The sequence below is a fragment of the Bombus fervidus genome, chromosome 9 (assembly GCF_041682495.2).
Source record: "Bombus fervidus isolate BK054 chromosome 9, iyBomFerv1, whole genome shotgun sequence".
NCBI classification, from domain to species: Eukaryota; Metazoa; Arthropoda; class Insecta; order Hymenoptera; family Apidae; genus Bombus; species Bombus fervidus.
In genome coordinates, this window is record NC_091525.1 from 2,096,330 (window position 1) to 3,048,079 (window position 951,750).

The 951,750-nt window shown below is 39.0% G+C and overlaps 23 protein-coding genes and 3 long non-coding RNA genes across 88 annotated transcripts; 13 read left to right on the top strand and 13 right to left on the bottom strand.

Moving 5' to 3' along the window:
- Positions 1–13,514: 13,514 nt before the first annotated feature.
- LOC139990898 (glutathione S-transferase 1-1-like) lies at positions 13,515–17,719 on the top strand. Of its 5 annotated transcripts, none has more exons than XM_072010515.1 (7): positions 13,515–14,223; positions 15,101–15,246; positions 15,338–15,538; positions 16,000–16,058; positions 16,126–16,267; positions 16,345–16,512; positions 17,424–17,719. In XM_072010515.1, the coding sequence occupies exons 3-7, from the start codon at positions 15,398–15,400 to the stop codon at positions 17,577–17,579; spliced, it is 666 nt and encodes a 221-aa protein (XP_071866616.1). In that variant the 5' UTR covers positions 13,515–14,223; positions 15,101–15,246; positions 15,338–15,397; the 3' UTR covers positions 17,580–17,719. The 5 variants fall into 5 exon arrangements, with proteins under 5 accessions (XP_071866616.1, XP_071866618.1, XP_071866620.1 ...); XM_072010517.1 differs by having other exon boundaries at positions 15,101–15,216; XM_072010519.1 differs by lacking the exon at positions 15,101–15,246 and having other exon boundaries at positions 13,515–14,101.
- Positions 17,720–22,916: 5,197 nt separating this feature from the next.
- On the top strand, positions 22,917–31,528 carry LOC139991089 (uncharacterized). Its single transcript, XM_072010903.1, has 11 exons — positions 22,917–23,053; positions 24,801–24,949; positions 25,113–25,171; positions 25,602–25,743; positions 26,030–26,194; positions 26,471–26,607; positions 29,800–29,950; positions 30,652–30,710; positions 30,790–30,931; positions 31,058–31,222; positions 31,289–31,528. Exons 2-11 carry the CDS (start codon positions 24,809–24,811, stop codon positions 31,430–31,432), a joined length of 1,305 nt encoding a protein of 434 aa, XP_071867004.1. The 5' UTR covers positions 22,917–23,053; positions 24,801–24,808; the 3' UTR covers positions 31,433–31,528.
- A 214-nt stretch (positions 31,529–31,742) lies between these two features.
- LOC139990897 (pyridoxal phosphate homeostasis protein) lies at positions 31,743–33,452 on the bottom strand. 2 transcript variants are annotated; one of them, XM_072010512.1, is made up of 4 exons: positions 32,989–33,452; positions 32,487–32,847; positions 31,968–32,209; positions 31,743–31,887 (listed from the first exon to the last, which is right to left on the bottom strand). In XM_072010512.1, exons 1-4 carry the CDS (start codon positions 33,058–33,060, stop codon positions 31,786–31,788), a joined length of 777 nt encoding a protein of 258 aa, XP_071866613.1. In that variant the 5' UTR covers positions 33,061–33,452; the 3' UTR covers positions 31,743–31,785. The 2 variants fall into 2 exon arrangements, with proteins under 2 accessions (XP_071866613.1, XP_071866614.1); XM_072010513.1 differs by having other exon boundaries at positions 31,743–31,891; positions 32,989–33,439.
- A 364-nt stretch (positions 33,453–33,816) lies between these two features.
- Nd-23 (NADH dehydrogenase (ubiquinone) 23 kDa subunit) lies at positions 33,817–35,394 on the top strand. Its single transcript, XM_072010520.1, has 4 exons — positions 33,817–33,950; positions 34,100–34,343; positions 34,421–34,613; positions 34,901–35,394. Exons 1-4 carry the CDS (start codon positions 33,923–33,925, stop codon positions 35,030–35,032), a joined length of 597 nt encoding a protein of 198 aa, XP_071866621.1. The 5' UTR covers positions 33,817–33,922; the 3' UTR covers positions 35,033–35,394.
- A 1,473-nt stretch (positions 35,395–36,867) lies between these two features.
- On the bottom strand, positions 36,868–41,187 carry LOC139990894 (vacuole membrane protein 1). 2 transcript variants are annotated; one of them, XM_072010507.1, is made up of 6 exons: positions 41,045–41,187; positions 39,619–39,837; positions 38,320–38,664; positions 37,690–38,199; positions 37,252–37,521; positions 36,868–37,187 (listed from the first exon to the last, which is right to left on the bottom strand). In XM_072010507.1, exons 2-6 carry the CDS (start codon positions 39,619–39,621, stop codon positions 37,056–37,058), a joined length of 1,260 nt encoding a protein of 419 aa, XP_071866608.1. In that variant the 5' UTR covers positions 39,622–39,837; positions 41,045–41,187; the 3' UTR covers positions 36,868–37,055. The 2 variants fall into 2 exon arrangements, with proteins under 2 accessions (XP_071866608.1, XP_071866609.1); XM_072010508.1 differs by lacking the exon at positions 39,619–39,837 and having other exon boundaries at positions 41,045–41,186.
- A 42-nt stretch (positions 41,188–41,229) lies between these two features.
- Hacd2 (3-hydroxyacyl-CoA dehydratase 2) lies at positions 41,230–44,169 on the top strand. Of its 3 annotated transcripts, none has more exons than XM_072010509.1 (6): positions 41,230–41,357; positions 42,058–42,158; positions 42,228–42,344; positions 43,044–43,278; positions 43,367–43,471; positions 43,558–44,169. In XM_072010509.1, the coding sequence occupies exons 2-6, from the start codon at positions 42,075–42,077 to the stop codon at positions 44,121–44,123; spliced, it is 1,107 nt and encodes a 368-aa protein (XP_071866610.1). In that variant the 5' UTR covers positions 41,230–41,357; positions 42,058–42,074; the 3' UTR covers positions 44,124–44,169. The 3 variants fall into 3 exon arrangements, with proteins under 3 accessions (XP_071866610.1, XP_071866612.1, XP_071866611.1); XM_072010511.1 differs by having other exon boundaries at positions 42,058–42,137; XM_072010510.1 differs by lacking the exon at positions 41,230–41,357 and having other exon boundaries at positions 41,370–42,137.
- Positions 44,170–44,737: 568 nt separating this feature from the next.
- Positions 44,738–46,460, top strand: LOC139990900 (putative peptidyl-tRNA hydrolase PTRHD1). 4 transcript variants are annotated; one of them, XM_072010522.1, is made up of 3 exons: positions 44,738–45,016; positions 45,834–46,020; positions 46,184–46,460. In XM_072010522.1, exons 2-3 carry the CDS (start codon positions 45,835–45,837, stop codon positions 46,355–46,357), a joined length of 360 nt encoding a protein of 119 aa, XP_071866623.1. In that variant the 5' UTR covers positions 44,738–45,016; position 45,834; the 3' UTR covers positions 46,358–46,460. The 4 variants fall into 4 exon arrangements, with proteins under 4 accessions (XP_071866623.1, XP_071866622.1, XP_071866624.1 ...); XM_072010521.1 differs by having other exon boundaries at positions 44,738–44,971; XM_072010523.1 differs by having other exon boundaries at positions 44,738–44,841.
- Positions 45,457–167,289, bottom strand: LOC139990889 (uncharacterized). 28 transcript variants are annotated; one of them, XM_072010469.1, is made up of 26 exons: positions 165,882–167,283; positions 82,369–82,448; positions 81,319–81,354; positions 80,392–80,427; positions 77,480–77,553; positions 75,402–75,486; positions 74,327–74,380; positions 70,659–70,838; positions 68,385–68,490; positions 64,592–64,680; positions 60,357–60,483; positions 59,733–59,821; positions 59,195–59,284; positions 59,062–59,106; positions 58,677–58,703; positions 58,518–58,553; positions 58,279–58,383; positions 57,918–57,962; positions 56,935–56,997; positions 52,731–52,757; positions 52,491–52,544; positions 51,641–51,667; positions 50,663–50,698; positions 49,501–49,635; positions 48,779–49,044; positions 45,457–47,993 (listed from the first exon to the last, which is right to left on the bottom strand). In XM_072010469.1, the coding sequence occupies exons 1-25, from the start codon at positions 166,249–166,251 to the stop codon at positions 48,922–48,924; spliced, it is 2,139 nt and encodes a 712-aa protein (XP_071866570.1). In that variant the 5' UTR covers positions 166,252–167,283; the 3' UTR covers positions 45,457–47,993; positions 48,779–48,921. The 28 variants fall into 28 exon arrangements, with proteins under 28 accessions (XP_071866570.1, XP_071866583.1, XP_071866577.1 ...); XM_072010470.1 differs by having other exon boundaries at positions 46,714–47,993; positions 48,779–49,047; positions 75,402–75,476; positions 77,482–77,553; XM_072010468.1 differs by having other exon boundaries at positions 46,714–47,993; positions 48,779–49,047.
- A 19,410-nt stretch (positions 167,290–186,699) lies between these two features.
- LOC139990872 (uncharacterized) lies at positions 186,700–190,711 on the bottom strand. Its single transcript, XM_072010446.1, has 3 exons — positions 190,331–190,711; positions 189,600–189,910; positions 186,700–189,080 (listed from the first exon to the last, which is right to left on the bottom strand). The coding sequence occupies exons 1-3, from the start codon at positions 190,367–190,369 to the stop codon at positions 188,585–188,587; spliced, it is 846 nt and encodes a 281-aa protein (XP_071866547.1). The 5' UTR covers positions 190,370–190,711; the 3' UTR covers positions 186,700–188,584.
- Positions 190,712–191,267: 556 nt separating this feature from the next.
- Positions 191,268–195,061, top strand: Mcm6 (minichromosome maintenance 6). The gene is made up of 11 exons (XM_072010110.1): positions 191,268–191,553; positions 191,636–191,779; positions 191,863–192,127; positions 192,202–192,404; positions 192,506–192,707; positions 192,825–193,355; positions 193,438–193,743; positions 193,816–194,149; positions 194,256–194,369; positions 194,434–194,573; positions 194,660–195,061. The coding sequence occupies exons 1-11, from the start codon at positions 191,462–191,464 to the stop codon at positions 194,753–194,755; spliced, it is 2,427 nt and encodes an 808-aa protein (XP_071866211.1). The 5' UTR covers positions 191,268–191,461; the 3' UTR covers positions 194,756–195,061.
- Positions 195,062–195,476: 415 nt separating this feature from the next.
- LOC139990745 (urea transporter 1) lies at positions 195,477–201,637 on the top strand. 3 transcript variants are annotated; one of them, XR_011800640.1, is made up of 11 exons: positions 195,477–195,633; positions 195,851–195,973; positions 196,223–196,342; positions 196,741–196,892; positions 197,358–197,505; positions 199,178–199,261; positions 199,496–199,643; positions 199,777–199,958; positions 200,156–200,317; positions 200,666–200,837; positions 201,032–201,637. XR_011800640.1 is itself a non-coding variant. In XM_072010218.1 (10 exons), exons 1-10 carry the CDS (start codon positions 195,595–195,597, stop codon positions 201,098–201,100), a joined length of 1,227 nt encoding a protein of 408 aa, XP_071866319.1. In that variant the 5' UTR covers positions 195,478–195,594; the 3' UTR covers positions 201,101–201,637. The 3 variants fall into 3 exon arrangements, 2 of the variants coding, with proteins under 2 accessions (XP_071866320.1, XP_071866319.1); XM_072010218.1 differs by lacking the exon at positions 200,666–200,837 and having other exon boundaries at positions 195,478–195,633; XM_072010219.1 differs by lacking the exons at positions 199,496–199,643; positions 199,777–199,958; positions 200,666–200,837.
- Positions 201,638–203,243: 1,606 nt separating this feature from the next.
- On the bottom strand, positions 203,244–204,967 carry LOC139990839 (uncharacterized). Its single transcript, XR_011800671.1, has 2 exons — positions 204,624–204,967; positions 203,244–204,582 (listed from the first exon to the last, which is right to left on the bottom strand). It is a non-coding gene; the product is annotated as an uncharacterized lncRNA (long non-coding RNA).
- Positions 204,968–205,072: 105 nt separating this feature from the next.
- On the top strand, positions 205,073–229,473 carry LOC139990833 (uncharacterized). Its single transcript, XM_072010383.1, has 4 exons — positions 205,073–208,835; positions 210,436–210,697; positions 213,373–213,680; positions 222,471–229,473. The coding sequence occupies exons 1-4, from the start codon at positions 208,454–208,456 to the stop codon at positions 222,545–222,547; spliced, it is 1,029 nt and encodes a 342-aa protein (XP_071866484.1). The 5' UTR covers positions 205,073–208,453; the 3' UTR covers positions 222,548–229,473.
- On the bottom strand, positions 209,073–226,086 carry LOC139990840 (uncharacterized). The gene is made up of 2 exons (XR_011800672.1): positions 225,973–226,086; positions 209,073–209,217 (listed from the first exon to the last, which is right to left on the bottom strand). It is a non-coding gene; the product is annotated as an uncharacterized lncRNA (long non-coding RNA).
- A 142-nt stretch (positions 229,474–229,615) lies between the features above and the next one.
- On the bottom strand, positions 229,616–234,158 carry LOC139990829 (facilitated trehalose transporter Tret1). Its single transcript, XM_072010363.1, has 3 exons — positions 233,919–234,158; positions 233,597–233,672; positions 229,616–233,062 (listed from the first exon to the last, which is right to left on the bottom strand). The coding sequence occupies exons 2-3, from the start codon at positions 233,646–233,648 to the stop codon at positions 231,684–231,686; spliced, it is 1,431 nt and encodes a 476-aa protein (XP_071866464.1). The 5' UTR covers positions 233,649–233,672; positions 233,919–234,158; the 3' UTR covers positions 229,616–231,683.
- Positions 234,159–236,288: 2,130 nt separating this feature from the next.
- On the top strand, positions 236,289–238,495 carry Tsp97e (Tetraspanin 97E). Of its 2 annotated transcripts, XR_011800669.1 has the most exons (8): positions 236,289–236,433; positions 236,524–236,649; positions 237,087–237,254; positions 237,383–237,481; positions 237,551–237,673; positions 237,744–237,872; positions 238,037–238,164; positions 238,356–238,495. XR_011800669.1 is itself a non-coding variant. In XM_072010387.1 (7 exons), exons 2-7 carry the CDS (start codon positions 236,590–236,592, stop codon positions 238,425–238,427), a joined length of 651 nt encoding a protein of 216 aa, XP_071866488.1. In that variant the 5' UTR covers positions 236,289–236,433; positions 236,524–236,589; the 3' UTR covers positions 238,428–238,495. The 2 variants fall into 2 exon arrangements, 1 of the variants encoding a protein (XP_071866488.1); XM_072010387.1 differs by lacking the exon at positions 238,037–238,164.
- A 2,357-nt stretch (positions 238,496–240,852) lies between these two features.
- LOC139990835 (cyclin-dependent kinase 2) lies at positions 240,853–243,545 on the top strand. The gene is made up of 5 exons (XM_072010385.1): positions 240,853–241,197; positions 242,380–242,575; positions 242,649–242,921; positions 243,070–243,273; positions 243,352–243,545. Exons 1-5 carry the CDS (start codon positions 241,082–241,084, stop codon positions 243,460–243,462), a joined length of 900 nt encoding a protein of 299 aa, XP_071866486.1. The 5' UTR covers positions 240,853–241,081; the 3' UTR covers positions 243,463–243,545.
- Positions 243,546–243,914: 369 nt separating this feature from the next.
- Tau (microtubule-associated protein tau) lies at positions 243,915–265,714 on the bottom strand. 2 transcript variants are annotated; one of them, XM_072010357.1, is made up of 11 exons: positions 265,570–265,714; positions 258,363–258,512; positions 253,991–256,472; positions 253,708–253,754; positions 253,446–253,620; positions 253,094–253,302; positions 252,754–252,939; positions 251,696–251,740; positions 250,984–251,145; positions 244,958–245,340; positions 243,915–244,432 (listed from the first exon to the last, which is right to left on the bottom strand). In XM_072010357.1, the coding sequence occupies exons 2-11, from the start codon at positions 258,423–258,425 to the stop codon at positions 244,189–244,191; spliced, it is 3,996 nt and encodes a 1,331-aa protein (XP_071866458.1). In that variant the 5' UTR covers positions 258,426–258,512; positions 265,570–265,714; the 3' UTR covers positions 243,915–244,188. The 2 variants fall into 2 exon arrangements, with proteins under 2 accessions (XP_071866458.1, XP_071866457.1); XM_072010356.1 differs by lacking the exons at positions 243,915–244,432; positions 244,958–245,340; positions 265,570–265,714 and adding an exon at positions 246,233–250,015.
- On the top strand, positions 244,425–245,004 carry LOC139990838 (uncharacterized). The gene is made up of 3 exons (XR_011800670.1): positions 244,425–244,634; positions 244,722–244,802; positions 244,869–245,004. It is a non-coding gene; the product is annotated as an uncharacterized lncRNA (long non-coding RNA).
- Positions 265,715–278,937: 13,223 nt separating the features above from the next.
- Mlc1 (Myosin light chain alkali) lies at positions 278,938–282,899 on the bottom strand. 3 transcript variants are annotated; one of them, XM_072010389.1, is made up of 6 exons: positions 282,766–282,899; positions 282,398–282,425; positions 281,117–281,425; positions 280,770–280,856; positions 280,318–280,385; positions 278,938–279,383 (listed from the first exon to the last, which is right to left on the bottom strand). In XM_072010389.1, the coding sequence occupies exons 1-5, from the start codon at positions 282,766–282,768 to the stop codon at positions 280,354–280,356; spliced, it is 459 nt and encodes a 152-aa protein (XP_071866490.1). In that variant the 5' UTR covers positions 282,769–282,899; the 3' UTR covers positions 278,938–279,383; positions 280,318–280,353. The 3 variants fall into 3 exon arrangements, with proteins under 3 accessions (XP_071866490.1, XP_071866489.1, XP_071866491.1); XM_072010388.1 differs by lacking the exon at positions 280,318–280,385; XM_072010390.1 differs by lacking the exons at positions 280,318–280,385; positions 282,398–282,425; positions 282,766–282,899 and adding an exon at positions 281,703–281,721.
- A 285-nt stretch (positions 282,900–283,184) lies between these two features.
- LOC139990834 (uncharacterized) lies at positions 283,185–285,211 on the bottom strand. The gene is made up of 3 exons (XM_072010384.1): positions 284,722–285,211; positions 284,283–284,494; positions 283,185–284,177 (listed from the first exon to the last, which is right to left on the bottom strand). The coding sequence occupies exons 1-3, from the start codon at positions 284,807–284,809 to the stop codon at positions 283,494–283,496; spliced, it is 984 nt and encodes a 327-aa protein (XP_071866485.1). The 5' UTR covers positions 284,810–285,211; the 3' UTR covers positions 283,185–283,493.
- Positions 285,212–285,391: 180 nt separating this feature from the next.
- LOC139990826 (uncharacterized) lies at positions 285,392–288,577 on the top strand. The gene has a single exon (XM_072010358.1). The coding sequence runs from the start codon at positions 285,522–285,524 to the stop codon at positions 288,384–288,386; it is 2,865 nt and encodes a 954-aa protein (XP_071866459.1). The 5' UTR covers positions 285,392–285,521; the 3' UTR covers positions 288,387–288,577.
- Positions 288,578–288,706: 129 nt separating this feature from the next.
- Unc80 (unc80, NALCN channel complex subunit) lies at positions 288,707–317,716 on the top strand. The gene is made up of 52 exons (XM_072010355.1): positions 288,707–289,219; positions 289,315–289,399; positions 289,518–289,620; positions 289,964–290,012; positions 291,206–291,232; positions 291,973–291,993; positions 292,155–292,300; positions 292,392–292,539; positions 292,608–292,839; positions 297,657–297,742; positions 297,805–297,888; positions 297,961–298,011; positions 298,142–298,272; positions 298,375–298,629; positions 298,699–298,874; positions 298,944–299,107; positions 299,178–299,320; positions 300,565–300,594; positions 301,780–301,909; positions 302,052–302,243; positions 302,332–302,473; positions 302,579–302,953; positions 303,233–303,680; positions 303,768–303,891; positions 303,954–304,146; positions 304,252–304,393; positions 304,603–304,712; positions 304,791–304,981; positions 305,110–305,325; positions 305,409–305,544; positions 305,628–305,897; positions 305,971–306,225; positions 306,301–306,790; positions 306,864–307,482; positions 307,573–307,753; positions 307,855–308,033; positions 308,109–308,357; positions 308,418–308,691; positions 308,774–309,081; positions 309,180–309,605; positions 309,669–309,887; positions 309,965–310,110; positions 310,182–310,509; positions 310,730–311,050; positions 311,239–311,473; positions 311,536–311,745; positions 311,830–312,180; positions 312,251–312,466; positions 312,586–312,669; positions 314,654–314,776; positions 316,192–316,340; positions 316,562–317,716. The coding sequence occupies exons 3-52, from the start codon at positions 289,535–289,537 to the stop codon at positions 317,150–317,152; spliced, it is 10,452 nt and encodes a 3,483-aa protein (XP_071866456.1). The 5' UTR covers positions 288,707–289,219; positions 289,315–289,399; positions 289,518–289,534; the 3' UTR covers positions 317,153–317,716.
- A 175-nt stretch (positions 317,717–317,891) lies between these two features.
- On the bottom strand, positions 317,892–321,345 carry LOC139990828 (carboxypeptidase Q-like). Of its 3 annotated transcripts, none has more exons than XM_072010361.1 (7): positions 320,729–321,345; positions 319,548–319,933; positions 319,316–319,466; positions 318,984–319,233; positions 318,675–318,915; positions 318,381–318,563; positions 317,892–318,270 (listed from the first exon to the last, which is right to left on the bottom strand). In XM_072010361.1, the coding sequence occupies exons 2-7, from the start codon at positions 319,898–319,900 to the stop codon at positions 318,018–318,020; spliced, it is 1,431 nt and encodes a 476-aa protein (XP_071866462.1). In that variant the 5' UTR covers positions 319,901–319,933; positions 320,729–321,345; the 3' UTR covers positions 317,892–318,017. The 3 variants fall into 3 exon arrangements, with proteins under 3 accessions (XP_071866462.1, XP_071866461.1, XP_071866460.1); XM_072010360.1 differs by lacking the exon at positions 320,729–321,345 and adding an exon at positions 320,346–320,674; XM_072010359.1 differs by lacking the exon at positions 320,729–321,345 and adding an exon at positions 320,341–320,674.
- A 6,484-nt stretch (positions 321,346–327,829) lies between these two features.
- Bru3 (CUGBP Elav-like family member bruno 3) lies at positions 327,830–898,495 on the bottom strand. 17 transcript variants are annotated; one of them, XM_072010376.1, is made up of 15 exons: positions 897,069–898,493; positions 844,554–844,636; positions 733,274–733,419; positions 405,320–405,368; positions 399,480–399,551; positions 396,014–396,139; positions 366,464–366,543; positions 354,184–354,327; positions 353,652–353,784; positions 351,618–351,785; positions 350,835–350,936; positions 347,136–347,213; positions 342,092–342,250; positions 340,189–340,373; positions 327,830–339,907 (listed from the first exon to the last, which is right to left on the bottom strand). In XM_072010376.1, the coding sequence occupies exons 6-14, from the start codon at positions 396,117–396,119 to the stop codon at positions 340,246–340,248; spliced, it is 1,098 nt and encodes a 365-aa protein (XP_071866477.1). In that variant the 5' UTR covers positions 396,120–396,139; positions 399,480–399,551; positions 405,320–405,368; positions 733,274–733,419; positions 844,554–844,636; positions 897,069–898,493; the 3' UTR covers positions 327,830–339,907; positions 340,189–340,245. The 17 variants fall into 17 exon arrangements, with proteins under 17 accessions (XP_071866477.1, XP_071866472.1, XP_071866483.1 ...); XM_072010371.1 differs by lacking the exon at positions 399,480–399,551 and having other exon boundaries at positions 897,069–898,495; XM_072010382.1 differs by lacking the exons at positions 396,014–396,139; positions 399,480–399,551 and having other exon boundaries at positions 897,069–898,495.
- Positions 742,458–745,130, bottom strand: LOC139990830 (major royal jelly protein 9). Its single transcript, XM_072010364.1, has 3 exons — positions 744,649–745,130; positions 743,332–743,738; positions 742,458–743,096 (listed from the first exon to the last, which is right to left on the bottom strand). The coding sequence occupies exons 1-3, from the start codon at positions 744,994–744,996 to the stop codon at positions 742,613–742,615; spliced, it is 1,239 nt and encodes a 412-aa protein (XP_071866465.1). The 5' UTR covers positions 744,997–745,130; the 3' UTR covers positions 742,458–742,612.
- Positions 898,496–951,750: the final 53,255 nt, after the last annotated feature.

Genomic DNA, 951,750 nt, shown 5'->3' on the forward strand with positions numbered 1-951,750 from the left:
TTTTTGTAATTGGATACTTTAACTACATTTAAACACACGGTATAAAGATTCATACAGAAATTCATACATTATCAAACGTTACTTAATCGCTATAACAGAAATTCTACGATTTTGTTTTCTTGCAAAGAGAAATGCAAACGATAGCGCACCACGAGTAGAACCAAAAAATGAAAACTCGTGAATGAAAACTAGTACGTATTTACATACAAGCGCGAACAGCGTCGAATCGATCTAATCGCAATCGAATTTCGTCGCTGGCAGAATTTCAATAACGCCCTATGAGGTTGGCCTCAAAATACGAACCGGAGATTCCGGCTTAATACGACACGATAAAATCTCGTCCGTTACTTCGCTTGCCTAAATAACAAATTTCCTTCGGTTTATAAAATGTTTTTCTCTCGGTAACAAATTACAGTGGTTGTTAGCCTTAATGCTCGGCAGTGAAAAGACACACGCTCGCGCGAACAGCCGCGCAATCGCGCGGTTACGTTGCACCGGCAAATAAGAGAGTCGCGTCGACTGGCTCGGAAAATAAATGTCGGGGCGTATGATTGTACGCGACTGTTAGTACTCTAACTGTCTGTTAGTTATGTAGCCAGGACGATTCCACGGACGAGTTTAGACGGCCGCTGGAACCGCTTTTCTAAAATATGAACATACGAAATATGAAACGGAAAGGAACGAAGCGTTGTTCGGGGTCCAAAGAAATTTTCCCGAGTGAGATTTGAATTCATCGAGCGAGACGAATCTCCTTGAAACGAGAATCCACGAGGGACGAGTTTTCGCGATGCGAGATGGCGCTCTTTCAAATTGTTTTCCGTCCGAAACCGAATACGACACGTCACGGTGAACGTCGCGCGAATTCCTGACAGAGCTGCGGCGAAGGCGAGCTGAATCGATCCCTTAACGAGAGCTCCGGTTGTCCATGCAGAAATCAAAGTCACTTGGCACGGCGGGTTCAGAGGAATTTCATTTGCCAGATTCTAGCAACGCGACGAACCCTCTCGACCGACTAATTCGCGCGACGCTCTAGATACGGGCTAGAACTTTGTAACACGGACGAGCCACGTTTTACCTGCTCGCTATCGATTCTTGCCGTCGCGTCGTAGCCGGCGTAACCGGTGTATCCAGCCAGGCGATACGAAAACGGATACGATCTACTTGATGAAATGCTTTCGTGCAATCCGTTCGACGATGTCAAACTCTGGACTTTCGTTCCTTTCTCATATTTTTTCCACGTTATGTGCCATGATAATTCAAAGTTATTTGGCTTTGTAAACCGGCGTTGTGTTTATCGGGAAACGTAACGATGCATATAATATACCTAATACTTATATACTTATTTATACCTCGTATAATTATGTACTAATTTACCGTTGAACTCTGATACTCTTGTATACCTTGTCCATTGGCAATCTTTCTAACTTTATCAATGTCTTTAACAATTAATTTTAAAGGACGTTTCTTACATCATCTACATTTGCATGATAAGGATCGACTTTTCCAGACAGAAATACCACCCTAAGACCAAATTGTGGCAACTAATCACGCAGGTATTATTTCAGAGATCGTTCCGCTGTCATCCGATTCTAATGAGAATGGTGAACGATAAGAACGAATCACATTGAATCTTATTTGGATAATATTCGATGTCTTTGTCATTGACCCTTGGAAATTCGTTTCAAATCGATCAATGCTTTTTTCATTGCCGCTCTTCAAGATCTCATTGTATAGGAATAACAAGGATCACGAAAATTCCAGCAATGTGATTAAGAGGATCTAAAACCTTAAGTTTCCTTCTTCGACTTCCAAAAATTAGTCGAATAATCGTAGGACGATTGTGCTAAACATGCTTTACCGTAACTTTATCTAAAGTATATTGAAAACGCTAGAAATCTTATCCGATGACGCACAACGAGAAGGAGGAGGTGGATTATAAAATTTAAGCATTCTCCTAGATCGAGGCGACAGTATTTAAGCTGCTCAAAATCGGTCGCCGGTCCCCAGCGACAGATTTGCTCGTATGATTTACACGTGGCTGGCGCACTTGGTCGACATGTGCATATACCATATACCTTGCGAAGGGGAAGGAAGAATCGATCTCGCAGTGATATAGATAAATTAACGATGATACCGTATATCTTGACGCCGGTAATTCCCCGGACAATCGACGTAACAGCTTCTGAACCTGAGTGCACGTGTTCGTCACTCATTATCCGGCACAGTTGCCCACGAAAATACACCAACATCATTAAGAAGCAGAGTAAACAGATGGTACGCTAATTTTGAGAATGTATAGGTGAGATTACAAGTATATTCCTGTTTAAATTATGTCGAAGTGGTTATCATTTCTAAAAAAAAAAAAAAAAAAAAAAACTCTACATGATCTGTTAAGTCTTCTCGTAGTAGTTTTTTAGTAATAAATTAATTTGAATGGTAAAGAGAAAGGCATTGAGGAAATTAAGCTTCAAATATTTACGAAGAGATAATTGTATGTAAGGATGTAGAGTTTAAGGGAAGCTGTTGAAGTGGTCGCCACTTCTAAGAGAACTCTACATCTGGTTTTTAGTTTTCTCAAGAACTGAAGCCATCGACAGCGCATAGACAAAAGACTGCGTCGAAGGCAAACCATAAGCGGTACACATGCAACGTTGGCTTCAGGGTTTTTCAGTCATAGGGTAACACTGATAGCGTGCGGATCTGGACCAGTTCATATTGTATTCCAAACTCTGTACTTACACTTTAATATTCAAAAAATATATATTTTTTCTACCTTACAATTTATCCACGCGTTCCTTTGTATTCACATACATCCAATAATCTTAACAAATTAGAATATAGATACGTATAATTTTTCTTGCATAAATCAATTTCTTGGATTATTCTACGTTTAAAAATAAACCATTTATTTAGCGATATTTAAAGATTTACGTAGTCGATGGATTGTTTATTATTTTGGTCTTAAATTCTTCGACATATAAGACAATATAAGATTATACCATTATAAATTTCTTTATTGAATAATTTATTTTCCCGATTTTAAGCTATTTGATACGTCTATCTTATTTCATTTAGCCTTTGAAAACTGCTTCCTCTTATTTGGTAGTAATATTATTTGTATGATTATAAAATAAGGTAATTACTAGTGTTAAACACTTTTCAATAGTAATATCAATTTACATGAGATTATGTAAAATCGTCGATTATGTAACTCGTTTATCGAGTTCATCCCGTGACGTGACTGTTCGATAGGATTAACATCTCGTGCTTACTTCTACTATATATCTTGATATATGTGCTTGTTCTTGACTATCCCGGAAACTTCTGCGAAATCCCCTACAAATTGCACAGAGATAAAAGTCTGTAGCGATACTTTGCTTATCCTAAGGAATAAGTTAGAATTTAAAAATTAGGTATGACACGATAAATTCTCTCGATTATCCTTAATTTGTACTACTTTGTTGCTCTTTTATGAAACAACAGATTAAGGAGACAAAAGCGAAACACGCAATTTCCCTTAAGTAATAAACTCATACACCATATTCATCAGTAGACGCAAACACCTTTTTCAAGATATTCCTTCCAATCACCATGACAGTTACAAGCACACGCTCAGAGAAAAATTATAAAAAATGATATACTTTTTTCATCGCGTGACTTACGATTTTCGAATACACTTGACTCGACGAGTCAAGTAGCGTGCGTGTAGTGTCAATGCTTGGTTGCTCTGGGAGGCTGATAACGCCGCGTTGGAATCATCAGCACTCGAAGTTTTCAGAAAAAGAAAATTTCGATAACGCTGAACGACCAGGCGAGTTCAGTTCCGCGATCAACGTGCTCCTCCGTCGAAATTATTCCAGCCGCGGGCGACGTCGAAATCGCATTCATTTTGTTAATTTTGTCGGGTCACACTGTTTGTAGATCGTAAATTAATAAGCAAGAATATTTCCTTTTTCCTGACTTATTTCGATTTTTGCTCTTGTATTCCATTAAAAATTCCCTCGATAACAAACCTATACAAGAATGTACAAATTTCGTTCGTGATTTTGTACAGGAAAACATGAAAATGGTCCGCGATTGGAGGGTTAATATGGCAAAATCTTTATTTATTCTGCGGACGAATGTCGATCGTTTCCTAAATCGGCTCTATCGAAGGTCTCATTATTTATGCGATTATTATTACGCCATGCTAATACCGGTGGTGGTTAGGTGCCGAGAGTGATGTGTAGCCCTGCGTGTTCGACATCGGAGCCGATAGGGCGGGTCTGAAAATTCCGAGGACGTGCTAGGAACGTCGTCCCTCTCGGAGCAATTGTCCAGTTCCCTGTTAGAACTTGACACACCGCTCACGTATAATCTTGCCAGGTTAGCCGATTCCTCGTCAGTGGAAATTGCGAATACACGCACAAAACGCGCGTGCAAATACTCGATCCATAGACGCATCGGCACGTATTTGCTGGGCGTTTTGTAGTACCGTTTCTCCGCACTGCGCCTCGACATCCGACATAATTGCTAGCGTCGGTGGAGAGTAGACCATTGGCTGGAATTAATACCGATTCACAGCAGTCGCATTCGTACGAACAAATGAACGAACGAACGAACAGACGTGCCGCGGCTAGGACCAATAGTTTGTTGAACCAGCGAGCTTCCCTCGCGGCGTTTAAGAGCGCCTAGCATTAAACCGTAACCGCTTGATATAACTAGTGATCAGCGAATGCTAATAACTATGCTATAGACGACGTAGATAGGGATAATCGGAGGAGCAACTAAGATGATTACTGCTTATTGTTGTATTATGAGATAACTCCTAATGAATCGCCATTACGCGACAAATACGCAATGATCGTATCGTATGCTTAGTGTCGAATCTATGTTCAGCTCGCTCTTGTTGAAATGGATGAATTTATGGAGTGATGTTGGCCCGGAATACGTATATAAAACGTCTTGGAAACTGATCGTCAGTTTGTTTCGGTTTTCGTAAGAGGAAAAGAAAGGTAAAAAGAACAACGATCTAACTGAAAACCGGTGCATTGTTCTGTTTTATTTCCTTGTGTTGTTTTCAATAAATTTCAACAATCGATTTATCGTAAGGGACAGTGATTTTTATTATTCGTAATTTATCGTATGTATATCGATTCCCTTTAATCCTTGTAATACCGTAATGTAATAATACAAAACCGTAATACCTTGTTAGACTCAAATAGAACAACACTCATCGGGTTGATTTTAAAGCTTACCTATCCTTTCTTTCAAACAAAGGAAGATTAATCCCGAACGCTTTGTTATTGTCCGTAGTAAGTTCTTTTTATCTCAAACTAATGAAATGACATCATTAGTTTGCACTACCTCTAAAACTGCCGTTGACAATATAATATATTATCCCTTGCTTTCCTCTTATCATGTATCTCAAGAGCAATCAATAGTTGTGCAGGATCAATCGTAAATTAAAGTAGGATATCTATTTAAAAGCAACGGCAATGAAAAATAGTTTCTTCTTCGTTTAAAATTGCAATCGACAGTTGCGAAGCCTAATTCGATTAAAATCAAATTCAAATAACGAATTTGAATAATTAAAACCTTTTTTATTATCATTTTTTCAGAAGAATGCTTCTCTTTACAGGAACTTGGCGATTGTATCGAACCATTTGGAAAACTGAGTCGATGGAAATTTTTTCGATATGTATTACGAGAACGGAGTGGCAAAGATTTATGGACAGCAAATGTCTAGAGGGGAAATGGGAGATGAAGTGGTTGCAAAGACTTTGAAATAGATATATTGTTATATTTTTCCACAGTAGTAGGTCGCTCCGAAACATAATCGTTTCTTATACAAACTAAGAAGTGTTTTAAAAACACATCGTTCGACAGAAATAATCGCTTAGTTACGTATTTTCATTTAATATACTAAGAAAGTAACTAAGAAGCGTTTTAAAAACACATCGTTCGACAGAAATAATCGCTTAGTTACGTATTTTCATTTAATATACTAAGAAAGTAAGTCGTCACGCTATTACGAATTCTGGCGTATAAATTAGTTTAATCGTTTAGGCTTTCATCGCAAAGCCAAGTCTAGTTTCTAGATTATCAGGCTCAAATAAATAAATACATACGTGCGTACAATTGCTTAAACTTCGTATATTATATATTCTACCGTCTTATATTCTACTGAATATAATCAAACCATCAATGATACAATTTGAATGATAGCGGAAGAAAATGCCAAACGTACCTATTTTCCATACGTACCTAAACTTAAGTTTATGGTAATTTAAAAATAATAAAAGTCCACGAGGCTACCTTTTCTCATAGTTTCCGCTGAAATACAAAGCATTACATCTTCTTTATTATTTAATTAAGAAACATCTCGACATTAGTTTACTAACTTTACTTCAATGTCTAAATATTAATTAAGAATAGTCGTTTAAAAGTTTATTACTTCTACGTTGCCGTAAGAAAAGTTGTTCAAACTCTTCGTTTATATCCTTTCCCTTCGATAATTTCAATTTACGTGTATAATTCACACGTTTAATTGACGAATAAGTTGAACCGTATGATCGTAAGGTTCGAATCAATTTTATTTTCTTTATATTCGAAGAAACTCATTTCGATTAATACGTATAACCACACGGTACGCGATATAATGTAGAAAACGTTAAGTAACATGCGAAACTATATAAAATATCCAAAGTGGAATACTCGTGTAAATAATTCTTGTAGTAAATTTATAGCAAAACGAGTTACATACCGTGTAAGATCTCTTACGCTTCTCTTGTATCTCTTTAGTTCTCTTCATAAAAATACGAAACTGAAGATACATAATAAGAATCTGCAGTGTAGTCATCGGTTACGTGTAATTGCGTTGTTCGTCGCTATTTTCCTTATCTACAAATCTATATTAGATGTTCAGCGCATGAAAGCTGTTCGTAATCGGCCAACTTCGAAACTCGCGTCGGCAATACTCTTGCATGACATAGCCGGTTCAAAGACTTTTCGGCCGCGGTCGCGGATCAAAGTAGCGCACCAAGTGAACTTTCAAAGGCTTATGAAATTCCAGCAGTCGCTTTTATACGCGAATCGTTGCGCGGTCACGGATGGTAACGAGCGAATCCGTAAGTTTTTTTCTTTCTAATTAACGACACGGAAAACGTGGTCGCACGGCCTTTTCAGTCGCACGGCCTTTTCAGTCGCCAACCGTTCTCGCGCTGAAGCCGTGTGTAATCTCGCAACTGAGCGTTGAAGGAAACAAAGAAAAACCAAGAATTTTACGTTTGTAAAGGAAGAAAAAACGCGAAACCAGTCGATCGACAAATTGTACGTTGATCAATAGTCAGTGACTATTCTTTCGCGATAATGATATCTATTCGTTTCGTAAAAAGAGTAACAACCGTTTGATCTGTCGAGAATCGAGGTACACGTATTTCAAATATCTGATAGATAGACGAGTTAACAAAAATGGAACGTTAACTTCGAATAAGGGCCTAAAGCACATTTGTAATTGTAAGTTTTGCGAAAAAGATTGGGAAAAGTTTTTAAGTCACGTTATATTTGATAAACTGAATGCGCTTAACGAACGACTATAAAACCATACTCTACTGCTAAACTCGATTTTGACCAAAGTGTGTTATACAATTCTTGAACTTAAGCGCTCGAATTAAGAAATAGATACAGAATGTCGTTAAATCAATGATATAAAGTCGATGGTGATGATGTAACGAAATATTCACACAGAGTATCGCTTCCGGTTTAATCAAAACGTATAGAATGTCTGTTACTCTGTAAATTGTCCACGCAATTCGAGGATTTGATTCGCAATTGCTTTACATTTCTTCCAGCTATCTAGTTTACATATGTCGTGATGCAGGTTTGATGAAGCGGAGGCTTAAAATTCCAGCAGGCCCGTCACACCGGATATGGAATAACAAGCGTATCTCGTAACAGCCAATTCCCTTGACAGCAGAGCTCAAGAAAGCAGACGGAAACTAACGCGTTACCTGCAAGACAGTTCGTAACTCTGTGGAACTCGTTGAAACTCGTAATATCTTTGCTACTTCTCCACTGACAACGAAGAGAACAGATTGGAGATGTATAGAAAGAGAACGGAGCTATCTTCCACTGGCTGTTTTCGTTCCTATACATCTTCCTAGTTGACGTCATTGTCGACGTCCTGGACTCGGCATAGCCGTGCTGATGGTCGCTGTTAGTCAACGAAAGCCTTTGATCCTTTATCTCCTACCGCTTCCCTTTCCAACAGCGTACATGCGAACACCGAAATGCTCCGCCACTTTTAACATCGAGACACAGATTTCTGTTCCTAAACTTATCGATCAACGGAACCAGAGCGGCGTGCAAATCTTATTAAGGATCGAGAGACTCCAAAGGAATTTTGGCACGCCACAAGGAAAAGCAGCTGATTCGGATTAAGTTTCGACAGATGGAAATGCGTGGAAAGAGATAGAGAAAAGAGGAACTAATGTGGTTGTATAATCAGCGGCCGGCTGGTTTAAAATTTATCACTTTTGGCTGGAGGCCGTGCTCGTAAAATACATCTGGCCTTAACGGGATATCGATGAAAGCGATCGGCGTGTGTTTTCGTGAACGGTGGGCGACCACCTCGTATAAACCAACCCCTCCCCCTCCTGCGATGTGTAATAAAGTGGATCAATTAAGGCGGGCAACGATGGAAATTTAGATGTTAATTAACCCACGGTCTAGAATATGGATGGTGTTTGAATGTAGCGATGGATTAATTTCGCCGAAACGTTTACCCCCGCTTAAGCGGAGAAGCAAGAATTGTTGGCGAAGCTGTGCCACTAATTAGATGAAAAAATATTGCGCGTAACCGCTGGTTTTGTCGTAGAAAATACATTTCGGTTTTTGTTGATAAATATAACGTAGAATTAAATGATACGGTCTCGCTTTAATATCTTTTAATTGATATTAAAAAGTCCAGCAGGCTTTTGTTTCTGTTTGTTTTAGCATTGTGTCATTTACATGTAACCTAAACGAAGGTAAAATTAAACGGTTCGGTAATTGCTAACAATATACGTTGTAACATTTACTGACATCTGACATCTTCGTACGCGTACAAACGGTTTCACGATGATCGTGTCAATAATTAGACAAGTTTGTACCGTTAAAGCTATTTAATCGCTGTAATAATTCACCACTCAGACAGGAATATCTATGTTTGTTCAAGCGAATATAACGCGATATAAACATTCCGTTGCCAACGTGTGAAGCAACGCGTTAGTTATTCAGAATGCACCGTACAATTAAATTGATACTCGTACGAAGTACGTTAACAATCACCGTTAAATATTTATCTAACTTTAATCCCACTTTGTGAATTCACTTCCACATCTAGTAAAGAACGCAGTAATAATTTTTTTTTTTTTTCAAAATACCAAAGCAATAAATTTAGAAACTAGCATTTGCAACATCATCGCTTTTTTCTGTGGCTTCTGAACAGTTCGATTATCAGCAAGCCATATTTCATTCGTAGGCAGTTCGCCGTTCACAATTTTCTGAAAAGTACTTTACCTTTCTTAATGGTGTGTACATACACGTACATACATACATGCATGTAATAATAATGGCGCTCATGCGTCGTGCTACTCGAGACACGTCGAATGAAAGAAGCGGCTGAATTTGTAGCCCACATCGTCTAATTTAACTCCATTTAGTCTGTCGATCATTCGAGAAATGTATATTAGCAGGCTGTGAAGCGTGTCGTTTCAACAACAGCGACTAAACGATCTTCGATGGTATGCAGTTCCAAGCGTCATAAAAATTAAACCAGGCTTTCCATCGAAGTCCTCGAATTATTCATAACCTACCGAACAAAGCTATTTCTACAAATGAAATATTCACGGGGACTATATAGGATTCTCAGTGAAATCCAACTACCAATGGTATCTACTCAGGCTTCGGTAACGTTACGAAGTAACGGTAATACCCTTGCATACGAACAGTCGTTGGTCAAAAAATAAATCTCCAAATATTAGGTTCGTTGGGGAAAGAAAGCAGTCGTCTGAGCCGCGTACAATCAACTATTGACAATGGTCGAGGCGATGGCGAATTTCGCGACCTACGGCACAAACGCAACGTTCCAACGTTACTAACCATCGATTGTCCGTATCCCGAGCGAGAGAAGTAACGAACAAACGTGGAAGAGACGCACAGCGAGAAATACAGAGAATGGGAAATTAACGAAGCTAGAAAAGGGAGAGACGGATCGGGTCGGCTCGGCTCGGGCAATCGCGGGGCGAGCGTGAGAGTGGGAACGAGGGTTGAAACGAAAGGGCTAGGCTATCTCGGCTAGATGCCGCATTTCCATGACGGCGTCGATGAGCCGAGAACGATCGCGGCTATTCCATTTTCCATTCGAGTGGATCCGCTCGCTTAATCGATAGTTACAGCGCAGACACGCCCGGCGCTAGCTGCGATAACTCGGTCAGCGTAAGCACGAGACTCGACCAGGTCAGCGAGCCAGATGCAAACTCATTTCGCGACGTTATCGACGGTCGGCCAGACGCGATAGCGGTTATCACTACCGTTTCGTGAGATTTAATGGGACACGCGGAAAGGTCGCACGGAACCGGAGGAATCGCGCGAGTCCTGTACCCTGAAATTATAAAAGGATGCATGCTGTCTTCGTCTCTCTGTTATCTCGCGAGTACAACCTCCGAAACAAACGCGTAGAATTCGATTTTAAGATTAACGGTGATATGCTCGCGACGATCTTGAGAATCGGTAGGATCACGCTGATCCGTGGTCAAGTACAGTAATTAAAGGATTAATCGTACCAGCAGTAGGTATCAGATCCGTGCCGTGCTCACGGCTTTATCGTTCGTCCCACTTCCGCTTCGTTACACTTCCAACGGATCGAAACCCGTAGCATTTGTCAGCCATATGAATAGCAACGCGTAAATAATTTATGAAGTCGAACAATTGATGTATATTACAGCCGACTCGATGTGTCATGCTCTAAGGACGGACTCGTTAGGTGGTCGACGAGGATCAACCAGGGACAGATGCAATTTGTTTCGCGTGAATTTCTTACAAGCATACATGTACGAATAACTATGACGACCATCGTTGCGATGAAAGCGTTTGGAACGTCTTTGAGTTTTCAGCGATCGATTAAACTTTGACAATTAAATAGGACATAAATTATGAACGCAGAGCAAAAATAAATCGCTTAATATTTGTTTCGCGCTGTTCTAGAGAAACGGAGACACTCCTTTGTGGATGAAATAGCATAAATTGCGAAAGTTGTTTGCTGCGAGATACGTTGATATTTTTATTGTTCGATCGAGAACGATAAGTACAGTTTAAAGATAGAGGTGGCAAAATATTTAAAAGATTGGATTAAAAGGTGAAGAATTTCAGAAACAATGTCAATTTGAAATTATTCGAGAAAATTAAAGATTATCTCTTAACGCATATATAGGGTGTGAAAGGTTTGGTAGCTCTACATACAGTAGCGGTAGTGAAATTTATCGAGCTAATTTCGGCTAAATAGCCATTTCACTAACTCGCAACGCACAAAAATCAATGTTGCTACGATTAAACTCGGTCGATTAAACCCCTGTTTTCAACATGAACTTTTAATTTGTTGGTACAGGATTAATCGGCAAACTTAAAAATCATTTTATCTAATTCAAGAAAAATAATATTTTGCATAAAAATATATATTACGTTTATCGATAATTTTTGTAAATCAGATGCTTAATATTTTTGTTATACTCTATTTGCGTGTTTTACTTGCGGAAGATGTAAAAAAATATACAATACAGAATAGAGAATTGCTGGATGGAACAACATATTAAGCCAATGGCTACGATTAGCGGTCGGTTGACTATAATAAACGAAAGCGAATAGTTTTCAAATAGTAACAAAATAACAAGATGAGTAGATTGGTAGAGAGAAATGAACCGAAAACGATCGAGCTTGGTACGTTCGATCGTGTAACCGATTAACTTACTAAAGTTATTGTAACCAACTATATATTTAATAGATGTCAACATATATTCGCATATTTTCGCAACGATGCTTTCCCGCTTCTGCCATTTATAAATTTTGCTCGTGCATTGTACATCGAACACTGAACACAACGAATAATCAAACCGTGCACGTAGCATTTTAAAATTCGATAACTGTAAAGCAAAATAAAGGTCGTGAATTTTGATTATCGAATTGAAAATTGATAATGGTAAATATTGGAATTTCCTACCAACGAATAACATAATGTGATGTGATATAATAGGATACAAGATATTATTCCCAATTATAATTATAAATCAAAATAAATGAAAATGTAAACGAAATTCTTCACGTATCCTCGTGTTGGAAATTCTTATTCTTATGATAGGAATATGATATATTTCATAGTGAAAATTTTCAATTTTTTTAAGGATTAAAATGACTGTATACTTAAAAATTCGAAAATATTTATCTTTGTATGAATTGTATGAAAATTCATCGTAGTACATGTAAAATCTGCTGCTCGTTCTAATTTACAGCTCAATTAAGTTCGATCTGTTAAAAAGAAACCGGAAAATTGATTATCAATTAACATAATGGATGCAAATTGATCGTTGTTTCCACTCGTAGAAAATATCGTGAGTTTCGCTAACGTGAATGGACGTGGTCTTTATTTACGATTGGGCATCGGTTGATAATCGTTTAAATGGCGATTAAACGAAAACTCGTCGCCGGGGTTGTACGCGAATAAATTGAACGAGGGCGCGGCCGCACGCGGACGCATTCATTCGCGACCAAATTACATGCTCGTTCGCCGAATAATCGATGTTTCTAGTTGTCCATGACATCGTTAAAACGACACGTTTTGCTGATGCTCCGACGGAGAAATAATTGGCGCGCGAGAACGGTCCACGTTCAGTCGTATGAATTTATGAACAACCTAGCGGCGCGTTACAATGGTGCGCGGTTATTCTTACGCGCAGTCGCAATGTATTTTCGCAGCCAATTAAAATTATATCGCAGTAACAAGTCACATGTAACTGTCCGGTAAAATGAGATCGCGGCCCAGCCTCCCAGGTGACGACGGTAATGAAGGAAAATTTATTGAGATGAACGAGCGCGAACGTTCGCGGGAACACCGCGACAATCCCGCGTATGGCGTGCTTCCAGCTTCATAACCAGTATCCTTTTAACAGTTATCTATCGCGAACTTTCTCGAACACGATGGAGCCACGATGATATCAAGCCTTAATTCTTCTTCGTTCTTCTTCGTTCGCCTTTTTCTTCTCGTGCCAAATACGATTATCGGCGGCCAAGAGGAAATTTATCTACGACACTGGGTTATTACCGCGGTTTCCGGCCAGTGTACCGTACAAATTTTCGAAACATCGAATACTTGACGATTTAGTTAGAGCCACTGATCCTTTTTCCTTTAAATCGTCAAATGGAAATAAAAATAATCGTCCAATGTGAGTGTCCTGTCTTGAAAACCTAGACGACTACGAATTCCTGTCCTCTGGCAAAACTATCCATAAGTCCACGAAATTCATTCGACGAACACGCGCCGCTAAAACAAATCGTATGTCCGCGCTTGCTAATTAAAGCCATTAAAAAGGGCATCGTTGCTATAAATAATATCCAGTCGAAAGCTCAATGGGCTCTATATATAAAACGATCGAACGACTCGCTGCAAACATTTGCCTACGATTTGTTACGCTGCAACCCGTTTATCGTAAAACATCGCGGCTGTTTTGGATTTCAATCGTAACCGCCTGCAGCCTGCAACGAAACGTTGTTCGTGGATTAATACGATTTTGCCTGTCGTGGCCGTCAACATTGGCCGACAACGTGCACCCGTAACCATAGTCGTACCTGCACCTGTATCCGTATCTACCCGGTGCTCGTATCCATATCCGTGCCAGCACCCATACCAGCTTCCACGATCGCCTCCGCATCCGCCAACCTATCACGAAGCGACGCGATTACTTTTCAGTTTCAATCGCGACCACCCGAGGCTTGTTTTCATATCGATCGCTACCGATGCAGCCTTCGAACGCGTCCAGCAATATCGTCGTTACACTTTGACGCTTATGTTTGGCGTTACGACATCACTATGGTAACTTGATGTACCGTTCGACGTTATGTATTTGCTTTTGCTTCGCTGGACGTATTCGAGTTCTATTCGCGAAACCTACGGATTTCCTGCGGTGTAGCCAGTTAATCGGCGAGAAACCTGTGGTACGTTATTTTGCAGTCAGTTACTCGAATGATCGATTAGGAAATCGTTAACATATGCACGCGTACGCGTATGTGAAACAGTGTAGGTTCTAAGGTGGTTTGTCACTCGAAAATTGTTAAAAATGTGTCGTCTAAATGAAAGGAAATAAGAATGAAGGAAAGTATCCTGTCACTTTGCACGGATCGCTAATTAATGCCGATTAACTTTGTGTTTAGCAATATTATATGATGCGAATTACTACGAAGGGAAAAACTAAATTCCTTACATCGAGCTTCTCTTATTTCAGACTGATTTTCCTTCCGCTATTTCGAATACGCTATTTTCAGATAAAATATCGTATCGCTTAATATTTGACGTATAATATTTTACTCTGTGTATCGTCTTTCTTAATTTTATCACACGAAGCATTCGAAAATACCTCATAAATCGAAGATAATGTACAAAAAGTTGTCTCGAAATGTAATTTAAATTCTCGAAATTCTCGAGTCATGAGACACGTACTTTCGCAAACTCAACTCGATTCACATTTCAGATTCTCGCACATCTCCATCTACCTGATATCTTACATCAGTTATCAGAAGGAATTTGTAGAAAGAATATTTAAAAAATATTTAACTTATAAATAACTATAACAATGTATATTATAACGCTAAACGTGCTAATTATATAAATCGATGTAACAAACTATTTTATCGTACCTTTCACCAAATAAATTTAATAATTTAATATATTAATTTAATATATTTAACATAGTAATTAACAATTAATAGATAGAATAGAAAATTTCACATCGTATTTCCAATAAATTCGTAACAATAAAATAATAAGAAATAATAACAGTTCGTCTACGTTTTAAAACGCCATTTGTCCTGCCAGTCTCTCGTTTACATGATCGAGTTATACTCTGAGCGACCATACTCTTGGAGAAAGATTTCCATAAAAATCCGCACGATCTGGTCAATACCCTTCCAATCCATAGGATCTGAGACACGGTAATCATGTGAATTTGTATGCGAGCCGAGGTACATGTGGATGCAAAATATAAAGATCCGAAAGATTCTTTATGTTGGATCTACTGTATAAAAATCTCGTTTGTGCGCAATGCCATTCCAGAAGCGAAAGAAAGAAGAGAAAACGACGTTGACACGAACAAGGTAAAGGAAGATCGAAAAGATGCCAATTGATTTATACGGTCTTGTGTATAGTCCGCCATGTCGGTCGGTTCTACTACTGGCAAAAGCGATTGGAGTCCACTTGAACTTGAAAACGGTTTCCCCCATGGACGGAGAACATATGAAGCCTGATTTCCTAAAGGTCCGTTTGATTTTGTAATCATATAATGGTAGAATATTTTTGGGAAAGATTTCTCGCGAAAAATATTAAAAATTGATGATTTACAACAACAAAAACGTTTTTTTAGTTAATACAAAGGCTATAACATGTAACGTAAATAATAGTTACGTTCAAAGCGCTGCATTTGTTTAAAACAAATAGAACAAATTAAAAATATCTTACGGTTTCTGCTATAAAATTAAAGAAAATATGTATGTAGTATTAATAATATGCGTAACTAAATCATGCTTGACACCTAAATACTAATAATAGTAAGCTGATTTTATTTAAATCGAAGAGTCATCTATATAATGTTATATACTTCAATAAGGTTTACATTCCCATCGCACGATGGCATGTTATCAATGAAACAAACATATTCGTTTTAATAATGCATGGCTTTCTTATTCACCGTGTATTTACATAATTATTACGCTTTTTAGCTAAATCCTCAGCACGTGATACCGACGATGGACGATAACGGATTCGTTCTGTGCGAAAGGTATGCAACGATTATTTATCATTTGCGTGTAAATTCATTGCGTAAGTTCATAATGTCGTGCTTATAGTCGACCAATTATGGGATATTTGGTGAGCAAGTATGCCAAAAATGACTCTTTGTATCCAAAAGATCCGAAAAAGAGAGGCATGGTGGACCAAATGTTATACTTTGACGTCGGCTCGCTTCACGAGAACATGATTAAATGCTACGTACGTATACTCTTTATTATTATTATTTTTATTGTCGTAATTATTTGTATTATATATGTTATATCCTGAAATATTAGTATCCAGTAGTGTTACATGGAGCACACTCCCTAAACGAAGAAGATGTACAAGCCGTAGAAAAATCATGCGAATTGTTAAACACGTATCTGGAAAATAGGGAGTTCGTTGCCGGTGATACTCTTACCATCGCTGATTTTGCCATCCATACGACTATTTGCATTTTGTTGGTAAGTATGTAGGTATTCGAAAAAGTATTACGTAGTCGAATAATCGATTTACGTAATCAAATAGAATTAGATATACGTATGTATAGCGATACTGGAGAAACGAAAACAAAAATGAAATTTGATATTTAAGTAACTTGCAAAAGAAAATGTTGATACGACCTCTACCGACTGCTTTCTGTAGCAATAGTGAATTTCTATGTTGTACAAAATGTACAAGTAACAAGTAAAACAAAGAAAAAAAATGTCTCAACAAAAGAGACTCGCAGGGTTGAAAGTGACTCTTTGACATCAAACGGTTCGTTTCACGTTAATTGACGTTGAAGTTAGGATAAAAAGCAGCAAAAAAAGAAACATAATGCACTCTGTCACACGAGCTTTGATCGTTTAACAATACATCGAACTTTATCTTGACTCCTATTAAGCCGCTATAACAGAAAGTAGGTTATTCCGAGATTACGCTAAATTACAAATCTCTTTGTAATTTATAACTAACCAGCAATTATAGGAAACGAAATATGTATAAATAATTTATAAAGAATAGTTTCACTATTTACATTTTAATATTCGACGAAAAAGTATGCTTCTTCGTGTAATGTAGCTTTCAATTCTGTTAAATGATATTACGTGCCAATAATGTTTTCATTCTACAGAGTAGCGATTCTGTTTCAGTTAATAAATTCCGTCTGTTTTCATTTTCTTGCTCCGTCTAACTAGTCTGTAAAAAATATCCTAACTATCGTTTTACGGAACATTATTCTCGCTCGCTTTTAAACATCTGCTCATAGAAATGGAAGTAGAAATACGTTATATCGTAAACGTAACTGGAACCGTACTAACGGTATATGGTCAATATTATAAAAAGGTTGAAAGATGAAATATTATCAACAGGGTATAATATATTTTGTTGACAGTGCTTCGACTTCGATATTGGTCGATACGACAATGTGGCTGCCTGGTACAATCGTTGCAAGCAACTCCTGGATAAATTCGGTTTCGAGGATGTGCACGGCCCTGGGACAAAAATGTTTACCGAATTGTATCAGGCGAATTTAGGAAAATCTAGTTAACTCCGAGGTTGTAGAATAGGATGATAGAACCGTGAACTCGATGCTCGTATACCGATGATCGAGATTAGACATGAAACCTGTTCCATCGTTTCGTAAATCATCGTTTCGTTTAACGAGAACTTTGTCTCGTTAAGAATAATTTTCATCAAAGAAGGTATTGAAATCATCAATTATTTATTATAGCTTATTTATTGAAATACAAATATAATTAAATAACGAGTATATAAATAAAATACAACGTTTATTTTCTAATCGTCCCTTTCTTGTTATAACTTAATTATTTATACACCATATACATAACTTAATTATAATACACACCAATTATTTTATATCTATCAATTACTATAAATGCTGTGGTTGCTTTATGTCATCTTTGACGCGCAACATCCATTAGTTATCGATTATCTTGTGACATATTATTCGCGTACCTATCATAACTTTCTCGAAATTTATTTATCTACTTATCTCCAGCCTGATTTCAACAAACTATACTCTATCGAATTCTATGATTAGCACGCGTAGTTGGAACTACGACTCGTCTTCGACAATCTGAAAATCCACATGGAATCATGACTCGCCTTTTTCTAGATAAACAATTTTGCTAACGTTTGTGGTATCTATCTTTCGATGACGACACGATATTTACACACCGTTTATAGAGACACGTGTGACAACTAACTCGGTTAGACAGTTTGTAATTATCGTCATGAGCTCTTGAAAAGTACATAGTTACATTTGCCTTGCGTGGTATTTCTACCTTTCCCAATACCTTTATATCTATTCCGATTATTTGTCGTAAATAAACCGACTGAAGTTTCCAGTACGGCAGCTAGAGAGTTTCGGTTCATTTCAACGGCTTTCGTTTCGTAGTAGAAACCGTTTATCGATCACGTCCAAATATTGTTTTCGGTGAAACACACGGTTCGATTAGGTAGACACTCGACGCGAAATTTAATCGACTCGTAGTGAAGGATCACTCGTCCTATGAAACGTACATCTACGCCACTGATTGGAACCGAACTGTATTCACGAGTAAAGTTTACCGAATAAGCTGAATATTCATTTTAGAAAAACTTACTTCTTTTCCTTTAAAATCATTCGTATAAATACATATATTAAATATATAAGCAATAAATTAAATGTATACAGCAGCGATATGATAAGAAAAAATGACCCTATTTCCATTTACTGTTGAATGACTTTGCGTTTTTTAATCAAGATTTACATACATCAACCTTGCAGTTCTCGAATGATTTGTCGATTGATGTAATATATGGTTTAGTCACCAGCGATTAGAAGCAATGCCGATAGTGAGAATGCATTTCCTTCCTTTTCTTTCTTTTCGGGAAATATTAAGCAATGGATAATATCTGCAAATATTTTTCAGAATTTCCATGACAAAATGTACTAATTTTTGAAGAATTAAGCGAATAGAGGGAACGTCGATAAATCAATCGCAAAAAATAAAAACCAAATTATCCGAATCCCTTGAAAATCAAAGAGAGGTTCCATTGTCGTCTATTTTTTCATCTCTCTTTTTTTCCCATCCACTGATTGTTTCGTCCTCGTTCGACTTCCGTACGCGATGTTTTTCACAGAGGCATGCGTTCGCCGGTCGTGCGTGAGACTACGTGCCAAGAATTACGCAACACGGACAATAATTTCGCTGGACGATACAACCATGATGCGGCAGAAACTGCGGAATCCTGGACCGAGTATGCCGGCTGAAAAACCCGTTGCGCTTCCGTTCCCGGAATTCCTGTTCGACGGTCCACGGCATTCTCCTGTTCCTGAATTTAATTAACTCACGGTCCATTTCGCGAATGCGGCCGCGCGGATCGCCCTCGAGGAATCATTGAAGGGAAGATAATGTTTTTACCGGCGAAATTGAGAACGCCTCGGAAGAAACTTGCGCCGTGCGCCGGACAGAAAATAAACCGCCTTCCAACGCAGTTCTGCTCTCTTCAGATACGGCTTTCTCCACGCTTCTTCATACGTCATTATTATTATTTCAGATTTTTAATTTGATCGATAGATTGATTAGTAAAGTTCCTCGCAACGGGCGGACATTTCTTTCTTGTATGCTTTTCATTAACGATTTAGGACGCTACACTAGCATGTTCACTATATATACGTATATAAGTATATACTTAGGCTATATAGCCTATACATTAGCATAGATACTACACGACGAATTAAAAATTATAGAAAAATAATTGAATGTTGCCCCGTGTATCATATATAACGTATAAATATACACGTACGCTTTCCACAATTTTCTTCGAAAGGAAGCTTTATCCTGCAAAATTGTATTCTTTTTGATTTGTCTTATTTACGACGAATCACAACTTGCTCGATATTTCGTTCATACGGTGTTATTTAATGCGAAAATATTGCTGCACCTAACATAGTCGTGTTATAGAGGAAAAGTTTGCAAAGTATTTTAATAACGATTCATTCTTGCTTTCGAAAGGGAAGCAAATATTTAAGAAATTACAAATGCATAGTTGCTCAACTTAATTTCGCTCTATTAAGTGAAAAATCGAGTTTTCATTATTTCCCTGACAACGTTAAAGTCTGCCTTCATATTTAATTTAATCATACTGTTACGTAACAAGCGAATAATGAAATAATAACTGTGAAAGAATTAATGTTAATTGACAAAGAAAACTTTCGTTTATTAAATAGCATAGTTTATTAAATGACAATACCTAAGATAAACTTAATTTTCAATTCTAAAAGGATGTTCGATGTTGTAGTATCGTGAATCATCAGATAATAGTCGATTCATCTTCCCAATAATTAAGTGATTTCTAAACGGATCTTGCGCCGGATGGTGCAATATACTTAAATTCGTGGTAGTTTTTACTGGTTCGATGAAAAATATACTAAAACTACTAAATAATTTCAATGTCAAATACCATATACCGGCATCACTCACTTTTTTAAAAGCGGAACAGATTTCGTTCTGGAAACCTATTAACCGAGGACTGTACTACAATGGAAAAGCAGTGACGCTACAATACAATTCAACGTCGTAATTACAAATTTCTATTAAATATTTTCAACAATACAGAATATTCAGAAGCAAATTGAAACATTTTTATGCGTCTCGTATGAAACAGGAAAGCATTTGATTAAATATATTTGTACAAGTAAATTAACTTGCGGAAATTGTAGATAGTAAAATCACTTTTGCTGTATAAATAAAGCAAAGTCAACGATTGCGATAAATTATTTTTAGTCCTAAATATTTGAAAGTATCCGCCTTTTTTAATTGCTTTTAATATTGTTTCAACGTCAAAAATCACTAACAACGTTGTACAGTCGCTCGTTTATATCTGAATTGTTAACTAAAAATTTGATAATTTAATCGGTCAATTTCGCTCGATCGTTCAATATCGGATACAACATACAACATATTCAATTTATCGTCGTGATATTGTTTGAAACAGGCTTGAAATTGCACACGAAGCTTACGAATCTTTGCGAGCAAATTTTCCGTACGGCTCGATCTACATGGGTGAATTCAATTCTGCCGCGCTATTCGTAATTAATCCGCGTCTTCCAAAAGAGCGTTCCACATTCCCGGTATGGCGGTAACCACAAATGATTAGAGCTACATTTCCGGTGGCGTGGACGTGCGCGGCGACGTTAAATCGAAGGATTTGCGGTCTTCTTGGATCTCGGTATTTCCACGATGCATGCATCGCGAGAATCAGGTAGGTAACGAAGGAAAAGTGGGTCAACCAGTTTACAAGCTCGTGATCGATTCTCCTAGCCCGTGACCACGCTCTGGCATTATATTGTGTATCAAACTATTTTCTCAAAAACGAAGCAATCAATTTGTCGCATTGAGAATGTGCTCCAATCGTCTGCGAGCTTCGCGGAACCCGTTACGTAATGAAACGAATGAAATATTTATTTACACGCACAAGATATTTGATAATACTTAAATATTAAATATTATATATAAATATATAGAGTGAATTCATTGCCAGTAACAACAAAATATACGTAGCGTTAGTTTTATGTAACACGACTATAATTTCCTGTCTATTCTTAAACGAACCATTTGCAAGTATCCTGCTATCTATCCTGCTAAACCTGATAACATGTACTTACGTAGCACCTATATATATCAACTTTATCGTTAGAAAAAAATTCTTCTAACGTTTGAGAATATTATAGAACGAAGTATTTTTCTGTATAGAATGCTATGGGATAATAATACAGGATTTTAGATTCCTCATTATGTTATTGAATACGTTCAAATGTTTTTTAATTGTATGTTATTGCATAAAGGCTTGTAAAATGAAATTCATTAACGGTATGTCATGTTCTATTTATATAATATATTTCTATTTATATCTCTATATTTACATATATTTTGTAGTATCGAATTCAAATACTTCGAAATGTTATGTATTCAAAATTTGTCTTTTTCTCTGAACATCTATTAGGTTGTCCTAAAAGTTTCTTTCGTTTTAGAAGAAAATAATAGATGCACAACATTTTTTGTTTCAATGCAAACGAAACGTGTTCTACGACAGCTAGAAAACGATCGAAGATAGAGATCACATTTGACAGACTAGATTTCATGTTTATAGCGAAAGACATTTTTGGGACTAATATAATCGCTTTACTTTCAGTTTAGTTACTTCCTTATTTTTAAAACCTTCAAGTTTGAATTCAAGGCTGAACAGAAGTACTTTCACCTCGAGCGACCAGCGTAATTTATTTGAAACACATGACCGTATCCCACAATGGAATTTCAATATTTCTTACACGAATATCGTGTCTTTTGACAAATATTTCTCATTATGTTTCACAAAATAAAGCCAAACAACATGATAAAATTTTAAAAAGCTAAGTTTATTACAGAAGAAGGATTTACGATAATCTTTTACGTTACATAGGATTGTATCATAGCATTCGGCAGAGAAATACTACATTATTGCTAAGTCATCCGGTGTATGAATAAGGAGCAAATTAAGCAACAGTTACATCACCAAGTGAAATGACATTACATTTTATATCTCTGTTTACCTTTAAAATCGAAACGAAAATACATCCTGTAAGCAAATATAAATATTCATGCTTCGAACAGCTTCTTATAATGTATCGTTTATTTCGGTCTATCAGGTACATACTAAATTCTAACAAAATCTAACAATCTGAAAGTTCGAAAAATATCGAAGAGGAAAAGCAAAGGAGGTGATACCACCATACTCGTAACAAGTTGAAACCGGTTAAGCCTGCGCAGTGCTCTCTTATTCGCTACTTGAAAAGGAGGACATGCGGTAGATACACTGGCATTTATAAAGAGACTGGAGAGCTAACTCCTTTAGATAGTTCACGATTATCTGGTAGTATACCATTGGAGAACTCGTATTTGAATTTACTTTACACGTCTTCGTTTATCTACCACATATCATCCTTGTTTTCGTCGTCTGAAGATCCGACTATAACCGGTACGAAGTTTCATAGACTGTGCTTTCAGTTTTTGATTTAATGTTGATTTTAATCGTCAATTGTGTTTTTGCTGAATAAAGTAGAATCCGTATCTCATTGTTGTATAATTATTGTTTGAGAGTGAAATTCAATATGTTCAAGTGCAACACGATTATCGAGTCGATGCATGGTGGAGATAACCAGACAAAAAGTGTTTACGTCAAATGCGCCTGTAATTCTTTAAAACTGTGAACGAATAATACAAAGAAAATACTTAACGTTGTAACGATAAAAAGTTGTTTGTATTCTATATAACGCAACTTGTTTAATGCAACAGGCATGTCATTATATACGCTTGGCTGTTTTTAAGTTAATAAATCTGATTTATTCAAATGTATTCAAATATATTTAAATGTAACATATTAAATATGTTAAACCAATGTATTACATTACATTTGTTACATTATATTAGTATATTTCTCTATACTAATTTATATATATTATATATATATAATATATATAATATACTATATATAATTTGCTATATATATAGCAAACGTAACTTTGTAGTTACATAAAGGTATAGATTCTTTAGAAAATAATGGCACATTTGAATAAACATCGATATAAAAATTACTTGCGACTATATTGAATAAATATAAAGTGATATAGTTATTAAGCTTTTTTATATTAACAAGCGTATAACAGTAAAGAATTCATTGAAAACGCGATGAACCGGCTATTGCATGATAGAAAGTTATTTAGTATTTCCGTTGACCTAAATAACTATCATGCGTGACACGCAGATAGAAAGAAATCTCGTGGGACGGTACAGGGACAAAGGAATTATTAATCTCAGTATAACCTCCACCATTTTCGGCCAATACGGTGTTTAACTTTGAGATTGCATCGAGTTGTGTGAAAAACAACCGATCAGCATTCCTTCTCTTAATCGTTACGATCTCAATACTGAGTCATGCCATTGTAATGTGCACAAATACGTGGATACACGTATACTCGCTGTTACATACGCTTATACATATGCACCCATAAATATATACTTTTTTATCTATGTACAATATACAGCATGTCCAATTTATCTCGAACGCTGGGATATCTCAAAAAACATGATGATACAAAAAAATATTTTAGAAAAAAATTGCACAGCGTGAAAGGGACATACTATACTCTTGTGTATTTAATCTTGCGGTAACCTTGAGAGTGGCATTACAATTTTTACACGGATACTTGCATCTTTTATTACGTATTCTTGTAGCTGACGTTTGTAGCAAACGTTTTCAAAGTACCCGTATCGTTCGCGCCATCCGTTATCGAGATACGAATTTTAAAATCCGATATGCACCATAGAGAAGTGTCAAGGTTACCGTAAAATCAAGTACACAAGAGTATACTATATCGTTCACGATATCGCGCAATATTTTACTAAAACGTTTTTTCATATGATTGACGTTCACTGTATACTATATCTATATTCGCTGTATCTATAAGTATCGTTAAAACTTTTCTTCCGTTGCACGTCTGCTGAAAAGTTGAAACGATCACATATTTCATTATTTAAATTAATGCATAATCATTTCACAATAAATAAATAAATTTATTTCTAATTTTAATATTATAATATAATTTTATAATTGTTTAACCAGTTTAAATTAACCAGTTTAAATTTTATTTTTATTTTTAATTCCATACATCAATCCGAATCGAAGTCAACAAGTTTCTTAAATGACGCATTACACACCGTTACAGAAATCAAAATGCCAATTGATTTTTATCAACGTCTTGGAAGTTCTCCGTGCCGTGCTGTTGCATTGACGGCTGCCGCGCTTGGTATCGAAATGAATTTTAAGGAAGTTGATTTAATGAAGGGAGATAACTTAAAACCAGAATATTTGAAGGTACGAGTAATTAATATAAGCTAAACATAATTCTATTATATCTTGTATTGAATTCTATTAAAGCAAGAAATTAATATCTTGTGTCAAATACTTGAATATTTTACTATATTTATATTTACTTTTAATATTTTTGATAATATATTTGATGTCTCCTTATGTACAGATGAACCCACAGCACACGATACCTACAATCAATGATAATGGTTTCTACTTGTGGGAAAGGTGAAATTGATTTGTATGTTATATTATGAATACTTCTTTAATTTCAAAGAATCTTGTTTTTTTTCTCAATACGATGATCTACTGTTTCTATGCTATATAAGTATACCTGCACCTAAATACCCATACGATTACAGTGCGTATGATCGCGCGAAAGTAATTCAGATAACAAACTAGCAGGAATTTAATAAATTGATCATTAACTAACATTTCGTTTCAAGAAATAGAATCCTATTATCAGTCTAACACTATTTTGTAATTCCGTTGCAATTGTGTCTTTCCTTTCAGTAGATTTGCACTTTCTGTCTTATAAGTCTGTGTTACAGTTTTCATGTATGGAGTATTCGTACTCTAATATGAACGAGCAATGATAATGATTAACAAGATCAGGAATAAAAACGTATAGACGTTATGTACATTCTTTTTCTTTCAGTCGGGCTATTATGACATACCTGGCAAATCAATATGGTAAGAATGACTCATTATATCCAAAGGATCCGAAGAAACGTGCGATCGTTGATCAAAGATTGTATTTCGACGCATGCAACTTGTATAAATCTTTCGCAGACTATTACGTAAGTTTAAAGCCATTTAGTAACTTTTTATGGCGTATTGAAAGGAATTTCTATATTACATAACATTCCTAGATTTTTTTAAATAAAAAACTATCTTGATAGATTCTTACATATTTCATTATGCGTAGTATTCTTAATTAATTTCTTTTATTTTTATAAAAGTAGACAATTTAGGTGATATATACATGATTTTCTTGTCAAATCATTTAAAACCGCTATTTAATCTTTTATTTTAAAATGTGTATGAAGCAAATAATTAATTAATGATCTTAAAATTTTTCTTTAGTATCCTATAATTTTCGCTAATGCCCCTAAAGATCAAGCGAAATATGAAGCTATTGGCACGGCCATGTCTTTCCTTAATACATTCCTCGAAGGACAAGACTATGTGGCAGGAAAGAACATGACTCTTGCTGACCTGTCCATTGTGGCCACCATATCCACAGTAGAGGTAATTTCTTTGAAAATATTATCTTATCAAAAAAAAAAAAAAAACAAAGAATCAAATTTATATTTGCAAAATAATTACAACCTAATTTCTTTAAATAATTCCTACTTTCCCAACGTAATAAACTACTGTATTATTGAACATTTATAATATATTTAATTCATCAATATGTTACATTGATAAACAGTAACGCCACTGTCAAGAGACTCAGAAAAAAGTCATAAAAGAGAGTTTTAGAGAATTCTTTTATATTTATTCGTTACATCGTTTTAACAACAGGCCATGGACTACGACCTCAGCAAATATAAAAATGTGACCAGATGGTTTGCAAAGATAAAATCGGAAGCTCCAAAATATGAAGAGTACAACAACGCAGGCATAAAGGCATTCAAAGCTTTGGTGGAAAGCTTGAAAAAGTGAAAAGTGAAACACAATAACAATATTCGAAACCATGATTTCTTTTATATGAATTTTATATGAATAAATTTTTTATCATTCCTATTTACAGAGAAGAATTCTGCTTACGTATAATTATAGAGAATCTCAATGATACATATATAATTGTCTTATACATAGTGTTATTGTTTTATACTTTGCAAAGAATATATTTGTTATTATTAATACCATCCAAAAATGTCTCGATATTATCGGTTCCGTCAACTCCAACTTCGCTCCAAATTTTTAGAAGCGCTTCACACGATATCATCGTTCACCCAACTAATTTAATTGTCAGATCGGTAATTAACGTAAACATAAATAAGAATGTTGGGCCGAAGTCACGCAGCCTTTCGTTACGACTGAAATTTTTCATAGAACTCGTCCATTTCCTCGACACCATTCGAAAACAATTTGTACGTGACGTTACTCATTCATCGTCGAAAGCAATCAACCAATGACACCAGCATGGCATCATCAGCAGTCAACGTGCTACACATGGAAACTTTATAAGTGAATAAACATTGTTTTAACGAATATTATTTCACAAATGAATATTTTCCTTCGGCGTATTTACAAGCGAGAGATTGAATTCGTTAATGCTCGTTCACACTCGTTCATGCTCGCAATACTACCCACATTTGTTCGTCCATGTTCGTTCATGCTTGTCCGCGTTGTTCGTCAAGTGTAGATCCGGCTCAGAATGCTCGTAAATGCTATAGTGAAGTCGTTATAGCAGTACATCGACGCTTATACACTATCGAATTTATGTTTCCCCTGAAATTCTAAAAATTGGCAAACATTAAGTTCCAAAAATATTAATACATTATATATTAATATCGCCATATGTGTATACTGAATTTTACATAGTTCCATTTTAGTTTTCGTACAAATTGAGCTAACCAACAACGTTGTTACGTATCTAATTCTGTTTAATTTGACTGTTTCCTGCGATGACGTTGTTTTAATATCGAAACGAACGAAAGAAATAATTCTACATGAAAAATTAAATAAAAAATATATCGCAAATTTTGAGAGATTCTATGATATACTAAAAACACGTTGCAATAGTTGTCAGTTTGACGTTCACATACGGTGAAAAAAGCTGTTTCGAATCCATTTAAGGTAAAATTACCATTACCACGCACGATACAGTAAATAGTGGAATCAGCATCAAATACGTATTAATGAACCTTGTAATTATAGTAGCCACTTACTGTTCGCAGAGCGACCAATTTACTTCAGCAGTGACCATCCTTTTGATTCGATGTTCATTTGCTAATTATCCTCGACCTCGGTTTCACATACGTTTTAATTACACTACAATGATCGGTAAAACACTTTCATCGATAGTTGCTTTTCTTTTTGCTATAACCAAACGGAAAAGGTCTTTTCATTTCTACGAGGAAACTTTGAATCCTATCGTAAAACGATATAAATAAAATATCACCAAACAAGAATAAATACTTTTAATAGTTTTAGAAGGAAATGATATTTATATAAAGGTGTGATCATTTGTGATTACTTCTAAGTTAAAACAATTTATTTAAATATGTATTTATCACGCAGTGGTTGAATCCGCATTAATTGTAACTGAACCATGGATTTTTATACAAATTTATATTTTTACAAACACAAGTAAAGAAATAAAACTTAAGTAGAGATTCGTTTTGTTTATTAAAGATCATAACGAGTACTTTACTTTGCGTATTTCCGACATTTTATATATTTTTACATATTAAACATATTCTGTACACTTTTGTCTCTTTAACAAATACTATTGGTGTGTAGATACTTTCTACAGCCATTGTACATACATATATTATTATATGTATATAGGTACATCGAATGAGTCAGCGCACAAGCTCTACTCACGATCAATTCACCTGTACGAATAAGATAAAGCATATTCATACCTTTCTTATCGTTCACAAGCAACAATCGCACTAATATTTCTCAAGACAGTGATAATAATTATTAAAAAGGAATTTGATACCACACGCCAGTTGTAAAATTATTACTATTACGAAAAGGTAGCAATTATTTCTTTGCATGTTCGTGATCGTGTTCACTGCTTCGTATACCGATTATAAGGGGCACCAAGATTTATTAATAAATTACAAGTTTTTTATTTATTAGATTTATTTATAAATGAAGAAGCTCTCGACAAGTAAGAAGTATGATTTTGAATTTATCGTATACATATACGTTGTTAGACAATTTATTAAATCGTCTTCTTTACGTTGTTTGTACGTACGCTTGAACTGTTTCGCGTGTATCGATTGCTTGTTAATGGCGCACGCACGTAGCAGTATTTCGCTACACATGTAGTTCCATATTACGTATACATAGCTTCGTCGTATGAAAAATAGTTGTCTATCGATTACATCGATTGAAAACAAAACTGTGGCAATACGCTTCAATCGGCCAAGAGATGAAACCCTTACTTGCCGCGCGCTTCCGCGCGTGTTGCGCTTTGAAAACGGTACCCATCGAATTTCAGTTCGGCAATCTCACCATCGCTCGTTCCATTCGTCGTAAGAGCAAACGAATTCTTTCCTCTTTCCAATTTTTTATCGCCCTTCTCTGTTCTGTTTCTCTTTTATACCTTTTTTCGATGCAAATTCTCGATCTTTATTGGACTTCGACTAAAACCGAATATTCATGGTGCAAACATTGCAAAATCGCACAATAACTCTTGGCATTGTTGAACAATGACGAAAAGAATATGCCACAGGACGGATTAAATGCGAAGTAAGGTACACAGGATAGTTCTGTAACTTTCGTATGTGTATATATTGATTTAGTTAGTGATATTGATTCTATCGAAAATCGTTGTGAACGAAACCGGCGCCGCTGAAAAAAGGGGCGTGTAATGGAATATTTCAATACTTTTCACTGACGGTCTCGAAAGTTTTAAAGTTGCAACGAAATATTTTTTCGATAACGTTGAAACGGTACTTCACTAGCACGCGATACGCAGCAAATGTTTAATTGCATTGAGCGGCATGTCACAGGCTACACCTGTGTTTAAAATGTTCAATCAGTTAATTATTATTAATGATTTTTATCTATTCTTTGCGAGGAATTATATTAGTTTCAGTCATACTGCGTACTATCGTCATGAATTTTAATTACATTGTAACTGATACTAAAATATATTTCTTTAGTTAACAAGCAATCATGTCAGTGGATCTGTATTACATGCCAATGAGTTCACCCTGCAGAGCGGTTCTCTTGACTGCCGAGGCCATTGGTATTACTTTAAATTTAATAGAAATCAATTTGTTTGAAGGCGAACATCTAAAGCCAGAATTTGAACAGGTCAGCGTGCTTAAATATGTCTTGTGTTATCTATTCTTTACGAAGTTTACCATATTGCATATTATTAAATTATGATCAATATGGGAAATATTAACGTATTAACTGCTATGACTATTACCAATAATATTTAAAAGACGATATCTTTAATTCTTTGCAACCCAAGCAACATTTAACATTTCGTCTCTTCTAGTTCACTCTCAGAAATGTACTGTTCATAATTTAGGTAAATTTTCATATTTTCGTAGGAAATAACATATCTATATTGGTATATTTCCATGGAGTTAATCCATAACATAAAGAAATACGTTTTATACGTTCAATTGGCAATCGATTGTGATAGCATGTCGAATGTGGTCAACATAAAACCGCAAAATGTTGAAAACCTTAAATAAGTATCAAAAGTCATTTACGTAATAATGTCAATTGAAATAGTATTATTATCAATACAATATATTACATAGACCTATTAAATTAATAATGTACGGTCAACGAAATATTATACGCTTCCTCGATTATACAGCATTCGCAACAGTTAACTGAAAGTAATTAATAGAACGCAATAATTAATTAGAGGACCGCGTTTATTCTGTTTTATTTCGTTCTTCGATATTTCGCTATTCGTTTTATTCGATACCTACACAGTATGTGTTAAAAAGAAATTTTACAATAAATAATATATGGCGATTATATTCCTATTATAGCTGAATCCACAGAAAACTATCCCGTTTCTTGTAGACGGCGATTATAAACTATCTGAGAGGTTTGTAATTAATTAATATGTAATGTGTATCATTTTTGTTTCTTATCATCTTTTAATCTCTTTCAATAAACGATTGCAGTCGAGCCATCATGTCGTATTTAGTTGATCAATATGGTAAAAACATTCGTCTAAATCCGCAAACACCGGCTGGTCGAGCCTTGGTTAATCATCGATTACATTTTGATATTGGTACCTTGTATAGAGGCATGAAAAATTATTATGTAAGTTATTCAAAATTAAACCACTTTTATATCTTTCTTGCGTTTTCTTCCTTTTTCAAATAGGAGAAGTAAGGTGAGAATATAAAATAAATGATTATATCCTGAAACTGAACGAACTTGTTACAGTATCCAGTTGTGTTTAGAGGAGCAAATTACAATCCAGAATATTACAAGGTACTCGAAGGTGCGTTTGATGTTCTCGATAAATTTCTAAATGGGCAAGATTACGTCGCTGGACGCAATTTGACCATCGCCGATCTCGCATTGGCAGCCACTGTATCAACATCGGAGGTATGCATACATCATGAGAAAAAGGAAACGTTAATTGGAGATTTAAATGATGTTTATTGATCGTAGGTTTTCGGTTTCGAGGTGGAGAAATACGTGAATGTTGCTAAATGGATGGATAGAATAAAATCATCCGCGCCAGGTTATCGTAAAGCCAATGGCGAAGGATTAGAAATAATGAAAAGATTGGCCGATAATGCAAAAAAGGAGTAATCTATGTCACTATTAATATATTGACATGTTATTTGTTAAATTTAATAAAATTGTAGAAAGTAGAAAGTAATAAAGTAAGGCTTCCTTAGAAATAAATTGAGACTTTACGACCACTCTGTATTTATCCATTTAAAAAGAGAAATAATCATTTAAGAACTTTACAATATCGTTCAACTCTTTATACATATTTTATATATCTATCGATACATATATGAAAAGTATTTTATCTAACTTTATCACTTGAAATTATTAAAATTTTTCCAAAATGTTTCCTACAACAGTAGTATATTATTGTAGAGACCAACCAACCTACACATCATAAATTATATTTATAACGATATTATACAATATATTTATACAAATATTATACATAAAATATGTATTTCATTAGGTATCCTTTTTCGCCCTTTCCCCAAATATAGCAGTACCAACTCTAATATTAGTACTTCCCAACTCTACCTGCATAAAGATAATATCATATTTTAATACATGTCTGACATTTCTAAGGAAGTATAACAATTTCTAATAAAATTACCGCATGTTCATAATCATTTGACATTCCCATTGATAATTCTATCTTATTTAACTCAATACCCAATTTCTTTGAAACTTTTTCTCTACATTCTTTCAGACACAAAAAATCGGGATTCGGTCCTTTAGGGAGATCATGTCCAAACATGCCTATTGTCATAAGACCTATAAATTCTAAACTTGGACAGTTATCAATAATATGCTGAACAAGAGTACAAACATCTGTGATCTTACAACCACTCTTTTCTGAAAATGTAAATTTATAATATATTTAACTTATTAAATTATAAAATCAGAATGATTTTAATAACTAGAAGCCAAGACGTAGCTTACATTTATTTGAACTTACTTATTTGAAGATGAAACAAAAATTTTGCATGAATTTCATATTTCTAAGATAATATAAATATTATGTTAGGAAGATTGAATGTAATAAAACATGCAATATTTCTGTTCATAATATTTTCATATAGAAATATAAACAATAATCGTAACCAATTATTAGAATTAGAATATGTAATACCTTGTTCGTTGCTAGTATTCACCTGTACCATTACTTTTAATTTCAAATTTTCATGTACTCTAATTTTAGACCAAGAAGTATTTAATGCCGATGCAAGTTTTTCATTATCTATTGTTTCAATAATATACAAATTTGGAGTAGTTAATAATTTGTTTATTTTATTACGTTGAAGATGGCCAATAAAATGCCAACGTATATCTGTACATGTTTCTAAAATACTTGAGTGATTTCCCTTTTCAACTAATTCATTGACATAATTTTCTCCAAAATGTCTTTGACCAGCTTTATACGCATCCACAATTAATTCAACTGGTTTCAATTTACTCACAGCTACTAAACGTGGCTCAAAATACTTGTATTCCTGTGAAAAGGAGGTTAAATATACAAATTATTACTATTAAAACATGTCTCTAGTGTTTTATGTTTATATTTTTATTCAATCCATTTACATAATTCCAAAATAATTATCATTATATAAATTTATATAATATTTATAACATACGGGTAACCTCCTAGCAGAAGCAGCAATAATTTTATCTTGCACTATTTTTAAATTCGTTACCAATTCGGCCATTTTGATTACTTTTTAATCTTGTTTTCATAACTTTTTCATAATTTCATTTTTATCACTACCTAACCTAATAAATTAGGATGATATTATACTATTATCTAGTATTTAAATAATACTTTATCTATGCCTCTTAATACATATAATAAATATGTATTACACATTTTACATAAAAGAACTGTCCGGACTAAGATAAAACAAATTTGTTATTAAATTACTGTGTGTAGCATTATAAGAAACCATAATCAATGCTATAATCTATATTCAACATTACAAGTTAAACCGCAGCGGCGATTATATGTTATGACAGCAAGAAAATTTAGAAAACAATTAATAAATGTAATATCACGATATGACTTTTTCCTTTGTTTCTATTTAAATTCTACAATGGAACACAATACATTTGAAAATTAAGGCAAGCCTATAAATTCTACATAAATCTATCAATAAATGATATGTATTGTTCACTTCTTCCTCTAAGAAACAATAGAAATATTTTAATTAATTGTTTTTAATATTGAAAATTAATATACCAGAGTTTGGTGAACATTATTACCTAACCTAAATGCCGCTGATATGTGGGAAATGTTTGTATATGAGACTTATATAAGCTGCTGTAAATAGGTATAGTTATACCCATTGTCTATTATAAAGTTACTTATATTTATACGACCGTGCACTAACTATAGTATATATATACATATGTATATATGTATGCTATAGTTTTATACGTATACATGAAGTTCAATTTTCAATGCGAAGAAAATTATTCTTAGTTTGCGCATAGCTAGAACCAGATTGTATCTGTATAGTATATATATTGTGAAAAGTGATTGCACAAAGTGAAAGCAATTATTAAAATTTCAACATGACATTCCTGAAAACTATACAACCAGGTAAATTTAACAAAACTTTTTTCTGTTTCCTAATACAATTTAATTGATTCTTTTTCTATCAAATGTAATATACGAATATCATATAACCTATAAAATTATTATTTTGTCTTAATTACACATTTGATTTTATGAAAGTATGCTTTTTACAGGTTTAAAATTATTTCAAACTTCCACAAAAATCTTTAATGTACCTGTACGAACTAAATATTACTTTATTAATTCGGCACAGCCATCGTATCTTGATAATGCAACAAACAGATCATTGCTTCTAGAAATCATACGTGGTATTGGAATTACATTTGCTCACTTCTTTAGTGAACCTGCAACAATAAATTATCCTTTTGAAAAGGGTCCCTTAAGTCCAAGATTCAGAGGTGAACATGCATTAAGAAGGTATTGGTATAAAGCTTTTTATATCAAGAGTACATAAAACTTTTACTGAAGAAAATATAATAAATTTATTCTAATAGATATCCTTCAGGTGAAGAAAGATGTATTGCATGCAAATTATGTGAAGCAATTTGTCCAGCACAAGCAATCACTATTGAAGCAGAGGAAAGAGCAGATGGATCCCGTCGTACAACAAGATATGACATAGACATGACAAAATGTATATATTGTGGATTCTGTCAAGAAGCTTGTCCAGTGGATGCAATCGTGGAGGTAACGATTAATACATAAGTATATATAGTAGTGCTTGTTTAAATTCAAATAGAGCTATTTTGTCTAAATTCAAATAATCTATCCTTACCATTACTTAGTGTAGTCTAAATTTCAGTATCAATTTAATGTAATCCAAATCTAATGACAAAGAGAATAAATAGACATAGTAAGAGTAATATATTAATTTCTAAATGTCAATATCTATCATAAAATGTAAACAATTTTATGTAGATATATGGGAATACCTATTACATAAGATTTATATTTACCATATGAATTATTTTTAGGGTCCAAACTTTGAATATTCAACAGAAACACATGAAGAGTTATTGTACAATAAAGAAAAATTGCTGAATAATGGAGACAAGTGGGAATCAGAAATTGCTAGTAATATTTATGCAGATCATTTGTATCGCTAAACAAATTGTAAAATTTAGTGAAATATAGTAATAATTAGTAATAATTAATAGTAATAATAGAAAATGTCTATTATGTGTGAGCTATTTTACCAATAAAATGTTCACTATATATGTAGGATATATATATATATCCTATATATTGTAAATTTTATTCCAAAAGAAGTAGTAATGATGGGATACTATTGATGTTACTTTTCCTTAGCATATACTTACCATATAAATGAATTTAATAACTGTGCTTTTTCCTTCCTATATATTGCTCGCGTTGCTTCATTTAAATTAATAAAAAATTAAATATTTATGTAAATAAATCACGTTATAAAATCATATGAATATCAATTATATTTGATGTTAATGAACAATGGCTTAAAATAATATAATTTCCCATGTCTTTATATAAATTTTACAGTATTAAAGTATCTCATTACTAATGAAAATTTTGTATATTATTACCTGTTCTTTTTATTAGTTTCTATACGTTTATTATTTACAAATATGTTTTAATCATTTTTAATATGTTTTTGTATTTATAACATTCCGTTTCCCCCCACAAAAATACCTTGAATAATCTTCTTACAGTAGTAATATAAATTACAAACTGTTATTCATATACATATATATATTCGGAATAAAAATGTATGACTCTACACTCATTAATTTATAAAGGTATGATTCTCACAACATTAAATTTTTAGTTTATCACATGAATGGAAAAATACTAACTAGCCAAAAATACTATTTGTACTTATATCTCCGAAAATATCCCAAAATATTTTGAAATCACTCTTATAGTAAGGATTATACAATGATAAAAAATTATCTATAATTTATATAATATTCAAATCAAGTTATATTAAAATATAATAAAAATATATCAATGAAGTATGTAGGATATGGAAAATAAATTTAATCAATACTTTCCAAACAGAAAAATTTCAATGTAAATCAAAAATTTTCTTCAACAGCAATTTTAACTCTTTTAAGGCTAAAAACATTGTATCTTTCATTTATATTTTTGTTATTCTCAAATATTTTTAAATTACAAGTAATATTACATTCATTCCATAAATATAAATGCATTACAATGAAAAGTGAAAATATCATAAAAAGTGAATGAGAGTATATAGTTAAAATATAAGTCAATATCGGATCTATCGAAAAAACTGAGTAATTTCTATGAAATCAGGAAAAATCACTACTATTTATTCACAAACCACTGATGGAGATGAACGTTTTAGATCTGTTCCGCAATCATATGTATTATTAACTATACGTATATGTTTCTGACTTTATCCTTGGAAAGCTAATCATAAGATTAGTTTTTTGTAACTTTAGTATAAAAAACCAATAATAAAAAGATTTCTTTTGGTACTTGAACATAATTTATACCACTTATCTACTCAATTATGATAGATAGTACTGAAAGATGCTAATAAGAGAATATATTTGTCAACTATGAATATTTAAAATAATTATATTTAAATGTTTATAGGAAGAATGCATATCTCAAACAGTTTTATATCATATTCGAACTCATTAGAATCATAAATCATTTACATTATTAAGTATAATACTATTAACATCATAAATCCTAGAAAGAGTTCTGATATTATAAATTATGACTGTAACAGTGAAAGTAAAATGCTCATAATATGTATCATACATAATATACCCATAATCTATACTACATAATGTATAAAAATCCCCCCTAAGATATACATATGTGTATGTATATTGTTAAATACGCGCGCGCGTGTGTGTGTGTGTGTGTAAAAAATGGAAACATTTTTGACATTTAGAAGCATCCTAGAAAATTATAATTAAAAAAAATTAAATTTTATATACTTCATCCTTCACGATTTATTCATATTGCAAAAGAGAACTTGTGCACTTAAAAATTCGGCCACAATATTATTATTATTTTTAGTACCTTAATTATACTGCACTTTAATAGCAACTTTATCTGTACGTAGTTTTTTAATTGATTTTATGTTTACATTGTATATCCTATATTCAATAAATTTTAATCAGTACATTCTTTAGTTCGTTTACGATGATAATTCCTTGCTAACGCATGAATAATTGTTACTAAAAAGTAACATATCATCAACATTACAAATTTATCAAATAACCATGAAATTGTTGTTACTCCATCCTGAAAACAAAAGAAATATTTAGAAATGTGTAAATACATTGTTCACAATAAATTAAAATCATACCATCGACGTTTTATCATGCAATTTTTCTTTCTGTTGAATAAGATACTTTTTCAATGGCTCTTGAAATTTCGAACCAATAAATGGTACAATTGCTAGCAGTTTTATGAATTTATCTAAAAGTTCTTCATTGAAAGCTATAATTACTGCAAGTTGTTGAATATGCATTTTTATAATCGCTTTTCCTATAAGTGTAGCTCCAAAAAATGTCCAAAATGGAATTAAGTAATGACCACATGTCAAGCCAGCAAGATCAAACAATGGATTGGGGATCTAAAAATGAATTTTGTGTAAAAAATATATTGTAAATGTTTAATTTAATTTTAACCAGATTCAAAGATTATATAAAAATATTTTCTAAAAATACATAAAAATAAAACCTTTTTAAATTTCTATATAAATAAAATTAATCTTTAATATTTAGAAAATAATTTAACTTACTGAAGCACAAGCAAGAATTCCCCAGAATCCAGCTTTTTGCACAAAATGTTTCATAGTTAGCTTTAGTCGAATTAATAATGAAACATTTTCTCCATTTTCTAAAGCTTCTAAAGCTTCTAATTCTTTTAAATCTTCTTGATCAAATTCTTCATTTCTATTATTTTGTCTGCTAGTTCGAGCTGCCCTGGCCATAAAATATGGTGGTAGTTCACCAAGTGCAGTACCAGCACCCCAAAGCATAGCTTCGATGCGTACTTTTCTCATGATATTTAATATTCCTGCTGTCCACATTGGATCAATTGTTGTTGGACATATTATTTGATCAGGATATGGTGGTTCAGGAAAATTGAGAGCGCCACATTCATATGCAGCCATTGTGACAGCTGCTATATGTGGTCCTAGATAAAGTACAAAAGTGTGTAAACCTGTACCAAGACCTACACTGGAAAGAACACCTAAACCTATCCAATATAACCACCAAATTATTTTTGTCTCCCATGCTTTCAATATCTGAAAATGTACAAATATTTGATGACATTAAATATTAAGAAAAACAACGGATGGAAGATTAATATGCAAAATTTTTGTATAATAATTTACTATACTCCCGACTTTAATTATAGATCTTACCTGTTGATGTGGACCAGAAATTCTACTCAATATCAGAAATAATATAATTATTGATACTATGCTCCATACTGTCTTTTTGTAATGCAATGCCTTTCTCCCTAAGCTAAATATATTATTAAAAAGTTCTCGGAAAAAATAATTCAATGTGGTAATTGGATGCTGCCACAAAGTTAAACGTTCAGAATCTATATATAATTCATTGTCCAAATTATTTAAATCTCCTGAAAATGGTGCAGATGATTTTTTTTCTTCTATATTTTGTTGAGCACCATTGACAGGTGCTGAATCCTTTACACGTCGAATGGCAGTGGTATTTTCCAACATGATACTTCCTAACTGATTATTCTGCAAAAATAATAAAACAGATCATAAATAAATTTTTGATTATTTAATAAATAAAGCATTACGAAATATGTAATGTATTAGAAATGAATAAAATATTATAGTCATGTCACACATATTGTCATATATGTCACAAAATTTAAAGCAGCAAGAAATTAAAAAATATCACAAATTTGTTATTACTGTGTTCAACAATTTAATGTGTTCCCAATACTTCAATCTAAAAATATGAATGGAATATTACAAAATTAAATTAATGACATTGATTACTGTAATATAATAATTTTAATAATATATGCTAAAATAGTATATTGCTTCATACTGATATTGACATTAAATATTAATAAAATCATTAAAAACTCACTGAAGCAATATTAATGTTATAATTAAGTATAAGTAATATACAAAATGATCAGTAATAAAATATTTAGTCACCACGAGTTTCACATGCAATATAAAAAAGGAATATATTATATACGAAGATTTTTTAAAATTACAAATAGGAAAATACTTATGTAACGCAAAAATGTAATGTTAAATTATTAAGACATTAAAAAATGATATAGAAAAATGATAATTCCAAACACTTTTTATTAACAAGATTAAATTAGTTTGCAGCCATGTATAAAGTTTTTAATATAAAATCTGTATTTTATTGATAAAGACATTATATTTAATATCTTTATCATATTATAAAATTGAACACTACTTTCATGCTGTTTCATTTCTCATTACTAGTAGATTAGTGTTAAATTATTTATTCTTACTATTATTCTAGTTTAATTAAGTTATTTATTCTCATTAATTTTCCAAAATATTTATGACACATAATGTTAATATAACTAGTATTAGATTAATGAATTTATGAAACAATAATTACACATAACTAAATATGTTTTAATATTTGTATAATAATAAACAGCATACAATTATTTGTAGAATGAATACATTCTATACCATATTTGCGCTGTTCCCTGAAATGTGCAGATGGTGTTTTAACGAGCCATTAAATGATTTCTGCTAATTCGTAAAACTGGCTTCACTGTAGTAGAATTCATTGAGTTTCTGCTACCCGTATGAAAAATAGTGTCTTCAAAATTCTGTACAATACTGGTAACAGCTACATTCGAAATAGTGCTCATCTTTGAATCTATTTTCCATCATGTCATCATCAAGCTGCATTAGTTGTATTATTAACTAATTACTGTTATAATCATAAAGGAATAAAAATATTCTAATAATTATTTTCTATTAATACCGGTTACCAATAAGAAACATTAATTTCCAAATAATACAAATAAAACAATGACAAATATAATTTATTGAATTAAGATATGAATTACTTTTACACTCTGTATCATATTATATAATAAAAACTTTAAAAAGAAATTTTACATAAGAGATTAACAAAATTACATAATCTGATTTTGTTGTTCTTTTTCAAAAAATTTAACATTATTTAACAGTATTTATTGAAACATTTTAAATATAAATACAGATATAACTTTATGTACATTGATTTGCATATACATAAAACTATTAAATACACAAAATTATTGTTTAAATTATTATAAAAATTGTTTGAAAGTAAAGTTTTTGGTGAACAATTTAAGTACAAACGGTTGTTTCTAATATATTTAATTTTTATATAATCTACATGATAATATAGGTACAAATATTCACTATAATTCATTGGTGATTTTAATTTCTTTAAATGTGTGCCATAAATCAGAAATATACTGCAATATACAAAATAACATATACAAATATTCCATTAAAGTTAAATTTAAAATAAATAGATATATATGTATAAATTTACTTACTGTGCAGCAAATACTTTAAAACTCACATAATTTATAATAGAAATATTATTACACATTTTCTAATAATGTACTTTTAATTCTAATTAAAAAGCAGTGTGATTTTCAATAACTATATAAAATAAAATATTTATTAATCTATCCTGAATATATATATTTCAAATATTTAATTTCACCAATCTAACATATGTATTCGCGAGCTAACTTAACCTCCAATTTTTTATCTTATACATTTTGTACACGATTACTATTACATGTATAAGATTCTAATTAATAATTGGGACTAATTATTTATGTTTTATCTAAATAACATTTAAAACTGCATATTATATTGTCTGAATTTGCGAAAATTTATGCTACTATACAGAAATCGCACGTGAAACTAAGCCACGAAAACATAATTTGAATACTGGAAATTTATTTCATATTTTAATGTTTCTCAAAGAAATACGTACAGAATATTTTATGAAAATGTGTTTTCAAAATATAATATTTCTTTTTATGAAATATCGAACATGATATAATATAATACAATCTGATAACATAAAATATAATTGAATTACCTTTTAACCTTAAAATACGAATATGGCTAAGTGCTGGATCAATCGAAAATGTCTTTTTTTCAAATCATTATGAAACACACATTTGAGTAAAAAGTAAAGAGCTTGGTAATATCTGAAGTGATCGATAGCTAGCATATGCACTTAAAAAACCAATGTTTTTATTCAACTTAATTAATTAAACTGTCAACTCGACAGTAACACATTTATATTTATACATATATATGAACTCACAACACTTCCTATATGTATATTGTATAAGTGCAAGTACGCGCAAGTCTCCATGTATAAAAGTGCCTAATCATTAGTCTTTTAGGTAATACAATTCCTCTATATAATCATCGCCTATTGAATACCTCGCATATCTTACACTGATATAATTCTAAATTATTATTTGTTAACACAATAAACATTAACCAATCAGCGTTTCTGTAAATAAGTATTGACACCTTAATTATATTTCACATGAATAATGTAAAAATACAAGACATGTCTCTTGCCTTTTCCTTCTTCATATTTTATTTTAATGAAATAAACAATATGATATATAAATACAAAATTTCTAATAAATATAAAAATAAACTAGAGTTATGAGCACGTGGTTCACGATCTAATATTTTTAAATTTAGTGATTTTTATCAGATTCATGTTTTGTAACTTTATTTAATTATTAAATTACGTAGCATATTCGACAGTAGATATGTTGGTATCATATTATGAACTTAATTGCTAATGGCTGATATGTGCAGTTCTTACATTTTCGTGTAATAAAAGTCAAATGATAAATCAGACATTATTAACTGTAATGTTGACAGTGGCGTTCGTTGGATTACGAAATTTTGTGTTTACATCGAATAATTGATAAATTTATATTTACAATGTTAAAATACAATATATATAATAATGAAAATTATTTAAAAAATAAAGTGATACATCTTTTACTAACTTAGAACGAAATATATACTTTCAATATTGATCTGTTATAACAATAAGCCGGATAAAATTAACATTTATAGAAATATAAAATGGAAAAATGGCAGATATTTTAACTCCACTTGTATATTGGGCTCAAACAGAGCAACAAATTACATTAAAGGTAGACTTGACTGATACTTGGGTATGTAACTTCTATTATATATAGACTTTATTGTTTATGAATTTATATAGATCAAATTATGTTTTGTAGCATGTTAAAGTTTGCATGAATGAGAACAAATTAAGAGTTACTGTTTATGGACAAGGTGCTAGAGGTCTTAATGAATATGGATTTAGCTTGGATTTACATTCATCTATTAATGTTGAGGTAATTTATATTGTTCAAATAAATTTTATAATTATGATTTATTACATAGATACATATTTATGTTTTTAATGTATAAATGTGAGTAAGCTTGCAATTTATATTTGCATTTTTTTTTATAGTTTTAAATGATAAGTAAGATACATTGTTATCTATAGGTAAATTATTTTTAGCATACTTCAATAAGTTTTACTAAATTTCTTAAGCTAAGATTTTTTGCGCATTATAACTTAATAACAAAATAAATAATATGAAATGTATAGTTGTTAGAAAAGATCCCTGTTTTTTTTTTTTTTTTTTTTATAATTGTAGCAATAATATTTTACTTTATCTTATGGAGTAACTTGGGGTTAGGATGGCAGAGTTATCTATAATGATTTCCAACTACTTGCAATAAAATAATGATAATGTATAATATTTTACATGGATCAGTATGCTATGAAGTTCGGAATCCATGTAAAATCCATACAACACAATTCAACAGTGTAGATCCAATATTATAACATTTTATTTGATTCATTATATGTAATAATGCATTGTCTTTTAATATGTAATATAAGAATAATATGGAAATACTTATAATATCATTTGTTTTATGGTATATCATCATTTCTAAAATTTGTATATCTTTAATTTTTAGTAAAAAGATAACATGTTCTATATTACAAGTACAAATAATAAAAGTAAAATTGATTATTATAGGAAAGTAATTACAAAGTAACAGCTCGACAAGTTGATTTTACATTGGATAAAAAGTGTCCTGCTTGGTGGCCACGATTAACTAGTCAACCACAAAAGCCATCATGGCTGAAAATCGATTTTGATAAATGGACAAGCGAAGATTTAGACGATAACGAAGATGAAAGACGAGATGTATGCAGTGATTATCCCGACATGTACGATAAACTTCATGAAGAAGAATTTGGTTATAGAAAAGGTATACTTTATCAAAAAATGTTTTAATATACATAATAATTGAAATATATTCCAATACTAATAATATTTTACAATTATTCATTGCGCAGAAGATTTCAAAAAAGTGTATCTAATTATTTATAACCTTTGTCAATTTGTTGGTTTTATCTATATTCTAACTGTAATGGGAATTATGTATTCACGAGATGGACCAGGTTAGTAACTGTATCATATATTTAAAATTAGTTAAATATAATAATACCTAAATTGATTTTTTTAATTAGTAAATTTCTAATTGTAGCATCTATGAAAGAAACTTACATAGCTGTTGGGAATGCAATGAAATTTATACAACTTATACAATTTTTAGAAGTTATGCATTCATTATTTGGTTACACTAAAAGTAGTACATTTGTAACATTTGTACAAGTGGGAGGCAGAGCATTTATTTTATTTATTATGATTGAGGCTGAACCACGTATGCAAACGAAACCAGTTGTCTTTTATCTTTTCCTTGTATGGAGTACAGTAGAAGTATTTAGGTATCCTTATTATCTCACGCAATTACTTAAAATAGAGATTTCATTTTTAACATGGCTAAGATATACAATATGGATGCCTTTATATCCATTAGGCTTCCTTTGTGAGGGGATTATAATATTAAGAAATATCCCATATTTTGAAGAGACACAGAAGTTTACTGTTTCTTTACCAAATTCTTGGAATTTTGCATTTCATTTTCCATCATTTTTAAAGATATATTTACTCATATTCTGTTTACCCTTTATGTACATGTTGATGTCTCGCATGAACCAAATACGTTATAAAAAATTAGGCAAATCTAGGTTGAAAAAAAAGTATGCGTGATGCAAAACATGATAAGATAAAGAAATTAAAATATTAGAAAATTTCATCAATGGTTTAATTATTACAAGTACAATTTAACCCTAGAATTAGAATGAAATAATTAAACAAAAGAAAAAAGCGATCTTTACTGTAAATATATTTATTTTAAATATATGATATATAACCATGTTGAAGAGATTTTACATGCAATATTTAAAAAATACATTAAAGAGAACATTTTAGTCTCTTTATATTTATAAATACAAAGCTAATATGAGTAGATCTTATGTATAAGTATGATTTTGTAATTATAAATAAATCAAGTATCACTAAATAAATTTTATTTTTATTTGTATCTATTTTAATATCTTCATCTCCTTGTAATGTTTCAGATTTTATAACAAATATTTTGTATAGTTTCATATTATTTGTCATATTACGTTTTATTTTTATGTGATTGTTTCAAATATATTGTTAGTTATATTTTAACGCTTGTAATATATGAAATATTAGAAGTGTGATAGTGAGCAATTTGATCAGTATCTTCGATTTTTTCGAACTTTAATATGTTACAAAAGGCTATTTAAATAAGTAGAATATTACAAAAGATGTGTCGCAAACAATTATAAGTACTGTTAATTTTATTTTAAAACTAAATCTAAATCTAACCTCAATCCAGGAAAAACACTAGAAAATTTCGTCATTTTTATTTTACGATTCTCCTACTAGAGTTAAACCGGTAATGTTGTCGATGAAAGGTGTCTTCTCTAATTTTAGTGATTTTGAAATGTCATAAAACTAAACATTTTGAACAACTTTTATCTGTACATATAACCTGCGCTCGGCCTTAGTTTTTAATAGTAATATTAGTAGTAGTATTAATTCGGCCGCCAGCATTTCGTTGCTTAATCAAAGTAATGCACGAAACCTTCTGACAGAAATTTTTATTAAGTTTTTAAAATAGTACATGATGAATCTTTTCGTAATTATAAATAATCATTATTTTAAATATTATATAAATTCTTCTTTTTAAGTAGAAACTCTTTTCTTTAATCATGTTATTGTCATGTATAAAATAATGAGTATAACCAGCTATAAGTAATATCAAATTGGTGAGAATGTTCAACTATGTAATTAACATGACTATGATATAATTAAATGTTTATTTTTTAAATGTTCATTTTTACAACTTAAAAAGTAGAGACGATGGAGTTTTTTTAAACCTTTACTTACAGATAGATTGCAGCGATTTCTAATGTATCAATGATAAGAAAAATTTGTCAAATATACAAAAGTTATTATATTCTACATAAATGAATTATGTTTTGAATGTTGTAACATATCATACACAGTATTTACGTATGAGTAATTTGTCTTTAATAACAACAATTTATATAAATAATACATCTGATTTAAACTACAATGCCAAAAGAATATTACAATGATATTTGTGTCTTACTTTTGAATATTACAATACTAAACAGACATAATGTCAATAGATAAATACTTTAAAAGTACTTCCTATTGTTTTCTTATTTATATGAATTATATATATTTTTGGCACTTACTATGTAAGGATTGTAAATGACATTAAATTTAATGTATAGAAAATTAAGAGTTTCATCAACGAATGTTTAAAGTTTAATAATTTAGATTGATCAGCCTTACAATAGCCTTTGCATATTCTATAATTTAAAATTAAATTAAATTAAACATCTTTTGCATTACTAGGATGAGTGTGCTAGTTCAATATGTGGTGGTACGAGGAGATCTTCTGAAGACAATGGAGTGGCCCATTGGCGCAGTTATAGCTCAAGCATGCCATGCGTGTACTGCTGTTACTCATCTTTTTTATAATGACAATTACACACAAGCCTACCTTGCCAATTTAGATGTTATGCACAAAGTTGTCTTGGAAGTAAGTATATCCAGGAACTATATATATCATAGGTATTAAACGTCAATTTGAATGTATTATTGTGCATAACTATTGTGTATACAGTTTTTAAAACAGCGAAGGAGTATGGTGACATTTATAGTATACTCATACATGGATATATTTATATGTATATAAATGTTAGATTCCAGATGAGACCAGTTTAAATAATTTATGTTTAACATTGACAAATGAGAACATTGATCATAAGCTCTGGATTGAACAGCCTGAAAATATTCCAACGTGTTTGGCAACAAAACCTTATCCAAAGGATAAAGTACAATCATATTTCAAGAAATATAAGTTACTTAAATTGTAAAAGGATACAATTTTCATTACACAGCTACATTATCCTCTTTTATATTGTACATCAATTGTAATAAAACTAAATAGTAATATAAAATAAAATAGTATTAAATATAGTACTATATATTTTAAGGAATAGTCAGTATCAAGTTTTAGTACCTCAAACATTGTTATTTGCAATGTTATAAAACGAATTGAACTTTTCTTAGGAATAATCTGTCAAGAAAAATCTAGTAATATGTTTCATATTGTATTAAAAAGATAACAAATCAATCTTATGCTCTTATGAATCTTTTTTTGCTTTATTTTTTTATATATGTAACAATAAATAGGAATTATTTCCAATTCGGGATTTACTATACGCCAATATGAAAACGATAGATATATACTTATTCTTTATTTAACAATACCTGACAGTATTGACAATGTGTACACGTTACTCCTTTGCTTTACAGTTGATATTATTACTAGTCTAGATGAAAATTATGTCGAGATATGCATTATTAACTGATATTTGTATAAAAATCTTCCCTTGCGATCGCGCAGAAATGTGCACTTTTTTTATTAGACGTACCGAAGGCAATAAAATGGCATAGGTACGCATATATGTATTGTGCACATAAATGACACATACTGGGAAAAGAAATTTTCAACCGTTCCTCGTTAAAATAATCATACGGTATTAGTTTTTCGATGAAAATAAAATTCCAAGTTTCGTAGTTGAACTTATTATACAAATTTTGATTAAGCGAGAATAATATAATTTAAATTTAAAAAAATCTTAGAAACATAATAATGTATAATAAAGGTAATAATTAATAGCAGCTATATAAATACATAATATTATAATTATGCTTAAATGCATTTGGTTGCATTTTAGCAAGCAAATAAATAAACAGAAAAATAACATTGACTGAAATTTACGTGAATATACGTTCAATTCATCTTCAGTTAAAGAATGTAGAACAGAACGATTAACGTTTCCAACTTTTTACATCTTGTGCTTCCACGAGACATGTCCATATAAAAAACACGAAGAGAAAATTTATTTCTTCACATAGAGTGCAACGTATTTTAGCAAAGAAAGCACGTTGACAATGATGTTAATGGACCAATAAAATTGTTTATTATTTTAGAACTTTGCTATCGCTATATTACGTTGTGCAAATGATATTTGGATAATTCGGTCATTAATTTTACTCTCCTTAGAAATAAAGTAATTTATAAATTACTGACGTTTACGTTTACATTATAAACAAATTGTCGATAAAATTATGATGTCGTTCTAACCGCATTTTCGGTAGTAAGCTCTAAATATTTATGTACACGCACTATTTGCGGACGCTAAACACTGTAAGTACACTTATTTACAACACCCGATGGCAAGAAGATTATTTCGGCATACATGTATTTTATATGCCAAAAAAGAAAAAAAAATATATATATGTAAAAAAATATATATATTTCTTTTTCTTAAATACATAACTCGATTTTCTTCGCGTTAAACTGGATGAATTGTATTTTTACGATGGAGTATACACAAAGGTCTTTGAAAATATGTACTATCTTCTTTTAAAATACTTGTATCACTGCCCCTCTTCTTTTTCGGCTTCCTCTTCTAGCCAATCATGAAGAATATTCCTTCTTCTCTGAAAAAACGAGGCGAAAGGGAATCTGTTGTAAATATTTGTAGAAATATTTTCTAAAGCTTAAAGCGAATACGATAGATTTGTATACATTCAAAGATGAAGAAGATGGTCGCTTTGAAATATACAAAGTAGGTACGATGCTTATACGTACAGGTCGCTATCTATTCGAAACGAATCGATTTTTTATTGTTTATGCATTTCATTAATTATCAATTACGTTTACAAATTACGTTATCGTGCCGAGAAGCAAAGCAAACGAGAATATAAGCGGATAATTTTACAAAAAAAGCAGTCTGGAATGTTGCTTTTGACATTAATCTACGTATTTTGTGTTCTTCATTCTAATTAAAAAAAGAAAAAAGATGCAGCTACGTGTTAAAGTGTTATTAATTTCTTGATCGTCACGTTGAAGCTTCAAGTACAAAGAAATGGTAAGAAAGTCGAATTGGATTAAATTAATTTTGACGACTGTAAATATATCTTCTATTTCTTTGTACTTTTTTGATATATATATGTGTATCATCTGTTACTCTGTCTTTTTTGGGCAGGAAAGCAAAATAACCGTAAGTATTGATATGAAACTTTAAGCAAGACTATTACCACGGACTTCTACTTAATTAACATGCAGGTAATATGTAAATAAATAATACAAAAAAAGTACGAAAATGTAAGGAGGAGCAAAGTTGCAAGACTTCTTTCTAAATCATTTTTGTTATTTAGGAGCGTGGTGTTTTGCTGATTATGCATGCATACAACGTTAGTATAACTACGGGACTTGCAATTACCAGGACCACGTTAGTTTGGGAGAGCAAGGTGAGACGAGTGATGAGGGCGATGGCGGTGGTGGTTTTGGTGGTTGTAGTGGTGATGGTAGTGGTAGTAGTTGTGGTAGTTGTTGGTAGTGATTAGGGCAGCGCACAACGAGCAATTATTGCTCGGCTAGATTTGCGTTCGGATCCGTATACTCCTCGTAGTCCTCTTCTGGTTCTTCGTAATCCGTCTCTGAAGTTTCAGGACCTTCGACAGCTGGTATCGAGGTGCTAGTGATGTCCTGCTAAGCATATACGAGAATCCAAGCGTTCGTTCTACCTACTTTTAATTCTTTACAATTCCCTTTCTGACCATTCGTTTCCATTTCACTCGTTACAGCTTTCTTCTCTTCGCATTATTCTTCTCGATACAAAGATTTTTTTAAAGAATAGGAACGACCTTATCGACTAAATCGCTACATACGTATATAGAAAATTTAATTAATATTATGTTTATAAAAATACATTTGTATACATTTGTATGAAAAAAATTCTGTCAGGGTGAAGTATGCCAATTTATTATTAATTAATATTTTTTAAAGACGAAACGTCTCAAGTACTGTGGGAATATCTAATCAAGTATAAAGACAAAAAGGGGGAGAGAAAACGTGAGAAAGAACGTAACAGGAAATCGTCTATTTCGGACTTGTTCAAGCCGACAAAAATTAATTGAAATGAATAGAGAAAATGTGAGATACCTGGGGTGGTCTCCAACCGCATCCTGCTAGCGGAAGTCCGTCGGCTCCTAATGGACATGGAGCATCTAGCCCGGGTACACCCTGATCTCCTTTGTTGCCTTTGTCGCCTTTCCTACCGCGTTTCCCTGGCGGTCCCTGTATTCATACGTAAAAATGTTTCAACGTCTAAATGGCGAACAGGTAGATATTTTCGCGAACGTGCAAAAAAGGCCAGGCACACAAAAAGAATCTCTTTATGCATAGTAAAATATTCGATTGATTGTGCAGAATACGCAATTGAGCATTAACGTCCAAGAAAAAGGCATCGAGAATATTCTCTATCTTAAACTCGAGACCGCGTACTTTCAATCGTTTCGACTGTTCTTTTTGTTGGAATGTACTAATTTTTCATTTCAACATCATACCCTCAATTGCAACTAGATTTCTAACAAAATTTATTGACTATCAGCGAGTTTATATACGCGCTTTCACTATACGCTGGTGGCAGCATATGCACGTAGTATATATACATATATGTACGTACGTATCACTGAAGAAAGGAATGTGAAATTACGTTTTTATACGAACATTTATCTCGCGAATTCGATGATCTTTTTTCAAGGGTTGCGACATGTTATAGGACATGTAGAAAAGTACAATACGAAGATACCAGAGTGCAGAAATACAAATATGTGTTTCTGTTACATGCGTTATGCATAAACACTGTACTGTGTTAAACCATCCCTAAATTCGGTATTCGAATTTCATATAATTTCTAACTAGAGATTAATTATTCTTTATGCTAAATACATTTCGATAAAACAAGTCAGTGAATGTTAAATTGGTGCACTTCTTTGGCATAACTTCCGAATGACGACACATTTGGATTTAGTAATATTAAATATCATAATACTAATGATAATTAATTAGTCTTAGTAATGAAATGGTAGTAAACGTTTATGACAATGATATTGCTGATAATGATGATAATGACAATACAGTAAATATGAATGAAATATTAATAATGAATTTCCGAACTAAAAATTTTTAAATCTGGAACGAGGAATTATTCGTCCGTCAGACATTGTATCGTTAAACGTTTATGAGCTTCGTTCGCTCGCCAAACTACGAATTTCCTTGCCCATTTATTTAAAACTGATAGTCGAATTTCATCAATACTCACAGATTCGCCTTTAGCACCTTTCTCTCCCTTCGGTCCCTGGAATTGGTACGTCAAAGAATTTATTCGTTAAGTGACGGTCGTGCCTCTCTTCGTTTCTTTTCTACATGCACGATACGTATTGTGGAAAAGAACTTTTTGAATATTATACATTTCTATGCGAAACTTGCTTTCAAAGGCATAACATGTGTCTACGATCACAAATGCGTGAACTAGTGAAAGAAGCAAGCGATATAAGCTATAATATTAGCCCGTTTTATTTTTTCGGTTAGTTTATGCTCTCAGTTTCTACACTCTTTGACAATCTAATTATCAAAATAGAGAGGATTGTGCGCTTCTCCCTCTCGTCGAGATTAAATTTTACAATTAGTTACTTTCCAATGAATTCTCGATATTCTCTACTTTCCTAGGTATTCGAACATTTATGACGATCTTATACATAATTTTCTTTTTCTTTCATTCTAGATCTGAAAAGTAAATTGATAATTATAGTTGTAATAAACTTGATAGTTTAACATTAGCAACGATGCTTCAACAACGCTGGAACTATAACAAAATTTACCATTTCAAAAAATATACTACTTGGCTCTTCGACAAACAATTTTCTGACTGTCAATTCTACGTTTTATATTCATTATTTTCTGACATTCTGCTTTTCTAAATTGCTTTGACCGACCGAACCAAAAGAAACGGTTTGCGATCTTAAAGCGAAATATTTGGGAGTAAATAAGCAAGTATTATATAGAATAGAAGGAATATTTGCAATAATAAAGAAATCGTGCAAACTATCGTCGGTGTAAAGAGGGAGAAAGGCGCAAAACTTAATCTCAGCCCCCTCCTTTTTCGTGCAAAAGAAGTAAAGAGACGAATTTTGGGGCAGTCCCCGGGGTAGATCAGGCAGATGTATCGTCGTTACCCCGGGCTGGTTAGACTGTGTCGCAGTCACACCGAGGGGCGAGCGATAATCGAATGCCACTGTACCTCCGCGCCAGGAATTCCATCGGTACCCTGGGGATAAACAGAATGTGTCGTTGGTGTCTCGACGACGGTGTAATCGAGTTTCAGCAGGATGAAATATCATTCGGTACGGTTAAATGGTTAGATCGACACGGTATGATTCGTATTGAATATCAAGCTGAATCGAATGGTTTTTCCAAGCGAAAGCAATTTTTGAAATTGTTAAACAATTAGTAGAAATACTATTTAAACTTCTAAAATTCTAAGATTTCTAAGGAAGTAGTTTTAACACGTTCGTCGTCACGTCGCACATATCTATGCGACGGGTAGTATACTTCCATGGGGGCACCCTTCTTGTCCGAGTTAATTAAATATACGATATTATATATAGGATATACAACGTAAAAATATTAAAAACACATTATACCATACTTTTTATTAATTTATATTCTGGATAATATATTACATTATCCTATATCGTATAGTATTCGTTAAAACATTCCAAACACATTTGGGGTGATTTTGGGCACTTGGAAAAATAGTTATAGACTTCGTCATCGCTACTTTCCTCACTTTCAAATATATTTTCACGCTGTTTACTGAACACTTTGAGGAGGAAAAAATCACTGATGTACGTCTCACAAGTATGCTTCTCGACTAAATGAAAGCTTATCGCTTTCTCCATTTTAGAAATAAATAATCTTTTCTTTACAGTGAATCGAAGGCGATAAACGATGAATTCCTGCTTGTCGCTCTATTTACGTTCTGCGTACCCGCAGGAAACTTAGCCGAATCACGCTGAGCGACGAACGTGTTAATTCGACGGGTTAAAGTCGGTTATTGGTTTAAATTATTGAGATAAAACGATACTTACGGGTAGGCCAGGATCCCCTCTTTCTCCCTTTGTGCCTGGTTCTCCTTGTGCACCCTGTAAGTATGAAGAACCATAACGGATACTATGATCTGTTCGGATACGTTGAAACAATACCGTTAACTTTGCAACTGGCTTAATCTATGCCTGAATGATGAAATCGTAGTGTGAGCGTAGTGATCGAGGATCCAAAAATCATAAATATAATGTATGGTTAAACGGGTCTCCCCGAGGATTGCTCACCTTCATGCCGTCTAATCCTGGTGGCCCCTGAAAGGCAGAGGAAACCTTGTCAAATTCATCGAAGTCACCTGATAATTGATATCGAATATGCCGATTCAAATGTAATTTATTATTAAGAAATTTTATTAAGACGCCCTTTGCCCCGTCATTCGCAGCAATATTGCACCTTGCCAAACTCTCCGGAAATGTTTGAATTTTAATCCTAAGTAGAATATATTTGTGTATGTATGTTGATATTCTTATCAGTTAGTTTTTAACAAAGTTATCGGAAAGAATATTTTTTTCTCTCGATCTTCTGCAAATAATTGGTTTGAAATAATCTTAATACGTTCAAAACATTTTTGCCTATTTCAGTAAAGTAATATCACCGTATTATTGATTTACATTATCTTATTGTTTCCCTCGATGTGAAATAAGATATTCTACCAAATATGAGACGCACATAAACACTTCCTAATCAACTTATTGATACAACATACAACAGATGTAACACGATCTAGGATTAGTTTTAATAAATATGTTTATCCTAAAAAATTGTTCAACCGGTATTTAACGATAAAGACCAAAAATTTGGTTATTCGAGAGCGAGGCAAGAGTACAATCGATGGGCGTGTTAGGCAAAGGAAAAGATAAAGAAGGAGGTCAATTGAATTCAAGAAAAACAGAAAAATAAAAAACCAGCGGAATTCACATTGATATGCCAATTATGTCTTAAAACACCTTCGCTATGACGTATTACGAGATGGCATAACGATCCAACAATTACGTTACCGTCGTGGTTGCAGCAAATTAACACGTGTTAATTTTTCTCTTACGAGATCATGATCTTTTTTCTTTTCTTTTTATAAAAAAAAAAAAAAAAAAAAAAAAATTGTACATATATATTCGCGGTCAGAAGAAAGAAGGGAAAAAGAAAAAAAAGAAGTGTAAAAAGTGACAAAAGTAGAGTTTGTACAATGATCGTCGGATCGCAGCCAGAGCAAAATGCAAAGCGGTAATTTCACTACAAGGTGTGAGAAGCGTTAAATTTCGAAAGGGCATCGTATAGAAGCAAAGGACACAGGCACATGCACATTCTGTTTATTAATTGGGACAATGTAAAACAAAATTGTTAGAATCAAGTATTCTTATACGCAAATACGCCGTCGTATTCTTCTTCTATAATTTTCTTTTGTTAATTACCAAGGCGCGCCGCTTTACAATACACACATACGCACGCACGAAATGTTATGTGCTTTCCCCCGCATACCTTTATACTCGTTATGTCATGCATATGTAGATATATGCGTACGCACACTTGTACACGTGTACATATACACATTTATGTACATACACATGCATACACATGTCGTATACACGCACACATACTTCTCGATCAGTTAATTTTTCTCTGAAATTGTGTGCATATGCACGTGTATGGATCGTTCACTATAATGGGCGCACATTCACACATGTATTATTATATTATATCCTTAATTCGCGCATTAGCGTTACCGTTAAAGTGCCTTCACGATACGAGAGCTTCATATTTTTACTCATTCCGTTTATCTTATTAAAAATCTACTCGCATTAATCTCTATATATTTCGATTAGGATATGCACAGCAAAAACGGTAGCTAGTACACGCTTTCTAATTCCAGGCCAGCAAAATATTCTTTACCACATTGATAAATCCCATTTCTACAATATCGATATTATTCTACATTGTACAACTTTCTGGTATTTCTTTTTATTCAATTGTATCAACGTTATAGGTAACTAGGATCACAAATAAGGATACTCGTTTACACGTATTTTCAAATCGTTAAGTACATCGTAAGTCATTATTAGTATCTTTCTCACTCTGTACTATTTTCTTTCTTAGGCCTTTATCATTTGTGTCTACCAATCTATATTTTGCATGTCTTTAAGTCATAAAGTTCTTTCGTGTTTCTCGAATTTATTAGCGTTCGCAATTGTTTTGCATTCGTCTAAGAGACGTCAATTAACTCCCCATATATCGTAGGTAATGGTAATTAATAAAAATTTACGTCAGGTTATTTGTAAGTAAACATACCATGCATTATATTGTTAAAAATGTGGCAAAATTAGGATTATTAATGATGGAACACGTATAGGTGTTAAAAATATTCGATGTAACAACGCGTTATTGAAAAGAAAAGCTACTAAAATTAGTGTAAATTTAGTACATTTAAAAGATGGCACTTTTAAAAAATAGTTTGGAGCGGTAGAAGTTGTAGGAAAAAATCTAGATTTATGCAATGTAACAAATTTACCATAATACGTATTTCTGATATATTAAAAATAACAAACATGTTAAAAAATATACACTTCGTGATTATACATGTAACACCAATTCCAGTGGAATATAAATTATACTATGTTTTTGATTATCGAAATATAAAATTGATGTGTCTTATTCCCCAGCTAATACAATTATGTATTTCGATCGCATCGAAATAAATATGGAAGTACAACGAAAGAGAACGGTCGTAATAAATAGTTCTCTTATTATCACGTATAAAAAATATAAGATGCTTTCGTTAAGTACAAATTAATACCTTAATAATTAAAAGAAGAAACGAGAAATAGGATAGAAAAAATCGTAGAAGGCCGACTGTGAATGTATTTCATAACGAATAAATAGAACTACTGAATGAAGAGCAGCAAAAAAAAAAAAAAAAAAAACAATGAAATAATATTACGGAAGTATAAAGAAGAAATAGAAAAAATATAGCCGAGTGAAATGTACCTAAATTTAATCGAACTATCGATAAGCGTTCAACAAATTTTCGTAGTGTTGTTCGATAGCTTGTAGAGTGTAATGTTTTATACACAGTAATCTATTATCTTAATCTATAGTTTAATTTAAAAATATTTTAAGGCAAAATTTGCTTAGCTTTCGTACCGTGTTACCACGTTATAACGCTAAAGCTTTGTTATTTCCAACTTAACATTTTTCCTTCGGTGTATGCGCACACACGTCATACACAAACATACACACACGTGCGCGCGCGCACGCACACACATACGCACACATAAATGGTTGTAGAGATAAACATATAGAGTATGTTAAAAAGGACGGATGGTAGTGCGATCATCCGCTAAGTATTACGTTGGATAAATAAAAATGTATAGCACCGACGTAATGCGTATCTGTACTTCGATATCGAAAAAAAGAAAAAAAAGTAAAAGGAAAGCATCGAATAATTTACTCGTACACATCGAATATCTATGGAAGACGCTTTGTTTCTCCCGAAACTTCACTCTTGTCACACATCGACACGAAAAATTCATAAATCGAAATTATCAATTATCCTCTATTAAGTAAATTATCTTTTTTTTTTCTTTCCATATTTTACGTCCGCTACACTTTGCACACGTGAATGTACCCACTATGTAATACAAGTACAGTCACCTTATTTATTACCACCGCACACGTAAGACACGATTCGTTACGTTCTTTGTTTTGCTCGAATAACGATCAATTGTAGTAAAATCCTTTCTCCTTTACCCATTTGATACGGGTTACTATGTTTGAGAGCATGATATATCACAACGGTGCCCGCAACCTTTTTGCAACGGACGGTCCTTTAAGCTCCCTACCATTATTCATCGTTGAGGGATATCGTTAGTAGATTCTGATCGATAACAAGCCGATGAAGCTACTAAAATCCACCGAGCCAATACTCGGAGGCATTCTTTTGTTTTTAATAACGACTCGAAAGCGATTTACTAACATTTATCCTCGCGATTACACTTTATCCAATAAATGCTAACGATATGACTTGTAACATTGAAAACTTCCGACAACTTGTTAATCCGAGAAGAGATCCTTTAGAGGTATATATGTACTCGTATCGCCTATGGTTATCTCGTTGTCCCTCGAGTCGCTTTCTATCATTTTTCTTTTCTTTTCTTTTCTTTTCTTTTCTTTTCTTTTCTTTTCTTTTCTTTTCTTTTATATGTATCTTGAACGACGACGATGATCGAACTGTGATCGTTCGTTTTATGTAGAGGAAACGACACGGAAGGCAACATACTCGAGAGGCAATCAAAGGATCTCGCTGAGGACGCGAAGAAGTACGACATCTTGCCGAATGAGCGACAATCGATTACACTGGTCGTTAGTGAATGCCTAGTAATGATTCAGCAGCGAGGCCAAATAACGATGACGTTAGGAGCGAGAGGTCCGCGTTCTTACCATGGCACCAGGTTTCCCGGCATCCCCGGGTTTTCCGGATTCTCCTCTCAGTCCCATGGGGCCCTGTAAAAAGACAAACACTTTGATCAGTGATTCGATTACAATACGATCGTCGAAGCATATACAATGACAATGATTTTGTCAATGGATCGTGTATATACGCTGCTTCGCTTCCCTCTTTTTTTCTTCCTATATATGGCGCACATTTTTCCCCGTTTCGTTTTCTCGTATCTGTACTTTTATTCTAGTAATAAGTAGTTATTGCATTATCGTTGTAAATCGAGTATGGGTTGCTCGGAAGTTTCGTACCATTTTTCATAGTCGATACATTTTGTTGCGTGTATTTGTTACGAACATCTGTGATTCTATCTTCTACAAGGTAATTTCTAGCGTTTTACTGTTAAATACAGCAATCGAGAACAACGGTATCGGACAAGAGATCGTTTCTCAACAAGAAAACGTTAGGCTTCGTGTATCGAGGAAGAGCAAGCAATATGTTGAAATGTACAGTACAGCTCCATCCTTTCCATTCAACGGACACAACATCGTTTTATTTACTCTGGTCTTTACGAATCTTTACGAAACTTTATTACGAAATTGTAACGCTAAAAAAATTGAATGGACTTATTGTTAAAAAACTATAGAAACTATTTAAAAAAAATTAATCGCCGCAAAAGATGGAAAGTTTTTTTGAGAAGCTAGCTAATAAATGATAAAAAATCAGCGAAAGAAACGATGCGTCATTTAATAAAATGCTAATTCCATACGTTTTATATTTCGTTACGCACTTTCCAAACAACCCAATATCAAGGTCTATTTTTGTTTCAAGCTAATACCTTTTCTTAATACCTTAAGATTAAGAAAATGTTTAATTCGTCGATGGATTTCCGCCTTATGCGTTCGATCGGCTCTATTTCTGGTATTTTATCGCGTTTTATAACCTACCTAACCTACGAACCTAATCTTGAGAGGAAAATACGTACGGGTAGTCCCATTGGACCAGGATCTCCTTTGGCACCCTTCTCTCCCTGTAATGTAAAAAAGAACGACCCGGTGAAAATAGGTCTATTGTACGTCGTAACGATTCGTTTCTCGCCCTCGTTTATAAGTTAAATACATCTATATGTCAATTATTTTATGAAAAGAACAAATACAGAATCAAATGTAGCATTTTCTAAACGCTTTCGTCGTTTCGATCGTGTACTTAATAAAATTTGACACTGATCGTGATTTTAACGAATATCGTAAAAGTACGTATCATGGGCACTTTAACTTTCTTGTTTCATGAAATTATCTTAATCGAATGATTCTTTTTTGTTTTTTTAGTATACAATGATTACTGACAGGATCGCCCTTTGCACCATCGTGTCCTCGGTCGCCTTTTATGCCAGGTGGACCTTGAAGCCCAGGAGTACCAGCTGGACCAGGTGGTCCCGGTGGTCCCATTATCTGCAAACACAATTAATTATCTAATTTCACGAACAGAGTTCAAAGCCTAAGGTAAAGTATCAAACACGGCAATATGTTTCCAACGCGACAAGACGTTGAATAGAATGAAAATTTCAAATAGTACATTTACTCACCACTTCGCCGGCATTTACTTCGAACGTACCGTCTCCCTGTAATAAAGCGAACGGATATAACGTAAATATTCTTTTACGATGCTTCGTCGATAATTTCGAATAGCGATGGTATCGGATAACAAGCATACTACGAACGAATATGAACGAAAATGAACGTACCTGTCTTCGCCTGAGTTTCTTGTATTTCTGTCAATGGAAGCCCCATGTCGTGTCATGAAAAGAAATAGATTTTATCATGAAATTGCTGAATACCTGCACCGTTAAAATACCGTATACTATGCTCGGGCCTTTGATTTCAAAGCAATTGACACGGCGAGTACGATATACTTGTCATACACGTCGAAATCAAAGATCCAAAATTACTCGCAGTGAAAATTGATGGATATTCAACAGCCCTCACGTTCGACGAACGCTATTCTATGAAAAGAATCAATTATATCTCATCTTTGCTATTGAACGAAAATATAATGCGAAGAGATTTGATACGAGAGGGTTTTGATCGTCCATCTGCTGCGTGCAAAGTATTATCGAAAGATCGACTCACCGATTCACCTTTCTCTCCTTTTTCACCTTTCAACCCTGGATAACCCTGTTTACAGAGGACACGCGTTATACGTTTATTCACTCGAATTCGTACTCGATGATTTAACAAATGACACGTTGAATGATTTACATACCGGTGGACCAGGCAAACCTGGTGGTCCCATAAGTCCTGGAGGTCCGATGTCTCCGTAGTCACCTTTCTCACCTTTCGGTCCAGAAATACCCTGTACAAATATTTAATACTGACGACGAATGTACGTAACGTTCGTATAAATTTGATTCCTCCAAGACTCGATAATCTGTCTAGTGTAAATTTATGAAAAGAGAGAGAGAGAATTTATTATTCACGATATTCGTAATAAAGATAGTTTTCAATTTTGAAAGGAACTTTATAGAAAAACCTACGTAAATTAATAGAATGTAAAAATTGTTCCTTTTAGTTAGTTGCTGTTAGTATACGATAAAAATCCTATCAGTAGTGAATATGTTTATCGTGGCTATGAAATTTGTATAAATCTACGAAGAAACTGTAAAGAAATTGTGTGACAAATTGCTGTTACGTATAAATGTATTCATTTCGTTAGATCAGTTTGAGAACTTTATTGTTACATTATGAAGTGGTATGATAAATGAATTTTTTTGACTACAGCTTTACTTGTATGATTTACTTACTGGCAATCCTGGAGGACCCTGAATACCAGTTTCCCCATCTGTTCCGTTGAATCCAGGTAGACCAGGTAGTCCTTGTTCTCCCTTTGGTCCTGAAATTACGAGTTTTTACTAGTACAAATAAATAACAATTATTATTTATGTCGACTCAGTTCGTTTACATAATCGGTTCCTATAGACCAACTGGTTCGTCAATTAGCATCAGCATTTTATCTTATTTCACTCACACATATACACACGTAATATTCTCACTCATTTATATTACGTGAACGAATGAACAAGCAAGTTATTTTCAAAATTTGACAACTCTTTTCAGGATAAGATAGATAGCATTGACAAAAGAATATGTAAAGATTTTTGATCGCATCGGGATAATAAAGTCTTTGCTTAAGGTGGAAAGAGAAACTGATATGGTTTCTAAGAGCGTAGAATAGACAGCCCACATCCACGCATAGACAGTTTACGATATAGTCTATGATATACAGGATACGAATAGAAGATCCATTAGATTGGAAGAAATGCCAAAGAAAACGCTTTGTCGCTGGTAGCAGTCAGGAGAAAAGATATCGTTTATTTTCATCCGTCTTTTTCTTGAATTTCGCAGAGGAATGGCTCTTGGAAATCTACCTGGTGAGCCCGTGTCTCCCTTGGTGCCTTTTTCGCCTCGGTAACCCCGTTCCCCGGGTTCACCCTTTGGACCCGGTAGACCGGGTGGGCCTCTCATCAATGCCACACCGCTTTCACCCTTGAAACCCTATAATGTAACACTGTAAGGTCAGGTCCAACCAGGTCCTCCATCTTTATCTAATCTTTGTTTGAAAATTCCTTTTTTTTTTACGGCGAAGCGTTAATCGGTTCCATTTTCAGGTGAGGATGGGTGTCGGGAGAGGAATATTGGTTTTATCGGAAATTATCTATGATCTTTGTTGATCGATCTTGGCACGGATCTTGTAGTCTCTGTCATATTAAGCAGATAATTTGGAAATCTATGCCGGAACAATTTAGAAACCGCTGACGATTGTGCCAAAGTCGCTCGAGTAGGATTTTTTATTACGATTAACACACGAAATCTAGACACACTAACGTTTAATCGAAAACACAAAAATGTTCTACGGGTATCGCATGCAATCGACTATAATGGGAACGCTTGTTAGTGGGATCAAATTTAGTAGAAACTGGAAGCTATTAGAATTTATTTTCTTCCTTGTTTCCTCTCAGCAGCGTGTACGAAATATTTATATTTCGAATATATTACGAATATCTTTTATTGTATTTGGTTTTTAAACATTCTGAAAAGATTTTGATATACTTATCAATATCTTTGCTACAAATGCTTATACAGCATTTTATTAAGTCGTATGTTTGAAACTTTTTTCGATAGGAATAAGAATCCAGAGGGAAGATATTTAAGAGAGTGAAATTTTGTCAACGATCCAGTTTGTTTACAGGTGGAAAGGGCTATATTGACTGGATTTAATAAAATAAGACGTCGATTGTACAGCGGCTGATAGAAAATAGGAAAGTTACAAATGAACGAGAAGATCAATACATTGACTAAAAAAATATGTATTTATATATAAAAGACATCGGTAGTACTTGTGAATTAGCTGCGTATGACACGATGTAGTTTTAATGACGTATCGATAGTAAAGCTATATAGTAGTTTTTTAGGGGCTGTTTGATACTTACGCGACAATCGCAGGCTTGCATCGATCACCGGTCGATAAAGTTGCGAGAGCCTCAAAGCCGGGGGTAGTAGTATTAGTTATTAGTGATTTGAACCGACACACAGGGAAGAAGTAGTGTGGTGTTACTTGCTACATTAAACACAAATTAGTTACACAAGCTACGTACACTACGCCAAAGACTACTGACTAAAGATTAAAGCGATTAGTCTCTCTTCTTTCTTTCTCTCTCTCTCTCTCTCTCTCTCTCTCTCTCTCTCTCTCTCTCTTCCTCTCTAACTCACCCTTCCTTTTTTCCTTACCCTTACCCAATCTCTCATTCTTTCGCTCTGACTAGAATTTCGCAACTGTTATTAGTACATAGATGGACGTTTGTTAGCTAAACAAGTTGACTTTGCAACGTAGGAACTAAATAGAGGCATTATATAGAGCGCTGCAAACTTACTAGAGACCGTTCTTCGTTTTCTCTTGCAAGCTAACGCAAATAAAATCCTCGACAAGTGATATCACTGTCGTATGAGGAAGTTCGGTGCTTAAGGAAATTCAAAGTAAGACGGTCCAGCTCGAAACAAAAGTGGCTCGATTCTCTTTACTGGTCGAGTAGTATCCATTCGTTCCAGACCACCAATAAAGTTACGATTTAGCAGAAATTTGGAAATTTTCTTTCTGGAAAGCTCGACGATATCTATCTTTTCTGTATACTTTCGCGAGTCCCTCGAAGCGCCTTGTTCGTATCGACGGTCGTATACAGTATGACCTGTTTGCGTTATCAGTTTCTAGCGTTCCTCTTGGAAATGGTAAATTTGTGAGAAAAATAGAAAAAACAATGTTTATTATCAGTAATAGATTTTAAAATTTCTCCTGGTCTTTTTCATGGCGTGGATGTTTTAAAACTGATAGCTATACAATTTTATCGTATTGTATGAAATTGAATATTGAGACGAGTTAAACAATCTGTAACACGTAATACCATATTCAATATCACTGAAATATGAAAATGAAAGAATTTTCTGCAGTTTTTATTGAATTTGACAATAGAATCTGCAATGATATCCAATAAATGTAGCGTTATAAAATTTTCCAAGTATTTACTTAATTTTTATATTTCAACGATACGGTTATAGAACTCGTCTCGATAGTCGCTTTCTCTCATATAACATAACAAAAATTATATCCCTCACTTTAAATAACATATCGAAGCCATAGTATTGCATATATGGAAAATAGGAAATTTTTATTTTTTTCTATATTCGCCACAAATTTGTCACGTTCGAGAAAAACAACTGGTAACTAATAGCGCGAACACCCTGTATGCTAGAAATCCCGATTGCATCTCGTTTGTTAGGATATTTTCGCAGTATAAACGACAGAGTACACAGTGATTTTATTGGCGTTGCACTCGACCGCGAACTGGGTGACTTAATTAACGATTCAAAACGAACGAGGATTCGTGTCGCGAAACAACGACGAACATTGCTTTCTACAATTCTCTTTGTTTGCTCGATCGTTGTTCGAGAACCGATCACTTTGATAAATATACGAGCATACTTACGGTTTAAACCTTAAAATAAGAATACGTTAAAACACAGGGATGAAGTCGAGTAAAATCTTTTTTAAGCCGTGGTTAGAGATTATTTAGTGCGCAGGTGTGTAATTTCGTCGCATCCATCAGAAGAGAACTTAGTTTTCGTCCTTACTGCGAGGAAGACACCCTTAACAACCGCGCGTCTCTTCTACGACATAAATGTAGCGGCTCCAAAAGTCAAAATAACGTATCGAGCAATGTCTCGACGTATCATGTCCCGCGTACGTGTTATTTGCTGCCACCAACGTTTCTCTTTTCTCTCGGTAACTGGACAGTCACCAGTTTTCTCGCGATATCTGTTTTAGTTACGTATCAACTTTGTAACGACGACATCAGGACTACATGAGAAGGTCCTTTTTGCATTAAGGCAAGACACAATGATTTAAATTTAAGTTATACATACTTATTTTTTTCAGAATCTTTTCCCCGAAGAAGATACCCTTTTCTTTATAAAAAAAAAAAAAGAAAAAAAAAATATTCCAGAACGATCTACTTTACTCTCAAAGTAGAATGTTTACTATTTCAAAAAAGAAAATAAGATATTTTAGCCATCGAAAGAAAATACTTTGATCTTTTTATTTAACTAAATAGGGACTTTTATTTTCGTAACATTCACAAGAGATTCCATGACTGTTGAAAGGTTTATAAAGTATCCTTCTGTTTGCCTTATCTTTCAGAATTTTTCTACTCTCGCATTTGTCAAACTTGCCTTAGGTACAAGAAGAACGTTATCCATCCATCATCGTCGGGACGACAATGCAATTTAACGGCTACTTGTTTCAGTTTATTAAATGAAAAGAGGCAGGTGATCGTATTGTGCCATACGTGTTGCATGCTTGCATGCGTGCGTGATAAGATCATGCATGTGCTTTCTCGTGATTTCCATGCAGGTGTCTTAAAAGCGTGAATAACCGTCACGTCATTCTAGGGGTGGCATAATGACGTTTCAAATCTTGATCTCAAACTTTACATCAATTTCAATTTCAATTCCCGAATTTAGACATTAAAAGACACTCAACACGGAAAGTTCTTCCCTTGGACGGTAGATTTTCTTAAATAAAAAAATAAAACACGAGCCGAGTATTTTGATAAAACTGTTACGCAAGAGAACCAACGATTTCTCAGAAATGAAAGGGAAAAAGTTGAAACAAAAATCGACAAGTCTATCATAATGGATATTGAGAAATTGAAAATTCTAAAATTCATTTGATTCTTGTTGAACGATGACGGTTAAGCAGTATATCGACTAGAACGTTCAGTGTCTCGTTCCAAGATATTAACGAAACGTTCACCCAGAAATGTCATGCATCTGCTTGCCCGTAAGAAGCTATAATATGCTTTAGTCGTGCATTACATATTATAGAAGAATTTCTAATTTAAAAAGAATCTCTGGGAGAGGTAGTTGAATATGGATGTTGAAGATGGAATAACGGGATCGTGGACGTACGAGCTATACATTAGGAGGATGTTCTTTCGTTCCAGAGTTTCGATGGAAAAGTTGGTCGATTCGATGATCGGTTATTAAGGAGGGAATGGTTTGTACGGTCGATTTGGTCGGTGGTCGTTCGCTGGAGGACCTCGCTGAAGCTTACCCTCTTCCCTTGCTTTCCCCGGGCACCCTTCTCTCCCGGCTGACCGGGTGGTCCCGTCGGACCCAGCTCCCCCTTCTCGCCCTGGGGCCCTGTGTGCGTGTACATCACGTGCATAAAATAAAACATGACATACGTTCGTTCGCACACGCACTCTCGTTTTCGCGCAAAAATCATGCATAGACGCGGCACTTTTTCTCTCCCGAAAACGACTCTTCCACGGGGATTCTTTACGTATTTCTCTAGACTAAACGTTTAACCTGAATGTCCATATTCGATAAATTTAAGTGATAGATAGCGATAAATTTAACCTTTACGCCGCGATATTTGATTATATTATCGATTCGCTGGAAGAGGAGTGACATATGCCAAAAATTGTCAATTTCTGCATATATGCGAAAACGAATTTATTTCGCGCGATTGGAGCGTTCCCTTTAAAACTGATACTTTGAAAAATATTTGGGAAAATCAAGTACATAATATGCATCGTAAAGGTTAATTTCAATCTATAGTATGTGCGTATAAACTTAATGACATGTATGTAGAGACGCTTACAGCGATTTATATCGTCGTGTGCGAAGTAAATAAGTAGATAAGTATGTTGTATGTAATTGATTTACGTACCGTTAAAACCTCCGTATACAAGAGTGAGTAGAGGATATCGTTATATATTTTAATAAAGAAATGTGTTATATGATATGTGAATAAAAATGGTTTATTACTTATACCTAATACTAGTAATTGCTCCTTCACGAAAGTATTTCTTAAAGTAGGATCATAGAGAGAGAAAAATGTTCTATAATGCATTCACTGACGTTGCAAAATTACTTGAAAAATTACAGAAAATTGCATAAGAGGAAATTTCGTGTTAAAGAAGGAAGAACAAAAATGAGTGGTTTTGCAATTTCTACTACAGCGTTCTAAAAATTGAAAGGTGTACCGTGATCCTGTGCTTGCTATATGTAAAGATTTGAATTTCATTGCCAGATATTGCATTATTGAATTATTATCATTACTTTGATCATCGCGTTAATTTAATACGTTTCATTCCGGGAATAAAATTTAGATACGATGAAAAAGTTACGTTAGAACATTTAATTCGAAAAAGATCACTTGTGCTATATTAAGAGCATATACATCGATATCTTGACCTTTTCTTGCATGTATTTTACAATTAAACAATATTTTCTTTAAATTTTCCTTAAAAAGCAAGTTAAAATTTAAAAAACTCGGAATGCTACGCTTGGAACTTTAAATACATTTCGTTTCTAATTAACCGACATTACTCGCGCGTTCAAAGAAAGAATCTTCGCGAAACGACATATTAGATTTCAACGTTTAAACCGAATTTTCCTAAAATACGCATTTTTTTATATTTTAGGATTCATATTTTATAGCTTTTCTTTTGTGGATATTTTACGATCCACGTTTTATAGCTTTTCCTTTGCAGATATCGACCGCTACAAATCGAGCGCACTTCCAACTGAAAAGTATTTGTCTGAATTGCCATTTCCCTCTGATAATAATAAAGATGATAATTGACATTTAGAAAAGAAGACAAAAATATTTCAACAGTTTGTATTGTAGAAAATATGGAATATAAAATATTAAAAGTATCGTTTGTGTAAGAATAATGACGTGCGAAATTAAATTCCATTTAGACATTTCACAGTAACCTGGATTAATAAAAATCAATAATTAATATGTATATCTATGTAAAAATAAAAATGTATCCTATTTCCACCGAATATCGTAGCATACACGAATAACGATGAATTTGTTAACTGGGAAGCAAGTTAACGACATTAAGGAAATTTTTTAAATGAACTTTCTCAATCAAAGAATTATATGTAATAAATATTTTAAAGTGGATACTGAGAATACGATATTGATACTAGCGCATCCTGTTGCGATATTGAATTTGTGATAAGTCTGAGACGTGATCAATTTACCGACTTGCGTCCATAGGAGTTCCTTTACCCACGTAAACGAAAATTAAATGTTATATTAAATTGATCGATGAAAGATAAAATTATCTGCCTTCATTTTATTAAAAACAATTCGCCAATTCCTAAACAATTGTTCGTCTTATGCTAAAATAAAATCTCTACTCTGCATTTATCGTTATCGTCTACAACGACTTAAATCCGTTAATCCTATTATAAACGGATACGTATATCACGAATGAAGATTTGGTCGTTGATATCCCAATGTACACGTGGACTTGAGTAACAGTTACATCTCTAATGCCATTAACTGTACTGCATTCCGATCGATTGAGATCCAATGGAAGCACACCTTAATGCGAATCAATTCGAGTGCAGAAAGATAGAACCTTACGGAGGCTAAATTAACGAAATCTGTTCACATGCAGTTGATATATATGTAACCATTCGTATGAAATGTGTTTCTTCGTTCGCTTAGTAATGTTTTTTTCATCGCTTGTCTAGCGCAAATCGATGTAACGTTACAGTAAAACGTGATAAAACGCTAATATAATCAAAGCTGGCACTAGGCAATGTAGTAATTCCTAAGCCAAATTATCTTTCGCTGTCTCTTATTCCCTAGTAATTTTGTTTTTATCATACATTAAATACTGAATTAAATTTACATCAAATGTTTATTCTTTTTACGAATATTAATATTTTTTTGATTTTTTTTTTCATTTTCTAATACGTTTCTGCATCTTTATTACCCTATCGACGATGATAATTGTTTAATAGTTAATATGTATTACGAGTTTAATAGAATTAGGTGAATAATAGGAGCACAGAGATAGACTAGTTTCTAGCTGTTATAGAATTGTTTGTGAATGGAATAATGCGTATCATGTTTTCACTGTGAATTTCGCAATGTATTAGGTTATCCCGTAAAATATTACATATCATAGATTACTATTAAAACGAGAAAAATAATGGTAATATCATAAATAAAACGAAAATCTACTATGTGCTTTCAAAAAGTTAGAAAATATTAGTAATATTTTCTGGAACATCCTAACAAAGGTATCTTAGTAGCATATGAATATAATGCAACTAAATACGAACATGTTTTTTTATCTTATGTATATACAGGGTGTCTATTTTAATTAATGTATATTAATACATATCATTGAAAATATGATTAATGTTTAGAAAATCTTCATACAAAACTGGTGTGTTTCAAAAGAGATATCTTTTTAGTAAACGCCAATTTCTTTTCTAATAAAAATGCCAGTGGGATTCGTCGTTTTGTTTTCTTAATAATACCATATATGGTATTAATGGCTCATGGACATTAAGGGGTAATCCCTACAATGCTATTCAGCTACTTTAGCTGTTCTATTCTCAACCGCGTAGTTTCCTCCAACTATGTTAAACGAGACATATATTTTAGTAGAGGATATAAATATGGAGAATAATATTTATAGAAGTACGAGTGCTATAGCTAATCTTTTTTTCTAATCTTCGCGATAAAATATTCCATAAGAATGATTAAAATTGAAAGTAAAGGTAATCATTTTCTGGAAAACGTCTTTTCAAACCTGATAATTATAACCCATAGGGTAGTGTAGGGATCTAACATATAGAGCGTGCGTCTGTGTGAAACATTTTCACCATTCTAACTCCGTTTACCACTGAAATCGATCTTGCGTTTTATGAAATTTTGTACACCCTCTATATATATGATGTGGATTTAAGAATCTTAGACAACATAACTCAAATCGCTTTATGTGGTCGTATTACGTTGCTTAAATATATTATGCGCGCGGCTATCAGTCTTGAGAGAATTTAAATTATACCGCGTATATACTTACCAGGTGGTCCTGGTGGACCGGGGGGTCCTTCGAATACTCCAGTTGGAAACGGTTCCCCGTTTAAGGATGTTGTTACAACTCGATCCCCTCTCTCGCCCTTGTCACCCTGCGAAGAATAATGTTTCTTCAATTAATGGACGTCGTAGAATAAGATTAAAGAGTATGACAGGGCATTGATATTTATCATTCACATCATCCTTTCAGTTTGGAAACTACTTGCTATGATTTTTAGAAGAAAAATACAGAATAGATTTAGATACGGTAGTACTTTACATAAAGATACCTTTAAGACCTTTAATAAGAATAGGAGTATGTAATACCTTAGATACAGAAGTAGCTTAATTTTAATATTTTAGAGGAAATTGAGATGGCTATTGTGTTAAATCAATAATGTTAACTACATAACTGTGACACATTTGAGATAAGCTTAAAGATTTATATGCATTCCAATTGTGTTGTTACAAAGGTTAAAAGAAATTGCTTAAGCACACCAATGAAACTAATTATTTATCGTGTTATTTATTATTTATTGTACCTTTACAAAAAGGTGATTAATAATTGGATGCTGCGTGTGATGTAAGACTGCAATATTTTAAATATTATTTCTTATCACCATAATGGAAAGGGCGCATATAGAAAACCAATTTTAATTAATTTCGTACATGTTTGAAAAATGAGGAATTAAGTTCGTATGAAACACGATCCTGATTTTCTTTCCAATAAATTACCATTGACACGAGTTAGATGTATTTGGCTAATTATCTTGTTTGCTGCCTCATTCGTGGCGTCGTTTGATTATATTATAGCATACATGTATATATTAGACAGTAGAACAGAACTTTAAAGACACACGGAGTACGTGCTAATTAGTTTAAATGTAACATTATACTACAGCAACCTTCACTGTTATCCTTTACAAGTTCAACTTTATAAATTTTGCAAGTAGGTACGCATTTTCTCAAAATTTGCTTAACTTTTAATGAATATTGTACGCAACTATTGTACATCAAACAATAAGTTTTCTTTATAGAAGTAGCTTAACGAGTACTTTAACGAGCGGATACAAAGAATGTTAATATTTCATGTGCACGCGATGCTTTAATATTTTGATATTTTACGACGTAAAATTTGCAATTCACTAGCTTACCCTTTGGGTCTATACACTAATTACGGGTGTAATCGCTTATAACGATACAGATACTTCTCTCACGTGGACACAAATACCTATTATCGGACAAATTAAGTACCTATATACAAATATATGTGCTATGTGTATATATTTGATGACGAATTGGCGACGTAAATTCTGCTCTTGTAAGATCTGCCGAATAAAACTGAAGTTTCCAGAAGAGGTTCGAGCAAAGGGATTTTAAGATGCTTTCAACCGTCTGCCATTGTAAAATGAAACTTCTACGATTGCAGCCAATTAGGTCAATAAGAACAATCAAAGGAAAGCGTCCTAGCTAAAGATAGTACGAGAGACTATAGGGGGTCAGTGCATCTGTCTCTTTTCCTTCTATTTATTTGCTCTTCTCTCTGTCTGCATTGGAAGCTTTGCTTTTGCTCCATATAGCTATATGATGCTCACAGTCGAAGACTTTAATAAGTTTAAAATTTCCAGAAAACGTAATCTTCAAATATTTAATTTGTTCTATCCTTCGCGATCGCGAATCCACGTATAATACTACCGATTGATGCAGCAATACTCGAAAAGTCGTTCGATATGACGATAATTGGAACACAGCTAGGACAACAAACAGTCTTTGCAGCAACGATGCAGCTATTCGTGGTGCAATACGTAGAATTGCGAACACGACATATTTTATGTACACCATAGTGAAAATTTAAATTTGTTTTCATCCTATAATATACACGTGTGTTGTCACATCGGTGCACACGTCAGGCCTATTATTCTTTTCGCCTCAGTTTATTTGTCGCTTTATCAGTTTTCATATGAAAAATAATTATCAAGATTGAGATATGCACGTCCTACAAAGTTAGAAAAGTACACTAGGCATATTAGATGCAATTAAAAAAAACATAATATTTTGTGACACAAAATATAACAGCATAGACCTCTCAGACGTGACGTGCGTTTCGTAGAGTTAAAAAGGTATCAAATCAATTTACACGACTACCGATAACCCTGCGTTACCAGAACAATACCACGTTTCCTAGCTTGAGCAACATTTTTCGTTCTGAGATATCTAAGTGAATGCATATAGAAGTGATCGAATCCTGGGAGAATAACCGGAGTGTCGGTATCTGTGTTACCTTAGGACCTGGAAGTCCCGGCGTACCAGGCGGACCAATTGGTCCAGTCGGTCCTGATGCTCCCTTTTCACCCGGTGGCCCAACGTCACCCGGAGATCCTTGCCTGCCTTCGTGCCCAGGAAGACCTTCGGCTCCCGGAGGACCGGGTGGCCCCGGTGGTCCAGGTTCGCCTGGCTCTCCCTGTTACGTTCCAAGAGTGTTACGTCGTTACCGCTTTCTTCCGGCGAGAGCCCTCGACAAGAGTGTCTCTCGGTACTCGTCGGCTTGTGCCACAGACGGAGAAGGAACAGGAAAGGAACATCGGAGAAAAATGTCTGGTGGTGAATATACAAAGAGGCAGACAGTAGAAGAAGAAGAAAGAGAGAGAGAGAGAGAGAGAGGAGAAGACGGCAGATAGAGAAAAAAGACAAACGGGAGGTACAGGATCGTGGACAGAGAGAAAGAGAGAGAGAAAGAGAGAGAGAGAGAGAGAGAGAGAGAGAAAGCGCGTGGAGAAAACTGTGCGTGTATTATATCGTATACCTTTAATTTATATTTTCGAATTTATGCTCGGAAGTTACAAGATATAAAGTACCCTTGAGATACGAACGTAATTATCGGTAACCCCCGTGGCTTGTAATATCGGGTCAATAAAGATATTTCGGTGTACGTATAATGGTACAAAGTCAATATAATGGAGGATTGTATTTGTAAGGAAGATTCGCTTTGAAGTATCGAAGTGGAGGTTCAACTTGTAAGATCGAAAATTGCTAACTACACGATATGGATATGGTATTTTAATGTCCATTTTATGTGCAATATTAAAATCATGACTAAGTAATGTACGTAAGTAATAAAAGATCGTATGACAAAGAGTTCAGCATTAACTTACTAATATAATGAGAATCTCGACAGTGAACTATTATTATTGAATCTTCAATTAGTGCAAAATGAGAGCATTAGGTACTATATTGATACGAATGCTACGATGTATATGGAAAATGATATATTTAAATGATTGCTTAGAAAAAGAAAAAAGATGTCGAAATGGGTGACGTTTAAGCTTCTTAGAGTACATTTTGCAAGCGAGAAATACCTTTATGACGTAAGGAGCAGTAACCTCCTCAAAGATAAACTCATCAAAACTTATTGAAACTTTCATTCTGCGCGACATATTTGTAGATAAATGCTATTCGAAGTAAAGCTTATGTATTAATGATTCTATAAGATGGCAGAAGAAGAATACTTTTACTTTAAACCCATTTAATTTATCCCTTCTGTTTGAAGATTTTTCCAAAGCTGGCTGAATTGAGAAAACATATATTTATACATCATTTGTAAAATTCAATTATGTTCCACGCATAGTTTTAGATTCCGAGAGCATCATGCATAAGTCAGGTAATATCAAACGAAAACAGATGCAAGTAAACTTATGTACTAAAATTCGGTGAAAGTTTCTAAAAAAATATCTTTGTTTCCATTTGGTATTGATACATCGAATGTAGCATAAGCACTAAACGGTCTTTAAATTCGTATTGTAAACGATATACAGAAATACAAGAAAGCTAATATAATCTATTTTAATAACTCTAACTATGTGCATAAGTAGTGTACATCTTTTTTGAATTAGTATATAATATACGTATATATACAAAATATTAAAGATTCGTCTTAGATCGTAATTGATTCTACCATAAGATGAATCTTATACTTTTAACTTATTATCGTTATATATTTTAATTGGAAATTAAATTCCAATTACAATCGTTCATAAATTAAATTACTTTACGCGTAAGTAAGTTCGGCCGCTTACTTTTGAACGCTGGTGTACCTACGTACACACATGTATTGTATACACACGCATTCATACATATACCTATGCAGACGATTTGATACATTCATCTAATGAAATATATGGCGTACACGTTGTACTACATTCTTAAAAACTTACGGTCGTAATAAAATTCATAAAACAGGAAAAAAGAACATGCAATACACGCACGTGCGCGCACTTTCGTTCGTACAAGTGCGTTGTTGAATTTGCGTGACATATTGGAGGTAAAATGACATGCAGAGAGAACAGGACCGTGTTTTCTTCTTTACAATTCAATTCAATTCCTCGTTACAATTTCCTACTTCTATATATGTATATAGGCTACGTTTATGGTAGTACAACCACTCATGGAGAATCGAGTGAATCTACATGGAAAAATGGATCGAAAATATGCAATAAAATCTTTTAGCGCAAAATTTCATTTTCTGAAAAATTAAATTTATAAATTACTCAGGTATGCGCGTGTGCACCTGATATATACATATGTACATTAAAAGAAGAGATTTAAGCAGGCATACATACCGGAAAAATGTTTAAACTCGATCAATTTCTCGATTCTTTTTCGATTCGATTTCATTTTTACATATGTAGAAACAAAATATTCTTGGTTGTATCACTCATTTCAAGGCACCATACACGACGTATATATATCAAGATGGTTGGAAATTTTTGTGCACATTTTATATGGTTCACCCAAATGAAAATCGTTTTTATTGCATTACTAAAATCATTCCTATTTTATCATTATATTTGTGTTAAAAGTACAGCGTCGTATTAACGTTTGACTCTGTTGACCCTCTCACGATTATGAATTATCGCGCTTCCATTACTATCGTAGTTTCGCTTCTAATTTTTAGCTTCATGCTTGAAACAAATTTTCCAATTAAAATTAATATGTTAACTCCACTTGTAACAATATTGAACTTTGAAATGTTCAAAAAACGTTTAAGGTATAAATCTAGTAGCGTCGAAGTGCTAATGCATTAAAATTTGTCTACCGTATTATTCGTTTATGAATTGGAACTGTTCTCAGCGACAAAACGCAAAATATCCCAATATCAAAAAGTAAGAACCACTCACTTATGTAATACAAGCAGTTCAACACTTATTTCACTACTTCATCAACAATAATCTTAAAATGCGCACGCATCTGTTATGTAACTGGTAACATAAAAGGATAATTTCAAGTAATCGTAATATAATATTCGATGAAAGTTTGCAATGAAAAACAACAGATCTATTGTACTTTTATTATTACTTACTCTCGTCGCAATCCAGCTAGCGAATGATTCTAAATTAAATTCTTAGCAAATGTATACGATAAATGTATTTCCTACACGGCCCTGAGGAAGAAGGTATAAAAGAATGAAACTTGGTATGTAAGTTTTAAAATAAGAAGGTGCAAAGTAAATTGTATGTCTTTGTAAGACGAACGATCATAAAGGAAAATTTTAATACGTTTCATCCGCCTTTAAAGGTACTGCTCTCAAAACTTCCTTTACGTACGTTATTGTTCCATTCACCAGGCAAACGAGGTTTCTATGTAAAAATAAAGTATTCGAAGCAAAGTTGCTTTCTCCGTTGTTCATTTCAATGCTTCTTGAATTTTATAAATGCTTCTTTTATATTTAAGCAAAATCTTCTCTACGCTTTTCTCTATTGAATGTACAGAGCGCAACAGATTGTTTTCATTCTTCCGCAAAAATGATATATTTGTTAATTAAGCACATTGGCAAGGTGAAGAAATGTATGGAGAATTTGTTGCGTGAAAAATACGAAATCGAATGCCTGGAGAATCGATGACAAGAAAAGGACAAGGAAGGGGGAGGGGCTCCCAAAGAGCAGGCGCACTTACTTTCAGTTGTATGATGGTCTGCGCTGAGATATTATGCCCTTGCTCCTGAAGTCCCTAGAAGTAGGTCAACACTACGGGTAAAAACCAAATCGCTACCAGACGAAAACATAGGGGTAAACGGGGGTGAGTAGGAAAACCTAAAATGGATTTTTTGGGATATCTCGTTTTCTCATTGCTCTTCCGTATCCAAGACATGCCCAGAGATATACCTAAATACTGTAACTTAAAGTAAATACCATTACCAACCAAAAACCAAATACGACAAAATGCGAGGATCACTCTTTCAAGTAGAAGAATAAGCGCTTCGATATACAGCAATGAAACGTATCGAGAAACGAAATACGATTTCGCGACGCACCAAATGAAAAAAGTTGTTTGTTGTATTTCGTGACCTAAATTTAAAATTATATATTTTCCGATATTAAAATCCTGCAAACTTTGTGTATGCCAATAATTCCGTGACACATCGTATATTGCTCAAGCGTTTCCTACTTTGCTCGGTGAGAGCCATAAATCGCTAAAATCTCAGGCTCTTTTCTTCATCAACCAGCGTCAAGTAACATACAGCAATCTCCGAGTAACAGCAAAACCCCATTCTTACATTCGAAACAACTTCTCCCTTGGTGGTATGTATATCTGTACGCTATACTACCGAAGTAGTAATTCAAGAAAAAGAAACAAACGGAAGAAAGAGACGCGAAACGAGGCGCTTTTCTTCCACGTAAAAGTGTCGTCGTCGCACTTTAAACCAACGAGTGAACGCTACACCGAAAGCACCGCACGAGGCAACGACTAGAAATAGGATTGCGTCTAGGAGCGAGGACAGAAAATTCGACGGAGATAGATTTCAAACGTGGCGACGAAGTACAAGGTCTGGTAAGAAGGTAGGTTCGTGGACACGGTGAGATGGGTCGAGGACGATGGAGCGAACATGGAGGAGAACGGTAGATGGAACAGAGAGAAAGAGGTAGAGAAGAAGAAACAGAAGAGGTTATAAGAAGCGGGAGTAGCGACGACGAGAAGAGATTTCTGAACCGCAACACGAGCCGTGTTGCCTTCCGAAGAGGCCGGTTACCTTCAGAGCGACGATTTCCGCATAGCCAAGCGTCCCGCCGCGGAGCGTCGTCACCGACCTCTTTAACCCTAATCCCTGTGCATTGACCCGTAGGCGGAAAGATGGTTTATATTGTTAATCTGTATCATCGAAGATCGATACGTTGACGAGAAAAAAAAAAAAGAAAAAAAAGAAAGAAAGTATACGTCACAGCTCGCGCCACGGAGCCATCGAGAGTCCTCTTTAACGATCTTCCGAATCGGGATGTTAACGACTTTCTAACGAGTATCTCTTTTAGTCATCGATATCGATTAATTTTTGAAGAGATCGTTCGCTATAACTGCATTATATTTTTTCTTGTCTTTCGCTGCATTACACGCGGGTATGGTTCAATAATCCGACATTTTTGGTAATCCGCTATTGCCAAAGTCCCAAGTCTGTCGGATTAACGAAACTCTCCTGTACGTGGTTATGTAATTTAAAAGTTACGAGGCGCTAAAGAGAGAGAGAGAGAGAGACTGCTGGATTTTAGTTTTAATAGGTCATGGGAAAAAAATAATCATTTTGTATGCAAATAGTAATTTTATGGGTAAATATATATGTAGGACTTAACTGTACTGTAATCAATTTCAGCTCTCTGTACTCGAGTCCTCAATTAAGATTCTTGATTTGAACTTTTCATTATTTATCGAATATCGAAATAAAAAATCCAATAAAGAGCATCGAAATATATTGCGTGGACTCTTGATCGCAACGTGGCAAATTATCAGCGAGAATCGATACGAGTCGTATTCGGCACTTTGAATCGAGAACGTAGGCTTCGGTCTTTAATCCTCTCGTTCCTATGTTAATCGTACAATTATAAAATTACAAATCAATCTTATTTGCAAACGATTCTTACACGTTTCTAAATCTAATAATTTATTTGTACTTGTCACATGATAGACAGAGAAATTACAGACATATTATATCTGTAGTAGTTAAATAATTTGGGAATGAAAGGGTTAGATATATAAACGTATGCCTGTATATTTGGGCGTAGCTGTAATTCGTCGGTACCGGCTGCTAAACATTACCAAATGCCAATTATAGTTAAGAACGAAGCCGTTGTTCTCGATCGTCGAGCTAACGAGAAACATCGAGATTCACTGTCCACAAGTTTATGTAATATTTCTGGCGGAAATTACCTTGATGTACGAGTACGTGTAAAACGTTGTTCCAATCGAAAAACTTGGTTTCAAAAAAATTATTCTATTTTAAATTTAATTAGCAATTAAGGAAAGTACACATAAGGAATGTCCACTAAAACAGTCCACTAATACAGAAACAAGATTCAATGGATTTAATTGTATTCTTCGTAATAAGAAACGTATGCTGTAATTTTTATGTTGTCTTGATTTTTTCTCGAGTTCGACTCTGCAGAATACCGGAACAAAATAAGAAACGTGAACTTCTATTATCCGGCCATTTTACTAATTAAATACTGTGCCTTTCGCTCATTCGTTATGGATGAGACTTCGTTATTCTCGACGTAATATAAACTCACATTAATTAGCGAAAGTAGGAGCAGTGAGAATTTCTTGTTTCGTCCAAGTGGAGGATGAACATTCCCTATTTCTCACTAGTATATGTATGTATACGATTTTAACGTTATTTAATATGGACATTCGTAAAAAGAACATCGGACACAACACAATAACAAATATCTCTCTTTATAAAAGCAATGCAATCTGTGCCATATGTAATCAACGATACTACAAGTCACCAACAGAAATAAACAAATATTTTCCGATTGAAACACGTCTCTTTTAGTATGCATATCGCGAGGTGCGTAAATAAATTGTGCAGTCTCTGTCAAGGAAAATACATCGTTTACCCTTCGAATCATTTTGATCCAGGCTGCGCGTATTCTTCTCATTTTCTTGCGTTAGAACCGTTACCGGTAGAAAATTTTCACGAGATTGGTTTCTAAAGAACGGGAAACAGGTAAGGAAGATCGAAAAAGAAACGATGTACTTTCGCGTTACACGTACGTCGTTTACTAGCTGCGTAATGCGCTCTCGTGCTGTTTCTCTAGACTCTAGATAACGTAGCTAGATACCTTTACTGCGGAAAAGACGTCAAAGCCCGGACTTCCCAGTTCGCCTTTCTGTCCTTTTTCTCCGGGTCGTCCCTGAAAACGAAACATACCACATTGTATTTGATGGAAAAATAACGTTGTGCCATAGCGAGACTGGAAACAAAACTATCGTCCGTTTCCACGAGTTTCGAAAACGTTTGTTTCGAATTTAGCCAACTGACTTTTATATCGTACCACCGTGAACACACGAACGCTGTTTCTTCGCCAAACCACCAGCATTCTTTCATGGTTGTTTTCGTTGTTAGACGAATTATTTATACTCGAAATAATGTATAATAGCATATAAAAGTATCCAATCGGGTAAATTTTACAGGTTTCTTTATTCATCGTAACGAATCATTGTTTAAAATTCAGCTCGCAAATGTATTTGGCTGCGGACTTTTACACGTCATTCTGCGTTGCTTTTTCACTTAAATGCGTTTAATTCTTTCACTGATAGCGAAATTGCATATAATTGCTTTTATAGCAGTTATTTTTTAGGAAGAAAATGCGGCGTAATATTTTAATGGCTTTGACATTTTTTAAGCTCTGGTTTACGATATATTTGCATATAAATCGTAAATTTAACGTATGAAGCTTGTCGCGTGAAACGGGTTAATTAAGAGTTCCCATTTAATTGGCCTTTTGTGCAAAAAAATTTTACTTTCACACAGTGAAATTTGAATTGTGGAGATCCGTACTTCAATTAGAAGAGCGTATTCGGGTAATTCATTAATAGCATGATCTATTTTCCTTCGAGTTTCTTAAGCTCCATGTTATTATTTGTTAAGAAACAAACGCGTAAAAGTAATTTAAGTACTCAAATAATATTTATCACGTTGAAGGAAGTTTGTCGATTAAAAGGTAAATCAAGCTAAAGAAAGAATAAAAGCACCAGCACCGAGTATCGCGAGTTAAAAGTTTTTTAGCGGTATCCACTGCCATAGTCGTCGCGGAGGTAACTTCTAATAATATTAACCCACTATTTTATGGTTTCTTCAAACAATTGCTTCGTATTCTAGATTTGAGGAAATCGATCGACTGTGACTGTCTAAAGAAACAGACCGCGTGCCGAACTAAAATGACGTATATCCAAAGTCCACTTGAAGGAGTTTAAGTTTAAGAAACCGATATCGATGAAACTCGAAGTAACATTTCGCTTCTTGGCAACAACTGCAATTTAAAAGATATCACTGTCAGGTATTCTGAATAAAATTTCGGATAATGGTTGATTCACTGCGATGCATTAAGAATGCTTTCGAATCGAGCGCGACCGGGCAGCATCGTACGTAAGAGACCAGTTCTCGTGTGTAAGCCCGATCGAAATTCTTTCAACCAGACCACCATCGACAGAACAAATATCGCGTGATATTTGCAATGCACTCATACCCTCGTACCTTCCATCCTCGTTTTCCTCTTTTCCTATCTATGCGTGCTTGTACATCCGTTCGTATTACCCGCCTACCAATTCACGTTTCACTCGTTTCGTTTGCTCTACGACAAAATGCACGTATAACACGTGCTTCGTACTGTTTTTGGAATGAGATGTTTCAAGTATTTACGATTATATGCCACGTATACGTCACGTTTCCAGAAACAACGATATTCTGACGCGTCTTACTATTAACTATTAACCCAAAAGTCTGTCTTTGACTCGATGGAATTTTCTATTGGCTTTTTAATTGAACGAATATAGTAGAAAGTTTAGTAGCAAATACATTTCAATTCAGAATTTAAAATCTATATTTCTTAATAACAAAAAAAAAAAAAATCTGTTTCCTTTCCCTGTTAATTACGAAAATATCTTTGGCAGTATTTTAATTTAGAACTTTAGTTATTGGAATTTGTTTTACACGCGCATACGAATTAATGTATTCGCGAATAATCTTTCAATGCAGTACATTTTTCTCCTGTTCACGTTCCACGTATCAAACCGATTATTTGTTTTTCTGAAATTCCAGTGCGACCAGTTTAGTACACATTTTACATATTTGTAATTGCGAGCAATGTCGTTCCTTCTTTTTCCCGAATGCAAATTCGTTCCATAACTGAATTTTAATATTATTAATCAACTCCGATATTCCAATAATTCTGCCCGGATACATAATTTATTTCTTCCTGTCATTGTTCTTAAAAACACACTTGCTGAAATAACGTCCGTGTAAACGATTCGGATTAGAAGATGTACGTTACACCTTATAGATACAATGCTCTCGTATCAAGTTGCTGTTCACGTTAGAATTCGAGTCGGGAATGATTTATTCATCTGTACACATATTTGTATTGAATCACCACACAATAAACAGCGCGATTTAATCTGCAATTATATCTGCAACATGTATAATTAACACAGAGTGCGTTGCTCCTACTACCAATTATTGGCTATTAACGTCTCTTAGTTTAACCACCGATAATTCTACTATCTTCTCTTTCCATGTATAATCTATTATCTCGCTAACTGTAAATTCACTTACTCGAAGGTATGTTAGGTACGTAATTATCACGTTATCGTACTGTAATTTTCTCCACAGCGAAAAAAACGTATTTGCTGAGTCTATATCCTTACATAGGATCCAATTAAGGAAGATACAAATATTGTAGCTACAATTCATTAACGCTTATCGTGTTATCCAATTTGAACAAAATAATATTTGATTGATATTTAAATACATAAGGATAAATTAATATTTGTACAGTAACAGTGAATACGTTTGCGTATTGTATGTATCATTTTATATATTTTTGCATGTACCTGTATATATATACACTCTGGTCTTATACCTGTATATATATACCTACTGGTCTTAAGTTATGTTAATTACATCAAACCCGATAAAAAAATCATCTACTGCAAGAGCTACGCTAAAATAAGTAGGTTATTCGTGCACTTACCGGCTCACCTTTTGGTCCATCTAACCCAATAGGTCCCTGAAAGAACACGCTAGTAAGTTTGAATAGTCGATCGAATGGTAAAGAAAGATGAAAAATCGAAAGGCTGCGGGCACCTTTCGAAAAATAAAATCATTCCTTGCGATATAATGTACGTATGCGAGCATACGACAGATAGAAGGAACATCGAGTGTTGTAGAACATCGAAATGCTTTCAGATACGACGTTTATTTTACGACACCTAAGATAAACATATATCTATTAAAATTATATTATACTAGCACATTTCGATGTGCTTCTATTGGGATAGTGAACGTAATTTCAATTTACAAATATAATAATTTTATAATTCTCATTTAGGAGATACAGGAAACTACGTTTTATTGTTCCTTTATCATCGTATTCATATCCGTGTCGACGATACACGTCGTCACTTTTCACATATCAAACTGACATTCCAAAAATCGCGTACCTCTGTATTTTTTTTTGGTTTACTTCAAACAAACTGCTATTTTTTCACACAGAACTTTTACTTCAGTCGACGTTACGGCGAAACGTCATATCTGAAAGCAAATGTCAAACTTCAATTTCACGATCAGTATATGTATGGGCGTAAAAAATTGAGACTGTGGAGAAAAGTGTAAAAAAGGGTATTGCTCAAAAATTTAGGAAAAAAGCGCAAATTTAACGAACAAAAGATCAGAGAGAGAGAGAGAGAGAGAGAGAGAGAGATAAACAAAAAGGCCACATGAAACACATTAATTCAAAATATGATTTAGTTGGTGTTACGTGCATACGTGAAAGACGGTAAATGGAGTATACAAAAGGCGACACGAAAGAGAGAGAAAGAGCGAAAGAGAAAAAGAAAAAAAAAAGAAAGCAGACAGACAAAGTGATAGAAGAATGGAAAGAAAATAAAAAATAATATACCGGAAAACCGTTCTTGCCCGGCGTCCCGGCCACACCCTGTAAGAAGGGGTATAAAAAATTAAAAACTCGTTTACAGGGGACAAGGGTTAAGTGCTCTCGCGTTCATGCAAAAAGCAATTTATTCCGCTGACCAATCGTGTCCGCGGTTATCGTGATGTACATAATGTTAAGGGCCATACTACACCGATAATTATTCCAACCAATTAGATATTCTCATGGCGGCCAACTACCACACGAGTATGTACTTTGGTTATCAAAACTTCGGCTGATCGCGGGTCAACTTCGGTGACACGCTTGCTATACCGGTCTTTCGTGCAACGATCAATAACTTCATCCACACGATGAAACATAACACTTCGAGTGAATTTCGTTTAAACTGATTTTTCTTCGTTACTCCAACGATCCTCGACGTTATCCGCTAATAAATAGTTCCAGCAATTTCAAAAAACAGAAACAACCTTCTTGTTTTCGAAATGAATGTATCTTCTCACTCGTGGACTAGTCATTCTTTTTTGGATCTTTAATCTTGAGCTAATCCTTAATTCCTATCGATACAACGACGACTCTTTTAACGAGTAGTAAAATATTAGTGAAATATATCCTTGTGCTGTATATTTATTCAAACTGCAAAAATTGGATAAATAAAAATTCTGTCGCAGCGAGGAATATTTTTCTAAACGATTGCTCGCTGACAAAAATAACCGCCAAATATTTGACGATCTTGATGAAAAGCGACATTTATTATCCAACTTTTTTAACTTTATGGTGTTCAAAACCTTAATATAATTAAACGTCGAGTGTCGCGTTCCTTTGTAACAGGAATGAAGAACGCGTACGTTCGTCGAAAAATACTTTTGTACATACAGTGTGTGCCAGCTGTTATGAATTCGAGGAGACTACGAATATGTATCGTTAGCAAACTACGTCATGCTTTTCCGCTGCACTCTAAAAACACGCACACTCCACGTGCGATCACGACGGGTGCGCTACGGGAAAATAAGGACAAAAAAAAAGGGGGATTGAAGCGAACGGAGGAACGGATCTACTCACCTGCGGGCCTGGTTCCCCGGGGTCACCTTTTTTCCCCTTTTTCCCCCTTTTTCCAGGAGGACCTGGCTCACCGGGAGGACCTATAACAGGAACAAACAATAAATCGATACCTCGCGACGCACTTGAACGAAAAAGCAGCAGGGCGAGGACAGGAGGGTAGAAATGAGTTTTCGGCGCTGCGAGCGAAACGTGGTCCCGTGAAAGACCCGACAACGACGGTGACCACGTTAACGACGGCCACGCAAAGACCCAAAGGGGGATAAAAAGGCAGGCCGCCTCTCTTCCCGATCGAACTCGAAACGAAGTTACTTGCCCACTCGACGTCCCGCGTTAAGGATATTTTCGAAAATTCTCGTCAACGTGTCGTACACGGTTATGCAACACGCAATCAATCGATCCTCGGGGCTACGTGCGCAATTTCGACGAACGTTTTAGGTTTCTGTCGCTGCGTCTGTCGGGTAATAAGGTTTTCCGTAACCGCATTCCCGTGTAAAGCGTTCCATAATGCGTGATAGATACAGTGTCGCTGAGAAATTGTATCTACCGGATTTCCATCGTTTTTCCATTATAGTACGGAAATCGTTTTCTTTTCGTTACTTGCCTCGCCGTTTACCTCGCTACTTTGTTACCTCAATAAATAGTTCTTTTATTTACAATACGAAAAACTTTAAGGACTTTAATTACAGATAAAACTACGGCGTGTTAAAATAACGAAAATCCAACATTCTTTACAATTATCGATGCGATTGAATCTCAAAACGGTAAAATGGGAAAACAGCGAGAAACGTGGTCGATCGGGAATTCAACTTTTATTTATCTTCTCTATTAGGAGAAGGTCGTATGCGTTATCCTAATTTCCGACAGGAAGCAGGGAACGTTCTCTCGTGGAATAATCGAATCCACATATATTCTCGGACTGCTTCCACTAGCTCGGACATTTGCTCAAAGTCGCAACGTTTTGCTCTTCTTTCGTTCGTCGATTTGCACGTGATAGGTGATGATATTCCGAACACGACCACGAAGAAAACGAAACGGAACGAACGCAACGGGGTTGGGCATGAGAACAAAAACAAAAGGGAGAGAATAGGGTGGAGGTTGGAATGAACGATATTAGTCGGGCGTGAACTAACTTTTCGTGAAGTTTTTTACAATCCAGGACACGAATATAAATCTCCACGCCAGCTGACGAGAACCAGAGATGAAATAAGAAACGTGCTAACAAGGAAAGTTCGAGGGTCGATATCGGCAGATATTGAGGAAACTTGAAAATAATTCCCCGGCGAGGTCGAGATCTACGAAAAAAGACTTGCCAAACATTTTCTGCTAGCAACACAGTTTTATCGCGCTGTAAATATAGTATATAAATAGATTTTAAGCAAAAACGACAGTAACAACGTTGATCCGAGTCATTTATCGAGTCGTGATTCGAAAGCTAATAAATTTTGCAAAGAACTCCTGACTTTTTAAAACGGTAGTTATCACACTACGACATTTTAGCGATTTTTATATTATCGAATCAAAGATTTTATTACTTTTATTAGTTTTCGACGATTGTGGTATTGAAATGATAAATTATATAAGTGGTAAAAAATAAAGTACGGCTTTTGTAGTGGGAAAGAATGTAAATTCTAGCTACCATTTATTCTGCCTCTAAATCTGTAGAAGTTGCGACCGTCGAGAGTCAATAGTATCCAAATGATAAATGCCGCAAATAAAAAAATTAAGAGAAACGCGATTTGCAGTTCTATCGGAAATCTTCGTTTCTGACATGTACGTCGTTTACCATTTCAACCCTTTAATTAATATCTACGCGTCGCGTTGGTATGAAATCACTCTCTAATCCCAGTTAAGCTGGCTAAAAAACAGCCGTGTATCATAGCTGCTACGTTCGCTCGGATTTATTTCTCACCAGCAGCTGTTCGTGCTTTTATCATCGTTATTCCCGACAAGTACAACCTTTAAGTATTTCCTTCTTTCCTCTCTCTCTCTCGAAAAAAAAAAGACAAGAACAAGAAAAAGGTAGAAGTAAAAAGAGAAAAGAAAATAAAGGCAAAAGAAGAAGTTAAAAAGGGAGATGATGTGTCGGCGCGCAGAACATATCCACCTATCATAGGATTATCATCAACTCGGAGAGGGCAATGAAGACATCTGTTTGATACTCTCTGCTATTACGAACACGGTAGAGCAACGGGAGAAATAAAAAGACCGCGAAAGCGCAAGACGACAAGGATTTTAAGCTAGGGAATAGCAGAGGGTGTAACAAGGACAAAAAGATGGAGTTCTGACGCAGATGACACAACTAAGGGAATCAAGGCAATCGATCGTTGTACTCGAAGAGAAACGAACTAAGCTAAACTAATTGAAAGAGGTTAAAAAAGGTCAAATCGTATATCAACTATTTTTCTTCCTTTCCTCTATATATGCCGTTTGCGATGGTTGTTCCCATTCCCTTTCTCAAACATTCCTTTACCTATTTATCTCGGCTCTGGCTGGTTCTTGATGTAGCCAGAAGTTTTCTTCTTCTTAGAGTTCTCGTCAAACCACAAATGACGAGCAGAGCCACAAAGTGTACTCTCCGTGAATTCCGGCAAGTAACGAGGAAAGTTGTACGAAAAAAGGGAACAGCCTTGATCGTTCTTCTCCTCTATGTACATATATGTATGTATGTATATTAGTAGTATTCCAAGTTTCTCCGTTCGCCGTGTGCCCGATTTTCTGCGACTACTATTTCCGGTTTAAAGATCGTGCTTCACGAAGAAGACGGATCGGTCTCCGCGGTCCAAGCGGGACGAGTAGTATGTCCGGAGCAGTAGTCCGAGTCTACGGGGGATACTAGAAGGAAAAACATAGGTGGATTAAGTGAGTCAGAGGAGGACGAAAAGGAGGAAGAAACCTTGTAGTCTAGACACGACGAAAATACTCGTCCCGCTTGGAGGTGTGCAATAAAACTGCGCTTTGCACCTCCGTTTTGCTCGGCTGGGACGGTTGTTCCCGTAGGAACGTTTCTCGCGGTAGGGGAACTCGGCCGACCCCTTGGTGAAAGTCTTTCGCGCGAATAAGAACGAGATTAACGCGACGCTTTGGCAATGTTCCGAGGGCAAGGGACTAAGGCGAGCAGGCAGTCGCTCCACCAACTTAACGACACTTCGTTTTCGTTTACAGAATAGCTTCAGGCGACCGGAAAATGAGCGACCGATACAAAGAACCTTTTACGGCCAGATATCCGACCATGCTTTTCCGAAACGAACGGTCTTGCATATTGATCGTTACTCACTTACCACGAAATTAGCCTTATTTCCTTATTATTCGTCTCGCGGACTCACCAATCTCTTCTACAACTGGCTACCGCCTTTACGTTTCAGACTCAAGTTTCGCGTGTAACCAAAGCGTCTTTCCTAATGTGTCTGATATTTCTAATACGAAATTCAACTAGTAACGATTATCTTATTTTTTTTTTTTTTTTTTTTTACTAACTAGATGAAATCTACCGTTACATATTATATCTTAAGTCGTACGAATGAGAGAGAAATAGTATCCTCTCGCTTTCCCTCTCATATCTGTTTTCGCATTAAGTGGTTTTTCACATTTCAGAGAACAACAGTATTTTTAAATGTAAAGCTTGCAGTTCAATTTTCAAAATACAAAAAGGTAATCCACAACACGGATGATCCGATTTCGGCGAATTGAGATTCTGCTACAGTGCATTCTATAACTCTAACGAGTATTCGATGCGAAATTGAATAGAAATGTTTATTTCATAAAGTAACGTTATTCAAGTTTCTATAGCGTTATAGCTCATTCTATACATGATTATATTTAAAAGAACGTGAAAGAAATTATGGAATAATTTCCTCATTAGCGATATTATATTCTATAGCTTAATTTAATGCAATACTTTCATTTCTGCGTCGCGATAGATCTTTGAAATAAATTATTTTTTCATTTTTTAGCTCTCAATTGGCATCTTCGCACTTTGAAAATTTTTACAATCGACCAAATTCCATAGACTTTTATAGCGAAACTTTCTCAACCGAAGGTGTTCCATTGAAAAGAAAAAAAATTACAAATGTTTGTAAATTTATTTATACAGTATACTGGAATATAAACATTCGTCTCTGTGGTTTAAATTTACGACTTTGACGAGAGTTTATTGCAGAATTGTGTTTTTGCACTAAAATAGTATAATATTCGTTTTACCATGGAGAAAGAAAAGTTAGAAAAATCTATAGAGCAAACAGAATCGTATTTCACGTTTGCTTCAAAATTGTCCCGGAAGTGCAACTGCCGTTTTTCATTGGACGAATCGATAGTCTAGCATTTTTGTTTAATATATCGTCAGTCGAATATTTGTTGTCTAATTGCAGTTTTACGCGTCCACGTCATTGAGATGTAATAAATATCGTACTTTATTAAACTACCTGCGAAATATACGACAGTTTTATATATTACCTTTTATTCATTTCCAATATGTTTAATTAAAATTATACTACTCGTCAAATTGCAAAACTGTAATTCGTTGCTGAAATTCTTGTAATTGATCATTTTAACGGTGATAATACATCCTCAATGAACGTGCAATATTTATCGGATACTGATTGAATACTTACAATATAACTAAGTGATTAATGGCTAAATCGATTGGATATTCATAAAATGGCTAAATGATTAACGATTAACCCGATTAATATTTGAGGGAGAGAGAGAGAGAGAGAGAGAGAATATTTGAGAATATTTAAAAATATATAGAAAGTGTTTTGTGCGTACTGTTATTTATCTTGTGGATACAATATGAATTTCCAAGCGTTTATAAATACGTATAATGATAGTACACAACGTGTGTTAATATTTGGAGGCAAACAGGTTTTTCTATTAATGTTTAACTTCACTTAGAAATTTTTCATTGGAATGAAATTTTATTTAACGCTCGAGTAAACCAACTGCTGTCGATCGAATCAACTTATTTGAACGTGAATTTCTATTACATAAACTTCGATTACATACAATATCAACTATCTGTCTCCTGACGAACGACAGGAAAAATACAGTTTTACCAAACCTACAATTTTCTTCGACGAGAGATTTTATCGCCCGTACCATCTTGTCACCAATTTGTCTTGTTCAATGATTCCAAACTATCAACGGATCTCTTATCCAGGACTCGTATATATACCTTGCCTTACATGAATGAAAACAGGACGAAACTGAGAATCACTGAAGCCGATAGTCCGAGAGGCAAACGGAGTGCACGAAAGCAAACGGAGGGGTGGCAGAAGGTAAGACGGGGCAAAGGAAAGCGGAGCAGAAGGCAAGGTAGAAGCTGAGGACCTCACATGTTGCGGCCGCGGGCCAGTACGGTTATACCAGGCCCAGCTCCGATTCCCGCCCCGGTAGTTTCCCATGATTGAGATACGTAATCGGTATTCCCTGACGTATCTTCCATGCTCACCGTTCTCAACGGTGTTTCATGCTCCCGCACAGAGACGATGCTCCTTTCTTTCCCTTCCTGTCACTATCTCTCTCTCTCTCTCTCTCTCTCTCTCTCTCTCTCTCCCTCTCTCCCTCTCTCCCTTCTTTTCAATTCCCGTTCGTTCGTGCACGCACGCTTGCTGCCAGTCCCTTTCTCTAAATCACGCTTGTGTTCTGACACGAATATGCCTACGACGGAAGGGAACCACCGGTTATGGAAGGACGTAAGTGATTCGCAAGCCTTTTTGAGATCGTGTCGATACCTTTCAATTTCGAACTTTCCGAGCGTTCTTTAAATAGTTAGTCAAGCGGATTTAATGCATATTTTTATTTGATAGGCATGTTCGTGACGGTGCATGACGCTAAAGTTAAGTTAGTGAACTGTTAAAATTAACCGCGAGATGGAGTCGAATGTGTGCTGAAGCTGTATTTGATAAATGAGAAGCGAGTCTAAGTATATATTGTTGTAAACACATGTGCGAGTTGAGGTTGATGAAGTTACGTTAAATTAATCATTGACCCGATAACGCGTGAAATAAAAACTCTAGGTATAGTGCGGTAACTTTCGTCTAATAAAGATAAAATTTTGAATTTCGTTCGACGATCGAATAGTTAGGTTCTGATCATTTCTTTTTTTATAAATGTCCTAATACACGTAAGGATGTGTATTATCAGATAAAGTACTAACTGTGTGGAAATACACATTGCCTTTAAATTCGCTGTAATTCTAATCGTTTCTCGAATTTCATTACGAAGAAGAAGGTAGCAACTTCCCGAACGATCCAATAAAATCGGTAATACTTAAATCCTCCTCTTCCTTTTGACCCAATAAAGCGCAATCGACTTCGATCCTTCTTTAACCCTTTCAGCTGCAAGTTCTTTTTAGTCCAGCACCGAAACCACTCTAGACCAAATACTTACATGCTTTCCCACTTCCGATACGTATTATATCGATCGTGTATCAAATTCTTGCGCTTAGACATCTCTGGAAATGTTAAAAATTAAAATCGTTTGGAAAGTTTTATCGTAGCGCGACAGGTGTATTTACGAATCTCAAAGGCCAAATGCTTTGGAATATTTCGATGTCGATGTCACGAGATATTTGAAACACGGGATGATTCTATTTCATCATGTACATAAGTGTCTAAGAAAGCATGGAATGCCTATTCGTTATGCGCTGCTTCGAAACTAACAACTTTCCAGGCCTCGCGGGAGAAAGTTTGATTAGGAATTTCAGAGATACAGAGACTTGACGTGCATCAGCATGATTATATTCATATTCTCATTGTATAGTTATTAACGTAATTATACTTGGAAATTTTCGCATGGAGCTTCTTTAATATCGAGAGTTTGACCTTCCGACAAGAGCCAGTGTATTTAAGAGATACTTGTTAAAATATCTATTAAAAGTATTAAGTCGCATAAAAAGTTCTGTATGCATGTGTAGCAGGCATCGAGAGCCTCTTAGAATTTTACAAGTCTAAATTTGGAGGATATAGGAAACTTTTACTCGCAAAAGTACACAAAGCATGAAACTAAAGCCACGAAACTTTTATCTGCACCTAGTACTTTGATACCCGAGTCAATCTACACGTATATCGAATCCCAGTTCAACTTGATTCGTTCTTTTTTCCAAGTCACTTGTACACCTTTACATAACGCGCGACAAGAAAGTTGCAGATAGGCGCGCCATCGCGTACTCGATATCACCTGCTGCTACCGCTTCTCTGGCACGGACGTCCGCCGTATAATATGTCCATTAAGCGGTTTATCGAAGGAAGATATAAGAACACTTGGGGAACAGGGACTCGGTTTCTGACATTCTACGGGACGAGTTTTAATACGCGTGCGTGTGTGGTCCGCGATTCGATTTCCAGCAGGGCCGTGGTGGCGGGTCGGCTTTATCGAGGCGGGACGAATCGCAGTAGCGTAGGCAATTCACTCGAGCGACGCACCGCGTCGCGGTAAGAGGGAATTAACGAACTCCCGGAGGACCAGCCTGTATGTGACGATAATATCACCGACCGGTACGTGGCCGAATGTATCATTCTGATAACGACGAACTCGCAATTACAGACAAATAATGCGCGTTCTCTGTTCTATTGTATAATTGCCAATACCGCCGTCACGAAGTTGCATTGCGTTTCGTTCGTTTCGGACCTCGCTAGATAAACGCAAACGCGAGCATTCGCTGCCTCGTCCGAGTATTTCGTTATTTATTAGAATATCCTGATATCTTTGGATAGGATCAATAATTTGCCGAACCAATTCAATCTACATTTTTGATAACATACTATACAGAGTTCTTAAATCGTCGGTAAGAATTTCGTGGCGTATAGTTTCCACACAGGAAGCAACGAAATAAAACTGTTCGAAGATTATGAAAGTGTAAGTCGAAAAGTTTTATTACCCGTGGAATCAATACTGCAGAATGCTAAACAACTCGAATACCTATGCGCGCCTTTCGTCTGGCTTTAAAGCCTGCATAATCTGCACTTTGTAGCCACACGTGTGAATGCGGCTATGAATAAACCCTTCAAACAGACAACCGCAAAGAATCGTCTAGTTGATCTTTGGAAGAAACGCTCGTCCGATCAATTCAGAGATGCGCAGTCTTTTCTTTTCTCTGTCTTTATCGTAATATGATATAATACAATATAATGTATGTTACTGTATACTGTAATACGTTAAGAATTTCTTTCGTATTCTCTAATTTATTGTATTATCAGATCTCAGTTGACCATTTAGATCTCATCACTTGCATTTAAAAGTCAGGATAAGAAGTCATTTAAGCCAGGATAGTGGTTGTCAGACTATATTTCAGAATCACCCTGTAAAGTTTCAAGGCAAAATCCAAGATAAGTTGCGCAGACTGGTACGCGGTATCTTCGATTAATTCACGTAGAACGAACATTATAAGCCGTAACTTATAATCCGTGGGACAGAATCCAGGGCCTTCTGGTCCGATTCTAAGCCTGAGCTTGATTCGCTCAGCGGGAGGTCTCTAGGAGTATAGCGGGACCGCACGCGGCGAAGGGAAACGAGGCACAATAAGCAGCCACGCAGCTACAATCTCTTTCCTTTCCCTCTTCCTTGTCCCGTTCCTCTTCCTTCAGCTGTCTTCCTCGTATTTGCTTTGTCTCCCTCTTCGATATGTCGTGCAGCCGTAACTCAAAACTCTGTATTTGATACGTAAAAATGGTAATTGCATGCGCAGGGAATTATCTCTCGGCTCTGCCGAGATTACCTGATCGAAGAATTTTAGGAATTTAGTCGAAAATTCACGATATTATAAAACAGGAGAATAAGTTTTGGGAGAACTTATTTTCTCAGAAAATTTACTATTTAAATTGTTATAATCTTAAATTGCAATTCATCAGTTGGCTGGAAAATTTATTCCGTTACACCTTTTATTATATCTTACTTTGCATTCTGAATTTCTAATTCGCATAATTTTGATTTTTTGCAACGTTCATCGATCAAAGACTTGTCTGACATTGTTTAATCCTGCTAAACAGGTTTCAACCATAATTCCGTGTAGGAGAGTTAAGGAGTTAATAATTTGTAGGAAAGAGAATAATACATATATTGGAAATTACTCGATTGAAATTGAAAGTTCTATACGCACGTTTAATCCGCTTAGAGGCAATCGATCGCGCAGACTTAATTAATTTTAGAAATACTGTTCGTACTTTACCGCTTGAATTTGCCTGAAATTCCTCTCGAGAACAAATTTGTATATACAATTAATCCCCGTACAGCAGGGTTACTCGCTCCTACAACACGGATTCGCTCTAACACGGTTCGAGAATCGAGAAATGTTCTTAGATGCGCATACCCGATTTTGGAATACTGAAATTTTTAATTCCCGTTTAGTTCATGGAATATTTGTACCTTTGCACTCTTTGTACTCGAAAGCTTTTTCGCTGTAGGGAAGTAGCAATTAGAAGGGTCTTTTATATTTTTTATAACACGAATTAACGAAATTCCGAAGGTGAGGTAGATTTTACCTTGTTTAATGGTGTTTATCAACGATGAAGAAAAAAATTATGTAATATTAATATATAGCGATGAATTGTTAATTATTTTAATAAACATATTTCTCTTAGTTGTGAAAAGAAACATAGTATAAGGACTTTTTTTTAACTTTAGCAGTCCAATTTTTTCTACTAATTCTTCGTTTTGTATAACGCGGCGTTTTGTCGGAACATAACTATCGCGTTATACGGCGGATATACTCGTATATTATTCTCAAAGTTGCGAGAAACAAAATTTTGAAGTTTTTTAGAACTGGATGTAATATAAGTAGCTGCGTATCACGTTGCCCAAAGTATTCTCCAGTCTGTGAACGGTTGTTCAAATATTCCGGCGACTTTATTCGTTCTTCTTTCGTCTTCTTGTTTACCGCAGGCCAAGAGAATTCAAGAGAATCACGTAGGCGCCCTGAGGTTCGCCCACGTGTTTCACGAGATTCTGCGGGCCATTGCAATCTTTTCTTTTCTCTTTATTTTTACGAGATTTACACTCGCGACAAACGACGATGGGCTCGTTGTCACACGGATTCTGCGTTACTCGGATGTTGGATTACACGTGCGTTTACGTTCAGCCGCGATTAAGTTACATTGCAGCAGAAATGTTTGAACTCGAGCAAGCAAATTCGACGACAAGGGATGAATGTTGCGTCTCGATAAGTCGATTATACGGTATACACAGTACGAGTATGTACCGTGTATAAATGCTATTTGAAAGCAGTTTAACTTAACGTAAAAGTTTCGTAAAAATTTATTTAGATTTTTGGACAATCTTCCAGTGGTGAAAATAGTTTTACCGTAGTGAGAACAAACTTAATGTTTTATCTTTTACAAGTTATCGCAACACGTAGAAATCCCAGTTAGGTTAAATTAAGCCGATCCTAAAATATTGTGAATTTCGAAGATACAGAAAATCTCGAAAATCCCGAATATTCTTATGTCGCGAGATATTTTTGGACTCTCGATCCTATCCCAAGAGTAAAGAAAAAAATTTTAAACTCGCCATTCTTGGATTCTCGTACACCCCTAATACTTATATGTATGTACTTATGCATTATGCATTAAATGTGACAGAGATTTTTCATATAAATTGTGATTCTCGCTTCTTTTACTATGTTAATAAAATAAAATGAAATTTATAAAATACAGGGAGACAAGCTTTTAATCTTCGCCTCGTTTTTAGAATTCGAAACGAATTTAGTATGTAGATGTATCAGATTCGATCCATTTTTTGCAAATTTATCGTTTATTCTCTATACTCAATATTTATCGTTCACCTGTCGGTATTTTGGTATAACTTTAATACTACTCTATACAACGTATTCTGCAAAATTTCGAATCATTTCAAGCCATGCCAGGTTTTCATTGCGAGATTCTCAATAACGTACTGAGAAACCAAAGTCTCCTTAATCACGAGAAAGATTGTGAAGTGGACGAAGCTTTCCACAGGACTTGATAAAATTTGTTACGTCCCGCCCATCTATTTTAACTTCGTTTAAATAAAAGAAAAGAAAAAAAAAACGGAATCTACATGTCAATTAAAAGTTTCAGATCAAAGTACAAAAAACGAACCGATTTTATAAAATAGAATTTATAGAACGCCGATGTAACAACTAACAACCACAAAACATTAATTACAAGTATAAAATACGCATTTGCTATCGTGATTGAAGAACGGTGCAAACTGGAAAACACATAGATTTTGTTTAGTTCGGCAAAAAAAATTCAGAATATTTGTCGTTTAGAAGTATAACGAGCAAAATGATAAATTTAGGTATTACTCGGTGTGGACGGTTGAAAAATATTAGCGAAACGAAGAAATGGAACGCGCCAGTTCCGAGAACGGCTGGCATTGTTCGCCGTTCCGGCATGTTCGCGCTCTTAATCCTTCGGATTTCTTCTGAACGACATTGAACCCAATTAGACGCATCCATCCGAGCACGCGCGCACCATGTGGGAACTAGGCACCGAGTCGTTCCGTTTAACCGGAACACGATGCTTTCGTTCTTCGAACCGGGGGTAGGGGGGTTGTTTGTGACGACCTGCAGATAAAAGAGCTCACGGTTATAGCGATAATACCGAGAGCGAGAGAAACCAGCCGTTTGTAGGTGGGAGGTATGAATGATACAGGGTGTGAAGTTACACGTCGACGAGGAGGGACGAGCTCGCGAGGAATGGTCGAGGGAACGTCGTACGGCGAGAGGAAGAAGCATAGAGAGAACGGGAAGGAGAGATAAGGAGAGGGAAAAGGAGAGCGAGAAGAGAACAGATAGGAGAAAGGTGGAGAGACTATTTATGCGTCTGAGTCGAGTTTGGTCTCGGGTTCTCGACTTGCGAGGAGGATGGACGAGCGGATAGGTAGATACGTTTATTAAGTAAAAGAAAACAAAAAAGAAAGAGAAAAGAAAAGAAAAGAAAAGAAAAGAAAAGGGAACACGCATAATGGTAGATTGTAAAAGATGGTGGAAGAGAGAAGAGAGAAGGTAGAGGCAATGCAAGGAACAGACAAAGTAAAAAATCGAAGGGTAGCTGGTAATGGTAGGAGTTATTCGTGCAAATTATTATTCGTTTCGTTAGACGGATAATATTTCCATCGTTATTCCTGGATTCTTCTTTATTTACGGTTATTAAATTTCTCTGGTTCATTGTACCGTCATTGTTTGCGCTTTATGCCTGGTCGTTTAGACGGTTAACAATCGAGCCTGTTACTTACGGTAGTAAGTTATCGCGTATTTCTCGTGCAGTTGTTATTTCATCGCTCAACAAGTAGGAAATTGTATCGTATAATAATGGTGTAGTATTATAATGTTCTGTGAATCGTCGGACATTAATAAAATGGCCATTGGAAATGTTCTGTCGATACTCGTTCACTTTGTACAGAGAATAATAACGCGCATAACGAGATTTTGGTTGATTCTGATTTATATCTGAAACGTGGCAAGGAAAACGATGGAAAATTGAATTCGTGAGTAGATATCGAAATCCGAAGCTTTTGTCTTCCAGTTTTGTTTAAATTCCATTTATTTATTCTTCTACTTGATTTCTATATTTTATAATAATTCGTTTCTTTCAAAGGTAAGAAATAAATCGCTTTTTTCAGATCGTTTCTATTTATACATATGTAGAATTCAACGTTCCCGAAGTTTCATTCACGATAGCGGACTGCCTGTACATATATTACGCAAAGACTAACAGCGATGCTATAACACGTACAAATGCGTTCCATGGACGAAACACGTTATAGCTTTCTAAAATATAGGCTCTAGTTCCCTACGAAACAGTTAACATAGATTTCCCGCCTCTACGAAAGTTGGATAAAGTTGACAGTTTCTGGTCGTTCCCATTCTCTGACAGTTCTCTTCTTCCTTTTAACACGTGCGTGAAAGGTGAATTGACGAAGAACCGGTTAATGGACAGGATCCTATGGTGTCTATACTTGGCTGCGTGGCTGTTGAGAAATCACAGGAGAACGACACCGTACATCCGCACCTTCGCCATAGTTACTACCTCGCTGAGTCTGTTTGTTCGCATCTAACTGTGATATTAAAGCGGAAGTTTCCTCGCGTCGCTGATACCCGGTTAACGCGAAAAGAAAGAATATTTCATAAAATGGTTTAACTGGTTAAAACAATTTATCAAGAAATATAGAATTATATTAGATGATCTCACACGATCAATGTGACTGCTTTCGAGGTACGATATCTGGGAAAAAACCCTTCAAACTTTTATCCTTGTCATAATTGCAGAAACTCGCAAGTTTTTGCTTTATGATTTTGTGCGTTAAGTAAGAATAAAATACTAAAGTCCACTGAAATTATTTACCTAAAATGACATATTTAAACAAAGCGTTTGCTTTTGACCACGGTTCGCACATGGATGTTTTAATCGTGAAAATTGGCGTTCGCGCTAAATAGAAATCGGCGCAGAACCGAGGAATGACGTGGGAATAGCAAATCACTGGTCAAAACGTTTTCCTTTGAGCAGTTGCCTGAATCGCTATGCCGCTATGCCTATTCATCACACCGTAAGTGACCTGTGGATTTGCTATGCGGGATATTGCCGGAAACCGGACCCAAGGGTTGCAACTCGGTTAAAGCGACTGACTGCGCGTCTAGTGTCATGCTGTCGGTTATGACACGTTGTTAGGAAAATTTCTGTCAACAGTCTGTATTACTCTAGCTCTGGGCAACTGGCACATGCTACTTTATGGCAAAGCTTATTGCTACGTATTTCTCAAACGATGGACATTAAATAATTTATCACGCCAACCAAGTTTATTACACGACAGTTTTTCCATGATTAAGAATTAACAAAATTCTTTATAGATTTCTATTAAATGATTTATCGCCTGTTTGCAATGTAATTATCCAAGTATTGTATCGAATGGAAAGAAAATATTCTGTTTCGGTGAAATTAATACTAGAATTATGGATGACCGAAATATAGAACTTGTATATATATATATGAAAAGATATGCTATAATGCTTTTTCCATACATCTTCGACAATGTCTTATCGTAAATTAAAAAAAATGTCTAAATATTAAAAATTAGTTATTTTTAATATTTCAGTAGGTACTGCGTTAATTATCTGGTCTTTAAGCTATAAAGAGACACGAAAGAGCAAGGCAACGCTAGTGGAGGACGAGAAGCAAGTGGAGGCGTCGAAATATCCAGAGAATTTAAATACAAAACGCTGTGACACCCTGAACAGTCATAATGCCGTGTGCGGCCGTCCCCTCGATGACGTTCGTCCGTCTCGCATGGTAAAACTGTCAAAGTTGTATGGTTAGCCGGGGAATCGAACAAGGGGAGGGAGCGGGTTGTGTGTAGCGTAGGATAGGGTGAGTAGGGTAGAACGAACGCGTTAAAAATATGTTAACAGAAAATTCACACGGTATTCCTGGCCAGGCGCCATCAGGCCGATACGTATCCATTTTGTTCTATCCCGGTGACGTTCTCTCGAAAACAGTCCAATACGAAAAGCAAGGTTCGTTCAGTGAGTCACGATACTTCGTCTACGAACGTACCATACGGCGGAAAAATCGAGCAACTGGTAAAATATCGTGGGGAAACGTTCATTATAGGAATGTGATTGGAAAAGTGAGAAAAAGCAGAATCGAATAATTTCAGTCTGAGTAATTTGATCGGAACTATTTTTCAGCTCCTTTCTGTTGTTGTTATTTCGAGCTATGCACGTTTAGATAAATGGAAATTTTTAAATGTTGCCTGCGTGTTTCGAATATTTCATTGCTCGATGCATGTTATGCTTTATTATTTGATTCGAAATGTTTTATATTATCATCGGTGATAGTAATAACAGGGTAGAAATGAATTTCGATTGAGAAATTTTTGAATAGATCTGTTCAACACGTTTAAGCGATTACATAAATATCTAATAAAATAGGATACGGATATCCGTTTCTGTAATGCTATCTTGTAAAACAGATTGTATGTAATAAATTATCGTATGATTAATAATATCTATCGTATGATTAAATTATGCAGGAACAGATATAATTGGTTTCACGGACAGCAAAGATAAATGATCGAAATAACTGTAGAATTCCTGTTGAAGTGATCGTAAAGTTTCGGATCTACTCAACTAGTGTTCGAATCTACTTGAAACTCGTTTCTTTCTCAGGTCTAGCAAAGAGTTTGGATCTACCTGGTACACGTTCGATTCTACTTGAAAGTATATCTCTTTCTTTTCGAAATATTCATAGTTATAAATATTCAGTTTGAATTTAGTGGGTCGTTGTTCGTATCTACTTGCGAGGTGTTCGTGTCCATCGCTAGTAGAGACATAGCCATAAAGGCCAAGGAAGTTTGAACACTTGGATGCAGACATCTTTATAACACCCAAGTGTCGAGCAGCCGTAAGAGCTATAAGAAATTTTCACGTACAACCATGAGGAAACCGACAGTCGAGTTCTCCTGTCAGTTGAACTTGTCAATCCACTTCCTCCTCCGTTTACTACCATCTCCGCGCCTGCAAGCACGCTCCAAACCGAGCATTTTGTACATCGTTGGCGTATAAAATTCTGAACTTCACAGATCGAACCAGAACTACCATTCGAGTAATATCGGATAACAGAATCAAATAAACCTTCCGATCTTATTCCCAAGGAAATTTTCCATATTTTTCTGTATGTATATTGCGTTATTTAGTTATCCAAAAAGTTGATGGCTGAGACAATTCAATTTAAAACAACCGTCGAAAATGTTTTGCAATTTTTAAATGATTGTAACAAAATATCGTCGAAAAAAGAGAGAGAGAGAGATTTATCGTGCAACAATCTGATACGAAATTATTTTAGTGTTATGTATTTAAACGAACCGAAACCTTGAACTATTGGAATAATCTGTTTTTTATCTAGTTTCTAAACGAAATATTAAATCACGCTATTACAGAAGAAAAAAAAAAGAGAACAACTGCGAAAGAGTGACATTTGAAGGAGTGAAATATCGATAGAAAAAAAAAGTAAGAGAAATGACAAAAAAGAACAACGTGTCCTCACACGTAGCCTTTGTACACGCGTGCCATTTCGATGTGCTAACCGCTAGCCTTGTTCGTCAGCTTGATTGCCTCCGTTTGCTCGCTCGGTGAAAAGAGGTAAAACGAAGTTTTAAAGACGAGCTGAATAATGCAGGAAGGGAAGCGAAGCAGAAGAGGGAACGAGACCGAGGTATCCGCAGCTGCTACGCTGGATGAACCACTCTATACCGATATTACGCGAATGGATTGATATGTAAACATTTGCGAATGCTATTACACGCGATTAGACACTACGAAATGAGGGGCGAACGCTTTCTTTTGTGCAAACGTACGCGCCCCGACTGAATCGAGCGCGCCACACGCGCTCTCCTATTTAAATGTCGGAAAACGAGGTGCGTCATTGTACACCGTAGACAGTAGTACTGGATAAAACTATACCAGTTTTAGCTCGGTACAATTTTTTGTGCTCAATTTAATCAACAATTCGGTAACTGAGAGAATTTCACGACATTTGCAGAAATGTCAGTTAATAGAAGAGATAAAATATGGTTTCTTTGACGTGTGTTAACCTGAAATTGTAATTTTGCTCCGTATTGTACATTCATTGAAATCTGGATGCCTCCATTTCTACTGTCTGAAAGGAATTCGGTTGAAAAGAGCACTTGAATGCGCTGCTAATTCATGCGATTTTTTTAAAACGTTGTTAGTATATTCTTTTCGTTTCGGATGCAAGCAGGATATTGTACAAGGGACTGAAATACTACGTGATTTATAGAACGAACGATGCAATCGAAGCTATAAAAGTAGAAATAATAATTTCTTTTAACTCGGTATTTCCAATCTTAATTTCGCGATCCATTTTCCACACCTTTTACTCTTTCTCTCTCTCTCTCTCTCTCTTATGTCATAAACAAGCAAACAGACAGAAAAAGGGGAAGAAGGAAAAGACGAAGAGAAAAGAATAACAGAACTTTCTCGGCTATCCGATAGAAACAAACGGCCTTTACGGATGAATGTTTCTCATCCATTAGCATTGGTCAACGGGACGGTCGAAAACACCGTGTTAACCGACTCGTATTTATCATGTCGACAATTCACCGGTTATGTATTTCCACGAAATTAGTACGGTCGTCCGTTTCCGAAATTCCGCGAGTGCTTCCACAGAAGTTCGCGCTCGCAATTAGACAAGCACCGGGCGAAACGCCACCCTCGAACACGATTCACCCCTCCATCTGCCCTCCTCCCCACCCCCCGAGTTATGCTGATTGCTGCTTGCCACGGGGCAAGTTACAGGTTTCGGAATAATTTTGTGGAAGCGATAAAATGTCTGCAGAGAAGCAAACGTGGGAATCAGCGTCGCTTTGTGAGCTTCGGTTGAATTTCGGAGCTTGCTAGTCGTGTGCAATTTTATTGCGTTACAAGACCACAGGACGGGATTGCGCCGCGTTCAGCCACGCCGTGGTCTACGTATGCAGGTGCACAGGGTGTCACCAACGCCGATGGTAAATGCAATTGTACTGCCATACGTTCTACGCACACACTTGCCGACACATCGAGGATCGTTTTTATAATCCATCCGCAGATACGAACGTTTGTGCAGCGATTCACGATATTTCATAACGCGTAAACAAACGTCAATCTCTTCCGGTTCTGTTGAAAGCTTTACTGGTATATGTACCGACAGAATCTTGCTTATTGAACTTTTGAATTGCGTTCGTCTATAATCGAAGGTAATTGTTCACTTGAAATTTCCATGCTCTTATTATTATATTATGTTTATTTCTTTTGCACGGACGTTCCGCGTACCGCGAGTGAATAACGATCAAATTCATTTCGACATCTCGTTTAAAGGTATTAATATCGTAATCGCATTTCGATCATTAACTCGGTGATTTCGACCTCTTGTTGAATTCATTATTTCGTCATTAGTATGTTGTAATTTGACAAATGTAAATAAAATTGTATTATCGATATTAGCTTCCGTTTTTCTTGCTTTGTAAATCCTTTGTGAGTTTTTAGTAAATTTTGTGAACTCCACGAATTTTAGGAATACATGTATCGAGTTTCAAAGGTATAAAGATTTTTTTATTCGCTTTCGGAGAATAACAAGTTAATTTTTTTCGATAAAGATTTTTAGTCGCGATATCCATGCGATATCCATGCGATATACCACGCGACATGAATTAAAAAAAAGAATTTTTTTTTAACTGCACGACAGGATTCGCAAAACAACTGTTACGAAAATTTGACAAACTTTCCATGACGCGTATATACAACCTTGTGAAAAAGTATCAAATTGCATCTCTTTTTCTTTTAGACAAATTTTACATTGAATATACGCTGCAACGTGGAACACAGGACATGTGTAAAGTTCAATTTGTTAATTCATTAACAGTATAATTTTTTCGAGATATTTATAATCAAGCAAATGTCCTGATATTTTTGAACGAGGCTGTATGTAGAGCAACCTAACCCTGAATTAGAATATCGTGCGATAATTTAGCAAACCATAGAATTTCCAAAATGCTAACGGCTGACAGAATATCAGCCACGTGATTTTCGACGGGCACTCGCGAAACCTAATTAAGCTGTCGTGAATGGCCACCATCGATCTCGCTCGAAAATCCAATTACATCTGCATCTCCTCTGGTGCAGTACAGTCGTCTCAATGAGTAGGCAAAATCTCTGAATTGCTCATCGACCTGCATTAATCGGTAAATTAATTGTACGTCGATTACGATGAATTTCTTTTAGTGCAGACACAAGCTTTATCGAAGTTAATCTTCGAATCTAATCTCGTTATCGTTGCATTTATTTGCATCCTTTAATTGGGAAAATACTAACATAAAGATAAATAAAATGAAATAAAAGGAATAAGAGACGCCATTTGATCATCTAAAAGCGAAGCGATGTATTTTTAATTTAAAAGAACCACTAGCCAACTTTGCTGTTTTACTTTAATTTTATACTTTCAGTATTCTTAGTTTCTGTATAGTTTTTATGCTTTCTTTCGTGTCACGAACATATGATATTTTTTGTTATTTTTTAAAATAGCAGGAACAAGAAGGGTCGAACTTGAAAATCAAACGAAAGAAAATATGAGAAGAGGGAGGGAGCTAGGTATGTATATTTAGAATATCGAGTATTTTTCGATACGAAGATATCTTAAGCGTGTTCCAGAAATAAGACTCGATTAGTTATTAAAAAAAAAAAAAAGGAAAAAGATAGAAATAGATTTTTAGTCTATAAAACTTTAGGACAAAATTGAGACGAGAAATCATTATCGATAATGATTCTTACATATTTTCTTCGGTATTAAAAAGTTTGTTTACGATAAAAAAAAAAAGACGATTGCTATGTATCGTGCGCGCAAGGTGGACAATGATTTTATCGAAAATAAATGATTTGATTTATTGCTTGACCGTTCTCTTTCATCGACACGTGTAGCTTTTCACGGTTCACCGTCGTCCAACGTACACCAATATGTCAACGAAACGATTCGAAAAACGAGAATTCTAACAAGAATACGATTAATATTCCAGGTTGAACAAACTGCACTGAAAATTACGCGATGAAATGGCTCGAGTATGATAAAATGAACGATGTAAGTGACGAGGAAATTATTTGAAGGATTAAAGGGATTTCTAATGAAAGGACCAATTAAGAGGATGATGTAAATATGTGCCATATCCATATACATGAACACATTTATAGCAGCAAAGGTGATACTCGAATGGTACGAACAGTAACAAGAAAACTGATTTAATTTTCTTCCTGTGACACTAGCGAATTTTTTTTTTACGAAACTGTAGAATTTTTTATGGTATTTCCTCTGTCCATTTGTACACGTTTGTCACTTTAAACGAATTTTAACCGAAATAAATCGGTACTCGTCGACATAAAGCAAATTTCGAACGCCGGAAAACGATTTATTTAGTTGGAATTACTTAGAACGAAATAGTTGTGACGATCGAAGATTTATAATTTATATGTTATCATCATTTCGTATGATATTCATGCGTGTAATTTCGGTATCATCTATATCGTGATACGTTTTGGGGCTCTTGTATATTGATATTTGCTTGCGTAAAATCAAATTTTCGCTACACATGCTCAACGCAACGAGCTGTGAACTGGCGTTTGAACGGAACTATGACCGCGATTTTATGATTGATAAGCGTATCGACGTTTATCGGTGTTACCTAACGTATCTTTTGAGAGACAGCTGCTAGAAAATATACCGTTTAAGTTGTTGAAAATGTAATACAGTATATCGCTTAGTATCCGTAATTTACCTTAGAATATTCGATACCGTTAGAGCATAAATAGAATCTTCACATTGATATTAGAAGAATGGGATATTTCGAGTCATTTATTTAGATTTCTAGGTCGTCAATCTCTTTATTTTAAATGTCTGAGAATAATAATGATCATCGTATCACTTTATCTTTCGATATTAAGCAAAATGAATTCAATTAAATCAGAATCGAGCACTCGAGCTTGTTTGCGCAAGCGGTAAATTTTCGCCAACAATATATTAATTCCAGGAGCAAAAATTTATATCTGGAATGCCGATAAATTTGTGATAAATTTCCATGGAAAATGTCGCGAAATTCGGTTTAATTCCAAATATGTACGTTGATTTTCTACAAGACTGGAAACGTTTGAATAAGCTTGGCATTAAACGTGCATAAATTACATCACTGGTAATGCGCTCGAACGTATTCGTCAAGCCTGTGATTCACGTTCGAGAGCCAACGGAGTCATCCTTTCGTTAAACGCCACGTGAAACGATCCAACGATACATATTTTCTATCCTTCTCTTCTGTTCCTCGGATTATAGGATTACATCCTCCTTTTCACAGGAACGATTCACGATTGAAAGAAGTATAACAGAATCGGATGCGTGGTTTCGCATTATGTATACAGGGTGGTCCGTTTCGCGTATGGACATCGAATATATAAAGTAAGTTATGTATTGCACGAACAACCGATATAATGATAAAAGTTGTGTTCCTTTTTGGAGCACGTTATGTATACAGTAACTGTACACAAGATGTCTTAAAAATATCACAAGTATCGTACAAACATAGATTTTATCCTCGATGCTTACGTAATTACGTCGTCTTAGAACATTTTAAAGATCGTCTCATATCGGACCTGAAATTGTCCTCTACCGGTAATAAAATTTTAATCTGTTACCGCTACGTGAGTATACCGGTAGAAAATCCAAATTTATACGACATATTTTATTCAGTATCACTTTCGAAATGATTCCTCGAGGCTTTTCACGCCCGTTGCAGACACTTCGCGTAACAATTTTCTATCGTAACATGCAATTTAGAAATAATTCAGGATGCGCACATTGGCGCGGAACATCCTGTACAGCAGAGAAGGGATTTCAGCGCATCCAGAGGTCCTTTTCAAAGTGCATAAGTAATGTAGGTATGCGGCATACACCGGCTCGCGCCTACGTCGAACGCGCGCGCGATCATGCTGAGCCAGCCAGCCCGATTATTCGCTCAAGTTTATGAACGCGTGAGCATAATAGAGCAATTATCCCTGATAGGATATGCAGGTAGCAACGGACGACTCGTTCTGTCCTGGCTGCGTGCATGGAAACGTAGTCCATTCGAAACGTTTATTTTACAGCCAAGCTTAATTTAATGGCAGGAGATATATACGGGTTTCTTGTCGCGATATTATATCCCTGGCGTCCCACGTTCAACGAGAATTCGCCCTTCTCGTCTACATCCAAACTCGATTCACGTCCAACGCATCGTCATCGACTACGTTGCCATCAGTGTCACCGACTATGCAGGAAAATGGCCGGAAGAGCAGTAGTTGTGCTTTCAACCTTTCGCGGCTTTCAGAGTGTCTCGAGAATATCATTGACTCGATCAATTTTATATATCGTTGTTTGGTGTAGGTTGCGAGTGATTTGCGGTTTTTGAACGTGACAAATTACCGAAAAATCTGGAATTTTTCAAAACTTGAATAAACAAGTCCATTATATTTGATTAATTTCTCTTCGTACTTCATGGTTTTTCAGTAAATAAAATTATTAAATGACGATTTTCGAAGGTTCGTCAATGTGTTAAATATCCAGAGATAACTTCGAATGAGACGCTACGTATCAGTAGTTACAGACGGTAAAAGTCAAACATACCTCTACACTGCAAGCATGTAAGGGCCAACTCGATCGACAAAAATTCAGGATAGGACAAAATTTAATGGATGGTATTGGTTTGTCAAAACTCAAGAGAAACGATATTCTCTATGCATCGATCCAATATGTATTCAATCTGCGATGTACCAAGGATTTTCTATCCTCTCTTTTTACCAGATATTTCACATCTCTTTACTCCGTATATCCTATCCGCTTTAAGAATTTTTGACTCTTTCGTCGAGCGTGGTTTTCGTGTTCTTTTACTTGTACGTTACAGGATTTCATCCTTCTTCGGAGCGGATCTGGAGGTTACCATTAACTAGACCCTGTACCGGATACAGCAAGCATCGAGCATTTCCCGGAAATCCTTTCACACGCCTGACGAAAGGACCGGTTGAAATTTTCTATAGCCCGCTTGAGCGCTTTACATTCATCGTCAACAGAATTTTTGCGGCACCTCGTTCACAAAAGTGGCCATCGTTAATGGCGAACTAGGCAAAATTAGTATGCTGGTTTTAAACCAACCATTGTAATCTACCTCTTTACGGTAATCGATTGTAATCGTGGATTCGAGTTCGTCGACAAGCGTACGATGATAATTCTATAATTATTTCTATAAAAATATTTCCTCTCGAATTTAATATGATACTGTGGTAGAGAGAAACACGGTTCATTTCTACTCTTTTCTTTATAGAAATTACGTAATCTTTATCAATCGCGTTATAGCTGCCGCAACCTGGTTTAAGCATTGGGAAAAATTTCGCACAAAACGTCGTCCTACATCCAGAATGGCCCACATAATGAGAAAATAGTGAGACTGTTCTATATGCGAGAGCTGATCGAAAATGTGGAATAACGTTTTGTAACTTGACGCTTTTGTTTTCGAGAAAATTGAGTTTGAAACTAGTTAGAGGAAACGGGGGCCACGTAATTAAGTTTCGATTGTGTGGAGTTTCTTTGAAGACGATTTATTACTTCTGAAGGAAGCGAATAAAAATGGAAACGGCAATAAATCCGCGACGTATTGCAAAGTTTTACAGGTAAAAACGCCCTTTAATAACAGCACTGTAGTCAGTTCGGTGAAACAGCTCGCATTCATTTCTATTGTTACTACTCTGACACCGTGACACGATGCTCCATAAATTCTCCGTTCAGTGCAGTATTCCAGGCACCATACACAGGCGCACACACTTCCACTATCATATACGTTATCGTTTAGTTTTATATTACAATTTTCGCATGCAAGAAGCTTCAACGTTGCTCCTTTCTCCGCTACGGTCTCATCATTCAGCAGCAGCTCTTCCTTTTGTTTCGCTTTATCAGCTCTGTCTTTCTTGACTGCAGTTGTTTCCAAAAAACGTGTCTGTTGCTCGTTATTTGGGGCTATTCTTCTTATGTATGCGAAACTCTATATATAGTGGGTCTTTTCTTCTTTATAAGGAAATAAGTTGAAAGTGTAACGAGTAGAACAAAACCTTATAGAGAGATTTTTTTGGGGAGAAACGTGAAATAACTAATACCTATACGTATATGGAAGTAAAATACAGTTTTTTATATTTTTGTATTATATCTTCTCTTGCGTTCATGCACGTAAATAAGAATTTCGGAAGCATGAGAGTTCTTTAAATAAATACGAACGTCGTACAACATCGTTTTATTGTATTTTACTTGCTCTTCTAAAAAGAACGCACTTGCACCGCTTTTCTATACAGCCGAAATTCTTTTTCTCAGAATTAAACAAAATTCGAAATTCGAATGGGTTAAGGAATTCATCCGTAAAGAATTCATCTGTGGTCCAACATTTCTATGATCCAGAAAGGATAATGGAAACTTGGGGAGTAAAGTTGGAAATATCAAACGACGAAGACAGACGGAGAATTTCGTGGCTGTACGGCGTCGTTTTATTGTCCCGATTCTGCGGAGCAATATTTCGCAGAGCAATCTGCTGCGAAACAGATTTCGTCGCGTAAGGAGTTAAATAACGTCTTTCGAGTAGACGCCATCATTTATTCGGAAAACCAAGGGACCGGGAGCATCTCGAAAGCTCGAGTTTGCAAAGAACCAACGATTCGTTCTTCATCCTTTTCTCCGTCTTTCGACCCTTCTCTCTAGTTCGCGTCATTTTACTAGGCCGTCGCCTTTGATCTGCTTAAGTATGTCCGTTTATGTACTTTGGTTATTTCTTTGCCCATCTACAGCATATACACAACGATGCGCCAAGAAGTTCGTCGAAGCTCGACAACTTTTTACTTGGTTACGCTCATTAACGGCGGATCAACTTCGTATTTCACGTGCATTATGTAAATTCATCGTGTGTCGTTATCCTAGAAATTACACGTTGCAACTCAAAGGTAAGGATTACCCGATTTAAGCCAAGATTATGGTACAATGCTATGTAAACCGGCAATTATGCAAGTAATACTTTCCACTCGACGAAGTAGCATCAACGTTATAGTGGTATATATGGTCCAAGTATGCGTGTCATGGACAGCACACGACATAAGACAAATAGTCTGAAATAGCATTTTAATTAGACAAGATGTGAAATGTCTACAAGCGATAGACAAATATAATGCGAAACGACAGTAATAACTATTTCACATTTTATTCCAGCATTATGCTGTTCTACGTACCTGCCAATGAGAAACACAAAGGCATACAAAAGATTTTTTGTATCGTCGTGGCTGAAATAAACATTTCTACCGGTACACCTTCAGGCGGAATATTCTGAATGTTTAAAATTGATAAAGACATAACACGCGCGTGAGACGAACAAAACGTCGCGATGCGTCGACAGGTAGAAATTCCGCACGTCTTGCCAGAGTAGAATCGTTGTTACACTGTTCTAGGAAAACGACAGCATATTATATGAATAGCGGAACGGTTGCTGCATTTCCGTGCGCGACAGCTGCTACATATTCGCGAACGTTTCTCGGTTCTCGTAACGTTTGCCGGCAATACTAACGATGAGTTTTGTCTGGGTATGGAGAAACGCAGAATTCGGGACAGTTATCACGACGACGTTGATAGATCGCGCGTATGCTATTTTGACGTGCAGCGCACACTGTCACCCTGGAATGTTATTCTCCGTTTTATGATTTCATAGAACATTGAAAAGCAAATAGAACGTGCTCTGAATTTCCCTCGGAACGTACCATATTTGATATCGATATTTCCAGCAATAGCGACAGTCGTTATCAAGCCATTTCACGGCAAAAGTTCGTTGTCAACCGTTTTAAATTTCGAATTATACGTTCCATCGTATATATAAAGAGCTTTTTTAAATAATAAGCAGCACATTTCTAGATTAGAATTATAGGAAAGTATCGTGGAAACCGTAGTTCATGTACACGAGTTTACACGCTTTCCGCAAGCATCCAAGAGCAAGGCAAAGATGATACTTTGAAAATAATCTCATTAGATGTCGAAGAGACTGAAGATCGAAGAGATCGACGTCGTTAAAAATATCAGCTCATTTCCCAACATAGAAATGTATCTAGTAAATAACTGTTCAACGTCAAATCTACTATAAAAAGCAACGTAAAAGATCGTAAACTTGGGTAGTAAAACTCGGCAAACAGTAACCCTTAAACTTTCTAAAGTATATTAAACTGTGTAGAAGCTATAAAAAATACTTGTACGTCATTTTTTACCCTTTGGTATTCGACACATTAAATTTATTATTATACGGAGGTACTTGAATTTGCTCGCAAGAAATTTATTCTTACATTAAGGAAACGAAATGTAAAATTTGACTAGCAAAATATTGAGTTTATCGTGTTCGCTATAAGGAGAAGTTGTAAATTTAAATAGAGAAAAGGAGAAAGGGAGAAAACATAGGATGAGAAACAAGTGGAGTTTGAAATTTTAATATTTTCATGTATACAAGAAATGAGAATAACGCAGGATATGCGCATAGCATCATTCCTCTGTCTTTCGGAAAATGTTACGTCGCTTCTCTTCGCGCTTTTCCACGACGTATTTCCCGTAGTACAGTGTCACGTGATTCTTATCATATTTTCCTCTTTCATGGTGCAGGAAAAACCATCAAACGGAGGCATATAAATAACCATTCCTTCGCCGGCGGCAGCCTTTTAGCGCAAGCTCGTCTTTTCTTCCCTTTAACTTTCCTTTTTCCCCAATGTTGGCGCGGCTAAAACCGTATCGCTATCTAGAGAAACAGATTCCACGTCGAAAAACGTTCAGCTGAAGCGAGCAGTCTCGCTGCAACCTATACCAAGAATATGGAACAAATTTATTCGATAGTACGTTAGAGCCGCGTTGTCGAAATTCCAAGCTGGATCCAGAACAAATATACGATCGTAAATTCTGAATAAGAAATGACAAATTGAGTACGACAAATTTTAATCGTTCCATTAATAAAGAAAATATAATATATATTACTAATCACGTTGATGGCCGTCATAATTCAACTGCGATTAAGATTATATTTTCTAACGAAATACACAAATCGATAATAGAAATTTTGCATTTGCAGTTAGCGGATTATGCACGATTGAATTATCGTCGTGTGACTCAACGTATACAAAATTTGCATACTATATTTGCATAGGATTGACAAATTTTTCGCTCAGCTTATTATCGTGGATGCATCACGAGGTTTAGGTTAAAATTTCAAATGTAAAACAAAATTTATTTGAAACATAGTGCCGATAGGACAGGGTTTAAACGGCTGTCACGGGCACCTGTATTAGATGGGACTTAATTCACCGATCCAAAGTAAACTTCGCGGATTCAATTCACTTAGGTAAGGAAAACAAGTTGGACTCGACTCACTTAGCGGAGAGATAAATGGACGGTCTTGGAACTCAATCTATCGACGTCTATTTGAACGGTAACGCACGTAAATCTTTGCCTGACAGATTGACGGCGATGACGAGGCCATTTCTGATTCGTATGAATATTTCATTTTTACGTCTCTCGCGTTGTATCTGTGTAATTATTTTACTGTGTACATGTACACAGTACTGAAGAAAAAGGATCTAGAAGCATAGAGTCTTGTAAAATCTACCAGGAAGACTTAAAAATCATTATTTTAGATGAGAGAATTCACTAAAATTTCTATGAAAAATATAATTTTCTATCTCGTCAGGAATAAAGAGGTGGAACACTTAATGACTATAATTTGTTTGTTCATACTAAATAACGTAGTTAAATTATAACAACGAGTGTGCGAAGCAAGACGGAAATATTCGAAAAATATACATACGGTAGTCCGTAATTTTTACACGCGCGAATAAAACGATCGGAAGAAAGACATACCGGATACCTCTTGTTATTTAGCTGCAAACAAAATTGGAAATCCATAAATCTATTTTACCTGCGAACGAATCTATCTGTTTTTATTTTCATTTAACACCTACATAGTTAGAATACTGATCTTTTTTTATTTTCTGCTAAATACACAAAGTTAGGTAAAACGAAATATGTAAATATTATAAGTAAACCCGAATGTTTTTCAAACATTTTCTCTTTTATTACGCGAAAATTCCTCTATAAAACGCTTTTGTTTCCTTACTAGTTTAAACAACGCGTTCTACTGCACTCGCGGACACGGCTATCAAGCTTTCTTTCATCGATCATTTTGCGCGTGATTCGTTTTATAAAATATTCTGCTATCCCGAAGCGCCTCTAATCTATAACTCGTCCCATTTGCGTGGGACAGCCTGTATTCGCCATGTCCCACGTTGTCGAACCATACGGCTCGGTCAAGAGCATCTTTATCCAGATACTATGCGAGCGAAACATTCCAATAGCCTGCGTCTGCTTCAATGGCGGTCGAGTCATGGCACGATTCAATGAAAAAAAGAAAGAAAGAAAGAAAAACGATGGTGATCATTACTCCTACCGTGTGTGCAATCGCATGAATCCGGTGGATGTTTGAAAGGAAGAACGCGATGGAACGGAGAGGGTACCGGTTCGCGTGTTGCCTGGAGAACCGTACGAAGGTGACTTTTGCTCCTCTCTATCGCTGTCACGGGCGACAGATCGCAGTGGTCGCGGAATCGCGAACAGTAAATCGCAAAGCCAGCCGGGAACGTGTATTTTAGAGTTTACGATCGTTGGACAGCCGAACGGTGCTTCCCCACGGCGCCGAGAGTGTCAGAGTCAGGCCAATAAAACGGACCGAACGGAGCACGTAGGTGTGTATAACGGATGGCCGTTGGGCGCGAGCAGATTTGTTTGACACCGTGCTGCGGCAGCACCTAATAAAAGATGCTAATATATCCCGTCGTGTCGCCAAACGAGAATCGAACGAGGACCTAGCTTCGCCAGGGCGGAAGCCGATCGGGTGGTTGGTTAGGCTGTTCCTTGGTAGCCGGTACAATTTAAAGAACGATGGGAGACGCCGATATATCGACGGAATTAAAGCGTTGACCGTTCGTTACAGACAAGAACATTTTTCGACCTGTACGCTCGATGCGAATGATACGAGGTTCGGGGATGGTTCGGTTACAACATCGACGGTATACCGTAGAAAGCAAATCGCGTGAAAATTATAGCATTTCGTTCGCCATTTCGACTAAAGTCATCCTGAAATGAGAGCCCCGTTGATTTTTGAGGAAAAATCAACAACGAATCATTCCGATTCTCTTAAGCGGAGAATCGGGAGGTCGGAAAAGGGATTGTTAGCAAGTTTCAGTTGTGAAACTACGCCAGCTGATTGGCGCTATGAATTATGAATTAGCCATTTATTTGCTAATCGAATCGAATCGAGCATTGCGTGAAGTAACAAAAGCAACTTACAAAGTCGCGAGAAAGTCTATGTTGCACGATACGGTTCGATCGTTCTGGTTGAATAAATCGTTCCAGGGCTAATTAAATCGCACGGTATAACTGTGTTACACGTTTAATGGTAACGGAGTATATTGCTGTACTGCGAATTACCGAGACTAAAGGCATTGGAAAATTGGACCGACAAAGCCAAATTGCAAGGCTAATATGGAGTTCCACCGAAAAAATGCACGTATAAACGTTTCATTGACGCTTGGGAATTGACGATTATGGTTTAACTGATAATTTGATATCGTTCAATTTCCTACCCAACGAGAAAGACTATGTTTATTCGCAAATTATGTAGAATATTGTCTAGGCAAAAAAAAAAGTAAAAAAAAAAAAAAAAAGAAATTAATTGTTTAAATCGCTGAAAAATTATTGAACAGTATCTTCAAAAGAATTTCTGCCGTTAGGAACGCGGAAAATAACATAAAGCACGCGTTATTTCAAATTAATTAATATTTCCCGTGTTAATTACTAATTACGGGATTAATTCTTCCACAGCGTAGCCTGAGAGAGATTCGACAAAAGCGTGAAATACGCCGCTGCACACTTTTTGTCTTCAACCGTATCACACGTAACGTAATTACTAAAATTTACTTCGTACGAACAGTTGAAATTACGCGTATCTTAAATGTAAAATGTTTGAATATTACAAAATTAATATTCTTCAGCTTTTACTTCCTGTATCGCGCTTTGAAAGAGTCAACAATTTCAAGAATAACGATAGTTTTCACGATTAAGCCAAGAACGTACAGACAACATTTCCTATCCCAGATTATGACTATTAACTTCTCGATTTTAAGCGCAATTACATCGATGTAAGAAACATCGCACACAAAATATTCAATAAAATACAGTTTTAAAAGATAGTTTCCCGAATTTTCCTTACATTTAGGTGCGATCTTGCCGAACGAGTCGATTTAAATGAATATAAATGGAAGAAGAAGCGGGTTCGATTCCGCGCCGTGTGCCAAAACCGATGTAGCTCGGCATGGCGCGATGTAGTGGCGCAAACGAAAGGGTGGACGAGCTGGAAAGGATATTGCACGCCTTTATTCGGTGTATGATGTATGCATCTAGATAGGCGCGAGGGGATTAGGCGAGTGCGACACTGTACGAACACACTGCTAACCCGGTAGATAGGGGTTGGGAGAGAGTGCGGGTCCATGGCTCATGGACGACCAGGATTATCTTGATTCCACGTTACGAGCTCGCGCGCATACCCTGAATCACGCGGTCCCCGTCTGCCAACCCCACGAACGTCGCGTTACATTGAAATCCCGCAAAGTCACTTAACGTCGAACGTCGCGGTTTAAAGTCGAGAACGTCGCCGGAAACTGGCCAATAAATTCTGACGATAAGCGCCGCCGGGAGCGACCCTATCGCCGAGTATATGCAAAGGAAACCTCTGTCGCGTACCATCGAGTTTCTAACTCGCGGCCAGTCTCCCTGGTGAGACCCGATAGCTCTGTTCTGCTCTATTCCCTTCTTTTCTCTTTCTCTTCTCTTCGTACGTGCCTCCTGTTCTCCAGCACGCTACTGCGTCTCGGTACCGGGCACCAAGAAATTTCTTGAGACACGCGTTGGATTCGAATGTGAATTAACGGGTGGGAATTACACGATTTGCTCGCTGCATCTTTCTCGAAATTACCGTTCAGCAAGGATGTGCCGTGGAATACTCGGCATCGAATGTATAAATAGCGAAAATTTGAATCGCTTTAAACGTGAGACCCATGCTTAATTTTGCGCAAGATAAGTCTTGTATCTTGAATCTTTAAAATTCGACGAGTCTGCAAAGTCTCAAAGGTAAAAATCGTTCAAAACTTTCATCTCGAATCGCCTCGAAATTAAGATCCAAACGCCCATCACTTTGTATAATATTTGTTACGCGGCTAGGCCTCGCGTATTGTCTCCGATCATCTTGCCACGAAGAAGTTTAAACAAGCGCATGGTCGTAATTGTGTTTTAAATTTTAAATCAACGCGCCTGGAAACAATATCGCGTATAATGGTAGATAATCTGAAGATCAAGAGTTAAATCGCTGTTGTCAAGGCACAATCTCGTCTTATAAATAATTGCAACACAATCGCGATACGTGCTTTGGATAATCATCTAGTTTCAATAACAAATCATTTCTCCGCGGCCTATTTTCAAAATTTGTTTTTTCTACAGTTTTCATAGCTTCCTAAAGCGCATTTCCCGATTACTTTACATTTTTTGATAGATTAAGATAAATTTCGATATTATATTACACTTTGTAATTATTTTTTAATTAAATGTACATATTACTATATATATACAGGGAAGGAAGAAGCGAAGAAAAACTTTAGAAATATGGGGGGTATTTCGAGACGAATGTAAACTAGCTTGGAGAGATTTTGTAGAAGATCAATCTAAATAAAAAATGCTGTATGAACGCAAATCCTATAATCTTAGTAAGCATTATGCTTGGCCAGATATAATAGTTTAAATTTACCGTAGTTACGGTAAAACCATAACTTTAATGTTAACACGATGATTTATCGATAATAATTTCTTTGGTTGTATATAAAGAATGGAAAGCCAACGTACACAAGTTAAACACGAATTATATCTTCATTGCTTTGCAATCTCAACTATTAACGGCAATTAACGCAAGCATTATTGCAGCGGTTTAGAAAGCGTGCAATTAGTAGCCATGAAAACGTTTAATTAAAGTTGCACTGTCATTTGTACCGAGCAACGTGAATATTAATGATAATACGGAGTTAAACGAGAACAAATTTCAATTCTTCCGGCGCGTGATCTTTGTTCCCAGTTACCTTATTCTTTTAACGAACCTTTTCTTTTGTTGTTTAATTACTTAAAAATCCGATTTTACTTTCTAACAGTTTTCATAATGGTCTTATAATTTAATGTTATTTATTCGATCGAATACGAGCTTTGTCGTGAATTTCAAATTTAAATTGCTGCGTATTTTACAAGTAAATCTTTGTACCGAAACTTTTCTAGTGGAAATGCAAAAATATTACTTGGCAATCCAACATTTATAACAGCTAGATTAATTAATTTCGCCCATGGAAACTTCTTACGTTCTTTATACTATCTAATCGAGAAACGTACGATCGATCAATTAACCAAGTTTTAATCGAAATTCTCTCGCATAGGTGAGTTAAGAATACACACGCATTTGTATTGGCTGATCGACGCCAACTTCTGTGCCATTGTTTTACGATACAAACGAGACTGATTGCAAGCTGGCCGTAATAGACGTACGTGCATAAAATTACCAACACCGTGGAGTTTCACCGTGACTGGCGTATAAAAGACAGCTATAGGCTAAATGCAAAGAACTGTAAATTACGAACACGTGCTCGCGTGAGGAACACCGATAGAATGTATACATGAAAAATCATTGACCGTTGATTTAAACCACCGTGTCGTATAGCGCGAATTTCGCCTTTCTCCTCGTTTCGTTTCTTATCATTTCAACTTTATGACTTTACTCGCCCCGCTATTAATTTTCATCCACGTATGGATAATAATTCACAATTTCTCAGTTTACCAATTTCACTCTGAGCGCCTAACGAGTTATAAACATTATTCAACTGTGACTCTGGGCTCTCACTTTCCGGTGGTTCAATGCTTCGGTTCAATGCTTTGAGAAGAACGTCCAAGGAATATTCACGACCACGTCAGTTTCCGATAGATTACTTTATTTCAGGCTAATTTCTATCCTATATATTACGTCATAAATTTCATTAAAATTAAAACGGTGTAGCCTAAGTAACTCGGGTTACTTACGAGTCAGCTGTGTATCTAACGATATTAATTGTTGAAAACGAACATCGAAAGGAACTTAAATAATAGTAACAATAACAATGACAGCTGATTCCTAGAATCTCTAAAGGGAAAATTATTTAATATCCTTTTCCACAGTTTCAATTATTAATTTCTCTTTAAACTATTTTCATCAGCCATTCTCTCTGAACCGCCCAACTTGAGAAATTTTCAGTTTATCAAAGTGAAATTGCCCTGGGCATATCGGTTTCTCATGGTGCTGAATTAATTCAGTCGGAATTATGATTGTGATCCCCGACAGTCCGTCGCGACACCAGACCCGTTTGCTTAATTAGATAAATAAATTTCAATTGCGTCTCACGCTTGATGCTCTTTCGAACGTTTCATTTCCCTTCGCGAACCTTTTGCTACACCAACCTTATACATACATATGTATGTTCGATTTAAACTGGATATGGTTTGAAATTTTGTATAAAATTTCATCGGAAATTACATTTAAATTCTATTTCAACGGTATAAAATACCTGGAGTTCCTAAAGGAAAAAGCGCTGAGAAAATTTGTGACAATTCTTCTATAAATTTGACGTTTATCACCTCGTTGCACTCTGTTTCCGTCTTGCTACTTCTGCGGAACTTGCAGTTCTCTCCACACAACCATTACTCACACTAGGGATTCTTGTGCACATGCTTGCACAAGACCATATAGTCAATAGCGATATTTTATGCTATTTTTGACATTGGAAGTATTAAAGAGATATAAATGTAATTTATACTTAGAATAATTTACCAACAAATAGCTTACTAACTTGCCATCTAAATTTAATATATATCTTTTTACTACGTATTATCTATTTATAATGTATACGTATACATTTCTAAGTGGGTTTTCCTTTTACCTACGAACGTAATAACGGTACACTACGTAGAAAAATATCTTAATGATGCGATAGCGAATTACAAAATTTTAAATGCTACGAATCTGTGAATGATTCTGTGAAATATACATATATTGTATTTGAATTTATATCTCTCTAGTTAGCTTCTTTGAGGAGACTAGCGAATAATCGGATACCTAACATAAACAGTTGGAAAGAGTTAGCCTATGTCAATATGCAGAAGCAATGGATGAGAAACGGCCTTGGCCGGTCAATAGGTTTGACCTGTGCTTTTGTAGCATTCGAGTCTTACTCGATAGCGAAAGATAACTAATTTACAAGCATTCTGACAACGCTAAATTGACGGCGATTTGAATAAAAGAGTTCGGTTTTGGTGGTTGATATAATAAAGTTGAAAGTTGCAACGAAGTTCTTTAAAGTCAAGAAAGTCTTTGACTTTATTGGAAGTTCAGAGAGAATTCTCAAAGTCTAGCGAGAGAAATTCCTTCTAGAGAGATGAGTAAAAAAGTTTTTCTTTAAAGATTAGCAAGAAAATTCTTCTTTTTTTTTAATTATTCCGCCTCTACACTTTTTGTTACCTTGTGAAGTTTAAAATTTTCTTGACATCTATTGTCATGCATTGTCCGATCAAAAGACTTTACAAATTTTAGTAGCGCCATAAAAATTCTGTTCGGTCATCTACGTTCTTCAACGCGCACGTGTCAATCTATGGGAATTAAAAGACCCATTAGTCTTCTAAATGTCCATGTGGGCTCGCGTGCGGACTTTAACGCGAGGAACGAGATTACGATACGTGAATCGCTAACGAGCACGAAACATCGAGGGCTTAGAAATACTAATAAAATAATTTATCGAATAAAATGTTCAGATACTGATATTCAGTGGCGGGAAAAGGAAGAAAAAGTCATGCCACGATTAATTGTTATTTTCAATATATATGCATATATCGACTTCTCCTTGCGTAGTCGGATAGACGCGTTTACTGTGAAATTTCGTCCTCAAAACTTTTAATTATTCCAGAGACATATCGGAGACTAGTTGAGCGAGTTACTTCGCCGATATCGTAGCTTCGCGAGTGGCACGTGCTACCCTGACAAAGTTTCACGCGGTAGTTTGCGTTTACTCGAGTAGATACAATATCGCAGGGTAAATGCACAATTTTATCGGCATCGGGGAAGATTATTCGCCGAACCAAGATTCCTCGGTTATCTCTTTCCATTCGAGGAATTCTCTTCCAAGGTTTCTTATGAGAAACCATTAGTTAGTCGTTGAGAGCAATTACACGAATCATTTCGCTGTACTCGAATCGATTCACGATTATACATAGTCGAGCTAGAACCGTCTGTTCCGTATTTTAAAACAGAGTGATTCTATTATACAAAGTCCTGAAAAGTCTCCCAGTAGACCGTTATCGTTTTCTTTAGTTGAACTAATTTTCAGAGACAAGATATGCTTGGAATTTAACGTGTTAACCACGACGGAATAGCGATCATTACAAAAGAAGTTGATAATGTAAATATGGAAAATAAAAAGCTCCAGTTACCGCTGTAAGTTGTCGTTGTTGGTACGTTATATCCCCGTATCTCGATTCTCTCTGTTTCTTACCTAAACAAACAAAAGGGAATAGACGATATAGTAAAAGTTTCTTGGAAATAACGAAACTTACACGCTAAGTGAACGTTTATACCAAATAAGACTGACGGTTCTTAATCAAGACATTTTCCATCCAACTTTTTATTTTATACCGCATAGTTAAAAATTTAAGACGAAGACTAATTTTTCCGTAGGATATTAGGAAATAGCGAAAAAAAAAAAAAAAACTAGAGATATGGAAAAATGTTAAACACTAATAATCGAGAGTAGAGCGTTGTCCCTTCCACCGAACGGATATACATAACTCTTCGGTTAAATCTCGACGATAGGACTTACACTTCCCGCGTTTATTCGTGGCAGGTGGTTGTGAATAATTGCAGAGAAGTAGATACACGGATATATGTTCAATATGTACATTCATCTGGTATTGTTGAGAGCTGTCGCATAGACGGTTCGTAGTTGAGAATCTTTGGCCCGTAGCCAATCGTATTCTTGGGAACTCCGCGTGCTTCTGAATAATATATGATCGATAGAAAGCCAGGTAACACCGCGAATCGAATGGTAGTATTTATACGAGTGAGAAACATGTCCAACTAATATAAAATTCGTTCTTTGCACAACTGGTAATTCGTCCGTTATTTCAGTATAATAGCCGTATACTGTAACCATGCCATTCATTCTTTTCTATTTTGTATGCGTGCTTTGTAAGTATATAAGTAGAAGGAGACAAGCATTATCGTCGCGTGAAACACTGGGACAAAGAGAATATGTTTTGCACGTAGTTATACCTTTAAGGTCTGTACACTTGTAATAACATTTGTACGTATGGCTTTAAGTTGTGCAAAGAAAGCTATTCAGAAGCGTTCTTTATAGTTTATCTACTTAAAAGACTATAATATATGTATCTCTCAAGAAAAGCGTGTACTACTTCTTTAGGCACGTATCTCTGCGTAAATATAATTTGAAATACTTAAACCTTTTAAAGTCACTTGAATTATCCATTCGTTTTACCAAAGAATATCATGCTGCGACGTTTATTGGCATTTTTATGAATTATCTTCTTCCATAATCGGAAGCGGTAAACAAAAGTAAGACTTTATAAGTCACTTTTACGAAGTACAGACTGCGACTTTTTAAATTATTAGAGCACGCTCGTATTCTACAATTCTACAATTCTATTCGTATTCACAACTTGAACTTTTCGCCACGCCACATTTGATATTCGTAATGTTTTGCCACAGGTGTTTATCGCATGACCCCACGTTTCGCGTTTAAGTTGTAACGCCGACAATACGTGGTCGCAGTCACGGTTGCTGCGAAACGATCCAAAAACGTTCGTTCGTATGCACCGTTTGCGAGCAATGACACACAAAAGCGAATATCATAGTTCAGAGATACGTGCTTCTGCTTTCCCTGTCTGATTTTCTCTCCATCTATCTTCTATCGCTACTTCGTTTTATTTTAATCCTGTTCGAGGATTTTTCTCCATCACGTTTCTAAGTAAGCTTGAAAAATTATGGTAACTGCAGCCCAACGATAGTGTGGGTAACCGCGGCTCGTGGCTTTCATACAAGATGCTTCCATAAAAATACACATTTGAACGAATCTTAATTCTCTCCATTGACTTCGTCCAACTTTAATAAGTGTTTCTTCCTCGTTTTTATTTTACTTCGATAAAACTTAAATAAAACTGTCATACAACGAGAAAGAAATGAAAAGCTAGGAGCCTCGGTGAAAGAATAAATTAAAAATGTACGATAACTAAATGGCCACTTCACTCGGTTCGTTTCGTCCATGAATATTTTGAAAAAAATGCCTCGTACTTTCAAGTGGATTGGAATCTAAGCAAGACAGATTCAAACCTTTGTGTGTTCCACAGAAGAGAGAAGGGAAATCGGTACTTTCGAGTAGAAGCTGGTCGAGTACGTTTGAAACTTTACGAGTACTTTGACAGATATTCTCCATTTATTTAAATAATTTTCTTCCGTTAGTGTTTCTTTGGCTGCACATTCTCCTACTCTTTTATCTCACTTTTTTCTTTTTTCTTTTTTTTTTTGTTATGCAGATTTACTGTCTTTCGGTTATGCTTTACACGAGCAAATAGAAAGCGGTCCTACGTTACTTGGAATTTCTTAACATAGTGAGAGATCGGATTTTCCAGCAACAGACTTTGATTTAAAGAAATTCTCTGGTGTCTGACGTATTCCATAGGAAGCACAGCGTCTGGAGCGAAGAAATTTGCGGTCGGTCGTCGACACGGGGTAAAACCAGCCATTTGCATGCGCCCCTTGTACTCCACAGTTTATAACTCTCCGAGAGGGTTAACGACGAACATGACGATAGCATTAAGCCTTCGAAAACCGAGCAACGATTTTTGCCTCATAAAGAAACGCTTGCAAATTGTAAATCTTTGTGCCTGATATTTTAGATAATTAATGTCTCGGACGAATTTAATATTTTTCCGCCCACGATGGATGCAAGAATTATCTGCCAATTAATCTCCGGGATATCTATATGATATAGTTATCGATCGACCAGGTCGAAATACAGTAGCGAACAAAGAAACCTTAAATAATCATAATTTTACAAAACATAATTGTATTTAACCGGAATAGCGAATAAGTATAATATATCTACACTCCGGAATATCTAACTACAACCTGGTGAAAAGTACCGGTTACAAGAGTCATATTTAAAGTTACACAAATAAATTACTTCTTTTATTCGTTACTGCATATCAAATTCTATATTGCTCGTCTACGTACGAACATCTCCACCATATTTCGAAATATTTCGAATTTCTTAATGCACGTGCATGGAACTGTTTCGACATTCGTCTCAACATGTTGACGTAGAATGGGTATGAATATTTAGCGCGGGAAGGATTAAAGCTATCGTTTCAAAGAGCACTAAACATAAAGAACGTCGGTTGCACAGTGCAATTAAAGAGAATTCCCGTACCCATTTTGCACTCGTACCTTGATGTAACGACGACTAGTCGGCTTAAGTTAATTTTCCGTGAATCGTTACGCGGAGCTTAGCTTTAAATACCGACAGTCGCAAGTAGAGAAAAAAGAAAAAAAGGAAAATAAACAACTTTAAAATTCTGATTTATGCTTGTCGCTGCGGAAATGCAAGTATAAAAGGAGAGAAGGTTTTGATGGTATTTAAGCAATACGTTTCACTTATTTTTTAATGCTTTAATCCTCTGGTTGGTTCAAACGTACCTTTTTACGGATATTCTGTATACGCTTATATATATATTTTTTTATTATTATTTAAACCATTAATTTCGCTTTAGCCTTGGAGCTAATGAATCGAAAGAGCCTGAAAGGACGCGGAAAATATTCTTTGCGTTACCTATGAGCGACTCCCTCCTTCCTCTTATTTAATTTTACATTTATCATTGCGTTTACTCCACGAGAAATTTAAGTCCTGAAATATCTACAATTGTTTCAGAGAAGATAGCTTGTAACACTTCATTCGACCAAAGCTATAGAATCACATATAGAGATGACGAACGACAATCAAATAACACGAAAGAAAGATTCAGCTACCTCCGACAGCGTGGCCACTTTCTTCGGGAGAATGGAACTTCCATGAAATACAGTGATAAAATACGACCATTATCCTATACAATCTCCCGTAAAACCAGCTATAATCGTGACACGATGTTTCAAATTATTTATTCTTGGTTCACGCGTTGCCGAATCATATTTTTTCGAAAGCGGATAAGAAGAGGTCGTAGATAGTGATTTACGATGACATTTATTCCTTTAAGGTAGGTAGAGTAAGCGAGAGTAGAGAAAAAGGAAAAGGAGGAGAAGAAAGGAGAGAGAGGAGCGTATGTTGAGCGAGGCGCAAAGTCAAGAACACTCGAGTGTTCCAGGATTCGCGCCATTCCTCGTGGAAGCTGGTGCACTGATCGAGCGAAAGTAATCCCGGCGTGGTTTGCACGGTGCACCGCAGGCACAGCATTGCACGGCAAATGGAGTAGGCAATTCATTAGGACGGGTCGCGTTCTTAGAATTCTGACTTGGTCGCTCGTTATCCTGCCGTTCGCCGTGATAAAGACGTCACAGACGTCTTAAGCCACAATACGATTCGTCTCCCTTTCGCGTTTCCGGTTCGATTCAGGCCAATGGAAATGGTTTTCCACCGACCGCCTATCTTTACCTCGGTTTTCTTTCTAATGCGTCCGAATAATAATGATTCCCAGTCGAAAGAACTTTCATCTACCATCGACAAAAACATTCGCTGCGTTATAATTGCCTGGATAATCAAAATGGAGTATTTTCTTGATTGACTTGAAACATGGAAGAATTTTAACCCTTACACAGAGTAATATTGGTGGAAATACTGCAACAAAGGATTGAGATCTGTACTTATAAGTCATAACATTTAAATTGATTAGGACAAGGTTTAATCGGAGCGTTTTTTTTTTTAAGGAGAGAATCTCCATAGTCCTAAAAATTCTGAATTCAATCTTTAAGGAGTGTCCTGATCATATAGCGGTAAAAAATGATCGAAGGAAGTTCTACCGAGATCCTCTATAAACTTGCAAAGTCAAAAAACGATAGGAAAATTCGAGCCTTTCGAGTTATGGTAGTTTTCTTATTAGTAAAATATCAGCAAACGGAAAAATTTGAGGAAAGTTTAATGCAATTGAAAGCTTGGCCATGTTTGAGACGCTCTCAAACACGAAACAGTTCATATTTAACGAGCGGGAACTAGAAACCAACATAACACGCGTATCATCTTGTTTTCCTTTATTTTTCTCCGAGTTACTTTGCATTTTAACGAGGGAAAGATTTCAGTGGCGAACGCCTCGCCACAGGTGAGACACGAAACAAGACGACAAAACGTAATTTTGCGAGAAACTGAGAGGAATTCTGACTCCTCCGTTTGCTTTTCCTTTTTCCGCGCAAATATAAACAGGGTTTTAGTAGTTCTTTTTTTTTTCGATTCAACCGTTTCCCTGGCAGCTCGGTCGCTTTACTGCGATCGTTGAAATACCGCAAAATGTTCAAAGATACCGAACAATAGAATACAATTTCTACATCCATCGTTTTATTATGTTATCCCTTATTTCCTTTTTTCTTTTTCCTTTGATATATAGAAAAATGTAATTTCAGTTGTTTGGGATTTTAGATTTTAAGGCTATTTATGTAAACGCCAATCGACGGAACAAAAATGAAAAATTAATGCTTTGTACATACGGAAAGTAAAGTATAAGCTGCGAATAATAATCGAAACTTTTATCAGATTCTCCACGATCTTTCTACAAATCTCATTGTACTTCATATGGATCACATATCGGTAATCGCTGTCTCGTTCTTTGTTCTCAATTAAGATGGAAATTACGTAGTTTAATTAATCCGATAATCGATAGTCGTGTTTGACGCGTGCACAAAAGAGCACTATGTGCGTATGGAGTTAAATACATAATCACGTGCGATAACGTATATACGATATATACGATATATGCGGTACATAGGAAATTACATAGGAAGCGCTTTTGCGTGTCAATTTTTCCGTCAAGGTCTTTCCAGGATAGAAATCCGTACGTTAGCACGCTTTGATCGATTCCTTCGATCAAGGAATTTAATATACGTGTGCAAAGAAGCTTGTTAGTAATTTCAGTAAAAATATTCAATAAAATCCTTTGGCATTTCAATATAGCGAAATTATAATTTTAATCAGGAGACGATAAGATACGATCTGGAGTAGCGAAGTGGAAATACAAACATTATAATACAGCGACAACCAGTTAATGCAGTGTTAAAATCAACATAATGGGTTTGGGAATCGAGTGTCCGGCCTATGTCGAAAGGTACGCATTATCCTACACAATTTACCTTGCAATTCATTGGAAGTAAAATCATTCACAAGCTTGTTTCTCGTGGATCGTTGGACGAGGAAACACGATAATCGGTCGTTGGGCGCCTACGTGGGATCATCGATAATACTTCGACACGCGAAGGAAGGGAAGAGCTTGGTTTCTCGGTTCGTTGACTTCCGCCTTGTACTTTCTTTCTCCTCTTTCCTTTTTCTTCTTCCTTTCCGTTCCTTTTCTTTTTTTCTTTCTTCTCTTTCTTCCTTTTTTCTTTCTTTTTTTATCTTGCTGATACGAGAGCCGTTTAAAAGGTCTCTGAAAACGTTGTTCGTGGTATCGGCAGACGTTCGAGGTTTGCTTTTGTTTGCGAGAAAATATCGTATCAAGGGCTACAGCTACGTAATGGTAACTGAAAGCGCGTGGGAGACGCGATGTTTGACCCGCTACGATCCTGTATCACGTTCCGATAAAAAGAACACGCGTTATCGGCAGGTACGTCGGCATAACTAACGTACCTTCCACCAGCGAAACTTAGTAAACTCCGACGTGTCGAGTGAGTCTGGAATCCGATATTCGGCAAGGACGCTCGTACGATTTCTGTTTACTATACGACGCTTATTATTATTCGACGCTTATGCAGCGTTTGGTATTATGTACATCCTTTGTTCCGCAGTGGTTGAATTCACGTGATATAAATCGCGTTCTGCAATTTTATTCGAACAAAGCCAGTCTTGTAAAAAAATGTGGTATTACAATATTCAGGATAATAAAAGTTTCAGCGATGGAAATTCGGAAATATCGAGTTGTTCGGAATGTTCGCAGCTTTTTTTCATAGTCTATATATAACTTTGTTACGTATCTGAACAACAACCTTTCTATCCGTCGAACAAGGGGAACGTCTGGTATTAAACCACAGTCTACGGTGGTCGCGGCAGTTGATTCCGAACTCGAGTCTTGCACTTCTGGGAATTACCTCTTTGCGGTTCGACAATATTCCAGGATAGTTTCGTCGGACGGTAGTCAGATATGTATTTGGATGGTACGGGGCAGGCCGGTCGCGAAGGATCAGCGAAGGGAGGAACAAGGCAAGTACTCTCGAAACCTACGACTACTACCTATTCGGAACACCTACGAGCCTTTACCACCCTGTCTCGCATCGCAAGGTGTCACTCTCGCGCAGACAGACGGATGACGAGGCGACACGCTGACACGACAGCCACCGCAACGACGTAGCATTTCGAGGTACTTTCTGCACGAGAAATTGCACAAACGAAACCAATTTCCCGTGGTCGGTGCTTTTCATTCTCCCTCCGATATACGGTAGACGCGACGGTTCTCGATATTCGGTATTCTCCGGCCACCCCTCAACCCTGATTCCCGGCATTCATGACAGGCGTATTACCACGACGATCCTCCCACGAACTTACTGGAAACCGACGTTCATAGAATCGGCATTCAAGCAGGCAAATGAAGCTAAGGAAAGAAGATCCGATTTGCTCAAAGAGCTGATTCCCGCAGTAAGTCTTGATTTTCACTGATTCGTGGTTTGCTTCGTCGAAGCCTTCTTTCAACGACGGAGGTGATTTCGCGTAAATCATCGATATCGTAAAAGATTGGACGGGGAGGCAGGTTTTACGACAGGAAGTTTAAGCTCAACGAGGGGAAGCTTAAGATGGGCGTTTCTCCACGTGGCAGGACGATATCGAATGTCATCGAGTTTCCAGCGCTTGTAATATGGATGGCTTTTAAACGTAACACTGGGCTACTGTACAGGATGTTTCATAGAAAGTTTTGTTTGGCTACGTAGATGAGTCTATCAGGTAGCTGCCGTAGAACGGCAAACCAAAGTTGAAATTTCTAAAGACTTCGTAAACCTATCATCCTAATAAATTAGGTACATGGAACTACCTTCGACCTTCTAACAACCGTGACACCATACTTGGAGTGTAAAGCCCACGGTGAAGTCTACGAGACTTTTCAAGTTATACGTGATTTACACATAAATATAGAATAGTTCTAACAATGCTTCCTACTTATTTACTTTTATTACACATTTTCGTACTAAACGTAACAAAATAGACAGGCTCGTCGGTAAACTTCATCGTCAGAAGTTATTACAGAAAATATCTTGCAACTCTACTTGCTGGCTGATCTGCTGATTGATTTTTTAACAATACAAAGCTGCAGTATCATTCTTTACAGATTTTCCACTTTACATTTCAAGAGCTATAGATGTTTTATGTTGCAAAAGTGTTACGTGAGATGGACCGTGCGACGTCTCTCATGGTCTGGCCGCCAAGGCCCACACGCCAAGGCCCCGTTACTCTATTCATGTATTTTCGGTTTATGAATGGTCCTTAAAACAGTCCTTGGGTTTATTGCACGCTCTTACAAATTACGGAGAAAGCGAATGTTTGTCTAGCGGAAAGCAAGTTTTTCCCATGAACAAGGACACCCATGAGCCGCATCTGCAGGAGACTTTCTCCTCATATTTTCACTTATTAACGTTGGCTATAACCAATGGACATCGCGGATCGTTACCCTCGCTTTCCTACCGAAAAATGTGAACAACGAATCCGCGTTCTTAGTTCAAAAAGGCACACCCTCATCGAGCTTTCCTTCGTAATAGCACGAGACGGGTCTTCGCTGTTCTTCCAATCTTTGTGCAGTCGACTCGACTGCCTTATCCTTAGATCAGTCAACTCTACTGTTCTTTCAATCTCGACGCAATCATCTACTGTTGCTACAAACTTAGTCTTCGCTACGGTCTACGCGACATTAATTCAATCTACTCTCTGCTTATACGACTCAACTATCAAATCCAGAACTATCAATTGTCTATATCAAATATATCTTCCGACACGGCGCAATATCAAGTGTAACAAGTTGTTGAAAATATAAATATTATAGAACTGTCGACTACAGTTTTATTCCACATTAAACCACCCCTATTATCGTAATAGAAATAAGGGAATCGATCAGTTCGTGGCGTCGATTGTCTAATCGTAACGGGAATTTACGACTCCCGTTGACGCGCGATCGCGTCTCTCCGCGAATGGTCGAATAAACAAAAAGAATTTTAGTAATTGCGCAGTTTAGAGAATTCTTCTAACATTTCCAACAAACTCCACTGCACACGTGTTAGCAGTTATCGTTTTGAACAAGCTATAACAAGCTATGTCTATTTGCATGAACGCGTGTATCGCAGTACCGTCGTAAAGTAGACAAAATACTACGAATAAAGTGGTTATAAACAGGATAAGAAAGAATAAGAAAGACAGGATCAGAAAAGAATCAGCGGTGTTTCTGAGATCTCACTTCAGCGGTAGACTTAGTTACAACGCCGTTTTGTCCTTCCTTCGACCAGCAAAAATCCCTCGAGCTTGCGAAAGGATTGAAAATAGAAGAAAGCTGTTGTATAAAAAAATTTACAAACATACTTTTCTTTCGGGAAAAATAGCGTTTTGAAAAAAATCCTGTACCAAGAAAAATCTATCACCGTGATTGTATTGGGGATTTCGAGGAATACCGCGAAAAGTAGGAAAAGACCTCTGATCCGAAGAGTTCGAAGGGGTATTCACCCTGCTTCCCGATCGTATTTAAGCATCGGCTAAAACGATCCTGTGACTTCGATCAGTGGTTGAAAATAGCGGGGAAGGTAGGTGGAACGTCCCAATTCTACGTGACAGGTAGGACAGCCGGAGATTTTGAACGTGGGAGAGAATCGTTTTTATCGAAATTCAGAAACGTATACGCGGTTCGACGGTGCGGTTTAAAAGCGTTCGTCGGTAATAGGTATACATCGAGGGGCTCAAGACGGAGGTCGGCGCGAATCGATATATCGACACGGGCCATTTTTCCCTCCTCTATAAATAGCCGAACGATGGACACTAGGTTCCTAGATTACGTATACATATAGTCGAGGCTCGTATATGCCCGGGTGGAATAGATTAGAACGTAACCAACTGGTGCCTGATTTACGATTTACGATCGCAACCACTGCTTCCCACGCGTCGGCTTCGATACACCGCTATTTAAACTTTATTCACGTACATGTGCGTCGATGCTCACGCGTCGTCTAGCATCGCGTAATCCGTGAACAATCGAAGGGCGCATTACATCGCGTCGGCTTGATTCGTACATTGCCTGCCTGTCCTGCGAAAGATTCCCGTGCTGCGACGCGGTGTGGTGATTTGATTCCCTTCCTGCGGCGCGCTTATCGCCACAAGGATACGCGTTCAATACCGTTTTCACCAGGCATTCGTCATTGTTACACCGCTCGTGTTTGCACATTGAAAGCGTGTCGAGACGCACACTACCAATCATAAGTATCCGCACGCTTTGATCCATTTGTAGTTAACGGTATTCGAATTTGATCAAAGTGTACAAATTAATGGTGAATCGGGCTGTGGCTGCAGTATATGCGTGTTTTGATCAATCGTCGAATTCTTGACTGACGAATCGATTCGAACATCGATATGCTTTCGTAAGAATCTACAGTAGTTACAAACATATTGCGGTACATTTATCAATGAAGCATTTTTTATCAGGTTCTATATACATGTCGGATCATCTTTGGAAAACGGGGCGTGTGATGAGTCTTGCTGCGAGTCGTCCATAGTTGTTTTATACCAGATGATGTTTGTTTATGGGAATGTATTAGAAAAGTTAACAAGTGATATCGATCATTGAGCGATCGAGATGTCTATGACGATGAATTTAGGTTCGATAACGAATACACGGTCAACGGAATGACGATTGCGATTAAGAACATGTACGTGTTCACTGGGGTAGTCGAACTATCGGATTGCACCTCGGTCCAAGTGGAACTGCCCTTATATACTCCTCTCCGTATTCCTCATGTCAATCCCTGTTTTTAAGGAGAGTTATTTAATTACTTTTACCTCTGTTAGGTACACGCCCCTCCCGTGACCGTGGCTACGTTCAGTGACTCATTATGTCACTTCGAGCCCAAGCCCACTGCCATAACTCTCGGATAATCATAATTGACTTAACTCGTAAACAGCTATTTCTCGGTTTTATTGTTTATGTACTACTATAATAAAAAGTCTGGACTAAAGTATTGGGGACCTTCTCAAATATTCCGAAAGAAAGGCTCCGACGTCCCTTCATCTCCGACATATATATATATATATATATATATATAACATCGGTAGATGCTGCTTCTAGACACATTCTCTATTAAAAATTCCCTATTAAAAGACATTACGGTAGAATTGGGTTTATGCGATCCAAATGTTAGTGTCTGGCTAAATAAATTTCTACCGGTTGAATTTACTTGTTTGTTATACGATAACTATACGACACCCCAAGCTTTTATCAAGCCCAGTTCGTACATATTTCATAAAATATTTTCTCGAAGAAACACTAGGCTTCTTAAAATCATTTCCTACAATTTTTAATTAACTAATATCGTGCGATGCGCAGTCTTTGCAAAAGTGGCGGCTTGTTTAAAGTGTAAATGACATTTTGTAACGGCTAAGTACGTGGAGGTAACCTTTGAACGCGATACCTTGCAAAAGCCGCAGGTACACGCGTGTGAACTATGCAGAAAAGAAGGGGCATTCGCAATAACGTTGCTGCGCAGAGCTTAAAGGGTTCTCCTTTTCACACGCAAACGAGTTAACCATTACACCGCAAGGCATTTCCTAGTCGTCTGACAATATTTCCGTGTATTTCTCTGATACACGTATATAACATACTCTACAAGGGAAGCCCTCAAACCTATATATACTCTCGACTACGTGTATCAGGAGAACTTGTCCTTTTCTATCTTGAAACTGTACGTAGATTATGTTAAACACGTTGAACGTTAAGAGGTAATTTTTCTTCAAACTTTATTGGAAATCTGTATATCATCCAAATACCTAAGATCGAGATTGATGTTTACTTGGAAATACAAAGAAGAAAAATCTTTGTAAACGACTTTCTATGCTTTACGTGGTTTTCGTTTAAAGATCATATCGGCTTTATCTTCCATACACAGAGAATTCCGGAGAAAAGAAAAAACAACGATAAATATATGTTTATCGATATTTTGAACATAATTTATTCACATATCGGTCCTTTATCTTTTCGAGTTGTTGGATTTATTTTAAATACATGCATAACCGTTATGTCGTATGTACGTGCCTTTGTCAGAACTGAAATTTAATTAAAATTGCAGAACTGCCCGGCATTAATTTTTAAACTCGTGTTTAATGGAGTTTCCGCTTAAAGAACGAATCAGTTATCGGGTTAAATTAATTTGTCCCCGATATTAAATTATATAACATGAGATAGTAGGTATTATAATACACGTAGGTATTATGGTAAAAATGAAATAAAATAAAATGAAACAAAAATAAATAAAATGAAATAAAAATAGAACATACGTATATTACTAGACTCTAGGGTGCCAGTAAACGTATTATACGAATATTGTAAACTTTGTCCAAAATATCATCAAAATTTTATCAACACACGCTTTACGCTAAACCAGACAACGAACAGTTACATTGTGTATTACTTGTGACTCGATACGTGTGTTATACATGCTACATTGCTACATAATGTAACGTAAACGGCGTTACTGGATCATTAACGACGCGACGTTGGCCGAGAGATTGCCTCAATTGGATCGTCCGTAATTCGCGTTCAAAATAGCTTTACTCCTCCCGGATTTACGCGTCATCATGTAGATGTAATTTTATCCAAAAAGGAAGAACACAGATAGGTAGCTTTACGCATCCCTGCATATGTTGAATGGGACGGAACGACAGAAAGCAAAAGGATTTTGTCTTAGAAAAATTGGCAGAAAGCTTGACTTTGATTTCAAGGATAATTAATTTTTTAAATTCCACGAAAGTGTTTGGACAGATATAGAAACTTTTTATGAATATATTACGTGTATTAACTATATACGAAAAGACTCATTAGTATTCTAAGAAATTTCGAAATGTTTTCTTTAAACCATATTACATCTTTTTACACAGTACCACCTGCTTCTTCTCGTTTATACCGTGAATTACGCTTTGCCTTGTGTACTCGCGATGCCAGCAGATTAAGAGGTTTATATTTGATTATTTATTTAATCTGCTTATCAAGAGATCAGAAACGTTTCAGACATAATCCTATTGGATGCAATCCTTGTTTCCAACAAAGACTTGGAAAGATGAATAAAGGCTTCGTTTAGCGTCGTGCAAACACGATATTTAAACGAAACTGCCCTGTAATCGATAAAACCACCACGCCTATTCTTTAACCCGTCACTTTTCGTCTTTTACCTCGCCATGATCCTTGAATCCAATCGCATTCTACTTTTACAAAATTTCTTAGTTTTGAAAAAGAGTACAAAGACACGACCCAATTATACACCTTTCCTTTCTATATCAATTTTACACTCTGAACGTTTTATTTTCTCGTGAACTTTTCATCTTTTCAGAATTGACAGAAATTCTTTTTAAAGAAACGAGAAGAAAGTTCCGTGACAAGACTTAACTTTGTCCTCCTTTATATAGAAGCGTCTGTAACTGCTAATTTAGCTAAAAATTTCGTTCGAAAGAGGAATTAATTGGGGGATTAGCGTAGCATAATTCCGAGCGAATCGATCATCAGATGCTTCTACGTATACATGATATATTATGTATATGTACGAGTATCTATACGTATAGATATGCGTCGTTGAGGACAACCTACTTGAAGACCCAAACTCATTTCAGGAATAACGTTCGCATTATTCAGGCTTGATAGGAACGATAGGCTACGTTCGTCCGTAATAGGTATCCCGAGTAATCCTGTGTCTCCTGAGAGGGGTACCTACTGTGACCTAGGGAAATTGAGGTTACCCAGTGGACCGTATCGAGGCGAATCAACCCGAGAATCCAGTACGTTGCATTGTAGCTATAATACTTCGCTTTAAGGGCGAATGGATATCGCACGATGTCAAACGAAACGTATCGAACCGATCCGTGGAAACCCAAAGAAAAAGAAGAAGAAAAAAAAAGAAAACATTTCAATAAAAGTGTCTAGGTTAAGAAAGTAACAAAATTATTTCTAAAACGACCGGTGGTTGAAGCTTCTAGTTTAATGCTAGAAGGAATAATAAGGTCAAAATGATGTTTTAAAGGCATGTCCCATATTTTATAGCTTTAATCGGAATCTTTTTTTCAAAGAACCCGTACAACTTTCTCCATCGACGTTCTGAACATTTTTCTGTATTTAAGACAATAGTATATACGCTTCATGCGTTATTTCTAATATACGGGAAATATCGTTTTAGGGTATCCCAAGCGGAAATTCTGGCAGTATTAAATATATAAGATATAAGAATATTACGGAGAAGGGATGCACTGAACATATCGAATGTATGGACTTGCAATTTATTCAGAATGTTACGCGATATTTAAGTAAAACGCTATTCAACGTATTATGAAACGGAAAATGCGTCTCTGAAAAAAAAAGTTAACGACATAAAATACTAACGGACCTGCTTCAATTTTACCGCGTTTTAAAAATAAAATGTTTGACATGAAATTGCGGAAAATCATGAATTTAACCATCAAAGTATCCTCTCTCGTTTTCGGAACGATCTAATAATATTTTTCGAAAATTCTGCTCTTCGTTAAATTCAAATTTAAACGATTCGAGCCAGACAGGCAAATTATACATGTGACATGGCATCAAAAAGTGAAATTGCAGTAAATTAATAGTCACTGGTAACGATGCTTTCGCATTTGTTTTGGATTTAATAGCTATTAGCATGTCGTGCATATTTACTGAACATGAGATTATGAACAGATATTAAACACGATAGTTGAATGTTGGTTCAGTTTATGAAAATGCGCACTGCCTAGGTATTTTCATATAAAATAATATGGATGTAACGTTGGTATCAATGCGATCTATATATTGACTTTAATCTGATAACTGGATCGTTTCTTGATCAGAAATTCCTTTTGGGCAGAGAAATAAAGATCGATCAAGGCGGACTTATTTGTTTCACTCTTTGCAACATTTATGGAATTTTAATTCTATTTCAGTTTCAGTTCTATTTTTAAAACAAAAGTAACGACATGTTTTAAAAGCTGGGGTTCTTCGTGTAAAGAAACTATTAAATCTAAAATAATAGCATATCTAGTAGCCCGTTCTTCGTAATTAACAAATTAATTGCCAAGCTAGAGACTCCCTTTCCCTATCAGATTTTGATATCGCATATCTTCATCTATATCGCTTTTAATTATTCCTCATGTACCCTTCGAAAGAGGATGAAACAGATATTCTAGAGCAGAAAAATCTTAAATTAAACTCGACAAGCGAAATGTTAAAACCGTCCTAATTCTGTTAAGACAAGTAGATATCATTTACTTTCAAACCGAAAAAAGTTATGATGTTCGTAGAAAACGTTGATTCGTAAAATATCAGATAAAGATAAGAAATACGAGTACTAAACGTAAATACATATAATAGATATATGTATAAATCGTGGTATCCGTCTATGCTTCGTAGATGTATTTTTCATCGATATCTCTTTGCTTTGAATATGGCAGAATATGACAGAATAAAATGTAGTCGCTTTGAAATTTTATAACACTGGTATCGACACATCTTTATTTGACAGTCGAGTTAAACGCTAGAGAATAAGAATATTATTTCGAAAAAAGTGCAAGTTTACGTGGTATTTCGATTTTTCATATATCATAGATTTTTACAAACAAATCTCAGGTAGGTATGTAGAGCCAGTGAAAATAACAATAGGGATTCGTACAAACATACATATATCTACGTATTTGTTATCGTTTCGTTTTTAAAATACAAACATACGACGTTGTTTACGATCGACAAATTGTATCGAAAATCAAATCGAAATGAACGATCGTAACTTGTCAAAACGGAAAAAGTGTTCTCGTGTAATTTTTATGCAATTGGGCAATCCGTTTGATAAATATTCCAAGAGAAAATCGTTATGTTGCTCGTGGATACAAGTTAAACCCGTTTCTAACATTTTCATAGACATTTTCAATTTTTCTCACCGAATTACATCGTAAATATGATCTAGCGTCGATTGTTCCTATACAAATGGGAACAAATGAAACGACTTCGTACCTGTAAGAAACACGTATACGTATAATATAGGAACTTGGACAAAACGGTAGTGAGAAGCATAACCAGCTTGGTCGTAATAAATTCCAGCGAAACATATCGAGTTGGTATAATTCCGTGGTCGATGTCACAGCGATAAGACGACATTGCGAGGGCAACTAACTCGTCGAGACAGAGGAGAGCGAAGGAATCGCGACAACATCGAAAGAGGATTCTTCGGTGTGCATGGTCCTCGACCTGTCTCTCCCACCTACCCGAAGGAAAACCAGAATCTGTCGGCTGTAACGTCGCGAACAAGAGGAAGAAGAATGGAAGACCGTGGGCAAGAGGAAGATCGTAAAAACGAAAAGGCAGCTGAATGCAAGTCAGACGACTGAAAATCGTGAACGAATCACGCTGGTGGCGAAGGGATTCTTTCTAGCGCCTTGCCAGAACGTTGATTCTCCGCCGAATTCCGTTTCTCGTCTCGAGGATCCTCGAAATCGTCGCCGAGCCGCACGACTGCACAACAACCAACGAGGACGAGGACGAGGAATATTCTGCCAGCTGGAAACACACTGTAAACCGTATCTTTTTTCATCGACGTAGTTCCTTTCTTTCTTCCTCTTTGTATTTCGCGCTTTCCATCGAACCCAACCTTTGCTTCGTATCCGTCGAACTCTTCGAATTGATTAAACGCAAATTGAATTTCCATGCTTAATCCAGTTTCGCTCTTTTCATCGTCTGGTCGTTACGCCGGACCGTATAGAGCTTGTATAAAAATATTATAAAGTCAAATTTCTGACCATTAAACAGCGAATGGTATCGAATCGGTGGAGTTGAAAAAGTTCCAGAAACGGTAGCCAGTTGATAAATTTTGCATAAATTTTATGCATAATACGGTTGTATCAAATCGGAGCCACAGTTGTAATACATAGGCAAGAAGCGAGTCTATCTTTTATTCATTCGATGCCAACGCAATTTCTCAATTATATTTAAATGTAACCACGTACGAGAGCGATGTATCGGTAAATCGTTAAAGTTCCTTTAAAAAAGGAAGATCCTGCCAACGATCGACACTTTACCTAGTACTTCTCCGTGATTTAATTTTACACGTCGAAACGTACGGATCGACAAACGAGAAAGGACGAAAACGCGAAACACAATGGTGTCGCTTTCCATGGAAACGGAGAATTTTACGAAAACTCTCCATCCTTACGTACATGCATATATAACGGAATATTTTAGATACCCTAAATAGAGTTAACGTTATAAAATAATAGAGTATTGTGACAAAGCTGGCCGATTTTTGGGAAACGATAACCGATGGGTTTTGGCAACGATGGCCGATCATCTTCCTTCTCGATGAAGGTACGTGCGAAACGGAGATTTAGGTTAGCCCTTTTAGCAGTAGGGTGCGACCACGCCGCGACGAAATTATACGGTGCAGCCCGATCCTTCGCGTAATACCACGTTATTATGTCGGGATTATTATTATAGACTGGCTATTAGCCGCTTAATCCGATCGAACGCTTTGTAACGCATTCTAGGCCGCGTCCGCGGTTAATGCTACGATCCTCCTGTGTGTATGCAATACTGGCGGCACCACGGCTCACCACGCGTATCGCTATTTATTCGATCGATGTTGCCCGCTCCTCCATCATACGAAACGCAACATAATCGCGCACACGTGTCTCTAATTTGGCATTCGTTTCGGAAGTTTGAAATCAAATTGTTCGCGCTGCGAGATGAAACGCAACGACTCCGATGAATTATCTTCGCGATGAGCGTGCAAATCGTGGAATTAACACTGATTTATACACCGTTGGCCAAAAGTATCCGGGTGCTCGATTGATTTGTAGTAACGCCGCGTAAGCGTTATTAGTCCCAGTAAATTACCGTTCATAAGTACTCGCGCGCTGGTCGATTCCTGAAGCTGCGAAGATTAATGACGAATTAGTCATTAGAACTGGCACTTATTGCTTTTTTATGGAATCAGCAGATTATAAATTAGAATTAGTTACTAAAGAACGAACGTATATATTCGCTATTTAAATAACAACGTCAGAAATTTCTCTCTCGATTTAGTTAAACCTTTATAATTTGACTGCTAATTGAAAAATTAAAAAATCTGAATGTAAATTGCTTGTCAAGTAGCGAAATAGTTTAATAAATTTTACCTTTGTCTAAGTAAAAAGCGGTCTCGTTACGATCTCGCGTTTGGATAATATAAACCAACCTTTATTCACGTGGAAACGAACAAGATTTCCAGGCATGAAAACGCTTGTAGCGTTTTCCCGGGAAAAGCCACGTACAAAACCACGAAAAATATGTAAATAGGGTAGGGTGTTGCGTTTAATCTAAATATATTTGAAACGGGGAACGCGAACGGATACGCTAGAAAGTTTCTGGAAGGAAGAAATACATTGTTCCTATGGAATACTTAACGACACCTACGCTTCTTTGCGCATCTCGAAGAAGATGATGCTTGAAGAACATTCCCCAAGACGACGTTTATCGCCGTTTATTTATCGCTCGATACTGCTTACCAGTCGCGTTCACCCACCATCTTATTATTTAAGCGTGCATACTTACGCCTACATCTTTAGCGTTCGCGGTTTCTTTTTCGATGGCGGAAAGCGCAACCACGAGAACGTGAGCGTTTCCTTCGTTCTCCCACGTTTCTTCGTTATTAATTTTTCTTCCATTATGTAAATCAACTATCCACGATCTTATAACGTATTCCTTATTAGTCGTCGATAATTTTTCTTACGACGAAAGCTGGTCTTTTCGAAGCAAATACAAAGTATAGAATTCTAAAATTTAGAAGATAAGTTCGACGTTTCGACGCTAACGAACTGTTTTCATTTTCAATTGCGTTATACCGTAATTCTCTTGTTTAATCGTACAACCACATTAAAATCAGGAAGTCAACAGAAAAGGTATGTACCTTTGTTCTATGAAACTTTGGATCGTCCTTAACCATTTTAAAGACACGGTTCCAGTTTCATGGTGCGGTCTATAGAATTTCAAGGCTTAAATTACAATTTCTATCAACCTGTAGCCTATATATATATAAATATATATATATATATATATATGTAGACCGTAGCCGTATAGTCGAACATGTAGGTAACCGTAGAAAATTGATCGTTTGTTTGACGATGTATCGTGTTTCTCCTAATCCGGCTAAGGGAATGCGCTTTGTAGCAACTTCATCGAAAATGTCGTTACCTTGTCCTTAATCGCTGAAAGAAATGCGTTCGGAATACTTGGTGAGGCAGTTGGAGGATTGGAACTACGATGATTATAGTCGTATACCTGACGAGAGATCTTCCAGCCTAAAGCGCTCCAAGATAGAGAGATTACCGGAGAGTGGGTAGGGATTATTCTGGGAAGAACTGCTTCTAAAAGCTGTTACAAATTACTGGGTCAAGAAGCGTAGAATCAAAAGGGCGCATTAACAATCAGACGCGGTAAAATAAAACCTTGAAAACTACAGCGAGATAATCGGTACAAGTTTCGTCTTTCACGAGCATACGAAAGTCGTAAATTAACGTTCTTATAACGAATCTCGATTGATGGCATAAATCCGAATATAAAAGTTGGAATATTTCGGTCAACAGAGGTTGAAATATCGATAAAGCCTTGAAAAACGAGAGATCTTCGCTTTAATAAGAATTGTCCTTGTTCTCGACAATTTTATGCTAAATTTGTTTTATCGAGTTAATGATGCGTTATAAGCGATCGTCGATATTCGTAGAAACATCAAAGACGAAGAGAACATTGTAAAAGGAAAAATACGAGTATTTGATCTATCGATGTAAAAGGGGAACAGCGATATTCTAAAAGGCCAATTTCGATGCTATGGACGATCTTCCGGAGGAGGAATTTGCCGTCTGAAGCGAAATATTCTGAGGTTTTATGGAGGCAGAAATTGACAAAATTTCCAGATTACTTCATAATCCGAGCTATAAGAATCGATAACAGCTCTAAAAACGATCGGATACAAGATCCAATTGTTACGACCATTTATAACTTAACGATACCGATCGAGGATTACACATTGCGGAAGTTAAAAGTTTAAAAAGACATTAAGGCTGCTTCGTATAACGTCCAAGTAAAACGAAATTAAGCAATAAAAGATCTGTTTGGTTTGGTTCACGATCAAGGTATACGAACGAGTGGCAACTACGAAGGACATTGCCTTTCGCTGGCGTCATTTCCACGAAATTGCTTCGTTCCACGAGCAACAGAGAGCTATTCGGTTCTATTCGCCTGTTTTCAACGTCTCGTTAAAACTGCCGCGGCAATCTACGCCGACAGAGTCTCGTTTTAATCGGCAGAGTCAGTTTCATAGGTTCATAAAACAGAGAAAAGTTAAACGTGGCTGGTGCAAGAAGTTGGTTCTGCTTGTAGAGGAGAAGCGATCGAATCGATTGGACGCGGTACAGAACACGTTGTCTGTGCACCAACGAGATATATCTCGATCGAAATGAATTCCTTCCGCAGCGTGGCATGGCTGACTCGCCGGTAGTCTCGTCGAGGCGAAAAATCACTTAGCCGAAGATCTTATCGCCTCGGCACTCGGCGCTCATCGATGAAACGCCGTTCGGAGTTCGTCTGGCACGGATTCGCTTCTTTTCCGAACGATAAGAATCCGATTTCCACCAGCCGTACCTAGAAAAGACACGATGCCTTCCTTCCTGCGGGAGAAAACCCTTATCGAATCCTCGATAAAATGCCGCAAGCTTCCTCCTTCTCAGCTCGTCCAACTTGAATCAGGTCGCGTCTCTGAGAAACATTCCTCGAATTTTCCCTCTTTCGATTACGCTCAACTAGCGAACGAACCCTCTTTGAATTGGAATTTTTCCACAGAATCGCTCCAAGTCTTAACACTTGCTCCATTTTTCTTCTCTTCTTCTTTTAATAGCTCTAACTGTTCGGATTAACGTGCATTTTCTTCTTTCCTCTTAACCCTTTGCTTCTAACCCTTTTCACCACGGTTGTACAATTTTTCTGCAATATCTGTTTTACGATAATCTTTCAGCCAATGTAAATATTATAAATACAAACATTTCTAAAATAGTAGTCAATCTACGGCAAACTGATTATTTGCAACAAATAATGGCAAAAAACAAGTTGGGGAACAAACGCTTTTTAGCGGTAGTGTGTATATCGTCAAAGTTAAACGAGATAATAGGTTGTTCTGTTTCTACGGAAATACCTTGTACAATAACACCCTCTTTCATTTTCATTTTTTCCTCTCTTCTATTCGCTTAATCAGAATTAATGTTAAATGATTTCAATTTCACCGTGCGACCCACGCATAAAGCAGAAATCTAACGAGACTGTAACAAGACTCGTTATGCTTTGAAACACTGGCCGCGCGAGCATCTGTGTATTGTTGGGTTAAATTTGAAGCGATAAAGTAGTAAATATTCGTTAATGTTACATATACAGCTCTATTCATCATGCGCGAAACGCAACCGTAAATAAAGTCGACGATTACACTAAATTATAGTCTCTTGCTCGCAAGTTTCCGTACGTAACGGGTTAAAACGAGAACGTTATTCCCTGGATTGTTTTACTATTTTTCGCCGGACACGGTACAAGTTTTACGCTCTTTTCTCTGGGAAAGCTACGAAATTCCTTCACAAGCGGAATTTCTAAAGTTGGAAACTGGCGCCGGTAGGTATGTCTACTCTTCGAACGAGAACATTACATTTAAAAATGTCACGTACTTACTTACGTTTCTTTATTTGCCGAATTTCTAATATTTTTTCCTATTTCCTCTATTCCATAAAGAACATTTTCTTCCGCGAATTTAAGAAAATTGGAGTTTCAAGTTATTTGGCTATTATAAAACGAAGTTATGTTGCTGTAGGCTGTAAAATTGTTTTATGAAACTTAAATAAAATTTTTCTCGTTAATTTTATCGTCGTTGCTCTACTTTTTATCCTCGTTTCGAAACGAGACTTTCGTCAGCGTCAGAGACAGAAACACCACAATATCGTGCAAAGGATAAAAATGTCTACCGTGTTTGGTAGCTCGATGGCAGGCATGAGACGAAGGTGTCTCGGTTCACTCCTCCTTTCCATTCACGAGGCTGTGTGTTTGTCGAGTAGTAGTTTGCCTCGTGCACAGGTAAACTGACGAGAGTCAGGAAGGAGGCGGAGGCTGCCATCTTGGCTCGTTAGATACGGACGCATACCTACCCGTTTCAAGATGACACGGGTGGGGCCCTGACCAAACCAAGCCTCAAAATTAGGCGCCAGTGTTGTACACGGGCGCACCCTTGCTCTCTGAGGGTCTTCGTATTACCACGTTGCGGTCTACCGTATAGAAACTCGATACTCGTATATAATAAATGGGTAAGCTATTTCGAAAAGGATGTATATAATTCAGTGACGCGTCCTTAAAATACTTCAAAGCAATTTAATCATACAATTTCTAGCCGTTCCCTTTTGTATGTTAACTTTCTCACAAAAACTATCCACGCATTTGCAGTATATCATCGTCGCTCCACCATGAAATATTCGAGTTTTGCAAAATTGATCGTTAACTCCGCTTTCCTCTAAACAATCTTGTTTCGTACAGTTATTAATGGTAAAACCTAAAATTTTGAAATGAAATCTTGGTAAACTCTGCTTTGGAAATTTGGTAGAATTAAGTGTGGTCAATTTAAAACTCATTCATAGACTCACCGTTATTTATTAAAATGAAAAATTGAATTTATCCTGTCGACAGAATCTCTATTTTCTATTTTCCTTTTATTATTATTACCTTTTTTTTTTTCTTTTTTTTCTTTTTCTTTTTTTTTTTTTTGTGAAGAACTTTAGCTCTATGCATACCTAGTAAATTTGAATAATGACATCGTGAGATTTAATATATGAAATGTACAGCGCCATTCGGCTTAACCGAGTCCCTTTCGTATTGTACTGCAGAGGGGTTAAACACACGTTTAAAATGTAAAAGTGCGACATTAGAGAGGAGAGTTAGAAATGTACGATATCGCATGCATACAAAATTATGTTTAACGTTGATATAAATTTTCTTCATAGTTCTCTAAGCTTATTGTCTTTCCTACCTACAACGTTAATCTTTCGTTAAGGATGATTTAAATTCACCATTTATAACCCTCGTGAATGTAAAGTTGCGATAGAGCGACTAAAAGAAGGCAAAAGGAATAAATGAAAGAGGAAACGGCCAGTTTTTCACGATCGTCGAGATTATAATTATTAATAGTTTAGTAAAATCGAAAAACGATGAAAGTCAGCGGCAAAGTTTGTTCCACGCTTTTCCTTCGATCGTTAGACGTCCTCCGAAAGGAAACCGCACCCAATCGTGAGAGAAAGTCCAAAACGCCTACACGCTGGTGACTAAATTATCGATCGTGTTAAAGTTTTTTTACTTTACCACGATTGATCGTCCTCGTTTAGAATCACCCAATGAAAATTTCAAAATAAAATTGTATATAATGGAAAATATACGACAGGAATGTGTATCGTGTACGACTAAAGACAGAACGAATAATGTTTGATATTATATTCTTGACATCCATCCTATAGCTCTCTGAAAATCTCTACCAATTCCATGTTTTCTAAGCACTATTTGATAGACGACGATTTTACGGCGTATCGTTCGAAATTGGTCGATGCAGGAATATTTTCTACACTCGCGGTATATGCTCGTAAAGGCTTGTAAAATTTACGCGAATAGCCTTTACCAAACAAATGCAGCTACCGAATGTAGTTTCCTGCACTTATCTCACTGTTTCGTGCATCACTGTTTCATCGAATCCCTGGGTAGAAATCGATGCTCGAAAACGGTTAGAATAAACCAATATAAACGAAACGTATCGACGGAACTCCGATTCGGATTGTAATTTGAAAGCGAGCACATGCGGAGGATGATCGCATGCCGTTCCATCGGCATTTTCCCGCAGTCTAGGAGATTTGAACGCCCAGTTTTTCGTGTCTTCCATCGCGTTCACTCGGGCGAACGTTAGCGCGGACGAGCGCGTAGAGAAGAACCGGTCTCAGGCGACGGCGAGCATGTCGCGCTCGTTTGGTGCTCGTTGGGTTGCTCGTAACGTCGAGGAATGCGAAATGTAATTATAGAAGTCTTGCGCCGGAGGGGTCAATCCCCAATTGAACTCCAATTCACAACGAGCTCACCGGCTGTGCGTCGTGTAAAAGACGCCAATTCGACGATACCCAGCTCCACGATGTCCGTCCGTTCGCCAAACTGAATTTGGTCAAGTTTAACACTGTCGAGAACGTTCTTACTCTCCTTCGGATCCTCCCCGTGAACGCCGTTTGCGAACTACCGGTTCGTTATGTACCTATGCAGCTCTTGTAAATATGTACAAGATGCTACCAGCTGTAAAACGACGGCCAACTTGTCGGCAGACTCCATCTAGGCAACATCGTAATAGCCGAAAATCGACGCTTTGAACGTTAAACATCTTTGACCCGACTAACGCGAGTTTAGTGAAGTTTAACGTTGAAATGGAGTTCTTCGTAGCTTCCAGACAAGACGTACTTTCGGATATATGTATATATATAGATGCACATATATATATATATATATATATATACTTCATATATGTGTGTGTATGTGTGTACTATATCAAGGTGATTGCAAAAGTCTATGTTATATCGGATCTGCGGTAGTGCTCGAATAGAAGCCAAGTTTCCACGGAATGTGAAGTCAATTTATCCTTTGTGTGTCGTCCTGCTACTGGCGATCTACTGTCCCTTTTAAGGTTATACGTCGTTTCTGCTGGATAAATTCCACTTGGACATGTAGGAATAAAGGAACCTACCTTTTCCCTCACGATCTACGATATCGCTTATAGTTATTACAAAATGTCGATATGTGTTGATCGAATAATTTAGATTTAAAATATAACTTACACGTGTATTTATTGTTTTAATAATTTAGAATTTAGCGTGCTAACGAAAGCGAGAAGATCTTTATTCAGCCTTTACAATAAACGCCAAGGATAACACAAAGTTTATATTGTTCGAATGATTTCGAGCCGAAAATATCTAATAGCGATTAAATACAGAAACGTATATAATAAAGTAAAATTTCGATGTTTCGCGAATTCGTTATTACTTTGCGTCACATTGTGTTTCAGAATTTTAGCTTTATTAATAATTCATCGGCTTCGGATACAAGACGAAACCTATTTTTGCAGTGTAACAACTGCTCGGATATGATACGCGAATTAAAAAGACTTCGTAATAATTCATATAATCTGCATGTTTTATAGTATAGAAATAGACTTTATACAAAAGCTGGTCGTTGGCATAGGTACGTGTATAGCACGCATAATGAAAATTGGATCAGCACTGAATACGTTAACTCGATAGTTTGAGTCTCCTTATTAAATCATTATCAGATTTCGATATCACAACGATATTCACAGTTATGTCGATGCGAATGTGTACGTATACATCTCTTACAGTAGGTTTATCTGTATGCAATTGACCAATAATCACGCTATTAGCTTAATCATGGCTAGACAGGAAGTCTCATTATCAATTACATCTTCTTGTTAATATTGATCGAGTAACTTCTTCTCCTGCCTTGATATACGGTTCGACGTGTAATTTATAGTTTGAACGACGAGAATGCGATGCTATAGGATAAAATAAATAAAAAATAAATGATACAATTTTTCTATTCGAAGCTGCGTTTTCGATTCGACCGCAAGATATAACAATTACTGAAAAAATGAATGGAAATCCAAAACAAAATCCAGGCCAAAAAGGTCGTTAAACAAATTCGCGATAGCTGTTTGTATTTTTATTTTCGGTTCGTATGTAATATTTTCTGCAATAAATGAATCGTTGCGAATGTTTCGCAGGCAGACATCTTGAGTGACAGACTGCACGTAGTCTAACTGAACTTACGTAGTTGGTCTATATATAGGGACGTTTGAAATGGAAGTAGAATTTCTGGAAAGCGACAAGTTGCGCCACATCTTCCGTCTCTCCCATCACTTTGAAACGACATAACTTAAATTAAGATTTAACAGGGTGGATAGCAACCCTTGAGATGCGCTTCAACGCTTCTTAGCGAACGTTTACTTAAACGAAGAAGAGTTTGCATTGGTTTACGCGTGAAACATAAGTTTAATGGACAGAACGAATTTTGGGACGTTAATGTTTTCTTTCGCTAATTTTAAAACACGGTTTCCAAACACACATTTTTTAATCGCTTGCTTCGAGGATATAATATCAAGAAATAATTTAAAAGCTTCGAATATTAATAATGAATTTTCCGAGTAATTGGATCTAGATATTTTGCGAAGCTTGTTACACAGGCTTTCACAAGGTTTGATAATTTCGTCTACGAAAGAGGTTAATAGTTTTTTATCGACTTAACGATTTGTGTCTTTTGTGTCTCGTTCGACAGAGTACCAGTAACAAGAGAGAAATATTTACTTTTCGGGATATTCCATAACCTTCCAAGGGCAGACGAGTTTCACGCGTGGACGATAAGGTTTTACAAGCGAAGCATCGTAAAAGCAACATTAGGGAAAATACTGCTGCGTATTTCAGTGTATGATTGGAAGAGAAATAATTTACAAAAATTTACAAAAATAAACCAGACGTGAACTAAATGGACGATGAAGCGAGAAGAAATCGTGCCCTTGCCGCTAAAGGATTAAAAGTAATTATTCGAATGGCAATCTCGAATTGATATTCCACTAATTGTAAATAACTGCAGTAGCTCGTGTCAGAACATAAAAGATTCGAAAATATAATTCCTTGTGGTCAGAGGATTTAAGGCTGTATCCTCAGATCCTTAGCCGAATGCACTGATTAAATGGCGACGATGCAATTTATCCTGCTTGTCAGGTCCTCTTCTAGTTGCAAGCTGGGGAGTAGAACGCTACTTATGAGGTATTGGCTAAAGCTGTAGGTACTCGTGATAGTTTCGTCCGAGCGCAACAATCTTTAGAACAACTACTGTAAACGTCGAGTACGAGACTATGGCAAGATAAAACTGAACCTCAAATTATATCTCAGGTAACGGCGATTAAAGGCGATTTAAGAAAGGAGATTTACTATTATTATAATAAATTTATCGAGCGTTATAAGTCTCGAAGTATTTAACTTGTTTATGCAATACTTTATATGTTTAATCACTACACAGCAACATATTCGGTACAATTTATCCATTCACCGCTAATCCATATATGCATCTGTTCGAGTTATATTATCAAATATTTTTTAGAATTTTCGAATACGCCATCGAAACGATTTCGTATATCAACAATAGGTATCACTCGCTGAAATGAAAGTGAAAAAGTATTTAATTCAACATTCGGACTTTTCCGCGGAAACCATTTTCAGATTGACGAGATTAAATAACTCTTCGTAAAGACGATACACGTGTTTTAATTAAACAAACAAAAAAAAAAGAGAGAGAGAGAAAGAAAACAAAGAGAAAGATAGGAACTTTGTTTTTTTTTAAGAAAATATCATCTTGATTGCATATTTTTCATCGTTTCTGGGCTATGAAAAAGGAAAACGAATGGCGAAAGAAGAAGCGGTGAGGTTAGGTGTCTCTAAAGCTTGTCTTCGATCTTCTCCGGCTTTGTTAGGGCCCATTATCCTTCTATCGGCGACAGATGCGCCATAATTCGAAGGACAGCGTCAGCTCGTTGATTAAATATGACAAGGTATGTGTATTCAGAAAGCGGGATAACCCGCGTCTCGTCGGACGGATTTAATCACCATATTAAATTCAATTTCCAAAAGCCTGCCACGGTTAATCCGTTTATACGGTTTCGCGTGGAGCATCTGTGTCTAGCGAAGATGCACGTGTGTCTCGAAGAGAAGTATCGTGCGCGATGTACAGACAAGGTGAACCTGGTGGATGGAAGAAACGTTGGAGTCTTACGGACGATCGATAGTCAACCTGGATCTTGGCACGATAGAGTCGAGGAGGACGGTTCCGAAATAAAGTGTCGGCAATATAACCTATCCTGGGTGGAGGCGGGTTTAAGCCTGGGAGCTTAGCTTGCGAATGATCTTCCGCGTATACCTTATCTCGCATCGATATACGTGCACGCACACCTACGCATCCCTTTCATATGCCTATGAGAGTCGGAAATTTCTCCTCAACCACTCTTCTTGATAGAGTTTGCCGTTAGGCGAGGTTCGTCATGTGGTCAGAAGCAACCGCTATTTTTGAGAATTTAGATACCCTTCGCACGCCGATATTCAGATATCGTAGTTGGTGAAAACAATATAATGTAATCGTAAAATAGCCTGTTAGTAAATGGACGTGGATGTTTATGTACTAATTTCATATTTCTATAACTCGAACTAGAACTATATGCAAGAAAAAACCAAATTTACCTCGTCGATTAAATATTAGCGGCAGTGAGTAGCATACTTTGAATATTTAAACATTTTTTGCATATTTTTCAACACAAATTTTCTACAAATGCACAAATATCTAATTGCTGAGAATCTTTTTTATTTAAGAACTCCTTATCTTATTAGCTAAAGAGCTTATTATAAAATATTATTATTATTAAATTGCTTATTAATAAAGAGATTCGAAATCTGTCGATGGTTGAAATGGTCCTTCGTTCTATAAGACACACGCGGTGCAAATACAGCAACGTTATAGTAACGATCAAGAGCAATTAACACGCTCTGTCTTCCACGTTCGCTTCCTATACGTTTAGTCAGGAAACTTAAGGACAAATCAGCAATGTCGCAAATGGCGAAGTTTGAAATTCAACCAAGGAAACCTCTAATTGGGGATGAAAGATCTTGATTATCTCGAACGAACTGACGATAACTAGGTAAAATCACGCACTAGAAGCGAAGGAGGGAAAGGAGAAAATTGCTTTCCTATAAATTCAATGGGAAAATGCGCGATTGAGAAAAATCGGGTTTCACAGGGAATATAAATCCGTTTTATCTTGTTTCAACATCTTTCATACGGCTTATCTATGAGCGAAAGTAGGGAAAGCACGGAGAATGGATAATATGGAACGATGTTTGTGGCTGCTTTTTTAAAATTAGGGAAATAAGAAGGGATATTGTACGTTGAACTAACGGAGAAGACTGTGAAAAAGTCTCACCATGACCATACGATATCTGCAAGCGCGATAAAAGAACTATAAAATTATTTTCGGAATTTTCCTTCGTAGAAACCTCACCGAGTCGGTGTCTATTATAATATAACGAATCCATAGTATGCGATATAACTGTCCAGGTTTTTTGTACTTTCTCCCGTCGTTATCTCGCACAAAGCATAAATATTGACCCTGCTTCTTTAATTTGAATCAAAATACACGTATAATAATTCGTTATTATCATCGCCTTTACACGATAGCTAATTAATAATTTATTTTATACGTTCGTAACGTATGATTCTTGCCTTTTTGTACATCAAAATATAATAACATGTATTATATACATATCTACAGGCCATTACGTAAAATATAAAGGGAACAAAATCATTTTGTGATTAAATCGCTCTTTTGTCAAACCATACATTGGGAAACCAATAACAAAATTCTATCAGAATTCTACAGATTTTACATGTAACTCGCGATTCGTACACATATGAGAAAAATGACAGACACCTATGGTGATCAAGCGAATAACAGAACTCGTATACATTCTAGAGACCATATATTCCGTATCTTCACGAAAAGTAGAAATCTCGGTGGTTTTGTACGTTCGACGAAAGAGGGTGGCGATGAGAATCCGCTGGTGGCACATAAGTATTGGTAACGTTTCCTCTTCCTCTTTTCAACTAACTCCGATTTCGTTCGTTCGTTCGTTCCTTCCTTCCTTCCTTCCTTCCTTCCTTCCCTCCTACCTTACTTCTTTCCTATCTCACGACGCATTTATTTCCCTCGTAACGTGCCTTGACACTTGGACAGATCGTTGTTCGTAAAACTATAGGTGAATACGTTTCGTTCTCGTTTCACGAAAAAATACGTTTCGTTCGTTTGATCGTGTTCGCTTGCCAGACGTCTGATCTGACGCTCAGGAATGGCAATATAGCACGTTGTTACGTCGACCTTCGTGATTCTCGCGGAATTCACTTAAATTAAATCCGTCTACAGCGTGGAAATGCGGTACGCGTCGAGTGGAAAGTGCGAGATTAAAACACGCTATAGTACAACGAATAGCGTAGTTACCCAAGTTTACAACGCACAGAGAAAAATACCTTGCAAACAACGGTCAATTTCGGTGGGTAAATTTAATAAATTGAAATACTTGATGCGAACCTTGTTCGAAGTAATTTGTATTTATATTTACGTATCTACCTTTTTGCGGAAATCTGTGATATTATTCTGGAAAATTACTATCGAAAATTTGTGATCATCTAATACATAGATATACAGTTTTTAAGAAAATTTCTCTCCGACTCTTTGAGCCAATTTTCAACCAACGTTTATTCGTTGACGTGCTCTCTCGAGTCATTTCCGATGCAAAGAAACTGCTCATCAAATATCGATAACATCATTCACGATGCTTCATTTGATCGAATATCGCGTTAATTACGCTTGTCTACTTTAAACTTCGAATGCTTCGTATATTTTACACGTGTGAAAAGAACCTGACAACCGCATGCTACGCGACTTTGTTCGAACGAGTACACCATAGAGACTCGATGGCCATCGTTTTGTCGTCGATTTATCATCAAGGTGGCGTTTTGCATCCGACAAAGCCGTATCTGGCGTATTAATTGGAAAATTGCTTGCCGTTCGCGCGTTCACCCTTCTGACCCTTTTAATCTTCACGATTCGAGCGTTGTATCGGTGTTCAACGAGAAGAAAAAATTCATTAATGTTTACTCTGTGAATTACACCGCCCTGGAGGGAAGATCCTCGAGAGGTTTGTTTCAGTTGCGACTGAATAACGAGTGTCGCAACTTCACTTCGCCCGATTCACCCTTTCGCCGGTGTTTCCATCGAGAAATAGCGAGTTTCCTCCCTCTGCTACGTAATGTATGGAACGTCAGGTCCGTCGTTACGTCGCGAGAGGTCATTAGCAAAGTTAAGTGAGGAAAAGTTTGCGACGTCTTCGTGTTGGGGTATCGTGATGCGGCCACCTATTGCGTTCCAAAGGATTCATAGCCCGTGTAAAACAACTTTCCGTGACACGTGATATAACTTGAAAAATCGGAAACAGGGGATTTTGAGGAACCACGTTGATTGCCTTGACGCGCTACAAACTAGGTGTTTGCAGGCTTTCAGAATGTTTGTGACATAAGCGACATAATGGGGATACACGAAGTAAAAGTTGTGACTGGTGATTCGCAAAGTAAAATTTTCGAGTGTAGGAAACTGAAGCAAAGGGATGCGTTTAAGACGTAATAACGTTATTTGTACGATATATGGATAAAAGCTTGATCTTTGGTGGAGTGTTTCTATTACTACGTAAGGCTTCTTCTCTGCCACTTACGACAAACTCTTCTCGTCAAAAGCACTTTCATTCGTCGCTCTTCGTAATACAATGTCGATTCGAAAAGCTGATGAAATGGAAGATTACAGACTTCTTGACGCGTAACAACACAGGTAACCACGTAGAAGCAACCCGTTGCGGGAGCCTCAAGCGTGTAACTTTTTGCTCTTTGCCTCTCTTTTTATTTCTAACGCGTTCGATCGTGATACGTGGATGGCACGTGGAAGAGGATCTGATAGCAGTTATCTTACAGGCACGATACACGCAGCAATTCATGCGCGTGCACATGTACTCGTCAACGAGAAAGCGAGAAGGTATGCATTGGCATGACGACGAAGCACGAATCACGGCGCAGCAGCGATGTGGGAGCGGTGGCGAGTCCACCGATGGTAACACGACCGAGCTTTGATGAAATGAACGTGGATAAGTAATATATCATGTATACGTCGATCGGATTAACGGCAGATCTATGCGTCAAGAACAGGTTAATGAGCTGCAGAGAACTCGGCGAAAGTTTCGATTATCAGGCTGATTCGGGGAACAATGACGCGATGGAAAATAATGGTTGCTTCGTAGTTAATTATTTTTAATCCCTTGTTTGACTAAATAAAACGATATCTATCTTTCATGAATTATTACGTCGTTTCGCAAGTTCTGTCGTCTACAACCTAAAGCCCAGACCATGATCATTTACGATGATTCGTGAATTTTATAGAGGAACTGAAACGTAGAAATAACTATAACCAAACGCGAATAGAAAATCGAAGAGAAAGAGAATAGGATACCAAAATCTTCGACAAGAAATTCTCTTTGATGCAATGGTAAGAGAATAAACGTGCAAAAACGTTCGGAAATGAGAGCAACGGGAGAAAGAAGCACGTGTAAGGATACAAGGAGCGAAACGTGCGAAAAAGTAAATTACGAAAGGGAACGGTTGGGAAAAAGAAGAGAAAATTAAGCACGTGTGAGAGAAAGAGCGCGAATGAAAAACCAAAAAGGACAAAAATGAAGGAACAAAAACAGAGCAGGACAAAGATAATTCGAAGGAAGAAAAAGACGTAGGGTATTAGAAGGAGAGGGAGGAAAAAGAAGTAGGGACGAGAAGCGATCAGCAGATACGAGACAAGCGACAAGGCGGCACCTCAATGTCGACGACGATTGCCGGTGAATGACGAGCATCATTAGTTCGTCGACGTTGTCAATGGATTCATTGCTGCCCATTACGACGTCAAATCCTCTTGTACGATAATCTAGCGATAATGAGAGCTCGTTAAAGACGAACGGAATAACGGGGCGTGTACCGGTGTCGCCGGGGGATCGATGCCTCGTACACGTGGCACACTCTGCCTTTTCTATTTCTCTTCCCTTCTAATTTTCCTTTTTCTCCGTCTCCGTCCCTTGCCCTGCGACACCATCTCGTCACTCGTTTAGACCATTTATACCAGTCGTTTTCTCTATTTTCATTTCTTCTTTTACGACGATCTTTAATTCGCCTCCCACGATACAGGCTGAGTCGCAGGGATCTGCAAGAAATCGTTGAAGGCAGAAAACCTTTGTGTTTTTCTTTGTCATCGTTGGCAGCCGCACCGTTTCCCGATTATTCTGGGCGAAAACGCACACGTATATTTCTCCATAAGTAAGCGACGATATTGAATATTTGTTCGTTGGTTTGAAAACCTAAGCTCTGTTCGTTTCGCGTTTTCTCAGCTTGACTTGCGCGTTGATATCAAATTAAGGTGGATGGATGAAAAATTAATATCACGAGAAGATAGTTGAATTTGTAAATTTTTCCGTCGAAAATAATAAATGAAATTTCCATATATAAACAGAGATAATTCGCTCCGTTCCGAGATAATAAATAAACGAAGCATTTCACATTTATCGCAAAGCGTCAAATTGACACAAGGGACTGATGAGGGTTAAAGCGGTTTCCGTCCAGTCGCTGCCCTATTTTGCGACTCGAGTACGCTTCGATGACACGTCGGTGTAAATTTTAATTTAAATTATTTTAATGAAACGTTTTCTTGCCATTGCACATATTCCTACATTCGAATTTTTAACGAACACGTACGATAAACATATGGAAATACGTACATTAACGAGCGGAAGTACAAGTGTTAGGAGACGGAAAGTCGCGATAAAAACGTAACGGCAAATGAAAATTGAAAACAATTTTGTCCCGATATAATCGTGGTGCTTTGCTCTGCTCTTACACGTATACTCGGCAAATTCTCTTCTAAAGATTCGCGATAATTGGATGCCGCTTTAAGCGTAAATGGAAGTACATAAAGGGTGGTCGCCAGCGAATGCGAGTACGTGGAAAATGAGGTTTACTTGTGTGTTCATGTAGATACGAATCGACAGGCTGTTGGAAAGGCTGCTAGAAAGGCTGTACGATGCCTTTCGACCTCTTCTGGTTCACACGTCGTTACTTCGCTCCCTTTATTCACAATTTATTCTCGCGTGTAATCGAAGGTAGAGTTTTTTTTTCCTTCTTTCTTCCGTTATTTCTTTTTTCCTTTCTCGTTTATTCGATTTCGTTGTTAGCTAAACGTATTAAATCGAGAGACAACGGTTAATGGTTTGCCGGAGATGAGGGAATGCTTAAACAGTAAAGTCCTTTGTCTTTATTCCCGTAGAAAGGAAATGAGCGACGAGCTCGAGCGTTTAAAAACACGCTCAGACATCGTCATCGATTCGAAGATAACAGAGAACCAAGCGTTTTAATGGTCCCAACGACTCACCCTACTTTATGGTTTACGCAACTTTCATGTCACCTTTTTTTCTCTTCTCTTTCTCTCTGTGTACATTTTTCGTTTTCCCTTATGCGACCTTTATCTCTCGCGACTTACTAATTTATTTTTTTACCAGCCTTCCCAAACCGACGAAAAAACGGCTGACTAATACGGTCGATGTAATTTCAGAAAGCAACGTTGACGGATATAATTAGTAACATATGTTTAATTGGAGACGCTAACGATGTTTGACACGAGGAATGTTCTTTTTTTATCGAAGGAATATATCGTTAGTTATTTTACCACGAATTTTTTGTACTACGTTGAATAGTGCGTTCGGTATAAATTAAATTTTCAAGCTTCGAATTTCCGCTGATTGAAAATGTCGATATTATAAATTCGATTGCTTAATGTCCACATTTCAACGTTTGACAACACTTGACGTTATTCCTTCGGGACAGCTGAAACGAATAGTAAACGATAATGCAAAAATTTAATTATCCAATCCAACGTACATTCCAAACAGAGAGAACGACTTTATCTCGTCAAACGTCATAAAGATGGAAATTCACAAGTACATGGTATGTATCTGCTTTAACAAAAGGTACTACTAGTCGTCTACTATCGGCGAGCTCACGCAGAATTCTGTACAACTGCCCTTTTTACGAGCTTATTCGCAACATCGTGAAGCGCGAGCAATAGTATGTACTCGTTTGTGGAAACGGCCCTCGTTCATCGATTTTGCTCGGCGGTGGCAACAAAGAAATTCGATTGTCTAGATTGATGGTTCGATGTAAAAACAAAAAATCTCCATTGCGCACACGCACAGTTCATTTGTAGAATTTGGTTTATAGTCGAACGACTTCGGATGAAAGCATAGTGGTATAGTTATAGGTAAGTATAGTTTTCGCCGAAGCGACGAGAAGGTTGGCGCCACTCGAATCTCGGAGAACATTCAGTCCCGCAACGAACCAAGGTATCTACGGTTTCGTAAAGTGAATTACCCCCGTTAGTTGGTACTGGGTTAGAGATAGTTTTGTCCCTTGGACTATCGAGCGTTCGAGACTAAACGCGTTTCGATGCAATTAATCACGTTAAGCTCATCTCCTGTTGGCGTGAAAATGCATTTTCCACACGGGATCTGTCCACGGTCTTCACTGGCTGTTTTTCACTGCAGATTGACGAATCGTCGGGAAACTTGTTCGAATAATAAATATATCACGTTCACGGATCGTATTCCCCTATTGTTTACGATACATTGAATTCTTCGGATATAAATCATCGACGGGGAATGGGATCGATATATAAATCTTGCAAATATGCATTTCACAGCTCGGTAATATTCAGTGGACTCGTATATTTTCCAATATTTCATCGTTTGCAAGCGGTATATCTATGTTCGTATAATATCGTCCCTTTGACACGATACGTTAGAAAGGGAACCGATGCTGCGATGTTTCTTGATATCTAGGATATCGATTGCCTCTACAAAAGGCTTTTCCTATAGATCCTTCTTTTGTTATCTTGCTGATGTAATCGAATCGAATAGACGAACATTTATATCTATCCCAAATGTTCAATTGAGAATCTATTTCATTACGGATAGACTCGACTGCTTTGGATTGTGTAAAAAGTAGGTTATTAGCTGTTGAAATCGCTGGGCCGCGGTTATTAAATATCTGTTTTCAGCTCAAAATTGATACTTTCTTCAAAAGTTTCACTCTAAATTATAGATACTCTCGAGTTTAAGTTAATCCTCTGTTTAATGGCGCTTAATTCGTTTTTACTCTCGATACATCGACCATAAAACTTCTCGATGATAATCGTTAATAATGTGAAACGAATCAGTGTTGCCTCGAATAATCGCTACTAACTCTTTCTTCGCAAAAGATTCTTTGCGTTACTATTTGCACGATTATGGCGAACAACATCCATCTCTTTGCTTTTTTTTTTTCTATTGCGTCTGTAGAATCGCTTTCCAATTAACGTTTGTTTTATAGGAAAAGTAACATTAAACGGGGCAAACTTTCCCTTTCACGAAGTTAATTTGTCTTTCATTTACGCAAATGTCGATAAACGTGGAAAAGCCGTAGTGTACGCGCGAGGAGAGAAATTCTACGCGCAACGCGGTTCACGTAGGCAAAGAATGTTCATTCGTGCATCGAATGACGATTATGAATTCAGGTTATTTGTTCTTTGCATAATATCATCGATCTACTTGTGGGAGTAATACGCTACGTATTACAAAGTAGATTTAATTCTACTTTAAAATAGAGTGCATTGAATATAGATGTACATCCTTGTACATCGTGCGTTACGTTTAATAATCGAGTTCTTAAACGATAGTACAGAACTCCCGTTCTTTGTAAATTTCATATATTTTAAGTAACATGACGTCTTCGCTATCGCGGTGATTTACTACTACAAGATAATCAGTATTGCCGCTACTGTTCAGAATTTACAACTGTATAATTTACCTTTTCTGTGTTATGTATAGTCAGGTAACAATTCCAAAAGACTTATACGTATTCGTGATAGTCTTTTCGTTGGTGCACAGCTTTTCCATTATTCCATATAAATACATACTTTTTCATAACCAAGTGTCCGATATTTATCCGCAAGTAACAGAGATATTCGAGTATCTACAAGGAAATACACGAGAAATCGAGATTACGTTAAAAGAATAGACGCGCGACTAGAAAAGAGTAGCCACGTGCGTATAATAAAGATAAACACGACAATTTTATGGAAAAGTATCATGAGAATTAACGAGAAAGCTCATCGAGCCCGTAATAAAATCACTTTGTTTGGCGATATTCGTTTTCAGTAATCAGCGTCGACTGTAGAGTGAAACCGGCAAACGAGTTTCCTTTGGCTACTAGAACCGATGTTATATAAATGCGTCTACGTATACGCGTGTACGTGGGCAATTCAAGCATTCCGACATGGCTACATCTCTCCGTTCCTTCGCGTCAAGCCATTTTACTCGGCGACTGGAGTAGAATCGTGTTCCGCGAACAATGACCGCAGTCAGATGAGTCGGTAAACGATCGAAGGTGAAATATCATGAAATACGCTTATTTTCGCAAAAAATCACTCAAGATGTGTATATATTATTTGATGCGATTATTTACATGCGACTGTAACGTATAGTGTACCTAGTCTGTTCAAATACATTAAGTAACAAGCGATTAAATACTGTCGTATCACGCGCGTTATACGAAATATTATAAAACATTATTTGCATGGTAATGCAACGAGGTTGTCGTGGTGGCTATATCGGTCGTATTTGATACAAATACGATCCAAACGAAACGAAAAGATCGTTGCTTTCGTTCAAAGTATGTTCCCTCGACATTAATACAACGACAGGGGTGGTCAACTAATAAAGGAATAGACGTGTTTTGAGATGCGTTACTCTTCTAGGAAATAGACGATATGCGTGTGGATATTTTTGTCCGAGAGGAGTTATTCCGTTATCGCTACATGTCTGAACGCATAACATAAACCGAGCATCGCACGTTACTTCATTTGAGTGTAAGATTTTCTCTGTTCGTTAGATATATCATCGGCGGAGATTTCGTACTTTCTCAGCTTTTCGTCGAGATCATTTCGAGAATACCGCAAACGAAATTATTAGCTTGGTCCATCCATCAACTTCCAGGGATATATAAACGTTCGTTCGCGGTTCTCCAGTCTCGTGGCACATATTTATATCCGCGGACAGAAATACCATCTTGGAATGCACATGCTAAACGGAAGATCACGCACACACTTCGACACACTTCTTGACGTTCTGTTGAGGCAATAACAGGGTTTCACGGCAAGCGAGTAACAGTCAAGTCGAATGGCAATTGATCGCGTGTAACCATAGAAACGATCTCTCGTTATTGAAGATCGACGACGTGGACGGATTTGAACGGTCCATTACACGTCAGAGCTTGTCAGTATGTAGCAGCGTGAGATGCATCGCCGTGCATCGTCGCTATCAGCCGTGGAGAAACTGTTATGCCTTGAGGATCGCATCGCGGCCAGACACACTGACTAGATACGTCTTGCCTAGATTCTACTGGCTAAAGGCTACGGAAACGCGGTCAACGGGAAATATTTCTCCTTTTTATGATAAAACTTATCCATATTAAGGTTCGTTTGTATTATCGGTTCGGAAGTGGAACGATAACGGAACGATTCCGTTCAGCAAAGACATTCAGCCGTTCACGAGACGCATTGATCGAGTTCGCAACTTGCAAAGCGTCCATGTTACTTATATACTTGTATACTTATACAATCTATAACAAATTTCGTTTCTTTTCGATACCGCGGGATCATGAAATTCACGAGACTCCGCGTATTCAGGCATTTCGAGAAACATCGATTCAACGATTTCACATCGTCCTCAAAGAGAGCGAGCGAACGGGAGTAGGAAAGGGTGCCACGGTATGTATGTTTTTACGGAACACCGAGCATACACAGCGACTTTCGATTCGCACGTACTTAGGTCGGAAATTATTCCCACCAAACGTGTAAAGCTATATTTCCGTTCCGAAAGGAAACCCCGACGCATAAATCAGATCTCGTTCCCACTCGTCTCTTTGTAATCAGCGCACGCGTGTAACCAACTCGTTATATTCGTAACCAATAATCTATTCGTTATTCGCAAGAAAGATAATGTATTAAAGTTTTATCGGAATCGGAAATTGTTTCCGAACGTTGTAATTAAAATCGTAGATATTAAATTTGTTAAAAGGCAAGCATGTCCGTTCGGACGTCTCAGTCAACGTTATTTGATAACGCGTAATATCTTTCGCATTAACGAGTGCGGTTGGATAAAGTTTAAGAATTTCAGAATCATTATCGGAATGTTAACCCTTCCGTCTTCGATTACGTTGCTGGCACGTTGTGTATTTCCCATGCCAAAATGTGGCAGCACGTGCCATAGACACGTTAGTCGATGCCAAGAAATTTGATTTATTCATTTTACACAAATATTTCAATTTCGGGATTGTATAAAAATTTATTATATATCTTACGCGCGACGATAAATTGTCGGTATCTCGATGAATGTCGATGATAAATGTTATTTTATTCATAATGGAATTACAATAACGAGATTAAAGGATGGCATTAAGCCACCGATACACGCTGTTTTTTATTTATTAACATGGTTCTATTCCATATCTCGGAAGAACATGGTCTTCTTAGCCATTTATTAATAAAAAAGGAAATTCATTTCCCTAATGAGTTGATCTCAGAAATAATTAATAGAATCTTATCTTTATGAAAGTTTACGAGCAATAAAATCGTAATAGCGATATAATTTATGCCAAGCGATTGAAAAGTGTTCGAATCAAAGCGATAGGTATATGAATGAAGACTATTACAATTAGCCTTATCTAGGATATTATTGTTCTATTGTACGCAGTATATAATAATCAGTAGCAGATATTATTCGAACTTTGCATTTGCCACCAATATTCATAAAGATACCCGATAAATTACTGTCCAAACATACATTTTATAATGCCCTGTCGAATTCGCTTTGAAATGAGTAATAAAATGGCGATAATAGAAATATATAGCATCGTTACAATGTTATTGAAATAATCATAAATAATAATTCATAAAATCAGGCGCCTTTTGTGTGAGAAATTGTTTCGCATTTGTAATAGAGAAATATTGTTATAGCGTAAATATTTCATCATGGAATTATCAAACTTTGGATGTCCTATTTTTACAATTATCGAAAAAATGCAGTTGACAAAATTGATATTAACTATTATCATACGTATCTGTTTGTTCTGTCTATAAAATTTTAGTTGTAATCATTTACGATAAATCTTGGTATACATTAAAGCTTGATAACGATTGATGAAGGCTTTCGGAAATAAATAAATAAATAAATAAACGATCGAATAAGAAAATAAGCTTAAGAACGAAGAACAAAATAAGGTGCGATTGTTAATTGGAACATGATTAAGCAGAACGCGGGCTATTACTCTTTCGATTAAACAGCGAAAGTTAGTCAACCATCTCGACCTGATCGAAGCGTTGATCTTGGATCTGGATTAGTTTGCACTGGTCTCAAATTCGTTATCGGGGAATCGCGAGCACTTGTCCGTCGGAACGTGATTCATTCGACAATTTCGGTACACGCGGTACACGTGCCCGTACATTACCCTGCGCGATGTATGTACCGTGCCCTCGCACACGAATCCCGATGCATTCGAATTCAATCAGACGGGAAATAGCTCCGTGGCCCTCGCCTTCGTCCTCTCCTCGTTCGATCGCGTTCGAATTTTGCCAACGATTCATCTCTAATTATGCGGTGTGCCGTGTGCTTGCTCCATATTTCTCTCTCTCTCTCTCTCTCTCTCTCTCTCTCTTTCTTTCTCTTTCTCTTCCCCTTTCTCCGTTCGCCGATCAAGCGCCGTATCATTCGATACACGTTCTCGATTCGAACTCTGACGGTGATCCGAATGTGCAGATCCGATATGTGTTTCGTAAAAACCCTCCTGCTGCCCGCTGCAATTCGTAGCACCGCACCGCGCGCCGCGCCGGTCACACCTTCATTAACATACACACCGTGATTCCGGCGATTGATCCGACAAGAAAAGAGTTGTCGGCATGCTTGTACCTTTTAATCCGTTTTGATATACCGTCGCTCCAATGTAATTAATCGTCAGTTCCGTGTATACAGCAAGAAATAGCTGGCATTAAGGATAATTTAAAACGAACTATTAAAACGAACTCTATTATCACGATGAAATACCAAGATCAAGAACTTTTTACACGCTACGTGACGACCAGACAATAACAAGTAGACGAAATAAGATTCAGAAGACATAGCGATATAGATGTATGACTAGAGGGGACTAGATGTGCCACTTTTACGTCATATCTGAGAAGAGGAGAAAAACGAAACATCGTATCTTTGGATTTTATTTCGCGAATCGCGAATATTTATTGCGTTCCATCTAACCGTGCTGTCTTCTCTTTTTGCGGTAGAAGCGAACCACGTACTTCCATTAGTAATCGTGTATCAGACGAAGAAAATACCGCAGATTGGTCGACCGTCGTAAATACACACGAATAAGCCGTATCGACTAATTAAACAACATTTAAGCGAGCGGAAGGCAGACGGATAAGCATAGAAACGTAACGACCGCTTACGATTCATGCAAATTCAACCACTTCCGAGTTAAGCATTTCTGCCACTGCCGCATCGACAGTCTGTGCCGTTTCTCTTTTTCTCACATATAGAGAAGCGAAAAAGAAATTTTCTTCTTTCGAAATCCTTTCGCTTCAATTTAACTTTTTCTACTTTCCCCTCCTCTCTTTATATCCCCTTCCGCTTTTCTCTTACACGATTTCCTGCTTTTTTTTTATTTGTATTCTCCGTTGGCTTCTATTTTCGTCTTTGTTTACGTTTCCACTATTTGGCTTATTACTTCCAGTCCTTAGCTTAAAGTACGGTCTTGCATGGTTCACCATTTCCTCTGGACTTTTACCGTCGCTTTATTTTTCTATTTCCCGCCTCTTTCCGTTCACCCTCGAACGCGAGTATATATTCGTTAAAATTCGTTCAAAGGGTGCGAAGGAAAACACACTAAATGCACGTTACATCGCACAGCGGTCAACCTCAAACTAACCGAGCGCAGCGGCAGTACCAGCTACAAAGCTTCTGGTCTATTTAGCTCTTAACTCTTAACCCTTGCGAACACTTCGACCCGAAAGGGAATCGTCTCGAATAACATCCAAGTTAACCGAAGGCCCCATTGATCAACCCAACTTGTCGATACGCGTCGTAATAGAATCTATTGTTCTATTATCCGGTATTCAAAACGATGAGGAATTACGCATTCCTGCCAACTGAAAACCGAGATCTATAATGTATCCTAATCTTACTCGATGCTAGGATGATAATTCCTATTGAAATCGTGATTCGTTTGAAACAATCAAACTTTAAAAATTACACGATTCCTTCGAATTATGTGATTCGTGTGGGTGAATTGAAAGTCAAACTATAATAAGCTCGTTTATGAACATGGCGAGATTCGAATAAAAACGATCTGAACAACGTTAGTTAAGATAAAAATTGTAGATTTTATGTAAATCCATGTTTTTCTGAATACGATTAAACTAATGGCATCTAATACCTAAGAATTTAACTTGTTTCACCTCTTAAGTATTACAATAAATATTTTGGATATCTTTTCCCGTTTAAATTTCCTCTTGTCTATGAATTATAAATCTTTCATTTTTTGTGCCAAAACTAACCAGAGTAAAAAGCGAATTCTCATAGAATTGCAGTTACCAATTTTATTTTAACTTCGTTAAAATGTTTAATTCGTCGTTTAAAAACGTAAGACGCGAAGAAGTGGCTAAATATCCGTGCAGCATAAACGACTTCAATGAGAAAAGATTTGGAGAAGTCGTAAGAAACAAGGGCAGCCATTCTTTTGTATATAAGCTGCCTGTAAGTTTTGCCGCTGGTAAGAGAGGTCCTTCAGCATAAACTTCTAGTCTAGGCAGCTGCACGGTTGACGCACGTGCAGCAAACGTAAATCGCACCTTCTTCTGAGAACTTTCGAAGTCAACGTCGTCGGTAGAAAATGCAACATTCAATTTGTTACAGCTTCTCCGCCCTGTTCTGTTCTGTCCTTTTCCCTGCTATTCCTATACGAAGCGTGAAGTTTCGCTTAAAAGTTCCGGAAGGTCCGTTCCGCAACTATATTAGAATATAAATTTGTGTGACGCATTTGTCAGAAGCAAATATATCGATACGGCGAATCATTCTTTCGTTAGTTCTCTTTCATGTTGTACGGTATTATATATTATCCAACATTCTTTCAAATATTCTTTCAAACGAAGTGATTTGAAGAATTGTAACAAAATGTTGTAATAGTTTTGTCGCACGAAGTATTCGAAAAAATCTCGTCTGTGAAAGAATTAACGGTAGATCGTAAACCTGATTCGTTCGAGGAGAACCATAATCCTCGCGTTTATCTAGGGAACTAGAAAATCCCATGAATTCCAAGGATTCATTTAAAGAACAAATTTAAAGAAGCAAACAAATGGTCTTGAATTAGGCAAGACAAGCGGGTCTTTACATCGATTTCGAAGGGAAGAGAAGGCGTTTCCTCGATAAAAACTTTACAACGGCCATCAATTTTCCAAGACAGCGAGAAACGGACTGTGCTTTTACCCTTACACAAATAGTAATTCGCCTCGCATTAAATCAAAAGCGTCTACCTAACAGTTGAGCAACGATATTACGAGTTTCTTCTGTAATTCGACAATTTTTTCTAGTTCTTCTTAATACAATCGGAGATAGAACGTATGACATATGATATTTAATGACTTCTAGGTTGAATGCACGTTGTTTTTTTTAACTATTTATCTGTATGTAATTTTTGTATCTTTATTTTTTACCTTTTTTCCGTCTGTAGTAAAACGAAGATAAAGGTAACGATTACTTGCGAAACAACATAATAGTAATAGTTTGTAAAATTTTGTATGACCGAAGTTTTCTTTGCGCGAAGAAACGCCCTAAAAATCATACCATTACAATCAGTAGTTCTCTGAAAATAGATTCTTGAAGAACGCCTGGCTTTCAACCTCTAACACCGAGCAGTCTCTTGAGATCTATTTAGAAAACAAAATCCTAACTCAAGACATCGAGCTTTTCCCTTCTAACCGAAAATTTGCCAATTATTATCGTACACGCGATAATAGATTTATCGATACAGTATCTGCTTTCGACCTGAGCGGTTTTATTGTAGCTCGACAGGTTGGAAATCGGAGCAAGGATCGAAAATCATCCGTCAGAAGAGCAAAGAAGAGTCGAAGTTCACAGTGTAACGCCACGTAGCTTCAAAGATACTGGGTTGGCAGAATGTTATAGGAAAAGGGAGCGTATATACAAGAGGGGGGAGGGGAATAGATATGCCATATTCTACGAGGGAGGGAAAGATTTATGATGCTCGTGCGTCAGCTCGCACATCTCAATTTCGGGATGCCGCGAGTCAGGAGCCACGGCGCTCCCTTTGTTGCTGCCAGAGACGACCATGGAGGACGAAACGATAAGAAAGAGGCTGGCACAAAGAGGAAAAAAAAAGAAGCTTCAAGATAGGGATCGGATTGGGCAAGGAGACAGGGAAAACGGTGCGTTCCTATTACCCGTCTTTCGGTATTGTCTGCTATTCTTAGAGGGTCGAGAATCCCTTCAATTATGACCAAGTATTTTAATTAACAGGTATTAAATCCTGACTATCACGTTCAATTTTCCTCGTTCTTGATAATATTACGTTCATTTTTTTTATTGTCTAATAACGCATACACTGTTGATTAAATCTTATCTATATCGCATGCTACACGAGTCTAGTAGAAACAAAACTAATAAACTCCACTTTTTATTGGAATCTTAATTTCATAACGTAAATTGATAATATCGATATTCAATCCTCAAAAAACGAATGATCTACTTCCGTATGTCCTTTTGTTGCAAAAGGGTAAAATAAATGACACAAATTCTGAAGTAAATTTAGAAAACAACGTTAGTAACGTCTCCACTTCTCTCTGCTTTTCAATTTGTGGAACTGATAAAAGTATATAGCTTCCGAACGGTTTATAGAATTAACTATTGTGTACAATTTGCATTTACGGTAGAACTTTAATTATTCGAACTAATAAGCATAACCATAAGAATTTTTGAAATAGGATATTTCTGAAAATTGGCAAGACCGTTACGAACCTTTCAAATTATTCGGTATATATTTTCTATTACTACGATTACGTAGCTAATTAAACGCAGAAATTAAAGGCGTTCCAGTGAAACAGAGTCGATTCCTGATAGCAAGTTCCGCTCATAACCGACGTTCGTAACTTTATAATTTAGTCTGGATACCGTAATTCCGTGGCCACTGTGTCAAAGTTATATTTATCGGTGGTAAACTCCCTTTCCGAGTTCGATAGTTTCATGGCAACTCTCCATTCTCGAGTTGAATCCGTCCTAAGTAAATTCTTCCTTTACACACCTCCGCCGCGGTTTCTCTCGTTTCAAATTCATTCGCCGGAAAGCAACCGTTGTCTCCATTCCCAGGAAGAAACAATGTTCCTTCCGCGCAATGTTGTCTATGTTTGCAGAATCGGCCAAAAAAAAACAAAACGTTCATGAATATTCAAAATGTGGAGGATCGAACTGGATAGATAACAAGCGTTTGATGCTTCGCAAGATATTAAAACGGTCGCATCCAGTCTTCGTTTTGGAATATTCAACAACATATGCGATATTTTCCATACGCCGGTAAGCAAAAGCATTTAATAGCCAGCTTCACTTTGATAAGGGAAATTTATTACGCGCCGACGCTATTTTTTAGTTTTGACTAAATCCATAACGAAAAATTCAGAGAGAGAGAGAAAAAAAAACACAGAGAAACGAATAAAGGTAGAATTGTAAATTGATCGACGGATGAATTGCAGACATTTTACGTATCCCAATGAAGAGTCTTCGGCAGACATTCCTAGTAACTTTTGGTTACTTTTAATTATTTCTCTATCTAATCATTTCGAATACGGTAATACAATTTTGAACATTATTTCCATAAGCCAAATTGGCATTATTTCCAAATGCCAAAAGAAGGAAAAAGAAAAAAATATATATATATACAAGTTCCGGTTATAGAGAATTAAAAGCATGAAATCTTTGTTAGAAAAAATTTCAACGTTGTCATTCATTCATTTGAGAATTGAAGAAAATTATCGTTGCTTACCGATGTCACTATACATCGGCAGTTCGATGGCGGATGCAGAGAGCGTTGCTCGATCTTTGATAATAGCCATTAATCAATCGACGAACGTGAGACGAATCGTCGTATCGCTTCGCGATCTCGTGCTCGCAGAAAGAATGCCGACTGGCGAAAACGGGGAGCGCCGCGGCGTCGTCGCATACTTCTCGAAGTGTACATTGACATTTCGTTGATGTTCAATCGACGCGACGGCATCAAACCTTTGTACGATTTATCCAAAGAAGATGTACGTATCTTGACGTACGCCTGCGAAAACGGCTACCGTGTAGTGTGAAATGCATACAACTCGTTTTATCTTTCTGCATTCCACTGACGTTGTCGTCACAATATTGATAATCTATACTAAGTGAAATTGTTGATTGATAATGTTTTCACGCGATAAAAATAAAAAAGAAAAGAAGACTAACGCGTCTAAATAAATTCATTTTTTTTTTTTTTTTTGAAAGAATAATCTTAAAAAGATAAAATGTTAGAAGAACTTCAGATAAATTGGGAGAAAATTCAGCAAACAACGACGATAGTTACGGACGTGATAGAAAAATCAACGAATCTTCGATTTTCGATTTTGCATCGTGTAATAGTGACCAGGATAACACAATGCTAAACTCGGTTGTGCATTAACGCCAGAATTTCGGGAATTTCATTCTACGTAATACCCCGCTGGCGGTTATTTCGGTTGTAGTACGATCTTTTTTATTTTGTGCATGGTTTTAGCAAATACTGTTCGTTTTACGATTAATTAATTAGGCAAGGTAAGAAAATTACAATTTTCGAGAAAAAGAAACCTCAAAAGATGCTCGTTGTTGCTAACGCATACTTCTCTATAGGATGTCGTTATTCGCAAACTGGCGAGACAATTGATACAAGTGCGCGTAGGAATTGATATCTTTTCTGTGAATATGCAAAGTTTAAATTGCGAAGGCGCAAATTCATTCGAACGATCCCCTCTCCATATAGAGTGCAAAGGGTGATCTGGGAAAAAAAGATGCTCTGTCGAGCATTCTCCAAGATCGAAATACTCAAGAGATCGCAGATCCTTTGTCCGAGAGAGCCGAAGTTGCTCCATCCCAAGACAAAGCTGGGTCTTCTCTTTCCTTTTTTACACGCGTATATATTTCCTTCCGTGCTCTTCCCTCTTTCGACACATGCACGTAGTTGACTATAGGTGTATACAGACGAATACAGACATACGCGTATATATGTATACGCGATGACAATCCAACGAGATCTCGGTACGAACGCTAGCCTGAGCTTTGTACTTACGTACCACGCGTGCCTTTTTCTCGCGTCAAAGACCGGGAAAAGACGCGCGGAAGAAGATAAATGAATAGCAGAAAAATGCTGCATAATCAAGGAGTTCCGTTCGGTGAAAGCAGTCAACGAAATCGAACCACCCTCGCTTACAAATGTTTGAACAACATGAAGTACAAGGGAAACAAATATTAACCCTGCGAAGATAGCAACTAATCCGATAGATGCATGCAAAATCCTTTTGGGAATGTGTATTCTTGAATGATGCTGATGCATCGTGAAGTTTATTGACAAAGAACATTCCGTTCAAAAAATAGCTCATGAAACAAGAGAAGAATTTCTATTATTTAGATAAAAGTACATTATCACAATGCTACAAATAATTCAATTAATTGTGACGACAAAAAGTATTAACAAAGTTCTCTTTCGTTATTGCAATATTAAAAGAGAGAATTTAGAAGCACATTAACAGAAAAAGAATCGCAAATGGAGCGGTCCTTGACGGAACAAGGACGACGATTAATCGGTTAACGAAGAAAACAGTAGAAAAAGAAAACTGGATCTATCCATGTTGTTCGAGTCAATCTCAAAATATTTCTAAAAACGTTTGCAAGATATTATTATGCCTCGAACAGCAACTGTATCACGTATGATGAATGTTATGACCGTTTCCACGACGAATACATCAAGCGAGCATTCTAAATAGCTCGTGTTAAACATAACTTTTTACTGTTATCATTTTCTCGCAACGTATATTCATCGTATTCCGTGTGTTACAAAGGTATATTTATAATCTGCTTAATTGTTATAAATCGCAGCTATTTCAACTACATGATAATGCCCCATAACTTGCAAGTTACACAACTGTGTATTTATAAAACTTTATCATTGTTTCGCTGTATCTTATTAGTATATTTTTCTGATTGCCAACTAATCTATCTATAGTAATGATTAGTTTAGTTTCTAATTAAAATAAAACATAATTAATTTAATATCCATGTCTGAAACATGTCGGAAACACTGCGACTGGATAAAAAATGTTTAGACTGTGATGACCTCCGCAGGATTAAATAGAATGGAACCGCGTTGGCGGTTAAGAAGACTTACCTGGTGGACAATTGCACTCGGAAACGTCTCGTTTGATCCGAAAAACGTTCGACTGGAACGCAGGCCGATGCACCTCCAACTGTTCCTGAATTTCTCTCTTGAGCCTCTGAATAAGAACGTCCGGCATTTCTTGAATTTGACAACGAGCCTCCAAATTGGCGATCCGCGATTCCAATCCTAGTTCCCTGTACATGAGTAGACCGGACACAGCCAAGCTGGTAATACAGAGGGCGCACATTGCCCAAATGAGTGTTGCACCCCCCGTCGTTCGACATGAATCCTTACGGAATTTCCTCGGCATCGATGTCTCGAGGGAGCTCTTTCTCGGCGACGACCAGTCGGCCGCCGTGTCGGACTCCATGTTGTACATAGGATCGACACACGTTCGCTTCTATTCGTGCACGCAGCGCGTTAAGCGCGCGTCATAACCCACCCGACGATCGTCGATACGTCCTGACACGACAATCACGGACAAACGCGATAGAACGTAGAAACCACGCGAGTCTTACAGACTGTGCGGCGTCATCGTCCATCTGGAATGCATCTCGTGCGCCCACTTGCCGTTATTGCTTACCTCTCTTTCTTAGCGATCGTTCTTTCTTCTTCTATCTTCAACGAGCACGCGTTCTCCTATACTCTCTACCTCTCTGTCTTTCTCTCCCTTTCGCTATATACCTTGAACGAACGTGTTTGTTTCGCTCTTTCACCTTTTTATCCGACCCTCTCTCCTCGGAGTAATCGACGTTCCTGTGTTTGACCACACACAGACGTTGGTAAACAACAAAACGGTCCCACCAACCAGAACCGAGTGTTCCGCTAAACCGCGCGCTCGTTTTAAATGTTCGAACAAGGAATGACAGCGTCCCCCTATCGGTCGATTCGAGTCAATCACGCTGCTATCTAACTACGCGCCAGTTTGTTCCTTCGGTAACCTTTCTATCTTGCTGTCGGAACGTCTTGTCCTTCCTGTTGCCGCTGCCACTGCAAATGGAGCATCTCCCGGCGCTGTCGCATCGCGATTTCTCCGGCTTGCGCACTTTCCACACTCTCCGTTAATTTCGGAATTAGATAAATCAGCGAGGAAACACTCGACAACCTCGATCACCGGTTTTCGCCACTCGGACCGTACCTTCTCGTGTGGCACACGCTTACGCTAGGTTCGAACTGGAAAAAGCAGCGCCAACGGTGCAACTACAACTACCGTTGAAACAACGGAGAATCCCGATTTCTGCGAAACATCGAATCAAATCTAACGACCTATCGTTCACGCGGATATCGTCGACAAAACGGAAACACTGTGTCGTGACAACGAAGTTCGATTTATTGAGCAAATGAAAAGTCCCGAAATACCGCGAATACGAAGCTCACAGCGTGGCATTCGCAGTACGACTGGATGTGGTGGGGCGACGCTCTGCCGAGGGCCGAGGGTTCGTCGCTTCGGAGACATTCGTGCGCTCTCGGCCGTCTTCGAGCCTCGACTCATCCACCGGCTGCCGGACGCGTGGAGGACGATCGCTCGACCTAACGTCCACTTCCATTCGCACTGATTCGACCCTGCTTCCCTTGCCCTTCCATTTACCCCTCCGATACGCCCCTTCACCATTCCACTGGATTTCGCCAGAGGATTTAACTTTTTGTTTTTCCTTCTATCTGTTAACCGTTCGAATCGCACGGCTATCACCGTGTGCAAAATTGTACCAACTTATTTTAAATTCAACCCTTTCATTCCTCTACATACGAGAACCAAGTTAACGGTACACGGCCTGACAAAAAGTTGATCGAGTGTGAAAATCTCTATCTTCTCGAATTGGTATTCGAACCAACCGGTTTCTCGATTACCTCGATTATTTCATCGCGATTAAAACTATATAATTGCATAATTTTGCAGTACTGATTTTGGTTTGTTTTTTTTTTTTTTAATTATTTACACTGGAACACACAAAATATATTTGTTTCATTGTATAAATGTTCTATAAATATTGAGATACTATATTTAGATTTTTTTAATAAATTAATAATGTCGTAATAATCTAAATTTCTTTATCACTTTAGTCCTTCGAATTTGAACTGTGTTTAAAAAATATATATTTGCTTACGTAATTTACGTGTTCGAAGGGTCAATCTATTTTTGATCGAAAGATTAAACCGATTAAACCGATATCGAATCACGAATTTGAAGTAGAATGGGATTGGAACGAAACGAATCGTAACAAAGCAGTTATATTAGGAAATATCGATCGACGAATCGATCGTTTCCCTTGAAACACATCCCCTGTGTGTATACGTGACGGATACGTACAATCGACCCCTTGCTACCGTCCAATCGCTAGCACAGGAAGCGATTATAGACTACATCCTGGAACGTACGTTCGGCGTGTTCGCCCTCTGCGCGTATACTAAATCGAATGCTGTAGCAACCTGCTAATCGTATAACTAATAAGCGGACAAATCGTCGATACACGATGAGAAACCATTATGACAAGACAAATACGATTGATGTTTCATAGTACTACGTTCATCTGTCGAAACGCTCTTTGCAACACGTATCGTTTCTTACTAACAATTTAGAAACAGGAAATATCGGAAGTTAAATATCACCAGATACTCGATATCGCGTTAAATTTAATATCGTTAGTGAATAATAATAAAAACTTCAGTATTGCGAAAGTTTGAAGACACGAATGAAAGGGAATTGATTTTTGAATTCAAAAATATGCTTCAGCCGCGTGCATCGTAAGTATGTTATGTATTTCCCTTTATCCTTATATCCCAATTTTAAGAACGAGTAGTCGAAGCATTTTGAGATAAAACATAAAATATCAAATTACAAAGAACAGGTAGGAAGCACTATATTCGGCAGTGTTCTCTTCACTGAAGTCCTAACATGATTTCTCCAAATATGTAATACTACCTTCACAGAAATCATCTAGACATACTTACATTCCATTAACGTTATCAAGACAACATGAGTTAAACGTTCCAAAAAAGAAAAAGTGTAGTGCTTAAAATATACCGCAACCGATCGTCTCTGTAAAGTATACGTCGCATTCCACTCCGTTGACGTCCTGAATTTAATCGAGGCCCTTTCGACTGTACGGTTATGCTATATCTATATAGTTTCTCGTTTTCTTGTTCAAAGACAGTACTAATCGGTGAAAACCATTCGGAACACACACAACGATGAAGTCTATCTTTGGTGTCTCGCCAGTTTCTACACAGGACTTTTTAGTCCTGAATATCCGATGTTCTTCTTATCTCGCAGACTGAAGGACTAGGCTCAAGTGCATTCATTATGACTCGAAGCCATCTTTTAATGTCTACCGTGTTAATACATAAAATTCCATGTTATTTTATAAGTCCTATTTGTTGAAGATTTTTCAAACGTCAAATTATATTAGATAGATAATTTCGAGCATCAATTTTAGCCAAATACACTCAAAATTATCAAGTAAATATCTATAAGATGCAGTAGTATGCTACGTAATAGGAATTTCATTAGAAATACTTGCGAGAACTTTGATTTAAAAAGATGTTATTTGACGCGATAAAATTAAAGAGAAGCGTTTTATTAAAAGAAAAGTCGCTTCGACATAATTGTAGACGTGTAGTAATTTTGTACATCGATCGAAGGATTCTTCATAAAAAAGAACTCGGGCACGATATAAGGGTACTTGTCCCATCTGAGACTAGTTTTGAATTGACAATGGACCACGTTGAGAGCCTCTGAGAACTGCAAACCATGGTTCGAGGGGTGAACTTCTAGCGTGCGTCGTGATTAAAAAGTCATCGCGGCCGATGCCCTCTTCACGGCACGTTGGTCATCGTTGGGGTGCGGTACGAGGCGCATTATGTCGCGTTTCCGCCAGGAAGCAGGCGCAGTCGGGACGACAGCCTGCACCTCGTTTCCGTGCACTCTGAGAGAACGTGCCTTGCGGACACTCTGGATAAGGATAAAAATACGTAACAAGAACGCGTGCGAGTAGGACGTCACGATGGAACGATAGCTGAACGGAGGACGGAGAAAAGAGGATAAAGAGAAACCAGGAGAGAAAACGTCGGAGGAGGTGGAGGCGACGGGTACCTACGGACACGTTCGCGACACTAAAGCAGACTCTCATTTCGGGGACGAATCCGAAGCTACCCCCGCAAATGTGTCTGCACGTGCGAGAGGGTGAGTGAGCCACACGGTGTAAAGGGGCGGGGGGGGGGGGCAGTCAATGTGTAGTTTGTATTCCGCTCGGCAGAAAATACTCGTTCGTTACAATGTATACGTAGGGACGCACTCGCCGAAACTCGTCCTTGTCGACGTCGTCCACGTCCTCGACCTTATCTTCCTTCTACCTGTATCCATCTCTTTATATTCATAACGATACTTCCACGCGAAAAGTACCGATGCGATGCGATGTATTAATTCGCCTCTCATCTAAGATCTTGACATATATTCCGATGCTGTTGTTATTTGGATAATTGGAGATCTCGTATATTCGACGACTACATAATTGGATTGGTGTTTTCTTTTTAGAAAGTAAACGAATACGTAGTGCACGATATATTCTTTATGCAAAATGTAATAAACGGACTATTTAGTCCTTTAGTTTCTAGAGTAAATTTGTGAATAATTTTTTTTACATTTGTCACAACGAATACTTTTACGTTTATAGACGTAATTATTGAAATGGCTTTAACAAAAATTTTAGTTTTGTTTATTGTTTCGGCCTATGGAACCTTACGATAGATAGATGCGATGTTTCTTAGTTAAATATTTTACAATCCGCATTGAAGTTTGTCGTAATACGATAGTATATTTTAAAAAACGTTTTCATCTTTGACTCGAAGAAATCGTAGAAGAAGAGAGGTCCCCGGGTCACACAGATAGTAAAAAAGCGTCGGTGAGGAACGAAGGAGGAAATGGAGCCCGGAACGCTTCATTTAATTTTATGACAGCCTCGAAGCTGATCGCTATATCGTCATGGACGAACACGCATTATCGGATCCACCCAACTTTATTGGTACTCGTTCAAGGTAAACGCAATATCGTATTTGATATCCCGGTTTTCAACGACTCGCTGACCTAGCAGTAGTTTCGCTAATAGTCGTAATAAAAGAGTAAAGAAATCGAATAAGTAGGAAGAAAAGACAGAAAAATGAAAGAATTATAGGCTGGAGGGAATAATTTGATTGTTTATTTTCGTGCGAACGATTTAGCGAAGCGATGCGGCTAATGTTGGGGTGACAAGACAAGTGGATACTTCCCTCTCTGTACGATCGGTCGGATGAAGAGGCAATGAGGGGTCTCGTGATCATTATTGACTAGATAAGGAGCGTATACTCACTAACTTGGGTCCTAGTCGAACAATCGAACAGAGAAAAGGTGAGATTTATCTAAACAGGTAGGAAGATAAAGGTTTTTCTTTAGAACAAATTCTTTGAAATCTTCCCTTCTGTAGTTAATTACGAGGCAAATTATCCGATCCGATGATTAATAGCAAATTTGATTTTCGAATATATAGAATGTTTGTTGAATTTTGTACACAAGGAATTCGAGCTTAGGAATTCCTAAGCTCGAATCGCAGAAATACTATACGTCTCTGGGTTATCGAAATTTTCGAAGAATGAAATAAATTAAATAAATACGTAGCACAGTTCTCGAACGGCAAATCTCGTGCAAAGAAGTCAAACTGGTCACGTCGAAGTAGCGTTTTATTTAGGTCAAGTATCGTCTACAGGCACTAAGCAGTCTCTTTCGTAAACCTTCGTAAGATATCGTGTTTCGTCTACGATCAGGCACCATAATCGACCATAATACCATGCCATATCAAATCAAGCCATGTTCTGAAGCAATAATAATCACGTCGAGAATTTCATTCGCCATGCGTGAGCATATGTATAAATCAGTAGCGTACTTGAAAGAACGATTAAATCCAGAACCACCGTCTCGAGAATCACGTTCGTTCAATGGGAAGCAGCTTCTTGGTCATTGGCGAGCAGCGTTCAATCCTTCATTAGACACATCTCGATAGTCAGAGATTATGATTACGATCAACAAAGTCGTCATGAGTAGCATAATATCGCAGCCTCCTCGAAGAGTACAACCGCGAGAGTCCGGATATCGTTGGGACAAGGTCTTTGTACTGTAATCGCAGGAAGACGATAATCGACGTAAATACCGCAAATCGTCGACAATCGGCGAGGGTAGTTTTCTAAGCCCACACGGGATCATGGGATCTACCTAAATCGTGATTCGCAATGGCATACCACATGAAGAATTCGCAAAATTACCGTCGCGTATTTAGTTCCAGTTCTCGGTCAATAAAACAACATCGAACTTCTCATTGTTAACCAAGCACATATATCGCGATTTTCAAAATTAACTTACTTGCAAACAACATCTAGTACAAAAGAACTTATTTTTACTCCGAGGATTATCCCATGTACATTTGTGGCATAATATACGAAATGGGACAGCTACACTCCATACATTAAACCCACTGAATCTTGTTAAACTTACAAATAAGAAAAGTAAAACACATTTTTCCTAACGTTTTCTCTTGAATGGCGTGCGTGCGCTGCGCGTCACTTTCATGCTTAAAGCAGGATTACGCATGGTCGTTCATATCCGTCTGCGTAATATACACAATGCTGCTTTCGTTGTTTGTTATCAAGAATAAGGGATCAGTGTTTCCCGCTGACGAAAATGCCGGGGTAGAGTTAGCGCTGTTAGTCACCGGCTCGTGTTACTGTACTCCATTTCTACGCAAACCGTATCGATACCTAAAATACCTTCTGCATTTCGAATAACCGCGACCATGCGATTATTGCCAAGATATACGAAGCGATTGTTTAAATTCCTCGTCGAATGGGGCAATTATTTGATTCGTCGTTTATATAATTTATAAATACCGTATCTATTATCTCTTTTACGCAAAACAATTTATTTGCACTGGTAATCCGTAATTTGTGATTTGAAAAATTTCATTAATAATATCGATTCAAGGAAGAAGCGAAACGTACTTTCTCTAAAAACTAATTTATGCAAAAAAAGGAAAGAAATCGGACTGTATATTATGTGTAGAAAGTAACTAGATTTTAAATGGTAAACGCAACGAAGCGTGGTGTCAATTACTTAACGACCCTGACCGTGGTCACCCCCGATTCGACGCGAATACCTCCTCGTTGATATTTAAGTGATTAACGCGTGACTTTCTTTAGAAACTCTTTCGACGAGCATAGTGACCAATACGTAGACATCGATATGCCGCCTTTCAGCATCGCCGCAATGCTATTAACTGGGAGCTGGTCTCGCAATCTCTGATGTAGCTGGTACCGCTGTTGCTGCCACGCCGAGAAGCACGATGCTTTAAGTGGGTGGTACAGACGGCTCCGTGCGAGTACTTTGTACGAGCGAGCCGGAATTGGTTTAAGCCCATTATATGTGTACGTGTACGTGCACCAGGAGACGTTAAAGAGCCCCCCGTTCATAGGTTCTATGAAGCTTTCGAACCTGATCTACTTTTCTACCTGAAAATACTTTCGGTAACAAGGACGTACAAGTGGCAAAGATTAAAAGAGATTAAAAATCGAGGAACAGGGGTTAGCGTGGAACGAATGAAATTGAGCTATGACAATACAAATGCTTAGCATAATGTACCATTATTGCGACTTTGATATCTAAATTATTAGCGTAAATGTATGCCATAATAGCTAAAGTGATACGATCGTCACTGAATAAAGCATCATGAGATACGATGTTAATATTTGTCGCGTTGGCCATGAGTTACAATAGCCGAATATTAAATTGATAGGTTAATTCACAACGAATCTAGGTAGATACATATTATAATATGATACATGTCATCTGCTCTAACGTGTATATTATCTCATGCCCATAATGTCATTTCACGAAGATATTCAGGAAGAATGAAAGATATAAATTGCGTCTTTCTCGTATTTAGAATTTTAATGCCTAAAAGTCATATAAGTAGGTGGGACCAGGAGTTCGTTGATTTGAATAGGAAAATTCGATGCATTTGGAAATCTAATCACGTGGTACCACGGTGAGCTGCACCCTCGCAATGTTCAATCTACGTTGTTCATTACCGGAGGGATTGCAAATCCAAAGTGCGTGTACATGAGACTACATGAGGCACGTGTACCGGCAAGTAGGTGCGCGTTCCCAAAGTCAAGAGTGGTGGAAGCCAATGTCGCATTATCGTATGGAAGACAGTGCATAAAGTGAAGCAAGAGCGTTCGTCAACGGTGCAATATACATGGTCGAACGAACAGTGTACACGATCAATGAAACCTATGGTTACGCGTGGGATCACGTATGTTGTCCCGTCGTGCTACAACCAGAAAGCAAAGGGGGAAAGGGTGACGACGTTTACTGGTCGCATCGAATTACAAGTCCCTTAGGTAATGGTGCGTACGTTATTCAATACCCAGTACTCGGCATTCTATGTGTGCGGCAACATAAAGAATGGAATTTCTTCGCGTGATAAAGCGTTTATGCAATTATGAAATCGATGGTATACTCGGAAAGATTATCGTTGCCCGGCTCTGTTCGCTCGCCCGTGATTTCGTATTATCGAAAGGAAAAGCGTCTCTGAACCGTGGAAATCGAGACTTAATATAATACGAAAGAAGAATTTGTATGCTAAAATCATTTGGAAGATTTGAATATTTCTATGTAGATGGTATGCAAACAGAATCGAGTACTTAAAAAACATGCGTTTGTATTAAAATGAATGGAAATGACGTTACTAACACAGATTCGTTACGTCGAAATGGATCATGGCTTTCTACAATAAACTTTATACAGAGTATTTTACAGGTTTTCATGTGAACTTTGTTATCGAAGTTTGGAATTATAAACAATGTGAAAATAAATACGAAATAAGTTATCCAAAAGATTTGTTAAAAGATTGTAATAAAAATATGGAACAGGAGAGATATGGTAATGATTTTAGTCAGAATACATAATAAAATAAATAAATAATATTTACAATATTAATATAGAAAAAAAGTATAGGGAAGGAAGAAATAAATTTATTAGCTTTAAGATCTTATATCTATAGAGATATCCACCTATATACAGTACTATTTAATTTTATTCGATGTATCAACCTGTTGTTTAATTTACTTTATTACATGTAATTGGATAAATCAAAAGGAAACACACTCATTTACTTTTAATTTGACTGTATTAAACAGTAAATCTCTTATCGTTTCCATCATATTTCATATTTTTGTTACGATTTTTTAATAATAATATGTTTATCTGACGTTTCACTTATTTTTATTAATTACTTTTTATATACTATTTCCCATCTATCGCTCTATGATAGAATATCAATTTCAAAAAAGTAATGTTTAAAAATGTTTATTGAAATATGATCGTGCCTGAAATATTATATATATTTCAATACTTTTATTAAATACATTCAGTTAAATATTTATCGCGGCATTAATTTTGTTTTTTCTTCCCGTTTATACGTAATGATAGCTTGAATTTTTATTTCATTGTCTATTAAAGGAGGATGTTCGTCGAATATTTTAACAAAATTTCCGAGATTGAAGAATGTTCGGTTTTTGACGCGCGTAAGTAAGTATGTATTTGACCCTCCTACGCGGAAGGCATAAATGTGTCGGCAGAACATTACGCCAGAAGATTGGAAGTACGGGTGGTTTCATCTTTCGCGATAAAGCATAAATCACTGAAGCTGGGCGATGCGAGTAGTACACGATCCAATTAGTTGGATAAAGGAAAAGCGAAAATAAGAACTTACGATGTGATCAGAGGAAAGAAAATTTATTTTATATCAGGGAATTATAAACGATAGTAATAACTGTTTATGTAATGGTTTGTCGAGAATCCTTTATGAAATACCGTTAAATTATAATCTAAGATGCAGGCAACGCACACGAACCAGTATCACGATGTACATATTTGTTTGATACACAAATATTCGTATCATGAGTATGGTTCCATTTATAGAAGTGGTAATATCTTTTTGCGGTAATAAAATATTGACTTACCTTTAAATACACATCAAATATTAAACTTGTACGGTAATAGTAATAGCAGTAGTAGTAGCACAATATTTACACGAGAAGTTGTCGTTTTCTACAACCTCGAAACATTCCTGTTCTCGGATTTGAAACTGTTTACGTTTTGATAAAATGAATAAAATGTGTATCGTTATGAAAAAGACGTATTGAAAAGCAGGTTTATAGAAAATTTTCATTTCAGATATTCATACGCATAATCGGACAATACAATCGAATATTACATATAATAATTACCTCTTGCAAGATTTGTAAATTGTTTTTTAAATATATTTCAAACTTTTATCCAATGTTACACAATGACAAAGAACAGTTTAGTTTGGCTAATGAAACCCGTGTTAAACACAACGATACGTGTTGTAAACCGTCTAAGGGATAAAAGACAGAAAAACTAATTCATAGTGAAAAGGGTTGAAACAGGCATCCGTGTTTCAGCAGCAGCCAGGACGGGATATACTTAACCTTGCCGCGGCGTATTCAGGAATTGAATTTCCACATGAGACTGCGATGCATCATGCGGTTGACGGTGTTTCAGGCAACCCACGCGTCAATGAGAACGTCGACGCGGCCTCGCAGACGGAAATTACCAACGAGGAAATTCTTAGTTTTGAAACGAGAATATGAACCGTGTAACGGAAGATTTTTATTCGTTTAAACGGCGGCACTATTCCGTTGGCCAAGCGAAAAAGAATTTCAGGTCGGCGAATATGTAGGAGCACCACGGTCGAATCGTTACCGTGACACGACGAAATTGTATTCCAACGTCGACCTGAATTAACTTCCCCTCAAGTCCCAGTACTTCGTTGGGATAATTGCTCGGGCTATTAAGAAGTCAGCGACAATTACGTCGATCCAGCGGTACTGCAAACCCGAGCAAGCTCTGTCCGGACGCCTAACGTTGCATTAGCATAATTAAATCGTGAGCACCGTGATTGGCCATTGTAAAACTGTTCTTCTTTTCCTTTTTCGCCAACGAACTCGTTACAGTCGATATAATTCAGTGTACAGTTAAACTGTAATCCCTATCAAGCTTGTGGCCCTGAACGCTAAATTCAAGGTTGAAAGAATGTCGAGGATATTGGAGCATCCGCAGTACTACAATTTTATCAGTTGAAAGTAATGATTATGGTAATTATAGACACACACGACGTCCAATAACTATCATTCGAGAGATACTCGATGATCTTATTATCTTGTACGTTCATGATTAAAAATAGTTTTGCAAAGTATTATGGTATTTCGAGATTTACTCTATACAAGATGGGTCAATATGAAATGATCTATCGTTATTTATTCATTTGATCGAATTAATAGAAAGACACGAGTTCGAATAGAAGAACATTTTTGCATTTAAAATTTGAAAAAGGGAGTTTGTTTGAAATGGACAAGGGTGATGAACACTCTCGACTAAAATATCTAGATCGTCAGAATGTTATTTGTAGTAACAGCAGAGGGTATTGATTAACATTTACGACAAGCAAAGACGGATTTACAAGTCTTTCGGGTTAGGTTTATTTTCAACCCACGCTACGTCGATTTCCCAATGAATAAGAGGTCACGAAACCTTTCCGCCCCGCAAAATGTATAACGGTCGCTTTAGAATCGTAGAAGCTTTCTTCTCGAAGCTCGTATAAAGTCGCGATTCCCGGCACGTATCCCTTCGGAGAGTTCGCGTCGAGCTTGTAAAGTCCTAATGACGACAGTCGACTGTCAAAAGGAAAAAAGAAGAAAAAAGTATCGGATTCACCAGGGGAAGACTTTAGTAAAGCCGAACGAGTTTCGCATAATTCTTCAACAATGCGTCATTCGTGGGAATAAAATTTTTACCAACAGGAAATTTCAATTCAATATCCACCCTTCCACAAAGTACAAAATACGTAACACACAATCAAAATTGAAGTTGGAGTAAATAATAAATGCTTTTACGCTTTTAACAGCTTTCAAACTCAACTTCAAAAAAGTTACATTAATACCCCGATAATTCATAAACTTCAATAATAAAGTTACAACAATTTTATTACTATAAATACCTTTTGCGATAGAAACGTCCCTCCATTTCTTCATTTTTCTTTCTCTCTAATATCGTTTCTAACGATTAAATATTGGACACAATTTATGGTACGTTATCTGCGTGCTAACTACAAAGTTTGGGAAAACGACATTTCACATGTACCACCCTAATGTAACTTTACTTCGCAAGTATGTACTGTTATATCGCCAAAGCTCTGCTTCCCATTCCATACATTTTCGCTCCAGCACTGTACTTATTACAGTTTTTAACGAACGTTAATCCAATTGTACAATATTACAACTTTCAAAAGTGTTAAAAGGTTTAAAATTTACGAGAATAGAATCAATGCTAATTCTCGACGTTTTCCTTAGAAAATATTTGTAACTCTTTTATTTGTTTTATCTCTTTCATACATACATACGATGAATATCTTATTATAACCGAAGGATTAAACGAATTCTCTAATTTTCCCCCTTTACCTCTGCATCGTAAGGTCTTTTTCATGAATTCTTTCTAATGATTTCCTTTTTTCGTGCAAATAGAGTAGAAGGTAAGTAATAAAAAAAAAAAAAAAATAAAAATAAATTTAAAAAAGCTAACCAATTTTTTACAAACAAATTTCGCTTTCTGATTCGTTTCACAATCAAATCGAAATTCTAAAATAGAAATTATAGGATCAAAATTATTGTATTTAATACGAGAAAAAGATCAATAGGCTTTGTATAGAACTCTAATGAAGCAATCAAGATCATCGTTTCATTCGTTTCTTGCAATCACTATCAATTGTGTTCAGCATTTCGGCCAGGAAGTCTTGCTTTTGTAAGTATACGTCTTCATCACGCACCCAAGATTATACATATGTATGTACGCGCGGGGAATCCCCCTTTAAAAGTAACGAACAATACCGATGCTGCCATTAAAATGCCGGCAAAAGCAGTGAAAGACCTTTTGTGCAAAATCAAATTTTCTGCATACGATCTGTATAATTTTACAATGCACTATTCGATAACTTTCCATTGCGTACAGTTGTTTGCTTTCGAAATTATAAAATAAAACGAATAGTACCGAATATCGACGTTCGAATAAATACAAACTTTTATTATATTTTTAAAATTTTCTAGAACGTTGTATGAATCATAGACTATACATTTGACTTAATCATAAAATTTTATGCTGTTCGAAAATTTTGTTAAGAGTTAAGAATTCCTATTTAAACATGCTAATTAAAGATATTAAAAATAAAAGGTACGAAAGCAACACCGCATTTATAAATTTAAATCAAATTCGTTATCTACCTCTTAATAAAACATATATCTAGTTATTTATAATTTACAACGATGCAGTTTCTTTATGCTTAAATAAATGCGAAACATTATGAAATAATCTTTCCCGTGTATACCAACGCATAGAGGTATATCGAATTTTCGTAGATGAAAGGAATTTCAAGAAGATAAAAGAAAAAACGTTGGCGGCTATGAGCGGTTCGATCAAATGCCATCGATTACATAAAAAAGGATACAGAAACGAAGGGACAGATAGATACGTAGCGTAGTAAAAGAGAGAGAAGGAACTATTCGGTTCCCTCTCGAGAATTCGAGCGGAAGATCTCGTTAGATGGGTTTTGCCTCGTCCCTGTCGGCCAGAGTTTCGCGAATGAAACGAAATGGCGCAAATTTTCGCGAGAGTGCACGTACTACCGTAGGAGAGTCTCCGGTAAACTGGCCAACCAAGTACCACACACTGGATACATCGTAGTCTGGCTTGAAAATGACAATACACGTCCCCCTTTCGGTTTAATTAAAGGCGTGTTTCGCCCGAAATGCAGCTATTCCTGCACGCTTCGACCCATACTCCCTTGGTAGGTATCCTTCTATTCGTTTCACGGCCATGCTACTACGGCACACGTCTCTATACGGCCACGCGAAACGTACGTTGCTTAATGGAGCGCCGCGTCTGCCACCCTGTAATGGCACGACACTTTGCACTTGCGCCACTGGGACGCTAAATAGCGCTATCGCCGAGGGTAGAGGTCCGCTAGCCAAATAGCTAGGTTGGTATAGTTGGTTAAAGGGAAGGACTGACCTGTCAGACGAATATCAAGTTAACTGTCTGTGTACGCCTATGTTACGACTATTCATGCACGAGTATTATGAGTATTTCATTTTACCTTCCATTCGGGAATAACAGACTGTCGAATCCTAAACGAACCGATTGTTAGTCTCAAATTTAAGTCAATTCTAACAAGAAAATTGTAAGATTCTACCGATGATTACCTTCTTACTTCCATCGATTATGCGGCTAGGTATTGGAGGTAGAAAGATATTTCATTTGAACATTTTCACACAAATAAAATTGAATTGTTTGTAATAGCCTAGGAGAAAAATATGTACTAATCGAAGTAGAACAATTTTTTCCAATATGGTAGTTAGTTGATCAATTTCAACGAAACAGGCGTTGTTTAATTTCGTAACAGAGAAAGATTGAATTAAACACCTCTGGTTAAATTAAATGTTTGAAGCGTTTCCGCAGTTGAGCAATAAAAACTGTGAACCAAGCATCTGTGCATGTATTTACTCTGACGTTCGTTGTGAAAATAACGCACATAGGGAACAAATATCATATTAGTAAATTACTATCTCGTGGAAACAATATACATCTAATGACGATAATCTATTTCTGAAATATCTTTCATTTCAATGCAAAGTTCTATCGCACGTGCTATGATAAGAATCACGAAATAGCTATTTTCTGGAAATTACCTTTTTAAAATTGAATTACGAATTCTTTCAGACAATAGAGCAAAATGCGACAAATTCCAGTGCGACATTTTTGCATAAAGGCGCGAAAAATAAGAGACTAGAGAAGAAAATGAAAAGAACGAAAGAATACGGACTGTAAGGCAAGGAAGCAGTTGAAGGCCGAGAGGGAAAGAGAGAGGTACGAACCACTTGGCTCCATTCAAAGGGGGAATCACTGCCGCCGAGTCTGTGGGATACGGTGATGAGGTTATTCCGTCCTCCTTCCCTCAGGAAATGACGTCACATCTCGACGTAATAAACACAAATATAAGTGGTTCCTGTGCTGTGTTCCGACGGCAAAATAACGTAGGCCGACATGATCGAATCGCGTACGTCGGAAGAGGAAATTTGGAGAGGGTGTCGGCGCTCTTGGTGCTTCCACGAATAAATTAGCGACGACGTTTGCCTTCCAGCGTTCCAGCGCCTTCCCTACAAAGCCATAACATCACGATCGATCGATGTCGTCTCCTCACATTCGATTGATAAGAACATCGTGCTTACGTGTTGGCACGCAAAACGATTATATCCGAGTTTATGCACCTTTGAGTCTAGAATTGCAACGCTCTTATCGAAATTAACTCGTGAAATTCGAATAACGATGCGACGAAGTAATTGCATTAATAACACACGTATCGTAATTGAAATTACATCAATTTCTCGAGTGTAAGTTTCCATTCGTTGCAGTTAGATACGCGTGAAAAACAACATCGCTGAAATTTATGGCTGTAATAAAAATTGAATCTATTAACCCAATGAGAAAACTATTAAGGATCTGAAAAAGATTAAACCGAAGTAATTTGACGGTACTCGAGGAACAAGCGCGAACTAGGATTTCAAACAGAAAAGAATTAACGAGGGCATTTGTTTCGCGGATTTTGCGAGAACGCGATAAGTGACCAGCACACGATTGTCGACGACAATTTTCATCGCGAGCCTCGTAGAAACTCGTTTACGACGGCATGCAGCTCCTTGGACCGCGAGACATCTTAAGAATCGTAGCCCGATTTCACGCGAGAACAATGCCGGGGCCACTTTCTTCCACTCGGTCTCTCTTTCTCTATTAAGTCGGCTCCGTGAAAACGCAGACTAATTTCTCGTCTCGCCCCGCGTCACGACGTTCCTGAAGAGTCCACGGCGGAGTGGCCCGCAACCGGGAGGGTTACGAGTCAGAAGGTTGAAGAGGCATTCGTACAAAGAGCAAAGGAGTGTGCAACAATTATAAACACCGTGGCAATTACGGTGGCATGGGTGCGTGCACTTCCTTCCACGTCTTTCTCGCTCTCTTCCCTCCATTCTCGTCTTTCTCTCGAATTGCGCCAACCGCGGAAGAAACCGGTGCTGCCTCTTCACCTCAACCACACCACCCCAGCTGCTTTCACCGTACCACCTTTTACTCGCTTGTAATTGAGCTAGAATCATACAACGAAGAGAAGCAACTCGGCTAGAAATGAGTGGCTACTCGAACGCGTCACGTGTGCGATCTCGAGATGCTTTTCATTCTCCATTGCCAACTGCTCCACGATTTCCAACCATAGAATACCGAAAGTGCCATCGTCATACGTCATATGTAAAACGGTCTCATTTCCTTATATGTGAAATTTAAGTTGAGATACGAGAAATAATATAGCTTCGTGCTGTACAAAAATGCGTGTTACGTAGAGTTTAGAAAATATTACGTGATGATTTTTAATTATTTTTAACAACTTTTCATTAATTCGCTTGCAATATTTTTTTACTACTCAGAACTATTTTAGGTTTAGGAATTTTCTATACATCGTTATGGTCCGTCAAAAATGTGAAGACTTTAACACGTCCATTCACGTTCCTGTTGTTAGTGATACAACAAAATATTTTGAATAATATTTTTTTTACAGGTGAAACAATATCTTTTCTCTGCGCGAATGCGTTTACTGACATTTTGAAGCTGACATGGATCGCCGGATAGAGACAGATCACCGGATGCGGATAATCGTGTTCTGCGTTGATATGCAAGTTAATGGACAAGCCCGGGAAAACAAAACTCGCGACACCAAAAACAAATCGACGCTCGCTCCCCTGAGCTTCGTGAATCAAAGAGTATCGATGTTAACCAATCAAAATTTCAATGGATACTATTTTTCTCACCAAATGATATCGGCTCAGGTGCCTGTACGTTGATTGAAACTATTCATTCATGAATCGCGTCAGGTGTCTCGAATACTTGACAACGCTTCTTTTCATAACAAAAAGCGCTAGAGAAAGTACTTGGTATTTACTCTATTTTACAATGGATTAATATCGATCTATCTTTCTTCGTTATCTGTTTAAATTGTTTCTCTATATTGTTTACGAAATATAACGTGACATATCGAGGACCAAGAAATTGCGTCACATGGCATTCGCAAAATTGATTATTTATTCATATAACAATATAATAGTATTATTATATTACATAAATCATGTTGTTACGCTATTACTACCGTCGATTACTGTATCGACTATGTTTACTAATGGTCTTTGTTTGCAAAGCAACATTGGTTAATTATGTCAATTAATATGAAATTCTGGTCAATAGATAATATTATAATACATATAACGATTGTTTACGCTAAACGTTGCTCGTGTTTAAACTTTTCTAAACCGAAGGAATAGATATTATTACACATTATTACATATAATATTGAACAATAAAAAGATATGATTTAGAAATTTATCAAAGTTTGAAGATTTGCTTGAAAGCTCATTAAGGTTTTATTCAAGTCGTTTAAATAGATAGTAACATATCAACAGATTCAGTTTCAGTGATGAACAATATGACATTAAGTAGATTCACTTTGTACAAATGCTCATAAATTTTCAAAACGTCACGATATCGCGACTTCCGTTCAATCAGTAGTATGTTTATGAGCGTAGTTGCAGGATACTAGAATGCGCGACGCCTACGATACAGGATAATCCAGTACCTAAGACGTAAAACCTGTTTTCCAACGAATCATTTAACGTTTAACCGTAGACATAGAAATCACCAGCTAGTTTGAAGCAAAGCAACTAATTGCAACGTGTGTTTCTACCATTTTCCATCTACCGATTTCCACCATCAAAACCTAGCACTATATATCTTACTGTGATACTTACCTGGACATAATCAAACATTGCAATAAATACTTCTACACTTTTTAAATTTATATCAGGTATTATGCCACGAGGCTTAGTATAAACCGTATTTCTAACCGTCACTCGCGGTCCTACAGTGTCGCAGACTGATCGTCTTATCTGCCCGACGGAAACCATGCAATGTATCGACGAGTGCATAGTTGTCACCAAGCAACGAGTTCCAGAAACGTCGATTTCGGTCCGTTATTTTATGCACACAAAGAAGGTGACATACGTGATGATAGGCGCGAACGGTGGCGTGATCCGAGCGTAGTGGGGGTCGTCTCCCCGAGAAGACAAAGAAATGATCGAAGGGCAATCAGTCTCATTGGAAGATTCAAACGACGTACATCGAGAGGTCTGACGATTGAAATTAAAGTCGCTTAGTCTAACGAATTCATTGAGAGATATCGTAAAGTCGGGTTGAATTTCTGTAACACATTATCTGTATTCATCGCTAAATAATTTGTGACGCTTTTATTATTATATAATTTATTGTTAAAAATACAAGTTATATTAACCTGTTAATACAGTGTTAAATTCATTGAACTACCTCTGTTATCTTAACCGAAACAGGGGAACGACTAATTCGCGTGTGAGAATACATGAGTGAGAAGTAATAAATCATTTCAATAATTTCAAAAATATTCTATCTATAATTGTATATTAATGTTTGATAGAGAAAGTTAGATGTTTGATTCATGCCAGATTTTCATCTCTTTTTTTTTAGAAAATGTGACTCGTTTGAACAAATTCTGACCAATGTCCGTTTAAAATTACACGGAGAAAGTGTAGAAAATGAAAATATTGACAGAGCCTTAGTGGCAGAAAAAGGTTTGTGGATTCAGGGTCATTCTTATTCCCAAATGGGCTTTCTTCGACGTTTGTCGGATGAAAGGATTCTGTAGTGCGTAGTAAGTTTTTGTACTTAGTTTACCTGCAGGAAATTTTGGAAACAAATAGTTCTCGAACGACATAGATATTTATCCTACAACTTCCCTTCAAAATATTTCAATCAAAATTTAATCTACAGCAAAAATGTATTAATCCCGTGCAATTCATTCAACTTATCCACAGTGATCCTATATTTTAGAGAAATAATTGTTATTATATATTTTAGATACAGTATCTGATTTACAAAAATCTGAAGATTCCATTCTAGATAATATTTTATGTCTTACAACTAATATTACGATATTTTTCATTTAGCTTTTTGTGAAATTTATACTTAAAGATAATGCTTAAAAAACAAACAACTGGAATGGAAGCCTTTGACAGTAGTAACGCAATTTTTAAAATTAAACCGAAAGGTTGTCAAAGAAAAGAAAATAAAAACAAGTAAAAAAATGTATCGATAGCGTAGCATGAAACATGAAAGAAGATAGCGTTTAATAATATCGTTCTTTGCCATCTCGCGTTCCGCTGCAAAACATCGCGTTAATGCGGTCTCCTCTTTTTCCGAGCCTCCATCTTGCGCCTTCATCTCGTTTTCTTCCTACCCCGTCACGGAGAAAAGATCTCAACGTATTTCTCATATTTTATTCCTACAAGCTCGCTGCTTTTTATTGCGGTTCGACTGAACTGCGGTTCATGTTAGACTGAGCACCCCGCAGTTTCAGCCGTGCTTGCCAACCTTTGAAGGGTCTCGAAAAAATTCCAAAGATTACCAGAACGGAAAGAAATGCAAAGAAATTCGCGCATCACGACTGGAAATAATGACGAACAAACCATTTCGTATGTCCTACATTCTGATGTAGTTGTTCTTGCGAATAAAAGAAAGAACAGGGGAAAAGAGAAAGCAGGAAAGAAAATTTGGACCGTGTACGATATTTGCCAAAACGCAAAAGATTACCCGGTTTTCCCCTGTTATCCTACGCAAACGTAAATTCCGACTTTTCCGCCGAGCCCGTAAATCCACGTTTTTCTTTAGCATCGGTGTAATATTTCTTTTGAAATCTCCGACAACTCTTGTACAATACGCAATATGCGATACGAGAAAGTTCATCGAGTCTACTCGTTCTATACAAACGCTTCCCTTTGAAATTGTAAAGGGAAAATAGCGAAGAGAAGGATTAAAATGGTTGGAAATATGAACAATGCGAAGATGAAATAAAAAGGATAAGATAAAGTAACAATATTATCTCGTTCGTCGCGATGCTACTGTAGAATTAACTAGATGATTCACGAAAGTATTTGAATAGTTTTGTGATCTGTGCAAAATCTGTTCTTGCACTACATGTCTCGTAACTTTTACGTACATTTTTAGGTTTGTTTTAAAATTTTCCGATATAATAATAATGATGATGGCCGAATGCCACTGAAATTTCAAAATGTTTCATGCAATATATATATAAAGTGTGTACAAGTATTCCAATAATCTAACCTTTCATAACCTTGTCTAACCTTCCGTTTTTGAATATTGCACATCAAGAATATTCTTCAATTGTGTCAAATGGTTTTAGAGTCTCTTTTTCTTTAAGTTCAATTCTTTAAGTGAAAATAAGTTTCTGAGAAGTTTAGGAAGTGAAAAGTGAAAACCAGTTGCGACAACCAATGCGTTAACTTCACTTGGAATATAGATATAGTCTGAACCAGTTGTTAAAATTACCCTACATAACATCTATTCCTTGGGATAAAATTCCGAACATGTTGGCAAACATTGTCGGTGTGATTGTGGAGCATCTGTCATAAAAAAAATCTAATTTCGCCCGAAAAATTTGTTACTTTTTTACATAAAGCAAGAGGAAGAAGTAAATATTTACGTGTGATACTCTAATATTTCGCTTGATATTAAAAAGGTGAAACGAATACGTATAAGCAACTTGTTTAAAAGCGCGAACTTTGAAGGATCAAAAAGGAAAACGTATTGGCTCGAACATATCGACTAATTATAAGTCTCCAAGTACCTAGATGCTCTATTAGTAAAGCTATTACTGCCAACCGATCTCCTTTGGTAAAGCTCGAAGAAGCTAATGGAAACTGCCATCCTGAAAATACAATTTTCAGACAATCTGGTTTCCTAGCGGACGGACGGCAATCAAGCACCACTTAAGCCCTCGTCGTTCGTTTTATGATCCCGCAACAAGTATACTGAAGATAGGAAAATTAAACGACCTCTGAAAATGTCCGTAACTGCAATGTTTATGATGTATTTATTTATACGCACCCCGATTCAAATTCCTCAATGTGTATATACTCGCGAGATCCATGTCAGAGTGCAATAGAGATCGATGTGCTTAATAAAATATCCTTTTCGCGGAAAATGATTCATTAAAATATATATGGTACGTAATAATTTTATAGATGTGTAAATCTCTCGTTATTAGAGTTATTATAATTTCATAACAAATCTCCGACTTGTTTACAAGTGCAAATCCTATATACGTAAAAGTACGCTTGATGTTATGAAGAAATCCAAATAGGGTTTCGATTGATCGAATTTTAAATTACGATGTTAACAGAATTTAATCGAATATCCGATTTAATAATTATTTACTTTAAAGAAACATTTCGTTCTATAAATCTTATTTAAATACGTATTCCACCGAGCATTAATACGAGTATGTCGATTTTAGACATTTTAATCAGGTAAAAATTATACGAGATGTAATAAGCTGTGTTAATATTTGGAAACATACAGATTTTCTATTAAAATTTTACTTTCCAAATTATATATTTCCTCTCTTGTACCATGTTTTCTCCAATCTTCTCATGTAATGATCGTCGTAAAATTTTTGTCGATCGAACGACAAGTTCTTACTGGAAGTAACATGGGGTGCACGAGACCAAAAAGGTTTATTAGCATGTACCTATCTGATGGACGTATTCCGAACAAGAGCAATAGTGGTCTAGACTGGTACATGGCTTTCATCAATGAAATCAAGTTAGTAGTATCTAGAGAGGTTTCCGGAGAGACAGGAAGGTGTAATGAGAGTAGTTTAGTGCTTAATCGGGGTTTCTCGAGCGGCTTCTCGAACTACTCCAATTAACTTTGCACCAAGCCCGATTGCCGCTAGATTCAAGGGTAAATCCGCATGATATTGATTAAATTTAGAATGAGCTATGAAGGAAGTGCTCTAAAGTTTTCTTTAATACCGGCATCCGAAGTGTCGTTTGGATAATTAATCAGTGCGATATCAACGAAGGGCAAACTTCGCGACTTCGATTTAGTTCAACTTGGTGTCTGTGGTTTAAGCGGTATCAGTGAATGGAAGCAGATTAATTCAAGTAAAATTGAATCTATGAATTGAAAATTATACCGAGTTGGGTAATGCGCGGTATTTGCGATTAAACGTGCCGTTAACGACGTGTAAACTATTAATTAACTTCACTGCCGTTTATATGTACATTACCGAACTCCACTGCTGAGCAAAAGTTATTTCCAATGCCGAATATGAAGGTAACGAATAAATCAAAATTATTTATTAGATAGTTCCTATTCAGATTTTCAGATAAGAGATTCTTAATAAAAAAAATCTTTGATTCTGATAGTATTTCGATACTTGTCAACATTTTTCATCTCTTCCGCATTCATTCTTCATATTCCACTATCTTTTCTTCGTATTTCTTTTCCGGTTTCGAACAATTCTCGCGCGGTCCTATGTCACACAGGTACTAACAATAAGACGTCTACGAGATAATCTACGGGTCCAACAGGTAAAAATTTGTCCTAAGCGAGAGGAAAATGTTTATCTGCATTATCTTCGAGCGTAGGTGGGCAGCTCCTCGCGTTCCAACTTATAACTACCAAAAGGTTTGTTGTTGTGTATATTGTTTACGGCCATGTGCGCGTACACGCGAGGGTTTCGTGCTCCGGACACGTATCGCCCGTATCGAGACAGGACAAGGGCTAAAACAGGATTGGGCGGTGGATGTAGTTCGCTGTTGTAACTATCATCGTTCAGAACCCCGCTCAGGAAGTGATCGAGGGTTTTGATGGCCGTCGTTATGTCTTGCGAATTACGATGGGGATTCGTTGTCTGAGCCTTCCCACGATAGGGCGGCAATCCTGCATGATCCGAATCGTCCGTTAAGTACTCATCGAGTTCTTCTACAACTTGATACGACGATCGCCGTGGAACGTGCGGATGATATTCGACCTCGGCCAGCAGCCTTGTTCCGTTGTTTGACCTCAATGATTTACCTGCCCTCGTTATTGCTTTTGTTCCAGAACTTCCCTCTTCGTTCGTTGATCTTAAAATGCAAATATTCGACGCGTTATCGAGGGTCGACATAGGGCGTATCTCGATTATCACCAGTGATTTATGATAATATCAACCCCTTGCGTTCTAATATCGAGTTACACTCGTGACGCGGCTTATGGTCCTAATTTAACAGTGACAGGTCCTATTCGTGACAGTATCCACTTTCAACTGTACTTTTCCCTTCGATTCCTCGGTAAAAATCACGAAATACGAATTATTAATTGTACAAACGTTTGTTTGACCTCCTGCGTAAATATCTGTTTCGTTTCTAAAAATTATCATTTTAAGATTATCTATCTTTTCTTTGTGATTACCTAGTAGAAAGTGAACAAACGAAAACTAAATGAACGACGATCGAATATTAGATAAACGAGAACGTTTCTCCGAAAATTTCAATACTGCAAATAATTGCGAACTATGAACTCTTAATGAAAGGAATAGCAGTGTATTATAACAGTAGAGCACTAGATATGCTTTTCAATTGTACACTTCAAAAGTGTATTCTTACCTTTGCTTATCACTGATTGATTTCATCGTCTGATCTTTGAATGGTAACTTGAGATCGATCAATAGAGGTTTCAAGTATGAATACCCAGTCTGTGTTTGTCTTTCGGTAAAACCTCTACCTGGAGCCCCGACATCTTCTAACCCATTGTCCAAAGCTTGTTTAGCGAAAACAACATGTTGAGAAAGTTTTGGCAACACAACGTTCGTACTTGGAAGATAACTAAAGGCCGGTGGCTGTAAATTTGTTACTGGTTGGATATCCCGAGATACTTCTGTTGTCAATGCACCACTGGTTGAACAGGCAAGCGTTACCTGAATTGGACAGTTTTCAGTTTTCATTCAATTATTATCGTGCCACTTTTCACGCCTCTACATTTTTCGAAATAAGTTAAAAGTTAATATTCGTCACAACTTTAATGTTATAGTTTAAAAATTACATTTTGTCAGCCGCGTTTTAGGAACAAACATAAAATATAAATCTATTTAATATAAAAAGTAAATGAAATATTAGTAGGCAATTAATTCACTTATTCCAAACTTGATGTGTATATTACGTCTGTAACTGTTATTAAATTAATTAAATATCAGTTTCTATTCTATCGTTTCAGTATTGATTTTATTGTATATAAACGATCTGATCTGATAATCTTCCTCAAGACGTGAATGATATTAAAGTTACATAAAGTTTTACCAAATTAAAAGAGTATGAAAAAAAAAAGAGTACAATTTTACCAAGTAAAAGGCAAGAATATCTGCGACACTGACTAACATTCTGGAGGGTTTTTGAAGGAACTAAAACGGCAGTACGCACTGGGAGTGCTTTTTATATCCTATAGCACCACCTGCCTTAAGAGCGAAGTCTTGTCCGTCGCAGGAAATGTATACACCGTGTAAGTACGTATCTATTTACATACTAAAAGATTTTTCGACTTTCTCCTCCTTTTTTATGCGGTGAAATCTCTAATTGCCCTTCATTACGATTCTGTACGAGATCTTTTGAATCATGCCCAGCCATTATGTGTATATACAATATCAGACAATATTTTTTGTGAGAGATATTACATATATTTTGCAAAGGTAAATCACTACTGGTAGATACATCGACATCTGAGAAATCCTAGGCATTAAAAATTTTATACTTTTATACTACATGTTTGTTGTGCAGAATTCTTTTTTCTCAATAAGGTATACATACTACGTACAGAGTATCAAAAAGTAATGAATGATATGTTAGATTCATTCTTATTATATATGATGTAATGTTATTATATCATACCTTTAATTAAAGATATTTTTTCGGTATTACAAAGAATATTCAGTTTTTTCATTATTTATGGAGTGATAACAGAATAAAATATTATTTGTCATTACAGTCATAATACGTAAAAATAATAATAACATAACGACATAATAGAACAAAAAAGATGAAAGAAACCTGAAGATACTCGTATAGGCGATGTAGGAGCACAGAGTATAGGAACATTGTTTATTTTCATGGTATTATAGAGTGCGCTGTATGACGGTTCCAGCTCTTCGTGTCGGTAATCCTACTAGAATCATGGCAGTAATAGGTATTTTATTTGTTAACTTTGGCAATTTTGTATCTGTTTCTTATCAGAAATATATAATTAAGATTAGAATAATAATATTCTTTATATATTAACATATTGTACACGTGAATATTGTACAAAAGAATAAAATTTATTTTCGTTTATTTTTATATTTCTTGTTGTACACAAGGGACGCCAATTTTGAAAACGCGCCTAAACTTAGTTCCCGCCAAACTGTTCTCGCGCGTTGTTTCATTGCTGAACGCTGCGCTAAAATATTGTTCTAATAAGTAATTGTTAATTATTTCGAAGAATGGATGTCGGAGATACGCAAAATATTCGCTCACGTGTACCTGATGAAGTTGGGATCAAATGTCAAAAGCTGTTCCAGGACTTTTTAGAAGAGTAAAATTTTTACACTTCATTTAAAGACAGTCGATACCTCAAACTTGCCTTTTAAAACATATATTCTTATTTTATTAATTAGCTTTAAGGAACATGGAACTGTAAAATACCTTGAACCAGCCAAAGAACTTGTAAGTCCAGAACATAGTACATTAGAAGTGACTTTTGACGATGTAGATGAATACAATCAAGTATTGTCAACAACCATTGTTGAAGAGTATTTTAGGTGAGATTTTAGGATGTTCTTTTTATTACGACACCAGTTTAATCATTTGTTTTTATTTAATAAATTGTAATCTTTTTTTATAGAGTTTATCCATACCTATGCCAAGCAGTCTGTAATTATGTCAAGGATGTTGCAGATTTGAGGAAGGAAAAGGAATGTTATGTGAGTTTTGTGGAAGTCCCGATACGACAAAAATTAAGAGAACTAAATGCCTCGAAACTCGGTACATTAATACGTATATCTGGTCAAGTAATAAGAACACATCCTGTCCATCCAGAGTTGGTGCTAGGAACATTTATTTGTATGGACTGTAATGCTGTAATAAAAAATGTAGAACAACAATTTAAGGTATAATGTAAATGACCTCATTGATATGAATATGTTTGTAATGAAATTATTACAATTTGGGTAATTATTTACAGTTCTGCAATCCAACAATTTGTCATAATCCAGTATGTAATAATAGGAGGCGTTTCCTGCTAGATGTAGATAATTCCATATTTGTTGATTTCCAAAAAATTAGAGTACAAGAGACACAAGCAGAACTTCCTAGAGGCTGCATTCCACGTTCGCTTGAAGTTATTTTACGAGCAGAAGCTGTAGAAACTATTCAACCTGGTGACAGGTATTTTACTAAATACCTATACAATATTATATTAAAATTACTTATATAGCTTCGTTCACTTTCTCTAAGTTCTCTAATAAATCTTATTTGTACATTTCTAGGTATGACTTTACAGGAACTATGATAGTAGTACCAGATGTATCAGTTCTTTCACTTAGTGGTGCAAAAGCTGATCTTAAAGCAGCACGTCGGAAACCTACTGAACAAGGAGAAGGAATAACAGGATTAAAAGCTCTAGGAACACGTGAATTAACGTATAAAACAGCATTTCTAGCTTGCAGTGTTACTCCAACAAGTTTTAGGGTATAACAAATTAGTTACATATTGTGCCATATGTACATATACATGTACAATACATATCATAATATAGTAATGTGTATATATATGTATACATATTTTATGTTATTAATATTTTTCTAGTTTGGTGGTACCGAAACAAATATGGAAGAAATTTCTCAAGAAATGATGAAAAAGCGAATGTCAGAAGCAGAATGGAATCGTATATATGAAATGAGTCGTGACAAAAATCTATATGAAAATCTTGTACAAAGTTTATTTTCCGCTATACACGGTAACGATGAAGTTAAAAAAGGAATTACTTTAATGTTGTTTGGTGGTGTGCCGAAAACAACGTTAGAGGGTACCTCGTTACGAGGGGATATAAACTGTTGTCTTGTTGGTGATCCTAGTACAGCGAAATCTCAATTTCTAAAAAGTGTTGCTGACATCACACCAAGATCAATTTACACTTCAGGAAAGGCGTCTTCCGCAGCTGGATTAACTGCTGCTGTAGTAAGAGATGAAGAGTCGCCTGATTTTGTTATTGAAGCTGGTGCTTTGATGCTTGCTGATCAAGGTATTTGTTGTATCGATGAATTTGATAAAATGGATATCAGGGATCAAGTGGCTATACACGAAGCCATGGAGCAACAAACTATTTCACTAGCTAAGGTCTGTTGATGTCGAGTGATAATTGATATTAAAATTTTCTAGTATATGCATATTAGCATTAATAAAATATATATATTTTTAGGCTGGCGTAAGAGCAACTTTGAATGCCCGAACATCAATATTAGCAGCAGCAAATCCCGTTGGTGGACGGTATGATAGGAAAAAGTCATTACAACAAAATGTTCAATTAACGGCTCCAATTATGTCCAGATTTGACTTATTCTTTATTATAGTCGATGAATGCAATGAAATTGTTGATAATGCAATCGCTAAAAGAATTATTGATTTACATTGCGATAATTGGCAAGGTTTTGATACAGTATATTCGCAATCAGAGATCTCTAGATATATTAATTTTGCCAAACATTTTAAACCTATGTTAAATCAGGTATTGTTATACCGTTTTAAATATAAATTCATTATTTAAATTATTTGGATTAATTTCCTTTTTCAATTTCAGGAAGCGGCAGAATCTTTAGTTGATAGTTATACTACGCTTAGACAAAAAACTGGTAGTGGCTCCGGCAAATGGAGAGTTACTGTTAGAAAATTAGAAAGCCTTATTAGATTATCGGAAGCCATGGCTAAATTAGAATGCTCAGATGAAGTTACTATAAAACATGTTTCAGAAGCAAAACGTTTATTAAGTAAAAGTATCGTTACTGTAGAACAGCCGGATATAGATTTAGAAAAAGCCGAAGATGATGGAATGGATGTCGATATGAATGATGCTCCTCCTATCATGGAGGCTCTCAACGCATTAGATCACGATATGGAAGCGGAAACTCCTACACGTAAATTATATATCACTTACATAAACTTAAATGTCTCTATGTGAATGTCTATGTGTAATAGTTAATCTTATACATCCCTCTTTTCTTCTTTACATTATATTTATAGAACACAAGAAGAAACTAACAATGTCCTTCGAAGAGTATAAAAATTTATCTAATATGTTAGTGTTGTACATGAGAAATGAAGAAACTCGTGCTGAAAGTGAAACTGTTGCTACAGGTATATTGTGTCTGAAGTTATTATTTATATAAATATTTATTTTATAATTTTCTCTTTTCTACAGGGGACACTAAAGGTGGATTAAAGAAATCAGAACTGGTGGCATGGTATCTCGATCAAATACAGGATCAAATAGATTCAGAAGAAGAGTTGTTGGAAAGAAAAAATTTTATTGAAAAGATCATTGATAGGTTAACATATCATGTACGTAGAAAAGTAGTTATTTAAAATTATTCGAATTTTATTATTAATGATTCATTTTTTAATTTCTTTTGTTAATTGTATTTCAGGATCAAATTATAATACCTTTAACTACAAGGGATGAAAAAGACGAAGAAAATGATCCTTTACTTGTTGTACATCCTAATTATATTATTGATGTTTAAACTTTTTTGATACAAGAGTATTGTTAAGAACTAATTACGCAATTGTTGATAAAGTAATGGTAAATAGAGGTAAATATTGGAATTTATTTTCGCATATGAATAATACAATTTATTTTACATTGTGGATGGCGCAAGATTAAAGTATTTTTATGGAAATATTTTTTACTTACTTGATGTAACCAAACCAAAATGTACCTCTACTTGCCTTAATTCATTGAAAATATTGGATTTATAATTCAAAATCAGAAGACAACGCACCATTATATTTTTTACATATTTTAAATTAAAAATAAATATTTATATTAATATACAGTGTACTTGTTACATTGACTGTTTATTTAACTACTACTAAAATTATTACATTATAACAGTTTAACATAAATACATTAATAAGGTAGTTGCTAACCATGCTAATTATATTAATTATGTACTCCACATGCTCTCATAAAGTAACATTCGTTTAAAGCAAAGATAATATATATTAAATATTTAAAACGAGTAAATACGTGGAAGTAAGAAACAAGTAACAAGAAAAGTTCAACAATATTTTGTACTTAAAAATAATTTTGAATTGATATTTCAATTATTAATACTTATTAATTACTAGTACATATTAATTTATAATGTGGAATAAATAGTTCTTTTAGAAATTTGAAACATTCACGATCTCGTATCACACAATTTTTTAAGAAGAAATATCAAACATCGAATGACATACAGATACACATTGCTCTTTATCATTAACATATCTCACAAATGGTGGGGAAATTTGCACAGTGTGGTTAAAAGGATATACTTTTAAAATGGAATTGTAGTGTTTTACGTGAGTTTATCATAGAATGAGCGCGAGAGAACGATTAAAAGGATCTACACGCCATGTGAGTACTGAAAGATAAATAAAAAGATATGAGTATGAGATATTTTTCGTATGTCATAAAGTGTGAATTAATCATAAAACTAGATGAAATCAGAATTAAGTACTAGGTGTATTTCAAGTTTTATAATATTCTAGTATTAGGTATATACATATGTAGCACCTAAAATACAATTTTTTTTTGTATTAACATTAAATTTCTAAGTATAATTCATATATAGGACTATTCTCGGGCCGTTTTTACTGGAACATTCACCGTTTGGCAAGAATTTTTGTTGGAAAAGGAAAGCGTTTTTTGGAGCATAGTACGCTTATTTGATTCTTTATTACGAGGTTTCAGTCAAGTAAGCAGCTTATATATCTTTTATAAATGATGTATAGATAACGAAAAAGTTCATAGATATAACATAATAAATAAATTTGCATCTGTACGTTATTTTTAATTAACATAAGTTATGTCAGTCAGTTATTTAATATCTTAGATTTATAAGTATAAGGATCGTCTACAAGATTTTCAAAAAGATATGCACATACACAAATTGATATTTAAATCGATTGAAAGATACTCATTTTCAGCTTATATAAATTTACAGGTTGTATTTGCAAATAATCCAATTAGTGGATTATTGATAACGATTTCTTTAGGAGTTAATGCACCGGGTACGTTACTCCTCTCCGCAATCACTGGTTCCATAGGTCTTCTATTATCTGTGGTACGTAATTGTTACATCGAATATTTAAAAAATGATATTTTGTTAATTATTTTTTACTTTGAAAACTTCGAACTATGTGCTTCCTACATATTCATTAAATATATGCCAATATGTATATAAATATATATATATATTTGACGCGGATAAATAATGCCTAATTGCATTGTTGATTTACGTGACGTATGAATCGATTATTCATGCTTTTGTAATTATTATTCATTTGATCATCGCATGATACGGTATTGTTTCACGAAAAGTAAACAAAATGACTGCAATGCGGAATTTTTTGCGAGGATAATACGATCGCGTCGCGATACAATTTGCGGAGCTTTTTCGTTGATACGTCATATGAGAAAATTCGTACATTACGTTTTGGTAAGCATATATTTCATTTGCAGCTGATACGAGATTCACAGGAAAATATCGCAAATGGGTTAACAGTGTTGAATCCATTATTAGTTGGTGCGATATCGTCTAGTTTAATACCAAATATCTATGGACCATTCGATGGTTTCAGTCTACTACTGATTATTCTGGGAACGATCTTTAGGCAAGTTTCAATAAATTGACGAATATCTGCTTATAAGTTTACTTTTTATTATAAAATGTTTGCTGTAACGCGCAGTATTAGCATTTTAGTAATTCTTACGAATATAAGATAACTTTCTGTTGAGTTTTATGATATCGTTGTAAATGTAAAGTGACGAGTGTGACGTATGAAGTATTCAAACAAAGCTCAACAGTCAATTCTTTTATGATTTTTGGAGAATCGTTTATTTTTCACCTGTTAATAGAGTAGAATGATATGTAAAATTTTCGATAAAGTTTCAAATCTTACAGATTTACTTAAATTTAATATTAAAAAAAAAAGTTCATTCAATCTTTTAAATAGATTTTACTTTACCATTACAAAAATATTCGACAGTATATTACATTACAACGTAGATTAAATTTAAACAACAGTGATAATTATAGAACGCTTTTAACTAATTTTTTTAATGATTAATGTTTACAGTGTTTACTTGACCCGCTCTTTCGAAAACAATAAGTTACCATTCACAGCATGGCCGTTTAATCTGGCTGAATTTGCGTTGCTCTTGGTCCTTTATACCCAAGACAATGGGCTTGATACGACGGAGAAACTGCAACCAGTTATGAGAATGGTAATAGAATTTGTTGTGTGAGCATTCAATTTTCGTATTGTTGCGGAATGCATAGATAAACACTCCTTTTTTCGGTACCAGTAGTCCAGACTTTTAGAGACTTTAAAAGACCTGTTAATATCACACGTAATCGTAAAATTTTATTTATTCGCTATAAATTTATGTTCTTATATTAAAAGTCATAAAATTATTATTTATCGTAGATGTAAGATTTATGGTACACTCTAACGTACCGCACGTTTCTCAGTCATTTGTAATGTAACAAAGATTATTGACCAAGATTTTGTGCACAACACATATCGACAAAAATATATAACCGATTCAAAAATTTTTTTTTTTCATAGTAAATCCAAGGTTATCATGAATTTTTGAAACAGAATCATGTAATTTTTCTCCATTTTACAATCTAATTATTTGTTAGATCTCATGATATGACTTATAATGTTAAATGTGAAGTTACTCTCTATTTTGTTTCAAGTGCTGAACTGGAGACATTCTTCTATTTATGTTCTATGTAAATAGTATGGAAACTATTTGTTATAAAGATATCATTTGATAACGCAGCGTGCTCATAAGTTTATGAAGATTTATGTATTTTGATACGCACGCCTACACGTGTACTGCTACAAAATTTTTATCACGTTATGTCACGTAGTGCCGTATATACATATATTATATATTCATCAGCGATATCTGAATGTAACTGTTCTTAACATATTTACGTTCCAAAAACTAACAAGTTAAGCTAATGAAATGATACCTTAAAATACTTCAATTTTGCCTATTAACACTTTCGAAGTTATTAATATTTTTTAGAAAATATTCAGTTGTTTATATGTTTCACGTTTATACGTTTATACGTGTTATGTGTTTTATTCCATGTAATACCCTTGACTACGTGATCGCATTTTTGATTGGAGTTTCATAGAATCGGTACAATCAGTTTTTATCGTTATATCACATCAGCACGAACAGTAACGAGTAACATTTGTGTGTTACATAATCGATCGATAACAGATGAAAGCGATAATTTCAAGTTTAGTTATGCCAGCAACGTTGTCCAACTTAAGTTGCGATGCTTAAAAGCCTCATCCACTCCGCTAGTCGCCATGTGGCACGCACACGATCAATACAAACTTCTTACCTATTGTTGTTTGTCTCTAGAGCGAGATAGGAAAAGATGAAAATCATCTCAGATTCGTCGATCTCTTTTTTTTTAGATGAAATTCGCATTAAATCTGTATTTCTTCGTCATTTTAGTAAAATTGTAGTAAAATATATAGAGGAAGTAAAAAATTTACGTAATGTAAGATTACGTGCGAAGGTCAAAGACAGCATTGAGTTGCAAATATAAAAATTTGAATGATTTAGAAGGTATAATTAACTTAACGGATTACGAATGGAGGAAACGTATTATTGTCGCGCGTTCTTCTTTTAGATATGGAATTAAATAAATTCGCCATAGAAAGAAAGTTCTATCGATTTTTTATTCAAGGGTATTTTTGCCCTGAGTTTTCTTTCGGTCGTGGATATCAATGGACGAACTAGCCCAGTTTTGAGCACAGGGTTATATGTACTCGAACAAAGATATCGTGTACACATATACGTGCTATGTGTGTCGCGAGTACATACACGATCAGTTGTTTATACAGTACATTCTTATTGTTTCCAGGACAATGCAACAAGTGATGCGACGACAGGCAATATCAGTTTCATCGGAGAAAATGCGACAGGGATACACATTGACTGGGGAATGGTAAAGTTTGCTCCACTTTTCACAATTCAATCATGTGTCACATCGTTGAAGGTATTAGACATTTTCGGATACTCGAATATCTTGGGATCTTAAACAACATCTTGCATTATTTTGTTTCGTCAAACTGTATCATGAATGTTTTAAATGCCATATTACATTATATAGTCATCATTGTCATTAACTGTAAGACATTTTTTAACGAGTCAATTTGTGCGCATTCTGTACATTTTTCAGATGTTTCGTGGCGTTATAGTGTCAGCGTCGCAGGTGTTAGCAGTTGAAAGCGTTATTATAGGTGCTGTGGTTTATTTAGCTTGTCTACTTTGTTCTCCGATAACGGCTGGCTTTGCTTTTTTGGGTGCACTCATCGGTTCATTGGCGGGTATTATACTATTTTTGTGTATGAACCTTGAATTTATCGAGCGTGAGATTGAGTCAACGTAGCTTGCAAATGTTCTTGAGACAAAGATATTAGTATTTTCTATTTTTCTGTCATAGTTTCTCGTTATTCGTAGGTTTAATGCTTGGAACACAAATCGATGAAATTTATGCCGGCTTCTGGGGTTACAACACTTTTCTGACGGGAGCTGCGTTAGGAACTTTATTTGCGTTTACCAGACAAACAGCTGTAGCTACGATCGTAGCAATCGTATACACTGTGATCGTGCAGTATGGCGTATTGTTCTTCTTTAGAGATGTAATTAAATTAATATTTTTATTTTTTGCTTTAAAAATTTAATAATTCTTAGATAGATTTCTGTTAATTAATGTTAATCAATATCTTAAAAAGACGATGTCAATCGTAGTAAAATTTGAGTTTTAAAAGATAAAGATATATATATATACATACTAACTTAAGAATCAAAATGAAGAATTAAATAATTTTATGTACAGCTGAAATTGCCGATACTGTCGCTACCGTTCATTCTGGTGACTTCTTTGTTTCTGCAATTAAGGAACAACTCAGAAGATAAAACTTTTCTGCAACCCTCGCCTATTTCTATTCCACAGGAACAACGTCGGGATTATCTTGCCAACCAACAGCTTATTCAGCAAGTATGAATTTGTATTATTTCCTTCCTTTTCACTTCAAAAATTCTATTTGCTTAATAATATTTTGATGTTTTGCAATTTACTTTCATGGGCGTATGATGTCATTTCCTCATTATTTTTTTTATAAAATCCATATGCCTGCGTTTGATACAGAGTCCATAAAAAAAATTTTAATATCATAGTTACGAAATTTTTTAGCACTTAGAATTTTTAGAAACAAAAAACATGTTCATTGTTATTTCTAGTATATTTCATATACTGGAATACAATTGATTATAGTCGGAGAAAGTTTGATATGCGTTATGATGAGACTATCGTCATGGGAACTCTAGAAATCGATTTCTACTCTAGCCGAGGTTAACCTGCTTTTATACGATTCCAAGGAATCGCGTATGGTGAATGTGGTTTCGTTATACAAAGGTTATCGGCAAAAGCAGTCGGCGACACGCTCGCCTTTTACTTTATTTGCAAGACGGAAAGAATAATCCTTGCCAGTATAAATAAAGTATCGATAAAAACAAAAGTAAATGATTTTGCAGTTCGCGTATTTATTTATGTAGTTTGTGTTTAAAGAAATATATAGTAGTATATACTCGGTATATTGCACTTTCTATTTCGACTAAAATATCAGATTAGAAAGTAGTACAGTTATCAGAAAAAATAAAATACCGTGTATTCTTTTAGGTTTTAATGTATTGTTCTTTTCTTTTCTTGTAGATAAATGATCCAGAAAATATCGAAGACGGTGCTAAAAATCGAAAAAAGATATCAACGCTTGACGTTTAATGATAAAATAAGCATAATGCGATATTTTCATTTGCACATTTCATATGGATGTTTTATAGAAATTTGAATTCAATGTCTTATATCTGCTTTCACTCGCTATTTCTTCTCTCATAAGAAATACATTGGATTGTTACAACGAATTTTTAACGGAAGCATTCAAGAATCTACAAGTCGATCAATAAAATTACTTGGCTGCTTTTTTTAGCTTACGACGTGGAGCCCGTGTCGTAAATTCGACGGAGAATTTTCATTTGTCCTGCATAACGACTACTGCGTCTGTTCTTTTATTGCGTTAACTACGTGCTTTATGTATATAAGACATTCGGATTTGTGACATGATTTCTTAGAAAATATGAAAAAAATACTTTCAACTTTTCTCTTGTATATGATGAATTGATGACAATTTTCACGAATAAAGGTCAAGTGCGAAAATACGAATAGAGAAACAATGTGACGCTGCTTCGTTAAAAATAAGTTTTGCGAATATCTTCTTTCTTTCCTTATGAATTTATCGAGGATAGACACTGCAGTCAAAAAAATTTAATATCTAATAATAATAAAATAAAAATAAAATAAAACAATAATAAAATATCTATAGTACTGGATACTATTAACTATGAACATTTATATTTTAATTATTCTTCTAATATTTCAATATACTACGGAAGGAAAACAGAGTGTAAATATATGATATTCGACAATGTCCTACAACTTCTACCACTCTATTTCTATTTTTAATAATCCTGGCATAATCTCATCCTGTGTTCTAGTGCTTTTCATGGACGCTACTATTGCAATATATGATAGTTGTTTCATACTTTGTAATATATGTAACATGCATATTCATGTAATTTCCAAGCAGGAATATATCGAATATTTCGTAAAGGTGAATATTTACAGAACAATGTTATTTCCTTTTAATATATTACGTTGCAAGGGGTATCTGTTTATTCATGCAAGATTGATTTTCCACAGAACGAAGTAACTTGGAGGATATTGGAAAAGTATGCATGATGCTGCGCATTGAGAGTTGTTGATATCTTAGCTGTATTAAAATTTGTGAAGACAACGTCAAACTTTCTCTCATTTGTCATATTTGTGTGTACGTATATTCATTTTCAGTTTAATGTGTCGCATTGCATAAGATATTCTTTCTCGAAGAAAACGTTCTTTTTCTTTCTAATTTGCTCGTACATGTAGCGAAATTTACTTGTTATAATTTTAAAGCTACATATATTTCGCTTTGAGTAGCCGTTAATAATATCGCCTGAAGCAATAAACTTCAAGGCTTGGGACTTGTTATACTTACTGGTAAAATAGTATCGTACAAAAAAGAATGTTCTTTGCAGGTTGGCATAAAACTCTGTTTAACAATTTTCTTCAGAATTATCGTACATATTTTTTACTTTAAAATCTTAGAAAATTGTCTTCAAACTTTTCTCCAAGTAACGTCAAAGTAAAAGAAATGGTCTTTCAATTTCAAAATGATTTTTTTTTATTTCAATTAGTCTACATTCCATCGATATGAGGCAACAGGTAGGAATCGTATGAAGTTGTCGTTTAACTTGCAGAGGTCTAGAGTAGCGTTACATTTCTATTTCTCTGCAGTACTTCGATTTTACCACTTTTTGTAAAAATTGATCCGACAGATAGACACAATTTTACGTTATGTAACTCTTCCTTTCACGAAGCATGAAAATTACTTCTTTCAATAACGCACTGCCAACTTTTCACGTTTTACTCGTAACATTACTTTATACATGTACGTTTTTCTTTTTTCTGATAAGGGCATTATTCACAAGCACGACCCTGTCCTAGATTCTATTTTGTCGTTAAATTATTTCCACAATGGTTTTCTTGATAAATGTCTATCTTTACTCATTCCGAATTTGTGTTCTTGAAATGTTATTTTGAGATGTAGAAATACAATTTCCGGTTGAGTAATACATATATTTCGTGTCACATGCGCCATCGATGACCGTCGCGATGCTAGTTGCTAGATTCAAACTCTCATTAGGCAAATGTTATTGTTCGATCAATTCAATATGTTGCTCCGCAGTAGTGTTATATTTAGCGTTAAAAATTTACATAGCTTTTCATAGTAACATGTATGTTTGTATTTTTATAATATGTATGTATGTACTTTTTGGTTCTCTAAATACTTTTCTAAGAAAAGTGATCCTAAACTCGATTAGCTCGTATTCTTTCGTATAATTCGTAAACTGCAAGACTGGAATTATAAGTTTCTGCAATCCTGCGATTAAGGTAGTAATTTCTTCCTCGTAGCTTCTTGCATCACTTCATAATGCAGAAACAACGTTATTTGTATTTTCATAAATCAAGGTAAATTGACCCTACGATTTTATTGCGCAAATGTGTCTTAGCTATTACCATGCTGTAAAGTAGATAATTCGTAAATTGTGAAGGTAAAATTAAGTATCATTAAAAGTTATAGGTATCGGATTGTTGTTTATATTACGGAGCAGCGTATTCTCCAAACATTATGAAATTGTAAGAATATATTATCTGACCCTTTCTAATATCAAACCTTCCTTCCCAATTGCTGAATTTGAGACAAATAGAAGACAGAATAGAAATTAGTTCTTAAATTATATTAGACAAATTGATATTCCTCGGAAATAGAATTGTTTTGATATTGACTGCAGCCAATTATCGAAAAATTCATTTTCACACGTTCGTTTACGCGTGCATAAAATAAATAACGCAAAATATTAAATATCTAAAAATATATCGAATAGTTATATCACTAACTTCTATTAATATTCACTCGACATAACGTCGTTTCTTTTATATTCCTTTCATTATTCACAGCGTACAAGTTTCGTGATGTGGTTAGGTATAAAGTTTATATCACGGGTTACTGCGTCTGGAGAACGCTAGGATTAAGTTATAAATAACGAAGTCGAGGAAAATCTTGGGATTCTTCGGCATGGCGGCAACGATAGAGAAGATGGCTTCTCTCGTAAAGAGTAAAACCCACGATTCTATCTACATTTTTAAATTTTGATCAGGATTGAGTCCAGACTATCTAAGAAGGGATTAAATCCCTTACGTGACCAGCCTGTAACCGTTACAGGGAAAATGACAAAATAAGTGGAAGAGGAAATTCCGAGGTCAAATTTCTTACTTCTTTTATATATGTATTTTATAAATTCCTTAATAATTTTGTAAACTGATGTACACAATGGACTTTTGTCGGAATCTACGAGATTAATAAATAACTAGAATTCATACCATAAGAGTCCACCATTCAGATAAGTGGATTCAATCGGCAGAAGTTCATTTGATCGGACATTAGCTAAAATTTCATTTCAACAAATGGAGTTGCATTGTACATGCAAATATCAGTGTGTCGTATCTCGTCAAAAATATGTTAATGCAGTAGAGCCGATTATCGGAACATCGATTAACGAAACGACAGATTATTGGAACATTAATCAATATAAAATTTGAAGATGACTCTCTGTAAGCAAAATAGGGAAAGAAGAATAGAATTTGTCACATTTTTCTTCAAGATTTCTTGTCTTTCTTTAAGCATACATGATTAGTTCGGACAATCAAGATTCCACCATGTACTTTTCTAATGGAAAATATCAAACGCGTACTAGGAATTTCCAAAGGTTTTCACAATGCCGTAATAATTTTTCTCAGTTTGTCCCATTTCTGTCAAGCGTTCTAATACTCGTACAAACATCAGTTTTAAGGAAGAAAGATACGCACGATGCGATATCGCTACGAGTACAGATACATAAGCAAAGGTGACCGCACTATGGGCAAAAAGGGAGGTCGTCGGAGGCACGGACGCCACTGCTGGCGGCGAAGGAAAGGGATGGCTGGTGGTGGAAGTGGCAAGCGTCGGTATAGGAAGGGGTAGGGCTGAACGCATCCCTGCCAGACCGGCCACCTGCCTACCAACCCTGTCTGCTCCACGACGCTTCCCAGTATTCGAGCGATCGCTAGAACTCGCGCACGCAATTCCCTCGGCCGGGGATGTGCGTAGATCGCGCCATCGTATCGACACACATCGTACTACGGAACTACGTGCGACCTAACGTAGTGGCAACGTGCTCGAGGTGACGTGCTCTGTAACCGTGTCCGTGTCCGTGTTCGTGCTCTTTGCCCCCGTGTTCGGTACACGCCACCCCCAAAATTTCCACCCAACTACGATACAGGATCGCGAGAAGTCACTGTCGCCGTCGTACGTCGTCTGTTCGTAACGCCACCGCTTGCCCGAGCTATGGATCCGCCGGAAGTCACTGTGCTGGTATCCTACGAGTGCCCCTAAAGGACACAATCCTTGTGCAATCGCGACGGATGTCGGAGATGCTACGAATTCCGAACTTCCTCGTCGGCAGGCCTTTTAACTTCGTATCGCAGGTTTCCATTGAAATCTTTCAGCTTCGATTTCGGTTTATGCGACACGATGCGACGTTTCCCATTTCTTTTTTCTATTTAATCACGCCGTCTTATTTGGAAGAGACGCCGGATGGAAGTTTGGATGATTCGAGGAGAGACTTGAAATCGCCAAGTTCATAGAAGGTCAAAGATATAGGTTGTATCGTACTTGAAAATTACAATTCGAGGTGCATGTTGGGTATTTCGAGGATGATTAATGACCTTGTCGAAGTATACTCGATATAAACGGTATTTGTGGTCGTTTACATGAGAAAGCACGTTAATGTTTACCGGCTTTAATAGGTCAAACGAGGTGCCGTGCACTCTTTGCGCTTGACTTTCGCAGGCAACGATGCTCGTTTCGATTCCCCGTCAGCGTTTCTCTTCTTAAACATGTTACTAACGATGCGGAAATTTGTAAATTTCGTCGAGTCGATCGTTGCACGTTAAAGAATTTCAATCGCTCGTTGTATCGGAAGAGTCGTTAGAGGCATTACAGAAGATACGAAGATTTTCAACTTTCATCGAGTTGATCGTTACACGATGAGGAATTTTCATCGTTCATTGTATCAGAAGACTCGTTAAGAACGTTATAGATAGTACGAAAATTTGCCACTCTCGTCAAATCGATTATAGTAAGATAAGAAATTTTGGTCGTTCATTGTATCGGAAGACTCATCGAAGATACTGAAAGCTCTTCTTCGGATCTGTTATTAAACGATTTCACAGAGATCTCGACCAGATAGAAAGAAAATCACTTTATTGGAATTACGTGTTTTCGATAGGAGCGATCAATCACCGTAATAAAAATGTATAGCATCGGTTTGCCGCGTCTCGATTGACTTAGAAAATATTTTTTGAAACTTTCGATGCAAGCATCAACCAACAAGAAACTTCTAATCAAAGCTTGCAGGATAAAGGGAGAAACACGTGCTAATCGCATTAACGAACTTCGCTAATACAGAAGTGACTGTTTACACGTACCTCGACGTTCAACCCCTGATCCTATTAAGCTGAGAAATAAAATCGTTTTGCCGTGATTTTGTCGTCTCTTGGACTGCGGTTAACGAAACCAACGAACCAAGTACTATTTGTTCGAACGATGCAATACGGTGCGAATAAGACTGGTAACGAGTGAACGTGGATTATTACCGTATTATCGAATGAATTTTTATCGTAGATTTCTCAGTGATAATTTAGAGTGATAGCCTCCCTCGATCTTTGCTCCTTGACATCCGCCCCCTTCTCCCCTCCCAGTTTCGACAACATACTTGACACAAACACGGGCCATCGGTGTTTCACAGCGAACGCTGCCTGACATGGCTACGTGTTTCGACCAATCTTCGTTTCGCGCTTCACAAAGGAACGAGGTCATTAGGTACGCGAGAAACCAGGAAGGGTCGAGGGAAGTTGGTCACGCGAGAATAAGCTGCCGCAGCACTTTTGTCGGGGCCTTTCTTTTATTTCGGAAGGATGTTACCACGGTCAATCCTTCGTAGTTCGATATTTCTATCGAGTCGACGCTCTCCGAACTGTACGATCGATCGAGATCGCTCGCCAATTTCTTTCAATGGGTAGCTGTTATGCGAACGATCGAGTGGAACGTTTATATTGGAGTCAACGGTTTCGAAGCCATAAGAGAATGGACGTTTTAATGCGATTGAAACGGTTGACAATCCGATCTATCGCTTCTGGTCACTTGTAAACCGATTGCAACGGTACTAATTCTGGTAAATCGTCACCTACGATGGAGGCAGAAATCGAATTCCGAGAGCGAATTCTACACAACTGCACTTTCGAAATTAAATACGAACTCATCAACTTGTTAAAGAGTACAATTTTTTTGATAACTGTTGTTAGATAATGTGCACCGACGGTGAATCGTTGATCGATTAAATCAAAGGTAGAAGTTGGTCGAAGTAACAGAAAGGGAAAGCGTTTATTAAGGGATCGTCCGGCATATTTTTTATTCGTGCTTAAAGAGATCCTTAAACAGAGATCAGGTTCGAGGTAATAAATCGAGCTGCTCTTCAAATTCGTACGACGAAACGAAATACACCGCATCAAAATACAGAAGGAAGCGTAAACTAAAAGATAAGAATAATTTTGATTCCGACGTAACGATCTTCTTTTTTAATTGAACGAGTCGCTTGTCTCATTCCCATGCGATGGTTGAAATTTGAATAAGGTTGATCAAGATAGAAGAATACGAAAAGAGAGTTTTTGACAGTTGCTTACTTCCAATTGGGACAATTAGGTTTCTGGAAAACGAACGGTCACGAAAAATGAAGTTAACCCGATGAAACAAAGATTAAAAAGGAAACGAAAAATTATCTTTATATTTACGGAAGACTTACTCGGACGTCATTCGTCTTAATGGGAAGCTACTCTAGTGAATGTTACTTGGGTGAAGAAATAGAAGAAGAAGAAGAAGAAGAAAACGAAGAAGAAGAAGAAGAAAATAAGAAGCAGAAGAAAATACGAATAAAGACCGTATTATTAATGGTCTAATGACTTGTCCGGTGAACCCCATTGATCGTGGATCATTACGGAATTACAAGGCATCAAACGTGCAAGATTCGTGTTTTCTTTCTTCCGAGAGCTATCAGACGTGACGTTAAATCGACAAGTATAATTTGCGTGGGAAATTGCGAAACGTCCTCGTTTGGTCGACGCGTTTCCTTAGATACGAAGGATGGAAACGAAGCTGCGGAATAGAGAAAGATAATCAGCTTCATGTTGTCCAGATTTATACGAGAGCTTTCAGTGGATAGTGTCGTGGAAGAAAGAGGAAAGAAGAAGGGGGGGTCGAACTCTAGCGTGTCGGTTTTGTGACCGTTTGCTCAGCGGGCTTTGGAAAAGTCCCGCGACGGTTCCTATTTCAAAGTGGTCACCATCGAGGGTGGTGAACGTAATGTGACAACTGTAGGTGAAGAGATGACGGTGACTCCGTCGACTTCCGATGTCGCTGACAAGGCAGTCTCGACGGATGATGGTGGCAGTGGAATGGAGGTGGCACGTCTCGAAGCCGTCCTCGCTGCTCTGGTGGAAACGAAGGTGGAGGCGATTAAAGCTTCCTCGGCTTTGAGCAAGCGTTCCGGTAGCGCACCGGCTAGTCCTCGTCGGCTTAGACTGACTTCAACATCGACTGCCTCCTCTTCGCTGAATCACCAACATCGAAGAAAGGGTCATCATCATCATCATCACCATCACCATCACCACCATCATCACCATCATCATCGTAAGAGGCACGATTCCGCTCCGTGCAACGACTTCATTGGAGACGCTACGGAACATCATGAACATAATGTCCATCACGGTAAGTATCGTTAATTTGCTACAATTTTTTCCCATCCTTTTAAACTTTTTAACTTTTTAACTTTTTTTTAACTGTTATATATGTATATTAGTCTACCTAGATACATAGACGTTTTTAAAAAATATTGAACAGTACATATAATAGTCTGGTGTATACACAATTTATAAAATATTTTGCTTAGCGCTATTTTTAGTTACAGCTGAAGCCATTTTTCTCCGAAGCCATTTTTCTCTAAAGCACATTCACATTATTCTTCTTGGTACTCTGCTAGCTGGATAAGCGATTCTGTAGTAACTCCGTAGGGGATTACGTAAAAGTTGGCACCATCTTTGCAGTTTCGAAAAAATCTAAATTTTCTCCTCGTTAGATGATTGGACAAACTCTTAAAAATAACACAAAAGAGGTCGTGTTAGCTAGATCGTGGTAATAACCAAGTTATACTATTTAAAGCAAAAGTTTTCACAGCTTTAATGTTCAGATGATAGTGTTTGACTTTCACTTCGTTCGAGTCCCCTTTATCCCTTTCAAACAACGCGATACCCATAAAGGTCGCCTTTATTTGAAGGCTAAATTGTCTTTTAAGCTCTTTCCAGAGAATGCTTCGTGATTTCTGAAACTTCCTGAATATGTAACGTTTAACATACCTGAAGCGTCTGCGCGAAATATATTCTTACGATAGCTATAATTCTTTCCAAATTTACGTTGATTTTTCAATATATGGCATACGAAAATTGTAAACGAAAAGAGGACGAACTATATTGCAGAGAAAAAAGCTAAATTCATGAAAGTAGCATCAATTTCGATGCTGTCAAGATGGCCTAACCCCTCGACGAGGGTACCTTGTTTCTTTATGAGATTTCGGAGCATGAAAAAGTGCGAAAACGAATGAGACGGAGGTCTAATGACCCACACTGACCCCGATCATAAATCTAAAAAGTTATTAAGGACATTCGACGAATCATCTTCCGATAGAAATTAAAACATTCGTAGTTTCCATCAGATCTTCATGAAATTATTACCGGTCGATTAGGGGGACTCTTTCGACGACAATATTTTCAAACACGAATTCGTACGAGATATATTCAGTTACGAGTATCAAGTCGAATCATTCTCGACCCTTACAAATGAAAATGTCCACACAATGACGAACCTTTCTTATTAATTTTTTATTATAATAATTATTCCTGTACGATGTATTGTTATGTGTATAATTCAAAATAAACGTAGTAAGATCGTGTTTAGGCTTCTCAATATTTTGTATCCGAATACATGTTCTTTGCACCTTTAATGCCTTTGTATCTAAGATTAACGCCATGTTATTGTAAAAATAAATCTTACTCTATGTAGAGTGCGTCGATGCAATTTATATTTTGACGTAGGGTTAGCTTACGTCAAAGAATGGTTCGTATAAGATTACGGCGTGAATCGATAAATACATACGTTACGCTGTAATGAAAGTGTTCGTTCATAAAATTTACCAGAACGTTTCGTTTGAACCCACTGTTTTAACTTTGTGAATCGTATCTTAAAAATCTGCATTTATTTTACGTATATCAAAGTGTCAGAGATGATAAAACATGATGTATACGTATCGTTGCAGGTAAAACGAGGCGACGAGCATCAGAAAGTCCACGACGTCCAAGGAAAAAGCGCAAACACTCGAAAAGCCCGAATATTCTTCACGGCGTAGTACAGGACGTCCAAACGGGTCTTGATTCACGTTTAGAACTTTTTGGAATGGACGGTGATCAGGATCTTGCATTGATAAACTTCGAAAGGACTCGAGAAACTCTCAGCGATTCCTGCGAATACTCGCAGTTGCACCGAAGTGCCTCCTACTTTCCCCAAAGTACAGCTCAATTGTAAGTGCAGTCAATGATATAACGTTAAACACCTAAATTTCGAATAAATTATGTTTAACCCGCTAATCAAAGAAAATGAGTTAACTCGTTACACGGAATAAAAAGTAATCGATTTTGAAAACTATATCGATCGCGCGTGTACTTAACTCTGCTACGTGCTTATCATTTTACATTTTTTAGTTTAATTGTATCTGTCGCAAACAGTTTCGCGTTACGGGTTCCTTATTTCTGTCTACGGGTACGAGTATCATCTCCTTGAACATTGCAATTTCGTGCGCTGACGAAGGGACATTCGTAGGCGTGTTCGTGAAGAAAGGAACTCGATTTTCCTGTAAGTGCAATATACTGCGAAACTGGGTCATCTCGGTGCGTAGTTTCACGTCGTTGCTCTATTCGTTAGATGTTCATCCAATACGGTTTCATACTAGAATCGCTTGGCGAACAAAGCGTATTCGACTGTGTAATGAAACTCGGATTGACGGTGACATTTGTCAGGAAAAAGATCAAGGAGAAACGTCATTGTGCCTTTGTACAGCCGGACCTTTTTTTCATCAGTCTGTCTCGATAAGCGTTTTCAGATTGTTCGCAAGACAATTAATACGTAAAGTTACATATTTATATCAACGTAATATCTGAAAATATCGATTTAAAAATTTCTGTTGCTTAAATATTTTTCTCAGTGAATATTTTAAGCTTCTAAAGTTTCGATTCCTGTTTCATTTAGCACCCTGTGTGCATCTTGTTCGATTATATCTTTCGTATCCTTTCAAAGTAATTGCTCAAGGAAACTACATACGTAATATATATATGTATAATAAGGAGTTGGAGTATTGGAATGGTCTGACCTATCGTTGGGTCACACTACTTACAAGTAGATTTAAAACTTATACAGAAATTACGCGTTCTTACGAGTCCAAGCAATATAGGTATTCCGCGTTGTTTCTACGTGTATAGCTGGCATGAGATCGACGAGATTTCCTTTGTTCGACATAATGATGTGGTTCCCTCAAGCTGCTGTACACTGAAGCACTTCCATCCATATTTTTATCATGATTCTTCCAATTACGACTTTGCTCTTCCAAGACTTCTTGATTTTCCTTACAATTTAATTCCTATTTTCTGTGAGCATTACTATTTACGTTGATTCGAATTAAACGAATGACAGCGAATTTTATTTGTTCGATAAACAGACAAGTGATTTTCATTTATTTTAATCCTAGAATACAAACGTTTCATATGTTTAACAATGTAACATGTTTACATTCTAAAAATATAAGGCTTTCTATAATATAATACGCGTGATTGTTAAACATATACATTTTTCTTTATTTAATCTCAATTTAGAAAGTAATGCTTGAAAAATACGGCATGACCTATATTGCGAATGCGTCAGCTGGATGTTTTATCAAGCATCTTTGTCTGACACATTTCTGGATCGAGCTACTTGTACGAAAGTCGAGACATCTTTAATTATGGATTAATCCGTTAAAGTTTAAAACGATATTGCGACAAATTTTACACGTTCATTGATTTCTGAATCTCTTAACGCGGAAAAAGCGCTTAGTAGTTTATTTAGTTCATTTTACAAAAAGAATTAAATTCGATTAATTTAGAAAAATCATCAATTTATCTTAATTTATTTTGCGTTTCGAATATATTCTTTAGAAATGTATAATTCTCCAAACAATCGTAAAGTCACAGAGATGTATTTTATATTATACTCTTTATTTGTATGTTTTTATTCTGACGTGGTGAAAAAGAAAAGTTCTGAAATGCATCATATAACGTTGATAATTGCGGAATAAAATGTAGCGTGGTTACAACATTTTCTCTTTACATATAATCCATGCTTTAACACCATTCCTTATCAAAGAATTACGCTTTACAAGTATTTTCACATCATACCTCATACAAAGAGCGTACATGTAAGTCATGCAGAAGTATAGAAGAAAATACATACCTTACACAAATTTTACTCTATACAAAAACATATAAAAATGTAAAAACATAGAACGTATTTCATCTCTAAAAAAGTTTCCTTGAATATTTTAATGTATGTTTACAAGTAAGTAGAATTTTCTACCTTCTCTCATTCTCCTAGTATGTTGTTGTAAATATGGATTCTAAAGCTACATTGCAATATTCGGCAGTTAACAAAACTTCCTCATCTGTATCTGTCGAATGCATCTGTTCCGGAAACCATGAAATATTCGTTTTTGTTTTGTGATTCGGAAATCTTATATGTATATTGGGATATTGTTACTTGTCTTCTAAGATCGTGTCGTGGACGGAATCAAACTTAATGGTAAACTCAGCACGGCAGAACTATCCGACGTCATTACAGTTTCGCATCGGTAACGCAGTGTGTAATTTGATAGGTTTATATCTCTAATGATGCATACAAACGAGCGTGTAATTGTATGCGGTTCTTCATCAGAAATGATTCGCTAAACGTTTTGATATTTGAATGTAACGCTATGCCGGTCCTTACAATTTTACATCGAACGATTTCTTAAAGGAATTCGCTCTGCAGTAAATAAAACCTAAGCTTTCAATTAGAAAGTTAAGCCTTAAGTGTCATTAGATCATAAGTAGACATACTTTAAAGTACCAAACACATATCCAGAGGATGCACATAGCGAGAAGTAAAAATTTGTCTTATTCTATTCTTGCAGAAAGATCCACTACGACGACGACGATTATGTGGCGTTGAACATAGCGGACGAGTTGGAAGAAGAGGAGATCTTGAGCGGTACCGAAAAGATCGAGGCACCTCGGGCGAAATATCATCGGCCCCGCAGAAAGAGGAAACGGAAACGACGTAAAGTTATCAATACGGGTCCTCAAGAAGAACTCGTTGATCCTGAAGAACTTCCACCACGCGCTCGTTGGACGATCGTTGCGACAGCCTGCCTCCTTCTTACAATGTCTTTACTCTTAGTCGGAGTTACGCTCAGAATGGCACCGATCATCGACGATATGGGTATGTTATTAGTTTAACTATTTAAAAAATTATGGACAAGAATTTATATTCGATAAAATCATCGTACCAGCAAAAATACGATTGCATTGTTGGAAATATTAAAATCCCATTATGATTAATGTAAAGTCGTTATACATCTTAGAATCAATGCCGTTTAACTGGTGGATTCTGCAAAAACGATTAATAGTTACATGTTAATCTTAATCTTACATTAAAATGCAACATGTCATATACGTTATACATTTCGACGTCTAACGTGGATTCGTAATATAATATCAGAAGGAGATTTAGAATTTAGGTATTCAGGACACGCCTCCGGAGAAGGTTCTTTGAATTAACGATAAAATATGCAAGCAATCCCAAGAGAGGTAACCTCTAGTTACAATCATAGCGTGTTAATGTTTTACCGTATCAATAACTTTCCTTGTCTTCCCAAGCAACGGATACAACCCTATTTGTTTACTGTCTGATTATATTCGAAGCTAGAAAGAAAATCTCGTCGAAAATACAATTATTCGTTCGCACCAAGAAATTATAGTATTGTTAAAATATAGGCCAAAGGAAACAAGCAAGTACATACCGACGAAATATCTTTTTTCACCTCCAAGTTCATTATTATTTTTCAGTAATAATTATCGATAATAAAATATCGATAATCCAAATACAAGTTCATTCATTCATTTTTCAAGCATTCGTTCCCATTAATATTTTTCTGTATACTTACAAGCAACTTAGCTTATAATTCTTATCAAAGAAGGATTCGATATTCTTCTAAACGTAAAATTGTGCGTGTTCTAGTCGCACGCTGTCAAAAAGAAAAGAAACGAAGATCGGCTGATTTTAAAGCAACTATACGATACTACAAACAACCTAGTTTGTCTTGCGAAAACGGTTGCCGCAACCTTTGACCAATTAACTAGCGGAATTGTGTAGCAGTTGATAGTACAATATCCAGCGCGAAAAAGCATTTTTACCACGAATTTACGTAGACAGGAAAATACGCGCACAGGCAGAAAATTTACACGTATACACATCGGACAGAATGCAGTGTGAAAACTCGAGGGCGCTCTGTGCCTCTAAATTAAAGGCGCACGTCTGCGAATTCTCCAGTCAGTCGTCGGATTTCCGTGGAGGAACCACCACGAAGATTTCATTTTCGCGATTTAACGTTCAACGTTCTCAACCTTTCGTTCCGTTCACAGTAATCACCGAAGTTTCGAAGCGCTGATACCCGCTATATCCATGTTGGAGCACCAGTTTACTAGTGTTTCCTTCCAAGTAATGCGAGTACCTTCTTTCGAACAAACAGCTTCGTTTATGTCGATGTTCTATTTTCGATCGACGAAAGTTTCCTATGGTCACGTGTAGTTTATCGAAGGTTTTACATTTACAATAGTCAGTACGTCGGATCTATTAAAAATGTCAAAAATTAGTCGCTTATTATACGCATCTTGTATAATTTGACGCGTTACAGTGATATTTAAATTAGAATATTCATCGGCTGTGAATCGATAGAGAATTGATAAAGTCCAGAGGTATGTAATTAATGATCAAAGTTGGAGAGGTGTGGAAGCTACTACGAAAAAATTTCTTTTTGTTTGCATTTGCTTTGTTTGATGTACAGGCGTTGAGGATGTGTTTGAGATACTCGAGTCGTTACAGAAATCAATAATTTCTTTAAATATTATTTTCTTTCTCATTTCGAAGATAATTTAACAAAAATTTATTTATTCGTTAAACGCTAGTATATCTTTTTCATTCGTTGTTTCATCATTAATTTGCATCTTCAGAAGCAAAGCAGATAATTGTAGGTGTTCAAAGTAAGTGTTATTCATTAGTAGTCATCACTTGTATGATTATATACATTATACAAATGTATATAGACAATCGTTTAAGTTAGCATTTAGAAAAATAAGAAATGGAGAAAGGGTCGATATAGAGATTTTATCTCAACTTTTACGCTTTCATTTATTTCTTTTGTTTTTCTATGCAGATAAAGTTGGTCATTCAGTTCTATAAATATAACAATCAGAAACCTCCTAAAGATAAAAAAAAAAGTTGAAAGGAGACTCTGGGGAAAATATACAGAATGCTTACATATTTAGTTATTTATATGTATTTTATATGTTTAGTTATTTAAGTGTAAAACTTGAACAGCAACTTATACATCGTTTAATATTACGATAAATTATCACACGCGAACGATGATAGAGATAGCTTTCAAAAAATAAATTTTAAAGGAAACATATAATTCTTATTGGGTTTAAATATTTTCTTGATTTAAAATATTTGAAAATACTTTCAATATTTTCCAATTACATAGGAAACTGCTAACCGATTTCACAGCAATAAAATCTCGAGGTACAATTTGAAAAAAGAAGAAATAGAAAGGTCTGTGCCAAGTATGATACGAAAACAACTATAAAATACGGTTTGCTTACTTTTCAGATCGATTGCGAGGAGCAGGTTGCACCTGCGAAATCATTCACATAACGTTTCTCGCACACGATTCGACACTTTCCCGCGATATGTTTACACGATTATGCACTCTTCTAGAATCAGGTCAAGCCTGCAGATGCCTGACTTCTCCATCGTTCGATTTTGATGTACGTCATTAAAAGAGCGTATATAACTGGGATTACCATTGCCGAGCTTTCGACGGATGCCTCTGTTTTCTCCAAGTCCAATAGGATCGCGTATACCGAGCTTCTTCTTCAATTTCTCAAATGTTCGACATCACCTCCGTCGACGCATACCGCATGCCAAAAATGTATATCGTGCCATTCGCGCGGCGAATTTACTGCTTCGACGAAAGCGTACCGATGTTCCCAGTGCAATCTTAAGAATAGTTCATTCGAAGGTTGACGGCTTTATACTCTCTGTCGTTTTTCTTCTCTTTTCTTCAGGCGATTAAGTATTTTTCTACGTTGCCATTGCATCTAATTATCGTTATATAAATTTTTATATAATTTTATTTTCTTCTTTTAGCTTTTCCTTTAACGAACGATTACGTATTTTTGCACGTGCTTCTCATTTCCCCCACTGTATTTTGTTCTTTTCATATAATATACAAATACAAATTTTCATATAACGTTGTTCATTCAGAAACGACGCCTTTAAATCGTGCAATGTTCTTAATACAACTACTTATAGTTTAAGTCTAGAAGATTACGAAGGGATTTAAATACACAATCTCGCCTGATCTGCTCAAGTAAAAGGATCGTAAAAGTCAGTCTAGTCAGGGCTAACTTTCGTCGGTAGGAATTTTTAAAGTTTTACTACATGCTAACAGATTATAGGAAGAGAATAGTATCAAATCGCTACTAGAAAATGAAAAGGAAACTATTATTCTTATTAAGACTGCTATAACTGATGCGAATTAAAATTATTCAAAATTATTAAAATTATTCAAGTTCCCTGGAGACATTTCATGTTTATTGCATGATCCATTATCGATCACACGACACGAAGAAAGAAATTTGTCAATCTTATCCTTTAAAGGAGATGGATTGTGTCTTGAAAAACGTATTCGACTTTTCTATTTGGTTGTAGAAAATATATTTGAGTGGTTCTCGGTATTAACAACGAAGTCGTTGCATTTCCGGTTGTATTTCATGCGGTTATATCACCTGTTACGCTTGTCGCTCGGTTGTCCCCGTTTCTCCAACATTGTTGACATTATTATGCGAATGTCCTTACAACAGCGAGAGCTGCTATACGCTAATATTGGTAACGAGTACACGAGTACTATCGATTATCAATATCTGACGCTCTACAATAAGAGGAATCACAGAGCAATATGCTAACTGGGAAGAGATTTCGGATTCTTCCTAGCGATGCGATGCGCGTTCCTCTCGACAGAAATTTTCCTGGCAAACATCTACGGGCGTTCCGTCTGTAATAAATGTCACCAAGTTGCCTATGAACTTCCATTCGAGTAAGTGATATGACGCGGAATCACCAAATTTTCAGAGTAAATTGCAGTTCTACTTTTTATTGGATTCATTTTGCCCTTTAGAAACTAACTCGGTTAAATTTAACAGCTTTCAAAAAAGATTAGAGGCAGCGTTTTCATTTCGATGATACCTTAAAGAAAGCGAAAGAAATCTGGTAATAACGTTAGTTCTATTCGTGATCGTATTTCTTTGATCATGTAAGATATGATTTACGTAAAAGAAATTATCCGTCTTTTTTTCTCAAAATTCTAAAGTTTCCATCCTTCGCTTGTGGAATCGGAGAACGACGGAAGAGAATGGGTTAATACGTCAGAAAGTTCAAAACCGAGGGAACGAACCAATTAAAGCCAGTTTCCTCTCCTGGCCATCAATTTCCCAAGCGAAACGTGCGACTAATGTAGTAGGCTAGACAATCTACACTAAGGCAATTTAATTTTGTAATACACCATTATTGTTACTCGATCGATATCGTTAAATCAATTTTTAATTTATCTTATTAAAAAGACGTATATTTCTTAATTTATATTTACAACAAATAAAAACTGTATATAGATATATCGGTGTTGAAGAAGCGAGTTAATTATGGAACAGCATATTCTTAAAAATAGCGCATTAACTTTTCACCTTTTAAAGTTCTTCATCTAACACTATTTAAAATTTTTTATCTTCCTGCAAATAGTTTGATATAAAAATTGTTGGAAAATTATATATATGGTAATTTGCGAAATTTTAATTCCTTTTTAAAAATTAAAATACAAAATTATGAAAATGTATTAGGTAAAAAGCAGTAAATCTAAGATTCGCTGGCACATTTTTCTTTTATCAACTTTTCTTTTTGGCGAAGTAAAATGCCGTTCCGCAGATATAAATAATGGGGAAAAATGTGTAACGAAAATTTTATTTCATAGCTTATATGCCTTTTATGGGAATGAATTCGTATTTATATAGCATTTCAGTATTCATAAGAAAATTCTACGCCAATTATGGGAATATTACTTATTAATAATTCTATACAAATTTAAATTAAGTTGTATTTAATTCAGGCAAACTATAACCAAGTGAAAAAGATAAATGATAAAAAAGACAAAAATACTTTACCACGCGACCAGAAATTTGATTGTATCGTAGTGCAGTAAAATATGGTTACTGCAATCTTTCTAGATTTTCTTCCTCATCGCACGAATATTCAAATAATTCAAACTCTGACGGTAGGCGTGGATTTTCTAAATATTTGGCCGAGTATGTTTATCGACATGTCCGTGCTACCCATATACGTATGAGCGAGTTAACAGGCACAAGCACATAAACGCAACCGTATGCAACACAAGGGTTGAGGGGAGGAAAGAGACATGGAAAGCGGATAGGTGGCCTGCTAGATCCGCCGCTAAAAATACACGTCGCAATAAACTCAAGGGTGACGTCCACTATATAGATACGACGTATTTAGCTGTCCTTAGTTATACTTTCATTCTTCTTCTTTCAAGTTGCCGTTTAAAAGAAACTTTCTTTTTACGCCAAAGCTAAATCTCGTATCCGAGTCGCAAAAGTCTTCGTAAAGGTAAATTTTCGTTGAATCGGCAGGATGCACACAATCCGCAGGAATTCCTTCGTAGGTTCTGTGTTATGTCGAAATCACTTTAGATTATTTTATAAAGCGTATTATACGTTGCTCACAAGTAGAATAGCTTCTGAAGTATATACAAACAGTTAATCAACGTTTAAGGGAAAATTTTTTAAACGTTTAATATATTAATATGCATAATATATATTGTTACACCTATAAGGTTTTAGTTAATTATGACAATACGCTATTCTGACATTTAACAAATGAATAATCGATTAGTTGCGTTATAAATGTCAATTAAATTCAGAACGTAATACACGAAGCTAGGCTAGGTAAATGGATAACTTCCCAAGTATTACATAGTTTGTTGACATAGCGTATCTGGACTCTGTAGTGCGTCAGTATAGGTATAGATCACGAGCAATTAATAACAGTAAGTGGAATTGTTTTCTAAGTTCAAGACTTAAACGGGTAGAATATACGCGTAAAATATGATATTGTAGTATATTTTTCAACTATAATTATTTTATATGTTTCAATATGTCATATATCCAAAGGATGTATATGTGTTATCGATGTTATATAGGATATCATTCGTTACAAACTACGTATTAAAACATGCTCTCTCATTGGATGTACATATATTACCGCAGTAAAAATGAATAATGCTGTTTTGCAGCATAGAAACTTTCAAAGGAACAATGTTAAAGCATCCCAGTGAATGGCTCTAATGAAGCTCATTTAGAATTGATGGTTGGGAAAGTAGTTTGAGATGCTCCAGGTCAAACTTCGCCTCGTTTGTCCCACTGGAATGTTTACAAGTCCCATAACTGTTCGCTGAAGATGCATAGAGTTTATTTAAACGCACCGCGTCATTGTAAAAATGTGAGTTTGAGTACAAGATTAGTATCGTATATATATATATATATTTTTAACATATCTTTATGATACTTTTCTGCGATTTTTATTCACAGACAAGATGCATGTGTTATCCTCTAAAATCTTTTAAATTATTTTCTTCACGAAATTACTAGATCGTAAAACTAAAGATCATTGGATGAAATTTAAGATTTGTAATTTTCAATAACGTTGCAACGAGCAAACGTAACTCGAAGTCTATGAAAAAATAAAAGAAAGATACAGAGTCTCTGACAAATCTTCGTTCCACAAATTACACGAGTTTGAAATAATAAAATACCATTTCCATGTTCCTTTAACAATTCTGTACTAATGGCCAAATATGTAATCATTAAAACGGAGAATTAATTGAAATGGAAAACGATAATTAGACGCTAAATCATCTCATAATTGCATGCTAAATTCTATATCGAAATTTTGATTAATATCTCAAATATATTTCTGAATTTTCGAAAAATATGTTAACATTTTCGATTTCACAAATCCTTGTCAACTTTCTAATAAATTTATTATACCATTACTGTAATGAAATGACAATACACGAAGTAGTCGAGTTGGATAACAGTCGAAAAACAAGATACAGGTAATAGAACTTGCTAACCAAACTCACGTAACTTTTGTTTCATCCACTTTTTCCCGCGTATCAAACAACACGTTGATAGCTTAACATCTACACCTCCATCTTTGATATCGTCTTCAGTTTTTTCCAGAAAATTTATGAATTTTTAAGTTCAATATGTTTAAAAGTGTTTGATCAATATCTATACGTTTTTCGCCAATTTGTCGGTTGACTTCTAACAGAACGCACAAGTTCAAGGTTTAATATAAAAGTATGATCTCTAATGATATGACGAATAATGTGATTACGAACGAAAGTATGATCTGTTGAGCAATTGCGAAAATGTTTGAATTTATTGAATAAGTAAAATTCTGTGAAATTGACGTTGACAGATACAACGAATAACATCGAGAAAGCAATTGTAACAGTATGTCGACTCGATTGATGAAATCTGCGCAAGAAAACGAACGAAATCGTCGATTATCCGGTTCGTCTTCCGATCGAATAATCTCCTATGCGGATGATACGTCGATCGAGATCTCTCACGAACCACCCCCAGATTACTACCAGCGAACGGATAATTGCCACATGTTATGCCCTTCGGAAGATCGTACGTTCTTTTATCCACGAAACTCCGATACAATCGACTTCCAGCTGGACGAACATTCAGCCTTTTATTTGTCGAGCCCTGACGACGAGCAGCGACCGAATGTTTCCTGCCGCTCAAAAACCGGTAACTTGAAACAGACCAGAAACAATTCTGAACTCGATCAACGTTCCAGTCGACGTTCCAGCGTACAATCGAGTCGCTCGAGGACAAACAGCTGCAGCAGGCCAACACCGTTAGGTAGGAGACAATTGGGTCATCAGACTCTTCGATCGATGAGAAACGCACATAGTTCGTTACCGTTCGTGTCTAGCGATGTAACATGACGATTTCGGCCTCACCGATTAATTTTATTGGCTGATTAATCGATAGAATTACTTCATACCAGAAAGAATTTCGGCTAAAACTAAATTGATTTATCATTGTCGCACGCCAATCCATTTTTCAATTTGCACGCTTATAAAAAATTGATTGATGAATGATAGGCTGATAGAATCGGGTATACTTTAAATACTGGATAGGCTATCTATTTCCTTTTCTTTCAATTTCACGAAATATTTAAACGAAACAAATTATATCGAGAAATAAATGAAAAGTAGCAAACGAAAACGTAATGAGACAAAAAATCTTCAGGCAATGGTAGAAGAGGTAGCTCAAGTAGAAGAACGAAACCACGAAGAGGGAGCACCGCTCGTAGAAAGGATTCTGTCCGACCCCTAAAAACGGAAGCGAAGGATACGCAGAAAGTCCTAGAAGATGCTCAAACTTTAGAGCAGACAAGGCGCCATCGAAGAATCGCTATGATCATCCTGGGAACATTTATTTTCTTTTTGGCGGCTTCCGTTCTCGTGGTGGTGGTTACATTAACTCACAGCACATTCTTGAGTCCGGCTACGGGCTCCAAGGAACTTGCTGAGCATCGAGCTCAGACGTAAACTATCATTTTCAGATACTATCCGCTAAAATAGTTTGAAAGGAATTGCACTTTTTCAAAGCTACTGCATACGTTCGATATTGGAACGATAACAAATTCATACAGATTTTCCTTTGATGCAACTATCACGCTATCGATTAATACAATGAGTTATAACAGTATTGATTCTCTGATAATTCACATACGAATAGGTCAATACAAATAATGCCAATTACAAATCAGTTAACGATACACTTTCCTAATTGGTTTCAGTGCGCAGAGAGAACGAGGAACTGTTGAATTCCCTGAACAGAGTTTTCGTGACCGAAAACTCGACAATGCCTCTCTAAAGAAGACGTTCTAAGGCGAAAGAATGGCTTGTTTTGATGCGCCTTTTGAAGAAGTTTGGCAAGACGACAGAAGAAAAAGAGAGCGAAAGAAGCGGAAAAGTATCGTGAGGAAAAACTTAACTTCGAAGTGCCAGGATCAGAGGTCGTTTCTCAAAAGCAGGCAAAGTTTTATTACGATTCCATTTTACCCGAAACATCTTAGGTATAGCGGGGAACAGGTCGAATTTAATTTGTCAACGTCGACGCGGTACACGAGGCTAATTTTTCGACTCGACCGATAAAATACGAATTTCGAACTATCTGTATAATCAGATAGAGTCCTATAATTTTAACCTCGTTGTTTCCAAGGTACGTCCATCTCTCTTTTTCATTGAATTATATAATTTGGAGGACATTCTCGGGATGAGTCAAGTATAGGTATAATCGAGTCGAGAATGAAAAAAGCGTATTAAAGAAAATGACAAAAATCTGTAAAAAAAGTTACTCGCGTACATATATACGTCGCCTTTGTTAGCTCGTTATTGTTATTGGCGCGGTAAATGGATGACCGTGTGAGCCTTGTTACGATATATGAAACTGCGTTGTACGTTCTTTCAATGCACGAAAATTTTATTCGAAATAACAAATGTAATCCGACTCGTTTTGCGGAATAGATTTCGTATACCGACAACGAAAAGAAATGTTTAAAAGACGTTCGTGAAACTCGATTTAAATTCCTTGTTGGAAAAAGAAATCAAAATATCAGTATTTCTGCTGTTGTTCTATGGATATGTGTAAATGACAGTTTGTTACAGATTTCCTTTTACGTTTATTCTTATTTCGTTTCAAGGTATTACATTAGTGAACAAAATAAGATAAAATTATTTTCTTTTTTTTTTTTTTTTTTTAGTTGTACAACACTAGATTAAAATCTATTTCAATCGTGATTTACTAGCTTTAAGTGTTATATAGTAATCCACATCAAATTATTAATGATTAAGGAATAAAATTATGGATTTATCTATCCCTTTTTTAAAATCGTTAGTCTTTCGATCGTGCAGATTTATTTTCACGTAGGACTGCAATGTATTTTTAGAATTTTCATTATAAAAGTCTTCCACTTTAGAGGAAATTAACGTGACAAATAGTTGTTAAGAAGAGAAACTGCTCGGTTCCTTTTTCCCAAGGAATATACTCATGAATGACAGATCTTTCGAATTAAATATTTATTACGAAGCATTGATCGTTAGAAAAGTAGCCAGAGTAATCGTTGTTGTCAATTGTTTGTAAAATACAAGCTGTCGGATGTTACGAGAAAGAGCGTTCATTAAAGAATTGTATTATCTTAATATCGCTTTAAGGGGAATTTGAACAAGATTTAGTTAACAAGAATATTATCGCGATTAAAAAATTTCTCTGCTTGACAGGATTCTCGTATTCAAAACTTATTAATTTTAACGATCAGAGTACGGTCTTCTTTGCAAAACGGTTAAACAAATATAATTATTTGTTCTCCTATGCATTTATATATTTTACTGTACGTATATGCACAGAGAGTTAATTTCTATAAAAAATTATATAAAATGATCGTGACAGTTTTCTTGTTAATACATGCAATTCACCCTTGGATAATAGTATTATATCGTGGTTGATGTAATTATCGCACGCATAATTGAAATCGTGCAAAATAATACAAATATAATGTTCGAGATGATAAATTTATCGATGATTATAATGTTTGATTTTGATTGTTTGTCCATAAGATGCATATCAACATCGGCTGCGTACCAATGAAACAATAGCTTTATCGCAACTATATTATTCGAGAAAATCTTATGCATGTCACATTTCTTATCGTCGTTTCAGATTTAGTCGCAGTCAAAGGATAAATTTGATCATTGGCAAGCATCGGTATAACTTTTATCGTTTAACTACGATATAAGCCGGTAGTTTCTGAGACCTCGCCTTTTAGAAATAATAATTTAACAAGTAAAACGTAACTCTGAATTTTGCCAAAAAGAAATCGTAAATCGTAAAAGGAACATTCGACACGATGTAACGATTAATTGATAATTGTCGAAACGATGGATTGAAACGATGTCGTACGAGAATTCGATTTAAGAGGAATTAATTGATAATTGACGTAATGCACTACTATTTTTCTCGATCGAAGCAAATCGATCTTTCACGAATACACGTGCGAAATACAGCACGTGTGTGATTCCGCTCAATCTGAACAAGTCGAGATAAAAGTTACTTTTCTAGTGTATACGTAATTAATTCGCATTGTACGTATACACGATTACTATTCATTAAAAATCGAAAATAATATCAATGAAAAAAAAACACACATACACACACACATATATATATATATATATTGATACGTGTAACTTGTTACACGAAGAATAAAACAATATTGAAGTAATCGTGTCGAAATATGAACGAACCGTAAAAGATAATGTTTAGTAGGTTATAATTCATACGTACTTTGTAATATCGAATAATACGCGTTATTAGAGATTAATGATATATGTTATATGAATATTTAGTTTAGTATAAAATATTAGCAATCACACTATGAAATGATATTTAAGCATAATTCGATAAATGAATTGTTTTATCCATCGATACTCGACCAATTTCTATCTTGTCAATTCTTGTCTTTTACGCCGAATTATCAATTTTGCTAATATACTATTTCTCTTATTATTCTAAAGGCAGCCGTCCTCAAGAAATGTTGCTCTTCTCAGGAGACGGAGAGGTCGAACAGGCAAGCTTATGTCGCGAGATTCTTCGAAATTAAAGATCATATTCAGAGAATGATTTGTTGATAGAATATTTCATTACATTATTAAATTGATAAAAAATTATACGTAATAGTTCTGTAAGTCTTTTCTCCTCTGTAGGCTTTTTATTCCTTATCAGATCATTTTCTTCACTTCTTTCAATTATCAGTAGTACAGCCTCTCAAACTAATAGTCAATTCTTCATCATCGATTCTTTAAATGTATTTGTTAGGATCGATTCGATATTATTTTCATGCTCGTAAAGGCACTCTCTGAATATGCATCCTAGCGCATTCTATTGAAATTGTTGAATAGATAAGTTAAATTTTTAAAGTATAGCACTCTCTAAAGAAATGTTGTATAGAAAACAATGGCCGATTATCGAGGTATTATCGAAGCTTTCGAAAATGTATTTGCGTCGCACAATCCATCATCGACCCTGCTCGTCGATATTTTCCAATATCTCGTAGAACTAGGTGATTGTATCTCGAAAAACAAGGGATTATCGACTTCGTAAGATGATTTTTTATCTTCTCTTCTTTACGTGAAAATCGAAAATTCAATCGCGACGAGTATAATTCTCGACGACCCGTTGCACTTTGTTAGACGATGAATAAAACGTTGTTACGAACAGTGAGTGTAATCATCGGTACTTACGCTAGCTACGTGTAGAGTTACAACTGTAATCGTAGATCGTTCATACATTCTGCCCGGCATTGTCAAGACAATTTCGCGGTCAATATGTTTAGTAGGCCATCGCTATAGATATTTATCGTGCTTATTTTCTAAAAAAAAAATATACCCGTTTTTCTACTTGAAATCGACCCGGATATTTTCGGTATTACGAACAAGCAACAAATGTTAAGTTATTGATTTCTGACAGAGAATACAGTTTAATATCAAAGAGGAAGAAGAGGATAAATACAGTACTTCTTGGAAAAGTGATCGTCAAGGGATCTAATTACGACCAACTAACCGAACCGAGGTACTATAGGCAGACTAGGTCTATCTTGCAATCTTATGGATTTTAAACATCATGGAATGTTCTCTGCCAAGCGACACGTGGCGTGTAAAAAATTGATTGTTACAGCCTATGCTCTGTCGTAGCAATCTTGCACAACGTGCGTCACAATTTCACATATATACCTATAAAATATGCTAGTTGTATAGACAAATTGAACATATTACGTTGTGTATCACACGTGTAATACTGGTCGTTGGTAGAGTATTCAGAATAGAATTCGTGACGGTTCGTGTACGCTCGCCACTGGAGGAACTCGCATCAAACCAATTTTCGAAACTATGCCTTTCATACAGTAAGTATGTGCTCTTATCTAATCTCCACCATCCAGCTATTCAAGAATTTAAAGCTTGCCGAATAGGAAGTTTTATTCTGACGAGTTCGCTAGGGGACGCTAAGGTTTAGCCTAAACGCATCTTCCTTTTTCTTTCTCATTCATTCGTCCTTTTCTCTATTTTCTTTTACATCTTATATTTGGACGGCAGTTTTGTGTCCATAAAAAATTCATTGAAATCTTAAAGAATTGTTATTCAAGCCAAGAACGCTACTTGTTGCGAAAAAGAAGAAACGTGACGAGGAAAAATGTGATCACTTATGCCAGAGGTACTGTGCACAGTATAAATACAATATTATACGCAGACGGATGATTTTCATTTCTCTAACAAACGAGTATAAAGTTTCCATTAGAATGATATTACTTGCTTTTTCTGTTTACCTTGTTTACTCTAACAATATTTATACAATTTATCGAACATTGATTATAATTTAATTTCATACATTAAATGTTTCATTCGTTATGGTTGAATATTTATAATGTCATCTTTTACGTTTAGTCATTCTCGTAATTACTTTAGTATTTTATAGGCAATATTTTTAATATTACCGTCAACAGACTTTTTCCAACCGAGAGAGAAAGTATTTAGCATTGCATAGCTTGTGATATGCAACGTGTACGTGTGTGTGCGTCTGTATATACGTGGGAATGGTTCGAGTATAAAAAATCCTCCTAACGTTCTCGGTTGAGGAGAAACGCAGAGATGCAGATTAAACAATTTGGCCTAACGCGAAAAGTTTCTGCCGTTAGTTTCATCTTCTGACGAGTGTGAATCTGTAATTGAGAAGAGCGATGATGTGGTCTTGATTCACAATACGTATACAGGGTGTTAGAAAAAATGAAAATCTGGAACATTAACAGCTCGGTAAAATTATTAAACAGTGCTTAATAACATAGAACTTAAAATCAATACGTGCATATTTATTGTTGCAACTTTTTTATCTTTTTACAGAAAATTTATTGACTTGATACCTTGAGTCGATGAAACATTATTTATCTTTCTTGGTTTTAACTTTTAAATTTTTTATAACACCCTGTATATTCTCAATGCGATAATCTAGACTAGCGTGTTGTCGACACGGTGACGTAGGAGCGCTAGTCGTTAGTAGCGTGCACATTTACATAAATTACCAGTTCACTAAGTTGAAATTTGTATCGGAAGTAATAAGTATCTCGATCTTTAGATTTCGTTTATATTGAATTAAGCGGAGAAAAGATAAAACTCAGAAACGAAAAGACATTGAAAATTCACGCGAATTTTGATAAAGTCTCTTAAAACAGTAAATTAATATTGCAGATTTAAGTATCATTAACTAACTAAAACATATATTTCTTTAATTAATCCTGGGAAAGGATCCTCGCTCGCTCTGGTCTCTATTCAGTTCTGTATCTCGAAGAGATTCGGGACACATTGGAAATACGTATTACGTGAAATAAATTTACAAACGTTTATAGTCCCATTAGGCTTTGAAAAAAATGATATCTGTTTGTTTTTGTAATAATAATAATAATCAATAATGTTGCACACATACAGTTAAATAATATGGTAATAATATAATATTGTAATATAGTAGTAATATACATACTGTAATGAAAGAAACGATAATTACTAGGAAAAGATAACTGCTAGGGAAAAAATGTTTAGTTTTATATGTCCAGATAATCCTGTTCCTACGTCGCCAAGAAGTTCACAAATGTAAAGCCAAGTACCATTATAACAGTATGTAAGATAATTGCGATGAACTTTCGAACGAGCAGTCTAGCCTGTATGGAGATAACGTGTGTGCCAAAATGAAAAAAAAGTCATTATTGTATCGAAATAAAATTGTATAAAACGTCACTTTTTCCTTCGACAATCAAAATGCAGTGTATGTTGTATCGCGTGCATATTTTTGTGCAATAAATAAGAACATATGCCAATTTATCGCTCAGAATGCTTTACATATGTCGTATTGAAAAAAAAAAAAAAAAAAAGAAAAGAAAAAGAAAAGGAAAGGAAAAGAAAGAGAGGTCTACGCATTGTGAATGTGATGCAGGAACTGTTTCTGGTATTTCTAAATTGCGAAGTGATTAATTTTTCAGGTTCCATTGTTCTCGCTTCCTCTCTTGTCTTCTTGCCTTTCTCTAAAGGTAGAAAAATGATCAAAAATAGCGTAAAATGCAGTTGCTTCTTTATCATTCGTATAGAAATTGAAATATAAGCCGTTTCCGTTCTTTCAATTTCATAAAATAAAATTTCGACATATTATTCGAATTTTAATCTTTAATATGATCAGTTTTTCGTTTCTTCGAAATTTTGCATTCGACGACTCGCTGTAAAAAGATAAAAATATTTATTTAGGAGGTAAGTAACCAGCATCGAGTATCGCAAGATCGTATTGAAAATATAGAAATCTAATTACCGTATGCCAGCGTAGAATATTATGCATTTCCCAATAAAATATTGATCAGAAAATGGGTTTGGAAGTTTTAACAATAATGAAACGAATTGTACGATCTAATACGATAAATCTGAATTTCTTCATTGCGATCACATGCAACAAGCGGTTATGTTATTCAAAGAGATAACAATTTATTAAACATTTCTATCCACGACAAAAAACGAGTACGTATTTAATACAACAGGCATAAGCAGAAGGATTTATCTTAGGAAATCATAATAATAATCTCGAAAATGAGATGTGTATCATATTGATGATGTTGTAAGATGTTAATGGATGAAATATTAAGATTTATGTTTCTATATTGTAATAACATTTATGTATAATGGTTATTATAATGCAAAAAATATACATACTAGTTGTCCACGTTTGCATTCTCACTATGTTTCGTTATTTCCAATTCCAATTCGTATTTACATACTCGTGTGGTGTTTCGATACACCGTATTATCCATATTTATGTTTAGGAATGAACGAACGAATTTGTAAATAAAAGAATAATCAATTTTCTTTCAATCAATAACATTTATTGTCAACGTAAATTGCAAACTTCTACATTGTAGAAATCTGTAAGAAATACATTTTAAGTTTAAGTCTTGCACCCTGCCTTAAAGGGACTTGTAGAGAGTCGTGCAATTGCGTGAACATAACATTTTAGAATAAGAGTAAAACCATTTTACAATAAGTACAATTGTGCTTCATGATATTATATAAATTCATTACATATGCTATCGACAAGCGGATAAAGAATCGATGTAATAGATGTTAATATCGATTCGATCATACGGTTACTTTATGATAAAACCACACGTTTCATATGCAATGTTTGTTGTCTGTTATTAGCGACGTTAATGATAAGAAATATTTAATTATAATCGGGCCGATTATATTCTGCGCCGAAGCTATTCTTATAGTAATATGTTTCACCCTGCCTAAAAGGGATAAATAAAGTTAGTCATGCTACGGTGCTCACCTAAATCCATCTTGCATCAGGGCCATTGGTGCGCGAAATTCTTAATACTCGCGATAATATTCGCGACGCGCTTTCATAATATATTTAATCGTATTATTATTCTTGCACCCTGCCTGAAAGGGATAAAAGATGGTTCTAATCACCAAACTAATCACAAGGAACATTTCAGAATCTTTGTATTTAATCCGTAGACTACTCTGCCACTTTTAAAAAGATTTGATTTTCGTACAGATAAAAATCGGTTAAATTAAAGTCATATTTTTATTAAAATCGCGTTATAGTCGTATCGATTAAACTAATCGTTCAATTAAAAGCAAGCTACTTCGCATTTCGTTTCTATATATTTTGATAATCCACGGATTGAATAATTTCATAAGAATTTGATAATTTCGTTATTTCTAAATCTGCCATCGTAATAAATCAGTTCAGTATTTTACCATAATGTGACGTCGTTTGGCAATAAATAAATATGCGCTTCACGATTAATTAAAATCTATCAGTCTCAACGTTTAACCCTGCCTAAAAGGGAAAGAAGATGGTCATGCGAGTGTGCTCTTTTCACAATTGGGGCCCTAAGTAACGCGCACTCATAATACAACATGATTTCTGGAAATTTTTACCAACTAATTTCCAGAAATGATGTGTAACAAAAATTCGCATTTGTCCTCCATTAAAATTGCTTCGGTTATTATTAGTACCGATTAAGAATTCATCGTACGTTTCATGCGAATAATCTAAATAATCGATTAATATTCACATAAGTGGATAAATAAGTATAATCGGTCAAAGAAATAAAAAACAGTCGACAAATATTCGCATAAATCTGCTTTAAATCACGCTATCTCTTTTTCATTACTTATTTTCGGAATGATGTACGATTTCTGTGTAAATGTTTGACTAACAATAAGAGATATATGTAGTACCTATGTTTGTTTCTACTAGCGTAGATGATTTTTTAAATGAATTCACTAAGAACGTGCACTGTCTTCGCTGATCAACGATGAAATCTTAATCGAAAACCTTTTTAACAATCTTGTTATTTTGACCGAAGCAAAAAAAGTTCCTTCATGTGGAATATAAGGGCCCTCGCTTAAAAAGATAAAATCTTACACCCTACACTATTATTTAAAGAATATAAAGAATATGTCGTTTCTCGGAAAATTTCACTTCTTGGTATTAGAAACAATAAGTTAAATTACCTATTGGATCGAAATTTGACGAACGGCCTTGACATTTCTCGAGCTTAAAAAGAAATTAATTTCAGTCTAACGCCAAATATACTTAATACATGTATGTGTCATATAAATTTCAAAAAATTACGAGGAAGACGTACTTAAAAAAAAAGCTGTTCAGAGATTTTCGATATTTTCACTGAAACGATGGTTCTTTGTCCGTTCCGAATATTTTTCGATACGTTCCGAAAATTCAATGATATTTCAATTTCGTAAAGTTGATATTATTTTCACTCTTCATTTTCCTCGGCATCAATCTCGCCCTTTCGTTAACTTTTAAAGGATTATATTATGACAAATCGAATGCCAAATTTACCTGGTTAACTTATCAATACGAATCGAAACCATCGTTTCATCATTCACCTAATTTAAGTCAGTGTATTAACGTGGATTTTTCGATTATTTTTTCTGTACTTCTGTTGCTCTTTCTTTTTACAATTTAATTCCTCCTGTATCTCTAGCAACGATTTTCCTTTAGTTTCTGGGACCATAAACAGTATAAAAACTATACCAAGAAAACAGCTGACCGCGAACCAACCGAAAGAGGTGTAAACACCGCAAGAATCGGAAATGACTTGGTACATTTTTGAAACAAAGAACGCCAATAAAGATGCCCACATATTTGCTATAGATACGGCAGCTCCTTTTACGTTAGTTGGAAAAAGTTCTCCGAGCATCATGTAGGACAATGGATTCAAACCTAATGCGATAATGAGCTCGTAAAATATAACAGAGGCATGAAGAACCCAACCAAAACCGGTCATATTCATTAACATGTAGTGTTTTAGCAGATAAAATGTTCCGGTAACTGTTAAGGACAATCCACCGAGTAAAGTAGTGACAAGAAGCAATGGTCTTCTACCTAATCTGTCTACTAAAGCTGCCGCACCGATACCGGCTATCAACTGAAGAACACTTAGAACGATCACTGCTATCCCAGCGGATAAATCTGTATCAGCCTCCTCGAGAATTTCTTGAGTATACGATTCTATAGCGGCTAGACCACTGAATTGCAGAACTAGCTGGAGGCCGAAACTGATTACAACAGCTCTTCTATTACCTGGGGTGTTGAACAGATCCCAAATGTTTCCTTTATCGCTGAGGTCTCGCAATACGGTCTTTTGCATTTGTTCTATATCTTCTTCTAACTGATCCTCCGTCGCGTATCTCTTAAGACACTTTAAATTATTCATCGCTTTATCTTCGCGATTTCTCATCAACAAATAATAAGGAGATTCTGGCATCCAACTAAACGTGAGGAAAAAGATTATAGGGATTACAGCGCAGCTGTAAGCTAGACACTCGTACGACACGAATGGGCCAATCGCGTGAGCGTATAATTCACCAAAAGTTACCATTAACTTTATGAAAGACCCCAGAGATCCTCTGATCTCCTTATCAGCGATTTCACCGATGTACATAGGACAAACGACGTAAGCCACGCCAAGCCCTATGCCGCCGATGAATCTTGAAATGTAGAGGACGTAAGGGCACCAGGCTACGATGATTAAAATCCAACTAATAGTCAGTGGTATTCCTGCAAGCAGGAGGCACATTTTACGACCCAGTCGATCAACGATGAAAGCTGCGATAATATTGCCAGGTATCGAGCCGAGAAGAACGAACGAAGCGATCCACGAGGCATCGTCCGACGTTATTGGCATATAGGACTCTGAAGACTTTAATTTTGGTAGAATCGGTGATGTCCAGCCTATATGAGAACCGGAAGTTGCCATAGATAAGGTGGCTGTACCAGGGAAAAAATGAAAATAGAATAAGGTAAATAATCATAGCGGTTAATAGTTTAATCGATTAATAAATGAAAATAGAGATATATTTAACTATGGAATCTATATTCTGATCTTGTTTTGTTATCGTGCCTACTTTTGTAAGTCGAAAATAGTTCTGCAATTTATGTACGCATTTGAGAAATGTTATCTTGTAATGAATCTTTCTTCGGTTGAAAAAAACCACGAGCAAATATTACAATATATTATTTTCTGTTTACCAACTTTATAATTAATGACGTTTGTCGTATCTCTCAAAATTAATGTTTATTAAAATTAAACATTTAATTTATTAAATTGCATAAAATGATACGTTTACATATGTCAGCACTTCATTAATTACATTTAATGATCAACGTAATGTCACCGGTATAACATTAATATTAAAACCTTGTTGGTTAGTGTAATCATTGCAACAGCAATACATGGTTATTATTAAATAAATGTTAAAATGAAAAACTTAATTTCTTCTTTTGCTAACGGTTTGTAATTACCTGTAATCGCTGCTAAATATTGCGGCCACCACTTAATGCGCGATTTGTTCATCTTTCTTATTTCTTCTTTTACGGACTGTAATATTTCACGAAGTTAGTACATATAGTTGAATTAAATATTATAAATTATAGAATTTATAAAAAAAAAAAAAAGAAAAAAAATACGGTCATTCCCATTTCATCCGATAAAATAATTTTTCATCTAATGGAAATATTTTCCTAAATTATCGATTAGAAATATCGGTCAAATTAAATTATAGGGAATGGAAAATATTCATTAAATTCTGATGAACGATTAATAGGTATTTATTGCGATATTTACAGAGATAACGATGAAACACGACGATGCCACCAGGAAGAACGACGGTTTTACGCTCTTGTTCTTCGTACCTCTTTCTAAGACATTGTGGACAGAATGGGAGTGTAATCACGATGTACTACACTTTATATGTCGGTTTATCAGTTTCCCTGTTATCACAATCGAATCTTACGTAGACCCCTCCTTGCGACTAGTGAAACCTATTGATATTTTCGAGACACGGAAATAAAAAGGAAGAAAGCTTTAGAAGAGGAAAAGAGAGAATTTGAGGAGGTATACGCTTGAAGTATTTATAACTTCGGTATTTATTTCTTCACTTATTTACTTTTTTAAATCGAACGGCCTATTACAGGTTTGCTCAACTATTTATTAAATGTTATTAATAAAGATTTTACAAAATTTATCGAAAGACAAGTATTAAATATGTAAAGAATTTCTTTTAATATAATTATTTGAAAAAATCGCCGTATACTCGCTAATATGTTAACTTTTATACAAGCGTATCGATTAATGTGACTGCTGAATATATGTATACTTCTCCTTCTTCAAAACACAAATGAAATATCAGTATATTTTTCTCAACAGTGCTAAAATACAGGCACCGTTGAAAAGTACTAAAGTGAAATGAAATGTTAAAATACACAGTGTTCTACTTTAAGCATCGACCGTCCTAACGTTCCACTGACTTCCATTGCATTGATGAAACTACACATCGTATACACAGCACTTTCAGAGTATGAAATTTTAATAATACTATTTCTGTGAGAAGTAGCCGTCCATTTATAGACACAAATAGTCCATTTATAGATATAAACTTATTATGCTTACTAAATTGTATAATTAAGAACACGATATAACGTTATACTATTAGCAATATTAGAGAAAGAAGAAACAAAGATATTAGAAAACATAGTAATCTAGAAATTACAATGTAAACTGTATTTACTGTCGAATACAAGCATCAAGATTGCAAATATAAAGATTAAACAAGACTGATAACGAATCTAGTAATTATGAAACATTCATAGTTTATATGTTCAATGTATTAAAAATAGCCGAAGCGTAGCAGCTATCTGTTAGACAGGATTACGTACTATCAGGGTACTTCATTTACAAAATATGTGTCGGAAAGATGGGAACAATATGAAATATACATAAGTGAAAGGTTATAGTAACGAAATAGAATAAATAAATTATATAGTTTCTTAGAATATCTAAATTCGTATTTAATTATAGTATCTCTTATCGGAGGAACAAAAAGCAGAGAAATGCTATTAAAAATTAAATTCTCACGAGTTATTCGAAGAAGCTGAGTCATTGTAAAAAGCGAAGGTTGCTGTGGAAAAAATAAGAACAGAATCCAAGTATTTCCTCTTTAAAACTCGCAAAGATGATTTCTAACTGTTTTGACAGACATCGTCCAAATCTTGTCGAACAGTTTTACGAGAGTACGATTTTCATGATGAAATTCTTCATAAGATACCATATATCAGAAAAAGTAAAATACACAAAGTAAATTTTACACAACTGAAACGATCTATACGTTACTCAAGGTAATATGAATCGAAACAAACTAATATTTTAAAATGAGTACAAATTAAGTACTTAAAAGAAATACGTCATTTTTCGTTGTCAGTTAATGTTAATACACTCTTAAAATTATTGTTACAAATTTTTAATAGTTCATTATATTATACACATAATTTATTACATTATGTATTGACAATATAATGGTTTTTTTAAATAGTTGCAATTATATCTTATAAATATGCGAGTTTTCCATTTTGTTCATTTTGAAATTTGAAAGCACGACAAACAAACGACAAATGTATTTCATTGTGATGTTTAAAATTTATGATACTGAACGTTCGAGCGGTAGTAACTCAAATATCTTCCAAATATTTTATAAAAGTCTTATATATAACGAGCAAATAAACATACATATATATGTTATCTCTGACGTTTAATTTGAACTCCGTGTGAAGAATATTTAATCTTTGCACATGTTATCGTGATACATTTATGATGGCTATATTTTTGTGTCATGGAAACGAACTACTCTTTAGAAACGTAAAGAACATTCTACGTTGAATTTTAACTTACCTTACAAAACAATTACAAAACGTAGTTATTCGATAAGGACAAACACATTCATATAAATTATTAAGCATCCTAATTTAAAGCCTATCAAAGCTTTATCAATTTATATTTATTAAAAAAAATTACTTTTATTTTTTCAATATACATTTTAGAATTACATATTACTTGAACCTTAAAATTATGAAAACGTAATTCATTCTATCGTATTCTGTACCTTTTTATTTTATATAAATATATTAATACAGATTAACACATATTATAGTGTATTTATAAAGTGTTTATCAGGCGCGAAGAATCTGTTTCTGAAATTTCGCGCCCGACGCTGCGACGTCGAGAGATCGAACTCGTTCCAATGTATTCGAGCCGTTGCAGTGCCTAGCAGTCGTAAATTGTCTGTCTTCAGCGAAAGGGTAGTGAGGTATTTTTTCATTGTACCAGTTAACTCAAATGCGATTTTCTTACTAATCCGTGGTATTAACAATAAAGTATTCAAATTCTTCAAATACAGTGATTCAACGACTCAACGAATCCTCACGGGTGACTACACCAGAGGGAACAAAGGCCGTATACGAAGATGTGCGGTGGTTTTACGTGCTCTAAAAATGCTTTGACGGCTTTAAACATCCTTTATATCGTAAGCAGAATTTCCGGAAACAAGTCTACATACACCACCGAACTTTTGAACAAATACATTTTGTTTCAATCTTATTTTACTTTCAGCCTCGGATATTTTATCAAATTCTATAATATGCGCGCTATGAAATAATATTTTAATTGCTATCATTATGAAAAAATTGCCATGTATTGCTGATTAAACAAATATAATAAAATTTTATAGAGAGCACTTCTATATGGAAAATTAAATATTTTAATATCATTATATGCACATAGCAACACCCAATTATTTTAATTATGAATGTAACTGCAAAAAATATGATAATAATCATAATGAATGCATACACAGAATGTTAAAAATTATGATTTTACATGATATTAAATTCTGACATTTAAATGTTTTCTAACACATTTTTTAATGTTACGAATTCTGAAAATTATATCTTAATATTTTAGGTTGTTGCATTTATTTTAATTGGTGTAGCTGTATATGGAAGAGCTTCTGCATTAGTCACAAACCTTCCTATAATTGGAGGTATTTTAGCATGTGGTGTTATTTTGATTCTAATTTCTATCCTTGGACTGATTGGTGCTGTTAAACATCATCAAGTTCTATTATTCTTTGTATCCTTTTATAGATTTACAATATGTAAGTAATATCATACTTGTTGGTATTATCACATATATGTATGTATGTAAAAAACATTGTGTATATAATATTCTTATTATAATCCTTAATAACATCCTTATAGTACATGCTTATTTTGTTTCTACTGTTCTTAATTCAATTTAGTATCGCGTGTGCTTGCCTTGCTGTTAATACCAAACAACAAGAACAATTAGCAGAACAGGTAATATTAATATTTTATATACATTGTTATTTTTGATAGTAGGAAAAATATTTAGTTTATTAATTTTAGGGTTGGAAGCACGCAAATGAATTAATAGATAAGGTTCAAGAAACTTTCAAATGCTGTGGTTTCAACGGCACTGAAATCACATATATGAATAATTCAGATCCATTTATTGAATCTTGCAAAATTGTAAGTATAATTTAACACACAACAAATAAATTTAATTTTAATAACATGTAATAATGTTTTAATCTTTTAGAAATATTGTTGCCAATATCCTACAAATACTGATTGTGAATGTCCATCTTGTATGCAAAAATTACAATCTACGATTGATTATGCCTTTAAATTATGTGGCAGCATAGGATTGTTCTTCAGTTTTACAGAGGTAAGAATTTATGAATTATTTTATATATCATATGTATTTGATATGTGTTCACTTAAAAAATGCAATGTTAAATGCTTAAAAGCATTACATTTGTTCAATTGTTTCACTCTGTTAGAGATAGCAGTGATTTACTTAGTAAGTGTTAACCTGTGAACCCATTGCAGTTTGTTGGTGTTTGGTTGACCGTGCGATACAGGAATCAGAAAGATCCACGAGCTAATCCTAGCGCTTTCCTCTAGTCTAACACCATCGCCATGTCCTCTGTCACCTCATACGATCCTCCTAATAGATGGTGGGTGGTTTCATGTTGTGATTTTCTATTTTATATATCAATTTTTAGGAGAATATTTTTTATCAGCCACATTTTATGTATAACATACCATCATGTCGCATTTATGTAATTCAATATATGTACTAGTCTTACTAAATTTAAAAATTAATTTGATTGGTTTGTGGTATAAACCATGTACATTTCATTTCCAGGTGATTGCAGCTTTCTTGGCAAAACGTTACAGAAATCAACTATATCAACATTCAAAAGCTGTTTTTCCTTAATATACTGTTATATTTTTTTTTCAACATAGTTTATATCATTTAAATACAAATATTTTTCCAAATTAAAACTAGATTCTAATAAGTAATAGTTGAATGAGTTGTAATCAAAGTTTTGATCGCTTTGATTTGCATTTGGAAATATTAGATTATTTAATAGCCAAGATATAATTCTTATTTCATAGTACAAATACCATCTTGCATATAATACTTGCATATAATACTTGCATATAATTCTTGAGAAACTGTTAGTATTTCACTGCAGTTTATAACGCTCAACAGGGAAAAAACGAAACAGCACAAATGAAACAGTTATAGATTTTTAGAACGGATAGATAACTAATAGTTAAAATGTGTGCTCTAGTCATCCATTTAGAACAATCATACTAAGCCTCAATGCGCCTTGTAGTTTAATATTTAGATACGTTTGTGCAAGCACGTTTCTATAAAACTTCGTTTATTTATGCAGCATAATTTATAATATGATTCACTAATTCTCATTATCAAATTTTTATTTTCTGTCAACAAAGCTTTTAAAAGAAATAATTTCAGGTATGTTCTAGAAAACGTATATCCTTTTATGTTATATCTATATAATATTTATATATCTACATAAATTCTTCTAATTTAGTAGAAACTTTTTCTATTTTGATTTCCAATAATATCTTTATAATATCTTATATATAATATCTTTATAATAATTAAAAATTATTTAATTTGTGAAATTTTCAAAATAAATATTTCTTTCTTAAACTAATCGGACAAATTTAGATCAAATTATCTTTTATCAAAGTATAATGAAAGAATACATTCATTGTGTATTATGAAGTATTAATAGTTAATATTTCGCTAATGAATCAAACATTAATCCTACAATAAAGTATAACGTGATAATAGAATTCTTTAATCTTGAGATATTATCATAATACTGCCGTATGAATAATAATAATTTCAAAATCACTTTATTACCAATTTTTAATTTATAATCTGCTTCCTCTAATTTTTATACTTACTTCTTTCTTTATAAAGATCTATTAAAGTGTATTCCTAAATGTTATGTATAATGTGTCTAAAAAATATTGCAATTAAAGCTTTTGAATTATTCTACCTAAAGATAAAATATCATTATTTTAACAAATTATGCTTAGAAGCTTAAAATGTTCAATGTTTACGTGAATTTATTGAATTTTATAATTAATTTAAATTTTAAATAAAAAAACAATCATAATTATCTATTATACTTGGAATGTTAATTATATATTGCATTATACAATAAATATCTTATTAAAATAAATGTTTAGATTGTGCATATTCATATTTGATTTGTTTTGTGCAAGTAGTAACATTTTTTTAATTTAAATAAGAAATAACATGATAACAACGCATGAATTTTTTAAGTAGTAAATTGAATTATTTAAAAAATTGAGGAACAATTTAGTGAAAAGAATTATGCAGCGAAGATTTAATAAAAACATTATCCTAACATTCCAATTATTACATTCTTTTATTTTTATATAAATTAATAATTGTAACTATGAATTAATTATAATGTATACTTAACATTCGTCAGATAATTTTTCTATGTGTGGAATATCATATTAGAGAGTATAAATAAACACATATATCTCAAAATAAATAATATATGCAATGATATAATTCATATATGTAATTATTTCGAAAGCGAAAACGCAATTCGCATGATATGCTGTTTTTAAATTTCGTTAGAAATCCCAAGATAATTTATAGCGAAAGCACAGATTGATAAGAGCATGAATTAAAGATATAGACACATACATATTTTACTATCTTCAGTTAATAGGTAATTAACTAATGTAGTTACATATTATGTTTTTCTATATATTAATTATGATTAAAACTATGATATAAATATGTTTAAAACTACAAAAACATTAATTGAATACATTTCTTTTGAAGAAAGGTATATTTACGTCAGTACTAATACGAATATGATATAAAAATACATAAACGATATGTACCGGAAGAACATTGATTTAACACTAACTTAACATTAATTTTAAATGTTTTGTTCGATTTAAATATTTTTTAATCGGTAGGAATATTTACAAACATAACAAATTATATGCTGCGATTAATTTCGAAGAGTTTTAATTATCACACTTCTGGTATTGATTAGTTATTGTTATTATTCCATCTTGTAATGTTCTTTCTTTAAATAAATATATATAAAACTTGCAAATAAAATTGTCTACGGTTAATTATTATTTTAGTTACATTTTATTGAAATGTTTAGTAAATATATTTAATCATAATTATGTTCTATATAATTACGCAATTAAATGAATTAAACTGAACTAATTGTGTGTATTATTACGTTCGTTTACCTGTTACATTAGTGATTATTTAATAAAGCGATCAATCGTGTAATTCTATCGATTCCTCGAATCGATTGTTCTAAATTTTAATAAAAATGGCTACTTTGAAGCACGCATGTCAAGTGGGTTATTGGTGTTGATAAACAAAGAATTTTAATAAAACGGCTACTAAAAAGTTTTGTTGTTGTCTATCGACTTCCATCAATATAAAATTTCGAAAAATATCGGAACGGTGATAAAAAATCGGCAATTACGACGGAGTGTCAAAACAGTAGTGACAACGTCGAACGTGACGTTGAGGTTATGGACAACTTCGTCAAGATTGAAAAAATAGGGGAAGGGACCTATGGGGTGGTTTATAAAGCCAAAGATAAGTTAACTGGAAAGCTGGTGGCACTTAAAAAAATTCGTCTTGAGACGTACGTCGATTGTAATATTTATATATAAAAATCTAGAATCCTTAATTTAATGTATACCTTTGCCGGGTGTTGTATTGTTAGCATACTACATTAACCGCAAAATGGACATATAATACCTTTAATAACAATTTAAGTTACTAGAATCTGCACGATATATATTTTGAAATTTATTAAACTATTTATAGAGTCTATGTTTCTAATCTAGGCGGATACCTACTGGTATTATTTTTTCTTTGTCAGTAATAAAATAACTAGTATATAACTAATAAATATTCCTAATTTTCATACTTGTAGCAAAATAATTTTTCAATCAATTTTTTGATTGAATAGTCAATGTATATATTACTTGTATATATGTTTAATAAATATACATCTAATATTTATAAAAGAAAACAATTATTTTAACTACTAATATTATACAAATTTTTTATCTCATAATAAGAAAATAGTATCGTTTTGCTTTTTCAGTGTTCTGGATATTATATACTTTAAATATATATTCAAATGATCTGGTACCTTAGGTAATAGATTATACCATATAACCCAAAAATTGTTATTGAATTGAAATCATATGTTTCTTCAGAATGAAGATATATTTTTGTAGAATTAATAGTTTGTTTATCCTGCACACATTTAAGTAATTTGCACGTATCTATGGTTACAGAATTATTGTTATGCAATCATTTTTATGTAACTATATAAATAACTTCTGGAGATAGCGAGATAAAATACCATATTGGTTAAGCTTTTGCTTATATGCATTGCTAACACATCTGCTAACTTACACATTGGGGTCAGCTGAATCTGCAGGGGCCACGTTACACTAAATTTTCGTAGCACCACATTATTCAGCTTGTCCCATTGTGTCATGCTCAGCTGGTTTTTAATTTTAAACCTTTTAATTTGTTTACCATATACTTAAGTGGGATTTTCTTCTGTGTATTTGTTTTTCAATGACACCTATTTTTATACAAATTTATAATTTTATACTAATTACACAATTTACACACTGCACTTATTATTTAGATTTATTGAAACTCACTTACACATCTTTATTAATTGCTTTATCTGTAAATAAATGTATTTATTATAATTCTTTGAAGGAAAAGGATAATTCAATATTATAATCTATCATTGGTGATGAATGTATGTAACTAATAATGTAATGTTAATTTACATCAGGGAAAGCGAGGGTGTTCCATCCACTGCTATTCGGGAAATATCATTATTAAGAGAACTTACACATCCAAATATCGTTCAATTATTTGATGTGGTAGATGGTGACAATCATCTTTATCTTGTTTTTGAATTTTTACAACAAGATTTAAAGAAGTTATTAGATTCTGTGAAAGGAGGATTAGATCAAGCTCTCGTCAAGGTATTGCGCAAAAAAATTTACAGTTGAAAATAAATGCATGCATTGTTCAAAGACAGGTCTCTTATGTTTACAGAGTTATTTGTATCAATTATTGAAAGCAATTTCCTTCTGCCATCTTCATTGCATTTTACATAGAGATCTAAAACCACAGAATCTGTTGATAGATCGGGAAGGCCACATAAAATTAGCAGATTTTGGATTAGCCAGAACATTTGGTGTTCCAGTTCGAACATATACCCATGAAATAGTAACCCTTTGGTATCGAGCACCAGAAATACTTTTAGGAACTAAATTGTATTCCAATGCAGTAGATGTTTGGAGTCTAGGTTGTATATTTGCAGAAATGGTAATGATATAGCTCTAATAATATAATAATTCTGTATAAAAGAGAAGTGTCATTTATTAAACCGTTCCGACCGGACATCGGCACGACGCGCCGTCGGAAGACTTAATAATGAGTTTACTTTTTCAAAACAGTTGCATTATTCTTGCAGGCAACTAGAAGAGCTTTATTCCCAGGCGATTCAGAAATAGATCAACTTTTCAGGATATTCCGTACATTAGGTACACCTGATGAGAATATTTGGCCAGGAGTATCACAGTTACGTGATTACACATCAATGTTTCCAAGGTGGGAACCTCGACCTCTAGACGAAGTTGTACCTTCCTTTGATTCCGATGCCAAAGATTTACTTTTGGTAAGACTCGCTTTGATAAGAACTAAAAATAAATATTGAATCTTCTTATGTTAGTTTTAATATTATATATTTTAACAGAAACTTTTGACTTATGACCCTAATCAGAGGATAACAGCAAAGAAAGGGTTGAGCCATCCTTATTTTACTGGAGTTACATTAGTTCCACCACCACTGCCAAAGAAAACTTGATTTAGATATATTATTTCTTAAGTTACTATGTGTTTTGTAATTCTTCAAACAGTGTAAAACTGCCAATAATATAATTGTTAAAATCATATATTTTTGGAATCTTATATTAAGCTGTATTTTTAATTCCGATATACTGAACGCGTTTTTTTTTTTTTAACAAAGATATATTTTGATATGTACATTAAAAATCATTTATACATACTTTATTATGTCTACATTACTTTAAAAATTGTTATACCTTTAATTATTATTATTCTTCATAACAATACATATATTCTTGATAATATATAAATATTTTTTATTCGTATTATAATCTGCAAAATTTTATTTACGATATTAAGTGCTGTAAATATTACATTTCTCGATCTTCTTCAAAATACCACCTTTGTAATAAAAGATGTGACATTAAAGTAGGACTGTTTTTATTAGAAAGAAGTACCTAGAATTAGAAATATGTACTTCAAGCTTTCCCTTTTACTTCATCGCTTTCGCTTTCCCATTCTTCTTACAATAATTTATATTACAGCTACTTAAAAGAGTTCTACATCAAAATAATATAAAATCATTAATCAAAAAGCGCATATTTATTGACTTAATATTTCGTTCATATCGATTGGTTTGCTAGGTTTAATGTACACAAGCAATAATTCATAGTTCGAGGAAACTTCTTCTCCTGAAAGATCTCGATAACAAATAAATTTGTTTTGAAATATATGAAACACTGATTTAATGTGTAACACGTTCTGTCAATTTCGGTAAACTAATTTTAGTATTAATTTCAGAAACTATAGCAGTTTCTTGTGGGGTAGGAGAGGGTGCCAATTTCGGAAGCCGTAATTCCTTTGGCGATACTTTTCTAGACATATCAGAGGAAGATTTATCTGGACTCTTCAATCGAAGACTGTTAGGAGGACGTAGAGAATTAGGAGATTTCATTGCTTTGTCTTCTAGATTTTTTACCGAAGTACCGCTGGAAGGACGTGGAGAAATAATAGATTCCATTGATCTGTCTTCTGGCGATTTTAAGGAAGAACTACTAGGAGGGCGCGGAGAAGTAACAGATCTCGTTGCTCTGTCTTCTGCAGATTTCAACGAAGAACTACTAGGACGTGGCGAAGTAGGAGATTTCATTGCTCTGTCTTCTGGAGATTTTAACGAAGAACTACTAGGACGTGGCGAAGTAGGAGATTTCATTGCTCTGTCTTCTGGAGATTTCATTGCTCTGTCTTCTGGAGATTTTAACGAAGAACTACTAGGAGGGCGCGGGGAAGTAGGTGATTTCACTGTTCTGTCTTCTGAAGATTTTAACGAAGAACTACTAGGAGGACGCGGGGAAGTAGGTGATTTCACTGCTCTGTCCTCTAAAGATTTTAACGAAGAACTGCTAGGAGGACGCGGGTAATTAGGTGATTTCGCTGTATTTTCTTCCGAGCTCTTCAAACGAGAGTTAGAAGGACGCGAAGAAACCGATGATTTTACTATCTTCTCTTCGGACATTTTTAGTTCAGAATGATTAAGAGTACGCGGGGAGATAGGCAATTTCGCTGTTCTATTTCCCGGGCTCTTTAACTGAGGATTGTTAACAGAATCTAAATTTATGGGGGATCCCGCCGTTCTGCTTTTTATTACGTTTTTATCTTCTGAACTTGAATCCTGTTTGTTCCCATCTTCTACCTCTATAGTTTCAAGAGGCGATGAACTTTTTCTTGGTTGTACTGTCTCAGGAGATTTAGCCAGACTATTTCTTACTGCTTTAGGAGTTAGCATAGAAGATGGTGATGGTAGCTTTTGTGCCTTTGTTGGAGTACTTGGTGGTGGTTGTGGTGAATCATCTTTTGCCTGTTCGCTAGATAAATTGATCTCTTCAACCATATTATCCTGAAAACCAGATTAATGTGTAAGTTGGCATATTAAAAGTATCATTATCGTTAAAAATATTTGCACTGTAAATTGAATTTAACTATATTTAGCGTAATTATTAAGGATTTCGATAAAAGTCTCAAATTTATAATTAAAAAGAGTAACATCCGACTAAATCGCATACTCCATAAATTTGATGTAATTCATCATTGAAGTGTTACTTATGTGCAGACTGACCTTAATTTATAAATGCGGTGATTAGCAGCGATGCTTCTGTGTCCACCAAGTATTACATGTGAGGGTGAAGTACACGCTGTGCTTATTGTTATCCGTATAAGAAAATTCACCGAAGTAACTCATTAAATATTTAAATACTCGAGAAATTAAAGCTAAAGAAAATCATTTCTATCTACTTAATATTTTAGTATTAGCATTTGTGTATGCCATTAACTACACCTGTGCCTTTATAAATTACGCTGCATGTGCTACAAATTACTACTGATTATTAAAAACAAAAAATGTGATAATACAATTGTGCGCAAAAACTCATTTCGGTAGGTTCTCTATTTTTCTGTTTTTATTCTATAGAAAAATTTAAAACATTGAATGGATACTCGTACCATGTATGAAATGGACGTTGTTTTTTTTATAAAGAAATTATACGTGTAAGCAACATTTTAAGCTCCTAATGATAAGAATTTTAAATTGCATTTTGCAAATACTTTTTCTTTAAACGTTATTAAATTTACTTTCATTTTCTTATGTTAAAACATTTACTTAGAATATAGGTGTATATCTACACATGACAATATAGTTGTAATCCCATAAAGCATAAAAAATTACCCGATTCTATATAACGAAATAATCACAGTGTTAACCTTTTGGGGGTTTAATAAAAATGCTGGGAATATAAATTTAAAAACAAAAATATTATTATAATGGCTCTCTTGTTATGTCTGACAATATGTCGAATATTCGTTATATAATAATATTCGTATGAAGTGTGATTATTCGTAACAATTACGGCAACTTATTATTATGTATCTAATTTTTGTGAATCATCGGATAATTAATCAAGTTGAAATATGTACTAATAAGTATATGGAAGCAATAAAGTATAAATAATACTTGATATATACCTTTTTAGCATAGATTGTATGAATTTTTCAAATGTCGTATGATTGAGAGAGAAAGAGAGAGAGAGAGAGAGAGAGAGAGACATTTCTCTGATATTATTTGCAATTATTTCAGTTATTTTGCTTTTCCCATCGACGTTTCACTTTATTATTGATTCTCATTTTTCAACTGACTGTAGATCAGTTGTAGAATCTAAGTATTTATTCTGATGTATACAACAAATAGAGATAGTTTACGTATCTACAGTAACGATTACGAATTTATCGTATTCTATCATTTAAATACAATATGAAACGTATTCGATGCAACCGTGTGAAATATTTGTTTCTCACTCGATGCATTGAATATGATTGCGCATTGTATACGATTCTAATATCATTTCACTTTTCAACGGGGTTCCTCTATCGATCTACGTAGAGATGACAGCAACCTTATTCCACGGGATAAGTTTCTTCAGAACCCGGCAATTCCCAATAAATCGACGCTCGACGTCGTAAACTTCATCCATTAGAGATCCATATCTTTCAACTCTGTTTTTAATACGCATCGTTTGAATTTACCGCGAGAAAGCTGCTCATAAATTCAAGCACAAATTGGGTGAGTCGTTGGTTCACACTTCTTTCGCTAGAATCGAGCATACGATTTATATACACGAGATGTGAATGCCGTAGAATAGTTTTCTCTAACGGATAAATTTCCGATAGATAAAATGTAAATTCGGTAATGAAAAAGTCGTACTTGATTTAACTCTTGAGCATCAAGATGAAAGCAAAGTAAGTGGATTACATGGTGCGTAAAACGATTCAAGTCTTATAGCGTGCTGCTAAGCAATGAATCTATACATGTATTAATAAATAGAAAGAAAAGTTATTGAAAAGTTTGATACTTATAAACTTTCTTAGCCTTAATAATTAATGTTACGGTAAAATTGATTTCCGTTTGATATTTCAAGAGTTAAAACAAATTGATTCAGTTTAAGCGATGGTTAATGAAAAATGCTAGAAACTATTCAAATACATTATACAGAGTGTATCACAGAAAGCGTTACAAGATAATTCCTCCAAAATTACTACGATTAACAAGAAACTTTGTTCTACATATATTTGTTATGGAATCTTTTGGATGACAGAGACTTTCCGTGTTAAATTACGCAAAATATAGAATAATGTTTTATCCCAAATAAAATTTGTCCCCTTTTTAACTCGCTAAATGAAAAATTAAATAATTTAATTAACAAATCATAGAAAAAATATTTTTTCTTGTTTTCTTTAATAGTTTTAAAGGAAACAACTCGTAATACTTTATCCTATACACCTGATACAGATATATCATGTACAGAGTGCACACGAGAATCTCATTTTTATGATAAAAATGCATTGTCCAAATACACAAAGAATATATCAAAAACTTGACGTAGAATGTGTATATATTTATGTGTATATTCTAAACTTAGTAGTTATAATCATTCAATGAACGTACACTCCGTACATGTTTTCAACAGGTGGTGATGCACGAAGAAAACAAAGTTTTTAATTGCTAATATTTTCTTCTTTCGTATCATCTTATGACAGCATGTAATTAATATCATCACTTCGAATTAATTGGTTTCTTTTGTATGTCAGTATATAAGGATAAAATTAATAATCTGTGCATCACCGCATTTTGTCTTCATACTTCAATTATTTTATATATAGAGCACGTATCTGTTTTCTTCAATCCGGGAGTAGGCGATTTTACGTAAACCTTTAATATTAGATTACATTTATAGCGTTTAATTATATTTTCTATGTGACAACGTAATTACAGCGTTTTGCATTTATCTATTATTTCATCCTTGCCTTTTCATTCGCAATATTCTTCTTTTTTATGTTATCACCACCGATTTCGAATTTTATATCTTTTTACGTAGGCTGAGATTAATTTTATCGTGAAGCTTGACTTTATTTGAACTTTAGAAATGTTTTCTATGACATTAGTTAATTTTAGCGGGTTATCAACTACTGCATTTTCTACTTTCCTCTCATTTTTCTTTCACTTTTTTTTCTACCGCAATTTCCAAATCGAATATATCGTAACCGTATTTATTTATGGATACTAATGTTAATCGAATTATATGTACGTTACACACATTTATGAACGCACCATAAAAAAGCTAAAATAGAATTCAATTAATCGTATAAGTAGCTCTATGACTTAGCATTAGTATTATGGTTAAAATTATTTATTAATCAACGTTATATTTTGCTTTTCGTTACCATAGCACATCCAAAGCTTTGTTTAGTACGACAGTTAGCTATTTACATTATAGCCCGAAAATTCGCGTTTCCTTATTCTTGTAGGTTTAACAAAAATACACCTACTCTCGGTCTCGTGAATTACAATATCGATCAATTCGTACAATGAGTCTGACATTATGTGATCGTAATATTGTTCTAATTGCCGTGCCAGTGTGAAATCGTGTTCTAAGTGACTACGAAAAATGAGAATTCATTCATTTAATTAAACTTAAACGTATCACGTTACCGCATTTCCTTTTCAGATCGGAAAAATGCCTTTAGAAACGTTCGCGTTTTAAACTGATTCTTATTGCAATGTATAAGATATAGCAAACAATTGTATAGTATTTTGCGCTCTTATCGTCATAGGTATCGTCGTATCCGTGCAAATCTCAAATAAGGGAAGCATTGTATCCTTTGTTCGAGTATCTCCTTATATGTAATGTGTAAGTTTACGATGAAATCGAAGTATTTGCATATTTATAAAAATTCGAAGAATCAGGCGTGATAATTGGTAAACTGTTTCGATGTGTTGGACAATTATGGTACGACAAGTATTACAATGATGTACGATTAATGTAATCTGCGTTCGGTCGTATGAAAAGTTTTGAAAACACATTTTTTCAATCTGAAAAAGTGTCGCAAATTATTTGAAGTGACTTCGTGGATAAATGCGTTAACAGGGCGGGGGAAATCATTTTGCTGGTGATCGTAGTGTTATACGCTAGACACGTATACTCATCGTATACGTTATCGATCGTGTAAGAGCACATAGCGACGAGGAAAAATACCCCTTTGCCTTTTGCGCTAGTTTTCATCGATTAAACGCCAGAACTCCGTGCGAAAAACGCTGTCCCCGTATGGCACGTAAAAAATTTCCCAGTCATCGTTGACTCGAGACGATCATGATGTTAAACGCGATGTCAAATAGAGCCGGATCTGTCATTAATCTTATATCTTGTATTAATTGATTCAAAATCATATACGATACGCTTGCGAGTGCGTTACGATGAAATGAATTCGCACTACTATATATATATATATGTTCGTTCTTCGTTTCTACGCGCAACGTTTCGACTCCATCGAACAACGGGTCAATACTGGCCGTTCGATTCGATGATCGAGGAGGGAGAGATTACGGATGATTAATCAGACGCAAGTGACAAGGAAATCGGGTCTAGCGGTTGAGTTTTCGTGATCTAGCATTCCTGGTTGAGGTTCTCGTCCGATGTAGGCAGACCGTTCTTGCCGGCGGCGACCGTGCCAGGGGGCACAGGGCTCTGCGGGCACAACACACAGGATTAAGGCGGCCCATTAACCTCCGCGTTACAACCTTGCTAGCTCATTCTAATCTGGGTCACGTTAAACCTTTGAAGCAGCGCACATTTTCCTCTTTGAACCAACTGTTATGTATCTATCACCGATTTATCATAAATCATTCACGAACTATACGTACATACGTAATATGTAATATGTATTATGTATTAAGGGTGTCGAGCAATGCCTTCGTGATATAATGTATTGTAAACAGCGTAATTGTTTATGCCAATGCGTAATTTTATTACATAAATTCTTGCAAGAAATTCGGCTGTATAAAATAATATACCTACATAGACACAATTGAAAATGTGCTTCAAAGGATTAAGCAACCGTTACATCTTTTTGGTACAAGTTTTAGATATTTAAACTTTCCTTAGTTTTATTAGTTTAATTATATTAGTTTTCTCTAATGCGTAATCTTGCAAAATTTAACAGATCATAGTTCACAAACGAAGAGAAACGTGTTGCTTCAAAATTATTTCGCAACGTAGTATGAAATTATTCCACGAAGTACAAATGTCGTATATAAATAATCGAAATTTATTCATTTGTATTTGTTGTCATCGTAAAAACGTTAGAAATGTAAAATAGAACTCGAAAGAAAGAAACTAGTGAATATTATTTTGGCAATAATTCTTTGTCATAAAGTGTAAAATCATAAATGTTGGATAACAAATTGCAGAGAAGCATGCAACGCGTGTTGTCAAGCTTTTTTCGTGACAAATGGTGCAAACGAATGTGACACGACAAAGAATCTCGAGAAAAATGATATAAGATTGCGAATTGTTATAAAACCGAGAAAGTTCTTCTCAAAATTTATCCAACTAATCTGTTTGATGATTTCAATCCTTGAATATAAAAATGATAACTGCCACATTTCGTTTGAAATAAGATAATTATTCTCGAGATTTTGTAAGATAAAACATACCTGGGATCCACTGCCACAGAGGCTTTCAGGATTAGTTCCCGATTGTCGAAGATAATCCCTATCGTTGAAAATTTTCTTGTCACCGCCACCTGGCTTATGCTTCACGTTATCCAAGGAACCAACTTTACTCTCAGCTTTGATATCAATTTTTTGGGTTTGAATCTGAAAGTAACATTAGAACCTTGGTTATTCTTTAATGCTTATTTATTGTAGAAAATGATGAATAAATGACAATGTTGATTTTGAAATTTGAATTTTAGTTCTTTGTCGATAACATAATTAATTAAAGAAAAATTGAACTTATAAATTTATCTTGAATTTAAGTTCCATTCTCGTTGAAGCCTCTCCGCATCGTGCTCTCTAAACTAACGATTTGATTTCTGCAACGAACATTTATACTAATTTCAAAACATGCAGAAACATGCTTTAATCCCTTTAGATCGAATTTACTTACTGCTAAAAAAAGAAAGTTTAAATTTGACAGACTTGCTTCATATATTTCGACAATACACAAAAGCGACAAATATTAGTTAAAAACGATGAATCATTAGTTGTCAGTCGAATCGATTAGCTACTCCCTTTTACAATTTTGTGATTTACAGTCCAGATTATGGATGGATTGTGGGTTTCGTTTTGATATCGATGCAATGAGTAGCTACCTCTAGAGAGGATAACTAATATATCATGTCGTGAAATTATTTAATATACTTACGTCGTTATTCGAATCCTGAGGCGTCTTAGGTGGTGTTGCCGATGACTGAATACCAACAAACAATAATGACTTGTTAATAACGATGGGTGACAATACATGCGACAACAAAATGAGCAGAAATTGAAGTGCTCTTTTTTTTTTTTTTTTTGCTAATCAGACAGTCCCAAAGGATCCACATTTGAAAAAGATACTTTATTGTGATGTTCAAGATTTCTTTGCATCAAGATAAACGGACAAATTAACAAAGGCATAGTGCGCAAAGTACCTACGTTCAATAATTATCTCAATTAGTCGAACGCATAATGCTGTATGACGAAGAGTAATTTATGAAACAAAAGGTATCTCTGAGTCTGTCCTCAAGAAGGAAAGAACGATTTGTTTACTTGTAACATGAAATAATTTTTCTTGATGCTAGAATTCTCGCTTTCTGTAACTTTTGAAAACACTAATTTTTTTAAGTAATGTAAAATGTACAATGTAAATGCAAGTCTACGTTAACATTCTCTACATGCAACGAGATTCAGAATCGAGATAAATAATTTTCCAGTCGAAATCAATCTGCCACTCTCGCGACATGATCCAAATGAATAGCTACGATACTATTTTATTACGAATAGACAAATGTTGAAGTAAAATGCAAACATTTAGTTAGAAAAATGATTCGTCACTACGATAACACCAAACGCTACAAACGGGTAATGTGAAGCGAAGTACATGATACCCATTGGCTTGAAAATTTGGTTATGTACATATAAATGTTTAAATACATCCGTTTCTATAATAGCTTCCATTAATTAGTTACAAATATGAGAGAAAACACAAACATATGTTTCTTAATAAATTATGATTATATAGCACAATATAAACTCATGGAACAACTGGAGTAGGAAAACTTTAGGTATTAAATGAATGACTATGGAGACATACAGCTGTTAATCGAATTACAAACTCGCTAAAATAAATTTCAAACGAAAATAAAAGATTCACTCAACGAGTATCTGTGTTTCTAAGGGTATTCGTCATTCCTAAGGAAATATATTTCAAATTGAAATTCTTACTTTAACGCTACCACCGCCAGGAATGTGTTTGGCATTGTCCTTGGAGCCAACTTTTGGTTTTGCTTTATCTTTGAAGTCGAGCTTCACTGTTTCTATTTTCTTGTCACCACCACCAGGCTTGTACGTTGCATTTTCCAACGAACCGACTTTTGGTTTCGCATTCCATTGAAGCTTCATCTGAGCGATCTATCAAGGAATAGTTAAACGATAATAATTTTTCGATGAAGATACAGAAAAAAAGAAGGGATTATAAACCATGCCATGTGCAGATTTTTTTTATAGATAATTATTCGTAATTATAACGTCAGAAAGATTTCCAAAAAAGTGTAAAGTGATTAACCTTTTTATCGCCACCACTGGGTGTGTATTTCTCGTTCTTCGCGGCAATTTTCGGCTGCGCCTTGCTAAAGTCGAGCTTCCTATTCTCTATCTTCACCTTTCCACCACCTGGTTTGTAACTTGCATTTTCCAACGAGCCGATTTTCGATCGTACTGTTTTTAAGTTGGGAGAGGGCGCCGATCCCACTTGAATTTTGTTCATAGGCAGTTCTATAGGATTCAACACAGACTATTAACATGCGTTCTTTGCAAAAATGGGCCAATTCGTCACATAAAAATTAAAACAAAAATACTCGACACAATGCTTATCGAGCTTGTTATAAAATTTAGGCAAAAATTTCGATAATACTTACTTTTCTTCTCTTGACCGGCTGTCGACGAAGGAGTTTCTGGAGTTCGTGGTAACGATTTGACGGACTTACTTGGCGATTTTACAGGTGACCCAGCTGTCGGCCCTTTGTCAGCATCTTTCGATTTAGAGGGTGACTTTTTCGTTGGTGAATCCCCAACTCCGTTTGTGGTTGGTTCCTGCGCAAGATTATTACGTTATTTTATTATCGATTCGATAATTTGTAAAATCTACAAAAGCATGTGTGTTGAATTAAAATTACTTACCGTGCTGGATTGAGCCGACTCGTTGGTTACGCTGCCGTTTTCAACCTCTGTAAAAATAAATATAAACACAGTTTCTCTTCGTCGTTACATTAAAAAAAAAAAAAAAAAACACATAACAGTATCGTGATATTTGTGAAGCAAAATCTCAATAAAATGTCTCGATTTCAGCATTTATCTATGATAAACATGGTAAAGAATAAAGCTCCGCGTTTTCAAGTCGAATTTTTTAATACGTTTGTTCTCACTATTTTGTCCCGAAATTTTCTTAAACGTAAATAAAAACCTGGTGTCGTCGAAGACTTCTTTTCTTTTCGTTTGGCAGGTGTCGGTGCGCGTTGAACTTTAGGCGATTTAACTGATTTCGGCAAACTTTTCGAGTCCGGTGTCGTTTCGTCATCAGCCTTTTTCTGCTCCGTTTTTTCCTTCTCTTCTAATTCCTTGTTCTCTATTTCAGGCGATTTCAGCGATTTCGGGGACTTTGGAGATTTCGGTGATTTCGGTGATTTCGGCGATTTTGGAGAAACAGGCGAGTGAGGACTTTGGGATGGCGAAGATTTTATCGACAGCGATCGTTGTTCTCCATTGTCGAAACCTTTCACTCCTTCTTCAGGAGACTTTACGAGAGACAGTACCGATTCCTCAATCTTTTCTCCATCTTCTGATGGTACTGGAAATTCTTGTGTCTCACTTGCTTCTTTTTCAGAAGCAGCAGAACTCACGGCAACTCTTTTCGCGTTCGTTTCCGAAGAATCTCGAAGATTATCGGATTTAGAATCTTTTAACACGTCCTCTGTACTTGATTCTTCGGCTAGATTCGTCGATTTAGCCGGAGACTTTGAAGATGGATCTCTTAATTCTTTCTCCTTTGGAGAATGACTAAGATCCGCTAATTTTTCTTCCTCGCCTGATTTTTCGGGTTTCGACATTTCAGTGGGTTTTGGCTCGTCCTTGATCTGATCTGCTGTCGTCGGTGCTCTTAAATGTGATTCTTGTTTGCTTTTAACTTCTCCCGTTTCCTTTAGCAGATCTACGTCTGATTTAGTTTCTGATGCAGACACAATGTTGTGTTTCTCCCCGGTTTCTTTCATTTCCTTTTCATTTTGATTTATTTCTGCCAGGATAGTCGCACGTGAATTAACTTGAGACATGGGCGGTGGATCGTTAAGTTCTTGATCGCTTTGTTTCTCTTTTGTATCCATTGGTATATCCTCTTGCAATTGTTCTAGAGGTTTGGACGTTTCGTCGCGTTCGAGCTCCTTTTGACTTTCGCTCGCTTCTAAGGGTGTACTTGACCGGGATTTATTCGGAGATGCGGATAGTTTCAGATTTTGTTGATTCTGATCATGGCTGGTTTTTGCCGGAGATTTATCTGTGGACTTAGACAGGATTTGCATTTGTTGATTGTTATCCTCATCCGATTTTATTGGTGTTGTTGCACGTAATTTTTCTGAAGTTGTCGACGACAGATTTAAATTTTGTTCGTTTTGTCCTGATTTAGCTTCTTCCGATTGCTTGGGAGATTGTTCAGGTGCAAGAGATACATTGATATTGTCCGATTTCTCAATTTCATTTTCTATACCTGGTTTGCTCACGTTCCCCTTATTCGTGTTCTCTTTCTGGGTTTGATCTTCGACTAATTTCTTTTCTGGTTCGTCTAGTTGACTACCAACCTTATCTACTTCCTGTTTGTCTAACAATTTGGTCTGCGCTTCTTCGCCTGGCTTTGTGGGCAACCTGTTATCACTTTCCATCGTGTTGGAATCTTTAACAGGTATTTTGTCAAGGTTCACAGCAACTTCTCTAATTTGCTGACCAACTCCCTCCGCAGTCGCGTTGAATTTATTCTCCACTTTCCCATTTATCGTAGCGGTTTCTGGCCTTTTCACCGACTGAACATCACTTTTTGGTACGTTAGACTCTATTAAAACTTCTTGACTGGTAACGTTTCCATTAGCACGATTAGTTAGGTTAGGCGATTTTCTGTCCATTACAACATCATCGTCGTCATCGTTTTCCGCATTTTCTCGAAATTCGGCTTTTTCCTTCGAAACAGGCTTTTCGAACTGCTGCAATTTCTTCGAGTTATCGACATCCGCCATTTTGTCGACTATTATTCGCGGAAGTGATGGCTTCTTATCTTCCCTTTTGATAGCTAAATTCTGTCGAGATATGTTCAGCAATGATTCATTTCGTTGCAATGGTTTTTGTGCGATTTCTTGCGATCGTGCGAGAATGTCAGGATTTCGTGCTTGTTGAGGTGCGTTTGGGTGTTCTGGCCTTTGTTGATAAGGTCCGTTCGGATGCTCTGGCCTCGAATGCTGAGGTCCGTTTGGATGCTGCGGCCTTGACTGATGAGGTCCGTTTAGATGCTCTGGTCTTGGATGTTGAGATCGTTGTACGTTGCCTTGGAACCTTTGCGCTTGATAATTTCCAGGATGCGGCGGTCTAGGTCCCAATTGCGAACGTTGCACGGGCGACGGTGGAAAACGCGGATTTAGGACGATAGGTGGATGTTGTCCTTGTTGCGGTGGCTTCTGAGGAAACGAACCTCCCGGTAATCTTGGAGATCCGTACGGTCTGACTTGGACGAACTGACCCGGATTCGTTTGTCCGACTGGAGACCGATTATCAAAACGAATTTGCTGTAGCTGTCCACCCGGTCGTGGTTGTCCTACGGCACCATTATTTACAGGCTGCCTTGGTAATCCAGGTGGACCTTGCGGTCTCGCCCGATAGACAGATGGTAATGGCGGGTTTGATTTCACCTACGAAATAATAATTTTACTCACGACAATTCGCGGTCGGCACAGATCGCAAGAACAAGTTTCGAAGTGAGATTTTAACGGTACTCGATAGAGATTCATAAAATTGTTGTACAAACAGAACGACGTAATTAATAACAGTTGTGTTCTGTGCTTTGACATTGAAATATTTTAGACGTATCTAATTAACCCTTTGACTATTCTTAGCGCCTAAAAGCGCTTAGTAAATCTGCGCTTGTGATACTGTAGGCGCCTATAGGCGCTCCGAAAATTTAGTCGACCATAATTCCAGCAAATCTCATTTGAATCAGATGTAAGTGAATCCTAATTTAACTATTGCTAATTACATATTCCCTTAGTTATATATTATTTAAATACGTTTATTTCACACTTTTTGCTTTGTATATCCTTAAAATGAAAAATTGGGATAATAAAAAGGTCAGAAAAACTACATGTAAACATGAAACAACAAATGATTCATGTTCGGATTCTATGGAAACAAGTGATTTTGAATAAACGAGAATATGAACGAGTAAATAATATCGGTTTAATATACTGGAATTCAGTGTTTTAATTATTTCAACATACATTCTCGGAAATACACGCCTAACGAAAAATTTCGCCGTTCTCCATGTAGATTGCGACTGAATTCCTATCGTATGGTACGGCTGGTACGTCTCCAAGTCTCCCATAGTCAAAGGGTTAATATTTCCTAATTCTGTAATAATATCCAACGAGTAATTGTTCTTTTAGTAATTTGCAACATCTTAACTAATAGCGATATTCTTTTTATTCTCAATAATTCTTAGTGCGAATGTTTGTACCAGACTTCGATAACAATCAATTCGAGCTGTTCAAAAATGACATGGACGAACAGTGGAAACATGCATGGAAAATCTTGATAATCGATACTGGCCCTGAGCCCATCGATCAGTCTGTAATATAAAACAGAGACGTTTTGAAGATTCGTATTTACCGTACCTGCCACCGTTCGACTTTCTCTACTCGTTATGGGATTAAACCACGAATGATTATAGTATACCATCGACATCTATTGCAATTCACCGAGGCATTTTAGATTGGCGTGACCTACAGCAGTAGCTTTCCTTTGGAACGCCAGGCTGTTTACCCTCATTTCTTCATGGAATTTATCAACATTGAAAAACATTCGGAAAGCTCGTTGAGACTGTTTGTACGACCGTGTCGTAAACACGAAACTTTTGACACGGTGCAAAGCAGACAACGCTATTATTCAATGATGGAATATCATCGCCGATAAAATGTATCTCTACTAGTTTGAAAATTGGGAATGTAATGTCACGAGTATCGTTATATGGTGCTCTTCCTACCTATGATTCGCTTTTCATTTCTTATGGCGTTATCAAATATTTCTACCGGATTATTCAACAATATTGATACTAGAATAATCAATTTTTCTATCACAGCTATTTCTTGACAGTCTCTGGATGTCATAAATATCAGTTCTTTGCTGTAGATCTTTAATTACGATTGCAAGTCATTAATGTTTCCTTTTCGATTAAAATGAGCCGACACATTATATAACTTTGTTTCTTATCTATGCACTACTTTGAAATAATAGTTGATGTTCTAAAACGAGTAAAATGTAGTTTTCAATCAGATATCACGTTAATAGATACAATTAAATAATCGATATGCAACTTAAAACTCTCATTGATAATTCGACGCTATTGAAACAAACAGAACTTTTTAAAAATATTGAAACAAGAAGTTCTTCTAATCTTGTATAGTCAATGTTTTTAATTGCGAGAGGAATCTTTAAGATTTTTGCGAGTTTAGTAGTCTCATGAAACATAGTATATTAACGAAAGTACGTGAAAAGTGCTTGAACGTTTTTGTAAAATTGTAGCTTACCGCATTTAGTTCGCGATCCGAAGGAGATTCGGACGCGTTGCCTGCAGTTTGTTGCGAATCCATTTTTCAGTTCGTTCATACGCGATTAACGTTTAAACGCGCGTCGATTGGACGATCTTGTCACCCCTGACAAGATATTTCTCCATAAACCTGTTACGTATCAACGGGTAGTCTTCATCAAAGATTACATCAAAGAGATCATACAACTCTACGTAAGTGCTGATACTCCCAACCAAGTCTACGTTGTGTCGAATGAATCGTACTGAATGAGAAAGACGGTTGTCGTGATGCGTGAATCATCGCAATTAAATACATATGATGCTCGACGAAGCTTGTTTAATGAAACCATTATTAGCAAACTACTTTGATGGTTTTAATAATTATGTTCGGCATCTCTTCAAAATCCTGGAAGAGTAATATTCGCTTTTTTGACATTCTCGCTTGACATTCAAACATGGAAACACAACTGTATACTTCGATCACTTTCATTCGGAAATGTTAATACGTAATGTAGCTTTGATGTAGCAGTGTATTGACATTCAGTGCGTTAACATTTTGAAAGATGTTTATATATTCGACATATTCACGAGGGATGTGACAGACAGATACAGAAGAGTACATTACATACATTTGTACAATTCTTACGCATATGACAACAGATTGAAAGATGAAATTGTTCAAAGTTCAAACTACTAGTTCCTGTGGATAATTCAACGACAATCAGGGATGCAATTTGCTCGATATTGTTATTTCTACCTGTTTTGATAGCTACATATGATGCGTGCAACAACTATACCGTTCAATTAGAATTTACAACACTCTATGACCGTGCCTAAAAGTACTGCTATTTGCTAACAATAAGTATCGTGAATATAGCGTTGTAGTCAGTGTCAATTTACTTTCAGCGCATTTTATTAGTGCCGCTATTATTATTGTGGATTCGTACGTGTATGTGTGCTAGATTAGAAATGGTCTCGATTTTCAGATTCCTTGCTTGTAATTTCTACTAATGCAAACTAATGTGATATAGTTGAATGGTACTTTCGCACGTGGAATTATTTTCGGATTTTTACCTCACGTCATACCTAGATACAGACTCCATAAACACATACATAGAAAACTAAGTATTTACTACTAATTACGAAAAAGAAAACGCTTTTTAACGCTAAAAAGTAATTAACTGTTCGCAGGCGTGAAGATCCATTAGAAAACAACAAGAAAGGAAAAAAAAAGAAGATGGAGAAAGTTTCAGGGGTGTAGAGCCTAGAGGATGGAACGCACGCAACCGTTCTAACTGTAGAACACAGGAGGATCACATTTCTACGTATAATAGTGGCAATAGTTAACCTTGGTAAATACATTTCTGTAGGTATCACGAAACCATGGCAGCTTCGTGCGAAAGACTAATATAATTGAGGTATTCCCGCAACGCATTCACGATTTGACTGATTACGACGTTAGAGTATTTTCTTTGAGAACATAGGTATGCCTCGTATATCAAAACGTCCAAGTCTTTACTAACTTTATCGCACATGCAAATCTATCATATAGAAACACATAAAGCGCAACGATTATGTACTTATGACTTAATCAAATTTTGAAATTAATTTATTCTCTATCCCGCAAATCTTTGCCTTACAATTTCATGTAAATGAGTTATATTTTTACCAAGTCTTCGTCATCAATTACGACTGAATTTCTTCGTCGCCAATTACAGCCGAATTTCTTCGCCAACTCAAGTCAGACGTTTTTTCTGGCTTTGATATAACAGGTTCACGTCTGCGTTTGATTAAAATATGAGGTCAATGTATTATAGTCGTTCATATAGAATAAATACGATCTGTAACCTTCTAGTAACCTTCAGACGTATTTATCAGTCGAAGCATCTACTACTTTCTTCTTTTTTACCCCTTCAATGTATTCACGAAAATATCGCCCACGATTCTTTTACACCCTTCTAGCGTACACGACCTTCCTAAGAATTTTCCGAATCTATACGGGCCAGAATTTCGTGCGAACTCGATTTCAGTGAACACGTGATTCATCTACTATCTGATGGTCAGGAATAACTACACCTTTCGAAATCAACTCATTTAACCCCTTCTTGTGATTTATGGGATAGACTTTTTGACCGAGAACAGTCTTGCATTTTGTTTGCTCATCTACTTCTTTGTTCAGTTGCTTTGTTCCTCTTTTAGTAATTTTGTTTCAAATAGAATTTATTCAAACAGCGTTACTTAATATTTACACGTTACATACTATTTACATGGAATCAGGAACCTTTCAATTTGATCTAAACCGTAGTTGAATCACAGACGCCGGTAGACGTCAAATTAATTCGACTGTTGAACCTCGTTTCCACAAGATGACCGGCAAATCATTTTGGAAGATAATTGCTAGTACATCAAAGTCTTCCGTTCTCATTTTCTAGGGAGACCGAGAAACAGGTCATACACAGCGTGTCTGTACTACTCGGCAAGTGCCCATTCCTGAAGTTATTGATCCGACCCGGCGAGCGTGTTCGAGTCTACCGTTTATATGCACACGGATGCACATCGTGTAATACGGTTAAGTTAACTTGCTAATGAGTGCACGCGTCATAAAAAAAGCTTGCGACACTTCTGTGACGAATGTCACGCGGGCCATTACCGGATTCGAGTCATCTTACGTGAATATAGCACGGAAAATGTCTCGCCATGCCATTTTCCGATCGACATCAGGGCTTAACCCTGAACTACTATCCGTTGGGTTACCCTGATTCCTCTTAACGATTGCCACTAATGTTTTTCGATATATAAATAAAATTAGGGCACGTTTTTTATTAAATTCAACATTAAATTAATAGATTTTCATTTTTGATAATCTGGGTCAATTATCATATTCTGTAAGAGAGGTGTTTTAATAATTATGAACGTGTATCTTTTTAAAAATATTTTTATTTAATAAGGTTTTTTAAAATACAAATATCTTCGTTTTTTCCCCCAATATCTCCAAAGATTCCAATTTTGTCGAATTTTTTCAAATTTTTATACTATTTTTGTCCATATCGTTAGGAATAATTGTTTGTAATATGTCTTTCATAAAATTTTCTAGCGTAAAATTTTCCGGAACATTTCTATTTAGTTTGGTAACTTTAGATCTCTGTTACACTCTATGAATACTGGAAGGTAGCTACGCGTTTCTCAGGCTTTGATCAAAGCGTAGGTGGTAACTATATCTGATGCGATGCTTGAGGAATGAGAATTTGTCACAGGCCTAGATAACTAAACCTATTGGGACAATCTGTTAGTCACAGAACAATCCAAGTTTTTCTTTCTGAAATTCTTTTTTGCAAAGATTTTCAGACTTAATAGTTGTATCACATCTAAACATTTGTAATCGTGTGAGAATAAATTCAAGGATATGGAAATTCAATTTCTTAGAAATTAAAAACTGCGTGAATCATTCGGCGAGGAAACGTCACGCCTGTGACGGATTAATTTATTTAACGCTTATGACAGTTAACACGCATGCATGCTAATTTTTATTGTTTTCAATTGCAAGGATCGATACGGAGTCTAACGCAAACATGATTCTAACGAACTGCATCCAGGTCAACGAATGAATATAACACGTTAAAACTTTTAGTCGTGTTACAGCGTATAGCAACAAAGAAGATACTTAAACCCTATTACCGTTGACATGTGTGAGTATGACGAAACTAGATCCTTCAGTGGGAGCTATGTAAATTGAACTATCAAGAAATGCATGACATAATAAATATAAACGGTTCATGAAACTTGTAATTATATTCAAACTGTTTCTAATTAACTACTTAGGCATTATAATCCTATTCGTTCGAAAACTAGTTTAGCTTTTCACTAACATTTGTTATTGAAATATATCAAATAAAATGTGTCACAATTGTTTATGGATGAAAAAAATATGTGTTTCGTCATCTTCTAACATATCGTTTGCTTTATTCGCAGCTCTGAAACGCACTGTACTACCATAATGTCAATTCTTTTAATTTTTGGTCTCTCGTTTTCGTTTTCTTCGCACGTGAACCATAAAAATACATTCCACGGACGTAACCACTTCTTTCAAATAAAATTTTCTAAAATTAACGTATTAAGCTGTTTTCAAAATAACAGCAAACTTTATTTTTTTTTTTTTTTTACGAAAATACACTACGTACAGGGTACAATATATTATAGTACATAAATAACCCTAGTGAAGCTTGAAATATAAATTTACTACTGTTCTTGGTAGTCTGAGAGAAAATGGCTCGTAATACAATACTTCACGCCTATCGTGTATTTTGTGGTTTTACGTTCTGGAAATTCCATCTATAAGGTGTAGACAAAGTGTTCTATATGCTTTTCCTTATGAACAATCGTGATATTTTATGTACCAGCTATCAACGTTGATTAGGACTTGAATTCTATGTCTCCCATGGATCCTGCGACAACAACGCCAAGGGCCACTATCGATGATAACTTTAAACCTCTATTTTCTGGTACACATTTCTTGCGTGCGTTTCGGATATTTACGAGTTTGTTACAGACAAAATGAAAAGACAGATTGGGGGTAACGACTGATAACAACAGCGAGGCAGCGTATGTACAATGTATAAGTGATGTTGTTTTATCTTATAGCAGCATCTTTGAGTCACCTGCAGCGTCGATGTGCAATTGTCACGTGGGCGTAGTTATCGAGAACGCATCAACGCTTCCTGGATGCTAACCTATTTACAAGCGCAGCACCGCGAGTTCTACGCCAATAAGATTTCCTGTTGATAGAACTGAAACGTTTGTGAAAATCGCATTGGCAACGACGGTTTGCATTTTGATTAAAGAAGAAATGTGGAGAAGATATATTACTTTGTACTTTGAATCAGATCGTTTCCGGATAACACGAAAAACGTGACTATGCAGAATTATATATACATAGAATTTTTGCAATATTCCTATACATACTTTGATCGACTGATTCTACAATGGTTTACGATGCAAAAAAATGTATTTATAGGTTTCGATAAAATTAGAAAATAATGAAGGAAGAGAGAAGAAGAATCCATGTACATAGCAACAACACTAAAAACAGATCTGTGTTCGAATCGATTTACAAATCGAAATTAGAAACATTTTGAGGATTTAAAAAAATATTATGGCAATGAAATTATAGATCACAATTTGATGTCGAATAATATAATACAAATTACTGTTAAAGATAAGTGAGAAATACTTTACTTCCAGACGTTGCTATCGCTAGAAAACGAAGAAATATGTTTTTCTCCAACAATTTTATATCTGAACTTATAAGAACTAAATATTTTTACTGATATTGGAGACGTATGTCTAAAATTTCTAACTTTTATTCCGAATCAATTCGAATTAAACGATAGAGTTAACTTACGCCTATCGAACAAAGGGGAATTTCACAGAGGTTCCAGCACTTAACGATTTCGGACGTCTATTCGTGACGTTAACGTAAAATATCCTCGATTTTCGAAAGTCACTGTAAAAAATTGAGGATAAAAGAGATTTAAGTGCCAACAGAATGTCTGGTATAGTCGATATAATCAATTGATGACCGACACTTTGAATTCTCGGATCATATATAGATAAAATCTCCAAACGATTTCCACGACATCGTCCCACGACTATCGAGCAAATTCTTAATGGAAACGAATCAGAAATACACATTTTGTTCTTATTTTGAAGAACTCGCAACTTTTATACAGAAATTCTTTCATCCTTTTAATATAGCAAAGTGTTAAAATTCTATCACAGGGGAAGAATATGTTAAGTCCGTTTTTATCGATTTTCTAATTTCTATGTTTCTTGGTAGCTAAAAAGAAGTATTTCAATACATACATAAAGTTTGCATCTATCTATGTAATTTCATATAAAATTAGGAGAATAACTAATGTACAGATGATTAATTTGTTTGTCCAAAAGAGGGTGAGAAAACTAATGTAAAGGTGATTAATTTGATTGATTTGAAAAAAATGTATACCTAATCACAAAACCAAGTGAGAAGACAGTCTCGCTAATGTGATATCGATTAATATTTTCAAACTTTAAAATTTCTCTGCTACGAAAAATGGAAAATATGACTCATCGTGTTTTTCCCGTGTAGTCATCAAGTATCTCGTTATTACATTTAACATAGCATTCAATACGCTATACTGCTATTCATTATTCTATTCACCTTTCGCTACTGCTAAACAATGAATCACATAAAAATTATGATGCTAAGGATATTAAGAATTTTATGTACTTCACCAATAATGTCGAGATGAAAGGAAAGAAACGAGTTTAACGTACGTAATAAAATAGAATGTCACGTTGAAAGTCTTCGGATTAGATAATTGTCATAACGAACGTGGATGAAGAGTGCACTTCTAAGTGTGTAACTAGGTATTGTGCAAGTATTATATACGTCTATGGATGTTTGCTTCCAATTACTATTGCGGGTGATTGCACTAATAATTTGAATCGGTGTACTGAAACCATTTAAAAACAAATTATCGAGTTACTCGCGCTATGAACTGCATAAGCATTAGCTGAAATATAGTCAATGATTACTATCTACAGTATCTCTAAGTATCTACTTCTATAAAATTATTCGTTAATATTTTATAGAAAAAAGAGCAGTTAAAATACACGCTCGATAATTTAACATTCTACGTTATACGATATTCTTTGAAAATGTTGAGCCCCTTGAAACTTCGTTATGTGAGAAGCAAGACGTTATTACGTTTTATTTCATCAGACTAAGAAAAATTTGAAACGTCAGATCTTATTTACAGGACTCGCACGACAAAAAGGTGCACATTTCTTGAAAAGTGAATTTTTCCTTAAACTTTGACTCGTCAAAGACGAACGGAAATAAAAGATGATGAAAAAATCAGTGGAAAATCCTTCGCCAACTAATTTGCTATGAATACAGGTCACAGATCCTAGACCCTTGCGTGAAACGACACCGAGTAAAATTGAAATCACGTCACACGGAATGTCATTCGTGCTCGATTCTGATATCCGTGTTTAAATAATTCCGAACTGTTCCTACAAGATATCAGGAAAAGAAAAAAAGACACTGTACTTTCTAGCATCTTCGACCTTTCTGGTAACGACGTAAAAGGGGGTCCACGATCCTTGGAATCCAAGACTCGCGAACCGAACGAAGGTGCTACTCGTGTTTGGATAACAATTTCTCTTACCTGATTTGAAAATCTATGCTGACCCACGATAGCAATTGCGAACGCGATCTCCAGGTTGTTCGTCGATCAGTGTCTCACGAGAAACTAGCTCGTTTAAAGACCTGGAAGTCCTTCCTCGGTAAGGTACGTTCGTCCGTCGTTCCACGTCCGTCCGTTTGTCCTGGCGTGCTCTGCTCCTGCGCTTCACGCCCAACCACCCGACGAGACCACCTAACCAACTCACTCGATAACCCACCCATACACATACGACTTCGTTGAGCTTTTACGAAACAATCTATCGATAAATTATGTAGCACCAGTCCCCCTTTTTTCTGCACGCAATGGCTACCAAACTTTCCTTTCCACTATGCTTTTTGTCAGCGCGTCCAAAGGAATGAGTTGTTGCCTGGGAAATGCCGATGCTTTCGACGTCTCGCGGAGGAATTTCGTTCCACGAATATCGATGAACAATTGCATAAAAGATGCAACTGTTATCGATGATTAATTCGTAGCCAGACGAGAACGCGTGACAAAAAGAACGAACTCTTGTGATAATTATGTAATCGAGAATGTCGTTGCGATTGTGTGGTTGATCAGCTAAAAGCCGATAAGTTTATAGAGTTTCAGTATCCTCAACAAAATCTTAAGCTTATTATGACTAACTCACATAAGTTTTAATTCTTCTACACGTCTTCTCTTTGTCTTATAATAATATCTTAACAGCATGTCTTAACAGTCTCAAAAAGAAAATGAAAGATGGTTAAACATGTCTGTCGCTTTCATTCTGATTACCGTGACTTTTCCCGTTCATTATGAGCAAATATACATTTATCTTGCAAGCAGGAAAGGATCGAACGTTGGTTGCGCGAATAAAGCGTGGCGCACCCTTTACTACCCAGCCACTTTAATTCCACTGTTATTACGTTGATGCGGTCGACATCCCAGTTAGTATGATATATTTCAAATTTCCTAGTAATTCCCAGTAACATGCAAAAATTTGTCAATCTTTTCCGATATACGCGGGAAAGCTCTACGCATACAAGGATAAATATTTCAAAGATTGATTGGGATAGAAAGTGTAAAACGATTGATGCTATGAATCTTGTGTATTTCGAAAAATTTCTTCTATAAAAATATAACGTTCGTCTTATTCGTAAATATAAAATATCATAAAAAATATAAAATGCGAGGAAGAATTTTTTATACCGCAAAGTCGGTAATAAAACTTATCTATGCATCCATAATTCAGTTCTGGTAACTTAATAAAATGTTATCTGGTTGTTGATAAATATCACTTATGTCACGAAAACAGTTTCCAACATTCAGAGTTTCAATATCTTTATTGATTAATTGCTGGTTTGACTAAGTCACTCGTTGATGCTCTCGAGTTATTTCGCGCCTCATCATCAATTACATATTATCGTTAGTGGTGTACAGATTCAGCCAAACTTCTTCTTCAATGAAACGGTTGTTTCATTCATTTCAAATCCCTCGGTGTTACACTCCAAGTGATGATATTATCGACAAATAGCAAGCAAACTAATAAACGCAGTCGCGTCATGGAGGCGCTATGTTTCATTAGAGAAACGTCATAAAAACAGAGTCAATGATATATAATTTTAAGACGTTACATACGTGACGATATTGTCTTTTTGAAGGAACTCTCTTGGGTTCATGGTTACTAAACGTTTCTAGTTGCTGGAGATTTCGCTTCACTTTTTGCTCTGGCATAAACTTTTACCTCGTCTCTTACCTGAAATAAAACAAAAAATTGTTAATTGATTATCGATATAAGTTGATTTTTTTAAATTACATGTATATAACAGTGAAATATATGTCACTTCATCTTTGAGCTTATACATTTTCCAAGAAATATCATTACAATTTTATTAATTATTTTGGAGCTATAATTACGTAATACATGCCAGGCAAACATTTATACTGATATATTTATTTTAAAATAATTTTCAAAGAAAAATAAAAGCCGTATATTTCGTGTTGCACGAACAAAAATAGTTTATTCGTGCGACTATTACGATACATGTATTACATATGTACGCATGTGTTAGTCTCGCGACAGGTTAAGATTTCTGTTGAATACCATTTTTGTCACAAATTGCTCGAGGCAATAAATAGTTTTAGTGTCTTCTAACTGCGTTAGACATGTACAGCTTTTACCTTCGGTGGTTTGCTGGTTTACGTTCAACCTCGCAAAACCTTATAGCATTTGTTTATGAACAAAATATATATAATTGATAGAATTTCAGATTATTTGTAAATTATATTTTGTATGTACGACCCATTTTATATACTCCTAATAAAATTTTTATAAATTACTTAGTTTATAATTAATTTTCGCTTAATATATAACTAATTTTCTATAAGAGGTTCATAGTGATGATAAATATTTTATTATACACGATCTATCGTAGACCTACTTTCTATTTATTTCATATTTTATTTATTTATTTTTATTACAAATACATGAAATTATATCATCAGTCGCTATTTGTACGGACAAAACCACGAATCGACTCGTTCATCACAAAATCGATACTAGTACTCTTCCGGTAAGAATGTTCGTGTCTGAAAGTTCTGATAACTTTCTTAATTATTTAAAATCACGTACCGACAGGGATAATACCGATTGTAGATTTATTTTTCTGATTTTTTAATTTTCTAACATTATATCTATTTTTTAAGAATTTGCAATTTATATCTTCACGCGAGCATTTTAAAAGCAGTGTAGATTTATCATATTTCGATTTAAAATTCAGTCTTTCGTTTAATACATATTTTAATCTACTTTTATTTCCTTTTTGCATAATATAATTTGAAGCTGTGAACGTAATTGCAACGATAGATTTCATTCTGAATGTATTTCATGCATACGTAACATTTTTCATGGAAAGTTCGTCCAATTAATGCATTACAAGCTTTTAATTAATATAAATTACATCCTCAAATAAGAAAACAATAAAAGATTACTGGCTTTGATTTACGGATGAACAAGGACGGGAAAGAAATTTTATTCATAAGGTGTATTGCCCCTCATAGTCGTGCGTCTAATCGAAGATTACTAATCCACAACGACGGAAGCCTTGCAAAGGCCCCCTTGGAATCGAGCCACGAACTGAAGTTCTCTCTTATCGTTAAGAATCGATAGTTTAGCTCATCCTCTAGCTCTCGTGTATTCCTTATTGATATTCATTACCTGGTAAGGTAAGACACCTTGCAAAAATAGTATCTTGCTGCTTAAGTTGAAACATTAAAGATCTTTAGGTATGTTAGATGAGATCTAAATAATAGTTATAATTCATTAAAAATTTTAAGGAAATTGTGAACGGTAACTACTTTTGAATATTAGTACGAGATATTTTTGTAAGTGCGTCGCATCAATTTGTACATGGGTGTTGATCTTCGTCCGTTAATGCATCGAAACCGCGGACAAATATGCGAATACACGAACAAACGCGCACGAGTCGTGACATTTATGTAACCTTACGGCTTTACAACTCGTCCCGGATGAACGCCTTCCCAAAATACAACCCATTGGTTCATCAAAGGAGACAATGTGCCATTAGGCTCTGGGTACCAAGATGAACGGAAGATGTCGAACGGAAATGAACATCGGAAGACGCTGATATCATGCAAAGTAATACGTCAGAATCCTAGTCATAAATTAAAGTCGACAGAAATATTGTCCTTTGTAATTACTTATTTGGATCTTCTCTTTTTATATTGTATAAAAAAATACTCTATTCCATACGTCATTAATTCTATTTACACCGTACTGAATATGTTCGTCAATGTATGACTCTTTGAAAAGTTCGACGCGTCGAAAGAATAACAAGGCTTGCGTTCAACGAATTTCTCTCTTCACTTTTTTGCCATGCTTATCTTACTCCAGTATAACGAGTAGGAATGAACTTTGCTTCACTCGTTACAAAAGTATTTGCACGTGTACGGTATTGGATAAAAATCAGGAATTGTCCGATTTAGATATAGATAAGTGGTACATCGAGTTCAAAAATTCGTTTAGAGTTCCATGTAGTTGCATGAGATAGTTTGTATACTACGTCATTTACATTAAAGACACGATATCTATGAGGATTAGTCAGAGAAAAAAGTAAAGGTGACACTAATGCTATTCTTAGAGCGTGTATTGTAGACTGATACTTGTTTAAAGTGGTTAGATTTGACGATCTTACGTACAAACACTCCTACGCAACACGCGGATGCACACGTCGCTACGCATTCTCTCTTTTTCTCTTTCCGTCTTTTATCCCCTCTTCGTCATGAGAGTTATCTACATTTAGATACCTAGCGTTGGTCGATTCACGACACTTAAAAGTTATCTTTGCTAATTACGTAGGTAGCCTAAATTCCACTGATCTAATGCCTTTTGAATTGTATCTTCTACTTAAACGCCATGGTCCAATAGAGTTTGTCGAGCATTATGTATTTAAAATGCTCAACTTGTCACTAACGAGGAAGTGTAAAAACATTATCCAATGATGTCACATAATTATAACGTATACAAAAAAATTAAAACGCGACGAACCGAAGTAAAATAAACGAAGTAAACTTTACTTTCCTATTCGAAGAAGCTTCATTTGTAGTCAAAATTGAGCGAAACAGCAAAAGGTTGAACCTATTAAAAAGAACTTCATCGAGTCGTTTGAGAATTTCATTTGTTCAATCAGCGAAAGATCTTTTTTACCCATGATCTTCTTTTTACTGGATGCCGATGATGCAACCAGTTTTTGGTCATTAAACGACAAATAATTCTACGTCTGAGACAACGATTTGGTCCATTAGCCGTACGTCGTACAATTACCGGTAAGACGATATAGCACATTGGCGATCTTACTTCAACAATCAGTTACGCCTCGACATCGAGAGCTATAATGATAATTGACAAGGGTGTGTCCACCAATCGTATGAAGTAACTTAAAGAGGATCGGTTATCTTATTAAGATATTAACGGTGTCGCGTAAACGATGTTACAAGTAATTAAATCGATTTCGACACCGCGAATGGAATTATTTATAACGATTTTCCAAATGTTAGCGTTTCTCCCCATTTAAGGATTCAATAAATATTTATAACAAAGTATGACTTGCTTATTTCTAATCAGAGTCTGTAGTTTCCTGTCTACAATTTTTTTCACCGTTTGTTTTTTTTCTTCTATTGTTGGTTTACAATCCTTTTAGGCTTTAGGGACATATGCAAATTTGTGCTTTTTCTCCTATTGTTCGCGTCACCAGCTGCATCACTCGTTAGCTGGCATTTATTAATTCTGTTTGCTCCTTCATCTTTCGCTTGCAACTAGTAGAACTGTACCTATATTTCGTGACTTGAATATTCTTACTAATATATCACTTCGGTAAACATAAATATTAAAACAAAGCGAGTCTATTAATACCTTTTTGAACTAATGTATTAGTTATTAATTAATTTTTATACTATATGTATCATTATTAAAATTAATAATAATGATATTAATGATTAAAACTAACTGCATTAGATCTGTATTGATGTGATCGAATAAACGTAAGTTAACTGACTTGTGAATGTTCAACCGAGTTGTGATTGGGAGCATGATGGAAAACAGACTGATTTGAGAAACGAATAAGCGACGGTAGCTAAACAAATTTGTGATATTCGTCGTATTATAATTTAATTTATAAAAGTATTTTCTTTCTAAGTATTTCTATATACATATACAGTTTATAAAGTAAATAAAAATTTGTACAGAGAATTTTATAGAACAACGATACACGGACAATCTGTATCCAAGTACGATTATTCTTTATGAAAGTGGAGAAATCCTAAACGTTTAAAGAAAATGCTTCCATCCTAGTGGGGCTTGGATGCTGTGCGACGTCGCGTCGTTTTATTATCGATTCTCCTGTCTGGCGCTCGTACAAACCCTCTCTTCTGCTTCTCCCCCTCTTTCACCACAACCCCTCGCCCTTTACTCTGCCTTTGTACGAGTACGCGCAGCCCCTTCCTGCTTTACGCGAGACACGGGAAGGGTACATTCGCTCGAATGTGATATAAGTTTGTTCTCGGTTGAAAGAAATATCAATAACCCACTTTCATTAACTTCTTTTATGCACTAACAATGAAACGTTCTATTGTTTTATTACAAATTATAAAAAATTATCAATGTTTAATTCTTGATAGTAAAAGACATTATTTTATTACTTTTCCAAGAATGCAGGGAAACCTAAACTACGTCGGTTCGAACAGATAGTCGAAAATAAAATAAAAATATAAGAATGGTAGTAGTAGGAATAGATTCCCATAAAGTATGATTTTTTTTAAAGCTACCAAAGAATTCGAGAAAAAAAAAATAGCATCTAGATAAATGGGAGGTCTAGAAGCAAGGTAGATCTGCTATTTTTACATTTATATTTAGAAAACCGTATCGTTCGTTTTATTATTATCTAATTGGCATTATATTCTGCACAACAATTCAGCATAACAACAAAATACATATAAATTTTTTCGTGCGCGTGGATATGTTTCTCGAGAATCTAAAATTTTCGATAATTATAACGTTAAAGGTCATCCACTTTTCAAGTATGTTATATAAAATTATGCATACGTCTACTTCATGTTAAGGAACTTGGACAATCATAGATTCACTCGTGAATACTCCTGCTCATTCTCGAGATGTGACATCATCGATTATCATATGCAAAGTTAGTCCACCTCACATGTCATTTTAGAACTTCAACGATGAGAATTATAAGTTAATGACCATACGCAAGCAAAGGACTTAAATTCATAAATTACTCGTGATGTGGGACAGACGAAGAATAATTGGCAATTTACTTCCAATAAAATGAATTGTTTACTGCTTACAAAGAAATATCTTCTTTATTAATCCAACGCTTCTGATAAAATGCTAATTACAAAAAAAAAAAAAAAGAAAAGTAAATGTACTATATAATAGCTTTGAAATTTTAGCCGAATGTGATTTAAATCTAGAACTTATTTTTTTATTACTTGTCAGTATACATTTACTGATAACACTTATCTTTATGTAGCACTTATAAGAATTATGTACATAGAGAATAAAATATACTTAAAATAAATTTATCTACAAAGGAGGCAGTAAACGCTGAATATAATATATAAACTTAATTTATATATAACTGAGGAAAACTGACTCATATTATGTTATGGACTGATAATTAAGCTATAATATCACTGAATCGAAAGGTGACTTTCAAACAATCGTGGCGCCTGTTCTCCTTGGCGATCGAAAGATAAACAAACCTATTTCTTCCATCACGGTCCATTCGGTGCACATCAAACGAGTATTTATTCTTAACTGGTTTATCAATATTGCGCGACGAAACCGATTGCGTTGCGTGATACAATTATAAAGCTGACGTAATCACCGGTATGTCAGAATCGAGGCGTTATCGGTATGCGGTTGTTGCACAGGACAAGTAAAAACGACATGTCAGGTGCATGGGTGTGGGTACGTATATATCTTTGAATTCGCGGCCCCCATTGGTTACGGGTTTAATCGTTTCGAGGACATGTTTACAGCTCATAGAGTAGCCTTTAACGGAAAGCGGAACAAATCGGTGAAGGGGCGCCTGTCCGAATGCGGCTTCAACACGATAAATTGATACCAAACACGCCGTCCACACTTTCGTTTAAGGAAATCCGTGTCCACTTGCATCGTCTGGTTTATGTAGATTAAGTGCGTTGCACGATCTACGATTTAGACATGAGATCGACGCGGAGATAAGTGTTACGAGATGTTCGCGCGAACGCAACATCCTGTGACCAAAAACGCGATACGTGCTACGCTCGATTCGTTGTGGCGGGTGTCATCGAACTCGGTTTCGCACAATAATTTGGTGAATTGGCAAGTAACGAGTTAGAGTAGGTAATATACGAATTTCTATCGCTTTCCCTTATTGCCAAATTCTAAGGAAATTTTACTTTTTAGGTTGCATTACCAATTTGGTGAGAGATTGTAGAAAAAGCGCAGAATGCTAATGTTACAAACGAACCCCACCAAGTCAAACGAAATGCTGCTGTCTATTCATGTTACCATATAACGATGTTAATTGGCGTGTTGTAAAACCTGATACTTGTTAATCCGATACGGGTTTTCGCTAGAAGTCGATAAGGATATACGTATGGTTCCAGAAGAAAAATGTTTTAAATAATGTCCAAAATTTTTTAAAAAATTTTCTTTCGTGGCTTAAATATATAGTTGATTTCGAATTTTAAAGAAATATCGATCATTGGCCGATTTTACAAATAAACTACCTAAGAATTTAATGAATCGAGAAAAGAGGCGATCAAGGCCATAGTGCAGCGTGCTGCGAGAGATACACAGGTATCGCAAATTATTACATAATGGTGAGTTGGCGTAAGTACTGTTTCTAAGAATAGATATGATTCTCACGTTGAATTTAAATTTCGCAAAATTGTCTAAACTTCTATATACAATTTTGAATTTAATTCAAACCTTTCCAACGTAATCACGATAATCGTGTAGCGATGATGCCAATGAAACTTCACCGTGTTTCGTATACCACGCGATTCTTCGATAAATATCGAAACGAATTATTGGGAATTATAGCGAATTTCCGGTACGGTTTAACGCTTGTTATCATCCAAGGAAAAGGTAACAAAGGGACAAATTTAATATTGTACTCAAATCATCAGAGCGTGGCTCATTAGAGTTTGCCTCGACGTGCCTTTAGCTTATACGACCCTCCATAGGAAGGAAGCCCCTCCAAAGCTTTGGAAGTGGGTAGATAATCGCGGATGCTGTGTAGGTGCGTCTTGAACGAGACGGGGTCGAGGGCTTCTCCCATTTTTCCGAGTATTCATCGTCGGTAGATTCAAAGAACTTTGCCGGTCAGTGAACTCTACTCTCAATGGATCGTCCATTGACTTTCAATAAATCTAAACGATAGGTCACGGAGAAATTGCTCTCGTTAATATGTTAAACGCGGCTAATCACGTGCAAACACGATGAAATTACACGAAATTGCAGGTGGTTGCGTTTCACCCGAAGAGTTTGGTCAATATTTCGTGCGGGACACTATGAACTATGCACTATATACTATACAATATAGTAGTTAGTCCGATATTTTCATCAGCAACTTGTACAGTTTCGTAACTCGATATACCTGTGCCTATATCTCGCCGAGATCAAGGGTAGCAAACAACAAGGATACAATTGATTTTTTATTGGCCTTTGTAAAGTTTTTTCTCCTTTCCTACTATCTGAAATACTTTAAAGGTTGCAACCTAAGGTTTCTGCGTCGAAATCCAATCCTAAAATCCAATGATAAAACGGAATGTCTTTTTGAAAGTAACACATAAGTTGTTATTAGAGACAAGCAAAAGGCTGATGTTACATTATTTTTTTGATTATTTCTGGCTCTTTGATTAATAGGCCATTAAGTTTCATCGTTTCGCGCGTGTATCTTTAAGAGGATAGGTTTGAGTCTGTATTTGCGTTGCGAAAAATCCTGTTTTCTTCCAAGAAAGAAATTTTTTGTATAGTATTTATCGCAAACTTGATATTATTGCTTTTATATGAAATCACAGCTTCTTGGAATGGATGAAATTTCAGTCGTTATTTAACGACTTGTTGGTCGAGATTAATAAAGCGCGAACTTTGTTGTTTGCTCACACAGTTAGCTCTACTTAAAGACTAAAGATTTAAAAGCTGTATATGCAAGAACATATTGTTATTAGATTACTGGAATACATGCGGGTGGTCTTCTAGAGCATTTAAATCTGGAGGAAACCATTGTTGCGATATTGAAAATACAAGAAATTGTCAATTATGCATTCCAGACATTGATGTTTATGAGAACAATTTGCTTAAGAATTGCAGATTTTATTCCATTTCATTACTGACGCAAAGTTGTATTCTTCGTACATTTGTAATATATTTATGAAGCATGTTAATTAAGAAAAAGATGACTAGGATCGATACGGATAATATTCTTGCATAAACATTCGGCACTGGAGAGTACGATGCAAATCGTTCTAATAATTACGATGCACGGCAGGGCGTAAAGCGGGACATGGGTAACGAGAAGGACCTTGGCCCCCTACTCGTGTAACGATAAGCATTCGCGTAACGATAGGTACTCGCGTATTAGTCATGCGCGTAAAACTTAACAAACCATTCATTTTAGTCTGATCGTTTGTAGAGGTTTATTCGAGAAAATGTATATATCCGTACCTATTGTTTGTAAGTAACTGCGTGCCAACAACGCAAAAAAATTGTCTAAACGCTTCTAGACCTGTTAAGAAGTTCTTTTTTTCCTCTAGAAGTTTAATTCGCATCGAACGTGCTTTAAACATTTTTACTCCATACTTTCCGTCAATTTTTTTTTTTTTTTTTTTTTTGGATATTCGAAATGACTATGACAATAATGTTGATATATTCGTGAAGAATAATCGATTTGTTGGAAGTATAACGGATGTGTGAACATTGTGTACGCAGACATTGGAAATTACAGTCGGGATAACCGTAGGGTTCTCTTCGTATTGCAAGTTCTCCGGAAGTGTGGAACAAATTGCGGATGCCAGTTCGACCAAAGTGTTACTCCATTTGAACACCAAGAGAGGGTCATTCGATTAAGGTTTCGAGCTGATCATCGAAGGTGAGCCCGGTTAATTCCACAATTATACACCCACGAAACATCGTTATTTCATTGACGTTCGGCAATTTCCTAATTGACACACGATATAGCCTTCCTCTGAGTGGATTTTTTCGCCCTGTTGATGGTGGTGATGCAACGATGCTTAAATTAGTAATTTGCAATAGTCACAGTCATGACAATTTCCCGAATTAACTTAGTGAGTTGAATGGCAATGTGACATTCGCGTGATGTACATTCATTTCAAGATCCATTAAGAGAACATCACGATGACAAACTTTTCATTTCTCATTACTAATTTTGTATGTAGATATTAATAATGCTTCGCGATGAGCGTTTCGTTATTACTTCGAATCAAAAAGGAAGATTTACCTCGATACGCGACTTTAAACTCTCGTTATACGATTTTTAAAACATTTGCATTCTGAAATAATGTGCCGAAAGATTTCCCCTTGTTGCCTGTTTCCTTTTAAAGCGACTTCGCATAGACTTCGCACAGACTTTGCACAACGAACAACAATGGTAGACCACGATTATCTTGATTCGCGTAAATCGAGCACGAGATGTAGAATTAATTATGCATGGGCGTCTGACAACACGCTGCATTAAATTAATCAGCATCTAAAAAACTTCCCAGTCTTACGATTCAATATTATGTGCCGGGTTTTCTCATCGCTTTGAGTCTAATGCCCCCGGACACCGAGGCCACTGTACAGTCTTCAACAGTAAACATGTGCATGTTAGAGTGTCTCTTAATTCTGCGATTAGTATTACAGATATAGTTGGTAGAGACAACGCTATGTGTAGATATAATCGAGAAAATCAACGATGCCTTTTATAGGATTTTTAGTAAAACGAAGCATCAAATGTTATTAAACTGAGAGAAAAGATAACTTACCTATCCTAATCCATGCTTTTATATTAAAAACAGCCAAACATTTTGTTTTAATATTACAGACTTTATCATAACAAGCGTTTATTATCTTTTAACCAATAGATATGTTATATTATCATTGCCTTTGGATTTATCTAAATCTCAGTTATTATCTTTGTTACAGAAATTCTTTAGAACCTTTTTTGCTCTTGGATACGTTACAATAATTAATCGAGTATATTTTCAGCACTTTAACACGACCGATCAATCTGGCGAATTATACCATAAACCAATAATAATCGTGTATCATTCTATAACAAAAAAAAAATTCTGGAGTAAACATGTCCGCTGCAACCCGTTTCCCTTTATCGTTCAAATCCCTTGAAATAATCCATAAACTCACACCCCTAACCAATGAAAAACAAACATTCCTTTAAGATAAACCACATTCTTGAATGGTTTCTTTCTTGGATGAATCGATTCTTTTAACAATAGTAGTAGCAATACTAATGAATATATGCATGGCGAATCAGGTTAAAAATATTATGGAAGAGAATGTGATTTTCTGACAGTGTATATATTCAACAAGATGGCGATACTGATGTTCCACCAATGATCTTCATCGTGTTCCGGCGTTCGAGCTGGCTCATGAAAATAGCGTTACATAGAGAATCGCGCGCATAATAAACACCAACCTGTTCGCTGCATGACGTCGTCATTCTGTTGCAAGTTGCTGGCGGTGTCGTCGTTGTTCGAATTCACTTGTACATCCGTCATCTTCTCGGTCAACGATACTGAGGGTCGTTCTCTTTAGGGTTAGGCGAGAATTCTTGGTATTCGCAGTGGTCGACTTCCACGCACTGCTCGTCACGCCGTTATACGCGCGTCGCGGCGGGAATCGCTCGAGAAACAACGGGAGGAGATGCGCGATTCAATGAGATACGATGAAAGTTGAGGAACGCGCGACACTTGCGACGCGTTTGAACTGACTGGCTCGACCGCCGGCCTTCCGGGATCACCCGAAGGCCCCACGCCTCACCATCGGAAATCGCCGAGCGTTTACGAACCTCTTGCCGTTCGTACGATTCTCAGGTGCTCCGTGTCGCGTAGCGAACAGACAGCGAATGCGATTCATGTATCGCGCACTCACCCTTCCGCCAAGTAGACCGCTACCCCTTGTTTTTTTCACCACCGAAAACAATGTTTCTCATTCGTGGTTCAATTCAGTTAACAAATTATCGATCAATTTTTAAATTGTTTATCGTATGGTTAAAAATGTACAGAAACTTGAAATCTACAGTTTCTCCATTCCCTCAAATTTGTTTTTGTTCAAAATCAATGTTATATTTTAACTAAAAAAATAGTAGTAGAAATAAGTGACTAAAATTATTATAGGTATTTTTAGATGATTATAAAAGTTACTATAAATATTTTCAAATAGGTAGGATGTAGGGCACGTGATAGGAATTGTTGGACCAAGTTCATGAAATTTTCAGAACAAAATAAAATTATACCAGTACTAGATAAAATGACTTGCTGGCTGCCAATTTGATGATTTTTCAATAATAATCAAACGATAATCCGATAATTTAATGATATAGATGTATAATTTATATAAAAACATAGACGTTTTGGATTTGTACAAAACATGTTTTTATGATTTTATTTACATTATAATTATATCATCCGAACATGTGAAAATATAACGTAGATGTACAAATCGGCAAATACTTTTCAAACTTCCCTGGAAGACTGTCAACGGCGTGAAACTTTTGGCACTCCTCGTTCTACGAAGGGCATAGTTTATTAAATTAATACGATAAGAAGTAAAATAACACCGATCTCTTCATTCGGTTTGTTTCAGCGTTAGTATGCATATATTAAGATATTATACATCGTTCTTATTATAAATACATATACCTTATACAACGTTACATTCAACCAAATCAAACAGATGTGATTGGTATTTCATATCATCTTTCCCTTTGATGAATTTATTTTATATTAAAAGCTTTTATTTTATCCTGTTCTTTCTTTTCATTTTTTACAAAAGATCCTAATGACGATAAAGTTGATTCGAATTGTATTTCGCCGTTCTGTGCAGAATTATGAGAAGCGTGGAGCGCCTTAAGCGCCAGGAGATTTTTTAACAGGGGATGAGTAAGACGATAAGTATGAAGAATGAACATGTTCCTCGTTGACGTGAAGTTCGCCGATGGATGGATACCGCATAATGGTTGCCGCGTTGCCACTTCATTCGCTGTCTTTCTCGCACAATCTACGAAGGAACGCTAGAAACAAAACAATCGATATTAACATCTTATTCTAAAGAAAATACGGATCTAGTGTACCGCTATCTCAATAAAACATGGTGCCAAATACACATATATGAACCATTTAAAATATACAATAAGTATTAGAATAATTTCATGTGCAAAATCACGATGCCACAGAAAATGCTATATCGCATTTTGTAATTTTTGTGTCAATTTTCCAAGCTCGAAAAGTCCTGTGGGCACGTAAAATTTCCCGGATATATTGCGATGATTTATATATACACTTGTGAATCTCTCGTTGTTCATTAATATTAATAGAAAGCTCCTGTACTTTAAATAATAAATGAACGCCTTCATTGATAGAAGTAGCGTAGATAATTAATAACAGAGTTAATGTTGTCGAAACGAAACGGCATGATTGAAACAGTGCTTTCTTTTGATACACAGAAATCCGTGACACAAATAAATATCAAACGTCTAGATCGTTCTATGTATATCTAATTTACCTAAAACATCTATCTGTGCATATCTAATGTTTTAGACACATAAGATGGTATAAAATAGTATGACAAATTATAGTATGATAATCAAATATAGTTTGAAACCGTCTTCTTGTAATCGACGAGAACTTGAGGAAACGATTAAGGTTGAGCATCGTTTTCTGAAATGCACGCCAACGACACTACAGAGTGTCTTGAGTCACGGATCTCGTGCATGAATACATCTTAAGCTTTTGTACGTGTTGCTGTACGAGAAGCAGGTTATCGATTTCAGCATCCCTGCCACGTAGATTCGTTGCGTCCTATAAAATGTGACATGTGCGTAGTCAAATAGGAGGCAGAAAATTGTGTTAATACATAGGTGAAAAGAGGCAAAGAAGAAACGAAAGAATAAGGAGGAAAGACAGAAAACTCATGGAGATGTACGTTACGCTACAGGGTGTACTTACGAAAGGCGAAATTTGTGATACTGACATCTGGTTTGTTTACAATAGCACCATCATCTTCTTCAAGAATGCTGTAGAACACAAAAAATGTGGAAATGTTAAACGGTAGGGAAAACAAGAAATGGGGCCCGAACGATCGTTCAATTCCTCTGACTTCCTGGTCATTTTGGGCAGCTATATAAAAATACTCTACAGGACTAAGCTACTGAACACTGTACAATGGGAAAATACAAAGGGGACAATCTTCTTTTTAAATTTTCTACTGTAATATTAACGTCTACTGGTAGAACGAACCGCTAAACAAACGCATATTTTATTGTTCGCTGCTGCTCTTCTTTAATCTAGCGATGCTCTACATTAATGTAACTCACTGATGCAGCTCGTGTAAAACACGCTTCTTTTCAACTTCTATTTCGTGAGATGCATATATTTCATTGTAATGAATCGATACTTACGGTCATAGGGGATGAAACCTTCATCATCTTCTGGGTCCATACAATCCTTCAGCACTTCCTCTACTTCCGCGTCGGTTAATTTCTCACCTAAAAGATTATACAAGATATGTGTATAGAATTTTGCACAATAAAATTTTGCAATAAAAGATAAGTCTGAAGTTACTCTCTTTGTGTTTGTTAAAAATGTTAAGCGGTCGGAAATACGGTAAAATACTTTGAAACTTCTATTCGTGTTACTAACTTCCTTGATATCGTTAAAAATATACAGATTTTAAACTATTTGCATACGCCCACGAGTAATATTTTTCTCTAATCGACGATGATAAAATATAGGATGATTATAATACCGAGCGCAAGCAGTGTGTGTGAAAGTTCAGCAGCCATCATAGTTCCATTTTCCTGTTTATCGTATAGTTTCAAACATTCGAGAAAATCTTCGTAGCATCCCTGATCCTTGTCCTTTTTGCACTGGCTGTAAATCGGCAAGAATTCGTCGAGCTTCAGCATCTTCTCGCCCTTCTTTTTCGTTCCTCCAAGTTTTTCTATGCTGGCGTTTGTAGGATTCAGGTTGAGGGCCCGAAGTACGTCACCAAGGTTGACGGCATCGAGAGTCATCGAGCCATCGGCATCGTAAATGGAAAAGGCAAATTCTGCCTCTGTTTGATAAAGAAAGGAAACAAAGAAAATCTTATTACGTATCGCTCATGGTCGTTCTTCCGAGTGTCCATTTTAAAATTTGTTTTAACGGATTATAGGACTTTTTGATATTTAAAGAGTGATAGGTAGGTTTGCTTGACAGGCGGTAGTTATTGGAAAAAAATATTTTGCTTCGTGATTAAAAAAATGTCAATGTCGATTTTAAATTAAGAACGTAGGTATATGCTAAGTGAAATCTGGGTTAATATCAGCTGAAGCGTGGTTGTTCGTGCGTACCTGGTTCAAAAATATTGTTCTATTTTGAGACTGAGCGGCTCCCACCCAGCGACCGATTCAAGAACCTACTGGTGGAAGTAGTAGTGGGTCAGATTACCCCCGCCGAGCCATATAAGAACACGGTACTAACTATTTTTGAAATGGCGCTTCCCATTCGGGGTGATTACACCTCCGTTTTACCGAATACTAACAATTACGTAATATTTTTCACGCGGTACATCAAGTTACCGTCTTACTACTTACACTTAGAACCGTATTGTGAATGATAAACATAATTACGAAATAATTCAAACGAATTTTAAACGTACCGTTTCCCTTGCAGCTGCGTAAGTTTAACGCGTTTTAAATATAATATATATTGTGGTGAGAAATCGATTATCGCGTAACTTGTTTAACGAGGAATATCATGTTCTTCAATCTACGATAATATTTTATATTCTTGGAAAAATCGTGTCATAAACACATCTTTCTTCGATCTTTAAATTACCCTTTGCAGAGAATTTCCCTCACATTTTCCTGCGTTTCGTCACACATGAAATTACTCGTTGTATTCACTCGATAGTTCACTGTTAGTTTAAAATGTATCTTATAATTGGTTGTTTGCTATTCTTTAAAATCCTGCCTATTATTTCTATTGCACAGTTAAGATCAAACACGTATACACAAACCAAGTATTTTCCATATGTTTTACTCACTTTCGACGTCCTTTGCACTGAGGTCTGCCTGTAATGCAAAAGAGATATCATTAAATATTCACAAGTTATCACGCTATACTATTTATTATCGTTATTATTTATAAAAATTATATTAAAATACAAAACATTTTAAAGGGAAATCTATCGATATAAAATATATCGTAGCAAAGTTTCTCTTAAAGGAATTCTCAGTAACGACATAACTAAATTATTAAATAATTAAAAACATATATCCTTTAAAAGTGTCAAAAGAAACTTTAAGAATACTAAGAAAGAGTGGAAATTAAATTAAACTAAATTAAACGATGGATTTATGGATAAAATTTTCGTCGTATATCGAACCTTGGAAGAGAAAATCAAGAGCTTACCATTGTAATGTGTCTGGTACTGCTAGATGTTAACTGAACGGAGCGTAAACCAGAAGTGGTATCGGGTGTTACCAAATTTATTTATTTTATTTCTGTAGATGGCGCAGCGATCACGCGAATTACAAGGAGAACCAGCTCGGAAAGCTCGGTTCGGATGAAGAGGGTATTGGCAACGCAGCGGTCCAAAAACAGTTCGAGAGACAACGCGGTTTAGAAGCTGTGCTTCCTTGTTACGATAAATGGTTTTCGGTGATACCGTTCGTATGTCATGGCTGCCAGATCTGTAACGCAGAGTACATGCGACAAACAAAAATAAACACTGGACGGCCTTCGATCTCGTATACCCATCGCGCCCTTAATATCACCGATCTTCGCCTTTTACGTCCAGCGATCGTTCGATAAATCAAAGATACATGTGATTACCAAAAAAGTTACTGTATTGTATAAAATTTTTAAGATACATCTTTTCCTCCACGGTGTTCCTAGGAACGCGTGGAATTTATTTCACGTCTCGTATAACTTCGTAAGAGCTTGGCGTACGTAGACTATACCGGACGCGTGGCCAGCTGATGGCTAAACTAGGGAGTTATTTTTATCAACTCGACGCGAACAACCAGCCCGTTTCTCTCTTAAAAACTAGGTTTACAAGTGGATATTTAGATGTTGTACATCCGATCGTTCCATAACTCCGTCGAGGAAAGAATTTGAACGCCGAGCCGACGTTTGACTCATTTCTTCCGACGGCCAAAAATGGTTCGCAATAATTTCCGCGTTCTACTTAAAATACCCTTTCTCTTCTGATCTTCCGATTGTGTTTCATTGTGAGTCAATTTCTTCGTTTTACTGCACGTTTTATCTTCCAACGAACGACCTTCCTCCTGATCAGATAGGGCCGAGGACGCAATTTCCTCGATTGTTACGTCCTCCAATGAGGCATTCTTCGTGAAAGGCGTTGAAGATGCGACGAACGAAGATGTAATTTCTTCGTATGCAAAATCGCATACGTTGCTCCTAACGTCGTTCTCGGGAATAAGATCGATGTCATTCTGATCAGGATCATCGATACTTTCGATGCTCCTTATAAACTGTTCTTCCGTTTCCTCCCAAACCTCGATCTTTTCTTTGCTAACAGTTTCCGATACATCTTCTTTCCTTTGCTCGGATTCTTCCATTTTCGTTTCAAGTTCCTCGATCATTTGGTAAAGTAAATTGATAGATACTCTAGTCGCTTCGTTCGAGTTTTCAAGTTCCTTCTCCAGACGAGTGCACGTTGGATCTGTTGCGGTTTCGATAACAGCATCGTGCATTATTTGATGCACATCACCCTGACCCTGAGTCGTGTGCATTTCCACAAAATTGGTCGGCTCTGCTGCGTGTGAAACATTTTCAATGTTGCGTACAACGTGTTTTACCTGTTTAATGAATTGAACGTTAGAAAAAACCACTTAGAGAATAATTATTTTCTTATCGCCAACCCCAAAATTATTTGCACTTTTAACAATGCTGTTTCTATTTACCTGTTTTTCTAATTTCGATATGTGGTAGGGCACGGAAGTAGAATCTCCGATTTGCAGATTACGTAAACCAAGCACCATCTTTTCTATTAATTCTGTGGTTTCCGGTTCGTTGCGATCTATGCTCAAACGATCTTGTATTTGTAGCATTGTTCGCGTGATCTGCGATTGATTGTCAGCAGATTCTTGTTGATGATCCAGAATTTGCAATTTTTCTGACAACATTATTGTTCAATAATTTCAATTTGTTAAAATTAATTTTGTTAATAATATCTTCTACTAATAATTAAAATAATGAGCTACAAGTTAAGCACGTTTATTCTAGCACAAAAAGAAAGGCAATTATTGAAACATAATATGTAAAATTTCGCATATCGTATCTATATATTGGATAAAATAAGATTTAATCAAATACTGCCTGTATAAGATGATAACTGCTTACGATCATTTGTGTCAACCACGTCAAAAGCTTCCAACATTATCTTGTCGATTAAACTTCTTGCAAAAGCTTCGACCATAATTTGAGGCATTATCAACTCGACAGAGAACTGAAATCGTAGCTGTCGGAAATGATCGTCAAATTTTCTATACGCATGGCAAATATGTATGCACTTGAATTTTGCTAGGTGTGGTGTACGTTTATTTTTATTTTTAAAATTTACTCTCTATTTGTTTAAAGTTTATTTGGTAAATTGATTAATAATAAGTTCAAACATGAATCAAGTACGAAATTTGTATAGGGTTACCGACACTCTAAAGTGAACTTATAAAATGTTTGCACGTGTTCCGGAAAATGTCAGAAGACGTTGAACGTTTATTTTCATTTTAGCACCAAAAAAGCAAGGTGTTGCCCGCTTAATTTATAGAATGATCTTTTTTATTTTTTAATTAAGTATTTCATTAAATTAAATGTATAAGTCAATATTAATCATCTATCAATAGACTTGATCTTTAAAATTTTAAAACGCTGTTTGTATTACAATAGAATTGCCGATGTAACCTCAACTTCGAACTGAATCGGATTAAAGTACTAAAAAATTAATAAACACTCGCTTATCAAACGTTTTAAAGGAAAATTCATACATATTACTTGAATCTTTGTCAAATTTGCATGCAATGAATGTCATAAAATGGATTGTATTATTAACTATAACGTAAAAGGGATATACCAATCTTTTACAAGTCAAAGTAGCGATAACACCACAACCCGCTAGTATCGAAAAACGAACGTGTCCATAAAAGATGGATCAAAATAAGTACATAGAAGTACGAATCTTCGAACCTGTTGCGGAAACACCAACTTTCGACGCTGCTCACAAATATTCCATAAAAACTCTGAGCACAATTCACGAATGCGATAGTTTAAAGGTTACCCACTCGTACGTTCAAAATAATAATTCGTACATGCAAAGGAACATTCCGTATTCCACGAACTTGAAGTCAAACATCAGAAGCTTTCCATCTTCCAAACAAAGGGTAGATTCGTTTAGAAACGCGGACAGACCATTCGATATCGATTTGCTCTTAAGATATTACGCGTGTAATTCCGATATGGAGAAGTCGATAAACAAAGTTTTTGGCAAAATGGATGATCACGTTTGCAAAGACATAGATCATGTTGGCCCGTTAATCGAATTGGGTGCTATCTACAAAATTTGCAACTCGTTGGAAGAATCGTCTCCTAAAAATTCTTTATCATCCATGCGTCGATTTCGCGATATCATAGTCAAGCTACAATCTTTGATACGCCGATGTAGCAACGAAACGTTGAGAGAAATTCTGTCGAACGATCCATCAATGAAAATCTGTGAACATTGCGGAGTGATAAGCTGCACTAAACCAGCAAATATTTCTGTCGAATCGCGAACATCACCACCTAACACCTCCTACTTTTTAAGTACGCAAATGTTTTCAGACGTAACCAGCAGTGGCGACGATGACCCGAGAACCTATCGACAAATAAGGAGAATTAATCCCAAAAAGGAACAAAGGACGAAACGCGTTGAAAAATACCGCAGTATGCAAAAGGATGAAAATCGTTCGACTTGCAGAGAGCAAGTAGATAATGGAAAAATTTATGGCTCAAGGGAGGTAAGTCTAACCGTGAAACGAGAAAATAATTTCCACATAAATGCTCCTCAACGCATCGAAACTATGGTAGCTGAACGCGAACACGATAACACGATTCAAGAAACACGTTCTGCTCGTAACACGACAAACACTAGAATATTAGAAACAAGTAAAACAGAGTTACACGATCGCGTTAAAAATTCGCAAATAGAAAAGCCATCGACTATCAAAAAGATCGTTAAGGCAACGACTAAAAACCAACTAAAAGCAGAAACTAACTCTAACTTCGAGGAAAAAGATAAAATTAAAAACGATATCGCTGCCGATTTTACAAATAATTTGTACGGTAGATATTTCAATCCCATAGACTATAAAGAAAAGTCCATACCCAGAAATAAACTAGACGATTGGCAAACGTCGGACAAAGATCAGCTAAATTTCAACGAGTGTAATGAGAAGGTTTTAAGAGATATTCTGTATGAACATCCGAAATCCCGTATTGATAACTCGGTATCGCAAAATTATACATCTTTAAATAGCAGACAAAGCACAGAGTGTAAACAGAACCAACCAAACAACGTCATGAACGACATAACTTCGTCTGCTAATGAAGTGACGTACTTGGCACGAGAGCGTCCCGAATCAATAGAGAGAAGGAAGAAAGAATTGGTTTCGCAATTAGATGAGAGAACGTACGTACATTCTAGACAATCTACCGATAGACGCAGTTTCGTTTTACACAATGCACGGAATTACAATCCATGTTTAAATTCTGAATTTTTAATACTCGATAAATTGATGGCATCGAATATGATCGAAAGAAATAGCGAGAAAAGCTCAAGAATCTCCTGCATCGATTCTCAAAAGCATTTAAAACATCCCAAACACGTCGATCCTATTAGAAATATGAAACAGTTTAGAAGTCTAACGTGTTTAATAGAAGATGATTCGTTGGAAAATTGTATTACAGCATCTCGTACGTTGGTACAGGCTACTGAAAGTAATACTACAGTTGTTAGTTCCTCGTCTGCTGAGAACATGATACGTGAATGGGTAAAAGTTCCCCAAAGTACTAATTGTATTCAAGATGAAACGTATAAAAATTCGGATACTTCGAAACCTTCTACGATTGTGTTAAACGTAGAACCTGATGCATTCTGGGCTAATGAAAAATCAGTTTACTGTACACCGACGTCTATCGATGGACAACATAATTCAGAAAATTATAGTGTAAAGAAGACGTATAAATCATCATCTAAGAATAAAACCAAACACCATCATAAGGATAAACGGACTATATCAAATATAATCAGTGGTAGTTTCAAGCTGTGGAATAGTAGAGACTCGATAAAAGATAAAATAAATACATCAAAACATATTGACATACACGGAAGCGAGAAACGTTTCAGGAAGCACTTACTTGATTCCTTTAAAAGTCTCAAGTCCATAAAATCCATGAAATCCAAAGAGTTAGATGGAAGTACTAAATCTTCAGGTTCTTTTGGAAATAGTTTATTTCCTAATATCCCTCCAAGTATTACCAGGCGAATCATTTACAATGAATCATCGTTAAGAAATCTGATACGTGACGATACAAGGTACACAAATAATCTGAAGGACATATTGTTGCTTTATCGGAAAGTTCTCGAAAGTACAGAAGAGATGGATTGGCAAAGCTTTCAACGATTTGTCGAAGACTTACATCCTAACAAAAGAAATCTTTGGCGCGATATTTGCAAAATCATTAACAGTAAAGTGAAAAGAATAACCGAGGAAGACGACGGCAGTGCGGAAATATGTATAGAGATCACCTCCACTCCCTTCGAAGAGGCGAAGCACGAAAGAAGAAAGTGCAGCAACGAGATCGTGTTCGAGATGGACATAACACTCGCAGACGTCGAGAGGTGTCTCAGTAGGAGGCAGCTACTATCCACGGAGAAAGAGCAGCTTGACACCCTTAAGAGAGCCAGTGAAGTTATTAAAGTTCGAAATGATGACGTTTGTGATATTGAAGTAGCCTCTAATCAAGCTGAATAAGCAGTCTTGCATGCTTTCAATTTCGCTTTTACGTAATCCGATTACCATCTCCTTCACATTTCCCTTGCCATTTCTTTCGTACTTTATTTTTGTTCTTTTTTGCATACAATTTCCGTAACTCTACTTTTTATAAATGTCTGCCAAACTCTTGACATTCCTGAATAAAATGTGAAATATAAGAAATTAAAAGACTCGCGTGCTCTATTTTCTTAGCGTTAGAGCCCCTAAACTTCGAAGAAACAGTAATGTTTCAAGATGCATAATGCTTGTAACAGGCTGGTACGAAGTTGGCTTTAAGTGTAGCGTACCGAATAAGTTAGATCGGTTGATTCCAAAGTGAAAGATTTGGTTGATGCAAGGTGGGCTAGGTGGGTAAATGGGTTGGTAGGGGAACCGTGTGGAAAGGGTGGGTCGCCCCTGGTAAAGTAGGGGTGGTCCAGCAAGCAGATTCCTGGGCTGATCGATGGAACGACCGGCGCATTGGATTTTCCAAGAGTAGCGCGCGCATTCTCATCCTTTCCAACAGCATTACATCCACCGTGTCTTTCAGTTACTCACGATCCTGCCGTGGTGGTGCATCCACCTTTCGGTGAGTGCATACCTGCTAACGAGAGAACGATGCAACTGTGTCAGTAGGCCGTATGGCACGTGATCCTGTCCTTGCACGGTGCTGCTCTTCTTTACATCCGTGGCGACGTCCAATGATCGCGACGTATCGGGAATGCACTCCTTGAATTTTCGAAAAAACGTGCGTAGTGCGTGATCTACTTCTTCTACGAAATTGTTCTCGTTCTCGTTCGATTTCACCTACCCCATTGCTCTCGACCGCAAACGTAAGTAGGTATCTACGTAGCAACGTTCCACGTCCAAATGGATGAAAAATAGATCGTTGTGATATTCAGAGAGAAATTGATTTATGGGATGACAGGGTGAGCCTAAGTGTGTTTATCGTAACACAAAAAGACCGGCTGATGTCGCTAGGAAGTGAACGGAAGGATATTTGCTATTGTCAGGTGAGACACGTGGTGTTCAGATCCTATGGTAGATTGATTACTCTTTATCGAATACCCGATAGATTTCTTTTTTCTTCCTTTGCTTCTCTGTGTAACGTAAGTGTTCAAATGATTTTAGACGTTTTCACTGAAAACATGCATAAACGTCGGTCCGTCGATGGGAATGTACAGGAACAGGCTTTGCCCATTCCAGTTCAGATGTTCCTTTGGCGACAACTGAGGTACAATATTCTTCTACGCAAATCGATCTAATTTATCGATGATGAATTTTCTCTCGTTTGAAAGAAATTAATAAATCTCGATAGCACTAACAGCGATGTCCAATATTTCTTGGAAAAGATACGTAGTTAAAATGCGTTTTGAGAAATCAGAAGCTTTTAACGAGCAATGCATCGGTTAAATTATTGCGTAGCACGTAGAAATTATGTAAAGACGTAAAGTATTATGCAGATCGTATATTTTTATTTGTGCCAGAGTTGTTAATTTTTGTCATTCATTTGCAACGTATAGTACACTATATCATATATTTAATAAATACAATATACTATGATTTACATATTACAGGCCATTTATACGTGCGAAACTTGGCAAGCTTCACGAAGCATCCTGCACGGTAAAAATTCATACCTTCACTTTTATACATGTCCTTTCTATAAATGAGGTTGTTGAAGAAAGCAAACGATATAAACGGGTATATATATGTCAGCGAATGTGTGTGTGTGTTTGTGTGTGCGCGCGTGTATGTATTTATGTGTGTATGCATGTGTGTATAAGATAAACATAACAAAAGAATTACGATGTTTACGAATTTTATTTGTAAATTAATTTTCAAGCAAGAAATTCCAATTATATTCCAAATTTTATATGATTCATATGATTACAATGTCTTAGGACATGAGATACGACGTTTCTGACATATTCGTCCACAGATTCGAATGAAAGAACTTTTAACTTGTAGATATGCTTCTGTTCCATTACCAAAGGGGGAAACGAAACACTGTTTTATCCGAATTTTTGCTTTCGTGATTGTCCTCGATAAATTTGTTGTGCTTTTTGTTAGAGGTTTGCCTTATGTGTACAGAGAAGGTGAAAACTTAATAAATTTGAATTATTTTTTCTTAATTCCAATGTAATGTTGCAAATACAAAGTTAATATAAAGGTTAGTATATTTCTAAAGTTGTGCTAATCAGAGTTCAGACAGCCAGAAAATACGTTCTATGAAATTATCATTACAAATTTATCCCGATAATAAATATATGAATAATAATATATTCAAACGAATGAAATCGCTTTTTATATCTGACCCGTTATACAGAAATTTTTAACTTGAGATTAATAATAAAAGGAGAATTTCTTACATGAATATTTATTACATTAATAAAACTTTTATATTCATTGTCTTTATCATGTATCTCTTTGAAATTTAAAATATTTATAATCAAATGCAAGAATTACACGAGAAATAAATAAACTCGTACCAACTTGCTGTAAAATATTTTAAATGGAGAAATAATTATTAACTGTAATCTAAATAACTAATTTGCGCTATGTTGCCCAAAAGATTTTATTCAAGCTTTTTTGCACTCATGGAATCCGAAGCTTCGATATTATAAATTAAATAAATAATTACAAAAAAAATATATAAATATGAAATTGAAGTTATGGAAGAATATCGTAGGATTTCATGCTGTGCAAAATCCTTATCAACCATATCCTGTCAGCCTTTCGTTTTCCAATACCTACCCGACTACCTGCACTAACAATGTAACCTCCTCCACGCTGCCGCCTCCACGTGTCACCTGCAGTTCTGTCAACACGCGCCAGGCCATCATGTAAGTTCGCTAAGCCTGATACCTGCCTGCTCCCATGTTTGCCAACCTATTTGTGCAATTATGTACTCTCTAATTATTCTGGTTCAATTACTAGAGAGAATTCACTATTTATAAAAATTATACTATCTATTTATTACTTTATTGCATGTCTCTTTACTATAAATACGAATGTTTGCTTTATTTGCGATACCAAATACCTTTTTCAATATTTAGTCCAATTATCTCTGTTATACATTGTTGCGTACATTATTTTCTAGCTCAACTTCAAACTATATTTTGTATATATTGTAATATTACCTTCCTTACGCCTGCATTTATTGTCAAAATTAAGTGTCAACGTAGTCTCAAATTAATAAACTAATTGGTACATCGTAAGCTGATACGCTTCGTTATTTTTGTCAAGGCATTTTGATATGAAAATTTTAATATCGATTATCGTGAAATTTTTATATTTTCTCAAAAACACGCGTTCAGTGATGAGTAGTGGGTTTGTATAGTAGAAAAGATACCTCTTTTGGGAAATTGTAAGCACTGACTTTTCTGAATGACACACATATAATTTTGTTACTTATGTGATGCGATGACGTACAATTTTTAATTTGCATCATCTACTTTGCTTGTTGTACTCTTTTCGTCTTATTCATTCTTTTCATTGTTTTACGACTTTTCAAACTATTTTGCAATGTGTTCAAAGGAATAAACTATTAATCATGATCATGTGTTTCTTAATGCATATGTAGGAGACCAAGGAAGCTTGTACGGTTGGTATAACAAGTATTTCACTATAATACTTTCCTTTGAAAATATAAAATTTTGATATAAAATTTCTTCTTAAATATCGTCTTATACGTCTTCTGTAATTTAATTACTCGATATCCAAACCATCAAGTTTTCTAAACGACTTTTAAATGATCGTTGATAGTCTCTGGAGAAGGTGTTAGTTCAGAATCTTCACAATGATTTAACACCCTCTTTGAGCCTGATACTGGGCACTGTGCCACGATGGCGTTTGATCCAAACCGCTCTTCCCTACATTCTCCATGCCACGGCCAATCTCTTGCACAATAGGTGAGTCGCCTACCATTATACTTCCTTTTTCAACAATTTTATCTAGCTTTTGTATTCCATTTTACGAGAATCGTTTTGATTAATCATAAAGGAAGGATTTTCAAACCCTTGGAGCCATGGAAACAACTCTTCTTTACATTCTGCATTGGATACTTCTCGACGCTGCTGAAGAATGTGCCGAGACAGATGCCGACCCAGGAAATCCCTTTTACTATTTATTTTCTATACCTACCATGAGCGTAAGTGATTTGCATTGAATGAAGGAAAATAATAATTTAATAGTTTTTCATATTTTTTCTTCTTACAGCTGTTCGTCTATCTTTTTGCACCGCTGTGTAATCATTTGAAAGATATTGACTTTAAAGCAAATTTACGTTTGGAAAATGGTTTGAAAATATGGTCGGCTATGTACGAATGTCGTCACCCAGATACACCTTGCTTCACTACCCACTGTCGAATTAAACCACAGGCTTTATGGAGTCGTTCTTTCAAGTATTATAAGCAACATCAAATGTCAGATGATGTGTTTGTCGGAGGAAGTGAGTGAATCTACTTTATAGTATTTCGCATGGCACGATACATAATAATATATATAATAATATATTGTAGTATCGGGAATATACTACTTAATAATTTAATGATTAATGGTTTATTTACAACGAGTGGATTGATACAGATGTTGATTAGACAGGAAACGATGGTTATTTAACATGAATTAATCGCAATAACGTACTATACTTTAGACAACTCAATAATTAATTTGCAACTCTCGTCACAACGGATATAACGCTCATTCTCTCACGCGAACCATACTCTCTCGACAACGCTAGCAATTCTATATCGACAACGCAACTCGCACTCTCTAGCTTCTCGATTCACACTCTCTGACTTCTCCACTGACACCTTTTTTCTTTTTATTTGTGTTTATTTTACAATCAATTCTCGTTAGAGAATTTTAAGTAAATTTATCTGGCGTGGTACTATGACATGGTTAATAAGTGTTTATAGTATGTTTGATTCTTTTTGAATCTAGTGCTTAGGTCTAAGGTGTAATGTCTTTTTAGCCTGCGGATCTGTTCCGACGTGTCGAGTAGTTGAGTAATTAAAGAGTTTTGGTGGTTGTTAACTCTTGTGCTATGTCTATTGTTGAATTTGGATAATTCTTCTTTGACTGTGGGTATCTCGAGGTCGTGATGTATCGCTTCGTTGGTGACGCACCAAGGTGCATTTATTAGGGATCTTAAGGTTTTCGATTAGAATGGTTGAAGAATTTCTATGTTGGAATTACTTGCTGTTCCCCATAGTTGGATTCCATAGGTCCAAACAGGTTTTAATATGGCCTTGTATAATGTGATTTTACTTTGTGTGTTTAAGTTGGAACGTCGGCCAATGAGCCAGTAGAATTTTTTAAATTTTGCTTTGAGTTGTTTGGTTTTATCCAAGATATGTTGTTTCCATGTCAATCTTCTGTCCAGAGTCATGCCCAGATATCTGATTGACTCTTTATTTGGAATAGGTATATTGTTTATCGTCACCTGTGAGCAAGTTTGTTTTCGTAGCGTGAAAGTTATGTGGCTAAATTTGTTTTCGTTGACTTTGAAGCGCCATTTGTGGAACCACTCTTTCATAGAGCCGAGACCTCGCTGGAGAGTAGAGGAGGCAATTGTCGGATCTGAGTACGAGGCTAATAAGACTGTATCGTCAGCAAATGTCGCTGTGGTTATATCTGTCGAAGTTAGTAAGTCTGCAGTGTAGATATTGAACAGCAGGGGTCCGAGGACACTGCCAGCTTCTATTGGAAATGTTGAGGTTATAGCGTCTAAGTGTTTTACCATGAATTGTCTATTGGTTAGGTATGATTTTAGGATGGAGTAGTAAGCGTGTGATAGGATTTTCTTTAGTTTGAACAAAGATCCTTCATGCTATACTTTGTCGAATGTCTGTTGAATGTCTAGAAATATCGCAGAGCAATATTTTTTCTTTTCTAAGACTTGGGTGATTTTGTGAGTTAAACGATGAATTTCCTCTATCGTAGAATGTTACTTTCGGAAACCGAATTGGTGATCTGGCAGTGTTTTTAGATCCTCTAAAAGTGGAAGCAGTCGTATCATTAGCATCTTCTCGAATAGTTTGGACAAGGTGTGCAAAAGACTAATTGGGCGATAAGAGCTGGTTTCATGTATTGGTTTTCCAGATTTGGGAATGAGAGTAATCAATGATATTTTCCAGGACTTGGGATAGTATTGAAGGTGAAGAATTGCATTAAAAATGGAAGTGATGATTGCAATCCCTTTTATGGGAAGCTCCTTAATAGCTTTGTTACTTATCAGATCATGCCCCCATGCTTTTTGGGGATTTAGACGCGAATTAATTCTATGACTTCTAGTGATAAGAAGGGCTCAATAGGGGGAGACATCTGGAAGGGAGAGTGCATGTATTCAATTATTTCATCTGGAGCAGTGGGGGAATATGGTTTGAAGACGTTAGTTAGGTGACTGGTAAGCAAATTAGCTTTTTGTGTAGGGCTACGCGCCCATCCACCTTGCAGACAGCGAATTGGAGGGATTGTTAGCGGAGGACGAGGGAGTTTCTTGGATGCCTTCCATAGTGAGTAGTTAGAGTCAGCTGTGGGAGATAGATTGGCAAGGTATTTTTGAAAACAGTCGTTTCTATAGTTTCTAAGGGTTTTAGTGAGTTTTCTTGTTACATTATTTAGCTTGCGCTTGTCGTCGGGTGTTCTATGACTCTGCCATATTCTTCTAAGTCTGCGTGTTTCTTGATTTTTTTAAATATGTGGTGGGAATATTCGTGTTTATTGTCGAAGCTCTTCATAGGTGTGGAAGAGCGAATAGCGTTTACTATGCTGGTGTTTAGGTTTTCGGCAGCTGCTTCTATATCTTCGTTTGTTTATAGGCGAATGGAAGCTGATGTATGATTGAAGATTTCCCTAAAGAGTTGCCAGTTGGTGAGTTGGTTGTGAATAAAGCCATTAGGTAGATTTTCAATAATTGTTGAGTTAATTATTGCTATTACGGGTGAATGATCCGAAGAGAGTTCCACAGAAGATTTGATTTGAACATATCTTGACGAGATGTTTTTGGTTATGAAGAAGTTTAATAGGTCAGGTAGTTTGTTATTGTCAGTGGGCCAGTAAGTAGGTTTGTTTGTACTGAGGTAATTAAGTCTGTTGATGCTTATACTGTTCAATAGATTTTTACCTCTTACTGTAATAAATGCTGCCCCATTGGGTATGTTTGGCGTTGTAGTCTCCTCCTGTTGTGAGTTTATTGCCGAGGTCTTCGAGAAAGTTATCGAAGTCCTCTTTAGAGATAGAATGTCTAGGAGGGCAGTATACTGCTGACGTGGTGATTGGACCATGCCAATCTTCTATTGCTACGTTTGTGGCTTGGAGGTAGTTCTTCTGGAATGATGGAAGCTCATAATGTTTTATGCTGATTTTTATAATAATTCCGATGTCGCCATGGACTTTTCCGCTGGGATGTTGGGTATGATAAAAGTTATAGCCATTTATTTTTAGGTAATTTTTATCGATGAAGTGGGTTTCAGATATGAGCATTACATCAATTTCTTGTTGTTTTAAGAAGAGTTCTAATTCGTATTTGTGCTGAGCTAGACCGTTGGCATTCCAAAGAGCTATGTGTAATGGTTTTATTTTACGTCGCAGTGTAGTTTGCTCACAAGGAGTGCAAGCAGTGATAGCAAGCTTTTAAATTGCTCTGATTGTTGTTCGATTAATTTTTCGAGCCTATAGAGGTTATTCGTGCTTTGTGGACTGGGAACTGGGACTGAAATATTTTGGGAATGTTCATTATGGATTATCGGTCTGCTTCATACTCCTTGAACTACCTGAGCATAGGAGATTGAAGTAGATAGTTTTTGTGGGCTGGGTGTTGGAATCGTGAGGTCCTTTACTCTGGGCTTGGCGTACTTGTTGTTATATAAGGTTTTGTAGGTTGAGCAGCCTTTGTAGTTCGCACAGTGGATACATTTCGCAGGAGTTTCTGCCGATTTAGTGCATTAGTCTGTAGAATGAGGACCTGTACATTTGGCGCAGCAGTAATTACGGTTGCAATATTTTTGCGTGTGGCCGTATCTTTGCCATCGTTTACACTGAACTATCTCTTTTTTTGTAAAAGGTGGTTCGAATTTTATTACCGAGTTCATTAATCGGTTGATATTATATATTTCTTTGTTGTTTGATTTTTGTTTTATATCAACAAAGAATAAAGATAGTGGGTTTTTCGTGATTCTGTGTCTTATATTGCTGATATTGGTAACTTCATGGCCAAGATTTTGGAGTTCGTATTTCAGTTCGTCTAGGTTAGCAGAGTGGTGAATGTTGCGTAGTACCACTCGAAAGGGTCTTTCTTGTTTCAGTTGATAAGTGTGGAATGTAGCGTTCAGGGTTTTTAGGAACTTTGTTAGTTTTCTATAGGAGTCTGGGTTAGTCGGCAGAATTTTAACCGGATTGTTTTTAATTTTTAGTTGATAATCTTCTTTGTTGATGTCTTTCTCGATGGACTTGATCATTGTTTGAATATCGATGACGTCATCGATGAAGATTGGTGGGGGAGGAGGAGTTTGCTTTTGTTGGGTTGGTTATGTTTCTATTACATCCATAGTGTCGTGTGTGGATTCTAGTAGTTCGGATCTGTTGTAAGTGGAGATGTTTATATTTTTGTTGGGCGAGTCTAGCTTGCGTTTTTTGTTGTCATTTGTATGGTTTGGAAGGTGGGACAGTTTGTCCTTTTGCCACGGAGAAGGGAGAATAAAGCGGTTATAGCTTTGTTCGAGTGAGCTAGTTCCAGATGTTTGGGTCATCTTCGAGCTAGTTAATTCAAATTGAAATAACTAGTCGAGAGGCTATGATTCGGATTGGAGATTAGAAGAGTTTGATTGTTCACTATTAAGTTTAGAAACACTCGTTTTATTTTGATTTCACATCACTTTCGACGGAGGGTCGTCACTTGTACTGTGAACTGCACTAGGCACTAGACACACGCGTGTTCACGCTTCGGCAGTCGACGGCTGAATGTCCACTGACACTGATTCTGAATTTGTTTCTCTGCCTTAGCATCCCTTTTGTCCCTTTGTCTTAGTCTCGCCACGCACGTAACCGCTCGTGGCCAGAGTCACGTAGGTCTTTTTTCTATGAAACTCTGCAGCTAAAGGACCGACGACACATTGATGGGCGTGTCGGCACCTCGGCTCGCGACATTGTTTATGGTTTACCCGATATTTTTAGGCCTTTTTGTCCACGATACTACAATATATTATTATAATAATAATAATACATATAATAATATACATATATATTATTGAAAATATTTCTTAGACGTGGAAAGTCCACCGAGTCAATCTGTTAGTGCGTTTTCTGATCAAAGTGCAGACAAGGCTTCAACGAAACAGTCGAACGATGATGTAAGTATAAAACATTGTTTTAGGATCGAAATTATGATAATTATGATTTATATTATTTTCAGAACATTTGGGTATCGTCGCCAAAGGACACTGTTTTTCCAGAAACAATCCCCGAGGAGAGCTCTGGTGCCGAGGATGAACACGTAGTGAGTATCTAGAATAAGCAGCTTCCTCTTAATTTCACTTTGATCGATAAAATAATAGAATGAACGTATCAGGTGATCTTCAGATTACCGTCCCTCAGCGAATCGGAAAAAGCACTAGACGGGGTAAGGAAGATTTCGAATTCTATTATTTCGTTAAAATGCTAATTATTCGGACACACTAATATTAGTCCTCTGGCATTGAAAATTTATAGTAACGATGTCAAAATACACGATTCGTGCATTATTATTTCAGGGAGAAGCCAGTATCTTTCATGTAGCTATGGGCAGGGCAACTGGTTTCTCAAAGTTAACGATAGAACAGGTTACAGCAATTTCGGCATTGGATACTTGCAGACAATACCAGGAGAGATCAACGGTCACAGGGTTAGACAATTTTTATAAATAGGTTCATTAGGTTCAAAGGTTTCGATAGGTTATCATTGAAGTTTCACTATAGTATGACGTAACAGAAGATTCATTTTTTAGAGATACGGAGAAAGAAAAAGAGGATCAGCCTCATAAAACAGAAAAAGAAGCGCAAGACACGTCGAAAATGAAAGGTTCTGTGCAGCAACGAGGTCCTACCGATTCAAGTGGTGTAGGGTTAACAAGTAGTTGTGCTGCTATCGATGGAGACGTTCGAGCCGCTACTTTCCTCGATGTAGCTGTGCTTAGGTGCCTTTTTGTTCCTCAATGGCAGGAAGAAGGTGTATATTGGGCTCTACAATTTTTATACTATAGGTAATTATTTACCGAAGCGCTTTGCATATTTAGAATTACATTATATAAAAAAAAAAATTGTCTATACAGATTACGTATGATGAACGAAGAAACATCAGTACAACAGATGCCACGTCGCCGTAGTAATTCTTTACCCATACCTAAGATAGAAGTGTCGATTTATCAAAGTCCGGAAAGTAAAAAGAAAGATGTATCGAAGGATTTTATGGAAGTACCGGAAGTTCGAGACGTCACTTTGTTAACTGGTACATGGAAATATTTCTTAGCTTTCTTCTGAAACTTCGAACCTTGTGCTTCTGTTTCACCTATCACAGGTCACGATGGTGATACAAGTCACACAAGACGAGCCAGCGAGAAATCAAAGAAAAGAATGAAAATGGCTGACCTCAAAGCATTTGTCGAAACAAAATTGTTATCGAAATCTGAAAAAGCGCTTGAAAAAATTGGTCAAGATGATTCGAAAATGCTATTCGATCAGGTAATAAATTACACAAAATTCTCAATCATGGACTACCTAAGACAATAATAGAAATCAATCGTATTTCCAGGACAGCCATAGAAGCCTCGACACGGGGGATGATAATTTAACAAGACCTACTTCGACAGCGTCGAAAATCTTTGAAGCGAAGGACATTGATCGTATGAAACATCCAACGAATTTGATAAAAGGAAAAAGCATGCCAAGTTTAAGGTACGCAGTACGGGTTCAAAGTAAAACTAAACATATGTCGAAATATTCAGTTTTACAAGAACTTCTTCTCTTTGACTATAAGTTTTTCTTCTTGTTCATTCGTACTCACATACACCGATATTCAATTTCTTATTTTATAGCATAACATTGCAGTTCCAAATTTCTTACGAATCCTCGTCTTAGCATTTTTAATTAATTTCAACTTTCTACCTAGTAATTTATATGTATGTGCGTACGTATGAATTTTTAGTTATGTTGTCAGTAATATAAGCAATCAAATTCAACAACTATTTTATGCTACAAAGAACAAGCATTTTTTAGATAAATAATTGTTCTCTTTGAACGTAGATTATAATCAGTGTTGGGTAGCATATCGTGTACATATTGACTTCTAATATCAATTCTACACAAAAATGGCATCTATCTTTTAACTAGTTGCTAAAAGTTCACTGTCTAGACACATTTTACTTATCTATCATATATTTATCGGATTTACAGATCTACAGTAGAAGCATTAATTTGTCGATATAGATATTGCTATTTTAGATAGATGCCAGTTTTATTTTTTATTTACGATAGTTTTTAATATTTGTAGGCTAAGTAATGTATTACGCTCATTTTCATTATTTCTTGCAATTATTATTAGCACGATCATAAATCATAATAGAATTAGAATAAATTAGCAGTTTATTAATTTTATATTTATTATTATTGCCGATATAGGTATTATTGTTATATAATGTTTCATCTTCCAAGCGTACTTTGAAATTTAATTTTCAGGCATCCCTTTTTCTAATTTCTAATAAGATTTTCGATTGAAACATTTCCTTAGGAAGTTGTAAATGCATCCTTTGTTAACTTGTATTTTAGCAGCTATTTCAAGTCATAGATTTCAGAAAGAAAAGTTCATTTTTTACCCAACACTGACAATTATTTTTCAGCTATACCTAAATTCTTATAGATAATCCCAAAACTATGTTATTCTAATGAATACGCAGATTCTTCATGACGGTACAAATCGAAAAATCATTATGCAGGATATTAAAAAATTCAGTTCAAAAAAAGACTACGAAACTTCGATTTTTACCCGTATAAAGAATTTGTCTACTTTCATTCGTAACACAGTTTTGTTCATTCTGCATAATTTGATAAGTCCTTGGTTAAAACTTATGCGTAATGTGTTTCTCTGTGTGTCTCTCTCTTCTCTCTCTCGTTCGCCTTTTCACCCCTGAACTCGTACTCAGCTGCTTGATTAACGAGCTGACCGCGGGAGGGTAAGTCATCAACGTCACTCGGAGGAAGTTCCGTACTGCAGCTCGGTTTACACGCTTCTTTTACGAGCTTCCTGCTTCCGGTAGGGCGCACAATTATCCTTTAAACACACACCACGCCCTAGCCGCCTTGGCACGTTAGCCAGAAACAACGGATACCGTAAACACGCCATTTCTCGCGCTTATTTTTCAAACTTATCCCTCATAAGGACCAACAATTACGATATTAAGAATCACCGATCGATCATATGTCTTACGCCCACTTACTGGCTGCAATTTACTACGATACTTAATTCCTAGTCACGTTTAAACATTAATGTCAGTATACATAACTTTTAACGTGGAAGTTTACAATACGAATAGGTACAGGTTGTACATTTTAAGCGCGTTTCAATCGAATATATTCCAATTACATTAATGTGTAAAATAATTAACGCTTTGTACAACAATTCATTCGAAATCGCCTTTATCTGTTTTATAACTTTTTTAATTGCATGACTAAAGAATAATACATCGTTCATAATCTTTGTACTCTTGAGTTTGTAGAATTTTGCCAAAACTTTGTTCACTAATTACAGAATATTCTACATACGACGTTTACTACTGAATCTAGAATAGGTTCATCAGGGGCTTAGATTTTTTCAACTACGTTCTATTTGCTACTAGAAATTGTGCAAGCGTATATGTTTCGGGCCGTATAATATAGCAGAAGATTCAATTTGTGATACAACCGGTAAGAGCATATATACATATACATTTTCTACATATATCATCAATACGATTCTCTATTAAATTAAATTTTAACCAGAAAACTTGTATTTCGTACGTTCAAATTTTTATTTCGAAGACGTCATTCTTCTCACCGGCTGTATCACGAGTCCCATTGCACATTGTACACAACGGTACGATCTTACCCTTGGCAAATTACTCCATATTCTTCCATCACATATATTTAAAAGTCACAAAAGTATTCAATTTCACAATATCAAGATCGGGAAAACGTACACAGTAAAATATGGTTAAGGAACACATCGAGCATGCAACGTGGAATGGCAAACGCACTGAAGTAGATAAGAACCTTAGAGGTCAGACCGTAGTGCTTGGCTAGGACTCACAGTGTCCGATGGCATGGAGAGAGTTGATAGAAATATCTACTATATCCGGTTTCTGATGAGTCGTATTTTGTAGGTACGTCGGTGATACTCGTATCGAGAGGAAACAAAGTCGATTTTATAGTCAGTCGTACACCGCACCGAACCCTATCATCACTGTCACAGAACACACGCCTACTCCATCCCCAGATTACATGAAGCGACAGGTAATAAACATCATAGCTTACACTAAATTTGTATACTTATAGTGATCGTAAATAAGGCTATTTTATTACTATTATTTCATTATTTCTGTAGTTTGTACGAAATTATACAATTACATAGATATTATTATGGTGTCCTTTATAGGGTTCAATCGATAGTCAATTAGATGCTATCAGTATGCACGGTAGCCGTTTAGATTTTGAAAGGAAACCCAGTCTTACACGGTCGCAGACAGATTCTAATATTACTTATGCCAGCGACGAAATACCGGAAGCACCTGGCTCCTGTTGTTACATCACCAAAGAAGGCGATATCGATCTGCAAGTTGTTTTAAAAGTTGGTACTGTTTTATTACACAGCATAGTTTTGTTTTTATCTAATGTTATTAGATTAATTACTAATGGCATTTTTAATCTTTTACTAGGCCGTACACTCGGTCGCCTTGAGGGATAGCAATTGTTGCACCTTACGAGTGTGTGAAAATATATTAAATTTAGTGGAGCTTTTAATAGATATGGGAGTGATGAAGCAGTGTCTTCGTGACGAAATTACGGGTAGCATAGCTGGTGAATACAAAATGTCTCGTAGTATAATACATACGTTACATTTACATAAGCCTTTTTATTACAATCTTTTATATTATTTCATTTCTTTATCGAACACTTTGCCAGAATCTGCAACGGCAGCCGAAAAAACGGAAAGCGGAAAAAAGAAAGAGTCTCCTGAGAACGAGCAAGAATACCGACAAGATCTTTCGGAGGAGTCCAAATTTTCATCTCACAATCTTTTGATGAATTGCGTGATCAGAGTACTGAAACATTTAGGCTGTCCACACGGCTGCTCGGACAGAATACGTGGACCGCAGACGGATTTCTGTCGATCTCAGGGACAAACGATTCTCAGCAAATTGCATCGAGCCAGTTCGAAGCAATTTTCTCGGTTCCTGAGAACAATGATGCGGGAACAACCGATATCGGAGATTTTGGAATTCTTTCATGCATTCGTTGGATTCTGCGTGGATCCAAGTTCGTTATTATCTCCACTTAGTGAGTAAATCGAGAGGAACGAACAATGGCACGGTGCACGCTTTCGATATTTCATTCCATTGCAAAAATGCTTATAAATAAAATGTCGATTATAATTGGTGTGAAGCTCCAAATTAATTTTCAAACACAATTAAAAAAGATTCGTCGTGTCCACGATGTTGCAATATTTTTGCAATATTTTATATACGCATTGTATTGATTATTTTGTTACTCTTGATTTTCAATATTAGCAAGAATTTAACTTGATAGAGGAGACTTAGGATGCTTTGTGGTTGGTAGATCAGAAACGAGGATGCAGCAAATCACCAGAAATCGGCTCGCAAGGAGGATACGCGACGAATTTTGGTGCTAATTTTATGGGAACTACCGGAGCTGGTGGTGGTACTGGTAATTCCTCTGCGACAGCTGCTGCCGGTACCGTAGCTACAACAACTACCGGAACTGCAGCAGGATCGTACGGGCTTAGTAGTCACGGTGCTCGTGGCATAGAAGGCCACATTTTCAATTATGTTTTCAAAGCCCTAGTTACACGATTCATAAAATCGCTCAAGGAGTTAAAGTCACAAGAAAACATAAGTTTGTACTGCGATCTTCGACAATTTATGTCATACGTTAAAGAAGTCCATGGAGGTGCTTTTCGCCGTGTCGCTCTAAGTGGAATCTTAGACTCTGCCGATCGACCTAACAAGCGATGTAACAGCAATGTTCAAACTACACGTGTTATTAGGTAAAGAAAGCTGCAAATATATTTTCTAAAGCACGTGAAAAGAGATTAAAAAAATAATAGAGAATGAAAATGTGTGAACACTTTCAGGCATATACATCAATCTGATTTGGAGGAACACGCAGATATCGGCGGGGATACTTGTTACACCGTGGACGATAGAGGTACCAGGAAATTCCTTTTCAAAAAACGGAGTACGTCTTCAACTTGTGCAGTATGTACATCGAATTAAATATATTATTATATTATCACTGATTCTTCATTTTGATAATGTAGTTTACATTTATGCAGAGTCTTCTTGAAACGGAACTAAGCGAAGAGAATGCAAAGATTAGTCAAAGTCCTCTGGGAAATTTGAGGAAAAAGCATCACATACTTACTCCACGACAAAGTGAACGTAATTTAGGAATAGAATCGTTGAGTTCTGGGAAAATTCGAAAATCTACTCGCTTTCAAATCGGTGGCATAGGTAGAAATTATTAATGTTTCTACTTTCTACTATTAATAAAGCAATAATAATAAATTAATAAAAACTAACTATGTACAAAATTATTATGAGCATATAAAATTTCAGTCAATTGGTTTCGAAGGGAATATGGTAGAACTGATTCTACTGATAGTCACGAAAGTAGCGAATCTCCAACAGACGGTAATTTCGTTAGGCAATCCAGTTTTCATTATGGTCATCATCGTAGTGGATCTAGGTCGGGACGTGGGTGAGTCCGTTTCCGTAAAGAACTACAAACTCGATTAAATTCGAAAATTTCTTTCTACGTACGTACGTATATAGAATACTTCAGAACTAGAGATTTATAGTACAGGAAATACTATGGAAAGTTATTAAATTTTATCTTACCTTTTGGTATTAGCTTTTAATATAAAATTTTAAGGTTTCATTGTAATTACAAACATTCTATTTACATAGCGTTGGCCTAACTTTGCAAAAAGCAAAACGTCGAATGGAAGATCAGTTGAATAAAATTGGTTTCGGGAAGAGTAAGAAAAAGGAAAGTCTAGAAGAGGTACCAGGAAGCTGTAAGTGATCGACAGATTGTTCCGTAATTTTCTGTCGTGTTTTCAAATTTACCTAAAATACGATTGTACTGCAAATAGATTTCAGCAGAAGAAATTCTATGGAATTTGGTGAAGCTTCTAGGGAATCTGAATTCGTAGTGTTGAAAGAGAGAAGGCTGGTACCCCGTAATGCCGTCTACGATGGAATGCTAAGATTCTCATTCTTATTGGAGACATGCCAACCGGGTTCGGTTCCTGATCACTATCTTATGGCGGCAATCTTAGATCTTGTAAAAATATTTTATTTTTTACAATATTAAATCAATCTTAAACTTTAATCGTCGAAGAAATCACTGATTTTTTATATATTCGAAGTAATTAACATTAAGGAAATCGCCATATATGTATTTTTCTGTAGCCTTATGCCCCAGTGGTCGCACGAGCTTCTTTGTTATTGGAATGTGCCCATTTTGTTCATCAATGTAACAAAGGGCAATGGCCAACCTGGATGAAAGTAAACTCTCCTCTGTTTCGTCCATCGGTTCCCATTAATAATCGAAATGCATCTACAGTGCTGTCCAAAATTCACATATTGCAACGTACTGCTGGAAAATTATTTTATCAATGGGCAGAGGTACCTGATAAGTATTGATATTCACGCAGAAGAAACAAATCTTTATGAAGAAGAATACATTCGATAATACGCGTATTTAACAGGCTCTTGGAACAAGATTAGAAGAATTACTGTTGGAAGATAAGCAAAACGCCGATCAAATGATCGCAATTGTATCTGATGAAAATAAACAAAGAGATTTAATTATCGAAGACGAGGAGGAAGATTTCCTCGACGAAGGTAATTTTATACATAATCTTAAGATACAATTGCAAAAGAATTGAGAAAGGATAAGTAAGGAGAAACGTTCATCGTTGTTTCAGCTAGCATAAATGGCTATGGATCTCAATGTCCAATGGCGTTACGCCTTACAGCTTGTATTCTACTACTGGAAGTGACAGCGTTTTTAAGAGAAACTTACCAAACTTTGCCAAAATTTAATAAACTTTTAACAAAAGAACGACCACCACCTTGGGAGAGAATGTACAGCAGAGAGGCAAATCGACGATGGAGCATGGCACTTTCCTCGATGGGACATTCCCAAACTTCGGCTCAAAGTCTTCAATCGATCGTAGGTGATCGTGAAGTAGCTCGTAAGTATAACAAGATCCTGTCTTATTTATGCTTCGTTTCCTTTAATTTAACTCTTGCAAATTATATTTTAAGCGGAACGCAAGATCAGTTTCGTGCTTTACGAACCTGATAATGAGTCGGAAGGTAGTAGTAAATCAACTGTTACTATCCAAGGAGAGGATTTTCAAGGTGCTGAGAAAGACAAGGCCAAACGAGTGCAGCCACCTCAAAGTCGACCGTTTCTCCTTCGTCGTGGGACGGCGGAAAATGCAACTGGTTCGTTTAAAAAGCGAAGTTTGAAACTCAGACGTGGTACCAAAGAAGGCAAAGATACAGAATGTGAGGCTTGTAAGTATACTCTGAAAATATGTTCTAATCCCTATAAATTCTGGTGTGTTGGATAAAAATATTAATCTTCGTTAGATACGGTAAAACGGACAGATTCGATACAGTCGAAGAGAAAAGTGAGTTCACTGTCGGATAAAAGCGACACCTCCGAGCCTGGTTTCGGAGGTGAAGTCAGCGGAGAAGAATCTCCGGGAATTCCCGTCGACGATCAACTACCGGAGAGTCCCAGCGACAGCAACGAAACGGACGAGACGAATAAAAATTTCCCATGGATGAAAGTCTTGATACAGTTCACCAATTCGTTCAACTTTTATTGCTCTCATCAGAACTTTTGCCATCCGTATTGTCACCGGCGTCAAATGCGGGCGTGTAGCAGGTTGATGAAGTCTATAAGGAAAATTTATGGAGAAGAATTTGGGATCCTCAATGGTACAGGAATGTTTGACTTTGATACTGATAAAAAGGAAGCGAGTAAAAAGGAGAAGCGCAGCCGGAAGGTTTCGGAACAAGCGAGTACTCAAGTGTCGCCTGTGCGTAGAAAGGATAGCGTAGGGAAAAAATACAAGTAATTCTTATACTATTTTCTATACAGAGATATAATTAAATATGAAATCCAAGTATTTCTATTTCTTAAACAGGATTGAGAAGAACATGGATGGATCTCAGTCGGGTAGACTGGCTCAACGAGATTCGTCAAAGGATTTGGCTGATCAAGATTCAGAGAAAGGGAAAGAATCTTCGAAAAAGTCGGCAGATCCTGATAGAGAAAATTCACCGATTCTGAAATATTTAAGAACTCAAGTGAAGGACATATTTCATGCACCGCTGGCTACTTTAGTGAAAGGTGCGGTAGTAATGACCGAGGAATTATTCGTGGACGTTCTACCCGTTGCGTGGGAACTTTTGTTAGAATCGAACCAAGAAGTTGCAGCTTCCGCCGCATCGCTTTTCATAGTCGGGGCTGTGCGTGCTCCTAACCAAGCCAGCGAATTGATGCACCATGGTCTTCGGCATAGTAGCACGAGCGTACGAATAAACGCGATACTAAGGTTTCAAGTGTTATGGAAGCTACGATATCAAGTTTGGCCACGTATGGAAGAAAACGCTCATCTCACGTTCAAGGTTCCTCCACCTGGCATAGAATTCACGTTACCCTCGCCAAAAATCGGTATCGAGTCATTGCCTGTCGTGGATCCACCTTGGATGCCACAAGTAAAAACAAAGGTGGAGGAAGTGACTATTAACCAGGAACATCATGTAAGCCTGAAATAAGCGTTGAAATTGTAGAACACCTTAGAATTAGAATTTTCAGTAGATTAAGTAGAATTTACTACAACTATTACTTAGAGGTCCCTGGTGACGGCAACGAAAACTCGTAAGAAGCAACAAACTGAACTCATAAAAAGGGCTTTGCAGGCACAAGACGACAAGAAACGCGAAGAAAGGGAAAACTTTTTGATCACTACCATACCGATTACCGTGCAAGCAGCATACGAGCCCAGCCCTGTTGGGGATGATCATGACGAAGGTAATGCCAAGTACTTTTTCTAACCCTCGAAACTCGGTCAATGCGATAAACGATCGCACTGAATTCCCGTCCCTACATTTAAAAATCTCATATCTCTGTAGGAAATGTTGGGGACGAAGATGGTGGCGAAACTATACAAAGAAACACGTCTCATCATGGCCAATCTGCACCTTCGTTATTCCCTTCTTCCTTATGCTCTGCAATCGTACAAATAATTCATCTACTTGACGATGCCGCCGTTTCAGACGATGGAAGCGCTGTTTACGAAGTTGCATATCAAGTAAGCGATTTGATTAGTCGTATGACAAATATTTTTAATAAAAAATATGGGATGGTGTTCTTAATTTTACTATAGGTAATCTGGAATTGTTTGGTAGAAGATAGTGCACTATTCCTGCGTTACGTTTTGGAACGTCTAACCAGAGAGAAGCAGGAATTGATGTTTAAAATCTTGCGACATCTTATTCGGTTTGTGCCGAAGCTCCCTCAACAGGCTGCTTTTGCTTTGTATAATTACATCATTGGATATGTTATGTTTTATGTACGTTCTCCGCACGAAGAAGGACAAAAATTGATTGGAACAGCGCTTTCGATTCTATGGATGGTAAGTAAATTTAAATTAAAATTCGAATCGAGGAGCTCTAAGAACGTTTGTTCTTTACAGGTTGTGCATAGCGTCCACGGAATAATGTTCAAAGATTTGAAGCAAATATTACGGAAGGAACAGTGTGATGCTTCGATTTTGCTAACCGCGAACGTCCCATCTGCGAAAAGAATCGTAGTTCACGGTCCTCAAGATCCAGACGCAGGAGGAATTCCCTCGCAGTTTCCGGTGCAGGAAGACACGCAATTTTGCCAGATACTGCAAGAATCTTTAGACTTTTTTAGTATCGAGGAATCGAAACAACGGGAGTATTTCCTCGTTGACTACAAAACACGTTTGTACTAATCACATCTTTCTATAATTCCACCTCGTGATTTACGATTATTTTCTTCACGCGATTACGATTTGCGTTCCAGATCAAATTCGCAATCCCTCATCGTACGTTCGAGATTACTATTTCTTTAAAGGTAGATCGCAATTTTCGGAAATCGAATTGGTTCACATGAAACCAGAGGACGCATTCAACGCTTTGCAACGTCAAGAACTCGTTCACAAGTTCGTCGAAATCGGCAAAGTCTTGTTAACGTGGGCAATCTTGAAAAATGTCGACATGGTAGTCCAAAGAGTGGTCTTTCTTCACGAAGAACTAATGAAGCTACCTTCTTTCCCAAGAAGAGCACTGGAGGCGGATTTGGACTTGTACAAAGGCGGTGAGATTGGCAGAGTGAGTAAAGTTCTATTCTACTACATTTAATGATACAGTCTGTATATACAATGTACGTGTGTATATCATGGGAGAATTATAATTATTTCTTTCGTCAGGAGCTTCTTGGTCTAGACGTGATGCACAAATTTATGTGGGTCAAGCTGATTGCCAGGATGTTCGAAGCGATGGCAGGAAATTTTGCTTATTCAGGGGATATTCATCTGTTTCTAAACGTTTTAAACGGTGCATTGATTCTGCACAGCGAAGATTCCTGCATTTTGCGTTACGTCATAGCTACGTACATTAACGCCGCGCATAATTTCAAGAATATCTTTTCAACGAATGGCTATTTGCTGATTATGCCAACGTTGCTGCAACTGTATTCGACTCATCAGACAAATAAATTGGTGACAACTACCGTAGAGTACGCCGTTAAACAGTTTTATCTCATGAACCGAAAGCCGTTTATTCTTCAAATGTTTGGAAGCGTTTCCACCATATTGGACACGGATGAGACCAGCATTCATGGAGAAGCGCACAAGGTATATTGTGCAATCGTATAATATGACCATTGTATTCGTCTAACTTTCGAAAATTGTTTAAAGGTTCCCTCAGCGTGTCTATTTAATTTACTGTTGAGCCTGGAAACTCCATCGCCGGATCCTTTGCACATAGATGAATTGGTTAAAGAAGAAAAACCCCTAAAAGCTATCGATTTTTGTTATCATGATGAGAACGAAATGGTTACCGTGTTAGATTGTATATCTCTTTGCGTGATGGTAATAGCTTACGCTCCTGATTCCGTGAGGGGTCAACAAATGCTGGTGAGGCAAATTTAACTAGCTGTATTTAAAATATATGTTCCGTGAATATCCACGATTAACCTTCTCTAATTTAACAGACCATATTGGAAGCGATACTGCCTTGTTACGTTCAACAGATACAATCTCCGACTTACAACAAAGAAGGAAAAACCGAGAAAGAAATAATACATCAATTGGCCATAGCTGTGAAGACCTTAGTGAATAATTCCGAAGCACTCACAAAGTAAACTTTGATTTTCGATAAAAAGTTTTAGTTTCCAAGTATACATATGTCGATGCATCGAATTTTTTCAGATATTATAACGGACCGCAAAAGTCGAGCCCTGAACACAAGGGTTCTAGTCAAAGAAATTATGGCAAGGGTCCGTATTCGCCTGGTTTTGACTTCGAAGATGAAAATCAGTCTATCAAGTATATAGAACATTCTAGAGTGCGAATATTCTACGATCGAGACAACGATGATGCCGAAAATTGTCATAAAAATGAGTTTCGAGGACCACGCGATATGCTATTGAACATGGTAGGAGACTTTGTAGCTCGTTGCTCGACTCGTTTGGTAGAATTGAATAAGAAATCTCAGGATGGCAAGACGATCGAATTGTTGGACTCCAAATGCCATATAGTAAGTATTTCGTTCGCGTTTCTACCTTTTTTCCAGCGTTCTACGCGTACATTATTTTCTAATAGAATAAAAATCCAGCTTTTTAACTAAAATCTTCATTAATTAGTCTTTCAGCTATTTGGTAACTTATTTATACCATTTCTGTAGAATTTTTCATGTTTGTTATTAACATAAGAATCATATGACAAAATGAAATTGTAATATAATGGTTCGTTAATAGCGATTAGCGGACATTGCGCATAGCCTGTTAAAAATATCTCCATACGATGCGACTACGATGGGTTGTCTCGGCTTAAGAAGATACATGAACGATATTTTACCTTCGACCGATTGGTCCAGTGACGATATGAGGCCTGCACTGACAAATATTTTAAGAAGACTAGACAAAACGTTTAGTAAAATACATAAAAAAGCTTCCATCAGAGGAAGCACCGATTGGGCTGCAGCGAGCAATATTTTGAAAGGAGTTTACGAAACATTGGCCAAATGTCCTTACATCGCCCATTTCGCGTATTTAAAGGCATTATTAACCACTTGTCAGGTATCGTAATTATTTTTATCGTATATCTTTATAAATATATTAAAAATAAATTCTAAGTCAATATTTATCACAACTTAAAGTGAGTAATAATAGATAATAAACTTAGGTACTGAAGAATTAATAATAGTAGCGCAGCAATAATAAGGCGTTTAACATTTTATTAATTAGAAGCTTTAATTTATCCATAGTCGTTAATCATTGGAGATACCCCGTCGGAGTATATATCAGCTTCCTCAGCCGCTTTTATGAGTAAAATACCTCCGCAACATTTTTGCTCGACGGTGCTTCGACTGATAGCACTCTACGTTATATCTCTTGGAGAAGGATACCTACACGCTATGTTTGCAACTCAGACTCGAATCGAGAACGTGCTTCTTAATTTATTAATACCGTTGTTTCTACGCGTGGGAACTGGAAGAAAAGGTAATATTTCGGTAAAACTTTCGAAAATGCTAGAGACCGGAAAAGATATTATTATGTTCCAGATGTACCAAAGCTGAGACAGTCGGATATAAATTTTGCTTTAACCGCGGTATTAAATACTTTATGGCCACCCACCACGAAGACTGTGCCGATAACTTCACAAAATATAAAGACAACGACAGACATGAGAACGGGTAGTTTAACGTTTGTAGCGAGAGATTCAAAGACTTTAACTAAAACGTCGTTAACGTTGTATCAAATTGCCTTTCTAGGTAAGCGATCGAATGATTTTTTAATAACTTTTATACCAAACATCTACGATAGTTATTTTATCCATATTCTTCGCTTTCCTGTAGCCTTAAAAATAATGACGATATGCTTTGAAACGGAACTGAAAACCGAATGGCCAAAAATTTTACGCACAATGCGTTTGTTGAACAAACGAAACGAGGCTTCCACTTATCTCTGGAACTTTATAGAATTCGTAGTAACTCATCGAACCGCTTTGTACATTCAAATGCTACCGTTCATCGTTCATAAGATCGGTCAAGCACCCATTTCAGAGCACGAGAGAAATATGCAGACCACCATACGAGCAAAGATTAGCGGCGATACTAAAACAGTACCAAAGTCACGTGGTACTCTACTGGCTGATCTTATACACGAATTGAAGAACTTGAAAGAAGAAATAGAAGATCGAAAATTTGGTTAGTAGGACAAATTATACGATACGATCAGATCAATTTGATTTGTTGTCGATATAAGACTGGTTTATAGACGAAATACAACCAGAACCGAAGAAGAGTGTCGCGGACATGCATACTGCGACCGAAGGGCAATCTCGCACACAGAGACTATCGTTAATCGATCTTTTAACCGGGGATCTTGGAACCAGGGGTCACATGAATCATCAGTCAAATTCAAGTGGTACCATTAAAACAACACAACCGAGTCAAGTATCGGCGCCACCAAATGGTATACAAACTGCACGTGGTACGTTTTTATTACTTATCACATTCCAAATTCGTTCGATAGAACTTCGCAAAGAGTTTTAACAAATTTTCAGTTGTGGTGGAATTAACGTTGATATTTCCATTTTATTGATATTTTAGGATCAAGTACAAGCGGAGGTTCCTCCACCCTCCGTGAAGCTTGCGAAGGCATCGCCGAGCAGCAAGGGGAACAACTACCAACAGGTATTTCGTTTCTTCCGAAATTTTTAATATCAGTCCCGAATTTTAAATATTAACGGTGCGACTGCAAGCCTCTCATAAATGTTTCGCTGTTTTTCTAAGCGATTAAGAGACGTCTACCACAGTTGGATCGAGCCATTGTCTATAGGGCACTGCGAGGAAATTTGCAAAGCTCTTGTGACACCTTGTTCTTTTTGCTTCGTAAATAACGATGCGTCGTTTCATTTCGTTCCCTGATAGCGAGGCTTGCGACGAAGCGTCTAAATATTTTTCCCCTTTTTCGAATGAAAATTCTTTTGTTTCCAAGTCTAAATCTTATTACGTGTAACCACTTAACTCGATTTCCATCGCTCACACTTTTAATTTTCCATTTTCCATCGTTTGGGCCTCTCTGTTTGGTCTTATATTGATCATTGCGTTGCTTCCATTGCTAGCTAGGGGACGGAGGTAAGCGGATTCTAATAGTAAATTCTGCTACAGTCTATGATAAACGTCCTGCTGGTGTGTTTCCCCTATCACGCTTCTCCATATCTCGTAATTTCATCTAATCTTGCTCACTTTTTCTCCTCTTCTATATTCCTTTTGATCATATCTGTTGCTAACTATCTTTGTATTATTTCCGTGAACAGAGATTCGATCAAATTATGTGTACGATTGTAATTCGATTTGTGTACGTATGCACGTTAAAAAAGTTTATTCCTCAATGTACATTTCTGTGTACGCTAGCGGACAAAGCGTTACCGAATTTCTCGTCTTCCCTTTGAAAGCAAGGTTTGAACTTGTTTACCGTGTGAATTCATCCTTATAACATATAACGAACAAGTAATCGTAAAATGTGACTACTTTAATCCATTAATCAGAATGAGTATATACACATACATGTATAGTACATATTTCGTTTAGCGTGTACCCCATATATTTCGTACATCTCGTTTTTCATGTACTTTATGTGACGATACGTTCTATAACATATAAAGATTGATTGACAGAAAAGTTGAGGGTGATGTCCGAGCCTTATAGGTATAAGATTCGATCATTGCCCGCTACTATTCATACCGAATCAGCAAACAATTTGACGAGCTTGATTTCATGAAACCTTAATCGGGGGAAGAGTATTTATTATGAAAAATATAATAATCTCATTTTCACGGTATGTTCCACTAGATTATTCTATTATTACTGCTATTTTTCCTTTCATGTTTCTGTACACAGACGTAATAAATAAGTATATATATATATATACATATACATATACATATAGCAGTAATTAGACAATGGTAATGTCCAACAGTTGGTATCCTATTCATTGTTGCATAGTTGTATTTCATTATAACGTAGTTGCTTCGACTTTCTCGTTTGCTTTCCTCTCCTTACCTGATCACACGATCTATCTGTAATTGGAATCTAATTCTTTCACTACAAGCTGACACAGTCAATTTGTTTATCGGATAAAAGAATGCTTACAATTCGCGTTTGCGTACGCGTGGGCGTGTACGTACGCTTAAACACTTTATACAACCTTCATGTTTCTCCATCGATACTGTATATTTTATTCATTTTTTTTTTTTTTTTTTTTTTTTGCCTAATAAGAGTCTTGCTTACATAGACGTTTAAACACAATTTCTCACAGGTCTTCCATAATCGAAGCAACCTCGTCAAGAGTCAGGGAGAAAACACGACTACTTACATAGTACATTATACTGTTTCATATTTAACCGTTTCGTTTCAGATTTCCCGCTGATTAATTCTGTTATACAGATATCTTATTTTTCAAAACTCATAATTTTCCATTAAATTGAAGTAATTGCGCCGTGAAAGTAGGCTATACTTTCCGTACGTTGTATAACACACAATATTGAATATTAATGCTTTAGTAGACTTCAAATGATCGTAAACAATATATCAACGTAACAATAAAACTGTCACCTGGTATGTCTCATTTGTCGTCTTTCCCTTCATTCTCGACGTTAAATGTGGCATGTTTCAGATAAATCCCAACCATCTTCTACTAGCGATGAACGTAACCATGTAAAGCCTCATCCTATATTAACTCATCAAAAGGCGCCAAAACTGCGCTTTCTCTCCTCCGTAGAGTTTAGGCACTCATCAGGTAAATTTCGAGCCTGTATTATAAATAAATAAGTTATAGTTACGACAGATCACGATATTACCGAATTCGTGAAAATAGCACTAGCGATTTACACGAAAATGTAAATAATAATTATAACAATTAATATGTCTACTAAATTAATATGTTATACAGATAGAAAGATTTATGAATCTGAATATCACAATATCTAAATTAACAGATAATGGATGTTTATAATAAAGCTGCATTACAATGTTTAACAAACGCTATAAGAAATTCAGACATTGAGATTTTCAATAGAATTTCTATAAATCAATTTGTACATACATACATGTATGTACGTATACATATATTTGCAACGTAGAAGTATAGAGATAACAGCTCAAATTGAAGTTTAACAACCTTTTGTTGCAATTTTTTATATTTTATCGAATATGCATATTGATCTAACTGAAACGTAGAATATAGTATGATGAAGGGGTTACCATTAGAAAAGATTCAAGTTAATCCATTCCATTCATTTCATTTATCTTTGTAAATACAACGAAATCTTCCAATAGTATAAATCATTAGCATGTTTAATTATTTTCTATTATATCTTACCGTATATCATACTTCACTTCATTATCATTTGCACGATACTTTTATCAGCTAATACAAATAATACAAAACCACGTACCCTTTTACCATATCTATGTTAATCATATTTATCATATCTAACAAGATAAAATAATTAAAGTAACCATTGTGAAAAGTACACTCTATACATACAATATTGTACATTCTCTATATCTCTATATTGCCCCTCTCTTTTCTTGTTTGATTCCTTTCTTTGCACATACATACAATTGCCAAATGCTCGCTCTTCTACAGTCCTTCCAAGCTTACTTGTTTCAAATTATAGCGAACAAAACGTACTACAACCTAAATATGCATATACAAATAAGTTACATGACTAAGCTTCTTATTGTAAAAGTACTACAGAAAAGAAAAGAAAAGAAAATTACTTCCTTTATCGGATATGGTTATGAGCATGACTTTCAATAAATTCACTGAATATTTTGTTGCTTTTAAAGCACCTTTTAAACAGAATGTATAGTGTACAGTGTACATATGTAATGCGATGCTAAAACTCTATTCTTATTCATGAATACATTATACGTATCAAAGACAAACACCCGAAATGCGATTAGGATGTAATATTATTCGTATTTCGATCTATAAATAGATAAAAAAAGGAATATTTGCTTAATAAATATTTATTCATAGTAGAGATAGTGCGATGTTAAGACAATTACATTTCACGAAACGTAATTGTTATTTGAAAAACCCTTCGGGTTACAATTTGTAGTTATGGAAGAGCAGCATGGATAGATTGTAGAATAGAGAGTAGAATTTTATAAGCAAAGAGAATTAATCGCGTGTTATTTTAATAGGGGAAACCGTGACGAGCCAACTCAGTCCAACCAGTCCAAACGAGGACAGTTCAGGCGAATCCCGCCCAGACAAACCTCGATTACAACGCTCTATGGGTCAAAGCAAGAAGACTTTTCGATTGCGAAAGAGTCGAAGAAGTCACGTAGAAGTAATAATATGTATATAGCTGTAGAAATATCAGATATTACGGACAGTGTTAAACGATATTATATTTAATTCGATAATCGTAACAATTCGAACGGTTTAAGAATTTTAAGCACATCATATTTGCTTTTACATACTTTTATTTGTACCGTTGATGATACAGTTGAGTTAATTGAAATATTTTAGGCACGATACTTACACAATGGCTTGGAATTTAATTTTCAGACAGTGCAAGCGAAATCAGAACAAAGTAATAACGTATCGCAACTAACGACCCAGCCATCGATACTAACGCCACCGATTCCAGCGATGGAACCATCGAGCTTCAGCATCCCCTCCGATTCGTCGTCGATTCGTTCAAGAAGGAGTTCGTCTATCCGACAATCGGACTGCGAAAAGGGCGGTAATTTGTTGAGCGATCAACAGCAAATGCACGCTAACCTTCACCATCACCTATACCATCACCATCATCATCACCACCACCTTCACCTTCAAACATCAGATGCTTCATGGGACGAAGATACATCCAGTACGTCCGGTTATCGTGAGTCGTACAGTATGCAATTGGTGTCACTAGAAAGCAGCAACAATAACACTCGTCCAATTCAAGCACCGCCTTTAGCATCGCCAGATTTGAACGACATGCCCTCGACTAGTAGCACTACGACTCACATTTTCGAGGGAAGCTCGCCAGATTGCTCTATCAACGGAAGCGGAGGAGAGAAAACTGCATTATTGACAGCTAGTCAAAGAACAACCTCTCAACATTCCCTATTGATGGTTTTCCCCAATCAAGACGAAGATACGTTGATCTAAGGCAATTAACGAATATAGTCGATGTATACCATGACGAGACTGATTAAAACGTCAATAACCTCTAATTGCTAACGGGAAGTCTCACAGTACATATCCATGTGCTAGTATTATTTGCCACTTGAATCGGTCTTTCTCTTTCGATCTAATATACGATACCTTTCTTTTCTAATATGTTTAGGTGTTAATAGGAAGAGAGTACTATTTTCCGTATAAGAATAAGCGCGAATAGCACGTATCGTCGATTGCCGTCAAAAAAATTGCGTTAGCAATTAAAGGTTTAGTCGAACACAACAATGTAGAGAATTTTCGTAACGTAGAGCGACTGAGAATTAAGAAACTGATCTAATACGGTGTTCAGAGTTTTCAATAATGTTCTCCGTTGACCGGAAAGACCAATTAAAAATACATATGTTGAGAGCCTAGCCTCGTGGTCACGGAATATGTACTTTGTAATACTTCGACGAGCGTAGCGAAATTACGACCACGTGGATGATTAGGCCTAAATATTTGTATGTCACGACTCTGTAAAAAACGAACATTTGAAATAAAAATACTTTAAGAGAATCACAATGAATTTTCTTATTACAATCTTAAATTTTATTCATCTTGATCTCAATCTCCAGACTGTGATCTGTAATTTGTCGCTTTGTCGATTCGCTGATATTATTAATTTCTTGATTATCGTACAAAAGGAATCATATATTATTAAATTAATATTAAATTATATTATTAAACAAAATTATTTGTTTGATATTTTAAAAAATATTCCTTTAGTGTTCTATTTTTGTAAAAATTCAAATATATAGATTCTAACATTAACGTTTTTGAATAATCGACATCGATATTAATAATATCAATAATATTGTCACTTGTGATGTGGAAGATCGACGCTAAGCTCCGCAAGTACATAAGATAGTGCTGCAAATAGGGCTGTTCCTTTATCAAGAGCTTCCGGATCTTCAACTAACATGGTATCCGCATTCGTATGATGGTAATAAAAGTATTGTTCGTCTTGAGTCCAAAGAGAACCTCCTGGTACCCCTGCGTCTACCCAAGAAGCGATATCAGGGCCGCCGCTGGGAATACGAAGCTTCATATCTCCCACAATAGAGAACAGCCTAAAAATAAAAAAAAAAAGAAAAAATAATAGAAACGTCGAACAAATGAAAATTAAGCAATTATCCTTCCTAGCGTTTTTTTTTTTTTTAATTTTGTTTCGCAAACTAACTTCATGATTCTGTTTAGGATGCAGATAACTTCTTCGGTTCCGGTAACTTCAAAACCTAATGGCTCGAACGTGCCCAAATCTGATTCCAACACGAACTGTAAATCCTTCTCTTCGCTTTTATGACTCTTGATATAATGATTAGCTCCTATGATTCCAACTTCTTCAGCCGTCCACATAATCATTCTATAATCGTAATTAATTTCACGTTAAACCAAGTTATATAAATTTAAGCAATATCTTTCCACTAAGTACTTCTTAGTTTTTAACTAAAACAATATTCTCCAAAATGTTTACCTTACTGTTCGTCGTGGTTTATAATTAAGGTGTTTCAATAATTTTAATGCTTGCCACGAAATAAATGCACCACCGCCATCGTCCATTGCGCCCTGACCAACGTCCCAACTGTCGATGTGACCAGATATAACTACAACTTTCTCCGGTGCCTTGGAACCTTTTAATTCAGCTATTACATTTCGTGATACTTTGTTCGGCAAATTTTTTGCCTGCATTTTTAAATTTATTTCTAAAGTTGCACCTAAAAGATAAATAAATCATAAATATCCACGATGGTAACAGAAAAAGTCTACATGACGCCATGTCTACCTCTATCAGACATCCTTCTCAACAAGCTGGCATCTTCAACCGTGATACAAGCTACCGGAATTTTAGTCACATTCTCGCCGTACGATTGCATACCAGTATGTGGGGAATACAAAGAATATGGTGTAACTGATCTAATTAAAGCAGCAACAGCACCATGTTTCGATGCTTCTGTTGCTCCTTGGCTTCGATACTTTACCGTTTCACCATACGAAACATATTTCTCATTAAATACAACGATCTTTCCTCGGACCTAAACCGACCAAGAAAATGATACAAGTTATTTAAACGAAATAAAGCATAATTGTCTTTTGGAAATTCTGTAATATATTTACCTCGTGCTTTCTTTCTTCAAGTTCTTTGAAACTGTTCACGACGATAGCCTTTGCGGTTATTCCTTCGGGTGGAGTTCCAACACTGTAACCCAACCCCAGAAGGGCAATATTTTTATGTCTTGGTTTTAAAAGTGTCGCTGATTCCTTTCCTCTGGGAAATAAATAAATATTTCAGCAATTTACATTTTAATATTTATTAGGAAAGTAGGAAACGCTTATTGACAAGTGTTACCTGACCCAATGTGGCACACTAACGGATTCACCGTGTACGTTATCCAAACCAAACTCCAGAGATTTATTTAACACATAATCAATGGAACGCTCCAGCACTGCAGTACCAGTAAATCTCGGACCAAACGTGTCAACGAAGTAAGCTAATTCATTCCAAGTCGTTCCTTTGAACGACCCGTATAAAGTCTCATTTATTATAGCATGAACAAAGGGTTCGTACGAGTCTATCTCTTGTATAAGGCTCTGCGGCAAATCACACGTATTAACGCTGTTTGTTTCATCACTCTCCAGTGCTGTCATAAATTGTAGTCGGAAGAGCCATGTGATTATTAAAAATTTTATGGATAAAAACATGTTGTTGAATAGGATAAATCTTTATAGTTTCCGCTGAAAATATTTCATTTCTCGGAATTAGCAATGTTAGTTTCACTTGGGATCTTAAAATTTACTTTCAAAATGTTAAATAGATTAGAAACATAATTAAATTGTTCATAAATGTACTTATTCGATAAGAAATAATTAATTAATTATGTTGATTAATTATGCTTGATTAATATTGTATGAAATTGATTTCTATTGAATACTTTATCTATTTGCTAATTTATCTGTTGTGATAAGAGTATCTTTTATACACATCGATTATCGTTCAATCATAATTTACACATCAGATAACTAATGTATTAATACGATTAGAACTACGTCTGTCTCGAATATAAAAAAGAAGGCAGAGTTTAAAACATGTATTTACAACATTTTTTAAATATTACATTATGAGAATAAAGTGGCAACTATACCTTACTTTTATATTTTCTTCGAAGCAAATAAAAAAATCTGACAGGTTTAAGTATATATGTGCATATTTGCAACAGTACAAGATCTCATCACAAGAATCGTCTGTTAACTAATGTCTCCTCGGTTTAACTCAAATATATATAGACGTACAGAATACGAGTAGAGGGGAATCGAAAACTGGAGAAGAATGGAGGAGAAGGATTCTGGTTATCTTCAGAAGATTTATCTATAGTATACATTACAGACTATAGTTCACGGTTTATGCGACTGTGGTATACATTCAGCAAAAGTATTTAGGCGCTAGATGTTAGAGTCAAGAATCTAAAGTCTGTCATAGATATATTTCTATAATCTTTATGATTCTTACCATAAAATCGGCCTATACTGTACCTCAGTTATTAAGGATTCGATATCAAAATAGTCCTTCGTATTCATCGTTACATACTATCTATTTACCGCTTGGACTTGAGTATCTATTAGAATATTAAGCACAATAATGGAAAACCAGCCGCCGCTCTGCCGTTTAAAGTCGCCGCGTTGCCACTCGGCTCTCTCTATATGATCACGGGCTTACTCTCCCGCATCGTCTCTTGAAATATGTCAACTTTAACGTGTGATTAGTTTTATAATATATAGTACGCAATAATAGCACTGTATTTTACTACGTATATCTCATGCCATATACCACTTGAAGTAACAAAGGAGGATCATTTTACACCTGCAGATTATATCAACTTTGCTAGTTACGTTGATTATAGTTATCAAAGTCTCCGTTCTAAATTGTAGAGGGCGCAAGAAAACAGATTTTCTCCGAAATTGATAACTTTAATTTCTATACGTGATCATAGGCAAGATAGAGACACAAACGAGACCACAATTCTAATACAGGCACCATTGTTTGTGGTATAGGACAAGTTTAATATTTATGCATGCAATGCATTTTTATCATTATGCCTCATTATGGCTGTATACGTGTTATCGTTTGCAGATGATACTAAAATGGTTTAAATACTAATAACACTAATATGTAGAGAAATGCATTTTGTACATCATTTATGTTAAATTATTACTAAAAATATTTCTGCTTTAAACGTAATATCACCTCAGACGAGTATCGTCTGTGATATCACATAAAGTTTGTACATATTCACTGCACAAATATCACCATTGACTAAGAACAGGATAGACATGACATTAAATGGAATTTTGTATCTCAGGTTATGAAATATCAACCTGCCAAAAATCAGTGTGTTTCTTACGCCCTCTGTACGGCTGTAGAATAGACGCGACATTTCTGGCACTGGCCTACCGACGTCTTGTTGTTTTATCGACATAGCTACTAAGAACTTCTGTACCTATCGCTGCTCCGTGTTTGATACCTGAGGCACAGACGAATGTATAACAATCCTATTATTACTCATTGTCACAAAGTATTGACTCGTCGATATACAAAGTCAATGGAGAGAGTTTGATTCTTCACCATTTTTGTATCATTTCCAACTTTACCGACTTAGGATAGGGTACAGTACAAGGTCTCGTCGTAGTTTCCATTCGTCAAAGGAGATAAAATCTTTGTGCGCTCGAAACATTTTCCAAACTTGTGGCAACTGATTTTGATTTATTCTATTCTCTAAAAAAATCGTTCATACGGTACTCATTTTAAAGCAATGGAAGAAGTAAGAGAATCTGATGGAACTTTAGATTTACAGAAAATAAGAAAATAAAATAAATAGATAATTTTATTTAGATAGATAATATGGATAAAATGGATTTTTTTCAACGATAGGAAGCATTCAAAAGCATTTAGATTTCTATGATTTTTATTTTCAAAAATGTAACTTACAAAAACTTTTCTAAATATAGGTTTTTCTTATTTTTGCGGCATATAATGTATCATGTTTGAGGAATACATGCAACGATAAAATAAAAGAGACCTTCGTTTATTAATAGGAAATAATGTTTATTATACAGTGTACATATTTATTAACTTCATTTATTTTATTTCTGTTATAAATTTTATATTAATAATTATATTATGCTTTGCCGAGCGACGAATGCCTTGATCAGTGTGCGCTTAATCTATAACAATCTCCGTAAAAAGTATAGAAACTTCTGCTTTTTATTTTGTTCGTTTGTTTGTTTTCGATTCGTTCCCACCCTTAATCCTTCGTTCCAACACCGATTCTTCCCCCGAACATTGATTACCGTGAGTTTATACCACCAAAGAGTATCGCCAAAATATGTTGCGCTGAAAACGGCATAATCGTTCGGCATATACAAATAATAGTACTGTCGAAGTTAAAGTAATTGGCGGGTTATTTATTTTTCTTTTGTTCACTTTTTCCGGTTTCGCCATTTCGTGGGAAATGGCGCGCCGCCGCCCTCGCGCCGTTTGTGGCCGCGTGATCATTTTTTTTTCTCAAAATTTTCTTCCCTTGAAATACTTCACCCTAGGATTAGTATCTGTTATCAATTATTTTTATAATATGCGTAATAATATAAATAATGTTGTTAATATAGCTATAATGATTACCGTTTCTTTAATGGTAAACTATCTGAATGGTACATTTTTTCTGCTAATGGCCATGTCCGTTATAGCTAATTATGTAGTCTGTATGCGAGCTTCAAATGGGATAAGGTACGTCGTACACAGAACTTTTCGGCTCGGCGTAGTTTTTTTTTTTTTTCTTGTTGTTAACGTAAGAAAAAACGAAGAGAATAAACCAAGAATAAGAAAAGAACTATTTGACAAATACAGGAACACGTTTGTGGCGCGAAAATGCGAACGTCGAGGAACCTTTCTTCGTTTATCGATTCGTGACTGTTTCATCGCGATTATTGTTCTCTTTTTTCTCCTTAGAATAGATCTGATCCATTACATTGATCGAATCGATAGCGATAAAAATCAAACATACAGGAACGTCTTTCGCTCGATAGGGTGACACAAATATGTACTTTCGCTCTAACTTTGAAAAGTAACGTCGTAAATAAAGAGCGTGGAAGCTTTGCATGCCGAGGAATAAAAGAAAAAAAGGAACTGTTATCAACGACACGCAAAACTACTTTATTATTCACGATACTCGACGAAACGTAGGTTCCCTCGAAGTACGCTAAAAAATTTTCACTCCCATTCGCTCAGTCCCTTTCGCTCGATCACGTTTTCTCTCTTTCTCTCTCTCTCTCTCTCTCTCTTTCTCTTTCTCTGCTCTTTCTCTCTTTCTCTCTCACTCTCTCTTTTTCTCATTCTCTCTTCTACTTCTCGCACACGTCACCGTGTTCTAGTCTTGATATATAAATGTACGACGTTAAATACGTGTCATCCAGATTTTATGTTGGTATGTGTGTGTGTGTATGTGTGTGCGTGTGTGTATGCGTGTGTGTGCGCGTGTGTGTCTGTCAGTGAAATTTCATATTCCTTTTTGTTCTCGCTTGCATGAATGTATGTATCTAGCTTCCTAACATAAGTGTTAAGTATAATTATTTTTTATTTTATATAATATATTAGTTTTTTTCTTGTTATAATAATAATAATAATAATCATCATCATCCCATAATAATCATAATCGATAACCATAATAATAGCAATAATAATATTAACCATCATCACCGTCGTGATCATAATCGCGATGATGCCGTTAATTTGTCATATCGATATACATTACATATTTATATTACACGTTGCTTATGAAAATAATAATCCAAACTGGCGTATCTTCCGTTTACGCTGTTTTCCACGTTTTTTCCATCTCCACGTTTTCTCCGCTCATCCCCTTATTTATTAACTGCTCTCCTCTCCTTTCCCCTTTCGCCCCTTGCCATTCTCGCCCTTTTCCCATTTCTTCTTTCTTTTATCATAGACTTTTACAATAACAATTCTAGCGCCGGTAGAAACGGCCGAACCGCAACGAGTTTTCGAGACGGCACTCGAAAACGATCAACCAATCGCATCGCGATTCGATATAACTTTATTTTACACCGACTTTACATCCTTGCCGTGAAATTTATTAACATTCGTAACCCCACGACCTTCACCGTTCTTCGCGTATGTTTAAAAATTTTACCGACCACCCGCTACGGCTACGAAGACAATGTAAAAGTCGTACTACTATTTACAATCGTGACAAAAGTCTGGTTCAACGCTCTTCCGCCACTCATTTTGGTATCCCTATCACTGTGACGTTATTCGTCAATTATATCTGATGCGTACGTTTCTCAAGGGAAAGGAAAATCATTTCAATGTCGTTCGTTCTTTGCGAATCAATATTGAATTATTTTATTACGAAACAATATCTTTTTTCATTATCGTGCCGTACTTGTCTTCGAAGCCTGAGCAAGTCGTATCAACCTTCTCGTTTAATTTTTCATGTCTAAATACATATACAATATCGAAATATTTCTACAACCGCGTGTCCTATCATTGTTTCGCCTATGCATTCGTAAAATTTGTCGCGTTGATATGCTAAAACACTCCTTCCCTCTTATCATACTACCATTATAAATTATTTGTTATATACGTCGCGTCGCTTCGATTTTCTGTTCGCCACTTTTCATTTGTTGGCCTCGCAGGCTTCCCAAAGGTAATCTCCCTCCTTTTACTTCAATCACTCGTCCACTCACTTGCATACAATAATCTGTTCTCTCGTCGTGTATGTTTCTTTTGCAGTAATACAGTAACCTCTGTTCGACACTATAAGAATAATTATTAGTGTCAGCAATAGCGACAAGAATAATAATATGACAAAAGTAATAAGAATAACGGTATTACCGATGATCAAAGATAATAATGACAATGATAATGATAATGACAATGATAATGACAATGACAATGACAATGATAATGACAACGATAATGACAAAGACAATGATGAGGATAATAATATTAATAATAATGGCAATAGTAATCAATAATCAGTAGCAATGATTTAACAATATTATCCGTAATAATAAATTTATGATACGACGAAATTTATAAATTGAGTTTCATATTATATCATTAGCAAAGATTAATACTGTCGCACTTATGATAAATAGATCGCATTATGTCCGCCATTTTTCCCAATTGATTTACGATATCTGGAAAATTGATTCGACCAATCAACCGCACGTTGCTGTGTACGTTGATTGCGTATTCTTCGCTTCTTCTTTCAGCATTTCCCCTATCTTACAACGTTCTAATCTCCATCACGTTCGAATATAGAATCGACGTGAATATCCTTTAGTTTATTCGTCTTAGAATCTCGCATGATCGAAATCGCAAATAATCACAGTAGTTTAAATAACTGAATTAATAATGAAATTTTCGTTCGGACGTTATTCGTTCGTTCGATGGGTCAGATAATCTCGTCTAAAACTAAAAAGAGAGGAATAACAGTCTACCAACCGAATCCGAAACAGTTCACGAATTATTTATTTTCGAAGAATGTGTTTAATATGTAGCGGCAATTTCTAAGTAAAAATTATCGCGGGCTATCGAGGGCGAGACTCGTCGTCAAGGGGAAAAAAGAGGAGAACGTTTCGTGAGACGTCCCACACGTACCGCGAATGTTTTTATTATTTCCATGCACTATATAGTTAGTACTTCGCTATGTAGGACATTACTGTGTGCACCAACATATACGCACACCCTGTGTCGTGTAATTTTGTTCTCTTTTATGTACAAATCCATTCGGGCCCAGGCAGACGTCGACGAATTTTCGGAATCGCGAAGTATCATTCTGGACCATAAGATTTACCATACTCGTACGCGTAGGGAAAGAGAATTTATATCCTACTTCCGGCGATCCCGAAGACCTCGAGGTCCGCACAATTTGGCCGAGGAAAAAAACTTGCATTGTATATCGGTGTTTGATTATACTACGCAACGTTTTTGGGCCCCGGATGCGAAAGAACGGCCAGGGCCGCCGATTACAAAACTTTTTTTTTTTTTTTGTATGTCACCCCGAAATCAACAATAAAACTGATTTCACTTTTTACGATCTGTATAATATGTCCCTTCTCTGAAGGCAAGAGTATATTTCATTTGCGTGCGTGCGCGCGTGTGAACGTGTAAGTGTAGTATACAAATGTATGTATATATGTGTATTCGAGTTACTTTATCGAGGTATACGCGTGTGTACGTGTACATACGCGTATCCGTTTACATAACGTATTCTCTTGGTTACTCGTGTGCTTATGTCTTTTTTTTTCTTTCTTTCTTTTGTTTTAGCATGTACTCGGTTCGCCTTCGCACCTCTCGCATCAACCCTCGATTCGTTCCCTATATTTAATATGTAAAAATATACAGGTTAGGTTATAGCCGTAAATACAGTTAAAAAATTCTACATTTTTTAGCCTCGAGCACGGGATGCAGTCAATGTCGCCTTCGAAAATGATCCAGCGGTCGGAAAACCGAACCTTAACCCGAGAACGCGAGTGAAACGTCATGCCTGACATCGCCGATCGGATATCTTGCTCGATACATCGGAATACTCTCGCAGTCGTATATCTCTCTTCGGGAGAGCGCGCATCTCCCTTTGCGCGGTTAGAAAGTGTAGAAACCTTTTTAAAAGCGCTAAATCAACGGTATACTTTCGCTACTTTTGCCTATCGAATGAAATTAATATACGACTGCTTAATATTCGATTACTATTTGTCGTAATTTACTAAGAGTCAACTTAAAGCAAAATGTTCCACCTTGTTTTAATTACGATGCATTTTGTAATATCGATGGCGATCAATAACGTTACCGAGGAAAATTTTCTATACTTTGATCTTGACTAGAAACTTGATACTTTTTCTTTCTCTACGCGTCACGGTTTCTAACTAACAATAAGTAGACGCAAACTCTGCAAATTCTAAATTGTACGGTCATCGAGATCTCTGCGAGCGAGTTGTATAAGTCAGTCTCAAAATTAGTTGCACACCTTCGTGGTACATAAAACTTTGTCGTATTTCTGCACAACGAACGACAGCTGCTTGATATACGGTACCCTATATACGTCGAACGTATTTTCGTTCTTAAACCTGCCACGAGTTTTTGAGAAAGAAGCTAGTGAAAACGATCTATAATAATTAATACAAAGATCGCTGCGCGCTCTAATCACGTTCAATTTTTTGCAGCCGTTAAAAAACTATCAGGCAAACACGTAACGAAATTCCATATTTTTTTCTGGACGGTACGTTCTGGGCGTGACTATTCCTCCTTTCCTTAGGCAGTTGCTAATTCTTAACTACATTACACGTATCTCTGGCAACTGTCGTTAATTCACTTCTAAACACCAAACAAACGTCTGCAACAATATTCAAGGCGTCTCAATCCTTTGTTCGGTGTTTCCATCTTTGAAGCAACTGACATCACAAATGGAATCAATCGTGTTTCGCCAATAGAGTTTCGAATCTCGAATCCATGATTCGTAACACGACGAACCTAGTTCAAATTTAATCCAAGCCATAAATGGAAAATCAATTGCCTTTCGCCAATTCTTCACACCGACTTGATTTTTTTGAAAGGGATTTGTACGATAATTAAGCCAGTCATATTTATACAAATGATAGGAACAAAAACGTACATGTATGTGTAGTTTAATTAATAAGCCGAGGAGCGGCGCGTCGTCTCGGCGACGAAACGGCCGACATCAACATGTGTGTAGTTTAATGGCAAAACATTGTGAAAATTGACAACGCACATGCACAACTTTATGTTAAAAGAAAACGTTTTTATCCATAAATATATGTATAACAAGGTACTATAGATTGTCCATTGTTTAAGAATCAAACGCAGAACTTGCAACTTTTCTAATCGAAATATTATGCTGAAACTTATAATGTTCTCGAAGATAACTATCTAACTTATAAAAATTTATCTAGTTTATATATATATATATTTATATGTACATATATATACCGTGCTCGTCAAAAGAATTGTCATCACTCTCGAAACAAAAGCAACTTAAACAGAATATTTGCAAAACTACGCTGCGATCCGATATCGTTTACGAAATTTCGATCGAAGAGTAATATTTTTTACCAACCTTGTTTTAACCATGAAAAGCAACGATCAAAAAATTCAAGTAAAATTCTACCTTGAACTCGCATCAGAATTTACTTCGACCGGTGATTTGAACGCGATTCGCTACCGTTTCGTGCGAAAGAGCCACTTGTTAGCCAACTGTTGCATTCTGAGCAGGCGCCGAAGGGGCACATTATAATTTGCCAGAACCGAGCCACTCCCTTATCAACCTTCTTCTTCTACTAATTCTCAAAACATTTAAATGATTAATAAGTATTAATTGAAATTTTTGGGAGATTTCGAAGATCTGCAAGAAATCCGTTATCTTCGTTTAAAATAATGAAGGAAAGCAATTGGAATGGAACGGTATAGATATTTTAAAAAGATATACAAACATACATAGTTATAGATACGAAGTGTGTTAGGAAAATAACGAGACTTAACTTTCATCTTCGTAATTGGTAGAAATTTGTGAAAGTCGAACACTATCTACGAAAGAAATTTCGGTTCATTAACTCGAATAATTAGAACTGCAGATAGTGTCAATGCTTTGTTAACTGGTCAGAATTCTGTTTTGCTAATTGGCTATCGCTATATCTCCAATATTTCTTGGAAATACTCCGTTCAATTACGATCTTTAGAGGCTTGATATTTCGTATGGGGTATCGAATATTGCTGTTTCACTCTTTATTTCTATTTGTTTTACCGATTTTCGCCAATTTTTACCGATACCTCGGAGGAAAACGTACAACGAAATGCACGGATAGAATTTTTTGCTAATTCGTTGCTCTTCAAATTGAAATTAAAGATCAAAATAATGATTTTGAGATTTCTGGTAATATTTAAAAACCTGTAATTCGCTGGTCAAGTATAAAAGATTAATTCTCATTATTTTTTTGACTCACCTCGTACTTACTTACTGACAAAAATTCTTTCTACGTCCTAATATTGTCATTGTCGTAACATTTGATTCCTGTTAGAAGTGAAAATTGATTTGGAAGATTCATCGTTGGCACAATATTGTATATTTTGTAGATGCTGCCCCCTAAACACCAACAAAAACGAATATAATTGAATTCGAACTTGTTAAAATCACTCGAGATTCGACTATCAAAGTTCTCGATTCGGTACAATTATACTATGCCCCAACTTTACCCAAAAATAATTTTTGCCGAATCTTCGAAAATCGGAAAACTTGTTCGAACGCTATATGATCCATAGCATCTTAATTATCGATGCAGAGAACGAGAGCCGGTATGACCACAACAGGTGTCCAATATGATAAAAAGTTGGAGCAAAAATAGGAGAAGCTTTTAAAATGATGACGAGACTAATATCCGGATCGTGTCGTAAAAATCGAGGCAAAGGATCGAGCAGCAAAAGTTACTCGAGGTTTCACTGTTGCCCTAAATTTGTTTTCATGCTTGTTGAGATCCATCGTAATTCAAGTAATGTCTCGGTATCTACCCGCGCGTGGCTTCTTACAAGAAGTATGCTTTTTCGGTTTACATTTAATTTTAGAGTCGACTTTCAATCATTATATACGTATGTGTATATATAATATATATATTTATATAATATATTTTTTTTTATTTCGTATATTATTTCGACCTTACGCGCTAGGAGTTAGAGTTAAAAACTTATCGTTTGGCGATTAATTATTTAAAATATGTTCTGTCTGTTAATAACTTTTAGTGTTTCGCTCTTTCTTTCCCTTTCTCTCCCACCCTTTCTCTCGATTTCTGTCATTCGACCCACCTCAACGTGTTTAATTATTTCCTAATTCAATCATATACGCGCGCGATATATAATATTTTCATATCTCTTCCACCCACACTGCACTATTAATGCTTTCCATGTGTTTCTTCCCCGCTTCCTTCCCTGGTATAAGTGATTATAGTGCATACTTTTATTATACTTAGTTTTGTTTATAACCTTATCTGGTAGCGATAACTATAGTAACTGTTTATGCATATCATTCGCTTATACGCATAGATGGCACGCTATATAAAACTATGCTATATGCAAATTTTTTTCTTCTCAAACTTCTAATTTAAACGCTTTTCACGGGACTCGCACGTGTATACACGTGTATCTTCGTATATACGCATCTACGATGTATAATAGTTATGCATGCGTATAGGCGTACGCGTCTATATACCTACGCGTTTCGCTCTTGTTCGCGTCCCTCGCGACAATTGATCATGCCACTCTTTTAACCTGTTTTTCTTTACTAGGTGGTCTAATTACATACTTTCTAAATGCAAGATTTGTAGCGACTTCCTAAGGTCGATTCGTGACGTACAGCCATTTGGGTGGCGGCAAGGTGTCTTTATCGCCCGAATTGTTCGACCACCAAAATTCACAGTATCGCGATCCCTCGATACGCTCCATGTAGTCGACACTGTTTTAGAGTTTAGCGAGCGTCAACGAAAAGAAAATTTTCGTGCGTATTTTACGACCACATCGAATTTTCTAAGGAATATGTCGTGGTGTCCGAAAATTCGTTTGGAAAATCGTTCCTGACCGATTACGTTCGTCCATTTCTTCGACCATTTCATACGTTCTCTCGCGGTCTCTTTTCGCTTTTTCTCCTTTATTACTCATTACGGACTATTGTCACGAACGACCGCGAACGACGCAACTTTTTCCGCACTCATCCATGCTCTGATACTAATGGCTATATAATTGCCCGCGCGAGGAACGGAAAGAAAAGACTGATCTTCGACTGTTCTTTCTTTTCCAAATGGAACACGATCACCGACTCAACCGACGCCACGAATCGACGATTCGTAACGTGCCAAATTTCGTTTCTACAATTCGTGTACGTTCTTCTTATACGTTGTCAATTATTACTTAATAATCATTCGCTTTTTTTTTCTTTATTTACTTGTTTCTACATGTTTTTTAGTCACGCGATACGTTTACACGACGTGTATACGTATTGTGACACGACGTTCCAATCGCGGTCGGTCTCGAACAAATACCAATACATTGAGTCCTGACTAAATAAACAAAACAAACAAAAAAAAAAAAAAAAAAGAGAAAAAACAAGAGAAAGAGAGAGACTTTGATGCGTTCGAAAGAAAAGGTCACCGCATCGTTTAACAATATCGATTACGTGTGGTTCGAACGTCTACAGTGATTTATAAGAGCGACAAGCAATAACATTGTTTAATATTAATTTTTATGTTTCCCGTAGACCGAGACGCACAGCTTTCCTTAATCGAACGTTGTATGTGCTTCGAAACATTATCAATCAGAATTTGCAGAAGAACAACAGAATTTCAGAAAAACAATCACCCTACCAACGCGAAGGGGAGATGTTCTGGAAAGAGTTGAAAGTGTTTGTTCGCATTGTCCCCGCGCTTCTCAACGATAACGAATGTACGCGAAAGTACATAATATGTACGTCGAGCCATGATTGAAACAAGGGGCGATTAAACCACAAGGATTTCGCATCTTTTTAATTCCGTCTTTTCGCACGGAGGAAGAAGACTCTTTGCGTTCATTGTTCTCGCATATTCAAAAACAAAAACTCAGCGACTGTTTCAAGCTCGATAAATGTGAATTCATCGTTGAATTCCCGTATCTTCTGTGGATAATTCAACCATATTCGGAACTATTCGCTCGTTGTCATTTACACGACAAAAAGCCTTATTCTTCTGCACGGGTTCCCTTGCATGATTCCACGTACGTCGTTGGTCCAAGACGGGTACCATGAAATGTTTAGTCAAAACGTTTTGATAAAAACGGTAACGCAAACGGTGCTTTCGTATAGTATCACACTAATCTAAACGTTTTATATTCGCCTAAGAAATTTCTTGCATACCGAACGGCAGAACTAGGAAACGCATTGTTTCGTCAGAAAGTGTGATTGGTCCCGGATAGTCGATCGAAATGTGGCCGGGTAAATATACAAGATACTGTGATTTATTCTGTTCTTTTTCTTTTGATTCTCGTACCTACGACTCGAACGAATATCCTACGTAATTTTGGTTGACCAACGACTACAACAATCGTGTGTCCGATCCTAAACATTAATACAGTCGCAATGAAAAGACATCGATTTGGTACGTTAGAAAAAACCGAATTTTTTTCTTCGCATTGTTCTCGCGATAACGCATAAGCGTACCTGAAGGAATTGACATCGGTCGGCTTGAACTTGTTTGAAATAACGCCGATTCTTACATTTTATTTTAATTAAGTTCTTTTTTTTTTTAATTTTTATTCTTCTTTTAATCATTAAGTAACTGCAAATCTAATGTTTTTAAGTACAATCTCAACTAATTCTCTAATTTGCTCCACTTCTTTATCTGGCGTACGCGCGCGCGCGCGCATGAAAATGTTGGAGAAAGCAATTACGTTTTTCTTGTTAGTCTGGTGAAAAGAGTATAAAGGAATGGAAAGGATGTAGGAAAGGAAAGGAAGAACGAGCTTGTGACTCGCCTGACGCTTCGATGATTAACGTGATTTTGACGATTCGTGCATGGTTCCTCTCGTCACCCGCGTTTGATATGAAACTATGTTCGGTTGGCTTATCTTAAAATATATTTTAAAATCGATAAGAACAATCAATCCTCTTCGTAGCAGAAGCTATAACAAAATTAATTTTTGTTCATAATATTCGTATAGCTGTTACTTCAAATACTCCATAATGTAAGCTTTCATCATCATCATAGAATATCATCATAGAACGCGGGGTTTAAGAGTACTGGTACATAGAGTCTATTCAAAATCGTAACGACGGTGATGGCCATGAAATTCGTGTCCGGAAATCTGTAAGTCTTTAATAATCGCGCTTAAAGCCTACGATGAGACCTATCTAGTTTAATATTTATGTAGATAAAGATAATATGATTAGGTGAATGCTTAGCTCTGCTCGCCTCCCATATTATAACGTATGTTACAGTTCACGTGTGAGTGTCACGTATGTATCGAGTGTGTACGATAACCACGCGCGAATATGTGCATAAGTTATGCATGAGTGTATTTTACGTCGTGTACGCATCAAGCGGTACTTATAGATTCTTACGTGTGTGCGTGTGCATGCGTGCGTGCGTGCGTGTGTGTACGTGTGCGTGCGTGCACGTGTGTGTGTGTATATGTGTGTACGTGCGTGCGTTCGTGTGTGCGTGTGTGTATGTGAACGTGTATCGATGTGTGAACGGTGTAAATGTGTATTTATTTTGTTGCTAGTTCTTTACAAGTTATGCAAATAATTGCAAAAACATACCCTGTTTCCTAGTATCACCGACACCACGGCTACCGGATATCAGGTCGCGGCGCGCGTGACTTGAATCCAATGTAATTCCACGTAAAATTTTGGATCGATGAACGCGGTATAGCAGTGTCGAGAGGGTTGATAATTTTGGCTGTTTCGTGTGCGAGTACGGTGGTAAATGGTAGTATGCTTATATGTAGTGTTTGATCATTATTATTATTATTAAAGTTAGTTATATATTCGAGAGTGGAGGATATTCGTTCCCGTTTTCCATCGAATCTTCGTGCGTGTCTCCGTGGCTACCATAAAAATTCCAGGAAATTTCGTATCGACGATGATAAGTCACGGTCGGCCGTTGCGATAACGATCGTCGATAACGATTCGTCGGAACGAATAAAATCGCGGAGATACTGCGCGCCGTTTGTATCCCATATTTTTCTTCTTCCTTTCTTTTCTCTCGTTTCACGAAAGCTTTCCGTGTAATTTTTATGGTCGACAATACTATCGGACAACGACGACCACGAGTACCGATTTCGTATTTTTAAAAAATTTCAGCGGCAAAATTTGCGACTTGAGAATTTGTTAAAGAGAATCCTTAGGTTCGGTAAAACTGAGATCGGCAGAAAATTCGATACCCGAGTACGTCGTTAGGACGCTTGAATTTTCGTGAGTACGTCGCTTCCCGAGTAGCATTCGGAACGTTAATTAGCGAGCAGCGAATTCGTCTCAGCATTACATCACGTCATTGTAAAAATAAATTCGAAGCTGATCCTCACAGATTACTATTATCATTATTTTTCTTCTTGTCCTTAGAGCTAAGAATATCTTTTTCTCTTTCTCTCCTCTCCCGTAAGTCTCATTTATTCCATAGCAAGATGCATACTACTTCGGTTGTAGCAAAAACTTTGTTGGATAAAATAGTTGTATTTGTTTTGGTTTGTTTACAATTGTCGTTACCTTCGTATTTATACATTTATATATGTATACATTTATATTTATATGAATTTATACCTATTATTAGGGTGTTTTTATTAGAGTAGGTTGAATACCTTGATATTCGCTATTAAGTATTGTTAAACATTAAAAAGCTTAGATCGTAGTGATATAATCAGTTGGTACTTGCATACAAGCTTTTACCAGTATACGTGTCTTTCCCTTCTTTCTACCCTCCCTACCTTTTTGTATCTGTGTTCGCGCGCGTGCGCATGATTCTTTGTGTTTGTGTGCGTGTCACTATATTCGATCACTTTGGTGGTGTCTACCTTCCTTCCTCTACATTGCATCGTACAACTACGCGTGTAACTGTCCTCCACTTAAAACGCGTTCGAGTTAACTAAATACATTAAAATTAGTAACCGAATCAATTCAATTTTGTCGCCTTACGCAATTCGGTACGGTGTGATTCGTGTAGAGAGTACGAAAACGGACCAACACGAAGTCCAAAAGTACAAAACGATACGAACAACGAATGTGACGTATATAAATGGGAAACGACATCTGAGCAGTTGGCATGGCGAAATTAAAAATCACTCGATACGTTTTCGTTACATGGAAAATTATTGAACGAAACGAAGAAATATGGGAAATTGTTGGCGCGTACGTTTATGGAACGGTCGAACAGATAAAACGGACGATAGGAGCTCGTATCCGTGGTATACGCCTACTAATAGCGGTGGCACTAATAGCTAATGCTATTTCGAAAATGGAATGCGTTGATTTGATTTTAGCAGGGAGATGAATGGGACTGGTCTGCGGAATAGGAAACTCGTAGAGAAGTATCTAGAAGCCGTAGCCCAATTCGCTCAGCTTGTCCGCTAATCGTCTTTGCCGGACGTGTACCGTGAGAGACGTGCACGATGCCATGAGAAATGAAACGCAAATCTATAGGATGTACCACTGCGCTGCAGACCTTCCTCACGGGCCCTGTATGCTTGCGATGCACGCATTCGCCTAATTATGTTTACGATCGTGCCGCTTACGCGTTCCATCAACGCTCGCGTACGCGTACTCAGAGGCCTACCGATCGCGCGATTGCTCTTACGGTCTGTGATTGGACCTCGGATTGGCAAACATATGGTTGCGTTAATTCCCAGTTCCTTCTCTTATATTTACCTTCGCCTTCGTGAACACATATTTCGGATTAGTTTGTTTAGCAAATTTGATTTGTGATCAGCCGGATCTGTTACACGCGTTTCTGAGTTTCATCCCTACGACCGATTCCCGAGTATCGCGATGCCTTTCCGCGTCGGATTCCTATCAAAACGCCGTCGAAAGAAGATCTCACTGACAATTTCATTGTTTCATCGTCGTTAGATATCGTTTCGTCATGTTCGTTTTCCGCTGTGCATCGGTACAACGTCGCAAAGATGCTTCTCACACAACATTTTTGGTGACGTTCTTTCAGCATGATGAATCTACGCCCGCGCTTTCGATACAACAGTCTATACATATATACATACATACATATATATGTGTGTATATATAGAAAATATATATTTATGTATATATGCCTTTAGACGAATTCAGTATTCCTAAAACTGACAAGAATATATACGTATATGCGTTTATCGCGTAGTATAAATTATGTATACGTCTTATAAAGTATTGTTGTAAGTAATTTATTTTTATTATTGTTATCATTGTTATTAGTATTTTATTGGTTACTGTTATTTATCAGTATTAATTGTTTTTATGTATATATATATATATATGCGTATGCTAGTATAATAATATTTTATATCATCAATAACTAGCAAGCCATTCGAGCTCGTCATCGAAGGATAGTTTACAGTACACCCCTCTGTTTTAGTTTTAGTTCCGTAAGTACTTACTTTTACGCGCTACCACGTTCACGCATGTGAACCACATACACGTATGTACCACGCCTTCACATTAACTATGTATAGTAAATTGCGTACGTGTATGCGTGTATGTATAGATAAATGAAGTATAATAAGTAGTGTTCATTTGCAATGATTCGTTTTCATGTGCGAGTGTACGAACAGGCAACGTACTTTATGAACAGATGGAAAAGCAAGGAAAAGGGTTGCCTGCCCCTAAACTATTAGTACAGTATTTATATGTGCATATATAAATATAGAAATAAATATACGCATGCACGCGTATGCGTACTTAGGTTATACATGTACGCGTGCCCGTATATTATTTTATATATTTATGTATATTTCTTTGTAGCATTTGTTATATTTATTTAAATAGCGTATAAATTTGAGATAGCTTTTAGTCGTGTCATAAATTGCGCCAGACTATAGCCGGTCCTCCCATTCCCTGTCCTTTGAAGTAATAATTTATTTCATGTTGATTTAGCTAAACTATAATAATTTACTAAGTCTCTAGTTTTTTTTCTTTCAATCAATCAATATATATATATATATTTATATATTTATATATTTATATATTCATTTATTTATTCATTCATTTTATTTATATTATATTTCATATTTATAATATTTATATTTATATATTTATATACTCCTTCTTTAATAATTCATATTTATATATTTATATATAGAATAGTTGTTGGTACTTTGGTTGATTATTTCTGCTAGATCAGAGTTTTCTTCTCCGTTCCATCGCTCGCCTACGCTAGTTTTCCAGCGTGCTTTATGTATTTGATTTCGTTCTAATGACCCCCTTTTTTCTTCCACTAACATCAATGCTCCGTCGCTGCTTCTTTACGTATGTGGCTTCCGCCCAGAATCGTATAAATCGAAGCTTGCGCGAAACTCTGTGATTCGACCGGGCATCGCTCGCTAAATGTCCAATTGTTTTATTTATCGTGCTTAAAAAAATATTCAATGTTCACATGAATATCGTCCGTTGCTAATCACATCGGTAGCCACAAATTTTGTGAACTCATACCAATGTAAGTACTTGTTGCCTGCTGTATTGTTCGATTTGCCCGGTGCAAACAATCCCTTAAAATCTCCCTAATCGTTCGTAATGAGATATAAAACTGAATCGTGATAACAAGAAAGGCTAACGAAAACAAACAAGGAACAATACGTTCAAAAACAATGCCAAATATCAATGTATATACATACGCATGTATATTCGAGATATTTGTCGTATAAAATAAATTTGATACGTAAAACGCGACGTGTTTGGTCGCAACTCTCAGGAACAACGTACTCCAATAAAATAAAGAAATTCTATGCTGAGCTTGTCGTTAGTGAAATTATTCTAAAATGAAATTGCACTTGGTTTACCTCGAAACCTTTCGAAACAATAAATACTTTATCCTAAATAGATTCGTTTAAATAGTCACTTTGGTTTAGAAAAGAAAATCTATACATCGCTTTACGCGAAACTTCTTAAAATTAAGGCAAATAGTAAATAAATATTTTATGAGAAAACGCGTAAATTACTCCTCAATTATGCTGAGTATAAAAATGACTAGACGTAGACTAGGTAAATAAAATAAAAAAGTAAAGCTCATTGCGTTCAGCTGGTTCAGACGATCTACTATTTCTTCTGCGTTTCCTCCTCTCTCCCCTATTATCGAATGGACAGAAACATTCTGCGCGAGGTGGACTCGATCTTGTTAACGTCGTCGTCGTCGTCATCGTAGTAGTTTTCACCCTTTTGTTACTTTTGTTTTGTTTGGATAATCACAGCCTGGTTGACATTTCTCGGGCGATGCGTGACCGGTCAGTCAAACAAGAACGATTTTATGAATCGTCGAGCCATGAGAATGAACAACAACAGGATCCCGATCTTTTTTGGATCGCGAAGCGTAATGTGATCAGGTTGAACGATCCTTCGTTAAAAAAGGAACCCCGATGGATATAATTTCGGCCGGAAATTCGTTCGCACTTTTCGCTTAACGATATAATCGTACTCTTAATAATGATGATCATAATATAATAATGACGATGATGATAAGGGGTAATAATAATAATAAATACTACGTTGGGTGAACGAGCGCCGTGGCGCGGACGACCGGACTTCGAAATGACTTCACTTTGACACGGCACTAACGATCCCTTTAAATTGTCTCGTATATAAAATCTACGGCGCGACGTACATACCTACGCCTTTTAATAATCTTAACATAAGAAGAACCGATAACCCGCGAGTGTTGGGTCGGCACTGATTCATACATGTAGATACGTGTGTAAGTAGATGCGTGATGTGTGAGCTGTATGCGCGTGTTGTGCGCGTGTTGTGCACGTGTGCGTGTGTCCGCGCGTGTATGTGCGTCGTTTGTATATATACCAGTGTAAATGTATGTAAATGCGTGTTCCATGTTCGGATTTGTAGTTTTCGTTTTAGAAATTTGTTCTTCTTTTTAGACGTTGCGTGAGACGAGCACCCTGTATACGTGATTGACAAATTTGCGTTAGGAGAGACCGCGAGCACTGTGCCGTCGGTCCTGCCCGAAGACCACTAAACATAGTAAACGATCCTAACGACGTTGCTATATACGTGGTATGTATAATACGGTGATGACGCGTTCGCATACCGAACACACGACATCCAAACGGATACGACGGTTTAACTGCGTTTTCAAATGAAAATTGGCAAAGTTGTTCGTAAACGAATGAGGAATTCAACCGATACACACACTGTGATTCGTGTTTTCTAGAGAATCTGAAGAGGTACTTTCTTTGGTATTCTATGGGTCGAATCGCAGTAATAGTTAACTTTTTTTAACAGTCGGTCGGCTACAATCGCCATGCCGTTTCGTCAGGAACTAAGAGTATTCTTTGGTTAGTGTTGGAAAGTCACCCGTCTTGAACGTTCACCGTGATTATCAAACTATTTAGGAGATAGTGTGTCGTCGGAACGATAACCTGGTCGAGAGTCTCTAGGCTCTCGATATCTACTACTTCCCGGATGATCGGATCTTCAAAATCGTATTAGGATTAGAATGTCTTGTAAGACGCGTATCGAATAATTGTTCGTATCTCGATACGAATCCTCGTTTGGCAGTAGGGATCGAGAGTGAAGAACGGAAAAATGTATAAAATAGAATAAGATGTAGGAAAATAGAAAGAACAAGATGAAAAAGATCGATGTGTTCTCCGTTCTTAGTAAAGAATTTGTCGTATCCGAGCATCCGAGAAATCGTTTGAAGCGTGAATCCTACTCGCGTTTGGTTTCTCGGACTGGGTTCAGTACTGGACATCCAATGTTTCATTAGCATCAGCCTGCCTCTTCGTCCTCGCCGTGTGGCTGCCGGCGAAGTCAATCTACTGACTTCTAATTTTTATACTCTAATTAAATTATCTAACTAGTATACTAGATTATTATAGTGGAGAGCGTTGTAACGGTGATTCAAACTCATCACTTCTGATCGTCGAGCGTTCAATAAGCCCGTGTTCTTGTACGACATCTGTAATTAGAAAGGGTCCATACTATTTAACCATCGTCGATACATTTATGAGTTCACATTATGAGTTGCATGTGAAAAAGGATATTTTTACGGTAATCTACCAGTCTAAAATCTAACAATCTGTATATCGATAGCGATACCACTAACGATTTTTATACTTGGCACACCGAGGTATATAAGTATAAAAATTACTAGATTCATCTTTTAATCAAATATGTAATAGAACTAGAAATTTCCAAGGAGCTTGTATTTTGTTATTCAGCAGCTTTCTTCAAACTTACTCTGTGGGTTATGATGTAGGGTGCGTATCGTCCAGTTTCTCTAAGCTAGGACTTTGGTTAGTATGGCCGGCTTGCGTCCTTGGGCCTCTTTAACTGGACTTTTAAACGCTTCATCCCTATCTGGAAGCCATTCATCGCTTGAATTGCTGTCTGTGCGCTCGCTGGATTATCGAACGACACGAAACCTGAAAGAACCGAATGATCAATTATTTTAATCGATAAAAGAATATTTATGCGTTATTGACTTTTAACAGTTTAAAAGATTAGAAACAAGTTGAACACATCTTTTTAATAAAAAACTTTCATTAAAAAAAGGTTTTATTTCGGAAAGTAGGACAAACTTTTGTATCGAGCTAATATAGCTAAAAATATCGATTATATCCCAACCATAATACGAGAATCTTTCCACCGCAACGGCTGACCTGAAATTGTTCTTGAATTGAGATTAAAAGAAATTAGTTATGATATTTTTCGACTTACGATGAAAACGGGAAGTTGAATATCGACACCTGAGGGCATCTGATTATCGCAAAAGGGTACTCGCTGGCTAACCAGTGATTTAGATTAGCTGATTCGCCGCGAGGAATAAAAAGTTTTCTGCGAAGGGACCTCGGTACTATCATCAAAGTTTTATCGAGAATAAGAGAAAGGGAGAGGGAAAGAGAGAAGGTGCACGATAACGAAGCTCTTAACAACAGAAGCGCCGCTGAAAGGTCATCAGGGCCCTCCCAGTTTAAGCCAATTTTGACCATTAGCCCCGATCCAATTTTAGTTTTGCCATCATGGCGGCCTACTGCCTGACCAATCGCGGCTCTTCATCGCTCGGCGACCACCGCTTTTACTCGGAGTTCGTAAATTACTTTTACTAGGTGACTGAAGAGGCTTTAACCCTTGTTCGATGAAAAAGTATCCCTTTACCGTTTTCTTTCCCCAAAATTCTTTCTCTCTTCCGTTGAATTCGAAGAAAATAATATCGTGCGTCGTAATTTATATCGTACGATTACAGACGAATCTCGTTACATGCAAAAACATACGTATACGCGTCTACGTAGATTATAATGCTCAAAGCATTTTCATCCCTCTTTTTTCGTTACGTTATAAAACTTCTTTCCCGGAAGTTGATCACAACGTCGATATCAAAGTATGCATCGTGAATGAACGATATGTTCACTTTGGACGTGCCTTTTTCATCAATGTCTCGATAATTACACGCAGAACGACACACAACGAAACCGAGAATATAACGACCACTGTCCTTTCAACGATGAAATTCATCCGGCTGTATAGGCCATAATAATCGGCAGTGATAGGCAGAAAAATATTAATCGCGCTAGTTACGAATGAATAGACTAAGAGGAATATCAGCGAATATATCCGTCCAATTATCTGCACTCATATTTCAGCATTCTTTTAAGGTACAATTAATCAAAGCTACCACTGGTACGTTTTTCAGCGTTTTTGTTTCAATCCCTTCTGATTAACCAAAAGGACTACCTAGTCTCATTCGAGTCACAGTCGGACGTGTATTCATATTTAATGAAGAATTTTCGTCTCATCGAGTTGTAAAATGTATATTAATTTTTTGTACCTACAGGGACGGATCGAATACTTTTATACAAATATATTACGAATACAACGTTTAATTCAAATAGCATTCGATACGATACGAAATAAAATATCGCTGGTAATTACTACCAACTTATAAAAATGATTTTACGAACGTTCGCCTTCGTTATGCGACTTTGATCCTTCGTCCAAGTGATTAGTACCGATATTGCCGTGACTTTACCAAACCGTCCTACCTTTGGAAGATTTCACCATCGAACCGTCTAGCTGTTTAACGGTATTTTGTTTCTCTCTTCCGGGCCATTCTTCACGTGTTTTGTGGAAATGACACACTTACCGAAGCATTTACTCTGGTTGGTGGCCCGATCGATGAAAACCTTGGACGATATGACGTTGCCAAAGGGGATGAACATCTGCATGAGCTCACCATCTCCAAACTCCTGAGGCAGGTGGTAGATGAATAGGTTGCAGCCTTCAGGTCCTGAGATAGAGCATCCTACCATATAAATCAGAGCACATCTAAACATCTAAACTTGAAGTATAATACTCAAGTTAAAATGTTAGTTCTGGATGAGTTTCGTTCTTCGCAATATAATGATTTCGACGCGACAGGAGAGCCACCTCGCGTCAGCGAGTATGCACACATTGCTCTCTTCTCGTTCTTCCCGATTCTCGTCTGGATGCGTTTTTGATGAATGAAGATGAAGATTTCGTGATCGTTTCTCGATGACAATCTGATTTCTCTCTCGTCGCACGGAAATGTGAAGGATGATTTGCACATGTTGAATATTCTTTTTCTTTTTAATGAATCACGTGACAGGAGATTTTCGGATAGGGACGTTAAACAAAATGTAAAGAACGTGAAATTGAACTGAAATACGAAGGGAGGAGAGGAATATTAGACGGGAGATGAAGGGAATGGATCGAACGAAGGAACAGAGGTGTACGATTGCCGACGAAGAGAGTAATGATTAGAATGTCACGATGATGTCTGTTACGGCAATGAGCTTTTTCGCGGTTCAAGTAACGTTGAGTATTTATACTTTCAAATATACAAACACACAACACTGGGATTCACAACACAATGACGAGCGAGGTGAAGGGTATTTTTTAATGAATGCAAATGGGATGTAAGGAGTGTGGTGACAGTGATGATACTGATTACGATGGTGCGACATTTTGCATGAGATTGCCAGACATGTTAATCCGTCGTCTTATTACTACGAAGCTTAATATTCGTGATACAAGTACGAAAGTGAATGAGTAAGATAGGTTACGTAAAAATTCGCTAAATAACGTGTTGTTTCTTCTCGAAAATAATCAATAACGCTTTTCGCCAATGATGATGCAACTATATAAATTTCTTCGGTAAAATTTTGTCGAGCTAATGCCTTATCTTCACCTTTCTAGACAATTCATTCTCTCATTTTTAACCTAACTTTCTCAAAAGTCCTCCGTCAATTAACGATGATGAATCATCGTACGTATTCGTGAAATTTCATTAAAGTTTGAAACGATACGCAATTCCTTCTCCAATTAGATTGTAGAGCTTTCGTCGGATAACGAAAAATTCTCTTGTTACTTTATGTCAGCCGCAAAAGATATAAAGACACCGACGATTAATACGTCCGTGGAGGAAAGTCCAACGGAAGAAGGAAAGTAAGGGTCGGAATAACGAGAGTCCAAATACGGATTTAGCTAATTTCACTGAACTTTATAACTCCGACGTCAATTAGCGGCGATTATGACCATGGAAACTTCAGCTCTTTTGGCCTGCGCTTCTCTCAGCTAACGGACGCATTTAAGTAATGAGATGGCTGCCACTCAACTTTTAGGATGCTACTCATCGCGACTCGTTCGTTCCTCGCCGAGATTCGCCCTTCTGTCACTTCTACGCCTTCACGAACGAACGTTACCGTGTCGAATTACCACAAGAGAGTGCAATTGTCCGTTTCCAGTTCCGCGAACGATCACGGGTCTCGTTCATTTCATAGTTCTTAGTCAATTATAGCTCTTTCTATTGCTTTCTAAATGACTATCGGCGGTCGACTGACTTTTACAACTGGTTCAGAGATTAATTCTGTCGTGATTTTCGAGAAAGTTTCCTATGAAATTAGAGAAATAATTGTAAAACCTGTTTAAAGTATAGGGTGAAATGGAAAATATCAGATTAACGGAAACAACGAACCGATAGAGATATACGTGGAATTAGTGTATTATTATGACGACGATGGTTAATTGGTTTTACTGATGAATGAATAGGTATGTATATCGAGCGAGGGATTAAAATTTGAAGAATAACGTAACATTGTCATTTCCGCGTATTCATGAAAATTAACGTACAAATAATTCGAGAGACAGAATATTTTATAAAATTTTAGCATCTCATTTTGAATATTCATATTCAAATACAATTTCTAGGAGCTTTCAAAGCTTTATTGCGCGTAATTACAGTAGGAAGAAGCATAATTACGAAACGGATAAAATATAAAAATATTGAGTTTTACAAATAGAAGAAGCTACTTGGAACGGATTTAAGTTTTCGAAATAATTCTCCAATGAAAATTTGTTTATCGCGATACAGGTCTGTATCTGAGTGTCGTACTGTTGTGCAAAGTTCAAGGAAAGTAGAAGTAAGCTCTATATCTACATCGTTTGAACGTGTCTCGTGGTTTACACGAAGAGCAAGAAATGTTCTCTTTTCCGCGAGCACCGACTTCGTCTCGGTAATAACTCGATCGTAGTTGTCACGTGAAACCCAAATTAGAGCCGGTGTCGACGGGTTTCCGGTTCCGACGAAGGGGAGAATGGAGGAGGAATTGCGGTGGACGCCGGAATCACGAAGAACGAGCCATAAATTTAACCACGTCGTCGTGCCATGCGATCGTTGATTCTGAAATTGGTTTTCGACTCTCTAATTGGCCCACGCGCGGGACGTGCACGCGAATTTAATGAAAGCAACACCTCCCCCAAACCCGAGGGAGAGAAGTAGTATCTACGACCAGACTAAAGCGTTAAGATGAGTATCCACTGAACCTGATATTCCACTGTTTGAACATTTTTTTCTTTCAACCGCATTCTTTCGCACAATATTTTTATCCGAGTGATTCGAGCTTACAAATTTATGCAGAGTGGCCATTAATATTTTATGTATTTTGGCATTTATACAAATATGTGCACAGCTAAATGCCCAACGAAAGGGGCATATACGATTTCTTCTACAAATGTTCAGAGTGTTTCGAACGATTGCCCGAACACGTTTGCAACGGTCGAAAATAAAGAATTTCATAATTTTTTATCAAATTTAAAATTTGATGATGGTATTAGCCATGTAACGATATTGAATATCGATCAACACCCGTAATAAGTGCACAATCCATATACATATAACAAGATGTACGATTGATCGTCATAAGAAAGCAAAGATCATTGTTGGTTGAGAGCGCAACACCAAACACAGCTAGGAATAATTACATTGAGTACAACGAAAACACACCGATGTATATCCATCTATGTATATAAAGAAAGAATGTAGAGCTTCCACGAAACGCTCAGAATATCGTGGTATAACTATTGTTTAAGAGAAGAGAGAGGTACGAACACCGAGAACACCTTATGAGACGTATAATACATTAAGAACATACTAAAGAAGCAAAAATGATGAACGAAGCGACACTAAGTATAAAATTGATAACGATGTCATGCAATGATGACAGAATAAACGATATCGTTTTTCTGATGTTGCCGTCACGTCTGCTTCCATTAGGATAGGTTGCCGTTCTTTTTTCATTTCAACATCCACACCACTTGTTTGAGAGGTAAATAAATCGAAATCGGATTTAGAACGATCGTACAGCGAAATTAACTTTGATACACGCGATTATCGTCTCGTTGAGACACATTCGCCTTAATAAATATTTTTTGCCCCGAGTATTTTGAACGATGATATTCAAATTTGCACTTAATCTTTGCTCCTTAGTCTGTATCTAAAGTAAAATATTCTAATAAAACTGCTTCGTATAAAGTTATTTCCGAAATTTATTATTACTATGTTAAATTAATATTATCACTACGTAACACATTTACATAAAGTATGAGTGCTTTTTCGATCGATAGTAAGAATTCTTTATTCGAAACGTTAAATGATAATTTTCATAGTAGCGAATGTGTAAAACGATAAAATGTATCTCATGATAACATATTACGAAAATGTATCAACGAGATACTGCGCGTTCGGAAAAGCAGGCGAAAAGCCGCGCTGGAAGAGAGCAGAAAATAGGGATATCGAGGAGGCCTGGAAGCGTGGGAGGGGCAACGCTGTCGCGGTAAACTTCCCATTATCCTACAATGTAACAACGGATCGCCGGCAGGCGTAACGGCAAAGTAATTAAAACTTTCGTTTTATTTGCATTATCTCATTGTTAGGCGTCGTATATTCTAATAATGGCGAGTTGTTAATTGCAATTAGGCGCTGGCTCGGCTCACCCTACCCTCTCTTTCTTTTCTGCCGCTTATCCGCCATCTTTAATCCTCACTCGTTTTCTTCGTTCTTTTTTTTTTTTTCTCTCATTCCTATAGATAACGTTGACGAATGATCTGCTCTTTCGTCTGTCCTTTCTTGCGACGACATCGATTTCGATTAATCTTGCGCATTCAATTCGAGTCAATTGACTTAATTAATGCGTTGCCCCTCAGTCCCTGTCGTCGAGAAAATGGAGCGAATGCTGCTAGGATTAGTCGGGGAGACGAAAGACACGGCGGAAATTCACGGACGCGAGATGTTGAAAGTTCATTCTTTCGTTATCTTGTCAGTAATTAACGGACGAAACACGATGCGACCGAGGAGACCTGTCTTGTGCAGCTTCCATAGCGGAGAAACCCGACTATTCTCGCAGTATCGACGGGCCAAAATATAACGGTTCCATGAAAGTTCGTGAACGGTTGTAAGTCATCCTTCATCTTTATCGCTATGATTAAACTAAAAATGACCGCAACCATACATGTTCGAATTAAAAAGAACGCGTTCATTTTTCCGAGCTTCTTATCAAAAGAAATGTAACCGCGTTATTGACTCCTTTCGATACTTGTTCGTTATCTCGTTTCGATCAGTCATTACTGAAAAATCACATTCTTTTGTAAAGTATTAGAAAAATTTATTCGAGAGATTTCACAGAGAAAGATCTCTTCGTAAAGCGAGATTTTTACGTACTTGTGACACATGTAAAAAGAAACCACCCGTAATCAATGGTATACCTTGTACGACGTAACAACGAAGGATAAACTCGTGTCTGGACATTTGGGAGCTGGATCTACAATCTTAGGACTACAATCATTCGTGTTTACAGTCAACAGTTAGACGTTGATGAGTGTTTTCTACTTACCTTCCCTCTGCGTGGGTGCCACGGCGGTCATCGGCTGAGGAATAGCTTGAGGAAACTGGCCGTAGACGGCGGGATAAGCTGCGACAGTAACAAATAACAAATACATCATGATGTGTCCACATCTATACACGTAGTGCATGCTGTTTTTATCGTTCCTATTTCGTTTCCATAAAACACAGCTTCTCGTGGCCATCAGTGTTTTCGTGTAAAATAAAAGTAAAATTATGTTGCGCTGGAGACCTCTTGATTTCTCACACAGTGATGTTTTTCACATGCGATTGCTCGAATCCGATAAAATAAGAAAGACAAAACGATTTTATAACAACTTTAGATCATGTGATAATACGTACAAAATATTTATATCGAAGAATTTGTATTTGTAAATTATACTTTGGAATGTCGACGTTAATTATTTAAAGCTCCTATCTCGTTTGGCGTAGCATTCGGATTAGAACGTCAAATGATAATTTTCGTTTGTTGGTATTTGAGTTTAACACGCGGCCAATTATTTTTTAACTCGACCCAAGTCGGACAAAGATGCTGAATATTTTTGGAGATCAAAGATTAACTCGCATACCCTATGTATGCTGTGACAACGAATTATAATTCCAGGAAATACAACAGCGTAAATGTAACAAGCAGCAACATTAATAAAAGGTAAACTGCATGGTCAACGTCAATCGAGTTAATGCGAAATTGCATTGTCGTCAGCAGCGAGTCGAGAAATAATTATGGTAGAACGGTTTATAATTCGTTCGTAACAAACGTGGATGAACAATGAAAACACTGCGTTTAATTCAGCAGAAACACGGAAAACTAAAAGAGAAAACTGAACGCGATACTTTGCGAAATTATGGCCATGGTTGGTCGAATTAATGAGAAGAGTCTCGGACCGTCAGGTGAACTCGAAAGTAAACGAAAAAAGTCACTAGACGAGCAAGTCTCTTTTCCATTAAAGCGTCTAGCTGCGTTCGTTGCGGTGTTTTCCACTACAACGATATTCGACCCTCAACGTTCTCATCGTTCCACGACTTTTAACACGATACTTTTGTATTTTGCAACGCTCCTATCCAATATTACCGACATTAACTGTCACGCGATATCGCTTCAAAGTCCCGTTACCCGTTCTGTCCGGCCTCATTATGCGTCGAGTACGCATATCGCGATTATCAAGACTATACGTGTGCGTAACTAAAGGCCAGTTTAAATTAATGTTTAGAATGCGACGATGTTGAAAAAGATATCGACGGAAGGAACAGGGCCTAGCTGTACAATAATTGACTAACTAATGATTTCACTCGTATAATCTTACTTCGAATAAAATTCAGTCGTAGAACTTTATTCTATCGTTGTTCTACTATCGAGTTTCTTAGACGGGCAAAGAAAAATCGTATAATATTCGAGATTACATACGTTGTTATGAAACTTTTCGAGATATTTTCGATCAGACATATTTATATCGTATAAATACGCGTTGCAGTTGTAGGTTGCAATGGATAAACGAGCACTTTACCGCATGATATTAGAGAAAAGCAATTATAACGGCATTAATTATACCTTGGCAAATATTTAAAACGCGCGCGATTGATATTTGTTTGTGACGGATAAACGTAGAGTGGGATGGTCAGCGGGGGCGGAGTGAAGGGGTTTGGTCGTTCGCTCTCAGATCAGAAGAGGTAAATTTTCGCTTGGAAATTAATTATTTCCGTGCAAACATTGCTTTAATATATTCCGATTGACGTTACCGGAGGTTTCGGTCCAACGATGGTCCGACGTTTGGCGTATGAAATAAATACGCCATCATACGTCGGTTACCATTCGCCCGGATAGAGGGACACACGATATTTCGGATTGCTTTTTTTCCACTCGCTGATCTCCACGGCCTGTGTACACTGGACGAAAATACACAGAAAAAGAATATCCTATTTTTGAGTCTTTGGCAAACACGGGAAACCAGCGCGGTCTCCACGTACGGACGTTATACCTCAAATTTGATGAATTTCTGCCAATTCCCCGTGCACGTATAGAGACAGGAAAGATACATGGGTAGAAAAAGGGGGCCTCTCCCCGATGCTAATAGACGACCAACCGAAAAAGAATACGGGATGACGGACAACGTTGGGGGAAACTTGTACAAAACTACGTATAGTGTACGCTATACCCGTCTATTTCTATAACCATTAAAAACTGAGCAATTCGTCTAAATTTTGCATGTTACGAGGATAAATCGAAAAAAAGAAAGACTTTCTCTTGTCGTTATTTCATGTTGATTGTAAAAATATGTAAGAAATAGAGTTTTAATTAGGCATTTAGTCTTGTAAATTAAAAGAATATGGCGAACTTTCGCTATACGATTCCGCACAAATTTTCCACGCGTATACTACTACTACTATAATATTATACTACATATACTACTAAAATATTTGTTATGACGACGGATTTTTGCGGGTTTTTCGCTGCTTTGCAGTCGATAATGACGCGCGCTCATGAAACTTGGTACTGGTGAAACAGCAATTCGAATGCTGCGTTATTAATTTAACCATTGGGACAGAGAATTCATCAAACCCCTGTGTTAATTGCTAACGGTGAGCGGAACGAATCGAAGTATAGTTATACGTCGTGTCGACACGCTGATTAGACTGAAACGGAATCGTCCATTTTGATGTTGGTTATTGGATTATGATTCCTGCCGGTGTATCGCACTTTGATGTAACATCGTTCGGTTCTTCGACATCCTAGCCGATTACATGTCGGCGTGTTGTCTGCGTTTTGATGAACATGCACGATACATGATGCGCTTAAGAGTTAACAATATATAATGTACACGACGCCTATATAAAATAACATCGAAGATACACTGTAGCAGCACACCAGAAGCATTATATAACGACACGATGACGCGACACGTCTATATAGTATGCTTATATCTTATAATATATACGTATGATCATAATGATAACGATGAAACATTTGTGTTCTTGTACATCTGTATAGATATGTGCATGTGTATATATATACATTTTTGTATTATATACGTATATAAATGTACACATGCGACCATAGTTACATGCAACAGCCAGAAACGCGATCAGCGGAATCGAATTTTTCAGAGTTAAGTGCTCGAGTGCTCGGATAAAAGCATATTAAAACCGAACGTTCCGATTCATTTGCCCTTGCGTCTTTAGAATCTATTTCCCCTAATGAGACGTCCTTTGAAAACATGAAAATCGTTCACCGAATAATTAATTCGACGTAAAATATCGTCCACTTAATGTACGCTCTCGTTGAAAAAGCTGAAAGTACATCTAACAACGAACAGAATTACCGTTTTGCCAGACTTCCACGGTAGGATCGCGTTTTCCCGATTGCATTGCTGAAAGTATCGTATTCATGGAGAAACGAAAGCTTGGATCATGCATATAAGTAATAACATTTTCGAATAATATCTCGAGTTGAATAGTCAACGCGATAATTTTCATTCGATCTTTTCCTTTTCTTTTCTTTCGGCCAGAAAACTCGTTACAGAATCCGATTTGGATCGCTCTTTCGAGGCTAGCTTTGAGCATCGTGCTGTTATCGAAAAAGCACACTATGAAATGCGTTTGCTAAAGTTCCGTGAAAACTCTTTGCAGATACGAAGGCTTGACGGAATTCTCGATAAGACGAAGGGAAAAAGTAAATGGGGAAGAAAAAACTTACCGACACCGGGGTAGGGTTGCATTCCAGGATACGCGGCGGCATGCTGGAGTGCCGCCTCCCCATTGGGCAGCCCTTGTGCTGGAATGGACAGATGGAGGGCATCTACACTTCAGTAAGCTCAGCTCTTATCGAGGACGGACCTATGTCTAGGGCCCCTGTCGCAATACGTACTGACCAATCGATATCGCACGGTATCGTGTATTCTTGGATCCCTCGTTAGCTTAATCCGATTCTACAGGTATGCATAAGGCGAAATGGGAAATTCTGATACCGATTCTAAGATTTCAACGTTACGTTAACCTTCGTTTTGCATCGAGAAGCACACGAAAGTGTATACCCGTGTTATATTTACGTAAGGTGATCTTAACGCTTGCGTACATAGGTCCTTTGTAGGAATATCGCTTCAAAGTTTATCTTCCGATTAATATATTCGTATGGAATGCTTTACTACAACTATGGAAACCAGTATCTTTAGAAGGAGCATGTTAATTACTATTAATCGTTGATAAAATATGTATACGTGTGTTAAAAATTCTCCGCAACTAAAAGCCCGATACTTAACATTCACGTATACGACCATCGCTTGAGCGTCTACATGAAATAGCGAAGAAAAAGAGAATGGGAAAGATTTTTTCCGACTTGAAGAGAAAGAATCGAGGTAATGTCGTACGTGTCTAGGGCGAGGTTACTCGGTTCTCATAGCAAAGGCAAAATAATAAAGTCCAGCGTCGATTGGCCGAGCATTGCGCAGGGGCGGCACACTGCGCCTGAGTTGATACTCACGTCCCGGATAGGTCTGCGGTATCCCGTTGGTGTAGACACCAGGATCCGAACCTGCTGGTTGACCATTCGGTGTTTGTGCAGCCATGTTGAAATTGGGCATCGTTGGCGATGGTAACGACGGTATCGCCCCGTTAACCGGCTGCCCTGTACCGGTACCTACGAGCAAACCTGATCAGTACACACCGGTTACCCTCTTGCTCTTACAACACCGACCTCAGTCACCCTCCCGACGCGCGACATCGGATCGGGAATGATCATGCTTAGCTAGTTGCCCTCTCTGTACATCCTGTCAACCGATTTACGGTATATATTTACGGTATATACTGTATAATTGGAAGGACGTCAGATCGAGTTTGCGGATGATCCGTATGCCTCGCGTCGCGTTTGAGGGTCCGTATGATCTGCAGATTGCCGGAATATTGATCCGATTTTAGAGCTAATAACGACTCACGGTAGAATACTGTTCCACGAGTTAATGATCCGGTCTCTAGGCAAATCGACTGACTGTTTTCTTAGGATGATTAGATCGGTAATCCGGACCGAAGATCGCTATCTCGGTATCTGCTTAACGTCTACCTTCGATGTAGCGCGTTTGAGCAAGTACGAAAAGTAAACGAGCATTTGGGTGTACGTATCGGTGTGTTGTTTGTAAAGGTGAGGGGTAACGACTCAAAGTTTCGTGCATATTTTAAGCTCTTCAAACGATAGGTTGTTGGCTTAGAAATGAACCATTATACCCTTTAAATAGATGTGTTTCGACCATGAATAATCGTTTTACGGTTCCGTCATTTTTAATTGATTTACTCTTACAGCCTCATTATTGGTATTTGATAAATTCTAAAAATTATTCCATGCTCAGATGCGTTAACATCTCGTGCATTGAATATTTTTTCAATTTCATGCATGTTATTCTGCGGACTCTGTTTTGTCCTTGTTCAGTCCTGTGTGACTGCAAATTAGATATGTTTTTCAAGAAAATTATCTGGAACACGCGAAGATAAGATAGATTTAAAGGAACAAGTACAACATTTTTCGTAAGAATGAGAAAACGATAAATAAGTTCAGTTTACTAATATCTAAAATCAAGTGCAAAAGTCGAGTAATTCATCGCGTATCCATAAATTCGTGCAAATCCATCGAAAATCTTTTCAACTACATCTATCGTCTTGTATAAGGTACTCTCTGCGGATGAAAAATCCATAATGACAGGTACGATGACGTCGTATTTCAGTAGAAATAAAAGCGCAGAAGCTTGGCAATCTGCAAGGCTGGTAAGCGGAGGAAAGATCAGAAGTAGGTGGAGAAGAAATAAAATATTATTTCCCTATCAAAGGGTATTACGTTTCGCTTGACGAGACTCGACGTATACCAGAGAGCGCTTGTCGAGAGCCGATTTCCGTGCTTAGTTTACCTGCCTCTGCTATTTCGTTCCCTCCTCTTGTGTACGCGTTGAACGAATGAGAGAAACCGGAAAAGAGAAGACAGCGAAAGAGGCGAAGAGGAGGGAAGCAGGGTTAGGAAAAAGGGAAGGAACGGTGCTACTTTGGCTTTTCCTCCTTCCCGTTCGCGGCGAGCTTTCGATAAAGTTTCGCGGTACTGGCAATATCTTTCGCTCGAGTCACGCTCGGTGAAAATGTTGTATTGATTTATGAGCCGGTTATAAGGCAACGGACTGTACACTCTTGCTGCCGCGAGATCTGTGGAGGAATAAACGAGGGGAGAGCGGGATAAAAGAGGGGAGATAAAGAAAGAGTTTCACGTCAGTGAAACTGGGAAATTTCACAACAAAGTGTACATACGTGCGTGTATATTTGTGGAACTTAAGTTAAAGTTTTTCCCTCGCGTGTCCCATTTCTTTGAAATAATTTTCCGGAAATCGCAAGTTTCTCTTTCTTCTTGTACTTTGAAAGATAATTCGTTATTCCAAATTAAATACTTGAGTGATACATAGAGACTGTTTAATGCGAACGTGTTTAAAATATTGACATTCGATCTGTCAAAAGAAAAAAAAAAAAGACCAAAAAAGGAACATACCGGAAGTCGGTGGAACCACGGGATTTGGCATGCCATTTAACGCGTGCGGTAGTTGCCCAGCACCGACCAGTGCCGCCATTGGGTTGATGTACGTCCCTTGTGCTGTCGCAGCAGCCATGAGAGCTGCTTGCTGCTGTAAGTAGAACATTTATATCGAAAATGTACTCAAGAAAGTGCGTTCTGTTTGGATTACTGCAAGTTAGTTAAGAAATAAAACTTTAGTATTAAGTAATATTTAAATGGAAGTAGTTGGAATTCTCCCGATTTAATAGAAATTTAGCGAATAAATGTTAAATACACAAATTTCAATATAGATTAAATATAGATGCATAGAAAAATCTAAATTTCCGAATATATGTATATTATCGGAAATGATTTTACAGAAAAATTAAATTAGCATGATAGTATTAAGTATCGTCGATCGTTTCTAACAAGACAGAAACAATTATAGGTTGTAGGATTCGCGATAACGAGAACCAGCCAGACGGGGTAATATGGTAACGCGAGAACCATTAACCATAATGTGACCCACCTGAGCATAAGCGCCGTAAGCGCCGAACTGATTGAAAACGAAAGGGTTAAGGAGGCTCATGTTCCCAGCCATTTGCTGCATGCGTCTTAGTTGTCTCTCTTTCTCAGTATCTGCGAACTTTACCACTAAGCTGGATGACGCTCCCTGAAATAAATCATTTCAATATGTTGGTTATCTGTTATCAATCAATATCTGACAAATATTATGCAAAAAATAATTCTAAAAATATAAATATTCGCGGTTTGGAAATTATTTGGTCGAATCGGCAATAGGCTACAGAAGACCGATGCGAGAAGGCTGCTATACAATCTATCGTTTGAGGATTATGTTGCTCACAATGTAAATTGCCATGCTATGACAAGCAAGTCTGAAATGCAAGATCAGATACTCCTGTCGGACGTGCCGGTTCGTAATTTCCATGAGACGAAGCGACGCTGTAGCAAGGGGATTACCGTCGCCGACGTAAAGCCGCATAATTTTCTAGAACCTCGCATTTTCTTCGTGACCGCGTGCGCGTTTCTCATCCTCTATAAATTTATAACACGTAGAAAATTTGATAATAACATCGCTTCGACAACGGACGTGATTATCAAAGAAAATTACGACCTTCTTTCCCCTATTACTTATTGGAAATTAATCGTTCTACTAGCAAACTCGTTTCCATCAAACGTGTGTACCAATTTCCTTTTAATAGCTACTATTTAATTCGTAAAACGTGAAAAGGTTTGCCCACTCAAAATAATATTAAAATCGAGTCAAAGCAAAGGGACGCGGTATTTATAGTATCGTTTTCATATATCACGATATAAATTATTTTGTGTAATCATTATGAAAAGATATGCTACTAAAGATTCGAAAGAATTTTCTTTTCAGAAAATACAGTAAAGTAATATTCTATTTCTACATTTCTAAACATAGCAACAAGAGAAGCTACGTAACAATATGATAAACCGAGGAAAACTGAATAAGCTAAGATCTATTATGCTTGATTATAGTAGAAAACCTCAGAGTATTCTACAAATAGTTAGCATAAGATCTTTTTCAATGGAGAAAACGCGTCTCCTTTTGAGATGTTTACGAGGATACGTAAGACGATGATGTTCTCACCACGTCTAAAATATAAATGGAAAGGCAACAGGTGGTCAGTGGCCATTGTGGCTGCGGAGAAAAGCTCAGCTTTCGAGGTTCTGGTGATATATTATATTCACGTCATCAATGCAAATGCTGGGCGTGTCTGAGTTTATATAACGACGGTAATATTGTAACCCGTTGATACGCTCGCTGAAATTTCCTCTTCTTGTCACGCGATTTTGCACGGTTTATCCATCTATTTCTTTCCTCTGCTTGGTAATCTTTGTGCTGGTTTCATTTCATCTTCTGCGGTCTCGTGTTTTCTTTCGTAATTCCTTTTCCTTTCGTTTGACAGTTATTTTAAATGTATAGTTTTACTCTTTTTAACAGAGTATAAATATAACTAATCGAGTATACATAATGCAGAAAATATTGTCTGCACGACTATTCTGATCGTCGTTTGAAATTTCCATTACATTTTGTTAATATATTGTTATATCTCAAAAAAGAAAAAAAAATCTAGTCCAATAGAGGAAGAATATGAAAAGGCAACGTTGGCTGTGGTAGTTAAAGCGAACCTAAAAATCATGGGTTCGAATTTCGATGCTCGGATTTCTTCCTGTTACGAGAACGTTTTTCTTCTGTTTTACAAAATAATGTTTCATCGTGTAAAATACGCAATGAAAATTAAAACGAAGCATTCTAAAACCCACTGTCTAGAAGTTAAAACATAAAGTTGATGATAATTTTAAACAATCATATTTTCACTCTTTATTTCGAAGTCGTGAAAATACGGACAATATAATATCAGCTTAAAGTTGTCTGCAATTATATATAACCAAAACTGTACAGAATGCTTTTAAAATGCTTCTAAAATTGTACATGACTCACGTTAAGGCACGTTTATATGTTATATGGACATCGCAATGACACGTGCCTTTGTGTATTAAAAATGCGCAATGATTCGCGTAACTCAACCACACGCGAACTTTAAACACTGAATGGAAAAGGATGATCCAAGAATTGGTTGAATCACTCAATCATACATTATAATCAGAGACGATTTTCCAAGGAGTATCATCGATACTGCCAAATTGTATGAAGAGGATACTGTATTCGCTATAAAGAGCGTTTTGTTTTTATTATTTTTGGCGTTGAACATTTCGGGACGTTGTGAAAGGTACAATATACGTGGATTCGTAATTTGTAAAACTTTTTACGGCTTCTGTTTACCTTCTTTTAAGTCTCTTATACAGGATCGTCAAATACCGCTGACAAAATTAGCTCGTATAAAAATTTATAGCTTTGATGGAGCAATGTAGAGGTAGGCGTTGCCGAAACAAAGTCGATTTGGTTAAAGCGTTAGATTTTTCGGACGAGAAAAATTGAAATATCTTGTACTATCTGTCAGTTCCACTGTTTTTGGTTATATCATTTGGTATACATACATATGTATAATAGTAACTTTTCATTTTGCAGAGGTGTACACTGCTGCTATATAAATTAAATAGCAAAGTAACAACCAGGAGTGTACGTGATACATACTACTTTCCAATTAGCTTTGGATAATATCGAGTGAAAAATGGATGGATCGAATACATTAATGGTTCACCAAGTTCGAATTCGTAGGATACATATATTAAAAGCTTTCAAACGTGGTGACATTATTCATTTGGTAGTGATTTTCATTAGCATTTTACGCCAAGTACCACTTAACTCTTGGTCGCACGTAGCTATGTGGAATGCAATCGGTGTTCCGCGAAGGTTACAGAAGAGAAAGAGCAGAAAAGGAAACGACTGGCTCGCAATTATTAAAAGTTTCGTTTACAGCCAAGTCGAATAGGGCCAAACGCGCGTATAACCGCGGCGTTCCAAGGAAACCAGAATCCGGCCGCAGTTTACAAGGCATAAAAGTTATGCGGGTTTCATGGTTGGATACAACTTTCCACATTACTGTAACTAATATCAAGAGTATCCGGCGAAACTCATACGTGTTATTTCTCTTCCCTTATTCGAGAAATTCTGAAACTCAAGTTAAAATATCTTTAATTTTGACCGCGTTTGGTGAGAAGCAGTAATATCGAGGATCATATTATTATCAACGAACATCGTGTTCTGACGAACGTCTCCAAAAACGTTTTATAAATTTCTTTCGAACTATCGCTAATTATAGTCCACTCGCACATTGTTTTTTGATCGGCTTTAACAGAAAAAAAATCATGGAACGAGATAATTTTGAAATAGCTTGTTTCGTCGGATTATGTCACGGTAACTAGTTTTTTCCTCCTAGGCAATGGCGGAAGGATGCACCGGGACAATCTCAGCGTCGAGGTCATTGGCGATGGGAAAATTCGCAGGGCGAAAATATTCAGGGGCGTTCCTTCGTAATGCTGGGAAAAATATCGACAGGCTAGAGAACGACCGTAAAGAGGAGAGCAGGAAGAGGAGTGGGGAGGATATTTTGTATTCTCTATACAAGCGAAGCCGCTCGAACAACTCGTTATGCGCCGTGAAAAGCATCGACGCGTGTTGTTGAGGAAAATAATTTGTCTCGCGTCGACAGCCTCCAAGCGTGGAAGGCCTTCTCTCTCTCTCTTTTACACACATACACACACACGCGCGCGCGTACAAACGCATTCTCTCTCTCTCTCTCACTCACTCTCTCTGCGTAGCGATGGCTGGCTAAGTCGCGTGGCATATATGACATTTACACAGGGCGCACGTGCACATCGATATACGTATAGAGGCTGACAGACGGGGCGAGGAGAGGGGGAGGGGGCAAGAAGGGTGCCGAGGTCGTATCAGAGCCAGTGAAGCCGAAGCCTCATTATTGGGGGATTACGGTTCATTAATTCCGATCCAACGTTCTGAACTACACGCGAAAAGAAAAAGCCACCCCAAGCGATATCACCAGGAGAACGTTTGAAGCTTCCACTCCTCGTCTCGTTATGTTTGTACACTTTACCGTGTAGGTTGTCTCTTTAAAATCCGTGATACAAAAGCACAGTCTCGTTATAGTGCCGAGTACAAAGTCTTCGTTACACGAGACTCGGCGAGATGAACTTTATACAGTTGAAACAGTTCTCGGCTTTTGTAACGTTAGATCGTCGGAAACGAGTCGAGCATCGATGCTTCTGATTCTTTCAAATCTGCTTTCTCGCTTTGTGTTTAGCGACATTGTAAGCTCGATGAAACTGTTCCTTTATTCACGTTACATTGCATCACGTTTGTTATAGTATTTGTTCAATTTCAGCCAAAGGTATTAAAAATTTGTAATCTAATTAGCTATTAACACGTTCGTCGCCCAGCGTGATTCGGCTAAGTTTCCTGCGGGGCCCAAATCCGACCGCCGGTACGCAGAATGTAAATAGAATGACAAGCAGGAATTCATCGTTTATCCCCTTCGATTCATTGTTTATCGCCTTCGATTCATTGTAAAGAAAAAATTATTTATTTCTGAAATGGAGAAAGCGATAAGCTTTCCAGTTAGAGTATTCCGAGGGGTTTCATGGCAGATATCTCAGATCTTTCATTTAGTCGAGAAGCGTACTTGTGAGACGTACATCAGTGATTTTTTCATCCTCAAAATGTTCAGTAAATAGCGTGAAAATATATTTGAAAGTGAGGAGAGTAACAATGACGGAGTCTGTAACTATCGTTCGAAGTGCCCAACATCACCCCAAATCTGTTTGGAATGTTTTAACGAATACCATGCGATATAGAATAATGTAATATATTATCCAGAATATAGATTAATAAAAAGTATGGTATAGTGTGTTTATAATATTTTTATGTTGTATATCCTATTTATAATATCGTATATTTAATTAACTCGAACAAGAAGAGCGTCACCATCATTTGGTGACGGGGACCCCACGAAAGTACACCTGTCGCATAGATATGTGAGACGTGGCGACGAACGTGTTAAATAACGTCGTATAATTTACAATTATAATACAAACGATAGCGATACACTTTTTATCGTAAAATTAAGAAACTTCAAATTACAGAACATAACGATTCGCGATGCCAAAATAAGTACATATTTTAATGTACAGATAGTGTTCAAATACGCTTTAATGTCCGAGGATGAGAGACGTATCGGAATGAATCTTTTACCCAAATTTGCACGATCAGCAAATTCGATGTAAACCAAAAAATCCCTTAGTCGTTCGAGATTGGTAGAATCTTTGAAAGTAAAGGTACGGCTCAGAGAACCGCGATATTGCAGCGGACCTAGCAACGGAATGAAGCAATTACGTACTGATTGGAGGTTCTCCCGTTAGCTGCACCATCACACTTGCCAATTCGCCAGCTGGTAATTTCAATAGATACAACTAGAACCGCAAGACTGGCCGGAACGCCGATTGCCTCTTGTCCACGTGATTCTCTGTTGGAATCCGAATCGAAGGGATGGATCTAAACTATCCAATTCTCTGGTGCATTTCAAATTACAAGTTTTACGCTTTAGCTTGCCAGAGAAAAATCACCTGACTTAGCACTTTTTCCATTTCGTCTCGTTATATATCGGGATAATACGTGAAAGGATCTAAGATATATCAATGAGAAAAGTAAAGATTACCCGTCTTAACGTTCGTCTCGTACTTGTTAGATTATAAAATTTTTAAGAACGTTGCGCAATATTCTATAACGACGAATACATTTTTTGCCCGTGGAAATTAAGTAGGAAAGATCGTGAAGGGATTTCGTTTCGATTATAAAATGCCAATATCAGTTTCTGCTCGAAACTCGTGGATGATGTTTCGGTAAGAAGGGTTCCCCTTAATTACGAGGGTAGCCTCGTAAATTTGGAGAGCAATCAATTCAAGGAGACGTAAATCCTATCTGCAATAATTTAATCTTTACTCGTTAAATGTACCTATAATAATTTTACTTTTCAGTCACGTTACATCTCACGCAACTTGGTGCAAATCGATTGTCTATTTTTAAACGGAAGCTTAGAGATACCGGTTTAATTCGCTCCAATTCAAATTTAATCACGATAATAGGGATATTAAGGTACGCTCCTTAAGAACGGTTATCCTTTGGGTAGAATCGAGGGGTATCGTATCTTCGCGTTTCTTTCTTTCTTTTCCACCTTGCTTTTCTTACCCACGGGATTTGGTCTCCTGTTCTGACTCCCGATAGAAAAGACTCGCCAAACAAGTAACAGTTGTATAGGAGATAAAAGCAATGCAATTACGAGGCCGCCGAGGGAATTACTCAGGGAATGTCTTTAATTAAATGTTGGAAGCAGTTTCCGAGCCTCCGTTAATGCAGAGACAATTTCCTTCCATCCACATTTCGCTCGTTTCCTCTCGAACAGAAAGGAACATCCGCTAAGGCTCGAGGGCTACTCCCCACCATCTACAACACGTCCATCTACAACATACGCTTCTACTTTTCTCAGTTCTTAAGATCGCGCGTGTCGATGCTTCTACCAAAAGATCTTTCGTCCAATCAAATTCAAATTTTCTTCTTTGTCGTGATGATTTATGAGAAATATATTTTTCATATTTAATTATTAATTTATCATCACTGATTATTGAGAATGCTGTGTAAAGTATAAATCGAGAATTAGAAGTAGATTCGTGAAGTGTTTATCTTCAAAATACGATAGAACGTCATGAAACGAAAGAATGTGAGAGAGAGAGTGTGTTAGTGAGATTGAGCATTGTTCGTAAAAACCGCGGTGTAGCTCGATTATGATAAATGTGATAATAATACATCAGTTATCCATTATCCGGGTAAATCTTTTAGATAAAAGGGTCAAAGAAAATACAGTATTATCTCTCGGACACTATGAATCATTATACAAATACTCGTTCGAAAATCTTATCCGAAACGATTATACAATAAAGTCTTTTTCACTATTTGATAGATTTTTGTATATTTATTACGATCGTTTGTCTAAAATTGAGAAAATGTCAGATTTTTCAAAGTATATACCACGTATTAAGGGTAAATTCGATATTTCAGTGATAAGTAATTTTGCCGACAGAATAGATTGAAAAGTATCGGAAATATGAAGCGTACGCGAGGAACAAGACGTTGTTTAAATTCGTTCCCGCACGCGTTTCAGTATGGAAGAATAGCGGGGCGGGGGGTGGTAGTGGGAGTCTTTTTATTCCGAGCACTTAATTTCCGAGCGGTGGCAGCACGCCCGAGGGTTGGCGAGGAAAATAAAAACGGAGTAACGTTACGTAAAATTCCTACACTGAAAACGACTGTGTTACGTTCTGGCACGTTTTAGCCAGCACCGTAGCAAAACACTTCTCCCGTAGGTTTGCTTTTATTACGAGGCATTTCAGGAGTTTGCAGAACCATGAGTGGGTGAACAGAGAGCATACCGCGGGGAGGGTTCGCGAGCGTGTCGTGAGGCGTGACAAGAAATGTCACACGCTTCAGAAGATATAACTACGCGTGAGGCCAGCGCTTGCTCGCATTCCACCGGTGACACGAACCGCGAGAGACGGACCGCGAACCTCACAGAAATATTGAGCCCCAGGAGAAATATTGCCCGCCGCGTGACGCGTGAACACCCTGTCAATTCGAGTAGAGCAAACCGCATTATACGGCTCGATGAGCTTCCAGAAAAAAAATGATCGGGGAATTTGTGCGACATGGCTAGTAATTTTTCACGGTAATAACCCTGGTTTAATGATCGATCAGTTGATATCCATGCTATGATTTCGAAATTGACTCACCCCCGATACCAACAGAGAACCCCCCAGAGAAATATTGTTCCTCCACAATATAGATGTAAATTCAGCCCTTTTTGACAGGAAAACGATTGATTTTCCAAGCATTGCTTTCAAATTGCTTCTTTTTACATCCATATTATGCAAACTTCTAAATATGTACCTCTTACATATTTGAACGATGCCAGGCTTTCTTTGGCATTTCAACGGTATGTTAAAAGTTTTTAACTTGTACTTGTACCATGTACTTTAGAAAGTTATATTCGGATATATTAGAGGAAAATTTTGCTTCAGAAATAGTTAGCTATATTGAAAAAAAAAAAGTTGAAATTCATAGTTTACGAATCGAATAGTGATCGCATGATAGAGTTAAAAATATAATATCTTTATGCTGACCGATTGATAGAAACTTACAACGCTTTCACCGAGAAAAACGGATTGCGAAAACCGTGAAAATATTGCTCCGTAAAGTTACTGTACGAATCCGTCGTCTATTCGAGCAACGTAAATCATATTACACGGTTACTGAATCCGAAGTGAAAAATGTTTACAGAACTTCAACCGTATAAAGTAGCAGTTTTTTTTTCGTTGGAAGAAAAACTGCAGTATTGACACTGCGAAATATTAACCGCAATAGTCGCGCAAAGTTACTCGATGAAAAGAAATATTATCGCATGATCCGGTACAATAGACTTTACAATTCTTCATATACGAATATATCCAAGAATTTTCTATTTCTTTAAATTAGTATTAAAATCTAAATAATTAAGTTACTTTTTGAGTAAAAATAATAAATTGATCGAAACGTGTTTTATTGTTTTCTACTTTTACCTCATGTAACACTTATTCGTTTCTTTGTGCATGTAGTTTTAAAACATATAAGCAAAAAATCGATGATATCTCTTTCATAGAAGAATAGCATAAAAGCTGTATTACCATGACCTTCAATTTATGTACTACATGCTTTTGATAACACGATATAATCCGAATCCAAAATTATTATTATTACGAAAGATACTATAGTATCGGTACTATGAAAGCCATTTCCTTCTATCTTTGTTTACGTCCAGCCCACAAAATCTCTGACAGGAGTTTTACGTTTAAACATATAATACGAGTGAATTTTCTATATATTATGTCATCGATTCTTCGCCGATAGTAGAAATATCGAACATTTCTGTCAATACGCGTTTTACTGCACCAAGTTTTACTACGAGAGCAGCAATTTCGTTGAAGTAACGATAATAAATTTTGTATACGATACAAAGATACGGAGCCAAAATTGTGTGGAAAGATCTACAGGATCGTGTGCGTAGATCGAGGAACATCAGACATAGTTATATGTATTTAGCTTCAAAAATTAAATTAAAAAATTGAATTACAAGTCACGGAGATAGTTCGAAGAACGGAATAAAGTATAAAATTAGGAGTACAAAATTATCATGTACATTTAATATTGTTGTATCTTCCAATAAAGAAAATTGAAGGCAGGATATTTCGAGGAAGGTACATATTTCTAACCGTACACAAGTAGCGCGTACCCGACTCATGGTTATACCGAGAACATTCTCGTTTAACAAGGACAAAGTTCGAGATTTTCCTCTCCTAAGTTTCCTGTGTCTGCCCTTGGCTCGTTCTCTTTCGATATAGAGAGTCCTTGGAATGTTCCGGCCTGAGATCTCCAATATCTGCGAGGCCCCAACGCTATTCGCGCATCCCTCGGTTTAACAGGCCTTAATCATCATAATAACCTTCCTCTAAGGTCTGAACGTTTTCGTCCTATGACCAGTTAACTTGTATCCTGAAGCATTCCAAGGATATACAGTATCATCGTACTACTTAATCATTCATTCCTTATGCGAGCGATTGTCTGTTGAACGTTTTACTTAAATACCAAATAAGAGAGATATTTTAATTGATCGAATGTGTATAATATTTTAATGTATAGGTTTTCCACTGTTTGTTATATCTCTACGCTTGTGAAAATTCCCTTTACTATCACTATTAACTACTTAGGATAAGGTATAAATTTCTATCTCAATTTGATCATTGTGCGCGTCAGTGTATAAAAGAATCACATCCGTATACGAGTAGACACGTACGTACACGAAATAGAACGGGAAACTGAGGATTACAACGTGTCACGAGAAACTAGATCGAACGCAGTCAAATTGAATTATCCTTACAGCGTTAAGACATCGTTCGCTGTGTATTATGTGAAATATTCCTGTAGAACGATTCCATTAAAATAATTATTTACCGACAGGACGAATCGTTCATTTTATAATGTTTTCTTTGATAAATTGCGTGAATATCGAATCCCAAACTTTTGAGAGACAATATTCGTACTACGTTTCGGTTTAGGAAGGAGAGTATTAAGTAAAGTGACAATCTCTCGCAAGGATTTAGATGACAAAGATAAAAGAAAAATGTGTTCTACAACGGTTTATACGAAAAATGGATGGACGATAAAATTTTAATATAACTTCAATTTAGTAGGTTTAACGAGGGTGCCGCGCCGTTCCGTCGATTATGAGCGTTTCTACGAGGCTAATAAATCTAGAATCGTCCTAATGAAACGGCAAACTGCGTGTCTCGTTCCATCCTACGTTTTGACACTGCCAAGCCACTCGATGGGACGCGATGAAATCTCGTAACGTTGGTATCAAGATTTGCATAATTCGCAGTGATAATTAAGCGATCTGCATATTACGTTCCGCGCCATGTCAGTTTCTCTTTTAAGGGCAAATAGTCCCTGGCACGATCCTAAAGTTCCCCTTCTGTACCCACAATTTCTCCTCGTGTTTCGCTATTAGATTAGAGCGTTGTAACGAGTAATATTCACGTAACAGCCTCGCATCTGTCCCCGCCGCGCCCTTCGGCTACGATGCAATTCGTGATTTCATACGCGAGGCACACGCGTGACACGGAACGCGAATTTCTCGTTGATATTGGAAAATATGGCAGTGTCCTTTTTTTCTTCACCCGCCGTCGGACTGATGGACGGCGAAACAATTGCCGGATACATCGGAAAATATCGGGTGTATATGGACTTTCAACGGTTCTCCTACTTCGTTGCATTCGTTTCTTTGTACGTCCATAGTAACACGAATTGCACCGTGTGTATAGTTCACAGTTATGAAGTTTCTCTACGATTTTATGTGATCGGAAATGTTCTGTTCATGTTTCATTTACATGAGATAGAACTATGAGTCAATGAGGTGAAGAAAGATACGGAAAATAGAGGACATTTATTATTTTTCTTTTTTTTGTAAAATCTCTATATTATATAGCATATCTAACAAATACACGGTTGATATCGCTCTCAATTTTAGTAACGAAATTTTAAAAGTGCAAACTTGGAGTGTCCGTCGACAAGCAATCCATCATACACCGGCTGTTTCCGAGGGTTTTCAGCAAAGTTTTGAGTAAAGAATCATGCGAATAAATCAATATTTTGATTAAAATGTAGCTAATAGTATACACTGTCAAAAATGATTTTTAATCGTAGGACGAAGATACATGCTGCGTCTCTACAGTAGTACGAAATAGAATACCCAGTTCTACCATCAGACAGGTTATTCATCATCTAGTAGTATCTTTCTGATAATCGACATTTCATCATTAATCGTCGAGCCGTTCTATTAAGCGTAATCGTAATGAACGAGTTCAACGCCAAACTTCGACATGTCAATAAATATGAGCAAATAATTGCAGTACGATAATAACGGCGATATTGGAAGAGGAATGTTGTATGGTCAAGTTCGGCAAGCGGCTTTGCGAACTTTCACCAATCAGCAGGTGGAATCCCGAACGAAACTCACTGACAATTCAATTACAACTGGGAATTCCTGGTCCGACCCTAAGCTGAGAAAGTTTGGCGGTTTGATAGAAGCCATAGGAGATTCAGCGACGGAGAAGGAGGTAGCCCACACTTCTCCAAGTGTTATGCAGATTTCAGTTTGGCCAGTCATTAGATTGGAACCACGGTATGTTTGCATGCATGACAGTCATTACGAGGGTTGTCCACCCTATACAATTTACCTGTTCCATAGAACGGCCATCCATGAATCCGTGATACGCACTCGTCATTTCTATTACTTTCAACTCCATTTATCGTCTTATGCGTACTCATTTGCTTTCTAATTTCGTTTATTTATGTTTGTGCAATCTTTTTAGAGTCATTGATGTTTATCTATGTATATTTAGCGTATAATTGTTTAATTTCACATAAACATGATAAAATCTTGGGTACCTTTTTAAAGTTTATAGATATTTTTTTATACATTATTACTTCGCTGTATCCGTTGGGAATCAATACGTACATTGTTTAAGAAAATCACAGCAGCGATATCTCTGCTATTATTTTGTATATAGTTTTTCATTAATTTAAAGAAAACTGTTTCGTTGCTACTCAATAGAACTATGTGTCCATTGATTTCATAAAAATTGCAAAGCGTTTTACACCAATTTCCGATGTGTTTAGAAAAACAATAGCTTCCACTCACCGGCATAGTTTGGCTACCGTGTAAGGTATTGATCGCCGCTAGCGCTTCTTGATGTGATGAAAGTTTCACGAATGCACAGCCTGAAATAGAAAGAGAAATTTCGTTAATATTCGATATGTGCTTGTGCGAAACGAACAATTAAATAATTAATAGTATTGGCGACAAAGATTTTCGATCATCCGAGCGATATTGATTTGTCTATGGTTTGTTTTTACGAATGAAACTTGAAAATGTACGCGCGGTACATTCGACACTGGTAAAAAAAAAAAGAAAACGAAAATCGTTTTATCTGGAAAGAGAATACGCGAAGGGAGGGCGAAAGAAGTTTCGTTTTCACCATTGTCACAGAGTCGAGACCATCTCTAACGATGATGGAACGATTAATCGCCCCTACTCCCTGCTACGCGTGCTTATCGTTTATAGTTAGATGGAGACGCGAAGACAAAGAACTCGAGGGTGCTTTGAAAAATTGACGCGCCAGCGGAGCGCAACGTGCACTTAATAAAAGATGTTTACCACGAACGGAGAAACGCTCCGTTATCCAGGACACCACTCCTGGTTTCGAGCAATAACGGTGCGTATCACAGTGAGCAAACGATCCTGAAAAATTACTTCTATCTACGATCGTTCGCAAAATAATCTAGAATACTTTGTCACACTCGTGGGGAACGATTTTTAAAAAAGTAAATAGTTGGTATACTATTTAATTAGTTTACTTCCATAACAGCTATCATATTTTTTGGTCATGTTATATTATATAGCTAAAATTTTCTCTCATAAAGGAATATATTCGATATTTCAAGCTATTTCGAATTTCAGATTTCGACTCGTATTTCCTAATTAAAAAAATTTTATTTGCCCAAGACAAACTAGGAAGATCGTTTTGATGAATTAATAAAACGATTAGCACGGCCGAGGATATTTTGAAACATCAAGGGTCAGTTTTATCGGATAGATGTATAATAAAATCCTTTGCTATTTAACCGTTTCTACCAAATTCGGTGTGTTTTACGGAATGGGAATTCGGACAAGAACGGCGAAGAATGTCCGAAATCGGAGATAAGAGCGATCCAAAGTGTAGGTAGGTGGATAAGATTTTCTCGCGACTCAACCCCTACCGTTCACCGACATCGCAAGAATTTGTCCGAGCTTGCGAGCTTGTTCTGGCCCATCCCGCTATTCCTTCTTGTGCAAGCGAAATCTCCGACGAGGCTCTCGAAGACGATGCGCTCTTGAGATTTTTCTCCACCGCTTTGAAGCAGACGGGTAGGAAGGTCGCGCGGAAATAAAAGAGTCGAATTTCTCGAAAGTCCGCGTTCCTATACATATAAAGGCTCGCGCATATGTATTTTCTCTATTTCTTTCTTCGTGTACACACGTATACGTGTTCACGTGCGTATGTATGCCGTTAAGAACACGTATATATGTATAATGTACTTATATACACATGTGTCTATGCGACGCATGTGTTTGTACGTGTATTTGTACGTGTATCTATGTTCGACGAAGCGGCTCCTTCTCGCTGGCTCGAAAACTATGTTTGCCCCCTCGAACAACGGCGAACAACAAACACTGGACAAACCGCTCGGCCCTTCGCCGACGACGACGATGTAGACTGGTTTCGTGGATCTCTCTCCCCGTTCCCATTTCGTCTCGAACCCTTCGTCGACCCCTTCGCGACCCTTTCCTAGACCCATCCGTTCCACTGTTCTCTCTTCTCTTTCCCCTCTTCGCCTGTGTGCCACCACAGGCGGGTTCGAACCAATCGATAACGCCTGCGAGACTTTCCACTCATATATTTGATTGCTCGGCAAACATGTCTAAGTTTATTCTGCGGCCCCCCATCCCTATCCCGTTCACTCCCACCGGTCGTCGTCGAAGCGCTAACGCGCGCTGCTTGCGCGAGTGTACCGGTGAACGCTAGACTTTCCGATACGTTGGAAACTCTCCAAGGGGGGATGATGCGAAACCAACTTTTCTTTCTTTTACCTCTTCTTTTTTTTTATTATCCTTACGCTCGGATAATTTGATCGTATTAGAGCAACGTGTTTGAGGTCGTCAATGAAGACGCGGTAATTGAAAACCGAGATGACTCGTCGCATTTCAATTTAGACCGGAGATTATCTTTGACTGCGATTTCATCTTCGCGGTCAATTTTCACTGCTGCCTTATCGCAGTTGATTTCTCAAATTGAAAATCGAGTTTACATGATTATTTATCTCATCTCGGTGTTGATGTCGCTTCTCTCGACGGTATTTCTACGGTAAACGTATCCTTATTTGTTTTACCATAGAACTAGGACCATCGTTAATGCAATGTAAAGATATAATACAATAGTGTGACCGACAAACGGAGTGTTTTTGTTTTTATGCAAACTCAAATGAAAAATACGCTCTTCGAAATGTTGTAAACCTCATGGCACGTACGTTCGAATCGCAAACAGGCAGCGAAATACACAGCAAATCAATGATGTATATTTGTTTCTACAACAGTTGGAAGTGAACAGTGCATGGTCAACATTATCATTCATTCACGATGTACTGAAATTGTAAATAACAATAATTACGCCTGTTCACAAAAAAATGTACGGTTCGAAATGTTAGAAGAGCGTAATCTCATTTTAATAATTGTATCAATTGCTTTTACATTATCCTCCTTACATAATCATATGTACTTTATTGAATTTTTATTTTTATACCGAAGCAAAGGTATTTCGAGAATTGTTCAGAAGAATGCGACAGAAGTTTTAAAGAATGTAAAGCAATTTAATTCCAGACTGACCACAGCATTGCGTACTTTATTCTTATTAGATAAGGTGGTGTTCATCGACATATAAACTCTCATTAAATTTAATTATTACGTTTCATGACACGACATGGAAAGAAATTTCGTTTTCTAGTTTAATTAAGAGTTAAAAATAGAAACAGAGTAGGTAGTTTTACAAGCAATAATCTACAAGCAATAAATATCCCCTCAAAATAGTATCATTTGGATAGGCGTTTGCACGCAGCTCCGAACACGTTCGGTTAGTATAGGGGTTGTCGGCACGCGCCTGAACGTTTTCGGGCGTTTCTGTGTCAATGGGCGGAGTTCTTCTTATTTTGTTAATAGTTTCGGGTCACTAGCTAAATGAGAAAAATAGGCTAGTGACCATGGGAAACGCGCAGCAGGGCGCGAGTATTTGGAATAGATTACACAAGATTTAATGTCAAAGCGTTCGTTTTATTTTGTTTGCCTTGATATATTTAGAGAGATTTCCTGATAACGTGAAATGGCGTAACGATAATATATGCATGGCGGAATGAAATTTCAAAAGTTCGATCAAAGCGATTATCGTTCAACGGTATCGCATATTGATCGGTGAAGTGCATTGTATTTTTGACATTACTAATCCGTTTTAGTATTAGATTATGAACTACTTTTGAGTTTATGTATCTTTAGATCAATCGTTCCTCTATCTATTAAACGGTGAACATTTATCTTTCACATTTGTTCTTTGTTCTAGAAATATCTACTTCTGTAAATAATATGTTTAAATCATTTAATATGTAAAACTGACGAGATTAACTTTCGTATGGTGGAAATCATCGCAAAGAGCACTAGCCCATTGTCCATTGTGCAAAATCGAGACACTTTTTGGTATACGAAAGAGTAGAAAAGAGCAAAACGGGGTTACGTGTAAATCGTTTGAACATATGCTTGATAACTACCGTTTGAGTTACCGGCATGACATGTAGCTTGTGTGCTGACACCGGGAACCGGGACCAAACGAATCAATTTCATTGATGAAGCTACTAAATCCGGCGCGGGTTGAGCGCGAGCACTCGTAATTGGTACAACGATCGGTTTGGTACAAAGTACATAGAGCAGGGATGCGTCGAAGCCAGAAACGAACTAAAAAAAAAAAAAAAAGAGGAAAAAAGAAGGAAAAAGAAAAAAGGAGAAGGATAAAAACAAAAAAGCAAACGCGTAAGTGTACGTTCATACGCTTATTCAAGGTACGAGAGAAATAGTGAGACAAAGAGAGCGTGCAGGACAAGCGAAAGCAGAGGTAGGATAAGGGGCGGGATTAAAAACGCTGACAAAGTTACTAAACACTCGTGTGCTCAGCCCTTTTTATATTCGCGAGATGAAACCAGGGTTCGCGGGGAGAAGACGGGAAAGGGAAGAAGAGTCAGAGAGAAAGGGTGGAAAAAGGGAAAAGGGAAAAAGGAAAAAGGACGAGCATCGAGGCTTGCAGGAGCTCTCCAAAGCCTGCGGAAAGAGAAGCACAAATGCAAATGTAAACGTCGAGGAAAGGAGATACAGAAAGTGTGGATATAGTATATGGCGGCAAACTAGGAATTCGGTATAAGAGATTTGCAGGTTTGCCACAGGGTAGGCAACGGGGATAAGAGAAGAAGGGAGGAGGAAGGGGAAGGAAGGGAGAAGCAAGACATGTAAATCCAACGAGAGATGAACAAAAAAATATAAAAATGAATACTGTGACCTTTACAATGGAGAATGGACGAAGATGGACAAGGTTCGAGAAGTCGTCTCTTCAATTTTTTTATGAAACTAAAACCTCCTTTGTGTGCCGTTCTCGTGAAGCGTAACACTTTCTGGCATAAAGAGTACTTTGAAAAGGAGCTTGAAATATTGTTTGCCTGCTGTGAAAGCACTGTTCTATCGTGAAAAAGTATTCTTATATTCTGAAATGAGTTCCTGCTAGTACAAACGAATGTTCGAAATAAAATACATATGTAATACACCTTTGATCACGATACACATTTGATTAAAAATAAATGTAAGGACATGCTCTTTGTTAGAACAATATTGTAGAATTTTATGTACAATATTTCCATTTCCATTTTAGACGCAAAGCTATCGTTCTTCTACCTATTATAATGATACTGATAAACTCAAAATTTTCGAGTTGCACAGTTTTATAGGACCTTTAGAATTTTCTACTCTCTGTTTATGACAAATTCGAAAGTGCTTTGAAAGTAACGACAACAACGTATTTACACTGTAAAATCAGTTAACGACTTTAATATTTTATTAACATATTTAAAACTGCAATTAATGGAAAATATGTTATTAGAATGTTATTTTATCGAAGACATACCTACTTCGACATCGTAACGTCGATTTTGTGTTTCGTTCGATACAAGAATTTGCTGTGTATTTGCAGAGAAATAAAATAAGACACCGGTGTAGAATGCAAGAAAACGTACAATACAAGCCGAGAGATGGTAAGTATAACGTGGAGACACGAAATGCCATTGTAATACGGACACGGGCGAATCCCGAAGGGATGCAGAGAGAGGGAGAGAGTGAGAGAGAGAGGGGGGGGGAGAGAGAGAGAACGGAAAAGAAGACGGAAGAAAACAAAAAGGTAGACACGTACGAGAACGAAAGGGACGTGACAACACCCGGAAAACGGCGTTGCCACGTTGTTATTACGAGAAGATAAATTTCCTACCGGAACGTCTCTCTTTCTGCATTCCGAAAATATCGCGATGTTTCTCATTTTCGGTGGCACTCAGGCAAATCACATTCTACTTACGTAACCGCTGGACATTTCTTCCGCCGCGTCTACTTTACGTCTACTTTATGACACATAGAATCGTAAAATATAACAATATTTTAACGAAAATATCAAGACCGAAGAGTTACAAAGAGGTTAAATCGTCTATTCTATTACGAATTTTGATCTTACATCTGACAATCAAACAGTTAACATCTACTTAAATTCACGATATTGAATACTCGGAATTCCATTGATACCAAAACCCTGTAACATTTGCAACGAGAGACGAAAGTAGAAAAAAATTTATTGGGAAAATCTGGAAGTGCTTCTTCCGCGATATTAAACATCCAAAGTGTGTCACGTCGAAAGAGAAAGATAAGGAACTGGCAAGGAAAGTATGCTGAAGCATCCCTTTACGGTCGTTTTGTAATTGACGGGAGCCTATGCCCGTTGGGAGTGGCCTTTCCAGCAGATTCATCTAGATTACAGTGCAAAACTACTCTCCGCTTGGCGTATTTACCCGGCATTAAATTACACAGACGGTCGCGCGCGCCGACGAGGGTTGAGCGTCGTTCGGCGCTTTACCGGTTTACTTTCATCACATCCAATATTGATCACGTCCAACGTATACGCTTTATTTATGCAACGCAGCGTATTGTTGTAGCGGCAACTACGGAAATCGTGTCCCGGTTTGATCAGCGGCATCACATTTACTTTGGATTTTGTCGAAGCCTTCTCTTGTTATCTTTCTGGCTACCTCTGGCATTCATCTCTGACCAAGGTTTAACGCGTTCTTCGATGGATCAATTGTTATCGTGTTGCAAAGAAGGTCGGTCTCTGCTGAGTCCGTACCTAGAAATAGCGATTTAATCAAACAGCCGGTCTTTCATAAAATCCTGGTGGAAGTGGAACTATTGGAACTAGTAAATAATCGTTGGCCATTCTCTTTTTTCACAAAGCTGTTACATGCTATTCCTATTACCATTACGTTTCGGAATATGTAAATGACGTGCGCCCGGCAGAATTGAAATCAAAATATTCATCGCGCGTAATATCGATTTGGCCGGATTCGCTTTCTAAGAATTCGAATACGTTCCCTGGAAAAGGTAGCATTCCGCTACAGCTTCGACTACGGAAATCGGGAACCGCTTTGATCCGACTGTCGCGTTTACTGTGAATTTCGTCGAGGCTTTTTGTCGCACCTGTTCAACCCTTTTTTCCCTTTTGCTGTAGCTGCAACAGATGTTTCTTGAATTTTTTAAGGCTGTGTAAAAGGAATACGAGTAAACGCATACGTACACATAAAAATCTGTAAATATTTGTTACAAATTTTTCTCGGCACGTGCGACGACTCTGTAAAAATAATCCCGAAGTTCTTTATATATATTCCAAACGAATTTTTACTTTTCGTGAAAACAGAATTTCATATTCATTCAACTATACAACTGTGTATTTCATTCTTCAAAATCGTATCCGATTTTTACAATAATATCTCGAAATATATTTTATGTGCGCTAAAATTTCCACGGTCTTTACGGACTCGCCAACTGTTCCATTAGATTTCTAGTTATAGAGTGAATGCACAATTTTCGAAATACCACGAGTTCGTTACGGTATGTTGCGCAATTCGCTCTCGAGTAATTCCGGTAATACCAGTAATCATCCTGTCATCGAGTTAAGCTCTGACAAGCTCTCGATGTCTTTCCGTTCGCGGTTCAGATCTAAAATGGCGGTTGTTGGAACATAGGGTAAGGTTTCCGACTTCCCATGGGGAATCTCTGTTTTTCTTGTTCGAACGCGGCAAATACAGCCCATGCTTTCTCACCCTTATCGAATTCTCCCTACTTTTTTCTACTTCTTTGCGGCTATTCCGTCGTAAGGCTTCTTTCGTTGCTAGTTATTTTTCGTAACAATTATCATGACTTCGATTATACCTATATATCTATCTATATATATATATATATATATATATATATATATATATATATATATATATATATATATATATATATATATATATTATATACATAATATAATGTATATAATATATATATATAATTTATATAATTTCATATTTTAGCAATTACTTAAATTAACGTCGTGCAAACGCAGGTATTAACACATCGAATTGCTTAGTGCAATCACGAAAGAATCTACGAAAGATTAATTAATAAAACCGGGGTTCGGTTCCCAGTCGATTTACATAGTAATATCCGGCGCCTTTGCGTACAGACGGTCGATCCTAATTTGAACGAAGTTCAAAGTGAAAATTTCCCGTCGCTTCTGCACGATTGCACTGATTTTCTGTGTGAGCAAAGTAGGATCTGCACGCGCAAATGGGCGTGCAGAAATGACCAAAGAGAACAATAAGTCGGGAGCTTTAGAAAAGAGAAAGCAGCATATTGTCCTTTGGAGGTCATAAAGGAAGTCGCGGTGAAGGCACAGGGAGTCCTGGCATATCGTGGCATGGGGGAGGATCTAGTGGAAGGAAGGAGAGGAGGGGTGGACGTTTCGAGGAGTAAAAAGAGTCGAAAGGAAAGGGGGATGCAGTGGAGCAAAGGAGAGTCTCCGGGCTAATTAAATAACTAGCAAAGTCACCTAGCAACTTGGCACCTCGACCCCGAGTCCATCCCCTTTTCCAAGTCCCGCGGTCTTTCTTACTGCTGGCTTCTACGCTTCCGTCTGTCTTTCTCTCAACCCTGCTTTCGACCCTGCTTCTGTCGGCCTCGCTTCGTGGTGCGAATGCACCCTCGTCGCCCACGACGTCACCTAGTTATTTAATTAAACTTCGCGGAAGCAGCTCGCGGCTGCTTGATACCGAAGCACGTAGCTCGTCACCTTTCATTTTCCTCGCCTCCTGCCATTTCTTATTTTCGTTCTTTCTTTGCGAATCATTTGCGGAACGTGGACGTCGTGCGTCGACGGGAACAGCCTGCCATAATTGTTAAAACGCCGACACGACGGTTAGGAATCTCGGAACTTACTTTCACGAAAGCTTTGTACCCTCTTTTCCATTAGACTTTTCTCGCGAAAAGTATACACTCCTCCATTCGCAAATTACGTAATTTTCTATTAACTCCGAGCAATTTAATAGCCATTCCCTACTCCAGTCTTCCCATAAATCGTTCGAACTCTACTAATCAGAATGAATATTTGTAAACGCAGCTTTGTAGATTTTTCTACGTCAACAGAGTAAAAAGAAAAAAAAGGTCGAATGCGTAATATACAGATTAAAGTTACAATGGAATCATGCATGTTGTATTTTTGCATTTAAGAGCTTTGCGACTCTTTTGATCGTTATCCGATCGGGCTTATAGCTTTGAAATACTTTTTTTATGGATCAGAATTGTTCCAATGTGTGAGAACCGGAAGGATTTACGTAAAAATTTTGAATTATTTACACCCAATGAAGAACAAAGTCATTTTATACAATTTTATCAAATATCTACGTTGTTGATTAAAAATAAAAATATTATTCCGTAAAAATTTAATGTGTAACGATATAAATAAAATCAAAATTTTTCCAAGAAACATAATTGAGCGATTCTTTCCGATTATTTAACGACTGAATTTGTAACAAATAAAAGAAAAAAAAAAAAGGAAGGGAGAAAGCTGGAACGCGATTCGCTGTTCCTTCTACGGAGAATTATCGTTTCCCTTCGACTTTCACTAATTTCGACGGAAGCGTAGCAAGGGCTGTAACTGGACGAGACGCCATGAAGGGGTCCCAAGAGAAGTCTCACCGTGAACCGTTAATTTACTGCCACAAAAGTAAACCGCGTGGGATCTTGGAAGAACTTGTTTTCGTCCCCTTTTATTCCAATCTGCTTCCCATCACGACCATATTGCTTCAACGCTGACACAAATATGAAAATACTTTCTCTCGTAATGGATGGAACAAATTTCTAGACTGACTGAAAAAATAAATTAGCGGCTATTTATAGCATAAATATTTATTACATTTATCGGTATCTACAGTTTTTCACCATTTAAATATAAAATTTACGATAATTATTACTGTAATTATTTGATAATTTTATAGCACGGTAGTCTTTTGAGATTCTTGAAACGTTGCATATTCGATGGAGACTGAGTATGAAGAAATAGAAGCGAAATCCGGTGAAGGATTATGATCGGTTATTGTGGCACGTTCTCCGGTTTGATGTAAATTTGTTTAGAGTAGCCCGAGGGCTATCGCGATGCGCTGTCCTGACCAGCAGGAGTTTAATTTTGAGAAACGCAAACATCCCGTAATTAAGCAGACCCGGAGAACAGGACCGACGGGTATGCCTGTGGAGACCCAGTGAAAAACCACTCATAATTGCCAACCGAATCAATATTTAAGCTCCCTTTATAGTGCTGAATGGTCAGTAAGGACTGATGGGTTCTCGTTCACTGCGCGTACGCACTATGAAAGCACTTCTACTTCAGCTGGAATCGAGAATTTCTCGATAGAAGAACTTTGTTGAAACATAATTCATCGATGAGAGAAGAAACACAAAAACTCTGCATAAACCATTGGCAAATATTTAGACGGTATTTTACTTCTGATATTGTATTACGTTATTGTAACTAGAACCGCAAACATCATAGACAAGACAAACGGTGAAATATTTTAACGGAAGATAGGGGAGTTGGCAGTTTAATAAGATTCTAATAAACTTCAAGTTTTAATCGATCGAAGTAAAAACCATGACTCATGCCAAGAGTCGACAGGATACCTAATCTTTAATCACGTCTTCGATAGAGTTTCTTAATCCGAACGGGACGAGATCGTGACTGAGAATATCGTGAACTAAAAAGAAGAAGCTCGACTTCAGATAGCGCGAGAACTTCGAAATCACTGCCCGACTAACTTTGTAACCCTGTAGCCAAGAGATCAAGGCTTTATTCGAGAACCAATTAAAAAATTGCATTCTCCTTTTTCCATTGTACCAATACGTGCTCGTGTTTATTTGCACTGAGAATCGTTTATGATTCTACAAAAATATTAAATTTGCCTTTGTAAACTTTTATTCGTACAGATATTAGTTCTAGCTAGATTACACATCCTTCGGAAGTTTGAAAAATATCCGGACGCTCGTGTTTACAACGCGAGCCAATATTCGTTTCAACTACGGCTTTTGCAATGACGGCTTGTGTGAACAAATCTTTTATTATACCACAAGGTCGGCGGAAAAAGAAAAAATTTTCCTATTTATTTTTTCAGCGAAGCACGAACTACGCCGGCATATACAATCATGCATCTTCGTCAAAGAGACTGTCTTATCAAAGAGTGGCGGTTGAAACAAACCAAACTGCTATAGTTTTCAACTCAAACGATATCGTCAACTTTATCCAATCTAATCCAACTGATGCACAGCCTCTTGTTTGTCGCGTACTTCTATTGACTCTCGATCGCCAGGGGCATCTCGACGAATCTATAAGCGACATGTACTACACGCTGCTATCGACACTTGACCCGCGGCGGTATGAGCCTATGAATCGAACATAGCAAGACTAGACGATGTCCCCTGCCTCTTTGTATACTGTTTCCTTCGGGTCGCATTCAAACGCATCGCGAAATGTCATCTGGCCGGGATTTCCTATTTCATAAATAACATTTTGGTTTTTATCTCTCCTATAACTCAACGACGGCACGCCTGTATACGTGTAAATGAAAAATAGTAATAAACTGAGAGGAACGTGACACAGAGATCAAATGTTTATAGAAAGGGCAGCTTAGGGTGGGAATCTTTTGCGCAAAACGGTATATCCTATGCGTAAAAATGAGAAAAAATACGTCGATATACGTGGACTCATATAGTTTATTAAAAAGTCGTAACAAAAGTGAGAAATAACATCGAACTGGCTTTTCATTTGATATAACGATTAAAGAAACGTTAGTATTTATGAATGTACGAATCTGTGAAACTACGATGAAATAGAAAAATTTGTCTGAGATAAAATTAGAAAATTGCTTCGCTATTACGATACAGCGAACAATGCTTAATCTAACCTTATAAAACGAGTCGGATTTAACTGATTCCGTGTTTAACTAAATTGATTCGAGGAATAGCGAATAGGAAGTTACGCGAGTTTAATCTAAAAGTGAACTGCAATCCGTAATAGCATCCTACGCGTTGCAACCGACCGTGCAGTTTCAGGGCGGTTTGTACCTTAGGTGTGAAACCGCCGTTGTTGTTTACGCATGTTTACGAATGCATAGTGTTTGCGAGCATTGTGTGCAAAGCCGCGTGTGCAGTGCGTGTAGCGGGCGCATTGAATGGGACCTGGCGTGCGTGTCGTTAAAGGGTGGGTGGTGACGAAGAGAGAGGAGGAGAGAATGAGAGAGGGTAGAGAAGGGACGAGGGGGAGAGGAGGACAGAAGAGGGCGCCTGCATGTGCAGAAGAGGGTGTTAGCACACTTGGCGAGCTGCCATTTAGGGTTAGCTCCAAAGAGAGGAGGGTCGAACACCCTCGCATTTTACAGTCGCGCCCTTACAAACGGATGTGGAAAAGACGGTGGCTTTCTTTCCCTTCGACCGACTCATTCCTTCTGTAAATACATTAAAAGAGAACCACCGTCCGTCCCCTATTAAAGTCTATTTTTTAAATGTTGACATTTGTTAATCCGTTTCTCCCGAATAGCGCTTTCGTTTTCCTAGGTCGATAGAAAAATGATCGAATCACGAAAAATATACAACTTCGAATTCTTTTAACAGTTTTATCGCGAATTTGATTTACCAATTTGATTTGTTGCTACTATAGACATTTAAAACGAATTAGTTGCGTAGGAAATAATGGTTTGAGTGCAAATCGACATTCAGATAACTTTCGATATTCGTTCAATCGACTGGAAGATATCGCTGGATATTGATCGAACGTCGAACGTGCTTTTCGTTATTCGTATGATTTTAAATAAACACCTAGTTTTATATAGGATAACAATAGATATCCATGTAAAATATTGAAATTCTTCTTATTATTTTTGAAACGAAGATTTGGCTCATTCAGGAAACTGAGTCGCAATATTGTGTGGAATAATGAAGCGGTATCCGGTACACATTTTAGGTATGATTCACGTTTTCTCGGCACCCCATTCGTGCTTACGTGGCACAGAATTCTCGCTAATACAAGTTACCCCAACGTAGCGATAGTGTGGCAAGCTGCTACGTTCGAAGCTCATTCACTACATCGATTTTCCTTTCGGTGATCCTTCGTCCCCATAGTGTCCTCGCCCTATAGTTTCATCAGCAGGGAACGTGCCATTGCCCCCGAAAAATGGCGTTCCTTCGTATATCAGGGTAGAAAGCGGATCGAACAGAATTTCTACAAGCTGCGAAGCCACGGTAGCGAGCCCTACAGTGGCGTGCGCATTTCTTTTCTCGAAGATAAGCTTTTCCCATACCGAAATTTAATAATAATAAATCTACTTCTCCTTTGTTTATCTAATTGTAACACGCCAACTATTTTACAGACATTTTATACATAATCTGTTTTGTAATCTATAAGCATAGCGTGTTCTTTTAATTTTCATTAGAAATACAGATTATCAAAAATAAGGATCAAATGTCTAGATACTTTTAAACAGTAGCTTACGTTATTTCCTTTCGCGTAATTTATTTCGCGATACGTATACGCTGATAAAGGTTATTTCGACTGGATGTTAACGACAGACTTCAAGAGCCAGTGGTTAACGTTGGTCATGCCTCTGCTCAGTATCCCATGCGATAGGATAGTCTATGCAAAAAACGTGATCAATTCGAGGAGTGGTGAGTAGCGGTACGATTCGAATATAGAGAGGACACGAAGCTGTCATAAAATTCTCCATCGCTCGGGCTCCATCGACGGAGTGTAAATCGTGTAGCGAGACGTACGGGGAAGCACAAGCTGTAAAATCACAGGACAAAAGTAGAGGAACGAAGTAAGAGAAAGGCTGAGCGTGATAATATTGGAAGGAAACGGTGCGCGAAGGAGGATAGAAATTTTCACAAGGACGGAGACGAGGTTCTCGTTAAAATTCGTCGAGGCGGTCGTCGCGTCCTGGTCGGAACGTAAAAGAAAATAAAGGAGCGCTTAGTATTAATGTCGCGATTCGTGTCCGTGTCACGTAGTGGCCCATCTCACCCGCCTTTTGCCATTCCTAGGTAGAGTGTTTCGTTTATAATGCCAAGTAACTATGATCGCGATCGGCCGAAAGCGAATAATTTCAATAAAGTATAAATCTGTTAACACGGAACTGTCCAAGTGGAGAGACGAAGCGCGAGCGTTGGTTAATAGGAGAATATGACATTCGCCTGCTGTTTCGTTCGTTGTTATTCGTATATCTCCAATTAATAGGACTTATGATGTCAAGGACAAGATAATTTTCAACAAAAAAACGAGAAACGAAGCGACTGGTTTTCGAACAGATATATGAATAAGTATCACGGAGGGCACATGTATGTACCTGTCGATTTAATATTCACGTTTGAAATCGTGAATCCCGTGTATATCAATGGTATTCCGATTTAATCTTTACTCAGAAGGTCCGTTTATTGCTTTGCATTTCGACGTTAATATCCTATACGACCTACGTTTTACCAGCCAAATATCCATTAAACGGATTACCGGTTCAAGTCCAATATTTGGATAAAATCGTCGACCCTCCAGCAGGATTAATAGACGGTAGCGTACGTATGAAATAAAATATTTGGATGTTTTAACGATATTTCGCTTTCCTCCTGTTGACATGGAGAAAACGTGGAATATTTTATTTCGCGATATTAACTGAAATGCAAGGCAAACATTCCATTTCCTTTAGTTTTTATCACGAACATAGCTTTTCGAAACGGACAAATACATTTTCACCGGTGAAAACTATTCACGGTTTTTTTGCAGCTGCAAACTTCACCATTTTCGTAGCATAACCGTCTATCTCAATTAACTTTTATAATACCCTTACTTCACAGAACATATCTTTTGTACGATCGATCTCGATATTCCCTCGAATCGACGTTCTTTGCTGTCGTTACCCACGACTTCGACCCCTTTATTCCCCCTTCGACTTTTACCCCGCGTTTACAGCGTGCGTTGTTTTATTTAAATATCTTGAACGCGTATGTCGCTCGATATTACGGTGCGGCGTGAGCGTCTATTCGCCCGACAGACAAATCAAATTCACCAACGTTACCAACGTTCCAACCTGTCTCCCCAACACGAAGTCTGCCCTTTCGACAATGTCACAGAGAAAATGCGATTTTTCCCTCGTAACATCCAGGTAGATAGGTAGGTGTACGCGTAGACGGGAGAGACAAAGAGGGCCGCGATGCCGGAGAACCGGAGTGGCAGACGCCGAATGAAAAAAGCAGAACGGCAGAAAACATCACGGCAAATCGCCGACGCGAGAAGCCGCGAATTCCCAGAAGGGGTATTTCAATTTAATGTCCGTTAATCGTATTACGTTTTGACTTTCGCAAGCAGCCAGCGACGAGCGCGTGTACACGCGTGTGTATGTACTTACTAACACAGAGACGCGGCAGACAGTAGAAGCACAGGTCCGAATCCTCTCGCACAGGCACACCAGATTGCCTCGTTTCGGCTTTGTCTACGCTCGAGAGTTTTACCTTACGTTCCCCACTGGTTATCGCTTTTCGTTCCTTTTTTTCCCTGCACCTTGGAGCAGCGCGCACCGCCGCGGCGCGCCCCTAACTGGCCGCACAGAAATGTTAATACTTGTTTAGCTCCGGCTGATTTAGCAGGCAGAATTAAAAACACAATTTCCTGCGCGCCCTGGAACACGTAAAACGCACGACCGCCTAATAGAATTACCGTGCAATCACGGCCGTTGGATTTTCAGTGTGTGCCAACCGTGGCCCGGCAATTCCGTCCGCAAACCCCTCCACGCCTCATTTTCCAAGCTTTACGAGCCACCGCGACCTTTAATATCCTCTTTCCAACCTAAGATCCTGGATAAGGTCAGCTTGAGAAATATCGCGAGCATAACCCGTTAAATTCATTTCCGAAGCAGAAAATAACGGAAAAATAATTCGATGCTCGACGAGCATTTCCCTATGACACAAAGACAGGCTGCAATTGTACGTTAGTCCCAGTAGTTCGCATTAAACAATCTTACGAATTTCCTCATGTTCTCGTGAAACTTAACGATGTTGTTCTCATTTTAGTCGTCGCTGGATAAACATTTATTCGAAACTTACCGTTTGTCGTCAAGAACCACTGACGAAACAACGCGGAAGTAAGAAAGAGTTTTTCGGCACCGCATCAAACACGAAGCGAGGTAACTCTCGCGAGCAGCCGCTGAAATCCAGGAAGTTGGCCGCACAGGGAAATAAAGTTTAGATATAATCATTGAAACTTTTTCCGCTCCGGTTCGTCGATTCTGTTCGACTTTCGACTGGGCGTGGGCCGCTACGCATGGATGGAACGTGTGTAACAAGCACCGACTTTGACGCTATTGCACCGAATCGAGATGAAACGATGACTAACACGCACGAAGTGCGCAAGCGAGAACGCACGTAAAAGAGAAAGAGAAAGAGAGGAAGACGAAGAGAGATGGCACGATGAACAAAGAGAAAGGCACAAGGGTACGGATGGAGAGACGAGGAAAAAAGAAAAAAATATAGTTTCAGGTAAAAATGGAGCCGGAATGGAAAGAGAGAGCAACAGAGGAGGAGAGTGCGGCATCAAGAGAGAAGCCGAGGGTGGATTTAAATCGAGGGTGAATTGCAAACCTCCAGGGCAGCAGTTTCGAGGCTGACCCGCGATTCGAGGGTGTTCGAACAATTGCTGGCCGTAGTTTTATAATTATTGTGACGCCCCTGAGGCTTATGGGATCGAGCTTCGTCCACTACACATTTGTTGCATCCTCCTATGTGTGGCGCAGTATATGTACAAATGTTTCATAAATACTTGCTTACGTCTAAACGCACGAGGCACGATGCATGACGCATACGTTGTGTCCACTCAATATGTAACACCGGTGACGCACACGTTGCGTCATAACATTAACAACTGCTGTACACAAAGCCATGGATACGAGTATGAATATAATTTAAGAGACAAAGAATAACAAGATATCGCGTACAACCTTCGTTTTAGTTCAAACTTTATTCCAAGCGCTAGCTGGTTCCGTCGAATCGGAACTATAAGCACGATTAGCACGAACGCGACGTTGTTGCGAGGCAAAGGATGGTTAATACGAATTTAGTGTTTTAATCATTTACCGGTAAATATCGCCGGGAGAAGAACGCGAATTAAACAGTCCCAAGATTAAGCCAGGGAGTTTAAACTATAAATTCATTTTTCGTCCGCTCCTATCCTCTCTCCGCGCGCGTCCGACATCCATCGTCCTCGGTGTGCAAAAAAAAAAGGTTCAAGTAAAAGCTAAAATCGTTTGCAGGATTTGCCAGCGGCGACTCTCTGCCGCACCTGTGTCCCTGTGTACGAGCGCTATTCTACGTGTACGCGTGCGTGTGCATCCACCGACTGCTTTCCCGTTCGAGCGGCAAACAGAGAGCTTTACAGAGGAAACGAAAATTCGACGGTTCGATGGGCGGTACCAACGCCGCAAATGTACTCGGTAGGCGGATTAACGTGCATTTACGAAACGCGTGCGCGCGCGCGCGCGAGCACCACCGTTTCTGCGGGCACGTGCACTACACACACGTGCACGCGTGCATAGAAAACGCCATACGCATATACGCGCGGGCATATAAACCCTGACGACGGCTGGTCGCTTGTCGCTCTACCTGCCATTCGCCCCTCTCCCTCTCGCCACCCCTTCTGACTCTCTTTATCCACCAGCTCTATCCAAAACCTCTCTCTGTCGCCTCTTTCGCGGAGCAATCCAATCATCCGCGTCCTACGACTTGTACCTAGTAATTCCGTCTGTTTGATCGCATCGCCGCCCGCCGCTTTTGCCACGCTCGCTGCGCTCTATTTTCCCGCTACGTTGCGGTCCCGATTACCGGTTGCTTCTCGCCAATGCAACTTCGCCGTTTACGTTCAAACCGAACAATCGGGCAATTGCGTTTGTCCGCGAAACTTGCCTTACCGCGCGAATTACGCACCATGGACCAGGTTTCTCTCCCTGCGTAAGCCTCTCGGATTTCACAGGGCCAATGGATATTGCACGGTCGTATCTCGAAAGCGATTGCATTAGTATTTCGGTGGGTGCATACGAAATGTGCTTTCTCTTCGATTTGCGTTTGACGGTCTAATAACGCGTGACAAATTTTATCCTGTCACAAATAATTGGTCGGCCGTGTCAAAGAAGGATATAACGAACGTTACAGAATTTCGTTTTTGGTCGGATGACGTTACCTAAATTTGTTAGGGGTGAGGAACGAGTCTGATAACTTCGATCGTTGAAGGTTGTAAACAGGCGCGGTATATTTGGTCGGATGACGGATACACGAATTTTCCTTTGGTGACGAAATCTGTTATTGTATACACGCTCTATACACGGATTGCTGGATGAAAATATACGAACGGAACTATGAACATCCACGCGACATGCGTATTGACTGTAGGTAATCGGACGCAATAATCAGTTTCGCGAACGTTCGTTTACTCTACCACGAGAAATTAAACGACAGACGTGATGGAAATGCCATCATATTATCCGATCACTCAGCTGGCTTTTTATTTTCTTCGCTACCAAGATTTCCTTTATGCTTTTAACCGTCTGTTTTTCCAATGAGTTTCGTTCTGGATGGTTTTAGATGTTATTCTTTATTTAGATGTCCGTTTTTAACTCTAGGTTTAGTTTTTAACGTTTACGAAATAATTATAAAACACGATGCATCACGGACCACTGTATATTAATGCTTGTGCTATGAAAAATGAAAATGTCTTTTAATACCTCTTTATAAACGCATAGGAAGTGAATTTCGTCGAATGGCGTAAAAGCACCGTAACTTCCCATCGTTTCATTTAACGCAACGAATGTCGAAAATGAAAACTACGGAGGCTGTTTCGTACAAGCGGTTACGATCCTATAATCGCGCGAAAAGCCAGCAGTTTTTCCATTATACGATAAACATAGGACACGTCATCATTAAGGGAGTCGTTGTTGCTGGGTCGTGAATCCGTCATAACGAGGCATCCACGAGCAGAATAGCATGAAAACGAAGAGAAGTCTTGAGTGGTAAAACTCTTCGTAAAATTCCCTGTTACGATTATGACATTGGTTGCCGTTGTATATACGCTATCCATCAACCGTCACGTTCTACGAAAGATGCAAGATGGATTATTAAATTTCTAGTATCAGCAGCGGGTCGTGCATTATGGGTTTTCTTAGTCATCTTGTAAAAGTCTCGAAGGCAGCTCGCATAACAACGGGAGAATTCAATGCCGGCTCAAGATAGGAAATGGGGAAGAATGTGAAACGTTTAATGCCGTCATACCCTTGATCGAGTATGACAGCGTTTGCAAAATTACATATGGAAATTTATGGCAGTACATGCCTACGAAATGCATATATATATATGTATATGTATATATAAAAATAAATAATATAAATGTATATATAATATAAAATATATATATATACAAAGACGGAAAGAGAACGTGTTAAAAGAATCAACAATTAATCGCTTCGCAGTTGAAGTAAATCTATCTACGCTCGATTGCACTCGAAATTTTTGCATTATTCGCGACAATAGCTATTTCAAAAATCCCGAAATTTTATTCGGATATCCATAGAAACGGAGTGTAATGTTGCGAAAACAGTAAAAACGAAAGGAGCAGTAATCTTATGGTATTCATTGTGTTGGTCAGCTCATTGTTGTTAGGTTCCTATTTTTTTTTTTTTTTGACGAAACGACGTGTGTCACGAAACTTTAGATTACAATTACCGCGTGGTCATTGTTGCAACGCCGATGGTCACACTGGCTGGACAAAGGGATACGACAGTAGTAATGGATTTCCAGTGCGTCGTTGAGCGGAAAGCTTGTAACATTTATGTCCTAAATGTTACGAAAATGGCGTTCCTGGCTTAATGAGATGTTAGACTATCACGCAACCACACTGCCTCGTAGTTACGTTATAAATGATATTATTACTATCGTCGGAGGAACTCGACGTTACGATTCTACTTGCCCATATTTTTGAATATTATCCTACGCGCTTGAGCTTCTTTCGAAGAGGACAATATGAGCTAATAAAAAAAAAAAAAAACTAACGGTATGTAGGTTGATCAGTTGAAGTAGTAATTTAAAAAAAAGTTACTGCAATATATCGAGTTAGATAGTCTAGTAGTTAATGCAACACTATTACGATATTTCGAATAAAATTTGCATCGTAAGTACACGTACAACAAAAATATTACCACAGTATATACACAATTGCAATATCTTTATAAAAGCATTCAACAATTTCGATGTTCTTGTAGTGTGTTGCGCTCCGCAATATTTTTCCATGTTTTACTATTGGCTGATATTTCTGACGTTTTCACTATTCGACTAGCAAAACACGGTTAATAAACAGTACACGGCAAGATTGCCGATCGATTTCAATCGTTTGGTTACATCCTTCGTACATACTACATAGTTTTATTTCAATTGCTGGGCAATATTGAAATAAAACTTGGAAACGATCGACAAATCTGTAATTACATTAAGAAATAAGTTTGTTACGAATTAAAGATCGAATGTTTATAAAAAAGGGATATGCGGAGAAAGGGAGAAGACGAAGTAAAAATCGGAGAAGCGGAAGAAGTGATGCTTTAAAACGTTCTGGTTAAGCCGACCAACGTCGGTTATTCGATAACGCAGAACGAAAAGCTGAACGAGCTGGGAGGGGCACCACATCGAATCGGGATGGGTAATGCACGACTGTAAAGGTTTATGGGCAATATAGTGTATTTACGGTTGACGGGCAAAAGCTGCCGTGCGAAAGGGAACTAGGGTACCTATAACTTTTTCTCCGTCTCCCTTTTCATCCGTTGATCCCTCTTACGAGCGACACCGAGCGAAAATCTCGCGAATATTGACAAAACTTTTGACGCGAGGTTAGATATATTCATTCGACCAACGGACCACGTGTCCATTCAACCTCCTCCCTCGTTATTCACCGATCATCTTCCATCCACGGTCTCGTATGGCGGAATCGTATTAACGTAAGGACATTAAAACTGGTAGCTAGTAGCAGCATCTCGCGTTGCTAGCTGCGCGAACAAAAAAATTTTGTGCTTTTAGACTCGGCCATGCAGAAGATCTGCAATACTGAAACGAGAAAATTATATGTCCTTGACTAGAAACAATGTCGTCCAAACCTACTGGATACAGAGGAGAAATACTTTAAATGGAAAGGCACACTCTCGTCCATAAGTCACCGTATGATACTTACAAGGGAGGAGTCATCAGCCTGGTAAATGAAATTTGAGAAGTAATACTTCGAAGTTATAAAACTCGAGCTTTATAGAAGTTATTTTTTGGGGAAGGGCATTACTTTGTTTTTCCGTAGTAACATAAAGGTTATTTACATCAATTTTGAAAGCTGCTTACGGAGAACCCCGTTTTTCGGTCGATACTCAATTTTTCAAATGAGTAACACTCGATTTACTTTTCAAGAGATCTGTATGATATGCGGATGATGTATGAATGTATTAGTATTGTGATAATGAAAGGACGAGAGTGATTGCTGTTGCAACCGTCAATGTATTTCGAATAAATAATTAAACAAATGGTAGCGTCGATAGACGTTCGTACAAAGTGTTTTAACAAGATAGAATAAATCGCTCACAACTAATTACTCGTAATTATTGCTTCGCTCGCGATCGTGTCTGCTTATTTATACTGGTCGGGGGGGGGGGGGGGAAGATTCAAATTTGACTTGGAACGACGGTTGCCCTCAGCGGCGACATTGTTTTTGCCTGAGGATAATTTCGCGCTTATTTTGAATATCGAGGCGGTATTCTTAATCCGAAGCACAACAACAACATGAGTCGTTCTCGCTTCGCCTCGTCCTATAACTCATGTGTCGTCACAGATCGAATACTATAATTGGCATACATTATGTTTCCAAAGCTGATTTCCATGTTTGGGTAACTTTCTTTATTGGTACGTTTTAAATAACTGTAAATTATAAAGATCAATAAATGATTGTATAACTAGCATCGTTTTATAGAGACAGTAAAGAATATTTTTGTCAAAAAAATGTGATTATCAATTATAATTTATTTTGTAAATATTATAGGTCAAGGAAGTACAAGTAAATCACGCTTACTATCTTGAAAACATAGTTGAAACTGGTCATAGGTCATGTATGATCGAACGATAGTAGCTGAAGGTTATAATACATATATTATGATCATGAAATGAAGTAGCGACACACACTCTGTTAACCATTTCTATCGTTCAAGGAAACTAAATTACACTTCATAAACGTATCTTCGTCTTAAAAAATATTTTTTAAAGTTAATAAGAAGTCGATGACATTTATACGTGTCAACTTTATCGAATGAAATAAACAGGGTGACCTAAAAAAGTAAAATAATTTTTTTTAGAAATAAAACTAAGCGCAACTGAAAAGAAAAGCGTCGATTTTTACGAATTTTATGTATGAAACAGTCTTTACAATAGAACAATATTTCATCTTTTTACCGTGTAGTTTGTTTTTCAATAAAAAGGTGCTCAAAATTAAAATCGGATGTATGCATCACATATTGTTTTATATAAAAAAAAACTGTTTAAATATAGAAATTGTACGCTTTAATGTTTTTAAAAACATTTATTTATCGACAAAATATATGGAATATTCATATTATGTGTTTTATATTAATTTCCGTTACAAAATGTTAATCCAATTTCATGTATACGTATAAACAACGATAAAAAATTGATAAATCGGGATTTAGATTTTTGTGTTATACGAATTCATAATTTTCTTATATTCCGCGTGCGAGATGGAGTTATTAATAGTTGAGATAACGAATTATTTAAATCGTTTTATTCTTTCACGCGGTGTTCCGCAAAGAAGAGTACATGGAACTTTTAATATGATATTTTTATCCACGCACGCGAAAACGTGAAAGGGTGCGAAACAAGCTTGGTATCATTTGGACCATCGTCCACCGATTTAACCCTATTCGATCTTAATAGGTTTTTGCCAACGTCGGGAGCGGTTCGATGACGTGGCTCGGATTTTTATCAGATTTCGCACGTTTCGCGTGACTCGAAACACGATGCTATTTGATAATCGTTAAATGAAAGGTTTCTGATATTAAAACAAAACGTATTGCCGTAAGAAATCCGTTGGTCACGCGAATTGCTTACGCGACATTTACTCAGCAAGTCCTCTTGAAATTCTCGCCGTTCGTTTTCATTACCTTCCAAACGGAACTCTTGTGACACACCTATGATCACGATGTTCCACTCGGTGGAAGAATAAATTTACGAAATAACATAGTGGACCGTTATTGATTTATCACGAGCGGGTACGACATCCGACATGGGAACGGTAAATCAAAAGCGTTATCGTAAAGCACCGTCTGCTGACAAATCTCATCGAAATTGCAAACAGTTCGAATCAGCTTGGATTTTAAATATCTTTTCCATTTAAAAACTTGTCGTAACTTTAGAAATGCTAATGCTGGATTACCAGGCGGAATTATACGGGCCGGTGAAGTGATTAAAAACTTGCGATTAAATCAAAGACAATTTTAATTACCGGCCGCCTCTTTTTATCCTGTTTTATATGGGATTTAATTTCTCGTAAATTTGATAACGTAATAAGCAGAAATTTATTTAATCAACGATACGAGCGACTGACAGGTTTCATTTAAGCGACAAATGAATTTGTTTGTCAGCGACGGGATACTCTTTTTTCTTCGTGTTAGTAAACAAATCGTGAAATAAATTCCATATCACCGAATAGTATTTAAACTTGGGAAAAGACTGTTATTAAATACCGCGTGTATATTTATTTCGGCTTTGAATATGATTTAATATATGTATGAACATCGTGAGGACTGAATGACGGAAATAAACTATCAGATTAAATATCTAAGTAACCGTACGCTGCGTCTATAATGTACGAGTTATTGTTAGCGTCGGTATCTCGTAAAGACTCACGAAGGCAACTAGCTCAACGTTATTTTACTTTTGACCAGAAGAAATATTTATGAGATGGAGATTGGTGACATGATTAAAAGTTACCCAACTGTCAAATGTCATTAGTTTATTTATTTGATTTATTTGATATGGCGGCACTATCTACAAAATAGTGATTTGACTTCCGAAGACTACGAAGCGGGAGAGACGTGAAAGAAACTGTGAAAGTATCTTTATGCAATGATATGAATGTATTACAGCCACAGAAGGCTTCAAAATTTTAAGTTGTAGAGAAAAATCCATAGTAGATCAATCTATCTTTGATGGAATGATCGTATACAGAATATACGATCGAAGTAATTAACATCGTACACGGTAATCGTGACTCATAACGAACAAACGGAAGTAATATCAAGTAATGCATTATCCGATCAAACAATCGATGTGAGTGCAGAGGTAAATAGAAAACAGGGTGTATCGGTAATAGAACGTTATCAGGACAAACATGGTTTACAATTATGCGAAGTGTCCGACATAGTAGCGTGTTTACGCCAGCAAAGCCACAATTTTCCTTGTATAAGCAGTTCGGACGGTGTTCAGCTTGCACTCTCCTTTCCAACAGGGGTTGGAACTCGAGAAGGAGGGTGCTTTCGGGTGGAAGCTCTCAATATGTCCGACCTAATCCTCTCCCAGAGGACCCGGCGTCCCCTCTCACGCGCTTTACTTTGCAATACGTACAGACATTTCGAGCCCAGCTGCGCCACGGGATTTAGGAACTGAGCGATTAATAAATGCTTCGTACGACGAGAGCCAGGCACCAGGACTCTCCGACAGCCACTCGACGAGGCTGCCCGTGATTTACCGTTTGGACTCGTGTGTCTGCATTCAAGCTACCGCGTCTGGATTTCCGGCGATTTCGCGGCATCATTTTGATTTAGTGTCCTTCTCGTGGCATTTGAAATATCGCCAGGTATCTGTCTTTCGCTCTTCCGTCGCGTTATGCTTATACCAATTTGCCGAATTAAAGTTACGACTAAATGTGCGAATGAATTTCGTCGCTAGCTCTGTCTCTATATCAACGAGCTTCTTTTTATATCGAAACACACTTATATCGATTGATCGATGTTACTGCGCGTTCTTGCTTATTCCCTTAATCGTCATAGTAATCATAATACGATGTTCTATTCGGTATAATGGCTATTATTCAATTTGCATGGGTAAGGCGTTCGTTTTAAGAGTGATGGTGTTGTTCGTTGTTCCATCTTTTTATGTAAGCGATTTTTCAAGCCAGTGCTACCCTATCTCACGTTTTCTTTTCGTTTCGACAGCTTTGAGCCAAAAATAGAGTCATGATTTAGCTTCCAGAGATAGAGATAAAAAAATAAAAGAAGTGACTTTAAGACACGTGATACAATAGTTTCATCGGTGGTTGCGTTAAAGGGAAAATTCCAAATTGGTTATGCGTGTTAAGACACGATACATTCAACAGACGGACGAACCCGTGCAGGTGACAGGAGAACGATTAATCATCGATAACTATCGCCCGTTTAATACTCCCTCATAAAATGCTAGATCGAGGAAATTATTGATTTGTCATATTTCCTGTCAGTAATGTCGTTAACGGGACCATTCTAATCCGTTGACGTCACATGATCAAACGCGAACGAGAGTTATTGAAAATGCTTTCCCGCCTGGCACGTCATGCTTGTTAAAAGAAAAAAGAAAAAAAAAAGAAAGAAAAAACAACCGTTTTCGTTTCGATCGATGGCCGGTTATAAAATAAGAAATAACATTCTTCGCTTTCCTCGCAAGCACATTGATTGTGAAAATTCGTGAGAAGACGCAACCAATCAAAACGTATTTACGTTATAGTCGATCTCGATGTTTTATAAAGAAAAATAGATTAGAAAACTCGCAAGTCTATCCGGTGGAACGCGAAATTGAGCGAAATTCAATATCCATTAAGTCCTATCTTAACCTGTATGTACATAATCTTTACAGAAGTCATCACGAAGATTTTCAGTAATCATTTATTTCAAGTACGCGAAGTGGTCATAGAGAAGGATCGAGAAGCCCTGATCAAACGATATCGGAGAGAAGCATCTCCGTGAAACGGAATTATCGTTAATAAACAATGAAATAGTTGAGGCCAAAGGAGGAAGAAGGAAACATGTAATCCCGTTGTTTGCGTCTTCCGACGATGACAGCTACTTAGAAATGATATAATACCGGTCGACGGTCGAGAGGTCAGATATGAATAGCAGGTTGGTGAAGGTTCCCAACAAAACGGAAGGGGAATTGAAAATACAAGCTCGCAATGTTATTACAAGTTAATACACGGAATTGTTCTGTTGCGCGAATATTCGTTTAACGTTTACGATATAGCGTGCTACAATAAGCGGATACGCGGATACAGAGGAGTTCACCTCCCCGTTTTCAAAGGTAGCTCCGTAGCATTATTGGCTTTAGCGTTGGTAGTACCTCATCGTAGAACCCTCCCGCGCTTCGGGTGTAGAGAAGCACCCTTGGACCCGCTTCAAATAGTATTTCGTTCCATTATTCATAAACATTTTATAATCTTCTTAGCGCGGTGAATTATTGCTGCTCGTACAATTGAAATAATGCGAGCTGTGGAGGTCCGTGTTAAGGGGACGGCCCGGTTGGGACCTGTGTACATCGAAAAACGAAGTCGAAAGGAATTGAAAAGAGACGAAACGAAAGGAAGAAAGAGGGATCGAGAGAAGACGGAACAAGGCGAGGAAAGGTTGGCACGGAAACGAGAAAATAGAACGAGTTCGCTCGCTGAAGTGGTGTTGAAATGTTTCGAAGCGAGGGAAAAATAATTGGACGAAGAGTCTGTCGTTACTATGGCGGCATTGGTGGAATGCGGACCGCCTGAACGATGACGAAGACAATCGTCGTGTCTTTCCATAAAGTCGTCGAACCGAATTCCCTTCTTAAACTCCTCGTTACCGAGAAGTCTTTTGCTACCTTTCGAACTACCAATCTAGGTAGTATCATCCGATAAGGGAAGTTATTTGAAAACAAAGAGAGGACTGCCAATAACTTTCAAGGAGACTGTAATTCTCGGCTGACGTTGTCTAACAAAATCTAGGAAACGGAAGGATACTTGCTGCGCTTAAGCGCTTATAATTCCTAATTTTACATTCTCTCGTAGATATTTTTTTGTTTATTCGATTAATACAAAAATTGATTCTCTCGATGTAATCTGTTCGTTACATTCTCAATTGAATGGGATCCCTTTCCATGACTATTTTTTACTGTTGAGGTTATTAGATGTATGTGAATACAAAGGGACGCGTGGATAAATTGTAAGGTAGAAAATATATATTTTAAATACAAATGTGTAAATACAAAGTTCGGAATATAATATGAGCTGATCCAGATCCACACGCTAGCAGTGTTACCCTATGACTTTTGTCTATGCGCTGTCAATGGCTTCAGTGCTTGAGAAAACTAAAGACCAGATGTAGAATTTTCTTAGAAGTGGTGACCACCTCAACGTTTACAAATAATTATCGATCAATAAACTCCGCAGATAAATAAAACTTTAGTTGAATGTAGTTGAAATAAAGTTCGCTTACGATTAAGATACTATATGTCATCTCTACCGGCTGTTGCGGTAGACCTAAAGCGATATACAGATGAAGTCCTAGAGGAGAGATCTTCCTGATCTCTCTATTACGTAACGGATTAGCTAGTTATGAAACTCGAGCGAACCCAAGCGACCGGTGATGAAGCGTGTTCGGAAAGTTTCCGTCAGGACGGAACCAGGACGAAGGATGTAATGGTAGAGTTGCAGGGAATAAGCGATCGGTGCCTTTCGCTCTAGAAACCGTATCCAGCCTTAAACTTGGCTACAGACGTTTAAGGATGTTAGCAATTAAATTCATTAACGCAAGTTTATTCCGAACTGTTAAATATATCAGGCGACCGAGAAGATTCTTTTATTTTTTTTTTATTTTAGACGCACGAAATTGTATCTTGGCGATGTTTACGCTTGGGCTTTAATCAATCAAATATTGATAAATTATCAAGCAGCCGGCACAAGGGAAAAAGAAATGAATTTTTCCAGAATTCTCTAACGCTTAATTACTCCGATTGAAAAGAATGTATCGATCGATGTCTATCGCGCCGTTTCATTAATCCATGAAACCAATTTCGCTGTGAAGTTTTATTCACGGATCGAGTCTCCTTTTCTAACATCCTTTTATCGCGAAATAAACGTCGACATTGAAATTACTAGCAATCCTTGTAAGCGACCGGCGAAATGTTCCAGGCTACCGATCAATCCGAAGAAACGCAATGATGTTTTGCGTTCGTGTAATTTTAATTAAAGAGCTTGAAAAGCGGAAGCAACGTCGTTCCGTTTTTCGATAAAGACTCCAAAAGACTCGAAGGTAACACAGACTACGATACTACGGGTCTAAGGAACGAAAGGAGGGGAAGGAGGCAGAGACAAAGACGGAGACAGAGAAAACTGACGAAGGCGGAGAGAGTAGGAGAGAAAGAGAGACGGGAGAACAGGAGATTCGGTCTTCGTAAAGCAAAGGAGCGCAGCGTGTCAAGGAACGTCGCAAGGGTCTTTCCTCGAGTACTACGCCTTTATCTCTTCTACCGAGGATCCCGTCGCATTTCAAATTTTCGGTTCCTTCCAAAGACGATCGGTGCTACGTTACGTCATCGACTGCGAATCAAAATCTTATTAACTGTTGAAAGTAAGATTTACTTTCAACCTGGAATTTAATTACACTCGCACCTGTTTGCCCGGTTGTCCGCTTAACCCTCCCCGTCCTTTACGTCTTCTTGTAACTCGTACTTACTTGATTCCGTCGCGTCGTCTCCTGTTCCCTTTCTTACTTCTTCTTTTCTTATATCTCGTCCTCGCTATTTATATCCTGGCTTTAATCGTTTTGCTCGATTGCTTCTCCTTTGCTGTTAAACCTTCTAGAAACTCGACCGACATCCCATTTCTCATGGCCTTCATTTTTATACGAAAATATTTAAATTTCACTGGCTCGTCCAGCGGAAATTATTGCCTTTCCTGCACCATCCGAGCTTCCTCCGATTTCTCTTTCCTTTCCTTTGCAGTTCATCATTTCAGAGGCAATCTTTACCGATCCGTGAATCTCGCTCTTTCCATCTCGCAACTGGAGCAGGTATAAACATCGCAGTAGCAGCAAATCTTCAAATACCATCGTGCTCGAATCACCCTTTTTTCTCTGTCGTGCATCGATATCAAAATTGCAAGAATGAGATACTCCCTCGAGGCAATTGCTTCCTTTCAGATAACTGTTTATTCGTTGCACTATCCTCTCACCACGAATTTTTCGAACTTGGCTTATCTTTATCATCAATTTTATTCTTTCCTACTTATGGATCTTCTTTTCAGTGCTAGATACGGTTGCCTGGAAATGCTGCGAGATACAAGGTCCGCAGCTCATCACAGCCGTATAACGAAATTCATTTCACCGTGCGTAATGAAAAGATGAAACGATAAAATTACAAAGAAGTCTCTTACTTCCTTTTATTCTTTGATCAAGACTCTGTCTACCTTTAAATACCGATTGTAAAAGTCTTCTCATTGGTTTACGCGCAGCAATTCACAATTTAAAGAAAAAATATCTTGCAGCTTTAGGATGCGGTGTACAGAATATTTATAACATTGTCATACTGTTATCTTAGTTTCTTATTATTCTAATTTCTAATATAATACTATTATATATTCTTCATATCCATTTTTGTATTCGATAGGCTTAAAACCTTCGCTAAACAGAATTATTCTCTGCTACTCAGTTCGAGAAAAGTAATTGCGAAAGATCAGAACGTCAAGAATTCAGGACAAACTTCTACTTCCCGTAGTCAAATATTTCAATGTAAAATTTTCAGTAGAATTCAAAGTCGAATCAAAAGCACTCGGTCTCCTCTGGGCACGGAACCGTGTCAAAACTCAAAGATAAATGATATACTCTTTTTACTCACCTCTGCTACTGCCGTCGGGTCCTCGGAGGATGGTACACTCCTCTATTGTGCCAAAGGCAGTGAACAACTGTCTGACATCGTCTTCTGTTTGTTGCTTGCTGAGCATTCCCACGAACAGCTTTCTGTCTGCGGGTCGGCCGCGTGTCGAAATAGAGAGAACAGAGAAAAAATACAAAGAAATACGTTAGTGTATGCTTTAGGATCGAGGTCGATTTCGCTTATAGCGCTTTTTAGGCATTAAAAAGAGATTTTGCGGCTAACACCGAAAACGACAAAGTTACACGGTTACACCAGCATCCACCATCCTAAGGGGAAGGAGATAAGGGTTATATAGATACACATATACATGTCTATACATATGTATATCTATATATATTTATATGTATACAGATATATACATATACGATCTGTGTTATATGAAAATTTACGCGATAGCCTGTAAACGGCCGAACATTTCGTTACATTTAGGAATGTATATGTATACACATATGCGTTCACTATACGGGTATACGTAACGGATATAAAATGACAAATATAATAAAATATTGTTCGTAATACTGACATTGGTATGTAGCACGACGTACACGTGTGAACAGAGACGAATAATGTATTTCAACGGGAATTAGAAGGTAAAAAATAACGACATTAAAGGAAATTAAAATTAATTCAACCAATTTCAATCCTACGTCCTACACCACAAGCCGAAGAAAGAGATGTAGAAAAAACGGGATTCGCGTAAAAACCAGATGGGGCGTACAAGCAACTCAACTACGAGCGGAACTTCTAGGCGGTGGTTCGAAATTAACATTCATCTTCCGAGCTCTTTAGAAAAGTATTATTCGTGAATACGTTTCAGCGTAGATACACCATTTACACATAGATTTGCGAGCAGTCTGTATCTCGGTAATAGTAATCTTAATCGCTATGTGCAATCGTATGGCACAATTTAATAAATACCACCAACCAGTGTGTTCCGCGTGGTGCTGAGGTTAACATATCGCTTATAAAGGGTCACACGCCACTTATTTATTATTCTTTTATCAATCTGCAGCTATTTCTAACTTGTACGCAAGAATGACAAGTAAAAGGAATCGACCTATAATCCCGGTGATATTTGTTATTTCGTTGGAGCACATTTGGGCCTGATTATGTCTCCGTTTATTTACTTTTTCTTTTACTGCGTAAATTAGCTGCAAAAATATGTAAGAAGTAATTATACGATTGGTCGCTAAACTTTTTAGGGTTCAATCTATATACTCTAAAAATCTAAAAAAGACCTATGTAGAAGGAACGTTTCTTTCCAAATTATAGCTGTCTCTAATTTGTCATGTAGACTCGACCGATTGCGAGGAAAGATTAGATTAAACTTATTGAAAATATTGTTGATTTCTTTTAATCAGTGTAAATTTACGCGATAACGATTGTTGAATGTACTAAAACTTTAATACTACTAATCGAGCCACGAATCTCGATGTTACTAGCAATTTTTATGCAATACACGACTCGTATTTATAATGCTATTATTTGCAAGAACGATAATTGCACGGATTTAGTAGAAAGAAAAGATTATGACGCATTATCTGAACAATGAAGATCAAATACCACTTTGTATCACAAGGTTCAAAAGACCATATAAAATTTATATCGCAAAAAAGGAAAATTATTACTTTCATTGTTTTCTTAAATAGACATATATGGTAATTACACTACTGACAAATGAGAAAAATATATCTTATAAAATTACCGAATACAAAGGTCTTTTTTAGTTACAAAGCTAGGGAAACAGTTTGCTTTCATACTGTTGTATGTTACCATTCTAAAGTTTAGCGATTCGTTTGACATAATTCTGTACAAATACGACTTATGACTGTCTGAATTCGGTAAGTCTGGTTTTGCAAATTTTTGCAAATTTTTGCAAATTTTTGAAAATTTTCATTTTTTTTCCTGCCTCGCCCGTCGATATAGACCAATCAATTTAACAGTCGACAGTGATATAAAAATGTTCTTTCTTAGAAATATCTGCACTGAATGTGTATCCTGTGTGTACGTGTACCCCTGTATAATAATGATAATAAGTAATCGTAGGTGTGCAAAATCGACTGGGACTACGTGACAAAAGACGTGGCAAATAGGAAATTGATGAAGATTTTTTGGGAACATGGTAGGAGGATCGGAAGGGAGGAAGGAGGTAAAAAAGTTTTCATATAGAATCATATCTAAGTAATACAATAAGAGAAACGTAGCTGACATCATAATTAGAAAATATTTACAAAGGTGATAAAAAACACATCGACAACGAACGAGACAACACATCCAACGAGCGAGCCACTATTTTATGGTCATAGCTGTAAAGAGCGGTATAGAGTGTATATATATACGTTGTCTATATATATATACGCTTAAGGTGGTTGCCCATACGAACGGATAAGGTGAAATTGGATTTGGAATTAATTAAGGAGCCTGGATTTTACGAGGTACACGACATACTCGGCCTTCGGAATAAAAAAAGAGGTTCTCTGTATGATACGGTCGGTAGACGCTCTAAGATCGCACTAGACATCATTCATTTTTCCAAACCAATTTTCTTTCTTCCCTTAATAAGCGGAATGACTGGCCAGATTAATTTGCGGGATATTCAAGGATTCTAAGAGCATCCACGCGGATACCGCGATAACGAGGTTTGAACAGTGTGATAACGCCTGTGCGCAATAACTAGAACAAAAACACGAACGACAAGTTTACGGCTACTAAATAAAGGTTCACGCATGTGGGCACGCACATCATTTATAATACCTTATAGTGTATCACGTTGTATATCCGTGTTTTTGGATGAAATGGATTAGGAAAAACGGAACGGCAGTTCGAAACGGAGAATGGTGTTCAGCGGAAGACACGTTCGTCGATCGAATTACGCGAAAATCGAATGGTAGGAATATCTTTTTTTCTGAAAGATCTACGCTTTTTTAAGATGTAGGCAAGGAGCAGAAAATTTTATCGTAAAAAGGAAAAATCGAAAGAACGATTGGCAACAAATGTGAGATACGTCCATGAGTCATGGCCGGTGCTTTTAAAGCCAATTCGTCAATTTTTATCGAAAGGAAAATTTGTAATTTTGAGAAAAATTCGACGAAACGGAAAATATATTTTTCCTGCGGTATTCGGAATTTTGATAGATATATGCCGGTTGTGCGTTGGGTTAAGAAATTGGAGAGTAGCGTAGAAGAAGAAGGGACGGGAAGTTCGTAAAGGAATGCCGGGATTTGTGGGTCAAACACTAGCGAGCAGCAAAATGAACTTTGCGGCGAGCTGTGCTGGCTGAATCAGCGGTGATGGCGTGATGAGAGAGGAAAATTCGTTTTCTTTTCTTTCTTTTTTCTCTTAGAGAAGTTCTCCTTCTGCCGATTTGCGGAGAAGAAGAATAGAGGTACTGGAAGGAAGCTAGCTATCTCCTGGAAGTCGAAGTTACCTTCAGCGGCCGCCACCGGTGCCTCCTACTTCCAGAAGATGGCACTGGTGCTCCCGTCGTCCATCATGCACTCTGGAATACAGAACAGAAACAAAGAAATGCCATTGGGCCCAAAAGTACACCATTCGTTGTCGTCGTTGCCTATATGTATCCTTGCAACACTATTCGACACGCCCTCTCTGCTGATGCTCAATCGAGTGTGTTCTCTTTAGCCTGACTGTACGATCTGGCATATTTCGTTTATCCCGATCGTTCCGATGGAAAGTCGTATCACATCCTAACGATCCACAGACAATTTATACTATAAATATCGTCCGCAATATCAGATTAGATATTATCGCTAAATGAAAGAAACAGATGATTAATTTATTATGATAATTTAACAGATATTATGTATTAACATTTCACGATGTTCGAAGAATGTTATGTAGTAGATTCGGCACTGAAATCATATGAGAAACGTTAAAATCTACTTGAATATAACAATACGCTTGACGTGGATCCAAAGATTATGAATTGTTGCATGATACGAAAAGAAATACATAAGTCATTTGAAAAGTTCTTGAAACCATGAATTCATTGTTTCACGTGCAAACGTTTTCATTATATACTAAGAGGTCAAATTTTCAAATAACACACACATATTATCAGTCGTGTACCTTACGTATAAGCTGAAATTTCCGAAAATCAGGCTTCTGTTCGTAGGTTTAAGAATCACCTTCCAATTACGGAACAATATTCGCATTAACCGGAAATTTGAAAGTCGAAAATACAGTTGGGAGGGAGAATTTCAGTCGGGCGTAACTGTTTTATCGCAAAATTTTACATTCCTTGGATAACGTGGCAGCGGATCGTGCTTTCGATTCACCGCGTTTCCCGCGTGAATGAACTTAATGACGCGTTCTCGCGAGGTTATGGAGATGCAAAATTGGCGAACCAAGTTAAAGGTCGTCGTCGCGGCTGCTAGACGCGAGCTCATTCCAGCTGCTGGCTTGACTCGCGCCTTCCAGCCAGGCTCCAGGGCACATTTAAGGATTTGTCTCGGGAAATTAGATTCTCGCCTGACTTGCAGCCTCGTTGCATCCCTGTTCTCCACGGATTCTTACCCCTTCGTCCACCCTGCCCATTCTCGCCTACCCTCCTTCACTTTCTCACACTTCCTCCCGCCATTCCTTGACAGGGAATTCCCGTTCCTTTAGCCCCGAGTACTTTTCATCGAGCGTTTGTTCCCATTGTCGTGCCAGGACACCGTGGGGACCGAGAATTGGACCTTTGTCGCTCAAGCTAAGTGTTAACGTGCCCTTCGCGTTCCCTTTTCTCGGCTAAGACCTTCAAGAAATCGAGGAAGGAATTAACCCTCGGGAAATTATCTTCTCGCCGGACTCGGAGAACAAAACGAACATACTGTTTGACACCGTGCTTCCTTTTATCGCACCAGTTCGCTAACACAATGAACTTTTCTTTCAATTTTTTTTTTTTTTTTCTTAATCTGCTGCTATTATCGCGTTGATTCGATTAAGCGGCGAAGAAAATGATATTGGGAAACGTGGAAAAATTGAAGGTAAATCGTGTTCTCGTCACCTTGGTGAATTTAGTAGAAAAGCAGTTGAAGCGTACTATATGTATTAATTAACATTTTGTTCGATAGTGTCCTTAAAAAGGCAACATTGATTCGAGCGATGTTTAAAGATTACATGTTATATATCATCGCGTAAAATTCCCCAAGCATTTGTGCGTATTCTTTCGCTATTTTTGTTCAGCAGGAGAAAGAACGCTCACTGACACCTTCTTTTTATGATAATACCCAACGAAGCTTACGGTGCAATTTTTATTTCTAATCGATCGGTTCTCCGATATTTCGAAACTTTTGTTTTTCTAAAGGTCCTCGAGAATTATGTATGGAACGATCTGAACAAACTTCAAAACGAGTTGTGCAATTTTCATTCAAGCGTTTCTAATGCTTATATCAATATGTTTATTTTTAATGATAATTCCGAAACCTTTAATTACACGGTTTTCACTTACAGTTCGTGCATGAAATTATACGTAGGCATCCCAAGAATATCGTAGTGTCTAAAAACGCAAGATCTTGATTCTGTTGGAGATATAATAGCCAATAATAATTACATATAGAGGTACATCATATATAGTATAATCAGATATACCACGGAATTTTTAGAACCGTAGGCGCGGTTAACAAAGAAACTTTTGATCATGCAAAAATTCTGTAAAAAGTTAGATAGTGAAACTTTCAACCGAATTTAGGACTACCGGTTGTTAATTTAATTCAGTATAAATTTGTCCGTTCATAACAAGCTTCCGGTTGTTAAGTATGCTATAATTACTGACCCATACGTAACTTTATCCCACGCCGTAGCTATTTACGACACATCGTTTCCCTGGACTGCGAAGAAGCACGTCGTCCTCTCATAATCCGTAAGGATTTCTTGCAACGGCTTCGGACCGAGGCGCTTGCGTCACGTCGGCTAACTCGAAGTTGCCAGCAATGAAGGCAGCTTTCGAGAGTCCCGATATCCTAGGATACGTTTATCTGCTCGAACATAGTAGGGCGAGTGATGGCGGTGGAAGCAAGGTGGATCGCCGAGGGATCGAAACTTATCTACTTGCTCAACTAGCTGCTCTAGTACACCAGCTACCCTTATCCACTCGCAGGAACTTCGGCTACCCTTGGGTTCGTGCACAACTTCCGTGCGAGATACGCATTTCTCAAATCTGTTTTCGTCGTTGTACACTTAATTCCGGCTGCTTTTGCGAGACGATCAATCATACTTAGGTTTCTTACTGTTCGAATCATCTTTACGAGCAGTTGGTTCGATCGTCCGCCGTTCTGCGCCAGCGAAATATAAATAAAAACACCGAAAAAAAATACCGACGTCGAAGGTTTGTTGATCAAAATCGATTCGTTCAAGCCTCGGAGTGCAAAAGAATACATTACACATCTTTGATAAGAAAATGTTTCAAAGTAGAATTCACGTACTAGGTTGTAATATATGAAATGTCCGCTTCAACGTTACTTACGCTTAGATCGTATCAAGAAATATAACGTTTGACTGCAAGATGCTTCGTATAAAATTGAACGTCGATTTTGTCTTTTTGCCTGGCGTATCATTTCTTTGAAGTAGCGTTAGAAATTCTTCATATTCACTTTGCAGAGGCGAATGGGGTATCTTTTCAAAGACAATCCCACGGCTGCGATGACACGTAAGAATAGCACAACATACAGCGGGACGAAGATATAGATACGCGACGACAAAAGGATACCGGGCGCGGCGTCGCTAGATGACGTCGCGGGAGGATCGAAGACGGATCGTCGTCGTTGGCGAAATTCAATAACACAGTGATTGAAGTCTGCGACTACGCAGATGCGTGATGTACGTTGGGGTATACCGGTTGCAGTAAGATGGTAGAAGCAGAAGCAGTGACAGCGTTAAGCTCTGGATCACTCCTCCTGCATCCGCGTCAAGCTGGGGCTTTGTGGGGCCACATCGAGGCAGGCGACCGGAGATTACAATGGCATCTACGCCAGATTAGCATATGAATTACGCCCCCCCTCATCTACTACCTCCCCCTTTTCGTGCACGCCACTCTCTAACCCGCTTTCCTCCTTCTTCGGTATCTCTCCTTGAATACTACATCCTTTCGTCTGCCTCTTTCTCCGTCTTCTCATATACTTTGCTCCACCCTTTCCCCTAGGTTGCTCGTGATCTCCTTCCGCCCTTTGCGCGATTTACTTCTCGTGCGCGTTTCTATTCAGACCCGTTTGAGCGAACGATTTCGAGGGCCAGCATCAACTTCACCGAATTGCTCGGTACAACGTTCTTTGGGTTCATGTTTCCGTGAATTTTGGGAACCGATATTTGGACGGCTTATTCGCAATATTCCATTATGCGTGCAAATATCTTCGCCGGATTTCGTCGCATTTCATGGCATTTGAACGGCAACAATAAGGATATGGGTAAAAATACAGTAAAAATAGAGCTTTCTCGCAATGTCTTACGCGATCATTTAAATCTTATTCAACTGTTTGATATCTTTCTTTAAGTATTATATTTAGAAAATTTAGAAGTCGTCAGTCTTCAGTCGTCAGTTGTTGAACTCGTTATCCGACAAAAACGAATGATAAAATCCACATGAGAAAGTACAAATATATAATTTAAATAAGCGAAGTTAATATTGACAGAAGATGGTATGATATTTCATGGAAATTAATCATCTAAATTGTTTTATAAACATCAATTATTTAATTCTCATAAAAGGAGAGACACGCGCACGTGCATAATATATTTGATTAAATTTTACGCTTATCCGAGTATTCATGATTAGGTACTAATGTTATGCAAACTGGAATTATAAAATTATAAAGTTGTAATGCAAACTTGCACAGAACACCCTATATGTACATATTTCGTTCAGATAAAATTGCGACAATTATTTGTACGATCGTATTTTCATAGTTGAAAGTTCGTACGGCAAAACGATGAACTTGTTTTCAAAATATTACCGTTGCTAATCTTGAAACATCGATTCTTTATCGTTAGCGGACCAAGTAAATTTCGTGTTCTAAAATTTAGTTCAAAAAATTTTTTTAATTTAATAAGAATTTAGAATTTAGAAGAAGTATTAGAAATGAGGAAGTACTTTTTTGATGTGTAAAACAAAAACTAGTGTACTGTTAGAATGGCGTACTATATCGATATAGCGAGTAAATGGATTGGATGACTTGAAAAATATATTATAGTTAGATATATGGGGATATGTAACTTTTAACACGAAGTTACATGGCGCTACAACGGATCAAGGCGATAAACGCAGACGTATGCAGCAAGCAACGATGGTAAATTTCCTATGATTTATAAGGTCTAACTTGTGGCGTGACGGAGAAAAATTAGACGAGGACGCATAGCGAAAAAACAAACGCGCCATTAAGGAAAATGCACCAATGAATATCAGAGCCACTTGTTTCACTGTATTTGTGTTTTATCTTTATGTCTGCCGTTACAACCAGCGTGTGTAAACTTGATAAGCTGGCAATTGTTATCTTATTTTTTAATAAGTTAGGTTCGATAATCCACCATCCGTGTACCGATGAATATATGTATATAAAGTTTAGCTCGCGTGGAAACGTAAAAGATTGAAACGATCGCGAATATATGCATGTATATATCGATGCCATTTGCAATGCCTCGAAATTAATGAATAGTACGTAACTCCAGAACGATGCGCATACTATATGGAAACGAATTTTTATCAGGACATGCCTTTTTGTGTTTGCTCGATTGAAAGTTACGTATGGGTTGTTAACGTATATTACTGCATGTTATAGCGAATGCTTTTCAATTCAATAAAAGTATTTCATTGCTCGCTATTAAACCGGTTATTTTTTATTGGAGCTTTTGATCGATAACGCAGCTTTTGTTATATATTTTGAGCTACCATAAGCGAACGAATTGTAGTTTTCAGTAGTAACCTATACAATAACCGTCCCCATCGGTAAAGCTTTAATGGCTTTCAAGAAATGTAGGAAATATCAAAGTAGAATTACGAAGCTAAGTTTCTAAAATTATCAGTCCTACGTATATGTTGCATCGCTAAAAGATAATCGTTGATGTTCTAGAAAATTTTCATTCTAGCACTGGATGCTAATAAAAATCTTTAAATATTAGTACCGTACAAAAGTATATGCTAAAAAATATCGCAAGTTAATCATTCGGCTAGGTTAAAATTTCAAATATCTCTAAAACTATTGTCTTTATACTTAAATTCGATCTTATTAGTGAAATCTGAGAGCCAGATATACTGGTTCGATCGCCTGTTCTCACCTCCGCGGTTTTCACTGTCCGCCGGCTTGACTTGAATAGGACGGTTCATCTGCAACAGAAAGAAAAATAATCGATTAGAATTATGTAATGTGTAACGAATGTGGTCGGACAATTAATTTACTGCAGAAGAAAGGATTCCTTATTTGCGCGTGAATGGAGATTCGGTTATACGTATGTCTCTAGATTTCGTCACGTTCGGTCTTGTTTAAACAGCATCCCTGCCGTTGACAGGTATGATTGTCAGAAAATAAAGGTAGCGAATGGAAAATGATGACGAGGAGCAAAGAGAAGGCGAACACGAGAGAGAAGCGGAGTTAAAACGAGATAAAGAAATAGATGCTGGGAAAGGAGATCCTCTCTCATCCTTTCTCTCGCCGTTTTGGTTTGCGAAAGTGCGGAACTCCGACACTCGTCCTTCCGTCCTCACGAAATCTTTTGGACCACTGCGAATGGGTCGAGATCCCAGAGAACAAATAACATTGTTTATTTGTCGGACGGGTCGCGCGACCACAGAGCGCTCTAGTTCATTCCTAGGGGATGACAATGCATGATTCATGACGCGGGGGACACGGGACTGTACTCCGATTCCGTCTCCCATGCAACGACCCTAACTTTCTCTCTTTCCCTCTTCCTCCCTCTTCTCTTCTCTTTCTATTTTCGGTTGGCTGTTTTGGTCTCAGGATCTTCCTTTTTGTCACTTTGAAACCTTCCGTGGTCCTTCCAGGGGTGTGTTACCTTGAAACTGTTCACGGAAATTTTGTTTTTCCGCCTCTTTACATTTTTCTTCAGGAATGTAGACGTCAGATTTGAATTAGATTGTTCGACTTAGTTTAATGATTAGGTGCTCGATTCTATATACTTTCGTTAATTCTTTTAGTCCCAGTTACGAGTTGATAAAAATATGTGTGAACTCTTTATTGAGAAACTCCGGTATATGATTTGATAAAAGAGGGATATGTATCTTTTTTAAAGCTAGCGGCATGAAACACAACATGCCACGCAACTGTGAACGATAAATTTCATCGCAAGCTCGAGAATCTGTTTCTTAACGTGGGCATAATATGACCGAACATCGTGACCATCTGTCTTCTGACTCGATGTTTTTTTTCATTATGCACTATCTCCAGCAAGAATAGCGGGGAGAGAACCCACTGGGGTAGAAATATACGTGGCAACCCCGAAACTTTTTCCCCGAGCTGTATGCATGTCAGATACCACGAGGGGTTGCTTCGCAGGGGTCAGTGCCACGACCACGTGGATCTCGTTCAAACGCTATACCCGCCAAGCGCAACGAAGATTTCCGGGTTCAAAGTCCGTTACGTAGTACGTTGTTCCTCGGTCTTTCAATTAAATTCTATTTTATTAGCGTACATCCTCGCATCAACCTTTCTAATATTATCGAACTATATCCGTAGAAAGGAAATGTTTTCCTCTTAATTAAAGAAACTGTAGGTTAAAAATAATAGTAGATACGACGGTAAGACTATATTCCTGCATTACACGTAATACTTTAAGTACTTTTAGATCGAAACAGCAATTTATGGCATAATTATCTTCGAGTTACTTATTTTGTGTTACTTAGATTACCTCCCATGACGATATACCGGTGTATGATGCATGCATTATGTATCATCTAATTTGTTCCTTCTAAGCGTAACGAAGCATTAAGCAAGGTTTAACATACATTGGACGTCTGACAATCTGATTTTCACTAATGGGGAATAAATTGCTCCCATCGCACAAGCTCGTAACTCTGATCACCATCGAGGGATCGATTAAATTGTAATGTAACTACATAGCATGAGATACGTCTCAGGAGAAGGTAGTCATCATTGCTTATTGTTTAATACTCCGTGGAAGTTATTATACACTGTGTCCGTTTCTAAGTTGGTCGGCGGACGAGGGCACAGAACGTGGTCTCAGCAGGTAAAGTTTAAATAAACAGGAAAATCCGTGAAAGTGAGAAAGGAAGGTATGGAAAGGAACAGAAACAGGAAGACGCGTAGTTTCACGGATAATGAGGGAGAACAATGAGTAAGGAGGCGAGGACGAAGGGCTGCAGGTCACTTTAAACACTATCCTGTAGTCAGGAAATTAAACTTTGAGTCCAGCACTGGCTATTAGGCGTTTGTTGTTGTCTCGTTGTCAGGGGAACCCTCTGTCCGTATAGATACTAGAACTGAGATACGACGTTTTGCCCCTCTCTCGGTTCTCCAGGGAAGTTTAACGCTGTATGCATCGTGTAAATGTCACTTACGACCCAAGGGATCTGTACCAGTCAATAACGATCACCAAGCGAGACTTCTACGGTCCGTATTGTGGTATGGACGTGGCGATTAATGTAGACGAGTATTAACTAGCGCTCGTTAACGGTGGCTTCATGGCCAAATAGTCACCACACTCTCTCCCGTAGTTGATTAGCGTACAAAATGGATGTCAGTCAATAACTTCGTCGAGTTCACTGACTTTGAAGATATCGATACGATTAGGAGTGTGATAAATCGGTTCTTGCTGTTATTTTTTTAAAGATCAGCGTCGCGATTCGTCCTCACAAAGTTCGTGTAGCTTTATAGCAATATAAAATAATGGCATGTTTCATCATCGTTTTACCAATTTTATCACGGTTTTACGTAGTCAACGTTGTACACTGGGATATAATCACTAGAAACGCTGTATCTCGATAATCGATCGATTAGCGAAGACCCTGGTGATTATGTGACATTCATTTCCATCGTCTAGCGACGGTTAACTGATTTCATTTATTCCATAACTGATTATGGGCGGTAATGCGGTAAAGAAAACGTATCTGCCACTTGAAGCGTAAAAGGTTGTTCGATGTATACGGAATTAGCAAGAATTCGACTAAGTTTAAAGCTTAAAAATATCGTCGTTTACGAAAAACTACGATCGCGAGGAATATTTTTAGGGCTCCAATCTTTTCAGGAAAAATATTATAATGCGACGACGACAAACTTCCTCTATTAATCGACGTGCCGTCAATTTTCCTAGCTTTATGATACATAGACGCAGTAGAAAGTTGCGAAATACTGCGAGCAAATGGAAAGATAACGACTCATGAAATTTATATGGTATCTAAAAATACTTTCCAAGGTTGAGAATGCAGCCCCGCTAAAACAGGGGAGTAACACGGACCACACCTTTATTTAACGATTTTGTTGCGATCACGTGCCGACTCTTCGACAATTCGTGTCATCGTCGGCCATGTGCACTTAGAAAATCGATTCCCTTGAGAGGCACCACTCAAGATGGATGGTAATAAGTAAATGTGTTTGCTCAGCCCAGAGCGCGCATCACGAGCAATTAATTAAGCTCGATTATCTACGTACACTGTGGGAAGCGCGTCTTGCTTCTACCGGATAGATGCTGAGTAATAGCCATATGCTTTAGGAAATATATCGCGTAATCGTATCTATTTAATTCCATTTCGTAGAATAACGCATAAGAACGAAACGATGATCGTTTCATAGAAGTTGTCGACGATAATAAAATTGGTATACAGTACGATCAATTGTGTACATCGTATTTTGTCTTTCTTCCAGCGTCGCGAGACAATACTTTGATGGCACGCAATTAAATTAACCATATCTGTATTGCTCTCTCTCTCTCTCTCTCTCTCTCTCTCTCTCTCTCTCTCTCTCTGTAGTTCGCCCCTCTCGATCCTTCGTCTCGAATAACCTAATTCTTTTCTCTTATGGGAAGTACGATTCCTAGAAAGCCACGCAAAATCCAGATAGAGGATAGGTGGAGGCTGATAACTGCCGAATTGAATGGTGAATGCCGCTTCGGAAATTGAATAAGCTATCGTGTCTGAGCCGAGCCGTCGAGCGAAGCCCGGTATTTGACCTGGCTGCGTGCAATCAATGTACTGATTGGAGATAAGGGCTCACTCTGTAGCCCCTGGCATCCTCTCCAGCATGATTTATATACGTACGGTCTTCGCCGGCGATGTATTCATTACTTGATTACCCTTCGGCAAGTTAATGCCGTCGTGACCGTGTAACAAGCCAGATATCAGGATACCTTACAGTCTGCTCACCCCAATTTATGATTGATGTATTCTTCTTTCCATTGTGAGCTCTCCACGTATAATTACATCCTGTAGTACTCCGATTTTGTTCATTTTTCCTTTCTTTCTTCATCAAGCTTATTTTACGTTCAATCGCTAATTCATTAGCCCCCCCCCCTAGAGGAATAGGTACGCTTGAATTTAAAATAAGGAAAATCAAAGCAAGATAAAACAGGAAGAGAATATAGTATACATATAAATAATAATATTCTAGTATCTCGGTGCTTAGTACATATTTCTTCTTTTTCCTTTGTAAAATAAATAATATCCAAAGTTGACAAAAACATCGAGGCATAAACCATAAGAAAGTGATAAAAGTTGCGCAAGTGCGAGTCAAAGTTGGGAGTATGATCTGGAAGAGGCGATATGATAAAACCTGTTTATCGGCACTCTTAAGTTGAGAAATCAGCGGGCGCGGCAGCAGAGGCATCGCTGGGTTCGAGTTAACTTCAATAATTTGCCGCACGCGTATCCAACCGGAAACCGTGCTCCGCGAAATCTGTACCCGCGCCTGTACCGCTAATACAGCTAATTTGTCGACTGCTCCAAAAGCAAATGCTCTTCTCTGTTCACGTCGGATGCCACAGAGGAGCGTAGCGGTTCGAATTACCTTCTAGCATATTACGTCTAAACGGATTCTAGCCGAGCTAATTGGTGAATTAATTGAAATTCCAAAATGAATCGAATCATTTAAGCTATCGAATTTCGACGAGCGCACGCAACGATTTTGTTCTGTTTTTAAAGAACCAATCGTTGCTATTTCTGCACGCGATCAATAATGGAACGTATCTATGAGAGTGATCATGAAAATCATCGCGCGTGTGAGAAAGAGAGAGAGAGAGAGAGAGAGAGAGAGAGAGAGAGAGAGAGGAAGGGAGAGGGAGAGAGAAAGAGAGAAAATTCTCCTATTGTTTCAACGGTGACAGTATTGCGTACAATTGCCAAATGAATTTGCCCGTCATATCGCACGGTTAGCGAGTTATCAGCGTCACTTTTTTTTTTGATGCTGACAAACAATGTGACTTCGGCCCAGTGATAACTCATATTGAAACCTGGGTTACGACGCAACGTGGTATGAATAAACACGCACCTGCGTCCAAAGCGCGTTCGAACATTGCCTGGCTGTCTACCTGTACGCTAGCTTGCTTGCGTGTTTTCATCGTGATTATAAATAGGATTCACGTTTTATTGTCAAGCGCGAAGTACGCCACGATTGAACGTAACGTTGTGTAACGAACGCTAGCTATACGCGCGCATAGCTGAGGGCGTCAGAAAATATATGGTCAAAAAAATGCACGCGTTAGCCTGATTTAACGTTACCGACGGTAACGCGGTTTATCGAGGAAATTATTTTTCAGCCAGCCCATCGTTTGTGTCGTTCTTCGTTTAAAGGAATTCTAATTTTAACTTCGATCTAGTTTCTTCGTGTCCGTATATTTTCGAATCGTTCAAAGTGCAAATGTTTGCTCGCGCGGTAATACTTTCAATGGACGACGCAATTTTAAAATTATAATTTGTATTTCGCGATATCGGTATTTCTGTAATTAATAAGAATGCAATAATTGCCGGATATAATTTCTCTCTTTCATTATTACATCAATATTTAGCGCTCTGTTTAATTATTCCTTGTTGTTGTTTTTTATATTTCTAACGATGAAATTTATAATTCACATAAACAATATTTCATATCTGTAGCGTTGGCAGCTTTTGTAATTGCAAGTGACATTGTACCTGCGCGAAAAGTCGGTCAGTGATACAAGTAAAAAATTAAAACGTCGGCTAATCGTTCAACCGTTTCTTAGATACATACCGACCAAAAAATATCTTATCGCGTCTCCCCATCTTAGCCAAAAAGTGTGGGCACTTATACTTTACGAAGGATAAAGTCTTTGTGTACATATTTCTTATTGTTGGTCGTGTAACGAGTAACTCCACTATGTTCACGGGAGAATATGATACACCGTTCCGACATCGAATTTTTTACGCAACCACGCCTCTTCGGCACGAAACACCCGGTCGCCTGCCTATCCAATTTCTCACTCCTTTTTTTTATTCGCCTACTCCCACCCTCTCCCGATCACTTTTTTCCCTAACACTCTACAAATATTTGAACGCCGGCTACAGCCCCGCCGAAAGAGCATTCGAGTCGAGTGAGCTTTCGCGTCCCCAGGCCAATCACCGTTCACCGATTCTAATCTAAGCCAATGCCTGGGTGCGCATTAAATGTCAAACGTTATTCGTGCCTCTATTTCGTGATGCCGACGGCGACGACACCGATCGACGTCTACGTCGATCGCGGTGTTGTTGCTGGTGTTCTGTCAGACAGACGGTCGAAAACCACCGACACGACTTTCACAAACGTTTAACACTGCTTTTGACATGGGCTCGTTTTCATGTATGCGGTCCGCGGCTTACATTTGCGGACTTTGCGCTACCATATCATCTAATTATGTGGTGAAATGTAACTGATCCGTCAATCCGTCGAACAAAATCACATAGATTAGTAGTTTTAAATAATGTACAACGAAGTAACACACGTGTCATTTACGTATACGATTGTACAGGAAAATTATAGAATCGATGGTTTAGCGAGTGGTAGCGCTAAATTTTTCGTTAAACTTTTTTCGAAGCAAACTAATATACGTGTTAGAAATAATTGATCGCATTAAGAATTAATGTTGTGACGCGTGATTCCCGAAATATTTAATAAATATCGATGTATATTGTAGTACATGTCGCATTCGAGCCCGGCACGATGGGTAAGTTGGAGAACGGGTGGTCTGCTTTTAGGATTGATGAGCCAAGCAAAGCAGCGGAGCCATGTGGCGAGCTACATTACCACGGCGTTATGCGCTGGCACATTCACGTGTGCTGCTGCATTAATTGATGTACGTCTCTGCATCAACACCGATCCGCCTTCTCGTGAGAACCCGTCATGTGTTCTGTTCAACGTTTCCGATACACAAACGCACACCATACATATAGGATGGGCAACGTCAACGCGAAGGAAGCTCCGATCGACAGGAAGACAGGTAAATGGACGCGAAGCCACCGATCGAAGGTACATCGTTTATCCGAGATAATAAATTTCGCTCGGCAACTAGGTCGCATATTACGTGAAAACGGCATATCCTCCTCTGTGCTCCGCAACATCGATAGACTATGCAAAATCTTCCCAACGATTATTTATCGTGTTTTCTATTTATAGATCGTAATTGAATTTCGAAATTGCGTTATAGATTTCATCGAGATGTATTCATATTCGATGAAATACGACAATGTTTATAAAAAACCATATTTTCATAGAAAATTGATAACACAGTGATAGATAGAAATTTGTTTGTTTCTACAAGTTAAAACGTTGAATCTTTTTCGATATAGTTTCCCAAATGGTTAAAACACAGATTAGTAAATTATAAAAAAGTTTCGCTTCAAACGTCGACATTCGTTCGTTTATGTGTGCGTATTATTACGCGTTGCTCTCGATGCAATAGTTAAAATGTAGGGAGTACTTTTTACGGTGTGAAACGTCCGAGAACACGAAGGGGAACGAAATTACACGGAGAAACCAATACCTTGATTAAAACATCGAGAAATCGTTTGGCACATCCGGCAGGAGCGCCGGAAATTTCAAGTTAACGGAGGAAACAATTCATTTTATCGCGTTCCACTTGATAAAAGTCGAAAAAAGGAAGAGTTTAAAATCCCTTCGTAATAGGTATAGGATCGATCGAAGTTGGATTCAACCCCGTTATCTGCCGGTTGATAAAGACTCGCGGGATTCGTGAAACACGTTGAAGCGCAAACCGAAACGTAGACACGCCCGCTATCGAGCAGCTGCGTTTCTTCGCGTGCGCTCACACGTACGCGCGCCTAATGCCCTCCGACACGTATGCGTGCACACGTGTACACGTGCATTCGAGCTCAGTACGTATGCAAAAGCGGGGCGAGGAGGTACTATTGTAAACGTTCCGCGTACAGCCTGTACAACATATGGGTACATATAACGTAACGGTTGCGCATATGCCGCCAGAAATAACCGCGCGTAAACAGACGCACGAAAATCTTTTACGAGTTCGATGCGTGAGCGAACGAGCGAGCGACCGATATAAAGAGGGCCGGTGCATGAAAATTCGCGGTCGCTCGTAAACTCGCGTAGATCCATGTATTTTCGTACCCGTCTATCGGAACGTCTATATAACCGGAATCGGCACCTCATTTTTACAACCGTGTTACGCACTTTCTGCGTTAGCTTCGTACGTTGTGCCAACGATTTCGTGACTAGATTCTTGATTCTTAATGCGTTTAGGAAAACGCAATATTCCAAGTATTTCCCGATTTCATTCAATAACACGGTGCACCTTCGTCGAATTATCGCCAAGAGCTAACGCGCGATCGCTTTAATCTTCAAGAACCTCAACGGATTATCGTTCGTAGAAAATAATCGATCTGATTAATTCAATCTCAGATACATTGGTAAAATTTGCATTAATTTACACGAATAAGATTCTCACTCACCATTTGTAAGTCGTTCCGACGCGACGATACAACTTCCACTATATGAACCATTGGTGACAGTTTCGGCTTGCGCGTAAACAATCTCGCAAAAAAGAACGAAAACAAACTAGGCGATATCTCGAGATGAAATACACCTCAACCCCGCGATATCACCGTAAAATTAGTAAGATCTATCGAATAAAAGCGTAATTCACTGTCGTGTGCGACGACACGCGAGTACAATGCGATGCGACGCAACGATCACGGCGCAGGACGACACGAACGTATTTAATTCGTCGCGCATCCGCGCGCCTCCGAGAATCTCCGAAGCGTCGTTTTATATTGCACGTGTTTCCGCCCGCGATTTTCCACTGCATGAAAGGAGCACCGGGTTGGCAGCCTGTCTCCGTCTATTTTCCACCTTCTTTCTCTTTTCTCGTTTTTTCGTGCACGTTTCGCCACGATATTCCGCGAACACGTATACGAATAAAGTGCGCGGGCTTTCCGCACGAATGTCCGGGGAATATGTGTGTGTATACGTGTGCGTCTATGTACGTACGTGGTGGAACGTCCTTTCGGGATAGAAAAAGAGGGACAGAACGCGCGACGAGAGTGCGAAGGAGACGGGAAGGACAGAGCGCTACAGATAAAACCCCGAACGCAGCTCGTCCGCGACTGATTCCCCAGGCCTACACGCACCCTCTAGTTTTCTCCCTTTCATCCCCCACTACCCACCCTCCCGGCCGCTATCCCCCTTCTTCCTTTTCTCTCCCACCCTCCTATTCCCTTCTAGCCTCTCGCCCATCGCCCCTCTGCGACCCTGTCGGCCCTTTCTCCTTCCGATGTCCCCCTCTTTGACTCTACGCACCCTCTGAGAGAAAGCTCACGCACCCTCGTAGCAGCCGATATATGTCCTTCTCCCTCTCTCTCCCTCTCTCTCCCTCCCTCCCTCTCTCTCTCTCTCTCTCTCTTCTTTCTACCTCCTGCCGTCCCTTCCTCCTTCTCGTTTTCCGTCTGTCTCTCTTATTCTGCTAGAAATCCCTTGCTATCCGCTCGTCCAACCACCTCGCCACCAATCTCCCCCCGCCTCTTTTCCCTTTTGCTGCTTCTACTGTTTCTGTCCTTGTAATTCACCCTCTGTCTTCCTTCCTAACTGAGCCTTTCGATTCCACCGTCCTTCTTCTTTCGATCGTCTCTGTCTATCTCGTCTTATATCGATGAAACCCCATAGTATTTGGCCAATCAAAGAAGCGCGCGGGCGCTTTCTAGGACCCCATGTTGGTGTCCCCGAAAAAGAAAGAAAACCGGGACACGGCCAGGCAAGCGAAGGCTTTCGATGGTACTAAGGGTCGGGATTCTATCCCTGGAAAGGAGGTATACAAGTATATATGTGTGCCTCTATACACAAACACACATACCATGTGTATATATATATATATATATATATGTATATATACACGTGCATGTCCTACGCGCAAAAGGGAGACTCCGACCGAAGCCGTAATAGGAAAACGTTCCTCGTGGCTTAGGTCTTCTTCGTGAGATGAGATGAAATGATATCTATTAGCACGGATCACGACGGCCTTCGATGCGAACAACTTTCTTAGCCGAAGACATTGTTTCGATTATTTTCTTCATTTTTAACAATTAAAATAACCATTTCAATTTCAGTTATCCTTCATCTATCAGGTTTGTCAGAATGTTTCGTCGCTTTTGCTATCCTTAGAACTATATCACGACATGTTCGTTTTCTTTGTGAACTGATGTACAATAGTTCGTATCACGTCAGGTATGACCATACTCCGTCTTTTTGGTAATTTATTAACTTTCTTTGAAACCCAGAACGTCTCGCAGAAAGCAAGATGACAATCACAATCTCTACAACTAGATTGCTTCACCGTGAAAATACGGTTTAACGTACTTCGAAAGCAATAGAATTGCTCGCTGCATTATTGCTTTGGAATCAATGACTTGGTGTCAATAAAGTTTCAAACGAACAAAGTACAGTTTTTACGTTCGTTTGTTCTGGTGACAAAATGTTATCAACGCAACTCAACTTGGATCGCAAGAATTTTAGAAATATTGAGATTTTGTTTGCAAAACATGAAAGAATGTAGAAGTAATCTAACGAAAGAATAGGAAATTTCAAACATTTAGATACAAATATTTCTGTCATGACGCGGTATTACGTTTCTAAAGAAATTTACCTATCTTGAAAACAATGTTTCTTTTACACCATGTAATAGAATATGCACATATAAATATGCATGTATTCCAAATGGAATAAAAAATATCGAGGAAATAATTTTTTTTTCTCTCCCCGATAGGTCCCAAAAGAGAAATCGTATCGATGGCATTATCACATCAGAGAGAAGCCATCAACAGATAAGCAATGTCGCAGAAAGAAACGTTGGACGTAACTTTTCCATTCTATAGAATCGAATATTCATTTAGTGAACAAGTTGATAGATGGATATTTGTCATACGGTTTCTGCAACAGTAGATAAATTTCGGATAAACTCATAAGGATGGTGATCGTATTGCGGCAGCACTATGAGCATTTCAATGGAATATACAAATTAATGTTAAATCAACGCATGCTATTTTCTTATTTATACTGCTCTGCTGCTATCACTTGTAAGAAACGAAGGAATGAGAAAGATTGGTCGGCGAGGCGACGTGTTATCTTGAAGCGAAGTTATTCGTTTTACCGAAGGTCATTGAAATTTCCCTCGTTATCGGTGTGATTCCGCTGGGAGATACGTTTTCCCGTGAACTGGGAACCGTATAAGGAGATAAACTCGGATCAGAACGCAACGAAGGAAAAGGGAAATATAAAGCACGCGAATGGAGAGGAAGAACGCGAAAGGACCTGCAGTTAACCTCTCGACTCCCGCCCCCCTCTTGCCCCGGGATTTGTTGGTCCAGAAGGACCACTCGTACGTACATTCGCAAAACTCTCTACCGACTTCTCCTCGCTACCCTTTTTCTCCGCCCTCTTGGCATCCCCCGTAGCTCGCGTTTTTAAAGGGCGCACAAAAGCCACCGGAAATTGCTCCCGGCTCTTCCGACGTTACGGACGTTCTACGCCTGTCTTTCTCTCCCGCAGCTTCTTCGTTTTCCTTCGTCCTCTGCTGTTCAGCAGCCAGTCTTCCTTCTCTTCTGTTTCTCTGCCCTTCTTCCTCGTCTTTTTTCCGCCATCGACGATTTCACGAGTAGATACCTACTGAGGCGGCAAGAGCTCCGATAATGGCGGATTTGGATAGCGGCCGTGCTATGCCGCTTCTGCGCCAATTCGGCCGTAGATGAAGCGTGCGGCCTATGCCACGACGAACGATCCACGGAGACGAAACTGGCTTTAACGAAGCACGATCTCGTTCAAGTATATCGCGCGAAAGATCTGTCTATCAACGTGATACATCGAATCGTATCGCGCCACTGGAACTACTTCCAATGTGATTTTCTATTTGTCGCAGGATTGTAAACCCTAAAATTTAGCGCGAAATCCTTCTCTGTTTCTCATACTGACAACTCGTCGATTTAATCCTACGTTTAGTGAACGTTTCGACCAATTATAATAGGGCAATCCGTAGAATTGGAAACGATAAAGGAAAAACGTGTAAATACCTAGTATCAATTTTGAGCGTTCTCCTCGGTATAATTAACGCGTTATCGCGAGCTGAAATCTTCATCGTATTCATTTATTCACCCTTCCATTCGTTATTCGTTCTTTAATCGCGCGATGCAAAAGAACTGGAATATTATTTTCGCGTTCTAAAATTACTTCTTTGCCTGTAACAGTGCAAATTGACTTTATCAACGGAAATATCAATGAGACGCAACATCTTTCGAAACTGTTGACAAAATATTTACTTAGCGATAGGAGAGAAGATGGGAATAGGCAGAGAAAGGGACCAAAGTGAAAGTTGGTAAGGAAAACTTGAACGAACCAGGCCGCGTTGCTTTTTGATGACTTCGGAGAACTTCATCTCGAGAAGATGAGACCTAAAAAGGACTTGGAAACTTAAATGTTGATATGGAAAGTAAGAGATCTGGGGCGTTATGGATTAAGCGATCAATCCCTTTGGGGGATGACAGACAATTTGCAACCGTGAAATATGACAGAATAGGTTTCAACACCTTTCCTCGATGTAATAATCTTGGTTATAATTCTCGTACGATCTCGTACAACGCCGATTAAATGAAATATAAATTTGTCTTTTTGAAAACTGGTTTGGTTTAATTCGCTTAATTCGATAGAGAACAAAATGGAAAACGAAGCGAATGAAAATTACTGTCAACGAGTGATCAATTCTTCATCGTCGCAAAATATTGACCGATCTCTTTATTTGGGTATTAACGATGTTTCGAAGATGCATAGTTTAACAGTTTTGACAAGCGATCGATATACGTATAAGCTAGGAATATGCGGACAGAGAATGGAAGGTATGGTACATTAACTTAATTAATCAAGAGATATTTATATTTTTCGTGTGATAAAGCTGATCTTGTTGACAGACATCCGTTTATGTGAACGCAGACACAGGTTTCGTGATATTTTTGCGTGACATGCGAGGACAAACGTTCGAAATACACGACGCCTCGACTACTACTTACTTGCTCGCACTAACTGGATAGAGAATCCTGTGACGTAATCGTACACGATCGATTACGTCACTGGGTGGCAGCTCAATGCGAAGTCGATCGATCTCCCATAAATTACGGATGATCCTCCACTAACTATGAGACGTCCACTCATCCCCTATCAAGCACGGCTCGCCTGTCGAGTTGCGGGTGCAACGACTAAGCCCTCTATCTGACCCTTCCAGACCCTTTTCGTCTCACGAATCTTCATCGGGATCCACTCGGCTATGTCATACGCATTCGTCCTAATAACTGGTATTCGCGTCTAAACCATTTGTTCGGCCGAAGCCTAAAAACCCAAGCATTGAGATTCTTTTCGATATGAGGACCGAGTACTTGCGCGAGTTTACGTTTTTTCTTCCGTTTTATTTCTTTTCTTTTTTTCCTTTTAGTTCATGGTTCGAAAAGGGATAGTTTGAGATATCTTCTCGACACGTACGATCCATCATAGCCTTGTAACTGATAGAGATATTTGCGCATAGCGTTGCTTTACGTTTTTGCAGGCAATATTTCAGAAAAATTGCAGTTTGAATCGCGGTGTCGAGTTTGAAAGTATAGCACCAACATCATGACTTTTTTTCCACCCATTTGTCACACATATACGTCTACCATAAATCCTCGGTTGGTGGTCAAATTGCGCTGAAAATTATGTTCCGTATAGGATGCGATTCCCAGGATAATTATTGAATTTTTCAAAAGCTCCGGGGAACTGAAAAATTGATACTTTCCGAAAATTGATACTTTCCGTGATAGATCGTTCCGGCGTTCGAAAAAGCGTTCGAATACGTGTACGAACTGCCAAACTGTATCGATGTGGCGCGACAGTGTGGTAAATGCTAATACAGATATATCGATGCAAAGGAAGTAGATTTTAACGTTCTCAAGGGTGATATCGATTCCGTATAACCAGAAGTACCAGTCTCCTGAGGATACTGTAAAATCTGATCACGAACGATATTATCACGATACATATATCCGAGGCAGATATTATTCATATACCGTGTACGCTTGTAAAGAAGCCACGGGCTATGGTGAATGTGCGCGTGGACTCGAGGCAACCCTCGTCGCTAACTCATGAGAGATCCTTTTACCGCGTTTCCCGGTACCCGAGTCCGCGATTAGCGACCCTCCGTAACTCGTTCCAGGGTACTCGTTCTACCATTCCTTCGGTCTATGACTCTTCGATGTCCTTCGTGCTACCCCGCTTTTCCCGATTCCCGTCTTCTTCGCTTTATGACACTCTTCCTTCGAATCTCTCTCCTTGCTCATTATTCGTTTAGTTCCCGTTTTTTAACGATCACTTTATCATCTCCTTTCATATCGACAAATCGCGAGTGCTTACTTTTTCAACGTTCCTCGGGATACAATGTTCATTAACTTATCCCATTCGTGTTACTTTCCGTCGAACTTAGCAACGTTTCAGGAAAGAAAATACCTACAACAGTGTGTTTCATATTTTCTTCTTCCGTAAATAATGTAGCATCGGTATACGTGGATTTCCTTTTGTTTCGTCCTAATACGCATTTCATAATCTCGAGTTTCACTGAAAATAAACAGGCGAAAACGGATCTTGAATATTCTATTTCTGTTCAGAGAGAAAACGGCTGATTAGCCATTTATTCTGAACGAATACATTAACCTGTTGAAAGACCAAACTCGAGCATCGAGAATGCTGCGTTTTATCTCAAAAGCCAGAAGGCAGAAGTGGAAAGCATCGATTACGATTGAGCTTCAGCCGGTGACCGACCGATTGAACGTCGAAAAAGCGCACCAGAGTAGAAAGGTAGAGAACGTTTCAAAGGGGAGAAAAAAATTAACAGACGCCACATGCTTCAAGGGTGGGCTTTAGGGAAAAAGAGAAGGGGAGATCTATCGAAACCTCGATCCAGGTGCGTTAAAAATTTGGCAGTCTGTATAAGGTGGTACAAGTTTTATGCGCACGTATTTGCAATTAATAATATTACTTGAATAATTATTCTTAAAAATATCTGTCTATAATGACCAAAAACTTTTGTCACAGAATAGTACGATCTTTGTACAATACAAACTCCTATTATATATAACAAAATCATATTTTAAAATAAACATTTTCATAATTTAAAAGCAAGTTATTTTGCGTTCTCTAAATACTTCGTCGTACCTTATTTTACTTACGTAATTGTATTATCCGCATAAAATTATACACGTCGGATCGAATCACAGATAGATCACACCAAAATTATTTTTTATACTATGCGATTGTACCTCTTCTATTGAACCTTATACTGAAACTACTACGATGCGAGCAGAGCAAGGGTTTCTGGAAATTCTATTCTCCTCGGAAGAATAGTCAGACTTCCTAAATTAATTAGGCTAAGCTGTGGTCTCGTTCCTTTCGTTTCATCCCCCAGATACTAGCGAGTATTGGCTATAAATAATGGAATTACGTAACTGCGTCACCATGAGGGGAGAACAAAGAATCATTTCGTTCCGCTCCCACTTTCCACCCTACTTCGATCTCTCTGTATCGTCATGGCGTGTTACGATCTTTTTGTTCTGATATTATTTTGAAACACAATATTACACGCTTTAAAATATAACACTAGGCACGTTTGGAAGATTCGAAGGAGGGCTAAAGGAAAATAACGTTCTGTTTGAGAGGTTTTCGGCTATCGGTAGATTCTGCATTTCGATAATTCCGATCGTCGTTCCTATTGTCGACGTTCTCGGCGTATTGTCAACTAAAATGAGCGTGTTACTTCTTAGATGAGACTTAACAAGCTATGTAATCGGCTTCTTGTACAAAGTACGTTAAAGTACCTTAGCATTTCCAAGTTCTTGCAGATGGCAAGGAGAGCTTAAAAATCGTAGTTCCAACTTCTTTTTCTTTCTTCCTGTGGAAAGTGCTTTAACGAAAGACGAATATTCTTCCTTCGTTTCCGAACGACAATGGTTGATAAAACGTAATACGATATCTTTCGTTAGTGTACAATGAATCACCAAAGTATTTTTGAACGTTTACGATTAGTCGTGTCTTGTTACAGTGTCGATGAAATATCAAAAAATGTATACAATATTTTTCGTAAGTGTGTAAATACTTTTGCATCGTGTCAGTGAAATTAGAATACACAGATTGTATTCAATCTATTATCTACATGTTTCGTAAAGTACAATGTATAATATCGATCAATTTATTGACGTCAAATGCTATTAGCTATCCTATACTATACTCTGATTATACCATGTATAGTATATATACTGACTATACTATATATACTATATATATTATGTATAGTATAATCAGAGTGTTAGTTTGCGGCTTTTAAATATATCGATTAGAATCTGAGGCGAATTCGGCTTTATTAAGCACCAGGTACGTAATACGAGAAAACATATGGCTTCGTATTACAAGATACTGATACCAACTCTAATTTAGAATAGACGCTAATCTAATTAACACAGATCACGCAAGTATTTCATCACGGCCGTTCAATCTTTTTTCTAAACGAATGCAGATCCTGATTATTTTTCGTTAAAAAGATTTGCGAAGATAAAATTGCGAGCCAAGATTTAAAATAGGGCAGTGTTGTAGCAGAGTGAAATGATTCACAGTTGATCATCAAAGAAACGTATCATAGAGGTATCATTGTTTGTTCCGTGTTATCGTGAACAATTTTTACCCTTGATAATGGGAATGAACAGGAAGCCAAACATTTCGGTTCGGCGTTAATTTCGTTTTACTTAGCGATTCTGTCAGCTTGGGGAAAATTGTGAGCGCCGAAGTTTGGTCAACGTTAACGTTACATCATTGTCGTTCTAATTAAATTTTTATACTCTTTCCGATAAACCGACAAACGAGGGCAATCGATCGCGGACATCCGCATATAAAAAATGCGCCACGTTGTTTCCCCTACTAATGATGCGTACTCACGTGTAAGCTTTATTACGTGGCATACACTCGAATAAATTGAACAAAGAATCGATAATTTTCAAATTTCTGCCTCCTCTCCTTTAATAACTGCATCCTATTTTGCAGTCCGTTAACTTGCATTGCTCACAGCTCACGATTAGTTTTCACTCGACCATGTAAACAAGATAATTATAATTTATTAACTTCCCTTCTTACAACGTAGGCTATCGAGCTGACCTGACATTATGTATACATAACACGCTATGTAAACTGTATATTCGTACATTCACTATTTTCCGTCAAACATAGAAGAACGATTTTTATCTTGGGTACATTCAAAGCGATTTCGAAGTTGACGTCTTTATTTGATTAAGGATCATAGCGCGCCTGGTTGAAAAACATAAAAAAAGGAAAATGAGAGAATAGAAATAAAACGAGAGAACTCTTTATATTCAACCGTAAAAATCGTGGTGGACATTGATCGATTTTTTTCCATCTCGAAAAACTCGCGCTTCTTGAAAACCGTGCATTGACATCAAAGCCCCGGCACCGCGTGCATGCAGCTTGCACCAGTCTAGTGTTAATTTCTCGTTAACCGTGAAAGAGAGAGAGAGAGAGAGATAGAGAGAGAGAGAAAGAGAGAGAGAGAGAGGTGATCAGTTGTCAGTGACAGCCGGACGCAAGGGTGGTATTGTCGAGGTCGCGTGGCACTAGGGTCGCAGAGGTGGAAGGGATAGAAACGGGAAAAGGGGGTTGCTGCTGGGTGGCTTGAACATTGGAGGCTGCAATAGGGGTGGTTTGACAAGTCCGATTGCGCAACTCGGATGAGATCTTATCGGTGCTCGTGACGAACACTCGGGTTGCGGACAGAAGGGTGGAAGAATGGCGAGCAGTTGCCGAGGTGGTTCTCGACTTGGGAACGAGCTGGTCAGCAAGCAGCGTATCGAAAGGATAACGGAAACGAAGGAACATCGAAGAGGGTGTTCGTGTAGCCGATGGCGATGCAGGTGATGGTACACCGATACCGGTGGCCGCGGCAATGGCGATGGTGCTTGTGCGCCTTGCGCTGTTCCCGCGCTGAATTATTGAGACGCCACCAGATCGATGTCACAAAAGGAAAGCGGCCGTGCGGCTTGAAATGACGGGCTTTCGCGTCACTCATACATTATGCACGAGGCCGCTTCTACGTCCTGTGAGCTACGTGTATTCGTGGGTTGATACACAAAAAAAGAAAAAAAGGAAGAAAAAAGAAAAAAGAAAGCGTCGTGTATCCCCCTTGTCTACGAGCGTTCTCCCCTGCTAGCTTTCTCTCGTGATTACGGTGGACTCTAGTCCAGGCTACCAGGTGGGAGGAAGACAAAAATGGCGGCGAGGTCAGGTGCTATGAAGGCCTTTGTCTTTTTTATACGCTTAGTGGATGGGGTGAACGAACAAGGGAACGGCAGGTTATTGTACAAATAATAATATCGCACTATCATTGTGTGACTATAGTTCACCTTGTACACTTACATCGCTATCGGTAAATAATTATTTCATCAATGATATCGTGATTATCGTTCACGTAACTTTTTCTCCAACATCGTTTATCTGATCGGTTAAGGTGTTTTTAGATCTTTATATTCGCTTTGTTCAATTTTAAATATTACGCAAGAACATGTTTTTGGTAAAGGAAAATCAAGATATTCGTGAACTTTATATCAAACCGTGAAGTTACCATTTAACTTTCTAGAACGTGCTTTCTTTCTCCTTTTATTCACGTATTACAAGTTGGAAAGTTTTTAATCTTATTAAAGAATCAGAATTCTGTAAATCGTTCGTTCCTGCACACGTCAACACAATGTTGGTTAAACGCGCCTATCGCAGATCGTTCGAAAAGGATCAGTCGAGTGTTTAACCGAATTGTAAGATCCATTAGGTTGGAAAATGCAAAACCTCTGCTCACCGATGCAGGCATAATACTATATTCCTCGTATTCCCGCTTGAAAGCTATTGGAGTATGAAGGAACCATTGCACGGAAAAAGGAAGAAAGAACAAAGGTGCATATGGGTTAGGTAATACTACTATATTAGGATTATGATAGGTATATTCTTGACTGAAAGAATAATGTAAGAAAAGCAATGCGTATTCACGTGTATGTAGCATACTCGTACAAATTTTCACGTAACGTGGATCATCGAAAATATTTTACAATGATACAAAGGCGGGATACAGGCAAAGATTAAAAATGATGTTTCGTAATACACTGTAATGCATAAAGTAATAGATTTCTATTGATAGGCATTACAGTAGAATCCAGATTCCCAACCTGTGAGTCGCAATTCCCAATGGTAGCAATATGTTTTCTGGGGAATCACCATGGTTATTTTTACAAACCGTATTTTGTTTGCATGTTATAGAGGTTGTAACTGTCTAGGATCTACTTTATTACGATGGATCGAAACTGTATCTATTTGTGGAGAACATAAAGCGTTCTTGGGCTTTAGTTGTCAAGGTTTCTTCTTTGTCTATTCTAAAATTCGATAGATATCGAACAAATGCTTTTCTAGCAGACTCATTCCATGATTTTTAATACATTTTTACTTCATATCTCATTTAACCTCCTATTTTTTAATGTTGTGATACCATCGAGACACTACTGCAAAAGTGTAATCAAAGTCTTCCCATGGTAAACATCGAAACGAAAGTTTTTTCCCTCTAGGTTTCACATATAAAAGATACATTTTTTCAGTGGAACTTGTTCGTTCACCTTATACGTTGTATAAGAAAAAAGTTTTCAGAAACTCTTGTATGAACTCGAAGTCGTTTAATTAAATATGATTTCTTCTTGTACTTGGAATCATATTTGATGAAACTCTTTCTCTTTATCTCTCTCTCCCTCTCTGCTGAATAATACTTCTTTAGCCAGAATTAAAATGAAAATTTTACTGAAATGTTTTTGCCTTCTTAAAAGTTGAAATACGTAGAAAGTACCGAATACATACATGTATCTGCGTTAAATGCATTAGTTAATATACTATATATTAACGAAACGATAGAACTTAATGTGTAAGTTTATGTATTACGCGTTTTAATACGAATCGAAACCAGTGAGTTTGTGATTAAAACTTAGCGAAATTCAATATTTTATATCTTAATGCTTTTTTCGAACGTATGATCGTTTCACTTTAACGAAAAGGCACTTGCCTTTTTGCATTTTATCAACCACTCGAATTTGAGCCTCCGTTGCTATGGTGACGACATCATTTCACAGACTAAATGGAAAATCTTACACTCACCTACTTCGTACGTAGCTGAGGGAGGCATAGTGGGATAATGGGCCCGGGAATAGGCCTGTGAAGAAGAGAATATAGGGAAACATGTAGAGCGTCGGAGGTAAAGGAAGAAGCGAGGGTTGTAGATATCGAGGGCAGCTGATATCGACTAGAGGGACACATCCACAGGGTCTGCAGCCAAAAAGAAAAAGGAGAAGCATTATCTTATGTAATATTTACCCTCTCTTCTACTCTTGGCAACGTATCTTTCTACTACGTGCAACCTCTCATGCTCTTGCGAGCCTTCTTCAGCCGCACCTTTTTCTACTTGCTATACTTGTATCTGTTGCATTGTCGTCGCCATCGCTTCTACAATCTACGACCTCGTATCGGCATCTAACAGCAGTCTGCACATCTTTTCTTTACCCTACGGTAACTATCATCGATCGTTACGATCCATTATAGCGAACCGATAACGATCGTGGGTATAGTAGATTCATGGAAATTCCAAAGAAGATATCCCTTTCTACGTGGCATTAGTTTCGGTTGCTTAAATATCACCGAATTCCTTCGGGATAACGTAATTTCCAATCGAATTTTGTACGAAAGCTGTATCAACCGCGGATAGATACCAGATTAGAATTATCGTAGAAAGTAATTCCTCTTTATGAGTTTACACACAGAGAATCACATGCATGCTGTCTACTACAACTAATATTAATGTTGCGTTGTTGTTTCGAGAATAAACTGTAGTATATAAAATTTTCAGTCTGATTTATCATTTAGTAAAGAAGTGTTCGTTATTTCAAACGTCGCGTGTTTTCATTTGATATCTTTTGCATTTGTTCTACGATATTCGTAGGCACGTACATTTAGCTGAATCCTCTGTTGGTAAATTTAATCGAAAATCTCTTTAATTCTCTATTTTATAAATGCTTAATAAACCTCCTGAATGCTTTTATTGGTACTTGGCAGTAGAAACTTTTGAAACTGCGCAATCTGTTGGAAACTATGCAGGTATTATCGCGACGTTACAATACCTACGAGCAGCAGATTTCGCGTTCGTACTTAACGAAGCATCTGCTCGTTTAAATGTCAACTATTACTCCGACCGATGCATTAATCGTATACACAGGTTGAAGATAAACGACCGTGGCCATAAATTTTATTCAGCCACAACCATGGCTAGCTCTAACAGGCATCAATTACGATACTGATTAATATACTGGATTATTTATCGTATTCATCCGGTCTGACTACTAATTATAGAAGTAAGCTATGTTCAGCAGACGAAGCGAAAGTAAAAGGGTGGGGCGAGGATGGTAAATCTAATTGCCGTTCGATACTCTAGAGCCGAGACACTTAATTCTGTTCCCTCCTGTTCTGTTTTCATAGCCGCGTCACAACCCTACCCTCGATCGTGTCCTTTTTTTTCGACCCTCTCCCTAGTTACTTTGCCGTTCCATCCAGCGCGTCGCTCGCGGTAATCAGGTTGGCCCTTAATGCCCGTGAAACTAAATAAAAATGCAATAGAGCGTCCCTAGGTTATCGAAATCCACTTTCCCGCGACGCAGTCAGCGAACTGCGTGCTGTGATATATCGATTCGTCCGCTTTGGACGACCGATGACCAACTGAAAAACACGTTGACTACGGAATCGGAATCGCGTAGGGACCGTGTTCAAATGGAAAGCTTGACCACAGGACGAGCTGCCTTCGAGTTGTACTTACATCGTTTGTCGACCGCGTTCTACAAAGTTCTTCGAAAAAGCTTGACCGAGACGTTAACGGTATACTGGCGAGGTCGCTGAACGGTTAAACTTTCTGTCAAAGAGAGAGGCTTTTGAACGAACTCGATTTAGAAGTGGAGTCAAAGCGTAATATCGGACCGGGAGATTTCGATGTTCGAGAGTGCAGAGGATAAGTAAAAGCGATCCAAGTCGACGCGGACTTCGGCGCCATCGCTTTCTGCCATTTCCGCGAACGTATATACATAAGTTCGATCGAATGGAATTTCTAAACGGTGCTCTCCTCACGCGTAATTGCACACGAACAAGAAACGCTTGAAAACAATTAGAAACTCGAGACTTTTTACCTCTCATATTTTATTTATTTCGCTAACTGATATTAAAATTTACTCTTTCTGGTAAACTAGCTTTTACATTTTTACGTTTTTAACAAAAGAGACATACATCATAGTCATTCGAATGAAACAAATTCGAATCCGTAATTGTTTCACTTTTACGACGAAAAGAAACGTTTAAAACGTAGAACACCTTAAGAATCGTATGCGTAGCTTATTCAAATTATCGTCAGCTATTTGTCTTCCTAATGAACAGTTAAATGCGAATATGTGGCTCGTAATTTGTAGTCGTAGCTAGGTTTGTCCCGGTATCAGGAGAGGCAGGTTTCCCGGGACGTTTATATGGTATGGTAGCCGGCAAGTACAATTTGCACGCGGTGACGGAAGATAATGGCAGCGTCCGGAGACGTATTAAAGGTGAATTGCGAAAACAACGGCTAGCAGCCAGCCCCATAACTCGTCGGTAGATGACCGACGAGCTGCAAGAGCTCCTTCGGGTGTCGTTGACCCTTGAGTGACCCAACGTGACAGCCCGTAACGACTGAAAGAGACCCTCCGAGACTTCTCTTGATGAGGGTCCAAGATGGATGCCTGGCAATATTTTTCGCGTCCTAGAATTCGCGACTTTTTCGAAACTTCGACGAACGTCTTCTTCGTGGTTGTAGGACCGAGAATGCCAGGTAATACGGCTTACGTCCTATCGAAACTTTTGGTCATCTCATTTTTGTTATGGTGACGTAGCGCGATTCTCCTTTCACGGTGGAAGTGATTCAAACTTCCAAGTGACTAGAAAAATGTCCCGACCATTTTTGCGTTATCGTTTTAGATTCTTTACATTTTCGTACAATTTCCAATTAAGTTATCCAACCTTGATATTAAAATTTTCACGCTTTCATCTCGATAATTTCTATTTGTCATGTAATCAAGTATTGATAAGATAATTTACTTACAACGATTACGTGAAAGTATCATTTTAGAAAGTTTACTCTTATTCAATTGCATTTCGCTTTTCTTCTGACTCATCTTTTCGTTATTTGGTTCATCGTATTAAAGCGTGGGTACCTGCTTATATCAGAAAAGAGTCGCGCGTATTCGACCACTAGACGCCTAAGAGGCCTGTGAATTTTTTGAGACAGTGGAACATCCGTCCTTGCATCCGCCGTCGGGTCACATCAAACAGTGAAACCCTCAAAGCGGGCTCTTTCGTGCTCTTTCTTGCTTCTTTTCTCTCATTATACCGCTTCCTTCGTTTTCTTTTTTTACGCCCTTATCAACCGTGTCTTCCCTGTCGTCTCTGTTTTTTCAGCACTGTGTTAAGTGTACATTACGACCTCCATGTACGCATTAACCGTAATTTCAAATTACACCCTTGTGTGCACTTTCTACTTGTCGCCACTCGGCGACAATTACGCGCTACGTATGAACGGAGAAAGGAGAGCGACAACGTAAAGTTTCCTTTTGCAAAGTATGTCGTGTGGCGCCTTTGTTACGCGATATTAAATACACGCGTTTGAGCCAACATTAGAAATGAAATTTGTTACGGTTATTTTCCTACGAAATACAGGTTAGAACTCGCAACGACAATAATTTTTTATTACGCTATTCTTCGTAATTTGTTTGTTTATTGCATTGAACTATCCTAGAGACCCAGCTGCCCTCCCATGAAAATACGTAATTATAGTTCTGCGGTTACTTAATTTTCAATCAGGTAATAAGGCAATACTTGATGACCCGAAGGCATATCGGCGCCTCTAGCTAACATAAACGAACTTTCCTTCATTACCTCTTTGAATATTCAGGAGTTTCGCGCGTGCCTGCGGCCATTTGCTAGAACTCAATATGTTTGGCAATATGTAGATAGTTCTATAAGTATCGATGGTGCTTAAGGGATATTGCAATAAGAGGCTATACCGAAAAGTATAGGCTGTATAATACTATAGGATGGAACGGCATAGTCGCAAATTCAGGGAATCAAAGGAATCTCACAAATACAGTCTTGGTTTAATCGGGACTGGTTGTCGAATTTCGCGGAAATTTTATAATCGTACGCAAGAAATTTTTACGAAATATTTCGAAATGTCGAGAAATCGATATACAGAGCAATGACACAGCACGCAATCGACCCGAAACGATAAGTTTTCAGGGAGCATCGTAACTTTGATCCGACACCAAGCGTTTCTCCGTTCTCGTTTGTTTAGCAATTTAACAGCTTAGTTACCATTTCTAATCCGACCGAGTCAGCGACGGCAATTCTCTTTACGAGTAAAGTCCGCTGGGAGAACGTGCATCTTCCTTTCGCGCCTAGCTCTTGAATAGCTTACGAAATGGAATACCGGTGTACAACTTAGAAAGTCATCGTGAAAGTTATTATTTCGTAACATCGAACCGTGCTTGATGGAAATGCATAAATGTAAATACGCGGACACCGTGATGAATTACGAAAATGGACGTAAAATTCAATTTGCGAACAATATGGAATTCGGCGTACGTTATGCGGATCAAAATGTTTCCATCAATTACTCAGCGAGTGGGAACGTTTAATACATCTTTAGTTTTACGTGTATAATTCGAATATATGTAGATGTAAGAATTCGATTAGCGCTCGTGAAATGTCGTTGCCTGGAATGAAACTTTAATCATCACGGTTTGTTCGAAACATCGTAACTTCAATCAAAATAATTTGCTCACGCACGATTCTATGCACTTTTGTTTGCCCTTAAAGAATTATAGAAATATATTATTTAAGAATATGAATCAAGCTTTTCGTTAATATCAAGTTGCCAGCACGAACGTTAGAAGCACTATCTATATTATTACTCGACGAGGTGGACCGAATAGATAGTAGGGTCTTTCAAGAAACGAACAAGATGTACTTTCATCGAAAAGCTATTGCGCCGGAGATGCTTTTAGCGATCTAATCTTGAAAGGTACTGCGAGTTTCAATGTTCCTGCAGACGACACCACAACGTCATACAGGTGTCGCTAAAGCGGCAGACAGATAATCCAAAGTATCGACGTATCGTCCCAGGAGGACACATCGCTATCAGAAGGCAATTCATATTAAAGTCCCGTGGGATCGGTTGGGATTGGTCCGGTGAATCTGGGGCAGGCAGTTGCCACATTGAGAGTCGTAAAGTATTCGAAGAGAGAGGTGATCCCGAAGGTTTTCAACCTATACGGGAAAAGCCGAAGGCAGTTGAGGACGACAGAAGGTAGAGAAGACAGTTCTATGGGTTGGCTTATCGCTTGCGAACAGGCACGCTTTTTCCTCCGGCTCTTTTCTCGCTTTCCCTCCTTCTTCTTTTGTCGCGGCTGCTCTCACGCCTTCGATGTCATCCATTCTCTTCTGCATTATTCTTTTCTAGTCTGTTTCTCCTCTTTCTGTCTTTACTTGCGTTTTCGTCTTATCCGCGCAACGACGTGACAATACTTTGACTGTTTTGATCCTCAGTAGGTGTGCGGATACATCAATTACTAATATGAAAGTGACAACTTCGACACTTCTTAATATCAACTATATATCGATATTAAAAAGAATATTATCCATGAATGATCGAATACGAATATTTTATGCTATTTCTTCGTATTGTACGTTTACCTAGGACAAAAAGACCCGAAGTAAACCTCGATGGAAAGGAAAGTTGTTGTTTATACGTGATATATGAAGAGCAATTTATTGTTTAAAAGTGGTGGAAAAATAAGAGTGCAAATGTATCAACTGGAAATTCAGAAACAAGAAGCCGAAAACGGACGAAGAGGGAGTTAAAAGGGTCACACAATTTAGTAGAGACGTAGCGCTGCATAAGTCTTTTCTTTTCCTTTCGTCTGAGAGAACAGCGTAGGCAGCAGCTATTACTCGAGGAAAGAGGGAGGGAAAGCCAAGGGGTGGAAGTTGGGAAGGAAGGACGTTTTCCAGAAAAATAACGACTCTAATAATCTCGGTAGGCAGGTCGATTTCTCCCCGCCCTCTCTTTAACTGCCCCCTTTTCCCTGCAGCAGTCGTTTTTCGGAATCGCGCCTCCCGTGAAACTGTTTTTGGGAAAAGTCTCCGTGGCTTTTCTTCCTTCTCTCACCACCGTCTTTCCTTTTCTCTCGTTCACGCCCGGGGGAGATACTCGCGCCCAGATATTTCGAGGGTTTCCCATTTCTACCCCCGGAGGCGAGGAACATGGAGCCACGCGAATAGGGATTGAAACGAGCACGATTCGCATGGGGGAGAACCTCGACCTTCTACCAACCTTCACCCGGAACTGCCGGATAACATCGATCCGAAACATTCGAGCGTGGGTTGACTGTATCAACGTGCAAGACCCGGAAGAGAGGAGAAGAGGGTCAATTATCGGGGTTCAGTACCCCAAATGTCTCCTCCTTTCTTCCGTTCTCTCTTTACGTTCAGTTGTAACGCCTGCGTTCTATGATATCGAAGATGTGACGACTTTCTGCGTTCCCATTAGGCTCGTTAGATTTGAGTTTCATTTTTATTTAGATTTACGCTTCGTTGCTTTATCGTTATCAATTCCAGTGAACTCTGGTCGAATTGTAAAGTACATGGCAGTTACACTCTTCCAACTAGAAATAACAATATCGGTTCCATCTTATCTTATTTTACTTGGACTTTGCAAATAATTAAAAAGAATTGCGTATCGGTAAAGTCGTTTCATATGGCAAAAACAAATATACGCGTAATATTAACTGTTGGCTCAGTCGTGGTGACTTAATCTTCGTCAAATTTACAAACCATTCAATCTAATTATTAATCCAGTGTATTTGCGTTGCTCTGGACATAGTGCGATCTATCGAATTGCTCGATTGACAATGGGCCATGCGTTCGCATTTCCGATCACCTCGTCGCTCCGAGGAAACTGGCGCAATCGGTAATTATCGGTAAACGTCATCATAATCAAGTAACGCATAGTTCGCGACTGCGAGTCAAAGTCGTTCGAACAAGACGTGCCGCGGCTTTTGCCTACGAGTCTCCACAATTCTCTGCATTTTCTCCGATCTCCGTCTATTTCCTCGTAAAATGTACTCGCATTTTTTCCCACTCTTCTCCGTGTTTCGTCTTTTTCGTCGTTCCCTCTGTTCGTTCGCTCATTTCCTCCCGCTATTTCGCGTAGTTGCTCTTCCTCTTTGTCTCTTTATCGTCCGTGCTCGCTCTATCCGTCTGTTCCTGTTGCTCGTAGAAATATACAGGCCTGGAGGGGTCACCGAGTAATTGGTTTCATTCCCATGGAGACAGGCCTGTCCCGAGTTCGGACTGGTTCTACAGAATCCTGGAACCTATGCCATCGGCACGGCCTGCCCTAGACGATTAAGTAACGCACTTTCCACGGATAATTATGTAGATGAAGCCGTTAGTTATGATAACTCTGCCAAGGATTACCGTGTCCCTCTCTCTTTCTCTCCCTCGAGTTATCTTTCCGAGGAAGAACAAGGGTTTGCTTCGAGATCCCAGAAAGATTTACCCTTTTGCTTGTGACACTCATATCGCCCAATTTTACGTCACTTTAACACAGACATCTACTTAAATTGTTTAATTTGATCAACGAATATGATTGAAATGAAATTTTAGTAATGCAATTCCTGGTTAAAGAGCCGACGACGATGTACGATATCGAAGCAATTACACCGATACTCGAAAACGTCTTCCTGCATTAACATAATTTTATTAAATCGAATCAGAAATTTCATCGAGCCGATTAAATATAATTAGCGCGAACGCGGAGATACAAGATATTATATGAAATATTCAAACAACGATTAATCCTCTAGTAAACATGGAATTTAATAAACATGGAAAGTCATGTATTTGCGCAGTGGCTATCTCGCGCAAGCAGGTGCGAATGTTTATATACTTGGGTAGCGGTGACAGTGCCCATCGATATTCAAAACCGTCATTTGGGTGTAGCCGCTGTTGTCATTTGGAAACAATTATCGCGCTTTCTCGTTACGCTTAATGCGAACACAATGCCAGGGACACATCATTTTGTACCGTAGTGGTTTGTAAAACTAGATAACACGGTGCGTGATGCACGATCATAAATTCCGATTTTATTAGTAAACGTTGTATCCGCTCTACTCTCTCCACTTCCCAGGACTTTACGTTATGTGTACCGACGCTTACGCACGCGCCCTTATATTTGCCTATGAATGCTTCGTATTAATTAAACACCGAAATGAACTTCATGATAACTTGCTTAATAAAATGTTTGAACGACGTTCGCGTTAATCCTCAGGTTAGAATTTTTAGGTTGAAATATCGATTTTCCAAATATTTTTAATCAAAGTATGTTTCATATAATACACTTATTCGACAACAAATTGATAAAGTTCAAAAGCATATTTTTCTGGCCTTTCCGAAATATTTACCATAGAGCATCTTGCACTTTCTCTTACGTCAATTAGAGGATATGCCGTTTCGGCGTTATATGAATCACAAGATCACGTTATGGGCAGGATTCGATATTTCTCAGCTCCATGAGTTTGTGTTTTCTCCTAAAGCCCAGTACGTGAGCTCGTCTTAATTGCGAGCGTGCGGCTCGTGGATTTAAGGGTGTAATATTAAGGACGAACGTGACTGCTGACCACACTTCGTCGACATCCCCTTCTGGATCTAGAAATACCGTTGCTTCCCTATGTGAGACCTTCCCTCATCGACCGCAAACACGTAGCTGACAAACGCGCGAGAATAAGCTTTTATCGTTTCTCATTTGCATTTCTTCTATCTCTTGATTTATACGAACGTTTATCATAAAGACTTCACCCTTAATGAATAAAATATACAGGTCGAACTCGGTAGTTAGAACTACCGAAACGTTTTTGGTACTCTTTTCTTTTTTCGTTTTATTTATCGTTTCATCAGTAATATAAAAATATTTTTTGAAATTATAAAAAATTTACTACTTATAGTCTGTTATTGGCGAAAACACGAACATTCCTCTTTTCGTGTACGCTAATACTGATCTTCTTATTAAATCCATAGCTTCTGAACCTACTGGTTAAACGCTCCATGGTAAAACAACTTATCTTTTTTATTTCACCAGTAAAAATAACCTCTTTCTGTTGATAAAAAGCAATCCGATTATTCCATACCTTTAGATTGTGTCTTTCTATAATATATTCCGGAATAATCAAATTCATCTATTTACATGAGAGCATAAGAGCGCCTCTATTCTTCTTCTCTCGATTCTTTCCCGGGAAACCAATAAATTTCACGAGTACCCATAAAAAATGAAAACGGGAAAGCAGGGGGAATGTTGGTTATTCGATAATAAAATTTGTTTTTTCAGTTTTTTCGCCACTCGTATTCCATCCCTATTTTTCCGACTGTTTCTTGTTTTGATTCTTCATTCCTATCTACAGCACGTTCGAAGCTGTCGCAACAGGACAAAACTAGTTTAGAATTCATACAGCTGACATGAAATCTGAACTTTATTAGGCGTTGCATGCGTGCTCACTTCGAAACAAATAGGATTCCCGATTGGTAGCCGATAGCAGCCGCGCAGTCGCGCGACCGCGTGAGTTCTCCCTAAAAGGACACGCCGCGCCACACCACGCCATGATGTTTCGCAATAACGACGATTGTTTGTACTAATTATTATAAGTCACGTACCTGAGTTTCGTGTTGGTGCACGCGTCGCTGCATATAATTTAATCAGTCATTCTCAAATGCGACATGATAAAGCTTGTTGATTGTACTCGCTTGGTATACCGACGATTATTCTGTAGGTTTCGTTCGAACGTTGTCTGACTGTTAACTTGGATTCTGAACGTAAACAATCGCATTTCGATTGTTTTGGAAACAACTGCCATTGCTATCGCTATACAAGTAATGTATACAAATACTCAAATGGTATTCTTGGGGTGTACACTAATGTACAGGGTTAATGAAAATCGATTTATCATCTATTTTCTTTTATTTATTCATTTTATTCTGTTATTAATTTAATCAGTATATGAATATACGATTTATCGTGACATTTTCAATCATTCAATACGTACAAATTTTCTAGCATAGTCAAGTATCGAATCACTCGATACATGTTTCTCAAAGAAAGACGAGTATTATATTTTTGTACTTTGAATTCTGGCCGGATTTTATAGCACACTCGATCCTTTTTACTCTAAGGAAATACGAGCCACTTTATCTTGATACACGCTCCATTTCACTCGTGCACGCAGCCGTATCCCCGTGTTATCTTCGGATTAAGAAACAAAGCCGTGGGTCTGGAGTATGGATTTTCTTCATTACTGTGACAGCGCATGATATACGGAATGTATTTTCCTTTATGACATTCCTACCTCGCATGTACGCGATCCGTATTAACGAGGAACATGTTTAGCTTCGTACGACCACTGATTTATGTCCTATTACAACGGAACGTCGTGTTTAAGATTCGAAAAGCAACTTATTTCGAATGGCAGTCAATGTGTTAATAAATTTTATTCCTTCGAAGACACGGTAAAGAAACATCAGCGATCGAGAATGAAAAAAGTTCCCTGATCAAAAGCTGGCATCTTATTATTTTCGATAGGGGAGGTTTTATTGCAATTTGATTCGTTGGAAACTTTCGATACTCTGCCGCTTCCCCCGGAGAAAACGTTCGCAGATTCGGCGAAAACGTTGTCACGCGTTCTTGTCCATTGGTCGTCCGGCTATAATACAAAGTTCCGCTGGAAACGGAAAGATATTCCACTCCGGTCGTTCACTTTGCCCGAGTTTTGTTCACCGGAGGAATACCGATTTCCGGCGCGAGGAAACCACCTTCTTTTCCTGCGATTTATATAAGGTTGGCTACGAAGTTTGCTTTTCTTGAGACGCGTGGGAGCGCATCCGTAGAACTCGAACAGAAGTCACGGGGCGGAGAAAGTTTCTCTGCGCTTCCATGGGCAGCTCCATCCGAACGTGACCGATCTGGCATCTCGAGGGGACGCGCGCCGGCAGATTTCCCCGGATAATAATACTTCTCTCTTACAACAGTTCCAACAGTTGGAGAGGATAGCCGCTGCGCCGGTATCCACGGCGTTGCTCACTTGCATTCGCGTGGGTCCAACGCTGTCCGATACGCGCGCGTTCTCCGCTCGTAAATGAAAGGCGCCGCGACGACGCCGACGCCCACGGGAATACCGAGATTGGCACATTCTACCGAAGCGCGCCAGAGCTTCGTTCGCTTCACGAGCAAACTTGGAAGAACCTTCGTCACGTACGCGACACGCTTTTGAGCTTCAAGATTCTCGACAGCGCGGCGGTCGAACGCGCGCACTGTCCCGAGCTCCTACATCGCTGTCTACGTTTCGGTAAATCCAATTTTCCAAAATTGACCGTACAGATTTTCCGCCCAAGAACAAATATTTTCTCGCTCTCGGAATTTCTTACGCTCACTCGGTTTCCTATAATTTCGTACAATTCCCATTGAATCATTAAAATGCAGCGTCAAACGCTAGAATGATCGTTCCTACCTGTTGATTTTTAATTCTATTTTAATCTTAAATGGTAATTAAACGACTATCGCGAAGGACAGAGAGAGAGAGCAGCATTTCGATGAAAAATTTCGCTGAAAAGAAAAGAAGAAAAGAATGGAAACACCAGAGGAGAAAAAGAAAAAGCGATGGTTTCTTCGCGTTGTCGGGGCGTAAACTCTGAAACAGGCTGGCGAACATAGCCAGCCACCGTAATGACGACGTGATGGATGGCCAGTTCGTAGGAACCATTTGGCAGGTTAGACTCGGTCAGCGCCGTTGCCCTTCCAATATGTCGGCAACGTCACTGGCCGATTCTAACCTACCGAATGGTTACAGTTACTCTTGAAAGGAGAGCAAGTTGGAAGAAGAGAGAGCGAACAGTCTCGTTCATCGAGGCGTGCCATGAGCGATAGCCGAGCGGAGCAAAGGCGATACTTGGTGCCACCCCCGGAATCGGCTAGCAGCTCCTCGCTGCCCACCCAATTCAATTCCTTAATACCTTATCCTCCTTCTTCTCCCTGCCAGCTCTCAACGCGTCCGTTACACCATCGGCTCGCCACCGCACACACATACACGCACAGCCAGTCACTGATTCCGCGGATATATTAGTTTCATCGATTTGCTATCAGCCTTCTTGAACGTCCGCTCGCATCATCGAGAGCGCTCTTTCGCCATCCTCTCTTCTATTCTTCCATCCCTGCGTTTTAATGGACGACAGAGAAAAAGACCGAGTAATAGAGAAAAGATTAAGACTTGCAGTTTCCCAGGCTATTAAGTTTTGGACAGACTAAGGGGAGATTGCGAGCTTAGGATTCAACGGAAACGCCACACCATACCACCATCCAGGATTTAGAGATTCTGTCGGAGAGAGTGGACGTATATATCCTGCTCGGCATGGAAAGTGGTCGAAGGTTACCATTTGACGGACAGTGGAAAAAGGAGTCAAAGATGTGGCGGGATGTTCTAGAACGGCTGACGGTGTCAAACGTGTAGATCGTTATTTCCGATCGCGTGATAGAGCACCTTCGTTTCATCGCGTCACCTATGCACGCGAACCATTTCAACCATGTTTTAGGATTTTGTACAGTGAATTACCAACTGTGCCAAAAATATGCTTTTCTCGTCTGAGTCCTACCTATGCGCCTAATTGGACGGTAAATTAATTAAAATGAAATAGTATATCGTGCGATCTGCATCGATCAAAGTTATCAGTTATACGTCCTAAAATTTGTATCCTTGATTCTTTACATTTTGCGTTACATCTATGGCATCGCGAATAAAACATAAACCTACAATATTCTATTTTACGAGCATCTATCGCTGAATTGTATGAGTCATTATAATCAAATCTATTACTTGAATCTCGTGGGATTCAAAAATACTGTCTTCAATTTCAAAGCAAGGAAGCTTTATATATTTATGACGAAATACGTACGCTTGTCTATCGGATTAACCTATAAACGATTCGAAGTGACGGTAACTTTGCCCCAAGGTATCGTTACGGAACGTGGAAGAGAATTAAGCGAGGCAAGGCATCTCTGTATTGTCGCTTTAATTGTCTGAGTCGGCATTACTCGATTTTGGCATAGTTAAGTTCCATAAATGTATAAAATATGTTGAACGTAAAGGCATTTATTAAAATTTAAATGCGAACAAAGAAAACGTACGAAACGAAGTAATAGACATAAATCTTCCGCACTACGGCATTAATAGAAATAACGTGATTTTATTTCTATATAATCACCGGTATCGATTAATGGTCACTAGTAGCAAACTGAACTAGATATATTCTAATGACGTATTCTAAAAATATATGCAGGATGTTTCGCTTAATTAAAACACTTTCAACACTGTCTCTGCCTCTTTGGATGTGCGCTAATGTCATTCCTTTTTTTTTTTTTTTTTTTTTTTCATTACATAATGATTATAAGCGACATATGATATTTTACCAGTAAGTGGGTATAAAGGTACGGAGTTTGAACAACAGCCAGTCTGATCTAATGCTTAACAAAATAAGGAATACGAGGTTTTTCAAGTAGGTATAATAGGAGGTTGTGTTTTTGAATATCTCAAATTACATTATTCAATGCAACATTATGCACGCCGATAAATTTGAACACTCACGTCAAATTTAATATACCGGAATTAATTTGCAATTGGACGCAAAATCATGATTATTGCAATTACTTTAATTAACGTAAATTGATGTTAATCAATTTTGTACATAGCCCGATGAGCAACTAGTCGAACCGTCTAATGCTGTTTCAGAAATACAATTGAGAAAACGTGGAAAATCAAGGGCAGAACATGGTGCTGGTTACGTCTTAATTGTACCAGTTCTACGGACTTCGTTAATGCTGGCTACCGACAATTACTGGGGGCAAGTTAGGTAACACCTTAACGATCGCGAGGAATCTTTCTCTTTTATGTAGAATTTATATAGTTGTAATAACGAGGAAACAAAGTGACACAATGGCGAATCGAACATTACGAGCGTTCTGTGTAACACAATCGATAAAATTAATGTTGGAATATTCTTCATAGAAATCGTTAAAAACGATTGATAATCATCAATGTAGGAAAGGCTGCAAGCACGATCGTTTCAACAAATTATCCATTATCCATCTACGTGGATAGCAGGAACCACTTCGAGTTAAATTCTTGACTAACGAACTACGATCATTCCCATTAGCGCATACCGTAATCCTAGTGCACATTACGTTCCTCTCTTTACGGTCGTATCAAAAAAAGAAAAAAATGGAGTTTCGTAGGCTAGTAGACACTGTCATAAATGCAGAACTTTATGATTACGAGCTTAACTAAATCATAGGTATACGAGCTCGACGAAGTCATCTGGTACGTCGTAGAAAACCACTTCTATTAAAGTAACTCGTACTAAAGTACGTTCGCGTTAACATTCATTCAGAATATTATAGCATGACATAAAAATGTATAAATAATTACACTTCATAAAGTATATCGCGGAATTGCCTAATAAATAGCCATTCCCTGGTTTTTGTATGCCATTCTTTCGATCGATTATATAAGGAATTTATCATGATCTTGCTGAAAACTATTTTTTATCGAACATTTAATTCTAAACACTTTCTTAGATTAAAAAAGTGTGAAAAAATAAGATGATCTTTTAAAATTATCTTTCTATAGTTTGATGCAACATAAATAGGCAAATTGCTGGCTAAAAGCAATTTTTTTCTAAATAACCAATATAACGATTGATAGTAATTGGTGGTAATACAAAGCGGAATATCTTTTCTAATCTATCAGATTGTTATTTGTTACGTAAAATTAAAAGGGATATGTAGTTAACACTTGGTTTTATACGAGTATAATAGAAAAAATATATGGTAAAGAACCAAAATATTTTCGAGTTTATTTCGTTGATTACTTTCAGTACATTATGATGAAATGCATCGTTATTGTTTGACAGAACTAACTCGGTTGAATCTCTGGATATTGAACAAACATACTATGTCAATATTATATGAGTGATATTATCCATTAATTAACGTTTTTAAACACAACCATTAGCGTACGTAAACATTTTAACAAATGGTCTACTTCGTCTCCCGATGTTTGTTATAATTCCATTTACAGCAAAATGAGAGCTTGTAAATTATTAGGTTTATTTAGAAGGATTAATTGCAAATTTAATATCGAACCAATTTTCGTCTCGTATACATTGATTCGGCAGCTTAATGGATAAATACAAGGTGTGATTGCAATTTTGCTTACTTGAATAAATTATAAAAGTCTAATGTCAAAATATGAAAAATAATTAAATACATTTAACTGTGCCAACTTTTAGCTAACAATTATCATACGCAATAACGTATGACAAAGAAGAAGTGCGCGCGAGTCTAAAGAGCTTTATATGGTGCGATAGATGAAATACCGGTGCTTAAATCCATCGATAAAAGTTTCGACGTTTTCAATAATATTTATGTTTTGAAATTCGTACAGGCGCGTAGACGGAAATTCGAGCAGCATTTGTGTGACAACATCGCGGATTATCTCCGAACTTGTCGGTGACGTAAGTTATTGCCAACGTGCCGTATGCTCGGTCTATTATTCATTTGGTTGGGCTAGACTCGTGCGGGCGACGTTTTAACTGTTGCCGCGTTTCTACCTATGGACGATTGTATTGCGTGGCCATAAACGTTACTCCTATGGAAGAGCTCGATCGCCAACGAAATTGTGTACGCGCGTATGGAGGAAACGTGCGATGCATACGCTCGTTGCGTAAAGCACGCCGAGAGTACGCGTGGTTCGCGGTGTCTGGTTATCACTCGGCACGGTTTGTGCCGCCGTATTAGGACTAGACGCAATAGAGCCAGTTGTTGCTGCTACGCAATAAAACCATAGCGACTAATTGCGAATACAGTTGTGTGAAACTGCTACGAGTATTCGAATGATAATTGAGTTTCTGTCGGAAAGCATGCGTACGTTCATAAATTTTTCACCTTTACCCGCTGTGATTTTTGGATCGCGAATAGCCAGTGTATAGACGGATTAGTCCAGATGATGAAAATAAATATATATTCTCGTTTTCTATCAATAAATTCCACAAATATAATTCCCGCATGAAATTAAGGAAGATTTCAGATACGTATAAAAATTAGATTTAGATATCTCATTCGAAAGAAATATCACGAGCACTACCGAATCTCCATCTTTCTCCTCCTTTTATTCGCAGCAATGCTTCTCTTACTTCTTACTTACAACGGCACATTGTGGTTAGACCGCGTCGAATTTTAACAGAAATTATTTAAATGTTCGAAATACGTAATCCTTGCCACGTTTTCATTAAAAATTCGCATGTAATTTACCAGACGAATACCGAAATTAATTACACATGCGAAAATTACAGAAGACAAGAATATTTTAATAAAAAGGACCGCAAAGAGTTTCGATTTTCATACTAATTAACTTTGTCAAACTTCACATTGTAATTACACATCCCTTTGTTCCGCGTTTAAAATAATTTTAAGCCAGCCTTTGTCAATGCAATATCAAAAATGTCTCTTGATTTTACATTTTGCATATTTCATTTTCGCTCGTGCCTCGCTGGATGCAGTTTTGTTTGTATTACTAATCCGACATTAAAAGCAGATTTGAATAGCCGTATTAGCATACACGCTATATAGTACTATTATACAGTAATGTGCAAAAGTTCTCGGTTGTTTTTTCTTCAGATAATTTTTTCACTTTTTCTTCCAAAACCAGAACCTCAAGAAATTTGTATTCATACTAGGTGATGGTATGAATATATCGTATGAAACGGCATTTAAAAAAAGTATGAATTATGCTATTTATTCTTCATATATGCTTTCTTGAAGCATTATTGAATTACCTCGTGGGAAAGATTCTGGCCACTTTCGACTGTAAGTCCGATGATGACCTATGAATGTTTAGACTCAAGTTTATAAATTTCTTTAGATTTCACTTTTGGAAAAAAAAGTGAATAAACGATCTGGCCGAAAACTTTTGCACACCATTGTAAATGTTCGATTATGTATCTTTGGTTGGTATTCATAACGCTTCGGATATACATATACGTTCAATCGAATTCATTACAAGCGTGATTAACTATGAACGAATCGTTTGATCATTCAACTGTCGTCGATATGATCGAAGCCATACGTAATTCTTGCAAAGCACGGTTATAGAACGTAATTGAAATCTTTCTATAATTGAAAATACAAAATAGTACGAATATAACGTAACGTAGCTTGGTGCATTTTTCCTACCATAAAATACCAATGAAGTACATGACATAATGAAAAACGTAACGAAATGTTTGAAAGTGTTTTAATACGCGAATATTAAGTCGCAACGAATAAAATACTGGGAATAAATTGGCTCGCATGTATATTACACTCATTAATATACAATTTTAATAAATAGATATATATAATAAGCGCCATCTGCATTAATACATGACGTACAAATTAGCATATCATGTATTTTAATATGCGTAAAAATTCATAAAATGCGTAAAGATCGATACGATTGCTTCGAGGCATAAGAACGCGTTACAATATATAGAAAAAGTCAATTTTCATTTTAGGATAACATTTGTCTAGGTATCGCACTTTTCTAGAATTTACGTGATTTAGAAAAACGAAACGAATACAATAAATATAAATGACGAGCGGATGTTACGCAGAGCTCCTGTGTAGTACGAGCCGTAGCGAGTGATTGCCTTTTCGGAGATCTTGAAACATATTTCGCTACCGGCCAAAAAACCTGGCAATTCCATAGAATGTACTCGCAGAACAAATCACAGCGCTTGTTTTCGAGTTAAGCCCGTTGCAATTTCAAAGCCGGATACTCGTTCACCTCGGCTGTTCTCTTCCCTGTGGGCTTCGGTCGCATTCTCTTTCGGCGAGCGATACCGACGCTCTCTCACACGGGTCCCTTTTACCGTAGTTTGAACGCCCACGGCAAAATCGTGGAACGCCATGGCGCTGTAACAACGACGAATTAGCTTTGTTACGGCATTACGCCGGTCCGGGTACGATTGTGCACTCCGACTGGTTCGCAAAATTCCCGAACAACACAGCACTGGCAGGTGCAGAAACTGACGAAAAGAAAGCAGTTTGGTAAAGCACGAGAACAAAGAGGAGCGACAGGGAAAGGAAAAGGGAGACGGAGAAAGAAAGAAAGGCAGGAAGGACGGAGAAATTGATAAAGAGGTTGAAACAGTTACATAGAAAGAGAAAGAGAGAGAGAGAAAGAGAGAGAGAGAGAGAGAGAGAGACAAGAGTTTTCAACGGAGGAAAATGGCACGGGCGTAGTTGGTCGCACTGCTCCGTGGATTAAAGCGTAATTTCGTCGACGGCTTATGCGACGCGTAATTGCATTGTTACATCCCTCTTACGTACGTATAGGCACTCGACAGTCGCGACAGTCGCCGCCTTGTGAGAGACGCCGACAACAACGACGACGACGACGACGACGATGACGACGACGACGACGACGGCGGCGGCGGCGGCGACGGCGGCAGCGACGATACTGACTCTGCACATTGCCGTTGACGCCGTGGGTTTTAGGGTAAATTTGTGTAGTTGGATTGGATACGAAGTTGGAGCTCGTTGATGCCGCGCGTCACCGCCATTCCCTAACCTCCTCCGTAGCCCATGTCGGAGTGGAATTAATTTTAAGTTTTAATGGAATGTATCGCGGGTTCTCCTTTATGGCCACCTTGCTTCTGGCCTCGCCGAACACCGTGACCAGGGCAGGCTTGGCCAGGCCGCAGCAAGGATTCCATTATCCGAACAAACTTCGCGAATATCTTCGACGGTTCTGGCCAACCTCGGTGTACCGTTGGTGGCGTGCCGTCAAAGAGGTTAATTTGAGTTTCGACCATGGTAATCGTGCGTGAATACCACAATCAACGGTATACCTCCGGTTTAAAGGGATATGCAACCCGTCGCGCCGCCACACTGCGTTCCGTTTGATGACTACTTTGACACTTTGCCGCCAACGCGTTTCCGCGGAGTTCCCCGCTTTTCATCAAGGTTACACACAGAGCAAAGGTCAGCGATGTCGTCGGTTTAACACGTTGCCGGATTTTCATTTTCCAACGTTTTCGCGACATAGTTACCACGACGAGACAAACGTTCGATCCAACGCAATGACTCGTTGAATTTTTTTTTTATTTTACACGAATCGATCGATTGCAGCTATACATTAATCTGCAAATTGGTGTTCCCGTTTCGAACGTTTCGAGCTTTTATCGTTATGTTTTGTTATTACGTAATATCCGTAAATTATTTCTTAAGAAATAATTTAAAAACATTGGTTTGTTCGCTTAATTGATCATCGAATAACACGCTGCTAAGCGAATTTGATTTCTGCGTCTCAGGGGAGTTCCTTTCTTTGTTCTAATATTGGATCGGTCGATAACAATCAATGTAATTATTCGCAAATGTTGTAAGTTTTTATTATGTATCCAATCTCTTTTCAATGTCGTATTTAAATGACATTCGTTGATCTCATTTATTGTTATCGACACGTAATTCTTTTTACAGTAATTGAAATATATCGAGATCTGAAAGGAATAATTCTTATATTTATAACTAATTGATATTTACTATATTTATTATATAAAGTATATAAAGTATTTCATTAAATTATATAATTATTATATAAGTTATATAACTTTTCCTTAATGTAATCAAAGAGTAACAAAGCATTGTATGTACATACGTATGTATATACCACAGTATTGTGCCACGTAGAATTATGTTTACGTTTCCGGAAACCAATGTTGTATGGTACGTTTGTTAATCGATTACTGTAATTGCACGCTGGAAATTTATATAATTGTACCTGTTTGCCGCAAACACTCGTCGAAATTAATTTGCTGCGATGCATTAAACACTGGTGAGATCATTTCGACCGTTTTACGAATCTAGTACGAGATACATATATCGAATTAGCGTCAACGTTACTTTTTTGCAGTTTTAATCGAATCTCTCGAGATATTCAATTATAAGAAAATATTAGAAAATAACTTATTTTATATAACGTAACTTATATCTATCTGAAATTTCAGTATTTGATTTCATTTCGATACGCTAAACGCACTCACGTATGGTAATATACATATATAGAGCAAATGAAATTTCATCAATTCATCGATTAATTAATTACGTTTAAGGAAATTAAATCATGTAGATCTTTACACTTTAATCCTAGGACTACTACCTGGCCAGCCAAAGGGAAAGCCGACCAAAGGGTTTACGCCGTTAATCTCTTTACCGAAGTTCGTTACATCGAATTTTTCTTTCCGACATTTTTATCTTGGTAGTCTTTTGATTTCTCGTCTCACTCATCAAAACTTCTCTTTTCTAATTTGTCTGAAATCGAGCTCGCTATAATATCATAAAAAAATTCATTTATTAAAATGAAGTATTAAAATTCCTACCTAGTGCTGAAATTTATTTTTACCGACTCTTATGTATAGTAAATATCTTATACGATTTTCTTTTTGCATCAAATAGAAAATCGTTGATTGTTTATAAATTTTCTTACTTTAGTTGCAGACACATATATTTATCTTAAATATCTTTTTATAGGTGCGTTCCATGTACTTTGCATTTTTGAATTTCCACGAAATCACCTCTATCCTCTTTCCCTCGAGAACCGAAGGATAAACGACAAAGTATCGTAGACATTTATCGTTTGACTGTCTTTCCTTCCTAAACGTTTCCGCTCTTAGAATATTGTTCCACTTTCCGTGGAAGTAATAAGTTCGAGATCAGTTAGAACTGGAGTAGCAATACTTCTTATTGTTACGAAGGAAACCGACGGTACGATATCCAAGGTTTGCCAACCTGTTTGAGAAGGGCTCTTGTCCCTCTTCCGTCTCTGTTATATTTCTTTCGGCGGGATTCAAGATGGTAATCTCTTTTTCCTTAACTGCGTCCGCGAACACCGCGGGGTATATTTATTCGATATTTTATACGCAATGGAGTTAAAATCGAACAACGACGAGAGAGACTGCTAGGGACTGTTTCACGAAGTCTTCCATGGAATCATTTTGTGGCTCTGGGTTTGCAAAAATGTGATTTTCATCCGATAATTAAATGACAAGATGATACTTATGCACAGGAAGAGGAACTTTTTTAAAAGAAATTTGAAGTGATTAGATATTTGATATTCGATATTAGATATCAGATATTTTGGAAATACATTTGTATTGTGTTTTTTTCGGGTATTTTCGTTCGAAGAATTTTCTCGAAAATTGTCCTCGACTAACCTTGGGATACTTTCCATCAGAACGTCACCCTTGATGACAAAGAAACGATTATCGATTGCGTGCAAAATGCCAAGGGTGAAGATTCACTGGAAAAAATCGCGATACGTACGACACACGTGTGTATTTTGCTCATCGCTGTATCTTTGTATGACTGTCAGCCGTGTTAATAAAGAAACGTTCGCTTAACGATTGCAGCATCGCAAGAGATATAGCTCTAATGTGAAATTTAACTTACTAATCGTCAAATTCAAGCGAGGGGGAAGGGGCTGGATACAAAACGGAGAGAAGGTAGAGGAAATATCTCTTTCTCGAAACGCGCCGTTGCTTTTTCAAAGGGTGCACACCTTGTGTTTGAGATATTCAGTGAATGTATCGATTCATGAATAGGTATTCGCAATAGGGTCTTCAAGGAATTTAATAATCCAGCATCGGCAACTTTCTACGAAGCTCTTCTTTGCGGGCACCGATGCGTCTTGCTTCTTGTAATATCGATCGATTAATAATTCAATCGAATATGAGTAACTGTTGGCAGACTTTTAACCCGCATGCATCCTTGGTGCACGTTTCTACAAAGAAACGATATACGCGAATCGTATGTGACCTTACAGTGCCAAGAATAATGTTTACGGTTAGCGCTAAGAGAATGTTATGTTTCTATTGAATCTGTTATAGGTAACAGACTATTATGAAGCGAAACTGCTCGTAAAAGTACAAGCTTACAAATGAATCTCCCCCGATTTATACTTATTCCGAGGAAGTTTCGATTCAGTTCAAAGTCCATGACATTTAAGACATCATTACTTTCCATCCTTTCAGCATTTCTACGGCATAACTTTGTTCAAATTAAGATAGATCAAACCTTTTATAATAACAAAGGATTAAAATAGGTGTTACGTCGCGAAGCTTGATATGAATCGTGTTTCTAACCGTCTCTCGCGGTCCTCCAGCGTCATACACGAATCGTCTCATCTTCCTGACGGGGCATACAATGTATCGACGAGCGTATGGTTGCCGCCCGGCCGCGAGATTCAGAAATGTCGATTCGATCCGTTCTTTAATTTCACAAAGAAGTCGGCATACGTGATCATCGGCGTGAGCGGTGGCGTGATCCGAACGCGGTGGGGGTCGTCTCCCCGAGAGGACAAGAAATTTATGCTAGGGCACTTAGTCTTTCTTCAGAAATCATATCGCATACATCTTCAATCCTGACGAATAAAATCGCGAATTCAACGAACATCGATAAATATCAAAAGTCAAGTTCTCGGCGTTCTATCCATCAAATCGATCAATCTTCGGATTAATCAATTATTGTACTTTCCGATACGACGAAGTCCAACGCTATCTATCGACGCAATAAGTATTGTAGGCTGGTTAAATAAATAGATATAGATTATATAACTGTGGATTCCAGTTATATTAAAAACCAATCACCTCTATTATCCCAAAAGAAATAAGGGGATCGCCCTGCTCGTGGTGTCGATTCGTGCAATCGTAACGGGAATTTACGACTCCCGTTGACGCGCTACAACGCGACCGCGTCTCCCCGCGACTGGACGAAAATACAATAGGATTGCCAAGAATATTTGAAAAATTTAAAATTATTAACAAATCTTATAAATAAATCGTTTGTTTTAGTAATAATATATGTCAGAGATGAAAGGACACCGGGCCTCCGTTGGAATTACTTAGAAAACCCCCAATACTGTAGCCTTTACAAAATAACCCAAACACAATTGTTCGAGACTTGAGATAATGAGCTTAGGCTCGAGGCGACAACTAGTCGCCGAACATAGCCGCGGTGACGGGATGAACGTTTCACCTAACAGAGGTATAGAATTGCATAACTCTCCTTTAAAGAATTAACCGTACCGACACTTAATAGTAAACATTCCAATGGTCCCGTGGCTCACCACACACAGACCCTATTCTTCGGGCAAGATGATCGCCAGATGTCGATGCATCATTCACAGTATATGTTCAGATAGTCTGAGGACCCGCTATAAATCTTAGGATTTAGTTAACTAAGGTCCTTCAAATTGACAAACAGTCTTTATTCTATCAGCCCGTAAATCTGTCACCTATTACGGGAAGATACGGGAGATCTGCTTTCCTCACGTACGACGCTTCCCGCTAGGAACTTTCTCTCAAGGGCGGCTAGCATCCTTTTCTAATCACCAACGTAGAAATTAACCAATTAAGAGCAACGTCCATTTCCCTCACCTTCCGAGCGGAGGCTTTCCTCGACGAATCCGATGATCTCGTGCCCTTAGGCACACCCCATCATAGTTTTCCTCTACAGCGTCATCGTGACGGAAAGCCATTCCCTTTCTTGCAGTCTCGTTAGTCAGTTATCTAGTGTCTGTACGATCGGCGAATAATCCATGTTTCAATAAAGAGTTAGTCAAGTAATCCTTGTATCGCGAGAAGTGAATCGAGTCCGACTTAAACTTTGGAGCAAAGTACATCTGTTATCCCGTTGACCGCGGATTCGTTATCGAACCTAAGGTCATTGTCATTAGTGTCTAATTACCGCGGCCACTTGCCAATCTTGTAACATCTATACTTGTGTTAATAACCGCTACCTCGATTGAGTGACAACGATGAATAATCCCGGTGAAGATTCATTACACGCCCCTAACCCAAGTCTTAACGATAACCCGACATGTATATATCGATGATTATTAGTTGTTTCCGACGGTAGATTCGAATTCTTCATCCGGATAGCAGAGTAAAGCAGCTTATTAGCATTCGCATGAAGGAAATAGTCACGTTGCTTGACGTTGTCAATAAAAAAAGAACAGGTCACATTCGAGGGATCATTCTATCTATGTCGTTAGAATTAAAACGAGCTATTTAATGACATTGACTACGTTGTCTTCCATTGATTGCCTTGTCACGATTCAATTCGTGCCTGACCACTGTTCTTCAACGACACGGATAGCGGCATTTTTCCATTTATCAGGCAGACACGCAATTTGTCATTGAGGGATATACGAAGCGAAAATCTCAACGAGCTTCCAGGCGATCGTGAAACTACATTCATGCGAACCGGGATAGGGTTCCTATAGCATAGGGCAAAAGTATGGTTCACGCTGTTTACACGGCGTCTACTAAAATTCCTTTTTTATCGTCAGATAAGCTCGCGTAATATTTTTTTATGATAATGTACGCAAAGATATTTTCCTAAGACCCAGCTCCGGTTAAAAGGACGTGCCACGGTGAAAACTGAAATCCAGAAAGCTTAAGGGAAAAGAATAAATTAGGAAATGGTTTTTCGCGTCGGAGAAAAGCAGAAAATTCTATAAATATAATCAAAAGAATACAAAGTACATATACGTATCGAGTTTTGTCGTAGTCGGAAAAATTCAGAATGGTGAATAACGTAGCTGCGGGTGTTAGCACAAAGTAGAAAGCTAGACTAAAACGGGTAAAATAAGCAGAAGTAAGTAATAAAGGCGGATTAATGATATACCGTCGTTTGCATCGTTACCACGTATGTAATTTATCTAGTGAATAAGAGTCTTAACGAAAAAACGAATATTGAGCCAAGTACCTATCTACGAACCGTTTGTTGAGAAAATCATAAAACATTCACTGACAACTGCTAACGTTAGAAATATTGCCGATGATGATATTAGTTCGTGTGATACAATAAAGATGCGTGGTGACACATGAGTCATAGGACAAAGCGAAGCGAGAGCGACTCATGTCGTTGTTTTGCCTCGGGACATTAACACCGCCTTGACGCATGAAACGCAATGATAAACAAACTCCGGGCAAAACAATGTTGCCGCTACGTGCAATCGTCGATGAAACATGAATTCGAATTTTCTGACTCTCCCCCGACCAGTATAAATAAGCGGACACGAGCGCGAGCGCTAGTTAGTTACGAATAATACGAGTAATCATTTGTAGGCGATTATCACGACACGAAAGCATTTACGAGTCTTTATCGAGTATTTACAAGCGATTTAGTTCAGCGGGTTAAAATCTCCTGTAAGAACGTCTATCGACGTTATCGGTTATTTAAGTATTGATTTGAAATACATAAGACGGTTGCAACAGCAAGCATCCTGATTATTTCTATAATCAATATACTCAAATCTCCATACTCCATCCGCCACAGATGCTTAAATTATGGCATAACATAGGAATAATTACACACTGTATATTCTAAAGTATACATCGAATATTACTATAGAAACACACGTGAAACATCCGTCCATATGGACGCAGGACAAAAGTGGGACTGCGAGAACAATGGGACAGTGATACGCCATTTGGTTTCCTCTGGGAACCGTAATGGCTGATCGAGGATATTTAGGGTGTTCTTACAGCTGGTGCATTATTAATGTCGGTCTGACTTGGCCCTCGCGTTGAACGCGGATCTGTAGGATAGCAGCGAAGCGGCCGACCGCGGATGGTCCTTACAAGGATCCTTATTATTTATGCATGTGCACCGGAAGCCTTTTCCAGGATAAGAGGCGGCCCGGGACTCGTAGTCTCTCCGCCTATGATGCTGGAAAGCATGGTCCACGGCTCTATCCCATCCTTCGTAAGGTTCCGGAGAATTACTGTGCGCCAACGGCCGCACAATGGTTGTATCCGAGGATATCTGAAGCGTCCCCCGGCTGTGTTTTCCGGATTTTATCGGAGAAGGAACAGCTCGTGTTTTATTCTTCCCGTGTTCTCAGGTCGTGGGACGAAGGAACGCTTGATTTACTTTAATAGAGCTATTTCCGTGGGTTCAGGTGCTTCTATTTATCTTTCGCTTTCAAACACTAAAATCCTAGCCATTAGTTTCTGAATTATCGCCTCGTTTTATACGATTTTGAATATTTCAAAATAAACTAAATCGTGTTTATTGAAACGTGGATTATTCACCGATCGTACAGACACTAGATAACTGACTAACGAGACTGCAACAAAACTATGATGGGGTGTGCCTAAGGGCACGAGATCATCGGATTCGTCGAGGAAAGCCTCCGCTCGGAAGGTGAGGGAAATGGACGTTGCTGTTAATTGGTTAATTTCTACGTTGGTGGTTAGAACAGGATGCTAAATAAACTTAATTTGTATTGTGAAATTTTGGCATTCCATTTCAACACGTTATAATAAAGGCTCGAAGACGTCATGTACCCAAAAATTAACGTCACTTAATCATGTGCACACTTCTACGATTACTTTTCTAAGATATCTAAGTTTTCCATCCAACGATGTGCTCCTCTAAGAGGCATTTACATAGACACCTTAAAATTGTTCCATATCACGTGTAGCATCTTAGCATAATGAAATGTAATTTGTCTGGATCATCGAGCGACTAGGAGCGAAAGAAGAGCAGCCTTAAGGGACCACCGGAGCCTAAGGAGGGAAACCGAGTCACAATGCGGTAGTCGGAGGTTTTTAGGAGAACAAGTTGGACTGTAGCCAAGACCGGCACCCTTATCCTCTCGGATTTTCTCTCTATTTGAGAACAAACGGAACGAAACGATGCAAGTGCTCTCGCTGGCACGGTACGCCGGTGCAACCACCAGTTGCTAACGCCGAACGAGGCCGAGCAGACGCAGGAGGGTGAGAAAGAGGTTTGGATAGGTCTACATACACACACTGTAGGCCTACGTAAGTACTTAGTTTCATATCGCCTGTTGCATTCGTAAAGTGTTCCTTCGGGGTGGACCGTCTTATCCCTTCTAGAAACCTCCTGGCAATGTGAATGGAAACTTTTGATAAATTACTTTCACGTGACAGAGTGACTCATCTTTTCATTTGTTTCTCCAATAATATATTCATCGTGCGAGTATATTACGTTGTCGGAGTAAGAAATTTTCTACCTTACTCGTCTCTTCATTCACCATAACCGATAGGGTGGTACAATTATGATAGGTTTGAGTAAAGATGTCGGAATACATTATGCCGTGAAATTTCATTAGAATATGTAAATAGTACAATAAATTATCCAAATAGTAGTTAAAATCATGTTTTAAATCGTTGCAGCACGCAGTCAACTAAATGACAATGAAAAAGATTATCGATAGTGTTAGTGATTGAAATTCGAAAAGAATCGTTTTATGGACAAGAGAAACGCAAATAGTTTAGTTAAGGTTTGGCTGAGAATCTGCGTTGCAAGATGTTCCCGGTTACGGTTTGGCTTTGAATTCAAGGCACGATAGCGTAGAACCAACAAGTGGTCCATATACCAACTGGCGATCCATGCCTACCTTGACTATATTCTGATTCTACGTGTAGTAATTACTAATCAATAGCGCGTATCTTGTACCACAGAGAAGCAATGATAATAAAACGTACATAAAATTGAATTAAACCTTCGTCACAACATTATTGTGGCGTATGATATCTGAAGAAGATATCGATTATATCTAAGAATGAAAATATCGATATAGATATACTATTATTAAAGGATATTCGAGCACTCGGTCATTTTAAATAGGACGGAATTTATTTTAAAAAATTGCGCATAAACGAATCTGTATTAATTTTATTCCTTATTTTATTATGGATTTTTAAAGGCTGGCGTAGTAACAAAATTGGAAAATTGTAAATATACAACTTTATGTTATTCGAATAATAATCTTATCCCTGACAATAAAGATAAGCAATTATCTTAATTTTTAATTTTTGATATACGCCAAATCGTTCATTTTCAATAACTAATTACACATCACTTTGCTAGAGAAATCTCGATAAAGAGAGGACCTTTTGAAAAATTGCAGTATTCGCGGTGCAAAGCTGGAGGGAAATTCAAAGTGCTTTTAAAAGCGCAGACCGTGCATCGTACTTCGGTAAGAGCCCTTGCAATTTCTTAATGGTATGCACGTATGTGAAGGAAATAAGACGGTACATAATGTGGGAACGTCTTAGAGGTCCGCATGTACCTGAGTAACACTGAACGCTGATGGTCGGGTCGTTTCAAAGTGGCTTGAGATTAGACAGGGTATGGGCTAGGTCTCTCTTCTCATTAAGCTGAGTGTTGCGTGTTGGAAGGAGGCTCGAGGGGCACTCGCTATCCCGAAGTACAGCAGACACGCTAGCATTCACCCCTAGAGCTACAGGTTGCTATGGAAAGCTGGTAGATTACGAACCGTTTTACGTAAACATCGGGACAAATCCTCCAATTAAATATTTCTGCTGCTGTGTTAAGAAAGAGAAAAAGAAAAAAGTAATCGCATGACTATTCATTAAGTACGACAGATTTTCTCGCAGAAATTGGACTAGTCGTGAAAGTGCCTCTTACACGATATTAAAAATATTAAAAATGGTTCGGAATAGTTAAGTGCATATTTATCGGTTTATATAACAAAGAGCTTATGAAAAGCCTTTTATCATGGTGAATCGATATGTGAAAAATATATCGTGTGCAACGGTAGACCGGATGACGACAATGTTGAGACGAATGTTGGTAAATTGAATTTATTTCAAGGGACGGAAATGTCACTTGGAACCACTCTCAGGACCACCTTCAAAAAGAGTAAAGAGCTTTGGAAAGCATACGGGTACAAAGTGTACTCAGTGAACATTTCCTAAGCGCCGGTAAGTAGAAGCTGTAAAGAGGAAACAGAATTCACTGCGTACATAACTACATGTCTTCGCTGTGTGGAGTATCTTTATACGACAAAGACAGGTTATAATAGTAGCCTTATAGTACAAATTTCTGTCAAAGAGGTTAGTAAACACGAATACGCGAAAAAAGAAATAGAAAGTATAGTAGCTACTCGTATACATGTAAATAGAGTGCCATGTAAAAACGCAATTCTGTCAAATTTTATTTGATTTTTTCAAAATCACACGAAGTAACCTCTTAAAATTTTTACTCGCAAAAGTACCAAATATCAAGAGAATATGGGCCACATAGATTAGGTGGTAACGTCAGAGGTATAAAAAACCATTTCTTGGTGTTTGTTTCTTTTGTTACCTTTGGCAGTCGGTTTGAAATTTTATTCACTACTTTCTTCTATGCCACTTTTCTCTCCATTCTTCGTGAAAGCGGCATCATTATGGTTCAATCATACCGCTTTTCTTCTATACGGCCGCGCTACTCGAAAAGTGCTTCCCGCTTTTTCCGTCCCGCTTTTATACATCCGCAGATGGATATATGAATTCAACAACGGCCCGGTAAAATTGCTTCTGTGTCTCCAGCGCGTCTACTTTATGGGATGTTAACCTGTTTCATATTGTAGTTCATCCTCGAGGTAATAAAGTATCCGCCCCTTCCGTTTCCTCTGCACCGTATTCCCCAACGCTTTTCTATCTCTTTTCGCGGTAGCTTTCGTCAAGACAGACTGCTGAATAACAACGCCGGACTTAGGAAGAACGGCAATATGATCTTGGTTATAGCTTTTACGTGAGGGATTTCCACGCGAAAAATCACTTGGACCAACTTTGAATTATGCGATGTCGACTAGTTTATTTCACACTTCCTTCCAGCTTGCATAAGAAAACGATCGCATAAGAAGAACTTAGTTCAAAAGAGATTGCAAGATGCGGACCTTTTTCGTTTTTGAACAGATTCACCATTTATCTCGGTTCGCAGAAGAACGTCCGACTAGTCAGCGACATATTCTACTTGACGCATATATGTCTCCCTTTATCAACGACTCTTCTCTGCACACTTTATTATCCGTAAATAAACACGCATTTCTACATCTTTTATCGATATTATTAGATCTATATGTTTCTTAATATTTATGAAGACTCCAGAAGAATTTAGAAGTCCTCCATTAACTTCATTTCTAGGAATTGTATTATTATGACAAATTCTTGAAAAAGAAATTTACTATCCTTAATTGTCATTCTTTCGGCAAACCGATGATATGTTATGAAAAAGTTTTGTATCAAAGTTTAGTTTTCTGATGTACGTATATAAAGGTTCGCATATAAGTAAGCTTTCATGATCACGGCATGCGATGTCGCTTTTCTAGGCCAGGCCCACAGCGACGGTTTCCACGGAGTCGTTGATGGCCCCTGGTTAAACTTCCTAAACCGCTGTGGATTGAGTTAGAGTTTACTCGTCTGCCAAGCCTGCTAGCCATCTTGCTCTTGCTGCCGAGCCTGTCGGTTGGCTTGCTTGTCCGCTTGCTTGCCGACGCCGAGTTTGGGTTCAATTTGGAAATTACTCCCGCCGAAATAGTCGGAGCGGTTTCGTCATCCACGAAAATACGTCTAGCATTTACGCTTCAGGATCTCTCATGTTTAGGAATGCACGTCGAAGAATGCCGTCGGGAAACTTTACCCTGTCCACTTAGCCGAAACAACCGAAGAACTACGTTGTTAGGTTACACAGAATCCGTGTTTGCAAATATTCTTGGACTTTAGCGTTGCGCGTTTTTCAAATAATTTATTTACGTTGTTACATGATTACAGAAATATTAGAAACCCGTTTTGTTTATAAAAGCATATAATTGTTTTCTACGCTTGATAATTCCCATCGTGATAATACGAGAATAAAGAGATAGTATAGCTGCTTGTATAGCTGCTCGCGATACTTTTTTTGCAGGTTCCGCATCATCGTCAATTTCCACGAACGTGTCATTAGACTACGGTTCAACAGGTGCAACGCGCACGGTGGGTTTCCACATACAGATAACATAATTCAGGACAGGTTGTTCTTCTGTCGACAGAGCTAAAAGCGGCAGTTGCTGGAAATCTCGGGGGATCGCTTTGTAAGTTGAGGGCCACACGATGCATAAGTGATGCGCCGCTAAAGTGCCTCCGCGGGGCGGAGTTAGTTCTGTATGCAACTGCTCCGTTCCTGCCTATTCTCTTACGTTTTGATCTTTCGACGTATATGTGCACGTATAATTCCGCAACTGCGTACTCTCGAGAACGCGAACCAACTCCGCGGTTGAAATACACTTGCCTTTTTCATATTCACGTAGGGTGCTTAAAGTGAATTGCTTTTTAAAAGTCTCTCACCCCTCCGTCCTTCGTATATTGAAATATGGACGTCCTTTAGAAACGATATTGCAAACAAGTTCGGCTTTTATTCTTGCCTGTTTCTAATTATAGCTATGCGGCTATCGTTCGCAAATGTTTATTTGAATCTTTAACTACTGCCACGGGGTTAAAAGCGCCCCTATGTTTGACATTTCTTTTGTTTTCACATTGTTGCTCGGGTGACAAATAACGATCAAAGTTAAAAAAGGTAAATGTATTGTATAGAATTACAAGGTTCCCAACATCGAGGTAAATACTTGTTACAAGTATATTTGTTAAAGTTTATTACACGTGCTGGTTTCGCTCCTTACAACACCGAAAATCCAGATGTCTTTTCACTGCGTTTTGAAACATCTCAAATATAGAGGTTCCCCTCTTTTAAATATTTTCTTCAATAGCATTGAACATGCTACCTTCGTTAAAATTTTATAGTAAAACTGTACGACGCTTTACAATGGCAACGTTTTAAAGCATGAATCCAAATTAAACGAATCTCGGAAGTTCATACAAAGATATATGAAAGTATTAACTCCATAGTAATCTGTAAAGTCTAATATCTTTTACACACAACAAATGCGAAAATAATCACGCGCCGCTATATTAATATCTTACATCCAGTCATGTTTCACTCAGCCATTCATTCCCCACTTATCCAATATTTTTTAAATTATATTTTTATTTATCTATGCTATGTTTATGTCCACGCGTTTAAGAACAACGATACAATAATTACTAATTGATATCTATGAACAAGTCTGACAGATAAGGTTCAATGATTTGCCTGATCGACGAGCCAATCACTTTTTCACTGAAACATTTCTGGCCGTATAGGACAGAGATTTTCCCCACCGGCTCGTAGTAGTGATTCCCTTAATCTGTCCTGTCGATGCGCTGACCCGAGCCATTAATCCAAGCATGTGTGCTATCGGTTTTGACACGACGAAAAAGTTAGTTGCACACCCGTGCTGACGTTGTAATCTCGTTATCGTCGAACTCTGCAGCTGGTGCAGGTTACTCTGATCCCAGAAGAGGATAGAACACTTAAACATTTATAGAAGCCTACGTTTCGATGTAGAAACAGTCCGCTACTTGCGCCATCGAACTTTAACCCCTGCTACGTGCACCGTCTACTCTTAAGAACCGTGTAACACAACCTACTGGCTGGCTTGAATGCGTACACGTGAAATACCGAGCGTACACAGGGAGGGAAATACCGAGACTCGTAGAGAGTCTTAATGAAGCCCATTCAAGCAACCATTATCGCAGAGACCACATAATCGTCTATGGTAGTTCTCACTTAATAATCGTACCCCATATTCTCGAGTCCCAGTAATGAGTTTTCAGCGTGCGTGCACCGTTTACGTGGCTTTCGTTTCGCGACATACACGTTCGTATTTATGTATTGAATTTTCTGACAATGGTCGTTCGTCAGAACTTCTTGCGATTCATCGTATGGTCGATGTGCTTTCTAATATAAGCTTATAATCTTAGTCATTAGTCATCGAGGAAGCAACTTTCCTTTTTAGAAGGAGACGTGTGATAATTTTACGCATCTACTTGGGTCAGTAATCCTTCGGTAACTTGTAATTTGAAATAATCGAATCTTGTTGAAAAGTATAATGTGTGTTTACTTTAACGTAGACTGAATGTCTCTGGATAAGTGATCTAAATTTATGAATATAATCTGTTAATTCCACAAGAAGATATTGCGCACTGCTCGTAATTACTAGTTTATCACTGGCTTACTGTAAGTAAAATATTATAAATACACGATTAAACACTGAAAAAGTTAAACGAGTGTTGGAGTATATCAAGAGAAGTCGTTGTTTGAGAAATGAATCGAAATAATTTTATGTTAATGTACCGCGTAAAGTAAAGGTGAGATGCGGTATAGAAACGTGTGCGTGATTTTCGGGCATAGTTTAACAATAATCGACCAACTGGAACATTACGCATGTGTAGCTATTATTTGAAACAAGTTGCCGCTACCGACGGGGTGTTCATTAATTCGCAAGTCATTTCGCGACTGCTTTACGATCGCACACTGGCTTCGAACCATTCGTACAATTCGTTTGCTCGCTGCCGCTATCTACATTTGTATCGGAAAACAAATTTGTCCCGAGGATAATGGATGAAGCGATCGCCGAGTCACGGAACGTGTACCGGAAACGTGCACGAAATTCTTGTACGGCTCTGTAATTAATGAACTTGCACTACGGGCAAACAAACTGTCCCTGTCCTCCATTTTCAACCCGCAACACGAAAATACGATAATTGGATGTAAACTATTATAAGGAAGGTGGCCAGTCCATTATCTGCCAAAGTTCAATCACAAAACTTCAGTTAAGAATTTTTAATTTTAATCTATATATTTTATTTTCACTAAAATATTTTTTCTTATTTTGATCCAACCTACTTTGAATATTTTCACACGCCAGAAAATAAACACAAAAGTTGATTTCAAAATCATATCATACGTATAAGAAGTTAGAAAAACACCTAACGTAAAGTTCGTGCAGTAAAATATATTGAATTTATGAAAATAAAATTATTCACGTCTCTTATTTATTATGTAAATGGCAACGTCAGAGGGATATTTGAAAATTGAAATAGTTTGTCTTACTTGACATTACAGAATTTGGTTCGAGGTTGCAGTTAGGTATCCCACTTACCTGAAACAAATAGATAGAAAGCTTAATTAGTATAGACAATTAGAAATATTCGCACATAAAGATATTTTTAGGTACAGCATAGAGCTATAAAAAAAAGTTACGCGTCTATATTAAATATGAACTAATCGCAAGAAGATTAAATATTAAATACTGATCGAAAAATTCCTTGAATCGAATTGATGTAAAATAGTATATATTTTGATATACAGTACTGCGCGTTTAGTTGTCGCGGTTTCTATACACTTAACTACTACGAAGTTGTCGTGCCAACTTCTGAAACTACTCACACGGAAACAAGACACCATGTTATCTATGATTCATTCAAAATTGACGAAGATCCAATTACCATAGGATTCCTACGTATTAACGATCAAAAGAGGAAGTGTACACGAGGGGAGATATATTATATTCTCTTTATAATTGTAACATTACTTTACATTAAATTACTGAGGTTCTTCAACCTTCGGAACTTCAACGGAAGCTATGTCGACGGATAATGAAGAGGCTGTACACGCTCCAGATAAACACAACTGCTTCAAACTGGATACACCGAGGAAATAGTTTATTGTTTAGTGTTCAGCGGTTAAATGTTTGTATAGTGGGTTGGATGATGATGGTGGATTGGTCGGTATTGCGGAGTGATTGGTGCCTCAAGATGAGAAACAATCGAGATAAAGTTAAGATTTCTCGAAATAGAATATCTAGATTATTTAAGATGAAATACATATTACAATATTCTTCGAAATCATATTTTTTAGTAATATTTAGTACTATTTATATCTAGTACTATCTAGGAATAAATATCGAAATATTACAAATACGGAGGCAAAGTGGAAAATAATCTTATAATATTATCTTATTTGCGATTCATCCTGCAGTCGCTAAATATAAAATGTTTCATGTAGTTTATAAAGCAAAGCATCTTTTGGTAAAATTTGATAGTTTGTGGTGTGCACAGCTGTTGAACTTTGAGATACTGAGAATTTTTTTAAATTTGTGCAAGTAGAAACGAGGAATTTCTTCATGAAACTTATTACAACATACGTGACTCACTCGCGGCACGGAGTTTCTTACCAGAGTGGTATCCAAGAAATCAGTGTGCCACACTACTCTCGTAATATCGGAGCCCCATTAGACGCGACTCGGTTCCTGAATTGGGTTTCGAAAGACGTCACTTTACGGAGGAAGCGCGACGCTATTACAGGCACTGCTAGTTACTACGATAGTTGGAGGAAGCCTAGGATGAGGCAGTAGTCGGAGAAGACTAAGAAGGGCGAGGGGGGGTTGGAACTCAGGATGAAGGGGAGGAAGGAGGGTAAGGTAAAGCGTAGTTTCGAGGCATCTTGGTTCTCCCTGTCGCCTTGTGGAGGGAACCAGCGGTGAAGGTATCCCGGCATAAGGGAAAGATGACAGTGGGAGAGAGAAAGAGGACAGCACCTCATCGCTGCTCTCTCTCTCTCCCTTTCTCTCTTTCTCTCTCACTCCCCCCGAATTCTCTCACACTTACCCTCATGAGCGTGGTAACATCTCGATGGTGCAACTTCTCCAACGACAGAGTATCTCTCCGGCGTCGAGTATGGAACAAGTTTCGCGGCGAGAGTGCACACTCCACCTAAATTAACTCGCTTACTTTGGACTTGATTGCATATCCTTATGGCTCAGCACCCGTGTTCCCTATCGTCGATCGGCTGTCGTGTCTCTTTCTCTCTTTTAGATAACGCGGAGAACAGTAATTATTAACGAACACCGAATTTTCATTAATTTCGAATGAACTCGAACATCGCGTCGCGTTACCCTATAGTTCTGACGACATCTGCGTTTCGTTTCCACGGGAATCAAAGTTGTAACAGAATGGCATACCTCGCGCTTTCACCTTTGTCAGTACAGCGGTATCATATTGTACGCAAAGCGACAGATACAATGGTAAACCCAAAATCCTGCAAGTTCTTCGTATAACAAGGTACAGGTAGAAATCTCAAAAGCGAGTTGTAGGCGACATTGACGATATCAAATCGCGATAATGCCCGTTGTCCCTTTATGCACAAGCATGTGGGTTGCGCGAACTCTAATCTTGGTTATGACTGCCGGTCCCTTTTAGCTCCTTACATCCCATCACCAAATCCTTCCGCAGCATTCGTACAATACATCGTCGTCTGCCAGCGTCGAGCGTTGGTATTTGACTGTCGGCAGCTACAAATACCCTACAATAGTTCGCAGACGTTACCAGTTTGACTTTCACCTACACTGACGGCTTTTGCCACTCGCCGCCACCGTGAATATCCTACAACTTTCTATTGAAATCTCCGCTGGATAGGAATAACGGTTCCATGCTAGATAGTACCGGTGCCAAGAAGGCTGAGTCGCCAACGGAACGGTGAATTGAAATCAACTATGGCAGCTCGATTCAACCATGACCAAGCTGAATCGACGTCCACCTTCCTTACTTCTACCTTCCACGGTAGGAGCTACCGAAAGAGTGAAAAAAGAATGTACGAATTGCCACTTCTACCTTCGCTCGCGATAGCGTGAAGTAGGCAGCCAATGTTCGTACATACAAAGAAACTTTAAATACGCAAAAGATACAGAAAACACATACTATTTAGGAATACATAAAATAACGGAACAGAATACCGGTATTTTTATTAAATTGGATATTTATCGATAAGGGATCTGAAAAATCTTCAGAAGAAAAATCTTTCTTTCATAAAAATATTAACATCTAACGAAATGCAGAAGGTAATAAAAAGAGTTAGATTTACTGTGCCGTACTTCATTAGGTACCTTTAACCGCATATCATATACTTGGATTATGTTTCTCATAAAGTATTCTTCAAGTATTGTACCCAGTTTATACTCTTTGTCGTTAACAAGGAGATACTTCATCCTTCTGTTACGTGACAATTTAGATAATTTTTATTACTAGCGTAGACGAGGGACGCGTGACAATGAAATCCTAGACGGACATTTTTCTTGTCTGAAGGCTGAAGAGAAGTAATTAAGCCTCCGTGTTCGTTTCGCGCATTGTAGGTAATATGTACTGCCTGAAGTCGAGTGCTGAAAGACACCCAGTGAATCAAAGGATCAGGTCTCACGGGTACGGAACGAAAGGAAACATGATACTTCAGAAATTCGTGAGAAGATCGTATCTCCTGCGAAGAGAAAGATATCGTAGGAGAGGAAAGTAAAGAAAGGAAGGGGAGGAGGGGCTAGTTGGGTCTGGTGAACTAATCAAGGATTTCTCGCCTTAAACCGCGGAGCAGGAACTCGTTTCCTTTTAGGTGACGACGATGGGAGTACGGATGAAAGAAGAGGATAAAAAAACGACTACTTGCTCTATCTGCTTCTTACGTAGATCCGGGTTGAGTTAGTCTAATGAAGAGCTTTATAATACGAGCTATCGGGACACACGGCTTTGCCAACCGAATACAGACGCTCGGTTTCGGTTATCCGTCTTGAAGACGTGAGAAAGAATTAGGAGAAATAAGGACAAAGAAAGTAGAAGAAAATATAACGTTGCTAATTTGAGAAACGAAGAACGAGTCAGGAAAGATGTAAGAATGTTGATAATAAATAGCTTCGAACATCTTGCAATTTCTATAATAATTTACAATAGAATAAATTTTAACAAATTGTATTAATTGGGCAAATTTAAATTTCAATGTAACTGCAGAATAAAATACATCGATGAAAGTGACTATATCTATAAATAAAATGATAAGATTAAATCTTTGTTGCAGTATCATCCAACAATATTTTCAGAGAAATTGCTGATTCACCATAGAACAAATCAAGGTGTCTCGTTACACTACACAGGACGACAGCGACCCACGTTCACGGTTGATCGCTACACGTCGCCCTAAGGAGGGTCTTTCGCTCGTTAGTGTCAAATCGTACAAATATCGAATATTGATCAATGATTCGATCCGACCCTGTTCTGGCGGCGCCCAAATTTCAGCTCGAATGGACAAGATATATCAAGATGTCCTTTCTTATTATAAAAAATTACTTTATCGCAACTATTACCTTAATTACCTGAATATTACTTTATTACCTTATTGCAACAATTTTATTACCAAACATTAATTTTCTCATTTACGTTAAGTTACTTATTTGCGCGTCGTCTAAAAGATTTCCATGCGTTAATTATCGTAATAAATATCACCTCGAAAAGGAGTTGGTCACTCGCCCTGCGAGTTAAAAGTAAGATTGTTGACGAACGGTAAAATATTTGGTACCGCAAATTCATCACTGTAATAAAGCAGTGCGGGTTATATCAGAGCGATAAAGCTAAAAAGAATTTGAAAGGGGAAGAAGAAGCGAGGAATAAAACAGAGGATGGGAGAACGATTTAGGTTGGGGATTCGAGGGTGCCGAACGACGAACGGATGAAGCCCGCGGAACCAGAAGCCCAATGCACCCGTCGGGTAATTCTACTCACTCGAGTACCTACGGCTCTCGCGTATACAGGAACCTCGGTAGTCGGTTGGCAATGCACGGTTGCGAGAGAAAGGATGCTGCTTTGATAGCCGCGAGGGAAGTAGATTGGTAAGGCCGATGCGCCAGATAGAGTTCATTGGCTCTGCTCTAGATCACGAGGGTTTACGTTCAGGCATAAAAAAAGGGATCGGAATGCTTTGGGATTGGTTGAACGCGCGCAGGATTGTTTGTAGGGATGGAGCGTGGATCCTGCTAAAGCCAGCAATTTTACCGTGAAAATCGAGCTATTGATTTGAAAATGACAGTAAAATTTCTTTTCTTACGATACGTTACTACATGTATATGCACACCGTACGTATGGAAATTCGAATTCCCTGGAAATCCGATCTCGTTGCTACCGATTCTTGTTTCTCGTTCGTTGATCGGAATCATCGTACTTGTAACTACGAATTCTTTAAAGATAAATTTTGCAAGTTACCTGAAATTTCATCTATATATGTATATCTCGATATAAGCAACGTAATCCTAATGACCGTTCCTCAAATTACTCGTTAGATCGTATATTTTCATAGTTACGTCCGCGTTTTTCTCGGTTTCTCCGTTGGCTCGAAATATTTTGTTGAATTTTTCGACGAGACGACATCATGTATGCGACGCCTAGCGACGAGACAATTTTTACACGAGATGTCCGACGACGTCACACCGGTCCAAAAGAAACACGATTGTGACCATCCCCTTTTTTCATTCGTCGACGGAAAGCGTGTGAGCGACCTGTGACACCAATTGCGAGTGTGTCGAGCGCCTTAGCGCCTCCAGCGATATCATCGCTGAATAAACATGACATTATTAAGCGGACCGCTGCCCGGCAAACACTCGTGAATTAACATACAAATTGAGCAGCGAGAGCGTTCAGCTTCGAAACGCCGAAAGGAGAAACATCATGCTCGTGTGCCCACTAGGATATTTCGATTTAGATATTACAAGTTTCATGCGCGCGTATGATGAAAATTTCTCGTTGGAGTACATCGTACAGAAAAGTTGTTTCTTGTTCCCATCGACTACGCTAATGCGTTACTACGTGGTATCTTCTTTTCCGCATATCCATGCGAATGTTTCGGAAAATAAAGAAATTTCCATGCTAATGAGGCACTTGTTAAACAAATATATTCGCAAAGCCGCTACAAAGTAATTCCTAAAAATTTCGCAATCACACAAATATTTCAAGTATTTTTTTACAAACTTTTATACGTGTCCCTTTCTTTTAAAAAATTCCTCGTATGTTTAAAACTTCACGTATACGATGTATTCCCAGCACGCACCTATTAAATATTTTAGACCTTCAGGAAAGCCGACTAGTTTTAATCAATATCGATGAAACATAAACGAGTTAGCTGTGGAACATCAAAACTACGCGTCCAAATAACAGTGTGAAACTTTATAAATTCTTGATTACTTTAACATCTAACGCCTAACATGAACCTGGCCGCGTGACACACGCAAAAGCGAAAAGCCATTTTAGCTCCGGCTATTGGACACGGAGCGGAAGCCCGCATCCGACAGAATTATATTTCTTCATGGAAGAATAATTCATCCCTCCCCCATGGTAGGGGCCAGCTGTACCGTTTTCAGCCCGATGCCATGCTGCGCATTGTTCCCTCGCGAATGGCTAATGAAATTAATATTTTTTTTCATCAGCCTCTATCAAAAAGTGGAACAGCGCCCGTACCGGCCATGTTATATACCGGCAGCGCGATGAAGCATGAACTTAAGCCCGTCTCTTTTCATTTTCTTTTTCTCCATAGAGAAAAAGAGAGGAAAAGAGATGGAATGAGAAAAGGCGAGAAACAGAGGAAGAGAGAGAGAGAGAGAGAGAGAGAGAGAAAGAGGACATCGTTGGATCATTTCTCGAAGCGAAGTACATCGACAGGAACCTCCGTGTTGGCTGCCCTCTATCGCGCTGCATACAAATGATGAATTACGAATATCGATCGTACGAGAGAAGGGGATAAAACGAGCGACGAGCATCGAGTGTGAGTGAACCAGGGAGAGAAAGTGGGTGGGAGAGGGAGACGGACAACGGAGGGTTGAGGGAAAGAAGGAGGGGGAGAGAGGGATGGTGGCAGAAGGGATCGGGAGGTGGTTACACCGAAAGGGGAGGCAGGAAAATTATTCGCGTCACGCCAGGCGCAAAAAGCGAATTTACGAATGAGATGTGCCGGCGCAGCGACGCCGATGCGGCCGGTTGGTCCCAGCCTTGATTTCGACCAAGTTTAATTGAGTGTAGCACTCTTCCGCTGGGAAAACGACACCACGACCAGTCTCGAACTTCAACGAGAACTTTGTCGCAGAATACAGACGTTATGGAGGTTTCGTATACCGTGAGACGTCGCAAGGGAAGTTGGAGAAGCGGTGGTTCGACGAAACCACCGTCTTTCCTTCTTTCTCTTCCTTACCCTTTTTCCCCTTTTTCTTTTTCTTTTTTTCTTTACGAGAGGACGTTTTTATTATTATTACGCGGAATGAACACTTTTCCCAACTTTCTGTCCTTTTCTCCTGACAGCGAATTAAGATCGATGGTGTAACGCTTCGTTTATGTAGCACGGTTATGCCTCGTGTTACGAACCAACTTTACTTCTTTGAATTTTCTTCGATACTTCTGCCGCGATGTTTTTGCCTTAAAAAAGTTTGGAGATTCAGTCATGGATGGTAATACACGATCGTGTTACGATTACGAACTTATTTTATGTTCGTACGATAACGCTTTATATTCGGCCACTTTTGAAGGTTACGAACGCATCGCTGAATTTTGAGAACGGAAAGTTATGAGAATAGGCGGAACTGAAATCACCTCTTATGCAAACAGCAGGAAAATAATCATATCGCGTATCCAGAAACATTTCGAGTAATTTAATTCAGAAATTGTTACCGTGTTCCGATATAACGAAGGTAAAATTAAAACGAAACATTTATTTGAATAACGTAATAATACTCGCTCGCTTGTAAATACGTGACGTTTATTACGAATTATAATTATTTGCTTGAAAAACATCGAATAAAAATTACCAGCATCGCACATATAAATATCCGCTGAGAATCTTTTCGTCAAGTCGTAATATTTATAACGGACAAAGATTCAAGGGTGGTGTGGTACACGAAGATGGAGTGGAAGTAACCGCCATCAGCGCGATAATGCGTGGTGAATCCGAGAATCAGCGGACCATGGAAAACGTATGAAGTTTCCGGCATGGTCGAAGCATGGCTGGCTGGTTCCACCGGCTCGATGGATACAGGAATTTTAACACTTCGGTCGTGACAGCTGGGATATTACATAAGAGATTACGTCGATTTCTCTCGAATCCTTATTACACACATGTACATGGTATTAAATGCGAGGATTTTAAATGTTATGGATTTTTGTTATTCGCTAAAAGTAGTAAAAGTCCATAACGGCATAAGTTACAGATTACTATCGCGCAAACAGTTTGTAAAATTTTACAATTTTACATCGAATCAAGGACAGTCAGCTGGCTTATAATTCAAAGATTCGCGCGTAGAAGTTTGCTACATTAAAAATCTTGGGACTGTTGCTATACAAGAGAATTTATTCCTTTAAGAAGCTCAATACGTGAACTATCCTGTCAGAATATGTAAACTTTTCCTGTCAGAATCATTACATAATACCGAATTCGGAAGAAACGGAAGGTGCTTGTTCGGAAATATATCATCAAACTAGTCGGAAGTTAAACGCATTTGTTATTCGCATCTTGCATTTCACGCATCAGAGATCTCGTTTCCGCAGTCTCATTGTTTACGAGTCCATTATCGGCGAGTACAGACAAACGAGCTGCGTTGTATCTAATTTCTGGGTGGCAATTGGAAGGAAACGTTTTCGTTTCGACACCCCTTGAAGAGCCCGCCGCATTCTCTCGCAGCCGTCGACGCGTTAATGAAAGTACGACTGTTAAAGCTGAAGGGCTTCGAGCTTTCCGAGCTTCTTCGTTGAGGCTCTCGTAAAGCACTCCCCATGAGACGTCAAGAGGCGAAGAGGGTACCATGGAAAGGACCGAGCGAGTAAAAGGAATGGGCCTGCGCGTCCAACGGAAAAGGATGGAGAGGAGAAGGTTTTTACGCGTGAGCACAGAAATGAAACGGGCTTCTCCTAGAATCGTTATCGTTGAATCGTTTCCGGAGGTGTCGATGTCGTCGAGTGGGTTCGCTCTTTCCTTAAACGTATCTGATTATTTTCATCGAATCTATCTGCTCCCATTTCAACGAAGCCAAACTTGCCATATAATTACATATCTTCTAATATCGTCGGACGAAAATTGCTATAAAACTTTATCACAGTTGCGTAGACAAGTATTTAGTGTTTGGTAAATAGCAATATTATATAAGGATTCATAATTACACGGCAGATTGTAAATTAGTTTAGAAATAGTTTATCGCGATGCTTATTTTACTACAGGTTACTTTTTCATTTAACCGTTAATGTAAATTGGATTTGCATATAACCATCAAACATAATTGTTCATTCTGCATTAACACGAACGCATTTTACCAAAGGTTCTACGTGAAATGCCACGCGATGCACGAAAAGCAGAATGATTTCAGCCGGAATTTTTACTGGCACGCGTTTGTGTTAGTGCAGAACGATTCAATGACACTTGGCGTAGAATCGATTTCAGCTGTCCGAAAAATTTAAGCGAACAAAGTACACAACATTAACGTTTTGTAACGTGACAAAATGATTTTGAAACCTTTGAATGGAAACTAACAAATTTTACCCGTGACGCGCTTTAAAATTCGCACGACACTGATATATTTTTAACATTACCAAAGACATAGTTTTTTCCGTACAAAAGACATATCTTTAGAAATATTGTATCCCTGTTCCAACAATTTTTGTGTGGAGATGCTGAAACGCTTTTGAAATTCAGAATCATTCCACGAATTCTGCGATATCATTTGATCGTCCGAAATATTTGCAGCTCGCAGGAACTGATCGGAATGCAAAATACGCCTATCGGTCTGAAAAGGGTAAGATAGGTGACGAGTCAAGGTAGTCGTCGACTCGTTAAAGACAAGGTTAGGAAGTGGCGCGCGGCATGCAGATCAGCTCATCGAGCTCTTGTTGGCTCCGTTCTAGCCAGTCGGTCTGAAAAACTTGGTCGTTCCTTTCGGGCCGGAGTTAAATATTAAATGCTCGAAAAGCGGTGGTGCGAAATTGAAAGGCTTGAGCCGTGGAAAGGCTAAATGGAGAATCCTCGGGAATGAAGGGTCGAGAAAAAGGAAATCGTCGGCGGGCGATCGCCGAGAAAAAAGGAGGAAGAGGGAGAATAGAGCCAAATCGAGAGATGAATCCAGAGGAAGAAAGAAAGTTGAAAATGAGAAAAGTCGACAGTGAAGTCTATACTGTTAGAAGGGACTTAATTAATCCGTCGAACCTCGTCCGAGAAGATGGTTTCTGCTACTGTAGAGAAAGGTTGCGAGTTATCTATTATACTTTGAGATTTCATGCTACCGTATCGCGTAACTTTCGAGCCATGGATTGTCAAATATTTGGATAATAAATAACAGATAATTGCCTTCCCACCAAATACACGATGTAATTTAATATCGATTGTTAGAGAAGCTACGAACCTTTCGAATGATTCGTCAAATACTTTGGATCAATCTCATATTTTTCGAAAGATGAATTAGAATGTTTATCGAGAACGTTTCATCAGAAGAATAAAAATGAGCATAGACGATCGTAATCGATTGTAGTAATTTGTAATTAGTTTTCCAATAAATTATTACAATATGTCTCTTATCAGAAAAGACGGTAAAAGAAATATATTATTTTAATGCAGAAATGATACTGTTTTACGATTCAATCAGTAAAGTTCAAATTTGTATATGATTTTTGGGTCTTGTGTCGAACGATAATACATATTTGTAGATCTGTCGACAACACTACATAGACAAAAAAAGAGAAAGTCGATTAATACGGAAAATTTAATGTTCTTTCATTTTCTAATATTTCTATATTATTGAATTTTATTTGGTAAAGTAGTTTTTTCTAGAACGCAATTTTATTTCCGACAATAAAACGAGTTTCCGATGACAGTAGACTTCAACGAATGAAAATTGTTTTCCCTCTCCTTGCGTCTTCGTGACTTCATATCACACATCTCCAATATTTTCTCTCAGAAAAAAAAAAAAAAAAAAAAAAAAGAAGGAATAGAGAATGAATTTTGGCCTGATAGTAATTAGGTATAATACCAACACTGTGCCATAACTCATAACCTCGAAGCAGATTTCGCAATTTGTTTTATTTTAGGTCGAAACTCTTTTTCCAACTCGATGTACATAAAACGAAAGAATTCCATATTTAAGTTAACATTCAAGTTGGAGGCATTGTTTCATCATCGCTCTCCTAACAGGATTATAATTTTATTTCCCTCCTTCTTGACGAACGTTCCACCCACTTTGATTATTCGACGATCTGAAGAAGTTACTGTTTCAATGGTGACGTCGTTACGGGTGAACGACGAGTGATTAATGATCGTGGTGGCGGAGGGTAAAGTCTCGCGGTGCTGTCTCGTGAGTTCTCGGGGAGACATTTCTACGTAGATTCCATGATTCTGCTCTTCCATGGGTGACTTTCGAACGAGACGAGAAGCGAGAGAAGTCCAACAGCGGCGGTAGCAGGAACTGCGGGACAGTCAGGGGTGGAAGAAAAAAAGAAGCCACGCTTTAGTTCCCACTCACGAGTGAACGGAAGAGACGATCGTAGAGTACGAGGTCGAGTACAAATTGTCTTGAGGGGACAGGGTTGGGAATCAATCTACTTCTTGCCTTTCGTTCCTCCTCTTTCCTCGGTCTTTCGTCCTTGTTCCGCCCTTCTCTTCTTTCTTATTCGTCCGCCGTTTTTCTCTCTCGTTCTTTCACCCTGTCACTCGTTTTCTTTATTTCAAACTTTACCAGACGTCAGCCGGTGATCGGATGAGCTCATTGTACGGTGGGAAAAAAGTTTGGGGAATTTAGGTTTGCAGTGACGAATAGTCCTCTTGCTCGCATGGAGAAGCCGAATGGTTCCGACGCGACGGGTTCTGCTTTTAGAGCTAAATAAAAAGACACCATCCTCGTCCTATTGACGACTATCAGCAAGCTCTACCGAATCTTTTTCGCAACGAGAAAATTAAAGCGGCGGCATGGTTCATCATTAGTTTAAAGCACCACAAAATGAAACTTTCCGATCGATTTATGCGTCGCTGTTGGTGTTCGTTCCTAAACATCTAATAGTATTCACGACGTGTAAACGAATAATTCGATCACATTTAAGTACCACTGTATTCTGATATTTTACATCCATTCTCAATTTTTGTCTACAACGTACTTGCATATACATACTTGTACGTTGCATCATAGATTGTAAATTTAACATTTGTTACAAATTCCATTTATTTTATCACGGAAATCTACTCATCGTATTTCAATAACGTAAAATTACAAAAAGATCGTGGTAACAAGCGTCTTACGTCAATATAGTACCGGGCATGATATTCGAAATATCGACGTGAAATAATGGTTCCTTAACATCCATCATGCACAGCCGCTGGTTTCTGCAACAGCAGATCCTTGTCTCGCTCACTCTTAGTTCTACGTAGTATATATGTGGTGGACGGAAGAGATCCTTTCTCCACAAATGCTAGACGCCACCCTCAAAGCGTAACAACGGGGTAACGAAACACGAAACACAGACGCAACGTCAGTGAAAGTATAACGTATGGTCAGGTACGACAGGTCGTACACTTATCAATCACTTAGCATCCATATTTCTCGTCTTTCAGAAGGACAAACTAAAAAGACTCGCCGCGGCGCATTTATATCGCGATCCAATCTGTCTCGTCGTGAAGCAACGTGCGAAACAATGGCGATAATGCCGTTGTCAATGCGTAAAAATGCACGAATTTTTGAGTGCCGATCGTAAACGAGATTTCTTCCTTCCGCGCTTCCCTTTCTTTATATCCTGTATCGACTGCAAGTACGCATATAGATATATACATATGTTGAAGACAGGCAACGTACACGTAGTTAGACGTCATGTTAAAATTCCGTTTGTTTTTCATATTTTCATATCTATCGTATCTTAATAAAAAGTATTGAATATCTTCAGTTGGGAAAGCTCTGTTGACGATTCTACAATATTATAACGTTCAGTCCATTCTGTATATGCAAGTGAACAGTGTACACCTCTGACTGTACGGTGACTCGCGACAACACGTATGCGGGCACATTGTGAATAAAATGCAGTCAGGAATGGGGCAGCTAGAGCGATTATAATGCAGCGGCCGTTCTCTGTTCTCGTCTCGCCAGGAACGTAAATTCTGGATACACTTTAGCGAGTCCATTATATAGATTGTGGTCGCGACCTCACAGCCAGGGACCCGCCACTAAGTTTTTCATCCCACTCCCGTTTCTTTACACCGTCAGAGTACCGTTTCCATCCTCTCACGAATGGCGGTGTCTTACTCATTTCTACTTCGTTTCCTTGCACTACCGTTCATCACGTCCCACGCAAAGCATATTTTACGCTCGGAGGCGACCCGATAGTAACAGCGTAATAAGAACACGGTATGGAGATGACTAGTGTCGCTGAAAAGGAAGGAATTCTTTCCTATTAGCAATGGGACCGACTTAACCGTGAGGACGGAAGTCGAGGACAAGCCAGCGCGTAAATTAGAATGCCGGGAAAGAAACGAATTCTCCCCGAGAGACAGAATTATTCCGAACAATTTATTTTTGCGTGTAATTCTAGGGTATTCGCACGAGTCGAAGGAACGATGCAAATACACGCTTAACAATTTTAACTTCAACTAAACGATATATCTGTGTTCGTTTCCAGAAAAATATGCTTTGTCTGTTTATTCCAAGGCAGCCGCAAAAACGTTGGCTACGTATTTAGCATTACAAAGAAAGATGAAAATTGTTTTGCGTAGAATGAAAAATGGATCACGGTTGAACAGCAACTAGATCTTTCGAATGTGATAACGTAACGTTACAAGAGCGGTATCTCTTTCCCTTGAGCAACTTGCAATATCGTTCGAGTGCATACCTTTCTCGGTGCAAACATAATGCCGTGATCTCGGTTGCCATGTTCTCGGGTAACGATTCTCCTTGAGAGCACCTACCACGACGATATCGTAGCGAGAAAACGAAATAATAAGCCGTCTAATGGTGTCTGGAATTGCGGGCATTCAGGCAGCGATTGGATGCAGTTCCGACGCGGCAATTTTACCAACCAGTTTCGTCGCACAGCTCGACGAACGAACACACCTTCCGGTCGCCTTTCACTCTGCCACCTATTACAGCCCCCTAACGGGAACGACATCTTAATCGATATTCGCTAAACCTTTTTCCGTGGACCGATGCTTTTCGATTCTTTGGAGGACGTCCCCGGGATAATGTCTACAACGATGTTCGAATCGAAAAATCCGTTCGATGGTCAATAACTTTTGCTGCTATTGAAATTTCACTCTACAGCCAACGTCGTGAACACGCATTAATTGGATAAATGAAGAACTATGAGCAAACATAAAAAATTAGCATTACGTAACTGCGATTCGATATCCTTCTTTTAAGTGTGCATTATATTATGTCTCTGTATGATATAATATGGATACAGCAGGAAATTAATAATTTCCTAATTTGTAATTTTAATCTGTTGTATTTAACTTGCTATAAATCAACTGAGCTCCTTTTTGATTTATCTCTGTGTATATGTATTATGCGAATAAGATCCATGATGTACGCGTGTATATAGTTAACAATAAATATTGCAGTGGAAACATTATTTGTCACCGAGGTATTTGTTCAGCAAGGTACAGAGAAAATTACGCAAATAGAGCTTTCGTTATCTGCTGTTAACTCGATTTTCGTGGCTGTCGCTTCACGACCGTATCCCCTGTATCGGCTATGCCTTTAAGGAACACGACTTCAAAGACCGACGAAAGGTAGCAATATGTTTTCCACGAAATATTCCCCGCCCTTTCTGCCCGTAGAAATTCTTCGGAGCCCCTGCTGCCTGTAGGAGTTCTCTGAATCTTTAGGCAACCTAGAGAGAAATTATTCGCGCTTGGTCGAAGCTCCTTTGATAGACGTTGTAAAGCATTCACAATCTCGAGACTGCTACTTCCACAAATGCTCGTCAAAACAATATCTTTGAATGCCGAAAATCGTGATTGGCGAAGTGAAATTTTTGATTTTCGAAAAAATCAGAAGTCTTGATTTTCGAATGTTAGAAAGAAAATAAAAAAGAAAACACAGCGGTGTCAGCGAAAGGAAAAGTCCTGGATGAAATGGCGTAACCCTGGACCTGTTCTTTCGTTGGCCCAAACAATGAATGCTACACTGGCATCCACGGGATTAAATATCATAATTAATGTCGCGATGGTACGCGAAGTTGTGCGCAGGAGAATCGTCACCTTGGAAACACCCGCTATTGCCCATTGACTTTCGCGCTTCCTCTCGTCATTACGTTTTTTCACGGACCGACGCTCGGTTCGTTATGAGATCAAATGCGAGTAGACAGAATGTCTTCTATTGTGTACACGCTCAAGAAACTTTCATTATTAACCTCGATCGCGATTCTTTGCTTTTCGCCTAGCGATCTGGCTACTTGTCGTCTCTTCTTCAACCTCCAGCATTCTTTCGTAGTCTTGTTTTCTCGTTTCCTTCATCGGATCATGTTGATATTCTTGGAAAAATAGCTTCGTGCTGTGAAAATCTTTTATTCGACGGACAGCATTACTGCGAACGGCAACGAGTATAACTGTCGGCAATCTGACGTGAACTGCAAGCAGTTGTTTACTCGGAAGGAGAAATATGATTGGGATAGAACGTCTTGGTGATAAATGCACCAGGCGATATCTTCCAGTCGTTAATTATACTTACAGGTGGAAAAAGGCGATACGACGTAGCTGCGATAAAGAAGATAATGTCGAGTATCCCCTCGAAATGAACTTAAATAATTCCGCGAGCGTTGGATATCGATCGTAGACGACTTGATTTTGTTCGTTTACATCTTGTTCGTTCCTGGTACATACACCGTCTAAAATTACGCTTGCGCGTAAGGACGGAAAACGGATGAAATTAACGGCGTGCTTAGTCCAACGAATATCGATAAACTAGCTCGATCTAGCCAATATCCGGTGGCATGAAGCACCACCGAGCACCACGAACGAAATTTACTTCCTTTGATAGACGTCGGACCCGTAGTTGCGGCATAGGCATTGTCGGTTGTAAACCTTCTGCTCTCTGATCGGTTCCCTGACGGTGCGTAGGTACACATTAATTAGGCTTAGGCTCGCGAGGTAGGTTTAATTACTTTCACCAGATCAGAGTCGAACCCGAATTCGGCTCGGTAGATGCAACAAGGGAATTGTATGGAGAAAGAGGGAGACGCGGAGAAAGAGAGAGCGACAATTTCAAACGGTTGCAGTATAAAGCTGTGCAAACGCCGCGCTGTTTTGATAGTATTTGTGACTTGATAGAGAGAAAAGTATCTGACAGCAAGTATTCTCTATATTTTCATTCTGTCATGACGATTTTTTTCGAGCTAAGACATCGTTCGATATATCCTGTAAAAAAAACTTTCCTTCGAACCTGTCGTCATTTGTAAAAAGCTATTGTTAAACTTCATCCATATGCATATGTATGATCGCGAGACGAAACAGACAGAATCCAGGAAAGTGTTAGAAGAGGGAGTAAGAGTAATAGCATGGTTAGAGATGCGAATCGCATGAGCGGCTGAGCCATTGTAAACAGGGTGTAACAGGGACTCATCTCAAATGACCTGGTCCTACTAGTTCCTAGCTAACTGATCAGGCAGGGTCTCGCAGGTGTGGAGGAAACCAGCGAAATGATCGGTGTCGGTATCGCTAGCGGCGCAGTTGCTATCGACGAGGCGGAGGTGGTACAGCACTTGGTGTTCGGACCCTTCGCGTTGGATTCGTGTGCTCTGTCTAGCAAAGTGTGAGAGAGCTTGCGCGCATTGTAATCGCGTCACGTTAGTTACCTACACTTCGACAACCACTGTAATTTGCCTACATTGATTAAATTGACAAGTGGAATGAGAAATGCGTGGCCAGAGGATTGAAAGAGGTAAGCGCAAAGGGAGAAATTGTAAAAGAGGCATTGCGAGAGAGGAGTTTGCAAGGGTGTGGGGGAGGGAACAAGAGGAGAGGCAGCTAGCAAGGATAAAACGAGAGAGGGAGGAGAAACGGAAGAGAGAAAGAGAGAGAGAGAGAGAGAGAGAGAGAGAGGAGAGAAAAGCGGGCAGAGGGAGTAGAGGTAGGGTTTAAAGGTTCGCCCGACACTGCAGGATCCTGTATCAAATTAAAACTTGCCAATCAAACGCGATATCGGCGCAACTTGATAGTAATTTTAATTAAAATTGCAACTGACGAAGATTCGTTGAAGTGCGAATTACGGCTAAAGCGAACACCGCGTGAGAGTCTGGATCTATCGAATGACGAAGGAGCTCGTAGCAGCTAACGTTTGATTACACAATTCCTTATAGCTAACTAAAAATCGAACAACGCGCCAATGAAAGTTAAAAAGTCTCAAAATACTATATACTCTTAAAAAATTAATAATTTTTCAAAATATGAACGTATCTGCGGGAGTCGTTAGGAGCTTTGTGAACCATGGGAACTCATATTTTATTGCTGTAAACACGAAAAAACCACAGATCGTCGCCTAAACACTCCATTCTCTTGATGCTAACAGTAAATGAAACGATCGATTGGAAATGAATTCGATGGAACGGTCTCCGTTCGAATAAGGGAAACGTGGCACAAATTTCTGGTGCATGTTCTCACGAAGAAAGGTGTGAGCGCTAAAACGACATTGGCTGAATAACTTAGTCTGGTGACTTCGGTACGCGATATACGCGTCAGAGACGATCGGGTCGTTCGTCCCCGCGTTTTTGGATTGCATGCGAATTTCATGCAAACGGCAAACCGCGACGCGATATAGGACGTAGGTGAAACGTATTTTATCACGGTGTTTCGAAACCGGTTACGGGCACCGTGACGAGGAAATGGCATACACGCCGCAATTCGGTAGGTGGTGTTACTTTTATGGACGAACGTAAACCATACGCCGCATACTCGTTCGTGTTAAGAGAATAAAGAAGCGCTGGGTGCGGTTCTGATGCGGTTCCAAGTTGTGTGCACGGTGCAAGTAATACCGGTTATAAAATACTTTCGCTGACAGGACATGTTTATGGTGGAAAAACTGGTCGAGGAGGCAAGCAGACGTGAAAAAAGATGGTGGAATCCGATAAAAGGAAATGTGTATTCGACGTCGTATTTCGTAAACGACAAAATGTGTCGCCACTCGCATACGTTTCTTTATTCTTTCCTAAGTTTACACATCCTTTTGCGAATCGAAGGACTTTTAGGAAGTAGTTCCTAACGTTATGAAACTTTATTAAGCTTTTACTTTTCGCGTCCGTCGTTAATATGAGAAAATCATTTCTTTTTTTAAGATTACGAATTTTAATGAAAGATAATAAAATAAAAGCTAGTTTTAAAAAATATAACACGGAGGAAATGTAATTAATATAACAATCGAATTTGGAAGAAGAACAGAGAATATATAAGATATAGCTGCACGTAGACTAGAAGCAATTTATATAGATAGAATCTTGCAGCGGCTGTAATCGGATCGGTTCCTTGAGCTACCTTTACGGGGGTCTCGTTATCACGTCGATCAATATAGAAGCAAAAGGAACTCGTGTCTAGGTGGCTGTAATTATTTCCACCTAAGGCGTCGAAGTTTAGCGCAATCATTTCTCAGGAAGGATGTTCCCCCTTAGAAATTGTTGGAGGCGAACAGCTTTACTCGCAAAACTTTTGCGAGCAGTCTTGCGTCGCGCAGCGGCATCCTCCTCTTCGTCTCTCTTCCGGGACTCCACACTTACTATTACCTCGACACGGTTTCGCAGAGACGGTAACTAAATAGAAACTGATGCCGGAGCCGGCAAAGACCCTTATTGTCGCTCAGGAACGTACGAGAAGAACTTTCCTCGTCTTCGTGTTCTCTCGCCCGAATAAGACGATTCTTCGTGTCATTCTCACTCGTGGAACGATGCCGCGTTATTCGGGGAACATTCGGAGACGAAAAGTGAGCGTTGCACACCCGTCGAATACCAAAATACTGTCGGTGACTGCCCTCAATCTTGTTCAATTATTTCACTTCTTATAGTATACGTAGAATATCGAACGCGATAATCTCGAAGACAAAATGCGTTGAGAAGTTTTTAATATATCTTACAGCTAATCGGTATAGCTCGTACGACCGTAGGTGTCCACTACAGTTCCGTATTTTGGATCGTTTGTATCCTCGCGATTCTAGTTTACGAAAGTTACGATAAATTCATGAATAAGATATAATAAAGGAAATAAGTTGGAATTTGCAAGATCCAATATGGAACCAAGTTCCTTCGGCATTTTCTATGCTCGATACATATTCACACCCATCCTTCATCGACGGTTCGCGTGCAGATTCCTTCCCCTTTGTACTTTCGTTCAAGGCCCTTTTTCTTTCCAGCAGCGTACAATAAATTCCTGCGGACATTGGTATGCGATCAACGTCCTGGCTTCTTTACTTCTCTATGTGAGACCATCGGAGAATAGGGATGGCCAATAGCAGCGACTTTATTCGAAAAAAATGCTTTGCAATAACATTTTAAAGTAGGAAGATAAGAATCATCGAGAAGAAGTGCTATTCTTTGAAGCTTTTTATGTCTCTTCACATTCGAGTGTTTTTTTAAGTAGTCTGGTTTTTTGATCGTACATGAAATTTCGCACGCTACAAAATTTCAATCGAAAGGTTTCAAAACTGTAAAAACTTTTAACCTTGATCCGTTTTTGGATTCTCTGTCCGATAAAAGATAAAGCTATAAATAAATCGTTGTTGTCACACACACACACACAAATTCGAGGCTTGACCGAAACACCGACGTTTGTCGTTTATTTATTTGCTGTGAAATCGGTAGAAGGTGAACCTCGGTAGAAGTATCGAAGAGAATTAGATTTTTTTGGGCAAAGCCGGATTCTGTTTCGCGCAATAAACTTCTCGAGGCGATGCCCTCTAGTTTGGTCGACAGTTTCTAATTACGCGTCGCGCTAGCGGAGATACCATCCACGGGATAATTATATAATACAGCATATTCCATCATGCATGCAACGGGTGGGCCGAGTGTGTTTGAGGTGGTGAGGCGTGCTGATGACAGACAGGGTGTGCGGGTCCGATAGCGATAGCATCCCTTGTATCGTACTGGACGATGGGCTGACTGGCTCTCCTCTTCGTCCTCGCTCCGGGAACCATCGTCGCATTACCCTCTTCCTCATCCATCATGTCGACAGCTTCGTTATGACCGCATACTGACTCTCAGCGCCTCTGGCCACCGTCGTCTCTTGGACCCTTTCGTTCAACTAAATCTATGATATCCCCTAGACGACATATTCTCTTATTGGTTATCACTCAACCGTACGATTCTCAGATATTCAATATTTTTCGTCGTGGAATTCACGGTATGCTTCTATAATAGATTCACACGCCAATGTGCGTGATCGACGAGAAAACGTAATTGCTGATCGATGTGCCTTGAAATCCCAACGAAATATCCGCCTGACGAATCATTCCAGGCAAATTGGACCGCGACGAGCACATTATTGTCGCGGTAATTTCGGGATCACGTGCCACGAAACGTCAGCGATACGTCGGCGTCATATCAGCGGAACGATGCGTGGCGAGCGGTTAAATCGCATTGGCTGCGCTACGTGGAACGATGATACGTTTCGGTGAAACCATCGGTCGAGGGTTTCAGGTGACACGAGTGCCCGCCGCTGATACAGTCTGGAATCTCAAGTATTTTTCTCTTTCGAGCCCTCCGCATCCACGTGGCCTACCTCGCTGCCTTCCTCGCCTCTCTTTCGTGGCTCTATCAAATTAACAAAGGGGAATATCAAATTAAATTACCCGGGGCCCTGGTTTCGGCCTGCTGAAAATCTCAAGTGCGCGTCCAGGTGTCAAATATTTTCGGCGAGATCTATTTACTCTTTGTGCCACCGCGAACCAACGCGTTTCTGTGGATCCGGATATTAAAAATAATTTCATTTTCCTACGGGAATCGGGAATCGAAACATATACGGCGGACATGTATCGCGTGCACGTGCTTGCCGAAAGAATTTCAGGGATCGCGAATACTCTCAAAAGGCTTTTGTTTTCGCGACTCACATACACGTACGTATATATTTATATACATACGTACCGCGTGTCGAGGGTCTATTGTCCTTTATTCACGAAGAAAACAAAAGGCCGATAACGACGAAAAGAGAATCGGAATGCCACATTCGCCACGAAATTAAAAACTACACTAGTTACAGGCGACCGTGGAGAGCCGACATTCTTTTTGGTTCGTTTCACGCGACACGTTCCATAAAAATGGGAGCTCCGACAGAATCACGCCCGAGAATATTGCACCAACAAAGAACGCTTCCGAGGGTATCAATTCAGTCGAATGGCTACATTGGCTCGGTGAAAAAAATTCTTTTTCCGCAGGACTTTTTTCCCTGGCCCTTTATATACTCATAAAACTGTAAATTCTTTCGTATCTCACGTTCTGCGCATTCCATGTACTCCCGGAGCGTCGTTTCGCATCCCGTCCGTTTCTCACTTTTTCTCTTTGTCTCGGATGCATAGCCTTCTCCTTTTTCGGCACAAACATAATGAATATTGACAAACCAGCTATCCTCCTCCCTTTCCGTTTCTCTTTCTTCTTCTTTCTCTCGTCTTTTCCTCTCTTTCTTTCTTTTTCTCTCCATCCTCTCTCTCTCTCTCTCTCTCTCTGTCCCTCTTTCTCTATTTCTCTATTCTTTCCTCTCTTAGTGCTCGAGGCTGCGTCGTACCGGCAAGCAGAAACAAATAGGATGAGACGCAGGGGGTAGCAGCTATCTGGCATCCCTTCGCGATACAGAGCCACCATTGCCCTGGGCACAATGTTCCCTTTCTATCCTCTCCTTTCTTTCCAGTCTTCCTCTTTCTATCGTTCTCTACCCCTCACACCTCTGCCCGCGTTTCCGTCCGTGCTTTCACTCTTTCTCCATCTTTCTCCGACTCGACGCAATCGAGTTGCTTCGAAAATATATTAGTTCGGATTCGCGGAGTGGCGGAAAGCGAAGCGATACGGTACCCACCCACTGGTTTGATGCGATTTTCACGTGGAATGGCGTCGAGGAAATTACGGTGAAAGCGCGAAAATTCGCTTTCGTTGAAATTTCGAGAATGCCGCTGCTACCACTCTACTTTTTTTCACTTCTCTTTCTCTCCGCTTCCCCACATCCCATATCCCACATCCAAGGCACCACTAACTCATTCTCTCTCTCTCTCTCTCTCTCTCTAGACTTTCCTCCCAATTTCAGAACCAATTTATATATCTTTGAATACGAATCTGGTGGCTAAATTGAATGTGTATCTCCGTTACAGTTTCGTTCCTTCTTTCACCGTTATAGATTTCGTTCGTTATTACTCTTTTGGGCAGATTTTGTACCAGTGCCAGTAGATCAAATAAATACGTTCGTAATCATATATCAAAGTAAAATGTTTGATATCTTCCATCGTCATACGATATTATATTTGTATTTACTATTTTATGATTTAAGGAGAGTAATAGCAGATAACATTCCGATTGTTAAGGATTAAGAATTAATTTTAATTTTATATTTCTTAATTTCTCTTGGAGAAAAGGTACAAAAATGTTCGGAAGCCAAAACGTTCTGGTTACTCTTAACAGTCGCTTGCCCGCGTTCCGATTTGACTCGAAAAACAGAGAGATCTTCGTTGAGGTCTATTAACTCTTTTATGCCTGCCGACAAAAAGTCCGGAAAAAGCGACGTCATTAAAGTCAAATTTAGAAACGTAAGCTCTCTTTTTACTTTCGAGGAAAGCGTAAGAACGTTTGAGCTTAAGGTTTTTGGTAGGAAAAGGGGTTGCCCCTTTCTCTCTTTTCTTCGACCAGACAGCGCACTTACTGCGAAATCGCAGAGACCTGCGCTTGATGTATCCCGTTCGTGTTACACAGGCACGACCGTGTGCGAATCGTACGTGAGATTTCCGCAGAAATACCCACGAGGAACGCACAGCTCCGTTTCTTGTAGGTGAAAGCAAAAACGACGGTGTACGTCAACTTCTTCCTTTTTACAGCTCTTCGAGGTTAGACTCATTACGAAACGTTACGTGCGCAAACCCGCGAATGTAGCCTGGCTATATACGTACGTATACGTTCCGACGTATCCACCTATGCCATTTTCGAACTTAACTTTCGCCTATGTACACACTCTATTTCCGACCAGGGAGGAGTTTAAGACCAACGACGACGCGCTGTCTTGTTGACCACGCGGACAGTTAACTTTCCGCACCCCTTCTTTACGAGGAATAGCGTGCTATTGTACGTTTTTTCCTCCTTTATTGCTGACTTACAATCACTGTGCCTTGGTCCCTCGAACAATGAAAACAGTCACGCGACTGTTGTGTGCCACTACAAGGATTAATGGAAGAAACGTGCTGAGATTCTTTTCGGAACGTTGTGTCAAGAACAAAAGGCAACTCACGAGTCACGTAGCTTAAATAGAATGGAATTGTTTCGCATTAAGTTATTTTTATGTTCGATCACTTGCGACAAATAGTGCATGAAATTAAGTAAAGAAAGAAAAACTAAATATGTACCGAAGATATATTGTTCGTCCATGACGTTTGAAAAAGTATTAATTTTCAATTTCGCTTTGGACGAGTCTTCCGTCTTTCGTTTCGCCACTTTTCTACCCCTGATCGACCGTATTTAAGCATCCAGCTGAACAAGAAGGAACGAGTTACGGAGCTTTCTTCATTACGAACCGGACAGTTTCGGTCTTGTCTTTTCTTTCTGCAAGGCAGGGGTTTTGATTGAACGGAGGCAAAAGGCAACCCCGAACCAAGCAGGAAGCCCTTGTTTCATCGTTGCCTCAATTATTCTATCCCTACGTTTTTCTTTCTCCGCCTTCTCTTCCCCGAAGGCCGATCTCCCCAGTGTCTCGTTGACGTCCGGTAGCACTTACATCCCTCTCACTCGAAGGAACGCTAAATTATTCCCCGAAGTAGTTTAAATTCAATAATTTCCGTTCTGAAAATTCGACGAACAATTTCCTCCGACAAAATATTTTACACGATTAACGTGTTTTTCATTTTCAAATTCATATTTGTAAATAAATAGTACATATATCGTTATATCGTAAAAATAATTAAATGCATCGAAATAAAAGACGAATGTTAGATGTAGGAAGTATAAAATTTAGTATATTTGCATTCTATCTCTGGAAATTCATGTGAAATTGAGAATTGAAAAATAGAAGGAAAATACACGCGATATTGCTCAGCTACGAAACAGGTTTTACCTTTCAGCGTATCCCATAAAAAAGCAATAGTTTCTGGACGTTCGAGTTGCCTGATAAGAATTCACGTAGAATATCATTTCGGCGATGTTACGCAAGCAGGGTTACACAACCGAGTCAAAACAGGAATGCGAGCGTAGAAATGATGTTGTTGCATAAGCGACTAACGGTTGAGCTTGCAACACCGGTCGGGACTTTTCTAAGGATTCGCCGAGAGAAACGCAATTAAAGTTAAACGCTCGCCCCACCTCCTCATCTCTTTTCCTTTTGCTATTTCTGTTTCTCTTCAGACAGAAACGACAGTCTATAAGCGAGAGGTTTCCCTGGTTCCCCGTTGGGGTTGGTTGGAGGGTTAGAGCAAAAGCGAATTCTCGTTCAAAGGAGCATTAATTCACGAGCTTCTCGCTGGATGCGAGATCAAACACTTTCGTCAATTAGCTCACGGTTCTTGCATGCGCATAATTGGCCTAGCGACCAACCAACATCGAGGGATGTCGATAGGACGCGCTATATTCCGGTAAATCGTATTTTTCATCCTAATTTTTATTCCGTCTGCTTGTCTCGATATTGGCCTATTTTTATGGTTATAAATGCGTTTCCATGACTGGAATTTCAATAAAAAAAAAATGTCGATAAGCTTTCCTCGCTTTCTCTATCTATCTTGAAGTTCAATCAGTGATAAATCTCTTGTCTATAAAATTAATCAATGGCGCGTAGATATAAGTATGCAAGTAGTATCATGAAAGGAAAGGTATGTAAAACAAAAGAAGAAGCGGAATTTTTCGCGAGACCAGATACGTTTAAAAAACAGGCTGCATCATTAGGAAGAGAAATCTGTGGAAACGTACATTACCGATGCGAAATCGTAACGACGACGTCGCATCGTCAGTCCGCATGCGACCTTAAAGCTGATGTTAGTCGGGAAAATTTTTAGTACAGCTCTCTTGAAGTTGGCCGTGAGTGTACAAATAAATAAAGGCTTCGAGCGACTGGAAAAACCTGGCGACCGAAAAACGTAGAGCCGAACCACCATCGTCATCTTTTTTTGCTGCGGAGAAACGGAAATCTCGGCGTTTAATTCACGTTTAATGTGTGCTGCCCGACTGGACCTATCTTTTTTTTTTTTTTTTACGTGCTTCCCCTTCTCACGCCGGGTGGTATAATTAACCCGCCTCCGAAAACGGCCTGCAGGGACCAAGCGCATTTTCGAAGGGACTCGGTGAAAATTTCAACTCGTCTGCATTTCTCCGTCCGTGTACACTTTTTTCCTCTCTATTTCTCGTGTTTCCTTTTTTTTTCTTCTTTTTACTCTCCGGACGAATGTACACGTACAGATATAAAATTAAGTATTCGAGAACAGTTAGCCGCACAGACGCCTCTTCCCTTGTTTGCGCAAAATTTCTTTTTCGATTCGGTACTCCCCGCTATTATTCATCGCTGATCGAGATATTTGAAACGGGCATCGCTGTAGCTTTTGTACGTCGCTGTTTTATGAAATTAGCGGGACAATCATGACTATACAATTTCCGTTTGATCTGTCGTGCCCATGAAATGTTGACAAATGGAATGGAATACTTGGAAGGGAGACTTTTTACCCTTTCTTTTCTTCGTTCCTTTTTATCTTTTTTTTTTTTTTTTTTTTTAGATAACGATGAAAAGCTGACATAAGAAAGAAGCGATAGATCGATGAAGTCTGGAGCCGGAATTGTAACATTTTAGATAGGTGGCTGCTTTTAAATAAAACTTTATCCGGGATTTACTTTAAAAGTGTTGGAACCAGGATTCGGCAAACGCCGTGCCAGCAGCAAGGACGATGTTTCTCGGTTGTTATTGTTACTTTCGCCAAGAATAAGAATCGGTGGAACTGCTGGATGACGCAGCGGAGAAGGAGTTCTGGCGAACTCGGGAATGGCGTACGACGACGTAGCCGAAAGGAACGAATGGAGATGACGAAGTTGAAAAGGGTGGAACGGGGGAGAACGATGGTGAGATGCCATCGGTCTCTCGCTCTTCTTCTGTTTCTGTTTCGCGGAAGGAGCAGCGGCTATCAAATATTTGCAGCGTCTCTAACCCACAATGCCTCGCTCGATAAACCCGAAAGTTTGTTTACGGTTGCCGGTTATTCCTTCGTCGCCTTCTCCTTCAGAGCCACCCCCTATACAGATTCGTCGACAGATTCCTTCTGCACGCGCGCGCGCACGCACCCTACCTCTTTAACTTACAACCTACTAGAGAAATCTCTTCTTGTCCTTCGTCGAATTTACGGCAATTGAATGTGCTCGATCGGCGGAAAATTCTGCATCGACGTTTCTTTCTTTGTTCCTCCCTTTTTCCTTTGCCAGCGGGTCGATCGGAAATGGAAAATTGACGTAATAATGTAGAACAATGCGCTCATCCTACGAACGTAGGAACACGCGACTCGTAGGCTGTGGGATTTTAATATTCGTGCGTTGCTCAACTACTTCGAATTTAAATTCATCAACTTTTAAACAACCAAACTTTCAGGGTAATCGCGAGTTACGTAAAACTCAAAGAACATACGTTTTATGTAACGTTGGCAAAGAGTTGTGTGAAGGAAGTTACGAGAACAAACGTTGGAAACTTTTTCATTGCGACCTCGTGCTTGGTCGAGAAGGTACGCGTGAACGTAAAATTGCCACCGTCAAATTTTAATACCGATCTTACGTTCGCTGGTAAGGAGGCTTTTTTTAAGTTTCGAACAGAAGTTGGCTATCGGAAACTTTCGGAGATATAAAGGAATTGCACGAATGATATTAGTTGGATAAAATGTTTATAAATATTCGCATGACATTTTCGTTTCATTTTCTATTTATTAAATACGGTAGGAAAGCTTGAAAACGTTCTGTAGAACAAATTGGAAAGATCATAAGTCGAAGAACGGATAAACGCCCATTTTGTCTAGTTAGGACGAAAGAAATCATCGTAGAAGTAAGTTTTGGTGGGTTGAACGAGCGGAAGAGCAGAGTACGAGTGTTTCTTAGGTGATTTGCAACTTCTTTATCGTAGTTTCGCGACATTTGCGGAGGATATCGTTCGGTTAGAAAGAATAGAGAGAGGGAGAGAGAGAGAGAGAGAGAGAGAGGATGAAGGGGAATCGAGGATGATTCAATGCGGCCTAGATGCTTTCTGGCGATTGTCCAAATCACTTCTGGCCCCGGCGGTCCTGTACCCAAGTTCGGGCTACGGAGCAGTATGAGCTGTTTGTACTTAAGCGAGCTAGACGACGCGCGAGACGACCGGGAAAACATTTCGCTGGGGAGGGGTACCCTCTTCCTTGAAACAATAAACGCTCCGTCTAATCGAGCGTGGAAGATAACGAGCGAGAGAAACAGACGAGAGAAAGAGACCGTCGGAAAAGAGTTGTTTGTTAGATTGCCGGTGATCTCGTTGAATTGCGAGATCGGCCAAGTTCCTCCATCGACTTTGCTTCCGCGCCGAAAGATTTCCTAATAGATCTTAATAATGCACTTCTGGGATCTGTTTCTCCGCGTCTTTTTGACAAAGAAATATTCAATTTTCCAGACTCGCGAAAACTTTGCCACTTTCCTTTCCAACTACATGATTGAATTGCATGTAATTAGAGCGCCATTTTGACTTCGACCTCGCTGAAACTTTTATCTTGTTATTTCGAATCGCATCGTGTAAACAGAACCTTTTGCGTATCGCAGTGGAATATGGTTCGAATGAAATGGAAAAGCGATAAATCGATAATCGCGATAAAGGTAAGGTATTACGCGTTCCGTTGACGTTTATTAATGTGTCGGTGCTGTGCTCGTCAGCAAAATCTTCCAATAGGGATTCGGCAAACGTAAGGGGAAAACTCGACGCGAGAAGAAGAAAAACGCGAAATTACGGAATGCCTGTACACCAGCGAGTCGAATGACAAACGATTTAGGCAGAGACGCGAAATAGGCTTGCCGGTTTCAGGATCACCGGCGGCTCGCATTTACCACGCTTCGACTAACTTGGCTTCCACCTCATCAATCTTAGGCCACTTGGGTAGCACTGGCAATTACAATATCGGCTTGCTCGACGAGAGTTTGAGGTTGCGGCCGAAAGGGGTGGTTCTTGGCACGCTAACCCGAGCTAAAGCTTCTGGCTCAGCTCGGCGGTGCCCCACCTGCCTAGAGAACATGTCCCACCTGTTGCGAGCGATCAGTCACTTGAGCCGTGGATTTGTTTAAATCTTGATAACGTGGACCTCGTATCAGCTTAATTTCAATTCTCCGGAGAACAGAGCAGGAATGTCACAGCATTTTCGACAGATTAGCGGCCGCTTCAATTCAGTCGAATGGATTACAAATACGAGTGTTTGATAATTGCATTCGATTGGGACGTGTGCGATATCGCGCGTTCGGTTAAGCCATTCCTTTGTGCTAAACGTATCTCGTTCGGATATAGATAGCGCCTCGTATATACCCGGCTACCTCACCCCCATTACGTCAGAGACGAAGTAACGACGACAACGTTTACGATTTAATTTCTTCGACATTTCCAAATCGACTAGCGTTTAAAAATAATGAAACGATAGATCGTCTTAGATAAATCGAATCTTCTTAGAATCGAAGAAACGAAGTGAAAATAATTTGGAACTTGTACCGCGACACTCGAAAAATCTTTTCTATTACGCAAAAACCGAACGGTTTAAAAGGATTAATTGCACGAAGCGAGATCTCGTTTCGTTCATGTTTTACAGGGACGCTTATCCAGAGCTTCGAGGCGGAAGATGACCGTTGGAATTTATGGGGCCGTTAAAGTATCCCCTTTGGTCTCGTAAGCTTCTGCCCTACCACGTTTTTTTTATGACTCCTACGTTAACACGTTCACTACTACATAGATTGTTTTATCGCATCATGCGAAACTATTTGCGAAATTCCGCAAATCTCTGTACACTCCAGTTAACGAAATTGAATTACGACCTTTAACGTATAACCTTCCTCGTTATTTATTCAAATAGAAATCACTCTACGCTATACAGTTTTAATATTTTAATTTCTGTACAAGAATATCGTTTGAGCGTGCATGCATGAAGCAGTACGTGAAATAGCTTCTAATGTTTCATATCTTCTTAAAAATTTAAACTTTGCGGAAAACAGAAGGAATGCGAATAAGTTACTCGAGTCTCTTTTCTTTCACGCAAATTGCTATTCAGTCGTAAATATCGAAAAACATATCGAAAGGCGAGTGTCGTCCGTGAACGCGAAAGGATTACTCGAACGTTGAAGATATATTTTCTCTCGTTTCGAATGAAATCAGGTTTCAAAATTATTTACGTCTGATTTTGTGTGTGTCGGCCTCTCGAAATTGGCAAGCAGGTTCAGAAAACTCACAAGCGAATATGATCAGCTATGTACAAGTTCCTTCATTCTAGGTACGTACAGACTAGTTTGTACCGGTAACAATCTGCTCGAGTTTAGATCAGGCAACTGTTCTCGCGTCCGGTTTATACCCTGGGTGCCAATTAGTTACTGGCATTACCAACGGTTTCCTCCTAATTAACAAAGTTTCGTTTATCAACGATGAAGAGGAGAGGAACAGACGAGAAGACTGCGAACTGTTAGGCTTCTCGAAACGACAAGATTTAACCCGGTGTAATTATTCACATCGAAATCCAATTAAGGCTTAATTAGTCGATTAACAACGACGAATCGGTACATTTGATATTTTATAAATAATATTCCATTCGAATTTCAATTATGGGAAACATAAAGCGTTGCAAACCGAAACTTTGCTTAATACATCGATTACAAGCAAAATAACAATTAAACTTTATTTCAAACTTCCAATAAGTAGGAAAAACATAAAGCTACAACCTGTTATTCTATTTGATACGTTGATATCTTGAAGAGAAATATCATTTAGGTCTTCTTTAAACAGAGTTAAAATGTTTATCGAGTTGAGCGACGAATATTCTTTCTTTCCAGTATTTCGATTATGAAACAAAGTTCATATTAATTTTCACGGTTCCGCGCAACGTATATTTTCATTTATTCAATATTCGCAATCTGTTGGAAATTAAGGCGCGTTGCCCTCATATTACACAGTGGCAGTAATCAAATTTTAATAAAAGTATGTCTCTAATAAAAGCTTCGGGTGTAATTAAATCTAGCACGGAATGCCGCGCGATAGTTCAAGCTAGACATAGAGAGCTTTATTGGAAGTTTTGCCTTGACGATACAGATATTGCATAGTCACATTTATTTAACGAAATACGAATAAGTTTTGTAATCTTTCGTCCAGCAATTCTTGGTAACAAAGTTATTTAACCGATAACGTATCGCGTTACTAATTGAAACGTTAATAATTGCTGTTTCATGAGACCTGGCCCAGTGTGCACGACATACGAAGTTTAATTGAATTTCACGAAATTTCTATTAGCCTCGTTCCAGCATAAAATGCGCTGATCAATCTGCCGACGAGTCGAGGATAATTAAGTTTAACGAAAAGTCTGCTTATGGGAAAGCCAGGGCTTCATGCGAGGCGTAAGTTTAATAGCGGCGGTTACCTGCAGCCTCGATAATCAACTGCGATGTCGAACTCTGACAAGTTTGACAAAACCTGCTCTTCTAAGAAGTAACATGATTAGTGAAGTTGCTCACACGTTTACAACTTGGTCGCTGCTATGGAAAACATCAAGAGGCAATGGATTATCCCATCCTATACGCTAGAAAATGTCACTAATTATCAATTTTGCGCTAATTAAGGAATTTCGCGCTAATTAAGGAATTCGCTATATCCGCCTGTCTAAATTTTTGTTCAAATTTAAATTTTCCTTGAATAGAAGTAAAGACGTATTTACTTATCAGATGTCTTTTGGTCTTGAAAAAGGGGTGAAAAAGTTAGCCAACTTTTTTGACGAGTAAAATTGATAATATGCAGAATAGGAAAAGGTGACTGAGTTAAACATTCTTCGAATTTTCAATAGTTTTAAGCGATGCTGTCAGACGCAAGCCGTTCTTATACTACTTACAAAGTAGTTCGTAACGTCGTTTTTTACGACGTCGTATTTTCGTGTCCTGGTGACACAGCGATGCGTACTGTCACCATCGTACCGCGGCCTTTTGCCGTATAATACAAAACATATCTTCGGTTCGGAGCAAAGAGCAGAACAAGAAAAAGGGCCGAACACGATATTGCCCGTTTCCTTTATCCAGCAATAAAACAATATCACGTTTAAAAGGACAAATAAATTTATAGCCAATCTCGTCAACGTCCGTTCACGGATTCTCCTAGATCCCTTCGAGGATCCAAAGCGTCTCAAGGTTTCACATGATGTTCAATGGATCGGCGGAAAGGGAACACAACGAATTGGAAACCGCTCGACGAACACGTAGCATAAAGTCGTAAAACTCGACTTACGACGGCGTCGTAACACCAGCTCCTTCGTCTATTTTTTTTCTTTTTATAATTGAAGCTATTCTTGCCGGGAATAAAAATTGAGCTTGTAATAAGAGAACCGAGAAAATTGGCCTAACAATCTCCCCGACGACTACCGCCCGTTCTACCGTTCAACGACGTAAATTTTATTGAAAATATTCAGGCCACTTGATTAACTAGTAAAAAAAGAAAAAAAGGAATATACCGGAGACTCCCCAAACGGTCAACGATAAATACAGGCAGGCTCTGCGAGAGAAAATTGTAGGCTCATCTTAACGACACACTAAAGCGTCGTGGCTTAATTTCAGGCTTAATACGACACGGCCAGATGACGCTCCAGTATTTTATTTTATTCGCGTTATAAGCTCAAGTAAAAGTTTGCATGGTATTAAGGATAAAAGACACAGAGCAAAAATTGAGAAATTTCGAAATTTTAAATTCAGTAAACCATGTATTTACATAGTATAGGATGTCCGTAATTTCGAATATTGCGTACTCGATGAAAATATACGTATATCCAAGTTAATACTTGTCGTCAATCCCTTGCCATACCATTTAAGTCGGAAGAATCCGACGGGCCCAAATATTGCGCTTGAATGGTGAGGAAAGCAGCCGAAGCGACGGAAACAAAGTGTCGGAACTTGAAACATAAGATCGTGCGACTGAGTGCGTAGATAACCACGCCTGTATTTAAAAAAGAGACACTATTCGATACATTCACACTTGGGCCCGAGATTAAGACTACGAGTGAGACTCGTGATATTCTGGTTCGGCTCAAAATTCTCATCACGAATCAGACTCGTAAAAGTATGGCAAGGGGTTAAAAACATAGTAAGTGGAACGAGATAGAAACGAAAGTCTTACATCACGTTGACTTCGATACGAAAAAGGCTAATGTGAGAATTGATATTTGTCTCCGAAAGAAGCGGCAAACAGGAGAGGAAATGTTGACATTACAAGAAATAATTCGTTTCGTTATAATCCGTTTCTCGTGACTGGTGGTAAAATAAATCTATAACATGTTTCATTCCCTTACCCTCGGTTTCCTCGTTCCGACCAGTCAACCACCCTCCTGTATTCGCCTTTTTCTACGGCGGATCTTAGTTGTTGGTAGCGTGTCGGTATCTCGGCCCAAGCGTTACACCATCGTTGCTCTAGTGTGGCGATATACAGCATAAAACCGCGAGAGAAATACTATCTTCATTGTCTAAATGGCTGCCGATAAAGCAGCCCGAGTTTACTGCGGACGAGATTGTATTTATCATCAACCAACACCAGCCAACAACGCACACGTTATGTACCTTACTATCCAGTTATCTAAGATATGTTTTGTCTATCTTCCAAGAAAAATGGATTATGCCTTTTGAGTGTGGCGAAATAAAGGGAAGAATCCGCCGTCCTTTCTAATAACGTATCAGACAGTGAAACATGTTATTTATACGATAACGACGCGATTCGTTCGATTAGGAAATAAACCGATCGTGTTTGATACATTACAATACCTTGTACGATTACCAAAAGGTATGGTTGTATAATTTTGTTAAGCAGAAGATTAAAGTCGAGTTTATAACGTTTCGAATTTAATTTATCAGAGAACATTTTGAACCGGAACGAATACACGTTACATGAACCTTTCAGCCGCGAAAGAGAATACGTGGGAGTTTAATACAATATTTAAAGGAAAAACCTTGGTAAGTGTGGCTCCATTTTCTACTCTTTCGGAGAGAAGGGTGTGGTCACGTGCCGAGGAAAATGCCGGGCACGACCTTCCACCGCCGACCTAAGAAGGATCCTATGCTTGGCTAAGCACAAGCTCCACCGAACCTTTCATTCCACGTACGAGGAATAGATCTGCAAGCTCTATTAAATCGTGATTTGTCGGGGTAACTCGATTTCTGGCCAAAAGTTCAACCGAACGATGAAACTCCTTTTTGCAAGGATTATACTTTTCCATTTATAACCAACGCTTGCACGTAAACCACAAAATACGAGATTGCATTGCATTAACGCCCAATTTTTCTAAATCGAACAATTTTCATTGAAACGCTTTGTTTGTATGTGTGTTTCACGTGTATTTTATTGATCGTAAATTAATATTTCGTACCTTGAAATATCATGGATGCTGTCATAGATCGAATCCAAGTATCAGGAACTAGACCAAAGAATAATTCTCCGATATTGTTCGAAATTTAAGATATTGTTTCTAACTTGCTATATTAATTTCTTAGCGAACAGCCGGATCAATAATGTCGCATATTCATGAATTCCTAAAGATCGTTTTGTTTGTTATCAATTAATTCAAGAATCAATGATAATTGAATTCCGCGTAACGTCCACGTGTTGCATTATGTTTCCAAATAGCAGCTTGTTATGCTGCGGCATCGTCACGGTCGACTGCTTTTCATGCAAGTACAGGGTAATGTACACTCGACGATGTATTTGTTTCTGCAAGACCGTAACGTTTCGTATACGCGTTATATTTTGCTGTTATTATAAGTTTATATCTCAGCGGACAAAGAGACGTACGCAACGATTTCTTATAAAAGTAAACATCCATCGCAGATCATTGTCAACGTCTGGAAAAATTTTCTGCACAAACTGTACTTTAGCTGGTGACCGGAATAATGCAACGTGAAATTAACGTCGTGTTCTCTACGGTTTTTTGACGTTTCTATCTTCGTATATATACACGCATGCGTATTATGCTCACAAATAAATGATACCATAAGATCCGCAAGCAAGAGTGTACGAGCATAATACGGTCTGTTCATCATTCTTTTAACGTATTCCACGCTCGTCGCGACGTAGAAGGCCAAGAGAGGGTGGCATAGTCGTGTCACCAAGGGTTTGGGGAAACTCAGAGGGCACGAAGTAAGAGCAATACTATCGTGACTGCCGCACGATGTTCCTACCGTAGACCTCTTCTTCACCGGCACACATATGCGGCCATACAAATACACTGAACCGCATGTCCATACACACCACATACGTGTACACATTTCCTCAGAGTTTGGTCCGTCTCTGTTCGTGTTTACTCTTACCCTGGCCTGTTCTCATCTTCAACCGTCTGCAGGTTCTCTCTATCCTTCATATCTGTCGTCCTCTCTCTCCCTTCCTCCCCCTTTTTCTCCTTCCGTGCTCGTCTCTCCCGCTGGAGAGACCGACCCCGACCAAAGAGACGGAGTCACGTCTCCAGACCGGAGTTGTTCTAATTAAATTACTTAAGCGTACGTGTATCCAGGGATGGTTTCGGCCCGGATGCTCCTACGTACAACCGCATGCCACCAACGTTCGAAAGGACGTCTGGGTGCTATGTAGTGTTTCATTCGGGCTTCACAAGTCAACTTACCTTCGAGATCCCTCTTACCTTTACATCGATCCCTTTTCCTCTCTCCTCTCTGTTTCTGCGCGTCTTTCCTTTAAAATAGGTCTTTACATCATATATCGGAGAACCACAATTTTGTTTCATCCTCTTGATCGCAGAGCGCGATGGATGATATTCTTCTATTTGGAAAATGTTATTCCGACAGATTTCTTCTGGAAGAAATTAAAATTCCGTCGAGAACATCCAAACAGACACCAGGGATTTACCGGTGACACGTGTCTCAAGTACGAAACCATTATATTTGATGTCAGTTTAAACGTAGAGAGGAGTGATATCCCCTTGGAATACTTATGAAAGAACCCGATTCTAGGATTTATTTTTAACTTCACTCTTGATTCTGTTTTCATTTTTACGCCATGCCAAATTATTTCACCAGGAGCATTTATACGAATCTCCATTCAACGAACCATGGCGAATCGATGTCAAATCAGTTTCAATCTACAACGCAAAAATTGACTTTTCGTCAGCTCGTTTTCTAACAAATATTCACATTTTTCTGGTAAACGATGGTGGTCTTGTCCAAAGATGAAAAGGGATTCTTCCAACTGTTTACAGTCTAATGAAAATGCAACACTCTCTCAGATTGCATCTGTCGGCGTAGTTTCATAACCACGGCCTCCACTGTTCAAGGTGAAGAGATTTTTCTCGCCAAAGAAAACAAAAAGGAAGTAACTTAATATCCGCCATCTTGGAACACGCTTACTAGCAGAGAGTGTCTCGGGCAGTCTTATCATACCGGTTGCTGCCCTTTTCTTCTTTGTCTAGAGCAACGTCGACGACATGGTGACAGGTAGAGGGTTACAGACACGGGGATTTCATGTGCTCCCTCTTGCTCCTGCACCCTCTCTTTTCCCATAGCATCGACAAAGGATTTGTCGATCTCCGTTACTGGAAAGGTGAATGAACAGTGAAACCATGAAACGGTACTATCATATTATATGAGAGACATTGTTCAGTGGTCAGTGTAGCGAGAGTTCCGGAAGGGGATGGAGAAACCGATCCCTTGCATCAGGTAATATTCTTGCTCGGTGCAAGAGAGAGAGAGAGAGAGAGAGAGAGAGAGAGAGAGAGAGAGAGAGAGAGAATATATATAAGCTTATTTCTATGTTCAAACGTTGAGTTTCTCGATAGATCAAATCTATTGTATTATCCGAAATTGTACGAGTTTTACGTCCTATAGATACATTTTACTAAAAAAAACATCGGTAACGTTCTATTTAATTTTTCGATTCGTCGGAGTAAATTAAATTAAATTGGCAATTTCAGTAATTTGTTTTTGTCGGTTGATAGTATCAATTTTGTCTACGAGTCTATTGCAAGGGTCTGGTTATATACTGGAGACAAGAAATTTCGATCTCACTTTACGCAATACGTGCCTTGATTTCCCTCTCGCGTAAGGAGGCACCTCCTTGCTGGAACGTTAAACACATACTATAAACGTACAGTGTTCCTGTAATAATGGGAAAAACACTTAGAATTTGTTACGTAGGGTAACTAATGGTGGCTCGTACGTGTCATTTGCCAAAAGATTACTTGGTTTTGTGACAAGAGTCGAGATTCATTGACCGGTGTTGGCTCGAAAGCATTCGGTTCGAAACGACATTACGCATAAATTTCTTTTTCTCTTATCCTGAGGCTTGTACGAAATTAATGTCAGCTATAAGAGCTATGGATCGGTAATCAATAGCGATGCGTTATTGAATTTTTCATTTCCACGTTGGATGACGTAAGAAGTAGATAATTTTCGTGAGATGTAGCCATTAACTTGGTGACTGGGAAATTGGTCCGCTCAAGATAGTAGGCAGTTGCACGAAGCGTACCGGTGTACCTCCGCCGCGAACGTGCAGCCAATTACCGGTACCCGGGCATGAAATAACTGCATTATCTCTGTGGAAGCGGCTGCTACTACCCTCCACGACCCGCCGCTGCCAAAGTACACCGACCTACGCTGCCCTATACCTACCTCCTACCTCGTCTCGTCGTCCATTCTACTTCTAACTCGGCGTTTCCTTCGATTTCTCACTCCCTCTTCGAACTCCGTCGAAATTATGTTGCCTGAAATTTCGATAAAACGGGATTTGGTTCGAGCCGGCATTAGATTGAATTTGTCGAATTATAGTTCTCGAGGACAGAAAGAAACTTTTCGGATGGAAGATCGTTTGGCTCAGGGATTCGAGGCGATCTATGTACACCGCGCTGCCCGTACACGAGCACATCTTCTCCTCTCTTTAAAATCCCTTTTCTCTCTTTTTCTCTATACTTTCCCCTTAAACCTTTCCCTGTTTGCTCTCTGCTTGTCCTGACGGTCTCTTTGTTCTCCGGGTACCTCTGAACCGGATAGAGATTCCTTCCCAGAGGGATTTCCTGACATACTACCTAGGAAACTCGTCTACTTTCCTAGCGACAGTCTTTCTAAATCGTGGTCAACCAAGTTCATGTAAAATGACGGTTCATGTAAAATTAAGGCAATACAGGGTTCCTGGGAATTCGCTATCGTAGAAGACGAAATTACTTTCACGCGATTGTCAGATTTCTACGTTTTTCACCGTGGTACTTTGTAATATCGTAACATTAAAACGTTAATCTAAAAGGAATTGGAATAGTCCTCTTCAAACTTGTTGGGCTTATGATCAACCTTGATATTTTTATAATGATTAATTGAACGTCTTGAAAAGTCAGTTATCGGATCGCGTAGAAAGACATCGATTCCTTTAATGGACACGCTTAAATGTATAATTAAACCTTGAGAAAAAGAGAAGGAAAAGGAAGGAGAAGCTCTAGTAAAAGTGGAGACTACGAGAGTGCTCGACAGGAAGAAAAAGTGTTAAATTTCATTTAAAGCAACGATAATTGCTCGACATAATACCGGTCGATGTTCCGGTGAATTGCTTCACGATTATCGTTCACTCACGACAAGTTTTACACACCATTACCTTTTCGATTGAATAACAGAGCGAGTTCGCGTGGTAAGTTCATTTAGCGTTATCATCGTGCGAAAGAAAAAAAAGAGAATACACGGATGACAGAGCATTCTCGCATTCCTCGCTCGTAAATGATGTCAAATAACTTTCGAGCGAATGAAGGAACGAATGGTCGATTCGGAGCAGAGGAAAGTAAATAAAAGGCCATTCCGATTGGGCGATCAATTACATCGAGTCTGCATTATTCATGGGGAGTTGGGGCAGGCCGCAGAAAGCTCTACTTCCTCTTCCCCTCGTCCTTGAATCAAACTAACCGAGAGTAAAAGAGAGAGAGAGAGAGAGAGAGAGAGAGAGAGAGAGCCGCTAAGAGACGGAGAATGTATATTTGCATCAGCAATCACTGCGCTGCTATGGCTATCATTCCAGGGTTTCTATTTTGAATAGTTGCAGCTTTATTCCGAATAGTTTGAAAAATTCGCCGATGAATAAACCATTCGATTGTTCTTCGTGCCTTTCGAATATGGGTTTCGCGCGCGAGTAAACGGAGAAAGAAAACGTCCAATGATTTTTGAATTACAAAGATATTTGACGATCATCGGTTCGTCTTTATAATCTTCTCTCAGAGTTTTAATGGATACATAATAGTATAGATTCGATATTTTAGAACTTCTATGAGAATAATGTAGACAGATATACATATACCGCTAAACACGCGCAAAACTTTAAGACAAGATTAATGAACTTGTGAAATTTATTCCTTAAATAAATCATAAATTATTTTCTATTGCAAAGTATTTACAGATAATTCGAGACTCAAGATTATAGAGTATTTTAATAACTCTATATCGAGCAGTTCAGGTGCAAAATTAATTTTCACGTAATCCCAAAGGATAAGGTTTTACCATAAAATGCCAAAGCTTTAATTCTTTAAAACAGAACGATATATAATACGTAGTTACGTCTTCGATATTATTCATCCCAGTTATTGAGCTCGGCTGTATTCTCCTTTCTCAGCCCCGTAGTTCCTCCGGATATTGTTCGTCGTCAATATTGGAATTCCGCGTTATATCTTCGCGCCATCGTTCCACTTTATATAACATTCAAATAAGGAAATTATCGCAGTTGCCGTACCTCCTTGGTAGATGGTATTGAAAATTTATAGAACGTGAAAGGGATTACAGAAAATTATTCGAGATATGCCCAAAGATTTTCAAATAATTCATTTCATGATTTCTGCTTTAAGAAAGTGAATCCCCGGAATTTTATTGCCTCCTAATATCCCCACTATAACAACTACGTATTCATTTCATTTTTTATTTGTTTTTTTATAAAATATCACATTCTGCTCGATGAATATATCTTGCGGGGTTTCCTATCTATTAATTAGTATCGCGTTTATAAAATACAACGAGAAACGAACATCCAAAATTTAAAATAACAGAGGTTCCATTGAAAGAAGAGGGCACAAAGAAAACTACGCAGGATACGGGATAACGAATATGATTTTCAAAATTTCACGTCCGCGTCGAGCCTGACGACGTTTCGATTCGATCTGTATATGTAGAAACGGTTAACGGCGAGGGATATGATTCCACGTCGACGAAAATTGTTACACCGACAGAGGAGGCAACGTGAAATTGAAGTCGAAATAACGTAGAAATCTCCATGCAGGAGTCCGTAGGGGGTGGACGACATCTTCATGCTCGGATGCTCTCTCGGTACGCTCCGACGAATCGGTAGCATTCGACTGCCGCAAAAGCGAACTCAGTCCGAGTACGTCATCCGGTAATCAAAGTGGACTCGACCTCGTCCTCCAACGTGACGGATATATAAGTATATCAAAGCAGTGGTTTGGTCACCGTTTCAACCGCTCTTCGTTTCTCCCTCCTTCTTTTCCGGCTCTTTCGCCATTCCCCTCTCTTTCACCGTGTTATTACGTTTCTCCACATCTTTGAAGGTGCCGTCGAGCAGAAATTATGAGTCTCTGTATACTATGGGTTCGCTCGACTACTTTCTGCTCGAATTAAGTACGGGCAAAGGATCGGTCGAGCGATCGAACACAAATGCAAAAGCCTGGTTGTACGTTGACGGTCCTCGAGGGTTCTCTAGTTGACCCCGACAGCTAAAAGACCGACGATGTTGAAGTTTTGACATTACATTCCTGCGGGTCCTGTGCATCGTGCTAGAAACTTACGTTCCTTTTACAGCGACCTCTCCATATCGCCGAGAAATATATTTATTATGAGAATGACGAAGATATTTCTAGCCTCGAATCAAATCGACTTGCGTTTATTTCGTATGAAATGGCAACGTATCTCGCGGGAAAAGGATCCACAAAGCAATACGATGAATTAAGGCGACATTTGAATGAAACATAGTAGCTTCCATGAAATATGAAATATACATTTCTTGCTTACGATAACGGCATCTTAAAAACGTTAACTAACATTTCGGAATTATCGCGTATACCCTGTTCACGGATATAGATCAGAGAGAAAAAAATGCATGACATCGTCGAACCACTACAGGTCAAATAAGTAGAAGGTATCGACGACCAGTTAGACGCTACGTAGCATCGCACAGATACGTTCCATCGTACTTTTACTTACGAATCCTTTTACAAGACCATCGAACAACTCTTGGAAGTTGAACTTTAATCGTGGCGATAGATTCGAAAGCTGTTGGAACGGAAGGGAAATTTTCCAAGTCGAGCGTCACGATAAGACTGATTTTCTAGTTGGACGTGTTGGCGAAATTTCGGAAAATATCCGGACGCCCGGATATCGACACAAGGGTTCGTTGATGGTGTTACCGTTACCGCACAGCTATTCACAACACTTGGAAAGGACTCGATTCGAAGCGGCGCGCTTTGCGGCTGCATCGCCAATGCGTCGAGGCGTGGCGAGGTTAGTTTAGTTGGAAACATGCCTGGGCGAGCATAGTAAACACGCGCAACTGACACTGGAGGGACGGCCTCACGACGGAGGCGTATACCCACGTACATATAGATATACGTCTGCATATATACGTGTCCATCTTCGCTAGCGATACATACAGGCGTACGTTGCTACATAGTCCAATATCGCCCAGGTTCGTACACATATACGGTTCGTAGGAACCAGCCGAAGAGGGGTCGAATATCTCGGCCGTCGGAGATCGACGTGGACAAACAGACGTGCCGACGTCCACGGGGATACGGAAAACACGACGGCGTCGGCATAGGCGGCGCCGTGAAACGAGAAATCCGCGTATACCCTCCGGCCAGGTTTTCGATTGTCCGGTCTGCAGCCTTCGCTCGTATCACGATGGAAATCGATCTGCCGGGACGAAAGCTATCGGAGGCAGGCACAGAGCCCCCCGTCATGAAAATACGACAGGCTTTTCCTCGTCGAACCGGCGCGCGATACATTCGATACCCCTCGATCGTGCGTGCGTATACTCTTGATACGCATAGCAGTATCGAATTGGAAACGATCGCTCGCTCGTTTCTCAGTGAAAGGAGAGGTTTACGTGCACCACAGAGCGGCTTTGCAACGGATTCGTTTGACACAGGATGCATTTCCGAAGGACGAACGGATCGCCGCGATTCAATACCGCTGAAAATATGATCTTAATGCACTTAGCACTTTGTATTCGTACGGGCAAAATATTTCCTATAAAATGATATTGATGACGTGAATCTATAAGCGAAGGCGTCCGTAGGTGTCTGAAAGGTGACGCGAATAATTTTAAAGGTAAATAGTCTACAGTAGCGAAAAGAGAACGTTTCGTGAGAATGTTTTCATCGAAATTCTAAATTCTTCTAGAAATCTATCCGATGAAAAAGAAATTGATACCTGTGATTAGATCGATTTGATTTTTTTACTTTTATGACGGACACTTTACGATCAAGTTCGAGCTAACATACGTACACACTTGTATTAATTACATACTATTTACATGATATTTAAAAAGATAGCATCTACAAAAAAGCAGGATGCATGAAAAACATTGGTATATAGTAAATGGCAGATAGTCGAATCATTTTATACTCTAGACTCTAGACCTAGACCGTAACTGTACGTGACGTGACAGTCGATATGACAAGCGCTTTAACCCCAATCGTTGCATTTACTCTATGCCATAAATAATTTACTTGCTTCGAGACAACCGGTGCAAGCCGATCGTAAAGCGTTAATGTCTGCTTAATCCGCTAGCAGAAATCCGCATCCATTTTGTTTGCCGAGCAGATACGCGTTGGCGCATCATCGTTAGAAGGTCGTTCAAATTGGCCCGACGGCCTCGACTTTATGATCGATCGTTGTTGTCGTTATTATTACAGCACCGCGTACAACCCCCGGTACATCTATCGATGAGCGCAACGGTGCGGAGAGTCATCGTTGAGCGGAACGAAGCGATAAACGACAAGCAAGAGCCGTTTATGTCGTTCCTTTCGAGCGATTTCATGCGTTACGTGTCCTACCGACACTAGGTAGATCTTACTTTTATGTCGTGCAATACGCTCACGCTTCACGACGGTACGACGTATCAGGAACGTCTCGACGTACCCTTATATGCCCCGATCTTTCCTGTTCTCTCCTGTATCATCCTCCTTTCCGTTCTTGGTGCTGCCATTCCCTCATCCTTTCGATCTTTCCGTAGACCGTAGATGCCCACCCATGCTATTTCTGCACACGACCGTTCTACGCTGTAAACGTACGTTTATATAGGTCTCGAACTGCCGGACAGTGTGTCGCTTGATTGCGCGTGCATCCATTTTGTCGTACGTAGCCGTAAAACGTTTACGCGTTGGATCGAAGTTCACAATACATCCGCTAATTTCTTGGCATCGCGATCCTTCGTTCCTCGTCGAAGAACAACTTACTATACTATGCAAATACCGGTTCACTTGGCTCACCGGTTTGCCCGCAACGCAACAACCGTTACACTTAAACGAGATTTCTGCGTAAAATATTCCATAGATCTCCTTCTCTACCTATAATAGAAATCACAGGTTTTTGTTAAAATCGCCGAATAACCTGCTGATTATTTATCGAAACGATAACTTTCGAAGCTTCTTATAATTTCACAAATATACGTTTCATCAAGTCGCTTCGTCCATTCTATTCTCCGAAGCGTTTCTCATAGTAGTTGGCTCAAAGAAGCGTGTAACAATTCGATATTTTGCAATAGTATTCGCTCGATCGTGAATTTTGCGGCTGTGTTTCACGTTAAAGTGTCCACCGATAGATACAGCTGCAATGGTCGACTAGTACGTAATGGCAACCGATGATATCACGGTTAAACCATTGCGCGGCTAATTTTCTCTTTGTTTCCACGGAAATATCGAATTCGTACGTAATCGCGTTTTCAGCCGCTGGTCAGAGTGAACCAATTCGACCAGAACTATTCAGCAGATTTCGTGTAATAATAACTGCGAGTATCCATGAACGTTATTACGCAAGTTCTATAAGTATGATGCGTCAAAACTGTTTATTCCGAAATTCCGAGCATTACAGTGAAATAGAGAAATTCGGTTGCGTATTACACAATTTCTCATCTCGTCCTGGAAAAAGGCCAGGGGCATCGCGCGGAATGTTGGTTCCGAAACGCCCACCGAGTTCTCCGGCGTCCGTGTAACGAGTACAAGGAGGGCGTATCCTCTCTCGGAAAATATGTTTGCCGTGGGCTACTAGTTTTAATTAAATCCGCGCTTTCTGCCGTCCAGGTATGCCAGTTGTATAACCAAGACGATTAGCCGACGTTTTCAACGTCTCGGCGTTCGCGCGACGCGTCGCGCGTTTTAAACTACCCCTGTCCGAAAGCTAGATACCTATGTATATAAATTTTCATTTCCATTCGTGTTATCGTAAATGACATCGTTTAATTTCGCATAAACGGTACAGCTGGAGTATTACAAATTGAACTGATGTACGTAAATTTATTAATTTTGGTATACCTATTTGTCGATTGAATACTTCATTAAACGATAAAATATTTATCAGACTTTATTAAAAACTCGATGGGATTTTTTTAAAGAATTCCATCTAAGCTCGATATTCGAATAATTGTTTAGTTTCTATAAAATTTTCGTAAGAAAATATCCGCGATTTCGTGACGATAGTACGTTGCTTCTATTTAGACACGGTTCTGCTGGCAGGCAAAGTGTGTGCACCAGCGGTGGATTGTGCAACGACGGCTTCCTTATTTGGCGTGAAACTGACGCAAAAGCCCGTAGTCATCCGACATCACGGTCGAGCGGTTATGGTTTGGTCCCGTAGTGTCTTGTGGCGGGTTTACGCCACGTCGTCTGCCGGTGGAAACATATTCGCTTTGGCCATGGTTTAAGACGGGTCGAAGGTCTCTCGGGCAAAGCTTCTGAATAGAGTTACCTAACGGTGCGCAGGGGGGCAACAAGCTGCTGTACTTGGTATATGTACGTATAGGTACATATTCCCCGGTAGCCGTACGAAATCTTGGATATGTACCAATCGTTGAGATGGTCTCGTAGTGGTAAGCCTGTGTAATGTTTGCCGGATGAGCGGCTTTCATCGGCATCTGTTTACCGGACGAACGGCTCCTTCCTTGCCGATAACTCACTCCGTCTCTCTTTCTCCCTCGTGCCTCCGTTGTCTTTTTGCATTTCTCTCTACCTTTACTTTACTTTCCTGCGCTCGCCTTCGTTCATCCGAGCTTTGTTCGGTAAACGCTACCGCGGCGCGTTTTAAAAACAGAAAAAAAAAGGAAAAATGGAACGAGAAAAGGAGAGAATACCTCCGATCGTGCTACTCGTTTCTTTTCACGAGAGCCGAATAACTTTTCATAGCATAAACTACGTTCAACTTTCCCATTGTCGAACGTTTCATTTTTAAATTCTTAATATAAAGTTAAACACGAATTTTCCCGGCGGTTTCTTTTAACTTCGACTCTTTCTCGCAGCTGTTTAAACATCGAAACTTGCAGGAAAAATACCGTTCCAGCCGCCGAGGCTACATCCACGCATGAGAAAAATAATTTGTAAAATAAACTCCGCGGAATGCGTTGGCACGTGCGCGGACAACGAAATATTCGCAGCTCGTTCCGCCGCAATGTGTTTCGAAAAAAAATGAAACCACGGGCCGTAAAATTTCACCTTGATTCGAGCCTTGCAGCGGCTGCCACCACCCTGGTTATGTTCAAACAGGGCTCTGAAGAAATAAGGGGGGGGGGCGTGATATAGAGGGGGTAGGACCGGTGCATAGTCGACGGCACGTTCGCCTTAAAAATTACCGGCGATATTTCAGACGCGGTAATACGCGGAGTTTAACTACACCCACCAAATAACAAGAGCAAGACGAATGAAGTACTTTGCCTTACATAATTCATTCTCCAGTTTCTATATACCTTGTAGAACGGCCGTATTTTCTATGCGCCGCCAGACTGCCTAATCATACGCGTTGAATGTTAAATGTCCACGTTCCTCGCACTCGCTGAGCTTTGAGGGAGCTCAAGTATTTCGTCGGTCTTTTGTACGTTACGTCCTGCAATCGTGGAATTTTACCTCCATTTCATTATCTCCCTCATCTTTGAATTTCATAGAATTTACCGACACCGGAATTTTATCATAAATCATTTTTCGCTCGCAAGCTTCGAATACAAATGCGAGGAACGTCAATTTAAAAGGCAGTTTGCCGGATCGTGATAAATGTTTGAATTTCTCTGTAATCTTCCGAGTTGAAAAAGGAGAAACGTAACGTAATATGGCGCCACAATTTTTTCTTCATTTCTATCTGTCGATTTAAAACAGTGAAATTTATTCGAGATGAGTTGATTTTCGAAAGATTTCTTATTTACGCTTTGTGCCGCGTATTTCCATTTACACCTACCATTTAAGAGAACAGACATTCTTTCGTGTGAAAGATAAAACAAATTTAATGAATCGTACTTCGATCAACGATAAAGCTATGGTTTAGATCTTATTTGTAACGACCTACCTAATTTTCAGTATCAATTTTCACAAATTTTCAGTGCTAACGAAACAAAAAACATTTTAATAATAACACAAGACAATAAAGATTATTTTATTGTCCGTTGAAATATTAAAATGATTCGGGACAATTCGTTTGATCGCTCCTAGAGTGAAAGATCAATTCGTCGGATTAATGGAGTCCATTAAAGCCTTCTCGGTGGATTACCGTGATACAAAGTGTCCCGCCGGAAACCCGATTGAATAAAATGAATAGAACAGATTCTAATGACCCAGAAAAAGAAAAAAATCGGTCGTCTCACTCGAAGCGCTAAATCGATGAAAATAATTCGAGTGGGTACTTCTTCCGTAACGCCAAGGGCTACAGGAGGTAAGTAATGGCTTCTGTCGTGGCTGTTTAAGCGGTACAGCTTCGTGGCTGAGATTGGAGATGGCTCACCCTCCACCGGATACAAACTATTGCATCGCATCGTCCGCCTCAGGATGTCCGATCGAGTTATCGTCTGGTACCCTCCTCCGTGCCTTCTTCATCTAGGAACGCGAACGTATCCGCAGGCTACAAACCACCCCTTGTACTAGGCTATTCGCTTTCAACCTCGTCCCCTCACCTTTTCTCCGACCGCTCGCCTTCCTCTGCATCCAATACTCCAGTCCCTCTCCTAACCGAACCTTCCATCCGGTATCAGAATAATTCGCATTTATTTGTTGTGCATCGGCGACCACCGTCTCCAATAGCTATAATGAAATGTCATCGTATGTAATAAGCCAGTGCCGTATTTTTATATAGACGGAATGAGATTTTTATTGCGATGCTTGGCGAACGTTAGCCGAGATCGCAAAACTGCCTAGTCTTTAACAACGAACAACGTGTCGCTGAAATCCTTTTCAAATCGTTATCGATATCGATCGTGCTTTTTTTCTACTGAAATGTAAATGTAAATCGACCGAGAATATGCTTCGGTTTCGACCAGAAGCTCAGCTGTTACAAAAGTATCGTTGTACCGATAGATATATGTATTCGCTTCCTGATTCCATTGTCGGTAAAAGTACTTCGCCAATATCAATTCAACCGAAGTAAATATCATTTAGACGCAAGACTTTAACGTTGTACAATATCCAACAAATTTTATATCTCCGTTACAGAGAAATAGGAAAATTGAAACTCGCGTTACTGCTGCAATCGATCAATTATGGAAAATTATTTAACGAAGTTCCTTAGAGGGTTTCGAAGCTTGAAAAGTTTCTGACTCGTAACGGCGAATAGCTACAAAAAACATCATTCGCTCGAGATAGTGGAGCTACACAACGCTATTAGTATGCGTATAAAATATATTATGTATGTGGGAAAGAATTGCGCGTCTACACGCGGTTTAATAACGACGAACTAGTGAAAGTCGACGCGAATTAATGCCTGTTGAACGTATTGCCAGGCGGAACGGTTCCGACGGAATCGATCTGTAGATTAAATTTTCATTTACCGTAACGCCTGTGCCTTTGCGTGGTAATGGCGTAAATTCGCCCGCTCGGCTGCATCGCTTGGGTTCATTAAAGCGGGCCAGCTCTCGTTTAATCCCCGCGAACCTACCAAAATCATGTTCGATAAACATTACCGCAACGCAGCGATTTTCTTTGGTGACTGAGTTAAGAACTCTTGGGGGTAGCTCGACTGGTTAGAGAATTTCGCTTTACAAACAACCCCAGATCCTCGAAAATTGCTCGCCTATCGGCCGATGATTACGGCGCGTGTCGTACACCCCTATGAAAACTGGAAGCCGAATATACGTCAGGGTAGCACGAACTTGACGGTTGTTCTTCTGGGGTATTGTTAATCCGCGAAATTTAAAACTTAAATTCGAACTCGATTAAAACGTATGCAAATTACGTTTGATAACATCTTCGTAAAAATTTCTAACAATAAACTATCCGTTGAGCCATCCGATGAGAACGGTTCTTCAAAATTCCGATCATAAAGGAGACTTTGGACAGACTATCTCATTTATTCTAGAAATTTATTCAGATGTAACTTCTGGAGTGATCGATAATCTTCTCATTTTCTAGTGCTTACGCGATAAGAAACTAAGATCAATTTTTTTTATCGTTAATTCCAAAAGAATCATTTCGTTTTCCATACCGTGGAATGACACGGTGGAAGATGGAGTCGAGGGGATGTCAGTGGGTTTAATGCTTGGTCCGACCCGCCGCGAATTACCCCGTGGAGATTTATTAAAACCGTAAAGCAGAAGAAACGGCTCTGGCCGAGCGTGATGGCGCTCTTCCCGTTGTTCTCTGTGTTGGAAACTACCAGTGGTAGCTCGTAGAGGAATGGCCAACAAAGAAAAGAGGGCGAGTCTGTGCCTGACGTTAGTGACCATGGGGCATTTTCTTGGTCAAGCTTGTCCAGCTACGCTGGATTAGTTTCCGTTTTCTAACCCAAGACGATGCAACCAGCCAATTAAATCGCCGTTAACCTTTCTCTGTTCCGTTGTTCCAGGTCCCCGCTTGATTCTTTTATCCGTAGAAATGGACCATTGGTATGAGAGCACCATCGTACACGAAGAAAGGAATACGACCAGCCTTTGAGACTGTCGAACCAAAGATTATCTTCCCTTTCCTCCTTCTTCTTTTCCAGTTTCACGTACTCCATCTTCTTATCGGTAATCGATTTAATATTTACTTATCATACAAAATCACTTGCAAAACGATCGTATTTCCCACGATTATTGTTTCATGAAGTTTCTGCTTTATACTTCGGTTTTCCCGTAAATAGTTCGTTATTTGCGATGCCAATCGATTCTTCAAACGCGATAAAATTCGATTTTCCAAGATCGTCGAATGTCTTTTTCGTTTATCGAGAAGTTAAAAGACTACATAAACGAAGAAATATCTAGCGAAATCTATAAAGAATGCGATGCACAGGCAAAAGCATCGGCGACATCTGCGAAAATCTCGAGAATCGAGAGAGGGGAGGTGAAGCATAAGCAACCTAGGAGAGAACCTATCCTAGCGCGATTGCACGAGTTATATGTGGTATGTTTGGTGACGCGACAACTTTTTCGGAGACGTCGATATATTTGTCCCGGTGTGTATTTTGCCCCCCCGTCCTAACTCGTTCTCTTTCCGCGCAAAAGTCAAGCAAAGTAAAGGAGTCGCTGGCTGGCAGCCAACCTCGCGATTTCTAGTCGTGAGAACGATGCGCAGCGATGGAGCGTTACAACCCATTGCACACGCCGAATCGTTTCAGTGCCTGGTATACGGAGCCAAGTCCTGCCCACCTACCTATCCCTAATGCCGCAACGTTATTCGACGTACGAGAACGCGAAACTTGTTTCTTCTTACGATAATTATCCTTCCTCATGATCCAGGGGAAAATCGACTATACTGGCTCGGCGTTCTTCTCAGAGACTTTCTCGAAACCACGTACCCGCAACACAAATGTTTCACGTTACTTCGAGGGCATTTTGAAACACGCCAGCGATTAGATTGAGATGGCGGGGGTGAGTAAGTATATACCGAGCTGGGAAATGGAGAAGAAAGTCTCGAATTGTTGGTTGTTGATGCTGGTGAGTCAGATTCTCTTATTCCGGTAGAAAGCACAAACAAAATGTACATTTTACCTGTATTGTGTATATATTGCTCTATCTGAGAATGAGGTATCTTTTATTAAATACTTTAAATTGTTGACGTGAACGAGAACAAGTATACTTGTGGTATGATATTACATCTACATCGACTACTGTATCGTAAATTGAAGCTTTTATAAATAACAATAATTTTTTTGCTTTGAAAAAAGGACATCCACGACATACTTTACACCTTCGAGTCTGTAACTATTTTACATAGCGAAACCACTAGCTAGACTACGTTGTCGTTAGGGACTTAAACATAATCGCAGCTTATTTCGCAAGCCGCTGGGACTAGACCGCAAGATCTTGTAATATGAATGTGTGCTGCGTGCGTGTCCATGCGTGGATTAATTTAGCGTTCCCCAGGGTGTCCCGTATCACCAACAAGTATCGTAAATACGGTTATTTTAAATCTACATCCTGCAAAGGGTAGTAAATTGCGAAATAATTACGCTTGCCTGTACACCCCCGACTCGAAAGGGTCGGTTGTACGAGAAATAGCGAAGGGGTGTAGAGAATATTCTCCATGGTTTCGAGTATACTACACCGTCTCGTATCCCCTCGAGGGAGATACTACTTCGTTTCATAAAAAAAAAAAAAAAAAAAAAAAAAAGGTAATGGTGTCCATGTCATCCGTTATTCGATCGAAAAGGAAGTCGTATTGCCGTCTTTCTAACGAAGATTGCGTCAGGAAACTTTTCTTCCGTAATAGCACAGGAACCTTTATAACCGTTAATCATAAGTTAAAAAGAATGATTTATGAAGTGTTTTAACAGAAATATTTATGAGATTAATTGAAATTGTTGAGGTTATTAGATGTATGTGAATACAAAGGAACGCGTGGATAAATTGTAAGGTAGAAAATATATATTTTAAATACAAAAGTGTAAATACAAAGTTCGGAATATAATATGAGTTGATCCAGATCCGCACGCTGGCAGTGTTACCCTATAACTGAAAAACCCTGAAGCCAACGTTGCATGTGTACCATTCATGGTTTGCCTTCGACGCAGTCTTTCGTCTATGCGCTGTCGATGGCTTCAGTGCTTGAGAAAACTAAAAACCGGATGTAGAGTTTTCTTAGAAGTGATGACCACCTCAACAGAAATATATCGTAGCAAAATAATATGCTTTTGTATATAAATATCATACATTTTAATGCGGTGAATGAGGCAAATTTTAAACTTTTGTCGCAAACATTAGGTAGCTCTATTTGAAGGCAAACAGAGCTATCTACTGACTCGTAATATGTATTCTTTTTTCAATCTTTCATTGGAAATCGCGACCAGCGAAGATTGTACGTGTTTATGTTGGCCGATTTCTCGGTGAATTCGTCGACGATTTGTTTGTGAATACGAAATGCGGGAAAGTCTTACGGAAGAACTTTGTCACGAAGCTTTCACAAGTGAGTTCGTTCCTTTGGTTCGAGTAAAGAGGAAACGGATCGAAGAGATAGCAGGGTTGCGCAAACAGAGAAAGGGAAAAAAGGGGAGGAGAGAAAGAGAGCACACATAACTCCGCCGTGGCTTTCAATTTGCGAGGCAATATTTTCGGTGTACGCCGACTGAGTTCGGTGTTTTATAAGATCGTTACCTAGGTTGCGCTAATCTTCATCCTAGCCGCAAGCCTCTGGCAAAGTGCCTGCCAAGAAAATATTGTTCGACTGGTCTTATCTGACTTGTATCTCGACCGATCCTTTGCTACCCGAAGGAAGTTCCCCGCCTGCATTTACAGTGTCGGTTCTAACGACGAGGAATTTCATATTCTCAAAGTGAGAAATTTACTGTATTCCTTGAGAAGCAGACTGCGGTAGAGAGAAAACAAGAGGCTGCAAGGGCCACAAAGACAGCCTGAAATGTCCTGTTTCGGAGATATTTTCACAGTACCATACAATGCATGTTTATTATTCATTAAGATACGAATCACCAAGCATCGAATTGAAAATTTAACGCTTCATGAATACGTTCTCAAGTTGTGGGATCCGTATGCTTGCTATATTAAGTTTTTAACACGTTCCGTATGGATTGTTTTTTATATTACGTATCAAATATACGTTTTTACTCTCTTCATAAAGAATGCGCGTACCTGCAGCTGTAGGCATGGAATCAGATATATTGTAAATAAATCAAACTCCATTTGTTGTATAAATATAGCGAATAGTGCACATTTAATCATTCGTCTAAAATTTAATTAAACTGCATTTACATTTGATTATGAAATGTTTACGACACACGAACAGAGAAAAGTTCAAGAGAACAAAAAGAGTAGTGTGTGTACATCTATGTACTTGTTATAATGTTATGACAATAACTTTTCATCCGCAATCGATCGCCATAGGTCTGAAAATTTACGATATATGTTGTAATTAGTTAATTTAACAAATACACCCGTCATTAAACTTTCAAGTAATTCCATATATATATATATATATACATAACTACGTAAGTACATGGAAATTAGATACGTGTAAAAATTTCGAAGAGTAACTAATGCGTAAGTGATAAGTCGTGAATATCGTCATCGAGTTTCGAGGATGTAGTTAGTAGAAACTGAACGCCTCTAACACGTAAAGTCACGTGGCGCAGTAAAAAGGCCTATTTTGAATTTCCTAGCCGGATTTAGTTGTTTCATTCCGACAAGGACGATACTTCTTAGTGGATCGGCACTCGTGTACCATCTCTAGCTTTTTCGGCTCTTCTTCTTCCTTTTAGTCTTGTCGATGGGGCGAGTAGGAGGCATACAATTATTTGGAGAATGAAAAGGATGGAGAAAAAGCGGGAGATAAAAAGAAAGTGCGAGAGAGAGAGAGAGAGAGAGAGAGAGAGGAGGGATGGGAAAACTGTAGGCGCAATGGCTCGTTTACACATGGCATTCACCCCATTAATGCGGTACTCGTCGCAGAGTACTATCCTCCTGTATCCTCTTTTTACCTCCTCCCTTTTTTCCACCCTCCTATGGAGAAAAAGCAGGAGACCGCGCGTATATAGGCTCCTCCGGAATAAACGGCGACGAACTACAAGGACCTTCGCGTTTGTTGATCCGCTTCATCCCTCCGAATCAGTTATATGACCCATGAAAGAAGCCTTTGTTCCATTGGCAATTAATTGCAGCCATAATGAGTTCTCGTAAAACTCGTAAATCCCGATGGGATTAGAGACGGACTCTGTAACGTTGCAGTCCACTTACCAGGCAAGTACGATCGCTTTTGTAATTCCTTGCCAAAGATCCGCCTCCAGCGAGTATCTTTATAATTTCCAATAATCGTCGTGCGAGGAGAAACTTCTCGATACGCATCGTCCATGCCCGAGAACATGCTACGGTGCAACCGCAGCAGCACGTCGCTTCGAGTTTAATGACCGCGGATATCTCGCAAACATCACGTACCACGAAATACGCGAACGTGACCACAACGTCAAATGATCGCTGGTACACCGTTTCGTTCCTGTTGGAATTCGGCGAGCACAAGTTGAAGCACGAGTCAATGAATCCCACGAACGCGCAAAATCCAAATAAATGTCCTACCCGGTTGCAGACATTGTTTTTCTAAATATTCGAATCGAATTCTATACCATTTTCTATTTGCGTTAATTAAAATGAAACGTATGTATGTTGTATTATTGTATGTATGTATTATTTCTCTCGGAATAAAAATACAAATATTTATTTCTTTACCGGAATTTGTTAACTCCGCAAAAATCACTGCGTATCACGTTCCAGCAAAAGTAGTTACGCAAAATTTTCAAAAAGAAGAGAGAGAAAAAATAGGGGGAAAAAGAGATTTCGTAGCATCACAACGCGATGTTGTGAAAATAATGAAAACCAGTGGCGTTCCAAGAGGAAAAGTTGAAAAGGAATTCGGTGTTTACGCGGTGCGTTACGTGGAACGCGTTTTCTCTCGTCGCTCCTCTTCGTGGATGCCGCTGACTGCGCGTAAATTATGCAGGATGTATCTTCGTGGAGGTGGAAGGAGAAAGCATTGTGGGTCGTCGACGAAGTGTAAGCATCTGTACAAGTAGGGAGTGCGTAGGCGGAGTCGGGACTCAAAGCTGGCAGCACGCTCGCAGCCGACTTTTTGCACGACCATTGCAACAGTTGGCCCCTTTAAGGCACTACAAGAGCCGCATGCTTGACTACGAGTTCTCCCTTTAACGCGTTTCATAAGCAATTACTCGACTCGCCGTCGTTACTCATAGTTGTTTAGGAGGTAGGGTTGTTGGCGCAGCAACAGGCCTGTTTGATACGTTAAACGCTCGTGTATTATACCAAAAGGAACGCAAGCTGATCGAGCTTTCGCCGTTCGTCGAGCTACGATATTTTATCAGCAACAGATAGATTTTGATAAAATCGTTGAAATGGCGGATTCAGTTTTCCTTGCGACGCTGCAACAGTTTGCCCTTTTAAGAGGATCTAAGGGAAGATATGGCCCTCGTTCGTTTGGTAACTTTCACGAGCGACTCTCTCGGCTATAGTTACCACACGCGATCGCCAATCTTTGAGGCACTCTGGTTTAGTACCGCTGGTTGTCCGTGACAGGGCCGACGTGCAACTACCGCGTCGATAAACTTTACGCATCCCTTTCGAGGAAACGAACATTCTTGGACAGGAAGTGTGAACGTTAAATTCCAGCGAATACTATGTGTCTTTCGATGAATAGAAACTTCTTCTATTTCTCACGAATTATTTCTTATTTTTACTGGTAATGAGCAGAAAGTCGATTCAAACCAACCGTCTTATTCGTTGCCTAGTTTAGCAGCACTTTAGTCTGAATATTCATTAGCTGGCCCCATCTCTGCCCCTTGAGTAAATATCACTCGAAAAGTTTAACAGGGCTTTCGCGTCAACTATAAGAGTAGTTAGTGCTTTCACACTAGTTGAGTCAGGCATCGACTATCGTTATAAATTATAGTTGGAATGTTTCCAAGACTATTATACTGGATTAAAATTCTGCTGTTGCTACAATATCGAATGGATATACCGGGGCCATGATGGTGCAGTGTTCCGAATAAGTTCTATTAAAAAACGATGAAACGATACACTGGGTAAAAGGTGTAAAAATCGTTTCCGCGCTAACGTCACAAACGCGACGAACGATCAGTGAATATCGTTAAATGTCAGTAGCATACAAACGCAGAGACAACCGATAAACAAACAATCACCCTCCGAATTGCTGGTCCTAAATTGTACTGCAAGCTGCACCCGAATGCACGCGCTGTAATTACGTAGCCACGCACATGGCGTTCTCTTTAGTAATTATGGGGTGCAACGCAATCTCGAACAATTTTTGTTCGCTGGTTGGAAATAGATGGAGAAACAAAATTCGAAAGGTGGCAACGCAGGGTAACACAGGATAGAACAGGGCAGAACAGAGCAGGGCGGTACGGTAACACGATTCACGTTCTTGCGACGAGATGCGTTATTTCATCTCGTCACTTTTACGTGTCCGCCGCGCTGCCTCTTCGGTTCATTTGAGATGCACTGCCGCAAAACGCGGCAGTCCAATGTGAATCCAATATCGGAAAACAATTTCTCTCTTGGAAGAATTTTAGCGCGGCTTTTCAAGCCGTCGGACCTCCAGTGGCTTTCTCTCCGAACCACTCTTTCTTCCACCCTCCACCCTTTACGCTCGCCTCCCCCCTTTTTTCCATCCTTTCCCTATTTTTCTGTATCCGGCGTGTCGTTCCATTTTCTCGATACCGCCTTTAAACCGCGCTCGTTTCTCCTCGTAAAAGAGTGCCCACGGTCTTTTGTCGTGACTTACGACTTCGCTGGTAATAACGATAAACGTTAATGTCGCTTTATCGCTCCGGCCCTGACCGCGACCCCTTCGGAATTAATTGGTGAATTAATTTTTGTATAATCTCGTGCATTAGCGTCGGGACACGTTCCGCGTTTCCTGGTTCCATCCTGTCGCACCGTGTTTCGCCACGATTCGCGACGATACATTTTTATTAACTCTAATTATCCATATTTGCCGACGATGAAACGTTAGGAAAAATTATTCCCGACCATGTCGATGCATTTCGCGTCCGTATTATGATTAACTGCATTCGAACTGGATGGATTTATTACACATTTATTTAGCCTTTGTGTATACGAAATAAAAGATCATGCCGTGGAATCGAATTGCAAACGAAAATTTAATATACGCGGAATGTACGCGCCAAAATAAATAGGAGAATTTGATTTCTTTTTGATATTGGAACAAACTATCTTCTATCAAAGCTCTTGATCGAGTTTCTCTTTCTGTTAGGAATTCGTTCGTTATACGTTACGCGAAGTGTAGCCGAAGCAACATCGACACTTTGAAAGCAGTGTCGGGCATATTGAGACATAATTAATTATCGCGCGAATCAAAGCAGAGTAGAAAGAATGGCGAAGGTTGACAGGGTAAAACGAAATATCTAGTTAGAACGATCGCTAAAAGTTGGTGGCGTGTTTCACCCGAACGTAGGAAGCTGGCCATGAAGTACACTCGTTTATAACAGCCGGGAAACAAAATTAAATTGTAACTGTACCATGTATATAACGTCGCGGTGCCGCCTAGGTAAGCGCCCTGCCGACGACAACTAATTACATTTAGGTGCCTCACTTTTACCATGATGCGGAGTAATTGCCTTGGGTAGTCATAATGAAAAAGTATCGATTGTCCGGGCTCGTGTCGCTTCTTTCTTCCTTCCTCCCTCTGCCACTTAATAGCTACTTTTTTATCCTTGATACAACTCGATCTACGAATCTTAAGCGTATTAAGATCAATCGTGTTTCTGCGATCACGACCTGAATCGTAATTCGGAACTAACGCGAATAAAGCTTGGTTTATTCGGTAACGCATCTGCCGAGAGACAAGCCGATATAATATTTAAATTTGCGTTTGTTCCTATGATAAAGTGGTTGATTGAAATTTCGAAATGTATATAACGCGCATGCGTACATAGATCTACATCTACATACGTGTGCTCGTCTGCTGCGTTCAATATTCATTTTGGTTGATATAATTTTCAAATAATTTGAAACGCGTTGCAAGTATTATCCCTTAATCCGTTTAGTAATATATCGATATTACCGTAATATCCATGCATTCATAATGATAACATTTAAATTATCTTAACGTTATTTTTCTTTTCAATCTCATCTATCTAACAGCTGAATAATTTCCGCCGGAAATGAATTTGTACCCTGTGTGAGTAAATGGTGTTTATTACAGCGCTTGAAATATTGTTTTAACTATCATTAGATTGCTAGATATTTGTTCGTAACGTTCCACACGGCACACGATTATTACAGCGTACAAGATTGTCATATGTATTAGAGGGCAATAATTTACGAGTGACTTCATACAGAGCAATAAATCGTGGAACGCAAGAAGATGAATTATAGATGACATTTAAGGGGAGTTCAACAGACTGCACTGATTTTTACGCTCGTTGGATTTGCCAGAGTGAAAGGGAAGTGCAAGGAGATCACCGGGGAGAAGAATTATGCGAAGAAAAGGGCTAGAAAGGGAAAGCGCGTACACTTTAAGTAGTCGCTGAAGCAAGAGGGTACCGGTACAGAGACAAGGTGCTAATGAAATAGTTGGTTATGTTTTAAGTACTGCTGCTTAATGTACATTTCTGCTCGTTTCGCGGCACTGAGCCGAAAGTTTTGGTTTAACTTCCGTCGACTGAGCTCCCGCCTCGGTAATCTAGAAATTGCCGTTTTCAGCAGTGATAAAAGAGACAGCAGTGAAGAAGGAAAACAAAAGGAAAACATCCTCTCTTCGTTTCGTTCGCAGATTGCTCCAACGATCGGAGATAGGAAAAATCAAATGTCGAGGAGCTTAATCTTGAATTTTTCAATGAAAGGAACGAAATTATCTAATATCGATTGGAACTTGCGTGATAAAGTTGCCAACGTTTCTCCTTCGCGTATTGCCATCGTTCTGGCAATGATAGGATGAGACATACTTTGCATCGATAAACCCTTAACTTGGATATAAGCTGCGGAAAAGTTGCGAAGCGTAACACAAGGGCCAACTCATGGCAGCTTAAGGGGTTAATAAGATATTTAGTTTACTAACATTTCGACGGTGTCTAGGGGCTGAACGAAGGTTGGTGGGAGCAGACCATGGTCTAAGAGACTTAGGAGCTAGCGGTCACCCCTTGAGTGCATTCTCCTGTTCCACGGTGTCTACCGACGCTTTAGGCTTTCAAGATCATTAATTTAAGGCTGCCGCTGGCACTGCACGCTTCTGAATTCTCGATGCTCTGGGAACCAAGACTTGGAAAGAAAGAATGTCCGAGGACAACGAAAAATTTTCTCCAACTATATATCGATATTTATTTCCTGGGAATTATGTTCGATCAATATCGATTAAAATATATACGATTTTTGCTATAGATTGTCAAAGGCATTCTTTAAATCGTGAAAATGGACGAGCCTATTTTCGTTATTGTATTTTTTACTCGATACCATTGCCCTGAAAGTTCCTTTATTAATTAAAAATTAATTGTTTTCGTTACGCCGTAACTCTCATTTAATACGAATTCATCTCGTACGGACTCACGCTAGTTCGATTATCCTACTCTTTCGTATTCTTGATTAATTAATGTAACGGAGGTAAGATCTTTTTTAATTTAGTTCGTTAACGCTTCAGGCAAGAATTTCGTAGCATAACGTAAAAGAGTGTATATTTTAGAATTTCTCAATGAAAGTTTCTTGCTGGGGCACGACGTTATCCGACGCGAAATGAAATATGATCTTTCGAATAATAAATCGTAGAAAAACATTTAATGTAATTCGAGCGGAAATGAAAAAAAAGAGACGACAAAAGGGAGGAAATCGATCCTGATGGTTCAAAGAGGATTCGAGAGGAGCGAATATCGATCGCGTTGCGTCTCGCCAAGGAGAAGAGAGCACAGCTGGACTTTTGGGACAGTCGAGTAGGCAAGCTATTTGCGGGATAATGCGAGATTGACGAAATAAGGTGGGCGAGAAGCAGTGTCGGAAGGGTGGTAACGAAAGAGGTTATGGTCGAAGTAGTGGCTGGGGAGGAATTCGCTAACGGTATAGCGAATAGTAATCCGGCAAGAAGAAAGAGAGCCACAGACTCGCGGGGAACGTTTATACCTGCTATTGCTGCGAATACATGCGACGCCGTGCACACTTGCCTGGATTCACCTTGTTGAATTTTACATGCAGCTACCATGCAAGCTTGTTCGAGTTTCGATGCCATTCCCTATCCTGCTTTGAAATTGTTCCGATCGGTTCGGATCGTGAAAGAAACAACCCGAACATTAAAACGCTGAAATCTACCGTATTCCTGCGATCTTTTAGCTCTCGTGGGAATACATCGTTTATAGTACGACGTATAGGAATGAAAATTCCGTTGCTTTTTTCGTTTAGTGCTAAATATTTACGATTGTATTGTAATAGAAATTATTTACGATAATTACGAGTGATTTTAGAGGATTCAAAAATGATAGAAGTGAAAATAAATCTTTAAAAAAAAAAGTGTCATAAAAAGCAAGACTAAAGATTACTCATAATCGTCCTTAATTTACTTGCGATTGCAATTAGTGACGCGCAGAAAATTATACGCCTCTCTTTATTAATATAATTATCGAAGGACATTAATTCCATTAATGTACATATCAGCCTAAAATGGCCTTACGCTATCACATTTGTCACACGACCGTCAATACAACTATTGCTATGACGAACTATATGTACTAATAGAATAAGATATCTTCGTTTCTAAGTAGCTACAGTTTGAACGTGCCGTAAACGTAAATCAATCAATCGAACGAATGGACCATTCTCTGCGTCCCACCTCTGGTAATACCACCCTTCCGACTCGAACCATTCATCGAGATATACTCCGGCATTCATGATATTCCGCACGATTGCGGGAGATTGAAGTGACTCGGAGATGGAAGAGCCACCATCCCTCCACCACTTCCTCTTACTAACACCATCTCGGCTCAGCCAACTCGCTACTTCCAAGGAAGCCGATGGCGCCGGCACGGAATTAGCATCTCCATTAGTCGTGGGGGCATAATACGAAACTACCGAAGGTACACTACCGTACAAAGGAAGTGAGACAATGGGTCTTCATAGGCATCGCAATAAGACCGGTATCTACTTATCGTTCGACTTTGTTCTGTGAACCTTTTGGCACCCATCGTTCATTGCCGAAAGGAATTTCTTCGACGCTTGCAGTCGCTCAGATTATCTGTATTTATTTTTATTTTGGTTGCAGGCAAACTTTGACAAATACAAAAAGAAATGGGAAACATAATTCTAAAACATAATTTTAAAACGTATCGTTTGAAATGTAACGATGCTGCACGAAAGAATCTCTCTCAACATTTGTAAGGCACGTCTAGACTTTTTATTACCACCGATCCAGTAAAGGTTCAACCGTAGAACTTTAAGTATAACGACGTATCCGATTGAATTCCCATTAACAAAACGCGACGATAAACTCTCGAGGCACGATCGGTACTACTATGTCTGTGTTTTATGCCTCTCGATTTCCGGCGTGACGATTGTCACCCGTGAAATCGCCTTGATCTTTCTCTCGTTCGTTGTTCTCGAAGAGGAATGCGCCAAGACGAGAAGAAAAACAGTTTTGTAGCTTTCAGGGACGTTCAACGGAAGAGACGTTCTCACGATGTAAAATGACTTACTAACGACTAGAGTATAATCGCAACGGCAGGACGCTTCTTGAACGAGTTTTATGTTGGAGGATCAGTGCACGGCTGGCGGCATAAAGCGGTGACGGTACAGTTGCACCGGGGATCGTTTATGATCGGAATTAATGGCTGGTGCGATAACACTCCGAAGAAATCGTACCTTCGAAACTTTGTAATGCGACGATTCTACTTTGTAAGCACGCCGATCGAATTGTTCCTCGCAATTACTTTTCGGATTATAGCAGAACTATTTCGTTCGTGAAAAACAAGGTCTTTTTGCTCTATTAAGCTACGGCGATATAGCAAGGTACAATAATGAGAAACCCAAAGGTATTGTTGCAAATGTCGCTTCTTCGAAATTGAAATTTTAGTCACGTTAAAACAGAAGAAATTTTCTGTGAATCAAGTATATTTAACGTAAAGGAGATCTTTCTCTATTCTTACAAGAGAGAGAGACCTTTGGAGCATAGTCAAACACGTTAACTATGTTCCTCGCAGGCCGCATTAGGGGAGAAGTTGCTGACACAGGCCTCTTGGCAGTCTCTTGGACCGTACATTGACGCCATCGACTCGGAAACTGCATGAAAACTTGAAAATAGTTTCGCTAACGCCAGGATGAAGGCATCGGAAACCGCCGAATCGTAGAAAGAAGAAAGAGCGTCATCAAGGTCTATCCTCGTTCTCTCCCCTGTATCCCATGCTCTCTTCGCCAGTTCGCTTGGTAGCGAGCTTGGAATACCAAGCTGACTGCAAAGTTTTTAACTAAGTTTGACGGTCGTCTACGTACTGTTCCCAGCACACATACCGATTGCTTTTCTTCCCTTTCATGTTGATTCTTTTCAGCATCAGTCCTTCGTGTACTTTTTCCCATGAAATTTATCCGAATAACGAGCCGGTCCGGGCTATGATTCGAAAACGAATCGTTTGATTTGCTCGTTTACCGGGAATAAAGTTTTATTGCTTTTTTATCGACGCGAGAAATAATCATTACAAACAAGGAGATCGTTTCAGAAAGTACAGGAAATAATGAACTACCTGCTGCTTCGAAGTTTTACTCTTATTTATGATTCCTAGACGTATTAATAATAATTCCCTTACTTCTCAATGAAATTATATCCCAACGAGTCTTATCAAATAATCATAAATCACTGAATAATTATGAATCGGTCAAAATCTCTAGACAACAAAGTCGAGACCGATAAGAAGCACTATTTCGCTTGAATCGTTGTAACGGGGTTCGTATCTTTCCCAGACACCGATGATTTCATTTTGCCTTCTTTCCGCGAAAGCTGTACTTCCTGAGCCTTATTTCTACGTTATAGACCAAAGTAATTTCTCTTCCTGAAAGCTCAATTCTCCCGTAATGCTGCTCGATCGGCTGTCTGCGAACGTCCAGACACAATACGAGCGCGAGGGAAGGGATTCCCAGCGAAATGAAACAGGAATTTCATAATTAAGTTATCAATTGCAGCTATTCCAACGGTCAATTATCGTCAACGGCAAGCGAGCAACCTTTGGTTTTTACTTTTTTAGACAACCAACCTCTTGCTCCTTCGTTGTTGAAGCTTCACCGGTATTGGCGCGAAGGGAATGAAAGTTAAGCTGCTCCGTTCATTAAAAAAAAGAGGCTGTAAAGGTATATTCGATCGACACATTCTTTGAAGTCGAAATAAACGGAGAAAAACGAAAATAATTAAAAGTGCTGAAATCATTTCCAAATTTGTATCGAGCACAGCGATATTTCTTAACGCCACATCGCTATACAACACCAAATCTATTTATCAGGTACAATATTCGTATGTATGTATATATAAAATAGATCCTCTGTAACATAAAAACAATCACAAACAATGTAACAAGATGAGTATCGAATAATTAGACGATTCAATTAATTAATGAAACACTTATAATATGCATAATTGATACAAAAATAACTTTTTTATACGCAAATTTCGTCTAAATATTTCGTCGCGAACTAAATATGCAATAAAATTATAAATTTAAAAGAATATAAATTATCAGCCTGTAGGTACATACAATAAATATGGACTGCGATCATTAAAATCGATTCATCCTGTCATCCTTTTTTCCCCTCTGTCCGTCGCGTTCATCATTTAATAACAATTTAATGTTATTTTAGATGCAAATAAAATCGTGCTCCTTATTATTCTGATTATTCAAATAACACAATGTCCTGATAACGAAACATAAATTATTACTCAAGTATCGGTTCATTTAATTCGGATGAAATTTTCCGTGTGCAAAAATTTCCTTTAATCGGTATTTAATAAGGATCGATTATAATGAGACTGAAGTAAATCATTGTACGTCGATTAAACCTGCAACATACTTTTTTGCTCTACTCTACTGTAATATATTACTATTGGTACAATGTACTACGATAATCGAAAATTATATTTCAGAAAGATAAAGGGAGATCTTGAACTTTCCCAGAAGCTGGCTGAAAATAAAACGGATGGCGAGGATTTTTTGACGATTTTGATCGAGGCGAGCTAGGGCAAAACAAGGAGAAGGTCAATGCAGAGAGAGGGCTGCCGAGATCAATTTGCACACCGTTGCGCGTGACAGTGCTGCCAGCGAGCCAATTCACGCGGGTATAGTAATTAAACTGCGGTTTAGCGTGACCGGAGCACCTGCAGTTACCAAATTGCAAGTTATGCCGCGTGTCACTCAACGCCGCTCGGCGTCTGGCGTTCCATATGGGTTGCAGGTTATGTTTAAAATGTGTCGAGTTTGGAAAATCTAGCTAACTTAAATTATGTTACGCGTCAGCTCTCCGACGGTTTTCAAGGAAAAAGCAGGAGTTCCCTGTTGTGCATTAACGAATCCGATAATTAAAACTTGTTGAAAATTAACGATACGTTGAAACGTTGGTTCTTTACAAAACTGCTTTGTTTTTCGATCGCACAAAACAAGAAATGTAATTACATTTCAATAAGACAGTGGAACAAGAGAAAGTTACTAAGCTAAGTTAAAGGCTGAACAACGTTTATGAATAACTGAACATTTATGAAGAGAGGCTTTGTTGGAAAATAATGCAAGTATCGAAGAATAAAGAAAACGGAGAGGCGAATATAAAACCATAGAAGATGTACGAAATAATCGAATGACAGTAGCAATCACAAGCCGTAACATTATCGTTACAAAATAGCGAAATAGCGATTATCTTGCATATAACGTAGGATTATTAGTTACCTGCATGATATTGTCACGTCATTAGTATTGTGAATCTCTTCATTGGCTATAAATAATACATCGTTCTAAATTAATCGCATCGATCGACTTTTAATTCGTTGATTATAAAATGCTTTAAAGATATACACGTTTAATCTTCTTCTTCTACTTTTCAGAAAATTCTATTAGATGTTTCGTATCTTTCGGTTGATGATAAAGGTTGTTCTTTCATTTGCCTGGTGGCACCTTACGTGTCACGCTGGGGTGCAAGGATTTGCGGTTACCACGACAATTGATTTACACGCAGACACGGCTTCAACATGGTCAAGCACGCGTGTATACGTGCATGAGACCAGGTTTGCGTAGACCAAGGTCGCGGCAACCTATCCCCGCTCGTCCACCCCAGAATCATCCCCTTCGCCGATCGTATAGAATCCGTAATTGTTGTTCCACCCCGTTGCTTTAGCCGAAGATTACAATGCGATCTTTCAGGGAATTGGAATTCCCCGGACTCCCTCCTGCGATCGGTATCGCCGCTGCTTCCACCAATGAGAAATGAATCGAACTGTCGTTGACGCGTTCGAATCCGATTGCACGCCGCGCCGCACAGAACAAAGAAAATAAATAATACACGCGAATAACGCGAAAATTTGCGAACGCGATTCCGTGTTTCTGATATCCCATCGGTATATCTCATTGAACGAATATTATCCGAATTATTTCATATACGAGTTTAATTTAACAAAAAAAAATTTTATATACCAAGATCCTAACATGTATTTATATGTATATTCGTAAATTGATAAAGTCGTAGGCAAAAATGAAATGTCTTTTATTCATACACGGTTTCATATTGTCCAATAATAAAAGGTAAGTACAAGAGAATAAAGAGACCTAAAGATTTTAATTAAAGAATATAAAAGAGCGCGATACATACGGCTGAGCGTGTGTATAGCGTGAGTATAGCGTGTGCGTGGTTGTGTATATATGATACAATTGAAAAATATGTCCGGTAGTGGAGGTTTACCATTAAAAGTTGGGTAGATACGAAACAAGACGAGTCATTAACGAGTACACGTGTAAACACTGCCATTATTGTTAAACAGGTATTGATAAAAGAGTTACACGAGAGTATCAAGTAGCTAAATAAATATCAAAGCGAGTAGAACGAGAGAAGCGCCGATAGCATTACCGTCATCATACTTTACCATCTTCATAGCCTGGCTATTTCTAGGTGCAATCGATTAATCGAACGAGACTTAAGTATGGGCCTGGCCACACCTGGTGCTCGTCCATCACTGGCAACGCAACGTACTTTTATATACGTACACAGGCCGGCCTTGCGAGTAGAAAACTTTCCCTCTTTCAACGGCGCTGCGTTCGTTAATAATCGATTATGAAAGATGACGGTTTCCCCGTATCGACTCGGTACTGCCGCTGGAACTTATTGTTTTAAAGAAACTTTAAATTTATCGCAAAGTTCTCGCCGCGGCGCGGGTGCGGCCGCGTTGGAATTAATCCCTCATTCATCATCTAGGATGCAAAGCGTAAGGCGTGCAAGACCCTCGAGCAAAGGAAAATCGGGAGAGACGGCAAGCCAAGGAGAGTACAAGAGCAACCTGCACGTAAAACCATCGAAAGAGGGGACGGTGTTGCTGCTATCCAGCCACTAAGCCATGATTAGTTGTTGCGGCTACGAAAGGGTAATTCGAAATAGAAAATTTATGTCCCCTTACGTTATGTTCATATTTTTATAAAAAGAGTGCATGAGTTAACATCTTTCGATAACAGAGGTTATCGTGTAATGGCAAATTAATTTTGTATTGCACAATCATCTAAACGGTTTAGGCAGCCTGTTTGTAGGCAGAGTAATGCCTACAATGTTTATAGCTTTCTTTCTTTCCTCTGTTATACGCACGTGTCATGAAATTTTTGTAGATCTTTTCACCATAGACGAGGATTTTGTAAAGCAATGTAACAGAGCAAAGGGTCCTTGGTCGAATACCGGTTTACTTGGTAAAGCAGCCGTTAGCGAACACACGTTTTGCTCGCTCAAGAAGTAAATCAGAGTAAGTGGGTGAGAAGGACCTCGAACAAGGGATAGGTATCGGGGGGGTTATCGTCACTATATCACCGACGGGTCGTTCGTGAGATACCTAAGCTACTCTCGCACGAAACTTTATTGCAGGGTGAGCCAATTATAGGTTCGTGGCCAGCCAGCACAATGTATCGAGTACTTTCGAGCAAGTGGATTCGCCGATATACTCGACTTGAGAATGTATCGAGCCACTTAAACCATTTAGTCAGTGATAGAAAGGAAAGATCGCAAAGATCTTTGAAGTTTATATTTTTCAATGAAGCGATAATTTTATATACATCAAATTTTATATCGAATCATTGATTACAAAATAACAACTATACAATACAAAACTAGCGTAGATTTCGTCACGTCTTGTACACGATTCTCGCACGTCTCCGTAAAATATTTGAACGGATGGCAAGAATCCACCTGCTAAGCCGGCGATATTCATGAAAAATAATCTTGCCCACAGGGGTCCGTTTTCTGTCTCCTTCTGGACCAAGTTCATTTCGCGAGCTGTCTAGTTTCGGAAATTCATCTCCGGACAAGTTGGAACTACCCTAAAGCTCGCCAAGCCCCCTGGCAGCTTCGAGAAAACTCGACCCGAATTCACCCCTAGGCTCGACAAGCACCACAAGAAACAGCAATAAACGTCAGGGTGCCGTGGTAATTAAAACTAAAGATCCACGCCGGAAAAACAACAGTTACCCAGAGTGGCGACGAAGCATCACAGAAAGAATAACGAAAGCAGAGGAAATGGGAATGAGTAGACGATTCCGAGGTTGGGAAAATTGACCGCCAATCTTGCCGAGTGAAATTAGAAAGCGCGCTGGGAAGATTGAAATGGACGGTATCGTTTGCGGAATCATAATTCTCGGCAATTTTTCGCAAGATTACGATAAACGAGGAAATAACGAATCCTCGTAAAATACAATTAGACTAATTTCCATATCTTTCTCTTCCCTCTCTCTCTCTCCCTCCCTCTCTTTTAATACCAGCATGAAAATTGTAACGCGTTGTAATAAAATACGATTAAAGAACTATTTTTTGCAAGACAAAGAAAATCTTCTTCCTCTACTGTTTCTAAATTATAAATCTGTTAAAATCTCATTTCTATCTGAAAGATAGTTTTATACCATCGCACGTTAATGCAATTTTATTGGCTCTTTGACCAAGATCAAAGGAAATTGTTAAAGATTTGCAGGCATTCGTTCGATCGCAATATGTCGCTCGAAAGTAGTCAAATTAGAAAGACCGTTTTCCTTTCTTTGTTTGGTAGTCTGATAAAAGACTGTTAAATTTCCTTGGTGCTGGTCGGCCGTCTTTGCAGATTTTAATGGGTTTCTGGTTTCGACAAACTCGTATCCGCTTTCTTAGTGCAAAGTGACGCGAACAGAGGTAAAGGCTAGGAGGCAGGTACGGAGGAAGAAGGGTGGAGAGAAAAAGGCACGTTAACGACACGAAAGATCCGTGGATCCCTTTGCATTTATATGGAGTAACCTTACGGGGCTGAACAGTCGACTTAGGTTTGCTCCGGCTAAAAGGAAACTTAAGAAACATAAAGTAACTTTACCTTTCCATCCTCTCTTTTCTACCGTGCTTTTTCTTTCTGCCATTCCCCTTAACAGCGGCGTCTTGGGCTTTGCTTTCACTTAGCCATTTGCACAAAGCTTTCCGGATTGCATTATAACCGGTGGAACTGTTTAGCAGAGGAAAATCTCCGAAGACTGCGATTGTTGTCCTATGATTTTTGTTTAATAGTTATACGCGCAAAGTATTCTTTGCAATTTTTATGCAACCTACGGTTATTTATGGCATAAATCAAGAAACCAGAAATCACCAGCAAAATATGTGCTTTTTATAAGCCAGCAGTTTCAAACTTTGAACTGCTTTGTACACGCGGCAAGCCTGGAACATACCATTCGATAACAAACGTTAAGCAATCCTAAAGGGAAATACCCTCTAGCGTTTAACCGAAGAAAGAAAAACTACCATCCAAAGTGTAGCAAAAGTAGAAAGAAGAATAAAGGGGGAAGCAAGCGTAGAGAGAAAAGACCGAAGCAGATCAAGAGAAACGAAAACGGAACGAAGGATACGGAATCGAGGCTTGCGAAGGAACATGTGATTCGCCGTTGCTAATCTACATGTCGAGTTGAGAACGTGACGCCATTGAATATTTAAGACGACCGAAGCAACAGCAACCTGCGCCGCTGTAAATGTTACTGCCGCCACTGTCGCTGGTGTTGTTGCTGCTAGCGATACAGCTTCTCTCTCTCTCTCTCTCTCTCTCTCTCTCTCTCCGTGCTCTCCGCTCTTCCAGTTGCTCTTCCTGTTACCTGCTACTACCTAGCTCCGTTCTTCGAGTTTGTAGTTCGTAAGAGACAAACCTCGAGACTTCCTGGTTTTCATATGCAAATGTAAGAAGCCGTTTGCAACGAGCCGCTTGCTAACTCTGCAGAAACGCGATCGTGAGCTAACTCGTGCAAGCATTACACCTACACAGCCTCTTTTCTCCTTCTACTCGTTGATACTGAGGTACCCATCACCATCGGATAGCTATAGTGCGTCGGGCTTGAAAACAGGGGTCGCGAGCAGAGAGCTTTACCGACTAGACCTTCGATACAGAAATTCGATATGAGATACAGAAAACCTATCTTTCTATTTATCCTTCTATTTAAACACCTATTGAAACTAATTTCTGTTTTGCTATGAAACCAATCGTCCAATTTATTTCAAAACCAATTTTTATTTCACGAAATCAATAATATCGAGTACACGTAACGAGCATTTACTCTTCTAAAGTTTAGTTTAGTATCGTCAAAACGCTCCAATACCTATGTTCATGGTTTATTTATCGATATTTTTTGTTGCAAATATCTATAAACGTCTTTTACGGTATTTTTCACGTTTATTTTCTCAAACGCTGTGAACAATTTTTTATACTGGCAATATTTTCACTATGCGCAATAAATTCAACCTGTCTCTATAAATAAAAGCTAGTGGTATCAAGTTCGGACATCATGATGACACGAGTACGTAATTCTTCACTCATAATGGCAGCCAATAAATAACGTTTTCTATAAAATAACTAATTTTTAAGCTACTGAAATAAATATCTCGAAAAGTTAACTTCTTTTATTCCGTATATTTCCATTTCTGTTATTATATCGTTATAACATACTAATATGTGTCGATAGATATATAAAATCATTCTTGGAGAAAACTAGGTCGCGTAACGTTACAACGTACTCGGTTGTATCGGATATTCTATACCGCGGTGAGTTTAAAATCGAATATCTTTCCTACGGTATTAATAGTTTGTAGTAGTTTTTATAATAACCCCTTGACAGTTGATCGATCCCGGTAATTTCCAACGTAAACGGATTAAATTTAGGCATAACCCAAAGGGCGACGAAGCCTGGGTTACCTTAAGAATGTCGGAAAATAACGGAACGACCGCTAAAATGCACACGCTATCAGCAATGTCGTAACAAATTAATGGCGGTGAACACTAGATGGTAATAGGGATGGGAAGATAACAACGGGTTGGTTGTTGTTTGCGGCATGGAGCAAAACAGAAAAGCAGGGAAAATCGATCGTAACTTTGACGACTTTGCAGTCAATTTGAACGCCGATGAAATACCTATTTCCTGGACGGAAAAAGGGCGGCGAGCTCGATGAAGGGGACTGGTAGCACTGGAGTGTTGTTTTCCGTCGATAAATTCGACGATGGAATCGAATGAGGGAGTCGTCTGAGACTGAAGAACTCGACGTGGCGCGGCGGTTGCTATCGTAGCACGAACACGATCGTAAAAGCGCTTACGCGACGTTACGCTCGAATTGAGTAGAGCGTATAGATACAGAAGAAGCAGGAAACGAGGAAGAAGTACGACGACGACGTCCTAAACTTTCTCGCGGGTTCCGCGCTGTGCTTTCTAACAGTTAGTTCACCCTCATATTTTCATAATCGTCCGTCGCGTATGCGGGCATCGAAAACTTCCTCGGGATAACATTCCTGTAATCACTCCTTCGGAAAAAAATTTATTTATTCATTCGTGCAATCAGTGTTAGTTTGGCGAAATTGAAATACCACTGGTTGAACACGGCGTAGGAATTTTTTATCAAGGATGGAATGTCGAGATAACTTCTTTGGGTACGAATAAATTTTTCGTGCGAGAAGCTGTTCCGTTAAAAAGAAGGATAAGTCCTTGGAACTTAATAAGCGTGAAATGGTATTTCGCGAATGTATTGTTAAACAAAAAGGGGTTTCGCTTAATAATTTAAAAACGCATTTCTCCTCCGTGTTACGTTCCTTCGAAACGTAATATTTACGATAAACCGTTGCAAATATCGAACACCGTATAGGTGCACTAAATACACACGCACAATTATCTTGTGCCTTGTGCTAAAGTAATAAATATGTGGATCAAATGTTCTGGTATTGTGTTTATGTTGATGCGATATACGACCCTCTGTCCGATAGAAGCCCGGAATTATACGTGAGCAAAAGCCCTCGACATTGTAAAGCTTTATGGAAATCTCGGCTGATTCTGCATATGTATGAACCTGAATTTTTCAGGTCACGTGAAGAGTATCGTTTGAATTCACGAACTATCGAATAATATTTTGTAGACTGTTAAGGTCAGCTATGAAGTCCAAGAGTTTCATCTTTTGAAAGAAACTTCGGCTGCTTCGACCGAGATGAATTTTAATCGTTGTTTCAAACAAATAATTTCTGAATGTTATTATTTTAAAGCTTATATAGAGTTAATTAAACAATAATATTAGAGTTAATATAAGATCGTCATCCGTATTGAAGTATACACTCTAATCAAAATGTATTGGATTCGCTGGCAAACATCAGGTTTCTTTATTTCGACAGTATCTCGAAGACAGTGTGCAAGTGCGGAAGAGCGTGCATACTTAAAGACAAGAAAATGGTAGGACGAGACGCAAAGCAAGCAGGAGCAGAACGTAGAATCTCCCTAATTTATGTACAATCTTTTTGAAGTAAAATTCGCTGAAGGGCGAGATGCTACGGAGAAGCCGCTCATGAAGCACGGAAACTTATTAAATATTTCTAGCCTATTTCATTGCATCGTGCTTTTCCGCTGGACTGACATTCTTCAAGAGGCCGTTAACTGAATATAAGCGAGGAATCTTGTACAACGCAGACAGAGAGAAAAATCTCGTTGTTTTTTCTTAAGCATGTAATATTCAGGTTATTTACGTTCTGAACGAGACGTTTCAGATTCTAAAACTTCATTATTATAGAAGGTGTTATAGGAAATACGGTCTTGTGAGCACAGGGTGCTTTCTCAGTCCCGCTTCCCAATGCTAATAAATTAATGTCAAGTGCAAGTGTACAATTTTATACGTGTAACTTCCTGAATTCCACATAAAATGAAACGAGCATGAGAATAGCCTGTAAGTCTGCTGGTAATGCGCTGAATCAACTCTGAAAGGATTTTTTAGAATCATTGCTGCAAACGCTTATTATTATATTTCCCTTATTTCAGATAGTAGAAAGAAACGAAATCAGGAATATTTGATTTTATACAAAGAATACGGATTTTTCGACATTTCTTCGGTTAAAATTTCTCGATATCAGGCGCGGCATTTCCCTTGTTTTGCTGAATCAACGTGAGTCGCAAAAATTTCGAGTTTCGTACAACCGATTGGCGACAGATGAAAACGAATTGAGTGCCGATAGAACATCTGACAATAAAAAATGTTAAACCTTTTATATTTTTTAGTTACGAGCTGTACATAGTCTTATATATAAATTTTCATCCAACATTTTTAAGATAGTCTCTACATAAATAATCGAGGAAGAATGGAAACGGATACGCGAGATAAGCACTTAGATAGACACGCGAGTAAAAGATGAGAAAGATAGGAACAGAAATGGGAATAACGAGGATCGAGATGGTTTGAAAATTCTACATTGAGCAATGCGTCAGACGTGCGGGCGGCACGTATCACGTCAGGTCCATTGCCCCGCGATTTACATGCGATATGTTCTGATATACTTTGTCGTCTCAAACACACAAAGGGATCGGTTCGGAATTTGTTTCAGAGTAAAGGAATACTACACGCAGTTCGGTTAAAGCGCCTAAGATACGACTTTTCTACTTATCCTAACACCAATCGTCATTACCTTGTAAACACACGTGTTCCAGTAAATTTAAATGTCATACTCTCGTTGTGTTTCTATAGTATCACCTAAATTGAGGCGAATTGTCAGGAGATACGGACGGGATAATCAGACGCGCACAGTAATACAAGTCGACCATACACCAGTCGTTACATCGTCGTAGGTACATGGATATATTCTACCGCGTCAGTGGCACTTTGTTACGAGACTGCAATGAAACGCGTCTATGAATTTTATATAATATTTCTATATATTTCTATAAATCAACGTTTTACTTTTTCGATAAGAATAATATCCTTTTACTTCTTTTTTAAACGCAGTCCGTTCCTTTCGGAATCATCCAAACTCTAAGCTTCGGTTCCTATTTTTCGAATACTTTTAAAAATTGATACGATCACGCGAAATTTCAGAAAGCACCTTTTTCAGATACGAAGATACTGGACTCTCACTCTGAGTTATCATCCAATATTTGAGTGCGGAGCTTTTCAATCAGGACTGAAGTTTACACAACAGCCTGCAGCTGCACTCGATTTGATTCAATGGTGCAGCCGAAGCCATGTAGACGGAAACAAAGACAAACAGCTCCCTAACTATCTTTAGATCTTCCACCTTTTTCCTTCGATGGCGGATCACGAGTTCACAGTCCATGCTCCCCTACCCGCATCAGATTTCTTAACCTTTTATCCGCTCGATTTTCAGAATGAAGATTTTACTAATAGAATCTCTGTCTATTGAAACAGGTAGTTCCAGGAAATTCTCTATGCTTCTCGGAAGGAATTAGAAACCGTGTTATCGGAACGAGGGTAATCTAGATAGACGAAGAAAGTTAGTTAAAAATAAAAACTAATCGTGTGATAAATTCAAATGGGAAGTTCCGTGTGTACAATCTATCTATTGTGACAAAAGTGATGATCATTTCCTGAAAACGTGACGGGTGATGGAAAGGACACACAGATTTCTAGATATCGGGGTTCTTTATCGTCGTTTCTGGGAAATCGATCCACACCTTCGTTGTCGATGTGTTATGTACGTTGAAACTTGGATACTTGTTCTGGGATATTCTGCGAGCATGTTGGAGAATAGCGACGTCAAAATATATGGCGGCACGTGACAGCGTGACAAAAAAATAAGGGGCAAATATGATAGTTGTGTGTAGCTTGCTATTTCCGAAAGAAGGGAAGAGGGATGCTTCGTGTCCCTGTACGTCACCCGAAAGGAGGGCCAAGAGGGGTGAAGAGCAAAGGCAAGGGAATAACGGGTGACAACAAGGGGATGTCGTTCCTGCTTGTGATGTATCCGTTGCTATCCTGTGCGAAATAAGGTCGTTTAGGTGTCCGTATGCGTAAGTCGGTGTCGTAAGTGCACCGAGCTACATATGTATTCACACCTGTATGCATCGTGAACGAGAACCAACGAAAATACACGCTGCGGATCGCAATGAACCGGATATATCCGGACAACAATTTATTTGTCTCAGTCAATCGACCTTCCCTATAGCGGAGAAGGGAAATTTTGTGTAAATTGTGAGTATTTTCAAGGGACACAGGCAGCTTGTGTTAATCCCAACAGCGCATGACAAAGAGAAGCTGACTTCAGCATGAAAATTTAATTTCTTTGATGAAACGAATATTCGTGGGTAAATTAAATTTCCAAATTTATTTTCACAGACTCTCCACGTTGTAGATGTTAAACATTTCGTTTATTTATGTCATTTACGTGCAAGGTAACTTAATTATATTAAATTACTGATAAACTGTTGTACGAGGAAAGCAATCCGGCATTGAACGTTAATCTAAAAAAGAATAATTGTTTCTCGACAGAAAATTTTCTCTGCTATTAATAAATGGAAGTTGACCGAGTGAACTAGAGCTTGGCTGTTCTGGAAATCTTAATCGAATGTCAAAAGTTTACGAATTTGAGCGCAAAATTTTAAATAATATTGAAAATAGAAACATCGTGCTACATGTACGCAATTTATCAAACTCAGAATTCGTGTGAACTCCAGAACGGTATTCCAGGAATAAAAAATATTGAACTCCCATGACGCATTTGCTGCGACTGACAAAACATTCGAGCGTTCTTGACTGGACTCGTTCTTGGGACTCACGGCACCAGGGACGTTGAATTTTATTTCAGCTTCGTAAATTATGTTTCAGTAATATCAGCGTACCCGTTGACGTCAAGCTTGCATTATTATCAATCACGGTGACAGGGTAGGAGAGGCAGGACCGTGCGCACACGGTGGCCGCTCTTCCATCGTACGCTCGTCGGCCCGTGAATAAGTAATCAGAGTCTGATGAAAAGTGTCGTCGCCACGGGAATTTATGGCCATCGGACCGATCCGAAAGTGTCAACTTCTCACTATCGCACACTACGAACAGGTGTCAAGGAGTAACAGTACACGAAATTCTTCTTCCACGTATTATCGTTCAAACGTTCCAATACGAAGATTCGAATATTTTCAAAATCTGAATATCTCTCGCAAGACGAATAAGCGTACGTCTATGAAGCGTACTACTTTCATACGAAAACGATTAAAAACGATCGTGAATTAAGCTTGAACGAGAAGCGTTTAACTAATTAGAAGTCTACGTATTCTGAGAAATAACTCGGAGTTCTTGGTCAAATAACGCGTACAAGAGACAGAATGAGGACTTTAAGGATTAAGATGCGAAAAAAACGGGGACAAAGGAATACGATAAAATCCTTTCTCCCGCGAAACGCGTTACATTCTAATATTAAAGGCCTTTCCGCGCTCAAGAAAGAAAGAATCCCTTGCTTTCTTTTATACAAGAATTATGACTTTTCCTTCAAAGAACTCTTTTCCCTACATACAGAGCAAAGAATCTGAAGCAATTATGCGAATTCCTGTCTCTAATCCCGACCTCTCGCATTCGAATTTCCTTTGTACCGGCGAAAACACTGAAGTATATTTCCCTCCTCTCGTCCGCTTACATTTCCCGAGGTTCTATTTCCTACCGGAGAAATTAAGAAGCACCATTACGGTTCGCGCAGCTTCGTTGAAACAGGCATCTATCGCCGCCTTGTGGCGTTATGGGAACGCATATAGCAAACGCGTGGACGCCGTGGATCCCTCGCTAAAAAGTACAAAGGTTGACATAGAAACACTCTTAGCCGTGAGGGTTTCAAAGAGAATAAGAGCGGGCGAACCAAGGAAGAGAAACGCAAGAAGAAAAAAGAGGAGAGAACGAAAGAAGGATCTGGCTGAGTAAGAAAGACGGAGAGAACGAGGAAAAAAGACAACGATACGAAACGAGAGAAGTTGGAAAGAGAGCGTCTGAGATAAAGGGGGCTCTTTTAATAACGGTCTCGACCGGTGTTACCGGGCCTCGCGAAGCTAGTGCTTTCTTAAGGCGGCCGGTAAAGTGCCCTTGGTACAGTGCTCCCGGCAATATCTTCCGATTACGGTTAAGTAAAAACCTAGCCTTAACTTTCCACCTAACCAAGGCATCCGCTCCTCCAGTACGCTGCTGCCTAGCCCTCGCTAAATCCGATAAGACGACTGCCAGGCATGCTACGTTCAAAATTGCAATCAGTCGGCTAGCTAAACGAACTCGCTATCCCCTCGCGGGAAATTTTCTATTAGGAAAAAAAATTGCGAATCTGAATTTACTACCGTAAGTAGCGCAGTGCTTAGAAACGTTACCACGATAAACTGGAAAATTCTTCGTAAATTGCTCGACCAGTTTCGATATTTTATCATTCTTGCTTTAAGATTTAGATCGTGTACGAAGTTTGTTTGATAATTTTATCGCGTAATAACGAAATGCATCTGAGATCAGACAACTGAGTATTTTACGTAGTTCTATGTTTGAATCTTTTCCTGTAAGGGTAAAAAAAAAAAGGAAAATACATTGCTTAATACGATGTCTCGCAATGCTAGAAAATCAAGCGAAAGAGAAGAAAAGAAAATCAAATTTTTTATTACTAAACCGAAATATTGAAACAAGACGCGTAAATCGGGATATCCGATGATTTATTTTAATTGAATAAAATGCACTCGGTAATAATTAATCTATGCCGTTGGACGGCGTTGCTTTCAGTTTGCGAGTGAAGGAAGTTCTTTACTCGGTATCTATTTCTCTTCGTTGCTCCGGCTGTACCCTTCCTCTGTACCTCTCTTGGAAGTTGCAGAGCATGGAAGAAAGGAGGACGAGGATGGGAGCGAAGGAGAAGCGGGCGGTAGATCTTAATGGCGCTTATTACTCTCGTCGGGGGGCCTTCTGATATATTTCCTCTATTTTTCGCCCGTGGGGAAATCAGGCGCGTAATAGTGTATAATTAGTTATATAGTCCCTCTGTAACTTAGCCGTACATTATGCACGATCAAAGTGACAGAGTGCTGCGGTGCCTGCAAGTGAATACAGCCATAGCTCATCAGTCGCTACGTAGAAAATTAGGACGATAAGGCCAGTGCAGCTTCGTCGCGCGATATCGTATTGATCCAAATCTCGAAGCCGTTCGATGGTTCCCATGTCATCTATCTTCCGTAATGTAGAGTGATCGTTTAACATAATTGAATTTTGAAGGTACATCCCATAATCGCTAATACGTCCCGATATATTTGTTTCAAATGCATTGATTCTCTGTAGCTGGATGACAATAATGTTATTCGGGAAGCTACCGTTATATCTCTCGTACCGTGTCACGTGTTAAAACCGTGTTAACACAGCGATGAACGAACGATCCGAGTGATGAATGAGGGGTAAACCATGTAATCCACCGAGTTTTTTTTAATGATTCGACAGAGTGTTTACGTCTCGCGACTGTTTTGCTGCATTAACGGCTTGCATATTCGAAATACATCGAGTATACATAGAGTATAGATATATAGTTTACAAATTTCAACAAATCCGCGTTCGTCATTTCTCCATTTATAATTCGTAGTATTCTGATACAGTGCGAACGTTTTTTTACCGCGTAAAAAATTTGACGCATTTGATAGTTCAACGGGTTGTCGCGAAGGGAACAATAAGCGAATAGAATGCTATGAAATAATTGCGAGTGGACGATGAAAGTCGTTCGAGGCAGGGGATCAGACACGTAATACCGTCATTCTCTGTTATCTGGCGTGCGAAAGGGAATAGTGGACGATCGTGCAGAGACGAGTGAACAGAGCCGGAGGACGGGACATCTTATCGAGAGGGTGACCAAGAGGGAGAAACGTGTGGACTGAAGGGGTTTGAAGTTAGCGGGTGGAGTAGTGGGTGGATTTGCGGCAACTGGAAACCCGGTACCCAAGGGAGCTTCTCAATTGCCTCGTCCCGCAATTATACGTTTGAGCGGAGCCACTATCTCCGTTAATGTGCTGGACTTCGAGCTCAGATCCGAGTCGGGACCAACTAGTGTAGTAAGAGCGTTGGTACCAGTATCGTCACTGACACCGAGACCTTCACCCTCGCGAAATATTATTCGCTGCACTCTGACCCACCAGCCAAATGTGTATTTAGCTATATATAACCCTTTTGATCCTGTCCTATCTCGATTACCGCTGGGTTCGCGCTACGATTTTCAAGCCGTATCGAGAATCTGCCTACATACTAATGCGCACGGTTCACTTTGTTGCTATATAATATGTTAGCTAAACGTATTGCACGATAAATCATCAGGTTAGTTAATAAATGAAATTTCGGTGTTGTTTCGCTGTGCATTCGCGTTACAAACATCTATCCATAGACATATAAGATTGTCCATTTATTAGATTCGCTCTGCATACTAATATATTTTTTATACTAATATCATCTTAACTTTCGTATGATTATAGGAAGGTATATAAGAGGAAGTGCACCTCATTCTTATTGTTAAGGGAAATAAGCCTGCGAGATTTATAAGCATTTTCTTATGCTAATTAGCATTCTACTATTATAATTTAATGAAAAAGCAAAGAATGATAAAGAAGAAACGAAAGCAACATACTATGGACATCCATGTAGACAGGTTGGAGGAGCTTGAGGAAAAGTAAAGAAAATTAAGAGAACTAGGTAAACAGTAAACAAAAACGTATAAAGATAACAGTAAAAACGGAGTTTGCAGATTAAACGTTAATTAGAACGGTCAACAGATTAAATTCATTTTCATTCCGTAACGAAGGTTGTTAAAAATGTAATAAGAAGGAGAACGTGAGAGAAAACTAATGCAAATATTTCGTGGAGTCTGCACTGGCGAAAACCGCCGATATCAGGGATGCTCGGAATCCGTACGTACGCTCTTCTGCCGGATTGAGATAACATAATGACAGCATTTACGGTGAGAACTATCTACTTGTGGTACGTCGGAGTTGGCAAGAGTTAAGTACCATTTAGCTCCAATGTGCAACTTGCCTTGCATAACTAATTTACTTCGAAAGACGGGCTCATTAATGAAAATGGAAAATTCAACACGAACGAACCAGAATCCCCTTAAATCAATTAAGAGTATCTCGATGCGTTCGTTACGAATCGATCGTGTCGTATCCTAATTGCGTGTGGCATGGAATTGTACGCGTCTCAGCGTACGGATTTCACAGAAATGTTTTTAACAAGTCATACAGAATATCCACTTTCTTCGCGAGAGAAAAAGATTTTTAAAATCCTAATCATGCGAATACAGTTATAAAATGAACAGCGTATCATGAACGACTCTTTTAAATATTTCGAAAAATTGATATCTCGTGCACGGAACACTCTTTCGATCGAATCAATCCCTTGATCCGATTTTCTTCCCCTTTCGGGCTATGCAAAGATAGAGAGGTTGGACGGTGAATGCAATGATGGTGGGAAGTCTATATATATATATATATCAGCGTGGTGGATGGACACACTTCGGTTTGACGCTTCGAACGACCTCCGAAAGCTTTCATCGGAGAACACACGCCCTCGCTACGGTAAATGCAAACATTTCTGTGGCTCGAGTGCGCGGACTGAACGCCGATTCTGAGTGGGTAGTCGTCAACTGCTAGATGGATCCATTGTGCTCCCGGCTAGAGTTGGAACATTGAACGGTCAAACGATCTTCCTGTTCACGCGAGTACAAGGATGCTGATGTCGGGAGAGTGATCGAGATGAACGAATGTTGAAAGGAAAGAATGAATTCTGCGTGGCTCCTGAACGTGGCCCGGCTCGACGCGGATTGACCAGCTTCGTTTGTTTACACGAAAATACCGGATTCTGATAGGTGTTTATTCAACGGAAATGTTCTTCGGCAAATGTTCTGGGCGCGAATCGAACCGATACACCATGGCAACGAATTTATCGATTCGCAGTTCTCTCATCTGTCCTTTCGCGCACTTGCTTCACGGATCATCTAGAATAAATTGTTTTTGTAAAAGCAGCTTAGCGATAACTGACTGAGACCATGATACTCTTTTCGAGACGTTAATTTCGAGACGAAATCTGTTAATTTTCCGATTTTATAGATTAAGAGACCCTAAGGTACCGGAGTACTACGTATTCGGAGATACATTTAGAACAGTACTCGGTCTAACTAAATCCAGAAGAAAAAATTTCCACTTTTAGATTCTTAATTTTTGTTGTTGAAACGTATTTCTAGTATCCTCGCGTCTTACTACTTTTACAATTTCCCTGTATTTTTATTACAGAAATTATACAATTCCGTAGTACTCGAGTAGTACTCGAGCTACGTGTATATGTAAAAAAGCTTACGAGAGATTTTATGGTTAGATATTATTTTAAGCAGAACAAAGACCGATTTTACTCGTCTTTTGGAATACTCGTATTTAAAAGAGAAAGAAAATATTTGCGCTTGGCGATGGTGGTAGGCAAGCGGCATTCTCATGGAAATTTACTGGCTGTTGAGAATTCAAACATTCATGGGTTCCTCTGTTTATCACTGACCTCGATTCACCTTTTGAACGACCAATGGTTTATTGTACGCAATGTTTCAAAATGAGTAATAAAAATATTACTCCTAGAAAATTTTAACGTTCCGTAAAGGCACTGGAAGTGCCGATGCTTTATACATCGCTCGTTTGTCTTAGTTTAGTTTCGAAATCTGCATGTATACGTATGAGAAGATGAAAAGATTGCAAAGGAAATAATTTGAAGTTACGAGTATATATATACTAGTTTGTACATAATTGTAAAAATTCATAAATAGCGTGTTTTCGAACAATACGTGATCGGCAAAAACTTCCAGAAAAAGACAGAGGATTTTAAATGAAAATCTAATAATTCGAGTTTACTTATTATTTGCAGTGAACTAATCTCAGTAGAATAAGATAAACGTAAAATTGATCTTCTGGAAACTTACCCGCATAGGAAGAAATTAAACGCGGATAAACACTTTCAAAGAGAAGCAGAATGAACTCACCTGAAAATAGAAAAAGGCTATTAGTATAGAAAGTTTCACAAGTCCGTATAAATTCGTAGTTACTTGCAATCACATGCAATAGTATCGACGCGATACTAGGACGTTCTAACATCAGATGATGGCCTTTTCTCTTCCCTCCATTTCTACTCTATCAACACACTGCCTTACAGAGTTCGTTCCGTGGTTATGCGTGCGAAAGTCCGTGAGTTTAATGTCATTTCGTTCCTCATTTGTGATTCATGAAATTCGCCCGAACTTTCCTGTTCCCCTCCAGTCTCCTGAAGGCGAACCACTGTGATCTCATTTCAGCTGTCCCCCGGGTTCGTCCCGAATCCTGAATCCACTGGATAACCACGTAACGAAATCGATCTCTGAAAAGACCTGTCCATAATTCCAGACTGTTGCGTCTGGATGATTGAGCCTTTCTCAGACTTCCCAGAAAGATATAGTCCGTGACTTTGAAAGCTGTGCTTGTTGATTGCGTCTCGTTTCGAACTTTCGTCGTATTTAGTTTGTATATGTTACGAGTTAATAACTTTATTCGATATATAGTTGAATAATGCAATAGAACACTGTTACAACTGTACCTGTAAATTGGGAAGATTCGTGAAAAAGTTTATTACGATTTAATGTTTTAGAAACGCTTAACCACATCAACCATCGATACTGTGAAATGTGCAAAAATCCACGAGTAGACAAAAGCCATAAACATAGTACGTTTGATGTTACAAAACATTTTTATTCAAAGTGTCGCTTGTAAAGAAGCATTCCTCTAACTCGCTATAATTCTTTTTATTCCCATTTGAACTTTCATCGAAGCGAGCTCATTATAATTCGCTTCGTTTTCGTTTCATTTTTATCTTTCATCGAATCTTCAAATTTAGGATAAATGTTACGCATAAAAAGCGCAAAATTGAAATCAAGGGAAGAAATTGATACCTGGATAACGATATCGATGACGTGCGTTTGATAGTTTTCGAAAGGAAAAGCAGTATCTACGAAAGGGAAATAAAAAGAAGAGAGGACCGTATGAGAAAAATACGGAACGTAGGATCGAAAGAAGGAGGAAAGAAAGAAGGATGGAAGGGAAGGTGGCGAATCCCCCAAAGAGGCGTCTTTGTAGAAAGGAAGCCAATTCGTCCGGAAGCATCTTCTTTAAAAGTTTGTATCGGGACAAGAAGGAACGAAAGATTTTCGCGAACAGAAGTGATAGACGCCACGGTGGTAAATTGTCCGTGAGGGGTTCGAGGGTAACGAAGAAGAGTCGGGAATTCAGTAATTTATCCGGAAACGGTCAGAGTAGGAGAAAGAAGAAAAAATGAAGAATTGAATCAGACCTTAATGAAAAGCCATTCACAGATCTGTTCCGCATTTTCACGAAGGCTGACTTGTGCTTGACAAAATTTACTTATCGACTGAGCAGAGAACAAGTTTCTGTTACATTTCCCTAGCACTCTTCTTCAGATACAACTGTTTCGTCCATATCGAGTATCCTAGACTTTTCGATAAATTCGATGTATGAACATGTTTATTGTATCAAGTCAATCACAAAGCGCGTCTGATTTAGTTTTCCATCGTATTTTACATTGTATTTTACATATTGCTTATTAACTGTGACTTTATTATAGGTAAACTAATCTATGACTATTCACCGTATTTCGAGGCAGGATTTATTAGTCTTTTAAAAATCTGTAAAGCAAATGTTCAAAAAATAAAGCTATATTCTCGCTATGTACGTGCAGGCTGTGCATCGTCTGTATTTTGCTTGCATTAATTTATGCACGCTAAATCAACGGAAGAGAAGAGGTAATCAAGAATTCCGACCACACGAGATGCGTTCCGCTGTGCATTTACAAATTCTGTATTTTTATAGTGTCTACCGATATTCAACGGAATTCGCCAACTTTCCTGGTTGAAATAAAAATTCCGCATCTAGTAAATTCGAAAATGCGGCGATTATATTCTAACAATTTTACATATATTCGTTTAAATTAGATCTCTATAATTCGGTAAACAAAGTATCATTATTCAAAGCCTAATATTCCACTAATATTCTTTTGAATTGGACATTTGTTGCCCCGTAAAACAGAGACTTACAATGCAGAGAATTTAGTTAAACGAAACATTAGATTTCTAAGAGGGGGCGAGTTTTTACTATCCAATCTTTCCTATCAGTATGAGTGAATTTCAATCGATTGATGTTTCGTGATAAATAGATGAAGTTATTAACAAGCTAATAACGGTTAATAGAATAATTGTTAAACCGATTTCTAACCGGGAGAATATTATGTTTAACACGTTGATTCCATCAACGTTAATAATTAACTATTGGATAAACATGGAAGTTGCGGGGAAAATGGTTTCGCGAGCGCATTAACGCCGCCAAGTTGAAAAAGGCAAAATCGTTATTTTCGTTTACTTTCTGGAAAGTCATAATCAGCAGCCAGCAGACCGTCGTTGACAGGTGGTAATAAAGTGTACGGTTACTGTGAAAGGCGTCGCGAGCCCGTAGGCCGAGCGGTAACGAGAGAAACTGCGTTCATTTAGCAGTGTTTGTTCTTGCTCGTCCTTCCCCGGGGACTACGCGGTTGGGGGAGCACATCGATGTTGTGACTTAATTATACGCCATTCAGAGGCGTGTCTCTTGCACAAACCGCGCCGCTCGTCCACCACCAAGCTATCCTGCGAAGTGACCGTACTCCAAGGGCTATGCTTACTACATCCCACGGACCTACACGCATATAAGATATGTAATTAAATCTGTATGCATCTACACACTAACATCGTGTTTCATAACTCGTCACCTGAAAAGCTACCGAACATCTCGACAAAGTATGTTGAGTAACAAGCGTGTAATCATTGACAGATTGTATAATCGAGCTCCGTGATTGATCGAGCCTTCTGAATCGACATGAAATTGCCTAACGAGGTTCCACAAGGTTACAAAAGCTTTCTGAACGTTTTTGCAAATTTTTATCAATTGGATCTCTAGATTCTTTATATCAAATAATACAATAAACAGTCATTTGACTTACCGATTGAAATTAAATTTGAAAATTCCAATCAAAAAGTGAGAGAAACGATTTATAAGTTTACATATGTAAAATCTTTTTACCGTAACATCAGTTACTTGATAATATCATTAAATTAATGATTAATATAGTTAATGTACAACTGTATCCTAAGAGTGTATCGATGAATTATTCAGAAGCTGCTTTCATGATATGTGTTTGTTGTGACCTAAGCACACATTGCAATCGGGGGAAGATAAGGGCAGGACAATGAGCAGCAATTTGAAGGCATCCTTAACGATAAGTATCTCGTTACGTGGGAGTTATGACGAATTTGGATACGACAAGATATTCCTGAGAGAATGGCTGCTGTTATCGTATCTAATAACGATAATAATAATCAGGCAACAAGTTTCGACCATGAGTAAAATAACGAGCTAAGATTTACGATATATAAGTACATAGAATGTACATAGGATATTATAAAAATGTAAGAATAAAAATATAAGCATAAAAAAATAAACATAAGAAAGTACGATTTAGCCCATATATAAACTTCATAGACAATCAACTGATTGATTACAGTATTTACACATCGTATATCGTGGAACGTTTGTCAAATCGTTTTTCACATCACTTGTCAATTAAAAAATATTAATTACGTCGTTATCGATTATTAACTATGTTTATTACTTATTTTTATATTGGAAGCGATAATCTTAATCGAATATAGGCATATAATTTGATAGGTTGCTACTGTAAAATGCAAAATAGTTATTACCATTTACATTTTAACATAATCTGATGTTTGCTAAATGACCGATTAAGTTGTATTTTACAGTTACTGAATTAAATATCAAGCAGAAAAGTTTAATAATTATCATTAGTAATTATTTATTATTACTGTAGAAAATATTAAAATTCAACATTTTGCGTATTACATTAATGCGATATTAATTGCAATATATAATTATATCTATACTTTTTCAGCAACCGGAATATATAATTCGTTTGTAATTTTCAATGATAATTTACCTCGAACTGACTAGTTTTCGTATAATTCGTTTTTGATACCTCAATTTTAAAATCGATCTTTCACCGATTAGTTAGTTAATCCCTTCGTTGGATGTAAATTCTCTTTAACGTTCTGCATATATTTTACTTGCTCTTCCATTTCGAAAAACAAGAGGCGAAGATATTTAAGAAGGGAGAACAGATCCGTATAGCGAACAATTCTCAGCTATGCAAAAAAGATCTGTATTATCATCCAGATCGTAAAAGCGGAACCTTTGAGCTTCTTCCATCGTCTGTTCGCTTGAAAAGTGCCCCCTTTCTTTCGCACCGATGCAAATAAAGTATAGCGCAAGACATACTCTCTTTGCGTAACGTAAAATACTGAATAACAAGCTTTCCCAGACAGCCGTTGTAATGCATTAAGCCTTTCTCCGCGATCGACGGGAACGCTTTCATTCGAATAAGTTAAATCGCGTCTTCTCAGCTCGTAATAAAGTTGGGTACAATTACATCGCAAGTCCTTAAATTCGGAATACCGAATTCGAGGAGGAAGCCGAGTCTCGTCGAGAAACATTACCTACAAGAAGTCCATCTGTCTTCTTGAATTGCATTTAAATTACATTGAACTGTAAGGTTACGTCACCTTCTATGTAGAACAGAATTCTTATGTAGATCAAAATATTCATGAGTCGTATTTCGTACCATACGAGCGGAAGCTCTATTGCGATGAAATACGGTAAGAGGGAAATTCTCAGAAAGAATGAAACGTGCATTCCAGGAATTAAGCTAACGAAGATATTCTATTGTATAGACGTAGTAACTGTACGTCGACGATCTCACAAGATATCTGGTAAAAGTAAAACGGCGAAGCAGAACGCGATTATCGTTGACCATTTCAAAACGAGCCGCGTCTTGTTATCGCCGTTGCACCACAGGAAATTGCAAACCGTCAGAGTGAACAATACAAAAGCAAAGTTTTAAGCGGATATTTTATTTTAAGAGGCAGAAATCGGTTTTTGTTGAAATGATTTCACTAGTAATGCAGTAACGATACTAAAACAATGTTAGCAATAGAAATAAGTGGTAAATTTTGTGGCGATCAAGGAAGATAACGGGCAGAAAAAACGCGACGGTACGTGTGTAGGCGGACGATCGTAGCAAGCACCAAGAAAGGGGTTGCATTTTGATCAAGTCAACCATAACTGAATTATACGCCGTTGTATGGAACATTAACACGAAACCCTCACGACGGTGTTTTTACAACTATGACGAGAAATTTTCCAAAGTAAATGCTTACTATTTGCGTCACCAATACTTTAATTTGTTGCTATTTCAAAGAATTATCGAATAGCGTTCGCGATCTTGAAGGATACGAACGATTTTAACTGTTCGAGGAGACGCAACAATCCAATAAACGGCAAAAGTTCGTTTTCTTCCCGATTATAACTCGAATAACATTTTGTTCTACGTATCCGTAGTAGCGCTTTCTCCATTCTCTGCTTTGCACTGATTCTAATAATGGTCAACCTTGGCCCGATTCATCTTTGGCTTCCTGCCTTGCTTGTAAGAACTTATCCGCTTGCGCGTCGTACTTGTGCTGGACGAACTGATAACCAAACGCTTGAAAGTAGTTTAACAAAACAACTATTCAATGTGAACGCATGCGCATTGAAAATTGACAAATGTAAATTTATTCGACTCTGAACGGCTAATCTATCGTTTTGCATAGAGAATCTTTCTGCACGTGATTGGATCAGAGTGGCGATTGATTTCAAAGCCTTCCATATGTCATCAAAATTCTGGCAACGCCGGAATTGCTTCGACTTTACGAAGGTTACATAGAAGATATCGGCTTTCACGAGCAACGTGACGGATCTTTCGTTCGTCTATCCGAAGAAGGCGAAAGAAAATCTTGCGAGCCAACGGTACGGCGGAATATTCGACGTAACACGTTCAGAATAGTGTTGGAGGGTGACGTGGTAAAGCGGTCTGCCAATAACGCGAGAGAGACCTTTGTGTGGGCCAAGGCGTCGAAGCATCGCATAGCTTTCTCCTGATGCCCCTTGCTTCGCCCCTCCCCTCCCTCTCCCAGCAACCTCGCCAAGGGATGCTTGCAGCCTCTCACTCGACTGCTTTCTACTATACTGAGAACTCGAAAGGGCATCAAAGAAAAACCTGAACGCCTATGTTCTGCTCGCGCCGCCATTTGATTTGCACTAAATCGCGAGGGTTTCCAAACGATAATGTCTACCAACAGCTGCGCGGCAAACCGTTTCGCGAGGGGTGGCACAAATTGGTTTGATACGCTTGATTCTGGCTAACAGTTTCTCTTAACCGGAAGGTCGACCGATCAAATTTTCCATGAAATCGATTCAAGCCCGAAAGTAGATGTACTTTGAAGTATATAAAGTTACCGAAATTCGTCGTGATTCGAAATCGAATCGAAATCATTGCGAACGCGTTCTTTGGAAAAGTTTAAGATGAAAATCGGTTAGGGTAGATCTTTTGTCTGGGGGCCATTGTTTAATTCGTAAATTTCGATAAAAAGAGAAGAAAGGAAGAATGGCAGAGGAAAAAGCGAAAATCGCAGTCTCCCCCTTTTTTTCATTTCCAACCAATTACCACAGGACCGCCAGATTAAAAACTAAAAGTTTGTTTGCGCGTGCGTTAGTGCAGCAAATAATTGGAAGAGTTTTTTAGCCTGTCTCTCCACCTCCGTGCGATTTTCTCCCACCTTCCGGAGTTTCTCGCTTTACGTCGAAATGGGACGAGGAGAAAGAGGCTCTTAAGCCGGCGCTCAGCTTTTTAAAACAATGTAATTGTTAATTTGGAGGCGGAATACAATTCCGGACGCAAAGTTGCCCGTTCGCTCAAAGGGAGAAAGGGGGAAGAAGGGTGCGACCAAAGACAAGACAAGTCCTAGGGGGAGCGACGATGGTAAAGCTGATGAAGAGACGGGAGCCCTGTGCAAAGGCGACAAAGACATTGCTATTATTTCGAGAACGATAGTCAATTTAAGTTAACAGTGCGAGAGCTCGGAAGACGGCCCTCTTACGTACCTAAGTAATCTCATTCCGAATTAATGCGCAGTGCGAGTGCTGCTAACGCGACAGTCGTCTCCGTTAGATTCATCTGCATGCTTCTTTGTGTACCAAAATTGCAGTTCCGTCTAACAATGACGAGAGAAGTGCCGCTTCTTCGAGGGCATGCAATTCGCATCGCGCTTTATTCACTTTCGAACCAGACAAATCATCTTTTACGGACCTGCCCTTTATTTTCTTAGTTTCATGGTTTTCCGTAAGCAACAAACAACGCCGCAATTTCACTGAAGAAGTCTCTCCTGTCATCAATCCGAAATTTCTCTAAGAAACAGACACTTTCCAATTGACTCAAATGATTTAATTCCGCGGCCAAACGTGCCCGCAAAGGGCAAAGAGAAGTTGTCGTTTTTTAATTTCCCGAATGCGAACGTTCCGATAATACCATACGGAAATGCTTTACGGGGCATTAATACCCGGAACCGCGATGTTGCTCGTTTGAAAGATCCCTCGGTTAGCGAAAAAGCCGTGTTACATTAAGTTATTGAACGGCAAAGGGCAGTCGGGAAAAAGAAGCGATGAAATAATAAGCAGATAGAAAATGAGAGAACGGGAAACGACCGTACGTTCGCCGGAATGGTAACTCGAGCAGCAGCAGCAGTAGTAGCGAGAGGCTGCAAACAGTTCCATGCGTGGCTCCTCCTGGGGAAAGGCTCCGAGCTACGACTCATTCCCGTGGTTCGTAAAGAGGCTAAGGGAACTCGGCAGACAGCGGAGACGAGAAAACGGGAAGAATGTATAAAATGAAGACCACCACTCTGAAATGATAAAACTGAGGATATTTCTAGCTTACTCCGGTATAAAAAAAGATCTTCGTGAGAGGGAACGTGGCCACCTCGATAGCGGTAAGCATAGATTCAGGTCTTTCTCGTACATGGATGACGATACCACCGAAATACGGTCAATTTTAAGAACCATTGGCATTTTCAAGACTTCTTGAATCATCGTGACTTTCCCTGCCTTGTCGTTATACCGAATCTCCCTTCAAACCAGAAGCGTCGTCAACGACATCTCTTTGCAAACTAGGAAAATCGGACGAATTCTTATTTTTCTTATCGCAAGCTGCTCGTTCTAATAAAGTTGCATGCACTCAGTTCGCTTCTATGAATACGTAAAACTCTGCAGAGTTATTCCCAATAAAAATGTCTTCCTCAAGGGCTATACCTTTTAGGATCTCATTCCTCACCCCAGAACTCGACTTTGGTGCAGACGCGTCTTACGTTCATAGATAATATTCGGAAATCTAAACGGGAAAAGATGAAATAAAGTGCTTGGAAAGCTTCGGCGATATCTATGCGGAACGGAGTATGGTTTATGATTCCTTTTCGCGAATAGATAATTAGCTCGCACAACGTTAAAATCGTTTGAAGCGAGTCCGTGTAGGCCAGCTGTGATACTGAAAGAATTTTTGTGTTTATTGAAATTTTAGCAAATTACCAGTCGCGAATGCGTTAAGTTGCCTCCTTTAAACGAATTTCGTTCGTACGTTATAACGCATAGAATACAAAGCATTTCTTCAACTTCACTGGAACAACAATAGTAATTACAGCATCACAACAGACAATTATTATGACCGTAGTCCCTTATCGTGTTCATCGAACCGTATAACTTTCTGTTCGCACGGTGATATTCCGTGATCAAATATTGCCTTCCATTAACGTTATTAAGCGGATATTTATCTACCCGGCTTTCACGATTCACCAGGAATTCGGTTTAAAAATCGCGAAATACAGAGATATGTGTTGATTCGACAATTCCCGTTCATTCAGAGTAAAGTTTAGGAAACGTATGCGCGAAAACGAAAAGCAAACAGGAAGCTTAAAAAAACAGTGACAGTCGGGTGTAACGGAAGTTTTTCACCAGGCGTGGTTCAAGTGGGTAAAGAGAAGAGATGGTTGGTTTCTCTCCACGCTCCAACGCGACAGCTCAACATCCACAGTAATATTACACAGGTTGGATCTCCTTTACGAGTATTGCGGTCTCACCGTGGGTGTCGCTAAAAGAGGCTCATCCTGCCACGTTTTTCGCTCGTTTATGCGAGAGTTTGCTTTTTTTCAATCCAACGATCGTATTTATTGATAGGCGGCGATAGCAAACGCTCCTGTCCCGTTACTTTTGCCCTTTTGCACTTGATTTTTATTTGCTTCTTGGTACAGAGATGGTAAGGCGTCAAAAACCCTGGTTAAATCTTCAGGCATATATTTCTCTTACGATGTACTCTTTTTCGACGAGACGTAAATGTTACCGCCAAGGTTTATTACAAGTCCTCGAAATTTCAGACGTCTTCTAATTCGTGTAATCGAATGTTAAAAGCGATAAAAGCGCGTGAAATATCATCGTTCGTAGTGAACGTGTCGCCGAGTTTACGTGAAAAACAAGAAAGGACGGAAAAAGACATAGGTGGAAAAAGAAAATAGGCTTACATCGAGGCTGAAAATGAGAAGAGGAGGGAACGAAAGGGAAAGACGAGGTTCATTCCCCACAGTCCAATTTTAAGGGGGCTCTAAAACGCCCGTTTATAACCCCCAGCGGCGTTTGAGGGTGGTGCGGCAACCAACGCTAGAAATGTGCAAGTCAAACAGCTTGACTCAGCGGTTTATCTGCCGGCATACACTCGCGAACGCTATACTAGAGCGCGAATGCCTCCCACACGTTTATGACTGCACGTTTCGCCAATGGATCACGCTTATTTCACTTTACCGTGGTTGGACTTATCCCTTGTAATTCGTCAATAGCGATACCGACTCGTGTGGCTGGCGAAAGATAAACTTTCAGAGTAATAGGCTGAATCGTGAAGATAACCGCGATTCGTGCGATACTAAACAACGCGTGATGTCTTGTCACGTAGCCTGATAACGCTCGTCAGTGAATCACAAAATACATAAATCGGTCTAGCGGTAAGTTTTCATGAAAATCATTACTTACAAAAAGTCTCTCGTCGATTGATATTTACAAATGACGAGTAATTATTTAGAAGTCACGTACAGGTTCTTACTGTTAAAAGGATATGTCTATTTTCGAATGTTCGAAATATTTTCAGAAAAGCTTAAGTTTCAAAATTCAACGATTTAAAAAATTATCAAATTAAGTATGGAAATATTAGTCATGTATTGTTTCATAACGACCACCATAATAAGAGAATAGAGCAAGTGCGATCCCTTTTGGTCGGCGAAATCAGCTGAGACAAAACTACAGGTTCTAGGTTGTGCGCATTCAGCGTTACAAAACGGGCCTCTTTTAGGGCCATTTTATCGCGCATGTTGCCTACCCTTCTCTTCTTAAATAGACCAGAGCACTTTAAAGGCACCCACTTTGAAAACTCCTATGCGAAGCAGCTCCTTGCGAACGCGCTACACACACCGCAGCGGTCTAATCTGACTTGGGGCGTAAGATCGTAAATCCTCCCACGCCAATCGCGATTGGGGAGAAGCTCAGCGGAACACAGGTGCGAGTATTGCCTCAATGAATCTTTCGTGATAGGATTTTCGTGCAAAACGAAGTAATCTCAGGCTAAGAATAAAATCTTCCGCCGCTGGCGAATGCTTTTTTTCTAATCTCACCTCGCCGCTCAATTCCTTTACCACAGCCAGCGAGGAAGGAGGAGATTCTGTTCTAGCGTAATTAATGCAGCATAATATACAGGGTGATTCATAAATATATGTCAATACTTCAGTAGGTAAATCTATACACTGATATAAGTAAAAACCGTCATATGAAACTATATTATCGCCTCAGTCCCTTTTTTCAGTAAAAGCTTCCATGTGCGAACATTCCAATATAAAGGCAGCAGTAACAACGAAGATATATATATATATGTACCTGACACGTAAGATTTTCTTGGCTAAAGATCATACCGCCGTATCAGACACGAACTCATCACAACTGTATCTATCAAGGGACGAACAGAGGGTAGTAAGAACGTATAAGTTTAGCGGATTTAATAACTCGGAGTTTAATTAACTACTGAAAGTCTAGTGATCGATTTCCCCCGAGTTCTTTCTTCCAACGTTTCCTCGGCTCGCGCCTTTTCGCATTTCTCTTCCCGAGAGCTACCTTGCTTCCCTGACGTCGACTGGGGATTCATAATCCTCGGAGACTTAAAATCTCCCTCCTTCGTTTCCCGGGCTGCCACTTCGGAACAGCGAAATTCCTTCGGTACTGAGTCATTGGGGAGGAGGTAAGAAGGACCACTGGCTAGCCGTTCCTTCTAAGCGTCAAAATTGTTGAAAACGTCGAATATCTACTGGATCGTTCGATGTCGGAAGGAGGGACACTCTGTTCGTTCGCTTGCCTGCGTTCATGCCACGATATGAAATGGAGGATAGAGAGGGACGACGCGATGGTGTGCAAAATTCTTATGGAAACTTCATAGGCAAAACTTTTTGGTAGTTCCTGCAGCCTCGCATGAGCTGGTTGCTCGCGCAGAATCTCTGCCTCGAGAAATGCTATCTTAAAGAAACAGAGAAAGAAAGAAAGAAGCGGAAGAAGCCAGAAGGATTTTCACGCGAGCAAAAAACGCGAAGCATAACCGAACGAATCGAAGTTTTCGGTAACTCGTAAGATGTAGTAAGGGTGAGTGGTGCGTCGATTTTCTCCCACAACTTTATGGACTCGTTACTTCCGCCGTGCAAAAACGACTCTTAACGAGATCGCTTGTTGAACGCACGTCTCTAATGCCTCTCTTTGCCTACTGCATCATATTTCACCTTCAGCGAATAACTCCACCGAGATTCCTCGAAACCCATTTAGAACTTGCACGGATATTTTCAATTTCGTTGAAAAACGAGTAGCTCGTCCCGCGACATCGAAACCATATTATTTATTTCAAGTAACGACATATTACGAGTTAAAAAACGACCACGTTGCGAAGTTCCTGTCGAATCGTAAAAGCATTATGAAACTTAAAAGGGACGCCCTTAAGATTCGTAAACCCTTGGGATTAAAAAGGATCGAAACCGCCGTTTATCGCAATTTTATTTTACCAAGATCCCAGTATTCTAAAAGTCTGTTAGGTCTACAAAAACTGTTTCGACGGTGAAATATGAGGCTATAAATTTCTTTATCGTTCTTATCAACGAAACACTGTTATGGAACTATTTATCGCAATTTGTGAGCATAATTCCGTAGGAACAAAGAGTTTGAAAGAAGTTTCAGAGATTCTAAGCTGCTACGGGAAGGAGTTTCCTAAGGGAGACATTTTAATTACCGACGGTCCATTTGTTCGTAGTATATATTCAACGATACACCTGGTCCTAGCACTTGCGCCTTTGGTGCTGGAGTACGACCTTACGCCATTTGTCTTTCGAGTTTATATATAAAGCCGATCGCACCCAACCTACCCTTCTACGAGTCGACTGCTTCCGTTTACGGACTCAAAGGCCAGCTTGGTTCGCCCCAAATCGGAAACTACGGGCGACAGAGATTGACTGGACTTCAATAAAGCTTCTTCCGAAGTACTGGAGAAGATGGCTACAGAGAGTGATGAGGCTGGTACCGTTAAACTGGTACCGTTAAACTGGTTGGTGGCCTGATCCTTTATAATGGCGCACTCAATTCAGTCACCTCGATAAAACGCAACAACTTTGATCTCAGTACAAAACTTTCTTCCTAATGTTGCGCAATTAGCTAGGTCCTTAACTTCCACCAAAAGAGCATTTTTATCCCTAAAATAGAAATATTTGCATACTTTTATATAACTACTGGTGTTAAATAATGTATGGCAGACTATAAGTTACCGTATTTGGTGCTTTTATGTTTTACTTTAAAATCATTTAGCCTTGTTCGAAGAATTATACAAAATTTTTTGTTCAAAATTCCAAGACCGTATTTTAATAACCACGAGTATCTTGTATTAAAAATTACGTAAGAACGATGAGACTCATTACATAGCGCTGACAAAGTCAGGTACCATTTAACAAAGAACGACATTTGTACAAATTAATAGACCCCGATGGGAAGGTTCATGAAAAGAGAGGCACTACTATATGTCTTCTCTCGTATTGTCGACGCTACGAGGGATTCAGGACGACTGCCCACAATAATCAAGACTAACAGCTTCGGCTGATCCTTCAACCTTCTTCGTCAGCATCCTCGCGTAGCCGGCGTACCTCTCTTATCACGCTATATCTCAATTTATACCACAATAATGTCACTTTAGCACGACGTGTATGTGCACCATCTTCTTCTTCGCTTGTTCCTCTGCATCTTTCCCTCGATGTCGTTTCCATCGTACGGGAAGAAAAGTCCAGATAGCTCGACGAATTCGTGTTTGTATCGCATATCGAAATACTTGAATCGTATTATGCTAGCCGCAAAATGGTGTATTTTGTCGAACACAACACCCAAGGGAGTGATGCGATTCGTTCGAGCAACTACAACCACGAGGAATCTTGTTCAGAGGAAAATAAAGTACTTTCAACTATTAACTAGGGAAATATAAACAAGATGCATTTAACTATTTCACTCGTTCTACGAATCACTTTCAAATGCGACAAAGGCGATCGAAAATTTTACAACAGTGCGGAAATTTGGACGTAACTTAGTCATTTTCAGCGTATCAGTTATTCTGTATGGTGAAAGTGGAGATCAGAGAAGTCTCGATTTAAAGTACCCTACTTCGTGCACGACGTTATAAACGGAAGACTTTATGCACCAAGTCCTCGAGTAAGTACTATTAAATTAAACGGTAGTTAGGAACTTCTTACATAAAACCCTGTAACTGCTCACCTCAATTAATAGACACGCGTTTGGAATTGTCTTGTTAAACCGTTTGTGCTGGTATCTTTGGTTCTTAATATTACAGAATCGACGAGCTCTTTACGAGTTATTCGCTTTTATTGGATGCAAATTTTAAAACATAAGATAAAGTAATCTGAAACAGAGTTTCATGGAAATAAAAATAGATTTGTACTGTAATAGATATGCTACTGTACTTTTATAAATGAAATATCACTGCGACGAACAGGAAAGACTAATAACTAGTAAAGTAGATCGTAGAACATGGTTTGTTCCCAATCTAGTAGTTATTTAAAAAAAAAAATTGATTCGCGTTAAACTCGAAGGACATTTTGATCGAAGCAGTCGATGATAGTCAGTCTCGTTGATTAAAAAAGCTGCGTATTTTCGCGCCTATTCACGAATCACCGTGTCGCTAATGGGATTGGAAACAGTGAGTGACGCCGAGCTGGGTGTGAGATCGGTTCAGTCGTTCGCCTGCTCTCACGGTTCCGCCTCGACCGCTCGCTGGCGTACATTTTCAATTTTGTGCCCGGGTTTTAATACCTCGGACGGGCTTTTCAAAACCGGCCTTTTGTCGCTGCAAGTGACGAGAACTTATTTTAGTAAAAAAAAAAAAAAAAAAAAAGAGTGGCAGCTTCGGAAATAACTGAAAGACCATCAAACAAGATTTCAATGGCAGGAAACCAGTCTCGAGCCCCGGGGAATATCGACAATATTATATATAGATGAAAAATCATCGTGGAGAAAGGAAAGTTGCTCGGGTATTTTCTCCGTGAATAAATTACATCGTTCGATAGTCTGTGTCAGGAAAAGGTTCTTGTCTTTTAGATGGAACGTACACCTTCTTCGTGGAATTTCAAGCTTTAGCTTAGCGATAAACGTCGGAACCATGTCAAGAACGATTCTGCAAAGTTTATCCGATATGGACTTAGGAATGTCCGGTGTTTCGCAAGCTTTACGATCGTCCATGCGTGAACCCCAAGTTAACTACGACGTTTATATTCTTGACACGCAATAGTTGTAGGCTTGTGCGTGAGCGTATACGTGTGTTTGTGGATAGCCCTTTACCAGTGGGTATTAAGGTGTTCGGATTAGGCCGCCCTACGGAGAGAAACTTGCTCTGCGAGATTAACCTATTCCGGAGCTTTATAGAAACTCTACACAACCTGGATTACCGCAGCCACTGAAATCTCACTTGCCAGTACATCGCAGCCCGCCACGGATACGTAGAATCCCAAACAGATGTTTCCGTTTACGCCCTTCTTCGGCGACGTTATCAGATTCCAGTCTACTTTATTGAACACCGTGTTCGAAAGATCAAGCCTCGAAAACTGTCGTCACGTTCGTCAAGCGAATAATTTAATTGTCGCTTCAAAACTCTGGATGATCGATTAGAATTTCGGTAAAGTGGAAGATACGGCAGAAAGGTGTTTTCCTTCGGTACAGAGAATAAAAGATACGGGTTGACACATGTCGATATCGTCAACATGGTCATCCATCAATGCAAAAGTTTCAGAATGGTTTTGATCAAAAGAAACAAATTACTCGCGTTTTCGATAAATTCACACTTGTCGTGAAGTGCGTTCCGCGTATATGAAAGCATTCATTGGATTTCAGAAATTCTGTCGAATTTCTAAAGTTCAATACCGAATAGATCAACGCGAAACGTTCGCGTAATGATATTGTTTTTCGCGTATTATTCGAAAGACCGAAGCGGAAAACCGAGCGTTTGTTACTTGCGGTTGAACGTAACATTTGTGAAACATGTAATTTTGGCCGAACGCGCGACCAGCTATGCTGTATATTAATGTACAATGAAAAGAGGTCACGTGCGCAGCGTATATTCCTCTATCACGTACGTTCCGTACGTTCTAAATAGGGTCGATGGTACGCTATTTGCAAACTTGCATCCTAGAACAAATAGATATGTTATAGAGCGACACTGCATCATACTCCGTTTTGTTTGACACGATGTCTCTACAAAGAACAAAAATGTTTCTTTGTTCGAAAATAAATGTTAATAAACTTTGCGTTGAACGTCGAACTGAATATAATAAGAAAATCGAAAAGAAATTAGTGTTTTGATACTAATATAAGAATAGATTTTCAAGTTACAGATACCAAAATTGCGTAACATAATTTTAAAACGTACTGCCGAAAACGACAAAAATATATATTTCCTATACAATTGATATCGAACGTACTTTTGCTTTAAAACCGAATTCGATATTTAATCTTTCATTTTTCGTGAATCAAACACCGTCAATTAACACCACATTTACGAATTTTAACGTCAGCTATATTACATTTACGTGTTTTTTGTTACCACGCATTGCGTCAACCTACACACGAACCGTCAGTTACTGCGAAACACTTTTAACTCAAACATGATTTATCGAGTTGGTTCCATTCTCGGATGCGAAACGTTAATATCGAAACATTAGACGATTTTAATCACTATACCATTTCGATGTTTCCGAACGTTATAAAAGTATTTTGAAAGAACTTTGGAAAATATCGCACGACCAACTTGCCTAGAAGGTATTGTCTACGCTTTTCCAAAGCATTTCACCCTGATCGTCGAGATCCAAGAGCTCAACCTCGCAACAACTTCGATCCGATGTAAGTTTCTAGTAGAGACGGACCAATTTCAAGAACTTCTGAGAAACGACGCAAGATAAATAAAGAGACGAATACGACAGGCTGTCAAAAGGAAGAGACAGTTCAAGAATATAAAAATGGAATATCTAGTCATTTGTCCGCCGACTTATTTCGATATTCGACGACAAGTAGTAGCCGGAAGAGTCTGGAGGCATTCGAAGAAGGAAGGAACTCACATCATTGGGCGCTTCGCAATGACTAACCATATCGTTAATGAAATTTATTCGAGTCGGGCAGCTATCGAAACTGAATAGAATAAAAACTATTACTACTCTGTACTATTTAGAGGAACGAATTGTAAATCTCCATATCACCGTATCGTATGAATAACGTGGCTCTAACGCGTTATCTCGATTACAAATTGATATCAGGGAAATGAATTAATTTCTGGATAAAATAAAAAAAGAAGAAAGATAAGAAGAGACAGAAAGAGTACTTAAAACTTTACTATTAATCATATACTAATTACACGATATCCGCGAATGAGATCTGATGAGATCATGATGTTGTTATCGTAGGTATAATTATAATTATAGCCCAGTGCTATTTTCTTTGAAGCCGCATTTAAAAACTGTACGAGCAATTAGATAGAGAAGCTATACACGCACCTTCGATATAAAATTGTTGAGAACGAACAGACGAGTGGTATTAATGTCTGACAGCACCTGTCGAACGGTAAAATCGAAACTCTGATTACGGACCGTAGTAACGTGAATTTCTGTCCGTTTATCGAACCATGTATAACTGTGCCGCCGCGATATCGTTTCGAAATCGGTGAAAAATGTCATGAATATTTTGAAACGATTGCATTGTAAAAATTTACGTGGGCGCTATAAACATCTTACAAAAAAGGAAATACACGATACGTCTTTCATTACATTTCAATTTTTGTAAACAATAGGTATAGATATGCAACAAAGCATCCGATTTATTTGAGGAAATTACGAACGATTACTCTATTGAGACTGAGAACATTTTCTGCTATTGTTTCCGAAAAATAACATTTTTATTGTAAAAACGACTAGTTTAAAGACAACCGCGGGTACACACGAACTCAGGATAGAAGGTCGGTTTAGGAACGATAATTGGCACGAAGGCGAACGTTCCGTCCCTTTTCGTCGCGCCTCCGACAGAATTTCGTAGACCAGGGACGAAATTTGATTTGCAAATTCAGTTAAATCCCCTTCGCCTCCTCGATTCCTAGTCATCCCTTCTTTCCCGGCGGTAACCGCACAGGATATACGCACGCTCCGTGATGCTGTCCTGCAGGACGCCCTCCGGGCCCCGTGGGAGAGAAGGCCGAGAAAAGACGCGTCGCATGAATTTTAATTTCACTTCGCCTCGTCGCCGAGCGCGATGCACTTGGGACAACGTAACGAGCAGCTAAAGTTTTTTGAGGAAAAATTAAAAGTTTCGCCCACGTTCATCGCCCCTCACACCCTTCCGTCCTACGTTTCTTTACCCGCCATTCCCTTCGACTGACGAGCTACACTCATAGGCCAGAAACGTACTTCGTCGACCAACACCGCACCGTAATGTCTCGTAAAGTAATTAAGTTGGTAAGTTAACGGGACCAACCAACTTCTTTCAGAATCTTGATTTGTTTTTCATAGATTTAAGTATTCCGTTTTCGAGCATTCGAACATCTTTGATAGGTCACTACTAACACCACAGAACATAGATTGAATTATTACTATATAACTTTAAGGAATGTTTTTAATGTTGTCGTAAACTTTCAATAATTTTAATGGACTAGTAGAATAGTTCAAGCTGAATTTTTTCTGGTACCGTGTACCATTTTAGGAAGATGAATAAAAATGAGCCTCTTTATAATATATATGTCGGATCATCATTGGAAAACGGGGCGTGTGATGAGTCTTGCTGCGAGTTGTCCATAGTTGTCTTATACCAGATGATGTTTGTTTATGGGAATGTATTACAAAACTTAACAAGTGATATCGATGATTGTGTGATCGAGATGTCTATGACGATGAATTTAGGTTCGATAACGAATACACGGTCAACGGGCTGACGATTGCGATTAGGAACTCGATGTACGTGTTCACTGGGCTAGTCGAACTTATCGGATTGCACCTCGGTCCAAGTGGAACTGCCCTTATATACTCCTCTCCGTACTCCTCAGGTCAATTCCTGTTTTTAAGGAGAGTTATTTAATTACTTTATACCTCTGTTAGGTACACGTCCCTCCCGAGACCGTGGCTACGTTCAGTGACCCATTATCTCACTTCGAGCCCAAGCCCACTGTCATAAATCTCGGATAATCATAATTGACTTAACTCATAAACAGCTATTTCTCAATTTTATTGTTTAAGTACGACTATAATAGAAAGTCTGGACTAAAGTATTGGGGACCCTCCCAAATACTCCGAAAGAAAGGCTCCGGCGTCCCTTCATCTCCGACATATAAATAAATAGATATGAAGATGGTTCGGCAAATGAACAAATAAAAAAAAATAGGGAAGAAGATATATGAGATGAAGAATAAAAAAGAGAAGAGAACACACGATGTAAAAGAGTTTTGATGTCGAGCCGGCGCAATCTGCTGGTATCTAACAGGGGCGGAAGTATGGACGTGCGCGCGCAAGAAAGGAGACGAACAGATTTGCAAGCCAGATTGAAATTTTGAAATTTAAATCTTGTCGAGACTTAAGTTTAAAAAGTTCACTGCTTCACGAAGGGACAAATGCATGTATTCCAATACGAACAAGGTCTTGCTAATTGTCGAACAATTTTGTCGGGAACAGAGAAATTCCACGATCAAACGATCTTTTGTATTCTCTAGAATATTGTTTAATGGTTGTCGTTACGATATTAACTTTCCCAGAGCACGCTCGCAACCCGTATTATAGTATATAATCGTATTCATAAAGAAATTATAGAGCGTGCAGCGTATAACTGGTACTACCACTTCGATAACACCGTAAATAAGAATGTTAGCGAAAATTAGTTTAGATAAATGTTATATGGTTTGAAAGGCAGAAAATGATAATGCAATCCCTTTCGAATCACGTAACATTTGTTTACAACACTTTGACTAATATCATTCGCAAAATTATCAAAATGGTTTCATTCTACATATTATCAAAACAAATCTGTGAAAATATATACGTATACCCTGATTCATTCTTCAAATGCCCTTAGTCAAAATCAAACACACAGCGTTTTAGATTAGAAATGGATTAACGTTTGATGGAAACGAAAGATTAAACTAACGAAGAATAACAGTTTTGTGATAGTTATATAAAAAACAGATCCCGTCGTTCTATCAGTTCGCAAATGTCATATTTATTCGCGATAAATGACACCACTTTTGCCGACGATCTTCCGTCAACCTCGTTCTCAACATTAACAAACCGTACCATTTTCTCTTTATTCGTTGCCCTTCTCGAACTCTTACATCTTTCACAGTGTATTCGTTTGCTGGCGAAGTAACTCGTTACTTCACTTTGTTCTTTGAATTGGATAGTTTTCCATTAGCAATCATAACAACGTCCTTTGGCCCATGCCTCGAAACTGATGGAGACGACGAAGAGGGTGCCAACCAAGCAGTTAGGGTGAGTTTGTTTATTCAAGCTTCCGCGTTACCCTCTTCACGCTACTGACGGAGGTTAGCCTTGTTTTCCACCCACGTAGTTCGCGTTAATTTCCATTTTTATTACAAAGTGAATTGCTGCACCCCTTCTCTATAGTTCTACACTCAACCCTCTTGTCTTTACGTTCGCTATGACCTCTCATTACCGATGCAATCATAATAACTAATATATATTTCGTATCACGTAACTTACGTACACCAATTGTGACTGGTTCCACATAGTTAACTTACCTGAAACAGAAAAGAATACGATATCATTAGCTCGCTGTAGAAAAGAATATGACAGTCCTACTAAGAATCGAGAGTACAGATTGCTTAAAGTCACTAACATTGCAAGAAGTAAAACTGTACTCCAAACTATTTTACGCATTAACTCTTATTACATAACACTAATGGTCAGTTAAAAGAGCTAACAATAGAATGATATGTATTTTAGAACATCGAGATACACTCTACTAACCGCAAGAATGGAAATATTTAAATAAAAAGAATTATTATCTAATTTATAAGGTCACGGTGAAGTATCGAATGTCTTTCTCGCGATTATCTTTAGCAAAATTTTAAAGCTGTTTACTTCAAGTTCATGACATTAAAATTTAAATCTCTAAATTTTAATAACCAGTGTTTTGATCAAACAAAAACTGTGACATAGCACTCAAGAATTTAAGCGATAATTGTTCGTTACATATTTCTTTCTCTACCGCTTGTATGAGCAAGCAGGTGTGGAGAAGACATGCCACGAACGTATCCCGATCGTTGAAACACTTATACGACTTGACGACCAATAAAAGTTTCAAGATTTCCATCCCCTTCGGTCGACGAATGGAAGAAGGCAGGTCGTATAAAAAGGAACTAAGAAATATCAATACGCACTATCGAGCTTCATACTACTCAGGAACTGCTGTGGCCATTGGGGACAATCGAGCATGAGGAACGATATTAGCAATAAAGGCGTAAATAAGTTCCAAGTACCTTCCCTTGTGACGTTTATGTTTGCTAGGCTATTGATTTAAATTCGCCTATAAAAATAGCCACATAATCATATAATTCAAAAAGCTCTTTAATAATGAACATTCGATTTAAAGGTGACAACAAATAATAAAATTCTAGACTGAAAGTGCAAGTTATCGACATCAAACTCTATACATGAGGAAGGAAAATGTTAACATATAGAATATACCTTATTTCATTGATTATACCTTATCTAATATATTTTAATATGTCAAAAATTTGTATGTATAAATCTAGTGAATGTTACTTTCAACGGTATTCAAACATTTTCTAAATAATACCAGTGTATAGAAGATAGAAAAGATTGTGTGGGAATCATTAAAAATTGAAATGAAGCTCGCTGGATTTAGTTAGACGTACAAACGCGGTATTCGTATTGGACATATTGAGTAGCAACCAGTTTGAGTATCGAGACTTCCCTAGTCAACGGCTATAGAGGGAGAACCATAACGGAGTATAATTCAGTACGGTTCTGGTATGTATAGTGTCTACTCCATTCTCCGACAATGCAACGTACAAGCCTCCTGTATCCTACTGCAACGCCCTACCGTAATGCATTATACCTGAGTAGGACAGCATTTATATACCCTACTATATGCGCGAAGGTACATAACGTACCTGACCTCGGTCTGTTCCTGCAGCTAAGTTGTATACGCGACAGGATCTCGAATCGTATTAAAGGACACCATCACCGATGCTACTTACTTTACAGAAAAAACAATTGCACGAATTTCGATCAATTTACGGGACGCAAGAAGTTTATTAGTACACTTATATATTCACAATCGACTATATAATAGACAGATTTCGATGTATCATAAATCATGGTGAAAGATTTGGAAGTTCTATTCTATGATCGAACAAAAGTAATTTAGCTGTACGAACACGTCGATTTGATCCTAAACGAAATACAGTTTGCGTATCGCGCCATGATTTACAAGCGATTAACTAGCAAACAAAGTGTCACTATTTTGAATGTTCCTGGTGTAATTTGTGCAACTACATTGTCTGTCTAGATGATATCTCAGATTACGTCCAAGAGAAGGGAATAGGGATGGTAGGAGTTTCTGGTAGCAACCGCTCCTGCACGTTCCCGTATTCTACGTTCCGTTCTTCCGCCCCTAGGAAATAGGGGAGTGAGATTCATTTATCTTGCTAGGGATCGCGTTGCACCGCGACAAATGCAACATCACCGAGAGAACGCACCGCTGAATAAACTTTCGAAGGAATGCTGGTCTGCCAAATAAACGCCCGCGGCTTGTTCCGGTAAAAACATTTTTCTGCTATCGATGAAAACCCGTCGACGACAGTAAACCACAAAAATGAGAAAATCGGAAATGTCACGAGAGGGAAAAATGTAGAAACGTCAGTCACCGTATTTCAAAGAATAAATATAAATTGCGTTATTAACAAAACGAAAGGAATGAAAAGGGAGGATGAAAAGTCAAAAGTTCTTCTTACGTCGAATTGCGAAATGACAAGCACCACGAAACAGAAGCTGTATCCGTGTATGCGCAAGGTTTACGAGAATTCCAAAGCAGCTTCGCACTGCGTGAAAGCTAACGAAAACCTTTCTGAACATGCTTACGATGCACCCCTACATACATAAATACATATTCATCGCGCTATTCTGTCCTTTTCGACGTAAATCTTTGCTTTCATCCGCGTCAATCGGGGCTACGAGATGGAAATTGCGAAACGCCGGTGCACGCGGTGTGCCAGTCGATAGGTATTTCCACATCGAGGAAAAATACGTTACAAATCCAACTTTAACCTCTTTGAGATTCCGGTCACGTAGCCTCGTCCAAAGATATATATCGTATATCGCCTGCCGCGTCGGTCCTTCTTCACATACCCCACTTTCGAACCTCATTCCAGCCACTTCAGCCCACCTTTCCAGCTAATGTCACACGCGTACTGAAAAGTTATACCCACGGCACAAGCACAGCCCGAATAGCTTTCGCAAATTCGTCGAGTTCGATATCATTCTAACGCATACACGTTTAAACGTGGTTTGACAAACAGTAGAAGTATTTCAATATTTATCGAATGAAGAAGTAAATGAAATTGACAGTTCTTACGCTTTATAGTGCAGTGTATGTCTAGCCAGTGACGATCTATTCTACTTATCGTTGAAAGTAACATCCAAAGCAGAACGAATCAAATTTCGATTTATGAATTACTCCACGGTGATTATAAAGTAAATATGTATAACCATTTTTGCAATTCAATTTTCGTACAAATGAGTTTAGTAAAATTGTCCATTGAATCCTTAGTGAATTGCGAATACGAATTGAATTTAATCGTTCTCTTGATAAAATTTACCAGTATTATATAACATTCCTCATATATTATACGTGGTAAAATGAATAATAATATTTACGTAAAAGAAGAAAATGGTGAACGCATTTGAAAATGGAACAGGTGTGCACCGTTGTTTGAGAATAGTCCGGTCTCAAGGAACAACAAATATTCTATGCACATATTTAGCGACTGTATATTATTTCAAAACAACGAGCTCTTGGATCGTACAACGAATTGTTGTTTCACTCGTACTTACAAATACCGCATCTACTAAATTCTGTTTTCACTGTATCAATTTTTAGCGCTTCATGTATCTACGATGAAATTTTTCGTCGCGAAATTATCATATTTTGATGTTATGGATGCGCATAACGATTTAGTTTAATCAGTTAGATAATTGATTAAAATAAGTTGCTTTAATTTGCATCGAACCTTCTGTTTCCTTTTACAAGAATATGAAAATCTTGACGAATGCTGTACTGTAATTATATCTCTATTTTACAATGGTTTAACACTTTCTATTATTACCGAACTTCACTATATACTATATGCGTAGTTACATTTACTCGTTAATATATATTCTTTTCAATGATCACTTCCCACTAACTCATCACTTCACTTTTGTATCGTAAAAAGAGGATAATTATGTAGATAAAAATGATTGCTAATTATAGCCGTATAGGCATGATTCCCAATGTTACATAAATTTAAACGTGTTTTACAATAAAATTAAACTACAGAATTAAGTTAGAAAAAATGCTTAGTATTTTAACAGATTACGTAATGAAACAGAGTTACCAGAAGCGAGCGATTTAAATTGACGACAATAGGATAGAGAAACGAAAAATGTCATGTATATATTTTTCTTAATTAATTTTAAAACGATCAACTCGATCCATCATTCGTATTACACGAGAAGGGCATTTAGATACTTGAAAGGAGCAACGGACGAATATTTCATAAAACCAATAGCCGTTCGAAGAAGCATAGCACTTTGAAATATTGGTCGTTCTAAGTAAATTCATAAAAACTCCGGCATGAGAATTGGTTACATCCGAAACCCATTCCACACAATTGCACACCACATAGACAATTTCGCAGGAATATCAGAGTATCCTTAAGCTCCCGATTACCGGCTTTGGAGTTTTGTTCTCAGAGGAGGCAACAGGTTACCAGCACGCGCCGCTCGCCGACGACTCGTCGAGTCGACCACGGGGACGATCGCGTGTGCGTGTCTGCGCTCTCGTTTCTCTCGCGTGTTCCTCTCTCACTCATTCTCTCTCTCTCTCTCTCTCCACTCTCTCTCCCTTTTCCTCTCCCTCTTTCTCCTATTTTCGCTGCATTTCTCTCCCTCTCTTTCTCGCTTTCTCTCGTTCACCTATTCGCCTCGCTTTCCTTATTCGGCCCGCTCGTCTCTTTACACCTTTCCTATTCTCCTAAATATACTCACGACCTAACGAAAGTATATATGAAGGTATTAATGATAGATGTGTGTACAAATCTAACCTATGATCCATATGCGTGGCTGACCAACGAATGTCCTACGTCGCTGCACGGCACATGTGCCACAAGGACGTCGCAAGCAACCACGAGGACGATCACCGCACAAGTCTGACAACCTGCGTTCTCGCTCTCTGAATCTCTCTCTGCTGCGCGTCACTGGTGTGTGTGTCTGTGTGCCTGTGTCAAACGCGGTGCGTACACGCACGTGTCACCCTCTCTCCACGATCTCCTCTCTGCTTCTACTTTCTTCTCCTCTTGAACAACATACGACTAGACATAGGTGACTCTTTTCTCACCCTCAATATTACTTTATTTCGTTCTGTTTCGTTTATTTTTTCTTTTTTTTTTTTTTTTGTTTTTGTTTTGGTATCAACGTTTTCGATCTTCGGGTCGTTTAATTAGTTTATTTTCACTCTCGTGCGAGAGACACCGTCACAAGAAACAGCAAGCGGAAACTCGTCGAATGCAAAAACCGTGCACGGAAACACGACAGATACGTACGAGAGATTCTGACTGTGAATGCGCAACACGGATAGGGGACGGCAGAGGGGCTCTATTTCACAGGCTTTTTAACACGATTTCGAAAAGACACGCAGCGCGCGGCGTGGCGTGGCGTAGCGACGAGTCGGATGGCTGACTGGCGGAGAGCCGACGACTCTCGTTCGGTCTCGGTTCTCGGTCGTGGCCGTGGGGATCGCTGCTGGCTGGTAACACGCGCGGGAGGGTGCCCGCCGGAAGGCTAAAGGGGGCAAGGAGGTGGAAGCCGAGGGAGTTGGTCGTTCGAAATCGGTGGTAGGGTAGCGGCAACGGTGGTGGCGAACGTCGGTTCTGCACGACCATCGGAGGGAGAATAGTGAGAGCCAAAAGACCGAGCGAGAGGGAGGCTAAGAAAGAGACGACGACATTTCTGGAGGGAGAAGAAGACAGGTCGGTAAAAGTGGAAAGTTGAACCGAGACGCGTGGAACGAGAGGGAACAGGAAAGGGCAGGAAAGAAGAGGTGAGCAACGAGACCACGATGAAAAGAGATGGGCGATCATTGCGCGTGGTCGTAACAGAGGGCGCTCTCTTTCTGTTTCAACGCTCGTTGTTGGAAGCAAGGCGCACGAGAAGAGAGCGAGCGAGCGAGCGAGCGAGCGAGAGACAGAGAGAGAGAGTGAACGTGAGAGGGTGGAAGGACGGGAGGGAGAGCGAAAGAGAACAAGAAGGAGTTAAAATGATCGAGAGAAAGTGAGAAGGAGAGAAGTAACGAGGAATGAAAGAGGGGGAAGGCGCACGGGGTTGCCTACCCTCCGTGTAGTGAAGTAGCAACAGGCGGCCGCGATTCTCTCTCTTCTATCGTAGGACCGATGAGCGTCGCGCGCCACGTTTCTCGTCGGTAGCAGCCGCCGTTGCCGTCGACGCTATGACGTCACGGCATCGTGACGTAGGCGTGGTCACGGATGCGCACTAACACCTCGCCTGTCACCGTTGTCATAGTGACTGCTTCGCCGATGCCCGCGTTTCGCCGCTGCTGCCGGTACCGTCCCCGGCACACCATCCCTCGCGACCTGCTGCGTCGCTGCGCACTCCTCTCTCAGACCATCCAGTAACCCCCTACACTGGTTCAACCCTCTCTACTAACACTCTCCTCTCCTCTCCTCTCCTCTCCTCTCCCTCCTCAGGCTCTCTCTTTCTCTCTCTCTCTTTCTCACCCTTTCTCTCTCGTGCTCACCTCGATTCGTCCTGCTTTGCCACACACACTTTCTCTCTTTGTCTTCGTTGCTCGTCGAGCGGAATACGCCGCTACCTTTCGATGAACGTCGACGGTGCGACGCGCACAGCTTGAAATCCATGGTGGAAAGAAGAGAAAAAGCGTGGCCGGTGTGAGCGAAACGAAGAGGATCCGTTGTCTACAGGGAGAGAAGAACGCGCGCGTATACGTAGGTACATACGTGTATGTACTGGCATACGCGCGTTGTCACGGTAACCGTAGCTCAAAACAAGCCTGCGCATTTTTCAATTCGAATGCACTCGCTGGGAAGCAATGAGGTTATAATGAAGTCCCTGCATACCCGTCCGCTATACCTCACGCGCGCATTGCCTTCGTGTTTCGTAACGCTGCCGCGCGTTGTCTATCAGTCCTATATCTACGAGTATGCCAATGTACAGGGAGGGATAGTATGCCGTACGAGGCTTTTCCTTTGTCGATACTTTTCGGTCGACGTACAGAATTTCTATAAGTCGCCCCAAGAATGCAACAAACGCGCGCGTCCTGCCTCGTATTAAATCGCGCGCATACGGTTCCCTTTCGGCGATACGAAAGACGTCCGATTCATGGAATTTCTGTTAATTTTCATCGCGTTTCTTCGTATTGTTTTAGCTTATTAGTTGCAGTCGTTGAAATATGTCGACAGAGTTCACACGGGGTACTATATTTCGATCTTTGAAAGTGATTAATAGATTAAATATAACGTTTAAAAGTGTAATCTACATGTATAGATTAAATTAATTGTATGATTTTTTACCGAGATCTTGCGATGGGTAAATTTTGTTTAAATTATACGTCATACATTTTTAGTTAGCTAGGCGTATAGCTTGTTCTCGTTCCGAGAGAAATTCGTTAAAATACGAAAACGAGAAAGTTAATTGTAGTAGAAATAACCAGATTCCAAAAGGTTTATACCTCACGATTTCGAGTTCCATGGCAATACAACTAGTATTGCTGGCGATTATTATGCATTAGAAACGTACGTCATGGCTCACGCACCGTGAGCATCGACACGATCAAGTTCCGCCTAAAGCGTCTGTCCTGTGGTTCGATTCAAACTCAACCATTAGTCGCGAGGTAGCTGTTATATGTATCTGGGCCTAATGAGATTTCCATGTAGTGTGAATGAATTGCTCCGGATGCGTTCCTGCACAGATATCCCTATACATAAAGAGACACGTTATATACATATACGGCATGATCGTTTCTGCATGCTTACCGCGATGCCTTTGTGCTTCATTAGCGTGATTACTTTTAAATTACCTACGAAGAGTTAATAACTGTACGGCTACTTGGGAAGTTACAGCAGGTACTTTAAAATTACAACCATGTCAGTTTACGAAGTTGATAAACTCGGAAGATAAGTTTTCGAAGCGACTAAAGGTCACGATTTTTAGTTGGATCATTGACGTTAAGGATTGGCAACATTGGGTAAAGTTAAACGTTACGTCACGAGGAAGTTTGCATTGTAACGAAAAAAATTAACTTTGTCAACGGCAAAATACGTCGTTAGAAGCGTCAACGTTGTGTATAACTTTATGACAAGCTTTCACTGCGAAAATTACGTCTAGAAAAGAAAAGGGAAAATATAAAAAGAAAAATTCTTGAAACAGAATTTCCCGAAACGTTTATAGTTTTTAGTTTAAAACGATTCTCTCGATTTATTAAACGAAAGAGATCGAGGAAGGTTCGATTTGTAGTAGAAAGTAATTGTTACAAGTTGGGTTTCTTCGCGAATTCGCTTGGTCGGAGTTTCCATTCGCTCGGATACAAATGGATTCTTAATTATCCTTAATTCGCACCAAATCGAGCCTGCAAGCGTGACGAGCAGCGCGACGCGGCCTGGTGTCATTAACGAAATAATGGGAATTAATTTTGATTAGTGCTTCGTTTCGGCAAATCAATCGCGCTCTCGGGAAAGCGATTCAATTCCGCTATTATGGATTTCGATGAACAGACTACGCGCATCCAATTATTTGATTCTGAAGTGTGACCTTTCTGACAATATTTGCACACGCGTATAAAATCATCGTATCCACATACATACCGACATTTATGAAGATTTTTTACAACTTTGATTTTCTTTAAACGCGTTAAAAATCTATTCCATCGCGTAGATCGTTTTTTAAACGATTTCTCAAATTTATGTATTTTCTGTTTCACATTTCTTTGTCGTTCTGTCCAGATTTCTTCCTTTCTCTAGTCTTTGATACATGTTCGAGTTTATGGACTAATTATAATAATATAAGGTAGTAAATCACATTCTCGTACCCTGGCAAATGAAATTACAAGAGGCCAATAATCTGTTACATGATAATAGGATTACCAAAACAGAACAAAGAAATTCATCGAAATAAAAGATTAACAATGGCAAGACTTCCAAGGAATCGTTCCCTCAGAGGTTACCTAATTAAATTTCGATTGTAAACCTTGTTAGAGCCGATTTACGAGCGTAGTTCCATGCAAGGACAAATAAAAGCGAGCAAGATCAAGAAAACGAGATGTTTGATCAATTTATATAAGGAAGAAAGCAAGAGGTTCGTAGCTTGAAGACGGATGTGAATTCGAAAACGTGCTTAAACGAAACGTTAAGTCGTTGTTTTTTCAACGTGTACTCCTCGGACGCTTCGGATGAGGTAATTATACAATAACGACGGTCGACGCAGTCGGTTCGTATATCCGTAATATAAGAGAGAAATAGGTTCGCCGTGTACGAGGGGGTTCGTGCTTCGCAAAGCGATTCTATAAAGCAGAAAAAGCGGGAAAATACACGATTCTACGTACATGAAATTGAGTTTAAAAATGTTTGATGTTGATTGTAGGTAATTCAATCAGAGCGTAGCGAGTAATGAGACGGAAGCGGGGCTAAAACCCAGCTCGCTTGGGCAAATGCTCGTCGACCACCCACCGTTACCCCTCGTCCCGACCTACCGTCGTTTCTTTCTCTCTCCTTCTCCCGCTCTGCCGATTCCCTCCGCTCGTTGCGTGTCTTCATCCCCCTTGATTCCCGACTTTCTGCTAGCAAATTCGCTCGTACCGTGAATATGAATTAAGTTGATACGATTTGGACAATCTAGTAGACGGGTGCAGGAGAAGGTAACCAAGAGCCATTATATCGAAGCAAATCGTCCGGTGGTGATTTTCCCTAAAGTGGATCAGTGTGCATCGCGTCGGAAAGAAACGGGTATACCGTGTATTCCGTTTGCCAGTGTACCTCGCGCGGTGATTTTAATAATGGTCGGAAAGCATGTTACCGAAATCATTTTTCCACTAAATAAATCCAGCCAGTCGCTCAAGGGTAGAACCTCGTAATTAAAATAAACGACGTGAAAGACTGCTAGGCGGAGTTTTACTGTCTCCTAATGAAAAGCCTCGTCAAGCATCCAATGTAGTTTTGCTACAAGTACGGAATAATTTTCAACCGTTTCCGTGGAATGGACGCGGGCCGGAAAAAATGTACCATGGAACGCTATTCACAGATTTCATCGTGCGACTAGCCATTGTTTTCTGTGGTCAAAACTCCAAAGCGCCGTGTCGGTAACGTTAGACCAATGGAATCACAATCTCGACCACTATGCGCGATGGAGACAGAGGAAGAAGGTGGAAACACAGACGGAGACGGTATAGCTGAAACGCGTACCCTGGTCGCTGGTCGCGTAACATTGTTTCGTATGAACATATTGTTTACGAGTTCATACATGCAAAACAATAAAGGGATTCCGATATGCTGGTACGTTCTCCTCTCTCGCTCGAAACGAACCTATTCACTGGAACTTTGCTGCTACACCGACCGTAAGTTTCTAAAGTTTGCGTGATGTAAACCGCTGGAATCGGATACGCTCGTCAGATGGTGACCGGTAATTCGCGAAGATCGATTCGATATTCGTCACTTTGATTGCCATCCGGTGAATTTTAAAGGCTCCAAGCCATCGCACTACGCATTAGTATTTTACGCAGCGATGTATTTTTATCAAGCGAAGTTTTCACGAAGAAATTTATGTACTTGAGAATAAGATACAACGGCGGTTGAGGCAAAGATTTATGCACAATCTCGAATTTCGTGCTGCGTTACAAACTTCAGATCATACGATTACAAATTTGAGCAACTTGGAATAATAAATATCATCTTGAGAGTAATATCGCGTATACGACATAACGGAAGTAGTGGATTCAACACTGGGAGAGATACAGGGCCATCATCGAAAGTTAATGAACCTTTCAATTCTGGAAGGACGTCGAATGGACGTTTCGAAAAATGGCGCATTCCATTCTTGGTGACTGACAGCCTTCCAATCACGGGGATGATAGTCGACTCACAGGACTCGTTTACTCGCTCCAATGGATATTCTCGCATTTTTACTTTCCAGGAATTTCAATTTTTCCCAATCGTATATATACGAGGCATTTTCTGAAATCGAATGGACGTCAAGTCTCATCCAGCTCGCGGCTCGACGAATACCGATATCGCCGAGATTTTTATCCTTCTATCTATAGCGATCTACGACATCGCTCTTTCACCAGCGTTTACGATCGGTTCAACCTGCTTTACGAGCGTTCGACTTCTTACCTCTTTCAGTCTCCTTAACGACTGTCCGTTCCATGTCGACCTATCTCTATTCCCCTCTTTGTCCTGTTTCAATTCTTCGCTCCTACTACCTTCGTTTCATTTTATTCCTTACTGAAAAAGACAACGCGATGAAGAGACGTATCGCTTTCTTTTATTGGTAATACGATTGACTCGAATTTCAATTCTTAAGTGAATACTACCGCAGTTAAATTTCGGACGAACAGTCACATAAACTGATATAATTATTTTATCCTGTATATCTATTTCTATACGCTTCACGTCCACGTGAATTCGTACCTTTTTAGTATTATCGGGTATGATTCTACTTTTATATTTCATATATTTTATTCTCTATAATACCAATCATTAAAATCGATCATATCGACCGTTCATTTTTATATCACGAGTAACATGCCTATCTATAATATTTGTGTAGCTCTAGCATTGGCGAACGTTCTGTTCGAATGCACGAAGATCTTCAAGCAGATGCAAAGGTTGTAAAATATTATGGTTCGCCCATGGTCATAAATGTAATCGATCGTAGCCGGTCGTACAACCGCTATCGAATCGCAAATCAAAGAATTTCCATGAGCCTACAATCATAGCTGGTGCGAAAATATAACCTTTGCCTTCGTTGTAGCTACATATACCGCTGCCTTATGATCGTTTTCTTTTTACGGTTGACCATATAATTACCATTTAGTGTCTACAAGAACAATATTGGCAGCAATACGATGCAATTCTTGCGTTTTATCATCGGTTGACGCGCGATTTAAAAAATCATCTAGTCTGTGCAACGTTTGCCCTAACTCGCAAAACCTGATTTCTTCGCAGCCCTTAAGGCCGCTCACGAGGACCGTTTGTTGGTAATCTTATACTACTTTTGGTAAAAGATGGAAATAACGTCGGATCAAGAAAGACAAAAGTTTTTCTTCAGGCAATTACGATTGTTCCGAATCATACTTCTCGTAAAATCCAAAGGACTCGAAACGAAAAAGATACAAGAGGAAGAAAGAAAGCGGCTCGGTTGTTATTCCCGTACAACTGAACTTAATTCCGTAACTCGATCGGCCGCACCGGATAAAACGTATCCACTATTCTATCCGGTAAACCGCATTACCTTCGTGAACGACTGCGGTTCCTCGTCAAGGCTGAATTACTAGAGAGATGTAAGAGAAAGTGGTGGGTTGAGAGTGAAAGAAAAGATGGTGAAGGTAAAATAGGCGGAAGGACAAGAAAAGGCGAAAACAGGACAAAAGTCGAATGGAACGAAGACTAAATAGAATGAGCAGAGAAGGTACGGACATGGAAGAAATGCGAATACCATACGGAACGAAACGAAACGGAGAGAAAGAGGTTACCTTGAGACAGAGCTGGCGGGCAAAGAATGGTGGGCAGTACAGAAAATGAAATCCTTTTAAGCCAACCGGCAGCCCCTTTCCAACGTAAAGGAAGGTTCGTCTCATCTACGGTAGGTACGACATCGGCATCGGATTAGCGTAAAATCGAAGGGCGCTGACTTGGTCGCTCGTAAATTGGCTACAAAGTTTGGAGAGAAGGCAGAGACGGCAGTGCCGCCGTTCGCTGTACCAGTGGCGGCGAAGGTGGTGGTAGTAGTGGTGGTGTTGGCGAAGCACAAAGGGAATCGATTCCCGGTGAATCGCGATCCACGTTTCGGCTAGCTCTCTTGCTCCTATACGCCATTTTGTCTTCCCGAATCTGTGACCATCAGCATGCAAAGTGGATAAAGTTTCTAGACTACACTTTCCGTCGCCCTTTCTTTACTCGCTTCTCGCTTCCGATTCCTATACCTGGCCGCGCGCCACCATCACACCGCCACCACTGCCGACTCCAGCAGCCGCTATCACCACTGGCGTCCTTATTCGTTCCTCTCGTTTCGGTTCGTTCCTATTCCAGATTGTTTCTCCGCACCTCGAATCTTCGTGCTCCTACTCGCTCCTCCGATGGTTCTTTCGTTCGTGTCTTTTCACATTTTTCGTTCTATTCCGCCGCGCTTCGACGATCTCGTCTACGCAAGAGCTCACCGAGACTGACACCGGTTTTACAATACTGGTGTATCGATGCGCTACAACACCGATTTCAAACGTATACGAAAACCATCCGAATTCAAGCACGAAAGAGTAGAATACGAAATTCCTTACGCACCGAAATAAAGTTGGAATATGAATATAATAAGTGCAGCGGATTCAATTTGAAGATATACTTTCGAAACTTGCTCGAGTCGCTTCGATTACATCCATATCGATCTACCATGTTGAACTTTAACAAAAGCGTACTTGCAACTGCAAGATTCATATCTTTCTTTTGCTTTTATATTCGTTTTACTCGTTTTTCTTTCTTCCTTGTAATTACATTCCGCAACTTCCGAAAATCGAGATACTCTTATTCTAGCCCAAACTACATTATGCGAGGCACATCCTTGAAGAATATAAAATCACAGTATCCGTATGATAATTTGACAGGCTTTATTTTTATAAAAATATCATGTAATTTTTGGCATAAAATGTTTTTAGTAAATTCCCTTAATATACTGATAGTTCCGCATTTAATGCATAAACTCGAATAAATTGCGAGATTGATTTAATTTTCAACGTTTACTAAACGCAGCTCTGTATTTGCTGATGTATCATTACCTTCAGGTTGTCATTATGATAAAATATCGAATGCAGCTGTATATCATATAAATATAATACTAATGTTTGGGAATATACTAATGATTAATAATACGTCGTGTCTTTTAGCGATCTAGATCGGTATTAACTATTTTCGCTTAACGAGAAGTAATAATTTGCGTTATTTACATAAACAACAGTAACTAGATGCCGCCACCCTTTCTCAAAGGATAAATAATATTTCAAACGGTGTTCAGAATAACGTTTCATCGATTGTTCCGATTACTTCGTTAATGTTCACATATTATAAAATCCGTCGACCATAGCGATATCAATGTGTCATCATTATCTTCACAAAGTATTGCATGTAATAACATATCTTATTGAGTGTAATTACTAGTTGAGCGAAGTCGATTATACGTAATAATTCTTTCCACGTAAACAAACCTTTAGATTCATTTCCGCATGATCACCTGTTGAAACGAATCTTTTATCACTGCTAATTATCACTTTATCACCATATACGTGTATATGATTCTATCGTGTTGTATGCAATTTGATATCGGTTATCGTGACACTAATATATACGCCTAGATAGATGCGAGTTAAAGTTCAGATATACATATGTAGCGTTGCAGGAACGCAAGTGCATGCTCGTGCGAAGACAAACAGTTGTACGTGCCCTGTCATATTATCAGTTATATACGAACCACATGAAACGATCTAAACGTTATGCTTTAACAACGAATATATTAAGAGAAACAATTATAGCTGATAACTATTGCGTTACGATATAATTACCTGGACAACGAGAATTAATATTCAGAACAACACCCAAACAGGCTACTAATGATTTTGTACGTTTAATTATATTCAACTTATCAAAGTTAACTTAAAAATGTTGTCGATATATCGAGTTATCCACGAAATCTCGATATCGTCGATATTATAGGGAACAACATCCCTAATGTGAATATACAAACGTTTAGATCAGCAATAAATTAAATCGAATATTGTCATAACGTATAGTTAGGTGTATAGTTGCAATCGTCCAATTAAATTCCTACGATATAAAAATAAATACTTTCGTATCGACTGTTCGTCGTAATATTTTAAAAAAAAGGATGATTAAATTCGTGATACGGAATGGAATACAAACAATGGGGCACGTCGTGCAAAATTGTACTTTTAATTAAAAACAGGCAGAGAATAGTTTTTCTCGTTATGAAAATTTCACAGCTTCCATCCATCCAGTCCTCTATCCCGTTCGAAATTCCTCACTTTGAGGAACAACGAATTAATTTATCACGCTGAAACTCCAACGTCAATTAATATTTCCGGAGTTTATTATAAATTTACAAGGCTCGCACGGGCTCTTGTCATTCGTAGTCTCGGCGACGATCGTTTAAAACGCATCATAGATACGGCTACTGGTAAAAAACAGCGTTCCTATTGGCGTTACATCTGGCGCGTATCTCCCTATCGGAAGTGACATACGCGTCGGGATTCGAATTCCACGATTTTGCAGAAGAGACGTGGCCCTTGCTGTTCGTGCTACGCGTCAAGTATTATCGTATCACCTGTCGGTACCTCGATGATGCACCGATGGCAATTCAGTTGGTACAGCCTGCGTATGCTTGTTAGGATGATGCAGACTTCGTAGAAGGGTCGTGCAACGTACAAATACAAGCGCAAACATGGACGTGTGAGCGCGCGCGTTTCTGCATTCGCACACACCGAGCCGGAGCATCGGTATTCGCGCGTAATAATACCATAATAGGGTCAATATATTAAGTCTGTTTCTCGACTGTTCGCAAGCAAACAAGCCACGCACAGCCTACGTACAAGCTTATAAGATGCAAAGACACGCCAATATTATTTACGTCGAGGGAACATAGCACAGGACTACAGCATACACGGTTGCCGCAATATCGATTCTATAGATATTATTCTTGCACGCATCGTATTTGCTTTTAATATCTACCTGATACAAATTACAAGAGGACTTCGTTCGTACTGTTACGATTATGGTCGACTATTATCGCGAGAAGGAGAGAGTATATTAGGAAGCGAGAGACAGTATGAGACATAGCGAAAAAAGATCTATAATGGTTGGTTATTTATAGAGAAGAAAAGCGTCGCCTTGACCTTTAATTCCCCTAGTCAACGGAATTTTGTTTGTCAATCAATAAGCTATATTTTAGTATCAGAATTATCTCGTTCGACGTAGTATCGTAGATTTTGAACGCGCTATAAAAAGGAAAGTGACTAAGAGGGAACGATTTAACCGTATTACAAAACAGCTTACTCCCATTCGTCGAGCAATCTTTCATCTTGTATCTGGCTAACGAGTGGCGGGAGAAAGTGAAGAAAGAAACAGTAAGAAGAGAAATTGAAGTCGGTGAGATGCAGGCACAAGCTCTGGCCCAGTATATTACGGTATCCGGAGCCCGATCGTGCCTCGAGACACGTTATTCAATTACGGACTAAGAGGTGCAGAGCGGATGGAGGGTAACTCGGAAGAGCCATTTTCTCTTCAGTGCCCACTGGAGCTCAAGCTGGCTTCTATCAGAACAGAATCATAGAAAGACAAAACCCTACCAGAATTTCACTCCGGTGCTCCTTCGGAAGAAGGAGCCGGTGTACCGATTGGAAGGACAGTCGAAACAGGGCAGGGAACCCGACCAGCTGGACAAGATTAGGCAATCGAGATGAGGGTTCGATATATTGAATTATGGAGTATGTGGCACTGATTGAGACCAGCTTCGAGACGTGGATTACAAGCCGTCGTTAAGAAGATTCTTCTGTCTTGACTCTCAATGACAGCTATTTTTTTCCCAAAAGGTTAAAGCATTTGAGTATCCTGTTAATTTCCAACAGAGGTTTCCAGACGCCTTCTACGTAGAATCCTTATATCTTGTTCAAGTTTCGTAACATAGTACATTCTCAGTTTAATCGTAACGTAGACGTCAATTTACACTTTTGGGGATGATTCGTTAAAACAGCATAGGAGCACCGGTTGCGCAAATAAGGAGATTAGACGGTACTTGGACAAGTTGTATAGGTAGGCCTATACGATTAGTACGATTGATGTTGATAAATTTGAAGCATAGAGAGGAAATTAAACAATCGGCGTGTTTCGATATGTGCATACGTATATAGTATTGGTATAAACGCCGTGTTTAAACAGAAGAGACTGGTTCGAATATAGCGCGATATTGTCTCGATTCCCCTAACAGAATAAACGTATGTATAATAATGTACATATGTAAATGGAACAGAGATATTTCCGATGTGGCGTCGATTAAACGTAGTAATAGAGCGTGGCTTGCAATTTCCTTTTTTTAATTCCGATGCAAACCCATAGCCGCCAAAATTTTACCCGTGCTCCACCATTCGCCCGTTAATTGCCTTACCGCGGTATGGTTCAAAGTGAATACTTCCAATAAAGTGCAGCCGATTTTAGCGTGCATCGTTTAAAAAAATGTATTCTCCGAAGTATCGATACGCGACGTAATTTAAAGCTACCCCTAGTTCCGACGTACGATTTTAAATGGGAAGTAAGATCGAAGGTACATCGGCTTACAGCGCTCATTAGCTATTTCGTTTTGGAGAATTTTACCAATTAACGTAACGATATCTGCGTATTTTATGTGAAACGTTATGCTTCGCAGAGTCAAGTATTTACGAAAATATTACTCGACGGTTCCCTCGTTGAGTGACGTTGCAATTAAACGCGAGTGAATTGTTTTTTTCATGAAACAAAGGTAAATATTATTTATCGACGAACAGGTAATTAATCTGACAAAGGTTCGACAAATAACGTTAGCACACGAAAAACATTTGCACGTTCTAAAGCAAACAGTATGGTGAAACGTCGCAACTTCGACACGACCGAAATGGTTTTTGTGTCCTGACTAATAACACCAGACGTAATATCATTATATTTTTCAACTCTAGTATATGCTACCGTACCGTTTAACAATTCATGTCACAAAAAATAAACGAGTTACATTCATTTAATTATCCTCGTATCATATTATAATATTCACATACTTTTTACCATTATTTTTTCTTTTTTCTTTTTACAAACTTATCAATAACAACTCCTGTCATCAAAAACTTCAATGTTAATCGTTAAAACGAAATTTTAGAGCATGTATAAAAATATGCAGTCTCCTTTATATAATTTTAAGGCGGTCATTCTATGAAGACTAAAGCTATGTAACTGGTTGAGGGAGACCTTTGTCTTTGTTGGCCAAATGTTTTCCGCAAGACGTAACGAGGGAAGCGACTTCTTCGTAGTAGAAAGTGGCAAGTTTTAAAATCACCTTCCAATCGGATAAACGTAGAATTACTCTGATTTGCGCTGTGATTCCCTGCCGACACGGTCCTGCTCTTTCCCAACCCACAGGCCAAAGTCTGAGTAGCTAAGATGACAAAGTTTCCGCTACGGTAACGCTCCTGTCTAGAAACTGTTCCGTTATTTCTCTTTGCCAACTTATTTGCAATCGAGATATAATGTCCCATTAATTTTAGATATATTACCGTCTACATCCGTTTGCGAATTCTTTCCGATCAAATATACATTTTTAAGCGATGTTAATTAAGGATAAGCAACGCACATTAAAAGATATTAATAATAAGGTATAATGCTTTTGCTACGTATAACGGAGTTTCAAGATAATCGAGTATATTTCTAACTTAATTCGTAGTTATTTCCGTTACTTATACCAAACGGTTTTAAAATTGAAAATAAAAGCTAGATATCCATAAATAAATTTTAACCCTTGACTTTAGGAGTGACTTGGATATTGCCAATTTCACGTGAATTTAATAGCAATACGTTAAGTAGGTCGTGCGCGATATACGTTGTTGCAGCTTGATATTATTAGGTAAACGTTTTCAATTGTTACGCAAACTTGGATGGATAATCGCAAACTGCGTGAGCAGCGACGTATAACTTAAACAGTTTGGAGTACTGTGCCAAATACAACAGGAAACTAGAGATTTCACTGCAACCTTAGATCGCTTCATAAATATCTTTACGTTCTCCTTTTCTCAAGTGATTTATAAGATGAAAATATTTTCTCGATGCAAAGAAAGTACTTCATCGATTTCAAATTTATTTGCAGAAACTACTTACGCACTCTCTTATAATTAAATGAATGAAATTCGAAATCAAAGTAGCCGATATTAATATTAAATCATACACGGACATGAAAGGCTAGTGGAAGATATTTCTCGACATCGTATTTTTCGCTTTCCCCAAAAATCGAGAAAAGAAGAGGAAATCGAGCGTGATGTCGCATGGGCGTAGGCGCGAAATTATCCCGTCATTGCATAAATGCATAGGCTAGGTGAGGAGGAAGTGGGACGTGGGTCGAGCACTTTGTCGTGTCCCCTAAAATATGGAGGCTCCATCGCGTTATCCTGGTCCTTCATGGATAAGAAAAGGAAGACTTCTTACATATTGCGTCGGCACTGCATAAATGCATGTTATTCATGCAGCGCATTCGTAGAGCTTATTTTTCTTTCTTTTTATCTTCTGTGGTTTCCGTCCCCCCCGCTCTTCTCCTTCTCGTTGACCTTTTTTTTTTCTTCCTATTATATCGCCGTTTTCGTTTTCCATTTTTAAATATACTTGTTCACGTAATTATCAGCATATAATTTGTTAATGATATAACATTGAAAAGCATCGTATTTGTTTGTAAAGAGACACGAATACCATGTCCCTTCTCTTGAAATAGTGTGAACAAACCACGGTCTGCACTTAAGCGATTGCTCGCACCCATTGTGGCTTTTTCCAACGAAACGAAGATTCACCGCCCCGTGGCGTAGAGCGCGCCATGAGTACGGAGCGTGAATCCATTTTACTTCCGAGGCGGACTCCACATAATAGCCGTTAAGAAAAACATTACTGGTATATATCACAATTTGTTTCTGTCAGTTGCACGTGGAAAACTATGAATACGACGATCTTATTTATTGGCATTAAACTGTACGTCCGTTTGAGAAATGGGAGTTAATTAAAACTGAAATTCAAGTTTGCTCTCGGTGAAGTTATAGAACTCTTCTAGAAACGATGATATTAGATCAGTTAAAAGTTTTACCATTTAATTAGGTAGAATTTCATTTGCTCACAACAAATGAGAATTTCCGCAATCAATGCGAAAGTCCTTCGGGTATTCTCTCGTACACGTTGTTACGTAAAGTAATTGTATTTTCAAAATTCTCCAAGTATTCTGAAGTTTCTCACTATGTATTAAATTCTCTGGAAAGTGCATATGGGAAACCGTAGGCGATGCAACGATTCCCTCGTTTAAAGAATAAATTGTATTATAAACCGTGCTGGCAGTGTTCAACAAAATTCAGCGAAGAGTTTTCAATGCGCTAACACGTTGAAACACCTTGTTGAAGTAAAATAAATTGAAATTATGTAAAATCAATGAACGAACGAAATAGTTCATTTTCCCTGGCTGATAACAAAATACGTTTGCAGATGGGCAACACAGTGGTATACGTACACGCGTAAAGAGGGTAGGAGTACTTCCCAAGCGGAGATCAAATTAGACATTGGTATAGGCGCGTTATTGCGGGCTCGAATTTGGCAAACGAGATATCGAGGATTGGTTGTTCGAAGGGGAAGAGTTAGGATAGTCCCGTGATCCTTAGAGCGAACACGAAGGGGTTGAATCCGATCGAGGGGAGGTCACACGCGACGAGATGGTGCTCTGCTCCGGAAAATGACCTGTCACTCGCGACACGTCCCTTCTTCACCCCCTTCATGTTCCGCTGTGGAACTCTCGGTTTTCTCCTTTACCTTCTATCGGGTCCTTTTTTTTTTTTCATTTTTCTACTCAGATCTCGTCCTCTCTATCTCTCGTCTTTTTATTCAAACCCTCGTGTCATCTAAGAATCAACCGACATTCATTCGTTGCATCGCAACCAGAATTTAAGGATTAGACGACACCTAGAATTAAATTCTTCTCTTTTTTATACGAGCATTGGTAATTGTTCTTTTACATTGTTTTTTATTACTGACTCTTCTTATAGTAATTTTTCGAGGAAAATGTACCTAGACGTAGTTAATACATATTTCACATTACAGAATAGAGTTATAAACCTTTTGTTGTAATATCAAATTTACACGGAATACAGAAACGATTGTACTATTTGCTGGACGGTATGGTTTCAATAAGTAACAGAATTTCGGTACATTTTTGTTTGATAGCGGTAAAAATTCCTCCGAAATGTAGGACATGAACTCATCGCTTTATTTCGACATATCGATACGATAACGTATTCAAACACTGAAAGTTGTTCAGGTTTAAAGTTGCTGGATTTAACAAAGCCGAATTTTCAGAATATATATTCCAATAATATTATACGCGTAAGTATATGTGCCATAAAATTGTCAAGAAATATGTTAGGAAATGATTTTCAGATATCATTGCAAAACATTATACAACGCAACGTGGAATTTCTAATACAGCCGCGGCTGAGATGATGTTAAATAAAAAAGTGAATAGAAATAAGGTATATTTAATAATTATTCGCTAGATGGTTCGATATGGAAGGAGCAAATTTCAAGAATTGGTTAAAATCGCGTTTATTGGATCTGTATCATTTAAAATCAGTGCACATAAATTGAAAAGTTGGATACATTATAAAAGTAAGTTTAGAGAGGGATTATGAAAATCAGTTTAATTGCGGTAGAAAAGAAAACTGAAGATCAATTGTGCTCCATTAATATGCAGCAAAGACGAAAAGTAATAATAAATGGTCTTGTTGTTGATCGCCCTGAAGGTAAACGAAATGAAAGCTTATATTATTCTAATTAAGGTCCTTCGAGATAAGAAGCTGTCGTTAGTGAGATGGAAAGAAAAAGAAAAAGTAGTAACCCTCGATGCAATTTGCAATTAATTTCCAATCTTTCCTTTCGTAATATTATCGGAATCATTTGTCAAAGAACGTAACGAAATTTTAAAGAAGCGTCACATTACTAATACGATTTTATCGCATCCTATATATAGAATAATAAGACAATCATCAGCTCTCAAATTACTCAGCTGTAGAATTTCGCGTATCTCGCTACACGTATGTTACCCATCACGGAACGGTTCTCGGAGAATTGGATTAGTAAAATTGGAAAGCATTAATGTATTTTACTTACATCCATTAATTTCAGATTACGTCAAAAAAAGGAATAACAATACGAAGGATATGCTTCACAGGGTCGATGATCCTCGACCCATCCAGAAATTGAAATATGCTGTAGCTGTCAACTTTCGTCTGAATAATAAACTTTTTTCGTCCAGGAGAAATTTAAATTGCTTGCTATCGAAGACGCTGTTCTTTATTCAATACCGTCGCCAATCGACGCCCTAACATCATGGAATAGGAGACAAATCGAAATGAACGAAGAAAAGAGCCGTCTTCGAAGCCCCATCGTGAATATCGGAGTAGACAGAGAGACGTTAAAGTATGGATATTTCTAAGAAATCCAACAGTGTGGAGAAACTTATTAAACAGCGATATCTCTTTCATTTTCTACGAAATCGGAAAACTTATACGAATTATACAAAATATTTATCTTTATCGATCATATTTAAGTAAAATGCATTTTTAAACGATCATTTTAATTAGGTTCCATAATACTCGGTTTGCTTAAAATTATATACATATAATTATATCTGTCAACGGATATATTGACAAGCGAATGCCCATTCTAAATGGTTGTTGGCTAAATCTTTCTTTAATATATTGACGAACACACAAGAGAATATTTCCTTCGTTTCTACCTATAAACGTAGGTGTCGCGAAGCGCTCTTCTTCTTGCCATTAGACTTCGCCAAAGTTCCGACACAAATGTTCTATCCTTTGTTTAAAGTTTCATTTTCACCTGGCTTTTCGTCATCAAATTGCTGCTACCAACGTACACATATTTCACTACAAACAAAGCGAATTTTAAGGCAATGCTTAGAAAATGTTTCTACTGTATTTCGCTTTGCATACACAATATCTTAACCGGTGATATATATTATAACTTTTATCTCTCAGTTTGTTTCCCCTTCGCGACGAAATTAAGACGGATAGAACGTTAAAGCAAAACGAATAATTTACCATAGAATATATTTAATTATATAGAAAAATAGCAATACATCTAAATTTTCTTACTAAATAATATAGTTATTTGCCTCCTTCTATATGGATTTTGCTGAAAAAGTGAATGAAAGAATCGATGTTAGTCGCGAAATGTCTAGTTGCCAGTTCAATTATGTTTTATAAAGTTCAATAATGAATATGTTGGTTACCGAGAATTTCTAAAACACAGACATTGTCGCAACCGTGTTTTGAATGAATCGAGGAGGGATCATTCACGTAAGAAGGCTTCGACATACTTCGGAAGATGTAAAATGCCGACAGTGCCGTACTTACAGATCTCGTGCCCGAATGGTATGTCAGAGCAGATCAATACATTCTTGTACGCCTCACCGAATTCGCACGACAAGAGTTGCTGGCTGCTGGGTTCGTACTGTCTGTGACAGCTTCGAATATAGACGGAGACCCAATAAATCCTTAACGGTAATACGAGTAGTCTTGCGCTTCCAAATTCGATTACACGAACAGAACAATTTTACCTTTCATATGGTTTGCTCTAGATATGCACACCCTTTCACGATAATATATCTATCGGTCTCCTGACATTCGTTGTACAAATGTTCTCATCGATCGATATCTTAACGTTGTCGAGTTTAGACTGCGCCGTTAATTCCTTACTCTCAAATATCTAGTACTTAGACACTATCGGGTGACCGAAATAGTAGTCTAAATTAATCGTGAATATTTAAAGAGAATTTAGGCATCTTTGCGATAAAGCTGTGGAATACACGATCGTCTCTTCTGAACGTCGAATTCACTCATAATCGTAATCATAATTGTAACATTCAGGCTATATACCGCAACTATCGGTTGTTATTTCCTAAAAATTGGCATACGTCCGGTTCTAAAATTTCGCAGAAGCGAACAAAATCTGATACGATGTAAACAAACTGTCAGAGGCAGTTTCGCAGACAAAGAAACGTGAATTATAGGGTACGTGGTGGTGAATGCAAACACTAGACGGGAACAAAAAGAAAATCTGCAAACGACGTACTTGAAGGTTCTCTTCTACTTTGGTAGCCAGCAGGCATTATCGTGCAGCCGTAATTTATATTGGCATACTCACGCTCCCCAGTTCGAGGGGTAGTTGTAAGAACTTGGTATCTAATGTGTATCGCCGCTGGTGGTGCTTGCCGCAAGCTCCTATAACCCGAGTTTTCCCCCCTGTCCGCCCTCGTGGCCCATTCCAAAACTCTCCTTTACCCTTCTTCCTCGCTGCTTTATCGTTACATTCACCCAAAATCTATAGGTTGGTCTGGATACAACGCAACTAATCCTAATTGTTCAGAAACTTTTCAGATACCTCTCTACGTAAGTTCCGAAGTTAAGTACCGTGAGGGTTTCCCAACTGGGCCGAGTCATTCGAGCGTCGCCAATTGCATCCAGTACAAGCAGTCCATTATTAACCCTTTGCAAATAAACGCAGTCGAATAGGCGGCGTCTCACTTTTGCGACTCTACATTCGATCAGAATTATTTCCTTAAATCCGAATGTCTCGCCATTGTTCTATTGCCTTTTATACCTATCGTTTAATTTCGATGTATAATAAATGTTAAAAAAGATAACAGCGATGAAATTACGTTCTGCCGTTATAATGGAGTTTTCCGATGCTGTAAGCAAAAGCGAAATGCCACTTATTTAGCAGCATTTATCCACAAAATTAAAGCTGTTAACCTTTGACGGCGTGCGAGAAACCATTTTGCATTTTCCATTAGAGGCACTCAATTTGAGACACATAATAAATCTTGATGGTCAGTTTATCGAATTCGCGGCTCCAAACAATACCACTAACTTTGCTCTACGATGAATTTTTACATCGTTATTTCCTAACTAATGGCTAATTCGCTGGAAATGTTATCCAAGATCTACGATTAAATAGCGTCAAGTACGAAGCAGCAAAAAAAGAAAGAAAAAAAAAAGAGTTTGTTGATATCACAAGCTTTAGACGAATCGATGAAAAGAGATCTTCGTCCAGATATATCTTTTCGATGTAATTGCGTTAATACGATTAGAAAATCGACAAATGGTCGACTCCTTGGTAAAGAGCGCTATTTCCCACAAGGAAATCGAGAGAGAGAGAAAAAACAAGGAAAAATGTCGAGGAATACGCGACGGGTGGAATAGAGAGAGGAGGAATGTCGGGGGAGGCTTAAGTCGAAATGGGAAGGACCGCAGCACAGATCGCAACGTGCAATAATGCCTTTACTCGGAATGCCGACGGCACGTGTAAGCCCGGCTGAACGATGTAATCCTGCCTGTAAACCTCGGGTGGACCGAAGCGAAAAAAGAGAAAAGGATGCGAGATTAAAAGCGACAGACCAGCGAAGACAGAGAGGAGGACACGGTCAGCCAACGACGAGAAAGAGTCGAAACGAGCGAATGACGGGGTCGCGGGATGAACGAGGGAAAGAAATCGACGTAAGCGCAGTAAAATCTATCGAATCAGTTTAACGAGTGTACGAGGGCTATAAATCAGTTGGCGTCGTTGTTTTTTCGTGGATCCGATGGGCGAGGGCAAACCGTGACGAAGGACAAGGGAAAGAGGAGGAAACCGGACGGGTCGCGGAGGCAGAAGTGTCGCAACGCAACACAATAAAAGCCGGTTGCCAATGGTAGACGGGAGGGCAGATGCATTTTACGAGGCACACTGCACCGATGTACCTTCTCACCCTTCTCGCCTTTCTCTACCCCGCCTACGCTGTCCACCTATCTCACACTTTCCTTTACGTTCTCTCGCCACCATTTCTCCATTTTCCTTCACGGTCTCGTGTCCGATATTTCGAGATGCAGTTGACCGCGCGCTCGCCACTGGACACGTCCGGTGAATTGATTTCGGTTATTTCCCGATCATGTAACTTGTCGAGGCCTTTACATGGACAATTGATTATTATTGCTATTCCGATAGCCGACGATCTGGATAACGGTCAGCTTCGATGAGCATTCCCTACGGGGAAACCATCCGAACCTTTCTGCAGGAAAACCGACTTCCGCTTCGCCTATCTCCCTATGGGATTCCTAGTTCTGATCCGGACTCGACCGTGCGTAGGCGGACGTCATTATTGCCCTAAGCTTCGCGTAATCTTCCGCGGACAGCGGCTTCGAAAATACGTACCTCCAGTTGCCCGATATAACATCGTATTAGAATACTATTACATGCGTAAAGGTATTATCGAACAATCTCAGAACTCACGATGAAATCCTAGAAATGTGTAATAGATTGAAGTAACACAGCGCGTAGCAAGTACGGTACGATACTACGAAAAGTTCGAAAGAAATATTTTATTCGTATACGTTGTTACTTTACGCTACGAGTAAAGTGAAACACATGGAATAAATATCGAGTAACGAAATACGTACATCGCCTTCTTTTCGGTTTGAATCGTTTCGCGTAATTTAGCATTGCGACAATCAGAAGTTGAAAATTTTCATGTCGAACGATCGTAGTCAGAATTGTAATATAGGTATACCGCGATCTTGTCCTTCGCGTGCATTTTTTCCGAATTTCGTTCGCGTTACGCATCAATGTGAAACCGTTCGAGACAGGGAATTCAATTAACAAAACAGCGATTGCGAGACAAGCTGCTTGCGGGACCGACATCGCGCTCGTATTTCACCGAAGCTCTGCTTTCCATTGGTGAAAAAAAAAAAAAAGAAGAACGGCTCGGGGACAGAGAGAGAATCAGAGGGGTGGCGCGAGAAAGAACAACGGAAAATGTTTCCGCCAAACAGCACGAATTTATGGATGAACAATTCTATCTCGTTTCAGTGGAGCCCTCGTGCTCTCGTTCCTTCAGTGCACACAACTCTGTGTATGCTGTGTACGCCCAGCCTCCTATATCCTTTCGCGCATCTGCGCCAACAAGACCGTGCAAAGGTCGCGTGACTCGTGTGTACACCAAACGGTAGACACTATGAATTATCGCTGCACCCTAAATATCGTACTGGCCGGTAGCGCCGACCGTTCTCCGCCTTTTTTCACCCCATTTCTTCCTCGACCTACACCGCTTTTCGAATCCCCAACTGGAAAAACATTGGTCGACTTCGCGATTTCTGATAGCGGTTATATATCCGTCCGCTTTGAATTACCGATCCGTTGAACTACCGTGCATCTGACAGAAGGAATAAAAAGGAATCCAACCGTCGAATTTGAATTTCGTCGTTCGTTCCTATAAGCTCTCCGTTATGGCGTTAAAAGATACGTTCACATAGGTTGCGTGAAACGCTATGAGATTTTTGGGCTTTAAGAATGATTTCTTTTAATTTTGTTCAACACGGTTAGCATGCCGTGTGCAACGCGCAATGACGGCTACATATGGAACGGACGAGAAAGTCTGAATGAGCAAATTACGAAAACTATTTTCGTATATTTTTCTTGCCGCGACACGGTGCAGCTTTCAAACTGCGATTTCACGGCTAAAACGTAGCTACAAATGATTGCGGTGTACCAACACAGAGAGGTTCTGACGTTTTCATTATTCGATTTACAACCCTTTCTGGAAATTCAGCGCGGGGCCATGACATAAAACTAACTTTGCCGAGAGGCGAGAGAACACGTGGAGCAACCGTAGCTGCCAGGAAAAATCAATTTCGAGAAAACTCGACGGTTCGTATAAAACCGGCTGACCATCGGGCGTCCCCGTTTCCGACTCTCCAGAATATTTCGTACAAAATTTTGTTTCGTTACTTACCAGCGTGTTCGTGACAACGAATAGGGCATGTAAATTTCTCGATGAGATCGATGGGGCACGAAAATCGTTCGACGCGCATATCATTTGCAATATCGTTTCACGAGATTCGTCTCTTTCCGTGCAGTGTTTACAAGGAAAGAAATCAGCGCGTTCCGCTCGAGATCGTGGTCTGCCATAAGCCGAAACTTGAACATTATGTCGAGTAAAAGTGAGCCTCGTAAGCCACACCTGCGTCTGGCACAAGGAGGTAACGTGTGTATAAAAGAAGGTAATACACATGTAAACGGTTGTGCCTGCTACAGTTTGAAATTCAATGGCATAAGTTGAAAACTAACGTAAATGACATGAATCTTTGGCGGTGCTCGAAGGCATTTTTAAATATAAATGACAAATTACATCTTCGAGGCATTATTATTAAAGAAATAGATCTATCGATACGTAAAATGCATTTCACTTCAAAACTATATCGTACAAACATGTATATCGAGTAAATATCTTGAATTCTTTTAGCAGTAAACGTTAAAACGCGTGAAGGGCGCAAATATTTTTGTCGTAAAACATTTCTATATCGAAGCACTTTATTTACACTAGTTACTGGTCAACATTCAACAAGTGGAACTAATTGAAATTTCTCAATTGCTCTCATTACTGATATGCTAAGACGAAAGTTTTGTTTACTCATTAGCAAATTTTCAACAGTTTGCTATCAATTCAGAAGCTTGTGGTAACGTAACAGTAGGCGAGACAGATTGTTACGCAAGCGCGCACAATTTCGGTAGAATTGCTACTGTTTGGGTGCCTTTGAACCCGTTAATTTCGAACGTTCGTGCGGCGAAATCGTGACGGATGTCAGACCGATCGGCTGCGGAGGGTCGTACCATGGGCCAAAGCATTGGGGCTCGGGTAAATGCACGATTTACGCATTCGACTGGACACGAGTTCCGTCATTGGCTTTATTGCTAGTAAAGTCTATATTGCCGAATGACTTTCGAGTAGAGGGCACCTGGGGCACGTCTGGAAAAGCAGTTAAAACTCGCGTGGAGCACGTGAATGCGTTTCTGACTAAAAAAGGAGCTTCCTTCAGCACAGGAAAACAAGCGTTCAGCTACTTTAACGATGGTGAAATTACCTTACATCGAAGCAATTTCTGTTTGTTTACAAAAACGCTTTTCCATCTGCAATCACGTTAAATGAATTCAGTATGGGAATGTATCTAATTAAAAAAGGTAAATAACGAATGAAACAATTTACGCATAGCACCTACGTTTAACCAGGCGATTTTTTTATCAACTTCCTAAAGCTTTAAAAGTACATGTAGTAATGTGTTTGAATGCATCCGAAGGTACTTTAATGTCGGAAACATTTAGAGAATATGTGGTTATAGTAATTTTCTTCGTACATAGTACTTTCAAATAGACGGAAGGAACCCTGGTATAATAGAGTATAAGCGTCGAAACCCCTATTCCTTTTAGCCTGTACTCTGTACATACCGCGATATGTTACGCGCCACTCCTTAGCCATAAATTCAAACCCTCAAGACCTATAAACGGTTTATTTGTTCGTGGTCCCTTTAACCACTTTCAAAGGTTGTCTTACGTACGTGGCCGTGAACGTCATGGTTCAATATTTTCTCAACAGGGTTATAACATTCGCATTGTCGATCGTTACTAGGTGGCCGGTACCGTGCGCTATCGCGATTCTAAATGCAATATCGGAGTCCATAAAATTGGCGTAAAGCTGTTTGGCCGTCTGTTCGATCTGTCGTCGATCGGTGCTGCTAGTTTGCTTCTGTTTGAAGGGTGCAACACGGGAGGGCCGAGCCAGACTCAGATCGAATCAAGGGAAATGGGTGGGAGTGCACGAACAAGAGGGTTTTCAAACCGTCGACAGGGGGCGGATTGACCCAAACACCTCCACGGGCACGGCTTTATAGGTTGTAAAGTTGTAAACTACCGCCCAAGAGTGTTCTATGAGAATTTCTGGTTACCCTGATCATTAGAACGGAAACGGTCTAACGTCGTTAAAGCTCTAGAATCTCCGGTTGCATGATGACACGGTAATATCGTTGTCTTCTTTTAATAACCTTTCCTTTTTATTACTCTAGCAATCTACCGAACCACCTTCGGCATGGTTTAAAGGCGACAGAGTAATATAATGGTTACAATGCTGTAAGCACGGAGATTTTCACGTCGTCGTACGAAATTTAAAGACAGGCGGAGATTTCAAGTAGAGTCTGAACATTAAAACGTCTTCATTTTCGTAGAAGACTAAATTACGACGAACAAATGCGCCATAGTAAAGTACTAGGAATCGAAATTGTCGATAATCATAATCGAAGGATAAAATGTTCATTTTATTATCACTTCTATTGTCAGTCACTGTAATATGATGTGTTTAATCGAAGTGATCATAACCTACAATATATCCGAATATATCCGAGGAGTGACGATATAATATTTAAAAAAATAAATGGCTGAAACTCGATTAGTTTGATTTCGCTAACAGGTACCATGTATTTGGGAATTCGTTGCCATGTCGTTGCACGGTTTCGGTGTATTTCATTTGAAGGAACTGTTTACCAACTAAACGTAATGGTAACGGTATTCTGAAACTGGACGAAACGCGGAGTCAGAAACAAAAAAGAAAAAACGAACAGGGAAAAACTAGCGAGAGGAATGAAATGGAGTGAGAGAAAGAGAGGAAAGGGAAGAAAGGAAGCGAGAAAGAAAGAAAGGTCTGAGAAGAGGCATCGATAAATCAATAGAATATGGTAATGCTGCAATTTCAATAATTTAAATATGTATGAAGGAAAATGGAACAATCTGGAAGGTAGGGATCTGCCGGAGTGTGGTACACTGAATCGCGCCTAATGAGACGCCTCGGGTCTCACGGGAGAGACTGTTCTTCTCTTTTTCGTTCGCGGTGGATCTCCTTTCCCTTTCTTTATTTCCAGCAACTACTGTACGCGTATCGGAAGAAGATGGCATTTCGTCGCGGAGCCCACGGAGAGGCAACTGTGATAAATAAAATAAATTCCATACCGAATACACAGCTCGCGACGAAATGTCGTGGAAACCGCGCCGCGTAGCGCCTCGTTACATCGCGCTTCTGTCTGCGTAACCGACGACGACTTCGCATTTTGACGGGCTGCGTGGATACACGAGAAGACGTTGTCTCTCTGCGGGATGTCTGCCACGAATTGGTTTTCCCCGCACTGTAGTTGCAGCGGAAAGAAGAAGAGGGGCGGAAGGTAAAAAGAATAGAGCAACGTGTATTCGATGTGGTACGATTATGGCTGAGAAAAGTAAGGGCGTAGTCGCTTGGTGAAACTTCAATTCGAATTCACAAAAACGTTTCGCGGCGGAACGAAACCTATGTTGAAACGAGACCTGTATCTCTTTTCTATTCCCTGCTCTTTCGTCCCCCACCCTCGCTCTCTCTGTTTTTCTCACTCCTTGTTCTTCTCTTCTACCGAGCGACCGGAACGAAAATCTCCGTCCAAGAAGTCTTTTCAGGAAAACGATAACGCAATTGCGTCTAACGCACTTTAACCGAATAACGTGCCAAATCTTTAGCTTTCCTCAAGAGACAAAATACGTTTTGCTATGTGCATCGTTTGAAGAACGAATATCTGAAATATAAATATCTGAAATGTTGGAATACAACGATATTTCACACATAAGGATAGGTACCCTTACACAGACACCCACTCAGGCATTTGAACAGGACACTTACACAGGTCATACTCGTTACTGTATAGAGAGTGGGGTGCAAAGTATTTAAGGGATCATGGGTTACTACCTAAGTCTAGTCTGAGAGTAACTGGCCAACAATCAACAATTCTTGTATACGTTGTTAATTATATCTCTCGCTTATATACATCAGGTTCTGTAGTTTCTGTTTAATAAACATCATTGAATATTATTTCAACACAAACATTGTGTCTTCCACGGATTATTAATCTTAACTTCAAGATTAAATTCTAACATGAAATATTTTCATCTTCATATTTTATCAAACATTAAACTTCTTTTGCCTTTTTTCGTAAGACAAAAAAGAGGTATTCCGATCATATTTTATCGTACTCATGGTAATTCTAGTTTCCATTGTTCTAATACGCTTGTATACGCATTGCTTCTTTAAATTAACATCTTTCATGCATCCAGGCGTTACTATGTTAAGCCGTTAAACCCATTTACACAACCTCGTTCTTACGATCACCAACATCATAGACTTACAATGCGCATCAATCTAACGACGTACAATTGATATTATCGATAGCTGGTGTTCTCTCAAATTGTACAAATTATCGATCATTATCGATAAATTTAACATTAACAGCGTTCACACATTATAATTGACCGCCAGAAATGGTCGGTTTTGATTTCCGGGATTGTAGAGAATGGGTGTACAACCAGGCTGCGGTTCTCCATCCGCGCACTTCTTCCCCTTCTCCGCAGTTCAAGCCAGAAGCGAATACAGGCGCGCGTATCATACACGGTATTAACAGGAGTTGTGTTGGTAGAAAACATGAGAGTATTGAATTTTATGAAAATTAAAACCGTGTTCCACGGCACACCGCTGGAATGAGATTTCCCTTACAAAAGTATAACCAGATTTTGAGGGAGGACAGTTACAAATGCGATCGACGAAATGTAATTAAAAAATAATAGCAGTAAATCCGGCAGACCGAGGCGTTCCATTACAAAACATCGATTGCGCACGAATAAACGAGCGAACGAGCGTGTACGTCTGCGCTACTATCGCCCGTGGGACGGATGTATACGTTCTTTGGCTTCTCCATTATCGATACGCTGGTAAATCGTCTCGTTGATAATATCTCGGTCGAATCAACGTTAAAGGGAAGAAAAGCTTTTTTGTTTGCCCTGGTCGAATAAAAGTGACCACTCCCATAAAGACTACATTCGGAAAATTGTTTACTCCGAACGTACAGTGATCGTCGCGTCGCGTTATCCTTCTTCCGCTTCGTCTCTTTCGTCTATACTCTATATAATATCCCGTTTGCCAGTACAAAACATATACGAACAGTTACGTTTACGACACATAGACGCCTTCTTTCCAATCTACGGTTGTACCGAGTACGATCAAGAACTCTCGCGAATTGACATTTTCTCAGGGGTGAGTAGATCTAATCATGGTAAGTAGAAAGTAAGGAGAATCAGTGTCACAGTGTACAAGCATACGTGGCATAAGAGATAGAAAGAGAAATGGATAGATACAAAGGGGAGGAAGGTAGAAAAGAGCAAAGAAAAACAGAGCATACGTATGTACATTGACGTGTGTGCGTGCATGATCAGCCAACATAGTATCACGGTACACTCTCGGTACACTCGAGGTCCAGTTGTGCACGTGCTTTGTCCCTTCATGCAATTATTTACAGGTCACGTATTTAAAAGGACGCCTAGAGAGTGTGTCGTTGTTGCGCCAAGGGGGAACATGTACGAGATACGTTTCCGTCCCTTCCTCCTGCGAGTTTCCCTCGCGGCTACAGCTTTGCCTTTAATTGCGAACGTGATTGGTCGCAGCCGTGCGTTTCATCCCTCTGCTCCGTTCTGCCCGAGATGAGGACGTCTCGAGACGCCTCCGGCTGATTTCACGTGAGATTGCTCGATATGCCTAACGTTAATTCGCAGTTCAATAATTGTTCCTTTGTCGCTTCTCCGTTTAGCGGATATAAAGTAAATCCCGATGAAAAGTTCCACAAATACCACACCAATGGTAGCTCACGATCATTTACAGGGAAGCTTATCCACCGTATTGTACACCTATCTAATATGTTATCAAACACGATAACGTTGATTTTTTACTATTTATGTCACTCGTACAATCGCGTTTTATTAAAATTGTAGGTAATAAATATATACGCGTACGTACCCATTGTTAGTTTACATCTAGAATAGGGTACGTTGGAAAAGCGTCGATGTTTCATCACTACTGAAATATGTACAAATATGATTAACGGAATCGAATATCATTTCCTATTAGTAAATTAACAAGCAATGAAAAAATCGACGGTACGAGGAATATTTCAAGTCTATCCGTAGAGACCAGACCGACAATCGTTACAAAAGGATACGATTCGCTGGTCGTAAAATGGGATCCGGCTTAAATTAGCATTCCCGGCGAGATTCTTCCGCGTTCTTCGAGTCCGCCGACGAACGCGTCATTCTTTTCGCCTATCTGAAACTAATTTGAGGAGGGGGGTTAAGTAATTTAAACGTAGCGTGGAGCAATTAGAAAGGCGCCTCGGTGTTCCGGAGTAGTCGGGGGTGATTTAGGGATACGATCTCGGGCGAAGAATAAGAGAGAGGGTTAACTATAGCGTGTATACGCGGATAAGACGAACAAGACTGGTACAAGGAAAGGAGGGAGAGGAGGATGCGCGATGGAAGCCTGTAGAAAGCAAAAGTGTAAGAGAGAAAGAGACAGAGACGGGGGTAGATGTTTGAAGGCGGGAAGGAGAGAAGTGAGATACCAGGCAGGTAACTTCTGGTAAGTTGGCCCACACCTACCAAGTAAAACGGAGGAGCAGAGGGTGGAGGGTCTGAAATATACGCGCGAGGATGCGAAATTTATGTGTAGCCACACCTGGTTAGTGCTTACATGCGAAATAGTCTCATAAATTTCCATACGCGAACCGCCCGGGCTTAAATTCTACCGGTGCCGAAAGCCGGAATATTGGTTAACATTTCTGCGTTATATTCGGCTTTTGTGAGTGTTGCCCGGCCATCGTGGTCGATGACAGATGAAATGGTAAATGCCTACAAATTTTTCCATAAATCCGTAACCAAATACCACGTATCTATCTATATGCTTTTTCAGGATTAGAAATGATCTCGTGTTTGATACATGTACGTGTTACATATGCATCTACATTATATATAAAATATATGTATATCGATTGAAAATACGTATCCGTTCGATCATCTAGGTATTTGTTGTTTAATCGTACAAATCAACGTAATTCCATCTATGTCGAACTGCATACATATTTTATCAGGGATTTACACGAACTCAAGGAACTGAATGACATAGCTTTTCGTCTACCCCATTTGCTTCCCTCCCCTCACTCTTTTACTTTAAACGTTTAGCAGCAGGTGCACTTAATTACGTAACATTCTGCATATTTAATTTTTTCTTCTATCTTTCGCATACGTGCATTCGCGTATCCGGTTAAACGTGATCTGACCTTACTCCAAATGAGTTTCGCGTGAGTTGTACAGATTGAAGATAGAATTTTCGCATGTACTGCACACTGATATAAATCAAAAAGTTTCACATTTAATTTTAGATGGAGAAATGTAAAATACACGCGAGTGATTTTCGAAAATCGTATCGTATCTCCCAATTGCAGAGGAGGATTTTAGAAATTTTTTAAGAAGGATTCTACGAGTTACGCTAGATTATTTTAAAATTTTTATTTTCAAACCATTTGATATTCTTATAATTCAGTGCACGCAAATAGAGGTTCAAGAGTCACACACTGTAACAGAAAAGGAAAGAAAGAAGGAAGGAAAAAACGATATTGACGGAAACAGACGGGAGCAACAAAACCTGCTGTGAGGTCTGGCTCCGACACGGGGATTTGTCGATCGCTGTCACGGCACGAGAACCATGGAACAGTACGGCGAAGAGAGGGTCGGAGAGGACGAAATGATTGTGCGGTCAGCACCAGCAATCAATGCCTCTGCGTATGGCACGCATGGAATTCGATAACACTGACCGTTTTCCACGGTCTCTTACGTACCAAGGTACCCTACTTTGAATCGTGCGTCGGAAAATTTACGTATAGTCGGTATGAATAAAATTGGAAACGAGTGTTTAAACGATTTACAGCAAAATCCTACGTGCAATTATTTTTGCTGCTATTACTTGTTTACTCTCACCTGTTGGCTTATAAGATTCAAATCCTACACGGTGATGACTGAAAATACGAAAAATAGAAAAACTGTCTTATCTCGTCTTTCAAACGAAGATAAACAAAACGGACGGTGAGGATATCGTTATACTAGGTATAGGATCGAATGTAGCTACTGCACGTGCAAACAGTATACGTTACAGTTGAACAAAATTTCGAGAGGAATATTTTCCTTTTTGTTCCCTTTTTTCCTCGTAATAAAATGTACATATGGTAGACGATAACACAATTTCATCAAATCGATTGGTATCGAACAAAATGAAAAGCATACGGAGAACAAATAACGGACGCTTCAGAAATCGAAATAAAACGGACAGTGAGGATATTTTTTGGTGGAAATCTTTATCGTTCGAATACTCGGACTCGGTGCAATGAAGATAACCGATAAACGGTACTTTATCTCAGCGATAAATCAAACCCCGGGACAAGGAACAAGTCGAATCAGCCCAGGCGAAACGATGAAAATGCACGAAGCGTCCGGTTGGGAAAATAAATCAGGCCGAAAATCTCGGAGACATCTGGAAAAACATCCGCGTATCATCGCTAATCGAATAGCACGCGGAAGATCGCACGATATCAAACAGATCCCCCTTTTATTTCCCCGTGGACAAAACGCCGACTTTCGAACTGGAATATCGTGGTAAAACTCTGTCTCTCATTCGTTGGTGGGACACGTCCATTCCTTGTCATCCGTTTCTACGGCGAGTAGCAAAATTGCGTTACTGTTGAGAGCAGCCACCACATCCTAACTAGAGAGACAGAGAGAGAGAGAGAGAGAGAGAGAGAGAGAGAGAGAGAGAGAGAGAGAGAAACAGACAGCGAGAGGAAGAGAGAGGGGGAGAGCGGGAGAGAGGTAGGTAGGTAGAGAAAGAGAATGAGAGAGAGAGAGAGAGAGAGAGAGAGAAGTGTAGAACGAGCAGGAACGGCAGAGAGCGGTAAGGGACAGCCCCGAGCACGGTCGGCGTCCAGGGCGGAGGGATCCGCTTTATTGGAGAGTGTTGCTATCGACAGCCTCGCGCCGTTGGGTTGTTAGGGTAGGTAGGTAGGTATACTCTGCCGCGGTTCGCTGCATTTTCTCTGTTATCGTTGTAGGGGGTCTGAGCGAAGCCGCGCGGACAATGGCGGATCCCCGTGGCGGATGGCGAGAGAAAGTAAAAATTAACGAGAATTCAAGCTCGGCCGGAGCCATTGAAAAATTGCCCGGCATTCCCGGCCACCTATACGTATGCGGCTGTTTGGCAGTGCAAGTGTATGTGCCCGGGTTTGAGACTTGCCGGCAGCCGTATATTTTTTTTTCAACGGTTTCTGTACTTCCCTCCAGAATTCCTTCATCCACTGTTATCCACGGTTCGTTCCGTTTTCCAGTATTCTTCATGCTCGAGCCTTTCGTCCTACCCGCTTCTGTGAGAGCGACAGGTCGCACACCTCGCACACCGCACCTTGCTCGCCACCCAGCCCTTTTCCTGCTTCCTCGATGACGTTGCTTCCAGTATGCCACCAGTGGACCCATTATATCCTCTGTCCCGCTCTTCCCATCTAGACGTTCCATTGTACTGTATGTTTGCTATTACTAAACACTGTGCCCAACTATTAATATTCCCGTATAATACAAGATTAATATCGGCTTAAAGATATATCATTAATGCGTGATTTTTTATTACGATAAATTCTCCGCAATTCGAATTCGAAGAAACATTTCGTTCGGATATCGAGCATTAAAAGCATTAAAAGAATTGAATTAATGGTTATTTTGAAATACGCAAGAAGAATATTTTTGTCACTACGGACATATTTCGAGTACGATACACCAGATTGGCAAGAACGAAGAAAGAAAATGAGAACGCACTTTGGTCATTCGCGTAACTTGATTAATGAACATTCAACTGGAAAGAGCAAGAATAAAAACAAGCGTGTATCATTCGTCATTGATGTAAACGGTGCACCGCGTAGCGTATTTTCCTCAGGAGGAATTCTGTCGAGTAAGATAATGGAATAGAACTGGAGCAGATTACGCGAGGAAAGAATTGCATTAGAATGATCGATGAACTTTGTTACTTCGAACTGAAACTAAATAGTGAAATACTGCTGCCCATTAATTACATTTAATGCGGTAAAGGAAAATATGTTGCGAACTTTCCTTTAATTTTTTATGTGTTTACACATAATTACAGCGACATAAAATTTTGTTGTCTATTTTTACAATCTTACGAACGCGTGAGAAATGTCTCGTAGGTGCTAAATAATTAAAAAAATGGAGACTCAGAGGACGTTCATGGAAAATTTAATCGATTCGCCGCACGGAAACGCGCACCCCAACGTAGGCTCCAAGTGGTTGGCCAAAATTAACGCAAACGTTGCCACGAATTGTAACGTCTAACAGAATCTCTCTTAACCCGCTTCCCCATTTAACCATTCCTCGTTGGTCGTAACGCGTATCCTTACAAGCGAGTAAACTTTCGACGATCGATCGAGCAACTGAAGGTTGACTGCAGAGGATCGGTCGATGTATTCGCGAGGATGCGAAAGGGAAGAGAGAACTCCGTGGCGGGTGTATTCGCGTGGCTACAGTATACTGGTTGATCTTGCATAGAATATCCTCTCTCGTTTACTCTTCTTATTATGGTGGTGGATCGATCGTGTCGGCACGAATATATTCAGGCCTGGTAAGATGGCTCGGGTACGAGGAAGGTGGGCCACGCAGCGAGAAGGGCAGGAGATGCCAAGCAATGGGGCAAAGACGGTGGAAGTGGGGGATGGGTATGGTTTGTAGCTGGAACGGTAAGCCTGTCCGTAGGACTAGCGGCACGTCCTCCCCAGGGAATCCGGCGTATCTGCTTCACGGCACGGGCAAACACGTCGGGATGAAGGAAGTCTGGCTTCCATTTCGCAAGACGCGCCACACCGAAGCGGAGTAAATATTGATACAGATCGAACATCTAATCGCTCTGGCCCGGCCGTTTACCGACATGCCACTCACACATGGATCTTGCGTATACGTGTATAGTCGCGTGGTTGTGCTCCACTGCAACTCTGAATACTTTTATACATAGTTGAGAGGAGCCATGATTGACGTAGCAGAAAACGGGAGGTACATAGCCTGGCGACGCAACAATTTGTTCGTCATATATTGCCGTTTCGTTTATCTACCAAGAAACGCAACTGCGACGGTATAATAGGTCCTCGCGGAGGAAGTATCATCAACGAGTAGAAACAACTGCGAGGGAATGGCTCTACTAATTGTCGAATTATTTCCCCACACGTGAAGTGGAATGATCTTGAGAACTTGGATCAAAGTATCGGTTTCTCCTCTCGCGTGTTCTTTCTATAGCCTTTTAATCACTATCGCGAACTAAAATCGTGTTCCTTTTCCGTATCATCCTGTATCGGCGTTCCACAAAATTGTATCAGTGAGAAAAGGTACGATCAATTTAAAGTTGCCAGGCCCGTTACAACAAGTTCGCCGGTCGTAGGATATTCCTCCTTCAGCAGCTTCTGTCTCCCTTTTGTCTGTGAATCTCATAATGCACGCATGATTGGGCAACTTTGTCAGCGAGATACCATGCGGCAGGCCGGTAGCCGTGCGCTTCTATGAACGCGCATTGCCCGAAATGCTTCACTTCAGGGACTCGAGGGAAATCATGTATGAAGTTCCTCTGTTCCTACTCCCGTTCCGTCGATCCCTTTCCATCTGCATCCCTCTCCGCTTCTGTCGATTTCCTTACGGGAAATCCCGTTTTGCGATGTACAATTCGGCAGGCCGACGAAAAGGCAAAAAAGAAAGACAGAGCACGAGCCGGACTGACAAACAATCTAGTGAAAACGAACCGCGGAAGTCAGCCGCCACGGATTTCCTGCCCTATTTTTTTCTTTTTCGCCGTTACCTTTCCTCCTCTCACGTTTCTTCTGTTTTTTTCTCTTTTCGTTTTTTATCTTCCTTTAACAGATCATCAGATTAATTACCGTCAAAGTGTTGCTGTGATAACAAAACTTCAAGAATAACTTCGTTTCTGTTAAATTTACAACAATGCGAACGTGATAAAATTTCTAAACGCGAATTATTCTTGAAACCTTATTCTCACACGCCGTAGACGAGTCACAAAAGAAACATAAACTCAGAAATGCAGAAAAAGTATTCATTATCAGCGAAACTACAAGACGTACGTTTTGTTGTACATACTACACGTTACGTCCATTAGTAAAAACGTTAATGGATGTGCTCTTTGGCTAGAATCACCGTGACTAAGTCCATTTAATCCTTACTTTCTCTTTTCACTTTTGTAAACATAAAATGAACATGTTATAATACTTATAACTGATTCTTTTATTTTTTGCCGGTTATCCATCAACGTAATGCAGAAAACAGAACGAGAAAACCTACGTTTTTAAATCAAATAAAAGAAATATTAGCACATTAATGACACGATATTATACTGAAATATTAGATCTCCGAGAGTAACGTAGCATTGCAGTATCTTTAATTTAATAACATACGTTTTACGTACTACTTTACTCTTTAAAAGGCAGCGCCTAAAATATTGCGTTTAGTGTTCGAACAATGCAAGAAATATTTCCAATAGCGTATTACTTTTTGTAAAAAGGGAACTTCAATTTCTAATTGTAAATGATTTAACTTGCACAAAAAGAAACAAATGTCAAGCGAGGCTGAGAAAGCTGGATGTGTATTGTCGCGAAAGTATTTGTTGCTAGTCGACCGTAATTTTCGATTCCAACGACGCAAACGTAAGTATGTGTTTGTCAGGAATGATCGGGGTCAAATCCGGTGTCCATCTTTCATTGTTATCGCTAATGGAGGAACTTCTGCTGCCGCCGAAGCACTCACTCTCGGTTCTGTCCTTACGTACGAAGGAAAGGAAGGCGAAAGAAAAGCCGAAAGGCGCGGCAGGGGGAGCAAAGGAGGCAGGAGAAAGGATCGATGCATCGACTGGATACGCGACTTTCCGGCGAGTTTGAATTGAAAAAGGACGTGGACCCTGGCGGCAACTCTTATCTGGCCCACATTTTAAAGCTTGAAACTTTCAGGAACCATCGTTTTACCCGTGTGGGTAATGGTGGCGTGTGACGCGAATCTTCCGCCAGGTCTCTTCTTCTTCCCGTTCTATGCACGTTGTTTCTATCTCTTTCTTTACGTGTAACACCGAAATTGTCTATCGTCCTGTAAACGTCTGCCCGTTCGAACTTTGCAATGGTTAATGGATCTTCTTCCAAAGCTTTAGCGCAACTGTTTTCCTTTCTTCTTTACCGAGATTCCGCTAATTGGTTCACCTAAAGCAACTACACGCAATGAACACGGGAACAGTGTGATTTCTGTTGCAAGATAAACGTAGAAATCAATAATTGTATCTTGTTCGTCAGCATCTGACAGGCGTTGATCGAATTTCTTAGACTTGATTTGAGAAATCGGTTTCCTTTCTTTATCGTGTTTTTTTTTTGTGTCTTTTTTCTCTTTATTTTCTGTAATACTAACCGAAATACGCAACATCGTCATTTAGTTTGCGAAGGATTCATGCAAATACCATGTACTGTATCAAAATTTTTTATATGTAATAATTTGAAGCATTGCGTTTGCAACTTGTCTTTGTCACACTTTTGTATGAACAAACGCATAAAAGGGTTTCTTTGGATTCCCTCCTATTTACCAAATGCACTAACCAGCATCTGTACCGTCCGACAGGCCCGTCGGTCCCCAACTTCCATTGTGTTCATACTGGTATCGGAAAGTCGACACTTTACTGACTGGAAACCCGTCAGGAGTATTATGCCAATTAGCGTAATTAGTCTGGTACTCGCATTTGATTTTAAGCCTCTCGACCCTTCGGGTACATATAATGGGCGTGGGTAGGAGGATCGCTTTTCGCGTCGACGATATTCATCGTCATCCACAATCGTTCTCAAGCAATTCATCCGTAGAAAGGATACAAGAGCCGCTTAAATCTGGTTTATCCGATAAATCTTGCAACGAGTTTCAGTCATGGGTTTCAACGTAGTTCACGGTTAAAGGCTCCATGATCCGCTTGTGTGCTTTCGAATTAGCCAAACGATCTGCCAAAGCATCAGTCGAAGCAGTTTAGATGGCTGTATAAACCGTGTTTGATACAAAGGTGAAAGATTCTCAGACCTTCGTGGGAATCACGATCAGAAATTAGAAATTACAATTCCTCCCCTCTCCTTCCCTCGAATTTGTCTTTGGAGTTTAATTAAAAATGTTGGAAATGATAAAAAAATATTTGAGTTACTAGTGAAGAAATATTAGAAATAAACATTATGATAGAAATAATGTGTCAAGTCCAAAAGAGACAACGTAACCAGTCTCGCTAAAATGAAATAAAAGACAGTTTTAATAACATAGGACTGGTCGAAAACATTTTCAATACTAATATTATTCTCCGGTAAAGATATAAAATATACTATAGCCTATAATAATAATGTAAACTAATAATGCAAAAATAGGTTAATCTTCTTGAATGAGAACTATTCGTAGACTAGAACGATATATTAGAACAATGTATGATCGAAAGAGACATGTAATTACACTGTTAGAATTTAATCTTGAAGTTAAGATTAATAATCTGTGGAAGACACAATGTTCATGTTAAAATAATATTCAGTGATATTTATTAAACAGAAACTACAGAACCTGATGTATATAAGCGGGTGATATGGTATAATTAACAAAGTATGCGGATTGTTGACTGTTGGCCACTTACTCTCAGACTAGACGTAGGTAGTGACCCATGATCCCTTACATATTTTGAACCCCACTCTCTATACAGTAATGAGTATGACCTGTGTATGTGTCCTGTTCAAATGCCTGTGTGGGTGCCTATCCGTGTAATATCGTTGTATTCCAACATATACGAAGATATTTAATTACCTATAAGTGAAAGATATGCTTTGATTTCAAACTTATAAAAAGTTGGAACATTTTAACATATTCCTTTTGCGCCTTTTATATGTGTAAAATATGTCTGTCAAAGGATATTTTAATATTCGAAATGTCGAAACAATTATGAATTTTTAAATAAAATGATATATGGTACGATAGTATTTCAGTGCTGCATTTTACAATTCATAAACTTTTCACAATGTCCTGGTAATATTTTTATTAAAGATATATTACCTATTATATTATACCTAAATATGTTAGAATTCTGACAATAATCGAAAAAATGTGAGTAACGTGTTGTAGGAGATTCGTATGGAAAGAGATACATTCAGGGCTAATGCACGAAACCAGAACTCTTAAGGATCGAGGGAAGAAGAAGGATATGCCAGCAGAAGACGACGGATTCCAGCGGTTGGAGTAGCTGGGCAATATCGAGCGTCTTGAGATGAATCTTCGACGTCCCTCGAGAACGTCCATGCGGATTAACTATACTGTACTGTATAGCTCTCTGCACGTTTTCGAGGGTAGGGGGTGGCTGACTCGTGAACATAGATAGGGTACTCAAGATGCTGGGCCACGTCGAGCCTCTTCATATACCTTCCATAATCAACTGCATACCGCAGTGTTACCATCGTCAGTGGTGCCATGCTTGCCAATAGCATATGAATGCCGTCTATAAGACATTGTGTGTCTCCATTTCCCTCGGTGACGTATTTGTTACATCATTTCGACAATTAATCGCCGTTCCAACGCGTCCTTGAAAATCGAACAATGTAAAAAGCCTCTTCGCGAATTTCGTTAACCGATGTTTACTGATATCCGATTATTAGTCACTACGTCGACGAAGGTAAATAGCGAGGATTGGTATATTGATTAATTTGGGTTACATTCAACAAGTAGAAATTGATATTTGGTGAGAGCAAATAATTATGAAGATACATACATGATACGATATTTGCACTGCATTCTGAATTCGAAGTCTATAAATTCATTGCTTAAAGAGAAGTAAAATATGTATTTATATTCGTATGTATCTTGAATTTTAGGAATTGCAATAACAACTTATTTCTTATAATTTAAAACTTGATGTTTAAAATTGTTTATCCGTTGGGAGATTCCTTACAAATTGTTCCCCATTTTCAATGATTAATAATCAAATATGGTAATGAATTAATAACTGCGTTTAATAATAACATTATATTTTTAAAGCAGAAGAAATAATTATTATAATATAGCTGTTACAGCACATTCCTTAACGAATTTTGTACTTTTCGGAGTATCGTTAAACCGCAGGTTTTCGAAGGCGACGAAGAAGAGGAGAGAACGTTGAAGCAGGAGAAGGGAGAACGAGCACGGTGCTGAAGCCTGAAAATCAATTACCAATCACGCCTTTGGGTAAAGCCCCAACGCCTCGTGCTCGTCCAACGGAATATAATGGGAGTTACGATGTCGTGCTCTGAGACGTAAGTGAGTACAGTTTGTCGTAATATCGATTTCGAAATTCCAAATGTTTTATTTCTTCGTAATTGGTAGTAGTTATTTTTGATCGCTGCAATTCAAAATTAGTCAGTGTGAAACTGCTTTTTGTCTTACGAATAATAAAGCGAAGAAAATATTTGCACAGTGTATTTATATGCATAATTGCAATTTTGGATTAATTACAGATATCACCATCATCGATCCCCTGTCGGCTATGCTTTTAATTACCCGAAAAGTCTGATAAAACAGGTGTCAAAAGAACATTTCGTCTACCGCGTTCGTCAATTTTAAAATTCTTTCAAACTTCAGAAATGTTAAAGAATTTTCATATCGCTCAATTTCGTGAATTTATGCATGCGTGAAGGCGCGTTCGTATCTAAAAAATAATGGTTTAATAACGATTTTACGTCTCTGGATAACCCAAATTTACGAGTTAGCGCGTATCGCATAGGAATGTCTTATAGGAAGCATATTAGGTCCAGAATGTCTCATTTGGTTAGGAGTATATTTTTTGTTAGCGTCATTCTTATAGTGGGCGAAGATTAACCAAGCGCAACGCAATCCGCAACAAAAACTCGACACCGGTTGGCCGTGAAATGAAAAGGAAACATTCTAAAGCTTTTTACAATTCAATGCGATCCAGAGAACAAGAGTAAGCGTTGAATGGGGTCGTTACGTCACGGTAGCACAATTTTAACTTTACCTACGAAGAAAAAGGGAGTGGCGCATTCCTCTTTTCTCTGCCATTTTCATCGAGATCTTCGTTACGCGATACAACAGTGGCAAGTGGAGAGGGTCAGAAACGGAAACATCTCGACAAAATTTTCTCCACGTGAGCCGGCATTAATGCTACGCGCACCACGGTGACGGTTTCAAAGAGCAATCGTTATATTCTGTGTTCATAGAAAGGCTTGCAGCTTGCTAACCCCTCCTCACGATGGGTGGTAAAGGCAGACAGAAAGGAAGGAAGAGTGAACGAGCGAGACTATGATAATAAAAACTGAGTACGAGAAGAGTGGGAGAAAGTGTTGGAATACAACGATATTACACGCATAGGCACAAATACACAGACACCCACACAGGCATTTGAACAGGACACTTACACAGCTCATACTCATTACTGTATAGAGAGTGGGGTTCAAAATATTTAAGGGATCATGGGTCACTACCTACGTCTAGTCTGAGAGTAAGTGGCCAACTGTCAACAATCCATAAATTCGTGCATACTTTGTTAATTTTACCACATCACTCGCTTATATACATTTGATTCTGTAGTTCTGTTTAATAAATATCACTGAATATTACTTTAACATGAACATTGTCTCTTCCACAGATTATTAATCTCAACTTTAAGATTAAATTCTAACAGAAAGTAAAAGACGAGTTAAGGAAAGAAGAAGCGAGAAAGTATATGCCAGAAATGAAAAGAGAGCGGACTAACCGTGATGATATGTTATATTGTATTTCATTTGCTAAAGTTGGATATTTTGTTCGTTTGAACGAGAATAGACATGTTGAAAATCCGAGGAAATAAGTATCTAGCTGTCTTTTTTCTTTGGTGTACTATTCTATTTCCGACTCGTTGCCTATCGGGAAATACTTGTTGCATAAAAGAAAGCTTGATAGATAGTTACGGTAGTTGAATTGAGTAAAAAAATAATAATTTGATTCAGGAAAAAATGTTAAAGGATGATAGACTGGCAGTGAAAATGAACACGAGTGAAAATAAATATCCATTTTACTAACAAAATTAACAATGTCGCGTGTCAAACAAGATTAGATATACACGCGTTTGCGGCCATATAATACACAATACATATTTGTATTTTTATGATACGATGCAAGCACCCTGATGAGGTATAACTTGTCGTTCTGTATCTAACGATGATTATTTGGTGTCAGGTTTAGCGATAATATCAGGACTGTAAGTATGAAACCGGAATTTGCCTATAGATGGCCCTAGCTGATAATGTAGTTATCACTAAACTGTGTCATTGATGCCAAAAGTCTTTGTGACATCTCACAAACATTTTCGACTCAGGACAATACAAGTTTCATACAACAGCATAGTTTGTAATAGCGTTGAACATGTCGAATTTTGTGCCTGGAAACTACGATTTGCGGACAGCATTGATTTTCTGTTACCATTTGTAGAAAACTGCTGCAGAATCGCATCGAATGTTTGTCGAAGCTTACGGTGAGCATGCTCTTGGTAAATCACAGTGCTTTGAATGGTTTAAAAAATTCAGAAGTGGCAATTTTGACGTGAGGAACGAAGAACGTGGAAGACCGCCGAAAAAGTTTCAAGTCAGAGAATCGCGAGCATCGTTGGATGAGGATGACGCTCAAACGCAACAACAACTCGCTGATCAAGTAAACGTGACACGAGAAGCCGTCTCCATACGTTTGAAAGCCATGGGAAAGATCCAGAAGGTGTGAAAATGGGTTCCACATGAACTGAATGAAAGACAGCAGGAAAACCGAAAAACCACTTGCGAAATGCTGCTCGCCAGATACAAAAGAAAGTCATTTCTCCACCGAATTGTGACTAGTGATGAAAAGTGGATATATTTTGAGAATCCTAAGCGTAAAAGATCATGGGTAGCTCCAGGCGAACCACCGACATCGACTACAAGACCAAATCGCTATGGACGGAAGACAATGCTCTGTGTTTGGTGGGATCAGAAGGGTATGATCTATTATGAGCTGTTAAAACCTGGCGAAACCGTTAATACTGAGCGCTACCGACAACAAATGATCGATTTGAATCAAGCTTTGCGTGAAAAACGACCAGAATATCACAAAAGGCAACACCATCACATACAGCAAAACCGGTCAAGGAAACGATTGAAGCGTTCAGTTGGGAAATACTTTCACACGCGGCTTACTCACCAGACTTGGCTCCGTCCGATTACTATTTATTTGCATCGATGGGACACGCACTTTCTGACCAGCACTTCACTTCTTACGAAAATGTACAAAAATGGTTCGATGACTGGTTTGCCTCAAAAGAGCGACAGTTTTTTTGGCATGGCATCCACCAATTGCCACACAGGTGGGAAAAATGTATAGCTAGCGATGGGCAATACTTCGAATAAAATATTTTTAATCATTTTCATACAATAAACGTGTATTTTCTATACAAAAATTCCGGTTTCATATTTACATGCCTGGTACTGGTCGGCCGAATGAACTTATTATACAAGCTGTTCTATTTCGATCTGTGTACGTGGATATTGGTAAAAGTTGGTAAAAGCAGTGAAAAAAATGTAGAGGATTGTGTAGAGGATGGTTGATCGTGAGATTTGTTAGACGAGATAACTCGTTGTTGAAACCGTCAAGTATATTTAAGATGTTAAATAAATAAGTACAAATAACGTCGTTGAGACGTTCGTACTAACAAATTCGCTAAGACAGTGTATAATCGCTTACTGATAACTCGTTGGTAACTGATGGATACTCGATAGATACTCGTAGATACTGACTCGTGCGACTAACGGATAACTGATAGATAACTGACTTCCTTACGATCACGTTCGTTTGTTTATACTGGTCGCGGGAGAACCGGAAAATTCGAATTCGTCTACGTTTGACGGTTGTACGTAGCGGCGACATTGTTTTGCCCGGAGTTTATTTATGATCACATTATGTATATCCTAACGATATTGCTACTCCGAGGCAAAACAACAACATGATTTGAATTGTCCTCTAGCTCATGTACCGCTACAAAAATGTTTCAGGCGATAGAGTCATTTCGAGACATATATTTAAAAAATGGTTTAATTTCCATATTTGACTAAAAGAGTTTTACAACGAGATGAAAATTATTATTCAATTTGGAGACTTCAATGGAGATTCTAGCTATAAATGTTAGCATACCTAAAGCTTAGAAAACTTGTTATATTTCAATGGGCTACCATAAACACAATTAATTCTGTTGATTATCAAATTCTCATAGCAGAGGCGAGACTGGTAACTTGCTAGATAACAAAGTTGATGCAAATGTACGATTATGGCGATTAAAGGGTTAGCCCCGATAGGATAATCGTCAAGGAGAGAGGCCACGGGAGTCTAATGAGCTCGAACGGGGTGATCGTATAAGATCCTGATGGACGCTGAAGAAGCTCGGTCTCGAAGGAACCCCATAGCAGCCAGTGAGGATAGGACGGGGTAGATACAGGCCCGAGAAATGATTATAAATGAAGCCATCCTCGTAGCTGGGGCTGAGACCGCGGCAAAGCGGAAGGAGAGGCACTCGTCTGCCAGGACGACAAAGTAAGAAGAATTGAAGACGATGTCAAAAATAAGAGAAGCGTATTTACAACGGTGTGAAATTGGACTGCTAGCCTGTGAGAGAAATGAGGGTCTCCGACTGTGCCGAGAAAATGATATTGTATGTTACGGACTGTATCGCGAAGGCGATAGCGTTGCTGTACCTCGAATTTTTACAGCCCGCAAGACACGCTACTGCCATTCGATATTTATAATCCGCTAGAACATTCTCCGTCTGCGGAATACAGGTGCAGCATGCTCGTAAAAAGACAGTTAAATAATAGAGAAGAAGAAACGAATTTTACGTTGGATTTACTTAGCGACGTTCCTCACAATGCGCGCTTTCAAACGATACATCACGGGGGATTCGTGGACGGTCGATTCGTTTCCGGTAATGCTGGCAATTTGTTAAACAGTGCATCATTCAAAGTATTAAATATACTATAGTTCTTGAGAAAATAATCTGGCTTGTTATTCGAATTGAATGATTATCCAATCGATTGTAATATCAGGTAATTTATCGAGTAATATCGTTTCTTATTTCAAAATGCTATACAGAGTAAGAAATTTAACAAAAAGGTATATCTTTCATTTTTTATGGAATATATTGATATTTTCTATGAAAATATAGGTCACTCTGTATATCAAGAGCAGGCCATACGTGTGACTCGATTTACAGAACATAAACCTGGTCGCGTATTACATCCATCATTCGCTTGTAACGGAAAGTAGACTTGCGTATGAAAGCGATTTACTTAGCGATTATGAAACGACTCTGGCCTGCCACTCGTCGTGTACCTGCGTACGATTGTGAGTATCTACGTGCACTGCGGCGTCAGCGGCAGCCACAACAACGCAAATGCAAATTTATTGTTATTCGATTACTGAATTCGGACCCGCGTACTCCGCACGGACGTTAATACTATTATAATGTCAACCGCTAGTTTCTGTGGGCGCGATATCGAGGGAATGGTTCAATATCTGCGTAACCATGTCCTTAAGCTGCAGTCAAATTCAGGAGACAGTGATATATTTTGGAACAGTCGAATTTCTGCTTAAGACCGTTTCGTAGGCATGTAGGTTTAATCGTTATGTGGTGTTAATTTAATTTTGCATTCTCGAAAAGTGATTTTAGATCAGTATTTTATATACGAACTCAAGAATTTGTGGCGGATGATGGATGTTGTATTGGTATAACGAAATGACGAGAGTGATTGCTGTTGCAACCGTCAAATGTATTTAGAATAAATAATTAAATAGTTTGATAGCGTCGATAGTCGTTCGTACAAAGTGTTTAACAAGATAGAATAAGTCGCTCGCGGATAACTTGATAATAACTCATAGATACTCGCACGTCTCGATAGTCGCTCACAATTGATTACTGGTAGTTATTCGCTCGCCATCGTGTCCGCTTATTTATACTGGCCGGGAGAAGTCGAAAGATTCAAATTCGACTTGGAACGACAGTTGTCCTCAACGGCGACATTGTTTTTGTCTGGAAATAATCTCGCGCTAATTTCGTATGTCGAGGCGGTATCCTTAATCCGAAGCACAACAACATGAGTCGCTCTCGCTTCGCCTCGTCCTATGACTCATGTGTCGCTACAAAACAATAAAAATAATTGGTTCATAATTGTAGGTGGAATGATCTATATACTGCTTAACTGATCTATAAACTTATTCTACTTTAATGTAGGTCGCGTAACTAACTTGCCATATTGTTAAGGAATGTGACATAAATATAAACCGCGCCATAATACAAATGCAATGGCCCATTTAAAATTACGAAGATAGCGGCTCTAATACCTTGGAAGAATAATAACACGGAGATGTTCCTGACGTAAAAAGAAATTGCTCGTCTAATCCCGTGATTTTACAGCAATATTCGAAAAAAATAGTAGATGTATAGTAGAGCAGGGAGTAAAAAACAGCAGTTGACATAGCCAGTAGTTTAGTTACATCCCTATCCGTGCTCCCAAACATTTCATCCTCCAGAGCTTTTACTCGTAAAGTACAGATTTGATAAGAAAAGCGGCTTATGGTACTTCTAATTTTCCCGCCGGCTCGGCAAATATTATGCATACACCGTAAATCTATGTCTCCGCGAGAGGATGATGTATCGTCGACCTCGACCTCTGCTGAAACTTATAGCCGATAGCAGCAAAACGCAACGCGCTCAGGGAAGAAGGAAGGAGAAACGAAGAGCAGGGTCGCGTCCTCTGAACGTTGTGCTTCCACGAGAAACATCGATGCAAGGGCAACGCTATCGCGCGTCGTCTATGTACATATGTAGTTAAATTTCTCGACTTGGATTTAACTCGCACGATGATACTACAACATCGAACTATCGAATCAATCCTGTACACTCGAGCTCTAGTTTTCGAGCATTTCACGACGATTCGAAGATTAAAACAACATTGACCCTTATCGATTACAAGAAAGAATCGTAAATTGCCGCGTCTCGTACTATATACAAAATATACAAAACTGCAATATCTTACGTTTTTTAAATATTAAATTACCTTATATATAATAATTAAACAAGTGAGCGTTTCAACTTTTATTAACAACCGGAATGCCATTATATTAACGTATAATGTGTAACATTATGCGTGCCTTTAAACAAGAGGAATTCGAAGTTTCTTGTATAACACGAAATGTATACGTAGATTTAAGTGAATAAATAAACTCTTTAGCGTTTTACGGAGTAAAGCAATAATTAATTTTTTTGCAGCTCTGAATGCGTGTGATAGATCTCTCGATTTTTAGATGCTTAACCGTATGAATTAAATATTACTTTATGTTAAAATTTCCTGTCAAGATGAAATGTTCTTAGATTACTAATGAAATTTCTCAACGAATCGTGTTATAAAAATGGAAGATTCCCTAAATATCTGTCGGATATTACATTCGTATACGTATCCCTCACAATCAGACCGCGTCTTAGAGAAGTCTTCAGAAAGTTAGTTGCGGCGGCGCTGTGTTCAGCGTTGCTGGCGGATATGGGAAGGAAGTTATGAAGTGCGAGCATCCGTAGCGCGGCGTAGCACTGCTTTATAAACGACTTTTCGTGCGAAGTTTACCGGCATTCATCACCGACGACTCGACCTAACCCCCGCATCCCTCCGCCCGTTTCCCGCTGCGCAACCCTTTATCCTTCCATGACATGAACTCAGCAAACGTAGGCCAAAATGCTCCAGAGATAAAAACATGGGACTGAAACAATGAAAACTGACCTGGTGTGGCGTCACGACGTCCCCTTCATCGATAAATAAAGTTTTCGCGGTAATGTTTTCTTAGAAATGAATTGTTTTCGATTCATAAACTGTGCAAAAATAAGAGACTTCCACGATAAATTCCTTTCCGATTATTCCGGTCGTTTTTACGCGGTCGATCTAATCGTGAAAATAATCGTGCCTGTCTGCAACTGATTTCAGGATATTTAGAGAAACGAACATGGAAAAATTCCTCGAGATTCTGATTTGAAAAAACATTTTTTGACGGATATTTCCAGGAAATGTGCAAAAGTTTGAGTGCGTTTACAGTAAACGTCACAGCGAGTTAAAAGTTTGTTTTTATTTGTTCGCATATAGCGAGCCAGGAAGCGAAGTCACGATAATAAATGTTGTCACGGCTATCCGGAAAGCACTCACGCGGCCTGTCTTGCATTTAATGTGGTGCAAACGTAACATGGTTTTCACTCAGGCGGTTAACGAAATTTTTCGTTCTCATGTTCGTGAGTAAGATATTATATTTGAGAGATTAAAAAAAGAATTCTCTTTTTTTTTTAACTATATTGAATTTTATAGCATTCGGCATCAATCAATTGCTCTCATTTTTCTAAAAAATTCCCCAAACTGTCGTTCTATTTTTACGTCAAGGTTTATTTCTCTAAAAAGTAAAGAACTTTTTTTTAAAGAAACGAGAGTACGATTGAGTCGAGAAAACTTCAAAGAGCATAGTTAAATCATATTCTCAAACTTGTTGACTTTTGCATGTTCATCTAAATGAGTTTACTGAAAATAATTTAAATTAGTACTTTAATCAAACAAGATATGATATTACCAGCGTAAAATATTTCATTTGTTAAAAGAATCGTGCAGCTGAAAGAAAGGCTCTTTTCCGTATAAAAACAGAAACGTTATAAATATAAAATCAAATCTGTTATCGTTCTGTCTATTTGTCATTTCCCCATTTTAAGTAAGTTGCCAGTTTTCCCTTGAAATAGAAAATTTCTATTTGCCGAGGAGGGATTGATCCGTCAAATATTTTTTCTTCTATTTATCATGTATTGCGAGTTTAAGTTTTCGAAATTTTTTATAATCAAAAGTAAAGTTAGAAGAATCAGCGCACACACGTGCCGTTGATTCAATATTACACCGGGCATTAGAGTCGTAGCCAAACAAAACCAAACCAGAGTTATTCGTTTACCAAGTGTGCCCTTATTAAATCCCACGCTGAAACTGCGTCGGTTACGTTGTTTAAACCGTCTCGTCAGTCGCATTCACGAAATTCAGAGGTGGAAGTATGCACGATGAAAATAATGCGACAGTAGTGGATTCAAAGGCTGCTTATAGAGGGGCGGTTCGGTTCGCGGTATATCGCGACGCAGCGTGTGTAGAAAGGGTGTAGAAGGGGTGAGGGCAGAGGGAGAGAGAGTCGCTAGTAGCAGAGAGCGGTTTGGAAGCACGTTCCAAATCTCGGCTAATTCGGTCTAATTTGTTCGCAGTTAGATTGGAGCGCCAAGAATTATTCAGGGGCTGAAATTGTTGGCGGTTAAGCGAGCCTCGCAAAATCGTCGGGCAACGGTGTAGGTAGAGAGCTGCTGCTGCTGCTGCTGCTGCTGCTGCTAGTACAGCAGGAAGGTTGAGGGTGAAGCGATGAGTATTGGGAAGCGGGAAAGAGGAGGGAAAGGAGGCATCGTCCAACCAAACTCGATTCAAAATTGACCGTATTATTATATGTCCTGACCAGGCGCGGAGGGTTAGACCGCAACGCGTGCTACCTCTCGTTTTCCGCCGTGTTCCCTTCACTGCCTCCCCCACTTCTGTTACGAGCTGGAGATGGAGCAGGAGGAGAGGTTTCGGGAAACGCGGTCGGCCGACCTCCGCGGAAACTATGGCGAATTGTAGCAGAAAGCTGCCGCGTCGAATTATTTCCGACCGCAGGCCACGACCATTTATAATTTAATTACCATGGCAATTCCCGGAGCGACGTAGCTCTTCGGTATCTGTATACATACATACCAAGCAATCGTACATATTCCCGTGTAATGCTTCAGGTACATCATACGCGTAGTTTCAGATCCGTAGTTACCGATCGACAGAATTTCCAGGAATCCTTTGATCCTAGGCGCAACTCCGTTCCAATTAATTTACCATCGCGAAAGCTTTATTTTAGAGTTAATCAAACGGGGAAATAAACTTTATTTAATCCACCTGTTCAATACCATTTGCTTTCTTATTCGTCGAATAAGATTCGTTTTTATTTGTTCGTATTTTAGTGATACTTTATGAAATGTATCTTATAATATGTTCTTCGCTTTATTATGCAAAACATTTTTCTTCCGAAATTCCGCAAAGATAAAATACTAAGTAGATCACAGGCAACCTAATAATTATAGATATGTAAACTTTGATCCTATGATATATATATAGAAACTTTTACGAGTACACTATTCTGTATTCCGGACGCAACATACATCGTTACACTGGTTCTTTAACCGTACATGCACGGATAGATGCGAATGTGAATGGGCATCAGAAATAAAGAGGAAAAAATAAATGGAAGAAGAAGAAACGCAAACGACGATAGGTATCCTCCGCGGAACTTTGAATATAAACCTAGAATCAGGGGGCGTCTCGTGTCGATTTATTCACGTGTTTGTTCGCGGTGGGCAAAGTTTTGCGGTTTGTCAGCGCTTTTAGATTAAGGGTAAAGAAAGCGGCAAAGGGGCGAAGGAAATGTGGCAGAAGACGAAGGAAAGAGGGCATCGAAACCTCATAAAATCTTTAAAAATGTCTTTGTTTGATATATTCGTGTTTCATCTTTCTGAAGCAGTACAAGCTACTTTAGACCGATAACGTTCGTCCAATTGAAAGACATAGTTGATCATCTAGATCGATCACATATAAAAATTCTACCCTCTAGTGTTTCTATTCTCGCTCCTATTTGATACATCTATAGATCTAACGAAAAAGATCGCGAATGAATTTCGACCAGAGGTATAGAACCGTTTATTCCGAGTAGTATAATTTTTCACTTATCAATGTCATCTTAATATTGAATTTAATTTGATTACTTGAAATGCCTGAGAGATTACACCATGGTCGGTTCAATAAAGAAAGTCGTCGATTTGTGTTTGGAATAAAGAACAACGTGGAATATACAAACTCGTGTTTTTTTTCGAAAGAGATCAGTATTCTCGTCCGCTGTTGAGTAGCCGACTGTAGGAATAAGTTGAGAAACGATCAAGAAAGCAAAAGGGAGAAATCTGCCAAGTTTTAAACTTCGTGATTCGGCTCGAGCCACCTGGCAATTACATTGCCAATGAGGATTGCTGGCTAGACCGTTTGATTCTTAGTTAACTGATGGGAAATTCGTATGCAACGTTGCATCGCTTGGAGAAAGAACTTGTTAAGTAACCACTACTATCTTTTTCTAGGGCTTAGTGACTTCGGAACCATTTCTCGACCTTGGTTCACGTTTTCATCTGTTTATCGTTACCTTTTCAAATTTCGCTGCTGTTAGGACGTTTATTGGCATTCCTACCATCCATTTTTCTTTTACACCCATCATATAACTCTACGACGTAGGCGATGAATTGTCAAGAACAGAATGACATGGGAGCACGTTTCAATTCGAATTCAGGATAGTCAACGACGTCGTAGTTTCACGGTGCAATATCGTGGAATTCTTGACAGTCGCTACTGAAACTGATGGTCGTAATCCGCGTAAATAACGCGGAACACGTGAAAACGAAAACAAGCTGTTTACCCTGAAAACTTCTTAATAAACCAGTTGTTCTTAATAATACTTTTAAAATGATGTAATTTTACAATTTTAACATCGATCAATTAACGGTGCGTTGCGCGAAGGTCTTTGTTCCGAAACCTTCTGTCTACTACATTTTCACAGTAGAAAATTTACGATGAGAGATGATGGAAAAATATTTCATTAACCTCTTGATAACCTTCGAAGTAACCTTAATACTTCCTTCGGCGTAACTTCCTATGCCATAAACTCTATCCGCTTTGTACTTTAAATTGCGAGGTTCCTTTGAAACACTTTCATTCCTATTCTTTTTGCATTATAATTACGACAGAATTGTATAAAAAATTGTTAGAATTTCGCATTAAAGCAGCATTGAATTTTGCAAATGATGAACAATTAAGGATAATAATGGATAGTATGTCATAAAGGTATAATCTAAAATAATTAATGCAACGTTTTAATGAGAAGCACGGGTTTCTTTTGTAAAAGTATAATTACAAGCGGAGTCAAGATAGATGGAGAAAAAATAGCATAAACAAATAGAATCTATATTTTGAAGAAAGTTTTAAAGTTAAGAATACGCTATACACAAGTTATTCCAGGTTTTCCCATTGAAGGATATTCTTTTAGTAAAAGTAAGGGAAAAATGTCATATAAGCAAAGGCTCGCGTAAAAGCTTTGTTAAGAAGTTCCAACAAAAGTATGAAATAATTAATCTCAACGATGAACAGATATACAATAAATAAAGTTAAATCGCAAGTGCATATACATGCACTTGTACAATATACAAGATGCTGATTACGTAATGACGAATTTAAGAGAACCATATCCACTAACATCGTACAAAGTGATGGGCAATCGAGTACGCCTGCCATACCAGCCTAACGTAACCGGAAAGCCAATGTTTTCGTTTGATGCCAGTGCAAGAAGTAAATTTCACGGAACTTTCCGGTTTCACAGTGGTAGAAGAATTTTACAGCCCTCTTACATTCTCCCTACCTTTACGTTTCTTTCTCTTCCATACTCCTTTTCCTTGCACCCCGTCTCTCTCTCGTGCTTCCTTTAGCTTTTAGAACAAATACTTAATCCGGATAGCAGGCATTTGCTTAAGTAAGTACCACCCATTCAAAGCAGCCTCGTTTTACGTCCAACGCTGCACGCACTCTTTTCGATCTTCCAATTTCTTTCTCTACCATTTCCTTTTTTTAACATTCTAAATAACCTTTTTTCGCGCGGTGCTCCATCCGAATTTTCTATAATACCCCGCTACCATAAAAATTAAACCCTTAATTCGATAAGGATCGATTTTGCATGCAGATAAAAGATTATTTTGGGCATTTATATCGTGTAGTATGGTTTGTGAAAGTAATACACGAAAACACGAAGAAAATCAATAGCTTGATATTAAAATTTCTATGAAATGAATCGATGTGTACACATATAATATCATTTATTTCATTTGAACTTACACAAATGTAAAATTCCATAGGGTTTTCACATTTTGCAATATATGGATATCATGAATACACAGGCTCGTTCGAAGCACAGGTATATATTTACGTTTCTTGGTCCGTTTAATAAAGATAAATATTCGAGTTTACGTGCAAACCTGAATTTCTCAAAATAATGTATGGTTAATGGTTTTTGCTCTGTATCGTCATTCATAGGAATACGTTCCGCGATATTTAAGATCTTTCATGAAGTTGAGGAGTGCACAAATGAATAACACGGGCCAATTGCCATAGCACGATAGGTTGGTACGATTTGAAAGCCGCTTATGTGCGCTCTTCAACATTAGCATAGAATGCCGTGGATTGCCATTAAGTATAATCCTGCGTTTATTCGCGGTGGAAGCCCTGTGCGCAATATTTTGCTTCGAAACGAACAGGGTTGTGAAATGCTTCAGGTTCGAATATATATGTATACATACATAATCTCTCTTAACATTCATTATAATTAATTCGTTAATAGCAAGAAACTGCTTAAATCGCCTACGTGAAGTAAAAATTTTAATAGAAGCCCTTAGTAAAGTGTAAGTGCCTGTCGAAACGTAGACTGCGTCGTTCATTCACGATGTAATCTTCGAAGCACATTGAATTATTCGCTTTTAACGAAATTCTTCAAATATGCATTTCAAATATGCTCTTTATATTGACTTCTGATCTATAAAGAAAACGATGAATATCGTATACACATTAATTAGCGTTTTAATTGTTGCTACTCTATATTTCATCGATATACAGTTAGTAATTGGGGTGTTAAAGCTAACTAATCCGATGATTATTTAAATTAAACTATACCTAGTCTTTTACATATATACAGTGAAGCAAGCATACACTTGTCAATTTATAATAATAATAATACTATATATAGGAAATTTGTGTACAATTGGCAGACGGACAGATTGCCACGATTCAGATATTGTAATACATATTTCGAGATTTTAATTATCACGTCAGGATAAAACAAACGAAGATACGGTACAGAAATTAAGCATGCAAAATGCGAACAGAGGGGCAATTACCTGTTAGACGCCAAGTAATAGCAGAAACCAGTTGCCAGACAATTAACGAGGCGCATTAGTTCCAAGTACTCCATTTTACACCCTTAGAAATGAAAAATTGTGGCTCACGGGGTTTCGATTTTCGGAAGACTACAGAAGACCTGGAAATGGAGCATCTCATTTAGCAAGCTGTCCAAACTATCATTTCGTCGCTAAGCTCAGGCTTCAAGTGCGACCATTGTTTGGGAATGGCGCTCGGGAATGAGCGACGAAGTGAAGATAGACTCAGACACGGGAGCCGCGTCATTACTAAGGTTGTTGATGCCGGCAGTTCATTTCCACCTTCGAATCTCCAACGAACACTCTCTCCGCCCCTTTCCCTTCCTGTCTGTCCTCCTTCCTAGTTGCCGGCAAGGGCTTGAGAACGGAAGTTGGATCTGAGACTTGGAGACAAAGCGAGAAGCAAGCATCCGGGATAATCCTGCAGGAGAATGTGACGTAGGTTCCTTCCTGTCACCTCCTACTCATAAAAGTAATTGGGATTTTCAAAAGAACACAGTTGGCCAAGAAATAGAACAGCACGATGTGCCAAGCGGTTTAACACATACAATTTCCATCTCAAAAATATGTCTCGTGTCATTACAATTATGCATATCGTTTTGATACGTATTTTCTGTAAACACAAATCGTAACAGTTTGTAAACATGGAATCAGTTTAAAAAGCGTTATTCTAATGGAAAAATTGATACAGATTATCTCGGAATTGGGCCATACACTCTGAAATAATTGTCATATGCGTATACAATTTCCGATCAGGACACTTAACATGCATTTAACGTTCAACTGGGTATGAAAAAGAAATATGTTCCGTCCAAAGACGGAGATTAAACTTGAAATATAACAGAATATATCCATAGCTATACGAAATGAAATATCATATCCTGAATTCTAAAATCATACGCTGTAAAATGTATATCGAATAGAATGCAGGTATACATAGGTAGGGGCGAATACAGGTGTTCACTACGTAGAAAATCCTCTTTACAGATGGTATGATGTCTGGAACCGACAAAGCGCGAATCGTCTTTGAGAGCTCAAAAACTTGAGTCAAACTTATAAATGTACTCTCTACCTTTCCCTTCTATTCAAGAGGTATTGCATTATCCTGGGCACGTAAACATGGCATTGAAAACTTTTCTCTTATTCTTCGACAGCAAATGCCGTAATTTGCGTCCAAACTCCTCCTAGCGATATAAAGTCTTAGAAACTGTCCAGCCCAGCAATAATTCATCCGTATTGTTACAGGTATTTAGAAACTTGTAAAAAATTCTTGTTCGACAAAACAATTGCCAAAATGTCATAGTTTCGATAGCAATGCCGAAAACTTTAGGCAAAAAGAATTGAAATACCTAGCGTTCAGAGGAATTTGGTTGTCGCGTAAAACGAGATGACGATTAATTGTACGGACTGGTCGATGTTCCGTGCGTGCAACAGCATAGATATTCATTACATTTTACCGATATTATGCTTCATGCTATTGATCGATACACACACTGAATACTATGCCCCTATCTCTTTACGGTGCTCCACAAACTAGAGGGCAACACACAGAACCTATCAAGCGAGCTGTGGACGAGATCGAAATCGGTGTTCCCGCGCAACGCAAAAGCCCCGACTACAAATAGGAGATAGTCTTCGAACCGGTAGGTAGACCAAGCTCTCCCGAGGGCTTTTTGCTTTGTGTTTCAGTAGTAGGAAGGTCTCGTTTAACGACGCCCGCCGAACGGAGCCGGTCGAACGAAACCGTAATTAACCGCAGTGAATAAGCTTCCGAATTTAATTAAGGATATTGAATGGTAGCTGGGTAATAACAGGCAGCCCGACTATATTGGCTGCGGTGTCACAAAGCTAGGCAGGGTACGGTACGACGTATCATGCTCAAAGCTCGTCCAACCGGCGCTTTGATGTGGTCGCGGCCAGTGCGAAAGCGCGAAGCACAAGCAGACACTGTACGAAAGGCGAGGGAGGAACCGATCTACTAGTAGGACCACGTAGGGCTTATTCGCGGACTTCCTATCCAACTTACCGAAGAAGTGCCAACTTTATGTTTCCTGTACACGGTTCGAGCTAACTCACACCCGGACGTTCGTCCACCAGCATACACCGTCTTCCTTCTTGTCATCCACCTCCCGAACCTCTCGAAAACTAACTCCAGCCATGGTGAACTCCACCGAAGGCTTTCAGTAGCCTTCCACGAAGACCAAGAGCGTCGATGTTTCCTACCGTATTTGTTATCACTGAATGTTCGCTACTCGAATAGCTAAGACGAATCGGCAATACTATAGAATACGATAGTCGATTATGAAACTGACACTTTTTCATCTGTATTCAATTATGTTTTTAACCTTTTCAAAAAAGATTTCTTCGTTGGTTGCTGATACCCGATATTAGTCAACCACAAATTAGCAAATTTGAGTTGGTACCACTGATCGATGATTTAATTTACGACCTCGCTATACCTTGACCCATAATATACCGTAAAAATAGGTTCTAACGCGACAATGTTACGTTGTCACGTTCCTTGCGCAATATCTCGCAAGCACGTTCATATTTCTCAGTGTTGTGAAATATCTGCGATGTCTCCGTAATACGATTTGCATAATATCATTGACCTCCACCTTACCCCACACGCTGACTCAACCTTATTCATTCGTCCCGGCGTAATGCCTCTTCACATGTTACGTATTATGTGTCCGCACGACGTCATTATAATACTTCAATGGTATAATCCTCTATTGTGAAAGTCTGCACCCAAACTCGCTGCATTTCCACCAGCTGTACATATCCTATCTAACATTATTCACGTTTGATGCATTTGACCCGACAGTCGTCGCAGACAGCCGCTTCCGTAAACGAGAAAGGATTTGACGGCTTATCACGCAAATTGACTCGTTTCGAATCATGTAAAAGGATAAACGAATATGTCGTAAATTATGATCACTCGTAGACTCTTGTAGTTTCTGCAATAGTAAATACAGCGATTTTATTAAATCGCATTTTATTAAAAATAAATAATACTAATAAAATAATGCTAGACCTCAAAATGAAGTTGCGCAGAGCTCTTACTGCTTTTCAAGCGCCTATTTCGATGTATAATGAATTTATCCTGATATAAGATCAAACGATTACGCTAATCATCTAAGGCATGCTGCTATGTATAATCGACACGCAAGTATGCAATAAACTTGCACTTGTTACAGGCTGGAAAAAGTTTCTTTGTAAAAGCTTCTTTGATGATTTAAAGATCTTAAGGTCGACCTTATTTCTTTAAATAAATCCTACACCTTTTTATTTTTAATACATTATGCTTGTTCCAACGTTCTGAGAAAATTTTTATGAACGGTCACTCAAAGTAATAAAAATTACTTAAATTTTTATATCATTGCAATTTTAAATACACCATTTTACTATTTTGCTGCTTCTTAAACGACTTAGACAATATGTTTCTTTCAAAGAAAATGGAATTACTTTCTTACTAGTTTGCTTTCTTTGATAAAATTCGCCATTGAATATTGCCTCTTAAGGCAGCAACAAAATATCTTTTAACCTTTTCTTTTTTTTTTTTTTATTTCTTCCTTTCTTAGGACACGGTCGAAATTTGTCGGAAATTTTAAATATAATTTGTTTGACTGGAAAGAAAATTCTCGTTCATGATTCGTCAAAGCAGTTTCGCCTCTTGCTCGTGTAAGTTTCGAGAAGCAAGGGAAGCTTGCCTTCGAAGACGTATAAGAACAATATCCGAGAGAAGCGGATTCATCAATGCTAGAGATCTGGATTTAAGATTCCCCTTGCATCGCATATGAACGAACTAAGGCAAAAGTAAGTAAGGGAAAGGGCTGAAGTAAAGGATGGAACGAAGATCGAGGGATGCACTTCACAATCCCCGCAGACTGACGCTGCCCGTAAAGGGTATAAATGGCACGTATAAGACGTCGTCTTCCTCTTCGGCGTCGAGGACGCCCGAAACGTGGGAGGTGGAAAGGTGGGCCGACGCGCAGCTGAAAATTAATTTATTGGAATCGTAATAGAAAATGCTGGCTTCGTGAGAAGACTAGCGAAAAATGGGTGGAACGAAGCGGAGGAAGCTGAAAGAACTCGTAATTACAGAAATGTGTTTTCTCCCTCAAAGCTTCTCCTATTTACGGATTTGCATGTATCCACGTTGACGAAAAAGAATTCTACGTAAAAAATAGTTCACTCGTAAATACTTTCCATATATCTTATACGTTAGCTAGTTTATGTTTTATGTATCTTATATATACAGAATCGATATAAAATATAAAGTCCTTCTAGGCTAGCAACGAAAATATTGATTTTGCAATATAACATGTACTATCTTTCTGATTACTTTCTTCCGATATATTTTAATACTTTTATAATATTTTTAATTTCTCTCTTACGATAGTAGTACTTCAAGTATATCAATGGGAGAAAGTAATCCTATGTCGGTAAATTAAGACGTTCCCATGTGCGATAGAATGGATAGAACAAAGGGCTCAAACAGAGAGAATGCTAAGAAAGTGCTGAAACTGGCGCAATTCTGCTGCTTTGACATGAGATGTATTATAATGTGCAAGGACTTATAGAAGAATACGATTCCAAAGATCTCTGTTTATTGTTTACGAAACTACTTCTTCTGCTCGACGAACTTTGGAACAACGAATTTCTATCAGATAGAATATATTTCCACGTACAAGTATATTTCAATATAATTCATCTTCCAAGCGTCGATTGTATCTATTGTCTTTTTAATTAAGTTCAGTTTTATTCTTACTTAATTTACCGGAATTCAATTTGTATCGGTTATAAGAAATCAAATTTTTCAAACGCCGATCAGGTAGGGTCTGGCAATTAATTCCCAGAGACGATAAATTCGGTGGAGAAAGGGTTAAGATGACAGCGAAAAGATAGCACAACCCGGTCGCTAATTTGCGCTCTAACTCGTTCGTTCTCCACGAAGGGGAAAACAGCTAGAAATTTTCTGATTAAAACGTTATTTATTACGTCGAATTCTTAATTTCGCCGAGGGTGTAGCCGTAATTAAACAGCAGCACGGTCTCGTCAACGAAAAGCGACGGATGATGGAAATAAGCGTTGGACTGAAATTAGTTTGAAAATATAAAAGTCACCTTTATACAGCGAGGACAGCATATGCAGTATAATTAAACGATCTTATACACCATACTAACTGTAGTAATATTTCCTTACACTCGTAGCGTGCAAACACGCCTAGATTCCTGCGTTTTAATATAGCAACAACATTTAACTGGCGCTTTACAGCGCTTCGAGGCAAGACTTTACCACCCCTCCTCCCTCCCTGTACAGTACGAGGCTAGCGACGAGGGGAAGTTCGCGTAAACAACTTCTTCGCAAACTTCTCTCCTTGCAGACACCTTCGGCTAGAATTTCGAATTTCTAGCTCACCCCTCTGGGTCGAGCACCGACGTTAGCGTCAACTTCTTCCGTTGTGTCCATTTCTTCTTCTTCCGCGTACAATTACGGCTAGAACATGATCCTAAATAAGTTTTGATGTCTCGCCGGAGACGCGATATCGCCGCCTTATTGTTGAAAACTTTACTGTTGTGTGACCGATACGAAGACGTACGTGTATTTCAAGGTATTAGATGACAGGCTGACCATTTATCAAGAGATTGAAAATTATAAGGTTGGGAAAGCCGATATCGAACAATAGTTGAGGAAATAGGAAAACGGGCTAAAAAAAAAAGTTACGTGACTGTTCGGTATTCCCGTTAACGAGAGTAAAAAGTTATTTCGAATTTGAAACCAAACCTGTTACGTCCGAGCCTTCGTATAGCTATACGAAAAATGTTTTAATAAATTTGTTTCGAAGGTACGAGTGATACTTTTTTTGTTTCTACTTTTTTCATTTTTTTGTTGAAATGTAACGATACTATTTCCAGTAATAGTACTCTGAATAATATGAAAGTTATTATTTTACAAAGAGGTATTTCGTATTTCCGATGTTTTTGTAGGCAGACACTCGAAACCTCTTCACTTTCGACACGTATCTGTATCTCGTATTACGGCACTCGCGATTTCGAGCACGCCGATAGAGGGTCGAACGATGTACAGGTATTTTATGTGTTTGTTGATTTAATTGCAATTAACCGGCTCTTTATCATTCGGCAATATCGGAAACGGGAGATGTATCGGTTGGGGTGTAAAACGCGAAAAAGGGAGAGAGTATCAGAAGCGAATGAACCAGAGTAGAGAGTGTTATTTGTTTGCACGGATCTGTCTACCAGTGTTAATTAAATAGGATTTATATTCCTACGTATCGTTCGCTATATCGAAACACACGGCTGCCCGTTAAATTAAAAATCGACGGTATAATGGTGTTACGTGTGAGCGTGCTCGAGCGGAAGGCGGCGATTTTCAGATCATGCAACACATCTACCAAAACATACAATTTATTTTTTATTTTCTCTGTCTATCAGTGGATCCAGCAATGAATCCGATCTATCCGGTTAAAAATTTGACGATTAATGCATCATTTAAAAAGTATTCGGATTTTTTAAATATTGAAAATGTATATATACTCCGCTACAGTTCTCGCAATACTTTATATAATCGCACTCTAGCAGATGTCTAATGAGAAAGAGAAAGAAAAACCAAAAAAAAGGTCCGTTCGATACATAGTGATGGAATACTTCACGCTTGGTTCAAAATAAATTCGAACTATTGCAAACAAAATATATCGCGGGTCAGTCACGGATTACTTCGACGTGCGAATATTATTTAAATATTCGCCGATTTTATACCTCTCTTTGTTCTAAACGCGCAAAACGCATTCGGTAACACGTCAGCTCACGATTATTCGGTACAATTGCTCGTTGATAGTAGAAAAGCGTAGAAAATAATGTTTTTTCGACGACGGAAACTTTTAATAAAATAATGCGCTAATGGAAAAATACCAAATAAAAATTAATGTCAGGTCGTGCCGTTCCAATTTATTTGAACGAATCCATTCGGCACAAAAGTACTTATCAGTACTCGCGGACAACCAATTAAATTTGTTCGACGAAGCGGACGCGAAAAATGGAAATGATGGCGTTCCGTCGAACACGAAGAAACGAATTGCCGATAAACGCCGATTGTCGTCGCTCGTACAAAGCCTCCTTCCTTCCTCTTTTTTCTCTCGATTCTCGTCGAACGAGTCACTTGTGCACGCGCTTCGGCTCAAAGGCGCGAATAATTTACACACCCCTTCGTGTCGTGGCAACGCTCCCAAGACGTTTCAACCCCCTTCACCTCTTCCTCCTCCCGCGTCAATCACACGCGTCGTAATCGCGAATCGCGAACGAACGGGAGCCAATTTTCCGTGGAACATAACAATACGGTTTGTTAAAGATAATTTCACGGTATATCAGAGATTAACCTTGTTACTTGTCAGAAAAAAGGTCGCAGATCGATCGAATGAGGAAATAAAGATTTAAATCAAAAAGGGGATTGATAGAGCATTCCGTGATCTTTATTGGTCGCGGATATAGGAAGCTTTTATCAATTAAGAGATGGCGAGTATTCCGCGGTTCCGCGTGCGTGGAATGAAAAAAAAATGTGAAAGAAGAACGAATATGAGATGGTACGGGTCATATCGGCGAATCGTGTGGACGAAATGATCGCGTACCAGCGACTCCATTTAGTCGAATGGTTTTGTGGTTGGGCATTGGTCGTTTTTCGAGAGAAACGAAAGTACTCGAATCGCGCGCGCGTGCGAGTACGCGGTCGTTGACGCAAATACGTACAGACGTCCACGCGTCGTGCAACCTCGCTTTGATATTCCGTGTTTGTGCAATTACGCGCGACCCGTTTCCAAGCGGACGTTGATCGAATTAAGGTGCATTATGATAATCTGATTCGATACTGCGATGTCCCCCCCATGAACACATTTCGCATTAATCATAGCTACCGTTTTACGTCGCCATTTCAGCAACTGGTTTACGATGACGAACTTATTTTTCCTTTTTTTTTTAATTCATTCGATTGCTCAAACTTTTCTCACCAATTGCACATATTCTATTTACGTGCAAACATAAACTTGTTACAGCGTCGTTAAAACACGGTTACGATTGTTGAAATACTTTTGTTTCCTGTGCAAAGCAGAAAAGGACGTTGAGCAACCGCTTATCTCGGTGTTTCAATTTCGCGTAGAATCATAGCACGGAGACGATGGGAAACTCAGTCGGCGTTCTAAAAGAAACCACGAACAACACGCGTCGGTGCATTCCTATCGAAACACTTTTCGCTGCAAAATGGACAAATTTCCATTCACGACAGTGTGGCACGAAGCATCTACATAATATTATGCGTACGGTGAGACAAAGTAGTACGCAAAAGTAGTTTCTTCTGCGCTAGAGCTTCGAGGCAGCGAGGGAAGAGTGGACGAGACGCGGTGGAAGTTCGGCCGGATATCGTTGTAGTCGGTTCTTATACTCTCCAGGCTTGCTAATCTAAATTAAATGAGGGGATGCTAATGATCCGTTACCCCAGAAGGATACGCCGCTTCGGTACCACCCTTTAATCGATTCAGTGCGACGAGAGCGACGTAGAAAAAAAAAGTCACCGTCTCTGCTTACGAATCGCTGCTGGCTTTATGTAATCGTGTAGAACATTTGGCCTCAACTTCTTCTTTCTCTTCTCTTTTTCTTTCCTTCGTTCTTTATGCTCTTCTCCACTCGAATATCGGAATCGAGGGCATGGATAACGGCTTTTCAATAATTCGCTCTGTTGATGGCTAAAGAACTGTAGCCCGTGCAATAAGCTATAGGCTACTGCGGTTTGTCCGTATCATTTGTGTATTGATTTGTTGATTTCTCACGTGGAGAAGTGCTAGTTGTAAATCCGAGAGAAAGCTTCGAATAAATAAATATGCGAGTCTTGTCCGAAAGAAAATAAGCGAGAAATACTTGCGAGTCATAACCATTATTATTTTCATTATACGTAAACTCTCACTTATCGTGTTACCCTCTCTTTAAGCTGTACATATTTCAGTAAGGTATAGCGAAAAAAATATTCATCTGCTGCTAATATTACTTATAATTTGTAAGTTGCATGAAGTATTGTCGTTTTGCATCCAAATATTCTTTCACGCGTCCATAAACAGTAGGAATTCTACATCGCATACTTGGATATCTCAGAAAGGAATATATTTCTATTCTAATATAGCGAATTGCTATCTCTTTATCGTATGTATTGTACAACTTACTCTCAAGGCATACCGATGAACTCGGAATTTTATACGAAATCAAATCGCATCAGTTTCCTTTTTGGAGTGTCGTCTTGAAGAAAGTCGGCGCCATGGGATGTATGCATATCGTTGCACAGTCTAGCGATACTGGTCACTGCATTTCATCCGTGAACATTCGTGTCGCAACGGAGTCGGAGGAACAGGTCGACCGCTTTGCTGCTTCTTTTTCGAATCAACCTATCGTCTCATCTGAACGAATGCGTGCGACTGTGCGCCATCGTAGTAGACTCATACTACTCGCGATCACTTCGCGGTAACGGTTCGCATGATATCCGATTATGCACTCCGTATCGCGCTACATTCTATACGTTGAAAATGCTCCAGTATAATAATAATACGGATAATCGCACAGAATCTTGTATCTAGAAAGTTCTAAGCTGAATAATAAGTTCTGAATTCTGCGATGGGAAGTTAAAATTATTTATAATGTAGTGAAGTAGGAAAAGTTCAAAACTGAAACGTAAAGCTCTAGAACAATGTAAGGTCTTTAATTGTTTACTAAATCTAAAGATAAAGTTCAGAGCCTTATTTATTGTTGCAACAACGTACAAATAATGATCATTAAAGGGAAGTGTGCTATTGTGTAACACACCAAAGTCACCAATAGTCTTCAAGGAGCAGAAATCCGTGTTATTTAATCGATACTTAAAACGTATCGACCTTTTGCTCCTTGAAAATCTAATAACGCGGCACTTGGTAGTGTTTAATTGCAAACAGTTGGCATGTTAGATACATGCAATAGTTCCAAAGAACTATAGGTCATCCGTATACAATAAGAATCTATTATAAGTAAAAGCATTATTTATGTCATTTATAATGAGAATGAATAGTAAAGGCTCTAGATGAAAAATTTCTATTGAACTCTAGAACCAACACAAAAGCACGAAGATAGCTAACCTTGTACCTTTACACAAAACGTACGCCCAGTAAACGACCAGTAACGTGGCTCTCGATCCATTTGAGTCGAGTGCCCTAAAAATCTAAGACTACCTTAAAGGAGCTTGATAAGCAACAGAGCATGATCCACTCTATCAAATGACTTTTATAACTCTGTATAAACGACAGCAACTTGTTCATTGTCGTCAAGTGTTACAGATAAAAAATTAAAGGAAACTACGAGATTAATGGCAGTGGATCGCACAGAGATAAAGACGTGCTGCTGATCGACAGATAAATGAGGCGAGACGAGACTAGTTCATTTCCTGTTGATGATGGATATAAAAATTATAAGCATTACATTAATTAAAAATGTAGGTGTATAATTATGTATACGTAAATATATTATATCATTACATATATTTCTCATTCATGAGAGACAAAATATCGATTTTTAGATAACTTGCATTTAGGAGAATGAACTATTATTCGTACACAAAGATCAGTTTCTTCAGAGGCGTATCAATTCCAACATTATGCACATAGATAGTTTCGCATGGTGGATCGTGTTTACACGAGAATTGATGTCCTAGTACGCAGGGGAGGGAAAAAATCACGCCGTGGTGGCAGATGTGAATGGGTACGCGTGACTTTCCATAAGCACGAGAAAACTGCGTTGCAACAAAAAAAAAAAAAAAAAAAAAAAAAAAATGGAAGAAAAAATAAAAAAGGGAAAGATCCATGCGTGTCAAATCGCAAATATGCATATGCAACATCACGCTTGATTACTGATCGCGTCTCTTCAACGTTTTATCGTTTAACCGGTATCACGAATCCGTGGCTCTATTTGTACCAGAAAAGTGCTGTTTTACGAGCTATACTACGAACGAAGTTCGATACATCGAAGTGGTACGCCACGTGCGCATCCACGAAGCCGTTTAAGCCCAGTGGCTGTAACGCACCGATAACAGTGTGCACGCGTGTGCACGCCAGGAAAAAAAGAGAAATTCCGTCGGGCAGCCCTGTCAATTTTAATTGGCTTCACCGAGGCGTGCTAGGCCCTATTCATCGGATCAGTGATATGCAAATGCAATTTAATGACGCGATATCCTGTACGTAGCGATATCGACCGGGTCGACTTTAATGATACCGATGCTTCATATGTATAATAAATTCAATACGTAGAAAGTTTGTACACACGGAATATTATACAGAATTAGAAACGGTATATATATATATAGAATCGGACGAGCACGTTAAACACGTATGTGTAGAATCGCGTGAATGTCACAGAGAACAAAATTAAACGGAAGGACGTATAGAAATATAACATCTGTATGTATCTCGTTTACTGTAAGACCGAATCAAATGAATGTGCGATACTATTTAGACTACATATAACTTTTCTTTGATGTACTCTTGTAATTTGGCTGATACAAAATAATTTGATGTTGCTCTACCGTTAACGGCCTACTGAGACTACAATTATTCGACCAGTCAGTACCGAGTGTAAAAATAGATGAGATGAATGATACAGTAATAAGTATATAATATTACACAACAAATGAATTCGCAAATGATGAAAATGAGATGCAAATGCATAATTCTCGTTTTTCCATTAATTTTAGAGCTAGCTTAACATCTCTATGGTATTAATGGGCCTGAGAAAATGACTTCGAAATACAAAATTATTCCAATAAATTTTGTTTCAGAAAACTAGTATATATTCTATTAAACTCGTGTCTCATATGTGCACATGTTACCTGTTCTAATTTACTTACCCAGAAACGTCAGATTTTCCTGCATTAACATGTCCATCGACAGACACGAGAAAACATATTCGATACCACAAGCATTTCGATTGCGTGACATCGATTCCATAGAGTAGTGACGGGCGAAAGAGGAATTTACAGTGAGTCCGCGGAATGCATGAGAAGCCTGTACTACCGAGAGCCATTCAAAGGAGAAGGAAGTTCTCATTGTAGAATCCGTAGTAATAAATGTCTAATGTCATTCCTGTGCCACCTCGGTCGACCGTCACTTCCCTCTCTCTTTCTATTCCACTGTCGTTCCTCTTCAGCCTTCTCGTTTCCTCTTCATCCAACTTCCGGTTTGTCTATCTCTCTTCCTCTAATTATCCCTTATCTATATCTCGGTCCATTTGGTTCGCAACGACGTTATCTCGCCTGCTCGGACTGAGCAGAGACGCCTCCTAATCTTATTACTCAAAGTGTCGGCCAGGGAATGAAGGAGGTTGCAACACCAGTTTCCCTTCGTACTGTGTACTTCTCTCTCTCTCTCTCTCTCTCTCTCTCTCTCTCTCTCTCTTTCCTTCTCGTTAGTTTCAACTCTCTTTCTATCATTCTCTCTATCATTCCACCACGATGTTCTTCTCCGTTGTAGCGGGCAGCTTCTGTCTCTTCCCGTTCCTCGCACGTTCGCAGCCCTTCCTACCTTCCTTGTCCCGTTCGAAGGCGGCAAGCACTGACATTGAGGGATTAAACCATTGCCAATCCGACTCTAATTACGAGTAACGGATTAGTACGTGTGCACCAGGAAAGTGCCGGGCAAACGAGGAAACTTTCGTGGACGACTACGTACGGAGAGGATATTGCAAATGTTTGTTCCGTGCTCGGTGTATCAATAAGAGAGTTTACAAGGCTCTACCGAAACTCCGACCGAAAGATAAGATTGCTGATTTCGTATGCGACGTTTGACGTTTTGTCGAACGTTATGCTAAACGTTTCTCAATATCCAAAGGAAATTGGGAGCAAAACGAGTCAGATGATCGTAGCGCGCAAAACCTTTATGGAAGCCGATTCACGGTGGTTTCACGCAAGTTATCGGAAACCAGTGATTTTTTTATAATTAAGGAATATAATTCAGAAGCTTCGAACACTTCGCGAAGTACTTGGGAATGCTTGAAAAAATAAAAGAAGTCATAGTTTTAAGTAGATTTAGATAGGCAAATACTTTGAGGAATATAAACGGTAGTTTCAAATGCAATCGACCCTTGAAATATTGTAAATAGACTCGAACCTTTCATAAATATCGTAAACGATATAACTGAAAATTGAAAGGCGCTGCGTTTGCATTTTGTATATCGTATGAAAATTCATACGATGTAACCTTGAATATCGTCTAGATTGTTTGATGCGTGGAACGTAATATTGGATTCGAAAGATCAGAGGCAAATTGCCGATGATTGCAGTCGTTTAAGAACAAAACGGAATGGTTAGTGCACCATTGTGCGGATATATCTAGCGGTCGTGCCCCTCCTCGATACCGCGAGCTTTTGCGTAGTGGCGACGACAGTGCAGTACAGGACGAAAACATTTTTGACTAATGGTCCGTGAACGAAACTGTTTGCTACCATTACCGTAACCCATGCCAGTACCGTGCAATTTCAGAGAGCCAGCGTCATTCGAATCCTCCTGCGTCCTGTTCTAAATTCCTCGCTGACCCGTCCACCACCCAAATCGTTCTATCGTATCGAGAATAAGAATGTTCGAACGACCGATCCCGAAGTCGTTCGACCCTCAAAAATCTAAACTTTCGAGTAGATCGGCATCGAAGGGCCTTCGTGCAGTACCGTTGGAAACACTTTCTTACATCCTCTCTTGAGGAATAAGGGTGGGGCTAAAAGACGCCATGAAACTTTACGAGCGAACTACGTGGCTAAACGAAATACTACAGATACGAGATTTAACTTTACGTTCGCCAAACGCATTTTCTCGGTTAGGTTATGAAGTAGAATTGTAGCGTATAGACGCGCGGAAGGTGGTTCTCCAACTTTATAAACCGCGTGTTAAGAAAATATCGCTAAATTCACCGTATCACAAATCAATACGTCTGACAAAGAATCTTTCGAAAGGAAATGCGGGCGTGCGTTGACTTTTCGCGCGATCTGCATCCTGACCAAAAATGAAAGTGCCATAAAATCACTTCAGCATGAATATTATGGGTCGAAGTAAAACCGTTTTGTATGATGTATACAGTTGTCGTAACGACTCACACTGAAAATTTCAAGCAAGAGTTTATCGTACAGCTTTACCGATCGATGGTCAGTGTTAACCTCGAGGGTTGTTTCTCCTTGACTGCAAAAGTTGTTGCGATGTTACATTGCGCTTCCCGATAACGCGTCACGTGCTCCTCACTCTACCGATGGTTTTATGATAAACGACGAACAATTAAATGACAAGCAATATATCAATTCTATAATATAAGAACACACGGTCGACATGAAAAATTTATTGCATCCGCTTGTTAGAAACTTTTAGAAGGGAAGGTACAGGAATATGATAATCATATTAACATATTTAAAAAGTTCACTTAAAACTATGAAATTAAAAATATTTACTATATTATTTTAAATATTGAAATGTACGAATTACTTATCTGTCACGTAATACATAGAAAAATTACAAATGTTTGTAGCGTTAAATAATTTGAGAATGAAAGAATTAATTTACAACTCCTCCACTAATATGTAGGTTTTGATCAATCATATGATTCAATTAGTAAAACTTGCGATCTCGAATTTGACATATTATTCATCATTTTCATAACCTCGTACGTCCATTGTAGAAGCTAATATGATCGATGCTTTCTAAAATTAGCAAGTTGCAGGAAAAATAATTATTCACTCAAAAGTGACAAACAGTTGTTAAAAAATGGAGTGAAAGTCTCGCAAATATCTTGCAAATATGTTCTACGTAGAATTTTGATAATATGCTGTCAATGTAGATGGAAGGGGCTGAAAGGTCGTCTGGCAGTCTGTGAATGACGGGTCATTTCCACCTTGGAACGTCAGCTGCTTCCTGAAAGTCCATCGGGTTCTCATCATCTGAGGCCAACCTGCAATATCACATCTACGTAACCTCAACCCTCTGAGATCTGTCGAGGAGCGATTTTACGATTTGTTTTAATCGGTTTCAAGCTTCTAATTTTAATTAATTTTAATATATTACATATGTAAGAAGCAAGTTCAAAATTGTTATTTCTTTCTTTCTAAATCTGTTATTCTCAAGTCTTTCTGTACATCTGTTTCATGTGAAAATAAAATTCTGAATAAAAATGATTAAACTACTAAAGCGTATAGTCACGGGAAACGGCTTTTTCTCAATGCGTTCAATGTCGGACGTGACTAAACTGAGAGCGTTTCTTATCAAACGCAATCAAGCAAAATTTGTATAGCTTCGTACTTTAGAAGGTATGTTGAAAGACACGTCATCGATTTTATCCGGTGGATATTTTTCGGCAGGTATTCAACACCTATTTTCCGTTAACCTGATATGCGAGTATCTGCTCGTTTTTTTCGCTACGTGGCTCATTCCATGAATATCATTGAGAACATCTACAGTCCCTGATGAGTTATCCCTTTGTAATTACAATTTGTCCCTATTATATACGTAGGAGTCACTTCGAACTTGATTATCCTACTAACAACTCTTGCAGGCATCCGATAACTTATGTAAGTTACTGTAATGTAACTACAGTTGCTTCGAAGAACCAGTTTTTACTTAATGATACCTTGTCCCACTTTCGTGAGTTTTTCTATTCTAGTTAGAGGCACATCCTATCTCATTTTCTCACTTTCTCGACGCATCAAAAGTTTGCCGAGGGCAGGATAAAATAACGAGCGAAGGGATTAGATGTTTGCCTTTTTCTTGAGCTACCATTCGCGAATCGATCCACGCTTTAACAAACTGAAAGTCTATCCTTGCGCGCTACTAGTGGTGGCAGCACCCTCAGGATGGTTTCACAGCCGGCATCCGTGTAATGGTAGTTCCCGCCAAACTGCTTCTACGGCTAATATTTACATTTATTAACTCTCTCGTCGTAAATGAAATTTTCAGATAACTTTTAGGATATAGCCCGGGGGTTATAAGGCTATCCGGCTGGCCGCTTACGGTCGTCTCGACGTGCTCGCCACTGAGTTTGCGCACACCCTCATTTTCTCCGCCTCTCTTTCATCGTGTCTCTTTCCGACTGTTCTTGTTGCACTGTCACGACCAGATTAGCCAATAACTATTACTAACCAAACTCCCTATAGACTAAAGCACCGCTGCAGTTTGCGATTCAGAGTAACGATATTTCTTTTTCTTCTCATCCTACTTTCCTTCTTTCCTAACCACCTTCCGACACCTATTTCCTTTACAAGAGTTTCGAAGATTCGATTCATCGTATTATTTCGTAATATTATAACACATTGGCGTATAACAACTTTTAATCCAGCATGCTAGAATATAATGTCAAAGCAAATATAAATGAAGAGGCCGCGTAATTAATATCGTGTATGATAACACAGAACTTCGGCAAAGGCACTGACTTTCTTAGCGAAGCAAAGGAAAATATGTATCACAAATATACTGGTGAAGTCGGATAAAAAGGGGGTAAACATCTTGATTGGTTTAACGAACTCGTTAACGAAGAAAACATTTCTCCGTTCGTTCGCATCCTGATACTTTTGATTACCCGACGAGATGAATACTTTTTATTTCCTGAGAGCAGATGGCCTGCGGGTCATCGAGCCGGATAATGAAACGTGCAAATGGAAATGAAGCAGTGCTGTGTCAGATAATATTATGACTGGCCACAAGAAAGGGCGAACGCTCAGTCAACCAGCCGCGCAGACTTTCTGTGACGCTTTTGCCATTGACGTCAAAACGTTCCACACTCCGCGCTCTTGCTGTATAAATTTTCAATGCGAATCTTGTTAGCATCAAAGCATTTTAGCACTTTATAAAAGTACAGAACATTTTTTCACCGTGAAAAATCGAAAATGTATTGTTCTTTTTGTTTTCTATCTGAACGCAACGAAGAATTTATGAAAACGTTAAACTCACTGATGCATCGTCAGGTTCTATTATGTTATCCGCGATGAACGGTGACATTTGACTTATACTATTTTGTCAATTTTAATAAACGAGGATGCAACAAATCTCTTTTCACGCGCGTATATGGTTGTGCCTATAAGGTGTAGTAGAAAGAGTAACCTTATAAAAACAAATGAACTGCACGAATCGATAATTGCACAAGATTTTTATGCAGGTTTTAATATTCCTTCTTTCGATACGCAATACGTAATGTTTACACAAATATTACGTATACGCAGCGAAAAAATCCATTTCAGATAGATTGAAAAACAGCTGATGCAAAGTATATGTTTAAACAAGTATTTCGGCAATCTACTCGCTATACAGAATGTTCGGTAAATGTTAGGCTTCGTTTTTGAGGGATTTGATTTTAAAAATTCGTTAAAGGGTAAACGAATCTATTTGTCTACATTTTGTATAATGGAATTTGGACACATGTTTTATTGGTTATTTATCGAATTTCGGAAGAATATCATATTATAAGAATATAATAATTCAGAATATCGAATTGAGAGTGCACGATCAAGTAAGATATTCATAATTTAAGCAATTTACATAATTTATTTACAAATCGTTGAAAAGACTGTGTATCTGTATGGAAAAATTTATTTTATTGGGATTTGCTTGGTAACAGAAAATAAACATAATTGTTACAAACAAATGTTTATAAATTATATAGAACTTTATATACCGGTATGTAAATTTTTGCATATCCTACACAACATTGACGGAGTAACAATACCATGAAATGGATCACTGAGTACTCATGGTTAATCAAAAGGCCAATATCCAATGTACGTCCCTGTAGAAATCTATACTTACGTAACCTGACGATAGGCATCACGTGTAATCTGTTTGCCGTATCACGTGGCGCTCGTATTTCAAACCAACGTAATATTGATTTTGTCTTTGATACAAACACTCCAGTTTGGACCTATAATGTCGCCCGTCCATTAAACATAATGTCGTCACATTTTTGGAAAAGTAGTTTCTAATAATGCTTACTTATACATATCAATATAATGAAAAAAGAAAACTATTCCTTAGGTTACGTTAATCTGTTACAATATCTTGTTACTTCCTTTATTACCAAGTACAAACATCTATAACATGTTCACATTTTTTAAACAAAAATTATATATTAGCTCGTAACGAAATAAAATATAAAGTAATCAATAAAGTATATAACACTGGAAGAGCAATGTTCACATCCACGAAGTTAGTTGTCAAAGGGTAGCATTACAGATACATAGAATAGCTTTAAGTGAGTTTACCTAACGCTCGCGCTACGAAGACACTTTTGTAAGATGGTTTCTTGTCATGTATAAAAATATAATAATCAAGGATGAGTTTAAATAACGATCAAAAAGAAACAAAATATCATCCATACCAAAGAAAACAACATAAGCGCGACGATGAACCTACATGGAAAAAAGGAGACAATGATTTATTAATATAACAATACACTTTTCCATCTACATCTTTTCAATACATCCTGTATAGAGTGTTTAACAATATGTTACAAGCATCGCAGCGTTATTCTACACTTCTGGATTGGCGAATATCTGTAAAAAAAAAATGGCCATAAAATTGATCCCAACTTTGAGATCAAGGTGAAATCTTTTTTATTGCAGGGTATTCTATTCACCATGAGGATTGAAAGTATTTAAACGAATCATGGGTCGCAATTCAACCTTTTCTTAAAAAGTGTTAGAGTTCCATTAGTTTTCGAACTCACTTTAGTTGTAATGTGCTTACATTTTATAATCAAATACAGGAAAAATAACATGTCTATTGTCGCAAATAAATACTACAAATTCACCTTTATGTGTCCCATATCTTCCTTTCTCTCTCTTTTTCTCTTTTCCTTTCTCCCTATTTAGGTAAGCAACCCCGTCGTACTCGTATTTCCACATTCTTGTCAAGTTTCTGCTATTAAATAGGTAGGTCATAGCGATATCCCTGGCATTATTTTAAAGCTATAAATGCCTACCATGATACTGACATACATATGTATTGCGCTTAGTATGTAGTTGTTAGCGACAATATTTCAATACGTATTCTCGGTAGAGACTGACGAAGCTAATTAGCCTTATTTTGCTTTTAGTCAAAAAGAATGTTTACGAGATGGAATAACGACGGATGATATCTGGTAACTGGAGCTATTGATTCGTTCGTTTGAAATAAATGTAACACTGTTTAAAGAACAGCGATGTGATTTCCGAGGGTTTTGGCCATGAAGTAGGGAAAGACGGAATGCTTTCTGGTAAAAGTGTGAAAGACGAAATACAAGTACTTGCTTTGACGTACCTACATATTGGTACATGGTTGCTTGTACCTTATACCCATTAGCGGTAGAAGAAATATTTATCCACTAAGGAGTTTTGTCTTGTTTTCTTGTGATCACACGTTGCTCAAGAACGGCGTATAACGGCATTTCGATAGATCGAACTCTTGTCTCACGAAAGTCTATCGAAGAAGAAAACAGGCAGATTTTCAAGGATATGCCTCTGATTCGATCGGGGTACGATGCGACTAGCAACGAACTCTTCTGTGAAACTAGTTTCGACTTTCGACAGCCGTATAACTCGGGCGCGTTTCGAAATCTGGTAGATAAGTAAAAGGGGTTGAACCGTCGATATAACCGAACTTTAATAAACTACAGCTATACGTGGGATATATCTTGAAAAAGTACTCGATTGCTTTCTTCCTTTTCATAGTTTTATCTCGCTGCTTGTTCTCTTGAAGGAAATCAACAGAGCTTAGATAAAAAAGAAAATGGTAGTGTGTAATCCTATCGGTAAATTGAAACTGCAGCATAAAAATAATATTTTATCTAATATATACTACGACTTAATTATATATAATTTGAGTACAACTTCGATTGGGAAAGTTCATTTTTAAAAATAAAGGTAAATGTCCTAGTTAAGATCTATTTTTTTATTTTCGTTCCTCAGATACAAGAAAGCAACGAACGATGATTAGATTAAGACAGTATTTCAATTAATTAAGTTAGTTTATGAAAAATGGAATAAAATAAAAAGGTGTTCCATATTACGTACCTTCTCTACAAATCTGTTCAACTTGCTTCCGTTCGGGGGCCATATTTGACCGAATGGCATTATTCGACAAACAGTAATTCATTACATTCTATGACTCTGTGAGATGTGAATGCATTCTACCCTTGAGAACTTGTAGGGAAGCTACCCCTATAGTCTTTGGCGCAGTTCCTTCCCCTCTTCACTGAAAGCATCAACGTTACCCTGCGTATACCAGAAGTTTCACCAGAACTTTGCCGACGAACTTCAAGTGCTCCGCTGACGGTGGCGCATTGCAATCATGACCCGCTTCTAGACAAATTGCCGCGATGCATCCAGAAACACGGGCTTTCACCGAGTGCCGGCTAAACAAGTAGTATCGGCGCCCTTAAAGCACGGACTGTAAATCGGTCTGCCGTGTCGTCGTTGTTCGCCAGACTTCCGATCGCCTATCTTTTCTTCGTTAATTCTCTGCTTAATTACACCGGTATCGACTTTGCTACGATCACGAACCACTTTTCCCGGTGCACCAATTTAATTTCAACGGATCACTTATTTATTGTAGAAACCATTAATGATTGTGGTTAAGCATTAATTTGCTACTGATATAAAGACAGTTTCATTGGAAATGAAACAGCGAAACATCGATTATCTGGCGAAACCGATTTCCCAGATTTCAGGCTCATTAGACGTTCGATTGTCCGGGTGTTAATCCATTGACGATCGATCCGAATATGTCATCGACTATTCTTATCGCAAGTTGCTCGTCCTTGTTTATTTCGTTTAATTTAGATGAAACATTAGCCTGTTGAAGTTTTATTCGATTGACTTCCTCTGTTTTCGAAAGTTCTGTTCACGAATAGTCGTTAACCGGTGTGTGTTATTACCGATTTATCGATTATCGACCTGCGCTGTAGCCGTACTTATCCGAATAACCGACGTTTTACTGTTATTATCGGATTAATACTTAATGAGAACGCATATTCGTCAATATTTTACTCGATTGCGTGAATATTACGAGCCTAGAAGGCGAACAAGTCTTGTTATTATTTAAGATCGAACTTCGTTTTGCTCTGAAATTGGCGTTTTACTTTGAAAAAGGCGAAACGAATTATACGCATAGTGTCGAAATTAGTTTCCTTCTCGTGTTAAAGTCAATTTACACTATACAGCACGGATCGGCGCGCAACAGCAACGTCAGGTATCAGTCGGTGACGGATGTCGTTGTGAACGTTCTTATTTAAAATATATGATCTAATGTTTGGTCGTACCGGTGCCGATACGTAACGTTGCATGTATCCTGTAAATCGACCTTTAGGCGACACAACGCTTTGGCTATTAAGCGATGCAGTCTAGTTTAAAATGCAAACATGGACGACAATGGATCTAGTTATAAATAAAACTTATTGCTTACGGCCAGATCATCATCTAGAGAAACCACAGTCACGATGCAAAGAGAAGGTGCGTAACAAAGAAAAACAGATTCTTCAGAGTTATAGCGATCGGACAAGACCAGACATTGATAAAGGACGGAATGGAAAGGAAAAAACGAAAAAGGGATGTTTCTGAGATAGGTATTCAACGTCTTGCAAGTAATTGGATCGCACAGCATTCGTCTTATCTGATGAGAATTTATTATTCGAATCAAATGTTTTGAGAAAGCTTCTTGTTCGTCGGTGTGCGGCGGATTCTTCAGCGATTGCCAATCCTTTCTTTTGAAATCCCCCTCTGTTTCACGTCAAGTGCCTGTGGTTTTAATGAGCGGCGACCAGAACGTTCACGAAAATGGAATAGCGATGTTTAAGGTCAAAGGCGAGCTCCCTCGCTAAATATTCTCTTCAACGTGGATTCAATTGAGCCAGAGAGTTCTATGTTCCAAATTTTGTGACACGATGCCAAGATCAATATAAGATAATCAATTTAACGTAACTTCCTGTCCTTCCTAAGAAGATTACGTAACGTAATTACATACTAGCTTCAAAAACACGATACTGCGGACCAACAATATTTAAGCCATCTAACGACTTCATATTTGTCGATAATATTTTCGAAATACTCCTTGGTATCTTCAATATTGGAGTCATTAGAACTTTTTCCTTCGAACGATACAAACAACAAACCAGCGAAATTGATTTTTCCCTTTTATGCACGGTCACGTTGGAGCCAGGGAAGTGTACCTGTATTTCGTCAAAATAAACTTAAATTCATGGTTGATGGTAACTCAATAATGAAACCATTACGCAACTGCGCACGATGCACGATCATAAACGAAAAGCGAAGAGCACAAAGAGAGAAAGGAGAACGGGCGAAAGAGGTGGGGAAATGAGAGCAAAAGGACGAAAGGGGTGAAGGAGGAGGGGAAGCTGGTGAAGAGAAAGAGAAAGAGACAGACAGAGGGACTACGCGAGAGACGTAAAGCCAGAGAGAGGAAAAGGGTGAGAGGTGGGACGAACTAGGGAAATGCGTTATCGTCTGCAGCCAGCTGACAAATCGAAGGTAATAGGGCCGAGCGGAATTCTGCGTAGCAGAACGACCAAGAGCACTGCATCTAGTAGGTACGTGGCTACATACGTACATATGTACCAGGATCACGTACGTGATGTGCGCATGTCGGAATATGTACTCGCACTACTATGACTACGTGTGTATATCGCGCAGAAGCGCCGCGTATGCGTATACGTACACAAGCCTCGCGCCAGCGTGGCTGACTATTCGCTAGCCAATGCTACTGAAACATGCTTGCATTCATAGAGTGCGCCGTGGACCAGCGGGAACATTTAACGCTCATTGTCTTCGGTTGACGGACTTCGGAAGCATCTGCTCTTTGGTAAGCTCGCGTTTCTATGAGTTTCAAATAACGCGCCAAGGGGTTTCAATTTCTAGAAAGTTCGACACCAGTGAATCGCTTCTCTATTGAAAATTCGGTATGTTTCAGTTTGCATTGGCATCGATTTGTACTTCGAGTAATAGCAGTCGTCTGTACAGTATTTTATTTTTCTGGTTTTCCCAGATGTATTAGCGTCGTTCGTTATTGAAAAGTTTTATATTCGTTATTTTTCTGTTTTATGCGTATAAGGTTGAGTTGATGAACGTTTTGGTGGATATATTTATTTGCATATACATATATGCGGAAAGAATAAGCTTCCAAACGTTTGTTAATCGAATACTCGTTCGCAGAGATTTAAAGTAATCGATCACCGTAAGCCGGACACACAAGAAGATGAATTTTGAATTCTTAAGTAGATTTAAATCTGCATTTTCTTTAGAATGCAAACTGAAATTTATACGAAAATTATCTACCTCGCCGTCTCGAAACGAACCTCTTAACGATATATTTGCGTACTTGTGCATTTTTATAGTATATTGCAATTTTTATCCTTACAAATAATTTGCACGTATCTTTAATACGTCGCGAGATCTTGTGTAATACAAATTACGTAAGTTAAATTAAAGCAATGTTTGATTTCGTACTCGCTGAAAGAAAATAACGGAAAGACCGAGTGCAGAAGGTAACAATAATCAAGATTCCTGATGATACGAATGCATAGGTGCGTCGGTGGTTGAAGCAATTGGCTACTTTAACCTCTGCTCAACAGTAACTGGGAAATGTAAGATACACGGCGTGACTGGTTCCACCTCTGGCCGCAATCCCGACAGGGTATTGCAGCATAGAGTAGCGAATAACTGTAGCTCGTACAAGCGCGACGACGCGGCATCGTGCCAGGAGCTGGTACTCTGGCACGACCCACGACCCCCGCATTTTCCAACCCAGGTTCTGGCATAGGCCGCGGCACTAGGCCGACGCAAGCCATCGCCAATGAGTGCATGTCTGGGGCGGAGCATGGTCGACACCGAGCAGACGCGATTTCGACCTGCTTTATACCTTCCACTATGCACCCCGTTCCAAAAAGAAAGCCTTTCAGAAATTAATTATTACTTGCCACTTTTACCTTCTTTTCTAACACTTTCTCCAGTATAGACGTTTTGTTTGCACAAGTCGTGTATACCTGTTGTTCCCCGGACGTGCAACGAGATTTTATTCGCAATTGTAAACGGCACGATAACGCAATTGACAACATCCAAAAAGGTAACATTTATTTGCAACAAATTTTATTTCGTAAGAACGTACAAAATGAAATTGGATAGTGCGGTAACTTGATTTGACGCACAATTTCCGAGCAATTTTCCTTTATCGTCCTCATCCATGTTTTTGCAGTAACACGCGTCTTTACGATGCAGACACGTATCAAAATATTCTTTAACACATGAGCTACCAATACTCCTTCCTTTCGTACAATTCACTTCAATCACCGAACCACATCCCGTTGCTTCCTTCTCCTGTCTCAATCTTATCGTTTAGGGAAGGAACCACCACCGAGCGTGAAAGTGCATTCGTTCTGGTGTCGTCATCGGCGTCGGCAGGCACAGACGTGACCTACTTGCGCTATTGACCTGTTGGTGATGCTGGTGGGCGAAGTGTTGAAAGGGGGAGACGTGGATAAGAGGGAGAAGTCCGTCCAGGTGAAGGAAATGGTGGAGGATACCAGGTCGGGAGGACGGGAGGCGAAGCGAGGGGACAGGGGCTGAATGCACTTGACGCATCAGAACACGGAGAGAACGAGCGACTGCCGCATGCGGTCCCAGCGCGCGCAGCCTACTACTACTTATCCTATCCATTCACTACACACATACACATGTATGTATATCAAATATATGTATATATATAGGTATTCCTATTATATACGTATTGTGTACACATACATTGGTCTGTGTATATATTGCATTTTCCAGAATTCGTGTCTCTAGAAACATGTGGGATCTTTCTTCGTGAAGGACTGACCAAACTGCCATTCACTACGATCGTCGTTCTTTTTATTATAATTTCTCTTTCGAGTCTCGATCAATAAAGATCACGTAAATTTATCAATAGAATATGAATGAAAAATTAGTTTTTAATTTTAATTATCGATTATGGATAGCCATATGTCGTCCAAATACTTCCCTTATTATCAAAAATCCTGCGTTCTAATTCAAACTGCGTTCTAACATTTTCTGGATCGGTACCGTTATTTCCCCGTTATAAACGTAAACGCTTGTATAATAATTTTCATTTCGTTTAACGTTGTAATATCTTTGATACTTTTAAATTATTCGTTACTCGATAGAACGTTCTCAAAATCTTTCATTGTAATGGTAGGGAAACGATTTATTGTATTTTGGAGAACTCGAATAAGGTTAAAAACATTATTACAAAGGTATTTTTCAATCAAGTTTATGACGAGTGTCCCGATGAAAAAGATTTAGGAATTTCTACTACTGCGTATCGAAATTGGCTCGTACCCGTATTATATCAACTAATTTTCGATGACGAATACATGGATAGATATCTTGAAGGAAGAATTTCTGACACGGCGAAATCAGAGGACCGTTTTGAAGCTGTTGCTGGAAATTGTTCGATGGCAAGGAGGGGACTGAAATATTCGTGAAGCTTCAAATTGATTCGACCGATCGATTCGTGGCATTTAAATTTACAATGTTTAATAAGCCGCGTGATTGCCGACCAATAAAGATACCGGTAGCTTCGTCTTTCCCATGGTAACCGGAAGAAGAAATGCTTCGGAAAAATTTCACCTTCCATCAGTATCCAGAATGTGCCAGGACGCATCAGCTGCGTGGGATTTCGATGGTGAGTCACTTCTTTAACGTCGAACAAATGTGTCGGGACGTGCGACGAGAGGCAAAAACGAGAGCAAGAGAAAGGGGGAAAGTGTCAGAAAGAGAAGAGTAAAGGGGTGAAAGAGACAGAGAGTTGATCTGGAGATCTGGTGGTGGTGGTGGTGGAAGGGTAGTCACATTGGATGGAAAAACTCGGTGCCGGATCGTCAAGGCAGAAAGAGGAGAGGCGGATGGTGGAGACCGAGTCGAAGTTCTGGAGGGAGCAAGAACGAGGAGGAGGAAGAGGAGTGCAAGACTTCTCAATGGAGTGAGGGATAAAAAGCAAATACGTTTCACTCACTCGCGTTTTCCGTTAGCAAATTCAATCTCGTCGGGAGTCCCTTTAACATTGTGCCTGTAATAGGGAGGATGAAGAGGGACTAAAGGGGAGGTTGAGGTGTGAGGAGTGAACCGTAGGGGGCGAAGGTGGAAAGAGGATGAGGGCAGGGGGCAGGTGTCGCCCGTATAACGACTTTATCACACCCTCCGATTCTCCCCCTTTATCCTCAACCTTTTTCACCTTCCTAACCTAGCACCACACAGCTCACACCTCAGCGGCGACTATTATCGACTTTGACTGAACCCTGAGTCGGTTCACCTTTAAGCTAGCCGACTGAAGCCACCCGGGGTTTGTTTGAGCGGATAATGCAATATCCATCCTTTAGCGAGAGGAGCCAATAAAAGTGGTGGCCCATCCGTTCGGAAGTTGAAGGTTTTTTTAACCTCCTCGACGATCCACGATTCCATGCGGATCTCCTGATTGACACTGGCTCATGATATTTTGCTAATTTTTTATCAGATCCACAAACTTCGGATTATATATTTTGATGAAGTTTTGGGTCGCTGCTGCTGCTGCTGCACCAGGCTATCACCTTTGCTCAACTTTAATAAGACGTACATCGAGTTTAGAGTAAATCGAAAAAACGAAAATATTTGTCGTATCTATAGAAGGCCGTGTTTGCTGTGACAACAGAGTAGGATTTCTCTTCGATAGGAATAAAATTTCGCTCGGAACCGGAGAGCAAGAAAAATTGGCAAAGTCAATAAAGTCAATTAATAAAAACTAACTTGCCGAGGACCGGCAAAAGGGGCTAAAGGTGCGTTAGGAAAGGCAGGCTTCGATCGGTAGAACAGAGATGGGCATTCGGCTCGTTAAAACTTGCCTTATTAACATTTTTCATGCGCGGATGCCTCGCGGAATGTTGAGAACTTTATCCAAGTAGATAAAGAACGATTATATCGAGTTTCTTACGAAAACTAAACTTTGAATACGTGGTCAATTTGACATTCGTTTAGATAAAAATATTTAAACGTTTTCCCAAATATCATACGCGTATTATAATTACGCCGCCGTTGAGTAATCGAAAAAATTAAATGCATAAGTAATTACATCTTTTCGCAATTTCAGTAAATAGATAAAAAATTTGAAAATCAAGTGTTAATTCAGACACGCTGCAAGTTCATAGTTGTAGCTAATATTGAACAATTTGTTATACTGTAAGTACGTAGTATTCGATGTTATACGTCCAGCGCTAAAATATCATTGGGAACTACCTGGTGGGTTGAAAATTCTCGGGTTATTATCCGATACCCGGCGGAAAGCACGTTTGGCAAGAGAATTTCGCGAGAACTGAGTGGCATTTTCGTTCAAGCATTAACACCGGTGTTTAGTGGACAAGCGCGACCTGGCTCCAGCATGTTAAACAAGTACGTCCATTAATCAGGACCGAGTCACAAGTAACTTGACCCACGCGGCGCGATGCCATAGGGTGGGTTTCCAACAACGAAGGTTGGAACCGTCTCTCTACCTCTGTCTTTCCCTACCCTTCTTTGCGTCGCCTCCTCACGGGTCCATTTGTTATGCCCAGGTGACACTCAATTATGTCGCGCGCAAAAGGGTTGCAAGAAAGACGCTGGCTAACTAGTGCGGAAACTTTCCTAACAACGTAGTCCTCTGCTCACTTTGTATCGTAACTCTTCGCGAAAAGATACATCGAAGAGGAACCATGGTTCAACGTACTTCAATGAAATCCTCCTCGGAATACATAACTAAGTTCATGCGAAATGGATCGAGTCGTACGTTTCTTTGTTAGCGTTTAGAAAATTGAGTTTGTGATTGATCGAGAACCGACTTACGAAGTAAACAGGTTGTTTCAAATAATTCAGATAACGTTTGCAAAATTTCTTAATTTCGAATACCGGCTACTGACATTTACATCGTTTACAATCTCAACTCTTTAATATTAAATTAAGTTTACGAGACTTCGTTATCAAGTTGGTATAAATACATATGAATTGCATACGGACGATTATTTTATCAAATATCGCGTTCAATTAATAGATAATTCCATGGATAATTAAAAAGAATGCACAGTGACGAGTTACGAACGAGGCCCCCGTCATCAGGTAGCACGATTCTCTACATCGTATATCGTACACATGTATCCACGATGATATTCCATTCATTTGAAAATCGTTGTTATCGAATTCATAAAAGGCAATAATTCGATTGAGAAAAAAATCAGGGAATTAGTGTTGGTATGTGATCTGTCCCCGTTTAATCTGCCTTTATTATCGACAGAGTTATTCGCGCTATTTACGTGGACGAGAGGGAGCATGGGGCGATCGATAGCGCGGCAGCTCGGACGTCAGCTCGAAAAATACGCGAAAAATAGCTCGCAAATAAAAAAGCCGACCCGGAAAAGCGAACTGTCTGCTAACTGCAATGCCTGGAGCGACGCCGATCGCGAGGCCCAGCCAGTGTGAAAGCGCTAGAAGCGCGCGGATTTTTACACCTCACACGAAACGCACACGCTTGATATTAAATTCCAACCCGACATATTCGATACGCATAAAGCAACGTAGCGGAATATAATTTTCGAGTTGCTTCCAATTAATACACGAAATGAAAGTAGCTCAAAAGGGAAAGAATATGCCGGTGTCCGAAATGATTGGGGAGGAACGGTGAAAGCCGACGAAGAGAGAAGGGTCGAACGAGTGAAAAAGGGAAAGAGAGGAGAAGAGAGAGATGGCTAGAGGTAGGGAGAGGCGGAGAGAAACGTGGGAAGTACGAGATGGATCGCGAACAGGGGGTGGATGAGTGGGCTGCCAGGCGACTATTTGCTCGCTCGCATTTAATATCGAAATCGGCCAATCATACGCGAATGTAACGAAATACTAAAATTATTTGGTAGAACGACCAGTCGATGAGAGGCGGAATAGGAGGGAAACGCGTATGGCGAAAAGGGGATGAGCTTTTTTACAGGATATGCTGCTATTTATTCGCCATCATTACGTCCGTTCGCAACCGATTGCGTTATGCGTCGGGAATTTCGTGTAATTAAAGACCTTATTAGTTACCCGAGCTATGGATCGCTGCTTAGTTTCATTACGACGGTGTACTCCATGTTCGAAAAGCTATCGAACGAGCCAACGAACGAATGGCATATTTTGTTCTTTCACCATCAGCTTCGTACGATTAAATCGCCTCCTTCCGGTACTAATTTTAAAATCGATGCCTACCGCGAAGCAACGATTTCGAAGCTCGTGTTTAATAAGTACGAAATACGAGTAGGGAATACAATATCGTTGAAATGTTACCCGCATTGTATCATTGCCGCGCGTATTTTATTTGAGCGAAACGTTAAATATTAGCGGATATTTTCCGTCGTATTCCAAATAAATTCCGAGTTTTCACGAACGTCCAAATAACAGGAACTAACAGAAACGGTTTGCAAGATACGTATCGAAAATTGTTTTCAAGCCTTTTAGTGTATATCGCGATATCGCGGTGCGATATACGAAAGGCAGGGACGCGAGCTGCCCGTTGCGTCTGCGTCATGAAAATGCCTGAACGCGAGGTATACCTGAAGCTGAACGTTTCAGAGAGGCCGCGTTACATGGAAAATAGCCCGCTAACAGTTTGATGAGAGCCACGGGGTACGTGGAGCAAACGGGGTGGGCACTGCGCAGGATGGATGTAATTAAAGTGGTGACACGCTAGCCGTGGGGTATGTCTACCCCAATCCAAATCCTGCGCAACCCCCGGATCCCTGTCCCTCAAGATAATTCGGACACCGTGTAATCGATACGTTCTCGAGGCTGACGTACAGACAATTTCAAAAGGGATGATTCCCGGACTTCATCCAGCTAGTCGTCTAGCTGTCGTCCTTTCGTCATTATAAACCGACTTTCTTATCTATTTTTCTTCCGTCGCTTGGAAAAGAACCAAAGTAACATACACTAGAATAATAAAACGTGAAAAAATTATATCCGCTGAGATTGAAATACTGGAAACATGATACATGACGGTAATGAATGAAGCTTTATAAAAGTTGAATGTCGTTTGAAATTTTATGCCACCATTTGAAAGACACGCAATTAGAAGAATATATAAAACGTTCCGTTTGTTTAATTATTTTAGTTTCTCCTTTTTTCATTTTTTCCTTTCTAGCAGATTCCTGGAAAAATTCGGTTGATGTAACTATGCTGCCGTATTTAATTGTTACATAAAACTGGACAACCGAAACTACACTGGACTTTCATCTTTACGAAAAATTAAAAAGATTTCACAGCTTTATTGGAGCCTGAAATATGTTAAAAAGGTAAAATGAAATACGAGATCAAAAAATATCTACCCTTCCATAAAATTTGTTCGATTTAATTTTCTCTTCGATAGAAATTTCCAATTTTGAGACGTTACACTAGCTCTGATGAAACTAAACAATGATAAACAAGAAATATCGCCATACGTACATTCTACGCAAGTTTGACAACTTTTATTCAGCAAATTCATATTTATATTTATATATGAGGATCTAGGTTCATAGTTGTGTAATAACACAGTCCGAAACACAACGGAGTCTGTAATGACAGTTTGTAACACAATGACAGTTTCAGATTACGGCATTATAAGTTTTGTGGCAGCCAGAACCTCGAAGTTTGAGGTTTTAGGTTGTTTTACTAGGAAACCAGAGCTAACGGTGACCCTTATCCCATGCATAGTTTCACCGTGCAAGATTCACACAATCCTACTTTGTCCGCGCTAACTTAAATTGTGTATTTCAAGATACAAAAGCGTACAAGATATATGGGTACTACTTACGTTTCATGAGAAAGAATAAATGAAATCGAACTTTTGAAATAATCACTTTTATCTGCTACGCTACGAAAATCATTTTCCCAAAAAAAAAAAAAAAAAAAAAAAAAAAAAAAAAAAAAAAGGAGAAGAAAAGCGAACAGAAAGAAAGAAAGAAAGAGAAAAGAAAAAGAAACAAAGGAAAGGGAACTACGGAAAAAGCTACAGAGACATCGATCTCAAATAATTAAAAATGGTTTGCAAAAGATATACACTCTAAGCAGTACAGTTGTATTAATAAAAATATTAAAGCCAAACATTTTTTAAGAGGAAAGTTTTAGGTATCTAGCGCGAGAATAGAAACAGAGCTTATCGGACAATCGTGTCGCATGAAACAAGAAATCCACGGTCGACGTCCGTTTCGCTACGATGATTTGCATAGGGCAGTATATAAGCGGATCAACGAAATCAATTAATTACTGGCGTACAGCACGCGTCGAACCGCGAGGATTACGTCGTGATTACTGTAGGACCATCTGTTGAAACGCTTTAATGCCTTTCATGCAAATTTCCCACGTTGTTGTGTTCGTAGCGAAGATTACGTTCATCAGGAAGATTATGCAAAGTACACAATAATTATATAATCCCTCCTTTTACTGGCATACGATACCTCACGGTGCCGTCATCGCCGATGAAATAAATTCGTTATTGAGATTGCATTGAACAGCATCCAACCAGCGGGAAGGCGGCTTCATCGATATGCACCGCTTATATTTCGCTAAAGAGATCGATCTAGGACTCGAAAAAATAACCTTGCCGAACTGCAGAACCGTTCACTTTGATTTATACTAATTAATTTGGTAGACGATTTAACGATCACGGTATATATATATATATATACCTTAGGATTGTACTCTCGAATAGGGGATTCCTTCGAAGCCCACCACGTCTCGGATTAATTGCCTTAATCTTCCAACCTTCAGCTCCAACTTTGTAATTTCCTTATTTCTCCTTTTTTCTCGCCTAACTAACCGGCGTAAAAAGATACCGGAGGTTTGTTAAGCTACTGTTAAATTAAGATTACTTTGGATACGAATAGCTAACTGGAAATATGGAGCAATATAATAAATCCCGGCTAATCAGTTTAATATTTCTGTAGTATAAAGGCTCTATAAATATAAAACTAAAATACTACTATTTAAAAGCACAAAAATGTATATAGAACAAAAGAGAAGCATACTCTTATCGAAGAAAGAACTTACCATTAAAAATATCCATTAGTCCGTTTAAAAAGCATACTAGTAGTAGTAGAATTGGTGTAACATACTCACCTGAAAAGGGGAAAGATAAGAGTTAATTGAAGGGGTAAGCGTGAACTGAACATGGTATTCGCAAGCCATCACCAGAGAAATTCAATTTTCGTTTCCGTAAGACCTCCTTAAAATTATTGCACGTGAACGACTACCGATGAGAGAAGAGAAGAAATCGAGAGGAAGAAAGAACCTTCGCCGTGAAAGGAAACGGGCAGTCGAGTAAAGTGGCGGAAGTAAAAGTGAGATGTTAATCACGGCTCGACAGTTCATTAACGTTTTGATTAGCGCGTGTAGCCGTTCAGCAGTCCTCCAAGTCTTTCGAGCGCTATTTGAAGACGATCAAAGTTCCATGATTTGCTATGTCACCTTGTAGCCCTCCGAGTTGTCTTAATGAAGGCCAACGTTAAATTTTAATGGAGTAATTGTACTGCGGCAAACTCGGTAGCTCGGTAAATTAGTCGCAACAAATTCACATCATTATACGCTTTCTCGTTGCCGCCGCTCGTTCGTTTGGAAATCAGCGATAATAACTTTCCAGTTTTACCGTGTATCGAACATGTTGTTTCATGTTGAACTTTCATTACATTTTGACAAATGAGAAACGGGATGACTTGTAAATGAAAAATTTATTAAACGTTATTAAACATTCTACGAAGCTAGTCAAGAACATTTCCATAAAATTTCTGACGAAAACATTAGTTTTCAAATCAAGAGATGCGCGTTTTGAGAGCATATTTCGTAATTTTAATTGTATCGTTTCGGTTCATACGTGTTTGTCGAAGTGGTTATCACTTGTAAACAAGGAAAAACTCTACATGATTTGTTAAATCTTCTCGTAGTATCCTTTTTAGTAATAAATTAATTTGAATGGTAAAGAGAAAAGCATTGACGAAATTAAGCTTCAAATATTTACGAAGAGATAATTATATGTAGGGATGTAGAGTTTTAGGGAGGGTGTTGAAGTGGTCATCACTTCTAAGAAAACTCTACATCTGGTCTTTAATTTTCTCAAGCACTGAAGCCATCGATAGCGCATAGACAAAAGACTGCGTCGAAGGCAAACCATAAACTGTACACAGGCAACGTCGGCTTCAGAGTTTTTCAGTCATAGGGCAACACTGCTAACGTGCGGATTTGGATCAGCTCATATTATATTCCGAACTTTGTATTTACACTTTGTGTTTAAAATATATATTTTCTACCTTACAATTTATCCACGCGTTCCTTTGTATTCACATATATCTAATAACCTCAACAGTGTTTAATAATAAGTATCTTTTATTTTATTACTGTTTAATGTCTTGAATATGATTTTTACCTGTCGCTTTTAGTATTACTTGTTAGTGCATCTAACGATAGGTCGTAATTTTAATTAGAATAGTCGCAATTACATAGTTTATTGCAATAGCAATTCGTGTGACACTTGCTGGATTGACAAGCACCAGACCCGAAGGGCAGATTAATTATAATTCTACGTTGATAATAAGGTAAAGCGGCTTACGAGTACATACAGAGTTTGACAGGATCAGACACACGTGCAAGGTCCTGTAATCGTCTTAGGATGTTCAAGGATGAGACGAATAGCCGATGATAATAAATATCTAGGATGTTTGAAACTTGTGCATTGTAGTGCAACCTAACAACTTCTCTTCGGTTAACTTCTATTAAACAAGAATTATTTAATAAAGGAACAGTTCAATGCTTAAATTCTATAATTTAAGAAAGAGAAAAGAATTCTATAATTCCACTGTGTATCATTACTCATCAGCCCTAAGAACACATTGTATTGTTTAAAGTTTTCTGTTAGTAACGATAATAATTAAGTCAAAAATATAAAAAGTGATCGGCAATTTAATGTTCATATATATATCGAAAGGTGTAGGTATTTTAACGTAAATAGTTAACATGGTTAAAATAGTTAATAACTATTCATATATACGAGAAGACTTCGTTCTTATCTGGTATTTTCGACTCTTGAAATTTCCATGAGAACGGGTCTTAATTTTTTTCACAAAACTTATTCTCGGTACATTAAATTCTTATGTTTGCTGAAAAGTGCATTCACTAATTGTAGTGGACATCATTACGCATTGTTTCCTTTACATTAAGGTCAGCCAAGGCAAATTATCTTTGAAACTGCAGTTTTTGTCACTCTCTAATTAACGACATCGTGCACGGTGTGAAACGCGTCTGTGGGCGTTAAGCTCCTTTATCCCTTGTAAGGTTGGGCGATGCAAGAATTAAAGGGAAGTGTAGCAAAATGGCGAAAATGTAGAAGACGAGGAGTTCGTGAACTAGTTAAGTGGCAGACCGAGTAAGAAGGAATGAAAGGAAAAGAAAGAAAAAGATAATCAGCAGTTTATGAAGCTCGATTGACTATTCTGCGTAAATACAATCATTTACGCAACACACGTAAATTATTAAAAATATTAACATATATCGAAAGCAAACGCTTGTGTTCTTTCAAATAATATGCAAATCAAAAATCTGAATATAAACAGGAAAACTCGATGTTACCGTTATTAATGACAATTTTTCTGGCAAAATTACTAATATTCTATCATATACATATATGTATACATATATGTACTACATTTTAAATTTAATTGTATAATAGTGTAGTTAATGCAATAACGATAACATACGTTATAGTGGAAATAAGAATACGAATAATCTGAAATAATCTTAATAAATCTTAAATAGTCGTCATTTAACGACGCTTATAAAAATATAGCTTATAAACATTTAAATGAAATAAAAATTTGCCAATAGTATCTAAGCTACATGAGCGTAGCAATTTCAACTTCTAACGTAATGAATGATTCGAGTAATCGTACAACTGAATTTTCCGTATTACTTTGGGAAAAAAAGAAATCGATCTTATTCGTTGCACGGTACTGATAGTGCCGATCTACAGCCATTAAAGAAGTTTAAGCTATTCAAGCGAATGACGATGAAATTGCACGGGTGCAATCCACTCTGTCGTTCAGGCACCGTTTAATGGTTAATGGAGTTCCAAATCAAATTATTGGTAATGAGTAAAGTTGCTGAGGGCAACATAGAGAGCGCACGCCACTGAAGTGAATACCGCCTATAAATTATACAGAGTGCGGAGCACTTGCAACGTGTCTTTTGGGAAAATTAGCCGCAAGTATGCCATCCCAGGAACTTTCGCGCGTCTCTTGATATCTCATTAGGAAAATTGTACTCGCGAATACCAGCGAGATACGTCTAAATGTTGAAAATGCTCGATTATGTACTGATTAATCGCTCGATCATCCCGAAATTCGGAATTTTGAACTCGATATTGAACTTTTGCCACCGGTAGAAACAAATTGAAACGAGAATACGATTTATTTTCAGGAAAATACATTCTCGACGGTCTTGTCGCAAATCTGTCTCCTCCACGGAACGTTAAATCGTTGTTACGTTGTTTCATCGGAAGATTTCCGTTACGTTGCTTTCCAACACGATATACAGCATGGTAGATTCGCGACCTGGAATTGGCAATTAACGCTGTCACCGGTGTATAATCGTATCTCGAGAAACGCGTAATTTATCGACTCAAACTCCTAATTGGCTGCGGTATACGTCATGTCGTTAGAGGGCTGCGCACAACTAATTCCTGCAGTCTAACTTCGACATGATGTACCAGCTACGTACCGAACTAGGCACTGTACGAGCACGTGGTGTACACAGAGCTCGACAGACTCCACCTTCTCCTCCACCTCCGACGTCGTTCGGCATATAAACATCTGTTGCAACTGCTAACTTCCTGTATTGTTACTTCCGGACCACTGAACTTCCTCATTAAAAGCGTAGTTAATTACTGTTTAAGAGAAAAACATTGGCGTCGTCGTGTATTCCTGAGTACGATAATAAACTGTTTACCGTTTTCGCAATATTAAACCAAGCTGTTCTAAAACTATTTTTGAATTGTTAATGAGATGCGGTTTTATGTTCCTTTCCAGTGGCTACGGTTTATAATATACTTTGCATTTCGTTCAAACGTGACATAAGTTTATACCGTTTTATATGTATATACATTAAGTAGGTTGTATTAACTACCGGTATTCAACCAAGTCACATAAACTTTCATAGACACACATGCCATCTTTTTGAAGTTACTATGAGACTATTTAAATTTCAAATACGTATTAGAAAACCTTTCGAATGGCATATATTTTCGTGAAATATTTTTATATCTTATTAAATTCAAGCTTTCAATGTACATAAATGTATATATGCCATGTATATGTGTACTTCTACTAATCCTAACAATGAATTCTTGTCTTCGAGCAAGTTGTGACTCTTGTTAATGTTATCGGTAAATGTCTAGCTATCATCAACGCGTAATCGTTGGAAATTTCGGAATCGAGAAATCATTGGAAAATTCGAATAGCTACCTCGAAGCGTGATTTATCAAGCATTAGGTTAATCTAACGAATCGTTAAGGTTCGATCCATCGGGAACACGTCGAACGTACTCGTGTCAACACACGTGACACAAGACCCTACGTTTCCAGCCGCCCTTCCGACCGCCACCACGGACGATCGCTTCATGTCTCTTTCATGAGGCGGTGCTGTAATAGGTTCGACGTGAGGCAGAAGTGAAAAGGAGCGGCGCGTTTACATCGCCGTTGTTTATCTGCCTTCCAGCGTACGCTGGAAGAAACGATGGTCGTCGTGGAGGCAGAATAAAGTTCTACGGTTGTTCCTTCCGGGTGAGTACTCCGCGTCGTTAGAAAGGCGTCCAACTGTCTGAAAGTAGAAAGAAAGGAAGAACCGAACGAGGTGGAGGAATCGTGAGAAAGAGGCCGAGAATAGGGGCTATGCTGGATAAAAAGGAAACGAACAGTGAAGGAAAAGAAAGAAGCTCGGATAGGATAGTGGAGGAACGAAGAAAGCGAACAGAAGAGAAAAAGGAGAGTAAGAAACTGAAGGCATGCTGTGTTCATATATGAGACTGGGAAGACGATGCCTGCGATTCTTCAACCCCGTTTTGATCAGGTCGAAGGAGTAACAAGGATGAGAGATGAAAGCACGTTGACGAGAAAGAAAGAGAAAGAGAAAGAGAGACAGACAGACAGAGACAGAGCGAGAGGTGAGGTAAGGTGAGCTGAGGTGAGGCTATGGAGCGAATCGCCATGGCAACGGCTTCACCACGGATTCCATTTACCTATCGCTATGGAAACGTAGGGTGGCGCTCAAAGCTGCACAGAGAGAGAAAGGAAGGGAGGGGGAGAGAGGGAAAGAGAGAGAGAGAAAGAGAGAGAGATAGAGAAAGAGGAATTGAGAGGAAATAAGAGAGAAGGAGATGGTGACAAAGAGAAACGATGGAGATGAAGAAAAAACAGAGATGGAGTTACGGACTAGACGGTAGAGAAAGAACGAAAAAGAGAAACGATGGGAGGAAAAGAAGAATATAGAATGGAAAAAGTAGGTAGCTCATGAAGGAAGGAGGATAAGAAACAGTGGTTGGAGAAGAATTGAGGATGTACGGACCGAGAGAGAGAGAGAGAGATAGTTGTCAGATATGATAACGCACCTTCGGATATATCGATCATCTATCTGGCCGATGTTGTACGCATCTTTGCGCGTCGTGAACACATTCTGTAATGTGTATAGTTAAAGATCGATGATAATTATCTGTCACTTTTTATCCTCCTTAAGTATTTCAATGAAATTCGATGATCTCCCATAAATCATCTACATCGGTATAGTAAAAAATGAATAATTAAGGTAATTACGTATTAAATTATCTCTAACTTCATTATATGTATGTACCTATATTAAGCATAATTCTTTCTCTGTTTATAAACTTTCATAAATTCTTTTAGTGATATTTAACCTGATATTTGAATGTAATACAAGTTGAAATTCTTTCACCGGATTGTTGTATGAAAAACTATTTTACGTACATGTCATGTGCTATTAAACAAACTTTAAATCTTTTAAAGATTGTACACAGCTTCGAATGAAATAAAGAGAAAGGTGAACATGCTCTAGTCTACGAAGAGTTTAAGATCAATATTCCATGAACTGTGCTAACGCTTTATTGAATACTAAATACTATATACTGAATACAAAATTTTGTAGCAGTATATAGCTTATAATATTTCCCTTACGTAGTTCAGCAGATCTTAAAGAAATGGGTTATGAAGTGCTGCGATCGACCCTCAACTATTCGATTAAAAAGGAAGAAAAACAAACAAAGGAATAAACGGAGAAAGTAGACGATAATATTGGAATAAATAAATAAAGAGGGAAAAAAGTAATTATTACTAGTTTAACCGTAAATTACGGACAGTTCAACCTTTAATTCGTAATTTAATTTGACAGAAATAAAATGGAAATCAATTAAACAGTAGAATGCACATAACCGTCGCTAATTTTAAGCCTCCCCTAAGCGGCAACTCGTGACAGTTGTCTCGGGGTAACGGCATCCCTGTCATCCAGAGCAAACGCTACCCCTACAACGTGACTTTGCATTAATTGTTACAAAATTATGTAAGGCTTCAGTTTGTTAACGAAAATTACTTATACCGTGTTTTGTGTATTTTGGTAATTAATCGCTGAACGTTCCTTGTAAGTCTGTGCATGCAGTAATAATATCACGAAGGGTGAATTTCGAACGGGTATACAATTTGTTTATGAATTTGTTAAATTGTACTTCATCCGTAGCCTGTATAACAACTTCGAGTTTACCGATCGTTTAATCTAATTAGTAATTCCGCAATAATCTTGTTACGAAACTCTTCGTGAAGTTGCCATCGATGCGACTGAATATAGTTTGCGAACGACCAGACAGACGTCATCTACCAGATATTCACAGGACTAGCGCGGAAACTGTCAATAATAGTGTTAGGTCCATTAAGACAATCGAGCAAACGATTGCTGCTTGACATTTATCATCGATTTATCAGCACAGGAGCTGGTCTAGGGCGTAGGAGGAATGCAAGTAGAAAACCGACTTTATGAGTAACACCTACGTAGATATATGCATATACAGAATTTAAAAATGAAAATTAGACGTCTTTAAAATATATAATATTTACTGAAAGAGACAAGGACTACTGTATCGATAAAAGCCTAAAATCAATCTTTTCGAAGAAAATGTAATATTATATTATAATTAAAGGAATCAATCAAGAACTATAAGAAGTAAATTTCCCTGAAATTTTTATTATCAATTCGAATGACTATGCGCAAAACAATTTTTAATACGCTACCTGTACGCAGAGTTACAGGATACGACAGTATCTGTAATATTGATTTTAAAATGTGTCTGACAGTAGATAATCCATTCTCTTGCGCGTTCTATCTCTCCTTCCATTTTCCTTGTCCTGTATTTTATTTTTCCTGTGTATTCTAGTTATACAAGTCAGATACATCTTGCTGTGACGTTTAATATGTGCACTCGTTTGAAATTTTGTTTAAAAGGGGAAAAAATTGAATTAATCCAAATTTTGAAAATATATCAAAGCTTCGTCTAACGCTTTAGAGACATTCACTTACTGCATTATGAAAAGTAAAAATTTCTTATCTACACGATACAAAAGTTTTCCATATAAAAAACATGTATTAATATTAGAAAAAAATGTAATGTATATATGTTGAAGATGTTAGTTTTTTTTTTTTTTAATAATTACACTGTGTTTCCTATCTGCTTATTCAGCCCAACAAATTTCAGCAAAGCATAGACGTGTGTACGTCGTGATAAGGTTTTGTATATATTATCTCCTATTCGAGAAAACGTGACTTTCAGTGAACACGTGGAATTACTCAAGGAGCCTTCCCTCCTCCTACATAGACCATTTATTTTAAAGTTCAAACGGAATGGTGGAATAGCTAGCATTTAAAGATAATCTTACGCGGACGTTTGCCAAAGTAAAACCGTACAAACGAAGAAAAATCACCTTCCATTAACTCCACTCTATCTGTTTGAAAGTAAAAACATCACATTATATTAGACGATAAGCAAAATAAAAATTTTAAATTCTCGACATCTCAGCAACAATTTGAATCTAGAATAACGGTTATACAAAAGGAAGCGTAGTGTGATTTCACTTTTTACTAGTCTCCATCCGACATCGATATTTCGACGTTACATCATCATTCGTGGCAATGATACACATACTTTAATATCATAGTTGGTAAAAAGAACGGAGCTTTTATCGAACAAGATCGATCACGCTAGCCTACCAATTACACGATCCTCATAACCTCTTCCATCCGACAATACTTCATCCCCTTTTACTTTTGGAATACGAATGGACCAGTTCCACGTGGGAAGGTAAGCGGATTGAGATGGAATTGAAGTTGGTCCTGGTGAATGCTTTGAAGGTCCTGCAGAGGGAGTCGTGCCTACGAATTATATTACATCACGTTACCGCACTCGTGGACCTTTCAACCCTTTAATTGCTACCACTGAATTCATCGTTAACAGGTATGTATGCGTCGCCTCTTCAAAGTAAACCAACCGATCATCGTCGGTGAAACGATTTCGAACGCGTCGATTAATCATCGTGGTTCAAATGGAAGAAGAGCCGTTAAAAACGAAGTGTTAGCAGATTCGTCGAGGGAAAAGTGGTTTTTTAATTAAGAACCTTGACGATTTTTTATTTCGTATATTCGGTAAAAGTATTGAATTAATCTTTTCCTTTTTTTTTTTTTTCTTTAATGAAAGTTACATTTAAAGATTTATCTGACAGTCAAATTAATCTAATACGGTTTCTTCGCAAATTCGCTGGATACGTTTCAGTGAAACTTTGACAAAATTTTGATAACATATATTCTCTTCCGATTATTCTGAAATCACCACAATAACTGCAAAACTTAGTAACCACTCTGCTAAATTCAACGCGTTACGCTATAGTCAACCAAGCATACGTGTACCTATTACGTATCTTAATTTTTTATTTTAACCGAGCACGTGTGTACTAATTGAAGTTTTTAATTAGTCACAGATAGTAATCTAATACAGTTTGCAAGATCTAAGTGATATTATTAAAATTGTTTAGCCACTCTAAATAATTGTAATTACAATGTAAATGTATCGCTGCTTAAGGATATAATTATAAAAGTAACAAAAGTAAAAGTTCGCATAATTTATCCAACGTTGTGTAACAGAGAGAAAAAAAGAGAAAGAATGTAGAGAACGCATCTAGTGATGGGAAAGTGCAAGAACATGATAGAACTCGTGTCCTTTGAAACGCATTTGAACACATAAGCGCGTTTAAGCTGTTGGACTTTCTGTCTTGTCTCCTTCCCTTTTCAACATTTCTGACTAACCCTTCGATGGGCACTGGTGATGGCGAGAAGGGTGGTCCTGGACGTAATTAATTGCGATTTCACTCTTTCCTGCACTTAATGCCGTCGTCGGTCTGCGGTTGTCCTCCCACTCTACTTGCGTCCGGCTAAATCGCAATTACTCAGAGATGCGGCACCGGTCTGTTGGAAAAGGCGCACTCCAGAAGGAGAAAAGGACAAGAGCGATGTGGTGAGAGTAGGTTATTTGTCCTTTTCAAGTTTCTGCTACCAAGAATCTCTCCGGGTTCTGGGAATCGATACTTTTTTCGGTATTGCTTACAATCATCGCTTGATTCGCTTATCCGACACGAAATCGTGAAGCGAATGAAATTTTCTAATTTTACCAAAACGTATAGGTACTTACACAATTAGGAAAACCTGCATTTTATTAACGACAGTTTAGAAAGAAAACTTGTAAACACGATGTATACTTTAAGGACAACCGCGAAGAAAAGTATCATTTATGTAGCAAAATAGTTCGCGTTACTGTTTATACTATGTTTCAATTTCATTCCAAAACAAGAAGACCAAGAAAATAAATTACTCCATACAGTACTTTACTTTCCGCAGTTACGTCTTTGGTACGGCAAATTAATCACTCCGGTACCATCTTCTAGTCGCGCGAATTGCTACACACAGGAAAGAATTTCACTCATTAGATGGCCGTGCAATTAAAAAGACTGCGCGTTCAGCCAAAACAGATAACGAAGAAGAAGTAGGAGCAAAAGTTCAACAACCCTTCTCCTCTTTAATTCTCCTAGTCGGTTCCGTTGGCTGCACCGTTCCACGTTCATCTACCTCATCCCCTGTTGGCTATTCGATTTGCATTCTCTGCCGTAAAGCAGGGAGAAGGAACGCGAAGAGGCATGAGGTAAAAGGATGAAGAAGATGAAGTTCTAAGAGGAACGCGTCTTTTTATAATTGCAAAACGTTCGTTGACCAAGCAAAGGGAAGACATTTTGAATCACGAAACTGGCAATATAGAAGAAAGATCACGATTTTTACTTTCACGATTTTCAAGCTATTTTTGATCGACATTCGATATTCAGCATTACTTTATTTATTTACAATTTAATTAACCGTGGTAGTACCGTGCATGGGAATTAATTATTGAAACGGTATGTATAGCGGTTATTATCAATTTTCATTAATTAATTAAAATATAAGAGAAAGAAAGGAAAGATTTTACAGTTGAAATCATTTTGCTTGTACGTTTATAATATTTTGCTCAACGTGAATTGCAAAACTTCGAAATTTTAATAAGTCATGAATTTGATATTTTATTATGTACGAGTTAAAGGGCATTCGAAAGTTGCTTATTATGTTAATGTTATTGCAGTTGCTCGCGATAAATCAACCACCGCGCTATCTGATCTGAAATCAACAAACTGTTCAGTTAGTCATAGCGAACGAGTTCATTTACACCTTGTTGAAAACGTGAGAAAGTGATTCATTCGACTGAGGGTAACATCCTTCACGTGACCGGAAATATTGGTCACTGTTAACCGGGGCACATTTGGGGCGAGCTGCAGTTTCAGCTCCGATAGGCGGCAGCATCGCTGACATTAGCTGTAGAAGCCTCCGAGCTTGCAGCTTGTGGCGCCACCCTGCTGAAAAGCTCGGAAACCGTTATCAGCCAGTGTTTATCAGTCTCGGGATCTTGTAATTGAATTCGTGTAGAACATACCACGTACAGCGTACAGTGCTTGCACATATATTACGCAACTGATATATGTTTATTACACAACATGTATATCCTGCTTTAATTTGCTTTACTTTTTTTCTCTATAACCTTGCAAAATAATTAAAACAGTACGATCGTTATATATCTGATATCTTCAAAATGTTGTCTTACTCGAGTTTCTTCTGTAAAATTGATAAAATAGACGTTTATTACGCTTAAAATAACAAATAATTACAACGTTCAAAAACAGTTACCAATGATCAACTACAATCTTGCGTTATTGATTCCTAAGTTCATTGACTTTGAACCGTTGACATTACGTTTAATCGCGAATTAGTATGGAATAACGAGAGACCAAGAATACAGACGTTAAAAGTCACCCCTCGATGTGATAAATCTGATGTTTCAACATTTTACGAGCGGACTAGTTTCAAAGGTCAACGTCTTTGTCGACATACGATGACGTCGAGCAGGATATCCGGTGCTTGGTTCAAGGTCACTTCCGGACGTCCAATCGAGCACCCCTTCTTACTCCATTACCAGACGCCGCGCACAGAGGGCAGCACTTGCTTCTCACCCCCTGCCGATCGATCGTCAGATTACGTTTCACCGGTTTCTCTCGTCACGATAGTCTGATTCCGAATCATTTAAAACGTTTTACAACCAGTCGCGCGATCGTTGTTTGAAAACCTGTCATCGTAACTGCGTAAACTTTACGACCGGTGCAGCATGAAAGCAGCGAATAATATGAAACCAGTAGCGCAGTTCCTAATCCTAGATAGACGATCCGTGTAACTCGTGTTGTACAGGATATACGTATATACACAACCAGCCAACTTTGTGGATAAATATGGGCTATTAAACGTAGAATATTACACAGCTGTCTGTAACTGTAACGCGCCGCTGTAACGTCGTGATATTTGCATGCGCGTGCTACCTTTTAAATGAATATCTCTACAGTTGTATTCATTACCGGCACAAAGCGATACGAATCTCAAATATCACAACTCATCTATATGTCTTTAATTATCTTTGCACGAACAGGTTTTCGATCTCTTTTTGTATATATTATTGATTCTTGGGACAATAAGAAACGGATAGTTTTCTCTCTTTTTTATCCATTCCGACTCTTATCGCTAAACCTTTTTTACAAATAACAAACGAATATTCTTCACTTTCTTATATTTAAGATGTTGATGGAATACATTAAATGTTACAAAGTTCTATTAATTTTGATTACATTTAATTTGAAGCAAGTCTGTTTATCCGTTTTATACCAACATCTTTAATATCAATAAATTGTTCCCTGCAAATAACAATAACGAAGTACTGCATGGATATAACAGTTATATTCAGAGATTTCATAACATTTCGCGCTTCGCCGTTTCTTAAATTTTCAATATCAAGCGTATTTATTTTATAATTATAAATATCAATTATTTTAAAACATATTTAATATCATAACAGAAAGAAATAATTCCAGATATTTAGGTACTTCAGGGATAAGTAATACGAGAAATATCGTAAAGATTGCTTTTAAAATCTAATAATGTATTCTCCCTGTTTAAACTAATACAATCGAAAAATTTTATATTACTAATATAACGCGTTCCCAGGTTGTATAATAATATATTTATTCCACGACAAATAATATAACTATAAACGACTGCGATTGCACGACCATATGAAATAGAAGGTAATCTTATCGAGGTGGCTATTTAATATTTTTAAACTACTGCTGTCACAGTTTGACGCGAATCACTTCCAAGTATTTCCTTTAGAAACATTTTCGTATGAGCGAAACGAATTTACCATGTACGTATAATCGTACGTATCGCGAGGGATGCGAAACTAAGTTAAATTTAGACAGGGACGCACTTACTATATTTGGATGCGATATGAAATCTAAATTGAGAAAATAAACTGATGGTTAAAGCAACCTTTGAGAGGAAGCAGACTATTAAAGTTTATATACTTCATTATCTTTGTCATCGTTATCTTCTATACGAGCATAAATTGGCAAACATCGTTCCCACAGGTTGCTAAGCTTGCTCATAGACGCACGTCTATACAGCTTAAACCTTCGATCCCAGAGCATTACTCGTCATATGAGACATCCATTAAATTCAGTCGTAAAACATCGATCACACACTCTCGATAACGTCTTTCGGTTCACGTTTCACGTTCGTTTTCTCTGATTTTTCCTCTCTGTTCTTGCTTTTTTTCTCGTTAATGCTCTTTTCCGTTATACTCACGGTAACGACAGACACGCCGACGCCTAAGGGCCGTTCACATTTACGAGCGTAGAAGGAGACTGAGATATCGACGGAGAAAATGAGTCGGAAAAGTGCGACGGGAGTACCCCTGGCGATCGTCATTGCTTGACCCTTCTCTCGCCATTTTTCCCTTTTCTCTTTCCTTTTTTATTTCTTTCCACATCTCCGATGTTCTCTTTTCTATCACACTTACACGGAGCGCATGTACAGGGGAATGGTTGTCGCAGAACTGCAGTGACACCATCCTCCAGTGGAAAGCTGCTGGGGGGGAACTGGCGTTGAACCCCCGATAAGTGCTCGATTCCATTCTCATCCTCTCGGGAACAGTTACACGGATTACATTCACTATGGTCCGATAATTTTCGTTGAAAAGCGAACGGCCGTACCCGTACCCGTTGCCGCACACTATTTCTATACCGCGACAAGACCGTGCGCGCCGCTCTACACCGCTTCAACTCGATTTCCTAGGAAATGAACCATAGAGGCGTACGTTTCTGTAATTACGTGACGAGATTCGTAATCTCGCCGAGCTTGTAACGCAATTTTGACAAGAGCTCCGTTCATAGAGTAAGCTCCAACGTAATAGATTAAAAAAGAAAGATACGTAAACTTCGATTTATGGCTTGTAGACTATACTATAATGGATTATTTCTATTTAGATCTTAATTGTATTTTAATTTTTAAACACATTTTATATCGTACACGGCGATTGTATATGATAAGTTATCGTCGAAACACTAAAAAATTCTTCGATAGAAACAACGTAACTTATACGGTTTAGAAACTCTATTCCGCGACCTAAGTGTTTCATCTGCATATAAATAGCAAAGCATTTCTTGTAAAGCGGAAGTAGCTCTATCGTGATCGATCGTTCTCAGACATTTTTCCGTTCACAAATAGCCGGGAAATTAATGGGGCACCAGTCACGACCACGTTGATACAGCCAAATAGATCGTGATAGAGTTGGAATGTTTCTCGCAGTTAGACCGCGAGAAGTCGAATTTTCTTATAGCAGGAAAGTCCCCGGGGAGCGGATGTTGATGTACGGTTGTCCTCTTGCCGCCGTTTTAGGAAACATAGTTACACGCGTTTTCCAACCCGTCACCGGATATATCTCTAAGTCAGTTCGCGCCTCTGTTCCGCGCATATCCATTTTTTAGTCGGATTCGCGACACCCCTGGGGTCCCAGCTGCACTCCATTCCGAAGAACAATCTCTGCATATTTGAAATCTATCCGTGATTCTGTGTGTTACACACAGGACATCCAAACAACCACGTGTATTCCTTCGCGCAACAATGAAAGAGATACGTATGCAGAGATTGGGTGAAACGCTGCAGGAAATCCCGCATTGATGTTTTATGGATATTTATAAGTTCTCGAGAACGCCCAAGGGACGCGCTGGCATCCGCTTCTCTTAAAGTGACGGGCGGGAGAAAGCCAGAAAATCGACTATTTCTACCGTTTTGACTGGTGAAATTTTCAAGAGGCCATCATTGATTTTACCCCCCTCGTGCCTCGAGCGCCACCCTTATTCCACTCTCCGCACCTCGCTCGCCCTTCTCGAGCCGTTCCCCGCATCGATCACCACAGTACTGTCCACGCAAAATAACGATTAGCTCGAGAGCACGAAGCTCTATCGGACACGGCCGGCATATGCCGCCCGTATTCTTCGAATCGTCAGCCTGGAGGAAAAATCGAACTTGTTGTTGTTCCTACTTTTATATCTATACACACGTTTCCCCAAATGTTATTACTTCCATCGAATCCTACTAGTCTACATTTTAATCATTTCTGTCCATCGTTATCGTAGAAATATTTCAGCATTTAGTCTATTAAGTTCTAACCCAATTAACTAACCCAAATAACTGGCAAACTATTCTGGAGATACTCGAAGGAAATTAAATTTTGACTTTGAGTAAAACTTAAGATTTCAATGACACGAATGTAAATGTAGAAGACGTATGTTTTATTTACCAGGTATTTTCATAGTAACTCTCCTTTGTCTCTCTGGCGTGATTTGAGTAGTCGATTGCAATCTACTACTTATCTACCCCGATAGAAACTGAAGTCGAATACGAAGACGATCTTCATGACGATTTCAAACGTATTGGTCGATTTTTAAAAAATCAACAAAGTCTCAAATTAATTCGATCAGTCGTCGGACAGAAAATTTGTCGATTCACGATTCCATAAGCTTCGTGCATGATTCGGAATACACATGGACTGAATATACTCGCGCCATCGATGTTAATGGAAGGGGATGGACGAAAAGGGATGAAACCGAAGAGGGTAGCCGTGTTAAATATTTAAAATCGTGAGTTACGTTACCGCGCATATAGGTGTCACATTATCGATAAAGACATCGAGTCCCAGGTGCACTGTACGTGTTTACGAGTCTCCGAACGGCGTAACTTCGGCAGCCGGTAACTTTGAAGGTTATGTTTTGCTGACTACAACGAATGCACCAGGTGCACAGTGCCCTTCTCGCGATCCTTTACTTGAAAGATTTTTTAAGTCGTTCGTTCTCAAATAATACCCTCGAACTATCTCTTTCAGTTCAAGTAACCGACTCGATATGCCGAGCTCTGTACAAACTAATGTATTTTCGATTTTCTAATAAAGTATCAAGTGATCAATTTGTTGATTAAATACGCGATATTAAATTTTAGGAAAATTCATTGATTTACACGTTCGTCGCCACGTCGCACATATCTATGCGACGGGTATACTACCGTGGGGGCCCCGTCACCAAATGATGTTGACGCTCTTCTTGTTCGAGTTAATTAATTAAATATACAACACATATACATATAGGATATACAACATAAAAATATTAAAAACACATTATACCATACTTTTTATTAATTTATATTCTGAATAATATATTACATTATCCTATATCGTATGGTATTCCTTAAAATATTCCAAACACATTTGGGGTGATTTTGGGCACTTCGAAAAATAGTTAGACTCCGTTATTACTACTCTCCTCACTTCCAAATATATTTTCACGCTGTTTACTGAACATTTTGACGATGAAAAAATCACTGATGTACGTCTCACAAGTATGCTTCTCGACTAAATGAAAGATCTGAGGTATCTGCCATGAGATCCCTCGGAATACTCTAGTTGGATAGCTTATCGCTTTCTCCATTTCAGAAATAAATAATCTTTTCTTTATAATGAATCTAAGGCGATAAACAATGAATCGAAGGGGATAAACAATGAATTGAAGGCGATAAACGATGAATTCCTGCTTGTCGCTCTATTTACGTTCTGCGTACCAGCGGTCGGATTTGGGCCCCGCAGGAAACTTAGCTGAATCACGCTGGGCGACGAACGTGTTAATTGATTTTTAGATTTCCTTGCCAATTACATGTTGTATCACGTTACGACCAGTAAATAAAAAGGACAGAGTTCGTATTGAAATAAAAAATAAAATAAAAGTGAGATAAAAAGTTTCTCGTTAAATCATTTTAACGTACATTTCAAAACTTTACGCGCGCTACCACTTGACATTTTCCATGTTATGTAAGACGTTCGAACGACCGTGTTCTTGGAACAATTTAGCAACAGTGTCGCTGATATTGGCGATCGAATCATGTAAGTCGACCCTTACTGTTTTCAGAGTGTTCACTTTCCTCGTTGGCCTTGGTCGGCAGTCAGCTTCGAAACTGTATGGCGGGATCTTGGACGATGTAAGGGGATAAGGTGGACAGTGTCCTCGTGGGGATTGGAACCGTCGAAGCGACCTGCCACTTGGCACGTGCGTGGAGCAGTTACTTTAATTCTTTATAAGCGAGACACCGTTATCGAGTTAGGTCAACCCAAAAAGGAGAAAAAAGATGTTTGACTTACGGCGCGATAGAGGAGAAACGGATAAGCTTCCCGCACCGAAGATTATATCTTCGTTCATCCAGATGACAACGACAATACCAGCATTGATAAAACTCTCGTAAATATGGTTTTTATGACTTTCATATTTCTTTTACGAGAGAATAAACGTATGCTGTACGTTAATATCGAAGAAAGTACGACACAGTGGCGCGATCGTTAAATCAAGTCCTGTCATTAAACGAAAATTTCATTGACCGAAATTAAACGGTTTCGAAAACCGTTAAAACCATTTAATTGAAATTTGTTTACGGACGAAGGAAATTTTTTCAATGTAAAAAGAATTATCGATTAACTAAACAGTTCGATGTCAGAAATAGGCTCGTGTAGAAATTTATGAACGAATTATTCTGACAGGCGACGAGAGAATCTGACCATCGGATTGGTTACTCGTTCAGCTTCTCATTTTATATCTGACAACATGGCTTTTGAATAACGATCTCGCCCAATTTCGGTGCCTTGACTCGCGAAATGGCACAACCGCGAATAGATAATATCGGAGGTGGGTATATGCAAATGGGCTCGTTGTATCATTCAACCGTAATGCCATATACGTAGATAAAGTTATGTCGAACGTGACGTCAATTATACAGAAATCTGGCCTGATTTCGGTGGATGAAAGTTTTTACGAAGCTGCTACCTTTTAATAGTTTCGTATCGTACATGGGCAGCAGCCGAATTATTATTTATTTATGAATGCCTCTGCATAATGTCGAACGCCGTAACGGGGATAATTTTATTCGGAACAATATATGTATATTTTCTACGTTTGCATAAGTTTTCGTTATTTTAACGTAATACGACGCTTAAAACGATTTTGGGACGTGACGTATAAAACACGTTTCTTTCATAAGCGATATTTTATCAATCGATATTTTACGTTGGAATAGCCAAGTTATAAACGCGAGTTGCATAAAAATACAATTTATGTATGTGTATAACGAGTCGGAGCGTAGGGTCGTAAACCATCTTCACTCGGATGGAAACAACGCGTATCAAACAAACGCACGACGCGATGCAAGTAATCGTTTCAGCTGGTCCCCACGGAACGAAGAACGGAGTCGTAGAAGTAGCTGCGGCAGTCAAGGGACGAGTGATTTATCCAAAGTCGCGTTTAGCAACAACCACCTTAGATTAACCGAATTACCGGATCTCGGAGGCGGACGAACGGCGACCAAAGAGTAGGAACGTCGGTATCCGGCATCCCCGACAACGATGGTGAGATCCTGGTACAAGGTAGGTTTGTCATTGTACCCTCCAGTGTTTAATTAGAGGGAATATCGACCGGCATGGAAAGGGTTGGGACTTCGATCGGTCGGTCGGTCGGTCGGTCGGTCGATGGGTGGATAGGTGGGTGGTTGTGGGTGTGGATCGAGGATAGGGGAGGAGGAGGTTAGAGGTTGGAGGGCACGTCTCTAGATAGGCCCCTCACCTGCAATTATCCAATCGCGTCACGGTAATGGATTACCGATTGGAGAGAAGCGGAGGAGGATCTAGTTCCCCGTTCGATTCGGTCGTCGGGCAGAGCAGAGCGGAGCGGAGCGAAGCGAAGCAGTCGGGTATAGCGGAGAGGCAACCACCGTCTCGCCATCCACCGCGCTCCAGGGGCAATTTACCTCGCCAATCTATGCCACGTAATTGGGAATTTTATAATATTTTTGGAAGCGAGCCAGTCTCGCTCGGCAAGAGCTAGGCACACTAGGAAAGAACGAGAGGGACATGCCGACTGAGGGAAGAACAGTGGAGAAGGATGGCCACGGGTTATACCGAGAAACGGAGGGCCAACAGCCTCTAGGGAAGATAGATATCCTCTTTTTGAGGGCCGCACCGCGCCAGATGAAAAATGCACACGGCTAAAATTCACCACCGCAAAAAGGGTGCGAGTGATTTGGAAGCATACCAAATTGTAATCGTCGGAAATCGACGATTAATTTATCACGGAAGTATTCCCTCCTGCTGCTCCTACGGCATCCTCAACTTCCCTTCAACGTCCACTCCGACTCTACTTCTTTCTTATTCGTCTTCCCATTATTTTCCTCTTACTATTCCATCATAATACTGATTGTATGATGATGAATACCAAGGAATGACTTTACCTTTGTTTGCCGACAACAGGTCGAAGTTGGGCTAATTCGCCTGGTATAATAGTGCGCACACGTGCCACACGATGGAAGATGAAGGATACGAATATTTAAAGGATACGTGTGCTTTTACTTTTCGCGCCCGTGATACGATGGTCAATATCAAGTTAACGAAGTTAACGAAGGAGATAGATACGCGAAAAGATTGATGCGCTTACAGCATATTGAAATGGTAAATAGCCCGCGAGCCGTCGTCGAAACGGCGTGCTGTGGGAACGTAGGGAAACAAAAGTGCTTTCTGATCGCGGCACTCGCTAAAAGCATCTATGGACTTTGAAAGTACGATAATAACGTTGGGTTATATACCAGGTTAGTGCAGCTGGTAGAAGTGTGGTGTGGTATCGTTCTGGTACGGCCGCCGGCAGCAACGGTACGTCGCACGTGAAACAGGCACGGCTCGAGCCACTTTATATTCAAAGCGCAGGCGGACGTCTCTGAAAATGCAATCGCAAAATACAATACCGTGCATTACCTATACCCTAGTGCGCCCCAGAAAGAGATATCGTAAAAGATGATGTTATACATTATGCGGCGCGAGGCTTCCAACTCCCTCCCTACCCTGTCCCTACTAAAACCCGCATCCCTTTGCCGCTTCACCGGTTGCTGCAACGTCCGTACCACCGTCGACCGATACGTTAATAAAATTCGATAGTTGAAAGGGGCGCGCTATGGATATACGTACTCCACCCACGATATTGGAGTATCCCCAAGGAAAATCCTATTCCACTTTTTCCTCCCCTCGGTCACGCCCTCAGGATACAGGCGAAGATATGTGAAAAATCGTTCCCCAAGTCTCCGGGCTTTTATTATTTATCGGCCGTGCCGTTTGTTCGCGTTGGGACCGGAAACAAAATTCCTTGACCATTTCCGTCGAACCTGGGCTTGCACGGGAATGGTATTCCTCGGTTCGAACCTCGTACCAAAGCTTTTACGTGTTTTCAGTCGGAACGAACGTTCCAAGTCCAAAGGGTAATATCTTCGTTTCTTTGTAATTAATTTACCAAATGAAAATTTATATCGCGTTTCATTTCCCCTCTGACTTCTTTCGATTTTATTTTATTCGTAAAAACTCAAGACCGTTGGACTTTTCTCTTTCCCGTGTGTTCTACTTGGCCGTCTAGTTCCGCCAAGTCTGAAAATTAAGCTTTTTCGTCATTTGCGAGAGTTGGTCGGAACAACACTGATAAAGACAAGAACTTAAGTGATTAAGCTGTACGAAAGGAAAGCTTCAGCGGTTTGGTGGTTTGCATTAACGGTCTTGACTGTAGGAAAGTGGGACGTATTTCACAGGGAATTGCTGTCTACATCGACCATTGAGTAAGAAATAAAGCTACAGCAATGGGCATGTATACCCATGCTTTCTGTTCAATTACAAGCTGGTAGTCAAGTTGTTAACATTTCTACGCGTTTCATTAAATCACCTTCCACACCGCAAAATATATCCCTCATCGTTGTATTTGCATCGGTGCGCTATAGATCGTATTTTTTTTCAGCTGAACTGATGCGTATAAATTCCCCAAATACTTCATAGTACTTCCATACGCGTACAAGCAGCCCGAAGTGCGTATGAATAAAATATGTACGCTAGAAATTTGCAATTTTTCGTTCGATTGAAACTATTTGAATATTAAAGTCGCTTCGTGGATTCGTTTACGATACGCGAGCCTGAGTTTTAAAGTAAATGATACAAAGTGAAAAACAATAATAGTAAGTAAAAGTACAGAGTAGTAGCAGAGTATCAACAATACGTACAGAAAAAAAAAAGAAAGAAAAAAATAGGGAAAGGAAAACGATAACACGATCTCGATTTTCATGGAGATTTCATAACGTAACACACGGTTGAGCGTGGTGAGAATTGTACACACGCGTATCCGTATACGCTATCTCATGCAAAGGAACTTGAACGAAAGCTTTCTTCTCAGTGACGCCGACGGGGCAATACCTAGTTCCCCGCTAACCCGAGTTCTTTTCAATCCGGCAAGAGGAAGAGTTCAAAGGGAGGAATATAAGGCTGAGGTGTAGAAGGGGAACCGCTTCACGACCGTTCGTTATCAGGATGTGAGAATCGCACGGGTGGGCATGGATAAGCCGGCTGCACAATGAGGTAGAATGTAGATCGTCGAAGTCGGGGGTGGAGGATACGAGCAAAGAGGACTACGAAGAGAGGTGAAGTCGGACATAGGAAGGGAGAGAAAGGGAGAAGAAGAGAAGCGGAAGAAGGTAGAGATAGAGAGGCTCGAGCGCAGAAACGACGGTAGGAAGGGCCAACGGCGAAGTGCAGTTAGGGGGCGATCAGGATACAGAGAGGTCTGCGGCACCCGCGGCTACTCTTCTCTGTCTGGGCTTCATCCGGGAAGCTTTGCATGGAAATGCCGCCGCTGAATAACCCACCGCCGCTAACTTCAGCACAATGGTCGTCACATTATGTTGCGTCAGAAAGCACCAACGCCGGAGAAGCGAGCTTCACCAACGGCCCCCTACACATCTCCGCGTCTCGTTCTCCGTCACTTTCTCGCGTTCTGTCTCTATAATTCCATGTCTTTCCTCCTCTCGTATCGTTCCTTCCTCCTCCGCGTTGTAGCTCACTATCTGCCTACGCCACAGAGCTTCACCGGCATCCTCCGCGCGTTTCTCCTGAACGCGTGTGAAAAGGAGTCATTCAAGAGAAGCTGGGACCAGTTAGAATACGTTACGCTATCGTCATCTATTGTAAGTAAGTAATATGCAAGAAGGAGACCGTGAAGAATTCATGCTGCGTTCCTGCGTATCTTGATCAAACGAGGCAACGCGCGTCTCATTTACACGCTTATTATTTGTTTTATGTAGAACTGAAACGGGAAATAATAAATTCTTGCTTGGAACTTCTTTTTAGCCGTACAGAATTCTTTTTTCGGTATTATAATCTTAGCTCAACACGCATCGATACATTTTTAGCGAAGTGCCTTGATATCTTGAAACTTTCCATTTTCGTAATATATCATATCTATACCGAATAGGTACGAAAGTTCCCGAATTTATAGATGTTGATCAAACTGTCGAATAAAGTGACGATTCCACTCCATTTCAAATAACAGCGTGTTGTAAGTTCGGAAAATCGTTTCATTATATCTCCGATGAAAAGTATTTGCAAGCGGTTGATCGTGGTTCGTTTGTAGTGTGATATTCTTGACACCGGGAAAAACGAATTAGTACTAATTCCGCGAGAGACCCTCCGGCTGTGTCACGTAGAACCAAAAGGGAGGGAATCGTCTAGGAATAACAGCGATTACTCACAGGGAATGTGCGACTTGATACAAGAGCCATTCCTCTGGCAGCTCCTCCTCCGATAGTTCGTCTTAACCGCCGCGGGCGCATGGGGCTCGGAGAGTTAATTGCAGAGCTTTGTCTGAGTCGCGGTGATACATGCAAGGGTACCTTCTCTCTTGCCGTGAAGGGTGTCGTCGAGGGTCGATAACGTCGTCTCGAGATGAAACTGTCGTGCCTGCTGACGCGCGTTTAAATGGGTCAACTTGATACGATTCGGTTTAGTATTTCCTTTCGAAATTTCAACACGCGACAAGTCAAGGTGTAAGGAGTGTCGCCCGGACCACAAACTCTCTCCAAGTTCAGGTAAGTCATTCGAGAAGGATGATCAACTGCGACACTGGAAAAATTATGGCGAGTGTTCGATCGTAAATGTTCCTACGCGTCAAGTTATATTTATATCTGAAACAATTTAGATGGAAATGCACTATGCGCGTCGCCTATCGTTCACGGTTACGAATTGTGAGCGTACCTCGAAATAAAAAACGGAAAGTTAACGATACAACACTGACGTTGACAAAGTAGCAATATCTAGTAGTGGCGTGTGTGCAGATTGATAGGATAACCTTCCTGCGAGATATAGAGTGCCATAAATACGACACCGAGTTGAAACTTTGCATCTCGAAACATGCAAAGCGATGCAAAAAGCTCGCAACAAAGAACACGGGTGTAGCCGTCCATCCCTATCGTGGACGAGTCGTACCGGTTTGAAAAGAACACCAAGCAAAACGTACATAATGGTGCCCGTCTTTCGCAATAGGGGGTCGGATTCATTCGTGACTTTAGCAAGTTAATCAGTACTCTTTTGCAAGAGTTACAGCTCTACTACTAGTTGGAGCCTGGATCTTAGCAGGCTCGTACAATGGGACATAACTTTGCATAGGACACGTACACGTAACAAGTAACAACTAAAGCACTCCGTGGAGTCGCTGTATAACTTGTCTCTCTCTCTCTCTCTCTCTCTCTCTCTCTCTCTCTCTCTCTCTCTCTCTCTCCCGAACTCTCTCGAACTCTCTCCCGAACTCTCTGGACCAGAATGCGGAGAAAGGAGAGGAGAAGGAAAAGCCAAGAGAGAAGAGAACTAAGGTCGAGGAGTGCTCTCCGAGCGTGCATATGTATCCATTATGCAAATTTCGCACCCATTATAATAAGCGAAGCCCTTGGCATACCTTAGAGACTACCGCCTAGAACTGCCAACATTACCGCAACACGGCGACATGGTCCAAGAGGACAAATTCAATTAGGACTCGGACGATAAGTTTGCAGCTGAGTCAACCGGCTGAATCGTTTCGACTGGTGCCACGGTGTCGTAACTTGGGATCGACTTACGAGGGTTCCGGAGAGACGAGCGTTGCATGAGAATGACTCCTGGTTCGGCTGAAATTTGCGTTCCTTCGTACTTATTGCCACTTTAAGTTTCTTAAACGTGCTGAATTATCCATCGAAGTTAAGCGTTTATTTCCAACTCGAGAACAGACTGGATTTTAGAATACGTTTGAATACGTCGTTCGATCAACCAAGAATCCGTTATCGCAATCCTTAATAGGGAAAGTTTATCGTGTAATTTTCATGATGCATCAATTACCTGAAAATTTATGGGGAAAAATTACGATTAAATTACCGGTGACCACAAGTTGATTTCGTGCTGCCACGTTACGACCACTAGACGTTTACTAAGCCCTTCGTGTCTAAGATTAATCGTGTCTGGATGGTGTCCACCTTAGATCCGTGTCATTCATTTATCCCTTCTGAATGTATAGTTCTATCCCTCCTAAGTACCCTTTCTTACGAAGATTCTCATTACTTAAGGCACCGCATTACCATATTGATTTCCCGTGGGAACAATTTCGGAAAGTTCCTCGTATCCATTCTCTTTCTTCATTAGGGGATAATACGGTTGGTACCTTCTTCGAATAATTTGAATTCGTTCAACTCTAATTCTAGCGCAACAATTATTAACCAATCGTTATACCGATTATACCAATCGCACGGTTATCCAATATTTTTCTTCGCCGTATCACAGATCTGCCATAGCGGCAAACTCCAAGGAATTTCAATAAATCCGTACAACGGTTTTGCATTAACGCGTTATGGATTTGTACAGTGAAAGGCATTATCGCCTACTATCTTCTCGTACGTTCGTAGCTTTCTTTCTTTGTGTACCGCTATTTCGACCGAACAGGTTAAAGAACTTGACAATCAGAGAACAAGGGGACGAATCGAATGGTGAGGGTCACTGTGTGGGAGGGAGACCAGCAGCTATATAGCGACAAATACTTTGTTCTGGCCGGCTTCCTACCCGCCTACTTCCAATAAAAAGAAACAAAAACCTATTGTTGGCCATTCTGTGGGTGGTGGACTGGCTGGGTGATCCATCAGGGCTCGAATAGGAAAGGCTTGGGGGTAACAGGGAATGGAACACACCGAAGCCTGCCTGCCTGACTGGATGGGGGTGAGTAATTAACCAGGCTTGCCTACCCTCTGCTTCTACTGGTCTGTCTGTTTGCACTGGAACCTTATGTACCACGGAATAACGGTTGAATCCTGCTTGCATGGACAATCTATCTAGCTGACCGCTTAAACACGAATATTACTTGTATCTTTTTCTTAATGTCAATACCTGTAACGATTGGTGGTAATGCTCGAATTTCTCTAATTGTATGTACTCGGATGTGGTCGTTTTAATATCCAATTGCTTTACCCTGCTCGTTATTTTGACATTCTTGCTCTCAAGTATGTATCGTCAAGTTTGCTTCCCATTCCTTTTTCTACAATTCTCGTTCTCTTTTTTTTTTTTTTTTTTTTTGTTTTTTACAGAAGGAAGAATAGTCTATATTGTATATTTAAGGAAATCAGTATTTCTTAACAAGACGTATTTTATGTTTGAAATACACCGATATTCTATCCGAATACTATCTTTGTTGAAAATGACAACGTAAGTTCGCGCTCGCCATCTATATCAGATGCGCGAGTTACAATAAATAGTAACTAGAAGATAGTTTTAGATATAATCGATAGGTTTAATCGATAGGTATAAGATATTCTTTTTTCTTTTTTTTTGGCCAGTCCATGTAAGAAAGTGCAATAAAGGTTTGTCAACTCAAAACGGTGTGATAGATTTATCCAAAGAATAAACTAATAGCTTTTGTGATCCTACCTCTAAATAAACAAATACCAACAATCTTTATGCTGCAAATATGAATACACGTCATTCAGAAATAGATAGAACGGTTGATCTGTAATATCGAGTGAAACTATAGTAAACGCAAATTCGATCCTTCATCACGAATACTAATGTCAAATTGCTACCACGGAGAGCCGTTAATCATAGCTAGAGGTGGAACTCTGCTCGTTGCTGGTGCGAAGTTATCTGCAGCATGTTGGCCATTAAATTCAATTTACATATAAATCCAAATTATTCTATCGCAGTGTTACTCCTGTAATCGTAATTATGTAATATAATTATACACTGCTACGATATATAACAAATACAAACAGATCATTTAGAATCAATTATATACAATAATTATATCTATCACTTTGTCCTTCCATTACACACATTTTCTTATCTTGCACGAGTTATAGCATATTTTTACTTGGCAATGATTTGCAAAATCTTTAAATTTGTCATCGTTGAATTTCTTTTTATGGAGTCATATCAGAGACATGTTACAGGAAAATTTTGAACCGCGAAGAAAGCCATTAACTTCCGATCGATACCGTTTATCGTGATCAACGTAGAAAGCGAATGAAATTAATGGTGGAAACATGTTACATAGGGGTGGGTCGAGAAACAAAGAGTACTTTAGTCTGTCTCGCGAGGTATGAAGGTTGCGGAGGCGTGAAGTAGATCGGGTTTGTAGAGACTCGGACTAGAAAACGGCGAAGATGGCAGCAACGGCGTCTGCTGGCAATAGCGAATGTTTCGAGGGTGAAGGCAGTGATGATGGATTGTCCTTTGCGTGTAAATATTTCACACCACACTCATTACAATTTTCACTTCCGTTCGGCGCGGCACCGAAATAACATCGCGTCAAGTCTGGAAATTCGGCCACTCCTTTTTCTCTTCTTTTATTTCAAACTTCTCGTGGCATAGACTTAAATCGAGATAAGATGCGAATTTAATCGTCCACATTGTGTTACGACATCACCTTCGTGAACTGTCGACGTATATTCCGCAACTTCTTACACAGGCTACTATTTAGATTTTCTGACCTCTCAAATTTCTCTGACCGAAGTTGGGTTTTTAATAGATCTTGCTTTGAATCGTATAATAAATCTCATCCACGTATTATTATCGTTATGTTGAATAAAATGAACTATGACGATGAAATCTCATGAAAACAACAAATCATAGTTGAATCAACGAAAGTATACTCATGTAGTAACACATCTCTCATACGGTCAAATGACATCGTCTAAACCATAAATTCTACAGAGTATCGAGCCTCTAGATCCTGAATCCTCTCGCGATGTGGCTGTGATCCAAACAGTTCTCGTCTTATCCACAGTTGGACCTTCTTCCTTCTTCCCCTTCCTCCTTTAATCCCTGTCTCCTTCTTTAATCCATCAATGGCACGATGAAAGGCACACGGAGATACGAAGAAATCTAATACCAAAATGGATTTAGTCGTTATAGGATACGGCCACTGGAAAAATAAGTACGGCGAATGGGCGGGATCTAGCTAAATCCATCATCTCGACTGCCGCCGCTGCCATTTCCTTGACAGCGCATCGAAATGCAGTTTAAAATGTAACGCAGCCGCATCGTCGGAACGTGAGCGATAACGAACGGACTGTAAGAAGACCGGAAGCGTCGGCGAATGCACGTAATTATACACAGCAGACTGGAAATTACGTGTTTCGCAGTATTTTCCGTTGCACGCCGGGAAAATCGTCTGATACACGTTTTTACACTACACGCTAAATTCTCAGATATCTATACCGTTGAATATTACATTTTCTAACTAAAATAATTTGAAAGAGTAATAATACATAAATAGAGCTTAATTACAGATTGATTATACCCGTTAGAAGAGCAGAAATTATATAAATTGTTTGAACCAATTGAAAAATCAAAAAGATAATTAGCCTAGATCTGAAATCACTGTCTTTTGCGATGCAGTGTTACCGCTGTTCTTCGGATCGTCTCACAGAATGAGAAGGTATTTCGCGGCTGTTTCAGGTGTACACAGCATCTTATCGAGTAACAACGAGGTTTGGCCTGCGCCTGACAGCTGACAAGAAAAAGAAGGAAGGAATACAGTCGAAGAAAATGCGTTCGTGACGAGAGAAAGAAGAATTCTCGAAAGTAGAGATTGCGAGCGAACTAGAGTGAAACAGGGACCCTTTGATACACCATTGCAAAGCCGTCTTTCGCGGACGTGCAGACATCCTATTTACATTTATACCCACCTTCCGGTCTCGATGGGGCCTGAGGATGTCGTGGAACTCAGGGTGGAACAGGGATGAGAGTGTATCTATAGGAGCGAATCGAGCGGAGAACGCTGGATATATCCAGACACTGAAATTTTCGCTTCGATGCTTTCAACAATAACGCATCGTACATCTTCCACGGAGGGACGAGCAATATTTCAAGCGACTGCGGGTTACGTGTATAGGGTTACGTACATGCGCCTCTATAAGGACTGAGGGTGCCATAGACGCGCAAATGCCAAGAGAAAGCCAGTCCTGTGTTTGTATCTAACGTGATTGCTCACGCGACACCGATGCTTCGAATTTTTGTGAAATTTGTCACGTGCTTGTTTTATCAACGAACTATACAAGCTAAATATGCAGGCCAACGTTGAAGTATGATTCGTTGTACGAAAATAGACCTTCACACCTGTTCAGCCATGGCCGTGAATTTTGCATAATCCATCAAAATGGTGTACGCATCATCGAATTTTAGGTGAAGTACTATGTATATGAAGTTGCTCAAACAACGCGAGTTTGAACAACGCGGATTTTTTTCTCGGTCAATATTGTAGGAGCTTTCGCGGAGAGATATATACTATGTACGTAGCCCGTGTAGTGAACTGAGACTTTGTAGCAAACTAGGCGACTAACGAATTAAGTCTATAAAAGAAAAACGCGAATCGTCGTTGTTAAAAGGCGATGAGGCAATTATACCCGTATTACTGCCATTGTCGTGAGATCAGTCGTGTGTCGCAATATAGATATGATATATGTATAACTAATATAAGCATATATTATTAATATATACATATATATGTGTACGTATTTTCTCTTTGTTATATATAGCAAAGTAACTTCCTTAATAACATTGTCTTGTTTCTAGTCTATTTTATTATAAGAATACAATAATAACATATGTATGTACATACATAGTATGTAGAATAAAGCTCTCAGTCAACAATAGGTTATTACATACATATATGTACATATATATTTAAGTTTTTACAGAGTCAAAAATTATACGCGGGTTTTCGATTATGCGGGCTATTTGTATCTCTAATCGACGTGTTGTTCGAGGATCAACTGTACTTCAATCGTTGATAGTATATGTTTGGTAACAAATTAAGAAAATAATGTATCACGTACCTTCCGTTACGCTGTTATAATTAGAAGGCAGTAAGGATGTTACGCTCGCATTAAGTAGATACGGTTACCTGCATAAAAATGCTGCAGTATCTCGTAAAACGTGGCTTTCGAATGCCTTTGTAAGTAGATACACTTTTAATTCTATGACAGCTCACGGTTCTTTGTAACGTTCCCGAGCATAAAATGTAAATTCACGGCCTGGTAAGCTCTCGATCTCAACCATGAAGTTTTTACATTGAAATAATTAGCAGGGTTAAATCTTAATCATGACAAAGGAGAATACGATAAAGAGTATTTACGTCAAAGTTGCGTTTAAATATCACCGTTAAGATTGGTACGTTGTTAAATATCGGACGTCGATATCCTATACGTCGTGATATTTATATCAATTTTAATTATATTTTTCGTAACTAGAGGTTAATTTGCTCCAAATCAAATTACATATAAGACAAAGCCAATTATTGAACACCGTAATTAAAGTATATTATATACTGAAATTTCATCATCCACTATCATTTGCTGTAATTAAATTAAATTAAATTTTCTACCGCTCCTAGGTAGAAGTTACTATACAATATATGTACATGTGACGTATGTGCATGCTTATATAATATATCTATTTATATTATATGCGACTGAGTATTGTTCGAATTTAATCTTGAAGTTAAGATTAATAATCTTTGGAAGACATAATGTTTGTGTTGAAATAATATTCAATGATGTTTATTAAACAGAAACTACAGAACCTGATGTATATAAGCGAGGGATATAATTAACAACGTATACAAGAATTGTTGACTGTTGGCCAGTTACTTTCAGACTAAACTTTAGGTAGTGACCCATGACCCCTTAAATATTTTGAACCCCACTCTCTATACAGTAACGAGTATGACCTGTGTAAATGTCCTGTTCAAATGCCTGTGTGGGTGTCTGTGTAAGGGTATTGTGCCTATGCGTGAAATATCGTTGTATTCCAACAAGTATGTTGAAAGTATGTTCATTAATTAAGGGTAGTACATAGTAGAATAAATTCGTTTGAGTTACAATTCAGTCTAATTTCGAATAAATATAACAACTCCTTCCTTACGAGTCAGCGACTTTTAATCGAAACGTCTTTGGGCGTAAATACGAAACGATTTTAGTGCACAAATTCGAGGGACAAGGAATGACTGAGGAAGGAAGGATAGAAGGGATTATTGGAGATTACTTCTGAACTTCGTCCGATTGTCAATACTCGTCCTCGTTTTACGGTGACGCCGCGATAACCCTTAATAAATGTCTCTCGGCCGAAAAACCTGCGGGGCCAAAGAAACACGAACGGAGGGATCAGCGAAGAGATATATTGCCCCGCGTAAATCCTCAATAAACCGTTACTGAGCCTGGCAATAAAACGAAACGGCGCCGTCACGCCGTTGCAATTATCGTTGCTTCAGTGTCATAGAACGCTACTCGATAGTGGTTGAACTTAACACTATTCTACTTATACGTAACACGAATTCATCGTTATGAACCTAATAAAGTTTTTGCCTTCGTAGGTGATAAGCGTTACGACATTCCGTAGTTAATGCTAAATACTCGCATCAGCATGAATTTTCACGTACAAGATACAGGCTAAAACGCTTCGCACGTGTTCATTGTTAATCATTTCTGTTTCCAGAAACCGTGGCAGCTAATTTTAAGTTACGTTCCAAAATTTGCGGGAATTGAATCTATATAACTTAATATCGAAATAACCGGGAACTGTTACAAATGTTTATATCTTAACAAAAATAATAAATAGTCATTCATTCTTATTTCTTATTTAAACGAAATATATATACTTTATTATAATATATTATGTACCTCACTTATTAATGTACATATAATAATATCAACATAACTTTATGAAACAAAAAACAATATCCAGATCCAATTAGAAACTATTTTATAAGAACGAGGTAGAAATATTTTTGTTTAAATATCGAAATCCCTTTACCGAGTGATACAAGCGTGCGTGTCTCGAAGCAACAAGGGTGAGCATTATCACAAGCGCGGAGAACAGCGGAACCGGTAAATTTATATTGCCGGCAAATGCAAAAAGGTTTTATTAGCTTTTTACGCGCGGATAGGTTATGTCTTGCGCCACCTCTCGTCGTTAATCTTTGGAGTTTCGTGAGGATAGCGAGTAGACAAGCAGGGGCGAGCCTGCAGTGTACGTCGGCACGCGACGAGTCCGCCTATCTAGCCCATGTTTCAGTCACTGGGTTCCTTTCTTTTTCTCGTCTCGAGTGGAAAAAGAAGAAAGCCTACGATAAAGCCTCTAAATAATTGCGGCTGACCTTTCGGCCACATTTCTCTAATATTTCAAGTCCCCGTTGCCAAATTACGGACTGCGGTTTGCCGACCGTCCGATCCAAAGAAAAACCGTATATCGTGACAGCCAAAAGTTCCCTCGCGTTTCGACCTTACTCTCTTCCTCTCCCTATCTAACTTTATTATGGTATTTCAACGTAACGTGACACCCCCATGCCAACAGAATGGTCAGATAAGCGATAAACGATAGTACTATCACAATTTTTAAGTCCTGATTTTCGTCTTGTTATCGAAATGAACGCGGCAAAGTTACATTTTAGTCATACTCCTAAACGTAGATACGTGTTGTACGTTTAAACTAAAACGGATATAGGAAAATCTAAAAGACACTACACGATAAAACGAATCTTTCATAGAGAGAATTTCGCGAATTTAAAGAATATTCTGTGAAAAATAAATATTTGGCGGTAAATGTTACGTCGAGTTAAGCTAAAAGCGTCCAAGATAATCCAATGTTCAATCTGAAAGAAAAGTCATTTGGAAGTTACACATGCATATTTAACAGTTTAACGCCGGCGAGGTCGAGCCTGCTGTGGCGCGCCGGTTCATCCGACAGCGAGAGAAGACGGAAAGGCGCGATTGCCGTCGATGCACAGGTTAAGTGCTTTTAGCGACAAAAAAGTAAGACAGCCGGTGGCGTAAAAGCCACGATGTTATCGGCAAAGGTTGAGCAACGTGAGGGGTCAGAAAGGTGAAGCATGAATATTCAACTAGCCGCAACCGTTAAACACTTCCGTTACTCTTGACGCTTCTCGATGAATCGAACGGTACTGCTATTGCGCCTTCTTCGACCTTATGGTCGCTATTTGAAGACAACAGATAATTATCAAATCGTTCAAATGTCACAGCGCAGAGACATCGCAAATGAAACATAGAATATCGTCCTCAGAGTTGACGTCAATTGATATACCACGTCGCGTGATATATCAATTTGTGGTAATTTTAGAAACTATTCGAATATTTTTAGAACAATTTTAGAATACGAGCGGATAAAAAATGAATTGTCAGAAAGGTATCCATATCTGTATCCATAATGGCAAATGTCTCTAACTATACATAAAATAATAATTCATGGTGCAGTAGCGATAGAGAACGTTTTGTTAACGACGGTAACCGTAAAATTCAGGACTGCGGATAGTTTCATAATACGCTAATCGTTATCGAGGAACGGGAAGAAACTATGAATTCTATATTGATTCTTGAAAACTAGCAGTTTTCCTGATAATACATGAAACTGAAAATGCATACTCAGATATTACTCTGAAAAATAACGAGGGAGCGGCATATGGTAAAACTAGTGTAACTTTAATTGTTCTTAACAATGACTTAATTGTTGGATTAATTGTTGAATAATATAAAACAGATGTCGATGTTCACGAATTGGAGAATGATAGAAATATCTTGCCGAATGAAAAGGTAAAACGTGGCGAATATGTATACCCATCGTATCTCATGATGGCGTAATAGTTGGTGAATGCAGAGCATATTCGCAACGCGCGTCAATGAAGTAGAATCGCGACAGGGACGATGCGAAATATCTATAAAATCCTAAATCCGTATGATGGATACCGTGCGGGGGTTCGGGAAACGATTGGTAATCGGTGGGCGCGTAGGCGCGCGCTGCAGGTACAGCGGCAGCATCTGCGCATACATCAGGCTCGATTTGACACGGCTCGCGAATCGAAGTGCCAGATTTTCAAGGGGAATTTGTAAATTTCCCGTGTTCTGGCCGCCTGTACGTCGCGCCGTCAGCGTGGCCTCGCATAAACACGTTACGTCATCCACACTGTTCACAGCCGGCGTGCCCGTTTGTTCCCATTAACGATTGAAGTTGGCCCGATCGCGACAGATGGGTGCGACGTGACCGTACACCACAGCCACATTCCACGAAATCCGTGAAATATTTAACCGCATTATTGATTCCCTCCGTGGTCCACGAGAGTGCTCCTCGTCGTAAATTCATTAGCCGTGAAGTTCGCTGTTCGAGCCGCACGCGAGCGCCCAAGCCACGCGTTTCCCGACAATTATCGAATTCTGCGATATATCCTTTCGGTTTCTCTACGGTCTATGAGTGTCGTTACAAGTAACGGCACGTATACTGGGCCCGGTGAACCCCGTAATGTTTGTAGAAACCTCCGGTAATTGCCACCGCATTAAAGTTATCGATTTATCGTTACGATTCGGTTTCTGACAAATTTATTAATTAGACTGCCGTTCTAGCTTCCATCGTACTCGTTTACTGGTACTATTTCCAGTATTTCTAGTCCATGCCTCTCGCATGTCGTTGCTTTTCGTACGTATTCGGATGCGCTGGGAAACATCACATACCATTACCGCCAAGCTATGGGGGAAAAAAAATATCCGTCGAACAAACAATTTGTAACAAATTGCCATAAACTTTTACAGTTCAATACTAGTATTTTTAAAGTTTTCAAGATTAGGTACTTCTGTCATTTTTAAACCTGTTAAGGTTATTGGATGTGTGTGAATACAAATGAACGCGTGTATACATTGTAAGGTAGAAAATATATATTTTTTGAATATTAAAGTGTAAGTACAAAGTTTGGAATACAATATGAGCTGATCCAGATCCGCACGCTAGTAGCGTTACCCTATGACTAAAAAGCCCTGAAGCCAACGTTGCATGTGTACCGTTTATGGTTTGCCTTCGACGCAGTCTTTCGTCTATGCGCTGTCGATGGCTTCAGTGCTTGAGAAAACTAAAGACCAGATGTAGAGTTTTCTTAGAAGTGGTGACCACTTCAACAAAACCATCCATCATAGAAAACGTTTTTGTCAAAAATATTTGGCTCTCGTTTAGTACGTTGATTCCGTGTTTAATAAAAATCGTACGTAGAGCGCGCGATACGAATAAATGAAATGCTTTTTGGCTGTGACGTGTGACTTTTTAATTAGGTCAAGCCAGAACAATTTATCGCTGAAAATCGCATTATAAAAAGAAACGGTCATGAGGGACGGTGATTCAAAGAAGAATGAGCAGCGAGAAAGAGGGCAACAGGGGTAGACTCGTAAATGTAGGTAGCTGCGAGAGAGTGTCTTGTTCGCAGGGCACATAAAATATCAGCCGGAAGATTACTATCGTCCCTTGATCCCCCACTGGTTCCTCCACATCCACGCCTTCTGCTGCGCTAGTTTTTACCGGGAATATATGCACCAACCGTCGCTTTGTTACTTCTCTCCCTTTTTTGCTTGGTTTCCTTTCGTCCAGCGACTGCGTCCACCAAACGACCCTTCTTCTACCTACAACTAGCCCCTCGAGCCATTTCTACGACCTACCGCCATCCGGTTATATCGTTCTACTATTTCTGGACACAAGCAGTGCCTGCAAGTTGCATTAGCAACAACAGCGAATTATCAATGAATGCCGTCGCGCGCGCATTTGCACCGCAGCTTTATTTCTATGATTCGTGTTCGACCGTGAATACATTGCGATACCAGTGAATCGAAATCGTGTTCGTATAACAGGTTTCGAATGCGAACGTAATTAGTCCAACGTTATATTATGTAACACATCGAACAATTGCTTTCCTCGTTTCGGTTTCAATTAGGATTTCGTTCCATTGTTTCGTTTAATAGGTAGGTACATTTCAGTTTACCAAATATTAAACGAATTTGGTATTACATTTTTATCAAATATTTTATTTTGATTTAAATGTAATATTTTTTCATCTCAATTAATCAAATCCAAAGCACATTACAGACTGCGTAGGTATCAACAACTATCACGTAGAATCAGCTATCACCAGACATACCAGTGTCATAATCAATGCGTCACGTCACTAGGCGTTGTCCATGCCCATTATTTTTTAATAAAATAAAAATTCCGTTAGCTCGTAACACGACATTTTCAGCCACGTACATAAATTACTTTGAAACATTAGTTACCAAAGTTCTACGTACATTGTAACGTACGTCACGCGCGAGAGGGTTAATAATGCAAAGCAAGTTGGTCTTATGCTCGCTTCGCTTCACTTGTAAACCACTGACATGTAATTCTCCGTGCTCCCTGCTCTACGTCTTTACCACGGTACTTTATGATTCTTTTTTACATCACAAGAAAACTGCTTGAAAGTACAAGAGTTCAAAGGACGCATAATTTATTATGTAGCTGTTAGTATGCCCCTTATCGTTGAATCTATTAATGCGGAACAAATGTAACGCGACGAATACACCCATACAACTTTACCTTTCGACTAACTAGGTATATGTTGGCCCTAGATCAAACTTTATAAAGTCTTGCTCAAATACTCTCCGACAAATATTAAAGTACTCGATAGCGGTAGGTGGTGATGGTTAGAGAAATTGGAAAACACAGTTGAACTCGCAAGAAATATCAGACATTTAAAAGAGGAAACGGAGGAGAGACAATAGACTGTTTTGTTTGCGGCAACACGGTCTCGACTATTTGTATCCTGTCTGGGTTAAATATCGATTAATTCGCTGGGTCGTTTCCCTTGCCCATCCTCGTTCTAGTTGTCATACGATAGACGTTTCATAATTTAGTTGCGCTGCTTGATAGGACGTGCGAAGAGTTGTCATTTGGAGATAGACAGGTTGAAGGAAGACCTCTAGCGCCTAATGATAGTAAACGCTGTAAATAACTTAGTCAATTATATGATTGCAATGATCTACTTTATTTCGAAAGTTTCCTATCGCGAACTCAAATACTTGAACGTATCGCTGAAGATTATTTGACATACGATGTCAATGACGTTATATAAGCGAAAAACTTGACTATAATTAAAAAATAGCATTGAAAATTTTGTCGTAAAAAAGTTCGGCGTGGTTAACAAGAAAGTGACCGAATTGCTTGTGCCAGAGAGATTCAACCGCGAAAAGTGGTTATTACTTTGGTCACGAAGATAGAATGGCCAGCAAAGTAGAAACGGCGTGACACTGCGACGATATCGTTGCAAGGGTAAGGGGACTCGATTTTCTTGATCGAGTTTCGAGATTGGTGCATGTATCCCGAAATAGACCTCTTCAGTCAACGTACCATCTATTCCAATGATCCGCTTTGACTCTTGTTGACTCGACATTGTGCCACCTACAAACTGGACTCTTCTTCCGGCCGACCAAACATTGCCTTTTATTACTTTCATTACTTTTTGCCATGACTCACTTCAAGTGCTCGCACGTCCATTTTTTAATCCGCCGTGAATCGAGCAGCGCTGTACTCGCTAGAGACTATATTAAGCTCGTAATTCTTGCAAAGTGAAAGGCTAGGAGAGCCACTGCAGTACCTTGTAAGCTGCCTTCCTGGCAAAAGAGTAAATTTCCTCTTTTCCTCGGGTAAGTATGTAGTTTGCAACGATTAGACTCCTGCCACCAGACCAATATACGTCAATTACCTTTACAGCCATGTTAACGTCGACACGTCGTTTCAATCGGTTTATTTTCTGGTAAGTGATTTCAAAAACGTAATCACAGAATTTATTCGTGTTATTCGCCTTGATCATCGATAATCGTCGTTATTTTCTTATATTATATATAGTATCTTCGCGTAGTTCGCAGTCTATTCTTTATCTTCTTCTTCGGAAGGTTAGACTTAATTACGCTCCTTTATACTTTACATCGAAACGCGATAGCAAGAAAATCCTCGGATTCTTTGTTCTGCTGGAACAGTGGAAGAAACGAAGTCTCAACCTTGCGAAACTGTCGCATTTCATGTTAGCTCGATAGGACAGGCGAATGGCATAGTCAGGCAACCAGCAAACCACCTTTATTTCACGTCAACGTGAACGCAGTAAAGTAAACCGTTATTGGCTGGTAGGAATCGTAGTGTTAACGTGCTACGATACTTTAACGTACGGTCAGCCAGTCGGTGTTTCAGTTGGCATCGTAGTAACGGCGTTCGACGACAGTACAAATCGAAGCGAAGTAAGCTCGAATGCCGTGTGTAGGTGATACCGAAGCGAGAACGAGGCGCGAGGCATTCCAATAAGTGGATTGACTCCGGCATGCTCTACAGCCACCCTTTTCTTCCGATAACGCCCTGGAACCAGCGACGGGTCCAACCAGGGATCAATGGGGAAAAAAGCGAAAATCCCAATGGTGGAGTTGCACCGATTTTATACTTCTACGAATCGTATTTACAGTTTATCAGGTTGGGAACGTTTCGTAAAAAATTCAGGCGACGTCTTTCTTCGAATTTCCTGCACAGAAATCGCGCTCCATTCGACTTTATACACTTATTTCCTCGCTGATCGTCACGTTTCGCTCGTTCCCTTCTTAACTCTACGTTCACCTCTTCGATTTTATCGAAAAAGTTGAGCGTACTGTGTAACGTTTCACGTTTTCTTTAGGTTTAGCCGAATGACCGTCTATATACGAACGAAGCTCTTTTGATTCTATTCTCTGTAAGTCTTTCCGATACCTCAAATTAATAAATATTACAAGTATCTATAAATAAAAGTATATTGAACAGAAATATTTATTTTCAAATATCAACGTTTCCAAATATCGGGTAAAAAAATGTTTATTTGTAGAAGAACGTTATTTCCAGAAAAATTCTATCGATTACCTTATTCCAGAAATTGTACGCTGTAAAGCGTGGTTGATAGGCTAGGCCTTTATATTCTACGATGTTCCAACCTTTCGCACAGGGTTTCAGCGCATCGCTCAGGCTTACGCCTCGCAACGACCTTATTAGACATCCCTGATTTGTGCCCTCCGGTAAATGCTCGGCATTTCCTAGTGGGTCGAGAATTTGCCCGTGGATCGGCAATGTGTTCTCACGGTGCGCTCCAAAGAAATCCGCACGTAAGATTCGTGCAGCCCGACTAATCTTACGTATTCACGTTCGAGACACGAAATTAGGTTTTGCATGCCAAACTGTCTGGCCCTCGTACTTCCTACACGTGTTATGCAAATCCGAAGATTATATGAAATAACAGAACACCGCCTCGACACGTTCACGACAACCTCAAGAAACACCTTTTCACACCCTTGTATCGGATGTTCTATCTACAGAGGAAAAAAGAGAAAGAAGGTAAGTAAAAAACGATGGGAGTTTCGTTCGAAATCGAGACGAATACGCGTAACGAATTCAATCGATGGCATACACCCAGCTAGGTAGAATTTTAAAATTGAATCGAGCCCGGTATCGTATTTTTTGTACGAACGAACGAAGGTTGCAGGAAAAATTTATACGGCTGCGTTATCAATGAATTACCACCGGGTTCAGGAAAAATACAAAACTGCAATTGGACACTGCGCAGAAGAAGAAAAAAGGAAGTAAAGACCATTGTTATTGTTAATTCGTTCTTTCTCGTTCGGCAGGCAGATAGGATTTCGAAAATAAGATTTCACGGTGTTGGAGAAGAGTGAGCGAGCGAGAATGTTACAACCGTGTTTCGCATCTCGACCGAACGAAACATTCACATTATCGGTTGGTCTCGGTGACAAGGTACACTTGATTATTTTGGTGGAGGCGCTCGCGTGCCACCCTCTCGTAGGTTTGCACGGTTCGTTCAGATGCGAGAGGACACGCGTCGCGCTCGCGTGCCTCTGATCGACTAGGTTGCCTGTTTGAACGCAGAGATACATACATACGCGCGTTACGTGGACGCGCGTATATTTCACCGCGCGGAAGAAAGAGATGCGACGAGAGCGGGACAGGGAGATGGTAGAGCAAGTTAGGAGGATGCATTAGGGAAATGTTTGTACGTGCAAATTCGGGTTGTCCCCCGGTGCACGGTTTTTGATACCAAGCGATCGTTCACGCATTCCGCCGCTGCATCCTGTTGGGCCTGGCTGGCTGCTGCTCGGCAGTTGCAGTTGCGGTTGACGGCTCCACAATGCAGCCAAATGCGGCACACGTTGCAATCTCCACTGCGGTACCGCGAATTTTAGTATCTGCTCAGTCGGCTGAATGTGCGTGCGACTTGACGAAAGAAAGAGAATCGCTCGATCTCTCGAAGATTGATCGAGGCCTGTGCCTCTCTCTAATATATACATGTGAAGGGAAAACTGCGTCAAACCGAAACCTGTCTGCCCTTCTCTCTGTTTTGCTCTACAGGAATTGATTCTATGTTCGCGTGTAGAAAGTACTATGCGGTTCTACGATCTACACCTACAACGCTAAATTAAACCGTAACCGTAACTGACTCCACCGAAACAGATACACGTATGCCAAACATTTATCCTATTCTATCCTATTTCATAGTACAGTAGAATTTTTCTTTTCTGATATTTTTTAAAAAAACTTTTTTTTCTGTATTTGTAGTCTATTGCACTTCGAATATATTAATTAAATTCTTGTATTATTTGCAAGTCAGGAAATAACATATATAAGTTAACATCATGTTTTTAAAGCTATTATTTTAGTTTATAGCAAGTACTGTGTTAATCGTTACAAATAAAATTTTCGATCGCGCGATCTGCGATATAACCCCAGAGAAATCAGGAAAGCTCGATAGACGATGTTCGAAAATAAAACGAGCACGACTTTTTGTATTAAACCTGGCCTGAGGTTTATTAGGGTGACGTTAACTTATGGACGACAGGCGCGCACGATGCAACGCTCGACGTTTCATTAACGTTTTCAGGTCTCCGCTTCTAATCAATCGCACCAATGCACTCCTCTTTCCTCTTGCAACTCAACGAAACGTACATGCGGCAACGTGTAATGCGGTTTCGAACTGCGCCTGTGGTTTCGGGTGTTGAACAACAAATCCGATGGGACTTGGAGGGTATTTCGAGTTTGGCTGCCACTCCTCTGCCTTCCGAGTTTACCGAGAGTTTTATAATTAAATGTTCGTTGCTGGCATTCTTTCATCGGTCGAATTTATCGCTAAGCGATATCCGCGACACTTTGTCATTCAACAGAGTGAGTCAACAACGCTTCGTTTCTTCGTCACATTTAAAACAGATCAAAACAATCCGACATAAACTAGGTGAGAATCAATTTACGACCATTCGCTATACTATTATAGATCGTACTTTAATCGCCGCCAAGAGAGAGCAAACGCATGATACTCCATATGGATAAAGAAGAAAAGGGGGGCGAAGAAGGCTTCGAGTGCATGAAATATCAAACGCTTAACTCATTGGATAATATAGTCGGCTCCATTTTCCGGATAAGTTCGGGTAATCTTGCAAAGAAATTTTCGATCAGCCGGTTTCTCTCGTCTGAGCCGAGTTGCCACCGCCGTATCGGAGACAAAGGCGGTCTCGTAAAAAAAGGAAGGAATTCCATTAACGACGTATTTCTTTTCTCATTGTTCCGCTTCTCGATTGCTTCGGACTCGCCGAGGTTTTAATTAAAAGTTTCTCATTACTCCCGTTGTTTGGAGGCAAACCCGTCGCCGGGCTTTACGTTTCAGACAGTAACGGGCCCTGTTTACGATACTGTCTAACGGCTAAAGTAGTTTCTCCTAGAAACGTAGCATGGGACAAAAATCCATGCGCAGTTGGGACATTAACATCGGCGGCGTTCTAATAATTGCGCGTCACTTGCCCTACTTTTGTTCCCGTTCTCTCATCATCGTAGAAGAAACACGCGATATACCAAGTGGATTAAACAGCGTATAAAAACGTTTCTCTGAATCCAGCATTGAAACGAAAATATGGAATGGACGATGTCTACATTTGACTCTTAAATGCAGAGTCAAAGTAAGCGTTCCTTCCATTTTCTTCCCTTTATCATTTCCACTCGAAACTCTTGGCATTCTTTCTTTATTTTCATTTTCTTTCAATTTCTTTTTTTTCAATTTCTTCTTTCTTTTATCTGGTATGCTCGTACTCGTTGACATATTCGATTTGTACGCGTACAAGGCGAGTTATCGTTGCTTTTTCGCCGACTTGAATAGGAATGATATTGCATTGCAGGGAAACCAGCGTAGATTGGGTTCATTAGCGGGTGGACATCAATTTTTCCAGTAATCAGTAATAAAACCAGGATTTAAACGAACTGCCGGTACGAATGGTGGGACTTGAGGGGAGAACGGCCGTCGACCGGTCTGTTAAATGAAACAAAGCCGTTACAACGAATGGGTATTCATCCACGGTACGATTGGACGAGGTGAAGGGGTTGGGAGAGAGAGTGTTTCACCGAATGGAACAGAGAAAGCAGAAAAAGTTGGAGCGAGGAGGAGAAACCAGGAGACGGTGCAGAACGGTTGGTAAATTAAAATTGTTTCTCCATTTGAAATAGAAACATTCCGACACCGAGGTGGTTACCCGAGCCAGAGACGACGATTCCTTTTCCGTTATCGTTCTGAACCCAACACACTATGCATCCGTACCTCGTGAATGTAGACAGGTTCCTTCAACACTCTGCTTGTGTCTACTAACATATTTAAAGTAGAAACCGCACAGTGAAACGAATAAATTACCTTTCAAAAAACCAAATTCACTTATCCTAAAAACCAAGAGGAAATGGATTTTAATTTTTGAACAAAAAGGTCGGAAGAAATTTCCGTGCTGATTGAATTTTTATAAGAGTTTTATCGTTGAAACGCGTTCTACGATCTCGTTTCCGAAGAGAGTGAAAAAATATCAAGTTTTCGAATACTTACGAGCACATGCCGTATTCGTAACGCGCGTCGTCAAAAAAAGAGCATTCGAAATTTCGGCTGTGCAACATTAAAACAATTAATCGTCGTAATTGTACCGTTTCGTGGAACAAGAAAATTACGTATACAATTAGCGAAGTTAGCACGAAACTGGTGCGAATGCGTTGTTATTCAAACAGGGTAGTACCACGAACGTATCAAAGAACGCAACAGTGGAAAACGTATAATGACTTGTGGAAACGGAAACGCTAATCGAAACGGAACTTTTGAAATATTAGCGCAATCTCGGGGAAATTTTTATCTTTTATCTTTTTTGCCGTTTTGTCTTTCTCAAGACAGAAACTTTTGTTACTACGAATCATAAAACTGGCAAACGAACTCAATTTAACGAACGTTTCGTTACTCGACGCGAGACTATGTAATAGCGCACGTTTTTCCGATAAAAATCCCAGATGATTGGGACGACTTCGCGCCGTCCGTTTCAGAATTAAAAACTGTTGGAATACAACGATATTTCACGCTTAGGGATAGGTACCCATACACGGACACCCACACAGGCATTTGAGCAGGATACTTGCACGGGTCATGCTCATTGCTGTATGGAGAGTGGGACTCAAAGTATTTAAGAGATCATGGTTCCCTGCCTAAGTCTAGTCTGAGAGTAACTGGCCAACAATCAACAATTCTTGTATACGTTGTTAATTATATCAATCGCTTATATATATCAGATTCTGTAGTTTCTGTTTAATAAACATCACTGAATATTATTTCAACACAAACATTGTGTCTTCCAAAGGTTATTAATCTTAACTTCAAGATTAAATTCTAACAAAAACCACGTCCATTGAAGTATAGTGTAATTGCGAAATCGTGCTGCTGTTCGTATTCCACATGATGCGTAACCACGGATTTCAAGGTAACATTTTCGCCTGAAACAAAGTCGGCGTGCACGAAAAGTTTCGTCGTCTGTGCCTGAGAGATAGAAAAAAAGCTTTTCCTGCGGCAATGGTAACCTAGCGAATCGAATGGAGAGGCGAGATCAGCGTAAAATAAGTTAGCAGAGCCGTCCGGATCCCAAACCTGCCTACCCTTTCTCTTACTACGCTAGCACGTAGGCTTCTCTCCCTCATAGACCTCTCTTTCTCCCTCGTACGACCCTAGCGGAAAGCTTCAGGAACGCTCACTGGAAGCCAGATCGCCTACGGTTTTTGCAGAAACGACCTCGGTATTTCTGCCCGAGTGAAATTAACGATCACAGAACACCACCGTGTTGTACCTTCGGCCACATTCGGATAAAGCAAAGGAGTTTATGGCTTACATGTACACATTCGCCTAGGTAATACGTGTCCTTTCTTTGTCTCTTTTCTCTGTTCCTGCCATTTTCTTTTTCTTTCGGTTCGCCAACCATATTTTTCCAGAATGTCTAGGCATTCTCGATTGTGTTCGATCTAAATCAACGTGTACACGGAACAATTTTCTTTGTTTTGCAAACAATTGTACATGTAGGAAATACGTTTTACATCTCTAATTTCAAATTCCACAAATGATTTCAACGCAATTAGGAAGCCAATTCTGATGTTATTTATTAAGAGTTGTGTTGGAAATGGTTATGACAAAATAAACGACATGTCAACGCATGGAATCCTAATAAACACACTTAAGCGATACGATATTGCAACCAAAGCACACGTTTCTTATTAGATATGTTAAAGTAAACACGTCGTCACTGATGCAAAATTACTACAAATATAGGGTCCCGTGCAGTGTACGAACGTGGTCATTAAGATAAAGTGCTTCCGTGTAATTTGATTGCAAGCACCGCCCGAAATTGGCATGAAGCCACCTCGCGACATCTGCTTCGTTCTTTGCCTTTCTTCGGCTAAAGAATATTGAAAATAACTACCTTTTAGTTTTTATCCGATGCCGTGTAACAGCACGTCCGCCAAATAACTTACCTGAAACAGAAAAATGTTTACGATTAATAGCTCGCAACGTAAATGTAGAATTGTCCTTGTAAACAAATATTAAAATACCAACTGCAAGTTTAATTTTTAATAACGAAATCGAGATGTAAAACAAGCTACAAATTTTAAACGAGCTAATTTGCCACTGTCTGTGCAATGCTTGATCTTAGTTACTAAATATTCGCATATTTCGCCACGTTTATCCCTTACTGGCTAAAAAAGGTAACTTATACGTTAAATATACAGTATTTACAACTAGAATTTATTGCCACGCGATTTACACGATTTAATCTCGTTATGGCAGATTGGTTCTGCTTGGAACAGTTAGGCCTCCCGCGTCGTTGTTCGCGTTATCACGGACGATTTTATAGAAAGAATCTAAGCGTCAGTACCGAAGCACTCTTCGGATCGCTCGCCTTTCCGACTAGTCAGCTAGAGCGTACTTTAAGGAAGGCTTAACAAAATCGACCCTTGAGCTCGGTTTGCATAATAACTTGATAAAACTGTGGAAAAGAGCTACTTTCTGTTCGATTTTGAAGATCTTGGAATATCTTGTAAAATTCAACATTTTGAACAACTTCTTCTGTACTGTACAACTGTAGCCATAATTTCAAAGATATTCGCAGAAAAGTATTGATATCACTACAGTGACTTCTGGCTAGAATTATGTATCTGTGGCAGTATATGCGTCGATATTGGTTGCCGATCGTCAGCCGCTTATCTTTCGTTCATAAGCGAAAGTCGGGCGAGCTTAAAGGCCCTGCCGTGCATGATTGCATATGCGAGGCTGCAAGAAATGCCTGTCATAACGTATAACTCAATTAAAAGTGAATATATCATCAATATATTAGACTTGAACTTCGATTAAATATTTCAATTCGGTCACCACGAGGCGCGAGGCAACGCTTACGTAGAACAATAAGAAATTAATTATAAAAATAGTAGGAGAATAAATAATTGAAATATGAATATGAAAGGTGAAGAATGTTGTAAACACATAGTTCGCAAATGCAAGCCGCCAAGAAATCGAAGAGACCTATGAACTATTGAATTTAATCCAAAATCGGAAAGTGCTCCGCGTACACGTATTAACACATTTAATTAAATTGTTTTAAACCGGGACCGCAAAAACTACAAAAAAGAAAAGAAAAGAATACTCGCAAACGTTAATTGTACTAGTAAATCACAACACGCGGTTTATATGTAAATTGTCCAGCAGAATGATAATTACAGGACTTTGTTATCCTGTATAAAATTATTAGTAATTTTATCCGGCGTTTACTGGTATAAGATGTCAAGTTCGTAAACTTTATGTATAGAATCAGCTTTCCATCACGTTGGTATCACCGGACGTGAAAATAATCAGCTAATAATTGTACCCTAGGAACCGCAAACGGTATATCATGCAAGAGAATAAAAGAATCGGTAGACATAGTCTCTTGACCGCTGTCAATGAGTATCGCGGAGGTGAACACTAACGACGATACATACGCGCGCGCGCGCACAAACACACACACACCACTTATTTATTCACACCCCGCAAAGCCAAGAAGAAGCCAAGCAAACCAAAGAATAAACAATTCAGTCCATCACGCACAAGATCCCGCGCTCCCGTCCCACCCGGAAAATCACTCCGCGAACAACCGCAATATACCGCCGATTGCCGACCACTTGACTCGATGGGCCATACAATCATTCCTTCGCACTAGCAGAAATAAAAATTCACGCTAATTAAAAATTATAAAAGAAACGCCGCCAGAAAACAAGAGAAAATCGCTAACGCAAATCGTCTCGTACTTCGTGCCATGATGGCTAGACACGTTTTCTTGATTAAGATCCTTAGATCGGCGATCGCGTCTTCCAACATGACCACCACCTGTCCGGCTCTTCGATTGATGACCGATCAGCAATCTTTCCGACTGACACGCGACGTTTCGCTTGGCTCGCCGTTCTTTGGGAATTAAGAAAGCTTTTTAGGCAATTAATTAAGGATAACCATTAATTAATACATATCGGGGTATGACGGCGCGTTCTGTATTCGAAAAGAAATCAGAGCATAGTAACGATAACTACGTTGAAAAAGAATCGAATGATCCCTGGACGCACTTTGTCGTCATTAGCAGAACACCGGTGATACGCGCCACCGCACGTGTCCGATCGATCTTTCTATCTCTTTCCTCTTTTATCTGTCGGAGTAGCGGGACGAGGGGTATCCACGTAGAAAAATTGCATGTAACGAATCGTGGCGCCTGTATGATCGCGTTTCCGATCACGTTTCCGCGGTATTGAATCATCCAATTAGTGTCGTCGCGGGAGCGAGAAATACACGGATGACACCAGATGGTCCCTACGTGAGAACGGGATTGTCAATATGTCTTCGACGACGGAAATTTTCATGCGTGTTCCGAGAAATGTGTATGGAAGAACCAACGATAGATATCTTTCTGCTTAAATTCAATTTTTTTGATACGGTCCGTCTTCTTATTTAGATGCACAGTGATCAATAAAAACGCGACTACAGAAGTGTTCACGTTCGCTGAGCATTTCATTTTACCGTTCTGATTATTAGCGATGGTTTTATATAGTACATCGCAATTCATTTTAAACCCATTTAACGAACGATGAGGTTGAAGTCGATGTTTTCATATCGAATAGAAATTTAACAAGTATCGAATTTACGATCTATCACTATTCTTTTTCGTTGTAATTGTGTTTGATATATAAATAAATCACATCTATAATTGTATTATACTAAATAAAATGATACATTAAAACTTGCTTGTATACGTAAAATGCCCATAAGCACGTGATCGATCATATTTAGTGATACCGATATAATGGTACACCACGGAACCAGGCGAATTGCAAGATAAATTTTCAATCTTCGATGACTCATAAATACCACATATCTATCAGTTATTTCCGAATTGTGGAGAAAACGGCTATCCTTTTCGTCTGCAGGCAAGCTATGCGACGAAATGCCACAAACCTGTATTCGTGCTAAATCACGTTGAAGTGCCGACCAGAATTATGTTGAGTTTTATGTAACACGCGTAGAAAGAAAGATAAAAAGAAAGAGAAGAAAAACAAGAAGACCTTTCCTTCTACTATTCTACTGGAAAAATATTATGATGGTACTTTCAGCCAAAAATTCTGCAATGCGGTGCTCTACACGAAAAAGATATCCTACGATGATCGCCGAGGAATTCCATGGTCGATTGAAAATTTTCTAGAGAATAGCCATTTGCTAACAAAGAATATCTTCCATGCATCTTGGGTCCGTGGTTCAACGATAGGCCTCTAATAAATAAGCCGCGTAATAAATCGACGAGCAAAAGGGGCACTGGTAGGTCAAAAAGGGGGTTAGTTCCCTGTCGTATAAAATATTCGCCAATTCATTTCGGCTAGCACACATAATTAAAGCACCATGTGTGCAGGAGGTCTGCTATAAATCTCCGGGATCAGCAATAACGTCGGAGACTTGGCCGTTGCCGTCGGTGGCGCGGATGATGGTGATGGTGGTAGTGGTGGTGGCAGCAATGGAGGTGGCTCGGGGTGCCTACAATTCGTCGGTTGGTCCAGTGAAGAACGGTCTGGCATCAAGTCGCGAGAAATTATGTGAATGTTCTCGCCCTATACCAAGACGGGGACGGAGATCGAGGGTTGTCCTCGCAGCAGAGCCAGGAACTAGGAACCTATAGCCAAGGCTGAGATGTCTAGACCTGGCTGGGCTCTACACTTTGCACGCCGTAGGTATTCAAACCGATTTGCGAGGATTCGCTCGACAAAAAGTCACGAGAGGAGGACGTAGGATTTACATTGGTAATGCGTATGTCCCGAAAGACAGACTAGTGAAAATAACTTATAGAACGGCTAAAATGCTGTTGACAGACAAGTAGTCCTACGGTGCATAAGGAAAGCAAGGACTTTCATTCTCCTTTTTTAATTATCCTGTCAAATGCGTTTTTATATTCACTTACCAACCATTTATTTGCTCACAAAGTTCGTAAAGTTGGATCTACTACTCAGTGTTCGAAGGAGTATTAATTGAACTGAAGCATTTATCTGTAATATTTTAGTCTGTAATAATTTTTTAGGATTGAATCTCTTAAAATTTATTTAACGCGCCACGTAAAATCCAGCTCATATACGTTCACGTACGTTCGATACATAGGTGCACAATCCAATCTCACCGAGATTGTTGCACGCCAGATGACCGGAGGTCGGACAGAGAGGACGTTCCCGATTGGTGTCTTAGAGCCATGATTATACAGCAACATCGCGCTCGTTTATCATTCCGGCTATGCTCCGTAGCAGGCAACGCGATCTGTCTCTTCGTGGTAAGATAGCCAAACCCTTATGCGAGGGGGTTGGCCGAAGCGTAGCCGCATCTGGACTGCCTCCAAGAGACCAAGACACCCTGGAATCTCCTGGCTCGGTCCAGATCCTCCTCGACTTCATAAATTCTACACGGTCCCCACCTTAAGCCAGAACCACGTAACTGTTTCTAACCAATTATTATAAATAAAATGTGGGCAGTTGTAATGACAAACGGCAGGAGCGAAGTTATCTCATGTTATACATACCACGCTTCTCGCCAGTGGGCTCTGAGCCATCTTCCCTAGCGAATCGTACCGCTCGGAGAATTACACGGATCTACTTCGCTATCTTTCTCCATGACGGGACCAAATTTTCAATGCGAAATCTATGAGATCGAACGTTAAACTCTACAGATCATAGAAAATGTGAGATGTAAAGCGTGACTTCTGATAAATTCAATTAACGATTGAAATTAATTTTGATGAGATTGTAAAGCATTTAATTACTTTCATCAATAATTAATGAATTCTATTATTTCTATTATTATTATTATTATTATTATTATTATGTTATTAATTCTATTTAAAAAATTGATCATGTGTCCTTGCATTAAATGTTAATCACGAAATATATATAATAAACAAACAATTAAATCTTTAATACCTATATAAAAATTTATACTTTTAAGATTTATAAGGTTCAATTAAATTCTAATATTTACTTATAATTAATTTATTTAATCATAAAAGCAAAATTGTAGAAAGGGATTATAAAAATTAATGAATACTGTACAGTTAAAATATATTTAAAAAATTAATCAAAATTAAATATCGTTCTTGAAAGTATTGAATATGGAACTATTGAAAATGAATTGCGGTTAAAAGTAGAGCGATCTTGTGATAAAAATTACACATGGCAGTCGTGTAGACATTATGGGAAAGGCGCGAAACTGTTGGCAAGCGATAAACAATAAATAAGTCTGTACAGCTCTGTATCGCGATTAAAGCCACATTACGCTTGTCAAGACGTTCACGCTTGTTTACAACCGAAAAGCAGATGTCTCGTTCTGGCAAAGTTTGCTGGCACTCGACGCCGATATAAGTATACCTTTATCGGTCGTTAAACGAACTGAGACTTACGTACTTTGAGTTTCGCATGAAGAAAATCAGTTAAGATTTCAGTAATAATAATGGAACGGAGATTAATAAACTGATATCACCCATAGTCTGAAAGTTTTTTCACTACGCTGTTATACGCCGAACAAGTTACTCGAATGTTGTTTCTATCCTTGATAAAGAGGGGAAAGAGAAAGAAAGAAAATATGATTGTTTGCGAAGACTGACTATAATAAACTGACTGTCCTGTTACATATCTCGAGGTGCACAACAATTTACTAAAAAATTTTTCGTAATGCCTCTTTGTTATAGCAGCTTCTATGTTTTCTCCAAAGAAACAATTACACGAAATACATGTTGAGAGTTAAGAGAAAGTTTCTTAGCTTTTTGGAGCATCGAAGAAAAACACACTCGTTGGATCTAATTTTGTTTTTGTCGTCACGCATTATGCGTCCATTCAACGCGGTTTCGTATATAAACGAGGTACAATGGAAGACATTTACGAAATGGATTCCACAGAAAGGCAAGATTTAGATTTATTCTCACGCTAGTAGAGAATTTAAAAGAACGTACTCACTCACCTAAAAACTTTCTTACATGGAAGAAAAAATTATGGGAATTAATTTTTCTGAAGCGAATCCTCTTAATAATATACAGATAATATAGTTTTTTGAATTAAATAAAGTTGCAATATTTCTTTTGGTAAGATAAATTTCCTACTTTATAAAAGTGATTTTTAAAAAGATTGCATATATAAAATAATATATTACAAAAGATATCTAAACTTTTTACGCTTGACCTTTTGTTTCATAGATAGTATCTACTACGTAATCGGTCTTCTCAAGTTAGCAGAAATTTACAGCAGAAATAGGTCAGCTTTTTCACGATTAATTACTAAAAACGAAACAAAAAAGGAGAACTATAATAACAAAGTCGATAATTAATCTTAATTGAATATACCCCTAATATATATAATATAATATTTTATATTTCAAATAAGTTTCTCGATGATATCTGATAATATGATAATGTATAAATGCGTTCGGTATAACAGAATTATATCAGTCTGGTTAAAATTTCATCGAATCTTATTACATACAATGGTATAAGATGATATATTCGAGTTAATGCATATGTACCTATATGCATTTCTTAGGTCGTATTGACGACGACGTAAATAAAGCTCTCGAGTTTATTAAAAGCTTTGCGACTGTCATACTCGTACTGAAAGAATGACAACTCGGCGAAATGTAGGAAGCGGCGAAAAGAAAACATTTGAATAACCAGTAGAAGACATTCCGTAACGGTTTATCGTCCATTTCTTTCCACATGCAAACATATATACGTACGCACGCAAGCCTTAATAGACGCGCGTACATAAAGACGTTAAATCCCTTTGAAGCGAATACACCCCTCTCTGGGTAACTCCGAGCCCGGCTGCCTGCTAAGAGTCCCCTCGACATACCGTGTACTCATCGTACTCACGCATACAAACGTCTTACCCCGTGGCACGCCATCCGGTTTACAGCAATTTCCTCTATGAAGTTTCGTAAGGATAGGAATAGCTTCGTCGAGTATGAGCCTGAAATGTTTGCGCAACAAATCAGAAGTCGCCGGGCTGTCCTGCACCAGGTCGCCTAGACTGCCGTGTAAACTGAGAGCAAACTTAACTCTCTCTAAGATTTGCCTCGTCGATCTACGAACCCAAATCCGTTCCTGTTCCCATTCCCCTTCCTCCTATATACCTTTCGCATCGCGACGGTCCCACGGCAAGGAAATTGAATTTTCTTAATATTGCATCGCGACCAGAGGCGCGACCAGAATTTATGTCGAAGATAGCCCCAGCGCGTGTGATATATCGAATTTTCCTGACAGCCTAGTAAACCATCCATGATACAGCTTAGAAATAGAAGGTCGTATTACTTCGCGAAGAATATTGCGCATTATATAGTTCGATAATACGGCCAAGTTATGAACTTCCAACAGAGTTCTACGACGCAATGTCTTGTATACGTATGCACGTTTGTCGGAAATAATACTTGAAGTTCCTTCCGAGACAGAGTACAAATGAAATCTTTTTCTTTTTTTACCTTTGGTTCTACTTCCGCCCACAAATGTCCGGTAGTGTTACTATCCGAACTTTGAGGCGGAGTATACAGCCCATCTGGTACCAAATGCCCTTAACGCCACACACATGCGATCGTATGTATAAATTGCGATATCATTGAGTAAGGTCGAGAGTAAGTGGAGTGAAAATATCGTGGAAGGAACGCGTCGATACAACGAAGGAGAACAGGAGGACACGATGAGAAGCGTGGAAGGTTGTCGCACGATGCAGGTGCAGACCTGGCGGCAACTTGTACGAACTTATTACCGCCCACCTGATGAGAGTCGGCAGTTGCAACCCTCAGTTCCGTGCACACACGCAGTGGTAAGCTCGGGCTCACGTAGAATGTAACTTTGTGACGTTACACCACAAACACGCCAGAGGGTGCGAGCCTCGTTACAAGCATTATACCTAACCGCTCCGTCTCGTTACGACAAGATGTGCTTCTGGTTTTCGCTGCACGCGTGCACACGGTCTGCGGGTTAATTCGTGCGAGGAAGTTTCGAGGGCGAGCTGTATACGGGGCCAAAACGCCGCCAGGGGAGGGACTAGGCTGAATTGCGTTAGTGCAGCACACCGAGGTAAATCCAATCGATCTTCCTCACGCGAGAGGCATTAACGAATTCTGTTATTCGACGAGCTTAATTCACCTCGCTATCGCCGATCCTTATATATGTAATTAATATACACACAGAAGCATGCGTGTCTGCCTTTTTGCGAAATTGAGAAAACAATGCCTGCGTTTCGTTCATGGACGCGCGCTTTTTCTTCTCAAATCAATTTCCATGCTTGGTTAAGATATAGAAAACATCAAGAAATATTTTATAGAAATAACATACAAATAAATCGATTTATTATTACGGCGTTGGCGAACAAGAGGAAGTTGCAATACCATCTCGTTTATGGTACGTTGCTGTACAACTACCAAACACATAGGGAAACAAATAGAATTTGAAACAGTGTACCCATCAAACTGTTGGCGCGTTGCACGTAATCCCTTCCATAATATTTAAAACTTGTTACGAGGTTTCAGTAGATCTCTGTTTACGCCGGATTATAACTGAGAGCAAGTTTAGATTGTGGCTTCATACGCCACTGGAATTATCCCATTATATTTAACTCTAAACGCGAATCGCGTGAACAGCGTTTTCATAAAATTTATCGCATATTTCTGATCAGTCATTAAAATTCATTTTCATGATTTTTCAACCAATTAACGATCTTAACGTTTACGACGTTGCTCAGCAACGAAAATAAATACTAAGATTAAATATAATTTTGTAACAAGCAACAATATTCTAACAAACGCGATATTCAATATTTTCGGACCAATTAAACAGGAAACGAAGCGCATTTGTTTTACGGCAATTGCGCGTGAAATATCACTCGCAAATTACTGTTAATTATCAATTGTTAACTTCCAGTTAAACAAATCTCTTGAGAGCGCCCGTTTTTCTCGTGGTTATCTTGCACAGTCGTTTCACTTGTAAGGTATTAAATTCGAGTGTGTAATTATTACACAACAATTCTCGAGTCCATCAGATATTTCCACGGAACGCGTGATGTATCAAGGAGAAATTGTTTGAAACTCAAACAACGCAGTTTCCGGTATTTTTCTGAACGCGAGTATACCATATTTGTAATTGTAAGGCTTCCTCAAACAGTCTGTGTGTACTTGGTATTTATCCTGAATTCCTCGTTGCAAAACTGATATAAAGCACGTAAATATCCGTTACGTAAGCCGTATACTATCCGTACATAGTAGTCCTTCCTATTGTTCGAGACGTCGCGTCGCGCACGTCTGTGTACTTCCCGAGCACCAAGTATGCGGCGCCTCCCCATTATGCACTGGCGTCTCCTGGTAAGCAGCAAGACGAATAAAGAACACAAATATTCGTGGAAAATGCACATCTTTCCCCACCGAGATAGAGTTCGAGTCGGCACCGCGTTCTTCTATCTCCGGTCTCTGCCACTACTACCACCACTATCACAAACCCTTGTTCTCTCCCACTCGTGCACCCTGTCACCCTTCACAGCTACTCCCGCCCTGGGTTCCGACACCAGGGCATCGGTATTTTCCGCACCCCCGTCCGAGAGCGGTATCTACTTTCGGGGCGAAAATAATTAAAATGGAAGGTAGGTTGAGCGTTTCCGCGACGTAGCGCAAAATATCGACGAGATTACATTGCGCCGGCTGTAATGCGGATGCAAATGCGATGGTAAAATATTCCGAGTGCGCAAATTAAAATGACACTGAAATATATACGCGTATACGGGTTCGGTAGCTCTGTTCCGTTCGCCAGTATAAATTGTTTACGTTGCACCCAGTTTGCGATATTATATCAAAAGCGAGAGGGTATACGCGTGTATGCTCGATGCATGCGCGATGATGCACACGTTGCAACGCATACACGGATCTCTGTTCACTTTGTGCCTGGTTGTCCGTGGATCGTTCTCGTTTCCCTGCAATGTCTACTCTCGATCGGATCGTTGCTCGGTGATGTGCGCCTAGTGCTCGGTACGATAGTAGCGAGCGAGGCGCCGGGGGCTACAGAAAATTCGTTGAAAATTCTCGATATTTATTCATATAATTTGCATGTAATTATTCATGAACGATACATGTATGTTGCGTGTTGCTCGCTTAATCCGAGGCGCAATCAAAGTGCAAATAAATGTCAGTGAATTTCTTTCAAGAGGTAAGTATACATATATATATATATATTTGCGACGAGATTATTGCTCGTCTAATTGTTTAAAAAAATAGTTTTCGATTGAGCGTTGTTGCTCGTTACGATCGCGAATTGTGGTTGAGGAGAGTTTCGTCGGTGGAACACGACATTCCGCATCGATGGAAAAAGTTTGTAAACGCTGGGAAACATATAACAGAAAACAAAAGTGCTTTTCATGCGCGGATTCTATTATGCGGTTCACGGTACGTTAAATGCCCATGCGGTGTATCTCAAATTGCTTTATGGTTCATCCGTTAAAACCAACGAATAAAGCGTTGAAATAATAGACGCGAAACCACGGCGAATACAGGAATAAAACACGTGTTCATACTTTTGGAATAAAAGTCGACTGGCCCGGCGCCGCGGCCGAACAGCGAAAACGATCCATGACGCGATGATATAATAAATGCGATATCATTGCGCGCATCTGCGTAATAAAGTAAGTCGGACCACAGCACACCGAGAATCCAGGTTAATTTTCATCATGTTCCACCAGCACACTACGAGAAAGTAATTTAACGAGTGACGATATTCTATCCGGTGCTCTGCCAGCTTTTCCCTCTCCTTCATCCTTTTTTCTTCCTCAACCTTCTGCCTTCTCTCTGCTCTGCTCGCGCGCGCGTGTGTGTGTGCGGAGCGTTCTGGAAAATGCAGAAGGAAAAAGGAAACCGAAAGAGAATCCCCTATAACTATATAACGTCAAAAAGGGGAACGCAATAATTTCACGAATTGATCGTCACAAAATCGTAGTTCGCGGGAAAGGGACGATTGGAAGTATAATTTGGAACCACCGTCTCGCGATTAATATCCAGCAGGGTGAGGAACGTTCTGCGCGCTCAGGACATTTTTCATTAAAGCCCGTCTCCGTTGAATTCGTTTAACTTGGAGCATTTCTTTAGATATAGATACACTTAATCCCTCGGATTTTCCTGCTGCTGGATTTTATATCTCTCCGGCTCTTGTAATTCTGATAATTCGACGACTGCCGATGTGGCTTGGCGTTTCATGCTTTTTATCAAATCTTATATTAAACTTTTACTCAAAGTTGTTTTTACCATTATTTGCTTTTCGAGCGTCAGAGTAGCGGAATTCTACAGTATGATCGATTTAATCGTAACGAAGGTTTCATTTCTCGTATTATCGAAAATATTGGCGAATATATCTAATGAAATGCTGAAACAAGTTTTAACGAAAGGCAACCGTTTACGCAAGTAATGAAATTATAGATGTTCTTCTTTAATTCAGTTGTAATTCAGTGAAACATCTTCCTATTCGCAGCTTGTCATCATAAGTCATTCCCCGGCGTTGGGTGACCGATGCAATCTTGTTTCCCCAGACGATGGTACATGGTGTGCACATCCATTTATACGGTTGGTACTTGGCACCAGTCATGGTTGATGAGCCTTCGGTGATGGAGGGAAACGGTCATTAGTCATCGTTATATGTCATCTTGCTTCGCCGCACATATCTGGAAGTACGTCGAGGATGCTCTTGGCTGAGATCGTTTCGGTCAACACCTTGTACAAAGACGTGCTTCACGCTTATGAATAACTGACGACATTTTTCCCCTTGAATCTACGTTGAAAGAAAGGATTAGCCCCCGAGTACGAGTTGGATTCTCGCGCGGATCTCAATGATCAACAACGAAGTATGAGCTCGCGAGACTGTGGTTCTCTGCAAACTGAAAACATAGATACACATACTCGACAGACGGGGCTATTACCAGTTCACAAACTTCATAAAGACAACACGTTTGAATTCGTACTAGCGATATATCAGCAAGCGTAGCGCAGGTTTCGTGTTACTCTCATGCTAAATTTATTGCTGTTCTGACAAAGAACGGCAAGGAATTCGACTGTTGCATTATCAAAAAAGCAAAACCGTATTGTCATACAGAGTTCTCGCGTGAAACTTCGAATCTGAGAAATCTTTTGTTTCAAAACATTTATTTCGAGGTAATCAAACTTTTTTACGCAAATTTTACATTCTATATTCTTCTTTGTTCGTTAACTTGTTGAATAGCGCGCACTTGCCTTTAATGCACTTTTGTGCTTTGCATACATTGTGCATTGACTATTTCGGTACGGTAAACCTGTGTAAGCAAATTTTTCCCAACATTATATCGCTGTTGTTGCGTTTCTATTGCTTTTCTTATGAAGAATTGTTCGACTTCGAGTTATATATCGACTACTATCAAACTTTTATTTTTTGTTTAAAATTGTTTTCTATCGTTAGTATTGTATTCTTCGTCACTTATTGTATACTTCGTAGATGTACAAAAGGTTACGGAAAAGAAATACAATTTTAATTATACAATTGTAATGATAATAAAAGGTTTCGTACTTTCCTTTAATTATATTCGTATCGTTTGCCAACAGCCGAAGGTAATAATATTAGTGTATTATACGAATCAATACGACGAAGACCTAGGTTAACTGACTATGTTTGGTTAAAGATAAACATATTCAAGTCTTCTCTTATTTGTACAGTTATATATATATACTATATGTATACAGTATCGATCCCTTAGCATGTTCGTAACATGGCAAGAGGTACCACAGACTTCGCTAAAATCCTTTAATTAAATGCGAGCAGTCTTTAATCGGACATTCCTAAACGATCTAGCATTACAAGTTTTGACATTTGACCTAGTTATATGCCAACTGAATTCTGTTATCTACATCAACATTGCAACGATATCAAATTATTCGTATTGTATACAGATACGAAATTTTTATAGTTGAGGTTTGCATAATATTTAAGAGATAAGTGGAAACGGAATTGCGAAAACGTTAGGTGCAAAAAAGTCTTTAAACAACTTTTAGCCAGGAAGAGTACACTTCCTCGGAAAACCTTGCGAACAGAACTTTTTAAAATAGTTCGCGAGCATTCTTCATCAAATATATTTAACAAAAAGATAAGTTTCATTTAGAAAGTTTACCGTTCGATGTTGCGCCGTTAGGCGATGTTTCAAGATCAATTCGACATCAATCTCGAGAAGAAGATTGGCGAAAGATAAAAGAAAATGCATGGGAGAACTTTTCAGGTCTAAGTCATCCAACACGTACTGCGACTGGCGAGGAGAGTTTAGCGACACGTGATCGTAGTTATCGTTAATTCCTCAAGATGCTATTAGAGAAAGCAAAGGATAGAGAGCATTAGGCGACTCGACGGGCTTTCGATGTAGCACATGGCGTAACTATTCACCATCCCAACCTTCGTCTTTTCACATTTGAAGGGACGACGAGTACGACGACATCAGCCGGATCTCGTTGACGACGGTAACGACAGCAACGTGACTTCGGGAGTCACGGGAGGAAAAGAGAGTCTACGTTCTTTCAATGGTTTTCACACCATCGGTTTAAGCTTGTATTCGTGGAACCTTTTAAATGTTCAAAGAACTGTTGGATTCAGCTTGGTATAATCTAGAAAGAAACGTTCAAAGCAATGCAACCTTTGCAAATTTTTAACATCTACGAACAGCTATATAACCGAGATAAATAGTAAAAAAGTTAATTGAAGAGTATTTTCATTGAACGATTTCCGTGATCTAACATAGATCATATAATTATTATTTTCGCAATCCGACCTTTCTAAACCACTCAACTTCGTTCGAGTAATACAATAAAAAAAGCGAACAGAATTAAATAAAAGAGATTACAATATCATCTTTGACACTTCAGGGTTTGTTATCGTTGCAACAACGTGTACATACATTACATTTCCGAATTGTATAACCGCTAAAATTGAAAAAACAAAGCGATCCCGAAATTCGAACAGATCCAGCAAAACGAGAACCAGTACTTCTGTAGTCCTCTCCAAACAACCGGGAAGCTGCAGGCAACTAGCGATGGAAATCTAAGCAGCGGGGCGAGAGAGAGAGAGAGAGAGAGAGAGAGAGAAAGGGAGAGAGAAGGTAGGAGAAGAGAACGTGGCGTGGCGCGGAGCGGTGCACTGCGATGGAACGACGTAGATATCGTTTCGGTGAAATTGGGGTGAAAAGCGGCGGAGATGCGCGCGCGAAAGCGAAAGAAAAATATTCGGGGAACTAGCAGGACAAGTAGAGAGACAGGGTGGCAGGATATCAAGGTATCGATCCGGAGGGTAGAAACGCTGTGCACGACGACGAGCGTCTCTCGAAGCGCTCGTGTCTCTTCACGCTCGGTCGCGCTTTTCGTTAACGCCGAGCTAAGAGCCGGGGCTCGTGTAACGGGATCCTCGCGGAAAGCGCCTTGGGGTTTTATGGTACCCCTTCAGCTGGGATCAGAAGAGGCCAGAGAGGAGCAGCAAAGGAAGAAGGAGGTGCCCGAGATGGGGGTGGTTAACGTTGGAGGGTAGGACAGTGAACCTGGTATCGATCGGCTCGCGGCAAGTTCAGGGTCGCACTGTCGCAACGACTATCTTCTCTCTCTGGCCTGCCGTCACATTCCCGACGAACCCCATTCTCTTTGCTTCGGACCACCGTTCGACTCGCGGAACCGGCCATCTACCTCTGATAATTGCACCATTTTATAGGCGATGGATAGATGGTGCGAGAAACCTGCAACGCACAGCTGTTTGCATACATCCCCGACTTCACTGGCATTTCACTACCATCCCAGTTACTATATCGCCTAATGTAAGTACTAATATATACAGTAATAATTTAATTATAATAATATTATACATAATATAATTATCAATAATGTAATTATAATAGTATTATTAATAAATTATGATAAATAATAATGTAAATCAAGTACTTGAGTTGATGTTTCTTACGTGTTCATAAGGACAGCATGCGACACAGTCTGCACGACACCGTTTAAATAAAAAAAATTCAATTCAAGTCATATCGAGATAAACGGCGCAAATTTTATTTATGGATGCTAACTTTTAACTTAATATACGTTCTCATCGCATAAACTAGAAATAAATACTAAGTTTCTGTTCAGCGTGTTATCCATTTAATTTTTTGGTTGAAATACATATAATCGAGTATATATTGCAAATACAATATATCTATTCCAGATAAAGAGTCAGTCAGATATCTGGGCATGATTCTGGACAGAAGATTGACTTGGAAACAACATATCTTAGATAAAACCAAACTCAAAGGAAAATTTAAAAAATTCTACTGGCTCATCGGCCGACGTTCCAACTTAAACACGCAAAGTAAAATTACACTACACAAGGTGTAAAACCTGTTTGGACCTATGGAATCCAATTATGGGGAACAGCAAGTAATTCCAACATAGAAATTATTCAACGATTCCAATCGAAAACCTTAAGATCCCTAATAGATGCACCTTGGTACGTCACCAACGAAACGATACATCACGATCTCAAGATACCCACAGCCACAGATGAATTATCCAAATTCAGCAATAGACATAGCACAAGAGTTAACAACCACCAAAGCCCTCTAATTGCTCAACTACTCGACACGTCGGAACAGATCCGCAGGCTAAAAAGACATTACACCTTAGACCTAAGCACTAGATTCAAATAGAATCAAACATATTATAAACACTTATTAACCATGTCATAGTACCACGCCAGATAAATTTACTTAAAATTCTCTAACGAGAATTGATTGTAAAGTAAACGCAAATAAAAAAAATATATATTGCAAATATATAAAATCCGTCTTGTTTTACATACGATTTACAAACTATCGGATACAACTGGAAATTATTCATGGTATACTGCATATAGATTTTATAGAACTTTTAATATTCAAGTTATGATCATAATTGTTATTAGTTGCATTACTTAATGTCGATTTAAAAGCAGAAAAAGAAGTCGAAATCGTTTCTGGAATAACTTCAATAATATGAATTACAAGAATGATTTAACATTAATCTGGTAATCATGTTAGGTATGGAGAAGTCATGATTTATAGGACCATACGGGTCATACAGAATTAATCGTTGCGTACATATGCATGGCATGTGACATACAAATTCATTAATGATCCAACCAATCAGACCTCGCCGAGTGAATCACGATCAATCAGGAGAAGAGGAATACGTACTCACAGATGAATCGCACATCGCGTTCGAAAATTGCAAACAATTTTTTTAAATCGTTATTCGATCGAATTTAAATATTAAGAGAAGAAAATCGTAAATAAAATTTCAACACAAACGAAAAGAAGAAAAGTAAGGGTTGCGATACCTCTTGATAGAAGTTGAGAAAGTTGGGCATATATGGGTTAAAGGATATCCTCGTTCTCTTACCTGTGAAATAGAATTGAATCGAGCGTCACGCTCACGGAAGATCGTTTAAAAGGAATTACAATCGGGGGAGAGTACGGGATAGAAGATGGTGGCGAATGAAAACGGTAGGGTGAGAAAGCGATATTTCGTCGATTCCTATTCGGTGGTCGTAGATAAACTTGGCCGATCTTCCGAATGTGTGCGTGGACTCACCGATTCGTTGAGCATACTCTTTCGTGGCTCAGCTACGGTTCGACGTAGTGAATTGAAATTAACATAAAATCGAAATGCCGGGAAACTTTGCGCATAAAGAGTCAACTGCCCAAGTTCGTTGAATGGCTGCGAACGGGCAACTCCGTTTCGGTATGAAAGGAAGGCTCCTCCTTCCCTCTTCGTTTTGTGTTCCTCCTCCAGTACTCTCATGGAACCTCGAACGTCGTCGTTTCCTTCCAAGCCACCACGCTGCGTTGTCGTCGTACGCGCGGAGAGAGACTAGTATAGAAAAGGCTTTGGAATAATTAGACGAGCGGTCCGTTTCCGGCGGTGCGATAACTGCGATAACGCCGGCCGTAGACCAATAATTCCTCTGGGCTCTCGCGCGGTCGGCACACGGCTATACTGTTGCACGCCCGTTTGCTCTGTGTATCTCGAAAATATAAGGCACGATAACGTGCCGGCCCGATAATAGACGACTCGAATACGGGGAGGATAGCTTTATCACGGAGCTTTTTCTTTGTGTGCAACACGAACTCAGCGCGTGGAAATGGAAAGTTTATCGCGAGGTCTCGCCAACTCGAAATAAAGTGCTAAGCACGCCAGCCAAGTTTTCAAACGTCGATTCCGCCCGAATAGTCGCGATATGAAGTTTCTCTTTTTCATTATGTCCCTTGACGAATTGTCGTTACCGAATAATTTCATTAATACGACTGACATCTTGATCGGAGGGCGAATTTCCAACAACCTCCTGTGTGAAGAGATTTCCTATGTATGCATATGGCCTGTTAGAGAATAAGAGCACAAAATTTTGAAAACTCGCAGTACTCGCTGGAGTGAAAAAATATTTTTTCAATAGGAAACTTCTTCGAAGTAAAATATCACTTCATTGTTGTTAATTAGTTATAATGTCGCTGAATTTTATATAATATAAATATCGCTAAAGATTAATAGGAGAACTTTCGATGCTTCACGGAACTAATTTTCAAACGGAAATCGTTGTCTATCTAATATACAGAATCGAACGAGGCCGATGATAAAGGTTCAAAACCAATTTCTCATATTTTTTACGGGCAAAATATCAAGACACGTTTGCGACATATTTCGAAAATATAAAAAAACTCGGTATGTGACGGTTAAGAAGCACGCTTCGTTCGTACGCTGAAGATCACGTAGCGCGATAATGGCTTCCTTTCCGTCCCTTATCGTACCGGCGACATTCAAAATCCTGGGACCATTACCGCGAGGCGAATAGTACCCTTTTCAGGTAAGCAGGTAGATACATACATCCCCTTGAAAATTTCCTTTTTACTTCAGTCGCGACAGATTATACCGTCGCCCTTTCTGATTTTCGACTTCGCCCTACTATCTCCGATCCTTTCTATATGCGTCTCACTTTTATCTTGCGTTTCAATTTTTCTTTCTTTGCATCATTTTTTTCCTGCTTTGCTTCGTCTCTTTTGTCAGAAGCAAATTATACACTTAAAAGTAATGTAAATATATAATAATAAAATAAAATATATCATAAAAAAGGTAAAATATATAATGACAAAAGTAGTGTTCAAATTGAAATTTGAAAAATCTATATAGAGGAAAAATTTTTCCTCGGCAATGACTCGAGCGAAGATTACCTTTCTCCATGTAAGACCAACCATTTCTTTCGAAGTACCTACTGTGATTCTCTCTCTTTCTCTCATTTTCTGTAAAATATGCTTCATTCTAAACATTATAAACTTTTTCTTAAGACTAGTAAGGATGGAAGTAAAGGGTTTGTTATTTGCCTATATCAGCTGATAGTAAATGAAATATCGATATTTGATTTTGGCCGAAGCAAAATTAATTTTCTGGTTAAGTCATAGTATTAATTGTTTAGTCGAGGATGTTCGTTGAGTTGTAGGACTCCCGTGTTGGCGTAACTTTCGGAAATACGAACGCCTGACAAATAGCTATAACTTGAGAAGAGATTGAGGAAAGTCGAACCTGTAATAGGGATTATTGTTCGGGAAATACGTTCAACGTCAAAGATGATATTGAGTTTCTCCATAGAGGCAATAAATGTTCCGTGATTCAAAGAATCATTTAACTTACATGCCTTAGAGAAAAGAGATCGACGAAGGTGATCCGATTTCAACCCCAATCGACAACTTATTTAAAAATCTGTTCTATGAAGATTAGAGTGTTATAAATGTATGTATATATGTATGTTGCCAGAAGTAAAGATAAATATGTATATTTTACGTTTGGATGATTATATAGAACGCTGTCACCTTCGAACCTTGACCGACTAGGCCTTAGTTAGGATGTGTGCAGCGTTAGAAGAACGGTAATATGATTTGCACAGCATTGTGCGTCATCAGCAACGGTTCGCCAACGAGCGTAAAGATGACAGGGGTTCATTAATCCGTTGCGTCGCGGATCGTTCGTCACGACATTGAAACAAAGAGTAGGGGTTTATCGAGAACGACGTCTAATAAACCAGCGGCGGTTTCTTGTCGCAGGGCAGGGCTCATTCGGCTCAACGCTAACATCCTGTCATCAGTCTTCATTACCGAACAATGGCCTGGTTCTGCGGTTAACAGCTTATCCGTGCAGGGAACAACGCAGCTCACTAGCAAGTATGATGTGTCTCTTGAAACGGAACTCGTCCGCGGTTAAGGGAACAATGGAAATAGACGATTAGGTGATATCGGATAATAGCTGAAGAGGTGGCGAACGCATCAGTGATTCAGACGAACGGGGAGGTGAATGATAACGCTGCGTCATCTTCCACCCTGGGACCGTAAATCGCTGAGGATCTTAAAATAAAAGGAAACCTCCTGCTCCTTTGCCGTTCTTTGCGCTAATGTAATTACCAGGAAATCTCAGTTGCACTGGAAGGTGTAAAAGATAGCTTTTTATCGTAGGTTCGTTCAACGAAAGGATTAGCTCGTAATTCTCTAATTGAATAACGAACTAATTTCAAGACTAAATTCCGGGCATTCGGAAGTTTACATTATGGCACCAATAGTTCAAGCTTGATCGTGAAAGCTCCATTAGCTTGTTTAAACGTTCAATATCAATTTTGTACATTCGGCACTTTCTCTCTCTCCCTCTCATGGCCTGCTATTTTAACCCCTTCCTCTTTTCCCTTTCCTCTCCGTTACCCTAGGATCTCTTTCTCTTACGTTTGACGTATTAATTAACGGAAGACGAAACACAGGTTAAGCATTTGATTCGGATAGGATAATATAAACAAGTCGAAGTATCGTGTTATTCGGCAGACTGACAGCATCGGCCCATTACCTCTCGCAGTAAGAACAACTAGAACCCCCTTATTCCTCCCCCTTCGACAACTAATCTTCTAAAACGCACGAACTAGGGCTGCTGTGCAACGTTATGTTCTCTCGGGCTATTGGCTTATCCGACTTGTGATTCGCAACACGCAAGACATAGCCCCCTACCTTCTCTTATAGATACACCCACCCGCCATCGCAACTTACTCCTTTGTCGTAATTAAACTCTAAATTGCATTTTTTGGAATCTACCAATCGCGTTGACGTCTCTTTACGTGTATGTATCCTATATAAACAATAGTTTAGGCGTAACATTGAATTCACATTTTTATCAGTCCTCACAAGCGATGTCGTGTTATGAAGGTTGCACGTTTTTAAGTTGGCGATTTCAAGCACGCAAAATGATGTTCTAGCAATCAATCTCCGTAATGTATCCTTACTCGTTAAACTGTAATTAACCCCTTGAATTACAATTTCACGATCACAATTTGAAATTTATCTTGAACCCTGGTGATTGATGCATTTCCTTTTCGGGACTCCTCGATGTTGATTGCAAACGCTGCTCACCAGCTCGATGTAAAAGTTAATGTTTTATTCCATTATGGGCTTTGCCCTGACCTCCTTTTGCATTAAAACCTTTTAGCCATCGTGCTTCTAGTTATCGCATCTTTGATAAAAAATCAGGGGATGCATAAATTTACGATTAGCTTCTTGCATTATCAGGATGAAATAACTCTTATTACAGAAGCAATTTTACTTTCCTCCGTCTTTCGCTCAGGCCAATTATGCGATATATAGGCAGATTCGCAAAATATTAAATTCAATCTTTTACGTCTGCGATATCGTTGAAATAGAAGTACATGTACACAATTAAAAGTTAAAGTACGAAACGAAACGCAGCTATATGACATTTATTTTATTAATTTGGAATATATGAAAACTATCCATCGAATTAGATTTTAATTTAACTGCCCAATTAGAACACATAAAATATTAGCTTAGTTTTCGGAAGATATTCATAAAACTGTAATTAAAAACATTTGAAACAAATGTGGGAAGTCATATTTCTTTCTATCGACTGTGTGCTTACTGTCCGTTCTACGAGATCGAAGCTTCTCTTTACATCCATCGTTGGTATCACCTTATCAGAATGGAGTCGTAAGCCTGCAATTTCGTGAGTACACCGTAGCATTCTAAAAGCATACTAACCGTGCTATGAATAATGCAGTCCCGTACGTCTTGCTCTTCCCGTTGATAATTATGTTTTACACCGTTATACCGTGTTTCGTTAACCCAGCTACCCCCTTTGCATCCGCTTCGATGCCACCGCTGCATATTCATTGCTTATAAGCCCAAATATATGTATATTCGCGTTGAAAGACGAGACCGGATAAAGAAAATGGCAGAATTAGGAAATTCGGTGATACGGCGAATTTGGCTAGTGAACTGCTCGAAAGTATCAATTAGATGTTAAACTTGGTGCATGGTCGATAAATGTACACAATTTTCAATGTGGAAACCAAGTTACGGGTTATTAACAAAGTCAGCAAATGTACTTTCTTGGTGAAATGCCTCGTCAAACACCAGGAACCAGCGCACTCGGTTAAACTTTCCAACGTTGACTCGGCTAAGTTCTGCTTTCCTGACGTTCGTGTAGACGGCTTCGAGTATTTTAACCATCTCCGGCGTTACCGCGCTCTTTCTCAAACTTCTAACCAAACTTTAATAGCAATCCAATATAGCGGGTTTAGCAGGGAAAGCGAAAAATATTACGGACCCTGGCTGCTATCGAACGATAGAAAATTACCGTTCTCTCCTCGCCTCGGATAAATCGAGCTTAGCATCAAGGTTTGCAAAGTCTCTAATCGCGGGTTAATTGCCGACGTGGATGAACGTTTTCCAGGTTGGCTTCGGTGGTGGCGTGTGAAAACAATATATCGCTGGGTAACCGCGACACCACCTACGTACGAATCAAGCAAACAGGTTCACGTATGCTATCTGCGAAATCACGTGAACTTTCAAGTCCCGAGCATTTCCATGTAGGCACACATGATACCGAAGTATAAGGGGTAGCGCGGGAGTAATTACAGCTCGCGCGCTGTAACTCCCTATCTACGAGATCGAAATTGCCATTGGACGGCGTATCTTGCGCTGCTTCTTTACGGGCCCAGTTACTCGGTGTACGCTGTTTGCATGTAAACGACGTCTTTACACGTAGCAAAGGTTAGCCTACCGCTTTGTGTCGTCTGTTTCGCTCGCGACAAACTACAACTAGATTCTTTATTTCTGGCAGACATGTAAATTAAGGTGTATTAAGAGATTTTGGGTCATTCTCATCTGAGAAAGCTCGGTTTATGTTGCGCTTACCTGTATCATCTAATAATTCTACTAGAAAAATTTTAATTATTTAAAACCATGTGATTAGTTTAACTATCTCTTGAGCTCTTTTCGCCTTACTCCTTGTGTAGTTCGCTCGTGTTTTATTAAAATGTGCGTGAAACGTGTAGATTATTGTAAACTAAATTATTATCTCAAATTGATACTTCGTAGAGAATCGTATATTGTATTTTTCTGTGATATCGGCACGCGCGAAAAATAATATTTCCAGATAATAACTAAACGTCCTGAGATAATCATAAAAATAGAATTAAGGTTAATGGCGCACAATATAAAATACAGGTTACTGAATAATTTATAAAAATTCTGTTAAAAAACCCACATTTCCCTTTTATCGAAACGTAGCATACGAATATCAATGGGTGGAAATAACGAAGAATTTTGCGATGTTTGATAAGATCTGCCATCTGTTCCGAAATATTCTTCTTTCCGCCGGCTTACATAAGGCATACAATATTCTCCTTTCTCACGAGACAGAAAATTTTACAGGCTTCAGTCTACGTATACATATACTACGAGTTGGTGCAGTAGACGCTTGGAGAAGATAGACTCGGTTGCATGGCGCATGGCGTCATGAGCGTAACGATATACGTGCTTCGGAGGTCGAGACTGGTTAGGGATTGGCGCCGTATCGCTGATCTGGGCTCGTCTAGGCGTAATGCCACCCCTGGCAGGCCAGTCACGTCCCCTGCTACTGCTATTCCCTGCACCCTCATCCCCGTAGCCCCTTGCGGACCATGGTAAAGTTATGCTCGGTCCAAGCGGTCAGTCCGAGCATGGATCCCACTCGATGCAGAAATGTACTATGGGATCTCTTAGTCTCAATTTACTATTTATTTGCCTATGTGTGTCTAGGAGGACCTACGAGCGAACGTAGACGCACTTGAAACTCTATGATTAACAAAGAAGCTCGCTTAGCAGTGGAATAAGAACGCGTGTTAAGCGTTTGTGATCCAATGAAAAATTTATATATTACTTAACAATACGGAATACAAAGTATTTCTTCAAATTTTTTCAAGAATTTTAATCTTTATTACTCTAAAAATAATTGTATGAAATAATATAAATTACCAGGGATCTAATAATCATAAACTGCTGTAGAGTGTTTCCGCGGGTAAGCGATAGAACGCTTTGCGAATATCAGAAATGTCGGAAGCTGTTGTTCAAACTTTACGGTGATTAAAATCACCTCCCAATCGGTATAATTCAGTGTCGTAAATGTCGAGGGGCTTCTTTAGGAAATTGAAAGAAAAGCTAGCTTGGCCGGTCCTTTTACGAGGCGTCAAACGTTTCACCTCGTTAAAAGCTAGTAGCTCGTGCCGGCACTGGCATTAAGTAATGCGATACGGTCCGTCGGCGACGAAGACGAAGGAAGCGAAGAAGAAAAAGAAGCAACCGGAGCAGAAGCGGCTGAGAAAAGAAACCGGGCTGGTAGAACTTTCCGTAATTAATACGTTAAACTTTTGCACAACTACACCGGAACTCACGTACCACCGTTGCCTGCTGAATGTCAATGATCAAAATCGCTTTTTGATATAATTCCCAAGCCGTGGCCCGAAAACGTGAGCTGAAGATCGTTCCTGGTTGAATGCAAAAGATCCCGCCACGCTCGTTTCGTTGATGCGAATACATCAATTTCTTCTATTATGTTGTAACCGTGAATTTCAGGTTGAAACCTCTTAAGCGAGGGAAATGTAATTCTTTCGGCGATTAGCGATAGCTCATTATCCACGTAATTAGTAGTTTGTGTAATGAATTTAAGTGTTTCCACTTTGGGATTAGCATACTAACTAACTCCGCTCATTCCCTCAAACTCCACTTCTAATTCGAGTTCACCCATTCTACCTCTTTCTCTCTTCCTTGAATACGAACTGAATCGCAGGTGGTAAACTCTCTGAATCGCGCTGGATGTAAAGTAGATGTTCGCATTTACTTCACCGATGTAACTGTACTACGTTAATCTCCTGTCCATGCTTCCTTGTCCATGTATCCTTTGATATGCGAAAAGTATTAAACGATGGTAAGGAAAAAAGCATTTAACATGATGGGTTTGTAATGAAACGAAAGATTTAAAAACTGACTGACTACTCGTAGATACCGAAAATTTACTATAACCAAAAACAACACTCATAGAATTCCTTATCGTCTTCTCGAACGATATATTCGTGTCCAATTTATCCAGTAGTAGATGTTTATCGATTCACTACAAACACGATTACGTTAATCTCGATACACCGTACGGAGTTAATAGATCTCGCGTACGGAATGGGCTGCAACGTGGTATTGCTAAAGCTATTATTTAGTCGGTAGTTCGGTCCGAAAACCGAGATAAAGTACAGACTCGGTCGCGAAGTAATTTCCTTCGTGAGGAAAGTGGAAAATCGGAACGGTCACGGATGTTCGAACGGACTGTACACACAATGTCTTGGCTATATTCCGATATATTGGTCATATCGATGTTTGTAAGGGAAGAAGACACTCCGTAGATGGGTGGTGGGTGATAGGTGCAAACAAGAAACGAGAATCCCTTTAGCCGATTCCTCTCTCGTCGTGTATACGTCGTGCCGGAGAGCAGACTAGCCTATGCCAGAGCAGCCTAGAACCAAGAGTAGAAATCCACGTGCAGGGTGAGTGAGCGAGCGAGCGAGAACGAGAGAGAGAGAGAGAGAGCAGAGAGCTAGACACTGTGCCGGATGAAACATACACAGTAGCTAGTCGATGTGATTGGCCACGTGCCAGAGGCCCCTAACGACGCTTTCGAAAGGAGGAGAATCCTACTTCGTCCTCTCCAACGACGAGCCTCCAAAGATACCCCGGGACCAGTGGCGGTGACGCAATGTTGCCGCAATCACATTTTGACACGCCTCTAGCCAACAACCTGCACCTCTCAGTAGGCACCTTCGATATTTTGCACCGGTATTGGATTCGACCGGTATCGACCAAATCGAAACGACAGCAGGTTAGTTTTCTCTGAGCGTCACTTATTGCCGTTTAAGCTCACGGCTGACTGGAATCAGCGTTGACTACTTGCTGAGACTTATGACTGCCCAGTAACGGCGCTAATTACTCTCTCTGCTACTAACTGCTCTGTTTCTCATTGATCTGTTTGATTTACTACTCTGATATAAACGGTTTGATACGTCAATAAACGATATTACTTAGAAAAATGTATTACGTTATATTGATAACTGTATCTAAATAAATAATAAAAGTACCAGTTCTTATATCACTTATATCATTGGTTCATTTAACGTTAAAACGTTACATATCGAAAAATACGCAACATGTTCTGTATTTTGTATTGTTGTTGTAATTAATCTTTACATATAACGAATAACATTATAGTACGTTACAATATTAATCGGTGATAATAAGTATGATGGTGATTAATAATTGTTACAAAACATTCGGCAAGATATTTTCAACACCTAACAGGCAGTCATCTTTAAATGCTAAGACTAGTGAAACAGCGGGGTGGAGTAAAGTGCCGTGAAATAAAGGAGTATCTGCAAGGTGATTCGGTAGGCGCGGCGCGAGTTTTAGTGGTTGTGGATGGAGAGTGGTTGTATCTAATTTAAATTCTCGACATAAAAAGCTTGCACAACGCGAGGAGTGGTTTGGATAGCGTGGATCGTGGCCAAGCCACGTGCGGCTGCGAGATTCATTCCGCTTTACATGGCCAGTCCGTACCCATCCACCTCTTTGCGTCCTCCGAAATTCCCTCTTCAACGTCCTGCTCGCACGCTCTCCCTCTCTCTCTCTTTCTCTTTCGCATGTAAACGCTGTCTCTTCTACCAGGACCTCATCTCTACGCAACCTATTTCACATCTCTGGCTCAAATATGACCGAAACCCTAACACAAGCCATCCCATCTAGAAGGAGTTGTCCACCGAAGAAAAAAATCGTATTTCCAAAATTACAGATACAGATAGATATTATCAGGCTTTTTATTTCGGCGAATATAGTATTTATTTTCCAGCGAGTGTTTCAATTATGCCTTACTTGATAACGTTCCCATAGGTGAAATAATGTATTCCATTTTTCCGCGCATACTACTCATCCCAGAGAAGTACAGGACTCGCAGTTGTAACGATATTTAATGCCAAGATGGTAAATGGAACCACACAAAGTGAAGCAAAAGCGTTGTGTTAAGAGCAAGCCTACCTTTAAGCCTATCTTAATCTTTAATCGTCGAGAATTATGTAGCATTATTACATGAAGTAGATTGTTACTTCAAAGGCAAGAGCGACGGTACGCTTCTGACCCTTAGTTGTCGAAAGATTGAAGCAAGTTCAACCATCTCGATATTGGTAGAGATAAAATTAGAAATTTACTTCCATCTGGTAGTAGGATAATCTGCTTTTAAGGCTATTCAAGATTCAGCAAAAAGAGCGTGTTCGCATGTCACCGGTCTAAACTTTTTCGACCATGTCTTTTGCCTTCTCTAGGACATCGGTCGTCGACAGAACTCGAACTATGTACCACCTTTTCCTTCTCCGTTATTCATCAAAGCGATAAAGAAAGCCATTGCCTTTCCTTCTTATAACGTTTCGCTCCAAAAGATCCTCCTATTAAAGAAGAAAGTACTCATAATTCTAACTTCAAGATCCTACATCAGAAAGCCCGGTAATAACAAATACAGAGTATGGTAGTACAAAGAAATGAAATCTTTAAGTATTACGTTGTACGCAACTAAAATATGTAATAATCAACATTTTTGTCGTTCATATAAAATTTAACGAAGCAAATGTTGGATTGCAACGATTTCTTTAAAAAATAAACATTGCTTGAAAAGTAAATTTAATTCATACACAAGTATACGTTACCATTTGAATGGAAATAAAGAACTGCGAAGGAAGCGTTCAATTAAATTCATAAAATAATATTATCCCATTGAATCGCCTGCAATTATTCGGAGTAGAAGAGCGTTTCAAGCGCAGGAAATTTTGTCGATTACCGTTGGCAAAAGTGTCTGCTGCCCCATCTGGTATAATTACCGAACGAACGTTTTCTACTCTTTTTCCGGCGATGATATCGAAAAATAAGCAGAGACAAAAAAACGCAGGCGCCCATTAATAACGATAGAGTTTTATCGTTTATTCAGCCGAGTAATTTGCAAAGGAGCTATCGTAATTATGAACCAAGAGCAGGCTTGGTGACATAATTTAGCATCGATCTAACTGCAAGTACTACTTCAGATACCCTTAAGTTGGAGAAGTGGAAGAGAGGCAAAGATTGCAAAATTATAATGCAGCGATGATGAAATCGGTAAAGGAACTTGCGAGGTACAAAACTGGAGAATTCCGTTGAAAACCAGCTGTCATAACCATGTGCTTGGTGATTCCCGATAGACACGCCAGTAACAAAGAGAATTAATTATTTTCTTGAATTGAACACGGTTGCCTGCGGTAACTTCCGCTACTTAATTTTCCAGAACATTCTGTATTCAAAGAAATGCTTCTTAATTAAACGGGATGTTCTAGAGCGCATGCGAGATAAAAACGAATGATTATTCTTATCGCTACTATAACGAAAGGAAAATATAATAACAACTACGTAAGAAATACATAAAACCGAAAAATAATCTGTAATCCTAAAATGGGGACTCGGCAGTCTAACTGGAAGAAGTTATTGTCAAGTAAAATTGTTCCGGATCGAATACAGAGTATTTATCAAAACGTCGACTCTTCTACATGCAGTAACCATTACGTGTCAGTGAACTATCACGAATGATCGTATATATGCTTCGGATAGCGATCGTTCAAAACGGTTTTCGAGTGACGAAAATGATGCATATGTATTCACGATGCTAGTACTCTTGACCGCTTACGTATCCAGCATCTATCGATTCCCGGGCGAATCGCATTTCCGGTGATTCACGATGCACGCACAACCCTATCCGACGCATTTATACCGGCAGTAAAACCGAATGATGTGTGTCAAATATTAATACCATAGTAGTGGCACGAATCACCACGGGTATGGATTCTGGTCCCTGGGTGCCGAGCCACGCCAGATTTCCGATCAGACAATGCTTATCGATTATCCTGCACGTCACATGACACCTTTCCGCCAGGAATACTTCTCTTCTCTTCTCTTCTCTTCTCTTTTCCTTTCGTCAGTCGCCTCACGCATCCATTAATAGTTAGACAGCTCGGAAGCACGATTGCTGTGATATATGATCTGAACACCTAAAAGCTATTTCCTACCAATACACAAACGTTCAAAAATTCTAGAAAATTTTTTATTCCATCATAGATATTTATGTAATTTACAATCTTCGAAGATGAACCAGCCAATTTTTTTGCTTTTCATCGACAAACCCTATGAACGATGAAGAAGGATTGTACCTGTTAAACGTGGGATTACAAGGATCGGTTACAAATTCGTCGGTGGTAAACGATAGCGTTGGCGTGGAGATCCGCGCGGGCTTTAGAAATTCCCAGGGTGGCTGCTGGTAGCAGCGGGGTTACCTCGATAAATCACACGGTGCGCTCGACAAAAGGGGCCCGACGAAAGGGCCGTCGCCATAAACGTATAAAGTAATTACGCGTTGCATCCGCGATATGCCGGCGTCGGCAAGCCATTCACCGGGATCCGCCTATGTCCTGCCTATATGGCGATCAAAGCTGGTTCCTGTAGCATGAAATAGCAGGCTAGGTAAGCTATGCGCGATTTTCGTCGCATCGAAACCGAAGCTTTCGTCGTGCGCCACCGTGACGAGGATTATATTTCGGGGCCGCACATTATCGGGACACGTACTCGATAGAGCACCTGTGTGAGAGACGGCTGGCTCACCGTGCATTGCCAGGTAGAACCATGGATTTCATCGAGTTAAACCCTCTTTCGTCCCGAGTCCCCTTTCCAGCCCTTGCAATTCCATTCATATTCATGCGAGACCGATTCAAACGCGTATTACGTCTGTCAGAAGTGATGGTTCGCGATCGTTCGAGGAAAAGCAGCTTTTGAAATGGAAAAAGACGCGCTCGTTCGTTTCCTCTCGGTCAAAAGGTGCCAGCTAACTTTCCCACGATACACAACTCGCACGCTTTTAAACATGAAAATTCTTTCGCTCAATCAGTTACCATCCTCTTTTGAGAGAATGTTATCAGATATTGTCCAAAACTCGTAAATTAGTCGTCGACAGCTATTGACGTTGCGCGCTCGGAGTCGTACGTATTTTATAGAAACACCATCAGAATACAAGACTCATTCACGGCTCAATACATCAAAATCTTTTTATAAACGCATTGTGTGAATACAAAGGAAGAAACGATTCTATATCAACAATGTAGCTTGACAACGAGCTTCGATACGAGCTTTCAAACGCTTCGAACATAATTCGAAGCTTCAATTTTTTAAGGACTCGATAGTATGTGGAGGATGATTGGTTGAGTTGTTCAAATGACGAGATTACTTGATTCTGAAACTGTCAAATATATTTTAAAATATTATAAATATAATTCAGTCAACCGTAGATTGCTCGATACTGGTCGTTAAAAGAATGTTCGATAAGAACGCTCGATACTAACTGATTCGCTAAAGATTTGCGTATTGATCGCTAATAAAATTGCTCAAGACTGAGACTAACATAACTGGTCATCTTACGATCGCGTTCGTTTATTTATACTGGTCGGGGAAGTACCGGAAAGTTTAAATTCGACTTTGACGGTTACACGTAGCAGCGATATTGTTTTGCCCGGAGTTTCTTTATTATTATATTATGTATATTCTAACGATGGTGATACTCCGAGGCAAAACAACAACATGATTCGAATTGTCCTCTAGCTCATGTACCGCTACAGGTATCTAAAGTCAAAATTATCAAAGTCGAGGTTTTCTGGAGTAAATATGATAGTTTGCAACGTTCAAGAAAAGTTTAGATATTTCTTTTAAGAAGACAGTTTTTATTTTCCTTATACTTGAGAACAATTTAAGAAGTATGAAAAAGTTCGAGGAAAAAGTAGACACTTCGTTCTATTTGCACGTTTTCTTAATGTGACAGTCGTAATGTATCGAAGTCGTCATAACTGCGTTCCCAATCTTCTTTTTATCTGTAGCGTTTAACATGTTTTACAGCCATAAATCCAGTTTTTGTAATAAAGTCGAACACTAATTGTGAGTAATATTGACTAAATTATTATGAAAAAACGTGAGAATGATTACGAGTAAGACTTGCCTGACTGGACCGAGCGCTAATATTATTTCCAACACTAGTTACTGTTTCATCGTAATAAATTACAACAGTCCGACGTTTATCTGATTAAGTTCTTTATATTTTTTGCTAATTAGGTTCCTGCTTAATATAATGCAAAGGTATTGCGTGTGTTCCTAATGTACCCTTTTTACAGGCATAAATCGCACTATACGATCGATGGACGTAATTTCATTGATCTTGGTCAAACTCCTATCACGCGTTTTCTCGATTTAATCATCATACGTATAAGAACTAAAACGTGGGAATGCAGCCCGCAATACATATGAACATAAAGATTGATGAACAAGACCAACAATGGGAACTGATAGATAAGATTAGGTAGGTCAGCAGAAATGCTGTTTCCATCACAGCCCGTTAAATCGAGCGTAGAAATAAGAATACCTACATGCTCGACAGGAATCCAAATGGGGCCTGGTTGCTCGCAAAACGATGTATTATGTATACGGAATAAATGGAATAGAGAGCAGCTCGAGCTTGGGTCCTTCGGAACCAATAGGGCGAGCTAACGGTCCTGCCATCGAACATATTGCCATGGTCACGTGTATGCGTCCCCTCTGCCCCCATATCCTGCCATCCCAGAGTAAGTTTTCGGACAGAGGAAGTACCGATGTGGATAAATTCTCCGAGCTTCCGAAACTTCCACGCAACGGTGAAAGTACTGATATAAGCACAAGTAGAAAGTCCACGCACAATGCTTAACGCGAGATACCGATCTATAAGAATCATATTTCCTAAAATTTATCCTGGAATTGCTTCTTATTCCATTCCCTATTCAAAGTCGCACTTCGCTCGAGCGCCTCGCTATAGCTAAAGTTTTGCTTTGTGCAAACTGTTGCAAATATATCTTGGCCGTACTAAATATATATTTCCTAACATGCGATACAAACAAATATTTGCTCGAATGATAGGATACTGTTACGCCCGGTAACTCTCTACACAAACCAGGCCTCACGTCGCGGGCAAGATAGCAACCAAATGTCCACACACCTTTACTGCGTACCCTCAATAGTCTTAAAGACCCGCCATAAATCTTGGCATTTTCATAGTTAAGATCCTGCAGACTAAAAAAATATCTTTTATTACAAGTGTTTCTTAAAACATTCTTTAGGCTTATTGTTCGTTCTTAAAAATCACGGAGAAAGCGGGTTTTTCCCATGAGCAATATTAGCCACGATCCACGTTTGGTAGGAGGCTTCCTCCACCTATCTTCATCCACTAACGTTTTTTCTAACCAATTGGCATCGCTGGTCGTTAGCCTCACTTTCCTAACGAAAAGTGTGATCAACGAATCCGCTTTCTTCGTACTCTAGAAACACCCCTCACTAGCTTTGCTCCGCACGGCATCGTCAACGAACTTCACTGACTTTCCATCCTTTGATCAGTCAACATCTCTCTACTAGTCGCCTAGTCGCTAAATCGCTGAACTCATCTCTCGGTTCATATCTTACTTACTGACTTTCCATCCTTTGATCAGTCAACATCTCTCAACTAATCGCCAAGTTGCCAAGTCTTTACTAATCGCTAAGTTGCTAAATCGCTGAACCCATCTTTCGGTTCAGATCTTACTTACGATTTACATCTCTCGCGACACCGTAACTCACTATTCGCAAGTCACTCCTATTACGATTAACATCGTGATCTTGCTAATAACTATTCGAGTCGAACACTTCTAATCTTATTGTAAACGACATTACAATTCGACATCGTAACTTTACCCCGCGAGTCTCTCCGAACATTTATATAATCCGTGAAACAAGTTGTTGGAATAAAGTATATATTATAACCTATTAAACTCAGTGTTATAATAATTCAACCACCTCTATTATCCTAACCAAAATAGGGGATCTATCAGTTCGTGGCGTCGATTATCTAATCGTAACGGGAATTTCCGATTCCCGTTGACGCGTCTTCTCCGCGATCGCGTCTCTCCGCGAACAGGTCGAACAGATACATTATTGCATTATAATCATTTCCAATATCTTAACGAAGTATGGTAAAATGGAAATCTCTCGGAAGTTTACCGAATAATTCAAGAACAGTAGTAGTTCCTCCTAATAGTTTAATTTTTCTTATACCATAGAGTAATAGAGGACGAAATTTAAGCAAATAGATTTTTTCATGATATATATATGTCGGAGATGATGGGACGCCGGAGCCTTTCTTTCGGAATATTTGAGAAGGTCCCAATACTTTAGTCCAGACTTTTTATTATAGTCGTACTTAAACGATAAAACTGAGAAATAGCTGTTTATGAGTTAAGTCAATTACGATTATCCGAGATTTATGACAGTGGGCTTGGGCTCGAAGTGACATAATGGGTCACTGAACGTAGCCACGGTCACGGGAGGGACGTGTACCTAACAGAGGTATAAAGTAATTAAATAACTCCTTAAAAACAGGAATTGACCTGAGGAGTACGGAGAGGAGTATATAAGGGCAGTTCCACTTGGACCGAGGTGCAATCCGATAAGTTCGACTAGCCCAGTGAACACGTACGTTGTTCCTAATCGCAATCGTCATCTCGTTGACCGTGTATTCGTTATCGAACCTAAATTCATCGTCATAGACATCTCGATCGCTCAATCATCGATGTCACTTGTTAACTTTTCTAATACATCCCCATAAACAAACATCATCTGGTATAAGACAACTATGGACGACTCGCAGCAAGACTCATCACACGCCCCGTTTTCCAAAAAGAATCCGACATATATATATGTATATAATATTCTCTTACAATGTACCGACAACTATCATCAAGCCATTACTATTTACTTCACTTCGCAATTCAGCTTTCATCCTATGCAATTATACGCACAGGAAGTTTAAATATAGCTGTCCTTTTTATAATTTTATTTTATGAGTACTAAAGGTTAATTCGACAACGCAACATAGGACAACAATTGAAATAAAGTTAAAACAGATCAAAAAATATTAAACGAAACGTTAATATTGAGAGCGTAACGACAATTGTGCGATTTCATAAATACCGTATTTCTGTGAAAGATACTCGCGCAAGTAATATTTTTTCAAGAAGGAGAAGTAGGATAGTAAGTTGTTATCAAGCGCATCTTGAACTTTAGGTGCCTGGCGTGAGTTCATGCTCATCGCTGATATCGATTGTAAAATGTTCAACCTCGTGATTCTCTCTGATTCATTCAATTCAGTGATCATTCTGTCTATCATCTCCGTAATAGAAAGAAATGGAGACCGTGTAGGCGCAGTCAGAAGGAAAAGAGACTAGAAAGAAAGGAAGAAAGTTATCACGGAGGTCACAAAATTTCTGCAGCTTCGCGTTCGTTCCTATTTCTTTGTTTTCGTTCCTTTTTCGCCTCCGAAAAGTTTTCTACTGCAGATACCTCAAGACTCTCGCACAGAATCCTTCGTAAAAGTCACCTTGCTTTTCTATTGTTCAACCATTCGCGAACTTCTCTCTTTCTCTCTGTTCCTCTTTCTCTTTCATGATCTTTTCCTTCGTTTCCATACCATCCTCTTGAATCTTGGTGTACACTTTCGTTTCTCCAGTTACTTTTACTTGGTCCCTTTCTTTAGCTGTTTGCATTGCAGCTGCGCAGCGGTAGCAACGGCGGTGGTAGTAACAGTAGCAGTGGCAGTTGGCGGCGGCTGCGCGTTTCCGAACTTTCAAACTCTAACGAAATCTTGGGCAAGGTGAATATTTTATGCGTAAATCAAATCCCGGCAAATATACGCGAGAGAGTGAGGATCCGTGGCATGCAGCAGCTAAATTGAATAGAAACGCTACTTGAGTACAGCCGTGTGTTTCGCCATTCGACCTTCTCATTTCCTCCTCTCTTTTCTTTCTCTGCGTATTTCTTCTGTGACGCCATCATTTTCTCTCCCTTTTCTTTCCGTTTCTCCAACGTTCGTTATATCTCCTTTCGTTCTTTCACATGCCATTTTCGTTACTCGTTGAACATATTTCACGAATACTTCTACTGGTTATTGAATTTTTGATCCGCAACAAGGACACGTTATTATCAAGGTTATTTACATGAGAAAATTCGAAGTTGAAAAACTAGTATTTCCATCGTCTTAGAGTGCCATGATGAATCATTTGAAATTACTTCAAGATTTTTAGAACGATATCGAAGAAATCGTCACGGTACCATAATTAAATTTCTTTTAGCTTCCATGTGGACCTATATATTCAAAGTCAAGTATTTTATACTTAATTAACAATTTCGATCAAAATACTTTCTGAAATTATAAGAATTTGTTAGATAGAATAACAATTTTTTAAATAGTATAAAAATATATAAAACCGGAGGCGTGTATTATTAACCGGTAATCTTTCCTACTGTATTAATTCAAGGACGGAATATACAACCATCAATTACTAATTGTTGGTCGAAGTAACAGGCTGAGCGGCTTAATGGTTGAATATTTCGCACCATGAATCTTAGTCAGCGAGTGTTGGTGATTACGTTGTTATTTATTTGTTAGCGACTGGTTACTCTCTACAGGCCGTTTAGGAATCATACATTCAGAGAAACATGACAGGGAGAAAAAGAAAATTATTTTTCCCTGTCGCTTGGGAAAAATGCCAACGTCCTCTCACCTAGATACCACTCTGACCCAAAAAGGCACGCATTAAATTAATAAATTATACCGGTTCCTCTCCGTTGGCTCTAGTCCGAATTGCTTGGACTTTCGTGATCCTGACATTTACTACTCGCCGATGTCACGTATGCTTCGCCCGGAACGAAAGTTCCTTGTAGATTCGAAAGATAATTTGAACATTTTATTGTATGAAAGACCGTACCACGGTAAATTCTCCATCGTCCATTTATTCGAGTGGAATCCATATTCTCAATTCTTTTACCGCAAACAAATTCCGCAAACTAATTATGAAAAATAATATCCAGAAGCGAAGACAGAATCACCGTTTTCCACGTGTATGATTCTTTTAATTCGAGCGTAAGGATCTCGACCATTCGAAGATCGTTATCTCTTTTATCAATCGCTGACTGGCGAATGAAGTATCCGTCTCGAAGCAAGCAAGTATAAACATGGGAAGAATAATAACGAGAATGACGTAGAACAATGTTCTATTTTTCAGGAATTTTGGCAGGACCGTTTCCGAGACTGCATATTTGGCAATGCCATTAAAACGAGCAGCCTATTCGTAATCACGTTGGTGCGCGTACTCGTTCACAGGAACTGAAAATGCCGAATGAAAATTAGATACACCGAAAACCGGGCGAAGCTGTATAAACCGCGGCCGCGTTAAAATATCACAATGGCGCGGCAGGTGCATTTACTAGGTTTCACCAGGGCTTTGACGACAGTCGCCAGATAGCTCTTTCATCCGGTAATTAGCCGGAGAGCCCGAGGAGTTATCACCTGGTGCGATCATGCCCGTGTACAGTACGCGTGCACTGTCTATTCGAGCACTCTATTCCAAGTGCTGCATACTACCGGCAGCGGTTACCCGACCATCCTGCTTCTCCGTGTTTAATTAATTAACACTGTACCAAATAATAATTATCGAAATGAAAGATGGTATCGGTCGGCTTATTTATTGGTACGCGCCGATATCGTGGTTACATACGATAGCGTAGGTACGAACGGAGAAGCTCTGTAGCTCGTGCCTACTACAAACACCTATCCGGTACCGTCGATAACCCTATCTAAACGCGACTACCCTAAGTGATTAGTAAATTAATTCACCAACCGAGTTGCATATTTAAGCGTTTTGAGATCGTGCGTCCTCTCCATCCTCCTACTCGAGTTTCGTTCGAGATATTTTTACGCTTATGGAGAACTTCCCTCGAGACTCGAGACATTCATAGATTTTTATCCACGTTTCCACGATCCTCCTTTCGTCCCAACTTCGTCTCCCTTGATGCCTTTTCCCTCGGTCTTGTTGCTTCACGTGATCGTTGTATTATTCAGATTCTTTCTCGCCAACAGAACCCCGACGTTTTCTCGCAAGACGTTTACGCGAAAGCGAGATCAAGCGTTACCCCGTTGGTGAATTTACTTTGTTACAACCGGAATATCGAGCGATCTTGAATTTTGTTATGTCGTTAATTCGACTTTCCCTTCACTAAATTACAAATAGTCATAGAATTGTAAAAAATTAAAAATTGATCTTCGATTGACAGGGTAAAGTTATTCGAATCTATCGTTGTTAATTCTTAATTTCCAAAAACCGTGATTCAGGGAATTTTTTGCCACACAAAATATAGATAGACAACACATAACGTTCGAGCGTAATCGAGTTTCCTCGATATTGAAGCGAAGGCAAGGGGATCACAACGATATGTGGCGTGCAACGATCTGCTTGGTGCCAGGACTCCCGATAATTATGTGCCAATTAAATTTAACGACTATCCATTATTCTGGTTTGCGAACACGCGTACAAGCTCCCTACTTTTGTTATCTTCCTCTTTCTACCGATTCGACACCCCTTACGGCATTTACTGTCCCTCTTCTCCATTCCCATTGCTACACCGGGATCGAGGCGTGCACGCTGGCAACAACTAGCTAGGTCGAAATCCAATTACCTTTTAATATTGTCCGAATGTGCTTGAAATCGAATTGCCGTTTGCAAAACTCCACACGGTCTGGCTGAAAAACTGCAGAGGATTCCTGCCAGCAAATAAATGTTCCTTCGGTCTATACTTTCTTTCTCACATACATCGTAGTTAGAACGGTCTTGAGCAGCATGACGTCCTCTTTTTCTCTCTACCGTTTCCACATCCCGACGCAATTCAATAGAATAAAATGTCACTCGTCGTTTCAAATGGAATTGGAACGCAGATCGAGACTATGGTCTTACACGATTAGACTTAAATGCGCGTAAGTGATATAGAGCAGGACGCATATGTCGGGTATGGTTTCATTAAAGAATTGCACATAGTATTTATACCGATATAAATATAATTGTTCTTGTCATTTTCATTTCGAATATGAATATAACTTCAGAATAACTTTTGGTTTCATTATTTTGTTATTGATTATCGATTATTGCAGTTTCTTTGCTTCAATTATCGGTCGTGCGTACAATTATTTTTGTATCAACATAACGTACAAATATGTAAATTTTAATAATACGAAATACCGTAAAAAGTTCTGTCAATTAAAAGCATTTCTTTATTATCCACTCGTGTAATTGTTTTACCCATAGCATAGTAAACGGCTGCATTTTTCGTTTTTCCGGTCGGTTCTTATTAAGAATTCAAGCACTTCGACCACAGATTCCCTCTTTACCGGATCGTAAACAGCGATCGTTTTCCAAACCCATTAAAACCGTGATAACAAGCTATCGCACCCTCTGAAACTTAATTAGCGAGGTCGATTAAAAAAAATTCTAGTATCAATATTTATCGCGTAAATAACCAGGAATAAATTGTGCCCGTTCACGCATGTACACACATCGAGTCATTGATTTCACTCGATAATTAACGTCGCTTCGAATAGTAAGAATATTTTTCACCGTTTCGCAATTAAAAGATATTTCCGTTGCATTACATATCCCCTAAAAGTTATCGAAACAAATTCGAGTCTGATTGGATGGGATGCAAACTAATGGTACACTTATGAAACAAGTAAAAGAGGAACCATTCTCTAATCAAATGTCGGCCGTTTTCTAGTAACGCATATCTACTCCTGGTCTAGAAATGGTATTCCGTAAGGGAGACCTTTACGCGCGCTGCATAAAAATCATTGGGTTTCGTATCCATTCTTCAAAAATATTTAAATTCCACAACGAAGCGAAACGTGCCTTTCCGTCCGTTGCTATCAATTTTCTACAGATTCGTATGCGGCAGTTTTCACAAATTCCTAACGTTATATAATAAACGCTGGCTCATTGAATGAAGCAAATCTTTTCCTCGGCTAGACGATACGACTTAGAATAAGAAGAAAATTGTACAAAAATATATTTAATATATAATAATATATTTGATTGATAATGAACTTTTTCCCAAGAGAGGAAGATCACGTTGAAAACGCTTTACATACTTCAAATGTATTAAAAAGTCATTTAACATCAAGTGCCGTTAAATTACAACTTGCAATTTGCAATTCTCGACAAGAATTCGTATTTCAAGACGACATCAATCCTAGATATACAACTGTTAGCGAACATCGACATATAATATATTTCATCATTTTTCTTAATTAATCAGTGATATTCATCATGCGACACTTGCTTACTTCTTTTTTCTGTCATACGTAAAAACAGCATGCTGTCTGGAATAAGAACAGACTATCGAATAAAAACCTTACCGTCAGTTTGATATATACGTTAATAGTGTTGCGGGTCTTTCCGTCGTCCAATAAGATTGCTCGTGGCAGGAGACAAGCTTGACATTGTAACTTCTAACATCAAGTTTGGGATTCGAGTTGTCGGAGGAAGGGAGTGCAGGTTGTCAGGGTTGCGGGTACAAGGAAGGAGCCGATAGGGTGAGCACCAACACAGAGTGACCACTAAACACCTAACAACCAACAATAGCAGCCAACATCGAACACCGATAAACCAACGAAACTAAACCAACCACAAGTCACATTGTAACGGAACTCAGCGAATATGTATGTATACATATGTGTATATGTGTATGTATGTATACACACACACATACGCACACACACACACACACACATATAAATATATATATATTATATATATATAGAATATAGAATGTATACATAATGTTGATGGATGTGTAAATACGTACGTGTGCGCGAAGAGTGCCACTGCCTCCACGTGTAAATTTATTTCGCAAATCATATCGCGAAACGAGAAATGATAAATCGTTTCTCAAATATTAAAAAAAAAAAAAAGAAGGAAGAAATCAACGAGGATAACATATGCACCATGATCAAAAGTGATCCTTTTCAAAAAATAGTTGAACTGTAAAATTGTTCGATGAACAGATTTAATTAAAGTGCAATTCGCATGAAAACTGAAATTCAACGACACAGTTTAATTAAGGGGAATGAATATACCGTAACGAAAATTTGCTTTTGTACCAGATATGTAGGTGGGTGCCAGGTAATGGAAGAATACGGTAATTATAACCGAGCTATGAAACCTTCTCGGAGAAATGAAAAACCGCGCAACAACATTTTACCGAGCTTGATATTTAATTTAGTGTTCGAGCTCGATGTTCGCAGCGCACTTTCTTCGCCACACGTGCGTTCATCAACAGTGATGGATACTATTATCTTTTGCGGGCTCATGACACGAGTTTCTGATTAAAACATTGAGGAACACTAACTGTGAGGCAACGACAACGTAAAAGTGAAACACGTTAAAACTTAATAAGGATGACATATTTTCAGAGACACCGAGTAGGGGTATGGTGACGTACCACATCGAGTACATTGAGAACGTGGTTCACGCGGACGACTCTAGTAGTGGTAGTTGTTGTTACATTGTGTGTTGTGGTCGTGGCAAGAAGAAGAAGAGATGGAGGAGGTGTGCGGCGCCCCCGGCCAGCCGGTCGCCCGTCACACCCTGAAACAGAATAATATTGTCACTTCCGTGCGGAATTACACCATCCCTATCGACTATCTTGTCGAAGCCATTATCTAAAGTCATTATAAATATAAATATACGTGTCATTATATCTCGAATCTTTTAACACAATACAAATTACTAAAAACGGTTTTTCGTGTTTTCAGTACTTCAGTTTGGCAATGAAAAATTTTCGGTAATTAATCACGAGTACTTCACATGACGCGTAATGACGGTTGTTGTTAGCAATTTACCGATGTTGCACCGGCGAGCATACGTTTCATATAAACTTGCTACGAACGTTCTCGAATTGCATAAAAATCTTCGACAGTAGCTCGATGAAACAAAATGAAATGAACCATAGTCTTTCAACAATGACTTTATTTCATGGTTTATTTCATTTTGGGCTTGATCATCAATCTAGCTGGCTTGAAAATGACGTTTTCACCGATGAGAGCTGTGAAACATTACACTTTTATAGTCGCGCGTTCAAAGTGATTGGCTTGATTTTTTCTTTTTTTAAATCACACCATTAATCACCTAGAACACGAGATAATTACCAAACGAAACTGATAATTGATAATAGCCGATCGTAATAGCCATCGAACGATCGAAACATTATTATGTAACAATATCGATGTTTAATTAAGTTGGAACGTTCGATTTCCGAGTGTTCATCGGATCCTTGAAATACAGCAAGTCGATTTCACCGGTGACTCGATACTTGTGCCGCCTGGTTTGTTCACAGAAAGTATTGGCGCGAAGTCGCGCTCAACGGAAGGACGAAATCGAAAAAAGGGGTAAAGCTTTATATCGAGGAAAAGGGGATTTCGGATTTGCTGGACCGTGTCTACCCATTGCATCGTTTACGTTCAATACAAACGCACGGACGAATGAACGGACTAGAGAGAAAGACAGATAGAGGGGTAGCAAAGGGTGGTGGTCGGCTACGGACGGGGGATGAAAAGCAAGAGAACGATGACGGTGGAAAGAGGCAGAGTGGTAGAGGGGGAGAGGCTGAGAAACGGGAGCAGCGACCGGGATTTTAACGTCGAGCACACTCGTTTCGAGTCGATAGGTCCACTTCGGCTGGCTTGGGAAGCAGTCGACATGGTCCAGCAACTTCCTCTCCCACCTCAAACCCAACTCCCCCACCCTCTCGTTGCTCTTATACCCTTCGGTCCGAGACATCATCTCCGTATCCGGAAACAGGGCAGCACCGTTGCAAGTTTTCATAGATGCAACTCTCTCCCTCTCTCTCACTCTCCCCCCTCCCCCCCCCTCTCTCTCACGATTAATAAAAACTGCCGATCTAACTGGTTTTAAAAGAGACTCTTCAAGACGAAGGGATCCGGACATGGGAAAGAAACGGCTGGACATTGGACGTGTCGCGATAAGCAAGCCATCGAATTGAATTTTTAATGAAAAAATGTTCGTGTTTACGACGAGTGGCGATTGTGGTAGGTATTATGGACTGGTGAAAAAAGTGCGACGTGGAAAAGAATTATTCCGTTAAATAAGCAACTAGAGAAATGGCAAGAAAGAAACGAGGCATGTGACGTAAAAGAGTAACTCGTGGGAATTTCGCCATATGCCCTACCACGGTAAGTGGAAAACGCGAAGTTTGCTTAACCCTAAAAGCCTTCAGTTTACGAGAAGCTATACAATTCCCTAAACTTTCATCAAAAGTAACCATACGACAAATAGCAGAGGAAACAGTTCAAGGAATCTATTTATATAAAAGGGAATAATTGTTAAACACGCAAACAACGATGATAAAATATACAAAATGTTTCAGTGATATCGATACACGCTGAAAAAAAGGAAAAAAGGACATATCGGAAATAGTTGGACGGAACGATGAAATTCGTAGACGGAATACATTTTTTCATTTCAATGATACCGTTCGGTATTTTAATAAAGATCGAATTACTAACGGATCAACAATTTACCTGCCATTGGGAAATGAATATTATCGATGTAAAAAAATGAGAAACACATTGAAAATGGTATTACAAGCAGTTCGAGCGAATAATTAAATATGCTGCTCGAATACTTTTGGGTGAAACAAATCACTGAAATTCCAATGGAGAATAAAATGCATTTAGTATTGGAAGGTTGAAATGGAAATGGATCGTCCCGATGGACGAAACGCTTTTTATTCTGGCGTGCACAGGCAGACGCGGCGAAATTTTATTTAATGGTTCTCATATGTTGAACGGGTTCCTTTTTGAAACAATGGTTCTGATGTAATCGAGGAAAATCCTCACGCTCACGCCAGATTTCCAGTATTATTAAAATCATTATTTCTGCCTCTTGGTATTCGCACGGAAATAAATAGGATGCATGCTGCGAGTATGGTAGAGGAGGGGCTTGTATTATTTGAGAGAGAGAAAGAGACAAAGAGAGAGAGAGAGAGAGAGAGAGAGACGAGGAAAATGGACTTACGTAGACACCAGCCAACTCTGCGAATGTGTAGGAACGAGTAAGCGGAAATATTATGTTCAAAGTGAGAGAAGGGACGAACAGGTCAACGAAGATTGAAAGATCATGAAACCGGGTAAGAGAAAGACAAACGTTATGACGTTACGAACTATACGCAACCTGAAACCGTTCACTCGAGAAGTTTGTAACCGTTACGTTTTTCTACGGTTACTTGTTCCTCGTTCTACATATATCGTACTTCAAATTTAACGCGACACTATCGTCGCAAAGGAAATGGTCACCTGAAGGTCTGTCTTCCAGAAGGGAATGATATTTTTCGGAAGTTTCGTGAAAGCGAATAAAATATACAGCGTGATAGGAGCTTTATATGCGCTCGTAGCAGAAAAAATTTTCTTTTCAAAGCCGATACGAACATGATTCTCAGCCGATAAAATATTTAAAAGATATTGGTCTCTCAACCGACGAAATGGTATTTAACTCAATAACAAATAATTGGCGCGTGATTGTTCTATTATAAAATCAAATTTATATGGATTCTCGTTGTAGTCTAAGATTTCAAACGAATTAATCATTTTTAAAAATCTTAAGAATTTGCCAATTCGTAAGTATCCCTAAACGTAGTATATCAGCAAATATAACTAATGACAGTTTTGAAATATCAAACACGTCATTTAGAAAGGCCGATTCGATCGAATGACTGTGTGCCACTCTAAACACTGCTATACCGTTTTGACCGGATTAAAATTTCGAGATTAGTATTATAAATGTATGGAAAGATGACATAAATAATTCACGATATACGGTGTAACTGAGTTAATTAAGCGCTATTTCTCTACAACATTAATATTCATAGATTTGGCGAATACCAGTAACAAAGATTTCAGAGACAAATTCGTCAAATTGAACCGCATAATCAATTGGCAATGACTGTCGGCTATTAAACATATTCAATGAAGTAGCGATTGACAAGGGACGTATTCCTGTGATCGACAGGAATTGAGCGACGCGGCGCATTTCACCAACCGTGAGGTTCAGCAAAATTAATCACACCACATCGTTTCCACGATTGATGGTCGCAGCACCCAACTCAAAAACCAAAGGCGTGTGAATATTCAGGGACCACGGCCTGATTTCTATTTTGTTGGCGTACCGATCGGTGTTGTTCGAAATAAATAACGCGGAATACATCATCCCTAGTATACGTGTCATACTAGCCGTTTGCCCTCGTCACAAATAGAACCCCGGGGAATTACGCCACCAAGATCTGCGAGATGGGTTGGGCTGACGCGGTAATACTGGTTATCATCGCGCTGATTGCACCCATACCTATCCCACGCCGCCATTGCTGCTGCATCCAACGACTATCTTCCACTGGAACCTGCATCTGACCTGATATATTTCCATCCGAGCTATTCATTACGTCTATCCACCACCAATCGTTCCTTTCACGATATATCGATATACGAAAATTGTCAAACACCCCACCGTAGCTTAAGGATTCACCTCAGCCCAGTTTTATTACAAATCTTTTCCTAATCCTGTTTGTCCACCCAGATATTAATTCAGATTCTTTGTTATAAGCTTCGTCGATATCCGGAAAGGAACGGTGAATTTGCTGACTAGATGAATTATTGAACGTAGAGCTGTATCGTTTAAATTGATCGACAAGCGATAAAGTAACTCGGACGTAAGAATTTAACTTGTAAAGTTTTTATATTTTCATGGAAAGTAAACGATTACGTGGAAAATTTACCTTCGATAAATTCTTGTTTTGTTATGTGTTAATAAGAATTTTACTCCTTTTTGTTATGTGTTAATAGGAATTTTACTTCTTTTAAGAACTTAAAGAATCGTAGCTACTCGTTATACAAGTTAAACTATACAAAAACTTTCATTATAGTCTTCAACGGTGTTGCAACGAATAGTCAGGAACCTGTTACATTATCGTAATAAGTTGTACGCAGTAATAGGAGATATTATGTAAAGTGCATATACGTTATTTATTGACCATTTCAATTAACGTGTTTTCTTGATTTCAAGTAACTACAACATACATTACATATGCCACGAATTTCCTGTTTAAACGAAATAAGGAAGCCGATACTCCCAAAGTCACATCTTAAAATAAACTCAGGTAAATCTCACTCGATATCTTCGCAAACAAAAGTTAAAACGTCAATGGGCATTATGTAACAACTGCGCGTAAATAAACAAGTTGTCTATATGCACACCCGCGTTAACGCGCCAACGTTCCAAGATAGATATACATACATGTACTTACGATTACCAAACTGTGATACCATCGGTACTGTACATGTGTGTGGCGGGGAACGTTGTGGAAAAAAGGTGGAAAGGAAACGGCAACAAAAAGTTGCGGCTGCACCGTTATTTGCGCTCGTAAACATGACTCGGCGCGCTTGCACGCCGGTGCGCTCGCAGCAAAGGTAACGAATGGGAGAAGTCGAAACGACCACACCTTCCTCCGAAATGCGCTCTCAAACCTCGTTCGTACTCCCTGTCAGCTTTTCTCTCTCTCTCTCTCGCGCGCGCGCGCTCTCTCTATTTCTCGCTCTCTCTCGCTCTCCCTCTCCTTCTCTCAAAAGAGAGAGTACGCTTATATACCTACGTACGTGTTTACGCTGTGAACGCGCCTCGCCAAGCGGAACTAACGATAACGAACGGTTACGAATGTAAGGGACCAGTTTGCAAAGCAAACGACATTTCAACCGAACGCTGCATACTACTCGTGGAAGAAAAGAGAAAAACAGATGAAACGAGGTGGTAAGGGTAGAACAGATGGATAGGAAGGTAGATAGGTAAACAACGCGAAGCGATGGCATATAAGCCGAGAGCGTGCCCAGTGCCCAGAGATGTCTCTATGTCGCGCTCAAGGAACGGTTAGCATTGTTTCTCAAGATTTACGTACATTTTCACTTTGGAGCGATAAATCGGAAAATCCCAGCATATCGGCAAATTGCAAAGGTCTAAGGTGAATCTGTAATCTGTAATCTGTATTCCGTATACGTTAAACTTTTACTCGAACTGTTGCTTCTTATGGACTCGAAGTCACGAGTCTTTTAAACATCTTTTCGTTTACCGAACTAAATTGCTAAACTATTAGGTCTTATTAGCGCACAATTTTATATAAATATCTATTTCGAACTTTCACTCGATATATTTAAACGTAAGCAAGAAATATTGATAACCTCGTTTAGTATATTTTATATCGTCAAGTTACTCTTATTCTAGCGTATATTTCCTCTTGTGTGAATAAGAGAACTAAATATTCTTAGTTAATATAATTACGTAATATGACGACTTTCCCTAACATGGTATGTTACGTCGAACATTCCGGTCAGTAGACTTTATCGGTTTTACTTTCTAGTCCATTGCCTCCATAATACTATCTTTACGTATCTACTATACCAAGCATGATGTAGTAAGGCCGTAAAATCAGTTAATAGTCGAAGTAATCATGCTTCGAATGCTGAGACAAAGGAACTGGCATAATAATTGGAGTACATAAAGACTGAAAATCTCTGTAAAGATTGGCCGAAAAAATGTTTAATACAGAAATAACTAACTGTATATATCATATAATATATTTTTTATTAAAAATTGTAATTAAGAATGTAATTTTTACAGTTCTAAACTAACTTAAACCTTAAGAGGCTCGATAATTTAATTTACGATCTCGTTACATCGTATCATATGCTGTACGAAAACTATAAAGATATAAAGAAAGCTGGAGGGTAAATGAAGATGTAACGATTCCGACGTTGAAATTGTTTGCAATTGGGTAGAGACTGCGACGATAGTCGGAGGAGCAAACTTCGGTTTGAGTTAATGACGAAATAGTGAGCAGGATGTAGCAGTTGGTTTATGGGGATCTTGCGGTGACCTGGTTCTGAGTGGTCAGTGGTGCCTGGGCCAGCCGTATCGTCCACTTGGATCGTAACTAGCGACGGTAACAACGGCAATACGGCAACAGCGGTGCAGAAGCAATGTTCGCGTCCTCGTAGCCGTTAGCGTCGACGCAACGTCCAGCCTAGTAGACAGTATTTGGTGGTCCAGGTTCCGAGCAACGGGCGCATCTGCATCGAACGGAGACAGGATAGTAAATTACACGTTGACTAGAGCTGACAACCGCAATGCGTGCCACACACTGGCATGCATGGGCTTCTGCACGGGATGCCGTGTGTTTATGCGAACGGCGAGTCCAGCACTGTCAAGCCGTCTAGGCCGCTCGGTGAATTATAGATGAGCTCCCTTAATAAAGACACCAGAGATGCCCGAAATTCTCCCGACGTTCCATCGCCGCAGAAACTCAACGTTCCTTCGAATTACAAGCGGATACCACGTGAGTTCGTTCGTTCGTTCGTTCGTATGTTCGTTCGCTTACTTGCTCGCTCACTCAACGGCTGCGTGAAAGAACGCGAGTGCCCGTGCTTCGTGCCTGTGCTCGGGCGTGAATAGCCCCACCGCTTCTCAGCTTGACTTTTCTCCGGTGCAATATGTGTGGCTTGTTCGTTCGAAACACAAGAAGCAGCGGAGAATTCAGAGAAAAACAAAGTAATTTACCGTGGCCGACGGAAAAGCTGTGACTATGAAATACACGGTTAATTTCGCGATTAAAATTTAAAATTTCATTCCCGACTTGCGATACGTTTAGCGCCCGACTATGCACCTCTTCCGTGTTCTTTTTCATTTAATTTGAAAACATTCCTTTGCAAGAAAGTGGACCTTACTTCAGTGAATTCTCTAATTGCTCGTTATTAAATTTTTATGCAACAACATGCGATCGTTCACAGGTTAGCACTTCCCCGGCATTACGTGCGAATAAATTCTTTTCGCGCTTTCCGCGATCGTTTCTTCGTTTCTTTTTTCCGAGAAATAAACGGTACACGAGTTCACCGTATTGGTCGTAAAGAGATTCTAAAGCGTGGCATCCTTTTCTTTCCTGGAAACTCGATCCCAGACTGTCTAGCGACCGGTAGTCGTGGTCACACTAACAGTGATTGGAGTGTACGCGTGAGTATCAGTGCCAAACACTGGTAGTTATGTATATTAGGGGTAGTAAAACTGATGTAAATTTATTTCGAAATTCCGCGGTACTCTCGTAAACTTGTTTTAAAACTACCCTCGTAAAACGATTTGAGTCCTTTTCTCCGTGCACCGTAGACGCGTTCGCGGCGAGACTTTACCGTCAAACGCCTATCACCTCTTAAGTAATTCCACGTCTTACCCTTAAGGTAACGAGTTTGATCGTGAAAACGTGCTCTTGCATGGATCGTTCGATGCCAACGTTATACCTCTCTTTTTAGCTCGAGTCTCGATATTTTATAATACCTCGATATCGCGATGAACTTATCGAGCCACGGTATAGATTTCCTCTACTTTATGAAAACACGTAAAAGGGATGTTACGAAGAGATCGGGAGGCGTATTGTGTTTTTACGAAGGTTATCATAAGTCAGGCGTTTTGCACCGTCATTTATTAACGAAATCGAGGAAAGATAAAAAAAGGAGTTTCGCAAACGCTTTCGATGCGAACGTTCTTTCTGGAACGGCCTCGGGGTCGAGCCAGATCGGTTATCAACGGCAAAGCGAGCGAAGGTGCAGGTTTTCCACCATACGTGTCGGAGTAGGCCGATGTCGGGGTCGGAAAGGGAGGAATCGAAGGGGAACGAAAATTTAAGGGCAGCCATATATTATCGCGACGAAGGGGTTGTCTGAGGTTAACTGCCAGAGCTTCGCAAGGGGTGTGGGATCGGGTAGTGTTGAGGGGAGCTAGAGAGGCGAAGCTGTGCCATGAATATGCCGCCATTAGTCACACGCCGAACTGCGCCGTAGAAAGAGAAGTAGGTGACACGAATTTCCCGGCATTGCGCGCCCTATTGGTATCCCAAGGGTGCCGCGGCAGTAACGCGAACAATTCCTCGTGAATGCGCATTTATCTCAACCAATCTCCTCCCTCCGCCTTTTGCGCCTCCGTCTCCTGCTTCGAGCTTGTGATACCCAAAAGGCTGATAAAACTTCCTGAATTCGCCGCGCCGCCGAGAAAAAGGCATCGTATCGATTTTCTTGTCCAGAAAAACTTGCGGCCGTATCACTCACCGCACACCTCTCTGTCTCCGTCGCGTTGCGCTCGTGCCGCGACCAGCTGACTATACTATCGAAACATTCAGCTTTCTAGTGACGCTCTGTCATGGACAGGCCTCGTTACATCTCAAAAGGCAGCGATGAAACGGTTAACTAAATTGCTACACACTAACTGTCATTCGCAGAATCCCTCTCCTACACTCGTGGCTTACTCTCTCTTCGAGCTAGTTGAATAATCCCCGGGGTCTAGACATTCCTGATCTTTGACGAAAAAAAAGTAATCATTATCGAAAAGTTAACAGAAGCAGCTGACTCGCTTATGCAAAACAATTGACAGTTGTTAGATTCTGAAAGTTTATTTTATATTAAAAAAAAAAAAAAAAAAAACTGTACGATACGCATTAATTGGTCGATAATTGTATAAGAGAATATATAAATATATCACTGTCGCATAATGTATACACGTGAGAGAAATAAATTATCTTTTTCGAATAAACATTTTACTTATATGTTCCCTATTTATGATTAAGTTACATTACAGAAGAGAAACACACTTTATCGCTCGTATGATTTTGCGATCATACGAAAGGATACGTAGGTAGGATCTGGTGAATTGAATTTTATTGGGATAATGCAATTTATTCGATTCATATCCGGTGCCAGAAGTTGGTATCCGGAAATCTGTGTTTTATGCCAGAAGGCTCGCAATTCGTCCCTCGGATAATATCATCGACTTTCCCTCTGATTATACGGAAATTCGTTTCAGTAGGTTTCAGTGTCATGTTTATCGTCTTTTGTAACCTGTTTGTGTTGAACCACAACTCTTCTTCACCCTGTCTGTTTCTAATTACTTTAATGCCACTCACGTACTGCAGCGTCTCCTCATCTTGAGCAATTACCACGACGTTTTCCGGTGTAAATGGTTTCTCAATGTTCCAACAAGCGACTGCCGTTAATTGGACTAATTGGAAAAATATTACGCCTCTTCGCGACGTTGCTTGAACACCCGCTTGGCTTGCTCTCTTATAATTCGATTCGAACACTATTGGTTCGTTGTATTTACTTTGCTTTAAAGAGTAGGTATTCGTAAACTTTTGCCGATAGCTGGCCAACGAATTGAAGTAAAGGTACCTGAAAATTGTATGCTGTGTGACGAATTTCTGTTGAATGTAAAACAAGCATCGGAAATAATTGTTGAAAATTTTTCATCGACTTCCATTTATCTGTATATTCCTATTTTCCTTGTTCTTTCCTTGTTCTCGAGAATAGAATATATATTGCATAGTGTTTTAATAGAATTAATTTTCCGAGATTACTTTAAATGTTTGTAAAACTTGTTCTAGAACATGAATAATAAAAGCGATACCTTTTGTCGAAAAATCCAATTGGTGACAATGACATTCCGAGAGTACCATCCGTTAAATCGAACGATTCTCCAGCGATCGTAATGTTCATGGCATCGTCATCCGGACCGAAAGCATTGCCACGCGTGTTGTTTACTCGCCATGAATAATCGTGATATAAGTCATAAATCAGTAGGCCATTTTGATCCACATCCGCCACGTAGAGATAAGTATCGAAACATGTTTTTCCGACATCGACGATTGGCGTAACTAATGCTGCCTTCCCGTACAGCACTTGATCATCCGGAACCACGTATTTATGGACCAACTGATCGTTCGCAAGATCGAAGATCAATATTTTCGAAGGACAAACAGTATTTCCTCCGATGCGACCAGTATCCACAATCCACAAACGATTGCATTCGTCTATCTGTACAGTGATTTCGTTGCTACCTTTAATATAACCTTCCACGACTTTTAACGCGTTGAGTTGCGATTAATTCTAATGGTAAGCATATCTTAAAATCGTATTAATAAAATTATAAAATAAAATGGAAGTAATTCCCGTAGTCGAATATTCCAACGTGTAAATTTGCTACACGTTTACTATTTTCACGTCTACATTAACATAATGATATACCTCTACATATTTTCATTTAATATTTACGCGTGTGTACGATCTTTTTTACGATCTTTTTTGATTTGAAAGATTACGCAGGAAAAGACACATCTCCGGTTATGTATGTGAAATAAACATTTTATTGCATTTATCATCTGATTATGAAATATTTATAGAATTATGTTAAACGTCGTGCATAACTTTTAATCGTAGAATATTTTAAACGCGTTCGTTTATAGGTAATTTATACAAATTTTTCTATTATCCTCACGAATTGCCAAATTTTTAACGCCCTACCAAACTTGTAATCATTAATATCGTCAAAAGAAAATTCTATTTCGTATCACTTAATGGAGTTACAATGCCATACAAAAATTAATATGCATTTATTTTATGATTTTCCATATAATTCTCAAACGTAGACGTTACTAAATTTAACTGCTTAGAAATCTTTATATGCCACCCCATATCTCTACGAAATTTAAATAAATTTATAAATTTATTATTATTTAATAAATTTTATTTTAATTAATAAATTTATCATAACAAGAACTGTTTGATTATTTCAGCGTACGCAATAACTCAACGGGCAATTTTAAGAGAAGTAAAGGCTTCTACCAAGAGTTATTCATCGAAGAATTTTCGTCTGAATTTATTAAAATACGATTTCACTGGTAAACCTGAAAACCTTTGCAGCAATTACACTTATCATGATATTTACCGCCAACCTATACACAGATATTATGCTGTCACAACTGTATGGCGTGTGCCAGGTCCAATCAGGATACGGGATCAGTAAAGGACCACCGAAACCAGAGGCAGTCGTTACCAACGACAAGCTAATCGGTACACCATCCAACCACTGAGGACTTGTTACGAACACACGACCATATCTATCGATATCCACATCCTGGGTAAACGCGTTACCCAGCGTTTGATTTCTTCCCGTCAAATGAACATTCGGCCAGGTCCAATCCAAATATTTCCATTGAAAAGCAACTTCTAGTTCTCCGCCTGTTGCACAATACAAGAACCCAAGAATCAAGATAAAACTCAACAATCGAACCATCACGAATTACACAAGAAACTGAAGCCTTCGTCGTGACATATGAACAACGTATGCTTCACTCGGAAACTCGTAGACTAGAATGTTCGTGGCTTCGATCGGTTTCGCGATCCAAAGTACACTACCTCAGAGAGCAGCGCAGACATATTCTTGACAGTGGCATTACTACCATCGGAACCGGTTACTTTCCCTGTTCATACGACTTGGTGGTGTGGTTAACCTTGAACTGAATATTACGAGACTGTTTAACGCGGCTTACGATCTGAACTATCTGGATATATTACTAGATAATAGAAAGTGAATAAGGGGTATTACATATGCAGTCTTATTAGTAGGCGCAAGGTCGTTGCTCTCTGCATAGGTACTTGCTATAGTACAAAATCAAGAAGTCGATCTTGCGCTTAAGACATTTTTAATACTAACAAGTATAACAAGCATAACGTTAAATCATACGTTGCATATTTCTTTTAAGATACTCTGCATATCCAATTATTAAATATTTCAAGACGCTATGTTGATTCAGCGAATCGAAAGTTGCTTAACACTAAACCTATCAGTGCCAATCAAATTGGCCGCTTTCAAACTTCTACATAAATTTAACCATATTTAAACGTTATCATATCGCTTCATAATTTCTGACATTTCCTAAAACATGCATACAATATATTTTTCGGTATTTACTTTTAGTTTACTTTTTCCTTTTCTAAGGAGAAATTGTATTCTGCCTTGAATACAGCGGGCGGTCAATTTGACCGGCCATAAAATATTTTAGTTACTCTTAAAATAAATGCAATCAGTACAAAGAAAAGGCTATCTCAAGGTCAGATGACAAACAAAATCAGTAATAACAAACAATAACAACTGTTACGCTCGTAACTTTATCATAAATCATAATCCATCCCTCGATCAAGATGGCCACCAGCTGTCAAGACATATTAATTCAGGCCTATAATAATCCTAACCGCCATAAAACTTGGCATTCTTTACAGTCCATTGTTATAAACATTTTGAAAGTCGAGAAGTTTCTTAGGGTTATCGCTCATTGCGATAAAACACGGGAAAAGCGGGTTTTCCCTAGCTCCATACTCGAGTAACCGTTGGTGGAGAACGGACAATACTCATCAATATTTTCTTATAAATATCCTCGTCACAGACCATATTCTTACTTGCTATCTTACTTGCTATCGTTCAGATTACAGCTCTCGACTTCTCGACCAGAATACATCTCAGTTTGTTAGTCAACCAGTCGACATTTAACCTTGTTATCTCTAGAACTCAAGCAGGAAGCATCTCAGAGCGTTTTGTGTAAAGTTGTTATAAAAGCAAAAGTAAAGCATATCAAATTTGACAATAATTTTGTACTTCGTATATGGTGTTATTCTATGGTAAATATTTACCCTAAAAAATGTCACGACTTTTAAAAGAAAAATTATAAAAGAAAATAACGGACATAAAGGAAGACTGTTCAGTATGCGATGAACAAGGAACTTCAGCAACTGAAAACGGCATTGAAACACGTGAAAAGCTATTTACAAACGAATCAGAGTTGAATATTATTTATAAATAAGCGTTCACGTCCAGGGCAAAAAGGAAAGGAATTATCGTTGACAGAGTGAGACTGATGTAGAGAACCAACGTATCGAAACTGGGCCCGATGGGACAGTTTGGTAAAAAATAGATGCAAACCTGGCAGGACATTAATTTATAATATTTTTAGGGATATGCTAAACGACATATGATGAAAGGACAAGTAAAGACGGGATTTTATCTTATCATTGACCACCGTATAAGGGATCATATAATAATGTACGGAAGAAGAAGCATTTAGAGTATTGGGGATTAAGAGGGAGTTAGATGCGACAAAACTAGATGCATTTATTGCTCTGCTATATGCCCGAGGTGCATATCAGGCAAAGAATTTAGATGTTTCTTATTTGTGGAATAAAATTTGGAGACTTGGATTTTTTTCAAAAACAATGAGCAGGAATGACTTTGCTGAAATTATGAGATTTATACGATTTGATAGGAAGAGCGAAAAAAGCCAACATTTACGAACCAATAAATTTGCAATGGTATCTACAATATGAGTCCGATTTATAGAGAATTCACAAAATTATTATAAACCTGGTGTGTACATTACTTTTGTATAAGGAATCGCGGGAAAAACCATGCAATAAAACTATCAACAAGTTTAGATTCATTTCTACAAAAAACTTGTCAAGTAAAAAATTGTAAAGATTAAAAAATTACGAAAACTTGTTTAAGATGCGGGAAATATGTATGCGGCAAATGTACATTTGATAATAAGATAATTTGTAAAAATGCAGCGAAGTTGAATAAGATATATCTCTATATAAATAAAAGTGATATTAAACAAAAGTAAATAGGCGATTTAAATAGAAAATAGATATTAGACAAAAGTAAAATGGACGAAATTTTATGAAAGTTCATTTTATATACATTTAGTTATAAATTAACCATTATCTAAGTTAAATCATAAAAACTATTACTTCTTTAATCGCCGGTTATTTTGAGCGCACACGGTAGAAATAGGTGTACACGAAGTGTCAGCAGGTTTAGTGTTAAGACCATTTCCGTTAGGAATTCAGAAACCAATGAGCTGCAGATCGATAAGCTGATCTTTGGAAATCCTCGTTTTTACTAAATCGATTTAATTACTGTGAAAATAGTGATTCTACGATGCACTTTACTTTCGTGGCTTTTCTGTATTTCCCAATGAATACAAACATGAGCTATCAGAACCGTCGGCAGTGTGCGCGTCGGAACGTCAATAACGAATGCTCACCGAATGTGGTCATGAACGCATTAGCTACTGCGTGATTCGAAACTGGATCAGCTATTTGGAAGCGGTACACGCTCACCTGAAATAGAGCTTCAACTATTTTCATGTAAATTTGCGAGCGTGGCGAAGGTTATTAAAAACGTTCGTGTTCGAATACATCTTGGCGTTCGGCAAATCGATTGCGAACCCACAAACTACAAGATTAAGAAAAGTTCCTTCGTTTCTTTAACACCGTTCTAGGTTGTAATTTCTTAATCAACAGCTCAATGTACAAAAGCAATGTCAACAAATGTAAATACACTGCAGGTATACTTGAAATCGAGAGATTAAAATCACACGTATATTTAAGTATATGGATACTCGAAACGAAATAATAGGAAAAAATTTAATTTTAATTTTATTCTAATTCCTAGGAAGTTTAGGATTAAAATCGTTTCTAATACTAAAATCGATGAAAGTAAAAATGAGAATCGCCTTTATCTAATTTTAAGACGCGAAAAATATTTCAACTCTCATTGAATTAACTCGTTTAAAATAAATGTAAAAAAGATATTTCGCAAAACTTTTCTAGATCGTATATCTAAGTTTCACTGCATCGATCAGTGTCGCGAGCGGATCACTTAATTTGTATTTGCACAGTGTTATTTTCACGAAATTACTGGGTACGCTGCAAACTATTTTTATATCACGAATAATATGTATTATTATCATCGATCCGAGCATTGCGTTTTACTTTCAACCAACCTTTAATATAGATATCCATGAAGTACTACATAAAAAAAAGAAAAACGACAATGTAAGATTGGTCGATCTTGCGTTTCGCGGATAATGAAAACCTTGGCACGTCAGAACTGTTTTCCAACTGTTACGTACGTAAGTACGAATCACGCAATACGCTCATAATCTCCACGCTTTTCATGGCAGACAGCACCTAATTTTTTCCACCAACCCTTCTCGATTTCGACTCTGAATCGCTTTACACCCTTCGCCACATCTGGCCAGCACAACTGTGTTTGCTAAGGAGAAGTGGAAATCATAAATCATCCGGCTAGTCACGATTAAGCAGAACCAGAAGACAAATGGGTGGTTAATTTCAATTCTAATGCAAAGTGTACAACGAGTATCAGTTATATTCGTACCATAAAGATACATTTCCAGAAGGAATTCTTGTTTTAGATTAATCTATAAATAAACCTGTTTCAATCATTCAAATGGACATGACTTTATACCCGAGATCTTACTTCTGAATCATAATTTATACTTCATGTTCAAGTGGTATTACAAGCACAATTGTTGATGTAATTTTCTAGTAATTGTTCTTGCGATATAGAAAAATTGCATTTACTTTGTAGAAAAAATATGGCATAATATGTTATATAATGCATTATAATAATAATTATGAAATATAAGAATAGTATATCCTAATATTAACAATGTGGTATTAAGAATTCAGGAAACTATTACTCAATTTCGCAGTTAACGAGATATGAATGATGCATTAAACATTGCAGATTACGCACTTCCTTGTTAAAAGTGAAACGGCCCGTTTTCTACGAAGTTAACAAGAAATAAGAAACACTGAACGAGAACAAATACATATGTATACGCACACAGAGTAATGGGTACACTGAAAGCTACTTATGGAAATTAGTCCGTCCAAAACAACTCTTCAATACGAAACGAGAACTTAATAAGGAAACAATAATCCTTCATAAATTTTGCCAATAAAGATTGCTACTGATAGAATCTTTTATTTAAAGTTGTAGAAAAATTGTATGATAGGAAATGCGTGTAGAGATGAATATCGCGGAATGGTTGATCGTCAATAAAGGTTTAATGAGCACGAAGAATTCATAGAAGTATAGTCACTTTTAGAATTTCATAAGAGTAGAAATAGTGTAGTTTTCTCTTTCGCTCTCTCTCTCTCTCTCTCCCCCCCCCCTCTCTCTCAATCTCTATCAATTCACTCTACTGATTTAAATATCCAATAAAGATTCTTTGCCGTTACGTTACACAAATTGTGGTAAAAATTTTTCATTCAGTGAGATGTAGAAAAAATGTAATTGATTCTTGATGTACATTCATCAGAAATATAAATTGCATTTGCGTTTGGTACACATGTCCTTTGATATAATATATCTTTTTATGAGAATAAATATTTTCGATTCGAATCTTTTCCGTTATAAATTTGAATTACACAGTAAGTTACTGACTTTTACCAGTTTTTGCGTCGCATATTCGTCCTATCGAACCTGTCTAATTATCGAAGAACCTGTCTAGAACCTGTTTAGAAATGTCATTCCATCAAAGACCTATTTCAAAAATATGGCACTCAAGTGTCATATTATCGCTGTCTAGATCATTCTATTTAAAGTGTTAATTAAAGCAGATACTTTCATACCATATATCACATTTCAGCGAAATTTCTTCAACTAAAAGAACTTTTGTAAATTTAAGCGTTTTACACACAAAAGAACAGTTTACATAATGGGTTTTGTGGCAGGTAAGATGGTGAACTTCATTTTCTTCGAAGTTCTTCTACAAAGTTCTTGCCCAAGCAAAAACTACGAGTAAAAATAAAACTTTTTAAAGAGAATGCATCTGTATGTATTAGGTTTTATAGATATTTGAACTACGTCCTTGTGATATATTTATATGTATAGTAGTAGTAGTTAACTAAGTAACTTCGGATCTCTATAACATAGTGCGTAAAATAAATTCACAATTTTGTGACATATAAATTTCATCAGCAACGGCATCGAGTCTTTGTATCCTCAAAGACGCATGCCAGTCACATTTCTCGTACAGGATTAATCGAAAAATAAAAGGAAAAGAAAGGTAGAACAATTTACGGCGATACCGTTCGTTATTCCCGACGGTTCGAACTTCCGAACTGCCATTCTAGCAGAAGCTCTCGCATCGTACGATTTTATATCGACAGCGGAAGGGAGAAAGACCCGCAAGATGCGTCTCTCTCCGGTTGAAACAGTTCTTCTTCTTCTTCTTAAACTGAGTTTGGTAAACCCTCGTACAAGTTGAAGTTCTGACCGTGCGGGTGGCGTCGAAGGGGCGTAAAGGCGAAGGCGTCGTAAAAGTTGGACGAAGTCAATTTTGCAGTTGAAGTTGGTAATGCGATTTGTGCCGGAATAAATAGTTCGAGTGGGGAGCACACAGGGCACCTTTTCCTTTTGCTACACCTCGTTTCTCTCCGGTGTCTGACCCGTGGACCAATCCACTCGAGTTTGGTGTCACGGGCACGTCTGTTGGACCTACTGAACGTGACAGTCTTACCCGAACAAATTTTACGTAGCTAGGACGAAGCAACGAGTGGCAACGTAACAAAATAAGAGACTCATTACTCTCGGAAAATCGTCGAGATAGTTGTATTTTTTACTCCGTCACCGCTACAAAATGTGCCTCGATTGAAAGCAACACGTCTTCCTTCATTTCGTGGATTTTCTCTTTCCAAATACGATTAATTATAAACGACTAATTGATTATAAACGACTGTTAAAACGCATAAATTGATCTTTCTACAAGGATTAGCCTATTTGCGAACCGATGTTTAAAATCTTCGAACGACGAGTTAAATAACGACGTTCTTCCGATTTTCCACGGTAAAGGTAAGTGGCAAATTACTAGAGGCTTTGACATAATCCGCGAAAATGCAATAATAAGCCACGTTTGCGGTGAAAAACGATCGTTCGCTCTTTCCTCCCCTTAACCAGTGATTCTCTTTTTCCTCCGCTCTTACCATCCACCAACTAGCCTTCCTTTCCACTCTTCCGCCACCAAGCAAAAGTTTGCTGCGTTGTAATCCTACAAATGAAAACTTACGCTAATTAAACCGTTAATAGCGGACCGCGCATGTAGGTAACGACCACGGTGGTTACTTAATCCTGAGAAAATGAAACGTTCGGAGTCTGCGTGCGTGTAAACAGCGACTGGCACGACGCTCTCTCTCCGATCTCCGGCCACATGCCCACGTTCACGACCATTCGTACGATCAGCAGCATAATGGACGAACGCATTCTATTAATGAATTAATTTTTTTCTCTTTCGATTCTATCCGTATTTCATCCCCTTCCCTTGGCGTTCGCTCTTTAAAACCAGCGTTTCGTTAAATTGCCTCCTTTCTCCCTCTTCCTCGTTCCTTTCTGATCACCCTTCTATCCCTCTCTTTCCATTCACCCCGAGCAATTACCGGCGGTTTAAATAGCCAGGCGGAATAATGCGAAGCAAAGAGTCGTTTGTTTTCGTAGCAGGTTTCGCAATTCGAAAGAGGAAAAAGGGGAAGCGATTTTCGTACCGCCTTGCTACAGTTTCACTGCATCAAACGATATCGTGAAACACGTTGAAAAATAGCGGCGCGACCAGAAAGGGGAGCAAATTTGAATAACACAATTCGCCGAGTTAAGTTTCGAAAGGCACGTTAGAACGGCACACCTGGAGGCTGCAGCGACGGAGCTGTTGCCGCTGTTACTGCTCATCGGTGAAACACGCTCGCTCCCGATTCCACACCACTCCAGCACCGCAACGAGATGCGGTAATTTTGTCAAGTAATAACTTCCAACTAGTTTTCATTGGAAAACTTTTTATCCCATTCCAAAATGTCGTTATACCGAATAGTGGCTCGCATTCATTCTGTTTTCTACTATTCGAGGTGTTGCACCCTCCATGGTCAAAGAAACAAATAAATGGCGATCACATACCGTTTACTATGAGATTTCCATATTTTCGATTAATAGATACGTAGGTATATTTAGTAGTTCGATTTTAACGCTTTCGATCCTACCAATATTACCAATATTACAATATTATATTAATATAACGTTAAGCAAAATCCACGAAGTCACATAAGAAATTATCCTAGTCGGTGAACGTTTACACCTGGAGGTGTATAAAATACATGGAAATCTATATCTATCGATAACCACTCTGAAAGACATTTATCGTTGACATATATTTTTTGAGGATAGATTCGTCGACGTGGGACATTTGTTTTCCGAGAATATCTTAAAAGAAAGAACGGAGTCTAATTAAGTTATACGAGGCCATTGAAAGTACGCAAGAAACCATTTTAAACGCAGGATCAAAGAACAGCTTATAAAGAAACTGACTTTCGTCGATTAATCGTTCGACAAAAGAAGAGTTCAATCGGTCTATTATCGATTGCCCGGTTTGAAAATTACGGTAACAGTATTATATCGAGGGGAAACGTTCTTGCAAAGTTGAATCTTGATCGGTTGCGCGCTGTTGAATTTCCAAACGAATTCCGTGGTTTCCAGACCGATGCATTTCCACTCGGTCGTGGCTTCGGTAAACTCGCGAGAATAAATAGAGGTGAAGTTGTTAGGACAATCGAAGCAAGGTATTAGAGCCGTCGAGGGGTGCCGCCACTGGATAACACTAACACGGCACTTTAATTATCGAAAGTACTTGGTCGTATGGTCGACCGGTCGCGTCTTTTTCCGAGGAAAACCGAGAACCAACAGCATGTTGTGTTGTCTGCAATTTTTCTTCTAGCTGCGAAACATTGCTACGTCACTTGGCTCATGTTAGTCAAGTAGGATTACCGTAGCGTCACCTGAATCTTGTAATGTTTTGTTGCGTACGAAGAACTGCATCTCGTTGTCGAGATAGAATCTTTGCCATAGCTAACCTCTTGGAACCGTTTCTACGACCCCTTTGCACGGTATCACAGAAGAGCGACGTTTCGCTAACAAGAACTTTGAAAGGATCTCCCGAGTAAGATCGACGGTGATTTATCACTGTAACCATGGTCCTGCACATTTTTCCTATGCCGTCCACGTATCTCTACCTTTCCGTACCACCTTCTTACACGTTCTGTGTACACCGACCGATCCAATTGACTATTGTTACGCGACCAATCTCTGGTACACATCCCGGTTGAATAGGTCCCTTGAATATGAAAATGACATTATTTATAGGTTGACAAGGTTACAACAATAAGAATAGAGAGAACATTAATCACAGGTTTGCACACAGTTTATGTCCATTGAACAGCTCACGTCCAACTCTGTCGAATTGAATTACGCTCGCACCGCGCGGCTGGCATCTATCAAACGCAGACGTGCTTTGATCAGCGTAGTCAATCGTGTCTGTACAGGGCTCGTAAACCCGATTGCCGGTAAGATGTCCCGATCGCACAACTGAATACCGATTCGGTTTGATTACGTCTGATTTGAAGCTGCAAAGCCTCGAGGTAAAACCTCAACGCAAAACCACATGATTCGAAATATCATTTGGCAGAATAACGACCTTGATGTTTAATGTAGGAACGTTGCGAAGCGTTCGCTCGCGCCATCGATTTTTATTACTTCCATGTCGAGTATATTTCACGAAATAAATTTTGAACGATGTTCACGCGATCTTCGTAACTAAGAGATTCCAAAAAAGAAAGGATAGAAATATTTCTGTATTTTGCGAGTCGAAAGATTGGCGTCGAAATCAACACACGGTAACGATCATCGAGACTTTTCTGCAACGTGGCGAACGCTTTTAGATTTATTCGGTAAATACGACAAAGTTTATTCTCACGCTTCATTCGGTGTAACTCGAACGTTGATTTACGGCGTTTGTGCGACACGTAAAACCGGACACAATGCGCACCACGCTCAGAAGGCTCGGTAAAACGGGTTCGTTTCAATCGTCCTTAATCGAGTAAGTTCGCATATAGTTGTTTGTTCTCCATCCGCCGCCATGGCTATTCCACGTGTGACCCACTGGAGCACAATGGCTACTGCTCTTTCCCCCGGTCGCTCGACTGTCAGCAGCCAGTGCCTGTGTAAATACGATACGGCACTCGCTTTTCGTGCTTTCAAGCACAGTTTAAAAACTAGGAAAGGTCAAAAAAAAAAAAAAAAAAAAAAATAGAAAATAAAAAAGTAAAAAAAATAAAAAACAGAGATAAAGTGGTCCGGAGAGAGAAGAACGCGCGTATAGGTGAAAAGGCTGTGCGTACGCGAAGGATGGAACTTGGTTGAAATTGCTCCGCTTGGTTTTCAATTTACAGTTCGTACGACGGTATTTACTTCGCTCGTTTCCGAGAAGGAACCACTCGCATAAAAATAATATTTTACGGCGGCGGAAGCGTTGCTGGTTTATTTCACGTTACCAAGCAAAAACAAACTTTATTTTTAATCTACGCGGAAGTTGGCTTCGGAACGAGAAGAATGCAAGTAGTTCCTGTTGATTTCTTCAACGATGTTACAAACGATATTTTAGCAAATTAAATATTAAAATTTTAAAATAGGCCGTTGCTTCCTGCCTTCACCTCCGCCTGCGACTGCAAACCGATTTGCAGATTCTAAAGCATTAGGAGAGCGTAAACGTCTCGCATGAACATCTCGTTAGCGTAATCATCGATTTAATGTTCGTTATACGAGTGACGATCGATAATGGATTTCGGGTACGGAGCGAAGAAGAGAGGAGAGAGAAGAGAGGAAGAAACGGGAGGTGGTTTAAGTTATAGACGAAGGCTCGAATCGACACGACGAAGAAAAACGGGGTAGCTTGATTGCTAGGCGGATCGCAGTCGGTGATTTGAGGCAATCTACCAGGTTCTTGTTACTCTGGACGACGAGTAATAACCGTAATGGGAGCTGGTCTTCGAAGGTAACTATCCTTCTTTCGAATCTCTCCTTCGATCTTATTGTCAAATCGGCCGAAGAGCCTTGCCACTTAAATCAGTCTACCACGCGCGTGATTTGTAGAAAGATTCTGCGGAGACAGGTCGTTTTTAGCAAATGAGTCGTAAATTTGCTTCGAGATCGTTACCGGTAATAGCCTCGCCGGTAGAAAAGGAAAACATCGCGTCGAATCAACGGATACGATTAGCTGGAGCTTCGACTAATCGCATTCGTTCTTATCTTTCTCCCAAACACATTTCCGTCCGTGCCTTCTTTATCGTTAACCATTTCTAGAATTAGCGTTTTTACCATCGAACAAACGAGCTTGACAATCTTCAAAGTAAACTTTGTGTGTTTATTCAAATGAGTCGCAGAACTACGTATTCGAGATTATAGCTCGCTGTGGATATTCACCTCGGTCGATTCTAGTATAGTTATCGAAAGGAGGCGCTCTGTGAAAACCAAAATTGAATAAAAATCTGGAAATATCGTTAGCTGGTGAATTTGTTGATCCAAAGGTGGGAATTTTGACGAGATAAAGCCATATGTTTAGGATTCGGCATAAATGTATTTTCACGGATGAGAACGATTTAAAAATGGCTTCTATCGTATTATCGTATGAATAATTCATGCGAAAAAAGTGTTCGTTCGGTTTCGTCCATCCGTATTCGATGCATCAAAATATTCGCGAGAAATATTTATTTACTATACAATTTAGCAAACGTCACCGACGCGTTTACATTTATCAGCATCCCGTGAAATGTTTTCCACCGATGTTGAAAACAGCTTCGTTTTGTCAATCTCTTTCGTTATTTCCGTTGCTTTCGTGTCATCGAGAGTAGCGAAAAAATCAACGAGAGAGGGCAGGGTGCAGGAGAGGGAGGGGAATCCATTTTATTGGGAATCATCGCGCGACCATCGTATTATTTATTCGTATTTCCATTGAAACTTTCCTGCCAGCGCGACGAATCAACCTGAATAAATAATATGCTGTTATTGTGCCGACATACCGCAGTCTGTCAACTATGTCAGTATTGCTGGGAAAGTTTCGACATGGCCCTGCAGGGTTTCCGGCACCGCATAGCTGCCTCGAAACTATTTCCAATATAATTCCCCGTCGACGGTAGCTACGAAAGTAGCGACCTTTACGTTTCTAGTGCCGTTATTTTCATAACGGCGAATGACGTCGTCCGCACAAAGACCATCGAGAATTCCAAGACTATTCACATTGTTAAGAAGATCTTGCCAGACGTTTCAAGTCTTACCCGTAAAGTGGAAACAGACGAGAGGGTTTCCTCGTCTCTGACAGACCTCTTCGCCGTAGAAAATTCCTTTTCATTAAATTCCCAGCTGGTGAGAAAATACGCGAAATATCGGGGACGGGAAATAAAAATAAAAAGAGAGAAAAAATATTGCGTTTTAAAGCAAACAGCACATTGTTTGGTTAAAATAAATATGCGTATTTTTTCCAACGAAATAAACGAACGTTCCTGCTAAAGCTCGCGTATACATATACCCGTCGTCATATGTACTGTATGGTACGGTTTTCGTATGTGCGTATATTTTGTAACGTTACGTTTAAGCTCTTTCGACGGAAAAAACTTACAGCGTGATCTGTAACGCCACGTTCTATGCAACGTAAACGTCAGAATTGCTGGTAAAATTTTGTTTTGAGCATTTTTTTCGTGAATCTCTTGCAATGGATCGAAGGAGGAAAACGAACAATTCAAAATTCACAGGGAACGAACGAGTTTCGGTGAGTACTAGTGCACGGTCTGCCAAAAAAGCGATGTCAGTGAGGTTTGTCGGCTGACAAATGGCCGGTCGCTCCGGGCGAAGCTTCGTCGTTTAAACTCGAAGTCATTGTGTCGGAGCCATTAACCGTTAGGACGATCGAAAAAAGGTATGCGGGCAGGAAGTGCACCAGGCGGAAGAACGAAAGACCGAAAAAGGGAAGAGAAGAAATATCTGGCAGCTAATAAACAACGGCCCTCTATTCATGGATTTCATCACGTCGTATGATCGTACGACGGTACGAAGTGAGAAAAAGAGAGAGAAACGAAAGGGAAACGGTTGGAGAGAGAGAGAGAAAGAGAGAGAGGGGGGTGGGGAAAGAAGCAACGAAAACGAGGGAAGGGGATTGAACCGTAGCGTAGACCAAGTTTAAACAGCGCAATCAATCTTCCCTTAATGAACTCTTAATTATTTCGAGGACACGGCAGAGCGGGAAAGGAAACTGCCCGTATAATGGAGGCGCAAAGTGCGCGCAACCCGAGCTGTACGCAGCTGCGGTGAACCGGTTGTCGGTGTAGGAAAAGAGCCCGCGGTCTGGGGGTGCTGCTATTAGATAAATATAGGGAGAAACAGCGCCACGAGGAAGGCAGCGAAAATGAAAATAAAGGGCCACTCTGCAACTTCTCGCTCTCGTGTGTGTAGCATCCCGCTGAGAGAGAACAGAGGCTACGTTCTCGACGCGAGACTCTGCATTCCCTCGACGATTGCGTGGCCGAGGACTGCCGAGGGATAGATGGAAAGAGAAAAAGAAAAAACCACGAATCGAAACGAACGGCACGACAGTGTCCCCACGCCCTCCCGTTACCCCCCTTCCCCCCACTCCATCGAGGATAATCTTATCTACTTCGTTTGCTTTAATCGTCTCCCGAAAATAAGTTATTACTCGGAGCGTGAAGAAAAATATTTATTGGCTCGATAAGGACAACTTTGGTATTGGTAGCGCTTCGTTGAAATATCGAGACGCATATTTCTTTCGACGAATGGCAGATATTTCGTCGCGATACGCGATTAATTTACATCGTACGTTCTCGCGATAGGTTGGAATTAAAGAAAGGAGCAGATAGTGATTTCGTCGGGTTTCACCCTCGCCCGATAGCGATATCGCGTAATTCTCCCGTGGGAAAATTCGTTCCGTTCAGTCGCCAGTGGGAAGAAGAAAAATTAAAAAACATTGCTGGTCGGGTCACGAACGGCTTATAATATACACCGTGGAAATTACGCGAGCCGTGCGACGACATAACTTCGAAAATTACGCGAGTAGAGTACTAAAAGTTTGCGCGATCTAACTACTACGAAGTCAGTCCACGGTGTGGCCCTTATTCACCGCCCTCGTGGGACTTGGCCACGACCACTGTTATTACGGGGAGGGTTGGTCCCGGCTTGCCGAACGTGCCGGCGAAAAAGTCCTCTTTAATACGACGAAATTCACTGTGACACATCCAGGCTACACCGTGAGCCGTTTAATAATGAATTTCATCCAATATGCATCCCTCTTTGTCAAGGCAGACCACGGGGAGCTTTTAATTCTTTTCGATATGAAGTAAACATATGAAACTTTGAGCAAGATATCAGAAAACTTTACCAATCTCAATTTGTTTCGCCATTATCGTGTTCGTTCCACTGTGTTCTATCGCGTGCTAAAACGGAACGACTCAACGCGAATTTTACTTTTACAAAATATTCTTTTGTACCATTATACGTAGTTATCCTCTAACGATATGCAAAGGAAATATTTGTCGAAGGTCTACGGTAGAATTTCCGCTTAAACTATGCTATCGATGACAAACTTGTTAAAAGTCGATATTCAAATTCAATAGCAAATACGTAAGGAATGTTTGTCAGTCACTTGTTTAATGGAACTAATTGTAACAGCTACGAGTACTACAAGGGTAATATACGATGCGATTTGCTTAACTTTTTCATGCGTCCTCATAGAACGTTAATAAAGAACGCAAACAATCGATATGAACTTCCTCGAAAGCAGGCAACGCGTAATTATTCATACACGTTTGTTCTTTGATTACGAAATGTCTCGGTAAACATTGAATTTACCATGGAAAAGTTACGCAAGACACGCTGCGATGCGTGGCAAGTGAGAAAGGCGAGACAACGAAATAGCATATTGATAAGCTGGAGCTCGTGAACTGCGCTCGCATGTCAATAAATCTGCTTCAACGCTTTGGCCGCCGATATTGACGTTTCCGGGAAAGGCTAAACCGCAGGTCGATGTATTACTACGCGATTAGAGAGTACAGTATACATACATACATACGTCTTTCATGCCCGAAAGCGGAACGAATAAAAGTGCATGTTGCATGTTTGGCTAACTAGAGGTTTAGCCAAAATAACAGCTCGTAATAAAATGCTGATGTAACGACATGTCAGTGTGTTATTTGTACGGAAAATTAACAATCGCGATGAAGAATATATCAGTATAGTATGGTTAAATCCAGCTATTTATTAGACAAACAAGGCTCGTCACTTACAAAAGCACTTACAAGAAGACGAGGAATACTCCGATGGAAGAACACTTGTTGATAGAGGAAAAATTCTAAGTACAGATTTCAAGTTCCGCTTAAAATTAAACAATCTACCAATGAAACTATAATTGAAAATTTGAAAATTTCGATTAAAATATAATCTGTAATTAATATTAAAGAAGTTATATAAGCAATGTTTGGAAATTAAAACGAGAAATAGATAATAGACAATACTTTACATTACATAATATAATATATTGGATATATAAGCAGAATATGAAAGTCTTCGGCGATCAATCTAGGATTTCTTCCAGAGAAATCGAATCATTCACCCTAAAGAATGATTCTTTTCCGTTAACGAGGACACCGGAGTTCGATGAGGAAGACGATGTCGAGTTGGCGAAAACAGGGTTCCATAGATCAGAGAAGAGATTCGAGCGACAATGCAAAGAAACCAAAAAAATTGACGATCGTTTTCGTTCCATGATGCTGACCTAAATTTCGCCACAGAGTTTCCGCATGGTTGACGTAGCAAACGTTCTCGGTTACCCTTCTGCATCTCTCCCTGTCGTTTCTCTCGCTCCCTGTTCGCGATCTCCCGCTGATATGGATGCCGATAAAATTGAACATCCCCGCAGACTCTAATTTCCAATCGTACCAACGTGATTATGATAACGCCCTTTATGACTTGCTGGAGTGAAACTTAGTTGCCTTCGTAATAGGAAATTCGCGACAGTCGAACAAATTAGAATCCCAGAAGTTTCAAACTAAACAACGTAAATTAGTATTATGAATTGGTATTATTTTATCGAATAATTTAACATCGTACAATCGAGAAATGTAAAAAGACCAAATACGTAGCAAAGAACCATGTGCGATATTATGAGATGTTTTCACAAAAAATAAATACGTCAGGAAGATTAAAGATCTGCGAAAAATTTCCATTCGTTTTGCGTTTATTTTAATTTTGTTTCGCGATCAAAAATATCCTTTACGAATGAAATTTTTGTTGAACGGCAGAGAAAAAAGGCAAAAGCCGTCCGGCTGGTAGACGTACGCGCTTAAGTGGTCGGAAATATTTCGCTTACATGGAAACAGCGGGCTCGCGTTGAACAATGTGCTTTTAGCCTGCTCGAATAAAATGTTACGTCAGCCATCGAACGTTCATCGGAAACCCGGCCTCGTTGGCTGACGGATACCGAGGCTGGTCTACTGGCCGATAACGAAATTATCTTAATCCGGGCCGATCGATTGACAGTTAGTCGATTGCGCAGCATTGCTAGATGGCTCTGAGTTGTACGGACTGACGGCAGCAGCGTGTCCATTGTGCGGTACACACGAAACTGATGTGTATTTTGATGGTCTGAAGTCCACGATAATGCTCCCATTGAAAGACCCGCAATCAAATCTCCTACCAAATCTTAACAACTATAACAGCTTGTGTCCCACAGATAGATAGTTCATAGAACGTGTTTCGGTCGAGATACTTATAGAAAAATTAAATAAATTTTAAGTAGTGTCAAATTGGCTTATCAGAACCAAATTAACTGGTTGCTCTAACTGTTTAATATTTTATTCGATCTATGATATGAAAGTAAATTAAATCTTCTGTTCAGTCAGTATTTTGTAAGATTCGGTCATTTGTATGTGTTACCTTAGACGATACAAATATTTTCCTCGGTCTTTTATTGACAAATGTTCTAAAAATAGCTACCCATTTCTTGCAATTTCCATGATAATTTAATTGCTTTTTAATTATTTTAATCGATACGTCCTTCTGTACGCTAACAACATATGAGAAAACATGCTAATGTAACAAGATACAAGGTAACGAGGTAACAAGATTTAATAATACATCGTATTATCAGTCTTGATTTCTTATTCGGAAGTTCTTACGTTCGAAGATTTAAATGTTCTTTAAATGATTAAATAATACTGTCATGGTAATTTTGAAGCTAGCTGATAAGACTAAGCAAAATCCTGATTCCCGATCTGAAATACGTATCTTCTTAAAACAAATTCGCTTGTTAAAAACATTACTTGTTGAGCTGCATCAAAGTACGGTTTACGTAATCCAATATTATGGATAGAGTACAAGGCTGTGTTTAATTATTTGTACTGATCATTTATTTTAATCTCCTTGTCTTTTGCTTCCTTCTTTTTATTGGTCTTTAGATTAAAGAAAAAAATTTAACTGTGCCTCACGATTAATTTTGTTATGTTGTTCATCTCTGTCTCGTTTTCTTCTAAACGCATTCTTTTACTTAAAATTATAGAAAATAAATCATAAAATATTTCGCGTTTATGGCTTTTAGAAGATTAATAATATAGCAGTGTACGAATTAAAAATTATTTTAATATCGGTGTAACATGTAAATTTGCAATCAATTATAATTTCTCTCTCTCTCTCTCTCTCTCTCTCTCTCTCTCTCTCTCTCTATGAGGATGAAAGTTACACAAATAAAAAAAAGAAAAAAAACAGGAAAAAAGAAAAAGGAAGAGCAAAAATATAAGCGTTGTACAAAGAACGATGGTTGTCAAGTGTGGTGAGCCATATTTGGAGTCGGGTCCAATTTAAAGAATCCTTGGGCGCGGTAGTTGCCTGAGTAATGACAGTTCTAGATCTTGCAACAATGGACGTCCGTTGCTACAGGGATTTATTAACGTAATCTGCTTAACTTCAGTGACACCGAATTAGCCCAGTCCGTTTCTTCGTAGCCTAGTTCTCACGTCGAAGATAAAACAAAAGCCGACCTTACTTTGCATCTTCGTGTCTATCGTGGGTTTTCCTTTTGTTATAGTATCGTATTTTGAAATGACGACACTTTTGAAGGAAAGATTATTGTTAAATATAAAACGCATGAGATTATAATCAAATTTAATTAAATTTGATTATAAATACATAAAATATATAAAATAAATTTATAATCAAATATAATTATGCAAGAGCAACTGTCAAACTTCTCAGGTGATTAGTGTTTCTCCTTCGTTTTTTATTCTCTCCTTGCTCTTATCCTGGTGGGAACTAATTTCGTAGACATGATTGAAATTTGAAAAAATGCAACGTATTTATCTCATTTAAACACGGCCCTCGTGTTCTACGTCACGTCGTTTAACATCTCATATTCCGTTGAAGAGTTGTTAGACTTCGGGAGAGAATCATAAAGGGAAAGAGTAAAAGAGGAAGAGAACGAGCGTAAACGAGAGAACGGAGGGCAGACAGGAAAGAGGACAGAACGAGACGAAGAGAGAGAGAGAGAGAGAGACAGAGAGACAGAGAGAGAAGAGAAGGAGAAAGAAAACTGCTAAAATCGATATTTAAGACTGTTCGCTTCCCAGTGAAAATTTAATAACCAACCTCGAAGTATGTGCCCGGGGAAGACGTGCTCTCACTACATACACGTGTGAGAATGTTCGGTCACACGACGATGGTTATCGTACGATATTAAATCCCGGTCTGAAATAATTAAAACTTCCCGAGAAAGAAAGAATACTGTGTTCGATCGTTGAAAAGCAGGACAGAGAATCACATCGAAGCTCATCTCGTACTAACGGGCCTGTCGACCTTACGTCGACAATAATTGCGATCCTTGCCGGTCATCATACTATGTACCTGTTATGTATGTAACGAACGGTGCCGGATTAATCGTACAACTACCTAATGCTCGTGTTAATACAATTAATAATAAAACTAACATCTCAGAAGATGGTGGTGAGGTGGTAATATCAATGTTAAACATCTCATAAAGGATTAATCGTTTGTTCTCAAAACCGTATATCGTTAGATTCAGTTCCTGAAAGCTTGCGATCGTGCAAAGCTTCGTAAGAAAGTTAGAGATATATCGCACACATAATCTAAAATATTTGTTAATTCATCGCAATGAAAATTTTAATAACGTGGAATCAACAGAATATAACGTGTACCGTCTAACTCTCCAATTGGATACTTCTCTGCATAGATATTTACATTTAAATTATGCACGATATTATCGCGTGTACGTGAAACACATACGTAGGTACGTATATTCACCTTACGCACGCAAGGTTAAACGTTAACGAAAGGTAAAGTTAGAGTGAATGTGGAGGCGTGGGATAGAAGATTAACAAGCGAATTGGTAAATGAGACACGCGTTGGAAGCAGTTATAAATACGAACTAATTGAATTCTCGTTTTCTCCGAAATTTAAGGCGAGAATACTACTGTGGCCGCTATCGGTGGCGGCAACTTGAGCGATGCTGCAGCTCGCGAAAATAGGCGCCCTCTTGGCTTGGCGTTGAATTATTATTCCGCTTTGTACGTACATCCGCGAATATTAATATCCCGACTCTTGACTTAATTGCGGAGAATGGATTTTAGACGTAGTCCGCATGGTTACAGGCAATCCCTACTTACTCCGCACCCTATATACCCATATACGGAACCACCACTATTTCAGAATGTGTAGCGTGAGCACGAGGCTAGATGGTATCCACTTTCTCGATGGATTGAAGCGGTGACGCGATTTTCTTTTGTCTGCTGAGACTTTTGGCGACAATGCCATTTATCTGTATGATGAGAGTTTCACCATTCATCGTTTTTCCATCATCCAAAAGTTACAATTAGCCGAACCGTGTCGATGAAAGAACGGAGGTTTGGTAAAAGAAGAGATTGTTACGTTAGTGGACGAATCTCTGATTCCATCACATACCGGTATTCATTCGCATATGAAACAGAGTGTTTATACTATGCAAATGATTTCACCAGTTCTTTCTAGCGACCGTAAAATTGTCATATTAGCGTAAAAACTGGCGATAACAGAGATGGATTACGTCGAATCAACGATGTGGTAAAAAATATTTTTTTCAACTAATAGCGCTTTTAAAATCTTTAGACTTATTGTTATAAGGAAAAAAGTTTTAATAACGATTAAAAAGTTTTAATAAAAACTTTGACCGCGAATCGCACAACCGATATGCATTATCGTTTCTCCTTTTTTTTTTTTTTTTTTTTTTTTTTTTGTTCGTTTAAACGGTTGGTGGCAAGTGATAAATAGATCGGTTTTAGGTCATTATATTATTATACTCAATGTAATTTGGTACGTTTATAACCTACTTTTGTTTCACTTCAAAGCGTCGGAAGATAAGCTATTCACACGAAAGCAATAAATACGACCATTAAAAAGATAAAAAAATATACATTTATGCCGGCGGAAAGATTTCGACAAAACAGAAAGCGTCGCCGCAAAGTAACCATTAGCAAAGATCTATCAAGCCTGATAGGACATTTGAGGCGACAAAGAACCTTGAAAGAAATCTTGAGAGAACACTCGAGTGTCATTGCAAGTAGTGGGGAGGGCACTCGGTTCTTTTGCTCCGGCACTCTTTAGCGCTACAAGACCAAGAAAGCGAAAGTATAAGGGTGTAGAAACCGCCAGTCAGAAAGAAAGGAAGAAGGACCGGAGAAAGAATGAAAAGAAGGGGACTGGTAAAATGGAGCACCTAATGAACTTGAGGAAAAAGTTAAACATCAACGCTGGAAAACCGTTAATGAATGCCTTGAATAAAAAAGATCGATATTATCGTTAGCTTTCTTCTGAATATTGCCCCTCTGCATCTGAACGAGGACACGAAGTGTTTCTTATCGTATAACAGACTCCTCGAACCTGCTGAATATTTCATTATTCCGCAATTTTTTCCTTTGCAAGAAATCATAAAGCAAACACGCTTCAAAGCAAACAGCGTCCGAGTCCTCCTTAATTGTCCTCTTTTCGATATGCCCCCCCTTCCCTCATCCCTCTAACGAAAATACGCTGAAACGGAAACGTTAATTATTCAAGCGTTCTTCAATTATCGAAGATCAAGCGGATGTAGCAACGAATAAAAAACGATTCGATACGATAAATACAATTCGAACGTGGATATCGTTTTTTGACAAAGATGCGGAAGAAGGCTGTCTGTCATGGTTATGAGTTGGCAATTTGGTTGTAACTATGATGGTTACAGGAAATCCGACGAGAGGAAATTAGCGCGCGCGAAGAAAATCCTGTGTAATTTGGCCGTCGGCAAAACGGACCGTGACCCGCGGCAGCTTTATTGCGAATTTATGCAATGTTTAGCCGCATGACCAATTAGAGATGGGCCAACCACTGTGGCCTTCGTAAGCTGTGCAACGAGCAAGCCGTGCCGCTGGAAAAATTATGCTTATGCATAACCGCCGTGGCGGCTTTATGGTAATATCGTGGTCCGTGTTGAAATCTTCTATGCGCATATATAGGCACAGCACCCCTCCAAAATCCCAGTCAGACAACCACCCGCGTTATTCGAATATATTACCGAAGAATCTCTTTATTTGCCGGCGAACGTTATCGCACACGTTCTTCTGTTCGATAAAAACGTCTGGCTATCTGTTGAACTTGACATACCTGGTTCTGTACCGCAGGATTCCAGTTGACTTTACATTCCATTACGAACGATAAGCCGATAGGGTTTCGTTGTATAGTATACGTAGCATTTTGTCTATGAATTCATCGTTCATCATTTTCATTCATCATTTACTTTCGATGCAAATACTGCTATCGATTAAGAAAATTTATCACCGATGCAGAAGACGTAGAAATGAAGGGACTGTTGTATCGCATTGAAATGCAGAAATCCATGAAATCTAGGAAGATAGTGGTGAAAATGTCACTGTCACTCGAGGAGAATGCAGCAGAAGGAATGAAAGTCGCGTATGAAAATGGGTGGTTTAACCTCCTTTAGAAAAAGCTAAAGAATATGCTCTTAATTACAGTAAAACAACCCAGTCTCTGAATACACCCTTGCAGTTTGCCAGCTACTCTTTTCTCCAAGTCAAGGCATTAATCATTCTGCAAAATAAATGTTTCGAGTTCTCATATATACAATATAATCTTTGTCGCTATTATTAAAATTACTTTTCGAATGATAGATGACGCGTTTTGGCAATAATTCAGTTAGAAATTAGTTACCCGTCATGTCATCTCCATTACTTTCGAATACAAAGCGTGATCGTAATTTTAGATTAGTTCTAGATTACGTCGACTTCCATGAAGGGATATTAATCAGTAAAAGTTTCTTTCGTACGATAAGAACACAGACAAATTACCTTTGATAACGATCTTCGGATGCACCTCAACCCTTTCTCGGATGTTTCCATTATTCTCGCCATGTTAAGGTTACTGTATGAAGAACAGATTCTAACAGACGAGTAAAATTTTATAAATAGTATTGGTTACGAACGCTAGTACATAGGACAAAATGACGTATAATTAGTAATTTAATGCTTTCGTTATATTTTTACAAAATATCATTTACGAAATATAATACGAAATATATTATGAAAAATATTACGAAAAATATTTTTCACACGTTGAACTAACACTCGTATATAGCCTTAGCCAATTATATCTTAATATAATAAATGACAAAGCAAACTAAGTTTTCTAGGCGACGAAAACAGGAGCTTTAATGGAAATAGAAAGAAATCTCAAATTGAATGTTACCGCAAGAAAAGTAGTGATGTAGAATGTAGACAGAGTGGATCAGAGGAACGTGGAGAAAGAATACGACGTAGGTGAATAGCCGACGGTGGACAAACGATATAAGGATTCCACACTGAAAGATGCTCTAATAAAATGGACGTGAGACGACTACGTCGGCGGTGGCCACTTGACGACCTAGCCAGCCTTCCTTTTACTTCTGACGCTTCTCTTTCATTCGCTTGACGCTTTCTTCGTCGTTTGCTATTCGTAGCGAGACTCGTCTAGCGAATCTTCATTCTAAACGCGTATTTCAGTTTACGTTTACCCCATCGAACGTCACCACTTCCTGATTGTTGTCATTTACATCAACTTTCATTATCGTTTAAAAGTACATCGCGTTTTAAGCATAGAAAACATTGACCAAATTTTATTGTAAAATTTAAGAAAGTAGAATTTATTTAACATATAGTATGAATAAGAAAAGAGAATAAGAAATTATACGAAGTGGTGAAATGTTTGCGAATCGTTTGAATATGAATAACTAATTAAGAATGGCTAATATATAAAGTTTTATACGCGTATAAAAAAATTTAAAAGAAATGAAAATTAAAAGGATAAGTTTTACGATAGATTACAGTTACTAATGAGACTTTTACGACTACGTTATAATTTGGAATTTGTATACGATTGTAATCATGATAACTCTTAAAAATAAACGTTTATTTAATTGAAAAGTCTCTAATTAACAACGAAAACCGATTTTTTACACAAAACATAATCATGACGAAAAAATATCAGACGAACAATGCGACGAAGATAACAATATCGTCGTATTGGACAAGAAAAATAATTCTCTATCGTGTAAAGGTGGACAAAATTGCTTTACTCCGATCTTGGCAAGGAGACATTAGCGGTATTCCCGTAAACGTCTTATGCACCGAAATCTTTCCTTTGCTGCGACCAAGCTAAAGGTAAAGGGAGAAAGAGAGAGAGAGAGAGAGAGAGAGAGAGAGAGAGAGAAGGCAGGATTTCCTCTGTGCGAAAGGCTCTATCCGGTATCGCGAACAATGGCACACGGACACGGGCGGAACCTCGAGGTTTTTTCCTTCGAATGCACGTTTTAATAATACGCGGGGGCGAAACGTCGCCGACGACGCATACGAATTACGCGAACTGTAGAATGCGTCATTATGGTGCACAATGCAGTGTCCATCAAGTCCACCCATTCCACCGTTGGAATATTCTCCTACACCCCTTTGCACGACCGCGCCGAGAGGGTAGAAATGCGAGAAAGGAGAAGCTAGAGGGACAGAAAGAGAAAGAAGGAACGTCGCATTACCATCGCCCAGGCCGCAGACCTCGACCATAGTCGATCTTGCGGAACATTTTAATGACAGCAGCTTACCGCGCGCATTTACCGTACCCGTAGTCGCTCGTCTTGGCTAGCAGAGCGTACGTGCGTTCGATGAAACAACTCTTGAACAACTGAGCATCACGGTATGCCCCCTTCTGCCTTTTTTCACCCCTCTTTTGATCTCTCACACTATCGTCATTTACGTTCTCGTCTCCATTCGTCTACAGTCTACCCGCTCGCTTCCCATCTCTTCTACCCTTTCGCTCCTTTTCTTTTTCCTTTTCGTCCCAAACTGCTTTTCGTGTACGCGTTCGTCGTGCTTCATTTCTATTTCCTGTTCGCGTTTACGCGCCGCGGTGGTTTTCCACGGAAAACGAATACCGCACAGCAACCATTCGCTCCTTCCATTTTTCCTTATTCTCGCTTGTTGCTTATGCCATGGTAGACGAAACGTGAAGATGTTAACGTTTGAAACAAGTTTTTGAATACAACAGCATTCCGTTCCGCGTTCTATTTCTGATTTAAAATACGCCTACCCGGTACAAAACTCGTAACATTTTACGAGGTTGAACGTCCTTAATTTTTCACCGTGAAGATCGTGACTCGAGGTCGCGCGATTCAAATGGGTCAAGTTCTTCGTATTAAGTGAAAAAGAAATTCTTGTAAATTTAGCACGGTGTTCTACGTTATTTGACGATTTATCGTATCACCGTGTGCTGTACGTAACACGCGACGATATCGTTGGCGAAAAATTTACTCAGGGTGTAGGTCTTCCGTAATCGGGGACCATTTCATTCGGGGATTCTCGTGTGTCTTGTCTGTTCCCATGTACCAGCTTCCAGTGTACTCAACAGTCGCAAGGGAATATTTGCAGAGTCGTGGGTTTCTTCGAGAGTCGAACAAAGTGGTCCTAATGGCGCAAAAACAAACTCCATCTCGCAAAAGTTGCGGCATAGTCAACGAAGCACCCAGCTAGCTACTAACCAGAGAAGGATAAGGACGAAGAAGAAGGGAGACGACTACGACGACGACGACGACGACGACGACGACGACAGGCATTTGTCACCGTGCCCCCCATGCGAGCAACGCCTTCCGTTTATGCAAACGTACAGTCCCGCTGATGTTTACCTCTTTGCAAACCTAATTTCAGTTCCCCTTGGAGAAGGAGCTGCTGAAACTTCTTTACTACGAGACACTATTCGCCGTAAAGGAGAAGCTGTTTTCTCTTTCTAACTTCCTCTCTTCCGCTAACTTTTGCGAATAGTAGCAATTCTTTACGATGCCATTGGGAAGCGAAGGGAACTGCAGCATCACGGTCTTTCTAATAAAAGAATTTTCAGGAACAGTACGAAAGAAGATGTGTTCAGAAAATTTGTCCATCTTGTGCAAAACGAATTTCAGCAGATTAAACCGAAATCAGCATTTATTCATTCGATTCGAAAGGAAGATATTAGAAAGTACTACATCCTTGGTTAAATCCTGTTGTGATCGCTACGATTTGTTATTCAAAAATGTGACATTTTTATACAAATTTCAAACACTTTCTTACGTGACTCACACTACGTTATTTTTACATTATTACGATTTCAAAATATTTCAGAAAAGTATTTCAGCGTACAAGCAACGTCCTAATCGTTTCCCCCTTTTTAATGAACGTAAAATTAGACCAAGTAAAGTTCTCGGCGAGGTTATCAAGAATAATTGCTAGCAATAGGATAAGATTTCTACCCTCGCAGTGATCGAGCGTGCCAAATCTGATTTTCAGAATTCTCCGAGATCGTAATTAATCGCCGAGTCGCACGTCTAGCGATCTAGCGATCAGCGAACACGCTCGCTTTTTCTTTTTCTCCCCATTGGTTGGTCTATCTGCCTTCAAGTAGCGCATTATTTATTACGAGGCAAAGGATTGTCGGGTTGGCAAAAGAGAGAAACGAGAGGTACGTAGAGCGGGGTATATAAATTATGCATTTCTACGACAGCTTTATCGCTTAGTTCTTTCTCGTCCTCTCATTGCATTGTCGTGTTGTCACAAGCAAAGCTCTTCCTTCCCACTCTTCTTTATAATCCATAAATCCAACAAAGTCGAGTCTGAGAAGAGAGCTGCGGTCGCGCACCACATTGCGTATTTCTGAGTTACGACGTTCACGGCCGCACTTTCCTTCCCCGGTTCGTCCTTTGTCCGATGCCGATCCATCGTCTTTTGTCTGAAAGACCTATCTCAGGGTCTGTCCACTTTTGCTTTACCTGACGACGCTGTCATCTCTATATGACCAGACACGGAACACCCCGTCGTTGCTTTCATTCCTCTTACTACAAACGACGCGATCCTTGCGAGCAATACAATCGCGTGACCACGATTGACCGTAGAAGCCAACATATTCCGAGCGACGTTAAACGTCCATCTAACGTTCCCGAAAACCCGACCGGCGAAATTGCTCGTCGATGGGGTTAAAACGATGGGGTTAAACAATTTTTCTGCTCACCGACTTATTATCTTCATTGTCAATCCATCGTGACTATAGGTAAGTTCAATATTTTTAAGTCCTTCGTGAAACTTTTGTGTATCGACGTATACACATCTATCCATCTGCTCGAAGATCTCCAAAACAAATATCGCCATCGTGTCATTGCAACAAGCACACAGAGGGTGTAAGAACGACAAACAAAGATAACATTAAAACAAAAAAAGAAAAAACATTAAACTCTGACAACGGAATCATAACACATTATGAGAAAAGCTCATTGTGAGTCAGTCTGGATGCGACAAAGTTGCAGTTTTAATGGTATCATGAAAATGGCCACGTTATGCTCACGTATGTTGTTTCATGACAAAGAAATGTCATGGGACAGCATCGCACTGTACTTCAACCGCCACCTACACCAGTTTCGCCCCGGTGAGCTTTTTCCATTTACATATCTAACGATGAATCGTCAAAGGCGAACAACGTTGTATTCACGCGAATTACCCCGCTGGGATGTAACGTATATTAATGAAATTATAAGATAAACCGTCAGCCGATATTAAACCGATTATCAAACTTCGCTGCACGACCGCGTCTGTTAACAGTTAATGACAATTCTGTGATTACACTTATTAATATTCGATCGAGTTTACCGGTGGTACCAGTTCTAAATAAGCGACGTATCTGTTTGTTGGTATCAAGGTACATTTAGCTTGGTATTGATAGGATTTTAATAAACGTGGTGGAGATTTCATGACCGCAGTAGCCAGCATCATTGTAAATTTCCTCGTGGACATTTCGATGCTTTTGTGTGCTTTATCAATCTGCTGGTTTGTAAGCTTTGGGTATCGTGAGAGTCATTGGACTACGAGGGAAAACAAATATCGTAAATTAGGCCATCGGTGCTTCACACATACTGCGAGAATTTGTGACAGTTTTGTTATGAAACTTTCATCAGGAAGCCTTATTTTTTTACATAACACCAACTACATACATATATTTATGTTTAGCCCTGTTTAATATTTAATATTTAATATACATATCTAATGCTATATTCTATGTACTTACATACATTGATTAATGGATTAACTATTTTGAAAATTCTGCATGACTTCTAAAAAGATAAAACTTGATATTACGTTGTACAGATTCAAGTATCAGCAACACGCGTGACAAGCACAATCTCAGATCAACTGCACGCTGAAACTATTTTAAGCGTTCACGTAAACCTTCTATCACACTCCATTAACGACGTAATAGTCGTGGCATTAATCTAATGCGTTCAACTCCTACGATTAAAAACCATGACTGTTGAAAATGTTATATTTCATATACACGTCTTTGACGCTATAATCAAATGAAAATAAAAATGCGAACTTTAAGATCGTTATACCATAATAGCATTTTTCCTTATGCTCATCAGGCTCGTTAAAGGAATCGATCAGTCTGCAACGATCAATCAAGATCACATAGTCCGGCACGTCAGCAAATCTTTTCGGCGTTGTGAAACGAAGCGAAAGGACCTCCCCGTTCTGACGACGAAGAAGGCTTGATTAATGAGACAGTTGTCGGGGGACAAGGGACAACGCGGCAACTGCCGGGATAAATAGACGACGATAAAAATGGAGTAGTAATTAATTTCGGACAGCAGCAGTGAAGGGAAAATCGTCACCCTGGTTGATGATACCATCGTGCTCGAGGACGCTCGAGACCTTATGAAGGAAAGCTTAACGCTGAGCTTGCGCCACGAGAAGAACGATGTGACGTGCAAAAAAAGCAGGTCGAGCAATTGCGAAAATTAAATGTGTTTTTCAAATCCATATAAAAAGGAAGACGGCCGATGTTCATCATATTAGGAGTTCTCCTAATAATATTTTTCGTTTTTCAGTGCACTTCATAGTACGGTGTACAAAAAGAAATAAAGAAAAGAGAAGGACACGCTTGTAACGTACAACTCGTATAAAAAACTTGCAACAAACGTATAGCAATTTAACCTAGAATAGAATAATATCTTTCCACTGTTCCACTGTTTTATGAGAAATATATCTCCGTCGAACGCGTGGCTTTACCTTTATTTACTATTTTCAAATATTTATACGAAGGATGTAAATTTATTATTGTGCAGTGCACGTAATCCATCAGATTGAATAAAACACGTACCAAATATACGTGGTGGTCGCGCACACAAATTGCTCTGGCTTATAACGGTTTGCAAACGCGTCATCGTTCGCTCGAATTTTACTGCAATACTTGACCCACGAAAGATGACGAAGAAAGTCACTTTCGAGGATTCGACACTCGAAGCAGGTACAAAGGAAATCTACAAATTGTATCTACAAAATCTACAAAAAAATGCGAAATTGTATTCGTATATAACAAGGATTAAAGGAAGAGGGCAACCGTGAGGTATCGAAGCGAAAGAGAAAAGAAGGTGGCAAGAAAGATATCTGGTGCCATCGATAGATAACTTCACCCTATCCATTCTCTATCCAACTTTCGCATTTCTCTTAAAACTTCTACGGCTGCAACCGTAGGAAGCGCAATGGAGAAGGAAAGGAAAGAGGGCGAGCCAAAACTTTCTTCCCGCCATACCTCACCGATTGACAGGCAACACATCACATAGACACGGAACCGGCGTACCGCGATTCTGTTCGTCTATCTCGTACTATTTCAAGGACAACATGAGACCTCACGTTAATGGAATATGCTCTATCCCATTGTCTACGCGTTTTCCATGATGCAATGCTGCATTCGCATCTATGTCCTACCTAGTTTTATCCCGCCCCACGATCTATGTTTCAATTCCTCTTGCCTTTTTTCCTTTTTATATTCGTCCAGTGGAGCTTTCCAATCGTCGCAATAGATAATTCATTAAAGCTGCAGAGAAGATCCCATGGCAACGTTCATTCATGTATGCGGATGTTCCCCGATCAAAATTCAAACCGATCTCCCAGGAGAAATTGTTATTATCGTCGCAACTCTTAAGTCGCGTTTTACGTTTAATGAGAGAGGAAAGAGATCGTAGATTTTTTACTAATAAAAATACGAACTGGTATTAGTGATTTCTTTTTGCTATAATCGAGACAAACATCTTGTACGTGTCTTGTAAACGTGTTGTATATAACGCATGAAAATTTCTACGTTATTCGTTCTATGCATTATGATTTAGTTAAACCCTTTAGTTTTCCCTTTTCATGTATTCGAATACTTTTCATTGTGTACACGCATTTTGAAATGACAGATTTTATTCAGTTCAATTAAACGAAAATTCTTTACTTTACTCTCAATTTTCATAAGCAAAGCATTTTTTTCAATTAGTATAGTCATATCTCGACGTTAATAACTACATATTTTGCGGAGGATTATATTGATTATATTGTGGAGGAGATACTGCTTTAATTTAACATTTCATAATTAAGGATTTTATTAATTTAAAAAATTAATTTAGGTACATATTTTCTCGGATAAGTATGTATTCGCGCTTCTAAATAATGCATAGCCCTATGAATGTGTACAAATTTTAATGAACATGAAACAAATGTGAACAGAAATAACGCAAACGAGCATATGCGTGCTTATGATATATTGAATATACCTTATGTTTTATATTATCATAACGTGCTTGTATGCAAATTATATACATGTTAGGGAGTTATTGGTCGTTAATAATTTTTCACTTACAATCAAATCCTCGTTTGATAATCATACGTTAGAGGTCTGTATTACGATTTGATTATACCATATCACTAGCTACTTCCGAGTTACCCCCCTTCATATAAATTATCTAATGAATCACGACACATTTAAGAATTATGAAGTATAATTTAAGTGATTAAAGGAACCAAACGACGTGTGATCAAGAGCATTAAATTACGCGTACGGTACATCAACTTAAACATCATTCGAGGTTAATAAAATTAACCTAATTAATCTAATTATAAATTACTTAAGTGCAATCTTGAAAACGTTGTTATCTGATTGCGTACAATACGTATATATAACTGTAGGTATACTCTTATTAAATTCAGGATGTTTCCGGAATCGCAATACAACCGAAAAGGACATGATGTAAATGAGAATATGGGAATATGGAATAAAATTTTTCCATAAAAAGTTCCGTTTTCAAGAATATAAAAGTTTGAACATTCGCTAAGTACTCACGCATTCAAATAACCGCAATCTTATCTGGTCTTCTACATTCTATATCTCACATTCCACACCTTACATCACGTATCCCACAACCAATATAGTTCACTTCAGAAGTTGCATATTAGATCTCACGATCTCTATTCCAATTTCTATACTATTCACATACTCTATATCCAACATATAATATTCACTACCCTATAAACATTATTGCAACCATATTGCACAGGTCACATTTCCAACTAACATTATATGTGCTATATATTTTATCTCGTATCAAATATTCTATAAATAATATTCCTAACCCATTTCTTTTATTTCACTTTCCATATGCTTCATTTCATTTTTTAAATATTATATTCTCTAATACACACAATCCAATATTAACATCCTACATCCAATATTCCTTCTTTACTCCACTATTCCATTCCCTAGATTCGATGCTTTTTGCCCTGTGTTCCACATCGCACTTTTCATACCCTAGTTCGATAATTCTATTCTCTCAAATTAAACGTAACAGAAAATTCAGAAAATGGTGCGTACAAACGGTTGACAAGAAATCACCAGAAACAAATTCATTTTATCACAAAATGAAATTCGTTTCCCACAAATTTCCCACAAGAAATCGTCACTTCCTGGCAATATGCAATATTTTCAAACTTTAAATACATTTCTCTTATAATTGCTTGGTTATCTGAGATTAAAATTACAGATATGTTTGTTTTACATGTAGAACTAACATCACGCGTATCAAATTTCGTTGAAATCCGTGAGAACCAAGTCTGAAATTTCTAGTCTTGTTAAACGTAAATAGTATGCAAAAGATGTTTCTAAAGCGAAAGAAAGTATTTAAAAAATAATCTCGTAGTATGCAAACACTATCGGGGATCGAAGACATATGCTGGAAAGTACGTATGAACCAATTATCAAGCCAGAGTTTCTTTACCTGCGCAGAAGTAACTATACCGAAGAAAAGTGTTCATGCGCCGGACGCGTATACACCACTTGGTGCTCCACCCCCTTTCAGTTCTGTCATCCGCCGGAATTCTCCACCCTTTCCTACGAAACCGTTTCACACGGTTACACCGCATCCTCGCGGCCCTCCAAAGACACATTAATATTCACAGTGCGATACGGCCGGTTTTTCGGCGCGCTGTTACGAGGAAAGAGATATGACCGCCCGCGGGAATTATTGTATTCCCGTAGCTGAAGTGGTGTGAGCACGAACCCCACGAGAATTCCCCGAGAAAAAGGAGTCAAGGAAAATGCGGGGCATGCTCGAGAAACCGTATATACGAGAGTGTTTCTCAAACTCCCACGCCGATAAATATTGATCGATAAAAGTTTATGCGAAATTGAAAAATGTCAACAATATATTCTATCGAACATATACGTTCTATTAACTTGTTTTTATTTTATTTTTCGAAAAATTACTCCTATTATCTTTATAATACTTTACTCTTATTTTAAAATGCTATTTCAATAAAAAAAAAAAATTATCCATTTGAAACCATCCACGACTGATTTAAAAATTCAAGTTGGTTTTCTTGTAAGGCAACGTTATTGTTGTTTAATATCAACCGCAAGGACAGTTGCGTATTGTTGAAAAATTTTGATGTTGACGTTAACGATAAAAAATCAGTCGATAGTTGACAGTTTGAAGGTTGAAAGAAGTTCAAGCACGAGCATGAGAAGTAGAAGATGGAAGTTGTGCGAAAGGCGCACCACCATCTCATCGTCTAGATACTGTGAGGGATACCTCAGTAAACCGTAAGTCGGTACCACCCCAAAGAGGGTGGTCGAGGTAGATGGGAAAGGGGTGGATGTACCCAGACTCCGGTTCGTCTATTAAGCCGGCCTGAGCGAACTCTGCATGCCGATGAGCTTAATACACTTTACTTTGTCATAGCTGTACGCAGCCACCTTTCCGAACGATAGCCTGCTGGGCCACTCTGCCATGTGAGATCCTTTGTCTACTTTTGGATACCGCCTGCTCAAAATGTACATTTGCTAAAGAGGTACTCTGTCGATTGAAGTATTGTATAGTTTTTTTCCGACTGCACGGCATTTGCTCGTTTTAATTGACCGTGATTGGTAAGATAATACACGAGCTGTATGCTTCTAAAGATAATATCTAAGTACGTAAAGCGATGATTCACAGAATATTCGCTGAAATGATAGATCTAACTGTACCTGTAGCGATTCAAACTAGCTATCCAATACACAGGAAAAGACAGTGCTTACCTGAAACAGAAAAGCAAAGACACACCGGTTAATTGAATCAGGTAAATGCTAAAAGTGTGTACGTTGTATTATTATATTATATTATATTATACTATACATAGAGTGCGTTAGAGCGTTATATATAAAGTGCGTTATATACCTGTTATACTATACTACAATATCTCGTGAGAGACTGAAGCTAATAGAAAACTGTTTTTACAAAAGCTGTTCGGTATGAAAGGGCACATTATATGGTGCAAATTATTGTTTTGCAAGACAAATGGTGGCGGGAAAATTTCAAAGACAAATTATTTTTTAAATAGAACCACATATAATACTTTTTTCGTAGTAGTAAAATGTAGTAAGTAAAATGTTATAAATTATGTTACAGATTCGTGAATCAAGTAAGCTTGAATCACGTATTAACGGCTATCAGCCTATATTTTGAAATTGTTTGAACATTTTGCTGGTTGTACATGTTGATTGTCGTACGATCTTTACAGTCCGCATACCAAAAGGTGTCACTATCTTCCCTACTCAGTGGCCAATCCTTTAAACAAATCCTTTATTCTTTATTCCTTGACAGTGCAATGTTGGATCGCTTGTCATCAACTTTCCATCAACTTATCAGCTTTTATCGACGTTTCTATCAACTTATCCTTCGTCAAACTGTTTCACTCTATACTGCTTCCTCTAAACTCTAAACAGTCGTGTCATCGATACCTCATAGCTCGACTTCCAGTTGCCGGTTATTGGCTTTCCAAACATTCACTCAAACACCCTGCCGAAGTTCTTACTGAGCGCTCGTACCAGTCATAAATTATCGTAAAGCTAAATAACAACAGACTATCTTTTATTATGTATATCGGCACAAAGGTGCGTTGCCGCTAACATATATGTACCATAATTTCCCTCGTTTTTACATTGATTAGAGGAGCAATTTTAAGCAAGGCTTTCCACTCGAGTTCCGCGTTTGCCACGATGCTATGAGCTATGCCGTCTATCCCGCTATTTCGTACAGTGGATGGGTAAATTTAGTTCTGGACCACGTCACCGTGTAATATCGGCAAACTTTTAATCAGAACTCCGAACGCAAGGAGGAAACTTTATTTTCTTCAATGACGCCGGCATAATGTCGAAGATCAGGCAAAACAAAATGGAAATCAAGGCGGGCCATGGGGAAATAGAAGGCGATTGAGTGCGCTACAGAATGGAATATCGTGCCGAGAACCGGGATAAAACGAGTACAATAAGGAGGAGAGAGGGAGGGAGGGAGGGAGGGAGAGTGTGTGTAAGAGAGAGAGAGAGAGAGAGAGAGAGAGAGAGAGAGAGAGAGAGAGCAGGGAATTCCGCTGAGTTTTAGAAGCAATAACTTTGAACCTTTTCAACTTCTTCTTACGTTTTATATGTATTAGCTTACAAATTGCCAAAAACGCCAAACTATTTTCACAAGTGTCCAATTTATTTGCGTATCACTGTGAAATTGATAAAAGTTATAAGACGAGGTAACGACCTATAAGAGATTAAAGTACAACATTACTAAAAAACGTGTTAAACCAAGGTTAAATCTATACCAACTATCTACTTATATGATTTCATTTTTTATAGTTAATTAGTTGAAGATTGTTGTACATAATACCTTGCGTAGCGTGTAATAGATCTCAACAAAACTGTAGTTTGATGTAATCCAGACTGACAGACATTGTCTGTAGACAGTCAACGTAGTCTATATGTAGACGAGAATTGGGCATTACTCGAATAAGATTCCGAATAAATTATTCTTCGAATAAAAACTATGACTAAATGAAGTTACTCGAGAATAAAGAATAACTTTTTATTCGAATATGCTTCGAGTATTATACGTAGAGAGCAGAGAGTTGTAGATATGCGTGGAAATCTTCGTCAGAGTGTTTACTTGAAGACAAAGACCAACGAGATAAGAGACAAAGTCAAATCAGCTTGTACCACGCAAAGAGGCAGAACGTCGCACATCGGACGATTCTGATGTCAGGAAACCATTTTGGTTTCGAGTACCAGACTGACGTCGTCGACAGCTCGTCGCCCGCCTTTGCCGCTTATTTATAATTAGTCCTGAAATTGAATCACGAATAACGAATAAAAATACAGACTCATTCGTGACTAACGAATAAGTTTTCGTTGAGTAAGGTAGTTATTCCTTATTTGCGAATAAATCTTGGTAAGTTACTCGTTATTCGAAAAATATTATGTCCATATGTAATTTGTCTTAATTTATCCATTTCAATCAAATAAAACAAAAGTTCAGACCAATTCTTATTTTGCCTTGCGTTATCTACGGATTGTCCACAGACAGCATATGAGGCCAATTGTCTCAAGTATGCATCATATTCATTACCTTGAAATATGACGTAATTAATCGATTCGAAGAGGGAGGTGGTAAAACAGCGTCAATTAGGTACATGCAAATGTTTTATGGTAGGTGTGGCTTGCTTCTGTGAAATTTACAACGGCAGTCCGATTAACTGCTATGAACGCGAAATAAGAGTAAGCTATTCGTGCGCCTCGTGCTCGACTTGATTCATTTCTCTGGTTAATTTATATTTAGTACTGACGTAAAAAAAATTTATAGAACAAGCTTAAAGACTACTTTTCATTTTATACGTATTCATAACACTAACGATAGGTCAGGTTTTAGTACCTTTTTAGAGAACGAAATAATACTTTAACGTCATATTTAGAAAAGATGACTTTTCTTAAAAGCTCGTTTATCGAGTTCTTCTTTCGTGGATAATCTCGAAGTTTCAACTTTTACTTGCGTTAAGAGAGCTCTTGTCAGTCCTTTCATAGTAATATTTGTCTTTCTACTGAACTGTTTTATTGCTTTAGATATAACTCTAAACTTTTCAGCTCAACTACCTAACCGCACATAAATAAAAATTATAAATAAATTTTATGAATATTTTAACAACTGTATTTATATTTGCCTTGAATTATCTTGAGTTCCTATAGAACGGATATTGGAACGATAGCATGGTCATTGACACGCTCGCATTGTTCTTGCATCTTTTAATTATACAGGAGAAGCGCGGCATATGGTATTCTCGTGTGTGTGGTAGACCGCCACGATGGTATCGTATTAGCTCACCAAGACGCATTTTGCGGGTACGCTGCTGGCTTTATAACGATTATACTTATTGCCCTCGCGTTATGTTGCCGTGCTATCTACGTACACGTAACGCACGCGACACGCAAAGTCAATGCACACCGTGCAGTGCACAGCGCGGCGTCTCGATGAGCTATCTCCTCAGCCTCTACGATCGTAACTACTTGCTGCATGACTCAATTCCAAGTAGAGATATTTGCGACACGGTAATTATTATTTTGCAGACACTGCGCCATGTGGAAAAATCATGTGGTATCGTAATGAGAATGTATACCATAATGACGTGAATCGTTTCCTCCGATAATAATGATTGATGGATATCTACCGTGTGATTTAAACGAACTAGGTAAATAAGGAAAAACGAAGAACATTTCAGGTCAATCATTATTGATAGAAAGGTCTACTATTTCGTAGGAAATATAAGTTCGATCGCTATAAAAGAATATCTTACGATAAAATGCTTGTGAAATACATATTAATTGTAGTTTAGCATAATGATGAAAATATAATTAACTATCGCTTATATTAATTGCGGATATGATTTTTAATTTTTCATTGTCTTATTTTCTATTTATTAAAAAGTTTAAATGAAGAGAATACTACTCATACTGATTTTATTATTTAACGTTATAATGTTCGGTAAAACTTTAACGTCTTATTTACGGTTAACGTCATGTCCACGAGTTTTCGTCTTAAATTCCAGGATACGCTTACCACCAAATGGTTCTTTCTAAAAACCGTCTCAAATTACTTTGTTCTCCGTTTCTTTTGTACATCACGAGTAGTCTGCTTGAAAGCTCGTAGGTTTACCACAAGAACTGGTATTATCGTAGTAAATTTCGTGGTATATAAAGGTGCAGGCTGCACTCCTTGCCCTGGGGATATTGGAAACATCGTAGGACTGAGTGTATTTCACGTAACATAAAACTAGCGCGCGTATCATGCACAGTACTTAAGAGCACTCGGATAAGTGCGTTCAAAAATGCATGCCACCCTTTCGTTTCTGTGCAGATCCGAGGAGGCAAGTGGGGTAGAAGCGCGCGGTAGCAGCAGACAGTCTCCGTGATCATTTACGTAGGAGAAACCATAAACCTTGAATTTAAGTCATATCCTTCTCTGAAATGACCCGGATGAACCGGTATGCGATGCCGGTACGTGCTCCACGATTTACACGGGCATTACCATTGCAAAGGTAACGCCATAAATTAGAAATACTGTAACCGTGCATTCGTATGCAAGCAGAGATATGAATCAGTAAGATCTTTAATCGCGGTTGGTGCTACTGCAAACTGGACGTCTCCCTAAATCCTACCGGAATTACAGATCTTTTTTACAAAAACGCTGATTCAGCATACGTTCCGTCTGTTGTATTCTCCTGCAATGACCTTTTTGTTGCACTTCAGTTTTTCGTGCGGTCGTTGCTGTTAGATAACAGCTGCACGTAATTTATCTAAAAATCTTTTTTGTTCTCCGTATATCCCCAAATGAATACCCGGTAAAACCTGGTGTCATCCGTGACCGATTACATATTCCGCGATACCAGTACGTTCGTCCATATATCGTTTGTTGAAAATTTTTTCGAATCTAAAACGTGATAATGGAATAGAAATAAAATCATAAAAACGAATCGAACGAATAAAACGTTAAACAAAGCCTTGTGTTACACAGTACGCTTACTGCGTTACACAGTATATTTACTGCATTTAATTTAAAATACGCAATGTTACTACGCAATTCAGAAATTAATCACAAATACGTTTATTATAACTTTTTAATTAAAAAAAGCTTCGTTTTTCTTTTCCAGGCGAACGTATCGAATGATATTGCTTACCAGTTAACAGAATACGTGTTGTGATAATAAAGAATGAATATTGGGAAAAAAGAAATACATATGTACATAGTAGTACCTACGTAAGGCGTAAATCTATATTTCTATTTCGATTTCGTATTAAATGTAAATCCTGTTGTTAAACTTATTTAATAATTGTTATTATGTTGGAAATAAAATTATAAATAAATAAAATATTGCTAAGCTTGTATTAAACAGCGTGATGACATTTATGAATATTTATCTGGGTGTTGCTGGCATTGAAATGCCGTAGAAGCCTGTAATATGCAATTAAAACAGCGGCAGCTAGCGTACAGGCGAGCGGTAGAGAAGAGTGTTATCCAGCACAGCGTGTATCAGTGAATGGTGACGAATACAACGAGGGTAGAAGCCCCGTTAACAAAAAGCTATGTAACAGGTTTTCGTGAAAATTGAGTAATACCACCCACTAATGTGAATTTATGAGTCTTTTAATACACTGCCGCTTGCACCATTCAAAATGGCTTAAATTCTTTGCCACGCACGCTCTCCGGTATCCTCTCTAATACCAGAAATGTAACTTCTGTTCTCGCATGGAAGTCAAAAAACGAAAGAATCGTTGAATTTCTAGCAGAGAGAATTGTATCTCCTTATTTTATCCTTCTTTTTTTCAGGAAATGATTCGTAATACTGCTTTCAAGTACGAATGAAAAATATGATTTCGAAACGGTCTGACAAAAGTTTAAGGATAACTGCAGCTACTCCTACGGTACTCTCAAAGTTGTTTGAAGAAAAATGAAAGAAACAATTTATGCGGGAAATGAACCATTATCGAATCAATATGTCTGATCGATAATTCCCTCTATTACCAAACAGGAAAGAGAACGGTCGTGCAAATACAGATAGCCGGTTTGGTTTTATGTATCTTATCGAACTAATTATTATCTTATCGCGCAACGCAACGACACTTTCATTTCAGCTCTCTCTGCGTCGTACAGGAGCCTCAGAATTTAACAAAGTAAATTAGTAGTCTATGTTTGTAGCATTCAATGTTTCGAAATTATGCTGTAACACCAACATGCCGATGTAAATCGAACGCACTAGCAATAGTGCAAAACATTGTCTTTTACACATGTGATACATGTAAGTAGGTACATATTCACCGCTTGTGACACGGAGGAGCAATTTTTCGATAGAAAATTTGGGATGCGAAGGAACGGAAATATCTCGACCATGTCAAGCATTTATTAAACTTCTATCCTCATACATCATACTTTGTGAATATTCATCGGTTTTCTTTGCCACAACACATTTGCGTCGGATTTTTTACCGCATGAGTCATATCATATGCGATGACTGTACATTGTACACGTCTGACACGTGATAGGTATATATGTACTACTTTCTTTCCTCTTTACATACGATTTCCGCAATGCAATCGATATTTTTGCAACGAACTTTACAATAAATTCAGTTTTTACTTCTACGTGCCCCGAATTTAACTTTTTTTTGTAACTAAATCTTTTGAAAGTCAATTTTAAAATTAATACATTTATTTATTACTTTATTAATTTATTAACACATTATTCTTTATATATTCTGTGTAGACATTTTCCAAGCGTCACATTAGATTTACAAATAAAATTATAATACCATATATACATATAACGAGCATGACGGTATAATGTTTAAAATATTTTATTCTAATTTTACACTAATATTTAATATTAACGTAACAGGATAGTAATTCGCATACGCCCGCGAACATTTCTGAATAATAAACTCTTATTATAAATTATACTGCATTACGCAATGTATTAATATAATAAAAGATAATTACTGCGACGGTTGCTCTATTTCGTTATTAAATATTTCATTAACAAAATATAATGTGGACAGTAACATTAGAGTCGTAAATTACGAACAATTTTACTTGTGTTTGTAGAAATGTTATTAAATATGACTCAACTAGACGATACTTTTGGATTTCTTCTTGTATGAAAAAATCAAATAAATCGAAGAAGTTCAAAAGCCCATTAAGTCATATGTAATCTTTTGGTACACGATAATTTACAGTCTTCGATAGCTCTGGATAGCTTGTTTACGCTAATGCACGAACGTATCGGTGGATAATAGGAATCGAGGAGTGCATAACACCCCGTAACGATAAGACGTACTGGGGTACTTTTAGTTATAGACAAGGCTCGTACAAAGCGTTAGGCGTCAGCGTGCTTATCGTCGAGCCAGGGGTTGCACTGTGGGGATTAGAGCTGTGCACGCAATGCGTCGAGAATGCGAACGTCCCTATGGACGAGTGAACTAACAAACACGCAGACTACTGTGCACGCACTCCGATCGACCAGCGTGTCATAATATAGTGTACCATCGGACAGATAGAGTACGTTACCACCTTCACACTGTATCCATTCGTAACGAGCTTGCTACTTCTCTCAAGCTTGCTACCTTGCTCGAACGTATTCTCGCTATTCAAAGAACCAGGTATTTTTCAACTTGCGTGCGTTTCGAATATCGTATTCGTTATGCGCTTTCTTATACGTTCAACGCGCGCCTAACGAGATCGCGTATTGTAAAACGAGTAATAAAAATTACGCGGTAATATATCATCTGCGAGTTATAGCCGGAACGTTAATAACTTTTATGTTAGTAAACAAAATACTGGTTTAAAACGTACGGAAAGCGTACGCGAGAGTGTGTAATACAAAACTCGTTAGAACGCTATAGTTTACGGCTTATACGTTATTAATGATCCATGCAAATTTTCGATAACCACCATCTAGGAAAGATCGCGACGTTTCGTTGCGAAAGCACGTTACGACGACCGAGTAGCGAGTTCCATTTCTTGTTTTATAACTTCATTAATTTCCTAGAATAAACATGGAATTACAGATGAGAGAGGAAAAAAAGCCGACGAGAGATGAGGAGTGCGTACGATTGAAAAACTACTGCCTAGAGGAGGCAACGCACTGTATTCTGGCTGCTTTGATCTTGTGACAGAGAGAATAATTCAGCGTTTCGCGGAGCAGCGTATTTTTCTTCGCTAACTGCTATTTCGTGTTTTATTCAGTTCTTTTTGCCCTATTTTATCCCGGCTCCCCCTACGTACAGACTGTCGGACCGGGTGCATTACCGTAGACGGTATCCGGTTTTGCCGGAACTACGAGTTCCGCGGAAACCTGCCGAATAAATAATCCTGAGGAACAGCCGTGGTTAGGGGAAGAAACATGAAACGTCGTTGTGATATATAATGAAATACAAACCCATCACTGAACACGGTGGCATCGCGGAAAGCTAGATTTGCAGAAAGAGTTGAACATTCGCATATTCTAGACCGCCAACGGCATAACTTCCTGTACAACTAGAATGCAAATAAACCGAAAATTAGATCTCATAATTATAATTTAATATTTCAAGCATTTCTTTTCTAATTCACGCAACAAGTACTTAAGTAGCGCTCCGAGTTCTGCAAACATTATATATGTTACGAGAAGTAACTATTAAGCATTCGTTTATATTTAAATCGAACACTTGAATCATCGGGCTTTGATCTTCTTGGGCTGTAACGGCTTTAGAGAACACTACTTGAATTTTTCATTTGATAATATAATTAATTGAAGAGCCTCGGCCCACACCGTTCAGGTCTATGTTAAAGCTCCATTAAAGAGAAAGAGCTGTTCGTTGACCCGCATAGCTTTCTATCTTTTGCTTTTAATTATTTCGTCTCCGCCCCTACGAGGTAAAGAATGCTAAGCAGTTTCATTATTCGCCGGCTGATTCCAGCTAAACCGCCGCCAGTTTTTCGCTGGGATTCATTATCCGGGGTGGACGGAATGTAAATGAATCGAGGCAGTCGCCTACCACAAAGGATTATACATTATATGTATATTGTACATTATATACTATACATTACAATTCAATCCGATTTATTTCTTTAATTTTCTATTTGACGCGTCCGATTTTCTTACGTTTACCGCGTACCCATGAATAATTATAGACAAACATTAGACGAAATCGTGCCTAACCGATGTAAACGTGCTTCATCGTGTTCCGATAACGTTATTAGCAATAGCATATCACGATACAGTTCGCAATTCTGCAATTTGCCAAATTACTATTATTAGCCATTCCAATACATTCGACACGTCCGCTTTTACGATGTCCATCCATTATGCAAACAAGTTTGATTTACTTAACTCGTTATCGAAGAATTAATATGATTAACTATAATCCAGTTGCAAACATTTCGCCGACGAGGCGAGAACTTCCATTATCGGTCTATTTTTAAATCGCATGTCACTAATGAAATTAACATCGATACATAATAATTCGATGATACGAGTGTTTTAAACTATTGCCAGACTACCGGAAATTATACGCGTGACTGAAATTTTTATTCGTTACTCGATATCGCTTCAGTGATATCGGTGATCTCGTATCGATATCCCGGTTAAGCTCAACGGCAAAGAAATCTCCAAATCGTTGCTTCTATTATCACGTCCGATCCGAATAACGTCATAAGAATTTTGAGCCACGTCGTTTCCCGACGAGCTTCCTTTTTGTTTGCATAGCTTTGTTCGAAAAGCTTCAGGCTATTTTACTCGTTATGAATATAAAGTTAACCAACCTGCATCTAGATAGCATCAATACCAGATTTTCTAAAATTAAAGTTAACCTTATAAGTCTCGATTCTAATAGTCCTTCTTCGATAACAAGCTATTACGTTAAAATAAATTGTATCTATTGACGTTTATTGTACAAAAAATTAATATATGTAAAATAAATACGACGTCAACACTTTTAGAATAATTCATATTAAGCGAGTACGAGGACCTGATGTTTTGTACAATGTCAGGTAAGGCACGGTATCTCTCCCTTTAATCGAGAAATCATCGGGGTCACGAGATACACGTACGGGGAATCCGAGACAAATCTCGTTCTGATTCACCCTCTTATCGGCCACGAAAATTTCGCTTGAAGGAGCATCGCGCGCGTGAGAGGGTTTTCCTGGTAAGAAACGTGCTCAAACCGGTAGAAACCCTCTTTGGTCGGAATGTTTTTCGTTCGATTTGCAGCGAGGATGTTTAACGTTGCATCTCGGGTGATTTCTCAGCCGTTTGGCTGGAAGTTGGAGAGCAGGAGCTCGGCCGCCTCGTAGCTTCAGGCGGCAGCAATTTTATTAGGTTCTCTCCAATTGACTCTATATTAAATTTGGAGGATTCCCGCGGGAGTAACCGGCGTCTTAACCACTACCAGCGACATCATAGACGTTTGCCCTAGTACATATTCGTTCCCTTGTATTCTAGGTTGCGGTGGTCGCATCCTTTGAAATTCTCTCGGGGCGTACACGTGTTGAGTAGTGCGCTACTTGGCGCGCACTCACCGTCAGCCGCGTCTTTACACGTTCTACAACTTGTACATACGATTACGTTTTCGAAACGCACACTAACGCCTCATTTCAGAGTCACGTTAGGTCGTTCGCCTAAGAGAACCGGCTATTAACCTTGCCAGATGGTGTACCGCTCCCAACGGGACATAACCGAATAGAGTGGAATCGTATTTGTAACGAGTAACCTCTTAAACTTACGTTACAAATAAATGTCTAGGGATGTTAGTTAAAGCTCCCCTTTTTAGAGAGATCTATTTGAATTATCGAAGGTTCAGTGAGCATTATATCCGTGTGTTCGTGAAATATTTATGTAATAAATTTCAAAATGTCAAATATAGTTTTTATCTCTCCGAATATCATGAAATAGCGACAGTAACCTCTCTCTATGTATGAGAAACTTTTGAAAAGCATGATAATTGAAATGACACCAATGCGTGTCTAATGACTAAACGCGTTAACGGTTCGCAACTTGATCACGAATATCCGCGCCGTTACTGGTAGTCGCAACAGATACGATAGAAAAATATCGATCATCGTTCGTGCGAGAGAAACGCGTTTCAAAGTACATATGAACATACCCTGTACTCGTTGAGTCGAAAGGAAACGGTTTGTAGTGTCAATAAAGCAAGTATCGGTCATGTTCCTTACATGCGGATCAATGACCGAAGCCTTTGGGTATTCGAAAGACTCTCAGAAGGTACTCTCCCCCTCTTCCACCCCCCTCTCTCACTCTCTCTCTCTCTCTCTTTCATTCTCTCTTCTTTCTGTCTCTAGAGGTCGAATCAGCAAAGCCCTCACGTCGTAATCTCCGATATCCAATTGATTTTCCAGCTGGTATGCTCTTACATCGCTGCAGTCGTGGCATCCTACTATTCAATTAAAAGTTTCTCTCTCCCTCCCGTTCTCTACCCTTTTCCGCTGCCCTTTACTCACGTCCTCTCACACTCGCGCTCTCTTCTCGTCTCGTCGAGAGGCAACAATCGTGGTGAGAGGGAGTTGCTCTCTCGGTGGATGTCAAGTACCACAAAAGGGCCGCTCGAGTAAATCTTCTCGCTATATTTTTCTTTTCTCTGCCTTTTTTTGACAATGAAAACGAAGGAGCGATGGATATCAACCGAGTAACCTTTACAGCAAAGGCCCTTCATCAACACACCGACCGAATTTTCACCAGTTCGGCGAACGTTCGTTTCCACTTGGAATTAGTCCGACTGAAACTTGCCGATCTCCGAGTTCTTAAGGCGCAAGCTCTTTTTTTCTTTTTTTATCTTCTCTCGCTGCTTGCAATTTGGACTTTACAATTACGACCTCTTGAGTTAATGATAAGAAACAATACAACAAACGTTTCAAATCTCTCGGCGATTCTGAATTTCTCTGAGAAAAACAAATTTTCGATACTCCTGTATACTTATGGAGAATTTTGACTGAAACGAAACAACAGATGGAACAGGAAATTTGCTCCGACCACTCGCGGAGACGCGATCGCGAGGAAGCACGTCAATGGGAGTCGTAAATTCCCGTTACGACTAAGCAATCGACGCCACGGAATGATCGATCCCCTATTTCGTTTAGGATAACAGAGGTAGTTAAATTAAGTATGACACTGAGATAACAAGTTATAAATTACAGTGTGTTCCAACAACTTTGTAATGAAAATAGTTACGCTGGTGCGTATGTATAAGTCAAGTAGGTGACTGATATAAGGGTGGAAACCCGGTCAAGAGATGTTGACTGTTCGAAAGATGGAAAATCAGTGAAGTTCAGTGACGATGCTGTGGCGGAGGAGAGCTAGTGATGGGTGTGTCTAGCGCACGGGACCATCGGATTTGTTGATGACAATTTTGGCTAGGAAAGTGAGAGCAATAGACATTGCTTGCTTCTGATTGGATAATAAGAAGATTGGTGGACTAGGAAGGGTCTCAGCCGCCCCCGAGAGGAAGTCGCTAACGGAAGATACCGAACGTGAGAAAAACCAACTTTCCCGTATCTTCCCGTAGTGGACAATAAATGTAAAGAACACTCGAAATAAAAAATGCTTGTTTAATCTGATGGACCGTAACTATGAAATGCCAAAATTTATGGTGGGTCTTTAAGACTATCGAGAATACGCAGTAAAGATGTATAGACATCTGGCTGCCATCTTGCCCGCGGTGTGTGGCCTGGTTTAGGTAGAGAGTCAGCCGACGTGATAAATTGGATTGTCAAATTTCGCTACCTAGTAATTACAGTAAATATTTGAATCTGTGATGGTGAAAATAAAATTGAATTCTCCGCACTGGTGACGAGTCGCCAACGTGTTGAGAGTTGTGGTTAATGCGTAGAAACGAGTAGGAAGTCATGGTCCAGGACCATTTCCGGTGACAGCGGTTGGCACGAGCTTTGGGACCGCCACGCCGCCTGTCGCGTTCGCTCGCAAGTGCTCGCAGGAGAACAAGGAAACGAAATGATCGCGGTTTACGCTGGTTCTTTTCGGTTGTGGCGGCTGACTCGCAGCTAGTGGGTGGGGAAGACTATTAGAATGTATTATGCATGCGAAATGGCGCGGTTTCCTCCAAATCACTGGTGCCGCGCCGCTCCCGGATGAAGGAGTTTTGCGGTGACGACGTGGAAGTCTGCCAACCTTCGGTAGGTGGTCTTTTAGCGGCCTGCGTTCTGTTCCAATGGCAGCAAAAATATCGAAGAAATTATATCGTCCGAAAGCCCGGTAACTATTTAAATAATCACGAGTTTGGCCGACGCGTGTAGATATATACGTTCAACGCGTATTTAACCGTAGCTGATTTTCATCCTGTCGCACATTGACAGTGGACAAAGGAAAAAGAGTTTATATCAAACCGAAAAGATTGTCTGCTCCGAAAAAAGATTTGATGGTAAAGTTAAGGTTTTCGCCATGTTAACAATGCTTGAAGAGTAAGAGTTCCTTCTTAAAAAGCATACTTTCTCTGATTATTTATGAACGTTAAAGAATCGCCGTGATAGAGGTATTATAAAACTGGAAATTAAATGCACATCAAGTGTAGAAATAGAATATAGCATAGGGGAAAACTTGTAATATTCAATTGATTAGGCATAATTCCAAAAGATGCAATGGACATTATCGCGAATAAGTGTCGCCTTGTATGAAATTGAACGTTGAATACATCGAATAACAATTTGTTAATCAAATTGTGTAACATTTGAATGAATTTTATTTCCCATCTCGCTCCTGACAGTCATAAAACTAAAATGAACGCGTTATGCTTTAAACAATAAGCAATTTTCCTAAGCTTCGCACATACAATTGTTGCAGGAAGAGCATTAATTTAAGCTGTAAAAAACGGAATACAGCAGGCAATTACGGTGCAATTGTAGTAATTAAAGAGCCAAATGACAAACAGGTAGAAAAGAAAGTAAACGAGATAACACGTACGAAACACGTTTCGCAGTACAAGCTTTTGCCGACGAGATTGCCAGGTTAATTTGTTTTTCCTGGTCATTATTATTGTAAACACAGCCTTACAAAAGACGGTATCTTGTTTTACGTGCTTGTATCTGTTTTGCAAATCCGCGGAGAAAGCGCGGTGCTTCATTTTATACGGCGTGTATAACTTAAAAGTGATCATAAACAGGATTCTCTTGGGAAATGACTTCTCTGGCCGCTTCCTACGAGTATTTTTTTACGAGCATAACCCGCGCGGACGTGTAGAAAACAACGAGTTATTCGTTGTAAGAAAAAGAGTCTTATAAAAGGTCTGGAAGATGAAATTACCGAGTGTGTACACGTTCCTTGTTCGCGAGGAGTTATCGAGTTCCAGACTGGTTTTCCTGTTTCGTCGCACGTCGCTATTATCATGACGATTTTTCGTCGGTATTCGGTAGGTTAGAGAATCGATTTAAGATTCAGCACGAATCGTAGCTCGATTCGTGTCCTTTAAAGGAAAGTCGGCTTCCATTCGCAGCGAGTCTCCCCTGCTGCCGTTCGTGTCGTCGGTCCCTGACAAATACGAACAATTCTGAACGTCGCCAGGCCAACTGCGCGATAATACGACAATCTATTTCACGGCTTAACGTATTGTAGATTGTAGGAAAACCGGGGATTTCGGGCGTACACCTACGCGTGCGTTGCATCAGAATTTCAAAATGGTCGAGTAAAATTATTCGAACGTGGTAAGCGGTTAGGGATCGTTCTTCTATAGTACATCGTGCGCCAATTAATCCACGAGTTTCATAATACCCGTGGAAAATGAACGTGCAATTTTCCGTGTAAATTTACTTTGAGAGCCGTCGGTATAATAAATAGAAGACGTCGATCGGTGCGGCGGAATTACCTGATAATGCGGATCCTTGATTATTCCCCTGTCCGATATAACGTCTACCGTGAACCGTGTACATAACGAAGGGAAATAATTCGTTCCAGCGGCAATTTCGAAAGTTGTCGGCATGATCGTATCCCCGTATCGCAGGCAAAAAGGATTCCGCTTCTCGTGCACGTATGGGGTGTATCGACGGCGATTCGTTTCGCTTTAAGCCTGCTCGCTCGATCCCCTCGGGGCTGAAAATGATCCCCGATAACTGGAAGCAGCCCGATACGTGGTGGATAAGTCCGTGAAGTCGTTCCAGTTTGGCTTTAAAGTCGTGCACCAATGTAAAAAATACAGTGAAAACGGCATAACGAATCGCTTAGTTACCTACGACGAGAATCGTAAGCTTTGTACTCGTGAAAATATTTATGAAATTGACGCAAGAGACCAATTGGCGATTCGGAGAATGATACCTTGATCTTTGTTTGCTTAAACTTTGTTCAAAGACACGGAAGAATTATTTCCTTTTATATTGTCATTGTAATAGGATATAGAGAGCGGTCAGTGATTTTGTACACTCTTGAACAAAATTTATTTCTTTGCGCTTTAAGGTAGAAGATTCTTGAGAATTTCTCATCCCATGTCAAAGTATTACCAGTGATAACTCGATGCGAAATTGCTTCAAGTTTGTGACCCATACTTGGTCATTCAATAACAGTTTCCAAAAAGTTTCACGAATTTTCCTTCCTACGTGTTTAATTGAAAGTTTCTGGAAGTTTCAGTCTCATAATTAAAATCGCAGAAAGACGGAAGGTTCTGTGGATCAAAGCCTTCGAAGATTTCGAAGAAAGAGGGTCGGTAATATCTGACGGTGAGCTTTATATCCTATGCGCGGCGGTCGGACATAGAGCATGAACCACCTTTTAATTATTATCATCGTAACTACGGAACCCTCGTAAAATATTCGTTTCAATTTTCAGGCGACGACGTTGCCGTAGCCGCAGTCACTATCACTAGTGTCCCGTTGGGTTGACCGAGGTCAACAAGGTATAACGCGCTAACGTTACGAGGTTGGCAGCCGGGTTGCACGGGAACGAGCATCGTCGACAACGACTTTATGAGTTGTTAAGTGAGGTTGCACAATCCGCAAAACGAATAAGCAGGTCATCGATAAAACCGAAACGAGGCGTTGAAATTCCGCAGTCCCGCTCACGCAGATAAATCGGCGACGTGTTCACCGAGCATTTCACCCTACGCGTTCTATCCTGACGTTCTAGTTATCCCGCGTGTTCATGAACTTATTGATAACGGAAATATTATATTTTTTGCGACATTTCGAACGAAAGCTGGTGATGGAAAGAAATTTAATTTTTAAAGGCATTCTTGTATAACAGAGATCGGGCACCGGTGATATACTCTTCTATAATTAGCAATGCAATCTTTCTTCTTTTATCATACAGAGTTTTCGGTTTCTCTTTACCATCGAAATCATGACTTTCGTTCGAAACAAATTTAATTTATTTAAATATCGTACATGGATATCACGACACGACACCACCCATTAAGAGAGAAGACATTTTTATTCGCTCTTGTTCGTCATTAAATGCACGGTAACTACTACTTTGAGATAGAACTATATTGTCATACATAAACATGAGCGTTATTTCTTATTTTGTTGGTATAACTACGGTAAAAGTATTCTACATAATCTACAAATCAAATGCGGGATTTTTTAGTGCAGTTAGTCCAGAAAAGATCGTGCAATCTCCAGCGCTTCGATTTTCACCGGATGATAGGAAAATAATAGGATTGGCTTATCGTTTCGACAGCCACGTATACATATCCCGGGCGAGCACTTTATGCAGATCTAGCCGGCATCACGCGAACCTCGTGAATTTGGCATTGAGGTTCGTCGAGGAGGCAGGCGAACAAGCAGGTAACCACGAGTTCAGAGGGAAGAATGGGTAACCGGTAATTGTAGGTTGGCAAAGATTCAATGTAGGTAAATACGCCGATCCAACCGCCGCAAGGGCTAGGCGACACCGGTGTGCATGTAGACACGAGGCCATGTGCTACCGGTCCTTCCTCCATCTTCCAAGTAGCCTCCCTTGCCGTCTCCACCTACGCCTCGTTCTCCGCCAATGTCTTATACCGTTGGTGGATCCCGGCTGTTCCTCCGCCATCTTCACCTACCCCGGCACATCTTACACCATCTCTGACACGAGCAACTGTTACGCTACCATCGCCGACGCCGCCACTCTTCGCTTCGCCTCTTTGGTAAGGGGCCAAGAAATCCCAATCTGGCCGGCAGGTTATTCTCTAACCCGCACCAGATGGACCTAACACGGCCTCCTCTCCTCCACTGCAATTCGTGGAGCAGTGGCTGCTGTTTCTTCTTCGCCGTCTTGCTGCCACTTGATATTTCCTTCGAGACTAACACAGTCTTATCGACATTGGGTCATGAACGAAGCTCAATTCGGAGGGTGATGTCCGCCTACCTCTCTTACGGCAACGCCATTCTAAAATTTCTTGAGGCTGTCGTGATCGGAGATGAGAAAACGGCTAAAACAACGTAGGGAGAAATAAATATTTTCAAGAATGACGCGTTGATGGACGGATAGAAAAATTTCAGCAGCCGTGGGTTATAGTTTGACGAATCAAGGATACAAGTTCCGCTTGCAATTACGTAATGTCGACATACCACGGAAAATTTCTACACGTTTGGAAGGCCTTGCGTTTCTAGTTTTAATATCGCTTTCACCGATACCTCCTTCGTAATGGAAACTGATGCGTGAACATTCTTCATCGACTTTTTCTCGTTGCGAAGAATTCTCTGGGTTCTCGGTTCTCTCCCTTCGTTTTTCCAGAAGAACGAATAGTGGCATTAAATAAATCAATTGCAAAGGTTGAAGCGCAATCTTGGTCGGACACGTGGATAGCAAAGTTGCAGGCTTGTAGAGAAGGGGGTCAACGCTATCGTATGCAATTTATAAGCCCTTCTCGCATCTCGTAACACCACTACCACTACCAACATCACTACCACGATGAAACGGCACTACCGTCACGATCGCTACCCCGGGGGATGGAAGCAGTTGCGGCCATGCCCGCCACCCCATTTCGCGGTCCAGTGACGCCCAGGAATTCACCAATTGGATTTTCCCTGCTTGCTCGCTACCTCCTCGAAGCCAGGATGTGTACCGTTAGATGGTGTGAAAGGCACCTTACACCGCCAATCGCAAGCTTCGAAAATCCCATCGGCATCAGCAACTTTGCATTTTCCCGCGTTCGCGGAGCATCGCTGGCTGAATTTCACCAAAATTACCGAAACTTCGTTTTAACAGGGCCGATGTCTATCCGATATGGGCATCGTTCCCATGCACTTACATCCACGTTCCGCTCGTTCAAATTACAATTGGCGTAAGTTTGTCAAATGATATAATCGTCGCCACTGGGATATTAGTTTGAAAAATTGACGGGCTAAGATTTACCAAAATCGTTTCGATTTTGATTTCGATTATCGTGAATCTACGATTATCAAATTATCGTCTTATGTTAATTAACATGCACAAAGATATCGCTTGTTCGGCTAATGTGTATTTAGAACAAGCATCTAATACAATACAGGCATCAAATAAGCGGAAAGGAAAAGTATAAAAGAAAAAAAATAGCGGAAGTGCTTTTTACGTAGCGTAACTCTTTTTAATAGCTACCTAATAAAACGAGAATATTTCTCAAAGAAAGTAGAACGCGGTAATAGAACATAAACGAATGATTTACGATGATATACATTTGTGTCGATATATATCGGTCTCATGAATGGAAACTCGAATGATTCTAGAGCACGTATTAACTGGAACACACACTCGGGCCAACGATGTCACGTGAAGCAAGAATAGCGTGATTATCGTGATACCTTTTATGTGCCGTAAAGACGAAATGACCGTCGTCTGCGGCGAAAAACGATCGCATAGACACATATGCCTTCCGATCAAACTTTTTAGTAGATATCGTCAAAATGAAATTTTTTGTTATTATCCCGAAACAGAACGGAAAGGAGGAGCAGAGCGAGCATTTAACCCGTTGATGGGATACAGAAAGCAAGGCTCTGCTCGTTGATAGACGCAACCGAGAATAAACCCCTCCTCCCCCTTCGGGCTTTATTTCCTTTCCCTTCCTTTTTCAGTTGTGCTCGGCTGGACATACATACGCGAACATTTGCTATCAACGCTCGGAGTTGAAACGGTTTAGTGGTATACAATATGGCATGGCATTGCTGGAAATGGCAGGCTAATGGAACGGTCGTGGATACAGGGAAAATAAAGGCTGTCTTATCGATGTTGCATCGTCGGGGGTTAATTGGAAGTTATTGCTTGCCATATATTACGCACATCAGACGCAAACCGCTTCGTGTTTGCTTTGCGGTGTGTCACTAGTGTTGCCGTGCCGTAATGATTGTCAATTACAGTGATGTAATACCACTTGCCGGGCGTGGAAAACGATCAATTGGGATTAAAATAGCCCCCGATATTGCTCGGAAAAGGAGAAATATTAATATTTGTACGCATGCTCACAGTAACCTATCTGCCTACCACCGCCACCGTCGCCGCAGTTTGCATACAAATTATTAAATAACCACCGAAATATTGGACGTTCAATATTTCCACGACATATTATTTTTCAGTCCGGTCTACAATAATATCGTAAAACGATACCTCGTTGCATTCAACCGAATATGAGGTTACACCTGGTTGCGAGTTTACAAAATTTTATTATTTCATGTGTACAAATATCCCCATAATCTTTTACGGTTACACTCACTGGACATACATAACTACCGGTCACATACATAACACTCATATATAAATACTGGTGGACGGGCAACAAAAACAAGAACAATAGATCTTTGGTATTTCGTTATTTAAAAAAGATAAGTGGAATAAACTCATACGAGACCGTAAGAGGCATTTTATACGGAGAGTGTACGTCGCTCTCGGATATGCTTCGTAAAAAATAAATAAAATCCTGGAAATAGGATAGTGTAGCAAAATATTGCCAGGTTCGTTACGTCACTGCGTCACGTTCATGAACTGCTTCGATTTCGAGTCACATTCAATGATATGTGTACACACGTGCTACCAAGGTTTACAAAGCCAGGCAAGGGGTAAACTAAACGAGGCTCCATGTCTACGTTAGCTTCCTCGTATCTGCCACTCTGTCTCAAGTTCCCGTTACCGGAAGTAAAGGGTATTTCCTCTATGGCAAATATTAAATTTACGCTCCAAGCAGGATACACGATACGAGATAAATTACGATATCATCCTGCCAATTAATTCTGACGAGCAGATATACAATCATAGTTCTATTTAGTTCAAATTTTCCTCAAACTGCATCACAAACGTCGTATTATTAGTAAACGACATACATATTCTTTTAGAGTATTTCACGTTCAAATTTTTAACCAATTTTATTCGTTATATATCTACAGTCGCATAAGCAAATGCTTATCATCGATAGAATTATTAATGAGATAAAAAAGGTTTCGGAAAACAGAATAACAATTTTATGATCTGATTGATCTGATCTGATGACCCATAAAATTTTACGAAATAGGTAGAACGCGATGTTCACGTAGTCAAAGAGTTAATTTCGTTGGAAATGTTTATTCGTTACAGATTATCGTATATCAAATTCCGCACCTTAAGTCAGGTAAGCTGCTCGCCGCCCTATCCACTACACTGAAATATTTTACTTTCGAAATCTATTACAACCAACGAAGGAAACAAAACTTTGGAAAAAAAAGAACAGATAATTTAATATGAAAGATCACTTTCGAAGGTTTCGTGTTTTTCGTGTCTCTCGTGCGACTTTTCCGTAATTTACATCAAAGTGTGAAATTTGTTATAACTTGCCGTAATGGAACATTTAACTCAAATTCACTGTAGTATTTTTTTTCACAGCCACGTAATGAACATAGAAATGTAAGATACATGTAGAATCGGTAGAATAAATGGGATCGTTCCCATCGGTAGAATAAACATGATCGCTGGCGTATACTTCGTTCCACTCTCTTGCGTTTTATAACTCGGGAGTCGAAATTCTGGCCGTCAAACCTGTCTTTCAAAATGAAAAAAATGGGAAACGCTGGCCACACGTCGAAATAACTTTTTTCCTGTTTGGTAGTTGCAGCATACGGATGCCGATTTTGGGCTAAAAAAAATACCTATGCGGTTCCGAACCATTTGAATTCTGCATCAAATCCAACTCTCGATCGTGGATACCATACATACTGGCCTTGTAACTAGGTTTGTTCAGTTGCATACAGCCGGCAGTACGTGTGTGCATACGGATTCGATGCATCGCACGCTCTAGAATTATCGAGAGTACTCAGCAGCTTGGGCGAATTACAACCTGATGCAGATACTTGTACCGATTCCTCCCCGTGTGTCGGTTACCCAGCACAACCTACCTGATACACAGAGATGATCAGGAAAATCAAATGCAGTATCTATCATAACAATCGCAGCTATGCATCGATTTTGACCCTCATGCGCGAAACAATGGCACGAGGCTTTACAACTTCAAGGACAACGCAAAGCGATAAAATATCCTACGCCTTCATTGGGACTAGAAAACTTCGACAGGGATTACATATAATTTGATACCTACCGTAAATACATCGCTTGATCCTATGCATCGCAAAGAAGCAACCAAAATCTACAAGTTCCAATTACGTTGGCTGTTTATAATATTGTATTTCACAGGTGCATACAAATACTTGTTATATTTCATAGTTCCTCTTAACAGCGAAACATGACCATATCAGATGACCGATTGGACGCCGAGAGTAGCGTGCTGATAGCCATTGTTTGCCACTGTCATAAATTATTAGCGATAAGCCAGCAGAGAAGCCAGAGAATAGGAAACGCCGTGGACAAAGAATGGAGGTAAGAGCTTTAAATAATGCGTTCCCTTTATAGGAACCATGGACCAGTAAGGCTGAGTATATTATACCGGTACAACCGGGAGCTACATTATCCAGTTCAGAGCTAAAGGCTACTTTCTCAGTAGTCTGGCTGCACGTTAGGGTATTGCTGGCTTTTTGGTAAGGGTAGAAAACGGGGAGGGAATACCAAAACGGATGGCGTACTGGCTGGATGGGGAAAGGGCCGCAAGGGCGAGAGGAGAGGGCGTGTCAGAGTGGAGGCTTCTTCCGCCTTTCAAAATATGAGACCATACTTTACGGATATCTACAACTAGGGAAACATTTTTTAGCCAACCATCGCGAAACTATTAAGTACAGTTGTACACGTTTGCGAGGATAACGCGTTAACCTATATAATATATCTTACTACTTAATCCATACTCAGTTACGCTATGTAATATTTATTATCTCAAAGATAACGAATGGCCAAGAAATTCATAAATTCATCTTACATGTATGTACAAAACCGTAAATACATTTTAATTTAGAGATATAACTAAGTTCTATTGAAATTGTCATCTTATAAATCTTCTTCATAACACGTTGAAAATTTACTTCGAAGAAGAACGCGACTTACATAGCCGTAGGTATAATATCATACCATAGAGAAATTCCATTATAATACTTGGCGAATAAGTTTAAATACTTTTCAAAGTGTTATTAAAAAACAAAATTTTACATCATCCGCATTAATAACAAGGTATTAGCATAGCGGTACAACAGCGTTATACAACGCCGTAATATAACAGGATTATTTACTTTTTCAATTAATTCCTCTTAAATACCCGACTAATCTGTGACAACATTTTCGAAGAGAATCTCGTTGATTACACGTTGCAGCAGATTTAATTTAATTAATTTCATTGTAATTTAATTGGATTCGAATATTGGAAACTTAATGCGAAAGGACCATACTCGTAGAAATAATAAGCTGCAATTAAACTGTATTCAGAGCGGAATGTTCAAGTTACAGTTACAAAATTTGTACCAAATAATGGCTCACATTTTTCACGCGCAAGCTGAGAGATGAAATGAACAATAAGAGAAAAAAAAGGAAGTAGTCGTAACTCGGCCTAGTTCCTGTACCTGATCGATTTACATCTGCACGTGACAGTAGAAATGGTGCGCAAAAGTCAGCCGTAGTATCGGGGAAACAACGCTGAGTAATGGAAGGAACGGGAAACGAATTCCATGGCCAGTATCAAGTTTCACGAAGGGGGATATTTCGTCCTTCGACAGGATCGAAATGGATTACGACGTTCGAAGTTTCGAGAGTGATCGATTCGTGCGCCTATGAGCACAACTGGTCGAGTCAAAAAGCAGAAATTGATATCGGTAATCCATTCGGCGCGTCGATGCAATTGGCATTCATGATTCGATTCATTTACTGGCTTTGTAGAAAATTCATTCGAAAAACTGCCGAATAAACGGAATTGTATTCGCCGATCGAATTAAAAGGTTTCACCTTAGCTTTTTACTTCTGGCTTATGTTCTCACGAAGAATTGTCCCCCATTGAATCAGGTTGGAGTTAGGTATTTAGGTTAAATTTTTCTTGTGTTCTAACATAATTGCAGGGGTACTTTATGTATACGCTATAATATAGACAACCCGACGAAACGTGTTATCGAAATATTTGTGAAAAGATTTGCAACCACACAAAATAAATAACATACTTAAAATCCTCCTTGATGTTCGTGCTCTATTTATTTAAGGCTCTTATCCAAAGGGATGAGCTCGGCACAGCACAGCGGGACTGGTCTGGTATTTATAGTATTTGGATTATGGAATAATCCTTCGCGGAGACGATAGAAATGGAGGGAACGGAGTATACCGGTGTTTACCAATATCCTTCGCGTCTTCCTTTTCCATGCTTCTCTTCGCTTTTCGTCTCTCTTTCTCTCAATTCCCTCTCAGCGGTCCCGCTCGAGAACTTCAATCTTTTCTCCCATTTGGATTACCTATGCATTGAGAGCTCTCCACTGCAATTCTATCTTTTAACGTGAAATTCGCCTAGTTTGTTCGCAACCTCGATAATTTTCGCGCAGATTTGCTCGAGAGATTCGAAGATACCGCTCCGATATTGTATCGAAGCTCTATTTTAATTTCTTCCGTCCCGAGTATAAGTTTTGCAAACAATTCCGCCACAGTTTTACAGAGATTATAGGTTTTATACCAGTTCTACAGTGATTTCACACTATCTGATGTAAGGAATATCCTGAAAAATGGTAAACGAGGATTCGTATAGGTGCGCTTTAAAGGGCTACTACGGTCGTGATAGAACACTAGCTCTTTTAAATCTTTCGTTTTACGATTCGTCTGAGTCGAAAGCGACCAAAGGATAGCCATGATAGTAAAGAAGTTGAAATATCTGGTTAAAAGAGGAAAAATGAAACTGAAACAGCTTTTATAGTTGGATATAAATGATCTTCAACCACACGAGGCGAAGTTTACTCAAGTAAAATAACATATATTATAGAGTAAGAAGTTAATCAAGCAATCTTGAAACAATTTACTTTGCTTAAAATATGAATACAAAACACAAATAATTGGTCGACGGGAAGTTGGGAAACATTTTTGTCTTTGTGAGAAGAAGCTGTGCGATTCGATGCGAAACTACCATTACGATTGGACAGATGGTAAATAAGACAGCGATACGACGAGAAGCTTCTTTCTGTAAAACGGTAGCCATGCCTGGAGGCTATATCGCGTCTTGCAAGTTCGATAGGAAAGAAGTGCTCCAGTGACGTCCCGGTATTAAATAAATACAGAGTGCAAGCTTAGCCCCAAACGATAGAAGAGACGATGCTCGATATTCCCGAGGCGGGGTGATATATACGATATAAACGCGTAGTAGTTCACAGGCAAAGAAGAAATCGCATCGTTTCGTTCCCTGGAGCATCGAAACAATTGCAAGAAACTTTCCATGAAAATGAATCTCTACATCCTGCCACAATGGCGCTTCTCAAATCGTATTAAAAATTCATTTCCTTTGGGCAAGAAAGTACAATTGCGAGTATAATTATAAGAAAACAAGTCTACCCTTGGACGGGGGGTGGCCTGGCCACTCACACAGCCTGACGGGAACTTTCGAAGCTATTCCACCGGCTTAAACTTTTACTCTCTAATTAGAAATTAATAAAGATTAATAGCTTTATCGCCAGACTATTAAATCCCGCAAAGGGGATCGTGATGGTGTTTTGGACAGATGAACGTGGCAGACGCTATTTACCTGATAAAGGAACAAGATCGAAACTTACCCAGAAGAATTACGATCGACACCCGATAGACTTTTCAATTTCGTTTTCGAACCTTTCCTTTTCCGGTTGTTTCGCGGATGACGGTTCGTTCGGATGTCTCGGCTGAAGTGCATATCGCGTTCTCGAAATAAGCGGCACGAAGGGAGTCGGAAGAAGGAACAACGAGACTAAACGAGAGAAGGTCGAAGGAAAAGAGAGAAAGAAAGAAATCAATGAGCGGAAACGTGAGACGGTGGCGAAGGGCTGAAGGAAGAGCGAGTCTGACGGTGCTGTAGTTTCTCTATTTCCTTCATTAACTCTGGTTCAACAGCGGCGTAACTTTTAATTGGAAGTAGTGGGGGCGTCGAGGCTCATTTCCCGGCGGACTTCCCCATACTGGAATTCAAGCTAGTCCCAAGCATCTTAGGAGAGGTCAGTTCATTCGTTGCAATATTCCCGGACTTCGCTTCCACAGTCTCCTGACGTGATCCGCTATAACGAGTGCCTAAGGTATCCCGGAATTACGAACATTTGTGCTACTTTCGTCGTTTACATAAGCAATCCTTTCTTGATTAGAAGTCTGAAAACTATTCGAGAAGAAAGTGCGCGAATCATTCGTGCGATGCTTCGTATGTTTAACGACAAAGCTCAATCAAGTTGTCTTTGCACGCAGTGGAAATGCTTTTTTGCGATTTCACGCGATATCACTGTTTTGCGCTGACGATTCTGTAAAATCGCCAAGAAACATAGAACGATTACGGAGACAAAAATGTCTCAGGCAATAGCGTGGAAAGCGTTAAGCACATTCGGTAGGAAACAAAACGACATAGGAAGAGATTTAAATAAAACCCACGGGCGGCATCATCTTCCAAAATGCGAAATAATAGAAGTGGCAGCTGTCGCTGAAACCATGCATTCTCTGTTATTTCTTTTCTTGGCGTGGAAGCGCACGTGTCGCTCGTAAGAGAATAAAACCGATAAAAATCGAAGTAAACAGATATGCGTATGGGCGACGAGCTGCAGCATGGCGCAACGATGACGGCCCCTCGATAGAGAAGCATATCGACAGCGCCACTAACCTGGTCTGAATTTACGATGATCCTTCACGCCTGCTGTGCCACGATACTATCGGTTTCTCATTACATCCATCGGTACGCTGTTATTTCGGCAGTTCACGAAGGATCTTGCGCCTCCCCGCGCACCGTACCAAGATTCTCCCGAGGAATTCGCTATAACTGGCCGATAATCGACCTCGTAATGGCATAGTCTACTTTCGATTGGAAACCCCATTGTACAAACGATCCACCTTCTATTTCTATATATCCGGCTACGTATTCCGAGCACTTTTCTCGAAACGAGGTCGAGAATGTATTTGAACAGCGGTAATCCTCCGTGGAACGATTACATTTCATACGGGATAAATCGTTATTGAAAATTCTCCGATTTTAACGTAGATAACGTTAGACGTGAAAAGTGCCTACCTTGGCTGGGCAGCGATCATTACTTTTAATTAAGGAAAACAAATTTTTAAGGATATCGTAGAAAAATAATTCATTCTCGACCGATAGATCGTTTGACATAACGTGTGGAACATCCAGTGTCCGTACGTGACATTTCTGTTCACCGAACGATCCTTTTATTCCGATATAAATACGTAACGCAGAAAATTAACATCCGTCAACTCGTTGTACAAAGATAATTTTTCCTAAAAATATGTCGCATTTTGGAAGGCAATGTTTCCACGTCGGTAGCTCCGTGTTCCGTCGCACAGATTTGGGCAGACTGCACGATAACAGACCTGTTCTTCCCTCGAAGAATAAACATCTACGTTTGAATTCGCCTTCGAGGCACGGTCGCCGTCCCGCTGCATGAAAATGTCGCGCGCCTCGTTTTACCTGTGTGCAATGATGGAGGGAAAAAACAGCGCAGGTAAAGCACAAAATTTTGGAGAAGAGCTATGGAACCGGTGCGGCAAAACACCGCGTTGATCCCCCCGTTTCGGTGACATACCGGGTTAGCTGACAGGGGTAAGCGGATGGTTGGTGGGAAGGGCTAGACAAAAAACAGCGTCTGCAGAGATCCGCGAGGCGGCTGTTTAATTCGACCGGGACTTTCCGCAGCGAAAAAAGCGCACAGCCAACCAGAGCCACCACCCAACCCATCGTTCCAGACTCTCACTCCTCCTCATGCATTATGAATAATGGAATTTAAATATACGCAACGAAGCCCCCGGGCAGCTTCGGTTGCGGGTAAAGGCTGGTCAAAAGCACGGGTGTCATGTTCGCATTGTTAATTGGCTACCGTTCTCGTTGCAGTAGCGGCCTGAGCGACAACCGTGAACGAGAGAGACGAATATCGAGAAATACGGTACTCTTGTCTCTGTTTATTACGTACGCTGCAAATCGGGGAGAGGCATTGTGCACGTTGGAAGGAGAAGAGCTGGGGGCTTGTCGTGGATGAGCGCGAGACAATCTGAAGAGGACGGAAAAACGAAGATAGGTAGCATTTCCAGTTGGTAAATTAATTAGAAATAGTATAATAGCTGGGAGTGGCCGGCGGGTAGGTGCACCATCGAGGTTCGCGCTCGGTTTTCGTGGTCCGCCACGAGGCTCTCGTGTGCTCTCACAGTTCGCACAGTCATGCCGGAAACTATAACCGTATAGTATATGCCATCGTTCTACGAGTTAACCTGGATGTCCGTTTGTAACCTTCCCCGAGGTATTAACGAGCATGCGAACGTACTCTAGATACAAATATACAGTTATGTATCGTGTACGAGTTACCGGATATCGAGTTTTAAAATATCCTCGAAGAAGATAGACAAAATAGATAAGAATCGTCGTAGTGGTCCGCTAATTAAGAAGCTCGATCACGGTGATCGAACTACGATTAAGCCTATTTTTACAAGTCTTTTTCTATAGGCTTTGGTTAATCGAAGGTAAGTATTGCGATTACATCTCAGAAGCATGATACGTTATCGCGTGTAAAAGCATAAAGTCCAAATACCAAACTAGAGTTTCGTAATAGTTTCTAATGATACAGAGCCGAGCGTTAAACCCCAGATAAGAAAAATCGAAGATCGAACTCGAGGCGACAATGACGCGGCAAATGGAAACCACGTACGTCTATATCAACTTCTACCTCGTATATGAACCGAGTATTCCGATGTAAAACGAACGAATATATTACGTTCGAGTATAAATGTAAGGATATCTTGCCAGTCAAAAATTAGAATCGCTAGGCAAAAGCGATATCGTTGAGAAGAATCGAAAGCAGTCGGTTTCTCAAAAATGTATGAAATGTATCGACGTAAAAATGCATTTCCCATCGATTGTACCGTAGGAAGCATTCAATGTCGCCCTTCCAAGATTAGATTCATGTTCTCCTATCGCCGGAAAGGGTATTCAAAAACTGACAACACGTAGTAGGAATTGAACGATATGGTCGCCTTGCAAAGGCTCGTCTTTCTTGACAAAGGTTCACGGGGGAGCAACTTTATGACGGCAGCGAACATAATAAAGTTTGATGACTCCTAAATGCAATGGTATACGTATATGTCGGACGTAAACTTATTTTTCAATTTCGTTGCCTCGTCCCCCACGTTCTTGATTCGTAGCCGTTCTCTTCCTCCCCTCTCCAAGCTATTTTGCACCGCGTACCAAAGACGAGCTGCCATTTTCGAGCCAGATCGATTTTCCCCTGCCAAACGGATATAAAAAAAGCTACCGTTCGATATCGTGAAACTAAACAGACCGAGAAAATTCTGTAACATTCTTATGGTATAAGTGACGATAATAAATTTATAAAGCTCACATATGTAATGGAATATAGAATGGGTGAACGTTTAGTTGTTGCGATTACGTAAGAGTTCTACTGTCTCTCAGACATTTATTTTCAACTACAGTTGGGTGAAATATTACCGACAATCCTGTTCTTCACAAGCTGCAAAACGAGATAAGTAAGGATATTCTTTTTCCTTCTTTTTTTCCTTTTTTTTTTCTTTCTTTTTTTTTTTTTTTTTTTTTTTTTTTTTTTTTTTTTTTTTTTTTTTTTGTTGCTTCTGACGTGGTTCGTGCAAACTAATATCGCAGTCTGTGGATTAGTATTCGTCGTGTATCATAGATATCGATGCATTGTCCGCTCCTCCGATTCGTGGTATGCTCTTCTATTCGCGTTTCTGTCCTGTAGCGAAAGACGTAATCACGAAACGGTGCATATATGTAACCGTTCGGAGGTGGAAATACCAATAACCTGGAAAAGCCTCAGATCCACGGACACAGATAACTCCATTATAAGGAAACTCGATAAAATCCCGTTAATATAATCACGCTCCATATGGTTGATTAACCCCAGGGTAGCTGGCAACCCTCTAAGGATCGCCATCTACTTGCGGGAGGTAAAAGAAGATAGGAAGGTTTCGAGATCGACTGAAGAGTAACGTATAAACATGGACCCTGCTCTTCCTGACTGCGTACGAGAAAAGGAAAGGAGGCATCGAAATCCGTGAATGAGAAAGAGGAAAAGAGGCGGGGACAGGTATAGGATGGAACGAGGAAGAAAGAGAAAGAGAAAGGGAAAGGGGAAAAGGGGAAAAGAGAAAAAAAAGTACCTGCTCGAAACTCGTATTCGAAGGGAGCAAAGAGGTAGGCTCTGGATTATTCGAAGCACGACGACGATCTTGAAACCAGTGGACTGTCTGTATCGTAAAAATAGACTACGTGTATATCGATCGCGCCCTTGGATTACGTCTCGGTACTTCGATTCACGATGATTATTTTCCTCGACGAATCCATGGAATCTGTTACTTGTAACATTCGTCTCGCTGTCGCATTCTTTTACTATTGTAGCTGATGACAGTTTACCGTCGAGGATCGTTTTGAGGAAAAGAAATCATAAAGGAATATGGCAAATGCGACGCGCCAAGCAACAAGCTACCGCAAAGAACAACCATCGTAACTGGCACTGCAATGCGAGTACTTGGATAAACGTTATTTTTTTCCATGATATAGCATGCGACGCTGGGAAAATTTGGAGAAGTTGAAACAGTTGAATACGCGTAAACTACATCTGACTTCGCTAACGTGTTCGTGAACTGGCCACCGCGTGCACGATTGCGGTTTCACCGCGGTGTTAATGGCAACGAGCGTAAAGCATACCATCTCTTGCACACTCGACCATGCTCGTTTACAGAGCACCACTATTTATGTTGATAACTTCCAAATGGAGTCAGATACACGATTCTGAGTGGCGGTGGTTCGGCGTTGGTCCAGTGGTTTGGTAGCGCTTGCAAAGTATAGGGGATCTTTTTGGTCTTGCAACCGTAGCCGAGGGTGAAGTGCGAGCAACGAGCAGCGAGCAGCGAGGCAGCGATGGGACGAGGAGAGACGAACCGAGTCGAGAACAAGATTCAAGCGGAAAGTTTTGCGAGTTAATGGTGCGAAGGTAATGCCGCGGTCGCAACAGCAACAGTCGCCCCCTCTTCTTCTCCTTTTTGCTGCCTATCTTCCTCTTCTACGTCGCACACCCTTCTTATTGTTTCGCTCTTTCCTTGACAGCCCCTCTTTTCTTCTTTATCTCGATATGTCTTTCTTCCTTAGCATTTTCAACTCGTGGAAGGGAAAAAAAGGTGAGTGTTACGCCGGTGTCTTCTCTTCCTAGATCCTTTTTCCTTCTTCAGTCTCCTTCTAACGCTTCTTTCTCTCAACTCTGTCTCTTTCGCTCGTACGATACGACGTGGCATATCCGTTCTTTCTTTCCTTATTACGCTTCCTATCATGAACAGTCGCTACAACTGCATCGAATGTAGATTCTCGTTGAACTTGGTTCTTCTCCTTTCGCTGTATTTGCTCTCTCTCTCTCTCTTCGCTTTCTCGACTCCCTCTTTCAGGTTGCGTTCATATCTGTATCTGTGTGTCCATTAGGCGACATCTGCTCTCAGCTTTTTCATAACGAGCGGGTCCTTCGCTGAAAGAGACTTTCCCGAGCACATCGGATATCTCAAATATGTACTACGTTACGTCTATGTTTGCGTGCACACGAATATGTATTAGATGTGTATGTGTATATATATATATAATATATACCTATACACCCTCTTGTGTTTCCTATCTTTCGACTCTAGTCACGATCGAATCCAGGGATGAAACGATAACGAGGAGGAACGGCTTTAAAGACCTCGTGCCGCTCGAATTCTTTCGGTTAACTGATTTCGTAAAGGCGATCTTTACATCGTAATCGCGGTCAGAGGCAAACAGGAATTCCTACCGAGATTAGAAAAGGAAAACCGCCGCGATCTATCACAAGCTATTTCGAGGCTTTGATCTTTTACGTAGTTAACGGGTTAGTTAAAATCCAACATGACGTAACGGTTGTAACAAGATCAAGTAAACAAAACAGTTCGGAGCCTAATATATGCCTACCATATAGAACGCATCATTTTTATTTTTTTAATTCTGCGTGATACGTGTCTTGGAAAAACGTTCTTGGTTTTCGGAATGAAGCACGCTAATCAAGAAATTCATGAATAACAGCTCACTCTACATCTGTTCCTCTCATTTGTTCTCTTGCTCAGACCATCCTACCCCTCTTACAAAAACGTGGCTTCTATTTAATTACCCAGACCTTTAGAAGGCCGTGGAGCTCCTATAATTCGAGTAGCAGCCCCGCTACTCTGCACCAGCCTCCGCCGTTGCACATCCACTTCATATAAAAGGCGAGCGCAGCCAGGTTGTGGAGCGGCGCGACGGGCGCGGAGAATCCTAAGGATGAATCTTCTCGAATTATGACATTCCTTTTAGCCTTCTCCGTCTCCTTCGCCTCCTTCGCCTCCATCCGACAGTCTGCCCCGTTTCCAGACGACGTGCGTAATCTATTCGATGTTAGTTGCTTGATTGCCCCGTAAAATACAACGATCGAGAGGACGAACGGGCAGCGAATGCAAGTACGATGCCGACGACGTCATATCACACGATGATACCAGCGAAACCCGTTTCTCGAAGTACGACCACTCGACTTTACGCCAATCGCAATGCAAACGCATTACCATCGCCTCGGGCTAAACGACAACGGAGCTCGTGCCATTAACAGAATCTAGGGCCCGATCCGCCTCATTGAATTCCGTTCAATCGCGATTATGATAATGCGTGAACGATCGCTTTAGCTACGGACATTGGATGATAGCTGTTGTTCCCATTGAACACGTTAGGAGAAACGCACAATGACAATTCAAGGGATATCGAGTTGGACAAAGACGATGTCAAGGGAGGGAATAGCAAACGATGCAAAATATTCTCTTCGTTTCTCCGTGTCTTTTCTTTTTCTGTATATTTTACATTACCCAAGGACTTCTGTTGTCGATTATTTCAACAATTGTGCAATATATATTTTATTCAATAATCGATTTATCAAAGATATTTGCTTGTTTTTATCCTGTTACCACATTAACCGTGATAATTTAGCTGAGAACATTTAACGATCGCAACAATCAGTTAAGTAAACAATCAGTGAAGTAAAAATCTTCATTACTTCATGAATCAGTTGGTGGAAAAATTGGTAAGAAACGGAATGGACAAATGTAAGAGGAACGGTTTAGATGGAGACATGTTATCGCTCGTTAGAAAGAGCGCTGATTATTTTCGTTTCGTACGTTCCTTGTCTGGTTTACTTCTTCCCTTATGTTCCGAGATAATGGACACTATTACCTTAACGAGGCCCCAGTCTCTTAGTCGGTAATTGCCTCGAGATATCCAAGAGGGCCGGTATATGTATGTATGTACATTGGTGCCTGGTGTTGCACGGAGAATCCAGACGGTGTTATTGCCGCTGAGGCTACTTGCCCGTTTCGTGGTGGTTATTGTTATGGGCCTGCGGCATTAAGATGTAGACCGCACTCTCATACGAGACCTATCCTGTACACAGTGTATATACTTACGTGGGAGAATTTCATTACGCCGGTTCATAACCGGCAAGCTTCACGACGGCGATAAATCGAGATTGTATCCCTCCTTGTTAAATTTGCCCGCGCTTCTGCGTTCCCATCTTTGAGAAGATGAGACAACATAATCCACGTGATTGAACAGTGTCGCGCTGTACGAGCTCATCGCTGTTCGATAACAGCTCGCCATGATCTCGAAATTCTTCGATGAGTCGAAGAAATATTATTCATGCCGGTAACGTAGTGGTTATCGAATAAAATAAATTCTTAACGAGTAATAACGCGGAATAGCTTCTTTTTTGCCATGACATTAGCTTCCGTCAACGTCGAACATACATATATAGTGGAAATACACCGCGCGTAAAATACGCGAAGAACGAAAGCAGGCGAAGTAAAGAGAGTATCGACTGCTACTGAAGACAGAGAAGGAAAGAACGGTTGAATCTGGTATCTGGATTAGGATAGTACGTAATCCATAAGACCATGGGTGGTAGGACCGAAGGATCCGCTGGCAGATCTCATCGCAGGAACTCTGCGGGTACTTGGGCCAACCAAATACGACAAGAGCAGCAGCCTAACCTGGTAGAGCCACCGAGATGGTTTACGGCTCGTCGCAAGTTGGTGAAATTTAAGAGCGCATTTAAAACTGGTTTGGCGCGATGCCCTGCGCCTCCTGGAGCTGCTACTGCCGGCAAGAGATACCGCCGAGCTCCGACAGGAGTTTATCGCTCCAACATTCTTGGAAAGCTTTGGATGGATTTCCCTCCTCAAATCACTACGCCTCTAGCGAGCTGCTGCCTCTCCCCCCCCCCCCACCCTCGGTTATCCATGTTCTTTTCCCAACAAGGAGGATCAAGAAGAGAACTCTTCCTACCAAGTTGTCGCAAAGATGCCCGGTCAAGATTTCCGAAGGAACGTGGCGCTGTTATAGAGGCCGACCGCTTCCCTCTTTCGAAATTCAAAGCTTCCATGACCGTCTTGGAGAAGATTCAGTATGTGTATGTGGAGAGGGGAGCGGGTCAGTAACGGATCGGTACGCTTTGAACTCTGCCAACTAAACGCTACTTCCTTTCAAACATTCCCTTTCGATCCTTAACATTCACCGACTAATGCGATACTGAAATATCGAAGCTTCTACGCCTATTACCTATATACGTGGACATCCTGTTGTCGACGTTACAGAGATAGGCAGCAGAGAAATCCTAAAAAGGAGAAACATACTTGAAAGGTAAAGGAATTTATTCGACAATCGATGCTTGACCTCTAACGTTATAGAAACGGAAACGTAATCTCACTGGCCAAGGTTATTAAGATTATTACCTAACTCTTGATAAGGGATAATCGCCACGATGTCACACGAGAGCGCAACAACTCCGTATGTTGATTACGCTCGGGTCTGTTAAAAATAGATTTTATGAAAGCAATCTCGTCCGGCGGCGATCGTTGTAAAAAAAAAGACGATAGAAAGAGGCAAAGGAGATGAGCTCACTACCCCTGGCCGATCCACTTCGAATGATAATCACCTCTAGGAGACTCAATTTCGCCCTCCTCCGTCCTCAGCCCTTGCACCGGGGTACCTTGAAGGTTCAACGCCGCAGAAGGGTGCATCCTTCACTCCCTTCATCACCTCCACCGCCATCATCGACTCATCCTACACCTCATCCTCCCCGCCCCCTCCATCCTCCCATCCTCGCTCACCTCGTAGACTATCCCGAGCGATCTCCACCCCCAGCCATCCACGCTCACCCCTAACTGATTGGAGTACCAATCAATGCGGCATTCAGGCGGCCGAGCTGAAACTTTAGGAAATTAACTATTCACTCCCTGGAAATGGTTATTTGGAGGCCCGGAAAGGCAGTTGCGACTATGCTGCATCCACCAGAAGGAAAAGGCCACGGCCAGTAGGCGACGAAAGATAAGACAGTTTAATTTTCAATTACGCCCATGGAATAGTCGGCAGTTGATTGAATGCCACGCTCTGTCCGACAATTTCAACTTCCTGCCGATTGATATTTCTCCTCGACGGGTGAGGAGATCCTCGATTTCAAGATTTTGCTTCCTTTCATCACGGCATCGAAAAAGGTTATTCTCGGTAAAATCCCGTTTTCCACCGATTACAAAGAAATTACGTCGTTTCGTCGATTTCCCGAACGCGTTCCAATTCCATCGTTTAATCGTATCCTCCCAAACCGGTCGGGTTAGGAGAGAAACGATTCGAATAGTTATTCTTGCAACCCCTGTCGGCGATGGTATCAGGATAATCTACAAAGTCGGCGAGGGTATTTACAGTTACTTGACTTACTTCAGTACAACGCGCCACCAAGGCAGCGGTGCATAGCGGATTTATGCGATGTTTACACTTGCGCAAGGTTGCTAATACGGCTTTCCGACAACAGCCTCGTACCACGTCACGACCGCTCCACTGCGTCTCGCTGTTTGAAAGTGAAACTTCTGTTTGTACGTTAGTTCCGGCTAATCCCGTGTATTACGCCAGCGGTCCTACCGCCAGCAGAAGCATGTGCGAGTAAAAGGATTTTAGCGAACGGTAGCTCCTGCCTAAGAAACTAAGGGTTTTCATGCGGAGAAAAACACATGGAGATCCAATTAAGCCATCGCAGAGAGCAATTACACTGGAATCTGTGTCACTCGTCATTAAGGATCGTTGCGAGAATTTCACGCCGCGATAAACTTTCCCGTCCATTAATTCGTTTTCTCTTTTTGCCATCTATAATAATCGTATACCGTCATTTCGTTTTCTTTCCATCGAATTCGCGTTGCTTCGCTCCATAGATACAAATTCGTTACGCGATAAATTAATAATTTAAATACACGAATGATACGCATGGATTTTCTCTAGGACGTCAGACAAAAGCAGAGCGCGTCACCCTTTCGATCGCTAATTTGAAATCGGTAGCACGCAAACTATGCGCCGGCGTGTCAAGGATCGTGGCAAAAATGAGATTGAGCCGCGTTCGATGAACTATTTACCGTGACGGGAGCGATCGTCAATGGTTCTGTTGTCGGGAGGGGAAACGGATCGACGGAATCGAGCGCGGAATGGAGCGCGCGCGACGTGCCGTTGCTGGCTGTGGCTCGGTCCGATGTAGCGTGCGAGTGCCAGCCACGGTAACTCATTCGCCGATAAATTTCGGCAGCCGAAGCATCGATCACAATGTTCTATTTTGCTCATTGGTGTTTTTGTCGGCGGCATTCGATTCAATTCGAGGATGCGGTGAGTCGATATATCTCCCGAGGTGTCATGCGCCGCCCGTAATGGATGGCTGCTGTACCCTTACCCTTACCCCGAAAGGAGAGGCTGTGCCAAGAACCTACCCACACCAAGCACGCCTCCGTTTCCGATCCTGATCCTTGCTCTGTCTCTCTTTTCGTCGTTCTCCGCTTTCTTCCACCTCCGCCTTACTCTCTCACTTTATTCCTTACCATCGTATTTGTCTGCGTCCGTATGCTAACACGAGGCTGCCTCCTCGCGATAATCTTACGATTCGATACATGATCGCGTAACTTTTTATTACGACGATCGTGGTTCTTTGGAGAAAAGCTTGGAACGGATAACGTTCGGAATTCTTAGTTGAGTAGAAAACGCTTTTGCCCTTGATCCCAAGATAATGGGGATGTTATCGTGGCAAAAGCGTCGGCTTAAAGTTGTGAAAGAGGAACGCATGGCCTTTGTTTGCAGCCCGTTATACAGGAACGAATGCCGTGCTTTACAAACCATTTTAAAGCGGCGCGACGGGTGCAAATATTCTTTGGTGGTAGATCATACGTCTGCTAATATTACAAAGGTAATTAATAACGAATAACGTTCTTATACAAATGCGATGAACGTGAGACTTGTTAAAGGCGTTCCAAACTACGGAAAGTATTTGTTACGAGAACAAAAATTCTAACGTTCTTGTATAAATTCCACGAGTCTGTGACTGCGTATTTATGGACTTTTAGTATATTTTTATGCGTAACGCCTATTAGTTCGAGGTTTAGTCTGTAAAACAAGTAACCGACTACTAAAAATTTGGAAGAGTTAAAACATCATTTGCTAATACGTGTTTATATGTATATTTTACATAGAGAGAATTAGTAAAAATTAAATTTTTGTATCAACGCATTCGCTGTCGCGATTCAAACAATATTAAAGAACGATTTAAAAGATTTAACAGTGTGGAAGTAATGACATATATACGCGAATAGGTCTTTATATTTTCAATTTTTAACGGCACAGAAGCGATTGAATACCGAAGTGACGTAAATTCAAAAAATGCTAATGCACACGGAAACGAAGAAAGGCGTTTAAAAATACAAACGCGCGATTCAACGAATCGAAAAATCATCCGCCGAGAGTCTATAAAACGTAGAAGGATTTCCGAACTGGAAACGAGCAAACATGAAAGCACGCGGAAGAAAACGCACGCGCGATTGGTCCGACGAGGATATTCATAACGTGTGAACGCCCACGAGCGTTCAAGCGTGCGTCGAATGCCAAAACGTGCGAAAAGAACGGAAGCCAAGAAAGCCTGAAAGCGTTCAGGTGATTCCGGAGTAGCGGAAATACGCGAGGTTGAACGTAAGTAGCCAAGTTTGCCATTCGTGGTTCCTCCGCGACTTCGTAACGACCGAGCGACTCACAAAAGAAACGAATCGTGTAACTTTTACGACTTTTAACGAGATCGTAAGTTTATGCTTAAACGAATATCAATTTCACAGACAAAACTTCCTAAAGCGTAAATGCTCTACTCTAACGCCCCGAGTGTTGTTCTCCTTCTGCAAATTTACGAACGGTTAGAGTAATTGTAATTTACGTAGTTTCGAAAGCAGAATGAAAACTGTGTTCGTTACCGTACGAGAGGAATATCTTAATTAGGATGTGCAAATTTTATCGATATTATAAATAAACGATACTGACGCTTAATCCAAAATATTGCATTTATTAATAATAATCAACACCCTAAAATTTAATTAGCCGTTCGTTTGTATTTGAGACTAAATAGCATAAACTTTAATCAACTGGATACTATTTAACGATGAATAAATTTATTCGTTTATTGCCGAATACACTCGACGGATGTTTTCGTATTCGTTAGAAGAATACCGTTTGATGGTAAATATCGTATAGCAGTAATAGTAATTAATCGTAAATGGTAATTTCAAGATTATAATATTTAACGAATATCGATCTTTCCGTCCGGTAAGAAAACTGTCTGTCGAGAGGTAATGTTCCGCGTACAATTTCCTTGAGAGTACAGCAAGCTTGGAACGTGACGCGCCTCGTCCAATAGGATGCTAGGAAAATTCAGTGTTTCAAGCGAGAGCGAGTGAAATACGCTTTCTAATTTCGACAAAATCGTCATAGAGAGACTTGCCCGGCATACCTACGGATTTAGGGAACGCCAGGCGAATGACACTTCCCCTTGGCGCTCGGCAGCCCTAATACCGAGTTCAAGCCTCTTACCCTCCTCTTCAAGTAAGGATCGATAGTCTGGCATCATTGGGCTCCACTCCCGGCTGATGCGGGGAAGTCGAAGGTGGAGGCGGACGTACAAATGGAGCGAGGTAGGAAGAAGCGGTGGCGGATGCAACGGAGAGAAGGTGAATGGCAATGGAGAGGGACAGGAACTTTCACATAGGGAGTACTGCCGGTTCTGGCCAAGGATTAGCATGAATGGCCATCGTCTGCGTCGGTCGAGATAGCAACACGGCCTCTCGCCTATTATTGTTCGGAGAAATTAATCGCATCCATCGCAGATTACTCTGCGATTGCTTTTCCGGTGGTCCTTTCCGGAAAATCCACCTCGTCTTCCACCCATCCACCTTTACCACTCGTCCATCGTCGGAAAGGTAACAATGCTCAAGGTGATTTCATGCACGTATGGACATTTTAATGTTTGCATCAAAGGCAAACGTTTCAATCGTTATTTGCGCGAAAATGGTAGATCACGGGGAACGTGTTAAGCAAAAATGGAACTCCTAGTTGTCCCCTTTCTCGCTAGAAACCAACGAAGAATATTCCAAGTGAAAGCCAGCCTTAAATGGCGAGTCAGAGATTTTCTCCAATTAGAAGGAAGCAACTTCTTTCTCGAGATAATTCAGATCAATGATTTTGCGAACAAGTAAGGACATGTCTGTTTCTCTGCGAGCAATTAAATATAACACTTTTTGGAAACGAACCTAACACTGAGTATCCGCGCTTGTACTCGTAAGTGTACATTGTACGGTGAAATTGCTTCCTCATAACGTATTTTCTAGTCATAATTCTCCTCTGATAACATCTCTGCGTTTCAAGCTAAATAAAGTAATTAGCAAATTTAATGGAACTATTCATCAAAGTAGTATCGTACAACCATTTAGAAGCACTTCGATGTGTCTGTAACACGCGATGATAAATTATAATTACAAAATAATCTATTTAAAAGCAATTCGATTTTGTGTATTTACAATCTATTTTAGGATGCGAAGACTTTATCGTTAAAAGATTACTGATTGAACCAATAAAACTACAAATTTATTCTATGTCTCTCCCCCCCCCCCCACCCCTCTCTCCGTTTCAGTCTCATCCTTTGTTTGGTGATTTGAATTTCAAACAACCAAGTGTACAACCATAGCGGGTGCTATATGTTCCTCCATTCTAAAGATTTGGAGGTTGTTTGTCTCGTATCAAGTTGGACTTCGCATAATTAGGGTAACAGCGACGAATACCACCTTCTTGCCCTCGAAGAAGTCCATCCAGTTTCTGACGCTCAAGATGCTATGGTGGAGAACAGAAGCAACGGTGGTAATTCTCTAGCGAATGCGGTCATTATGGAGATTTTATCAAGGCACGTTGCCAGCAAGCTTAAGCTTCACCTTAACTCGCCAATTGCACCGCGTCGTTTCCGTAGCTTCTGTGCTTTACGCATTGTCGTCATGTCCTCGCTCTGCACATATTCCATACAAGAAGATGATAACGAAAGAGGAGCGAGTGATTTAGATGCGTACCTACGCTGGCGAGAACTAGCTCGGCGAATGGCCATCAGGAAGAGAAGAAAGACGTGGATTAAGAAGGGTCGAACCGTGAAATAATGATATATTAACGGCGCGTTTTCCGCGGATAATAGAATTAGGAGTCATAAATCTAAGAATCCGTGCAACCATAAACCGACGAGGTGGCCAGTGTGCTATGAGTTAGCGGTGGAAGCACGGAGAATAAAATTCCACGACTTATGCAAGTGTATGCGAATCACGCGCATACGTGTAGATAATGCGACTTTAATGCACCATGTATTATTCAACGATTCTTACTCAGCGTGTTGGATCCGCCTGGTCGTAGATCGTACGCGTAATTACGCGTACAATCGTTTATTGCAAATCGTCCGATAGATCCACCGACCGACCGACGGCCAGGTTACTACGCGTTCGCATCTTTGCCAACCCTTTGGTACCAAATCGCTCTTCTTCTCAGCGTCGACAATCCTTGAGGAATGATCGTCTAGTCTGTCTGTGGACAGTGACAAATCGAGTGTATCTCTTGCCGAAGAACCGTGTTTTACGCTTTGTTTACCGTTTCTCACGTTATGCAAAAAATCGAAAGAATTTTTGCCGACTGTGTACTCCTCCGATCGCTTACTATCTCTAGTCTGCTCGCAAGAGCTCTATTCGTTTGTCATCGAATATACCGGAAGAAAAATCGTTACTGATGAGCAATGAGAAAACAGAGCAGGATGCTTCGGTTCAAAAAAGCGATTACATTACGCGCGTTTACGACTACAGTTGAAAGTAATTGTAGAAACAATGAAACGATAGGATTCGTTCCGCGCATTCGGTGGAGATCGCGTGATACTTTAAATGCCCGAGAGAAACTCGATGAAAAATTCAAGAAAATTTTTCAACGAATGCGATTTCGAACAAATGTATTCGGGTTAAACGAGAATATGAATATTCATTTATTCGTAGTTAGTACTCATTATCGAGAAAACTATAACACCGCGGAAATGTCAGTCGTTCTTATCGTCGAGAAAATCAAGAGTCGGCACGGGTCTAGACGTTTTAGCCGATTGGAATTAAAAATTATCCCACGTAAGACAAGTGGAGAGACTTGTGCATATTCGTGAAATTAGCGCGAATAACGGCATAGTACGTCCAACGTAATATGCATATAGATGCATGCGTGACAGCTCGCAACGTGACGGCCGAGCACGGGTCGTTAGCCGTACGGTTGTTTCGTTGGCGAGTCACGCCTAATCACCGATGAATACAACAATCGCGGCGTGATGAACGATCAGCAAGCAAGCTAGCCTTTATTAACGTCCGGGGGTCATGTAATTAGATTAGAGCACACCCACCGCGCGACCATCATTTTCCATGGTGATTTTGCGCGGTGCAAACTCGGACTCCGGAGCGGATCCGCTGGATTGCACCCTTTGATGTTATTCCCATCGGATGACGCAACGTTCTTCCGGTGAATGAAAATCATTTTGGGCTACCGTCATGAGGCACGGGATTTAATTTACGCTGACAGGGTTCGCGCTTTAGACCTCGCCAAACAGATACGCCGCGAATTACTTGCACCGCGAGATTATTCCCCTCTCCCCCTTTTCCCATCTATTCTCAATGACGGAAAAATATTAGAAAAGAGATACACTCGCGACGATGAACGCGTTCATGTCCGAAGTAAACACGTGTGTGCGTACGTTTGTCGCACGAACTAGATGATTTTCTGCATTAAATTTCATAGCTATGTACAAATCAGCGAATAGATAGCGTTCGCGTAAATCCGTTGGCAAATCCAGCCGGTTGTCAGTTGTGCGCGATGTAACCAAATGATGGGGAATTTCTCTAATCGATGAAAACTATTTTGGCGTCCTACCACGGGGCGGAATTTAATTCTTGCACGTGCATTTGTTGATGCGTACGTGCGTGCGTTCACAGGCGCATGAGTGAGCGAATGCATGCGTGCGTGCGTGCGTGCTCGAGATGCACGACATCGATGCGATGAAGAGACGCCACTCATGGATCGATAACCAACCACGTGGCTATTATGCAGATGTAATTTCGCCGGCAAACACACTACCGGGCCTGGTTCCCATCCGATTGACAGGAAATGCCATTCTTTTTCCTTTCGCGTTCGCGTTTATCTTTTGTATCAAAATAATTTTTTGTTCTTTCTGCTCACCCTTCCTACCTGTTTCGTTCATCGCTCCGTCGATCGATAAACAATTAATCTCTGTTGTCATAAAATCTCATAACGCCCAAACAAAGAGTCATTTTTTGTCGACGCTACAGCCACTTGGAAATCGATGATTCCATACGACGTTGATCCGTTTTACAGAAACTTTCGATTGACACTACGTAACGTACGTATTCGGTTCGCGGAAATAGCGGAATAACGTTTCAAAAATTATTTCCGATCCGAGGTCGGTGACGTTAGGGATACGATTCAATTTGCTCGATTAATTAATTGGCGAGTTTCACAAAGTCGCTTTAAACTCGGGAAAAACTTCTTAAATGATAGATACGGTCTCACTAAGGCTGAGCGTATAATTACCGAAGAGGAAGACATAGGACTTGGGTGATTATGGGTAATTGCCGGCAGTCTGACCATAATTAGAATGCTCTATCGTGCATGACATCGATCAAGCTGCCTCCGGAGTCAGGTTAGTCCGAGTAGCTATCAATAACTATCAATTCGGCTCGACGTACCGAGGTTGAATCTCTCGGATCGTAACTTGAGCGATTCGTAAACGAGCCAAGGAAAAGGAGACATCCATCATTTTCGAGAACCTGTCTAACCTTCCGTCGTTTGAAGCACTTGCCCAGGGTCAGAACGTCTAAAGAGACGATAAAGAAATGTAGCTCGTGTCAGCATCGTCAGTCCTTCACCTTTCATTGCCCTTTGAAAGATCTTGGAAACTCCATTAACCTAACGGCGATGAGATAGAGCGGAAAACTCTAGTTTCAACGGTATAGTAAGTTATACGCATATAGCGTGATTCTTATCGTACTCGATATCTATCATCGATTTCACAAATAAAATACCAATTGAAAATATACAAACACACGCATACGTTCAAAGCGCGCATAAACAATTTTAATCGCTTTATTCTGGTTCATACCGGTGACACAGACGATCTAGTCAAAATATAGACCAAATGTCATCGTGTCCCCCACTTCCTACGACTTACGTTGCAACTTTCATGGGAGATTTCATGGTCAGTAGAACGTTCTACGAAAGCATCTACTCGTAGATTTTATTGCTACCTTCAGAATCGAAACTACGTTTACGATCGTGGAATGAGAGTCAGCTTTCTCTGGCACCTTCGCTTCCTCGGTTCTGGTTGCGCAGAATCTGAGATACATCTAAATAGAGCAATTTGTTCGAAGATTCAATAGAAAAATAGTGTACGAGAATGAACGTAACAGACGCGATAAGTCGGATAGTCCGAGATTTTTTCCGAGATACCAGGCCTCTCTTCATGCGAATCAAAATCGTTGATAAGCGAAAAATGCGAAAAGTGCGAGAAATGGAAAGAGATGGGGAAAGAGAGAGAGAAAGAAAGCTCGTTTGGAGAATCGCGCATCAATATAGGAACGCGACTGTATGCTCGTTACGCAATGCTGTATTACATTTCCAGCTAATGGAAATGGTCGATGGGAATGAGATAGAAATGCGGAGAGGATGGAGCATTCCTGATGTTTCGGGACTTCGAAACACGATCGTTCGGCCAGTTATCCCTGATAATCGGTCGAATTTCATCCGCCGCCACCACAAATGTATTAATTCGTAATTCCGTTGCAGATCGATCCGTTCCTGACAGAATAGCTTCGAATGCATCGAATGATAAACATAATTCCGTACATCATTTTTAGGATTAATTCAGAATTCGAGTAGATTAGCCGAAAAGAAGCTTTAAATACATTTCAAGTTGGTTTTATTCTGCTTTCTTCAAGCTTATCGTTCAATTACAAAGTATCACAATTTAATGCAAAATATACAAAATATCGTATAATTTGCTTATGCAATACTTTTAATTTACGTGCGATTATTCCTTTCCAACTTTTGTAACCTAAGTTTGATACCATCCTTCCTATCCATTAATTGAACACGCGAAATGTTTTCCATATATCGATATCCTGTAGCGATATATTCGCAAATAAAGATATCATATGTGATATGTCGTGGCGAAAAGTTAATAGAAAATTTACTTCATCAAGAATTTCAAAAGTCGAAGGAAAGCTTTTTTGCGATAGCAGAGAATTGTTAATTTTGTGACTGTGTGGCGATACATGAGTCATAGGACGAGGCGAAGCGAGGGCGACTCATGTTGTTGTTGTGTTTCGGATCACAGATACCGCCTCGACATACGAAATTAGCGCGAGATTATCTCCAGGCAAAAACAATGTCGCCATTCCAAGGGCAATCGTCGTTCCAAGTCGAATTTGAATCTTTCGACTCCCCCCGACCAGTATAAATAAGGACACGATCGCGAGCGAATCGAGCGATTATCGAGTACATACCGAGTATCTACGAATTATTACCAAGTTATCCGCGAGCAGCCTATTCTATTTTGTTAAACACTTTGTACGAACGTCTATCGACGGTATCGATCTTACTTAATTATTTATTTTAAATACATTTGACGGTTGCAGCAGCAATCATTCTCGTCATTTTGTTATAACGATCCACCCATTATCCGCCACAACTGTAAAAAAAGGGGGTGAAATATGGAAAGCAAAGTTTTGTAGAAAGAGGCGGTTCAATGAGTCGAATGTGATAGCGATTTACAATTTCCCTCGTCTACGTAATTATCAGTCAAGACAATCTTTATGGCCGGATCGTAAAACTTAAAATGGGTCCGAAAGCTCACCTCGAATTAATATGAGGTATCTACCGCGACTGCCGCCCGTAGGAAGTCTCGAAATTACGACGAGGAAGGTGGAAGGAGCAGCGAGAAGGTGAGTGGAGAAAGAAGGGTGACCGGGTCTTTTACAGCGTACGTACACTGCAAGCAGCCACCCTGTCCTAGCTGCCGCGTGTCCTTTGTTCCCAACGTATGATAATTATCGTTGCGACCATAACGACGTTTAACGACATTTAACAACTAACCCGCTGTAACTACATCGTTGACGTGTAACAAAACGCGTTTTCTCTCGTATCTCGTGACTGACGATGGAATCGCGGCACGCCTGCCGAACGAGTTACGGCCGAACTTACACGTATCTCGAAATTTAATCGGGATTTATTAACGTTTATACCGATGAAAAGAAGGATCGAGGCTCTGTTCGAACTGAAAATCTTCCGCTTGTTACAAGCTTGATGTATCGATTGAATATTAATAGCGATCTTTTTACAATATATTTTTTATGCCTATTTCTTTCTGTCCGTAACAACAATTTGTATGGGTTAAAGTAGTAAAATAATGGCAACCGTCGTGACATCATGAACAGAGAGCGTGATATGAAAAATGTATAGAAGCGAAGACGGGTCTGCTGCTAGGCACGGACGAAACGAGAAGATACCGTACCAGAAGCTGGTCTCAATACCTCATGACCTTATATCCACTCTGTAAACCAGAAACGAGCTAAGCGCCATATGGTTTCAGTGCGCGCGTTCAATCGCGCCTACCATTCAGTTATCTACATGCGAGGATATTTTTGGTCCTCTTCAACGATACGAGTTGATTCGAGACCGGTTAGCATTGGCCATCTGAGAATAAAACATCGACTCGCGTACTAGCGAGAAATCAAACCAGAAATAAAGTTTCACGAATCTATGAGAATAAGACGATCTGACCTTTCGCTATTCCGAAAACAAGACATCCGACAGTACTATTATAAACTACTGAATAGAGAAGTACAACACGTTAGGACAGAGGGCAGCATTAGTGGAAATTACCACTTGGCAACTTTGGAAACTTGGGAGAAACTATTCGGAAGTTAACGCAACCGGTTCCAGAAAGCGGAAATGGCTAACATCCTTATTGAGTTACAGTTATCCGGCAGTAGAGTAGCAGGGTAACAAAAGTACTCAGAAAGTTTTCCTTGAGATTAACGCTTTTCTGGGATAACACGGTAATCTAGTATGCGCTGGAGCAACGAGTGGACAACTACTTGGAAAAATGAAGAAAAATGTTCGCGAGCCACAACGTGGATTAACACACCATTCTCGAATTATCTAGCTCTACTTGCTAGAAGAAAACAAATACTCCTGAAATTTAGCCGTTCTCGTTTCAACGGGCGGAAAAGAGAAACCTTAATGGTTTCAATTCCAATAATAATACGATATTCTTGAGTCTATTTTGCAAAGGAAGAAGTAATCAAGTGCTCTTAAAACGCGAACTTCAATGCCTAACCTATTCGATGATCTTGCTATACCAATTTCAATACATGCCGGCTTGGATCTAACAATGAAGCGTACGCGCAGTGAACGTGTTAAAGAGAAGTCGGCGCGCGTGTTCGTGTCACGAGTTCCGTATTCGTTTCTATTAGTATTGAACGTCGGATGAAACGAATGCAACAAAATTGTTCGCTAAAAAAGTAATTTCCGCTTCTTCTCGCGTGAATGCAAAAGAAGTTTGATTTAATATTTGCGTGATCTGCTGGCCACGCGAATTATTAGCGCCCATACCGGAACGCGATTCGGAAACAATAGTAGAAAGGACACGATATTCTACTCTTAATTTTGAAGGATAGCTAGTCGATCACGAATATTAAATTATCCTTGCTTTAACAGCAGTTGTGTAGAAGTCCGGCGTACACAGAGTCCTTCAGGAAATGCTGAAGTTGTTCCGTGTACGCATAGGCACATCGATCGAAAGAAGAAACTTCAATAGCAGAGAAAGTATCGTGGCGAAAGAAGAAAAAGTAAAAGGATGACAGCCTGGGAGGAGGATGAGAAGGAAAAGGGTGAGCCCTTGCAAGCAGTGTGGCCAGAGGTTTCAGCTTTGACGTCGGGGCGTCGCGACAGTGTTTGCGTAGCACTTTCATTAGCCTGCCTCAAATTACTATAGTTCAAACAAGGTGCACCACCGTCACTTGTCGGCGAGCAGAGGCGATTTCGTTTTGTTAAGGCAAATATCGACGCAAAAACAGAACATGAGAAAAACGGCGAATAACACGCGAACGGGAGAGAGCGAAGATGAAGGAGAAGGGACAAATGTGTAAGAGATGGGTTGTTCTTCTTGGAGTTTCGTATCTACGACAGGATAGCGGATGAAGAATGAGCCACAAGGGACGACATAGCGTAGAGAAAGAAAGACGAAGGAGGACTGGTCCGAATGGACAGTTGGATGGACGGTGTGCTATTATTGCTTCTGCGAAGATTGGTAGCCTGTGAGACGCGCGCCGTGGAAATATTACGTTTCGTGGTACGGTACAAAAACGACAAAAATTCGTTGAAAGAAGAAATCAGGGCGGCCAAGAAAAATGGTGGATACAACGTTGATTCTGAAAACCGTGGGATCCTGTTCCGTCCGTGTTCTCCAAGAGCATAAAATTTTCTAGGTTGACGACAGAATCAAAAATATGAAATATCCGAACTTGTATACCGAGGCCCCTGGATCGAGAGCGCGTTCGAAGATCGATATCTGATCGGAGCTGTCGCTAGAATAGAACCGCGAACACAAACTTCACAAATGGCCTCAGGTGCGACCAGAAATCATCCAACATTCGTAACCAAACGCGCGACATTGATCTTCCCACCGTGGATACATAGGGGGATATCGAACATTTCGAGGACAGTTTGCACGGGACGAACATGTGTACAACAAATCCTTTGGGATTATAGGGCCGCATGGCTGAGGACGATGTTGAAATATGTCCGTGGGCAACAGATATCGCGAACCTTTGAATTACGACGGATTCGTAATCGAACGTTCGCAGTTAATGGCCGACTTGATATAATACGTCGTATCTATCGTAAACTACAAATATACTTTCCGAACACATAAATGCCATAACGTTCGACATGCCAACGATAGAATGTAAGTTGTGTAAAGTGCAGGAAGAAACTGCCTGCTATAGATATCGATACATTACGTTTCGCGTAATATAGAGGGTGGAGCACTTAACTTTATCACCCAATACACATCTTCCTCGTTTTTGTTGACGCGATGATATATTTGTGGAAAAAATCGTTCCAGCCAACCAGGCAAATATTATGATTTACGAAACACACTTATCGTGATAAACATTCTCCAACTATCCATCATCTTTCTTATATTATAATATGATATAGTATAGTATATAAATATTTTACGCTAGTAAAATTAAATCGGGATATCAACTTTCATACCCACAACGTGATACACATTTGCTAATAAAGTTATATTAAGTTAAAATTACAAAATTAAATTAGCTTCGAGTGGCATATTTATATGAGCCGATTTAAGAACTAATTTTGACCGATTGTAATAGAGAGAAACGACTTACATAACTTATTGCACGGAATATCAATATTCTAGATCGAAGAAACTTAAAAAGTTTAAGAAATTTTCCTTTTTAGCTGTGTCATTACATTTGTATTAAACGTACCCACTTGCATTTGAAAATGCGAAAACGATCCTCCTTTATTAATATTTAAACAATGTGTTTATGACGACGTTTGATCGACGAACGATCCAGCTAAAAGATTAAACTTTCCATCTATTGGCAATATTAGCAATTATTTTTGACTACGTTTTACAATAGGGTCCAAGTAACCTTCTGTAACCATGTTTCCAGTTCAAATAGAAAACTTTCGCATTCATAGAAACGTTCACAGAAACAAATTAGGGACAGCGACGTTTAATCGTTGATCGATGATATTTGAAAATACACCGGTCGGAAATTCTAACGTGAATGTACGAGAAAATCATTAATCGCGGCCTGAAAAGTAATGTTGGTCGAATAAGCTCGACGCGATAACGTTTCGGGAAAAAATACAGTTGGCACAGATCCAGTCGTGTTTACTGTTGAAATTTGTCTTTGTGAGCTGGCTAGAAACGCGTGCACACGGCACACGCGATGTAACACGTACAATACCGAAACCGTGGGTCGCCTGAATTAAATATGCCTTCGTCACAGACCCACCTTTGCGGCTTTGCTGGTATAAATGCAATCTGGTGCCGTGAATACGGTAAATACAGAATAGGCGTAGGCTCATGTGTACACAGATTCCATCGCGGTATATAAAAAAAAAAGCAAAAAAAAAAAAAAAACGCATTTTATTTATACACATAAAGACTCGTCATATTTCATACATGTAGCATTGAATGCTTGCGCTGAATGTCGTCGTGCTTCGAATATCGAACTTTTCGTTAGTCTAGCTCGTTAAAAGCTGCTCGTCCGTTAATATCGAAATGCAAAAGAGACGCAGGAGAAACGCAATTTTCCGTCATTTTGTAACCACACTCTTTATACGACATTTACGGAACTTTGTAATATTCGTTGTATATACGTTTATTCGTTTTAACTTGACCGAGAGGAGTAAAAAGGAGTAAAAAGTAATGTGAACTTTTTGCGTAATGTTAAGGTTACAGAGACGAGATATGGAAAAATATACGAGAAAATAAAGGTGACCGGTAATTTCTTGGGGAGGGGCAAATTGACAAAATAGGAGCAAGCAGTGGCGAAAACTTCATAACCTAAAATGATAACTGCTCTCTGCGCGAAGTAATGCGTCGACAAGCCCGACGACGAGCGATGAGAAGTGCGAGGTCCTGCAATATTCACATGGCCCCTCGCTAGCTCTCCGCTCGCCTCTGTGTCGACCCTCACGAAGAGGGTCTCCCTCCTCATCCTGCTGGAACACTTCATTTATCAGGATCCGACATCTCGTCGGGTTGCCTGGATTTAATTACCCGAAACAAGTCGCCGAAGGGGATGACTCTCTGGCTTCTCTGGCAAACTAAACCAGAAAAGACAGTGAGGACGAAATGAAAGTACCAGGACGAATCGATCGTCGAGAGAGACAGGCCGGATATCGTAGACGAAAGGTTGAAAGTGCTATAAATTACCGACTCGACGATCCTTTTTGGCGGCTCGCGATATTCGAACGCCAACCGTTCAAATACCAAGAAAGTTCGAAAGTTCGTCGTACGTATAATAGATTCCCTTATCGCGAGTATAACCAAGGGAAAATAATTATTATGAAGCGTACCATGATTAAGTCAATTAAGCAATCATACCGCCGTTGATATTACATCTTCCTCCGTCTATATCCCAGTACCTTCTCCACAAAGGCAAGTAATTATACAGGAACGAAAACTTTGTCGAGAGTTGAAGAAGGATGCCGGGGGTAGGTCGATTTCGGTGTACGCGAGGACAGTTTCACGCTGTGTCGTTGTAATTCGACGCGCGTGGCGCGGCAAAACCGAGCACGATTTGTCACTTTACGTCGTCGGAGATAACGGTTATTTACGGCGTTCGCGTGATTGAACTGTATTTCATAATCGCACTCCACTAAACCTCCATAGCGTGAAACGAAAGTACAAGGAAAATAAAAAAAAAAAGGAAAAAAGAAGAAGAGAAAAAGAAAAAACGAACGTTTACAGTGGCACCAACTGGGCAATACAAGAACAAGATTAATCGTTTCTACTTTAAAGTAGTATTCTACGTGAAAGAAATTCCGTTTTTTCCCATTAGCGCTTCGTAAACTTTTCCACAGCAGCTCGATGGAGCTAGTTGGTTGGTAGGTAGCGGAGCCACGCCGGTACGCTAATGGTAAAATCTATGTCGTACATGACGCGATGGTCGTTGTTGTCGCACGGAAAAGCAACGGGCAGCGAGCCGCTAATGGCGTTGAACAAAAAGCTAGCCATAAACCTACGGTGGAGTGTAGCATCGTGCAGGGGCTGCGAGAAGGGTGTCACCGGTAGTTGATATCGCCTACTTCCGGCACGACTTCGCACACGGCAATTCCTCCCAGCCTAAAAGGTCCAATGCTCGTTTCCTTTGTGCACGAATTCCCAGCCACTATCACCGCTTCGCTAAATAAACGCTGCATCATTAATCCACCGGCTGAACTTCCTCGCCACTGCCCGCGAATTTGTACGACAATGGGGCTAAATTTCATGATTCCATAAATCACCCAGACCCGCGTGCTTCCAATGGTAATTACAATGACCGTGATTTTCAATCGGCTACAGGTCCGAATTTAAATAACACGGAAGCTCATTGTCAAATCGAACTAACAGTTTAACGCGCGAAACTTGGAGATTTTATTTTGTTCGGCATTATTGTGGAAATCCCTGCTCAGCGTTCAATGTAATTTTAATCGACTCGATTGTTAAAATAGAGTTGACCCGCGTCGACAACGCGATATTTCGTACGTGTCGTTGCGCAGTGTAGAAAATTATGATCGTTTCCCTTTAACCGAATGTTCTGATAATCTATTTTACCGTGTCGAAACAAACGAGCAAAATGAACAAAAACATACAAAATAATCCCGTTCGATGATAAACTTTTCGGTATGGAATCACCGAAATTAAACTATATATCGATTAAGTAATAACGGAATATCGTTCCGAAAATAATCGTGTGACATTTCGGGTAAATTAGGTAATAACGATAAATTAGTAAAAAATATGATTGATCAGAACAGGCTAAAGATTTTTATCATCAAGAAATTATTCAACATCGACGATTGATTGATTGTACATCAAGTGTTCGGACACTTCATTTTCTCATAGGTGATTTAAGTTCCGCGTTATAGGTGCTTCGTAGCTCGCCATACTTCATAAAACGAACGGACGTTGCAACGTTGCGAAACAATTTGTCGTATTATTCGTAACGTTTCGAATAATCTCCGGTGTTTCTTCCCTTTTCTAAGAGACAGGAAACTGAACTGAACGGAGAGCTGGGTAGAATTGTCGTTGCGCTTGATTCGTTTTTAACTCGCAATAAATCCCTGCGTCTTTTCGTGACCGTAGAGACGTTAAATAAACTGGTCGAAACGAAATTTGAACAACGTGGCGTGGAGCGGAGCGGAGCGGAGTAGAGCGAAGCGATGCTGCGGGCCGAATCCGGGGTCTGGATGCCGGGGGGCGGGCAGTCGACCAAAAGTGTCTTTGATTTCCGGAGCGACCAGCGAGGGAGAGTTGCCGGTACACGAGAATGGCGCTTCATTGTTGCCCGCGCAAGTACGCAATTAATTTCTGTCTGCGTTCGCCGCGGGGGAATGCAAATACGCGGGGAGATTTTGCCGGAGTAATTCGGAAGTGGCGTGGTATACCGCGCGCATTATGCCGCTTTCCTCCTCTCTTCCTCTTCTCTATTCTCTCTTCGCGAACCTCTGTAGGCAGTCCGCGCGCAGGCTTTTCCTGGCCTGTTTACGCGACCGACAGCGTTTCGTGTATTTCAGCACCGCCTATACACAGTTATATCGTAGATGCACACGAAACACCATCAACCCAGCCTCGTCACTGACAATCTCCCGAGGACTCGAAAATTTCCATTCCTTTTGTCGCTTTCGAACTTTCGATGAATAAATTGCACGGTAATTGCCATTTTCCTTCTTTCTTTGCCTCGGTTAGACTTTGCTTTGTAACGGTAAACGTTTCAAGACGATTCCGCTTCTATTATCGGTTATTATTGTCAAATTCAATTATAAACCGTGGCTAATTGGCTAGTAAACATGCGTAAATTTCAATAACGGGAAATTTGCTGTTCCAAGATGTCTGCGTTTCCCACCTTATCCGAGAACGAGAGTATAGGAGAGGCTTTTCTTTCCGCGACGTTACTCATTTCTGGGCTGATCTGCGTCACAAAGGCAGCACGTTCCCGCTTAGTTTACCATTGACGAACAGTTGGAATTTAAAGTCAACTCCGACGATGCCCGTAACGGTTGCATCAATGGGCGTCGAGTTGGCACCGACGACGACGCGGTTTCACTCAATTGAAATTCATGGGGAAACGAATTTGTGGTTACGCGTCGTAAGAGGTAAGGAACAATTGTCGAAATACACGCGACCTAGTTTCCATTTACGTTTGTAACGGATAGGTGCCGCTTCAAGAACCCTTTTACAGTCCATGTTGATGTCTCGCAGCGCGCTATACCGGTACTGTAGTCATAGATACACGAACAGTTCTGAAGCGTTACATCCGCAAATTGTATTGCTAATGCAACCAACATCTTCCTTTGGTTGCGGCAGCCTTGCCTTTTAACCGTATGTCGCATCGATTTTACTACCGTGTGCGTTGTCGCGTGCTACTTCTGCGAACGAATGTTATTTTATGGCCCGGTTTGCCGCATGTTTAAGCGGAATGAATCTGCAAATCAAAGTAACTTCCATGCAGATGCAAGCTGGTAAACGGCACGATAATCGGCGCAACGTGTGTGCGTGCTGCTTCGATTAACGCTTTCGTCCGAGTAAAATTTACAATGGTGCGTATTATCATTTCTAGTATAATTACACCGTGTTCCTATATGAATGTAAATAATATGGTTGGGCCACTCTGTTCACGATGCAATTGGACACGCTGCACACAATTTATTATGACTTATTAAGTGAATACCGCAAGGTAATTTAACGATATATGTACCTCCATGCGCGTTGCTCATACAAATTTGTCTGTACTTATCAATCGATTGCGAATTATTTTTATACTGCACCGGAGATGAATTGCATTATATGTACATATATATACACAAATTGGTATCTTTAGTTAATTTATATAAATGAGTTATAGTTATGAACGTGATAGCTTCTAGAAATAGATTCCAATATCGATTCCGGAGCGAAGGAATAAGGCAATGTGTAGGCGTATTTTACATTCGACTGGACAAAGTTACGTTAAACGTTGGATAACGTTAAAAAGATACGGAAGAAGCGTAAACAAAAATATCGAGGATGAAGATCGCCGATTAAACGTGGCCACCGGCTGAAGAGCATTAATCGTACACGAAACGGAGAAAATAATTTAATTTGAAAGTAAAAACGCGATCCGCTTTGCAAGTCTGATGGTGGCCCATTGTTTCCGAGCGCCACTAAGAATATCCTTCTCTTGCTCCTCTCTCGAATGTGTCCGCTTTTCTTCTCTTTCTCCTCGCCCTCCGTCGCCGTCTACCGTAGCCTCCTCTCCTTTGTATAATCAAAACTCTCGAACAAATTTTCATATTGTTTGCGATTCAATTGGACAGGCAATTTCCGAGTCGTCTTTGAAAATATCTTCTCTCCTCCGTCGTCGATCCCGCTTCAACTTGTCCGCTCTTCACCACTTTCCCCGTTTTCACCTAAGTGCACCGCAAAGTATACGTACTTAGTCAATGAAAACAAGTCCATGCTCCCCCGCTATTTATCTTCTCGATCGATATCGGTTCGTTATCTTAAATCCAACTTTTCCCGTTCATGCTTTTACAGCGCACTTCGGATGACTTCCCTAAAACTATCGTTTCACCTTTCTTGCCATCGAATCAAGTAGCTGATCTTTTTGTGTTTTCCGATCGTTTGACGATAACATCCGCGTTCGCGAAATCGTTTTCGATGAATAATATAATTAAACGGTTTAACCGAAATCGATATTTAACTACGTTAAACGGGTGTACTATCAATTTTTAATCGTACAACCGTTGCACCAAATTTAACAGTGTATTTGTACGTACAACGATCATGTGTCTTTCCATTAATATTGCCATTCCCAATTTCCATAAAGGAGAAAAGAATCCTTAATGAATGTTGTCATTTATCTATCCAAATTATCGAACAAAAAAATGTCGTTAAAGCGACGCGTGGAACGTTTACGGCCTCATTATGGTTCCATAAGAAGAATGGAAGTGGTATGAGACAGTGACGGATCAGACACGGAAGTCATAAGAAGAAAAATTAGAAATTTATTATGGTTTCGTTGGAACGACGTTGTAATAATTACAAATGTGATTCGTACATTGTGTTTTTCATATAAACAATTTTCATCGAGACGAAAAAATAACGTATACCGTCCCCAGCTGCCAAACACTGAGAAAGAAAATTATACTAATATCCTGCAATTTAAATCTATATAACCAACTGACTGGTTGTATTTATATATTTGTCTGCGTTCAGATCGTAGATAGCAAGTGTAGTGATATGAAATCGCTGCAGCCAGGATGTAGCATAGCCCAGTTGGTGCGAAGCCAACAACGACGACGCGAACGAAACAAGCGAAATATTTATAAAAACCGCACGTTGTACTTCCACGCAGTTGTTTTATTACTATAATTCATCTCGCGGTGCACGTCGCATATCTCTTTGTCCGCGCTTTTCTTCCAACTAACGTTTATACATTTTTAATCCACGCTGGACTTCGCCGAATTAAAGCGAAAGATAGGTAAAAGGAATATCTCGCGTAATTTTAATTTTAACGCGTTTAAAATACCTAATAATTACGCGTCAAACGATCACGTTTGAAAAATTCATCTTCGTTGTTCACCTGCTTAACAAGTTCCGATAAATCTTCGTTTCAGGATGGCTGCGATGTCAAAGGAAATTCGTCTAATCCGTGGAAGTTGGAAATATTATGTCGGAGGTTAACCCGAAACAAGATAAAGGGCATTATAAATAACGAAAGGATCTGGAAAAGCAGGTCGCATTTCTCCCATTTTCTGGACGTTCCTATGCCAGTGGTGGCAGGCTGGACACGTCCCTCTCTGACGGAAGGCAGAAGGAGAACCAGATTAGAACCCGACAATCAAGCCAATTATACACTCCGGTGACGCTGACCCAGCTCCTCTTCCAGCTTCTCTGTGTCCACTGTCTCTTTGTTCCCTCTTCTCCTCCCTTTCTTCGTTGAAACCTACAAGGTTCCGGTTCCTGCTACGGTAACCTGCGGTCCTACTCTGGAAACTCATCAGACCTGCCGTAATCCCGATAGCGAACGAGACCCGAACGAATTGCTAGCGAAATTAAGCAGCTCATACGAGACACGTCGAATATATGAGAAAGTATATTGTTCCCAAGAGGAGATATCGAGACAGCGTCACCGAAACCGTATCCTTTCCTTCGTCTTCGGTTATATGAAACCAAATCTACAACGTATGCAACACGAAACCATAATTTAACGATATTGTATCCCCTCGAGTAAAAGAGCATCAAGTTAATACGAGTGACGTCGTTTAAGCGTGCAGATACCTCTACGTAGAAAATGTTCGCCTCTCGTAACGTGGAAAATCGCAAATCGATTTTTGCTTCAATTTTAACGCAATTACAATTTTATGAAAAGATCGGTCGCTCTCTAATCGGTCGTAAACGCATTAAAAAACGAATTCGGACAAAGTTGGTTGAACTTTTTACAAGTACAGTTGGCGAACTAATTCTACTAGTTTCACTGGAGCATTAACAAGGAAAAATTGTAGATAATTATTAGTTGGAATTACAAGGAAGTAATACTGAAAACGACGTTACGTTTATGTATGAAGATGAGTTTACTTTTGCAGGTGCTCGCCATGCACGAAACTCTTTAAACGTGGTCATAAGCGAGAGCGGCAGTTTAACGCGCTCTGTCATTTGACCTGCATGTAGGAAAAAGTGGATGAGGAGAACGAAAGGAAAAGTGAAGAACTTGAACGGTAACCTCCTCAGAGACGTTTCTCCCTAGACCGGAACAAGACGAGGAAAGATCGGTGAGGGTCCATGTCTAGAGAATCTACACTGAGCGGCAGATTGCAGCCCAGGCCTTTGGAGGATCATCAAATTAGCGGAAGAGTCTTTGAGGGCACCTCGTAGAGGTGGCCAACTTGGCTGGCTCGTCATACTCTCTCTGTTGGAATTATGCCTCCCCTTCTTACCTCTTTCGCGACCTTTTCGCGAATGGAGTTGCAAACTTCTGCCTTCTCCCTTCCAGGCCAAAAGAGACAGAAAAGAGGCACATCGTCCCCTCTCGTTTTTCTTGCCTGGCTCCTTTCTTTGTTTCTGTCTTCCCTCCTTCCTTCCTTTCTTTCTTTCTTTCCCTCTTTCTTCCTAATACTGCCTCTTTTACTACTTTTACAGCTACGACGCTAATGCCAACTGAATGCAACTGAAGAAAATTTTCTCCGGAGCTTCAGTACCCAAAACGACTGAACCGACCACGCTTTCTGCACCGTCTAGATATAAATGAGGGAACTTTCAAAAGCTGCCGAGAAAAGACGTTAGAACGAAACAGTTTCAGTGGTCGAGTGTCTCTATGTGACTACGTTTATGTATCGTTGGAATAATTTTTGAAGTTGGAACGCTCCGTAGCTGTCTCATGTTTAATTCCTTCGTTCTTAAGCTACTTTTCAAACCATGTACCGTCAACTGGCTATTGTATCGCTAGACTTGATCAGCCTTTCAAACCTACCAATGCGACGTAACACGATGACCCTGGTCTTGCTGATACCGTTGGAATATTCGCGAGTTTAACGTATTTCCAAATTGTTTTATTTTCATACAATCTCACGCTAGATGTTTAACGCGTTTAAGCGTACAAAGATTTATAATAATCTCGAAAATAAAATGTCGGTACGATGGAACCAGTAGAAAATTTGGACATACGTGGCAAAGTTAGCTGCCGCGATACGGATATTTTTAACCCAAGGTGGATACGCTCGCAAGCGCGCGCGAAAACGCGCGTCTGTCTACATGCTCGCTAAATGCACATGCACACATGGATACACATAGAAAACGCGTGAATGTTTTATCGCAAGTTAGCCCTTTGCTACCCTCATGCAATTTACTCCCAAACCCGTATGTCTGGCCTGCAGCACAGAAACTAGGGCAGAAACACAAAGCCTGCCCACTGCCTGAGCGAGATACCAGTAACAATACCTAAACGCACAAGGGAAGGACGCCTTTTTCGTCCTTTTCAACCTCTCGTTTATAGGAACGGGTTGGTTGGCCTATCGCTGATAAAATTGTAAAGCCCCGGAACTGAATATTTTTCCACTACTTGATGCATCTAACCTTGTGGCAATCGTCCGCTTTGTATTGACGTTATGCAAAATCCTTTCAGACCCATATTCAGATTAGATACGTATATATGAAAAAACTTTACCAATCACATGTCTTTTTATTAATTCATTAACGCCGTTCAGGAAGTTATCTTTCTAGAAAAATATTTTTTACTTCCATCGGGCCGTCGCTGTATACATTTTATTTTAAATCATCGTTCTACGCGATGTAGCAACAAAAAGATTTACCAGAACTGCAACATGGCCGATAGGTATACAGAGAATCTAGATCTTGCGTTAGAAATTCATAGTTACGCGTGGTTCGCTTGCCTTGCTACTCGATTCGATCGATATGACGTCACACATCTTCGTGGTAATTTTAACTGTTCGACCGAACGAGGACCGAGAACATCGAAGTCGGGTCTCCTTCGAAAAGTTAAGGGAAACGCGATGTTAGCCGGCCTGTCTCACTCGTGTAAATATTTAGATTAGTCACGTGCTGGCAAAGAGATGGCGAGATGATTTAAGTAAATGCGCGATTCGACGAGGGACCAAGACACGATCGGAAAATTTAGCGGCTATTGAAGGCAATAAAAATTGCTTTTCGTTGAAAAATCCAACCGACATTTCTTCTAATACGTTTATCGTTCAGAGGACGGTTAAACAACAAGATTAACCCATTACGGATTAACGTTGCACCCGACTATACCTATTTCGTAACCATTGAAAAGGCACTCTATAAAGTGTATACAGTGTTAGTAAGAATTATTATTGTTTATTTATTGCACACACACCTTGACCCGCGCAGAATATCATAAATATTAGATACTAATCTTATACCAGCATGAAAAGTATGTAGTACATAAAATATATGAACGAATAATGCATTGTATTATATTTTTTACTCTACTATTACTAGTATTAGTATATTCGTTACAGTTACTATTAAATTACTGAAAAATTGTTGACAACGCTTAAAATACATTAGTTATTTCTGAGAATGGGTATCGTTAATAGGTTTTCGGTAGTTTAATACAATGAAATTCACTGTTTAATACTTTCAAGATTTACGACTTTGTATATACCTCTTAAAACGAATTTCTCATGTTTTTAAATTGTTGGATTTAGAAATGATACCGAGGGATTAATGTTATTGCTTCTGAAACAGTAAAGCCTTTACCTTTTTTCTTACGTTTTTCCTTTATACTTCTTGCCGAGTTAGCTACGGCTTTTATTCAACAATGTATTTTATTACCCAGTACCGCTGAGGAACCGAGTTCTCGACACTTGGTGAAGAAAATAGGTTTTAGTTCACGAACGAGGGGCGCGTCCTTGTTTGTTCTACCATCGGTAAAGAGTTTCGCGCAATTCCTATTTTCCGCATCTTGATGTTTTCGATGGTTACACCGAAGCAAATAAAGTTTTCTCAATTTCCACAACCGGTGCCAGTGTGTGTCTGCAAGTACGTCACCTACTTCGGGATCGAGGAAAGTCGATACTAGAGAACGGTTCGAGAAATCTTGGTCGAATATCGTCGCGATTCATTGCCGAAACGAGCTTCGTCCGATCAAACTTCTAAAAGTGGGATATTATTTCCTTGCCGTACGAACGCATTCAATTTCCGTTTCATATTCGTTCGTTTTTGTCCCCCTTCGAATGCAAAAAACTAGTCGCGGCTGCGTTAGTTTAATTTTTATGCTCGTGTTTATATCCCTAGTAGATTTCCTGGCAAGCGGAAAATGTCCATAAATGGTCAAGCTTACGAAACATTTCGACGAAAAAGATAGAATTTCTTATTTCACATAGTTCGTAGTTACGTAAAGTGGAATAAAAAATATCTTCATAATGAAACTTACAAATATCAAGAACGTTGACGCGAGAAGATTAATGAGAGTGGAACAAGCGACGAACGTATCGTATTGCTAACAAAATCTCTATTCGCGGAACGAATTAAAAAATGATGGAACAGAAAATTTCTGAACGAAATGCGCACTCTTCACGAATCAGTTCCGTTGTCATCGAAGATAAAAGTACTTTGACATCACCATTATCAAACGGTTAAAGTACAAATGGTTGGAATCGTAGTCCGTTTTCCCGAGGGGACTGGTCCATTTCGAGTTAAAGCGCAGCACGATCGCGCGCCCGTCAGAGCGTCGAGTCATCCCGCAGAATCAAAGCTCTGCACAAATTGGCGTACCTGATCAGGTTAGTAGGAAGACTGACCAACCCCCTTTATCGACGCGTGGAATTTTCAATTTTCCTGAATAATCGGCCGAGTGCGTTTCTCCGGTGGTTCTCCCCGCGCATACACACGACGCGAGGACAACGCAGTTGCTTTGGAACCACGAGCGTACCGTGAAAAGTATAACGGTCGCAGACAGGTGGATTCTTGAATCACTAGCGCTAGAATACGTCAATAAGTGCCGGTTCCCTCCATGATTTGCATGACAATCGGATAGTTATCCGTCCAGTATTGTCATCTATGATCGTCGCGGAGTGGATATGCCCGGTGCATTCTCAAAGGAAAAGGCCTTCGTTTCCTACCATACCCACAAGCGTGTGTGCTTCATCCGAGCTTTTATCATGTACCCCGGCTCTGTCTCTCTATTTCTCTTCCCGTTCCCTTCGTGCACACATTCTGTACGGCATCCCGTCATGCTCTCGACCTGGCAAGTTGAGAGCCCTAATTAAATTCAGTCTGGGTACTCTTACCGAGCGCGGTCCATCGTTCATTAAGCGTCGGATCAAAGTGATATTCCCGTAAAGTAGTTCCACTTTGTGGCGAGGGTTCACCCTGCCTATACCTATCATCCCTTACCTTTCCCTTTACCTCATCCCAGCCAATCTCGCGGAGACAGCACCCCGACAGTCCATCGGCGTTTACTCTAGAGGCATAGGTGAATCTTTAACGTAACCATCGTACGAATGATTAATTACTCGATACACCGACCGTGGTCACCTTGCTGCTAGTTAACTATGTTTTCACTTATTTTAATCGTATTCGAAAAATTATGGAAATATCGCGTTATTTCGTTAATTAAATTTCCCTGTTTCTTCAACGGGACATATTTTCGTTATCGCAACTATATCAGGAAATATTCTTAGCGCGGACGGATGCTAGGAGTTTTAGGTATATACATATTAGTCGCGAGAAGACAAACTGACAGCGATAAATAGCGTGAGAAATTACTAAATATATTAATAGATAGGTATTTAGCGCAGTTGGCAATATATTTCCTCAATAGTTTCACATTATCACGAGAATGCCCTTCGCGTCCTCGTAGGATTAATGGCCTCCGAATGAGCCATAGAAGGCAACGACGTGCAGCTGTTACACAGCGGCACGGTGAGTAATTAGCGGCCATAGCAATTCCCTGATCGTTAATAATGACGCATTACATATAATATAATAAAATTAGAAGCGTGGTAAGTACAGCGATGCAACCTGCGCGCGCAATAAGACCGCTTTAGCGCAAGCAACGCGCCTCGAGAAGAAAAAAACAAACGAAGAGTAATGCTCCGTACCATCATGAATTCGTCGTAGAGGTAGGAAATCTCCGGGTAGGTTATAAAATCGACCATGATGTTGTAGCAGGAACGTGTCAACGATTATCACTGCTGTCGAATGTCGAACTATAAAGCACTATAACACTTGAATGACAGAGTGACGCTGCTTATGAAACATAAACGAACTTTGGATGAATTAGCTGGTGAAACGAAAACGTGGCTTTGGTAATCAAAGTTCTCTGCCAGCATTCGTTGAAACTAAGAGACAGGATGTATCTCGAATGCCGGCGTGTTACTTGGAACTGCTACTGCGCAGAATCACTACACAGCACCGCTTCACTTTAATACTTCACAAACACTTGGCGCGATTCAATTTCTCCGGATATAGATAAAATCAAGTGCCTGTAATCTCGCGTGGACCCACACGTTTCGTCACATCGATATATTTACTCTTCGTTAACTAACCGGTCTCTGAACATTTTTATACCAATACCCAAAAAAGCACGCAGCACCAATGCCTCTGTGATTCACACGGCACTAAACGTTTACCGGTGTTTACGCGAGCGCGCCGCGATCGTTTTCGGACTTTCTTAACTGCGCACGAATACTTAAGGATCACTGTTGTTAATTTCACGACGGCCGCGTCCCACGTATTTTATCAGGGCCGATACGTACTAGCTCCGACGAAAGCAAAGGAAAGAATGGGAACATAGAAAGGCACGGAAGGGCGCATATAACTACGACTGGCTTATTGTCAGGGCCGTATCGTGGAAGTAGAAACGAAAGGTCCACGAGACACCCACAAGGATAGAAATGGGCAGCTTTATGCGCAGACGAGAGATAAAAGAGGGACCAGAGTAGGCAGATATATACACGTATATATACGTATATAGAGGGAAACGAGGACTCGCAAGCCCACGCTTGCGAACGAAAGCACAAGGGAGAGTAAGCTCGGTCACTGAGGCGTCGCCACTCGGCTTGCTTCCTCCGGAGTGACTCCCTCCTTTACTTCTAGTCCCCTACCATTTCCATTCCATCCCTCCTTAACCTCCTCCACCTTCTTCTTGTTCTTCCACGTCATCTCTGTCTTCGCGTCTTTACCTCGCGAAAACGACCTTCTTCGTGAGGCATAACCACGGAACTTTCTCCTAATTGTTTGATAGCCACCGTTCCGCTACTCCCCTCCATAACCGTTAATATAATAATTATATAATTTAACGAACGCCATAGATGTAGCTCTCCGATGGAATTAGCGACTGAAATTTTTAGAAATATCGTGCCTTCTTGCTCAAGCGCCAGAAAATCGTCTGTCGACATTTTACCTAGGTACATCGTTCGTCGACAGTCGAAAGATATCGCCAGGCAATATAGGTACATACATGCATTTTTCTGCGGATTTTCCGCCAACAACGTATGCGGACTGATTGCGAATACGAGTCTACGGACAATTGTCTGTCAATCTGGACTAAGCTTAACTCAATTACTCTCTTGCACGTAACAAATTACTGTCGAACGGAGATGGTTGAAGATTAACTGCATCGAATTAAAGATTACACGCATGTTCGAACGATAGCCGACGTTTTCTATGTGACTCCAGGGCTACACGGTGCTTAATGAATTACGAATAACGGACAGTCAGAAGCATCGAAATCGCAGAAATTTCATTGGACTCGAGGGCGGCACAGGTGCACGCGTAAGTTACAAAAACTTCGTTAGGGAAGAATGCAAACAATGCCCGGTCCGAGCTGTTCGGCTCTATTCTCTGCGTTTTTTGCTCCTTTCCCGCTATGCTCCAGGCTTTGCATGCGTAAGTATCGTTTCCCTCATGAAAATTCGCGCCAATTCAAAACGCCCTGTCGTCCCCTTCGCTCAACGGGCGCGCCATTGAGAGCTAGTCGGAGTTCAACGTTTCTTTTCTTCGAGTTAGCAAACCCTATAGCATACCACCGCCAATTTATCAGTCGTTCGCAATCCGTCCTTCTGAATTTCTGATCGCACCTTAGTGCGTCGCTCTAACTTATATTCGCTACTTAACTCCGCCCCTAATTTCGGCGTGATAAAGAAGGACTTTCGACCGCAAAAGTATCGATGATTAGCGAATATCCTGGAAACCGGATCCTAACTTTTCTACTTCCATTTCTCTGTTTTAATATCTATTACGTACGATTTCCATACGATTCTCTGAATAAAAATAAAAAGATATTCCTTCTTATCGCATCCTATATCATACGTATCCTTGTTTATAAATATTATAACTTTTTTGAAAAATCTAATAATAAGGATATTAATTAATTTCATTAAATATATACCACTAAAACTTCTATGTAAAGCATTGAAACATAAAAACTAGGTGCATCGTTCTCGTCCGTACGAGACTACTTGTTTCGAGTCAACGATATTATTCCTCGACACTATACTCGAAAAAATTAAATAAAGAACGTTATATTTCCAATTGAATTCACCACTGAGAATCTTTCTGTCGCCGGCAAAATACCACTGAACAGCGGTAACATCTGGCGATCTGTTAATGTAGAGGTCGACTAGACCAACACTGCAGCCAAGGCGGAGGCTGAGTTGACGAGCAAAGCAAATAAACAGGAATTAAATCTGGACGGCTTTATCGTAGGAAAATTCTTCGAGATTTCTCGTGGAAAAAATATATATCACGTATAATACAAAATAATATAGTATGTAACATAAAAAATAAAATGGTGAGTCACCGTTGGCGATGAAGAGTCAGACACGTGAAAAGCCCATCAAACCTTACGAAGAACCCATCAAAACAACGATGCGAGTGATTCGGAATAAAGATTAGCTTTAGTAGTTTAATTACACGATTGTATATCTGGGAAGAATATTTGTAAACAAGAAACAAGGTATGACTACAGTTAATTTAGGACCGTTTGGGCTCGTTCATGAGAAGATAAATAAAGGTCATTGTAATTGAAATTAAAAAATTGAAGTTAAATCTAGAGTGAAAAATGACTCAAATGATACAGATTTGATGATTCATAGATTCAACGGAAAATGCTATTCATTATATTTATGACTAACAATAAGGATTGCTAAGCCGTATCGCTAAGTACTTTTATATACATAGGTATGTCATCCAATGTAAACAAAATCTGTATTAGGTTTAAGATCGTGTAGATGTAATACTATTTTAATCTGTCAAGTATGTCATTGTTTTTAGTAAGTGTATTTCATATACATACATATAAGATACACTTCCACGGACTATACGAAACACATACACATACATCTTTTCTCTCATTTATAACGTAAATTAAAGCGGAAATTGCGCATAAAGAACGAAACGCACAACATTGCCATTACATCAATAACGATGTGTGTCCTCGTTTTATATGCCCTGAGGTAGATCGATGTAATATGAAAATTGGGTGCAATCCGAATAATAAATAATAATTTTCCATTTAGCAAATGAAAAGAACAATTTGAAGCGTGTCGCGTGGAAAATCAGCGCGTCTCTTATTCCAGCCAACATGGAATTTGGATCTACGATTCTGTATTTTCATCTCTAATTTCCAGCAAAATTTAATCTGGTTCTGGTGACACACGACGGAAACTTTCGGAAAGACGAGCCCAGATTGTAAGTCATACACGAAGCAAGTTTGTGTAAAACAAACGCGGCGTTAAGATTAAGTTTGCCGAGAAAAATGATTTTCGACATAGTCAAATAGCTGGAATAATTCGTCAAATAAGTCTGCCGCTATAAGTCGTGCACGCTACAACAGAATCCGTGAGAAGTATCGCGATAACGGCCGGAAGTGGGATACCAAATACTTTCTTTCGGGGTTTCGTGTGAGCGTGAACAAGCGCGTGCGCACGTGCAACGATCGCTTCCGTAGTAAGCATAGGCTAAGTATAGCCGGTTAGCCACGGGCATTGTTATTGCTTGCACAGCGGGAGCGTTCGCTCGCGATCCCTGTTTATGAAGGGTCCGCGCTGCTTGCCCGAGTTATGGTCTCAGGTGCGTCCGAATATTACAACTTGGATCGGTCAATCAACAAATGACCAACATCCTAAATATAGGTCGAACGTTTATTCAAAACGCGTATACAGAATTGTAAGAAATTAATTAATTCTTCCTTTTATAGGTACGAACGTTTATGTCTATTAAACAAAACATCCTCGACTCGTAAACAGGTATCATAAACCATTGCTGGAAGAATATCTAAAACAACTTATTATCTTCACATATACCTTATTTGTAACAACAAGTATCATTATACTTGTTAAAAAACTAAAAGATTTAATCACCTTGCGTTAGATTTAATCAACGACGTTGGTAGTCTCTCGTATTTTCGAACAGCTCGAGTTTCACGAATAAACTACAGTGAAGTATCTTCCCTCGACAGAACAGCATAAAAATGTCAAAAATTTCGAAACGGTCCACGTCGATGGACACTCACCGGAACGCTCGAAGCAATTGAAGAGAATTTTTTTTCCTGTTTGGTCAGCTCTGTGAGCGTGTGCTCGGACGTATGCTCGTAGCGACGCAAAAATGCGTCCGTATATGCCCGTATATGCGTCTGCTGCCTCTTCATAAAGTCATAACTCAGCCAAGCCCCCGGCACATCTCTCGGCATAACATTTAAAACGATTTCCGCTGGCAGCAGTGCCAAGACCGGAGCTGCGTTGTTTCGGGGATAGATTAACGAAACATAACGCCAGTACTCGCTACGGACTTCCAAGGGGTAGCTTGGATAATAGGAAGGGGCGTGTTGGCACTGCTCTGGCAGTTAAGCAGTGTTCAGTGCTGGTGCTTGTAGTCTTCAGCCCCTACGGTTACGATCGATGGAAATTTTTAAGAGAACTATAGTCTATGTGGTTCGAAAATATGCAACAAGGTAGATGATTTCATTCGACGTTAGGTTTGTCAGTGAGATTTGCCAGTGAGATTTGTCACACGTAAACTGCCGACTGATTAATATTAAAAGCCACATATGCCAATGAAATAAGACTTTAATTGGCAATTGCGAGGATTAAATGGTACGAAATTCATACAAAACTGGAATAAGAATCTGATGCTTGGTGACATTTAAATAAACCACAGAGACAATCGTTGCTCTCTTGTGGGTTATTTATACTGTTGATCGTTTTCAAATTGCAGAAAATTTCTTCGCACCGAAAGGACGAGTCAACAGATTGATTCGATAGAATTCTTGTACGATTCTCTCGAATCACTGCTTGCGGGGGAGTCTCGACGTTCAAAATAACGCATACGTATGCATATACATGTTGGCACATAATATCGTTATACGCAGCATCAAACGCAGACGCGACTAGTTACAGGCTTTCTGGGACTAACCGTGAAAAGAGGAATGCAAAATTCTCATATTACTCGGGGATACGAATGCGTATAGCCAGCCCTGGCATTTGTAGAAGGCGCACAGAAAGTCTGATGATACATCGTGGACTCTGCGAGTTGCGCCCTCTGGTCCCCAACTCTCCTTTCGACTCTTACCATCGGCCCTCCATTCCCTTCCTAACTACCCTTTCGGCGTTAAGAGATTAACTTGTCACGCCGGGCCATTTTAATATTCCGGATCGCGGGGTGAATCGCCGGAATTTGCCTGGAAAACGGCATACGGCTCCGCCAGCGATAAGTATCTGTTAACGTCACTGCAGCTTTGCCCGCTCCCTTTTTTTCTGCGTGAAACTGTACCGAATAAAAATTACGGCAGTTCATTTTCGCGCGCGTTCGATGACTATTCGATGAAGCGTCACAAGAAATCGAGACAGACGATTCTTTATTTTCCAAGTTCACCATTGATTCGAACGATCAAAACGGCTTTTAGTTTACAAACAAATTTCATGACAAATTTTTACTAAGCAACTTTTATACATATGTTCGCGAGTATGCTTATTTCGAGAAATGCGGACACTTGTAAGAAAATATTTAGATAAGGCAATCGCGGGTTGACGTAACCCACGTACAGTAAGTCGGTTCACCGGTATACGAGAAAACCGAAAGGAGGTAAATTGTGTTCTAAATGTGTAAATACTTACCCCTGGTAAAGTCCGCTTCTCATGCAGAGCGTTCTGGGCACTGATTGCGCTGTCACGACTATAGTAGGTGAGAAATGCACAGCCTGAAACAGAGTAGAAAACAGCAACAGTTAATCAAAACTGGGACAAGATTTTACAAGATTGCTGGGAAATAAATGGTCGATAATTATTCGCTTTTTTAAATCGTTATAATTCGTATACACTTTATTTCTCATTACTTTTTAAATTAAAAGCATCAACAGCAATTTATGCAATGATGCGCTAGTCATTTATCGATCATTTCTTTCCCACCTTACTATTTTTAGTAATTTTCGTTCAATTTGTTAATTTCTTTTCAAAGGCCGAGAATCGAAACAAAAAGTAAGCGTGCACGGAAAACATTCGTGTGAATTCCAGTAAGAAACGCAGATGGAAAAATATCGTAACGTTAATCGCAATCGCGGCGAACAAGAATTACGTATTTACAAGTTCTGTGGAAAATGAAATCTATATGGCAGGTTTATCTGGAAGGTGATAAAGTGCACCCTTGGCGTCAACCTTTCGCATGCGTTCACCATCTGCCCAACATTTACGTGACGCGAGTCAATGCGTCACAGTAATTAGATATAAGCGATTGAAACTTTTCGCTGCATAATTACTGGCGCGGCCACATTAAGAAAACTTCTGCGTTATAATTTTTTCAACGCGTTGTAGGCAACGTGCGACAAGAAAAGGGGTGGCAAGGCGTCACAGAAACGTTCGCCGGAAATGTCCGTACATCACGCAGTTGCGGAGTCGACTGAATTCTTCGAACTTTTTGGTTCGTCGTACAGGAATGAACGTGACGTTTCCATGGGGAAACTTGTTGGATAGCCTTCCCGAAGATCGTTTCCTGCTAAATTCGCGAACAACGTTTCACGCACGACGGTTGTCGAATCTTGACGATTTATCAAAAATCAAAACGCATTATCGATCGATAATCGTGATATTATATTAGTCAGGTCGACTGTTGTATTATGCTGACGTATCACTCATCTGTCTTTTCGTTATACTATCAACATTGTTACGTAAGAATTCCCGTGTAATAACATGAACTGCCCTCTATACTCGCGCAAATTTTTCGTTAGCAAGAATAAACTGTTATCTCACAATTGATATAAATAATAGCATTATAAAGGCATGATAAGTAACTTTAAGATATATATGATATATATTAATCGCACTTCATTGTTTTATTAGTTACTGTTGGAATACAACGATGTTTCACGCATAGACATAAGCACCCACACAAGCATTTGAACAGGACACTTACACAGGTCATATTCATTACTGTATAGAGAGTGGGGTTCAAAGTATTTAAGGGATCATGGGTCACTACCTAAGTCCAGTCTGAGAGTAACTGGGCAACAATCAACAATCTCCATACGTTGTTAATTATATCACTCACTTATATACATCGGGTTCTGTAGTTCTGTTTAATAAACATCACTGAATATTATTTCAACATAAACATTGTGTCTTCCACAGATTATTAATCTTAACTTTAAGATTAAATACTAACAATTATGTCTCCTAATTTCTCCAATTTTTTTCGTTATCTGTTGTAAGTTTTGTTAAGGTAGTAACTTTTAGATAACAATGTTGGTATGTAAAATGTATATGTTTATACATATGGAACAAAGTATGCGCTTAGATGTACCACCAGGCGGATGTGACCGCTACCACAATTCGCTTACAATATATATATGTTTTTTTTATGAGAAACCATTCTTCTTCTGGCTGTACCACAGTCGCAGAGACGTCATATATAACGGGATTTTTCGATCGGATGAGGTTAACGAATCGATTAGAACAAAATTCGATTTCGTTGAAAAGAACAACGCGTTTTAATCGAATCGTTTATTCGCGCATCGTCTTGGAAATCTCCTGGAGCAGCGGAAGTATCGGCATTCTCACCGTCGTAAAATTAATTTTCCAAAACGACTCGAACCAGTTTAAGAACCGACGCCAGTATAGCGGGTTAAAACGATGGTAATTAACCCTAGAATTGGACGGTGGCTGAACCAGACCATTATCGGCTATCGCACTGTCGAGCAAACCTCCTAGAACCGCCTTCCTATCGGTCTGAGGATTTATTCAAAGGGCCTGTTCGCCCTATCTGATCGCCATTTGACTATCTCAACACACCGAGATGGATGTAAGCAAGCACGCGCGCTGCAAGACTCGTGGACAGAACTCGGTCTAAGATCACTTACTATTTACGACACGACATTATCGTGACTGCCCGATAGCCTTGATCTGTCTATAATCACGACTGCCACGGATACGGAATCCATTAACTATTAATTTTACAGATAATCAGGATAGCTTGGCATACATAGAAACATGCATCCGTTCGTCGTTGGATTCCGACTGAAATTCTCCGAAGCTTCTCCGCCGTTCTTTTCATTTTACGCTTTGATGAACTTTGTGATTAATTTTGTGAAAGGGAAAATAAATAAATTCTCTAACATATTGTTGAATTAGACATTTATATATGTTACAAATTTGTCACGATAGGTGTATTTTCGTCCAGTCGCGGGGAGACGCGGTAGCGTTGAGGCGCGTCAACGGGAGTTGTAAATTCCCGTTACGATTAAACGAATCGACACCACGAGCAGGGCGATCCCCTTATTTCTTTTGGAATAATAGGGGTGTTTGGTTTTGAATATAACTGGAATCCACAGTTATATAATCTATATCTATTTATTTAACCAGCCTACAATACTTATTGCGTCGACAGATATTGTTTGACTTCGTCGTGCCGGAAAGTACAATAATTGATTGATCCGAAGGTTGATCGATTTGATGGGTAGAGCACCGAGAACTTGGCTTTTGATATTTTTCGATATTCGTTAGACTAGCGATTTTATTCGTCAGGGATTTCGATGTATGTAATATGAATTTTGAACTAAGACTGACTGCCCTTGGATAAATTCCTTGTCCTCTCGGGGAGACGACCCCCACCGCGCTCAGATCACGCCACCGCTCGCGCCGATGATCACGTATGCCGACTTCTTTGTGAAAATAAAGAACGGACCGAAATCGACGTTTCTGCAACTCGCGGCCGGGCGACAACCATGCACTCGTCGATACATACGTATGTTCCATCAGGAAGATGAGGCGATTCGTATATGACGCTGGAGGACTGCGAGAGACGGTTAGAAACACGATCCATACTAAGCCTCGCGACGTAACAATAGGTTTACTTTTTCGGGCTAAGCGCCGTGCGGTCCCTCACAGTACGTCTACCAAAAAGGCATCAACGCCTTCGCCACACTCCGTGGTCAGATTCTTTCGAAGACAAAGTCTCTATTGTTTGGCAATGCGACATCTCGTTAGGTCGCTCGCCACTAAATTATCTCACGTATTCTCTAACAGTCACATCATCGACACCTCAGTTCGCCGGCTTCGACAAATATTCGCTCAAGCACCCTGCCGAGGTGCTTATCGAGCTCTCGACCCAATCATAAATTATCGTAAGGCTAAATAGCGGCGGTCTATTTGTCATAATAGCGTTAAGAATATGCGTTGCCGTTAACATGTACAATTTGTCTCCAAATAAGCAACTCGCTACCCCTTCTTCTTTATTTGAACTCATCGACAGAGTGAGAGATCCGAGAACAAGCAAGAGGTCCATGAAAGCGTGAAGGTATAAATTTTTCTGGTCGAATCAACAGTGACATAGTTTAGTAGAAGACGAATAGAATTTGTATAATAAAATTATACCTATATACTGCTCGGCCGATCAGTTTATGATTGGCCGCTATCTCGAGCCTCTCGCTCATTCTCACGTGTCTTTCCTTGTCGAATTCGGAAACAAAGTCAGGATAAATACCTGTCTCGTAATAAGCAATTTGCCGATCCTGAACGTGTTACTTATTTCCAAGCAAAACTGGACATATGTGAAAATTTCATGCATCACATAGAAACGATCTTACGTGTCATAAACACGGAGATTCGCACAAACTAGGAGCTATGTAGGCAAAACATGAAAACTGCAAAAAAATAAAGTGCACTCATGAATAACTACATCTGTAGATTTTAAAACTTTATTCTGACGCTCTTGTTTCCTAACAATCAAAATTTCATACTTTTGGGCAAGAACTAAAAATGATTTCATTCGCACTCATGTCACAAAAAACCATAAAACGTAATAGAGAAATTAATTATTCCTTCATTCCTGGTCTATTATTTAAATGAAATATTGAATAAAAAGATGGCAATTAAATATGTAAAAATCTACCCGCAATACCGATTTCGATGATTTTTTAATATGTTGCGAAGCTCAACATTTTGGACAACTTTTTCCTATACATATAACCGTCGGTTGACCATAGCTTCCAAGATATCTGCAAAAAATACTGTCTGCAGTGTCGGTACATTCTTGTCTTTTGTTTATAGTTTTTTATAGGTTTGGATTAGATGTCATTTTGTTCTCATGGGGCGGCCAACAACCAACCAACACTATCGCATACGTCGTCGCGGATGCACAATTATAGGCAGAATTCACTACTGTGATATCGGACACGTGCAGTGGACAGTCGCAGCGAATATATAACTGTGACGAAAACTAAGGCCGTCCGACAGTTATATGCATAGGTAAAAGCTGTTCAAAACGTTGAGTTTTATAATATATTGAAAAATCAGCGGAATCGGTGTTCAAAGTAAATTTCTAAATAATTATCTAAAAAGATTACGCAAGATTATATTTTGAAAGAGTAAATATCAAATTTATATCGGTATGTAAACGTTTCAACGATTTAATTGCACTAATAGTGTTATAATAACTCAAGGTAAACTATAGCTATTCAAATATTAAATTAAACTACCGTGACTATTTCACGTTTACTCAAGTAACATTCTCTGCAGATCGGTATTTTAAGTTATGCTTTCAACGGTATACCTTCGTGTCATAAAATCTCTTCTACCGACAGATTTATCAGCGTTGTTTCGTAAGAAACAAACAAGCCTGCTGGCAGTTTGTGCACGATTGCTCGTCACATCGTTCGAGCATGCAAAATTCAAATCGGTCGTCGGTGTTGTCGTTTCACCGAGCCGTGTCGCGAAGCTCGAGACGTTTTAATCTCACGGAGACTCGGAGGATGCAATTTCGTCGCGATAGCAGGTGGAGTCGCTGCGGCAACAGTTTCTTAGCGGGGAATTACGTCGTCGCGTCGCATCGCTTTGGAAACGAGAGTAACAGAGAGAGGCATATACAGAGCGGGAAAGAGAAGGCGGGAAATACCGTGGAAGTAAGGAAAAATGACGCAATAAGAAAGACGAAGGTGTACAGTTGCCACGGTGCTGTAATTTTTCATGTAACGCGACACGTTGTACGCTCATCGAGATCCCCCTTAGTTATCTGAAGGCGTTGCGAAACGGTGGTATTCGCGCGTAGGGTGTCTAACCTAGCCCGCATAAAAGCTCTGGCGAAGGGTGGAACGGAAAAGGGGAAACGCGTTAAAGAAGAACGAAACTGGTCGTCGTGTTGGCGATGAATCCCAAAGTTTGCAAGGGGTCGTCGCCGGCGGTGGTCACGCCAAGTATTCGCTGTCAGATATACACTAGCCCGACTTCACCATCCCTTATCCCTCCTGCCCCATATCGTCCTGGCAAATGGGAATAGACCGAAATATTTATAAACATCGCCGGTGCTTATCTTAATTGCATTGGGACAGGTTGCATGACACTCTTATTCTCCGCGGCTAATATCCACCGGGAATAGAAAAGTTCGTGAGCCATACGCCCTGCGGGGCTTCAAGGCGAATTAGCTTCCGTGGCGTATCAAGAACAAGGGCGACCTTTCTTCCTACCTCTCGCGCGCGCTTCCCTGAGCTTCCGCCCCGTCTTCCGTCCGAATTAAATCTATAGATAACGCCTACAGCCATACACGAATTGCCAGACTGCAAGACAGAAGCTAAATCTACTTTTCCGAAATTTGCATTTACTGGATATTTGCTTTCTCTCACGAGGTACATCATTTCGCGGCCAGTTTCATCCAAATGGTAATTAGATTCGATGCTGATGTTCGCCAGCTAATTTCCAATTCATCCGTGACAACAAAGAGAAAAAAATCGGCCCCGTTTCGATGACACACTTTATATTCGCTTAATTTTCATATCGCAGTGTATTCGTCTATTTGGCACTACTTTTTTGGCTTCCTTCAAATACATTTGGATTCGAAAGCCCGGTATGCAAGTGCCAACTTCCATCCTTGCCAACGTTGTTCCTACGAGCATACCGAAGAATCAGGTTGAAGCGCAAACTGTATTGCTTAGTTCTTCCAAGTTCCGTTACGAATACATCGGATCATTGTAAAAACAATAGAGAATACATACTCGTTTTTCGAAACAATCATTAAATAGCCATTCGAGATGTCGATATGTTTCTTTCATTAAGGTTTAAACAATTCGTCGAATTAGATTTAAGCAAGAGATTCGTTTTTACTTTTGCACTCGATTCTATTTCATTTATATTTATGAGTGGAGAAACGAAGCGTAGAACGTTGCGTGCTGCTTGAATTTCGTGTACAATTCTTTTTTTATTCACGCACGTTCAAACGTCCGCAAGAAATTCATCGAAGAAATTACTCGGTTTCGATATTCACGACGAACAAAAATCGAGAAATCGTCGTGCTAATATTAGTTCATTTAGTCTCTGTTCTTCTTATCTCGTCGCGCTACTATTTCGAAAATTTATAATATTCTCCCCGAATTATTTCAGTGCCAGACAGGAAGAAGAATGCTAGATATAACGAGACGTTTAAACGAAGAGAATAAGACAAGAGAAAACGAGAACTAGAACGAGAATATGAAAGGCACGTGTTATCTTCCAAGATGTCACAAAAGTCAGGTATTCTGCAACGCACGGGCAAGATATATTCGTTAAAGGCTATTCAAGAATAATGTCGCGTTTTTATCGTCTCTGCTCCGTGGGCCGAGGGTAAGATTATCGCAAGAATACACGATATATGACCATCGACGAAACAATTGCGATCACCCTCCAACTACTTCATTTTCATCTCGCTCTTAAAAAGAAATTAAGGGCTATCGCGCTAGCACGCGTTTGCAATTACGATAAGGTTTACGATTAGTTTGACAATAACGAAGTTTCGAGCAATCGGAGGTCATCAACGTTTGAAGATCGAAGGAAAACAAGAAACAACGTCACGAGACAGCTTTATCGAGAAAATGAAGTTCTAAGACTTTAATCAATTAGAACGAAAATAATTAACGAATTTTCAAAAATATTCGAATTAATTAATATTCTAATTAAATTGGAGATATTATGGAAAAAAATAACATCTATTATCATCACGTCCATTTACACTGTAATTACCCACCATTAACTAATCGTAAGAATTGAATAATTTAACGCGTCCGACTGATGAATTGTTATCGAAAATACAGACACTACCTACGTTGCAACATTGTAAATTCAGTGGTTCAATTATTCCGTTGATTCTCTGTATAGCATGACAGGTTATTGCGTGCTAGTGGCAAAAAGCAATGTCCTATATTACGCAGCCGGTATACCTCGGCTATCCCCGATGGTACTTAATTTTCGCTATGCGAATCTAATTAATTCAATTGGGATTAATTATCCTCTACTACGAACGGACTCGCACCGATGTCCCTGGGCCTCAACGTGGGAGACCAATTTGTAGAACGACTGCCTGACGGTCGCGAGCTACGTATTTCGCTGGTATTACGCTGATTCGCAATCGTTCACAGACGAGTCGATTAAAACGACGCGGAACATGCCTGTGCAAAACGAGTTATTGTTGTTCCGGTCGCGCCGGTGTCATGGAGATCCGTCCAGATATCATATGTTAACACACCTCTATGCATACGCGATTCGTTCGCATAGGTGAACGATTTGACGTGAACATTAAACTCCGAACGACCGATCGTTCGCGTCTAGACACATCTAACGCTCTTAAATATTTAATCGTAAAACTGTCGTAAAGCTGGTGTGAATTAGTGACGCCACGTCGTTTCCGAGCCAATCGAATAAAGAACCGACTGACAACTTTGGCCCCAAGTAAAGTCATCTTTACGATAATTGGAACTAGTATCGATACTCGGGAAACAGTGAAACAATGTAAACATCGGAGAATAATCGAGCGCGTGTTTCGCGTAACGCGAATGCTCTCGAGACAGAGTTAGCGAGCTGAAAGCTACGAGACCATGAAGATCATCCAGCTACGAAGCTTTTGCCTATAAACTTACCGATGTGTATCGAGCACGAACGAAAGGCTAAACAGGCACATACGATACGGATGGACAAATAGACAAAAAGAGGAACGATAGGAAGAGACGTGTGGAATATGGACGAAAGTTGATGGCGTCTGACGACCGTCCGACGTCGACAAGGGTGAGGCGAGGTGGTTAAAGGGGATTCAAGAGTAGAAGAGCGTTTTATTTGCGAGGCAATGCGACGGCTAATACACCAGTCACTGGACAGCGTCCAAGTCATAAAATGGATTTTATGACGCCGATCGATACAACGAGATCTCTCTTTCCCTCTCTTCGACGTCGTTGTCCTATCTCCGTTCCTCTCTCCCTTTCAATGGACAACTGCCGACGCCTATGTCTGCTGCCTATACGCCTCGAGAGACCACCACTCCTCGAGTCTACTTCGTTCTGGCAAACTCAGGGTAAACCGAAGACGGAATATATTTCGTTTGTGCGTCGCATGTATTCATTAATGAAAAAGTTCTCGATTCCTTTCTTAGCACCTTTTTCCTTTCGCTCCTTTATCCGTCTCCTACAAACCACTTGTATTTCTGGCATTCTCAGACGTTTACACGTCTCTGTCTACATAGATGTTGGTCTACCGACGCTCCCCGTATCTCAAACTCGTAAAAGTTGAAAGACGCGCGTTACGATGCCTCTGACGTATCAGTAATCCATGAGTCGTACTTCGAAGTTTCGTATTAGTGATACTACGTTTAGCACTTAATAACGTATTAACGTATATTTGGACTTTGATGCAAAACTACTTACACGTACTTGTACGATTATTATATATTATATATTAGCGACGACCACGCGTTAAAGGCCGTCGCGTTGGTGTCAGTTAACTTGGCGCTACCAAGACTATTATACTATATTAATTATGATTAATTTTATTATATAATTACTATTATTATTAATTATTTCTATAATTATTAAACAATATTTGAAGACAATTTATGGCAGAAATTTAGACCGCGTGTGGCCACGAAATCACGAATGAGAATGAGCATGTAGAAGAGGTAAACGAGAAGACACGGATATCTTCAGGACTAGCATGGTATCAACCCAGAACTTTGAAAATAAATGCATGCCTGAATGAAATTCGGCCGTGCAGTGCTTTGTACTCTGAGATAAAAATTTCTAAGATGCACTTCCCATCCTTGGAAACAATCAATTTTCCAAGAACGCTTTTCCCATTAACTCCATTTAACAAATGAAATTTCCGAATTGAGGAAACAATTGTAACGTTCAGATACGATATTGTTTATTTATCTCGTTTATTTAACTCTCCCAATTATCTTAACAAGATTCGAACGGGTTGCTGGCAGAAGCGAATATCGCAAAGAGGAAGAAGAAAAGAAAGTTTCTGAGCCAACGACTAGAGGAAGGGCGATCCCCACGAACCGAAACGGTGTTGAGCGAGCGGTAGGCAGCCAGGGAATTAGAATTTTACGGTTTCCCTAATGAATTGAAACGAAATGAGGCTACGATAGACCTATTCGCCGCACCTACACATTAGACTCTCCAGCGTCTTAGCACTGCCACGCCACTGCGTCGTGCGCCGCCACGCCGTCTCGACGGCTCGTTTCGCGGGATTCGCGCAGACAAGGAATTTGCATCTCGGCTGGAAATTGAAATGCCTCGCTACAATGGACGGGGAAGAGTGTCCTGCGGAATGACCTTTATAATAGAACGCAGGTAATATAGCTAAGTTGGAACGAGAAACGTTCTGAGGCGATAGCGTCCGGCATACGTATACATATATATACACATGCAAGCTCACTGACATGTCGCACAAACTCGCCTCACTATCTGGGAAAAAACGCTGGGACGCGGATATACAGGTTGAAGCGATAATTATTTCTATAAAAGGAATTGTATACCGTTTTATTAGGTAACAATGAAAGGTAGATTTTGTTGGATTACTTTTTCTCCTACGCTTCTTTGATCACCAGTAATAATTTTTAAACTTGGGAAATTCTCACTACCATCGTAACAGCAGAATGGGAAAATTGCTGGAAATGCTCGATGATAGCAGAAACGATGTAACGTCGCTATTCTAGAAAATTACGATGGTACAATGTAGAATTCAACGTTTGTGATAAAAATAACGCGTTTGTCGAACGTAACGTATGCCCACATTTCCGTCTGGCATTTTCGAAGCATTTTATGTAATACGAATAAACGCGACATTCGATTATTTAGAACTTTATAATCCTTGGATCTCATGCGAATACGATATAAGAAAGTTGGAACGTTAGATTAGCTCCTTATACCATTAGCTCGTTATACCATTCGACCGGTCAATACCAAACCCAAGAGGTGCCTTTTGCTTGGATAATTACCGTGCCACCCTGTATAACCATAACCCAACGTAGCAGCATCCAACGAGCAATGTTTACCCTCGACATTGACATCTTCTCCGCGCAGACTTGCGCGATCTTTCGTTCACATACATGCATCCAGCGTAGATACGTTTACGAAAAGAGGCGCGATATACTTGCAAAACGTGCAAGCGAGAAACTATGTGTTAGCGTGGACGCGTTTGTGAACGTGTTTCAGCTGCGTATCGACAGTACCCTCGTTGTTGCGCAGAGGAAATTGAAATATGCAAATAACCGCAACCCCGACGCCACCTAGCTAGCAGCTCCGCAAAAGGTTGATGTTTCATCCTCAAAGTATCGGCATTTATCGTCAATGTTGAATATCGCGCGCTTTGTTTCAGTGAGATTCCTGCTTTTTGAATATCAATGTCTAGAAGATTCTGCGTACGTATCACGTATTCACCCGTGTACCCATCGGCCTGTGTATCACGAGTAAATCGACCGTTTATCGGTAATTGGATTTTTAGAGGAGAATTTATACAAGGGTAATATCGTAAATGAAATTGTACGGCTTTTCGTAATGCAATTAATGGATAATATAGTATAGTAGATAATATACTATAAACGACAAAATTGCACGCACCATTCTCTTATATCTTATACTACGAAGTCAAACAACGTCAATCTTTTCCACAAGATTTCATACATTGTCCTATCCTATTTTTCCCATCGAAATCGTCATTTGTTCGCCACTTGATATAAAATGTCACTGCCTTATATACGCTTTAAATGTTACCTTGAATAATGCCACCGCGAGAAAGAGTCAATGCAATCCTTTTCTCGAATGGTGTCAAAAAGGATTAAGGTTCTCGCGGGGAAGAAGAAAAAGAAGAAGAAGAGGAAGAAGCTTCGTCGCTTCCGCGGTCACGAAATCCCGGTCCATAAGGCCGTTGAGAGCGCATAAGTAAAGTGGTCGCATGGTACGGAACGATGAACCCACTTCGTGGTATTCTGCCCCATCGACCTTTGCAACGCGGCCAACTGCTCGGGAAGCTAGAAGCGAAACGTAAGGCAGTAGCTAAGAGTTTAAAGATGGCCAATGACGCACTCTGTACTATGAAACTGGCTGTAGCGTCTAAAGTTATTCGTGCATATCGATGAAGCTTTCCTCTACGTAAGAAAAGTGAAATCGGTTCGATAAGAATAAAGAAGGCGAGGGTAAAGAACATGTATCTCAAATATCGAGAGAAGAAACATTGAGAAAGTCGTTCCTTCTATTAATGAAAACGCCACTAGACGTTTTATTAGCTTATATAAAATAAAAAAATATTTTTACAAAGGAGCCAAATTTTTCTCTCTCGCTGCTGATATGGAACGAAATAAATTTAAGCGCCTATTCGCGATATCAGGTAATCTATAATTAATATAAAGCTAAGAAAGAAGATAATACGGAATTGCTTCCTACAAAGTTTCCTGATTAATTCGACGCACGTTGAATGCCGTTTCTCTTGATAAATCAAGACCAAGAGAACAATTGAAACGAACCAAGTTATTTATGTCAACATCCAGCATATGTAATTAACCTTATTTGCAATATCCGGTTAGCGAATAGAAGAGCGGTAAAAGTTATTAAAATTGCAGTGTTAACAGGCAAACCTATATTCTTTCTCGTTAATTGTAAATAAAATTCGTTATACTTGACGCTATGTTCTTGGCAAAGTTGCACGATGTTTACATCGCTTAATACAATAACAAATCCATTTTCATAAATAATTAGATAAAACTTTGTTCGGTTCTTTTCTTCTTATCACGGCCGCTTCGTTCTTTTCCAAGCAGTTACTCTTCGAAAAGTGCGATGCTAAACTCAAGTGCATTATTGAAAGACAATGTTCAGCGTGCTATGCAAAGTCTATCGAGTCTCCGCGGTTTAACTTAAATACATACATACATATATATAATTAATATGTAATAACTAATAAAATTAATATATATATATTTAAAGTCTAGTCCAGGATTTTTAATGACACCTGAAGGAGAAACATAAAAATAGTCGAGTCATGCAGTTATTAACATTCCGTAAAGACCAAACTGACGGGGCCCTGTCGTCGGGCCTTTTGCACATCCTTTTCCTTTTTCTCATTTTCCCATTCTCTTTTTTCTTCCGCCATCCTTTATTCTTTTTCCTTATGCAGATCCTTTCAACTTTTACTTGTTCCCTTTCTCTCTCTCTTTCTCTTGTTGTCTCTTCTTTTGGCTGTTTTTCATCGCCCTTTCTTACGTCGACCAAATTAAATATCGTGCCTGGGAAATCCTGAAGGAGGCTTCCTCGAATATTCAGAAGCATCCTGGACGCATGGTCGCGTTCAATTTCAGTGGTACCCGTACCGGGGCATAAGAAGAGAGAAGGAAGGATAGAGAAAACAAGATCGACCAACGGAAGCGTTAAGCAAGAAGAAAGCTCGATCGGACGGTACGGATTCAAGCGTAACATCGACTGAAGGATAAAGCGTCGAACAGGTGCCGCGCATCTTTTTTGAGCGGTACACGAGATTGTCGTTTTCTTTTCGCGGTTCCGAAACTTTTTAATCCAGATCTCAAATTGCATTTATTAATTTTAATAGCCCTACCAACGCACAGCGTCCCGTTATATAATATTACGCAAGAAAGCATGTATCCTTAAAGCTAGATACCTGGCTTATATAATATATTCAGCTCTTCCCTACATACGAGCTCTGCCTATGTACAGACATAAATATGTATTTAGCCTGGATTAAATTATTTGCAGGAAGATGAAACGGGTCCGACCCGCATAGCTTCATTTCCCCAGACATCTTGGTTGCGCCTACCGCGTGTCGATGGAAATGCGCCTTACAGGCAACTGCAACCCATTCGTCTCCACCGGTAGAGTTTAGATCGGCTGCCAAGTTAATTCTCTCACGGGGTACCTACTTAATTTATCTAAATTGCCATGTCAATCAATTCTAACTGAATAACACGCGAGATTTTGCAAGGCATTTAACGCAAGAAAATTAATGTCAACTGATATATTCAAGAAACATAGGTATTACCAAATTGTTTCCAATCTCTGTAGACGATCGAAATTAGATGTGAGAGTTATTTTGTATCGAATCATAGAGTCGTACTAAAAAGTAAAAAATAAAATATATCGTTACGTGTGTTATAAGCAAAGAATTCTCTCCTTCCGATTTGTCTTCTGTCTCGTTATTTGCAAAATGTAAATGTTATTAATGACGTGTGGACTGTGGATTGCAGCTTAACGATCGTCTTGTGGAATGAATTTGTGGAGTGAATTTGTGGAGTGAATTTTTGTATAACGAGGGGTCAAGGACTGCGTTGCAATAATGGTGAACGCGAAACAAACGGTCGAAAGCGCAATAAGGTCTGCTGTCATTTATTCGTTGTTATACTGAACCGGTTGATGGCTTAATATTTCACGGCGGCAAACTGTGGTACCAGCGTGAATTCTGCCGCTTTAATGACTACCGCAGCATTTAATTGTGACATTTAATAATTCACGATGGTCAGAACTAGCGTGCACTCTGTATATCGTGACGCTCTGCTGTAGGTTCGAAAGCCCAAAGGTTTGCTTCCAAAGGGACCGTTACAATGCTTCATACTACAGTGACCATCCTTGTTCATTTCCATCCTTTGTCCTGCCATCTCTTCGTCTCCCTTCCGCCGCTCAATTTCTCCTTGTTTCACATAACCCCTGGTCTTTCTGTTCTTAACTAGGGTCACGTTAATTCATTCTCAACATAACCCGCGCAGACTACCGTGTAGCCTATCCTTCTTCGCCCATGAGGTATCTCGTTTCCAGAAGGATGCGTACGAATTTGGCACACGTTTCTCCGATTTGCATCTGTATGAATAGGCGCGGATTACGGGATTGGAATAAATTTGGCCGGCTAAGTGAGCTCTGCAATTTATACCGGCTCACGAACGACGGTCGTGTACATAGTATACTCGGGCTCCGCTACGTTCGCAAAATCGCCACTTTCGCTTTATTTTCAATAATCGAAGTTGTCAAAAAAGTAAAAACTATTCTAGATCTACAATCTATCTTTAATTATATCTTCCAAGCATGAGTCGGAACAACAAAGATCAAACTTTCAAATTATCGTATCGAATACAAATTGTTCTTGAAAAATCGAAAAAATAAGTCGACCGACCATTTCCAGACGATTTCCGTTCGGCCTGTCGCACACGTTGGCCCCTATAGGGTTCAACGTGAATTGCTTATGAGAGGACATCGTTTCGGGTTTTGGATACGTCCCGGCGCAACTACAATCCACCGTGGCTGAACGAGAACTTATTACGATCTGTCATTTTGTCCCTTCGCCGCTCGTAACAAGCATCTTTTACGACACCGCGTAAAAGGAGAAGAACGATGGCGCGGCGCCATAGACGTTGATTGTCGTGGGACGCGTTCTTTCCACTTTCCACTTTCCACTTTCCACTTTCCACTTTCTCTTTCCTTTTCTCTCTCGTTTTCCAGTCGGTCTACCTGTCCACGTCGTATTTTCCTTCCACGTCGCTTCTTTTACCACGCGTTCCATGATCTCACTTTCCGTAGACTAGTAGTATCTGGAGAAAGGAATGGCGGTGTACTCCCCAGACGAAGGAAAACTGTCGTCGTGAAACGGCCTTGCGCCATGCTACAGCGGCAGAAAGACGTTGTTAGGGCTATTGCTCTCTGTCCGAATGAAGAACCGCTCATATTTACAAGCGACGCCAGCAAATGGTCGGTGAGAAAGCGAACAAGAAGGGAAAAAAGAAAGCAGGGATGGAAGGAACAGACCCGTCAAATCGCCCCGCGGGACGAGCCAACGATTCGCTTCTCTCTATCCGTTCCTTGATCTAAGCCATTTTTATTCTCACCCTCACCGGTCGAGAGACTGTGTGCCTTTCCCTTGCAATTCACTCGCGTCTTCTCGTCGATCGTTTCTCGTTCGTCATACCATTTGCAGCTGTGAAGAAAACGTTTCGACGAAATGGAAACGGGGATCGCCGATACAATGCCGCGCATGTAGACAACGAGATCAGCTTGGCAAATTGCTTGTGTTTCGTGAGATGTTGTAGAAGCGATATTTTACGTTATCGTTTGATTCTGTGTTTTCTTTCATCATTCGTCGACGTGATAATGTGAAAGACGCGTTCGATATTTTACCATTTTGCATGGAAATGGCGCAGTCGACATTGTATATTATATATATATACAAACAAACATACAGGAATTTATATCGATTTAATTTATCGGTATGTCTGGCGCTTTTATAAATTCCTTTTTCTAGAAATCTTATATGAGTGGTACACATTCCGCGAGCAACGATAAAGCGCCGGTTCATGAATACAAGCCATTCAGGATAGAGGAAATTTCATACTTTTTGAATCGAATTCCACAATACTAACATCTCGATGGTTCAAACTCGTCTTGTATGTACATTATACATTATATACGGACGAGTATTTTACTCGTGTGTGGTCTATTCGAGGACTACAGAGCGAATTCGTTGAAAGAAAAGTTTGGCGAACAGTGGTCCGACAGAACTCGCGTCGAGGTGCAAGTAGTTAGAAAGTGTTAGGAGCAGAGTGTGAAAACTGGAGAAACCGTGCTCTGAGCAAACACTTTTGAAAAGCCAGTGCAAACGGAACACCACGAACCATTGAAAAACAGTGTTCACAAAATTGAAATGTAACTGCCCTTACGAGTTGTCGAGCAATACAGAACCTTCGGTACATATTAATAAGAGCAGGAGGAAGATAATTACTAAAGAATAAGTATAATAAGTATAATCTATGTATTTTTCTACTGGTTGAATGTGTTGATATTTGAAGAAAGGTCAATGTAATTATTAAAATTATACTTATTATTCAACTAGTCGAATGTAAATATAATTTAAGATAATACCTCTTGGTCTGTTTATCGACAAGGGAAAGAATAAATAAAGAAAAATGTAGTAGCCACACCGTAAACAAACGGTGAACAATTATTCCAACTCTCACATTTACTTTCTTTATATCCACCTTAAGATAGAATTGTGCTATAATATCGTTTTCCACTATTGGGATCTCTTATTTGATTCATTGAAAGCGATCTGCACTTTGGCCAAGTTGAATGGTGAGAGAGGGGGAGTGAGGAAGAGAGAGAGAGAGAGAGAGAGAGAGAGAGAGAGAGAGAGAGAGAGAGAGAGTGAATACTCTCCTGTTTCTTGGCAATTCGAACGAATAACTTTTCTTTGATCTTAAATACATTTCAAACTTACCCAATTTATTAGAGATTAGAGATGCGTGCTTTAACTAGATATCGATTATGAAGATGATCGTTTCTATTTCGACCTATAAAAATGGCAATTTTATATCGCACAATTTAATATTAACTTAATAACTCGGACAGTAAGAAATATTTCTGAATATTATTAAGAAAATGACTACGACCTATCGTAAATTTGCTGGCAATAAATCCGTGTAAAATGCAACGGATGGACAGTGTGATCGTTGCGAAATAATGGGGCTACTCACACCATGTGGCATTTTGTCCTTTCTCTTCGCTTCTCGCCAAACTCACTGTTCCACCAGACTCGAAGCGTGTTCACGCGGATATTTTTATGGATCCATCGATGTATGAACACATGCAATCGCTCGCGTTTATTGTTTTTGTCGGCCCGTTCCCGACGTCCGTCGAATTTGCATATTTTGTACCGTGCCGACTGTCCGATCTATTGTGTCCAACCGACTGCCGAATTGCTTCACATCGAGCATAAGCTCGCACTTTTGCATGACAATGAAAACACTATTGGTGTCGAGCATGTTCGACTCGTAACGCGGTTAAAAGTTTGCAGACAGATTACAAGAAGTGCATTTTGTTAACCTATTATACTTTACATAACGTAAGCGTAACCTATCGTAATAATTACAAGTCATAACACGAATTACATTGTCTGTGGAAACAAAAACACGAACGAAAATTAATTTTAGTGATTAATTTTATAACGCAGTCAATCAAAGCTAGAATATATTTAATAGCGGAGATTCAAAGCAAACTGAGTTTTCAGTTTTGTCAGCCCTCAAGCTTGCTCGAAATAGCGAAGAATCTTAAAATTTATGTACGAGACACGCACAAATGTTTTCAATTAAAATAAGACTATGATTTTTATTAACGCCACTGCAGGCAGGTCAAAAGCGCGTGAATTATCTGTCGCGTTTCGCTTTCGCCATTACGATGATGCATAGTTAGACGCATAAAAAATGTGAGCGAGAGCCATGTCGGGGAGGCGATATCGTGAAAAATGAGACTTTCGGGATTGCAACATGTACGAACGAACAAATAGTTCGATGGATCAAGTTTTAATGACCGGAACAACCAAGCGGCGACGCCGCTATCGAGCCATTGACAAACCACTGCGGGCTTCTACTGCTAAAATGAATCACGCTGTTATTTGCGAACGCATAACATTAAACCGCCAATATACGTGCTTGCAATATTGTTACCATGATAACAATAAGTTTAGGAGCAGAAAATACGACCGACGTCTCCCCGATCTACGTTCAAATGTAAAAGTACATTTTGGAAAAGCATCCCTGCGGACTGTCACGTCCTCGAAAATCTACGCTCCGCCTGCCTTTGAAATATTATCCCAAATGATGGTACCTTTACAATGATTTAAATCGATTTCGCGATAAAATATCAAATGTTTTGTAGCGATGAAACACGAGCCGTACAACTTAAAACCAGTCGCTACGAGACGGTTTATTCATTTTCCGTTATTTATATGCTACAACTGAAAACATAATGAATAAAAATCGAAGGCATTGATCATTTTATTATTTTTATTGTAAATTCTTGATACGGGATCCGAGAAGTCGATTCGACTAGTAAGTTCCACTTTCAGTAAAATCACATCCAGTGGTACGAGTCAAGGAATACGATTACTCGCGCACTTTTATAACGTGGCCCTTTGTTTCTTGCCCCCTGTGTAAGAAATAATCTTTGCTTTACACCCTTGTGAAACTTGTTTGGATCGAACAGCAACAAATGCAACGTTTATCCTAAATTAATAAATCTCGATTATCCATGAAACATTAACGAACCTTTTGCTTTACCTACCTATTATGCGATACTAGTTATTGCGTAACTGATTGTCACGAATATTATTATCTCACCGTCAGTGTATAGCGTATATACAGAATTGTGTACACGTAGGAAGAAATAACAAAGAAGACATTACAGGTGACAAATCTGACTATTCCAGAGTCTGAAGCCCGAATAGAGACACATGTCCGTTAATGGCTGGCAGAGTCACCAGCTGGCGATCATTGCCAAGTGAAGCTACGGGCCGCCTCTATCTGCTCGCGGCTACGTGCACAGCTTTCGGAAAGCTTGACTTCGAGCACGGCGTCTGTCCGCAGGTACATTCACGTAAACATGTACACGTTGTCCTGTCTCCGCCACGCGCGGTCACATTGTACATACATCTACCGTATACATACTCCCCTTCGTGTACGGTTCGCACGCGAGAAAACGTTTTGAATTTCTTTACGTACGACAACTCTCTCGACGAAAGCAAACGAGCACGTAATCCAAAATTGTCGACTTCATCGTGGAAGGAATCGGATTCAACTTAAAGTGAAATTTCGATAACTCATGCGTTCCATTCGACGTCGAAACGGCTCGTTATTCTCTACGTGACAGTGGAGCAGATTCCGATGAGCCAGGCTAACGACTTTTGAATAACTCTGTCTGGAGTAAGTTGCTGGAACGCTCACGTTCGAGAACGTGGGCATTAAATCGCATTCTGTTATCGAAATTGCTTTCGAAAATCCTTACCCTTGTTGCAAATAGTGAAGAATTGTCGGGGAGAAACGCATAAGTATACAGAAGAATATAACGTAATCATTTTGTACAAACGGATACAGCGAATAAATATTTTACACGTTATTTAATATGTTCTAGAAATTGAATATAATAATATAACGCGACGTAGATCCTTTTATCCGTAAATTCACTGTAGTAGGTAATGTCGCGCAAATATTTAGGAAACGTAACGTAGAAGGTAAATATAGTAGCATCGTAATATCGCAACGTAAATTTCATAGCGTACGAAGGGACTATTATATCTTGTATCTTGTCAAAAATAAGAGCCAGCATAGCGATCTAGCAAAATAAAGTAAAACTATCTGGTTAAAACGGAAACAAAATAATAGAAAAACAAGAGAGTTAGCGAATCGAAAAAGTAAAAGGCGGAATGGACGTCAAGAAACCAGAGCTCCGCTGCAGCGGAACGTAACTCCAAGACAAATGTCCGTTGATAAATCGTAAGGGGGTATTGAATCGTGATTGAAGTCAAGGGTCTTTAGTATCGTGGCAAAAGAGAAACGTATCTTATCGCTTATAGCAAAGTTTTTCGGTGTGAAAAGAAAGAAGGAAAGAAGTAAGTAGCCGGGTGGGCAAGGCGATCTCCTCGATGTTTGATTTCTACGAGGGTCGCAGAAATCCCGGGCGGCAGATTCATTGGCACCGTTTCAATTCTGGGCAGCGGATCAAACGTCGACGTGCGGTCGTCTGGTGGTTATAACGGCACGAGCGGGCACAGGCGTGTGGCAAAGACGACGAGCTTTGTGCCGTCGACGCCGACACCGTCGCCAGCCTCGTCGTTCGCAGGAGCGATCATCAAGAGTCGCACGACGTCTAGCTGGCGTCGACAAAGGAGGACCGAGGCCGCCGTCAACGACGCGACTTGGCAACTCGTCAAGAAGCTTGTAACCCTAACTGTGCCATTGTGCAAGAGCCGCTCGGTGAAAACTCCTTTCTGGCCGGGCCTGCTGTTTCCAGGCTTCTTTGTTTCCCCCGAGGGGTGAACGCCAGAGGCGCGTGCCACGCTACCACTTGTCGTGAACCTTCTTCCCGTGACATTGCCCACCTGATAGTAACCTTTCGACGGTCGACTGTCACTTACCCATTCTCACTTACTGATTCGAGACTGGCAACTCTCAAACAGAGCTCAAACGCATTCTTATTTTACGACTTAACGCGCTTAATTACTTATATGGCTTCGATAACAACGATCGCTAGTCGCTCGTTACCAATTTCGTAACCCCACGTATCACGGGATAGGATTCGAAGTATTTGCAAAGAAGAAGGGTTAGCGAGCAAGTCTTTAAATCGGTGTTTCTAAGGTCTCTCGAAGATCTTCCATGGATTCCGTGTATTTCTAGTTCGTGAATAATACCACTCGTTTAATACGGTTAGGACCATAAAGCCCAGTAATAATTCCGACGTTTTTCATAAATAGCATCTTATCGCGTCGAATCCAAGTTCACAAAGCGCTTTACAGTTAGGAACTTAAAATTTGTATCTGTACACAAAACGTATGCTTTAGACCCGAGGGTAGGCGGAAAATAAAATGAAGAATTCAACGCCGCTTACGACCATAGAGAACGTGATAGTGTTAGAATTTAATCTAGAAGTTAAGGTTAATAATCTTTGGAAGCCACAATGTTTGTATTGAAATAATATTCATTGTTTATAATGTTTATTGAACAGAAACTACAGAACCTGACGTATACAAGAATTGTTGATTGTTGGCCAGTTACTCTTAGACTAGACTAGGTAGTGACCCATGATCCCTTAAATACTTTGAGCCCCACTCTCTATACAGTAATGAGTTGACCTGTGTAAGTGTCCTGTTCAAATGCCTATGTGAGTGTCTGTGTATGGGTACTTATCCCTAAGCGTGAAATATCGTTGTATTCCAAGAGATAGATAAGGAAAGAGGAGAAATTATCAATGGGATTCCTCAGAGTTAAAAACTATAAAAATGAAGGGGGATGGAATCGTCGATTTTGCGGTGGCAATTGACTGGCCCGTATACGCGAAACTACGGCAAGATGGTAGCTGTACACATCTAGAACAACAAGTTCTTTCAAACAGATGGTGCGCATCGGCACTCCCATAAACAAGCCGACGCCGCAGTCTATAGTCAACAACTCTGTTTCCTTCTTTTTCCCTCTTTGAGTTTCTTTCTGCTCGATTCCGTTCGTCCGTCTTCCCTTTCCTCTGGCCGATTATTCCGTCTCGCTTTCTCCTTGCACGCTTCCGTTCGTTGTTCCACCACGTCCAAGGAAAGCCAATAAACCATCGAATTCCTCGGGTATATTGCGGGACTCCGCTACTGCCTCGAACCAGCAACAAGTCCCGTGCTCTTATATTCCGCGGGTCGTCTTTCCGTTGAACAGACGTTCGTACTTTTGCAAATTACTGGCCCACAGTTACGCGCACGTTCTCCAGTTGTGAGAACCAGGATAAACGGAAACATCGATGGAAAGGAAGAAAGTGAAGCTTGTACACACCACGGGGGCGTACGTCGCGCGCCACTGAGTTTCGCGGTATACTTCCCTTCGTGTTTATAACGCGGACGGACAAATGGGGAGGGAGACAAGTTATATAGGGAAAGTTCGAAGGAATCGATAAGATTATTTTATTACTGTACAATCCGTGAAAAGTTTCGCCGCTTTAGAAACTGTCGACACTATTGTGACGCATTGCTAGACGATGAACTCTTCCCAAGACTTTTTTCCACCGAATAAATTTCTTTCATACCTGGTCGATTCACCGTGGGCTAACGATCAAAAGAACCGAGAAACGAGAATGTTTCCTTTATTTTACGACAACAGGAATTTTAACGGAAGCTTGAACCAGTAGAACGGAATTATTCAAAATGGATTTCCCAAGGAGGATTTAACAGGATAGCGGGCCATTAAATCATGGCCCTATTAATCTTCAAGAGAGCGAGAAACGTAATCGAGCGTCATGCATTTGAACGAAAGTCTCGAGGTAGCTGAATACCTATCTTTGATATTAAAGTAATAAGATCTTTATAGTCGAACGATTTCCCCGTCGATTCCTTTAGTTTACAGTCACTTTTCAACGTTAAAAAATCCCGTATTACTCACAAATGAATTTCTTCTACATCGTAAAGATTCGCCATAAAAAAAAGCGCTACTTTCGTGCTACTCGAAGTATTAACGAAAGAAGACACTTCCGAGAGTAACGGCTACGTAGCAGCCTATTAAAAACAATAACATTGCCCTGATGCATGAAGCAAGAAGAGCGTTCGAAGCGTGACGAGTACTTTGCCAGGTTATAAAACTTATGTATAATATCTAGCTGTCCGATCTTATTCTTCCTCTCGTTCGTCTCCCAGTAATAAGTGGCGAAGCGTTATACGGGTGGAGGACCGTTTAATAGTGCCGACGAGCCGTGTTCTATCGCGTGGAGATATATTGAATTTTTGCCCATTACAACCCCCCACCTCCACTCCCACGAACCACCACTACGCTTTTAAAGTAAATACGTTTAATGACTGTGTCTCGTTAGCGCATCGCGCGTGCTCTATCTTCGGTTAATACTGTCTCTTCCAACACATTCGTGAAACTGAACGCGATCTTCCGTTTCGTTCCGCGGAACATTTTCGCGGGAATCTACTTACGCAATGTTGATATAAAAATATTTTGATAACGTTAGCCTAATATCACAATTTCGGCTCGAAAGACGTAACGGGTCGTTTGAGTGATTCAACGATTCTGCTCTGTACGACGGCTGAGACGATGCGTGATAGGTATTTACGTTCCTAAGCGTTTCCTGCAATCTAGAAACGTATTAACGTTCGTCACCGATCGTTGGTACGCCATCCAGGTATTTTCACATGTCCTTATTAGAATTTTACTGCTCGTAAAACGATATTTTAGAAACTGCTCAGAGAATTACGCAATTTTTAACGTGTTTTATGAAATTGGAATGTTTGATAGCATTCAAGTATTGCAGGATCATTTCATAATGTATAAAGCCTGAACTTAATCGGTAGTATTTTGGGCGTATTATCGATATCAGAACGTTCGTTGAGTTTCTACGATTATGAATTTTGAAACAACGATTATGTAAATACAAAATTTTATTACCAGTCAAACGACTGCTTCACAATGAAATATTAAATCGTAATTGCTAAGATGACGCCACGTATTAATACATTTAGCAAATTTCAAGACATTGATTCTCTATAAATGTTCGGGATAGTTTATAGCGCTACATCTGACAATCTGCTATCTGGTTTCCGGTCGAATGGGTGCTTAACCACGACCTGTCTGTTACAGCACTAATGTAACGTCACTGAATGCGGATTACATCCCGTACACTATCGTCCATTAGGTTTAATGCGAAAGGCCGGTAGCTAAGTGAAACTGGAAGTTTACAATTAGAAGCTAATTATGCCCGTTTAAGACGTTGATTACTTGCGGTTAAATACTGCACAAATTCTCGGTTATTATCATACTTGGTTTAGTCAATCGTATTGAAAGTTCAACCTGTATGGATCAACTTATGCAAATACATGCTTTTTAATTATTTCTACCTTAAAAATTCTAAGTGCATCTTGGATCTTCAATGTTCGATCTAATTTCTAATTTATTTGTAATAATAGATTTACGTTGGCAATCGTTATCGCATCATAGTTATTTTCATTTATTCGCAAAGTTTCGGAGAATTTGAACGCTGCTCGTAAGAAAACTTATTTCCAGAAGCGATATGACTCGTAACACTTGCGCAGCCTAACAGAATCTCGGAGACGCAAACTAGAGCCAAAAAAGGAATATAAATCGTCGATTCAGTAATTCTAAGGATTTTATAGCATAAATCTAACTTTTGCGGGCAAGGGTCGACCAACAGAGCCCACAAGATTCAAGGACTTTTGCCAGAGTAACTCTAATCCCCCGATAGTTCCCCCCTCGTTGAGTTACGTGGAGTTCTTCCACGAGAGACCATGTTTCCTCCTACGTAGCGGCCGACGATGCTCGAAGGTAGTAGCCTCATACCCCTCTTTACAAGAAACTATGCTTAAAATCAGAAACGTGTTTCTCTAGAAAATAAATCCTGAGGAAGCATCGATACCCGTGCATCGTCGTTGTCGAATTCAATGAAATTTAATCTGCTCGGTAGGATATTCGCATTTTATCCTAATTAATGTTAACAGCATTACCTTGATCGATTCGTTCTAGTTTAGTAAAGCTGTTAGAAGAAAGCGAATGGCGACAGCACAGAGGAATACTATTATACTTCGACTGTTTCAATGTATTCCAGATCCTTATAAGAAAATTGAATAAGACGCCGGTATACGTTTAGCGTTCTTTTTTCGTAAAAAGCTATTGATTACGTTGGAACGAGCCTCGATAGAGGATTGGAACGTAGAACGATCGTTGATTCATCGGTGAATGGAAATAACGTTGTCATAGGAGGGGAGAGAGAGCTGGTTATTGATATCGGCAGGAAGCATGGCTGCTCGCGACGACAAAGTAAGAAGAAGGAGCAGCAGCCAAAGGGGAGCCAAGAGTTACGTGTAGGTAAGTGTTAATCTTGGTGGGTTAACGCAAGTGGCACCCGTTGCCAAGTCTGCGGATTATCGCGCATCTTGTAATTGCCAACCAATCCCACGGGTGGAACCGGTTGGGAGTGGCTAGAACTGTTTGGCATCAAGCCTGATTGTGCTACCGCGCTCTCCTACGTACCCGTTTGCCATTCGGCGGGCTGCCGACGTTATTTCCTCGGTGGCCTCTTCCTCCTTACTCTTACCAAACTCTCCGCACATTCGACCATCCTATTCTGAGATCGTCTAAATCCTATTCGACGTCTCGACCTAACCTTCGTTCGTTTGTCAACAACGACGGAGACTATTGGTCTCCACGGAAATCACGAATGTCCAGTATCTAATGTACCATTGGTCAGCAGTCTGCAGACAGCTATAGCTTTCCTCCTTTTTCTTTTTCAATTTATCATCGATACGTATCTTTTCCAAGTTTCCGGGAAATCTTGAATATTATACGACGTCTCTCATGCTTCGGGTATAATAACGCGCCGCCATATGCGGTACAAACCTCTAGAAAGAGAATTATGTTTCGACCGGAACGTTATAACGACGAGTCTGTGTGCCCGAGCATACGTTGAATATAACGTGAAGAGATTGCCACATGTCACAACGGGTCTTTTATATAATCTAAACAATATATATAATACACATCGATTTTACGCTGACGTGAGAAACGTAAGCGGTTTTCAATTATGTTTAATGTAAAGTTCCGTCAAATGGTTCGCGACTCCTTTTTATCCAGAGCATATCTCAGAGGAAATTAAAATTTATCCATTCCATTAGTGCACTGCAGGTTTCCGAGAAAATCGGTTGACGAGATCGTAAACAATTCGTACGATTACATCGAACGGTAATATGTAATTGAAAAAGAAAAAGTGATAGAAGCTCGAGCAGGTTGGTATTGGCGCAAACAAATCGAATGGTAACAGCAAGAGAACAAAGAGGCGCACGTCCCTGTTAGGCTGTTACGTCCGAATTAGGACTGCCTACTGAACTTAACGAGTTGTTTGTGCAATGAGTGGAACGCGATGGGCCACGTGGTAGCGCACCGGCACGAGTAGGAAATGTCTAAATTAAACGACAAATACGCCGAGACACGGGGATTTACACGAGGCGCAAAACACGCACCCTCCATTTTCTCCGGCTTGTGTACCTAACCATGTGGCCGATCGTCCTACTATCGTAGTCCTTGTACACCGAATTAGAGTACTGCATTACCATAAGTCCATCATTTATGCAAGTGTGCAGCTGTTGCCGCATACATCGTACTAACATCTTAAAATATTAAAGTAGTTTGACCTGACGCGCTTGACCATTACGATGGCCCCCAAACTGCCGCCCTACTCGTCCAACTTATAATTACCTACTGGCTGAAATTGGTGCGGAGGAAACTTACTCCAATTGCCATGTCCTCCTTTCGTGTCGAAATAACGCGGCTTCGCACGAATAGTTCCGATCAGGATGCAACCGGTGCCGTTAGGGTTATTTTAGCGAGGTCTCGCGGAAGCAAATCGTCGCTAAGATAATCGAAAAGGTTACCAAGAAAGAAACAACGATTCCTTCCTGTGCATCCTCTCCTAATCCTCGTCTAGTAAATCAGGGAACAAACGAAAAACACTCGGAAGAAACGCGAGTTTCCGGAATCACTTGTACGTCGCGTCGTTGGAAAATCCGCGATATCTCGTTCCTGTTATTTTCTCTTTATTTCTCGTTCTCTTTATTTTTCTTATTTTGCTGGTGGTGGCCTTTTTAAAGGGAATACTCAAATGGATGGAGGAAAAGAAGAGAATAGCAGCGCAGGACTTTAGCTTGGTCGTTGGTAGGCAAGCAGTCTGGATCGGTATAACGCGGTGGTGCACCAAAGAGGGGTAGTAGCGAGTAGTGTGAGGGGTGTCACGTGTGTTTTATAGTTTCGCCTGGCCGGGGGTGGCGAGGTGTTGACGGACGGGACGTGGTACAACGACCCAACGTTGCTCACTTCTCTTTCTCTCTCTTTTGGCCATCCCTCTTTTCTCACCCTCTCATTCGTTCGCTTGTTTGTCGTCTCCTTTCCTCCCGTGTCTGTCTCGCGTATACTCTCCGTTTGGCTACCAACTGCCAAAGCTACCCTCGGACGAAACCCAAACAGTGTTGCCAAACGTCTGCGACGCATAGCCCCGACCCCATTTGCATTTCGTTTGTTCTCGAACGCGAAATATTTTGCGTACCGTGTTTTATCAAGAGTATGCGAGGGAGAAAAGCCCCAAGGCCTCTTTCCGTGTTTAGAGACGATCTCCCGTTTCAGTTGTGGAAAGCGTTGCTTTAAGCTCTTCGTATATCCAATCGCTTAATACCCTTAAACATATATTTTAATACGTTCACGGTACTATATCATCCGATGTATCTTTGCGCTTTCGGCGATTTAACGGAGAATTTTTCCATGTTATTAACAAGTTATCACGATATAATCGATTATGGTGAAAACTATCCATTGCTTTTAATTCTCAGTTATCGTTCACGCTTGAAACAACTCCTAATTCTTAATATATAAATAGTATAATATCGATATATAATATCGATTCAAGCATTCCATTTAAATAATTTAATATTTTATTTTATAATAAGATTTTCGTATTGGTAGAAGGAACAAGATCAATAAACCGTTCACGAGACAGATGTCTGCATTTTTCGCACGTGCTAGGAAAATCGATGAAGCTATATTTTCAAATTAGAACAGAGTCTGTAAAAGAGGAACGAGAGATCGAGAGTTTTTACGTATAAGTTTGTTCGAATCCCTGATAAACTAAAGAGCTTTACCTTAACTCTTTTGATTCTACCAGCAGAATCCAGTTTTGTAACTTACGAGGTCGTATAGTAAACGTCGAAAAAATAATCCCTAAATTTCCTTTTGAAAAAATTGATCATCGGTGGTCATGTTCGTAGCGATAACTAAGAAAACCACACAATTCGCACGTTGCATATGTATTATATAAAAGGAGTAATGCAAGACCATTTGTCGAAATATCGGATGCACACTTGGCGATAGACCTGGTTGTTCTGGAAGAAAACGAAAGGCGATACACATCTTGAAATCTTGTAATTGTCAGAGCTGGATCTAAAAGTGCAGATGTGGCATGTGTAACGCCTGCTGTGTGGAATCGCGTCTACGAAGTTGCGAACCAAGGGTTTCGCAACAACTGAATCGCGCGACTGTGGCGGCCGCCTCTGATGTAGTGCGGCGAAACTTTGCGGACAAACAAATCCGCACCGGAAATCCGACGAACGGCCGATATACATGAACCGACTCGCCGAATAACATTCGTTGCGAGTGACGCAGTCGTACAGCACGGGTAAAAAGGCAAATTGGGTAAACAATTAAGACAAACGGCGGCGCGAAGGTATCGAAACAAACAGACTCCCAGCCGGCGCTGCCGTTTCACGGTACGACAAATATGTCGCGCCGATTTTCTCATCCTTTCTTTCTCCCGTTTTTTACTCTTTTGTCGTCTAAAACTTGTTAACTCACTCGGGCCGCTGTTTCACGATTCACAAAAATATCCTTGATAAATGTATTGGCCGTAAAAGCTCAGGGATAGACGGTGTTTTGATAACTTTTGCCCCGTTTGTTGTCGCACGCTTGTACTTAGTACTTCTGGAACGAGTTATATCGAAGTTAACGTCCGTATGTTTTTATCCGACGTAGCGTTTCGCGCAAATGACAAACGGACTTGCAATTTAATAAGCGGACTTCTCGAGAAAGCTTTTCCGTAATTAGTTACAATAGTTGAGCCAAGTTATGAGAGGTCGAGGAGATTTTTTAAAAATTATTGCTCAAGTAGATTACGGTTGGGTCCAGCCGACTCCTCATAAGCAAGATTGGCTCACAGCGGACGGAACGAATCTCGAAACACGAAGTACGAAGCCCGAACCCCGAAGCTCGGCACAGAGGCTCGAATTGTGGCGCAGTCTCATATTTTAAGTCTGGTAGAACAATATTAAAAGTACGGCAGCTGCGCTGTTGGCGCGGGAGTAGGGGTAGAATTGGAGTGATATCACACAGTCCTCCGCTGGGACAGCTCCATCCTCGCAGTCTGCAAAGCTACTTCTGCTTCTTTTCTCTTCTTACTTTACCCCTCTCGCAGAATCTGCCGCCTTACACGCTTTAAGTCAGTTTCCTATTCGAGGACACGGTTATGAAATACATCGTGCACCTCACGAAAAATCCACCGATCATCAACCTTCCAGTCCGTCGTCTAACACGACTTTATTGCGCCGATATATCCTCGTATATTCGTAATATACAAAGAGATCCGTTATCAATACCAAGTTAAGCGCAACTATCACACTGGTTATTATTAACGCATGCGATTTTAAGAATTAAATTGGGAAATCGATGCGGCATTATTCGAACGAAAAAGAAGTTGTTGAAGATGTGTTTGAAGATCGTCCCACGACCAAGTAGGAGAGTTTCTGTGAAGAAAGCGGTCTCTAACATGATAAAATCGCTTCCGTGGAGTAGATTTAACACGCGTCATTTTTTGACGTTCGACGTAAGATAAAGAACGGAATAATGCTTGAATAAACGCGTAAAAAGGCATTCCGTGTATCGCGGCACTCGAGACTATCGGAAACCACGTAATGAAATTCTCTATTGTACTAACAAAAAAGGTCAGCTTCACCTGGCAACGAGAAAATTTCTCTCAACGCAAGGAATGAGTGAAGGGGAAGGTGGAGAGCCCTCGATCGGTGAAACTACTCGAGGTTCCTTCAGCGTGGAAACTTTCGACTCCGTTGGGAAGCGAACGAAGATGCAACGAAGCTCTTCTCATACACTCATCCCCGTCCATCGTCGGCCACCCCTGCCTCCTTCTTCCCCTTTCCGCCCTTTCTCCCCCTGCTATCCCTCTTCTCTCTCTCTCTCTCTCTCTCTCTCTCTCTCTCTCTCTCTCTTTCTCTTGCTCGCTCGTACTGTCTTGTGATGTAGTGGAAAGTATTTATCGTGACTCTCCTACCCGCGCCAACTCTTCGTCCTTTTTTCGTAAAGAACGTTCTGTATAGAAGGAGGAGGTGGGACCTTATCGGGTAGTTCTTCCCAACTGCGGAAAGCCTCGGTCTGGCTCCGAGAGAGGAGATTTGATAAAGGCCGAACGGAACGAACCAGGGAAAACAACTGGAGTGCATTTGTCTAGATCGCGGAGAAGCGGACTACTCTTTTTAAGGAGTTTCTTCTATCTTGCTATCTTTGCCGCGAGCTGGGTCTCACCGAGCAACAGATCCATAGCGAACTATCTACCTGCAACGGATTCGATTCTTTCATACCCTACGTTTTCAAATCGTATCTTGATCAAAGTCTACATGTCATCGAAATCATCGTCTACATATTTGCTTTCGACGTAACTGAACTATCAATATAATTATTTCTTTTTCCAAACAATTAGAAGTAGTTCCCGGGAAATTGTCGTTTTACGAATAAACGTGTCCATAATTTGTTGTACAAAATGATTTTTCGTTATCGTATGTAACGTAACTATCCAAAATATGCAGCGTGTATTCTCAAACATACGTGATGGCAATATTCTTGGCGATGCAACCTTCGATGATGCTTGAACGTACTTAGTAGCTCGGAAAGAGATCGACACAAATCTGAAACGACTTGCCCCTTTGTACTGGCTCAGTCACTTTGGTACGTGGTATTGATTCTGTTAAGTAGAAAGCATTCAGAGAGGGCGAGAATGGGATGAGGGTGCGAAAGTGCACGCCATTGGTGGCGGTAAACGATGCGGTTTCTTTCAGAGCCCGACTTGTGGAAAAGCGGCTGAATGAGTAACGCGCAACGGTTCGAGGCGTGCATAAGTCGATAAAAACTACATCAATTAAAGGAGCTGGTTGGTTTACGCGCAAGCTTCACCGTTGAAAGACGAAAGAGAACTAAAAAGGGGTGGTGCGTGTTTTGGCCGCAGCCAGGAAGCTTAGCAGTCACCCTCTTGTAACCCCTCCTCGCATGAATTCTCCGACGCAGCATATCGTGCACCGCTCCAACGAGCTGCCACAATTTTTCCAAGTGCCGTCATTGTTTCGTATATTTTTCACGCTGTACGATAGAAATGTAAAAAGTAACCTTTTGCGTATTTCCCATTTTTACCGTAACTAATTGTAAGTTGCGGGCACCGATGATATCGTGAAAAGAGTACGAGTTCCTATATATTACTTTTAATACTGGCTCACGCTAAATAAATCCGATAACCTGTATCATAATCTCTAAATAAATAAATAGCGTTCGGAATAATATTAACGTCTATAACGTTAGATTATAATGTTGAAACCGTTCTTGAATTCTCAATATCGTTATCTGTATTACATAGCACGTTGCTCCGCAATTTTGCAAGCGCAACGCAACATGCATATTGTTTATTATGCTGACGCTGCATTTCTATTCGGTCTCCCCATTTTGCATGCGAGCCAATAAAACTGAAAACAATTGATGCGTAACTTTGCCAAAAGATAGAGAGTTACGTTTTGCGTGACATATTATATTTCTAAACACTTTTCACTGTAACTATAATAAAGAGCGATAATCACGGGTGGTTCGGTGTTTCCTTTGCATTTGACAAATAAAGAAGAAAAGGCAAAGTTTACGATACGCGGGGAATTTTTTTCCAAAATTGTATTCGCGGAGAAGTATTTTATAGCGGAAAATATGAATCCATGGGAACAGTGTCCGTCCATCATACACATGTACGGATTTGGATGGCGTGCGTGCACACGTATGCGAGCGTTCGTTTATAAATCACTGTAAAAGGTGAACGGAGTCTACTTGCCGGGTAAAAAATTAATCGCGACGAAAGGAATATATCAAACATGGGTAAGCCCGACGGAGTGATTAATTAGCACCGGAAGCAGACGATTAAAATTCAGATACAGTACGCCTGCGCTAGACCAGACATCAAGGGAGTTGCTCAGAAATCGCGCAGATCCATCTGGCTGGATTTTATTCCGTTGCCGTCAGTGCCAGTAAATCAAGTCACGTGTCATTTACCCGAATACGTAATGTATCGCATAAATATACGAGCTACGCACACCGTCACGCATGGACGGACATGTGGAGGGCGCAGAATTTTTTTCTATCTCTCTCCAATGTTTCTCTACCCTCTTCCCTGTGCCGTTCCCGATGGCTCCGTCACCCCCTGTCCAGCCTGGAAACCGCAATCCCTCATCTTTCCCTACATTTACTCGATCCGTAACGGGTGAAACGTAAACTCGTTGGTTCGCACCCCCGCACGGCATCGCTCGGTATCGTGCGTGCGCACGCGTCTATATGCACTTTTTCCTCATCTCTGGTCTCTCGTTCGCGCGACATCGACCGAGATAACAACGTTTCTCCTGGCCTCCACGGAAAAATTCCACTCAACTCTGTGTTCCTGTTCCACAACGGATGGCATTAACGATAACGTCATTACTGTTAAATCCAGTGTGCAACGCGGGCGAAACTATTTTCAACTTCGAGATTACGTTTTATCGATGTATACCGTATAAAACATGCGTTCGTTTCTCTCGACTACCCAAAGAAACGTAACGTTTAGATAAATTTTATATATATGCAATTTAGAAATGTTACAATATATTTCCGTCCTTAAATTTTCTTACAACTTTCGCAAATGTTACGCGACTACTAAAATTAATCAAGAAACAGAAATGATAAAGGGAAGCAACAGTTATACGCTTCGCATCGTATTAAGGAGACGACGTGACGCTCAGTTAGATATAGCCGAATGCTTCGCAGTTAAAAGTTACAAAATCTCGGAAAAGCGGAAGGAAAAATGAGATACGATGGAGCAGCTGAGCGTAAAATAGTCCTCGACTCCGTCTGCTCGAATACCACTTACTCACTATATATACATACTGGTCGCGTTTTCACATATTAACTTCTTTCATATCCGGGCAAGCGGTTTTGCTCTTTTCTACGTCAAAAGAATACTCCTGTTCTTCGTTCACAGTTTTTATAAAAAAATTTAGAAACTTACAATTTTTTGACTCCGCCAAACAAATAGAAATAATCGATCTCCGCCTAAAAACGTATTTAAAAAAAAGTGTCCATAGTAACGGTTACGATTAGATGGATATGAAACGGCAAACGGTACGATACTTGGAATCTGCATACTTTGCATCGTTGTATCGGGGAAGCGATACAACCACGAGATCTCTAATACGACAAAACGGCAGAAGCAACGAAAAAAATAAAGGTCTTCCGAAGAAGAAGAGGGAGAAGAAGTAAAAGGAGAAGAAAAGCGAGGGCCCGGTAATCCAACTCCGTGCCAAGCGCCGCGGGGATAGATTCGAAAATGAGTGGATCCCTGGAACTCGATGCGGCTTCCAACTATCCCATGATGGAAGATTTGCCGCGCGTCTGGTGTCGGTGTGCCGGCAATGGTGGTGATCTGTTCCTAGCTGCAGAAACTCGAAGGTTTCGCAAAGAGAACCGAAAAAAGGAAGGCCGCCGTGAAAGAAGGGGCCGAAGGAACGAGGGTTTTCTCGAAAGCGCGAGGAGGCAAGAACAGGGGCAACAACGGAAATAGAAGCGTAGGAGGCTACCGCCGTCCCGCCTCGTCTTGATCAATACAGCCACGGCCTACTACTACTATAGGTAACGTTTCGCTGCCTGCTTGCTTGCTGCCTTGCTTGCTTGTACTTGCTTTCCTCCCTCATCCCCCGTAACTCGCTGCTATAGATCTGTCTCTTATTCGAACCAACACGCCTCGTCCTATCCCGTGGCTGTTCTATCTCGTTCCGTCTTCTGCTACCGCTCTTCCAACAGAAGAAAGAGAGAGAGAGAGAGAGAGAGAGAAGATAGGTATACGCGGCAGCAACCTACCCCACGGGACATGGACGACCGAAAGAACACCTCTTTCCATTCTCGCTACAGCCTGGTTTTCTTATTAAAGAAGAAAGTACCAGATATTTTATCCTAAAAACTCCTGGTATTTGCAGTTTCCACGCTAACATTTTCGCATTTCATTCGACTACCAGAATATCTTGTGTCGACATTGCGTTCCCAAATTTCGATTTTTAACGATTAAACCGGCTACTCATCTACGAGAATAACTACGTTCAAAGATATTTCACTACTGAATATTATCCTATATGTACGTGGTACAGGCTGATTCTCTCGCATGAAAGTTTGAAAGGAGAAGCTGCCGCGCGTTGTTTCGTCGGCCCAATCACTATATCTGTGAATCTATGTGAAATTAGAATATAGGACACACACATACACACGATGCAAGCACTATTATCATTGATGTCGAAACGATGTCTGATCAGCGAGTTCTCCTTTTGATTTTTCTAGCGAGAGAACCATTCCATGTATAATCAAAATTACGTATGTATATGAAACAGTCTGATTAACAGATCAGAGAACCAGTAAGAGATCCGTAAAAGCGAGAAGCCAGAAAGTTTTATGGCCGAATAAACAGTGACATCGTCTAGTAAGAGACGAATAATGCTTTCTCATTTCAGTATTAGCGATCCTGACGTTTTATGTCTATATACTGTTCGACAGGTTACTTTATGATTTGCCGCTATCTCGAGCCACTTTTTGTCTCGTTCGAAAACAAAGAAACATAATAAGCAACTAACCGGTCCTGCGCCGGTTATTTCGAGGAAAAACTGTACAACATTCATGGAATACAGAGATTTTCCAAATCACGAGCACGAAACACGCCGAGGACGAGAACGAGCTTGTTTCTTTTATCTCTCTGTCGCGTCACGTGCATCGTGGAGCAAAGCACGTAAATAGACACACCATGTGCCCTAATTTCTGATATATCAGGCCTGTACGTCGTTAAGTATGCAAACTGCGATAGCTTATGACTGACGATGCTTTCCCCGTTTGGTCTGTATACGATATACGTTTGCGCTTGAAAAATAAACGTTGTACTCCTATTCTATTTGGCCTATAATAAACCGTTCAATTCGATTACGTTTTTTCGCTGCAAACGTTAAATTAGCTTTAACCAACTTTACCTATTCCATATCGCGACCCAATCATTACACACTCGTCCGTCTCTTCATCCACAACAACCTTTCGAGAATAGCCATTTCTAACTTTCTAAAGATGCCATATACCTTTCTCCAGTTTTATTTTTCTGTCTCCGATTTCCTTAACGTATTCACTTGGACCACCAATAATCCCCAAGGAGACGTTACTACCGTGTCGAAATTTAGTCCTTATTACAACTCGAGGGTACGCTTGGTACCTGCGAGTGACATTCAGTTTGGACACGATCAGTTTTCATCTTTTCTATCGGTTTTTCCAACCAATTAGCAGCGATGACTGCTGTCCTTACTTCTTTACCAAAAATTGTAATTAACGAATCCGCTTGTCCCATGTTCTAGGCACGCCCATCTCAAGTTTTCACCTTTCCCGCATCACCGATACTTCACTTACACTCAGCTCTCCGTGTAAGACATCATTCCGCTTAAACTTAACATTTATTCGCATATTCAGTCTTCGAAGGTGTTCTTCGTGAAATATGTAGTTATATTTAAACTATAAAATCCTGTGTCGGATTCTAGCCAAATATCCTCATCGTCGTAATCGAAATAGGAAATCGGCTGATTCGTGGTGTCGATTCTAATCGAGACAATTTACGACTCCCGGTGACGAGTCACATCGCAGACGCATCTTCTCGCGAACACAGTCGAACATTATCGTAACAAATACGTGTAACGCGTAAGAATGTGCGTGTGTAAAAATTGCCAGTGAAAACGATTAATTATGAAATCGTTAGAAATTGAATCGGTTCGGTTCGATAAATATGAAGCCGAGAATCCGGAACCGGTGGTGTAAAATTAATTTCACGAGTCAAGTGCGAATCTAGACACGAGCCGCCGATTTCGTTTACTTGGCCTTTTGATGCAGCTTTCAGAATACGAGAAGATGCGCACCGTTCATCCGTATAAGCTAAGTTTCTGGTGGCTGCGCCTTTGGCGAGGAAGGTATTCGCCGGTGGATGGGCTCATAAGAGATTCAAGAGCGGCTCGTCGTGAACGATAGAGTTCTCTCGAAAGGAGGCGGAGGCAAATAATTGGGACTGGCGTTGCGGCGAAAGAGTGGAGGCAAAGGAGAACGGGAGAATCGCCGGCGTGGTTCGCGTGCCACGGCTGTTAGACGGCCGTGATGGTCGCACGCCGCAAAAATTAACAGTTAAACAATGGAATCCTGTTATATAGCCGTTACTCGCAAACCGAGGTAGAAATAATTAGGGAAGCGAGTTACCGTGTATAACCGGCTCAACTTACTTCGCTCGTTCCCTCGTTCGCCACCTTCGTGCCCCTTTCCTCCCTCTATCATTCCCACGATTCCACAAGCAACGCCACCCAGTCCATCCGTAACCAACCCCTCCATCCTAGCTTGTTACAGCAACGGAGCGGACATGAAAGGAGCGGTCGTGCTTTCCCAGACACCCCATACCCCTTCGTCGTCCATATCCCCACTACTCTTCACACTACGTTCCTCACACGTGAGCTTCCGCCACTGTTATGCGCAGCTAGCTGACTCTTTATGGTCTTTTAATTAAAGCCACTTTACAAAACGAGGATAGAAAAGGTTAGGAATGCCGCTTAGAAAGTTCTTTAATTTGCTCGATAAATCAGAGGACGGTTTTCTGCCGCACAGCCTCGCAAACCGATCTCAGTTTCCTCGAATAATTTCGTCTTTTATGGTTTTCCGGGTCTTTACTTCCCTCTGTCTTTTCCTTCCTGTTACTTTTCCCGTTTATTTCTCCAAAATTCCTTAAAACCAAACTTGGTTATTTCGCACGATCAATATCGATTTTCACTTCTCTCTCTCTCTCTCTCTCTCTCTCTCTCTCTCTCTCTCTCTCTCTCTCTCTCTCTCTCTCTCTCTGCTACGTTCCTATTCGCACGAGTACTTTCAAAAAAGAAGTTTACCGAGACGACGATCTAATATATACGTAAAAGCCGTTAAATATTTTACACGACTGACGTGCGAGCTTCAGCTTTTTCTCTTATCCGGTCGAGTTAATCTCGATTAATGTTCATAAATTACCGTTCCACAACTACAACTCCGGTACGATCGCTTTCGAAAGAACCCAAGTTTCACTCGATAAAGGTTTTGATTAAAGTGCTTGCGTGTAAGGAAGTTCCATACGGAGTATCCATATGTTTCCAACTTAATCTAACTCGAGCCCCGAAAGCTCCAACTTTTTGCGCGATATTTGATCGCGGCCGTTGTTCTCTTTCAGTGGAGCCTCGCTGGGCCATAAATTTTTCGCGTCTACTCGTAAGCCGTGGCTGACCGCAAAATAATATGCGGCGAGCTCGGCCCTCATGTTTGGCTGATCGGCGGCTGATTACACGTGTTCCACGCCAATGGTAGGAGGGCATGATAAAGCTGGCGGACGGCTGGGGCAGAAGGCCAGACACAGCCTCAATCACCGCAACCTGCTGGTCAGCCTAATCCGCCATGGTGGCCACCCATTCAAAATCAATAGATAATTTTAGCCCTGTACACCAGGACGTGTATGCATGGTGACGTACGTATGTAGTAAAGGGAGGCTCAATAATCCTCAGCCTTCGCTCGCCAGTCTCTCCTATAAATCTGAAGCCAGGGGTTAACTCCAAAGTCTTCGGGTACAATGGATCCACGATATGGCATCGTGAATATCAGCCAGAGACATCTCTTTTAACAAGCTTACTTAAACGTTACCTCGGTTACACAAAATGAAATTTCATTTATTAATGCTAGCATGATTAACGTCCGTGATCCACGTCTAATAATAATTGAAATTTAACTCGTAAAAGTGCTTTCCTCGAACGTTATTCGTTTACACGGATAAAGAAGTAAGGAGACGATGGATAAGATCAGAAAGGGTAAATATCAATTAGACGGTAGAAGGTTTAGAGCAAGTGTATCCCCGGCGCAAAGACGCGGTAAGGACGAGGCAGGGACCAAAAGGTTATCGGACACCCTGTACACTGTACACGGGCGGCGTTATACGACGCGACGCTGTAGCGGCGTGTGGGTAGAAACCGCACTACGTGTTTTGCTCACATCACCGAGGCATTAAGGCGCGTTTTGCCCTTCCGTACGGGGAACTAAGTTCGTCTGTCCCCTCTATCTCCTCTTTACGTCCTGCCATCGCGGTGGCGGTGTTCGCCCCTACACGGTGGCATGAATATTCAGAATCTGCGCCTCGTTCAATATGAATGCCGTTGATCTTGGCGAGCCGCTTCTCGTTCCGTTTGCGTTAACGCACACCCATGAAGAGGCGGACGGTCGCGTTGTTTGCTCCCGGATAAATAGCATTCAGAACGAAGGATACCGTTGTCGTCGTTGTCGTCGTAGTCGTCGTCCTCGACGTCTCTGTAACGGTAAACCAATGAAGCTCCTTCTGATTGCGAGAGAGAACGCCTCCTCTAGAACGACAGGAACAGCGGGCTAACCCTTATAATGCGAGCATCGGATGGCGGGCGGCTTTTTTTCCTATCGGCGTGCGAGAATCTTAAAGAATTTCACTGAAATATTCAGAGTCCGTCTTTTTTCCCGTGCCCTTTCGACGAGGTTCGTTCTCCGTGGTAAGCATAAAGCATGCGGTTCACGTGTAAGAGATTCGAAAGAACCGCGTATAGCGTGCACTACGTGACGAATAAGAGAAGAAAAGGAACTTCGTTGTCTGAGGCTTCATTACCGAGTATGTTAGCTCGAAGAAGAAAAAAATGAAGCGCAAGAGAGGCAAATTAATGAGGTTTCCGCGATAAAACAGCCAGAGTTAGCGATCGCGTGTCAGTCTCGTTCTTTCGAATTCGTTCGAAATATACATATATGGGAGGTGTATATACATAGATAAATGCATAATGTACACGTTCCATGTGAAGAAAAACGTATATTCCAATACCAATTCAATACCGTCGGAGAATCGTGTTCGAACGATTACCCGAGTTTTACCATTCTTACGGAACGACAATGAGAGCGATCGTGTCACCATTTATCAATCGTAAGAACCGATCTCACCAACCGTGCTCGTTTCAACATTGAACCGATTCACCGAAAGCATTCAAATACACACTCCGGTGAACGTGATCGAGATTCTTCAGTTTCTCGTTACTAGAGTAAATCGTGCAGGTGTACGAGGCATGGGACGCTCAAACAAGCTGCACAGAGCGAGCGCGGCAAAGCCAAGAGCACCACGCCGGCTGATGTGGATACTCGAGCTTTCGTCGAAAAGCGGAAGCAAAGAGACAGGACGCAGGCAAGATTCAACGCAAAAGAGAAAAAGATAGAAAAGCGGAAGAGGAGGAAGAGGGCCGACCGACCGGCCAGTCGAGTGTGGCAGAGTGAGGCAGAGAAACGCAGAGAAACGCGGGTATAGATAAGAGAGCAAGCAACCAGGGAACGACAGGGGACGACAGGGGACAACAGGGGACGGCAGGGGACATTGGAAGGGCGGGGGTGGCAAGCACCGTGCTTTGAGAGTGGACCCCCGCGCTGAAAGTTCAATCAAGCTAAACAACATTTCTGTCCGGTCGCTCGCCAAAAAGCGGACTGCCGCGCACGGCCGGTCGACTGCGGCAGGCCAGGGCTGGCTGGCCAGCCAACCTTTCCCGACATCGGTCTGGCCTCAAACCAACTTCAAACGCGTATGAAATCGCGCTATCGTGTTGGCGAGTAGGGCGTGGCCGTATCCGTGGGACCGTGCAGGATCTGTGGTTTTCCAGGTAGCGATCAGGATCGAAAATCTGTTGCTACACAGGGACCGATCAATCGGTCTAGGTTTGAGTAAGAATATTCCACCGAATAGAAATCACGGAATTGAACAATGCACTGATTAAATTTTACTTATTCCTTTAAAATATTCGTTTCTTCAACTTTCAGCTTTTTGCAAACCTAACTTCCTCGACTTATTTCGTTATAAAACCTTCGAATCAAGAAACGATGAACAAAGACCAAAACCGTTCTCATACGACTTTTTTTTTAAACTCGATTTTCACGATAGTAAAATCCAGTAACAGAATTCCGTAGACGTAACTTTAAAACTTACTTAAATAGCACTTCTATATTTTCTTACAAATATTTCTTATTCGCTATTCGTATACTACTAATTTCAATTCGGAATATCGCAAAAATAAGCTACCTTTATCTGCAAAGATAAATTACCTCTTATTACATTGTGACGTTCATGTCCCATCGTATCAATTTTCCGTTCCATTCGTGAAAATTTCACACAGGATATAGCATTCGATTAATTAAATTAAATACACGTTGTCAAAGTACAAAGAACTTGCGAGAAATTTGCGAAAATTTCCTTTTACTACCATCATCCTACGAAATTGTAAGTACGAAAGTGTACATGTTTTATTTTGCGTGTCACCTAGAAAATGATGTAGATAATAATACCATTTTCATCGAATAATTCACAATCCGAGCGAAAATGTAAGTGCAACCTAGATAGAAACAACCGAAACTCCAATATGCAACCGCTGAATATTTCTGAACTTTTCCATATTTTCCGACTCTGACAATGAGTTATTTATTCGACCATATTCTATTCGTAACTTTCCTCGAGGAAAAATATGGAACAGTTACTTCACATTTTTGCACTTTATCCTTTACGAATGTGAAAACCGAACGAAACTGTAGATACGAAAACTGACAAAGAAATACACCGCCGCTGTCCATGTATGTATTTCACGAACGTTATAGTATCAACTTTAAATTGGGCATAGAATCTATAAATACAATATAAAAATCGATACCAGGCACATTTGTTTGGTATAAATATGCATTTATCGAATATCAAAATAAACAAAATTTTAAAAAGCGATCTCATCGATTAGTTTTATCGATTATTGCAATCAGGAATATAAGGTATTTCTGAAACTAACGATAATTTAAATTTCAGTTTTCGGAGCAGAAACGATGCCCTACACCTAAACTAATTAACAAACATGTTAGAGTTTACCAATCCCGATGATTCATGTCGACTTGTCGTTAAGCAGGCACGAGTGATGCGCAGGGATTACGGATTTTGACAAGCAACCGTTGTTCTGGTAAGACGAGACACTTTGATATATGAGTAGACCGCGTCCTAGCCCTACACAGTATCGTTCAGAGCGAAATCAAGGGAGAGCAATAGCTGGTAGGGCAACAGATTAATCGGAGCCAAGGCTGATTATGCCGGTGACGTAAGCAAGGGAAAAAGAGGAGGTAGGCTTATGTGTAACAGGGGTCGTCGCCCGGATTTAGTTCTATGCGTCCTTCGTATTCGTCCCACCTTCGATCCTTTATTTTTAAGCCGTCCTAGCTTTCTTTCCTCGGTGCGAGCACGCGCTCGCGCGCGCCTGAAAATGCAAATCCTTTTGTTATACTCGAAGGCTGAAAAGAGACTTAATCTGGCAAACCTGATCGAACCAACTAAATTACAAAAAAGTGTGGGTAGAATCACGGGCAATATAACGTCGGTATAGTCCTCGCCCGAGCACCGCGTACATTTTGCGCTATTAACTACGAAATATCGTACGATCTTAATAACATTTACGGTGAACACGTAATCTCGAACGAAACCAAAATGAGAGCCAACTAACTGGAGCAAGTCGCCCCGGCAAAATCTATTTACTCGGTGAGCTACGGTATCTTTGCGATCGTGAGAAGTAAGTGAATTTTATTATAAATACCGTGCTGTTAATTTGCGCGACGTTACATCGTGAGTATATCGCCATTTCGAATAACGAAGTCAGAGACATGCGTGTCTAGAAATATCTTCTTACCGCATTAAAACGTGCCACACGAATGTCGTGTCTCGCCGAGAAACAAATAGGCGGTCTGATATCGTTTATTTGAGAACGGCGTAGCGGCTGGAAAAGTTTGAAAGTGGAATTGAAAGTAAAGCGGTGTGGCACGTAAACCGTGTTTGCCACTTGCAGCCGTTTACCGTTGGATTCGTGAGGGGCGCTTTTTTTCTTTTCTTCCTCCTCTTTTTTCTTTTTGCTTATTTTTCCTTTTTTGCCTCTTTTATTTTTCTTTTCTTTTTTGTTTCATTCAATAACATTTCCGCCGAATCAACGGAACGCTCGCGCTTTTTTCTCGTGCCCCATCGCAGGGATCATTCGGCAGAAACCAATATAGAGTTATCATACGAACGACATTATTACACGTTCCCTCTATTAACATAAATACAATTCCGTAGCGGCGAAAAGAAGTAGCAGCGAGGAAAAACGAATGAACGAGTTTCGTTTTTTTCTTTCTTCTCGCAAACCTATCCTTCTCTCATAATTCTCCTTTCCCTTCCTGCTTTATCTTGAACCAAAGTGGTCTGGTCTGACTTGTTCTCTCTCACACGCGATTCTTCCCTCTATCCTCGTCCAAAGCTTTATTTTATTTCCTCCATTGTTTCCACTGCTCGTGGGCACACCACCCTCACGTAGTCCTCCTCATTTTCCACTCACACGGGCCAGGCTTACCAACACGTACCTCTAAAACTTCTACAAACACCCGCACGATGCCGTACACACGTACGATCACATCGAGATCCCTTTTCTCAGTTAGCTCCTGGTCCCTGAAACGTTCGCATTATTTTGCTTCGTGGTCCCTTTGTTTCGGTTCAGCCTATTGAACTGTGGGTGAGATAATACGCCCTACAGACCTGTGCGCACGACACGTTGCTTCGAAACAAACCCGCATTCTCACTTTCCAATAATCCGCACTTTTATCTCAACATCTTACCTTCGATACCGCGCCAAATTCCGTACTCTCTTCGGGCGATCGCGTTCGATTCAATTGACACGTACTTTACGCTTGATATGAAATAATCGCGGTGAAGCTTGCTTGCTTTCGCACGATTTATTCGCCTCCTATTGTAGCTCGAATAAATCGAAATCGAATTAGCAGGATACAGGAGCTTCTTCGAAACTGGTTCGACCGAACACTTTATCAAAAATATATCATCAAATTTATCAACTGGCAGACTTTTTTCTACCAATTGAACGGTGCTCGCGATAGAAGCAAGTAAATTCCTCAGATACTATTTTTACGGCTTTAGCGTTGCATTCGAATCAAATATTATCCTTTTAGAATAGAGAAATGCGCGATAATTCCGCTATCTAAATATAAAGTTAATAATACCAAAAATATTAAATAACTTCTTTTGAACTCTGAGTCTTTATCAAGAAATTGATTATCAGACCATGAAATTTTCCTCAAATTATCGTAATATTCTTTAAATTTAATATTTGCCAAGGGTAATAATATTACACGTTTGTTTGGTAAAATCAATACTCGGTCCTGGGCATGGTCTGCCCTCCGGTTAATTTTGCGATAGACGACTGATTCCATTCGTTGACAACCAATTGCGTGCACAATGATTAAATATCAAGATGTAATTTGCATGAACGATTTCCAAGTCGAAGTATCGCTGGTGTTAGGAAACCGCAAACTTATGTATCTCAGAGTAAATTCCGAACTGGGAGGCATTTGGGATAATATTATGCCGTGCTGACATCTTTGGTGGTAGCCAGGCTATCCATTGGGTAGCCCGACACGAAGATGCGAAGCAAACCATGCCTTCCTTTACCCTTCTCTCTGTAGAACCGGTGCACAAGCAACGTCGATAGCGAGAGCCCGAGATCCTGCGGTCAGGTCACCCTTTACAGGAAAGGCCAAAGGAGTTGCTTGCTTCCGCTAGAAAGAACGGGAGACCTAGAGACGAGAGGAAAGGAAAGGGATACAGAGATGGAGAGAGAGCCTAACCTTTCCATAGAAGACTAGGGAAACCGACTGACCGAACACCACGCCTTAGCAAGCTCCTGTACCCGTGTTACGGGGCTTTCAAATTACGGCAAAATTTCGTCCAAGAAGCCACGATCTGAATTAACGAGACGAGCTAGGATGAACGCACCTGAGCCTCCTACATTTCCCTAAACGGTCTACAGAATGTATCCCCGTCTACCTTTCCTACCTTGTAAAATACAAGAAACCATTATCAATACGACGAGTATAAGGTCAACCTGAAACATAATCTATCGAAACAAAATATTTTTTTAGTTTAAAAACGTTCAATTCACGATACAATGGCCCTTACGTGTCCAAATTGATTTAGAAAGCTATAATTATGGTATCGATATTTATTCATCTTGCAATTATCTATAACCATAAAATAAAGCATGTTTCGTTGCGTTAAAAATAGGAATAAGTGGAATATCCTATTGCCCTAGAAAGCTTGGAGAAATGGAACACATTTGTCATATAAAGGTTTCAACGGAAGCTTAAAGTACTAAAAAACAAATTCTGTCGTAGTTTTTAACCGCTTCCCAGGAAATAGTTAGTGCGGTATACTTTTGCGGAGAAACATACGATATTAGGAAGGAAAATTCAGACATGTTTAACTCGGATATCGACGTAATAGGAACGTAAATGAAACGTAAGATAGGGTTGTTGGTTGTTATAAAGAAAATCGTCGCGTAAATTGTCCGACGAGATAAAAACCGGTATGCATGAGAAAGCGGTCTCCCGTATTTCTAACCTCATTTTGAGACGTTGGTTGAATTTATCGTCGCAACATAAATACCGGCCGTACTTCGCATACCACGCGTAAGAGGTTCGTATATGCGCGAAGACATATCGGGGCGTAGCCATTTAAAGATGAAAGATCTTCCGGCAACGTAACGCGTGTGATATATCGACCGGTGCATGACGGTTTTAACGTTATTAAATTTTCGGCCTTGCTAGCTACATTAACCATTTTATATTTTAAATTCATCTAATGATTATCAGCCAAGCGTAGAATTATTCACCGATGGATACACCGGTTCATACGATAACGAGTATTTATTACTCAACCGTACAGAAGTAAACGCGTTTTGCTTAAAAATTCATCGGTTTCTCGGCTCTTTGGCCGGTATTATTTACGCGGCGGATGTGAAATTCAAGGAAACTGCTGATGGATCGCGTATTTTCCACGTAGAAGTTAGTGGAACAGCGAAAGTTTCTGGATGAACGCACATGTTCGTTGTATAATATTCGAAACAGAAAACATAGGGATTAACGGTACGCGACTATAGCAAGGGTGACGCAGCGAGTGCAGTTTGCCTGAATTCGTCAGTATGCTCCAGCGCGCTCAGACTCGCATAAAAAATGTATGAAACGATATAATTTTCGTTTAATTAAAACTGTAATAACAGTTTTGACTACATTCCGTCGGGCTGACATTAAAATATGCAAGGCGCCAGCGTCACCAACGCCGCTGCTATGATGAGAGGACAGTCAGACTCAGGGAGACGGGATGAAAAGTCAGTCGATGAAAAGGTGGGTGAAAGGGCGCGGCAGAAAAGAGCCACGAATCCCGCCTTAATACTTCCGACCCTTTGTCTGTCTCTCTCCCCCTGTCCCTCCCCCCTCCCCATTGCTATATATACTGTGTACAATATTTTAATTACAGTCACGGATGCAGAAACCCTTTCATCGATTAGTACGGCTGCCAGTTCCTTTTTCGTGTTTTAAAGAAAAGCTTCCTCCTGAAACATTCTCGATTGGTTAGAATTGTAAAAACATTATGAACCGCGGAGAACTACCTTGCTGAATCATCAGTGGCGACTGCTAATTTCGACCGGCTGTTTGCCATCTTCTAATTATCTACTTGAAAAGTAGAGGGGAAAGTTCGATTATCATAGATTCTTTTAATTAAACAGCGTGCCATAGAACATTTACAGAACGAGGAGCAAGGCTGAAAGAGAAGTTTGAACAGGCTCGTATTCGAAAGCTGCGGCTGTATAGAGCCACGAAGGTGAGAAAGGCGACGAGAATGGAAAATAAACGTAGCTATGATGCCCCGAGTTTGAAACAATTAACATAACAAAGCGAAGGGAGCCGACAAGGGATGGTCGGGAAGGCGGGATACGCTGCAGCCAAGAGCAGACGAGAGGACGCGAGCGCGTTTCTCTTGAGATTTTGGCACTGTTTCCACCAGCGCGGTGGTCGTAGCTTATTCCAAGTTGCGGTATTTGAAAACATTTCCCAGACCAACGTTAACGAATCTGACGTGGCGAACAGCTGAAGGACTGCACGGTGTGAAACTTTCACCTATTACCAACTACTTTTTTATATAGAAATTCTACCCTGAGTAAATATTATCGTACGTTTACGCGTTTGATTTCGTCTTTCTTTTTAGGGGAAATCGTCACAATTGAGTACTCGCTGCAATCTTCCATCGCAAATATTTACCTACTTTAGATTATGCGATAGCGGGAAAGAAAAAATTTAACAGAAATTTGAAACAAAACCCGCAGTTCGAGATATTTGCAAATTCTTGCGTTTACGCGAATATCGTACCATCCCCTGATAAGTTGCAGATCGAGAATCTTTATTCTTTCGTTTGCAGCATATCAAGCAAGAAGCGGCGCAATCTATTTGTCTCGTTGTATATGCATGACGCCGGATCAAGCGAGAGAACATTTTCCACGTTGTGCGTTTCAAAGTACGACGATTCAAAGTATCTTCAATGTCTCAATTTTCCAGCGTCGTCGACGTAGCATGGCTTATTTGATTAAGGTGCATCGAAGACACTAGACAATAATCGTATAAATTGCTTTTGATGTGAGAGAGCGTGAACCCTCGCAGTTTCATCTGTGTGGTTGAATGTTTCACACCCTTCTTTCTTCCTCTTTGCATTTCCATCGACTCCTCTAGCCCTTCTTGACATATCTCCGTGATATGCAATATCGTCACGCGAAAAACAAAATACAGTAGCTGGCACGGAAGTCGCTATCGAAGGGATAAATACGATAAGGAACAATATGCGGGGGAAAGTCAGAAAGAAGGTATTCAAAATCGCTCGCTCGTACACGAAAATGTAGTTCACGTGAGATATCGTGCAACTTCCAAACTCTCTTCGAACGATTCAAACATTCGAAGAATTGTAATTTTATAGATCGTTATTAAAACGTAACAACGTAAAATTTGTTTAACAGGAAAATACGCGTAGTTATTGCTCGCAATTGCGCTGAATAAACTATTCGAGTCCGAATTTTCAGGAAACTGTCACGCAATTAAATTTACTATTTTGATAACGCTGGATAATCTAGTTGCTTTAAAATTAAGGTTACCAGTGAAATAATGCTTCAGCTGAAGTCTGACATAAATTAAACGGTGTACGTGACTGTGATAAAAATGTAGCTTTTCTCGTCGGTACTAGAACGTACCGAAATCTTTGGGACAAACGAAGATAGTACTACTTTTAGATTTATAAAATGATTTGCAAACTTTTAAACACAAAATGTCCATACAGACAACGTTTGAACACAAAATATCATACTAGAAACTTAAATAAATAAGGTGAAAATATTTATGTAACAAAAAATGATTAGACGCTAATATCACGTTGTATGATTCTGTATGTCTCTACTTAATTCCAATGTTATTCCCGTGAAAGTTTGAAGACATGTTTACAATACGCAAATAAAGCTATTTATGTAAAACGTACGGAGTGGAGGAAAATAATAGAGGCGCAACGTGTTTGAACGACACGTCACGTCTGACTATACACAGTCTATATCTACTTGTCGTAGTTACGCACCCAGCTAAGTGGAACGAGGCGTTACGTTCAGACGTCGCTGTTCCGGTAACACAATTCAGAGGGGAGTTCTCTCCGAGGACTTTCACCGTATTAACCCAATATCAGCCATACGCTTTAGAATCAGGTTAACAATCTCCTAGTTACAGACTTCTTCTTCCGTCGATCCAACAAATTTGATTATTCTACTATTTATTTGACGACTAGGTACAGTAATTAAACAACGATATCTCGGAATAGATGGTGATATAGATCACTCGTTCATCGACCATCAAATTTGCAGGTCGTGAAAAGAAACGCCTTTTTCAACGTTATCGTACGTAACACAAGAACGACTTCTGCTTTAGATGCTTCAGCGAAAAGGAAGACAATTCTTTTTCTCGGTAAAAGGCGATCAAATTGCCGTTTCCCGGCCGATTCCTTCGATCGTAGTGATTCATAAACATTCCTTCGGTATCTGTTTACGTCTATTAGCATTTCGTCGTGCGGAGAATCGCGAAGAAAATGCTACGTCTTCCATCTGTTGATGGTATTGCAGTTCGAGTAACGCTCCAGCGATCGCCGAGGCAACCAGTCACCGCTACTAGGAAGTATAAAATGTCAATACGCTTACCGGTGCCTTATTGTTGAGCTTGATCTATGTTTATAGATATTGCAGTATAGGTCGCCATTACGTTGCATATACTGCTACGATACGAAGAGAAGGGCGAGTATCTTCTTCTGTAATATTCTGGTCATAATGGTACAAAGGCGACAGTAGTTTCTAACTTTCACGCTGAAATATACGTACGCTCGTGCCACTCGCGCCAACAAGCACACCGTAGATTTGCGTAGATTTACAAAAGGCGTTGAGATAAGACAGGTACAAAGGCTATTTCTGTTTTAATTTCAAACACCAATCTTCATAAAATTATCTCTTTCGTTTCCCGCACGCGCAAAATTTCAGCGATTATTATGAGAAAATATTAACTTAAAAATCATTTTCTTGAAAATGTTTAAAAGCACAAAATCAATTTAGAAATAAAGTTTAAAACTCCTATTCAAGAAGTAAAAACTATATATATATATATATATATATATATATATATATATATATATCTCTTTGATACATATCTTTTGTTTCTTATGCGCTAACGTTTCATTTCAACGTAGTAGTTACTTAGCAATATTACAGAAAAAGAAATACGAGTTTCACCATTGACAAGTCAAACCATGCAACATTTAAATACGCGTAAAACGTAGAATAAAAATTAAAAAATCGAACATGGAAAAATGCATGAAAGTAGCAATGTAGGCAAGTTAGAGCACGAGACGTTATGTTGTTTGAATTGTGTAGAATGTAAATAATCCATACTCATTCTCGAGGTCATGGATAAGGAGTCGAAGGCGCCTAGCAAGTTGTTTGTACAGGTCTAGATGACAAAACGTGTAACTCCTTTCGTATATTCTCTGTCATTACCTCTGTCTGTCTGTCTGTCTGTCTGTCTGTCTGTCTGTCTGTCTGTCTGTCACTCACTCTCTCTCTCTCTCTCTCTCTCTCTCTCTCTCTCTCTCTCTCTCTCTCTCTCTCTCTCTCTCTCTCTCTCTCTCTCTCTCTCTCTCTCTCTCTCTCTCTCTCCACTTCCCTCTCCCTCTCCCTCTTCCTTCCTTCCTTCCTTCCTTCCTTCCTCTCTATCTCTCTCTTTCTCTTTCTCTCAGTTTCTCTACCACATACGCCGTACGTAAGTAAATACGTGTGGTTGTTTCACCTCACGCGTACACACACAAGCGCGTAAAGGGCGTAAATGTGTGTAACCCGCGTCTGGCTGAGGGCGATATCGTTTACGATAATGCATGTGCCTAGTGCAGATCTCTCGGTCGAACGATCGTCCCCTTCAGCCTGCTTCCCCTATCGTCGACTCGTTACCTTCGACTTAACACGTTCACACACGATATGATACTTCGACAGACGCCATTTCGCTCCAACGACGATCTTCTCCGGTCGATTTCGAAAAATTGAACTGGAACGGCAGAAATTTAACAGTGCCTCTTTCCTATCTCCGAACGTGTACCTCATGCTGTTAGAGTATTTTCTCATTTCGGGTTATTTTCCGGGTACGCGCTCGATGCTATCCGGCACGTAGGAGAAAATTGCCGGGCGCAGAAAAAAGGAATTGTAGCGTACTGTTGGTTCGTTTTGTACGGTATATCGGAACCAGGTTCGACGAAGCGAAGGGGTTGAGGCGCCGGAGACTCGCCGAGGGAATGAAACCTGATTTAGAACTGCGGTCCAGAAATCTCCCGGGGGACCATCCGAGTTGACCACTGCGCACTCGCTTCACTTTCCAGTGTCCCTGCGAGTGCGATCCTCACCCTGCTACTACCACCGATTCTTCGCCAACTCCTCCGTGTCCCACGTCCAACATCTTCGTGTCCCTGGACGCCAACAAGTGCGACTCTTTACCAACATCGCGTTCGAAATGTGTCCGGAATACTAAGGAACCCCTCCCTTCAAGCGTTACACCAGAATTTATTAAAATAAAAATAAGACAAACGCAGCAGTGCACAAATTCTGTTATCAAGCCAGTTAGGAATAAGATACTTTTCTCTCTCTCACACACACACGCGCGCGCGCGCACACACACACACACACACACACACAGAGCACGGTGGTTTTGTTTCATCAAACGCTTCTACCATAGTACCCTTTTTACCTACATACAGTAGAGTATGATTTTCACAGATACTTCTCGCAGAACGTACACCTTCCTCGTTGCTAGAAGAAATTGAAGGAAAATTTCTGTTCCTGTTATAAAAGTTTCAGCTGGTGGAATCTTTACTTCGCAAGTTCCTTTCTACATCCGATGCAGATAACAAATATTGTTTCGACTAGTATAATATCGAATCTCTGTGGTCCTATGTCGAGCGTATCCCTGTGAAACCCAAAGGAAAGGGAAGGGGACCGGATAGGGGAAAAGTTTTAGGCAGGAGCCAAGGAAAAGAAAGAAATAAAGAGAGAGGTAGGAAGACGCTCCTGGCACAGCCTGGCGTGTAGGTTACTACGTGCTTGCTAGTCGGGGCATCCCGTGACCGTGGTCTGGCTTAAAGATTCGGGTCAGGCTGTAACCTGCCTCGATTGCAAATACAAGGGAGAAACACTCTTGGAAGCGCTGCCAAAACCAAAACTCAAGTGGCACCGGCTATAGACCCGTGCGCGACCACAAACACGCAAAAATTTAATCACCTTCCTCTACCACTCATTTGATTCCTCGGTGATCGACTCTGGCACCGCTTCCTCTGGAAGAATCTGTTATAACCACGGATAAACGGTACTTACGCGTCGCGAATCATCTTCTGGAAAGAAGGGAATTATCTTGTGTATCGCTGCGATGAAAAATATACTGGCCGATATGCATAGAAATTAGTATATATTTTAGATAAAGAATTTTATCGTACAACGTAGAGCTTCTTTAATTAAATAATTATATATAGGTAAAATACTTTTATCTTTCAATAATCGTTAATTATATTAGCCACAACTTTTAATATCACAGTTGTTCACAACCACGCTACATTGCATAAAGTTTTCTATCGTTAAAGTAATGCTTCGTATAGATGGCTCGATATAGATTACGCAGATTCCGATTTGGACAGACTAATAAAGCTTATCAACTTATCATTCACGTACATGAAGAGTTCTTTTTTATAAAACATAGTAAAGATTCCATTAAAATCGAATTGTTCCCTTCGGTATATAAATTCTGGCATGCTATTAGAGTCGTAGGCTACAAGTGTTCGAACGACGTCTAAATTTTTAAAGATTCCGTCACTGTACGATCGCGCAATAGCCTAGAATACGACACGACAGGCATCGTGTACTAAGGATATCCATTCAATATGCAACATTCCCAAGTTTCACAAGATGAGTTTCGCGAAGAAAAAAGAGCAAGTAAGGGTACGCGCGACGTCACGGAAAAATAGCACGCCCTTTGTCACCGGATATGAATCCTATTGAGCATACTTGGGATATGCTTGGGAGATCCAGTAGTGGCACAAGAATGCACCCTCGCTCGATGCGACGAAAGCTCGTTGCTTAGGCACTGAAGAATGGCTCGGCATACCATAAGAAGCTCTTTGCTATCTTTTTGGAAGCTGCGCATTCTCATCTTATTGCGAGTGCGAAAAACGTGACATTCGGACTGACGAATGCCGAAAACATTCTAGCCAACCAACGACGAATTATTTCTATTTTACGTTTTGTATCCTTTTCTATTTACTCTCATCTGTTTATTTATAATTTATGACAACTGCCACAAACAGCATCCTTAGCGATAGAAACTAGATTGATGAGATAAGATAGCGATTGTAGGGAAACAACGATTGATATTTAGCGATACAAATATAAATATATTAGAGGAAAAATATAAAACATAAAGAGAGAGAGACAGAGAAAATATTTGTGACTGCACATAGAAGATTCCTACTCGGATACTTGCCACCGTGCATCGCAATGTTTTTTCCTCAGAATGGGTTGATCGTTTGATACCTGCTCGACAAACTAGTTGCGAGACTAAAAACTGCTATTTTTAGACGACGCGGCTCTCTATACCAGTTCGTCGCATAAATTGTTCGTTCGAATTCGACGCTACGGATATTACAACTTTCGAACGGCAGATTAAAAGAAAAGTTTCCAATAATCGTTGATCTAAATTTTATCGCAAAGTGCAAACTTTCCCAGAATCCTCGAAAAGTGAAACTTCCATAAGTCTTTATACGCTTTCCATAGGTCCAACTCAACAGGAAATATCAACGTCTATCGTAAGAAAATACACTCGTCGTGGCATACTTGCTGGCATGCTTCTCGCGGAACATCGGAATAGATTTGGAAATTTTCTAGCGAAAAATGGATACAAAGAGGAGTATTCGACGAAAAGGTCTGTTTCGTAAAAGAAAATTGATGTACCTGGTTGGTAAAGGTAGAGGTCCGCGGCGCGCGGCCACACGATCGCCGAGCGCTCCACGCTGCCTGGTTAATTCCGCGTGTTTGCGGATCCGAAAAATCCTACGAAGAATCTCGCAAACAACGACGCGGTACTAGTGTCTCGTTATAGCACTGATGATCGTCGTTTAAGCAATTCACGAGCCTTCTTCGTCCTTTTCGACGGTGTCTGCAGCACAACGACGATGCACCGTCATCCCTCTCCTTCTATTCGCGACATGAAAGTAACACACACACGCGTTTCAATTCCTCGACAGCAGGATGGAAATATCGTTTGACAAGGAAAATCTCGCTTTTCTTTCCTGTTGGTTTCGTTCTTTTCACTCGGCCGGGCACTCACCGGATCACGTTCGATGTTACAACGTTGCTATAGAACATCAATAAAAATTCAACAGGCACACAAGTAGCCGGCAACTTTCAAACTGATCACGAGCAGCTCTTTTCAACGTGAGGAACATCCGTGAGTATCGCGAAAGCGCCACTATCAGGGTGTCGCCGGTAGTAGTTCGACGACCACGTGAGCTAGGAACGATCGGATTCGGATCCACGTGTCGTCGACCTCGCGTAGACGATCAGCCCGACTAAACGAAATCTGTTAAACCTTGAAATCGTTTGGCCGATCTCGAAAGGAGTTGGAACGTCGTTGATATTCCCGTCCTCCGACTTGGATCGTAAAACACTCCGATCATAGGACGACACTTTAAAACCCGAAGGACAACTAGTAAAATTAGATCTTTATACGACGCGTTAAAAAGACAATCTAAAATTGTAAGCCGCGTAGTCAGTACTCGCGACACCTGAGCACGTGTATCATCAAATATCAATAATAACAACAATAACAACCACAACAGCACTATATCACGATAGAAGGGAAGATGGTCGCCCCGGAATCGTTCCTCCTCCGCTAGCTCCGCAGCAGACGCTCCTCGTGCTAGGTGTCAGCCCCTTCGGAGATGCTGGTACCGGCGGTGAGAGCGTCAACCGCGTGGCTACCGACCGTGATTGTTGACGACGTCGTCGTACTCATCAAGAAAAGGATTCGTTACCTTGTCGATCGAAACAACGAAAAGACACCAGCCAGTCTGGTTCGTCAGCCGCGCGAAGAAAACTCGATCCTTTTTGTTTTCGTTTCAAATCGACGCACTCGATCTACCACCGCGACCAGAGTTCGCGTGTTTAACACGCGTGTGATCGACAAAGTCTGTATCGCGGCGAGGAACAACCTGAACGAGAAGGCAGGGAAGGGGTGTGTGACAAACGACACTATGCTCGTCCAGCTGATCGGTACTACGTGAGAAAACTCGTTCGCTCAGTAACGATGCTGCTGCTGCCTTCTTTGCCAAAACGTGGAGATGGTGTACACTGCGGTCGCTCTCCGCACACTGAGGATAGCTGACGTCATGAGCCTACCACGCGGAGGTGGTCTCACGAGCGAGCGTTTCGCGCCGGCGCCTGCGGCGCTGCAATCCCTATAGATACACCACCGCTCCAGCGGTATACCTCTCTCTATGCCGCGCCGGTATACCGCCGGTCGCATATATGTACCATTGGTCTACGTCGACGATTCGACTCCACTCCACTCGTTTCTACCTACGACCAGAGACCGAGTAACGGTTTAACCGTCAACGGAGGAGCTAACACCTAATGGAGTTTTACGTTACGCAATGTTGGACACGGTCAAAGAGGTCAAACGGTTACACCAGACCAACCTTACGGATAAAACCAGAAAGCCCATTTCACGTGAATATTATGCGAATAGTAATTGGTTGATACGGCTGATACGATAATCGCCGTACCGATTTTTATTTTCCTTCCTATGAAACGTATCTCTTTGTTTCATGAATACGAATCGCACCAAGTTATGTTTGAAAGTAACGAATGTGGTTTACGAGTAACTTCTTATAAACTTAACGCAACAATCATATCAACGTGTATTCCAAACTTCTTACCTTGCTAAGTAACAAAAGCAAATATTTTCTAACACCAATCAACGAGACGTCCAACGTTATTTTAAGATGGGATGGTAATAAATTAAACGCGTTTCCAAACGATACCTGCGACTACTGACTTTATATACAACAAAAAATTCAACCAGCAGTATCATGCACGTAGAAAACGTTTCCGTTTCACCGATAACGATAGATCAACGTCATAAATGATTTCAACGTAAAGCCTGTATAACAATTCTTTTATTCTTAACCACACGGTACCTCTCTAAAATGTACATGACGTTTGTAGAATTAAAATGAAAAGCGAGGTAAACTCTACTAAAGAACTCTTGATCACGCTCCATAAATCATCGTTAAAACAACATTCTGTCAACGTTTCATCGCTCTTTATGAACTCGTGCATTTTTCCAATGGAATATTTCCAACGAAAGCTATATTCCGTACGTTTATTGCTTTTTAATCGAAATAACAGATCGAAACAGGAAGAACGAACGATTTGCAATTAGTATCAATTATGCTTTTCCTGATACTTCCATATCGTCTTGCCCTTAACTACATATCTTTTTGCGCGTGTTCACAAAAAATCGAATGCTGGATAAAGATCGTACGAGTATCCCTCTCGCGGTGATACCCATGATCCTTAAGGTGATTTCTCACAGACGGAAAACCGCGAGCAAGGGATTTCAAAGAGAAAGCTCGCAAGTTCCTTCGGACCGTCGTTACGGGTAGAAAGTTTCGACGGAAGTTGTGGCCTAACTCTGTTAACTCCACAGAAGACGACAGAGAAATCGACAAATCCAAGACGAAGGATCGGTGAGAAGATACCGAGAGTTTTCCTGGATTTTTAAATGTAGATATTAACACGAATGAAAATCTTATAGATTTCAGACGAGTATGGATTTCTTTTTTATTAACAACGACAGACGATAAAAAATGATATGATTTAAACGAAAGACAAAAGCAAGCGTAGTTAGCTGGAAAAGTTTGTATCATTTTGTCACAAATGGATCGAATAATAAATATTAACGGGTAATCGCGTTTCTCCTTGATCAGACAGTTTCATGGATTTCGAAATTTAGATATTAAGATAAATAAGAACTCTATTGATTTCAAGCGGGAACGCGGTTGTGTATTGATAGTTTTCTTATTGAAACCGATAACACAAGGGAAACGTTACTTTATCGAAGATATCATCGATATACCGTTCTCAGAACGAAATAGTCGAATTACTCGTGGAAGATAGCAATTGATGCTACGAGTTTCCTACTCCTTGTACGTAGAGTAGCTGGTTTAAGTGCATGTCAGTTAGTATGTAGGTTGATGCAGTAGGAATAGAACAGTCAAGGAGAGCAAACGAGAGCGAGAACCAAAAGAGACAAATAGGGGGATACAGGAAGGGTGGAATAGAAGAGAAGGGAAAGGAAGGGAAAGGAAACGAAAGGGAAGGAAAGGAAAGGAAAGGAAAGGAAAGGAAAGGAAAGGAAAGGAAAGGAAAGGAAAGGAAAGGGAAGAAAGAAAGAAAGAAAGAAAGAGAACGGCCGCCCGTCAATCTCTTTCTGATCCCATCTCGCTTGTTCTTTCTCGTTTGCTCTTGGTCGTTGGTGGTGTTGGGTGGGCTGATGGTAGGAGGTGGATGGAAATCAATAGCCCTGAATAATGAACCCCAAGGCAGCACCCTCACTCCGCTCTCTCCACGGTCTGGAGCAGTCTCTCATGCATCCTCTCATTCCAAACTGAGAGAGAAAGCAATTCTCTCTCCGTCTCGTACTTTCCCTCGTTTTCTCTTTCCGTCTCTCTTCTCCTTCCTTCGATCTCCTTCGCTTCTCTGCGCCACCCGGGGCCTACCGATCCCTTCTCCTTCTCGACACCCGAAAGGAGGTGTTTGTGTCCTCTCCTAGTCCCCAACTTTGCTACGAGACCCCCTCGAACCCAATTCGGATAACCGACGGAAGAGGAGGAGAAGCAGGAGGACACGGAAAATGATTACCCTCCTCCTCTTTCTCCTTCACCTCCTCCTCCTCCTCTTTCTCCACGACGGATCGATGGTCGTCGAGCACCTTAGTTCGTGATTCTCTTGGATTCGGATCAATACCTACTTTAGCATTGCAATAAAATGGTCGGACAGCGCGTTATGATAGCCCACTCTCTTATCGAGTATCCGTCGAAGAAGCAATTTCGCGGCCACTAAAGTTATTTGCGATTTCACTCGAACGTAAAACGTGTACATCACGTCGATCTAGTAAAAAAATAGACGAGTATAATGCTCAAAAGGTGGAGCAAATTATAGTTACTCATAGACGTATCATCTAATCCGAACGTTGAAAGAGATAAATCGGAAACGGTGTACGAAACGTTGCAATTAGAAAAGACCGGTAGATCACGCGGTTGCTTGATGGTGCGCAGACAGAAGTGCGATTCTGAGAAACTGGAGCCTGATGTTTTCATCTGACGGAGTTTCGATACGATGACTAGAATAAATAGACCCGTCAATTTACATAGTCGTTAACGGGCATGGCTGGCAAGCCCTTATCGGCTCCGGTGGCTCCTGAACCTCCTGACCTAGCCAACGCGTTCTACGTTATTCCTATACTCCTCCTTCCCTACACCTCGGTAACTTCAAGGCCCTTCTCCTATATACACCACCCTGGATCCTTATCCGAAGGAGACGCTTATTAAAGATCGATCGGGGACACTGCAGCAATTCTTGGATACTTTAACCAATTGAAAGTAACTGGATAGCTGCAAACGTTGGCCTGAATGCAAACCCTTGTAATTTACCAGCGCCCATATTGCTCCTACAGCTTGTAGCTTCAACGATGCATCTCTAACGACGACTAAGAGCTACAGTTTAACGACATTTACAATTTAGATATAGTTGGAGTGTCGCCGAGTATTCTCCCTTTATTCGAGTCGTACGATTCGATTATTAAAAGTATTCGATATTCCGTTTGCGATTTATTATCGAATTCTAGACGAGGCATTCCATTGATGCGTGTTCGCCGAATAGAAGAATAAACCAACCAAATGTTTATTTTACAAACGCCGCCCCCGCCACTACCCTCCTTGTCGCCCCTCTCTCTCTCACTCTCTCTGTTTCTCTCTCTTTCTCTCTGTCAGTTTGTTTCGCTTTACCTTCTTCTACTCTACGCTTTGATTCCGAGTTCCGATGCTGCGCAAAATTATATTCGCTCGTCACTTCGAGATAATAAGTTGGTATACCAACTAAAATGTTTTCCTTAGCAATCAAGCGGATCGTAATTCTGGCCGTCTTCTATCCTTCGAGTCAAAAGAGCCTAAAGCGAATCGTCGGAACAACCCCTCGTGAGGGCACGCTAGTAACGATTATGCAAATTTCATTTGGCCCAGTCCAATTCTTCACACACGAAAGATTAAGACATTAGACCAGCCAGAAGAGAAGGAAGAGAGCCTGCACTAAACTAAAGAGCGAATATATAAAGAAGGAGAGAGCGACGAACGAGAAAGCAGAAGAAGAGCTTTACCATGAGATTCCGAACACCGACATACTTCCGTCGCGTCGTTTGGATTATCATCTTCCTGCTTTCAACTATGCATCGCATTCGTATGTAAACCTAAAACGATAGAGCTCTTAAATTTTTTACAAAACTTTGCCTCGTTACCGTACATCATTCAGCGTTTCTAATAACAGCAACAATCGTTAATAACCGACATTTTCACTCGAACCTACGTGTTACATCGTTGTACATTGCGTACAATTAAACATCAGTAGCATAAAACGTTCCGTATCTTCGTAAAGACAGTCATTTCGTTCTAATGGATCAAGGTTTGTGGTTTGTTTGTAATCATCTGCGAACAAAGCATCACGTAATGTGTAACTACGCGTTGCTCATAACGTTCTACGCAAGTTGTTACAATCAATTCCATCTACTAGTACCGCGTTAAAATTGATTGGAAATGCGTTATATCTTCGGTGCGAATGAGATTATTTAAAGAATAGGATAGATATTCGACAAAAAGACCATGTATTCTGTGTAGAAGCTTCTGGTAAAGAATTTCACGGCTCTTGTTCTCCTACGAATGTGTCTGAGCGGCACGACGCCGCGACGGGCCGATGTGGCTTTGCGGAGAACTTCGCATCCGCTAGAACAACGGGAGAAAATGCATCTTAGGTTATGCTTCCCATCTTAAGATCCTACCTCCTGCTGCCTTCACGATGGGAATTCCCATTCTTCGTGCTCGGCGGCTCGGAATTTTCCGGTAGCCAAGCATCGACGTTGCTCGAAACTTCTTCCTTATGCCTTCCATTGTCGTGTAATTTTAGTTTCGTATCAGAGCGATAGCCATATGAATCGAGTGGGCTCTCTTTCGACACGACCACGGACTAGAAACGAGTGAGAAAGAGAAAGTGCATGGTTTCAGAAGAAGGTGGTGCAACCCGAGGTCCTTTACTTCCCCGAACAACGCGACTCTTCTTGCCCTCGATCGAGACAAAGCCGTAGGTATTACCTTATTTCCCCAGTGCCTTGCTCCATTCTATTGTACAAATCCTTCTTAGGAGGGTGTTCACACTCACACACTCGCTGTCTAGAATCTGCCAAAGTATTGCCAGCCGCTTCTTTTTCGCCAACTGCTGCTTCTGCCTATTTATGTCGAAACAATACGCGTACTCGTTATTTTAATGGATCCTTCTCCACGACGGAAGCTACCCTCGATAGTAGATTACTTCTGTTCAACGCTGTTTACCATTCGTTTAAGGTAAACGTTTAAGGTTGCTACGGGATGGGAGGGAAAGCTGGGGGAGGCCGCCGAAGGATACGATCGGTGACGATTAAGTCGCACGTAAAGATGTCGGTAAGCGGTATTATTTCCAGGACAACGGAGTACCGTTATAAAGAGGATTTCGTTTTCCGGATTAAAAACAACAATTCCTCCATTGTCAATTCGAACACCAAATTGTTCCGAATCCTAGCAATTTTCAATGGGCTAAAGGGCGATGCGCTCTGACTGGATCGATTCGTGAGGGTAGGAGAGACAGAGAGAAGAGTCGATGTAGAGAGGCCCTGTGGCAAAAAAAGTGGGATAACATACGCCCGTGCATGCAGACGAAGAGACGGACGAACGAGCGTACGGACGAACGAACGGAATGAGCGGACAGACAGCCCTCGTGAACCTCGTGTCGAGAGAGAAGAGAGAGAGATTGCGGGAAGGCTGGTAGTGGGGTTGGTTGCCATTGTAATGGCGTGTGCCATGGTCCCCATGTGCCAACCACCCCAACAGCTGAGCCCTTTGCTACACTGCTGTTAAATACGCTGAAACGAGCAAACCGCTCGCGAGAGTTAAACTCGTAGTTATCGTTCGCATCGATATACATATATATATGCGAATCGATGGACGCGTCCTCTTTAAATCCACTCTACTGCACAAACGCTTGCAATTGAAAGGAAATGATTTCATTTGGTTCTATTCTGCGGCCACCGCCGATATCAAGATTTATATTTTAATACATTTAATTGAACGACAAAATGATATACGTTTGTCGCTTAAATTATGCCGACGGCCGAGGCACGATTCCACCGTTCGTTGCATCTCGATACCGTTTGATTGTGAATTGTAGCATTGAATTGTATTGTGTTTCGAACGCTGCCGCCTCCGCTCCCACTCCCTCTCTCCACAGTTGCGATCGGTTCATGCAAATTCAATCGCACACACGCGTATAACTATGCGTCTGTGTACGTGCGGCAAACGGTCGTTAAGACCGTTAATTATCTTCTTTTCTCGATTCGAAAAGTTGCGGCTTTATGCGCTCATTAATATGTTATGACGTCACTGACAACGAGATTGGGAACCGAGATTACAGAATCGAAAAAGGAACGAGGGACGAAGGAATTGTTCTCGAATATCGACGGTGGAAGTTACCAAAGTATCGTAACTACCCGATAATTAAGTAAGAATGCCGAAGTGGCAGCCAATGGAGCGGCCAGTAAAATAAAGGGGATGTAAAGCGAGTTTCCGTGAACAGAGTCGAGGTGGTAGTTTTCTGTTTACACTGAATTGTAACTCAATCTGTAGAGCAAAACAAATTGGTCGAACGCCGGCAACCGAAAGGAGGACAGCCGTGGCGACTGTCGCAGCGGAGAATGGTGACCGAGAAGGGTGGAAAGGAAAGCGGAGGACTACCATGATCCGGCCAGTCAATGCTAGCCAAGAGCGAGAGAAAGGGAGAGAGGGGTAAAGAGGGGGTCAAAGAGGTGGATGTATTAGCATTCACAGCAACCTTCTGCTACCTTGCCGGAAGTACGAAAGAGGAAGAAAAAGGGTAAGGACGGTAAGAAGATAATACCGTGAAGAAAGACGGACGTCATACCGGGGACAAGGACCGGAGAAAGAGAGGAAAAGTTTCGTTCGAAACCGTGACAAGGGATGGGCAGCGAACGGTTAAAAAGGAGGGGTGCAGAGACGAAGCTACGCAGTTCGAGGAATCAAAATATAATTACACGAAGACAGACCATAACACAGAGACAGAATCACGGAGAAATAGACGGGTCTCATTAAAATTGGAGAGCTGTTTCGAAACTACAAGACTGCCGTGTCGGTTGCAGCCTTGTCGCCGTTGAGTACTACCTTTCCCTAACTCGAGCTCTTGCCACGCTCTCCTCTCGCTGTGTGTCCTATACTCGTCTCCTCCGCCCCTCTGTCTCTCTCTCTCTCTCTCTCACACACACACACACACACAGACACACACACACACACATTTTTTCTTCGTATACGTTTTGAACGAAAAACTTCACAGAGGTTACAGGCAACGTATTGAAAAACCGGGCTGGATGTAAAATAAAGGGAACGCGGCGGCGTTGAATGAAGCTTCGCGGCTTTCAGATGTGCATTTTAATGAACCCGTCGACATCGTCGGACCAGCGACGTTATCAAGTGACAACAACTCCTCCGTAAGTAGTAGCGGAGCCAATAGTCTTTTTCAATGTCTCCTCGACAGATCGCGTGATACCGTTATTTCGGCCTCCTCGCACAGACGTAACGCGCGCGCATGTGCCCGTTATTTGACTTGGCGAATGTCAATGCAAACGAATACATTTCGTTCGTTGTTAGCAAAGTGACCCCCGATTGTTTCGGCGGACGCGCGTCAAAACCATACCACCCATGTTTGCTGGAAAGCTTCAAATTACAGGTACCGTCGTGGTACTGTTGCCGAAAATCGCTTCATAATAGCTTTGTACCCGTTTTGCGCGTGGACGAAACCTTCCTTCAGCGAACGCAACAAACGCGAGCTCGCTAATGAAAATATTTTTAAGAGCGTAACGATTTACAAATATCTTTATGTTTGCGAGAACGTTAATTACGAGACGCGTATTCCGATTTAATGCAGATAATCACGATAACACAAATAGATAGCAAGCCGAGAATAATCGAACAAAAAAAACGAACGTAGAATGACGAATAACGGGAAAGAGTTAAGGCATCTACCAAGACTATTTGATATCGGACGTTTCAAATTTAATGCGTGTAACAGCGACAAACATCTAAGTATAATCTCGTCGTAAGTATATGTGTGCATATATATATACATGTATATATATACACATACCCATACGTACACCGTATACATGCCCATCGTAGGCATATGTGCGTGCGTGTGTGTGTGTGTGTACTTTTACAGGTTTTAGAGATACAATTATGGAGCGATAAAATATTGCCGATTCGCGGAGAACGCGCGAAGCGTAGCAAAGTTGGAAGCGAGAATAATTCGAAAGATTAACGAGCTATTTCCCGGCAAAAACTCGAACGGCCATTCGTCAACCATAAATTTCGCATGCCTACAAAAATAAAAATATGCTAGCCCCAACGTCGCACTGGTCTTCTGTGTGGCTTATCGGCCGGATATTTATTGTAAAATACCTGCATCCCCTCTTCCCCCGACTATGGTCAGGCGAGCGGATTACGGCCATTTTTCCTACAAATTAAATAAACGGAAGTCGCTGAAGGATACTGCCAACGATACGAGATTTCCAAGAATTATTTATTAAAATCAACCATCCTTGATCCATTGCTTGAATATTTTACGATCGCCTATGGCGTGACTGTTATCGATCAAAAGTCAAGCTGTCCTCCTATCCCCACCTTTCCCCTCCGTCGCCGAAAAACTAGTTTTATAATGACGAAACGATATTATCACAGCCAAAATTCCGAATAAAATCGTTCGAACCCGAGGCTTCGAGTTTAATGCACAATTCATGAAGACAATCCGCGTGCAGCTCTCCCAACATTGTCTCATTTTTCTAGATGCCTTTATAAAATCCCAACAAAGGCGAGGCGAGGGAACGCACGTCACCAAAACCACTTCTTCTGAGCTTTCGTGCTTTCCGCATCCCTCTTTCGTTTATATCGTATCGCATAACCGACCCCATAGTAATTCGAGCAGGCTACGATCGAATGGAAGCACTAGATACCTTTCGCCAGAAGAGGAAAGACTGTGCGATCAGTGACGTCAGTGTTAAAATCTCCGTTTCCGGGCAAGTTCCCACTACGGAAACGACACGAATCGCTCATGAACGTTGTCCCATTGTATCAGGTTTGCCGGCGTCTGGTGTACCGCGATGTTCGAGGGAGGAAGAGATTGCCCACCCTCGGGTGAGAAGGAGAGGTTACCAAGGGTGGGTAGGGAGGCTTACGGCCGGCCAACAAAGGCCGTCGATCGTTGACGTCGGCTCATCCTCTCGGAGATCGACGTGAATGCCCGCGAAATTTATTGTTTCACCGGCTTAGCCCACTCTTCTATGCCCCTTGCCTCGCTTTTCTTTCCTCCTTTTCCTCACTCTTTTAACCCTCAAACGTGCTCCTTCTCGCTCTTCGTGTCTCTGTTGCCGGTCGGTGTTGTCGCCATACATCGCATCGTCAGACAAAAGAATAAATCCTGATTAATCTCTCAGTCGCGTTTCGGAAGCTACCACGCCGATGATACCACCATGTATAATGCGTTGTCCGGTTATACAATGCGAAGAGTGCTCGTTCCGATACACATCGTGCATCTACGTTTTTTCCTACCGCTGTTCCTGCTCCCCATTATCGAGAACCAGCGAAAGCTATCGGGATTATTATGATTTTATATTTATAACTTTTCGTTGGTTTTACCAAGCCATTGCAGTTTTTCGATTCTATCGCTTCGTCCAATTTATAAATATATCTCGGATATGATATATAGAACAAGTTCTATCCAATTCTCTGAATTTCCATTGTAACACTGTTACAGCTTCGTAAATCGAACAGCTTTTATCCGAAAATATAATTAAAAAAAACACGCTTTTGCTCTCACTTACCTTTGTGCATGCCGGTGTACTTATCCTTGAGTACAGTGAACTCGTAAATTTTGCCAAATTCCTCGAACATGGGTCGCAATGCGTCCTCTTCGAGGTGACGCGGTATTTGCCCCACAAAGAGTTTGATGGCGCCGTCTCCGTTGCTGAAGGATGGCGAGGACGAGACTGGTATCAACATTTCTGTTTCCCGCGATACACTTGTGTTCAAACTGCGTGTCAACACTCGGCAGCTGATGTCGACGACCTTGGAGCCCGCTTCGCGTATCAGGTCGGTCGCGATCGATCGTCTACGTGTTTTCGGTCAAAAGGGTTCCGCGATTACTTATCGCGACGCGCATAAACCACGTCCGCAAGCAAAGTCAGTGAGCAGTTGACACGTGACGGAGGGGACGGACAACGTCACGAAGGTGCTCGTTAACTGCCGTCACTGAGGGTAACCGACCGGTCGACGAGGATCTAGGGATGAGGCGACGAGAGCGTGAAACAGGCGTTATTTGCCGAAAGCAGAGTCTCAACGAATAGGCAGTAGAGGAGTAAGAGGAGAACGAGAAGGAGTTGGAGGAGCAAGAGGTCCGGTTTTAATCAGGAACTCGATAAAAAATACACGATAGCGTAATCTTCGTTGGAACGAAAAACAGAGTGACGTGGGAAGAGTAGTAGGGCCGAAGAGAAAGAAGGAGTAAGATAGGAAAAGGCTGTGGCGAGGGTGGAAAGCGGCTAATGCAGCTTGTGCACGGAAAAGCGAATACTTAACGAGAAAGAGGGTAAAATAAAGGAAGCCAGTGGAAGAGGGAGTCGTCGATGCCGCTCGCACGCAACGATTAATGGCTTTCGAAACGCATTTAGAGAGGCCTTTGGAAAAATATCTCCTTTCCGAGTAAATTAAGTATGTGCTGTCGCGTGTGACTCGACGTTGTGCCGTTGATAAACGTGGATTTAATGTCCGTTCGACTAATCACGAGATAACGATATCCGTGCGCATCCGCTAGAGCGTCGATTATTATCAATTACACGTTTACAATACTGCCCGTTACAGAAATACTGGCCAATATGGTGCTTATCGATTCGTGTAGGTTCGATCGATAAACGCATTGAACAATGTGACCGCGTCCACAAACACCAGTTGCTTGCAAGCAATCCGCAAGCAATCTGAATAGAGAACGTCCAATACGATCCGAAAAATCCGGCAGATTTACTAATAATAACCGTTTTGTGTCAATGTTTTAAGCAGAACGAAATATCATTTATACACCGATCGAGAGATATTACGTTTACATATATAACGGGTATACAGCGCGTAACATAGATAACCAGCAGCGACACTTAAAGGACGACCACGATACTGCACTTTCACCAGACAAATCTCACTCTACAGTCGACATAAACACGATTGCTGATTCATCGATAACTTGTTAATTGCATTTATACTCCGTACTAAATATCCTCGATATTTATTCTTTTGATACGTTACATTGGAATCGTGGTCTTCTCTCTTATAAATTTTTACGACGTGATTGCTGCAACGATTGATAGCTTTTTTTGTACGATTCAAAACTATCCAGCGACGTAAGTATCCTTTGCCACGGGTAACCACGATACTTCTAAGAGAACCATAAGTACGTTGTCGAGCAGATTATTTCGCCCGTAAATAGAAATATCTTAAGCTAAACGATCACAAACACAGCACGTTCACGATCACAAGAGAACAGAACTATGACACAGCGCACGAGACACTAAACAACACTGGTGGTTGAACGACCCTCAGTTTGATCCACACCACGCGCCCTGACGCCATCGTCCACCGGGAAATTACACGCACCCTTCCCCTCCTACGAGCCACCCCTACGACGTCATTCCGTCTCAATATACGAAGGGTGCAGTTCCCCTATCGAGTCTTTGCCGGGCACGAGGGCGTCTTTGCGCCCTCTTATTAGCCTGTCCAACTTCCCAGCAGCTTCTGTACCGACTGTTTCCATGTATTGTCTTCAACTTCTACTGCTACGTTCATCCGAATTCTCGTAAAAATTCGGTTTAACGAAAAAACGTTACAGTCTGTGTTGTTATCGTGTTTCATACAACTCCCCTAAATTTCTGCTCGAGATAGTTCGAATTTGTAACTTAGATGGGTCTTACTACATAAATATATGTTTAATTCTACTTAACGTCGATACTCAAAATAAACTCTAACAAACAACGTGTTAAACAACATACTGAATTACGAAACAGTCGAAATCGTTGAAAATTGTCAATTTACGCATACATATCGCACAAGTAGAAAGTACAAGTAAACAAAGTAGAAATATTCACTTTCACGAAAGGAATAGACCAGAAACTAGAAAAATCAGCAACATAATGATTAATGCGTTTCGTTGCGAACACAAGTTTTGTGAGCACTGTCGGCGAGGGTATCTGTTCTAGTGGGTAGCCACTCTCTACGGGGTTAGTGAGCTGAGTCATCGCCTCATGCGATACTCGATCGCGTCACACTCTCGCAGCTCCTGCGATACACGCACACACAATTAAATAGTCGCATATGCGCATACACTCATCTGTAAGAAATCCTGCATTTCCAAATTCTACAATTTTTCGCACGACTGTTATGCACGTAGTTGCGTGATCGAAAGTCACGCTTGAAAAGTTTTTCGCTGTACTTTAACACGAAATCTCGTTCCTTTACCTATTGTTCTATCCGTTTAAATCAATTTTGTAAATAAATTATTGAACATAGCTATTTAATCGTGTTAAACATAACTAAAGGACAAAGGATATTGGAAAATAGTGAGAGTTTTAAAATTATCCACTCGTTTGAAACACTAGGTATAAAATAAAGGTATAGCGATATTTCTACCGCTTATAGATATTCGCTCGCCCCGTTATCGTACTCGTTACGGATCGTTTTATCATCCGTCAGCTGTTTCTTTGCGTCTTTATTTCATAAGGCTCATCAATATGTCCTGTAGATTCGATATAACGGTAATAGCGTTTTAAACAACGTTAAGCTGTTTTTATTTAGTTCTGCAGAATGAAAGATCCCCACGTGTTGATACGAGGACGAACACAAGACTTATAATCAGTAAATTTAATTCCAACATGTGCTCTGGTCCTCGCGTTTATCGACCCATTCTCTATGGAAAGACGCGGACTGTGATGTTAATGTAGGTTAAGGATAGAAAGAAACACACTAGTAGTACTCTGGAAAAGCGCACCCGGCATAGGAGAGCCGCATAAGTATTACACGTTTTCACGTTCCTACAAACCTGACAACTACTCTTTGTTTCGAAACTGAAGAGACCTCAGTTCTTCGTTTCACAAAACGCAAAGCATCACCTTGTTTATAGATTAACCGTGGTACGGAAACTTAGTTGGCTAACATTTTGTTAGGTTAATATTTGCTAAGTTAGGAAATAAAAAAGGAAAAGGTGAGAATAGTGTTCGCGGTAGAGGTCGGTGCGCGGGAGATGAACTCGACGACGTCGACGTGATTTATGGCTAGAGGAAATTGCCTGAAAGTATACGAATTTTTCGTGGAACGACGAAACTACAAAACGTGATCCATGAAAGGCAGAGTATCGACCAAGGATAACGTTAGAAGGATAGCAAGAAATATAAACGAGCTTCCCAAATATGAGATAGAAACGAGTTTCCATTCCCTACATACGGGTTCAGAGTACGGTTACTCTTTTTTTTTCTTTTTTTTTTTTTACAAACGCTGGGAAAAGAAATCAAGACTAAGAAAATAGTTTCGGAATATAGAGTTTCGATATGGTCACACGGCAATCGAGACATTTTTCACAGAAAACTACTCCCTCGGTAGAATTAATCACGCTTTTTTTTTCTCTATCGCAAATTCATCGCACGTCGCCGGCCGTTCCCGTAGCGTTAACTCGTCGACGAGAAATATTTCTGCGGTTTATAAAGAATGTAAACTGTACATGCAACCTTCCACTGTCAACGATCTCTTTCGTTATTGCATCGCAAATGCGTGCCAAAGCTAGAAAGAATAGAAAATAGAAAATTTATGTTGGCATAACGTATAAACCTGCTCCTTCTTCGTTGTCACTATCATACGGCATACATGTATCGTAGCAGACCGATCTTGAAAAACCATCTTGTATCCCCTACGTCGCATCCCTTGCCGTTTACCCAGGAAACACGTAAAAAATATAACCCACCGGTATCTGACGCGCATGTCCTAAAAACTCTACCAGCAATAATTCACGCACGGAGGATGCTCCTACCTACGTACGGTCTGGGTGTACATGTATGGCGGTATGTATCGCAAGTATCGGCCAGTTTCTTCCTGCGAGTAAACGGCTGTGTACAGATGGCCCGAGTAACAGACTCGTGTCCACGTATACAAGAATGTATGCGCAAGTATGATATAACTCACGGTAAAGTTTCAGGCCACTTGTGCCGCGTAAATTATTAAGCATGTGTTGCCTGAGTTGCCTCCGCACTCTCCAACTAGAGAGGAAAGGAACAGAGCGGTTTCGCTGGATGTACCAAGAGGACGAAAGGTCAGAGAATCACAGAGAGAGGTCGAGAAAGAGGAAGAAGGTAACCGGCGGTTTCTGATTCGACTTCCTCGTCGGTCTCTTCATGGGATGGAGCACCATTGTAATGCCGAGTAATGCAATGCAATGCGATCTAAGTGAACTTTGGCTGGGTCGAGCGCATGCATATTAGCCTCATCGCCAAGTAGTACTGCCACAACCGCCTCTTGCGTGTCTTCCCACCCACCCTTTCTTCGCTTCTCTATTCTGACCATTTGCTCTCCTTCGCGCGTGCCTCTACCTTCTCGTTCACGAAACTATATCCTCTTGGTCCTTCGTATATACCAGCTACCATCCCGATTCTCATCTAAGGCCGACTTTAATGCGCGGGGGTGCCATGGGATTTGCCGGATTAGCACCGAGAATTAGCAAGCAGATGCGGCAAGATGCTACCCATCTCCGACATCCCGAAAATTATTTGTCGCTTCGTCGCTTCGTCGCTTCGCTTGCTCACACGCATATGTTCGCTGTTATTAGAAACAGTTTAAACCTCCGCTCGCGACGTTATATTCCTATGCTAATGTAATATAACGTTGGATAACTCTTGATAACGAGCAACTGGAAATTTCAGATTTTACATGAATAGAAAATTATTTATTTATGTTATTTCTTCCGCAATCACTCACAGTTGGAAATTATTTTATCACATGCGACATTCGTCGCCATTTATCACCGGGTTTTCCTGAAAAATTTATCGCTGATTATAAAAAAAAGATGCAGCGTTAAAGATAGATTGTTGTGGAAGGAGATAATGGAGAGTGCAGCAAAAAAGCCTGCCGGATTTTTAATGTCAACGGAAAGGCCTGGTAAATTCAGTTCAACATTTTATTATGTAATCTAAAGGTATATGGAATACAGTCTGTTTTCATGTAATTTTGGAACGATATCGCCAAGGCTTTCATTCACCATACATATTTGGAATCGATGTCTCAAGTTTTTTATCATCAGGCGTATCATTTCCTGCGATACTGTCACGGCGTTCGAATGCCGTACCGTTCGAACTTTCTCAGGTGGTTTTCTTTTCGGCGCTGAACCTGTGGCCCAGAAATTTTCAACCCAAAAATTTCAACAAATATAGCACCAAATGTAGCACGGTTTTTCGGTTCGGAATAGCAGCATTTTGCTGCCGACCGCGAAGTAAATAGAAAAAGCTCTCCGTGTCACAGATTCGTTGTTTTTTTTTATAAACTCTTCAATGGCAAGCGCATACGTGTATGTTATATGCTATCGAAAGACTCCAACTACGACCCATCTCAGGCTACCGGACTCCAAAACAATAGTTAAACGAAATCCAGGAAACGTTATTGTCGTACCCCTTCTAACGTTATGTTCAGGGTGGATGTTTTTATTAAAATGAAAATATCGATTATATTACGGAAAAAAGAATCGTGATACGTTTGAATACGCGCGTTGCTAATGTGCAATCCAAATGTGAACACTAATTTTCGATTAAATTTCAGTTCGTTAACTTCAGGGTGAGAAACATTAAAGATTCTAAACAGCTCTCAGTATAATTCGAATTGGTTCAAATAATGCGGTCACGTTTGATATCGTTTTCGAAAGTAAAACATAAAAATTCCATCTTTCTTTTTTCGTTGATGAATATAATTCCTTAAATGTGACGTTTTGTATTTAAACCAGTGTCACGAACCAGCGTATCATTTGAATGGATATTATAACAAGAAATTAGTAGGTATATATGTAGTTGTCCAAGCAGTATAAGATAGAGTCGTCCTAGATTTAAGCTCGCAATAAGATTTTTTGCTACTTAGCGTGATTTGCTTTTTCTGCCAGTGCACTCGCTTTCTCTTAACACTGTAGCAAATTGGTTTGTTGATGTGTCGACGGGATTGTAGGGCTGCATTACGCGAAAGGCGGCGCGGCGGCGTGGCGATGCGCACGAGAGCCTGAAATTAGAGCCAATCAATTACTCGACGAGCTCCTTACGACGTAGTTTCGACATGTGTACGCACACTATTTCTTAAAGGAAACCGGAAATCATCGTGTGCCATAGAGCAATGAGCATTTTCAACGACTCAACGTCCGTGGGAACGAAGATATATATCGACGAAGCACGCATTGCGAGAAATCGCACCTCGAACGCCGGAATAGAAAGCACGCCGAGAAAAGTGAATTAGAACATTCGCCGAGTCATAAATCGGTTAACTCTGTCCTCTTAGCGGAATTACTGTCGGTAAATCAACGACCGAAGAAAAAACTGAAAAAAGACAGAAGCGCGTGTCCTCGCTTCTGTGACGAAGGTGCTACTCGTCTTAACGAAAGGGCTGCGCAAAACAATACCGTAAAAGCACTCCCTAGAATTGTAACTTGAACAAACGAATGCACGTTCGACGCTCTAATTCTATTAATCCCAATCTATTTCGAAGTATACCTTACAAATTATTTCCTCTATTTCCTCTATGTAACTAAAAGCTAATAAGAAAGTAATAAGAAAATGTTATATATTATTTTGTTGTATTACGTTATTATATTATGTTTATGCTTGTTTAGTACCTACTTATATATATTTTCACCATTTCAATTCCTCGATTCTAAAACCGAAGAAGCTTCGATATTGTATTTTGAAATGGATAAATCGGCAAACTTTTTAATTTTATTTCCGCAGTGGTTCGTAGTTTCGTTTGCTGTATGCAAAAGGTGAATCGATATTAGTGCTCGCCAATTCCTCGATATATGTATTATATGTATGTATATAGACCTCCCTGTTGCGAGTCGCACTAATTTATTATCGATCATTTCATCAACATATACACTTGAGTATTTGAAAATCGTTTGAACAAACCACTACGAATTCGTGCGGTATTCACAAGCTTTGATAACCGTATGCCCACAATGTAGCGGTTACGTTAACAGCGTTCCTGTTCGCCTCACCCAAACAACAAATATTTATGTTTTCTTGATGACGTACCAATCGCGCATGAACGACTAACAATCAATTAACTTTACTTCGTCGAGAAAAAAGCCAACTATATGTTGCACTTGCTCAGGGCAAAGCGAGCTCAACTTTCTCGAAAATTTAAGGTTACAAATTCAGCATGAAGAAATTCTATTATCACGACGAAAAATTGTAGAACAAGTGCAAAAAATCCATTATTTAGCATTGCTATTAAGAAGAAACGTATAACATGCGGTACAGGTACTTCAAGATGATCTCTGTCCTTGTATCTTTGTATTCTCGAATATTTACGTATATATAACGTAGTTATACATTTACACGTATATACTGGTGCATGTGCAATTTAATCGATACAGTCTATAATTCAATCGTGGATTAAATTACAATTGCCTATTAACGATAGTACATACGTGTAAAACTACCATAGATATATGCATATCGATAATTGCAAATGAAAGGATATCTGTAATTTCTAGTTATCGTATCAATAATAAGCTATTGTCAGACTTCAACGACGTAGAAGTGTTCATATATACATATGTAATTACATAATTTCTCAAGTAACGAACAGCACGTATGCGGTCCCTCGTTTGTTTGCAAGAAAATATCCTAATAATTGTATTTTCTTTCCTAAGAGGTTTAAAAAGATTTTTCTTGTGCGGCACTTAAAGTTTTCGGTGTATTCAGTGGCGATAAAACAATGCGCTGGACTTACAACAACTTACAGAGAATGCGTGTCGTACAATACGTAGATAACACAGAAGGAATATAAAAATGGAAGGAAGACATACCAAATATCTACAAACATAAACATTTATATTACATGTCCGTCTGTGAAGTGTATATATATAAATATATGTAGTGTAAGTGTATATATATTCAATATGTAGCAATGAGACTTGCTCATGATATCGAACGCTAATAAAAAATAAAAGTTGCCTTCCCATCGACAAGATTGCTAGTTTATGTTGTTTAGATATTTCTTATTCTCCTCGTTGAGTACTATCAACTCTTCCAGTATCGGGCCTATCTTTTTAACATTTTGTACGTAGGACCTATACAAAAAATTTTCAACGAAAGGTATCGAAATTTTTTTCTTTTAAGAATACGTAAATGAGGAATCGATGGGAACGAATAATCGTGAAAATATTCGATACCGAAAATTATGTAAAGTTAAGCATCTATTTGTTTATTACCGGACTTTGAAAAATAAATATTTTCTTTTAATTACAATGAGATAGTTTTTATAGATCAAATACAGAGAAACTCTATAGCGAGCGAGTGAAACATAATTTCCTGTCGTGGTTATCGATAAAAAAGCATGGCTGCCGTGAACGATTGTAAAGCTTCATCCTACAGACAATGACAAAATTTTCGTAAGGTATCGCTGTTTATTGTATCCATCCGAACGTTAATCGAGCAACCTGATTTACGAAAAGCCGATATTTTCAGACAGTTAATTAAACCTATCGATCCGTCCTGAAATTTCGTTATATAAGATATCCAAGTAGTCGATAAAAACTGAATAAAAACAATCACGGTATACGAATAGTACGACCAACACTAATCGAAAGGCGCATTGAAATATTTGCGAGTCGTATCGCGAAGGAATACTCTTGAAAACCATGTGCCTACCCTCGCTAAGCAGTCACCTTCATATTCGATTCACCCTACTCTAGTACGTGGCGCTTAACCAACCTTCCCTTCTGTCTATCTACCCATATACTTGGCTACATATCTATGCAACTTACTCCACTTTCCGTATTTCCAAAACTCTGAATCATTTATCCGTGCTCAGCCGTGCATGCTTAGCTACCCTATGCTTCCGTCTGGCACCGACCCTCGGGGATGCGAAGAGATGCAACAACTATACGTTCGTGCGCATCGTGCACATTCGTCTTCGTACGGTGCACGCTGCCCCGAGACTTTAAACGACCGCACAGAAAGGTTGGCCTGCGTTTAGAATTATCATTAGGCGTCGTTAGTCGAGCATCCTGTTATTTCGTCACGGATGGCTGTATCGGTTCCTCCTCGTTAATTCCGCTCGAGGTTAATACTTAGACGATCCAGGACAAAATATATTTTATGATATAAGCATAGAGTTTGCATGAAAATGACAAAAATCGTGGCTTCTGAGAATATTTCTTTGCGTAATGGTCATATTCTGCATAACAATCGTTGCCGGTATATCGAAGTTATTACCGTAATGGAAATTGTAAGACGTGGTAATTTAGAAAAGCTCGGGAACGTTTCTTTTCACAGATTATTAATTCGCGTGTGTTTAAATGAAAATGTACACAAAGTTGCCAAGACGAAAGGCAAAAAACTGAAAGATCAATATTGTGGAAGTACTTTAAGACATTTCGTTAGCAGCCTAAATTAAGAAAGCACAGAAGGGAGAGTCCGAAATGAAAGTTGGTGTTACGAGAGGAAAATAAAGAGCGCGCCGCAAATAGAAAGGCGAAGAGAGAAAGGAAAAAATGTGGACGATGCTTTCGTTGTGAAATAAGTCTCGCCGGTGCAGAGACGATACCTGGCGTCATTCTGACATTCTCGTATGAAGGGCTGCACCCCTGTGTCTACAATACAGAAGAGGGCCCTATTGTGACCTAAAAGTCAGTATCTCGGAGACCTCTCTCAGCCGGCATCCGTCAGAGCGTATTGCAACCCCCCTTTGCGCTACTTGGTTTCTGCGCCCCTGTCTCCGCTACATCCCGCTTGGAACCGCCCCCATTCGTCCCGACCTCCGCAAGACAGCCATTGTGTTCCCTATTAATTACATTGCTTTACCACCCTAACCTCATGCCAGGACCTGTGCACACCCGGTTAGGCTACGGTCTAAATACTGTGGACCGTGAGGTACAGTCTCATCAGGACGTACGAAAGCGTTCACAGATTGTCAGTGTAGGAAATTGGCTAATTCGTCACAACGAGTTTTCTTCATTAACCGGTTTGCCACGATTTAGTTCCTCATTTACGTGACTTTGTCAGGCTGTGTAAAACACGGTAAAATACTCCCGAAAGTTTCTTCCATGAAACGGATGTGCCCGGAATAATTTTTGGGACGGCCGTGATCGACCGGTTGGTCGACATTAACGCGCCAAACTTTTGTGTCAATTGATACTCATTCACGATACGATGGAAATTCTCTACATTCACGATGGTACAACTGTACCTAGTGAAACTAGTCGTAGAACGCGTTAGCCTCTTTCCTCATCCGACAACACTAACGAAAAGCTCGTTGTTGCAGACGACTATGGAAGAACGGTAGTAGTACAGAAAGGATGACACTGGGACAAACCGTTCTCCAGACGGGACGTTGCTCCTGATTCTCGCGTGTTTATCCAGCTCCCTAATTTATTCAATGTGTACATTCACTTCGCATTGCCGCTCTGTAAGCCCTCGTGAACGCAGTTAGGATTTAATAGCGCATGTTTTACTGACAAACTCGTCCGTGTACGACGCTAGTTAGATGCTACATTCGTGACTGACGAAAACTGGATTAAAGCCAAAAGATGCGAAATCTAGCCGATTTTCATAAACTAAAACGGAAAGACTATAGAGGAAGAAGAATGTAGAAAACATTACGGGAAATAAGCAAGGAAATCATAGTATAGAAAAGAAAATTAGCAACATCAAGTGTGCTCCGTGTGATCGAATATTACTATTTTTAGATATAGTGGTATTGCGAATTATCAACTGGGTGGCGATCAGTGAGGTTGCAACTGGTCGGTTGATATCGCGAACATTGAACGATAACACGCAAGGTGGAGATAGATTAAAGATGCAGAGTAATCTTGTGTTTAGTTGGTTTATTTGCACTGTTTAATATAAACGGAAGAGTATGAACTGTGCGTGCGTAAGGTGTTAAAACCACGACTGGTGCGTGCAATTGTGTAACAAATAGTTTCGTGATAGTACACAATGTCTGCCAGTTGAATCGTGTATGGTGTGTGTTGTGTAGGATGTTTCACACGCGTGTTCCTCTAGAGAAAGAATTCTCGTTGAGGAGCATTCCTCTATGTCTGTGTTCGTAAAGATTTTAATATCTTCCAGTAGTGCCTTGAGCACTGCGTTGCGGATCGCTTTGCATTGTTGACAATTTCCTACCGTTTTGACCGTGACGATCCAGCCTACTTGTGTGTTATGTAATTGAATTTCTTTGTCCTCTAGGCTAATTTTATCTATGCGAACGAGCATCCAAAACAGATGAGCTCCAAAAAGACCATCAACATCAGAAGATCGATCAAATGTTGGATCAGCAAATAGAGTATCATGTGATATTTTTAAATTGTTGCGCGATTAATATTTTCCAGTGACGACATTTCATTAGTAATTAAAAATGTTAATTCTGCCGTATAATTACGAGTGCGTGACTGAATTTGCGCTCGAGTCATTTGATTGATCTGATGTCATTTGATTGGTGCCGCATAACGGTACATCAATTTCTTGGGTGTTTAAACCGAGACGTTTGCACATTTTCTCGACCGGAAAATGTGCCTCGGAACAGAAGTTTAATAAGTCTATACACGGTTGTTCGTCTCCGTTCCGATCGGTGATGTTTATCATACAATTTATTACGATAACAGTGGAAAATACATGGGTGTTTGAGCTGCCTGAGATGAATTAACCGTATTCGAATACAGAAGAGAATAGTGTCGTTTATGGCACTGCGTCCAATTGCTTGCTTGATACAAAGATACAAAGATCCTTTCCTCTCACAAGGTTTAATCGCTCCGGTACGGACATTGCCACGAATTTCTTGCAATTTCGTAAGGCGTGAGAACTATTACGAAAACTACACGTGATTCGCGACTAGTCAATGAATGATTGTCGTAGAGTTCTATTGAATTCGCGGAATTCATGTATACCTCCCTGATCCTGATTGCGCAAATAATGCTGACGGAGTGTAGATTCTGGTGATGTTTGATATTCTGATCCTACAGGCTTTAGTACTTTACCGCGATCTTGTAAAGATTTGAGTAGTTCTCCAATACTTGGGACAGTGGTGTTTGATAGGTTTCGCGTATTAATTTCCGTTGGCTTCTTTATCCGTGTTTTTGTATTTTCAATTACAACTAGAGCGCGTCCTTTACATGTATTAAACGCTATTTTTAGGTTAATACGTTCCTACATTGACTAACCATCGTCTGTATCGTCCAATTCGCTTTGGGTTTCCCTAAATGCGACATATTCTGGTTCGAAGTCTTCCAACGTAACCTGAATGATTGTTGCTGACTCACTATACGTATCAAATACGGCTTGAAATGATACTAATCCTTTTTTTTTTTTTTTTTTTTTTTTTGTTGAACGCTTCGTGTTGCAGTTTTAAAAATTTGATGCGTTCTTCTTGGTTAGTGGCCATGGTAAACTCGTGTGAATTATGGGTTCGAGAATTTATGCAAGGATGTGAGGGAGGTCTGTAAAGGTGACTCAAAAAACAAGTGTGCAACTTAAATTTCGATGTGAGATCAGTTTCTGTTGATGCTGAGCTGCTTCGGCGACTGGTTGTTGGTCTTTAGGTTGCAGCAAGATTCTGTGTGGGTATACTTTGCGATGAAGGTGTTTCCTTCCCGAAGGAGACACTCCTGATGATGATTTGGATGACAAACCTTGTTTCCTCCCGGACTGATACTTCCTCCAAAGGCACCGAAGTGTCAGTCAGGTTGCAACTGATCGGTTGATCTCGCGAACCTTAAACGACATTAACGCTCAAGGTGGAGGTAGATTAAAGATGCAGAATAACATTGTGCTTAGTTAGTTTATTTGCACTGTTTAGTATACACGGAAGGCTATGAACTGTAGGTAAGGAGTTAAACTTAGGCGAGTGCGTGATGCGTCTATGTGATGAGTCTCGTGCTTACATTCTAAACGGCCGTTCAGGGGAGTATGTTTTTGTCTACGTTTCCTGTAAGGTGGGAATCCATTTCTATTCAAATCTGTAAGTGTCGAACCGTCGTGGGCGTATCGCATGTGGTACGTTTTGTGCGTACATGGTCGAGGATGCGTAACGTAACATCCTGTTCTAGTTTCGCGTTCTCATCGGGTGTTGATGTTTAGGACACGAGGGTTATTTTAGAACGGACCTGTCGAGCACTTAGGGTGCCACTTAGCCTCTTAACGGGTCCGCATTGTAAATTTTAGAATTCGTGAGGTGAGAATTTCCAACTTCTCAAAAAGGGCAGATATGTTGTTCGTATCGAAACTGAAGACCACTCAAAATCCCGAACAAGTGGGATACGTCATACTTAAAGGTACTTAAAGGTATAGATAGAAAGGTATAGTACGTAGTCAACGACACTACCGTCGTATCTTGGAGATATTTCGAAATCGATACGCGAATTATCTGATTTACTGATTTACGATCTGTAATACAGTGCGGTAGAAGCTTTATGGAAGACACGTGCATATAAAAGATGGAAAAGGAACCGCGAGGAAAAACGAACCTTCGGAGGAAAATAGAATGAACGAGCATACCTATACATATACCTATACATATAGATACGAAAGACTTGGAGAAAACGATGGAGTCGACGATGCTCTACACTCTACGCTCTACGCCAAGGCAACCAGCCACATGTTGCTCTCTTTTAAGCGCCATCCTTAATATCGACAAACGGATACGACTGCCGATCTACCGGCAGCAACGTGCATGCACGTATGTCGCAAATTCGATACTTCGCATCCAGTCAATGCTGGTGAACGCAAAACATTGTTACAGTGTCTACTTTGAATTCAGATAACGTATCTCGCGCCTTCGATATCTCTCATTCGCTCTAACCTTCGTTCTTCGTCTCGTTCTACTCCTCGATCTCTCTGGCCTATCTCCCTTTTGTACTTTTGTACCCCTTCCCATCTCTGTCACCTGCTTTTCACGCGTGTTGTCTCTCGGCAGCTTTCTTCTTCTGTCTTTTGCTCGTTCGTATACTCGTCGTTCAACGTACATATAACGAATGGAGACAACATGTCAGATACGAATGCGTTTTCAAAGACAATTGTGTCTAATTATAACTCGTCTTAATATTGAAATTCGATATCGCGTTTCGCGTTTTTAATAGTACTCATTACGTATGGATATCAAGCTGGACACTAGTTGCTACTATATTACGTAAAATATAATATCTAACAGATATATCGATTCGGATATTGTCTAAAAGGATCGGACATATCGGATTTTGCTGTTTAATGCATATCGTGATATATGCATATAATTGTGAATTTCACAGCCGCTGTGATCTCTGATAGCGGAATACGTTTGATTGGATTGACTCGAAAATTGCGAAGATCACGGGCCGTCTATTCTAATCAACGACATTAAGTGCAAACGATTATGTTGCGACGGAAGGCAGTTCTGAGCACAGGATATTATCCAAGGTAGAGTGATATCGGTTTTAATGCGACGCAGGCATTAGCATTAATTTGAGTTACCGTTTATTTATAATGGGTTAATGTTAATTTACGAAGTAGCCGGCATCGTGTGGGCCTGTGCTCCGACCGACAACCCACACCCCGCCCATCCGCGACTAAAAGCATTGTTTCGAGCCGTGGTTTTGTGCTCAATTTGCATTTCCCTGCTAATACATTACGGTTTATAGCCGCGCGGCAGTCGCTTTCGCGGTAAACTGCATAAAATACGAGGACTCGCTTCACGTGCCGCGGTGTTAGGGCGGTACCCTAACCGCGAACGTGTTGCTTGCGGGAAAAACGCAGATTTTCCCCTTTTACATTTCGCCAGGACTAAGAGCGACGCGTAACACGAGCATCGCTGCCACGGATATTTTTCCGCACCGATTTCTCTTCCTATTTCTTATCTTTGCCATCATACGATATGTACATTTCAATTATTTTATACACTATATTGTAAATTTGTTCGATAAATAAAATCTTAAATCGACAAATCAATTTATACCTTGAGACAGGCGAATTAAAGATTATCTATTATCAGTTATCTAAAAATAATTAGTAATTAAAATAAATGTTGTAACTAGTTTGTTCAGAGATATAATATTTCCTTGTTAAACTTATAGTTTTTAGTCGGTGTATATTATTTTTTCTAATAACGATAGAATAACTAATTATGTTTATTCTGAGATACGAATGGAATTTGATGAATTATCGATAAGAAATTATCAAGAATGTGCGTACTATCGCAAAAAAATATCGCGTCGTCAAAGTGATGTTTTATGCGCGATTGTGTTTGATAAAATCGACTTCAGAAAGGAAGTGACCCCAGCCACATTTATCTCCACTTGAGAAAAGAATGAACGCTTGTCCTACGGGTGAGCACTCTGCTCCACGATGCTTCCTACGGACCTCTTGAACTCATCGCACATCAATATTTCCTCGTTCGAGTGGCGAACAACGACCGATCCGTTTGTCCGACAACAGACTCGCTAAAGGAACATTTGTAATCTGGTTCACGATTATTTTAAAGACAATTGAAATCTTGTGAACATCGTTGCTTAACTTATCGTTTCGCTGTACCTTGAATTTCGTCAACTTTGCAAATGTCATCTCCTCTCGTAAGTAAAATTCGCGAATCGAGCGAAGAGAGTTGTTACAGAGATGTGAAATTTGATCAGAAATATCATCCAGTAAGATAAGTAGGATGTAACAAGAGATTGATTCGCCGAAACTTGTAACTTCGCATCGATTGTATTAGTCGACGCACCGATTCATCACCTAGATGTAACGCCATCTTGGAGCCAATATCCTTGCGTATAAATCACGCGTCAGCCATTGCAGAGACAAAGACGAATATCAGCTCGATCGGCAGATGTGTCCCTGAATTATTCGATATTCTCCGAGAATTTACTTGGTGTCTCTTGAAACGTAGTGAATACCGGTAAAGTATGAACCACTTTGCTTTAAAACTCGCAATCTTTAGAACGTAACGATAACGAGATTAGAGAGTAAGCAAAGTTACATCGCTCGACTTTATCCCATGATATATGTAGTGATGGAATTTCTGCAAGCTGGTAGACATCTTCAGTCGTTGAAAATTTCTCGTTATTATTTCGTGTCAGCAGCTACAGACACTTTAGACGTGTTCTCCGGACTGACTTTAAAACAAGGAATTTCAGCTTCGCTTCAACGAAATAAGTTGGTGGATGAAGCTTGGGCGATTAACAAGACGGTCGATAAAAGGAAGGGAAAAAAAGTGAACGAACTGGAAAGTTTCTCCTCGGGTCGTCGTAGAAACGTGTCGCCAGTTAGTCGACGACGCAACACCTAGACTCCGTCGGTCGACGAGGGGAACGATTTTTGGAGCGGAAAAATATCTTTGGAGAGAAAAGTATTATATCTCGCGGCTCGTCCACCGTTTCCGAGACCTCTCACCAATTTCAACTCCATTTTCTCAAGTTGCTGCTTCTCTTTTCGGCCAAGCCGTGCCCGTCAACCAACCCACGAGCCATTATCGGCCAGTGTCAATATCTTGTTACCGGCATATAACGTCGCGACGCGACGCGCGACGGCAGCCGTCTCCTCTGTTTACTCTCCTATGGCCGGCCCATTCTACTGGTTGCTCCGCAGTCCCCCTTCCCACGGTTTCCGTCCATTATCAACGTCCTGGTAACGACCACAAGGTATCTTCTAACCCCTCCCCTCCCCGCTCCAAACGTACGAAAAATTTTCCAACGAACTTTGCATTGGCGAATTTAACAGCAATGTGAACTTTCAAACTAAAACGGGCAGCGCGATCGTTTTAATCATCGATTTTATAAATAGTATACGTTAACTCGATAATTTATAATCGAATAATAACGATATTGTGCGAGGATTGAAAATAATACGCGCGATTAGAAGGAGGTTGGCAAAAGACGGAATTTGTGTAAAAGGGTATACCAAATTTTGCTCCGGTATACACCTTGCTATTTGAATCACGCGATATCTACGGGAATGCGACTAAAATTTTATCCAGAACACGGACTAATATCGTTTTTTAAGTCATGACTCGTCTCGAATAAACGGAGCCATTTTTCCTGGCGTCTGGTCCCGCGGCGAGAGCGTGAGTGCCTTATTCCTTATCTCTGCCCGAGTAACGGAATCAGAAGGAAAGAAACATAGGAAACTATTGCGTGAGATGCGATGCGTATATAGTCGATCGATAGCCGTGGAAACGCCTGCAGGATCTGTCACGCACAAAAATATTACGTCATATATCTGAGGCTAGACGGGCTCCAGGGTTGTTTACGACTTACGGGATCGTTTCCAGAAGACTTTTGCGATATACGTAACCACCGAGGGTGACGGGTGCAACGGGTGACGTACAAGTACGAAAGACCGAATCTCCAAAGTCCTCGACCGTCCATTTATTTCCTTCGCGAATCTCGGACGGTCGTTTTCACTTTATTACGCGAGTATCGTGCGCCGTCGGCAATGCCCGATAGGCGGGGGCCTATAAATTTTTATGACAGTAATCAGAAGCGGTGTCATACGACCGCTTGATATCACACACGTGTATAATATGGACACGATAAGGTTGCAGATACATTCGTGACTGACTTCCCTATCTGTGACTCGGGTAGTTTGTCGAAAGCGATACAAGATCGTCGCGAGAATTCACGGAAATTTGATCTACTTTCTATACCGTAGAGGCTAACATTGACTTTATCGAAAAAACCAAGTTGTATCTGTTTTAAAAACAAAATTTTCAAACAGCACGTCGTTCGCTCTTAAACGTTCCCTATATAAACAATCGTAAAACACACAAAGGATATGATCGTTGCTCGCGTATGCAACACGATAAAACGTATACGTAATGAAATTATGTTCTATCAAAAACGAGCAAATGCTTGAATATTTTTTGAGCGGTAGATGATATACATGGTGCGCGTATATATGTATACGTCGTATGCGACGTGATAGAGACAATTCAGAGAAATACATATACGCATAAACTGAATCCTCTTTACGCCTTTGCAAACTGACCGTGCACGCCGGTTTTACGCTCCTTTCTCTGCTCGTATTTTTCAATTGCCCTGCTAACGAAACAGTCCCGACGATAGCGGCGGTTTCAATAGCGTCACACAACAACCCGCACCGTGCATACCCATCTAGTGTACCATACCCTCGTTCCACTATACTTGTGTTTGATTAAACCCTTCGACTGTCGACCGAGATACACCGCTATATACACGTACAATGACGTATAAAGCTTTCGTTCAATTACCCCATCCTCGACCGTTGGAACCTGATTGAACCATTCGATACCTTGGTTCCGTTAATCGTACAACGCGGCTAATTAGACAACGTTCTCTCTACTTCGATTGCGATGTATATATATACCTCTGCGGCGTTGTTTCATCGACTTCGACGAAAGAACATCGTGATAATTTTCAATAAACGCGTTGCATGGGTCGCTTCCTGACCGATTGCGATCTCCGCGATGCTAATGCGCTGCGGTTTAACTCGACTTTCTCAATTGTACAGATGATCCGTGAACTACATATGCACGCTGGTGGGCTTAAATTCATCTTAAACGTCGAGTCGACCTGTTTCACCCGGTTAACCAGTTAACGGGTTAGATAGTTCCAGGTTGAATGGCTAGATCGAATGAAAAAGTTGTGCTCGCACGAGCTAGCGGGCCGGCACGACGGCGTCGATTAATTAAAATAGCGTGAATACGATTTAGCGGCATAGCTGCGGCAACCGTGGGTAGATTTTCCACGGCATGGCACCACCGACTGACTCGCCTCCCCATTCGTTCCTCTCCGTCGACACGACCCTCTTCCCCGTCGCCTGTGTATCCCGCTGGTACAGCCAGCGTCCCTTTACAGCCTGCTCTGTTCCCGACCCTCTATCATGCATCCCCTTCTCTCCCACCCTCACGACCCAGACTCGCGAGGCCATTCGGCGTGGTTTACGCGTCCGGCATTCAGATGACCGCATTCGCACGAGCCGAGGAATGTCCAACAATATCCGCATGGCTACGGTCACCGACGACGAGGCTGCAACGTGGAATTCGCTCGCTCATTTCGTTTTTTCCTCTTCTCCGTCATGCGCCGGATCCGGCAACATGTTATTGCGTTCATACACCCCCTCCTTTCGCGTCACCGATCGTACGTTTCCAGTGTATACCAGCTACATTTTCACCGAATAGCCACGTAAACCCGTTTCGCTACCGCTTTCGGTAATCACTCCCCCTCCCCCTCCCCCGATCCTATCGATGAACTCGATCAAACTGTTTAGACTCGTACCAAGTCTAGACTCTAGTCAAAAAATCCCAATTGCCAATTTTCAAATAGGCAGAAATTGATTTCTCCTTTACCATAGCAGCGATTCGCTTGCATCGAGTTTCGCTAATTCTTGATAACAGTGGTAATGTGTCTAATGAGTAAAATAATGTCTTTCATCCGACAGATTGTTAGAACGACCAACGAAGCTAATAATTTATTTGCAGTTTTTTTAAACTTCTGAGTGTTGGTAAATGGATAAGAAGCGAAATAAACGAGGGGATCAATCGCCATGGTTATTTGTCGGATTTGCGATACAAGCAAGTTGCTTTTTCCTTTGTTTGATAAAGTATTTAAATTAAGGTAACGTACAACAACACGGAAAAATAGCAACGCTTCCGGTGAAGCTGTTGTGCGAGAAAGAGGCATGGAATGCGGGCGATAGATCGCTTAGAATTCGAAAGTTACACGAACGAATTGCACGGATCTCGTCAATCTGTGATTCTACTGGCGGATATCGCACCCCGTCGGCCCTGTTTAATCCTTTTTCCGAATCTGTGGAGTTAAAAGCTCCACCATGGAATACGTCCAATAGGGCGAGTGTGGAATTCGAAAGATAAGCAGGAGCATAACTTCCCGACGGACGACGTAACTCAGCCGACCGCCAAGCACGGATCGTTATACGTCCCCCGTTGCTCGTAACGCAACTATCTCGAAACTTGTTTTTCTCCCTTATTTTAATAGGTCCCGCCGCTTCTTCTTCCTTTTATCTCGCATTCGACGCGCTCCCCGGCGGCTAATTCGCCAACGAAGAAACTTCGGGGTCAGTAATTGATGCAAATGAAGTTGCTAGCCGCGTCCGATTATCGGTTTAAATTCTTTGTAAAATTTAGCAGCGGCAATTGCATCTGCTAATCGATGTGCAATTTACAGCATACTCGATTTCTGCATAATTCATGAGGCGTTAAAAGTCCAGGTAAATCGACAATAGACACGGGACAGCGCCTGACGAGTTTTCTTGCGGGGGACACGGTTGCGCGCTGCCACGCCATGGCCACCGGGAAAACGGGAAAATTCGTGTCTCCGCTTTAAAATTAATATCGCGGAATACATTGCAATTAAATGTTGGCGTAAATAACGCTCTGACGCACAAATTCAATTAAATGCAATGTAAATGTTCCGCCTACGGTATCCAATGCAGTACTGCTTGCTGTATATATTACCGAGTTGTTGAACGTTTGACCATAGTACGCGGTTGTTTCGATTTTAGGTACGTTGCAGGTGCGCCTTCATTATTTTCATTATTTTCATTATTACGAACACGCGTGCTAACCGCACCTTAAAAATTTACTGGCCGTACGATATTCGCTACAATATTCGGTAGAATATTCAAATTGTAAATCAAGCCCCGTGGCAAAATCGAATATTAATTCAAACCGATTCAATTACCGAAGGGAAATAAATGTTCCTAACTTTACGGTAGCTTTTGTTTCCAGGCACAAAAGAAATGCTTCGAACGTTAATTACAAAGAGTTTTTCATCTTCAGATCGATTCTGTATTATCCAGTTTCGTATTGCGGTTCCTTCGTTCAAGCGTATCGGGATGATTGCAGCTACTTCGATATTAATTAATGGAACTATTGTGTACGAAAACGGAGCAGGATCGCTGGGGCTTGTTTACCGTCATATTTCGATACGCTACCCGCAAAATATTCAATCCGGAAATCCTTTTCTTTCACCTGATACTTAAATACTATGCGATCGTATCGTAGGCGAATGTGTACGATCTCGGGTAAGAGGCGTTTTTCGTTCCGTGTTGACTTTTACACGTTGCTACCGTACTAGGTGATACGGATGACGCCTTTGGTATCTACAGAACAGTACTCGGTACTTCGGGGGCTGTTTGTGGAGTGACGTAATCTGCTCTGAATCCTGACTTGTAACACCCTACGAGTCACCCTTTGCTCCCTCTATCTATCCGCATTCCAGCCCAACTTCAATGGCAGGCATATCACTTCGCAACTGCGGCAAGATAAACCTCCAACCCTTGACCCCGCGACTCCACTACCATCCACAGTTTACATTCGACTTCGCGCCGTTTCATTCCAGTTTATAAAACTAGCTCTCGTACGTCGATTCTCGATAACACGAGTCTCGCACGAGTTGCTATCGTTCTTAAGCTAACTGCATACATACACGTATGATACATACGTACAGCGTATTAGCACGAAACATTTGGACGATTCTGCCGCAACCCAATACGTTCGCAATCCACCAGATATACTAGGAATCATTTGTTTCTATCATTTGTCCCAACGATTCGTCCACCTACTATTATATACGTACTATAGCAAAAATATTTGTATATCTGTTTGCATATACGCTGTAATAGATTTAAACCGTACAACCTCATCGATCGGATTCGAGAGCATTCTCGCGAGACCGATAATACGGTTAATTCGATTCGGTATTAACGATTCGTTTCCCAGTATCCGTTGCAGTCTATTCGATGCAACTCGAAAGTCTACCTGACCGATATATCTGAGGACCGAGGGAAACCTCGAAATACATACATATATGTATGAAAATATATTCTGGCAATCCCTCAGGGGATAATCTGGCTTAGGGACGAGAGAGTAGGATACCTGTGTGAGTGGTAGACCCTCGGCTAGCGAGGCAAGGGGTAGAAAAGGTATTACTGGCCGCGACCAGCCACCTCGGTTGTGGTGCCAGCAAGCCGCTGAACTCTGCCTAATGATTATTTGTCGCCGTGGTAAGTGCTACGCTTAAAACAACATTACCAGACCGCAAGACTCGGCAGACCGCTATCTTCCTCTAGCTTAAACGGTCTTATTTCACCCGTCTCTCTCCCACTTAAGTTCCACCAGTAACGCCGCTGCATGGCGTCAAGTCTAATACCTCGCTCCCGGTATAGTTTAAAACGATCCGAATCGTCTTACCTAAATTGCACAATCATGTCGTCCTCTATTATTTAGCAATAAGATTTTACGCCCAGCCGCTTACGATTAGATGCCTTCGTCGTCGAAGTCGGCGGCTCTCGAGAAAATTCGTCGTATCGTTGTTTTCCAATCTCGCGTCCGTTTCACGTTATTAAACTGGACGCGTTTCCAACCAACTTATAGATCGGTAACATAAATCTAGAAAGTAGGACGAAGTGTATCTCTTGCCTCGCTGACTTAACGGCAGTGACCACGCCATAATCCCTTAATATTCCGGGGTTCGATACATTATGGGGTAGCTATTAACTCTGCGTTAACTCGGCGCAAACGGGATACCCGGTTTGCCGGTTGGCTGGATTATACAGGAGAAAAATGACCTTATTGGTTCGAGCTAGAACCAAGCCTGGGGTCTGTTACACCCTGCTATAGCAGCAGCAGCTGCATAACGCTGGGGCTCGGTTGGGCGAGTTGCAATAATACGATTCTCTCTTCCTCTCTCTTCCTATCTCCCTATCGTCGTATACCTTCTCTCTTTCTCTGTTAATGCTCCCAGCCGTAAACACCGAATAGAACCGAACGGAGTACGGTAAAGGTGGCTAACGTGTGGGTGTATACGCGATTACTACTTCCATGAAACTCTGTTATTGTATAATGCCGTGCACATGAATGCACCATGTCCACACACCGATTACGCTATGAACTTGTTTCCCGCGTTCAAAAATTCCGTCATTTACACTAGCTAAATGTCAACTCTGATTTATCGCGTATTCGTCGTCCGTATCTCTGACGCCCATTATGTAGAAAATCCAATCTTCGTTTTATCGTCTTTGTTTTATTTAATATCGTACTATGTTTCACCTTTGATTCTGCTCCCGCTAAAAGCTAGTGCATTGACCTTCAAACTATCTATATCGTAATAATACACATAGTAACGCCTTTGTGTTTTCTTAATATTTCGCTCTTTTTTTCTCTTATTTGACAGTTTTACGATTTATTATCGAATTAGAAAGCGAGTACATTTGGCTGGCGTTAATAACCGACATCGCCATGTTCGAACATAGTATTAGAAAAAAGCGTGAGATCTCCAATTATTAACAGTGGCGTTCGTTAAATAACTGCATGCAAGTTACTATTAGTTACTTAATTAATTACAGACCAGCCTGTTTTATTTCGCAACGACGATCGCGACCATACATACGTAACATCCAATAATCCGATCCTACATTTCTACACGAGGCCGTTGCTACAAGTCTGACCCAGCCGTTGTTGTTTGTTACAAAACACAATTCGAGTACCTATTGCAACCGCTATTTCACCTATTAAATAAAATACGAGCGACGTCAGTTGGTGTTCATTAACGGCTGTGCTAACGATTCGATTGCAGTCCAATTGCATATTTAGTTCTGACACATATATACAAGATCGATGTAAAAAGGTACGTGGTGGACATGAAAGCTTAGTCGTGGATAAAAGAATCGAAAGATTCTATGGAACTATTTTAAAGATTCGAAAGGCTATCGTTTAAAATTCAAGATGGAAATGCAGGTAATCATTAGGCGATAAGAAAAAGCTATGTTATATGGCAGCTGTTAACTGCCGAGTAGTGTCAAAAAAATGAACGTTATTTGTAAACAACGCGAAGTGCAAAACAAGAAATACAACATTTTTTCTCAACCTTTTACAGACTTTCAACAAAACTTTGATATAGCATCGCGGAAAAACTATGAACAACGTTGTAACGACGCGAGGTTTGAACCTCTGTACGAAATATCGACACGGATAAATAGTAGCGTAGGAATAAATTTTCCCAAGACAACGGCACACAAGCAATCGAGCCTGTCTTTCCTGTATTCTTCTTCCTTGAAAAATTATTGGATTTTACGCCGCATCGCATAGCGATTCGTCGAAACCACCGCGCCTCACAGCCCAACTCCTCGACGATTCACAAATAAAGTCGTGCCTGGCCGACAAATGAAACCGTATAGATTTTCGTTATTGAGAGGCCTGCATCACCCAGTTGCACTGCAGCCCTGCTCGGGCAGCGGAGTTCTCGTTCAGTACCATTGCTGAGTGCACCCGGCTCTCACCCCACGCAATCTGCAATAACAACCCTCGCTCTGTACAACCTAGGCCCCTCTCTCTCACTCTTTCTCTTTCACTCTCTCTCTCTCTCTCTCTTTCTTTCACTCTTGCTCATTCTCTTGCTTCCTCTCTTTTGGCCTGCCCTCCGTCTACCCGCTTCTTCCCCACCGCATACTCCGATCCTTCACTTTCCATAAAGGTACTGTTCACTCGGTTGTTTGTGTGTGTATGCGCGTGTGTGGGTGTATTTGAGCGTGTATGTGCTAAACGCTATGCCAAACCCTCGGTGCACCAACTTCCCACCCTCTTTCTATTCTCCTCCAACTACCTGCAACTACGTCACCCCCAACACGGCCAATACCTATCGTCTGTAGTCTGTAGCGTGTATGTACTTTTCACCAGGTTTCCTAAAACAGCCACGTGATTTACAGTTGAGTACGGAGGATGCGCACTCGTTAGCCCTCTTTTCCGAAACGCGGCTCTGTGTGCTATCGGATCAAAGGAACGGTTTGATAATGCAACGCCAAACGCCTTCGTTAAGGTTAACGATGTTTCCCGCGTAAGCGAACTTTCGCGTAAATTATTTTCATTTCACGATTACCTTTACAATTTGGAAACCGATAACGAATTATTTTTTATCTCATCGAAAATTTCGTAAAGATAAAATTGTTCGGATCTGCGCGATCTTATCGTGAAATTTATACATGCATACATGCCGTTAAATTTGTATGTTAAACGTGTCTGCGCACGACAGTCTCGCATCACTTATCCACGTTCTTCGAAGATGAATGACATGCGTCAAATGAAATGTAAGTGGACACGTCGATAAACGATAACAGATATCAATCATTTTCTCTTGGCTTTCTAAAAGAGTAAGCATTGTAGGAAACACCGGCATCCCATTCTCGTTTCGCAATCAATCGAGAAGAAAAAAAGGTAGAGAGCGGAATGGATACAGCTACGAATTGCTGAGCTGGTGATGTGGCGGGAGACGGTTTGCCTTTCCGGTTCAGGGGATTTCGTTCGGAGTGCTTGGGTCATTTCCAAAGCAAACCAAAACTGGGCGACTGAATGGGCATCGAATCGCGACCGCAGCACCGAACCGCCGCAAACGCGAGCGTAACACAAACTCAACGAGAACGAGTGCTCCCTGCACCTCGTACGATAGGAAGGGGGGGGGGCGGAGAGGTCCTTTTAGCAGTTCCGTGGTCAGAGCCATTTGACAGCTCGTACATAATGAATGGTTCACCGTACATTCGAATAACGAGGAGACTGTCGATCGAACAGCCATGGATGCACGATATTCGGTGAAAATAAACGAAACGCGTGAATTCTCCTACCATTATATAGAGATACTAGAGACAAACGAAACGCAAGTGACGCGAGCGTCAGTTGGAATCTTTGTTTAGAACGGCTGTTCTTTTGATATACAGTTAAATTATAACGAACCACGTACAAATAATAGAGAGCAAACAGTTTATCCCGTGGCATTGTTCCGAACATTTTTCATGTCACAACTGTCATAACTTTTATGGTCAGCCGCAAATGCTAATAGAGAAATCGTGTTGGGCGATATAACGTTTCGCGTGATAGCTTCTCTGGTAGAACTCAAAGCTGAATGTCATTCCACAGGTTATAACTAATAATGACGGTATCTCTCCTCCTTTTGCAAACCTGGCCCTGTTATAGCGATAACGGGTATAGCATTAATGGTTTGCAGAGTTGTGCAATCGCGCATGTTATTTCCCGGTACCCGCCACTTTATTGTCGCTATCGGATTAACCGTTTTAATTTAATCACCCGAGTGCTGATCGACCGATAGCAAACACGGAAAAACAATTTCCCAGTATCCGGAGAACTATCTCGGGGACACTTGTCGCATGGTGATCGCTTGATCGAAAATCATATTTTGAACACTCGTCTCGATCTCTGCGCCTGTCTAGTTCTTCTGACCGTCGTAAATACTTCGAATCATAACAACAAATAATTTTTTCACGCGTGTATATTAACAACTAACGTGTATCCTGTTGTCGGTGTGATGTAATGTACACATGTACTATGTATGTTTCATTCTACTCTTTTCAGAAAAGATAAAAAAATCTCACGAAATTCGCCTTCGGACACGAACTATAATCTACCTACTTACCATCTCTGTTCCTAATCTTTGCGAACTCTAGAAATTCCTTTTCTCCGCTGGTAGATTTCTATAACAGAGAATCGGTGTACGCGGAGCTTCGCACCTAACGCTACGAATAACATTGTAAATCCTCTATGCAAATTGATAATTTCATATGACCTAGCCATTACGAGTGGATAAGATATGAAAATCGAAACCTATTGTTCGCGGGACCGTGTAACGGCGGAAAACTATTAACGCGTGAATGTAATTGTAACATCGTAGTGACAAAATTACACGGAGTATTACGCGCAGCAATCAGCCATACACGACGCACAATAGAAGGATATGCGGGTACCGATCGCCACAGTGGTGGGGGCACACAGATCATTGTACATTGTCATGCAAGCAATGCGACGTGTTATGTATTGTTATGTTATTGGCGCATAATTGATGTCGCATTAGCGTCGTGCGCACACCCCTGTAATGAACCGACGCATATCGCTCGGGATCCTGTATACAGTATGCGTTTAACTTGTACGTATCTTGTTCGTCGTAAGAAACGGTACCTTTCCCCACCGCGAAGGAAATCAAATGTTCCGTACTCCTTTGAACCTGTCCGACTACGTTCACCTATTTATCGCGACATATATGCACCTATGTGGACATTTTTGCCCTGAAGTACGAGAATCGTCGAAAATGTAATTACTTACCGTTCTTAAATCTTTTATATTTGTATATCAGCGTTTCAGTTTGTAAATCGCTTTTTGCTCTCTAGCGCAAGATTAAAGTTACATCAACAAAAAGTATAAGAATAGATTTGAATTATTTTATAATTAGATTATTACAATAATCGCTTTAAACGATTTTGTAACTCTAAGTAAAACATTCTAATATCCTACGTTGTAATATTCCAAATTTTGTAGCCTCACATTATATTAGACTATTAAGGATACATAAAAGTTATAAATTTTACCTAGGATAGAGTTAAACATTAAACGCGTTATAATTTTCTAAAAAAGTAAGCTCAAAGTAAAACATACTATACATAAATATTCTTTCAGGGTGATTTAGAAAAAATGTATACGTACTATATTAAGAAAATGCTACGCTAATATCTGTATGTATTATAGCAACCCCCTAGATAGCCGTAAACTGTTCTCTGGAGAACTGACACGATTATTTTTAGAGAAAATTTGATCAGAAAGAAAGAAAATAATTCTTAATACTTATTTTTACACATATTATGCTAAAGGCGTTATATAGAATGTAAAGATTGTTCAACGATTGACATGCATATCAGATTCATGGAGATTCGCCGAAAATTTATCTGAATACGCATATAACTTTTGTAAAAAAAAAAAAAAAAAAAAGATGCGAATGATCAATGTCGAATCGGTATTTCGGCGGCAATAAGCTGCAGCAATTATTTGCGACGGAGTACTCGTTAGTTGGGTCCTCTACCGTATCCCGTCCCACCTGCGCTTACATCCACATCACGCGCAACGCAAACCGGACTTTTTTCGTAAATTAATAAAATAATGATTTCGAATACTGTTATACTGCCCGTAAAACGAACCACCGCCCTCCCGGTATTACATTCACGAAATATTCGTGTCGGTACTCAGAAATCCACGGCACTTTCAGGTTTACGACAAACTCATCGCAACCGTTTGTCATGTGTGCGTCAAGGTCCACTATGAGCAACCCTTTTTTACACGTACCAACGTATGTTCTGTCATGGGAAATAGAAAGGGGCGTCGGAGAAAGCGGGAAAATAACGGTCAGCCAGAAGTTGGTCCAATTAAAATAATGCTACAAAATAAATGCGTACGATTCATTCGACAGACACTGTTCGACGTTCCAGGAAGAACTGCTAATGAACTGAATACGAATTCGCATACATCTGCGAGTCCATTTTGCCTCGTATGTACTATAAATATCGGTTGAAACTTAAACAAATCTAGAAGGTTGCGGTATTTTCATGTTCGAGAGGGATATTATTTGGACTAGCGCAAACAGCATTTATACCTATAAAATTAACTAATTACTTTCTTTCGTTCTGATACTCCTTAATTTTAAATTATCGTATGATGTGACAAAGAAGTAGAAGAAGAAGGAGAAGGAGGGAGGGAGAAAAGAGAATAATTAAAAATTGAACAGGCTAGAGTCAAGACTCTAAAGAATGAACAAAGTTGCTTCCTGTAATCGGTAAATACTTTAATAATGAATCAATAATATTTGGTACGTGGCACAAAACAGGTCTCGATGGACTCGAAGGATAATAGAGGTCAGCTTAGAAGTCTGTACCACGGTCGACAAATCAGGTAGTTTAATGCAGGCGAAAATGCAGGTTGGACCATCGGGAGGGAGTTAGAGGTTTACAGGTCTCGAGGGTGAGTTTATCGCCGAGTTAAGTAATACGAATGTGTCTGTGCCTGCGACTGTTGGTGGGTGCCTAGGCCAGAGTTATCTATAGAGGACAGCTTTAACGTACTACAATCCTCACATCCATTCATTTGAATAAATATTCATTTCCCAACTGCACTTTTCTCCAGCTCTTCATATCCAACTCCAACAGTTTGAAGCGTTTAAGTTAAGATCTCGTAACGGGTGGAATTGGTACAATTTCCTGGTTTGCTCACGAACAAGTAACAAACATTTTTTTTCGGGCCGTTCTCAGTTTTCAACGGGGACTGATTCCAATTCCATGGATCCTCCGTCCTCTATCGTCTTTACAACTGCTCTAAAATACGCGCAGTTAACGATTCCGTAAGGGTCTTAAGGGAAACTTTCTGTTCTCGACGCGGCGTTGTTAAACTCTTTACGACGCCCATTCGTCGCTACAATGGCGCTGCTGGGTACTATATAGGCCGTTCGAATGAACGAACAGTCCCGAGGTCTCAGGAAGGGCCATTTATCTACAGCTGTCGACCGTTACTCAGGAGAATTTCACAAACTTTGCGAAGATACGTGATTATGTTAATGATTCTTTCAAATTCGAACGCATCCTGGACCCCGTCTGAATAAACTGTGAGAAAAGTCGAGGACAAGATAGACGTACTATGATCTTTGAACAGGTTTTACACGTTAACTAAATTATATCAAAAACTGTTCTCCTATATACTAAATAAACGAAATTTCTATTTCGTTCGAAATGAATTTTTTGAAGTAAAGGCTCCTGTGATAGTGCACAAATTCATATTTCAGAAATTTGGAAACAAAGACCAGTTTTCCAATCGAGTTTTATTATGCGAGGTATACCGTAATGTTCGGCAATTTTTAGCATGCAGCCCCATTATCTTGCAGAAACTGCCAGATTTTTACGGTAGAAAACATTCAAGCGATTTATACCTATTCGATCGAAACATTTGATATATTCAGCATCGTAATATATCTGTGGGACGTTTCATCCGCGAAACACGTCATAGATGTAACGTTGGATAAAAACGAACTCGAAAACGTTAAAACTGAAACCATTCTATGAAACAATGGTTCGTGTGATTGCTAGGATGCAGTTAAGGATAATAGCTTGAATGAATCGGACGAGCCTTAACTCTGGTGCAAGGGGTTTGGAACAAATTTGGGGCTGCGAATGCACGAGAGAAAGTTCGTTCGTGAACATAGGCACCGGAGCAGCGGTGAAATACGTGGTGGGAGAGACGAAGAGATTACCAGGGATCATTAATAACGCGGAGTACCATTATTCCGGCAACTTTTATCTGCTTGGACGAGCTCTAATGAATATAATGACGTACTCTTTCCTATCCCGATCGACTTAGTTATGTGGATATCCGAGAGGTGCTCGCGTCGTTGACATTTCTGCAACGTCTAGTCTTATAAATTACAGATATATTATCAGTTTGAAACTGTGTTGTTACATATCGATACGTTGTGATGTTACATATCGATACGGTTCGTATCGTATCGGTCTTTGTAGAAAAGTTTGTACAAAATACGCCTTAAAAATTTATATGAATAAATTAAATTTGTACGGTTACATTCCTTTGGAATATATAAACTATTTTGGGAAATTTTCCATAGATATTTAAGAGTACGACAACAAACCAAACAAGAAAAGTGTAAAACTGGTAGGTTTTTTATTACCCGAGTTTGTGCGAATTATAGGAAAACTAACAAAATTGCCTGACAAATAATAGATCTATGCATTACAGGGTCATTACAATCAGATCAATGAGCGTCAGTTGTGCGCTAGAATCATTTGGAACAAGCTATTGGGTTTATTCGGTGCTAGTCATTACCACGATATGATAATCGAACGATACATCTACCTTGCACCGATAGGTTCTTCTAATTGCAACGGATATTAACGGATATTGATCGCCTACCGAAATGACTGCCATGTCTGTATATCCCAATTAGTGAAATTGATGAAAAACCTGGATTAAACGTACGTAACCACAAAAATCCGCCAATTCCAATTTAGAGTGTGACACGGAATTTTAACGTGATTAAAATTTTTCGCAACCCTTGCCGCGACAACAACTGTATTTTAGTCAGTGTTTAATTCGTTGTCGCGTTACACAGTTATTCTAGCAGCCGTTCAGCGCTCTCTTTTCTTCTAAAAAAATACTTAAACTTTGTCGCGACTATTGAAGGTCTTTTAGTAAAATGTGGCTATATATACACGTTATCGTACACAAATATTTGACATTTGATACAATCCGATCAAAAGATCGATACTTTTATTATATCTTTAACATTATGATAGAAGAATTTTTCTGCACTGTCATTTTTTTATTTCTTGTTACAACTGCAATCAAATATCCTGCCAAATCGAAACTGAAACAAGAAGTACGCCTGCGTCAATCGAGTTCCACGTTTATCTTTAATAAATAGCTGACACTTCGTAAAATCTACATAAACTTTTGCAATGTGGTTAGAAACGCAAATTCAAATCGTTCTAAAATCTCAACATTGAACAGATACGCTTAAACTCGTTTAACTTATATTACGCCACGAGGCTTACTACAGGCCGCATTCCTAACCGTCGCTCGCGGTACTACAGTGTCGCAGACAGATCGTCTTATCTGCCCGACGGAAAATATACAATGTAGCGTGACCCGAGCGTATTAGAGATCGTCTCCCAGAGAAGACAAAGAAATGATCGAAGGGCAATCAGTTTCATTTGAAGATTCAAACAACATACATCGACAGGTCCGACGGATAAAGTCGCTAAGTCTAACGAATTCATCGAGAGATATCACAATGTCGGGTCGAATTTCTGTAACACATTAACTGTATTTATCGCTGAATAATTTGTGACGTTTTCTTATTATATTCATTATTGTTAAATATGCAAGCTATATTAACACGTTTGTCGCCACGTCGCACATATCTATGCGACGGGTATACTTTTGTGGGGGGCCCGTCACCAAAGGACGATAAGGAGAATAAAAATATTAAAAATACATTATACCATACTTTTTATTAATTTATATTCTGGATAATATATTACATTATCCTATATCGTATGGTATTCGTTAAAACATTCCAAACATATTTGGGGTGATTTTGGGAACTTTGAAAAATAGTTATAGACTCCGTCATCACTACTCTCCTCACTTTCAAATATATTTTCACGCTGTTTACTGAACATTTTGAGGAGGAAAAAATAACTGATGTACGTCTCACAAGTACGTCTTCTCGACTAAATGAAAGATCTGAGATATCTGCCATGAGATCCCTCGGAATACTCTAGCTGGGTAGCTTATCGTTTTCTCCATTTCAGAAATAAATAATCTTTTCTTTATAATGAATCGAAGGCGATAAACAATGAATCGAAGGGGATAAACGATGAATCGAAGGCGATAAACGATGAATTCCTGCTTGTCGTTCTATTTACATTTTGCGTACCGGCGGCCGAATTTGGGCCCCGCAGGAAACTTAACCGAATCACGCTGAGCGACGAACGTGTTAACCTGTTAATACAGTGTTAAATTCATTGAACTACCTCTGTTATCTTAACCGAAACAGGGGAACGACTAATTCGCGGCGTCGATTATACGAATCGTAGCGAGAATTTACGCCTCTCGCTGACGCGTTTTCCTCGCGATCGCGTCTCTCCGCGAACGGTCGTAACAACTTGGGTGTTTCCGTACGAGCAATATTCATCCATCATCCAATTATTACATTTTTATCTATAGATACTAATTAATATCGACCATTGTTTTATCAATATCTACTAACTGTACATGACTATTTGAGATAAGATCAGAGGCGAAGTTTAGAATAGGTATAGAGCATCATTGGAAGAATACTTTTAAAATAATTTGGAAGTATCGAAATGCACGGCAGTGCAAATACATACAAATAAATTGAGAACGTGAATATGAAACACGGTATTAAAATACGGTCCAATGAAAGTAATAATAAATTTGAATTGCACAAAACTATGGTGGATATCCAGATTAAGGTCGTAGGTAATCTAAATGGTAGAAATGGAACTTTGTAAGTGGGTGGAAAGGGGCAATGAATGAATAGAGGTTAAAGATGGATCAATGAGGGCAAAGGAATAGCACGATTGCTCGTGGAAGAAAGGACAGGGGACTAATTGAAATCCCACAACGACGCCTTCGGGTCAGCAATTCGATTCTCGTGGTGCATGAAACTTTAGAAGCTATATCATGGTTAACGTATAGATCTCTCTTAGCTTCGCGTATGTGCTAACAGATCAAAACTTGGTTTGTGCAAACACCATGAAATGACTACGATTTAGAATCATCGATATCGATAGTTTAATTGCAATTCGAACAAACTAGCTGTTATACGAATTTACTGCAGAAAAAGAAAGCTCCGTATTGACGATGATGTAAAATAAGAGTAAATAAACTCTGATAAACATTCCATGATGTTAGATAGTAGAAGAAGAATCTATGTATGGATTCGAGATGCCGTCTGGCTGATTGTTATGCCGAAAACTCTCGAAGGATATTTATGAGGTAATCTGAGAATTCTGTTTATCGCTTGGAGATCTATTCCTATAGGAATTAAATTTGAACACCACGAGCAGCGAGAAAAGTATCTAAATAAAACAATCGAGAAGCTTGAATTTAGAACATTTGGGAATATTTTAAAAATTTTAATTCTACCAAACTCCTAACAACAACGAAGTAATAGTTATTTTTATACATATTTTAAACAGCAGCGCAGTAATTCTGTTCGTTTAGAAGACAACAAGCAAGTATTCGATTGGGTAACACGTTTCGATCACGAAAAACGATCGTTCCGCTATCGATGTAAATAAAACGCATCGATTTCCTTTTCTTCGCGAAATATGTAAGTGGAAAACGCATTCCGAAGATCCCGTTAGAAGATAGATTTAATACGAGCGAAAATAGGGTTATTTACTCCGGTGCGACATGAAATCCAAGAGCAACGTGTGCAAGCTCCAACTTCTTACACACGGCCAAACACGGTGAAGAATTATCACCGTACCGAGAAGAGCGAACGCCCAGTCAACAGACAGAAAAACAGAGGCAGGCCGATGAAATACGACGAGACGTCTGATACGCCGCGAAAAAGCGCGTATACGTCGAAAAATTCGTTTCACCACGAGGCAACGACCAATCAGCAAGTTAACCACGATGGTACGAGCACAGGAATAGTGGAAGCCATTCGTCTTGTCGTCGCCACAGGCATTATCATATTTTCCAGGCAGCGTCAGAGCTGGTGGAGTCACCCTGAACCGTGCACTGCTTGCCTCGGTTCCTCTTACTCCTTTACGCACGAGTAGCGCCGTCTAAGTGGATAAATCTCTTCCGAACCAATTTCGTAAAGTTTCATTTGCATCGAAGGTAGATCGGCAGAATTTGATTTCGTGGCTTCGTAAACAACTCTTAGGTCCCTGTAACTCCTTAGATGGTTCGCCGCTCAGTAAACTCGTTAAGAGTTGCCGGAGTGGATTTTCCTCAAGATTATAGTCGTGTATGAAGCCAACATACACGCCAATCGTATTTGTTCACTTTTCAGTGAAACTGAAAATCGGTTTACACCGGCGTTCACGTCATACACGGAGATCGAAATACGCGGCTGGTTCGATGTACCAAGCACCGGGATAATTCGCGACATCTTCGTCACCAGTACGAATAAGTTATCGTGTTCTTAAAGTAAACAAGACTGCGCACCCTGACAAAGCATGTAGCGCGGTAGAGGCAGTATAAAGTATAATATAAAAGGCAATTTGAAATGTTCCAGAATGGAAATCTGCTTAGCAACGGGATTTGCCCGGAGAAAAATATAAATTGGCTTTAAAATGGGATACCGTTGCCAGTTGTCTTACACTTGGGAGCCAGATAAACGGAAAGGAAAAGGGAGACGAAAGAACGGACGAGGAGAGAAACTCATCGGTGGTCTCGCAATTCTGCTCACGAAGGGACCTTGGTAGAACGAAACTGAATCCCTCTATTTACGCTCGCAACTTTTATCACCATGGATAGACTGTTCTACCCTCGGGCTTTCTCGCAAGGCTAGCCGGGTAATAATCATAATTCGCTGGCTATTGTTTCACAGATAATTAAGTTCTTGCCGCGCGTGCGAAGCGTGCCGGCTAGGCTCGGCTCGGCTCGGCGCGGCGCGGCGCGGCGCGGCGCGGCGCGGCGTAGCGTCCCTGCCAACAGTAGGAAAAACCATTTGCCGTCCTTATTTGGATAGAACGCAACTCCAGCTGCAAATAGGAAAGCATTAGGAATTTCTTGCGAATACGATTCTAGTTTCCGAAATTGTAGTGCTGTAGCCAAATTTAATCGCGTATCAGTCCTGTTCCGTTTTCTTATCGATAAATATGTACGTTAATTGCTTTCTTAAATTTCATTTTGAATCAGCTAATTATTATTTTAGTTGGAACCGATCAATTTTTATGCAAGTTTTCTATATATTGTACAAGTCAACACTTCCGAAGCAAATTTTCAACAAAACTGTTCCTTGCCGATTTCTTTTGCGCACGTCACGTCAAAGATGGTTCGAGAGTTTTCGAGGAAAATAGAGAGTCGCTACACCAGCACTATTGCGCAAAAGACTGAATTTTCATCGAATCGATTGACGTATTCATATACTATAACATATAATTTCTAACATCGTCTAAAGTCTAAACGATATTATTTTATTTTGCAATATCGAAAATAACGCAGAAAGCTGATGTGGTGCGAATAGGATAAAGGATAACACTGGAAGATTCGATAATGCTTGCAGCTGCAACAACGGTAACAGAATGCTCGGCTTTGTCGGCGTGCAGCGAGCAGTGTAGCAGCGAGGCTGGCCGTCCGCCACACGTACGCTCCTCCGTCACGCCCTCCCTCTCCCGCTCCGGATAAATTACGCTAGATATCTGCATACAAAACGGCCCGGGAAAATTAAAAACACAAACAGCAAACAGAGGCCACGGCAACTCCCTGTTACCTCTTCTACCCTCTTCCTCTTTCTTCGCGATTGTATACACCGGCCGCTGTTTTCCCTAGAGCGATAGCGACGCTATCACATTATAGCACCAAGCCACCAATCTTGTAAATTGCCTTCCGCTGAGAGTAGAAATCATAAGTTTTCCGGTAATCAAATGATTCATTGCAACCGACTACCGAAAGAGATTGCGCCAACTTATGACGCGCCTCTTATGACGAGACGGTTCTCCGTAAAATCATATCTCGTTCTCTATCCTTTCCTTCGTCGGCTATTTACGCGCGAAGAAACAGCGAAAGAGGATACGCGTGCGCTCTCGCTTGCTCGCGTTCACCACCACAACCTCCGTAATTCCGGCCGTCGAACGGTGCATGTAAGAAACGCGGTCTTTTGATTTATCGGCCACAAATCATGCCGGCCAAAGAAAACGCTTGATTTTTATTGGCCACAGTTACTTCTAATACATCATCCGGAGGCCGGCACCCTGGTGAAGCGAGTTGCCTCCTCGGGCCATTGCTTCCTGCACACCGGTGAATTCAATTCCGGATTCTCGAGACTCGCGATAATTTTGCCCTTTCATGAAAATTGATACGAGGACGTATGTAATTCCCTAAAGTGCGGAAAAATCTCGTTCACAGCGCGTCGCCATACGGCGAGAAGTAGCGAAGCCAATCGATTTTAAAGGTAGATCGAGAAAGTTATTGGAGGAATGATTAATCGACGGCAGTAACTACATTAACGATATCGCTGGCAATTACATTAATTATTCCAAGTGCTCGTTCGCCGCAGCTATATCCTGACTGATGGCGATAGATTATTCGGTTCGCGTATGATTGCCATGCCATATCGAAGATATTGTTAAACGATTTTAGAAGCTAAAACGCATCTTCTCATTCCATCGCGGTTATATGGGAATCATGGTATTCGCGTAACTATCGTTCTAATTGGATGCATACCGCAGTTAGTGGATCGTATATGCATTAACGTGATACATAGCAATACACGATAGATTAATATCCCCTCGTTATCCGCTCAAACTAATTAAAATCACTATTTATCTGTTACATATATGTTTTCTCACGACTATCGATTTTTCCTTGTACATATCTATTTTAGTATTAATCCGCGGTGCTTCGAAATAGCGGACTCGATTTAGAGTCAGAAGAGACTTGTGAATACGTTACCAACGCGTTTACCTATTCGTGTACGACCGAACACAAGCGTCTACTACTTGTATACGCATATGCGGACTTTCGCACGTGTATGTGAGTAAATGTGGTATACATATATGTACACGTAGAAAGCAATGTACCCACCCCAAACAAGTAACGTAACGACAACCTAGCAACTTTCAATCAAATCGACCCTCATTTCCTTCGAGTTACCAGTAACTTTTTTCTTTAACATTTTTCGCGAGCTTATCACTTGACGTAACGTTGTTTACCGCACGCTAGAGCGTAACAGTCGCGTGAGCAACGAACTTTCGCCGGAAAATAGATATTAACAGCCTCTTTTACCGCATATTATTTAAGATTAACGGGAAAAGTCGTAAACTGGATGTAGATATTGTACCGTTCCACCTCCCGTTGCAAACTTTTTTATATAAATGTAGCCAGCAACATATATAATAAAGTTATCCAACCTGGCAACGCGAGATTATCGTCGAGACAACACATAGCGACACAAAATTGCACGCGACGTAATGTGTCTTCGACGTTTCGTAGTATCGCCGTCACAATGTGTCCTTTATATCAATTTCATTTCCTTAAAAGTATTTTTATTGGTAGGGTAGTCTGCACCGGCAACCTCGCGAGTCGTTCGTAAAACCGTATACGACCTTCATCGAGGACAATGGACTTTGATATTGGAGCTGGCGCCATGTCCATCAACCACGTTTTGACTTGGACAAATCTCTTACAGAAATACCTATATCTAGTGATACGGAAAAATGCGATATTTCCATCTTGTTTATTCCGTACCTACTTTCTATTAGTTTATTCTACTGTACTCTATATCGTTTTATATCATAAAGATACAGTAAAGACTTTTATACTCTTCTACATTTTTAGATATATGTACATCCTTGTGGATGTAGATTATGTAAACAGAATCTATTATTTTATGTTCAATTGTATACTGCTATCTCGATTTATTTTCGTTCGTCGATTACATTGACGATACAAAAATATCTCGATCTTCTCATCTTTCGTTATTACCACTGGTTTATTATTTGTGACGACGATAATTCTTCGATTATATAAATGCAATTTAACTGATTAATTCAATGAAACTGAACGCATCGTATAACCGATAGGAAATGATCATACGCGACCCAGCTCCTATGTTAGACAATGAGTTGATGTTTCTGAATCGTAGCGCGAACTTCCGCTTGTAAATGCTACGGCAGAATCCGGCGAACTCGATAATTCTCTAGGCAACACGGACAATCAAATCCTGGGAACACGATCGCTAACACGTGTGAGTATATTAGTGTCGCGCCCTTCTATCCAGAATACATGTGGTGTGTATCTGCATACCTACCTCACCAATTACCATTCCCAGTCTATACAGGAGTACCGACCATTTCACGCAGCTCCGAATCATATAGGGACATAACTGCGGATCACCTCATTAAATTATACAAGATGATTGTCTTGCTTAACCAAGAATCGACAAATTGATACCAAGCCCTACATTATAACCGGATTTCACAAATGCAAGACAATATTTTCTACGGTTAACGCGAATGGAAACGTTGCGTAATTCTCGTTATTGTATCGCACACAGGTACCGGCACAGACTCTTAACTCTCGATGATTCCCATGAGAATATCAGCGATCACGGATTTAGTTTTCACCAACTTACATAGAATATATCGGCAATTCGTAATAGAATATCTAGTACATCGAAAAGAACGAATAATAAACCGTTTGAAATAACGAAATATCAAAATATACGATGCATAAGTGGTTGGAAATGGTGAATTGCAACGGACTTTTTCGGTGGATAGATCACACAAATTATAAAACGTTAGCGTTCCAAAGTTAAAGCGACATTTTTTTGTGCACGGCACAAGAGCTCTTTGAAAAATTGAAATATAGCGTATAATCAAGGTTCCTTTGAGTCCTTTGTCGTGTAGAAAGGCTAGCAGAGTTCCGTCCAACTTCATGGTGCTGGTACGGGGTATCGGAAATCGACGCATCGATCTTGAAGGGTGAAGAAACTGGACGAGGAAATTGTGGGTCAACGGTTGGGGTTATTCTCAACGCGTCAGCGCTTTAACTTTGCTAATGACGTCATTTACCTGTCTCAGTCCGCGTTATGTCACAAAGAATACAAAAAAAGTAAGCGACCAGCAAAAAGTTTTATGATTTCCTAAAAAAAGACTAGATAAATGAATCGTGTGGAATGTCAAGATTTTTCAAGCACGATTATCAAAACGAATAAAGATTCCCGCAACCGTGCGTAATTACACCTACTAAAACAGGACGACAAACTGAAAATTAAAATCTATAGGAAATAAAACGCATGCGCGCGCCTGTATATGCACGTATGTGTATGTGGATAATGTAAACGTATTCAGCTTAAAGTATTTAAATTTTGAAGCAGGATTTTCACGGACATTATTTACCAAACGCAGACGCACTATGCATACAAACATATGTAAATTAATTTACGTATAATTAACTTTAAAATTAAAAGTCTGATTACCAGATGCGTATATCCACGAACGAGAACACTTAATTTTACCTCGTATCATTTGCACGTTCATTCCCATCCCTTTACCCTGAAACATTACTATTCTAACAATATGCTTTCCTAAAATTACATCAGAAATTTTCATAAAGTACATCAGCATGGTATTCAGCGAGTACCGGTGGACAGATTTTCCTTTACGAAGAAACAAAACGTGTAAAATAATTTTCTTATAAACCACAACTTCATTAAAAAAGAAAAGAAAAAAAGAAAAGATAGCGACCGATCGATGGTCATTTGTTACTATTTCCTAAAAACCAATTTCTTAAAATCTAAGATAAATAAACAAATTGTAATGAAACTTATTATTAGTACTTAGAATTAATAGAGAAACAATTTCGAGTAAACATACGAAAACCAATTCTACCATCGCGTCGCGTTGCGTCGAATGATACAAAACCTAATCTGTTGGAATTAACTATACAGAGCTTTATTATCGTATAACAAATTGTTCCAAGATCACGATACGTTATAGCTGCTGCGCAACAAACAACGAAACACTAACACAAAACGATTTAACTTCTAATCACGATAGACTGGTCGTTACCGATTCTAAACGAAGTTCAGAGTTCATAGGAAAGAAGATACCGGAAGAAGGGAAGACTAGCGAATCGTAGAAGGTGAAATTATGTTTTGGTGATTGCCGTTTACATGGTACGGGCGGCCTCTATACTCCGCCAGTTCATATCGTAGCCAGAGAGAGAGAGAGAGAGAGAGAGTAGAAGGTACAGACTGGAGGTTCCACACACAGAGTTCGTAGGACCATAGCCCCAGCTTCGGCTATAGCTTCCCTCTGCAGTTCGCCGGCTATTTCCCATTTGGCAGGCGAGCCAGACCCAGCACTTTTGGTGCCAACCGATAATTGGACGAATCGCAGTCATTCGCTTCGCGCGAACTCCTCTCCTCTCTTTCTCCCTCCCTTTCTTCCTTCTTACTTTCTCTTACTCTTGCACGCTGTATCTACACTATCGTCCATTCCTCTCTTTTTCTCCTTCTCCTTCCCTCTACTCCTTCCTCAGCGTTTCACTTGAACGCCATTTCTCTCACCGTTTATGCACATCGTGTTCTCTCGACTCTTCGTCTTACTCTCCGCGTTGACCATTCTATTCTCTGTCAACGTCTTCCAAAATGATCATTTCAGTGAAACTTCACCCCGAACAAACATCCACGGTGGAAGTTCGGCTCTCACGAGAGATTAACATCAACGAATAACCTTCGACAATCGTGAAATAGGATCGAATATACTAGATATAAAAAATACGTATCCTATGGATATGTGCACCACGTTACGATTCTTGACACTGCATCCTGATATCACTGTTAGAAAGCGCTGGAAATAACGGATTACGGCACAAATGGAAAGTGGAAGTATTTAATCTTGGTCAGTTAGATCGTTCGCATGTTAAAAAAGAACCGAGAGCTTATGTCGAAAATACTTTCTAACGATATTATCGAGTATTTTACCGACATATTCACTTATCGAAAGCCTAGCTTTAAGAAGCTTAAATACACTCGTGGTAAAATTCAGGATTTCTATCGGAAGCAATCATAAGACTGTAAGAACACGAAAGAAAAGGGAATTGTAGCAGCACTCGACAGCGATGAACTTTCCAAAGGTTTCGCCGGTACATAGTATACCACCGTTGACAGAATGTTTACGAGAGACCGACGAAACATAAGCAAGGTCGCGACGAAGCGTAATTGCCGACAGGCCTAATGAGCCATCGATATCCCTACGGTCCTTCCGCCAAATACTCGGCAGAAACGAACGCGTGCATAGTGGGAATATCGAGTGGAGACAAAAAGAAACGACAGGGATTAAGAGAGATCAACGGTGACCGAGAAGTGTGATTGAGTAGTTGAAATCGAAAGTCGTGATTGAGCAGTCGTAAGCAAGAGTCGTGAATAAATTGTCGTTCGCACAAGTCGCGAGTCGAGACTTGTAACGAAGCCGTTAAGCAAGTTAATAAAGATATTGTTAAACAAAACGCCGAATATTTCTTTGGCACCTTACACGTTCTACTACACCACAGAATAAAGAAACGTGGCGATTGTTCCGTGTCATTTATAAAACAGTGTCTACGTCAATTAATATACAACTTTGTTCAAAATTATTTCACCGACGTTCCTATCTGCCAACACTAATATTTTTACACTAAAATATCTCAAGGAAACGGAGTAAAAGAAATTCTGATATAGTAAAGTAAACATAGTACAGTTGTAACTTGAAAGCGTGATAATTATATGTACTTACAATTAGAAGGGTAGATAGTTTTAAACGGAAAAGAGAAGAAAGAGATTCGTTGATTTCTCGAAATATGCTCTTTAGCAAGTTCGGGTACACTTCCGCTAAAACCTTGGATTTGCATTAGAGGCAATCACAAATTCACAGAGCATTAACTCCACGTTCAGAGGCGATAGAATATAGGCGTAGGTGATGCAAAGAGCGCAAATTGGCGAAGGGATAACGGGGTAAGGGCAGGAATAGGGGTATGGGAAGTATGCACTAACTGTAGGATCCATGCTATTTGCGCAAAGTGGCCTAACCTCTCACCGTCTTCAATTCCTCCCTCTTCTCCGATTCGACATAACCGGCTACATTTAGGCAGTCTAGAGGGAGGGGGGTAATACATTGTTTGCTCTTCGTTCGCTAAACTAAACCGCATTCGGAATTAATTGCACGTTAGGAGGCCACGGGATAATTAAAGCCGCCTCGATTACCTTCGCCCACCACCTCTTGTTTCCGATGCGTTACTACCGGACGTCTTTGCCAGAATTAACTATCGTAATAAAACATTGTTATTACACCATAATGAAAGGTTATCGATTGAAGATACGTCAATGTACTTTTACGTAGTCTCGAAATCCTTGATCGCATAGCAATAAAATTCTTTCGATGAAATAAAGAAATATAAGAATTCAGTCGACTATAAGAAATAAAAAATCCATTGAATAATTCGTTAACGTTATTCGTAACGATCTCAAGAATTTTAAAGAGTAACAGTTTCATCCGACTACAAATAGAGCAGATAGAGTACGGGTTTCGAATAACAGCAAAATTTTGTACGACTAACCACGAACGAAAAACGTTCGTTAAAAATATACCATTAGCGAAAAATAAGACAGAAGATAATTCAAGCGATCAAAGAAAGTCAATAAATTGTGTCTATAGGAGAATTAAAAAGCGATCGAAAATGTTGAAGATCAATGATCAAGTACACAAACATAACGATCATGCGTCATGGTCTTCCAAAAATACACGAAGAGAGTGAATAAACGCAAATCGCAATCGTCTCCCTTAATAATTTATAGGTTTTTTCGGCGTGGAAAACCGTCCACACGAGGACCGCCAAGGAACCATTGTTTCCTAGCGTTTGAACAGCTTGATTGTGTTAATGAAAAATGGGAAAGAAGT

Bases quoted from the DNA above. Each gene is read 5' to 3' on its own strand.
- LOC139990898 (XM_072010515.1), top strand. From the start codon at position 15,398: ATGCCAATTGATTTATACGGTCTTGTGTATAGTCCGCCATGTCGGTCG. The intron at 15,539-15,999 runs GTCCGTTTGATT...TACGCTTTTTAG, and splicing joins TGAAGCCTGATTTCCTAAAG to CTAAATCCTCAGCACGTGAT. The intron at 16,059-16,125 runs GTATGCAACGAT...TCGTGCTTATAG, and splicing joins GGATTCGTTCTGTGCGAAAG to TCGACCAATTATGGGATATT.
- LOC139991089 (XM_072010903.1), top strand. From the start codon at position 24,809: ATGCCAATTGATTTTTATCAACGTCTTGGAAGTTCTCCGTGCCGTGCT. The intron at 25,172-25,601 runs GTGAAATTGATT...TTTTTCTTTCAG, and splicing joins GGTTTCTACTTGTGGGAAAG to TCGGGCTATTATGACATACC. The intron at 30,711-30,789 runs GTTTGTAATTAA...AAACGATTGCAG, and splicing joins GATTATAAACTATCTGAGAG to TCGAGCCATCATGTCGTATT.
- LOC139990897 (XM_072010512.1), bottom strand. From the start codon at position 33,060: ATGGCCGAATTGGTAACGAATTTAAAAATAGTGCAAGATAAAATTATT. The intron at 32,210-32,486 runs GTATTACATATT...TTACATTTTCAG, and splicing joins GAATACTAGCAACGAACAAG to AAAAGAGTGGTTGTAAGATC. The intron at 31,888-31,967 runs GTAATTTTATTA...TTATGCAGGTAG, and splicing joins CAAATGATTATGAACATGCG to AGTTGGGAAGTACTAATATT.
- Nd-23 (XM_072010520.1), top strand. From the start codon at position 33,923: ATGACATTCCTGAAAACTATACAACCAG. The intron at 34,344-34,420 runs GTATTGGTATAA...TTATTCTAATAG, and splicing joins GGTGAACATGCATTAAGAAG to ATATCCTTCAGGTGAAGAAA. The intron at 34,614-34,900 runs GTAACGATTAAT...AATTATTTTTAG, and splicing joins CAGTGGATGCAATCGTGGAG to GGTCCAAACTTTGAATATTC.
- LOC139990894 (XM_072010507.1), bottom strand. The intron at 38,200-38,319 runs GTAAGATCTATA...GTACATTTTCAG, and splicing joins TTTCTGGTCCACATCAACAG to ATATTGAAAGCATGGGAGAC. The intron at 37,188-37,251 runs GTATGATTTTAA...TTTTGTTTTCAG, and splicing joins TGCATGATAAAACGTCGATG to GATGGAGTAACAACAATTTC.
- Hacd2 (XM_072010509.1), top strand. From the start codon at position 42,075: ATGGCAGATATTTTAACTCCACTTGTATATTGGGCTCAAACAGAGCAA. The intron at 42,159-42,227 runs GTATGTAACTTC...TATGTTTTGTAG, and splicing joins TAGACTTGACTGATACTTGG to CATGTTAAAGTTTGCATGAA. The intron at 43,279-43,366 runs GTATACTTTATC...TTCATTGCGCAG, and splicing joins AGAATTTGGTTATAGAAAAG to AAGATTTCAAAAAAGTGTAT.
- LOC139990900 (XM_072010522.1), top strand. From the start codon at position 45,835: ATGAGTGTGCTAGTTCAATATGTGGTGGTACGAGGAGATCTTCTGAAG. The intron at 46,021-46,183 runs GTAAGTATATCC...TATAAATGTTAG, and splicing joins TGCACAAAGTTGTCTTGGAA to ATTCCAGATGAGACCAGTTT.
- LOC139990889 (XM_072010468.1), bottom strand. From the start codon at position 166,251: ATGTACAACATGGAGTCCGACACGGCGGCCGACTGGTCGTCGCCGAGA. The intron at 77,554-80,391 runs GTAAGTGCACGA...TTTCGTTTTCAG, and splicing joins ATGGACCAAAAGGTGAGCCG to GGACGACCCGGAGAAAAAGG. The intron at 64,681-68,384 runs GTAAGTATATAC...ACACGCACACAG, and splicing joins CGGTCCACCAGGACCACCTG to GGCCCCAGGGCGAGAAGGGG.
- LOC139990872 (XM_072010446.1), bottom strand. From the start codon at position 190,369: ATGTTAGTCAGTGTCGCAGATATTCTTGCCTTTTACTTG. The intron at 189,911-190,330 runs GTAAAATTGTAC...TGTCCAATTCAG, and splicing joins ATATTCTTGCCTTTTACTTG to GTAACGCTTGCCTGTTCAAC. The intron at 189,081-189,599 runs GTAAGAATACAC...TTGCATTTTAAG, and splicing joins TCAATCAGTGATAAGCAAAG to ATCAACGAACGAAGAGGGAA.
- Mcm6 (XM_072010110.1), top strand. From the start codon at position 191,462: ATGGATGTCGGAGATACGCAAAATATTCGCTCACGTGTACCTGATGAA. The intron at 192,128-192,201 runs GTATAATGTAAA...AATTATTTACAG, and splicing joins ATGTAGAACAACAATTTAAG to TTCTGCAATCCAACAATTTG. The intron at 194,370-194,433 runs GTATATTGTGTC...TCTTTTCTACAG, and splicing joins AAGTGAAACTGTTGCTACAG to GGGACACTAAAGGTGGATTA.
- LOC139990745 (XM_072010218.1), top strand. From the start codon at position 195,595: ATGAGCGCGAGAGAACGATTAAAAGGATCTACACGCCAT. The intron at 195,974-196,222 runs GTAAGCAGCTTA...ATAAATTTACAG, and splicing joins TATTACGAGGTTTCAGTCAA to GTTGTATTTGCAAATAATCC. The intron at 196,343-196,740 runs GTACGTAATTGT...TTTCATTTGCAG, and splicing joins TAGGTCTTCTATTATCTGTG to CTGATACGAGATTCACAGGA.
- LOC139990833 (XM_072010383.1), top strand. From the start codon at position 208,454: ATGACGGTGACTCCGTCGACTTCCGATGTCGCTGACAAGGCAGTCTCG. The intron at 210,698-213,372 runs GTAAGTGCAGTC...CTATTCTTGCAG, and splicing joins CCCCAAAGTACAGCTCAATT to AAAGATCCACTACGACGACG. The intron at 213,681-222,470 runs GTATGTTATTAG...AATTGGTTTCAG, and splicing joins ACCGATCATCGACGATATGG to TGCGCAGAGAGAACGAGGAA.
- LOC139990829 (XM_072010363.1), bottom strand. From the start codon at position 233,648: ATGAACAAATCGCGCATTAAGTGGTGGCCGCAATATTTAGCAGCGATT. The intron at 233,063-233,596 runs GTAATTACAAAC...TCCCTGGTACAG, and splicing joins ATATTTAGCAGCGATTACAG to CCACCTTATCTATGGCAACT.
- Tsp97e (XM_072010387.1), top strand. From the start codon at position 236,590: ATGTGCGGTGGTTTTACGTGCTCTAAAAATGCTTTGACGGCTTTAAAC. The intron at 237,674-237,743 runs GTAAGTATAATT...TTAATCTTTTAG, and splicing joins TTATTGAATCTTGCAAAATT to AAATATTGTTGCCAATATCC. The intron at 237,873-238,355 runs GTAAGAATTTAT...TTTCATTTCCAG, and splicing joins TGTTCTTCAGTTTTACAGAG to GTGATTGCAGCTTTCTTGGC.
- LOC139990835 (XM_072010385.1), top strand. From the start codon at position 241,082: ATGGACAACTTCGTCAAGATTGAAAAAATAGGGGAAGGGACCTATGGG. The intron at 242,576-242,648 runs GTATTGCGCAAA...TTATGTTTACAG, and splicing joins TAGATCAAGCTCTCGTCAAG to AGTTATTTGTATCAATTATT. The intron at 242,922-243,069 runs GTAATGATATAG...TTATTCTTGCAG, and splicing joins GTTGTATATTTGCAGAAATG to GCAACTAGAAGAGCTTTATT.
- Tau (XM_072010357.1), bottom strand. From the start codon at position 258,425: ATGGATTCGCAACAAACTGCAGGCAACGCGTCCGAATCTCCTTCGGAT. The intron at 253,755-253,990 runs GTTTTTATTTAC...TTATTTTTACAG, and splicing joins GAAGTCTTCGACGACACCAG to AGGTTGAAAACGGCAGCGTA. The intron at 253,303-253,445 runs GTAAGTATTATC...TGAATCCTATAG, and splicing joins AGCCGGTCAAGAGAAGAAAA to AACTGCCTATGAACAAAATT.
- Mlc1 (XM_072010388.1), bottom strand. The intron at 281,426-282,397 runs GTGAGTAAAACA...TTTATCAAACAG, and splicing joins CAGTGCAAAGGACGTCGAAA to AGGCAGAATTTGCCTTTTCC. The intron at 279,384-280,769 runs GTAAGTATCGAT...TTTTGTTTCTAG, and splicing joins AGGTTTCATCCCCTATGACC to CGTTCCTTCGTAGATTGTGC.
- LOC139990834 (XM_072010384.1), bottom strand. From the start codon at position 284,809: ATGCCTCAAATTATGGTCGAAGCTTTTGCAAGAAGTTTAATCGACAAG. The intron at 284,495-284,721 runs GTAAGCAGTTAT...TAATGTTGTCAG, and splicing joins CGTGGTTGACACAAATGATC to AAAAATTGCAAATTCTGGAT. The intron at 284,178-284,282 runs GTAAATAGAAAC...TTCATTAAACAG, and splicing joins TATCGAAATTAGAAAAACAG to GTAAAACACGTTGTACGCAA.
- LOC139990826 (XM_072010358.1), top strand. From the start codon at position 285,522: ATGGATCAAAATAAGTACATAGAAGTACGAATCTTCGAACCTGTTGCG.
- Unc80 (XM_072010355.1), top strand. From the start codon at position 289,535: ATGCATAAACGTCGGTCCGTCGATGGGAATGTACAGGAACAGGCTTTG. The intron at 298,630-298,698 runs GTAATTATTTAC...TTGTCTATACAG, and splicing joins CTACAATTTTTATACTATAG to ATTACGTATGATGAACGAAG. The intron at 306,791-306,863 runs GTAATTCTTATA...TTTCTTAAACAG, and splicing joins AGCGTAGGGAAAAAATACAA to GATTGAGAAGAACATGGATG.
- LOC139990828 (XM_072010361.1), bottom strand. From the start codon at position 319,900: ATGTTTTTATCCATAAAATTTTTAATAATCACATGGCTCTTCCGACTA. The intron at 319,234-319,315 runs GTAAATATATTA...TGGTCGGTTTAG, and splicing joins TTGAAGAAAGAAAGCACGAG to GTCCGAGGAAAGATCGTTGT. The intron at 318,271-318,380 runs GTTAGTTTGCGA...TTTTATTTTTAG, and splicing joins ATCCTAAACAGAATCATGAA to GCTGTTCTCTATTGTGGGAG.
- Bru3 (XM_072010365.1), bottom strand. From the start codon at position 413,975: ATGGTTCATATAGTGGAAGTTGTATCGTCGCGTCGGAACGACTTACAA. The intron at 354,328-366,463 runs GTGAGTGGAAGC...GATTTATTTCAG, and splicing joins ACGGTAGCCAAACTATGCCG to GGAGCGTCATCCAGCTTAGT. The intron at 347,214-350,834 runs GTAAGTTTTTTC...TTACTGTCGCAG, and splicing joins GCAACCCTACCCCGGTGTCG to CTTATCCCGCCGTCTACGGC.
- LOC139990830 (XM_072010364.1), bottom strand. From the start codon at position 744,996: ATGGTTCGATTGTTGAGTTTTATCTTGATTCTTGGGTTCTTGTATTGT. The intron at 743,739-744,648 runs GTAAATATCATG...ATCACTGTACAG, and splicing joins TATCTGTGTATAGGTTGGCG to ATAGACGAATGCAATCGTTT. The intron at 743,097-743,331 runs GTATCGCTTTTA...TACAATTTTCAG, and splicing joins ATTGGATTTTTCGACAAAAG to GTACCTTTACTTCAATTCGT.